The sequence below is a fragment of the Mesoplodon densirostris genome, chromosome 4, assembly GCF_025265405.1.
Source record: "Mesoplodon densirostris isolate mMesDen1 chromosome 4, mMesDen1 primary haplotype, whole genome shotgun sequence".
In the NCBI taxonomy this organism is placed as follows: Eukaryota; Metazoa; Chordata; class Mammalia; order Artiodactyla; family Ziphiidae; genus Mesoplodon; species Mesoplodon densirostris.
Genome location: NC_082664.1, coordinates 78,276,888 through 79,430,320, shown reverse-complemented (window position 1 = coordinate 79,430,320; position 1,153,433 = coordinate 78,276,888). Strand labels below are relative to the sequence as shown.

General features: G+C 41.2%; 12 protein-coding genes and 2 pseudogenes across 15 annotated transcripts; 7 read left to right on the top strand and 7 right to left on the bottom strand.

Annotated features, from left to right (window-relative positions):
• The first annotated feature begins 302,887 nt into the window (after window positions 1-302,887).
• Window positions 302,888-674,873, top strand: RYR3 (ryanodine receptor 3). Its single transcript, XM_060096078.1, has 104 exons — window positions 302,888-302,944; window positions 304,438-304,569; window positions 339,376-339,483; window positions 366,775-366,849; window positions 369,060-369,138; window positions 375,270-375,382; window positions 376,301-376,400; window positions 379,494-379,587; window positions 384,797-384,871; window positions 386,476-386,632; window positions 403,486-403,659; window positions 407,333-407,454; window positions 414,746-414,914; window positions 416,257-416,392; window positions 418,511-418,606; window positions 420,081-420,199; window positions 425,750-425,883; window positions 427,680-427,921; window positions 435,847-436,039; window positions 450,491-450,707; window positions 455,197-455,301; window positions 456,942-457,045; window positions 458,316-458,399; window positions 460,036-460,195; window positions 461,932-462,079; window positions 462,951-463,156; window positions 463,749-463,923; window positions 471,803-472,011; window positions 473,635-473,810; window positions 474,713-474,749; window positions 476,829-476,992; window positions 479,960-480,125; window positions 486,077-486,163; window positions 486,571-486,797; window positions 488,506-489,301; window positions 492,071-492,271; window positions 503,712-503,814; window positions 504,624-504,761; window positions 525,892-526,165; window positions 528,416-528,530; window positions 530,025-530,154; window positions 531,307-531,410; window positions 535,224-535,359; window positions 545,121-545,301; window positions 546,742-546,850; window positions 549,342-549,462; window positions 562,278-562,447; window positions 564,864-565,084; window positions 568,492-568,582; window positions 570,509-570,649; window positions 571,978-572,141; window positions 574,571-574,649; window positions 578,120-578,209; window positions 579,290-579,436; window positions 579,646-579,708; window positions 580,886-580,961; window positions 581,077-581,200; window positions 583,968-584,083; window positions 584,615-584,682; window positions 585,665-585,786; window positions 589,619-589,668; window positions 590,060-590,120; window positions 591,998-592,236; window positions 593,602-593,683; window positions 599,807-599,937; window positions 606,527-606,847; window positions 609,124-609,364; window positions 616,472-616,559; window positions 616,655-616,747; window positions 621,480-621,494; window positions 624,275-624,445; window positions 625,139-625,198; window positions 626,673-626,804; window positions 627,261-627,373; window positions 630,158-630,254; window positions 631,867-631,973; window positions 632,382-632,433; window positions 633,525-633,581; window positions 634,490-634,589; window positions 634,742-634,821; window positions 636,299-636,375; window positions 638,398-638,471; window positions 638,727-638,744; window positions 639,157-639,237; window positions 639,686-639,774; window positions 640,761-640,889; window positions 643,780-643,884; window positions 645,645-645,726; window positions 646,381-647,711; window positions 649,957-650,015; window positions 651,216-651,387; window positions 652,452-652,538; window positions 654,322-654,522; window positions 657,866-657,996; window positions 662,437-662,479; window positions 662,967-663,094; window positions 663,519-663,579; window positions 663,847-663,993; window positions 668,874-669,008; window positions 670,359-670,515; window positions 672,105-672,169; window positions 672,608-672,708; window positions 673,728-673,779; window positions 674,751-674,873. The coding sequence occupies exons 1-104, from the start codon at window positions 302,888-302,890 to the stop codon at window positions 674,844-674,846; spliced, it is 14,631 nt and encodes a 4,876-aa protein (XP_059952061.1). The 3' UTR covers window positions 674,847-674,873.
• A 998-nt stretch (window positions 674,874-675,871) lies between these two features.
• AVEN (apoptosis and caspase activation inhibitor) lies at window positions 675,872-852,760 on the bottom strand. The gene is made up of 6 exons (XM_060096554.1): window positions 852,400-852,760; window positions 813,896-814,073; window positions 685,908-685,978; window positions 680,396-680,491; window positions 677,188-677,551; window positions 675,872-676,369 (listed from the first exon to the last, which is right to left on the bottom strand). Exons 1-6 carry the CDS (start codon window positions 852,643-852,645, stop codon window positions 676,254-676,256), a joined length of 1,071 nt encoding a protein of 356 aa, XP_059952537.1. The 5' UTR covers window positions 852,646-852,760; the 3' UTR covers window positions 675,872-676,253.
• LOC132489172 (lupus La protein homolog) lies at window positions 764,632-804,507 on the top strand (annotated as a pseudogene).
• Window positions 852,761-865,229: 12,469 nt separating the features above from the next.
• On the top strand, window positions 865,230-866,828 carry CHRM5 (cholinergic receptor muscarinic 5). Its single transcript, XM_060098271.1, has one exon. The coding sequence runs from the start codon at window positions 865,230-865,232 to the stop codon at window positions 866,826-866,828; it is 1,599 nt and encodes a 532-aa protein (XP_059954254.1).
• A 12,797-nt stretch (window positions 866,829-879,625) lies between these two features.
• On the bottom strand, window positions 879,626-891,596 carry EMC7 (ER membrane protein complex subunit 7). The gene is made up of 5 exons (XM_060096553.1): window positions 891,297-891,596; window positions 887,662-887,781; window positions 883,672-883,810; window positions 882,297-882,377; window positions 879,626-880,089 (listed from the first exon to the last, which is right to left on the bottom strand). Exons 1-5 carry the CDS (start codon window positions 891,527-891,529, stop codon window positions 879,937-879,939), a joined length of 726 nt encoding a protein of 241 aa, XP_059952536.1. The 5' UTR covers window positions 891,530-891,596; the 3' UTR covers window positions 879,626-879,936.
• A 27,220-nt stretch (window positions 891,597-918,816) lies between these two features.
• Window positions 918,817-991,931, bottom strand: KATNBL1 (katanin regulatory subunit B1 like 1). Of its 2 annotated transcripts, XM_060096552.1 has the most exons (11): window positions 991,813-991,931; window positions 990,989-991,069; window positions 935,804-935,934; window positions 934,827-934,867; window positions 933,095-933,374; window positions 928,769-928,887; window positions 928,022-928,072; window positions 927,838-927,927; window positions 927,406-927,495; window positions 926,501-926,594; window positions 918,817-924,806 (listed from the first exon to the last, which is right to left on the bottom strand). In XM_060096552.1, the coding sequence occupies exons 3-11, from the start codon at window positions 935,918-935,920 to the stop codon at window positions 924,774-924,776; spliced, it is 915 nt and encodes a 304-aa protein (XP_059952535.1). In that variant the 5' UTR covers window positions 935,921-935,934; window positions 990,989-991,069; window positions 991,813-991,931; the 3' UTR covers window positions 918,817-924,773. The 2 variants fall into 2 exon arrangements, with proteins under 2 accessions (XP_059952535.1, XP_059952534.1); XM_060096551.1 differs by lacking the exons at window positions 990,989-991,069; window positions 991,813-991,931 and adding an exon at window positions 980,835-980,979.
• A 63-nt stretch (window positions 991,932-991,994) lies between these two features.
• On the top strand, window positions 991,995-997,097 carry EMC4 (ER membrane protein complex subunit 4). 2 transcript variants are annotated; one of them, XM_060096548.1, is made up of 5 exons: window positions 991,995-992,181; window positions 992,517-992,631; window positions 995,628-995,781; window positions 996,096-996,256; window positions 996,508-996,628. In XM_060096548.1, the coding sequence occupies exons 1-5, from the start codon at window positions 992,096-992,098 to the stop codon at window positions 996,541-996,543; spliced, it is 552 nt and encodes a 183-aa protein (XP_059952531.1). In that variant the 5' UTR covers window positions 991,995-992,095; the 3' UTR covers window positions 996,544-996,628. The 2 variants fall into 2 exon arrangements, with proteins under 2 accessions (XP_059952531.1, XP_059952532.1); XM_060096549.1 differs by lacking the exon at window positions 996,096-996,256 and having other exon boundaries at window positions 996,508-997,097.
• SLC12A6 (solute carrier family 12 member 6) lies at window positions 996,772-1,084,870 on the bottom strand. Of its 2 annotated transcripts, none has more exons than XM_060096546.1 (25): window positions 1,083,284-1,084,870; window positions 1,040,792-1,040,836; window positions 1,024,083-1,024,177; window positions 1,022,931-1,023,062; window positions 1,022,015-1,022,161; window positions 1,020,590-1,020,644; window positions 1,019,980-1,020,110; window positions 1,018,716-1,018,957; window positions 1,016,495-1,016,709; window positions 1,015,368-1,015,526; window positions 1,015,092-1,015,190; window positions 1,014,761-1,014,818; window positions 1,011,773-1,011,947; window positions 1,011,354-1,011,472; window positions 1,010,024-1,010,122; window positions 1,007,922-1,008,041; window positions 1,006,807-1,006,911; window positions 1,006,238-1,006,406; window positions 1,004,715-1,004,910; window positions 1,003,963-1,004,132; window positions 1,002,646-1,002,777; window positions 1,001,955-1,002,062; window positions 1,001,570-1,001,754; window positions 1,001,033-1,001,166; window positions 996,772-999,835 (listed from the first exon to the last, which is right to left on the bottom strand). In XM_060096546.1, exons 1-25 carry the CDS (start codon window positions 1,083,552-1,083,554, stop codon window positions 999,744-999,746), a joined length of 3,453 nt encoding a protein of 1,150 aa, XP_059952529.1. In that variant the 5' UTR covers window positions 1,083,555-1,084,870; the 3' UTR covers window positions 996,772-999,743. The 2 variants fall into 2 exon arrangements, with proteins under 2 accessions (XP_059952529.1, XP_059952530.1); XM_060096547.1 differs by lacking the exon at window positions 1,083,284-1,084,870 and adding an exon at window positions 1,066,124-1,066,400.
• On the bottom strand, window positions 1,034,278-1,034,898 carry LOC132489359 (retinitis pigmentosa 9 protein-like). The gene has a single exon (XM_060098270.1). It carries the CDS (start codon window positions 1,034,896-1,034,898, stop codon window positions 1,034,278-1,034,280), a length of 621 nt encoding a protein of 206 aa, XP_059954253.1.
• A 3,311-nt stretch (window positions 1,084,871-1,088,181) lies between the features above and the next one.
• On the bottom strand, window positions 1,088,182-1,089,017 carry NOP10 (NOP10 ribonucleoprotein). The gene is made up of 2 exons (XM_060098269.1): window positions 1,088,893-1,089,017; window positions 1,088,182-1,088,571 (listed from the first exon to the last, which is right to left on the bottom strand). Exons 1-2 carry the CDS (start codon window positions 1,088,944-1,088,946, stop codon window positions 1,088,431-1,088,433), a joined length of 195 nt encoding a protein of 64 aa, XP_059954252.1. The 5' UTR covers window positions 1,088,947-1,089,017; the 3' UTR covers window positions 1,088,182-1,088,430.
• Window positions 1,089,018-1,090,762: 1,745 nt separating this feature from the next.
• On the top strand, window positions 1,090,763-1,100,372 carry NUTM1 (NUT midline carcinoma family member 1). The gene is made up of 7 exons (XM_060098268.1): window positions 1,090,763-1,090,793; window positions 1,092,449-1,093,151; window positions 1,095,424-1,095,552; window positions 1,096,671-1,096,810; window positions 1,097,320-1,097,606; window positions 1,097,891-1,098,007; window positions 1,098,357-1,100,372. Exons 1-7 carry the CDS (start codon window positions 1,090,778-1,090,780, stop codon window positions 1,100,370-1,100,372), a joined length of 3,408 nt encoding a protein of 1,135 aa, XP_059954251.1. The 5' UTR covers window positions 1,090,763-1,090,777.
• A 1,153-nt stretch (window positions 1,100,373-1,101,525) lies between these two features.
• On the bottom strand, window positions 1,101,526-1,109,661 carry LPCAT4 (lysophosphatidylcholine acyltransferase 4). The gene is made up of 14 exons (XM_060096545.1): window positions 1,108,971-1,109,661; window positions 1,107,579-1,107,721; window positions 1,106,783-1,107,003; window positions 1,106,299-1,106,411; window positions 1,106,112-1,106,172; window positions 1,105,745-1,105,803; window positions 1,105,512-1,105,546; window positions 1,104,931-1,104,985; window positions 1,104,720-1,104,802; window positions 1,104,329-1,104,454; window positions 1,103,864-1,103,996; window positions 1,102,623-1,102,721; window positions 1,102,119-1,102,284; window positions 1,101,526-1,101,844 (listed from the first exon to the last, which is right to left on the bottom strand). Exons 1-14 carry the CDS (start codon window positions 1,109,082-1,109,084, stop codon window positions 1,101,690-1,101,692), a joined length of 1,563 nt encoding a protein of 520 aa, XP_059952528.1. The 5' UTR covers window positions 1,109,085-1,109,661; the 3' UTR covers window positions 1,101,526-1,101,689.
• A 22,107-nt stretch (window positions 1,109,662-1,131,768) lies between these two features.
• LOC132488108 (protein BEX4-like) lies at window positions 1,131,769-1,132,101 on the top strand (annotated as a pseudogene).
• A 12,941-nt stretch (window positions 1,132,102-1,145,042) lies between these two features.
• LOC132488107 (olfactory receptor 11H4) lies at window positions 1,145,043-1,146,074 on the top strand. The gene is given in 4 exon segments (XM_060096077.1): window positions 1,145,043-1,145,403; window positions 1,145,406-1,145,678; window positions 1,145,681-1,145,764; window positions 1,145,767-1,146,074. Coding segments are annotated over 4 exon segments (1,026 nt in total).
• The last annotated feature ends 7,359 nt before the right edge of the window (window positions 1,146,075-1,153,433 follow it).

Sequence of the window (1,153,433 nt, the reverse complement as noted above, 5' to 3'; positions counted from 1 at the left end):
AGAAAGTGGTAAATCCCCAAACTTAACTTAGTGGTAAATCCTGCAACTTAGCCCATTGTGTGTGCGAGTGTCTATCACAGGCCCTGAGTTGCCCTGATGGGACTTGGGGGACATAGAGAACCAGTCCAAATGAGCAGGAAGCTCTGGCTACTATGGGTAATAAAGTTCTTTGTTTTTGACTTAGGAGTCTTGTGTCTTCTGCCAGCATCCTGCAGCATGGTGACTTGGTAGCTTATAAGTAGGGTAAAATTACAGACCCTGCCTGCACAGTTCCCGACAAAGTTTTGTATGTTAACAAATTTAACTCTCATGAAGCCCCTATGAGACTCTTTTCTCCCACTTTCCTAAAGTTATTCTTGACAAAAAAATTAGTCAATAGTCAATCTAAGAAAGAAATGGAAAATTTTATTTGCACCAACCTGAGGATTATAACCTGGGAGACAGTCTTTCAGAAAGCTCTGAGGACCATTCTGAAGAAGTAAGGTGAGGAGGGCAGTATAGACGAGATTTTGGTGAAAGGGTACATGTAATCAAGCACACATCTTGGTAGAAGTTTACTGCTGTTTGTGAGGAACAGATATGTTAGTTAATGGTTTTACTGCTTTTCTGTGTATGGGAAGATGCAAGAAACTTGGTTCATAAAATGTTCTCCCGAAAATAGCTAACCATCTGAGGGCTGGTTCCGCCAGTTTTCCCAGAGCACAAAGTGCCTCATCCTGAACTTTGCCCTGCATTCCTTTCAAGTTTTACTTATTATAGGTCAGCGACTTCAATGACTTGATAGAACTGGATGGTGAGCAACTTCCTTTATTTCACGATCCCCTCCTTTTTGTTCTTAATTTCAACCAAGGTTTGGGAGGCATGTAGTCACCAATTTGTCCCATGGCGGTAAAGTATTTAAACTAAGAACTTTCATTAGGTGCAGCCCAGTATCTCCCCAGATGGTCTGACCCAATAAGCTCCATACCAATTGCTATCTTTAAGGGAATTTATATATCGGCATTGTACGTAAAAAGTTCACAAAGATATTTGCATATACAAGGTGAGTTGTTGGTCATCATGACCTCTTACAGGATTGAGAAAGGAGTATTATCTTCGAAGCCATTACATCGCTGGAGCCAGAAGAAGAAAAATTGATCTTTAAGGTTGAGCAGGTATGTCTGCCACTGGGGTGGTCTGGTTAATGTATAATGCAGATGCACAATGCACGCTAGAGGGAAGGGAAGAGGCCCAAATGAGCAGAGAAAAAAATCTGGGTTTTTCTTATCTGGCCTTGAAATATGCACTTTATTTCATCACTATCAACACTCTACTGATCACATTTTCCTTCATCACTAAGTCTAGAGTCCATTGTCATTCTCTTGTCAGCACCCTCAACTCCATATGCTTCACCTGCAACCACGAGGTAAAAACCACAAAGCTATTCAATCCCAGGTAAACTTCTCTACACCTGTGCTGTTAAGAGTAGTCCTTTCATCTGCAGACAGGGAGATTCACCACATACAGCCTCAGCTGAGTCATCTCTGACTTCTCTTTGCTTGTCTAAGGAGCGTTTCTGCCTCGCATTCTCCTCAGATGCTAAAACTTTACTCTTTCCTGAAATCTTTTCCTCTAATTCCTTAACTTCAGTGTCCTATTTCACAGAAAGCATAGATATTCCTGGGAAATAATTTCATCAACTCCTGTACACAAAGACCATTAAAGGTGTGTTTGTGAACATGGTCCCCACTGCTTCCGTTCTTAAAAACTCAAGCTTTTCAAGTCAAATGCTTCCCTCTAACCCATGCCTTTGATCTAGTCTCTGCTCACCCATTGAAACAGCACGTGAAACATTGACAAGCTTAAACTGGTTTTGCCTCCTTAAGTAGGTTGTTGGTTAATCAAACCGTGAGTTATTTGACAGAGACAGCACTGCACATGTGCAAGATGGGAATCCTTGTCTCCAGTTTGACCCAGAACCAAGAATCTTCAGTCTATGGAACTCAAAGAATAGAAATGTTAGCACCAAAGCCTTTTGCAAAACAAGTCTGTTGATGGGCATTTAGGTTTCTTCCATGACCCGGCTATTGTGAATAGTGGTGCAACAAATATCGGGGTACATGTGTCTTTTTGAATTATGATTTTCTCTGGGTATATGCCCAGGAGTGGGATTGCCAGGTCATATGGTAATTCTATTTTTAGGTTTTTAAGGAACCTCCGTACTGTTTTACATAGTGGCTGTATCAATTTACATTCCCACCAACAGTACAAGAGGGTTCCCTTTTCTCCACACCCTCTCCAGCATTTGTTGTTTGTAGATTTTCTGATCATGCCCATTCTAACACCACTTAAATTCCTAAGGTGGGTTCAAACCATGTGACTGCAATGTTATTCTTAAATAACCATAAGATGCCAAGTGTTAACTATGGTCAGAGTTGACATTTGAAGAGGCTGCTGAACTAATAGGTAATTTATAACAAATGACCTGCAAATAGGTTATGTCAGATCATTTGCTACATAGAGAAGAGCAAAATATTTTTTTCAGTTTGAGGTTAACTTATTTGCATCATTTTTGACTATTTTTATTGTGTGCTTGTTGTGTATCCTGGGGTAGTATGTATCATAGCCACCACTGCTGTTTAATTTCTTTAGAAACTTAGATATTTAGCTTAAACTGCAAGAGTCAGCTATTCCTTGGCCACATGACATCCCTTGGCTGTACTCAGTATTTAATCATTTGGCAACACCTTCCCCCGTGATGTCTGCCAAGCACAGACATCAAATGTACGAGTAGAAAGGACCTTGAAGATTACTGAGTTTGACACCAAAATTTTACGGTTGAAACTAAGATCCAGGGATGCCACAGGAATTACCCAAGGCCAAGCAGCAGTTATTAGGAGAGATTAAACCAGAATTCAGTTTCTTTTAAGACTTAACAATAAGTCTGCTCTTATTTCTACTTCCCTGGCTTTGCATGGGGCCACTCAAAATGTGGAGCAAATGTTCTCTTAACTGCTGTTCCATCCTCCTTCAGCTGGAAGCAGTGTGGAGAGGTGCCCACTGCATAGTGCTGAGCATTTGGGCACTGTTGTCAGAACCTGACTTTGACCTAACAGCATATGTGCCCTTGGGCAAAACCCTTCCCTACTGGGCCTAAATTTCTCCTTCAGAAAAAAAAGAAAGTAGGGGAGTTAGAACAAAAGACTCCTAAGATCTCATTCAAATCTCATTCTGTACAAATGCATAAAGTAAAACGAGTTATGGCTGTGAAAATTTGTTTTTTGAAAATAGAGATGTGGGTGTACTATATCCTCAAGGCATTTAAAATCTCTCTACAGTTACTCAAGGAGATTTCTAAGAATTACAATTTATCATTTAAGTGGATTGTACTCTTATTTCTAAAAACAGGACACTCATTGAACTTTAATAACATTGGATTAGAATCACCAAACTTACTATATATCCACTTCCAAAATGCATTTTCACCCAAGATTTTAGTGACCCCTGAGGACTAAGGACTAAGAGAGAAGGAACTGGCTCTGATTTAATTAGGACTATTTCCATCATTTGAAATATTTGAAGAAAAAAATGGCAGAAAGGATTGTGTGTCCAGGTCCTACAAGCAGCAAACACTAACATGTGATTAAACAGGCAAAGGTGTTATTAGGTGACATGCCTATGAGAGAAAATGGGGAGGGAGCCAGAAAAGGGTGGAAGAACAATCAGACTATGACACCAGTTTGACCACAACTAAAGGAAAGGGGGGAGGAAATTTGGGTGGAAGCATCCTGGACTCTCAGACAGTCCCAGGAAGGTTCTGCAAGGCCATCAGGGGTCCTTGAACCAAAGCTGGCCATTAGAAGAGTTCTATCTTTAAGAACAGACTTGCCTCAGTCTCCCTCCTGTGTTCAGGGAAGGAGGATAGAGTATGGGAATCCATTCAGAGTTGGGGTCCTTGGTTGATTAAGTTCCCTTAATTAAGGTCTTTGAAGCCCATGCTCAAGGCCTCCACAAATTTATATTCCTTTGACTTTTTAATATCTTAGAAGTCTTTGCTCCAGGTACCAGTTATCATTTTACTGGCTTCCTCCTATAGGTAATCCATAAAAAGAATATGAATTCTAATTCCATAATTTCCACTTAATCCCTCTGGAATTAACTTTTTCCATACATAATGTTGGTTTTCCTTATAGATCTATCTTTTAAAAAATTACTCTGAAACATGATTGAAAGCATCTTGCAGAAACATTTATAAGAATGCTTTGGGCTACAGAAATTGTCACAAATATATTCTCACTTATTTAGTAGGTTAGAAGGGACTGGAGTACTAAGATAATATTTTCCTTCAGGTCGTAAAAGCTGGACATGGTCTGATCTTTGCTCACAGCCCCAAATTCTAGGAACCACAGAGGGAAGACGGAGAAGATTCATGAGAAGGATCAAAAAGGATGCATCTTCACATATCCACACTTAGCCCTCCCACATGTCGACCTACGTGTGTGGGAAACCTTGCCTAAAGGGTGTTAGGGCCTCTTACTTAGATCTGTACTATTCTTGTGCCATGCCACTCCTGTTCTGGGATAGAGTTTCCCTTATATTGGAGAACTTATAGCTAATTGAAAGAAATGTGTATGCTCTCAGGCCATCAGTCATGGGTCAGATTTTAAATCTAGAATTTATACCTGTATTTAGAGTACATTGCTTTCCTCCAATTGTTCTCTTTTAAATGCCTGCTGCCAGTTTTTTGTCAAATGGGAATGTGTTGCAAATGGATGTAAGCCAAATTGGTCGTGCAAACTCTCTTAGGTTCTTTTCTAACAAAAAAACAACAACACAAACCGAAAACGTAATCACTGAAAAGTGTGAGGTGGCCGAGGATTAGCAATCCTCACTGGCTGGAAACAACCAATTTGGAATCAAGCTTGTGGTTCCATACACAAGGTATAGACTACATGCCTCACTGGATTCTTATAGTCTCTGTTCATGCGTGGATAGGGAGTGATTTAAAAAATTTTGCCAGATTTTCTTTCATTAAAAATAACGGGGTGGGGACCAGAGGGCAGGCAGCAGAAGCAAGAACTACAATCCTGCAGCCAGTGGAACAAAAACCACATTCACAGAAAGATAGACAAGATGAAAAGGCAAAGGGCTATGTACCAGATGAAGGAACAGATAAAACCCCAGAAAAACAACTAAATGAAATGGAGATAGGCAACCTTCCAGAAAAAGAATTCAAAATAATGATAGTGAAGATGATCCATTCTCAGAAAAAGAATGGAGGCAAAGATCAAGAAGATGCAACAATGTTTAACAAAGACGTAGAAGAATTAAACAACAAACAAACAGAGATGAACAATACAATAACTGAAATGAAAACTACACTAGAAGGAATCAATAGCAGAATAACTGAGGCAGAAGAATGGATAAGTGACCCAGAAGACAGAATTGTGGAATTCACTGCTGCAGAACAGAATAAAGAAAAAAGAATGAAAAGAAATGAAGACAGCCTAAGAGACCTCTGGGACAACATTAAATGCAACAACATTCACATTATAGGGGTCTCAGAAGACAAAGAGAGAGAGAAAGGACCAGAGAAAATACTTCAAGAAATTATAGTCGAAAACTTCCCTAACATGGGAAAGGAAAAAGCCACCCAAGTCCAGGAAGTGCAGCGAGTCCCATACAGGATAAACCCAAGGAGAAACATGCCAAGACACATAGTAATCAAATTGGCAAAAATTAAAGACTGGGGCTTCCCTGGTGGCGCAGTGGTTGAGAATCTGCCTGCCAATGCAGGGGACATGGGTTCGAGCCCTGGTCTGGGAAGATCCCACATGCCGTGAAGCAACTAGCCCCGTGAGCCACAATTACTGAGCCTGCGTGTCTGGAGCCTGTGCTCCGCAATGGGAAAGGGCGCAATACTGAGAGGCCCACGCACCGCGATGAGGAGTGGCCCCCACTTGCCGCAACTAGAGAAAGCCCTCGCACAGAAACGAAGAGCCAACACAGCCATAAATAAATAAATAAATAAATAAATAAATAAATAAATAAAATATTGTCCCTTTTTAAAAAAAAAAAATTAAAGACAAAGAAAAATTATTGAAAGCAGCAAGGGAAAAATGACAAATAATATAAAAGGGAACTCCCATAAGGTTAACAGCTGATTTCTCAGCAGAAACCCTACAAGCCAGAAGGGAGTGGCATGACATATTTAAAGTGGTGAAAGGGAAGAACCTAGAAGCAAGATTACTCTACCTGGTAAGGAGCTCATTCAGATTCAGTGGAGAAATCAAAAGCTTTACAGACAAGCAAACGCTAAAAGACTTCAGTACCACCAAACCAGCTCTGCAACAAATGCTAAAGGAACTTCTTTAAGTGGGAAACACAAGAGAAGAAAAGGACTTACAAAAACAAACCCAAAACAATTAAGAAAATGGTCATAGGAACATACATACTGATAATAACCTTAAACGTGAATGGATTAAATGCTCCAACCAAAAGACACAGGTTCGCTGAATGTATACAAAAACAAGACCCACATATATGCTGTCTACAAGAGACCCACTTCAGACCTAGGGACACATACAGACTGAAAGTGAGGGGATAGAAAAAGATATTCCATGCAAATGGAAATCAAAAGAAAGCTGGAGTAGCAATACTCATACCAGATAAAATAGACTTTAAAATAAAGAATGTTACAAGAGACAAGGAAGGACACTACATAATGATCAAGGGATCAATCCAAGAAGAGGATAAGCAATTATAAATATATATGAACCCAACATAGGAGCACCTCAATACATAAGGCAACTGCTAACAGCTATAAAAGAGGAAATCAACAGTAACACAATAATAGTGGGGGAATTTAACACCTCACTTACACCAATGGACAGATCATCCAAACAGAAAATTAATAAGGAAACACAAGCTTTAAATGACACAATAGACCAGATAGATTTAACTGATACTTATACGACATTCCATCCAAAAATGGCAGATTACAATTTCTTCTCAAGTGTGCATGGAACATTCTCCAGGATAGATCACATCTTGGGTCACAAATCAAGCCTCAATAAATTTAAGAAAATTGAAATCATATCAAGCAACTTTTCTGACCACAATTCTATGAAATTAGAAATCAATTACAGGGAAAAAAATGTAAAAAACACAAACACATGGAGGCTAAACAATACATTACTAAATAAATAAGAGATCACTGAAGAAATCAAAGAGGAAATTAAAAAATACCTAGAGACAAATGACAATGAAAACACGACAATTCAAAACCTACGGGATGCAGCAAAAGCAGTTCTAAGAGGGAAGTTTATAGCAATACAATCCTACTTAAAGAAACAACAAACATCTCAAATAAACAATCTAACCTTATACCTAAGGAAACTAGAGAAAGAAGAACAAGCAAAACCCAAAGTAGGTAGAAGGAAAGAAATCATAAAGATCAGAGCAGAAATAAATGAAATAGAAACAAAGAAAACAATAGCAAAGATCAATAAAACGAAAAGCTGGTTCTTTGAGAAGATAAACAAAATTGATAAACTATTAGCCAGACTCATCAAGAAAAAGAGGGAGAGGACTCAAATCAATAAAATTAGAAATGAAAATGGAGAAGTTATAACAGACACCACAGAAATACAAAGCATTCTAAGAGACTACTACAAGCAACTCTAGGCCAATAAAATGGACAACCTGGAAGAAATGGACAAATTCTTACAAAGGTATAACCTTCCAAGACTGAACCAGAAAGAAATGGAAAATATGAACAGACCAATCACAAGTAAGGAAATTGAAACTGTGATTAAAAATCTTCCAGCAGGGGCTTCCCTGGTGGCGCAGTGGTTGAGAGTCGGCCTGCCAATGCAGGGGACACGGGTTCATGCCCCGGGCCAGGAGGATCCTACATGCTGCGGAGCAGCTGGGCCCGTGAGCCATGGCTGCTGAGCCTGCAGGTCCAGAGCCTGTGCTCTGCAACGGGAGAGACCACAAGAGTGAGAGGTCCCCGTACTGTAAAAAAAAATAAAAAAACTTCCAACAAACAAAAGTCTCTGACCAGATGGCTTCACAGGGGAATTCTATCAAACATTTAGAGAAGAGCTAACACCCATCCTTCTCAAACTCTTGCAAAAAGTTGCAGATGAAGGAATACTCCCAAACTCATTCTACGATGGCACCATCACCCTGATACCAAAACCAGACTAAGCTACTACAAAAAAAGAAAATTACAGACCAATATCACTGATGAATATTGATGTAAAACTCCTTAATAAAATCCTAGCAAACAGAATCCAGCAACACATTAAAAGGATCATACATCATGGTCAAGTGGGATTTATCCCAGGGATGCAAGGATTCTTCAATATATGCAAATCAATCAATATGATACACCATATTAACAAATTGAAGAAGAAAAACCATATGATCATCTCAATAGATGCAGAAAAAGCTTTTGACAAAAGTCAACACCCATTTATGATAAAAACTCTGCAGAAAGTGGGCATAGAGGGAACCTGCTTCAACATAATAAAGGCCATATAAGACAAACCCACAGCAAACATCATTCTCAATGGTGAAAAACTGAAACCATTTCCTCTAAGATCATGAACAAGACAAGGATGTCCACTCTCACCATTATTATTCAACATAGTTTTGGGGCTTCCCTGGTGGTGCAGTGGTTGAGAGTCTGCCTGCTGATGCAGGGGACACGGGTTCATGCCCCAGTCTGGGAAGATCCCACATGCCGTGGAGAGGCTGGGCCCGTAAGCTATGGCCGCTGAGCCTGTGCCTCTGGAGCCTGTGCTCCACAACAGGAGAGGCCACAACATTGAGAGACCCATGTACCGCAAAAAAAAAACCCAAAAAGACACACACTTAATTTTGGAAGTCCTAGCCACGGCAATCAGAGAAGAAAAAGAAATAAAATGAATCCAAATTGGAAAAGGAGAAGTAAAACTGTCACTGTTTGCAGATGACATGATACTACACGTAGAGAATCCTAAAGATGCCACCAGAAAACTACTAGAGCTAATCAATGAATTTGGTAAAGTTGCATGATACAAAATTAATGCACAGAAATCTCTTGCATTCCTATACACTAATGATGAAAAATCTAAAAGAGAAATTAAGGAAACCCTCTCATTTACCATTGCAACAAAAAGAATAAAATCCCTAGGAATAAACCTACCTAGGGAGACAAAAGACCTGTATGCAGAAAGCTCTAAGACACTGATGAAAGAAATTAAAGACGATACAAACAGATGGAGAGATATACAATGTTCTTGGATTGGAAGAATCAACATCGTGAAAATGACTGTACTATCCAGAGTAATCTAAAGATTCAATGCAATCCCTATCAAACTACCACTGCCATTTTTCACAGAACTAGAAGAAAAAATTTCACAATTTGTAGGAAACACAAAATACCCCGAATAGCCAAAGCAATCTTGAGAAAGAAAAACGGAGCTGGAGGAATCAGTCTCCCTGACTTCGGACTCTACTACAAAGCTACAGTAATCAAGACAATATGATACTGGCACAAAAACAAAAATATAGATCAATGGAACAGGATAGAAAGCCCAGAGATAAACCCACATACCTATGGGCAACTAATCTATGATAAAGGAGGTAAGTATATACACTGGAGAAAAGACAGCCTCTTCAATAAGTGGTGCTGGGAAAACTGGACAACTACATGTAAAAGAATGAAATTAGAACACTCCCTAACACCATACACAAAAATATACACAAAATGCATTAGAGACCTAAATGTAAGACTGGAGACTATAAAACTCTTAGAGGAAAACATAGGAAGAACACTCTTTGACATAAATCACAGCAAGATATTTTTTGATCCACCTCCTAGAGTAATGGAAATAAAAACAAAAATAAACAAATGGGACTTAATGAAACTTAAAAGCTTTTGCACAGCAAAGGAAACCATAAACAAGACAAAAAGACAACCCTCAGAATGGGAGAAAATATTTGCAAATGAATCAACGGACAAAGGATTGATCTCCAAAATATATAAACAGCTCATGCAGCTCAATATTAAAAAAATAAACAACCCAATCAAAAAATGGGCAGAAGACCTAAATAGACGTTTCTCCAAAGAAGACATACAGATGGTCAGGAAGCACATGAAAACCTGCTCAACATCACTAATTAATAGACAAATGGAAATCAAAAGTACAATGAGGTATCACCTCACACCAGTTAGAATGGGCATCATCAGAAAATCTACAAACAACAAGTGCTGGAGAGGGTGTGGAGAAAAGGGAACCCTCTTGCACTGTTGGTGGGAATGTACATTGTTACAGCCAGTATGGAGAACATTATGGAGTTTCCTTAAAAAACTAAAAATGGAATTACCATATGACCCAGCAATCCCACTACTGGGCATATACCTAGAGAAAACCGTAATTGAAAAAGACACATGCACCCTAATGTTGCAGCACTATTTACAATAGCCAGGATTTACAACGTTGCTTCCATGGAAGCAACGTAAATGCCCATTGACAGATGAATGGATAAAGAAGATGTGGTACATATATACAATGGGATATTACTCAGCCATAAAAAGGAACGATATTGGGTCATTTGTAGAGACATGGATGGATCTAGAGATTGTCATACAGAGTGAAGTAAGTCAGAAAGAGAAAAACAAATATCATATATTAACGCGTGTATGTGGAACCTAGAAAAATGGTACAGATGAACTGGTTTGCAGGGCAGAAATAGAGACACAGATGTAGAGAACAAACGTATGGACACCAAGGGGGGAAAGTGGTGGGGTGTTGGGGGTGGTGGTGGGATGAATTGGGAGATTGGGATTGACAATATATACACTTATATGTATAAAATGGATAACTTATAAGGATCTACTGTATAAAAAAATAAATAAAATAAAATTTAATAATTAAAAAAATATAAAAAAATAAAAATAGTGTTTACTGATACTTAAAAAAAGGGGGGGATCATGAAGGAGTGGAATTGAGAAAATGCAGTTTTATTTTATAATTTTCAATATTTCCAGATGACATTTCATCTTGCTTTGCATGTCCCACTTTTATAAATGCATTGTACAGAATAGATATGGTTTCAGTCACCTTTGTAAAATATTATTATGCATTATATTGCCCTTTGGACTTCAGAAATCATTTGGAAATCCAAAAAAAAAAAAAAAAATTTGGCCAGTCACAAAACTGCATACCCTTAATTTCAACAGTAAAAGCCAAATTTCTAATATTTAAGCTATTAACTAGTTATTAATTTTATAGATAAACTCATTTTTGAAATTTATTTCATTACCCAAGCTTCTGGTGTTGATTGGGTGATGGATAAGAGAAGTGCATGGAGTTGTTGCCTTTAGAATGTAGGCCTTCTCATTAGATGCTTGCTGACGCTCAAGGCCAGCTGCACTATGACTGGAACAGCAGCTAAAGCTGGGCTGTAGCTTAACCTAATCTGATACAGACACATCACACCATCCATGCTGAAGTTATCAGATGATTTCTTTCTCTTTATGGAACCCTAAGGCTCTGCTTTCTATCATACTTCTGTCTGCTGCAGGGATATGAGCTGGCCTTAGTGTATTCCCAGTGTTGATAAGAAATGCTTTCCCTTCCTTCCCACCTCATCTCCCCGCATCTCATCTTTCCTCCCAGCTCCACTCTGAGTAAAGCCAGTTGTTTCCTGCCTCAAGGCCTTTGCCCTTGCTCTTCTTTCTTCTTGGAGTGCTTTTCCTTTGGCTTTCAATTGCCTAGCTCTTGCTCATCCTTTAATTCTGAGTTTGAATGTCAGAGAATTTAAGGTAGAGGACCTTTCCAGTGTACCCCATCCAATTCAGCTGGCCCTTTTCCCCAGTTATTTTTATAACATCAGCCAGAATGTTTTCTGCATATATCATCTTTCTCATCTGTTTCAATTTGCTTGTTATTTATTGTTTTGTTAATAGTCTGTTGCTTTAATTGCTTCTTATTCATTGTCTTATTTTAAGGGCCAAGAGGTTGGGTACCATGTCTACCTTGTTTACCACTGTCTCCTTGGTAACTAGAGGAATAGTTGCCCCTAGTAGGTGTTCATTAAATATTTGCTGAGAGAACATATATGGTCTCACCCACTGGGCAGGAGAGACGGACCACTAAACATTTTTGCTCATAGCAGCCAGGGTTTTCCTGTTAATTCATTTCAGGTTACCAAGGGCATTTTGGGGTCTTCAAAGAACAAATATTCTTTTACATATCACTAGAGCTTTCTTCCTTCATGCCTAACAAACTCCCTTCACTCCCTGTCTGTGAGACTAGGATTGCTCAGTTTATCACTCTATGGCTTGTATAGGTGTTTTCCCACCACTCATCTAAGTTTTTGTGCCAGTTAAAGATTATTGACTCTGAGCTCCAAATTCATCCTTTTTGCCTGCTCTGTGAAAATAGATCTTGGCTTCTCCAACATTGTTCCTTTACCAACTGACCAAGTGTCAACCTGTCAAGAGACGACACCGGAGAGACATTGCAGGAGGAAAAGGTTTTGATTCCTGGTTCCTGGTTTGCTAGGCACAGATTCAGCAGAACCTAGTAACCTTGTAGAATGTCTGTTTCCCAAGGCTGTAGACAGGAGGCACTGAATAAATATAGTAGAATAACACTGGGTTCCTCATCTTAAGTTCTAGCATGAGAATTCAGCATCTCAATAGAACTGTCTTGTCTGTATGGCCTGGTGCCAAATCATTTGTTAACAAAGTTTCTTCTAACTTAACGAAATCTATTGACAGTGTGGCAGAGAATATGTACTCCTGGTTCCTCCAAAAAGTGCCCAATTTGTAAAGAGCTCTGAAAAGTGCAAATCATTAAAACCAATCTATTAAGAGGTGCTATGCCATAAGATGTCCAATAGACTCTACAAAAGACTATGAGAGGGCTTCCCTGGTGGCGCAGTGGTTGAGAGTCCTCCTGCCGATGCCGGGGACACGGGTTCGTGCCCCAGTCCGGTAAGATTCCACATGCCGCAGAGCAGCTGGGCCCGTGAGCCATGGCCGCTGAGCCCGCGCGTCCGGAGCCTGTGGTCCGCAACGGGAGAGGCCCCAACAGTGAGAGGCCCGCATACCACAAAAAAAGAAAAAAAAAAAAAGAAGTGGAACAACTATAAGTAACACAGCAAGTGCAAAGTGACATACTGCATCCATGAACAGATGAATGGATAAACAAAATGTGGCATATACACAAATGGAACCTTGAGGACACTATACTAAGTGAAATAAGCCAGATACAAAAGGACATAATAGTATAATTCTAATTATATGAGGTATAAAATCAAATTCATAAAGACAAAAAGTAGAATGATGGTTGCCAGAGGCTGGGAGCAGAGAAAATGGGGAGTTATTGTTTAATGGGTATAGAGTTTCAGTTCTGGAGATGGATAGTGTTGATGGTTGCACAATATTGTGAATATACTTAATGCGACTGACTTATATATTTACAGATGGTTAAAATAGTAAATTTTATGTTGTGTACATCTTCATGAAATAAAAAAAAATTTAAAGTGAATTCCAAAATGAAAACCTAAAAGGGTATCTTGCCCTGATACCTTCTACTTCCAACAACACACACACACACACACACACACACACACACACACACACTCACTTCACCCTGATTTTGTGGATATCATACTTTTTCCTCTGGAAGAAGGCACAAAATAGCTCCATAACTGTGGGAAGCAGTCAGCCATGACAGCAGGCTGCGGATGTGCCAGGCATGTCACCGCTGCTTGAAGGGACTGTCCCTACTTGTTCCCCTCCTTGTTCCATTCCATGGGAGATAAATCACCAGGGCCCAGAGATCAGAGAGAATGTAAAATGAGATAAGCAAAGCTGTCTCCCCCCTGGACATCTAAAGACCAAATGGTCAGATGTGCAGGTTATTTTGGATGATTCTGGGTTTATGGGTTTTCTCCCAGGGAAGTTAACCTTGAGCCGAGACAGTCATTAGATCATGTCAACTACCGTCTGGCAACCTTCCCTTTTCTAGTCTATATAATCTGCAACTGTAGCACAATAAAATTTGCCTTGCAACCATCAGTTGTCTTGGTCCTTCTGACCCCATTCGTCGGTGCTGTTTCAGTTCCTTACCCCTTCCCTTCTGGCTCTGGTTGGTTTGGTCTTCTTCATCCGGCTGGTCCGCGGCAAGTGGCGCCCGAACAGGGACCTGAAGCGTGAAGGCAATTAACAGAAAAAGAAAGTGCAGGTAAGAGAACCCTTATGCAAAATTTGTGTGGCCACGAGTAAAAGTGAAACTAATAGCGGCATAAGGCAATAGTCAAAAGTAAAATAAGATGGGACAAAAGGGCTCAAAGGAGCGTGAATTATTTGCTCAGGTTTTACTTTCGATGCTTAAAGCTCGGGGTAATAAAGTTTCTACCTCACAGTTGACTGAGTTTTTACAGCATATTTATGATGTATCTCCCTGGTTTCCTGATGGCGGCTCTGTTGACATAGAAATCTGGCAGAAAGTTGGAGAAGATTTAAAACATTATTATGAGTCTCGAGGGCCTGCTCATACTCCTGTTGTTACATTTAGTGTGTGGAATCTGATAAAAGAATGTTTAGATGCTTCTCATGATAGTGTTGATTTGAATGTAAAATCAGAAAAACAAAAGGCTTCTTCAGAAGATAAAACTGCCTTAATGGCTTCTGCACCGCCACTTCCTAAATCTAGGGAACTTATTAATTTTAACATATCAGATGAAGGGGAACATTTCGATTTAACGGATGAGGATTTTAAACACGAAAGAGAAAAATATCCTGAGGATGATTTTCTAATGGCTATGATAGATAAATCAGTGAAAAAGCTGCAGATTAGCAAGGACTGTCTTCCTCAAAAATCTACATCTGTAAAAATGCTCAGTCCCTTGCAGCGCTGTACAAGGAGCAATAAAACGAGAAGATCCTATTTTCTGTTGTCCTTTCATAGAAAGACCTGATCCTAATAATCCTCAGCAAGCTATTAGGGAACATCAGGCTCTTCCTTTCAAAGTTTTGAAAGATTTAAAATCTGCTTGTGCTCAATATGGGCCCACTGCTCCTTTTACTACTGCTATGGTTGACACTATTGCAGGAGAAGCTCTTTCCCCCGCTGATTGGAAGTCTATTGCATGAGCTTGTTTAAATGGTGGAGATTATTTAATATGGAAGTCTGATTTTTATAAACGGGCTGCTGAACAAGCAGACAAGAATGCTGCCCATAATATTCCTGTGGATTATCATATGTTGGTGGGTGAAGGACCGTATATATCGTTTCAAGATCAGTTGACTTATCCGTTTGTTGCATATCCTCAAATAAATCATCTGGCATTGCAAGCCCGGAGAAAACTACCTTCTGCTCATAAAACTGAAGATCTTTCAAAAATTAGACATGGACCTGATGAACCATATGCTGATTTTTTAGATAGATTGTTACAGGCGGTGGGGAGACTCATTGTGGATGGACCCACTGGTACAATTGTAGTTAAGCCACTTGCTTTTGAAAATGCTAATAATGCATGTCAGGCTGCAATTCGACCTTGGAGAAAACGGGGAACATTGGAGGATTATATTCGCCTTTGTGCGGACATCGGACCTGCTTATATACAGGGTGCTGCTATGGCTGCAGCATTAACTAAAGTGGGGTTTAGAAACAATCAAAAGAAAACAAAGACTAGTTTTAAATGCGGAAAGGCAGGTCATTTTGCTGGAGAATGTGGATCTTTTCATTCTAACCCTAGTCCTTCCTTCCCTACTCAAAAACCTCCAGATGGTCCGAAAATCCCTGGTTTATGCCCTAGATGCAATAGGGGAAAACATTGGGCATGAGATTGTCGCTCACTGACCCACAAGGATGGGACACCACTATCGGGAAATTCCTCCTGGGGCCTTCCCCGGCCCCAGCAAACAATAGGGGTGATGTCTGTGTATCCTCCACAAATTATCAATCAGACATTAACCAAGAACAAAAACATACAATATCTTCGCTCTCCAGAACAACACCAAGAAGCGCAGGACTGGACCTCAGTACCTCTGCCCGATATGTATTAACTCCTGAAATGTGTCCTCAAACCCTCCCTACAGGCATCTATGGACCTTTACCCAAGGGTTGGATGGAACTATTATTGGGAAGAATTAGTGTCACCATGAAAGGTTTAACTATTATGCCAGGAGTCATAGATTCTGACTACAAAGGAGAAATAAAAATCATGGCACAAACTATTAAAAATACAATAACTATTTCTCCTGGTGATAAAATTGCACAATTGCTACTTTTGCCCTTTGTACCTCATGGACAAATTCTACAACATCAAAAGAGAGGAACAAAGGCTTTTGGATCATCTAATGCTGCCTGCTGGATTCAGAAGATAGGGGAAGAACATCCAGAAATGAAATTAACCGTTAATGGAAAAGTTTTTTCAGCTTTGTTAGACACTGGAGCTGATGTCTCTGCTATGACGCAGATGCACTGGCCTAAACATTGGCCCGTTAGTCCTACTATTACAGAACTTCAAGGAATAGGACAAAGTTCTTCTCCTGTGCAAAGTAGTCGGTTATTATTATGGCAAGATAGTGAGGGCCATTCAGGATACTTCCAGCCTTATGTTTTGCCTGGGCTGCCTTTAAACCTCTGGGGCCGAGATATATTAAAAGAAATGGGAGTATTCCTTTAAAGTCCAAATTCTCAAGTCTCTAATAGGATGTTGGATCAAGGATTTTTCTTCCCACAAAAAGGCTGGGAACAAATCAACAAGGAACTGTCTATCCTATTGATGTGAAAATAAAAAATGATAGACAAGGTTTGGGTTTTTCTTAGGGGCTTTGGGATTCTCCTCCACTCACTGCTGATCCAATTCCTTGGCTGACTGATGACCCTGTATGGGTGGACCAATGGCCCCTCACAAAGGAGAAATTAAAAGCTTCAGAACAATTAGTACTGGAACAATTGCAGTTAGGGCATTTAGAAATTTCCAATAGCCCTTGGAATACTCCTATTTTTATTATCAAGAAAAAATCTGGAAAATATAGGTTAGGATCTAAGAGCTGTCAATAAAACTATGTTAATAATGGGAGCTCTTCAACGAGGCCTACCCTCTCTGACAGCCATACCATGCAATTATCATCTTTTAGTTATAGATTTAAAAGATTGTTTTTTCACTATTCCTTTATTTCCTGAAGATAGAAAACATTTTGCTTTTAGCTTGCCTTCCTTAAATTTTAAGGAACCTATGAGGAGATTTCAATGGAAAGTATTGCCTCAGGGCATGGCAAATAGTCCTACATTATGCCAAAAATATGTAGCTCAGGCCTTGACTCCTGTGAGAAAAATGTTTCCAACGTTACATCTCATACATTATATGGATGATGTACTTTTAGCCACTGATAATATTTCTTTATTAGAGACTGCTTTTCAATTTTTACAACAATCCTTACAATCATTTGGCTTGGTCATTGCCTCAGAAAATATTCAAAGACAATCTCCATTTTTATATTTGGGAAAATATATAGATAACACTACTATTAGGCCTCAAAAACTGCAAATTCGAGTTGATAATTTAAAAACATTAAATGATTTTCAAAAATTACTTGGAGATATTAATTGGCTAAGGCCTTCCTTAAAACTTACTACTGCTCAAGCCTTTGTTTGATATTCTTAAAGGCAATTCAGACCCTTCATCATTAAGCTCCATGACTCCAGAGGGTTTCCAAGCATTACAAATAGTTAATAGAGCTATCAGCTCTGTGCAATTAACTTGAATACATACTCACCTGCCAATTTCTTTAATCGTTTGTCCAACACCTCATGTACCTACAGCTGTTTTATGGCAAACTGCTGGGATTATTGAATGGATTCATATGAAAACCACACCCTCTAAAGTTATTAACCCTTATTATGAACTTATTAGTAATTTAATAATGCAAGGTAGAACTAGATGCTTACAACTTATAGAAATAGAACCTTCTCAGATTATTATCCCTTATTCAGTTAGTCAACAAAATTGGCTTTTTCAACATAGTAATGAATGGGGACTTGCTCTTGCAGGAGTTCCAGGAAACCTAAAATGTCATTATCCTGCTGATAAGATAATTCAATTTAATAAAAATAATCTTTACATTTTTCCTTCTATAATCCAAGAACAGCCTATTCCACATGTACCTTTGGTTTTTACAGACGGATCCTCCTCAGGAGTTGCTATTGTAGTCATTGACGATTGAACAAAAATTGATTGAACAAACTTCATTGACTTGAGCTCAGCGTGTTGAACTACATGCTGTTATTATGGCTTTTGAGCATTTTCCTTCTGTGTCTCTTAATCTGTTTTCTGATAGTAAATACCTTATTGATCTATAACTTCTTTTGGAAACTGCTACCATAGGACATACTAATGACCCTGAATTATCATCCTCTTTTCGTTTGCTTCAACAGCTTATTCGTTCCCACGATGGTCCCATTGCAGCTCTACATATCTGTGCTCATTCTAACTTGCCTGGTCCATTGACTAAACTTAATGCAACTGCAGATGTTTTAAATCGATCTAAACATGATCTTTATCCTGTGCATTTTCCTCCCAAGAATAGAGTTAAAGTTACCCCTCTTCCTCAATCTCTTTTCCCTAAAGCAGGACATATCCCGATTTACCGTCCTCCTCCTTTCCGTTCGTCATGCTGTCAAGAATGGCTAATGGGGCTTCCCTGGTGGCCCAGTGGTTGAGAGTCCGCCTGCCAATGCAGGGGACACGGGTTCGCGCCCCGGTCCGGGAAGATCCCACATGCCGCGGAGCGGCTGGGCCCGTGAGCCATGAACCATGGGCGCTGAGCCTGCGCGTCCGGAGCCTGTGCTCCGCAATGGAAAAGGCCACAACAGTGAGAAGCCCGCGTACTGCAAAAAAAAAAAAAAAAAAAAAAGAATGGCTAATGTATTGCATTCGCTACTTGCATACTATAAATAAACATGGTTTATGTCCAGGATGCCCTTACGTTATGGCGAGTTATGATCAAACTCCTTTACAAGCAGCACAACAATCGCATGCTTTACACCATCAGTCGGCAGCTACATTACGCAAACAATTTTCCCTTACTCGTGAAGCCGCCCGACAAATGGTTAAGCAATGCCCACAATGTCTACCTCACCTTCCCGCTCCACATTACGGTGTCAATCTTCGTGGATTATTACCTAGTCATTTATGGCAAATGGATGTTACTCACATTCCCTCTTTTGGGAAATTGCAATTTGTTCATGTCACTATTGGCACTTATTCTGGCTTCCTTTGTGCTACCGCACAAACAGGAGAAGCTACTAAACAGGTTATCACTCATTTATTACACTGTTTTGCTTTCATGAACCTTCCCCAAATTATTAAAACAGATAATGGGCCCGCTTACACTACTGCTGCTTTTGCAACATTTTGTAATTCATTACAAATTACCCTTATTACAGGCATTCCATATAACCCTCAAGGACAAGATATTATAGAACGTGCAAATAGATCTTTAAAGTTAACTATTGAAAAAATAAAAAAGGGGGAATTATATAGAACAACACCACATAACCTTATAAATCATGCTTTGTTTATTTTAAATTTTCTCACTGTTGATAAATTTGGCCGTTCTGCAGGGGAGAGGTTGGTGGCTGAGCCAAGACTGGCCTCTCAATCTCCGGAGGTCCTCTGGAAAGATCTGTTAACCAGCACTTGGCGTGGTCCCGATCCTGTGTTGATTTGGGGACGTGGTCACGTGTGTATCTTTCCCAGATCAGCGCCTGGACCTCGCTGGCTTCCTGAGCGCTTAGTCAAGCAAATAGATGGCTCACCACAGCTCACAACTAGTTTAGAAGATGAAGAAGCTCTGCATCTCTCCCGAAAATTTGACAGTGTTGATTCAGAAAAAGAAGAAGAAGAGACCACTTGCCAGGATGACTCAAAGGAATGATGTTCCAACCTGGGGACAAATTAAACAATTGGTTTCACGAGCTCAAGAGTTAGTGAAACAACAGAATAATCCTGTTACACCTGTGACTTTATTTTTGGCTATGTTGGCAACCATTTCATGTGTTCCCTCTGTTAATGCAGCAACTTACTGGGCCTATGTACCTGATCCTCCACTATTACAACCCATATCTTGGTCTGAAGCAGACTTTCCTGTTTTTTATAATGATATGATATTTGGGCCTCTTACTGGGAATATAAAACCTATCAATATGTCTGTAAACTATACTAATTGGTTTAATTTGTATCCTTTTTGTTTAAGCCCACTGAATTATGAATTTGGTTGTATGGAAGTTATTGGCTTTGAACACAATGAAAAGTATGGAGGAAAAATTATGTCATATGTCTCTCAAGGCCAACCTACTGTTGTACAGTTCTCTGGTAGTAATATCACTCTTTCTTGCAAAGCCACTAAGACACAAGGTGATTTAGCAAATAACATCTATTGGTATAAAAATCATCAAATGTTACAAATTTCAGGAAAGATTACTTATGCTAGCCCCAACGATCCAACTAATCATTCTATTGTTATAAGCAATATCACTAAGAGCGATTCAGGAAACTATCTATGCATAAAATTGTCAGTAGAAGGGCAAGGATTGCTTGTCATTGGTCATAAAGTTACAATTGAAAATAAGGTAACTAGAAATCAGTTTCCCTCTTTTATTGCTAACGTTTTTCCTGAAACTAATTTTGAACCTTGTAATTTTACATGGAATGATTCCCAAATTTGGTGTACAATTGATTATAGAAAGGGCTCTTTACTTGTTTCTTCTGTTCCTGTTACTAATGAACATTTAATATTTCACAAAAATTGGAATTTATGGAAATTAGCTTTATCTTACTCCAACAAACCAGGAATAAGTTGTGTTGCACCTCCTTATGCTTTGTTAATTGGTTCTATTAACCTAACGAATTCCTCTAATGGAGGTTATAACATTAGCTGTACTAACTGTATTTTTAATAGCTGCATATTCCCTTCTGCAGAAACCCAATCTATATTAATACTAAAACAACCTATGTACGTAATGGTACCTGTACATGTAAGTGAAACTTGGTATAAAAATACTGGAGTACAGGCATGGGTGGAACTCTCTAAAGCCTTGCAGAGAAGGAGACACTTTACGGGTGGCTAATAGCAAGTTTACTTGCCTTGGCTGCTCTGTCTGCTACCGTGGCTACTGCTGGTCTTGCTCTTTCACAGAGTATTAATGATGCTCACTTTGTTAATCAATTATCTCAAAATACCAGTCTTGCTTTATCTTTACAAAGTCACATAGATTTACAGATTAATAGCAAGTTAGATGAATTTAAAAACACAGTTTTGGGGATTGGAGATCAGATGGCAGCATTAAAATTGAGGATGCGTTTAGCTTGTCACGCAAAGTATATATGGATTTGTGTTACTCCTTATAAGTATAATGACTCTACTTGGGAATGGGAAAAAGTAAAAATGCATCTGCTGAGTGTTTGGTCAGATAATAATATTAGTCTTGATCTTAAGAAGTTAAATGCTGAAATTCAGGATATGCAAAATGCACATCTTGATGATATTTTGCCAGAAGATGTAATTCATACTTTACTGGATCATTTAAAGTGGTTAAACCCTCAGTCTTGGATTACTGGAGTGTTGTCAGGATTTATTACCCTGGCCATAATTTGCCTATTATTGATAATAATCTTCCCATGTCTGTTTCGTATCCTCATGCAACAATATACTACTCTCGACACTAAGCTTCATGGAATAATTTTGCAGCAAAAATTAAAAAATAAAAAAGGGGGACCTGTGGGAAGCAGTCAGCCATGAGAGCAGGCTGCGGATGTGCCAGGCATGCCACCGCTGCTCGCAGGGACTGTCCCTACTTGTTCCCCTCCTTGTTCCACTCCATGGGAGATAAATCACCAAGGCCCAGAGATCAGAGAGAATGTAAAATGAGATAAGCAAAGCTGTCTGCCCCCTGGACATCTAAAGACCAAATGGTCAGATGTGCAGGTTATTTTGGATGATTCTGGGTTTATGGGTTTTCTCCCAGGGAAGTTAACCTTGAGCCGAGACAGTCTTCAGATAATGTAAACCACCATCTGGCAACCTTCCCTTTTCTAGTCTATATAATCTGCAACTGTAGCACAATAAAATTTGCCTTGCAACCATCAGTTGTCTTGGTCCTTCTGACCCCATTTGTCAGTGCTGTTTCAGTTCCTTACCCCTTCCCTTCTGGCTCTGGTCGGTTTGGTCTTCTTCGTCCAGCTGGTCCGTGGCACATAACATCAGTATTGTGCTGTTTTACCCAATAGGTGAATTACTCACATGCTTTAAGGCAGTGCTATCTAACAGCAATACAATGCAAGGCACATGTGAAAATTTTAATACTTTAGAGGCCACATTAAAAGGTAAAAACAAACAGGTAAAAGTAATTTGAGTGTTATATATTATCTAATCCAATAAATCCACAATATTATATCACTGCAGTGTGTAATCAATACAGAAAATTACTGGTGAGATATTCAATTTTTTTTCTTTTTCGCGGTACGCTGGCCTCTCACTGTTGTGGCCTCTCTCGTTGCGGAGCACAGGCTCCGGACGCGCAGGCTCAGCGGCCATGGCCCACGGGCCCAGCCGCTCCGCGGCACGTGGGATCTTCCCAGACCGGGGCACGAACCCGTGTTCCCTGCCTCGGCAGGCGGACTCTCAACCGCTGTGCCACCAGGGAAGCCCAATTTTTTTTTCTTTTTTAACCATCCTAAGCCCTTGAAATCTCATTTATTTTACACCTCCCTCACATCTCATTTTGGACTAGGCATATGTGGCTAGTGGCTACCATGCTGAACAGTGCAGATATAAGGGCTCCAAACAGAAACTTTTAAAAGTAAAGCACGTTTTAAAGAATTTCATATTTGATCTTTCTACAATGCAATGTAAAAGTTACCACATGGAAAATCGTATCTCATTTATTTTGTGATTTTTGAATTAGAACTGAAAATGCTGTGTGTTGTTGATGTCATAGTTGAATTAGCAGTATCTTTTTTTTTTTTTCCTAGTGGCATATGATATAATGGTGCATCTTCTAATTCGTGACATTTCAGATTTTAAGAAATACAAATCTCAACCCTCACAGTCTCTGGCTTTTCCTCCATAAAACAGGGCAACAAGAGGACCTGTGGAATAGCGTTGTTATGAGGGTTAAATAAGTTAATGTAAGTAAAATATTTAGCAGCTTCTAGGTGCTGCCTCTGTTTCTTGGCTCATGGCCCCTCCCATATTCAAAGCCTTTGCTCTGACCTCTGCTTCTGTCATCATATCTCCTCCAACTATGACTCTCCTTTCCTCTTTCACTTGAAACAACCCTTGTGATTACATCAGGCCCACTTGGAAAATAGAGGATAATCTCCTCATCTCAAGATCCTCAGATATGATCCATTATTCATATCTGCAAAGTCTCATGTGAGTCACACATTTATAGGTTCCAGTGAATAAGATGTGGATATCTTGGGGGACATGATTCTGGCTCCCACATTTGGAAAGGGTAAGGTTTTGCTTTACCCTGATCTCTATACTCTATGCAATAGAAAAAAAAATCACTATGGTAAAGAAACTATTCTTATCAATTTGAGGTAGGTGGCAGCAAATGTAGACCCATTTGGAAGATGCCAAAGCAGCTGTAAATATGAAGAGAGAATGATCAGATGGGTGGCTGCATATTGAGGTGAACTCTGTCTTCCCACATAGAGATGTACCTGCTTCTTCTCACTTACTTTCCCAATTTGGAAATAGCTGTCCCCACCTTTCTCTTTGCATAAAGAGCCTGGACGTTACTCTAAATGCTTTTAGAGCAGTGGCTCTCAGCATTGGCTGTATATTGGAATCACCTGGGATGAGGGTGGCGGGCTTTTCAAAACTATCAATGACCTTAAATGAAATCAAGATATCTGAGGTTGGGGCCCAGGCACTACTATTTTAAAATATCCCCAGATGATTCTTATGTATTCCTCTCTAATGGTCTCTAATGGGAGTCTCTGTCGTAAAGGAAGTAACTGAATTGCTCTTCCACGGACTCACAGAATGTTCTTTCCCTTTTTCTCCTCTTTACTAAATAATGTTTCACTTTGGTCTGAGTATCTCTAGAATCACTGGCCTTGAAGGTTTAAGAATTTAAGTGTTGGATGAGATCATTGAAATGAGATGACTACTGATTGACCCATGAGCTGGACCTGGGCAATCAGAGGCTCCTCACCCCTCCCCTGTCCTTGGAATGTGTATTTCATCTGCTCCCCAGCCCCCCACTCCAAAACTAGAAGATACCTCAAGGACATAGTCTTGAAAATGCAAGGTGTTGTTGAGACCATCTGGACGGTATACACGACGGAACCCCCGCTAAAGCCGCTACATAAACTTTAAGATTCTGGAGGGTGGGTGTGGAGATCTACTCATCTCGTGACCACCTAAGACAAGCCTCATATGTAAATTTCTTGCTTATTAAACTGCCATTTACCAATCTGGAGTGATTCGCCTCTTCGGTCTCTCCTTGCCCTTCGCGTACGGGGACGCGCAGGATTATCAGAGAAATTCTCCCTCCAATCTTGTCAATATCTAATCCATTGAAGACAAATGTTTACTGAATCCGCTTTGGAACTCTTTCCTGCAAACCAAATGTAAGTGAATAATTAATAACATTTCTTAAACAATTAGTAATCAAGTAAGCTGCTGTTAATATTTTCTCTCCTGGGAGAATTTTCTTTCCATGTTCAAAGGATTAGTGGCGCTCCACCCTCTCCATGGGCAGTTTAGATCAGTTTATTTAAAAGCCTGGGGAGGGCTTCCCTGGTGGCGCAGTGGTTGAGAGTCCGCCTGCCCATGCAGGGCACACGGGTTCGTGCCCCGGTCCGGGAAGATCCCACATGCCGCGGAGCGGCTGGGCCCGTGAGCCATGGCCGCTGAGCCTGCGCGTCTGGAGCCTGTGCTCCGCAACGGGAGAGGCCACAGCAGTGAGAGGCCAGCGTACCGCAAAAAAAAAAAAAAAAAAAGCCTGGGGAGTATTTGAATCACCATTTCTCATCTTCCCTCAGAAAGCCCTTCCTCCTCTATCTCTGAGGGTAGAAATCCTATCTCTCTGTCAAAGCTTATATCAAATGACACCTCCCCATCCTTCCTTCCTGCTCTAGGTATAACTATCTCCTTTGAGCCTCTTTGACACTCTGTATCCTCTTAATGGTACTCACCTCACTTTGCTTTGCCTTACAGTTACTAAGTACTTTTTATTAGTTGCTAGTAGATTATAAACTCTTTCAAGGTAGAAATTATATAATCAAATACACAATTCTGCTGTGCCTATTTTTCCTAGCACAGTAGTGTAGGTAGGAAGGACATGAAAATTTGTTGACTTGACATTTTTTCTTATAAGATTGGTCAGTGGTGATCTTCCCAACAGGACAAAGCCCCAGGGAGAGGGTAGGTTTCTCATTACATAGGAAGTCACGGACCCACTGGGCTCCATGCTTTTGTTGACTTGTCATTTCCTAGACCAGAGATACTCAGACCCTGCCTAGAGAAGCAGGTGGATCTTTTAGCACCTTATGTCAAATTTACCTCTTATTTATTTCCAGACTAAAGCACTGACTGTGAACTGTACAGAGTTTAAAGTGTCATGTGGTTTTGTTTAAAGTTGACTGCAAATGTAGTTCCAGGTTAAACTGGCCTGAAAGGTAGAGAATCTCCTAACCACCTACATTTGCAGCAGGAAAATTCTAGCAAAAGGAGAGATCAATAGACAGGAAATCCACTCCCCTTTTCATTAGACCCTCTTGGACGTTTCTCTCTGCTATGCCCCAGCCTTCACCTCCGTCCCAGCTCACCACCCCCTGAATTGTAACTTTTAGTAGCTGCTGAAAATCACTGCCTTTGCTCATTTCACTCCTCTGCGAATTAGTTCAGTGCGGCTGAGGATAGCCTCAGGCTAGATCCAGGCTTCACAAACCTGCCAACAAATGTCCCAGAAGAAAAGTAAATTCTGAGCTCCAAGCGGGGGCCAGTCTCCCACACACTGATGGCAAACGGTAGACAACTGCATGTTAGGGCAGCTTTGCTAGCTGAGAGCCTTTAGGACAGCAGCAGGGAAGTCTTCTACCTGTCCGAGCAAGTGGAGGGAGCAGCACCTGCCCTTTCGTGGTTCCTGCAACAGAGCTGGTGGCTCTTGAGCTCAGGGACCATAGAGCCCTCAGTTTCAAACTCGTTGAACTCCCAGAGGAAGCAACTAACGTTGTGCTTTCAAGTTGGCACGCACACACAGGGGGCGAATGACAATGGTGTAAAGACAAGGATTTCAAAAGATCTGATGCAGTTCTAACTGGTGAGTATATATGGAGGGTGGGAGAAAGACCCACCAGGAACAATTCAACTGGGCTTTGCAAGAGAGCAATCTGCAGGGGACAATGGCACCCCTGGACAGGGCTGGGTTCCCTCCAGGTTCAATTATTTTATACTAAAACCTGTAACCTGGGAGTGGTGTGGCTATGTGTGAGAACTAAAGCTTTCACTTGGGCTCCCCAAGGGGTATTTCAGGCAAAGCTGCTCTTGGTAGAGTCATTACCCTAATGATTACTTAGAATAATGACTAATAATGACTAAGGAACAGCTTCCCTGTTCCTCCCTCGATACAACACCCTCGCCCACCTTCAGGTGACAGCAGCCTTAATACTTCTTTCAGCTCCTCCCCTCCCCCTGTAAAACTCAGTTCTTCCACTTTGTATTTATACTAAGGTATGAATGGCCCTCAGTGCCTTGATAAAGCATTTTTCCAAGGCATTTTTTAATTTTAATGGGAATCATTAAACTAGAGGGATAATTCAGCTCCAAAAGAAAATTTAAGACCGTGAAAGGGATGATACTGGATCTCTATAGTAACTTTAAACAGACTACAGAGGAGAGAGGAAAATAAGTAATGGAAAAGTAACTGATTACACTTACTGATTCAACAGTTCTAGTACTTGGCAGATCAATATTATATTTGAAGATGACTTCAAGGGTCTTGATCACTCTTTCTTACTTGCCTTTCGTGTTTCCTGGGGGAATCCAGAGGTGGCCTGTGAGCCCTGGCTCTACCATTTACTATCTGGATAATCTCAGGCAGTTCACCAAACTGTGAAATGGAGACCATAGGAAGTATCTAATGCAGTATCTGCAGTACAGTTGATGATCAGTAACTGTGGTTATTGATAGTTCTGAGCCCCCATTAAGTCAGTGTTTATAGTTCAGAAAACTTCAAAGTTACATCTAAACTTGATGTTGATCCACCACACAGTTGAGTCTTTGAGAGCATGATTTATTGCTTATTTCTTCAACTGTTCCCACTTCCTTCTCCACATCCCAGTGCACTGATTGTGCAGTGCCTGGCACATAGTAGGAACTCAGGAAGTGTTTGTTGAACTAGAACTTTAAACCAAACTTCTTTTTTTAAATTCATTTTTATTGGAGTATACTTGCTTTACAATGTTGTGTTAGTTTCTGCTGTACAGCAAAGTGAATCAGCTATACATATACATGTATCCCCTCATTTTTGGATTTCCTTCCCATTTAGGCCACCACAGAGCACTGAGTAGAGTTCCCTGTGCTATACAGTAGGTTCTCATTAGTCATCTATTTTATACATAGTATCAATAGTGTATATATGTCAATCCCAATCTAAACCAAACTTCTTAACTCCTTCTTAGAGTTAATAGAAACACTGTTTCTTCTCAAGAGGAATTATAGAAGCACCACCCTCTGAAAACTCCTGATGATGAAAAGTGATGGAAGCAATTTGAGGCTTCCAGAGGGATTCCCTGGGGAAGAGGAAAGGCCAGGAAAGGGCTAAGATCACTGGGAGAGCTGAAGCCTCACAGGCTTACAGAAGGTTAGGAGGAGGGTTGTTTCTCACTTATGCAAAGACCTGAATGGACTAGTTCATAAAACCAAAGAATGTCAGCACAAATGGTCTCGGAAGGCACTCAGAAATCAGGCCCAGAGAGGGTATGGTGACTTGTAGAAAATCAGCTACATAATAGAAAGGCTGGGACTAGGTTCCAACGCTTGCTTCCTTATTCGGTGCTTCTTTCAAGACAACACTAAGGTTTTCAAAAAGATATTATAAAGTGCTTTTTTTTTTTAAGACTTTTTTTTTTTTTTTTTGAGGTACATGGGCCTCTCACTGTTGTGGCCTCTCCCGTTGTGGAGCACAGGCTCCGGGCGTGCAGGCTCAGCGGCCATGGCTCACGGGCCCAGCCGCTCCGCGGCATGTGGGATCTTCCCGGACCAGGGCACGAACCTGTGTCCCCTGCATCGGCAGGCGGACTCTCAACCACTGCGCCACCAGGGAAGCCCCAAAAAAGACATTTTTAATGTTATGTTTGGAACAGGAGAGATGAAAGGGGTAGGCTACTCCTTAGGGCATGGGGTGTAATGTTAAAAGGTAAGAATCCTATTCCACATCAGCCTTCTCGAATATCAAGGAAATTGATATTTAGTATGCTAAAAAAAGATAGTCCAAAATAGTTAACAGGTAATCAGATTTTAAGATAGGTGAGAAGGTATAAGGAAAGTGCTTCCAGCCTTCAGACCCAAAGACATTCTGTTTCAGAATACTGAAAGAAAAAAAAAACTTGGCAGCTTCTGTAACAGTTTCCTGGGGGAGAGTATAATTAGCCACTTTAAAGCAAGGGTTAACTAGCTGCCTGGGGTCAACAATTACTACAAGGCCAAAGGAGATTTCACACTCAAGCCTCTCTCCATCCAAAGTTCAGCAGTTTCTCTTCTACCAGGTGTCTCTGGTCATTAAATGGGCCAGTTAATTCCTCCATAGAATCAGGGTTTTGAATGATTGCAACAGACCGAAAGGAAGCATCCAAACCAACAAATGAAATTTAATAGGGCAAGTGGTTAAGTCCTACATGGTTTTTTTTTTTTTTTTTTTTTTAATTTAATTTAATTTTTTTTTATTTTACAAATTTAATCAGTTATACATATACATATGTTCCCATATCCCCTCCCTTTTGCGTCTCCCTCCCACCCTCCCTATCCCACCCCTCCAGGCGGTCACAAAGAACCGAGCTGATCTCCCTGTGCTATGCGGCTGCTTCCCACTAGCTATCTACCTTACGTTTGGTAGTGTATATATGTCCATGCCGCTCTTTCACTTTGTCACAGCTTACCCTTCCCCCTCCCCATATCCTCAAGTCCATGCTCTAGTAGGTCTGTGTCTTTATTCCTGTCTTAACCCTATGTTCTTGATGACATTTTTTTCTTAAATTCCATATATATGTGTCAGCATACAGTATTTGTCTTTCTCTTTCTGACTTACTTCACTCTGTATGACAGACTCTAGGTCCATCCACCTCATTACAAATAGCTCAATTTCATTTCTTTTTATGGCTGAGTAATATTCCATTGTATATATGTGCCACATCTACTTTATCCATTCATCCGATGATGGACACTTAGGTTGTTTCCATCTCCGGGCTATTGTAAATAGGGCTGCTATGAACATTTTGGTACATGTCTCTTTTTGAATTATGGTTTTCTCAGGGTATATGCCCAGTAGTGGGATTGCTGGGTCATATGGTAGTTCTATTTGTAGTTTTTTAAGGAACCTCCATACCGTTCTCCATAGTGGCTGTACCAATTCACATTCCCACCAGCAGTGCAAGAGTGTTCCCTTTTTTCCACACCCTCTCCAGCATTTATTGTTTCTAGATTTTTTGATGATGGCCATTCTGACTGGTGTGAGATGATATCTCATTGTAGTTTTGATTTGCATTTCTCTAATGAGTAAAGATGTTGAGCATCCTTTCATGTGTTTGTTGGCTGTCTGTATATCTTCTGTGGAGAAATGTCTATTTAGGCCTTCTGCCCATTTTTGGATTGGGTTGTTTGTTTTTTTGCTATTGAGCTGCATGAGCTGCTTATAAATTTTGGAGATTAATCCTTTGTCAGTTGCTTCATTTGCAAATATTTTCTCCCATTCTGAGGGTTGTCTTTTCGTCTTCTTTATGGTTTCCTTTGCTGTGCAAAAGCTTTGAAGTTTCATTAGGTCCCATGTGTTTATTTTTGTCTTTATTTCCATTTCTCTAGGAGGTGGGTCAAAAAGGATCTTGCTGTGATTTATGTCATAGAGTGTTCTGCCTATGTTTTCCTCTAGGAGTTTGATAGTGTCTGGCCTTACATTTAGGTCTTTAATCCATTTTGAGCTAATTTTTGTGTATGGTGTTAGGGAGTGATCTAAGCTCATACTTTTACATGTCCCTGTCCAGTTTTCCCAGCACCACTTATTGAAGAGACTGTCCTTTCTCCACTGTACATTCCTGCCTCCTTTATCAAAGATAAGGTGACCATATGTCCGTGGGTTTATCTCTGGGCTTTCTATCCTGTTCCATTGATCTATCTTTCTGTTTTTGTGCCAGTACCATACTGTCTTGATTACTGTAGCTTTGTAGTATAGTCTGAAGTCAGGGAGCCTGATTCCTCCAGCTCCGTTTTTCGTTCTCAAGATTGCTTTGGCTATTCGGGGTCTTTTGTGTTTCCATACAAATTGTGAAATTTTTTGTTCTAGTTCTGTGAAAAATGCCATTGGTAGTTTGATAGGTATTGCATTGAATCTGTAGATTGCTTTGGGTAGTAGAGTCATTTTCACAATGTTGATTCTTCCAATCCAAGAACATGGTACATCTCTCCATCTATTTGTATCATCTTTAATTTCTTTCAGCAGTTTCTTATAATTTTCTGCATACAGGTCTTTTGTCTCCTTAGGTAGGTTTATTCCTAGATATTTTATTCTTTTTGTTGCAATGGTAAATGGGAGTGTTTCCTTGATTTCACTTTCAGATTTTTCATCATTAGTATATAGGAATGCCAGAGATTTCTGTGCATTAATTTTGTATCCTGCAACTTTACCAAATTCATTGATTAGCTCTAGCAGTTTTCTGGTAGCATCTTTAGGATTCTCTATGTATAGTATCATGTCATCTACAAACAGTGACAGCTTTACTTCTTCTTTTCCCATTTGGATTCCTTTTATTTCCTTTTCTTCTCTGATTGCTGTGGCTAAAACTTCCAAAACTATGTTGAATAAGAGTGGTGAGAGTGGGCAACCTTGTCTTGTTCCTGATCTTAGTGGAAATGGTTTCAGTTTTTCACCATTGAGGACGATGCTGGCTGTGGGTTTGTCATATATGGCCTTTATTATGTTGAGGAAAGTTCCCTCTATGCCTACTTTCTGCAGGGTTTTTATCATAAATGGGTGTTGAATTTTGTCAAAAGCTTTCTCTGCATCTATTGAGATGATCATATGGTTTTTCTCCTTCAGTTTGTTAATATGGTGTATCACATTGATTGATTTGCGTATATTGAAGAATCCTTGCATTCCTGGAATAAACCCCACTTGATCATGGTGTATGATCCTTTTAATGTGCTGTTGGATTCTGTTTGCTAGTATTTTGTTGAGGATTTTTGCATCTATGTTCATCAGTGATATTGGCCTGTAGTTTTCTTTCTTTGTGACATCCTTGTCTGGTTTGGGTATCAAGGTGATGGTGGCCTCGTAGAATGAGTTTGGGAGTGTTCCTCCCTCTGCTATATTTTGGAAGAGTTTGAGAAGGATAGGTGTTAGCTCTTCTCTAAATGCTTGATAGAATTCGCCTGTGAAGCCATCTGGTCCTGGGCTTTTGTTTGTTGGAAGATTTTTAATCACAGTTTCAATTTCAGTGCTTGTGATTGGTCTGTTCATATTTTCTATTTCTTCCTGATTCAGTCTTGGCAGGTTGTGCATTTCTAAGAATTTGTCCATTTCTTCCAGGTTGTCCATTTTATTGGCATAGAGTTGCTTATAGTAATCTCTCATGATCTTTTGTATTTCTGCAGTGTCAGTTGTTACTTCTCCTTTTTCATTTCTAATTCTATTGATTTGAGTCTTCTCCCTTTTTTTCTTGATGAGTCTGGCTAATGGTTTATCAATTTTGTTTATCTTCTCAAAGAACCAGCTTTTAGTTTTATTGATCTTTGCTATCGTTTCCTTCATTTCTTTTTCTTTTATTTCTGATCTGATTTTTATGATTTCTTTCCTTCTGCTAACTTTGGGATGTTTTTGTTCTTCTTTCTCTAATTGCTTTAGGTGCAAGGTTAGGTTGTTTATTCGAGATATTTCCTGTTTCTTAAGGTGGGATTGTATTGCCATAAACTTCCCTCGTAGAACTGCTTTTGCTGCATCCCATAGGTTTTGGGTCATCGTGTCTCCACTGTCATTTGTTTCTAGGTATTTTTTAATTTCCTCTTTGATTTCTTCAGTGATCACTTCGTTATTAAGTAGTGTATTGTTTAGCCTCCATGTGTTTGTATGTTTTACAGCTCTTTTCCTGTAATTGATATCTAGTCTCATAGCATTGTGGTCGGAAAAGACACTTGATACAATTTCAATTTTCTTAAATTTACCAAGGCTTGATTTGTGACCCAAGATATGATCTATCCTGGAGAATGTTCCATGAGCACTTGAGAAAAATGTGTATTCTGTTGTTTTTGGATGGAATGTCCTATAAATATCAATTAAGTCCATCTTGTTTAATGTATCATTTAAAGCTTGTGTTTCCTTATTTATTTTCATTTTGGATGACCTGTCCATTGGTGAAAGTGGGGTGTTAAAGTCCCCTACTATGATTGTGTTACTGTCGATTTCTCCTTTTATGGCTGTTAATATTTCCCTTATGTATTGAGGTGCTCCTATGTTGGGTGCATAAATATTTACAATTGTTATATCTTCTTCTTGGATTGATCCCTTGATCATTATGTAGTGTCCTTCTTTGTCTCTTCTAGTAGTCTTTATTTTAAAGTCTATTTTGTCTGATATGAGAATTGCTACTCCAGCTTTCTTTTGGTTTCCATTTGCATGGAATATCTTTTTCCATCCCCTTACTTTCAGTCTGTATGTGTCTCTAGGTCTGAAGTGGGTCTCTTGTAGACAGCATATATATGGGTCTTGTTTTTGTATCCATTCAGCCAGTCTGTGTCGTTTGGTGGGAGCATTTAGTCCATTTACATTTAAGGTAATTATTGATATGTATGTTCCTATTCCCATTTTCTTAATTGTTTTGGGTTCGTTATTGTAGTTCTTTTCCTTCTGTTGTGTTTCTTGCCTAGAGAAGTTCCTTTAGCATTTGTTGTAAAGCTGGTTTGGTGGTGCTGAACTCTCTCAGCTTTTGCTTGTCTGTAAAGGTTTTAATTTCTCCATCAAATCTGAATGAGATCCTTGCTGGGTAGAGTAATCTTGGTTGCAGGTTTTTCTCCTTCATCACTTTAAGTATGTCCTGCCACTCCCTTCTGGCTTGTAGAGTTTCTGCTGAGAGATCAGCTGTTATCCTGATGGGGATTCCCTTGTGTGTTATTTGTTGTTTTTGCCTTGCTGCTTTTAATATGATTTCTTTGTGTTTAATTTTTGACAGTTTGATTAATATGTGTCTTGGTGTATTTCTCCTTGGATTTATTCTGTATGGGACTCTCTGTGCCTCCTGGACTTGATTAACTATTTCCTTTCCCATATTAGTGAAGTTTTCAACTATAATCTCTTCAAATATTTTCTCAGTCTCTTTCTTTTTCTCTTCTTCTTCTGGAACCCCTATAATTCGAATGTTGGTGCGTTTAATGTTGTCCCAGAGGTCTCTGAGACTGTCCTCTGTTCTTTTCATTCTTTTTTCTTTATTTTGCTGTGCAGCAGTTATTTCCACTATTTTATCTTCCACCTCACTTATCCGTTCTTCTGCCTCAGTTATTCTGCTATTGATCCCATCTAGAGTATTTTTTATTTCATTTATTGTGTTTTTAATCGATGCTTGATTCGTCTTTAGTTCTTCTAGGTCCTTGTTAACTGTTTCTTGCATTTTGTCTATTCTATTTCCAAGATTTTGGATCATCTTTACCATCATTATTCTGAATTCTTTTTCAGATAGACTGCCTATTACCTCTTCATTTGTTAGGTCTGGTGGGTTTTTATCTTGCTCCTTCTCCTGCTGTGTGTTTTTCTGTCTTCTCATTTTGCTTATGTTACTGTGTTTGGGGTCTCCTTTTTGCAGGCTGCAGGTTCGTAGTTCCCGTTGTTTTTGGTGTCTGTCCCCAGTGGCTAAGGTTGGTTTAGTGGGTTGTGTAGGCTTCTTGGTGGAGGGGACTACTGCCTGTGTTCTGGTGGATGAGGCTGGATCTTGTCTTTCTGGTGGGCAGGTCCACGTCTGGTGGTGTGTTTTGGGGTGTTTGCGGACTTTTTATGATTTGAGGCAGCCTCTCTGCTAATGGGTGGCGTTGTGTTCCTGTCTTGCTAGTTGTTTGGCATAGGGTGTCCAGCACTGTAGCTTGCTGGTCGTTGAGTGAAGCTGGGTGCTGGTGTTGAGATGGAGATCTCTGGAAGATTTTCGCCGTTTGATATTATGTGGAGCTGGGAGGTCTCTTGTGGACCAGTGTCCTGAAGTTCGCTCTCCCACCTCAGAGGCACAGCACTGACTCCTGGCTCCTCAATTTGGGATGATTTGTTGTCTATTCATGTATTCCACAGATGCAGGGTACATGAAGTTGATTGTGGAGCTTTAATCCGCTGCTTCTGAGGCTGCTGGGAGAGGTTTCCCTTTCTCTTCTTTGTTCTCACAGCTCCTGGGTCTCAGCTTTGGATTTGGCCCCGCCTCTGCGTGTAGGTCGCCGGAGGGCGTCTGTTCTTCGCTCAGACAGGACAGGGTTAAAGGAGCAGCCTCTTCGGGGACTCTGGCTCACTCAGGCCGGGCGGGAGGGAGGGGCACGGAGTGCGGGGCGAGCCTGCAGCGGCAGAGGTCGGCGTGACGTTGCACCAGCCCGAGGCGCGCCGTGCGTTCTCCCAGGGAAGCCGCCCCTGGATCCCGGGACCCCGGCAGTGGCAGGCTGCACAGGCTCCCGGAAGGGCGGTGTGGACAGTGACCTGCACTCGCACACAGGCTTCTTGGCGGCGGCAGCAGCAGCCCCAGCGTCCCACGCCCGTCTCTGGGCTCCGCGCTTTCAGCCGCGACTCGCGCCCGTCTCTGGAGCTCCTTTACGCGGCGCTCTTAATCCCCTCTCCTCGCGCACCAGGAAACCAAGAGGGAAGAAAAAGTCTCCTGCCTCTTCGGCAGCTCCAGAGTTTTCCCGGACTCCCTCCCGGCTAGCTGTGGCACATTAGCCCCCTTCAGGCTGAGTTCTCGCCACCAGCCCCAGTCCTCTCCCTGCGCTCTGACCGAAGCCCGAGCCTCAGCTCCAGCGCCGCCCGCCCCGGCGGGGGAGCAGACAAGCCTCTCGGGCTGGTGAGTGCCGCTCGGCACCGCTCCTCTGTGCGGGAATCTCTCTGCTTTGCCCTACCCAGGTATGTGGGGAGTTTCTTGCCTTTTGGGAGGTCTGGGGTCTTCTGCCAGCGTTCAGTAGGTGTTCTGTAGGAGTTGTTCCACGTGTAGCTGTATTTCTGGTGTATCTGTGGGGAGGAAGGTGATCTCCGCGTCTTACTCTTCCGCCATCTTACCCGGAAGTCCCTACATGGTTTTTAATATGGTTTTATCAGTATTTTTTGTTTAATCTGTACAAATACAAAACAGAGAAGATATAGGATAAAAATAATTCATGTCCCAAAAGGTTAAGAATCTCAGTTGACTCCAAGCTCATATCTTTGTGTGATACAGTTGCCAAAATGGCTAGTGAAATCTTAGGCAGCATTAATAAAGTCATACTGTTTAAACTAAAAGGAGAATAGGGCTACTGTACTGTGCCAGTCAGACCTCATCTGTAGTATTCTGTTCAGCTCGGTAGGTGCCAGGGAAGGGTTAATAAGATAATACAAGATCTAGAAGCCATGTCATGTGACACTTAGAGGACTTGGGAATGTTCATTTGGAGAACAGAAGGCTGTTCATTTTAGTGACTAAAATAGAAAGGCGATCAATTTGCTGTGTTGCTATATAAGATTAACCGCGAGATGAAGGCAAACTTTAATATAAGAAAAGAAACTCGCGCTGTTGAATGCTCTACATGTGCCCTTTGTTGTGCTAGGTGAGTTAATTATTTTGTTAAAATCTTTCAGAAACTGATGTGGGGTTTGGGTGTGATAAACTCCCAGCTGCTGTAAGTGGGATGTCCGGCTTAGCACTGCTCATTTAAAGCAGCAGTAACCTCTCTTCTGCTTCCCAGACTTTTGAGTGCCAACCAGGCCCTTCTGGAGCCAGCTTCCTACTTGGAGGCAGGCTCTCCGGGTGGCAGAAAAGCCTGCTGTGCTTCTGTAACATGGATTTCCAATACAACTTTAAGGTTTCAAATCCCCAGTGAAACGCTGACTGCAAGTGAGGGGCTACCTAGTCGCAATTTTCCTAAGCCAGTATTTCCTAGCCAGTCTTGAATGTTGGGACGGACCCACATTTGTCTAGAACGTGTTGGTGGGAAGGGCTGGGTAGTAGAGGAGAGCCTAGGTCTTCCTTTTCCTTATGAGGGACTGTGACCAGACATGGGAATGACTCAGGAAATAATACTCTGTGGATACATCTCTTGGCCAGCTGCAGGCGTTTTCTTCACATACACCTTTAGTTTAGAATCACCCAAATGCTGAAATCCTCCAGCCTAAGGCATGCCTCTGACAGTGAACAGTGGATCAGCCAGGGTCTTGGCAGGAACCAGAACTCAGCTCGGACAATTCCAATGAAGAGAGCTTAAAGAAGGGACCATTACAGAGGTGTGAGCAGGGAATCAGCAAAGGAACCTCAAACGCACCAAGGGGCACACTCCATGTTCAAGGCCACATACTTGCTCTCTCCCTATTGGCCGTACTACCCCCCTGGTATCCATATGCCTCCTTCATTGCCTTCAGGTCTTGGTTATAACACTACTTCTCAAGAGAGCATTGTAACTTCTGCTCATCATCATTCCCGCCCTCCTCCCCCATCTAACTTTTTAATATATCCTAGTATCATCTGATATTTTTATATTTTAATTATTTATTATCTGTATCTACCCACTACAATGTGAGCAGAGATTTTTGTCTGTTGCATTCATTGCTATAATCCCAGCACCTGGAATACTGCCTGGCCCAAGGAAGAGGTTCAACGAATCTTGGTTGAATGAATGAATGAATACTAACTGTACTTATTAGAGCTCAGAGAATTGTCCAAGATCCATCTTTCTGCTTCAACTTGCTGATCACACTCCTGCCCTTTGGAGGGAAGCCTCTGAAATGCAATAGAGCTTGTATCCGGCCACAAGAGGGTGGTGTTGATCAGCTTTTCATTTTTTTAGGAGCCTTCTGAGAACATTCACCCTTTCCTCCTTAGACCCCCAAAAGAAAACGTGGGATAGTGTTATGTCGGCAGCCAAAGCAAACATACAGTATGTCTCTTCCACCCTGACATTGCTGTGCAAGTGAAATTCAGTTAAAACCTTTGTCAGGGACTTCCCTGACAGTGGCGCACCACAGTGGCGCAGTGGTTGAGAGTCCGCCTGCCAATGCAGGGCACACGGGTTCGTGCCCCAGTCCGGGAAGATGCCCATGCCGCGGAGTGGCTGGGCCCGTGAGCCATGGCTGCTGAGCCTGCGCGTCCAGAGCCTGTGCTCCGCAACAGGAAAGGTCACGACAGTGAGAGGCCTGCGTACCGCAAAAACAAACAAACAAACAAAAAAACCTTTGTCAGGATTGGTCTTGGTAGGAGGAAAGTCAGCAGAAAGCAAGAACCCCAGGAATGCACAGGAGGAAGGAGCTGCCAAACGAAGGTGCCTCCACCATTGAGCTCTGGTACCCAGTAGACACCACCAGCTGGTCACACAACCTCGTGTTTTGTGCCACATCCTTCTACCTCCCTTCCCTGTCTACTGCCAATGCCCAGTTGGCCGTACCAGCAAAAGAAAGAGCTCTCATAATACAGGTCTAGGTTCATGGTTCCAGCTGTTACCCTCCAGATATCACAGAAGGGAATTACAAATTCTTCAAGGGATCTTTATAAAGACACTGTTCTTGGGGCCATGAGGGATGATACAGAATCAAGGGGTCAGAAGCCCTGCCGTCAAGACGCACAGTAACAACACTACAAGGCACAAGTGGGCAGGGCGGTAAGGGAAGCCCAGAGAAGGTGCCAGGAGCATTCAGAAGAAGGCAAGTGGGGCTATCTTGGGTTGGGAGGGGTCAGAGGAGGCATTATGGGAAGGATGGCATTTGAATTACGATTTGAATTTATTAAAGCACTTGAATTTTAGGGTAATTTTCTTCTCAATTGAGAATGAGTAACCATCGGAGGACATGTGAAAGGTCAGCTTTTCAGGATATCCCACTCCTGTAAGGCATAGCATAATATAAAATAAAAGAGCTTTAGGGAAGATAATGCGTTGTTATCTTCCCTAAAGGACTCACAGACCAAATTCACAGACCAACACAGTGAACTCTGATCAAACATATTTTTTATTTGAAAGAGAGACACTCTGGAGAAAAAGCGAGGGAAGAGAATGGAATGAAGAGGTCAGATGTCAAAGCAGCAGCTCTGAGTCAAAGCTCCACTTCCTTCCTGGCCCATCCCCCAATTGGGGCCACAGCCATGCCCCCCTCTCCTCTTGGGTGCAGTGTGAAGCCCCCAGGTCACTCCAGACTAATGTGGTAGAACTTCTTCTACCACTAGAGTGAGGAAGGGAAATAAGATGTCCCTCAGCCTTTTCAAGGTGTCTCTTCTCATTACCATGGGCAGAGCATCCACAAGGAGGTCTGGGTTTATGTACTGCAGGTAGAAAAGCACATAACCCAGCAGCCTAATGAAGATCATGACCATGAAGACAAGATACCTGAAATGCCTGCAAAGAGACATTCACCGTTAGCATGGGGGAAAAAGATAGCCCAGGATCCAGCCGCAGGAGGTGAACTTCACACTTATAAATGACTGATGAATTGCTTTCTTCAGGCCAACCTGATGGGGAAGCGGGGAATGGAGACACAAAGGGTGAGGGTAGGGGATAGGTGATAACAGAAAAAGATTGATGTGGTGGTAAGGAATTGAATACAGCCCTCCTGACATTTAAGCCCTCCAACAGAATAGATGTCCACATAGAAGAGTTGAGGGTGCAGAAGAATAAGACCTTCCAGGTACTTTATACGCAGGCCTTTGTGGAGGTTGTCAGAAAAGGTCCAGGACTGTCACACTTGTGAGTCTCATGATCAGTGGCCCTCTTCAGGCCCAATATAGAAAGCAGTTCTAGAACTTGAAATAAGTCTGGGCCATCTCTAATATTAACATCCACATAAAATGGTTGAGGTTGATTTTTTCTAAACATCAAGTGCCGAAAGAAACCAACTTAAATAATAATAGATTGTGTGTGTGTGCGCACCTGTGTGTGTGTGTCTTCTTGTGTACACCCAAGAAAATTCCACCTGGAAAACTAACCTAAGTCTTTCAGTCTTTAACTATATTGAAATGGCATAAATTGAAGCTTTTCGGGGTCCAAGGTGTCCTGAGGCTGGTATTGGCCCACTAGTGGGTAAGGCTGGGGCCCCGGGTATCTCAGGGCTGGTACTGGCCTGCTGGTCAGTGGGCTGGGTTCCAACATGGCTGGCTGCAGGGCCATGGTTGTAGCAAGGTAGTGCCAGCCCACTTGTAGGTGGAGCCAAGTCCTGTGTCTCCGGTGGGTGAGGTTGGGGTCTGTGGCAGCTGGGGAGTTCAGGGAGGCCAATAGCAGGCAGCCTGATAGTGGGTGGAGCTGTGTCCCTGTGTGTCTAACTTCTTGGCCTGGGTTATCCCAGGACTGGTGCCAACCAGCTAGTGAGTGGGCTGGGTCCCAGTGTTAATAAACTAGACAAAGGACTCCAAAATAGCAGTTGCCCACACCAGTGTCCTTGTGGTAAAATAAACTCCCCCAAATTTTCAGTGTCTCTGTCCCCAGCTGAGTCCCAATTTCCTCCTGCCTCTTTGGGAGGCTCTCCAAGATCAGCAAGTAGGTCTGATCCAGGGACCTTTCATATTACCATTCCTGCCCTGAGTCTTGGAGCTGTGAGATTTTGTGTATGCCCTTTAAGAGTGGAGTCTCTGTTTCCTACAACATTCTGAGTCTCCCCAAAACAAGTTCTACTGGTCTTCAAAACCAAATGTTCTGGCGTTCATCTTCCTGGTGCAGGACCCCAGGCTGGGGAGCCAGATGTTAGGCTCAGACCCCTTGCCCCTTGGGGAAAATCTCTGCCATTATGATTGTCTTCTTTTTCATAGGCCACCTGCCCTGGGTGTGGGTTTTGACTATACTTCCTCTCCACCCCTCCTAGTCATCTTATTGGGTTCCTTCTTTATATCTTTAGTTGTAGAAGATCTTTTCTGCTAATTTTCATGTTGGTGTCATTGGTAGTTGCTCTGTAGATAGTTGTAATTTTGGTGTGCCTGTGGACCATGGTGAGCCCAGTGTCTTCCTGCTCTGTCATCTTGGCCATTCCTGCCATTGTTATCCTTTAAAGGGTTTATTTTTAAGAACAGTTTTAGGTTTACAACAAAGTTAAAGAAGTGGTACAGGACCCATCTATTCCTTCCCCCCCTATAACCATCACCTCTCCCATTATCAACATCACTCACCATATGGTATTTTTTATTTTTTTAAACAAGTATGAACCTACACTGACATATCATAATCACCCAGGCTCTACTTAACCATAGGGTTCACTCTTGTACATTCTATGGGTTTGGACAAACATAATGACACATGTCAATCATTACAATATTATATGGAGTATTTTCACTTCCCTAAATATCCTCTGTGCTCTGCCTATTCATCCCTCCCTTACCCCTGGAAAACACTGATTATTTTATTGTTCCATAGTTTTGCCTTTTCCAGAATATCATACTGTATGCAGTCTCTTCAGATTGGCTTCTTTCACTTGCAATGTGCATCCAAGATTCCTCCATGTCTTTTAACGGCTCAATAGCTCATTTCTTTTTTGCATTGAGTAATATTCCATTATCTGGACATACCACAGTTTATTTATCCTTCCACCTAGTGAAGGACATCTTGGTTGCTTGCAAGTTTTGGCAATTATGAATAAAGCTGCTATAGACAAACACCTATGCCCAGGTTTTTTTATGGATGTGTTTTTAACACCTTTGAAATACCAGGGTGTGCAATTGCTGGATTGTATGATATGAGTATGTTTAGTTTTTTAAGAAAACACCTAACTGTCTTCCAAAGTCGCTGTACCATTTTGCATCTCCATCAACAATGTATGAGAGTTCCTGTTGTTCCACATCCTCACCAAAATTTAATGTTGTCAGTGTTCCAGATTTTGGCCATTTTAATAGGTATGCAGTAATACTTCATCATTTTTTTATTTTGCATTTCCCTGATGGAATATGATGTGGAGCATCTTTTCATATGGTTATTTGCCATCTTTATATCTTCTTTGGTGAGGTATCTGTTAAGGTCTTTGGCCCATTTTTAAATCAGGTTGTTTGGTTTTTTATTGTTGAGTTTTTAGAGTTCTTTGTATATTTTGGATAACAGTCCTTTATCAGATGTGTCTTTTGCAAATTTTTTCTCCCAGTCCATGGCTTGTCTTCTAAATCTGTTGATGTTGTCTTTCACAGAGCAGAATTTTTAAATTTTAATGAAGCTCTGCTTATCAATTATTTCTTTCATGGGTCATGCCTTTGGTGTTGTATCTAAAAAGTCATTGCCATATCCAAGGTCATCTAGGTTTTCTCCTATGTTGTATTTCAGTAATTTTATAGTTTTGCATTTTACATTTGTCTGATCCAGTTGGTGTTAATTTTTGTGAAGGGTGTGAGGTCTGTGTCTAGATTCAATTTTTGCACATGAATGTCAGTTAGTTCAGCATACTTGTTGAAAAGACTAACTTTGATCCATTGTATTGCCTCTGCTTCTTTCTTAGAGGTTAGTTGACTATAATTGTGGGAGTCTATTTCTGGGCTCTCCATTCCATTCCATTGATCTATTTGTTCTTTTCCTAATACCACACTGTCTTGATTACTGGAGCTTTATATTAAGTCTTGAAGTTGAGTATCCATAAAATAACTTCCTGGGATTTTGACTGGCATTGAATTAGATATACAGATCAAGTTGGGAAGAACTGACATCTTGACAATATTAAATCTGTGAACATGAAATATCTCCCCATTTATTTAGTTCCTTGATTTTGTTCATCATAATTTTATAGTTTTGCTCATATAGATCTTGTACATATTTTGTTAGGTTTATACCTAAGCATTTCATCTTGGAAGGTGCTAATGTAAATGATATCATGTTTTTAATGTCAAATTCCACTTGTTCTTTGTTGTTATATAGGAAAACAACTGACTTTTGTATATTAACCTTGTAACTTGCCACCTTACTATAGTCAATTAGTTATTAATTCTAGGAGTTTCTTTTGTTTTGTTGTTATTTCTATTTCTTTCAGATTTTATACACAGATGATCATGGCATCTGTGAACAAAGATAGTTTTATGCCTTCCTTCCCAATCTGTGTACATTTCATTTCTTTTTCTTGCCTTGTTGCATCATCAAGGAATTACAGTATGATACTGAAAAAAAGTGATGAGAGTGGACATATTTGCCTGTACTTGATCTTAGTGGGAAAGCTTTGAGTTTCTTGCCAGTAGGTAGGATGCTAACTGTAGGGTTTTTGTAGATAGTCCTTATCAAGTTGAAAAGGTTTTCCTCTAGTCTTAGTTTGCTGAGAGTTTTTATCATGAATAGGTATGGGGTTGTCATTATTTTTATTTTAGCTATTCTAATAGATCTTCAGTAATAGCTCATCATGGTCTTAACCTGCATTTCCCTAATGATTAATGATGTTGAATGTTTTTCATGTGCATAATTTACCATCTGTATATTCTCATTGGTGAAATGTCTCTTCATGTTGCCCAAGATGTTGCCCATCTTCTACTTGGGTTGTTTTTCATTGCTGAGTTTGGGGAATTCTTTATATATTTTAAATATAAATCCTTTGTCAGGTAGGTGATTTGTGAATATGTTCTTCCAGTCTGTAGCTTTCTTTTCATCCTCTTAACAGAGCTTTTGCAAAGCAAAATTTTAAAATTTTAATGTCAGTTTATGGATTTTTCTTTTATGGATCATGCTTTTGTTGTCATATCTAGAACTCAAAAGCCCTATGTTCCCAAGATATTTACTATGTTTTCTTCTAAAAGTTTTATAATTTTACATTTAAATCTATAATCCATTTTGAGTTAATTTTTTTCCTGCAGAGGCTTTTATTTTTATTTATTTTTTTAACATCTTTATTGGAGTATAATTGCTTTACAGTGTTGTGTTAGTTTCTGCTGTATAACAAAGTAAATCAGCTATATGCATATGTATATCTCCATATCCCCTCCCTCTTGCATCTCCCTCCCACACTCCTTATCCCACCCCTCTAGGTGGTGCAAAGCACTGAGCAGATCTCCCTGTGCAGTGCAGCTGCTTCCTACTGGCTATCTATTTTACATTTGGTAGTGTATATATGTCAGTGCTACTCTCTTACTTCTTCCCAGCTTACCCTTCCCCCTCCCCATGTCCTGAATCCCATTCTCTACGTCTGCATCTTTATTCCTATCCTGCCTCTAGGTTCATCAGAACCTTTTTTTTCTTTTAGATTCCATATATATTTGTTAACATACAGTATTTGTTTTTCTTTTTCTGACTTACTTCATTCTGTGTGACAGACTCTAGGTCCATCCACCTCACTACAAATAACTCAATTTCCTTTCTTTTTATGGCTGAGTAATATTTCTTGTGTGTGTGTGTGTGTGTGTGTGTGTGTGTGTGTATATATATATATATATATATATATATATATATATATATATATGCCACATCTTCTTTATCCATTCATCTGTCAATGGTCACTTAAGCTACTTCCATGTCCAGGCTATTGTAAATAGTGCTGCAATGAACATTGTAGTACATGACTCTTTTTGAAGTACGGTTTCCTCAGGGTATATGCCCAGTAGTGGGATTGCTGGGTCATATGGTAGTTCTATTATTAGTTTTTTAAGGAACCTCCGTACTGTTCTCCATAGTGGCTGTATCAATTTACATTCCCGCCAACACTGCAAGAAGGTTCCCTTTTCTCCACACCCTCTCCAGCATTTATTGTTTGTAGATTTTTTGATGACGGCCATTCTGACTGGTGTGAAGTGATACATCACTGTAGTTTTGATGTACATTTTTCTAATGATTAGTGATGTTGAGCATCCTTTCATGTGTTTGTTGGCAATCTGTATATCTTCTTTGGAGAAATGTCTATTTAGGTCTTCTGACCATTTTTGGATTGGGTTGTTTGTTCTTTTGATATTGAGCTGCATGTGTTGTTTGTATACTTTGGAGATTAATCCTTTTTCAGTTGCTTCATTTGCAAATACTTTCTCCCATTCTGAGGGTTGTCTTTTCGTCTTCTTTATGGTTTCCTTTGCTGTGGAAAAGCTTTTAAGTTTCATTAGGTCCCATTTGTTTATTTTTGTTTTTATTTCCATTTCTCTAGGAGGTGGGTCAAAAAGGATCTTGATGTCATTTATGTCATAGAGTGTTCTTCCTATGTTTTCCTCTAAGAGTTTTATAGTGTCTGGCCTTACATTTAGGTCTTTAATCCACTTTGCATTTATTTTTGTGTATGGTGCTAGGGAGTGTTCTAATTTCATTATTTTACGTGTAGCTGTCCAGTTCTTCCAGCAGCATCTATTAAAGAAGCTGTCTTTTCTCCATTGTATATTCTGGCCTTCTTTATTAAAGATAAGGTGACCATAAGTGCATAGGTTTATCTCTGCACTTTCTATCCTGTTCCATTGATCTATATTTCTGTTTTTTGTGCCAGTACAATACTTAGTAATCAATACTTGTCTTGATTACTGTACCTTTGTAGTATAATCTGAAGTTCAGGAGCCTGAGTCCTCCATCTCTGTTTTTCTTTATCAAGATTGTTTTGGCTATTCAGGGTCTTTTATGTTTCCATACAAATTGTGCAATTTTTTGTTCTAGTTCTGTGAAAAATGCCATTGGTGGTTTGATAGGGATTGCATTGAATCTGTAGATTGTTTTGGGTAGTATAGTCATTTTCACAATGTTGATTCTTCCAATCCTAGAATATGGTATATTTCTCCATCTGTTTGTATGATCATTAATTTCTTTCATCAGTGTCTTATACTTTTCTGCATACAGGTCTTTTCTCTCCTTAGGTAGGTTTATTCCTAGGTATTTTATTCTTTTTGTTGCAATGGTAAATGGGAATGTTTCCTTAATTTCACTTTCAGATTTTTCATCATTAGTGTGTAGGAATGCAAGAGATTTCTGTGCATTAATTTTGTATCCTGCTACTTCACCAAATTCATTGATTAGCTCTAGTAGTTTTCTAGTAGCATCTTTAGTATTCTCTATGTATAGTATCATGTCATCTGCAAACAGTGACAGTTTTACTTCTTCTATTCCGATTTGGATTCCTTTTATTTCTTTTTCTTCTTTGATTGCTGTGGCTAAAACTTCCAAAACTATGTTGAATAATAGTGGTGAGAGTGGGCAACCCTGTCTTGTTCCTCATCTTAGGGGAAATGGTTTCAGTTTTTCACCATTGAGAACGATGTTGGCTGTGGGTTTGTCATATATGTCCTTTATTATGTTGAGGTAAGTTCCCTGTATACCTACTTTCTGCAGTTTTTATCATAAATGAGTGTTGAATTTTGTCAAAAGGTTTTTCTGCATCTATTGAGATTATCATATGGTTTTTATCCTTCAATTGGTTAATATGGTATACCACATTGATTGATTTACGTATATTGAAGAAACCTTGCATTCCTGGGAAAAACCCCATTTGATCATGTTGTATGATCCTTTTAATGTGCTCTTGGATTCTGTTTGCTAGTATTTTGTTGAGGATTTTTGCATCTATGTTCATCAGAGATATTGGCCTGCTGTTTCCTTTTTTTGTGACATCTTTGGTTTTGGTATCAGGGAGATGGTAGCCTCATAGAATGAGTTTGGGAGTGGTCCTCCCTCTGCTGTATTTTGGAAGAGTTTGAGAAGGATAGGTGTTAGTTCTTCTCTAAGTGTTTGATAGAATTCGCCTGTGAAGCCATCTGGTCCTGGACTTTTGTTTTTTGGAAGATTTTTAATCACAGTCTCAATTTCAGTGCTTGTGATTGATCTGTTTAGATTTTCTATTTCTTCCTGGTCCAGTCTTGGAATGTTGTGCTTTTCTAAGAATGTTTCCATTTCTTCCAGGTTGTCCATTTTATTGGCATAGAGTTGCTTGTAGTAATCTCTCATGATCCTTTGTATTTCTGCAGTGTCACTTGTTACTTCTCCTTTTTCATTTCTAATTATATTGATTTGAGTCTTCTCCCTTTTTTTCTTGATGAGTCTGGCTAGTGGTTTATCAATTTTGTTTATATTCTCAAAGAACCAGCTTTTAGTTTTATTGATCTTTGCTATCGTTTCCTTCATTTCTTTTTCATTTATTTCTGATCTGATCTTTATGATTTCTTTCCTTCTGCTAACTTTGGGGGGTTTTGTTCTTCTTTCTCTAATTGTATTAAGTGTAAGTTTAGGTTGTTTATTTGAGATGTTTCTTGTTTCTTGTGGTAGGATTGTATTGCTATAAACTTCCCTCTTAGAACTGCTTTTGCTGCATCCCATATGTTTTGGGTTTTTGTGTTTTCTTTGTCATTTGTTTGTAGGTATTTTTTGATTTCCTCTTTGATTTCTTCAGTGATCTCTTGGTTATTAAGTAGTGTATTGTTTAGCTTCCATGTATTTGTACTTTTTACAGATTTTTTCCTGTAATTGATATCTAGTCTCATAGCATTGTGGTCTGAAAAGATACTTGATATGATTTCAGTTTTCTTAAATTTACCAAGGCTTGATTTGTGACACAAGACATCATCTGTCCTAGTTAATGTTCCATGAGCAGTTGAGAAGAAAGTGTATTCTGTTGTTTTTGGATGGAATGTCCTATAAATATCAATTAAGTCCACATTATTTAATGTGTTATTTAAAGCTTGTGTTTCCTTATTTATTTTCATTTTGGATGATCTGTCCATTGATGAAAGTGGGGTGTTAAAATCCCCTACTCTCATTGTGTTACTGTTGATTTCCCCTTATATGACTGTTAGCATTTGCCTTATGTATTGAGGTGTTCCTATGTTGGGTGCATATATATTTATAATTGTTATATCTTCTTCTTGGATTGATCCCTTGATCATTATGTAGTGTCCTTCTATATCTCTCATAATAGTCTTTATTTTAAAGCCTATTTTGTCTGATAGAAAAATTGCTACTCCAGCTTTCTTTTGATTTCTATTTGCATGGAATATCTTTTTCCATCCCCTCACTTTCAGTCTGTATGTGTCCCTAGGTCTGAAGTGGGTCTCTTATAGACAGCATACATATGGGTCTTATTTTTGTATCCATTCAGTCAGTCTATGTCTTTTGGTTGGAGCATTTAATCCATTTACATTTAGGCTAATTATCTATATATATGTTCCTATTATCATTTCCTTAATGGTTTTGGGTTTGTTTTTTTTTTTTGCGGTATGTGGGCCTCTCACTATTGTGGCCTCTCCCATTGCGGAGCACAGGCTCCGGACGTGCAGGCTCAACGGCCATGGCTCACGGGCCCAGATGCTCCGCGGCATGTGGGATCTTCCCGGACCGGGGCAAGAACCCGTGTCCCCTGCATCGGCAGGCGGACTCTCAACCACTGTGCCACCAGGGAAGCCCATGGGTTTGTTTTTGTAGGTGTTTTCCTTCTCTTGTGTTTCCTGCCTAGAGAAGTTCCTTTAGCATTTGTTGTTAAGCTGGTTGGTGGTGCTGAATTCTGTTAGCTTTTGCTTGTCTCTAATGATTTTAATTTCTCCATCGAGTCTGAATGAGACCCTTGCTGGGTAGAATAATCTTGGCTGTAGGTTTTTCCCTTTCATCACTTTAAATATGTCCTGCCACACCCTCTGGCTTGCAGAGTTTCTGCTGAAAAATCAAGTGTTAACCTTATGGGGATTCCCTTATATGGTATTTGTTGCTTTTCCCTAGCTGCTTTTAATATTTTTTCTGTGTATTTAATTTTTGATAGTTTGATTAATATGTGTTTTGGTGTGTTTCTCTTTGGGCTTTCCTGTATGGTACTCTCTGTGCTTCCTGGCATTGATTGACTATTTCCTTTCCTATGTTAGGCAAGTTTTTGACTATAATCTCTTCAAATATTTTCTCAGACCCTTTCTTTTGCTCTTCTTTTTCTGGAATCCCTATAATTCGAATGTTGGTGCTTTTAATGTTGTCCCAGAGGTCTCTGAGACTGTCCTCAATTATTTTCATTCTTTTTTCTTTATTCTGATCCCTGCCAGTTATATACACCATTTTATCTTCCAGCTCACTTATCCATTCTTCTGCCTCAGTTACTCTGTTATCGATTCCTTCTAGAGTATTTTTAATTTCAGGAATTGTGTTGTTCATCACTGTTTGTTTGCTCTTTAGTTCTTCTAGATCATGTTAAATGTTGTATTTTCTCCATTCTGTTTCCAAAATTTTGGATCATACTTTATTATCAGTACTCCGAATTCTTTTTCGGTAGGTTGCCTATTTTTTCTTCATTTATTTGGTCTGGTACATTTTTACCTTGCTCCTTTGTCTGTAACATATTTTTTTGTCCTTTCATGTTTTTGTTTTTGTTTTTTTGATGGGTGGTGCTCTATTCCTGTCTTACTTGTTGTCTGGCCAGATACGTGCAGCACAGGAGTTTGCAGGCAGTTGGATAGAGCTGGATCTTGGTCCTGAGATGAGGACCTTCAGCAGGCCTCACTCCATTTGATATTCCCTGGGGTCTGAGGTTCTCTGTTAGTCCAGCAGCTTGGACTCGGAGCTCCCACCACAGAAGCTCAGGCCTGACCTGCGGGCTGGGAACCAAATCCTGCAAGCCGGACGAGTGGTGTTCCTCCCATCCCCTTAGGTGTCCATGATCCCCCAGTGGTGCCTGGTAGGTGCCCTAGTTGTGAGGAGATACGAATTCCGCATCCCCCTAGTATGTCATCTTGACTCCACCTCCCATTTTCAGTTAATTTTTGAACGAGGTGTATGTTGAGGTTCATTTTTTTGTCTATGAATGTCCAATTCTTCCAGTTTGTTGAAAAGACTAACCTTTCTTCATTGAATTGTTTGTGCACCTTTGTCAAAAATCTATTGGCCAAACCATGGTCTTTCAATAGGTTCTGTTGGTTAGATCCAGTTGTAGTGATACAACATTTAGCTCCTAGGCAAATGCTGTTGTAATTGAATATTTCTTCTTTTTCAGAGGCAGGGTAGAAATATACAGTTAAATCTATTTTTTTCTGGGCTTTTCAAGTAACTCTATTAGCCCTTAGTGAGCACATATGTATGATTAATTAGTAAAGTGTATTTGGATCTTTCTGTTTCATATAACATAGCTTGAAATTGTGGGTCCCCATAGATATAAACTTTTACAAGTATGGCCCATACTTTTTCCTGGCACAGTGTATAATCCATGAATGTGAACCATTTGCTGTTGAATAAATACTCAAATTCATGCCTTCTTGATATAGTTCCATTCATGTGATCCTAGCAAATAGAAAGAATGATATATGTATCAAGATGACAAAGACCTTTTTAACACTTCAGTTTTTTAAAAATGAATCTAAAAATTATCAGCTCTTTAGACTTCCTATGGCCCTCCCTACACCTAGCAGTACACTTGTAATGATGTGGTGCATCGGCTCCCTAGTGGGAGCTCTAAGCTTCAGCAGCTTAGGGAAACAAAGAATTGATGGCTCCTATTTACTCTTTTGAGTTCTGACTTTTTATTCTCAACAGCTTAGTTTTACTGAGAACTGCTCCTGTTTTGTTCCAGTACCTGAGGCTATAGAAGAATTCTATGTTAATTTGCATGGCTGCAGAATGCAGTTTTAACCTTTTTCTTAGAAATGCCACAAGTCAGTAGGATTTGTGTTGTCATGCTATTTTAGTTCTTTACAAATATCACAACATGGCAAGATAAATTGTTGCAGTGTCAGGAATTAACTTTGTTTTCTGATTAAGGAGTATTCATTTTCATTCATTGGATTGTATGCCTGGAAGATCAGATATGTAGATTTAATACATTTTAAAGATATTGCATTCTTCACTTTATATGCAGATATGTGAAAAATGAAATCTTTTGAGATTTAGAACAGATCCACTTAATTTGCATTTTGTATAACTTTTCATAACATTAAGATTAAGCTGTCAATCAAAACTAATAGAATAAAATAAAAATTTCCTACATCATTAATAGAGAGTTGTTCACAAGGTAATGGTGGATTTGTACAATTTGTAATCAAAATTTATGATACCAAGATGAAAATATAATAAATGACTTGATCACCAAAAAATAAGTGTGTGTGTGTGTGTGTGTGTGTGTGTGTGTGTGTGTATCCCTTCCAGTCCATCATGATAAAAAACTTTTTTCATGATATTCTTAATATCTGGGAGTGATCTATTCTCTAAGAATCCCTGGGTTATTTTTAGGACAGTGAGATCATTTTAGATCAAAATAATGACAATATCAGATTCTTGAAAACTCCAAGATCTGTTTTCTCCTAAGGCGACCTATAATAAAGTGTGTTGTTGAAAACTTTGCTGGTGTCTTGCCTTTTATATTAGCTGGATTCACAGAAAAAATGAAGATCTCAGTTAGACAATGTTACTTATGGCCTAATAATTTATGTGCAGCAACAAGAATCTTATACACTGCCAGTGGGATGTAAATTGGCACAAAACCATGGAAAACAATTTGGAGAAAACCACCTCTTCAGCAAAACCACTTTTGGAAAACTGCAAATGGCAAAATAGGACATTCACTCATCCTACAAGCCAGTAATCGCACTATATAACATATCCTAAAAATTTCTTGTACATATACTCTAGGAGAGAATGTACAATAATTTTTATACAGCATTGCTAATAATAGCAAAACACTGGAAGCAACCCAATGTCCATCAACAGTATAATGGAGAAATAAAGTTGTGATATACAGCAGAAGAAATAATTTATGATTATACTCAATAACATGGATGAATCCCCTAAACATAATGTTGACCAGAAGAGACAGATTGCAGAAGAATGTATGCATTCTAATTTGAGATAGACAAAGTTCAAAGTTGATTAAACTAGACAATATATTTTAGAGTACATATGTAGGTAATAAATATATTAAAAGAAACAAGGGGATAGTTATCACTAAAACTAAATAACCTAACTATATAACCAGTAAAATTCATAATAGTGGTTAATATTCTGGAGGAGAGAGGGGATGAGATCAGGATAGGGTAGAGGAAAGTTCTGAAGTATATTTTGTTGTCTGGTCTGGGTACATGAGTGTTGACTACTAACCATTCCGTAGACATTACACATGTGTTTGTACACTACATTTATTCTCTACTTCAATAAAACATGTAGAGGAAAGGTACTTTAGTTTCATGTTTTTAGTGTCTGAGTTGCCTATATCTGCGGGAGGTGTAGGGGTTGGAGGATGGAGAGTTCACAGATAACAGCTGAAGGAAACAGAAATGGCCCTTTCACAAAAGGCAACCCCAAAACAGACTTTCCTTTCATCCAAGTCTAGTCTAGGCCTGTTTGAAACAATCACTCTGGATCTGCCAAGACAGGAAAGTAATGGCAGGCATGGATTTAAGCAGAAGTAGGAAACACCTCTTTCCAAAATGGCGGACTTGGTTCTGGGGCTTAGAGTTTGCAAACTGCCAATGGTGGGGAGGGGCTTATATGGGCCATGGACATGTGTTTATGATTGGACCCACATGTGTTTATGATTTTTAAGCTAGTTGGTAGCAACTTCAAAACAGGAGATTTCACATGAAAATCTTAAATTTCAGTTCCTCTTGAAAAATCAAACCTGATAGCATTGGGTGCCCATTTAGATGGAATATTCACTCTTCAGTTCAGCACGGTCTTCATCACCCCCCATTGGCTGACACCGAACTTGCTCATTTATGTGAGTGGACTGACCTCTGAAGGCATGAGCAGTACCTGGTTTGTGGGTTCTGTGACCACAAAAATGTGATCCTTTTGCTTCTAGTACTCCAGAAACACACCTGGGTATGGCAGAGGCCATAAGAATGCCCATGGAGGCTGGATGCTATGTGATGTGGTCTCTGAAGCAGCAGTGATGAGGGCCCCTGCATGGATCTGGTACGGAGGGACGGGGTTTAGTGGATATGGCTCAGGCCTCACAGCAGCTGGATGGGGAGATTGCCAGCAGGGATCATGATGGATGGCTGACTCTTCTCTCCCATTTTCCTGGATGACGAAAGTGGAGGATCCTGGTATAACCCAAGGAAGGGTGGGTGGCGAGGGGAGGAAGCAATAGAAACATATTGATATTGGCCATATCATTGATCTTGACAAGGTAGGCTGAGAAACGGATTTGACTTGAAGAAAAAAAAGAAATATGACCTTTTGTGCACCTTGATTACTGTGGGAACATTCATTCATGCCTTTTATGTGGTGTTTTACAATGACCTATTTTGATGGGAGTTAAAAACAATATTAATGTCTAAATGTTTCCAGTCCCTCTCTCTCCTCCCATTTAGAAAAGAGAATCTTGTATTTGTTAGTCTATCTTCTCTCTCTTCCTCACCCTCTGTTTATCAGTCCCAGAACAGTTCCTATACTTGCAAATGCCAGAGCAGAATCAGAAATGGGTGAGGAAAAAGCCCAGATGACAGGAGGAGAGGGGAAATGAAGGAAAGAAGCCAAAATGAGTTCATAATAAAGCACAGGAGAGAGGGGAGGGGTGGAAAGGAGAGGGGACTGGGTGGAAAGAGGCTGGGAGGCAGCTTGACAGGTGAATCAGCCTGAGGACCAGGTGGTAAGCAAGAAACCGGTGGAGGACAGGAAGGTAAAGACCAGCATGCTTCCATCGTGAAATAAGTGAGACCCCCTCCTTAATATTTAAAATTTATTTGATATTTATGACAGACACAATTTAAAGATTGGAATCGCTATTTGGCAGTAGGTGGGGACTGGGAGACTGAATTCTTATTTGAACCTGATGCCGTTACTTACAGAAACAGGGCAGTGAGGATCCAGGACTCATAAGGGTTACCCCATAGCATGGAATCCAACAGACCCAGACTCTGTAGAGGGAAGGTAGGGACTTTGAATTAAGAGGAGGGACCTGTCCAATTTTAGAACTGGACGGGCAAATGAGCAGATCCCAGTGGAACAGACAAGATGTGGGCAAAGTCCTGAATCCAAAGGGAGTCAGTAAGCCTGGTGCAAACAGGTATGCGATCAATCAGAGCTACAGCAGAAGCTGAGCGCTCTCTCCATTTCTCTACTGCCTGCAGGGGCAGGAGGCTCTTGTGGTTGGGAAGGAGGTCAGATGAAGTCAGGGAAACGCTGAGCTGAGCTGCTGCTGGGTCACTAAAAGGTCCTAAAAGGGAGAATATTTGGTTAAACATTTTCCACTTATTTGCCTCACCTGACCATGTCTCACTGTTGATTGATGGGTGTTTATTTATTTGTAATATAAACAAGTGTTGATTTTTATGATAGCTGTCATGTCAGTCATACCATTCTAAGTATTGGAATTCAAATATATTCCAATTAAACTCATTTAAATTCTATGCATATTTGCATAATGCCTATTGTTTATATAGTATTTGAATTTTGCCAATTGTGCCAATAGTGTTCTTTACAGCATTTTTCCTATATCCAGGATTGCATCCAGGATCACACGTTGCATTTAGTTGTCATGTCTCTTTAGTCCCCTTTCTTATGGAACAGCTCTGCCTTCTTTTGTCTTTCATGACCCTGCTAGTTTGAAGGGTGTAAGACAGTTGTTGCATAGAATGTTCCTCATAGTACATAATAATCTTCTTAATACTAAGAAAGATAGAGAGAGAGAGAATCTTAGTGCTGAAGGAACCTGTGAAATTATTCCACATTGCTTAATTTTACAGATGAGAAATCTAGTGTATAAGCTAATTTAAAATTAATTTAATTTAATTTTATTTTATTTTATTATTATTATTATTTTTTTTTTAGTTTCTGCTTTATAACAAAGTGAATCAGTCATACATATACATCTGTTCCCACATCCCTTCCCTCTTGCGTCTCCCTCCCTCCCACACTCCCTAAAATTAATTTTTTTTTTTTTTTTTTTGCGGTATGCGGGCCTCTCACTGTTATGGCCTCCCCTGTTGCGGAGCACAGGCTCCGGACGCGCAGGCTCCGGACGCGCAGGCTCAGCGGCCATGGCTCACGGGCCCAGCCGCTCCGCGGCATATGGGATCCTCCCAGACCGGGGCACGAACCCGTATCCCCTGCATCGGCAGGCGGACTCTCAACCACTTGCACCACCAGGGAGGCCCCCTAAAATTAATTTTAAAAGAGTAATCCAGACATTATAATCTCATAAGGCAGTTGGCACATAAAAACGGTTTGATGAGGGCTGTAGTATATTCAGAAGATGCCATGAAGGAATCAAGAGCCTGAAGGCTGGTGGGACTTAGATAGAGAGAACACAGAGCATCAGGTGCCTCATGAACAGGACTTCTCTCAGTGAAAGGGACCACTTGGTTACATTTTCCAAAGACAGCCATAATAATAGGTCTTTCTAGGACTTGGCCACTTCCTTATCAAGTGAGGAGTCCAAGTCCCTTCCTCCTCGAATTTGGCCAGACTTGTGATTGTTTTCATAAATAGAATGCAGTGGAAGTGACACTGATTGGCCTCCAAGGCTAGGTTAGAAAAGCCCATGCAGCTTTTGCCTGATTCCCCTGGAATTCAGCCACCATGCTTTGAGGAAGCCCAAGCAGCTCACAGAAAGGCTCAAAGTATTAGGCTCACAGGCCTCGTTGAGCTGCTTGGCAACAGCCAGTGCCAACTTTCCAGCCATGTGAGTGAGAAATCTTGAAGGCAGGTCCTCCAGACACCAGTCAAACAGCCCCACCTAACACCACGGAGAAGAGAATAGCTGTTCCCGTGGGCACTTGCCCAAGTTGTAGATTTGTAAGGAAAAAGGAAAATATTGTTGACATGTACACACTGCTATATTTAAAATGGATAACCAACAAGGCCCTACTGTATAGCACAGGGAACTCTGCTCAATATTATGTAACAACCTAAATGGGAAAAGAATTTGAAAAAGAATAGATACATGTATATGTATAACTGAATCACTTTGCTATACACCTGAAACTAACGCAACATTGTTAAGCAACTTTACTCCAATATAAAATAAAAAGTTTCAAAACATAAATAAATAAGAACAATTAAAAAAAGGAAAATATTGTAACTGTCTTAAGCATCTAAGCTGTGTTTGTGGTTTTTTGCTACACAGCTGTAGATAAACAGAATGCTGGCTAACCTTCGGGTGTCCTGTGAGGAGGAGGCAAGAAACCAGGAGTGAGGTGCTTAGAATCCTTCAGACACGTGGGCTTCCCTGGTGGTGCAGTGGTTAAGAATCCGCCTGCCAATGCAGGGGACATGGGTTTGAGCCCTAGTCTGGGAAGATCCCACATGCCGTGGAGCAACTAAGCCTGTGTGCCACAACTGCTGAGCCTGTGCTCTAAAGCCCGCGAGCCACAACTACTGAACCCGTGTGCCACAACTACTGAAGCCCAAGCACCTAGAGCCTGTGCTCCTCAACAAGAGAACCACCACAATGAGAAGCCCATGCACCGCAACAAAGAGTAGCCCCCGCTCGCCGCAACTAGAGAAAGGCCGCACACAGCAACGAAGTCCCAAGGCAGTCGAAAAATAAACAAATAAATTTAATTTAATTTAAAAAAAAAGAATCCTTCAGACACAGAACCAAATATAGGGTTCCAGTTCAAGCATACTACAACTGCAGGCACCCGACCAAAAGAATTTAAACAGAGGGCTCTTTGCATCTACTGGACCTCATAAGCAAGACACAGAAGCCACCCCTGAAAGGCTGCAGCTGAGGAACTCTGAGTGTCATCCTAGGCTCCCTGCGTGGCCCCAAGGAGCTTTGCTGGATTAACCATTCAGCCTCCTGCACTCCATCCTCATGCTTCACACTAAACACCACATCATCTCATCTTTGTCCTGCTTCTCCAGTTTATAGTGATTCTCTTCCATCCGCTCTCTGCCTCACCCTGAGTGCTTAACTCCAGGTTTTTTAAACTGGGACACTTGAAAATGTGCATGGTGAGCAGGCCCAGAGTCTGCAAAGGCAGTCAGAGCCATTGTGCCTAAGGCCAACCCACTGCCACAAGAATCATTGCCCCAAGAACCCAAGTCCTAAGGCTGTCTCAGGAAAATAAGAGCTACTCTGCGGTAAAGACTTCCCAAATGCGGGGTGGGATTTTTCTCCCACAGGTCAATAGTGGGCCCCTTGACAGCCATAGAAAGAGCTTTCAATCTTTTCTAACATTTATTAGTGACTCGTTTTCCTTTTCTGTACGTCTACGGAGTAGTTGAAAGACTTCATTGCAAGTGATAAGCTGTAATTAGGGACTTATGGTTTCCCTAGAGTTTAGGACCAATAGCTACAGAATCTTATTAGAAAATGTAATTAATGTATTCCCATTACATTTTCACTTACTAGTGGGGAAACCAGAATAGTGATGGGAGGCTTTTCACAAAAAATGAAAAAAATATAATCTTGGTTATAAAGGGCAAATGAAACAAAGATGACCATGGCTAAGAGACAAGGTTAACATCTGATTATTGAAGGGAGGGATAATATTTCACACAATTCTGTCCATGCTGTGAGAGTAGACATTAAAGTTACTGTACTAAGACACATCCCCATATCCCCACCAACCTACCCAAATGACAAAAATTCCACAAATGAAGATTCACTAATTTTCAGTAAACCTTTTTGCATTTAGAATCAACCTGTTAAAATACTACTATTCCTGGAAAGAGTACTATATCGGTTATGACCACTTATTGAGGTTTTATCTTGAACCTTTTGAAATAAAGAATTGCTGCCTTAAAAAGCTAAAGCAAACGTCCTGAGTGAATGAGCGCGCAGGACAGATACTTTGGATGTGAAAAGGAGTTTAACAGCTTTTCAGGAGAGCTGGTCTGTGTGCGATGCATAAAGTTGAAGAGCAAGTCTTCTCATCTTCCAGGGTTGGCCCTCATCTTCGGTAGCAGAACTGTAGTAAACTAGATTCTAATTACTTAAAAATAATGACGAAATTAAACGTAACGAAAGTTTACCCCTCTATGTCTTTTCTCTTTAGCTGAAAGTCTTCTGCACTTGTTTCCCTGGCAAATGCCTAGTGTTTTCTCAAGGTTTAGCTCCTTCGTGAAGCCTTCTAGAAACCCCCAATCCCTAGAGCAATTAATTACCCTATCTTATTTAATCTCACAGAATTTTGTGTATACCTCCATTATAAATGTATAACCCCTGTTAAAACATGAGCTCCTAGAACTTTGATGGTGCCTAAACAGAAGAGTGTCTAAAGGTTAAGATATGTAATAAGCACTGTGACACCTGTAATTTCTGTGCAGCAGGAGAATTCTTTTCCAATTCAAATGCAACCCATATGTTATTTTTCCTACAGAGGCTTCAGGAACATTCAGAATAGAGACAGAAAGCATCAGCAATATGCAAATCGAGAAATTATTCCCAGTTAATGAGTATATATTGGCAAGCATTTTGCCAAGCTTACTTAACAAAGCAAATCTCCTAAGAAATAAAATTGATGAGACCCTGTTTTATAACATCTGAACCTGTACCTCTGCACATCAAAAAACAGAACTCTGAAATTGGCAACAAGTGCCTTGATACAAGGAAGCAGCTGTTTAAGGCCAGAGCAGCACGGAGCAGGAATAGTTCCCAGGAGAATCTGAACAAGCGGAAAAGGGTGCAGAGCCCAAGAGGAATAAGTCACTAATTTGCAGTAAAGATAGATTGAAGTTAATCCCCAAACACCACAATATAGCATTTTTACTTATTCTGTCTATCGATCTATCATTTAGTTATTGAGTTAAAGGAATGGTAAGTTATTGTTTATCAGTGTGAGTTCAGGCATTCTCAATCCTTTGATTAACTTTACAAAAATTAGAAATAATTTCTCAAATATTATAGACAGCTACCTCAATCGATTCCACCTTTCTAAAAATTGCAAAGGTAATCAATATCCTGGTGCTCAGAATGAGCCCACCAGATAAGCGTTTTTCCTTATAGAATTTTCCCTTAACAGGTTCATTTCTGTCTGAGTGTGCTATACACACTACAAGCACACATTCTCCCTTATTTTGTATTCCCAGGTGCTAGTACAATGGCTGACATAGGTTAGGCATTCAATAAGTATTCTGTCCTGTGAGTGAGTCAAAAGGGTGCCATATCTCCTTTCAGCTAAACCCTAAGAGTGAAGTAGTTGAGTGTTTTAATGGTGGGAACATAATCTATCTTGCTGTTGATGATAAATGTCATACAATAAAATTATTGATACAACACATTTAAAAAATGTGTTCTTGCAGAACAGATGGATCTAAGTGGAGTCAAAGAGAACTCTGAGATATTATTTTCTCACTTCTGGTTTAGCTTGGAATCCAGAAAATAGTGGTAATGAAGAGAAAAGGTATGGGGTTTCAGTTCATGCAAAAGAGCATCCTTTTCCAAAGGCACATCGGGTCAAGTTTGCATATCTTATTTATTGGAAACTTCCAATGCTGTATCTCTAGGCCAAAGTGAGCCAAAGAACACTTTTCCCAATCAAATTCAGATTGATTTGGGTCAATATCTCAAAACTAGAATCTGAATGAGGGCTCTTTGTGTCAGATTTTAGTTAGGCTATTTAAGCCATAAAGTATGTACTATCTTTCCTCATGTATTCCTCCCAAAACAGAAAAGTAGATTTTCCTTTTCTGATAAAGACATATGCCAAAGTCATAATGGCTGCTTAAAATGGGGAAGAAGGCAGAAAAAATTTTATTTTAATTAACACTTGGCAGATATGCATCGTTACACATATTTTTGATTAAAGTATTTGGGGGCTTCCCTGGTAGCACAGTGGTTAAGAATCCGCCTGCCAATGAGGGAGACATGGGTTCGAACCCTGGTCCGGGAAGATCCCACATGCCATGGAGCAACTAAGCCCGTGTGCCACAACTACTGAGCCTGCTCTCCAGAGCCCGCGAGCCACAACTACTGAGCCCGTGCGCCTAGAGCCGGTGCTCCGCAACAAGAGAAGCCACCACAATGAGAAGCCCGGGCACCGCAATGAAGAGTAGCCCCCGCTCGCTGCAACTAGAGAAAGCCTGCGCACAGCAATGAAGACCCAAGGCAGCCAAAAATAAAAATAAGTTAAAAAAAAAAAAGTATTTGGAACTAGAGTGAATGTCAACACAATCAGTAGTTGTCACCATTTGTATTGACACAGCAAGGTAAAATTGTTACTCTGGGATTGAGGAAAAGTAATGAATAGTGACAGTAAAGTCTTTTATTATTTGGTAAGTTGAGTAATACAGAGAAAACTCTTTTCAAATTAGAGTCAGAGAGGTGGCGCATGCAAACATGATCAACTTGAAGGACTGAAATGATAAATATTTGAACTCTCTTTAATTTGATTAAAATACCCTCTTTTAGTCCTTAGGAAAGATCTGGTCTTTGAGAGACTATATTTATCATTCTCAGGCAATGCTTTTGTGCAGTGACTGTAAGTAATAGAACAGTTCTTAAGCTAGAACCAGAAGTATGCTAGCTTGTGGGAAGCCTAACTGAATTCAAACCAAGAGGCAGGAGGGCTCAGAAATGACCTGATAGTGGTAAATAGAACCCCTGTCTGGTGTCATACGGTCTGACTGGCAGACAGAAAGGGCTGGGTCAATTTTCATATTTTATAATACTGTGCTAATTAGACCCATTTTATTATATGGGATGGAGCCTCAGTCACTGAGTTTTTTTAAAAAATGGCAAATCCTACAGATACACAAGAAGCAAGCCCCGAAAGTCGTCAGGATCTGAGACAGGTCTTTTAACCACGTAAGCCTTGCTTTTACTCTTGGCTAGTGAAGGCCGCCTCTCACGAGGTCTTGCTTTACTGGGGGGTATCTGTTTTATCATCCTGCTTCCTTATTTTTAGATGAGACTAGTTCCTCTGCCTAACGCTATTGTAATGATTAATGAATATTACTAAAAAGCACTTAGAGCAAGCATGCATTTCTTTAATCCATTCATTCTTCCTCTCTCCTCAGAGTGTTTCTCCTTCTTTAAACCTCCCACGCTTCCTGCCCCAACTTCATTCTCAGCTGCTGGCTTACTTGCTTTATATTTCACTGTGAATCCAAAAGCAATAAGAAGAGAATGTCCATAAACCCCACCACGACCTCAACCTGCTAACAAGTGTCTGTGCCTGGGTACTCTGCCTGCCATCCTGGTACCACGGAGGAGGTCTGTCTGTGCATCCCTCTGCTCATACATTAGGCCCCCTCCCTCTCTTCTACAGAAGGACACCATCCCAGCGATGCTTCTCTCTCTTCCCTGTATCATCATTTCCCCCTCTCTAGTAGATCATGCCCACCAGCATACAAACAAAGTGTAACTGATCCTGCCATGAAAAAATCAAAATCAAAAGCCCTCTCTGGACCCTCACATCTGCCTCTGGCTACCACCCCATTTATCTCTTTCCCTTTAGAGCAGAACTTGCAGAAAGAATTTTCTATTCTGTTTTCAATTCGTCTTCTCACATACTGTCTTGAAACCACTCCCACCGAGCTTTCATCTCCCCACGCCTCCACCAAAACTACTGCTGCTGAGGCTCTTAACAATTCCCACACCTCCAAGCCCAGCTGGTCTCCCCTGGCTATCAGCAGTATCTGTCACGGTCGACCATCCCCTACTCCTGCACTTTGCCTTCCCACTCCTAGTTTCCCCCCATCTCACTGGGTTCTCAACCTCAGTTTCATATCCTGGTGTTTCTTCACCTCCCAGATCTCTAAATAGTGGTGTTGAGACAGGAAGCAGGCAGAGCACAACCATTGAGGACACGACATAAACTGGTTAGAACCAACCAAGTCCAAGATGGAAGTCGAGTCGACTTCCAGTAGACCTTGAGCCTCAGTATACGCTCATTGGAACACATCAGCACAAGCTAAATGACACACCCACAGGCGCCGTGTCAGTTCCAAGGCCAACCATAAAAGGTCAAAATGTGGGTGGTAGCCCAATTCCTGGAAATCCCCATCCTTCCCCAAAAGAGCTGGAATACTCTTCCCACTCATTAGCCTATGAAATTACCCACCCCCATAAAAACTGACAATCCCTTACCGTGGGGCCTCTAACCTTCCGAGATGGCCCACACTCTGTTTGGGGAGTGTGTATCTCCCTGAATAAACCTTCTTTCACTTAACTATGGCTCACTTTTGAATTATTTCCTGTGCAAATCCAAGAACTCACACTTGGTGGCCATCCCAGGGACTCATTTGAGACCTGAGATGTGACCATCCTTTCTGTCCTGCAACAGCGTGATCCAGGGATAGTCGTTAGACCTTTTCTTCTCTACCTACTTCTCCCTAGTTGGTCTCTTTGTATGTCACATGCTGGCATTCTCAAATATATGCCTGCAGGACAGTTCTCTCCACTTTTATGCCTAGTAGGCACCTCAAACTTATATCCAACTGAACACCTGATCTTCCCCCCTACAACCTGCTTCTCCACGGTTTCCCTTGTCACAGGAAATGGCAACTCTATCCTTCTGGTTGCTCTGTCAGCCTTGGTTCCCCTCCTTCTCTGAACCCTAGTTCTAACTGGTCAGCAAATCCTGACAGATCCATCTTTAAAACGTGTCCAAAACTTGTCACCCGTCAATGGAAATTCTAACAATTTCCATTGCTACTGCCTCCGTCCCAGCTTCCATTGCCTGCCCCCCTGGGGTGTTACAGTAGTTGTCCGGCTACCCTGGGCCCCAACACTCTGCTCTCAGCACAGCAGCCAGAAGGAGCTTCTAAAAAAGAAATCAGAGTATGTCACTCTTCTACTTCCCACACCCAAGGACTCAAGTCACTACATTTGACTTGAGAGGAAAGGCTGAAGTCACTACGGTGGCCTCTAAACAAAACCCAACACAAACTAGCCCTTCCCTCTACCCATTAGCCTCTGACCTCGTCTCCTCTATTCTCCTTATTCCCACACTCCAACCCAGCCACTCTGGCTGCCAGGGCCTTGGCACTGGCTGTTCCCTCAGCCTAGAATGCTTTTCCACGTGGCTCACTGCCTGACCTCTCTCTGGTGCTTATTCAAATATCACGTTCTCCAAGAGGTCTTCCTGACCATTTAAAATCCTACTCTCCTCCAGCCCACCCCCCTTTCCTGACTTATTATCCTCCATAGCATTTATCACTATTTAATATTCTACTTATCTCACTTGTTTGAAAAATTGCCTCCACATGAGAATGGAAGTTTCGCGAGAGCAGGGTTTTGTTTTGTTTTGTTTCTACGTTTTCAGTGTGTGGGAAAGCGCTTGGAACAAAGTAGATCCTCAAGAAATATTCAGGGGCTTCCCTGGTGGCTCAGTGGTTGAGAGTCTGCCTGCCAATGCAGGGGACACGGGTTCGTGTCCCAGTCCAGGAAGATCCCACGTGCCGCGGAGCAGCTGGGCCCGTAAGCCATGGCCGCTGAGCCTGCGCGTCCGGAGCCTGTGCTCCGCAAAGGGAGAGGCCACAACAGTGAGAGGCCTGCGTACTGCAAAAAAAAAAAAAAAAAAAAAGAAGAAATATTCAAACAGTTATTGGCACAAGATAAATGGTCCATGAATGTCATTGATAATTATCACCTGCTCTCAACTGATCAGTTTTGCTTTCCTGAGCAGGGAGAAATTCAAGGGGAAATTTCAGTTACAAGAGAACGTAGGCTAAGCAAACTCCCAGGGTGTCTGTGTTTTGTGGCGCACACCGCTGTCTGCTCAAACTGCTGCCGTGGCATTCAGCACATCTGAGTTCCACCCTGAGAAGCTGGTGAACTGTGTGCTCTGCCTGCCCCGCTGCCCTGTCCCCTGTTCCTCACCCAGATTTAGGACCGACCCCTGTACGGAGAAGGGAGGGGTCGGGGTTACCATGCTCAGAAAAGATCAGAACAACAATGGATGGAAACAGAAGAGTCTGGAAGAATCATCAGGCTGTTAATGGCAGTTTTCTCTGGGAGGGTATCTTTTATGTTATGTATTTTGCTTGTCTGAGTTTTCTGTAATAAACAGAAGAAAAACGTTTGAAAACTTTGTTTTATGAAAATGAGAAAGAAAAGTTACATTTGGAGATTCTTCTGCCAGCACTGTGTCTCTAAAATGTCCAGATTGACAAGTGCCCCAGGATTGGAAGCTACTGCCCTGAGGGCAAGTGTGCCCCTAGAGAGGGCCTGAAATGCATCCATTCCAACCTCAATGGGCAGGAGCCTTGCCTGACTAGCTCTGCTTGCTGTGATGCCATGATCACCAAGCAGCATTCTGATAATTTAGTATCCCAGGAAAATTGCCTACCGGGAGAGGCACACAGCATTTGTCTTCTGAGAGTTACATTTTCTTCAGTAAAAATTAATGTATTAGCTTTCTGGATTCAGTTTTTAAGATGATGAAATTTTTTGCTGAGAACAACCTCAAAGCCATCTTATTCAGAAATCTTGTTTCAGTCTGGTTAACACGTTTGCCCTCATATGTCCTTGGCTGGAGGCAAGCCCTGTGTCTCACCTGGTAATGAGAAGTGGATCTGAATTTCAGGTAACAGCTGAAACCAATTATGGGTGCCTGGTGAAAGATCAAATATTTTGTTGAAACTATGGTGAGCAAGAGAAGGGAGACTCCACTGAAAGAAGCAAATGTGCCTTATGATAACGGGGAAGTAACAAAACCTCACTTTGGTGGATGGCTAACATTTATTTCATGCCTGCGGCTGCACATTTTAATCTTCTCCTTCTTGGAGAGTGAACATTATTTATGCCTGGCAACAGACGATGTCTCTTCAACTTTATTTGCATAAAGATCTCCTGGGGATGTTATTTCACTTGGAATCCCAGGCCCCACTCTCAGACTCTTGCTTTTGGCCAGCACAACGGAGAGTGGCCCTAACTCAGGGCAACTCAGTTATGCACTTCAAATCCAGCAAGGCTCAGCCTCCTCTCCTTGTTCTGCTTTCCTCAGTCTGCTTCTGCTCTTCTTACCTCCTGAACTCTGGTCTGTTTGTCCTGTAGCTTCTCCCCCCAGCCCTCAGGACTGATGCCTGTTAAGCCTTCTTCAGCACTGAGCTTAGCTTCTATCTTTAGTCCATCCTTACTCCTCGGAACCCATGGTTTGAGATCATCCCAACCCTAATCCTAGGCCCATGATGGAATATACAGTGGAGAAAAGACAGCCGCTTCAATAAGTGGTGCTGGGAAAACTGGACAGCTACATGTAAAAGAATGAAATTAGATCACTCCCTAACAGCACACAAAAAAAGTAAACTGAAAATGGATTAACGACCTAAATGTAAGGCCAGACACTATAAAACTCTTAGAGGAAAACATAGGCAGAACACTCTATGATATAAATCACAGCAAGATCCTTTTTGACCCACCTCCTAGAGAAATGGAAATAAAAACAAAAATAAACAAACTGGACCTAATGAAACTTAAAATCTTTTGCACAGCAAAGGAAACCATAAACAGGATGAAAAGACAACCCTCAGAATGGGAGAAAATATTTTCAAATGAAGCAACTGACAAAGGATTAATCTCCAAAATTTACAAGCAGCTCATGCAGCTCAGTATCAAAAAAACAACAACCCAATCCAAAAATAGGCAGAAGACCTTAATAGACATTTCTCCAAAGAAGATATACAGATTGCCAACAAACACATGAAAGAATGCTCAACATCATTAATCATTAGAGAAATGCAAATCAAAACTACAATGAGATATCACCTCACACCAGTCAGAGTGGCCATCATAAAAAAATCTACAAACAGTAAATGCTGGAGAGGGTGTGGAGAAAAGGGAACCCTCTTGCACTGTTGGTGGGAATGTAAATTGATACAGCCACTATGGAGAACAGTATGGAGGTTCCTTAGAAAACTAAAAATAGAACTACTGTATCACCCAGAAATCCCACTACTGGGCATATACCCTGAGAAAACTATAACTCAAAAAGAGTCATGTACCACAATGTTCATTGCAGCTCTATTTGCAATAGCCAGGACATGGAAGCGACCTAAGTGTCCATCAACAGATGAATGGATGAAGAAGGTGTGGCACATATATACAGTGGAATATTACTCAGCCATAAAAGAAACAAAACTGAGTTATTTGTAGTGAGGTAGATGGACCTAGAGTCTGTCATACAGAGTGAAGTAAGTCAGAAAGAGAAAAACAAACACCATATGCTAACATAGACATGGAACCTAAAAAAAAAAAAAAGTGGTCATGAAGAACCTAGGGACAGGATGGGAATAAAGACGCAGACCTACTAGAGAATGGACTTGAGGACATGGGGAGGGGGAAGGGTAAGGTGGGACAAAGTGAGAGAGTGGCATGGACATATATACACTACCAAATGTAAAACCGATAGCTAGTGGGAAGCAGCCGCATAGCACAGGGAGATCAGCTCAGTGCTTTGTGACCACCTAGAGGGGTGGGATAGAGAGGATGGGAGGGAAGGAGACTCAAGAGGGGAGAGACATGGGGATATATGTATATGTATAGCTGATTCACTTTGTTATAAAGCAGAAACTAACACACCATTGTAAAGCAATTATACTCCAATAAAATTGTTAAATAAATAAATAAATAAATAAAATAATGAATAGTGAAATCCCTGGCAGTCCAGTGGTTAGGACTCTGTGCTCTCACTGCCGAGGGCCTGGGTTCAATCCCTGGTTGGGGAACTAAGATACCACAAGCCATGCAGTGTGGCAAAAAAAAAAAAAAAAGAAGAAGAATAGACTAGGACAAAACAGAATAGATTAGATGTGTTACTGAGTCCAAGCTTATATTTCTCACTGAACAACAGGCCAATAAATCGAGAGATGAGTTGTAGGGGCAAGGTGTAGTGACTTTATCTGGAAAACCAGCAGACCAAGAAAATGCTGGACTAATTTCACAAAGACTCATCTTCCTTGAGTTAGAATTTTAGCTTCTTTTATACTAAAAGGGGAGAAGGTAAAGTCCTGGTTCCTCAGACTCTAGAGGGGATGTATTAATTTCTTTCTGCCTACGGCCATTCACAGCTGGGCCTGGTCAGGATATGTCCTGTGAGCTAAGCAAAGGTGTTTTAGCTTAAGGCTCATTACCTGGGAGGCAGGGTTCCCAGAGACGAGCCATCACATATAATTTAAGCTTATAGGCAACATCCCTTTAGTGATTAACTTGTAATAGAATAGAAGGTTCTTCCCTATTACAAGAACACATCACGGAAAATAAAATATATTTCTTATTATGGGTTACAGTTAAAAAATAAAAAAGGAAAAACCTTGGTTTAAAGGATACTCATGAATCATTAACATGAAAATTCCTCATCAAACACTGATTTTGCTTTCCATACTGGAAAAGTGAGTGATTTCTCTCTTTCTTATGATCATACACTCTCCTGGGCCCATGGTATCTCAAGTTCTGACAGCGTGTGGGTTGCTATTGCTATGGTGATTTTGATATTGGTTCTATCCCCTTGCAATTCCTTAACAAACATGGCCCTCCTTATTCTCTACACTTAATTTGAGATTTAATTAGACAGGGTTACAGACCCCTCTTCATTTAAGCAGTATTTATTCAAAGATTATCTTGTAACATTTTCAATTTAATTCCTTAATGTAACAGTGGAGAGGAATAGAAATCTGTAAGACTGATTTTAACTGTTTATCAAATCATTCAGGAAGGATTCAAAGGTGATCAAAAAGCCCAGATAACTTGCATTTCTTATCTTGGCAATGGAGCTTCAGAGGAAGCAGAGAATGAGCAGTGTACTCTGTGTTACTGGGTAGCTGGTGGGAGAAGCACCCCACCCCCTGCCCCATGTCTCCATTTATTCCCTACTATCAAGTATGGCTAATTATATATATTATTTTTTTCTTTAAGTCCAATACTCTGTGGTCTTCTATCTCTAAGCAATCTTGAGGCTTATTACCACACGAGGAAAAAGTTAATACGGTGTAGAAAGGAAGGCCATTTGAATTTCAAATCTGAAGGGTTTTACTTAAGCCATTTAGTAAGTTCAAAAGTCTTAAAAGCAAAGATTTATGGAGGTAGAGACGGGATGTCTGTGGCCCAAACCTTGCTTCCTTAACAGCTCTGTGCCAGGTGGTCTTGATCTCTGAGTCTTAGGGCAGGGGAAGCCAGTAGATAAGATGGAGAAGTGATGAGCCTGAACTTTTCAACACCTCCAGGTTTGTGAAAAGAAGAAAGGAGGCGTTGTCTCCTCTTCTGGAGCCCAAGCCTTGAGAGAGTGGGTGTGTGGGCACATTAAGGTGGGTATTGAGGCCTCCATGATCCTGAGACTCAGTGCTGCTTCCTGGGAGAAGCCTGGAGGAGGCTAGGGCTTCTTGGGGAGCCCTGGTCTGCTGCATGGCTCCACATCCCATGCGGTGAGAGAGTGATGGAATGGGGTGAGCTGATTGGGTCAGTGAGCATGGGGCCCTGCTCCTGGCTCCCCACTGGCATCATCTTGCCTGGGGAGATGTCAATGCCCTGCTGAAGGGATGGAAAGTGCTGGGGGAGCCAGGGAAGCAGCAGGATGAAGAGGTTCCTATGAGAGGGGTCTTCATGTAGGAGCAGGTGGCTGGGACTGCGAACTCCAGGGATGGGTACAAGGAAGTGACCTGAGAGGGCCATATGGGACCAGCCACACTGCGGTGATTACCAGTTAAGGGTGCGCATTAGACAAGCCATACTATAGTAAAGACCAGCAAGCCCCCAGAGGATGTCCACAGCAGGAACCCAGTAAAATTTCCTTATAGATGTCTTAGGAAGGAGGACACGTATAGAGCAGCACTCTGGAACCTGAGAATTTACCCAGAGAGACCAAGTCATCCAAAATGTATGCTTTATACCAGACCCACTAGGAAACTGAACTTTGAATAATCTGATACCTATGAGGGTGGGGGCTTCTGGAAAATTAATTACATCTTCTTTGTACATATGAGTATAAAGTCTGAGTTACTTGTAACCCTGCTACGTTGGCTGAGAAAAACACACATGAAAATCCCAAGAAAATTCTTTCCTTCAGTTTTGCTTTATTGCAAACTATACTTAGTCAGGGAGGCAAAGGGCTGGGTAGACCCAGTTTACCTAAGTCACCCAACTCCCCATCCATGAGCTCAGGTCACTGTCCACCCTTTAAAGTTATGCCCTGTGGATATTTGTCTCACCCCCAGCCAATCACTCCCTGGACCTCTTCTTCTTCCCTAACTGCTGGTGACTAAACAGTAAGGCATGTATGACCTTCCATAACTGGAAGTCCAGAGAGTTCAGGCTTGTTTGACTCAGTGGCCCAACCGTTCTACGAAATCTCTGGTTTTGGTCCACTCTCTCGTCTATTATTATTAGTGTTGTCTTAACTCTCAGACTGGGAGAAGGTGACTGAGGCAGCTCCAAGAGTCACATGCAGATGTAACAATGTCCTTAGGAAGAAAGACCATTTCTTCCTGTGCTTCCCAGAAGCCCTCAGCAGACTTCTCTCAAGTCTCATTAGCAGAATTTTGTCACCCACCTGTTCCTAGCCAAATGCTGGCAAGGGTGATGGAATTACAAGATGAAATTAAACTATCTTCAATAAAATTGGTATTGTGGGATCAACAACAAATACCCACTCCCTCTTCCCCATTTTTCCAGCTTCAGCAACGGATGATTAATTTCTTCCCAGCCCTTGAAGTCTTGGGTACTTTTTTGGAGGGGGTGTCCCCTAATTTCTTCTGAAAACTTCAGGCTGTTAGCATCATACCATCCATGGTGTTGAAGCTTCTGATGCTGAGAGGAAGGAGCTGTAGGTCCTGAGGGTGGAGCAGAGTGGGAACTCCACTGAGGAGGTCTGACTCCAGCCAAGAGCTCACCCTACTTATTTCTCTCTTTCTCTTGGTACCATGATCATTTAAAAAGAAAGAAAAAGGGATCTCTCAGTGTGGGAGCTAATCTTTCACCTAACATTTGAAGCTTATTGTGCCAAGAGAGTGAGCCTCTGCTTCCTGGGTGCTGGCTTGCATCCCACAGCTGTCTCCATCTAACTTCCATTGCTTTGCCCATTTAGCTGCAGGTTGTGATTTCTCCTTACCAGCTCGACTGAAGCTGGTTGGCGATAGCATCATACCATCACACCAACTGTTAAATATTTATTGGAGTAGAAAATGCAAAGCCTCAAAAAACAGGCAGGAAGAAGCGGGATCTGTAAGCAACTGGGGACCACAGAAATCAGTTCAGAAGTGGGGAGAGAGAGCATGATGCCATGTCTGAAGTCTGTGAGGCTCCTAAGCTCCAGACCACGCAGCTTGCCTCAGTTCTCTCTGGTACTTGAGCTCTAATAATTTGGAGCCAAAAAGGAAATGACTTGCACTTTATTTGCACAGAGTATAGCTCACTTTATAGCTACAAACTCCGCTGTAATCATTAATGATCAACTATCATTTTAATTCCAATTACATAGCTACAAAACATTAGCTCTATTAGAAGGTACCTATATTAACTTAATGATCAGAAGAAAACATTCACAAAAACTTATTTTTTCCAGTTAATAATGTAAAGCCTGTACCTTACTGAAAAAGAATAAAATGCAAAAACACACCAAGAGAGAACTATAAACTGGCACAACTTTCTGGGGGGAAATTTGGCCTTATGCTTCAAAAACCTTTAAAATGTTCATTTTCTGGGATCCAATAATCTCTATCACTTCTATGAATTTATCTTAAGGAGATGATTACCTCTCACAGACTCATACACAGACTAATGCCCATGGATTCAATATGTCTTTAGTACGGTGAGAAACTGGTAGTAAACTGTATGGACAGTAATAAAGGATGGATTAAATAAAACAAAACAAAACAAACAAACAAAAAACCAAAAAAAAAAACCCACACACCAGGAGTAAAACAGCAGTAATTCTGATGCCATCACTGGTAATAATCTGCTTTGTTTTAGTCTGATAATTTTTCTACACGCGTGAGATTTTTCTATACACATACCCACACAGACACACATGCGCGCGCACACACACACACACACACACACACATGTCCATTATATTCATTGGGAACATACTACATGCTATTTTATAAATTGCTTTTTTTACTTAAAAGTATATCATGGGGCTTCCCTGGTGGTGCAATGGTTGAGAGTCTGCCTGCCGATGCAGGGGACACGGGTTCGTGCCCCAGTCCGGGAAGATCCCACGTGCCGCGGAGCGGCTGGGCCCGTGAGCCATGGCCGCTGAGCCTTCACGTCCGGAGCCTGTGCTCCGCAACAGGAGAGGCCACAACAGTGAGAGGCCCGCGTACCACACACACACACACAAAAAGTATATCATGAACACTTTTCCATTTCATTAAGTATTTCGCTAAAAAATGTATTTTGTTTTTATTTCTTAATAACTCTTAGTCATCATGATGAACATACTATGTTTAGGGAACTTGGGGGAGAGCTGGAGGGAACGTTAGAGACCACCTTGCTCATCTTCCTTGCTTATGAGTGAGGACATTGTGATCCAGGCAGACGCTATGACTTAAGTACACAGAGAAATTAGTGAAAAAAACGGACAAGAGCCCAGACCTGTAGACTTCTAGATTTCATTCTAACAAACTGTTCTACCTGATGCCTTTCATCTTCTCAAATTTTCTGACCTTTTATATAAAATTGGGACCACTCACTTGCCATCAGCAATGGTTGTAAGCCATATATATATATATATACATATATATATATATATATTTTTTTTTTTTTTTTTTTTTTCTGTACGCGGGCCTCTCACTGTTGTTGCCTCTCCCGTTGTGGAGCACAGGCTCCGGACGCGCAGGCTCAGTGGCCATGGCTCACGGGCCCAGCTGCTCCGTGGCACGTGGGATCTTCCCGGACCGGGGCACGAACCCGTGTCCCCTGCATCGGCAGGCAGACTCTCAACCGCTGCGCCACCAGGGAAGCCCAAGCCATATTTTTTAAATTGCCAGCAGCACATCAGTCTAATAATCTTAAGGTTGTAAGCTACTTTGATGGCCCAGAAAAATGTCTTTTGATCAGGGTCTGAGGAAGCATTCCTCTTCACAAGCCTTTCTTTGGGGGAGCATCTTGTCTCAACATGGTTTCCTATTCCCCTGAGGTCACTGTTAATTCTGCGTGCACAGTGGTCCCTTTCCACCAGACTGACGCACTTTCACCCCTCTTTCTTCCTGCCCAGCCCTGTCCTGCTGCCCCCAGCACTAGATGGGAAGTGCCACCATATATGCAAATAGTCCTACAGGGACCAGGGACATGAATGGGAAAGATGCATTTAGAGAGTCCAAGGTGAAGCCTATGGCTATACATCCCGGAATTTGGCCTAAAATCTTGACCTCACCGTCAAGAACTGCCAACCATTTGACATAATGCAGCTCAGTGCCCTTCCTGTCCAAATAATACGTAATGAGTGTTTTCATTTTGTTATCATGGTTGTAATGCAGATTCCCTGCTGTTGGATAGCCACCTGTGTGGAGTGCTACTCATTTAAAGAATGCATACTGGGGGTTTGCTGGTTGCCAGTCACGAAGGAAAGCAGTGCATCAGACAGACATGGAGCCTGCCTTCAAGGAGTTAGAGCCCGGTGAGGATGCCCGCATCTGAACAGGTAAATACAACATGGTGTCATAAAGGCCATGCACGCATGACAGGAGTGGGTAGAGGGGGCTGTGGCAGCACCAGCGGGACACTTAACCAAAACTGGGGGGGAGGAGGCAGCCGGGGAAAGCCTCCCAGAGGACAGTTTCTGGGTTGAGCATGGAAGGACAAACAGGAGTTGGCCAGAGAAGAAAGCAAGGGTGGGAGGAGTTGGGGGAGATATGACAATAGGGGGATGAGGCATGGAAACTCACAAGCGGCGATAACAGCTCAGAGTTTCCTGTCCTTAATGAGACCGTGGAGGGCTGCTTTTGTGCTTAAAAATGTTCATGGCACCCCACTCCTGCCCGCACCCATTCAAACCCAGAAAGAAAACATGTAGTGCTTGTCACTTAGTAGGCATTCAATGGACCAGAATTTTATTTCTGGTATGTTTTACTGATAGCATTCCTAACAAACTTAGCTGTACATTGATACTTAGACACCACTAAATTGAGAGTTTTTATTCCCCCCATGAAACAATTATATTCATATAGCTAAATGCTGGTTTAAAGGAAAATCCCAGTTGTACATCATCTATACTTCAATAAAAATAAATAATACTAAAAAAGAAAATCACAGCAATTACTTTGATCTACTATGCCGCAGAGATGGCCCATTGTACATAGAGACACTTGCCACTGGGCTTTTTGTTTTTATTAATGTCCCATTTTAATAGGTTTTTATCTCCTCTCTTCCCATGAGATTGTCAGCTGTCCCTCCTCCCAGATGTCGGTGGCCTTGCCTATAGCCCTCCTCCCCTCCTCCAGTCAGACGTGGCCTTGAAAACCATATGACCATGTCTTTTAAAAGTGCATGCAATATAAAAACATATAGTTTTTGAGTGAGGAATTCTTCTCTGAATAATACATTTCTGCCCTTGGGAGAAATGAACTTTGGGGACATTTATAATTTTCACTATTCCCAATCATTTTTCACTCCTTTTCAGTTGTGTTCTAAAGAGGAAAGCTTTCTAAATAACTGAATTTCCCATAGGCAAGGACCTTTGTGTTCTGAATACTGCCCACCTCATGTCTATTTCCTGATCTGTGGGCCTGTAAACATCCAGTGGAGATGCATGTACCAGGGAGTTACCATGATGGGTCAGAGTTGTAAGGGGGGTGGGGACAAGAAACCATATGATCCACGGATTAAGGGTGGTTTATAAGAGGAGGCCAGAGAGGCCAGAAAAACCAGAGTTCAGTTCTAAAGAGGGCTTCTAAAACATCAAATCCAAGGGGTGAGTGAAAAGCTGCAAACCAAATAGACAAGAGAGTGGTATTTACCCATCACTTTTTGTTGTGATTATGCTGTGTGATAAACAACCCCTAAATTCAATGGTTGTAACAATAAACCTTCATTTCTTTGTCATATATCTGTTAGGTCATTTGTGGCTTTGCTTGGCTTGGCTGGACTTGGCTGGACTTCTCTAGACTTGGGTGCAAGTTTTTGAGTCCCACTGGAGCAGCCATTAACCAGGGCATTTGGTCCTGGCAGAGGACAGGAGGACAAGAGGGGAAGCAGAAATAGATGATACTTCTGCTCAGAACTTGCACCTGTCATTTCCACCAGATGGCCCAGTCCAGAGTCAACAGGTGGGGAAGTCCACGTGGTGAACAAAGAAGGGAAGGAAGAATTGTGAGCAAAGAATACATTTCACTACGATAGTTGATAAGAGAAGAAACTTTTGGGGAAAAGCTAAGAGGGTGGAGGCTTAATATTTCAGGATATCGAAGGGCAAGCAAGAAGGCATCAGCAAGCTCTGGTCGAAAGGGACCTCTCTTATTGGGCCTGGTCACCTGAGTGGCCTGTTAACGACACGGAGATGGGTGGGATGCCAGGCTCTATGAGATGGCCGTGAGTCCGAGAGGGATGGCCAGCCCAGCCCAGCACGTGTGCTCTTATGAAAGCTTATCTCACAACTAAGCGGTTTGCTTCTTTCACCTTTCAGCATTCAGTACTCTTTATCTTCTTGGGGATGGATGCGGTTCTTTTCTGGCTTGTTGCACAAATACAAATTTACCAGATGGGCCACAATTAAATTTAATTGTATACTTTAAAAACAACAACAAAATGATCAGCTTACCTATTAAGTGTTCAGGAATTCTAGTCTCAGTCCTAGTTATGTATTCCCCCTCATGCCTCTTTCCTAAAACTATAGTTTTTATTTTGCAATCTCGTTGGTAACTCTCTACCATGATCATCAAGTAAATGTTTCCAGCTGTGAAGGTGGTACCATTCTCTCTGGCACCTTGACGTGAAAATTCCAAGTCATCTGAGCTCCAGTATCCTATCTATTGAGTTGCCAATATGGGCACCTTTACCTGCAGGATGCTTCTTGCTTCTTTCTCCTTTCTATTCCTGCCAACACCTGGCACTTATTACGTCTCATGTGGACAATTGCACTAGCCCCTTGGGAGCCTCCTAATCAGTCAATCCACTGTACTCCGTCATTACATTATGGATTTTATTTTTCCTTTAACTTTTATTTTGACATATTTTTGGTTCTACAGAAAAGTTTCAAGAAAAGTACAAAGAATTCAAGAATACCTTTCACCCAGATCCTCCAAATATTAATATTTTATCACATTTTAAAATACTTTCTCTCTCCTCCAGATAGATAGATACATACATACATATAATACATACATACATACACATACACCCCACATATGTGTAGTTGATATATACATGTGCATGTGTGTATATATTTCTGAACCATTTGTCAGTTGCATTTGGCAGATACATGTCCTTTTACCCCTAAATGCTGAAGTGGACATATCCTAAAAACACAAATATTCTCATGTATAACCATAATACAGTTATCAAAATCAGGAATTATACTGACACAGTACTATTTTCTAATCTATGAACCTTATTCAGATTTTGCCAATTATCCCAATAATGTCTTTATAGCTAAAAAAAAAAAAAAAAAAAGCCCAAGTCACCTGCTGCATTCAGTTGTCATGTTTATTTAGTTTCATTTATTCTGGAATAATAGTCTTTCTTCACCTTTCATGGTATTAATACTTTAAAGCATACAGGTCAGTTATTGTACAGAGTACCCTTTATTTGGATTTTTCCTGGTGCTTTCTCACTATTCACATCATTCTTTTTAAAGCTTCACTGAGGCTCAGTAACCCTCAGCTACTATCTGTTACATCCCCAGCAAAGTTTGTATCCTCTGTCCCAAAGGATCTGACTCTCCTCCTTTCTCCAGTCTAACTTTTTATAACCAGCCAGACTGGACTATACAGTCTACAGTCATCTGTGTTCTTAAGCTGTTCCTTCTCTCTACTATATGACACTACATCATTCTCTCTACTCCCATTCCACCAACTGATACCTACTCTTCCTCTTTCAAGGATGAATATAAATACCACCTAAAACTACTCATATTTTCTCCCCAGTCATGGAATCATCTTCCCCCTTTACTGAAATTCTCTAGGCTTTGATTAGAGTTTTATGTTGATCTCCAGCAAAATTAGGATGAGTTATGAAACACAAATCTATGCACACTTAAAGGAAGGAAACAGTATTGCTAGAAGCCGGCTCCCATCAGTGAGGGCAAGCTGCATCAGCATAATCTCATTCCATTTCGTGATAAGGTTGTGAGATGAAGGCTCAGGGGAGCAATAGAGAATCTCCAACTGGGCAATGCATGTGACCAAGTCTTGCAGTGTGAATCAGGGGAAGAAATATGACCTGCTTATTACTATTGACATACAGATTCCTGGCCTCTGGAGCCCTCCTCTCCCTAAACCTGGTGCCACTGATTCCCCACCTGCAGGTTCAGCCTTAGGTGGTCTAGATCAAGTCACACTAGTGATCCGTCCAGCTCTGACTCTGAGTTGCATTTCAGGTTGGCTCTCTTGCTTCTAAAACTAAGTCCTGACTTCTCCAAGTCCCAGTAACTAGATTCAGTTCTTACTGGCTTTCTATGCCCCAGTACTCATCTTTGCTACATTCTTGGTCCTCTTTTACCTCTGGGACCATGCTTTGATTTTACTATATCTTCCCCTGGGAATTGGAGTACTGCCCATGAGCTTGACTAGTAGCTTGGGTTCTAGTAGATCATAAACTGTATTCCTGATGTTAAATGTTCCCCTGGACTTCCAAATATCCTCCCTAACACTCTGTCCCACTCACCTTTTAGATAAACCCATTATATTATGTAATTTTCATTCTCTGCCTCCCCTCCCTACTTGACTACTTGCTTGTCATCTGTTACCATGATTTCCAGATACTGCCTGTTGGACCAGGTTCCCTCCAGCATTGATGTGTGGATCTGTCTTCTGATGCCTGGTCTCCCCGTTGGCAGGTACACTTTTATATCTGGATCCTTTCCAAGTTATCCTAGCCTGACCTTCCTGGCAATAGGTAACCATACTGTCTCTCACTACTACAGCGTGTTAGCTAATTAAACAACCATATGTGTAGGCTGTTGATTGCTGGATCAATGTCAGTTTGGCAGGAGGTCTCTAGAGAATACTGAAGGGCTCTAGACTTGGTGCTGCACTGTTCGACGTTTTTTATTTTTATTTTTTAATCAAGGACTAGAGGAAACTAGAAGAAGAATACTCATCAAATTTTCAGATGATCTGTAGTCTGGGGAAATAGTAATTATAGACCTTTGATATTCTGAGAATATTCTAAGACTACTATGAAAGGGCAAAACAAATAATATGAGTATTAAAATGAATAACTGTAACGACTTTTCCTTAGGTTCTAAACGTAACTTCTCAAGTACAGGAAAGAACAACTCTGACTCCCAGTGATTTACTCCTGACAATCCAGCAATACAGAACTACAAGTAGCTCCTCTTTACATCATGCTGTTTCTCATTCTCTGGGCCTTCACCTGACTTTTTCTTCCATCGAGAAAGTCCTTCCCTATTCCTTTCATTTACCCAACTCCTTCTCATCCTATACGACTCAGACAATCACCTCTTTCAGAAGTCTTGCTCCTCTTCTGTGGTTCTTGTGGTTGGTCCCTCGTTGTACTGATCACATTATGTAGCAGGTAGATGTCCTGTGACCATCTCCCAAAGGAGGCTGTGAGAACTCTGAGATTTGAGTGTAGACCTCCTTTATCATTTATACCTAGTGCTTAGCCCAGGCCATGGCAAAAGGAAATATTGATTAAGTGAAGATGCTAGAACAGTCTTGGTCTTTTTTTTTTTTTTTTTTTTTTTTTTTTTTTTTTTTTTTTTTTTTTTTTTTTTTTTTTGCGGTATGCGGGCCTCTCACTGTTGTGGCCTCCCCCGTTGCGGAGCACAGGCTCCGGACGCGCAGGCTCCGGACGCGCAGGCTCAGCGGCCATGGCTCACGGGCCCAGCCGCTCCGCGGCATATGGGATCCTCCCAGACCGGGGCGCGAACCCGTATCCCCTGCATCGGCAGGCGGACTCTCAACCACTTGCGCCACCAGGGAGGCCCCAGTCTTGGTCTTTTTAATAGCTTTCTCTTATTCTCTGGGCTCACTCCTGGAAGACCTAAAATTGCTTCGAGTTACCATTCTGGATTCCACCTCTGAAACCTGCTTTGCAACCTTGCCTGTTCCTGCTTGAAGCCATTTCACTATGGATCTTGATTTTCATTTCAACTTGCTTCTTAGATGTTCAATTTCTATTTTTTGCCTTGCTTTCTGGCCTTCCCTCATTCAGGACTCCCTTTTCCATTTTCCCTTAAGCCTGGACCTCCAACCCCAGGACCAGGGCCAGCCTGATTTACTCCTCTGTCCACATGCTCAGGTTCTGTTCAAGAGACCCAACAAGTGCAAGACGCATTTCCTTAACTAACCCTCCCTCACCCCCTCTCCCCTCCCACCACACACTATAATTCCCCTGGCCAGGATGGTGGCTGGAGCAGCAAGACCTGGGGCTTTAGTTGACTTCAGGTGCTACAAAACCACATACTTTTATATAGTTCATTAGTATCAATAGAAGTGTAAAAATATCATGAGATGAAGTGGCCCCATTACACTTCGAATAGATCAGATCCTATGTGGGCATCACATTTAAAGACAATACAAATTTAGTTCTTCCAAAAGAGGGAAATCAGAGTGCAGAAAGATTTTCAGGCTCTGTCGTGGAAAAGAAACAACCTACGAGGAGGTGTGTTTAATGTTAAAATATCTATCATGGAAAAATTTTTTTTGAGAAATAGTATAGCTTTCCAAGTAAAGATTAAATTAAGTGAAGAATTTTTTGCTTAATATCAGGAGGATTTTTTTCTCACTTAAAACTGTTCAGGGGCTTCCCTGGTGGCGCAGTGGTTAAGAATCTACCTGCCCATGCAGGGGATGAGGGTTCGAGCCCTGGTCTGGGAAGATCCCACATGCCGCGGAGCAACTAAGCCTGTGCGCCACGACTACTGAGCCTGCACTCCAGAGCCAGTGAGCCACAACTACTGAGCCCGGGTGCCACAACTACTGAAGCCCTCATGCCTAGAGCCCATGCTCCACAACAAGATAAGCCACCACAATGAGAAGCCTGTGCATTGCAGGAAGAGTAACCCCTATTCGCTGCAACTAGAGAAAGCCCACGCGCAGCAACGAAGACCCAAGGCAGCCAAAAATAATAAATAAATAAATAAATAGATAAATAGATAAATAAATAAATAAATGAATAAATAAAGTAAATACTAAAAAAAAAAAAAAAAAAAACCCAAAAACTAATTGTTCAAATGCAGGGCTTCCCTGGTGGCACAGTGGTTAAGAATCCGGCTGCCAGTGCAGGGGACATGGGTTTGAGCCCTGGTCCAGGAAGATGCCACATGCCATGGAGCAACTAAGCCCGTGTGCCACAACTACTAAGCCTGCGTTCTAGAGCCCCCAAGCCACAACTACTGAGCCCACGTGCTACAACTACTGAAGCCTGCGTGCTTAGAGCCCGTGCTCCACAACAAGAGAAGCCACCGCAATGAGAAGCCTGTGCACCGCAACGAAGAGTAGCCCCTGCTCTCCGCGACTAGAGAAAGCCGGCGCACAGCAACAAAGACCCAACACAGCCAAAAATAAAAACAAATAAATTTATTTAAAAAATTGTTTTTGACTTTTTTTTCAAATTATGGAATTTTATAGCAGACATTAAGGCTCAGATGCATTTTTATCTAAGAGATTAATGTTTTTAGGATGCCATATTCCTTGTAAGAAATCTTGAGACATAAAACCTTTTTGTAGCATGGATCAGAATACATTAACTGAATAATATGGCTTTAGTTCTACTACCTAAAGTCAATGAAATAAATAAAAAATATTCACTTCCTTGTTAACTATCAACAACAGAAGCTGCAGCGTAAATATGTACATAGCAGGGGTCAAATCAAGAGATCATTCACTTATTTTAAAGTGGTAAGAGTTTACCCTTGCAGTGGACATCTACTGAGTTATCTGCCCCAGCCCCCAAACTCATCCTATTCTCACTATTTACAGCCACAGTTATGTAAACCTGGATGGGCCCCTGAGCAAAGCTCATTTACAGATTCTTCCTTCAAAATCTGAGTTTGAGATGAAGTGTTGGGCCCTCTCCTTGTAGCTGTGTCCATAATGTATCCACTTTGATGCTCACTTCTGTCGTATTTCCCACTGTCTTTTAAATAATTAGAGGAAACCTTCCTCATGTATTCATTGTTTTTAATTATCTTTATAATGTGTGTGCACATATTATTGGGTCAATGCTGATTGCAGTCTTCTGGAGAGTATTAACATTGAGTTAACATTACTTTGGTTAACATTTAGGTTGCAAGTAATATTGAAAATATTTTAAGGAAAAAAAGAGGAAATTTATCTTAAGACTGTCAGAGTATCTAACGAAATCCAAGAACACTGAACCAGATAGCGACAGTATCAGGACGAGAAATTCAATTATTATTCTTTTTCTTATCAGTATCAGGATGAGAAATTCAATTATTATTATTTTTCTTATCTCCTGGTTATTTTCAGTAATTGTTGGCCCTTGTGTCTTTTCAGGTTCACTTCAAGTAGGTTTTGAAGTTTGTCCCGGCTGAGAACAACTCTTTCTAAACCAGAGTGTTTTAGTTGCCATCAACAGTGAAACCTTATTTATCAGACTCTGTATCAATCTCAGTAACAGAATCCCTATTAATGACACCTCTTTTTAGATAATAGTCCAATGATTATTACTTAGGTTCTTCAAGATCCCAAATTGCTTCCTGAATTCTTTACAAGAAATTAAACAGGAATCATAATTAGTTTGTATTTTATTATTTCTTTATTCTGTAAAAATTGTGAGTTTGTATTTGCTACATGTGAAAACGCTATTTGCCAGAACATTGAACTCAAATCAGAGGAATGGCAGAGGATACACAAACTTTATCGGAAGCTGGATTAGCTCCTTGCCGCCAGAGGGAGATCTAACCTAATTATGTGGATGCCTGGTCTCAGGAAGGATCTGGAGTGAGCCCCAGATTGTTGACAGGGAGTATCACAAACAAGAAAACACATCTGGAAAATTAAAATAAGCATACACATGCCCACAATCTTCCATTTTTCCCTATTCATACTTCCTTGTTTCTAAATACTTGTTCATTCATTAATGACACATTAATTGTTTGCTACTTGATGTTTTTATGTCTTGTCTTGGTTATTTTTAAACCCTGCCCATGCCTCATTGCTGTCTGAGGTAATAACAAAAGTGTTTCTTTTTTTTTTTTTTTTTTTTTTGCGGTACGCGGGCCTCTCACTGTTGTGGCCTCTCCCGTTGTGGAGCACAGGCTCCAGACACACAGGCTCAGTGGCCATGGCTCACGGGCCCAGACACTCCATGGCATGTGGGACCTTCCCGGACCGGGGCACTAACCCATGTCCCCTGCCTCGGCAGGCAGACTCTCAACCACTGCGCCACCAGGGAAGCCCCTACAAAAGTGTTTCTTTAGGTCAAAGGATTATTTAGAAAATAATGCACTATAATATCTGCAACTCACTGCCTAAAATTGAAGGGTGGCCCTGGGGCCACTCCTAATGCATGGGGACTACTCCTTCTTAAAGATACACTGAGACGTTTGTTCCATTACCTCCCATGTACCTCCCGTGTTGTTACAGCAACAGAGTTCTCATGACTTAGCCCAAATTCCTAATTCTAATCCACATCCTCCTCCTCTGTCCAGTAGTGATGGAAACAACTTGTTAAACACACAGAAAGTTTTGTCATAGCCTTTCCTTGGTTTTTTGCTCTTCTAGTTAAATAATATGCATTCTTTTTAGCTTCTTTTCAGGCATTACCTGGCATTGCCACTTTCCAGCTTTGCCCTCTTCTGAAACAAGCGAATTGGTTGATTTCAGGTTCAGCACTCTCTAGTCCCCACCCCCTGCATTAGTTTGCCTCTTAGGGTGCCAAGTGCATCATTGGTCAAGGGGTGGGTGTTTCCTTGTTTACTTTGGTTTTAGTTCAAAAACACACCAGAGCCAGCCATTTGGTGTGAAATCATGCTGCTTTCTTCTCCTTCAGCAGAACAGGAGGGCAGTCCCCAAGCCCGTCTCCAGACAAACAGCACATCGTTACCTGAAATCAGCCCTTGGATTCTCAAATGCAGCCACCAGGCAAGTCACAGTCCCCTTGCTGCTGAAAGGTCTTTTTTGGGCCGGCTGATGACAGGGCTCAGCCTGTGGCCGCCTGGCGGGGAGGAGCCTTTGAAGTTAGGCGGCTGCCGTCCTGTCCAAGGCACGCATGGCTCACGGCAATCATCCCTAATAATATCTCATGAAGACAATCTTTCCTGGTTAACAAATCAGTTGACCACTGCAATCTGTGTAACGGGCTTCCAAGAGCTGTGTCACCCTGCAAATATGTCGGCATTAAGGAGTATGTTTTCCTGGCTCCAGACATAAAAACCAACTCTGTGCTGACAGTTAACCAGCAGTCCGAGGACTGTGGCAAACATGTTGCCCGGTCAACACCGTGCCCTTTCCCTCCGGCAAGAGAAGCTCCTGTTCCAACACAAAGGGGATCTTGTTGTATTGAAGGGGATTGTCCCAGACCCACACACAGCAGAAGGTCAAATCAGAAGCACAGTTTCTTCAGTGAACCAGTGGCTGGCCTCCTTCTCCTCCGTCTTTGGGCTTTTGATAAGAATGAAAAAAGAAGCAAAACAAATCTGTGTCTTCCTTTCCTATCCACAGCAAGCACTGTGGGAAACAATGGGTCTTCTACGTGCTTAGCATATTAAATATTAACCACAAAGTAGGAACAGCAATTCCATTTTCCAGCCCCTCTACTCTGCCTAACACAAAGAAGTGTTAAATGTATAAGAGCAGTAGTAGTTCCCATTTTTTCCAGGTCTTTCGTGGTGCCAGGCCGCTCTGCTAAGCACTTGGCATACATTATATCATTTAATTTTCACCACAACCTTTTCAACTCATATTACTAGTATTCCTATTTTACAGATGGGGAAACTGTGGAGTGTAAGAAATTTGCTCAAGATCTCACAATCAGTAGGATGAGCTTTGATTCAGCACTTGTAACTGTACTTTAGTCTGGACTTAAAAACTGTGCAAGATAGGACAGGTACATAGGCAATACACCCTGGGTTCTACATCACCAATCTCTAATCTATAGTTCATCTAAGATCCATGCTGTAAATATTGGTGTCCTGTCCTGCTAGTTTCTTGAACCAAAGGAAAACTTCATGTGACTCCATGGAGTGAGAAAAGGCTGCAGGCTCCAAGCTGGGGTGGGGAAGGGGGACACTGGGGGGAGGGGGTGGAGCTCCCAAACTGCTCATGTTTTAGCTCTTGAGGTTGACATTAAGCTTCTTGAGCTGTATGAGAGACCTCCTTACTCCAAATTAATACATTCTGTACAATTGAAGATCAACAATCATCAATCAATGCATTTTATAGAGTGTGTATTGGGTGCTCACGGTCCTGCTAGGCTCTGTAGAAGATAAAGAAGGAATATGAAACATGGCCTCTGATGTGGATTTGACCATAAAGGAAAGGGACAGGCTTGAGGCTACATGTCACTCTAAATTGCTCCCTATTCCTGGGGATGGCCAGTTACCCCCAGGGGCACACTGTGCTTCTTGGTCCAGCAGAAACGTCATCAGTGATCTATAGCTGCAGTGTGTCAAGCATTTTGGTTTTAGAATTCTTTACTCTCTTAAAAATTATTGAGAACACAAACAGCTTTTGTTTATGTGCGTTATATCTAATGATATTTCTCATATTAGAAATTAAAACAGATTAAATTTCTAAAAATAGGTACATATTAACTGATTTAAAATAACAATAATAAGCTCATTGCATATAACATTTTATGCAAAATAACTGTTTCCAAAAAAATTTAGTGAGAAAAATGACATCATTATACATTTTTCCAAATCTCTTTAATGGATGACTTAATAAAAGAGAACATTATTATATATGCTTTTTCATTTATAACCTGTTGTAATATGTTGTTTCTTTTTCTTTTTTTTCAAGGAGTTGTTATTTTTTAATATGCAAAGGCTTTTTATATAATCATCATCATAATAATGTATAAATATATATCCATGATACATGTGTTACGTGCTACTCGACTAATAATCTGGATGCTGGGACTACCTTGTAATTTAGGTTTCTGTGTGCTTTTCTCTATTTTCCTAATTTTCTTTATTGATATGTTATTTCCCACACATAATGCAAAGTGTTATTGAAGTTAAAAATAATATCTTAGGTAGTTTCCAAAAATGACTTTTCCATCCATTATGGACAGAGAGATGGATTGGATAAATACCAAATATAAAACAGCAAGGCTTGCATTTATTTGACTAATGTTACTATGTTAGGTATATCCCCAGGCCATGGAAGCCTGGGGTATGGTTTACTTACAAGATAGTAATAAACCCTTCACACTTGGGAGTGCTTAGGAAACATAACTTTTTCTCAAAGGTTCACACTCCTCTTAGTTTCCAAGTGTTCCATATGCATCTATATTATATAGTTGAGCAGTGCCAGAGCAGCTGCTCGGGGAAGTGTATGCCACATAACGCCCCATTCACTTGTATGTTAATGCCTGGACAGTATGCCTGCAAGAGCAGAGTGTTGCATTCTTAACATCAAGAGCCATTCTCGCATTTTGATAATGACTTTAAATATGTTAAATATGTTGTTTCAATTGAAGTGTATGAAGAAAATACAGCATCTCACAGATATGTAGGTGGAAACAGAGGATCTAGTAGACTCCCTGAGAGTGTTTTGGGGACTTCTCGGGGTCCTCAGACCACACTTTGAAACCAGTGCTTTTTTTTTTTTTTTTTTTTTTTCACGGTACGCGGTCCTTTCACTGTTGTGGCCTCTCCCGTTGCGGAGCACAGGCTCCGGACGCGCAGGCTCAGTGGCCATGGCTCACGGGCCTAGCCGCTCCGCGGCATGTGGGATCTTCCCGGACCAGGGCATGAACCCATGTCCCCTGCATCAGCAGGTGGACTCCCAACCACTGCGCCACCGGGAAGCCCGTAAATGCATTTTTGACTTAAGATATTTTCAATTTACAATGGGTTTATTGGGATATACGTGCATGTGTGTGTGTGTGTGTGTGTGTGTGTGTGTGTATAAAGAAACTGACTAATGTGGTTGTGAGAACTAGGCAAGTCTATCAGGACAAGAAAGCTGGAAACTCCTGGGCAGGAGTGATGTTGCAATCTACAGGCAAAATTTCTTCTTCCAGGAAACCTCAATTTCAACAGATTAGATCAATCCCACTCAGATTATACAGGATAATCTCCTTTACATAAAGTCAGTGGACTGTGGATCATAATCACATTGACAAAATATCTTCACAACACCATCAGATTAGTGTTTGATTAAATAACTGGGTACTGTAGTCTAGCCAAGTTGACATAGAACTGACCATTCTACCACATTATGATGAATTTGTTTGATCTCAACTTCTTCCTTCCTAAAACCTTCTTATAAATTAAAATTTAAAAGCAACCTATTATCTCCTGTAAAAATAAAATACAGTGTGTGTGAATATATATATATATATATATATATGTATATATATATACATTTTATGAACAAAATTTTCTTTAGAAATGCATAGAAATATCTAAATTAAAATTTATATCGCTTTTTCTGGTTATAAATAAATAAATAAATAAATAAATAATAAAAGCAACCTAGGGGGACTTCCCCAGTGGTCCAGTGATAAAGAACCCACCTTCCAATGCAGGGGACTTGGGTTCGATCCCTGGTGGGGGAACAAAGATCCCATATGCCCCATAGTGTAGCCAGAAAAATAAAAATAAAAACAACCTAGGGAATAAGAAGGACAAAGAATACGAAAAACACAGCTCAAGAAGAAAATAAGAGAATAGGAAGAGCAAGCTGTTCAGGTGAGAGGGGAATGGAGAAGAGACACAGTATGGACAGAGAGAAATTGCCACAGAGAGACATAAAAAATCAGGGTGGGAAAGACAAAGGACAGGAAGACAGAGAGAGGGAAGAGTGACTGTTCCTGAGTTAAACTGCTCTCATCACTAATTTTAAAGAAGGAATTGGAGAAATAATTTTTATTCCCAGCTTTCCATTTTCTTTACCCTTAGAGCTGAATGGCAGAGTTTGCCAGGTAGGGACACATAACTCCCAAACCTGAAGTGATCTGAAAATTATTAACTTTAGATCCTTCGTAGAGCTGGTCCCTGGGCTAGAAATTTCCCATCTCTATGCTCTTTTGAATTTGACTCTAAGGAAAATGTGTCCCTTTCCTCTCTTGATCAGTGCCTTGGGCTCTGCAGTCAGACTATGTGGAAGGCATCCTTGAAGAAGCCCCCACTGATCCTGCCCTCTGGATTATACACAACTTTTGTATTATACACTCCTTTTGAGAGTGGGTTGGACCTAGAAAATCATTTTTAATGAATAGAATGTGGCAGAGTGGTGGGATGTCACTTCTGAGATTAGGTTACAAAAGATTGTGACTTCCATCTTGCTAGCACTTTCTCTCTCCCTCTCTTTCCCTCTGAATCTTCTGGCTTGCTTGTTCTAATGAAGTGAGCTGCCATGTTGTAAACTTCCTTATGGAGAGGCCCATGTGGCAAGGAACTGTGGGCAGGCTTTGGCCAACATTCAGAGAGGAGCTGAGGCCCTCAGTCCAATAGGCCACGAGGAATTGAATTCTGTCCATAAACACATGAGAGATGATGGAAGTCAATCCTCCCCCCATCGAGCCTTGATATGACCAGCCCTTGCTGACACCTTGAATGCAGCCTGTGAGGGACCCTGAGTCAGAAGACTCAGCTAAGCCCTACTCGGATTCCTGACCCACATAAAGTATGAGACAGTAAATATTGTTTTAAGTCCCTAAGTTTTGGGGTAATTTGTAATACAGCAATAGATAACTCATACAGTCTGCCTGTATCTAGATCCCATCACTGATTAGCTATGTAACCTTGGGCAAGTAACTGGAATTCTATGCCTCAGCCAACTCAACTGTAAAATGTAGACAATAATAATAATACTGACTGTATAAGACTACTGTAGGACTAAATGATTTAATTCATATAAAAGCCAAATAGCGCCTGGCACACAGTCAATATGAGCTTACTATGGCTACTGCGATTACTACAATTATCATCATCATCATCATTAAAAGTTTTGGGAAGGATCATTGTGTATATCCTTCTAGAGAAACACACAAGGTCACCACCAGGCAATTAAGACTAATTGCTGCTCCTTAGGGAGTTATTCTTACATTTTCAGCATTAACTTCCCAAGCTCGTGCTAGCTTCATGCGATTCTATATTTGGAATGGCATGTCCACATACACAGGTGGTCCAGAGAGCCCAGTGCCTCAAGGAGCCCAGGATATCCTAAAATATTTCTGAAGTATTTGGGAAATGACCTCTTCAGCCATCTTTTCATATCTGAACCCTTTCATCATGGTGTGATTTTACCCAAGGATTTTTAGCATACAGGCATGGATTTATCTGATGAAAAAATGGAGAAGACCTCTGGCCTCAGGGATTGGCAAGCCATCACTTAACTGGAACTCTGAGAAGAGCTTACAACTGCCCTTCCTAAGATTTACTCTGGAATCTTGCAGAACTTTTTCTCTGGGGATGCTGACAGGGATGTGGGGGAGGGGTGTCTACAAGAGGGAAAGGCCATATTAAAGGATCATTCTTGGTCATTTCTCTTTCCTTACCTGTAAATGAAGAATAATATTTTACTCTCTCTACTTTTCTGAGCTGTCTTATTAGAAATGAATGAATGAATGAATGATGATATCTTTAACACATCTGTTACAGTGAAAGGAGGCTTCAGGTAATGAGTACCTTTGATTTAAAAAAAAAAAAACTGCCAAAAGGTAACAGATGGAATGTTAAGTACTAGCTGAATGAGCCTTGCAATTTTTGCAGAAATGGGGCTGAACTCAGATCTCAAGGAATTCTTCTTCTCCTAGGTATCCAAGAACCAAGGCAAGGAAGTTGTCACTCAAATGGACATCAATCTACTCTTTTTTGTCCCTTCCCAATTTGTTTTCTGTAAGCTTGCAGCAGCTGCTGGGAGAGAAGTAGACTTAGAAGAGGTGCCCATAGCTGTGCTGACTCTGAGAGAGAAGAAAAAAACCTATCAATATAAGTGCTTTGGATCAATCTGCAGGATCTAATTTGACTATCCCAAATTTCAAGTAATTAAAAGAGTTCTTTGTCTCCTCTTTGCTTGAACTGGAGGCACCAAGCATAGTGATTTGGTCTGGCTTTGAAATAAGACAGACTAAGACGTAAATCCAAATTTAGCTTAAAAGGTATTCCTTAACCCCCAATCTTAATCTCTTCATCTATAAAATGGTGATAAAATTGCCTATCTCACAGAGTTGTTGATAGCTATTATTATGATATGAGAGATAATGTTTAAGATAGAAGATCGGTGCAGGGGTGGAGAGAGAGATTGAAAGCGGGACCTGCCTCTGCGAATGCTGGTTTAGGGAGAATGGAATCACTGCTAGCATAAAGCACTTTGCATATTCCAGGATAACTGAGGGATGGTGTGAAGCAGCAGTCCCAGCCCCCAGGCCTTCAACAGTGTATTGCTGCCTCCTGGAAATTCTACTCTGCCTTGTTTGTTAGAAGAACTGAAAACCAATCATCGTATTAGGGCTGAGCCTAATCCTATTTACTCAATGGAGCCCATTCTGACTGCTCCAACCCATGGCAATCTCACCCTTCCAAAAAGCTTCTGCTCCACTCACTGGACACTGAGCAAGTCCTAATTTCCATTGCTGCTTACCTTACTGTACTATGTTTATAGTTTGTCTCAGAAACTAAGTTGCAGATCCTTGAGGATGGAAAGGGTCCCAGTAGTAGGCACCGTGAACTGTGCTCCACAAACCGCTCTGTGGATCTCTAAGATTCTGTAGAGGTGACTCAGGTCTGTCAGCTGGGATGAGAGAACTGGGCTCCCAGTGCAAATCTTGGACTCATCACCCTCACTGTCTCCTACCAGCTTTAGCCAGAAGACCCTGGCTTTCATCTGTTTTGCTTTTGGACTTCAACAGTGATGATGATGATGGCGTATTTATTGAGCATGCCAGTAGACAATGTCCCCAAGTATCTCCTTAGGCCCTACCATTGTAGGGGATTTGCTGGCCCAGTTTCCAGCTGCCTGAAGGCTTTCTCTGGCAGCCAGAGAATTCACTCCCCTGGGACAGCCTTCAACACTGACTGGAGATAGTATGTAAATACCTCAGGTTCCTTGACCTTCTGGGGGTGACTCTGAGGTGGGTGTTCCTTACTGACTCCCAGAGTTCCCCAATGCGATTAGGCTCCACTTTCTCACAGTGGAAACTGGCTTGATAACCTACCCCTTACTGGCTTTCTTCCCTTCCCCATCTCACTTCCTCACTTATAGGTATTTCCTGGGATCATCTCCCAAACCCTTGTCTCAGGGTCTGCTTCTGGGAAAGCAGACATTAACTCAGCATCTGTTCATTACCAATCATGTTCTAAAAGCTTTACAGATACTGACCACTTCAATTCTTCAACCATCCTATTAGCAACTTTAAATTTTATTTGCATTTGCAAATATGAAATTGAAGCAAGGAAAGGTCAGGTGTCTCACCTGAGTTCATAAAGCTAATATATGCTGATGCCAGGATTCAAAGCATAGGGTTCCATAATGAAGAGACTTTGAAATTTGCTGATCCACGTTGATATCCTGCCCATTCGAGAAGAATCACAGCTTCCTCCAGAAGTCCTTGGCAAAGCTCATTTTCTCCCATTAACTCCTGAATCTTGTGTTCGCTTTTTTTTTTTTTTTTTTTTTTTTGGTACGTGGGCCTCTCACTGTTGTGGCCTCTCCCAGTGCGGAGCACAGGCTCCGGACACGCAGGCTCAGCGGCCATGGCTCACGGGCCCAGCCACTCCACGGCATGTGGGATCCTCCCGGACCGGGGCACGAACCCATGTCCCCTGCATCAGCAGGCGGACTCTCAACCACTGCGCCACCAGGGAAGCCCTTGTCTTTGTTTTTAAATATTTTAAGTCTAGATAATCTTGGTCTGTGGTTTGAAGGTGACTCTATGGGAGGCATTGTTTTCTTTAATTGGAGTTGAGTTGATTATCAATGTTGTGTTAGTTTCAGGTGCACAGCACAGTGATTCCGATATGCATATACATGTACCTATTCTTTTTCAGATTCTTTTCCCATATAGGTTATTACAGAATATTGAGTAAAGTTCCCTGTGCTATACAGCAGGTCCTGGTTGATTATCTATTATATATATAGCAGTGTGTATCTGCTAATCCTAAATTCCTAATTTATCCTTCCCCCCACCTTTTATTTTGTTTCTTACATACCAAACTCTGTTATGGAGGTCAGAGCAGGGGTGATGCAACAGGGAGAAGCAATGTGTCCTGATATCTTGACTGAGTGGTGTTTATTATTTCTGCTGGTTCCCTTGCCCGTGTCACTGGAGGAATAAGGCCTTGGTTCTAGAAATCATTCCTCCAAGGATGGTAGTACCAATAACACAGATGTAGATGTTGGGAGGAAGGAGAAGCTAGCTGGTGTGGAAAACGAGAGTTCGTGGGGAAGGCTCTTCCTCAGGAGATGAATTCTGTTTTAGTCACGCTGTGTTTGAGGAAATGGTGATACACACAGTTGGAAACATTCAGCATGAGGTTAGAAAAAGTGAGTTTGGAACTTGGAAGAGGTGGTAATTTAGATCTGGGCCTAGAGGTGGTGGTGGATGAAGTCATAGGAGAGGATAAGACTTGCATTTATAGAGGATGAAGGAGGCTCAAGGATGGAATATTGGGGAACGCCCATTCCTGATGAGGAAGAGAAGTCATCAAAGGAGGCGGAGAGGAAAGAGAGCCAAGGTAGTGCTTCCCAAGGACGAGGAAGGGGAATAGTATTAGTTTCAAGACACAGTAACTAATCAACAGGGCCAAATACTACAATGGTCAAGAAGGAGATCAAGGGCCAAAATTAAAATGTCATGCTTGGGATGTCTCTCTTGACCTTGGAGGTCAGAGACTAGAATGTTGAGGTAGAAACTAATGAGAGGACGGGTTTGAAAATGTGAGAAGTGGTGTGTAAGTCATGCAATTTAGTAAATCAATCCTTTGCTTTTGTGAAGGGTATTCGAGAACCACCCAATCCCCAAACCTTCTCAATACACTGTTTTAATGTATGAGTGTTTAAGTGAGGAATCTTTAAGGTCGACCTCAGTCTTAACTGTCTGGGTTTGTTTTGTTTATTTGTTTGTTTGTTTGGTTTTAAAGACTAGTAAATCATTCCTTAGGGAACAAATACTCTAGCTAGCCACTAGAGAATTACCACACAGGTATTATTGATTTTTAAAGAATTAGACTGTAGTCAATTTACTTAACATCACAACTTAATAGAAGGCAAAATAATTTTATTTGATGATTAAGAAGATATTCCAGGATCTGGCTGTACCTCTGAGACATCACCCTGAATTCCATTACAAAGACAGCTGGGAAAACAAATGCTAGACAAGGAGCCAGGATGTCTGGGCCTAGTCCCAGCTTTCATCAATTCAGCTCACCTTAGAGAGCCTCAGTTTTCTTATCTTAGAATGAGGAGGTTGACTTTATCAGAGAGTCCCAGACCAGTACTGGTCTCTGATGATGTTTGCATCTTCTCCTTTGCAGCAAAAGAAGGAGGGAAGCAGGGGGTGGGGAGAGAAAGAAAGAAAGAGAGAGAGAGAGAGAGAGGAAGGAAGGAAGGAAGGAAAGAAAGAAAGAAAGAAAGAAAGGAAGGAAGGAAGGAAGAAAGAAAAAAGAAAGAAAGAAAAATTATGTAGTGAGTGTTACATTGCAACTTGAGTTGTTTATGAAGTCAAATTTATTTATTTTTAATTATAAGATTTGTCATTTCTACTGTATGCTAAAATGTTCTTTTATAAAACAATGTGCTAGGCATTAACAGATTTTTAAAATATGTTTACATAGCAACATAAAAAGCTAGCAACCTCATGGTACTGCTGAAAAATTTCTCTAGATTTTTACTGGTCTATGGACCCACTGGGCTAGAATGCTTATTTCCTCTTCAATTCTAGGTTGAATGTGTCAAGTAGAGTTTAAAATCTCTGACTTTTATTTATTTATTTATTTTCACATCTTTATTGGAGTATAAATGCTTTACAATGTTGTGTTAGTTTCTGCTGTGCAACAAGGTGAATCAGCTACATGCATACATATATCCCCATATCCCCTCCCTCCCTCCCACCCTCCCTATCCCACCCCTCTAGGTGGTCACAAAGCACCAAGCTGATCTCCCTGTGCTATGCGGCTGCTTCCCACTAGCTATCTATTTTACATTTGGTAGTATATATACATCAGTGTTACTCTCTGACTTCATCCCAGCTTCCCCTTTCCCCCCGCAACCATGTCCGCAAGTCCGTTCTCTACGCCTGCATCTTTATTCCTGCCCTGCCACTAGGTTCATCAGTACCACTTTCTTAACGTCCATGTTTATGTGTTAGCATACGGTATTTGTTTTTCTCTTTCTGACTAACTTCACTCTGTATTACAGTCTCTAGGTCCATCCACCTCACTACAGATAACTCAATTTTGTTCCTTTTTATGGCTGAGTAATATTCCATTGTATATATGTGCCACATCTTCTTTATCGATTCATCTGTCAATGGACACTTAGGTTGCTTCCATGTCCTGGCTATTGTAAATAGAGCTGCAGTGAACATTGTGGTACATGACTCTTTTGGAATTATGGTTTTCTCAGGGTATTGCCCAGTAGTGGGATTGCTGGGTCTTATGGTAGTTCTATTTTTAGTTTTTTAAGGAACCTCCATACTGTTCTCCATAGTGGCTGTATCACTTTACATTCCCACCAGCAGTGCAAGAGTGTTCTCTTTTCTCCACACCCTCTCCAGCATTTATTGTTTCTAGATTTTCTGATGATGGCCATTCTGACAGGTGTGAGATGATATCTCATTGTAGTTTTGATTTGCATTTCTCTAATGATTAATGATGCTGAGCATCCTTTCATGTGTTTGTTGGCCATCTGTATCTCTTCTTTGGAGAAATGTCTGTTTAGGTCTTCTGCCCATTTTTGGATTGGGCTGTTTGTTTTTGTGATATTGAGCTGCATGAACTGCTTGTATATTTTGGAGGTTAATGCTTTGTTAGCTGCTTCATTTGCAAATATTTTCTCCCATTCTGAGGGCTGTCTGACTTTTATTTGGATCTCAGATGAGAGCAACAGGAGGCACCCAGCAGCACTGCCAGTGTCTGAACTCTTATCAGAGTCTGGGAGCTATCTGCTATACTTGTCAGCAGCAGTGACATATTGAGAAGAAATTTCAAAAGCAGAGCTCTCATCCCAGGACACTGGAGCTCTGAATACCAATGAAAAAATGTGCATCCTTGTAGAGTAGAGAGAAAGAAGATGTGTTTTGATAAATTCCTTAATCACTGTAAAGGAAATTTCACCAGCTCAAAGATACTGGAAATGAGACCCACTCAGCACAGGCTGGAGAGACAAATTAACCCGGAAGTTGACTACGGAAACATTACTTTAGAACCAGAATAAAAGTTATTTATGTCCATTTTTACCTCCTGAAATGTGGGTCTTACCCTGGCACCTGAAATAAATGACACAAAACTCCATTCATCTCCTTCCCACTGTGTATCTGCCTATTTCTGCAGGAACTCTTAAAACTGTAGCAGGTCAGAGCAAATTGTCGCTGGCAACAGCTTCAATATATCTGTGCCACTAAACTGCAGGCAGGAAGAATTAAGATGCAGAAATTAGGAATCAAGGGCATTGAGTTTAGTGTAACTGAGACTTATCTAAGTGTAGTTTCATAGATCTCAATCTCATAAAGCCCTAGGCAAAACCTGAGGTGGGCACTGATGATTCTACCTACCAAGGAAGCCATGAATTTCAATACACCATAGCAACAGAATACATTTCTCATTAAAGATGCGGACATAATACAGTTCAGAACAAAACTCCATAAGAAACAAACAACGAAAAGCAGTGTTGGTGTTCCCCATGAACTCGCAATGAGTGAGATTTGCCCAGAATGTTTTGCTTATTGGGGCAGGAAATTGTTTCCTGAAATCAGAGGCGTTGTGTCTTTTTTGGTGAGTAGAGGCCTCTTGAAAGTCAAATGAGAACGGAACTTTAAGAGAGGCAGGCATACAAACAGACCTGAGGGGCAGGCATTGGTAATCAATACAGAGGAAAAGGAAGGGGATGGATCTGCAAGAGAGATCTCAGGATTTTCTTTTCTTTTTCTTTTTTTTTTTTTTCGGACGTGCGAATTTTTGTTCCCCGACCAGGGATCAAACTGTCACTTCTTGCCGTGGAAGCATGGAGCCTTAAGCACTGCACCACCAGGGAAGACCCTCATGATTTTCTACTGAGCACTTTTACAAGACACTTTGATAAACATTTGCTAATCACCAAGTCATTTAATCCTTAAAGTAACCTTGAGAAGCAGGTCTTTTCATTCCCATTTTCCAGAAGATGAAATAGGTTCTGAGAGTTTAAATCACTTGCTCAGTCATACAATCCTTAAATTGTAGAGTCTTAGCCAGGACTCAAACCCTCATCTGCCTAATGTAAACTTTGTGCTATACACTCAGGAGAGTGTAAATTTGAGGTTAAACAGTGATTGACCTGGAGGCAAATGCAAATGAGCAATGATACTATTGTGGCTTAATCTATTGCTTTAACAAAAGGTTCCTGCTGGAGATGCCCTGAGGATGAATCAGCTCAAAGGATGGCATAGGGTGCGAGGATCCGCCTCCCAGGCTTCTGCAGGTGTGCCCAGCTTGCCTCCATCTCTGCTGAGATTCAGTCAAAATGCCCCCTGGAACAGAGCCCCCTCTTAATTTTAGGAGACTTTCACTAGAGTGGCATATTAACTCTGACCTTATTATGTAATCTTCTAATCTTAAGGTGTCAGAAAAAGAATAAAATAAAGACATTTTCCATGTGTTAACTGCAGGAGGTCTTCTTAACTGTGAATCCTTACCTGTGTTCAGTAGTTGTGGCGTCTGTGACTTTTATGAGAGAGATAGAACAGATATCATCAGAAAAAGACAAATATTTTCCTGCATCTGTCCCCTTGCTAATGAAGAAAGGAATTCAAGTCGAGGCTTTTTGGTATGGCTTCCAATTCTTTGACCAAAGGAATTCATCAACTTAGTAGCTTATCACAAATATCTTGGAAACAAATCATAATCATTACTTAACATTAAAAAAAAAGACTAATGTAAGTGTGTACACCATTATTCCTATCGGTGCAGAATCAAAAGCAGGTGTCTTTTTTAGGAATATTTCTGTTCATGGGCTTAATTGGTAACAATACCTTCTTGCCCTCCCACCAGTAAAAGACTTAATTGGTAACAATACCTTCTTGCCCTCCCACCAGTAAAAGACCTTCACAGTTTAAATACTTGAAAAAAAAGCACAGAAAGGTGTTTTTTTTTTTCTCTTTGCTAATGGAAAAATAAATAAATCTTCAGTCAATATATAGATAGTACTCATGTGTATGGTGTTGGATCAAAAAAGATGGCAGCTAGCAGAGGTCAGCCCCCTCCTCACCTCTACAGTTATTCCATCATCGCCTTTTATACTTTCCCCAGGTGGAACGTGAGTCACTGCAGGCCAAAGTCATGAGCATAATTAACTGGAGAAATGTATTTTCAGCACATGGATGACCCCTATAGCTGGGAGGTGAGGCTGAAATGGATATTGAAGACAGATTCAATGTTGTGTAGAGTTTAATATATCTCCAATAATATGGGTGAAGGCTATCTTTACCAAGTGTGACCTCTTAGTTTCTGTGTCTCCAAGAATGGTAGGTCTTAGTTAGTCACCAGGCTTGGGCCTGCCTTCCCTATGGTTAAACCGGCAAAGTTTTATGAGGCTCTTGGCCAGAGTAAAGGGGCCAGGGTCTTTGACTAGCAAATAGAGTGAGACTAACTGGCCCTCCTGGAATTGAATCCACAACCCTGGCCTCATTAACACCACTTGAGCAATGGACCACCATGAGTAATAAAGCCTAGCAAATGAGACACTGAATTCTATGACTATAGCCATTTTTCATTATTTTAAAGCTGTATCAATCTTTCTGGTAAAACACATATAAGAGGCCCTGTTATGCGAGAAAATCCTCAGAACCAATACTTCATTGGAGAATTTGCCAGAGGGAAAAATAAAATACATGAATTTTATTTCAATAATCAGGCTTCAGATTTTGTCAGGCCTTTAAAAAGTATATATGTAAAAGGTACAGAAGTGTTGAAAGGATAAAAATTAGAAATTTCTTGTTCGGTCCTGCAGGCCTAGGGGCTGTTACTACGTGCTCTCCAGCTTCTGGTGATGTTGGCTGCACGGTGCCCCACATTCAAATGCTGCTGGTTTCCAGGGCTGGCTCTGAACAACTCAAGCATCCCAATGGTATTTTATTGCTCTGTGGGCACCTCACTGGACTTTTAATAAATGGCAGAGAGCTTTCAGGGGTTTAGAAACCTGAGAGGCTTGGCTTTTTCCAATGAGACTCTAGTAGCTGCTATGTCCTCTAAGACGTGAAGTCCAAGCTCTCTACAAAGAGAAACTGGTTTTGGGAGATACCCAGTTTAAAATACAGGTCGTGGAGGAGCAAACCTGATATGTGGGGATGTAGGGTGGTGGGGAGGGGTTGTATCAAACTGATGGTTTCTATTTTGCTGTTCTAGAAGCAAGGTGGCACAGTATAAAAAGTACCGAAAAGTATTAGGCTTGGAGTCAGACAATCCAAGTCGGAACGACAGCTTTGCCACTTACCAGATATATAAATTGACAAGTAACTTAATCTTAGTTTATTCTGTCCCAGACTTCATGGAAGGACTAACAAAGCCCAATATCTGAAATCTATCTATCTATCTATCTATCTATCTACCTATCTACCTATCTATCTATCATCTATCTACTATCCATCTATCTTACCCATACTAGTTTCCTTTCTTTCCACTCTTTCAACTAACCCTGCGGACAAGGGCTTCAGCTGTCATATTCAGTGTTATATCTGCAGACCTGGATGAATTAAATCCTAAAGTGGTGAGACAATTTGATCACCTGACTACACCATCATTACTGGTAAATTTTGGGGAAATCTTAGAGAATGGAAGAGGATTTCACATGGAAGTGAATGTTCTACTTTCCCCAAAATATAGGCTGAAACTATAGGCTGAGCCCCGGAAAAAATCCTAGACTGGGTAATTAAAAAGATCGCTTTTGTGCACACTAAAGCAATGTAAGGACCACCCAGAATCCAAGCAGATGCACTCAGTGTCAGAGCAAGGAGTGTCGTTCCCACTTCCTTTTGTGGTGGGGTTATTTGACCGATAAAGCAGGTAGTGCCTGTCCTACCCCACGTATCTTGATTTCAGTAAAGTGTGTGAAAAAGGCATTTGTAGTCTCATGGACAAGAAAAAATGTGGGCTGCAAAATAATATATTTAGGTAGGTTCTTTACCTATCAAATAATCATAGACAAAAGTATGAAACTTGACCCAAGAAGGTGTCTAGTGATATGGCAAAGTTATGCCATACCATAGTTTAATGATAATTAGCACTTTGGATGGCATAACCTAGATTCAAAAATGTCTTAAAGGACCATATATAGACAGAAATAAATAAAATGAATTAGAAGAGAAAGAAATATTTTTTAAAGCTGGTACTTAAGTACTTAGACATGACTAAAGTGGGGAAGTCTTGACTTTAGTGGCTCATGTGGGAAAGAGAAAAAAAAAACTACAGAAATTCTAGTTAAATGCAGACATAAGGTGTCATTGGTGCTGCTCCAAAGCCAATCCAATATTAGGCTGCATGGACAGACTGTCCAAAACAAGGGAGGAGAGCACTACGAATTAGGAGGAAGAAGACAAACGGGAATGCTTATAACTAGGCCATCAGAGGTGACGGAGGCTCTGAAGACTGTGCTATGGGGGATGGCCAGGGGAGGAGGAATGTTTAGCCAGGAGATGGGAAAAGTGGATGGTGGGTCACAGAGGTGAGCATGACAGGTGCCCTCCCAGTATGTGAAGGGCCACGATGTGCAGATGGTTTGCTTTACCCTAGGCAGGCTTCAGAAGAGGCACTAGGGCCAAGGTGCAGCCTCTGGAAGGAAGCAGTTTGGGTAAAATATAAGAAAAAAACACACTATTTTTCTTAGCATCTCTGATGTCCAGTAGAAAATGTGAGACTGGAGTCCAGGAAAGAGGTCTGAAGGTAGAGCCAAGAGAAAGGCCATCCACACAGAAGCTGCAAAATTGGTTGGGGTTTTCAGTGTCCTCTGCCGCCAGTAGCCCAGAATTGTCACACATACATCTTCCGGGTTCCTCTTCATCCTAGGTGCACCGCTCTTCGTGGCACCCCTTCTCTTGAAAGCTTCTCTCACCCTGGAACTTCTTGGCCAGCAGACAGAAGGGGGCATCCTGTACCCTCAGCTTTAGAAAGGACCAGTCTGACAGCCTCCCACTTCCGGAAAGTGACCTAAGTCCGGGTGAGATGTCAGCAGTCCAAGGACCTGGAAGCGGTCCCACTGTATATACTATTCTCTATCTTTTTTAGAGTTCCCAGAGCTGGCACCCTAAAATGCAGAGTAAGTTTAGGAGATGAGGGGTAGTGAGAGAGAAGGGGTTTTCATGCCACCTGACCTCTGAACTGTGGATGGAATCCCTGGAAGCTCTCTGAGGTCCCGCGAGATGTTACTCTGTCCAGCAACAATGGATAATCAAGGGCTGCGGTAAAACAGACTGCTTGGATTTTGAAGAGGCGATGGGGCTCTCTTAAGGTGCAGAAAGGGCTATTCAGGGAATTGCAAACTTTGTTTTGAATGGACAGACACCCTCACGGCACCGTTTTCTCCCTGCTGCTCAGAAGAGCACAGGCACACGCCTCTCAGCCTTCCGCGGCTGGGGCTCCGAAGGAGGCGCTCGGGTCGGAGCAAAACATTCGTGTCGCCCCCGGCCCCACTGCGCCACACACACACGAGGGGAAAGTGGGCAAAGCGAGGGGGTTGGCGCCCAATCTGGGAACGCTGGAGCTAAGCACCTGGCCTTTGTTTGCAAATCGGCGCGGAGTAGGGGCACCCTCCCGTCGCCGCGGGGCGCGCGTCTCCGCGGAGCTGGCAGAGCAGCGCGGCGCGGCGCGGCGCGGCGCGGTGCGGGGGAGGCCCCACGGCCCCCGCCCGGGTGCCTGCGCCGCCCCCCGCCCGCTCCGTGCGCCGGGCGCTGCGCTCTACGCGGGCCCCGCGGCCGCCGCACACTTGGCTGGGGCGAGAAGCGAGAGGGTAGGCGGGCTGCCTGGCTGGCGTTGGCGCTCTGCAGTGCAGTGTTAGCCCAGCTCCCTATATGGTCGGGGATTAGCTCGGCGCTGCTGAGGCTGAGCCAGGAGCCGGAGGAGGAGGAGGAGGAAGAGGAGGAGGAGAAAGAGCGCAGCAGCCGCGGGCGCACGCCGAGCGGCTGCCGGGCGAAGCAGAGGCGCCGGAGGCTGGGGCACCGCCGACGCCTCGGGAACCATGGCCGAAGGGGGAGAAGGAGGCGAGGACGAGATCCAGTTCCTGCGGACTGTAAGTCTCCGCGGCGGGGGCGAGGCGGCGGGCAGGTGGGGAGGAGCGCGGAGCCGGGCGAGGAGGGGCTGCGCTGCGCCGCGGTGCCCGATGCGCGGTGCCCGATGCCAGGAGCCCGGCGCGTTCTCCGCACCCGCGGGGCCGCGAGGGGGCTGCGCGGGAAGGGGCACCTTCTCCCGCCTGTCCCTTCTTCCCCTGACCCCAGACCTCCACCTCCACCTCTACCGCTCTCCGGGCAACTTGCTACTTGATCCGAAACCTTTGATGCCCAAACTTCCAGCCAGGGTTTGCTCGCTGTTGTTCTGACCCGGAGGATCAGAAGTGGAGGCTCTCGCCCAGAGTCGACCCCGCTCTTTCACCCCAACACTCCACCCCAGCCCCCTGTCGCCTCCTCCACGCACTGGGGAACCGCCAGAAGGAACCAGCGGGGCAGGGGCGAGCATGGGGCACCGAGAAGTGGGCGCAGGCGCTGGGTCCCAGTCCTGGGATCGCTCGGAAGGGAAATCGCCCGGCACTGCCCCTCGCACGTTCAGCCCCAAGCCGGCAGCTGCTGCTGGAGCGTTGCTTGACTGCGCCGAGTGTAAGAGCCGTGGCTTCTGCTACCCGCTCTTCCGAGCCCCGCAGGACAGGGAAACCCCGGGCTCTGGCTCCGCGTCACTCAGGTCCCCTCCCTGGCACCGGAGGGCGCTGCTCCGCTCCAGATTTTAGGGGAAGTGGCGGGGTTGGGGGCTGGGGTGGAGTCTGTCGTAACCACATCCACCTTGCCCCTTAGGAGTTGATGTAAAGGTTTTCGGGGTGGACGACAACCAGTAGGGGTGGGGACATTGGGGTGCGTCCCAGCTCTGATTTTCGCCAAGTGACCTTGAGCGAGTCGCATAATCCGCCCTTCCAAGCCTCAGTTTCCTCATGGGTAAAATGAAAAAAATACAACCAACATTTCAGGGTGATAAGGATTAAATGAGATAGTGAATGTCATAATGTTTTGTAAACCGTAAATTGCTCTATAAGTGTTAGATCATTTTATATGCGCTGCCTAGCCGTCAGGGATTGGAATCCTTCCTTCTCTCCTTCTCTTCAAGTGCCGCCTTCAAACCTGGTCTCTGAAGATCACAACTGAGCTCTTGTCCATCTTTTGCACCATTCCCTCTCCTTCATGGAGTGCTTCCTTACAATTCCCTTTAGTTTCTCTTCCAAACATGGTTTCTCTTTTGGGGGTGGGACTTGGGTCTCGTTTGGGACCCAGTACCCTTCTGGTACTACCTTCTGATACTGCAGAATTATCCATCTTTTCATCCTGGCTCTGATCTGCAGACCCAGACCCCATCCTCATCTCTCACACTGCACACAAGACAACCACACATACCACTCCTTACAGCCCTTTTGCTGTAAATCTGCCTGTTCCCACCAAAGCCCTGTGAGATCCTTAGGCTATCCTTCCAACAGGTGTTCTTGGTATTGCGTGGAGGGCAGCTCAGGTGCTTCCTGCCTTGTGCCTTCCTCAATCAGTCATTTCTTCGGCTTATTATTAATGATCTTCTAGGTATTGTTGATGGAAGAAGCTCCATTCTGACAGACAGGCTCAGTGTTGGGTAGATGACCGAGAGGGTCAAGGCGAAGTCCTAGTGGTTTTCTTGAGATCCGATCCTATGTGTTTCTCTTGGCTTCTGTGGCCATCTTTCCTGACTTTTCCTCTCCATCAGGCAGTGTCACTGTTTTTTTGGTACACCTGTAACCAAGGCTTACCGTAGAGCAGTGGGCTCTTTTAAAGAGCCCACTTTAGGAGGTAGGCTCCTTTTAAAGCCCATTCATGGCCCCCTGTGTGGTTCAAGGATCCAGGTTAAGAACCTTTGTTATAGAGGTACTGCATGTCAGTTATGGCTTCTGTTGAGACCTGCAAGTGACCATGGGGGCTAGTGATTCCAAGTGTGGCCTTGATCCTTTTCCTTCTAGTAATCACCTTAAGCATTTTTAGGTGTGTTCCTCAGTAACCCTATGAAGCAGCTTAACTTCTTCAGCTTTGGCTTATTGGGGAGAGAATAGATGATGAAACTGAGGCACAGGAAATCAAGTGACTTGGCCATGGTTGCCCAGCAAGTTACTGATCACTGTCATTCCATAATGTTAAATTAAATTCCCACTAGAGCCTGACATTGAGCATTACTCCAGAGGTTATAGTCTTAAGAATATACTGAGATGAGAACTGCCGCTTTCTGAACCCTGACTCTCTCCCTCTGTATCCATGAATTAGACAAAATTATTTCTCCAAACCTAATTGATGTAAGCTTTTGATCTGCATGAGATTTTGGTTTTATCTTGCTGCTTTTAGAGGTGTCAGGAATTATGGGGATGTGCTATCAGTGGAAAATTTTCACTTCTGACCAAGACTAGGTTTGAGAACGTAATATTTCAGTTTAAACTCCCCCACCTACCTTTACCTTAGAGTTTCTTTCTTTTCCCAAAACAGTGTCTTTGAAAGCATTTTGGCCATATGTTAGTCATGTAATGCCTCTTCGCCTTAACATTGTCCTGGACCAGAAGGTGGTTGATTTTTGACGATGAAATAGAATTCTGTCTTTGCAACCGTGAACTTCAGAGGGTTGCTACTCCAAGAGCAGGGGCTTTCTAACCTACTTAAAAAAAAAATAGACCATAGACTAGTACTGTGTCAAGGACCCTTGTCAAATTGTTGATGGTTACCGTGTCCTATTTATCATGATAGTGACAAAAATGAAAGCAGCTAGAACTATCGATGACCTGAAATGGACCAGAATTACTGCAGTAATCCCTGTAGGCGTGTGTACTGGGGCTTCAGGCACTAGCTGGGTGGTAGTGTTCATCTTGGTTGCCTCCTCTGATACATTTGAAGCCCACCCTCTCCTAAGTCGGGGGCAGGTCCTACACAAGGGGTTTGGAATGTAAGCACATCATGTTAACTAAAAGCTCCTATACCCCAAACTTGAAAATGGCTGTGTAAAACTACCGATTCTCTCCTGGCCTTCCGAAATCATCTAAGTGATTCGTCATGGCAGTCATCTAAGTCAATGAGAGCGCGTCAGCCAGACGGATAGACCTAAGAATTTTCTCGAAGGCTACAATTTTCTCTCCCACTGCTGCTGGCAGTGGCATCATCCTCCCTTCCGATTGCTCTTGCTGACGTAGCCAGTGTCACTGTCACTGCCAGTGGCTCTGAAGCTGCTCAGAAGCAGATAAACCTGCCAGCCGCCGATCTGAGAGCAAGAAGTTACGGTGAGAAGAGTGACAATTACCCTATCTCCAGACGGTTGGTGGAGTGGCTGGCACTGCTTCATGCTTTGAGAGTGCCAGGAAGAAGATGGTCTCTCCCCCCGATTTTTTTCCCCTTGGACTACAGCATCCGTGAAAAAAGAGAGAAAGGAAAACCTCCAAGCCTCAGCTTGCTGTTTTAAAATGCCACAGCCTTCTCTTTGCCAACGCCCTCTCCACCACAAAGTTAACCGAGACAGAACTCAAAATGAGATGGTGTTCCTTTCTATTAGTTTCCATTAAAGATAGGTCATAGATGCCTCATTTAACCCTCCTTGTAGAAAGTTGTCCTCCTTCATCTAAATTTGCAGCTCTCAAGCGATGGGAGAAGGCACTTGGGCTGAGAACTGAGACTGCTCCTGTGGTCTTGGCTTCCTCGCTACAGGGTGACTAGGACAAATCCCTGAATTTGAGCTGCGTGAGCTCACGTCGGTCCAGAGCACGTGCTCGTGCCAGGTTGGGATGACACTGAACTTTCCTTTGGTGGTTTATAGATTCCTGCTTGCTTCTCCCCTCAGCTGAGTCCATTTACATAACAGCGGCTTGTTGCCAGTGTCTTGCTTTTGGTAGCTTTTCCTCAGGGAGGCGGGGCGAGGAGGTGGACAACAGTGACTTCTTCCTTCAAGCACATCTGCTCTCGGGGCGACGGTGCTTGGTGATGGAGGGAGTGCCAGAATGCAGACCCAGTACCAGGTGTGTGTGGTTGGACAGCAGGGCTGTGCTGTGCTGCCGAATCCGGTCTAATGGTTAAAATGGCAAAAAAGCAGAATATTCCCACGCTCTGGGTCTCCCAATATGGCTTCGCACTTTCTCAGTCCCTTTTCCTTTGGCTTTGGAAAGCTGATCTTACTAAGGAGCTGTAGCAGGATAGCTGGACACCTGATATCCCCTCCTTTCCAGGGAAATGCCCTGGGTGGATGTAGAAGGAAGCCAGTTCCTTCTCACAGAAATTAACTTGTGTCAGAAGGTCACATCAGCACGGGGGTGGGGGTGGGGGTGGAGCTTCTCCCCAGAGGCACTAATTGCCGTGACCAGGGTTGTCCTGGGGGATTGGGAGCTGCCGAGCTCCAGGGAATGAGGTGATGGTGACTGTGAACCTGGAAATGTTTGGCGTGCGTTGCAGCCCAGTGTAAGAGGAGTGGGACCAAGAACAGGTCTGCAGTTGAATAAGGTGTGTCTGACGTCTGAATATTTTTTCTGATGCGAATATGATTGTCAAGCTGGATGAGGACACTTCAGTGAAATACATTTTTTTCACAATTCTTTATTTCTTTTCCAATTCTGAATTAGAGGAAGACAAATATATTTCCTGGGTTCCTTAGGGTTGATCTGAGGGGAAAAAATGTTGAAAAAGAAAGGGTGGGAGGAATTTATCTGGAGAGCAAAATACCCTGGTAATTATTTTTGAAGGATTTGTATTGAAATAGATCTTATTATGAATATCTGTGTTCACTTGCCTCTGTTGCTTTTTTTGTGATCACCTGTTTTCACTACTTGCTGGGAAGGAATTTTATTTCATCATTTGGCTCTTCCTTTAACTTACAACTTAAAGTGAGTTTAGTTTAGAAGCCACTGGCTTCATCATTTTCTAATTGACTTGCATCCTCCTGCCTGATTCTTCCCAATCTCTTGTGTAGGCCCTGAAATGTCTTCAGAAACCAACACTCCAGCTCATTTCCCACTACCCCACATCCATATAAACTCTTCTTTATTAGCTCTGTCTTTAAGCTACCCTTAATACAAGATTTACCCAATAGCAGTGGAATGATAGAATAAAAAAATTGAACTCGGAGGCAGGAATTCTTATTTCTAGCCCTAGCTCACTGTGACCTTGAATGAGTCCCTTAAGAAAATGGAGATCTTCCACACTGTATCGAGGTAGAACTTGCTTTAGTAGCTTCACAGAAGAGTCACGAGAGGCAACGGTCATTCCAACAGTACCTCAAAAGGGAGAAGAGGGTGTGCTTCATCGGGTATTATCATTGTGTTTCTCCTGCACGAGGAAATCAGCCCTGCTTGTGACTGGATCTTGTCGAAAAGCGTATTTCCCCTTCCTCTAAAATGCTCTCTGTCTCAGGGCCTCTCCTTCATCCCAGAGTCGTTAGACGGTCTCCAGTGTTGGTCCAGCCCCAGCATATCTGGGAAATTACTTGACTAAAGCAAACGCCAGCTTCCCTCAAGCTATTTGACTAGAAAACTTGATTGAGAAGACAAGTCACTTGGTGCAAGAGCCTTCAAAAGCCTAGTTAGGTCCCCAGGATTCCAGCCACCAAACAGAACCTTCAGAGTTACTTTTCGTCTTCTCAGATAATTACCAAAGCTACGATTTCCCATTGGACCACCTTTTCCTATTGAATCCCTTATCTCTTCCCTTCAAAGCTACCCCTCTTGTTTCCTCCCTCCCATTTCTTTTATGAGCCCCATTGTCCTTTCCCCCAGAGCACCGGGACCAGCTTTCTTATAAAGCCCACGCTGCTTTTCCTCCCAGGGATTTTGCTGCTTCAGTCACGTCTGTTTGGAGAGTCAGGGCCTTTGAAAAGTTCCTTTCTGGCCGCACCTGGATGAAGCAGATGCTTTTGTGGTGGATGCCAGCCAATGCTGAGGCTGCAGGGCACCACTTCTCCCCAGGGAGCCACGTCGGGTCCTCGGGCTTCAGGCTGGCATCCTCTCAGCCATCTTCCTGTTTGGAAGCCGGTGGGGTATTTTAGGGACAAAGACATTTCCAGCCACTGCAGCTTCCTTTGCTTCAGTGAGTTTTGCCATCATAGCACCTCTTCAACTCAGAGAGAGGGAATGAAAAGTGCTGGTACCTTGGTCCTGATCCTGCTACAGGGATGGGCCTTATGAGGTGCCAGGATTGTTTTTTTCCCTCCTTATGTCATTTCTGATTCCTGATTGTTAGAAAACAAAGTTCAGATCAGCTCTGAGACTGCTGATGCAGTATTCAAAAATCAAAGAGCTGTGTCTCCTCTCCTCAAATGCACTTCTTCCCTTGTCTAGCTCAGAGCACATTGCTGACTCTACAGGAATGCTGTGGGCTATTGTCCTTTTAGGCCGGACATGGCCTTACCAGTAGGAGACACTGAGGCACGAGGCCCTGTTTTTCTCTTTGTTGGTTTTTTCTTTTCCTTTCACCTTCCACCTCCTTAGACAGTGAACTCCTCATTGATTACAGGTCTCCCAGCCCCCATTCAGGCTTGACTACTTGAAGAGGTCTTACTTTATTGGATCTGGTGCCCAAGAAGAGGGACAGCACACATTATATCCTAAAATCAGATCACAGAGAGATTCAGAAATTTTCACAGGAGCCATCCCCTCCGGGGTGACAGCTGCTTGTTGCTGCTTACTTTTCAGAGTGCAAGGGAGGCAGGAGAGAGCTCTAGAGACAGAACCTTACAGGCCATCAACAGTTTTCTACTGAGTTTAGTTTACGTGTGGTTTTATGCCATAGGAACCAACCCATGTGACGAGCAAGGCAGCACAACTTTCAGGAAAGTGTAAGAATGCAAATCTGAGTTGGCGTCAGTGTCAGTGTGACCCAGAAGGCTAACATTTTCCTTGGTCTGCCTTTGGGATGAAGCATTGACTCAAGAAATTCCCTCTAGCAAAATATAGAAATGCAAAATTGTTAGCTCAGCAGGTGCCGTTAATGATTAGCATCATTAGCAGAGCCAGTTTCTGAAGAAATAGGAATTGGAGTGGTGACACCTGAGAGCACTTGGGAGCATTCCTGAGAGGGGCAAGCCTGGGTGATCACTGCACTGGTTCCTGGGGAACCCTGAGTAGGCAGAAGAAGCACCAGGGCACGGAAGTCTGGGTTCTGGGGGTGGTGGCACAGAGACTCCATCTTTATCTACTTATGACCTTTGATCACAGGAGAGGAATCCTTGAGCTACATGGGAGAAAGTGGCCAACCTCATTTCAGGCATTGGGAAGATTGCTGTTCGCAGCCAGGACTGGTGCTAATAAATACTTTGTTTTAGCTAATTCAGAATCAGAGACAACAGTTAGAAAAAGAAAGCCTCAGATTGCTATAAGATGGGGTGACTCTACTTCAAACAGAGTACTAAGGCAGCGCCTTCCTGAAGAAGAAGAATGTTCAAGTGACAACACTTCATTGTCAGTTATCATATTTGGTGATGTGTTGCTCTTCATTATCCCAGGCAAATGCTCCAGAGTCCCTGAAACCAGATCAGGGACAATTAGAACAATTCCTACAGCAATAAAGGAGAATGCCAAGGAGAGCTGCCTATCCTCCAACAGAGCAAATAGAAAAGGCTCTTACTGGAAGGTACCTGCTTCTCAAACACATCAGTGACAGGGACTGGCATTTACTCTCTGATAATTTCACAGTTGAGTTCTCTAATGGGCCTGAGCAGAGAGAGCTAGTCAGTGGGACTACGGGAAGAAATGGAAAGTTCTCCATCAATGGCACCTAAATGTTCCACAGTGTAAGAAGTATTGATTGGCACTGCTGTACTGTATGCTGTGGACCAGATCCAGACTGTAAATAACACTGGGGCAGTAAGTGGGATTTAGTTGGCCACAACTTCACATTGAACCAAAAGCTGAATCCAAGCAGTCTCATCAAAATAAGGCAGGCAATCCAGGAAAAGCGTGAGCCCCTCAAGAGCCCCTTCATCTCTATCATCCAGGACACATAGATGTTGCTCTCAACTATAGCAGTGGTCCACCTCCAAGTCGGCCTCTCTTCTGTCCAGGCTGCCTAGAAAAGAGAAGTCCAAGAATAAACCATAGTGATGTCTTGAGTAAATCTCATTTCTTTGCAAGAGGGATTTTAAGATGAAAAACAGAACAGAACTTACCAGTCAAATGGGTGAACTCAGAGCAAAAGCATTCGCTTTATTTGGTGGCATTTCCATCACCAGATACCTGTAGGATTGTCTGCCCTTCCCTAGGTCTTAGTTCATCCATTTCTGAAGACATGGCAATAATGTATATCTCTGGGATGCCTTGAAAATAGGAGTGAAGAGATTCTGAGTCTCCTCCAGGAGAATTAGATATGTGTATATGGAAGGAGTAGCTTGGAATAAAAGAATGTTTCGTTGCCCCATTGCCTGAAAAGTTTCCTATCCACCTAAAGCGTTGGCCACAGATTATAAACTCCAGGGACACAGAGGTCTTAAATTCAGTCTACTCCAAATCCCTAGGTAGCAGTAGATTAGAGGGCTCACTTTTAAACACTTTTGGGGCCAGGCAGGTAACTAAATGTGTGAATCAGGCTTTATTTGCAAAGAGAGATGGGCCTGATCTACACATTCAAATAAAAAAAATTCTTAAACGTGGCCAGCCAAGCAAAACTCATCTGCAGCAGGATCCTGAGCTGTCTGCCAGGTTGCAGCCGTGGATGAACCCTCAGATTCTGAGTGAATGCGCTCCCTGGAATGCATGAATATTTTTATGAGCAGGATCGGGCTCACAATACACCTCAAGGTCCTTGGATGAAAATGTCAACATAAAAGACAATGTATCATCTGTTACAGTGTATAAGAGAGAGATTGGCAGGCAGACAGATTAGTGGGGTTAATAAATGATAGACTGGATCATCAAAATGAATGCAGATTGTGCCAGCCTTTAAACACCCTTTAAAATTGTCATATAGATATAGATATCACAAAATATAAAGTAAGCAGGGTATCCATTCAACATTTATTGACCAGCCTGGACCTTGGCAAGTGACTGGAAGTTACATAGATGAATAAAACATCTTAATGTTCCACGCCTCCAACAGCTGGAGGTCACGAGGGAGCTCGGTCTGGTTTTGAGGTAGCAAGGATATGACTTCAGATGCATTTCTAACAATTAATTTCACTTTTCCATACCTCTGTGGTACAAAAATTTTCTTATTAACATCTACGGCCTTGTGGATGTTTCTTAACTTCTGCGCCTATTTTCTCATGGGTTAAATGAGAGTAGTAATAGTGCGTCTCTCCAAGCATTGTTGTGAGGATTAAATGAGTTAATCCATGTAAGGTGCTTGGAAGAGTGCCCAAAATATAGTTAAGTCCTTGGTAAATATTAGCTATTAATATTGTCTCAACAACCAGTGTAAAACAGCGACATTAGTCACACTAGTTACTCCAAATGTCATTGCACATCCATTTTAAAGTTGGAAAGTACAAAGGGACAACGCCCTGGGATTATTCCATGGTCTGGATTGCTGACATTCTGCTTAAGTATAATATGACCAGGCCTTGTGAATGGAAATGAGCCTCGGATGGACACGGCCCCAAGTGCACAGACTGAAAGGTCAGTTCTCAGAGTGTCTACCGTGCACAGCCTCTTGATGCAAATGTTGATTGACTCTTCCTCTGGCAATTTTTGATTACCTGTATCAGTGGGTAGGCAACGTGGCTTGCAGAATCCTAAACACAAGCAACACATTGTCCTTAGTTTGGGGAGATGTTTGTTCAACCGATGTCTTAAGTATGGAAATTTGCCTTTCAGGGAATTTGCTGTATTTTTAGCAATTCAGGGTCATCCCACTGTAAAGATCTGGTTGTGCACCTTACCTGATCCCTTCTCATGTCTGTGGATGCAAAACTTGAACCTAAAGTAAAGCTTGATTTTTGTTATGTACTTTAGTGCCCTCTCCTCTGAAGGGTCCTGCTGCAGGCAGTGGCCCAAGCTTCTGATTTTTACCTCCCTCTTCCTCTACCAAACATTATTTCCATTATTTCTCCTCTGCTTTCCATGGAATTAAATTTGGATAATGTTGCTTATTTAATCTTTATCAAGAATTTTCCCTTCCCTGGATGAGGGTAGATGTTTACCTAGTTAAAATTCTCTGGTCCTTGAGGAGTGACAGGTGTAATGGGAGTCTAGGCGTGTAGGCTGGCTGGTGGTTCCTTGTTTTTGATTAGGTTGTAGCCCCCAGCTGGCTCTTTATTTTCATTCATAAAGCTGGTCCCAACAACCGAAACAATTGGGCTAAGTAGATGGGAAGTTATATTTTAAAAAATTAAAGTGAGGGCTTCCCTGGTGGCGCAGTGGTTGGGGGTCTGCCTGCCGATGCAGGGGACACGGGTTCGTGCCCCGGTCCGGGAAGATCCCGCATGCCGGTTGGGCCCGTGAGCCATGGCCGCTGAGCCTGCGCGTCCGGAGCCTGTGCTCCGCAACAGGAGAGGCCACAACAGTGAGAGGCCCGTGTACCGCAAAAAAAAAAAAAAAAAAAAAAAAAATTAAAGTGAGATTTCCCCCAGCTAATAGAGAATGGGGTGGGGAGGGCTTTTGATTTCTTTAAAGAAAGGAGGAGATTTTTTTTTTAGTACTGAATCTGGATGTTTCACTAGCCATAAATTTCACTTTTTTAGTGTTGAATAGAAAACTAAACTCTATGAATGAGCTATTTCATTGAATCTAGCCTCAGTTTCCTTCCTAATCTATAGAATGGTGACTGTCATAATTAATTCACAGGAAGGGGTCAGGATGCAATGACCACACCCTGAGTGTCTCCAGAGCCAAGCTCTATTTTGTTACTATTGGCTGCCTCCTTCCCCTCAACATCTGATAATGTCTGCTGCTTGAGGATGACCTCAGAAAGCATACTTTATAAGATATAAAATGCTATAAAGATGTCACACATGCACATTAGAACCTGGGCAACAGTGAAGTCTGATTACATATGTCTGGAGCTCACTATTCTAATCAAATACATTTTAGATCAAAGTTATTCTGACATACTTATTTTTGTACATAAATATTATTGTAGTGACTCATAATTAGGCATAATTGTACATGATTCACATAAATGACTATAATTAGTATAAATTTTCCCTAGCTAGACCAATTTTTTAAAATTGCATGTCTTGGGCCTCCCTGGTGGCGCAGTGGTTGAGAGTCCGCCTGCCGATGCAGGGGATACGGGTTCGTGCCCCGGTCTGGGAGGATCCCATATGCCGCGGAGCGGCTGGGCCCGTGAGCCATGGCCGCTGGGCCTGCGCGTCCGGAGCCTGTGCTCCGCAACGGGAGAGGCCACAACAGTGAGAGGCCCACATACCGCAAAAAGAAAAAAAAAAAAATTGCATGTCTTAGTTCTCTCCTATTATCAGCCTTAAAGTTGATGGTCTCTCCGGTACCCCCGCCATTTTCAGATCACCATGATCATCTTTGTCATCAGCGTCCACACCATCGTCACTTGTAGTCTTTGATAAAAAAGTGTTTAAGAGCTCAAGGTAAAACAGACCTGAGTGTGAATTCTCGATTGATCATTTGCAGGCTGTAAGACCCTGACTGTTTCCTCATCTCTAAAATGGGAATATTGATAACTTTTCATGTAGCTTTTGAGATCATTAAATGTGGTAATGTTTGTAGAGCTGTAATGAGCACAGTATCTCATACTATGCATATTTTCTCCTCTGCGCTACAATATATGATGTGATATAATACATATTCTCATGGTAGGTCCTTCTCCCCAGTGGATGGGCATTCCCTTTGCCAGGTCCCCAGCACCCATGCTCAGCCTGTGCTTCTACGAGCCACCTGGGATCCTGAAGCAGCTGCTCTTCAATGATTCGGGAACTGTTTAGAGGGTAGACAATGTACTTTAAAACTGTTTATTTACTACAATTTCTAACTCAGTTAACTGGAAAAAAAAAATCTAAATAGCTCTCCCACCTGCTCCCTAGAAGCCTTTGCCAAATGAAATCCTGTGGGTGTGCACGTGTTCCTGCTTGGGTTTCTGCATGTATGAAGGTTACAGTCCCAAATAGTGTTTTTACGGACAACAGGAACCTGGGCCTGACTTCCAGCTGCTTTATAGGTGATGACAAATACGTTTACTGATTCTTGGGCTTTGCTCTGGTCTCTGGCTGTGCTAAGTGCATGTCACTCATGTTCATGTCCTGGTGAACCCTCCAGAATACACATAAGAAGGCAAATAACTCACAGAGCCCAAAGGGCTCTGCATCTAGTTTAAACTCCCCAGATCAAATGAAAATTAAAAGTAGGTTTACTGGGGTTTTACAGTACAAGAGATTTAAGGTTAACCTCTGTCTCACCCATGGGTTAGGTATAATATGCTGTTGGGGAAGATATGCTCCTTTGCCCCAGACTTCTCTCTCACCATATGACAAGGTGCATGGAATTCCTGACATTCAAGATACTCCTTTAGATTAAGGCATTATCTCCATGGTAAATGGAGTGGTCTGGGAGTGGATTTGGATGTTGCTGTGCCTCCTCTTGGATTATCAGATTACCTAGAAATAAAACCTTGATCTGGTATTATGGCATGTGGGGTTGAAAGAAAAGGAATGGTTACCAGAGTACTGGCAGGTTCAATTCCACAGTTGGTTACGCTGGATCTCCTAGGGAAATAGGGAAAGAGAGGGTACGTTAACAAAAGGAAAAAAATATGGCACCTAAAGGGTAAGGATAAGGAGGAAAGAGGCCAAGCATCACTAACTTCATAATTTTCACCCCAATATTATTGTGTAGATGTTAATATCTTAGACCTCAGTGTTTTCAATTAAGAGTGACTTTTACATTAACTGTCTCTTTCGTACTGCTGATTTTTCTTCACCTTTCACACTTATCACCATCTAACATACTACATATTTTATATTCTTATTCTGTTTGTGTCTCTCCTGCCGCTCAAGGATCAGAATTTTGTCCTTCTTTTTTCTTTGTTATATTCTCAGTACTAAGGATGGTGCCTGGTACATAGTAGGTCTCTGAAAATTGTCGAAGGAATGAATACATTCTCACATGCTGGTCTTCCAGCCCACGTCCCTACCTCACTGTGTTCTCACTGCCTGAGTTCCCCTCTCTGTGCCCTTATAGTTGGTGACACTGATGTAAATGTGTTACAGTGAAGATTTAAAACCCCAAGCATATCATGGAATCTTCCGATCCAGGCTTGGGAATATGGGGACTAATGTCTCAGTTTCTGACCTCCATGACTTACATGAAGTCAGCTTGTAAAAAGTGAGAAATGAGGATGGCTCTGACTTCACATATATGTTTGCCTGACTCTCAGGACTAAACACACACGGGACATTTCTAGGTCCTTATGGAAATAGAAAATGGGTATAGGACAATTCCATATGTATGGAACATATGTCTGCTGTATATATCATTGATACCAATTTGATGACTATTGATATTTTTATACTTTTTGTGTTTCTCGGTATTTGCAAACTGATGCTTATTTGAGTAACTGAAGGCTATTTTGATGTCAGTCTACCTTGGAAAAGATTTCTATGTGCTTTAAAAGTCTCTAATCTATACCAGATAGAAACCAGTAACCACTCTGTGTAGCCCCTTTATTTCCATGTTGAGCGCCAGCCACAGCATGTACTTCCATCCACCACTGGCACATGAACATACAGATTTGGAGTAAAACTCAGCCACCATTCATATTTACAGATGAAAGGAAGCCATTTTATTAATAGTTCAAATTATTGATAATTCAAGATTGATTTTTGTTTGGCTTTGAAATGGACTTTAATACTTTCATGTTGCTCAGCTTGTTTCTACTTATATACTATCTCTGTTTCCTCCAAGCTCTAGCCCTTCTTTAGAGCCTAGAGGTTCTTCTGGACCTTCTTCTGAGATTTCCTCCTGTAGGGTCCTGAGTAAGACTACGGTGAGGCTTCTCTTTCTTATGTGAGTCTACTGAGGTGTTTTTTTTCCCCCCAGTGTCTACTGAGCTAAATCAGAGCTAATAGCTTTCTAAAAGCATCCTAAGACATTTATAGCTAGGTAATGACCCTTGGCAATCATCTGTTAATTTTTATGTTAGGAAACTGAGATACTATATGTTATCCATCTATCCATCCATCCATCCAACAAATATTTGTTGAGTACATACTATATGAAAGACATGTGCTAGGAACTGAAGAAGATTTAAAGGGGAGCAAAATACATAATCCTATTCTCAAGCATCTTAAAGTTTAGTGGGAGAGCTTAGACATCTAAAGAACTAACAGTAGATTAGGACAAAGATAGAAATTACACAGCCTAGAAGGAATACTTAATTTTGACCAGGGAGTCAGGGAAAATTTGAAAAGAGAGGGAGTATTTGAACTGGGTGGGTTCTGTAAGGTGTTGGTAGATGGAAAATGGGGTTAAAAGCACATTTCAGACAGAAGGGTCACCATCAAGTAAAACCCAGAGGTGTGAAAATATGTGACACATTCAGGGAACTATGAAGACTAGAGTATAGGGGGTACATGGAAGACTATTGGGAGATAAGACTGGAAAACTATTCTGCAAGCAAATTAAGGTGAACTGGACTTAATTCTTTAGATAATGGAGAACTAGCTGACATGAATATAATTGATCCTAAAGATTTCAAAATATATGCTCATGTTAATTCACTACTGTATGGCTTTGGTAAAGTAGAATATATAGATACAGATTCTGTAAGGGTGCTCTTTTATACTGGTTTCTTCAGTTCACGACTGTATATCTAATACTTTGAGAATCCAGTTGGCCCTTTAAGGACAGATATAGATCACTTGAACAACGGCATCTGTATAGACGGAACTTAGAGGTCTGAGGCTATTACCAGAGAGAACCTCCACTGACAGGGACCTGGCCTTGCCCCTGGAGTGGAAATGAAAGAAGAGTCTCATGCTGCACCTAAACTTTTCTTCATGGAGTGAGAACTACTGTATAGCTATAGAAGATGATTCACCTTGGCTTGGGCAGGGGGTTTAAAGTAACAGAAAAAGAAGTAGGCACTTCAAGAACATCTAGAAAATAGAAAGTGATTAGCACTGAAGGGCTGTAGCTCTCTTACAGGCCTTCTTGAGGGAGGACTCAGGGTGTTAAAAGTTCAGTATCAGCAGTGTCCCTCATACCTCAAACTGTTAAACTTTGGCTCCTGTACTCCTGCCAGAGGCCATTTCTAGGCCATGGGGCACCTGAGCCCTAAAGTCACAGCAGTAGTGGAATGCAACCCTTTCTTGAATAGACTTTATAGGCTTTACTACCCTGGCTCTTTTTTGCCTTTGGTGACCTACCATATGGTTACATATAATAGTGAGAAAAAAATAGGAGATTCAAATCAACACATTCAGATGGTTTGTTTAAAATTTTGCTAAAAGTTTATATGACTGGAAAGTACTTGCCAATTATTTTTGTCTGAACTAAATAATCTGGTACTTGATCATATTGTGCAAACTTGGTTTCATGGGACCTAAATTTCCTTTTCTCCACAAGATTGAATATCTCCCTGGGGGCAAGGTCTTCTTTTATTAGTTAGTTTGATTTCTTACATCTCTTTCAGTGCTCATATGTGTGTGTACAGTGGCTCAGTGATTTCTTGAATGATTTTTTTATTCAGTGTTTCTGCAAGACCTCATTGCTTAGAGCAAATGACATGTTTTTATCTAGTTACTTATAAAAAGGGACTCCACCTTCAGAAATTACAGGTTCCATTCTGAATTAGACAATGTGAACATCTAATAGGACTGACTGTTTTCCCATAAAGTTTAAAAGGGTGTGTGTGTGTGTGTGTGTGTGTGTTTGTATGTGTGTGGTGTGACTGTGATTAAGGCATTTTTGTAGTTGTTTCTTATGTATCCCCAGTGGCAAACAGAGCACAGCCTATAGCATGTGCTGAGTAAACACTTCTAGAACAACCTAATAAAACAAAATGGAGAAAACAGGAGGAAACTTAAGTTTATTTGAAATCTGATACCTAAACTCAATCCAGGAAATGGAGCTAAGAGTTGGGAGTTAGAAGACAACCATTGGTAAATCAAGATGGCGGTACAGATGGGCCAAAAGGAAGCGATCCTGGATCTAAACACAAAGACCCGGAGGGTCCTTCAGGACAACCTTCTTACACAGGCTTGAGGCATTCTGGGCCTAAGTCAGGCTGGTCAGTTTTTACTTGTGCTACATTCTATGGCAGCACCATTCTGACCAATTAATAGCAAGAGTAACTAATCTGAAGGTGGTGGTTCTTCAGTTTTGGGTAACATTTTCTTCATCCCCAAATTATTGGGGGTACACCATTTTATGGGTTCCCTTGTCTTCCATTCACCAACGAAACCTACTTGTATTCCTTCCTCATGCCCCCTATTTACTCCCAGAACTTATACTGAATAAAGCTAAAAGAAGAGTGCCATGGTTTTTGTTTTCTTTGTCCTGGTATCCCCCTTTCTGAAACAGTCTCATGGGAACAGTTGCCAGCATGTCATTTTTTGCTCCCTGGCTTTCCTCCCACCAACTGACTGAACCTTCCTACACACACACTCTGGGGTGCTGCTCATAAGCTAGCTCATCCAGCAGGCTAGCTATGCTGTGCTTGAATTGTCCTATTTTTCCTCCCCTCCAAAGTCTGCCTTCCCAGTGTTCCTTTACATCATGATTCTGTTTGGTATCTTGTTACTGTTTCTATGAATTAATTTGAGCTAGGATATTAAAGATTGACCAATGCTGTACCTAGATAGTTTTATTTTAAAATCAGTCTTCAATGTTTTGATTCATATAAGTAAATAGTAACTGGAATTGTAGGCATACTACTAGCAGGATGGCATAAATTGTAGCTACAATAAGAATAGCTACTCGGAGCTACCCTACTTCCATGGCTATCAATTCCCTTCATCAGTCTTATGGATATTGTTGCACAGAATTAAAATGAACTAAAGAGCAGTGAAATACTAGTTTTCACAGAATTGTTTCTTGAAAGTACCCACTCATTTAGCATTTGGGTTATAGTCTTAGCTCTGCCACTAATTCTGTAGATTTGGACTATTGCTCATTCATCTCTAAAATGAATGGGGCTAGATAATTTTTAAGTTCAGTTCCAGGTCTAATATTCTCTGACAATAACAGTAACTGACATTTTATTTATGAAGAACTATACGCCCTGGGGAAGGGTAAGCTGGGCCGAAGTGTATATGGCATGGACTACCATATACACTACCAAATGTAAGATAGATAGCAAGTGGGAAGCAGCCATATAGCACAGGGAGATCAGCTTGGTGCTTTGTAACCACCTAGAGGGGTGGGATAGGGAGGGTGGGCGGGAGACGCAAGAGGGAGGAGATATGGGGATATATGTATTTGTATAGCTGATTCACTTTGTTATACAGCAGCAACTAACACACCATTGTAAAGCAATTATATTCCAATAAGGATGTTTAAAAAAAAAAAGAAAAAGAAAAAAGAACTATATGCCCTAGTAAACATTTCATTTATTCTAGTATTCAATGAATATTTTTGAGTGCCTACTATGTACCAGGCACTGCAATAGGCACTAGGGATATGATAGTAAACATGACATATGGAACTCCTTCCCTCATGAAGCTTACATTCCAGTGAGGGAGACAAAGAACATATAAACAAGGAGTAAATGTGATTTCATATAAGGCTGAAAGCTATGAGGAAAAGTAATACATGATCAGGGGATAGAGAGTGACAGTTTGCAGAGGTCTAGGTGGTTATTTAAGGTGAAATTATTGTAAGGTTACGTTTGAGTTGAGCTCTGAATGGTATGAGAGAGAAGCCACAGGGAACATTCATTTCTCTCTCAAAGAAAAGAGAGAGGACAGGTCAGAGGCCCTAAGACTGGAGAGGCTGTTGTGGAATGAACAAGGGGAAGATTGCAGGACATGGAGTTAGAGGTAGGCAGGGGTTGGATCTAACAGGGTCTTGTAAGCCTTGCTAATTGTATGTGGGAATCACATCAACCCTATATTGTAGTTAGGCATTATTATTATCTCCATTGTACTCATAAGAAAACTGAGGCTCAGAGAGGACAAGCAACTTCTTCAAATTCACACATGGCCTGTCTATGCCACAGCCAGGTGGTCTGTCTCCAGGGAATCTACCCTTGACCACTGTGTTCTGTCTTTAAATAGGAAGTTGAGATGAGATTGAGTTGAGACAGTGTTCTGATGAGAAGCGGTTGGGAGGTTTTCAGAAGGGAGTGACATGGTTGAGAGCCCTGGCTTCCATGTAGTAGGAGAGAGGTGGAAACAGGGAGACCAGTTGGAAGGTGACTGCAACGGTCCAGGTAAGGGGGTAGTGGCTTAGATAGACCAAGGTTTGCTGGAACACTGAGCCATGTCAAAGACCAGTCCATGTGATTAGGTACTTGTGCATCTTTGTGCTTGCTTTTATTTTCAAATAAACACTTAAGCTAAAAAAAATCCAAAAAACAAAAACAGTTCACCCATTTCTTCTATCCACCACCCCCCACCTCTGGCAACCATTAATCTGTTCTCTGTATCTATAAGCATGTATCTATATATACATATATAGATATACACATACATACACACACACACTATATATATGTATTTTTAAAAGTCCACATTTAAGAGAAAGCATATGTATTTTTCTTTCTCTGACTTATTTCACTTAGCATAATGCCCTTGAGTTTGTCACAAAAGGCAAGATTTCATTCTTTTTTATGGCTAAAATCTATCTATCTATCTATCTATCTATCTATATCTGTCTCACAATTTCTTTATCGATTCATCCATCAATGGACACTTAAGTTGTTTCCATGTCTTGGCTATTGTGAATAATGCTGCAATGAACATGGGAGTGCATATATCTTTTTGAGTTAGTGTTTTTGTCTTCTTCGAATAAAAACCCAGAAGTAGAATTGCTCGATCATATGATAGTTCTACTTTTAATTTTTTGAGGAACCTCCATGCTCTTTTCCATAGTGGCTCCATCAATTAACATTTCTACCAACAGTGCACAAAGTTTCCCTTTTCTCCACATCCTCACCAGTACTTGTTATTTCCAGTTTTTCTTTTTTTTTTTCCTTGATAATAGCTATTCAACAGGGGTGATATCTCACTGTAGTTTTGATTTGTGGCATTTCCCTGATGACTAATGATGTAGATCATTGTTTCATGTAATACCTGTCTGTCTTTGGAAAAATGTCTATTCAGATCTTCTGCCCATTTTTAAATTGAATTATTTCCTTTTTTGCTACTGAGTTGTATGAGTTCTTTAGGTATTTTGGATGTTAGCTCCTTATCAGATACATGATTTTTAAGAATTTTCTCCTATTCAGTAGGTTTCCCTTTTCATTTTATTGATGGTTTCTTTTGCTGTGCAGAAATTTTTTAGTTTGATGTAGTCCCACTTGTTAATTTTTGCTTTTGTTGCTTTTGCTTTTGGTGTCAGATTCAGAGAATCATTTCCATGACCTCTGTCAAGGAGCCTCCCGCCTATGTTTTCTTCTAGGATTCTTTTGGTTTCAGGTCTATGTTCAAGTCTTTAATCCATTTTGAGTTAATTTTTGTGTATAGTGTTAAGATAGTGGTCCAGTTTCATTTTTTTGCATGTGACTGTCCAGTTTTCCCAACACCATTTATTGAAGAAGCTGTCCTTTCCTCACTGTATATTCTTAACTCTTTTGTCATAAATTATTTGACCATATGTGTGGGTTTATTTCTGGGCTCTCTATTCTGTCCCATTGATCTATGTGTTTTTATGCCAGTACCATACTATTTGAATTTCTATAACTTGGTAATAAGAGTTTGAAATCATGGAGCGTGATGCCTTCGGCTTTGTTCTTTCTCAAGATTGCTTTGACTTTTCAGAAATTTTTATGGCATCTTTGTGCTCAGTATGTCTGGTTTGGTTTGGCCTCTATTGTGGGTGGAGGAGGGTACATGTGATGGTTTAATGTATTCAGATTTCTCAGTCCTCTATAAATACAGAGGACTTCATCTCGTTTCCAGGTAGCTGCTCTCCCAAGAGCAGAGCACTCAGGTGACGGTGCCTTTTTTGCAGTTTTATGAGCAGAGTTGAGAGAGCCTATTTTAAAGGTTGGTGTTCAGGGTTTTCAGCCTCTTCATCCTACTGTATATATATATATATTTTTGCAGTACGCGGGCCTCTCACTGTTGTGGCCTCTCCCGCTGCGGAGCACAAGCTCCAGATGCACAGGCTCAACGGCCATGGCTCACAGGCCCAGCCGCTCCGCGGCACGTGGGATCCTCCCGGTCCAGGGCACGAACCCGCATCCCCTGCATCGGCAGGCGGACTCTCAACCACTGCGCCACCAGGGAAGCTCTGTATATTTTTTAATACATTAGAGTTAACAACTTTTTTCTAGACAAATATCCTTTGGATCTTTTGAAAGAATAATCTTTCAAAATTGATTCATTCTTTTTCAAATATGTATTAACTTAATATTTTTGATGCCAAGCACCTTAGGGTACATTCACATAGTTAAGGCAAAATAACCTGTCCTTAAATTCATCCCATCCATTATCTTATAGCTGTTTAATTTATTGACGTTCTTATAAAGTAGATCACTAGCTAATACCACATTTAGGAAGATATACTGAAGCATAGTCAGGTTTAATTAATTTTTGGTAGCAAATTAGAAAGAGACTCTTCACTAGAAAATAAAATAGACTTTTAATAGTTTAACTAGAAATAGACTTCTAGTTTTCTTGATACACCTGGTGATAATGCTTCTATCTATTCTGCAGTGACAGAAACTATACACGTACAATACATATTTATATATTACATATAGTAATTATATAATTATTTTAATAAATAGATAATTAAATAATTCTGGAGTGACAAAAACATACGCATAAATATATATTTATATATTAAGGTCTGAAAAATTAAGATATCCAGTGAAATGATCTTTCAAGTGTAAAGACTAAATAAAAACATTTATAGACAAAACTAATCCAAGGAAGTTTGCCACCAACAAGACTTAACTAAAGGATGTATTTTATGTGGAATAAAAATGATCCCAGGAAGAGGGTCTGAGAAGAAAGAGGAAGCAGTAAGAAAAACAAAATAAAACCAAAACAAATAAAAATGGTAAACAATTGATATGAAACAATAACAATAAGAGTGGGGTTTAAAAAATCAATGTATACCCACAATTCTGGACAATAACAGCCTATAAATCAGGAAGGAGGTTATTGATGATAAACAATTCTTTTTTATTGTTGTGGGAAGGTAAAGATATTAATTTAAGACTTAAATATGCAAGTTAAAATTTCTAAATTAGCCTTTAAAAAAAGAAAGAAAGAAAAATTATATAACTTTAAAGCAAGTAAAGAAGAAAAATAATATAGTGGGGGAAATGTCAGTCAATCTAAAGGGAGACAAAATGAGAGATAAGAAATCAGATGATCAAAGTAAACCAGGTACATCAATAATTACGATCAACTAGGGCTTCCCTGGTGGCGCAGTGGTTGAGAGTCCGCCTGCCAATGCTGGGGACATGGGTTCGTGCCTCGGTCTGGGAGGATCCCACATGCCGTGGAGCGGCTGGGCCCGTGGGCCGTGGCCGCTGGGCCTGCATGTCCGGAGCCTGTGCTCTGCAGCGGGAGAGGCCACAGCAGTGAGAGGCCCGTGTACTGAAAAAAAAAAATAAATAAATAAATAAATAAATAAAATAATAATTACGATCAACTAAATGGACTTACCATCCAATTAAAGTTAAAGATTCTCAGAGTAGATACATAAACAAAATTCAACTATTTACTGTTTATAAGAAACACACTTAAGACATGTCATTAGAAATGAATAGGGACAATGTTTATCTTCATAAGAGAATCAGTTCACCTTGAAATTATAAAAGGTTTAATTGTTATATATCTGAAAAAATAAAGCAAAAATGGACAGTGCTGTAAGTGAAACTGATAAATCCACCCTTTAGAGGGAAATTTTAACACTTTTCTCAATAATTCATTGGTTAAGCAATCAGTAAGGATACAAAAGATTTCAAAGATACGATTAATAAGACACTACATTTACATATGTATAGAGAATACACATTATTTTCAAACATATATTAAGAAATTACAAAAGTGATCATATACTTGGCCAGGAATAAAATTTCTAAAATTTTTAGAAAACTAGTTTCACACAAATCTACTCTCTCATCACAGAACAAATTAGTTAGAAGTGAATTACCAACAGATAGCCTTGAAAAAAAAACATGTTTGGAAATTCAAGAAACACACTTTCTAAATGGCCCATGAGTCAAGTAAATCATACTAGATATGAGAAAACACTAAGTTAAGGACAGTTATGAAAACACTATGTAGCAAAATTCATGATGTAACTCTGGCAATACTTAGAGAAAAATCTATATCCTTAAAGCAGAGGTTAGCAAACTTTTTCTGTAAAGGAATAGATAGTAAAATATTACTAGTTACAGTCACAACGCTGTCACAACTACTCTACTTTGCTATTGTAGCACAGAAGTAGCCAGGGACAACAGGAAAATAAATGGGTGTGCCTGTGTCCCAGTAAAACTTTACTTACAAAAACAAGATTCCGTGGGCTCTTGGTTTGCTGACCTCTGCCTTAAAGGCGGATGTTAGAAAAAGAGAATGGTTGGAATAAATGACTAATCATCTAACTTAAGAACTCTTAAAACAAAACAGAAAATAAACCCAGAGAAAGGAGGAGGAGGGAAATGATAAAGACACTTGCAGAAATAAATAAAAAGAAAGACTCCCTAAACCAAAGCCAAAATCTGGTTGTTTTAAAAGACTGCTTTAGCCTGGGTGCTCCAGAAAGCAGAACATTAGGTCAAGACTAACGTTACTAGCACTTTTGTACTTGAGCGGTAGAAGCCCAGGGTTATGAGAGTGAGGTAAAAAGAGTAGCAGAAAACACAGGGAGCTATCAAAGGGCACAGCGTGTGGCCCGTCAGCACATTCACTCAGCAGTGTGATCTTGTATCCTGATGACAGTGGAGGGGTGATCCAGTGTGGGTGGGCTCCATACGAGAGAGAAAGAATGTGGTCAAGAAAATCCAAGAATGCACATCAATTTGTGTTGCAATATGAAGACTAATAATGCTGCTCAAAGTCTGACAAGACTAATGTAAAAAAGAAAGAAGGGGGGCTTCCCTGGTGGCGCAGTGGTTGAGAGTCCGCCTGCCTATGCAGGGGACACGGGTTCGTGCCCCGGTCCGGGAGGATACCACATGCCGCGGAGCGGCTGGGCCTGTGAGCCATGGCCGCTGAGCCTGCGCGTCCGGAGCCTGTGCTCCGCAACGGGAGAGGCCACAACGGTGAGAGGCCCGCGTACCGCAAAAAAAAAAAAAAAAAAAAAAGGAAGAAGGCATGAGTAAATAGTATTAGGAATAATATTTTTAAATCTCTGATTCAGCAGAGATTTAAATGATAAGAGAATACCATGAACCACTTTATGCCAATAATTTTGCAAACTTTTTGCAAAATTTTGCAAAAAAAGAGTATAAATTAGTAAAACTGATTTACGATGAAAAAGAAAATTGGAATGCTCCTAAAGACTATTAAATGAAATGAATTACTGTATTAGAAAAAGTTTCCTTCAAAAACACAGGACCAGGTAATTTTATAGGCAAATTCTACAACAGAAAAAAAAAAAAAAAATCAAGCAGCTGATAATTCCAATCTTGCAAAACCTTTTAAAAGAGTGTAAAGAGAAGAGAGACTCCCAAATTAATGTATGAGGTCAATGTAACCTTTACACCAAAATCAGTCAAATATTATTTAAGAAAGGAAAGTTACCAAATTCACTTTTGAACATGGATGCAAAATCTTAAACAAAATATCATCGATTGAATTTATCAATAGATGAAAAAGTTATGACTATCAATTGGTACAGCCGCTTTAGAAAACAACTTGGTGTTGCCAGATCGCATACACACACCCTGTGGTATGTTCTGGATGCAGCCTCTAAACTCATACATATGTATATGAACATGTGTTTAATAAGCATGTTCATAATATTGTACAAACAACCGCCACACCAATCAACAACAGAATGGCAAAGAGTGTGCATAGCATACATTTAAACAGATTTATAGAGAACAGTGAAATGAATTCTCTCCCTGCAACAATGTGGGTAAATCTTATGAATATCATGGTAAAGAAGCAAGTCCTCGAAAACAGCAAATATTTGTTTTCTCTTAAAAACAAGCAAAACCAAACAATATTATTCATGGGTACTTACACACGTGATAAAACTACCAGGGAAATCAGGAGACTGAAAAGCCTGCAAATCAAGGAGAGCTGCTACCTCTGGCAGATGAAGGAGGGTAGGTGCAAGGAGAGGGCTTCCTAAGACGGGTAATAGGTAATATTCTGTTCCTTATACCGGTGATGGGAACACAAGGGTTGTTGTTATTATATCGTAGATGACATTTCACACACACACACACACACACACACTCAGAGGAAAAAAAAAATAAGTATTTTCTAAAAAGAGTTAAGGTACCTACTCGGACCCAGCAGAGGGGAGGCTCATGCTGGGTTCAGGGACTGGAGAGCTGTGAGGTTGCTGTGCCTGCGGAGGTGATGGGCATGGGGCCGAAGGACAGACTGGAAGGGCAGGTAGCATCATGAAGAGCCTTGTCTGAGATCTGTGTTTTGGGAGGAAGACTTCTGACCATCTTTTGGAGAGGATATAAAGGGATGAGGTCGGTGATCAGGGGACCAGTTACAAGACTTCGAGTTTAGCTCAGGCAAGAGATGATGAAGGTATCATCAAAAGTAATGGCAGCCGTCTCACCTAGAGTCTGTCATACAGAGTGAAGGAAGTCAGAAAGAGAAAAACAAGTACTGTATACTAAGGCACATATATGCAATCTAAAAAAAAAAAAAAAGGTACTGATGGGGACTTCCCTGGTGGCGCAGTGGTTGAGAATCCACCTGCCAGTTCTGGGGACACGGGTTCGAGCCCTGGTCTAGGAAGATCCCACATGCCGTGGAGCAACTAAGCCTGTGCGCCATAACTACTGAGACTGCTCTCTAGAGCCTGCGAGCCACAACTACTGAGCCCATGTGCCACAACTACTGAAGCCTGCCTGCCTAGAGCCCGTGCTCTGCAACAAGAGAAGCCACCGCCATGAGAAGCCCATGCACCACAACGAAGAGTAGGCCCCGCTCACTGCAACTAGAGAAAGCCCGCGCACAGCAACGAAGACCCAGTGCAGCCAAAAATAAATAAATAAAATACATAAATTTATTTAAAAAGCAGTACTGATGAACCTGGTGGCAGGGCAGGAATAAAGACATAGACATAGAGAATGGACTTGAGGACACGGGGGTGGGGGGAAGGGGAAGCTGGGACGACGTGAGAGAGTAGCATTGACATATATACGCTACCAAATGTAAAACAGATAGCTAGTGGGAAGCAGCTGCATAGCACAGGGAGATCAGCTCGGTGCTTTGTGACGACCTAGAGGGGTGGGATAGGGAGGGTGGGAGGGAGATGCAAGAGGGAGGAAATATGGGGATATATGTATATGTATAGCTGATTCACTTTGTTATGAAGCAGAAACTAACACAGTATTGTGAAGCAATTATACTCCAATAAAGATCTGTCAAAAAAAAAAAAAAAAAAAGTAGTGGCAGCCGGGAGAGAGAGGAGAGGAAGGATTTGAAAGATATCTCAGAGGCAGAATGAGCGGGATCAGGTGGTACTTGGTGGATATGAAAGAGGAGGGAACCAAAAGGTCAAGGTGACCTCAGGGATTCTAGCTGGCATCATCAAGGGGTAAAAATGCCATAACCTGAGCCATGGAAACAAGAGGAGGCATGTTTTTGTGGCCCAATAGGGAAGGGAAGGGGAGAGAAAGGTGACAGATTGAGCTTGAGGTGTATCCAGGATTGGCAGGTTTGGTCACTGCCCTTCTAGAACCTGTCCTACTACTACCGCCTGCTTCTTCTGGGAAGACAGGGACCTCATACCTTATGTTACTCAATCTTCCTTAACTTTTCCCAATTTAGTGGCCCCTTTAAACCCTCTTACAAGGACCACGGCTGTCATATGACTGTGGCAAAACAGCTACACAAGTTGCAGGTTTGGAGAACGTACCCTCTGAGCAGTGTCTGGCCTGTGCACATGGTCAGGGCTCCAGCAAGTCCTCTTCTTGCCATTTGTCAAGCTGACAGAACAGCCATCCTAGGGATTCATTTGTTTCTTTAGGTGTTGGAGACTTATTCCAGAACTCCAAAATTACTTAATTGAAATAAAAGATTCATGTCCAGAGAATCAGAAGACCTGGCATATTCATTTGCTACAGCTGCCACAATAAAATACCACAGACTGGGTGGCTTAAACAACAGAAATTTATTTCTCACAGTTCTAGAAGCTAGAAGTCCAAGTTCGAGATGTTGGCAGGTTTGGTTTCTCTTGTGGTCTCTCTCAGTGGCTTGCAGATAGCCGCCTTCTCTCTGAGTCCCCACATGGCCTTTTCTTTGGGTGTCTGGGCGTCTCTTCCAGAGACATTCTGGGAGTCTCTTCCTCTTGTTATAAGGATGACAGTCCTATTGTACAATACTAGGGCCCCACCCTTCTGACCTCATTGACCTTAATTACCTCTTTAAGGCCCTGTCTTCAAATTCAGCCACATGGGGGGGTTAAGGCTTCAACATATGAATTTGGAGGGAGGACATAATTCCGTCCATAACACCTGATTCTAACCAAGGCCTAACCACACACTAGAGGGGCCAGCTTGGGCAAGTGACTTTTCCTGTACTCCTGCCCTCCTCATCTGAAAAGGAGGGTACAAGGACTAGAACAGTGGATCTCAAACATTGGCATGCATTAGAATCACCTGTATGGCTTGGTGAAACACAGATTGCTGGGTCCCATCCCCAAAGTTTCTGATTCAGTGAGCTGAGGTGAGTGAGACTTTGCATTTGAACAAGTTTCCAGGTACTGCTGTTGGTTCAGGGACCACACTTTGAGAACCATTGAGATAGAACGATACATATGGTCCTTTTAGCTTTGCATTCTATGATGATTCTATGGGAAGGTAATATCTTGCAGCCTTTCTCAACTGGAGTTCCTCATCTGAATCACATAACCTGGAATTTAATCTGAGTGGCTGTTTTCTCAGTTCTCCCAAGGATGGTACATAACTAGTACCAATCTAGATGCATAGGGGAGAAGTTCTTTCATCACAGAGAGGGGACGTCTTTGGACATGAAAGCTTCATCCCCTTGTGGAAACTTTGTTGAAAAGGACTGATATTAGAGGTCCAAGCATGCTCAGAGGACTCCTGTGGCGAACTTTACTTTTCCCAAGGTGGTGTCCACAGCCTGCAGGAGAGCAGAAACCCTATCTTACCTGTCCCTACCTTCTGGCCAAAAAGGATTCTTAAACAATCAAAAGATGTTAGAACTCAAAGAGATTGTAAATTATTTCTAGACCAGAATTCTAATTTTTTTTAGAAGAGGAAACTGAGGTTCGAGGATGACCTACCCAAAGCCACATGGCAAATTAGTGGCAGGACTGGAACTAGATTTGAGGTCTAATGATTCCTCTGGCCAATCCAGGTGCTCCATATCTACTTAGCATGATAAAAAAATGATTCATCAGGACAAGTGAAAGAAACAATATGGGAGTGTATGGGCGGGATTTCTGCTTTCTAGTGGAGCAGCAAGCGGGTCCTGCCCCAACAGATGTGGTGGGGTGGGTTACTTCAGCATTTAGGTAGGGCGGCATATGTTACATAAACGCTCCTGCGGGGAGCCTTCGCTGACTTCTGGCCCCTGCCATCTGCAAATTTCCATAGTGTGGAGATTAGAAAGCTGATAATTTGTTGCATTGCCTCAAGCTCAATTTTCACAAATTAAGAATAAAATACAGGATAATGAAAGTTGCATGCGTAAAAGAAATTTGTACCTGATGAAAGTTGAGAGATGTTCATTCTTCTCAGCTGAGTTGGGATGTAGTGTTCATTTCTTGTACTAAGATCACAGCCCTGATGCCAGTTGTCTGCTTGATGCGTTGATATCCATCGACTAAGGATTGAAAATGTATTAATAGGGGAAATTTCCATAACCTGCAATAGTTTAAAAAGTCATTTCAAGGAAAGAGGTCTTTCGTTGATGTACCTGATATTATCCAATGACCTTGTTTAGTGTAGTTATAGAGCCAGTTTGTTTCCTCTTTCAGATTCCTTTTTCCATCCCCCAAATTCAAAATCAGAAGCAAGATGCTTCCCTTCAGAATTGTAGGATTTTGTTAAAATTGTTTTTCTCCAGTTACCGGAATCTGTGCCTCAGATTTTGGCTCTTATTACAATTATAATCAAACCATGAATTTCCCAGCCATACTCTGAGACTCAACCTCAAAACCAGTTCCAAAGGAAAGACATGTCTTACTGATATTACCTCACAGCTCAGAAGTTCTGTTCAAATTCTGGCCCCTAGGTCCCTCCCCCTAGGTAATGTCAGAGGACAAGTTGTGATCTGTGATGAGGTATCTAGATACAATATCTCATCTCAGGGGATTCTAAAGGGGCAGAGTATCAGGTTTTGAACAAACGAGAGTTGGTTGTTCTAAATGTTGTGTCTTGCTCCAGTTAATTAAGACAGAAAAAACATCCACAGCAAAGCTCTTTTTGTTAATGGAAATGAGAAATCGGAGTCAGGGAGCATGATTTTCTTACTTTCCCATCTCCCCACTATATATGTATAAAAGAGCAGCCATTGAGGTAATGCATGGAGCTGTCTTTACTAGGAGTGCCGTATTTTATAGCATCATCATGGTGTAAGTAAAATGTGCTTCCACAGGTCCTCTGAAAGTTCTGAGTTCTTTAAAGCAAGGGGATGGCTCTCTGCTTCCCCACAAGCTCCTAGTTTCCCTAACCTGCCCTTTGTTGTCAAATGAAAAATAAAAAATAGCCTTCATCTTTTATTCCCGTTCTCTTTTGAAGTCTAACAAACACCTCCTTTTGTGTTTTTTCTTTGTACTGCCTTCTTTGTGGTACCTCCTGCTGAATCACGCAAGAGAATTTATTTTGGGTTATTTTGTCACTGTTTTTTTGTTTTCCCCCACCCCCTACTTTGACTTCCCAGAAGCTCTCATTTCACTATCTTTTGAATTTTTCTGCCCTTTCCATCTTCACAGTGATTTGTGATCATCCTTGCCAATTTTTCACTGTCTCAGGAAAAGAGATTGCTCCTATAAGTGAAAAAACATTTTTTCCCTTTAGTATTATTTCCTGTCCACACATTTTGATATTTTCAAAATAGTTGGACATTTATTATTATCTTCTGTCCCCATTGTTTTGATCTCATTTTTCAGATGAAGTAACCAGGAGGTGTCCCATCCCAGGAATAGAAGCAAGCTTTTGCCTTGGTTTCTAATTATCTGGCCCAGTTGCAGACAGCTTGACTACTTAGTTATTCAGAAAGTTGTCTTGGTCATTTTCATTTTTCCTGTGCAGTAGTAATTCATAGTATCTTCTGCCTATGGAGCATGATTAGTGAAATGGAGAAAGGCTAAGGGGATTTCCAAAGATGGCCGCTTCTAACAATCTTATTTTAAGATTCAGAAAATTCTCTGCCAGAGGAAAAGTCCTGAAATGCTGTTGCAAGCTTGTATTTTAAAATGTTCATTCACTTGCTAGAATTTTTGTTGTTGCTTTTTACAAAGCAGTATTACTGCTGAGTAGTGGGAAGTTACCATGAGCCAAAGACAGAAAACTCTTTGCCTTTATTGAAGGTGAGGTTTCAATCCATCCTCATAAACCTCCACTGGAAAAGGAAACTCCATTGACTTCATTAAACAATGTACCTAGTACCAAAATCTGCCAAATGGCTGAACAGATGTGTCTTGGTCACATTGAGTTGAGTAATGAAAAGTCATTTCTTCCTGGAAAGTATTTCCCAGTACTGACCACTTGCCAATTGAAGGTTAACATTAGGAAAATTAGACCTCACTGTGGCCGTATCCCCACTGGCAAGTGTTTCCTGACAAAGCTCTCAGTTCTCCATTTGCTTGTTTTTAACATATTCATTCTTAGAGGACACATTTTTTTTTTTTCCAAAAGAAGTTTTAGAATCAGCCAGTTCATATAGAAAAAAAAAGAAGTTTATTTTCCCAGGCAAAGTGTTTTTTCTGGGTGGTTCTTAAGACCACTGCCTTCAAAACATTTCTCAAATGTTTCAACTCAGCTCTAACTTTAAAGACTGGTTCTGGGTGAAAGACTCTTGATGAGTATGATAGTACAAGTATTTTGAAAATGGTTTCTTTAGACACCAAGATCTATTTTCAATTAATTTTACTTTCAGTTGAGTTATTAAATCTCCAGCCACTAGAAAGCTGAAGTGGGTGGGGAAGAGGGGTAGGAGATGTGACTTAATATACAAAATAAGAGACCAAGACATAAAGGTCATTTTTAATAAGTATAATTGAAAAGTCCTGGGCTTAGGCATGACTACTTATATAGGATGGCAAAAGTCTTGTTGCTGTAGCTTATTTTCAGAGTTTTATTGTTGAAATCCACCTTCCCAACTCTCCCCATATTTTACAGATATGAAAAAAGAGTTCAAAGGTGTGAAATGACTTCCCTAAATTTGCACTGTTGATAAATAGCACAACCAGAAACAGAACTCATGTTTCTTGGTTTCTAATTCATTGCTTTTTTTGCAATTATTATTTTTTTCAATACTAAGTAACTGTGTGATGTAGTGGCTAAAATATATGATGCAAACTCAGGTAAAAGAAGACTAGAGCAGAGTGAAAGCCTATCTCTTCTCAACAATCAACTTATACATTCAATAAATATTTATTGAGTGGCTGCTATATGTCATGAATTATGCTAGACACAGCATAAAAATGGCTATTCAGGATGTCATTGAACAGCTATTCTGTAATTTTGAGTCACATGTAGAATTTTTTGAAAATATCCCCAAACTCCTAAGAACAAAATGGCTGTCTCATGAGATAGCATGGTCCCAGTGTCCAGCCAGGAGCTGGGTAACCACCTGGTGGAGATTCAGTAGAGCATTTCTGCAATGAATGACTTTACAGCTTAAAAGTCCTAAGGTTCCTGAAAAAGCTTCTATAAATGTTTTCATGACAGGGTTTTAGATATGAGTTGAGCAGAGGAGAAGGTAGTGTGTAACCTACATCAGTTATAGGACTAAAGAAGGTCTCAGACTTCATTCTCTGTCAAACGTGGGCCCAACCTGGGTCCTGGAAGAACTCGAAGGGTTCATAGATCTCTCCAGAATTGCCAGCACCTCTTTGCATCAGGCCACATAATATTCAAGAGGAAATACATAGACCTTTTTTAATATTGAAAACATTTCAAATTAAAAAATTAATATGCTCTGTTTATAAAAGTTCAAACATGACAGAAATCCCTATATAAAATCCTTTATCACATCATCCTCCTATAGAGCAGTTTGGAGTGCATTTCTCCAGATAGTTTCCTCTGAATATACTAACATATATTATTTATACATATTATAACTTATTAACATATTCCCTTTCTTAATAAAAATCAAATTATGTTATACTTAAATAGTTTGCAACTTTTTAAACTTAATTATCTTAGATATTTTTCCATGTTCGTATATTTATTTTAAGAGGCTATGTAGCATTCCATTGAATGGGAGTATCAGAATCTAAAACTGTCTTTTATATTTTTTCTATTTCTAAAATAACAATACTGTACCAGCTTCTAAAGGATGTTGACCTTTCTGTTTTTAAGATAAAGGGGACAGGTGATTTTTGGAATATGAGAGAGAGAACAAAACTTTCTTATTTTGGGGTGTGTGTGTGTGTGTGTGTGTGTGTGTGTGTGTTGGGATGAGAGAGACATAGCTGATGGTGAATCATTCATAAAAATATATTGAAGGGCTTCCCTGGTGGCACAGTGGTTGGGAATCTGCCTGCTAATGCAGGGGACACGGGTTCAAGCCCTGGTCTGGGAGGATCCCATATGCCGCAGAGCGACTGGGCCCGTGAGCCACAACTACTGAGCCTGCGCGTCTAGAGCCTGTGCTCCGCAACAGGAGAGGCCTGCACACTGCGATGAAGAGTGGCCCCTGCTTGCCACAACTAGAGAAAAGCCCTCGCACAGAAACGAAGACCCAACACAGCAAAAATAAATAAATTAATAAAAAGTTCTTTCCTTAAAAAAAAAAAAAAATATATATATATATATATTGAAAAAAAGAAATTGTAATTTATGGACAAACAATGCCATTCTGTTGTTCCTACTTACTGACCTAAAGTGGTTTCAGTGCAGTGCTACTGAAATGAATGGAGTAAATCCTCTTCTCCTAATTATCTGCCCACATCCTTAAATGAAATGTGCACCCAAGTGTGGCAGTGCCCTAGGGAGCCACAAGACCAGAAACCCCAGAACCATTTGGGAGGGCACAGTGATTTATTCATGGCTTTACCTTCTAATTTGAGAAACTGTACCCAGGGGAATGTTTCAACTATCGATACCTAAATGTAAGAATTGACATGGGTTTAACTGCATGAGTTCAGAATTCTTCAAAATCCCCTATTTTGGTGTGTGTGGGGATCTTGTCATGATTAGAAATCCTACTGACATCAGAAAAACTGGTAGGCAAGGGTCTCCTGTGACTCCTATAAGAGACCAGAAAGAGTGATTGGTAACCAGCATAATCATGTTGCTTTACTGGTAAAGGTCCTAAAAAATAGCACGCCAGAAGACAAACTAGTGTTTGTGGATTTTTTTTATTGATAAACTTTATTTTTTAGAACAGTTTTAGATTTACAGAAAAAAATGAGCAGAGAGTGCGGAGTTCCCCTATTACTCTCCCTCTTTATCATAGTTTCTCCTATTATTAGCACTTTACACTAGGATGGTCCGTTTGTTACAATTAATGAACTGAGGTCGATACTTTATTATTAACTAACATCCATGGTTATTCAGGTATCCTTAGTTTTTACCTAATGTCCTTTTTCTGTTCCAGGATCCCATCCAGGATACCACATTTACATTTAGGTGTCACGTCTCCTTAGGTTTCTCATGACAGAGAGAGTTTCTCAGACTTTGTTGTTGATGACCTTGACAATTTTGAGATGTACTCGCCAGGTATGCTAAGGTCCCTCTACTGGAATTTGTCTGATATTTTTCTCATGATTAGGCTGGGGTTCTGGAGAGGAGAATCACAGAGGTGAAGGGCCGAGTTCATCACATCCTATCAAGGGTACACGTCATCAAGATGATTTATGAGTCCATGTGCTGACCTTGATCACCTGGCTGATGTAGTGTTTGTCAGGTTTCTCCACAGTCAAGGTGCTTTTTACTCCTCTTGCCACACTGTTGTCCTTGGAGGGAAGTCACCTTGCACAGCCCACATTCAAAGAGTGGGGAGTTAGGCTCCACCTCCTTGAAGGCAGAGCATCTACATAAATTATTTGGAAGTCTTCTGCATAGGAGATTTGTCTCTTCTCCCCCTTTGTTAATTTATTCAATCATTTATTTATGTCAGTATGAAGTAATGGATATTTGTTTTATACTTTGGGTTATAATCCAATATCACTTTATTTTGACGCTCTTATTATTCCAGATCTTGGGAGCTCTTTCAGTTGGCTCCTGTGCTCCTTTGATGTACTCCCATCATTTTTTTTTTTTTAGCACTTCCTTACTTTCTGACCCTGAAAGATGCTCCAGGTTCATCTTGCATAGCCCTTGCCCTAGTCCTAGAATCAGCTATTTCTCCTTATATTGGAGAACGGTATTAGAAACCAAGTTCTAGGTGCCAAGGGTGCCGGTTGCTACTAGCGTTTTGCTTATTTTAGGTCCCTTTTACTAACAAAGGGATATACACATAATAATAACCTTTGTATATATGTATATCTATAAATATTCTGAGTGTAATCATCTATAAATAATCGATATCTATATTAAGTAAAACATGAGTGCTTATCGATGTCTCCAAACCTAATACCTTACCACATGGATTGTACTAGGCTTCTCCGCTTGCTTATCTGTAAATTTCACTCCCAGAGTGAGAAACCTATCTCCTCCCATCCACCATTTACTTACTGGTTCACTTCCAGTCTACCTGTATCAGAATTGTTGACTCATACCCCTGTGGGAAACAACTGAATCAACTAGAGTACAGGCTATGTACAGTTCATTTTGCCTTTAGTCTTATTGACTTCATTTATTTCCAAAGTTACATAGGTTAGCATCTTCTCCCTACTCCCCTCAGTGAGGTTGTTTCATACATTTGCAATACAATGAGATTTTCTTTGTCATCATCTTATTCTTTCCTGATGTTTTCTGATCTCCTAAATGATTTTTCCAAATGTGCGTGCATTAAGATTCACTTTTTATGCCATAAAGTTCAATGGGTGTTGACAGATGCTTAGTATCCTATATGCACTATTATAGTATCATACAGGATAGTTTCATCACTCTAAAATTCCCCTATGCTTCATCCCGCCCTTCCTCCCCCTGAATGCCTGGGAATCACCGATCTTTTCACTGTGTCTATAGTTTTGGCTTTTCCAGGTCACATGTGTAGTTAGAATCACATAGTGGGTAGCCTTTTCACACTGGTTTCTCATGCTTAGCAATATGCACTTAAGATTCCTCCATGTCTTTCTGTGGCTTGATAGCTCTTTTACTTTTTTCAGTGAATAATATTCCATTGGATGGATGTATCCTGATTTGTTTATCCATTCACCTATTGAAGGACGTCTTGATTGCTTCCAGTTTGGGCAATTGTGACTAAAGCTGCTATGAATAATATTCATGTGCAGGTTTTTGTGTGGACATAACGTTTCAAATCTATTCAGTAAACACCTAACAGCGTGAATGCTGGATTGGATGGTAAGACTATGTTTACTTTGTAAGAAGCTGCCAAACAGTCTTCCATGGTAGCTGTACCATTTTGTATTTCCAGCAGCAATGAATGAGACTTCCTGTTGCTTGACAACCTTGCCAGCATTTGGTATGTCAGTTTTCTGGGTTTAACCATTCTAATAGGAGTGTAGTAGCATCTCATTGTTTTATTTATTTAGTTATCTAGTCATTTATAAAAATTTATTTATTTATTTTTGGCTGCATCGGGTCTTCGTTGCTGTGCGTGGACTTTCTCTAGTTGCAACGAGCAGGGGCTATTCTTCATTGTGGTGCGCGGGCTTCTCATTATGGTGGCTTCTCTTGTTGCAGAGCACGGGCTGTAGGTGCGCAGGCTCAGTAGTTGTGACGCACGGGCTTAGTTGCTCCGCGGCATGTGGGATCTTCCTGGACCAGGGCTCAAACCCATGTCCCCTGCATTGGCAGGCGGATTCTTAACCACTGTGCCACCAGGGAAGTCCCTCGTTGTTTTAATTTCAGTTCCTAATGACAAATGATGGTAAGCATCTATTCCTTTTCTTTTTTCTTTTCTTTTTTTTTGGGTGGGGGGCTGCATCAGGTCTTAGTTGCAGTGCAGGCTCTTTGTTACAGTGCTTGAGCTTCTCTCTATTTGTGGTGTGTGGGTTTTCTCTCTGTATTTGTGGCACGCAGGCTCCATGGTGCGTGGGCTCTGTAGTTTGTGGCACGCTGGCACTCTTGCTGAGGCGCACGAGCTCAGCAGTTCTGGTGCACAGGCTTAATTGCCCTGCGGCATGTGGGATCTTAGTTCCCTGACCAGGGATCGAACCTGCATCCCCTGCATTGGAAGGCGGATTCTTTACCACTGGACCACCCAGGAAATCCCAAGCATCTATTCATATGCTTTTGGCCGTCTGCATATGCATATCTTCTTAGGTGACTATTCAGATTTTTTTTATCCATTTTCAATTGGATTGTCTGTTTTCTTACTGTTGAGTTTTAAAGTTCTTTGTATACATCTTTAGATACAGGTCCTTTACCAGATATGTGCTTTGCAAATGTTTTCTCCCATTCTATGGCTTGTCTTTTCATCCTTTTAACAGTGTCTTTCATGTGGTGTTAATTTCATCACCATTTTCTTTAGTCTCAAAGAGTAGCTTTAGGATTGAAGCCTTCTGGTGCTACACAGATCAGTTTTTCTGATACAGCCAATGCTTCCTTCCAATCTTGATAACCACTGTTCCAGATTCTCACTGCCAGGCCACGCCCACCACACTTTGGAGCCTCTCTCATTGACTTAACTAGATTGAAGCAGTGGGGAAGTAGGTACATAAAAACCTGGGAGATATGGTGCTTAGTTCTGGCTCTGCTCATTACTAGCTGTATGACTTTAAAAAGACAGTGGTTATTTCTCTGCATCTCAGTTACTTTGGATCTGATACTCTTTTAGCTAGTAGTTTATGAGATATTATTCACAAGCAAAAGCTTTAGTGTCAAAGTACTTGATTACTCTCATTGAGTTTCAAAGTTGGATACTACAATTAGCCTTCTAAAAAAATTGAAGTATAATTGATTTACAATGTTTCAGGTATACACCAAAGTGATTCAGTTATATATACATACGTATATTCTTTTCCAGATTCTTCTCCATTATAGGTTATTACAAGATACTGAATATAGTTCCCTGTGCTATACAGTAGGTCCTTGTTGTTTATCTTTTTTTTTTTTTTTTTTTTTGGCGGTACGCGGGCTTCTCACTGTTGTGGCCTCTCCCATGGTGGAGCACAGGCTCCGGACGCGCAGGCCCAGCGGCCATGGCTCACGGGCCCAGCCGCTCCGCGGCATGTGGGATCCGCCCGGACCGGGGCACGAACCCGTGTCCCCTGCATCGGCAGGCGGACTCTCAACCACTGCGCCACCAGGGAAGCCCGATCTATTTTATATATAGTGGTATGTATCCGTTAATCCCCAATTCCTAATTTATCCCTCCCCCCTTTCCCCTTTGGTAATCCTAAATTTGTTTTCTAAGTCTGTGAGTCTATTTCTGTTTCATAAATAAGTTCATTTGTATCATTTTTTTAGATTCCACATATAAGTGATATCATATGATGTCTTTCTCTGTCTGACTTACTTCACTTAGTATGATCATCTCTAGGTCCATCCATGTTGCTGCAAATGGCATTATTTCATTCTTCTTAATGGCTGAGTAGTATTCCACTGTATATATATACCACATCTCCTTTATCCATTCCTTTGTCCATGGACACTTAGGTTGCTCCATGTCTTGGCTACTACAATTAGCTTTGAAAGCAGGAGTCTGTTCCCACTTCTGTTCACGCATGGTGGTGATTTAGACAGTCAATGTTAAAGCCGTAACTGGACCATTTCTAGAAATATGTATAAGCAATTCCAAAAGTCTCACTTAAGTATCAGGACTTTGTGGGCCCGTTTGCTTTTCTCTTAGTATTTTTTATTTAGTGTGGGCTGTGACATCTCCCCTAGGCCTAACATGAGCTCTCCTTTGGAAAGTGCTTCCCAGAATGTAGAACCTACCTACAGGGTCTTCTTCAGACATTGTTAGACGAAGTAGAAAAGTTTAGAACAGTAAACCCAGTATTTTTTCATCTTCTTCATTTCTCTAAGGTATATGACTGTGTTTTTTATTTAACTTGAATTTCAATAAGAACAGCCTAAGTTGGCTGTTCAGAAGGTAGTAATGTACAGCCAAGTCTGATTTTTGCCTTGATAAGATATTTCTATATTATTCCATTTGCCAAAGGAAGCAACCGAAAGATTTTAAGGAGGATATTGATGTGATTTGATCTCTTTTTAAAAGAGATCACTCTTGATGGTGTGTGCAAAAGATATTTTGTGGGGACAAGAGTGGAAACAGGGAGACACATTAGGGAGTGATTATGATAGGCAAAGCTAGAAAATGGCTTGGACCGGCGGAGTTGGAGAGACGGCATCAGAGCTGAAGACTGTTTGGGAGGTTGGGCTAAGTAGACTTGCTGAGAGATTGAACCTGATTGGGGGATAAGACCACCAACCACACTGGTTTGCTCAAGACTGTCCCGGTTTTAGCATGGGTCATGGTAGTAGGGGATTATCCACTCTTTAAAATCAGAGATTGGATTCACATATCACGAAGGTCCTTCTTGGCTCTAAAGTTCTACGTTGCTATGATCCTGTGAAATACTCCTGTAGAGCAATTTTCCCCCAATTAACAGAAGGTCTAACAGCAATCTTGGTATTTTTTCTGCCAGGGCCAGGCAGGCACTTCAGAAGAAGACATCCTCTATAAGAATAACATACCCCCCCCCCAAAAAAACCAGAAACAAAACAAAAACAAACAAACAAAAAAGAATACCATATCCCATCCTTATAACATCTATGTGAAAGAGAGTTCCTTCGCAGTAAGGGAGCGTTAGCATCTATAAAAGAGATAATTTTCCAACTGGATAGCCCTGGGAAATGGAAAGCTGTGACTCCTCCCTTCTGAGAGATCTTTGAAGAGCAGTTTGGACATCCATTCATCTGAAGGCTGCTCAGAATCAAAAGAAAGGTTGACATGACCTTCTTCAGTCACTTTGGGATTCTGGCAAATGGTTTGAGTTCTATAACAAAAGAAGTTAGCAAATGCAAAAGTTAACGAGTATTTATTGTCATTACCCAAGATAAATGTTTAACATCCCACTTTCTCAGATACAGGTGACATCCATGAGAGTCCTTAGAGATGCATTTGATCTTGCAGCTGTTCAATTCAGCCTCTCTGCAGCATCTGCCAAGAAATCACTTGTGAAAGAACCGTGTAGTAAGATGCCCATTTGTTAATGTTTCATCCACTCAGTTCTAATTCTCTCTTTGGAATCTGGTCTGCCCCCACCTCTTCTGATATAGCATTGCTTTCTATTTGCTTTTCTTTCTTCAAACTGCACACATTAAGTGCAAACATTGTGACTAATACCACTTGTGAAGCCCTGAACCTACCCATGGGGAAATATCAAGAATCTTTTCAAATCCTGTAAATGAGAGCATCTTTACAAAAAAGAAAAACTGCTAAGTGTCAAGTATCACTTCATAATGCAGCTCTTGACTTCTTATTATTCAAGAATGCTAGGGCTTTCATCTACTTCACAAACCTGCTCTGGAATTGGTTTAATCAGCTTTGTGAGCATGGCAGGAAAGTCATGGTATAGGATATGTGGGTAGGGAGTAGTTTCTCACTAACTCTCACATATACTCTTTTTTTTTTTTAAGATTTTTTTTTGGAATGTGGGCCATTTTTTGTTGTTGTTGTTGCGGTACGCGGGCCTCTCACTGTTGTGGCCTCTCCCGTTGCGGAGCACAGGCTCCGGACGCGCAGGCTCAGCAGCCATGGCTCACGGGTCCAGCCGCTCCGCAGCATGTGGGATCTTCCCGGACCGGGGCACGAACCCGCGTCCCCTGCATCGGCAGGCAGACTCTCAACCACTGCGCCACCAGGGAAGCCCTTCACATATACTCTTTATAAAATAAGGAGATCTTTCTTTCAGGGAAGAGTTTCTCAAGGCTGATCTGGAAGTGTACCCCTTTCCTGTGATCCTTGATTTCCTTAGCAATTCACAAGTAAAATAGTTGGACTTCATTGGCTAGTCTGTGACAGAACCGCCTTTCAGCACATTCACCACGTACCCTGACAGCCAAGAGCATGTCAATAGCTGCTTTGGGCAGGCTTGCCATCCTTATTTATGGGATTACAGAAAACTGTGTTTTCAATATTTAATCATGAAGGTTTCTAACTTGCAGTCATTTAATGGCAAGGAGAATAAGACCCATGCTTATAATAACAGCCAATATTTATTTTGCATCAGACAATACCTCATTTAGCAGCCTCCTACCAGCGCTATGAGGGGTATGATTAACCCCATTGAACAGATGAGGAAACTGAGGTTTGGAAACTTTAAGATGCTTGTGCAGGCTCCCATTGCTGGTAAGCATTAGAGATGGGTTTGCTGCTACTGTGGCTACCGTAAGACAGTCAAAGCCATGATTATCTTTCTTCTGCCATATTTCCTCCTGGGATCTATAGAACCAACCTTTAATCCAGTCATGAGACATCTGGAGTGTCTGGGCCTCCCAGGCTGGTGTTGCTCCCACGGCAGCTGGCTCCGTGGAGGCCCTTTGTCACCTGAGCTGCCGGAAGGAAATGGCTGCCTCTCACCCCTGGTCTTCTGGGCTGGGCAGCACTGATGCCCGTGGTACTCAGTGGTACCGAGTGCAGAGGAAGAGAGCTTGGTATCTCCTGGTTCCTACGCTGGCCAGGTCCTCACCACCTCACTTAGCTCAGTTGTGGGCTTTCTTTTTTCCTTTGAAGTCCTTCATTTATTATTTAGTAATTAAGTGCCCACTTCATGCAAGACCCTGCTGTAGATACTGTGAGGGAAACAAGAATAAGATCTACAGCTAGGACACTCGGATGGAGATGCCCAGCAGATGGATAGTAGAGTTGTACTTGACTTTGGGAGATAGATAAGGACTATAGCATAGATCTGTGAATCATATGTGTAATGAGGTCTGATGAATCTAAGTGAAGCAGTACAGCTTATTGGAAAGAGCCCAGAATTTGATGCAAGAATGTCTATGTTAGAATGTCATTTTTGTCTCTTCCTAGATGGTTGACCTCTGGCAATCTATATAATCTCAACTAAACTCAAGATTCCTTATCTCTTAAAACAATAATTATCATTCCTACTTCACAGCATTATCACAAGGACAGCAATGAAGTATTCTGGCATGCTTTTAATGTACTATCAAATTTAAGTTGTTTTTTTAAATTATTATTGTTACTGTTATTAACAAGTAAGAAAGACAAAAGTAGGTGGGGGTGAAGCTACATGGAACCAACCTCTTGGTTACTGGCTGCCATTTGGGAGGTAGGTTTAGAAATCTGAATTTGAATTTGTAGACCTTTCTCTATGGACAGATGCCATAGCACAGATAGAAGAAACAACGGTAGTTAACATATCAAAAAAAATAAAATTATGTATAGAAAAAGATCGTCACATATTTCCTCTGAATCTTGGTTTCTTCCTCAGTAAAATGGAAATGATTATATACATATCATATGTTTACTTTGAAGATTAAATGAGATTAAAAATATACTTTCAAAGCCCCTTAGCATGTCCCTGCCCATAACAATGTAAGAAGTTGGCCCAATGACTACTTAGAACAGTCTGGTGTTATGATGGTTGGTTAGCCCTGCCAGTTGCTTTGACCAGTTAGTCAAGTGTTCGTCCCTCTGCTTCCTCATCTGTATACAGATGGTTTATTGTGACAGTGGCTACCACATAGTAAGCATCCAATAAATGGTAGGTACTATTAATAGTAAGTTTATATAATGAGCTAGTAGGAGGGTTGAAACCCATGGAAGCTAAACGTTTAGATAGATGGGACCAAATGGGAATTTTCCATCTGTTTTTTTCATTAGTCAGGATCAGTTGTCTAGATTGGTAGGATGTTAGGGCTTGCTTCTGACCATTCTAATATTCAACAGAGCCAGAGACAAAGGACCTAGAAAAGACAGGTGGACCTGTCACAGGTGAGCTATTTATTTATAGGTAAGGGTGGGAAGCAGAGGTAAAAGCAGAATTTATTGCCCAAAATTGTGTAGGAAAAAGGAAAGATCAGCTCATTTCACTCACTTGCAGGACTATAACCAAACACAATTTTAAATTTATGGGCTTATGAGTTCATTAACTTCAGTAAGCATCATAGTTAGTCTGTCAAACAAAAGATGTTAACTCCAAAACAATAATTAGAGTGATGGATTGTTATGGTAAGTCACAGTTTGTCAAAAGTAATTTATAAAAGCTACTGTTATTAGTTTATGTAAGAATCTTTAGTTGTATTCACGATATCAAAAGCACTAGGATCTTTCTGGGGGGCTTACTATTAGTGAATCTGAGAATGTTTTTTTAAAATCTGGTGATTTGGTGATTGCTGAAATCGAAGTGTGTACAATAGACCACTAGAATTGAACTGCATGAATGATAAAAATATCAGCACTCTACATCTAGTCAGTTTTTTTTTTGAGGTCCACCTTGTATAGTCCATTTTATTTCTATGCAACATCCTTAATACTCCATGTCATAAAGCACTTAACATAAAACAAACAATAAGAGAATCAGTTACAGACTGGAAAAGACACAAAAATAATTTAACACTTTTTTCACATTGCATTTTCATACCAATTAATTTCAAAATGAGTTGCTGAGTTTTTATTAATGTTTTTTTAATGTGGTAAAAGTCACATAATATAATACATACTATTTTAACCATAGTTAACTGTACAGTTCAGTGGCAGTAAGTACATTCACATTGTTGTGCAACTCTCACCATCATCCATCACCCGAATTTTTCACTTTGCTAAACTGAAACTCTGCCCCCTTTAAACACTAACTCCCCATTCCCCCCACCCCCACCCCCACCCCCTGGTATCTACCAATGTACTGTTTTTTTTTTTAACATATTTATTGGAGTATAATTGCTTTACAATGATGTGTCAGTTTCTGCTTTATAATAAAGTGAATCAGTTATACATATAGATATGTTCCCATATCTCCTCCCTCTTGCGTCTCCCTCCCTCCGACCCTCCCTACTCCACCCCTCTAGGTGGTCACAAAGCACCGAGCTGATCTCCCTGTGCTATGCAGCTGCTTCCCACTAGCTATCTATTTTAAGTTTGGTAGTGTATATACGTCCATGCCACTCTCTCACTTTGTCCCAGCTTTCCCTTCCCCTTCCCCGTTTCCTCAAGTCCATTATCTAGTAGGTCTGCGTCTTTATTCCCATACTGCCCCTAGGTTCTTCATGACCGTTTTTTTTTTTTTTTTCGTTTTTTAGATTCCATATATATGTGTTAGCGTATGGTATTTGTTTTTATCTTTCTGACATACTGCACTCTGTATGACAGACTCTAGGTCCATCCACCTCACCACAAATAACTCAGTTTCATTTCTATTTATGGCTGAGTTATATTCCATTGTATATATGGGCCACATCTTCTTTATCCATTCAACTGTTGATGGACACTTAGTTTGCTTCCATGTCCTGGCTATTGTAAATAGAGCTGCAATGACTCTTTTTGAATTATGGTTTTCTCAGGGTATATGCCCAGTAGTAAGGTTGCTGGGTCATATGGTAGTTCTATTTGTAGTTTTTTAAGGAACCTCCATACTGTTCTTCATAGTGGCTGTATCAATTTACATTCCCACCAACAGTGCAAGATGCTTCCCTTTTCTCCACACCCTCTTCAGCATTTATTGTTTGTAGATTTTTTGATGATGGTCATTCTGACTGGTGTGAGATGATATTGCATTGTAGTTTTGATTTGCATTTCTCTAATGATTAGTGACGTTGAGCATCTTTTCATGTGTTTGTTGGCAATCTGTATATCTTCTTTGGAGAAATGTCTATTTAGGTCTTCTGCCCATTTTTGGATTGGGTTGTTTGTTTTTTTTTTGATACTGAGCTGCATCAGCTGCTTGTAAATTTTGGAGATTAATGCTTTGTCAGTTGCTTCATTTGCAACTATTTTCTCCCATTCTGAGGGTTGTCTTTTGTCTTGTTTATGGTTTCCTTTGATGTGCAAAAGCTTTGAAGTTTCATTAGGTTCCACTGGTTTATTTTTGGTTTTATTTCCATTTCTCTAGGACCTGGGTCAAAAAGGATCTTGCTGTGATTTATGTCATAGAGTGTTCTGCCTATGTCTTACTCAAAGAATTTTATAGTGTGTGGCCTTACATTTAGGTCTTTAATCCATTTTGAGTTTATTTTTATGTATGGTGTTAGGGAGTGTTCTAATTTCATTCTTTTACATGTAGCTGTCCAGTTTTCCCAGCACCAGTTATTGAAGAGGCTGTCCTTTCTCCACTGTACATTCCTGCCTCCTTTATCAAAGATAAGTTGACCATATGTGCGTGCGTTTATCTCTGGGCTTTCTATCCTGTTCCATTGATCTATCTTTCTGTTTTTGTGCCAGTACCATACTGTCTTGATTACAGTAGCTTTGTAGTATAGTCTGAAGTCAGGGAGCCTGATTCCTCCAGCTCTGTCTTTCTTTCTCAAGATTGCTTTGCCTATTCGGGGTCTTTTGTGTTTCCATTCAAATTGTGCAATTTTTTGTCCTAGTTCTGTGAAAAATGCCAGTGGTAGTTTGATAGCGATTGCATTGAATCTGTAGATTGCATTGGATAGTATAGTCATTTTCACAATGTTGATTCTTCCAATCCAAGAACATGGTATATCTCCCCATCTATTTGTACCATCTTTAATTTCTTTCATCGGTGTCTTACAATTTTCTGCATACAGTTCTTTTGTCTCCTTAGGTAGGTTTATTCCTAGGTATTTTATTCTTTTTGTTGCAGTGGTAAATGGGAGTGTTTTCTTACTTTCACTTTCAGATTTTTCATCATTAGTGTATAGGAATGCCAGAGATTTCTGTGCATTAATTTTGTATCCTGCTACTTTACCAAATTCATTGATTAGCTCTAGTAGTTTTCTGGTAGCACCCTTAGGATTCTCTATGTATAGTATCATGTCATATGCAAACAGTGACAGCTTTACTTCTTCTTTTCCGATTTGGATTCCTTTTATTTCTTTTTCTTCTCTGATTGCTGGGGCTGAAACTTCCAAGACAATGTTGAATAACAGTGGTGAGAGTGGGAAAACTTGTTTTGTTCCTGATCTTAGTGGAAATGATTTCATTTTTTCACCATTGAGGACGATGTTGGCTGTGGGTTCGTCATATGTGGCCTTTATTATGTTGAGGTAAGTTCCCTCTATGCCTACATTCTGGCGGGTTTTTAATCATAAATCGGTATTGAATTTTGTCGAAAGCTTTTTCTGCATCTATTGAGATGATCATATGGTTTTTCTCCTTCAATTTGTTAATATGGTGTATCACATTGATTGATTTGCATATATTGAAGAATCCTTGCATTCCTGGCATAAACCCCACTTGATCATGGTGTATGATCCTTTTAATGTGCTGTTGGATTCTGTTTGCTAGTATTTTGTTGAGGATTTTTGCATCTATGTTCATCAGTGATATTGGTCTGTAGTTTTCTTTCTTTGTGACATCTTTGTCTGGTTTTGGTATCACGGTGATGGTGGCCTTGTAGAATGAGTTTGGGTGTGTTCCTCCCTCTGCTATATTTTGGGAGAGTTTGAGAAGGAAAAGGGTTAGCTCTTCTCTAAATGTTTGATGGAATTCGCCTGTGAAGCCATCTGGTCCTGGGCTTTTGTTTGTTGGAAGATTTTAAATCATAGTTTCAATTTCAGTGCTTGTGATCGGTCTGTTCGTATTTTCTATTTCTTACTGGTTCAGTCCTGGAAGGCTGTGCATTTCTAAGAATTTGTCCATTTCTTCTAGGTTGTCCATTTTATTGGCATATAGTTGCTTGTAGTAATCTCTATGATCCTTTGTATTTCTGCAGTGTCAGTTGTTACTTCTCCTTTTTCATTTCTAATTCTATTGATTTGAGTCTTCTCCCTTTTTTTCTTGATGAGTCTGGCTAATGGTTTATCAATTTTGTTTATCTTCTCAAAGAACCAGCTTTTAGTTTTATGGATCTTTGCTATCGTTTCCTTCATTTCTTTTTCTTTTATTTCTGATCTGATCTTTATGATTTGTCTCTGCTAACTTTGGGTTTTTTTGTTCTTTTTTCTCTAATTGCTTTTGGTGTAAGGTTAGGTTGTTTATTTGAGATGTTTCTTGCTTGTTGAGGTAGGATTGTATTGTTATAAACTTCCCTCTTATAACTGTTTTTGCTTCATCCCATAGGTTTGCGTCATCGTGTCTTCATTGTCATTTGTTTCTAGATATTTTTTGATTTCCTCTTTGATTTCTTCAGTGATCTCTTGGTTATTAAGTAGTGTATTGTTTAGCCTCCCTGTATTTGTATTTTTTACAGATTTTTTTCCTGTAATCGATATCTAGTCTCATAGCCTTGTGGTGCGAAAAGATACTTGATACGATTTCAATTTTCTTAAATTTATGAAGGCTTGATTTGTGACACAAGGTATGATCTATCCTGGAGAATGTTCCATGAGCACTTGAGAAGAAAGTGTATTCTGTTGGCTTTGGATGGAATGTCCTATAAAGATCAATTAAGTCCATCTTGTTTAATGTATCATTTAAAGCTTGTGTTTCCTTATTTATTTTCATTTTGGATGTTCTGTCCATTGGTGAAAGTGGGGTGTTAAAGTCTCCTACTATGATTGTGTTACTGTCGATTTCCCCTTTTATGGCTGTTAGAATTTGCCTTATGTATTGAGGTGCCCCTATGTTGGGTGCATAAATATTTACAATTGTTATATCTTCTTGGATTGATCTCTTGATCATTATGTAGTGTCCTTCTTTGTCTCTTGTAATAGTCTTTGTTTTAAAGTCTATTTTGTCTGATATGAGAATTGTTACTCCGGCTTTCTTTTGATTTCCATTTGCATGGAATATCTTTTTCCATCCCCTAACTTTCAGTCTGTATGTGTCCCTAGTCTGAAGTGGGTCTCTTGTAGACAGCATATACATAGGTCTTGTTTTTGTATCCATTCAGCCAATCTATGTCTTTTGGTTGGAACATTTAATCCATTTACATTTTTTTTAAATTTTTTTTTATTTTACAAATTTAATCAGTTATACATATACATATGTTCCCATATCCCCTCCCTTTTGCGTCTCCCTCCCACCCTCCCTATCCCACCCCTCCAGGCGGTCACAAAGAACCGAGCTGATCTCCCTGTGCTATGCGGCTGCTTCCCACTAGCTATCTACCTTACGTTTGGTAGTGTATATATGTCCATGCCGCTCTTTCACTTTGTCACAGCTTACCCTTCCCCCTCCCCATATCCTCACGTCCATGCTCTAGTAGGTCTGTGTCTTTATTCCTGTCTTACCCCTATGTTCTTGATGACATTTTTTTCTTAAATTCCATATATATGTGTCAGCATACAGTATTTGTCTTTCTCTTTCTGACTTACTTCACTCTGTATGACAGACTCTAGGTCCATCCACCTCATTACAAATAGCTCAATTTCATTTCTTTTTATGGCTGAGTAATATTCCATTGTATATATGTGCCACATCTTCTTTACCCATTCATCCGATGATGGACACTTAGGTTGTTTCCATCTCCGGGCTATTGTAAATAGGGCTGCTATGAACATTTTGGTACATGTCTCTTTTTGAATTATGGTTTTCTCAGGGTATATGCCCAGTAGTGGGATTGCTGGGTCATATGGTAGTTCTATTTGTAGTTTTTTAAGGAACCTCCATACCGTTCTCCATAGTGGCTGTACCAATTCACATTCCCACCAGCAGTGCAAGAGTGTTCCCTTTTTTCCACACCCTCTCCAGCATTTATTGTTTCTAGATTTTTTGATGATGGCCATTCTGACTGGTGTGAGATGATATCTCATTGTAGTTTTGATTTGCATTTCTCTAATGAGTAAAGATGTTCAGCATCCTTTCATGTGTTTGTTGGCAGTCTGTATATCTTCTGTGGAGAAATGTCTATTTAGGTCTTCTGCCCATTTTTGGATTGGGTTGTTTGTTTTTTTGCTATTGAGCTGCATGAGCTGCTTATAAATTTTGGAGATTAATCCTTTGTCAGTTGCTTCATTTGCAAATATTTTCTCCCATTCTGAGGGTTGTCTTTTGGTCTTGTTTATGGTTTCCTTTGCTGTGCAAAAGCTTTTAAGTTTCATTAGGTCCCATGTGTTTATTTTTGTCTTTATTTCCATTTCTCTAGGAGGTGGGTCAAAAAGGATCTTGCTGTGATTTATGTCATAGAGTGTTCTGCCTATGTTTTCCTCTAGGAGTTTGATAGTGTCTGGCCTTACATTTAGGTCTTTAATCCATTTTGAGCTAATTTTTGTGTATGGTGTTAGGGAGTGATCTAATCTCATACTTTTACATGTCCCTGTCCAGTTTTCCCAGCACCACTTATTGAAGAGACTGTCCTTTCTCCACTGTACATTCCTGCCTCCTTTATCAAAGATAAGGTGACCATATGTCCGTGGGTTTATCTCTGGGCTTTCTATCCTGTTCCATTGATCTATCTTTCTGTTTTTGTGCCAGTACCATACTGTCTTGATTACTGTAGCTTTGTAGTATAGTCTGAAGTCAGGGAGCCTGATTCCTCCAGCTCCGTTTTTGGTTCTCAAGATTGCTTTGGCTATTCGGGGTCTTTTGTGTTTCCATACAAATTGTGAAATTTTTTGTTCTAGTTCTGTGAAAAATGCCATTGGTAGTTTGATAGGTATTGCATTGAATCTGTAGATTGCTTTGGGTAGTAGAGTCATTTTCACAATGTTGATTCTTCCAATCCAAGAACATGGTACATCTCTCCATCTATTTGTATCATCTTTAATTTCTTTCATCAGTGTCTTATAATTTTCTGCATACAGGTCTTTTGTCTCCTTAGGTAGGTTTATTCCTAGATATTTTATTCTTTTTGTTGCAATGGTAAATGGGAGTGTTTCCTTGATTTCACTTTCAGATTTTTCATCATTAGTATATAGGAATGCCAGAGATTTCTGTGCATTAATTTTGTATCCTGCAACTTTACCAAATTCATTGATTAGCTCTAGTAGTTTTCTGGTAGCATCTTTAGGATTCTCTATGTATAGTATCATGTCATCTGCAAACAGTGACAGCTTTACTTCTTCTTTTCCCATTTGGATTCCTTTTATTTCCTTTTCTTCTCTGATTGCTGTGGCTAAAACTTCCAAAACTATGTTGAATAAGAGTGGTGAGAGTGGGCAACCTTGTCTTGTTCCTGATCTTAGTGGAAATGGTTTCAGTTTTTCACCATTGAGGACGATGCTGGCTGTGGGTTTGTCATATATGGCCTTTATTATGTTGAGGAAAGTTCCCTCTATGCCTACTTTCTGCAGGGTTTTTATCATAAATGGGTGTTGAATTTTGTCAAAAGCTTTCTCTGCATCTATTGAGATGATCATATGGTTTTTCTCCTTCAGTTTGTTAATATGGTGTATCACATTGATTGATTTGCGTATATTGAAGAATCCTTGCATTCCTGGAATAAACCCCACTTGATCATGGTGTATGATCCTTTTAATGTGCTGTTGGATTCTGTTTGCTAGTATTTTGTTGAGGATTTTTGCATCTATGTTCATCAGTGATATTGGCCTGTAGTTTTCTTTCTTTGTGACATCCTTGTCTGGTTTTGGTATCAAGGTGATGGTGGCCTCGTAGAATGAGTTTGGGAGTGTTCCTCCCTCTGCTGTATTTTGGAAGAGTTTGAGAAGGATAGGTGTTAACTCTTCTCTAAATGCTTGATAGAATTCGCCTGTGAAGCCATCTGGTCCTGGGCTTTTGTTTGTTGGAAGATTTTTAATCACAGTTTCAATTTCAGTGCTTGTGATTGGTCTGTTCATATTTTCTATTTCTTCCTGATTCAGTCTTGGCAGGTTGTGCATTTCTAAGAATTTGTCCATTTCTTCCAGGTTGTCCATTTTATTGGCATAGAGTTGCTTATAGTAATCTCTCATGATCTTTTGTATTTCTGCAGTGTCAGTTGTTACTTCTCCTTTTTCATTTCTAATTCTATTGATTTGAGTCTTCTCCCTTTTTTTCTTGATGAGTCTGGCTAATGGTTTATCAATTTTGTTTATCTTCTCAAAGAACCAGCTTTTAGTTTTATTGATCTTTGCTATCGTTTCCTTCATTTCTTTTTCATTTATTTCTGATCTGATTTTTATGATTTCTTTCCGTCTGCTAACTTTGGGATGTTTTTGTTCTTCTTTCTCTAATTGCTTTAGGTGCAAGGTTAGGTTGTTTATTCGAGATATTTCCTGTTTCTTAAGGTGGGATTGTATTGCCATAAACTTCCCTCGTAGAACTGCTTTTGCTGCATCCCATAGGTTTTGGGTCGTCGTGTCTCCATTGTTATTTGTTTCTAGGTATTTTTTAATTTCCTCTTTGATTTCTTCAGTGATCACTTCGTTATTAAGTAGTGTATTGTTTAGCCTCCATGTGTTTGTATGTTTTACAGCTCTTTTCCTGTAATTGATATCTAGTCTCATAGCATTGTGGTCGGAAAAGATACTTGATACAATTTCAATTTTCCTAAATTTACCAAGGTTTGATTTGTGACCCAAGATATGATCTATCCTGGAGAATGTTCCATGAGCACTTGAGAAAAATGTGTATTCTGTTGTTTTTGGATGGAATGTCCTATAAATATCAATTAAGTCCATCTTGTTTAATGTATCATTTAAAGCTTGTGTTTCCTTATTTATTTTCATTTTGGATGACCTGTCCATTGGTGAAAGTGGGGTGTTAAAGTCCCCTACTATGATTGTGTTACTGTTGATTTCTCCTTTTATGGCTGTTAATATTTCCCTTATGTATTGAGGTGCTCCTATGTTGGGTGCATAAATATTTACAATTGTTATATCTTCTTCTTGGATTGATCCCTTGATCATTATGTAGTGTCCTTCTTTGTCTCTTCTAGTAGTCTTTATTTTAAAGTCTATTTTGTCTGATATGAGAATTGCTACTCCAGCTTTCTTTTGGTTTCCATTTGCATGGAATATCTTTTTCCATCCCCTTACTTTCAGTCTGTATGTGTCTCTAGGTCTGAAGTGGGTCTCTTGTAGACAGCATATATATGGGTCTTGTTTTTGTATCCATTCAGCCAGTCTGTGTCATTTGGTGGGAGCATTTAGTCCATTTACATTTAAGGTAATTATTGATATGTATGTTCCTATTCCCATTTTCTTAATTGTTTTGGGTTCGTTATTGTAGTTCTTTTCCTTCTGTTGTGTTTCTTGCCTAGAGAAGTTCCTTTAGCATTTGTTGTAAAGCTGGTTTGGTGGTGCTGAACTCTCTCAGCTTTTGCTTGTCTGTAAAGGTTTTAATTTCTCCATCAAATCTGAATGAGATCCTTGCTGGGTAGAGTAATCTTGGTTGCAGGTTTTTCTCCTTCATCACTTTAAGTATGTCCTGCCACTCCCTTCTGGCTTGTAGAGTTTCTGCTGAGAGATCAGCTGTTATCCTGATGGGGATTCCCTTGTGTGTTATTTGTTGTTTTTGCCTTGCTGCTTTTAATATGATTTCTTTGTGTTTAATTTTTGACAGTTTGATTAATATGTGTCTTGGTGTATTTCTCCTTGGATTTATTCTGTATGGGACTCTCTGTGCCTCCTGGACTTGATTAACTATTTCCTTTCCCATATTAGGGAAGTTTTCAACTATAATCTCTTCAAATATTTTCTCAGTCCCTTTCTTTTTCTCTTCTTCTTCTGGAACCCCTATAATTCGAATGTTGGTGCGTTTAATGTTGTCCCAGAGGTCTCTGAGACTGTCCTCTGTTTTTTTCATTCTTTTTTCTTTATTTTGCTGTGCAGCTGTTATTTCCACTATTTTATTTTCCACCTCACTTATCCGTTCTTCTGCCTCAGTTATTCTGCTATTGATCCCATCTAGAGTATTTTTTATTTCATTTATTGTGTTTTTAATCGATGCTTGATTCATCTTTAGTTCTTCTAGGTCCTTGTTAACTGTTTCTTGCATTTTGTCTATTCTATTTCCAAGATTTTGGATCATCTTTACCATCATTATTCTGAATTCTTTTTCAGATAGACTGCCTATTACCTCTTCATTTGTTAGGTCTGGTGGGTTTTTATCTTGCTCCTTCTCCTGCTGTGTGTTTTTCTGTCTTCTCATTTTGCTTATGTTACTGTGTTTGGGGTCTCCTTTTTGCAGGCTGCAGGTTCGTAGTTCCCGTTGTTTTTGGTGTCTGTCCCCAGTGGCTAAGGTTGGTTTAGTGGGTTGTGTAGGCTTCTTGGTGGAGGGGACTACTGCCTGTGTTCTGGTGGATGAGGCTGGATCTTGTCTTTCTGGTGGGCAGGTCCACGTCTGGTGGTGTGTTTTGGGGTGTTTGCGGACTTTTTATGATTTGAGGCAGCCTCTCTGCTAATGGGTGGCGTTGTGTTCCTGTCTTGCTAGTTGTTTGGCATAGGGTGTCCAGCACTGTAGCTTGCTGGTCGTTGAGTGAAGCTGGGTGCTGGTGTTGAGATGGAGATCTCTGGAAGATTTTCGCCGTTTGATATTATGTGGAGCTGGGAGGTCTCTTGTGGACCAGTGTCCTGAAGTTCGCTCTCCCACCTCAGAGGCACAGCACTGACTCCTGGCTCCTCAATTTGGGATGATTTGTTGTCTATTCATGTATTCCACAGATGCAGGGTACATGAAGTTGATTGTGGAGCTTTAATCCGCTGCTTCTGAGGCTGCTGGGAGAGGTTTCCCTTTCTCTTCTTTGTTCTCACAGCTCCTGGGTCTCAGCTTTGGATTTGGCCCCGCCTCTGCGTGTAGGTCGCCGGAGGGCATCTGTTCTTCGCTCAGACAGGACAGGGTTAAAGGAGCAGCCTCTTCGGGGACTCTGGCTCACTCAGGCCGGGCGGGAGGGAGGGGCACGGAGTGCGGGGCGAGCCTGCAGCGGCAGAGGTCGGCGTGACGTTGCACCAGCCCGAGGCGCGCCGTGCGTTCTCCCAGGGAAGCCGCCCCTGGATCCCGGGACCCCGGCAGTGGCAGGCTGCACAGGCTCCCGGAAGGGCGGTGTGGACAGTGACCTGCGCTCGCACACAGGCTTCTTGGCGGCGGCAGCAGCAGCCCCAGCGTCCCACGCCCGTCTCTGGGCTCCGCGCTTTCAGCCGCGACTCGCGCCCGTCTCTGGAGCTCCTTTACGCGGCGCTCTTAATCCCCTCTCCTCGCGCACCAGGAAACCAAGAGGGAAGAAGAAGTCTCCTGCCTCTTTGGCAGCTCCAGAGTTTTCCCGGACTCCCTCCCGGCTAGCTGTGGCACATTAGCCCCCTTCAGGCTGAGTTCTCGCCGCCAGCCCCAGTCCTCTCCCTGCGCTCTGACCGAAGCCCGAGCCTCAGCTCCAGCGCCGCCCGCCCCGGCGGGGGAGCAGACAAGCCTCTCGGGCTGGTGAGTGCCGCTCGGCACCGCTCCTCTGTGCGGGAATCTCTCTGCTTTGCCCTACCCAGGTATGTGGGGAGTTTCTTGCCTTTTGGGAGGTCTGGGGTCTTCTGCCAGCGTTCAGTAGGTGTTCTCTAATCCATTTACATTTAAGGTAATTATCAATATGTATGTTCCTATTCCCATTTTCTTAATTGTGTTGGGTTTGTTATTGTAGGTCTTTTCCTTCTCTCGTGTTTCCTTCCTAGAGAAGTTCCTATAGCATTTGTTGTAAAGCTGTTTTGGTGGTGCTGAATTCTCTTAGCTTTGGCTTGTCTGTAAAGGTTTTAATTTCTCCATCAGATCTGAATGAGATCCTTCCTGGGTAAAGTAATCTTTGTTGTAGGTTTTTCCCTTCCATCACTTTAAATATGTCCTGCCACTCCCTTCTGGCTTGCAGAGTTTCTGCTAATAAATCAGCTGTTAACCTTCTGGGGATTCCCTTGTGTGTTATTTGTTGTTCTTCCCTTGCTGCATTTAATATTTTTTCTTTGTATTTAATTTTTGATAGTTTGATTAATATGTGTCTTGGAGTGTTTCTCCTTGGATTTATCCTGTATGGGAATCTCTGCGCTTCCTGGACTTGATTAACTATTTACTTTCCCATATTAGGGAAATTTTCAACTATAATCTTCAAATATTTTCTCAGTCCCTTTCTTTTTCTTTTCTTCTTCTGGGACCCCTATTATTCGAATGTTGGTGCATTTAACGTTGTCCCAGAAGTCTCTGAAACTGTCCTCAATTCTTTTCATTCTTTTTTCTTTTTTCTGCTCTTCAGTACTTATTTTCACTATTTTATCTTCCATGTCGCTTATCCATTTTTCTGCCTCAGTTATTCCTCTACTGATCCCTTCTAGAGAAGTTTTCATTTCATTTATTGTGTTGTTTATCATTGTTCATTTGCTCTTTAGTTCTTCTATGTCCTTGTTAAACGTTTCTTGTATTTTTTCCATTCTGTTTCCAAGATTTTGGATCATCTTTACTATCATTATTCTGAATTCTTTTTCAGGTAGACTGCCTATTTCCTCTTCATTTGTTAGGTCTGGTGAGTTTTTACCTTGCTCCTTCATGTGCTGTGTGTTTCTTTGTCATCTCATTTTGCTTAACTTACTGTGTTTGGGGTCTCCTTTTCACGTGCTTCAGGTTTGTAGTTCCTTTTGTTTTTGGTGTTTGCCCCCAGTGGGTAAGGTTGGTTCAGTGAGTTGTGTAGGCTTCCTGGTGGAGGGACTAGTGCCTGTGTTCTCGTGGATGAGGCTTGATATTGTCCTTCTGGTGAGCAGGTCCATGTCTCGTGGTGTGTTTTGGTGTTTCTGTGGCCTTACTATGATTTTAGGCAGCCTGTCTGCTAATGGGTAGGGTTGTGTTCCTGTCTTGCTAGTTGTTTGGCATATTGTGTCCTGCACTGTAGCTTGCTGGTTGTTGAGTGGAGCTGGGTTTTGTCGTTGAGATGGAGATCTCTGGGAGATTTTCGCTGTTTGATATTACGTGGAGCTAGGAGGTCTCTTGTGCTCCAATGTCCTTAACTTGGCTCTCCCACCTCAGCGGCACAGCCCTGACACCTGGCTAGAGCACCAAGAGCCTGTCATTCACACGGCTCATAATAAAAGGGAGAAAAAGAAAGAAAGAAGAACATAAAATAAAATAAAAGAAAATAAAGTTATTAAAAAATTTTTTTAAAAAAGAAAGAAAGAAGGAAGAGAGCAACCCACCAACAAATCCACCAATGATAACAAGCGCTAAAAACTTTACTAAAAAAACAAAAAACAAACAAACGAAGAAAAACGGACAGACAGAACCATAGGACAAATGGTAGAAGCAAAGGTATACAGACAAAATCACACACAGAAGCATACACATACACACTCACTAAAAGAGAAAAAGGGGAAAAACTCTTTATATCTTTGTTCCCAAAGTCCACCTCCTCAGTTTGGGATTATTCATTGTCTATTCAGGTATTCCACAGATGCAGGGTACATCAAGTTGACTATGGAGACTTAATTCACTGCTCCTGAGGCTGCTGGGAGAGATTTCCCTTTCTCTTCTTTGTTTCCACAGCTCCTGGGGTTCAGCTTTGTATTTGGCCCCGCCTCTTCCTGTATGTTGCCTGAGCACGTCTGTTCTTCGCTCAGACATGATGGGGTTAAAGGAGCAGCTGATTTGGGGGCTCTGGCTCACTCAGGCCGGGGTGAGGGAGGGGTATGGATGCAGGGTGATCCTGCTGCGGCAGAGGCCAGCGGTGACGTTGCACCAGCCTGTGGTGCACTGTGTGTTCTCCCGGAGAAGTTGTCCCTGGATCACAGGACTCTGGCAGTGGCGGGCTGCACAGGCTCCTGGGACGGAGGTGTGGATAGTGACCTGTGCTTGCACACAGGCTTCTTGGTGGCTGTAGCAGCAGCCTTAGTGTCTCATGCTCGTCTCTGGGGTCCGTGCTGATAGCCACGACTCGCGCCCGTCTCTGGAGCTACTTTAAGTGGCGCTCTTAATCCCCTCTCCTCGCGCACAAGGAAACAAAGAGGCAAGAAAAAGTCTCTTGCCTTTTTGGCAGGCCTAGACTTTTTCCAGGACTCCCTCCCGGCCAGCTATGGTGCACTCACCCTCTTCAGGCTGTGTTCACGCAGCCAACCCCAGTCCTCTCCCTGGGATCCGACTGAAGCCTGGGCCTCAGCTCCCAGCCCCCATCTGCCCTGGCGGGTGAGCAGACAAGCCTGTTGGGCTGTTGAGTGCTGGTCGGCAGCGATCCTCTGTGCGGGAAACTCTCCACTTTGCCCTCCGCACCCCCGTGGCTGTGCTCTCCTCCGTGGCTCCAAAGCTTCCCCCCTCCGCCACCCACAGTCTCTGCCCGCGAAGGGGCTTCTAGTGTGTGGAAACCTTTCCTCCTTCACAGCTCCTTCCCACTGGTGCAGGTTCCGTCCCTCTTCTTTTGTCTCTGTTTTTTCTTTTTTCTCTTGCCCTACTCAGGTACATCTGGAGTTTTTTGCATTTTGGGAGGTCTGAGGTGTTCTGCCAGCGTTCAGTATGTATTCTGTAGGAGTTGTTCCACATGTAGCTGTATTTCTGATGTATTTGTGGGAGGAAGGCGATCTCCATGTCTTACTCTTCCGCAGTCTTGAAGCTCCTCCTACCAATGTACTTTTGACTCTATGAATTTGACTATTCTAGGTACCTTGTATAAGTGGAATCAAACAGTATTTGTCTGCACCTAATGTGTACTGGAATGCATTTTTAAGGTTAACTTAATACATGTCCAGCAAACAGATTGTACCTTCTTTTTTTTCCTGTTCTATACAGTAGGTCCTCACCAGCCATGTACTTCATACATAGTAGTGTACATATGTCCATCACAATCTCTCAGTCTATCCCACTCCCCTCCCCCATTGGTGTCCATATGTTTGTTTTTCTGCATCTGTGTCTCTACTTTTGCTTTGCAGATAGGCTCATCTGTACTATTTTTCTAAATTCCACATAAGCATTAATATACAGTATTTGTTTTTCTCCTTCTGACTTCACTCAGTATGACAGTCTCTAGGTCCATCCATGTCTTTGCAAATGGCACAATTTTGTTTATGGCTGAGTAATATTCCATTGTATATATGTACCACATCTTCTTTTTTCATTCCTCTATTGATGGACATTTAGGTTGCTTCCATGTCTTGGCTATTGTAAACAGTATACTACAATGAACATTGGGTGCATGTATCTTTTGGAATTATGGTTTTCTCCGGGTATATGCCCAGTAGTGGGATTGCTGGGTCATAAGGTAGTTCTATTTTTAGTTTTTTAAGGAACCTCCATACTGTTCTCCAAAGTGGTTGTGTCAATTTACATTCCCACCAACAGTACAAGAGAGTTCCCTTTCTCCACACCCTCTCCAGCATTTATTGTTCATAGATTTTTTGATGATGGCCATTCTGACTAGTGTGAGGTCATACCCCATTGTAGTTTTGATTTACATTTCTCTAATAATTAGTGATGTTGAGCATATTTTCATGTGCCTTTTGGCCACCTGTATGTCTTCTTTGGAGAAAAGTGTATTTAGGTCTTCTGTGCATTTTTTGATTGGGCTGTTTTTTTTGTTTTTGTTTTTTTTGTTTTTTTCTGGTATGCAGGCCTCTCACTGCTGTGGCCTCTCCCATTGCGGAGCACAGGCTCCGGACACGCAGGCTCAGCCGCCATGGCTCACGGGCCCAGCCGCTCTGCGGCACGTGGGATCCCCCCGGACCAGGGCACGAACCCGTGTCCCCTGCATTGGCAGGCAGACTCTCAACCACTGCGCAACCAGGGAAGCCCTGTTTTTTTTTTTTTTTTTTTTATATTGAGCTGTATGAGCTGTTTGTATATTTTGCAGATTAGTCCCTTGTCAGTTGCTTCGTTTTCAAATATTTTCTCCCATTCTGAGGGTTGTCTTTTCATCTTGTTTATGGTTTCCTTTGCTGTGCAAAAGCTTTGAAGTTTAATTAGGTCCCATTTGTTTATTTTTGTTTTTATTTTCTTACTCTAGGGGGTGGGTCATAAAAGGTCTTGCTGTGATTTATGTCAAAGGGTGTTCTTCCGATGTTTTCTTCAGAATTTTGTAGTGTCCAGCATTGCATTTAGGTCTTTAATCCTTTTTGAGTTTATTTTTGTGTATGGTGTTAAGGAGTGTTCTAATTTCATTCTTTTACATGTACCTGTCCAGTTTTCCCAGCACCACTTATTGAAGAGACTGTCTTTTCTCCATTGTATATTCTTGTCTCCTTTGTCATAGATTACATGACCATAATTGCATGAGTTTATCTCTGGGCTTTCTATCCTGTTCCAATGATCTATATTTCTGTTTTTGTGCCTGTACCATACTCTCTTGATTACTGTAGCTTTGTAGTATAGTCTGAAGTCAGGGAGCCTGAGTCCTCTAGCTCCGTTTTTCTTTCTCAAGATTGCTTTGGCTATTCGGGGTCTTTTGTGTTTCCATGCAAATTATAAAATTTTTTGTTCTAATTCTGTGAAAAATACCATTGGTAATTTGATAGGATTGCATTGAATCTGTAGATTGCCTTGGGTAGTGTAGTGATTTTCACACTATTGATTCTTCCAATCCAAGAACATGGTATATCTCTCCATCTGTTTGTGTCAGCTTTAATTTGTTTCATCAGTATCTTATAGTTTTCTGAGTACAGGTGTTTTGCCTCCTTAGGTGGGTTTATTCCTACGTATTTTATTCTTTTAGTTGCAATGGTAAATGGGAGTGTTTCCTTAATTTCTCTTTCTGTTCTTTCATTGCTAGTGTTTAGGAATGCAAGAGATTTCTGTGCATTAATTTTGTATCCTGCTACTTTACCAAATTCATTGATTAGCACCAGAAGTTTTCTGGTGTCATCCTTAGGATTTTCTATGTATAGTATCATGTCATCTGCAAACAGTGATAGTTTCACTTCTTCTTTTCCAAGTTTGATTCCTTTTTTTTCTTTTTCTTCTCTGATTGCCATGGCTGGGACTTCCAAAACTATGTTGAATAATAGTGGCAGGAGTGGACATCCTTGTCTTGTTCCTGATCTTAGAGGAAATGCTTTCAGTTTTTCAACATTGAGAATGATTGCTATGGGTTTGTCATATATGGCCTTTATCATGTTGAGGTAGTTTCCCTCTATGCCTACTTTCTGGAGACTTTTTATCATAAATGGGTGTTCAATTTTGTTGAAAGCTTTTTCTGCACTTGTTGAGATGATCGTATAGTTTTTATTCTTCAGTTTGTTAATGTTGTGTATAACACTGATTGATTTGCATATATTGAAGAAACCTAGTTTTTTTTAAAAGGTGTCATCTTGGAGTAGATGATCGGCTCTTAGCCTTGACTGAAGGAAGATTTTCTTTAGCAATGAATTTAATAATAGCAGCTTATGCTTCCCTTGTAATGACACTGACATCTGTGATTGTGTTTCTTGACACTGTCAGAGCTCCCCTCTTGGACAAGCAGTGTCAGGGGACTCTGGGCCCAGCCTTAGCTCCTGAGGTTCTGGGCTGAGGGTGGGGGTCAGTCAGGGCTGATCACCATAAATCAATCAAGGTGATCTGAGAAGACCCTGGGAGTGAGTTGGAAATCAAAAGCCAGGCAGCCCCTCTGAAGGGGCTCCTGAGAGGGGACAAAGACACAGGATGGAGACAGGGACACAAGCTCAGATCAAGAGAGTGTGTGAACCTGGATAAGGAATGAAGCGGGGAGAGTCCTCTGAGTCACTGGGGTGGAGACAACGGCATATCTTACGACAGTTGCAAGCCTCCGCAGGCTCTGATGTCTGGAACGAAAAAGTTTCTTTCAAGTCCTAAGGAAATTGGTCAGTAGATAAGACTGAGGTTTACTGTCCAGGCACCAATGCAACATTGAACTTCCCTCTAACTTGGTGTAAGATAAGCATCTAATAAATGGTAGATAGGAATAGTTATAACATGGGAAGATGGGACTTTTGGGGCCATAGTTCAGCAAAGTCATTGATTATAAGGTAATCTAGTCCAGATGCTTCTTTGAAAAGGAATGAGTCCTATGTCTCATGACATTGTCTGACTCTCTTGGACGTGTCTATAGGAAGTAGAGGGTGTGTGTCCCATCCTTCTCTTCTGTGCTGCCTGCCTTCACCTGTCTGTTTGCTGCCTCTGTCTTTGATTTCTCATCATGTCTCCTGGTGCTAGACATGTACGGTGTTTGCAGCAAACAGAAGTCTAACAATGTTGAAAGAGGGTCTAGCCCTCCTTTTCTGACACTTATCAGGCCTAGATTATTTAGGGACTACTGGACTTCTTGAAGATGACATCATCTCTTTTCTTGAATGATTTGAGAATGAACAAACAACAACCCCCAAACAAACAAAATCCTCTGCCCTTGTAGGGACTTCCTTGTTTGGGAAAACTTACTTGCCACATTACTTTTACTTACTTGACAAGAGAAAAGGTAAGGCTGTGTAGATCAGAGAGTGATCTGGGTATCACTCTCATCCTCAAGTGACCTACATGTCACTCCATATCACCCTAATCTGTCATGCATTCTCCTAGATTTCAGAACTTCTCTGCTGTTCAAACACCTTCAGGTTTTAAATTTGAATCTAGCTCTCCAGACTAACCCATCCAGATTTCCCAACTTGCTACATTTTTGTGTTTTAGGTTATTTTATAATGCATATTTAAAATGAGCAATGCTCTTCATAAGTATGCTGGAAAATTTAGAATTAATTTATGAATATTTTAATGCATAGCTTCTCCTCTCACTAAGTTTTAATTACCATTTGAAAACAAACATACAGGGTATCTTCCCCCTCCTGCCATTGCCGTTGAACCTGATGGTGTTTGGGATCTTTCAGATGAGAAGTATTTACATGAATGGCAAACTTGTATTGGACTAGATGGGAAACTTCACTAGAAGAAGGGCTGTGTCCAAGCTCTTTTTAGACCAATATAGCATCATTGCCTTTCACCTTGGCAACAGCATGGTGGAGACTGTCTTCACCTCTCATTACTTCCTTCTGTGCTGGCAGATTAATCAGAAGAGTATGGAGTCAGGTTGGCTCAAATTCTGGCTGAGTGACCATTGGCAGTTCACATATTTGCACCGCACCTTGATTTTTTTCCTTGGTGAAATGAGGATAATTATGCTAAGTTCATGGACTTGTCCAGAGCAACCACAGTGGATCAAGCAGGCTGGGGAGCAGGGGTAGCTCTGTCCTGGGCACTCCTGCTCGTCAGTGTTGTCAGACTCAAGCAACAATCAGGGAAAGGTACCCAGGGTTTCTCCACTGGAAAATTCTCTTGGCCTCTGTTTGGCTTCCTCAGAATTTGTTTGACAGTGTCTCTAGCTGATCCATAAAGAGAGGGATTCAGACCTGTCTCCACAAATAAAACTCTCTGTTGTGTTAATGTGAAAAGGGGCTGCAGAAACATGGTGACCTGACATGGTTCAGCCCAGGACCTAGGTGGAGCTCAGGTCCTTAATTCCTGTCCCAGAGTCTAATATTCACAGGAGTTTTGACTTAGTCTTCTTGTAGTGACTACTGAAACAGGGTAACAGTCATGTGGAAAAAGCAGGAATGATTTTACCTTAATTTTAACACTTTATTAAATTTTGCCTCTCTCACAGTCCCTTGCACCTTAGCAGTAGTTAAACCGGTGAAGATGACGCCCTCTCACAGCCCTTCGGCCAAAAACACAAAGCGCTGCCTTCCCTACAGGGATGATGACAGTTCTTTTACCACAAAGGAGTGATAATCCTAACTCACAGGGCTGAGTCCTAACTACATGCCAGGTGCTATTGTTAGCACTTTTCAGGGGCTTAGCGTATTCTAAGCACATTTCTATTCTATTTTCCTTAGAATATTCTAAGTACTCTTCTAAGCAGCATTTCAAGTGCTTAGAGTATTCTGAGTACTTTTTAGGTACTTAGGTACGTAGAGTATATGAAGTTCTTTTCAGGTTTTCCTCAGAGCCACCCCCAAGAGGTAGGTACTGTTTACTCCTCAGATTTACCCTGACCACCTTCTGCTACCTCCACCTACCCTTACACCCTAGTCCCGTCACTGTCACCTCATGCCTAGGTACTACACTAGTCTCCTCATAACTACTGCTTCCATCTTTCCTCCCTTCCACCTCTTCTACACAAAGCAACCAGCATGATGCTTTAAACATATAGATCAGATCAGATCAAATCATTTCTTATTTAAAAAGACACCATAATAACAACAACAATAATAACAAACAGACAAAAGCTTCCACTCACTTTTCAACATACCTTATTCCAAATTCCCTACACAGCTTTCCTGCAGGACCATGCTTTAGTCTCTCACCCTCAACTTTCATCGATTGGCTTCAGTCGTAGTGGTTTCCCAACCACCCCAGACATAGTTCTGACTCAGGGCCTTTGCACTTCCTGTTCCCAGTACTTGCAATGCTCTTCCCCCAAATGATGTCCTCCTCCTCCTCCTCCTCCTTCTTCTCTTGCTCGCTCTCCCTCTCTCTCTCTCACTTCATTGAAGCCTCTGCTCGAAATATAGTCTCTGCAGAGAGGCCTATCTCTGACCCTGTATCTAAAATAGCACCTCTGTCCCTCTGTATCTCCTTACCTGTCTTTATTTTGATGATGGAACTCATCACAACAAGTTGAATCCATTTTTATTCATTGATTATCTGTCTCCTCTCTTTAGAAAGTAAGCTTCATGCGGGCAGACACTGTGTTTTGTTCATGACTGTATTCTAGCACCTAGAACAGTACCCGGCATACAGTAGTGCCATATATAAATAAATTTTATTATTGAGATGCTATTTAGATACAATAAAATGTACCCACTTAAATGAACAGTGTGATGAATTTTTTTTAGTTTATTTATTTATCTATTTTTTGGCTACGTTTGGTCTTTGTTGCTGCATGCGGGCTTTCTCTAGTTGCCCCGAGCAGGGGCTACTCTTCGTTGTGGTGCGCAGGCTTTTCATTGCAGTGGCTTCTCTTGTCGTGGAGCACAGGCTCTAGGTGCGCAGGCTTCAGGAGTTGTGGCTCGCGGGCTCTAGAGCGCAGGCTCAGTAGTTGTGGTGCACGGGCTTAGTTGCTCCACGCCATGTGGGATCTTCCCAGACCAGGGCTCAAATCTGTGTCCCCTGTGTTGGCAGGTGGATTCTTAACCACTGCGCCACCAGGGAAGCCCCAGTGTGATGAGTTTTGACAAATGTATAAACCACTACTACAGTCATTGATGGATCAGTCTCCCAAAAGAGTTCCTCCTGACCCTTTCTAGTCAGTACAGTCAGTCCCTGCCCAGTGCCCACCCCCTAGTCCCAGGCAAACACCGATCTGCTTTCTATCCCTATAGATTAGATCTGTTTTTTCTAGAATTTCATGTAAATGGAATCCTGTAGTGTGTACTCTTTTGTGTCTGGCTTCTTTTGCTCCCATAATGTTATAGACAGGATATATATCTATCTCTAGATCTGTCTATCTATCCACCTATATTATTTCATGTACCAGCAGTTCATTTCTTTTTTTTGCTGAGTAGTGTTGCATGATACGCATGTATCGCAGTTTATCAGCTCACCTGCTGATAGTTGTTTACAGTCTTTGGCTCTGATGAATAAAGTTGTTTTGAACATTTATGCGGAAGTCATCTTGAGGATGCATGTTTTCATTTCTTTCTACTAAACACCTAGGATTGACTTAATATATATTTGAATGAATTTTACAAATGGGGAATTGGAGCCTTAGAGAGGGTAAATGACTTCCCAAGAACACACAGTTGGTGAGTGGGGGAGCTGGGGTTTACCCCTGAGTGGTTTAACTCCAAAGTGCCTTAGTTTTGTACCTTCCCTTGAAGATTTCTATAGCCCCAGGCAGCTAAGGAATCTGACACGTGCCTCAGAGTAGCCAGCTCTCTACTCTTGCAGACGGAACGGTAGACTGGGGGCTGACTGGACCCTGATTCCCTTCCCTGTCTTCTCCCCTTCCTGCCTCTCTTTCCCAGCCTAGAATGGTAGTGGCTTTATTAAGGGAAAGATGCTGTGCACAGCAGCTCCTAGTCTAATTGGAGCACATGGCATGTTCCCGGCTAGCTGGAGGCTTCTCAGCCTGCACGCAGCTGGGGCCCACATGGTTCGTGGCCCTGGATGCAGGTCATCAGCTGGGCTGGTGTAGCTTCGCTACTGCACCTTCATGTGTACGGTGAGAAATAGACACTAGATCTCACTTTTCCTATTGGTAAAGAAGCTCTTTTCTTCCCACCTGGGACTCTTCACTGAGTGCCTGCTAAACATGTGACAGAATTATTACAAAGGATAGGACTCCTTGGCAATGTATAGCCTCATTAGAAGGATGGTGAGCAGCTCTGTAGCATTACAGGAATAAAACTACCTGCCCATGCATGGCTATCTCCATTCTAGCAGCAGGGGAATCACATGGTGGTATCAATAGGATAGACTTCACAGGAGAGGATGAGGAAGAATGAAGTTCAGGGGTATTTAGCATCACACCTTTTGAAGAGTCGCCAGAGCAGAGCAAAGTAAAAGAAACTGCAAGAATTGCAGGTGCCCAGGCCTCAGGCAGCATCATGAATGCAAAATACAGGCTAAGTGAGCAGCAGAAAGGGCTTGCTTCACCATGAAGTTAACAGCTCCCAGCCTTGAGGAGCCCCTTTATTCTGTGTGTTTCCTTTCCTGATTGGCAGTGGCTTGTCTGATACACAAGCCAGTGGTCCCCGGTTCCCAGTATGTGAAAAACCTGGTGCCATGTTAAAAACACAGATTCCCAGAGCCTACTCTCAGTGACTGGGAGATAATCAATCTGGGATGGGGCCCAGGAATCTGTATTTTAGCAATTCCCAGATGATTCGGATGCTTGTTGTCCAGGAACCATACTTAGAGAAAGAGTGTTCTAAGCCCAGCATCTTCCTCTGTGAGCAGAGTTCAGTGGGAGCCCCGCAAAGGTAACTACAAGCCAGCTGATGAGGCATCTGAGTCCCAGGAGCTGAGCCACTTGGCCACTGGCCAGGTATCCATAGCCAGGCAGGACCCTCTTCCGACTGTCTTCACAGGGTCCCATAGGAGGTGAATCCAACAGGTAAGAGTTGAGTTATTTATAGCACATTTGCCTCCTGCCGTGTGTTACTTCTTATTTTTTGTACCAAAGGCTCTGCAGCTCTTGTAAATAAGAACTCCCTGTTGGCTTATGTTACTGCATTTATTGTTTGATATTTTTGTCTTCTGTTCTGTTTTGCCTTGCTGTGTTCCAAAATGAACAGCCTGATGTTTCCCCCTCTCCTCTACATCATAGGGTTGTTGGGAGAATTAAGTGAGATACTGCATGTAAAGCATTGAGCGGAGGGCCTGACACTCATAAGCACTCAATAAATGTTAGTTGTCATCATCATATCATCATTATGATCATCATTTCATGGGTATAAACCTACACATTTGTATAAATGTATACATATGTTTAAACCCTCTGTTCAGATGCTAGAACAGAGACCCCAGGGCCCAACTCCTAGCCTGGCAGCCATGGCCGACCGCAGCCTTCCTTGTCAATCGTAGCTCTCTCTTTCACCCAGTGTTTTAATAGAGTTGAATTGCTCAGCATCCCCCCCCCCGCCCCCATGCTTTTCCATGTGTCTTCTCATACTTGACTCCAGGCTTGGAAAGTCCTTCCCTGAAACATCATATTCCATGACCATCCTTTAGGCCCAAGACAAGACACTAAAGTCATCCCCTCCCCCAGAGTTTCCCCAGCCTTCCTGGACAGTATTAATGTTTCCTCCTGTGAAATCTGTATGATTTATTTCCCTTCCCTTATGCCATCTACACTTTCTACATTACGATAGTATCAGCTGAGCTTGGGTCTTCTCTCCCCTATTAGAGAATAGGGGCAGTGGCTTTAGGACAAGGCTGTGAATTATGTACTTCTTTGTATCCTCACCCTGTCCAAACTTCTTCTTCCCCAACACAGTGATCCACACATGATGGCAGTTCCATGCACATTGATTGAATGAAGAAATAAACACAGAATGAACATCACAAGGGTGCCATGTGTATCCATCAGCAACAGAGAGAAAGCAGGCAGCTTTTTTGCAGTGCCTGCCCTCCTTGTTCACCTCTCTCCATCCTTTGCAGAGAGGCTTACTTAGCCAGTGTGGCCACTGTTCCGAATTTTCCCTCTTACCTTCCTCCCTCATTCCAGTTAAAATGTCTTGGTTCTGTGTTGATTGTTGGCTTGCTAACATTTGATAATTACTTTTTGTGAGTATGCTAAAGGTTGAAAATAGCTCCAGAGCTTTCTCTTCCATTTTAACCAGTACAGATCTCTAATGTTCAGTTTTGGGGTGCAGGGGAATCCTTTGGCTGGTGGATTCTAGCTTGCAGCATGAGGATTCATAGGTTACAGTAGCAGTTACTACAGTGGATTTTCAAATCCACATGTGTACTAAAGAAGTGTGTGCTGGCTAAAAAAATCCACTCTTTTGAGATATTTATATTAGTATTTTTTTAAATTTAATTTTTATTTTGTATTGGAGTATAGTTTTTCAAGCATATGTAGGTGTAACTGTAATTATGAAAATGAAATTATTTAAAGGAATTACTAGATACACCTTTTTGCCAGTTTGCATTTTCTCAATCATGGGATGTAGCTTAAAAATCACTCTTATGTGTTGAGCTCAAGAAATTTTTGTTAAAGGAGAGGTTATCACATTCAAAACTTGCAGTGTCTCTACACTGTACTGTACAGTGTCGTAGCCACTAGCCCCCTGTGGCTATTAAGCCCTTGAAATGTGGTGATGCAACTGAGGACTGGAATTTTAAATTTTATTTAAAATTTGAAGTTTAAATTTAAAAAACTGATACTGGATCCAGCTATTGGAAATGCTTTTTTTTTTTTTTTTTTTTTTTTTGTGGTACACGGGCCTCCCACCGCTGTGGCCTCCCCCGTTGCAGAGCACAGGCTCCGGACGCGCAGGCTCAGCGGCCATGGCTCACGGGCCCAGCCGCTCCGCGGCATGTGGGATCCTCCTAGACCGGGGCACGAACCCGTGTCCCCTGCATCAGCAGGCGGACTCTCAACCACTGCGCCACCAGGGAAGCCCTATTGGAAATGTTTTAAGTGTGGTTAGAACAAGGTGGATATAAGAATCTACTTTTTCAACTAAAAGCTTTATAAAATATAAATACAGATCAGGTATTTCTGATGAAAATTTAGCATCTGAATTGAGGTGTGTAGTAAGTTGGAATTATACACCAGATTTCAAAGACTTAGTATAAAAATATATATGTCATAGTGACTTTTTATATTGAGTCTATGCTGAGGTGACAATATTTTGGATCTATTGGGTTAAATAAAATGTTATTAGTAGTTATTTCACCTTTTTCTACATGTTTAAAATGTGGCTCCTAGAAAGTTTACATTACACATGTGGCTCACTTTATACATTTGTTGGACAGTGCAGCACTAAACCATATCTCTCAGTGGTTAACTGTTCACAGCACAAACCTGTTCTTTCTCTTATTCTCTGTGTTTCATATGGAGCAAAGGGGTTCTGTGATTACCTTAAAACAAGTGATTAAGCAAAATTGCTGCCTTCCATGCATACCTCATGAGCACCTCTTTGTAGGTTCCCTCTGTACCCCATCTGTACCTTTCCTCTAAATTCTCCTTTTAACGAGATCATGATTTTTGTTATCAGCTTGTAAAATTATGGGCACAATACTGGGAGAAATGCAAGATAGAGTAACAGTGGGAGACTTCAAATATTTGAACCTGTGTAGGCAGACACATTCAGCTGGAAAGCAGAGGGCCATACAATGCACAATGCAGCAACATGCTCTGCAATAAAAGTCCTTTCCTAAGATATTGAAGAAGTGACAAGGTGGACAGAATTCTGTCCAACAGGGAAGCCCCAGGTTGATGAGCTGCAGAAGAATGCACTCTAGAAGAAAAGTGATTCTCTCCTCAGAGTTCATCGGAAAAAAAATTTAAGGAAGACTAGACAGAGCAACCCTAGACTCAAGCAAGGCAAGCTTCAGAAATGTCAGAAAAAGCAGGAGATATGATTCCATGGTATCTAATTCTAACAGGTAAGAGGGATCAGTACTGTTGGGGCATTCTCAAAAGGTAACTCAACTACTTTCAAATGATCTCAGCAAGGAAGAAAAGAAGATATTTAAGAACATATATATAAGAACTCACCTTCTTTCCTTCATTCCTGAGATCATTTGCAGTTGCATTATGAATGCTTAGGGAGCTTCTTCAAGAGCTCAGAGGCAGAGAGGACACATACCAAAGATGGACAGAAGAACATGTAACCAAGAGGAGTATGACAAAGTAGCAGCGACGTGTAAGAGCAATACCCAGGAGGCTGAGGGTTCATATTAGCAGATGCTGGTGAATAATAATGGCAATTCTAAGAGACATTTTAGTTCAGTTGGTGCAGAAAGAATAACAAGAAGGGACAGTCCAGATAGACTTCCTCCTTGGGGCCACAGTGCTTATCCTTGTCTTAAGATTGGGAGAATGAACATTAATTAATAACAGGGAATTGAGAGCTCATGGCTTCTAGCCTGGATGAATTACATCCAAGGGAACAGAGAAGCAGTCAGTAAGGCCACTGAATTTTCTACAGAATGTTTAAGAGATTGAAAGGGGGAAAGAGGGATATAGAGTTTCTAGATTTAACAAAAAAGGAAGTAGATTGTAAAGACCAGTAGATTGTAAAGTAAATTGTAAAGAGTGAGTTCTACATCAGTTCCATCCGATACTCTGGAATAAGTTATGAAAAAGGTAGTTTGTGAAAATTAGAAAAAGGTATCAGTGATCAGTAGAAGCCAACTTAGGTTCACCAAGTGTAAGTCATCTCAGAGAAGTTGATTTTCCTTACTTTGTTAAGATTGAGATAGTATTTTACATATATATCTACAGTTTACACAGCACTTGATAAGGTCTCCTATGAAAGTGTTGTAAACAAAAAAGAGAAATGTAAACTGAATGATGCCAGAATTGTGCTTGGTAACTAATGCTCATGCTTAAAGCACACTTAACTAGAATGCAAACAATTTTTTCAATGAATTTGGTAAAGTCTAGTATATGTGCTGCCAAAGCGAGCGCAAGGTAAAGTCTAAAAAGACATGCTTTTCAATTTGTAGATGTCATGAAGATTTCAGGAGTAGTTAATATACTTGATGGCAGAATTAAAAAGAAAATCTTAATAGCTAGGAATGATGGGCCCCATCCAAGAAGAATTTTTTTAGGAATTAATGTTGGCCTCTGCACTTAGTTTCAAAAAACTAAGAGAACCAGAAGTAGTGGTACATGTGAACAAGACTTAGGGGTTTTAAATTGATTGTAAATTCAGTATGACTTTTCAGAGTGGTGTGCTTGATGAAGAACTAATGTGAACTTGGACTACACTGAGATAGACAAAGATAAATTGGAGGAGGGGTTTACTAGGAGAATGACTGGATGTTGAATAGCTTAAGCTATACATAGCCCAAATGCAGAACAATAGGACCAATTGGTAGAAAATGAGGGAGTGGATTTGAGCCCAACAAAAGGAAGCATTTTCTAATAGTGAAGATGGAATGGAATATCGTAGGAGGAAACAAGCCACCCCATCTCTAGAGGGATGCAAGGATGCCTGGATGACACTGGGTATGTCTCATATCAGAAAGATTATTCTAGCACTGAGAGTAAACATTTTATTCATTTATTTAAATGCTTCTAAGGGCATTGCAGATGATTTAAGAGCTGTGAAAAATAAATAACAAAACGTTATTTTTTTTTGTAAGTACATTATTTTCAGCAGCCAGGGGCTGTGATACCACCAGTGGTTAGGTCATAAATCAGAGAGCATGCAGTTTACTACCAGATGTTTAGTTCTGTCACACTGCATTTCTGAAAAGAAGTTCAGAAAGTATAAAGAAAATAAATAACCAAGGAATAACTACAGAGACCTTATATTTATCTCCTCTGAATTCTTACTCTCTTTTTTCATCTCTATCTCCCTATTTCTGCCCTTTTTCCTGACTGTGTTGTAGTCTTCAGAGCTTTTAGATAGAGTTGATTTAATTTATTTTAAAATTTATTTATTTTGACCTCAAAGATTTAAAAACATTTTTTTCCACTCCTGGTTATATATCCAAAAAAAATAAAAAACACTAATCCAAAAAGATATATGCACTCAATGTTCATAGCAGCATTATTTACAATAGCTAAGATATGGAGGCAACCTACGTGTCCATCAACAGATGAATGGATGAAGAAGATATGCTATGCAAATACGATGCAATACTACTCAGCCACAAAAAATAATGAAACTTACCAGTTGCAACAACTTGGATGTTCTTTAAGGGTATTATGCTAAGTGAAGTAAGTTAGACAGAGAAAGACAAATACTTATGATATCACTTATATGTGGAATCGAAAAAAATACAACAAATTAGTAAATATAACAAAACAAAAACAGACTCACAGATTTAGAGAACAAACTAGTAGTTACCAGTGAAGAGAGGGAAGGAGGGAGAGACAAGTTAGGGGTAGGGGATTAGGAGGTACAAACTATTATGTATAAAATAAGGTATAAGGATATATTTCAAGCACAGGGAGTATAGCCAATATTTTATAATAGCTATAAATGGAATATAACCTTTAAAAATTGTGAATCACTATGTTAAAAATGTGTAACTTACATAATATTCTACATCAACTACACTTTAATAAAAATAAGTAAGAAGATAAATGAATCACACAACAAAAAAATTTAAAAAACATTTTTTTCATTTAAAGTGTACAGCATGATGATTTGATGCATGTGTGTATTGCAAATTGATGACCATAATTAGGTTAGTTAATACCTCCATTTCCTCACATAATTATCATTTGTGTGTGTCTGGCGTTAACATTTAAGATCTACTCTCTTCACAACTTTCAAGTATATAATACAATATTGTTAACTATAATCATCATGCTATAGGTACATTATATCTCCAGAACTTATTCGTCTCATAGCTGGAAGCTTGTACCCTTTGACCCAACATCTCCCCATTATTCCCACTCCCTAGTTCTACCCTGGTAACCATGATTCTACTTTCTATTTCTGTGAGTTTGGCTTTTTTGGAGTCTATAAATGAGAACATACAGTATTTGTCTTTCTCTGTCTGACTTATTTCACTTAGCATAATGTCCTCAAGGTCCATCAAAAGGCAGAATTTTCTTCTTTCATGTGGCTGAATAATAATATTATTATTTTTTAATCCATTCATCCATTGATGGACACTTAGGTTGTTTCCATATCTTGGCTATAGTGAATAACACAATGAACTTGGGGGTGCAGTTATCTCTTTGAAATAGTGATTTCACTTCTTTTGGATATGTACTCAGACATGGGATTGCTGGATCATACAGTAGTTCTAGTTTTAATTTTTTGAGGAATTTCCATACTGTTTTCCATAGTGGCTGCACCAATTTACACTCCCACCAACAGTGCACAAGGGTTCCCTTTTCTCTACATCCTCACCAACACTTGTTATTTCTAGACGTTTTGATACTAGTCATTCTAACAGGGGTGAGATGATATTTCATTGTGGTTTTGATCTGCATTTCCCTAATGATTAGTGATATTGAGCACCTTTTTATGTACCTGTTGGACACTTCTGTGTCTTCTTTGGAAAGATGTCTATTCAGATCCTCTGCCCATTTTAAAAGCAGATTAATTTTGTTGTTGTTGTTTTGTTTTGTTATTGAATTGTATGAATTCCTTATATATTTTTGCTATTAACCACTTATCAGACGGATGGTTTGCAAGTATTTTCTCCTATCCCATAGGCTGCCTTTTCACTTTGTTGATTGCTTCTTTTGCTATGCAGAAGCTTTTCAGTTTGATGTAGTCCCACTTCTTGATTTTTGCTCTTGTTGCTTGTGCTTTTGGTGTCATATGCAAAAAAATTGTCTCCAAGATCAACGTCGAGGAGCTTTTTCCTTACCTTTTCTTCTAGTAGTTTTATAGTTTCAGGCCTTACACTTAAGTCTTCAGTCCATTTCAAGTTAATTTTTGTGAGTAGTGTAATACAAGGGTCAAATTTCTTCCTTTTGCATGTGAATATCCAGTTTTCTCAGCACCATTTATTGAAGAGACTTTCCTTTCCCCATTGAGTGATCTTAGCTACCTTGTCAAATACTACTTGATCATATATGCATGGGATTTTTCCTTAGCTCCCATTTCTGTTTCATTGGCCTATGTTTTTGTTTTTATACCAGTACCACACTGTTTTGATTACTATACCTTTATAGTAAAATTTGAAATCAGGAATTGTGATGCCTCTAGTTTTGTTCTTCTTTCTCAGCATTGCTTTGGCTATTTGGGTCTTTTGTGGTTCCATATGAATTTTAAGATTGTTTTTCTATTTCCGTGAAAAATGCCATTGGAATTTTTATAAGAATTGCATTGACTCTGTAGATGGTTTTTGGCTATGGACATTTTAACAGTATTGATTCTTCTGATCTATGAACACAGATATCTTTTCATTTATTTGTGTCTTCTTCAATTTCTTTCATCAACGTCTTATAATTTTCAGTGTACAGATTGTTTACCTCCTTGGTTAAATTTATTCCTAAGTATTTTATTATTTTTGATGCTATTGTAAATGGGGTTGTTTTCTTTTTCAGATAGTTTGTTGTTAGCATATAGTAATGCAGTTTAGTTTTGTGTATTGATTTTGAATGCTGCAGATTTACTGAATTTGTTGATTAATTCTAACAGTTTTTTGGTGGAGTTTTTAGGATTTTCTATGTATAAGATAATATCATCTGCAAACAGAAACAGTTTTACTTCTTCCTTTCCCATATGGATGGCTTATGTTTCTTTTTCTTGCCTAGTTACTCTGGGTAGGACCTTCAGTATTATGTTGAATAAGAATGTGAGAGTAGGCACCCTTGTCTTGCTCCTAATCTTAGTAGGAAAGCTTTCAAACTTTCACTGTTGAGGATTATGTTAGCTGTGGATTTGTGATATACGGCCTTTATTATGTTGAGGTACATTCCTTTTATACCCAATTTTTGGAGTTTTTTATTATGAAAGGATGTTGAATTTTGTCAAATACTTTTTCTGCATCTATTCAGGTGATCATATCATTTTATATTTCATTCTGTGAATGTGAAAATATATCATATTTATTGATTTGTGGGTTGAACCATCCTTGCATCTCAGGGATAAATTCATCATGATGGTGTGTGATCTTTCTAATGTGCTATTGAATTTGGTTTGATAGTATTTTGTTGAGAATTTTTGCATCTATGTTCATCGGGGATATTGGCCTGTGATTTCCTTTTCTCGTGTCTTTATCTGGCTTTGGTACCAGGGTAATGCTAGCCTTGTAAAATGAGTTTGGGAGTGTTGTACTAGAGTCCTTGGGTAGGCAGGTATTGTGTCTGGGCTAGAGAGTGGGAAGGCTTGATGCTTGGGTACATGGGGGCAAGCCTGGAGCCTGCTGTCACTGAGGTGGGCCTGGGAACTGGGTCTGCATGGGCAGGCTTGCATCCTGGGTCAAACCGGTGCCAGGGACCACAGGTTTGGGCCTAGCACCTGGGGCCCTGTGAAGTAGTCTGATACTGGGACAGGCCAGGAGCCTGGTTTCCCAGGAGCTGGCCTGGAGGTTGGGTTTGCCGGGCTGGTTTGGTGGTGGGGCAGATCAGGAGCCTGGGTCCATGGGGGCTGGCCTGGCTGGGGCCTAGGGCTTCAGTGGTCAGCCTGGCTCAGGGCCTATCTGGAAGCTTAGGTTTGTGGGTGCCCACCTGGAGCCTGGGTTTGCAGGAACTGATTGGGAGCCTGGGGCTGCAGGAGCTGCCAGGGCCGTGAGCTCTGGCCAGTGCTGGGATGTGCTGGGGGCCTGGGTTCGAGGGAGCACACTGGGAGCCTCTTTGGGTCACAGGCGTCGGCTTGGTGCTTGGGTGGGCTGTGCTGGGGTCTTCAGTGAAATGGGCACCTACTTCACTCTCCTTTCCTAGAGGAACGGTATCTATCTTTGAGCTGGACTGCCTGGCTTGGGGAAGGGTGATGGAAGTAATTTGAATCTATCTTTTCTACCCTTATCAATGCATCTTTTCTTATTTCTGCGCTTCATCCAAGTGCTATAATTCCTCACCTGGAATCCTTAGATCTTGTGAAGGTATTTTCGCCTGTGGATAGTGGTTCAAATTGATGTTTCTGGTAGGGGACAGGTGTTAGAAACTCTTATACCGCCATTTTGTTGATGTTCCCTCGGTTGATTTAATTTAAATGGTGATGAAGTCCAATTGCATTAATGAAAAAAATCTGAATAAGAAAAGGAAACTACAGGCCAGTATCCCTGATGAGTATAATATAGCTTTTCCACTTATAAGAACATGTACACAGAATAACCCTGTGGCAAGAAGAAAAAGAAAATGAGACCCCAGAATCCTGCCCAGGCTTAGGCTGGATGAGGACCATTTCTAATGAGCACAATTAGTGGTTTGGTACTAAGGCTGCCAGTAAAGAGATTTGTTCTTAACAAGTTAAACAATGCCTGTGTACACGATGATTTAAAAACAATGCAAAATTCAGCCTCCTTTTCATGCAGAAGTACAGTATTATCAATTTCTGAGCTGCTTCCATATCCTGAATCTATACCCAGGAGCAGTGCTGGCTGATCTGATGACAACACATTCCTCTAAGTGCCCAGACTCTCTATGTTGCAAAGAGCTCAGGAGATCTCCCAGTTCAGCCTCACCATTTTGCAGATGTGAAAATTGAAGCCCATAGAGGTAACTGACTCGTGTAAAGTTGTGTGGCTTCTCTGCAGCCAGTGATCTCTTACACCAGAAGTTTCCCTTCGCTTTGTTTATATGACACATACTCTCCATTATGAATGTATATAGGTACTGTTACCAGTGTAGGCGGGAAGGAGGAATAGAGGCTTAAACTGAACCTTAGTTTTATTGAAATTTCATTGTTCTGCCAGTAAATTGCAGAAACCCTTTAACTTTGCTCAGGCTGCCTAGTGAATCCCCTTTGGAAAAGCCAGCCTAGCTATCAGTTCACCAAGGTAAATCACAAAAAGACATAAGGACTCACCATAAAGAACAAACAGACCCCTACAGAGATTGAATTGCATCAGCTCATCTGAATATATCCTTTGGACTAGATTCTGGGTCATAGCCTGGTTTTGCAGCTTGAGAAGGAGAATCTCACTCTGTTGTAACATTCTTTCTCTCTCTCTCTCTTTCCCATGCTGGTTCCTTATCGTGAGGCCTGGCGTACCACTTTGCGTCTCCCCTTTCAGCATCAGCAGAGCTTCTAAGCTTGGTGGGCAGGGTGCTGGAGGGGGTGTGTGGGTGCAGGGTTCAGCTTCAGCAGCCCCCATGTTGGTCTGTGAAGCTCACATCTGTTGTTGGCTTTGCCTTTGGGACCTTTCTGAGGCGTTTTAAGCTGTGACTACAGGACATGGTGAGATGGATGGATGTGCCTTTCCTGGTCCCACGTTAGTGGTGGTCAATTCAGTGACCTGTTGAGTATAAAATGATCACACCATTGCTCCCAAGAAAAATGCAGTGAGTTGCCTCCTTCTTCTGGTCCACCCAATTGGAACGCAGTCTCTTCACCTGCGGTGTCCGCAGCACACCACCCTCAGCAGTGGATCGGCTCCCTCAGCAGGGAGAGCAGTGGGAGAAAGCCTCCATCTGATGGTGGGTCCTATTGCCTTAAGACCCGAGAAACAAGCCTGAAGGGCCAAACTCACAGCAAGGTCCACAAGAGAACATTTCAATCGGAGAGAAGGCAGTGTCCTGAAAGCTTTACCTTCCTCAATGCACCTCAAAATAATGGGTCATTACCAGGGACATTTAGTCATCATCATGGATGTTTCCCAAGTTTGGGGAGGGCCTGAGTGAGCCCTTGCTTTGCACCAGCACTGTTAGACAAGGCCTTTACCACTTTCTCCTCGGTCGTAACACACACCGTTAAATGCCAGATGCTACTTACACGTTTGAATGATATAAAATTATTGAATCCCTGAAACAACAGTGTAGAGACTGCTGTTCCCCAGTCTGCAAAGACTGAATCACCGAGAAGTATAGGTCACACACCTAGGAAGTGGCCAAACCAGGCAAGCTGGCTCCAGGACAGAGTCCTAGCTGCTGTGCTCTGCTGTCCTGGCATGGACCTTGTTAGCTTCCTGCTTCCCGCTTCAAGCATTCTCCTTACAGTCTAGCCATTCCACTGTCACAAGGACCGCTGGCACTCTTCCACCTCTGTGTCTTTGTTCAGTTGCTTGTCCTTCAGTGCTCTTGGTCCTCTCCCTGTTTGGTAAACCTCCTCATCATCCATGGCTAGGCTCACATGCTGTCTCCTCCCTGAAGCCTCCCTTCTCCTTCCAGCTGTAATAATTTCACCATCCCTGTGCTCAGGAGCACTTTTATTATAGGATCCTGTCTGTTAACCTTCATGGAAACCACCAATTTGTAATCTCTCATCTGTCTGCCAATCTATCTATCTATCTATCATCCATCTGTACATCCTTCCATCATCCATCTATTCATCGATCATCTGTCGATTATCTATCTGTCTTTATCATCATTCATCTCTAATTTATCATCTATTGCTCAGGTCTCTCCCTGCCCTAGTTGATAAAGGAAGACATCCTGCTTCTTTTGCTTTTTTTAAATTCTTTTCCATTGTAGTTTATTACAGGATATTAAATATAGTTCCCTGTGCTATACAACAGGACCTTGTTGTTTATCCAGTCTATATATACTGCTTGTTTTTCTTATCACTGGATACCCAACATCTATAGGAGAGCTTGGACTCAAATATTTGTTTAATGAGTAAATAGGTGAATAGATATTTGTACCTTTCCTGTAGTGGCTGTCACACTCTGCCTTATGTTTTAGTTCTCTTTGTGAAGTATTTCTCTGCCAAACTTGATCATAAACCCCTTGGGTAGAGCATGGAGAGCATCTTATTCATCCCAGCCTCCATCCTACACCTAATACAATGTGCCTAGCACATAGTAAGTACTCCTCAGTGGATGTTTGTTCACTTGAATTGCAGGGGCCTCCTGACACTTTCAGCCATCACACTGCCATTTATTTGAATATTTCAAACAAGTATTTGAAAATGTATCTTTTCCCCCCCTTGTAGGAGCCTTGGTACCATGGCAGCCAAATTGGTTTGACTTGGAAGTATGTCTTAGGAGCTGAAGGCTTTTCCTTCTACCTGCTGCTATAAAAACCATGCAGTGAGACACTTTCCCCAAAAGACTTTTTTTTTCCACCTAAGCAGATTTGAGTAGGTAGAGCCCTTCACTCCATGCCCTCTGACATGATTTCCACCTGGTCTGTCCCACCTCTACCTCTCATCCCATTACTGATGAGGTATCTTGGGACCTATAATCATGATGTCAGAAAATCAACAGTGATCATTCCCTTGGTACTCTTATTGGCTCAGAACACCGAAGTCCAGAACTCCCAGGCCAGATGTGCTGAGAAAGGCAGCTGGCAAGCCGTGCTGCTTGCAGACTGGACACAGCTAGCCATAAAGATTGCTGACTCTCATTTCTTGGCTAGGCTTCTCATCTTTCCTGTAGGTAATCACTATTGTGGCCCTGATGTAAAATAAACTTTTTGGAGTGGTGATATGTACCCAGTTTTCCATTTTCCAGCTGGGCATTTTATGGGAATTGTCATGCCAGGATGTTGGCAGCTTTGGTGCAAGACAAGCAAGGCTGGGAGCCAGGGTGGAGAAAGTCAAGTAAAGCAAGTCAAGTAAAGCATCCAGAGGCAAAACTCACCCTCGGGTGTCTCTCCTTATAAGGCCACTAATCCCATCATGAGAGCCCCAACCCCTCATGACCTCATCTAACCCTACTTACCTCCCCAAAGCCCCATCTCCTAATACCACCACGTTGGGAGTCAAGGCTTCAACATGAATTTGACATCATTGCCAATAGCAGACACTATCTCATACTTCTCAGGTGTATCTCCGCCATTGCTTTCATCAGTGAGTTTACTGACCCATTCGTTTTCACCTAGTTTTCCAGGAATGATGGATTTATGCTGATCGAGTCCTTGCCTTCCTAGTCTCTCTTGGATTCATCAATAAGCATCGGCAAATGGCTGACCAGGAGAGTCCTAGTTCATCACCTTCTGTCTTAAGAATACATCTCTGTTTTAGAGTCCCTACTTGTTTTTGCCTTCTTTTTCTGTCATCGCTATGTAAATACCAGAGAAGATCCAGATCATGTGAGGTATTTATTCCTAGTTCGCCTACCAGATGAGAGACTTTCAACAAGTTAAATTTAACTTCTTTGAACTTTATTTCTGTGTCTGTAAAATGGACTGAGTAATACCGATTTCCTAAGCTTGCCACAAGGTCTAACCAAAATAATGAGGCAAAGGGTCTGGTACAGTAAATGATCCACCTATTTTGAGGAAAAATAATAGTGTTGGTGATACATCACTGAGTGGAATCTCAACATATATTTCTGAGCAGGCGTCAGATATTGATGCAACAGTTGCTCTGTGTTTTTGTTTTGTTTTGTTTTTCTGTCCAGGATAAGTTTCCAACAGGTGACTTGCTTTTTATATTCTGATGTGTTTTAAATTGCATATAATCTTAGGAAAAGGCATCGTAATGCTTATTTCTGCTGCAGACCCACAACAATGAAATTGGATTCACCTGAATAGGTTCAAGACGCTTAAACTGAGGGCTGTCGGAAGTGGCCAACGCGGATAAGAAGAGTCAGTACACGATCTAATTTGTCTCTCAGTCGTCATGGCTACGTGAAGATGCAGTTGGTCCCTGGGGTTTGCATGGAGAGAGGGAGAGGGAACTGTGCTCTGCAGGGTAGTGCAACCAGCCCCATCCCCACTACCTCCCGTGTGCTGTGGACGCTACATCATCTCAGAGCACAACACTTCCTGAAGGGCCCTAATGGCTTAATTTATAAGCAGCTTACATGGTATGTGGGGCTGAAAATAGCGTTTCCTTTAAAAATAGCTAAGAGTTCTGACCTTGCAACCTTTAAAATACAATACACATCTCAAGGGGATTGGGCAAACAGATATTCCATGGCAAGGGATTTGGTCCCTAAATGGTACTGTTTCTTTTTTTTTTTTTTTTTTTTACGGTACGTGGGGCTCTCACTGTTGTGGCCTCTCCCGTTGCGGAGCACAGGCTCCGGACGCGCAGGCTCAGTGGCCATGGCTCACGGGCCCAGCCGCTCTGCAGCATGTGGGATCTTCCCGGACCGGGGCACGAACCCGTGTCCCCTGCATCGGCAGGCAGACTCTCAACCACTGCGCCACCAGGGAAGCCCTAAATGGTATCTATTTCTGACTCCCAACAGAAAGTGTCTAAGGCTTTCCCCCAACAGCTGCCAATATTTATGATATTTTGTAAAAGTGCAAGACAGATGAAATGGAAGTTAAAACCATTTTTAAATATGTTGCAGTAGAAATAGAGAATAAGAAACTGGATAAATGAAATTTATAGATGATTAAAGAAAATAAATCTAATTTTATGTGATGGTTTAAACCACCTTCCTCATAATGCCTTGAATCAGGGATTCTGTCAGAAAACAAAATTGGCTGGTTTCATTTGGTATCTTTTTATTGTCTCTGTCAAATCTCCAATGGAGCAGCTAATCAGTAGTGAAATGTTGAAAAGATAGGTTAACTAGAGGGTGGAAGATGAGTAACCAAAAAAAATTTTTTTTTAAAGAACAAAGGTTAATTTCGGACCCTGGATCCTCAGCATCTGAATGAATAACTGAGTGTTAACTGTGGCTGCCTCCCCAGCTGACTGATATGTGACTAGTTCTAAGCTCATCCCTCGTTTAGTCAGTGGTTAAATCTCTCTCTCTCTCTCTCTCTCTCTCTCTCTCTCTCTCTCTCTCTCTCTCTCTCTCTCTCTCTCTCTCTCTCTCTCACACACACACACACACACACACACACACACACACACACACACACACACACACACACACACACACACACACACACACACACACACATCCCGTCCTTTGTCAGTCAGCCTCGGTGCCATCTCTACCTTCTTTGCTTTGAGCAGCCCTGACAGGGCAGTGAAAAATATCCACAGTCAGTGGCATCAAGAAAGAGTTCTTAACACACCAGATCACACATGCTTCTTTGGGACAGTTTGAAGTTGTATCTGGTGGCCTGAAAAGAATCTCACTGGGGTTTAAAAAGAACCAAAAAGCAAATTTGTGCTCTGTTAGTGAAATGGTAATGTTCTAATTGAGAGCAGGTGAAGTATATTGCACTAAACATTCAATGAGCAGAAATGTAATTGTGGTAGCGTGTGTTTGGGGCATTTTGGGTGTCTCCCAGAGCCTGCTGGGCCTTGGCAGGGGCTTTATCCAGCCTAAATCAGAGCTTCAACTTGATGCCCCTTGTTTCTAAACCAAAAAAAAGTGGTGTTATTCATTTTTAAAAGCTATCTTGAATTCTTGTTATAATCATTACATTATTAAAAGCATCGCTATCTTTTTATAGTTGAGTAAGATATTTTATTAAATATGTGAAAAGCAAATAGTGTCTAATGGAAAGGATCCAGCCTTTGGAGTCAGAGTTGGATTTGAATACTGGGTTTTTTATTTATTGGCTCTATGAATATGTATAAGTTGCAAAATTTTTCTAAGTCTCTGTTTTCTTATCTGTAAAGTGGAGATAATAATACCTGCTTTAAGGGGCTGACCTGTTTTTAAGTGAGATAATGTATAGACTGAATGTTTTTCTTCCCCAAAATTCATAGGTTGAAACCTAACCCCTAAGGTGATAGCATTAGGAGATGGGGCCTTTGGGAGGTGATTAGGTCATGAAGGTGGGGCCATCATGAATGGGGTTAGTGCTCTTATAAAGGAAATCCCAGATCATTTCCTTGCCCCTTCCACCATGTGAGGTTCTGTCTCAGAATCAGGAACTGAGCTCTCACCAGATGCTGAATCTGCTAGCATCTTGATCTTGGACTTCCCAGCCTCCAGAACTGTGAGAAGTAAATTTCTGTTGTTATAAGCCACCCAGTCGGTGGTATTCTGTTACAGTAGCCCAAATGGACTAAGACAGTAAACGAACCATTTAGAACACTGCTTGACCTGTGATAAGTACTCAAGAAAGGGCAATTACTGTTATTGCTGTTGTTATTGTTAAGTCCTCCCTGGTCTGGGGATGGAAGAGAGGTTGATTCTTTTTTTTTTTTTTTTTTGAGAGGTTGATTCTTCAGCTGGCAAAACAGTGAGTCTGGCCATCTGGACTCAGAGATGGAGAGTACATGAGGAAGGAAGTTGTCATAGTCCTCATAGAACTTTAAAACTCCTAAAAGGAGGGAAATCCAGCTCCATTAAATTCAGGAGGGAATGAAAGGAGAAGGGCAGAGCTCTGAATGAAGCCAGATAGGGAAGTTTCAAGGCTTTGGACTCGAACATGGGAGTCACCTTATGAACCACTCTTTAAATCCACTGCAGTGAGATTGGCAGTGACAGAGAACTGTGCCCACAGCTGGGGGTGAGAGAGGAAGCCCAGATGCGAGGCAAGCATTTTTTATTGAAATAAAATCTTCATACAGTAAAATGCACAGAGCTTTTGGGTACACTTTGATGAGTTTTGACAATTGCATCCACCTGTGTAACCACCATTCTGATTAGGATATAGAACCTTTCTATCAACACAGAAGGTTCGTTTTTGCCATTTTTCAGGGAACTTCCCTCTCCTCACTCCAGAAAAGCACTTTCTAATCTCTAGTACTGTAGTTTTACCTGATCTGGTGTTTCATATGAATGGAATCATACCATATGTACTTTTTTGTGTCTGGCTCCTTTGGCTCAACCTAATGTTTTTAAGATCCCCTGTGACGTTGGATATATCAGTAGTTTGTTGCTTTTAATTGCCAAGTAATATGCGTTTGTATGACTATCCCACGATTTGCTCATTCTCTTTTGATGGACATTTGGGTTTCCATTTGGGGGGCATTGTGAATAAGGCTACGGCAGACATTCATGAATAAGTCTTCTGTGAGTACGTGTTTCATTTCTCATGGGATAACCCTTCAAAGTTGTCCCAAATTGAAACAAAGGGGCAGATCTTTTTTGTCCCCAGTCATTGGACAAAAGCTGTCTCTGGGGGTAGAATGTTACTCTGGGTGAGGTAGATCCCTTTTGCAGAAGGAAACATCTGGGGAGAGACTCAGCTGTGAACCACAAGAGCCAAAACACTTGCAGCTGGGGGAATGAGGGTCTTGGTCTGATGGGGGGAACCTGGGTAGCTCACCACAGCATCTGCTACACCAATCTGAGAAATTTTCTCCAAATGCAATGTCATGCTTTCTCTTACGTTTTCCTCTAGAACTTTTATGGTTCTTTTACATTTATGTCTGTGATTCATCTCAAATTTATTTTTATGCATGGAGCGAGTTAGGAATTGAAGTTCGTTTTTTTTACATACAGATATCCAGTTCTTCCAGCACCATTTGTTGAAAAGACTTCCCTTTCCCTATTGAATTTCTTGGTGTCTTTGTTGAAAATCAGTTGACCACATATGTGTGGGTCTATTTTGGGGCTCTCTATTCTGTTTCATTGATCTATTTATCCTTACATGAGGCAGTGTTTTGAAAGTACTCTGGCAGAAACGGCATAACCCTTTTTGATCAGGAAGGTAATTTAGTAGCTTAGGGAAGCAAGGAAAACAGTATGGTTCATGCAGACTCACTTAGACAGATGTAGACAATAATGGGCCCCAATAATTAAAGCCTGAAGTAAATGGCATGGAATGTGCTCAGAATTGGCAAGGCTATGCCATAGTTACAAACCAATTTTAAAATCTTAATGGTTTACTGTTATAGAAGTTTCTCTCTTCCTCACATCACTACTTGGTGTGAGCTGAGTGGCTCTCCTGGGTAGCTCTTCTCCAAGTAATGACTGGGACACCCTGGCTGCCTCCATCTTATAACTATGCTATCTGGAACTTATGCCTTCCAAGGCTTCATGGACAGGGAAGAGGGAGCTGAAGGTCCTCACGGGACATTTTTAAGTGTCTGCCCTAGGTGTGCTCACATCATGTCTACTCACCTCTGACTGTCCAGTACCCAGTCGCATAATGCAACCGAACTGCAGGGAACGCTGGGAAATGTAGTCTTTAGTAAACATGAGCATTGTCTCGGCCACAGGTGAGCCTGCGCAGTGAGGATGCAGGACTTTCCTTGTGGAAGGCTTTGTAGCAGAGCTGTTAAATGCCTGAGCTCTAGAGCTATTATAGATTCCTCCAGGTTCAATCCTGTCTCTTTCCCTTACTATGTGGGTGATCTTGAGCATGTCACATACATTTCCTGATACCCCAGATCCTTTATCTGTAAAAAGTGATGGATAATAATACTTAAGGGGTTGTGGTGACAATTTAAAGAATTAATATACGTATAGCTCTTAGCATAGGCTTGGCATAGAATAGGTATTTAATAAATTGTAGTTGTTATTATGTGCATTCATAGAGGCCTATAGGCATTACTTGAAAGGGTTCAGACCCAGAGGAACCAGTCAGCCTAGCTTCCTCCCCCTTTATTCACTGCTTTGTTCCACAAATCCTGGGAACTCTTGGAGGGACCACAACATTAGAACTGAAATAGCTGTGTGCCCCACTGCCCGTTTCTGAGCCTCACACTGCTTGTTTTCAATAAAAGACATTTATTTTTTTTAATTGAAGTATAGCTGGTTTACAATATTGTGTTAGTTTCAGATGTACAGCAAAGTGATTCGGATATATGTGTGTGTGTGTATTCTTTTTTTTTGATTCTTTTCCATTACATGTTATTACAAAATATTGAATATAGTTCCCTGTGCTATACAATAAATCCTTGTCATTTATCTGTTTTGTATATGGTAAGCCTCACACTGCTTCAAACTTACAGGTGTTGTTTCCTGGGAGAAATGTTGTCAAGGGGTCAGAGGCCATACATAGCAGAATTTTAAAAGAATTTTTAGTCCCAAGCATCTTGGACTGTAAGTATTTTGAGGCTGTCTCTTCATCTTTGACAGAGGCTGATGTGGTTGGTGATACGCTGGTTTGTAGTGACAGCCAATGAAACCCAAGTTGTTTAAACGAGAAGCAGGTGAGGAGAGGGGCCTTAGTGTTTCCTTATGGAGTAAACTTAGCTGTACTCAGGGTATTGGTTTGGCTTGTCAGAAGTTAGTTTTAGGACAGAAAGTAGATTGAAAATATGTTTTAATACTACGCTTAATCCGAGTGAAAATCGTGTCTGTGTTACAACAGAGGTTCCCTTTTCTTCCTTCTAAACGACTGTGGATAAACTACTTCACCTTTCTGGGTGTCAATCTCTCCACATCAAGCTTTCCACATATGGAAAAAAATGGAGATGGTAAAAGACAACAGATTCTGGTAATCTTTTGGTCAGGAAAGAAATGAGTGCAAGCAGTCTGGCTACTGCTGGGCAATCACATAAAACTGGAGAAATGTTTGTCTGTGATGTTGCGAAACACTATGGTTTTCAAGAGTCTGAAAGGTGGCTGATGTAATATTCTGAAATAAAGATGGAAATGATACTTGGTCATCGATGACTAGCCATGTGGCTGTTCCTTATTATAGTCTAAAAGGAATGGAATTGAAGGGTTGTGCTGGTGGAGGCAGTGCTGGGGCGGATTGGACACTAAGGTCTGGTTTGACTTTTTTTTTTAAAGAAGCTTTTTGTCATTATTCTGTTAGCAAAGTCCACTTGACTTTGACTTGGACTGTCCTGCCACCTAGATGTCATCATTCTTCAGTTTGCTTGTTTGTTTTTCACCTAATTGGAAGCAAACAATGGAACTGATAAGTCAAGGAGAACAGAACTGAGATTAAGCCATTGACTTCTGCTCCAGTTTCTAAACTGGTGACTTCTCTCCTTGCCAACCTTATATAAAGGGGCTCCCGGTGCCCCAGGGTCAGCAGAGGGACTGACCAGAGTCTGCTCTTGGAGGAAGGAGGTAGGACTCAGCATGGGAGTACTTAAGCAAGTGCCTATTACTTGCCCCAGGGAAATCCTTCCAACATTCTATTTTAAGGCATTTTCTGGCAGGGAACATTTATCTTTTTTTTTTTTTTAACATCTTTATTGGAGTATAATTGCTTTACAATGGTGTGTTAGTTTCTGCTTTATAACAAAGTGAATCAGTTATACATATACATATGTTCCCGTATCTCTTCCCTCTTGCATCTCCCTCCCTCCCACTCTCCCTATCCCACCCCTCTAGGTGGTCACAAAGCACCAAGCTGATCTCCCTGTGCTATGCGGCTGCTTCCCACTAGCTATCTATTTTACGGTAGTGTATATATGTCCATGCCACTCTCTCACTTTGTCCCAGCTTACCCTTCTGCCTCCCCATGTCCTCAAGTCCATTCTCTAGTAGGTCTGTGTCTTTATTCCCGTCTTACGCCTAGGTTCTTCATGACATTTTTTTTCTTAGATTCCATATATATGTGTTAGCATACGGTATTTGTCTTTCTCTTTCTGACTTACTTCACTCTGTATGACAGACTCTAGGTCCATCCATCTCACTACAAATAACTCAATTTCGTTTCTTTTTATGGCTGAGTAATATTCCATTGTATATATGTGCCACATCTTTATCCATTCATCCGACGATGGACACTTAGGTTGTTTCCATCTCCTGGCTATTGTAAATAGAGCTGCAATGAACATTTTGGTAGATGACTCTTTTTGAATTATTATTTTCTCAGGGTATATGCCCAGTAGTGGGACTGTTGGGTCGTATGGTAGTTCTAGTTGTAGTTTTTTAAGGAACCTCCATACTGTTCTCCATAGTGGCTGTACCAATTCACATTCCCACCAGCAGTGCAAGAGTGTTCCTTTTCTCCACTCCCTCTCCAGCATTTATTGTTTCTAGATTTTTTGATGATGCCCATTCTGACCAGTGTGAGATGATATCTCATTGTAGTTTTGATTTACATTTCTCTAATGATTAATGATGTTGAGCATTCTTTCATGTGTTTGTTGGCAATCTGTATATCTTCTTTGGAGAAATGTCTGTTTAGGTCTTCTGCCCATTTTTGGATTGGGTTGTTTGTTTTTTTGTTATTGAGCTGCATGAGCTGCGTGTAAATTTTGGAGATTAATCCTTTGTCAGTTGCTTCATTTGCAAATATTTTCTTCCATTCTGAGGGTTGTCTTTTCGTCTTGTTTATGGTTTCCTTTGCTGTGCAAAGAGTTCTTTTAGCCATGGGAAGGTGGAACTAGAGATGGCTGAGCGATTAACTACCAGGGTGATAAGCACTCTAGATTCTAGCGAGAGGGCTAAAGATAGCAAATTCCACATGCTGCACTTATTATCAGAATGCCAGGGAGACAACTCACATTACTTGGGCTTCATTCATCTTACACAGTGTAGCCAGCCGTTTATTTACACGTTGTCAAGCCAAACCCCTTATAGAGTTTTGTAGCTGGTACGGGCTGTATGGTATTCCTCTGGCGTGCAGGACATTCCTTTGGAGTTCATGGAGCAGCACATGTACACTTAAGCCCCATCTTATGTGGAGATCCAAAGTTGTCTTTAGCCTGAAAAGCCCTCTCTAATTCTGCTGATCTTGGTCAGCATCTTGGCAATGAAGCCTTGATAGCCAGCTATTTAATGGAGGTGGTATTTTTAGGAAGCAATGGCTTATTCATGACTTATCAAAGCTGTGCTATTCACCCATGATTTTGAATCTAAGGATGTATGTCTGAGTCTTCATCACCTGGTAAGGATCAGTTATCTCCTAAATTGTTTCCAGCCTCCTATTTGCTCTTTTCTGCCTTCAGATTATCAGACCAATCTCTCTAAATCTCCTAAACCTTGAAGGTGTTCCCCATAAACAAAAAAACAAGGGCTTTCTGCCACCCAAATGAAGGAGTCCCGTTTCCTTAGCTCACTGTCATCTGGCTCCACCCAATCTCCAATCTCTGCCTATTAATCTTAGAATGTTGAAGAGAAGAGCGATCTTAGAAATGCCCAAGGCCCATGTGTTACATGTAAGGAGACAGATATACAGTAGGGAAACTTTGCTCAAGGTTACACTGGGAATTAGCCTCAGCACCCCTGGAATGCATGCTCTGTGAGGTCAGGGATTTTTATTTTGTTTACTGCTGACATCAGTGCCCAGAACAGCCAGAGATTCAATAAATATTTGTTGAATTAATTCATGAAGGAGCCAGCGCTACACCACCAGTCATCAAAATCTGAGCTCAGCCTTCTAACTGTCTCCTTCTCTCCTCTGCAAACCTCAGCTGCCCCAGCCTAATCGTCCTCCAGGTGTTTGCTCAGGGCATTCTCCCTACCCCAATGGTTCCGCTCAGTCTAATTCTTCCTTCAAGATTCAGTTCAATCCTGCCACCCCTCGAAATCATTCTTGATGGCTCCAGATCTCACTTTCTCTCATTCAGTTGGCCTCCTGTGCCATCTGCAATATTCATGGCTCACTTAACCCAGGCTGCAGTGCGTTGTGCGTTGATGTTGGTCCCCCAGGGGCACCTTCTCCTGCTCACCCACTTCAGCACCCTCTGTCCTGCAGGGGCTCTGTTCATTGGGTGGTGAGCATGCCAGTGCCACAGTGTGTGATGATTTTCATTCAGGCTCTTATATGCCTCATCCCATCTTCTTTTCAAGTATCTGTTATTTCACCTACCTATGTGCCTGCCTTCATCCATCTCATGTCTTGGGTGTGCTGGGACAATGGTAGGTGTAACAATTATTTCCAGAATGCATGGAGCATAGTGTAGCACAAGAATCAAAGGAATTTACAAGGGGAAGGAGGGACATCAAAATTAGAATAAAATTTGAGTACTTTTAGAAGATGAGTAAAATTTGGCCAGACAAAGAAGGGCAGAGAGAATGTTACAGGCAGATGTAACCTAGCAGCACAGGGTTTGGGGGAACTACATGTGACCAGAGGAAGACTGTGTATGAGGAAGTGGAGGAGATGAAGCAAAGGGTGTAGGCAGCAGCCGGATCCTAAAGAACTTGTCTGCAGAAGGATTTGAACTTGACTCTGCATTCACTGCAATTTTGTTTCTGAGAGTACAGGACTGAAAAAAACCCCATAAATGTCAACAGAGAGGTGCTAATTAAATAAATTATGGTTTATTCTTGTAATTAAATGCTATGCAGAAGAATAAAGTATGTATGTGTTCATATGAGAGAATCTGCAACATAAAGTGGATAAAAATCATTTATATAAAATTACAAATATATGTGTGTATATCACAGAAAAGTTTTGTGATACCTGAGAAACTATTAATAGTAGGAGCTTTCGAGGTCAGATGAGTGAAAAATCGACATTTCATGGTCTATACTTTGGTAATATTTAAAAATTTAAAGCTGTATCTGTATCACCTTGACTAAAAGAAAATTCTTAGCTAAAACATGAGCAGTTCTTTACACCTAGAGCCACTTGGCACCCTGAGAGATTTTATTTATTTATTATTAGTATTATTTTTTTACCCTGAGAGATTTAAAATAAGGAAGTGATGTGATCATATTTCCAAAAGATGATAGGACAGCAGTGGGGAAGTAGATGGAGCATGCCTGATGTAGGTAGGGGACCAGGCAGTGGTGAGAGACTCTTGCAGGAATCCCAGGGGGCAGTGATGGGGGACAGCAGTGGGAGTCAAGATCAAGTGTGATGAAGAATGAAAGATGAGCATGTCAGAGCTCCAGGGCACTCATATAAGGAACAAGGAGGAGGGTACCATGACTGCCAGGTTTGAATTGTTGCAGTAACTGGCTACCTAGTGTTGCTGCCACTGGAGAGGGAACATAGGGAAAAGATTTTTTTTTTTTAATGGATGCAGTTTTTACACATGTCACATTGGAAGGACCTCTGTTAGGCAATTAGTGTTCTTTGACTAAGAAGACTGGTGGTCCTTGTTGGTGTCTTCCAACTATTGCCTTCTGGGTTTCACGCTAAGAGCATAGGTTGACATCTGGCATTTTCATGGAGTCCATAGTGCCTAAGTCTTCCCTTTCAAACCACAAGAGTCCAGTTAGTTTCTAGTTAGTAGGAATACAGGAGCAGAAAACCAAAGCAACCTTTGCCCTGTGCCCTCTGCCCCTGTTTGATAGGGAGGTAAGTTCTGTCTCCTAGATCTTGAATCTAAGACTCCCTCTGGGAGTCTTGCCATTGTGATATATTGTGGTACTGTTTTTGAATCCAGACTAAAGAAGGATGGTTTGACTGCTTATGTTCTTTTTTTTTAAAACATTTTTATTGGAGTATAATTGCTTTACAGTGGTGTGTTACTTTCTGCTTTATAACAAAGTGAATCAGTTATACATATACATATATCCCCATATCTCCTCCCTCTTGCATCTCCCTCCCACCCTCCCTATCCCACCCTTCTAGCTGGTCAAAAAGCACTGAGCTGATCTCCCTGTGCTATGAGGCTGCTTCCCACTAGCTATCTATTTTACATTTGGTAGTGTATATACGTCCATGGCACTCTCTCACTTCGTGCCAGCTTACCATTCCCCTTCCCCGTGTCCTCAAGTCCATTCTCTAGTAGGTCTGTGTCTTTATTCCCATCTTGCCCCTAGGTTCTTCATGACCTTTTTAAATTTTTTTTAGATTCCATATCTATGTGTTAGCATACGGTATTTGTTTTTCTCTTTCTGAGTTACTTCACTCTGTATGACAGACTCTAGGCCCATCCACCTCACTACAAATAACTCAAATTTGTTTCTTTTTGTGGCTGAATAATATTCCATTCTATATATGTGCCACATCTTCTTTATCCATTCATCTGTCGATGGACACTTAGGTTGCTTCCATGTCCTGGCTATTGTAAATAGAGCTGCAATGAACATTGTGGTACATGACTCTTTTTGAATTACGGTTTTCTCAGGGTATATGCCCAGTAGTGGGATTGCTGGGTCGTATGGTAGTTCTATTTTTAGTTTTTTAAGGAACCTCCATACTGTTCTCCATAGTGGCTGTATCAATTTACATTCCCACCAACAGTGCAAGATGTTTCCCTTTTCTCCACACCCTCTCCAGCATTTATTGTTTGTAGATTTTTTGATGATGCCCATTCTGACCAGTGTGAGATGATACCGCATTGTACTTTTGATTTGCATTTCTCTAATGATTAATGATGTTGAGCATCCTTTCATGTTTTTGTTGGCAATCTGTATATCTTCTTTGGAGAAATGTCTGTTTAGGTCTTCTGCCCATTTTTGGATTGGGTTGTTTGTTTTTTTGATATTGAGCTGCATCAGCTGCTTATAAATTTTGGAGATTAATGCTTTGTCAGTTGCTTCATTTGCAAATTTTTTCTTCCATTCTGAGGGTTGTCTTTTCGTCTTGTTTATGGTTTCCTTCGCTGTGCAAAGGCTTTGAAATTTCATTAGGTCCCATTTGTTTATTTTTGTTTTTATTTCCATTACTCTAGGAGGTGGGTCAAAAAGGATCTTGCTGTGATTTATGTCATAGAGTGTTCTGCCTATGTTTTCCTCTAAGAGTTTGATACTGTCTAGCCTTACATTTAGGTCTTTAATCCATTTTTAGCTTATTTTTGTGTATGGTGTTAGGGAGTGTTCTAATTTCATTCTTTTACATGTAGCTGTCCAGTTTTCCCAGCACCACTTATTGAAGAGGCTGTCTTCTCTCCATTGATATTCTTGCCTCCTTTATCAAAAATAAGGTGACCATATGTGTGTGGGTTTATCTCTGGCCTTTCTATCCTGTTCCATTGATACATATTTCTGTCTTTGTGCCAGTACCATACTGTCTTGATTACTGTAGCTTTGTAGTATAGTCTGAAGTCAGGGAGCCTGATTCCTCCAGCTCCATTTTTCTTTCTCAAGATTGCTTTGGCTGTTTGGGGTCTTTTGTGTTTCCATACAAATTGTGAAATTTTTTGTTCTAGTTCTGTGAAAAATGCCAGTGGTAGTTTGATAGGGATTGCACTGAATCTGTAGATTGCCTTGGGTAGTATAGTCATTTTAACAATGTTGATTCTTCCAAGCCAAGAACATGGTATATCTCTCCATCTATTTGTATCATCCTTAATTTGTTTCATCGGTGTCTTATAATTTTCTGCATACTGGTCTTTTGTCTCCTTAGTTAGGTTTATCCTAGGTATTTTATTCTTTTTGTTGCAGTGGTAAATGGGAGTATTTTCTTACTTTCACTTTCAGATTTTTCATCATTAGTGTGTAGGAATGCAAGAAGTTTCTGTGCATTAATTTTGTATCCTGCTACTTTACCAAATTCATTGATTAGCTCTAGTAGTTTTCTGGTAGCATCTGTAGGATTCTCTATGTATAGTATCACGTCACCTGCAAACAGTGACAGCTTTACTTCTTCTTTTCCGATTTGGATTTCTTTTATTTCTTTTTGTTCTCTGATTGTTGTGGCTAAAACTGCCAAAACAATGTTGAATAACAGTGGTGAGAGTGGGCAACCTTGTCTTGTTCCTGATCTTAGTGGAAATGGTTTCAGTTTTTCACCATGAGAATGATGTTGCTGGTGGTTTGTCATATATGGCCTTTATTATGTTGAGGTAAGTTCCCTCTATGCCTACTTTCTGGAGGGTTTTTATCATAAATCAGTGTCGAATTTTGTCGAAAGATTTCTCTGCATCTATTGAGATGATCATATGGTTTTTATCCTTCAATTTGTTAATATGGTGCATCACATTGATTGATTTGCGTATATTGAAGAATCCTTGCCTTCCTGGGGTAAACCCCACTTGATCATGGTGTATGATCCTTTTAATGTGCTGTTGGATTCTGTTTGCCTGTATTTTGTTGGGGACTTTTGCATCTATATTCATCAGTGATATTGGTCGGTAGTTTTCTTTTTTTGTGACATCTTTTTTGGTATCAGGGTGATCGTGACCTCGTAGAATGAGTTTGGGAGTGTTCCTCCCTCTGCTCTATTTTGGAAGAGAATGAGAAGGATAGGTGTTAGCTCTTCTGTAAATGTTTCATAGAATTCGCCAGTGAAGCCATCTGGTCCTGAGCTTTTGTTTTTTGGAAGATTTTTAATCACAGTTTCAATGTCAGTGCTTGTGATTGGTCTGTTCATATTTTCTATTTTTTCCAGGTTCAGTCTTGGAAGGTTCTGCTTTTTGTGCAGAATTTGTGCATTTCTTCCAGGTTGTCCAATTTATTGGCATAGAGTTGCTTATAGTAATCTCTCATGATCCTTTGTATTTCTGCAGTGTCAGTTATTACTTCTCCTTTTCATTTCTAATGCTATTGATTTGAGTCTTCTTCCTTTTTCTCTTGATGTGTCTGGCTAATGGTTTATCAGTTTTGTTTATCTTCACAAAAAACCAGCTTTTAGTTTTATTGATCTTTGCTATCATTTCCTTCATTTCTTTTTCATTTATTTTTGATCTGATCTTTATGATTTCTTTGCTTCTGCGAACGTTGGGGTTTTTTTACTCTTCTTTCTCTTATTTCTTTAGGTGTAAGTTTAGGTTGTCTATTTCAGATGTTTCTTATTTCTTAAAGTAGGATTGTATTGCTATAAACTTCCCTCTTAGAACTGCTTTTGCTGCATCCCATAGTTTTTGGGTCATGGTGTTTTCATTGTCATGTGTTTTTAGGTATTTTTTGATTTCCTCTTTGATTTCTTCAGTGATCTCTTGGTTATTAATTAGCGTATTGTTTTGCCTCCATGTGTTTGTATTTTTTACAGATTTTTTCCTGTAATTGATATTTAGTCTCACAGCATTGTGGTCAGAAAAGATAGTTGATAAGATTTCAATTTTCTTAAATTTACCAAGGCTTGATTTTTGACCCAAGATATGATCTATCCTGGAGAATATTCCATGAACACTTGAGAAGAAAGTTTATTCTGTTGTTTTTGGATGGAATGTCCTATAAATATCAATTACGTCCATCTTGTTTAATGTATCATTTAAAGCTTGTGTTTCCTTATTTATTTTCATTTTGGATGAGCTTTCCATTGGTGAATGTGGGGTGTTATCGTCCCCTACTATGATTGTGTTACTGTTGGTTTCCCCTTTCATGGCTGTTAGAAGTTCCCTTATGTATTGAGGTGCTCCTATGTTGGGTGCATAAATGTTTACAGTTATATCTTCTTCTTGTATTGATCCCTTGATCATTATGTAGTGTCATCTTTGTCTCTTGTAATAGTCTTTGTTTTAAAGTCTATTTTGTGTGATATGAGAATTGCTACTCCAGCTTTCTTTTAATTGCCATTTGCATGGAATACCTTTTTCCATCCCCTCACTTTCAGTCTGTATGTGTCCCTAGGTCTGAAGTGGGTCTCTTGTAGGCAGCATATACACGGGTCTTATTTTTGTATCCATTCAGCCAGTCTATATCTTTTGGTTGGAACATTTAATCCATTTATGTTTAAGGTAATTATTGATATGTATGTTCCTGTAACCATTTTCTTAATTGTTTTTGGTTTGTTATTGTAGGTCTTTTCCTTCTCCTGTGTTTCTTGCCTAGAGAAGTTCCTTTAGCATTTGTTGTAAAGCTCTTTTAGTGGTGCTGAATTCTCTTAGCTTTTGCTTGTCTGTAAGGGTTTTAATTTCTCCGTCGAATCTGAATGAGACCCTTTCTGGGTAGAGTAATCTTGCTTGTAGGTTTTTCCCTTTCATCACTTCAAATATGTCCTGCCACACCCTTCTGGTATGCAGGGTTTCTGCTGAAGATCAGCTGTTAACTTTGTGGGGATTCCCTTGTATGTTAGTTGTTGCTTTTCCCTTCCTGCTTTTAATATTTTTTATCTGTATTTAATTTTTGATAGTTTGATTAGTATGTGTCTTAGTATGTTTCTCCTTGGATTTATCCTGTATGGGACTCTCTGTGCTTCCTGGACTTGATTGACTGTTTCCTTTCCCATATTAGGGAAGTTTTCAACTATGGTCTTTTCAAATATCTTCTCACTCCCTGTCTTTTTCTCTTCTTATTCTGGGACCCCTATAATTCAAATGTTGGTGTGCTTAATGTTGTCCCAGAAGTCTCTGAGATTGTCCTCAATTATTTTCATTCTTTTTCCTTTTTCTTCTGCTCTGAGGTAGTTATTTCCACTATTTTATCCTACAGGTCACTTATCCGTTCCTCTGCCTCAGTTATTCTGCTATTGATTACTTCTGGAGAATTTTTAATTTCATTTAGTGTGTTGTTCATCATTGTTTGTTTGCTCTTTAGTTCTTCTGGGTCCTTGTTAAGCCTTTCTTGCATTTTCTCCCTTGTATCTCCAAGATTTGGGATCATCTTTACTGTCATTACTCTGAATTGTTTTTCAGGTTGACTGCCTATTTCCTCTTCATTTGTTTGGTCTGATGGGTTTTTACCTTGCTCCTTTGTCTGCTATGTATTTCTCTATGTTCTCATTTTGCTTAACTTACTGTGTTTGGGGTTTCCTTTTCGCAGGCTGCAGGTTCGTAGTTCCCATTGTTTTTGCTGTTTGCCCCCAGTGGGTAAGGTTGGTTCAGTGTGTTGTGTAGGCTTCCTGGTGGAGGGGACTGGTGCCTGTGTTCTGGTGGATGAGGCTGGATCTTTCCTTTCTGGTGGGCAGGACCACATCCGATGTTGTGTTTTGGTGTACCTGTTTGCTTATTATGATTTTACACAGCCTCTCTGTTAATTGGTGGGGTTGTGTTCCTGTCTTGCTAGTTGTTTGGCATGGGGTGTCCCACACTGGAGCTTGCTGGTCATTGAGTGGAACTGGGTCTTAACATTGAGACAGAGATCTCTGAGAGAGCTGTTGCCAACTGATATTCCGTGGGGCCGGGAGGTCTCTGGTGGTCCAGTGTCCTGAGTTCAGCTCTCCCACCTCAAAAGCTCAGGCCTGACAGCCAGCCAGAGCAGCAAGACCCGTCAGCCACATGGTCAGAAGAAAAGGGAGAAAAAAAAGAAGGAAAAAAATAAAATAAGATAATTAAATTTAAAAAATTTAAAAATGTTATTAAAATATAAAAGTAATATAAAAAGAGAGCAACCAAACCAATAAACAAATCCACCAATGATAACAAGCGCTAAAAACTATAGTAAGATGAACATGAAAATCAGAAACTAGTCAGTTGCATACAGCAAACTGCAAGTCTACAGTTTCTTCCGAGGTCTACCACCTCAATTTTGGGATGATTCGTTGTCTATTCAGGTATTCCACAGATGCAGGGTACGTCAAGTTGACTGTGGAGATTTAATGCACTGCACTTGAGGCTCCTGGGAGAAATTTCCCTTCCTCTTTGTTTGCACAGCTTCTGTGGTTCAGCTTTGGATTTGGCTCTGCTTCTACATGTAGGTCACCCTCTGGTTTCTGTTTTTCTCCCCAACAGGAGGGGGTTAAAGGAGGGGCTGATTAGGGGGATCTGATTCACTCAGGCTGGAGGGAGGGATGGGTACTCACCGCTGGGTGAGCCTGTGGCGACAGAGACCAGCATGACGTTGCAACTGCCTGAGGCATGCTGTGTGTTCTCCCGCGGAAGTTGTCCCTGGATCACGGGAGTCTGGCTGTGGTGGACTGCACAGGTTCCTCGGAGGGGAGGTGTGGATAGTGACCTGTGCTTGCACACAGGCTTCTCCGTGGCTGCAGCAACAGTCTTAGTAGTTCACGCCCGTCCCTGGTGTCCCGCTGATAGCTCCACTTGCGCCCGTCTCTGGAGCTCATTTAGGTGGTGCTCTGAATCCCCTCTCCTCGCGCACCCCGAAACAATGTTCTCTTGCCTCTTAGGCAGGTCCAGACATTTTCCTGGACTCTCTCCCGGCTTGCTGTGGTGCACTAGCCCCTTCAGGCTGTGTTCACGCAGCCAACCCCAGTCCTCTCCCTGGGATCTGACCTCCGAAGCCCGACCTCAGCTCCCAGCCCCCACCCACCCTGGCGGCTGAGCAGACAAGCTTCTCAGTCTGGTGAGTGCCGGTCGGCACCGATACTCTGTGTGGAAATCTCTCTACTTTGCCCTCTGCATCCCTGTTGCTGTGCTCTCCTCTGTGGCTCCAAAACTTCCCTCCCCGCCCATCCACCATCTCTGCCAGTGAAGGGGCTTCCTAGTGTGTGGAAACTTTTCCTCCTTCACAGCTCCCTCTGAGAGGTGCAGGTCCTGATCCTATTCTTTTTTTTTTTTTTTGCGGTACGCGGGCCTCTGACTGTTGTGGCCTCTCCCGTTGCGGAGCACAGGCTCCGGACGCGCAGGCTCAGTGGCCATGGCTCATGGGCCTAGCCTCTCCGCGGCATGTGGGATCTTCCCAGACCGGGTCACAAACCTGTGTACCCTGCATCGGCAGGTGGACTCTCAACCACTGCGCCACCAGGGAAGCCCCCCAATCCTATTTTTTGTCTCTGTTTTTTCTTTTTTCTTTTGCCCTACCCAGGTGTGTGGGGGAGTTTCTTGCCTTTTGGGAAGTCTGAGGTCTTCTGCCAGTGTTCAGTAAGTGTTCTGTAGGGGTTGTTCCACACGTAGATGTATTTTGATGTATTTGTGGGGAGGAAGGTGATCTCCACGTCTCAACTCCTCCGCCATCTTGAAGGCCCCCCGGCTAATGATTTACTACAGGTTTATTGGGGGTGGTGTGGGATATCCAAGGCTATCTCATAAGCATTTAAAGCTAAACAAATGGAAGGAATAGGAATATAAGACTGTGACAGAGTAGTCTTGATGTTTTCCCCTCCACACTAGGTGGTCCCCACAAGTTATAGAAAGAAGAAAGCTAAACTGCTTCCTAGGAAATTTGATGTAAACCAGTTCCTCAGCTTTTTCCTTATTCTCCTACTTTTTCATCTATATTAACGGTTGTGTAATTTCAGCACATGTACAACACTTGCCATTTTACTCATGGAAGCAAGATGCTGTATTAGTTAATAAGTGTTTATTGATTACTTCTGGGCCTCTTGGCAGAATTGAATTAGAGCCAGGTGCTACCCCTTTGTACTCAATGGTAATTTTTGGGGGGGTTTCTTTATAGAAGATGAAGAAATATATTCCTTTGCTAACAACAGTGACAGTGGAAATTTTGTTTTTTACCCCTGTAAATGCCAGGGTACTTAAGTGTGGCTTCTTATTTTTAGCCCAATGATGAGTAATATGATTCAAGTCATTTTTTTCTGTAGCTGTCTCCAGTACTGTTTTTATATATAAACTGAAGAGACCTGAAGTTAAAAAGTGCCTTCTTCTTTCTGCATTAAAAAACAAAAACAGGGCCTCCCTGGTGGCGCAAGTGGTTGAGAGTCCGCCTGCCGATGCAGGGGATACGGGTTCGTGCCCCGGTCTGGGAGGATCCCATATGCCGCGGAGCGGCTGGGCCCGTGAGCCATGGCCGCTGGGCCTGCGCATCCGGAGCCTGTGCTCCACAACGGGAGAGGCCACAACAGTGAGAGGCCCACATACCGCAAAAAGAAAAAAAAAATAATAAAAATAAAAAACAAAAACAAAACCTCAGAGTTTAAAATCTGTATGACAAAGCCAAATATTCATCCTCTATGTTATCACTGATTTGGGGCAGGAATGATTTGCCTCTACATGAGGAATTTTCATGAAATGTGCTGGTATCAGTACCCTCGTTTCTTTTCTCTAAAAGTGCCTTTACTTTTGTAAAACAGAAACAGTACTTTTTCAAGAAAAGAATATTCATGGATTCAAAAGCCTGAAATCTTTATAAATTTTTTTTTACCTTCTATATCAATTTTTCATAAGTTGGTAGCCTTTCATTTTATTCATAGAGCCTGAAATTCTTTGCCTTCAAACACCACCCCCTTGTTTGCTTTATATCTTCTTAGAAGAAGGTATGAATTAAGAATAAGAACTGCTAGGTTCTTCAACTCACTGGCCTTTCATTCCTTGAGGCCTATTTTATCATAATTAGGTCTTATTTCCAAGTACAGAGCAACTTTTTAGGTGTCAGATAACCCATTCTCTTGGAGAAAAATGTTTATATGAATGTGCAATACTAATACTGATCATTACCATGTCCCAGATTGATAAAATTGTCATGAACTGGTATGCTCAAATCTGTCTGGAATCATGCCAGCATGGGCTGAAATGGTAATTACCGAGAAATAACGGGCAGGATCCCAATGTGTCTGCTACAGCTTTCTGTAAATTGTTGTTGTTTTTAACCATCTTAACCACTTTTAAATGTAGCATTAAGTATATTCACATGATTGTGCAACCATCTCCAGAACTTTTTCATCGTGCAGAACTGAAGTTTTACACCCTTTAAACAATTTCCATTTCCCCCTCCCCTAGCCTCTAGCAACCATAATTCTTTATAGTTTGATCGCTCTAGATACCTTATATAAGTGGAATCATGCAGTATTTGTCTTTTTGTAACTGGCTTATTTCACTCAAGATTCATTCATGTTGTAGCATATGTCAGACTTTCCTTCCCTTTTTAAGGTTACATAATAGTCCATTGTATGTATATACCACATTTTGTTCATCCATTCATCCATTGATGGACACTTGAGTTGCTTTTACTTTTGGCTATTGTGAATAATGCTGCTGTGAACATGAATGTATAGATAACTCTTCAAGACTCTGCTTTTGTTTCTTTTGGATATAATCACAGATATGGGATTACTGGATCATATGGCAGTTCTGTGAAATATTTTTTGAGGAACCACATACTGTTTTCCATCGCAAATGCATCATTCTATATTCCCACCAACAGTGCACAAGAATTCCAATTTCACCACCTCCTCACCAACACTTATTTTCTGGCGTTTTTTTGGTAGTAGCCATCCTGATAGCTATGAAGTACCTGTCAGTTTTTTATTGCTTGATTTTTAATTATGAATGACTAAGGATCACCAGATGTTTGCAAAGTGAAAAAAAAAAAAAGAAAACTGAATAGAAAATAAATGACCTCACAGAAAACAGAAATAAGTTAAACAGTAAGAGAGCTTGTTTTATTATTTTCAGGAAAATGTGAATAGATGCTGTATCCATAAAATAAGATGCTCTAAAAAATGAACAAATGACAAAACATTGAAAATGTGACTACTGATAAACAACAGGGTCCTACTGTATAGCACAGGGAACTACATTCAATATCCTGTAATAACTTATAATGGAAAAAATCTGAAAAAGAAATATATACACACAGATATACATACACACACATTATATATATATATATATATATATATATATATATATATATAATATGTGTGTGTGTGAATCACTGCTGTATACCAGAAACTAACACAACATTGTAAACCAACTATACTTCAATTTAAAAAATGTGACTATTGAAATTTAGAAAATACTGAAAACATGGAAGATGATGTTGAGGCAATCTTTTACAAAGGAGAGCAAAGAGATACAGTAATGGAGAATATGAGAGAAAAAATAAGTCATAGAGATTATGTCTATGAGAGAGAACAAGTAAAAGAGAAAGAAGAAACTTATCAAAGAAATATTTTAAGATAATTTTCTAAAACTGAAGGACCAGAATGAAAGGAGTCACTGAATGTCCAGTACAAATGAATAAAATATGATCTACAGAGAAAACATGCAGTTCCAGAAAGTTCTGAAACATGGAGTTTCAGAAAGTTCGGAAAGTTCTGAATAAATGGAAGCTTTTATAAGTTTCTTGAGGAAGAAAATAACAAGATAAACATAAAAACAGGCAACCCACAAAGGAACAAGAATCATAGCAACAAGGGATGCAGTTCATTCAAGGGGTAAAACTTTAGGCTTTTGAGTGAAATTTTTCTATTTAGATTTCTCTGTCTAGCAAAATTCTCAGGCAAGTGTGAGGGTAGAGTACAGATATTTTTGGATATGTTCTAAGAGGAAGAAAAAACAAAATGGGAAGGTGAAATTCTGAAAATAATTCCAGCCCAGTAGTATAATTCAGTTCGAGGATGACAACTAGGTTGTACTAACTAACTGGTAGCAATTAACCATGATTAGAGCAGGAGAAAAGATTGAATTAGGAAGAAGTTATCAGAATAGATGTAGGTGAGGGAAAGGGATTCCACAAATATATTACTCCCTTTGATTCTTTAGAAAATATAAGGAGGTGAGACAGATAAACATTGCAAGAGGGAAAACAAAGGCAACTAGAAACTCAAGGAAAAATAGATGTACAGAAAGGAAATATAACCATATTATACCATTTAGCTCTAAGAGTGAACAATATTTATGGAGTCATCATTATATAGATACTGTTTATTGGTTTCACCTTTTAGAATTAAACTACAGACAAAGCATGGAAGACAGTCATGGCTACAAAACAGATGTAAAAGATACCAATTTTACACTATAAAAGTGTTAGTGTGAGCAACAGAAGTTCAGAATTAGAAGTTAGAGAAGAGAAACGAAGGGTACTCATAACTCTTCATTCTCACAGAGTGGGAAATTAAGAAAAATTCTTCTACCTCTAGTAGATGGAAGAAGAAATGAAGAGATGAGTATAGTATCTAAATACAAAGAAAACCAACAAGGAAACTAAAAGTAACAACTAATATCTAAAATCAATAACTTGAGAAATAATAAGTATGCTATTTAGTGAAATAAAGATAATCAGAAAAAAAGTTGAACATTTAAATAAAAATGGTTGCTACAGGGGAATGGCAGCAGCTGGGATGGGGTAAGGCAGGGCACTGTGATATTATAACTCATTTCTTGACCATTTGATTTTAAATAATATGTATAGATTACATTGATTAAATGAGAATTTTTAATAAAAACATGTATTAAAATTAAATCTATAGCAATAGTGGAATGGAACAATAACACATGGCATCTATAGAGAAACATGGAAAATATTTGCTGTATGTTGAACAATCTGTGAAAGTACAAGTACAATATGATCATAACTTCATCAAATATCTGTGCATTTGGACAGAAATTAAAAGGTAATATGCTAGGTATTGTGTAAAATTGTGAATGACTCTCTTTGCAAAATTTAATATTTTTACATTGCTTTTTCAAGTATACAGTTTAGTATTTATGGTTATTATTATATGCAGCTGTTTAACCTTTCAGGAATATTTATGAAAATGTAATGTGACAGTGAATTACATGAGAAAATAGCATCCTATAAACATGCTGCCTTGGCACTAAGAAAGGTCACTTTGGCTATAAAAGAGTTACAATAAAGAGGACCATTTATTTAGGCTATGCTGATCAGTTTCCAATTTCTCTCATTTCAGATATGTAAATTATTGCTGAAAACATGGTTTATGTTTATCATAAATGGATTTTATGTCACTGGATGAGTTGGCTTCATTGCTGGAAATCTGCACTTTTATTCCAAGCAGAGTCTTGCTGTTGGGAGACAGGAGAAGAGATGGTCTTAGTTTTTAACATGCTTTGCAAATGATTGCTTTCATTAAGTGATTTGTGTTTTCTATTGGAGACTTACAAGAGAAGTGTTTTTGTTGGTCTGTTCTTTTGGTTGGGCTGGGCCAAGACTGGCTTCAATACCTGTATACCTGGAGGCACCTAACCCACACCTGATCTAGTTAATACTTATGCTTCCAAACCACTCAGGACCAAGCTGCTGCAGAATAGAATTCCTATAAAACTTCCTATTAGGTTACTTATCTTTCTCTGTTGATCTTATGATGCTGAAATTAGAGGAAAATGTGTTCTATTTGTTTTCACAGTTTCTTATTTACAGGGGTGGTAGACGTGCAGAAAAGAGTTAACATAACAGGCCTGAGGGCTTCTTTAGTAGGATCTGCTTGCAAGGTTGGCCTTTGGCTGGTACTTGAGAATTTCACACTTGACTAAATTCCCTTAAGAGATAAGGGTGATCCACTGGTCCTAGACTGTCTGCACAATGTGATTATGCCAAACACCGGCTTGCTTCTGGGAATCTAGGATAGTGGTATGTGCTAGGAAGAGGGTGCCTGTGTGACCATACCCCAGTAAAAGGCTTGTATGCTAAATCTCTAATTGGATCCCCAAGAAAAACATTATATACTATTGCATTTTTAGTTGCTAGAGAAAGGAATATTCTCAAGTGTACACTTTCTCAGGAGGGACAGGTCAGAAGGAAGCCTGGCATTGATTTTTGTGCCTATGTCTTTTCCTATTAGGATCCAGCTGTATATCCTTACTACATGGCTATGATAAATCCTAGCCAGGGGTACAACTATATGCTGAGTTCCACAAATCCGAGTGAATCTCCAAAAGTGGAGGTGATATTTGGGATCCATGAAACAGTAGGAAATAGATTAATCATGCCCCTTTTCTCTCATTTCTCCAAACCACCCCCTACCACCACCAGGTCAAAGACTTAAGAGTAATTCTCAAACACATTTACTTTTTTCTAAGAAAGCACTAGTAGTCCAACAAGTCTGAACCAGTGTGCCTCCACTGAGGTTATACTTTCAGCTTAACTTTTGAACAACTTCAAGATTTCATGTTTTTAAACGGGGTTTAAAAGTAATCAAGTTTTTTTTTTCTTTTTTTTTTTTAACACATCCTCTATGATACAGTGAGCTACCAAGAATTTTTTCTGCTTCCCTGTTTGGAAAAGTACATAGAACTTTTTAGACTAGCACTTCCAGCAAGTAATACCATCTTCTCTGACCAGTGGTACTACAGGTACACTTAAAATACGGAACTGCTCATGTCCTCTAAGAATAAAAGGCAGAAGTCACATGGATATTGAAATGAAGAGAACAAAACTATCCTCAAGCAGGCTGCTCAGTTCTGGCCAAGGGGATAGAAACCTAAAGCAACACCCAAAGGACTAAACCATCACTCTTGGTTAAAGATATCTTCCAGGTGGAATTATCAAAGGTTTATAAGCTCTAATGAGCTGCTGACTAGAGCACTGAGCAGCCTTGCTGAGCCTCAGAAGAGTGACCTACTAGAGCCAATCTGCAAGGACTGGAAAGGAAGGGACAGATACAGTAACTTATTCATGGCTATAAAAGGGAGAGCTTGACATGCCCACACCACTGGACCTCTAGAAACTTTCCTGAGTGAATTACAACAGGAGAAAAATCAGACTTCTATGCAGTGGATGCTTGATGCATTTTTAGAAGCCTAAGCCATAGAGGAGAGGACGTTCAAGGTGGTGGAGGATTAAGACATGGAGATCACCTCCCTCCCCACAAATACATCTACACGTGGAACAACTCCTACAGAACACCTACTGAACACTGGAAGAAGACCTCAGACTTCCCAAAATGCAAGACACTCCCCACGTACCTGGGTAGGGCCAAAGAAAAAGAAAAAAAAGAGACAAAAGAATAGGGTCAGGACCTGCACCTCTGGGAGGGAGCTGTGAAGGAGCAAAGGTTTCCACATACCAGGAAGACCCTTCACTGGCGGAGACATGAGGTGGGCAGGGGGGAAGCTTTGGAGCCATGGAGAAGAGCACAGCAACAGAGGTCCAGAGGGCAAAACAGAGAGATTCCCACACAGAGGATTGGAGGCAACCAGCACTCACCAACCTGAGAGGCTTTTCTGCTCACCCGCCAGGGTGGGTGAGGGCTGGGAACTGAGGCTCAGGCTTCAGAGGTCAGATCCCAGGGAGAGGACTGGGGTTGGCTGCATGAACACAGCCTGAAGGGGCTATTGCCCCACAGCTAGCTGGGAGGGAGTCTGGGAAAATGTCTGGACCTACCTAAGAGGCAAGAGACCATTGTTTCAGGGTGCGCAAGGAGAGGGGATTCAGAGCACCACCTAAATGAGCTTCAGAGGCAAGTGCGAGCTGCAGCTATCAGTGCGGACACCAGAGACGGGTATGAACTGCTAAGACTGTTGCTGCAGCCACCTAGAAGCCTGTGTGCAAGCACAGGTCACTATCCACACTTCCCCTCAGAGGAGTCTGTGCTGCCCACCACTGCCAGTGTCCTGTGATCCAGGGACAACTTCCCCAGGAGAACACACAGCGCGCCTCAGCCAGTTGCAATGTCATGGTGGCCTCTGTTGCCACAGGCTCGCCCTGCTCATACCCCTCCCTCCCTCCAGCCTGAGTGAACCAGATCCCCCTAATTAGCCGCTCCTTTAACCCCCTTGTCTCTGGGTGAAAAACAGACACCAGAGGGTGACCTACATGCAGAGGCAGGGCCAAATCCAAAGCTGAACCCCAGGAGCTGTGTGAACAAAGAAGACAAAGGGAAATATCTCCATGCAGCCTCAGGAGCAGTGGATTAAATCTCCACAGTCAACTTGACATACCCTGCATCTATGGAATACCTGAATAGACAATGAATCATCCCAAAATTGAGGCGGTGGACTTTGGGAGTAACTGTAGACTTGGGGTTTGCTGTATGTGACTGAATAGTTTCTGATTTTTATGTTTATCTTAATATAGTTTTTAGAGCTTGTTATCGTGGGTGGATTTGTTTATTGGTTTGGTTGCTCTCTTCTTTTTTTTATTACTTTTTAATTTTAACAATATTTTTAAATTTTTTATTTTAATAACTTTATTTTACTATTATTTTTTTTTACTTTCTTTTTTTTCTCCCTTTTCTTCTGAGCCGTGTGGCAGACAGGGTCTTGGTTCTCTGGCTGGGTGTCAAACCTGCGCCTCTGAGGTGGGAGAGCTGAGTCCAGGATATTGGACCGCCAGAGACCTCCCAGACCCACATAATATCAGTTGGTGAGAGCTCTCCCAGAGATTTCTGTCTCAACGCTAAGACCCATCTCCACTCAATGACCAGCAAGCTCCAGTGCTGGACACCCAACGCCAAACAAGTAGCAAGACAGGAAAAAAACCCTACGCAAGGCTGCCTAAAATCATAATAACCTCACAGACACCCCAGAACACACCACCAGACATGGTCATGCCCACCAGAAAGACAAGATCCAGCCTCATTCACCAGAACACAGGCACCAGTCCCCTCCACCAGGAAGCCTACACAACCCACTGAACCAACCTTACCCACTAGGGGAAACACCAAAAACAACAGGAACTACGAACCTGCAGCCTGCAAAAAAGGAGACCCCAAACACAATAAGTTAAGCAAAATGAGAAGACAGAGAAATACACAGCAGATGAAGGAGCAAAGTAAAAACCCACCAGACCAAACAAATGAAGAGGAAATAGGCAGTCTACCTGAAAAAGAATTCAGAGCAATGATAGTAAAGATGATCCAAAATCTTGGAGATACAATGGAGAAAATGCAAGAAACATTTAACCAGGACCTAGAGGAACTAAAGAGCAAACAAACTGATGAACAATACAATAAATGAAATTAATTCTCTAGAAGGAATCAATAGCAGAATAACTGATAAGTGACCTGGGATAAAATAGTGGAAATAACTACTGCAGAACAGAATAAAGAAAAAAAGAATGAAAAGAATTGAGGACAGTCTCAGAGACTTCTGGGACAACATTAAGCACACCAACATTTGAATTATAGGGGTCCCAGAATAAGAAGAGAAAAAGACAGGGAGTGAGAAGATATATGAATAGACCATAGTGGAAAACTTCCCTAATATGGGAAAGGAAATAGTCAATCAAGTCCAGGAAGCACAGAGAGTCCCATACAGGATAAATCCAAGGAGAAACATACCAAGACACATACTAATCAAACTATCAAAAATTAAATACAGATAAAAAATATTAAAAGCAGGAAGGGAAAAGCAACAACTAACATACAAGGGAATCCCCACAAAGTTAACAGCTGATCTTCAGCAGAAACCCTGCATACCAGAAGGGTGTGGCAGGACATATTTGAAGTGATGAAAGGGAAAAACCTACAAGCAAGATTACTCTACCCAGAAAGGGTCTCATTCAGATTTGACGGAGAAATTAAAACGCTTAAAGACAAGCAAAAGCTAAGAGAATTCAGCACCACCAAACCAGCTTTACAACAAATGCTAAAGGAACTTCTCTAGGCAGGAAACACAAGAGAAGGAAAAGACCTATAAAAACAAACCAAAAACAATTAAGAAACTCGTAATAGGCACATACATATCGATAATTCCCTTAAATGTAAATGGATTAAATGTTCCAACCAAAAGATATAGACTGGCTGAATGGATACAAATACAAGACCCATGTATATGATGTCTACAAGAGATCCACTTCAGACCTAGGGACACATACAGACTGAAGGTGAGGAGATGGAAAAACATATTCCATACAAATGGAAATCAAAAGAAAACTGGAGTACCAATTCTCCTATCAGCCAAAATAAACTTTAATACAAAGACTATTATAAGAGACAAAGAAGGACACTACATAATGATCAAGGGATCAATCCAAGAAGAAGATATAACAATTGTAAATATTTTGCACCCAACATAGGAGCACCTCAATACATAAGGCAAATGCTAACAGTCATAAAGGGGAAATCGACAGTAACACAATCATAGTAGGGGACTTTAACACCCCACTTTCACCAATAGACTTTTCATCCAAAATGAAAATAAATAAGGAAACACAAGCTTTAAATGACACATTAGACAAGATGGACTTAATTGATACTTATAGGACATTCCATCCAAAAAGAACAGAATACACTTTGTTCTCAAGTGCTCATGGAACATTCTCCAAGATAAATCATATCTTGGGTCAAAAATCAGCCTTGGTAAATTTAAGAAAATTGAAATCATATCAAGTATCTTTTCTGACCACAAGGCTATGAGACTAGGTATCAATTACAGGGAAGAAGTCTGTAAAAAAATACAAACACATGGAAGCTAAACAATACGCTACTAAATAACCAAGATATTGCTGAAGAAATCAACAAGGAATTAAAAAATACCTGGAAACAAATGGCAAGGAAAACACGATGATCCAAAACCTATGGGATGCAGCAAAAGCAGTTGTAAGAGGAAGTTCATAGCAACACAGTCTTACCTCAAGAAACAAGAAACATCTCAAATAAACTAATCTAACACCTAAAGCAATTAGAGAAAGAAGAAGAAAAAAACCCAAAGTTAGCAGAAGGAAAGAATTCATTAAGATTAGATCAGAAATAAATGAAAAAGGAAGGAAATGATAGCAAAGATCAATAAAAGTAAAAACTGGTTTTTTGAGAAGATAAAATTTGTAAACCATTAGCCAGACTCAAAGAACAAAAGGGAGAAGACTCAGATCAACACAATTAGAAATGAAAAAGGAAAAGTAACAGCAGACACTGCAGAAATGCAAAGGATCATGAGAGATTACTACAAGCAACTATATGCCAATAAAATGGTCAACCTGGAAGAAATGGACACATTCTCAGAAAAGCACAACCTTCCGAGACTGAACCAGGAAGAAATCGAAAATATGAACAGACCAAACACAAGCACTGAAATTGAAACTGTGATTAAAAATCTTCCAACAAACAAAAGCCCAGGACCAGATGGCTTCAAAAGAGAATTCTATGAAACATTTAGAGAAGAGCTAACACCTATCCTTCTTAAACTCTTCCAAAATAGAGCAGAGGGAGGAACACTCCCAAACTCATTCTACGAGGCCACCATCACCTTGATACCAAAACCAGACAAAGATGTCACAAAAAAGGAAGAGGCCAATACCACTGATGAACATAGATGCAAAAATCCTCAACAAAATACTAGCAAACAGAATCCAACAGCACATTAAAAGGATCATGCACCATGATCAAGTGGGGTTTATCCCAGGATTGCAAGGATTCTTCAATATATGCAAATCAATCAATGTGATACACCATATTAACAAATTGAAGGATAAAAACCATATGATCATCTGAATAGATGCAGAAAAAGCTCTCGACAAAATTCAACACCTATTTATGATTAAGAAACCCTCCAGAAAGTAGTCATAGAGGGAACTTACCAACATAATAAAGGCCATATATGACAAACCACCAGCAACATCATTCTCATGGTGAAAAACTGAAACCATTTCCACTAAGATCAGGAAGAAGACAAGGTTGCCCATTCTCACCACTATTATTCCACATAGTTTTGGAAGTGTTAGACACAGCACTCAGAGAAGAAAAATAAAAGGAATCCAAATCAGAAAAGAAGTAAACTCTCACTGTTTGCAGATGATATGACACTATAAATAGAGAATCCTAAAGTCACTACCAGAAAACTACTAGAGCTAATCAATGAATTTGGTAAAGTAGCAGGGTACAAAATTGATGCACAGAAATCTCTTGCATTTGTATACACTAATGATGAAAAATTTGAAAGAGATGAAAACACGCCCATTTACCATTGCCACAAGAAGAATAAAATACCTACGAATAAACCTACCTAGGGAGACAAAAGACCTGTGTGCAGAAAACTATAAGACACTGATGAAAAAAATTAAAGATGATACAAACAGATGGAGAGATACACCATGTTCTTGTATTGGAAGAATCAACATTGTGAAAATCACTATACTACCCAAACCAATCTACAGATTCAATGTAGTCCTTATCAAACTACCACTGGCATTTTTCACAGAACTAGAACAAAAATTTCACAATTTGTATGGAAACACAAAGGACCCCAAATAGCTAAAGCAACCTTGAAAAAGAAAAGTGGAGCTGGAGGAATCAGTCTCTCTGACTTCAGTCTATACTACAAAGCTACAGTAATCAAGACAGTATGGTACTGGCACAAAAACAGAAATATAGATCAATGGGACAGGATAGAAAGCCCAGAGATAAACCCATGCACATATGGTCTCCGTATTTTTGATAAAGGAGGCAGGAATATACAATGAAGAAAAGACAACCTCTTCAATAGGTGGTGCTGGGAGAGAACTGTACAGCTACATATAAAAGAATGAAATTAGAACACTCCCTAACACCATACACAAAAATAAGCTCAAAATGGATTAAAGACCTAAACATAAGGCCAGGCACTATAAAACTCTTAGAGGAAAATGTAGGAAGAACACTCTGATGTAAATCACAAGATCCTTTTTGACCCACCTACTAGAGAAATGTAAATAGAAAGAAAAAAAAAACCAACTGGGACCTAATGAAACTTAAAAGCTTTTGCAAAGCAAATGAAACCATAAAGAAGATGAAAAGACAACCCTCAGAATGGGAGAAAATATTTGCAAATGAAGCAACTGACAAAGCATTAATCTCCAAAATTTATGAGCAGCTGACGCAGCTCAATATCAAAAAAACAAAAAACCCAATCCAAGAATGGGCATAAGACCTCAATAAACATTTCTTAAAAGAAGACATAAAGATTTCCAACCAACACATGAAAAGATGCTCAACATCACTAATCATTAATGAAATGCAAATCAAAACTGCAATGAGGTATCACCTCACACCAGTCAGAATGGCAGTTATCAGAAAATCTACAAACAATAAATGCTGGAGAGGGTGTGGAGAAAGGGGAATCCTCTTGCACTGTTGGTGGGAATGTAAACTGATACAGCCACTCTGGAGAACAGTATGGAGGTTCCTTAAAAAACGAAAAATAGAATTCCCATATGACCCAGTAATCCCACTACTGGGCATATACCTTGAGAAAACCATAATTCTAAGAGTCATGTAGCACAGTGTTCATTGCAGCACTATTTACAATAGCCAAGACATGGAAGCAACCTAAGTGTCCATCAACAGACGATTGGATAAAGGAAGTGTGTTATGTATATACAGTGGAATATTCCTAAGCAGAAAAAGAAGAGAAATTGAGTTATTTTTAGTGAGGTGGATAGACCTAGAGTCTGTCATACAGAGTGAAGTAAGTTGGAAAGAGAATAACAAATACTGTATGGTCACGCATATATATGGAATCTAAAAAAAAAGATGTTCTGAAGAACCTAGGGGCAGGACAGGAATAACAACACAGACGTAGGGAATGGATTTGAGGACACGGGGAGGGGGAAGGGTAAGCTGGTACAAAGTGAGAGAGTGGCATGGACATATATACACTACCAAATGTAAAGTAGATAGCTAGTGGGAAGCAGCTGCATAGCACAGGGAGATCAGCTCTGTGCTTTGTGACCACCTAGAGGGGTGGGATAGGGAGGATGGGAGGGAGATGCAAGAGGGAAGGGATATAGGGATATATGTATATGTTTAGCTGATTCACTTTGTTATAAAGCAGAAACTAAAACAACATTGTAAAGCAATTATACTCTAATAAAAATGTTTTTAAAAAAAGAATCAACTTTTTGAGGGCTGGACTGAACAGGCAGAAATGATAAATCATTAGATGAGTGAATTAATAGTGTGTTGACTTTTGAACTGTTGAGTGAAATTCAATAGTCCTGTGTTTCTTCAGGGTCCTTTGCCCAATGTGATAATTCACAAGGGATTAGAAGAGGGTGTAGGCTGTTCTAGGTGCTGCAGCCACATTTGCCTTCACTCTGCAACACTGTCTCTTTAAACCTCAAGGCTTTTATACGTGCTTTTTCCTTTGCCTGGGATGCTATTCCACCTAGTCTTCACGCTGCTCACTTCCACCCATGCTTTAAGCCTGTGGCTAAAATCTTCTTCTTAAGTGAACTCTTTCCCCCAGACATAGGGAGGTCTCCTTAAATACACTGCTTGTGTTCTGCACTTCATCTTTATGCATCTGTCAATTAAATCCTTGTGTGATATCTGTCTCCCCTGCTAGACTATAAATTTAATGAGAAAAGGATGGTGTCTGTCTTGGTAACTGCTGAAGCCCTAGAACTCAGGATAGGACCAGCTACATAGGAAACCCTGGAAATAATTTCTGTTGAATAAAGGCATGAAGAAACTGTTTGGTTGTAATGGTAAACCATTTTGGTCTCACTGCATGTGTCTGTGTCTCAGTTTGGACTGAGCCATAAGCATTCTTCCCCCACCCCAGGACTTATTAATCTCTTCTTTCTTTAAATTTTATTTTATTTTATTGTATTTGTTTATTTTATACAGCATGTTCTTATTAGTCATCAATTTCATACACATCAGTGTATACGTGTCAATCCCAATCGCCCAATTCATCAGACCACCACCCCCACCCGCCGCCGCTTTCCACCCTTGGTGTCTATATGTTTGTTCTCTACATCTTTGTCTTAATTTCTACCCTGGAAACTGGTTCTCTAGGTTCTACATATATGCATTAATATACAATATTTGTTTTTCTCTTTCTGCCTTACTTCACTCTGTATGACAGTCTCTAGATCCATCCACGTCTCAACAAATGACCCAGTTTCGTTCCTTTTTAAGGCTGAGTAATATTCCATTGTATATATGTACTGCATCTTCTTTATCCATTCGTCTGTTGATGGGCATTTAGGTTGCTTCCATAACCTGGCTATTGCAAATAGTTCAGCAATGAACATTGGGGTGCATATGTCTTTTTGAATTATGGTTTTCTTTGGGTATATGCCCAGTAGTGGGATTGCTGGATCAGCAGTTATATTTTTAGTTGTTTAAGGAACCTCCATACTGTTCCTCAGAGTGGCTGTATCAATTTACTTCCCAACAACAGTGCAAGAGGGTTCCCTTTTCTCCACATCCTCTCCAGCGTTTGTTGTTTGTAGATTTTCTGATGATGCCCATTCTAACTAGTGTGAGGTGATACCTTATTGTAGTTTTGATTTGCATTTCTCTAATGATTAGTGATGTTAAGCAGCTTTTCATGTGCTTCTTGGCCATCTGTATGTCTTCTTTGGACAAATGTCTATTTAGGTCTTCTGCCCATTTTTGGATTGGGTTGTTTGTTGTTTTAATATTGAGCAGCATGAGCTGTTTATATATTTTGGAGATTAATCCTTTGTCTGTTGATTTGTTTGCAAATATTTTCTCCCATTCTGAGGTTTCTCTTTTCATCTTGTTTATGGTTTCCTTTGCTGTGCAAAACCTTTGAAGTTTCGTTAGGTCCCATCTGTTTATTTTTGTTTTTATTTCCATTACTCTAGGAGGTGGATCAAAAAAGATATTGCTGTTATTTATGTCAAAGAGTGTTCTTCCTATGTTTTTCTCTAACAGTTTTATAGTGTCCAGTCTTACACTTAGGTCTCTAATCCATTTTGAGTTTATATTTGTGTATGGTGTTAGGGAGTGTTCTAATTTCATTCTTTTACATGTAGCTGTCCTGGTTTCCCAGCACAACTTATTGAAGAGACTGTCTTTTCTCCATTGTACATCCTTGCCTCCTTTGTCATTGATTAGTTGACCATGGGTGCGTTGTTGTATCTCTGGGCTTTCTATCTTGTTCCATTGATCTATGTTTCTGTTTTTGTGCCAGTACCATATTATTTTGATTACTGTAGCTTTATAGTATAGTCTGTAGTCAGGGAGTCTGATTCCTCCAGCTCCGTTTTTTTCCCTCAAGACTGCTTTGGGTATTCGGGGTCTTTCGTGTCTCCATACAAATTTTAAGATTTTTTGTTCTAGTTCCATTAAAAAATGCCCTTGGTAATTTGATAGGGATTGCATTGCATCTGTAGATTGCTTTGGTTAGTATAGTCATTTTCACAATATTGATTCTTCCAATCCAAGAACATGGTATATCTCTCCATCTGTTGGTATCATCTTTAATTTCTTTCATCAGTGTCTTATAGTTTTCTGCATACAGGTCTTTTGTCTCCCTAGGTAGGTTTATTCCTAGGTATTTTATTCTTTTTGTTGCAATGTTTAATGGGAGTGTTTCCTTAATTTCTCTTTCAGATTTTTCATCATTAGTGTATAGGAATGCAAGACTTCTGTGCATTAATTTTGTATCCTGCAACTTTACCAAATTAATTGATTATCTCTAGTAGTTTCTGTTGGCATCTTTAGGATTCTCTATGTATAGTATCATGTCATCAGGAAACAGTGAGAGTTTTACTTCTTCTTTTCCAATTTGTATTCCTTTTATTTCTTTATTTTTTCTGATTGCCATGGCTAGGACTTCCAAAACTATGTTGAATAATAGTGGTGAGAGTGGACATCCTTGTCTCGTTACTGATCTTAGAGGAAATGCTTTCAATTTTTCACCGTTGAGAATGATGACCGCTGTGGGTTTGTCGTATATGGCCTTTATTATGTTGAGGTAGGTTCCCTCTTTGCCCACTTTCTGGACGGTTTTTATCATAAATTGGTGTTGAATTTTGTCAAAAGCTTTTTCTGCATCCATTGAGAAGATCATATGGTTTTTATTCTTCAGTTTGTTAATATGGCTTATTACATTGATTGATTTGCATATATTGAAGAATCCTTGCATCCCTGGGATAAATCCCACTTGATCATGGTGTATGATCCTTTTAATGTGTTGTTGTATTCTGTTTGCTAGTATTTTGTTGAGGATTTTTTTTTTTTTTTTTTTTTTTTTTTTTTTTTTTCTGTACGCGGGCCTCTCACTGCTGTGGCCTCTCCCGTTGCGGAGCACAGGCTCCGGACACACAGGCTCCGCGGCCATGGCTCGCGGGCCCAGCCACTCCGCGGCATGTGGGATCTTCCGGGATCGGGGCACGAACCCGTGTCCCCTGCATCAGCAGGCGGACTCTCAACCACTGCGCCACCAGGGAAGCCCTTGTTGAGGATTTTTGCATCTATATTTTTCGGTGATATTGGTCAGTAATTTTCTTTTTTTGTAGTATCTTTGTCTGGTTTTGGTATCAGGATGATGGTGGCCTCATAGAATGAGTTTAGGAGTTTTCCTTCCTCTGCAGTTTTTTGGAAGAGCTTGAGAAGGATGAGTGTTAGCTCTTCTCTAAATGTTTGATAGAATTCGCCTGTGAAGCCATCTGGTCCTGGACTTTTGTTTGTTGGAAGATTTTTAATCACAGTTTCAATTTCATTACTTGTGATTGGTCCGTTCATATTTTCTGTTTCTTCATGGTTCTGTCTTGGAAGGTTATATCTTTCTAAGAATTTGTCCACTTCTTCCAGGTTGTCCATTTTATTGGCATAGAGTTGCTTGTAGTAGTCTCTTAGGATGCTTCGTATTTCTGCATTGTCTGTTGTAACTTCTCCTTTTTCATTTCTAATTTTATTGATTTGAATCCTCTCCCTCTTTTTCTTGATGAGTTTGGCTAATGGTTTATCAATTTTGTTTATCTTCTCAAAGAACCAGCTTTTAGTTTTATTGATCTTTGCTGTTGTTTTCTTTGTTTCTATTTCATTTATTTCTGCTCTGATCTTTATGATTTCTTTCCTTCTGCTAACTTTGGGTTTTGTTTGTTCTTATTTCTCTAGTTCCTTTAGGTGTAAGGTTAGATTGTTTTCTTGAGATTTTTCTTGTTTCTTGAGGTAGGCTTGTATAGCTATAAACTTTCTTCTTAGAACTGCTTTTGCTGTATCCCATAGGTTTTGGATCATCGTGTTTTCATTGTCATTTGTCTCTTGGTATTTTTTGATTTCCTCTTTGATTTCTTCAGTGATCTCTTGGTTATTTAGTAATGTTTTGTTTAGCCTCCACGTGTCTGTGTTTTTTATGTTTTTTTCCCTGTAATTCATTTCTAGTCTCATAGCGTTGTGGTCAGAAAAGATGCTTGATATGATTTCAATTTTCTTAAATTTACTGAGGTTTGATTTGTGACCCAAGATGTGATCCATCCTGGAGAATGTTCCGTGCGCACTTGAGAAGAAAGTGTAATATGCCATTTTTGGATGGAATGTCCTATAAATATCAATTAAATCTTTCTGGTCTGTTGTGTCATTTAAAGCTTCTGTTTCCTTATTTATTTTCATTTTGGATGATCTGTCCATTGGTGTAAATGAGGTGTTAAAGTCCCCCAGTATTATTGTCTTACTGTCGATTTCCTCTTTTATGGCTGTCAGCAGTTGCCTTATGTATTGAGGTGCTCCTATGTTGGGTGGATATATATTTATAATTGTTATATCTTCTTCTTGGATTGATCCTCTAATCATTATGTAGTGTCCTTCCTTGTCTCTTGTAACATTCTTTATTTTAAAGTCTATTTTTTTCTGATATGAATATAGCTACTCCAGCTTTCTTTTGATTTCCATTTGCATGGAATATCTTTTTCCATTCCCTCACTTTCAGTCTGAATGTGTCCCTAGGTCTGAAGTGGGTCTCTCCTAGACAGCATATATATGGGTCTTGTTTTTGTATCCATTCAGCAAGCCTGTGTCTTTTGGTTGGAGCATTTAATCCATTCATGTTTAGGGTAATTATTGATATGTGTGTTCCCATTTCCATTTTCTTAATTGTTTTGTGTTTGTGTTTGTAGGTTCTTTTCTTCCGTTGTGATTCCCACTTAGAGAAGTTCCTTTAGCATTTGTTGTAGTGCTGGTTTGGTGGTGCTGAATTCTCTTAGCTTTTGCTTGTCTGTAAAGCTTTTGATTTCTCCATCAAATCTGAATGAGATCCTTGCCGGGTACAGTAATCTTGGCTGTAGGTTCTTCCCTTTCATCACTTTATGTATATCATGCCACTCCCTTCTGGCTTTTAGAGTTTCTGCTGAGAATTCAGCTGTTAACCTTATGGGAGTCCCTTGTATATTATTTGTCATTTTCCCCTTGCTGCTTTCAATAATTTTTCTTTGTCTTTAATTTTTGCCAATTTGATTACTATGTGTCTCGGCGTGTTTCTCCTTGGGTTTATCCTGTATGGGACTTGCTGCGCTTCCTGGACTTGGGTGGCTATTTCCTTTCCCATGTTAGGGAAGTTTTTGACTATAATCTCTTGAAGTATTTTCTCTGGTCCTTTCTCTCTCTCTTCGTGTTCTGGGACCCCTATAATGCGAATGTTGTTGTGTTTAATGTTGTCCCAGAGGTCTCTAAAGCTGTCTTCATTCCTTTTCATTCTTTTTTCTTTATTCTGTTCTGCAGCAGTGAATTCCACCATTCTGTCTTCTGGGTCACTTATCCGTTCTTCTGCCTCAGTTATTCTGCTATTGATTCCTTCTAGTGTAGTTTTCATTTCAGTTATTGTATTGCTCATCTCTGTTTGTTTGTTCTTTAATTCTTCTAGGTCTTTGTTCAATATTTCTTGCATCTTCTCGATATTTTCCTCCATTCTTTTTCCGAGGTCCTGAATCATCTTTACTATCATTATTCTGAATTCTTTTTCTGGAAGGTTGCCTATCTCCACTTCATTTAGTTGTTTTTCTGGGGTTTTATCTTGTTCCTTCATCTGGTACATAGCCCTCTGCCTTTTCATCTTGTCTATCTTTTGTGGATCATAAGCATATCTTGAGATAAGGTTGGAGTACAGTTAGTTTATTTAGAAGGTGATTTCCAGAAGCGTTGGTAGGTGCAGGGAAGTGAGGCAGGGAAGGGGAGCCAACCCAGGGTGAATAGCAGGTCACCCCAGTGGGCAACTGAGATTCAGTCCTGCTGGGGCCTCAGAGATGGTGTAAAACTTGCCTCAGAGCTGTTCTGAGCAGTGAGGAATTGGATATTTAGTCACTAATTTCCTTCTATCTTGTTTGAAGGCTACCTCCTGGATCATTAACTCCGTAATACTTCTTGGCTGTTCCACTTGAGGGCCTTGCAGGCTCCTCTGGCTAAGGATGTCCCTTAAGCAAAGAGGAGAAAATGCTTGTAATTGCAAGACCTCAGCCTTAGTGGAATGCTGTTGAGGTCATACGATGATGGGTCACCAACAGCTTATGGGACAGTCAGAAATTCAGCTAGATGAAACTGAAGCAAGGAGCAGCTATAATTGTGTCCTATGGTGAAAATGAAAGGAAAAAGATTAAACTTTATATATGCAATTGTTATCATTGCTCACATATATTTGAGAAGTATGTGGGGGCAGTGAATTGTACGAGAAGCTAGTACATGATGTATGTATAGCTGTGGCCATAGGAACGTCATATTGGCTATAGAGTTGGAGATGCTGAAGAAAGTTCTTTCAAAGTCCCTGAATGAGATGGCTGGGACCATCTCACCTCTGTCCCATGGAGCCATATCTATCAAGAGGGATATTGTCTGCAGTGTTTAAGTGTGTTTTGTAACTGCTTAAAGATTTTTAGGAAACAATCCTCCTAGGTTGATGTTGACAGGTAGAATCTAATAACTGACCTGACTTTAACAAGGAACTGAAACATCCCAAGACTGAGTATTGGGCCATAATCATTACTTGTTTTCAGAACATCAGCATAAATATCAAGTGGACTTTCTCCATACCTACTGACTTACTTCCCCCTCAGTGGAGCGGTTTTATTTCTACAGAAAGGTTGTTATAAAGACCACAGGAACCATGCTGCGAAATTATGTAAGATGTGTGAAAATGCAACACTTTTTAATGCCATTTCTGGGAATTGGAGGAGAAGGAACCACATATTAAAAAATAAGGGGTGGAAATAGGAAAAGTTTATTATTTATAGGAAAGGAAGCAATTAGATGTTCTAGATTGAAATTGATAATGAGCCCACTCAAACCCATTATAGTTGAGGAGCAAGATGAGAAAAATTCAACAACATGGGGGTATTGTTGGGCAGGACTCTGGAGTAGGAACTCTCCGTCCCATATTTTAGGCCTGGCACGTTGCCAGTTTGGTAGCTCTCAGAACCTCTGTTGGATGCTGGGGTGGGATTATCAGCTTGAATTCCAGACCAGGCAAAATCACAATCTTGGATCCTCACACCACCACATGGCATCTCCTGTTGGCTTTCCTGATCTATCCCAGGGAAAGAGAACAAGCATCACTGAGCAAGGACCACGTGCCTGACCCAACGTTAGATATATCAATATTATCTCATTTAACACTTCTAGCTGCCCCATGGCCTAGACATTGAAGTCTCAGTTTCAGATGAAGAGCCTTAAACACAAAGAAATTAAGCATTGTTTCCCAAGGTCACCCAACTAGTAAGTCATGGGGCCAGACTCATATTTGTCTGGTTCCAAAGTTTGTGCCTTTTTACCACCCTGTGTGGCACAGGTGACCTCTCCATTTTCCCATGACTTTGGGAACTCAGTTGAGGTGTTATTATCCTTGTTTCCTATGTTGGGGAATGTAAGACCATGCATTTAACCCTGCCTGGCAGTGTTGCCTTCCCAGAGCAAAATAGCCCTTGTATTAGTGTGGTGGCAATCCTAGGATGGGCTGAGACGGTGGGCAAGGAAGCAAGAGATTACAGAGCACAGAAAGCTCTCACTAGAACTTAACATTGTTTAAAATATTTTCTGCAGAACCCAAAAGAGAGATGGGAGAATCAGAATATCAGAGCATTTGGTACTCTGAATCCAGTGGTCAGAGAGAAAGAAAGAATTTACGTTTCACAGTCAACTTTCCATGTGGTTTTGGTTGGCCCAGATTTCAGATCTTTTGTTTTTTAGGCTTGGGGGCAGGGAGGGATGTGGCCATGAGACACCTTGTTTTTCTCCATCATATTGAGTCATAACTTGTCACTTTGGCTACTGAGCTGATTTTTTTTCCTCAGTATCTTTTTGGGGTGTTACCCTGTGAAGAGAACTGTAATTTCAGTGGAAGAATTCTTTCCTTCATTGAATGAGATTCTTGGCTGAGGCCACAAACTAATTTGATTCTGAAATGATGCTGTATAGAAAACTCATCTTTGAATCTCTGGAGCTTCCACCAACCAAAATGTGCCGACTCTGTTTTTCACAAGTCAAGCTAATTTCCAAATAATGTAGCAACAGTTTGGGCAATAGGAAGAGGGAGGGAAATTGATTTGGAAAGCCAATTTTGAGAGATGAATGAAAAAAATTTGGAATTTGAAAGGTAGGGAGAACCAGACTGGTATATGGTACAACACGAATCATGAGGGATTTAAAAAAAATACTGGGTCCCAGAGGTTCTGGTTTCATTGGTATGGTATGGACTGCAGCCTTGACATTGGGATTTTATGAAGCCAAAATTTGAGAACCACCAGATTAGAAAGTCATGTGTGTTCTTCCCAGGATTTTGATGTCAAGGTAATTTTTAGAGGAAAAACAAAATTTGCTCAGATATACCAAGAAGGCAGTTATAAAGTCTTATTGTGAGAAACTAGTGCCCACCCTCATAGCTGTGCACACATCAAGGTGTCACTTTCTGTATTACTCACAAACATGGGGGTCTAGCTGGAGCAGGTACCTCAAGCAGTGGACTGCTTGGAAGGCACTTCTAATTCAGAGATGATATTTTTATGTTTCATATTTTATTACCCATAGTTTCTGGAGCACTGCTCTGTTTGTGATAGTTTGAAATTTAAAAATGGAACCCATCCAGGGCCCTTTTATCTCTAACATTGGCTGCATAACACAAGGCGCAGAAGCAGTTTGACACTGGGCATTTCTAAATGTCAGGCTAGGCTGTCGGATGACTGACAGGCAAACCAGAGAGACAGGCAGAGCATAAAATTTGAGCTAGTGATAGAATCTGTGCCAGACCCAGTAACTGACAGGCTGCTAGTGACCCAGGCAGGAGATCTGCTAAGTCCTTCTTCTGGAGCTGGAGCCCCACATTTGTCAGACATCCTAGAAATCATATCTGGCTGCTCCAGGCAGTGACGACGTGGACGTGCTTCACTCTGATGGGCTCACTTGTTAAGTCTTCTCTGGTTAGCAGAGTGATTTATCTTGGGGGCTGTTCACCTTGGAATTGAGTTCTTATCTGTCCCACTGTGCCTGTCCCATGGAGATGTCTGGCCTGAGTGAGTGAGTGAGTGAGAAACTCCATCCACCTGTGTTGTCATTCAGGGAGACAGATGTTTTGGATTCATGACTTTTCCTTGGTGCCTGAAGAGATGTGGGCATTGTCTGAAGTGGTCCTGTATTCAGTTGTTGGCCCACTTGGGTAATTCTGAAAGCTGAATGTCCTCTAACCCAAAATGGCACACCTCAGTAAAAGAGCCATGCACAGGTTTTGTTGGGACTGCCCTCATTCAGATTAAAAGTTGGAAAATATATCCAGTCTTTGTGGGTGGGAGTGGAGTGCCCCATCCCCCAACCCTTGTCACTGACACATTGGGTGGCACATCTGACTCATGCCCGATGGGGATAGTCATGGCTTTCACCTCCGAGGTCTTCTTCTGGCCTGTGCCCACCTGAGAGCCACATCACCTGCTCTTTGGTGAAGTAATGGGACTTTATCCCAAGGTCCAACTCCTCATCTCCTCTGTCTAGATCAGAGATCTCAAGCCCGTGTGATCACATGGCCAGACAGATGAGACAGGGGGGCCAGGGTAAGAGACACTAGGGGTGCTAGGCACTGTGGCAAACTGGAGAAGAGGTGACCCATCTACAGGGAACACCTGCTACTCAACTTCAGCCAGTTGTTGCCAAGAAAGAACTCGAGACCTAAGAGTTTCAAGAGAAACTGTAACTACAGAATAATATAAAATCTTTGGATTTTGTATGTTGACAGCAAATTAATATTTTAAAGAGAATGAGACAGACAAAAACTGCTCTGTGTTAGATAGGATCTGGGGCTGCCACTTCCGGTCACTCTAAGAAGCAACCTCTTTCCATGCCTTTGGATCTCCCTAGACCTCCCACCCCACCCCTGCCTCTCCCTGCCCCTCAGTACTATACATGAGCATGTAAGAGGGATCCAGCCCTGATATCAGGGCTCACTGTTATCAGTGAGATAACAGATGACCTGGGTATGGAGTCCTGGGGAGATGTTTGCCTTTCACCCATAGAAACCTCATCCCACAGGACAGAAGACTTAGAGAGGCACCTTCCTCCTTCAACCCCCTTTATAGCTTTGAAACCCAACCAGCCTCTTTATTTCCTTGGTCAAGAAACTAAGCCAGTTGTATTTTGTTAATACGGCTAAAATTAAGTAAGGAATAATGTCTGGAGAAGAATTGGAGCTTATATATTCCCTGAGAAGGAAACAAAATACATTTGATTTTTGTGATCTATCAAAAGCCCAGCATATCTAATATAATATCTATATAATAATATAATCTATTTAAACTCTTTCTCTGGTGTCCCATTATGATAAAATATTCAACTCAGGACTCCTTAAAGAATGATCCTTTATAAATTTATAGTACCTTTAAATAAAATATGTGACAAACACATAATGTTTACAGAAACTACTGAGGAACTACCTTTTTTTTAAGTTTTTTTTTTTTTTACAGTGTATAGATCATGAAATGTCAGTGGTCAAAGTTGATAGGTTTTGTTATTAGAAACTATCAGGAATAAAGATGTAGACATAGAGAATGGACTTGAGGACATGGGCGGGGAGGGGCAAGCTGGGGCGAAGTGAGAGTAGCATCGACACATGTACACTACCGAATGCAAAATAGTTAGCTAGTGGGAAGCAGCCACATAGCACAGGGAGATCAGCTCCGTGCTTTGTGACCACCTAGAAGGGTGGGATAGGGAGGGTGGGAGGGAGGCTCAAGAGAGAGGGAATACATGTATACATATAGCTGATTCACTTTGTTACACAACACAAACTAACAGCACTGTGAAGCAATTATACTCCAATAAAGATGTGTTAAAAAAAAGATATGGGGATATATGTATATGTATAGCTGATTCACTTTGTTATAAAGCAGAAACTAACACACCATTGTAAAGAAATTATACTCCAATAAAGATGTTTAAAAAAAACAAATTGTCAAGAAGGCCATTCATCCACAGCGTTTGTGGTTATCAGGTGTACTAGACATTAGTGTAGCAGCAGTGAGAGGAATTGGTGACTTTGTAATATCTTAACTGTCAAGTACATAAGTATTGGACTCATGGAATGGTGTCTGGCAACTTCACAGTCAGAAAATTGAGGATCTGAGTCAGAATTAGGTCACAAAAAATTTGGTTGTGCTGGGGCTTCCCTGGAGGCGCGGTGGTTAGGAGTCTGCTCGTCAATGCAGGGGACAGGAGTTCGAGCCCTGGTCCAGGAAGATCCCACATGCCGAGGAGCAACTAAGCCCAAGCACCACAACTACTGAGCCTGCCCTCTAGAGACCTCAAGCCACAACTACTGAGCCCACGTGCCACAACTACTGAAGCCCGCATGCCTAGATCCCGGGCTCCACAACAAGAGAAGCCACTGCAATGAGAAGCTCGAGCACCACAAGGAAGAGTAGCCTGTGCTCGCCGCAACTAGAGAAAACCCGTGCACAGCAACGAAGACCCAACGCAGCCAAAAATAAATAAATTAAATAAATTAAAAACAAATTTTTGGTTGTGCTAAAATATACTATCTTGACAGAATGTCTCTGAATGGCAAATAGATCTGTACTAATTTCACTTTGTGTAGAACAAGAGATTTCTCTCTACATGGAATTTCAGGGAGATGGATTGTCCTGTGCTCTTCTTATCTAGGCAGGGGAGGCTTTGGTTGCCTCCTGTGTGAGTGAGGTGGTGTTGGGAGCACCGTGAAGCACAGAGGTGAGCAAGGACCTTGAGCTGCGGGGTGATGCATTGTGCAGACCCCCCGGGGCAGAGTTGAGCCACGTGCCTGGCCCTAAGGAGAGTGAAGCCCCAACCTGGGTTCCCTCACCCAGGAGAAAGTGGGCATCTCCAGTAGTCAGGGTACCTGGGTGCTGAAGGGCACTATAAGCTGTCACTGGCCCACAGCATGCTAAGAATGGACCTTCCAGATTGTGCTGACATTTCTTGGGTCTCTAGGTTGACTGTTTAGTTTCTCCAAACTGTAGCATTAGATGTAAATCCAGAATCCTACACAAGGGTTGGGATTTAGATGAGTAGACACCAAGAGTCCTAAGAACACAGAGACCTCGTAGTAAAGAGCACAGGCATTAGAACCCATTACACCTGGGGCCAGATCCTGGCATCACCTTTGATAGGTGACTTTCTCTTTCTAAGTCTCTATTTCTTCACCTGTGAAATAGACCCATTTTGTGGTGAGACTTTGATGACATAATTTTTATTTGCTCATTATCAATTTAAACACAGCATTTATAGTACTATTAAGGTCCAAATTGTCATAATTTAATACATCAGTTGATCGAGAATGAAGTTCTCTTTTGTGACTCTTTTTCCTTTAAAATCCACTCTACGTGATGGAGATTACTGATTGAACCCGTTGCTCTTTTTAAAAAATTTATTTATTTTACTTATTTATTTTTGGCTGCGTTGGGTCTTCATTTTTGCATGCGGGCTTTCTCTAGTTGCAACGAGCGAGGCGCTATTCTTTGCTGCGGTGCACGGGCTTCTCATTGAGGTGCTTCTCTTGATGCAGAGCATCTGCTTTAGGCACACAGGCTTCAGTAATTGTGGCACGAGGGCTCTAGAGCGCAGGCTCAGTAGCTGTGGTGCACGGGCTTAGTTGTTCGGCAGCGTGTGAGATCCTCCTGGACCACGGCTATGAACCCGTGTCCCTTGCGTTGGCAGGCGGATTCCTAACCACTGCAGCACCAGGGAAGTCCTGAACCTGTTGCTCTTTTTGTTCATGTGCTGGGAGAGAGCATATGAGGCCCTGAGCCATTTCCCTGCTTAGAGGTTGGTGAAAGCTGTAAAAGGCTGAGTTCTGTCGTAATTTGAACTTCCTTCACAGAGACCTTCTTCCTTCATGAGAGCTGCAAGAACAAGGTAAGAGAAAGGGGCAATTTCCTGCAGTAAGTGAGGAAGTAAAGAGTACGGGTGCTTGAATTTTTTAGAGTCTGAAAGGAACAAAATAGCTTCCATGGCAAGGTGCCTGGGTTGGCCTCCACTGGGGAGTGGTGTTGCTAAAGTTATCATCACTGATTCTTTCTTCCCCCAGCTCACACTTCAACATACTAAAGCTATGACCTGAACGAGAAACAATATTCTGTGAACCTTCTTTTGTAAATGTCTTGTTCCCTTTTCTTGCCTCTGATCTGTGAGCGACTGTCTGGGTCAGTCATACTCACCTAGAGTCAAGGCAGCCTTGGCAGCTCCATCTTAGAGAAATGACTTGCTAGGCCAGCAGGATGCCTTACCACCCACCGTGACCTGGTCACCCAGAAACAACTTTTGGTTGTGTAAGACATAGTTTCTGGTTACCAGGACATGTTAAAGGCATTCGCGACCCTGGTCCAGATATGAACTAGTGCTCTTCTTATCTGCACCGTGTGAGGTGTGTCCCTCAAGAGTCTCATTTAGTGCTATCTTCTGCTCAGCTGTTTTGAGGTCTTAAAAATAGCACGGCTTTGTTGGGTGAAACATCCTGAAGGCGAATGGAGTCAAGAAGCCCCTGGATGCCTTCCTTCAGATGATGGAAGTACTGCATTACATTTAGAGAGCACTTTTAAGTTCTCAAAGCTCATTCAAAAACTTAATTTTATCCTTGCAGTAATAGCCTTGGTCAGGATGGGTGTAAGTTTCTTGTTGATTTCACAAGCACTCTATATATTGCATGAATTTAAGCCACCTGGTAAAATCCTGTAACAGGCCATCCAAAGAGTATATTCAGCTGTCCCCCTCCCCAGCTGAATACAGTATAGCCATTAAAATGATGCTGTAGAAATTCTGGAATTTCTGATGTGTAGAATACTTTTTACATGGACAAATGTTCACAATATTTTACTGGAAAAATTGGGCTATAAACAATATGTTCAGTGTGATGCTGTGTGGAAAAAATGTCATATTTCTTTAAGACTAAGACAAATTGTTTTCTGTTAACATTTTTAAAATAAAGATACATTTTATAATGTATTTGCCCCACTCTTACATGATTCTTACGACAAGAATGGTAAATCTTATATTTGATAGCATTGGGGGATCAATTAGTATCTATCTCCCTCTCTCTCAAATCCCTATCTATGTAAATAATTGAACAAGGGTATCTACCAAAATCTTAACAGTGATTATCTCTGGTGGAGGACTGTGGGTGATTTAATTTTCTTTTTTCTTTCCTTTGTGTTTTCCAAATTTTCTGAGTGAATATATTAATTTCAACAGTGCCTTTAAATTCTTGATTTATAATTTGTGTTAGTTTCAGGTGTACAGCACAGTGATTCAGTTATACATATGTAATATATACTCTTCTTCAGATTCTTTTCCCTTTCACGTTATTATAAAATATTGAGTATGGCTCCCTGTGCTATATACAGTAGGTTCTTTTTGGTTAAGTATTTTATATATAGTAGAGTGTATATGTTAATCCCAAACTCCTAATTTATCTCTCCCTGGCCCCTTTCCCCTTTGGTAAGCATAAGTTTGTTTTTTAAAAGATAGTATACAGATACTTAAGACCCCAAGGCCCCTTAATCAGGGCAGTGCACTCTAACAGAGAAAGGTGAGGTTCTCTTCCCATGATTATTATAAAGTAGCAGATAGAGAATCAAAACAGCTACAGATATCTCCTGCAGAAATGGTTAAATGTATTTAGAGAGAGGTTGCTTTGGGGAAAAGGGAATATACATAAGTGTAAATATTGTGTTTTAAGAGCTTTTTCTTGGTCGTAGATATTTCTGTACAGTGTAAGAATATCAGATAGGAAAGACATTATAAGACACTAATAAATTCATACTTGTTTTTGTGGTTGATTAGTTCACAAGTGCTTTCCTCATAGAACAGGGAGACTACAGCTGTTTCCATTTTATAGATGAGGAAGGGCAATGAATAGCACTGCCGAAGTGGTATGATTAGTAAATGACTGTGGAGTTCAGATTTCCTAGTTTGATTTTCACTCCCCATATACTGAAGGTGCAGAGAAGGCTTGCATACACCTTTTGCATCATGTATGCGAAAAAGCTTTCACCAGGTACTCGGTGTTACTGTCATACTTGTGTAGATTCACAATCTGCCTTGGATAAATGTCCTTTATTCATCATCTTAACCCAGACTTCTACTTGAGAGCCTGATTTATGGTGGAAACATAGGCTAGTGTTGTTTTTGTTAATACTAGGCTGAACTTAACATATTAAACAGCTTTGCTAAACTTGGGCCACTAGCTTTGGGGATGATCCATCCATTTGGCATAAATCGTGCACAGACTAAGAGTGTGTCTGTCAGAGCTGGCCCTAGGTAGGGGGGTGCCCAAGGACTACTACTCAAGGACTCAGAAGACTGCTGCTGTGGGATATCAAGTTTGTGTTTTTAGACTTGGTGCTGTTTGTTGTTATGAAATCCTGTGACCAGTAGGGCCGAGACTAATGAGGTTGACCATGGTGCCAGCTGCAGAGATGCTAGTGGTCAGTGAACTTCCCACCGAGGGATAGCAGTAGGCAGTGCCAGCCCCTTGGTCTCAGCATGAGCCTACTGTGAGTGACCACGTGTACCATCACATGACTAGAGACAGAGTTATTTAAATGAGCATTTATTGGCATTTCACTCGGGTACTTTATTTTAGTTTGCATCTTTATTATGGGGGAGCATAGAAATGAATGAGTGGCTGGGACAGCTGACTTGGACACGAGGAATCAAAAAGACTTTGCTTCTGAACGACTCTGTAAAGAGGTTTGAAACCCAGTAACGGATGAAAGATCCCTTTAGCTACCTAACTATGTTGGTATTTACTTTCTAACCAGGTATAAGTAGCAAATTAAAGCTGTTAGTGACAGTGCTTTTTCTTTTTTTTTCAAACTCTGAGCCAATATCTTTATCTTTATAAAATATCTGGGTTTGTGAAGATAAGCAAATTTAAACACTAAATAAGATACATGCTTAAAGCCATGAAGCTAATTCTGAAGACTATACTGAGAAATGCCGAGATTTGTTTTGTTTTGTTTTGTTTTGTTAGTGGGTATTAGATGCATTTAGTAATCCGAGATGAATTGAAATACTTTATATGTCAAAGGTACTCTTTACCCAGTAATGTATATACCTGATACATATTAAATATAAACATCCTTAGTATATAAATATATATACACATACACAAGAAATGAAGATGTGAGTCTTTCAGTGTTAATAGGTTCGATGAAATCTCTGAAGATTCTTCTAGGTCAAATTGTAAATTTCACTGTAGAATAATAATTCTGTAACAACGTTCAGTAAACATGTATGATGCATTGATATAAATGTAATTTTAGAAAACATAAAATGAATCATTTTTCTTTTTTCATTGAAGTAAATAAATAACCACAGTTTCCTCTCCCATCAGCTTCATGGCCGATAATTATATTCAGGTATTTCTGTGTATCCTTGACGTTCAACCCCGAACTTAAATGGTTAAGGGGAATCTGTTCATAATCAAGTCCATTGTTTTCTCCAATTTCTTGAAAATTTCTTCAAATAGATCTGTATTAGCTTCAATTTGTATAAAACAAGAGATTTCTCTCTACGTGGGATTTCAGGGAGATGGATTGTCCCGTGCTCTTGTTACCTAGGCAGGGGAGGCTTTGGTTGCCTCCTGTGTGAGTGAGGTGATGTTGGGAGCACCATGAAGCACAGAGTTGAGAAGGAACCTTGACCTGCGAGGTGATGGGTTGTGCAGACCCCCCGAGGCAGAGTTGAGCCACGTGCCTGGCCCTAAGGAGAGTGAGGCCCCAACCTGGAGGGGTTCCCTCACCCTGGAGAAAGTGGGCATCTCCAGTAGTCAGGGTACCTGGGTGCTGACGGGCACTATAAGCTGTCACTGGCCCAAGGCATGCTAAGAATGGACCTTCCAGATTGTGCTGACATTTCTTGGGTCTCTAGATTGACTGTTTAGTTTCTCCAAACTGTAGCATTAGATGTAAATCCAGAATGCTACACAAGGGTTGGGATTTAGATGAGTAAGACACCAAGAGTCCTAAGAACACAGAGACCTTGTAGTAAGGAGCACAGGCATTAGAACCCATTACACCTGGGGCCATATGCCGGCATCACATTTAATAGGTGACCTCCTCTTTCTAAGTCTCTATTTCTTCACCTGTGAAATAGACCTATTTTGTGGTGAGACTTGATGACATAATTTTTATTTGCTCATTATCAATTTAAACACAGCATTTATAGTACTATTAAGGTCCAAATTGTCATAATTTAATACATCAGTTGATCGAGAATGAAGTTCTCTTTTGTGACTCCTTTTCCTTTTAAACCCACTCTCCATGATGGAGATTATTGATTGAACCTGTTGCTCTTTTTAAAAAATTTATTTATTTATTTATTTTTGGCTGCGTTGGGTCTTCATTTTTGCACGCGGGCTTTCTCTAGTTGCAACGAGCGGGGGGCTATTCTTTGCTGCGGTGCACGGGCTTCTCATTGCGGTGCTTCTCTTGATGCAGAGCATCTGCTTTAGGCGCACAGGCTTCAGTAATTGTAGCACGGGGGCTCTAGAGCGCAGGCTCAGTTGCTGGGGCGCATGGGCTTAGCTGCTCGGCAGCGTGTGAGGTCTTCCCGGACCAGGGCTATGAACCCGTGTCCCTTGCGTTGGCAGGCGGATTCCTAACCACTGCAGCACCAGGGAAGTCCTGAACCTTTTGCTCTTTTTGTTCATGTGCTGGGAGAGAGCATATGAGGCCCTGAGCCATTTCCCAGCTTAGAGGTTGGTGAAAGCTGTAGAAGGCTGAGTTCGGTTGTAATTTGAACTTCCTTCACAGAGACCTTCTTCCTTCATGAGAGCTGCAAGAACAAGGTAAGAGAAAGGGACAGTTTCTTGCTGTAAGTGAGGAAGTAAAGGGTACGGGTGCTTGAATTTTTTAGAGTCTGAAAGGAACAAAATAGCTTCCATGGCAAGGTGCCTGGGTTGGCCTCCACTGGGGAGTGGTGTTGCTAAAGTTATCATCACTGATTCTTTCTTCCCCCAGCTCACACTTCAACATACTAAAGCTATGACCTGAACGAGAAACAATATTCTGTGAACCTTCTTTTGTAAATGTCTTGTTCTCTTTTCTTGCCTCTGATCTGTGAGCGACTGTCTGGGTCAGTCATACTAACCTAGAGTCAAGGCAGCCTTGGCAGCTCCATCTTAGAGAAATGACTTGCTGGGCCAGCAGGGTGCCTTACCACCCACCGTGACCTGGTCACCCAGAAACAACTTTTGGTTGTGTAAGACATAGTTTCTGGTTACCAGGACATGTTAAAGGCATTCGCGACCCTGGTCCAGATATGAACTAGTGCTCTTCTTATCTGCACCGTGTGAGGTGTGTCCCTCAAGAGTCTCATTTAGTGCTATCTTCTGCTCAGCTGTTTTGAGGTCTTAAAAATAGCACGGCTTTGTTGGGTGAAACATCCTGAAGGCGAATGGAGTCAAGAAGCCCCTGGATGCCTTCCTTCAGATGATGGAAGTACTGCATTACATTTAGAGAGCACTTTTAAGTTCTCAAAGCTCATTCAAAAACTTAATTTTATCCTTGCAGTAATAGCCTTGGTCAGGATGGGTGTAAGTTTCTTGTTGATTTCACAAGCACTCTATATATTGCATGAATTTAAGCCACCTGGTAAAATCCTGTAACAGGCCATCCAAAGAGTATATTCAGCTGTCCCCCTCCCCAGCTGAATACAGTATAGCCATTAAAATGATGCTGTAGAAATTCTGGAATTTCTGATGTGTAGAATACTTTTTACATGGACAAATGTTCACAATATTTTACTGGAAAAATTGGGCTATAAACAATATGTTCAGTGTGATGCTGTGTGGAAAAAATGTCATATTTCTTTAAGACTAAGACAAATTGTTTTCTGTTAACATTTTTAAAATAAAGATACATTTTATAATGTATTTGCCCCACTCTTACATGATTCTTACGACAAGAATGGTAAATCTTATATTTGATAGCATTGGGGGATCAATTAGTATCTATCTCCCTCTCTCTCAAATCCCTATCTATGTAAATAATTGAACAAGGGTATCTACCAAAATCTTAACAGTGATTATCTCTGGTGGAGGACTGTGGGTGATTTAATTTTCTTTTTTCTTTCCTTTGTGTTTTCCAAATTTTCTGAGTGAATATATTAATTTCAACAGTGCCTTTAAATTCTTGATTTATAATTTGTGTTAGTTTCAGGTGTACAGCACAGTGATTCAGTTATACATATGTAATATATACTCTTCTTCAGATTCTTTTCCCTTTCACGTTATTATAAAATATTGAGTATGGCTCCCTGTGCTATATACAGTAGGTTCTTTTTGGTTAAGTATTTTATATATAGTAGAGTGTATATGTTAATCCCAAACTCCTAATTTATCTCTCCCTGGCCCCTTTCCCCTTTGGTAAGCATAAGTTTGTTTTTTAAAAGATAGTATACAGATACTTAAGACCCCAAGGCCCCTTAATCAGGGCAGTGCACTCTAACAGAGAAAGGTGAGGTTCTCTTCCCATGATTATTATAAAGTAGCAGATAGAGAATCAAAACAGCTACAGATATCTCCTGCAGAAATGGTTAAATGTATTTAGAGAGAGGTTGCTTTGGGGAAAAGGGAATATACATAAGTGTAAATATTGTGTTTTAAGAGCTTTTTCTTGGTCGTAGATATTTCTGTACAGTGTAAGAATATCAGATAGGAAAGACATTATAAGACACTAATAAATTCATACTTGTTTTTGTGGTTGATTAGTTCACAAGTGCTTTCCTCATAGAACAGGGAGACTACAGCTGTTTCCATTTTATAGATGAGGAAGGGCAATGAATAGCACTGCCGAAGTGGTATGATTAGTAAATGACTGTGGAGTTCAGATTTCCTAGTTTGATTTTCACTCCCCATATACTGAAGGTGCAGAGAAGGCTTGCATACACCTTTTGCATCATGTATGCGAAAAAGCTTTCACCAGGTACTCGGTGTTACTGTCATACTTGTGTAGATTCACAATCTGCCTTGGATAAATGTCCTTTATTCATCATCTTAACCCAGACTTCTACTTGAGAGCCTGATTTATGGTGGAAACATAGGCTAGTGTTGTTTTTGTTAATACTAGGCTGAACTTAACATATTAAACAGCTTTGCTAAACTTGGGCCACTAGCTTTGGGGATGATCCATCCATTTGGCATAAATCGTGCACAGACTAAGAGTGTGTCTGTCAGAGCTGGCCCTAGGTAGGGGGGTGCCCAAGGACTACTACTCAAGGACTCAGAAGACTGCTGCTGTGGGATATCAAGTTTGTGTTTTTAGACTTGGTGCTGTTTGTTGTTATGAAATCCTGTGACCAGTAGGGCCGAGACTAATGAGGTTGACCATGGTGCCAGCTGCAGAGATGCTAGTGGTCAGTGAACTTCCCACCGAGGGATAGCAGTAGGCAGTGCCAGCCCCTTGGTCTCAGCATGAGCCTACTGTGAGTGACCACGTGTACCATCACATGACTAGAGACAGAGTTATTTAAATGAGCATTTATTGGCATTTCACTCGGGTACTTTATTTTAGTTTGCATCTTTATTATGGGGGAGCATAGAAATGAATGAGTGGCTGGGACAGCTGACTTGGACACGAGGAATCAAAAAGACTTTGCTTCTGAACGACTCTGTAAAGAGGTTTGAAACCCAGTAACGGATGAAAGATCCCTTTAGCTACCTAACTATGTTGGTATTTACTTTCTAACCAGGTATAAGTAGCAAATTAAAGCTGTTAGTGACAGTGCTTTTTCTTTTTTTTTCAAACTCTGAGCCAATATCTTTATCTTTATAAAATATCTGGGTTTGTGAAGATAAGCAAATTTAAACACTAAATAAGATACATGCTTAAAGCCATGAAGCTAATTCTGAAGACTATACTGAGAAATGCCGAGATTTGTTTTGTTTTGTTTTGTTTTGTTAGTGGGTATTAGATGCATTTAGTAATCCGAGATGAATTGAAATACTTTATATGTCAAAGGTACTCTTTACCCAGTAATGTATATGCCTGATACATATTAAATATAAACATCCTTAGTATATAAATATATATACACATACACAAGAAATGAAGATGTGAGTCTTTCAGTGTTAATAGGTTCGATGAAATCTCTGAAGATTCTTCTAGGTCAAATTGTAAATTTCACTGTAGAATAATAATTCTGTAACAACGTTCAGTAAACATGTATGATGCATTGATATAAATGTAATTTTAGAAAACATAAAATGAATCATTTTTCTTTTTTCATTGAAGTAAATAAATAACCACAGTTTCCTCTCCCATCAGCTTCATGGCCGATAATTATATTCAGGTATTTCTGTGTATCCTTGACGTTCAACCCCGAACTTAAATGGTTAAGGGGAATCTGTTCATAATCAAGTCCATTGTTTTCTCCAATTTCTTGAAAATTTCTTCAAATAGATCTGTATTAGCTTCAATTTGTATAAAACAAGAGATTTCTCTCTACGTGGGATTTCAGGGAGATGGATTGTCCCGTGCTCTTGTTACCTAGGCAGGGGAGGCTTTGGTTGCCTCCTGTGTGAGTGAGGTGATGTTGGGAGCACCATGAAGCACAGAGTTGAGAAGGAACCTTGACCTGCGAGGTGATGGGTTGTGCAGACCCCCCGAGGCAGAGTTGAGCCACGTGCCTGGCCCTAAGGAGAGTGAGGCCCCAACCTGGAGGGGTTCCCTCACCCTGGAGAAAGTGGGCATCTCCAGTAGTCAGGGTACCTGGGTGCTGACGGGCACTATAAGCTGTCACTGGCCCAAGGCATGCTAAGAATGGACCTTCCAGATTGTGCTGACATTTCTTGGGTCTCTAGATTGACTGTTTAGTTTCTCCAAACTGTAGCATTAGATGTAAATCCAGAATGCTACACAAGGGTTGGGATTTAGATGAGTAGACACCAAGAGTCCTAAGAACACAGAGACCTTGTAGTAAGGAGCACAGGCATTAGAACCCATTACACCTGGGGCCAGATCCTGGCATCACCTTTGATAGGTGACTTTCTCTTTCTAAGTCTCTATTTCTTCACCTGTGAAATAGACCTATTTTGTGGTGAGACTTGATGACATAATTTTTATTTGCTCATTATCAATTTAAGCACAGCATTTATAGTACTATTAAGGTCCAAATTGTCATAATTTAATACATCAGTTGATCAGGAATGAAGTTCTCTTTTGTGACTCCCCTTTTAAACCCACTCTCCGTGATGGAGATTATTGATTGAACCTGTTGCTGTTTTTTAAAAAATTTATTTATTTATTTATTTTTGGCTGCGTTGGGTCTTCATTTTTGCACGCGGGCTTTCTCTAGTTGCAACGAGCGAGGCGCTATTATTTGCTGCGGTGCACGGGCTTCTCATTGCGGTGCTTCTCTTGATGCAGAGCATCTGCTTTAGGCGCACAGGCTTCAGTAATTGTAGCACGGGGGCTCTAGAGCGCAGGCTCAGTTGCTGGGGCGCATGGGCTTAGCTGCTCGGCAGCGTGTGAGGTCTTCCCGGATCAGGGCTATGAACCCGTGTCCCTTGCGTTGGCAGGCGGATTCCTAACCACTGCAGCACCAGGGAAGCCCTGAACCTGTTGCTCTTTTTGTTCATGTGCTGGGAGAGAGCATATGAGGCCCTGAGCCATTTCCCAGCTTAGAGGTTGGTGAAAGCTGTAGAAGGCTGAGTTCGGTTGTAATTTGAACTTCCTTCACAGAGACCTTCTTCCTTCATGAGAGCTGCAAGAACAAGGTAAGAGAAAGGGACAGTTTCTTGCTGTAAGTGAGGAAGTAAAGGGTACGGGTGCTTGAATTTTTTAGAGTCTGAAAGGAACAAAATAGCTTCCATGGCAAGGTGCCTGAGTTGGCCTCCACTGGGGAATGGTGTTGCTAAAGTTATCATCACTGATTCTTTCTTCCCCCAGCTCACACTTCAACATACTAAAGCTATGACCTGAACGAGAAACAATATTCTGTGAACCTTCTTTTGTAAATGTCTTGTTCTCTTTTCTTGCCTCTGATCTGTGAGCGACTGTCTGGGTCAGTCATACTAACCTAGAGTTAAGGCAGCCTTGGCGGCTCCATCTTAGAGAAATGACTTGCTGGGCCAGCAGGGTGCCTTACCACCCACCGTGACCTGGTTACCCAGAAACAACTTTTGGTTGTGTAAGACATACTTTCTGGTTACCAGGACGTGTTAAAGGCGTTCGCGACCCTGGTCCAGATATGAACTAGTGCTCTTCTTATCTGCACCGTGTGAGGTGTGTCCCTCAAGAGTCTCATTTAGTGCTATCTTCTGCTCAGCTGTTTTGAGGTCTTAAAAATAGCACGGCTTTGTTGGGTGAAACATCCTGAAGGCGAATGGAGTCAAGAAGCCCCTGGATGCCTTCCTTCAGATGATGGAAGTACTGCATTACATTTAGAGAGCACTTTTAAGTTCTCAAAGCTCATTCAAAAACTTAATTTTATCCTTGCAGTAATAGCCTTGGTCAGGATGGGTGTAAGTTTCTTGTTGATTTCACAAGCACTCTATATATTGCATGAATTTAAGCCACCTGGTAAAATCCTGTAACAGGCCATCCAAAGATTATATTCAGCTGTCCCCCTCCCCAGCTGAATACAGTATAGCCATTAAAATGATGCTGTAGAAATTCTGGAATTTCTGATGTGTAGAATACTTTTTACATGGACAAATGTTCACAATATTTTACTGGAAAAATTGGGCTATAAACAATATGTTCAGTGTGATGCTGTGTGGAAAAAATGTCATATTTCTTTAAGACTAAGACAAATTGTTTTCTGTTAACATTTTTTAAATAAGGATACATTTTATAATGTATTTGCCCCACTCTTACATGTTTCTTATTACAAGAATGGTAAACCTTATATTTGATAGCATTTGGGGATCAATTAGTATCTATCTCCCTCTCTCTCAAATCCCTATCTATGTAAATAATTGAACAAGGATATCTACCAAAATCTTAACAGTGATTATCTCTGGTGGAGGACTGTGGGTGATTTAATTTTCTTTTTTCTTTCCTTTGTGTTTTCCAAATTTTCTAAGCGAATATATTAATTTCAACAGTGACTTTTAAATACTTGATTTATAATTTGTGTTAGTTTCAGGTGTACAGCACAGTGATTCAGTTAAACATATGTAATATATACTCCTTTTCAGATTCTTTTCCCTTACAGATTATTATAAAATATTGAGTATGGTTCCCTGTGCTATATACAGTAGGTTCTTTTTGGTTATGTATTTTATAGATAGTAGAGTGTATATGTTAATCCCAAACTCCTAATTCGTCTCTCCCTGGCCCCTTTCCCCTAAGTTTGTTTTTAAAAAGATTGTATACATATACTTAAGACCCCAAGACCCCTTAATCAGGGCAGTGCACTCTAACAGAGAAAGATGAGGTTCTTTTCCCATGATTATTATAAAGTAGCAGATAGAGAATCAAAACAGCTACAGATATCTCCTGCAGAAATGGTTAAATGTATTTAGAGAGAGGTTGCTTTGGGGAAAAGGGAATATACATAAGTGTAAATATTGTGTTTTAAGAGCTTTTTCTTGGTCGTAGATATTTCTGTACAGTGTAAGAATATCAGATAGGAAAGACATTATAAGACACTAATAAATTCATACTTGTTTTTGTGGTTGTTCACAAGTGCTTTCCTCATAGAACAGGGAGACTACAGCTGTTTCCATTTTATAGATGAGGAAGGGCAATGAATAGCACTGCCGAAGTGGTATGATTAGTAAATGACTGTGGAATTCAGATTTCCTAGTTTGATTTTCACTCCCCATATACTGAAGGTGCAGAGAAGGCTTGCATACACCTTTTGCATCATGTATGCGAAAAAGCTTTCACCAGGTACTCGGTGTTACTGTCATACTTGTGTAGATTCATAATCTGCCTTGGATAAATGTCCTTTATTCATCATCTTAACCCAGACTTCTACTTGAGAGCCTGATTTATGGTGGAAACATAGGCTAGTGTTGTTTTTGTTAATACTAGGCTGAACTTAACATATTAAACAGCTTTGCTAAACTTGGGCCACTAGCTTTGGGGATGATCCATCCATTTGGCATAAATCGTGCACAGACTAAGAGTGTGTCTGTCAGAGCTGGCCCTAGGTAGGGGGGTGCCCAAGGACTACTACTCAAGGACTCAGAAGACTGCTGCTGTGGGATATCAAGTTTGTGTTTTTAGACTTGGTGCTGTTTGTTGTTATGAAATCCTGTGACCAGTAGGGCCGAGACTAATGAGGTTGACCATGGTGCCAGCTGCAGAGATGCTAGTGGTCAGTGAACTTCCCACCGAGGGATAGCAGTAGGCAGTGCCAGCCCCTTGGTCTCAGCATGAGCCTACTGTGAGTGACCACGTGTACCATCACATGACTAGAGACAGAGTTATTTAAATGAGCATTTATTGGCATTTCACTCGGGTACTTTATTTTAGTTTGCATCTTTATTATGGGGGAGCATAGAAATGAATGAGTGGCTGGGACAGCTGATTTGGACATGAGGAATCATAAAGACTTTGCTTCTGAACGACTCTGTAAAGAGGTTTGAAACCCAGTAACGGATGAAAGATCCCTTTAGCTACCTAACTATGTTGGTATTTACTTTCTAACCAGGTATAAGTAGCAAATTAAAGCTGTTTGTGACAGTGCTTTTTCTTTTTTTCAAACTCTGATCCAATATCTTTAATTTTATAAAATATCTGGGTTTGTGAAGATAATCAAATTTAAATGCTAAATAAGATACATGCTTAAAGCCATGAAGCTAATTCTGAAGACTATACTGAGAAATGCCGAGATTTGTTTTGTTTTGTTTTTTCTGTTAGTGGGTGTTAGATGCATTTGGTAATCAGAGATGAATTGAAATACTTTATATGTCAAAGGTGCACTTTACCCAGTAATGTATATGCCTGATGAATATTAAATATAAACATCCTTAGTATATAAATATATATATACATACACAGGAAATGGAGATGTGAGTCTTTCAGTGTTAATAGGTTCGATGAAATCTCTGAAGATTCTTCTAGGTCAAATTGTAAATTTCACTGTAGAATAATAATTCTGTAACAACGTTCAGTAAACATGTATGATGCATTGATATAAATGTAATTTTAGAAAACATAAAATGAATCATTTTTCTTTTTTCATTGAAGTAAATAAATAACCACAGTTTCCTCTCCCATCAGCTTCATGGCCGATAATTATATTCAAGTATTTCTGTTTATCCTTGACATTCAATGCCGCACTTAAATGGTTAAGAGGAATCTGTTCCTAATCAAGTCCGTTGTTTTCTCCAATGTCTTCAAAATATCGTTACTCTTAGTTAGATTTGGCTGAGTTTGTGCTTTAAATAAATCTTGGATGCTTTCCAAATTAAAGCCAGAAGAGAGATTCTTAGCCAGCCATAATCTTAGATGAGCTGTACAAAATAAATTCCATTGCCAGAAAGCATATGGAATATCTTGTCAACCCAGAGATAAACAGTTGTTTTGTATGGATATTTCTCACTTACAATAGCAGGCCACATGTTCCTGTCCTGTCAGAAGTGTTTTGCCTCTCCCTTCCTGGGGTGATGTGGCAGTAAAGTAATGGTTATCTTTCACCTGGAGTGGTGCCTTTTATTAGTAGAAATGATGACAGGATATAAAATCAAAATATTGCTTGCACCGTTGTTCTTTAGCTTATACTGTTGACTATAGATGATGGAACATATTGGTGATCTTTAAAGGGAAGGAACTCACTTTTATTGAACTTTTACATGTTCCTGTGCTCATTTAATCCTCACAACAATTCTAAATGGTAAATGTTCATCCCTTCTTAACCAATTTAAGAAAACAAGCTTCAGAGCTGCTAAGTAACTTGGCCAAGGGCACATAGATTAGGGTGGCTGTGATCTGAATGGAAGTTTATCTGATCTCAAAGCTCAATTTCACTGGGCTAGACCATTCTCTTAAACCATCTGGTTTGTGCATGCACAGTGACTGTCATTGAAATACCTACTTCAATTAGCACAATAAACATATCACAAAATAGGGATCTATTTATGATTTTAAATGAAGAATGTCTGCTTACTACTTTGTTACTTTTAACTGTCAAAACTGGAAAGTATTAAGCTTGAGTTACTGTTAAAAGCATATAAACCAAGCAAATTATTAAAAAACTGAAAGGCATTATCACCATAACAAAGTCTTAATGTAAATGGAAAATAGTTGAGTTCATAATATGTTCATAATAAAAGTATAAATAGGACTGACATGAATTAGATTTTTGAAAGTTGTAGACTAATTTTTTTTCTTTCTAGATAGAATGTGTACTTTTAATCTATACATATAATCTTTGTTTAAAGCCTCTTTTTTTTTTTTTTTTTTTGGTATCGGATGTCAAGTGTCTGACGTGCTATCTCTTGGGGAAACTTGGAAGCGGAATGAAAAGAGCATGAATCCTTAAGTCAGATGGTCCGAGTCTAAGTCCTGGTTCTGCCACTGACTGGCTTGGTGACCTTGTGCACGTGGTAAACTTGGAAAGCCTTGGTTGTCTCATTTGGAAAGTAGGAACCATAACATTTCCTAGGTTGCTGCGAAAGCCCCAGTGAGATAATATTTATGGAAATATTGTAAATACAGAGTTCTCTGAGTCAAAAGTGATGATACTTTCTATCAAACATACAAAAGAAAAGTTTGGTCTTCTTGGGTGAGTATTTTTAGTGTGAGACGTGGCTTAGTGATCTGAGTGAGCAGCCATGGCTAGTTTTCATGCTCTAAGGCCACAGTCCTGGTACTGGAGACCGAGGCTCTAAACCACACTCCTGACATACTGCCTTAAGTATGTGGCTTAGAGTTTAACTGGGTGATATGTGACCTTATAAACTTTCTTGTGTTGACTCTCTAGGGATGTTCCCAGGGGCTTTTCACTGAGTTATTTGGCTAAGCTTCTAGGTCAGGGATAAGATTCTAGGACCATAGGAAGTTTATCTTGCCTTCCATAGTGAAAAGAAATACTGTTGAGCAAATCTGGAGAACCATGAAATCTCTCTGGTGTGCTGATATATTCTTTTAGCCTGGATGTATTATGTGTTCAATAAATAGTTTCTCCAGTAGAAAACAGTGATCAACTCATTGGGTAGATGCTTCTCTGATACCTACAAGCAGGTAAGGCCTGTATGTAGTAATGATATGCATTGATGATGTTTCAAGTATGAAAAACCCAACTCTAACAAGCTTGCAAAACGGGAAAATTATTTGCTAGTGTAATTGGATAGTCCAGGTGATGATGTTGGCTTCAGACACAGTTGAACTGAGGATTTAGATGATGTCATCAGAATTCTCCTCTGTGTCTCTTGGTTGGCTCTGCTTTATTTTCAGGCAGGTTCTCTCTATGGGGACAAAGAGACCCACAGTGGCTCCAGGCCCTTAGCATCCTCACTGCTGTTGATCGTGGAGAAGAGAATGTGTTTCTAAACTCTTCTCTACCATCCCTATTAATTCTGAAAAGTACTTTTCTTCTTTTCTTTTTTTTTTTTTTTTTTTTTTTGCAGTACATGGGCCTCTCACTGTTGTGGCCTCTCCCGTTGCGGAGCACAGGCTCCGGGCGCGCAGGCTCATCGGCCATGGCTCATGGTCCCAGCCGCTCCGTGGCATGTGGGATCCTCCCGGACTGGGGCACAAACCCGTGTCCCCTGCATCGGCAGGCAGACTGTCAACCACTGCGCCACCAGGGAAGCCCCCTGAAAAGTACTTTTAATGGCCTTGCTTAGGTCATGTGCCTACCCTTGAACTAAACAGCGTCCCTAGAAGGATGTGTTGTTCTGGCCATCCAGCCTGAGCTGTCTGCTCATCCCTGTGGTTAGAAAGGGCATTCAATTATAGTAGGGGTTTAGGATGGACCACAGTGGTTCATTAGCACTTTGTGTGCTTTGTCGAGCATACATGGACATAGCAGCATGATTGGATGTCAAAGACATGCCTTCTTCCATTAACATCTTCTCAGATTAGAGAGGTGATTAGGGAGGAGGGAGTCTCAAGGAGTAGATAACTGATGACAGATAAGTTGCCCCCTTTGGCCAGATGGCTGGACCTCTGCGTGTTTCAGCGCCCCTCTCAGGAATCCTCCAACTGTTTTCCCCCCACCTCTGGCCTCACCCCACCTCCATAAAACCTCTATCTGTGATCTATTCATATCAGCCTGACAGTGAAAGTGTTGACCAAATGAGATTTAATTGCCTCTGAAGAACATTTACACTGGAGTTTTTTCAAAGATAAGCTTTTAAGAGCCAAAGGATAAAGAATTACCATGAAACAATGGACAGAAGGTCTCTAAATGGGGGTCAGGCAGGCCCGCCCTGCAAATCCTCAAGTAATACAGTGCAGGCAGGCCCCTAGTCTGCCGTGGGCTACAGTCTCCAGCCCTGTGTTCTGAAGAATCAGTTTGGACGTAGCTGAAAGCGGGCAGATGAGAACCCTCCTGTTGAAGAGCGAAGAACGACCTCAGGACGGTTCGTTGATTCCTTCCACAAATGTTGATTGAATTCCTGATACGTGCCAGCTTTGAGTCTGGGTTCTGAGGACACGTCAAGGAACAAAGCCAAGTTCCTGACCTAACTGAGTGTTCATTCTAGGACAGGAGAGAGAGCAACAGTAAATAGAAAGGCAAATAAATGAATCTGTTGGCAGAGAAGTAAAGCAGAACAATATGGTGGCGGGGAGGAGCCTCACTGGACAAAGGCCTGATGGAGGAGTGAGATTGAGCTTTAGAGAGGGATCTGTGGAGAGAGTTCCAGGCAGAAGGAACAGCAAGTACCTGGGCCTGAGATGGGCCGTGCTTGGCGTAACAGAGGAACAGCAGCTGAGGTAGCTGGAGCTAGAGTGCTGGGGGCCTTGGAGGCCACTGTGAGGACATCGACTCGTACTCTGAGAGAGGTGAGAAGGCCCTGGAGAGGTGACAGGCCCCTTCACCCTGGTAAAGACCTGAGAGCTGGGTAGCTCGTTTTGCGTCGTTGGATGGAGTGGGATGGGGTTCATGTAGCTTCCTACCAGCTAAGTGGAACCCTTGCTCCTTGGCAGTGGAAGAGAGTGAGTAAAGAGAAAATGGTGGCATCTGCAGAGAACAGGAGTGTAAAACAGAAAGGCATTTACTCCTCCTATGGCTGCTGGGTGCCAGATTAACCATGAGCTATACAGTTGCCATCTGAGCGGCTCCTGTAGCATGTGTATTCTTCCCTTCCCCTTTTCTCTCAAGGGTCACATCTAGTAGTGTTCTCCTGTACAGTGTTGCTTGGGAGTAGAGTTCCCAGATTTAGAAAAAAAAAAAAAAAAAAAAAAAAACCAAACGGGCACTCAGCAAAACTTGAATTTCAGATAAACAGCACATAACTTTTCAGTATGTCCCAAATGCCGCATGCCATCTGGTATTTTATCTGTCCCGTGCACACTAGCTGTCTTGGTCTCTCCAGATACTCAGCTCTGTCTCCTTTACTCAGGCTCCCCCTGGGGGTCCCCTCCATATGCCACAGCCTGGAACCCCCATAGGCAGAAAGCAAGGCCAGCTGTTGGGCTCACCACCCTTCCGTTGCCTGATGGCCAGTGTCTTGAAAACCATTGTTTCATACACACTATCTTGTCCTAGTTTTATTTATTTATTTTTCTCTATTGTCATTTCAGGAGGGAGGGTAAATCTGGTTCTTCTGTCTCATCTTGGCCAGAGGTGGGTGCACAAGGGACCGTATCATAGGAGTTTCTCACTCCTGGAGTTGTAGCTATGCTTGCAAAACAGCTGTATTAAAACCCACCTCTTGGAGGGAATCAATCTATTTTGTATACTAAAAAGATATGAGGGAATCAGGCAATGCCAGTTCCCATTCGCTTTTTTTGTGTGTGTGTGTGCGGTACGCGGGCCTCTCACTGTTGTGGCCTCTCCCGTTGTGGAGCACAGGCTCCGGACGCGCAGGCTCAGCGGCCATGGCTCACGGGCCCAGCCGCTCCACGGCATGTGGGATACCGGGGCATGAACCCATGTCCCCTGCATCGGCAGGTGGACTCCCAACCACTGCGTCACCAGGGAAGCCCCCCCATTCCCTTTTTTCCTTCAGACCTGGATTGGAGGAGGATTGCAACCCAAGAGATACCTGAAAGTACTGGGGTCTAGTGGTCCTGGGATTCAAATCATGTCCATAGCTTAGAGCAGTCCAAAGAGGTATAAACCCCAAAGACTATAGAAGTCAAGTTCAAATAGATTCTGTTCTGTTTCCTTTCTTTCATTGTTTGGTTTTGAACCTGGAAAAATTGTACATCTCACTGCATAAGCACGACCTGGGGCTCTGTGTACAGTAATAAATGGGAGTGAGAGGAACTGTGTAACTGGCACATATAATGCAGCTGCCTGGGGAGATCGTGTCACAGCACTGATGAAGCAGAGATTTGGGCCCAATCTGCTAGGTCATCAGACTCGGAAGCATTATTGCTCCTCATGTATTTTTAAATAACTGAACACGATGCGTAGCTTCTTCAGAGACAGGCCCAAGACTCCCTAATTTGGAATCATCTGAGAAGAATTGAACAGGCAGGTAGCCTCTACAGTGGAAATTAATTATTCACTACACGTCAAGATGTTGAGAATGATTTGTTACAAGTTTAGACAAACTTTTTGTCGCTCAAGTTCATCATCATTATTCAAGTGCAGGACCAGCCATCCATAATGGATTCAAGAAGAAAACCTTGTCAGGCGAAAAAACTGACTGGTTAGAAAGTAATGAGCAGTCTGTGTGTGCTTCGCTGCATTATTTTCATCTAACTGTCAGAGTTGGAATTGAGTTGTAAACATCTCTCAGAGAAGTTTGCTCTTCACTGTAGATTCTTTCAACTCCTGAGTGATAGGGCGGTGTAAGCCCTCAGACCACACAGCAGTGGGTGGAGGGCCCGGCGGGGTACCATTACCACATCCATCCTTGGCTTAGAAGCTGGCTTCCTGCTGGTACTCAGCTTCTCAACCCCCTCCACCTGGATTTTTCTTGCTCTGGCTGTTTGAAAGTTGTTTCCCTAGGGCTAAAATTGTCTTGCTGAGCCCCTGAGAAAAGTTATGAGATCTCCAGACTAAATGTAAACAATAGATTGTTGTTGTCTTTACACAACACTCAGCTATGACATTGACATCTTTGAGGTATTAAGTGATGCAGGCAAATGTGCTTCCTGCCTTAAGAAGTAGGGGGCAGACATTTGTAATCAAAGTGAACAAATCTATCTGCTACATTCTATTCAAATGTACATTGTGAGAGGAGTTTATGTGGCCACATATAGACATGAGAGGGAATAAGGTGTAAGGCTTGTTTAGATAGGATACTTGTGGGGTGATTAGGCAACATCACCTGTTCCCTGGGCGTGCTCTGTCTTCCAAATTACTACTTTTTTTAAAATTAGTTGAGCAAAGCTGCCAAAATCTAAATCATAGAACTTCCCACATCAAATTTACCTTGAGTTAATTTCCCTGACTGCTCACATGCAAAAGATCATGAGGGCTGCAGAGGTTTCACACTTTCTGAGAGGCTATGTCTTTGTCAGAAAATCCTGTTTCTGTGCAGGTCTCTGCCCTTTGGCTGTACAGCCATGGCTTCTCATGGACCTTGCTGGTGGCCATCACCTCACCAATAAGCCTCAAGGTGTAGGGAGAAAACTGTCCGACCCTTTGCAAATGTCTGGTCTGTCTTTCCTATCATTTGGAGGTTTTCTGTAGTCACCAGCTCCATGAAGACATTTTAGGGCCAAATTAACCCCCAAGAAAGAATTTGCCACAGTTGTCCGCCAAGAAATCTCATGTTACTGTGAATGTAATATCAACCCTATGTTTCTTGGGTGTCGGTTACACCTGTTGGTGCTACTTATTATTCTCCTTAGTGAAGAGTTTCTCAGTTACTTAGGAAAACAGATTATCAATATGACCATTGAAATGAAATAGACTCATTTCCCTTTCAGGAGCAGTTATGGGCTCACAGAGGCAGTGGTTTCTGGCAAAAGGATGCAGCTTTTCCATCTAATGACCCGTTTGGCCTGCGGCCGGGAAGGGAGGGCTGTACTGGGCACTGACTTGCCGGTGACCTCTTCCTGAGCTCGATCTGGGCTTTGATGCCGCTGCTCCCCAGGGGGCAAGCTGACGGCGGAATCTCCGGCTCTCTTTAAGCCCTTGGGAGAGGCAGCAGCTGGTGGTGTGTGGGTTTCCATCAAATAACTCAGTTGTCACCAGAAGGATCACTTTGCAGCCACCCCAACCAACAGACCGAGTTTGTTGGCAGAGGTCTCCCTGCCCACTGGGGAAAGGAGAGGAAAACCGCATGGTTTCCCTTCAGGGCCTAGCCTTTGTCACCAGGGCTCAGGAGGATGGGACTCAGGCCTTTTCCTATATCACTGGGGATGGACAACTCTGAAGCTGAGCAGTGTGGCTAAATCCAGCTTCTGCTCCACTGGTGCATTTTCAGAACGGTCCTCCGGTTTGCCTGTTTCACACCCTCCCACTTCGGCAGCTTCCTGTTTGCAAACAGATTTGCTTGTTAAATGGAGAAAACCAAGTCTGTGTGCATTTGTGTCAGGGAAAGGAGGAGGAAAGCCAGTCTTCCTGGAGGAAGGCAGCTGGGGTTGAGTCTGGATCAAGAGAAAAAGATTCTGTTTGAGAAAATAAGATTCCATAGGATGGTTTTTCCATCTTCTTATTGTGTTCTTTTTGAGGATCGGAATGGTCTGTCCATCTCTAAACCTGAAAGGCAAGTGTACCGTCTTGATAATCATGATTTTTTTAATACCAAGGTTTTTTCACGTATAAAGTAGCTCTCCTCTTTTGAAGAAAAAAAAATGAGGCATTCTTGCAACCTCTTGAATTCTGGCATTTGTGCTTCTAGGAGAAGCCTCACTATGCTTTTTTAGAAAAAGAAGGTAACTTGCATTTCCCAGGAAACATGGTAAAAGCACACTTGTATTGTCCAAATGTTTTTCTTGCCGATTTAGAGGATTCTCAAAAGATTTATGGGTTGGGCAAGAGTTCATACTATTTTAGCAAACTTTTCAAAAGATGAACATTAGGAAGAGATGCTTAGCAAGCATGATTTCCAAAAGGCCTGAAAAAACTCTGAAACCAAAGTAAAGAACTGTTCATTCCTAGTGGAAGAGTCATGCTATTTGATAGACAAGATAGTCTTCTTTTAAAAGTAGTCATTACAGTGCAGTATGTTAAGCGCTACGATAGAAAGTGAACCAGTGCTATAGGAACCCTGAGGACAGCAAGAGAGGGAGTGATCACTGCAAGCCAGGGAGTGGGGAAGGCTTCAGAGAGGAGCTGACACTTGAACTAGTCTTTAAAGGAAAAGTAGAACAGATGGAGAAAATGGGAAGAACATATTCCAGGGAGCAAGAAAGGCATAGAGGAAGACAGCAAGACAGGAAAGAGCTGGACAAAGTGAGTTGTAGGAAGAGGTCAGTGCGGCCAGAGGTGGAAACACATAGAGGAAAATGATCCTGGAATGATAGTTGGGGAAACTGGACTTTATCCTATAGAACATAGCCTATAGAATAAGTTAGCCTGTCAGTGATGTGCACCTGAAGGTTTTTGAACAGGAGGTGACTTCAGGTTTGTATTTTAAGACAACTAACTCTGAAGCAGTATAACTGAGTACCTGGGAAAGGCAAAGTTAGAAGCCCCACTAAGACCAGGCATGAAGTCATTGTCCAGAGACATGAGGGCCTTGACTTCAGACACTGGGAATAGGGATGAAGACAAGGTGACATAGTCACAAAATATTTAGATGATGTAGAAAACAGGATTTGGAAGTTGACTTGTTTTGGGGAATCAGGGCAGTCTGCTAGCGTGTTGAGGGCAGAAGCTAAAATAGAGTTCTGAGTTCTAAGGGAATGAATGGAGGTAAAGAAGAGGCAGCCATGAGGATAGAGGAGTCTTTATTTCCAGAAGCTTGAATGTTCAGGAAAGTAGAAAGGTGAGTGGTCTTTGGTGGGAGGACATGGGGGTGGTGCATGGCCATCCTGCTGTGTGTGTCATAATGAGGGAAACTTAAGCTTTTGGTGGCAGTAGTTGGTGGGGGCGGGGGCGGGTAGGACCAAGTAGGAAGAGAACAAATAGAGATATAAGAGCAAGGGGATAGTTAGTGGGCAGAGGTTCCTGAAGAGACATGAGCAGGGTCTGGGAATCAAGAATTAGGTAAAGGAGAGAAGTCAAATTCAAAAAAGGCACCGTGGCAAATTGAGATTGCTGAAACCCTCCGTTCTACCTTTTCGGTAACGGTGGCACCACAGACTTGAAATTCTTCAACTTGCAGCAAGCATCTTAGAGGTCTGTCCTGTTTCTGCTTGCTGCTGACCTCCCTAGAAGGGACAGGGAATCCATTTCAAGTTGGTTCTGGCTCTTGGAGGTGGGCTGTGCCAGGAAGCAATCAATATGATGTTGGACTCTCCTGTCTCTGATAATAACATCGAGTTCCTGCCCTCCCCACCTTTTTTTTTTTTTTTTAAATCTGTGTGCTTTCCTTTGGGCTTTAGTTTGAAAACATGTGTGGAAATAAAGTGTCGTGTAAAGGGTTCTCTGACACTTAATGGAAATAGTACCTTTACCTGACAATGTGACCACATAAAATACACTTTCTTTTTTGGCCTTTATTATGTTAAGGTAGGTTCCCTCTATGCCCACTTTCTGGAGAGTTTTTTTTTTTTTATCATAAATGGGTGTTGAATTTTGTTGAAAGCTTTTTCTGCATCTATTCAGATGATCATATGGTTTTTATTCTTCAATTTGTTAATATGGTGTATCACATTGACTGATTTGCATATATTGAAGAATCCTTGCACCCCTGGGATAAATCCCACTTGATCATGATGTATGATCCTTTTAATGTGTTGTTGGATTCTGTTTGCTAGTATTTTGTTGAGGATTTTTGCATCTATATTCATCAGTGATATTGGTCTGTAATTTTCTTTTTTTGTAGTATCTTTGGTTTTGGTGTCAGGGTGATGGTGGCCTCATAGAATGAGTTTGGGAGTGTTCCTTCCTTTGCAATTTTTTGGAAGAGTTTGAGAAGGATGGGTGTTAGCTCTTCTTCTTTTTTTTTTTTTTTTTTTTTGCGGTACGTGGGCCTCTCACTGTTGTGGCCTCTCCCCGTTGCGGAGCACAGGCTCCGGACGCGCAGGCTCAGCGGCCATGGCTCACGGGCCCAGCCGCTCCACGGCATGTGGGATCTTCCCGGACCGGGGCACGAACCCGTGTCCCCTGCATCGGCAGGTGGACTCTCAACCACTGCACCACCAGGGAAGCCCGTTAGCTCTTCTTTAAATGTTTTATAGAATTCCCCTGTGAAGCCTTCTGGTCCTGGACTTTTGTTTGTTGGAAGATTTTTAACCACAGTTTCAATTTCATTACTTGTGATTGGTCTGTTCATATTTTCTATTTCTTCCTGGTTCAGTCTTGGAAGGTTATACCTTTCTAAGAAGTTGTCCATTTCTTCCAGGTTGTCCCTTTTATTGGCCTAGAGTTGCTTGTAGTAGTCTCTTACGATGCTTTGTATTTCTGTGGTGTCCTTTGTAACTTCTCCCTTTTCATTTCTAATTTTATTGACTTGAGGCCTCTCCCTCTTTTTCCTGATGAGTCTGGCTAATGCTTTATCAATTTTGTTTATCTCCTCAAAGAACCAGCTTTTAGTTTTATTGATCTTTGCTGTTGTTTTCATTGTTTCTATTTCATTTATTTCTGCTCTGATCTTTATGATTTCTTTCCTTTTCCTAACTTTGGGTTTTGTTTGTTCTTATTTCTCTAGTTCCTTTAGGTGTAAGTTTAGATTGTTTATTAGAGACTTTTTTTTGTTTCTTGAGGTAGGCTTGTATTGCTATAAACTTCCCTCTTAGAACTGCTTTTGCTGTATCCCATAGGCTTTGGATCGTGTTTTCATTGTCATTTGTCTCTAGGTATTTTTTGATTTCCTCTTTGACTTCTTCAGTGATCTCTTGGTTATTTAGTAACGTATTGTTTAGCCTCCATGTGTTTGTGTGTTTTACGTTTTTTCCCCTGTAAGTGATTTCTAATCTCATAGTGTTGAGGTCAGAAAAGATGCTTGAAATGATTTCAATTTTCTTAAATTTACTGAGGCTTGATTTGTGATGCAAGATGTGATCTATCCTGGAGAATGTTCCATGTACACTTGAGAAGAAAGTGTAATCTGCTGGTTTTGGATGGAATGCCCTATAAATATCAATTAAATCTTTCTGGTCTATTGTGTCATTTAAAGCTTATGTTTCCTTATTAACTTTCTATCTGGATGATCTGTCCATTGTTGTAAGTGAGGTGTTAAAGTTCCCCACTATTATTGTGTTACTGTTGATTTCCTCTTTTATAGCCGTTAGCAGGTGCCTTATGTATTGAGGTTCTCCTATGTTGGGTGCATATATATTTATAATTGTTATATCTTCTTGGATTGATGCCTTGATCACTTTGTAGTGTCCTTCCTTGTCTCTTGTAACATTCTTTATTTTAAAGTCTATTTTTTCTGATATGAATATAGCTACTCCAGCTTTCTTTTGATTTCCATTTGCATGGAATATCTTTTTCCATCCCCTCACTTTCAGTCTGAATGTGTCCCTAGGTCTGAAGTGGGTCTCCTCTAGACAGCATATATATGGGTCTTGTTTTTGTATCCATTCAGCAAGCCTGTGTCTTTTGGTTGGAGCATTTAATCCATTCACGTTAAGGGTAATTATTGATATGTGTGTTCCTATGACCATTTTCTTAATTGTTTTGGGTTTGTTTTTGTAGGTCCTTTCCTTCTCTTGTGTTTCCCACTTTGAGAAGTTCCTTTAGCATTTGCTGTAGAGCTGGTTTGGTGGTGCTGAATTCTTTTACCTTTTGCTTGTCTGTAAATCTTTTGATTTCTCCATGGAATCTGAATGAGATCCTTTGCAGGTAGAGTAATCTTAGTTGTAGGTTCTTCCCTTTCATCACTTTAAGTATGTCATGCCACTCCCTTCTGGCTTGTAGAGTTTCTGCTGAGAAATCAGCTTTTAACCTTATGGAAGTTACCTTGTATGCTATTTGTCATTTTTCCCTTGCTGCTTTCAATAATTTTTCTTTGTCTTTAATTTTTGCCAGTTTGATTACTATGTGTCTCGGCGTGTTTCTCCTTGGGTTTATCCTGTATGGGACTCTGTGCTTCCTGGACTTGGGTGGCTATTTCCTTTCCCATGTTAGGGAAGTTTTTGACTATAATCTCTTCAAAGATTTTCTTGGGTCCTTTCTCTCTCTCTTCTCCTTCTGGGACCCCTATAATGTGAATGTTGTTGTGTTTAATGTTGTCCCAGAGGTCTCTTAGTCTTCTTTTCTTTTCATTCTTATTTCTTTATTCTGTTCCACAGCAATGAATTCCAGCATTCTGTCTTCCAGGTCACTTATCCATTCTTCTGCCTCAGTTATTCTGCTATTGATTCCTTCTAGTGTTTATTTCATTTCAGTTATTGTATTGTTCATCTCTTTTTGTTTGTTCTTTAATTATTCAAGTTCTCTGTTAAACATTTCTTGCATCTTCTCGATCTTTGCCTCCATTCTTTTTCCGAGGTCCTGGACCATCTTCACTATCATTATTCTGAATTCTTTTTCTGGAAGGTTGCCTATCTCCACTTCATTTATTTGTTTTTCTGGGGTTTTATCTTGTTCCGTCATCTAGTACATAGCCCCCTGCCTTTTCATCTTGTCTATCTTTCTGTGAATGTGGTTTTTGTTTAACAGGCTGCAGGATTGTAGTCTTCTTGCTTCTGCTCTAAAATACACTTTCTGTGCTTCTTTTTTTTTTTTTTTTTTTTTTTTTGCGGTACGCTGGCCTCTCACCGTTGTGGCCTCTCCTGTTGTGGAGCACAGGCTCTGGACGCGCAGGCCCAGCGGCCATGGCTCACGGGCCCAGCTGCTCTGTGGCATGTGGGATCTTCCCGGACCGGGGCACCAACCCGTGTCCCCTGCTTCGGCAGGCGGACTCTCAACCACCACGCCACCAGGGAAGCCCTGTGCTTCCTTTTCTTTTATCTCTATAACTTAGGCATTGGGTTTGATTACCACTAAGAATCCTCCTTTTAGTTCCAAAATTCTGTGGTGGTGTGGCCCTAACTTGAATTGGTGCCCATTTAAAAGACATGAATCAGAAAGAAAAAGTGATACAGCATGTGCTCATCACTGAGGGAGCCAGTGTTGATGGGCCACATATGTCTAAAGTCCCCATGTCGCCTTACCAGGCATCTGTAGTACAAGGGCATTTTGCCTGTGTAAGCAGTGTATGCTTCAGCTCAGAATATATGCCAAGCACACTTGAGAACTTTCGTATTTTACAGCTGAAATACAACACAGCTGGCCTCCTAAATGATGTAAAATCTTCCTCTCTACCAGCAGAATTAAAGCTAAGAGATTGTTATGGTGCCTCTAAGAGAGTGGAGATGCAACCTATAATTATGAATTTATCAGACAATAGGTGACTTTCCACAAGCAATCCTTAACATGTTACCCTAATCATACTTTCTCCTTTGGAGAATCCTGCCTTGTTTTCACAAATCTGAGTTGCATGGAGGATGGAATAGGGGAAACAGATGTGTTGCTCATCCTTCAAGGCTGAAAAAAGAAAATTTGATGGGTTTTCTCCTTACCTGAAGCTGAGCAACCAAAAGATAGAGGAATCAGAGTGTCAGGGAGATGGGTGTTCAGTAGGTGACCTGGGCGTCTCAAGCCCAGGGTCCTGTGTATATGTCTCCACAGAGCTTAATTCATGCCTTTGTGTCATGTTACTTGTGTTGGTATTTAAGTGTAGCTAATATTTTTCTAATGGCATAGAAGAGCAAGGTGAAATCCGTTGCATTTCTTGTAGGCTCTTCCTTTCAGAGTTGAGGTCCCTTCACATCTCTTATTTGTTCTTGCAACACCCTGGTAAGTAGTGTTTACCATCCTCATTTTGCACAAGGGGAAGTTAAAACATAAAGGAGTCAGATTCAACCTGGCAGGTGAGGGACAGGTGAAGCACTAGAGTCAGGTCCAGCAGTTATTGCCCTTCCCTTTAGGCAGAAATAAAAAGAAATTAAATTAAAAAAAAAAACTGATGTTTGAGTTGTTTGCCTCATTCTTTGCCTACCTTATAAGAAAGGAATCTATTTGCTTCTGATCAGGGCCTACCATGAAATATGCCCGAATAGGAGAAATAAAAGAGCAAAAATATTCTGGGTCAGTACCTGCCATTGGTAAAGTGGAATCCCACTATGCCCGTTGCCTGTATGTTGCAAATGATAAGCTGTCATTCTAGGAGTGTTTTTGAGCACTTGTGTTGTGTCAGGCAATGTGCCAGGCGCTGAGGATACATGGAGAGCCCTCAGAGCTCACAGTCTGGTGGGAAGAAGAGACAAGTACACAGATGATTCAGATTATATGAAAAATTCTGTGATTGCAGTAGTACAAGGTATCACAAAGAGGAGCACACGAGAGAGGAGCCTCTAATCTTTTCTTGGGGATGCTACATAGTTGGGGAGGACTGCCTTGAAAAGATGACTAAAAGACATCTGAGTAGGTTAGCCAGGTCAAAGAGAGATTCACTTGCTATTCATTCTATCCAGAACACAGGCCTGGAGGTAAAAAACACCCTTGTGAATTAGAGAAGACACGTAATGAAGGCTGAGTTGATGCCTGATGAGACTGGAGAAAGAGGCAGAGGCCAGATATGGCAAGACTTTCAGAGCTGTGTCAGGTATTAGAAGGGCCTTCAGCAGGGAGTGCTTCTAATCAGAGCTGTGTCCAGTCAGTCATTCTGGGTCTAATGATAGGCTGGAGACAAGACTAAAGGCAGAGAGCCCAGGTGGAGTTTGTTCGCCATCCAGATTGAAAATCCAGGCCTGGACTAGGAGAATGGTATTGAGGATGGGAGTAATCTACATGGGGTGGGAAAGATTTTGTGGAACTTGGTGATCATCGCATGAGGAAAAAGGCAAAGGAGTGAGGCTTCAAGGATGAGGCCTGGGTTTCTGGTTCTGAAACCCAGGGAAATGGTGAGGTAAGGATCACTGGAGAAGGCAGTGGCTCTGAGGGATGGTAGGAGACAGTGAGCTTGCTTTTAGACACCTTGAACTTTATCTGTGAGAAATTCAAGGAGAGATACCCAGGAGGCAGTGGAGAAGGTGTGGACCAAAAGCCCAGTTGAGAGATCTAGGCTGGAGATAAAGATCTGAGTCTGAGTCTTTAGCAAAGGAATCAAAGCTTTTGGGGCTTCGGGGTCAGGGGTGAGATGACCCAGACACACAGTGGAGAGCGAAATGAGGGGAGGACCTATGAGAGTACCAGAAGGCATGCGCCATATAAGGGAAGGAGAGAGGGAGAAGGGTCATCAGAGGAAATTGAAAAGGAGCATCAAAAGCAGCCAGAAAAGACAAATATTGTGTAATCCCTGCCACTTATGTTAAATGGCCAGGACAGGCAAATCCATAGAGACAGGAAGCAGACAAGTAGTTGCCGGGGTCCGGGGAGAAGGTAAAATGGGGAGAGACTGCCAATGGGTATGGCGTTTCTTTTTGAGGTAATGGAAATGTTTTAAAATTAGGTGCTAGTGATAGCTGTACAATTCTGTGAATGTACTGAGAACCACTTAATTGTACCCTTTGAAAGTATGATGTGTGAATTATATCTTAATCAAGTGTCCTGTATAAAAGGAGCTTCAGTAAACCAAACACCTTAATTATGGGAGAAGTAGAGTTAATGCAAGGTTACGGGGCAGAGGGATTTTGTAAATTGGTATCAACTTTCACCTGCTTTTCTCTAGATCCTTCAGTAATCAGGCTGAGCCCATCCACCTCTGAGAATCGCATGTGCCTACAAGTTTATGCTTACAATTCAATAAATTAAAAACAAGAGACCAACATGAGAAGGACATCTCATTTCAGAACCACAAGACTGTGAAAAGTGTTTTTCTTGTTACAATAGACACAAAGCAGCCACAATGTAAAAGGACTCGGAAGGCATCCAAGGCTTTGAATTACCATCATTTTTCACATCACTCCTGAGTGAACAGTTATTTTTTAAATTTTAAAAAAATTTAACCTAAGAATAAACAGAACCTATTCTTGCAGAAATGGCAATATAAAATCTTTTGACTTAAGTCAAAAGTGTGTTTTCCATTACTACTTCTGTGAGCTTAGCCTCAGCCTTCAGTCTTCCTGGGACCCCGCTGAGCTGCTGGTCTCCCTGTTGCTTTAATTATCCAGGGCTACCCGGGGAGTTAATATGGATAAGTTAAAATGGAAGCGATGCAAGGAAAATCCAGCCCAGCCACTAGTGAGAGCCGGTACATGGGCAGCAGATTTGGGAGAGTCAGGTTCATGAATCAGTCTTAGGAATTAGTCAAGTTCAAATTTCTGGCCCTTATGTTTGTCATCATCAGCTCTTAGTAGAACTGTTTTGGGGGACCAACTTTTCAAATATAAAGGATGTCTATGCATGTATTAAAACTGGGAATACGGAGGCTCAGAGGAGTGACTGACAATCTCAGCTTCACATGTGGGATTAAGTCAGGGAGCCAGAGTTGAAACCTAGGGCTTTCCCCCTCCTGTGCAGCTCATCATCTTTTCTTGCAGCATCAGCTGCCACATGGGTCCAGCCTTGGGTGTGGGAGATGGGGCACATCTGAGTGAGGACTTATGAATTGGACTTGCTAAAGGGCATAGGTGAACCTTCTCTGGGCCTGGACACTCAAGACTAGGCCAAGCCACATCCTTCTGAAATGAGCATGTTAAAAGCCTCTTTGAGGTTCTGATGAAATGTTGCATGACCTTTAGGTAAACTTCTCAGCTAGGCCCTTGGGAACTTGATCAGAGAAGAGTCCAGCTTGTTTCTTTTTGGAATGCCTCCGAAGACCACCACGGTACCTGACGTGGTGTCAGATGGTGGCTCCAGGAGAGAAGACTCAGAACACAGGTCATTTCCAAGTGCTGGGCAGGGGCCTGGCTGCCATAATGGAGCAGTGGCTCAGGCTTACTGACACTAAGCAGTTCCAAAGAAACAGAAGAGCAAGACTTGGATATTTGGGTCTAATTCTTTGTTCTCTAGTGGATCCAGCATGCTGGTAAAATTAGGAACTTGTTAGCATGACCAGAGTAGCACAGGGGAGGGAGAAATTCAGTGGTGATTCCTGTCCATTCAGGCCAGGGGTACTAAGTAAACTCCAACTGAAAAGTAGTCAAAAGTTTACTTTAAAGCTGGATGTGAAGGATGTGGAATAAGTTTTCCAAATGAAACAATAGTATAAATGGGGGTTGTAGGTAGTAAAAAAAAATTGAGCAGAGCTGGAATTAGCTAACTGATGAAAGGGGAAATCCAGGGAGCATCACAACAGGCAGCCTCTTGGAGGGGAAGAAGAAAGGAGGTGACTGGGGAAAGATCTTCCTTAATATAGCCTCCATTTCAGCCATAAGGAGGTGCTGTAAGCCCAGGATGACATCATTCCTAATGTTGGAATTCTCAATCCTAAAGAACTAAATGCTCATTTTTAATTATGGTCACGTAGGGCCAATTAGGCCCTAATCATGCTGACCAAACTCATAGGAGTTTATCAGAGTATCAGTTTGTTCATTTTTATTTAGAAACATATCTTTCTGATGACTGGAAAACCCCCTATGTGTATCATCTCCATCTGCTAGATAGTGCCTCAGAGTAACCCAATTATCAGATGTATTTAGAAGCAGAACAACAACAAAATGGCTGGATTTTAAAGAAGGTTTATTTAGTCACATAAAACGTGGAAGCTCTTCTGCTTAGAAACAGACATATTTAGTGACAAAAATAATCAAATTACCCATTTGAGGTTGGCAGTATTGGATGATTACTAACATTTTTATTTTTCACCTTCAGATTTGGTTTCCCTTCGTTGCAATGCAACTCGGTGCATCTTTATAATTGAACAATCCGATTTCACAGGGAGCCCATTTTCAAAAAACCGCTTCTCATTTGCCTTCTCAGGAAACTTCCTCAAGTTCCAAAGTGTATGGATTTCTTATAGTCCCACAGGTGTGGGGGGTCCTTTGCAGCTCTTCTGACTTTGATTGTTCGATGTTTTACTTCATACCTTGTATTCAAACCGAAATTTGATGTCCGTTGAAGTACACTGAGGAAGTATTGTTACCAATGCATGACCACTCCTTTGAATTTGGGGGATCTGAGTTTTCATTCCCCAGCTGAGTGCTGGGCTTACTGTCTTGCCCATTTGTTAGAAAAACACTTAGGGAATACTAGTCCCTGTTGAGAGAAGTGAAATGGCATATTACTACTTTCAACAGAATAACGGTCTAGTAGAATACAGACATGCAAGTAAGCAATTAGAATATTATAATTGCTATTATAGAGGGATCAATAAATAAAGGCAATGGACCATGGGTAAGGAGGCTCGGAAGTCCAGGGAAGCCTTCATGGAACTGAAACTTGATGATAGATTGTTTAGGCATTTGCTAGATGATAGAAGTTGGAGAGGGGAGCAGTTAGTGAGCCCTTCCTAAGCACATGGAACAGCATGGGCAAACAGAGGTATGAGAGAGCCCAGCATGTCCTGGGGCCTGTCAGTATCCCTGAAGCATAGTTATAGAGAAAGCAGAGGTGATGTGGGACGAGCCTGGGCTTGGACGTGGACGGGTCAGTAGGAACCAAATTAGAAAAGGTGTTGCATCTCCTGTAAAGTAGTTTAAATATTAGCCTGTTGGTTGTAGGAAGCCAGTGAATTCTTTTGAATAACATATTTTGAAGGTTCTCAGTTCATTTGCATATATTGTCATTCTTATCCAGCAGGGAGGCCAAGTTCCACACAGTTCTGTACACAAATAAGGTTGTATTTATTCCCTCTGGCAACAGTTGAGGCAATTCTGCACCTTAGTTTTTTGTTTTTGTTTTTCTTTGAGGGAAAATTTTTCTTATCATGGTAACATATGTATAACATAGAATTTTCCATTTTAACCATTTAAAATTAATTAATTAATTAATTAATTTTTGGCTGCATTGGGTCTTCATTGCTGCATGCAGGCTTCCTTTAGTTGTATCCTACAGGGGCTACTCTTCGTTGCGGTGCACGGGCTTCTCATTGTGACGGCTTATCTTGTTGCAGAGCACAGGCTCTAGGCGTGTGGGCTTCAGTAGTTGTGGCATGCAGGCTCAGTAGTTGTGCATGGGCTTAGTTGCTCCGCGGCATGTGGGATCTTCCTGGACCAGGGCTCGAACCCATGTCCCCTGCATTGGCAGATGGATTCTGCGCCACCAGGAAAGCCCCATTTTAATCATTTTTAAGTACAATTTTTAGACTACATTTTAAGTAAAATCCAGTATCGTTAAATACTTTTCAAAATGTTTGTAACTATTGCTGGTATCTATTTCTAAAACTTTTCCATCACCCCAAATAGAGGCTCTAACCAATAAGCAAAGACTCCCCGTCCCTGCCCCACAATCCCCTGGTAACCTCTAATCTTTCTGTGTCTGTGAATTTGCCTATTCGAGGTATTTTACGTAAGTGGAATAATCATGCAGTATTTTTCCTTTTCTGTCTAGCTTATTTCACTTAGCAGAATTTTTCCAAGGTTTGTCCGTGTGGTAGCAGGTATCAGAACATCATTCCTTTTTATAACTGAATAATATTCCATGGTATGTATATACCACATTACGTTTATCCATTCATCTGTTGCTAGGCGCTTGAATTGTTTCTACCTTTTGGCTATTGTGAATAATGCTGCAATGAACATTGGCCTACATGTATCTGTTTGAATCTCTGCTTTCAGTTCTTTCGGGTATAAACCTAGAACTGGAATTGCTGAGTCATATGATAATCCTATGTTTAACTTTTTAAGAACTGCCAAAATGTTTTCCACAACAGCTGCACCATTTCCCATTCCCACTGCCACTGTAGGAGGGTTCTAATTCCCCTACATCCTTGCCAACACTTATTTTCCATTTTTGGTATTGTTTTATTTTATTATTATGGCCATCGTAGTGGGTGTGAAGTACATCCTCATTGTGGGTTTGGGCCCACTAGTTGTGAGATACGCAAAGACCTTTTCTAGTAAGTAATACCAAGCTTTGAAGACGTTTTTGTTCCTGAGGCTTCTTAAGATGTGTTCCTATTTTTGCCATGAAAAATGATGTTTGATTTGTATTTCCAAGTGAACGGTTGTCATTGGAGCATTCTTTCACATTTTTTAAAGTAAGACAATTCTTTGCTCTGTAATACCCTCTATTGCATTCGGGATCCATTTGCTAAAACAGCAGCTCCTGGCTCTCACTGTATGCTAGTGATACAAGTCGTACTTTCTTTGCCCTGGTTCAGATCCTCCTTGTCTCTGGGCTGGACTAGGGCACTGGCCTGCCTGCTGCCCTTTCTGCCTGTGATCTTTCCTTCTAGTTCTAAGAGCATGAACGTTGGAATCAGACCCTGATCGGAGACACTGGTCTATCCCAGAAGTGTCGCTACCTGTGACACCTTGGGCAAGTCATTTAATCTCACTAAACCCTGTGTCCTTACCTATAGAAAGGGGAACCAGTAGCATCTGCTTGATTGGCCTACTGTGAGGACAGTACATGCTGAGCCCTTGGTACTTGGCTTAGTACATACAGCCGGCTCAGTAATTGTTAAGTTGGGGCTCGTTGTGCAGCCTGCAGACTTACTTTTCTAAAAGTCTGATTATAGAACTCTGCTTGAACTAACTTGGCTTTCTGTTTTCTCAAAACAAACTTCAAGCTATTTGGCAGTGCATACAAGGCCCTTTGCAGCTTAAGTTGCTAGCCTTGTCTGCTGCTTCACCCCTTTTCCTCAGCCTTGCGAGCCACTGGCCAGTGTAGACCAAACACGTTCATGTGACCAGAGATTAGAGCATGCTCTTCTCTCTGCCTGACTGAACCTCCTATAAGGAATTTGTCCTTGATTCTCAAGCCCATAGAAAGATGTCTTCTCTTTGAAGCCCCACCTGACATGCTGGGCTGGGTCATGGTTCACTTATCTATGTTACAGTGACTATCTCTTGTCACATGGGTGTTGTGCATTAGACTCCTTTGTCTTATTCATCTCATTTATGGTATCTCATTTGTATTATGCATACTGTGGGGTTTGATCAAGATGTGAACATGGGAAATACTTTACCTGCACAAGTCATTTATGGAAACCAGCCCTACTCACTTGTTCTCTAGCTTGACATGGTTGGTCAGAATTAGAGGTAGAGTTTCTGTATCTTAAAACTTACCTGTCTTTCCTGGTGGCCATATAGTCATCAGAACAGCCTCCTTAAAAGTGAATCCTATTTGCTGCTGTTGATCTTGACTGTGTTTTATTTATTCAACAACTTTATTGAACACCCAGTTTGTATAAGTCAAGGGACACAAAGAATTGCATTAAGACACAAGAGAAACCCTGCTGTTTGCAAAGAAGTTGAGAGGGAGATCACAGTAGGTAGCAATTCAGAAGTAAACACTCAACAAAATAATCCTGTGTCATCTACAGTCTACAGTGAGTTTTCTGATGCCGGCTGTTTAGTCTGAAGTTCTACTAGGTTAAGACTCACAGTTTTGTCAGTTTTTATCTTTTAAAACAATGTGTTGACATGTTCCTTCATTGTTTATAACCCACCTTCCTGACTCTCTAATCTTAAAAGCTACAAATTCAGTAGCATTCTTTTGAAAAGACGTCAATGAAAGGGGGAGGAGGTGTGAATCAGGAGAGAAGTTCTAGCAAAAAGCACAGGCTAAGCATTCTTTTTAAAACTAGACGTAAAAACTTAGTTTTGAGCTTCTTGACAGTTAACGCAAAGAAGAAGAATAAAGTAAATATTAGGAACTGAATTAACACTTAGAAATATTATGACTGTAAAACTTTGAAATCGCTTAGTTAAAAGCGTTTCTTTGTTTTTAAGAAAATGTAGTGATTGTAGGCATCCACTGTGGTCCTTCATGTGCTTCAGCCTTGCTTCCAGATTTGAGATGATGTTGGATCCAGACTTGGAAGTCAGGATGGGCCTTTGTTCCTAAGTTTGAAAGATAGTGGACTATAGGCACTCGCTATTATTCCATGTTTTTTAGTTAGTCATTAAAAATGTCGCCCCTGGAAGTGGCACCTTGCCATCCTTTTAGTGGCAAAAGTGTAATATTTTTGTACTAACAGCAGCTTAGTAGGTACAAAAAAGACACAAGAGTTACATGGTTTATTAAATGCTTTTACATGCATCTAATTGGATTCAACCTTCCCAATAACTCTCTAATGTTTTGAATTCATCCACATTTAACATGGGTAAAACTGAGACTCATAGAGGTTAAGTAAATCAACAGCTGATTTGTGGCAGAACCAGGATTGGAAATCAGGTCCGGGGATTCTCTGGCCTCGTTTTCTCCATCCCACCATGCTCAACAAGTATTTGTTAGGTTCCATAGCTACCTGGCTAAATAGTGCCTCTGATGGATGCAAGGATCCAGAGGAGAATACGCAGCAAAGCATTGAACTTGAGTGTGTATGGATATGTGAGTCAGTGGGTGTTAGTTAAAAAAAGTGCCGTAGTATCAAAATTTAATGTTCTACTCTTTCTTGAATTTAGCTCCGATCTCATTTTAGAGAGCTGGTGTCAGAGATATTTCTGCCTAAGGATCAAAAAAGATCCAGACTGGGATGATGGGTAATCAGTAATAGAGAACTCTGCTCATAGCTTCAATTTTGTGTGTTTATGAGTGTGCTTTTCAGTAAATATTTATAACTAGCATTCTTTCTTCCTTGAAAAATACATTTTGGGGTGATGACTTAAAAAAAAAATTTGATTTTCATTTTCTGAAACTGGCTATTGTGTGGCAGCCCATCACTGGAAGTTTATTCATGACTGTCTCTGAAATGAACTTTTATGCATCTGTGCAAAGCTTGCCTCCTATCTCCAAGTGGGACCAGTCACCAATCAGTGGCATCACAGTGAAAGCCAGAGGTGGAAAAGGAGCAGGTCCAGACCCACTAACATAACACATGAAACTAGAGACTGACATTAAAGAGGTGTCATGACTACATATCCCTTCCTCTATTCCTGCTGAGAAGTCTTATTCTAGATCAGAGCTCTGATTCAAAGAAAATAGCAAAGGGCAGGTCTTGAGTAGACTAGAAATGTTGATGCAGGAAATGCCACCTTGGTGAATCCCTTCTCTTTTCTCTCCTTCCAGCCAAAGACATCTCTTTGACCTCACCTCTTCCTCCTTGTCTATCCCAACCATGAGGTATAATAATCTCCAATGTATGTCCATTACGTTTGCATAGTAAGCTCCTTGAGGGAAAGGTTCATGTCTTTGTCTTGTAGTAGAAGGCCACCTGATATTCTTGAACAATCTGGAATTCCTAGATAAGCCTCATGTTCGTCATACATCTAGAACTATGGTGCATTTCCTTATTTCCCTACATCTTTCTCCATCTCTTGTGTTTCATGAGAGTGAATAAGCTACTTCTGTGTCAAATGACTCTGTGACACTTGACATATGAGCACTTGGTAATTAGTAATGATATGGGCACTATCTCAGGTTTAACAAGCTCTACTGCAAGAAGGATTTCACTTTTTCTCCCTTAATTTATGAAAATTATCTTTGTGTGTGCAGATATTAAGATCTGTACTTTGAAGATTTTAATAATCCTTACCCAAATATCTTGGATAAACAAAATCCTCTATATTGTTGAACAAACAACAAAAACTATCCTCAGACCCTTGTTTCTGGGTCTTCTCACATCCATTTAAGGCAAGATAAAATGCCCATGTGGAAGTACAACCTTAATCTAATTTTATTCAGGTTTTTTTTCTCTCCTTTCTTTGAAGAGGAAGATGCATGGGAAAAATTCTCAGATTCATTCCAATTCTAAGGTTACTTGATTCCTGATTTTTTTCTAGCATTCACATAGACCCAGTTTGGTCAGACGTTGTTTCTGACTTGATGTTTTAAAGTGAATAATATAATGAGTTGTAGCTTAGAGGAAATATTTCAATGAAAAAAATAGAGTTGTTAACATGATTCTCTAGGGTACTACATTAGGCTTTTCACTAAAGTGGGTTTTTTGAGAGATAATTAACATATTATATTAGTTTCAGGCATACAACATAATGATTATATATGCATATATTGTGAAATGATCCCACGATAAGTCTAGTTAACATGTATCACCACACATAGTTACAAATTTTTTCTCTTTTTTGATAAGAACTTTTAAGATCTACTTCCTTAGCAACTTTCAAATATAGAATACAATACTATTAACTGTAGTCACCATGCTTTCATTACATCCCCATGACTTATTCACTTTATAACTAGAAATTTATACCCTTTGACCATCTTTACCCATTTCACCCACCCCCTACTTCCCGCCTCTGACAACCACCAATCTGTTCTCTATATCTGAGTTCAGCTTATTTTTAGACTCCATATATAAGTAAGATCATACAGTTTTTGTCTTTCTCTGACTCATTTCATTTAGCATAATACCCTCAAGGTCCATCCATGTTGTCACAAATGGCAAGATTTTATTGTTTTTTATGGCTGAACAATGTTCCATTGTGCATATACATATCATAGTTTCTTTATCCATTCATCAACACTTAGACTGTTTTTATGTCTTGGCTATTGTAAATAATGCTGCAATGAATATAGGGGTGCAGATATCTTTTCAAGTTAGTGTTTTCATTTCCTCTGGATAAATACCCAGAAGTGGAACTGCTGGATCATATTTTTATTTATAGTTCTAATTTTAATTTTTTGAGGAACCTCCATACTGTTTTCCATGATGGTGGAACCAATTTACACTCCCACCAATAGTGCACAAGGGTTCCCTTTTCTCCACATCCTTGCCAGCACTTCTAATCCCCTTTTATTCTTTTTAATAATAGCCATTCCAACAGGTGTGAGGTGATATCTCATTGTGATTTTGATTTGCATTTCCCTGTGATTAGTGAGGTTGGGCATCTTTTCGTGTACCTGTTGGCCATCTGTATGTGTTCATTGGTAAAATGTTTATTCAGATCCTTTGCTCATTTTTATTTATTTTTTTTATTTTTTTATTTTTTTATTTTTTGCGGTACGCGGGCCTCTCACTGTTGTGGCCTCTCCCGTTGTGGAGAACAGGTTTCGGACGCACAGGCTCAGCGGCCATGGCTCACGGGCCCAGCTGCTCTGCGGCATGTGGGATCTTCCTGGACTGGGGCATGAACCCATGTCCCCTGCATCAGCAGGCGGACTCTCAACCACTGCGCCACCAGGGAAGCCCTGCTCATTTTTAAATCAAACTGTTTGGGGATTTTTTTTTTATTGAATTGTATGAGTTCTTTACATATTTTTGATATTAATCCCTTATCAGATATACGATTTACAAATATTTTCTCACATTATGTATGTTGCCATTTCATTTTGTTGATGGTTTCCTCTGCTGTGTACAAACTTTTTAGTTTGATGTAGTTCCCACCTGATTATTTTTGCTTTTGTTGCCTTTGCTTTTGGTGTCCAAAAAATTGCCAAGAGCCATGTCAAAGAGTTTATTGCCTATATTTTCTTCTAGGAATTTTATAGTTTCAATTTGAGTTATTTTAATCCAGTTAGAGTTGCGTTTTATGTATGGTATAACATAGTGATCCAGTTTTTTCCTTTATTATGTGGCTGTCCACTTTTCTCAGTGCCATTTATTGAAGAGACTGCCCTTTTATCATTGTATATTCTTGATTTCTTTGTCATAAATTAATTGACCATATATGCACAGGCTTTTTCTGGGCTCTCTATTCTGTTCCATTGATCAATGTGTCTGTTTTTATGACAATATCCTACTGTTTTGATTATTATAGCTTTGTAATAGAGTTTGAAATCAGGGAGTGTGATTCCTCCAGCTTTATTCTTCTTTCTCAAGATTGCTTTGATTATTCAGGGTCTTTGTGGTTCCATACAAATTTTAGGATTGTTTGTTTTATCTCTGGGAAAAATACCATTGGAATTTTGGGATTGCATTGACTCTGTAAATGGGTTTGGGTAGTACAGACATTTTAACAATATTAATTCTTCTAATCCATGAGCGCAGAATATCTCTCTCTTTGTGTCATCTTCAATTTCTTTCATCAATATCTAGTTATCAATGTACAAGTTTTTCACCTCCTTGGTGAAGTTTATGTCTATGTATTTTATTATTCTTGATGTAATTGCAAATGGGATTATTTTATAATTTCTCTTTCTGGTAGTTCATTATCAGTGTATAGAAATACAAAACATTTTGGTATATTGATTTTGTATCCTGCAAGTTTCTGATTTCATTTATTAGTTCTAATAGTTTTTTGGTCGTGTTTTTGGATTTTCTATATGTAAGATGACATCATCTGCAAACAAAGCAGTTTTACTTCTTCCTTTCTGATTTGTATGCCTTTTATTTCTTTTTCTTGCCTCATTCTTCTCTCTAGGACTCCTAATACTATGTTGAAAAGAAGTGGTGAGAATGGGAATTCTTGTCTTGATCCTGATCTTAGAGGAAAATTTTTCACATTTTCCCCATTGAGCATGATGTTAGCAGTGGGTTTGTCATATATAGCCTTCATTATGTGAGGTACATTCCCTTTATACCCATTTTATTGAGAGTTTTTATCATAAATGAATGCTGAATTTTGTCAAATGTCCTTTCTGCCTCTATTGAGATAACCATATGATGATTTTTAGTCCTTCATTTTGGCTAATGTGGTATATCACAATGATTGAAATGCAGATATTGAACCATCCTTGCATCCTTGGAATAAATCCCACTTGATCATGGTGTATGATCCTTTGAATGTATTGTAGAATTCAGTTTTCTAATATTTTGTTGAAGATTTTTGCATTGATGTTCATCAGGGCTATTGGCCCATAATTTTCTTTTCTTGTAGTGTCCTTGTCTGGTTTTGATACCAGGGTAATGCTGGCCTCACAAAATGAGTTTGAAAGTGTTCCCTTCTGTTCTATTTTTTGGAAGAGTTTGAGAAGGATTGGTATTAATTCTCTTTAAATGTTTGGTAGAATCTGCTAGTGAAGCCATCTGGTGCTGGGCTAAAGTTTTACAAATACCCAAGGTAATGAGACCTCATACCAGAGTGTGATTTGAATATCTGGTGACTTCTGTTCCTTTAAGTGGTTGAATTCTTTACTATTGAAACCTGAGAATTTTAAGAGGAGCACCTACACAAGAATCTTGTCCTCAGCCATCAAAATGGCCAGTGGCTCCAACATCTTGGGAAAGAAACAATACTTTATGTTTAGGGATGGAACACTGCAGGAGTTTATTCCTCCTTTTCTCCCACTCTGATCCTTTGTGTTTTGTATTACTCCCTTAAAATAATTGTTGAAAGAGATGTTGCAGGAGGCCTGTGAGGCTAATTTTTCAATGTGTCTAAGTGTTTGTAAGAGTTACACCACCAGGGACCTCAGAAGTTATAATTTTATTTCCTCTCAGTTTTTATGGGTTGATGTAGAAATCTGTGAGAAAGCAAGGAAACATTTTTTTAGCTCAATGAGTACCCTACATTAGTGAAGTGTAGGAGTCACTAAGGATTGTCATGTTGCTCAAAGAGATTTCATTTTTTTCCTATAAACTACCTTCCTTACAACAGTAAAGGCAGCCTCTTCTGAGAAAGGTTTAAAAAATCTGAGATAATAAATTATAAGTATGTCGTGATGCAGGATTCCTCTCTTTCTTCCTCTTAGCTTCTGGGAGGCTAAGCTTTTAATAGTGATTACATATCAGTTTTGAGCTTACAATAGTCCTCTAATTTACTGGTTAAAAAGTGCCATTGATGGCACTAATGTTTTCATTGTGCTTTTAATAAAGCTCTTTGAATAGAAGAAACACTCCTCAGAATTCTGAATGCTTCCCCAACAATCCTCTACATTCCCTCTCAAAACACTGTTTTGAGGGACTTCTTCCTTTGTACATTTTGCTTAAATAGATTTATTGAAAACTTTTTGAACATGTATAGGAAAATCACAAAAATCCAATGAATAATTTAGGAAGCTTCTTAAAATGACTGGATACCTCTGACAGTTGGCTTTTGGAAAGGCAGAGCTCTGTTAAATATTATATGACACAAATAATATTTCTTTGCAGAAGATGGGTTATTATTAGTGTTTCTTTAGGAAATGGAAATAACAGCAATGGGATAAAGACATTTCTTTGGTTTTCTACAATTCCTTCAGCCAGAAGCTCTTCAGAGCACATAGGGCCTTCTGGCTGGGTGTGCCTGGGGTTGGTCTAATAGGAGAGGGGCATTCATTTTACCAAATGAATGAGTGAGATTTCTAGCCAACATCAGAAAAAACTAGGGAAGAGGAGGTGTAGATTGTTTGAGAGACATGGCATGACTGCTAGTAAGCTCATCAAATACTGGCAGCCTTAGAAGAGAGTCTAAAATGCTTTCTTACCACTCCATTTTTTTTGGACCCACCTTCTGTATCCCTGCTCAGAAAAATGACTGAACTCAGGGGTCCAAAAGAGAATGGGTCAAAGTGAACTGCCCTAAATAAAAATGTTGACAGTATCAAAGCTAGCTGAGAATGTGGGGTAACTTGGACCCTCACTCATTGCTGATGGCACTATAAGTTGGTACCACTACTTTAGAAAGTGAGTTGGAAGTTCTAACTCAGCATTTCTGCTTCAGTATATCTAGCAGGAGGTAAGCATAAGACTGTCCACTGCCAGATAATAGAGTATTTCTATATCATGGAAAGGTAACTATGAAGCATTTAAAGGGAATAAGCTAGATCTGTTCCAGCTCAACACAGAGGAATCTCCAAGATGCATTGAGTGGGTGGAATAAAAGTTGAGATATATGTACATATATATATGTATATATATACATATATACACACACATACATATGTATATATTTATATATACACATATTATATTTATATTAATGACTTTTATGAGATAGTATATAGTTTCTGTTGCTACATTTACATACAACCACACATAGATATGAGTATGTATACGAGTGTGTAGGTGTGTCTGGAAGGAGATTAACCTAGTTTTACCTCTGGGAAGAAAGAGGAAACAGGGATGGAGGATGATCACAGAGGCTGTATCCTTTTCTGAAATGCCAAAAAGTCTTAAATAAATATGTGCTCATGTATTACCAATGTAATTTAAAGCTTAAAACAGAAAGGAGAGCATTGCCCTTTTCGTAGGGGGTGGGACTGGGAAGTTTGTGGGGCTAGGGGAGGTTTTTGCATCAAAGTGATCTGTGACATATTTTAGAGAACAAACAACTTGACTGATTGGAGATAGCAGTTGCTTCTTCTAAGTCAATGGGTTACCCTCACGTACAGTGCTTTCCCTTGCCTTACTTCCGATTTGGCTACTTGTAAAATGTGAATGTAACAGCTAGCTGTCGTTTATCTCAAAGGTGCCTCACAAATATTAATTATTCAGTTTCAGATGAGAATATGTTCTCTTCATGGCTGACTGAGTTTTTTAGAGAAAGCCAAGATGAGTGTCACAGAAGGAGCTTGTGAAGATCATAAAAAATCATAGGTGCCGATGTACAAAGATGACTAGGACAGCAGGAAAAGAGCCGCGTTTGCTTTGTGCTCTAGGGAGCACAAAGCATATTATTTGAACCGCACAGATGCAGTTTTCAAAACAATACACCTACATTTAAACCTGCCAGCCCTCATCCTGTGGCTGCATCATCTATTTGATAAAAGTCACTGTTCCAAGATTTTTCCTTCCCTCTGGGTTGTGCATCTTCCTGTCACTTTAAGAATCCCGCTCCTGAGCTTTGCAACAAGGCTGCCCTTAAGTCGGGTTTTCAGACTACCATGGAACTAGGCTTGAAATAGAGTCAACCATCTTATCCGTCAGTTTTTTTAATTATTATTAAATTATGGTGAAATTCTTTCATTTATTTACAGAGAAACAAAATATTCTGTAAGAAGTATTAAGCTGGATACAACAAAAAGGATACATTACATTCCTATTTGTCTCTTATGAGAAGAGAAGGGGAGAATTTTTTCTAAAGTTTTATCTACATTGTTTTAAATATTTTCTGGCAATTTGAAGCAGGAAGTTGAAAACAGTAATCTTTGTGTTAAATCTAGAATGTCTATTTTTTTACGATTGTGCCAGTAGTCATTAAAATTCTATTTTACTTGTTTTTATTCTCTACCTCAAATAACCCTTGTTTATTGCACTCAATACCTCTATAAACTAGTTGGCTGAAAATTCCCTTATTGGGAAGGAGGTATGGAAGGTCTGTTCTAAATAGTAAGTAAAATCATCCATCAGTTTTTGACCATGGGAAGCACTTATATTCCACAGCAAAGCTGTTTCTAGTTCCACTAATTCCACACTGAATTAATTTTTCAGTGTGTGGCTTATCCGAAGTGAGGATAGAAAAATCAATAGAATCCAATTCTTTGGGTTAATTTAATCTAATCTTACAACCTTGGAAATAATGCCCATCATATTGGCTGCATTAAATTCGTTTATTGATTAACCCTTTCACTTGGTTTGTCTATTGCTTGAAACCTATATTAACCTTTACCTTTATCAGGCTTTGACTTAGCCTAAAATTCTGGAGGAAAATGAAATGGGATCTTCCAGTTCATTGCTCTCTGCTGTACAGAGATGCATTTTAAGTTGTATATAGTCAGGTATGTGTTTTCTGTTAGTGTTTACGGAGCATAAAACTGCCGCCCAGAGTTGGACCCAGGGGTCACCACACTGCTCAGTTTGCTGTCTCCCACAGGAAATCCACTGTTACAGAAGAGCATCCTGGTGTGATTTCTGTTTTACAACGTTAGTATCAAAGGTTAGGCCCCCAAACCCTTTATTCCATTATTAGACCCAGAGTATATCTGATTTATCTAAAGCTATTTTGGTCATTCATCATTTCATTTAATACATATATATAAGTACATATTAAGTACTCAAAACTTGTCAGGTTCTGTGTGTTGGACATAACAGATGAAAAAGAAGTAAGTAGATACTCTCAAAGAGTTTAAAGGACATTTGGGAAGATTAATGTGTAAGTAAATAAATGCAGTATTAGGAGTATGAATAAGGGTAAGAAAAGGTAAAAATGAGAAGTAGCCCATATATATCTTGATTCTGTAGCATCTTTTGCAGTAATGTTTCACATGATTACTCTATACAAGAAGTACTTTTAGTGTTTTAAAAATAAAATATGTGTGAGAAAGCACCTAACTTAGTAGCTAGTACATTTCAGATTTTCAGTATATGTTAGTTTCTCCTTCTCTGGAGCTTTGAGTTGCCTGGTCTATACCTTTGGATGATAAATTGATACATTCCAGTTACATTCCTTTTCTAATCTCATCTTTTAGATTGGCTAACTCTTGTATTTTAGTGTGACTTCATTTGGTACAACTTCCTCCCCTTGATCTTTATACTTAATCTTTTTGAATCTTTTCCAGATCCATTACATTTTTCTTTAAGAACAACAATATGAACTGCACACAATGTACCAAATACATAAGCACCCTTGTTCTCCAAAATTATAGGATAATATTTTGTACCTTTTCTAATGATCATTGACATTCTGTTGGCCATTTTTCCAGGCAATAACACACTGGGTCAATGTCATTAAAAATAGTTTGTGATGTCATCAAGTCTTCTAAGTTGTGCCAGAGAGAAAGCTCATTAGGCAGCTGCGAAAATATGGGTTAATTTTTTTTTTTTTTTAGTAAAAAAAACTGTCTTGTGCTTGCCCATGGTGACATTCACTAGTTGTTTGTTTTGTTGATTGTTTGCCACTCATAGCTTCAGAAGTTTGCTCTGCAAATCACCTCTAATGCCATGGTGGTTGTGGTATTTACAGTTCATATTGCTGCAGAATCTCTGTGTCATCTGCACATTTAAAGATCTCAAAGTATATTTGCTCCAAAAGGTGTTAGAACTCAGTTGAATCCATTCATTCCCTCCCATATTTCCAGTGTGCCTAAAACTATCTCCTTTCTATAATACAGAACAACATTGATCAATTTCATGGCAATGTTTTTGAAAATAGAGTTTGCTGTGGAACCTTGGCAATTTTATGAAATATTTCATACATGTAAAAATACATAGTGCCTATATGTGAGCTACAAAGAATAAAGGTAAAATGAGCCCATGTACTTACTATTCAACTAAGCCAACATTATTGATAACCGTACTCCTTACTTAACTGTATTTCTTTACCTCCTCCCCAGAGGTAACCTCAGACCAAAATTTTGTGTTTGTCATTCTCTCGTTTCTCTTTAGGGTTTGCTACATTTCTCTAAACACTAATAAACAATATTTGTTTTTTTCTTTTTGAAAATTTTTATGTAAATGGTATATTCTTCTGGAACTTGTATTATTACTTAATATTGAGAGTTTTATTTATGTCGATATATATAGTCCTCATCAGTTAATTTTCAGTTGTTCTCTGGTATTCCAGTGCATGCATTTGTCACAATGTATTTATCCTGTCAGTGGAGAGTTTGGGATTTTTTTTATGTGTGTGTTTGTCTGTGTGCTGCCCTATTATGAACATTCTTGTACTTGTGTGAGAACTTCTGTAGGATTTATACTTAGAAGTGAAATTGATGAGCTGTGTGCATCTTCATTCATATTGGCTAAAGCCAAATTGAATTCCAGAGTGGTGCTTTATAGTAGTTTACGTTCCCACCATCATTTTCTGAATCCACCTGGTTCTATGTCCTTGCTGTACTGGTTTTTGTTGGACTTGTATATTTTTTGCAAATCTGATAGAGTGAAATGGTGTCATATTGTGTTTAATTTTTATTGCTGTTGAGGTTGGGCATCTTTTTCATGTACTTACCAGACATCATCTATGTTTCTTTTCTTTTCTTTTTCGAAATGCCTGCTCGTAGCTTTTCCCCATTTTTATACTGAGTTATTTTCTTTCCTAAATAGTTTGTAAGAGTTCTTACATCTTATAATGTACATTATAGGTGTTAAGCTGTGGGTTATATGTTATGAAGATCTTCCAGTTTTTGGCCTGTACTTTTACTTTGTCTGTCTTTTAATGAAACTGTATTTTTAGTTTTAATGCAGTCAGATGTATTAGATTTGTAAGATATGTGATACTGTTTGTTTCTTAAATGATCCTTATTTATCACAATGCCCAAAGTATACTTATCTTCTAAAATTTTGAAAGTTTTTCTTTTTACACTGAAATATTTAATCCACTGGAATTGATGTTATATGTGTCGTGAAGTGAGAATTTTATTATTCAGGTAGCTAGCTCACCAGTTGCTAGGTGTCATTTACTGTAATGACTTATACTTGCACCTCTGTCAATATCAAGGTTGTATGTGTGTCTGTACGTGAGTTAAAATTCTATTTGATTATAAGCAACAGAAAACATTAGTAAAGTAGCCTGTTAAATTAACATGGGACTTATTTATCTCATGCAGTAAATAGTCTGATGAAAGGCAGTTCAGGCTGGCATAGCAGTTCAGAAGCATCATCAAGAGCCTGGACTTATTTTACATTACGACTCTGCCATCCTTCACATCCTTCACATTTTCCTCATGGTTACAAGATGGCTGCTGCACCTCCAGGCATCATATCTGTGTTCAAGTCAGGAAAAAGAGGGGGAATTGTAAAGGACAAAGACCTAATCTTTGTGATGCTTTACCTTGTATTTTTCAGGAAGAGAAATTTTCCCTGAGGAAATCTTATTGTATACAACTGTTAACAAATGCTAGCCTTAGCTTAAAGGAGGCTAGGAATTTAAATAGAGTGTTTAACTGGGTAGCGTCCACTGTAGAGGAAAGCAAGATGGAATGTGGTTGAAATAAGTATTGAGTGAGCCAACTTACAGTATCTGCCACAATGGCCTGTTTCTGAGCTATACTTTTCCATTGGTCTTATATGCTCATGTTGGGCCCATTACCACATTATCTTACGTACTATAACTTAAAAAGAGTGTTGTTGTGTGGTAGGGTAAGTCCTCCTTCCTTATTCCCTATTGTTCTTCTTTCAAGCATCTTAGCTATTCTTTTTCCTTCCACGTAATTTTTAGAATTATCAAGTTAAGCAAACACACACACTGGTTTTTTTTGTTGCATTGTACTGAATCGATAGATTAATTTGAGAATAATTGACATTTTTACAGTATCTTTTTTCTCTTTGATCATGGTCCATTTATTCAGGTCTTCTTTAATGTCTTTCAGTAACGGTTATATGAGTTTCTCCTGAAATTGATAGATTTGAAAACATAATGATAACTAAAAGAAAGCATGCAATCAATGACACATTACCTTGTATGTCAGATAAATATACAGGCACATAAAACAGTAATCTGCACTTTATAAGGACTCATACAAACAAGGATACAAATCAAACACATTAGGATGTTTTCTATGGGTGCTCTGGAATCGAAGTAGAAATGAAAGTGAATGGGCCAATGCTGATTTATGGGGCAAGATGTGAGGAGTATTATTAGCTCAAAGTTCAAAAAGTTAAAAAACTAAAAGTCCTATAATCTTTTGTTAATGTATTTTCCTGGTTTGTTTGTAGTTATTTAAATCTTGTTATGTTTTTAAACTCCATTTTGTAAATTTTTATTGCTGGGACATAGAAATGCCTTTGTTTCTTTGGATGTTTATCTTAGAATCAGCCACCTTGTACATTTCTTAATATTTCTGTTTGTCTTTGAATTCACTTGGACTTTCTATACACAAAAGTATATAGACCACAAACAATGACAGGGTTTTTCTTTTGCGATATTGCATAGTACGATGTTGAATAGTACTAGTGATAGTGGATATACTTGTTTTAATTTTTAAAGGGACTGCTTCTAGTGTTTTATCACTGAAGATGACTGAAGCAAATTCCCTTCACTTCCTAGTTTGCTAGGGAGTTTTTTGGTTTGTTTTTTAATTTTTTGTAAATGACTATTCCAGTGCTTCTTCTGCATCTATTAAGATCATCATATCATTTTTCTGCCTTATTCCATTAATATGATTGGTGCAACGTCAGAAAGTATATTTATGTGCTCAACCTTAGAATCCCTGGAATGTGCTCAATTAGATTATGATATAATATCTTCTTACTCTATTGGATTCAGTTTGCCATTATTTTGTTATTGTTGTTTTTTAAATTTATACTCATGAATGAAGCAGTCTTTGTCTTTTCCCCTATTCCCCTTAAGTGGTTTTAATCTCATAAAATAAAGTCGGGAATATTTCCTATTTCTTATCTCTATTCAAAATGTTTTAAGACTAAATTAACTACAACCATAAAATGGTTGTGTGACTGTGGATGAGTTACTCAGTCTCATTAAGTTTTCACTTTCCTTATAAATAAAATGGGGACAATAATAGTACCAATGCCATGAGATTATTGAGAGGATTCATTGACATAACCTTATGAAGCATTTAGCTCGTTGACTGACATACAGGAAGCAAGAGTACAAAAATGATAGATACGGTTGTATTATCCTTCATTAGTCCCTTTTCATCCATAAACATATGGACTTGCTCTTTTCTTATGGAAAACAGGTTGCCTTTCATGTGCTGTAATTACACAAGCATGGATATTTGAAACAACTGAATGCACTAGGATTAATTCCCTTCGAGCACAGGTAGAATAATCAAGCATCAGAGGGCAGGTCTGTGGGAACAGGAGCTTGTTCCTTGGCTGATAACTCTTGTTCTGGTTTGATGTCAGAGCAACTAGCAACGTGTAGATCAAAACAAATTCCCTTTAACTTCTTGAACTATAACTCATCTTTTTTTTTTTTTTTGGTACGCGGGCCTCTCACTGTTGTGGCCTCTCCCGTTGCGGAGCACAGGCTCCGGACGCGCAGGCTCAGCGACCATGGCTTACGGGCCCAGCCGCTCTGTGGCATGTGGGATCTTCCCGGACCGGGGCACGAACCCGTGTCCCCTGAATTGGCAGGCGGACTCTCAACCACTGCGCCACCAGGGAAGCCCTATAACTCATCTTTTAACAAATTGAGTTCAACCTCGTGCAAGGTGTTACGGGAAATATGAATAAAATTGAGACTTGGATGTGGAGCACCACCTTGAATCCATGTAAACAAGGAAGCCTGTAGGTGCGCACATACGTGAGCCTCACAGCTTCACTGAGGCAGTCATCTGAGCCTTGATCCCGCGTGAGTTTAAAGATAGACTAACTCAGTAGTTTTCAACCAGGGGCGATTTTGTCCCCCAGAGGATATTTGGCGATGTCTAGAGATGTTTTTGGTTGTTACAACTGGGGTGTTGGTGGTGCTCCTGGCATCTGGTAGATAGAAGCAAGAGATGCAGCCGGAACATCATACAATGCACAGGGCCACCCTGATAACAAAGGTCCAAAATGGCAGTAGTGCTAACTTTAAAACCTGTATGTATTGAAGTGACTCTGCAGCATAGCATGTCTAGGTATCTTTTGGGTTTCTTGTTTAAAATTCTAGAAATTTTAGGCTCCATCCCTAGAGATTCTGTTTCAGCTTACTAGAACCCTAAAACCTGAATCTTTAAACATGCTGATGAATCTGATGTGGGTGATCCAGGAAGTTCATAGGAAGTACTGAAATAAGTACAGTGTGAACATTTTAATAAATGCGTTGACCAAGTACCTGGAAGGCAAAGGGGAAAGAACAGTAGAGCAGCACCAAGAATAATAGTGCTTAGAGCTCAGGATTCAGGAGCAGCCAGGCTCTCATTGGTTTGTTCTCCTGCTGGTACCAGTGATTTCTCAATTCATTCACCTTTGTGCAGCAGTGACTTCTTACCCCATTTACATACACAGCACAGCTGAACGATTTGCCTTATTGAGCACTCTGTGCTCAGCCAGCCACATCTTCAGGGTCACTTCAGTGGCAAGGATCTGCCATCATTTCTAGGCAGGCTGCAAACAAGGCTGAGTGCTATGGATTAAAGTTACAGTACTCTTCACAGAAATGTATTTATTGCAATCCTGGTTGCAGTTAGGGACAAGAGTACCCAGAGGAAATTGCACATCAGCTTTTATTCTGTGTTTGCCAAATTGTTCATTCTGGCTTTTGGAACATCCGTTTCAGCAACAGTGTTAACTAATGTCACTTTGACCAAAAGCCCCTTTGTAGGGATCGTCTTTGTATAATAGGTGCTTTTTTAGCTAATACTTACATAGCAGTTACAATTTTCCAGGAACTTTTCTGAGTACTTGACATTGATGATTTAATTTTTGAAATAACCTTGGTGAGTAGGTGCTATTATTATCCTCACTTTTAAGGTGAGGAAATTGAGGCTGAAGAAGATAAGTAATTTCCCCATGATCACACAGACAGTGCAAAGGGAGACTGAAATCCAGACACTTGGTTCCAGAGCCCATGCTTTCAGCCACTTGACCAAACCAATTCTCTCAAACATTGTGATCGTAGAATTAAATTTACAAAATGCTCATGCCCTAAAAGTTCATTGTTTAAAGACCTGTGCTTTTAAGTGAATGCTCTGCTTTATACATTTGGCTTTTTAATTCCATTTGATTTCTCAAAATGTACTAAATACCTTACTGCTGTTGACTATGAAATACCTGTGGCAGGTCCTCACATGGTCACCATGTTGGATTCCATGGTGAACATCTTGCTGGAGACTGAATTATTTCCTTGAGCATAGGAAAGAGAAGAGAAAAGATATTAATTGTACAGAAAGGAAGTGTTTTTCAGACATTTCACTAGAATATCATTCAGCAAATTAATTCTCAGTTACCACTTTGGGGATTATTCATAGGTATTTCCAAACTTCATTTTCTCTACTGCTCAGCCGGGCCATAGGCTGTTGACTGTAGGATGGAACCAGAGAGAAGGCAAAGCTAGAAACTGATGTGTCAGTGAGTGGCTTTTGAGTGAACCAAAACAATTTTTCTGATTTCTCAACTTGGTATTGTCTGTCCCCTGCATTTGGAAGTTGACTGTAATGATAAAGTAATCAGTGTAATAAATTACCTTTTTTTTTTCCCATCCAAGAGTGGAAATGTAGCTAAAAGATGGTTGTGAAAACAATATTCAGCCAAGCAGTTGGATTTCCATAATGAGTTAATTATGTCGTTTCATGCCATTTCATTTTTATATTCTCCCGGAACCAAGTTAGCTGTTTTCATACAACTTACCTTTGAGCACTGGTATTCAATTTTTTTGTTTGTTTATTTTGCTTAATATTAGGTAGTTTAAAAATTTAAATGTATTTAATGCCCTCATATTTTGCTTCTAAAATTCTTTTCAAAGTTTCAAAGAAGAATTAGATTTGAGGATTTCAGTGTGAAATGGTTTTCTGTGATGCTTCCGGCCAAACTAAATAGGAGAGGATATTGCAAAGAAGTGACATTCAAAAATGGCAATGCTGATAACAAAGACAATTAGCACTACAGGTTATAACCACCTGACTATATCAGCAGATTGCACATGGCTTGGAAATGTCACCTTTTATTTTTCCTTTCCTCAAGCCAAATAAATTTTAGACAGAAATTTCCACCAAGGCAGTACTTCCTTTATCTGGAGGTCACTTAGCCAGTATCTGTGAGCATTTAAAATATAATTGGCGATCTAATAATAAGCAGAGGCCTCTGAACAGCCAAAATGGATGTCACAAAGCCAAAACACTAATTGCATGTATTCACTCACCAAAAAGAGCCATAACCAAAAGACATTTGTTCCTAAAATAATAATTCTAATTGTTTTTGCTAATTAGGATTTCCAGACCATGGCACAGTAGAAGGTGGGAGAAAGGAGGGAATTACAAACTGCATAAACAAAAGCACAACATTTCTTGTGGATAGCTAAAAAATGAACCAAATCCTGGAACAAGTCAGAAACAAGCAAAGGGTGATGCCCTGCGGCTCTTCAGATAGGCCACCCGACACAGTAAGGCCACAGCATCATTATTTAACTTGATTACAATGAGCCTAAGTGATTAACCGTAGGCTAACTTATGTTCAGTAGGGGCCATTTAATAAAGCAGAAGTTGATAATCCATTTAAAAAGAGATTAACCCATTTTTCCCCCTGAAAAATTGGTGAACAGCCCCTAATAACATGACAATATTATATCAAAAGTGCTGCTTACTTAAGATGGTAAAGAAGGTTGTGATGTGGTTCAGAGTAGTAATTGTCAGGTTGTCAAGCCCTTTTTTGTTTTAGGTGACACAGGGACCCCAGAGTCTGGAAATGATGGAGCAGGCACAGTTAACATGCCCATCTTGCTCGTGCATTTGGGAATTCATGGGCTATGTCGCACTCCCCTGCACACAGCAGCCGGGCGCTCTGTCATATTTCACCCTTATAATTCCCTCTTGTTTTCTGCCTTCATCTAGCTCCTGCTGTCTTTGGGGACTTCAGCCTACGTGTTGACAGTTCATCTGGGGTTCCTGAAAATCTGTTACCCCGCAGCACAGCACAATTCCTGGGTGGGGGGCAGCCACGGCCTGAAGCCGAGCTCTCTCACACCCTGTAGGTTATATCGGGGTGATCATTGCAAGGTGCCCCGTGGGTCTGAAATGAATTTGAGGGCTTTGTGGTTATCCGATTTTTGAAATAAAAATTTCAGTCTGGAAAACCAAGTTGGGACCCACAATAATACACTTTGGGGGGCATTTTGCTCTTTGTCACGGCCTGCGAACGGGGTCCGTGCTCAAAGCCGGGAGGCTATCACAGACTTGGTCTAGACAGGTAGGTGACACTAATTATTCCGCTCCCTGAGCGGGAAGCTTGTTGTTAGAGCCAGGAGTTTTCTTAGCAGCAGCTCCTCCAATTAAGCCGATTTGCATTTTAACTTGCTTTCTGAGAAAGAGAAGGTTTAAAAGTATTTCTTATTTCGCTAATTTCAACTGCAGAGTAATAAGGAAAATGTGAGAGAGCCACAGTCCAGTCCCTACTTGGAGGGCTCTTTTGTTTGGTGGCTGTCTACAATCACTGGCCTTGCTCATGGCACAGTGGTGAGGGCAGGACCTCCCTGCCCTCGGGGCGCTTGCATTCTGGTGGGGAAGAAAGACAACAGAGAAAGCCCATGAATAAATACAGATGGTGGCAGCTCTCTGGTATATTAGCAGTGGTGTGCGGGGGTCGGGGGTGGATAGCTCAGCATCACGTTTCTGGCTGAGATCCGAGGTGTGAGTGAACTGCCACATATTAAAACTATCAGAAGAGGGCCTCCCTGGTGGCGCAGTGGTTAAGAGTCCGCCTGCCGATGCAGGGGATATGGGTTCATGCCCCGGTCTGGGAGGATCCCATATGCCGCGGAGCGGCTGGGCCCGTGAGCCATGGCCGCTGGGCCTGCGCATCCGGAGCCTGTGCTCCGCAACGGGAGAGGCCACAACAGTGAGAGGCCCGCATACCGCAAAAAGAAAAAAAAAAAAAAAAACTATCAGAAGAGCATGGCAGGCAGAGAGAATGGCCAGGGTCAGAAGCCCTGAAAGGGGAGGGGCTTGACATGTTCAAGGACTGAAATAAGGCCAGGGTGAGTGGGTCCTGGTGACCTGGAGGGACAGTGCTGGCAGTTAAGGTAGAGATGAAGGCAGTGGGCAGCTCATGACGGGCCTCGGAGGACACGATAAGGCGTTTCGATTAATCCTGAGGAAAACTGGACACTACTGAAGGTTTGTAGCAGAGGAGTGGTTTGATCTCTTAAGTTCTATAAAGATTGCATTTGACTGCTAAGATGACCAAGGAGAATGAAGCAGAAAGTTTGAGTTAAGAGGCTTCAGGGCTTCCCTGGTGGCGCAGTGGTTGAGAGTCCGCCTGCCGATGCAGGGGATGCGGGTTCGTGCCCTGGTCCAGGAAGATCCCACATGCCGCGGAGCGTTTGGGCCCGTGAGCCATGGCCACTGAGCCTGCACATCCGGAGCCTGTGCTCCGCAACGGGAGAGGCCACAATAGTGAGAGAGGCCCGCGTACCGCAAAAAAAGAGAGAAAAAAAAAAAAGAAGCTTCAGTGATGGCCAGAGCAGAGGTGGTGAGAACTTGGGCTGAAGAGTCAGCAGTGAGGATGCTGTGAAGTGGGAACACGGGTATGGTTTGCAGGTGATGGTGATGGGAGCTGCTGAGGGGCTGGATATTGGAGGGAGATAAGAGAGAGGGTGGGATTGAAAATGAAGATGTGAGCTTTGGACAGCTGGGTGAATGGTGGTATTTGCAGTCTTGAGGAAGACACAAGAGGAAATTAAAAGATCTGTTTGGGGCATAGTCACATTGAAATGACTATTAGCCATCTAAGTGAAGAAGTAGATCTTACTTTTCCTGATTGAGGTCCCCTCTGGAGAATGTGGCAGATGCATGGTAGGCCTTAGGTTTGCTAAATATCATTAAATTGCAGAGGAGCTGCTTCTGTTTTTCAGTCTCTGATGTGAAATGTCAATTCCCATCTCTCCTTATCTCATTTTGCCACACACACATATACATACATGAAAACCCTTTTGAGACTCAAAGAAGAAATTCAAGGGAAGAATTCTATTTTGATTTTGATTGAAAAGCTAAAAAATCATTTTGATGAAGTGATTTTTTATTTTGATGAAAGTTAAAATATCAACATAATTGATCCTTATTTTGTACTGGGATACTGGATTATACATTTTATAGCCAAAGAGGAAGATTGATGTAATTTTTTGTACCATCAGAAATAACAGTAGAAGTGCTTTAAGTTAGATAATGAAGATGAACCTTAAGATTCTGAAGGTTCTGGGACCCTAAGGCACCTTAGTAGGAGACTTGCTTCCCTTAAGCCTGTACATGAACTCTCAGGAATGGCTTCAGTGTCCAAAGTCCTGAGGATAGTGGATGCAGTTTCTTAAGAATATTCCCACCCCTCATATTTATTTTCTGCATGAGAAAGTTTTAGAATGGGAACTAAAAACCTATCCTTTTCTGTGATCTGGAGAAAATGCCTTTTATTACTATTGGCCTAACTTCTGTTTTCCTCTTCTCTTGCTCAAATTAGGGTTCTCATGAGAACCAGGCAAAAGAGATTAGGGTAAAAGATTTTCTTTTTAACTTGAAGACATAGGAAAAACTGAGCTTTTCCCTCCCAGGTATGGAAGTTTTAGAATAAACACCAACATCTCTTTTTATGGGTAGAAATTGTTATAAAAACAGACCCAATACGTTTGTATTAGTTTGCTAGGACTGCTGTAACAAAATACCAGAGACCAAGTGGCTTAAAGAAAGAAATGTATTTTCTCACAATTCTGGAGTTGAAGTCTGAGATCAAGGTGTCAGCAGGGTTGGTTTCTCCTGAGGCCTCTCTCTTTGGCTCCCTGATGGCTGTCTCTATCCAGTGTCTTCATGGCCTTCCTTCTGTGCCTGTGTCTGAATCTCCTCTTCTGGTGAGGAGACCAGTCATAGTGGATTGGGGACCAGCCTAATGACTGTATTTAACCTTAATCAGTCTTCAACCTTAAAGAAGTCATTAAGGTTAAACATAACATGGTCATTAGACTGGTTATCTCTAAATGCAGTCGAATTCTGAGGTACTGAGGTTAGGACTTCAACATATGGATTTTGAGGAACACAATTAAGCCCATAACAGTATTTCAATCTTATAAGACTCCTCCCCCCATAAAACTCACTCTGGTGTGGAAACTTCCATCCTTTCTATTAAAAAACCCAACAGTTGTTAGCCGTTGCGGATTCCCTGTCTCTGCCCCTTCCCTCCACACACACCGTCCCCTGTCTCCTGGGCCAGTGCAGGTGTCTTCTCACTGATGCCTGTACCCTCCCTCCAGTCCGTCTCCCATACGATGTTCAGAGTGACCTAACACACAAATCCTGTTACCATCCTGTTTGATATCCTTCAGTGGTTTCCCATTTTCTAAGAGAAAATCTAAACTCCTTAGGCTAGCCTCTTACGTCCTAACCCCACTTACTTTTCTATATTCCTCCCAGATTTGCCCCCTGAGTGTCAGTCACGAACTGTGGATACTTCTCTAAGGTGCCGGGCTCTGCACGTGCTTCTTCTCTGCCAAGAGCACCCTCCCTTCCCTTACACACTTTGATGCAGGCAAGTTCTACAGCACCTTCACAGCCCTGCTCAATGGCCTCCTGCTCTGAGAACGCTTTTCTGCTCTGTTTCCAGCATCTGCAGTTGATTACGGACTCTTTATGAGGCCCTATTGTACGTCTCATCCTACACCACAGTTCTTTACTTGCTTCCCTAACTTGGATTAGGGAGAAATGAGGTAAAGAACTGTGTTCAATTTTGTATTCTAGTGTTTAGCCTGACATATAAGTGCTGAATCAATACGAAGGTGAAATATGTATAGGTGTTAGTATTAGCTTGAAGGAAGCTTACATTTCACATATGGTTCATTGCTTAGGACTTGGTATTAATTACGTTAAATTCTCATGCTCTCATTAGCCTCACACATTCAGCCAGTAGCCATTAAGGTGACTAGATGATGATGATGATAACTGGGTACAAAGTGACAAGTATTCTTCAGAACAAGTTGAACTGAATATCCTGTTGATAGCAGGTCAGACGCACTCTCTTTGACCGAAAGGGCTTCCCTCTCCATCCCATACCCATTCACAAAGCGCTTTCCTCTGAGCAGTATTGCACTCTTGCACTCTTTAAGGGGTCAAGGTGATATTTTGCAGTGCTCTCTGGTCATGCAGGCAGTCTGCTTGTGCTCCCTGTGGGAAGGACATGAGAATGGCAGGCTGCTTCAGAAATAAGATATTCTTCTAAAGCCGAATTGTCAAATATGGTAGCCACTGGCCATATGGAGCTGTTTAAATTTGAATAAAGTAAAATAAAATTAAAAATTTAGTTCCTCAGTTATACTAACCATATTTCAAGTATTCAATAGCCACATGTGGATGGTGGTTACCATATTGAATAGCACAGACTGTAGAACATTTCCATCATCACAGAAAGTTCTGTTGTTCAGCCTGGCTCTAAAGATTAGATCCAACTTTTTGTTGGTCATTTACTTAGTAGATGATAATCACAATACGTTCCATTTAGTGTGCACTCACCATGTGATAGACTCTAGAAAATCTCAAGTTGAGCATGTGGAAATGGAAGCTCAGTGAATTAAGTAAATGACCCAAGATCCCCAAATTAGAAAGTAGCAGAGCTAAAATAATAATAAAAATATAGTATTTTTTAAATTACTAATTTAATAGATACAAAATGGTCCTTCATTATAGCTTCAACTCGCATTCTTCAACAGTGAAATTAAATAGCGCAAAGCTGGTCCTAGAGAGATTGTGTCTTGTGCTAAGCTGGTCTCAAGTTCCCCCTGCCCAACTTGTCTTGGTCCCCGGTGCCTTGAGGTGGCCGAGTCTTCCACTGAGGGGTTCCCAAACTTGAACAGCCCCTCTCGGGGAAGCAGAAGTCTATCCAGCTGCCAAACATGAGAAAATGTGGTGGAGGCAGTTGCCCATCCTGACATATCTCATTTACAAGGAGAGGTTTGAGCTCCGTATTGCTTTTTGCTCCTCCTCCTTTTCTGGATCCAAATCATGTTTAATTAGGACTAAGAGTAGGTAAGACTAAGGCAGCTCAGTCTACCAATGAAAAGAGGCTCTGGTTGAACAAGAAAAGAACCTTGAAAGTCTTAAGGATGTGAATCCTTTATTCATGTTTCTATGTGACTTACAAAACACCTTGATCAGGGGAGACTATTGTAGACTTCCTAAAGAAATGGACAAATATTTCTAAAGAAGGGAACAAAGAAAAAGGCTTGACAGTAAGATTTGAAGGTGACTGACACTAGTGAAATAAGGAAATGTACATAAAATACCAATCATAGGGGCCTCCCTGGTGGCGCAAGTGGTTGAGAGTCCGCCTGCCGATGCAGGGGATACGGGTTCGTGCCCCGGTCTGGGAGGATCCCATATGCCGCGGAGCGGCTGGGCCCGTGAGCCATGGCCGCTGAGCCTGCGCGTCCGGAGCCTGCGCGTCCGGAGCCTGTGCTCCGCAACGGGGGAGGCCACAACAGTGAGAGGCCCGCATACCGCAAAAAAAAAAAAAAATACCAATCATAGAGAGCAGTTTCCACAGACTGTGACAAAGTAATGACAGGCCTTTAGCTGATGGAGCAAAGGAAAGATTTGTCTGGAAATCAATTCTTTTTGTTTCAGTGTAGTTGGACTCCTAAAGAAAATTAAAGACAGAGTGAGGGAATTGAGGCCATGGGAAGGGGATTCTGGGCCTCATTAGGTGACAGAGGATGACAGGTGATGGCACTCTTCTCATACAGTCACCTCCTGAAGACAAATGGCTTTGTCTTGGTGGTCCATTCTGATTGATTGGAAGGGGCTGCCCCCTGGAGTGTGGGGTGATTAATTCTCTGTACCTTCCACAGGTTCCAAAAGGGAAGTGTAGTACAAATGTCAGGTATTTGTGATACAAGTTGTCTGAGAAGAATGTCCTTGGGAGAGTGTCAGTGCTCAGAACATCTGATATACAGAGTAATTAGTTATCTGCTGCTGCATAACAAGTTACCCCCAAACTTAGTGGCTTCAAACAACTTTTATGATCTCTCAGTTTCTGTGGGTCAGGAATCTGGATGTAGCTTAGCTGGGTCCTCTGGTTCAAGGTGTCTTAGAGGCTGCAGTCATCTCAGAGTTCTATCGGGGGAGGAGGTACTTCCAAGATGACTTACCTGGCTGTTAGCAGCTTCTGATCCTTGCTGGCTGTTAGCCAGAGATAGCAGTTCCTGACCACATGGACCTCCACACGGGGCAGTGGACATCCACCAGAAACAGCAAGAGAGGACAGGAAACAGGGAAGCCAGGGTCTTTTTGGAACCTAATCTTGGAATGACATCACACCGTTTTGCCACATTCTTTTTTTTTTTTAATATATTAAGGGTGAGTAGTGTTTTTTTTTAATTAATTAATTAATTAATTAATTAATTTATTTTGGGCTGTGTTGGGTCTTCATTTCTGTGCGAGGGCTTTCTCTAGTTGTGGCAAGTGGGGACCACTCTTCATCGCAGTGTGCGGGCCTCTCACTATCGCGGTCTCTCTTGTCGCGGAGCACAGGCTCCAGACGCTCAGGCTCAGTAGTTGTGGGTCACGGGCTTAGTTGCTCCACGGCATGTGGGATCCTCCCAGACCAGGGCTCGAACCCGTGTCTCCTGCATTGGCAGGCAGATTCTCAACCACTGCGCCACCAGGGAAGCCCCTTGCCACATTCTTTTCATCAGAAGGAAGTCCCCAGGTCTAGCAACACTCAAGGGGCAGGGATTCCACAGGGTGTGAGCCCCAGGAGGGCGGGGATCCCTGAAGGCCATCTGAGAGCCTGTCTGTGCCATATTGTAGTGGGAGGGCAGGATATTGAGCGTGTTACAGAAATACATTCGTGTTCCTGGTAATAAATTTTAAAATGTAACAGTGCCATGTGTAGTCCCGTACTGCCTATTAAAAATAACACAAATGCCATAATGAAACCTGGAAAAACCCTGACAGTTCCCTAAAGTGATAACATCATGAGACTGGAAGTTTTGACAAAGTGTGTAGGAGGTCAGAAACTTTGAAGCAAGGATCTCTTTGCTCCAAAGACCGGGAGCCTGTGCCGGCATGAAACGAAGGTATTCAGCCAGAGGGAAGTGTTGAAGACACTGACATTTTGGAAGGAGAGAGACAAAAGGGAGTCAGGGAAGTGGAATGCAGTCTGAATGAGGTGGGAGAATAACCCCAAAGGAAATGTAAACCTATTCTGAATTTTTGCTTAGGGGCAGTCCTATCATTCCCTATTAGAGAGCAAAGTATCCAGGGGTTCTCTCTCCCATCTCAGTCCCCTGTCCCCTGCTTTCCTGTGACTGAAGGATTGAGACCTAAAAAGGATAAAGCAAGAGATAAGGCAGCAGCATGAAGCTAGTTCCACTGACACCTTAGCAGGAACCCCCCTCAGTGGAAGAATGCTGGGGGCATCACTCACCTGCATGGCCTCACCCAAAAGGTCTGACCAAGAGTCTCATATTCTCCAGTGCCCTTCTACACACAAAAAAACCCATCCTGCTAACTAATTAGCTCCTGAGTCTATTGGCTGTACTCATTTGGGAAAACAAGAGCCTGATCATGAGTTTCTAACACATAACTGATTCCTCAGGCCAGGAGGAGAGAGGGGAGGGACTGGGTGCCGCCCAGCCCCAAGCCATGCACTGCAGCTTTGCGTGCAGCAAAGGCACGTTTCCTGCCTTCATCTCAGACCGCCCCAAGTCAGAGGTTTCTGTACTGCAGTTTACAGAGCCCGGAGTGCTGAGGCGAAACCTACGGATGATATACGTAGCCTTTGTTAAGACTGCAGAGTCTGTAGGATCCTTATCTTTGCAGAAGCATCAGCCCAGGCTCCCTGATCTTCCCAGCAAGTAAACAGATTTTGGTCATGCCCAGTTCAAGTGCACCTGTAGGTTCCAGGAAAGAAAAGACTTCCAGAACATGTGCTCTGGACCACAAGAAACAGAGCAATACTGTGTGTCTCCTATCCGGGATGCTCGTCACTGCCCTGCTCCAAAGTGGGAGACGTGCTTACTGACTTTCCAGCTCACAAGTTCCAGTGCCTATTCCCAGCCCTTCTGAGCTTTGCAGTGATCTCTGGAAGAAGCAGAGATGGGATGTGCTTTGGCTCTTACTGGAGGCTCGTTGAGGTGGCTGAAGCAACCCAGCGCTGGCAGAGGCAATGTAAAGATGAGGTGACTTTTCCCCTATCCCTTCCAGCAGACCTGGATTCTTTTCTTTTCTTTTCTTTTTTTAACTCCCTACATGGTACATTTCATACCCATGACTCATTTATTGTGCAACTGGAGGTTTGTACCTCTTAATCTCCCTCACCTATTTCTCTCCTTCCCCAGCCCCCCAGCAGACCTGGATTCTCATTTCATCCCTTCCACTGTGTGGCTTTGGGTAAATGACATGTACCTGGAGCCTTATTAGTTTTCTCCTTTGTGAAATGCGTATGAGCTTATCATCAGTATTGATGAAGTACTGTTTACAAATTGCCTAGCATGGAACCGGTGCATAATAGGCACTCAGTAAATGGTGGCTTTCTTCTTCTTTTCCCCAGCAGATAGCAAGGGCTGTCAGTCATTACACCTATTCAATCCTGTACCCTAATCTCCTCTCTCTCTCTTTTTCACCCTCATGCACTTTTCAGGATACTAACAATTCCCATTTGCCTGGTAGAGCCTCCCACATATAACTGGATGAAAAAGAGTGCCCATGGGCTGCGAAGCTCTGTTAGAAGTTGTCAGGATTGTCGGGAAAGAGGAGCCCAAATTAAAAAAACAAACAAACAACAAAAAAAAAACCCTGCAAAGAATGTATAATCATATTAGTGAGGCAGATGAGCAGGTTCTGTTAGCTTCAGGATGATTAATGTGTCTGTGGCACCTGCAGCGGCCTGGCCGCCAGAATTTGGCTGAATGGAAGAGAACCCAGAAGATCTAGAGGCCAGAGGTCAAGTCCCGAGAGGAGCTTGGGGCTTACATAGCAAGGATGATAGGGCCCCAGGCAAATCAGCAGACTGAAAAACAAAGTTGAAGGCTAAGAATTTGGGTCACTGATATTCGTTATGATGTTATTGTTTCCCTGCATGCATGACTATGTTACTTCTCACAATCGTCTCTGACTTGGGCATTATTTTTATTTATTTATTTTTTTAAAGAAGATGTTGGGGTAGGAGTTTATTAATTTATTTATTTTTGCTGTGTTGGGTCTTCAGTTTTGTGCGAGGGCTTTCTCTAGTTGTGGCAAGCGGGGGCCACTCTTCATCGCGGTGCGCGGGCCTCTCACTATCGTGGCCTCTCTTTTTGCAGAGCACAGGCTCCAGATGCACAGGCTCAGTAGTTGTGGCTCACGGGCCTAGTTGCTCTGCGGCATGTGGGATCCTCCCAGACCAGGGCTCGAACCCGTGTCCCCTGCATTAGCAGGCAGATTCTCAACCACTGCGCCACCATGGAAGCCCTGACTTGGGCATTATTAACTTCATTTTGTAAATAAGGCTCATGGAAGTGAGGACTTACCCAGAGCCACAGAGCCAGTGAGTAATCTAATCAGCACTCAAACCAGGGACTTGGGAATTGCATTTTGGTGCTTCGTCTGTTACATCTGCTGTCACAGACTTAATCAAGGGCACTGGAAGTCTGGTTAAAGGACAGGAAAATGCCTCTGTACTCCAGCAACCAACTAGAACTTGAGAGTGGGGCAGAACTTTGTAGGCCAGGGCATGTGTATTTGTCTCTTTCTCAGAAATAGAGCTGGTTTCAAAGAATGGGAAAGATCCCAGCGTATTGGGAGTAGACTGGCCAGCTTGGTTATGGGGTCCAGAGTGGGCTGTTGTTTGCTGTTTGGTCAGTGCTGGTGATCCCCCAGAGGGCGGACAGTTCATTGCAGGACAGAAACAGAACCCTTCTCATTTAACTTACAACTTCCAAGAGCAGGACTGATATTTCGGGTTTGGGTCAGTAATCTGTTGGGGGATTTTACATTGTTTAGGTTTAAAGTAGCATCTCAGTTGTCAAAAAATCAACCAAAAGAGCAAAAAGCAGCCCAATTTCTCCTTCTAAACCATGGTTGTAACTTTGGAGACATCAGTGATATGTCTGTGAAGATCAATCTATTCTATTGTTATAAGGGGACATAGGCCTTTAAATGTTGGTTATTCTTAAAGGGTTTCTCAAATAGAATATGGTAGTAATATTAACAAAATACTATTATCTATGGAATGCTTGTTATGTGCAAGTACAGTTTCAGGGGTTTTACGTTTACTCATTTCATCTCAAACGATGCCTGAATAAATTATTTATTATTCCCATTTCACAACCAAAAAAAGTGAGGCAAGAAGGTAATAAACTTTGCCAAAGCCTACATGGCTAGATTCAGACATAAGATGCCAACCCAGCCAGTCTGATTTTCAGAGCCTGGTACTCTTCACTACTCTGCTGTAATGGGTTTTATATGAAAATGGAAGTAGCAAAATCAATCAACTCACAAGACAGACTTGAAAAACATCTTAATGCCTTAACTGTAATTACATAAAAACCTACAGAATATGATACTGCCAGTGGAGGTTATCTGTCTTTGAATGTGTAACTTGTCAGATAAAATCTCCAGAGCAGCAAGGCCCACAGCACTCTGGCTCTTTTTCCCTCTCTTTGAAGACTCCAGTGAGGTTTGCTGCTGTTGAAACTAGGATTTTCTTCTTAGGGGCAGCAACTGGAATTGCAGCTTATAGCTTCAGAAAGGAATCTAGTGAAGCAACGAGTTGTATCTCTAAGCTCTAAATAAACTAAGACCTTTATTAAAACATCTATCTGGGGCTTCCCTAGTGGCGCAGTGGTTAAGTATCCACCCTGCTCGCCACAATTAAAGAAAAGCCTGCGCGCAGCAATGAAGACCTAATGCAGCCATAAATAAATAAATTAGTTAATTTAAAAAAATACATTAAAAAAATCTATTTGTCAACTGAAATGGAAGAAAGTTGAGGAGGCTAAGTGCCACCTTAGAGCAAGATTCGTGGACAAATAAATCTTAACTACTACTATTCAGAAGGCCTTTTGGCATTTTGTATCCATTTAGCTCTCATCCTGGCCCAGATGCAGTGGATTCCACAAGCTTATTCCAGCTTTGCTGGTGGTTACCTTTAACTGTTTGGGAATTTTTATGTATTCTTCCTCTAGAGTCGTCTCCCCATGAAAGTCTGGCATTACACGTGATAGAAAGAGAGAACATCCATTTGCATGATTGCCTGGGTGAGAAAATCCTATATACCGATTACTTGTCCATAAAAAAGCAGAAATCTGAAGAGGAACATATGACAATTCTGTAGGTTTAATGCAAAAAGACCAACTGGTATAGTATAAACAGTAACAGTTTAGCCTCCCTAAAAGTGTACATCTGTATGCAAATGTTGACGATGCCGTTATACCACAAACTTGTTACCCTTGGAAAAGAAACAGGTGGTATTGCATTGTCTTTATGTTTCTGCAATAGTCAACACAGGTTTCAGTTCATGACTTTTTTATTGTTGCAAAAGCAGCAAGGATGTTGTTTCTAAAGGAAGTATTAGCTTCAGAGGGGCAAACCTAGGGTTAACTCACACACAAAGGAACCGAGATGCACAGCGGTGAGTAACTCTTTGACTCCGTTGGAGAGGCACAGTGAGTTAGACATAGGCTTTCCATTCCATCCTCTTTCTGAGGATCCATAGGTAAATGCTGGACTCTTGTTGAACTAGGAGTTGCTGGGTTCTTGGCAGGCTGAAGCTCGCGGGATGGAATTGCCCCTGAAAACTGACAGTCACGCAAAACCTGAACAACAGGCATAGTGGGAATTCAACTAAGGCTAGAGGACATCCCGTTGGTCTGTTCCTTCAGTTCTTTCTGAGGTGGAGGTTCCCTTGGCAAAGTCCTGTGATGACACTGGAGAACTGGAAACCATGGCTTCTGACATCAAGGGAGCTGCCAGTAAAGAGAAGACTTGAAGGCTAAGAAACAAGGAGCCGCACTGTTGCTGAGTGCGCTCAAACCAGAGCAACTGGCCAGAGAGGGCAGTCGAGGTGCCTGCTCTTGAGGCCGTTTAACCCAGCTAGCTACTCCATTGCATGTGACATTGGCCCTTTCTTTCTGCCTGCTTCCCCTTCCAGTGGCCTGGCTTAACAATTAACAACTAGAAGTTAAACAGTGACTATATTGGTGCAACAGGCTGAGGTTAAGACCCTGGGCCAGCTAAACTCATTCATTCATTCCTGAGGCATTTACTGGACACTTCCTCTGTGCAAGGCCTTGTTCGAGGCACACAGACGAATCAGACATAGTCCCCATCTTCAGGGATCTTACAGCCAGCAGTCCGAGGCAGACAAAACTGCAATTAGGGTACAAGGTAATAAACCCAAGGCCAGAGGTGTGCAGGGAGTCCTCTGGAAGCACAGTGGTGGGCCTTTCCAGATCATAAGTCTCAGAAATAGGGAGTGTGACGGGGACAGGTGTTCCAGGCCAAAAAAACAGCCTGTGCAAAGGCTCAGAGGTAAGAGGAAGCCATGGCACTTCAGTAGTAGCTCCAGAGGGCTGAAGTTTAGCATTTGGTGGAGGGGAGTGAAACAGAAGGCCCGGCTCGGGAAGGAACCTATTGTGATCCTAGGGGCCTAAATCAAGGCGGGAGCAGTGGGAATGGAGAGGAGGGGAGGAGGAAAGGAAATTCTAACGGGGTATGTGAGAGAGGAGCTGTGGGTGCCTTCCAGCCTCCTGCCATGGGTGTGTGCGTGAATGCCGGTACCTGTCCGCCCATACAGGGGGTGCAGGAGGAGCAAGTCTGGGAAAGGAAGGATAATGAGATGCTTTGGATGAATTGACTTGTGGTGTGTCAGGGACATCCAAATGGAGATGACCATTGCATTCATTCTAACGCGGGGGCCTGGGAGATCGAGGAGGTGTAAGTGAAGGAGGTGAGAGTTGAAACCAGTGACTTGGATGGAGTTACTCGGTAAATAGTACGAGCAGACAGAAGCCTGAGGAACTCCCAGCTCTCAAGGTGTGAGAGAGGCTGAATGAGAGGGGGGATGATGGGAATGCACTGGGAGAGTCGTGCGTTGCCTTAGAAGCCAAAAGAGAAAACGTTTCCAGAAAAATGAAGAGATTTGCAGTGCCCATGGCCACATAGACAGGTCAAGAAAGACAAAGTCAGAAAAGATCCCCCAGACATGACAAATTGGAGGTTACTGGTGACCTAAAGTGAAAGCAACTGGCTTCAGGAGCAGAGAGAATATCACACATTATTGAATAAATGGATGAGGCTTTGTCACATTGTCACAAGGGACAGACCCCAGGAATCCGGGTCTCTGGATGTTGGTTCTAGACAAAAGAATTAGGCACAACTGTCTACCTTGTTAAACAGAGAGCAACAAAAATACTTTATTGCCTATTTATTTGCACATAATGCCATGCTAAACAGAGGAGAGGAAGAATTAAACACAGTTGATGCATTTTTTGTGGAGCTCACGTCAAGTGCATGAGTATCAAGGTGCTAAAATTGGGTAAATCGACCAAAAATAATCTTATTATAATGGCTATTTCCGCAGAGCTGTGTTCTTACAGAATTCCAATCATAAGATACTTTAAACACTCCCAGAGGAGATGTTTCTGTATTCCGTTTGTAAATAACTGTAATCCAATCTTGATAATTTATGGTCGTGTTTAACCCTCACTTGCAGTAAGACCTTCCTCGTATCTCATTTTCGTCTTTTCTGCTACATCTTTAGGGCTCTCCTGTCTCATTCTGACCTCAGTGGATGACAGATGGTTACCATCTTCCATATATCAATCCTGCCTCTACTTGCAGATGCATAATAAATTTCCTTCCTACTTGGTATTCCCCAGGCCAAATAACTCTAATAAAGCCTAAAGAATTGATCTTGCAGAATACCAAGAGGATTAACTAGTTAACAAGTACTGGCTGTGGGTAGGCAGAGCAGGGTAGCCCATGACAGAGGTTTTTAATTTGGAAAGAGAAGTGTGCAAAATCGTACTCAATATTACATCTTTCAGTAGGTTTTTATGATATCTTTTGGAGCTTCACATGTGAGTTTTCCCCCTCATTTGTGTGAATGAACTCCCAAGAAGTTTGGATTCAATGACTGCTGAGATGCTTCTCCTCTAAACATGCTATGATTCCATGTAGACCACTTTTCCTCCCCTTATCTTGGTCTGAAGGGATATTTGCACAGGAGAACGTGATCATGGCAGTGCAGGGAAGAGTGAGGGCATGTGCACTTCCTTAGCATTTTGCTGGTAGAGATGGATACTGCTTTGGGCTGTTCCTGGTGTGGTCTGCTCTGTACAGTTTTAGTCAGTCAAGGCTGAATCAAAAATCATCAGAACTACAATTAGTTGCAACTGTAGGATAAAATAGGGGCCTTTCTGTATTGTTGATCTGCTTCATAAAAAAGAAAACTAATATAATAATAATTATATATAGATAATATTGTAAATCACCTATACTTCAGTTTTTTCTTCAGAAATGTACTTAATCCCTTCTAAACTTTTTAATTGAATTATAGTTGATTCAATGTCATGTTAGTTTCTGGTGGATATCACATGATTCAGTTATATATACATATATACATATGTTTCTGATCCGTTCCCATATAGGTTATTACAAAATATTTAGCAGAGTTCCCTGTGCTATACAGTAGGTCCTTGTTGGTTATCTATTTTATATATAGCAGTGTGTATATATTAATCCCAACCTCCTAATTTCCCAACCACCTATACTTCAATTTTTAAAAAGCGAAAATAATAAAAGCAGTGGATAGTGATGCTTAACTCTAAGTCAACTCAGGGTTTTACAACCTACAATTATTAAAGGAAAGGTTCTTGATCCCTGGGACCATAAATATTGCAATGACTAGACTTCTGCTTGTGTTCAACACATCCATGGCCACCTATAGATGAGCTGTGATTTCAGCAGTTTGTTTGAAATACATTTACTTCTAAGTCCCACAAATTATTTAACATTGTGTGATCCCAGCCATAAATATTCCTCACCTTTAGGAAAGAAGACGAACATGGCTCTCCCTATTTCCAGGTAGAAAAAAATATGTGCCAAAGAAAAAGATGGACACCTATTAGCTTTGGAACATCGTTTAGATATGCTGACTCCTGCCACGGAGAAGGAACTGTGTTACTGAGGAGGGGTGGAGAGAACTTACTTCTCTTCCAAAATCGGCCACTGGGCAACTCTGAACAGTTCCCTTATACGTTTTGTTTGTTTGTTTGTTTGTGTTTTGCAGTACGCGGGCCTCTCACTGTTGTGGCCTCTCCCGTGGCGGAGCACAGGCTCCGGACGCGCAGGCTCAGCGGCCATGGCTCACGGGCCCAGCCGCTCCGCGGCATGTGGGATCCTCCAGGACCGGGGCACGAACCCGTGTCCCCTGAATCGGCAGGCGGACTCTCAACCACTGCGCCCCCAGGGAAGCCCTCCCTTATACGTTTTGAGGCTCGGTTGTCCCTAGCTGCAAAGCACTTCCGTTTCTTTAGGGAATGTAAAGCGTGTTATTCATTCAAAATGGTTTTACTTGCTCTGCGTTGAAGTTATCAGAAAGTCACTCACACTTGTCAAGGAGAGGTTTGGGAGTGGACTGGGGAAAGGAGAGGAAAGAGCTACAAGTGTCATGGCATAGATAGTGTCAGGTCCACTGAGAACATTCAGTAAGTACTTGCTGGTTGGTTGGCTAGCTTTCTGTTTCAAACTTCTCATCCATTGTTAATTTATCATTCCCTAGTTTTGGAGGAGTCTGCGAGATATTAGTTTCTCCTGGTGATTCGCTTATAGCTGACAGATCATCTTCCTAGTCCCCTGTACTCAGCGGGAAGGAGTCTCATGAGGCAACATTATAAAGGCCTAGCAAAAAAGAGAAAAAAAAGAATCAGGCTATGTTCTAGAGGAGCACACCAGATGAGGGGCCCGCAGATGACAGCCTTTGGTGATTGGAGGGTCTTGGGTCAGCCGTGGCCTAGCTTTTGGATCCTTGATGAAAAGGAAATGAGGATACCTGATCTTTCCCCCAGGATTTTCCTTTTATCACATGCAGAACTCACTTATTTTTCCCCTGTGATTCCCTACCTGTATCAGGGTATCTGCCGGCCGCCTCTGACTTCCCTAGTTGTCACTTCTGACCTGAGTCTGGAAAGGAGTTCTCCACCCTCACTGTGCATCGGTCACCTGGGGAGACCTGCACCCAGCACCCTTGCCTAGAGATTCCCATCATTTGGATCAGGGTAGGGCCCCGGTATCAGCATATTTTAAAAGCGCTCCAGGTGATCCTCATGTTCACGTGTGGTTGAGCGCCACTGCTTTGCAGCAGAGGCAGGTTTGTTTTTTTCCTGTTGACTCATCAAAGTGAGAAAAATTTGGGAAAAAATAATACAGAATAAAAATGAGTTATGTCTTTCTTTTCTTTCTCATCAAGAAAGGCTAGGCTTTGTGTCCTGGAAATCTGGGGCTTCCTTTTGCTCTGAGGACTTTTATTTCCCTAAGTCTCTTGGAGGTGAAGATTTGGGTGGTCCTAGTAGTGGATGGGTCCCAAGACTTGGACAGGGTGAGGCTAAGTTGCCAAGCCTGGCGAAGCCTTGCTTTGGAGGCTGAAGAGAAGGGCATGGCAGGGGCTTCATAGGTAGCAGAGACCTTCAGCCCTGCCCCTATATTACCCAGGAGATGGTAGGGTGATGGAGATCAAGATGCTGATCCTGAAACATCAAGACCTTGGGGACCACAGTCTCTGTGCCTAAGAAGGGTAAAGAACTACTGGATCCCTGCCAGCAAATGGACCACACAGACTTAGAAAATGAGCATCTTGGCAGCAGTCTTGATGGACTTAGGACCAGCTGCTTTGCTCCAAATTTTATGGACTATATAAATCTCCTGGGATTGTTACACAGCCCTGGGGAGGGGAAAGCTTCCCTGAACATGACTGAGATTGAAATTATTGCAAGTCAGGATTCAGAGCCAGACGTTACTGTATTTAGAAAAAAAGGCAATATGACATTTTTTTAATATGAGGGATATGGAATAAATACTAGTCTGTGTAACAAAAGGAATTAAGCAATCCAATTAAATAACCCCATCTCATATGCTTTTAATTTTATTGCATTTTCATTAGATTTTGGTTTGGCCAAGAACTCTGAGGACTTTTGCTGCAGAAGGGCACTTGCATTTTCTAAGGCTGTTCATAGAATGTAGTGCTCTCTGGAATTATAAAAAAAAAAAAGTCTCGGCAGGATTTAGGGGCGGCAGTGTGGTAGTGAATGGTGGAGGTGGAGTGTGGACAAAAAGAATGACCCTGGGGCTTGAAGTTCTATTTGCACTTGACTGAGATCAAGAAACAATCGGGTGTTTATACTTTATTTAAGAAAGAGGAAGCTACCCCTTCAATGAAAGTCTTCCAGCTGCAACCACCCACTTGCCACCAGCCCCAGTAAGGTGAGAAATTGAAAAAACAGCATTGCTAAGTGGGAGTGGTGTCAATTATTAAATTACTGAAATGCTTTCTTCACCAAGGAGCCTCTGTATAGTGGGAAGAATGTGGGTTTTGGAGTCACACAGAACAAGATTGAAATCCCCACTTGCTAGCTCTGATGCATTTTTGTCTTCTCAGGACCTAGCAGTGCATGGAGTATAATAGGCATTAATAAATACTTCATAAATTAATGAATAATGGATGAACAAAGCAATAGCCATCTGACTCTAGGCCATTACTTACCACATCTGAACCTATGCCCAAGTGGCTTTACCTGTAGGATAGGCATACTGATGACTAACATGATGAGGTTTTTGAAATTTTATAAAATATGAAGTTTTTAAACCTGTGCCTGGTAGGTTCTCCTTATGTTTAATTTGCCTGCTAGCACACACCTTCCCTCAGCACTGTGTATTCGCTGATTTGTGATAGGAGGAGCCTCACTGAATTGAAACCATCAAGTATGGGAAGTTGTTGCACACAGTAGCCAACTTTTAACCCCAGACTAGACTCTGAGAACTAAACACTGAGTCCTGCCCCAGGAGGATGTGTCAGAGTGAATCCCTGTTAGTAGAAACAGGCTCGGCTCAGCTTGGCTTGGCTTGGCTTTCATGGGTCCTCCGTCCCTTCATGAGGTGTGTCTTATGATCCCCGACAGTGTCTGGCTTTGATTCCTGACTTTTAGGTACTCGTGGTCTACAGCTTTTTACTCTGCTTTGACCAACCGTTCTGATACACTGTTTCTTCTCACCTTCATGATTTTCATTCAACAAGCATCTGTGGCACGTTGGCCACGTGGTAGGTGTTAGGGATACCACACAAACAAGGTGGAGATGAGCAGGGTGTAATCCTTGCCTTCCAAGCAGGAAAAAAAAGCTGGTAAGAGGGGATTTCAATAAGAAATCCAAGAGGTGTAAGTTCTCTGTTAAAAGCACATACACAGGAGCTCAGCCTGGACAGAAAAGGTGTCAGGGAGGAGGGAGAAGTATCTCAAATATTCCTGGGTTCTTTTGTCTTACTCAAATTCCTCTGGTCCTGATTTATATTATCGTCTCTGCAAACCACTACCACAGAAAGCCCATTTGAGCCAAATCTATATGACGATATAGTCACCCACTTAGATTGGGGGCTCCAGGAGGGCAGATGCCTTGCCTTTGTTCCCCACTTCACTCCAGGCCATGAAACAGAATCTGGTGCATCAGTAGGCACACAAATATTTCTTGAATGATTGTATGTAAGCTGGAAGACATGGATAACTTTTTAAAGAAACTAGTCCTGGACAGTTCATAGGGCTTTATGCACCATTAAACATGAAAACACTTCTTTTGCCTTTAAGTGATCTATTTTCAAAGACTTAGCCATTTAAATGTCAGCACATAAATTCCATTATAACCTACTGGCTTCATCAAGCATCCTTTTCAAAAAAGGAACAGTGTTCCCTAGCTATTAGATTGTGTATGGAAATTGCTGGATGCTTTGTTCTTGCTTTCAGATACATCTGTCAGTAAGTTGGAGTGATTATGTACACACACAGAGTATTCAAGTGTATCTTACATGTAGGATACTTGAGTTTTGTTTGCTTTTTCTACAAATCTTAAAGGGGAAAATTTCAGACAGCTCCCTGTCTGAGTCACTGCCTTATGCTAGTAGAAAGAAACTCAAAAGTTAGTTTATGTCCCAGAAACAGAAACAGATGGTCCTGTGACCCACTCCCCTGAGCGTAGGGATTGTTAGAAGATTTGACTTAAAAGTTGGTTGACTGTCAAGGGTGAATTGCATGGCCTAGGGAAGGCATTATGCCTCAAGTCAGAAGCCACAGATCCCAGAACCAATGACAAAAGCAAAGGAAATTGACCTAAAGGATAGATCTGATAACATAAACATGCAGGTATCATTGCACAATTCATCAAGGTCTCTCAGTAGTGCTGTTGGTAGAATCAGAATTGGATACTCTGTGTCTTTCTGGGGTTATGGTGCTCAGGGTGTATTAAGATGGAGAAGGTGTGCAAACTCATCAGCTGTTATAATACAAACATGGGAAGTTGAAGTGTGTTGGTCAAACCCCCTTTTTCTTTTTTAAATTAAAAAATTTTTTAATTTTATATTGGAGTATAGTTGACTTACAATATTGTGTTAGTTTCAGGCGTACAGCAAAGTGATTCATTTATACCTATACATGTATCTATTCTTTTTCAGATTCTTTTCTCATATAGGTTATTACAGAATATTGCATAGAGTTCCCTGTGCTATACAGTAGGTCCTTGTTGTTATTCTATTTTATATATAGTAGTGTGTATGTGTTAATCCCAAACTTCTAATTTATCCCTCCCCACTCCCTTTCACTTTGGTAACCATAAGTTTGTTTTCTAAGTCTGTGAGTCTTTCTGTTTTGTAAATAAGTTCATTTGTATCATTTTTTTAGACTCCACATATAAGTGATATCATATGATATTTGTCTTTGTCTGACTTAGTATGAAAGTCTCTAAGTCCATCCTGTTGCTTCCAGTGGCATTATTTCATTCTTTTTTATGGCTGAGTAATATTCCATTGTATATATGTATCACATCTTCTTTATCCATTCCTCTGTTGATGGACACTTAGGTTGCTTCCATGTCTTAGCTGTAGTGCTGCTATGAACATTGGGGTGCATGTTTCTTTTTGAATTATGGTTTTCTCTGGATATATGCCCAGCAGTGGGATTGAAGGATCATACAGTAGCTCTATTTTTAGCTTTTTAAGGAACCTCCATACTGTTCCATAGTGGCTGCATCAGTTTACATTCCCACCTTTTTAAAATTAGGTTCAGAGCAATGTTAGATCCAGAGACTTCCCTGCCACAACTATTATCGACCCTGGCTCCCTCTTAGGTTAGACATCTAACGTCATGAGTTGTTTTAGTGTTCTAGCTTTTTCCCACTTGCTCTTTATCCCGGCTGATGTGCCTAAAGAAGAAAGAAAGCAAAGGGGTGTGTGTATGCTCCCAGGTGTGGTCACTGGTGTAGGGGAGAAGGATTCAAAATATCAAGTTACAAATAATTTGAGTAAAACAAAACAAAGCAAAAACCTTCCTGTGGGGCCTGAAATTCCCTTGGTACCAACTAGATCATTATTTTTTCTATCCTGTGAGAATCGAAAATTTAAATAAATTGACCATTATTTCTAGGAGAAGATGTCATAGGTCACTGCATTCTTCCATGTTGCATAGCAGCATGTTCTATCTGAGAGGGACTTAATTGCATACGGGAACCCTAGTGCCTGTGGATCTCCCTAATAAATTCAAGGAAGGCTTTCTTCTTTGCCTTCTTCTTTCCAAGTTCCAAAGGGACCAAGCCATGGGAGAGGCTGAGTCGATTTTATCATCAGACTTCACATTCAGCCTTCTCGGCAATGGGAAAAGTTACAAAGAGGAAACAGGACACTTCTTCCGGTTGCTGGAGCAGAGAGGGCCAGAGGGTTGTAGGCTGTGGGTTGCTTCTTTTGTTTGTCAGCCCTTAACATAAGCAATTCCAGCTGAAACTGAGGAATGTTTGGACGCTTCCTGTAAAGGAATAAAAGAGTGTAATGAATTCATCAGTTTTGGAGGGCACTGTATTTAATAGGAAATAAAACCACTAGTCTTTTATTTGGTGGCTGAGTGCCTACCTGTACCAGGCACTGTTTTGGCCACTGGAGATACAGTGGTGAGCAAAACAGTATTCATGGAGGTTACATTCTAATGAAGGAGGAAAGAGATAAGAAACAAACAAGCACATATTCTTAGGCGGTAAGTGCTCGTGCAGAAAGAAGGCAGATTAAGCAAAATGGGGGGTGCAGGGTGGGAATGGGGTTGTGATTTTATATGGGGTAACCTGGGAAGGCCTCTCTGATAAACTGACACTGAGCAGACACCTAAAAGAAGTGAGGAAAGGAGCCCTGCAGGGATCTGGAGAAGAACATTCTGGGCAAAGAGAACAGCCAGTGCAAAGGGTTGCAGGGAGGAGCATGCTTCAAAAATTTGAGCTCCTAGAAGGAGGCCAGTGCAGCTGAAACTAAGCAAGCAAAAGAGTGATAGAAGAGGGATCACAGGCAGGTGGGCATATTTTTAGGACCTCGTAGGCCACAGTGAGAATTCTGCCTTTTTCCTGAGTAAGACAGAAAGCCACTGGTGAGTTTTGAATAGTGGAGAGACATGATCTCAGTTAAAAGCCTTCCTCTGCCTACTGTGTCGAAAAAAGATACGAGTGGGGAATAAGTTCAGAGGTGATTGCAGTAATGGTGATGAGGTGATGGCATGACCAGGTGGTGGTGGTGAAGAGGATGCAAGATGGTCCAATCAGATGTATTTTGAAGGTAGAATGGGTGGGATTTGTTGCTGGTGTGAAAGTGAGGTGAGGAAAAAGAGGAATCAGTATGACTTCAAGATTTTTCTTTTGCCTGAGCATCTAAAGAATGGAGTTGCCATGTCCTGAGATAGATCACAGGAGGAATGTACAGGGGAGATGATTAGGAATTGGGCATATTAAGCAACTGGAGATACAAGTCTGGAGCTCAGAGGAGAAGTTTAAGCTGGTGATACAAATTTGAGAGTCATTAATATTAATGACTACATATGGTTTTTAAAGCCATGAAACCAAATGAGATGACCGGGGAGGGGAGTTCAGATAAAGAAAAGAGCTCTGAGGAATAGTGTGGGAGCACTACTCCAGCATTACACAGGCTGGGCCAGCCAGGGAGCCTGAGAAGGAGCTGCTAGTGAATAGGAGCAAAAATCAAGAGAAAGTCTACCCGATGAACCAAATAATGAAAGTATTTTAAAAAGGGAGGAATGATAAACTATATCATCTTTGTCTCTTGGGATCCTGTCATTTCCATTTTATTGCATTTCACAGCAACCAATGAGTAATAAGGAACCAGAGATAGGAGCCATTCCTAAGTTTTGACAGATTGGAAAAACAATGAGTTCCAAAGGTGTAATCATACTAAAACCAAAACAGACAATAGCAACAGCAAACCCCTAGAAATGTTATCCTTAGAGACACAACATAATGTCAGCCTCTAGAGCTGGACATCAGGCTAGTTAATCTCCTCCCTTAGTCATCACCTTTAGCTTCATAATTTTTTAAATGGGATTAAGAATATTTGTAGGTCTCATAGGGCCATGGTGGAAGTGAACAGGGTATCATAGAGCCTTCTATATATCCCAACGATTTCCATGTTGGCATTCTAGATGCTGCAAGTAAGAAAATACAGAAGTCTCTTTATGGTGCAATTTTTATACATAAATATTTTGTTAATCTTATGAGTTGTTTTCAAAATGTATGATTCTAGGGGCTTCCCTGGTGGCGCAGTGGTTGAGAGTCCGCCTGCCGATGCAGGGGACACGGGTTCGTGCCCCGGTCTGGGAAGATCCCACATGCCGCGGAGCGGCTAGGCTCGTGAGCCATGCCCACTGAGCCTGCGCGTCCGGAGCCTGTGCTCCGCAACGGAAGAGGCCACAACAGTGAGAGGCCTGCGTACCGCAAAAAAACAAAACAAAACAAAATATATGATTCTTTCATTAAATTCACAAATATTTGTGCTTTTCTACTCAGTGCCAGGCACTGAGGAGTCACAGGGAAATGAGAGGCCCCCGCTCCTGAGGACCTTCAAAGCTAAGGAAGCAAATAGTTAAAATGATTGATACTGAGAATGTACAGTAGACCGCCAGTGCCATTAATCCTTGTGAAATAATCTGTGGATGGTCTCGTCATCCCAGTAGCCCCCTTATTTTTCATTTAAGAGATGCTTTGGGGTAAAGCCTTAGAATGAGCTCTGTTACCCATGTCTGTATATATTTAGCAGGTAGCTCTAACTGTATCAGTTCCCAAAATAGTGCCTGATGTTCAAGATGAGTAGCTAGGCCACATATACCTTTTTAAAGCAATAAATGGTTATGGATTGTCCTCTGCAGTCATATCTGCACTTAAACGTGGACCATGAAATCTGCTGGACTGCACTCTGTCCCACGTGCTCCCGCACTTCTCTGTACCAGTGATGTGCACAGCTCACTATAGGGCTGTCATCAGCTGCCTAATGATCTACCTTAAATAGGGCTGTCAACCATTTTGTTTTGTCCCGAAGAGTCCTTTGCGAATGACCCAGAGAGAAGAGGGAGAGCCCAGGTGCCTCTGACCATCAACTCCGAGATGGCGAAAATGGACACTCCAGTCCTTGGTCTGGGAGCCAGGGGGTAAGAAAGGAGCAGTAGGGATAGAATAGGCAAACTCCATTTATTTTCAAGTTCAAAGTTCTTTAGCTAGCAGAGTACAGAAAGAACTTTACTTTGTCAGAGGCGACCTGTGATAATATGAAATCTCAGCAAAAAGAGCTGAAGGCTGTATATTCTTGTTCAGGGACAATCACTCAACACCACCACAGGCTCAAGCTATGACAGGAATAGCTGGTACTCGTGAACCACATGGCTTGGAGGGATGCTGATATATGATACACCTTGGATTTTAATCTTTTTCTCCCCTCTGCTACAAGTTTGGGGATGATGGTCACTCCTTCCATTGTTATAGTCATGGGACACAGGGAAATTTGGTTTTATTTGTTCTTTAGTTCTCCAGCTGTTCTCTCTGGCATTGTGCTCTGTGATTTGGTTACTTTTTAAAGTTGTATGGCCTCATGAGAGGGCTGGGATATATCTATTTTTATCGACACCATCATCATGGGCCTTAGAGTCTGGAAGACAAGTTTCAGACCTATTACAAAGGTCAGTCTCTTGGAGTCAAGAGCCAATTTGGCACCATGGTAAAGAGGACAGGCTCCTGATTCATGAAATCCTAGGTTCAAGGTCAGAATCTGTCACTTCCATGCTATGCAGTGTTATTAATTAACCTCTCTATGCCTCAACCGATTTATCCACAAATAGAGACAATATTAGTACCTATCCAAGGGTAGTTGTAAGAATTAAACTGAGATTTTGGAACATGGTGGCACATAATGGCTGTTCATTAAATGGTCATTCATTAAAATTGGCTAATTCCTTAGAGCTTTGGTCTCCTCATTCTTAGAATGGTTGTGTTGATGTGAGTGTTAAATAATCTGGGGGGAAATTTCAGTAGAGTGTCTGGTATAGAGTGAAGGGTTATTATTATCAGTAATAATAATAACTAAGCAACAGAAACTAAAAAATTTTGAAATGGACTCCAAAGCCTCATCATTGCTTATTCCCTATTACTTCGTTATGTCAACGTCTGTTCTCTTTTGATGACATTACTCAGTTCTGACTCACCAGTGAAGCAGTGACCCTTTCTACAATAACTATTGTTACATGAGAGTAGAGAAATCTATTCTTTTAATTGGATTCCATATCCCAATCAGTCAACGTGATTTTACCAAACACATTATGTTCCCAGCTTGGATGGGGAAGCAGTTTTCTGCTCTAGCAGAGTTTGTAAATAACTGGGATTACAAGGTGAAAACACGCCCATTCAATAAATTATAACTGGGTGTATAATGTGTATAAGGTGCCATACTTGTGAGTATCCTGATAGGTGTAAACTTGAACCAGATGGGGATCCTGCCTTCAAGGGGTACAAAGTCAACTGAGAGGAGCTGAGAGAGACCATGGATATAGAGCCTGGACTGGATACCAGGCTCTACCCCTTGCCACCATGAGACCTTAGACAAGTTACTGCTCTGCACAGGGGCTTCTCATTTGTCAAATAGATATTACAATAGTACCTACATCATAATGTTGATGTGAAGCTTAAATGGGTTATTGTGCATAAAGCACAGTGCCTGTTACACAATCAGAGATTAGCAAACATGAGCCATTTCCAAATATAAAATGTAGCTAGGGATAAGACATGCATATGAGTAATCATAATGCAAGAGTAGGGTGATAATTGCTATGGAAGTTCGGCAGGAGAGGTGAGATCACCTGGGCTTCATAAAGAATGTGGTATTTGAGCCAAGCTTGGGAGGCTAGGGAATCTATGAACTTGGAAAAATAGGGCAAATCATGGCAGCTTTAGAATTAGAGGCAGCATGAGTAAGGGCATGGAGGTAAAGAAGACGAAGGACGTCTGTAGGGAAGAACTTGGGAAGATAAGCTGGAAGGTGAAGGTCCTCATATGCTAGTTCAAGAAATTTATATTTGTTTTATGGATAGTGTAGACAGTCATAGTGGATTTTCAGCAGGAGAATGATAAGGTCGGAGCTACGCCTCCAGGAACAGACCAGAGGAAGAAAGTTCTGGGTGTTGTTATAGCCTTGTCCTGGGCTCTAGAGCTCCAGTCTCTCTTTCCTCTGGCCCATTTGCTGTAGGATAGGAGGGAGAGGAGGCTCATAGATAGACAGAGGGTGATGATGCTGAGCCTGGGCTGCAGAGGGGTTGGATGTGTCATGAACAAACACAAACATAAAATAAGAGTAGACGGAAAAGGAAGCCTTTTGATGCATTGGGGCATATTGCTTTGAGGCATTGATAAGTCTGTGGATCAACCTAGGAATAGGTGGAGGTTTGGGACCTTGGGATGCCTTCAGGTTGGAGGTACAGATGGCATAACGACTTCTCAGAATAAAACTGGAAGCCTGAAGAATGGATGGGATTGCTAAGGGAAAATGACAAAGGCCTATCCTTGGGCAATCCCTATATTTAGGGGTGGCTGGAGAAAGGGAACATGGGAAAGATCCATTGGAAAGGTAGGAGAACTAGGAGAATACAGAGTCGAATGAAGGAATGGAGGGATTTCAAGGAGCATTTCATGGATGCTGAGCAAGACTTATTTGGAGACAGTAGGCAATAGGAATGGAGGAGAGATAAGGTTGGAGGAGAGATAAGGTTAGATGTGGAGGGGAGAACGCAACAGTGGTGGGGAGGGACGCTTTAAAAGCCAGACAGAGGGCTTCCCTGGTGGCACAGTGGTTAAGAATCCGCCTGCTAATGCAGGGGACACAGGTTCGAGCCCTAGTCCAGGAAGACCCCAACATGCCGCGGAGGAACAAAGCCCATGCGCCACAACTACTGGGCCTGCACTCCAGAGCCCATAAGCCACAACTACTGAGGCTGCGTGCCACAACTCCTGAAGCCCGGCCCCTGGAGCCTGTGCTCTGCAACAAAAGAAGCCACCGCAATGAGAAGCCTGTGCACCGCAAGGAAGAGTAGCCCCCACTCATCGCAACTAGAGAAAGCCCACGCGCAGCAAAAAAGACCCAACGCAGCCAAAAAAAAAAAAGCCAGGCAGAGACCTTTTGACTTATTTGGTAGAAAGCCAGAAAACTTTATGTGATCTTACAGAGATTATTTCCTGGGGACCTAGGGGATTCATACCCCTCACCCTTAACGACAGAGGCTGGGTCTGAAAGGTCTTACCATTACTGATTATTGTGCCCTCTTACAGATGGAAGGTATTATTATTTGATATTGACTGTGTTGGATCTGCTGTTAAGTCCTACAAAAAAGGACAAATTTTATGGTCTTGTTCCAGTGAATAAAGATTCAAACAAGCTGAGCATGCATTACCAAAAAAAAAAAAAAATCCATAAATTTATAGTAGAACAAAACTTCAAAGTTGTGTTGTTTTCTCTATCAAAAAATCAGTCATTTTCCTTGCTGGGGTGGTGAAAATAATGGAGATGGCAGTGCCCTCTTGGAACTAGACGTCTTGATGAAGGGAAAAGCAAGGATAGTGAAAGAGAATGAGAATGCAAGCAAGTGAGAAGATTGCATCTATAGAGTGAGATAGTCTAGGTTTGAATTTTAGAATTGGAATCATTCTAGGTTATGACAGGGAATGTTCATTAGAGTGTGTTACTAAAACAGAGCGGCAGTCATTAGGTCTAGATGTTCTTCTTGAATAGATTGTCCACATGAACCTTGAAGTTACTTGAGATGATGGCTGAAGTGGAGTGGAGAAAGGCTATGGGCTGGGCTTTCAGCTGTCAGTTCCATCATGACAGTATTAACAGATCTTCTTATAAAACCTGGTATACTCCACGGTACCCTGGAAGAATTCTTTGCCCTTGGAAGGTAGTCAGTACATGTGTGTTGAAATCACACAAAAATGTTTATCAAATGTCCTGATTGTCATTAAGAGTCAGATAAATGGTGGGAGAAGTAACTAGTCTGTTGATAGATTGCCAGAGAAGATGTGGAGATTGGCTATCATGTGTCTCAAGCTAGAAGAGTGTTTGCACCTGAGTAGAAGAGGAATGATCTGAGTTGGCATTGGGGAATGTGAGGAGAGCGTGAGCTTCTGGGGAGAGGAGATAACAAATGTGGAAGAATTTCCAACCTTCAATTAAAGGGGCTTCCTTGGAAATGGAATTATCTGGAAATTCCCAGGTTTGCTTTAAAGCAAAGGGAGAAAGGAAGTGAGATAACAAGAGGGGAGAAAATATACATCAATGTAGGGATCAGTAAACTAGATAGGGCTGGTAACTGGGAGGGACTTGTGTTCTGTGTTTCACTAGGGAGTAAGAGAATTCATGAGATGGGTTAAATTAACTCATCTTATGATTCCAAATGGTGCAGAGATTTCTGGGTCAAGCACTCCAAGGATCCAGATGTCTGTCTATTGAAGGTTTGTGGAGATAATAGCTGCTGTCTGGAGCGAAGGCAGGTATGGGCTGCCACGCCAGGTGGTGTCTGTAGCCAGGTCAGCACGGAGCATACGGTTCCAGACAGCATGTGGAAAAATGCGAAAGTGTTTGGAGAAGGGTGAGTTTGACCCAGAGTCCCACACCACCTGTGTCCCCCACAGTGCTGACTTGGACAGCACCTGTACATGGGTGCTCTTTAGGAAGTGGTTGCTGAGCAAGGGCAATTCTTTTTTTTTTTTTTAATTTATTTATTTTTTGGCTGCATCGGGTCTTTGTTGCTGTGTGCGGGCTTTCTGTAGTTTCAGTGAGTGCGGGCTACTCTTCGTTGCGGTGCCTTCTCTCTGTGGTGGAGCACAGGCTCTAGGCACGTGCGCTGCAGTAATTGTGGCTCACGGACTCAGTAGTTGTGGCTCGTGGGCTTAGTTGCTCCGCGGCATGTGGGATCTTCCCAGACCAGGGCTCGAACCCGTGTCCCCTGCATTGGCAGGTGGATTCTTAACCACTGTGCCACCAGGGAAGTCCCCAGGGCAGTTCTTTTATTTCATCAGTTGATTGGCAGCCTAGGTTGTGAGGATGTGAGTTATAGCACAGGTCAATTTCAGAAGACAAAGATCCCAAGGCAGCTAGTGCAAGGTGGTTTGGGCACTTCGGGGTGCAAAGAGCATGGGAAAGGAGATCATGGAAAGAGATTCTCTAAGACACATATTGAAAAGAAAACCCTGTCGACTCTCACTAGTTCGTGAAAAGTCTGGTCCATAGAACCGCTCCTATGATTTCCAGATTTTCCTGTTTTCACTGGGGAGTGGTGCGTAGGTGGGAGATATTTCTCAACAGGGGTCCTCTTGACATTTTGGACAGGTAAGTTATGTGTTATGAGGATTGCCTCTTGCAGTACAGACCATTTAACGCCCACAGCCACTGTTCTGTAGCACTCTTCCATCAACTCAGAGTACTCCCCCACGGCCTGTGCCCCTTAGGGAGGATGGTATCACCGCTGGTTGCTGTGGGATCTGAGGGAGACTCCCCCCGGGGAAAAATTTCATCCTTGTCAGAGATTTCCCTGAGCCCACATTTGGAGAATAGTGGTATTCTGGAGTTTTCTTCTGTCTCAATTCAAACGAAGACTGAATTCTGGCTTCACTAGATGCAGAGGCTTGAATTTATTACTGACTCAATTTAGTGATGAACAGTGACATTTCAGTGCTAGTGAAAGTGTGGAGCTTTTTTTTAGTCCCTCAGTCTGCACCTCATTTGTCTGTGGTTTGTGGCTTCTCGAATTTCCCTGCTGCCCCTAGCCAATCCCTGGGCACCTACAGCCGTCTTTCTGGGGGTTGATTCTATTGACTCTCTTCATGTTCCCACCAAGTAGAGGATTTCATTTTTCCACATGACCACATATGCTGTAGACACAGGTGAAGAAAAACCGTGCCTATTTAGTATGCCTTTCCAATACTCCAGGACAGACACTAACACCGGGGACATGGGAGTGAGACGGGGAACAGGAGAGCCATTGCTAAGGAGAAAGCTCCACCGGTGCTTCTCTGGTTACTCCTTTAACTTCACCACGCCTGGAAATCTTTTTGATGTTTGCAACCCAAAGTCAGGCGGTAGCGGAGAAGGTTTTCCTCTCCGCCTCAGGCAGGGTTGAGCACGGGGTGAGCATATTAGTGTAAATGGAGGTCAGCCTCATTTCTGGACCATCAACTAGAGGAATGCCATTCAAACAAGGTGTCTGCAGTTGGAGGAGGGCTGCTTTTGAGACTGATGCCTCCTTGGGAATCCAGAGTGGCTCCCCCACTCGGCCTTGAGCATCTCCTTCCAGTCTGGCTCCTCCAGGTTTCTTTCTGTCTTCCTTTCCCGTATATCTGACACCCATCTGCTGCCTCTCTCCACAGCCTCCTCTGTCACCTCCGGCAGGTGCCTTATCACTGCATGCACCCCCGCCCCCCGACAAAACACGTCTCTTCTCTCCCCGACATAAAATGGACTTTTCCTCCACAAATCCCACCTCCCTCAGATCTCTGCTGTTGTCTCTGTCTCCCTCCATCTCACCTCATTGTTTCATTGTTTCTTTGGAGAGATCGCTTAGGTTTACTTTCACCTTCACTCAAGTGTTGAAACCAACTGCTCGCTTGGATGGTGGGCAGTTTGTACATTTCACAAGTGAGGCTCACGCTGTGTATTGAAGTAGTACCTCTGTTCCATGTACTTGCTCTCTCTGACCCCACCCCAGATTTGAGGAGAGTCCTAACTCAGGGGATGAGCTCGGCTGTGCCATGTGAAGAACGAAGTCTCCTTTATCTAATATTCAAAGGCGTGTGCCCCTCAGCATACCTGTTAAAGGCACAGCGAGGTGCCCTGCGGGCTTGGCTCTGCGTGGGGATGTAGCCCCCTCACTGCTCACATGGGTCTCTGTTCCCCCGGCAGGAAGATGAAGTGGTCCTTCAGTGCATCGCCAACATTCACAAGGAACAGAGGAAGTTCTGCCTGGCGGCTGAGGGACTTGGGAATCGCCTGTGCTTCTTGGAACCCACTTCAGAAGCCAAGGTGAGGTTGACTGTCTACGCTGCACCTTCCCGCTTGGCACCCCAAAGTCGTCTAGGGGCTGGGACTGCTGGGATATGGTGGTGAGGGTGATCAGGATGGTGAGGAAGGAATCTGAAAGGACACATTTATTTTTAAAATGGGAAGCAGATCAGAACACTGTCTTTCAGTGAAGCAGGACACGGGGGATGCCTTGAGGTCATTGTCAGTCTTCATGGAGGAGGTTCTTTTACTACCTCCGGAGCACCTTCCTTGTTGTTAATTCCTAGAAATCTGAGTGCGTGTTCTGTACTCCCAGCTCTCGTTTTATTGCTACAGGGACTCATAGGTCCTTGGACCTGTGTTTCACAGCAAGCTCATCACTTTCAGCGGTGACTGTGCTGAGATTTGTTGTAACTGCCTGCTGTGACCTGGGGGCAGAGAGGAATGTTTGCTCTGGTCTCCAGCTGCAGCATGGCATGTAACATCATCTCTCCTCAGCCAAACTTTGCTTCCTGCATTTTCAGTTGCTTTCTGCTTTTCATGAACTGTATGTCACGTGGATCTGTGTGCCCAGTATTTTCACAGTACTTTGTAGTCCTGGAAAGACCTTTATATCAGCCAGAGTTTTCCAGAGGAACAGAAGCAATAGGATCTCTCCCTTTTTCTAGATAGGTGGGTGGGTGGGTGGATGGATGGATGGATGGATGGATAGATATGGATTTATTTTAAGGAACTGGATCTCATGCAATTAGGGAGGCTGGCAAGTCTGAAATCAGTAGGTTCAGATCAACTGGAAACTCAGGAGTTAATGCTGTCTTAAGACAGATTTTTTTTCTCCTCCAAGAAACCTCAGTTTTTATTCTTAAGGCTTTCAACTGATTGGGGGAGGCCCACCCACATGATCAAGGGTAATCTCCTTTAAAGTCGACTAATTGCAGATGTTAATTACAGCTACAAAATGCCTTCGCATCAAAACCTAGATTGGTGTTTGATTAAATAACCCAGTACTGTAGTCTAGCCAAGTTGGCGCACAATTAACCATCACCCCTCCATGCTCAGTTTTTCTTACAGATCTTTTTTTTTTTGTGGTATGCGGGCCTCTCACTGTTGTGGCCTCTCCTGTTGCAGAGCACAGGCTCCGGACACGCAGGCTCAACGGCCATGGCTCACGGGCCCAGCTGCTCCGCGGCATGTGGGATCTTCCCGGTCTGGGGCACGAACTCGTGTCCCCTGCATTGGCAGGTGGACTCTCAACCACTGCGCCACCAGGGAAGCCCCAGAATCTTTTTAAATTTTAAATCAGAAGATGGTTACATTTTCCAGTGAGCCCACCTGATTGATATGTCATTTCTCCATGTGAACGTATACAACACAGGCACACATGCAGAGTCTGGGCAAATCCTAGCACAGCAGATGTGCACCGGGATGGCTGCATCTCCTAGAAGCCCTCTCTTCTCTCTCACCCTGCCCCCTCCCGTGTAGGTCACTGATCCACAAGCACAGACGTATGTATGTCAGTGGCATGTAGGACAGGGTCACATTCAAATAAATGCCAGAGCAAAGAGACAAGGAAGATTTTTATCTTTTTAAAGGTCTTAGGCTTGATTTCCCTGAGGCCTTTTCTCATTTACTTTTGTTCTTAGCTAGGTATTTTTCTTTTCATTCCCAGCAGTCTGGGATAATAGGAAAATCATTAGATTATAAGTCAAGAAGTTAATTCTCAGCCATTAGCTCATCATGTGACCCTGAGCAAGTCACTCAGTCTTGTTTTCAGCTTTCTCACCTGTCAGATAAGATGCAGCCTGGTGCAGTAGAAAGAGCATTGGCCCGAATTAGAAACCCATGGTACCATTTTCTAGTCATCCATTGAGTGGGTCATAGGACGTTGGTTTAGGGCACAGCTCTGGAGCCAGACTGGCAAGAATTTGAATCCTGTCTCCACCACTCACCAGCTAAGCCAGGGCCTTGCGCAAGGTACCTCACCTTTCTGAACTTAGTTTTCTCCTCTGCCTAGTGGGAATTTAATAGGACCTACCTAATAAGGTCGTTATTAGGATTAAATGAATTAATATATGTGAACCACCTAGCACATTGTAAACTGTATTTAACCACTGGCTATTGTGATTTATTCTTACCTAGACCAGATTGCCTAAAACAAAGAGAACTGTATGTCATAATCTAAGAATTCTTTGTATCTCACAGGTGTAAAAATAATAACGTACACCACTCATAAATACATTAGGGTTAAGACGAATCCTTCCTAACCCCCACTTGATTAAGTGATTGTTCTTATTTTAATTTTTCATTTTAAATGTAAAACAAGATAACACGACTGAAGAATTTTTAAACAAAATAAAATGTATCATCTATAACTGTATTCCCTTGTCACAACTGTTTTCATTTTTGTTTTGCACTCTGGCCTTTGTCCACATGTACCCATATATTTTCAAAGTCGTACCCATAGTGGATATTCAGACATTCCGCTTTTTTTCTTTCATGGTTCAGCCAGTTCCATATTGCTATGTAGCCTTCGTGGTTATTTAAAAACAAAAAAATCATGTATGTGGTTTTGTTGGTTTACTTTTGCTTCCTGGAGTAATGTCCAGGAGAAGAATTAATGATATCAGAAGGATAAACAATATTAAACTACTTTCCTAAAAGGATATACCAGTTGTTACAGTTAGCACACCCACTATCATGTGAGTGTCTATCTTTCATATACAGAATGAAGAAAATGTACCATGAGGGCTTCTTACAGAAAAACAGGGTAAAGTTCCTGGAAAGGATAGAGTAGGTCTTCAGTATTTCCTGTCACCGCTCCTGAGAGCAGCCTGCTAGATGAGCCCATTTTCTGTGGCTTCAGCCTTTCCTACAACCAGCTCCAACTATGCACACACCTCTTCTGGCCTGTCCCCTCCCTTTTCAGTAGATACTTCTCCTAATTCTCTACCATCAGATTTCACAACCAGCTGGACCATTCTTAGGCTTTTGGAAACTAATATAAGCCATGCGATGAAGTGAGAAGGCGTGTGTATTCCCAAGCCTGGCACTGGGCATGAGGCACAGACCTCAAGTGTCACTCTTATCAGCTGGCTACAGAGCCAAATGGTGACCTTGGGCATTCCCAGTCAAGGGTATTTCAAGCTAGCTGAGGCTCAGAGAGATAAAACTGAGGTGAACTCTAGGGAGAAGAAAGACCTCAGAGAAAGAACAGTTGAGATAAGGTACTTAAAAGAGATTCTCAGTATATGAGCCCTGAGAAAAAGAGGTCATATTGAATCAAGGAGTGAGAGGGTAGGAGAATAAGAAGCAAAAGTATAAGAATGTGAATACTTGCTATAGACCTGGAGACTGTTGAGCACTTGGGAGAGTTCTTGTGACTTCGATTCCTGTTTGTCATGGCCCACCCTTCTCTGAAGGCCCCTTAAACTGCAGATATTAATTCTTGAAAGCACCCTTATTCAGCTTTCCATTCTAATGAGCACAGCTTGGGGAGTTAAAAGGTATTTTGTTTTGTAGGGAAGACTCAGGATTAAAACCAGAGACCAGGAAACATCAAGGGGAAATGTTTCTTCTCTATTTTATCAATAGCAGCAAATGTTTATTGACTGTCATTTTTAAGTGGAAAATGTGTTCCCAGGAATCAGGAATTTACTACTTTTCCTCTGGTTCTTATTATATCTCATCTATGATGTATCTGCAGTGTCCACAGGCAGGTTGTCTTTGGTTCAACTTCACATCCAGACTCATAAGATGCTGATAGACCCCAGTCTGCTCAGTAGGACAGGAACCACAGCTTGCCTGCTGGGAAGTGTCAGGCACTCCTGTGGGAATCCTTGCAGCCATCCAGGGACTGCCTTCTGAATCCCCACCCCAAATGACATCTCAAGTTCAAAGAGACAAGGTCCACATCAGGCAGGTGTGGAGTCACCATGGCTTAAAAGCCTCAGGAGCCAGTGTATCTTGTAACAACTCCATAGACATAGCTTTTGAGATGCCCACGAAGGACCACCACCACTACAAGGGTCATCATAGTTGGGGAAATCACAAATATAGGACTTTCCATGAGATACTGGTGGTCTTTCCAGTCCAGAGACAGGCTACCAATCAGGGATCATTTTCACCCTAAGTAATGTTCCCTAGTAACATAATTAACATATCAGTTTTATCAGGTTGTCCCAAGAACAAAACTGGACAATTAACTGAAGGTCAGATTCTCATGCAGAAAGAGAAAATTTCATAAGCCTTATCCCATAGGAGTCTTCACAGATGACCATTACTTAACTACGGCAGCCCAACACTTTTCCAAATCCTGACTTCCACCTTCCTTAATTGTATTGTAGAGCATCAAAAAGGAGGAAAAATATGGGAACTTTCTGTTTAAAATCAGTTGCAACAGACTGAGGTTTGTTTGTTTCACTGATTTTAATGATAATGAAACTGTAGTTGATGAAATGAAACAACTTACCCTAGTACCCTGCAAAAGCCAGTGTCACATCTAAAGCCTTTGGGCTCTAGTGTCTCAGAAAAAAGTTCTACCTCTGTCAGGGAACATTGTGTCTTACTATCATGGTTTATTCAAAATGAAAAATCCAGTTTCATATCTAATTTTCAAACTGAATATTTTCAGGGAAAATTTTATTACTATTGTTTTCACCTCGTCTTTTGAAAACTGAAAAATAGTCTGCTGTGGTTTCTGAAAACTTGTATAGGGTCTCAAGACCCAGAATTAAACATTTGCGATTGTGCAAACATCATTATGTGAATGACATAAATTAGGATAGAATTCTTGGCTAAAAAACCCTTATTTTCTGTTGCTTTTATTATCTTCAGCTCAGAAAGATTTACTGTTTACTCCTAAAAAACTAGACCTATGCAAATTTACAGACAGAGGCTCAGCCTGAAATTGTATACCCTTTTTTGAACTTCTGATTGTTACTTTAGTGTGTAATATTCTCTATGGACTTGAGATCTTATGAAAGGACAAATGACTATAAAACTTACTTCAAAAAATTTCCTTGGCTTGGGCTTCCCTGGTGGCACAGTGGTTGAGAGTCCGCCTGCCGATGCAGGGGACACGGGTTCATGCCCTGGTCCAGGAGGATCCCTCATGCCATGGAGCGGCTGGGCCCGTGAGCCATGGCCACTGGGCCTGCGCGTCCGGAGCCTGTGCTCCGCAACGGGAGAGGCCACAACAGTGAGAGGCCCGCATACCGCAAAAAAACCCCCAAAGCAAAAATTTCCTTGTCTTATAATATAAAGAAACTTACACATTAATATAAAGAGACTTAACACATCTTTTTGGTTTTTTAACAGTTTTCAAGCATCATATGCTGTATGCCATGTAATGCTGCAGTGCTTACATACTTTCTTTCATTTAATCTTTACAACCCTATGGAGCAAATAGTATTCTCATTTACAGAAAAAGAAAAATAACAGTTGAGACAAAGTTAAGTGACTTCCTGAAGATGATTTATTACAAACTCGAATCACTGTCTAATTTCTATAATGCTCATCAATAAAGAGTATTATGACTGTTACTTATTTAATTATAAAGAAGCCATATTTCTTCAAGTGGTTAGATTTTAAGAATACCTGGGCAGATCTCCACACCCCTCCCACAAACCTTCCTTCATGTGTCCTCTGAATGCCTGACATTCCAAAGTTAGAAATATGTATTTTGCCTAAATCAAACAGAATCTATTAAAATGCAAATGCTCTCAGCACATGAAGCAATATTAAAATTTTTATAGCTAATTTTTTACAATATAAAGATTATCATATTTTTTCCTAGAAAGTAAGTTCATAAAGGGGTGATAAGGCAGATTACTAAGTGCCTCAGTATTGAGATATAAGGCACAGAAACACTGTAAATGGGGTAGTGGGGGGGTGATCAGAACATCCATTGCATTGCAGTAGGATGGTTTACTTGTCTTTTCTCCTGCCTTCCGCCATTCTGAGATCACTAAAGTCAAAGACTATATAGGCATACCTTAGAGATATTGCAGGTTTGGGTCCAGACCACTTCAATAAAGCAAATATCGCAATAAAGTGAGTCACACGAATGTTTTTGGCTTCCCAGTGCATTTAAAAGTTATGTTTACACTATAATGTAGTATATTAAGGGTGTAATAGCATTATGTCCAAAAGTAACAATGTACATAACTTAATTTAAAAATATTGCTAAAAAAATGCTAACCGTTATCTAAGCCTTCAGCCAGTCATAGTAGTAGCTCAAAGATCACTGATCACAGCTCACCATTACAAGTATAATAATGAAAAGTTTTGAAATATTGTGAGAATTACCAAAATGTGACACAGAGATGCAAAGTGAGCAAATGTTGTTGGAAAAATTGTGCCGATAGAGTTTCTCAACATAGGGTGGCCACTGACCTTCAATTTGCAAATAAAGCAATATCTGCAAAGCACAGTAAAGTGAAACATAAAAAAAACCAAAAAGTATGCCTGTATAGTACAGCAGTTAAGAAACACAGCCATGGAGCCAGAATTTCTGGGCTGGTAATTTTGGCTTCACTGCCTAATAGCTTTATGACCATGGTTCAAATGACTTCTCTCTCTCTGCGCCAGTTTCTTCATCTTTAAAAATGTTCCCATCTCATAGGATTATCATGAAGATTTAATAACAAGGGTTTATAATTGTAAAGTACTTACATAGGGCCTGACACATCCCAAGTGCTCTTTAAGCAATAGCATTTATTATCCCCAGCAGAGGGTCAGACACACATTAGGTCCTCAGGAACTGTTGCGTTATTCAGTTAAGTTACCCATGTACTGAATTTATTAATTAAAAGGCCTGGATTTGAGGATCAGCAGGACATTTGTGACCTTAAAAGTGACATATAAAGGAGAGTCAGAGAGAGTAAGTTAGATAAAAAGGATTAAGCAATAAGCGAATGGTTTTAAAAAATAAGATGAATTAGTGGGATGTAGATTTTTATGTTACTGACTTCTAATTTAATTTTAATATGGTCAGAGAACATACTCTGTATGATTTCAATCCTTTGCAAATTACTGGGACTTATTTTTCAGCCCAGCGTATGGTATATCTTGAAGAATGTTCCATATGTACTTAAAAAAACTGCATTCTGTAGTTGTTGAATGTAGTGTTTTACGAATGTCAAGATGAATATTCATACTAAATTCTATCTACGTATTCTGTCAATTACTGAGAGATGTTAAAAACTGAAGATTTGCCTGTGTCTTTTGTTAGTTCTGTCAGTTTTGTTATATGTATTTTAAAACTCTGTTATTAGGTGTGCACGTTTAGAATTTTTGTTTGTTTTCTGATGAATCAGTCCTTTTCTCATTATCAAATGTAACTATCCTTGGTCTTATAATATACATTGACTGATACTAATCTAGCTGTAAGCTTTCTAATGCTTACTGTTTGTGTAGTATATATTTTTCCATCTTTTTGTTTTCAACTTGTTTATATCTTTACTTTTAAAATATGTCCCTTAAAAACAGCATAGAGTTAATTGTTGATTCCCCCCCATTCTATAATCTCTGCTGTTTTATTGGAGTGTTCAGTCCATTTACATTTATTGTAATAGTTGATACTATTGGGTTTTAGTCTACTATCTTGCTACTTGTTCTGTGTGTGTATGTATGCCCCTAGTTTTTGTCCCGGTTTCTCCTTTTCTGCCTTCTTTAGAATAAATCAAATATTTTTTTAAATGTCCCATTTTATCTCCTCTATTGGCTTTATAGCTCTACTTCTTGGTATTATTTTTCACTAGTTCCTTTGGGGATTACAATATGAATCCTTAACTTATCACAATCTTCTGTGAGTTACTATTACATCACTATCCTTAGCCTTTGTGCACTGTTGTCATGTGTTTTATTTCTACAAGTTATATAGTGTACAATACTTTATTTTTTTGTTGCAAAGAGTCAATTGTCTTTTAGAAATTAAGAAAAGAAAAAAATGGTTTTTATTAAAATAATATCCAGGTATGTAACATTTTTAGTGCTCTTCAGGTTTTCCTTTAGATCCAGATTTCCATCTGGTAGATTTTCCTCCAGCCTGAAGAATATCCTTTAGCATTTTTCATAGTGAAGATCTGCCAGAGACAAACTCACCCAGCTTTTTTTTTCACTGAGAATATCTTTATTTTGTCTCTTTTTTTGTTTGTTTGTTTTTGTTTGTTTTTTTTGTGGTACGTGGGCCTCTCACTGTCGTGGCCTCTCCCGTTGCAGAGCACAGGCTCCGGACGCACAGGCTCAGCGGCCATGGCTCACGGGCCTAGCCGCTCCGTGGCATGTGAGATCTTCCCAGACCGGGTCATGAACCCGTGTTCCCTGCATCAGCAGGCAGACAACCACTGTGCCACCAGGGAAGCCCTATTTTGTCTCTGTTTTTGAAGGATATTTTCTCTGGTTATAAAATCCTGGTTTGACGTTTTTCTTTCAGCACTTTAAAGATGGTGTTGTCTTGTCTTTGGCCTGCTTTTATTTATTTTTTTAATGTAAAAGGAGCTATCATTTTATCCTTTCTCTATATGAAATAAGTCTTTTTCTTTGGAAGGTTTTAAGAATTTTTTCTTTATCTTTGATTTTCAGCAGTTTGAATGATGTATTTGAGGGTGGTTTTCTTTCTATTTATCCTGCCTAGATGTTGCTGAGCTTTATGGATCTCTTGGTTGGGTTTGTCTTTTTTTATTAAGTTTGGAAATTTGACAGCTGTTACCTTTTTTTTTTTCTTTTGGCTGCACTGGGTCTTTGTTGCTTTGCATGGGCTTTCTCTAGTTGCAGTGAGCAGGGGCTACTCTTCCTTGCTTCTCATTGTGGTGGCTTCACTTGTGGCAGAGCATGAGCTCTAGGCACATGGGCCAATAGTTGTGGCTCGTGGGCTCTGGAGTGCAGGCTCGGTAGTTGTGGCGTGTGGGCTTAGTTTCTCCGTGGCATGTGGGATCTTCCTGGACCAGGGCTCGAACCCGTGCCCCCTGCATTGGCAGGCAGCTTCGTAACCACTGCACCACCAGGGAAGTCCCCGTTACTTCTTTTTTTTTTCTTGTTATTTAGCATCTTTATTGGAGTTTAATTGCTTTACAATGTTGTGTTAGTTTTTGCTGTATAACAAAGTGAATCAGCTGTATGTATACATATATCCCCATATCCCCTCCCTCTTGCATCTCCCTCCCACCCTCCCTATCCCACCCCTCTAGGTGGTCACAAAGCACCGAGCTGATCTCCCTGTGCTATGCAGCTGCTTCCCACTAGCTATCTATTTTAAATTTGGTAGTGTATATATGTCAATGCTACTCTTTCACTTTGTCCCAGTACACTTCCCCCTCCCTGTGTCCTCAAGTCCATTCTCTACATCTGCATCTTCTTTATTCCTGTCCTGCCCCTAGGTTCATCAAAACGTTTTTTATTTCTTTTTTTTTAGATTCCATATATATGTGTTAGCATACGGTATTTGTTTTTCTCTTTCTGACTTACTTCACTCTGTATCGCACACTCTAGGTCCATCCATCTCACTACAGATAACTCAATTTCATTTCTTTTTATGGCTGAGTAATATTCCATTGTATATATGTGCCACATCTTCTTTATCCATTTATCTGTCGATGGACATTTAGGTTGCTTCCATGTCCTGGCTATTGTAAATAGAGCTGAAATGAACATTGTGGTACATGACTTTTTTTTGTTGTTCTTTTTTTGCGGTACGCGGTCCTCTCACTGTCATGGCCTCTCCCATCGCAGAGGACAGGCTCAGGACGTGCAGGCTCAGCAGCCATGGCTCACGGGCCCAGCCGTTCTGTGGCATGTGGGAACCTCCCAGACCGGGGTACAAACCCGTGTCCCCTGTATCAGCAGGCAGACTCTCAACCACTGAGCCACCAGGGAAGCCCCTTGACTCTTTTGAATTATGGTTTTCTCAGGGTATATGCCCAGTAGTGGGATTGCTGGGGCATATGGTAGCCTTTTTTAAGTTTTTTAAGGAACCTCCATATGTTCTCTATAGTGGCTGTATCAATTTACATTCCCACCAACAGTGCAAGAGGGTTAACTTTCCTCCACACCCTCGCCAACCTTTATTGTTCATATATTTTTTGATAACGGACATTCTGACTGGTGTGAGGTGATACCTCATTGTAGTTTTGATTTGCATTTCTCTAATGATTAGTGATGTTGAGCATTCTTTCATGTGTTTATTGGCCATATGTATATCTTCTCTGGAGAAATGTCTGTTGAGGTCTTCTGCCCATTTTTGGATTGGGTTGTTTGTTTTTTTGTTATTGAGCTGCATGAGCTGCTTGTATATTTTGGAGATTAATCCTTTGTCAGTTGCTTCATTTGCAAATATTTTCTCCCATTCTGAGGGTTGTCTTTTGGTCTTCTTTATGGTTTCCTTTGCTGTGCAAAAGCTTTGAGGTTTCATTAGGTCCTGTTTGTTTATTTTTGTTTTTATTTCCATTTCTCTAGGAGGTGGGTCAAAAAGGGTCTCGCTGTGATTTACGTCAAAGAGTGTTCTGCCTATGTTTTCCTCTAAGAGTTTTATAGTGTCTGGCCTTACATTTAGTGTCTGACCTTTAATCCATTTTGAGTTTATTTTTGTATTTGGTGTTAGGAAGTGTTCTAATGTCATTCTTTTGCGTGTAGCTGTCCAGTTTTCCCAGCACTACTTGTTGAAGAGGCTGACTTTTCTCCATTATATATTCTTGCCTCCTTTATCAAAGATAAGGTGATCACATGTGCATGGGTTTACCAGCTTTCTATCCTATTCCATTGATCTGTATTTCTGTTTTTGTGCCAGTACCATACTGTCTTCACTACTGTAGTTTCGTAGTATAGTCTGAAGTCAGGGAGCCTGATTCCTCCAGCTCTGTTTTTTTTTTCTCAATATTGCTTTGGCTATTCTGGGTCTTTTGTGTTTCCATACAAATTGTGAAATTTTTTGTTCTAGTTCTGTGAAAAATTCCATTGGTAACTTGATAGGGATTGCATTGAATCTGTAGATTGCTTTGGGTAGTAGAGTCATTTTCACAATGTTGATTCTTCCAATCCAAGAACATGGTATATCTCTCCATCTGTTTGTATTATCTTTAATTTCTTTTATCTGTGTCTTATCATTTTCTGTAAACAGGTCTTTTGTCTCCTTAGGTAGGTTTATTCCTAGGTATTTTATTCTTTTTGTTGCAATGGTACATGGGAGTGTTTCTTTCATTTCTCTTTCAGACTTTTCATCATTCGTGTGTAGGAATGCAAGAGATACCTGTGCACTAATTTTGTATCCTGCTACCTTACAAAATTCATTGATTAGCTCTAGTAGTTTTCTGGTAGCATCTTTAGGATTCTCTATGTATAGTATCTTGTCATCTGCAAACAGTGACAGTTTTACTTCTTTTCTAATTTGGATTCCTTTTATTTCTTTTTTTCTCTGATTGCTGTATCTAAAACTTTCAAAACTGTGTTGAATAATAACGGTGAAGGGGCTTCCCTGGTGGTGCAGTGGTTAAGAATATGCCTGCCAATGCAGAGGACATGGGTTCGAGCCTTGGTCTGGGACAATCCCACATGCCACGGAGCAACTAAGCCCGTGTGCCACAACTACTAATCCTGTGCTCCAGAGACCGCAAGCCACAACTATTGAGCCCGTGTGCCACAACTGCCGAAGCCTGTGTGCCTAGAGCCCATATTCCACAACAAGAGAAGCCACCACAATGAGACGCCCATGCACCACAACGAAGAGTAGCTCCTGCTGACCACAACTAAAAGAAAGCCCTCGTGCAGCAACGAGGACCGAAAGCAGCCAAAAATAAAATAAATGAATAAATAAATTTATTTTTTAAAGAAATAGTGGTTAGAATGGGCAATCTTTTCTTGTTCCTGATCTTAGAGGAAATGGTTTCAGTTTTTCACCATTGAGAATAATGTTGGCTGTGCTTTTGTCATAAATGGCCTTTATTATGTTGAGGTAAGTTCCCTCTATGCTTACTTTCTGGACAGGTTTTATTATAAACGGGTGTTGAATTTTGTTGAAAGTTTTTACTGCATCTATTGAATTATCCTATGGTTTTTATCCTTCAATTTGTTAATATGGTGTATCACATTGATTGATTGGCGTGTACTGAAGAATCCTTGCATTCCTGGGATAAACCCCACTTGATCATGGTGTATGATCCTTTTAATGTGCTGTTAGATTCTGTTTGCTAGTATTTTGTTGAGGATTTTTGCATCTGTGTTCATCAGTGATATGACCTGTAGTTTTCTTTCTTTGTGCCATCTTTGTCTGGTTTTGGTATCAGGGTGATGGTGGCCTTGTAGAATGAGTTTGGGAGTGTTCCTCCCTCTGCTATATTTTGGAGGAGTTTGAGAAGGGTAGGTGTTAGCTCTTCTCTAAATGTTTGATAGAATTCGCCTGTGAAGCCATCTGGTCCTGGGCTTTTCTTTGTTGGAAGGTTTTTAATCACAGTTTCAATGTCAGTGCTTGTGATTGGTCTGTTTATATTTTCTATTTCTTCCTGGTTTAGTCTCAGAAGGTTGTGATTTTCTAAGAATTTGTCCATTTCTTCCACGTTGTCCATTTTATTGGCATAGAGTTGCTTGCAGTAATCTCTCATGATCTTTTGTATTTCTGCAGTGTCAGTTGTTACTTCTCCTTTTTCATTTCTAATTCTACTGATTTGAGTCTTCTCCCTTTGTTTCTTGATGAGTCTGGCTAATGTTTAATCAATTTTGTTTATCTTCTCAAAGAACCAGCTTTTAGTTTTATTACTCTTTGCTATTGTTTCCTTCATTTCTTTTTCATTTATTTCTGATCTGATCTTTATCATTTCTTTCCTTCTGCTGTCTTTGGATTTTTGTTGTTGTTGTTGTTCTCCTTTCTCTAGTTGCTTCAGGTGTAAGGTTAGGTTGTTTATTTGAGATTTTTCTTGTTTCTTGAGGTAGGATTGTATTGCTATAAATTTCCCTCTTAGAACTGCATTTGCTGCATCCCATAGGTTTTGGATCTTCGTGTTTACATTGTCATTGTTTCTAGGTATTTTTTGATTTCCTCTTTGATTTCTTCAGTGATCTCTTGATTATTTAGTAGTGTATTGTTTAACCTCCATGTGTTTGGGGCTTTTTTTATTTTTATTTTTTCTGTAATTGACATCTGGTCTCATAGCATTGTGGTCAGATAAGATACTTCATACAATTTCAATTTCTTAAATTTGCCGAGGCTTGATTTGTGACCCAAATATGCTATATCCTGGAGAATGTTCCATGAGCACTTGAGAAGAAAGTGTATTCTGTTGTTTTTGGATGGAATGTCCTATAAATGTCAATTAAGTCTATCTGTTCTAATATGTCATTTAAAGCTTGTGTTTCCTTATTTATTTTCATTTTTTATGATCTGTCCATTGGTGAAAGTGAGGTGTTAAAGTCCCCTGCTATGATTGTGTTACTGTTGACTTCCCCTTCTATGGCTGTTAGCATTTGCCTTATGTATTGAGGTGCTCCTATGTTTGGTGCATATATATTTACAATCATTATATCTTCTTCTTGGTTTGATCCCTTGATCTTTGTGTAGTGGCCTTCTTTGTCTCTTGTAATAGTCTTTATTTTAAAGTCTATTGTGTCTGATAGTAGAATTACTACTCCAGCTTTCTTTTGTTTTCCACTTGCATGGAATATCATTGTCCAACCCTTCACTTTCAGGCTGTATGTGTCCCTAAGTCTGAATTGGGTCTCTTGTAGACAGCATATACCAGTGTCTTGTTTTTGTATCCATTCAGCCAGTCTATGTCTTTTGGTTGGAGCATTTAACCCATTTACATTTAAGGTAGTTGTGGATATGTATGTTCCTGTTACCATTTTCTTAATTGTTTTGTATTTGTTATTGTAGGTCTTTTCCTTCTCTTGTGTTTCCTGCCTAGAGAAGTTCCTTTAGCATTTGTTCTAAAGCTGGTTTGGTGGTGCTGAATTCTCTTAGCTTTTGCTTGTCTGTAAAGGTTTTAATTTCTCCATCGAATCTGAATGAGATCCTTGCTGGGTAGAGTAATTTTGGTTGTAGGTTTTTCCTTTCATCACTTTAAATATGTCCTGCTGCTCCCTTCTTGTCTGCAGAGTTTCTGCTGAAGATCAGCTGTTAACTTTATGGGCATTCCCTTGTATGTTATTTGTTGCTTTTCCCTTGCTGCTTTTAATATTTTTTCTTTGTATTTAATTTTTGATCGTTTGATTAATATATGTCTTGGCACGTTTCTCTTTGGATTTATTCTGTATATGACTCTCTGCGCTTCCTGGACTTGATTGACTATTTCCTTTCCCTTGTTAGGGAAGTTCTCAACTATAATCTCTTCATATATTTTCTCAGACCCTTTGTTTTTCTCTCTTCTTCTGGGACCCCTATAATTTGAATGTTGTTGCATTTAATGTTGTCCTACACATCTCTGAGACTATCCTCAATTCTTTTCGTTCTTTTTTCTTTATTCTGCTCTGCGGTAGTTATTTCCACTATTTTATCTTCCAGGTCACTTATCTGTTCTTCTGTCTCAGTTATTCTGCTATTGATTCCTTATAGAGAAGTTTTAATTTCATTTATTTTGTTGTTCATCATTGTTTGTTTGCTCTTTAGTTCTTCTAGGTCCTTGTTAAATGTTTCATGTATTTTCTCCATTCTACCTCCAAGATTTTGGATCATCTTTACTATCATTACTCTGAATTCTTTTTCAGGTAGTCTGCCTATTTCCTCTTCATTTGTTTGGTCTGGTGGGTTTTTACCTGGCTCCTTCATCTGCTGCATATTTCTCTGTCTTCTCATTTTTCTTAACTTACTGTGTTTGAGGGTCTCCTTTTCACAGGCTCAGGTTCATAGTTCCCACTGTTTTTGGTGTCTGCCCCAAGTGGGTAACGTTGGTTCAGTGGGTTGTGTAGGCTTCCTGGTGGAGGGGACTGGTGGCTGTGTGTGGTGGGTAGGGCTGGATCTTGTCTTTCTGGTGGGCAGGGCCATGTCTGATGGTGTGTTTTTGGGTGCCTCTGAACTTATTATGATTTTAGGCAGCCTCTCTGCTAATGGGTGGGTTTGTGTTCCTGTCTTGCTAGTTGTTTGGCATGGGACGTTCAGCACTGGAGCTTGCTGGCTGTTGGGTGGAGCTGGGTCTTAGTGTTGAGACGGAGATGTCTGGGAGACCTCTCGCTGATTGATAGTATGTGGGACCAGGAGGTCTCTGGTGTTCCAATGTCCTGTGCTCAGCTCTCCCACCTAAGAGGCTCAGGGCTGACACCTGGCCAGGGCACCAAGACCTTGTTAGCTAGACAGCTAGAAGAAAAGGGAGAAAAATTAAAATAAAAAAGAAATAAAAGAAATAAAAATAAATGAATAATAAAGTTATTAAAATAAAAAATAAAAAAGTAATAATAATTTTAAAAAGAGAGAAGAAAGCAATGAAACCAATAAAGAAATCCACTGATGATAACAAGCACTAAAAAGTATACTAAGATGAACATAAAAATCAGAAACAAGTTAGTCTCAGACAGCAAACCTTAAGTCTGCAGTTGATCCCAGTGTCCACCGGCTCCATTTTGGGGCAATTCATTGTCTATTCAGGTATTCCACAGATGCAGGGTAAATCAAGTTGATTGTGGGGTTTTAATCCACTGCTCCTGAGGCTGCATGGAGAAATTTCCCTTTCTCTTCTTTTTTCGCACAGCTCCTGGGGTTCAGCTTTGGTTTTGGTCCCATATCTGCATGTAGGTTGTCCTCAGGCATCTGTTCCCTGCCCAGACAGGAGGGGTTTAAAGCAGCAGCTGATTAGGGGGCTCTGGCTCATTCAGGCTCAGGGGAGGGAGGGGCACGGTAGTCATAATTGGAATGTGAGGTGAGCCTGTGGCGACAGTAGAAGCCAACATGAGGTTGCAACAGCCTGAGGCGTGCTGTGTGTTCTCCCTGGGAAGTTGTCCCTGCATCATGGGACCCTGGCAGTGGAGGGCTGCACAGGCTCCTGGGAGGGGAGGTGTGGATAGTGACCTGTGCTTGCACACAGCTGCAGCCTTAGCGTTTCTTGTCCACCTCTGGTGTCCTTGCTGATAGCCACAGCTCTCACCTGTCTCTGGAGCTCGTTTAGTCAGTGCTCTGCCTTCTGTGTGCAGACAGGAAAGGAATCCCCTCTCCTTGCACATCCTGAAACAATGGTCTCTTGCCTCTTAGGCAGGTCCAGACTTTTTCCTGGACTCCCTCCCGGCTAGCTGTGGCACACTAGCCCCTTCTGGCTGTGTTCACGCAGCCAACCCCAGTCCTCTCCCTGGGATCTGACCTCTGAAGTTCAAGCCTCAGCTCCCAGCCCCAACCCACCCTTGCCGGTGAGCACACAAGCCTCTCGGGCTGGTGAGTGCTGGTCAGCACCAATCCTCTGTGCGGGAATCTCTCCGCTTTGCCCTCTGCACCCGTATTGCTGCGCTCTCCTCCATGGCTCTGAACTTCTGCCCCACCCAACCCCTGTCTCCACCAATGAAGCGGCTTCCTAGTGTTTGGAAACTTTTCCTGCTTCACAGCTCCCTCCCAGAGGTGCAGGTCCTGTCCCTATTCTTTTGTCTCTGTTTTTTCCTTTTTCTTTTGCCCTACCCATGTACGTGTGGAGTTTCTTGCCTTTTGGGAAGTCTGAGATCTTCTGCCAGCGTTCAGTAGGTGTTCTGTAGGAGTTGTTCCACATGTAGATGTATTTTTGATGTATTTGTGGGTATAAGGTGATCTCCATGTCTTATTCCTCCACCATCTTGAAGGTCCCCTGTTACTTCTTAAAATATTTATTTTGCCACACTTATTCTCTCTTTCTGGGACTCCAATTACATATACATTAAACTATTTTATGTTATTCCATAGGCCACTAAAACTCAGTTCATTTTTTTCAACTATATTTCTCTCTGTGCTTCCGTTTGAATAATTCCTATTGACTTATTTTTGTTTCTTCATTCTTTAATTTAAAAGTGCCATTAACTCTCTCCAGTGAATTTATTTCAGATATTGTATTTGTTTAATTACAAAATTTTCAGTATTTTATTTCTAAGGTTTACTATTCTCCTTCTCATCTCCTATTGTCCTTATTTTTTTCTGATAAATTCATTAACATTTATAATAGTTATTTTAAATCCTGCCTACTAGTGCCAGTATATGGGTTGTCTGTGGATCTGCTCCTTATGACTGGTTTTTCCTTTGATTATGAGTCACATTTTCCTATTTCTTTGCATGTCTAGTAATTTTTATTGTATACTGAAGATTGTAGGTGATGTTTTGTAGTTATTTTGTTTTCACTTTTCTTTCCCTAAAGAGTATTGTATTTTGTTGTAGCAGGCAATTAAATTACTGGTGGAGCTCCTTGATCTTCTGGAGCCTTGGTCTATTTTAGTTTTGTATTTATTTTTAGGATATATTCATTAGTCTTGGGATATAGCCCATCTGGGCTTTAAGGAAAATCCTGAAGTGTTTCCTAACCCCGTCTAGATAGTTAGGCTTGAACACCAAATTCTGACACTCCAAAACCAGGTAGCTACTGAAACCTTCCTTCCTTTTAAGCATTCCAGCTGTTCCTTTCCACTGGATACTTGGAGTGCTGCCCTGTACCGTTGATGAGTGGGCCAGAATTTGAGGGGCATTTTTATGCCGATTTGGGGTTTTCTTATACGGTGGTTCCCTCCTTTTTCCACATTCTCCTCTTCAATTTCCTGACATTCCAACAACCCCAAACTCAGCCCTCTGCCTCCACAGCAGTTTTTTTTTCTTGCCATCAGTCCCCTATAAGATCCATAAACAAGGGAGTGCCCTCAGGGGAAATTTTAATTAAATGTGCCTATCACCTACTTGGCTTCCCTTCTTTCAAGAGTCATATTTTTCCCTCCGGCTTTAGATTGCTCTCCAATACCTTCAAACAGTTATCTTTTTAATGTTTTTCCAAAAGTTATAATTGTTATTGTCAGGAAGATTATTCTGCTGTAAGCTTCTCCACTGTTACCTGAACCAGAACCTCTTCAGTGAGTGTTCACTGCTCTGTGAAGCAGCTGAGAGTTAAAAGGAAGAAGAGAAAATGGTGTTGAAGCAAAATCTGGGTTATAAAGAAGGAGTTTCCATGATGAGAGAGACAGGCATGTTTTAGGCAGAGAAAAAGGAGGCCGTAGAGAAGAAGAGACTGAAGCCATAAAAGAAAAGGCGGGGGGGGGGGGACTAACATATGGCACTGTTAGTGAGGGAATTAACTGAGAGCAGCTTTGGCATGTGCAAAAGAGAAGAGGCGAGGGCACAGGTTTTAAAGTAGCAAAGATGGGAGTTGAACACAAACGGGCTGATTGTCAGGGGAAAACATGAACTTGTGGAAACTGTATAGATCCTTCATATGTAAAAAGGACATGAATAGACAGGGATTAAATTGACTTCAGTTGTGGTTAATGGAACGTATAGGGTGGTGAAGGGATCAAAGTGGGAGGAGTCAAGTGTAACTCTAGAGTTACAGGCTTTAGCTGCCTATGGATAACATGTTGTTCAGTGAAATAGGGTATATGGGAGAAGGAAAGTGTTAGGACAGATAGTGCTTATGAACTGAATTTGGGGCATATTGAATTCAAAAGGCCTGGAAAGCATCCAAGAGGAAATTTTGATAGGCATCTGGATGTATGGATCAGAAAGGTTGGAATGGAGATAATATTTAGGAGATATTGGCTTAAGGATAGCAAATCAAGCTTTGAGAGTGGAAAAAATATGGATTAAGAACGGAAGAGAAGAGGGCTTGGAAAATGTAGATATTTAAAGATGAGTAGAGGAAGAGAAACACAGCACAGAGAAGGAGGAGAAACCTAAGAGATCAGAGGGAAAATAGGCATTGACAATGTCATAGAAGTCACAGAAATCACGGGAAGAGTGTCAAAAAGGAGTATGGTCAATAGGGTAGGATGTCACTTGGAGGCAAAGTAATGTGAGTTTGGAATGTGTCCATTAGATGTAGTGATATGGAGGCCAATGGCAGTCTTGGTGCGAGCTTGCTCAGTGGGGTGACAAGGGCAGAGCCAGTTTAGCCGAGGTGGAGCGCAAGCAGAAAATAAAGACAAAATAAAGACAGGCAGTGCAGAAATCTCTGAAAGAGAGAGTGATGGCTGGAGAGGGTCAGAGGATGGAAGGAGTTTTGTAATAGAAAAGGCTTAAGTGTGTTTAAGACTTAAGCATGTTCCCATGTCGATGGAAAAGTACAAGTGGAGAAAGAGAAGAAAGAGATGCAGAAGAGGGAAGGGATGGTTTAGTGTGCAAATTGCTGATACAGTGGAAAGGGCTGGTATTAAGAAGAGAGATGAGGAATTGGCCTTCAAGCAAGGAAGACCTCCTATTCCACTGAAGAGGAAGAATGCAAGGCTGGGAGGAGATCTGTAGGTTTTGTGCAGAAAGTTTTGGTGAGTGAGCCGCCTAGAGGAGACTAGTGCGATTGCTTAGCAGGGTGAGGGCACAGCAGGGAGGGCCAGCTGAGGTTGGTAACCATGACTTTTCAGCGCTACCAATTTTCTGAATTGTGTCATCTTGTGCAGCGGCCCTCCGCAGGCCCAGTGCAGGCATGGAGAAGGTGGATAGTTAAATTCTGCCAGGGTCAAAGTGTTGCCGGGTGAGTGGGGTAAATGTCGAAAGGGCAAGAGAGTTTAGGAGACTGGACCATGGAATCTTGGAATTTAAGCTGAATGAGGAAAGAACTAAAGATAGGAGGAGACTGTGTGAGTGAAAAGGATTAAGGGGTGTAAATAGTGATGAGAGTAATTGAGTAAGCAACCCCCTGAAAGGTGACTGCGTGATTAAATAGTGGGGTGCATCCATCAGAGGTTTCCGAGTAGAGCAGTTTGGCTGAAACTAGGCCCCAGGTGTATGACCATGAAAGAGGGTGGCTGAACTACAGTATAGAAGATCACTGATGAAGAAGAAGCAAAATAACTGAGAAGCTGTAATATGTGATCGATTATTCATATAGCCCATTCGTTTCCTAGGGCTACTGTAACAAATTAGCATAAACTAGGTGGCTTCAGACAACAGAAGTTTATTCTCTTACAGTTCTGGAGGCTAGAAGTCTGCAATAAAGGTGTGAACAGAGCTATGCTCCCTCCGAAGCCTCTGTGGGAGGCTCCTCCTTGCCCATTCTAGTTTCTGGCAGCCCCAGGTGTTCCTTGGTTTGTGACAGCATACCCCCAATCTCTGCCTCCATCTTTATATGGCCCTTTTCTGTGTGTCTTCACATGGCGTTTTCCCCTTCTTGTAAGGACATCAGTCATATTGGGTTAAGCCCCACCCTAATGACTTCATCTTAACTTGATTACATCGGTAAAGACCCTATTTCCAAATCAGGTCATATTAACAGTTGCTGGGGGTCAGGACTTCATCATATATTTGAGGGGAGCACACAACTCAAGAAATAACAGTGTGAGTGTTCTAATCACCAGGAGTAGGAACGAAAAAGGGCCAGAGATTTCAGTGAAGATGGGAAGGTCACAGAAATAAACAAATAGCAAAAAGGGAGGCAGCAAAGGGTGATGTCTCCAGGCACAGGAAGCTTTAAAGGAGAAGGAGTTAACTTGTGGAAGAGCAGTGATCTAGAAACAGTCCCGGGAAGGAGAAGGACACAGACCCTACCTCCTAAGCCCAAGTTATCTGCAGAATGAGAGAATGAGCATCTGGAATCGAGAGAGCCCCAAGGGAAGATTGTTCACACTGGGTCAGGGACTATTGGTGTTTTGTGTAGGCAGGATAAAGGGCTCATTTCCTACTGGTCCATATGTGAATTCATCAAGTCGAAGGGTTGGAATCTAATCCTAGGGATGCTCAGATTCTGAAAATCATGGCTCCACAGTCCAGTTCTTCCCATTCGGCAGCTAAATGGTTTTCTTTCCAGAAGTTTTCTTTCCATTTCTGCATCCACATTGAGCCTCATGCTCTGCTGTTTCTAACAGTTAAGAGATGAGAGGGGAAACAGACATCCAAAGGAATAGCATAGAAGTCGAGAGCAACGCATGTCAAGTTTATTAATGCGTTTGTCAGTTGCCGGATCCGAGGACCTAGTTAAAGAGAAGGAGAAACGTGTTAACCCTGAGATCTCCTCTCGTCTATATTGTCCTTCTTACTATTTGAGTTATTAATACTGTCTTGATAACTTATCTGCTTGAGGCAATACCGTCCCCTTTTTTATTTAAAGACAGTCTGTACCTTTAGTGGTGGGAATCTTCACAAAGAATTTATTCAGTGTGTAAAGTGGCACCATCGCTCTGCTGTTCATTTGTCATTTACTTGTTCACAGCAGGCAAATGGCCCCAGGTGAATTATGAGTAGGTGTTATTCATACCCGGGCTTCTCTGCAGCGCTTAGTACTTTGCTCTTCAGACCTAATAGCTGCTATTTTGGTCTTGATGAGCAGTATTTTTTCTTCCTCCACCAACTCTTGAACTTACTAATTAGACCACAAAGATTTGCCTTTTCTTCCTGTGATTAGGGGAATATCTCTCTTCCAGTTGTTACTTTTACATGGAATTAAAATGATGCATTGCGTTTGTGTTAGAATTTGAGTCAAAAACCCAAGGCATGTTACATCCATCATTTTTATTCCTTGTGGGTATTTTAAAACCTGGGGATAAAACCTAAGCCATGCTGATGATCTCTTATGTGATCTTTTGAAATGATGTGCATATTCATAATTCACAGATGAAATTATTGTTTACAAAGAACGGAATAGTGATTCAAGAGATCTGGTTTCGCTCTCCCTCCAACGTGCTTTAAAATGTTACACAAAATAACTTCTAGGATCTGATTTGCCAGCCACTACATGAGGAGAGTTTTGCAAAGGAAATGTTTAAAATTGTTTTAGAAGTTAAGATTTACAGACAGTTAAATTGACAACTTTACTTCTCTACTTTTCAGTAGTTCATTGAGTAGTTTTTAAATAGTGACCTGAACAAACTACATGAACTGAAAACATATTATGAGTCATTTGGAAACAATATCTTGTTTGCTCTTAAATTCCTATTGTGTAGCAAATAGTTGATTTTAAAGAATTCAAAATGCTGTGGAGAAATAATTTGTGTTTCTTCATCCAAGTTATTTCAGGGAGTGATTGCAAATTGTTTTTAAAACAGTCATTCCAGGATTTAGCTGCTTTCTCTGTCAGTATGTTTTCCAATCATTTTTCTTCCATTCCACTTAAACTCAACTGAGCATTATGCAAAGCCTTTAGATGAGAACAACTGGTACAGGAAAGCTGTTTGTAAGCCTCTGTCAGACAGTTCTTTTTGAGCTATTGAGTGGTTGACAGGATTTAAAAACCCTTGACCCTAATGATCCATTTCTCATTAGAGCACTTTCATCAAAGACTTTTGCCTTAAGCGCTACTTTAGCACTTCGCTATACATCCCAACATATTTCTACTTCAAAATAGAATAGATTTTATCATCTCTTTGGGGCGGTTCAGGTACAGTACTGCCTCAGAGCACTGAGGGTGGAATAATTGATTTCCACCCCACCTCCTCCATCCCAAGGGCAGTCACTTGAGACTTGAAATCTGAATCATTACCCTGGTAAGCTGTAGCATCAAGGTTCAAACAATTCTACTTCTTTTACCTAAAGATGAGGAGAGTTTTTAGAATTTAATGCAAGCTCTGAGACTGAGTGAACACAAGAAGGCATACTATTGTCATTCAGCAAAACCTCTCAGTAAACAGCTAAAGGGAATTATTTTTTTGTGAAAAATACAGCCAAGAAAGATGAGAACTTTTTGATGTTCATGAGGAAGTTTCCAGAACCTCCTCTGATCACCTTTCAGTTTGCAAATTAAGCACTGTGGTTTTGCTCACTCCATGATTTCCCAGGTAAATTGTGTCATGAATGCTTTATCCTTGAAGATGATGATCCTAGCCAGCACCTGTGAGCTTTGGCACTGAGCTCACCCAGAAAGGCTGAGGTTCTCAAACTGGAATGAGCATATCCTTCAATCCCCAGCCTTGTCTTGTGTAGGGCCAGAAATCTGCTTTTATTTGTTTTCAAACAAACTCCTGTCTGGTTCTTATGCAGGTGGTCCACAGACCTCACTTTAAGAAATTGTGGAAGGTCTGAATTTGTAGTCATCGGCCTTATACATCTGTTTCCTTGTTTGACTAAGTAATGACAAAGTAGCTGGATGTCATCACAAAACGAGGTAAAACTACCACCGACCTTGGCTTCATTAGTATCACGTTCACCCTTACCTGCAGCCTGCCATGAAAAGTTTCGAATTGCCGTAGTAATGAATGAACTTGCTTCTTTCCCAAAATGTACACATTTACTAGAAAGCCAGACATGGTGCTCATCTTCATCTTGTTCACTAGAACATAAGGACAAATGCTGCTGGAGAACAACTGACTAATTTGAGACACTTTTTAAAAATTAATTAATTGTTTGTTTATTTATTTATTTTTGGCTGCGTTAGGTCTTTGTTGCTGCGCACGGGCTTTCTCTAGTTGCGGCGAGCGGGCTTCTCATTGCAGTGCCTTCTCTTGTTGTGGAGCACGGGCTCTAGGCATACAGGCTTCAGTAGTTCTGGTGCATGGGCTCAGTAGTTGTGGCTTGTGGGCTCTAGAGCATGGGCTCAGTAGTTGTGGTGCACGGGCTTAGTTGCTCTGCAGCATGTGGGATCTTCCCAGACCAGGGACTGAACCTGTGTCCCCTGCATTGGCAGGCAGGTTCTTAACTACTGCCCCACCAGGGATGTCCTAATTTGAGACATTTATCTTCATAAGGTCTGACAAACTTATCTTGGGTCATCATGAGCAAGGACTTTCCTTTCTGAGGTGTGGCATTGCTCTTTCAGCTTCTATCAGTGTGTTCATTCTCTCTCATGGCACCAAGTTGACACAACCATTGTGTATTGGAGGTAACTCCTGATGAGGTTTTTCCTCTCCCCTTCCCTCCTGAGTAATCTGCCCTGCAACACCTATTTCCTGTCCTCATTGTTGATGTGAAACCTCACTCACCTGGGTTAGTTGTCTAGCGCAGATAAGGAAGGGAACTGAAGTGAAGGCTCTGTCACATGAACTTGGATCGTTGGGCAGAGGCAGTATTTGACATGGTATTTCCTGGTCACCTTCACCAGATGCTGAGTGATGGGTTGGGTTCAAATAGGAAGAGACTGAGTCTCCTACTGGTTTTCTTGTGTTTATCAAAGCTGGCTCACAACTTGAGTGAAAGGTATCGGTGACTTCAATGGGAGACGGTTTGGAGAGAATGGAACCCAACACGTCTCCACAGTTGAATGAGCATTTTGATGTTTGTTCATCCTTCATACTTGGAATGCTTCCTGGTAAGGATGGCACTACTGAAGTAGATATAGCCCACTCCTCTGAAGCAGTGTTTATTATTAAGTGAACATTTTTAACTCATGCAGCTACTTCTGACTGGCAGTGTTAAATCCCTCTCCAGTATACATGTTTTAAAATATCTGTATTGAATATTACATGCGCCCTTGTAAATGGGGGCGTGTGATACTAATCCTTGCACATGTAAATATCTAGTGTAGTAGTTTAGCTCAGACACTATGAGGCAGTTGAAGGGGGTAGGATATAGGAGGACTTTTTCCATATTGGAGAAAAGTATTTATAACTGTTATTTATTTCCACAAAGCCTTTTTAAAACGGAAACTTTTATGAACGTCTCTCCATATACTCCTGCCAAAAGAAAAAATTTGAATCCAGAACTTAGTTTATAGTGACATGTTTATTTTTTCCAAAACAAAAATTCCATGGAGGGGACAAAAAGTAAAAACTGCATTTGCACATTGGAATTTGGATTCAATCTGAGAGTGGGAAGGAGGCATTGGGAAAAAAAATTCAAACCATTTGGAAGCCAAGCTGTTGTCCTTGCCCTTTGGCACCCCGAGCTTTATCCACTTCAGATCCAGAGCCTCATGGAGCTGATACTGTAGTCAAGCAGGACTCAGTACACAGGACGTTCTTCCTGATAATAATAGTGGTGATCATTGCACCTAAGGGAACAGAACTGCCATCGCGTACACAGTGTCTCTGTTCCATCAGCCTTTAGTTGAGCTTGGCATTTTCTCTTCTCTTGTGGGAGCCTCAGAAGGCTTTCCTCAATCTTCCCCTTCCTGTATGCGATGAGAGGCCAAGAGACACACATTGTCCCCTCCTGAAGCTGCTGGAGAAAATGGAGAAGTGCCTTGCCATGGAGAAAAGCTTTGCCATGGTTTCTAAATTCTCTGACAACCACGTCATTTCTCAAAAGGGAGGAGAGGGCGAGTGGAATTGCCAAGGAATATGAGGGTGGTACACTGCTGGTCAGTGTTCCTCCCACCAAAACTAAAGGAAGCCAAGCTCGAGACTAAAACACAAACATTAGGTTGAGACTAGGCTTTCCTGCCAGTCCGCCCCCCTCAGCTTTGATCTCATCTGTTGATATTTCTGCCTATCACACCTCGTTCCGACTCCACCATCCTGTACCCTGTGCTGTTCCTCTTGCTGAGGCTGGTACCCCTAATTTATTCATGGCACATGGAACACACATGCTGGTTTCATCTTCTTACTGACATGCTGCCTTTCCTCTTTCCTGAGCTCTGCTTTTTTTTCCCAATATGTAAGCTCTTTGGAATAACAACTTCAGTTTCTCACAGTAGATTCCATTGAACTCTAGCAAATTAGGGTCCTACTCCTTACCACAGAGCTTTTTGTATTACCTGTGCTACTCATTAAGCTAGAGTTTAATTTATGACCGTATTTTTTTAGGGCCGTACAAAGAGTCATTGTTTCCGCTATCTCTGTCTATAAACAGTAGGTATTGTTTGCTGCTCCTCCGCACAGTTTGTTTTTTCCAGGTGCAAGTGTTCCACATTTCTACCTTTTGGCACCTTTGTTATTTTACATGCCGGCCACGCCAGGCAGGGTGGCAAAACTTGGCTCAATCAAGACCCAAATCAACCATCCAGCCTGTGAGTTATGCATTTTCCCAGCAGGCAGCTTTACAAGCCAGCTGCCCAGCATTTTGACTCTGATTCTTTGGCTGCCCCTTCTTCCTTATTTTAAAGAACACAAGCTTCACAGCACTGATTTTTGCCAGGCTCTTGGTGACATTCTTCCTATGTACCAGAAACAACTGATGCTTGCAGAATAGAGGCGTCCAGGGTACCTCAGCATTACTTTTGGTTGGGGCCATAGCAGGCAAGATCATAACAACAACAATTATGTGGATTTCAAATTATTGGGTTATTCATTTGAAAGAAATTCTTATATTTTGATGAATTGAACTCGCTTAATGAACGATCTAGAGTAAGAATCAGTTACTGTCCAGGGACCTGACTTTACTTGTTTGGTCCAGTTACTCTACAGTATCTTTCAAATTGGGGTCAGAGACATCCTGCTTCAGAATCACCTGGGAGGTTCTTTTAAACTACCACCTGGAGAAGGATGCCAGGAATCTGAAATGTTAGCAGCCTTGCCCAGGAGATTCTTGGGCCAACTGTGCTTCTGCATTCACGCTTCCAAAACAAGCTTATTTGTGTTACCTCTTGTGAGAAATCTCTGAGCATCATCAAAAGGATAGTTGATGTTGCAAGTGTGGCTCTTACTTGAATTAATAAGCATTCTCCCTATGAGAAGCTAGACTGTAATGGATCCGTGGATCAGTGTGAATTAAACAGCCAATATCTGGGCATTTGAGGGATGAGGCAAAGAAACAGTGATTGTGGGTGTTTTTAGTTCTTTATCACTTTGGGCTGGTATTTCTTGGCAGGACTTTTGTCAAAGGATATTTGTCCTGCAATTTGGATTTCCTGCTTCTAGGTGGCAGTGGCTCCTCGCTCACGTAGGGAGTGTTTCAGCAAGTATTCTGCTCAAGTAAATATTTAACTCCCTAGTAGAAGCTTTTTATTTTTATTTTTTTAAATATCAGCAGCTTTCTGTAACTTGGTAATCTTCCTCTCCCTTATGCATAATCAACTTACTCCATCCCTTTCCTTCTGAATACTCCCTCTTTCTTGGAGTAAACCTCAGGTCAACATGGCATCAGATGCTTCAGTTGTTCTGCTCATGACCGTGAGTGATTTTGCTTAGTAAGTCTCCTTGTGCTGTGGTAGTGATTTTCCACAGCTGTCAGTCCTTCCAGGGATGCTCACTGTTCCCTAGAATGAAGAACCGCCAAGAGACTGGGGGATACTGAGAGCGTTGCCTTCCTGTGGTTGATTCCTCGGGCATCAGAAGGCACCTTCTTCACTTCATTCCTTTAAAAGATAATAGAATCTTTCTCCTCTCCTCCCAAAAGGAATGTTTTCCAGCTATAAGTTTAAATTCTGTGTGCCTTACTGTTTACATATAATGGTTTTTGTTAGCAAAGTTCAGGCAAAAATTGGAACTCAAATGTTTTGAATAGCTTCTGTATATATTTTCAGAAAGACCTTTCTGAAAGATCCTTTTCCATAGCAAAATATATTTTTTAAAAACTTAAGCGGGGTTTTATACATTTTAAACTTGTTTCATGATAACTTTTAACACAGGTAAGCAAAGTCTCTTCCCTCGATATGTTTAAAATCTGGATGTACACATGTTTAAAATCTCCACATTTATGTCCTTGGTGGAAACTTGCCCCTTCATGCCCAGAGTTGAATTGCTTTTTGGAAGAGAGAGCTTACGTGGTAAGTTGGTTTCAGATTTCAGAACTGCATAAAGATGGAAATGAGCTTGCTTGCCAGGAATCTCAATTTTAGAAAGCTCTTGAGCCCCGATAGTCCCACAAACTGCAGCCCATAATCTTTGCAGTAGCCATTCCAGAGTAGAGAACTCTTCCTGAGATAGTCAAGAGCCTAATATGAAGTCCTTAAATTATTAAAGTATAAGAATTGGGAGGAGACTTCCCTGGTGGTCCAGTGGTTAAGACTCCGTGCTTCCACTTCAGGGGGCACGGGTTCAATTCCTGGTTGGGAAACTAAGATCCCCACATGCTGCTCGGTGTGGGAAAAAAAAAAAAAAAAGAATTGGGAGGAGGTAGCCTAGTAGAATTAGAGTTCCACAACACAATGTTGGTATAAGGATGAGAATCTTCTCTTCAGGAATATTGACACAGTATCAGAAAACGTTGAGTTTGGAATTCCTGATTTAAATGCTATTCTCAGCATGTGGTTGTGGGGAAGTGTTTCAACCTTTCTGAGTCTCAGTTTTCTCATTTATAAACTGTCTATCTATAATCTTTTTGCTAAAAGAGTTGATGGAAGAGTTAAATGAGATAATATTTATAAAGGATTTAGTACAGTACCTGCTACAATTATATAGATAGGTAAATAGATACATTTAAAATGTATATATGAATTCTATTCTTACTTCTCCACTTGCCCATATAAGTTTTACCTAATTCCTTTGTATCTCAGTTGACCCACCTGTAAAATAGTTGTAAAGCCACCAACTATTTTTATAGAAATACAGAGACTGGGCATCAGCTTCAGGTTTAAATATTCACTATATAACTTTCTTCATTATAACCTATCAAAAACTTAGCAGAGGTGACAAAGGTAGATTTAAAAGGTGCTTAACTACATAAATACTTAGAACTTGCTTGGGATGAGATGTAGGTGTTAGTTTGGTTAACCTTGGAAGTATAAACACAATACAAATAATTATGTATTATCAATAACAGAGAGGCAGTCCACAAATGAGCTCATGTCTGCTGTAGGTGGATGAGATCATGTCTGTGAAGTGCTTAAAGCTTCTGAAATACAAGCTACCATGTCCCATCTCTAGCCATCCTGATGCTCACCCATAGAAAGTTGGTCTTATCCAATGCCACACTGTACCTAGTGGGGCCAGATTGACCTGGAACATTTTCTGGAGGAGAGAATAACTTTCTGCCCCCAAGGGCTTGGGAAGTCTTCTCATCCATAGTCCTTGAGTAGGACTGCATTGAGCCATCATAGGGAGATGGTTATCAGTCCTGTGTGAGGCACTGTGGTGAAATGGAACAAACAAGGCATGAAGAAGCCAGACCACTGGGGACAGAGTCCAGCTCTGCCTCTTGCCAGCAGACATAGTGCCCATGGAGGTGAGTTGGGGGGATGGTGAATTAGGTGAAAAAGCAAAGGGAAGTAAGGACAGAGGTTCTGGAAAGCCTATAACTTAAAAATGCTGCTTCAACGAATGGAATTTTAAACAGAAGGGAAGAATCCACACAAGGAAATGGAAGGATAACTCTCCCCATCTTGTTCATTCATTAAACAAAAATTTGAGTTCTGGCTCTGTGCCAGGAGCTACTTGCCCACGTAAACCCTCTTTAGGCCACGCTCCAGCCTGGGCTGGCCTTTCCCCATCTCAACATGGCTGAGAGGCCTCTTGGTCCTGTAAGACCTATAACTCATACTCTCCAATTTAGCATTGAATGTAAACTTTTTTATTGTTTCATAAAGTCTCATCTATGGTAGATCTGTCTCTTCAAATAGCTTAAGAATTCCTTAAAGGATAGAAACCGCGTCTTTTCTCTTTTGTTCCCCACAGCAGCTAGTACAATACTGCATGCATACTGTTAGGTTCTCTAAATATTGGCTGACTGCCTAATGGGCATGGGAAAGGGAAGTAAGGTTACTTGGGCTGACTTTGGTTGCTGGGTCTCCAGGAATTCTCCTTTTGTGGAGAACATGTGTCATTCTCTCAGGTTCCTCCTCTTCTCCCAGGTGAGCCTCCCTCTGCTGACACCTGCAGGGATACCACTACATCATCACAGAGACTTTGCTCTCCCATCATCATTCTGTTGCCCAAATGGAGATCCAGGGAAAATTTGCCGAGTGCAATTACTGTCTTCATGGTACTTTTGACCCTTGGTGTGGCTTGTTCTTCCTGAATTCTTTTTTGCACTCTTTTTCCATCCGATAGAAACACTGGTTAGCTTCCACTCCTCTCCTACGTCCAATTAGTCACCAGATCTTCTCTCTCTTAACTTCTGAAGATTTTTCAAATTCACTGCTTTATCTCCATTTTGACTACCATTATTTTAATTCATGCCATTGTCCCCTTGTAACCAGTTTATTGCAACAACTTCCTAGCTAGTTTCTCTGCCTTGGTCTAGCCTACTTCACACGAGACCTGCAGTGATCTTTCAAAGATGCACATTTGATTTGGTCGCTTCCTTGAATGTAGGCTATTGCACTGAAGACAGAGTCCAAAATCCTTGGCAGGGTGACTCAAGACCCTCAGTCTAGCACCTACTTCTTTCTCAGCCTCACTTCTCACCCCCCTTTGCTTGTTCCCCTCCCCCTCCCATTCTCTCTACTCCAGCCCTGTTCAACTCTGGGTGTTTCCTCACGCTTCCTTACCCACCTATGGGCCTTTTGAATCATACTTTGGAAGTTTTCCATTTGCTTCCCCAATACTCCACGAGACCACACAACCTTGAAGAGCAGGGATTTTGCCTTATCCTTACACAAAATAAGAACTTCAAAAATAGTAGATATATGCATAAACATTTAAGTGAGTTATTGATGTGTGGATTTCACTGCCCTGTGTGGACATTTGACATGTATTGAGTACTTACTGTGTGCCAGACCGTATCATAAGTTCTTTAAATATAAAAAATTAGTTTATTCTGAGAAGTGGGTACTATTAGATGTCTACAGGTAAGGAAACTGAGGCAAAGAGACTAAGTTATCTACCTAACGTCATTCAGCTAATAAGCGGTTCAACAGAGATAGGACCTCAGGCAATCCTGTGCTAGAGGGTTCGCTCTTAACCAATATAACCTATATTGCTTTTCATTCAAAGCCATTGCTGCACTTACAGGGTATATTATTGAGGCGTGGCTGTATGAGAGCCAGATGGGCTAACAGAGAAGTGGGAGGAGACCCATGACAATGAGAGAAGAAGGGTCCCTTGAATCTTAAGCAGGAGGCTTGGGGAAGGGGCTCAACAGGCAAGTGCATGCTCAGTGCTGCAACCACAGCTACCATCAGTCACATACTCTCGGATAGTCTAGGACACGGAGAGTCAGCTCAAGAAGGCTTGAGTTGAGCACTTGCTGTTCTGTCTACTAAGGATAGCAAAAGTAGAGTGAGACACAGATTTTGCAAGATACCCACAATCTAGGGAAACAGACTGCATTGCATGAAGAACTATATAAGCCACAGCGACTGTGGTTAACAGCATAATGGAGGGAGAACAGCCCTGTTTCTGTTAACTATTTCTTCTCTTCATTTCCCTGAAGGATTGCCTCGTACAAACTAGTACCCTGGTGAGTGTACATTGTGGGGTGCTAGGTAGAAAAATGCTAAATGAATCCAATAACAGGAGTGTTAAATTCCTACCTTCTTGGACTTAGTAAGCCCCAGAAAAATACTTCGAGTGCAGCGAGGTATATGTTAACATAGATTTATGGAACATGGAGGGTCCATAGGCCTTCCCTTTCACTGTTTTCTACATAGTGGGGTTAAATGAATACCTAGTTCCTGGCTTATGCAGAGCCCTAGCATCTCAAGGTTTTCTGTAGGACATTTGGAAATATGGTGCTTCTCTAGGTTGAGGACAGGGCTGGGGAGAGTGATGAGGAGCTATTTCAGAACAGATGTCAACAGAGCCCTTCTCTCCGTGCTGAGAATCATCAAACACGTGCCTCACGCCTGCCAGGCAGTGACCGAGGCACAGGCTCCAGAGCACAGAGACAATGAGCCGGCCTCCTAGGGGAACTCTCATGCTGCAAACAAATTAGCTTTGATGGACCAGTGGCCTTGGCTCATTCTTGGGAAATGTGGAGGTGGGAGCTCAGGCCGGTGTGGAGTTTAATTAAGGATGGCAGCTGGTGGAGCAGGTCAGATGGCTCTGTGCTCTGCACTCCATGTCACAAGTTGCTAGCTGCATTTTGTTTTCCTCCAGATAGTCCTGTTGCCCTGTTCCCTCCCCTGCCGCTGCCCACATGTTGTTCTGCCTGCTCTTGGAGTGATGTGACCTCATCCCTGAGCATGGAGAGTCCAGGCAGGACCACACTCTAGAGGAAGAAAAACTAAACTGTAAGGAAACTATGTAAACTAGTGGCAGATACAGTTCCCATATGAGATGCTTCCCCTCACATGCTCACTCTCCCTCTGTAAATGTACCCATGTGTACCAGGAATTAAATCACGATCACCTTGGGACTTTTAATATCTGGAGGGAAAAGAAAAATGTAATTGGAGCATGCCTCGTGTCTGGTATCCGTGGTCCTCTATCAGGATGGGGGATGGCATCGCCGGGGGAGAACGCCTATCCCTGTCCAAGCAAACCAGAACAGGAGGAAAGAGAGCTGACAGAATCACACAATCTCGTATAAGGACAGGATCTCTAGCACTTGGAGCTGTGAAGGTTTCTGTCTTAAAGAGACTGGGCTAAATAGGGTTCTTGTAAAAGTGAGCGTGAATATTGGGGTCGTTCAGTTGATTGGCCAAAACACACCCTTTTAAGTACCAGCGATACCCGTAGACATTCCTGAATAGAGAAATCTCCAAATCGCATACTCTAGTGAAGTGAAGGAGGAAGTGGACACACTCAAACCCTAGCTCTTTTTGCTTCCTATTCTGGTGACATGAGATCCAGATAGACCAAGATGTGGTAGGAAAAAAACCTCTGTAAAATCTTCTGAGGTGACATCATCTTTTGGGTGACTGAGTCAGACTATATATATTTATGGCATATGGTCTTTAGGGAAATGCTATATCATATTATTGTCTGGTACTTGTAATGATGTGATATGTACTCTAAAAACACTTCCTGATGTGAAGCCTTGCCCTGCATCACCAGCCGTCTGCTTGCTCATACAAATGAGTTAATTACCTGCAGCAGGAACAAACGTTGACAACGGCAAGAAATGTAAAATAAGGCTGTTGTCTCCTCATGTTACATACAGTTTCTCCTTGGTTACATCATGTTCGTAAAGAGAACTGGGCAATTTCCTGTAACACCAGAATTCTAGGGAGTCTGGGTTTTTAGGATTTCTGACTGTAGAGATCCTAAGTAGAAAAGTATTTATGTGGCAAAATGTAAGTCACCCATGGGCCAGTAGCCTTCAGGATAGGATAAGCCACTCTTGGCTTAAGGGGGTCTTAAAACTTTACTAAAGGGGAAGAGTGGGCAGGTCCAACAAGTGGGACATTTTATCTTTGAGGGCGTTGAGGTTGGGGAAGAGGAGGAAGAAGGTACAAACACTTGGAAATTAAAGGGAAATTAAAGATCTCCAATTCCATAATCTTTATTTAAAAAATGAAAATGTTGAAAATCAGAGGGGCTATCTGTGCTTTAATAGCAGGCTTGCTTTTAGCTTTTAAGTTGGAGCTCCATAGAAACAGTGTTACCTGTCTCCGAGTGTTAGACATAGCTGTTGGTGACTTCTGGCCCTCATTCCTTATTCCTGTTACTCCGATGGTGTCAATGTTCAGCCAATATCACAGAGGAAACAAAGGCTTGGTGTGCAAGGTGAATATAAGCTGTATTCCCAAGGAAAATGATGTATCATGGAACCGGATTGTAAACTCCTAAAGAGCATTGATTTTGTTTTGCGTGTCTTTATATCTTTCTCAATACCAAGCACTGTGTTTTGCATAAATATAAAACTTAAATCTTTGCTGATTGAAAATAGTCTAGGGCTTCCCTGGTGGCGCAGTGGTTGAGAATCCGCCTGCCAATGCAGGGGACGTGGCTTCGAGCCCTGGTCCGGGAAGATCCCACATGCTGCGGAGCAACTAAGCCCATGCGCCACAACTACTGAGCCCACGTGCCACAACTACTGAAGCCCGTGCACCTAGAGCCCGTGCTCTGCAACAAGAGAAGCCACCGCAATGAGAAGCCCATGCACAGCAACAAAGAGTAGCCCCCGCTCGCCACAAGTAGAGAAAACCTGCACACAGTAACAAAGACCCAATGCAGCCAAAAATGAATGAATGAATGAATGAATAAATTTATTAAAGAAAATAGTCTAGTTGTGAAAAAAATCTGTAATGTTTTCATCAGCAGCAGGAACAGAGTTAAGTGTATGGATTTGGAGACAGAGTGCCTAGATTTGAATCCAACTCACCCAAGTGTAAGCCATGACCTTGGGCAGGTGACCTAACTTCTCTGTGCCTTAGTTTCCTCTGCTGTAAACTGAGAGATAAACAGTATGTATACATGGAGTGATTGTGAAGATTAAATGAGCCAATATAAGCAAAGCACTTAAAACAATACCTGGCACAGAAAAGTACTCAATGAGCGTTAGCTATTACTAGTCAATCTGCAGAGAAGGCTGTCTGTTTTTGAGAAATGTTTGAAAATATCATGGTATTACCTGAGCATATAATAAATTAGAATGATTGTTGTAGGGGTCATCAATTTCTTTGTTCAGAATTAAATTTATGTAGCTCTTAATCCTCTCTTTATACACTGTGGTATCCAGATTTTCTTAACAAATAAATGGGTTCCCTATTTTAGTCACTATTGCTGAGTGTTTGGTCACTATTCTGGTCTTGTCCTCTTACAAATTATTGTGGATGAGATCCCAGTGACTTTCTTCCTTTGGTCCCACCCAGACATCAGTGTCGATCAGCCTTCTCTCCTTCAGCAAGGCTGGATGTGTATTCTTCTCCCATGTGTGCCCCCAACCATTACTCAAGCTGATCCTGACATTTTGGTCGCTGTTGCCTTGAGACTTGGGGCTTTTCTTCTCCTCATCCTTTAGAATCCAGCTTGAAACCCATTTTAACGTGAATAAAAAAGAGAAAGCTACCTTTTGTACTCATTCATCCATCCATCGATCCAAGTGTTACTTTGATTCATAGGCTCTTTGCCCTTGAGATGTTATTGTGTGACTGATCCCCAACTGATATGAGTAGGTATCCTCATTCTGGTTTTATTTCCACAGTATGTTCCTCCAGATCTCTGCGTCTGCAATTTTGTACTGGAACAGTCCCTCTCTGTCAGAGCCCTGCAGGAAATGCTTGCCAACACAGGTGAAAATGGCGGCGAAGGGGTGAGTACCTGAATTATGTCCTTGGTGGGGGTTGGGACACTCCATAGCCCAAAAGTATACAATTCAATTCATTCCTCCAGTTTTGAACTAGAAAGCCTTAGTTTTCCAGTTTCCTTGAGTCAGTCCTCTTATTCCTCTTACTTAGCAGCCCTAACTCTGCTTCCTTTGGGTTAACGAACTTCCACCAGAAAATAGAATAGATCACCATTAATGCTGCCTGAACAGGGCATAGGACATTGAACCCATAATCCACTGGGAAATATGGAGAGGCTGAAAGGGCCTTGGGATGGGGGGGTGGGTACCTGTTAGGTTGGTTGTTTTTTCTTGGGAAAGTCTCACCAGAGATTTATGACTGCCTCAGTGCAGCACAACCAGGTTACAGCATTTTGGAGAGGATTTCCTGTAGAATGCAGAATCTTTGACATGTACCCAGATTTCCACGGTTTGACTCATGATGAGCAAGTACAAAGCTGTCTTGAGTTTCTATTGTAGGCAAAATTGTCTCTAAGTCTTCAACTGAGGGATGATGGTCTCCCAAAGGTCTCCCAGGCAAGACTTTGGCCAGAGACTTCAGAGTAATGTTTGACCCTTTCACTGATGACCCACATCTATTTATATTCATTTATCATCAAGTATTTTAATTCTATGGCCTGTATATCTGAAGTCCAAACACCCCTCTCCACCCCCCTTAGATACTTTATTAGATGACTACCTTTATCTTCTGCATTACTACCTCAGACTAACTGCTTTGATTCCTTCTGTGCCTACGTCCCCTATCATTTTTTTTTCACTCAACTGTCATAATGTTCTTTCCAAAATGCAAATCTAATCACTACACTTTACTGTTTTAAAGTTCTCTGTCTGCCCATTACCTTAAGAGAAATCCCAAATTCCTTAACTAGGCATAAAGGCCTTCAGGATTTGGTGAGCCCTGCTTACCTTTCCTGCCCCGTCTCTCACCCCCCCACCCCAAGCACTCAGTGATCCAACCACGTTGAATTCCCTTCACTTCCTCAAACGCGACAACTCTCTTTACCCCCAATCATATGTGTCAGCTGTTTCCTCCACGTAAAACAGCTTTCTCCTCCTCTGTCTCTTCCTTTATGTAATCTTTACTTCTCCTTCAAGGAACGAGTCTAGATATTAGGTCGACTGAGAAGCCTTTGTTGACCCCATAAGTCTAGGATGGGTGCCCTTGCTTGAGCAACAGTCAGTAAATAGTTCCTACCATTGTGTACTATAATTACAAATCTAATTTTTTGCATCCTATACTGCACATAGGTAGGAATATTTGCAGGACCTAGCACAGTTTATTACTTGACTTGAAAGAACTTATACATCATAAAGAAGTGTCTCATTGGTGGTAGAAGAGACAATGACCATAGACTCAAGAGAACCAATGTTTACATTTGGGTCATCTTCCAGCTCTTAATGTGATCTTACATAAGTGTTCCAATCTCTTGGCGCCAGAGTGTTCTCATCTATAAAATTAGGATGTTTAATTAGTTTTCTAGGGTCCTTAACACCAATACTTGCGATTCTTTACTCTTTCGGCTTAGCATAGTATGCTTTCATCAGCCACCTGAAATAGCTTTTCCTTAGAGCATTAACACAGGTGAGTTTTTGTTCTTTTGATGTTCACTGAAATCTGAAATCTGTGCTCACCTCCTCCTGACACTGACCTCAGTACCCCATGCTTTCCTCCTTAGGTACATACCCTCAAACGTTTCCAGTTCAGTGGAACACTGAACTTTTTAATTGCTCACTTTTCTTTCCAGTATAGTTAACTCATGATTTACAGACACCTTTGGTGAGAGAAACCTGGTTGATGTGGAATATCACCACTTTCAGTGTCAACCAAGATCAGCTAGACCCTGCCAATATATGACCCAGGATAGAATTTGGGAAGATAGAGAGAAGCTATGTTAACTGGAGAATTATCTTGTGTGCATTCTCTTATCTTATTTGTTCACAAAGTGCATTTCAAAGGACTTCTTTTTCTTTACCATTTAGTTTGAGTAGTTCAGGGAATCCTATAGATGACAAAGTAAATTGAAAAGTTCTGTTTATAACCCTTGCTCTTCTTTGTTGCCGAGAACTTAAACAATAGTCTTAACTTGATTTGTCTTTTAAAAAAGAATAAATAACAATTCATTTTCCAAATACAATACTAATACCAACTTAATAAGATTGAATTCTTAGTTTTGGAACATATGAATAAGACATACCTTAATTACCAGCCATGTTATAGCAGAAGTTTATTCCATATCATTATATATTTCAGGGGCCATCTTTAATTTATAATATTTAAAAACCAATATGTTAAATCTTATTGGAAGAGCCATTCTCTTTGAAAAATCAAGTCCAAAATAAACTATCCATGACATTTTTTTTTTTTTTTTTTTTTGTGGTACGCGGGCCTCTCACTGTTGCGGCCTCTCCTGTTGCGGAGCACAGGCTCTGGATGCTCAGGCTCAACAGCCATGGCTCATGGGCCCAGCCGCTCCGCGGCATGTGGAATCTTCCCGGACCTGGGCACGAACCTGTGTCCCCTGCACTGGCAGGCGGACTCTCAACCACTGTGCCACCAGGGAAGCCCCATGACATTTTTAATATTAAAAAATCATTGGATAACAATCAGCATGCTGAGTCAGACTCTGAAATTTCCCAATGTGTCCTATTGCTGTTTTGTGCCATTTTACCACAGAAAAGAGCAATCCAACAGTTATTTCCCATCTTGATACATTATTGCTATTATTATTAATAACTAGAGATCGTAGAGCTAGAGAAAGGGATTTGAAAAGAGAGCTGGAGTACAGATAAGAGAGGGTACTCTTTTTAAATGATTTAGATTTTATTATTTGTTGGTGGCTCCACTAGTTACCTGAACAGCAGCTTCAGTTGCTATAACTGAGAGTTCTTGAAACTCTCTCACAATTCCATCTGGGCTCTCAATCTTTATTATGAGAAATAATATTTTTATATACCCTCTTGAGCCTGAATGTTTTGCTTTTCTGAAGTGATTGCTGTGCCCACTTACTATTAGTACTTAATTTGATTTGAGATGATAATATTCAGCAGGGAAGAAAAAGAAAAAGTGGAAAAATCAAGAAGGAAGTGAGTTAACACGACAGAGCATAATGACTCTCCGGGGAGCCTGGGGATGTTTGACTGGGTTCACACCTCCTCTGCATGCCAGTCCATTCTGTTTGGAAACAGACGTTTACTGCTTTTTAACAGATATTACTTTCCCTAATGATCATGACTGCCACCAAACGGGTTGCTTTGAAGACGGTCATTTTTCCTCCTAGGCATAAACTGGTCCTTTTGTGTCTGTTCACTGCTGCACAGCAACTGAACTTTTTAAAAAAATGACGAGTTATTTGTTTATTTGTTTGATGAGCGTATAGAAGCCGTTTTGCAAGGATTGACAGTTCTGCAGCATCTCCTTTTGCCAGCAAATAAAACAGAGGTGTCCAGCTTGGTTTAATGACTGAGTTTATTATGGAATTGTCCTTAGCTACAGCCAGTAGCCTGTGGGACCCAGCTTTATGTTGAAAAGGAGAATGAATGATGAGGAGACCCTGGGGGCAGAGAACGTCAGTGCCCCTCAGAGTCCACCCTCGCTAAACTCATCCTTGGGTCACTTTACCACTGATTAAATGCTATCTGATGTTATTCTGGGAATATTACCAAGAGATGGATGCTTGGCACTGTGGCCAATTCAATAGCTGGAGTTTGATGTAAAATCCCTGCATACAAATATTAAGGTATTTTCACATTTTGGATTGATAGAACCTACGTTATGTGAGGTCCCCAACCACCTTCAGCAGGACATGGGGCTAAAAAGAATGTCACCATCTCCCTCTGAGTCCTCAGTCCTCATCATCCTATGGCAATGACTTTGAATACACACCTAGCAGCATTTGTAGTGAGAGAAGCTCCGTTTTTGGAGTTAGGCAGATGTGTTTTCAGTCCAGGCTAAACTGGAGCGAGTGACCTCTGGGACAAATTGTTTCCCCTTTCTGTACTTGACTTTCCACACCTTCAAAATGCAACCTCCCTCATAGGGTTGGGTGAGAATTAAATAAGTGCTGACAGGTGTCTGTGGGTGTGAAAATGAATATTGGTTCCTCTTTTCATCTCTGGTCTACTTCCTCCTGTCACAGATCCTCAGGCATATTCAAATGCCTCAAAGGAAAGAGAGACCCACACTGTATGACCAGGTGCATGTTAAATCGAGGGCCAAATAACTACAAATGGGTTTTGATGTGAATGAATGTAATGCTTTTAAAAATGAAAGGCCTTGATTTACACAATTACCAGCTGCACTCCTGATAAGGGCTCTGGTTTTCTCTAAAAGTTGACTTAATCACTGTCAGACTTTTACTACTTAAAAAACAAGGGGCTTCCCTGGTGGTGCAGTGGTTGGGAGTCCGCCTGCCGATGCAGGGGACACGGGTTCGTGCCACGGTCCGGGAAGATCCCACATGCCGCGGAGCGGCTGGGCCCGTGAGCCATGGCCGCTGAGCCTGCGTGTCCAGAGCCTGTGCTCCGCAACGGGAGAGGCCACAACAGTGAGAGGCCCGCGTACTGCAAAAAAAAAAAGAAAAGAAAAGAAAAGAAAGAGATAAAATATACGAGTAAGAAGAATTAATGTTACGGTTGTATAAGATAACTCTTGACTTTAGATTCTAAAATATCTAGAATGCAAATACACCCTCAGCCTTTTAAACTTGATTGGGAAATGTGACCTGGAAAGATACTGTTTATGCAAGAATCTGTCTCACGGATAAGCTCACTGAGAGGTGGTCCTTTAATTCCCCTTATTACTTATGAGATGGTCCCGTTAACACTAGGGGGAGCTTCAGGCTCCTTTCACTTGCCCCTGTCTTTAGAATAGGGAATACTACACGCAGCACAGTTGCTAAAGAAATGTATATGTGTGGTGGCACATTTGTCAGGCTCAGAGATGACGTGCCAATGCTTTCTGAGAAGCTAGGCGTTGCCTCCTGGCGTTGTGTGACCTTGTAAATGGCCAAGGAGGCATAATCTTACATTTTGCTGTATTCATGTAAATGTTATTTAAAGTACATGTCATGAGATACTTACCTTGTAGCCAAGATCAAGACATTCATCCATCTTATAAGGTCATGGAAAATTTAGTCACAGAAAGGTGACAACATCATTAAGAAAGAACCTGCTAAAGATGCATCTCCCCTGACATGGTTAGGTAATGAACAAATCAAAACAGATGCTGATGAGGGGAATTAGAAGCCCATTGTCTAAAGTTTGAATTCTGGCTATGCCCAGATTTAGAGATCTTGTGCGAACTCATCCAGAATGAAGAGGGCAAATAGGAGCCTTACCTTTTTATTCCTGGGACCCTGAGTTCCCACCATCATTTCTGTATTACAGAAGAGAAGGGACAACCCCCATCATCCAGATGTAGCCTCTCAATTTTCTGAGGTTTCTGTCTTCCCTTCATCATTGTCAGAAAAGAGCCAGAATGAGAATTTATTTTGGTATGTATGTGGGGAGGGAACAAGACTGATGGAGAAACTCTGTACACAATTCTAAATAAACCTGGTCCCCACTGATGTTTTATAAAGGAAAGAAATTATTTAATGAGTCAAATCTAACAGTGGGCATTAATTACACCTTTAAAATAGGACATAAGATTTCCTTTGGAGAAAAAGTACAAAGTCACTTCTGCATGTGTCGGTATGTCAGTCCCAGGACCCGCCCATATATGCCCTAAAGCTAGGGTAGACAGGATGCACCAAAAATCACTTTGTTAGGTGTTCAAGTCTGAACTTCCTTTGCACTAGTTGGTAAAAAGCCACTGCATCAAGCTCTCCAAGTACCTCCTCGGTGCTCCCACTCAGGACCTCCCCTCTCCAGTGCCACCGCCTGTCGGGTTGTTCATCCTGTGGATGTTACCTGTGCCTACTGCCTAATGGACAAGAGCCAGATACCACAGTATTAAACTCTTAACTTGTTTGACTTGATCCTACTTTTTCTTTTGAAAGGGAGAAAAGTAACATTCTGATTTGGGATGCTTCCATTTTTTTAACCTTTGGCTGGTCATCCACACCTGCTACAAAAAAATAATATTTTTGTATTAACAAAATAACCAAACCCATTTGGTGAAATTGCTCTTACATGCAAAAGCTTGAGGGGTTTATATACCCCAAACTACTCTTTAAAACCTGCCGCTTGTTAGAGCTCATGGCAGCCTGTTTGGTGACAGAGCTGTCAGATGGTTTAGTCCTAGTACTGCCACCTACTGGAAGTTTAACTGTGGGCAAATCTCTCACTGCCCTGGGCTTTGGTTTCACCATCTCTATAGGACAGACATTAACATGAAAAAGAACTTCCTCCTGTCTGATGGTTGCAATGTGCCAAGTTAAAATGGAAAAGTGTCACCATCTCACTTCCTCTGGTGTGTCCCATTGGCAATAACCCATCACCAATTAGCTGTGGAAATTTTAGCCTGTTGGTATTAGCTGTTATTCTGGAGACCCCGGCTCCCATAATTTTAAGTAGATGGATAAATGCATTTATTCTCTTTCTGCCTTGGTGTGGACAAAGAGGATTTTTTCAAACTCCATCCAAAACATCAACCCTAAAACACTAAGTGATGACAGTATAGTTTTAATTTTTTTTTTTGAGACATGAATCTCCTGTAAATTTTCTTTTGGAAGAATATGGGATGTATTCTGCAGTTTCGACAGAACTTCAAAGAGCCAGATATTATTTTCAGAAATTAAACAATAATGAAAGGCCTCCAAACTAAGGTTTTTAATGTATTTTTCCACAGACCAAATTGTCATTAAACTTATGTCTCTTCTCACTTTCTTTCCCCTTCCTTACTGTTCTCGCTCATGTTAGGCTATGATTTTAGAATTTTATGCTGATATAATGGATTTTAATGTTTCTCTGATAAGCTAATACTAATGAAAACGTGTGCAAGTAACTCATATTTTACTGTTGAACTGGTCTTTCGATAACATGATATCTCATTAAAATTTGCCATCTGGAAGACCTTACTTCATGGTAAGAAAACTCCTCTTTGGTAAAAGAAGAAAACTCCTCTTTGGTAAAAGAAAAACTCTAATTGATTGTTTGCAGAATTTCTAAGAAAAAGAAATTCCAAACTTTCTGATGTGGGTACTGACCATTTTCCTTGGGTGGATTTTCTTGCATAAATGTAATTACAAAAAAAAAAACTGCAGACAAATTTCGGCTACAGCATGTTGCTTGCTTGCTAGTTTCTTGATGACATCAGCACAGTACTGGAAAAGTAAAAACAAACTTTAACATCTAATGCCACTGCTTACTTCTAGCCAAAATCACAAAATATTCACCAGGTAGGAACTTCATACCCTCTATTCCCACTGGGGTCTTTCTCTACTGTAAGTATCAGCAGCTTCCTCAAATGACTTGAAAGCTTTCAGCAAGACTGGCACACACTAAAATATCCACTTACTGTTTTGCTTTGGATTTTGCTAGCTCAGTGACCTCTCGGAATGGGTATGTGATTCACTCCTTTACTGTACATGTACTTTGCCTGGACAACTGACTCCAGCTGTATTTGTAATGAACTGGGCTTTTCACTTGTGAGTGTTCAGGGCAGTTTCCATCCTTTGTGCTTCTGCAATTTAAAAAAACACCACCACACCACACACTTCAATCTGGTGGAATTAAAGGTGGCTGCACACTTAGGAATTTGTTGCCAAGAAGCTTGTTAAACTGCTGCTCTGAAATTACAAGGATGGCTTGCCTGTGGACTCATTCTTTTTCCTTCGAGATATTGAAAATTGTTTTAAAATTCTTTTTCCCTCTGACTATGGTCTAGATGGCCTGTGGCCATAGGGTTCAAGGTGGTGAGATGACAGAAGTGTGCAGCCTTGCCTTACTCCAAGCTTCTCAGTGCTTCAGACTCGCCTAGCCTATTATGCAACTCCAGCTCTGTCTGCTCCTCCGGAAGGCTGGAATTCATAATAAAAATGGAAGAAGCCAGTTGGATATTTTCCCTTTCTCATGCAACATCCCCAAAGTCAACCAGCAGAAAAATCAAATGTTAATTTCAACAGTTAAGAATAACCATTAAAGTTAACTGGCTTTTTACATTTATTCATATCCTGAGTAGAAGCATTTTCAAGTGAAGAACCCACAGAATTAATTTTTAAAGCTCCAGACTCTATCAAACCCCCTCTTTCTGAATATAGTGTTTCAGCTTGAGTGGAATTGCCTTTTCTTTGGTGGAATGTTTTTTCATTCTGAAGTCAGTACCTCCTGCTTAAAATCAGTATGCCTGTGTGATCTTGGGGTTATTTAGCAAATGTGATAACGTATAGCTTGGCTGATGTTACACAAACCCTGGAATTCTTCTCATTGTTGCTATGGACATTCAAATGCTTTGTGAATATAGTCCTGTCACACTGACCTCAGTTGTTTTAGAAAGCTTGAGTGTCTTCCCCAAGGCTGGACTAAATGTAGTTTTCAGTGGTTGTATATGTTTGTGTGTGTGTTTGTGTGTGCTCTTTACATTTTAATTGTAAAAAAATTTAAGCATCTTCATTAAAGTTTCTTAGAGGAGTGAGGCAGGATTGGGGTACTTACACTTTCTCCAGTGCGTAGTAAGTAGGTAAATAGTTGTATTCTTATGTGAGATGTTTTGAAGAGAAATTTTGCTGAATTTCTTTTTAATAACTAGTTTGTGGGGGGCGGGGGCAGAGATGAATTTCAGCTGCATTTTTAGAAATTTTTTAAGTCCCGAATTGTGGGATATTTGAATTAGGGGAAATCTTTCATTTTAAGAGCCTTGCTTACCTTTTTAAAAATGAAGCACATTTGGAATTCAAGAAATCCTGGGAGAAGAGAAACCTTTCAAGTTATTTATTAGCCTTTTCCTTTGATCGTGTAATTTACTTTTAATAGCTACTGGAGTTTAAATTATATATTTGTAGGGAAAACTCAGTGAACTAGAAAAACTCCAGCTTATTTTCATTTCATGAAAGTTTAATGAAATTCTATGCTATTTGGAAATTCTGGTAAAGAAAAATTAACTTGGTTCCAGAGAAACCCTTACCTCAACTGGCGCTTTAATCCTCACTGGAGTAAAAACCCTGTAGCCAGTGTCCCAATCCTATGATTACTAATATCTGGTTTTACAATGGAAGGATCTGGAATGACCAAATGGCATCAAATGGAAAGAAAACAAGAATAAGGACAAGATGTAGGGAGTTCATGGGGTAAAAGGGCCTCCAGCTCTGCAGAGGAAAAGGAGGAAAGCTAAAGGCAGAACGCTTGGGTTTTTTTTGTTTTGGGGGTTTTTTTACATCTTTATTGGAGTATAATTGCTTTACAATGGTGTGTTAGTTTCTGCTTTATAACAAAGTGAATCAGTTAAACATATACATATGTTCCCATATCTTTTCCCTCTTGCGTCTCCATCCTTCCCACCCTCCCTATTGCACCCCTCTAGGTGGTCACAAAGCACTGAGCTGATCTCCCTGTGCTATGCGGCTGCTTCCCACTAGCTATCTACCTTATGTTTGGTAGTGTATATATGTCCATGCCACTCTCTTGCTTTGTCACAGCTTACCCTTCCCTCTCCCCATATCCTCAAGTCCATTCTCTAGTAGGTCTGTGTCTTTATTCCTGTCTTACCCCTAGGTTCTTCACAACATTTTTTTCTTAAATTCCATATATATGTGTTAGCATACGGTTTTTGTCTCTCTCTTTCTGACTTATTTCACTCTGTATGACAGACTCTAGGTCTATCCACCTCATTACAAATAGCTCAGTTTCATTTCTTTTTATGGCTGAGTAATATTCCATTATATATATGTGCCACATCTTCTTTATCCATTCATCCGATGATGGACACTTAGGTTGTTTCCATCTCCGAGCTATTGTAAATAGAGCTGCAACGTCTCCTGTAACTGAGACTTAGGTTGGTACCGAGTGGGGAGGGGGGATCTGATGGGAGGGAGGGAAGTGCGAGACTAGCAGGGGCTGGGCCTTCTGGCTCGGGCCTTGCTGCTCTCTGGGCCTTGTTCTACCCCTCTGCAACATGGGTCCTCAACTACATTAGTGGCTCCTGAACATCTTAGGATGCTCTTCCGGGACCAGTGCCTGTCCATGAGAAAGAATCTGCAGGTCATCAGGAAGAGTAGGAAAATAAAGACAATGTATGAATTGTTTCATTAAGCAAACTTCATAGATGGAAAGTTCTGCCTTTCTTATTTTCTGTGATTATGTCCTTTTAAAGAAATATTTATTTCTTATAGTATTTTTAAAGGTTATACTCCATTTACAGTTATTACAAAATATTGGCTATGTTCCCCATGTTGTACAATACATCCTTGTAGTCTATCCTACACCCAGTAGTTTGTACCTCCCACTTTCCCCACCTTGTATCGCCCCTCCTCCCTCCAGCTGATAACCACTAATTTGTTCTCAATATCTGTGAGTCTGCTTCTTTTTTGTTAGTTCGTTGTGTTTTTTAGATTCCACATATAAGTGTTATCATACAGTAGTATTTGTCTTTCTCTATCTGGCTTATTTCATTTAGCATAATGATTATGTCCTTTTTAGTATTTTATAACTGTAATAAAGTTGGTGTGCTTTCTTTTTGAAAATTATAGTGATAGTGTAAGTGACAGCTTTCTTTCTTTTATAAATGCCTTTATTGGGCAAAAAGTAAGATTGGCAACCATGGATGATCTGTTTTAGTCCTGTTGTTGAAATTGCACCAGTTCTTGAGCTTGTGAACCCCTAAGGTGTATTCTCATGTACAGCTTGTGGACTCCATGTTCTAAATAGTTTCAGCCAAACACCACACATGTGCTTTGGCTTATTTACAAACAATTTTTGATTTTGTAGCCCAGATAGTTGGTGCCCTTGGTGGTGGTAGTTATTCACATCTTCCTTGGTGGATAGCTCCAGGTCTTAGCTCCGTGATGGAAGGAAGAGGCCTCTGAGTTCACAGGCACCAGCTGTGCCTCTTTTGTTTTTGTTATGGAGAGAAGTGGAGTCAGCACCTTATTAAGAATCACCCGCTTCCATCCCATTGGTGATGTGCAGCTAGAGGCTGGGTTCCCTGCCCCATTTCTCTGCTGCTCCTCTGCCTTTATAAGGTGGAGGGCGGTGGGCAGGAGAACCAGAATGTGGTTCTTAAGCATGAATTCGGAGCTGTGCCTCTGACAGTGTGGCCAGCACCATGCAGGCGTCTGCGGAAGAACAGCCTTTGGGGATTTGCTTGAGGAGGTGTTTCCTCTTCCTGACTCCCCTGAGTCCTGCTCTCTGGTTGGTGCTGGGGCCAGTGATGGCAACTCATGGCATGACCACTCCTGAAAACACCTGTTTGCATGTCTTTTGTGAGGTATTAGAAAGGTAAGTTGAATTCATCCCTTTTTTTTTTTTTTAAGCTATGTGTATATCTTTAAATAGTTGTCCCTTTTCTGAAGTTTATGACTTGGTATTAGAAATTTTCAGAATTACTGCTGGAGTACAAAAATCTCTACATTTTATCTTATTAGTGGATACTGGTAACTGAATTGTAATTCTTGAGACACCTTTAGTCAGGCAATCAGAGAGAGCTATCCATGGTGCTGATTCTCTAAGTTAACTCACTACGTTGTGTGTTCAGTTCAGGACACAGCTCCAGGAGCCAGAGGACCTGGCATTTTTGCCCCAGTAGTTTGTAGGACTGTTTCCCCATGTTACAACCACGGCAACTTTATCTTATCTCCTGCCCTCATGGGGATTTTCCCACGTCAGCTTGCTAAAGGGACTGTTGGCAAACTCTGATCCAATTTTAGGATTTACACAAATTTTGGAAAAAATGACCTGATGTAATACAATATCTCAAATTCACATTCTTTCTCTCAGCCTTTAACAGGGTCCAATAACATGTTTCTATACCAATTTCATCCAGAGATTTCCAATAATGGGGAAAATGGAGGGTGTATATTTAACAAGATGCTAGCATTTCAGAACCTCTTGCTCCGCTCAGGGTTGTAAACTTTGTGGTGGATTCAACTCCCTCTTCTACTCCCATGTTGCCCCCAGGCAGGCCTCAGCCCCGGGTGATGCTAAGGGCCTGGGAGAGGTCTGAGCTGCGGTAGCCACACTTCTCTGACCCCAGGCGATTGACCTGGGTCGCCAAGAGAATGAGCAACTGCCGTTTCCCAGTTCTTTGTTCCCTCTGGGCAGCCACTTTGGTGTGTAGGGCAACAGGGATATACAAATCCATGCTTTATTAGCTACGCTGATTTCAGTCAATGTCAGTGGGAGAAACAATAGGACTGCGGTAGTCCCGGGCTCTCTCAAGAATGCAGTCTAGGCTACTGTAAACAGCTATAGATGCATATTAATTACTAGACAGTGATAAGTTACCAGGAATTTTTTAGCTGCTCTGGTTCAAGACAGTCTGTCTGTTCCTCTGACTTTCCCTCTCCCTGCAGACTCTTTAGATAACATATTTACTTTTTCAGGTTTCTGAGGATGATTCACAGTCAGCAGTGATCGTTCCGAGTATAAAGAGCAGAAATCAATTGCAGTATTCTTTTTGTTGTTGTTTAATTGCGATATAATTGGTATACAACACTGGTCTACAGCATGCCAACTTGGCATACACATATTGTAAAATGATTACCGTGATAAGTTTAGGTGATATCCATCACCTCATATACATAATTACAAAAACATTGTTTTACCTTGTGAATTTACTCTCAGCAACTTTCAAAGATACCATACGGTAGTGTTACTAAGGTCATCATGTTGTACATTATATCCCCAGGGCTTATTTATCTTGTAAGTGAAGTTTGTACCTTTTAACCACCTTCACCCAATTCCACTACTGCCCATTCCTTGCCTTAGTAACCACAAATCTGATATCATTTTCTATGAGTTTGGGGTTTTGTTTTTCTGTTTTGTTTTTTTTTTTTTTTGCGGTACGCGGGCCTCTCACTGTTGTGGCCTCTCCCATTGCGGAGCACAGGCTACGGACGCAGGCTCAGCGGCCATGGCTCACGGGCCCAGCCGCTCCGCAGCATGTGGGATCTTCCCAGACCGGGGCACGAACCCGTGTCCCCTGCATTGGCAGGCGGACTCTTAACCACTGTGCCACCAGGGAAGCCCCTGAGTTTGGGTTTTTTTAGAGTCCACATACAAGTAGATTATACAGTATTTGTCTGACTTACTTCGCTTAGCATAATGCCCTCAAGGTCCATCGATGTTGTTGCAACTGGCAGGATTTCCTTCTTTTTATGACTGAATAGTCTTCCATTGTACCACATCTTCTTTACCCATTCATCTGTTGATGGACACTTAGGTTGCTTCCATATCTTCACTATTGTAAATGATGCTGTACTGAGCATGGAGGGTGTAGATATCTCTTTGACATAGTCATTTCATTTCCTTCAGATAAATACCCAGTAGTGGAATTGTTGGATCATATGGTAGTTCTACTTTAAATTTTTTGAGGAACCTCCATGCAGTTTTCCACAGTGGCTACACTAATTTACATTCCCACCAGCTGTGCACGAGGGTTCTCTTTTCTCTGCATCCTTGCCAACACTTGCTATGTCTTGTCTTTTTTATAATAACCATTCTAACAAGCACGAGGTGATATATCATTTCCCTAATGAGTACTGATGTTGAGCATCTTTTCATATACTTGGCCTTTATGTGTCTTCTTTGGAAAAATGTCACTTCAAATCCTTTGCCCATTTTTTAATTGAATTATTTGGAGTTTTTTGCTATTGAGTTGTCTGAGTTCTTCATGTATTTTGGATATTAACCTCTTATCAGATCTATGACTTTCAAATATTTTCTTCCATTTCCATTTTGTTGATTGTTTGCTTTGCTGTGCAGAAGTTTTTATGTTTGATGTAGTCCCACTTGTTTATTTTTAATTCTGTTGCATTTGCTTTGGGTGTCATATCCAAAAAATCATTGCCAAGATGTATGTCGAGGAGTTTTTTCCTCTACATTTCCTACCAGGAGTTTTATGGTTTCAGGTCATACATTCAAGTTTTTTTTATCCATTTTGAGTTAATTTTCGAGTGGTGTAAGATCATTCTTTTACATGTGAATATCCAATTTTCCCAGAACCAGTTATTGAGAAGACTGTCTTTTCTCCAGAGTATTCTTGGCTCCCTTGTCAAGTGTTAGTTGATGGTATATGCATGAGTTTACTTCTGGGCTCTTAATTCTGTTCCGTTGGCCTATGTGTCTGTTTTTTATGCCAGTACCATAAAGGTATGATTATTGTATCTTTGTAATACAGTTTGGTTCCATACACATTTCAATATTGTTTTTTTCTATGTCTATGAAAAATGCCATTGGAATCTTGATTGGGAATGTATTGAATCTATGGATGGCTTTGGGTAGTATGGACATTTTAACAATATTAATTCTTCTAATCCATGAACACAGGATATCTTTCCATTTATTTGTGTCTTTTTCACTTTCATCAATGTCTTGTATTTTTCAGTGTAGAAATCTTTTACCTCCTTGGCTAAATTTATTCCTAAGGATTTTATTTTTTTGATGTTATTGTAAATGGGATCATTTTCTTTATTTCTTTTTCAGCTAGTTCATTGTTTACAGTGTTCTTTTCTGTACCAAATCATCACATTGTATTATATTAACCATCACATCACAACCCCACTGGGAAATGATTGATTGATTTTTCTCCAGCCATTGAAGGAGGCAAACATCAGCACAACTGAGATTTAGTTTTGCTTATTTTGGCATAATTTTTTTCAAATTGTAACACATACTTGGTGTTTCTGAGCCAGCCACTCTCCTCCTCCTCTCATAGATAGCAGGGGCCATTTTAATGTGCCTTTCTTCCCTTGCCCACAAAGATTTGCTGTGGTTTCTTGCAGCTCTAGTTGGTGTTACTGTCAGTCCCAGTTGGTTATCCTCTCAATGTCAGTGTGATGAATTTACTCCCTGCACAATGGTGAGAAAATAGATCAGATAGTGCCTCTTCTATCCAAGTCCTGGCTTCTATTCACAGATCAGCAGAGGAGACATTTTTTTTCAAAAAAAACCCTGAAGTTTTTCTCTTTGACAGAAGAACTAGTTGGTAGCAAGAACACTTAGATTTAAGCTAGGTTTTTGAAAGCAGCCATGTGAATAGCACTGCCCAAGTGTTAGATGATTCAAAACAACTCTAAGAGACCTTGCAGATGCAGGGAAAAAAGTAGAATGTTATAAGTGAGAATGCAGAAGGGCATTCTTTTTTTTTTTTTTTTTTTTGCAGTACGCGGGCCTCTCACTGTTGTGGTCTCTCCCATTGCGGAGCGCAGGCTCCGGATGCGCAGGCTCAGCGGCCATGGCTCACGGGCCCAGCCGCTCCGCGGCATGTGGGATCTTCCCAGACCGGGGCACGAACCCGTGTCCCCTGCATCGGCAGGCGGACTCTCAACCACTGCGCCACCAGGGAAGCCCGAAGGGCATTCTTAATGGCTGGGGACACAGCAACCAGAGTGAGAACAGAAGACTGGAAATGACTGATTGGGGAGGGGGTGACCAAGTAGTGAGAGATGAAAAGTAAAAGTCCCTCCCCCCTAATCTGTCCTGCTTTTTGCCCTCAACTTCATCTCTTCCCAGGCCTTATGAAGTCCAGATTGGTGGGAGAGGGAAGGCCAGATTGCAGGTGACACAGCACAGGAAGGGTCTAGCTGGTCTTGGACACCAAGAAGATGGATGTAGAGATCTAGAGGTCATTGTGGTGGGCCTGGAACTCTTTTTCTACCAAGTTTGAATTGTCTAGAGCCCTCACCACACAGGTTTTACAAAAGAAATTTGTGTCTTTCCACCTGTCACATACATGGCAGTAGAGCTAAGAGGCAGAGAGTTATAGTTGAACACTAGTCCTAGAGCTATCAAGGGCAAGGGGAACAACCATGTTTATTCTTTGCTTTGGTAGGATTCTGGAGAAATGCTAAAAGGAAAATCAGCCACTGGTCCAGAATGATGCTTCTGAGAACAGGGAGGTATCAGGCTGGCCAAAAAGTCCGTTCGGGTTCTTCGTACCATCTTACGGAAAAACCTGAACGAACTGTTTGGCCAACCCAATACTTGCTGACTGTAAGCATCATACCAGTTACTTAGATGAAGGGTCCAGTGTGGCTGGGGAAGTCCCAGAAGGGTGGTGGCTCTCAAGCTAGGCTGTTCGTTAGAATTACGTAGGATACCGGGACCCACCAGAGACCTACCAAATAAGAGTCTTAGGCAAATGGCCCTGCATTTGGGGCTGTAGTTTTTTTTTCCTCGCTTTGTTTTCATTTTGAAAGCTCTACCAATGGTTCTGAGGGATAGCTGGGATTGAGGAGCACTTCTGTATAATCAACCCATGAGAGGTTCAGGAGAACCATTTCCACTGCCCTCCGAGCAGTGTATGGTCCACGGACACATAGGAAGTATTAAGAGCACCTGTTCTATCCATCCACAGGCCCACACATACACAGAACTCTTTGAGAATCAGCTTCTCCACCTAAGGCCACTTCATATACTTCAAGGAAAGGTCAGGCTTTTGTTTGTTTGTTTTGCTTGGAAATGTGAACTTGACCCTAGGCTTATTTTGTGGATGTAGAGAAAACAGGATGAATTTATCTCTATCCAGCAAGATCATAATTGGGAACAGTGCAAGGGGGTTAGAGGGATGAAGGAAACAGAAGTTGTGTTGATAAAGGACATCCAGGAGAGAAAAATAATTGGTTAAAGAGTGCAGGGGAGAGAGAGGAGGATCAAACAACAAAATATATTTGAGTTCATTTTCTTCCTCATAGCCCACATGACTAGAGGTGTTTGCACACAGTAGGACTCAATAGTGGTTATATGATAAAAACTTACACCTATTTTGTTAATTCCCAGGATGAATGGTGATGTTTTTTTTTTTTTCCTAGAGACATAGTAGATAAAGACAGTATTTGATTTTTCATGTCCAGGTAATCTGACCTTTTAGATGTTAAACTCTTTGTAGGAAATATTTGTCATACAATGCCTTGGGTGAAAGGAAATGGTTGAGCAGAGTTCTTAGTCTTGACCCTATGTGGCCGCTGGTCCACCATTCCATCAGAGGCCTGATGAATGATGAGGATGTATGGTTCAAATAAAAACTAGAGCAGTGCCTGGAAAACAGATCTGGCTGACAGGGTCCTTTTATTTAGAGAATGAACTTGGCAATGTCAGATTCTTAGAAATCTGTTAGTGAGCTATAGGAGAAAGGGGGAAAATTAATTCAGAGAAGAAAATAATTGCTTTACCTCTCTCAAAGGTCATCAATCTAAATGTCTTTAATACCCTGACAAATATCTCCTGTCAATTTGCTCCTTTAAAAGATACCATAATAGGAAATACGTTCGAGCTGCCATCCTGGCTGTCTGGTTTCCCTGTGGTGTCTACCTGCAAAGAGAAGCACAGGTGCATCTAGAATGACCCCGTGCTCAATTTGGAGGCGTCCCAATGGCTACCATTTTTCCCCTCAGTGGAGAATGCTTATCCTCCTGTTTCAGAATCAGCATTTGTAAAATCCCAACCCAAGTGGGAACCTCCAAAAGTCATTTAATTTGTTCCCCAAACATTGTGGGTTGGGATGGGAACATGGTTGCATGTGTCCACCATTCTCAAAGAGCCGAGACCTTTATTTTTAAAGACTTGAAAGGCAGGAGATTTGTCAGTTGCCTTTAGTCGTGCATTCGGGGCTCAAATCTGCACCATCTACAGGCTCTTCCTTCTCATGACTTGAAGTGCTCACAGGAAATAATGAACTCGGGGTCATAACAGCAGCTCCTCTGTGATCCCTAAGTCATCTGAGCCATCTCTCTGATTTTCCTCACCCCTTTGGCCACATCTGTGCAAAAGAGAAGCCGTGTAGGCACTTTACTGGAAGAAAATACCTCCTTGCTGTGCAGGTTCTTGTTACAGATAAGGCTTATGACCCAGAGCTTACATTTTCTCACATAAGGCTCTGGCCTTTCATCCTTTTGTCCTGAACTACTTCCATGTGGCTATGAAATTAATGACTTGAACAAAAATGAGATTGCCAAAATCTTCTCACCCAGGAAGAAGAATTCTAGGTGCTTCCGGGAGGTTGGGTTGGCTAAATTCAATGAATGATAAACTATGGAAATGGTAAATTTGGCGTTCAGTGCTAGATGGTTGGGGGATGGATTGTTTGGGTTTTGCCTGTGTTTTCTCTATTTAAGAAGTGAAAGAAAGAAAAGAGACTAACCTGCCTTTGTGCACAGCTTTTTGAGCACTCTGTTCTTGGGCCCTGGGATATGCAGTGATGGTGAGCGAGCAGTACTGAGGGCATGGGAGGTCGGGCTCCTTGAGTCAGGGTCACCCTGCTGACCTTGCTGGGAGGTCAAGTTCTGCCATAGGGCCTCTGCAGACCAGCTTTAGCCTTTTCTCTTTGGGGTTGTACTGTGCCTGCAACTTGTAAATCGTGGGTCTGTCTTGTCAGTAGGGCAACTGGGCAGACTGTCGTGATCACTGAACATGGGGAAGTGGGCTATCAGACGCTGCACTTCCTCCTCTTTTCTGAACTTCATTAAAATTCTATTTCATGATTTCAGTTTTTAACAGTATCCCAAGAGGCCCATGAAGGATGCCAAGAATGTGGCCTCCTTTCGTGTGTGTTTACCTTAAGGGCCTGCACTGTTGTGGTCAAGTTGGCCCAGACTCACTTGAAGTATTTCTTATAGGGGAAACCTCATTAGGGGACTCCGTCCTGATACTGTTGCTTTCTGTATAGCCCATGGCTCAGAAATCTTTGACTAAGAGTTTTAGATCCATATTAATCATCCTTTTATAAGTGAAAAATCAAGGTGTCAAATTGTAAGAATGATACCTTAGACTTCTTACAGTGTCTTTATATCCCAAAGTGGGGAACCAAAAGCTGGACTTGGCAGTTACCTAGCTGAAGAGTAGGGTATCTGATCCAGGAAAGGTGGTGAAGAAAAGAGTTTAGTTTCCTGTATTGGGGTTTTCAGGATTTCACACATAGTGAAGGAGTTAGGATGGCTAGAAAGTGCTTATGGAATTGCTATTGTCATATTCCCTGACTCTGACTCCAAATCACTAGTCATACTAATCTGTACATGTGCCTTCCCACCCCTGGACTTTGTAAATTCCAGTATACTACTTTAGCTGTCATTAAAGAGGGAAAATTGTCTCTGTTCCCAGGAATCCAATCCAAGACCTGTTTGGAAAGTGCCCCAACAGTTCCTTCAGTGCCATTTGAGCTGGGGAGTCCCATCTGTCCCCCTGATTATGCAGTTCTATCTGTCAACCTCTCCTAGAACAGTGGGGTGCTTGAGTGGGGTCTTGGGAATTTGGCCAGAAGGATGTGATGGCTTGTAGCAGTTGGGGAAGGTAGACCTGGAATCTGATGGCTGGTGGGGGCAGCCTTGGGAAGCATGGAGTAGTGTAGAAACCATGTCTCTAGGGACAAGGGTGGGATCCAAGATGAAGGATCCAGTAAGGGCTGTCAGAAGAGCCAGGATGTTTGAGATCCAAGTGAGAGTGACTCCCTGGGCAAGAGATTTTCCCTATGGAGTCTGGGATAGGCCTGAGGGAACTCAGGGGAGGACAGAAGTGTCTTGGATAAAGGCTGCCTCTCTGGGCTTTCTATCCAACACCAGGGTAGGGCTAGACTCTGGAGTCAGTGCCTAACCTAAAGCATGCTAGGTATGCCTTGCCAGCCACCTTTCAGACAGGTGAAGTCATTTACAGAGGATTCTGGCAAATAAATCACCTCGAGCAACTGAAGTTTTAACGAAGAGACAGAACAGTTTTGTAGCCCTCCATTGTTTTAAACACATGCAGCACAGTGTTGCGTCCCATGCACATGGACGTTTTACTGAAATGATCACGTGGTAGTAGTGCTAAAGAAAAATTTGGAAAGGGAAAGTCCAGTGGTTCTACAACCACCCAAATGGCTATTTCATTCTTATAGGTTTCCTTATCATTCTTGCATATATATATATATATAATAGTAGAAGGCATTTTGCATTCTGCCTTTTTCACAATGGTCTATCATAACCATTTTCTGTGTTTCCAGTAGCCTCTGTAAATTATCTCCTTTAATGGTTGCAGGGTAGAACATCCTGAAGAAGCCGCATGTTTTACTAGACAATATTTTTCCTTTGGATAGTCAAGTCCTTTCCAGGTTTTTTGTTTGGCCCATTATGATGCTCTTTTCACAACAGTGTGCAAACCATTTTGCTTTTTTTGAATTACTCCCAGAAGTAGGATTACTACAGCAAAGGTTATTGACTTCTTTATGGCTCTTTTTATATACTACCATCTTGCTTTTCAAAAGAGTTGTATTCAGTGCCACCTTAGAGGGTAGCACCCGCTAAATTGCAACTCTGATGGCATTAAGGCTTTTTCCCCATTTTTGAAAATTTAATTGATGAAAAATGATACATCAAAGTTGCTTTGTCATTCCTTTCATTACTAGAAGAGATAAAATCTCTGCCATATGTTTTAATTTTATTCCTGATATGAATCATTTATTCATATCCTTTGCCCATTTCTTTATTTGATGATTTTTTCTTACATTTCAATGAGATGTTCATCCTTTTGTCAACGTGATACAAAGAATTTCTGTAGTCTATTAAATGTTGACGTTTCCATTGTTCTGAAGTTTAGTGATCTTGGTAAAATCCTGTCTTTTTATTTCCTTTGAATTTATCTGTTGCTTCAGAGCATAGATAAGTATTAGCTCTGTAAAAGAATGTGGACTATTTATTACATGCTAGTTGTCTTAGAGTTTAATTTTAAAATAAATTATTTAACTCTGTTAACCATCCATAATCTATCTTTTATATTTCCTGTGGATCTTACTGAATACTTTTCTATTTTGCTCTCCACGTATCAAACAAAGAGACATTTGCTTAATAATCCTGCCTTCCCCGCATTGTACTAAAAATCTGCTTTATCATATGCTGCATTTCAGATTTGTTTATGGACTGTCTGTATTATGCTACATTCTTCTTTTGAACCATTACCAGAATGAATGAATGAATTTTGCTTTGTAACATTTTCTAAAACTTGGTTCCTTTTCAGAGTAAATTTCTTAATGTTTATGTTTGCAGATTATAGTGATTTTGTTGAATTCCTAAATACCCTACTGGAATTTTCATTAAAAGTACATTAAATCTGTAAGTTAAATTTAGGAGAATAAGCATTAACAAATACTAGTATTTTCATTCTGTAACAAAGTACACATTTCCATTTCGCCAAATCAAATTTTGTTTTATAGAGCAGAAGTTTGTGGTTTCATTTTGAAGGTTTAGCTCAACATTTAGGTAAATTCCTAAAATTTTAAATATCTTGTAGCAATTACGAATAGAAGCTTTCGTTATGTTTTCTAACTGAAAATACTAGGTTACTTGCTTTTGCTTCTGCTCTTAGGTGTTACTGTTTTTTTTACTTGTATGGCATCATTGTTATTTAGTTGTCGCTTGTGTCAGAGGAAACCTCCTGGGCGATGTAAAGGGTCTCCAGTGTGCTGGAGGAAACATTGCTCTGTGACCTTCTAGCAAGGCTCCTTTCTTTCTTTGATAGCCTGAAAGAGTGAAAGGGAGGGGAGTGGGGGAGGAAAAGAAAATGAAAGTACACACAGCCACACCCAGGAAGTGATGTCGTGTCCTGCAAGCCCTCCAGGAAGGTAGCCCCCCCCAAGCTTTCGCAGCTTATGTTAGATCCACAAGGAGTCTTTCCAGATCCTGGGACCCCCAAAGTGGAATCTGGGGTTCCAGATTATAAAAGAAGGTGGCTTAGAGATCTGACAGTCTTGAAACATTTATGTATGGCTGGAGAGAAGCAGAGTTCCCCTCTCCTTTGTTGCCATATTGGGATTATCTTACTGGGTGACAGTGTCCTCTGGAAACCTCCTAAAGAAATGTCAGTGACAGAATCACTTTTGAAATTACAGATGAGATGATTGAATTCATGATCTAGTGGAATATTTTTCCTCAGGACATGGCATCAGGGTGCTTTTGCTGGCTTCACCGCCTGCTGCACTCCCATCCCACGAGGTGATACCATATATTCTCATTCTGCCAATGATGATAGCCAAGGTCACTCCCAGCAGGGGCAGGGCTGCCATCCCAATGAAGTCTCACAGTCTTGAGGTCTGGATCCCACTTGGGAACAGACCCGTGAAGTCTTCTGTATAGCATATCATCTCCTGGAATGTTATCTAGAATTAGCATCAAATAGTGAAAAGAGTTGGTAGAATTTGTCGTTAGACCCAAGTTGAAATCCAAGCTCGCTGCTTACAAGCTGACCATAGGAAAGCTTCTTTTTTTCCATTTGTATAAGGCAGACAGAAGGACTATCTCATCCAATTATTATTCATTTGTTCAGGAAATATGAAGACGAAATATGAAAATGAGTGCCTCCTGTTTGCCAGGCACTGATAAAAGTGATGTTGATATGGCAGAGAACACACCAAAGACTCATGGAGCTTATATCCTAGGGGGAGGGAGGGAGGGGAGATACATGTCAAAAACAATCTATCAGCTAATAAACGCCATGAGAAATAATAAAGCAGAAAAAATGTGATCAAGTAAGGGGGATTGTTCTTTTAGAAGAGATGATCAGAGAAGACTTCTCTAATAAGATATCTGAACACAGAGATGAATAAGGATGGAAATGAGCCATGAGAATATTGAAGGAAGAGCATTCCAGGCAGAGGGAAGCATATGTGCAAAGACCCTGCAGTAGGAGCTTGCTTGTCTGAAGAATAGAGGCAGGGCCATGGGGCTGGAGCAGAGGGAGTGGTGGAGACCCTCCTGCTGGCAGGTGATGTGGTCAGGTAGGTGGAGGGAACCAGATTGAGTAAGGCAGGGATCGCCACAGCAGGCCAATTCCAGCCTATGCTTGTTTATGTACAGCCCTCTAGGTAAAAATGGCTTTTCATTTTTGAAAAAGTTGTTTAAAAAAGAAGACTACATGACATATGTGTCCTGCAAAGCCCCAATTATTTACTATCTGGTCTTTTATAGGGAAAATTTGCCAATTCCTGATGCAGGACCTTAGAAGCCATGGTGAGGATGTCACATTTCTAAGTGTGAAAGGAAGCCATTGGGAGAGTTTTGAGCAAGAAAATTAACGTGAGGTCATTGACAGTCTTAAACAGATGGCTCCGACTGCTGTGTTAGCTCAGACTATAAACGGGGCAGGCACATCAGGGAGCACAGTTAGGAGGTGTTATAGTCAGGGTGAAACAGGGCAATAGGTTGGACCAGACTGGTAGCAGTGGGACAGTGAGTAGTTGGATAGAGAATACATTTTGAAGGTGGCACCGGAGGTGCTTTGGATGGACTGTGGAGTGTGAGAGGGAGGACGGAGTAAAGGATGACTCCAAGATTTCTGGTCCACATCCTCTCCTTAGGTTGTCCTGGAAACGGAATGACAGAATGATCTTTTCTGTCCTTAGGGTTTGATGCCTTCAATTCTTTTGCCATTTTATAGTCAGGGTTACCTTCCTAAGGGACAGTTTTGATTGTGACATTCTCCACATAGCACAGGGAGATCAGCTCGGTGCTTTGTGACCACCTAGAGGGGTGGGATAGGGAGAGTGGGAGGGAGGGAGACGCAAGAGGGAGGGGATGTGGGGATACATGTATATGTATAGCTGATTCACTTTGTTATACAGCAGAAACTAACACACCATTGTAAAGCAATTATACTCCAATAAAGATGTTAAAAAAAAAAGAAAGAAAAAGAAAACAAAACATTTACATGATTAAAAAAAAAAAAAACCTCTACCAGTGTCCCATTAGCTGTGGAACGGTCAGGTGTGGCCCTCCATAATCTGACAGGCCTGTACCTGCATCCTAACTCATTTCCAGCTGTTCCCTTTCTTCAAACCCAATGCTAACCAGTGAATCGTCCACCAGTCCCCATGTGTACTTCATACTCCCACCTCCAGCACTTTGCCTATATGGGTTCCTCTTTTTTTTTTTTAATTATCGTTACACATCAACAGTCTTACTAGAATGTTACTGTCTACCTTTTTCTTTTTTTATATATTTATTTATTTATTTATTTTTGGCTGTGTTGGGTCTTCGTTTCTGTGCCAGGGCTTTCTCTAGTTGCAGCGAGCGGGGGCCACTCTTCATTGCGGTGCGCGGGACCTCTCACTGTTGTGGCCTCTCCCGTTGTGGAGCACAGGCTCCAGATGCGCAGGCTCAGTAGTTGTGGCTCACGGGCCCAGTTGCTCTGCGGCATGTGGGATCTTCCCGGCCCAGGGCTCGAACCCGCGTCCCCTGCATCGGCAGGCAGATTCTCAACCACTGCGCCACCAGGGAAGCCCCCTGTCTACCTTTTTGATAAAGCAATTCCTTAACACTCTCGTTACCCTCCTGGTCTATTCCAATGCTGTTTGTCTTCACCTCTTTGAACAGCGATGTCATTTCTATTTGTAACATGGTTTTTTATACACAAGCCTTGTCTCCTGCCAGAATACAGAGAGGGAGACAATAGAGGATATGGTTAAATCCCTCGTCTTTGTTAAATCCCAGCTTTGCCCTTGGAACCTGTATGACTTTGAGCAACTTACTTTACTTCTTGCAGCCTCAGTTGGTGCTTCCATAAAATGGAGGTAATTCCATGGTTACTTCGCAGCACTAATTAAGAGATAGAATGAGATGATTCTCATATAGCACTTAGTGTAGTTTTGTGCCTGCCATGTGGTTAGAGCTCATTTAATTCCAACTGTATCAATTCACCTTCATTAAGGGGCTGAGGAAGTATCTTTCTATCCTCTTCTTCCTGTTGCTGTGTACCCTGGTTTTGTACATAGTAGGCAAATGAATATATTGTTAAAAAGTACAGTGAAATGAGTCAGGTTTTGGAATTAACTCTGAGTTCAGTTCCCACCATCATCACCACCACATCCAGCTGTGTGACTTGTGGCAAGATCCTTTCCTCTCTGAGTTTCAAATTCCTCACATTCCCAGTGGATGAAATGATTCCTACCTTGAAAAGTCAGGAGGATGAGCTATGATGGATGTAAAGCACCTGAGGCATGGTGTGTGCCAATGATAGCTCTCACCAGGATGACGATTATCAAAGCTTCTGCAGAAAAAGCTCCTTTACCTTTCTGGCATGGAAGCTTGATCATTCCTTAAAGCAGTGGTCCTCAAAATGTGGTTTCTGGACCAGCAGCATAATCAGTGTCATTTTCCCTGGTACTTATTAGAAATGCATGTTCTCAGGTTCCACCCCGAGCCTAGTAAAGCAGACACTGTGGAGTGGGGTCCAGCAGCCTGTGTATTAACAAGCTGATGTGCACAAGCATCTGAGATCTTAGCGGAGGGAAGAGTTGGCATGGGTCGTTCCCTTCAATCCCAGTGGGGTAGTTAAGTCGCTCTGCTTTTCCGTTGGCATCATAATTGAGGACATGAGAGCCAGGAGATGTTTCCAGCATTGCCAGAGAAGGGTAGCACAGGCCCCTTAGTGCCACTTTGGGGGTCAGTAACTCCTGACTGTTTACCTACGTTTACTCACAGAGTTGACAGGAACAAAGAAGAATTGGAGGAAGGTGTGACCCATGGTTAACAATAGGAAGTATGGTTTAGTGAGTAGTTCAGTTTGAGGCACAGGACTAGTCTGGGAGCATAAACCCACAACATAAGCCATCGTGAGCTATTAATTAACTCGCAATATTACAACTGTCAGTGAGCCTGACAAGATAATGAAAATTCTTTAGTGTGACTGATTTTAATGTAAGCTGTTGACACATTCGTAAATACAGCAACTAAAGTTAGTTCAGATGGTTTCAAGAAATTCAGAAATATTGTGAAGAACATTTAATCCTTCTGTAGTATTAAGGTCTAGAGAGCATTTAAATATCTCTATAGCTGTGGGAAAAAAAGCACAGCCACATTTATATATAGTTACCGGCTTTTTTTTTTTTAACATGATGCCACATTTATCTTTTTCCTTTTCTTTAGGCTCCTTGTATGACATGAAAAATCATCTCTTTGACAGGGTGATTCTGTTAATCCAAATAGAGTTGAAATAGAATTACTTCAGGCCTTACCATCTAGACCTCTGCCTTCTCTCCACCACCAGCTTCCCCTTCATCACCCGTGGCCCTGATAAGGGGTCGACACAGGAGAGGACCAGACCCTCGAACCAGCCCTTGGGCTTGCTGCTATGTAGCTCTAATACATGATGCATAAGAGGTGCCCTTGGCATATGGAAGGAAAATGTCAGAATTTCTGTTTATGATTCATTTTAGTCTCAGGCTTTGAACTCTCTTTTTGTCCATATTTGGGGATGGTGGTCTATATGCAAATATTTCTTCCTAAAAGGGGTATGTGATCAAAAAAATGTGACTTGTCTCTGAGGGCAGGTTAACATGACAGGGAAGATTTGGGTAAAAGGTTGGAAATGTTGATGCCAAAACATTCTAGAATTTTCTGTAGATTTCAGTTTTCCATGTTACCTTTTCACCTATAACTGGATACATAATAGCCTTGTCTCCTCTCATGTGCTATTCAGTTCAGATCATGGGGTGCCAATCAGATAAGGGGAAAAGTAAGAAGCAGACAGTGGTGGCTTTATGCTGGGCTGTCTCTTCCTCTTGGGCCTCTCCTGCTGCTTGGACTGCCAGAGTGGAGCTGCCTGCTGGGGCACAGAAAGGGCACCTAGATGGACCCTTAACTACAGGATCTATTCTCGCATCACTGGTTGCCCTTTTAAAGCCCTGGATTTCAGAGCCATCTCTCGTTGGTGCAACGTGGGTAAATAGGACCCATTTAAGTGAGTGGGCAGGAGGCAAAAGTGCCTTGAAGAGAAAAGACCACAAGGCACAGACTGTTACCGTATGCCTGCCCCCAAGCTGCCTTTTTGTCCCTAGGCTGTAGTTACATCACATTTGTTTCTCTCTCTCACTCTGAACGCTTCTGAGAAGTTTCAAAGGAAGGTAAGCAGTACCTATCTAATTTACGTGCTTCTCTGGTAGAACGGCTCTGGGTTTCCGCTGATCCCGGGCAGGGGCTGTTTTCAAGAAGAGGCCCCACCCACGCTCTCCCAGGGATGTTGCATGGCTGTGGTCATCAGTCTCCCCCACACCTGTAGGCTGGCCACTCGCTTCTAGAATGAATTCCTTGGGAGCTTCTCGATGGGTCTTTTCTTTGTAGTCTGTCTTCCAAGAATTCTTGTGCTGCTTTGCCGTCAGAGAGGCCGTGCCTGGCCGGTGCTGACATTTCTTGCCCTCCTTCCCCACAGGCTGCACAAGGGGGTGGCCACAGGACCCTGCTGTATGGCCACGCGATTCTCCTGCGGCACTCCTTCAGCGGAATGGTAAGCATCTCTGGATCCACTTTCACCATTCAAGGAGGAGGGGAAAGATGAGGAGGGGAGAAAGGGCAGGAAACCAGCAAGTGTCTAGATCAGGTTAAGTAATCAGCGGGAATCATTTGATTCCCTTCCTCCCCACTCCAGAGAAGGACCGTGTCTTGTTTTAAATTTATTTAACTAAACCTAACTCGACCGAGTGCAGTGCCTGGATATACTAGATGCTCAGTAAATATCTGTTGAATGGATGATCAAATAGACCATGGAATAACTGATGACTTGCACATATGACGTATACGAGCATAACCAGCGTAGGAGAAAAAGCAATCAAATGGATTTTTTGTGAAATTTCTCCTCTTTTACTAGCTAAAGGAAATAGGATGGTATCTGGTGCCTTCAGTCCTGGAAGAATTTGAAGGTATTATGTTAATCCAGAGGTGGGAGGCAGCCAAGAAGCAAAGCAGTCACGGGAAGCAGGTCAGGCTTTGATCTATTCAGGGATCTAGAACCAGAATGAACCGAAATGGCGATTACTCACTATAACTTGAAAATTTTTTCAAGTTTTAAATAAATATAATTGGTTAAACACAGATACTGCAGTTCTTTTGCAGGGAGTGTTAAGAGGAATATCATGATCTCAATCAAGTATAATATGTACCAACTCTAATAACCTTTACCCCCATTTCCTTCATGTATCATTCTCCCTTGCTATCAGTATAAGGAAGATTTCTTTCTGTAGCCCTAGTGGAAAACTGTGACATTAATTCAAGACTTTATTTTCACACATTTTCCACCTGCAGCAGCTGCAAAGTTTGTCTCAAAGCTCGAACTATCAAATTGGCAGCGAGAGCAGCAGCTGCCTCTTAAATAATTTATTTATTGCAGCATTTTTTTTTTTTTCCTGAGCACTGGTAAGAAGTTGACCTTTTCAGCCTGAACATTCGTCTGTGATAATCCCTCATGGCAAAGGACAAAGAACAAAAGTGACCAAATCGAAGGTTATCTGAGCAGGAGATGGGGACAGAGAGTGGGGAAACTTTTGCACCCTGGCACTCTCTAGAATTGAGAGGTGATCATTTATCTTTAAGAATCTGGTGCTTATCCATAGGGTAAATAAAACCCTAATACCTCTCTTTTTCTACCTAAATAGAATAAACAAAAGCTCAAAAAGCACACTTCTGGCTTTGAAAACTCAGGCTAGCACTGTGCTAGAGAGAGGAAGGTTTAACATTATTCATCCTTAGGTTGGTTGCCCCTCACTCCCAAGAAATCCCACTCACGGTTAACATGAGCTCTATCCTGGCCAGTTCCTTTTAGGAGCAGCATTGATCATGCAGCCTATGAAGATAACTATATAATACAATGATTCTCCATTTTCCTGTTGCAGTGAACTAGAAGTATAACTCAGCAAGTTTGTGCCAAGTGCATATCCGCCTCCCAGTCTAATTCTAAGACCACCCACTGTGCCTGTCAATAAAAGGAGGCAGGGAACAGGCTGTGTACTTTTTCCTTTATTAAGTTATTTTTTTAAATAATTTTTAACTTTTACATGCACATGTATTTTTATCATCAGACAAAAAAAACCATAGGCATTATTTGAGAAGTTCTAAAGCTCATAGAAAAATTGAAAAACAGAAAATATATAGAAATGGGGGCACCATTGTGATCGGTCCCACTGTCCAAAGACAACTTGTTATCAATTTGGTGTAATTCCCTTTAGCCTGGGTGCTAGGCATTTAAGTTTTGCATACGTGGCAACTATAGAAGTACACTATTTTGTGTATATTCCATATTGTTACACACTCTTGAAAAATATCCTTCATGGTAACATAATATTCCATAAAATAAAGTACCAAAGTTTATCAACCTTTCCATTATTGTTGGCCATTTATGTTCTGTTTGTATTGTTCCCAGTTTAAAAGTTTCTCAGAGTATCTTTGAACAAAAGCATATTTAATATTTCAAACTTTTTCTGTTTCAAACTTATTCCTCATAGTCCTATGAGTTAAATCACTGGGTCATCAGATAAAACATCTTTGAGGTTTTAAATATTTTACAAAAATATATCCCAGAAGCACTGTAGCAATGAACAAGATAAACAAGCCCCTTTCATAGTAGCTCAATGTTGAAATTGACAACTGGAAGCCAACTAGTGGTGAGATGCCAAGATTTGACTGAAGAGTATGACTTCACTAGCTTCTGCTCTTGTTCCACAGTATCTAACATGTTTGACTACATCAAGATCCCAGACAGATAAACTTGCCTTTGATGTAGGTCTACGGGAACATGCCAGAGGTAAGTCAACATGCCTAGGTCTGCTGCTCAGTGGGGTCTTGGGCTCAGGGCTTTTGAGAAGGGTACTGAATGCTACTCATTTGGGATTCCAAACCAAACTGGTCAATATCAACCTGGTCTGATAAAACTTTGGAGAATTTAAAAAAAGAATGTGTAATGAAAACATAGAAACTAAGAATGAGGGCAAACATAACGTTTTAACCACAGTCTGCCAGAGTCTCAAAGAAAAACAATTTTTAGGGTTAGGAACCAAAAGTAAGTAGAGAAGTTATTCCTGAAAGAAACCAATGGTAATGAATAATCGCTAAAAAGCAAAGATAGCATAATAAGGGTTTACATAATGAAGTATAATGTTGAGATCAGAAAAGTAGTTCTGGGACTTCCCTGGCAGTCCAGTTGTTAAGACCTCGACTTCCAGTGCAGGGGGTACAGTTCGATCCCTGGTTGGGGAGCTAAGATCCCATATGCCTCGCGGCCAAAAAACCAAAACATAAAACAGAAGCAATATGGTAACAAATTCGATAAAGACTTTTAAAATGGTCCACATTAAAAAAAAACTTTAAAAAGAGTAGTCCCATTTTATTCTGCAGTGAACCAGCTATTTTTAAAGCAGTGTTTCCCAAATGTTAGTCAATGACATCCACCATCGCAGTGTTTGCCATTCCTGTACATCACTTTTATTATTATTTAATTTATATTTTTCTTTACGTTTACTTACTTTTGTACTTATAATTTTATAATAAGACTAAACTAAAATCATTGGTATAAGTAGAAAACTGGTATTGCTTGCCTTAAAAATAAATATAGAGAAAAGAAAATCATGTCACTAAATAATTGAAGAGGTGTTGGCAAATATTAGAAAAGTGTTCATGATATACAAGCTCCAAAGTGAAAACGTTCTGATAGAATCAGAAGGCTTAAAAGTAATAAAAGAAATTTCTCACTATATGATTCAATGTTGTTTAATTGCCTGCCACTGCCAGTGCTATATATCATATACCATCATATAGTTTGGGGAACACTGGCTGTTTTTTTTTTTTAGTTCAGTCGAAAATAATGACAGTCAAGTGATAGATCCTAAGAAAGGTGGTGACCAGGAAGATGCAGGTTCTCTCTGGACACCAGAAATGAAGAACAGAGGACTAAGATAATTGTCAACAAATATTTCTAGTTATAGTATCAAAGAAGGGGCTGACTTGCTGTGGGTTATTCCAAAGACCAGTGGAGCAATGGATAGAAGTTGAAAAGAGGCCCATTTCATCTCAATGAAGGAAACCATTTTGTAATATCTGCAAGTATCCAGTAGAGGAGCAGCTGGCCTCAGGAAGGAGGATGTTCCCTGTGGCTGGAAATATTCATGGGCAATCTATCTGCCAAGGGCATTACATACATAATTTCTGCTCTATTTAGAGGTTGGGCTTATGGACCAATCAGGATTCTTGGTTGCAAACAGCAGAAACTAATTCTATTAACTCAAGCAGAATGAGAGTTTACTGGAAGGATATTGTGTAGACCTGCTCTGAAGCTGAGCCCCGGCCTTAGAAAATGGGCAGAAACAAAGGCAAGGGAAGAGCAAACAGCCCAGGTCACACTGCAGGAAGAGTCTCACTTAAAGTCTCAGTCTTTAATATCATGACATTTTCCCCCAAATAGGAAGGGAGTTCCATTGTTGGGTAGTCAAACAAGGACAAAGTCCATGTGGTTTTGCTAAAACTACGTCAGTTCAGAAGGGGATGATCCAGATTGTCTGATTTTACAGATATCTAGAAAAAAAATCTAGAGTTTAACCCATGTGCATTTGCAGTTTCTGCATCATGCACAGTTACATCCAGAACGCCTGACGAGAACCCCTCCCTCTCCTCCTTTTTGTACAGAGCAGAAGAGTGAGCCTTCCTCTTTAGGGTTTTTTTTTTTCTTCCTGAAATCAGATTATATTTGAATTTGATTTGAGGTTGCTTTGTTTTCAGCTAAAGTGTTATTCTTAAAATATAATTTCCTCTAAGGTGTTGTCAACCTTTGCTGAAAATTACAAAATGAGAGAAGTGCCACACATTCTGAGTGTAAGTTGACCTCTAAATATAAACCAGCTGTCAGTCTTAGAGCACATAATCGGAAAAGTCATATATGGTCATTCTATTTATACCAGTAAAATGACTTCAGACTTTTTGAGAATTGGGAAGAAATTTGAGAAATAACCACTTTCTAGTCATGTGTTCAGGAAACCTATTTTTTAAAAATTATTAGAGCCTCCAGTAAAAATAGAGGGAAATAGCAGCCGAGAATACTACTCTTTCTAGCACGTTTTTTTCTAAATTCCTAAAATCAGACTCGGTGTGAATTCTGCTGACAGATTAAGGAAACACATGCACCAACCCAAGTTCAAGGTGGCTGATCAGAAGCTGACTTTGGCAGAAAGAGGTGAAAGTGTTGACCAGGTGTTCATGAAAACCTAGAGCCTAAAATAATTTATTTACCTCCCTCACCCCCAACCCATTTCATATCCTCCTTGAAGAAGACCAGCTTGCTGTTTGCTGGGGAGGAAGAGAGCACTCATGCAGCTCAGATACGGTTCAGTATGGCCTGGAGTGGGTCTTCTCTCTTCAGGAGGAGAGTCACTCAGGATCCAGCAGAAAAGCATTGTTTTTTACCCAGGTCATTCTGTGAATGCACTTTTGGCTCAGAAACCTCTTCTGAGTTGAAAACAAATAGTTGCATTGAATCTCTAGGAGAATGTGAGTAGAAGTTTGGAAGCAGTTTCTTGAACATTTCTGGAAACTGTTCCCCCTGCACAGTGGTTAATAAATGATTTGACTGACCTAACAGAACTGGTGACCATTTTGCCCTTGATTTTGTTATTGGGTTCTTTCTTTTCTCCTTTTAAAAGTTGTTTGTTGTTGTTTTGGTTTTAGACATAGCTTTAGAATTAGTTTAGAATTGGAAAAAAAAATCCCCACTAAATGTACTATTAGGTATTTTAGGACCTTCACCTGGCCTGTACACATCCTACTGATTTGGGGATTGGCCCTGTCCCTGGGCTCCAGACCACTACCCTGTTCCCAGGAGAGGGCAAGAGAACAAGGATGCTCTTCTCCCGTGTGCCTCTTTAGGACCCCTTCATCCTGGTCCCCCTCAGTGATCCAGAGCACATAATGGATATATACATGTCATTTCCCCCTTCAGATGTAGAAGCCAGCCTCTTCTGTTATGAAATTTTAAGTTTAATCAAAATGTAATCAAAATGATCATGCTTATTTATCCAAAGTAAATCAAAGTAATACCCATACATAGTTAAAAGAGAGACATAGTACTCCTATGCTTATTGGAAACATCCATCTCCTGCCCCACCCCTCCCTGTTCTGGATTCCTGCATCTCTGGGGCATCCACTTTCAGCTCCTCTAGTATGTTCCCCACTTGTTTGTGAGTCATACAGTTTACTACTCTTTAGTTATTCTTTCCAATTAGGTATGATCTCTTGATGTCCTAAATGAATAATAAAAATTTAGCTCTTAGTCTCCACTCTTCCCTGTCTTCTTTCCACCCTCCCAATATATTTGCATCCATTTTTATATAACTACCAAAGTCAATATTAACTGCTTACATTGGCATAACTGTAACTTTTATTTGCAAGTGAGACTCATGATATACTATGGTCAGTTCACTTTACTGTATTGCTTTTGAGTTTTCCAGTACTTAATAATTCCCTTGTTTGTTGCTTTACTTTCCGTGACCCAGTCATTCATTTCTAAACTGTCCCATAGAACAGAAACTCTCCCCTGGTTACATTCAGTCACGAGAGCTGTTCTGTCAGTTCCATCTTCTTAGAAGCATCCACTGTCGTCCAGGAAATTCCCGTTTTCTCTCTCCAAGATTCTGTATTTCCTGGATCTCATGTTTTTCTCTTTTATTGGTTTATCACATCGTTTTGGGGATTCCATTTCCAGCAGCTTTTACAGAAAAGATCCATGGGAGAAAAATTGTTGTCTGAAAGTTTCTTAATTCCAGCTTTACAATAATTCATAAGAGTATTCTACATTGGACATATTTTTTTTCTCAGCATCCTGGAGGTTTTCTTCTAGCTTTTGGTCTGGCTGTGAGATATCTACATTCCGATTCCCGATCTTTTGTGTGTGACCTGTTTATATTTTCTGAGAGCTACTTGGATCTTCTGTTTTGCCCTGATGTCTGCAGTTCTACAGTGCTATGTCTTGTCCTGGACCCTTCTTGTTCTTAGTGTCACAGGAGTGTACCCTGGTGTGTGTGTCCATTCTCCACTGTGCTAGGGACTCTGCAGGCCTCTTCAATCTGAAAATGTTTGTCTTTCAGCCTTGGGAAAATTTTGATATTATCTCTTTGTTAATTTCCTCCCTTTGTTTTCTCTGTTCTTGCTTTTTGGAACTCCTCTAGACTGGTTTTCTAATTTTCTTTTCAGTCTTGTTTCTAATCTGTTCTTCTTCATTCTTCATTTTGGGAGAATTTTTCAACTTTATCCTATAACCTTCCTGTTTCTTTCTTTTTCAGGATCAAAGAATTTTCTTTTTCTTTGAAGGGATCCTTCATGGATACTCTCATAGCTGCTTCATGAATGTTACTTTTTCTTATCTCTCTGAGATTATTAATTCTAAGATTTGCATAAAGTTATCTTTAGCTGTCTGTAATCTTCGTTTTTTCCCTTTACCTAGTTTTTGGTTTGTTCCCGTCATTCATGTTAGAGACTTTCCTCACCAGTCAGGTCATCCTTGTCCCCACTGATGTTTAGATCAAGGCGGTAAAATGCGACAGGAAGTCCTGACTGTGTGAGTGGCTTGCCATCTCTTAAGCCTCGCTTTGGGGTAATCTAGCAGGGACCTAGGCATTGCACTGGAGATGCCCAAACAGGTATCTTTTATGTTGGGTAGTTTGGCTTCCCTAAAGAGTAATCTTCATTTGGGTGGGGGGAGGTTCAGCATCGCAGCTGGCATTCTGGAAGCTGAGGAATGGAGGTAAAGGAAGAGAAGCTGGGGTTTTACTAATCAGGGCAAAGAATTCTAATCATTCTCCATTTTCAGCAATACTGTTTACTTCCTTGTCTGACAGTGCCTGATCCATGGAAGTCATTCCATGGATTTAACTTCTATTCTTCTGTACAGTGGAAGGGGAAGAGTCACCTGGCATGCAGGATAAAGAAAGGGATGCAAAAGGTTAAATGTTCGCTTAAAACCTTCAGCCAGGGCTTCCCTGGTGGCGCAGTGGTTGAGAGTCTGCCTGCCGATGCAGGGGACATGGGTTTGTGACCCGGTCCAGGAGGATCCCACATGCCGCGCAGCGGCTGGGCCTGTGAGCCATGGGCGCTGAGCCTGCGCGTCCGGAGCCTGTGCTCCGCAGCGGGAGAGGCCACAACAGTGAGAGGCCCTCATACCGAAAAAAAAAAAAAAAACCCTTCAGCCAGTCCTCCTGTTTTCAACCCCGTCTTCTATGGTTGCCTTCACAGGGAACTGTTACCTCCAATTCCAGAGAGTTTCTGGAGAATACATAGCAGGAATGGCCTTATTTCTTGAGATCAACTTCTCATCCATTTTCTTACCCAAAGGCTGGAGTTGTAGCTTTCTCTTGGCTAAAAGCATCTATCTACATTCCTTTTTCCAAAATGTCAATTTTTCTTCTTTGCTATTAACTTCTCACCTGCTGTCTTAGTCCTCGTAGATTTAAGCCTTCTGAAAAACCTCTGATTTTTTTTTAGTGGAATTACTGATGATTTAGTAGAATTTCATGGGGAAGGGGTGGGGCAAAGATAAAAGTCTGTAAGTGGTCAGTAGACCAATGAAGTCATTTCTTAAAGATTTGTAGGTGCTTGTGAACAAAGAGCATGTTTCCATATGTATTAAAAATACTCAAAGGCTTCTATAGCTTCTGACCTCCAGTACTCTTTTCCAAATACTGTCTTTCTGTCTCTAGAGAAAATGAAAATGATAAACACACTCAAGAGCAGACGTGGGGGTAACTGGAATGCTTATAGATAAATAGAAATTGGAGTGTGCGTGAGCACGTGCACACGTGTTTCAGGGATTCTCATCAGGAGGAAGGAGAATGAGGGACAGACTTAGGGACACTGGCTTCCAAGAAGCAGTCACTAACTCAAGGAGCCTTTGTGTAGGAGAAGCCTGTTGGTGGACCATACATCCCGCTTCCAAGCAGAGGTCTGAGGGAGAAAAGGTTCGAATTGGTGATGACCTCATCCTTGTCAGCGTATCCTCCGAAAGATACCTTGTAAGTACCTCCTAACACAAGCATCTTTCATTTCCAGAGTAGTTTCTTTTAGGAATGGATGGCCAGGGAGAACAGAACCACATTAGATTGAGTAAGATAAGATACCTCTACACAGTATACTTGAGAGGGGATTAAATTCTCTCTCCTGCCAGATTATCATGGGGCCTGGAATGTAACTGTTAGTTATTTTTTTAGATTAAAGTACTGTTCCCAGCAAAGTCGGCTTCAATGCCCCCAGGCTCTTCTTTAGAAAGCCAACTATTAACACATTAGTTACCATTACTCTCAGTTTATCACATTGTTTAGCTCTTGTCCAATGAAGAACAAGCCAGAAAGGGTTGGATATAAAAACATGAACTTATGTTTGGAGGGAGAAAGAGAATTGTACATGTTTCAGTATGTGGGATGTCACAGTGGTTAGAAGAGGCAGGTGAGATTTTGCACCTGGGGATGGTACTAGGCAAGCATCGTTGAAGTCAAGCCCTTAGCGGGTGGAGGTGGGGCAATTCCTTGCAGATCAGAGAAATGTCAGAGATAAATTTTTAAGCTTCTCAGCGCCAATCCCACCAGCAGATTTTACTTTGCCTAGACCAAAGGCTGGAGTAAGTTTTCCCGCTTGTGAGTTCCCTTCTCCTACCAAGAATAGACATTTTATAACTTCCTGTTGAATCAGGGATCCAGCTGAGGGGATGAAGTCTTGTCTGCCACCTCTGTAGCTGAATATTTCCTCTTCCCTGAATAAAGTGTCCCACTTGGAAGCTGCTTCTAGATTGGGTGGAACAATCTCCCACAGGCTACGTAGAAAAAGCCCGATGACAGTAAGGCTGTTTAATTCAATCCTTGAAATTCTAGGTGAGCTGCTTCTGTCAGGACTGGCCTGGTGATTTAAAGGATGTCTCATTTCTGTTTCTGCTGCAGCATCTCTCAATATCAAATGGTAACATACAAGTGGATGCCTCCTTTATGCAAACACTCTGGAATGTACATCCTACGTGCTCAGGAAGTAGCATTGAAGAAGGTGTGCTTCTTTGTGTGCATTCAGCCCTCAGCCTGCCTGTTTGTCTTGTGCTATGTATATTGACATTTTCTGCGACTTCACAGCTCCTGCCTGAATGTCTCGGTACACAGCGTGATTTTGGTTCACCTGAATTCCTTTCTCTGATGTTAGTGTGGATGATTTTCTGTCCTGATTTCTGATTACATGAGCACTCCTGACATGATTTTTCAATCCTTTCGAGTTCACTATTGTTTTGGCACTGTGTGTATTCAGGACCTTGGAGACGTACCTTCCCTCTCCCACCGACTTTTCATTTTTATTTATGGTTATAAGTATACAGACCTTAGCAGGTTCAGTTTTAGAAGACATTATTTGCCAAGAAGGTGACTTTTTAAAATATTTCTCCCCAGTGCATCTCTCCATACAGGTGGGAGAAGGACTTTATAATAAAAGGATATTTGGCCATTTGTTTTTACTTGTATTTATGGAAGGCCATTTAAAAACAACAAATGGTATTTTCTCCATATTTTCTCATTCTCTTAGAAGTAAGATCATCAAAGTTTGTTCAACATATCCTATTTCTTGGAGCCAGGCAAAGTCAATACACCTTTCAAGTTGTATAATAAATACACTGGCCTTACCTTACTCATGGGTAATATCACAGCTGAGCACAATAATCAAATGTCAATGACCTAAGGGTTATCACATCACATTCTAGCACTTTATAGCAAGATTAGGATTTTTAAAAATACTCATATCACAGACTTTAACCCTGTTTTAAATCTTGAGCCTAGTAGTTTCAAACTTGGATTCCTCTCTGTTTCACAATGTTGGAAAATAGAGGGAAAACTGAGAGTTGTCAAGGTGATACCCCAGTTTCAGGAGGCATCATAGCTAAATTGAATAATCAGGAAACAACAAATTTGTAACTCTTTTGGCAACTGATGGAAGACCTTTCAAAAGCAGGATATGTTTTTAGCTCTCTTCTTTCACACCAGAATTCACCCACCGCTCTAAATCTACTGTCATTCATTCCCTTTCTATCAGGAATCAAGGAACTGGGTTCAAAAATCTTCCCCAAGGAAGTTTTGACGGAATCTTCTCCATGTTCATTTTTTTCATTTCCACTATAGGAATAAAATTATTGCCCAGTCCCAAAAGAGGGCTTGTGGAGATTAATTAATTGCAAATCACTTCACAACAATGCTTTTAGAAGTATTGAGTGCCCTTGTGATAGAGCCTGGGTAGCTGATCACTTGAGTCATCCGACTGCAAAATGCTCTCTCAGCATCCACTGATGAGAAACCCACTTCAGCCCTTGAGAGAGTGAGTGATCTTTCTTATGACCCTCCTTTCCTGATTATTGCCCTGGTATGTTTCAACTAAGAAATGCTATGATGCTTCAGCATTTGGCAGTTTCCTCTGTGGAGTAGGATATTGATTGGAGGAGCCTGAGGACTGTAAATGGTGGGCTCCAAAGGGAGCATGGCCTCACCATCCTGAGACAATGGAGAGTTTAATTGAGTAGCATTGACATATAGACACTACCAATTGTAAAATAGCTAGATAGTGGGAAGCAGCCGCATAGCACAGGGAGATCAGCTTGGGGCTTTGTGACCACCTAGAGGGGTGGGATAGGGAGGGTGGGAGGGAGACGCAAGAGGGAGGGCATAGGGATATTTGTATACGTATAGCTGATTCACTTTGTTATACAGCAGAAGCTAACACAACATTGTAAAGCAATTATACTCCAATAAAAATGTTTTAAAAAAATATGATCATGGAAGGGGTTAATTTTCTAAACAAATTGGCTGTTAGCAATTCCCCTACAGTATATCATGAATTATTTTAATGCAAAAAAGTATGCAGTTGCAAATATTAGTACAATAAGAGAGAGGAAAATGATAAAATGACTTCTAAATATTTGAGGGAAGTTTAAAAAGAACTTGCCTCGCCTGGATGAAGAAAAATGAACCAGGGAATATCAGACTGTCCCTGTATAAAATGCATTGATGACACCCTTTTCTACTCTGGCATGACTTTTCCTTCTTGCTGTTTTGCTCCAACACCCCCAAATAGTTTGACAGCCCCTAAAGTGATCTAATTATGTGATTTTCTCAAAATCCTGATACAGACATTGAACATATTAAGTCCATTTGTCTCCTGAGAACTGACTAGCTGGGAGAATTTTTTAATTCAAAGGGATAATGAATTTCATTTCTTCATGCAAGGTAAAGCTCAGACTGGGGCCCCTCTCCTGTTACTGTGTTATTTAAATAGAGGCTCACAGTTTATTTGAAGACTAACTGGTCATCGAGTCCTTGAAGTTCATTGTTTCCTATCCATCTCTGAACTCCATGGCTATTGAGATTCCTTTCCTTATTCTGAAAGCTAAGGACTCCTTGATAGCTGCCTCTGTGCTTGTCCACTCAGAGATACTGGAATGTCATTCTGCCTTCTCCTTGGTGCTGTAGAAATAGTGTCCTGGTTTGATCTGTGTTTATTTAACGCGTTGGAAAAGTAGCTCCTCCTAAGAGAGCTCGGAATACCAGTTTGCTTCCCCCTTCCCAGCACCTTCTTTCTTTCTCATGGCTGCAATTTGATTTGGAATTTGCCACAAAGTATACACATCCAGATTGTAACAGTTTATCCAGAAACTTGGTGTTGGATGTATTTATATCGTAAACAACTGGAAAATCCTTATCCTCCTAAGAGTAGCAGCTTAAATTTCCTTTTGGCCTTGTGTGTGTGTGTATTTTTAAATGTTGCATTATTTTTATTGAGGCATAATTGATATACAACATTATATTAGTTACAGGTGACCTTTTGGCTTTTAATGATATGAATTGACACATTGTTTTCACCCTCCCTTTTGATATTGGACTTGCTCATCTCTGAAACCCTATTTAAACCCTGTCTAAACTTTCAATGTTAGAATTGTTTTGACTTTCTTGTCTTTTCTACCTGAAGTCGTTGAATCTGTCATTTCCCAAATGCTTTTCTCTTGGTGTTTTCCATACTGACTCAGATATGCATGAATTTACCCTTTTTAAATACAGTGTTCTCATTATTCAACTTCCTGTAAGCTCATGGTAGGATATCATTCTCTTATAGGATACCTACTTGGTGGGCATGTAGTACGTCTTTTCCATGGTCACGATGAGTGTTTGACAATACCATCTACAGACCAGAATGATTCCCAGCACAGGTAAGCCAATAGCTTCATCCTTCTCTTGTCTCCTGTCTCCGGTGACTCAGACTAAAGAGTTTGCTTTTGGATGTGGAGACAGATGAATTCTATTAAGTGTTAGTTAATTGACGAACTTCCCTCCAGTCATGGGCTGCAGTTATAAAACAGAAAAGGCAGTATGCTTGAGTGTGCTCACAGGAATAGCTATATGCACATGCTCCTTCTTAGGCAAGCAATTCTATGGTGCTTTTCAATCCCTTTGTTTTCTGTGGTTGCTTCCAAATCTAAGGAGTTTCTGGTAGCATTAATTGTAGACTGAAGAACCCATTTTTGTGATGGAAATCAGGATAGTCACTCTAGTGAGTCTGTGCACTTACATAAATTATTCACCAGGCTCTTCAAAGGCAGATTATCTCTATTACTCCCCCTTTTATGTACTATGAAGGTGAAGTTCAGTGATTTCATTCTGCTTATCATCAAACAGGACTGGAGAAGCCAAATGTCAATATCCAACCAGAGCTGGATTAGCAGGGGATGGTGCCAGGGGCAGCATGTAGAGCGTACTGCTGAGGATGATGCTTTCTTTAGATCTCTGGTTATCTACTCAAAGGATGCTTTTCCAAAATTCAAAATCAGGAGATGGAAGATATTAATCTAGGTCTTAAATTCACACTGAAGCATCCTTTAGTACTCTGTTTATATAGAGAGGAACAGAGTATAAAAAGCTTGGTCTCTGTAACTATGGAACTCTGATATATTTTAAAAAATCAAATCTCAGATGTAAATTAGACTGAACTTAGGGCAGCAACAAGTCTGATCTCCCAGATCGCTCATAATACATTCTTTGTTTTTGCATGATGCCTACGGGAACCTCATTAACTGCATTTCTTTTACTTCGTTAGAAACACATGATCACATTCACACAGCTTAGAAATCATCTAAGTCAGGCTCCTGCCAAAGGTCACACACTGGATGATTTCAGATGGGAGCCTGAGACCCAGAGATGCTGAGTCTCCAGCCAGGGCTCCTTCCTTATTTTATGTTCTAAAGGACCCCCAGGAGCAATGTGCTTGAGTGTGTTACTGGGCATCTTAGAAACTATCCATTGGCAATGTATATCCTTTATTGTTCTCAACCTCTTTCTAATTGCTCTGCCCTCTGTGTATCCCTTCATGGGAACCAGATGTGACCCAGAATGGTGTCTAGCCTTCCTGGCACTAGTCCAGTGGCTGGCAGTTAACTCTGAGTAGAAAAGTTAGGCTGACCTGATTTCCCTTGGAATTAAGGATTCCCTACACTAAATAATGTCATGTGATCCCACTCAGTTGCGATTTCCTTTTTCTTTAAAAAATTATTTATTTATTTATTTAAAAAATATTTATTTATTTATTTGCTTTTGGCTGTGTTGGGTCTTTGTTGCTGTGCACAGGCTTTCTCTAGTTGCAGCGAGTGGGGGCTACTCTGTCGCAGTGCTCAGGCTTCTCATTGTGGTGGCGTCTCTTGTTGCAGTGCGCAGGCTCTAGGGGCACGGGCTTCAGTAGTTGTGACACGCAGGCTCAGTAGGTGTGGCACACGGGGTTAGTTGCTCTGCGGCATGTGGGATCTTCCCGGACCAGGGATCGAACCCATGTCCCCTGCATTGGCAGGCGGATTCTTAACCATTGCGCCACCAGGGAAGCCCTCCTTTTTTTTTAAACAGTGAAATTATGCAGTAGCCCACGTACTGTCTCTTTAATATCTTATCCTGCTGCAGTAAGGCAAAAGCTTGCAGGTGGAAACAGGACTGAAATTTTGTTAGTGAGTTTGGCAGAGTTGGCTACATCTAAGATGGCACACGTCAAAACTCACTAGTTCTCTCTTCCCTTTCCTATTCTTTTTTTAAGGAAAGGAATTTGGAAACAATTAAAATGATAACATTTGCATGGCCCTTTACCCCTCCCACACACACACATGCACCTGTCATTAAATTTAGAACCAAATTAGAAGCATCTGGGTGGAAACAATGCTACTTGGAGAAGCTTGTCATTTGGTGGCACTCCTGTTGAGTGGTTCAAAAAGATCCTGACCCAAAAGAAAGGCTGGACAAGTATTTGAAAGAAGGTGCTGGGGAGAGTGAAACAGATAGAGAGGAATTCCCAGAATGGGCCCCCTGAGGCAGGCATGCATGCCATCATTGAGTTAAGAGCAAAGGTGGCCTTCCTTTGGCTGAGGATTTCACGTGATCTAATTTGTATTTGGGGGAAAAAAAGAACTCGACAGATAAAAATAAAAAGGCTATTCCTTTCCTTTGTAAGGAAAAATAAAAAGACTATTCCTATGAAGGAGTTGAGACTGGGGTGAGTGAGCAGTGGCTCCTTATACTGGAACTCGGATCTTTGTAGCAACTGGTCTCTCATTCAACACAGGATGCTTTGGCATTATTTGCTGTCTAGGTGAGGTGAGTGATAAGCCTCATCATTGTCATGTGTCATCAGGTAAATCCTCAGAACTGGCCAGGATAGCCAGGAATACCGAAATTTGGGAGAGCACAAAGGAATAGGAAATCAAGAATACACGAAAACGGTGCCCAGAGTCAGGAAGGCATGCAAGTGATTCCACTGTAATGGGGCTGACTTTCCAGAGGAAATCATTCCTTGTAAAGCCTGAGAGCAGCCAGGCTGGGTAGAGAGGCTGACCGTCCCAGGGGGCAAAGCCAAAAGAATCATCTAACATTCTGAGATCTGATCCTTGTCTCTGCCTCAGGCTTGTCAAGCATCCTGGAATAAGTCACTTAACTTACTGAAGCTAAGGCTAAGCTGTCAGCCAAGCTTTCAGAGCACCTCAGCTCCCCACCCACTCACCTCCTCTCCTTGGGTAATTGTTTTAGAGAGAGCGGGGGCAGGTTGTTTCAACCTCTGTAACCTTGCGAGATTCAGTGGAGCCAACCACCCACATTTCCTAGGTGGGAAGGACTAACCTTCTAGAATTCTTTAAATGTCAGAGGGAGAGAGTTCTCAAGTCATGTGACCTCGGGTGATCTGCTCCACCGTTTCCACCTGAGAGACCCTTTTGCTCTCATTGAGGATGGAGAAGCATCAGTGAACATCTCAACAAATTTTCCTGCAGGGCTAGGTCAGTACAGCCTCATTACTATTCTGGACCTGGCACAGAGACACCTGGAGTGTTGAAGCTCTGCAGTAGCATAGGATTTCTTTCTTAATATTTATTACATATTTCCTGATAGTACATACATTTGAAAAAGGTTTAGAATGTCTTCTATAATCCCACCACCAAAAGGTAACCACTGTTAATGGAGTGTTTTATTGGATTTCTGTGCCAGGTAATGTCGCTTTTGATGCACATTTATAAACATCTATATTTAAACAAAATTTGGAAAAATCAACAATACATAGTATTTAGTACACCCACGAACATCTTTGTGCACATTCATTATTTTATTTTATTTATTTATTTATTTTTAATTTATTTACTTATTTATTTTTGGCCGCATTGGGCCTTTGTTGCTGCATGCAGGCTTTCTCTAGTTACGGTGAGCAGGGGCCACTCTTTGTTGCAGTGCGCGGGCTTCTCATTGCGGTGGCCTCTCTTGTTGCGGAGCACAGGCTCCAGACGCGCAGGCTCAGTAGTTGTGGCTCACGGGCCTAGTTGCTCCGCGGCATGTGGGACCTTCCCGGACCAGGGCTCGAACCCGTGTCCCCTGCATCAGCAGGCAGATTCTCAACCACTGCGCCACCAGGGAAGCCCACATTCATTATTTTAAAAAAAACCATTAAATGCTCACAACCATTCTCTGACTTAAGTACCCTTATTAAGCTCATTTTACAGGTGAGGAAACTGATGCACAGAGATTGGAAGGGACTTGACAAGGTCACACAGCTAATAGATTCAAATTCAGGTCTGCCTGACTCCCAAGCCCATATTTTTAACCAACTCACAGTTATAACACTTCTTGGGAGAAGGAAATAATTACCACACATTTCCTCTTCCCCTCTATTGATTACCTGTTGTCTTAAAATTTAGATCAAGATTCTTCTGGAGTTTGAGTAATTCGATTGTGATATATACAAACCCTCTATAGTAGAGGTAGCATTTTAAATTAGTGAAATTAAATGCAATTAAATGATCAGTGTTGATCCAAGGTCACAAGATTCTCAGAAAGTATCTGGATTCAGTATACCAGGCAATCCAGGGACCACTATCATGAGACATACCTTTAAACTAAGGAAGTTCATTTAATTCCTCATAATCTGTGATATAGATGGGTTGGTCCCAATTGTATGGATTAAAAATCAGACTTTGATGATCATCAGATAAACATCAGACAAACCCAATTCATGGGACATGTTACAGAATGCCTGACCCGTACTCCTCAAAACTAGCAAAGTCCTGAAAAACAAGGAAAGACTAAGAAACTCTAACAGACCAAAGGAAATAGGGAAAACATAACAACTAAATGCAATGCGACCTCCAGGATGGGATCCTGGAACAGGAAAATAATTAATAGAAAAACTGATGAAATCCAAATAAAGTCTTGAGTTTAGTTAGTAATAATGTGCCACTGTTGGTTTCTTAGTTCTGACAACTGTACCATAGTAATGTAAGATGATAACCGTAGGGGAAACTGAGTGAGACTATACGGAAGCTCTCTGGACTATCTTTGCAACTTTTTTTTTATAAACCTAGAGTTATTCCAAAATAAACATTTTAGTTAAAAACACATTAAAAGATGATTGTTAATGCAGGAAGGGAGACAACAGCAACTGAGAATAGAGCTTGGTGCCCAGCTTCCTAGAACAACGGAAATGAATTCACACTGTACTACGTATATGTTTTACAAGTACAAATACATTTTCTAAAGATGTGAAACTGCATCAGCGAGCTGAACGAGAAAGAATTGGAGCATTTGGTATCTCGTCTGATGATGTGACTGGGCTGTTTTGACTCCTGATGTGGAAATAGAGACAGTCCTTTTCCACTGTACACCTGAAGGTCCATGAATGTCCATGATGAGTATGTGGCTAGCAGTTCCCTCCCCTTTAGCACCCTTTTTCCCTTATAAGAGAGACTAGGAAGTAGTGCCTTCCTTTGACTCTTGCTTCTCCTTTTGCTGACTCTGTGAGGGCTTCGAAATACAGCGGGTTCTGAGCAGCCTCTGCAGGGAGCTGTTCCCTGCCCGGTGCTGATCAGCATCCCGCACAGAGGGGCTAATCTCCAACTCTGCTCACAGGAGGATATACTACGAAACTGGGGGAGCTGGCACGAGAGCCAGATCTCTGTGGAGAGTGGAACCCCTTCGGATAAGGTAATGGAGTGTCAGGGGGGTATTCTTTTCAAGGATTTTCTTTTCCAAGACAGTCCATTGTCTTAAATGTTTCAATTGTTCCATATCACCTGGCTCGAGGTGAGAGGAGGGTCAGTGTTGCCATTTTTGGTTTTCCCTCTCTGCCTTTCCCTCTAGCTCTCTGCTCAGTCTCTCCCTGAACACTTGTTCAAAGTAAAATCTCTCTAATGGAGGGGGACGCTATATGCCCCCCAGGGGGTCCTCAAGATAATCCACTGGAGATCAGGAGAAAACATTAGAACTTCTCTCACACATACACATGCAGGTACATTCAAATTTTTTACTGAGAAACTCTGGAGGTGACTGGTTGAAAGAATCCTGGTTAGCTTGTAGTTGTTAGCTGGCTTGTGGTATTTATATTCTCTTTCAAGCCTGTTGAAATTCTTATAGTATCATACTCTTTTTTTCAGGGTATTAGGGCTTGGTTCTTATTTAAAGGACTTTTTAAAAAATCAAAATAAGTATATATATATATATATATATATATATATATATATATATATATATATATATATATATATAGTTCCAGGTATGGTTCTTTGTTTATTTCCCCAGAGTCTTAAATATGAAGAATTTAAGCCTTTTATCAATGTTATTTGGATTCTTTGGGGCTCCAAAGAATTAGATCAGGAGGAGGGTCATTTTAAAAGCTGATATGTGTATTCCTGAAACATTTTGTTCTAACTGAAAAGATAAATTAGATACAGATTATTCGGTGAATAATTCCTACCCTAACACTTAACATGACTTTTGTTGAATGCCAGCCTTTTGATGTAGGACCATGGAACTTTGTACCTCTTGATCCCCTTTACTCACTTCTCCTACCTCCCCAACCTGCCTCCTCTCACTACTGCCAGTCTATTCTCTGTATCTATGAAATTTATGTTGTTTTGTTTGCTCATTTGTTTTTCAGATTCCACATATGAGTGAAATCATATGGTATTTGTCTTAGTCTGATTTATTTCACTTAGGATAATACCCTCAAGGTCCATCCATGTTGTCACAAATGGCACAATTTCATTCTTTTTTATGGCTGAATAGTATTCCATTGTATATGTGTATACGGCACATTTTCTTTATTGATGGACAGTTAGGTTACTTCCATATCTTGGCTATTGTAAGTAATGCTGCAGTGAACATAGAGGTGTGTATCTCTTTTCAAATTAGTGGTGGTATAAAATGCTTGAATTGAGATGGCACATTTGGAAATGCTTCACTTTCCCAGAAATAAGTTTCTCTAAAAAGGCAAGCTTCCCTTTTTTTTCCTTCTTTTTTTGTGGTTTTGGCATCAAGACAATTCAGTGGAGTGAAGGAAAAATTGGAAGCTTGGGAATTCCAGTTACATTAAACCACTGACCTGCCCCCAGGACCATGTTCCTTGTTGGTGATCTTAAGAGAGTTCATTAGAGAACACCATGCTGAGTTGTGGGCAGGCATGCAATCCTAGAGCAAGCCAGGAGTCAGGGGATGAACCCCAGAAGGCATGTGTGAAAAAGCACAGGATAAATATTGAAAAAGACTTATTTTTGTGTAAATGCAATTTCTTGTCTGTTTCATCTGCCCAGTTGGAGTGGCAGTAACATCAGATGGGGCCAGGCTTTCCGACTTCGGCATCTCACCACAGGCCACTACCTGGCCTTGACAGAGGACCAAGGCCTTATACTGCAAGACCGGGGAAAATCAGACACCAAGTCCACAGCCTTCTCTTTCCGAGCATCAAAGGTGAGGTGGACTTCAACCTTGTTCTCAAAGTGAAAGCTCTGAAACCTCCAGGTAGGATGGTGACTGAAAAAAAAGTAGGCTGGAACAAAATGGAATTGGAAGTTAGACCTATGATAAACACTTTGTTCTCTTTTGAATTGAGTTCATAGAGGAATGATTACCTTGGTTGAAGGTTGAAGTCTTAGGAGGGGAAAATCTTTAAAGGAAAGTAGAAAGCCCTAGAAAACAAAAATGTTCGCAGGAAGGGACAGTGTTGCTCAGAGGCTAATGGAAAATATTGTTGTTGTTAAATATGTTCTGAATTGTTTTAAATACTTTTAAGTCATATGCTTCACTCCCATAAAGCAAGGGTAACATGGAGGCATAAGTTTCAGTGCTACATTTATTTAAATCAAGGAAGTGATTTCTTTCAGAAAGATGCAGAGAAGGTCTAATTCTGGACATGACATCGTCTTGCAGTTATTTATATTATACAGAGTTACTAGTTCCTTTTCCTAGGTCATCTGTTCTCTCCAGATCTCTTAGCTCTGGCCTGTCCATCCCCAGCCTTCTTTAAGAGTGGATTCTGTGGTCACTATATTAACCCCAAACATGTAGTTTCGCCACTTGGTGTGTGGAGAGACAAATATTTTTTTAAACCTCTATCTTTAACGGTCAGCCAGGTTTTGACTCTGCATAACTCAGAGCTGGATCTAGTTGGATGGTCGGAATTGCACACTGAGCTAACTTCTGACAGACAGTTCGGTGCTCTCTTACTTTATGATTGTTCTGGAAAGATCAGCCAAGCATGAGAAGGACTCTGCCCAACATATGCATAGTTATCAGGTAGCGGGCACCTCCTAAGAAGACAGCTCAGCATCTCCGTTGGGAGCTTCATCTCTGCCTTCATTCTTCTTTGCTCTTTTCCAGAAATAGATCTTGATTTGTGTTCTCAACACGATTTCAGTAAAGGCTTATTGATGATTCCGTTCCTGTAGGACTCGGTGTCAAGCTGACAGCTGCATTCCTGCGGGACATCTCTGCTTCATAATGAATCAGAGAGGCCGGTCTTTCAGCACTGTCTTCCTTGAAGCAGAGAGTCACACTCCTTTTTCCCCTCCTTTTATGGTCCTGAAGTATTTTTAGGCAGAGAATCTCTGGCACAGAGATTTTTCTCCCCTAGTTGCCCTGTAGCCGAGTTAGGCTTTTCCTACACCCATGGTTCAAACCTTAAGAAATGAGAGCTTCCTGCCATAAATTCCATTCAAGCGTCTCCTTCTGTCTGCTTCTCTTCCAATGGCATGTTACCTCCTTGACTTCATTCTGGTTTTCGGAGCTCAGCTCCTTCATGTTACCCTCGCTTATGTTTTCGTTAAGATTCTCAACACAAGAAGGATTTTAAATTCAAGTTTATGACCATGGAGTACAACATTCTGGCCTCCAGGAAGTGTGTTAGGACATTGCAACTGGCTAAAAGGAGCAGTGAAACAAAGCGACAGAAAAGTCCTAAGAGCAGAGATGAGCAAGATCCCATTCTTCCCTACGAGACAACTTGGACATGAAGTGTGGGGGGAGAGCAGGTGTGGGAGGGTCAGGAGGGGTGGAAAATAACAAGTGACTCATCATAGCTGGTGACCATGTAAATACCTTTCTAAGATGCCAGCTTGTCTTGTCCCTTATTTGAGCGTTCTACCCCAGTCTCCTCAGCCCTGGGACAAACCCTGACACTGAGGTCTTTACCACTGCAGAAAGAGCCTTCTCTTGTGACAGCAGAAGAATCAGGTGGTCTTCCAGGCAGCTGGCAGGATCCTGTTCCAAGGGGACTCTTCCATTCCATTCCTTTCTTGGCTTAGCCTCATGGAACATGGCTCAGCCCTGTGTTGGGGCCTCTGCAGGAAGCCAGAAAAGCTCAGAGTACCATGGAGAGTCCTCATAACATTCCTTCTACTCGGCACCACTTCCAGCCTGTGAGCACATTTTACCCTCCAAAAGCTCATTCCTTATCTCTGCAAGTCCCCCCATTTCCATGCACAGGGAGGCCAGCAGCTGATGGCTAAAAGGCATCATGGTATCAGGGGGCTGCCAGCATAGCAGCGCTGGATGAAAAGTCACCCGTGAGTCACATTGTCCTGTGCACTTGGCAATGCGGTTGCATTTCATTGGCGTCACAATGTTGGAGGTTTAAATAACTCTCAGTGCAGCAGTGTTCAGTCCAGCTGCCTTCATTTTAACTTGAAAGGAACTGAAATTAAAGTGACCTAATCTCCGTGTCAGGCCAAGATAAGGCTGCATCCCCCAGGAGATCGGAGCTTCCTTGGGACATTGTGTGGACAGGGCATTGGGCATCTTAACTGTGAAGCTGCACAGGAAGGAAGAACATGTGGGAACATGTAGTTCTGCCATCCATGATCCAAAGAGCTCCTGGGGAAGAACTCTAGAGATGCCTTGATTTCTCTGGGCCTCCAGACTCCTCCTTAGTAAATGTACTTTCACCTTACTTGGTGCGGGCTCTTTTCCTTAAATACACGCCCCATTGTGCTTCCCTTAATGGGGAATAGTGTTCCCCAGCAGAGAGATTTGTGGCTCTGTTTTTCAACAGTGGGAAGGCTCTGAGTTGTCTTGCCAGCTCTCGCCTGTACCGGGTGTTAGGTGATGGAGCAGACGGCAGACAGGGGTCTGAAATAGCGTGTCAGGATCTGGGTGGTGGCACAGGGTTTGGGGGGACTCAGTGGGAAGGTTGAGAGGGGGAGATAGTGTGTTCTTTGTGCCTCAGTGAATGGGGTTGAGTGGGGCTATTTGTCTGATCTTCTCTGTCTGCTGGAGAATCTGGAGAACGGGAGAAGAGACTCCCGGAAGGAGCACTGTTTAGGCTCCTGTGCTCCGGGAGGACTCTGGGCTCTGAGTCACCGGCAGTCATGGGCTTCCCACCCCACATTTCCTGTCAGGCTGCATGAACCCGTGACAGCTATAACTGCACGACCCGGGGCCCTAGGACAGCTGCAGGTATGTGTTCATATCCTCAGCAAACTGCCCTTACGAGGAAGACGGCAGGTACCCCTGTGAATCTTGTGCCCGCACGACAGGACGGGGGCTTGACTGAACCTTACTGGGTTGGGGCTCAAGTCCGAGCATCGGCCACAGTCGTTGACCTGGCCTGGCTCAGATGGAATCAAAACTGTGGTCTCTGGGCAAACTATGTGAATGAGCAGAATGGGATGTTGGTCAGAGCTTACATTCCTCTCCTTCAGCAGGGGGATCCAAATCAAACTGGAGGCCTGGGAAGTATTGAGGGCTGTGAATCACAGCATCGCACCTATTCCCTTAATCTGGAAGGGGTAGCGTGTAAGATAGAACATGGCTTCCAAGTCACCTAGATCTGGCCTTGACTCCCATCTACCCTCTGGGGAACCTTGAACAAAATTCTTAATCTAGTTGCAGCTTATGTGAAGTCTGTCATAAAAGATGCTTTAAGGGCCGACCCCTGCCTGCCCTTCCATGGTATCTCTGGCCACCAGCTCACACTTGCCTTGAGCTCTAGCATATGAAATACGTATCGTCTTTGAACATGTTATCTTTTCTCATTGCGAAACCTGTACCCTTTTAACCCTCCACGTACCGTCATCAGCGAACTCCTCCGCATCTTTCAGACAAATGTCAAGTGCCCCTCACAGGAAGAAGGCCCTTCCCCTTCCCTCCAGCAGGGCCCTGTTCACGATTCCGTTACAGTCACCACTCACTCGACAGGGAGCTCCTGGATGATAAGGAGCACATGTGCCCCCAGCCTTTTCTGTACCTCTGCACCCCACACAGTGTGTAGCATGTAGTCAGTTTGAACGTTGCTTGCTGAAGGGATACGTAAATGTGGTCATAGGCTTATACAGAGTGAAATCCATTCCATTTTAACCTCCATCCTCTTCATAGATTTTCTCATCATTGTGTAATCATTTTCGATCGTAACACAACCCCTATAAACACTTAAGGAGAGAGATTCATTCATTTGAACATCGAAGTCAAATTTCTGTGAACTTGATTTCACATCATTTTCCCGTTGACATTGCAAGGCCATTCCCCAAGGATTGTCGGGTAATGCGATTTAATATTTACTCTGGCACAGCAAGACCGTCTCTTTAGATGTCATGTCTCCGTGTCAGTTTATAACACTCAGTTCCTTTCAGGGAAGGGTGAATTAATAATGTTAAAGCAAGCCTTATTATATGAAGCCATTTATTTTAAGGCTACTTTTAATGACTCTACCGTAAGTTTTGAATGATTGAGATAGTTTCAAATTTTGCCTCCTTTGTTACATAAAGGCAGACAGCTATCACTGTTCTCCGTTGGAAGAAATTTTTCCTCAGTGTATAAAAACATTCAATTCAGTCAACATTTATCAAATATCTACTGTATGTTAAGATCTGTGTTCTTGGCCAAACGTGACTTCCCCTTTAAAAACTGCCCACTGCACTCTCTGCTATGAGTGGGAAGCATCCCTGTAGACGGGATCCTCTTGAGCATTTTAACCTCAGCGGCCCCGTCCGAAACAAGAGGGCAGCGGGGCTCACAGCATCCCTCTGTGAAACCGCAAGCACTGAAGTTGTGCTGTTGGTGCCTGTCTCCTTGCTTGCTCTGTCCATTTCCTCACCAAGTTCTCAGCTGGGGAAAGAGAGGGTATGGAGGAAAGGAGGGAAAGGGGAAAGAAGAAAACTTGGACCTTGAGATTCAATCATCCCAAGACAGCACCACCTCCTGCAGTTTCATTTTAAATAGAATCTACAAAGCATTTTTAAAATTTAACTCGACAGGGCTTCCCTGGTGGCGCAGTGGTTGAGAGTCCGCCTGCCGATGCAGGGGACACGGGTTCGTGCCCCGGTCCGGGAAGATCCCACATGCTGCGGAGCTGCTGGGCCCGTGAGCTATGGCTGCTGAGCCTGCGCGTCCAAAGCCTGTGCTCCGCAACGGGAGAGGCCACGGCAGTGAGAGGCCCGTGTACTGCAAAAAAAAAAAAAAAAATTAACTCGACAGTTTCCCAAGACTTGATTGTTCAAAGTGGACCAGATAGAGAGGCAGTCAAGGAGCACCCTGGGCTTTGAAGTGGAGGAAACCTGGGTTTGAATCCTGGCTCCGCCATATGCTGTTCAGTCTTCCTATCTCTTTTTGTAAAACACGAGAGTGAAGAAGTATGTCCTGAAGGATTGTTATGAGGATTAAATGAGACCAGGAAGATGACCTAAGAGAGTGTTTCCTTATCTGTGAAATGGCAGGAGTGCTGCCTACCTGAAGGTGATCGTGTAGGGAGGGGTTGATGAGAAAGACGGAGGAAAGAGCCCAGCACAGTGACCCCTGCTCACAAAATGCACCTTCCCTAACAAGCCAGACAGGCCTGCTCCCCTAGCGTGCTGGAAATGGCAGAGGATCTGTCATTGGCTTCCCACCCAGCAGAGGCTCTGCAGCCAGCCCTGGGGCCAGCCAGGCTCCTTGCAGTATCCTGCAGTGTGCAGTTTTTTTAAGGCCATTCTAAGACCTCCCATTCGAGATCAGAAATTCAGAAGGGGACTATATTGGTGGAGAAGTGAACCTAAAGGTGATTTCTCAAGGTTTCTCCTGCGATGTTTAGGAAGGAATGGTCTCACCAGCACTTTGTTGATGGCTGACCCCCAGCATCCATGAATGGGGCCCATCTTCCCATATCTCCTTTTCCTCTGAATCTTTTTTGATTGTTTCCTGTCTTTTGGAAAGGTACTTTTTTGTCCTCTGTGAATGTAGGTGGCTTCAATATATCAAATGCAGCAAATTTCACTCTAATAATAAATACGAATTAGGACCTACTCTGTGCCAGGTATCAGGCTAGATTTCTAATACCATAGCTAAAACTCATCCATCTCTTTGCCTTTGTTTCTTTTCAATACGTCATTCACCTTGCTGCTGGAACAATTGTTCTAAGATGCAACCCTTGTGTTATCCCTCACTTAAAATTCTCAGTGGATTCCCATTACCTATGCTAGCTTTTTCCAAGAGATGTTCCAAACAATAATTCTATGAAAAAAAAAATTTTAAGTAAAATGCTACGTTAAACAGAGTTGAATAGGTTGTTTTTATTTCTTTTTGCTATTCTCATAAGAGTCCATTTTATACTACCCTAATGTTCCCTTTGACTCCTGGAAGAAGATACAGTACTGTCCAAAGTCCTCTTCCCACAGAAAGTCTGTGAACAGTGTGAGTTTGAGAAACATGCACCTATAGGATAAAGTCAGAGTCCTTGTCGTTCAGGTCCCTTTCTGGATGTCACCACCCCCTTGCCACACTATACCCATCTTACTAGAATGTCGACCCCTTCCGTATTCCCCATCTCTCCTCTTTCTCCTAGCCAAGCTCATATAAAGTGGCAATTGGTATAAAATCATCCCAAACTCCCCAGGCAGAGTGAGTTGTTCTCTCTTTCAAATTCCAGTTGCACCTTGAATATAAACCATATCACCTTGTTGTCATTAGTGGTTTGTATGTATGACTCCTGAAGTTTATACTTTAGAACCCAGAGCCATTTTTTTCACAAAATGATAACATATATTTTCCACTTCTTCTTTATAACAGCATTCAAACACATAAATATTAATACAGTCAATATTTAACTGTACTGATAGTTACCATTCAAGAAATTATGTTCAAATGACAAATGGGCTTTGGAATTACACTTGTCTTTGGATTCTCTTCCATTGCTTACTAGCTACAGGGCTTTGAGCAAATTTCTCCAACTCTGCAAGCCTCAGTTTTATCATCTATAAAGTAAGAGAAATAAAAACAGCAGGGCCATTGAAAGGTTTAGGTAAAATGTTTTTAAAGTGTCATGTGTAATATACATCACTGTGTAGGTCTTTGGTAAATTCACATGTTGGTGTTGTCATTGTAAAGCCCCTGGCAAAATACTTCACTCAAAGTAGGCACTAAATGAATAGTAGTTCCAGTTCCCTTTCGTGTCCTTCTAGAAATTTTAAATTAATCTGGAGAGCAGCAGCTTATCATCTAAACTAAATACATATTTATGTGACAATTATGATGTGGTCGCAACCATTTCCTTATAAACTCTCAGTGGAGACAAGGGGTAATGATTATTATTACCCTTCAACCCCTTATTAGGCCAAGTAACCTGTTTCTTCTTGGAATCCACTCATGATCTAATGTAGGGGATGTTGATGCAGGTAAACAGATAAATTGATGCCCACAGACCAATAAAACAAAACCAAATTGTTTGCAACCTAGGCAGAGCATTGTGTGAAATGTAAAAACAAACAAATCTCAGTCTTGCCCTTGGAGACGGGACAGGAAGTGTACCAGCAAAGGATTCATATTGCAGAAGATGGTAAAGAGCCTTGAGAGAGCGGAAGGTAGGTGCCACAAGATCAGAGAAAATACACAGGTGGATCTGCAAAAGGCTTGATGGATAAGATGAAAAGATACAGAGATGAAGTAGGGGCATTCCAAGCAGGAAGTGTAATGTCAGTAAATGCCCTGAGGGAGGGAACACTTGATATGACACAGAGACGTAGTCCAGTTTGGTTAAAGCATGTGGTATACAAGAACTTTAGAAGTGAGAATTGTGTTCTGTGGGAATTGGGGAGTTATTGAAAGGGAGTGACTGAAATAGCCCTATCATATAGGAAGGTTCCATTTCTAGCAGTAGAGTAAATACATCTGGGGCCATGTTCAAGTGAAGACAGACAGGGGAGCATTAGTTCATGGCTTAAGTCAAAAGGAGCTCACCCACCTGTGGTCAGCCAAATCCACCTTCTCTATCTCGTGATTCACTTCTTTAAGCTGTGTCGTCATTGTTTAGTAGAGTTGGCTTTAGTGTCGGTTTGTCTGTATGTTTTAGTTTTTGTTGTTATTGCTTCTGTCTTTCTTTTGAATTACAAGCAGCCCCTGTAGTGCCAGCCATAGAACTTGGGAGTTGATGCCATTTATTTAAAAGCAAAGACACCATTGTCTGTAAACAGTAATGATCCATTTATTTCAGAGACTCTAAAAAAACAAATCCTAGTATTTATTTTATTTTTGGCAAAGTCATATTTAAATCAATGAAGAGTGATAAAACAAGTGAAATGACCATAGTCACTGATCATTGGGGAATATGTGCTATTTTAACTATGAGCTCTTGGTAATCAGTGTAATTATTCATATTTAACAGCTGTAGTGTGTAATATTTTTATTTTGCTTCATTGCCTATGGTTAGAGAGCAGGCTAGAGATGAAAACTTTGGTGTATTTTAAATCCATCTACTGGCTTGAGTGTCTATAGAACTCTGGATGTTTTTGAAATGAAAATCAAATATACATTGTTTTATAGAATAAATGCATTTTTGACCACTTGCCTATTAAGAATCCTAAAATATCAAATTCTATTTTCCCACTGACTTTTGTTATAAAATCAGCAATAAGTTCCTTTGCAAATGTTCATTTTGAGAAATAAGTCATATTTAACAATCCAGCCAGTGTTTCAACATATATTTAAAATAAGAATGTTCCTGCAATATATTAACATTGCTCAAAATGATCCTTAAATGTGTGCAAAATAACTAATTTTGCTTTTATGAAGATTTGAAGGAAAGAAATAAGAGCTGAAATGAAAAAAATATATATATATATTTGAAGGAAAAAAATTACTCAGCTATATATATTTGTCCCTTCAGTTTATGTTTGTTAAGTAATTGATAATTCTCTGTATTAGGAATCCAAAATTAATTGTCATCTGGCCCATTCCCTTCATTCTCTTATAACCTGGCAAAAGGAAAGTATCATTTAAACAAGCACATTTACGTTGTGATGTGCTAAGTACTCAATAGAGGGATGAGACTGTGCTGGGGAAATACAGCAGGAGAGACTAACTCTGCCTTCACAGAGAAGGTGGCACCTGAGCAGGGTATTGAAGGGTGAGTAGGAGTTTGGGGCCATGGGAAGAGCACAGTCTCTGGAGTTGGACTTCCTGATTTAAATCTTGGCTCTTTCACTACTTCTTAAATGACCTTGGACAAATTACTTGTTTCTCTGTACCTTCATTTTCTCCTCTGTAAAACTGGGATAATATTTGTAGCTACATCAGAGGCCGTTATGAAGAGTTAGTGTATGTAAGGAACTTAGAGCACTGCCTTACACATGGGAAAAGCTTAGTGCGTGTGCTCCTGTTGTTCCATCATTAAGAATGACAGTAAAGTTGGCACAGTGGAGGGAACAGTGTGCTACATTTTTATTCTGTAAAAATGCAAAATGCCACCTAGCTAATGGTTTTACAAATGAGCAATTTAACACAAGATGTAGAGAAGAAATGGAAATAGGGTAGAATCATACAGAGGCCCTGATTGATGAGGAGGAGACAGAGTTACCAGTCCACTTCCTGAGTCACTCTGTGACAGGCACCTCAGGTAATCACCAAGTGGACACCTGGTGCACAAGCAACTCCTTTTTCCATACTAGACAGTAAGTTTCGTGAAACAGTGGCAATTGAAGAATGAAACCCGTTGACTGTAACACACAACTGAGGAGGCCATAAAAAACTAATACAACAATTACTGCATGGGACTAGCTTCCGACCTGCTCCAAGAGTCTGTTTCCTCTGCTGATTTCTATGAAAGATACTTATATGATTTCTTTTTTTAGTTATTTCTGAGATATACATTTTAAAGTAATAACTAGAATTATGACTTATAACATAGTACCAGAACATATAAGATTTTTAGAAATTTCATGTAATGTCTGAAACATTCATATTAACATATTTCCATACAAATAACCCAAAGAAAGTTTAGTATTAGTTGTTTGTTTGTTTGTTTATACTGCAGGTTCTTATTAGTCATCAATTTTATACACATTAGTATATACATGTCAGTCCCACTCACCCAATTCAGCACACCACCATCCCCACCCCACTGCGGTTTTCCCCCCTTGGTGTCCATACATTTGTTCTCTACATCTGTGTCTCAGCTTCTGCCCTGCAAACCAGTTCATCTGTACCATTTTTCTAGGTTCCACATACATGCATTAATATACGATATTTGTTTTTCTCTTTCTGACTTACTTCATTTTCTATGACAGTCTCTAGGTCCATCCACATCTCAACAAATGACTCAATTTCGTTCCTTTTTATGGCTGAGTAATATTCCATTGTATATATATACCACATCTTCTTTATCCATTCGCCTGTCAATGGGCATTTAGGTTGCTTCCATGACTTGGCTATTGTAAATAGTGCTGCAGTGAACATTGGTGTGCATGTGTCTTTTTGAATTACAGTTTTCTCTGGGTATATGCCCAGTAGTGGGGTTGCTGGATCATATGGTAATTCTACTTTTAGATTTTTAAGGAACCTCCATACTGTTCTCCATAGTGGCTGTATCAATTTACATTCCCACCAACAGTGCAAGAGGGTTCCCTTTTCTCCACACCCTCTCCAGCATTTGTTGTTTGTAGATTTTCTGATGATGCCCATTCTAACTGGTGTGAGGTGATACCTCATCGTAGTTTTGATTTGCATTTCTCTAATAATTAGTGATGGTGAGCAGCTTTTCATGTGCTTTCTGGCCATCTGTATGTCTTCTTTGGAGAAATGTCTATTTAGGTCTTCTACCCATTTTTGGATTGGGTTATTGTTTTCTTTGATATTGAGCTGCATGAGCTGCTTATATATTTTGGAGATTAATCCTTTATCCGTTGATTCGTTTGCAAATATTTTTCCCATTCTGAGGGTTCTCTTTTCGTCTTGTTTATGGTTTCCTTTGCTGTGCAAAAGCTTTGAAGTTTCATTTGGTGCCATTTGTTTATTTTTGTTTTTATTTCCATTACTCTAGGAGGTGGATCAAAAAAGATCTTGCTGTGATTTATGTCAAAGAGTGTTGTTCCTATGTTTTCCTCTAAGAGTTTTGTAGTGTCTGGTCTTACATTTAGGTCTCTAATCCATTTTGAGTTTGTTTTTGTGTATGGTGTTAGGGAGTGTTCTAATTTCATTCTTTTACATGTAGCTGTCCAGGTTTCCCAGCACCACTTACTGAAGAGACTGTCTTTTCTCCATTGTATATTTTTGCCTCCTTTCTCATAGATTAGTTGACCATAGGTGTGTGGGTTTATCTCTGGGCTTTCTATCTTGTTCCATTGATCTATATTTCTGTTTTTGTGCCAGTACCATACTGTCTTGATTACTCCAGCTCCATTTTTTTCCCTCAAGACTGCTTTGGCTATTCAGGTCTTTTGTGTCTCCATACAAATTTTAAGATTTTTTGTTCTAGTTCTGTGAAAAATGCCATTGGTAATTTGTTAGGGATTGCATTGAATCTGTAGATTGCTTTGGGTAGTATAGTCATTTTCACAATATTGATTCTTCCAATCAAAGAACATGGTATATCTCTCCATCTGCTGGTATCATCTTTAATTTCTTTCATCAGTGTCTTATAGTTTTCTGCATACAGGTCTTTTGTCTCCTTAGGTAGGTTTATTCCTAGGTATTTTATTCTTTTTTTTTTTTTAAGAGAGGGTACAGAGGGAGAATTACGAGAAACAAGCTTGCTATTCAAGGGGAGTTATTCTTTTTTCTTTATAAATTAATTTAATTTATTTATTTGGCTGCATTGGGTCTTCGTTTCTGTGCGAGGGCTTTCTCTAGTTGCGGTGAGCAGGGGCCACTCTTCATCGCGCTGCGCGGACCTCTCACTGTCGTGGCCTCTCCTGTTGCAGAGCACGGGCTCCAGACGCGCAGGCTCAGTAGTTGTGGCTCACGGGCCCAGTCGCTCCGTGGCATGTGGGATCTTCCCAGACCAGGGCTCGAACCCGTGTCCCCTGCATTGGCAGGCAGATTCTCAACCACTGCGCCACCAGGGAAGCCCCGTATTTTATTCTTTTTGTTGCAATGGTAAATCAGTGTTCCCATAATTTCTCTTTCAGATTTTTCATCATTAGTGTATAGGAATGCAAGAGATTTCTGTGCATTAATTTTGTATCATGCAACTTTACCAAATTTATTGATTAGCCCTAGTCGTTTTCTTGTGGAATTTTTAGGATTCTCTATGTATAGTATCATGTCATCTGCAAACAGTGACAGTTTTGCTTCTTCTTTTCCAATTTGTATTCCTTTTATTTCTTTTTCTTCTCTGATTGCCATGGCTAGGACTTGCAAAACTATGTTGAATAATAGTGGTGAGAGTGGACATCCTTGTCTCATTCCTGATCTTAGAGGAAATGCTTTCAGATTTTCACCATTGAAAATAATGTTTGCTGTGGGTTTGTCATTTATGGCCTTTATTATGTTGAGGTAGGTTCCCTCTATGCCCACTTTCTGCAGAGTTTTTTTTTTATCATAAATGGGTGTTGAATTTTGTCAAAAGCTTTTTCTGCATCTATTGAGATGATCATATGGTTTTTATTCTTCAATTTTTTAATATGGTGTATCACATTGATTGATTTGTGTATATTGAAGAATCCATGCATCCCTGGAATAAATCCCAATTGATCGTGGTGGATGATCCTTTTAATGTGTTGTTGGATTCTGTTTGCTAGTATTTTGTTGAGGAATTTTGCATCTATATTCATCAGTGATATTGGTCAGTAATTTTCTTTTTTTGTAGTGTCTTTGTCTGGTTTTGGTATCAGGGTGATGTTGGCCCCATAGAATGAGTTTGGGAGTGTTCCTTCCTCTGCAATTTTTTGGAAGAGTTTGAGAAGGATGGGTGTTAGCTATTCTCTAAATGTTTGGTAGAATTCACCTGTGAAGCCATCTTGTCCTGGACTTTTCTTTGTTGGTAGATTTTTTTTTTTTTTTTTTTTTTTTTTGCGGTACGTGGGCCTCTCACTGTTGTGGCCTCTCCTGGTGCGGAGCACAGGCTCCAGACACGCAGGCTCAGCAGCCATGGCTCATGGGCCTAGCTGCTCCATGTCATGTGGGATCTTCCCGGACTGGGGCACAAACCCATGTCCCCTGCATCGGCAGGCAGACTCCCAACCACTGCGCCACCAGGGAAGCCCTGTTGGAAGAGTTTTAATCACAGTTTCAATTTCATTACTTGTGATTGGTCTGTTCATATTTTCTGTTTCTTCCTGGTTCAGTCTTGGAAGGTTATACCTTTCTAAGAATTTGTCCATTTTTTCCAGGTTGTGCATTTTATTGGCATAGAGTTGCTTGTAGTAGTCTCTTAGGAAGCTTTGTATTTCTGCGGTATCTGTTGTAACGTCGCCTTTTTCATTTCTAATTTTATTCATTTGAGTCCTCTCCTTGTTTTCTTGATGAGTCTGGCTAAAAGCTACCAGCTTTTAGTTTTATTGATCTTTGCTATTGTTTTCTTTGTTTCTGTTTCATTGATTTCTGCTCTGATCTTTGTGATTTCTTTCCTTCTGCTAACTTTGGGTTTTGTTTGTTCTTCTTTCTCTAGTTCCTTTAGGTGTAAGGTTAGATTGTTTACTTGAGATTTTTCTTGTTTCTTGAGGTAGGCTTGTATAGCTATAAACTTCCCTCTTAGAACTGCTTTTGCTGCATCCCATAGGTTTTTTTTTTTTTTTTTTTTTTCTTTTTGCGGTATGTGGGCCTCTCACTGTTGTGGCCTCTCCCGTTGCGGAGCACAGGCTCCGGATGTGCAGGCCCAGCGGCCATGGCTCACGGGCCCAGCCGCTCCGCGGCATATGGGATCCTCCCAGACTGGGGCACGAACCCGTATCCCCTGCATCGGCAGGCGGACTCTTAACCACTGCGCCACCAGGGAGGCCCTCCCATAGGTTTTGGATTGTCAAGTTTTCATTGTCATTTGTTTCTAGGTATTTTTTGATTTTCTCTTTGATTTCTTCAGTGATCTCTTGGTTGTTTAGTAACATATTGTTTAGCCTCCATGTGTTTGTGTTTTTTACATTTTTTCCCTGTAATTCATTTCTAATCTCATAGCGTTGTAGTCAGAAAAGATTGAAATGATTTCAGTTTTCTTAAATTTACTGAGGCTTGATTTGTGACCCAAGATGTGATCTATCCTCGAGAATGTTCCATGTGCACTTGAGAAGAAAGTGTAATCTGCTGTTTTTGGATGGAATGTCCTATAAATATCAGTCAAATCTATCTGGTCTATTGTGTCATTTAATGCTTGTGTTTGCTTATTAATTTTCTGTTTGGATGTTCTGTCCATTGGTGTAAGTGGGGTGTTAAAGTCCCCCACTATTATTGTGTTACTGTCAATTTCCTCTTTTATAGCTGTTAGCAGTTGCCTTATATATTGAGGTGCTCCTATGTTGGGTGCATATATATTTATAATTATATCTTCTTCTTGGATTGATCATTATGTAGTGTCCTTCCTTGTCTCTTGTAACATTCTTTATTTTAAAGTCTATTTTATCTGATATGACTATAGCTACTCCAGCTTTCTTTTGATTTCCATTTGCATGGAATATCTTTTTCCATCCCCTCACTTTCAGTCTTTATGTGTCCCTAAGTCTGAAGTGAGTCTCTTGTAGACAGCATATATATGGGTCTTGTTTTGTATCCATTCAGCAAGCCTGTGTCTTTTGGTTGGAGCATTTAATCCATTCACATTTAAGGTAATTATCTATATGTATGTTCCTATGACCATTTTCTTAATTGTTTTGGGTTTGTTTTTGTGGATCCTTTTCTTGTCTTGTGTTTCTCACTTAGAGAAGTTCTTTTAGCATTTGTTGTAGAACTGGTTTGGTGGTGCTGAATTCTCTTAGCTTTTGCTTGTCTGTAAAGCTGTTGAATTCTCCATCGAATCTGAATGAGATCCTTGCCAGGTAGAGTGATCTTGGTGTAGGTTCTTCCCTTTCATCACTTTAAGTATATCATGCCACTCCCTTCTGGCTTGTAGAGTTTCTGCTGAGAAATCAGCTGTTAACCTTATGGGAGTTCCTTTGTATGTTGTTTGTCCTTTTTCCCTTGCTGCCTTCAATAGTTTGTCTTTGTCTTTAATTTTTGCCAATTTGATTACTATGTGTCTCTGTGTGTTTCTCCTTGGGTTTATCCTGTATGGGACTCACTGCACTTCCTGGACTTGGGTGGCTATTTCCTTTCCCACATTAGGGATGTTTTCGACTATAATCTCTTCAAATATTTTCTCTGGTCCTTTCTCTCTCTCTTCTCCTTCTGGCACTCCTATATTGCGAATGTTGTTGTGTTTAATGTTGTCCCAGAGGCCTCTTAGGCTGTCTTCATTTCTTTTCATTCTTTTTTCTTTATTCTGTTCCGCAGCAGTGAATTCCACCATTCTGTCTTCCAGGTCACTTATCCGTTCTTCTGCCTCAGTTATTCTGCTATTGATTCCTTCTAGTGTAGTTTTCATTTCAGTTACTGTATTGTTCATCTCTGTTTGTTTGTTCTTTAATTCTTCTAGGTCTTTGTTCAACATTTCTTACATCTTCTTGATCTTTGCCTCCATTCCTTTTCCGAGGTCCTGGATCATCTTCACTATCATTATTCTGAATTTTTTTTCTGGAAGGTTGCCTATCTCCATTTCATTTAGTTGTTTTTCTGGGGTTTTATCTTGTTCCTTCATCTAGTACATAGCCTTCTGCCTCTTCATTTTGTCTGTCTTTCTGTGAATGTGGTTTTTGTTCCACAGGCTGCAGGAGTGTAGTTCTTCTTGCTTATGCTGTCTGCCCTCTGGTGGATGAGGCTATCTAAGAGGCTTGTATAAGTTTCCTGATGGGAGGGATTGGTGGTGGGTAGAGCTGACTGTTGCTCTGGTGGGCAGAGCTCAGTAAAAGTTTAATCTGCTTGACTGTTGATGGGCTGGGTTCCCTCCCTGTTGGTTGTTTGGCCTGAGGCAACCCAACACTGGAGCCTACCTGGGCTCTTTGGTGGGGCTAATGACAGGCTCTGGGAGGGCTCATGCCAAGGAGTACTTCCCAGAACTTCTGCTGCCAGTGTCCTTATCCCCACGGTGAGCCACAGCCAGACAGCCACCCCCCACCTCTGCAGGAGACCCTCCAACGCTAGCAGGTAGGTCTGGTTCAGTCTCCCCTGGGGTCACTGCTCCTTCCCCTGGGTCCCAATGCACACACTACTTTGTGTGTGCCCTCCAAGTGTGGAGTCTCTGTTTCCCCCTGTCCTGTCAAAGTCCTGCAGTCAATTCCCACTAGACTTGAAAGTCTGATTCTCTAGGAATTCCTCCTCCCGTTGCTGGACCCCCAGGTTGGGAATCCTGACATGGGGCTCATAACCTTCACTCCAGTGGGTGCACTTCTCTGGTATAAGTGTTCTCCGGTCTGTGAGTCACCCACCCAGCAGTTATGGGATTTGATTTTACTGTGATTGCACCCCTCCTACCATCTCATTGTGCCTTCTCCTTTGTCTTTGGATGTGTGGTATCTTTTTTGGTGAGTTCCAGTGTCTTCCTGTCGATGATTGTCCAGCAGCTAGTTGTGATTCTGGTATTCTCGCAAGAGGGAGTGAGAGCACGTCCTTCTACTCTGCCATCTTGGTCCTGTCTCCGTACTTATATGATTTTAACAGATATATTTAAAGCTCTGAGTCAGGGCATTTAAATAACATAACTGTTAAAATCATGGAAGATACAGTTTGCTGAAAATAAGTTATTTGGCCAGTAAAGCGTTAGTTATTAAGGTATCTAAGTCGGGATGAAGAAAGTAGAAAATATAATGGAGAATTATATAAAACCAGAACCAAAGAGTGATTAAATAATCACTAAAGTATCCAAAACTTGAAATCCATTGATTTTACAATTAGCAGCAGATAAAGGAAGCAAGCCTTTCTGAAGTCCTGGCTTGGACAAGCACATCATGATTATCCTGGTAATCGGTTCCCTGGCTTACAAATCTGCACAGGTGACTTGCTTTATACATTGCATTTCTGTTTAATCAGACATGCCTACCTTTGTTTCATTTGCTGTGAAATAGGAAATCAAGGAGAAACTGGATTCCAGTCACAAGCGAGATATAGAGGGCATGGGAGTCCCAGAAATCAAGTACGGAGACTCTGTCTGCTTTGTCCAACATATAGCCAGTGGTCTCTGGGTGACCTACAAAGCACAAGATGCCAAGACATCCCGCCTGGGACCTCTGAAAAGAAAGGTGAGGGGTTAGAAAGCCTGGAAGCAACTGGGCAAGAGAAGTGATTGTGAGAATCAGGTGAACATGTTGTATGTTTACTTCTTACTATTCTGAAGAGTTATTTCTGTGACAGATTGTGTAGCCTAATGTGGTTACTCTGACCTCATATTCAGTGGGGAAAATAAAGAGCTACATAGATGACAAATCTGTGAGGAGAGAGTAGAATATGTTCCATGTGCTCTAAAACCTGAACTAAATGGCTTTTGGTGGTATGATGTTTTGGGAGTATCCACATCATTGCGCCTTTCATTTAAGTGGATAATTGAGTTGTTATGCAGTTTTCGTAATATACAGACTAAATAGAATCTCTACAAAGAAAAACACAGATTGCATGATAACAAGCGCACAGGAACCAACGTGCAGAAAGATGAGATACTGTGGAATTACACTCTATTCACAGAGAATGAATGCAGATCTGAGTGGTCTGTCACAGCCTGCTACAGTGGGAAATCTGGCTTGGATACATACAACATCTTTTTTCCAGAAAGTCAATTGCCATAATAGAGTTTCTTTTGATAGGAACCAGAAAATAGATGTTCCAGGCATGGTATTTTTTTTTTTTTTTTGAAAACCCTTAACAAAACATGGGTTTGGGTAGTCAAGGAGTCCCATAATAAGGTTCTAGGAAGTACTGTACACTATGTTTTCTATATGTCAGCCTAATGGGAGGTGATGAAAAGTTTCCCAGAATGCTGGTTATTGTAAGAAAGGAGGTTGGGAGGAAACCATAAAGTAATAAATAGCTTATTTTTGTATAAAGTAAAACATACCAGGAAAATATCCAGAAAGGGAAAATAAAATTACAAAGAGGAGATAGAAAATAGAATAAGTAAGAGGCCACAAAGACTAGCTTGTATGAATCCAGCCCTTCCTCTGCCAACAATTATAAAGGCTGGATTAAACACAGAAACAAACCATTTGAAGGCTTCCACAAGCAAGGCACCCAGGACATGGGTACTAAACATCCCAAATAAATGTAAGTGCACTAAGGTGAGTTCCTCCTTTATCACCACTTTCCCCTCAGCATTTTGCTGAGTTACAGCACAAGGAGTGGGGTCTTCTGTTAGTTTCACTGGGCTGGAGAGACGTCTTTGTGATAAGGTCAGCCGAGGTTTCTGGGACTTGAGGGGCCACATTCCCCAGTGGAGGAAACTATAGAAACATGAACCTGAAATTCTATATGCAGTTTCCCCTAGCATTTTAAGCTGACTGTGGATAGAGTATGAAGCTAAGATAGCGAACAGAAAGTGCCAGCTATGGTGGAGAAGAGCGAAGCAGAGATGTGGACAGTATGGCAGTACTAGGAGACAGAGGTGGGGAACCGAAGTCCCTCAAGCTGGAGTGGCCCCTGAAAATACAGTAGGTTTTCAACTGAATCCCCCAAAGGGCTCTAACCCAGGAGTAAGGGCTGCACCCTGGAAATAAGGGCAAATTGAAAATCAATGCCAAAGGCCCATCATCTACCCTAACAGCCAATGAGAAGAAAATTAAATCCTCTAAAGAGTATGATAATATCATATAGAGTTTCCACAATTTTTCATACCTACTAAGATAAGAATGACATTTAAGAAAGGAGAATTTGTGGATCTTGGCTGTAATTCTGTGTGGGTGGGGACACAGTTGAAGGACCCTGTCAACTAGGAGAGATCCCAGTTTACAGTGTTGATTTATTGTGCCTACCCCTGACTTTTTCTTCTGGCCATAGTCCAGAGGTCCATTTAATTGCTGGAGTGTGCATGTGAATTTGGGAGATGCTTCCAGAAACTCTCTCTAAATGGTGCCATAATGCTCAGCCCTTGACAGGGCTGCCCAGCTCCATTTCGCGAGGAGCCAGTTAAGTTCCCCTCTATAAATACAAAGAATGTCCAATCTGTGTTAAGCATTTTATGAAACAAAATGGGAATTTAGAAAAACCAGTGGGAAACAGACACAGTGAAAAACCTGACGAATGATACTTCACCTTAAAGGAAGTACCTTCTTTCCATCTTGGGCTTCTGCTCTCTGCTCTTGGGTTATGGAATTCCTCCGAGAGAAAAAGGACCTTAGGACCTGAGCTGCAGCGATCAATAGGATACATAATAACAACATTCTAACAACTGCATTTCCCCCATTTCTCATTACTTGCTTGTTTGTTTGGCTGGTTTGAATGTGTTATCTGAACAAGCAAAACCTAAGGTCTTTAGGGACTGACCCAAAAGCTGGGACTGAGGCCAGAGTAAACCTAGTGAGATGTATGGCCAAATCTAAATGCAACATTGGTAAGCAGTTTCTGGGAAGTTCGGACAAAGTAACATTTTGAAAGAGTTGGTGAATCCAATAGTAAGGGCATCCTTTGCTAATGCTTAAGCTACAGTATATAGATGGCATGCAAGGTCTTTTTTCGAAAATGAACATAAACTTGTACAAGCCAGCATTCTACTTCCTGTGTGAATTCATTAAATCAGGATATGCTTTCAAAAGAATATAAAATAAGGAAGAGATTTTCACATGGAAAGGAAAATAAGTTGTTTCTTTGTGCTAAAAATGAGATGACAAAAATCCTTATTCTAAGGATATTTTTTGGAGCCACGTATTTAATTGTCATAGAGACTGACTGACCCCCATCCCCCTTCCCCAGGACCTACAAATGGCCTCCCCTCACTTACTCACCATCCAGAGGAAACCATGCCAGGAACTTGAATCATGATTTGACCCTGACTTGAACCAGAGTCAAACCATCCCAGTTAATAACAGTATATATTTGGCCCTTCTAGAGAAAAAAACAGCTGACCTCCATGCCAAAAGATGCCAGCCCCACCCAAAAATTCTATCATGATGTCACTGGTGAGCAATAAGTATACTAGCTTCCAGACAACTGATCTGAGATCGGTAATATATTTCCCCTTATAACAAATATGCATCCAGTACCTTTTATATTCTAGGAAACATGCTAAATGACTTACATGTAAATCATCGAATCCTCTAAATAACCCTCTAAGTCCACCTGCAGATGATGAAGTCAAAGCAGAGATTTGCCCAAGGTCACACAGCTGGGATGTGGCCTAGCAGGATTAGAACTCAGGTCAGCTGATACCCCAGCCCAGGCTTTCAAACCCCCTCTATAGCCTCCATGAGAAGCAAACTACCATCTCGAGCTGCTTCCCCAGTTCTACAGTCAGCTAACTCAGTGTAGCTGTCATTCAGGAGAGAAAGCCATGCCTGATCCCAGTAGAGGGTTTTATTTTAACTTGTCTTTCTTCTTTCTTGGTTTATCTCTGGAGGAAAAGGCTCTGAACAAAGTGATTTTTCTCCTCTCCAAGGATAAGGTTTTGTGTTCATTTTAAGAGAAAAATCTATCATAAAATATGTTTTCACCCTTTCAAATTGGCCATCTAGGCCCAAGGAATTTATTGTAACTCAACATCACAGTGGCACATAAAGTTTCATTTTCATCAAAGCACCGTGTCTCAGGAATGAGTCATACGTCAGCAATAGGGAGTATGGGGAAAATAACTTTGTTAATGTCCCACTTTCAAAATGGGCCTGTGGGGAACTTGACTGGGGAGAAGGAGTACAAGGGATGAGGGAAATACTGCCAGAAACGTTGACTCTCCAGCTGTGTAACCTGGAACTGGTGTCCTTGGCTCTGGGGTAGGTCATACTCCATCAGGAAGGCCACATGGATGACGGGTTAACACTGCAGAGATGCCAGCATGAGGAGTCCCAGGCTGCCCGGATCATCCGGAACACGACCGCTTTATTCAGCCAGTTTGTAAGGTAGGTGAGCTCCTTCCCTTTCTCTGCTCGTCAGTTTCTATTTTGTGGCCATCCAATCCCACCAACCACCCCCTTTGAATACTATGAATTTTCAGGAAATAAGTATGCACCAGCAAAGAGTTTTGCCAGAAAGAGCTTTAGATTGAAACTTATTTCCCAGTAGGTAAGCTCCTCCCAGCTTCACTCTTGGCCCAACAGATGCCCGAGCAGCATTAGTTATTCAGGTTGGTGTCACAAACACCCAAGGTCTTCTCATGAAAATTAAGTGGAAAGAGCTGGAGTGCTTTAAGTCCCATTTGTATTAGTGTGTGAAGAGGGGAGGAGAGAGGAGTAATGGATCCACACTCTCTGTGCCATTTAGAAAGGCTTTCTACATCATTCAGAATTGTTGCTGTGCTTTGGTTCCAAGGAGATTTACATGGAAGGCTTGGGTTACCCACCTACGGCTGGGAATTAAATAGGGGAAAGTAACTTAGCCTGCTTGGATCATAATTCCTCCAGCCTCAACAGTGCTGCCCAAACAGAACTCTGTGGATTGTGTTCACCAATCACCATGAGGAATGGATTCTGTTGTAAACAGTGCAGTGTTGCAAGCCATCCTTCTCTCATAGGAAAATCTCTAAAGCCTAGAGGGTTTCAATTGAGTGTGTGAATTTGCATGAAATGAGAAAAATTTTTTATACCTTTATTTGCCTTCCTGTTGAACCACTGTGATCCAAGGGATGTGTGTTAATTAGGATACAGGCCAAGCTGCCATTGTGGTTCAGAATAAACTTTTATTTCTTTTTCAAGTAATAGTATAGGGGAGGCAAGTGGTTTGGGGAAAACAGACCATGCCGCTACTGGGGCTCAGTTTTCTTCTTTGAGATCTCCTACAGGTTCTTTAAGTATGTCCCAGGACCAACCCAGCAGCATCACCTTGGAACTTGTTAAAAATATAAATTCTTGGGTTTTACCCCAGACAGACCTACTGAATCAGACAACTAGAAAAAACTAGGTACCTCAGAAAAACTGAGTTTTAATGGGCCCTCCAGTTAATGCTGATGTTTGCTAAAGTTTACAAACCACTGCCCTGGAGTAAAGGTCTTAACCTTGGCCAGATGTTAGATTCATCTGGGAAGCTTTTAACACCCTGATGCCCAGGTGGCATCTCCAAACAATTGCATCAGAGTCTCTGGGGTGGGATCCAAACACCAGCTTTTTATTAGCACTCCCCAGAAAATTCTTATATTCAGCCACAGTTGAGAACCAACTGTGCTGGTATGTATTCTTCATCCATGTGATTAAAAATAGCTTACTAGGGCTTCCCTGGTGGCGCAGTGGTTGAGAATCTGCCTGACAATGCAGCGGACATGGGTTCGAGCCCTGGTCTGGGAAGATCCCACATGCCGCGGAGCAACTGGGCCCATGAGCCACAATTACTGAGGCTGCGCGTCTGGAGCCTGTGCTCCGCAACAAGAGAGGCCGCGATAGTGAGAGGCCCGCCCACCGCGATGAAGAGTGGCCGCCACTCGCCGCAACTAGAGAAAGCCTTCGCACAGAAACGAAGACCCAACACAACCATTAATTAATTAATTAATTAATTAATTTTTAAAAATAGCTTACTAATACCATGTCTAAGGTCCATCCTGAAAAGATGGGAAGAGAGAGGAAGTAGAGTGTAAGCCATTTCTTTTTTAAAAAAATATAACCCAGAGTTAGATCACCTTATCTTGCATTCTATTGTCTAACAGTAGTAACATGGCCACATCTAGCTGAAGGAAGGCTGAGAAATATCACCTCTGGTTGGTTGACTATGTACAACTCAGGGGTCCTGATACTAAATTGAAGGCAAGTAGACAATAGGGGTATTCCTGCTACAGGATGGGACTGAGACCTGCAAGTCAATGATCTTTTGTCTGCTTTTGGCTCTGCCACTGGTTTTCTGTGAACCTTGAGCAAAATATTTCCTCTTGTTTTTTTTGGTTTTTTTTTTTTTGCAGTACACGGGCCTCTCACTCTTGTGGCCTCTCCCATTGCGGAGCACAGGCTCCGGACGCGCGGGTTTAGCGGCCATGGCTCACGGGCCCAGCCGCTCCGCGGCATGTGGGATCTTCCAGGACCGGGGCACGAGCCCCTATCCCCTGCATCGGCAGGCGGACTCTCAACCACTGTGCCACCAGGGAAGCCCTTTCCTCCTTTTTATTCTGCATTACATCCAGACTGTTCTCCTTCTTCAAAGAAAGAGCCTAAGAATGAATGGCTTGGTATGGGCAGAAAAAATTAGCTACATGTACACATGAAATTTTCATATAGTCTGGGCTATGACCACAGCCATCACCATAGGGAGTGGATGGTTTTATTAATCTGGCCCTCAATTCTCTCAGCCTCTGTCCTTATATCTTTCTTAAGTCAGGGGCCCCTACCTCACACTTATACAAAAATTAATTCAAAATGCATTAAAGACCTAATTGTAGGACCTTAAACTATAAAACCCGGAGAAGAAAACATAGGCTCAAATCAGCATGACCTTGAATTAGGCAATGGTTTCTTCAATATGGTACCGAAAACAAAACCTACAGAAGAAAATGTAGATAGATTGGACTTTATCAGAATTAAAAGCTTTTTTTGCTGTGAAGGGCACCATTAAGAAAGTGAAAAAACAACCCATGGTATGGCAGAGAATATTTGCGAATCATAGATTTGATAAGGGATTTGTATCTAGAATAAAGAACACTCACAACTCAGCATTAAGAAGACAAATGGAACCAATTTAAAAATGGGTGAAGGATCTAAATAGACATTTCTCCAAAGAAGGTATATAAATGGCCAATAAGCACATGAAAAGATGTTCAATACCATCAGCTATCAGAAAAATGCAAATCAGAACCACAGTGATATAACGTTTTATTCTCACTAGGATGGCTATAATCAAAAAGACCGTCAGTTAGAAGTGTGGGATAGGATAGATGTTGCAGCCACTTTGGAATACAGTCCAGGAATTCCTCAAAGTGTTAAACATAGAGTTACTGTATGACTCAACAATTTCATTCCTAGGTATACGCCCAAGAGATATGAAACATACGCACACACAAAAACTTGTATACAAATGTTCAAAGCAGCATTACTCATAATAGCCCAAAAACGGAAACAACCTAAACATCTATCAGGTGATGAATGCATAAATAAAAGGTGCTATATCCATACAATGGAATATTATATGTCCATGAAAAGGAATGAAGGACTGATATACACTACAACATAAATGAACCTTAAAAACATTATGCTCAGTGAAAGAAGCCAGTCACAAAAGAACACATACTGTATTATTGCATGTATATGAAATATCCAGAAGAGAAATATCTGTAGAGATAGAAAAGAGATCTGTGGTTGCCTAGGGCTGGGGTGGCAGCAGGTGAAAAGAGGAGTGACTACTAATGGGTGTGGGATTTGGGGGAAAGCTGAGGAAAAGTTCTAAAGTTGATTTAGGTGATTGTTGCACAACTCTGTAAATATACTAAAAACCATTAAACCATTAAATTGTACCCTTTAAATAGATGACTGTATGATATGTGAATTATATTTCAATAAAGCTGTTATTTTAAAAAATTCAGTGCAAGTTACATGCCAAACAATCGGAAAATTATTTTTAAACAGTTTTATTGGGTTATAATTTACATATCATAAAATTCATCCCTTTAAGTGTACAGCTCAGTGAATTTTAATAAATTTACGGAGCCGTACAGCCATTGCCGCAATTCAGTTTTAGAACATTTTCATCGCCCCGGAAGGATTCTTATGCCCGTTACAATTTATACTAGTTGCCACCCCCAGCCTTAGGCAACCAATCATCTATTTCTATCACATTTTAATGCATTAAATTGATAAATCACACAATATATGATGTTTTGAATCTGGCCTTTTCATTTGGCATTACATTTTTGAGGTTCATCCCTGTTGCAGTACATAATGGTGTTCTGTTCCTTTCTATTGCTGAAGAGTATTTCTGTGTATATGTTTTATATATATATAATATACATATATATGTAAATCGTACACACATATGTACACATAAAGGTACATATGTATGTATATACATGAATGTGTGTGTGTATACATATATATATAGAGAGAGAGAGAGATACACACATACAGGTATACTCATGTCACATGCTAAAACATGTATATGATAATACAACACTGTCTTCCTTAATGTAGCTTTATAGTAAGTATTAAAATCAGGTAGAGTGAGTCCTCCTACAATTTTCTCAAAATTATTTTGTCTCTTCTAAGTCCTTTGCATTCCCATATAAACTTTAGGGTGAATTTTCAATTTCTGTAAGAAGGTCTGCTAGGATTTTGGTAGGTATTGCATTGGATCTATAGATCAGTTTCAGGAAATTTTGATCTTAATAATGAATCTTTCACTCCATAAACATAGAATGTCTGTCCATTTATTTATTCTTCTTGGATTCCTTTCAACAAGATATTAGTTTTCAGTGTATAAGTCTTTCACTTCTTTTGTAAAATTTATTCCTAAGTATTTATTTTTGACGCAACTACAAATGGAAATGTTTTCTTAATTTCATTTCAGATTGTCCACTGCTGGTGTCTATAAATACTGGTATAGAGATCAATCATGTATCCTATGACTTAGATGAAATTTTTTATTCTACCGGGGGTAATTTTTGGTGTGGATTCTGTAGAATTTTCTACATACAGGATCATGTCATCTGGGAATGAAAAGGTTTTTTTCCTTTCCAATAAGAATGCCCTTTATTTCTATTTCTATTTTATTTTATTTTGCATGATTGCACTGGATGGAACATCCACTGCAATGTGGAATAAAGCAGAGAGAACAGACATCCTTGTATTGTTCCTGAACTAGTGGGAAAACATTTGGTCTTTGACCATTAAGTATGATGTTAACTACAGGGTTTTTGTAGATGCCCTTTATCAGGTTGAGGAAGTTCTCTTCTATTCCTAGTTTGCTAAGAGCTTTTTATCTTGAATGAGTGTTAGATTTTGTCAAATTCTTTATGTCTATTGAGATAATGATGTGGTTTCATCCTTTATTTATATAGCTTATTACATTACCTGCTTGAAAATGTAATTGAAGTCTATTATTGTTGAATTGTCTATTTCTCCCTCAATTCTGTCAATTTTTGCTTCACATATTTTGGTCTCTGTTGTTGGGTGCTTTATGTTTATAATAGGTATATCTTCCACCAAAATTGACTTCTACAATTATAAAACGTCTCCCTTTTTTCTTTTTTTTTTTTCACTCTTCCCCAAGTGTTTGTTTTCTTTGAAATCGAAGTATAGTTGGTTTACAATATTATATTAGTTTCAGGTGTACAGCATAGTGATTCAGTATTTTTGCAGATTACACTTCATTATAAATTATCACAAGATAATGGCTATATTTCCCTGTGCTATACAATATATCCTTCTTGCTTAGGCATTTTATACATAATAGTTTGTCTGTTAATCCCATACCCCTATCTTGTTCCTACCCACTTCCCTCTCCCCTTGGTTAACCACAAGTTTGTTTTCTGTATCTGTGAGTCTGTTTTGCATATACATTCATTTGTATTATCTTTTAGATTCCATATATAAGTGATATCATACAATATTTGTCTTTCTCTCTCTGACTTGTTTCACTCAGCATAATATTCTCAAGGTCCATCCACATTGGTGTAAATGGCAGAAGCTCATTCTTTTTTATGCCTGAGTCCCTGGGCTTTCCAACCCTCTTTGTAGCAGTGTGCTGCCCCATCAAGCTACAGAAATGCCTACAAACCTCTTCTTTCATCCTCATTTCTTATCACATGAAGAAACAAACACACTTTTCTCTTAACTGGCATGAGTATCTCTAGTAAATGCAAAATATTTCAAAAGAAAAAAAAAAGAGGGGTGAGAGAAAAAACAAACTCTGAAATTAGACCAGAAATATTGAGGAAAATGAATTCATTCTTCACTGAATCTAGAATTGGGGAGTCATTTCTGATTGGGTTTTTGTTCCCAAACCTTCACCTCATTTCCACATGGGATTATCTTCCTCACTGTCTCTGTGTCCAATAATGTTCCGGAGAGTCATTAATAACCACTTCCTGAGCACCTGCCATGGGCCGGAGGACACACTGCAGAGAAATACTTCCTGCCTGTAATTCACTCTTCTCTCATCATGTGCACTTGGCATTTTTACACAAAAATGGAATTATCGTTACCTCATAACCTGAGTGTTTTCAGGGCTTGTTCGTAAGCCTTTGCTTTAGGCCTAGATCACAATCTTTTCTTAGCATGTGTCCAGACTGATATATAAGCAAATCTGCTGTAAATGAAAGGACAGCTCATTAGAAATCGACCACCAAGGAAAAACCCTGATGTTATTTACACATGGAATCAGTTCCCATTCTGCTGGGGCCACAGATGCAGTTCCATGGGAGCTGGGTCCATTTCCCTCTTCCTCTTCTTAGCCTTGGCCTCTGAAAGGCTCACTGGTGTCCCCCTCTCAAGGAGATGGGAAAATGAAGGGTCATTTTGTCATCTGTGGAGGTTTGTGTTCTCTCTGTGTTGAAAGGATTTAATTATAAGATTTGTTTGGAAAATTATGACAGAGGGAGTCAGACAGACACACATACAGGTTGGGAGGAACACAACAGAGAAAATGAGGCAGATGATGGGGATGTTGAGACAGAGAGGAAGGATGTTGAGAGATGGGACACTAGGGGAGAGGCAGATAAACAGAGGCAGGCACACAGAGGAAGGAGAGAGAGACATACAGAGAGCAAGGGAGACATCAACAAATAGGGTGGGGAAGCACACACACACAACACATGGGGTGCCTGCACACACACAAACATGAAGAGAAAAACACATGCAGAGGTATCACAAAGATGCATGGAGAGAGACAGAAGACAAAGATGTAGATGGGGGAAGAGACCTACTGATGAAACCCCTTCCAGCCAATGCTTAACCTATTCCAAGAACGTGTGATAGTCTAAAAGAGCTATGGGTTAATAAGTTTATTATTTATAAACGTGTTTCCACTTACAAAGGAAAAATGATGGCAGACAGCCAAGGGTCATTTCCCTTGATTTATGAAATGGCTTTAAAATTGAATCAGAAATTCTCTCCCTTTGCTCTGTTTGTCGGCAAACTACACTTTGTGGTCATCTGTACAGCGACTAGCCCAGGCAGCAGTCCGTGTGCCCAGCGTGGGGCAGGGAGGAGCCAGGACCTAGTGGACACTTGTCAGAGCCCTGTTGGGGACCCACTGCCTGAGCCGTGTCCATCTTTGTGGTTTTAGTGGAAACAGCCGCACAGCAGCCCCTGTCACCCTGCCGATAGAAGAGGTCCTGCAGACCTTACACGACTTGATTGCCTACTTCCAGCCCCCGGAGGAGGAGATGCAGCATGAGAACAAGCAGAACAAGCTCCGCTCACTCAAAAACAGACAGAATCTTTTCAAGGAAGAGGTAAGTCCAAAACGTTACAAATTGAGATTCTCTTTGTGTCCAGAGCTAAAGTACCCCCAATGACTACAATTTAGCTTTGTCTCCATGCATGCACGTGTTTAAGAAAGAGACAGAGAACAAGAGAGAGAGGAAGCTGGAAAGAAAAGGATTCACTGGAGACCTCCCTTCCCTGTAGGCACCCCTGATCACATTAGCGAACATTGCCATGCTTGTATGTTGGCACGTTCAAACCACATTAATTTAAAGCCTCAGTGTCACCTATGTATCCAAAATCCATCTTCCATAAATCTCAGCTATGAGAGTATGGCATTGGCTGTGATCACCACATTTTGGAAGATGTCAGAATTACCCTGGAAACTTGTTGGAAAAATACAGATGCCGAGGTTCCACCACATCAGAAATGCCTGAGGAGCTGGTTTGAGAGATACAGGTGCTGCTATGTCTCAAGTCGAACTTGAGCATCTAAGTCACTTGGGATGGGGCCCGGGTATAGGGGAAATACTAACTTGGGGCTCTAGGGACCCCGGCCCTAGTCCTGGCTCCATCCCTGGCTGTGTGTGTCCTTAGACAAGTCATACCTTTTCTGAACTTGGACGTGATGATTTGGCACTAATTTGAAGGCTATGGTCATATTCCTGCAGCCCCCCATTCCTGGGGACAGGGCTCGTCCCTTGGGCGCTTCCAAAGTTGATGGCGTGGGAAGTAGACCCCGTCCCTACCCAGCTTTCTGATGTGAGCAGACTTTGGCTGGGGGAACATTCTGTGTGCCTTATAGATCTGCTGAAACTACACTTAACACCTCCCTCCTGCTGTTTAAGAACAGCTGGGCACGGATATTTTTACTGGGTGGCATAGTATTGTAAATTAGCTGAAAAGTAGTTTAAAATCTTCTTTTAGTCTTATTGTCTCTAAATTCCACCTCTTTCCAAGGGGATGGGGAGATGTCTTGTGCATCTAAGAGAAAAATAGGTCCTATATCCAGGGCTGTCTCTGGGTGAGTCAGAATCATTTCACGCCTGACACAGGGCAGGCATCTGTGAGACTCATTCATGCTCCGCCTTCCTCAGTCTGTCCTTGGATTGAGTTAAACACGTGGGGAGCAAAGCCGTCAGAGGAGACTGCTGATACTCCCCACATGGATGCTCTTTAGGTCTCTGAGGCATAAAAATGCATGTTTTGTTTTGGGGAGGAAAAAACAACATCCAAACTGGCACCATGAAGGTCTTTTTGCATATTAGCATTATCAGCTTTAAAAGGTGAATGATATTGGAGAGGAAAGAACAAAAGGGATCCCATGATCTTAATCAAGTCTTTTTACTTTTTGCCCAACTCACCTTCACAGGGAATGTTGGCCCTTGTGTTAAACTGCATTGATCGCTTAAATATCTACAATAGCATAGCACACTTCACAGGGATTGCCAGGGAGGAGAGTGGGATGGCCTGGAAAGAAATTCTGAACCTCCTCTACAAATTGCTGGGTAAGTACATACCCAGAGCCCTCTCTCTGGGAAGGTGGCCAAGGGTGGTCTGTAGGTATTTCCATGGGACAAGCTAAGACTGTCATCCAGCCTCATTCTTTGGAAGCTTTTGTTAAATCGTTTGGTTCTAATTCAGCCATTCATTCTGTTAACTGGTAGCTTATCATACTTTGCAAACTGACAGCAAGATGTCAGCAAGTAGAAGCAAATAGTGATCAGTTTTGCCAAAACTGCCTGTGAAACCCTTAACAGTCACACTCCCCGAACCTCAATTCTTCATCTTTAAAATGAGGGAGCAAGACAAAAATATGTTTCAGGTACCCTCCAGTACTAGACCTTTGACACCTGCAGTTTGAGGATGTTTACCCTCTTCAACTGTGTGCCCTTTCACTGTCCACCTGTTGAGCACTCATGATTCCTGCTGCTTTGGCCTGTTCCTTATTTCATTTTGGTGGAAAGAAAAAGGCAAAGAGTAGGGATGTTCCAGCATCCAGCCTTTCTTTTCACAACTATAAGTGTATGGTGACCTTCCGGTGCCTGCTGTAACTGATGCCATCACATGGGCCCAGGCTGCAGGAGAAAGACAGCATCAGCCTCTGCAAGAAGGTGGCCACCAGTAATGGCTCAGCCATGGTAACATGGCAGCATTTTAGTACTTTGCTGTGATGTAAATGTCCCATTGAGAGGAAGTCCTTGGAAAGCTGAGAAGGCCAGAGGGGAGGCCAGAGAAGTCAGGTTAGACTCATTCTCCATGTCAAGGGTCAGGCTGATTAGATTGCCACTTTATTTAGTGACCTCATAAAGTCTCTTCCAACTCTAATGTTTTGTAGTGATGTGGCTCAAACTCAGTAGTAATTATTACAATAATAGCTAACATTTGTTGAGTTCTGTATGCCAGGCAGTAGAATATCTCTTTTTGATCCACAGAGCAACACTGTGAGGTGTAGGTACTATTACCAATTTATTGATGAAGAAACAGATGCTCAGAAATGCTCATAACTTATCTAAGGTCACACATGTTGTAAGTGATGGAACTGTTTTGAGCCCAGACAGCCTGACCCCAGAGCCTCGAGGTTAATCCCTTGCTAGGGCCAACCCGAAAAGTGGGGTAGGAGCTCAGACTGAATTCTGCCCTCCAGTGTCTGTGGAGGTACAAAGCAGAGGTCCAGAGGAAGACATTTCCTTATCCAAATGCCTTACAAACATCTGTCAAACCCGCAGTCTTTGAAAGCCAACAGCATGAAGAACAGGCTACTTGGGGGCCAGTAACTTACATGAACTTATTCCAGAGTTGCATCTACAGTACAAGCCTATGGAGGGAATGTTACTTGGTCTAGATTGGTGGAAATCTAATGACAGCATATTCTCTCTCTCCCTTTACAGTATCACCTACCATTGGTCCTCAGATAATGAACAAGCATCAGAGTCAGCTGGAGGGCTGGTTAAAACACAGATGTTGGGCCCCATCCCCAGAGTTTCTGGTTCAGTATATCTGGGATAAGGCCAGAGAAATTGTGTTTTTAACAAGTTCTCAGGTGATACTGACATTACTCTCCAGGGATACACTTTGGGAACCACTGTCATGTACTAATGTGTTTTAGATAGTTTAGAGTTTCATGTTTTGTTATTACTTGCCTATTAGTTTAACCAGCCAGTTGTGTTCATTTGGATGCCTTCCTTTAGCACTGAAGAATAGAAGGTCTCTAGCTAGATTTAAGAAAACGTTAGAGGAAATTGAATTCTTAAGCCAGTAACCAAGCAGATATTATTTTCTTGCTTATCACTATCTGAAATAATTTTATTAATTTGTGTGTATATTGTCTCTCTCTTCTGTTTCACTAAGGCAGGGAATCTGTTGTCGCATTCCCACTGCTTTATTCCCAGCAAATAGACAGATGCCTGGTACACAGTAGAATCTCTGAAAATATTTGAGTGAATGGTAGATTTTTTACTCTCCAAAATGTAGAAACAGGATTGTATCAAAGGGCTTGGGAGGGGAAGAGTGTTACTCTATTCTTTTTAGTTGCTAAGCAGGTGGAGTATTGAACAGCACCCCAAGTTCTCAGGCCCATCACTGTGCCCTTTAACCTGCATGATCAAATGTGTTCTTGCTCACAGCTGCTCTCATTCGTGGAAACAGAAACAATTGCGCTCAATTCTCCAATAACCTTGATTGGCTAATCAGCAAATTGGACAGACTAGAATCTTCCTCAGGTAAGATTTGACAGGAAACATAACTGGAGAAGGTGGGGTTTTTAAATTTCTGTTAAAAAAAAAAAAGAAAACAAAGTTGAATCTCTGAACAATTGTTTTTTCCACTGGATTGCAAGCAATCCTCAATAATTACTTCAATGAAAAGAAATATAAAGTCCTAAATTTTCTTGGCACTCTTATAACTTTATTGAACAACTTTAACCCATGCTTCAAATATCTTTCCTTTTCTGCTTCATTTTTCACTTTGTGCCTTCATCTCCACCCTCTGGGTTCTTGACTCACCCTCTCCCCACCCCAGGGTGCTGGTCCCCTTCTAACTGCTACTTGGACTGTTATTCTCTGGGTCTGGACGTAGTGCTCTCAACTCTTTGGTTAGAAGCAGGTCTGAAGGATGACCAAGAACTTAGAGGAAATGATAATCCTCATACCCCCTGAATCACCGTTAACATCCTATCTAGAGCCCTTCTTGGTGACTCCCAGAGAATTTGAGCCAAGAAGAGTGGTCATCGTTGGTAAGTGACCATGCCCTGAGGCTCTGCAGTTTGCTTCCTCAGAGATGAGAGAACATGAAAAGTGTGGGCCCCCATCTGGGAAGCTAAAAGGTTTTTAATGCTCTTTTCGTCGTCTAGAGATGGCAGGAGCTTGGACAGGCCAAGGCAAGGCTCCTCCAGGGCCATCCACGTACATATGTCTTCTTCCATAGCCTCTGTTTTCTTTAGTGCCTCCACCCATGGGCCAGACTACATTTTAGGGTAATTTATGAAAACCTTGAAAGAAACAGAATCAAGAGGAATCTTCTCAGTAGAACCAATAAAGATATTGGCCAACTACTTCCCATGCATTTCCACCCCGGTGTTAACCCTGTAGGTGCTAGGCTGCAAGGGCACCTGTTAGTTTTTATTCAACCTTCACTTAATACAGAAAACCATCCAGTGTGCCCAGGAAAGGGGACAAAGCCAAATAGTCTTTATTTGTGAGCTTATAGTTTACTGACATACCAGTGCATCTAAAATAAAATTCTGGGATGATTCCTAGAAAAATTCTTATTCAAGGAACACTCAGACTATTTTCTAAATTACTTGAATGACCTTTAGAATTTATAGTAAACTAAGTATCCCATTTTCTATCTGTTTTTAAATTAAGTATTGCTTGGTTTGATCAAATTAAGAATTCTATTTTAAAGCTGCTTCTCTATATTTTGACACAGAAGGATCCTGTCTTTGTCCAGGAAGAGGGAGATGGAGTTAGTGATGAATAAACTCACTTCTGAATTACAGACTGTTTGGCCTCAGAGGCTCCTGAAGTGAGCCATCCGAGGTGGCTGCATTTTTCTTCTGGCTGGAAGTATTTAATAGATTCAAAGAAATGATGATACTCTGTTCACTCAGAATGGTCCTTTCACCCTCAGGTTTCTAATTATAGTCAGTTCTGCAGGTTATTTAATGTCCAAATGGTTTTTGTGGTATTCATGTAGGTATCTTGGAAGTTTTGCACTGCATCCTGATTGAAAGCCCAGAAGCCTTAAACCTGATAGCAGAAGGCCACATCAAGTCAATCATCTCCCTGTTGGATAAGCACGGGCGAAATCACAAGGTGGGTATAGAAAGAACCCCAAACAGTGATTGACTTTACCTGGCTTTTCCCTTTCTGCCGCTTAATAAGTGTTCTGTGTTACTGAGAGGATGTTGACTGCTCTCTTTCTTGGCTTTGATTTAAAATAATAATAATAATACCACCTTTGGAAACTGAGGTCCTGAAAGACCCTTCCTCCCTAGGAGCACACTCCGAGCCAGTCACGCTGGATCTTGGATGGTCCCCTCAGTTTCTACCAGCTTCCCAAGCCTGGCTCATCATTACCCCTTAACCCACAGCTGGCTGTGTATGGGGCTGCTCAGCTCCATACAAGGCCAACTGCAGGATTCGCGCTCACCCTCAGGTCTAAGAGCTTTAGTAGTGAAGCAGCTAATACCAAGCTTCATAAAGAAGCTGTACAGAAACCAGATTTAGAATAATGTAGAAAGTCTTGGCAACATGGCATGTTCTTAAATGAAATCAGACTTTCCATGAATCAAACCAGCTGAAGTAAATGGATCTGCATGAACAAGCCGGAGGGGGCAAGCTGTGGGGCTCTCCCTCTGATACAAAACAGGTGTGTGACCTTGCACCCCAGTCATTTCAGTTATAAAATGGAGCCATCGCCAGCTCACTTATGAAGGTGGAATGCTATATCAAGTTTTTCTGAGGTCTCTTAAAGTTCTAACATCTCCATTTTTATGGCATTATATCTCTAAGACACAATGATCTCGGGAAAGTCTATTAAAATATGTCTTATCCTGACCCTTCGACATCTGCCCCATATATGGAGGTTGCTGTGATGACTTGTTAGCGAGCAGGCAGGTACTCCAAGGCTGAGGGGGTGCATTTCAAGAGCAGATGGCATGATTGGATGTGAGGGATGGCCGCTGGGCTCATGTGGAGTGGAGAGAACCCAGCTTGGTCACTGGCCCTCTCTGCTCGCCATCAGTTGGGGGCACTGCACATCGGAGACATGTCTCAGACAGTCCAGGAGAACAAGCCCGTAGCACTGCTTGGATGATATGTATCATCCTTAGGAAACAACAAAAAAATGCTGTGGTCCTTAGCATCTGTGAAATTGCCTGGCAAAGAACAAAAAGAAATATATGGGGTCTGTAATTGCTTTTCCAAATGTGGTAAATCAAAAGCAATCATGAGGCTCCTGCTTCAGCCCAGCTTTGCTACGTTCCAACATGTTCCTTCCTGTTTGCAAAGTGTAATGAGGGTAATTGATAAGCACCTGAGTAACCTGTGGCCTGAGCCATGAGCTATGGGCACTTGTCAAGAGGAGCCCTTAGACAGGAAATTTGCCCTCATTTCGTTGCTCCCAGGGCTGCTTTACAATCACACCACAGAACACACTTAGTAAATAACCAGCTTTGCGATGGCTTCTTCAAAACTTAGTTCAGGTGCCACCCCCTCCATGAAGCTTTTTCTGAATCCCAGTTGGACATGATCTCTCCTCAGTCCTTGTACAACTGTGCCCACTGTTACATGGTGTTTTCACTCTGCCTTTCCTTATATTACATGTATACTTCTCTCAGAGACAAGTTCCTTTACAGCAGGGACCTTGTAAACCCCATAGTGCCCAGCTCATATGTTATACACGACAGGCATTTAATACATGTTTGTTGGTAATGAATGAATTAGAGGAATGGACGTGTAGAGACAGAATCTACTCCTGTCTCATTTTGATTGATTGGATGGTAGCTCACATATACGTACAAGTCTCATCTCATCCAACAGATGGCTATTAGTAGTAAGAAACACACTTACTATGTTGGTAGCACCAATGTTATTGGGTAAAAAGAACAATTACTGAAAATTATAACAGTTACCCTCTAATTTTTCCATGGAGTAAGCATGTAATAATAAAAGTAAAATATGCCCTTTTCACCTGTCCCCCCCAACCTACCTTACTCCAAACCTGCTCAGTGTTATCACAGATTAATATTTTTTATTATCTTCTTTGTTTCACAAGGATTTGGAGCCACCTATGAGAAACATGCATGGTAAAATAGTAATATCATTGGTCCTGAGAAAGTATAAATCAGAACTGAAAAGTTAACCTGGGGTGGGGATTTGGGGCAGGAGGCGGGTGGTGCAGAAGAGAGCACAGGGAAGCAAACCATTAACTCCCACAGACCTGCTACAGTAGCTCCATAAAATCACCTCTGAGTTCCCAGGCAGCCAATGTAGACACGTTCCCAACCACCCAGTTCACGCATCCACAGCGAGAACAGAATCTGTTCCTCGGGCAGCAAAGCACTCATTTCTCAAATATACAACTTGACCAAAAATTCACAGAATTAAGTACATTTTGCATTTTTAAAAATTGTTTTTATAGATAAGTCTGAGGACAAAACTGCAACAGCCAAATGATATGTCCATGGATGTACAATACCTATTTCTTACCTTTAAAGCAGAATTCCCACAGGAGCCTGTGTCTGGGGTAGTGAGTAATGGAGATTAAAAGCACAAGAGAGGATCTTAGATGAAATGTGGTGTCATTGATGAAAATGATTACAACTAAGCAGCAAATGAACTCCACAAAGTGGGCCAGGGAAATTCTCAAGTTGGGCTAGTGTGCAGATTAAAGAAGCCTAATTCCTAAGACAGACAACCCCAAATTCTCACAGCGAAGTCATTGTCTGAGGCCGGCCAGTGGGAGGGCTCCATGCTGTGTGGTTGTTCAGAAACACAGGCTCTTTCTGTGTAGCGGCCCCACTGTCCCCCAGGACAGGACTTCACACACTGTCATGTGCTTATGAATCTCTTGGGAATCGTGTTAAAATGAAGGCTCTGATCTGGTAAGTCCAGGGGTAGGTCTGAGCATCTGTACTTCTGGCAAGCTCCTAGGTGATGCCAGCGCTGCTGGATCCCAGTTGGAATAAGGAGACCCTTGGAATTTGTAATCCTTCTTTGGATCTCCACATCCAGCTGGAAAGAGAGAGGGAGTATAGGGGCTAGGCCTGAAAGCAGTGTACATCACATCCACCACTTTCCACTGGGCCAGAACTCAGTCACATGACCCCACAGAACTGCAAGGGAGGCTGGGAAATGTAGCCTCTCTGTGCTCAGGACAAGAAGAAGGCAGAGTCTGGTGACCACTGGGCAGTACCTGCCACAGCCAGCCACTCATCCCAGAGGTCACTGGGATGCTCCCTCTCTGTCAGAAAGCACAGATGACCCCTAGCACTGTGTGCATGTCCCCCATGTGGACTGGCCCATCTATACTCCCTTCACTTTTTTTTTAATTTTATTGCAGTATAGTTGATTAACAACGTTGTGTTAGTTTCAGGTGTACAGAAAGTGATTCAGTTACACATATACACATATTCATTCTTTTTCAGATTCTTTTCCCATATAGGTTATTACAGAATATTGGGTGGAGTTCCCTGTGCTGTGCAGTAGGTCCTTGTTGGTTATCTATTTTTTATATAGTAGAGTGTGGGTGTTAATCCCAAGCTCCTAATTTATCCCCTTCTCCACGTTTCCCCTTTGGTAACCATGAATTTGTGTTTGAAATCTGTGAGTCTGTTTCTGTTTTGTAAATAAGTTCATTTATATCATTTTTTAAAAATTAGTTTTCACATATGAGTGATATCATACGCTATTTGTCTTTCTCTGTCTGACTTACTTCACTTAGTATGTCATCTCTATGTCCATCCATGTTGCTGCAAATGACATTATTTCATTCTTTTTATGGCTGAGTAATATTCCATTGTATATATGTATCACATCTTCTTATCCATTCCTCTGTCGATGGACATTTAGGTTGCTTCCATGTCCTGGCTATTGTAAACAACACTGCAGTGAACATTGGGGTGCATGTATCTTTTTGAATTATGGTTTTCTGCAGGTATATGCCCAGGAGTGGAATTGCTGGCACCCTTCACTTTTAAAAGAACCCATTTAAACTTTTTCAGAAAGAGGAGTTTGCCCCTATTTCCCATTTTACCCAAAGAAGTGCCTTCTAGAACAAAGCCTGAACGATGTCAGCACAATCTTTATGGCATCATTTATTTGTAGGCGACATACTACTCCCTTAGTCTGTGTGCTTTTCACCGAGCCTTTTTTCTTCTCACTGTTCCTATTGTATGTGGATTAAGCTCTGCTTTTCTTCTGGCTGTGAGAGCAAGGCTCCTACAGCTGTCACTCCAAGGCAAAACAGATGAAAAGGTGCGATAGGCTGGATGATAAGTATTTCATTTCCTGGCCATCTATGGTTCTTTTCTTAGAGTGGGAAATTATCCTCTGGATTTCCAGTGCCACGGTCAATATGCTTCACGGAGTGGTAATGGTGAGAGTCCTCCGTACAACTGCCTTTGGGGTTCTTTTCTGCTCGTCCCGTAATTGTGCTTTGTATTTATCTGGAATGAAATTGACATGCAGGGAGTCAGGTAGAAAATTAGTTTGTGAGAATTATGGATACAAATGCCATCAACAACCTGAAGCCATCCAACCCCACCAAGCCTTGAGTCTTCAGTGGTCCCTCTGTGAGACTGAACTGCGGCTGCCCCCTCCCTGTCAGCCCAGCCTGCCACAGTCCTGGCCATTATTTAGCCACTGCTGTTTGCACAGTCCTCCCCGTAGGGGAGAGAGTGAGGAGAGTGCCTGGCCCAGCAGTTTGCTCTGCCACAATAGAAACAGAAAATCTGTATGAATGAGGAAGCGGCACGAGGAGGCACGGCAGACAGGCCAGCACGTGGCAGAAGCGGCCAGAGGCTGTTCCCACTTCCCACGTGGCTGGAGAACGATGTGGATTAGGAACAGCTCACGATGGGTCTGGTAGATTCAGGGGCCGCCTGGTTTGCTTGCTCTTGTGGTTTGCTCTCACCCTAAGGGGGAGAAACGGTAGGTGAAATGTTTTTGAATCGGGATTTCTAGGAATATAAGGGTATCTTAGTGGACTTGGATAGTATCACAGCAAGAGACCCAAGACTCGGAATCTGCCCTGCTCTCCTCTCTACCCCACCCACGTGAGTCCCAAGCCTGCTACGAGCAAGGGACCGTAGCCAAATGGGAATCGCAGTGTGTTTCAGGAAGCACTGTATGAATGCCTACTGATCTTCTGCAGAGGGCCCCCGGGGCCAGGCAGGAGCACGAGTGTCAGCTTGACGCCCACGGAGGGCCTTCTAGCACCTACCCTGAGAGGAAGTTGTGCCTGGGTGTTGTGCCCTAGATGACTCACCTCTCCCTAGTCCTGGCCCTGGCTGGGATATTAACGTAGACAGGCTGTCTTCAGAGCTCGGACTCTTACCCACTTTAATAGAACAGTGACCACAGGTGACATCCCTAGTTTGGAGGGATGGGGCACAAGATTAGGGCAGAGCAGTTAGAGAGAAGCCCAGCCTCATTTTCCCGAGGGGCAGCAGGCTCCCGGGCATCACTCACTCATGCCTGGTGAGACAGGTGCAGCTTTCTTGACTCTAAATAGGTCCTCGCACCTGTCACCTGGCCCCCACCTTCACGAGACCTGCTTCCTTCATGTGCTGTGGCCATCAGGTCCTGCCTGCTGTACCCTCCCAGTGGTCCTAAGGTCTGGCGGCGTGTGTCCTGCTGCAGGTTCTGGATGTGCTGTGTTCCCTCTGTCTCTGCAATGGGGTCGCAGTGAGAGCCAACCAGAATCTGATCTGTGACAACTTGCTGCCCCGGAGAAACCTGCTCCTGCAGACGCGGCTCATTAACGATGTGACAAGGTAAGGCCACCACTGTCATTCCAAATGCCCATCTGGTCCCCAGAAAGGAAAGGAAGAGGGCTGATCTCAACTCCAAAGCCACCTGCCCATCATTTCTGTGCTGATGCAGCCGCGTAAGATGAGACCAGGCAAATGTGTACTTTTTTAGGGCCTTGTACTCCACTCCCTTCAGCTGAGTTTCTCAAACTTCCAAAGGTAGAATAAATATACCACTGAGGGCTAAAGAATTTGGCCTTGAGAGAGGGGTCTACCATGTTTTATATTAAACATTAATGCATCTCTTATACCTTCTTCCTAACATATTTATTTTTATTTTGCTGTACCAACTTGTTTTTCTAAAAATCTTTTAATAGAGAGGATGTCCCATGTTGAGACCATGATTTCTTGTGTCCTCTGGCACATGACCATTTACCCCAGGGCCATCTGTGAAGGCCAGGATGAAGCTCACAGGCCCATGCAGAACCCTGGCCTACTGGTCCATACATGCGGCCACGTGGGAGTCATGAACTCACTGGGCCTGGACTAGGGAGCAACTTCAGCAACTTTCCACCTAGGCCCGCTCTCTACCCTGCAATGTGAGAAAAGAACCTCCCCTCAGAAGTGTAGAGCAGGCTCTGGTCTGCAGGCATCACACAGACTTTCTTCTGGGTACCAGTCTGGTTTTTCTCTTGTGAACCCAAAACTGACATAGCCCCAGCCCAGGCCAGTGGACCTCTGAGAGTAGTATTCCAACCAGGACAACTCCAAGTGGTTTGTGCCAAGCTTTTTAACCATTTTTGCTGGATACATTAAAACCTCTATCCCTTAACAAAGTTGCGTAATAGTGATGTCTCCACACCCCTCTTCCACCTTTTTTGTCATCAAGCTTGAATTTTTTTTAGCTTTATTGAGGTATAATTAACAAACAGAAGTGTAAGAGATTTAAAATATACGATGTGATGGTTTGATACACATATACATTGTGAAAGGATTCTCCCCATCAAGTTAATTAACACATCCAGCACTTCACACATTTACCTTTTTTTTTTTTTAATGAGAACATGTGAGTTCTACTCTCTTAGTGAATTTCAACTACACAGTACAGTGTTATCAACTATAGTCACCATGTTAAATCCTCAGACTTTATTCATCTTATAAGTGAACGTTTGTGCCCTTTTACCAATCTCTCCCTATCCCCTCAATCCTACCCCTTCTCTCTGGAAACCACTTTTCTGCTCTTTCTAGGAGTTGGACATTTTTTATTTTTTTATTTTTTTAGATTCCACAGGTAAGTGATACCATGCAGTATTTTCTTTCTCTGTATGGATTATTTCTAATAATGACTTCTTAATACTTTCAAGATGCCATTGTTATTAATAAGGCCTAGGGGGAAAAGCTGATGCTATGAAAATGGTTTGGGGGTGCTTAAACCAATTTACCAGCAGATGGAACTTGAGTAGGTCAGTTCTTTCACTTAGAGAAGGATACAAGGGTTTGTAATCATACAACTCTGTATGATGTTTTCATCATCTTTACCTGTGGATGGCACTCAGTAAATGTTGGTTGCCTTGAATAGAATATTTGAAGAGATATCCTTTATATTTTATAAGGGAATTAATGTTGTCCTGACACCTCCCACTAAGAACTTGATCCAGTGTTAGAGGCTCGAAGCTTTTTCTACTTTAGAACAAGACAAAAATCACAAAATTGCTCTTGCCTTTGGTTTAATTGGGCCGATGCCTCCTATGGTCTGGTTCATTTTGCTTTTTTACTTCTTAAGAGTCTGTAGATGCCACCTGTCCCATGTTTAATTTCAGTATTCGGCCAAACATCTTCCTCGGAGTCGCTGAGGGCTCAGCACAGTACAAGAAGTGGTACTTCGAGCTAATCATCGACCAGGTGGACCCCTTCCTCACAGCAGAGCCCACACACCTGCGGGTGGGCTGGGCCTCTTCCTCAGGCTATGCCCCATACCCCGGAGGCGGAGAAGGATGGGGGGGCAACGGTGTTGGCGATGACCTGTACTCCTATGGCTTTGATGGACTTCACCTTTGGTCAGGTGAGCACCTTGCCAAAGCTTTGGCCCCTTATCTCTTCCTGAGGATGATTGATGCTCAAATTGTTCAAACTGAGATGGTCACTTCTTGTTGAAATGATATAGACTCAAGTCTCAACTAATTAGATGGTTAAGCATGAAGGGTATCACATCTGAAATGAGACTCTCCTGCATTTAAACCATGAGTCTGGCACTTCAGCTGCATGGTGTAGTACAGATTATTTAACTTTTCTCAAGCTCAGTGTCTGCTTCTGTACAATCCTAATTGCATAGACTTGTCAAGATTATATGGGTAAACAGGGAAGGAGAAAAAGACTGAGCATTTACTTACTGGGCAGTAGGCTACATATCTTTTGTATGTTTTTTCTCTCATCTTATTCTTACAGTGACTCCCTAAGGTGGATAATATTGATCTCATGTTACAGACATGGAAACTGAATACAAAGATGTTTAACTAACTTACTCCCAATCACACTGGGACGGATCCACATCTGACTACAAGTCCTTCATTTTGTCGATGCAATATATTGCTTCATGGTACACTTTGTAAGGTGTCTGGGTCTGTGCCTGACACACACTAGATGCTAATCTCTTAAAGGAATTCAAAGCTTCCTTTTTTGTATATAGACATTGATGCTTTCCCCAAAGCATGTCCATGGCCTGTGCCTGTGGACGAATGGGTTGGCTTCTGCCTGGGTGAAAATGTAAAACTAACCCTCAGGCTTTCACCCACAGCAGAAGCTCTACTCTTCCCATCTGTTGTCCACAGTGTGTCTTATCTGTATCTTTTGTAAAACTGCAACTGGAGACATTGTGTCCCTTATAGAAATTCCTTAGGTAAGCATTGTGCTGCGTGCCTTTTACATAAGGAACCAGGACACACATTTCTCCCTAAATCCAGTACCAGGGAAAAGTTTGTCTCCACAGGACAAAACTATGTATTTTCTTTTTTATCTGAGAACTACATTATCCATCATGCTTTCCTTCTTCCCTTAGCTTCCAGCTAAAACCAGTAGCTCAGGTCCTGGTGACATGTTTCTTACAGTTGCTCTTTACTTTCAATTGATCAGTATGTTTTTTTTTAAATTTTGTGCTGTTTTATATTCAGTATAAACATTTTTTAACTTTTAGGAATGGTGTAAACGTATTTATTTATGTACTTCTTTATCTGGGATCATTTATGGGAAGAAATTATCTGTGTCTGTTTTTGTGTGTCCCAGGGGACAGTGTAGTACAGACAGAAGTGGGTACAAAAGGGCAGGATGATGGGTTAGAGTGAAGTGGCATTCTCGTTCTCATATCCTCCCAGCTTAACCTTCCCTGGTTCCATTTTCATGGGGGGTGGGGATGGATCTTCTCCTCTTGGGTCTCAGAGCCCCGTCGTAGAGCCACTGTTTCCGTGGTGATACGGTCATAGTAGCCTTTAGCTTAGATTATCATCAGATGACATAAGACTCTCAGGAAGTTGTCTCTGGGGAAGTGATTTGAAAAGAAGGAGTCCTTATGCTCACACACATCTACAGCTCCTGAGTTTGATAAAATTGAATCTGTGGGGGAACGAGTGGGATTGAGGTGAGAAAATCATTACCTCCTGCCTGCTGGTTGCCACTCAGCTCCTGCCCTGTCCTCATCATGAGCCAAGCGTATTCTCTGGATCCCAGGCTGCACCTAACGAGAACTCTGGATTGGTTAAGGAAATACAAAATCACCAAGACCCTTGGATGAAGCAAAATGGCCCCTAGTTTCAAAGAGAAACTAACCATTCTCAAATGAAAACGTTTACTCCATCTTTTCTAGATTTCGCAGCCCTCCATGCCCCTCCATGGGGCACTTGGCATATCCCTTTGTAAAGTCTGCAGAATAAATACATCAGTGAGTCAGGAGGCAGACAACCCACTCGTTGTGCATCCAGAAAGGGCTGTTGTCAGTGCATTTCAGGACATGGACATCCATCCAGTTGTGTATTGTTCCAGGAGTGTACGGTGCCCAGGAGTGTACAGTGTTCCCTTCTTTCCCCTTGTCTGCTCAAGACCAGGAAGCCAGATGTGCTGAGCCCACACGGTCATTACTAGCAAGGGCTCATCTGACTGGAAATACAGGGAAAGGGGGCTTGGGATTCAGTTTTTCAAAAGCTGACTGTGGCTCTCTGAACATTATTCACATAGTAGTGTAACTCCATATAGGTGCATTTGGGGGACTTCACCCCTCAGCCTTCAGCATCTGGTGAGATGTACAGAAACCAGCATCTACAAAATTGGCACCTTTCATGCTCACTAAAACACAAAGCTTCCTTGGGTTTGGGCATCGTTCTGAATTCTCCAACCAGCTCACAGGGAACATATATCTTGCAGAAGGCACTACAGATGAATATGTCATCGTGTGCTCCAGCAGAAGAAATAAGGTTTCTGTTAATGGCTTCTACCAGGACAGCAGTGAATTCTGGACTATCTGATGAAAGGGTAATTGTCTGATGTAGAAATGGAGTGAAGTGACGCTCTAACTTACTACAGGAGGGAAAGGAGGGTGGCTAGGGAGAGAGAGTGGAAACTGGTCTGACAATTTTTCTTCTTTTCCTTGAGATGTAAATGCCCAGGTCCATTACCTTTATTTATTTTTTTATTGGAGTAGAGTTGATGTACAGTGTTGTGTTAGTTTCAGGTGTACATCAAAGTGAATCAATTATACATATACATATATCCACTCTTTAAGATTCTTTTTCCATATAGACCATTACAGAGTATTGAGTAGAGTTCCCTGTGCTATACAGAAGGTCCTTATTAGTTATCTATTTTATGTATAGTAGTGTGTATATGTCAATCCCAATCTCCCAATTTATTCCTCCCCCCCCTTATCCCCTGGTAACCATAAATTTGTTTTCTACATCTGTGACTCTACTTCTGTTTTGTAAATAAGTTCATTTGTACCCTTTTTTTTAGATTCCACATGTAAGTGATATCATATGATATTTGTCTCTCTCTGTCTGACTTATTTCACTCAGTATGACAGTCTCTAGGAATGGGAGAAAATATTTGCAAACAAAGCAGCTGACAAGGGGTTAATCACCAAAGTATACAAAAAGTTCATGCAGCTCAACATCAAAACAAACAAACAAATAAACAACCCAATCAAAAAATGGGTGGAAGATCTAAATAGACATTTCTCCAAAGAAGGCATACAGGTGGCCAAAAAGCATATGAAAAAATGTTCAACATCACTAATTATTAGAGAAATGCAAGTCAAAATTACAATGAGGTATTACCTCACATGGGTCAGAATGGCTATCATGAAAAAATCTACAAACACTAAATGCTGGAGAGGGTGTGGAGATTAGGGAACCCACCTGCACTGTTGGTGGGAACAGTACTATGGAGAATAGCCACTATGGAGAACAGTACGGAGGTTCCTTAAAAAACTAAAAATAGAACTACCATATGACCAGCAATCCCACTCCTGGGCATATACTCGGAGAAAACCATAATTCGAACAGATACATGCACCCCAGTGTTCATTGCAGCACTATTTACAATAGCCAGGACATGGAAGCAACCTAAATGTCCATCAACAGGAATGGATAAAGAAGATGTGGTACATATATACAATGGAATATTACTCAGCCATTAAAAAGAACAAAATAATGCCATTTGCAGGAACATGGATGGTCCATTACCTTTAAACTTATCTATGTGCACAAATTAAGCCACTGCCTTGAACTGGTCATTAACTACTTATTAAAGCACAGAGGATGTTGCCGAAGTTGGAAAGAATGGCAGAGCCCTTAACACTTTGTCAGTAGAGAAATTCAAGAAGAAACAGCATGGCTTTGGAGGTATGCCTGGGTTTGAATCCCAGCTCTTCACCTATTTGGTTTTTTTAACCAGGCAAAAAGACTTGGTTTCAGAGACTTGGTTTCCTCAGATAAAATGAAGATGATACAAGGCTCTTAGGAAATTTAAATGAAGTGAGGGATGTGGATTTTTTGACACACACTCGATGCAAAGTAAATATGATTTCCCTTCCTTCAGTGTCTAGGAAGTCAACCATCATCATAAAGACCAAGTCAAGAGTTCCACATGTCTCACTCAAGATCATGAGATTAGCCCCATCCTGAGGGGGAAAAGAACCCAGGTTCCATGCTGAATGGGAAAGGAAGTTTTGAAGTGACATCCTGGGAATATAAATGAGCTTTTTCTCTGTGTAGGGGGAGGGCAGCCTTAATCGGTCTTTTTAGCCACCAAAGCCTATGAAGTCACTTTCAAGCAACAGCTCTACAAATATCCACCATCTCAGCCCTGCCCAGCCCTCCCTACAGACTCCTGAGTCAGCCCAGCCACTGTGGTTCTCCTTTCAGAGGAATGGCTCTTTGCTTGTCATCATCTTCTCTCTCCTGATGTAGCCTTTACATACGTAGCCTTTCAGAACTGCAGTTGGGGGTGAATTTGGCTCAGTGCAGCCTATATAGTACGTCACTGGTTAGGGAGCAATTTCACAGGAGGAAATCACACCTACCCTTCCCTTTTTGCAACTTTTTCCCTTGCAAAATTGGAATAAGCAAAGGAATTCACCTTCCCAAGAGATAAGCGATACAGAAAGTAAATGAATGGAATAAAATTGTATTTCCTGATTTCTTAGAACTTCTGACTCATGAGGACAAATTAGCTCTACAGTCAGACTTGGATGAGAGGGTCTTTACATGTCTCCCTACTAAGATGAGCTCCAGGGTATCGGTTCATCTATCAAAACACACCCTACTGTGACTTGGACTTTTCCAACCCTAGCGCTGTGTGGAGAGGGGTCAAGGAGTAGCTGTAGAACACCAGCATTTTTATGTGTTTGGATCTTCTCACTTTCCAATTGCCTGAATATTTGTGTTTACGTTATAATGCCAAACTCTGCGGTGCGTGGGGTGATGGAAATGCTGAGCATCAGTGTTTCCAATTGTGTACATTACTCATCAGAAAAGACGAAATCCCTCAGTATTACATCCTTGGGTTCATTAGAAGATGTACGGCGTATGATAACATGGCTTTTCCCTTTATCTTAAAAATGCTAGGCTTGGGGCTCCCCTGGTGGCACAGTGGTTGGGAGTCCGCCTGCCGATGCAGGGGACGCGGGTTCGTGTCCCGGTACAGGAAGATCCCACATGCTGCAGAGTGGCTAGACCCGTGAGCCATGGCCGCTGAGCCTGCACGTCTGGAGCCTGTGCTCTGCAACAGGAGAGGCCACAACAGTGAGAGGCCCGTGTCCTGCAAAAAAAAAAAAAAAAAAAAAAAAGGCTCAGACTATGATTTTGATTTGCCTATGGATGCTCTTAGCAAGTGTTCCAACAGCAACAAGACAGTGTCCTTCACCACAAAGACATAACTTCTCATCCTGGTGGTGGTTTTCAAAGGAGAGAGCAGACTGGACAGGAGAGGTACTCCCAGCCATCCTTCCTCAGTAAGGCACTTGGTGCTATGGTGTATTGAAGGCTAAATAAAGCTCAGAACTCAGTCTCAGGTGGCATCAAAGCACTGCTGTATGAAGAGCATCCCCCATGAAGGTTGCTCTTTATCTTTACTGGCTGAGGCTCAGACTGGCACAAAAACCAACAGTGAATTGTGAGAGGGTGGGCTGAGAGGGCCCTGGAGTCACAATTCAACCCTGTCAGTTTTGTCCTAGTTGATGTGGATCTCAGAAAGCTAAAGGTCCTTCTCATTTGTATTTTTATCCAGTAAGGATCTCGATACTTTTAAAGGTAGTTGTCCAACCCAGCATTTCGATAATTCCCTGGTTTTCCCAAATTCATGGAAATCTCTCAGGATTTGTGCAAATGACTACAGTGATATTTTCCAGAAGTTAAACTAATTGAAAAAGAAACAGTTGAAACAGGAAAGATTGGTTTTTACTTAAGAACTCTTAAGAATGAGACAATTATGGCAAAGTTTGCTGAGTTTTAATACCAAAACCAGACTTGAATATGATAAGGAAGGAAAGATTCTGGGACCCTGGGATATCTAAACTCCATAGAAGGAGCTGAGAGGACTCAGTCTTGTCAAATGGAGACATTGGAGAGGTATCAAACCTACACACTCATCAAGTTTGCTTAGATTTGTCTTGTTTTAAATAGTGTTGACTGTAGGTCCTACGATGAGGAAGTTGTTGTTCATTCTCAGTGATGAAACAAGGTATAAATTAGTAAAAACAGAGTCTGAGGCCATCCCAGGCTAATTTGCCAATATGCATTGAATATATTAGGTGCTGTTGCCCTGTTGCAGTGCCGGTGGTCCAAGTTCTACATCCTTTATTCCCCTATCATCCCTCATCAGGCCCCCATAAAGCCCCATGTTCCAGCCTCACCAAACTCTAGCCATTCTGCAAATGTCATACACTCATACACTCCTCTTGCATAAGCTGTTCCTTCCATCTGGAATGCTCTTTTCTTTCTCATTTATCTAGTGAACCTTTCCTTCTTCAAGTTTTAACTTGTTCCATACACCCAGGCTGACCTTGCACCTTGTTCTACCTCTAAAGGCATCTCGTCATGTACACCTTCATTCCAATAGTTATACTGAATTGTAGTTCTTTATTTGAATGTTTATTTTCCACAAGACTATGGATTTCTTAGGAGCAGGAACTGGATCCTCAGTCTTTGATCCCCAGCCCCAAGTACAATATCTGGCACAGTGTAGAGCCTCATTACTGTTTGTGGAAGGGTGGGAGGGAATACAATATGATTTTGTCAGTCAACCAAAACAACCACAAGGGGGTACCTACATTTTTTTATTAAGGAGAATGTAGTAGTTTCACTATTTTAAAATCCACCACTTAGTTTGGAACCTATTACTAGAATAGCAGTAACCACTGAAAAAGAGTTCTAAACGAAGATTAGAAATATTACATAGCATAGATATATGTACAAAATTTATGAACTCACATAGTCATCATAAGGGGATTTTTTTTAAATTGCCTTTTCATGGCATATTATGAAGCTATTAAAAAGCTAGTTTCTAATGAATATTCCATTATACAATCAAATATTTGCAATGTGATAAGTAGAAAAAACAAGTTACAAAATCTACAATATCCCAGTTTGGGTGAATATTTAAATATATGTGAAAAAGTCAAAAAAATTTATTGTAACATTTTTTCCTTGTTTATACTTTTCTGTATACACAATTAACATTTATAATGAATGTGTATTGCTTCCATGATCAAGAAACAAGATATACCTTTATAAATGATTTGCTTGAAACCCCATTTAATACCTAACTTTTGCCTCTTTGTTGCTCCCTTTCCAATAGAACTGAAAACTTGGTAGGGGGATGGGAGAGGCGGTTACAATAATTTACTTCTAGAACTTCCAGAATGGGATGGTGTGACATAGAAAACCTAAGAAGATTTTCTCACTACCCTAAGTTAGGTCAGGAAATGACAAATCATCTTATGAAAGATAGGCAACAGCAACAAAAATCAACCAGTACAGCATATAACTGACAATGTGTTTCCCTGCCTCACTGAAGTAATAAAATTCTTTAAAACAAGCAAGCAAACTATGCTGCACCATTTTGTGGCTGGATTGCCTTGCTCTTACTCACTCGGATGGCTCCTGCATCCGGTGTCGAGGTGGCCATGTCTTTTAGAGGAAATAGAAGAGAGCAGGGTCTTCGGGCATCTGTGAATAAACACACACACATAACACACTCTAGGAGCCACACCCAGCAAAGCGGTTTGCCCGTTACTTCAGACACCAGGCCAGAATCTGAGCACACGTTGAACGGGTTGAATTCTTGTTTGTTCTCATTCCTGGCAGCTTGAGGCTTTCCTCTGGGACTCATCTCGTCTTGGGCTGCCTGTTAACAAAGCTTAGGAAACCATTTCTCATTGCTCACCTCACCTGTGAGCATCTCCCCAGAGTCCCACACACCTTCTTCCTGTTCTTTGCTCACCAGGCCGCATACCCAGAGCCGTGGCCTCCATCAACCAGCACCTCCTGAAGTCGGACGATGTGGTGAGCTGTTGCCTGGACCTCGGAGCACCCAGCATCTCTTTCCGCATCAACGGGCAGCCTGTGCAGGGGATGTTTGAGAACTTCAACACAGATGGGCTCTTCTTCCCTGTGGTGAGCTTTTCAGCAGGTGTCAAGTAAGTTATGGCTGTGATTTCATGGAGAGTAGCTGTTCCCCCAGCTCCCACCACTCTTATGAGCTGGCGAGTGTGGTAATCTCCTTCAGGGCTTCAGCACCATAAGCCAAACTCCCCGAAGAAAGTGACGGTGAAAGGGGAGGAGCAATTCAGAGTCACGTGTATATATTTGTGGGACACGTACCTCCTGCCAGTGTTTATGTTATGTCCTCCAATAAACAGTAAGATGAATAAGATAAATCCTATGTAGAAAATTACCTTCATAATTTTAGAAAGTATTTCATGCTCATTACAAAAAATTTGAAAGATATAGATAAGACAATAAATATCACCCATAATCCCAATGTTTAGTTCTAATCTCTATTAGTATTTTGGTGTATTTTCTTCAAGTCTTTTATATTACAGATGTATGTATTTTTTAATTGACAGCACACTAAAAATGAAGTTTTGTCTTGATTTTTTTTCATTCGGCAGTAAGTACGGAGCCTTTTCCTGAGTTATTAAGTATCCTTCTCAAAATGATTTTTTTGGCCAATAATATCCTTTTATTTGGCTGTCCCACAATATAACCATTACTTTACGTTAGTCTTCCATGCTGATTTCTTTTTTATTGTTGTAAATGAAATTATCATGAACATCCTTGAGGATAATTCTTTTGTCTGCATTTCTGTTTCGTTCCTCCCAGAAGTAGGTCAAAAGGTATAATCATTTTAAAGTCTAAATTTACGATCGTGTGGCCAAAGAGATATTCAGGAAGATTGTATGAACAGTTCAGAATTCATTATCAACAATTCTGAAATCTAAAAAACTCTGAAAACAATACATTTTTTTCTTAACTCATTTCACTGCAAACTCTGACCTGAACTTATTTTGTGTAAAAAACTGTCATCAACAGAAATGAGGCTGTTTTCAGTCCTTCATGTATTCAACTTCTTGTGAATATTTACATGCTTAATAGCAAAAATGTATGTGTTTGATTATGGGGTACAGCCTCTCACCTAGCTGGAGGTTCTATTTAATATATACTACATGTCTTATTTTCTGTCTTCTTTCACAGCTCCAAAAATTTCAGATAAAGAATTTCGGCCTGTAGTATCATTTAAAGTAACATATGGGAATACCCAACTGATTGGCTCCCCATTAACTTTTACTGTTATGGGTTATTTTTAATCTTTGCCAATTTGAGAAAATTGTGTCTTAAAGTTTTAACTTCCTATTTGTTTGATTACTGATGTGGTTAAATAGTTTTTATGCTTATTGTTCTTACATGTTATTTCAACCCAATATTTTTTTTAAATTCTGTGTTCTCTGCCTTTATGGTATTAATTTTGGGAGCAATTTTTTATATATTAAGATTATTAAACTATTATTGCTTTCAAATATTTTTCCCAGTTTGTGATTTACCTTTTTAAACTTAGTTTTTTTCTTGTTTTTGTTTGTTTGTTTGTTTTTTCCCTTTTACAAAAATAGTGCAAGTCAAAAAAAAAAAACAAAACCAAGAGCCCATAATTGTACCACCCAGAGATAACCATATTACCTTTTTATTTATACATCTCAATAATTTTAAATTAAATTGGGCTTGTACTATGCATGCTGTTGACAACTGCTGTTTTCATTGTTCTACCCCTTTCCTTTTTTCTTTTTTTTTTTTTAATTTTTTTTGGCTGTACGCGGGCCTCTCACTGTTGCGGCTTCTCCCGTTGCGGAGCACAGGCTCTGGACACGCAGGCTCAGAGGCCATGGCTCATGGGCCTAGCCGCTCCGCGGCATGTGGGATCTTCCCAGACTGGGGCACGAACCCATGTCCCCTGCATTAGCAGGCAGACTCTCAACCACTGCGCCACCAGGGAAGCCCCCCCCCTTTTTTTAAACATCTTTATTAGAGTATAGTTGCTTTACAATGGTGTGTTCGTTTCTACTTTATAACAAAGTGAATCAGCTATATGTATACCTATATCCCCATATCTCCTCCCTCTTGCATCTCCCTCCCACCCTCCCTATCCCACCCCTCTAGGTGGTCACATAGCACTGAGCTAATCTCCCTGTGCTATGTGGCTGCTTCCCACTAGCTATCTGTTTTATATTTGGGAGTATATATTAGTCCATGCCACTCTCACTTCGTCCCAGCTTACCCTTCACCCTCCCCATGTCCTCAAGTCCATTCTCTACATCTGAATCATTATTCCTGTCCTACCACTAGGTTCTTCATAACCATTTTTTTTTAGATTCCATATATATGTGTTAGCATACAGTATTTGTTTTTCTCTTTCTGACTTACTTCGATCTGTATGACAGACTCTAGGTCCATCCACCTCACTACAAATAACTCAACTTCTTTTTTATGGCCATTGTATATTTGTGCCATCTTCTTTATCCATTCATCTGTCGATGGACACTTAGGTTGCTTCCATGTCCTGGCTATTGTAAATAGAGCTGCAATGAACATTGTGGTACATGACTCTTTTTGAATTATGGTTTTCTCAGGGTATATGCCCAGTAGTGGGATTGCTGGGTCATATGGCAGTTCTATTTTTAGTTTTTGAAACAACTTCCATACTGCTCTCCATAGAGGCTGTATCAATTTATATTCCCACTAACAGTGCAAGATGCTTCACTTTTCTCCACTCCCTCTCCAGCATTTATTGTTTGTAGATTTTTTGATGATGGCCATTCTGACTGGTGTGAGGTGATACCTCATTGTAGTTTTGATTTGCATTTCTCTAATGATTAGTGATGCTGCGCATCCTTTCATGTGTTTGTCAGCTATCTGTATATCTTCTTTGGAGAAATGTCTGTTTAGGTCTTCTGCCCATTTTTGGATTGGGTTGTTTGTTTTTTTGATATTGAGCTGCATGAGCTGCTTGTAAGTTTTGGAGATTAATCCTTTGTCAGTTGCTTCATTTGCATATATTTTCTCCCATTCTGAGGGTTGTCTTTTCGTCTTGTTTATGGTTTCATTTGCTGTGCAAAAGCTTTTAAGTTTCATTAGGTCCCATTTGTTTGTTTTTGTTTTTATTTCCATTTCTCTAGGAGGTGGGTCAAAAAGGATCTTGCTGGATTTATGTCATAGAGTGTTCTGCCTATGTTTTTCTCTAAGAGTTTTATAGTGTCTGGCCTTACATTTAGGTCTTTAATCCATTTTGAGTTTATTTTTGTGTATGGTGTTAGGGAGTGTTCTAATTTCATTCTTTTACATGTAGCTGTCCAGTCTTCCCAGCGCCACTTATTGAAAAGGCTGTCTTTTCTCCATTGTATATTCTTGCCTCCTTTATTAAAAATAAGACGACCATAAGTGCATGGGTTTATCTCTGGGCCTTCTATCCTGTTCCACTGTTCTATATTTCTGTTTTTGTGCCAGTACCATACTGACTTGATTACTGTAACATTGCAGTATAATCTGAAGTCTGGGAACCTGATACCTCCAGCTCTGTTTGTCTTTCTCCAGATTGCTTTGGCTGTTCAGGGTCTTTAGTGTTTCCATACAGATTGTGAAATGTTTTGTTCTAGTTCATTGAAAAATGCCAATGGTAGTTTGATAGGGATTGCATTGAATCTGTAGATTGCTTTGGGTAGTATACTCATTTTCACAATGTTGATTCTTCCAATACAAGAACATGGTATGTCTCTCCGTCTGTTTGTATCATCTTTAATTTTTTTCATCAGTGTCTTATAGTATTATACATTCAGGTCTTTTGTCTCCTTTGGTAGGTTTATTCCCAGGTATTTTATTCTTTTTGTTACAGTGGTAAATGGGAATGTTTCCTTAATTTCTCTTTCAGATATTTCATCATTGGTGTATAGGAATGCAAGAGATTTCTGTGCATTAAATTTATTTCCTGCTACTTTACCAAATTCATTGATTAGCTCTTGTAGTTTTCTCGTAGCGTCTTTAGGATTCTCTATGTATAGTATCATGTCATCTGCAAATAGTGACAGCTTTACTTCTTCTTTTCCAATTTGTATTCCTTTTATTTTTCTTCTCTTATTGCTGTGGCTAAAACTTCCAAAACTATGTTGAATAATAGTGGTGAGAGTGGGCAACTTTGTCTTGTTCCTGATCTTAGTGGAAATGTTTTCAGTTTTTCACCATTGAGAATGATGTTGGCTGTGGGTTTGTCATACATGGCCTTTATTATGTTGCGGTAAGTTCCCTCTATGCCTACTTTCTGGAGGGTTTTTATCATAAATGGGCATTGAATTTTGTTGAAAGCTTTTTCTGGATCTGTTGAGATGATCATATGGTTTTTATCCTTCCATTTGTTAATATGGTGTATCATATTGATTGATTTGCATATATTGAAGAATCCTTGCATCCCTGGCATAAACCCCACTTGATCATGGTGTATGATCCTTTTAATGTGCTGTTGGATTCTGTTTGCTAGTATTTTGTTGAGGATTTTTGCATCTATGTTCATCTGGCCTGTAGTTTTCTTTCTTTGTGACACTTTTGTCTGGTTTTGTTATCAGGGTGATGGTGGCCTCGTAGAATGAGTTTGGGAGTGTTCCTCCCTCTGCTGTATTTTGGAAGAGTTTGAGAAGGATAGGTGTTAGCTCTTCTCTAAATGTTTGATAGAATTCGCCTGTGAAGCCATCTGGTCCTGGGCTTTTGTTTTTTGGAAGATTTTTAATCACTGTCTCAATGTCAGTGCTCATGATTGGTCTGTTTATATTTTCTGTTTCTTCCTGGTTCAGTCTCAGAAGGTTGTGCTTTTCTAAGAATGTGTTCATTTCTTCTCAGTTGTCTATTTTATTGGCATATAGTTGCTTGTAGTAATCTCTCATGATCCTTTGTATTTCTGCAGTGTCACTTGTTACTTCTCCTTTTTCATTTCTAATTCTAATGATTTGAGTCTTCTCCCTTTTTTTCTTGATGAGTCTGGCTAATGGTTTATCAGTTTTGTTTATCTTCTCAAAGAACCAGCTTTTAGTTTTATTGATCTTTGCTACTGTTTCCTTCATTTCTTTTTTTTTTTTTTTTTTCTTTTTGCGGTATGTGGGCCTCTCACTGTTGTGGCCTCTCCCGTTGCGGAGCACAGGCTCCGGACGCGCAGGCCCAGTGGCCATGGCTCACGGGCCCAGCTGCTCCGCAGCATATGGGATCCTCCCAGACCGGGGCACGAACCCGTATCCCCTGAATCGGCAGGCGGACTCCCAACCACTGCGCCACCAGGGAGGCCCCTGTTTCCTTCATTTCTTTTTCATTTATTTCTGATCTGATCTTTATGATTTCTTTCCTTCTGCTAACTTTGGGCGTTTTTTTGTTCTTCTTTTTCGAATTGCTTTAGGTGTAAGATTAGGTTGTTTATTTGAGATGTTTCTTGTTTCTTGACGTAGGATTGTATTGCTATAAACTTCCCTCTTAGAACTGCTTTTGCTGCATCCCATAGGTTTTGGGTTGTCGTGTTTTCATTTCATTTTTTTCTAGGTATTTTTTGATTTCCTCTTTGACTTCTTCAGTGATCTCTTGGTTATTAAATAATGCATTGTTTAGCCTCCATGTATTTGTTTCCCCTTTCCTGTACCAGTTGGATGCTGTATTAATTATTTTAGTCTGACAATACATTTTAAAATTTGTAAGGCAAGACCTCATTATAACTCTGTTGCCACAAAATTTTCTTAGCCATTCTTGATACCTGCTTGTTAAGGAGATCGTAAGTGATTGAGTGGGAGACTAGAGTCAATACAGTTAGAATCACGCCGGTTTCCATTGGAAAGGGCCATGAGAAGGGGAGAGTTGTGGAGAGCAGACACTTAAAGCTGGGACCACAAAAAATCCATCTGAGAGCTTCTAGTATCCAACTGATGGGACTTCCAGAGTGAAACCACTGTGATAGGTCTCAGTACCTCTGGAAAACGGATAAATCAAGGCATATTCATATATTTTCCAAAAAAGGATAAAACTTTCATTCTGTCTCAATTAAATAGACTATTTAGGAATAAAGAATTATCCTTTGGATATGATATTCAACTTTTGGAATTTGACACAGATATGTAAACATACATACTATACAGCAGGCATCCCCAACCCCCTGTTAGGAACCAGGCCGCACAGCAGGAGGTGAATGGTGGGCAGCAAAGCTTCATCTTCTGCTCCCCACTGCTCGTGTTACCACCTGAACTATCCCTCCCCAACCCCTGTCCATGGAAAACTTGCCTTCCACATAACCAGTCCCTGGTGCCAAAAAAGTTGGGGACCGCTGGTATACAGTACAGGTGTACCTCGTTTTATTGCTCTTTGCTTTATTGCAATTTTTACAAATTGTAGCTTTGTGGCAAGCCTGCAAGTCTATTGACACCATTTTTCTAACAGCATTATTTTTTAATTAATGTATGTACTTTTTTTTTTAGACAGAATGCTATTGTGAGCTTAACAGATGATGGTATAGTGTAAACATAGCTTTTATATGCACTGGGAAACCAAAATATTCATGTGACTCACTTTATTGTGATACTTGCTTTATGTTTTGTCTGGAACCAAAGTCACAATATCTCCAAGTTACGCCTGTAGTGTATGTTTGCAAACATACATAGCAACACCGTATACACATCCTTACACAGGTACACACCCATATATAGACATATATATAAACATACCCATGTAGATGGATATAATATATTGAAATTAAGCATTTTCATTGTTTGAGGTTCTTGTAACAAATGGAGAATCACTATAGTAAAACCTTACTAAGGCTGTAAATATGCCCATCACAGGTTAAGCCAGAGACTCTAACATCAACCTTAGGAACCATATTCTAAAGAGTTGAGAGTTCTTTATCTGTGTTTCTCTGTGCTGAGAATATTTCCATGAGAATTTCACCCCAATTCTCCCTTTTGAAGTGTGACAGAATGTATCATTCCTTTTTCTATCCATAGGGAGCATGTAGAAAACAAGAAGTGGTATTGAAAGACAGAGGCACTGGAAACACAGAGGAAACTGATTGGAACAAAGGCCCTCTGGCAATCAGGGGGAAAACCAGCAGAAGCCCCATCATACATCTTTCCCACCCCATTCCCCAGGAACAAAGAGAATGAGCAGAAATCTAAATCCAACATAACAGCATTTGGATCATCCACCTGTTGACTCAGTTCCTTCTCTGGAGAAGCAAGGTCACTGAGCAGTCAGTTCTCAGGACTGCATTTGCCTGGGTAGTTAATGGCCTTGGTCACCCAACATCAGTGCCCTTCCCTTTTTTATTTGTTTTGACCATATCCTACTCACTGGGTTTCACTAATTTTCAAAGAAAGCTCACCTACTTCCCAAGCATCTCATCTGAGAGAAGTGCTTAGCTAGAAGTCAACTCTCCAGAGAAGAGGTCTTTGCCAGTCTGCTGGCTAGTGGACTTTTCTGCATATTCTGTGTTTAGCAAACAGTATATCCTATTTCAGACATTGCATGACTTTTAATCATTAACTCATCCACCCACTCCTCCTCAGGTCAAAGAGATAGGAATTTTTGAGTGTGCTATGATTTTTGTTGTTGGGGATTTTTTGAAATCTTCTCTTTGCAAAGATTGTGGCTAGCAGGGGAAGAGATAGGGGGCTGAAAGGTATTCATATGTAGAAGATGTTTCTAGTATCTTGGTCTAGGTCAGCAGATCATGCATCCTTCCAGTGCACAGGAGAAAAGAAGCAGAGTTCCAAGATAAGAACAATGAGATGTCTAACCCATTTAGAAGGCACAACTGCTGAGAGAACTTAAGAACTAGGGGTCCAGATGCATTGACTTGAAAAGTTAACAGCTTAGACATAAGAACCTCTTGCTCATAGCAATTGAATGAGGGTAAGCTGAAAAGTTATATCAGGGGACTTGATGTCTCTTAAGCCTCCTTTCTATCAGGAATATATCACCTGTGTCATATTCCTGTCTTTGGTTCTCAGAACCTGATACGGTCTGAGGAGAGATGGAATCACAGTTGGTTGCATACTTGGGAAATACATTTTACTGAAATACATCCCAGCCCATCACATGAAGTCTTTGCTCAGGGTCAGTGCTGGTCCTGTGTTGGTGTAGCCAATTCTTTTATTTTCACTTATGAGCAAATGAGATCAATATACCAGTACTTACACTTATGTCAATTTGTAAAATATGATTTGGTGCTGAAACCCAGCACTTCCTCTCTGTACTACTTTAGTTCAGTTGTACAAAAAGCTAGAAAGAGAAAACAAGATATTAATCCAAGTTAAAGTACCTTATTGAAAATAAATGTGTTTAATAACAAAATTGAAAAGAAATTATTGTTTTCACCTAATATAGTAGAGTACTTGCCTAGTTTCATAGTGTCCCTCCCAACAAGGTACAAGGTTATTCCCATCTAGAAAGAGATTCTTCTCCCATCATACAAACATTGAGAATTGTTTCTCATATTTACTTTCAACTTCTGTGAGGCCTCTAAATTAGATTTCTCTCCTACGGCCCCACTTTCCTCCTCAGTCTTTACCGAGGTCATTGTCTTGAATTTGTGACCCCACAATTATTTTTATAATTAAAAACTATGTTGTTAATAATACCTGATGAGGCTGTCCTTGCCAGCAGTCATTGGAGAGCAAAACCTTTTTCAATTAGATTTACCCACAGTGAAGTCAAAAGCAGCCTGAGTAATTACTAATAAAATCCACAGATCAATATGTGCTCTCTTTTCTAACTATTATGAATGTGCCTCCTTAGTTTCCTTCCCACTGTGGTTTGTTTGTGGAGGGTATTATTAGTGTAACAGGCCCTCAGTGTAACAACCCTATTCATTCTGGGACAGAATTTGGGATGAGCCATGTGTACCTTGGAGCCCACCCAAAAGGTTGAATTACTTAAATACCAGGAAGCTCTTATTAAAAGATAATCTCACCCTGCCAAGCGGTTTGATGGCATGGGCCACACAGAGAACATTACACAGAAGCCACAGTGTGTCGTGAAATTTGGGAGCTACTTTTAGTTTTGCAGAAAATTGATGACTTAGTCACTGTAGTAGAATATATTTTATAGCTATGGTTAAATTCCCCGTAGATCTACTTAATCTTCTTATGTAAATCTTTTACCAGCCCGTTCTCATTTATAAAAGCAACACTATCCAAAGATGGTTGGTATTTGCGGTTGCTGTTTGTTTTCTGTTGGTATCCACCAGGCTTGGCTAAAATTCAGGTAACCAGTAGCTTAGCTATTTCCAGCTTGCTGTGGTCAATGCTGTGGAAATTATTACTGAGATAAATATACTTTTGCAGAGAACATGATGAGTGCTGGCTGGGTTGCCCTGGGCTTTCATCAGGCACTGGCCAGAAAGAAATATGAATGTGAGAGCATACATAACTCAAATTCTTCTCCCGTCTTAACAATATGGACTAAAGATGCAATTACGAATCATGACTTATGAGTTGAATTTAGGTCAGCAGAAGCTCGCTAATTCTTTCTCCTCCTAACCACAGCCTGTATCTTTTTCTTCTTTGGAAAACTATCCCAACTCCTGGGAAGGATTCGATAAGAATAATGGGACATCCAGTAGACTAAAATGATTTCACAGTTTGCTAGTACGCTATGAATAAGGAAACCTAGACATCCTTTTTGAGCATAGCAAAGGTTTGTCTTGATTTTTACTCTATTTTTTTTCATGGATCAGTCTTTCAAACTTGGGGATTTGTGATAGGCATTCTCATCTCTTCTGCAAACTGGCAAACAAAAATGCACAAATCTTAAAAGATGAAATTGGAAATGCTAATGTGGATTTTTCAATGCAATTTTCTGTTTTTTTAAAATTAGTCTAGTCAATAAAAAATTCCTCTACACATCCTCAAACTTCACTACTCCCAGGCGGCTATTACTGAAGCTATTACTCATCTCTAAAGTGGAGAAATCTAAGGGCACAGTCACTGACTGTAATCACTTTAGGAAGAAAAAAAAACCTTGCAGAGCTGATGGCATGTCTGAGTTATAGGAAGAACCCCAGAAGATGATACATGTGCTTTAGTGGAAGAGATTAAATTGATTAATGAAATTGATTTTTTAAATCTATTAATGTAGAGAAAAATCGGAGGGTAAAGAAGAACTAATTTTAATGAGCTCCGTTCTTAAATTATCTTTTTATTTTCAATTTAACATTTTTTGCGATGCTGAGAGATTCAGTGGAACCCAAGGAGCAGGGAAGAATATACTTAGAGAAGAGAGGTTTATATTCTAATTGGAAATTTAAATCTTTTAAATTTCAAAGGATTTAAAAGATAAACAGTAAGTGCCAGATAACAGATTTATTGGAAGAAGCAGACTAGATAGGTGTAACTTTTTTTGCTTCTCTTTCCACCCCTTCAAATCCATGCTCTGGACTCCTGGGTAAGTTCTTGGGCCAGTTATATAGCCTTCATTACTTCTTTTAAGGCTAGGGACCATCTTGCCAATACTTTAAAAAAAAAAAAATTCCATCTTCTGAGTAGTATAAAAACTCCAGATTTGTATCCAATTAATATTTGAGCCCAACACCACTCCCCCTGCAGTTTGAGGTCGGGCTCCTCTTCAGTTAGCTAGCTCCTTTCTCATGCCCCTCCAGGGTCTAGGGTCCAGCCCAGACCCAAGATGACTGGGGGATGGGCACATCTGATGGAGTTGGTGCAGCTGCTTTGTGGCATCAGGACTTTTGTAGCGGTTGCACAATTGCTGCTTCTTTCTCTTCTGAGGCTCTTTTGTACCTTTCTTGGAGAGCACCAGGCTGGAAGCATCTAACTTCAGTTCCCTTGACTTGGCTTTACCACCTGTGCTGGCTGCTCCCTTCTGGCTGACCCCAGACCTCCCCCCCTCCCCTCTCCCTCCAGCTGCATGGGCCTCCTACCTCCCCCAGCTCCTGGGTTTCTGATCTCTGCTCAGTCATTTGCCTTTCCAGCCAGAATTCCTTTCTGATGGCTGGCAGCTGGCTCATTTCCCCCTCTGCTCTTCACTATCACTAGGCAGATATGACCCTCACTACATCCAGGGGGTACTCACAAACTTCTGAGGAGTTCCTTACAGCCCTCATTTGACTCCTGATGGGAAAGAACTCCCATCCCTTTCTCCCTGATGGTTTTCTCCAAATGACTTCTTTGCCTTTCTTATCAGTGTGGAGGTATGGGGTGGGCTAAAGCTGAAAAGGTTTCACAGTTTTTTGATGGATCCTCATAGTTGGTCCAGCACTTCACTTCAGGATGAGAAAATATTGACATCCTCTGAATTAGTTGCCTTTGGGACCTCTGCTAAAATGGAGACAGAGGGGATCCCGTTTTAATATCCTCAAATAATTAAAGTGGGCTTCAGGTATTTTCTTTCTTTCTTTTGATTGTTTCCTTTAAACCTGTATTTTATCCCCATTATTTCCTTTGACATGGACAATCTGGGTGTCCCAGAGAGAGTTCATGAGGACCACCAGTATTGGTGGTGGTTTGCTGGAGCCCTTCCCACAGACTCTGGGCAGCGAGGGAAGGATCCACAGATGGCGGGTGTGCCCACACCGGCTCCCGTCCAGTCCCGCCTGCTGGGGAGCAGGGCTCCTGTCTGGCAGGACTTGGGAAGCTACCCAGAACCATTCCTTCCGCCCACTGAAGCACAGCATAATGGTGTTGGAAGACGAATGCTTCAGTAAGCAGTAAACGCTGATTTCTGGCTACATTAATTTTTCATTTTACAGTCTTTGTGGCCATTCGAGGTGATAGGATTAAGCTGTAAAACCAGATTATCATTCTCCTTTTAATAACTGAATATAAAAGCAACACCTAAGTGCCACACTGGCTTTCCACCTTTCTTGATTTGTTATCTATCCAGAAGACAACAGCAGATTTTAAAGCATAAGAGAAGTGTTAGAACTAAATGGAACTGGCAAGAGAGCTTATGAATAATTAAATCCATCTAGACGTCCTCATAAGAGATCATTTGCTTGGCCTTGGAATCTGTACGCTAGTGAGTAACGAAGAATACAGTTGCTGTACATGCTCCCAGGAAGCTTCAGCTCTTCACAGGAAGGATGCTCAGTGAGAAGGGAAAAGCAGAAAACTTCCCACACAAATTCTTTGTTCAAAACAATCTAGTTTTATCCCATAGTTTCAACATCTCAGTAACACAATCTGTTATGTTGCAATTGAATTTTGGAAAGTTCTCAATAAATTTTTAGTCTTAGTCATTATTTCCTGAAGTTTTACTAAATTAGTAACATTGCAGGCTAATGACTCAATTTTGTTCTTATATCATTGTTCATAATCTTAATACATATAGATTGTGCCCTGTTATATAACATTTAACGTAGGAACATTCACAATGGACAATTGTGGTTCTAATTCTATATCATTGTTGCTTACTACTTAAAAATGGGAAAGTGGGAGGCTTCATATGATTTCTGTAATTAATTTTAAAACAGCATTTTATAAAATGCTGTTTGGATAAAGATTTTGTTTATATTGGGAAGGGGGGAAAATCCTAAATGTCTTTTACTCAGAGAGATTTTCATTTTCCAGTTTTGTCATTAGGCTACACACAATTACAGTTACTCAGCCAACACTGAGACTCTCTTGCAAGGCTGCCCCACCAGAATATTCCAGTTAAGGGACGTGAGATCTAGTGGAGAGTGTTGTTGTTAGAGCTTTGCTAGATCATAACCTTTCCCACATATACCTCACCCCCCTCCACACACACAGGCTCACTGCATCACCAGTTCCTAACAAAATTGGGATCTAACTGCTGCTTTCCGGCTTGGCCTTCCTCACCTTGGTCCAACCCCCCACCTCATGTCTCACTGGGACTAGATTGGTGTCAGGTGCCTCCTCCATAGAGCAGCTAGGAGAATCCTGTATTTCTTCCTCCTTAAAATCCCTCAGAAGCTGCTCACCGGGAAGAAAATCCCAGCTCAGAGACCTTGCCTGATCTAGCCCTACCCCCTGCCACCTCATCTCTTAGCCCCTTGGGCTCTCCGTGTTCTCACTCACACTGCCCTCCACCCAAGCACTTCCCTACCTCAGGGCCTTTGCACATGTTGTTCCTCTGCCTGGAATGCTCTTCCTCCAGATTTTGAACTCATTGGCTCCTCCTTTTCCCTCGGGGTTAATAAAAATATCTCCCCCTCGGAGAAGCCTTTCTAGCCTCCAATCTAGGACCCTCCTCCTTCCCCGAGTTGTTTCATTCTCCCTCTTTATTCCCTCATCAGATGTCTCCCAATCAGTAATTATCCTATTTGTCTCATTGGATGCCTGCTCTATGACACCAGGGACAGGGTATTCTTTGTTCATTGCTGAATCCCCAGTATGGAGAACAGTGCAAGTCGTATGGGCTCAGTAAATAGTTGTTACACAGAGGGAAAGAGGGAGGGAGTGAATAAATGTAGCTGCTATGTGTATGGATGGATTTTTCCTATGTAAAATTATTGTTGATCCTGCAGGGCTGTGTATCTTGCCATGTCTTAATTATTTAAAATTGCAGTCATATTTTCTCATCAGTTTAACATGGTTGCAGTTGATCTGCAAAAGCTATATTTCTAGTCCCAAACCTAAGAGCCTATGACCCTCACTTTCACCCTCTTCTTGCAGAGGATCTATGGACTCTAACCCTAACCCTAACTTAATAATACATATGGGGCTGAAATTCAGCCAGAATGCTGAATTAAAATATTGAAAGACTTTAGTTTATTGGTAATTAGTGCCTGCCATGACTGTGGCCCCCCAAGGATCCTTCCCTCTTCCTTGGGAGGCCCCTGTGGGCACTGCTGGAGTGGGCCAGAGCATCAGGCCTGGATGGCAGCAAGGCAGTGGTGCCCCTGAGAAGGCACTGTGACCCTAGTGAGCAAACACCTGATGCCTATTTGGCCCCCCCATGGCTGTAACCACCTGCTGATGCTTCCTCACAGTCGCCCTCATATGGCTATTTTGGGGAACTGCAGCCTCTTCAGTGTTATCATTTCTATTAATGCCTCTTGGCATATACCATTTCTGTTTAATACTCTCATGTTACTTGATCTTTTACCTGAACCTTAAAATGGGAATGTCCTATTTTCCCAAAATATTTATATCATGTTTTCTTTCATCATTGTGTGAGTAAACTCTCTCAAGTAAAAATACTTAAAGTTCTCATGCTGTAGTTTGAATGTGATCTTTTCAGAAAATGTCATCATCATTATCACTGTTACTCTTTTCAAACTGTAGTAATAATAGCTACAGTAATGATTCCCCTACTAGAGTAAGATGAACTTGATTTTTAAAATCTAGTGGTTTTAAAGTATAAGTTCATTTTTAAGAACTCAGCTGACATGGTCAACGGAGAATCACGGACACTATGAATTGACAGTCAGCTTTCTCTCCACTGCTTTGTTGTGTACTTTAGAGTGTTTGCTGTGATGAATCTGAAATCATTCACTTCCCCAAAAAATAATTTGGGTGGGGAGAGCTGATCTTTAACTTTCACTTATTTGGGCTGGCATATATATTTTTTAACCTCTCTCTTCCTGGTTTCTCCAAATAACACAGAGTACGTTTCCTGTTGGGGGGACGTCACGGAGAATTTAAGTTCCTGCCTCCCTCTGGCTATGCCCCTTGCTACGAAGCCTTACTTCCAAAAGAAAAGATGAGATTGGAGCCTGTCAAAGAGTATAAACGTGATGCTGAAGGAGTTCGAGACCTGTTGGGTACCACCCAGTTCCTCTCCCAAGCTTCTTTCATTCCGTGCCCCATAGATACCAGTCAGGTAGGTTTGAGCTGCCAACAGAAGGCAGCCCATGGAGATGATGTAATAGGGTTAAATCCTCCTTGCTGCACTGTCTTTGAAACATTCTTATCATACATTCTACAGAGTTGTCGTGACATGTGGACAACCATTACTCTTCACGTTTCCACCATATGCGGCAATTGAGCTCTTGAAGGATTTTGCAACCAATGAACACGGTTAAGCACTTGCTACATGCAAAGCACTGTACTAGGTTCTGTGAGGCATAGGCAGACGTGTGACTGTATTCTCTGGGAATGCACAACCAAGCTGAAGTGATAAGAAGCAAATGTGTTATTTTTTTTCAAGTCCAAATGTAATATGCAGAATGATCGTGTACACAAATAAATGCTAGAGACATCCTTTACACTAGAATGTTTCTAAAAGTCTGTGTAGAGAGAATGGCATTCAGTCAGGACCTTTAATAAACTTAAATGGGGAGGGGCGTCCAGGGGTGAAGTAACAGGAATGGGATGAATAAGAGCCTGGAAGTAGAAACACAAAATAGGGACAGGTGGCAATGAATATTCTCCTGTGGCTGGATGCTTGGAGGAGGAGCAGGTAGGAGAAGCGTGGGAAGTAAAACTGAAAGCAACAGGGGAGAGCATGGAGGCCTCAGAAGGTGCTGGTAAATGGACATTTTCTTTTTTTTTTTTTAAAGTCTTTATTGGAGTATAATTGCTTTGCAATGGTGTGTTAGTTTCTGCTTTATAACAAAGTGAATCAGTTATACGTATACATATGTTCCCATATCTCTTCCCTCTTGCATCTCCCTCCCTCCCACCCTCCCTATCCCACCCCTCTAGATGGTCACAAAGCACCGAGCTGATCTCCCTGTGCTATGCGGCTGCTTCCCACTAGCTATCTGTTTTACATTTGGTAGTGTATATATGTCCATGCCACTCTCTCACTTCGAAATGGACATTTTCTTTCCCTTCCCAGGGTCTCTGTTTTGAGAGACACACATTCACACAGTTATGATGAGGAACATACAACAGCTTTCCAGTGTCTCTGCCACGCCAGTGCTATTCACATCACTATTCTAGATGTTAGAGAAAATAAATGTAAAGGCACCTTGTCTCTGAGGCACTTCGGGTAATAGTTTGTAGGAGTATGGCTCTTTAACCTGTAGATGGTCTCTAGAGTATATTTTCCCATAATATCTCTATGACCCTATTACATTCAGCTCTGTGTGTGTGGTCATGCGTCTGCTTCTTACCTCCTGTAGCTAATGATTGTGAATTCTCATTGTCTAGAAATCAGTGTCTCTCTGCCTGCTTCACAGAGCCTCGTACAACACCAGGAATATAGCTGGAGTTGAGAATGTTGGTAGGAAGTGAGGTAGGAGTTTGTGAGCCAGAGGTGATCCTAGGAATCGGATCATCTGCTTGCTGTGTATTTTAGATAAGAAGTTTGAGGGCCAAAGAACTAAACTAGCTTTTCTGTGGATACAAGGTGGTTAGTGCCCAAGCAGGGAGAGGTTGTACTCATGGACATGATTCCTACTTCTCTGTGCTGCCCTCCTTACCAAGTTATCAGAGACGTATGTATTACTCAGAAAAGGCTTCCTGGAGGAGGCAAGCCTCAAAGAAAGTTCAAAAGAATGAGGGGAAGTTTTGATGAGGGAGGAAAGGAGGGCTGGACCAGAGTGAGAAGAGTTTGTAAACATACAGAATAGAAGACTTGAAAATCAGAGAGTGGAGATAAATCAACAAGCCAGATGAACTTTGATGTCTGGACCCAAAGCTGAATATGTATAGACCCTGGAATGAGGGAAATGTTGCTGGGAATCAAATAATAAGGAAGTTCTCATTGGAAAGGTGCAATTTATTATTTTGAATGAGACTTTGTAATTTTTTAGAATCTATCAGTCTGTGAAATTATTGTCTAAAGAGACGTTAAATACAAGATACACAGTCAACTCCATCCTGCTTGGGGCACATTAACCAGTTTGCAGATAAAATGTTGTTGACTAGATCCCTGTCCTTCAGTGCTACCTGTGTCCAGTGCTTGAAGCACCCCCAGGCCCTTGCTGAGCGCTGTGGGGGAGGAGCCCAGCTCCTAGCAGCCTTCCCTGGGGACGTCAGTCTCAGGCCTCAGACACCCAGGAGGCAGTTACCAAGCCAATATTACTCTATCCCAGCTAGTCACCAATTGAGGTCACTGAAATTATGATGTAGGATTGTTTGTGGAGGCTTCTTTCCACCTTTCCCCCTTTTGCTGAAGCAAGTGGTTCCTTCACATGGAAATCCCCCTTCAGGCTGTGATTAATTTAAACAGGTTATATTAGTTAACCAATAAAACTCAAATACAGTTGTCATTTGTTTACTAATAATTTTCCCCACTTTGCGCCTTATCAAAACATTATGTCACTTAACTTTGACTTTTCAATAATAAGTTGGTTTTTTTTTTTAAAGAGTGTCTTTAGTTGAAAGGCCAGTAGTGGTTATGATACATAAAATATTTTATTGCTACTTTTCTCTGTGGTTTCCTTATACATCACTGACTTAATATACTTTTTCTACAAAAAAAAATATATATATACATTTTTTCCATGAGCTCCCCTCCTTGAAAATAATTGGGATTTTTGCAAGTAGTGAAAACACTAATAATCATTATAATAGAGCTAGAATTGTAGGAGCCAGGGAGGTAATACAGAAGGGAAACAGGTCAAGTGTGCAGGCCCTCCTAAAGCAGGGGGCCATTTCTTAGCCCCAGCTGACTAGTTGCCAGGCAAAAGTGTGGGGCCAATGTTAGCAATCTTTCAACTGGTCAAGGGAAATTAGAAGTCTGGATTTTTATATGAAGTCTCCTATTTCTTAGGAGCTATCAACTAATAAATGAAAATGGCAATAATTAATTGTTTATTGTTATAATTATAGTAGTAGTAAATTAAAGAAAGAGGGGGAAAAAAGAGAAATTTGAGTCCCCAGTTTGTGACCTTTGTGGAGAGACATGAGCAAGGTACCAGGAAAACACAGAGAAACTTTTCCTGAAGGTACCTGGGGAAGACCTCCAAAAGGTAGTGAGGCATTTGAGCTAACTCCAGAAGGATAAATACTGAGGGAGTTTATATTAAGACCAGAGCTGGACAGCAGTTAAAGGGGTAAAGACAGATTTTTGCTTAGAAGTTATTGCAGTAGGGGAAAAGGAACTCCACTATAGAGCTGGGGTCAGTTCTGAATACAACATAAACAACTGGGGATTTACAGCCAAGGAGCAGGTTTGGGGTGGAGGTGGGGTGGGCATGTCAGTGATGGAAAATTACTAAGAGGAACATCAGGGGTTGGGATGGATTCTTGCTAAACTGATCTAACAGGATTCTTACTGAGGGCAGGTCAGATAGATCTGATATCACCTGGGGGAGGATAGGGGATGAATAAGTTTGATCAGACATGGAGGGTGATCACATATCAAGGGTGTAGGTTGTTACTAAACTAATTTAGCAAGATTCTAGCTAAAACTGGGATCTTGAGGACAAGGCCCAAGGATCGAGCCTAATCAAAAATGGCTCAGAAGCACCCATCTAGAGCTTGGTCCAAGGAGAAAGTCTTTGTCATTTGCCATGTGGCATGGGGGTGAGGGGTATACATATTATGTGTATCATGGGTAGTACTAATAAGAATTAAGGTTGTGTGTGCAAGGGCACAGAACTGAGCGACAGTGTGACCTTTGGGGAGAATTTCAGGAGCTTTGAAAGGATGTGTTTGGGAGGTCCGTGAGGACTGAAGAATGGCACTATATGCTTGGTTAATACACCTAGTCTGTGTCTTGGGAGTGTCAAGGGGCACTTGGAGGTACTCAGGAGGAGAGTGTTTTGATGTGGTTGTGTTGTCGTGGGCTCATGACTCTGGCTGCAGTGTGAAGAATAGATTGACGGGGAGTTGGGGAGACCAATTGTAAAGCACTTGCAATGGTCCGGGTAGAAAATAACGAGGTTGAGTGACTTAGAGGAGGGGAACCTTCAGAAAGATGATTAGGAAATAAACATGTTGGATTTTGTGACTGATTAGATGTTGGTGGGGGATGTAATGCCAAGAGAAAAGACACTAAGATGACTTTATGGTGGGGTCATTCAACGAAAAGAGAAAATACAAATAAGACAAGAAAAAGGTTTTGAAGGAAAAATAATGAATTCAGCTTTGAATAACATGCTGAGTTCACTCTGGTGGGAAAATCCTGCAGGTAGTTGGAATAGTAGGTCTGAACTTCAGGAGAGACCATGGCTGGAGGCTGGATGGTCAGGAGTGACCATCTACAAGTGGATGAGATCTCCCACGGAGAGAGTATAGAGGAAGGGGAGATACGGTCCAGGGGAAGCCAAGAGAGGAAGGAATCTCTAGAAGTAGCCCCTCCTGGGTGATGTGTAGAGAATTCAACTGGGGCACGCGATCTGTCTAGATTTTATGACAGATTTCAATACAGTTGATTCTTGCAGTTCTCACTCCTCACTTATTCCTTTTCCTTTTAGGTTGTTTTACCACCTCACCTAGAGAAGATTCGAGACAGGCTGGCTGAAAACATCCACGAGCTTTGGGGAATGAATAAAATAGAGCTTGGCTGGACTTTTGGCAAGGTATGTGTTTGAGTGGCCGGGCCAGGGTGGAGGGTTGGGTTGCCTTGTTACCTGGAGGCGTTCGTCAAAGACTCAAATGAGAAACAAACCTCACAAGCCCAAACCCACTGGTTCTTACTGACTCCCATCCAGCTCTCACTGAGGACAGCAGCCTTGCTTGGGAGTCTGTTGAACTGCAGTCAGGAGTGCTGGGGAGACCAGCTCTGCACAGACAGACGCAGGAGCCTGTCTCCTTCTTTCTCCCAGATGCTGGTCTTTTTCTTCAGGGAATATAGAATGTGGTCAACCCTTAGCTCCTCCTTCAGAGCCTCAGATCTCCCTTTCTCTTCAGAAAAAGCTGTTCTCTCTGCATGGCTAGTGAAAAGAAGCTGATTCATTCTTGTGAATCAGAATTTGTTTAGTGTGGTTTTCAGATGCATCACTAAGATTAATGGACACGCAGAGGAGGTTAAGGAATCTCTTTCACTAGAAAACATTTTTCAAAGAGGATGTAAATTAACTTTGTTCTGTGACTTGTGTAAGGTCGTGTCTGAAGGCAGAAGGATCTGTGATTCTGAAACTCCCTACGACCCTGACACTCTCCGATTATGCACATTGCAGCTCAGTTACTGAAAGTGTCCCTGCACTCTAGCACTTATATATTGATATAGCTCCCATAAATACTCTCCTTATATATGACCACCTCTTTGCTGTATGCTCTTTTAACACCACAAACCTCTCCATTGAGAACGAATTCCAATTGCAATTGTAAATTTATTTCTATGATGATTGTATTACTACTCCAACAGACTGTATCCTTCATGGGGCTGGGGCTACCCCAGCTCACCACTGAACTCCTAAGGTCTAGCTCACTGCCCACCACATAGTAGACATTCAACAGATGTTTGTGGAATGAATGAATGAATTAGTTAATGTCTGGATCTACACCATCCAATACAATAGCTATGGGCCACATGTGGCTACTGAGCACTTAAAATGTGAATAGTCTGAGTTGAGATGTGCTGTAAGTGTAAAATACACGTTGGATTTTCAAGACTTTCTATGAAAAACTAATATAAAGTAGCTCAGAAATAATTTCTTATATTAATTACTTGTTAAAATGGTAAGGTTCCAGGTGTATTGGGTTAAGTAAAATACCTTATTAAAATTCATTTCACCTGGTTTTTCATTTTGTTTTGTTTTTGTTTTCTTGCTTTTCTTATATGGCTACTAGGAAATTTGAAATTACAAATGTGGTTCACATTGGTGGCTAACTTTGTGCTTCTATTGGACAGTGCTGGCCCAGATTCTGTAGTCCTTTATGTTCTGAAGAATGCTACCCTGCAGTGGCACTATGGTTCCATGAGTTTTGGACAGGCAGGAGCATGGCTACCACGCATAAAATAGCTTCTCTGGGAAAGATGTTCGGAATGCAGACACTTGACTAGAATCAATCAGAACACAAGCCACTGGCAGCCTGGGGACGGCGTGTATCATTTATTAGAGAGAAGATCATCTATTTGCCTATCAACAAATAGCTGTCTTTGTCTTGCCTGATATGAATTACCTGGGCCATGTTTCAAAGTGTGTCCTTTTCTGTTTCCCAGGGCAGTGCCAGTTGTCAAAACTTAAATTATATTCTTTCTTATATTGTCACCTAGATACGAGATGACAATAAAAGACAACACCCCTGCCTTGTCGAGTTTTCAAAGCTGCCTGAAACTGAGAAGAATTATAACCTACAAATGTCAACTGAAACCTTAAAGTGAGTGTTTAATTGAATTGAATTTGGACTAAACAGTGAGTGGATGACTTAATGCCTTATAACTAAACTACAAACCTGTTGTCTCTCAAAAACATGATGCATTCTGACAAATTAGCCAGGATGGGGATTATTCATGCCACGAAAGGATTCAGCATAGTGAATAACACGTCTACTATTGTTATTTAGCATATAGAGTTCTTTAGAGACCATTTGCTATTTGCCAGGAACAGGGAAAAGGTAGGCAGAAAAAAAAGAAGAGAAACTTATAATCAAAGGGCCAAGTGCCTCTTCTAGTTCATGTATAATCAAGGAAAGAAGATAAGATATATAGTAGGTTCTAGGTCATACTGAAATTGGACAACTTAACCTCTCTAAGTCTCCATTTTCTCAACTACAAAATGAGGATAGTAATAGTTCTTATCTCTATATAATTGTTGTAATGGTTAAATGAGATGATACATATTTTTTAAAAGATAAGGCATTTTTAAAAATGAATGGGAAAACATGGTTTAATTCACAAAAATTCAATTTAAAAGTAACTTTTAGCTTCTCTGTGATCCCACCTGTGGTTTAAACCCTGATTCAGATCTTCATTTTTTTAGCCCCATTTTATATCTCCCTTCTCGAATTCCCTTTGTGCTTGTTACCTGTGCTTCTCTGCATTGTATTTCTCTGTCTGATAGTTGGTGGAGAACTTTTTAACACTGTGGTTTTGCTGGCACAATGATGCTCCATCAGGTTGCTTTGTCTCATAGGCTTCCCGTATGTGATGTCTTCCATCACACCAGCGCTTCTTGAGGATGTGGCTTTGGTACCTCATGGTGTCCAACACAGCTCAAGACACTTCATACAGGGAGCACGTGGGAAATACTTGCTGACCTCTGGGTTCTCCCAAAGGGGCTGTTAACTAACTTTTTGTTGCATTCTTGCTACCGTCTAAATCACGAGTTGGCAAACTAAGGTCCACAGGCCAATCTAACCAACCACTTATTTTGGTAAAAAAGTTCATTGTAACAAAGCCAAGCTCATCAGTTTGTGTATTTTCTATGGCTGTTTTCACTCTGTAATGGCAGAGGTGAGTAGTTGTAGCAGAGACATAAGGACCACAAAGCCTGAAACATTTCCTATCTCGCCCTTTACAGAAAAATTTTGGCAACCTCTGGTCTAAGTGAATGAACATTGTCTTTTTATCACTTCAGACACAGGTTAGGGTTCTCACTGTCCTTCACCTTGCAGTTGACCCTTGTTTTCTCTCTCCGTTATGTCACAGAACCCTCCTGGCCCTGGGGTGCCACATCGCTCATGTTAACCCAGCTGCTGAGGAGGATCTCAGGAAGGTCAAGTTGCCCAAAAAGTAGGTGATCACTTAATGGTCAGAGACTTTAATGCTTCAGTCTGAATTTTTAAACTGGGAGGACAGGAGGCCCATGCACAGAGGCAGGTGATGGCCCCAGATACTTCTAGCGCCAGCTCAGGATGTCTCCACCAGGTACCTAGACTGCCCTGAAACCCCCAGATGGAAGCCGGCTGAAGTAGAGTATTTCCAGTGCTTCTGCCTGGACCTACACTACTATCTACCATTGTTAGTTTTGAGCCAGGAGATGTGGCACTCAGATGTATATGCTGTGTTGGTCTATAAGAATAGCAGTTGGCACAGGAGCTTGAAGATCGTCGGTAGCCACAGCAGAGATTCAGTCCTCTGTCACTGGGCCAACCTTGTAAGTCCCTTGTGGAAATGTGTGTCCCTGCCAAGATTTAATTTGGCCCCTAAATCTGCATGTGTCCTCTCCCTCTCGTCCGTGTATTCACCGAGCCATGTGTACTCACACATTCAGGTGCAAGCCCACGGGCACATCTCCTGGTTCCCTTGCTCACCCGCACACGTGCCAGCCTCGGGTGCGCACGCATTCACACCCAGGTGTCGTAATGACTTATGAGCCAAGGCAGTGCCAGCTCTTAATCAAATGCTTATCTTCCCCTTCCTCCCTGTGAAACTCCCAAGCTGCCAAGCTGTACTCTTAGAGGCAGCTCCTGGTGCCAAGAGCAGCTCATCTGAGAGGCAGCCGCTGAGGGGTGGCTGGGGGCAGTGCTCAGCAAACAACACATGTTGACTCTGCCCAAAGTCAGGCATCCCTAGAAGGTGGATGAGGGGCAATATCATGCCTACAGTCGACCTTGTATCTCGCGCTGCTCACAGGTTCTTGGGTCGAGTAGTGCTGGTCTGCAAGTCATCACATTTAGGCTCTGGCCCTGATCTGGGCAGTCCGTGGTCTTGGGGCCCTGGATGCCTCTGGACTCACATTGCCACGTGACTGTGGTCAGTTACTCTCCTGTGAGTCACTCCACACGGGGCCCTGCTCCTCTCCACTCACACAATGCATCTACCTGGACTCACACTGAGCTTTTCCCATCTTCACGTTATCTATCAAATTATCTATCAAATTACAGACATGTGTGACTCCTGGACTGGACAGCAAACCATGAAGATTACTTCAAGCTCACAGATTCTCTAATGTTATGATTTTTTTTAATTCTCAAAATAAAGGTTTAGTTTTCTAAGTCTGAGTGATCATTCTTTGCTGATTTGTAAGAAACCATTTGGCTCAAGGTCCTGTCCATGCCAATGTGGACATAAGCTTTTGTGCTTTTGAAGCGAGACCAAGGAGCTTCGGGTGATGTTACATTACACTGAATGTGCCATTGTTTATAGGGCAGAGTCATTTTCTTAGGAGTAAGGGTGGATTTGCACAGACCATCCACTTTCTCCAACAGTCGCCTTAATCTGTGACATGCATTGGCAAAAAGGGTGGTGGATGAAGGTCTTCTTCTAAAGGCTTGAGATAGAGCTGAGCTGTCCATTCTGCCAAAGATAGAATCTGTGACTGTAGCCTTATTTTCCTAGTGTTCTGACCCTGTGCTATTGGTCTAAAATCTGGAATGGGGGAGTCGTACAGTTCTGTTCAAAATATATATTTTCCATTTACTTGTAGCTACATGATGTCCAATGGCTATAAGCCAGCCCCTTTGGATTTGTCTGATGTGAAGCTGTTACCTCCTCAAGAAATTTTAGTGGATAAGCTTGCAGAAAATGCACACAATGTTTGGGCAAAAGACAGAATAAGACAAGGATGGACCTATGGCATTCAACAGGTGAGAAGTGCTGGGTCAGGTCTGCTGGAGAAGCCAGGAGATGTGATCATGCATTAAAATGCCATTTTGCTTTGGTGGGTATTAGATTGGAAGGTGGAGGTTGCCCTTGCACTCTGTTCCTCATGCCTCAGCACATTCATTATTTATAGAATAATGGGACTGGATGGAAGTTGTAATGGCCACATTGATATTAACTCCAGGCATAATTCCAGTTTTTCAGCAATGGATAGGCTTACCTTTCCTTTGTTGGTCTGGCCCACTTGTGATCATGTTGCCCTATGTATATGGCCACTGGCTGCATCTTCTCTCATTCCCCATCTTGTTGCTTGCCTCATGGAGTGCTGAGCTTTCATGCACTCTCCAAGGCCAAGATAAGACTCACATAAATCCGTGTCACAGCTCAGCAGTATTTCTGGGATGGTCCCAAGTATCTACCACTGAAGGGGAAACGGAGGAGAAGCTAGCCCAGGAGAGAGGCAGACTAGCCCACCAAGAAGCCTGTGCCCCCTTACTTCAGTCCACAGGGCCAAGATTCTTGGGAAGGGTTCTTAGTTTATCCAGAGGCAGCCTGAGAGCCCAGCAAGGAATTAAGTGGAGTTTGGAACCAGGGTTCGGCCCAAACCATCTGGTACACCTCTCACTCTGAAATGCCCCCCTCATCTCAGTAAGTACCGGGCTCATTATCAGGGAAGTTCAAGGATAGCTGTGTGCACACATGTTCATTCATTCCTGAGCCTCCAAACCTGCACATGTCTGGAACCAAGAAGACCACAACTGTGGAAACTATGTCAGGGAAGGGAGTTGGGGGTTCAAAACAGCATGTTAGGTTATGATGACTTGTCACTGCTGTTGTCATTATTGTCTTCTTAGTCCCCATTAAGGAACCGAGGAGGACTGTAATACAAATATGTGCCTACTACAATGAATGGCCCCACTGTGGCTCTGCCACCTTTTCAGATGTTTCTCTGTGAGCAGAGATGTCTATTAAGAACTGTTGGGACTTCTCTGGTGGCTCAGTAGTTAAGAATCCGCCTGCCAATGCAGGCAAAACAGGTTCGAGCCCTGGTCTGGGAAGATCCCACATGCCGCAGAGCAACTAAGCCCGTGTGCCACAGATACCAAGCCTGTGCTCTAGAGCCTGCAAGCCACAGCTATTGAGCCCACGTGCCACAACTACTGAAGCCTGCATGCCTAGAGCCCATGCTCCACAACAAGAGAAGCCACCGCAATGAGAAGCCCGCGCACCGCAACAAAGAGTAGCCCCCGCTCACCGCAACTAGAGAAAGAAAGCCTGCACACAGCAATGAAGACCCAATGCAGCCAAAAATAAATAAATAAAATAAAGAAAAAAAAAGAATCTGTTGTGAGGAGGCCATAACTGTTTGAATCATGGCATGATCTTTCATAAGGGAATAGTTATGCAAACCCCCATCTGCCTTGCCTTGGGAATGGAGGTTTCTAACCAATTTCATGACACGTCATTTTATTCACAGGCTGGCATTATTGAAATGGTTTTTTTACTGCTAGTTTTGAATGTTAGTACAATTTTCCATTTATACTCATTTAATCTTGAAGCGGCAAATATGTACATTGGTAAATATCAAGGCACTGGACGAAGAGCTAGCAGACTCACCCGAGGAAACCAGGACTGTTGCTGGGAGTATGTGAGTGGGACAAGCTCTTTGTAAAGATGATAATGCATTTTCTCAGCATTTCTTTTCTCTGGCTTCACACAGGATTTAAAGAACAAAAGAAATCCCCGTCTGGTGCCATATACATTACTGGATGAGCGTACCAAGAAGTCAAATAGGGATAGCCTTCGTGAAGCTGTTCGGACTTTCGTTGGTTATGGCTATAACATTGAGCCATCAGACCAAGAACTAGGTAATCAGTGGAGATTGTTCACTCTGGCCCCAGTTTACTAAACAGGTCTTCTGGCGGAATGCTAACTTTCAACAGGTCTAACTTGCACTATTAGAAATGCTGGTGGTGCTAAAGAGTGCTAAACTCAATGGTGTATTTTAGAAGTGGGGGGAGGGAGGAGGGGCCATGTTGATAATAAAGCAGTGTCCCATTGACAGATGTTTCTGTAACGAGCACGTCTATGACATAATCCCACAGGGAATAAATTATCCTCCAGCATAACTGAGCTTTTCGGGATATTTGGTCACAAAACCAAGTTACCTTTATTTCTCTTGTTTTCCAAACGTGAATATCAGCTTACTTTGGGGCCAGGTAATGTCATCTCTAAATTGAATTCTAGCACTGATTAAAATCACCAGCTTATGATTATTTAACATGTCACTGCCATCTCATACCCCAGGGGATACCATAGGCTAGTGGGGCATAAAACATGGTTAAGGGGATGGATTTGGAGGAAGACAGACCTGGGTCCAAATCTTTGCTCTCCTTGGTTTATGGGGTCTAAGACCTTAAACAGGTGAAGCTCTCTGAGCCTCAATTTCTTCATCGGTAAGAAGAAGACAATAATACTGATTTCATAGGATTGTTGTGAGGAAAACCTGAGATTTAGTTTCTACTGCAAAGCAATCACTCACTGAATGGTAGCTTGTATTGTTATTATGATATGATGATGATAGTGATGATTATATTATGAACAGAATGCTGTATCGGCTCCTAGGAGATCTGTCATCAGCCTTTGTTGTTGAAAGTCTTTTGAGGAATGCTCCCTGAATATTAAACCTATGTTCTCTCTCTCCCTCCTGCGCCCTCTACTTCCTTTTCTTCTCGATAGCTGACCCAGCTGTGGAGAAAGTCAGCATAGACAAGATCCGCTTTTTCCGGGTAGAGCGCTCTTATGCAGTGAGATCTGGAAAGTGGTATTTTGAGTTTGAGGTGGTGACTGGAGGAGACATGCGTGTCGGCTGGGCCAGGCCAGGCTGTCGGCCTGACGTTGAGCTGGGGGCCGATGACCAAGCCTTTGTGTTTGAAGGCAGCAGGGTGAGTCTGGCTGGTGTCCGCATGTCCTCAGTCCGGGTTTTTCTGCTTCAAATATTTCCCCAGAAGTGAAAAGTGCTGAGTATCTGGATCTCTGGCTTCAAAAGGGAGGAGCCACCACACTGGCTAATTGAGACCATAGAATGATCATCACTTAGTGTTTATCCCTTCGCTCTTTCCTCTGGAGAAGGGGAGGCCTGCACACTCTCGTCCTTTCCATAGTCACCTGCGTATCTGCCTTGCCTCTGAGCCCATGTTCCCCTCTGCAGGGGAGGCTCACAGAACACTGTGCAGCCAGTATGAGGGAAAATCTTACCACTTTGTCTTAGAGGGAGTTTGGCTTGTTTTCATAGCTGACTAGGCCTGACTAGACTCAGGCCACCTTTTCTGATGAGCCTTGTTTATCTTGGTTTCATTCATCTGTAGATAGACCATTTCTCCCTGTGAGTCGTCCTTGGTAGAAAGGGAAATGCCTTGTAGAAACCAGGTACCACTGCCCATTAGGAGAAATTATTCATGGGGTCATTTCTCCAGTAGTACAGGGCCCTCTAGGCTAGGACCTCCATTTCTCTAAGCCCTCGCTCTTGTTTTCTAGGGCCAGCGTTGGCATCAAGGGAGTGGGTATTTTGGACGGACCTGGCAGCCAGGAGATGTGGTTGGATGTATGATTAACCTGGATGATGCTTCAATGATCTTCACGCTGAATGGGGAGTTGCTGATCACCAACAAAGGCTCTGAGCTTGCCTTCGCTGACTACGAGATTGACAATGGTAAATCCACCAGCTTTCCCCGCTTCCACCTCCACGGGATGAAGGGAAATCCAGGGAGCAGGGTGAGATCTTCTCCTTCCTCACTTAGGACACACTGACCTTTGCAGATTTGAAACCCTGGTGGTGAAGATGAGATCTTATACTATCATTTTTGAAGGATCAAGACAAATAATAGTGATAGTTGATGTGTGCAGTGTAAATGTAAGTCTGAACTTGCCGAGAGACTGACCAAGGGGCTCTCCTCTAATCCCCTGCCCTGTGCCTTAGCATGTTAAGGTATATCTCACGTTTCCCGGTATCACAGAGGAAATGCTAATTGCATGTGGACTAATATCCCTGGCAGGAGAGAAAAGTTGGTGAGTTAAAGAATTATCCTCATATTCTGAATTGAATTGTCAATCTGAATGTCTGTGTAATTGAACTTGATGCTTTGATGAGAATCACTGAAACACAGAAGTGTGACTTAGCTGTTCCCTTGAATGCAACAGAATTTATTTTGAAAGTCAAGGATGCTATGAAACCCAAGCACAGTTGCACTTGTTCATGGCTGTGAATAGACTGCAGTCAGGGCAGTGCTTCCAGCTACACAGAGGAGTGATGGGCGCTTCTTATTTCCCATCTACAGAGCTACGTTATGTACCGAGGCTGTTGGCACCAGGAGAAGGGAGCACTGGACTGTGAGTTAGCTGACTCACTCCTAACAAACTGTGTGGCTCCCAGACAGGCTTGGCTTGACTTCTCTGGGCTTTGCCTCCTTCATCTGTACCAGAAAACAGGATGATAGACTGCATAAGTGCCAACCTCCTTCTCAGCTGTAAAATTCTATGGCAGTGACTTAATACCAGCTGTGATCACACCCCTGTGCTTGGTGCTTTGCCACTCTCTGCTGCTTCAGCACAGATGAGAAGGAGCCAGGGAGGTCGAGAGGAAAAGAGGCTGCTCTGGGTCAGGAGGCCTGGTTTCCTGTCCTGCCTCTGCCCTTCCCACCTGTGACATCTCGGGTTGACTTTATTTAATGTCTTTTTACCTCATTTCCCCCTCTGTAAATGATTAGGGTTCCTGGTAGCTTTAAATTTCTGAGACTTTACAAAAAGAAACAGCCCTCTCTCCCCACCCTGAAAGTTAAAAAAGATAAAACTGCACAGGCAAGAGCAGCAGAAATACATGAGTTTTTTTGGGGGGGTGGGGGGCGGTACACGGGCCTCTCACTGTTGCGGCCTCTCCCGTTGCGGAGCACAGGCTCTGGCTGCGCAGGCTCAGCGGCCATGGCTCACGGGCCCAGCTGCTCTGCAGCATGTGGGATCTTCCTGGACCGGGGCACGAACCCACGTCCCCTGCATTGGCAGGCGGATGAGTATGTATTTTTAATACATATAAAATATTATGTATTTACAATGTGTTTTAGCTTTACAAATCACTTTCACACTTTTTGCAGACATCTATTATCTGCAACATGCATATCCAACTGTACCTTAAAAGAGCTTTAAAGATTTTTCTAAGAACCACATATTTGGGGTAATAGAAAAGTTGCAAGTCAACATATTTTCCTAGAAAGACAGGATGACTGAAGCCAGATGGGGTCATATTTTAATGCCTTCTAAAAAGGTTTAATATCAAAGTTTTGAAAAATATGTTTTTGGTAACAGCTGGGAAAGATGTTGCCAGCAGAAAGAATGGTTTATGCACTGGTTCAGAGGCGAAGAGGGGGAAATCATGTCGGTGGGCATGAGGGCAGCGGAGAAGAGCATCCTCTGACCCTGCTCTTTGGAAACAGATATTTACCAAGTACCCATCACAGGCAGTGCTTTCTTCATGAGGCTGGAGGAAAATGAAGAATTAGAAGATTCAGATTCATCCCCAAGGAGCGTAGCTCCCTAGAGCAGGAAGAGCACCCCAGCCTTGATGCAGGCCATTTACCCCAGAGGGAGTTGCGCTGTATGAAGTTTTTAGTCCTTTGGGGGAAGGAATGGGGGCAGGCACTACAATTCTTGGCTGGTTGTTTTCCTCTGGGTTATTTATAAGTTGTCATCTCCATCCTCTCCTGTATCATAGATTATCTACTCTTATCGGCCTCATTAGAATTTTCCTAATCATTGTTCCCTGGCCTGGACCATCACAGCTCACACTGTTATCACCAAAAGGCATCTGGAAGCTCAGAAGCTTCCACGGTGAAACCTTTGCTATTAGTGTTCTCTTTTATCCCATTTAAAGGAAAGGAAGAGAAAGTTCTGCACATGGTGCCAGGCCTCAGAACATGCTGTCTGGAAGAGGCTTCAGTGCTGGTGTCCTGTTCTGCCTGTACCAGGCACTCTCCTGGGGCACCTCCTGCCTCGCTCCAGCTTCAGCGTCTGCAGGGGCAGCCTCCCAGGCTCTTCCTGCCACTGGCCTGTCAGGGTTTAACAGATCCCCCAGCTCTGCTGGCAGCTCTTCCGTAGGCAGCAGATGAAACTTCCTTGCGGGCAGTGTTGCTGCCATCTGCGCACAGACACACTGGTACCCAAGCTTCCTCTATCATTCTCTCCCCGGATGGGTGCTATGACAGGGGAATGTGGCCTCTTGTTTCCTGTGTTTTCTACAAGGCTTGCGACCATCAGTGCTGTCCCCGAACACCATCTTTGTGAGGCTTAGAAAATTAAAATTAATGGGTAAAATGTGAGCTGCTGGATTGAGACTCTCAGAAACAGCCCAGGGATGGTCTGGACAGTCATTTAACCACCTCTCCCCAAGATCTGAGTCTTTCCATTACTGGGAGTGATTTGCTCTCATGTCTTTCTTCAGCTTGAAATGGACTAAAAATGGCTCCATGGTTGGGATTGTGTAGATAATTGGTTTCTTTCCAAGCTCCTGAATTATAAAAAGATGACCTCCTGGCTGACTCTCCTCCTAATCACAAAGCCGTATGAGGCCTTGTGATTCAAAGTTTATCAGAACCTGGGGTCCTCTGCAGGATTTAAATGCGTGTGTTCTTGACATACCTTTCCTAGAACAGGAATTCTATGCACATCTAGGTTCCAAGTAAGGCCGTTTGCAAATTTTCTCCTCAAACCTCTTCAATGATGTCAGCATAATTACTTCTGCTAGGCCGCATGTAGGGATGGAGTACCGCTTTTCCCCTTTATTTTTCCGTTTTCTTACTTCTCCCGTCTCATTTGAAGCTAGGGATTAATTGAGTTGTGTAAATCCTTGTGTGTGCATGACATTGTTCACAGTAATGCCAGGTAGCCTTACCAAGTGGATCTGTCCATCCAGATCAACTCCAGGGAGCCGTGTGGCCACTTGAAGAAGGCAGCCCCTCTCCTCCAAGGGGCCTGGAGCACTTTGTGGTTGTAGGTCTCCAGCTGCCTGATCTAGAGGCAAACTAATCAACTACATGACACTTAGGAAAATCATCTGAAAAGTGAAGGAAGAGTTCATCACAAAGCCAGTCACTGGAGATAAGAATTAGAAAGCAGTCATCCGGGCCTCAGTCCCCATTGCTTGCTCTGGACTGCTCTTGGGCAGCCTTGTTCACATGCTGGCTTCACATACTTACCAAGAGACAGAACTTGAGCAAGTTATCAACTTGCTAGGCCTCGTTTTCCTCATCTGTAGAATGGGCACAATAATGAGCTAAATCTGTAGAGAGCTGAGCCCAGGGCCTGACACCTAGAAAGTACTTGATAAATATTAGCTGGTAGGGTTTATCATCATTGTTCCCCTTTATCTGTTCCCCTTTAACTCTGCTATAAAGCAGAGTTATCAAGTTACATGAAGTTGTAACTCCTCAAGTAAAGAAGTTGTAGAAATGGAGCGGAGTCTCTCCCCCAGGTGGAGAGAGCTGATTAAATATATCCAGTTTTCAAGTATTCTTCCCCAGGAGAAAGTGCTGGTGCCTTTTGAAGATGTAGCTTTGCTCTCGGTCCTTTCTGGAGTTTCTCTTTTCTGGCTCAAGCCTGGGATTTAGCTTCTCGTCTGCTGCTGTACAGAGCTGTCCCTGCTGTGCCCACTTAGTCCCGAGGAGGTCCCTGACACTCCCTCCTGTTGCTTTGACATCCTCGACTTTTGTTTCACAGTCTGTTTTCAGTCAGTGTTCAGCTCTCCCCCCATAGAGATGGCTTCTGCCTCAGAGGGACAGCGCTCTGCTCTGTAATGTGTACAGCCCTCTGCCCTAGGACATAACTGCTGTTTAAATCTGGGGCATTCACCCCCTGTAACCTTCATCCCCTCTCCTGCACACTGACTGTCAGCTGCTCTGTGAGTCAGAGGGTGTGGGATCTTTTCCCATTTTGTCACTTGCCCTTCTTACAACCTTGGTCAAGTCTGTTAGCTCCTCAAACCTTCAGATTTATCTTCAGCAAAGTACTGTCCCCTCTGCTGATGGCTTAGGAACAAAGAGGAGCCCAAGTTCCTTAGAAAAAAGACCTCCTACAGATATGACCTTTCTTCCTTTCTGCATGCATCTTGCATTGTCAGGGGGTCTATAACTAGGAAGTCATTGATATGGTCTGGGTTATTCAGAAGTCCTCATTGTTTTTGAACCTGCTGCTTACTTATCCCAACATTCAAGTTATTGGAGAAGAAAGGGGAAGAGAGACTTTCTTTTTTTTTTATTGATTTTATTGAAGTATAGTTGATTTACAATGTTGTGTTAATTTCTGCTGTACAGCAAAGTGATATATACATTCTTTTTCATATTTTTTTCAATTAGCTTTATCACAGGATATCAAATATAGTTCCCTGAATGTTTATCCATTCTATATATAATGGTTTGCATCTGCTAATCCCAAACACCCAAATATCCCTCCCCCACCCCTACCCCTTGGAAACAAGTCTGTTCTCTATGTCTGTGAGTCTGTTTCTGTTTCCTAAATAAGTTCATTTATGTCATATTTTAGATTCCACATATAAGGATATCATATGATATTTGTCTTTCTCTGTCTGACTTCACTCCCTATGATAATCTCTAGGTCCATCCGTTTTGCTGCAAATGGCAATATTTCATTCTTTTTTATGGCTGAGTAATATTCCATTGTATATATGTATCACATCTTCTTTATCCATTCATCTGTTGATGGACATTTAGGTTGCTTCCCTGTGTTGGCTATTGTAAATAGTGCTGCTTTGAACATTGGGGTGCATGTATCCTTTTCAATTATAGTTTCCTCTGGATATATGCCCAGGCATGGAATTGCTGGATCATATGGAACTCTATTTGAGGAGCCTCCATACTGTTCTCCATAGTGGCTGCACCAACTTACATTCCCACCAGCAGTGTAGGAGGGTTGCCTTTTCTCCACATCCAAGAGAGACTTTCTTAAGATGTCCTATCTCAGCTCACATCACGGATGGAACGCTTCAAAATCATGTCTCCAACATAAAACTACTATAGTGGTACTTTTCCAGGTTGAAAACCAAAGTACTGTCTTGCAAGTGGGGATGTCTTACCACACAACATTCACTCTTGTGCGTTCCATTTGTTGTCCCTGCTTCTGTAAGCTGCTGTTGATCAGGATGGTTTCTTTTCCTTCCTTCACATCTTCTCATAGCACAGAGCAGAGCCCGCTGGGCCAGTAGGGACCCAAAAGTTTTGCCAGCAATCAGTCCTTATTCCATACTGGAATCAGATCTCCAAAGATTCCTCATTTATAAAAATCTCTGTCTCTAGAAGGGGATAGTTTCATCTATCCAAGTCTCAAATGCCATGCCAGAAACATAGCAATGCTCAGGACGGTGCATGAATCTGTGCTTGTCTGATGGACCAGACGGTCTGCCTTACCGAGTGGTGGGACCACCAGTCCCTGGTGGTCCTGGGAGGAGGCTCTTTGTACAGACGTCACCATCATTGCTAGGATTTCACTGGAGCTCTCTTACTCAGAAATAGTATTAAATAGTGTCCTAAATGAGTTCATAGTTTCTGAAAGCAACCAGCTCAGCTTGGGAGGGATTTATCTTTCACTTATGAGACTTATTTACATAGAAACTTGGTGGCTTAGATAATAGTATATAAGCACTGGTTTTAGGAGGAGTGCTTTTTTTTTTTTTTTTTTTTGCGGTACCTCTCACTGTTGTGGCCTCTCGCTTTGCGGAGCACAGGCTCCGGACGTGCAGGCTCAGTGGCCATGGCTCACGGGCCCAGCCGCTCTGTGGCATGTGGGATCTTCCTGGACTGGGGCACGAACCCGTGTCCCCTGCATCAGCAGGCAGACTCTCAACCACTGCGCCACCAGGGAAGCCCAGGAGGAGTGCATTTTGCCTTTGGTCTCTCTGAGCGACTTACTGTTGAACATAAATTCTCTCAAAATAGACCTTTAAACGTCCCCTTAAATAAGCACCGCCATCCTAGGAGTGACACGGTTTTCCTTGTAGGGACTCCAAGCCCTGCTTTAGCCACCAGCCTCCAAGCCCTTCCTCCTTTTCTGAGCTCTCCTGGCAGCCTCAGCTGCCCTCTGGCTGCCTGCCGCACATCTTCCCAGATCTGGGATAATTAGTGCTTTCCCAGTTCTGCTGATTTGTTGGTCCACAATTATGACTCATAAATAGCCTACAAACAAGAACACCAAATAATCTGAACTTCTGCCTTGGGTCTGTTCTGCCTGGCAGTGTTATAGTATGGTGAGGATACAGAAGAGAGCTTGGAGAGGCAGTCACTGTAAGAGTGAACAGAGTTTTCTATGTCTCCTGCTTGAAAATCTCGCTTTCCTGCTTAGGAGGGGGCTACAGCAGAAGGCTGGGAGGATGGGGTTTGTAAACTGTATTTTGTAAACAAGCAGAGTCATTGTGTTAGCATCCAAAACTTCTCAGGAGCGTACTCTCAAAATGACATGAACCATTAGACCTCTCAATTCACTGGGGAAGATGCTGAGACCTAGAAAAGTTGGGTGGTTTACACCAAGTCATTCTTTAGGCATTGTTTTTTGGGGGGGCAGTATTTTAAATTACCTAGGGCCTAAGATATGGAAGCAAGCTAAGTGCCCATCAACAGATGGATGGATAAAGATGATGTGGTATGTGTCTATACACACACACACACACATATACATACAATAGAATATTATTTAGCCATAAAAAAGAATGAAAATCTGCCATTTGCAATACCATGGGTGGATCCAGAGAGTATTATGCTTAGTGGAATAAGTCAGACAGAGAAAGACAAATACTCTATGTTATCACTTATATGTGAAACCTAAAAAATAAAACAATTGAAGGAATATAACAAAACAGAAACAGACTCACAGATACTGAGAACAAACTAGTGATAACCAGTAGGGAGAAGAAAGTGGGGAGGGTCAAGTTAGGGGTATGGGATTAAGAGACACAAACTACTGTGTATCAAAGAGATAAGCAACAAGGATATATTATTGTACAGTGCAGGGAAATATAGCCATTGTTTTGTAATAACTTTAAATGGAGTACAATCTATTAAAATATTGAATCACTATGTTGTGCACCTGAAACTAGTATATTGTAAATCAACTGTACCTCCAAAAAAAAAAAATATATATATATATATATATATCTCCAGAGATAAATAAAATAAAATTACCCAGGGCCTAAAATCAATTTTAGCTAAGGCATAGATAAAGAATTTCACTTTTTCTCTTATTGGTTTTACTTTTCCAGCTGATATTTATTTATGTCTTAAGAAGAATTTTACCTAGATGATTGTTTTCTTCAACAAATCATTTTGAACCAGACTCACTTTTCTCTCCCATATACCAAGGGCAGCCGTAAACTCCACGTGACCTCCTGTTGTTGAGTTTATGTGCCAGGAAGAAAGAAAAGGTCGCTGTCCCGTCTTTCCTGCTGAGACTCAAAGCTGTTAAGGAAGCAAAGGTTCTGCTTCCTCCCAGCTTCCCAGGACAGTCCTGCGGGCTGACCGGGCTCTCTCACCAATCTGCAGGCTTTGTGCCCATATGCTCTCTGGGCCTGTCTCAGATCGGCCGCATGAATCTTGGGATGGACGCCAGCACCTTCAAGTTTTATACCATGTGCGGCCTCCAAGAGGGCTTTGAGCCTTTTGCTGTCAACATGAACCGCGACGTGGCCATGTGGTTCAGCAAGCGCCTCCCAACATTTGTCAACGTGCCCAAGGATCATCCACAGATAGAGGTAATGCTGCACGTTGCAGGGACCCTGGCAGGCCAGGGGGACCAAGGCCCTGAACTCCCGCTGACGCTCCTGTCCCCAGGTGGTGCTTGCCTCAGTCCACACCCTGGCTGCCCCTACCCCGGTCACCTCCTCGCTGGCCCTCAGAGCTGTCGTTGCAGGTACCTTAGTTGGGGCAGCTCAGTGGCACCTTACAAATAGTAAACACCTTGCAGATCCATCCCCAAACCTTTGGGCCACAATGTTTTCTCCAGACATTCCTATACCGGTATTATAGCAATACAGTATCCAGAGACCTTAAACGTTGTTTTCCTTAAAAAGTTCAGTTCCTGCGCTCAGGATGATGTGTTCCAAACATGGTTCTCTATTGCTCATAACTTGATGTCTTTTAGGTTTTGTTTAATTCCTGCAGAACCGTCTCCAGGTTTTTAAGTGGAGGTGTTGTAGTTGATGATGATGCTCCCACCTTGTCGGGGGAGCAGAGAGGCAGAGAAGCCAAATATTGTTAAGGAGACTGATTCGGATTCCGGTTCTACATCTGCTTGCCTCTGTGTCACCCAGCCCCACCATGGTTTTTTCATGGCGTAGGGGTGGGATGGGGGCTGATGGGATGTCAGCCAAGTCACCTTCACCGAAGCGTTAGATTCACTGGCTTGATTCCCCCAGACTGTAAGTCCCCTTCACTCCCCGCCCAGTTTGAATTCAGCAAGTATCCATTCTTCATCCTCTGCTTTTCCCCACAGTCTTAAATAGTAGAGACTTTAATTTCTCTGATCCCTACCTGGCCATTACTTTAGAAAGCTGGCTCATAACCTTTTGGGAGGTCATGAACCCCTTTGAAAAACGGATAGAATCTAGAGACCCTCCACTTAGAAAAATATACAAACCACACAAAAATATGTAAGTGTACTCATGGACCGCAGGATAGGAACTATTGTCTAGAATGCAGGGAGAGATGCTCAGATCATAACAAAATTATTATTGTCAGTCTGTTTACTTCCTCTGCGCCTCCCTCCCCCCACCCCTCCCCCCCCCGCCACACACACACACTTCGAAAATCCAGTTTTGATCTCTCATCCTCCAGTGCATCCCCTGCAGTGCTTGTGCCCTGAAGCTGGGAATTTCCTCCGTATGTAGAGGGGTCTCCAGGAGCTTCTGGCTCTAACTGTGGTAAAGGTGGGAAAGGCACTGGGTGGGAGACAGTGCCCCCCAAGGAAACTTTGATGTCTCTTCTTGAGCTTTGGGCTTTCTGGTGCCTTCTCCCTTAGATGTTCTCATGCCCCCCTGACAGGGGAAACCTCTGGAAAGATTTTCTCCTTTAGCCACTTGTCACCTTCCTAAAAGGTCAGCATCAGTAACTACAGCACTGCATTACCCCCCTGCCTGGCATCCTTGACCTTGCAGAAAGCCCGGTGAGCATTTTTAGATCCCTAATTTAGATCCCTCATTTCCCCAGCCAGAGGCAGATCTGTGTGACGTTTTATAGGGCACGGTCCACGTAAGGATGAGTGTAATGGTTTGTTAGCACTCATGACAACCTCTGTAGTTCTCATTAAGCCTTGACGTAAGTAGTCAGTGCAGGGAGGAGGGGTGGGTCAGAGTCAGGCTGTGTCATGGCATTTCCAGGTCGTGAGGATCGATGGCACCGTGGACAGCCCTCCGTGCCTCAAGGTGACCCACAAGTCGTTCGGCACACAGAACAGCAGTGCCGCCATGATCTACTGCCGCCTGAGCGTGCCGGTGGAGTGCCACTCTTCCTTCAGTCACAGCCCGTGTCTGGACAGTGACGCTTTCCAGAAGAGGTGAGGGAGGGGCCTCCAGCTCTCAGAGGGGCTCGGCGTGTCTGTTGCAAAGTCAGCTTTCTGTCTGTCTCCTTCTCACTCTACCTCGGCACAACTCACAGGGCTCCTCTGTGAGTAGGGTTCCCTCTGCTTTCAGTCAGGAAAAAATGAGGATGGGTGTGCACACAAGCACATGCCCATGCACATGTGTGTGTGTGCGGTGTATACTTAGGGGACCAGTCAAGCTTAACTGGGTCACATCCAGGGAAAAGTTTCTGTTCTTCCCAAGCTGTCTGAGTCCCTAGCCTCCTTGCAACCTATAATTCGTATGTTTTGGGAGTAAAAAGAATGTAAGTGCACGAGAGGGTGCAATTGTTGTTGCCTTTGTGTGAAATTAGAAGCTTCTGTAGGCAAATACTGCCTTCTTTGCATAACTATGGCCAGTGTCCAGCCCAGCAGCTGTGTGACTCATGAGTGATGTGACTTCCTCCTTCCTGATAAGGAATATATTCCTTGCTATCTTTCTTCCCTTTAATGTCTACTTTTTATTGTTGATGTATATCTGGTCCGGGTTTCCTCTAGAGTTTTACGATCTACCAAGCTTTAAACAAGCAAAGCTGCTTAAGAGAACAGGATAATGTATTCCAAGGTATGCCTGCCTACATTATTAGCGTCTCCCAACCTCCCCCTAGCTCTAACTTACATCTGGGCTGAGAGACAAGAGTTGGAAGTCACAGCCCTGCCTGGTGGTATCAGGTTGCAAATGAACAAGTCCCAAGACCAGTCAGGATCACTCATGTATAAGAAAGAGCCAGCTTCTTAAACTTGCCTTCATCATTAAAGGTAGATCAGTTGCCTGTCAGACTTGTGGGCTTCTCTATAGACCTGAAGAACTAACACATGGATTTCTTCCCCCCCACCAGGAAACAGATGCAAGAAATACTCTCTCATACAACAACAGTAAGTAAATGTGCTCAATTATGGTTTTAATTATTTGATTCTTTGTTGTGCCTGGTAATATGCCCCCTACAGCAAAGATCTGTCTGGAGATCCTCTTTAATTGCCAATTACTCTGTCTTTTAATAGCCTCCTTGATGCTTCCAGAACATATCTATGGCATTTCTCAAGTGGGGGAAAGAGAAACAGTTATTCAGTGCAAAACAGAACTCTACCTGGAGCATCTAATTGGGCATCATTGTGTAACTGGTGCCTATTTGCCCCCAGGGACCCAGCACTGCCTTTCTGATTGAAATGAACATCAGTTGGGGGAGAAAGGGGGGACTCTTAATGTAATCCTTTTGTTTGCTCTTTTATGTAAACTTCTATGAATCAGTTCTCCCATCTCTCTGAGCAGTGCCAGGAATAATGTTGAAAGCAGTCAAATGAGAAAAAGGAGCAGGGAGCCAGCCCAGAAGATGGAGGATGCTTTGGGTTCTTTTTCTTCAAGCTAGAGAGTGGTCAGAAAGCAGTGCTTCTTAATTTCTTTCTTTCTCTCATCCTTCTTTAGCACCTGACCAAAACACACACACACACACACACAAAAATTCCTTTGGAAGAAATGCATGTCACCCCTTCTATAAAGTTATCCTACAACCCCAAGTTCGTAGGTTAACTATCAAGAGTATGATTCTTGCAGCGGCATGTCACACACTTACTATGTGCAGGACACTTCAAGGAGCGCACTGTATCACCTTCCTTCTTAAGTTCCACTGCAACCCCAGGAGATGAACAATAATTCATGCGCTCTAAGGCACAGAGAGGACAAATGACTTGTCCAAGGTCACATGATTAATAGCTGCCAGTGCCAAGATGCCAGCACAGGTGTGTCTGGCTGACCCTTTTCCAATCAAAAAGTAGGACAGGGCTTCCCTGGTGGCACAGTGGTTGAGAGTCCGCCTGTCAATGCAGGGGACACGGGTTCGTGCCCCGGTCCGGGAAGATCCCACATGCCGCGGAGCGGCTGGGCCCGTGAGCCAAGGCCACTGAGCCTGTGCGTCTGGAGCCTGTGCTCCGCAATGGGAGAGGCCACAGCAGTGAGAGGCCCGCGTACCGCAAAAAAAAAAAAAAAAAAAAAAATAGGACAGACTACACATAAAAGGACTTCATTTGCACTACTGATACTATGTATAAAATAGATAACTTATGAGAACCTACTGTATAGCTCAGGGAACTCAGGGAACTCAGTGCTCTGTGGTGACCTAAATGGGAAGGAAATCCAAAAAAGAGGGGATATATGTATATGTGTGGCTGATTCACTTTGCTGTACGGTAGAAACTAACACAATATTGTAAAGCAACTGTACTCCAATAAAAATTTTTTAAAAATAAAATAAAATAGAAGCAAAATAGAAAAAAAAGAATAAATGTGCTCAGTTTCATAAAGAAAATGATGAAGCAGTCACTTATCTCAATGCTTTAGTTGTTATGATAACAGTGATACAATTCACAAGTTGTTACAGTGCCCACCAAGAATGGCTTTAATTTTCAGCCCTGCCTGTCACTGAGTCTGATGACCACACAAAGCACATTTGGCCCCATTGTGGGCTTTTTCTTTTGTAGCATCTTTTTGAAGACAAAAAAACGTAGACTTCCTGCAGAATTGGAAAGTGTAGCCTGAGTTCTCTAACCCCCAGCCCCCAGGGCAATTTCATGGCTCTTCTCTCTGAAGGCAAAGATGTGCCTGGCTCTCCCTAGCAGCCCTGGTACCCAGAAGAGGGTTAGGGTTCTGTGCTGACCATTCTGAGTGGCTGCCCCTGATCTCGGCAGCAGCATCTTCTGCGCAGAGGGTGGTATATTAGACGCCTGATTTTTTAGGCTAAAGCACAACAGAAAAGGAAAAAATAAGGAAGCCAGATTCTCTCATCAACTCTTCACCCAGTCCAGAGTGTAGGGCAGTACACCCCCAGAACAGTGTGTGCTTTTTAAGGGAGTCAAGGGAGTCAAGGGGGCTGTTGCATAATTTCTGCCTCTTGAGCCTGCCCCCAGCTCCCCGCAACAGGGGCGGGGGGGTCACTCACGCCCCGCTGTGGTCTCTCCCCAGCAGTGCTACTACGCAATTCGCATCTTTGCTGGACAGGACCCCTCCTGTGTCTGGGTCGGATGGGTGACTCCTGACTATCATTTGTACAGTGAAAAGTTTGACTTGAACAAAAACTGTACCGTGACTGTTACTCTGGGGGACGAAAGAGGCCGGGTCCACGAAAGGTAAGAGGACTCCTGAGGGGCAGGGTTGGCCCTCCCCTAGCAGTCTTTTTCCCTTCCCCTCACACCCCAAAGAAGGAAACATCAGCCTCTATTATAAAGGGAAAATGAAGCACAGGCTTAAAATCCTTAAGTAAATGGCGGGGGGTGGGGGGGGACTATGGTGGGAGAAGTGTTATTAGCCAAAATAAAGGGCAATTTCATCACATGTATAAAACATGACCCAGGGATGGGAGATACAGATGGACAGTTGGGAAGCCTGGGTGCCCTCTCAGACTCTGTGATTTCTAGGCAAGCCCCAATTTCTACAACATCAGAACAAGACAGAGAGAAATCCCTGGGTGCTTGAGGGAAGTCAGTTGCAGAAAATAAGAAGATGTACCACATCACACAGCAAGTGATAACTCAGAACTTCTCATCCCAAAAGTCTGTAATGGCTGAAAGCATAAAGAACATAAAAGAGACATGGAAAATTTATAAATAATAACCACTGAATAGATATTAGGGATCTTCAAGGAAAATGTTTTAGGCACACCCATACCCCCCCACTGGTCCATTGGTACTACCACCAAGGAAGGATCTTTAGCCAGTGATGCCCCAGAAATGAACCAGCAGACCATGCCTTATTTCCACCTAAGTGAGATTTATGAGTCCTTGCCCATATGACAGGCTTGTATAGAAATGTAATAAGTTGTTTCTCATGACGGCTTGATCCCTACAGAGTCAGGAATGTTTTGCTCTTCAGATGCTACTGGCTCATCCAAGGCCAATGGCCAGAGGTCAGGCGCAATTGCTGTTTTCTGGGGGACCATTGTTGGTGGGTGGTTAAGAGTACAGACTTTGGAAGCAAACTGCCTGCGTTTTAGACTGGGTTCCAGTACTTACTAGAGGTGTGACTTCGGACCTGTTACTTAACCTCCCTGGGTCTACATTTCCTTATTTATAAAATGAGAATAAGAGTTCTAAACTCACAGTGTTGTGAGGATTAAGTGAGATGATACATAGATAAGAGCCTACAACAGTGCCTCAACTCAAGTACTCAGTAAACAGCACTCTGATTACCATTACTGAACGTTCATCATGTTATGAGACCCAGAGTAGATGCTATAACCAGATGCAACATCTGCTTTGGTTAAAAGGAAAGTATGTGGGGGCTTCCCTGGTGGCGCAGTGGTTGAGAGCCCGCCTGCCGATGCAGGGGACATGGGTTCGTGCCCCGGTCCAGGAAGATCCCACGTGCCATGGAGTGGCCGGGCCCGTGAGCCATGGCCCCTGAGCCTGCGCGTCTGGGCTCCGCAACAGGAGAGGCCATGACAGTGAGAGGCCCGTGTACCACAAAAAAAAAAAAAAAGAAGTAAGTATGTGAAAGCAGTTGACAACTCCAGACTTTGCCCTTCAGCCAAAAGAACAAAAAGCACAGTCTCATCCCAGTTGGGTCTGTTGCTGCAGTTTGCTCGCTCTGCCGCGCCAGACTGATTATGTTATTTATCTGAGCCTCAGTGACCGCGTTCATTGTGAATGTGCTGACACCTCGGCACCTAGCGTAAGACCCAGTAGATAATAGGTGCTCAGTAACTCTTGGTTCTTTGTCTTGTGTAATAAGTAAACACAGGATCGATTTTCGGATGTTTCCAGGCATTTCAAACATGGACCCTTTGATATATGACCAAAGTGTGGCACTTCGCACTCCTGCGGCTTCTGTACCTTATTAATTGAATTCTGTAGTCATTAGTGTACTTCGTACTTTAATCACTGAAAAGAAGTAATGACATCGCCACAGTTTAACCTTAGTGGAAATCTAGCAATGGCTATAACTCTTTGGAATGAGCAGTTTGCACTGGCCCTGCCTGAGGGCATTCACTCTGAGAAACCAGCCTGACTGGTGCGGCAGAGCAGAGTCGAGGGGAGGAGGTGAAGGAATGCTTACGGACGGGATTTCTAGTTGTCTGGGAAAGTGATGGACTTCTAGAACCGGAAAAACCTTGGGAGAATTCTAATCAAACTCTTGGCTTTCCAAGGCCAGATCAGATTGACTTTAGGAAGTTTAAAGGGGCTGCTCTAGCATCCCGTATAGAGTCACTCTCTCCTTTAGCCTGAGACAAATCACTTGGTGTTACTTTAAGCAACTGGGTCCCTCAGATGAGCCACACCAGGACTGGGCTTAGGAGAAGACATACCAGCTGCCTCCTGCCTGCAGCCATCGTGAGCGGCTCTGGGGATCCACATACCACTTCTCCAAAGCCCACCCAGGTTTGAAGTCTTACCATTAAAAACCAGGCTTTGGAGTTCAAAGGCTTTTTGGTTATTATAGTTGGCTTTTAAAGCTCAATGCCTATGGTGGAGTTTTCTTTCTGAGGGGGTGGTAGCCAGCTAGCTGAGAAAGGGACCCAGGTTGGTAGGTGGTGAAGAGTGCAGGGGGCAGGGCTCCAGGGAGCTGGGGTTGGGGTGGGGTGGGGTGGGGTAGTACAGATCAGGAGGTGGGAGGCCATCAGAGACTAACTTTATCTACTTTGCAAATCTTCCTGGGGCCCAGGCCTGCCATCCTAAGGAGTGTGGGCCTGAGTTCTCAAGTGTCAAATGACCTTTTGCCCTGGCACTGAAATGGAACTCAGGACACAGAGTTTTTGTTCCTGCCTCTTATACCAAATTCCTCTCTAAATCCACCTGTGGTAGTCATCCCCTCTGCACCTTTATCTCCCACTTCTAAGGTGGCAATACTACCGTCCCCATTATCTGTTTCCGAAACATGAATGGATGATGAGCCAGGAGACAAGTTGCCTGAACACTCTGCTCTTTGAAGCAGATAGAGCGCCACATTCCTAAACTGAGTGAATTCCTTTAAGAAAAAAGAAATTATTTGGGGCTGATTGGAAAGCTTCATTGGAAGCTTTGGGGGCATTTCAATCCTGAGTCTTGATTCCAAACTGCCCCAGTCCAGACTCTGTGCCTTTTCCTCTCTCTGGCTCCTAGTGTGAAGCGCAGCAACTGCTACATGGTCTGGGGTGGGGACATCGTGGCCACGTCCCAGAGAGCAAGTCGCAGCAATGTGGACCTAGAGATCGGCTGCCTCGTGGATCTGGCAATGGGCATGTTGTCCTTCTCGGCCAACGGGAGGGAACTCGGCACCTGCTACCAGGTAGGGGCGGCTCCTGGGGCCGTGACAGCAGCATCCCCGGCCTGGTGCTCAGGGCACAGCTCCTCAGTCTTCTCCATAGGTGGCATCCCCACCACAGCACATGGAGTTGATGTACCCACGTGGTCCAGTGCCATCTAGGAAGACAAACAAGAGTAAAGTGACTTCCTTTTGTTCAGAGAGGGAAAGATCTCATTTATTGGTTAATCAGAAATGCTGGTCATCCTTCTAGAAGATAAGAAGGCTTTTCCTTGGTGATGGGCTCTAAAAGGTTATTTGTTGGTTCCATCAATATTTCTTGTGCAACTTTCATGTTACCTACGCTATATAAGAGGCAAAGTTTAAAAGGTCAACAGAGATACTCCTCACTTTAAGAAACTTCTATGCTCAAAATAGAGACCTATAAAAAGGGATTGATTTGCCAGGGACTATTCCCTTTGCAATAAAAGGTTATTCTCATTCACTATGGCTTCTTTACAGGGTGGTTTAAAATGCATTTACAAAAATAATTTATTTTCCTCTTGCATTGACTATGAACTTCGAGAGAACTACGTGGGGAAGCCATTAATTATACCCACGTAGGTTTACCCATCATTAACCACAAGAAGCCTAATCTCCTTTAAGCTTCATCTTTGATGGCCAAGTAAGCTTGGGAAATGCCACAAATTACATCCTCCTTTGGAAGTTTCGCAGTGAGTGTTAGTACAGGAAAACTTTAAGAAATGCTTCAGAAAGAAACCTAGCCAAGCATTTCTCATATTATTTAACCAAGAAGAGCTTTTTTTTAAACAATTAGTAATATTCTATAAGCCTAGAGTTCTACAGAGCATACTAAGAGACAGGCTAAGTTAGGAAGTCAAATTTCTGTATTAAACCTTCTTGACACTCCAAGGGTAGAGTGGAGAGCCTCATGTACGTGTGGATAGAGTGTTATCCGAGTTTAGAGAAGGAAGAGCCTGCTTCCATTGAGAGTGATCAAGAAAAGGTTTATTACAGAGAAATCTTGATTTTGAAACAAAGAATTCTTCCAGGTGGAAAGAGAGGAGTGTACTGGATTGAAAGAATGGCACAAGAAGCGTAATGGAGACGGGGGCATAGTGTATGTTTGAGGAACGATGGACAGAATAGAATGGGTTATGGTTCATAGTAACAAATTTGGAAAAGTAGGGAGGTATTAGGAAGAAATGTGGAACTCCTGAAGAGTTCTGACCAGGACAATGGCAGGCAGTGTCCAGGGAAGCTTACCCAGCTACAGCGGATTAAAAGCATCCGGCTCCTGTGTACATGGCTAAAACCCCAGATTCCAGGATCAGCCCCAGGTTACAGCCTCTGGGCTGAAAAGCCCCTTGGCAGCAAGTGTCTGAAAGGTTAGGTGACCAAAATCAGATGGGCAGAGCCCTTCCTGGGGGCCAGGGACAGCCTGCTGGTGTGGCGGTCCTCTCCAGGACTTCCTGCAGTGCGTAGCCCCCTGCACACCTCCTCTTCCTCCTGGGAAGAAGTGGAACCATCACCACTACCCAGCAACTGGGACCCCACCAGCTGCTCCCAGAAAGAGGCTTCTGCACAATCAGGCTTTGAAGCAGAAAGTAAGGTATTCTTCCGGTACTTTCTCATGATTCCACTTTCCCCTCCCCACCAGTACCGAGAGGAGGCTTGTATACATTACTGCCGTCCTTCAGAATCCATTAGCTTTTTCCCATTAACTTTTGAAATGAGTTCGACTGAAGGGTCCTCCCTGAGCTACAGAGGGCTCCAAAGCATCGAATCACTTTTAAGGTCCCTAAATAAATAAATAAATAGCCCATGGCATTTGCAGCAGCAGTGACTTGCCTGCTTCAGGAAAGAGCCCATGACGGTGAGAAGATGTTACAACAAAGAGCAGGACACATTTGTATCCCATCTTTCACACAGTAGTTCCTGGATGACACTGGGCTGGTCAGCTGTCTGAGCTGCATGTTGACACCTGCACCCCAGGATGCCTGGCGTGACTCCATGCGTATAAATCCTGATGACCCTGCTCAGGGGTCCAAACCCACCCCCACCCTGAGGTGGGAATGGGGAGGAGGTCACGACTCTGAGCACGGACCCTCGGGAGGCTCATACCCACCCAGCCCCCTTCTCATTCCCGTGAGACAGTAACGTGTCCAGCCATGCGTCTGGGCTCCCAGCAGTGGGATAATTGTTATTCTGCAGCTGTAGCCATTTTCATTTTTCAATTATCTCAGGAGGAGCAGGGCAGCAATATTTATATTCTGGCTTTGCATTCAGAAAGGACCAGTAACCAAAATAATGAGAGGAAGATTCTCTCAAACAGTGTTTCTAGACCTCCCTATTAAATACTGCTACGCAATTTTCTGTCTCATTTAATGTAATCATGGGAGAAATGAGAAATAAAATGTATGTACAAGAGATACTTCTGAGTTACCGCCACTCCAGCCACACTGCCCTGAGAGCAGGGCCAGCCGTGAGATTCAGATTTATGAGAGGGGTTACTTTTCAATTCAGGCTAGTTCCTGTGCCCTGACCTTCACACGTGATTAGAGATAGAATGTCTGTCATTGCAAAGACAAAACATAGCAGCCAGTGATAAAAGGCACCTTAAACACAAAGGGAAGAAAGTCCATGGCACTTCGTGGCAGCCTCAAGTCTGGGCTCACTGCTTATTCCATTAGAATGCAGCCTCCCCTTCCAGAATGTAAGCTCCTTGAGGGGAGAGGCCATCTCTCAGGTTCACTGCTGCATCCCCTAAGACATGAGATGGTACCTGGTACCTAGTGAGTGCTTGCTAAGTATTTATTATCAAACTGACCAACTCAGCTGGGAAGCCACTAGCTTTTTAATTGCTGCTTTTTAATTAGCAGCTTAAAACAGCATCCATTTATCATTTCATAGTTCTGTAGATTTGACTGTGTTCTCTGCCCAGGTTCTCACAAGGCCAAAAATCAAGGTGTCGGCTGGAATGAGCCGTCTCTGTCCTGAGGCTCTGGGTAGAATCCCCTGCAAGCTCATTCACGTTGTCAGCAGGATCCAGTTGTGGTTGTAGGCTGAGGTTCCAAAGTCCCCATTTTCTTGCTGGCCAACCCCTTGCTGCTTCCAGAGGTGCCCACATTCCCTCTCACGTGGCCCCTTCCATCTTCAAAGCCAACAAGGGCACATCTGGTTCTTCTCGGGCTTCAGGACTCTCTGATTTTCCCTTCTGCCCCCAGCAGGAGAAAACACCTGCTTTTTTTAAGGGCTTGTGCAATTGGATTAGGCCCACAAGGATATTCTGTCTATCGTAAGGTCAGCTGGTCAATAGCCTTACTAACATCTGCAGAAACCCTTTTGCCCTGTGACATACACGATTAGGGGACTAACCCCAGGGGTCAGGAGGGCCGTCTAGTATTCCACTTACCACACCACCAGTTGCAGTTTCTCTCCTTATGTACACCCATCAGGAGCTCACCCTTGTGTGTTCTTGTTATTTTAGTGATTGAAGAGATGTTTCCGTTGTTCATCGTGGTGGGAGTGTACTCTGCACGGTAGAAATAAACCCATCCCAGGGCACCCATCCTAGATGCTTTCAAGGACCTCCTCTCTGCAAGGAGGTTTGAGGAGGGACCCGGCATTTGACTGGATAGTTTATGAAGTTTGCAGGGACCATTCCTGAGGGACCTACCACCCTCTTCAACCTGTCGCTCCCTATACTGGTACAATTTAGCTCAGCAAAGAAAACCTCTGGCTGAATGCATTTCTCTCTCTCTTCACCTGACTGGTCCAGGTGAAGTCGTCTCAGCTGCCAGACCTCTGCTTGCTTCAAGTTGCCATGACTTGAGGGACACACATTGTTCTAGATGTTACCTGTTGGGTATTTGAGAAATCTGGGACCAGACCAGAGATGACTGTTGCCTTGTGGCCAAAGTCACACAGCATCAAATCAGAATTTCCCATATGTGTCTCTCACCCATAAACCCAGATCCTGGCACAAAGAAGGTATATGATAGGCACTAAATAATTGTTGAATGTCCTTTTACCAAAGCTTATTTCAGACGTAGCCTAGGCAGTTCTAGCAGCCCCCTCCCTACCTGTTGGTTTTACTGGCATCATCCCTTCATACCATCCATGGGTACCTGAAGCATCAGGTAAAACAAATGTTTTATCTGAAAGGTAAGCCTACTACAGTGTGCTCAGATGACATGTGCTGGGTGCACACCTGGGGTCTCACCAGTGTGGCCTCTTCATCATGAGCAGATGATAGCACTGGACCAGACCATCTTTTAAGTCACTTCCAGCCATAAAAATGTGTGTTTATAATTCTTATGTCTAAATGCATTGAGGAAGTTCATTATTTACAAGAAGCCTGTAACAAATATCCTGGCAGAAAGGAAAACTGCTCTATTCATTTTCTGTTGCCTGATAACAAATTACCACACACTCAGTGACTTAAAGGCATTCATTTATTGTCCCACAGTGTCCATGGGTCAGGAGTCAGGGCACAGCTTAGCTGGCTCCTGTGCTCAGCATCACACAGGGCTGCAGTCAAGGTGTCAGCCAGGCTGCATTCTTTTCTGGAGCTCAGGGTCCTTTTCTGAGCTCACATGGTTGTGGGCAGAATTCATTTGCTTACATTTGTAGAGCTAGGGCTCCATTTCTTGCTGGCTGAAGCCAGGGGCCGGCCACTCTCAGCCCCATGAGACCCCCTGGAACTCCTGTCACATGGCCCTCTGACAACAAGGCAGTTTACTTCTCCGAGGCTATCTGGACCATCTTCCTCTCCCATCTGCTGAGATGGAGTCTTCTACAGTGTAACCCAATCAAGGGCATGACAGTCACTTTTGCCATATTCTGTTTGCTGGAAACAAGGCACGGTTTCTAGGAGAGGGGATTGTACAAGGGGGTGACTCATTGTGGGGGCACTTTTAGGGTATGTTCCCAATACCCAGCAGCCCCTAATGTGATGGGTCGGGAGAGTTGCAAGAAGGTCCTAATGTCTGAATTTGCTTAAAGGCAAAGGACTTTAGTTGGTGGAATTAAAGTTCCATTTCTTCTTCCGTGGTCCTCCGAGTCTGATCAAAAGCCCGACATCAAAGTGAACAAGGGATAAGTGGAGCCCCTGATGTCACAAATAAATAAATCCACATGCCTCATCTCAGTGGCAGCTAAAAGGCAGTTGGTGAATCCTGCACCATTTAATGTAAGAACTAAAATCATGGAGAGTGAGGAAGGGGTGGAGAGAAGTCCAGAGGAACCAAGTGAGAGGGACCAGTTTTGAGGGAGAAGAGAGGCTCCAGGTGCAGCCTCTTCATGTAATTCCAGGGAAGCGCCACGTGGTCCCTGCCTGCAAAGCAGGCTCTCGAGTGGGGGCACTTTTCCCTTCAGGGACATTTGGCAACTCCAGAGACATTTACCAGTAGGGCTGAGGTTGCGACGCTCTGCTGTAGGTCCCCCGGCTTTGCCTGACCGACACCCATGTGCCTTGAGAAAGAATACTGAAGCCACCGCACCACCCTCCCTTGTCACCTTCCAGGGCGGGAGTGATGGATGGTGGTGCTCGCTGTGGGCCTGGGTTGGGGGGCGGTTCTCCGTGCTCTGTGAAGAGGCAGCACCTCAGCTTGTTCTGTGACCAGAGCAGGCACTGCCTTCAGTGACCGGTGGGTTGCTCCCCACCTGTGACTTTCCTCCCCAGCACTGCAGAAAGCTGCTGGCTTTGGTTACCTGAGAGAGGAAATGAAAGGACGTGAGATTGTTCAGCCCCGAGTGGAGAGAGGAAGGGAGTGTGGAAGGTGCGAGCAGTGACAATAGCTACGGTTAGGCACCGGGTCTCTGGGAATTTCTGAGCAGTGGGCAATCAGCAGCCTGTTAACTGCCCTCTTTCAGCTCAAGTTGGAGTGAGGGTGTTGATTGAAACACCCATGACTTAGCCCCCTATGATTTTACAATTCTGGGCAAACATCTGGATTTGTTTTGGTTTCCAGGTGGAGCCCAATACCAAAGTGTTTCCAGCGGTCTTCCTGCAGCCTACAAGCACCTCTTTGTTTCAGTTTGAACTTGGGAAGCTGAAGGTATTTATCTGCGCCCTCATCTAATGTGTGACATGAGGGGGCATGCTGACCATTAGGGGGAGAAGCTCAGGCCTGAGAAAACCAGGAATCTGTCGCCTCTTGCTTCTCCTATGCCTCCCAGACTTCTACACTTCCATGTGAAATTCATGCAACAGTAAATAGGTTCCCATTTTCCCCTTCTCCCACTTCTGTTGAGTCCCGAAAGAATTAATGAATGTTCACATAACCCATTATGTCAGGTCTTCATTGATGCTGGTGAAGCCCTCATTGGTCCCTGGATGCATTTGTCTCTTTTTAATGTATGCTCATCCTTTTGGTCATCATGGGCCAGGTGCATTGTCCAGCCACTGAGCATCTCTGTGTTGCACGTGTATTCTCCTCCCTGATGCCTTTCTGCCTTGCCCCAGAACGCCATGCCCCTGTCGGCAGCCATATTTAAGAGTGAAGAGAAAAACCCCATCCCTCAGTGCCCACCACGGCTGGACGTCCAAACCATCCAGCCCGTCCTCTGGAGCCGCATGCCCAGCAGCTTCCTGAAGGTGGAGATGGAGCGGGTGAGCGACCGCCATGGCTGGGTGGTGCAGTGCCTGGAGCCTCTACAGATGATGGCGCTCTACATTCCCGAGGAGAACAGGTAGTGGAGGGGCCCAAAGAGGAAGGGCCGGGCCTGGGAGGCAGGGAAGCAGTACCCAGCAAGCCCAGAAGGGAAGGAGGATCATCCTCATTGGCAAAGGGCCCAGGATGACTGCTGATTGCCCCGAAGCCTCGGTTCCTCTTCTTTCCCTTCCCCACTTTGATTATTCACTCAGAAACAGCATGATATTCACAATGATGTGCCTGCCACGGGGCTTTCATTGTAGGTCCGAGTACCTGCACTCAGGGACATTTCCATGCGTTTAATTAAAAACCCTAGCGTGGCTCAGAAATACAGGTTATTGATGGCAAGAAGGGGAAGAACGAGGCATGCCTAGCTGGCTTGGAGAACCAAGGATCAGGCTCCTGGTCCCCACTCTTTAAGAGGTGCTCCTGGGGCTTCCCTGGTGACGCAGTGGTTGAGAGTCTGCCTGCCGATGCAGGGGACACGGGTTCGTGCCCCGGTCTGGGAAGATCCCACATGCCGTGGAGCGGCTAGGCCCGTGAGCCATGGCCGCTGAGCCTGCGCGTCTGGAGCCTGTGCTCCACAACGGGAGAGGCCACAACTGAGAGGCCCACGTACCACAAAAAAATAAAAATAAAAAAAATTAAAAAAAAGAGGTGCTCCTGGATTATGGCCTAGATTCAATTCCAGTGCTATCACTTTCTGGCTGCGTGGCCTTGAGTGAGTTACTCATGCACTCCAGGCCTCAGTCTTCTCATCAGTACAGTGAGATCAATGCCCACCCAAAGGATTGCTGAGAGAGAAAAAATGAAATTGTGTAAGGAAAATCTAGTTCAGTTTCTGTCCATAGAAAAAATTAAGTTTTATTTTGATGGATGTTATTACCCCTTGATCTCTTGGACTGAAAAAATAAAGCAATAGAGGTTGGAGGTATTTGACACCTGCATAGCTCACATTTAGGTATTCCACTGGGTCATGGGCAGCAGAAGGGCAGGCTAGTGTAGGGAAGGAGCAGAAAAGACCAGGAGACCAGCCAAGTAAGCCAACTGCAAAGTGTCCTCAGGTTCTCAGTGAGGAGTAAGACAAAATGGAAAAATCTAAGCAGAGATCAGAGCCCCGAGCCCCCACACACAAGGGAATAATATACAGCAAATAGTCTCTACAGTCAAGATGGAGAAAGTGAACTGGCTACCTGACTACGCCAACTCATAACAGGTTGGAAGGCGTTTCCTCTCTGGACAAGAGCGCGGGTGTGTGTTTGTTTTCAGGAAAAGGATAGCCCCATGGCTGATGGTAAACTGGAGATTACATAGATGAGGCAGATGGTAAATTGATGGGAGGACTTTAGCTACATCTTCTGAGGGGCTCTTACATCAGGAAACAGAGGATCCCCTTGAGCCTACAAATAAGAGGACCAAGTCACCCATCACGTACCTGAATGTTTTCAGTTCTGAGTTGGGTTTTTCCCTAATAATGGGGACTTTGATATTTGATAAGCTAGTGTCTTTTAAGTCTTACAGACTTTTGAGACCCTCATAGTTAGAAATAGTGGCTTATCAGGAGCTGGGATATGGACCAGAACTGGGAGACGAATGATAACCTATGAGAGACTCCTCCAGGCTTCTACCCGCTCTGCCTTCCTTGGCTTGGGTGAGACCCCTGGGGATTCCGAGGGTACGTGCTCCGCTGAGTTCTGGCACAGTTTTCTCCCCATGGAGTGGTTGATTGCTTGTCTCCTCCTCAGGTGTGTGGACATCCTGGAGCTCTGCGAGCAGGAGGACCTCATGTGGTTCCATTACCACACGCTGAGACTCTACAGCGCCTTGTGCGCCCTGGGAAACAGCCGGGTGGCTTACGCCCTGTGCAGCCACGTGGACCTCTCCCAGCTCTTCTACACCATTGACAACAAGTACCTCCCCGGCTTCCTGCGCTCCGGCTTCTATGACCTGCTCATCAGCATCCACCTGGCCAGCGCTAAGGAGAGGAAGCTGATGATGAAGAATGAGTACATCATCCCCATCACCAGCAGCACCAGGAAAATCTGCCTGTACCCAGACGAGTCCAAGAGGCATGGGCTTCCTGGGGTGGGCCCGAGAACGTGCCTCAAGCCAGGATTCAGGTTCTCCCCCGCCTGCTTCGTCATGACCAGCGAGGAGCACCAAAAGCAGAGCCCCGAGATTCCCTTGGAGCTTCTCAAGACGAAGGCACTGAGCATGCTGACGGAGGCAGTGCGGTGCAGTGGGGCTCACATCCGGGACCCCGTCGGGGGGTCCGTGGAGTTCCAGTTTGTGCCTGTGCTGAAACTCATCGGAACCCTGCTGGTGATGGGGGTGTTTGACGATGACGATGTTCGGCAGATCCTCCTCCTCATTGACCCCTCTGTGTTTGGGGAGCACAGTGGGGACACACAGGACGGAGCAGAGAAGGAGGAGGTGACCCAGGTGGAGGAGAAGGCTGTAGAGGCTGGGGAAAAGGCCAGCAACGAGGCTCCCGTCAAAGGCTTGTTGCAGACCCGATTACCGGAGTCCGTCAAGCTGCAGGTAACTCGGGGCGGCCAGCATCCTGCCCTTGGAAAGAGCTGGGGAGGGTGACAGTGCAGCCTGGTGGTGATGCCAGGACTGTGGGCATTGGCTTGAATGTGGAGTGTAGCAGAGATGCTCAGGGAGAGCGCCTACTGGTCCTGCTGGTTTCTGAGCTGGAAGGTACTCCCTAAGTCTCCCCCAAACCAAAATGAAGATACCAGCCCTCGTCAATAAAGCATGTGCTTTAGAACTGTTTTTTCTGGTCCCAGTGATGGATTTTCCCTGATCTTCTCTCCTACCCTTTGGGACTAAAGCACTCATTTGTGACATCTTGTCTGGAGACGGGGAGGAGCCTTTGGCCGTGGAGTTGACCAAAGGAACTGGCTTATAGAATGACCACACTCATCACCTGCTCTCATTTGTTGCCGTGCTCCGATCACAGGCCTGACGTGAACCTGTTACACTGGCACTCAGAGAAAGTGCCATCTGAGCTGGGAGTCCTGCTCACTTAGAGCTGCCCTGTTGCGCAGCTTAGTCTTACCAGACGTAAGCTAGCATCAGTGATGCACTGAAGAGGATGGTGACTTTTGTCTTCTCAACATTGAGAAGTGAGAAATGAAAACAAATAGAGGAGAAATTAACACAACACTGCAAATCAACTATACTTCAATAAATTTTCTAAAAAGTAAAAAAAGAGAAAAGAAAAGAAATAGAGGAGAGCAGTTCATCTTAGTGGAGTGACCCTGGTTCAGGCATCCCTGGATTTCAATTCCTGCTCCTCAGCCACTTACTAGCTAAATAAATTTGCCAAGTCAGTAGCCCATCAGTCTTGGCTTTATGATTTGTAAAATGAGGATGATGATATAGTAAAATATAATATTAAAATGTGTTTTTAAAAAATATAATTTGAAACATTTTAGCATAAAATATGTTATAAAAAATAATCTGCAGTCGAAGCTCTCTTATCCAGTATGATGGGATTGGTAGGTGGTCATTTCATCAAAACATGAATATAGAGGAGAAGCATAACAAATTTTACATATGTACCTTAAATATTTTATTAAAACATAGAAATGTGCTATTCTGATGGAGGGCCAAGACCTCTTCTTTTTTTTTTTTTAATTAATTAATTTTTTAAAAAAGATGTTACTTCAAGACAAATGAAAATGAAAACAAAAATTACCAAAACCTATGGGATGCAGCAAAAATAGAAGAGGGAAGTACATTGCAATAAATGTTTACATTAAAAAAAGGAGAAAGATCTCAAATAATCTAACTTCATACCTTAAGGAGCTAGAAAAAGAACAAACCAAGCCCAAATTTAGCAGAAGGAAGGAAATAAATATTAGAGCAGAAATAAATGAGATAGAAAGCAGAAAAACAATAGGAAAATGTCAAAACTAAGAGTTGGCTTATTTTATTGTAACTTTTCTTAACTTTAAAATTAAGAAAATAAGTGTGCCTCCAGTAGCCAGTTTAATTGAAGCAGGTATCTATATGCACATGATTTGGGGCAAGACCTCTTCTTTAATGTAAGTCCTTGACTGGCACATAGAGTCCTCTCTTTTCCATGGATGACACCTGTCATGCACCATCTATGATTACCACTTTGGGGTCTTTAAGGTAGGCTGCAGATTTAGAGGTAATTGAAAGCAACCTGAGTGCAAAATGCTTCTAGATTTTTATGATTTCCCCCAACTTTTTATAGTTGTCTTAACTCACACTCAATTTTAACATAAAAAAAAAAAACTCGCCTTTCACAGATGTTCCCGAGTCATTCAACTTAGTTTTCCTATTTCATTCACCCACATGACTTTAAATGTTGTAATTATAATCACAAGTAGGGCGAGCATAAGCTCTGGGTCCCAGTTTACCTGGCTGGAGCAGAGGTGTGCAGATGTGCAGAGACTGTCCTGCTAGGTAACAGCACCCCACCACCAGGGGCCTTGTCTGTGCCCAGACACACTGGAGGGTGTTCTTGCTCCGGGTGCGCAGACTCAGCGGCCATGGCTCACGGGCCCAGCCTCTCTGAGGCATGTGGGATCTTCCCGGACCGGGGCACGAACCCATGTCCCCTGCATCGGCAGGTGGACTCTCAACCACTGTGCCACCAGGGAAGCCCTGGAGAGTGTTCTTTAGTCACGTGTGATGGGTTAAGTGGAGGTGGGTAAATAGAACTTCTGCTTTAGTAAAAATATGAGGAACACACATAAAGTATGGCAAGTGTCTGGCAAATAGCTAGTGCTCAATAAGGTATGGCTATTTTTTTCTTATTAGTATAAATTCTAATGGTGATAAGATTAGTTATAACAATTGATCATAGAAAACCAATGCTGATAAACAAAAACAGTGAAAGATGAGGAGGGAAGCTGAAGTCTCGCTTTCCCATCATCCAGAACCAGAAGATGTCAGGAAGGAGACCCAGTGCTCATATGTACCATTCAGTGGTGGTTTCTGTACTGAGCTTAGAGCCCTGGGAAAACGCTCTCCTACATGCTGTTCTCTGTCTCCACAGGCAGACATGCTCTGTGTTTAATGAGCTCATTTTCCTGTTGTTCTCCTGGCTCAGCGATAAAGAGCTGGGCTCTGGGTTCAAGTACTAATCCAGAGTCATCCAGTAATGGCCAACTTGGATTCCAGTAATAGCTCTATGATTACTGTGTGACACTGGGCAAGTTCCTTAAATTGCCTAAGTCTCAGTGTTACTATCTATAGAATGGGGATCATAGCTGCTTCACCAATGTACATGAAGTATTATTATATTCACGTGTGTGTACACTTTTGCAGATGTGTGAGCTCCTCAGCTATCTCTGTGACTGTGAGCTGCAGCACCGGGTGGAGGCCATCGTGGCCTTTGGCGACATTTATGTCTCCAAGCTCCAGGAAAATCAGAAGTTCCGCTACAACGAACTCATGCAGGCCCTGAACATGTCTGCAGCCCTGACTGCTCGGAAGACCAAGGAGTTCCGCTCACCCCCGCAGGAGCAGGTGAGAAGCCCCTCCTGAGCTTCCATCCCATTCCTAGGGAAGAACTTGAACCCGACGAAGCAGGGTACACAAAGCCTTCATGGGAGGTTGAAAGACCCCTGCCAGCACCAGGAGATAGGCTAGTCCTGTGCTGAGACAACTGGGAAGCCTCGGCCAGCTGTCTTGGGTGGAAAGATAACCTTCCAAAACCACACACAGAGCCAGGCTTCCTCCTTTCTTTCGCTCGCTCATGCCACCACTCCTGTCTCTGTTAGGATCCAGCTTCTACCCCTTAGAAGCATTTCTGTCCAGTCCTTCCAGAAGTCACTACTCTCCAGCAGAGATCAACAGAATGTGGTCCGCATTTCCTGACTCGTGAGGGCGGGTGCACAGTCTTCCTTGACCGAGACCCTCTGGAATCCCCCCACCCCAGCCCCAGGAAGCCTGGAGGGCATGACATGGATGAGGGAGTCCTCTCCTGGGATGTGTTGTCTCCATTCTTTGCGGTACCCCACCTCGTAGTCAGCCTCATCCAGGATGAAAGGCTGCTTTGAAAAGAATGAAAATCCTGGTGAGAAACTTGCAGATGAGGGAGGGACAGCTTGTAAAATAATAGTCTCCATTCGTCGCCGCTGCTCGGCTGCTCACGTATATCCTGCAGGCCATTTGTCACAGCTCCCTCGGTTTCAAAAGAGAAGATAGATCTTCCAGTGAAGAAATTCATTTTTTGTCGTCGAAACCAAATCTTTGGATCTTATATATATTTAATAAGCAGCCTATCCATAAATTGTTGTCAATATAATTACCACCATTTTGTAACAACGGCGAGGCCACCACAGCATGGTCCAATTATGTTCCTAAAACCTATTTTATAGGCTATAGATACTTATATTGGCTTAAAAATGAACCACCTACCTTGGCTTTTTAAGATTCCTTTGAATGATACTGGCCTTGATAAAGAGCAGACAGAGCTTCACATCTCTTTGCTAGAGGCAAAATGCGAAGGCCCTGTGGATTGGTGAGAGCAGGTACTTTGCACTGTGTTGAGAAAAATGCAGTGAGTGTGAATATTCTTGAAGGCTTTACAGATGTTTTCAGGCTGCTTTTAGACTGGCAACAGGTGCGAACATTCCCTATTTCACTGGGCAGATGCTGACTTGTACTTGTGAAAAATGGGAAGGTGGATGAAGTGGTGATTAAAACACTGCTGTTGGCTTCAGAGCCTGGTTCCCATTCCGGCTCCACCATCACTCACTGGGTAGTCTTGGGTTCATTACTTTTCTTTGTCTCTCAGTTTCTTCAGGCTGCAAAATGTGGATAATGTTTGTGAGAATCCTATGAGATAATTCATTTAGATTGCTTAGCAGGAAATCTGTCAGGTAGTAAACATTCTGTAAGTACTACAAGCTATCATTAGTTTTAGTGTCAGAGGTATTTGCATTTGCCTCATGCCATGTTCTATGACCTTCTGTCAGTGAGCCAGTGACTAGAGTTTATGCATGTTTTCTGGCATCTCCTCAAGCCAGCCGGGACTTGGTTGTCCATCTGACACTGTCATCCCCATAGACACAGCTCATGATCCTGGATCCTAGAAGGGCCCTGCTGGCTCCACCCTCTTCTAGCCCCATTCTGCCTCCTTATCTTCTCTTCTGTCATCTTTGGGACCTACCATCACTTCCTTCTTTAGCCTTCTAGACAATCCTCTGAACAATCATTTCAGACCCATTTCAGAAGTCTGTATCTCAAGAACTTGAGCAGACCTCAGAATCCCTGGAAGGCTGAATAAAACACAGACTGCTGGTCCCACCTCTAGGGTTTCTAATTCAGTAGGTCTAAGGTAAGGCCTGAGAATTTGCATGTTTAGCAAGTTTCCAGTCTATGCTGATGCTGCTGGCTAGAAATGAAATAAAAGCAGGGACCCTGTTACCAAATTCAGTTGTCCCATCTGCCACCCCTCCCAGAGTATTCATTTCTAGAAGGAACCTACCCATAGAACTTTCTGAGTAATTAAGAATTTAATATTGATAAAGGATATGGAGCATTTCCATTTCAGGGCAGAGGAATGCAAAATCACTTGGAAAATAGGATACATAGGAATTAGAATTTTAAAACAGTGATATGATTACCTCATTCTTCTGTAACCTGTGAGGATAAAATAGAGGTTTTCAGCCCTATATCCGTATGCAGAGAGATGAAAAAAACATACTTGGGGGATGTAACTAAGCACAAAAGTAGGTAAAGCAAAGATTAGTTCAGTGATTGTTGGCAAATTAGCCAAGCACAGTTTGCAAGACTTTCACTTTGAAAAGGACTTTCATTAAAGGGTGTGACCTAGCAGAAAACTCAGTTCACTCCCCTTTGGTTACGCCCTGAAGGCTGATGGGCCACTTGCTTCCTAAGTGTTCCAACAAAAGAAAGATCATTCAGTAAGAAATTAACTTTCAGATTCTTGAAATCAGACCTTCAGATCTGATTTTTATTTAATAAACAACCCACCCATATATGTTGCTGATATAATTACCATAATTTAACATTGTGGAACAACCACAAAAATTACTTTTCAAACCTGTTTTATCAATATTATTTTATTACAAACAATACCTCTACCTTCTGCCAAAAGCTTGTTTGCAGTAGAAGCTTTGAAAAAGGATCTTCCTAACAATATTAAATAAGGTTCATGGTTTAATAAATGAGACTGTAAATTTTTTTCACCTAGATATCCTAAACAAAAGTAGAAAATACCCCTTTGCCTGGTGTTTGGGTTATTCTGCCTGACACAGCAAAATGGACAAGATTACCTCTAGCTACTACTTCAGTGCCTCCAGATATTCACTAACCTGAGGTCCTGGGTCTGTGGAAGAATTTAGACATCCAGAAATCTTAGTGACAGCTTTATTTTCACCAACTTTTCATTAATTTCTAAGAGTATTTCTTTCAATTATTGATATAGGCAGCAAAGCAAGTACCTAACCTTGTCACCCACAGAAATTACATATTTTTTCATATCATATTACAGAGTTCTAATACCTTGAAATATCATTTACATTCATCACTACTTCAAGATCACAGTGCATGTGAGACCTGCTGCTAGATCTTTTTGTATATGTTACTGTATCACAAATTTGTTTTTTATCATCTTGATAACTAGATTGCAGTATAATTGTTTCTCTTTGTAATCCTCTCTATTTTGTTTTAGGTATTAATATTAAATATTAATATAAAATATTAATCTGAGAAAACACTCCATGGGTTTCACTAGACTGTCAGAGTGGTCCATGGCACAGAAACAGTTAAGCATCTCTGACACAAAACTATAGAGGAAAAGATGACAGGCTGGCTGCAAAACATAAAACCTACATGCCAAAAAAAATTCTATAAACAAAATTAAAAGCTCACTAAAAACTGGGAAATGTATTTGGAGTATATATCACCAAGAGTTAATAAACTTCAGATGTGCAAATCACTCACCGATTAATTTTTTAAAAGATGATCACACAACAGAAAAATGGAGGAAGAACATGGATTGAAAATATATAAACTGTGAGATAAAAGCAGTCCTTCTGTGTGGAAAAACAAAGTTCAACCTCACCAATTAAATGCAAATTAAAGCAACAGAGGGCTTCCCTGGTGATGCAGTGGTTAAGAATCCGCCTGCAAATGCAGGGGACGTGGATTCGAGCCCTGGTCAAGGAAGATCCTACATGCCACGGAGCAACAAAGCCTGTGCAACACAATGACTGAGCCTGCACTCTAGAGCCCACAAGCCACAACTACTGATCCCACGCTCCACAGCTACTGAAGCCCACGCACCCGAGAGCCCATGCTCCACAACAAGAGAAGCCACTGCAATGAGAGACCCACACACCGCAACGAAGAGTAGCCCCAGCTCGCCGCAGCTAGAGAAAGCCTGCACACAGCAATGAAGACCCAACACAGCCAAAAATAGATAAATCAAATAAATTAATTTTAAAAAAAGATTAGGGCTGTTTAAAAAAAATGAAAAATAAATAAATTAAAGCAACAGAGATATGACATTTTTCACCCATTAAATTGGAAACTATTTGAAAATATGTTAACTCTCACTACCGTAATGGAGATGGCAAAGTAATACATACTCTTGTATAAATTTGGTATTAAAGCAAATAGTTGTGAGCTTTCTGGAGGGCAGTCTGGTGATTAATATCAAAAGCCATTAAAATGGCAGTTCCAGTTGGAAATTACTGGGTGGTGCATGCCAACGTGACTGCGCTGGTAGTGAGAGGTGTTTGGGTCATGCAGAGGCCTGTGGACTTTGCAACGGTCCCACAGAGACTTTGATGTAAGAAGCGGCCATGCATCTGGGAGGGTCTTGGTGCTCCGGCCGGGTGTCAGGCCTGAGCTGCCGAGGTGGGAGAGCTGAGTCCAGGACGTTGGATGACCAGAGACCTCCTGGCCCCATGCAATATTAATCAGCAAGAGTTCTCCCAAAGATCTCCATCTTAACACTAAGACCCAGGTCCACCCAACGGGCAGTAAGCTTCAGTGCTGAATGCTCCATGCCAAACAACTAGCAAGACAGGAACACAACCCCACCCATTAGCAGAAAGGCTGCCTAAAGTTATACTAAGATCACAGACACCCCAGAACACACCACCAGACGTGGCCCTGCCTGCCAGAGGGACAAGATCCAGCCCCACCCACCGGAACACAGGCACCAGTCCCCCTCTGCCAGGAAGCCTACACAAACCACTAAACCAACCTCACCAACTGGGGCAGACACCAGAAATAAGAGGAGCTACGAACCTGCAGGCTGGGAAAAGGAGAACTCAAACACAGTAAGTTAAACAAAATGAGAAAACAGAGGAATATGCAGCAAGTGAAGGAGGAAGGTTTTTACCCACCAGACCAAACAAATGAAGAGGAAATAGGCAGTCTACCTGAAAAAGACTTCAGAGTAATGACAGGAAAGATGATCCAAAATCTCAGAAATAGAATGAAGAAAATACAAGAAACGTTTAACATGGACCTAGAAGAACTAAAGAGCAAACAAATGATGAATAACACAATAAATGAAATTAAAAATACTCTAGAAGGAATCAGTAGCAGAATAACTGAGGCAGAAAAACAGATAAGTGACCTGGAAGATAGAATAGTGGAAATAACTGCTGCAGAGCAGAATAAAGAAAAAAGAATGAAAAGAATCGAGGACAGTTTCAGAGACCTCTGCGATAACATTAAATGTACCAACATTCAAATTCTAGGGGTCCCAGAAGAAGAAGAGAAAAACAAAGGGTCTGAGAAAATATTGGAAGAGATTATAGTTGAAAACTTCCCTAGCATGGGAAAGGAAATAGTCAATCAAGTCCAGGAAGCGCAGAGAGTCCCATACAGTATAACTCCAAGGAGAAACATGCCAGGACACATATTAATCAAACTATCAAAAAATAAATACAAAGAAAAAATACTAAAAGCATCCAGGGAAAGCAACAAATAACAGACAAGAGAATCCCCATAAGGTTAACAGCTGACCTTTCAGCAGAAACTCTGCAAGCCAGAAGGGAGTGGCAGGACATATTTAAAGTGATGAAAGGAAAAAACCTACAACCAAGATTACTCTAACCAGCAAGGATCTCACTCAGATGTAATGGAGAAATTAAAACCTTTACAGACAAGCAAAAGTTAAGAGAATTCAGTACCACCAAACCAGCTTTACAACAAATGCTAAGGGAACTTCTCTAGGCAGGAAAAACGAGAAGGAAAAGACCTACAAAAACAAATACAAAACAATTAAGAAAATGGTAATAGGAACATACATATTGATAATTACCTTAAATGTAAATGGATTAAATGCTCCAACCAAAAGACAGAGACTGGCTGAATGGATGCAAAAATAAGACCTGTATATATACTGTCTACAGGAGACCTAGGGACACATACAGAGTGTCCCTAGGAAGTGAGAGGATGGAAAAAGACATTCCATGCAAATGGAAATCAAAAGAAAGCTGGAGTAGCAATTCTCACGTCACACAAAATAGACTTTAAAGTAAAGACCATTACAAGAGACAAAGAAGGACACTACATAATGATCAAGGGATCAATACAAGAAGAAGATATAACAGTTATAAATTCTTATGCACCCAACATAGGAGCACCGAAATACATAAGGCAAATGCTAACAACCATGAAAAGGGAGATCAACAATAATACAATAATAGAAGGGGACTTTAACACCCCACTTACACCAATGGACAGATCTAAACAGGAAATAAATAAGGAAACACAAGTTTTAAATGACACACAGACCAGATAGATTTAATTGATATTTATAGAACATTTTACCCAAAAGTGACAGAATACACTTTCTTCTCAAGTGCCCGTGGAACATTCTCCAGGATAGATCATATCTTGGGTCACAGATCAAGCCTAGGTAAATTTAAGAAATTGAAATCATATCAAGTATCTTATCTGACCACAACGCTATGAGACTAGATGTCAATTACAGGGAAAAAAAACTGTAAAAAATACAAACACATGGAGGCTAAAAATATACTACTAAATAACCAAGAGATCACTGAAGAAATAAAAAAAAATACCTAGCAACAATAACAATGAAAACACAATGATCCAAAACCTATGGGGTGCAGCAACAGCAGTTCTAAGAGGGAAGTTTATAGCAATACAATCCCACCTCAAGAAAGAAGAAAAATCTCAAATAAGCAACCTAAACTTACACCTAAAGCAATAAGAGAAAGAAGAAGAAAAAAAAACAACAAAAAACCCCAAAGATAGTAGAAGGAAAGAAATCATAAAGATCAGATCAAAAATAAATGAAAAAGAAATGAAGGAAACAATAGCAAAGATCAACAAAACTAAAAGCTAGTTCTTTGAGAAGATAAACAATTGATAAACCATTAGCCAGACTCATCAAGAAAAAAAGGGAGAAGACTCAAATCAACAGAATTAGAAATGAAAAAGGAGAAGTAACAGGTGACACTGCAGAAATACAAAGGATCATGAGACGTTACTACAAGCAACTATATGCCAATAAAATGGACAACTGGGAAGAAATAGACAAGTTCTTCGAAAAGTACAATTTTCCAAGACGGAACCAGGAAGAAATAGAAAACATGAACAGACCAATCACAAGCACTGAAATTGAAACTGTGATTAAAAATCTTCCAACTAAAAAAAGCCGAGGACCAGGAAGCTTCACAGGTGAATTCGATCAAACATTTAGAGAAGAGCTAACACCTATCCTTCTCAAACTCTTCCAAAATATAGCAGAGGGAGGAACACTCCCAATCTCATTCTATGAGGTCACCATCACCCTGATACCAAAACTAGACAAAGATGTCACAAAAAGAGAAAACTACAGGCCAATACACTGATGAACATAGATGCAAAATTCCTCAACAAAATACTAGCAAACAGAATCCAACAGCACATTAAAAGGATCATGCACCATAATCAAATGGGATTTATCCCAGGAATGCAAGGATTCTTCAGTATATGCAAATCAATCAATGTGATACTCCATATTAACAAATTGAAGGTTAAAAACCATATGATAATCTCAGTAGATGCAGAAAAAGCTTTTGACAGAATTCAAAACGCATTTATGATAAAAACCCTCCAGAAAGTGGGCATAGAGGGAACCTACCTCAACGTGATAAAAGCCATATATGACAAACACAGCCAACAACATTCTCAATAGTGAAAAACTGAAAGCATTTCCTCTAAGATCAGGAACAAGACAAGGGTGCCCACTCTCACCACTGTTACTCAACATAATTTTGAAAGTTTTAGCCACGGCAATCAGAGAAGAAAAAGAAATGAAAGGAATCCAAATTGGAAAAGTAAAACTGTCTCTGTTTGCAGATGACATGATACTATACATAGCAAATCCTAAAAATGCTACCAGAAAACTACTAGACCTAATCAATGAATTTGGTAAAGTAGCAGGATACAAAATTAATGCACAGAAATCTCTTGCATTCCTATACACTAGCAATGAAACAACAGAAAGAGAAATTAAGTAAACACTCCCACTTACCATTGCAACAAACACTCCCATTTACCATTGCAACAATAAAATACCTACAAATAAGCCTACCTGAGGAGACAAAAGACCTGTATTCAGAAAACTATAAGACACTGATGAAACAAATCAAAGATGATACAAACAGATGGAGACATATTCCATGGTCTTGGATTGGAAGAATCAACATTGAGAAAATCACTATAGTACCCAAAGCAATCTACAGATTCAGTGAAATCCCTATCAAACTACCTATGGCATTTTTCACAGAACTAGAATAAAAAATATTACAATTTGTATAGAAACACAAAAGACCCCAAATAGCCAAAGCAATCTTGAGAAAGAAAAACGGAGCTGGAGGAATCAGGCCCCCTGACTTCAGACTATACTACAAAGTTACAGTAATCAAGACAGTATGGTACTGGCACAGAAATAGAAATATAGATCAATGGAACAGGATGGAAAGCCCAGAGGCAAAACCAAACACATATGGTCACATTATCTTTGACAAAGGAGGCAAGAATATACAGTGGAGAAAAGACAGCCTCTTCAATCAGTGGTGCTTGCAAAACTGGACAGCTACATGTAAAAGAATGAAATTAGAACACTTCCTAACACCATACACAAAAATAGACTCAAAATGGATTAAAGACCTAAATGTAAGGCCAGACACTATAAAACTCTTAGAGGAAAACTTAGAGGCAGAACACTCTTTGACATAAATCACAGAAAGATCCTTTTTGACCCACCTCCTAGAGAAATGGAAATAAAATCAAAAATAAATGAATGGGAACTAATGAAACTTAAAAGCTTTTGCACAGTGAAGGAAACCATAAGCAAGACAAAAAGACAACCCTCAGAATGGGAGAAAGTATTTGCAAAAGAAGCAACTGACAAAGGATTAATCTCCAAACTATACAAGCAGCTCATGCAGCTCAATATCAAAAAAACAACCCAGTTCAAAATTAGGAGGAAGACCTAAACAGACATTTCTCCAAAGAAGATATACCGATTGCCAACAAACACATGAAAGAATGCTCAGCATCACTAATCATTAGAGAAATGCAAATCAAAACTACAGTGAGGTATCACCTCACACCAGCCAGAGTGGCCATCATCAAAAAATCTACAAACGATAAATGCTGGAGAGTGTGTGGAGAAAAGGGAACCCTATTGCCTGTTGGTGGGGATGTAAATTGATACAGCCACTATGGAGAACAGTATGGAGGTTCCTTAAAAAACTAAAAATAGAACTACCATATGACCTAGCAATCCCACTTCTGGGCATATACCATGAGAAAATCATAATTCTAAAAGAGACATATACCACAGTGTTCATTGCATCACTATTTACAATAGCCAGGACATGGAAGCAACCTAAGTGTCCATCAACAGATGAATGGGTAAAGAAGATGTGGCACATATATACTATATATTACTCAGCCATAAAAAGAAATGAAATTGAGTTATTTGTAGTGAGGTAGATGGACCTAGAGTCTGTCATACAGAGTGACGTAAGTCAGAAAGAGAAAAACAAATACCCTATGCTAATACATATGTATGGAATCTAAAAAAGAAAAATGGTTCTGAAGAACCTAGGGGCAGGACAGGAATAAAGATGCAGACGTAGAGAACGGACTTCAGGACACGGGTGGCAGGGGGAAGGGGTAGCTGGGACGAAGTGAGAGAGTGACATGGACTAATATATACTCCCAAATATAAAATAGATAGCTAGTGGGAAGCAGCCACATAGCACAGGGAGATCAGCTCAGTGCTTTGTGACCACCTAGAGGGGTGGGATAGGGAGAGTTGGAGGGGGAGGCTCAAGAGGGACGGGATATGGGGATATATGTATACATATAGCTGATTCACTTTGTCGTTGAACAGAAACTAACACAACATTGTAAAGTAATTACACTCCAATAAAGATGTAAAAAAAAAAAATCATAAGGGAAAAAAAAGCCATTAAAATGTTCAAACATTTTGGTCCAGGCATTTCACTTCTCTGCGTTTATCCTAAGAAAATGATCAGAGAAATTCAAACCAACTTTATTTTACAAGGATAAAAAAAATGAAAACAACTTAAATATTTCATAGCAGATCATTAATTTTACATGCATTTTATATAAACTGCTTTCATCCTTATGATGAAATGCAATGCACCTGTTAAAGATCAGGTTAAGAAAATTTTAAAATGCTTGAGATAAATTAAGTGGAAAATTTGAGTTTCAAAAAAGTTTATTTAGAGTGTGATCTCAATCTGCATACATAAAGATATTAACTAAAATATTAACAGTGGCTGTCTGAGTGGGGAGATTGCCGTAAATTTTCTTCTTTAGGTAATCTCCAAGTTTTGTGTAATTAATAAATTACCTTTATAATCAGAAAAAAGTGAAAGCTACTTTTATTTTTTTTTAGCATCTCATAGTTTATGGCTTTATTTCATTAGTGTAGTTTTTCTTTTTATTTATTTATTTATTTTGTGGTACACGGGCCTCTCACTGCTGCGGCCTCTCCTGTTGTGTAGCACAGGCTCTGGACGCGCAGGCTCAGCGGCCATGGCTCACGGGCCCAGCCGCTCCGCGGCATGCGGGATCCTCCCGGACCGGGGCACGAACCCGTGTCCCCTGCATCGGCAGGCGGACTCTCAACCACTGCGCCACCAGGGAAGCCCTAGTGTAGTTTTTACATCTTTGTATTCTCATGACTCATCTCTCCAAAGATCATTTAAAATGCCCTGGATGCATGACTTTTTTCTCAGAATCATGCATTCTTTCTTAAAGACAGGAATTAGAGCCATAGTCACCAAAATAATTATTCTAAAGAAGGAGAGCAGAGACAGTATCTTGGTGATGCAAAGCAATATTGCTGGAATTTTTTCTTTTTCTTTTTCTTATTTGTAGTGGGGTTTTTTTCCCAGTTATTGAGATCTGGTTAATGCATAACACTGTACAGTTTAAGGTATACAACTTAATCATTTGATATATGTATATATTGTGAAATGATCACCACAGTAAGCTTAGTTAACATCTGTCACCTCACATAGTTATGAATTTCTTTTTCTCATGATGAGAACTTTTAAGATCTACTCTCTTAGCAATTTTCAAGTACAGTATTGTTAACTACTGTAGCTATGCTATACATTACATCCCCAGGACTTATTCATCTTATAACTGGAAGTTTGTACCCTTTTTAAAAATTTTTATGTTTTACTTTTTATTGAAGTATAGTTGATTTACAGTGTTTTAGATGTGCAGCAAAGTGATTCAGTTATAGAAAGCTACTTTTAAATGTTGGCCATCTTTACCCCCAAAAAAATAATCATCATCACCATCAAGTTAAATAAAATTTGCAAAGAAATAGTAGGTGTCTGACTAAGATTGGATCTGAGTTCTTGGGGCAGACATTGAGAACCAACCAGCCATTCTTCTTTGTCCCTCAAAGATCAACATGCTTCTTAACTTTCAACTGGGGGAGAACTGCCCGTGCCCAGAAGAGATCCGGGAGGAGCTGTATGACTTCCACGAGGACCTTCTCATTCACTGCGGTGAGCTTCCGAGATAAAAGCTTTATGAAAGACAAGTCTGTTCATGATTCCTTCATTAGAAGCTCAGGGGGGGTTGCGAAGTTAGTTTTCTATTTAAAATTACAATACTAATTGTCCAAGAAATGATTCTCTCCAAAACTACTTGGGTCAGAGAAGATACAGGACATCATCCTGGCATAATACATAACTGAAACTACTACCTAGAAGAAATTTTGCTGAGATCTAAGAGAGAACTGGGTCTCTAAAGAAGGAAAGAAAAGAACTGATCTTTATATAAACCTCACCCAATTTATCTCAGGTTAGATAGTTGGGACTCTGCTCCCAGCTGAGCCAGGATTCTGATCCCCTTTGCTTTTTAGCTTCTGCAATGATATAAGTATGGCCATGTCTGCCCTTAAGGATTCGAAACCAGCCATCCCTGCTTAGATACATATCTGCTCGTTTTACAGTGGCTCTCAGCAATTGTGCTGCTTGTACATGGGTGGATTGAGTACTATGTGGATAAGAGATGACTTTTTCATTTGAAGTAATTCATGGTTAACTCTTTGGACACTCTAGAGCCCATTTTGGGTATGGGTTAGAAAAAGTTAAGTCTTGGGATTGAAATTACTTAACGTTCTTGTATACAAGAAATCATCTTTTTAAACAACTTGCCAAAAGACATGATGTAGATAAATACTTACGGGAGGCTGCCTATAGTATCCTTAGAAAGTTCCAAAGGGTGGAAAGCAGTGTTTCTATGTTCCTTCCATCATCTGGTGGCTTCATGTACTGTTTGAGGTTATCACTCTGTTATGTGACTTGCTTAGGGGTTCCCCTGGAGGAAGAGGAAGAGGAGGAGGAGGACGCCTCCTGGACTGGAAAATTCCGTGCCTTGGTGTATAAAATCAAAGGCTCTTCCAAGCCAGAGAAGAAGCAGCCGACAGGGGAGGAGGAGAGATGCCCTAGTAAGTTCCAGTGCCTTTCAATCACACTGCCCCCAACCTGGAGCTCTTCTAAGACTTAATTAAGATCACGGACTTTCTAAGCAAATTCTGTGGGATAGAGAAGGGCTGCTTAGCTAGCTTCAAGGAAGCGTTCTGTTATAATTTGTAGAACTTATTGCTATGTGTTGGGGGCTATGCTTTTCTTCTGACTTAACGAACTTAATTGGAGACGTCTTTTAGGGATGGATTGCTTGGTGGGTCTGCTCTTGTCTGTCTACTTTTAAATGCCTGTAAACAGATTTCTGTTCTTTCTTTTATGTTTTCCTAATCTTCCCCTTCTAACCACTGTTGTTTCTGTCACTTTTGTTTGTGGTTCCTTAGCGTTGAAAATTGCCCCAGCAAGGAAATAACGTAATAATAATAAGGCAGAAGTAAAGGGAATAGGTTGTGGGGTTTGGAGGGGGGGTGGTTTTTGGCTATGATTTTCCTAATATAACATCCCAGAGGAATTGGACCTTCTGTTTTTCAACATTCACAAACCTTGTTCAAATCATTTCTCTAATCCTTATAGTACACATGACTCCTACCATTTCGACCCATGTTGAAACAAGATCATAATTTGTTCTGCAAGGCAGTTGACTGTCCCTTACCATTACCATTTCAAGAGGAAGTTTGTCTGCATATTATAATCAGTCTGCTCCATAGTACCAAATCCTGCAAATACTTCACTGTCTAAAGAAGAAGGAATTTCCCAGGTTTAATATAGTTGCCTTTTATCTTATTCCCTGTTCCTATCCATCTTAGAACATGCTTTCAAATTATAGACTAGAGCAATAGACTGTCAAGATGTGATCAGTTTGTTTGAAAACACTGCTTTGGGGTTCATACATCTTATTGCCGTTTCTATTGACCTTCCATCTTTGTCAGACTATCTCTGAAGGGAAAGAATCCTCCGCACTTACCAGCAGAAGTGTAGAAGCCTCTGGAAGAGTGTCTGGGGTACTTGGCAGCAGTTGTACTGGCAACCCTTGGTTGGTCCTATTTGTCACCATGGCGGGGGGGTCTTTGGTGAGGACAGGCCAGCATGATTCAAAGGTCCAAAAAAGTGAGTTTAGACTCCCTTTGTGGTACTGCCAAAGCAGAACTAAAAATAGGCTGAGCTGACCCATATTCCCTGTGGAGAGTCAGTTTTGAAAGTGGTTGCTTCTTTCTAACACAATATGTCACAACCAGGGGGTCCTCCAAGGTAACCGCTTCATGTTAGGTAAATGGAGTCACTTAGATTAAGTCACCTAGCTCTGTGAAGTCTCCCTAACTCTAAGAATGGTGTCCAGGCTCTAAGGACTGCAATCTTTAGCATTGCTACCCTGGGCCTCAGGCAGAAAGATTATGTTCTGTCTGTTCTGGCAGGATGTGCAAACCTGAAAGGCTACCCCAGCATGAGACTCCATGGTGCACCCCATGCTGCTTCCATTCCACAAGCAGAATTCTGAGAGGTTCAAGCTTTGTGTCATAAGTCTTCTTTCCTGCAGTCTCAGAAGTAGAAATAGAAGGTGGCCAAGCATGTCTGGTTGTCAGCATATGGGTTCCCTGCCAGATGTTCCAGGGACATAAAGCTCCTCACTCAGGGCTGACATTTTAAGAGAAAATCTTGGGGATGGTTTAACTGCCATACCCCCCAAGACTGTTTTTCACTTGACTGAATAGAAATGATGTTTCTGAATGCGTAGCCAGTTGCCATAAAGGTTTCTTTTTTTTTTTTTTACATCTTTATTGGAGTATAATTGCTTTACAATGGTGTGTTAGTTTCTGCTTTATAACAAAGTGAATCAGTTATACATATACATATGTTCCCATATCTCTTCCCTCTTGTGTCTCCCTCCCTCCCACCCTCCCTATCCCACCCCTCTAGGTGGTCACAAAGCACCGAGCTGATCTCCCTGTGCTATGCGGCTGCTTCCCACTAGCTATCTGTTTTACATTTGGTAGTGTATATATGTCCATGCCTCTCTCTCGCTTTGTCACAGCTTACCCTTCCCCCTCCCCATATCCTCAAGTCCATTCTCTAGTAGGTCTGTGTCTTTATTCCTGTCTTACCCCTACATTCTTCATGACATTTTTTTTTCCTTAAATTCCATATATATGTGTTAGCATACAGTATTTGTCTTTCTCTTTCTGACTTACTTCACTCTGTATGACAGACTCTAGGTCCATCCACCTCATTACAAATAGCTCAATTTCGTTTCTTTTATGGCTGAGTAATAATCCATTGTATATATGTGCCACATCTTCTTTATCCGTTCATCTGATGATGGACACTTAGGTTGTTTCCATCTCCTGGCTAATGTAAATAGAGCTGCAATGAACATTTTGGTACATGACTCTTTTTGAATTATGGTTTTCTCATGGTATATGCCCAGGAGTGGGATTGCTGGGTCATATGGTAGTTCTGTTTGTAGTTTTTTAAGGAACCTCCATACTGTTCTCCATAGTGGCTGTACCAATTCACATTCCCACCAGCAGTGCAAGAGTGTTCCTTTTTCTCCACACCCTCTCCAACATTTATTGTTTCTAGATTTTTTGATGATGGCCATTCTGACCGGTGTGAGATGATATCTCATTGTAGTTTTGATTTGCATTTCTCTAATGATTAATGATGTTGAGCATTCTTTCATGTGTTTGTTGGCAGTCTGTATATCTTCTTTGGAGAAATGTCTATTTAAGTCTTCTGCCCATTTTTGGATTGGGCTGTTTGTTTTTTTGTTATTGAGCTGCATGCGCTGCTTATAAATTTTGGAGATTAATCCTTTGTCAGTTGCTTCATTTGCACATATTTTCTCCCATTCTGAGGGTTGTCTTTTGGTTTTGTTTATGGTTTCCTTTGCTGTGCAAAAGCTTTGAAGTTTCATTAGGTCCCATTTGTTTCTAATCCTTTAAAATATTGGTAACTTTGCTCATGTTATTGCTTATGATTTCTCTTACCCTTGCATTTGATAAAATATTAAAAGTTTAGATAATGAGAATTGCATGCTATAGAGAACTGACAGTTTACCAAATACTTCATATATATTAGTTTACTGCTGTTAGTTTTTTTTCACTCCTCCATTGTGTAGGTGATGAACATAGGACTCGGAAGAGTTAAGGGATACTTGTTCATTCACTAATTCTTTCCACCCTTACCTGGTTCCAGAAGAATTTCCAGATCTAGAATGTCAACAAGATGAGTAGAGCTGTGACTTGATTGGTCTTCTGACTCTGATTCCACGCTGTTTCCATTGTCCCATGACACGACATTTGCCAAAGAATTTTTCAGCATATGTATCCGTGAGCCCTCAAGCCACATATTATACATATTATCAATACATACAGAATGGCTTCTTACAAGCTTCATCTTTTTATCTTGCTTACTGCATCTGTGAGGTAACTCACTCCTGTGACTCATTGTTATGCGTAGGAATCTGAACCCAACAGAAGTCAAAATTTTAACATCAAAAAGTTAACCCAGGGCTTCCCTGGTGGCGCAGTGGTTGAGAGTCCGCCTGCCGATGCAGGGGACACGGGTTCGTGCCCCGGTCCGGGAAGATCCCATATGCCGCGGAGCGGCTGGGCTCATGAGCCATGGCTGCTGAGCCTGCGTGTCCGGAGCCTGTGCTCCACAACGGGAGAGGCCACAACAGTGAGAGGCCCGCGTACCGCAAAAAAAAAAAAAAAAAAAAAAAAAAAAAGTTAACCCAGCCAAAGATCTGGACTCAGGGTTTTCAGGGCAGGTGGTGCAACTTGTCCTCTACGAGCAGTTGGTGTTGGCCAGATAAACTGCAGGGGACCTCAGCTTTTAGGAAAGAGAAAGCAAGTGTCCTGAAACCCATAAGAATCCTGCTAACTGGTTCAGGGTTACAGGGATTTGCCCAAACTAATTCCAAGTCATATTGTGATGGAAGTTTTTGCAATCTGATCAAAAGATTATATGATAGTGAAGAGGTTAAAAAAAAAAAAAAAACTTCTAACAGTAGCAGCCCACCATACTGTCACATTTCTTTTTTAATATCCCTATCCATCACATGCCCTAGAAAATCTTTTGCCTGTTCGTTGGAGGCCAGTGCTTCTCGCACACTACAATTTTAGTAGGGTTTCCTTGAATATAAATCTGTAGCCCCTGAGTTATCCCTCCAGAAGAGGCCAACCAGCTCTTTCTGCTAAATTCTAAATTTAGCAAAATAAAAATCACCTGTCACTTCACAGCTCAAAGTTGGTGCCTTCCTGACCTCTGTCATTCTCTGAGCGCTTTCTCCGTGGCAGGTTTCTTCATAATCTCTCTGCAAAGAAAGCTGCTACCTGTATCAGCTCTCACCCAGTCACTGAATAACCTGAGCCCTAGACCAAAATTCACCCCCCACCTAAATGCTGCAGCCTTTTCTCATGCTGAGGAGGGGGAAAAAGTCTACTGATCACTACCAAAATAAGTCTTGGGCCCCAACACAAATACTCACACACAAAGTAAGATAACTTAGCAGTAGGTATATCTGTGGCACTCAGGCAGTATTTCTAGGCCTCTTTAGATTCTCTCCAAACAGCTTCTCCCTGAGACATACACACACAGATACCTCCTCCATGTTGTCTTTTTTTCAATCTCCTCCTCCATCACCCTGCCCCGCCACATTGTGGAATTTCTAACAGGGCATGTGTAACTTTCCACCTCAGGTGGAGTATCTGTATACCTGTTTATTTTCTTACTGGGACTTAGTACTGGGACCACACCTTACTTGTTTCCACATTCAGCTCATCGGCACAAATCTTTTTGACTTCCAATGCATGTTAGTCATTTGAGGCTTAAAAAGATGAAGAAAACAGGGACCTCACAGACAAAGGAGTGAATATGTGTGGACAGGCAACTCGATAAAACATGAGGTCAGATGTGCTACAGTAGAAGTACAGATAAAGGACAGTAGGTGACCAGAGGAGGGGGATTGGAAAAGTGTCCATAAAGAACATAGATGGGTAGATGTATAAGGGAGAGTTATTTTTGGTGAAAGGAGCTACTTCAACAAAGCCCAGAGGCAAAAAAGAATTCATATTCCAAGAGTGGCAAGGAGTTGAGATTGGCTGAATTATAAGAGTAGAATAAGGAAGAGTGGAAAGGTAGGGTGGTGTTAGAGCAGAGTGTCTTGAAAAATCCAGCAGTTAAACTGTATTCAGTCTTGGAGTGTGACATGTTACTGTTCCTGTGTATTTTATACTACTTGGCCTTACAGCTGCTGGGGGGAGGCGTTGACATTTACATGGTACCCACTGTGTCCTGAGCATTGTCTTAAGCACTCTGTAAGTATTACCTCATTTAATTCTCACAACGAAAATATGCAGTTGACGGTATTATTCCTGTTTACAGTTGAAGAAACTGAAGTAGAGACAGATTAAATAACTTTCCAGAGTCACACAGGGGTGGCATAAAAATTCAAAACTTTGTCCACCTGAGTCTAATTCCCATCCATATTATTTATATAATAACATTATAGCAATGACTATGAAAGGTTCTTGAGGACTAAATTATTCTTTTATTCAGTAATAGTGAGGTAGGGACTTCCCTGGTGGTCCAGTGGTTAGGACTCCATGCTTCCACTGCCGGGGACCCGGGTTCAGTCCCTGGTCGGGGAACTAAGATGCCGCAAGCTGTGCAGCGTGGTACACACACACACACACACACACACACACACACACACACACACACACACACACTTTTTAAAAAATAATGAGGTAGTTATTTTTTTATTTTATTTTTTTTGCGATACACGGGCCTCTCACTGTTGTGGCCTCTCCCGTTGCAGAGCATAGGCTCCGGATGCGCAGGCTCGGCGGCCATGGCTCACGGGCCCAGCCGCTCCGCGGCATGTGGGATCCTCCCGGACCGGGGCATGAACCCGCGTCCCCCGCATCGGCAGGCGGACTCCCAACCACTGCGCCACCAGGGAAGCCCCTGAGGTAGTTATGAGCACAGGACTCTGGAGTTAGGCTGCCTGGTCTTAAATTCTTGCTCTGCCACTCTCACTGTGAGAGTGAACATGTGACCATGTCTCTGTGCCTCAGTTTTCTCATTGTTACAATGGACATAGTGTTAATGCTTCCCTCGTTTGGTTGATGCGATGATTAAATTAGTTAATATATGCAAAGTGCTTTAAAGTGTGCCTGGCACAGAGTGAGCACTAATTTCAAACATTTTTTGGCTATTAAAATGTTTGTTGATCACCTGCCATATCTCAGACACTGTATTTAGCACCGGTCAATCTATTTTAGCAAGATAACCATCCAAAGGACTGCAGCGGGGATACATTGGAGGTATGGGGGCCCATTGGGACATCACTGCAGTGCCCTAGATGAGAAGTTCTGAGGACTTAAATAAGGGTGGTGTGGTAGGCAGGATAGTGATCCCACAGATGTCCATATCCCTGGAACCTATATATATGTTAAATGACAAAGGGAAATTTAATTTTCCCTTTGTCAAAAGGAATTAAGGCTGCTTATCAGCTGGCCTTAAAGTAGGGAAATCTCCTGGATTTCTGGAGTGGACCCAAAGTAATCACAAGGGTCCTTAAAAGTGAAAGAAAGTTTAGAAAGAGAGTTAGAGGGTTGGGGACATGAGAAGGGCCTGGCTCAAGTCTCCTGGTGGAAGAGCCCATGAGCCAAGGAATGCCAGAAGCCTCTAGAAGCTAGAAAAAGCAAGGAAATGGATTCTCCCTTAGGGCCTTCAGAAAGAAATGCACCCTTCCACACCATGATTTTAGCCCAGTCTGGGTTTACCCATATCTGGGTCAGACTTCTCATCTCTAAAACAGTTAAGATAGTAAATTGGTATTGTTTTGCCACCAAGTTTGTGCTGATTTGTCACAGCAGGAAAAAAAAAATTTAGTACAGGTGTTAACAGCAAGAAGTGATCTCAAGGGGTCAGACACGTTCTAAAAGTAGGGTTGGCATATCTTGGCCACCAGTTGGAAATAGGAGGAAGAGGAAGGGGTTACAGATGGTCTTTGCATTGCTGATGGGACAGGATGGCTGAGTGTGTTAACAGACATGGGGGTGGGGGGAGGCAGACCTTAACTTTTATTTAGCTCCATAGGAGACACAAGAAGATTTTCCACACCTGGTCCCAATCTACTGGCTAGCCCTGCATGGCCGATGAAACAGGCATTGTGAGTCCTAGCTTAGAGATGAGGAAGTGGAGAATCCGAGGCATTCGGTGACTTGCCCGCCGATAGATGGCAGAGCGGGGTTGGAGCTCACTGTGATCATGCACTGGCTCCTAGTCCAGAGCGCCACAGAGATCCATGCATAACAGGTGTTCTGCCTCTGTTTGATCAGTCGATATGAGGCCCACCCTCGGAGTAGCTTGCATTCTTGTGATGGAGAAGAGAGTCTGTCAGGAGAGGGAAAAACTACCATCGACTGAGCACCAGCTGTGTGCCAGGTTCTGTGCTAGAACCTGAGTTTTACCTCATCTGAGTTTATCCCACAGCAAACAGCCAGATATAGTGGCAACCAGATTCCCACTTTGTACACTAGGCAGCTAAGCCTGAGAGAAGCCAAATAATTTGGACAAGGTTCTTGCAACATGTGAAAAAGAGGCCAAGATGGGAATCAAGCTCTGCATCCAGGGCAGGGACCCTGCTCTTTCAGAACTGTGCAGGGATGCTGGGCGAGGGCAGGAGGGAGAGAAGGGGAGGCCAGGAAAGCACAGACATCAAGGATGAATGGCTGGGAGTTTGCCTCACCGTCAGTTTATTCTCCACAGTGAATAAGACATAAAAACTAAAATGAAAGCAATTTGAGTGCTTTCCCAACAGAGTAAAGACAGACACCTCAGGTCCCTGAGTCCTTTGCTGTCCCATCTGTGCTTCATCTTCATTTCAGAGATTTCCCTCCCTAACACATCAGCAAACATCATCTGTTCTCTCTGTTCTCTTTACCCTGTTGTCATCATCGGTCATTTAATCGCCTGAGTGTTTTTGAGAAAGTGATTATGAGGCTGGTTGACTATTTTAGAAACAACAGGCTAATTATCTCCATATGATGGATGAGACCTCAGGAGGTCTGCAGAGATGGGCTGGCAGAACCAGCACCGTGAGCCCCACTGGTGCTTTGCGGGGCTGCCTCTAACGGGAGGGTGTGGCCAGCCAGCTGGGGAAACGGTCCTGGGGATGAAGTTGTCTGCTTCACAAGTGGGGATGCTCTGGCCAAGGTAGAAAACCACTGAGGGAGGGAAACAGATTTAGCAGAAATAGCCAACCTCCACGAGACTGTCCCCATATGGCGTGCCCTGAGAGCCAAGGTCCAGGGCAGCCAGGCCAGCGAGACTGGGCAGTTTGTAGGGTCCAGTTGTGCAGAGGTGAGAGGCTCCGTCTCCTGTCCAGCACTCACTCCCCCACTGCCTCAGCAGACCCGCTATTTACAAGATCCTTGGTGCGTTTATTAAATTGAAGTGCTTCTTTGCCAACATAAAAAATAAAGTGAGGGGCTTCCCTGGTGGCGCAGTGGTTGAGAGTCCGCCTGGCGATGCAGGGGACGCGGGTTCGTGCCCCAGTCCGGGAAGATCCCACATGCCATGGAGCGGCTGGGCCCGTGAGCCATGGCCGTTGAGCCTGCGCGTCCGGAGCCTGTGCTCCGCAACGGGAGAGGCCACAACAGTGAGAGGCCCGTGTACCCCCAAAAAAATAAAAAATAAAGTGAGGATTAGTCTAACAACGGCCATCCGTGTTGGAGAAACTCAGTTCCTGCCGCATCTGTCCTTTCTATTCTTACATGGTGGTCATGAGGGTTAAGTGATAATTCAGATACAGCATTTAGCACAGAGTCTGACACACAGGAAGCTCTTACTAAATATTGGCTACTACTGTTGTGAGAAGTAGAATGTTCTAGAAAGCAGCCTGAACTTTTATCCTTATTCCTCAGCCAAGGAAGCCCGTAGAGAAGGAAACAAGTAGACATGTCCCAAAATTAAATGGAGAGCTGAGATGAACAAGAGCTGGGTGCTTTCTTAGATGTTCAGCTTGCTGCAGAGTCAGGCGGTGGGGCGCTTGCGCATCACATGCCTCTGGGGGTCTGACAGCCAGTGCCTGTTCATTGGGCCCCGTCGTAAACAGAGCGGTTCTTTCTTAGAACAACAATGTCCAGTTGTCTTTGCAGGCTTTGCCTTTCAGGTTTTCAGGGCCTTGTGACCTTGTTCTCAGTGATCTGAATAGCATCCTTGTTCTACTGAAATGAGGCAAAAGTGGCACCAAGTGCACAGCCCGAGACAGAGAGGCACCAGGCAAGTTCAGAGAAATTAGCATGATGAATTTTCCACAGCTCCTTGGAGTGGATGGATTTAACTTTCTCCCTGACCTTCTCTGCTCAGAAGTCTAGGTATTTGGATACTTTGTAACACAGACCAGACTTTCAGCCCGGAGGAAGCTCTGGAGGTCAGAGCACAGAGGGCATGAGACTTTCCCCAGTAAATCTTCCCAACTAAATCTGGAGAGTGTTATTGTGCCATCTGACCCCTGACATAGGAAGGGCTCTTTCTCCTCCAGCAATCAGGACAGTCATCAGAAAGGCCATCAAGTTTCCACAGCTCATCTCCTCGATGTAAGTGATTAGCAGTGTGCAGTGATGCTTTGATAATGACCACTTCCTCACTATGGTCAGTAACTGCTGGCATTTTAAGATTTTACTTCCTCAATCTCAGGTTTTACTATTAGTAAGAGCAAGCTGGGTAACATCATGGGTAAGAGCAAGCTGGGTAGCATTAAAAAGCAGTGGTAAAATTCTTGGTGCTCATCAGTTTTACCCAATGAAGCCATAGGCATTCATTCACCATTTTAATAAATTAGAACTACCCTTTCAAGAGCTCAGTGGGTTGGATAGACACAGAATCATAGAATATAAAGCCACAAGTGACTTGACTTCATAGAAGTGAACAGAGACACAGAGAGGTAAAGCATCTTGACCAAAGTCACACAGGCAGAGCGGGAACAAAGTACCCCGCACTCTTGTCACTAGACCACACTCCCATTCATTTTCTTCAACATGGATTTTATATTGTTCACTTCATTTTATTGGTGAAGAATCCAAGGCTCTGAGAGAGTAACTCATGGGCCCAGCTCAGAGTCATTTAGAAAAAGAGCTAAAGCTTTATGATTTTCAGGATTTATTTCTGAATCCATTTTGGAGTTTATTAAGAGAACATCTAAGCAGTATAATATAAATTTAAAGCATTAATAAAGATAACTATTTTTCTGAATTTTATGAAGCTATTGAGAGTAAGCAGCACTAGAATGGTAAAGTAGATGGGTTTAGATTCCAGCAGGCAAGGTTAGAATCCCTGCTTGCTCATTGACTACTTATGACTTTAGGCAAATTTCTGTAACTTCTGTATGTTTCAGTTTTCTTCTCTGTAAAAAAGAGAATAATAATTCCTACTTCACGGGGTAAGGGAAGGGAATATAAGAATTCACTAAAGCAGTGCTCAGTTTAATGTTCTGATACTTAGAAGTTGGTATCCCTCTCAGCTTCTGAAGTGAATATACGAAGCACAGGTCATACGTCAGAACTTCACCTCCACAATTATCATTTCAGAGGCTTTCATCAAAAAAAGAACAGAAAACCCAATTCAGGTAGAGTAGCTGACAATGGACTTTTTTGACTGGCGTACCTGGAGGTTTAGAGATGGAGCCAGGCCCTGGTTGAGTTAATCCCTTGGCTCTGCTCACGTCCCCAGCCAGCATGGTGGCTGTAGTTCTGGGCCTTACATCCATGCATTACAGTGTCCAAGGGAAAAGCAAGAAAGTTTCTTCTGCCCTGATTTTCGAGGCAAGGATCCTGAGATCACCTTTGATTGAAGAACTGGATCATGGGTCAACTTATGAAGCGACGAGTGTGACCTAGAAGCTAACGTGTGCTGGTGACTTAGTCAACAGAGCCACCTTTGTAGTGGTGTTGGGTCCTTTCACAGAGGAACATGGGCCATAAGGCAGAAGAGAGGCAGATATCGGTACAAAAGCAGAGTTCTGTTAAGAAGGAAGGATGGTCAAATGGATGCTGGCTCAGTGTCAGGAATATTCATTATGCCATGATGGTCATCAGCTTCAGCATCTTTCATATACTCAGCGGGTAGTGTTGAGATGTAGGTATTTCTACCCTTGATGTTCAGAGGGGGAGTAGCGGCCAAAAAGCTGTGTTATGGGAACTAGAGAATGTGCTGTCTGTGATGTGTGTACGTTATCTAATGGGCCATAACAACGGGTCTATGGTAGGTACTTTCTGCGTTTGATGTTGTTCTTGTTGGACACAAGCTCTGGGCCAGATCCAGAGAGACTTTGCTTTTGTCAGCAACCCTGTCCTTTATTTACTCCAGTTGCCTCATAAAAAATTTAGAAAACCGCCTCTCTCTCAGGTTCCAACGTCTGTAGTACTTGCTCACTGAGATGCTCCAGTCTGATTTGGAGCTTCTGGAACACAGTCAAATGTCCTCAACCCAGGGCTTCCTATCCATGGAACTATATTAGTTTCCTACTGCTGGTGTAACAAATTACCACAAACTTGGTGGCTTAAAACAACACAAATTTGTTATCACCCAGCTCTGGAGGTCACAAGTCTAAAACGGGTTAGTAGCATTGCAGTCCTCTGGAGAGAATCCGCTTCTTGCCTTTCCCAACTTCAAAAGGCCGCCTGCATTTTTTGGCTGGTGGCCCCTCCAGCAGAGGTACCGGTCCAACCTCTGCTTCTGTCATCACAAGTCCTTCTCTGACTCTAACCCTCCTGCCTCCCTCTTAAAAGGACACTTGTGATTACATTGAGGCCACCCAGATAACCTGGGATAATCTTCCCATCTCAAGATCCTTAACTTAAACACATCTGCAAAGTATCTTTGCCATGTAAGGTAACTTATTCACAGGTTCTGAGAATTTAGAACTCAACATCTTGGCAGGGGTGTAGAAGGGCATTATTCACCCTACCCCAGGGAGGAAGAAAGCAGAGGTCAAAATACACTTGTTCTTTCTACTAGGAATTCATCTACCAACTGTTACGCCTCCAGAGCATTTGCAGCATGCCACAAGCTGACTTTTTAATCACGTAGAATTTAAAAATAAGTATACGTGATTTAGAGACACATAATTGTTTTTCTTTTCCCATTGTAAGTGTGAGCATTATAAATTGCTTTCTAAGTTTAAACTAAGGGCAGTGCCGTTTTGTTTGCGCCTTCTCCACAATGTAATCGGGAACACTTTTTCTTCCAAACTGACTCAGATTTAAGAGCACACTCAAAGAAATGTAACACCAGCATAGGTTTGGAATCTGTAAGCTGCAGGGATTTGCTTTGCCAGTGGCCAACATCTGCTGTCTGATAATAAGCATGCACTTCGTTGTTTGATGGCCACTTGGACTGTGGTCTAAATTTAGAGATGAAAAGATTCTTTTCAGACCTCGGAAGCCTAAAAATTTAAACCTGCACCGTGAGAATAAATGGCCTTTCTCTTGTTGTAGTTGGCATGGCAAAGCTGGTAATTTGACCATTTAGAAAAGCGTTATACCAAGTATGATGGGTGACTCCCTAGAGAATTTGTTTGCTAGGTTCACAGAATGGTTGGGCTTGAGGTCCTGAGGTCCAGTAGGAGGTTACCAAGTGACAAGAGGAAGGAAATAAACAACTTACCAACAAATGACCACCTGGGCTCCCAAACCGGTGTACTAAGGCTAGCTCTAATTTGAAGACACTCTAATTCTTTCTTCTTATGTGGAATGTCTGACTAGTCGAGAAATTAAGTAGTGAAGTAGCTGTTTTTCTTTTAGGCTACCTTTCAGTCATCAGGTCTCCCTAAACAATACAGTGCCTTAGAAATATTTCCACTCTGAGTTAGCCTGAGCAATCATTTAAAATGCGGTTTCTAGATCATATACTTGATATAGTTGCCTAGATTTGACTATCCCTAATTAGACTAATTACAAAAGTAAGGTGTGAGTCAGAATGTTAATAATTTCATAAGTGAAGCCGTTTATAATCATCAAGGAAACCACATGTACACGTCTAGCATCCCAAAGGCGTTCTGTTTCATAGGATTTTTTATCTCTCAACAGAAAAATAAGGGCTTGGTTACATATCTTTCTTTCTTTTTCGATTTTGAAAAGAGCACGCTAGCTTTTTTAAAATCCCATGAGCTGAACCATCCAGTTCACTTGACAAGGCCTTCTTGGAACAGGTAAATTGGTGGATAAAAATCCTAGCACTGCAACCAAGACTGGGGAAGCAATTTTATCACATGGGGTGGAGGTTCTGAGTGGAGCAATTAGGCGTGTGTGCACATTATGAGAAAGTAACAGGGGCCAGAACATGATGGCAAACAGTAGATTGACCTCTCCACCTCACCTTTACCTTATTCCCAGAGTCTTGCCCCCTTCAGGAGATGTATTTCTTTTCTTTTCTTTTCTTTTTTTTTTTTGTAGTTTTAGCAATTTTTTTCCCATTGATTAACAGTGTTGTGTTAGTTTCAGGTGTACAACAAAGTGATTCAGTTATACATATACAAGTATCTATTCTTTTTCAGATTCTTTTCCCATATAGGTTATTACAGAATATTGAGTAGAGTTCCCTGTGCTCTACAGTAGGACCTTGTTGGTTATATATTTTAAATATAGCAACGTGTACATGTCAATCTCAAACTCCCAATCTACCCCTCCCCCCCGCCCCGTTCCCATAACCATAAATTCGTTCTCTAAGTACCGAAACAGACTCACAGACATAGAGGTGTGTTTCTTATGAACACCAGAGTGTCTTTAGTCATTAAAGGACAGCATTTCCAAAGATGAATTTAGAAAAACAGCAGAAATGAAATCAATATTTAGTTGTATCTGTTTCTGCTTAAGAGATTCAAATATATCTCGAGAATGGCCTCCGTTTGCTTTGTTGAAAATCCTTCCAAAATTGTCAGCACTCTCCCATTGATACCAGAAAAAAAAGATAAGTATTTACTACGTGAACTACTTGTGTGAATCATATTTTGAAGGGAAATGGCATTCCAAACCATTGGAATGTCTTTTCTCTCAGATTGTTTTGTATCTCCCTTGGAGGGACCCTCTTAACTTCATGATAGAACTTTTCCCTCCCTTCTTCTTTAGTCTCCATGTAATGTGGACCTATTCTAGAAACATAAAGAACTTTAGATAAAGGACTCATTAGGGAAAAAAGTAAGAAGAGAAGATCTGATCATTTCTCTTCTCTGATTTCTTTTGGGTATATGTATTACAATGGAAGTTGTACCTTCTTATAAGTTGTCTTATGTCTAAATGTCTTAGGCAACACAGTTTCGCCCATTATTTTACACTTTATTTCTTCTTCACATGTATGTATTTAGTTTTCCCAGCTAGGCTGCTGTGGGTAATTACTGTGTCTTGAAATAGTTTCATATAGAGTTCTTTACTCAAAATTGGGCACATAACAGAAATTATCCTTCTATTAATAAGCTTATTTAGGAGGGACACAACTGGAAGTAATTCAGCTACTAAGATGAGGAGAGGCAGAAACAGGTGAGTGACGTCTGTCCTGAGGCCTAGATATACATGGCCTCCAGAGCAAAGCCTTCTGGAATTGACAACCGTGGTTTCCAGCGTTAATGAGAGTGAAGTCTTTGCTGAAAGGTAAGCTAATGTTGGGAGCAGAGGTTTAATGCCGCCCTCTGCAGCCTGAAGCCCACCTTTTCTCTGTGCACCCCATTGTACTGGCCACAGAGCAGGCTGCAGAAGGCCCAGCAACCTCTGTATCAAAGGTACCCGGACCCCTCCTTGCTCCCAAGGTGACTGATCTTCAACCCAAATGGAAGAGGGAAGCATTTAGGGCCCTTCAAGCTGGCGGGAAGCCCTTTGGTGATGAATGGGTAACGGCTGGGCCCCTTGCCGACTGCCGGGATTCAATTTTCGAGATAATGATTCTTTAATCTTCACTTTAATTCTCAATGTGAGCTGTCTTACTCTTTTTATACTCTCATTTAATCTACCTCCTATCCAGAAACAAACAGAGAACGCTTCCTAAGCTGCACTTTTCAAGGTTCAGGTCTCAGCCACTTGATTAGAATCACATAGCCTAATGGAACAGGGTTTCATCTTAGCTGTAGGGAAAGCTTTGCTTTCCAATCACAGCCATCACCTAACATAGGCCTTTTATAGAGACCACTGATTCTCTAAATTTTGGTCTTGAGACCCCTTTATGCTCTTAAAAATTACCAAGGATCCCAAAACGCTTTAGTTTATGAGGATTATATCTATCACGTTACACATTTAAAACTGAATTAGAATTAGAATTGTTTTAAATTCTAATTTATTATCAGTTTTATGAGAAAATGATTTTTTGTTAATTCCTTTAAAAATAATAAACCCAATTATGCTTAGTGAAATAAGTCAGAGAAAGACAAATACAGTGTATTATCACTTATATGTGGAATCTTAAAACTAAAACAAACAAATGAATATAGCAAAACAGAAACAAACTGACAGATACAGAGAACAAACTAGTGGTTACCAGTGGGGAGAGGGAAGAGAGGAGGGGCAAGATAGGGTAAGGGATTAAGAGGTACAAACTACTATGATAAAATACATAAGCTGCAAGGATATATTGTACAGCACAGGGAATATAGCCAATATCTTTTTTTTTTTTTAAGGATGGGGTTTTTTGTTATTTATTTATTTATTTTTGGCTGCATTGGGTCTTTGCTGTTGCTCGTGGGCTTTCTCTAGTTGCGGCGAGCAGAGGCTACTCTTCATTGCAGTGTGCAGGCTTCTCATTATGGTGGCTTATCTTGTTGCAGAGCACGGACTGTAGGTGCATGGGCTTCAGTAGTTGTGGCTTGTGGGCTCTAGAGCACAGGCTCAGTAGTTGTGGCGCACAGGCTTAGTTGCTCCGCAGCATGTGGAATCTTCCCGGACCAGGGCTTGAACCCGTGTCCCCTGCATTGGCAGGCGGATTCTTAACCACTGTGCCACCAGGGAAGCCCGCCAATATCTTATAATAACTTTAAATGGAGTATAATCTATAGAAATATTGAATCACTGTGTTGTACACCTGAAACTAATATATTATAAATCAACTGTACTTCAATAAATAAATTAAATAATAATAAATAGTAAACCCATTACATGTTATATAAAATACTTCTATGAAAAACAACTGAATTTTTAAAAATTAAAAAAATGATGAGTGACATTGTTTTGCATTTTTATAAATCTGTGTCTGACTTAGAAGAGAGCTAGATTCTGTTTTTTTTTTTTTTTTTTAATTCTTATATCTGGTTAAAGAATTGCCCTCAAACAGATATATAGTTGGAAAGGGAAGGAGTATTTTTAGTAGCCTTTTCAGTTAATTGTGGATATTCTTCTCTGATACTACATCAAAACTCAACAATAATAGTTCCTCAAAAGTTAATTTGCTATGTGGGATCTGAAATCATATTAAAGAAATTTTTGTATTTGGATACATAACAATCCATTGGTCTATCTTGCATGTTAAATGGATTCTTTTACCCATGATGCTTTTGTAACATCATGCATTGACCTTTGGGAAATTATTGGTTCACTGAGTTATGCAGAGCTTTCAAATGTTGCCACATTTTATTATAAAATATTTTTAAATCATTCATTAATATCAACAACTTAATCAGAAGAGTCTTTAAGTGCTGGGAAGCTGTCAACTTCACAGTGGCAGATAAACATTTTGCAAAATTCTAGTTTTTACTTGAAAGCTCGAATGATAAACTTGGCAGTAGGTACTATCAGTTGTTTTCCTTCAAGTGACAGGCTTCTTTCATTTTTAAGAAAATATCTCTCTGTTACTCAAGAGAGTATTATGGTTAATACTCAAACTATTAACCATAGTTTGTCATTCTTTTAATTAAGATGTCATTCCATGAAATAAGCACCTAGTTTAGCTCATAATAATGACGACAATTGCACAGGTGTTTTTCCTCAGGAAAACCACTGACCTTTGTACAACGGAAGTGCTTTAGGCATGCTTCCCATTTTGTCAGATGGGATATTAAAAGGATGTATACTCAAGAGTTTATTGTTAATACAATTAATAATCTTTGTATTTCACTCAGAACATTCTTATGAGACACTGGGCGTTGTTCCAGGGATGTGGCAGTAAAGCATAGAGTTTGGTGCTGCTGCCTTGATCTGTGCTAGGTCCCCAGCAGTTTTACTCACTGTTGCTTTTGCACCATCCGTGTTGCTATCCACACAATTAAAAAAGCAAACGACATTTTAGAATTATTATGAAAATACAGTAGGCCTTGCAAACTGCCTGAGGGGTCTGTGGATCACATTTTTATAGCTACTGGCATAGATAGCATAATAGTTACCCTTTATTAAGCCCATGGTATATGCCAGACATGGTTATGTGCATTAATTATTTTAATCCCCAGATGTACAGATACATGGTGAGCCTACCACATTCTAGAAAATGTATTGAGCTTCCCTGGTGGTGCAGTGGTTGAGAATCTGCCTGCCAATGCAGGGGACATGGGTTCGAGCCCTGGTCCGGGAAGATCCCACATGCCGCGGAGCAAATAGGCCTGTGTGACACAACTACTGAGCCTGTGCTCTAGAGCCTGTGTGCCACAACTACTGAGCCTGCACTCTAGAGCCCGTGAGCCACAACTACTGAAGCCCGCTCGCCTAGAGCCTGTGCTCTGCAACAAGAGAAGCCACCGCAATGAGAAGCCCGCGCACCATAACGAAGAGTAGCCCCGACTCACCGCAACTAGAGAAAACCCACGTGCAGCAACGAAGACCCAACGAAGCCAAAAACAAATAAATTTATTTTAAAAAAAGAAAAGAAAAGAAAATGTATTCTTTTTAACCTTTCTACCCTGATTACGCTTCTCTGATGCTGGCTCGTGGGAGCTAATTAAAATCTGAGGAATTGTCAACAACGTTGCTGCCAGGGGTATAACGCTCCATTTTCTCAGTCCCAGAAGTATTTAGACCTTTAGAAATTCATGATTCAGTCTACGTTTGCTTGGGGGATGCTAGGTCTCTAGCATACGTCAGGCCACAAAGTATGCTGTGCTTCTCAGGGTTCTTAAGAATGTTTCCTCCCACCCCCCAATTTGCTTTCTTCTCATAGTTATTCTTTCTCTCACTTTCTGGACCTTGGTCTCACCATTTGAGCCCCTGTCCAACAAGAATGGCCTTAAATGTCATGCCTTTGGCTGAGTTACATCTGCCCATTGATACACAATGATGAGTTGCTCTTTCTGTCAGGATCTTGGGGCCACATTTTTTTAACTGAGCATTAGCTTGGTCACACACAGGTAATTGTTTATCCTGTTGTCTCATATGTACCTTGAAGGCTGGCCTGGATGAAGAACCTGTGGGGCATTTCCTGCTCCACCCTTTTGGATTAAAGAGCTATGTCCCAGAAACGGACTCACAGACACAGAGAACAGACTTGTGGATGTCAAGGAGGGTTGGGGGGGAGGGTATGATGGATTGGGGGTTTGGGATTAGCAGATACAAACTATTACATAGAGAATGGATAACAGCAAGATCCTACTGTATAGCACAGGGAACTATACTCAGTGTCCTGTGATAAACCATAATGGAAAATAAAACTTTAAAAAAAGACTGTGTATACATATATATGTGTGTGTGTATACATGTATATATATGTATAACTGAATCACTTTGCTGTATAGCAGAAATTAATACAACATTATAAATCAACTATATTAAAATAAAATAAAATAAAATCTTGCCCTTTCCAAAAAAAAAAAAAAAAATAGCTGTTTCCTTTCCCATTTGCCTTCTGCTGGCAGTGTTTCATTCTGTAGGCTACAAATGTTGATTTGGATTGATAAGTCAGTGGGTGGCTAAGAGCAAGCCCAAATCCTGAATTAATCTGAAAGCCAGGTTAAGGGAAAGCTAATATTTGCTTGGTTTCATTATGACTCTGTAAAATTCCCTGTTGGAATGGCCCTTGAGCTGATTAACAACTCTGTTGGTTGCTTTTCAAGTGTGGCGGGGACTGTGGTGATGTGTGTTATCTCTGCAAAGAATTTGGTTGTAAGTATTGAGAACTGTAATTCTTTCAGGCCAAATTCAGGCTTAAGAGGGAACTGTACATACAGGACTAGGACTAGATAAAGTTACGTTGCATCCAAGAGTGTCTATGGTTTTGTCCTGCTTTTATTCCTTAGTGTGACTATTAGGTAGGAGAAACAGGAACCTTTACATTTGGCTACTGAGGAAACAAGTTCCTGAGAGGAGCCCAGGCTTAGACCATAAACAACTTTTCTCTCTCAGAGAGTACAGATATTATCTAACCTAACAGATATTAATCAGCAATCCCTGCCTAGTGAGATCTCTTAGGAACATCTTTTAACTGTGCTTCTCTCTGCCTTGGGTATCCTTTTAAAAGTTTTTCAGCTTATGTCTCCTATCTGAACCTAAAACACCCACAGGGTTGATAGACACAGCGGTAAATTAAATTAATTCATTACATCTAGATCTCTTCTGCAGCTTTGGTAATGAAGTTCTATTTTTATATCCTTATGATGAGCCATTACTGTATGTAGAGCAGATATCTGCCATATTTAGTGATATGGAGTAGAAAACTAGACTGTTAAAGATGGGGCACAGGCTACCGAGAGCACCCATCTGAGTTTATTCCCAGTCATTTCACTGATAGACTATGTGACCTTCATCATCCCCTGAGCTCTGCCTTTATCACTGGGTCTGAATTAACGATCTTGGTGCCATCCATACCTTGCAGGAGTGTGACAGGCAGAGCTGGACTTGGATGAAATTATAAGAGCAGCATTTCTAACTTCTGCTATGGCATCTTCTGGAAATGTGTATGACATGGAGAGGGGTGAGCAGTGCCTTCCCAGACATTCTGGCAGGGTCCCCTATCACTCTGCCCTCCTGCACAGATCTACCTCTCTCTTTTGGTCATCTTCCCACACCAGTGCCCATCAGCACTTCTCAGGGGCCATTCCGTTCAACCTCTGAAGGTCCCAGTGCTGGTTTGAGTCCCACTTCAGCCGTCTTTCCTTTACTTGTGCAGCCAGTGGTGTTTCTGTGCAACCAGCATGAGCCCTGATAAATTTTGAATTCAGAGTCATACTGGTTTCTCTCTTGATGCTTGTGAAATTAGTCCCTGACATAATGTCAGCTGACTCCTGCCAAAGATCCAGGACTGGGCTTCCCTGGTGGCGCAGTGGTTGAGAGTCTGCCTGCCAATGCAGGGGACACGGGTTCGTGCCCCGGTCCAGGAGGATCCCACATGCCGTGGAGCGGCTAGGCCTGTGAGCCATGGCTGCTGAGCCTGCATGTCCAGAGCCTGTGCTCCACAACAGTGAGAGGCCTGCGTACTGAAAAAAAAAAAAAAAAGATCCAGGACAACACAGCCAGTTCAGCAGGTGATGGTCAGATGTCCAGTGTTGCAAAGTCTTTGGACCTAATAGAGTGTTCTCAGTCCACTTCTCTCCATCCCCTAATGTATTTTTATGTTTGTGTCATCTCAAATATATTTTAGAGTTCTTGAGTCAATGGCATGGCTTACTCATTTTGTGGTACGTGGTATCTTTAGAACACTTGGAGAATAGCATTTATGGTAGAGAAATTCCAGTGCTTAATAGTGCTTTACTCTAAAGAGGCAGTGACCAATGTCTTCTTAATGTTTTCATCCATCCAGAATCACTCACTCCCCACTCTATCCCATGGTGCTTGCATCCATACCCCCCTGTTAGTGTGTATTACATTATATTATAAAATAAAGATAAAATGTAACTTTTAAGTCAAAATGAAAATGTAAAGAACCAGCTCGTGAGCACCCTGAAGGCAAGAAGGCATCTTATTTTGTCTTCTATGTCCAGCATCATTCAAATGTCATTTAATCCAAATAGAATATTTAGGTTTCTCACTTCAAAGTGGAGATACTCTTTTCTTATAGTACGGCTCACGGTCCTGCCTTTTGGTAATATGTTCTACTTCTCTACCTGCTGTACCCCACCCTTAAAAAAAGAATTTTTTAACCCTGCCCAGCTGATGATGTGTGTTATCACTGAATGACGTGGCAGAAGTATGCAGCTCTCCGGAGCCTTGACAGCCTCAGTACTGGTCCTTCATCTTGTCCTTCTAGCGACGCTGAAGGAGCTCATCTCACAGACCATGATCTGCTGGGCCCAGGAGGACCAGATCCAGGATGCAGAGCTGGTTCGGATGATGTTCAGCCTCCTGCGGAGGCAGTACGACAGCATCGGGGAGCTGCTGCAGGCGCTGCGGAAGACCTACACCATCAGCCAGGTCTCCGTGAGCGACACCATCAGCCTGCTGGCTGCCCTGGGCCAGATTCGTTGCCTGCTCAGTGTCCGGATGGGCAAGGAGGAGGAGCTGCTCATGATCAACGGGCTGGGGTAGGTGATTCCCATCAAGGGCAGGTTCTCCAAGAAGCTTCCGGTGGGAGGGCTTCCCTGGTGGCGCAGTGGTTGAGAGTCCGCCTGCCGATGATAGGGGACACGGGTTCGTGCCCTGGTCCAGGAAGATCCCACATGCCGCGGAGCGGCTGGGCCCGTGAGCCATGGCCGTTGAGCCTGCGCGTCCGGAGCCTGTGCTCCGCAACGGGAGAGGCCACAACGGTGAGAGGCCCGCGTACCACACACACACACAAAAAAGCTTCCGGTGGGAAAACTGGTTCAATTTGCTACATGGCAGTTCCGGAATCAAATCACATAAAACCTCCGTGTGCCCCCATCCTGACTTCACTCCTCATGGGATTATGTGCTCATTAAATCAGTCACCTTCGATAACCTGAGAGACCAGACAGTGGGCTACTTGCGATGAAGGGGCACGGCCAGAAGAAGTGGGGAGGAGTCTTGGAGAAAAGCGGATATTTAGTTTGAATCTGATAAAAGTATCCCCAGGGAGGCAATGAAAAAATCCAGAGGAAGGGGCAGTGTGTTCAACCCCACAAGAGAGAAACGTTTTGAGCACTTGAGTTTTTGACTGGAGATCTTCTGAGACTTCCCTCTGAAAAAGTACAGCCCAATTCCTCCCTTTTTTCAGGACTAATGTGGAGTCATTTTGTTCAGTTCTTTGAGACACCTTTCCCCATGACAGGAGCTTGTGGCTCTTCCTTAGAAGCCACGTCACCAGAAAGATTGCATTTTATTTATTTGTTTATTTTTATCATTAAATTTTTTATTTTTAAAGGTTACTTTTCATTTACAGTTATTACAAAATATTGGCTAAATTCCCCGTGTTGTACAACACATCCTTGAGCCTGTCTCACACCCAACAGTTTGTACTTCCCACTGCCCCACCCCTATGTTTCCCCTCCCCCCCTCCCCACTAGTAACCACTAATGTGGTTTCTATATCTGTGGGTCTGCTGCTTTTTTGTTGTATTCACTAGTTTGTTATATTTTTTAGATTCTACATATAAGTGATATCATACAGTATTTGTCTTTCTTTGATTTATTTCGCTTAGCATAATGCCCCCCAAGTCCATCCACGTTCCTGCAAATAGCAAATTTTCATTCTCTTTTATGGCTGAGTAGTGTTCCGTTGTATATATATACCACAAGAAAGATCACATTTTAGACATCAAAAAGATTTCCTTTAATTAGGTAGCATAGTTCCCTTTTGCAGATGAGAAAACTGAAGCCCCCAAGGCTCACTGACCAGCCCACAGTTTTACTTGATTAAAATCAAGCACTAGAGCTACAGCCTTCCTGCTGCTGGATCTTACGTCCTACCACCCTCGAGCCAGCAGAGTAAAGGAGCATCACTGAGGCCCAGAACAGGGACTCTGAGGACACCTGCTGGGAGTCGGGGGAAGATGCATTCATTTTTTAAACTCATTTCCAAAGAGGAATCTTATAATAGAGATGAAGAGACTTTTATGGAAAGAGAAAAAAGCCACAGAATTAGCCTCTCCCCCAGCCCTTGCAGTAGACACAGCTGCGCTAAAAACTGATTGTGTCTCCTCTTAACAGCTGCAACCCTTGGGGAAATGGCTATGGGCAGAGAGTAACCACCTGCAAGGGATTCCACAGCCCGGTCATAAGCTGCTTGTGTTTTGATTTGCCTGCAGCTTTATTATGTGAATTTATGTTGAATGACTTAAAAATATAATTCCTTTTATGTTTCAGTGTTGATCATTTCATTGATTTTTTAGCACTGCTGTCCAAAAATGTCATTGGTACCTAATACACAATTGCCTTAAGGAAAGGGTACAGCCCTACCATTTGTATAACTCAAGTACATAGAGACATAGATATAAGGACAAGAGAACAGAAAATAGAAGACCCTTAGCACACAGAGGAAGAGAAATCCAGTGATTTGAGCTGTCTCAAAACTATTACAAGCAAAAAAAAAATCAAGGGACAACTGTTTAATGTTATTAGAAGGAAATATTTCAAAGAAAGAGAGCACTTAGTAGAAATAAAGGAGCACAAAATATTCCTTTCAGCTAAAGAAAGGCCCTCCACGTATATTCTCACCAACCTAGTGCCTTCTTAGCACCTTGCCAGCACGTCACATGTACATTACTTCACATGTACATTACTTCACTCTGAGTATGTTTGTGCATTTGTGTGTTCTCGCCCCTGAACTGTCCTGGCATTGAAATGAGCAAGGGCTGACCTCTCTCTCTGATTACCCTAGAGACATAATGAACAACAAGGTGTTTTACCAGCACCCCAACCTCATGCGAGTCCTCGGCATGCACGAGACAGTCATGGAGGTGATGGTGAACGTGCTGGGTGCAGAGAAATCTCAGGTAATTCTCCGAGGAGAATTTAACCAGAACTTGACCCCTGGGCAGGGACGTGAGGTGACCTCTTCACAGCCACATGGCTGGTGCCTACTGCCTAGTGACTCTTCCCAAGGAGGGGGCGGGGATGAGCGCACAGCCAGGAAGGAGCCAAGAGATGGGGTCCAGCCAGTGTAGTTCTTCTCGCTCATTCCACTGGGCTGCTTAGTCTCCTTCCCATCCTCTGCAGCCCTGCTCCTTCTGAGATGGAATGCCTCTGGTTCCACTTAGGAGCCTGGTGTGTTGGTGCTGTGTCAGGAGAAGGCTGTTCTAAAGGAGAACATGATTTTAATAACGATCCTGGCAGTGTTCCCACCGGAGTATGCATGTTTCCTCTCTGAGCCAAGTTCCTGGTGATGTTGGATTTCCTGGCCAGCTCCCCCATAAGGAGCCTGCTGTCAGGGGGAGCTCCTGTTGCCAAGGGGCAGGGAGTGCTGATAGGGCCCACCTGGGCATGTATCACAATTTGTCTGGGTCCGCTTCAGAGCTAGAGAGCTTCTGAAGGCAGAAGATGGGGTGCGTTTTCAAATATTGGAAATTCCGAAGTGCCTGATCCTAGGAAAGCAGTTCCACCGGTATTGACAGGTGAGGGCTGTGAGGTGAGAACAGGAGCCAAGCTTACCTTCCTCCTCACTTCCTTCCTTCTGGTCTCTTTTGAAAGTGGACTCTCTCCAGAAGATCCCTGAGCAAATGTCTGGATGCCTCAGCAGGCAGGCAGACTGGAGCTTTCAGAACCTCCATCATTCTAAAGGCAGAAATTAAGGGCTTTCTAGGGTCCTGAGCCAACACTGATACCATTTATTGAGCATGATTGATCAGACAGAAGATGTGGCCAAGTCCTGGAGATGCTAATTACTTTGTTAAGCAGAGAAGCCAAGCACTGTAGATGGTAATAGAAGTTGGCATCTCAGTGCCAAATTGTAAGAATCATATTACGAGTACTGTAAGAGCCCATAGGACAGTAGTTATCAAGGACAGAAGTAATTGGGGAAGGCTCACAGTCTGAGACGGTGATGCTTTTGGGACTTCTACAACTGTAGGAGCCCGTCTTTACCCAGAAGACTCAGGTTTGATAATAGTTTTGGGTCTTGTTTGTCTGTGACCACCCATCTCCCTTTCTGTCTACTCCCTTCCTAGTTAGAATGGTCTGATGTAGGGTTGTACAGTTTCTCATGACATGTAAGGACGACTGGGATTCTGGTTTGACATCTATTTTCTTTGAAAGAAAGATACTTCAGGAATTATAATTAGCTCTCAGTATTTTTAGAAGCCTCTTTTAGGTGTGTATTCTCTGTCCCTCCTATGAATCAGTCTTGGAACCATCTGGAAGTAAGGAGAAAATTCATTTTCCAAACTGTTGGCAGCTTGCAAGACTTCACCCTAAGACTCTTTGAAGTCAACCTTTTCAGAAAGGCCTCGTGATAGATTCTTCTCCCTGACACTTTCTACTTCTCCCTGCAGATTGCCTTTCCAAAGATGGTTGCTAGCTGTTGCCGCTTCCTGTGCTATTTCTGTCGAATTAGCCGACAAAATCAGAAGGCCATGTTTGAGCATCTCAGTTACCTGCTGGAGAATAGCAGTGTTGGCCTAGGTAGGTCACATTATAACGTTTGCTGTTGGCTCAGAGGTTACCCTCCCCCTGCTGACCACTTAGGCAATAAAGGGAAAGAAGTCACGTGCATGCTATGGTATTTTTAAATATAAGAAGGAAACCTGTCTGATCTAAAAACAGGTGAGATGATAATAATACCATGTCTCTGCTCTCCAACCTAAGTAGAGAAGTCGCTGCCAACCAGCGCTGGTGACAGATTTGTGTCAGCATAGTCACAGTTTGACTCCTCTCTCTGGAGACCAGTGGCTCATGGTATATGAAATGCTGCCTGAGACTGGATGTAGTCTGGAGATACAGCACCTCCCAGCCCATTCAACTGACCAGGGAGCAGTGCTAACGAGACCAAGGTCATGGATCCAATCCCCTCTTGGGCTGCATGCCTGTCCCATCAGCCAACCAGCCAGTGCTTTCATAGCTGCAAGGCAGACGGGCCAGGAGCAACTATGGACAAAGAGTGTAAATCCATCACCACTGCTAGAAAACCAACGCATGCACATGCCTCACTCACTGTTGTGTATGTAAACCAAATGAATTTGTGGAAGACTCAAATACACACATGACGTGCACGTGAAATCGGAAGTCTCAGTTTTCCTGTTTATCAAATGCAACCATATACTGACCAACCTTTTTATAAAATGCCACCTGAACTTTTTCTCAGTTCTAGCCTAAGAACCAAACAAAGGAAACGAAAGACAACGTTGGTGACCTGATTTAACTGTAAGAGCTAATGCTGTTTGAGGCTATTTTTAAACTCTAGGTGGTGACCCCAGAAATGGCCAAGTTATGTGAGCTTAGTTGATCGAGTGACATCTGAGACTTCTGAATGATCACCAAATGGGGGCCCAAGAACTTCCATGTTAGAAAAGCACTTGAAAATACATGGTCCCAGCTGATCCTATGAACTGATTTTCTAACTTAAGCTATATTCACAATCAGTAATGAGTGTGGGGAGGAAAGATAGCAAATAGAGTTGTTCTTAAATTGGGTGGGCAGCCCCCCTCAGAGGACAGCGATGTGACCCAGGTTTTGTGTTTGCTGCCCTCTCCTGGCCATTACTGTGCACTGCAACCTCAGCTCAGCGCTAGATGGCCTCTTTCTCCCTTTCTTTCTCCTTCTCTCCTCCTTCCTCAGCCTCCCCATCCATGAGAGGATCCACCCCGCTGGACGTGGCTGCTTCCTCTGTGATGGACAACAACGAGTTAGCGCTGAGCTTAGAGGAACCAGACCTCGAGAAGGTAACTGGCCCTGGGGAGGCACTGTGCTTGCTCCCCACTGCCTACAGCACAGCCAGGCCAAGGAAAAGCAGACGGAAGTCTGTGTCTCCGTCAGAACCTCTTTAGCGTGTGACAAAAATATGGGGGGGCTTCCCTGGTGGCGCAGTGGTTGAGGGTCTGCCTGCCGATGCAGGGGACACGGGTTCGTGCCCCGGTCCGGGAAGATCCCACATGCCGTGGAGCGGCTGGGCTGGTGAGCCGTGGCCACTGAGCCTGCGCGTCTGGAGCCTGTGCTCCGCAACGGGAGAGGCCACAACCGTGAGAGGCCCGCGTACCGCAAAAAAAAAAAAAAAATTATGGGGGGATGTGAGTCACTGGCAGCTGTGTGATAATTAGGACCAAGCATCTCCTGTGGTCTGGGCTCACCAACTCCACAGACATGGACATGTGGACATGTGTGTTCTTTGTGTGTGAAGGCCCAGCCTCACTGGTCTGCATGGGCCCACCAGAGACCTGTGGTTCCTAATAAAGTTCTGTGTCATCGAATTTACATGTTTATACACTAAAGAAAGCGACATGGCAGAAAACGGTATAATTACTATAAAGATAAAGAGGGCCCACACATGTCCTCTCCGTGGACAGAGGAGACGAAACTGAGCTACCCCACGTCGTCGGGACTGTGAAGTGCACTCCTGGTGGGGGTCAGGCCGCCTCTCCTCCATCATTTCCCTGTCCCGTCTTGGGACTGTTTCCTTGACTAGACAGCTGACAGCTGAGATTGGCAGTGAACTTCCCGAGTGCGGAGAGGAGCAATCTAGTAGGGAGACAAGGAGAAGATCGTCCACTGCGTGGTGGGTTTGGGAGCACCTAGGAGTGGGCCCCTGACCCTGACAAGGGGATTAGAAAGGGCCCTCAGCAAAGAGATGACCCCCAGCGTGGGCAGAAGCTACTCGGTCACATCGCGGGGAAGCGCATGCCAGGCATGTCTGAAGTTCAGAGAGGAGAGCGTGGCGTGCTTGAACTTTGGAAAGCCGGGGGTGACCAGAGCACAGAGTGCTTGGGGGGAGCGGTGAGGAGGGCGAGCAGAAAGGAATGGGCCTTATGCTGCCACTGCTGCTAATAACAGAAGTCCACGCTCCTCCGGAATCACTGTGTGCCATGCCCCACTCGGAATGAACTCACATGACCCTCAGGACAAGCCTTTTTATTGTTGCCCTAGTTATAGGAGAGGAAACTGAGGCATAGAGAGATTAGGGAACATCCTCAGTGTCGTGGGGTTTGTAAGTGTCAGAGCCAGGGGTCAAAAGCACTGGGCTCCAGAGGCTGTGTTCTTACTTATGATATTATGGGACCTCCCTGTAGAGCCTGGAGCCACGGAAACCACTGGAGGGCTTCAAGGAGAGGAGCAACACAACGCCGTTTATATGTTAGAAAACACTTCCTGGTTTCAATAAGAAGAACCGACTGGAACAGAAACAAGACAACCCCCCCGCCCCCATACACACAGGGACTCGGGAGCTGTGCACCCAGCAGCATGATATGTGATAGCTGTTCTATAAGTGCCCTGGGTATTCCTGGCCTCTGCCTCTGGTGGGACAGACTTCAGTCAGGCTCAGCTCTTCATACATTTAGACAGCAGTAAATATCGCGGTTTTTGCTTGGGTGATGTGATGATAACTGACACCTGTATTTAAAAGCAGTTAACGGTTCTCTTTTGACAAGACAGTGCTACAAGGCTCAGTGCCCAGCATCCCACCGTCAGCCTCGTTCACCTGTTCAGTTGATACTGCTCGACAAGGACCACAAGCCTCCGTCAGAAGAGGCAAGATATGTTGAGTGGAGGCCAGGAGGCGGGGAGAGGGGAGAAAGGGGACCCAGGGAAATCTGTAGAGGAGGATGATGGGATCGCTGCCTCCTTTTCAGGTGGTTCTTGTGGCTCAGCACAGTGCGCAAACTTTACTCAGACCAGTGTCAGGAAATGCCCCAAGTGTGGTCCCTGGGGGAGAGGCAAAGGACCAGTAAATGCTGCCATTCCATTCCACCCTTCTATGTATCACAACAGGAATCAGGCCTGCGATTGAACAGCAACCACACATACACACACACATGCACACACACGAGCACTTATTTTTGTGGCCGGTGAAATGCCCTGCACCTGTAACCCTGAAAACTCTGCCTAATTCCTGCTTTTATTAATGCTTTTCTGGACTTTATTTATTTATTTATGGCTGCATCGGGGCTTCGTTGCTGTGCACGGGCTTTCTCTAGTTGCGGCGAGCGGGGGCTACTCTTCGTAGCAGTGCACGGGCCTCTCGTTGTGGTGGCTTCTCTTGTTGTGGAGCACAGGCACTAGGGTGCACAGGCTTCAGTACTTGTGGCACGTGAGCTCAGTAGTTGTGGCTTACAGGCTCTAGAGTGCAGGCTCGGTAGTTGTGGCGCACAGGCTCAGTAGTTGTAGCTCACAGGCTCTAGAGTGCAGGCTCAGTAGTTGTGGCACACGGGCTTAGTTGCTCCACGGCATGTGGGATCTTCCTGGACCAGGGTTCGAACCCATGTCCCCTGCATTGGCAGGCGGATTCTTAACCACTGTGCCACCAGGGAAGCCCTTTTCCAGACATTTTTAAGACCAAACAAAATCTAAACTCCAAGCATAATAATATCCTTGCTCCTTTAAGTAGGAAAAAGTGTGATAATAGTTTCTTACTGAGTTTTGACTTAGATCCCTCATTCTTTCAAAATGACTTAGAGTATTTGCTGTCAGCAAATACAAGAGTCATTTGACGAATGTTTATTGAGCCCCTACTCTGTGCTAGGCCCTGGGGACTAAAAAAGGAAAACACCATTCCTGACTTGGAGGGTTAGCAGCACGATGAATTCCCCTCTTCTCCCCACGTACATAAAATATCAGAAGCTAAATTAGAATGACAACTGCATTTCAAGCACAGGAGGTCTATTTGCTAAGCTTTTAGCCCGGCACCTTCTGAAAAGTAGGGAGATTCTAAAATATTCTACCAGATCGCAAAGCTGAGATCTTCTGCTAAGTGTCTGGTAACCTGGAAGTGAAGAGAACACACTACCCATCCTAGTCCTTAAGGGGCCATGACCTCTTTGCTAGCCATCCCACATTGAACGTCTCAGCTCCTGACTTGGGACAGCTGTTGTTGAGCCAGAACTTACCTAGAGACCCCTGATTAGTTGAAGGCCCACCCAGTCAACCAGTGACTGAACATTTTGGTCTTGAAATAGCATGGCCAAATGAATATGTCCAGCCTGCATCCACTGTTGCCTCCCCAGAGACACCCTACTTAGGCCTACTTTTAAATGGCAGATCCCTCTTGCCAGAACTGGAAAATCCATGGAACTGGATAGCACATGGAGTGTTTCTACATAGCAGTGATCATCAGTCTCGTCAATTGCTTGGAAACAAAAATGAATAAAAGGGGGCTTCCCTGGTGGTGCAGTGGTTGAGAGTCCGCCTGCCAATGCAGGGGACATGGGTTTGTGCCCCGGTCCGGGAAGATCCCACATGCCGCGGAGCGGCTGGGCCCGGGAGCCATGGCCGCTGAGCCTGTGCGTCCGGAGCCTGTGCTCCGCAATGGGAGAGGCCACAGCAGTGAGAGGCCTGTGTACCGCAAAAAAAAAAATAAAAAATAAAAGGTTCCAATTTCAAATCTACTGAATTATTTACCTGGAAAGTCCTGGGCTCTCTCTAGCTTCTAGGGAAACGAAAGCCCTTCAGTTCCCAGAATTTTGCCTGCCTTATAGCTATGTAAAACACTTACATTAAAAAAAAAAAAAAAACCTGGGCACTTACTTTTGTATTGTTCTTGGCAGGTGGTGACCTACTTGGCAGGCTGTGGCCTACAGAGCTGCCCCATGCTTCTGGCCAAAGGCTACCCTGATGTCGGCTGGAACCCCATTGAAGGGGAGCGTTACCTGTCCTTCCTGAGGTTTGCCGTCTTCGTGAACAGTGAGTCTCAGTTTTTCAGAGCTAGGATGGCATAATTGTGGCGGAATCTAGGAAAAGGAAATCCTTTGCACTGCTTCCTCTCCATAAATATGATAGATTCTATAGGTAGGTGGCAGCTGGAAGAAAAATCTCAGGGAGAATCAGGCTAGACAAGAATCAAGAGTAGAATCCAGTGGCAGTCCTGAGCTCTAGTGCCAGAGCCTGCAAGGAGCTCACTGCATGGGCTTGGGCTTGTCATCTCTCTGTACCTCTTCTCCTAAAAGAGGTACAGAGAGATGACCTCACCTGTTTCACAGAATTAAATGCAAGTGTGCCTCCAGATCCTTAGACTATTAGTTGGTTGGATGGATGGATGGATTGATGGATGGATGGATAGATGGATGGGAGGAAGGATGGATGGATGGATGCTTGGATGGATGGTTGGATGGTTGGATGGGTGGATGGATGGATGGGAGGAAAGAAGGAAGGAAGGATGGATGGATGGATGGATGGATGAATAAAAATCAGGAATAACTGATCGCTGTTAAAGGTAACTAAACTCCCAGGAGAAAAAACTTGCTATAGAAGCCCTAAATATTATTCTTCTTAATATTGATACAAGTCACCTCTCATTTATAGTGAATTCCAAGTTGACACAAATTCTGTATTTTCACTAGTTTAATGTGCTGAATATTGTGTAAAATAAGTAAACTACTTTCTTAAAACTGTACCTTGTCTCCCTAGATTCTGCTAAAATACTAATTCACTTATATTTACATTATAGTTATAATAGTTCTCCATTTTCCCAGTTTGGAGTTTCAGGCCAACAAATCCAGCTGGGCTGGTTAAGTGATCACAAAGAGGGATTGCACCTAATAAACAATCATGTCGATTTTTCTAACTAGGAGAATTCACCTAAAAATATATTGGCGTGACGTGATCATTATATTCCCATGTGCTCTTCTTGTCTTCCTTCCCCTCCCCACCCCCCTGCTTATTTTCCTACCCCATAATGCACTCTATTCTTAATATTTGAATGGTTTCCATTGTCCCGGTTTTTCCCCTTCCTGACTTGGTGACAGAGCTTGAGATGTCTACCTTTTGTTCCCCTGGGACTCACCCAGCCAAGTTTTAGGAACTTGGACCTTCTGCTTCTCTCTGCGTGTTCTTCACTGTCCCTCCTATCTGTTCATCATCAGCATTGCTAAACTCCATTTTCTTCCTCTGAGGCCAGTTTCAGAGCATCCTCTAATAGTCTGTCTTACTTCTAATCCAAATGATTGCATGTCCAGAATTAATGCAGAGTTACTGTGGTAATAAAGGGAAATTTTTTGTTAAATAGATTTTAAGGATTCATAAATGTCACCAAATTATGTAAATAGACTGTATGACACAAACCAGATACAGGCGGGATCCATTTATTCATGTTGGCCACCTTCACAGTCAAGATCAAGTGCTTTATGAGTCAATTAGTGGGACTATCCACATGGGTTATGAAGGTAGAGGAGTCCACTGGCTATGGTCTTACCAGGATGGCCAAATTCCAAAACTTCCTTATGCTTATTAGGTACTACCATGTTCAACGAAACTCTAAACCAAACGCATTTGGTCCACCCTCTTTGCTTTCAGATTGTTTTATGTCTTTTTAATATATTCTCTACAGTATGATTTCATAATGCAATACATTCTAGCAAATCTATTAGACCATCAGTAGGAAGATATGTGCACTTTAATGTTTATTGTGTCTCTATTATATAAAGGCCACATTTGGTCCTGGCAAAGGATGTTGGCTTTTGCATTGAAAGAATTAACAGTCTAGTAAGTGGAACAGGCATGGAGAGAGGTCACTATAATAAGAAGTGGAGTAAGGTAGGGACAGAGTGATAGAGGATTTCACGAGGGGAAGCTCACATCCTGTTGAGATCAGAAAAAGCCTCCTGGGGGAGGTGATATTAGGGATGAGCTTTGAAGGGTCAGATTTCCAGATGCAGAGATGCAGAAGAGGTGATCCAGGTAGGGAGAAGCTTGAACAGTGGCCTGAGAGCTAAAGCACACATGCTCTGGAAACACAGTGATTGGCTGATCTAGAGGATAGATACATGGTTGACAGTGGTAAGAGATGAGGTTTAAAAGGTAGGTAGGCAGCTATACTAGGGAGAATCTAAATGCCAAGCTGAAGAGTTTTGTCTTGATTCAGTGTGCAGAGAACTGGGAAAGAAGAGAGATTGGTGGCAACCACTGGGAACTTCTGTGCCCAGGTTAGGATAATGATTTTCTGAATTATAATGTTGGTGATGGGAATGGGATGGAGATCAGCTGGAAAGAAATTACAGAGACAGAAAGTATAGGACTCACTGGTGGCGATGACTCTGGTGGCTGGGCCCTGGGTATTTTGGGAGAAAAGGAACAGAAGTCACTTTGAAGCTTAGAGATTTTGTGTGTGTGTGTGTGTGTGTGTGTGTGTGTGTGTGTGTGTGTTGGGTCTTCATTGCTGCACGCAGGCTTTCTCTAGTTGCAGCGAGTGGGGGCTACTCCTCTTTGTGGTACATGGGCTTCTCATTGCGGTGGATTCTCTTGCTGCGGAGCATGGGCTCTGGAGTGCATGGGCTTCAGTAGTTGTGGCATGCGGGCTCAGTAGTTGTGGCTCATGGGCTCTAGAGCACAGGCTCAGTTGTGGCACATGGGCTTAGTTGCTCCATGGCATGTGGGATCTTCCCGGACCAGGGATTGAACCCGTGTCCCTTGTCCCCTGCATTGGCAGGTGGATTCTTAACCACTGAGCCCCCAGGGAAGTCCTGAAGCTTAGAGATTTAAGGGTAGGGAGAAAAGAAATAAGGATGGTCAAAAGGAGAAAATGGTTTGAGATGGAGGGTAATGAGCTTGTGTGATTCAGGTGATGATTTGCAAACCCCAAATGGAGATGCCCCTAATTGGGGCAATAGGATAGAGATCAATCAGGCAACAGATTGGGACCGAGTAGACTTGCAGGTCATCTGCAGTTGAAATGGTAGGAGTGGACTGTCACAGGGGAGAGCATGAAAGAGAGAGGGATGGCAAGTATGGAAAAAGAAAAAATTAGAATCTTGTTGAGCACCTAGAGGAGATAGAGTGGCTCAGTCACAGCAGAATGACATGGAAGAGTTTGGGCTGGAGGATGGAGTATCTTGGGTTCAGATATGGCTCCATCACTAGCTCTGTGAATTTAGGCAAGTTAATAAAACTTTCCTAGCCTCGGGGGTTTTTTGTATATAAAACAGAGATAATAATTGCGTATATCTCACAGAGTTGTTGTGAGGCTTAAATGAAGTAATCCATGGAAAACTCAGATTAGCACACTGCCAGAAATGTAGTAAGCCTGCAGTTGTGTTAGCTGGCATTGTTATTGTGATCCTTACAAGAGTATTAGGGCATTTGAAATGGGAAGACTCTCATAAACAGATTCCTTGGGATCTCAAAGCTCTTTGTCTTTATATCTTTATTTCAAAGTCTTTATATCTAAGAGGTGATTACAAAGGACTTCCCGGCCACTTTTGTGATCTCTGCTCAGCAGCGAAAGATGAAGGTGTTATGGGTGATCATGATAGATAACAGGGGTGGTTATGGTGGGTGATGGTGATGGTGGGGGTGGGTTGGTGGTAGGTGGTGATGGTGGATGAGTCATAGTGAGGGTAGTGGGTAGTGATTGGTGATAACAATGATGATGGGATATGACGGTTGAGTGGTAGCCATCTTGGGTTTTGCGAGGTGATCAAGGTGAGCAGTGGTTAGTGATGGTAAGTGTGGTGATAATGTTCGTGGTAGTGGTGAGTGATGGTAGGGGTGGTCATAGTGGGTGATGGTAGTGGTGGTGGTATATGATGGCTGGGTGGCAGATGGTCATAGTGGGTTGTGGGGGTGACTGTGGTAGGTGGTAGTGCGTGGTGAGGATGGTGGCAGTGGTAATAACAGCTAGCAGTTAGCATTTTCATGTGCCAGGCATGGTTCAAAGCACTTTTATATGTATTAACTTATTCATTTGATCCAATAATCCAATGAGTTAGATACAGTTATCTTTATCATTTTATGGATAAACACCCCTATGCTGAGAGAGATTAAGTACCTTTCCCAGAATCACACAGCTAGTAAGACTTTTCCTAAGATTTGAACCAGAGCAGTTTGGCTCCAGAGGCCAAACTGTACTCAAACCATTATGTAGTATTGCCTTGATAACACTTTCTCCCTAATGAACAAGGAGAAATAGCATTTCCTCCTTTGAGCTGATCAATAATTGTGGAATTATTTAATTTCTGTTTGGTGCTAATGTTTAAAAAAAGTTTTTTTTGAAGACTCTTGCTAAGAGGGAGGGGATATGGCAATATATGTATACATATAGTTGATTCACTTTGTTATACAGCAGAAACTAACACAACATTGTAAAGCAATTTTACTCCAATAAAGATGTTTAAAAAAAGTAAAAAATAAAAAAAGCTCTTGCTATATCAAAATAATAGAATTAGAAAATTCTTTCTAACATTATTTTACTAGTTTCTATTAAAGTTGGTGTTAAATCTTCTTAAAGAAGATTTGTCTTCAAAAGCACTTCTTAAAGCATATCATTTTCTCCACTTTATTTTTATTAGCTTGCTGGGAAGCCTTGGGTTGTGTTTAACGCTAGGAGTACTGAAGCTGACAAGTTTCTATTAACCCAGGAGTTGCAAACTTTATAGCCAGTGTACACACAGATGTGTCTGGGTGTCTGATTAATCCCTTCCTAATGTAGTACCTAGTAGGAAAAGATTCCTTACAAATCCGCAAAAAGAAAGAAAAAGTAATTCTGTGCCTCGTTAGAGTCCTTGGAGTATTTTAGTGACATCTTCCTCAGGCTACAGGCTTATCTGTGAGGAACACAGTATGTCCTAGCTTTGCTGAATCTGTTTCCCTAGGCAGCTTGATCATCAGTGGTCATAAGCTGGGCATCCATCATATGACATGTGAAGAGTACATGAGGGGTTATGAGAAGTGACAGGAGACATGCTCTAGAAGTTCTGTCCTGAAGTCACTTACAAATCAAAGCAGCAAACAGAGCAAACCCAAGTAAAATTATCAGCAACGTACATACATACTAAAAACTCAACTACACCTACCTACATAGTGAGACATGTGACTGTTGGCAGGCCAAAAATGATGGTGCTTATTGGAATCTGGTGAAGTGAATATAGGAATGCCTGGGGAAGAAGGCAAATGTTGAATAACATCTTGAAGAAAGAAATGGACATAGTTTAACAGAGTAGTTGGGGGAGAGCATACTGGGGAGCGTTGAGCTGGGAGCCATAAAACTTTTAGGAAGTGTCATTTATGTCTCAATAACAATGGAAGAAAAGTCTTTTAGGATCAAGAGTACAAAGTAGCATGTTACCTTTGAAGGGCATAGTAGGAATGAATGCTTAAAAGAATCAGCTGGTTCGTATAGTCATGTTTTTGTTTTTGTTTTTTTTTTTGTGGTACACGGGCCTCTCACTGTTGTGGCCTCTCCTGTTGTGGAGCACAGGCTCCGGACGCCCAGGCTCAGCGGCCATGGCTCACGGGCCCAGCCGCTCCACGGCATGTGGGATCTTCCTGGGCCAGGGCACGAACCCGTGTCCCCTGCATCGGCAGGCGGACTCTCAACCACTGCGCCACCAGGGAAGCCCTATTCATGTTTTTAGAGTTAGAAAAAGATGTAACAACAATTCTTCAGTGTGATTGGCACTGATGACCGGGTATGGTTAGGATTAAAATGTCTAAGATGTTCTCAAATTTATAATCCTAGGAAATGGACAGCCTTGGTTCCTGCAAACAAAGGCTGATAATTGGTCTGATAATGCAGTGATGGAGAGTCACCCTCAGCGTTCCATCTGATCATTTCAAGCCTCTACATGCTGTTAACAAGAGGCTTGAGCATACAGGGTTAGATAATTCAGACATGAACCCTGTTCTTATTAAATATACAGTCTAGTGAGAAAAGTAGAAACAGATACAAACAATTCATTCATTATACTTGTGTGCAGTGCTTTAAGGAAGAGGATAGGGTATTTGAGAGGACTAGATCCTCTGGGGCTTCCAAGCTTAAGCTGGTCCTGAAGGATGAAGTGGAGTTACCTAGATCAATCAAGGTTTTATGTCAAAGGAATGAGAAAGGCAAAGTTCCAGGCAAAGAAACTTAAAACAGGGATTGTGCTTAGAATAGAGAGAGTAAGAAAAGCGATGGGCGGAAGGTAAAATCATTTCATCCTTACTAATCATCTCTGTGGTGAGAATGACCGCTTCTGGTTAAAATGGGGAGAATCATTCCATTTCCATCCAACTTCTTAGGAACATTGAAAAGAAGGTCATAATGCGAAGGCAGTGTTGAGAGCCTTTGAAGAAAGGCTCTGTGAACATACACACTGCTATTAAGCTTATTATTCATTTGGAACTCCAGCAAAAACATTGCTGTAAGCCCCTAGGCAAAACTAGCTTACCTCAGATCTCTCTCTCCCTTGAAAAATGCCCTCAAGGTCAGTATTCAGCTTCCCCACTGTGGATTTGGTTGGCAGTCCAACTTCCTGAACTACAGGTAATTAGGAAGAGAATGTTCTCTCTCTTCTAATCAGGCCATCCTCCCCTCTACCTTGTGAAGCCTTGAGAAATTCTTTTCCTTGATCCCCTCTCCAATTAGCATCAATGGTTGCACTTCAGTTCCTTCCTGTTGCAGGGTGCCCTCTGCATCCCCCACGGATGACCACAATTCAGTGATCAAGCGATGGCTTCCTGGGTCCACTGTAGCTCCAACCTAATTAGCTTAGATTTGAAGACCTGAAATTCAGATAAAATAAGGCTAATTTGGCAAATGAATTTCAATAGCAAACTCAATATAGAACTCATAGCCTAATTTTTCAATTCTTTTGGACATTGTGGTCCACGTTCCGTCAAATTCCATGATGCTGATCGCTTTGGAAAGAGCTAAGTTAATTTCAGTGTGCTGGTAAAGACAAGGGCTGACCCACAAGTGTTTCCATTCTGAGAAATGAAAGAATCAGAGCACAGTGTTTAAATAAGCTTGACTAACAGGGTTGGGTTTTTTCTCCATTTTTTGACACTTACAATTTCAAAGTTTTAGCTTCATTATTCTTGTAATAGAAAATTACGACTAAGGGTGTGCTACCTAATAAGTTTTGGGGGTGAACAACATTTGAAAGTAGCCAACTGTGAGTTATGTCTGTAACTAAGAATATTTGCTTTCAAATATGCTGATTATCATGGTGCTTTTCTTTAAGTATCCCTCTGTGATTAAACTGTATCATGTATAAATGCTAGGTTCACCTCATAGGAAAATATGTCCTTAAGACTTAGCATCACCTCTTTATCTGAGCTCTTCTATAAACTGGACAATATCACTCAACATTGTCCTTGGGTTCCTTTCCTTCCCTGATTGATTCCACCATACCATTACTGTGATTATTTTACCTTTTTAGCATCTCCTGAGAATTTTCTTCACGTGGATTCCGGTTTAATTAAAAACAAGTTCTTTTTTGATGTTAAATTAGATGAAACCCGAAGAAAAGCTTCTTTATAAAAATTTCAGTCTCTTCTTGAAGGATTGAGCTATAAAATAGTGAATGCATGCTGATGGGTTGTATAAATTCAGTTTAATGAAATATTCTGAATCTAGTTACACAGTTCTAAAATTTACAGAGGTATATACTTACAATCCTGAATTTTACCTGTGGTGTAGAAGGTCAAGTGATAAAAGAGGATGTCAGCAGGCCAAGCTTTTGACCAGGACTACAGGTAGACTCTCCAGGGCTGTGAGACACAGCAGTGTGTTCACTTGTGAGTTTGTGTGGGCACAAGTTAGTTTCAAATATTTGAACAGCAAGCTCAGCCCTTCTGATGCTGTGGACATGGTGGAAGAAATCTCTGCATATAGGTTAAACTAATAGACTCACTCTAAAACTAGAAGAAGCACAAGCATCTCAACAGGGCAAATGAGACCCAGTGAGACTGTGCAGTGTACCTACTCACACAGGGATTTGCTAAAAATCTGGAAGAGAAGCCAGATTTTATGGGTTCCCATTCGAATGCTCTACTCTAAGTTGATTCATAAAATTTTTCATCAAACAGACCTTAAACTCCTGTGATAGTTTTAAAATGTATCTATAAATTCTTCCATGCTCCTTCTTCCAAAAGGTGGAGGCTGCTTCTTCTCCCTTTGAGCGTGAGCTGGACTCAGTGAATCACTTCTCATGAATAGGATATGGCAGAAGTGACAGTGTGTGACAAAGTTGTAAAAGGTATTGCAGCTTCTGCCTTACCCTCTCCTCTCTCTTGGATCCTTTGCTCTGTGGGAAGCCAGCTGGCATGTCATGAGAACACTCAAGGAGCCCTATGGAGAGGTCACATGGTGAGGAACTGAGGCCTCCTGCCAACAGCCATGTGAGTGAGCGTGGAAGCTGATACTCCACGTCCAGTCAAGCCTTCAGAAGACTGCAGCGCTGGCTGACATTTGTACTGCAACCTCTTGGGAGATCCCAAGCCAGGACCACCTCACTTAGTCGCTCCCGAATTGCTGACTACAGAAACTGTGAAATAATAGTTACTGCCTTAACCTGCTAAGATTGGAGGAAATTTTTAATGCAAGAATAAATAATTAATATTACAACAGCATATCAAGATGCTATCTATTATAGAGCTCAATCCTCTAATAATATCTAATGATTTTATTTAAAAGTTTTTCTTTAGGCTTCATCCAATATACAACATCAAAAAGTCTTGTCTTTGAGGCTTCTTATTAGCCCAGGGATAAGTTCTTAGACACAAATTAAGTTGTCGTCTGAGACACTGAGACAGAAAGTGTGTTTCAGGAAATTGTCTGAACAAGCTGTAAAACTACTTTTGATTATAAATTTTGGCTCTGAGAAGCATTGGCTATCTCTCTCTACATGGGATAGTTCACTGCTTAATTACTTCTTTGGGAAATGATACCCTGTCTTAGTTGTCTACAGTTCTTCCAAAGAAAAATACCAGCAAAATACAATTGTCCAACCTTTAGCTCCCCACAGAGCTAGTCTGAGAGTAACCAAGATAACTTTACCAAGTAGATTCTCACCTGGATAAATGATTTCAGAAATGCCCTGAGGTTCATCCCCACAGACCTGGTTGTTCTAGGGTATGTATTAGACTCTGACAGAAGACAGCTCAGGAGCTAGCATGTCACTTCTCCAGATGTTAAATGAGGCACACCCGCTTGAGTTACCATCTTACCTCCTCTCAAGGAAGGAAGGAAATACCTATTAAGCACCCCTCAGGGAGTTAATAAAGAGGTAAAGTCACTTGTGAATTAATCAGTAATCCATGGCAGACTCAGTAGTGTATTTCTTGCCCTCTGAGGACCTAAATATAGTGAAATAATGTGAATAGCACAAAATCCTGAACTGAGAAGTAAGACTGTTCTATATCAATTAATCGTAATACTTCAAGTAAATAGAGTCTGATGTAATTTATCAAAGCTCCCCTTTCTCTGCATCAGTATTACTTCCTAATCTTAAGAGTATGTGACAAGATCAATCAAATACTGTTCTCCCAGCCTCGTCAATTAGAAATCAAATCTGGGGGAATTCCCTTGCGGTCCAGTGGTTAGGACTCTGCACTGTCACTGCTGAGGACATGGGTTCAATCCCTGGTCTGGGAACGAAGATCCCACAAGCCACCTGGTGTGGCCAAAAAGAAATCAATTCCGGGGTTGTTCTCTCCAATGAGATGGTGATAATGCTTCTTTCCCTTAGGTGAAAGTGTGGAAGAAAACGCTAGCGTCGTGGTCAAGCTGCTCATCAGACGCCCCGAGTGCTTTGGCCCGGCCCTGCGGGGTGAAGGAGGAAATGGTCTGTTGGCGGCCATGCAAGGCGCCATTAAGATCTCTGAGAACCCAGCCCTCGACCTCCCCTCGCAGGGGTACAAGAGAGAAGTGTAAGTGAATGAATTGCCTTCTCACCCCAGTATGGTTGGTGAGCTCTGAAATATTCTCAGTACATGCGTGATAAAGCAAACGTCCATAACCTCCCCCTGGTAGAGAAAGCACAGGCTCTTTGCAGCTGTGGCTCAAACAGTTTAGATCACTTTGTCAAGCTTGTTGTTATCTTGACTCCCAGGAAGCCTAGTGGTCAGTATCATCTTCATCCCTTTCCATTTCTCCTACTCCACTCAGGCCAATTGGCAAATGGAGGAGTCAGCAAGCTCTTTCAGCCCTCACTACACCTCCCTGTGGCATCCCCATGGGAGGAAGCTGTATCCAGGCTAAGAGGCCTGGACCAACAGGGTTCCAGTCACTGTCTAACCCCAGCCCGTTCCCTTCAGTATTTTGAACCTTGGTGTCCCATCTCATACCTCACTTTTAAGAGGGAGTACCCTCCACTCCCTCTTCTGAAAGTGTTCGATTTGATTCCTTAGGTAAAAAGAAAGCTGCAGAATGTGAAAAATCACAGCACTAAAAATCTTGGTATTTAGGGCTTCCCTGGTGGCACAGTGGTTGAGGGTCCGCCTGCCAATGCAGGGGACGTGGGTTCGTGCCCCGGTCTGGGAAGATCCCACATGCTGCGGAGCGGCTGGGCCCGTGAGCCATGGCCGCTGAGCCTGCGCATCCAGAGCCTGTGCTCCGCAATGGGAGAGGCCACAACAGTGAGAGGCCTGCGTACCAAAAAATTAAAAAATAAAAAATAAAAATCTTGGTATTTAATGGTTAAAGACATAGTATGTTATCAGATTGCCTTGTGACCTAACTTTCATTATATCTTGTGAACATTTCCCTTTTATTGCAGCCTCTAGATTAGATCCCAGAATCTAGAGATGGGATATAACTCAGCAGAGGTAACTTTGCAGCCAGTGGCTCCTTCTTTTGGTGTGTGTGTGGGGGGTTATTAGTTCTGATAGGTGATCTGGTAGAGTTAGATAGAATCCCGAACATAACCTGTCCTAAATTTCTCATGTAAAATGAGAAAAACTGAGGCCCAGAGTCAAATAGCTTGTTAGCAACAGGGCCAGGACCTGGACTTGACCCTTCTGACTTCTTGTCCAATGTGCTTTCCATGTCTATTAAGGAAGGAAAAGGGAAGGAATGGTTGGTAGGAGCTTTGGGGGTCACAGTGCAGCTCCATGAGTATGTGTGGTCTGCATGATCCATTCATGTCAGTAAAGTTCATGGAACCCTAGGAATGTCATGAACAAATAGTTGGGTCCTTTGAGCTTGGTGAGTTAAACCGTCTCATTGACAACTAGGGGGAGAGAAGGAGCCCAATGGAAAGGATACGTGATGCCCAGGGTGAGCAGAGAAAGTGTTTCTATATCGTGTCTAAAACATGGCCCCACCTGCCAGGCTGCCTACACCTCCTTGTGTTGGTTCTCTCTCAGCAGCACGGAGGACCATGAAGATGAAGAAGAGGTTGTGCACATGGGCAATGCAATTATGTCATTTTATTCAGCTCTTATAGATCTGCTGGGCCGCTGTGCTCCTGAAATGCACGTAAGTGATGAGTTCCCAGAGAGCAGATTTGAGGGGCTTGAACCAGGAACACTGTAGATTTCATGAATGTCATTTCTTCTTCCGACTCTGACATTTGTGAAGGTACCTTCCTCTCTGTTCCTTTTAGCCAATATCAAAAGTAGTTTCCATCTCTCGTACCTGATTCTACAGTTTTCTAAGGAATGACTCCTGGGAAGATCTCTGCGTTGTGTGATTTCTCTGTGACACTAATAGGGCATATCTGATACATATTTTGTTTCAAAAGCCTCCCAAAACTGTTTTCCTATGCCTCAACTTGGTCACAATAGGACCAACTTGATTTCTTGTGTCTATCAGGACACTCCACATGGAAAATACTTTCTTGACAACCATGGTGTCAAGCATCAGGAAGGTAGTCATGGTTCATGTTTGCTTATTTCCCAGAGGTAAGCTTTACAGACATACTAAAAAAAATTGTTTCTCTTTTTATGGGATGTCTTCTCAGATGTCCAGTTTTGAACTAAAACGTTATGTTTTCACCTTCCTTTTTTCATCTCTGCTGAGGGTGGAGAAAGAGATTGGCCTTATTTCTCATAAAGACTCATATCATAAGTGAGAGAGGAAATAATTACTTCTTGTAGGAAAACAGAAAAGATAGCTTTTTATATTTAAAAAAATACTTGATTAACTCTTTAAAAGAACTGTTTGATTTGCTCATTCAGGGCTCAGGCACCTGCCTCTCTCTGCAGTGCTCACTGCCTTTGGATTATGTCAGAGCGTCTCCTGAAAATACTTGTAATGCAGATTGGGATGACATAAACAGTGGTCTCTAGTATTGATGAGGTTATATATTTGGTCACTGCCAAGATAAGAGTGGATATGTTGTATTTGTTTAATGCTAATGCAAGACAGAATCAATTAAAGTAGAGGCTTTCAAACTTTCTTTCTGACCAAAAAAAAAAAAAAATTTGTTTTGATCATAGTAAGAAATAAAATTTACATTGCAACCTAGTATACATATATTCCAGAAACAAAGTTTATCCTTACTATGGATAATGCACTCTAATATTTTCTATTCTATACTAATTTATTTCATGCTTTTTAATACTGGTGACAATCCACTACATGATGTTACAGCCCACTAACTGGTCATGACTACAGTTTGAAAGACATTGCATTAAAGCATTCACTCTTATCTTTCTTCCAGTATGTCATGGTCTTATCTAATAAATGATGTAGCCTGTTTGCAAATCCATCTAAAGTGTTTAGGGAAACTATTCCAGTATGGAACAATCTAGGATAAAAGTACTGTGGAGGGGAGAAAGTCTAAATCTTCAAAGTGAGGCTGATCAGAATTCTTAACTTAGTATTCTAGCTCCTACTGTGGAACTTGTACCTTACCCACATAGGCCCATCTTGCCATTTCTGTGCCCTTAAACAAATAAAGGAAAGTTGAAAGGGGGCTAGGGAAATACTAGGGTGTCCGACAGTCTTGGGGCAGGGTGTCATTTCCCCAGATCACCTGTAATCACTTCAAAAAGCAGGTTACACTGTTTGCCTAGTCTCGGGAAGACAGGCAGCATGGGATAGCTAAGTCATCAGAGCCCCACTGGGAAGGTGTTTCCTCCTTGCTTACTGCCCCTCAGATTCAATACCTTACACACACACACACACACACACACACACACACACACTTCTCCCCTGGCCCCTCCTCTGTTAGTGAGGGCGAGGGGTGATGCCATCATCACTGACAGCCTCCCCTCTGCCCACAGAAATGAGAGGTGGCATCTAGGGTCACACACGGGTGTTCTCCTGTCTCCAGTCCTTCAAGCATTATGTCTCAGCATGTCATCCAGCTCCCTCCTGGGTAGAGTCTTTCCTGAGCTCATGACAGTTCCATTGCTGGCTAAGAGCCTGTGCCCAGAAGCGCACCTGCTGCCCCCAGATCCAAGAGAATGTGCACCTGTACATCCCACCTGTGGCCATAAGGATCAGGTTATCCGTCCCCGGATAATTCCCTTGACATGTTCACATCCTCTCTGACATCCTCTACACCACTTTTATCGCCCTAGTCCCATCATTAATCAAACTTTTAGGAAATAGAAATTCCTAAGTCGTTTCTACATTTAGCAGAATTCCAGGGTCTGGAATCGTGGCCACATTGTCACCACTCCTGTCACAGCCACCAAGAGCTCCTGGTATTGCAGTCACACTGAGGACAGGCTGCACCTTCACTGCTGAGACTTGATGCCAAGATGGCATGACCATTGCTGTCGCAGCAAAGGAACACACTAACTCCCCTTGGCCAGAGTCATTCCCGCAGTAGCAGCTCTTCTAGAAAATCAAGAGAAAGCTCCTCTTCCCTGTGGTCACACATGTCTAGAACAATTAGGGAAACATAGAAGTGTACCTACCCCATGCCCCCGACAAGGAGAACCATTTTACTGCCCCAGGCTTCTGAAGCAGGAGTGTGGGAACCTCATTTATCTTACTCTCCAAACCTACCTTGCAGCTTATCCAGACAGGAAAGGGGGAAGCCATCCGGATCAGGTCCATCCTGCGCTCCCTGGTCCCCACCGAGGACTTGGTTGGAATCATCAGCATCCCCTTGAAACTGCCCTCCCTGAACAAAGGTAAGGGAAGCTGCTGGAGGCTGAGTCCTGCCAGTCTCCCCAGGGCCACCTGCTCATAGCAAGACTCCATCCGCAGTGCAGGGCTCCTCCCAGCCTCCTACTGCAGAACAGGCTGCACAGGCGAAGTATCTTGCTCTTTTTCTGGTGTTATGGGGTCCTCTCCTCCCAGCTCCAGCCGGCTGCTGTCTTCCCTGTTCCCCTGCGTTGAGACTCCTGTACCCCATTTCCTATAAGTACGGCTAGTCCAGACCTCACTGTCTTCTGAACTCCAACCCTCTGGAAGGAGGCTGATGGACTGGAACCAATGAGATCTCTCACCAAACCTTCCTTCTCCTTTGCCTCTGTGCCCCCAGCTTGTGCAGCCAGCCAGAGCAACAAAAGGATAGGGTCTGAGCCAGGCTCCCCTGCACCACAGTACTATGTCCATCACAGCCATGGATCATAAAGAGTTTTCCCCCTGTGCTACATGTGACATTGGGCATCAGTCCTTATTAACTTCACAAAACTTACACTCTCCCAAAAGCACACAGGTTCTCCATGTCACTCCACCTGCTATCCAGGCAGTTTCCTCTTAGCAGACGGAAGAATTGAAAAGATAGTATGATTTTGTTATAGAGTTTCCCAAAACTAGTGTTCCAAGGCACATTTTTATAAAAGATATTAATTGGTGTGCATGTCAACAAGGGGTTGGCAGTCAATCACTTTGGGGAATCTATGGAATATATCACATTTTTTCCATCCTTATTGAGATATAACTGACATATAATGTTATATAAGTTTAAGGTGTACAATGTTATGATTTGATATTACAAAATGTTTACCAAAATAAGGTTAGTTCATGCATACTTTACCTCACATAATTACCATTTGTTGTCGTTGTTGTTACGGTGAGAACATTTAAGTTCTACTCTCATAGTAACTTTCACATAGTAACTCTCATAGTAACTTTCACAATACAGTATTATTAACTATGGTCACCATGCTGTACATTAGATCCCCAAAACTTACTCATCTTATAACTGAAAGTTTGTACCCTTTGGCCAACATCTTCCATTCTCTCACTTCCCCCAACACCTGGTAACCATCAATGTACTCTCTGTCTCTATGAGTTCAATTATTTTAGATTTGACATATAAGTGAGATTATACAATATTTGTCTTTCTCTGTCTTATTTCATTTAGCATTATACCTTCAAGATCCATCCATGTTGTTGCAAATGGCAGGATTTCCTTCTTTTCATGGCTAAATAATATTCCTTTGTGTGTGTTTGTGTGTGTCTGTATATATGTGTATACATACCACATTTTCTTTATTTATCTATGGACACTTAGACTATTTTATTTCTATATCTTGGCTATTGTGAGTAATGTTGCAGTGAACATAAGGATGCAGATATCTCTTGAGACAGTGATTCCATTTCCTTTGGCTATATATCCAGAAGTGGGATTGATGGATCATTTGGTTGTTCTATTTATAATTTTTTTGAGGAACCTCAACACTGTTTTCCATATTAGCTGCACCAATTTATATCCCCACCAACAATACACAAAGATTCTCTTTTCTCCATATCCTCACCAGCATTTGTTATCCCTTGGTTTTTTGTTCTTGTTTTTGTTTTCTATAATAACCATTCGACAGATGTGAGGTGATATCTCATTGTGGTTTTGATTTGCATTTCCCTGATGGTTAATGATGTCGAGCATCTTTTCAGGTACTTGTTAGCCATTTGCATGTCTTGGAAAAATGTCTATTTGGGTCCTTTGCCCATTTTAAATCAGATTATTTGTTTTTGTTTTTGCTGTTGAGTTTTTATAGTTCCTTATATATTTTGTAAATTAACTACTTGTTAGATATATGGTTTGCAAATATTTTCTCATATTCTGTAGGTTGTCTTCTCATTTTGTTGATTGTTTCTTTCGTTATACAGAAGTTTTTTAGTTTTATGTAGTCCCACTTGTCAATATTTGCTTTTGGTGTCATATCCAGAAAAATCATGGCCAAGACCCTGTCAAGGAGCTTACCCACTATGTTTTCTCCTATGTTTCTGGAATTTTTCAGTTTCTTCTGGGTTGTCCAATTTGTTGGCATATAAGTGTTCATAATAGTCTCTTCTGATCCTTTCTATTTGTGTGTTATCAGTTGTAATGTCTCTTCTTTCATTTATAATTTTATTTATTTGAGTCTTCTCTCTTTTTCTTGGTAAGTCTAGTTAAAGGCTTGTCAATTCTGTTTATCTTTTCAAAAAGTCAACTATTAGTTTTGTTGATAATTTTTTTTGTTTTCTATTCTCAGTTCATTTATTTCTGCTCTGATCTTTCTTATTTCCTTCCTTACAGTATTAGGGTATTCTGGATCTGACTATATACTTAGCTTTAACAATGTGTGATATTTTTTCATATTTTTTCATGTTATTAATTAGTATCCTTTCATTTCAGTTTGAAGAACTCCTTTCAGCATTTCTTATAAGTGAGGCCTGGTGGTGATGAATTCCCCCCACTTTTATTTGTTTGGGAAAGCATTTATCTCACCTTCATTCCTGAAGTACAATTTGCTGGTTACAGTATTCTTGGTTGGCAGTTTTCTTCTTTCAGCATTTCGAATATATCATTCCATTCTTTCCTGGTCTGCAAGGTTTTGGCTGAGAAATCCACTGATAATCTAATGGGGGTTCCCTTGCATGAAAGAAATTTTTTTCTCTTGTTGATTTTAAATCTTTGTCTCTGACTTTAGAGAGTTTTATTATACTGTGTCTTAGAGAAGATGGTTTGGGATTGAAATTTGGGGATGACATATCAGCTTTATAAACTTGGATGTCCAAATATCTCCCCAGGTTTGGGAAGTTCTAAGCCATTATTTCTTTAAATAAGCTTTCTGCCTCTTTCTTCCTCTCTTCTCCTGGGACTCCACTGATTCTGAACTGTTTCTCTTAATGGTGTCCCTTAAGCCCTGTAAGACCTTCTTCATTCCTATACATTCTTTTTTCTTTTTGTTCTGCTTACTGGGTAATTTCAAATGATCTGTCTCTGAGTTTACTAATTCTTCTGCTTGGTCCAGTGTGCTATTGAAGCTCTCTATTGAATTTTTCTATTCAGTCATTGTATTCTTCAGCCCCAGTATCTCTTTTCTGTTCTTTTTTATGTTTTTAATGTTCTGTTCTATCTCTGTTGAACTTATCATTTTGTTCTTGTATTGTTTTCTCTATATTAAGTTGTTTATCTGGATTCTCTTGTAGCACTCTAAGCATCTTTAGAATAATTATTTTGAATTCTTTGACAGGCAATTCATGTATCTCCATTTCTTTGAGTTCAGTTACTAGAAGTTTACTGTGTTCTTTTTGTGCTGTCATGTTTCCCTTATTCTTCATGATTCCTGTAGCCTCGCATAAGTATCTGTGCCTTTGAAGAAGCAGTCACCTCTTCCAGATTTTATGGACTGACTTTGGTAAAGAAAGAGCTTCACCTTCAGGTGGGGTTCATTAAAGTGTACTGTGACCCAAGGTCTAATGGTACAGGGCACCAAGTATGGGGGTGTGTGGCAGCTTCAGGTCCAGAGGGGGCATAATGTCTTATTGACTCAGGCCACTGGGGTCAACAACACTTGACAACTGCATGGAGCTTGGCAAGTGCTGCCTGGGGTCCGCAGTGGCTTCAAGGGCTGTTGGGGTCCTAAGCAGTGCTTCTAGGTTCTAGTAGCTAGGGACCAGGGTAGGCAGTGGTGGTGACCAGAGCCAGTGGTACACATACACTTGGCTGCAGGTACCAGCTGCAGGTGCCTGTGTAGTGGCAGAGGCCAACTGCAGGCACACACGTAGTGGCAATGGCAGGGGCCAACAGCAAAGACCAGAGCCAACCGTGGGTACACTAGCACCTGCGGAGACCCTGGCTATCAGCGTGCACTCCCGTGCCTGGAGGGTCTCACCTGGGTGCATGCACAGCAGTGGAGGCCAGTGATGAGAGCTGGGCTGGCAGCGTGCAGGTGCACAGCTGGAGTGACTAACCCTTCAGCTGAAGGGGTCTAGGTGGCATCTTGTACTTGCACAACCACAGAGGCTGGGGCTGGCTGCCAGTGCAGATTTTGGGTTCTGGCTGTTGCGGGAGAGAGTCAGGTGACTGGGCATCTGTGAACACAAAAACCTGTGGGAGAAAAACTAGTGAAATCTGGATTTTGTGGCGGCTGTGCTGGCTTTTGGTTTCTTCAGTGGCAGAAGCTGCTGGGTCCTCAGCAAGCAGGTCACTGGGAACCACAGTGGCTCCTACTGTGTGGCTGATACTGGTAGCCCCTGCCCTTCTTCCTTGTTCCTAGCCATCTCTAGACACCTCAGCTTTGCCAGTCTCTGGGTAGGGTGAAACCAAAGCTAGTCCTTCATGCAGTGCCCCAGAAGGCTGGGGAAGCCGATCACCCACCACACTCTCGCTTTCTGGCCAAAGGAGCTGTTTCCAGCTGAGGAGTTTCACTCTTGCCTCTGTGATGCGGGCAAAATGAAGCTACCCGTCCTTCCCTTTTTGTGCACTTACTCTCAGTTTTTGTCCCATTCTGTTGAAGTTTCTTAAATGGATCCCTGAGCTCTCCCAGACTGGTTTGGTTCATGGATAGGTGTTTCATTGTTGATCTTTGGGGGGCGGTGGGCAAGGCTGGGGTCTCCTACCCCCCTCCATCTTGGGGACATCATTCTTGAATAGGTCACATTTTATAACTTAATGAAGCACATTAAGGTTATAAAGGCTCTGAGAAAACATATGACAAAGAAAATAAATGTTGAACTCAGTGTTTCCCAAACTTTTTGAACACAAAACACTCATTAGTATCCCTTAAAAATACTGTTCTTCAGAACACCACGTGTCTGAGAGATTAATTCAGCCTCCGATGTTCGCAAACAGCGCCCCCTGGTGCTCAGGGGAGGAGAAGCAGGCAGCCTCCTGTCCAGAAGGTGTCTTCTCTCCATGCTCTCCCAGAGCCCTACACAGGTGCCTGGGCTGCATTAGGTTCTGGGCTGGATAGCGCTAAATGTTTGCGGTTCTCAGGGTGCCTTACGAAGTACAGTATTTATATACGCTATGACTTTAGCTTGATCATTTAGGGGCTCTCTTTCCTAGTTTTTGGTGTTAACAAAACAGTAGGAGGAAGACTTTCTTTTTTATCCTCTTTCAAGATACTTTTTTTTCTCCAAGTCAAGAAATTTTTATTTTCTTCATGATATTTCCCCACTTTATCTTTGAACTACTCTGTTAAAATAAGGTTAGAATTCTTGGATGATCTGATCTAAATTTCACCCAAATCAAATAATAGTTTCTAAATACTGAAAGAGTATTTCCTCAGTATTGTTCTATTTATGTTGCAATGGCTGTAAGCACACTTTTCAATTTAATCTGCCTTACATTTTTCTCCCTGACTTTCTTCATCATTCAACAAAGCAATAAATCAAGCCCTGATTCCTGGCATTTACCCACCAATTTCAAGCTCCCAATGTGACACCACTGAGCATGGAGTTGGACAGAGAATGCCCGGAGCACCCTGTTGTACTGTGCTTCCAACATACAAATACAACAGATGTAAATAACCTCAAGTATAGTTTATAGTACAATAATTAGGAAGTGGTGATCTTTGAGTGCTTGTTACCTTTTAAAATATAATATACTTAATTGCAAATCATAATTTTTTTTTAATTTTTTTTTTATTTTACAAATTTAATCAGTTATACATATACATATGTTCCCATATCCCCTCCCTTTTGCATCTCCCTCCCACCCTCCCTATCCCACCCCTCCAGGCGGTCACAAAGAACCGAGCTGATCTCCCTGTGCTATGCGGCTGCTTCCCACTAGCTATCTACCTTACGTTTGGCAGTGTATATATGTCCATGCCGCTCTTTCACTTTGTCACAGCTTACCCTTCCCCCTCCCCATATCCTCAAGTCCATGCTCTAGTAGGTCTGTGTCTTTATTCCTGTCTTACCCCTATGTTCTTGATGACTTTTTTTTCTTAAATTCCATATATATGTGTCAGCATACAGTATTTGTCTTTCGCTTTCTGACTTACTTCACTCTGTATGACAGACTCTAGGTCCATCCACCTCATTACAAATAGCTCAATTTCGTTTCTTTTTATGGCTGAGTAATATTCCATTGTATATATGTGCCACATCTTCTTTATCCATTCATCCGATGATGGACACTTAGGTTGTTTCCATCTCCGGGCTATTGTAAATAGGGCTGCTATGAACATTTTGGTACATGTCTCTTTTTGAATTATGGTTTTCTCAGGGTATATGCCCAGTAGTGGGATTGCTGGGTCATATGGTATTTCTATTTGTAGTTTTTTAAGGAACCTCCATACCGTTCTCCATAGTGGCTGTACCAATTCACATTCCCACCAGCAGTGCAAGAGTGTTCCCTTTTTTCCACACCCTCTCCAGCATTTATTGTTTCTAGATTTTTTGATGATGGCCATTCTGACTGGTGTGACATGATATCTCATTGTAGTTTTGATTTGCATTTCTCTAATGAGTAAAGATGTTGAGCATCCTTTCATGTGTTTGTTGGCTGTCTGTATATCTTCTGTGGAGAAATGTCTATTTAGGTCTTCTGCCCATTTATGGATTGGGTTGTTTGTTTTTTGGCTATTGAGCTGCTTATAAATTTTGGAGATTAATCCTTTGTCAGTTGCTTCATTTGCAAATATTTTCTCCCATTCTGAGGGTTGTCTTTTCGTCTTGTTTATGGTTTCCTTTGCTGTGCAAAAGCTTTTAAGTTTCATTAGGTCCCATGTGTTTATTTTTGTCTTTATTTCCATTTCTCTAGGAGGTGGGTCAAAAAGGATCTTGCTGTGATTTATGTCATAGAGTGTTCTGCCTATGTTTTCCTCTAGGAGTTTGATAGTGTCTGGCCTTACATTTAGGTCTTTAATCCATTTTGAGCTAATTTTTGTGTATGGTGTTAGGGAGTGATATAAGCTCATACTTTTACATGTCCCTGTCCAGTTTTCCCAGCACCACTTATTGAAGAGACTGTCCTTTCTCCACTGTACATTCCTGCCTCCTTTATCAAAGATAAGGTGACCATATGTCCGTGGGTTTATCTCTGGGCTTTCTATCCTGTTCCATTGATCTATCTTTCTGTTTTTGTGCCAGTACCATACTGTCTTGATTACTGTAGCTTTGTAGTATAGTCTGAAGTCAGGGAGCCTGATTCCTCCAGCTCCGTTTTTCGTTCTCATGATTGCTTTGGCTATTCGGGGTCTTTTGTGTTTCCATACAAATTGTGAAATTTTTTGTTCTAATTCTGTGAAAAATGCCATTGGTAGTTTGATAGGAATTGCATTGAATCTGTAGATTGCTTTGGGTAGTAGAGTCATTTTCACAATGTTGATTCTTCCAATCCAAGAACATGGTACATCTCTCCATCTATTTGTATCATCTTTAATTTCTTTCATCAGTGTCTTATAATTTTCTGCATACAGGTCTTTTGTCTCCTTAGGTAGGTTTATTCCTAGATATTTTATTCTTTTTGTTGCAATGGTAAATGGGAGTATTTCCTTGATTTCACTTTCAGATTTTTCATCATTAGTATATAGGAATGCCAGAGATTTCTGTACATTAATTTTGTATCCTGCAACTTTACCAAATTCATTGATTAGCTCTAGTAGTTTTCTGGTAGCATCTTTAGGATTCTCTATGTATAGTATCATGTCATCTGCAAACAGTGACAGCTTTACTTCTTCTTTTCCCATTTGGATTCCTTTTATTTCCTTTTCTTCTCTGATTGCTGTGGCTAAAACTTCCAAAACTATGTTGAATAAGAGTGGTGAGAGTGGGCAACCTTGTCTTGTTCCTGATCTTAGTGGAAATGGTTTCAGTTTTTCACCATTGAGGACAATGTTGGCTGTGGGTTTGTCATATATGGCCTTTATTATGTTGAGGAAAGTTCCCTCTATGCCTACTTTCTGCAGGGTTTTTATCATAAATGGGTGTTGAATTTTGTCAAAAGCTTTCTCTGCATCTATTGAGATGATCATATGGTTTTTCTCCTTCAGTTTGTTAATATGGTGTATCACATTGATTGATTTGCGTATATTGAAGAATCCTTGCATTCCTGGAATAAACCCCACTTGATCATGGTGTATGATCCTTTTAATGTGCTGTTGGATTCTGTTTGCTAGAATTTTGTTGAGGATTTTTGCATCTATGTTCATCAGTGATATTGGCCTGTAGTTTTCTTTCTTTGTGACATCCTTGTCTGGTTTTGGTATCAAGGTGATGGTGGCCTCGTAGAATGAGTTTGGGAGTGTTCCTCCCTCTGCTATATTTTGGAAGAGTTTGAGAAGGATAGGTGTTAGCTCTTCTCTAAATGTTTGATAGAATTTGCCTGTGAAGCCATCTGGTCCTGGGCTTTTGTTTGTTGGAAGATTTTTAATCACAGTTTCAATTTCAGTGCTTGTGATTGGTCTGTTCATATTTTCTATTTCTTCCTGATTCAGTCTTGGCAGGTTGTGCATTTCTAAGAATTTGTCCATTTCTTCCAGGTTGTCCATTTTATTGGCATAGAGTTGCTTATAGTAATCTCTCATGATCTTTTGTATTTCTGCAGTGTCAGTTGTTACTTCTCCTTTTTCATTTCTAATTCTATTGATTTGAGTCTTCTCCCTTTTTTTCTTGATGAGTCTGGCTAATGGTTTATCAATTTTGTTTATCTTCTCAAAGAACCAGCTTTTAGTTTTATTGATCTTTGCTATCGTTTCCTTCATTTCTTTTTCATTTATTTCTGATCTGATTTTTATGATTTCTTTCCTTCTGCTAACTTTGGGATGTTTTTGTTCTTCTTTCTCTAATTGCTTTAGGTGCAAGGTTAGGTTGTTTATTCGAGATATTTCCTGTTTCTTAAGGTGGGATTGTATTGCCATAAACTTCCCTCTTAGAACTGCTTTTGCTGCATCCCATAGGTTTTGGGTCGTCGTGTCTCCATTGTCATTTGTTTCTAGGTATTTTTTAATTTCCTCTTTGATTTCTTCAGTGATCACTTCGTTATTAAGTAGTGTATTGTTTAGCCTCCATGTGTTTGTATGTTTTACAGCTCTTTTCCTGTAATTGATATCTAGTCTCACAGCATTGTGGTCGGAAAAGATACTTGATACAATTTCAATTTTCTGAAATTTACCAAGGCTTGATTTGTGACCCAAGATATGATCTATCCTGGAGAATGTTCCATGAGCACTTGAGAAAAATGTGTATTCTGTTGTTTTTGGATGGAATGTCCTATAAATATCAATTAAGTCCATCTTGTTTAATGTATCATTTAAAGCTTGTGTTTCCTTATTTATTTTCATTTTGGATGACCTGTCCATTGGTGAAAGTGGGGTGTTAAAGTCCCCTACTATGATTGTGTTACTGTCGATTTCTCCTTTTATGGCTGTTAATATTTCCCTTATGTATTGAGGTGCTCCTATGTTTGGTGCATAAATATTTACAATTGTTATATCTTCTTCTTGGATTGATCCCTTGATCATTATGTTGTGTCCTTCTTTGTCTCTTCTAGTAGTCTTTATTTTAAAGTCTATTTTGTCTGATATGAGAATTGCTACTCCAGCTTTCTTTTGGTTTCCATTTGCATGGAATATCTTTTTCCATCCCGTTACTTTCAGTCTGTATGTGTCTCTAGGTCTGAAGTGGGTCTCTTGTAGGCAGCATATATATGGGTCTTGTTTTTGTATCCATTCAGCCAGTCTGTGTCTTTTGGTGGGAGCATTTAGTCCATTTACATTTAAGGTAATTATTGATATGTATGTTCCTATTCCCATTTTCTCAATTGTTTTGGTTTCGTTATTGTAGTTCTTTTCCTTCTGTTGTGTTTCTTGCCTAGAGAAGTTCCTTTAGCATTTGTTGTAAAGCCGGTTTGGTGGTGCTGAACTCTCTCAGCTTTTGCTTGTCTGTAAACGTTTTAATTTCTCCATCAAATCTGAATGAGATCCTTGCTGGGTAGAGTAATCTTGGTTGCAGGTTTTTCTCCTTCATCACTTTAAGTATGTCCTGCCACTCCCTTCTGGCTTGTAGAGTTTCTGCTGAGAGATCAGCTGTTATCCTGATGGGGATTCCCTTGTGTGTTATTTGTTGTTTTTGCCTTGCTGCTTTTAATATGATTTCTTTGTGTTTAATTTTTGACAGTTTGATTAATATGTGTCTTGGTGTATTTCTCCTTGGATTTATTCTGTATGGGACTCTCTGTGCCTCCTGGACTTGATTAACTATTTCCTTTCCCATATTAGGGAAGTTTTCAACTATAATCTCTTCAAATATTTTCTCAGTCCCTTTCTTTTTCTCTTCTTCTTCTGGAACCCCTATAATTCGAATGTTGGTGCGTTTAATGTTGTCCCAGAGGTCTCTGAGACTGTCCTCTGTTCTTTTCATTCTTTTTTCTTTATTTTGCTGTGCAGCAGTTATTTCCACTATTTTATCTTCCACCTCACTTATCCGTTCTTCTGCCTCAGTTATTCTGCTATTGATCCCATCTAGAGTATTTTTTATTTCATTTATTGTGTTTTTAATCGATGCTTGATTCGTCTTTAGTTCTTCTAGGTCCTTGTTAACTGTTTCTTGCATTTTGTCTATTCTATTTCCAAGATTTTGGATCATCTTTACCATCATTATTCTGAATTCTTTTTCAGATAGACTGCCTATTACCTCTTCATTTGTTAGGTCTGGTGGGTTTTTATCTTGCTCCTTCTCCTGCTGTGTGTTTTTCTGTCTTCTCATTTTGCTTATGTTACTGTGTTTGGGGTCTCCTTTTTGCAGGCTGCAGGTTCGTAGTTCCCGTTGTTTTTGGTGTCTGTCCCCAGTGGCTAAGGTTGGTTTAGTGGGTTGTGTAGGCTTCTTGGTGGAGGGGACTACTGCCTGTGTTCTGGTGGATGAGGCTGGATCTTGTCTTTCTGGTGGGCAGGTCCACGTCTGGTGGTGTGTTTTGGGGTGTTTTCGGACTTTTTATGATTTGAGGCAGCCTCTCTGCTAATGGGTGGCGTTGTGTTCCTGTCTTGCTAGTTGTTTGGCAAAGGGTGTCCAGCACTGTAGCTTGCTGGTCGTTGAGTGAAGCTGGGTGCTGGTGTTGAGATGGAGATCTCTGGAAGATTTTCGCCGTTTGATATTATGTGGAGCTGGGAGGTCTCTTGTGGACCAGTGTCCTGAAGTTCGCTCTCCCACCTCAGAGACACAGCACTGACTCCTGGCTACTCAATTTGGGATGATTTGTTGTCTATTCATGTATTCCACAGATGCAGGGTACATGAAGTTGATTGTGGAGCTTTAATCCGCTGCTTCTGAGGCTGCTGGGAGAGGTTTCCCTTTCTCTTCTTTGTTCTCACAGCTCCTGGGTCTCAGCTTTGGATTTGGCCCCGCCTCTGCGTGTAGGTCGCCGGAGGGCATCTGTTCTTCGCTCAGACAGGACAGGGTTAAAGGAGCAGCCTCTTCGGGGACTCTGGCTCACTCAGGCCGGGCGGGAGGGAGGGGCACGGAGTGCGGGGCGAGCCTGCAGCGGCAGAGGTCGGCGTGACGTTGCACCAGCCCGAGGCGAGCCGTGCGTTCTCCCAGGGAAGCCGTCCCTGGATCCCGGGACCCCGGCAGTGGCAGGCTGCACAGGCTCCTGGAAGGGCGGTGTGGGCAGTGACCTGTGCTCGCACACAAGCTTCTTGGCGGCGGCAGCAGCAGCCCCAGCGTCCCACGCCCGTCTCTGGGCTCGGCGCTTTCAGCCGCGACTCGCGCCCGTCTCTGGAGCTCCTTTACGCGGCGCTCTTAATCCCCTCTCCTCGCGCACCAGGAAACCAAGAGGGAAGAAAAAGTCTCCTGCCTCTTCGGCAGCTCCAGAGTTTTCCCCGACTCCCTCCCGGCTAGCTGTGGCACATTAGCCCCCTTCAGGCTGAGTTCTCGCCGCCAGCCCCAGTCCTCTCGCTGCGCTCTGACCGAAGCCCGAGCCTCAGCTCCAGCGCTGCTCTCCCCGGCGGGGGAGCAGACAAGCCTCTCGGGCTGGTGAGTGCCGCTCGGCACCGCTCCTCTGTGCGGGAATCTCTCCGCTTTGCCCTACCCAGGTATGTGGGGAGTTTCTTGCCTTTTGGGAGGTCTGGGGTCTTCTGCCAGCGTTCAGTAGGTGTTCTGTAGGAGTTGTTCCACGTGTAGCTGTATTTCTGGTGTATCTGTGGGGAGGAAGGTGATCTCCGCGTCTTACTCTTCCGCCATCTTACCCGGAAGTGCCCTGATTATCCAGGCAGTGGTCTCATCAAGGAAGCTTGGGGTCATGGTCCACCACAGAACTGCCTCTCTAAGTTGGAGTAGAAGTCATCACCATGTTTAGATCCTCCAAAACTGCATCATTCCAGCTATTGGATATTCTTCATCTGTATGAAGAGTTCTCACGGGCAGTCACTGTCATCAGGCTGCCTGCCGCTCTCCACTTCGCCAAGGTCTGTGCCCTTGGCCACAGGATCTAAGCTTTCTGGTAGGCTCCAGCTCGCCCAGGCAACCCAGCCAGTGCCCTTACTGGTGCCAGGGCCATCCACTAACTTGTCGCCCACACTTGCTCCCACAACATTCACTGGAAGCACAGACCGCAGTTCCATAATTTTTAATAATGGGCATATCTAATAACTGGCTCACAAAATTCCTGAAATTTTAACAGTCAGTTCTTCCAAGCCAGTATAAGCTGACTCTAGCACAACATTGTATTGTTTCTAAAATTCCTGTTTCTTGTCAGAAGAACAAGCCATAGCCAGACAAGCTCTGGCTTCCATTTGAGACTGTGGAGCTAGAAAAGGGGAAATGACACTCTCTGTGTGTCTTTCAGATGGATCAATCAGCGAACCAGATATGGCGGCCAACTTCTGCCCCGACCACAAGGCACCCATGGTGCTGTTCTTGGACCGTGTGTATGGTATAAAGGATCAAACTTTCCTGCTCCACTTGTTGGAAGTTGGATTTTTACCTGACTTAAGAGCCTCTGCCTCTTTAGATACAGTAAGTGGTTAAAATCAGAAAATTGATTTTTCCATCATTTTAAATGATTAACATTGGAATTAGAAGTGAATAGTTTCTATCTACTCACTGATTACATACTAACAGTTTGCTTTAAAGGGTGAGAAAATAGAGGAACCAAGAAATGGCAGATGTGAATTTATTAGTCCAGAGACTTATATGTAGGTAAACTGGACCTCAGATATTCAATCTAGCTCCTTCTAGGGCAAGGCTTCCCAAGCTCAGCACTCTTTGAGGTGGGGGTGAGGAGCATCCTGTGCATCGCAGAATGTTTAGCAGCATCCCGGGCCTCTTACTGGTGCTACATACCCGTAGCACACCACCCCCCAAAGCAATTCACCAGAGGTACCCTGGGAGACAAAATCTCCCTCACATGTGAACTATGGCTCTGTCACTTATAAAAAAGGATGGCTGGCAGCATGATAGGCTGGAAATACTCTTCATACTCTCACTCCTTAAGTTACGTGCACTGACCATCAGGAAGGATAGTCCGAAGCTCACGGCATGACAAGGTCAGTGTAAGAGGCCAAGTGCAAATCCAAGTTTGGAAGTCAAGTGTGGGGTAGGGTAATCCAACTTCAAGAGACCTCAAGACAGGAGGCCTCAGGAGTTAGAACACATAGATGCCACATGCCCCAAGTCAGGATGAAGCAGAGAGATAGTGTACCAGAAGTCCTGGGTCCAAGGAGGACAGGCCAATTAGATCAGCGTAAGTTTTCAAATAAATCTTGGCCAGTTTAGGGTTGTTTTTAAAGAGCCAGTGGCATATCTTCTTGATCAGTCATAAAATTTCTCAAAGGCTCCACCTGGTGTCCAACAGCAATAGAGGTCTGAGCTCTGGTGATGGGTGGTCAGCTAACCAATATCTTAACTGGGGTGGATTCCATTTGAACGAGTTACACAGAAATGGATGGGGCACCAGAAATGGAAAGCAGTATGAGCCCCAGTCTGAATGGGAGCTCTGTCCCTATCTGTGGCATGGAGATAAGAAATGGTATATCCATGAAGGCATTAGAGGCATATGGCCGTTTTGTAAAATTAAAACAATGCTTCCACAGCGATTTTTTTGAGGTTTCCTATAAATTCCTTGATTTAAAATATTAAAATATTTTTAACTTGTGGGACATTCCCAAGTTTCCTGATCAAAGCATTCAACTTGTTTATAGATCAAATAGACAGCAAATACTATTCTAGAATTTGGCGTTCAAATCACATGCTTGTCTACACACCACCTACCACAAAAGAAGTGTTGTATTCAGCTCCTCAGCACATATATTTTCACGCATTCTCTTTTGAAAACTTTTAAGCCACGGGAATCAAAGCTCTTCCTTCCTCATTTTAACAACTCTGTCTTTTAAAGTGATAAATGTGGAAGATTAGCTATTTCTTTCCATATGATTACTGCAGTTCCTAGAAGGCAAACTTTTGATAATTAATAGAAACACCCAGAGATATGTACCATTCAAAGAAAACAGTTTATCAGATCATAAGTTAAAGGAAATGTGTTACAGATACGATGGCTGTGATCATGACAGGAAATAAGGATAATATTTCATCTCTGTGGACCTCAAGGTTTCTTTGGCAGTTCTGCACTTTTCAAAGATGGTAGTTAAGCATGCTTTGGCTATAGTTAGTGTCACTAAGTGGGCCTTCCTTAAATCTAACCTGTGTAAATGAGCAAGAGATAAAATTGTGAATGAGGATTACAGCAGAGTTTAAGAGAAGGCCCTTGATTTCTGTTCCTTGTACACTTTTTCCCCATGCAGAGTTAGGTTCCCTTCAGTGATGTCTTACCCTCATGCCAATGATCAGATTGCAAATTGCTCACAATGCTCAAAAATTAGGTGATGGGGGTCAGAGCTCCACTTCCTCTCTGTAAAATTGTCACACAACCAGTGAGTCTGAGAGCTTGCTCAGCTTGTAACCGTTTACTAATCTCAAAATCGCAAGAGGACAGACAGCTTGTGAGTCTCCATACGGTGAAAACAGAGAGCGAAAACCAGAATAATAATACAGTAGCCTGGCAGTTGGTCTTCGCAAAAAAAAAAAAAAAAGGGTGTTGGGTTAGACTGGTCATCAGCTGATTTTAATAAGCGTTTAGGCTTCTTCTTTGAAGGGAACAGATGTTTGTGGACCATTTGGAATGAGTGAGCACCAGCTAGCCTTTGCTTTTCTTCTGGTTATTGATTGCTTTTCTTCTGTTACTGATTCTTTTTCATTTAAGATGCGAAAGAGACATAGGCCTCTTTAGACCAGGTAGAAAGTCGTTCAGCCTGTCACAGTGAAACACGCATATGTGTACACCTCCCCACCCTGCTAGATGAGAGCGCAGTACAGGGGGAAGCCTGGCTCTGTCTTTCCCAGGAGACTCATCAGCGTCTCAATCTTCTTTCTTTAGGTCTCCCTAAGCACCACCGAGGCCGTGCTGGCACTGAACAGGTACCTATGTTCTGCCGTGCTCCCGCTTCTCACAAGATGCGCCCCTCTCTTTGCTGGCGCAGAACAGTACTCCTCTCTGATCGACTCTGCACTGCAGACGATATACAGGCTTTCCAAGGGCCGTGCCCTCACCAAGGCTCAGAGGGACACCATAGAGGAGTGTTTGCTGGCCATTTGCAAGTAGGTACCCGGTCTTATGTTCTTCACTTCCGTGTATGCATCCACATGAGCTGCACTGAATTGTGTAACCCAAAACCTGGTGAATCTAGTCTGAGGATATGCTCAGACTCTAAGGATGTGCTGGGTCCCCTACTTGCCGCAGGCTCTTTTTTCTTTAAAAAAAATATTTTTTGAAATATAGTTGATGTACAATGTTGTGTTAGTTTTGTGTAAAGCAAAGTGATTCAGTTATACATATATATATATACATATGCTTTTTTAGACTCTTTTCCATTATATGTTATTACAAGATATTGAGTATAGTTCCCTGTGCTGTACAGTAGGTCCTTGTTGGTTATCTATTTTATATATATATATATCCATATATATATATATATATATATACATATATATATGTGTGTATATATATATATATGTGTATATATATATATATATATATGTATATATATATATATGTATGTATGTATATTTTAATCCGAAACTTCTAGTTTATCCCACAGGCTCTTTCTGATCGCCTCTCCCTTGAGGCTCATCTCTCGCTCTGGGGAAGTGAGGCCGACAGCTTGGCCTCTAGCCTTGAGGGTTGGTGAACCAGGAGATGAGACTGATTTTCAGGCCTGAAGTATTCAGAACTAATAAGAACTGGAAGGACTGACCAGTTGTTTATTTCTAGGAAGGCCTATCCCCCTACCACATATAAGAAATAATGCTTTAGTTCCTAAAATGGAGCCAGAAGCAGATTTTCCTATTCTGAATGAGTAGACCTTTACACAGAGGCCAGACTGTAAAAGTGTCAATCAAACCAACCTACCTCTAGGCCTCACAAGGCCTGAAACAAAGAAAAGAAGGCATCTCCATTCACCGCTACAGATGAGCATCAGAGCCAAACAGGGGAAGAGGGTAAAGTCACCCCCAAGAGGGGAGATTGTCAGGAAACTCCATCAGGACTGGTAGGGTCAAAGGAAGAAGGACTCTTCCTGTGGCGGGTCTCAGCAGCATAGTCCAGGACCAGGCTCTGCTGTTTAAGCCAGTGGCTTTCCACCTCAGCTATGTATTAGAATCACCTGGGAGCTACTAAATAAATACCCCAATGCCAGCCCACAACTCGGCCCCAAAAATCAAAACCTTTAGGGATGAGAGCCAGACCTCTAGCTTGTGAAGCTCCCCAGATGATGCCATGATGTAGCCAAGACTGAGAATCACTGCTGAAGGTTGTCCTGGAGTCAGGACCAGCAGGTTCCCCCTTTAGCGGCCAGTTGGGTCTGGTCCTGATTCTTGTTGAATGGGTTGTTTCCTAGTCACACAAGAGATGACTACGCATCAGCCCCAGGGGCCCTAGGGGCTAGGGCTGCCTAGACAAAAGGAATTGGTCAGTCCTTTTAGGACATCAAGTTAAAAGGCAATCTCACAGTTATATTTCAAATGTAACAATGGTCCTTCCATGTTAAATGCTTTATTAAAATTAACCTCTATCTGCTACCTTTCTATCATCTAAGGCTTACAGGCTTCAACTACTTTAGGGACCAAACTGTGTCATGCACAGTACTGTTTGCCTAGGGTGTGGAGTGGAAGGTGGGAGACCTCCACCCAGGCCCCATAGAAGGGATTTCTCTCTGAGATCCTCTGCCAAAATCAGGCCCTATACTCTGACACCATTTCATTCATTCCAATATTATTAGAACTGGCAGAGAATTAAGCTCATTTGAATACCGTTGGTCTTAGAAGAGAGACAAAGCTTGGTAAACACACTATAGGCCTCTAGGAATTAATAGGGTGACTAGGGTTTCCATGCTGCCACTTCAAAAGGAAGGACAAGAGCTCCGTTACTGGTGTACATGGGCTCCTACTTTTCTTCTGAGTAGTGGCCAAGGGAATAAACAGTGAGTCTGCACAGAAAGAAAGTCTTCTATCAGCATCGATTCTGTAATTGGCTGGTAGCCACATCGATCACAGCTATAGATCTTGTTCTACCTTTTGCTAGATCTGAACTCAGCAGGTATCTTAGAAACCAAACCAAAAGTCCTGTCTCCCAGCATAAGCTGTTTCCTAGTTAAAAAAAAAAAAAAAAAAAAAAAAAGTCATGGCGAGACTGATGTTAGAGCAAATGTTTTTAAAGAATCAGATCAGACCTTGGGGAAATTAGAATTTTACATCAAACCAAAAATAGAGAGAGCTCACAGCCCTATTCCTGTACCTCTTAACCATCTGAGCTCTAGAAACACAGACAAACTGACACTTACGTAGATTTTTAATTTATTTTTAGTAAGTCGGGAATTAATCAAGTTAGAGATTTTTTTTATTCCTTGATTTTATTCGTTGGTCGCTCTAAGGTGATATTGCTAATTGGGTGAACGATGTAAAAAAAATGAGGAACTTTATATGCTTATAATTACTACATTTAGAGACAAGCTTTTTTTTTTTTTTGCTATATATTATGCCTGACTTCTTCACTCCAGGGCTTTTTATCGCAAGGCCAGCTCTACCAAAAGTTGTGAAACGGACAAACTTTGTTGTTCATCTCCATTCATGTCCATCCTTCTTGTTGTAGATGCCTCCAAGGCTTTCTTTCCTGGCATTTTAACATTCAACATCAGTTATTAACTTTGCCTCCATGGCTCTTAGGCATCTCTGAAAGGGGCTCATGGGCTGAACTTACGTGCCAAATTGTGTGTAAGTGTGTATTTTCACTGGGAAGAATCCAGAGGTTCCACTGGGTTTTGAAAGGTTTGGCAGTCTGAAAATACAGGCTAAATCAGCGTTGCTTATATCTCCTTTCTCTATCTCAGAATTTACTTGCACCAAATACCAAGGCCATGAACGCTTTGATAATTTGATACATTGTTCTCTAATTACTCAATTTGCCTTTTAAAGGAGTTTTTTGAGGACAGCCCCTTAACCCAAAGAAATGATTTCAAAAATGAGAATATCAGGGATCAGGTAGTAACTCAGAGCACCCTTCAGATCACACCAGAAGGTGGCCTCAGCTTCCACCCGTGCAGCTGATCACCTCTAACTTCTTCCTTTGCAGAGTTCGGGAGGATGGTCAGTTCGTAGCAATGGCTCTAAAATCACCTGCACTTTCTTTCTGTGATAGACTTCTTTGCACGTAATCAGTGGCTGTATTTTGAGTGTGCATAGACCCTAGGACATCCTGTCACATGGTGATTGGAATTTAACCTTAGGGATCTCAAGCCATGAACCCTACTCCCTCTTTCTGCATTTTAACTATACTCAGTTTTTAAAGTGTTTTATCATAGACTGTGGTGTATCCACGATCTTTTGATTTAGGAGCTAAGCGTTTTGAAGCTTAGCTCTAATATATGGTTATTGCTGAGTATTCCTTTCATTCCCTCTTCCTTATTTTTTTTTCCATTCTGTCCTTTTGTTTTTCTTATTTCGTACTGCAGTCACTTGAGGCCTTCCACGTTACAGCAACTCCTGCGACGTCTAGTTTTCGATGTGCCGCAGCTCAGTGAATACTGCAAAATGCCTCTGAAGGTAAACCTCTCTATTGTTACAGAAAAAAACAGTCTATGGCACAGGAAACTTGCCTTGTAAAACATGATCTTCACAACTGGGGGAGCAAAATACATCTTAAATGGGTTTTACTCCTTTAAGTTGATAGCTAACTAAATACAATCTCCAAAATCAAATCCCTTCTTGAGTGTCAAGGTTGGAAAGACTAGTTCTGCTAGATTCATTAACTGCTCCAATTTTCCTTCGTCGATTTCTACCAATTCCTTGTTATTTAGCAGAGGTGAGTGAGGGCACTTGGATTTTGTACTTTCCTGCCCTAATTAGGTTTTCAGAATGTTTTTAATCTCAAAAACCTTTGAAGGCCCTGTGATTCTTCATTCAGGCTACAGAAAATAAAATGTCTCTTTTCTATTCCATACTGTGTTGTACTTTTTTTTTTTCCTTCTGTTACAGGTCCTCTTTTTCACTTTTTTTTTTACTACTTTTCTCTTGTTTTATTAATGAAAACTAAGGCCACAGAGCCCTCTCTTTGCCACCTGATTGCTGATTTTCCCACAAATTACCAACATTTTGTTGCTGGTATAGGGAGCATCCGAGCCTAGGTAGAAGGACACCAGAGTCAGCCACCCACACAGAGGGCAGTGTTTTTCATCTTTTACCTCTGAGGCACCTGCCATATTAGCATATTCAAAAGGGTCAGCAGTGGCCAGCCACACCTGAAGATTCTGCCCAGTGATTTCAACAGAACTTCTCCCTCTTTTCAGAAATATCACTAGTTCGGGCCTCCCTGGTGGCGCAGTGGTTGAGAGTCCGCCTGCCGATGCAGGGGATACGGGTTCGTGCCCCGGTCTGGGAGGATCCCACATGCCGCGGAGCGGCTGGGCCCGTGAGCCATGGCCGCTGGGCCTGCGCATCCGGAGCCTGTGCTCCGCAACGGGAGAGGCCACAACAGTGAGAGGCCCGCATACCGCAAAAAAAAAAAAAAAAAAAAAAAAAAAAAAAAAAGAAATATCACTAGTTCAAGCAAGGATTTCAAGAAGCATTTTACCAGGATAAACAGAATTCCCAGAAGCTTTTAGTTCGTCCTCTTTCTCCACGCCACGCAGAAGATAGCTTCTATGCTGTCAGAGATTCCACAGTCCTCCACGGGCTCATTCTTCTCTCTAACCCCAACACTCCCAGTTTTCATCTGAAAAAAATCCTTCAGCTAAAAACCACAGTTTTTACAGTTCAACCTGGCATTGCTTCCTTGGCAGACCTGTGCCGTCCGCTGGATTCTGTCTCCCAAAGAAACATCATCGATAGCACTCAATAAGCTCACCTTTACCCCTTAGATCAGCAGGATTTTTCTTGGAGGATGTGGATCCCGCCGGCTGAGATGGGACCATTGGCAGTGTACGTGTGCCCTCTGTTGGCCATGTGGGGAACTGCTGCAACATGGCTGGACCATCAGAAGGCTCAAGTGAAAGGCAGGGAAGCCAGGGGCAGTCATCAATGCTGAGAAAATCTGCAGGCCCACCGCCTACTCCCCACCCTCCCCTCCCCATGTCAGCATTACCAGGATCTCCCAGATTTATTATAAGCAAAGATCTCAGAAGAAATTCTTCCCATCCCTGACTGGCTGGAACAGCACACGGTGACTACTTCCGGAGGGTAGCATTTTCTCAGTAGGAGTAGAAACAGTTCCTCTCCATTTTCCAGGAAATGCGAGGGATGAGTTAGGAGGCACAAGAATTAATCAGGTAGATTCCGTTCAGGCTGGAGCTCATCAGGCACAAGAGCAGACCATTCCCAGGGGCGTTTGGGGGCCTCTCTGTAGATAACCGAACTGTTTCCATTGTTGGTTTCACTCTCCCCTTGCTGTTTTCTTCTCCCCTGTGTGCTCTTGATACCTGTGGATCATCTCTGCCCCACCCCACTGGTGCACATCTGTTCTCAACCTCCCAGCTTCTGACAAATCACTACGAACAGTGCTGGAAGTATTACTGTCTGCCGTCAGGCTGGGGGAGCTACGGTCTGGCTGTGGAGGATGAGCTGCATCTGACAGAGAAGCTCTTCTGGGGCATTCTTGACTCCCTTTCCCATAAGGTAATGGCAGTGCTTCCTGAACAGAGAAGGGGGGTTGCCCAACCTCGGTGATACAACCACCTGCACGTAACAATAGCTGATACCTAGTCAGCCTCTATCTACCATGTGCCCAGAACTGTGCCAGTCACTTCACAAGCGGATCACATTCATTACCCCAACTCTCTCAAGTAGGAACTACCCCAACTCTCATTTGACAGGTGAGAGAAAGAGCAGTTGATGACTTGCCAGACTCACCAAGCGAATATGTGGAAGGGCAACTTCCAGAGTGAACCACAGAAATATTTCCTGGTTCCAGTATTAATGACTTACCCCGCCCCCCATTCCTTCCCTGCTATGTTGTGTGGCCCCGGTTAGCTGGCCTTCACCAAGTTCAAGCCTAGAGAAGTCCTAGCGTCTGCCCTGATGCAGGGACGTGGGATTCCCAGGAGACCTTACGCCATTCAGGCGAGGTGCTTTCCAGCCACTGAGGTGAAGGAGCTTGAGGGGGCACGCGGGGCTCTGAATCCCAAGCCTTCCCATGCAGTCTGATTGGATTACAGCCCCGACCTGTATGTAGGCAGCCTCACACCTGCCTCCCCTTCCCTTACCCAAGATTTAGATTTGTGATGTCACCAGCTTTAGACAAGATCAGGAACATTCAGGGTGGTATGGCCGTAGACAGGTCACCAGCTTTAAAGGTAGAAAATGAGAAGTTTTTTGGGTTTTCGTACAGAAGTCTGGAGCAGGTGTACAGCTGCAGTCTGGTGTTTACCTACACTTACATGATCTTCCCTCCTATCTTCCTTTGGTCTAGTACAAGCAGATGTCCCTCACCTGACATATTTTAACTGAGATTCCTTCCTGGCCGGGTTCAGGAGAGAATGTCTGTGACACAGAGCAGTCTGCTGATGGTGTCAGCATATGACCCGCATCAGCTACTGAGGGAGCCAGCAAAGCTGCTGTGCCCTCTCTAGGCACAGGGTGGGTCACTTTCTATAACCATCTATGGCTGACAAGTTTGTAGACTCTGTTGGCCTAGTGAGAACCACTTTAACCTTTAGATATTCCTGCAATTAACTAGTTAGGAGATATTGATTTAAACCTTGATCTAAGGTTTCTCAACTTACCGCAAACGGTGACTTGAAGGCTTTACAGATTGTCACTTTTCTGTGACACGGATACCTCAGTTTCCACCAGAATGGATTACAGGCCTTACATGTTCCCCATTTTGGTTAACCTGGGCAAATGCACTTTTTTTTTTTTTCTTCCCAGCTAATCGGTGAGTGGTTCGGCCTGGCGGGCTATGGTTTTGGTATGTGTGCTAACGTGGTCTTTGTCTTTCCTCACAGAGGTATGACCCAGATCTTTTCCGAATGGCCCTGCCCTGTCTCAGTGCTATAGCTGGGGCCTTGCCACCAGACTGTTTAGATACCAGAATCTCAGCCACATTGGAGAAACAGATCTCAGTGGACGCAGATGGCAACTTTGACCCCAAGCCTATCAACACCGCGAAGTGAGTCCAGAATCATCTCTAAGCTGGTCCTAGATTTTGCCCCATGGCCAGTGTTTCTCTTTCAGAAGGTAGCCATGAATGTAAGCGTCCCTTCCTTCCCTCCTGCCAGCATGGTTCATCATGTCCCTCGACACTACAAGTCACATTAGGTGCTAGAGTTTGTCCTCAACTCCTGAAAGATTAATCCATCCATATCTGATTATATGCTGTATTATTATATTCTGGGCTTTTTTTTAGAGGGTGAGGTTGGTTTATTTATTACAAGAGGTGGATGCTCTCCACATATGTCACCTGAGGCACTGCAAGAACCCTGACAAATGATGCAATTAATTTATTAATGAGTATTTTGACAAAATCTTTGCTCTTGTGAATTAGGCCTGTACAGTACTAATAACATCATACATCAAAACATCTCCATAAATAACACTCAGCTGAGCTCCAGCAGGACTTCAGGGTGTGAGGGCAGAACAACATGGGGTCCTTATTTGAGCGATTGGACCTGCTTTTTGCCAACGGATGCTGGACCTTTGGAAAAACTCTACAATAGCGCTTTTGCATTTCTCCCCCGATTCTCCAGCATTCCTCACTGGTGATGATTAGGCCAAGTATTAGACAAGATCTGCTCAATTTTGCCTTTGGCGGTATGGCCCCAATTATGATTATGGGTCGTGGGGCATACAGGCTTCTTCTCCAGCTGCAGTTGCAACGAAAAGCTCCCAAACTGCTGTAGAATGAGCAGGGAAAAGAAGGCATCCTCTGTGAGCCCCTTGGACTTATGTTTTATGGAAGTAGTTCTCAGATGAGAGCCATAGCCTGAGCCCTTCCCCGGAGCTTGTGATAGCATATAAAATTCATCTTTGGGAAAAGTAAATACATATTCCATCAGCAGAGCCTTGAGCTGAGCGGATGATGGGAAACCGAATTGAACCTGCTGTAAGGAAGAGGTAAGGGGTGTGGTGAGCCTTCAAGCTAAGGCCAAAGGGAAGGCAGGTATTGATTTGGAGAACTTGGCCCTGTGAAAACATAAGTGTGCTGAAGAAGGACAAAAGGTGTGATCACTTGGACACTTTTACAAACATTATGAGACAATGCGGTACTCAAGCAATGGTGTGCTAATGATGACTCATTCGGTGTTTTATTTTTTGTTTTTGTTTTTTGGGGTACACAGGGCTCTCACTGCTGTGGCCTCTCCCATTGCGGAGCACAGGCTCCGGATGGCAGGCTCAACGGCCATGGCTCACGGGCCCAGCCGCTCCGCGGCATGTGGGATCTTCCCAGACCGGGGCACGAACCTGTGTCCCTTGCATCGGCAGGCGGACTCTCAACCACTGCACCACCAGGGAAGCCCCAGTGTTTTTTTGAGAGTTCTGATTTCTTCAAATAGACCTCTGACATCAGTATGGCTCTTTGAGTAATATGAGTAATGGGGACTGTGACCAAAACTTAAACAGAAAAGGGCCTTATTGCAAGGATGTGGGGGTCATTATTAAAATCTAGTGAAAGGCTGACTAAGCAGGCCTCAGCAAGGGCAGGAACTAAGGCAGAGTGACCAGATGGACATTCTCCAGGTGTCCACATTGGATGAGTCACCCTGAAGAGTTTGCTGTCCTAGTCTCACTCAACTGAGGATTCACATTCCAAGTTCCCTGGTGGTCTAGTGGTTAGGATTCAGTGCTTTCACTGCTGTGGCCCAGGTTCAGTCCCTGGTCGGGGAACTGAGATCCTACAAGCATGCAGTGCAGCAAAAAAAAAAAAAAAAAAAAAGATTCAAATTCCGGGAAGAGTGAGTCTGACTGGTCTCGTCAGAGCCAATCCTTAGAGACAGTTCACATAAGACTGCACGCAAGTCAGGAAGACGTATTCCTTAAAACGAAGTGAAGGTGTATTGCCAACAGAAGGGGCAAAAGCTGCAGGGCTAACAGAGCTGACAGGTGTGCCTACTGGGTTGCCATGATTTTAGTATTTAAACATGAATCACCAAACCCCAAAAGGTAGACAAGCACTATTTTGCATCATATGGTCCTGTAGCTACCCACTTCTGCCATCCGCAGATCAGAGCTGTGAGATGGCAGGACAGTGTCTTTGGATGAAGGGATTCTCATGGTCTAACCCGGACAGGTCTGGCCCAGGAGCCAAAGTGGTTCTTAGGAGCCAAGGGAACCCAGAGCAGCTGGAGGGAGGCCACCTGTGAAGCAGAGGCTGCTGCAGAGACGCCCTCTGATTAGCCATGGGTGTGTCTGAGACCTACTCCTGGATATGCTTTGAGCTCAGGAAGGTCACTGCGTCTGGGGTCCAACTTCAAATTTGGGGTTAGCTGGTTGTTCATATGCAACTTCTGATGGCTGATTGTTCGCTCTGGCCATCTTTTCGGTACATGTGACTGAAGTGCTTGGGGAGGCTGTAATTTTATTTTCCCCCTCATTTCACAGTTTCTCCTTGCCTGAAAAATTGGAATACATCGTCACCAAGTATGCTGAGCACTCACATGATAAATGGGCCTGTGATAAGGTAGGGATCATCATCCAACCGAAAACTGTCAGGGGAAAAAAACAAAACAAAACAACAGCCCAAGAACATGAAAGGGTCCAATCCCGGAAGTCTGCCTGACTTGTCTAAGTGACAGACTCGCCATGCCAGTGGCATTCATTATTTCTGAGCGGCAATTTCCCAGGGTTGGTGGAGATCGGAGAAATGGGCGGGGGCAGTTGCTGATGGGGCTTTTTGTGTCTCTCAAGAAAACGATAGCTTCTGGGAGTGTTAATGTCTGTCTTCAGGTTGCATTTCCTGGAGTCGGTGCCCAAGCACATGCTTGCGTGTGTTTGACATAAAGGCTTAACGTGGGGCCAGAGGCTTTTATTAAATGTTTCCTTTGAATGTAGTGTCGGAAAAAGGGAAAATTGAATGGAAAGCTTTACCCTTGCATTTTGCCAGCAAGCTGAATTTTATTCTAGGGAGGACACACGGCTTCCTGTGGCGGGCAGTGCTGGAACTTCCAGACTCTCCCTTACTAGTAAGCCTGTCCAGCTGGTGTTTAAAATTCTTCACCACATGAGGTCAGGCTGCTAATAAGTTTAATTGCTCTGTCAGCCCTTTAATGCTGGCAGGCACATGGGGAGGAATGCCAAAGACATCTCGGAGTCCTGTGGGCAGCCAGTTAAGCACTGGGCCTTTGCCCAGCTGCAGTTTACAGCCCGTAACGGTGGACCTGTCTCCACAGCAAGGCCGCAGAAACCACCTGCCTGGATGCACCCTGGATGAGAGACAGCTTGACGCCCTGGTTCAGCCTCTGCTCTGATTCTTTCCTGAACCCCTGTTTAGACCTCATGATGACTCCAATTGTTGTATCTGTAGAATGGGCTAATACTCATGATTCTAGAGCAGAGGTTGGCATGCTTTTTCTATAAAGGACCAGAGAATAAACATTTTAGGCTTTGTGGGCTGGACAGTCTCCACTGCAACTACTCATCTCTGCTGGTGTAGCACAAAAGCAGCCAATGACAACACATGAATCCATCGCAATATCCAATCCATCCCTAAGCCATGTGCATTTTACCTCCTTAGTCGCTTTTGAATTTGAATGGTTCTCTCTGTGCCCATGCCATGGTTTTAGTCCACGCTGCTCTCATCTTTCACCCAGATGATGTGATAACCTTCTAACTAGTCTGCCCACGTGCACTTTCTCCAGTCTGTTCTTCACGCTACAGGCAAATGATGGTTTCAGTATGCAAATTTGGTCAGATTCTCCCAAATGGGTCATGTTCTCCAACCCAGCCCCTTCTCCTTGTTAAAATCCCTTATGACTTCCAACTCTTTTCATGTAAACGTCAAAATCCTTAATATGGCCTGATAGGCACTGCTTAATCTGGTCTCTGCTACCATCTCTAGCCTCATTTCTCCCTTCACCCTCTGCCCTCCAGCCATATCCCCTTCATTTAGACTTCTTTTCTCTCTCTCTCTCTCTCTCTGTCTCTCTCTCTCTCTCTCACACACACACACACACACACACCCTGCATATGCCTGAATCTGCCCCCTGTCTGAGCCAGGTACCCATCTGCACTCACACGTGTGAAAACACCATTCACCAATTCCTCCTTCAAAATCTGTCCAGTGTGAATTCCTAGGACGCCTCTTTCCCAGATTTCTCAGATATAGGCCCTCTTAGCACCTTGCTCTTTTCCTTCCCAGTATTTTTACAGCAGTCTTATATAGTTGGATTTGCAACAGTTATACATTTATATATACCAGTTACCAACTATGCATTTACTGGCATGGTATTGGATGAATCTCTCTCATCCACTAGCCTGGAAGCTTCAAGTTTGCTCACCCTTGCCAGGTGGGCATTGATAATCTGACAGGAAAAGAGTATTTTCCCCTGCCCTCAAGGACCCCACACTCGGTGGGAGAAACCAAGTAAAGCAGCCATTATATAGGTTGTGCCGTGCTGTGATGGGCATGAGCACGGGGTGAGAGCACACAGGAAGAGACCCCAACCCAATAGGGAGGATCTGGGAATGCTTCCTCGAGCTGCTGACACCTACAGGGTGTGATGAATGAGGGGCCATTGTTCAGGCACAGGGGAGCAAGTGCACTGCAGGCCATGGAAGCAGTGGGTGCAGACCCCGAGAAGCAAGAGAGTGTGGTGGCTTTAGGGGAGCTTGGTTCAACACCTTGGGGTCACGGAGTGGGGCAGGGGACGAAGGGCAGGACATGAGCCTAGAGGGCCAAGAAGACCTTCGCTGCAGCAGTAGAAGCCAGAAAGAGTTTGGATTTTTACCATGATGGCGGCTGGGAATCAGAAATCTTTAAAGCAGCAGAGTGCCCTGAGCAGGGTATTTTATAAAACTCACTTGACAGTGGTGTAGAAAATGGAATCCGTGAGAGACAGCAAGACTGGAGACAGGGAGACCGCATAGGAAGCCGTTGCAGTAATCCAGGTGACAGCTGATGGTGGCCTGAGCTAAAGCACTGGCAGGAAGGTGAAGGAGGGGCAAACCAATAGGTCTGGGAGGTTGAACACACATGAGAGAGTGCAGAGAAGGGAGAGTCCCACATTTCCGGCTTGAAAAGTGAATGTAAGCTGGTGCTGTTCACGGAGATACAGGGAACCTGAGAGGAAGAGCCATTTAGAGAAGTGAAATTCCAGGTGCTGTTTCAGACCTGTTGAGAGGTACCTATGGCCATCCAAGCAGAGCTTAAATAGGTATGGAAGTTAGGAGAGAGATCTGGGCTGGCAATGCTGATTTAGGATTAGTCCACTTAGGGACCATGGGCCTAGATTATATCCCCCAGGGACAGTGTTCCTTGAGAAGGGAGAGAAACTTGAGAAACAGCCACATTAACAAGGGGACATTGGCAGAGGCTGAGAAAGAGCCACCAGAAGTCTTTGAACTGTGAGATTATGGAAAACAGAGCCTTATTTATCTCTGTATCCACCGTGCCTGGGACAGAGTTTGGCACCGACTGTCATAGGCATTCAACCAATGTTTGTTGCATGACTTTTGAAATTCTTAAACCTCTATGATTCTAGAAACATGGCTTGCTAGAGCTTTGCTCTGGGGTTGGCGGGCAAGGGGTGCAAACCGAATCAGCCTCCTCCATGCCGTGGCCAGTAGGTCCAATACTCACAAGCCTTTAGCCTTGGCGTCTGTCCTTGCCTGTGATTGTGACACATTGTTCTGAAAAGCATTGTTCTCAGGTCTTTTGAAGCATACATCTGTCTGTAGTGGGCCTGAAACACAAGCGAGTAAGTGGAGGGGACAGCAACTAAGACGAGAAGAAATAAAGGAGCAGGGTTCAAAATTCAGGGGGCAGAGAGCCCGACAGCCCTAAAGGATCAATTAGACATTTTGGAGGGAAATTTCCAAGCTCTGTCACATTCCATTATTCTATTTGTTCAGTGAAAATTGAAGCTGGGAGGTGGGTCACATAGTGGGGCTCTCTGGGTGCCATGGATATTTGAACTGAGAACATTTCTACAGAGTCAGAATGGATGGAAATATGGAATTTCCCTGGATGAAAATGTGAAGACCCATCCATTGATCAGGCCTTTCAAGACATTAACAGAGAAGGTAAGGACCAGGCCGTGCTAATTTCCCTTCCCTGGGAATTATATCAGATGGCAGAGGAGTTGAGGGCACATTCACCATCCAGTTTCTTAGAGACTTTCCAGGACTTGGCAGACTCCTCAGGAGCTGGCCCATGGGCCACAGCCTCAAGACTGGTTTCTGAAAACCCAGCCTCCCATTCTGCTATTTGGTTCTGAAAGCCCATTGGAGAGAGAAGCACCAGTCAGCACTTAGAGGCTGGGCCAAAATGCATTTGTGTTTCACTTGTAACTGAACTAAGAAGGGCTTCTGTTAGATTGTTGCAGGGGGCGGGGGGACTTGCATTGTTGGAGAAAATTCAGATAGAAAGGACTTCCAATCATGACGGATAAAAAGAATAGAGAAGAGAATCCCCAGGGAAACGTGGACAGGTCTCTTGGTTTGTTTGTGTTTTTTTTTAATTATGAAATTTGGTTCAACTCAACTCTGAATTCCTATCTTGCGATCAGTAAGAGTTCCTTGTAGGCTTTAGACCCAGTGTCACAGGTAAAGGATGACATGTGTATCTTTATATGCATATTGACCAGTTATAAAATTGTGCATGGCTCAAAAGAGAATTCTAAATCTAAGAAAGTCTATTTCCCATGCTCCGAGGAGAGCTTTGTGCAAATGCATTTTGACGTGTCCCATCTTAAGTACCTACCAGAGAACAGAAGTCACTCTGGAGAGAAAGGGGTGGGTCCAGGGCGGGCGACGCTTGTGCAGTGGGCAGGGCACAGAGTAGGCAGAGGTGGCAGTGCTGGGGGGTGGGGGGAGGGAAGAAGTCATTCTCCTGTTCTTGCTCTGCTTTCTCCACAAACTGTGGATATGTCTGGCACATCCCCTCTAAAAGCAGGAGACTGCGGGGTCCTATACTTAAAAACCTCAGGAAGATGGATGACGTGTTTCAGACGGGATGCTGCAGAGGGTATTCTGACCCAGTGAGAGGAAGCTGGAGCCACTTAGCCCCCCCCCCACTGTGGGAGGACCTCTCTTCCGGGAGACAAGCCGGCCACAGTGCTGGGGCGTGCCCTGCACAGCTCTTCCGCTCCAATGTTCTTCCAGGAGAAGGAAATGTATCGCTGGCCTGCCAGAGAGTCCCTGAAAACCATGCTGGCTGTGGGCTGGACGGTAGAGAGGACCAAAGAGGGAGAAGCCCTGTTTCAACAGCGGGAAAATGAGAAGCCTCGAAGCGTGTCCCAGGCCAGCCAGGTATGACCATCACGCCCAGAGGCCAACACTAGGCCAATAGAACCCATGGAGAATCTGGGAAAGCTATCCCCAGGGTATCAGAGATGAGGCCCACCACCAATGAGCCCTGGGAATCTTTCGGGACATACCTTTGGCCACTGAAGTCAGGGATGCTGGTAAGAATAAGGCAAGTAATGGGAAACCCAGTGATTCTGCCTTTGCTTTCCTAGGGCAACAGCTACAGCCCTGCTCCCCTGGATCTCTCCAATGTTGTGCTCTCCAGAGAGCTCCAGGTCAGTGTTGATACTTTAAGAACAGCGTAATGGACTTTCTAAAACCCATCAAGGGCAGGACATATTACCCTCCAAAGAGTGTTTTAGAAAGGGGCGAGGGGGAAGAATGCCTAAAACACATCACCACTGAAATATCGAAATTAGAGAGGGCCACATCGAGCAGAGGCCACTCATCTGACACAGTCTCAGCAGAATTAACCAACAGTCTGAGAAGATGAGGCTTTGCGCTTCTTCCAGAGACATCATAGCAGGTCATGACTCAATAGAAGGAAGATCGAACAGCAAATTACTGTACGAAAACCCAAAACAGAACTTACAACAGCCAGGAGAAATAACTTGTAACAAAGCTATTAACAGCTAGGAGAAAATGTACGAGGTGGCCCCTGGGTTGGGGTGCTGGACTGCCCACACCGGGCCCGCCAACCTTGAGGACAATCACATATCCCGTGGTGGATTCACTTGAGTTGCCCTTGGTGGCACAGACAAGTCATCATTGTAGGATTTAGGGACTTATACCCAAGAGGATGAAATTAAAGGCTTAAGCTTCCTCACCCCCACGCCTCCCCTGTGCACATGTCAGTGACCGTGACCGGCCCCAGCCTGAGGCCGTTACTCCTCAGTCCATCAGACCAACGCTTTGGACCTTAAAGAAACTTTCTTTCCAAAGTACACCCTTCATTCCGGGTCACTATTTTATGAACCTTATAAAGATGCATTCTATTTGAGAAATCTTATGTGCAGCAGTTTTCTCCAACATGTGATTATTTTTCGTTTGCTAAGCTAAAGGCTTTCGGGGATCCTAGAGTTTTGCTTGACCCCCACTCCTAGCTCCCTATCTCAGGACAGGAGTAAAATACTTAACTCCTGTGACACATGAAGTGCCACCAGAATGCAGTTTCCAATGAAAATGCGTGTTTCTCAGAAATGCATCAAACTGCCAAGATAATAAGTTACCAGAAAAGGGCAGAATTAGAAATTGTTGTCTGTGTGTATGGGAAGATATAAAACTAATGAGGTGCATAAGCACAGACTACTTGATGATGGGAGACACTCGGCAACGTGCCGTTAGCATCTGGTGGTGCTCTCTTCCCGAGGCTGCCTGCAATAGCGTGGCAGATATGAACCCATTTTTCTTGCTTGCTTTCTCTCTGACTGTCGTCTCCCTGGTGGAACACAGGGGATGGTGGAGGTGATAGCTGAGAACTATCACAATATCTGGGCCAAGAAGAAGAAGCTGGAGCTGGAGAGCAAAGGTGAGCTAGGTTCACAGCATCTCCCACAGAAGGTGAGCTGGGGGGCAGGTGTGTTCTCCCAGAAGTGCAAAGGAAGAGCCACCTATTTTGTCATCTCTCACTTTACTGACCCCAGGTGGCGGCAGTCACCCTCTTTTGGTACCGTATGACACCTTGACTGCCAAGGAAAAGTTCAGGGACCGGGAGAAGGCACAGGACCTGTTTAAGTTCCTCCAGGTGAACGGCATTGTGGTTTCTAGGTAAGTCGTCTTCCAGGTGACGTTAGCAGGGCAGGGGCAGGCTTGTGTGGTCTCTCATGCTCTAGATATTTGCTCACCTGCCTGCAAAGCAGATCAGAGTAAGGATAGCGGTTGAGTCTTTTGAAATGAATAGATGTTTATTCTGGAGCATGAAACCCTCTTTTCCGACATAAATAAGACTGGTCGATATCAATTTCTAAAAATCAGTTACAGCAAAGAATCATGACAAATTATACATCTATACCTTAAACATTTAATTTTAATTAAAAAAAACACACATGCATTCATTCACAAATCTTGTACCATAGGCCCCCAGATCTCATCTTTGTTGGTTGTTTTATTGATTGGAATTATAAACCACATCCATAATGCATCCTCAAAGCTCTTGAAATTGGGCTAAAGAGCAGTTAAGGTACAGTTAAGAGAATTAAGGTACATACAAAACAATGTAAATGCAGTATTCTGGGGTTTTGTTTTGTTTTCAATTTCCTCCCTATCTTTTATGGTTGTCTCACTCATACCTAATTCAGAAACTCTGTATTTGGAAACTTACAATCGCAGGTCTTTGAAAATATGCAGCTTAGTTCTCACAGAATCACCAGTTCTCTTCACACTTGTGTTTTTTTGTTTTATGTGATATTTAATGAAATGCCATAATAACAATAGGGAAGATGAGTGACATCTACAACCTTTGAACAAAGATGGCAACTCCACTGGAGAGACTGAATGAATCATGATTTCCTAAGACTTTATCTCAAGCTTATGTTTGTCAGAATCATCTAGACAAATGTTTTAGGTGAGGATGGTCTGGGCTGCTTAAGTCTTAAAGGTAGAACCTGTTTTCCCCACTGGTCAGGTGTCAGTGATGGGCTGTGCTTGCGGTGTCCTTTGTAGAACGAAAAACAAGGTAGTGTCCCCACCTCGATAAGCCATTCCTCCTGAAAGAAATGTCTGCTGAGCCAGCTGCTGTTTCCTCTTTTAGTTTCCTACAGAATTTTTGCCACTGAATGACAGAAACCTAAATAAAAATCTATACAAATATTTCTGTTGTAGCTCATATGAAAAAATAACAAAACCTATTTGCTGTATTGTTGAGTGGGAAAGGTCAGGCAGCAGGAGACAGCCTCTGGGGAAGCATTTGAGAAAGACTCCCATCGTCATTTTAATCCTGTTCTTAACACCAAGATGCATGCAGACTATGATTTGCCAATAAATAACTTGCTCACAGAAGTGAAAATTTCTTCTTGACTATAAGAAGGGAATCAAGGAAATAGGGGGAGAAAGGAAAAAGACCACTGAATTCAGCAAACATACCCTTGTAGTGGTTTACCCTGAGCCAGAGCCTGTGGTGGGCACTTGGATGTACTGATAAGGCGGTAACATCCCTGTCACCAAGGAGAAACCCTAGGTTCCTGCTACCCATGCCTCAGACCTGCTCCATCCTCAACTTCCCCATCACTTGAGGACAGCCTGTTCTTCCTGATGCCCAAGCCAAAAACCTTGACTCCTCTCTTTTTCCCTCAACCCACATCCAATCCTTTAGGAAATCCTGATGGTTCTCCCCTTAAGATACCCAGAATCTGACCACTTCTCACCCTTCGTGCTGTCACTGCCATTGCTGAAAGGGCTTCCTTCCTGGGCCCCCTGTTTCCATCCTTGCCCTCAGGCAATTTTAATCCTAGCAACTAGAGTAATTCTGTCACAATGTGAGTCATATCCTGTCATTTCCTCTACTCGAAACTTTCAATAGCTTCCCATCTCAAAGCAAAAGTAAAATGCTAAGGACGGCCCACGGCACCCTGATGGTTGCCTCCACTGCCCACCCCACGCCCCTCTGACTGCCTGCTTACTTCCATCCCTCCACACTGGCCTCAACTCAGCATGCATGCCCCCACTCAGGACCTTTGCACCCCCTCTCGCTTTGCCTGGAAAGCTCTCTCCCCTCATGTCCTATGGCTCACCTCCTTCAAGCCTATACTCTAGTGTCATCCTTCCAATAAGCCCAGCACTGATTTAACACGACGGTCTGCTCAACCCCACTTGAGGCACTACTGGGCCCTTTCATCTTGCTTTCGTTTTTCTTTTTTTCACAAAACTTATTAACTTACAGCATTCCAGATAATTTTTTAAAATTTATTTATTTTATTTATTTTATTTTTGGCTGCGTGGGGTCTTCGTTGCTGCGCGCAGGCTTTCTCTAGTTGTGGCGAGCAGGGGCTACTCTTCGTTGCAGTGTGCAGGCTTCTCATTGCCATGGCTTCTCTTGTCACAGGCTCTAGGCACACGGGCTTCAGCTCGTGGGCTTAGTTGCTCCGCGGAATGTGGGATCTTCCCGGACCAGGGCTTGAACCTGTTTCCCCTGCATTGGCAGGTGGATTCTTAACCACTGCACCACCAAGGAAGTCCCCAGATAATTTATATTTCGTTTTATGTAGCGTTTGTACCTGTTTATAGCAAGCACGTAAGTTCCATGAGTGCAAGGATTCTTGTTTGCATCTCTGATTTATCCCCAGCTCAGTATTTGTTGAATGAATGACAAAGATCTTTCTGAAAAATCTTTTCAGAAATTATTGTAGCTCAGGTGTTGCATACTCACAGAGGCAGGTTTCAAGTGCAAGGGGAAATGAGTCAAATGATGAGTCAGGTCACTAAGCCAGAATAGCCATCAAGATTTGGAAAGCAGAGTTGACATGGAGAAAATTGCTTGTGCACCAAAGTCACATTGTTATCTCTGTTACTCCCTGGGGTTTACCCATTTCCAATCTAGAGGTATCAAGGATATGGGGCTGGATGCCTCCTCCATGGAAAAGAGGTTTGCCTATAAGTTTTTGAAGAAGATCCTGAAATATGTTGATTCTGCTCAAGAGTTTATTGCCCATTTGGGTAAGTATCATTGTGAAATATCAGAAAAATGTGTGCTTCTCATAATACCAAAAGGAATTAGATATTCCTTTTATGAAGAATGTTGCTTTCATACTGTAGCTGTTCATGATTCTTTTAAACATATGGTTTAGGGAAGGACACAGTGGCTGAGATTTCACACACACACACACACTCTTAAAAAAATCAGTTTTGTCTTTGGTTTCCCTTCTGGGTTTGATTGAAACATTTGTCATTTTCCACATAACTCATCCTCTTCTAAGTTTTCCATCGTTTTGCTTTATGCCTGTGAGCATATGACTCAACCTCTCTGAAGCTTCCTTCTTATCAGTAGAGAAAAGAGTAGTGAAACCCTAGACAATTGACACAAGAAATAACCAACCCTCACAATTATAAAGTACTTTGTAAAATATTAGATATTTTATAAAATCAAATGGCCTTTTCATGTCGAAAAGCTGCTCTGTTTCTTTAATGCTGTGACTCTTTTTGTTTTCTTTAGCTCTGGCCAACTTTGTGTCACTTTTGTCTTTGTAGAAGCCATTGTCAGCAGTGGGAAAACTGAAAAGTCTCCCCATGACCAGGAGATCAAATTCTTTGCCAAAGTAAGTGACTCTCTGCGTTTACCCGGATTACCTTCTTCTTGGGATCTGTACAATTTAGGGTACAAGTTAAGCAGATCCAACAAAGATATCCAAAACTCCAATAATGACTTTGATGAGATGGACATGTGTTTCTCTGTTGTGGAAAGGTCCTGAGGCAGGTGGGTGGTCTGAGGAAGTAAGCAGCCTGTTGTGCTCCACGCCATCACCCAGGGACTCGGGTTCTTCCTCTCTTGATGCTCTCTCATCTCCTAAGATGTGGTCCCTGACAGTGGTCCAGACTCACCTGTACCACATCTGTGAGAAAGAGGGGAAGGATAGCAGAGGGCAAGCTGTTGTTTTATTAAAGTTCCAAAGTTTAATAAAAGTTGTTTTATTAAGTGGCTAGAACTTGATCATTTCAGCCTCAGCTAGCTGCAAGGGAGGTGTATAATGCGTGCTTTAACTGGGTGACCCCATGCCCAGCTAAAACACGGGATTTCTACTGCTAAGAGAAAGAAGGGAAGAACGAATTTGGGTGCCGGTGAGCTGTCTCAGCCACATAACCCTACTCAGAGGACTAAATACAAGTGAGACTTTGGGGTAGCCATGCTCTTGAGAAGCAGAGACAGGATGGTCAAGTCCAGTAGTGCTGGGCCATGCCTCAAATATTCTGTTGGATGCCATGCCCAAGAAGCCACATCTGAGTGCAGATGTCCTACAGGACGCCCCTGAAAATGTTGATTCAGGATGTGCATTTCTTTGGGCCCTTAGTCAGTGTCCTGCACTATCCCTTCTCGTATTTCTAAGCCCTCTGGTTACAGGCATAGAAGAAAAAAAATGTTTTGGAAACTGGGATTCACAGGGTAGAGTTTCCTAGAAATTCCAGGACCAGAGTCTTTTTGTGTTCAGAGTCTTTTTGCTCATTAAGAATGAACTTTTTCAAAGTAACCAGAGGAAGGGCTTTGGCCAGCCTCCTAAAGTTCATCTCTGGTGGGTCTTTCAGGTTCTCCTCCCACTGGTTGACCAGTACTTTACCAATCACCACCTCTACTTCCTCTCATCCCCTCTGAAGCCCCTTAGCAGCAGCGGGTATGCCTCTCATAAGGAGAAAGAAATGGTGGCCAGGTGAGTCTACAGAAGAGAAGGTCACAGTGCTCATGTGATTTATGTAAAACCCCAGACTCCTGGGGCTTCAATGGTGAACCTTTTGGAGAAATGAACTGTGGCCTGATGATTAGTAGCTCAGAGGTTTTGGTTATCATCTTGGTTTTGAAAGTGACTTTATTCACACTTATCAGTATATTATTTTGGCAACCAAGAGAGGTGCACTGTTTGGGGGTATCAGAAGGGCTTGGGGGAAACGTATATACTCAGGTCAGCTTCTATCCTGAAATAACATTTAGAAAAAGGAGAAGGTAATTCTGAAGCTTGGGAAAAGCAAACACACAACGTTGAGAAGAAACGGATTAATACTGTTTTCAATCTCATTCTTCTCAGGCTTTTTAAGCTTACATTTTTTTTAAGGAATCAGATCTTACAAGTCCTGGTGTGGATGATCTGAGATTTGAAATCTAGAGTGACATAATTCAATTTAAATTCCTAATAGGAAACAAATTTTCATCAAAAGCACCAGCTTCCCTTCTTATTCCACTAGGCATGACACGTGGATGCCTCAGCAGAGCTGAGAACAAAGCAGGTGCTTCAGGATCAGGCTACAAGTGGATACCACTATGCCTCAGGTTCTCTGTATTTGATTTACAAATGACAAGGGATGGATTAGACTTCTAAATGGCAGAGTTAAGGACTGCAATAAAGGCAGTCTATCACAAATACCGTATGCTAACTCATATATATGGAATTGAAGAGAAAAAAATGTCATGAAGAACCTAGGGGTAAGACAGGAATAAAGACACAGACCTACTAGAGAATGGACTTGAGGATATGGGGAGGGGGTAGGGTAAGCTGTGACAAAGCAAGAGAGAGGCATGGACATATGTACACTACCAAATGTAAAATAGATAGCTAGTGCAAAGCAGCAGCATAGCACAGGGAGATCAGCTCAGTGCTTTGTGACCACCTGGAGGGGTGGGATGGGGAGGGTGGGAGGGAGGGAGACGCAAGAGGGAAGAGATATGGGAACATATGTATATGTATAACTGATTCACTTTGTTATAAAGCAGAAACTAACACACCATTGTAAAGCAATTATACTCCAATAGAGATGTAAAAAAAAAAAAAAAAGAAGGCAGTCTATCAGCCCTTTCCCTGGCATCCACTGATGGTGAACAGTGTACTTTATATTTTATAAGGGCCCAGCCATTAAATATCACCATCTTTGGGAGGATATTCAACCTTCGGATTTAGCTAACATTTATCAAGCACAGCATGGCTCAGCAGTGAGTTCGATTTTTGAAATGCACAAGTTATTGCCCACCTGTGGAAATATCATTGTGCAACACCACAATGCTTTAAATTCCAAGAACCACCTGTGTGTTATGATCTCCATTTTGCAGATGAGGAAACTGAGGTTTGGGCAGTGCCTAAAGTGACCCAGGTAGTAAGTTAGGGCAAGAATGAAAGCATAGCCCTCTCTATCCAGATCGAATGCCCTTTTCTCTACACTGTAATTACTTCTGACATTAATATGTGTTAAGCAGGGAGGGGCGCGTGATCTCAAAATGAGATACACTTAGAATCAGTTACTGACCCAAGATTTCCTAGATATTTTCATGACACACCAGTGTTTTTTGTAAGAAGTTAAGGAAATGAAGAGCCAAGTGAGATACTCAGATAAGCCAACAGAGGGCAGGTGTGTCTGTTCTCTTCATCTATTTTTCTTAAGGTATTAATTCATGGAAATGTAACATTTGTTCAGCCAGGCACCATTTGTCACAGCTGGAATACAAGCTGGAGCTCGCTGATCGGCCTTGCAAATAGCTTTCAGATGCATCAGTGTGCCCGTCGCCCTCCCATAGAAGTGGCCATATCGGCACTGAATGTGCTCACATTTCCAGACCCCTTTTGTTCCCAGCCTTCAGCCATACCCCACCTCTTCTGCATCTGATGCAATTTACCAGTGCTTTCCGGAATCTCTCCCCTGGGATCTCTTTAATTTACCACCTTCAAATTCTGAGATGAGAGAGAGGCGCCTGGGGACTCTGGCCCCTCATAACTTTGGGTGAAGGACAGTGCTTCTGCTAGAATCGTGGGTCCCACAGGCAACAAAAAAGGGCCTTTGGAAATTTCAGGCCCCGGCCTTGACATACCTGAGAAAGCACTTTTGACAGCAAGGGGAGCCACGTTTATATTAGGATCAAACAACCCAAGGATCTGCTTTAGTTAGAAAAATGTTATTTTGTATTTATACAGAGTGGGTTCGTTTTGAAGCATTTTGCCAGACATAACTGAGTTTATCAGCGCCTAATTCTACAGACTAAAAGGGTCATGTGGTTAGTCGCTGACTACAGACGAGAAAGCTAAAACACAGAGCGGGATGAGGTCGCTTCACCACGACAGCCCAGCTAGTCCTGGCAGAGCCACAGAAACTCATATTCCTCCAGGATCTCCGCCAGCTCCATGAGTTTTCAGCAGATACATAACTCTGAAAAAAAACAAACATCCGGGGAAGAGAAAAGAAGCAGCAGCTCATATTTAATTTCACACTCGCTGGCTGCCAAATTTCTGTTAACTTATTCTGAGCTCTCTTAAGCTCTAGACCAGTGTTTCCAACTTATTTCCACTGCAAAAACAAATGACTAGCCAGCAGAGACTTTGGCTGTGGTGTCCAGTAGACAGCCCAGAAAGGCTCAGGGTATTCATTGAAAACCATTTAGAGGTGAACAAGTTTTCATCCCCACTGACACTTGGATGGATTTCTTCTCTATTTGAGCTGTCCCCTAAAGATTTTTGCCCTGTGTGGGGCAAGATGCCCATGACTTCTAAGAAGATCTTGGGAAGTACTTCAGCTAGGTCTCACCTTGGCATCCCGTGGCCTGTACCAGGTGATTTTATTTTACTTCCCCTCTTTCTGTTCCACCAGGAAAGACTGCTTTCTGAAGGGATTGCTAAGTTCTTACCTAGCTGTGCCAATGTCAAGTAATGTCAGCGTTCTGAGGAATCTCCTCCCAAGAACTTCAGCAACACAGGTCAAATGATGACCATAGTGCCCCTAGACAGGGGCTATCAGGAGCGTGTTCAGAAACATCTACGGGCTCTTTGCTAACTGCACAAAGCCCTCTCTTAGGCACTGTGGAAAGTAAAACAGTAAGACACAACTGGACTCCAAGGGGTTCCATGGTAGACAGTATGGGTGAAAGCATGGAATAGGGTCAAAAAACACAAAAGCATAGCAGATGGGATTTCCTAGCTTCAAAGACACAGATAGGACAGCAACACAGTCAGGCCTATAGGCTAATGGAGATGTCAGAGAAAAGCCATTTCTTGAAATGTTTCTGGTTCAGCACAGTATTGCCCATACCTGAACCTTTAACTTTCTTCCAGTCCCACCATCTTGCGCACCTCCAGCTAAGGCCTCACACCCTGTTCCCCCGAGTGAAGGCTACAAAAAGGGCTTGCAATCCACTGCAGTAATGGAAAAAGCATGCTTCCTTCCAGAATCCTCGTCTATCCATGAATGTTATACAGATGAACCTGTCAACATATGGTTTGCTATAGCAAGAGGTGGTTTGCAACAGGTGGCTCATTGCAAAACATGGGACTTGTTGCAGAAGGATTGTTTTCTGCCTGCAAGGTACCTCTCGTGATTCTCCAGCAAGACAGTGGGAGCCACATGTTGTCCTAGTGTGGTCCAGAGGATTCTTTGAGGGGAACACAGTGCATCTTCCCAGGGTGCTGTACTAGACACTTTGTTTTACTGCACAGGGGCCAAGGGGTGGGGTACAAATGAGTCTTCCTTGAATCTCTGTCCCTTTCTGATTTTCATTCTTTTCTGCTTCAGCCTGTTCTGCAAACTCGCTGCTCTTGTTCGACATAGGATTTCCCTCTTTGGTAAGAGAAGTATTGCTAAAGGCTTCACCCTCTGTACTTATCCTGAACTTGTGTTTTCCTTCATCTGTGGCTCCTGCAGGCAAGCCGAGCCTTAGAACTAAGGTGTAACCTAAATTTGCCATAGAAAGTTGGTCTGAAGTATGATAAACCCCTCTCTCCCTCTTGAACAGCTCAGATTTTCCACGCCAATGAATGCTTTAAGCCCTGCCTCTAACTTCCATCATAAAGCGATGTATCAGACCAGAGATAAATGCTTTGGCCCCGAACGGAGGCCTGGCACTTTGTGTGCTGGTGGTTAATAAAGCTGGGCTGTTTATGCTTATTGAGAAGATTGTGTTTAAATGACAGGCTGAATGCTTTGGGGAGTCACAGGTGATATTTTTAATTTTAGGGAACGATTCTACTACAATGGTGAGCTGTCTTCACATCTTAGCTCAGACACTTGACACAAGGTAAGTGTGCCCAGAATTTTCCAGTAGTTTCTCAGGACTCCCTCTCTGACCCTCTCTCCTTGCTTATTATTGTACGGAAGAGGAGATGTGCCACCATTATGCAGGAGCTGGGGAGAAAAGGGGAGATGGGGAAAAGATGGATCCCAACATGACATCAGCACACTCTGTTTCTCAGCTCCCATGATGGAGAGCCACCGTCATGGCAGATACCGAAAGCTGAGCATTTGATCAATTCTTGTCTTCTCTTACTGAGAAGTTCACCTTTCAGAAGATAAAATATGTAACGTGGCAAAGTACCACTTCGTATATAATTCTCCACAAAAAAAGAAAAAGGAAGAGCTGCCTGATGGGTGGCAATGCCATAAGAATCCTGGGAGAGGGGACCCATAGCACTCTGAATTCAAAATGGCCAAGGAGGGGATGTGATTACCAGAAGATCAAAGACAAAGATAGATTCGAGCCCATGACCTGAGGGTCTGATAGGAAAGATGACTGAACAAGAAAGGAAGTCTTCCTTTTCTTTCACATACATACATATATGTGTATGTGTGTGTGTCTGTGTATATATATTCTGGTAGTATAAATATAAGTTATTTGATGAGATAAAAAAGAGAAGCAGTGCAAATAACTGGCAGGGAGTTTTCTTTAACACACTCATTAAGCAGGGCCCTTGTCAAAGTTGAGAGGAGAACACACATCCCAAAACCCAACGCAGAAGAGAGGCACCAACCTAAAAGAGTGGCCAGATGATGAAAATCCTCTACAAACTAAGAATGTTTTTTTTAAAAAAAGTTAAGGGTAGTTAAAGGGGATTTTCAAGTGTCAGAGAGAAACAAACATGTTGTGGAGATATTAAGACAGCACAACATTTTCACGCCCAGACCAAAGTATCCCAGGGATGCCATTGGGACGAGGAATCTTTATTCCCAAAAGCATGCAAAATGCCTTAAGAGAGAGTCCTCTTTCTTAAACGTACCGACCTGCATTTTTTTTTCGTAGTCATTCCTGAGAAAACCTGAGGAGGATGGTTCATAAATACTTACAGCAAGCCTCACTGACTTTATTTCCCTGTTTTTATTTTTCTGATTGGCTGGATGATTATCATGAAAATGCTGTAGATAAAAAGCATCTGTCCTTATAGCAAGCCTGTCATAATCTTGTGAATAAGATGTAGAAATATGGAAAATAATAGATGACTTGTAGACTTTGTTCCAGTTCTAAGTTTTATAAAATAGTTTTAAGGGAAAGCCCCAGGTACCCATAGCTAATCTCCATTCCCACATGTCTTTTTCGGGGGTCTGATTAAGCTGTCTGTTTGAAAAGGGGCTGGCTCTTCTCCACTCCCCTTCTCCAAGCTAGGACATCCCTGAAAACTGATAGAAATCTAAGCTTCAGTTGATTTAATTCTCTGTTCTCTCTTTCTAAGAGGTCCTACATCACAGGAGAGCTAATATTTCTAACTAGTCCTTAAGAAAGTTGCTGAGCCCATGTGGAGCTGCAAGAAAAGCTCCCCTCTCCCTCCTTTTAATTAGATATTTCCAGAAGAATGTAGCCAGCTGCAATATTATATAGATAGCAGGTGACCAATAGCAGTTTCTTTCTAAGTCATCCTGCCATTTCCTAAGAGTTGAGCAGTCATTCCCTCAAATCAAGCATGCCTTCCAATTGCTGGCCCCCCCCCCCACTTTGGGCTTGTGGATCCAAGTTTCTTTTTAGATGCTAATAACCACTCTCTCCATTTCTCCTGAATCGGTATCTTCCAGGTGAGTGGGGTGTCAAATGTCTGCCCAGGTTGCACTGCAAGTCACCAGTCTCAAGAAGGGGGTTGGCCAAAGATTCAGAGTATGCTTCTGGTTTTGAACATTGTTTGCTTACAGGACAGTCATGAAGTCAGGCTCAGAGCTGGTGAAGGCCGGGTTACGAGCATTCTTTGAAAATGCAGCCGAAGACTTAGAGAAGACTTCAGAAAACCTGAAGCTCGGCAAGTTTACCCATTCCAGAACGCAGATTAAAGGCGTTTCTCAGAATATAAACTACACCACGGTGGCTCTGCTTCCCATCCTGACGTCCATCTTTGAGCATGTGGCTCAGCATCAGTTCGGGGTGGATTTACTCTGTGAGTCAGCCTGCTGTCTGTCTGTCATGGATTCATATGCATCTGGCCACAGATCAATAGGAAGTGGGTGGCTCATTCCCTTAGGCTGACCTTGAGGACAGAGTAGAGATAACTCTTCTACACTTTTTCCTTCTTAGATTTAAAAATGAAGTAATAGACTCTTGGAGGGGAAGAAATCCCCAAATTTGAGTATATAATATTTCATCTTTTCCCACTGCTTTTCAGGACCAGAATTTTCCACCCACTGGTTTAGCTCTCAGCCATTGTGTTCTCACTTAATTTGAAAGGTTATCTGAGAAATCCAGTAAGAGACAGAGGTTGCTCCCAGACACCAATTTTCCTGTAAAGAAGCTTTAATTTATTCATTGGATACCAGGAGCAAAGAGAAGCTGCTAACATTTCATTGTCTAAGCCTCCAGAGGAAGACTGTAGTTGGTTGTTTTTCTTTTAGTTTGCATTTAGTACCATGTCCAGCCCTCTTATACTGCCACCAAGCTTCAGTTTCACACTTTAAATGGTGGCACATGATTTAATTAGTTTAACCAGTTGTCAGTAGCCAAGGCTGTGTCTTCCATAGCCTTCAACAGGGAAAATCAGTTATTTCCATGGGGTTAGGGGGAGAGGTAGGGGAACATTCAAACTCACTATTCTGTGTCATGGACACAATGCACTTCCTTGTTGAAAAATAAAAAATCAAATTAGTTCTCTTTATGTTAAATTGGTTCCAGCCTTATTGTGAGTTCCATACATTAATAGAGGCACGTAGCCTGTCCATTAAGTTCCTCAGCGAAACACGGCCTTCCCTTGGGAAACATGGCAAAATCATGATACAACTGAATTACCTTTTGAAAAACATCCATCAGAGAACTTGGAACAGGTGGACATGAGGAATTTTGCTTTGTCTCTACAGAGGTAGGGATATTGTACATATCTCCCTAAGAAAGGAACAAAAAGCTCATTCAAACTTCTTTGATTTCTTGCATTCTTCCTTTCAAAAGAAGGAAATAGTGCTCTGGATAAAATTTGATTACAGTGTCTCCCTCTATTGGAGGGGAAAAAAATACCCATCTGGAAGGACTCATTGGTCAAATGCTTCCTTTCCCTGAGAAGCAATGTGATCTGTATCAGGAGTCCTACAAAGGAATTGGGATAGCTCAGTGGAGGGTGTTTTTCAGTTGGTGTTTCCTCTCCCAGTTCAGCAACTGGCATTTGAGTAAAGAGGGGCTATATTTGTTAAAAAGAGAGAAAGAGAGCTCTTTGGCTCTCTCCACCGCGTGTTTTCTGTTTGCGGACCCTTTCTGTGTGCAGGAGGTGGGCCACTGGGGTTGATGAACAGGAATGACAGCTCTTGTTTGGTCTTTTCAGTGGGTGACGTGCAGATTTCATGCTACCATATACTGTGCAGCCTCTACTCCCTTGGGACAGGAAAGAACATCTATGTTGAAAGGTAATTAGCGAACAACAGAGGCTAACACATTCAGGCTGAATGTGTTACTTAAGTCTTTAAACATTTAACAATAGCATCTTTTCAATCCAGCAAAAGCAAAATGCTCACTGAAATGGCTTGGTGATTTTGAGCCTAGGGTATGAAATGTTTACGGCAGTATCAAATGTGTTAATGAGGCTTCTGAGATGTATGACTTCCCTGGCGATAGCTGGAGAATGCATGTGGCTGGAGGAGCAACATAGCCAAGCTAAATCATGTGCTGGTGGCCAACAAAATGTCGAAGAAATGTCTCTTTTTTCGTAATCACAGTTTCCAAATAGCCTCCAGAGTTCCTGTGGTTAAAGCTTGCGGAGAAGCTCAAGGGACGTGAGGCAGTTGCTTTAGTGTTTAATGAGTTTCTGTGTGATCCAGCCCGGGACCTTTACCATTCTCGGCTGTCACATTAGCTATAGTTTTAGACAAGTCCACACTTTGGAAGCAGAAATGCTATTCAATGGTCTTGAGTCTGAACAGGCTGATTTGCTGAGGTGCTTAGGTTCCTGCTCTACTCACTACTCTGCCTGGAGCGTTGGAGGCCTTCAGTGACTGCCTGCTTTTCACCATCAAATGCCGTGTGTTGTGTGGTTCTGTTTAAATCCACGGGGAAGATCAGGAAGATAAACAGTGTTAGCCAAACCCTAGACTTAGTCTTATCCTTGGAAGACTTTTTTTTCCCCCTTTTCTGCCTTTTCAATCAACGATACTGAAGGAATTTGATCTATGCTTAAAATTATTTAATCTAAACATCCCCTTGGTATCCATGCTCCATGGGCCTCCTCAGTTTATGATACCTTTACAAACAAACCAACGGTAAATCCCTATTTCACATCGAAACTTACATAAATTCTAATTGCAATTTCTTAATAAAGCAAAGACAAGACTTGTGCTCCTTCAAGAACTCAAGAACTGATGACTTGAAGTCATGTGCTAATAACCAAACAATGTTGAAGAAATGTCTATGTCTTCATAATTACTGCCTTTAAGTAGCTTCTAGAGTTCAAGAAATCAACTGGAGAACTAATGACTAATTTATTTTGATTATGATTATAATTCCTTAGAGTTATGTAGCTTTCCTTATTGTTTTACATGAAATATAGATAAATAGTTCTATCCTTTAATAGGAACTGGGCAGACAAAAGTCATAACCATAGTTTATACCAAATCAACAAGAAAATTAATAAAAAATTTCCTGTTTAATACAGAATTGCACTTAGGGAAGGTGTCTTTACTTTCATTAAGCATTTGTGAATATTTTCTCAATATCTTTTCTTATTCTATCAGTTTCTATGTGCATATATACATACATCTATATGTGTATGTGTTTCTCTACACAATTTTTTGAAAAGCTTATGCATTATTCTCTTTTTTAAAAAGAAAAAAATTCAAAGAAAGGTCAACTCTGAAATGTCAGACCAGAAAAAGACTCTTCTTCATATGACTTTTTATATTTTATTCATATACTCACAGCACTGTGAATATTGGTGCCTGTGTTTTATACTCCACACAGGTAGAAAGCCAGGCTTGAAGAAGCCCCTAGATCAAATATGCCCCTATTGTGTCTCCATTAGTTAATGAAGCAACTAAGGAAAAAAAGATTTAAAATCCTCGAGTTGTGATGCTGCCACCATTAATGACTTCTATTTGTTTATTTTCTCTTGTATTGAGAAAGTAAGACATACTTATTCAAAAAAATCAAACAGTACAGACATATGTAAAGTTAAAAGTCTGCTGTTTTCTTCACCCCAGAGCACCCCACCTAGTAACAGTTTGGTGTATACCATTCCAGGTGTTTTCTACATGTGTAAGTTTTTACACATGTTGGATCATAATATTGCTTTGCAACTTTGTCTTGTTGAATGAAGCTAAAAACGGAATTTCTTTATCATACAAGTCATTTTTAATTTATCATTTAGATAAAATCATCATTAATTCTCTACTTTAAAAAAGATTAGCAAGTTTAGTACATTTACATTTCTAGCTACTTCCTAGCCTTTCTACCTTTCCTTTTTTTGCTACGTAATTCCTTATAACACATACATTTTATTTTGGAATATTCTAGAACTAATGTTCCTTGAGTTGTTTACCTTGGTTTGTATTTAAATGATTCAGTGTGTAACCAATCCTTTTGAACTGTGACTTTCCCATTCCAAAACTCTTATTTTGATTTCTCTCTTGGTTGGCCAGATTCATCATATGTAGTTGCTTCTGTAAGAGCCCTACTCTTGGGTCTTTGCATATTTTGAACTATCATCCTTTGACCTTATATGTGAACAGTTTCTGTGGTATAAAATCCTTGGGTCATAATTCTCCTCCCTCGGAAGTATATAGCCTTTGCTTCTTTATGTTCTGACAGTGTGTGTTCCTTGGATCCGGTCATTTGTTCCCCATACACATGACTTTGCCGTGGGAGGGGAGAAGCTGCTGCTCACTGGGTTCTTTCTTTGGTCTTGAAGCTCATTCACTTCACTACTACCATGTTCCAGGGTTGTCCTTTCTGTATCAGCCCCTGCATTTCTTCTCAGAACTTAATATGCCCCCTCCGTCTTCAGAATTAAGTCCTTGTTTATTTAATGAGTCTTTCATTTTATTATATTGTTGTTGGGTTTTTTGTCTTAGATGTTGTTCAAAGAGTGAAATTATGTGTATTTATTGGCTTTTTCCTTAACCTCCCACATCTCTCATTTTCTCTCCAGTAACTTTTAGCTAATTGTTCTTTTCTGAAACTATCTCCGTGTTAATATCTCTTCTTATATTCTGTGAGTGTAGAGAGAAGTTTTCTGGTTTTTTCCTGGATAATTCTTCCTCTGAACTCTATTTTTCATCTATTTCTTGGTCATTAGGTACATTTCTAGTTCTCAAGAAGGGAAAGGAGTACATGTGCATGTATGATGCATGTATGTGTGTGCGTGTATGTGTGTTCAGTGGAGGAGAGTGGACAGGGCTGAAACATCAGGCAGCTTCAAAACCTAGAAGCTGACTGAGAACTAACTCTTTCTCACTGTATCAGCAGTGCCTTTAGCCCTGGGAGTCATCCACCCTTATCCTTTGGTGTCCTTCCTCAACCAAAGTAAACAGCTGGTGCAATTAAGAGGTTGGTGAGGGCTTCCCTGGTGGCGCAGTGGTTGAGAGTCCACCTGCCGATGCAGGGGACACGGGTTCGTGCCCTGGTCCAGGAAGATCCCACATGCCGCGGAGCGGCTGGGCCCGTGAGCCATGGCCGCTGAGCCTGCACGTCCGGAGCCTGTGCTCCACAACGGGAGAGGCCACAACAGTGCCCACGTACCGCAAAAAAAAAAAAAAAAGAGGTTGGTGAAATTCTTGGTGCATCCTATAGAATAGGCCTTTTGCTTAGTGATTTAATGTATGTTTCTTCTCTACCTTAGAGGAGTTGAGGCAGCAGCTACAGAACAGGTTACTTCCCACTCTTTCGCTCTACCTCACCTCCACTGGTTCTCCAGGCCAGGCGTCGCAGGTCATAGTTACGGCAGATGGCGTGCACACTCCTTCCTACTCTGGTCCTGCCTGCCACTCTGCAGCATGAAGCCTGGGTCCCACCCACGTCCAACAGGTCTCCTGGGGCCTGCTCACACCCTTAAGTCTCATTGTTTCAAGCAAAACTCCTTTCCTGGGCTCCTCAAAATCCCCATATTTACTTCCAATGATCTCTACACTCTGCTCTAGGTCTTGAAAGAATGTTTCAGTTTCAGCATCTTCACTTGATTTGGTCCATATTTTGCAGTGTGAAGTTATCACACATTTTCTAATTTCAGCATAGATCTAAATTTCTTCCCAAATTTTCCCCCAGCTCTTGTGGGTTTTAGGGAGGAAAGTATTGGCTTGGCCAAAAAGTTCGTTCCGGCTTTTCTGTAAGATGTTATGGAAAAACCCAAATGAACTTTTTGGCCAACCCAATATAACGAAACCCACCATTTCTCTACCACCTTTTACTGAAGTTTCTTTGGCTAATGAATGTCTGTAAGGTTGCAAAGGAACCACTCAATATAGCTTGAGTGCATTGTGGATAGAAAAGATCCAGACACCTCAGTGATAGGGTTGACTGTTAGAAGGAAAAAGTCATTGAAACAGAGTAGAGACCTCTTTTGGGATATTTTCTAATTGAGGCAATACTGAGATGGTCCCTGACAAGCAAAGTTTTCAGATACAAAATTTCAGGGTAGGGTAAAGGCTTTCGTGTATTTAAACATGCCCCATAGTAAATGCTTGTTATCCCATCCAGAGACCCTGCAGCTTTGACATTCTGGCTTCTTGGTGCTGCTGGAATTGTTGGCTGTTGTCATAGTGAAGAGCAGTTAACGCGGTCTTGGGTTTGGGTTTGGGTTTTGGTGGGAGCTGAAGGGAACCCTGAGAACTGAATGCCTTCCTGTTTCCACAGAATTGCAGTAGTAGGTTGTTTGCTCTTGGCTCCAAGTGTGCCCTCTCTAGCTGGCGGTTTTCTCCATGATGGTTCTTTTTGTTTTAATTAATTTATTTATTTATTTTTGGCTGTGTTGGGTCTTTGTTTCTGTGTGAGGGCTTTCCCTAGTTGCGGCGAGTGGGGGCCACTCTTCATCGCGGTGCACGGGCCTCTCACTATCGCAGCCTCTCTTTGTTGGGGAGCACAGGCTCCAGACACGCAGGCTCAGTAGTTGTGGCTCATGGGCCCAGTTGCTCCGCGGCATGTGGGATCTTCCCAGACCAGGGCTCGAACCCATATCCCCTGCATTGGTAGGCAGATTCTCAACCGCTGCGCCACCAAGGAAGCCCCTCCATGATGGTTCTGTAACACCCCCCAAGATGCAGCCTGATACCCTCCACTCCCGAAGTTTCTGCTAGCAGGCTTCATATACACAGTATCCACGCTCAGTTTGAGTTGATCCGTCACAGAGGAAGGCAACAACCCTGTAAGCTTGAACCCTGTAAACCCTTCCAACTCTTCATTATCGACCTACTGTCTGCATTTTCCACTAGCTATCTTTGTATCACAGTCTAACAAAAGACTCACATTATTGGTTTATTTGAAGAAATTTTTCCCCTTGTTTGGGAACTGACATCACTTGTGTAACTCACAAGGCGGGCATGTAGTCTGTCTGTGATTGAATGCCAGTGAGTGGCAGAGAAAAGATATTGATGGGTGGAAACCAGATGGCTCTGGTCTCCCATTCATCAGAAAGCAACAGATGTCAGCCCCCATATGGGGCCCTTCTAGCCAGCATTGTCACTGTGTCATCTCACTAGCAGAAAGGACCTGCGGGGTTAGAAAGTACAACTCCAAGGCTAAGCCCAGGTCTGCGAGGGGAAGCACTATTTCAGTACTAGCTCTGCTTTGACCAGCTGGTGGCTGGTTCCCATCACTTCTTCTTGAAGCCTTGGTTATCCTGCAAGCAGCACAACGCCTCTCAGCCGGAGAGCGATTGGGTTGGCCAAAAAGTTCGTTTGGGTTTTTGGCCAATCCAATACAAATCTGAACTAGGGATCCCAAGCATTTTGTTTTTGACTGATTGCTTGTTTCAGAGAAGCACTTAAAACCCAGAGCTTAAAACATGGTGGACACACAAATGTTTGTGGAGAAAAAGAGAAGTAATAGGTGTTAGAGCTCTTTCGTCTAAATCAAGCAATGTGTTTTAGGACCTGTTGTTTCTCTTGCAAAGCAGGCTTTTAGTTTTGTGTCTTATTGGTGCTTTTGGCCCATTATCTACTGTTCCCACTGGTGGACACAAGCTCCATTCACAGGGAACAGACACAGAGAAATTACACAGAAGATTTCAAAACATTCTGAGAACCAGGAAGATCCGATTCAATTTGGGTGATGGCAAAACTTGCTCTCAGAGATGCTGGGAGAGAGGAACAAAGCTACATAGTGTATTATATCACCTTAGTTGCTTGAGAACTAGGTACCAGGGAGTGAGACCATTGTAAACCATTGGTTAGTGCCCAGAGAAAGGTGAGGGAGGGGGAAAAGCATGCAACCTTGCTGAGCCTGGGGCCCAGGCTGTCCAGGGGAGCTATCTATGGGGAAGTGGCCCACCAATGCATGGGGCCAGCATGGGGGTGTCACCACTTCTAAATGGACTTCTTTGTTTCCAGGCAACGTCCTGCCCTTGGAGAATGCCTGGCCTCACTGGCAGCTGCCATACCAGTGGCATTCCTGGAGCCCACCCTTGACTGCTACAACCCACTCTCAGTCTTCAACGCCAAAACCCCCAGGGAGAGGTCTAGTAAGTATCATCCCACAGAGGTCATCACTGATGTGCTTGAAGAAAGCAGCGGGAGGGAAGGCCACGCAGGCAGGGACGGCAGCCTGCAGCACTGTTGCTGGTGCATGTGGTCTGGGAGGGGCCGGGAGGTCAGAACTGGGACCATATGGCATGTCTCCATCTTGCCGGAAAAGTGGGCACAGGCAAGTACTTTGTTAGCACTAGACTTTGGTTCCATCTTCTGTAAAATGAGGAGACAGTGTAGTTGATTTCTAAATCCCTTGCATCCTAAAACTTCAGGCTCTCCTGTCTGCCCTGGTCTCCATTCTCTTTCTGCACCTGGGGATATGACTGCCCTTTACAGCTCCTCTCCAGAGTGTCAGTGGGAGGGGCACAGCTGCACTAATAACCTCGTTACACTCTTCAAGTCCACAGACAGGCCGTGTTTCCAAGGATGATGACCACGTGTTCTCCATCTTTGGGGAAAATAAAGCAGAGAAAAACACAAAAAGGAACTGAAATTCTACAAGAAAGAGAATTTGACAGGAGTGTTGATGCACTGAGTTCTAGAACAGTGGTTGGCAAACTCTGGCCACGGGCCTAATCTGGCCTGCTGCTGATTTTTGTAAATGGTGTTTTATTAGAACATGGTCACACCCACTCATTTACATGTTGTCTGCAGCTGTTTTAGCACTGTGTAGGGGAGGAAAAATAATTTTCCGTCTATGCTTCATCATTCTTGGCTGAGAACCAGCCCCCCACTAAAAAAAAGACAGAATGACAGGAGAAAAACAAACTTTAACTTCTGTACATATGTGTACATAAGGGAGCCCCACAGAGATATGAGACTCAAAAGCCAGCCCAACAGTTGAGGCTTATTCACCATCCTGATCTAAGGAAAGGGTTAGGAGTCTGAGGTTTCAAAGCGGGTAGCAATTCATCGGAAAGTGAGAAGAGGAAGGATTTGGTAAACAGTTTGCCCTGCCATGCACGTGAGTCTTTCAGATGAAAAAGTAATCTCGGGCAAGAGCTCTCTTCTGGTACAGGCACTTGTATCTAAGGTAAACTTTCTTTATAAATGCAGATTTTCCTTACAAGAGAGTAACTCTGTTTTCAGACACTCTCCTGGGTGTGCAGTTTCTTAAAAATAATCAGCTCAAAGTAATCCCTCTGCCAAAGGGACATGTTTGGGGGTGGCCCATTCTGTTCCCCTCCAACTGCAGTGACACAGTTGAGTAGTAGCAGCAAAGACTGTCGGGCCTGCAGTGGCTAACATATTTACTGTCTGACGCCTTTATAGGAAAAGTTTTCCCACCCCCTCTTCTAGGATAACCTAGAACTGGAATCCAAGGCAGGTGGTAAACCTGCTTCTGGAGGGTAAAAGAGAGAGTCCCCATGTATGGATGGATTGTGATCCTGCTGAAAGGCAATGGATTAGAACAGAAGAGCTTCCAGCAGGAACCTTGAATGAAGCTTGGACTCCAACTGGAGAGAACTACAATGATTTGATGCGACATGAAGCAAAAATTACCACACCATGGGTCTGATCAGTATTAAGAGAAACAGACCCCCCAAAATCATAGTAAACCATTTCTAACCAGAACCTATCCTATTCAGAACCAACATTTTCTTAAAATATTGATGCACAGTGCCAGCAGATGACTAGACTGTGCATCAGTTCCATTTGGTTCAAGCCCTCTTTTCAAGCTATCATGAGTCCTAAGGGTTCTAGGAGAGGAAAGGTTCCTGGCACACTTTTCTCTGTCACCACTCTTATTTCCATCTAAGAATCCAGAGTACAAATAAGCCTTGGTGGGCTTTATTCTCACTTGCTTTCCTTACTTCAGATGAAAGAAGCACATGACCCCCAGAAAGAATGACCAGGACAATTTAGACAAGACTGTTTAAAGTTCTCTTCCTGAGCTAGAATACAGCGGAGACTAGTGTTCTCAGAGCTCCTCGAGAGAGAAGCATTGCCAAGATGCCTCCACATTCCAAAGTCTCACGTGAAGTCTCTCAGTTAATTCCCCAACCTCCTTAGCCTCATCTCACCCTTCCTCCCCTTTCATGGACTAGGAAAAATATAGTTCCAACCTTGTTTTTCTCTACCGTCTCATGATTCCGAATGAGTCACATCCTGCAGCTAAAGTAGGAGCTGAACAACTGAGCAGGCTTTGGCAAAGTTGAGGAAGGGCTGTGACATCTGTAGGCAAAAGCCAGCTAAAGTGTTGCTTCCCAACTCCAGAGGGACATGGGTCCAGTCATGACAGTGCTGGATACTAATACGTTTATTCTGCTCCAACTGTGATTCAAGAAAAAGTGTGTCTCTGTCTGTGTATCACCAATGTGTAGAGCTTGCACCTTGGGAAAGAGAGAGACCTACTCTGCTCTTGAGCTCCCAGAGGTAAGCCTGCGTGCCACAACTACTGAGCCTGCACTCTAGAGCCCGCGAGCCACAGCTACTGAGCCCACACGCCACAATACTGAAGCCCGCGCACCTAGAGCCCATGCTCCAAAGCAGTGAGAAGCCCGCATACCGCAAGGAAGAGTAGACCCCGCTCACCGCATCTAGAGAAAGCCCGTGCACAGCAACAAAGACCCAAGGCAGCCAAAAATAAATAAAATCAAATCTTAAAAAAAAAAAGAATCAACAAAGACTGAATGCTGACCATGTGCATGACTGTTGAAAAGTAGAGTGTACGTGAATATTTATTCTGGGATAACCAGGTTTGCCTGGAGCCAGAGAATGACTGATGGCTTGATGGACTCTGAGAAGGTAGACTTCATTCATTATACAAAGTAGGTGGCCTGAGGGACCAAGGGGGGAAAGGAATGTGACAGATGGTGTGACGTGACAAATGATGTGAGTCTTCGGTGGAGAAATACAATATGAACTGATTTATCAAGGCTTCAGTCAGTTGGGCATCTCTATTAATTAACAGTTGGTGTTTTGCCAGCAGAGTTACTCATATTAGGAACTCTTCTATCTTGTAATGTCCTGGAGCATTTTCTGACTCATCCAAAAACTGGAAAAGGTTTAATACTGTTATGTGCTAGATAAAACTAGATAAAATCTTTGGTTATGTGTGGCAGTGGTCTATGAATCAGAATATTAGATTGACCAAAACATCCTATTCACTAGCCAGTTTACTTCCCAAATCCTTATTGGAAAAATCAACCAGAGAGAAAGGAGGTCCAGTTTCCATGTAAGCTGTCTGCCTGTACTACAGAGACGGTGCTCTCTGATGCTGTCTTCTTGAGGGAAGAGCTGCTTGGTGAAGAAAATACTACTTTGGAATCTAACTCATTGGTGCCCAGTGGTTCTCAGACACTAGCATGTATTAGAATCATTCAAAAGGCTTGTTAAAGAATGCCAAGTCCTACCCCTAGAGTTTGTAATTCAGTCAGTCTGGATTCTGAAGGTCCTAACAAGTTTCCAGGTGATGCTGCCGCTGCTGGTGGGAGGATTTCACCTTGAGAACCACTGGTCTAGCAGATGAAAGGCCAGTGTGTTCTAATGGTCCCCGCTTACATTCTTGTGTCTGATTCTAATAGGACCCAGCTGAGCTGTTTTTCAGGTAGCTAACTCAGCAGCATTCATTCTGCGGGTTTATTATGTGGCATTTGAAGAACAAAACAACACGTAAATCACAAATGTTTCTTCCCCTCGAGGACCAATTACATATAAATAACTTTTAAAGGTCATTGTAATGACTCCAGTGAAGCAACCTCAAGCAACTCTGTGTTTCTCTCAGGTGGGAAAAAAAAAGTGTCCATGATGATGTATCGTCTATGTGACATTTAAACACACACACACACCCTGAGCCTTCTCACGTATAATTTTATAGCAAACAGTTGTAAACTTCAGTTGCATCTGTGGCACTTGGCATTGTTCTGTGTGCAGAGCTTGAAGGTAGAATGTTTGACTGTACTGTTCGTACCTATTGATCCTGACACTGTATGTGTCAAATGATTTTGTTTGTGAGAGTCTCCCCAGACCCCCATGTTGATGTCACCCCTGATTCCTGCTGCTCTGCAGCAAGGAAGGTACAGGCTGGACTTGTTCTCTGCAAATGACCAGCACTGGCAGTGGATCATGTCTAACCTGTATAATTCCCTTATGCTGTAAATCATAGGAGTTCGATGTTCTTTGGCTTTCATGCTACTAGTCCTTTTGAATTGTCTGGATTTAAAGGACATTGGTTCACTCCTAACTTCCAAGGAAGAGAGATCTGTAGCCTTCTACCTGCCAAAAGGCCATACCGATAGCAACAGAAAATCACAGTTAGGGAAAGGGTGTTAGCACCTCACAGGGCCTGCTCCATAGCAGGGAGGCTCTTCCGAGTCGTCCATCACTGTGCAGCTGCACACCATCTCCTAGAACCACTTGTAACAGCTACCGATTCATTGTCTGCAAGGCAGCCAGGATTATTCTGGATCTCTGCTCCAGGCAGGACAATTATGACAGAAATCAAGACAGTCCCTTCAATTGGCCAACATTCCTAAAGGCCAAGGAATTTGCTGTGGCCTCTTATTCATTAACCCTTCCATTCCTATGGACTTAAAATCTAGAAAAGAGAGAGACTTCACACCAGCAGTAACCCCACGGCAAAGGGCCTGCAGGCACAACCCAATTCACTGAACGTCACATTTTATTTGAAGTTTCTGCTTTGTCCTTTGAAATTCATGAGACCTTTACACTTTACTTCTAATATCAAAAAGAATTTCCTCAAGTCTTCTAGTGGATCTAATAGGCTCCACTAGTGGATCTAAAATGCACCACATTTTCCTGTTGCTTCTCTGACTCCCTAGCCCCCCTGGTGTCTGATGCTTCGGCCCTACTGTGAGAAGTTTGGCCTGTGGGTGGAGTCTGCAATGAGCTGCCTCCCAGGCCCAGGCGGACCCTGTGGGCTATGACATAAATGGACACTCTGCAGAGCTTTCAGCTTGTGCTTCTTTTCAACCATGCCCCGCCCTGCCACTCAGAGCCCTTGTTTTTGTCTCACCCATCAGGAACCTCAGGATGTTTCTGGTCTCTCCTCCTGTCTTGGAGGGAAAGAGTGTCGTTTGCCTTAAGAAGAACAAGACAGATATCCCCTCGGCTTCTTCTGTTTGCTATTCTTGTATCTGACAACGTTTAATGTTGAACTCTGTATCATCTCATCCTGTCTGTCCTCGTTCAGTGAAGTGACCTCGGTCACTCAGTGTGAGGAGGAGATAGGGCTGACTCACTGTTCCTCGCACATAAACCTTCAGAAACAAAAAGGTTTAAGCGAATGACAAGAGGTCTTGGCAAAGGTTACTTCAGGTCATCAATAACTTCTTTTGTAAATGCAGAAATCAATGTATGTGCAAAGTTTTCTTCCCCGAAATTTCAACTGGATGGAAAGTGTTGTCTCTGGTCCAGCTGAAAGAATCTTTGATGCAAGATGTTTCCTCTTCCTTTTTGAAACAGTACAGACATGATCCAGGTGACCCAACCACAAATTGGCAACTCAGCAACAATGGGTTGCTTTTCTCCTAGCCCTGCCTTTCCTGCAGAGTGCATGCACTGAGGCCAGGATAGAGAAGCAAGAGACTGACTGTGTCACAGAGAAGTCTTATGAAATGTCCCTCGGCCATGTCTCTGTTATGCTCCTTTAAGATTCAGTTTATACAAATAGAAGTACCATATGACCCAGCAATACCACTACTGGGCATATACCCTGAGAAAACCGTAATTCAAAAAGAGTCATGTACCAAAATGTTCATTGCAGCTCTATTCACAATAACCAGGAGATGGAAACAACCTAAGTGTCCATCATCGGATGAATGGATAAAGAAGATGTGGCACATATATACAATGGAATATTACTCAGCCATAAAAAGAAACGAAATTGAGTTATATGTAGTGAGGTGGATGGACCTAGAGTCTGTCATACAGAGTGAAGTAAGTCAGAAAGAGAAAGACAAATACTGTATGCTAACACATATATATGGAATCTAAGAAAAAATGTCATGAAGAACCTAGGGGTAAGATGGGAATAAAGACACAGACCTACTAGAGAATAGACTTGGAGATATGGGGAAGGGGAGGGGTGAGCTGTGACGGGGTGAGAGAGAGGCATGGACATATATACACTACCAAACGTGAAATAGATAGCTAGTGGGAAGCAGCCGCATAGCACAGGGAGATCAGCTCAGTGCTTTGTGACCACCTGGAGGGGTGGGATGGGGAGGGTGGGAGGGAGGGAGACGCAAGAGGGAGGAGATATGGGAACATATGTATATGTATAGCTGATTCACTTTGTTATAAAGCAGAAGCTAACACACCATTGTAAAGCAATTATACTCCAATAAAGATGTAAAAAAAAAAAAAAAAAAGGTTCAGTTTAAGTGTTTTAACCTGAATATGACATCTAGAAGATAACCCAGCCTCTGGAAGCTTCAGTCTTTACAAAGGCAGCAGGAGAGCAAAAGCTCCTCTGTATCTGGAGCTTACTTGTTTGAGGCTCTGGGGTGGAAAATCATGTCTAAAGACCAAAGGAGGGGTGGACAGAGAGAGAGAAGGTTGCACTATTTGTGCTTTTGAATTACTGTCCCTTTATTCTTCCTGTACCCTCTTGGTCAGTTCTGGGGATGCCAGACACGGTGGAGGAGATGTGCCCTGACATCCCCCAGCTGGAAGGCCTGATGAAGGAAATCAACGACCTGGCCGAGTCAGGGGCCCGGTACACGGAGATGCCCCACGTCATCGAGGTGATCTTGCCCATGCTCTGCAACTACCTGTCCTACTGGTGGGAGCGGGGGCCTGAGCACCTGCCCCCCAGCACAGGGCCCTGGTGCACCAAGGTCACCTCTGAACACCTCAGTGTCATCCTGGGCAACATTCTGAAAATCATCAACAACAACCTGGGCATCGACGAGGCCTCCTGGATGAAGCGCATTGCAGGTACCACACATGCCTTTCCTCCCCGGCCCTGGCCCCAGCCCCAGCCCCAGCCCCAAGACACCCGGACTCTCTTTTCTTCTCTTAGTCTATCTTTAAGCTATTCCCCCTCCCCACACTTATATTTAACAGTGAAAAGAATTGACTTATTCCCCTGTAGAGCTTCCTGGAGCAAATGCTCCTGCCTAACTCCCCAACTAATTCAGGTCCCTCGAATCTCCAGGAAGCCCTTCTTGATAAACTCTACCCGACTCCCATGATCATTGCTTATTTGCTTTTGGTACTTAAGAATTCCATTTGCTCTTACAGTAATAATTGTCCATATGTTCTTGGTAAGTGATCCTGCGTGTTTTCCACACGTACAAAACTCACTCCCATCTGAGCTGTACTGTAAGTTTCTAGCATTTGTATTTCACTTTATGCTTCCTAAGACACTCTCTAACTTAGGTTCACAGTAGCCTCACTTGGATCTCCGTCTTGTTTTGTATTCCTCCTTGCATGCAGTAGGCTCTTAATGAATGTTGTTAGCTGATTTTCTGCTCCTGAAACAACTCCAAAAGAGGAGAGCCTTGGAAAATTAGTAACCACACTTTCCACAGTCAGGAAACCATGAATATTTTAGTGTCCTCTGTCAGAGTAGAGTTGAGAAGACAGAAGCTAAAGCAAAGTCATTGCCTTTGATGGACCTGCAGTTTTCATGGACCATAGCTGTTTCACCCCTACAATCTCCTAACCATAAAACCCAGCAGTGGGATCAGTGGTAGCTATTAGCTTCCTGGACAAATGAGTAGATATTCCAAGGAAGAAAATGTCTACCGCCTTCCTGTCTCTGAAATGAACTTCAAATTATAAATACTTTGGGTACTGATGGCTCCTAGACAGTATAGGCCTCTGGGAACATATGAGTAGATAAAGTTGGCATGTTCCTTTCTTACCTATTAGCCCAAGAATATTGTTAACCCTAAGGCAATTTGTTGAGGAGCTCTAATTTCTAAATCTGGATTAAGGGAAGGAAGGTAATGGAAGGATGGACTCCCTTAGCTTCCCCAGAGGTGCAGTGGAAAGATGTCACAGCACACTGATGGGAACTGAACTTGACCTGTTATTTCACAGGTGAACCCAGATCTCGTTCAGTTAGGCCACTTCATTCCTGGTGCCTAAACAGAGTCCATTTTAAATAGCAACCTCAAACCACCCATATCTGGAACAGCCATTCCGATTCCAGATCCAAAGCAGAAATGCAGCCCGGTGAAGGCTGGAGTGTGAAATGTGAGCCATCACAGTGTTGTTTCGACCTGTTGGTTAATGCTTCTCAGCAGAGAACTGTTTTCGCCTTCTCTTTCTAAAACAGCCTTATTTATGAAAGCAAAAAATAAGGTAAAGTGAGATTAAGAAGAAAAAGTGCTGGATTATAGGCTGTTTCCAGTTGAAACGCCCTACATGAAAGAAACTTTGAAATACACAAAATACACAATGCACTTTGTGAATGGTTCATGACTCTTGAGAATTTTATTTCACTTATCTTTAAATAATTACTCTGATTCTCATCTTTATTATGGATTAGACCAATAGGATATTCCATTTAAGAAACTCGATGAGACATGTAAGTTTTATCTTTCTCTTCAAGAAGGCTGGAATCATAGTCCCAGTTCCCACTGATTGCTTGTTTCTGCTCATTGACTTCTAGTGGCCACCCCAGTCTGCCTCTCAGTTTATTATAGATGATAGTAGTTTCTCTGCTTTTCCCAGGGCCCAGAGGAGTCCCCAGGCAGTAGGTTGGCAGTTCTCAAGTCCTGGGGGCTGAGAACTGTGGTTGGGTCCATATATTTTTAACAAGAGATTTTTCTATAAACCAGAAAATGTAGTATTGAGTGCCTACTCTTGACTCAGCACAGTGTTGGTTATTATGAATAAAATGTTTATAATCTAGCTCGTGAGCCAAAACCAACATGAATGTACTCTAAAATGAAACAAGATAGTCTGTTATGAAGAGCTCAGAGGTATAGCAAACGCCATACGTGAAGAGTTAAAGGGTGGCAAGGTTTCCCCATGGCCTAGAGAAGCAGAACAGGAATAGAGACCTTCTCCTGTAGCTCCACCCCCACCCCCAGCAACTGAGGCTTCATGAGATGGAAGTGCCAAGCAGAGGATGAAGGAAGGGCAAGTGCCATCCTGAGTTGATGGCTTTTCACAGCCTCACCTTTGAGTATCACTTCTTTCCTTTCATCGATTGTCATAACATGCAAAATGAGGGGGAGGCCCTTTGTTTGCAAACACAGTGTATGCCCAGCCAATCATCAGCAAAGCCAGGGCGGACCTGCTAAGAAGCCACTTCATCCCAACCCTGGAGAAGCTGAAGAAGAAGGCTGTGAAGACCGTGCAGGAGGAGGAGCAGTTGAAAGCCGACAGCAGAGGGGACACCCAGGAGGCAGAGCTCCTCATCCTGGATGAGTTTGCCGTCCTCTGCAGAGACCTCTATGCCTTCTACCCCATGCTGATCCGCTACGTGGACAACAACAGGTACCGAGGAGGCCTAGCCAAGTCCCCAGGATGGAGAGACGGTATTGGGTTTTGTTACCGGTGAGAGAGGGAGGTCACAGCCGCCACCACCAGTGCCCCTCCCCCACAGAATCCCCGGCGTGGGACCTCTGGGCAGTGCTCTCCTTGGCCAGTGATTCTGCATGATCAGTGGCATGGCCACCCCTTCCATCTTCACAGGTCACCACAGGGAAGAGGGGCTTAGTCAAATAAGGGCAGCAGTGACCCACTTCTGCCCCTCTGCTGCTCTATCACACATTCATTCAACAGACATTACTGACTGGGTGTCAGGCACTGGTGTAGGCATTAGGGGACAAGAGAGAACAAAACAGAAAGAGATGTTGGCCCAGGGAGCTTTCATTCCGGCAGGAGAGTGGGGCAAGCAGACAATAAACAAAACAAATACTTGCATATTTACAATATACTTACTTATATACTTATAGATCTACTTATACACTTTACTTATAATTTACTTATCTAAGTAAATTATACAAGCAAAATAAAGGGAATTAGGAGTGCCAGGCGTGGCAGGTTTAAAAGAATGTTAACTGAGAAAGCGACATTTGAACACTGACCCGAAGGAGGTGAGGTCGGGAACCGTGCAGGTCTGGGGAAGGGTTATGTTCCCAGGAAAAGGAAACATCTGGTACAAGCCCTGAGGAAGGGGTGTGTGTTGGGATGTTCAGGGCATCACGAGGAGGCCAGTAGAGCTGGAGAAGAGTGAGGGGCCAGGAAAGCAGGAGGAGACGTCCAAGAAGCCATCTTCTCTCCACGGGGCCAGGGCTTCTCCTCCGAGCGAGATGAGCACTTGGTGCAGGTTTGAAGATAAGCTGTGATATGATCTGACTCAGTCTTTGAACGCTGTGGTGAGGGATCAGGGCAAATAAGGAAGTGAGGAGACCGGCCGAGAGGCTCCTGATGACCCAGTCAAGAGCTGAGGGTGCAGAGTGGACTAGTGGTGCCAGGGCTGGGGCAGAGGATGGGGAGCCCCTGCATCATGGGGCAGGGTTTCCTTTCAGAGTCCTGAAAATGTTCTGAAACTAGATAGTGATAGTTGTACTAAATGTTGCTAATGAGTAATTTTATGTTACGTATATTTTACCACAATTAAAAAGAAAAAAAAAAGAGTTGGTGGTGGCTGGGACCAGGCTGGTAGCAATGCAGGTTGACAGAAGATGTCAGATTCTGGGCCTGTTTTAAAGGTACAGCCCTTGGGACATGCAGATTGGCAATAAGAGAAAAGAGGGGAGTCAAAGATGATTCTGGGCAAATGGAAGGGTGGAGTTCCCAGCATTTGAGTTGGGGAGGATTGTGGATACAGAAGTTTTTTCAGGGCAAGATCAGGATATCACTTTCAGTCGTGTTAAATTTGAGTTTCCTCTTCAATACAAAAATGAAAATGTTGAGTGGGCAGTTGAATATATGAGTCCAGAGTTCAGGAGGGAGGTCTAGTGTAGACATGAGAATTTGAGAGTCATCTACACGTTGATATGTGGTCTTTGAGCGACATGAGACTGGATGAGATAAATAAAGGCTTGAGAGGGAGAGAGAAGAGTTCTAAGGACTGAGCCCATGTGCTCAGGTCAGGCAGAAGAGAAGGAACCTGTGAGTGAGACTGAGAGGGAGCCACCAGTGAGACAGGAGGAAACCAACAGAATGTTGTGTCCTGGATGCCAACTTCACAAGGGATTTCCAGGAGAAAAGAATGATGAATGAAGGTTATTGGTGACCTTGACAAGAGCAGCTTCATTGGGGCGATGGAGATGAGGACATCTTTGGAGTAGGTTGGAAGAGAATGGGAGAAAAGGACTTGGAGATAGCAGTACAGGCAACTTATTCAAGGAGTTTTACTATAAAGGGGAACAGAGAAACGGGCTGCTAGCTGGGGGAAGAAGTTGGCTCATGGGCCCAGCCACTCCACAGCACGTGGGATCCTCCCGGACCAGGGCACGAGCCTGTGTCCCCTGCATCGGCAGGTGGACTCTCAACCACTGCGCCACCAGGGAAGCCCAAGAGGAGAGTTTTTAAGATAGAGAAGGTGCTTGGAGGTTTGAGGAGGAAGGAGGCAGGGCCCAGGGAGAGTGGGAGAGCAGATGGACCAGGGAAGTGGGGGGGATTGCCGGGCAGCATCCAGGGCCCCACTTGAGGTCTGCGGACGTGAATTTAAAGTGGGACCCATTGGCAAGTCATGTTTTTCTCCAGCCAGTTTGGCTGCCAGGTACAGGCCCAGACTGGGAAGAGAGTTGGATTTAACCAGGGTTGGGGCTTTGCAAAATGAGTGTGACGAAGAAAAATGGGTTAGGGAGTTGAGGGTGTATATTAGAGGGTAATTCTAAAGATTGGCCATGGGATTTAAGCTGGATGAGGGGGAAGTGAAGGCATAGGAGCCTAATGTTCATGAACAGGCAAAGGAACAAAGGACTGTTGGTCCCAGTGGAAGGCAAAGACCAAATAGATGTTTTTATTATACCACACCCTCTTAAAGCTTAGAGGCCTCAAATGTAAGTTTGGGAAGGTTTAATTTTAAAATACTTCATTGTAGATACTGAAAAGACCTAGGGATATTGGGGGGAACATTGCTGACTTTTTGAGTGGTACGCCATTCTGTCATGGGCAAGGAATAGGTCTGGATATGCCCATTTTAGCATTTACTTCATAAGGTAAATTGTACTTACTGTTTAAAATATTTATGTAAGATTACTTATATTTAGCTTTGCAAAATAAACATCTTACACACACTATATATGTGTGTGTGTGTGTATGTGTATGAAATTCCTTACCTATCTGTGGGGAATTTTACTGTTTCAAAAGAAATCCTGCTTTCAGGGTCATCATTTTAGTCATTTCTGATAACATAATTATCTTAGCAGGTTAGCGAAGGAATCTGTCAGAGTTTGAGGTGAAAACAGAAATGAAAGTAGAGTAAGGTTGCCCCTGGAATAGCTCTTTAACTGCATTTGTCACTATTGACAATCAAGATGCAAGATAGAGTGTGTTCCACTTACACGTTGTTTGACAGTTGCTAAAAATGGCAATGTCAGAGGGTCTTTGAGATCATCACTAATTCATTCATCCCCACTTTTCAACCCTTTCTTCCCTGAACACCAGGGAGCATTATGGCCATCTGAGCCTCGCTTAGAAATACTTCCTTCCTGTGTGTGTGCCTTTACCTCCTTCAAGTTCTTTCTTCACCCAAAAGAATTGGCTGGCTTGGAAGCACAGGATTGTGGAGTTGGCAGGAATAATAGAGGCCAGCTCATCTTACCTATAACTGGATGAATCAATATCCTCTTCCCTTTTCCTAGCGGTGCATTTCCTGCCTGATTATCCACCACAGTTATGGATGACAGGCACAGCCATACTGTGCGTGCCTTCCCATTCTAGTTTCAGACAGTTAAAGCCATTTTTGTTCAACTCTTTCTCATTCATTTTTTTCTTCCAGTTTTATTGAGATATAATTGACACACAGCCCTCTGTAAGTGTAAGGTATACAACAGAACGATTCGACTTATATACATCATGAAATGCTTAGAATACGTTTAGTGAACATCCATCACCTCACACAGATACAAAATAAAAGACACGAAAAAGTATTTTTTCCTTGTGATAAGGACTCTTGGGATTTACGCTCTTAACTTTCATGTATAACATACAGTGTTAATTAGATTAATCATGTTGCACCTTACAGCCCCTAGGACTTATTTATCTTATAACTGGAAGTTTATATCTTTAACCACCTTCATCCAATTCCCCTTCCCCCCACTCGGAACCATTTTTGAGTTCAAATCTGTATCTCCTATCAGCTCTGATTTTGCTCTCTAGAGCCACACAAAACTACTCCAGTCTTTCTTGTGGCAGCTCTTTAAACATTGAAGAGAGCCATCTTGTCCTGTCCTCCCCTGTTTTCTCTCGTCCTATTAAACCTTTGGACTTCCTTCAGCCCTGTCACAACAGTGTTCCAAGTCTCTTCGACAGCTGAAACAGTCTTCTGAAGAGAAGCTTCTGTGGGTCAGTGTTGAACCTGAAGCTGACCCAGAATGAGCAAGAGCTCCAAGCCTTCTGTGGTCCGAACAGGGCGAATCAGGGCTCCATCTCCTCATGCCGGGAGATTATACGTCAACATAGGTTCAACAGACCTCTCTACACAAGGCAGCAGCATCTCAGCCTCCTTTCTGGAAATCAGACACACTCTGAACAGAAACGACCAACTTTAAATAGTACGATTTTGGGTGAAAACCCATCTCGCAAACTGTTGAAGGGAATCCAAGTAAATCCTGTGTGGTGACCACCTCAGGCTGTATCCTCTACAAGAGGCTCAGGGACAAGACAGAGATAAGCTCTTACCTCTTAGTCAGACAACAGGACCGTGAATATATACGAACATGGCTTTACTTTCTTTCAAAACCTGATAACTGGCTTTACTTTCTTCGCAAACCTGATAAGTTGTCATTTTGACAATAGCAGTCTAACTCTCCTTTATTCTCCTGCTTTTTGTTTCTGTTTTACCTCTAAACCCAACTGTCTTCCCCACCTACAGCCTTGCATTTCCCAGCTGCCTTTTGGCAGCATGCAGAGCAGATGATCAAAGAAACCCACAGGTCGGTTAAGTACCTCCCAAAGGATCAAATGTCTGAATGTTGAGAAAGGTCTGAGTTGTGTGGAAGGCTGGGAGCAGGGAGGAGAGAGTCTTGTTCCATCATTTGGGGGTAGGAAGTATACGGGCAAGTGGGAGAGGCAAGGTCAGTTTCTTCTGTCCTCCTGCAAATACTGACTTAATCTGGTTTGAGAGGTGCAGAGAGTTTACGTGCCTGGGGGAACACATTTAATGGTGGGTCCATGTGTACCCACCATTCTGAACCTGAAGAAAGAACCTCACTAAAGACAAAGAGTAAAAATCCGCCTCTTGGGGGCTTCCCTGGTGGCGCAGTGGTTGAGAGTCCGCCTGCCGATGCAGTGGACGCGGATTCGTGCCCCGGTCCGGGAGGATCCCACGTGCTGCGGAGTGGCTGGGCCCGTGAGCCATGGCCCCTGGGCCTGCGCTTCCGGAGCCTGTGCTCTGCAGTGCGGGGGGCCACAGCGGTGAGAGGCCCGCGTACCGTAATAAAAAAAAAAAAAAAATCCGCCTCTTGGAAGAAGGGTGTTGTAAACAAAATTCATTCAGCTGAAACTGCATTCCCATGTGAAGACAAAGGTATGCAAAGCCTCTTTCTCCGGTGAGCGAATGTTTACCTGAGATTTTGTTTTCAGTGTTCCTGCGACTCACACCGCCTGTGGCTGTGCTTTTCCTCAGCGGGATAGGATGTGACCCCCTTGCCTCTTCCCACTCAAGGCATAGTGCAAGCCTATAAAGCACATTTAAACCAAAACGCTACAGAAGGAACAGCTGGCAGTTCTGATAAAACCTGACACTTGAGCCTGAAAAAGCACTCCTGAAAAATCAATATGAAAGAAACCAAAAAGCATTACCAGTCTCAAGCCTCGAGTTTGGATTGCATTTTGCTGTTAGTGACGGATACCTTATAGAGTGGCTTAAATTAGAAGTTAAACCTCACATGTGAAGGAAGTCCAGAGATAGCCATCCATGGCCAGTATGGCCGTCCTCATTAGAAACCCTCACTCCTCTGTCTTTCTGTCCTTAACATTGGCTTCCATGTTCAAAGTTACTTCAGGTGCAACATGCCAACTAGAGCTTGAGCTGTCATATTTTCATTCCAGAGAGGAAGTAGAAAGGCAAAAGGGCACCTTCAGCTATCTGATCCTTTTTAGAGAGCTTTTCCAGAAGGCTCATCCAACAACTTCCTCTTCCATCTCATTGATCAGAACTTAGTTCCACGGCTGTCCCTCGAGGGGGGCTGGGTAATGTGACCTTCAGCAGGGCACAGTGCCCCCCGGAGTAAAAGGGGGGGTTTGTGCCTAAGGAAGAAGAGGAGAATGAGTGTTGGGCAGACCACCTGTAGTGTCTGCCTATAAAGGAGAGGCTAGTTGAGGTAGAAAACCAGGAAGATTAGACAAGAATGTCCATGAGGCTGGAACTCAGGGCGGGAAGGAATTGAGGAGATGAGAAAGGAATCCAGAGGTGGTCTTGGCCTCGTGAGTCTTCACCTTTCTTCCTTAGCCTCGTACCTTCCGTGAATGAGCAGAAGGTACAGGCTACTCAGAGCAATTCAGTCTGATGTCCCAGGGCTTAGGGAACTGGCTTTTTGATAGCTATTACCATGCACACAACCAAGGGACATTAGGTTTTTTAGACCATTCATGACAGCCCCAAAGTTTTCTTTAAGAAAGACGATAGACAATTTAAGTTCTAATGTGTTACTTTATGCAGTACCCAGCCATTTCAAAATATAATTCAAATGCACAAGACAGGGGCAAGACAACTTTTAGGAAATGACTGAATTCTACTGCAATTTAGCCCTCTTGCTGCCACTGTGAAATTTCTTAACCTAGCCTAGTATTCTTTTTTTAAATGAGTAATGCCTATTTATAGGGAATTTGCAAACCATTTCAAAGGGCATAGGAGATGTTTGGTCTCTGCCTATACACTTTATATAACAGTTAAAAAAATTTATTGTCTTACAGATTTCATTCATAAAAGTGGCTTTGAAAGGAAAACGGGCAAGGCCTGAACTGTTTATAGAGTGCTCACAATTTCAGAGGCTTGACAAGATTAGATGTCATAGTGACCAAGACTGTCCTAGTCTTGCTAGACTTGAGGATTAAAGGAGGCCTGTCCCAAAACTTAGAATGTAACCTTAATCACCTCTTCAGTTTAAAGGACAAAAAAAAACCTTACCTTTGACCATTTTGAAATGTTGATTTCTGACATCTGTTTGCTAAGGGAATACTGGAATCCTTTGGTAAAATGGAAATGATTATTGTAGGTCTTCAAAAATACCTACAACAATTACATGCCTATATCTAAGCATGCAAGGAATATATTGATATTTAGTCTCTCTGAAGATTGCCTTCTATGGGAATGCAATTTTACCTGGATAAATGTGTGCATCTGATGTCAGTATAATTTTTAGAGTGTGACTCTTTCAATCATTGCTGAATTCCACATGCATATTCATTTATCTTTCACCTCAGATCTAACTGGCTCAAAAGCCCTGATGCTGACTCTGACCAGCTCTTCCGCATGGTGGCAGAGGTCTTCATCCTGTGGTGTAAATCTCACGTAAGCACACATGGGGGCCCTGGATTTAGAGTTGGTGGTGAAAGGTACACCTCAACTTCCTTGTAATGTTTGCTTTTTTATTTCCCCCCACTTAGAACTTCAAGAGGGAAGAGCAAAATTTTGTGATTCAGAACGAAATTAATAATTTGGCATTTTTAACTGGAGACAGCAAAAGCAAGATGTCAAAAGTAAGTCCATAGAAATCAATTCCAAAGACTCTCCAACCTTGACCTAAGCTACATACCTTGGGTGTATGAAGGGATTAGCTCCTACTGCGTTTAGGTCAAACAACAGAAACCAACAGATGCACTGTTCTTTCTTTGAGAATGAGCCAGAAGAAACTGCTCTGAAATAAGCATGGTCATCACATTTTATGAATAAATAGCTGCTTTGTGCGTCAAAAAGCTTAAGTTTCAAGACTTGCCTAAGGCATTCGAGAGGTCTCCAAAACAAAAGCTGCTGTTACTTGTTTTAAAGTAGAACTACTTGCTGTGTAGAAAAGCTACAAAAATACATGTGCCTAGAGCCACCTTTTAATTAGCTGTGAGGACATTGCCTTGCTTTGAAGATTTCGTAGACACATATTCTTACAGTGCACTTATTTTCTTCCTATCTTGAACATCTAGTAGCTGCTTTATTCAGCTGTGCTGACCTCTTAATGCCTTCTGTTTATTTTCCACGGGAGTTGCATTCAGAAACCCAAACATTTGTCCATCCCCCTGCAGGGAAATGTTTGAAAGAGGGCGTTCCAAACATCTGTCTGAAAACAGAGTCACCTACAGGGAGGGTGTCGAAGTATTGAATACAGGAGGGGCAGCCGGCCTCCGGGTTCCCCCTGAGTCAGCTCTGCACAGTGAGGTTTTGCTTGGAGAGAATTCTCAGACACACTCCTCTAGGTGTACACACAAAAACAAAGCTTACTTAAATGTGCTGTTTCGTTCCCGGCTGTCGTGGCTTTACCAGGACTCTCTTCCCCTGAGAATTGTGCCTGGGTGAGGGTTGACTGTACTGTCACGTATAAGGGACGTGTGACACCTGAGATGTGCATCTCTCTCACTGCGGGTACAGTGCTGCCTCTGAGGACCAGGAAGGTAGAGTGTGCATGGGAACCCCTCAGAAGTGAGAACCAGTTCTGGAAAGATGACAGTCGCGGGTTTGTAGCAAAGCTCTTGGGGCAACCTTCCAAATAACCATTTGGGATAGAAGACCTTTGTATGCAGAGCTGCAGACCAGGGGCCACCAAAAGTGAAAACTGCAACACCCAAAACTTCACCAAGCATGCCTAGCTCTGGTCAGCTGCAATCACTCTGAACTTTCCATCCCTTCCATCTTTAAGCTATGTTGACATTATTAACACTTCTTCCAGCATCCAAAATTTGATTCTCAGAGTTTAGAATCTGGTATGCGCTGTTTAGTAAAGTTTGATAAATAGAACTGTGCACATACAATGTAGAGAGATTAGGTATATATATTCACATTCAAGAGGAATCTTTGCTGCAAAGGAACCTTACTTAAGGTGCATCCTTTTGTGGTTTGGATAATTTTTATTTGATTTTCCAAAGGTTATTTTGCATTTGACTTTTGGCAAACACAGCTGCTCATGTGAGGTACAGGAGGAAGGATATTTTCAGATTTCTGATCCCTGGTTATCTATCCCTAAGTTCCCTCTGAAGGGTCTTCTTACAACCATTACAGTGTCTCATTTGACCCTGTCCACCTGCCGAAAGTCACTGAATCCCAGACAGATTCCTTGCTGCCTTCAACTTGGGGTAGATCTTTTGGCCTTTGATTGAACCAGCTAGCATCCATTGTTATTGTCAGCGGATGGCAAAAAAGCAAAGAAAATGATTCTGATACAAGGATTTGGATCCCAGATGAGCAGAAATGGCAAAGATAATCTCAGCCCTCTGGTGATGAATGGATACTCAGGGTCCTTGGATTTATACTTGGAAAGAGAAGAGGTGACAAAGAATGATGTTTCAAAACTAACCTACTAACAAACTAACCTGAAATTGTTCACTCACATCACTGAATGAGGAAAAGCGTATGTTAGTCTTGTCAGAGGATGAGCATATTCAGAATCTGTGCATCTTTCCTGCTGGTAAGGTTAGTCCATAGGAGCAGATGCTTTCATTTCATTTCCATTGACATTGTATGCCAGTTTTTTCTGAGATGTGTTGGAGAGGGTCAAAGTTACAGTGTAATGGATGTAAGGACACTCCCTAGATGTTAAATAATATTTGCTGTGCTTCTCAGGGTAACAAATATTCATATTGTTCCTGTGGCCTCAGTTGAGACACAAAGTGTAGTAGCAAACAGGACCAGAGCCTGAAAGGAAGTGAAGTCCCACTCTTGGCCCAGCTGCTCGGTATAGGTATGGCCTTGCATCATTCACTTAACTTCTCAGGGCCCCAGTTTACCAATCTGTAGAATGGGCTTAAGCTTACTGCCTGACTTCTCCCAGCTCTACTAGTAGGCCCTGTTGGAAAGTCAGTTTTAAATGCATCTCTAGAATTGAATAATGTTACATAAATTCAGCACATTATTTCAGACAGAGAGATATCATACTTCCAATAAACAGCAACTCATAGCCATTTCTGGTATTTTTTGGTTGTAGAACTACATATTGTGAGGATGGAGAGGGGGTATTCTCTTTATCATCAGCTGAATCCCCATTGCCTTTGCCTCCCTGAAATTACATGTTCTCTCTACTACCTGATCTGAATGGTCACCTGTGCTTGCTTTTATCTGCACCCCTAATTGAATTCTGGTGTTGTATAAATGAAGTTGGCCTCAGTGCATATGGCAGAGATATGTGTGCTGGAATGCTGCGTGCCCACACACACTGCACATGCCATTGCAGATGGAAAGGAAGTGGAAAAAATATACAGTGGGCCACACTGTTCTTACTTGATTAATTGAAGGTCAGTTCAAAGATGTGTCCTTTTTTCCAGCAGCTAAAGCACATTTTGGGGAGAGCTCATTGTATTGTATTTTGTTTATATAACACCAGTTTGCAAATACATGTTAGGCAATACATAACTAAGCTGAGCACGGTGTTTTTTGTTTTGTTTTTAAACTCGTTTTGTTTTCTGGAAAAATGGCAGCAACTTCCTCAGAGGGGAATGGTAAGTTAGAATGTGTTTAGCCCAAGAAATGCCAGTTCCTTGACCAAGATTATAAACAATAAAAGAGTTGTGATGCAGCAAATATTAGAGTGCCTCATGTAAAGCCACTCCACCCCATGAGCGTGATTTCAGTGTATTGAAAAAGGGCAGGGAGGAGTTGAGAAGACATCTTTATGCTTGTGCAGGGTATTCAGAATGACATGTGTGACTTTGCTTCTTCTTCCCATCTCCTGAGCTGCTCACTCGCCTCTCTCTCATTCCCTCCACCCCCCCACCTTTTTTCACTTTCATTTGTATTCCCTTTGCCCTTACACTTGTGTAGTTCAAGTGCTCTCTCTCCCCCTGCCCCCCTCCCCCGTCTCTTCTCTCTCCCCCTTCCTGTTCCCTCATTCTTTTCTTCTCCCTGTCTTCCCCCCTCCCCCTCCCCCATTCACTTCATCTCTCTGTCTCCCATCCCCTCCCCCTCTTCTCTCTACCATTGCCTCCTCTACCCTTCCCTGTTCTCTTACTGCCCTCCCTCCTCCTTTGGTGCCTCTCTCTCTCTCTTTCTCACTGTCTCACTCTCCTTCTCCCGCTTGCTCTCTCATTCTCAGACTGGCTTCTGGACATCCACCTTTCCCTCTACCATCTAATGTTGGGTTGACTGGTCTCTCCTTCCCTTACCCCCTCAGTGGGGGTGAGCACTTCAGATGGCACAGCTCTGCCCTTGTTCCGAAGCCTCCCCCCCGTGTGCTGTCTCAACACAGCACACCACCTACCATGTGCTGTGTCCTCTTCCAACTCCTTTTCCCTTAAGAGTCTCCGTTTTTTTTTTAAAGTTCACACATAAGTTGTCTATTTGGTCATAAACTATTGGTGATAAAGTGTGGGGAAATGAAATGATTTTGAAGGTATAGGAATTTCTAGATTTCTGTTTCAGAAATGAAATGATTTTGAAGGTATAGGAGTTTCTAGATTTCTGTTTCGGAAATAAAAAGTTTCAGCTAACATTTAAAAGAGGCATAAATAGATCGATGGATAGATAAATACATATATATACATACATACATACGTACATACATAAAAGCATTTCCAGCATTAGGGAAATGCGTTGAGTTAACTAATCCTAGCAATATGTGAAGAAAAGAATAAAATTAGAACCTATAGCGTGTAGGAGCCTTTGACCTAAGGTATATTTAAAGGTCATAGCACAGAAGGGAGATTCCCCATCCTTTGGGCTATGGGGTGATCCTGAACCACCTTGGATATTCCTAGAGTACATGTTTTAGAAACTTTTTTAGGGGAAGCACATACATGGCCCCTTAGTTCAGGTCTCCCTACTCTTTTTGTAACCACAGATCTTCTGGAGGTGATAATGTGGTGGGTGGAAGGAAACAAGAAAATTGGGGTCTTTGGTTACATGACAGATTGTCTGCATCCCACCCAGGTGCCAGGAGGGAGGTGGGAGGAGGGGAAGGCATGAGATCTAAGAGTTCACTTGGGTGGCCAGATCTGAAGACCACCAGGGTCTGAGGGTCACACACTCTGGAAGGCTGGTCTCTGATGACCTTGCCCCAGGGATGCACTGCTTGGTCTGGGTGTAAGTCCTTTTGATCCAGTTAACCTCCATCCTAACCTCCCACCCGCTCTTCATGCTGTGCTCAACCGGCTTCCAGAGCCGTTGGTTTTCTATTGTGTTGGCAGAGGAATGGGGATGAAAGAGCTGTGACTAACATGTGGTGCCTTGTGTCTTGGACCCCTGCTTTCACTGACTGACTTCTCCTTGTTTCTTTTCTCTTGTCTTTCCACACAGGCCATGCAAGTAAAGGTACAGGTCAAATGCATGACGTGTCTTTTCTGTCCTAGTATTAGAGGTGCCAGACTCTGGCCACCCTCTGCACTGTGATCACCATGGGGGTGGTACAGAATGGATTTTCCCACCTGGAGGTCCCCCGGGCCTGCTTCAGGGAAGACAACTGCCTGTCAAAGAGTGAATGTAGGCCCTACCCACCCTTGGAATGGGGAAGCCAGGGAAGCCAGCCAAGCCTCGCCCTATCCGAGGTCTCCTTGCTATCTCTGCTCCCTTCCCCGGCCGCCCACTCTGCAGCCAGCATACTTACAGATAGGGACGCTGACTGGGACTGAGAGCTCGGGAGACTCACTCCTCTTATCTGCTGTTAGTGATCCCAGCCCTTCCACACTATACATGTCTGCCTCTTGTGCAAGGCTCCTATGAGTCAAAGAGGGTTTTCCAAGGACTAAAGTCAAGGATTTGGAATCAGCAGCAAGGACTGGAAATAGCCATGAGTTTTTGCATAAAATGTGCACACAGTGGAATAAACCCTGGGACAATTTTCTAGTAACCTATACAGGTTATTGCTTAGAAATATTTCTCTATGCTTCCATCGATGCATGTCTGCTGCCACTTGTCCCAAGCCCTCTGCACTCAAGTCTGTAGCAGAGACAGGGAGATGTGCAGGAACCAGGTCATGTGTAGCTCTTAGTTAGAAAAGGAAAATGGAGCCATGGCCAGGTAGATGTCGGTCTGGATGTTGGCCCAGACTCTTAACTGCTGTGTGACCTTGGAAAAATCACTTAACTGCTCTGAACATCATGTTCCCCTTTATAAAATTGACTGGGTATCTCAGCCTTGTTGGGAGGATTAGAATTGCTTTATTTAAGTAGCAGGCACGTTGGAGCCACATCATATATTTAGCATTTGTAGTTAGAACAACATGAGACTGGCCAAATAAAATGGTGAGCAAGAAATTATTTAAATTGTGTATCAAATCCACAGAGTTCTATTTTGCATATTTCCTTGATGGTATACTGCATGTTACTATTAACCTCTTACATTTATATGTAATGTATATGTAACAATACCTCATAATTTATATTCACAAAACTGGGTTCTATCTTCTATGGACAATCTGAGGATAGAACCTCACAAATTACCCTTACAATTTTCAAGGGTAATTTAGACTTTAAATGAGTTCTGCATTAGGCACAACCTTTAGAATTCTCTGCCTGATACAACATCTAAGGAACCCAGCAAGCACTCGGTAAATGATAGAGCTCTTGAGGTCTTTGTGTAAATCAGCTCTCCACTGTGTGTCTAGAACATAAGACACTTTGTATCTTGCCGGTCTGCCTCAAATCCCCCTCCCTCCTCATGTTTCTCACTGCCACCTCCCACTGCTGTCCTGGATCTGGCCTGTTGTTTTGGAGCACCAGGCACAAGTAGAACTGTCTGGCAGTATTTGGTCAGACTGGGTTTTGCTGGCCAGGGATTTCACTGTGGTTTCTGTGGTGTAACCACCCGAAGGTTTAGCCACCACAAGCTGGGTAAAAGAAGTTGCCACTATTTTAAGAGTGTCTATTAATAATTATGAACTTCCTTCACACTTTGGGAAGTAATTTAAAGAGATCAGCCCCAAGACAGTGTTAATTCTGACCATACTTAATCTTCTCTCGGAAAGCCAATCCTTCATAAAACAAATTCTGTTCCAGCCCAGGGCCCCGGGTCTTACAAGCCAGTTCCAGAGGAGGCATCTGGCCTCTTCCCTGCTCCCAGAGCCTTATGTGTTTGGGTTGTTGTGAACCACAGCGTGACCACCTGGATGCTGCAAACACTTGAAGGCACCTCATAAAGCAAAAGCTTTAATGAGCCCCTATTCTCCCCTGTCATGGTCCCTGACTTCATTCTCTGCCTCTGGCCACCCAGCCCTTCCTCACTTCCAGGAAGAGCCCCCTCAGCTGAGACTGAGTCCAGCAAGTGACGTACCACGTGGGCAGCTTGGCTCTTTTGGAACCTGACTCAGGAAAATGGGTCACCACAGAGCCTTGTTTTGTTGAGCCCATCCATACCCACCTCGTGTTGTGGGTGCAGAGGGTCCTCAGTTGGTTGCCTGGGGCTGCCATAGCCTAGTGCATTGGCCTCTTCTCTCAAACCTCCCACTTCATTGGATGAACGCTCCCAGAAAGGGGTGAGAAAGTGTAACCAAAAGAGGGCAGGCTCCCCCAGACTTGGGGCGTTCCCTCCTCGCTTGTCTGCACTGTTTCTCCTAACTCTGCCCCAGCCAGATCCCAAAGCAGCCCTACCTACTTGGGGGTTCCCCTTGTCCTGCAGGAACGTGTGCTGCCTTGAACGGAGGCTGAGTGGGATGCAGGTGCTCCAAAAGGCTCGCTTCAGCCCGGGCCACGAGCAGTTGTTTTAGGGTAGATGCTCTTTCACTTGTTTACTGCCGCCCAGCATCAGGATTCTCAGTTCTTTTCTGCATTTTGTCAGTTATCGAATCATTCTTTTAGTAGAAACACCAGTTTGTTCATACTGCCCAGATGTCAGCGAACAGAGACCGTGGGTGTCCGTGGTGTGTGTCTGGTCACGTGGTTCCGTGAGCATGCACATAAGGAGAGGGCTCAGGGTCAGAGCCGGTCTTGAAGGGCCACCTGGTTGTCTTTGTTTCATATGCTCCTTTACTGTCCTCTGAAATGTTTAATAGAAAGGCCCACCCTGTACTGATGGGGCCACAGGAGGCAGGCTGCCTCCAAGGTGAGGCGGTGCCTTTCAGAGTCACTGAGCCCGTTTGTTTCAACCTCATCTCCTAGTCTGGAGGACAGGACCAGGAGCGGAAGAAGACGAAGCGGAGGGGAGACTTGTATTCCATCCAGACCTCCCTCATCGTGGCTGCACTCAAGAAAATGCTGCCCATTGGTTTGAATATGTGCACCCCAGGCGATCAGGAGCTGATCTCCCTCGCAAAATCACGGTACAGCTATGTAAGTCGCCCATCTGCTTTGGTGGAGCATGTAATACAGGAGGTGGTGATCAGTGCTCAGCCCCTAAAGGGTTTGTCCTTCTTCCCCGGAGACCAGTGGACACAGAGGCGCCAAGGTGCACAGAGGCAACACGCCATCATCTTTTTTTTTTTTAATTTACCATTTATATATATATCTCTCTTTTTAAATTTATTTTATTGTATTTTATTCTTGGCTGCGTTGGGTCTTCGTTTCTGCACACAGGCTTTCTCTAGTTGTGGCGAGTGGGGGCTACTCTTCGTTTTGGTGCGTGGGCTTCTCATTGTGATGGCTTCTCTTGTTGTGGAGCATGGAATCTAGGCGCACGGGCTTCAGTAGTTGTGACACGCGGGCTCAGTAGTTGTGGCTCGTGGGCTTAGTTGCTTTGCAGCATGGGGGATCTTCCTGGACCAGGACTCAAACCCGTGTCCCCTGCATAGGCAGGCGGATTCTTAACCACTGCGCCACCAGGGAAGTCCCAACACCCCATTGTCTTAACAGCTGACTTGGGAGTCAGCGCATGCCCTTTGGGACGAGTCTCTGTCATTTCTATTCTTTTGTCCTCGTAATAAAGATCGCAGCAAAACTGTCCATTGACCCTCAGTGCATCCTTGCGCCCTGCTTTATATTTCCATATTGACCTGTAGGAATAAAATTCAACATCTCTTTCCACAGAAGGACACAGATGAAGAGGTGAAGGAACATCTGTGGAATAACTTGCACTTGCAGGAAAAGGTGATGCAGCAGGAAGAGAATGAGAACTCACACAGGCTTCCTTCTGGCTGCAGGGTGCCACACACCCACTTAGTTTACTCGTGTTTTTTTAAATGTGTTCTAAAAACAGTCTCAGAGTACTTGTGCTTAATTGGTAGAACTAACTCTCTGCCCTGAATTTTTCATTTTTTGGCTCTTAATTTTTGTTCTTTCCTTTGCTGTTGCAGAGAGGCCCAGTAAAACATGTCTTCCCACCTCCCACTGTGTGAGCATCAAGCCATAGCAGGGGGGTTAGATTAGGTCTCATAATTTACTGACTGTGAGGTTTGTTAAAGAGGGGAACAGACACCTGGGGGAAGTTTTAGCACTTCCAGCTCTAGAGATTTGTAAACAAAGTAACTTTGTACCTGAGTTGATATAACCCAAAAAAACAAACAAAAAAAATCGAGACCAATTTTGATTTTAAGACTATTTAAGATTTTTCCAAGCCTGCACATCTGAACAACTCATTCCTCAGATACATTATATTATGCTCTAAGATGAAAGATTAAAGTGACACAAATAGCCTCTCCTTTCTATCCCAAATATGTAGGAATGGTGGGTAAAATATACTACAAAAAAGTTAGTAAAAAAAAATTCCAAGTGCCAGAAAAAAGAAGGTGCTCTAAATCATAGTAATGAAGAGAAGATGATGCAGTTGGGAAAACTCATAGAGCTCTCCTGACCAGATATATATATTATAGGGGCTGGGGGTTTTAGTAACCTGGAACGGGAGTGTGGGGCCTAACTTCCCATGCTGTGCATGAATGTAGAGCAAGAAATGTACATAAAACTGGCCTTGAACCAGTGAAACCCATGAATCTTCTGTAAAAACAGCCATGAAACCACTTAGAGAGTGTCTACCTGCTAGAATATGGGCTGAGATGCCAGTCAACAAAACTCCTCCTGAATACAAGCTCATAAAAATACAGTGTGAAAGGAAATCCACCACCATTAGAGAGTCAGAAAATGCAACCAAATGAAGAATTCAAGCCTAAGGAACTACAGAAAGGAAATTTTAAAGTATGGTTGAAATATTTAAAGAGATTATTTTTAAAAAGGAGAGGAGAGGTGGCACTGAAAAAGACCTCACAGTGATTTTTAAAAATTAAAAATAATCATTGAAATTAAAAATTCAAGTTGTAGGTTAAAAAATATAGTAGATACAGCTGAAAAGAGAATTTATGAATTGGAAGCTTGATTTAAGGAAATCATAAGGCAGCACAGAGAGAAAGGGGTGGAAAATATGACAGAAGGGTTAAGAGACATGTAGGCTAGAATGAGAAGTTCCTACAAAGCATCTACATTGTCCCAGAAAAAGATAATAAGAGAAAATGAGAGAGGAATTAATAGAAAAGACTCTTGAATACTATAGAACCATGCTAGGAGTAAAAGGCCTTTTCAGTTCAAGAGGTATAAGAGATTGCTCATTTCATGTACGTGCTTCAATTTGCAGTCTGATGACCCAGCTGTAAAGTGGCAACTGAACCTATACAAGGATGTTTTGAAGAGTGAAGAACCTTCCAACCCAGAAAAGACAGTGGAGCGTGTGCAGAGAATTTCAGCAGCTGTCTTCCACCTAGAGCAGGTAAGTAGCATCTACCCTGAGAATTGAGGAAGGAAGACTACCCTGCAGAATATAAAACTCCTCCACACTCAGCTCTTAGTTAAGAGCACCCTTGTAAGACAGAAAGCAAGGAGCAAGGATCATCCTGGCCTACCCCCAAAGTGTCATCTTGGTGCCTCATTGTAGCAAGACTCCTCAATGCTTAACATTCCCAGTGTTTTACAAATTTTTCCCATTAGTTCAAATGACCATCTAAGTTCCCTACTCACTTGTAAAGCAATAAGCCACCAAAAGCAGTTGGGAAAAGAAAGAAAACCTAAGACTCCCACAGACTGAATCATTTAGTGCTGGGTACCTTTTGCTGACTACAGTTGAGAAATCAAAATTCTTCTAGGGTTGAGAAGTCTGGGCTGCAGGTGACTGCTTCTGCCACCCAGATCAGCCTGGTGTGCACCTACCCATGTAATTTCTTCTTAGGTGGAACAGCCTTTGAGGTCCAAGAAGGCGGTCTGGCACAAACTGCTATCAAAGCAGCGGAAACGGGCAGTGGTGGCCTGTTTCAGGATGGCCCCTCTCTACAACCTGCCCAGGCAAGTATTCTGTCATTTTCTCCTGGCATGTGAGTCAGAGATGAGAACTGAGGTATCTTACCAGAGCTGTGCTCTCTTCTGGCCCTGACCCTCATGATCCCAGAGGTAGAGATTGGAGTCCTTCACCCACAGAGCCATTACAGTCTGCATGTAGTATAATGGCCTGCTAAGGTAAGCATAAAAACTGAAAATAGATGAGATTCCTTTGTGCCCCCAAGCCTGCCTCAGCTCACCATTTTGCACTATAAAGTCAGCCACGTAAGCAGATGGAAGCTCTCTAGATTTACCTTGGTGGGATTCTTTGTGCAGCTGTAAAGGCACCCTGGAAAAAGGGAACTGTTTTCTAGAATACTTTACCCCAAATTCCATCCACAGATCAAACAATATTTCCATGTTCAAGTACTTGGATGACACCAAAATTATTATGTTTCCTCAGCAAGTACAGAAATGTAACCTGAGACTTCTTCAGCATGATGTACTTGCCTTCAAGACGAAGAAAGGGCACTGGTTAGAGATGGCCCAAGAGGCCAGTCATAGGCATGAGGCCTTTACCTGGATGTTTAGTCTATAATCTGAAGTCAAATATATGTGAAGGCTTTTCTGGATCGTGTGTGAACACATGCTGTGTCAACATAGGGCAGAGCGTCGGTATAGACTGGGCCAGTGTCGACCACTGAGGCTGACTCAGTGTCATTGGTGATATAGCAGCATTCCCATCCTCAAACTAACTGCACAGTCAGTAAAGTTGAGCCTATGGTCATAAACAAAGCTGGTAGTTGAAGAGCCACTGCTTCATCAACTTTCACATCAATAGGAATATCCTCACCTGGTCAGGAAAAATAAACTGACTTGGCCAAGGAAATTCTGAATCCCAGGTAAATAAATGTGTTTCTTTGGAATATCAGATGAAAGAGTATTCCTATGCTTGACATTTTGCTTTCATCTAATTGTGCATCTTGGCCATGATTTGTCGAGAATGTCCTATATCCCTGTCCTGAGCCAGCTGGCCAACTGAGCTCTCCTAGTTAGGGTCTTTGAAGATGGTGGAGAATCATGGCCTCTGAGACACACACCTGCTCCTACAGGTCTCCTGAGAAAATAAACTAGTGTCTCTGGAAAGGTTGAGGCATCACAAATCAAGTAGAATTCATTAATAAAAAGCTGAAAAATTAAGTCAAGAAGTCATGGGCATGAAGCCTGCTGAAGTCCTGGCAGACAAATGAGATTTATAGTCCAGTAGAAAACGCAAAAACGCCTAGGTTTTTCATCTGTTTTCTAGAAGTGGTAAAACATCAGAAGGCATTCGCGTTCCCCTCTGGTAGAGAGCCATACCTGATGTGCTAATGTGACCTCCAGAAGGGCTCAGCTTTAAGCACATGTCTCCAGGGCCAGCTAGGCAGCAATTACATCTCTCAAAAACAAGCAGTTTTTTTCTAAATCCACTGACAATGTTAGTACCATCCTTTAATATTTTGGTTGCTCCTTCAACAACTCTGTCCCTGTATGGATAATAGGAAGTCCAGGAATTCACTGTGTCCTTGATGAAACGTGGCCACCCCAGCCCCTAACCCAGCTGTTTTAGAGGGTTGCCCTAGATTTCTCCCTAGCATGGAGGATTATACATAGATTTCCTAACAACAATAAAAACTAACTACCTAAGAAGCTAGTGGTGGAGTCCACTCCTTTTCTCCATCTTATGAGGATCTAAACTGCATGGAGTCTTCCAAACTAAAGGGCTAAAGGGATTTATTTTATCGTATGGAAACTGTTTCTCTGATGTGAGTTTTTAAAAGAAAACCTGTATGCTTTTCCCCAGACACAAAATTAACAATTTCTTCCTGAGCACCTTTCAACGGGTTTGGCTGGAAAAGGTTAATGAAAAAACTCAGTATGACAGGCTTATACTCATTTTAATGGTAATGTAACCTGTGGAGAGACCCGCTCATTCTCTGCACACTCCTCCTTTCTTGACCATGATTTAACATGACCATAAAAACACAAATTTGTACAATTTTTTTAAAAACTCTGATTGGTCAGATTTTGAAGAAAGATGGTAAGGGCTGTGTTCTACTGGAAACCATGACCAGGTCTTGATGACTCTGGTCTTGACCTTCCTTTTCTTTCCTTTCCTCCTCACATTTGGGTAACTACTTATACTGGCTCTTCAGTGGCTAATATTCCCAGACGTCGATCTTGTCCTATAGGGAGTGAGTGGCTTGTGCCAGTTTATTCAGTGTTCCCACATACCAGGGCCACAGCTAGAACCTGTGAAGCACGCAGAAGTTGTGCAACATGCCCAAGCTTTGCTTCCTGAGTAGAAGTTGGAGCCCTTGCAGCTGTGGTTCCTCAGAGGCCCTGTAAAGAAGCCACGCTTTGCTGCTTTCAGCGTATCTGAGACTAACCCCCTCACCATCAGCATGATTTAGATTGGATCACCTGGACAGGTGATCAGCCAAAATGAATAACCAAATTGCCATATTTAGCAGATAGTTCGGGACTGTCCCTTGGCCTAATGAATTCTCATTATAGGGAAAACATGATAAAGACCCAAGGAGACCAGAGTAGGGTTATGATGACCTCCAGGTCTTGAACCAGATATTCAGGATCCACCACGTTAGAGGTTTCTGGTTTCTTTGAAATAAATGCTTATGGTGTGCTCTTGGCTAGCCTGACCAATCAGAAGATAAGAATTGTACAAAGCTGCTTACTAACCGTTAACCGCCCAAACTAAAACAAGGTGTCCCGTGGACCCCTCTTGACCTCACTCTCACCCCTTCCGCTCAGGCACCGCTCTATTAACCTCTTCCTCCATGGCTATCAGAGATTTTGGATAGAAACAGAGGAGTATTCCTTTGAAGAGAAACTAGTACAGGATTTGGCTGTAAGTACTGACTCAACTGGGAGCAGATATGGGTGCGAATGAATTTGATTTTTGTATTCATGTGTGTGCATTATAACCATTAAAGATGTGCAAAGAATTGGGTGTATAAATCTGAAAGGAGCTAACTGTATAAATAATCAGAGGAAACCCTGCTAATAATGGTCATAAGAGCCAGAGGATGAATTTCATTTGGAGGGGCTGGTCCTGTGATCATCCTCCCCCTCCTCATTAACAGCTAATGTTGCTTGGGATGCGCAGCCGTGCCTTGGAAAGTTCACGCTAAGTTAAGTTTTGAGCACCCTTGGTTGCAGGAGGCCAGCCACCCCAGCCAAAGCCCTGCATGTCTGGTTAGTAGCTAGCTCCACTTTGGGGAAGGCATATCTAAATGCCCTTGCTGCATCTCACAGTTCTGTATTTGGCCCTTCTGAAGATTTGCCACGCCTCGTCTCTAACAGGCTTCATGCTCTAAAGCTACTTGAAACAACACGCAAGGGAAAAGCTTATTGCAGCAGCCAACACTGAGCTTCATCCTGGTTCAGAAAGAAAATACACCCTTCTCTCCTTTGGCCAAGCCCTGGTTCTTTTCCTCTTTCTCCTTATTTCTCCCATCTATCTTTTTCTCTCATCCCTACTTCTCTCCATTAGTCTTGCCCTGTGTTTCTCATATTTATACTTTCCATGTTACATTCTCTTTCTCTTTCCCCATCTCCCTCTGTTTCTTATCCTCTTCCTGGCTTTTTCCCTTTAATCCTTCCTCCCGCATTTTCTTTCTCTTTATGCCCTTCAGTCTTTTCATATATTCCTGTCGGTGAGAAAGACAGTCACTTGGTTTTCCCAGTTCCTTGATTAGTGTGAAGTTGACAATGAGCATCATTTCAACCCTCTCCCTTCTTCTGAACCATTCACACAACCTGCGTAGTTCTCACCAATTTACTGAATATGGTCCACCCTGCTGGTTCTGCCACTGCTGGAAAATCCACTTATACGTCTGGCATCAGCTGCTATTTCCCTTTCTGTAAAAGGAGATAGAGAAAAGGCTTGCTCAGAGGAGAAACTGCAAGGCTCACAGCTCCAGGATGGCATCTCTCAGGAACAGCAAGATTTTCAGGGTCAGGGGTGAGGGCAGGAAAGAGAACTGTTTCAGTGGGTTGAGTCTAGACCCCAAAACAGCCCCAGTGCTTTATAACTCTTGCCCCACACCTATTCCCAGCCCAGCTCTCCAAGAGAAATGTCAGGCGTTGACGGAGAGATGCGGCCTCTCGGGGACTCTCCAGGGCTTCCCTCCTGACCGCGGGTGCCCAGAGCTTGCATGAGAGTTCTGCTGACTGGGGTCTGCAGCGCCTCCCCTGCGGTCAGGCTTCTGCTTTTCCTTTCATTTCGTTTTAACCCCCGAATTGCAATGTTTCTTTAATTGGCTGAAAAATACATATATTTCATTCCCAAACCTTGCATCCTTAGGGCTTCTGTCCTGAAATAAACATATGACGTCGTGGTTTCTCTTTGTGCTTTGAGTTGACGCGCTCTGTGCCTGGTGCTTTACCTTTGTTCGCATGCGGTGGTGTGCCATGTGCTGAAATCCACGCCTAAAACCTGTCTGCCTTGGTTTGTGTAGAAATCTCCCAAGGTGGAAGAAGAGGAGGAGGAGGAGACAGAAAAGCAGCCAGACCCACTTCATCAGATCATCCTCCACTTTAGCCGCAATGCTCTCACAGAGAGGAGGTCAGCACTGCTGGAGCGCCCTGCTCGTCCCAGGCACAGGCACAGCTGTGTCCACCCCAAACCGTCCTCCTGCAGGTTGCAGTGTGCACAGAGGGGATGCCAGATTTGAGCAGCCCTCCTTGCTGCTCTGTTCTTGGCCATCAAGAAACCTCTAGGGGAACTACCCAGGCCCTTTCATCATAACGCCTGACACTGAGTCTGAAGATGAAGCAGCCTGAAATTGTAACTTCATCCCTGAATTCCGTGTCCAGCCAATGCTGATTCAGATTTTCCCAGTGGTTTCTAAGAATCGGGGTGAGGGAGGGAGTTTCTAATTAATTCACTAGTACGTTGAAGATTTATATGGCACTTGGTCTTTTCTGCTGGGTCCAAAGGTAGCCTGCTAAACATTTCCTCCATTCTTTCCAGCAAACTGGAAGACGACCCTTTGTACACCTCCTATGCCAGCATGATGGCCAAGGTACACGTGGGTTTTCTGCCCGTTGTCTCAGTCATTCTATTTCCCTTAGGCCTCTTCAGGCACATGAAAACTGTCACAGTAAGCAGCAGGCCTGGGACTGGGTCATGGCCTGGGCTCCAGGCCTTGCACAATTCACGTGCTATACGGGCAGCATTAATAAACCACTCTCCCATCATCCTATAGAAACCTTGAAGCTTTGCAGAAACAGTGGGTCTGGTGGCTGGGTTCTCATGACGCTTCTAAGCCAGCTAATCAGGGCTTAGGCATCCAGATCATCCTCGCATTTTTACTCAGTGCTCAGAACATGTCCAGTAGTTCAGACACATCTGTAGGTGAAGGAAGTTTGGTACATTTGGAAACAGGCTTAGAGACTAGAGGAAGTTCCTCGTGTTCTGGAAGAGATGGAGTGACCAGAGATGATGCTTCTATGTCACAGAGAGGGACGGTGGCCTCTGGAATGCCAAGTGGTTAAGCAAACTGCTGCTTCTCAAATGGGAGAACTTCATGTCGGGCAGCAAGGGGGGTAGGTTGGGATACAGGAGCGCCCATTCCTCTAGCAGCTGCACCACGGGGTCACTTTGGGATTCACAGCCTGGGTTTCCCTAATCTTTTGTCCAAGCCCCTGGTTCTTGTTGAGAAAGGCCAGCTCCCTGTGCTCTTGTCTCTCGATTTACACCAGAACTTTACCAAGTAGAAGAGTTCAGGTCTGTGGTTAAACCACATGGGTCCCCATTGACTATGTGATCTCGGCGTTCCCATTTCTCATTTCTGAACCCCTTGGTAACTGCAAAGGTGGCCTTTATAGTTGAATGTTGCCTGCAGTGGTCCAAATGTTCTTGGTTTTACAGAGTGCTGAGGTCCTGAGGTACCTGTGAATTACATTCTGTCCCCTTCCCTCACACAGTAGAGTCTTGTTTACAAGGCTCACCTTTTTGTTTTGTTTTGTTAGGATCTTTATTGGAGTATAATTGCTCTACAATGGTGTGTTACTTTCTGCTGTATAACAAAGTGAACCAGCCATACATATACATACAAGGCTCACCTTTAATTTGATTCTCTGTCTCCTCCTCTCCCTGCTGCATGGAATTCAGAGTTGTCAGAGTGGGGAAGATGAAGAAGGGGAGGAAGACAAGGAAAAAACATTTGAAGTAAGTTCTCAGTAAGATTGAAGCCAGCAGGAGGGCCTTCAGGGGTGGGTGCTGACATTAGCCACATGGCTCACCCACCACATGTGTCTGGGGGCAAATACATTAGTTGTGGTTGTTGTCTGTCTCCTGGCTTAATGAGAGGTAGCAGGCAGCCAGTCAATCAGCAAACGGCCCCACAGGTTTGCTCTTCTGGGAAATCTCCTACATCTACCCAAGTGTGGTCGTAACAGGGGCTGTAGAAGGGCACATTCAAACATTCAAAAGTGAAAATTCACAGCAGTAGAGACACTGGATGGTTTTTTGCACCGTTATTCTATTATTAACATGCTTAATAACAATCTTAATTTTGAGGCACTGCAGGACCCTAAATCTCTCAAGATAGAACGACATGAGTTTACTTGTACTGTTTTATAGACAAAATATACAACAGCAAAAGTAAATGAAGACAATTACAGTTCTGGAAAGCCTTGACGTTCTAGCATCTCATATCTGGTAGAGTCTCAGTTAAATGTGGTCTGAGCATTCCGGATAAGTGGGTGTTTCCTACACTCCGACAGATAAACTCCAGCTGAGCCCTCAGCAGCTTTTCCTGTATGACTGGACATTGAAAACAAGCACATCTTAATCTGGGGTCACTTCCTATAATTATAGTATCACAGGGGAAACAGACCGTGTTACCTATCAGTACAAAAAGTAGAAAATTCAGCATCAAAAGGTGAGTAAATTATGGGTGGACAGTTTTGGAAAGCTGGACAGCATCTAAAAATAAACTTCCAAGGTCTGTTTTGTTCAAAATTATGTTTGTTGCCTTCTTAGGCAAGTAAAGATTCTCTCAACTCACCTGACCACGGTGAATTCTCTGGGGGTAAACAAATCTTTTCCCGCTTTTTTTTTTTTTTTTTTCCTAGGAGAAAGAAATGGAAAAGCAGAAAACCCTCTATCAGCAAGCTCGGCTGCATGAGCGTGGAGCCGCAGAGATGGTCCTTCAGATGATAAGCGCCAGCAAAGGTGATTTCTGAGATTTCTACAGGGGCCCCTTAACTACCACAGAGATGTCACACCATGACGTGACGTCATTATTCACGGGTCCTGGTAAAGCCCAGTAGGTGTGATTTACCCTCTGTTTCCTTGGTGACTCAATGGAATCTTTACCACGGCAGGTGAGATGAGCCCCATGGTAGTGGAGACTCTGAAGCTGGGGATCGCCATTCTGAATGGAGGCAACAGTGGCGTGCAGCAGGTAATGGGGGCTCGCAGGGGGTGGGGCAGAGTTCCTGAGGTATTTCCATTTGACAGCTCTCACACTTCAGGGAAGAGATGCTGACTCTGCTATGGAGGTGGCCGCCCAGAGTCACCTTTGCTGGTGTTTTGTCCTTAGTGACCAGTTATATCAGAGTAACTGGGAACACAGATAAAACCAGGACTAGGAGTCTTTAGACAAACGTATGCTGAGTAAAGAGGGCTTACCTAGGGTTCAAAAAGAAAAACATTACATTTTTTTCATCATTAGATGATTTTCTACAAAAATATGCTCTAGAGGAAGTTTTCTAAGCCTTGGTTTTTATTTCGACCCTTTCGCTTATTAGCTGCCTCACTGTGAGCAAGGGGCCTGATCAGTTAAGTGAGGTTCATAACCCCACACACCTATTGTTCGTTCACTCATTCATTTATTCATTTATTTAACAGCTGTTTAGTGATTGCTGACTATGCACTAGGGCCAGGCTCTCTTCTGTGGGTAGAGGGTGTAGCAGTGAATAATGCAAATTAAAACCCCTGCCATCTTGCATTAAATGAGAGAACACACAGAGACATACGAAGTGGAGTGTCTGGCACGTGGAATTCATTCAGCAATCTGAATTGGAACTGGCTACAGAAGATAGAAATGCACTGGTGTCTCCTGAGTACTCCAGGCTCTGGCTAAAAATAAAAGCATCTGTGTGCACAGGAAGATGAAATTTCAGAGACTTTTGGCATTTATAAGTGTTATATCCCAGGGCCTTTGAGAATTTCCAAATCCATGACTACCATTATTGCATATAATTTTTCCCAGGCTTTAACTCATCACAAACAAATTTCTCATTAAGAGCTACCATTTTCAAAGGCACCCCTCACTTTCTGTTCTCTTCCATCACCACCCCGTCAGTTGACTTTCTTACAGAGCCCTTTAAAAAAAAAAAGAAAAGAAAAGAAAATTCTTATTATGTCAGACAAAGTTCCTGGCTTGCCAGTAACAGAGAACAGAGGAAACTAAGTCTTATTGTGAGAGAGGTACTGAGCTCTCAACTAGGCTCATTAGTAGGTAAGCCCCTTGCTCCAGTGCATTAAAATCATTGCATGAGCTGTTCAGATTATACCTCAGCAACCGTAAACATTACTACATCCCAGTCCTGGCACCTGTTCCCAAATAGAAGAGGCTTCAAACAGTAAATCTATGAATGTCAAAGATCCACTATACTGTCAATACCAGTGGACCTTTACAAAATAAAACATCTGCCCTAAAATATTCTGGTTCCATAAGTGGAGGGTGGCGCTCAGGCACACGGAAGGTTTAAGTCCACAGGTGGATTATCTCGATGCTTACCCGGGGTTACAAGCCACCATCCTGGATCTGACTTGGTGTACGTGCATGGCTGCCATCTGTCTATCACAATTAGGAGGGTTAGTACGTGTGCCGTAGTTTTCATTGTTTTTCCTTTTTAAATGTGTCTCCCTTGCAGAAAATGCTAGATTACCTAAAGGAGAAAAAGGATGCTGGGTTCTTTCAAAGCCTTTCTGGTCTTATGCAGTCTTGCAGGTAAATATGGGAAAACCACCCATAGCATTTTTTTAAAGTCCTTCACTATTCAGGGAAAGGGGAATGGGGTGGGGGAGGGCCACAGAATAAACTGGCTTATCATGGAATTATTGAGAAAGGAGTACCTACTTCCGAAAGCTAAGAGGATGGGTATTGTTCCTCCAGCCCTCAGGATTACCTTCAAATAGCATTCAGAGGGGAAAGTGTAATCTATACACACACACACACACACACACACAAACACACACACGTACCTACCTACCAACACCTGTTTGGTGTTTGAATCGCCCTTACCTCCTTTTTTCTTATGTTGTTTTATTTGGAGCTGAGTGTGAGTTTCTCTTAAACATGTATGCTCATAAAAGTCAAACTAGAAAAGAATGGAAAAGAGGAGGAATCCCTCACTATGACTCAAGGCTATGTGTTCGTTAGACCCATTAGGCACTTCGTTAATCCTTAACAATTCTTTGAGCCTGAATAGATATTTTGTGGGTACATATTTTGACACATCCATTTTGACAGAGGCACATCCTGACGTGGGAACATTTTGACATTGTCTGAAAAACAAAGTATTAAACTTTCCATTTATATTACCCAGTTGTGTAAGCCTCCCCTCATGGCTGAACCCTCTGACAGATGAACAATAGGTAACCAAAAGTCGTAAGGTTACCATACTTGCTCATTTCAGAAACTAAGCCAGCCATCTTTCTAAGAAAAGTGTCAGCTTATTCTCTGAGATTCATATGTATTTTGAATCGTCTGCAACTCATTCTGAAAGAAGTCAAAGTTATAATTATCTAGCTCGTTTGCCTCCAATTAATAATTCTTAAACTTGGAACGTTAGTCCAATTGAAAATTTGGAGGATGGATGTTCTTTTTTTGGTGGACTTCATAATATTGCCAGTCATATTGGATTGGGTAAATATTATACCCTGGGGTCATATGGACCATATTTGAGCTGCAGTACAATCCCTTGTCCTCAGCTCCATTTTTCCCCCACCGACAGCCAATTCGTTTATTACCTCCCTCAGGAAAAGAAAATGTAATATTGCCAGACCTGACTCACTGAGGGTGAAATAGTACATGTGGACTCAAAGATGGCAAAAATCAAGGCAGTTCAGTCCCATATTGCCCATGATATTCTCAATTAAATTTCTAAGAGTTCTCTTGGTAGTCTGTAGTACTTAATATTGCTAAGCTAACTTATAATGATGGCTTAGAGGGACAGGTGACATACCCGTAGAGGCCAACTGAGTTCTAACAGAAGTTTTAAGGTATTTTAATGGTTTTTTGCTGATTATAAAAATAATATGTATTTGTAAAATAGTTAAGCATTGAAGAAATCAGAACATTTGAAATGGGTATATCAGGATGGAGTGAGGGTCAGAAATGTCCACTGCACAGATTGTCTCCTGAATCAGCAGTGATGCTTCAAAGCAGCTATATGTCCAAATGTCCTGTTTCCATATTCTCCTCCCAAAATCAAAGGATAATTTTGTATTATCAAGCAGACCCTTTTTATAGCAGGGTCTGGGGAAAACCAACATAATGGCGGTAGGAATTTTCACTTTCTCTTTAAAATTCATCTAAATTACAGAACATACGTGACTCCCTAAAAGGGGAAAAGGGGTGCTGGATTTTTCCCCAAAGTCTTTCCAATCCAACAGTCATTTCCTTTGCCCAGTGGTAAAAAGAAGAGGAGGTTTTGCAGAATCTTACTGGACTCAGCCATAAGCTTCTCTAAGGTCTATATTCTTGTGAGGCTTTGTGGTCTTATGTTCCATAAAATCTTTCATATTGGCTAAGGAGTTAGACCCTATTAGAGAAATAGAGTGAGCCCCAGTTGGAAATGCTTAGCACAAACCCAGGGAATCATTAGACTCTCAACCACACCACAATACGTTGGTGCATTTATGATAATGCAAGGACAGTGTATTCTTAGTTGATGGGTTCATTGATGTTAAAAACCCATTTTCCCAGTGTGCGTAGCCCTGAACCTTGTTTTCTTTCATCTGTTACAAGTGTCCTTGATTTGAATGCATTTGAGAGGCAGAATAAAGCTGAAGGCCTGGGGATGGTTACTGAGGAAGGAACGCGTAAGTAACTGATGAAGGTGAAGGCTGCTCTGTTTCCAGTTAAAATCCAAGTTAACTATTTCTGGTTAGAGCCCCTGTTCACTGCTGCTTAATCTCCAAGGACTTGCTCCATTTCAGCAAGATGTTTCCATCCGTAGTTTTGATAAAGCATATCCAGGCTGATGTGTTCACAGAACCAGTATTAGCTAAAGAGAGTCTGTCTTGATGTTTGTGGTTTTCTTATTCTGTATTCTTCTGTTCTTCTCTTATGGCTAGTCATCGTGCGTGAGCGTGGTAAGTTTGAGTTTCCAGCCTGAGCTCCTACCGTGTGTGTGAGTCCTAAGGGATCTTATTTAATTGGCTCAGCATAGACACATTTTCAGCTTGGTGGTTGCATGTTGAGTTTAACTCAGCAGTTTGTTGCTTAATTAAAGAAGTGTCTTCCATTTCCAAAGCATGTGTTATGGACTGTGAATCATTACTGCCTAGTTGTTTTCCTTCCAAATGCATCCCGGGGCTAACAATTCTAGCTTTGTTGGGTGTTGCCTCAGTTCCAGTTTTAAGTGGGTCTGTCACCATTCGTCCACAGTTCCCTTTCCACCCTGTTCTGACACAGCTCCTTTAGCATTTTTGCAGTCATGTGTGGTGAAAGGTATTCTGTGTTGAAAAGCCAAACAGATGCTCACCAGTATTCTGTGTTTTCAAGGTGAAAAAGTACTCCAGAATGATGAGTTTACACGAGATCTCTTTAGATTCCTACAGTTACTTTGTGAAGGACATAACAGTGGTAAGTGGAACAGATTTGATTTGACAAGGGGTAACCACATTCAGGTACAAAATTTTGATTCATTTCAGGTTAACACATTGAATACAGCCAGTTGCTAATTTAAGGACAACAGCTAATCCATTCCTTAATAAGAAACCCTATGTAACATGGCCTTTAACTTCATGGCTAATGTTATTGAGTGCCACTCAGGCCAAGTTGCTTCCAGAATCTTCAGATGTTGAAGCTAAACACCCACCCCTTGCTGTCAAGTCCCTCAGGGCTCATTAAGTCCAGTTTCTGGTGCCGCTGGGATGGGAGGGCTCAGGGCAGTGCTCTGTCCTTCAGGACCTAGACAGTGAGCCCTTGTAAGGCTTTTCACATGGTGAGTCTCTTCTGAGCTCAGCCGAGAAGAAGCTTAGAGCCACCTGCTCTGCAGGGATGGACTCTGACCCAACCCTGCTGTTCTCAGATTTCCAGAACTTCCTGCGGACTCAGATGGGCAACACCACCACCGTGAATGTCATCATCAGTACTGTGGACTACCTTCTGCGTCTGCAGGTGAGTGGGTGTTGGATGGTAGCACACCTCACATACACTTCCGGAAGCTAAAGACAGTTACACAGCCTCAGGGACAGCCCAGGATACAGTCCAGCCCCAGTAAGGAAGGTCTTGTAATCTTATGTCCACACACTTATGGGAAGTCAAATACCTAAATGTGAGTTTGAAGACTGAAGTCGGGGGAGTGGTTAACTACCAAATCTTCTGTTATAAACGGCTGATTCACTTTAGTTTTGCCAGTGTAAGCTTAGCCACAGTACTCCAGGCAACCTGTGCATGGGAACAGACTTTCACTAAGAAAAAGAGGTACAGAAAGCGGGAATAAGATGGGTTCACAAGTTCTTAGTGTTGAGACGTCATCTGGTTGAATTGTTTGAAGGAAAATCCAAAGAATGTCAAGAAAATCTGCACAAACATAAAAAAGGATGCCCTCTTCTCTTTGCTGATTCCTCAGCCTGGGTCTCCCACTCACCAGTTCATGACCTGGAGCAGTCTATTTAACCTCCTGGTGTTCCAGTTTCCTCATCTATAAAACGAGTAGCCCTGTCTCATTGAAAATGAGTTGTACTGTCTCATTGGGTGGTGGTAAAGATGGAGAGGTTTAATACGTGTAACGTGCTCAGAACAACGCCCGGCACTTACGGTGTCAGCTATTATGTTGCTGCTGCTATCATGATTATTTGGATGATCAATATTATCTTTAATGCATATTTTTCATTGTGAATAAATTGTCCTATAACATGGTTACCCAGGTCCAGCTGAACGCTGCCCTCTCTTCTATCTGTTCTTTCCTGCGGAGGGGGAATATCTGTACTTAAAAGATGCTCGGGGTCAGATACCTCTGTGCTTCTTCACAGAGTCCCAGGCTCCTGTCATAACAAAATGGTCACAGAAATGTAGGACTCTCTTGTACTCTTCCTGAACATTGGGTTTAGCTTCACACACTGATATGTGAAAAATACTAAACTCTACTTTTTTGTTCTTAGGAATCAATCAGTGACTTCTACTGGTATTATTCAGGGAAGGACGTCATTGATGAATCTGGACAGCACAATTTTTCCAAAGCCCTGGCGGTCACCAAGCAGATTTTCAATTCTCTTACGGAATACATCCAGGTATGTGCTATAGAGTGCATGCCTGAAAACAAAGAGAACATTTTGAACATTCCCATATTCTAATTCCCTACAGAATACTTGGCTGCATATGTGGACTGTGCATCCAGCTATAGCACTGACCATATTCCTTACCTATAAATAGAAACCAGTAGTACCTACACTCTACGAGAAGCTGTAGTTTATGGACCCCACTGTGACCTGTAAATAGCAGTGTCACACTTTATTTGCATTTATCTAGTTAACATTTTGCTTTCCCTCCTAGACTGAAATCTTTTTGTCAACAGAAAATTTCTTATTCGTTTTAAAATTCTTCATTTTTAGCATGTGTGGCACATCAGAGGTGTTCAGGAAGCATGGAGAGTGGAGTGGAGGAATGATTGATAGAATGAAGGAATAAAGGGACAGGTGGTATTATCTTGAGCCTTGAGATTAAAAACAGAATTCATGAGAGCCTACTAGTTTGTCAGAAATTCCCTCTATGGAAAAGGTAACTTCAGAAGCACATCAACTAAGTGCAATGGCAGTCAAATCAACATGTAAATTTCAGGTTGAACATCTCACAGCAATCTTTCTCTGTTCACAACATTCTCTATTCATTGCCTACAGTGGTCTAGCTACTGTGAAAAGTAGTAGAGCATGTCCTCAGGCAGAATTTGCTGTGAAATCAGTAGCCATATCATGGTGCTCTGTGATGTAATATAAGATTTTTTAAGATCTATATGTTGAGCCAACTGGCACACTCAGATCATATTTGCTTACTAAAATAAACACAAGACTAAGACTTGAAAATAAGGATTTTAAGGAAGATATTGATCCATGCTTTACTCAAGGATTGTAAGAACATAGGGAGATAAACCTAGGAACAGGTGACTGATCTGAAGTTTCACAGCATGTGAAATACGTATGAAGATCATTGAACTGATCTGACGAGCATCTGATTTGCTCTCTGCAGAGCCCATCCTAATCTCCAGAACTTCCTATGGAGCCCTTAACCCAAATGTAAAAGAAAAGCGTATTTTGGGTGAATGTGAGTTTCTTTCAACAATCAGTTTTGTTTCAACAAAGAATCTAGAGGCTTCTAGAGATCAGACACCAAATGTACATGAACAGTGATTTTTAAACAAGCTTACTTGATTTAGGGATGCAGGCAAAATTTCTCCTGCTCACCTCTTCCCTGGGAATTCTGCCAAGCCTTTTCTAGAACTTGATACTAGAACACTAGTACCAGTGTTCCTTTTGAAAGTTTATTGAAGCGTGATTTGGAGAGTGATTAAAGTGTAGAAAAATATAGGAAAAAGCTGTAAGGAAGAGTTAAGGATAAAGAACATAGGCAGAATGTGACAGAAGACTCTAAATGTATAAAAAATATATACATAAAACAGCCTCACTGAAGAGGTAGGGAATAAGGTGCTGGCCTAAGAAACTTTGGAAATGAGTACAGTCTGAGAGACCAAAGGCAAAAGGAACTATACATAAGCACTATAGTTGATGAAGTTTTTCCCATGTGGATATGTGTTAATAATTCTGAAACCATTATACATATATAATGGAAGTGAAGCAGGTTTCTCACTGTTGGAGTGGGAAGTTACAGATGAGCAAGCAGAGGAGATAGAAGATCCCTGTGGAAATGAATGAGAGTCAGAGACATTTGTATGCTAAACTCATGTTCAGCTTAACATAGATACAAATGGTTACATATGGAAATATTTATGGATATGTGTATACACATGGATTAGGACAACACACGTATTTCTGCTGCTCTGTCAGCCAGGAGGACCTAAAACATGATACCCCAGTAGCAACAAGCACAACTAGAGCCCAGGTCTTGGTTTCTAATACCATTCTCCATTGAAAGGAAATAGGGCTCCTTAGAGAAATGGCTGATTCTAGAACTAGGGCTGGAAACATACAGGATGAGCCTGGAGAATGCTATAGTGCAAGAAAATGCTAAAAAAAAAAATGATGGGGTATGTCAAAGGGGATACAGGAGCCAACTGAAAGAGCTCCCAACGGCCAAAACTGGAAAAATTAGAGCTACAAAAGAAAGTAAATAAAGTAGTATTGAATTATAACCCAAAGCGTAAAATGAACGTGTGGAGTCCATACTGATATAAATAAATGATTAAATAAATAAGAAAGAATAGATAACTCTCCATTCAGAAGACTTTCAAATAACTTATTTTTAAAAAGAAGAGAAAAGAAACAGTGGTTTAATAATGATCTTCCAAAATAGGAAAGGTTATTAACATGGAAAATACAGACTGGTCATCAAGTCATCCGTCTATGTCTGGCTTTCAGAAAAGATAGAGATGATGTACCTGACATTTAGGTTAATGATAAGAAAATCCTAAAAGTAGTTGAACATTAGGAATATAATTCAGATTTTTTCACTTAAGTAGATAGCCGTGTGGTCCTCACATTTAACGTGCAGCTTTGCCTGCAAACAATGCATGCACAAGGGCCTGGTTTACAAATTGTGCTCCTTGGAACCCTGGGGTTCCTCAGAACCCCTCTTAGGCCAAGGTGTGGGCCAGAGTCTACAGGAGTGCCCTTCAGTCCTGTTTCAACCAGAGCATTTACCTCTTAAATAATTTCTTTAGCATAATAACGGAAGCTAAAAGAAACTCTGAAGCTAAAAGAAAATCTCTGAAAATCACCGCACTGTGACATTCCTGGTGATTTTTCCTAGAAATAGGATCTTAGGATTGCGGGGGGGACCCGATGGAGTGGGGAGAAAAATAATATCCTGGGAAAATATTGAGCTGCAAAATATGTGACTTTTGGAAAGAGCTCTCTACATATATGAGCTGGTGTCAAATGCCCTTACTGGGGCAAGTTTCAGAGCCGCTTGTGATGCTCCAGTGAAATAAGAATGTCCTCCTCTCCGTAGGGCCCCTGCATTGGGAACCAGCAGAGCCTCGCTCACAGTAGGCTGTGGGATGCAGTGGTCGGCTTCCTCCATGTATTTGCTAACATGCAGATGAAACTCTCTCAGGTACTGTGGCCCGTTCCCCGTTCCCGATGTGTCGTTGGTGTGAAACGCTAAGTCAGTCCCCACCCCCTGGTCTTCCCATTGTGGATGTGGCTGCTTGACGAAATGATTGGAAAAGCCATGCAGATCAGGTCTCATTTTTTAAATGAGGGCCTAAGTGGGAGATAGGAATGAACACCTCCTGGGGTGGGGGGCGGGTGGGCGGGCGGGGGTGTCCCAGACAGGCTTTTGCATGAATGCAGCTTTCTCCCTTGTGTCCTTTTCATAATAGCCTACCCTTTTCATAATAGCCTCAACACTTGCTTTTTATGGTGCTAATCCCTTTTGCTTCCTTGTCACTGTTTTGCAATTTATGCACATGATCTACCCCCCCGCCCCGTCTGCTCTGTCAAATGTCTGCATGTCTCTGTAATTCACATCTCCCTTCTCTGTCACCTTTGCTTCCCCTCTTCCCCACCTCTGCCTTTCCTTCTCACTCCCCATCTCTCTGGCAAGATGAATCGGAATCTCTGAGAGCATTTATTATGAACAAATAAATGTAGTGTCTGTAGTAGTCGATGGCCTCTCTCCATGGCAACACATGAGGGAGAACTTCAGGATATGCTTCCGGCTGATCAGAGTAACATGGGCAGCATTAATGTAACTAACGTGTATCTAAAATTGTCCAGGCTGTCACATCTGCCTCTCTCTTCTGGAATGTGCTATTTACCCCTTTCATTTTTCCCCTTTTGACTCTGGCCTTATGGGAGGAGAGAGTTCTTGGGAGGGCTGCCAATTTTTCAGCCCCGTGGGGCAGTGCGGCGTAGAGGCTCCAGAGACAGGATCCTGACCCGGCCACCTCCTCACTGGTGTCTTCTGGGAAGTCACTTCCCCTTTCTGGTTTTTGCGTTCATCATCTATAAAATATTGGGAGTTAAAATAGATGACCTTTGAGGGCTCTTCTAGCTCTGACAGTCTACACTTCTATGATGTTTTGTGGATAGCTGTGACACACTCCAAAGGTGCTAGAAGATCCCTCTGAAGTCTGAAGGGCCAAAGAGCTATGTCTTTGTGAGAGAGAGTCTGTAGAAGAAGTGTGGCCCAGAATGCATTTTTTAACCGCACCCTCAGATTCCCCACCTCAGATCTTCCAAGGATTGTTTTTGCTTCTGTGACATAGGTATCAAGCCCAGAGCTCACTTGGCAAGGCCCTGTCTGCAATGCTGAAATTAAAACCAAACAGACTGGTATAAAAACCATCCAGAGGAATAGCCTCGATGAGATATTAATAACATTTTAAGGGACCACTGGCACCCAGATCACCACCAATTAGAATCAGGAGAACCTAAATTAAGAAAGAAAGGAGAACCCAATTGGTGATTAGAACCTTGATACTTTAATTGGATTGCAGTAGTGTTCCCCAAAAGCTCACTGGTAATTCTTCAGTATGAAAAATGGCAACCTAAGCTACTAGAGATACCTAACGGCTCTTTGGTGGATTGGGTTGTTCAGTAGTTTTGGACAACAATTGGTATATCTGCCATGTTGCGTTAATAAAAGGAGAACTGTAAAGGAACTCTTTTGTATGAACCCTGCTACAGCGAGCCTCCTGATGCTACAAAGAGAGGATGCTAAGACATCCGCCTTCACCATGAGAAGGGAGCTCATTCTGGAGATGGATGCAGCCTTCACCTGACCTTCCCAGAGCAGGCTCTCCTTGCTCACTGCCCTGTACTTTACTGAGGGATCAGATAGCTCAGGGGTATCTCCTGTTTCTGTTCTAGGATTCCAGTCAGATCGAGCTGCTGAAGGAACTCTTGGATCTCCTTCAGGACATGGTGGTGATGCTTCTGTCCCTCCTGGAAGGTTGGGCTGTTTGGTATAACTAGGCAATCACACGACTGTAATTGGTCCGAGCACTAACCGTACTAATCACGCAGATTATCCTTCTGGCAGGTCATTGATGCCATATGACATTGGTTAGAAAACCAAATTTTCAGAAACCAAAAAATGAGTGAGGGGCATATGGTCTGATGGACAAAGCCTGAAACCAACTCATTTTATCTCAGTAGGAAAGCCAGAATGAACTGGGGAAAACCTCCAAGCTTTGCTTTTCCCTATCCTCTCCCTCTCCCCATTGCTTTTCGATACATCTGGCTGCCAGTGTGTATGCCAGCCATCTAGTTGGGCACCCTCCTAGGTCTAAGGGGATTAGAGGGGCACCACTTATCCCTATGTGTCCCTGATAATCTGATAATGAAACCACTCTCCAGGCCCCAGGCCAGACAAAAGGCACTGGCGTGGCCATCTCCTCCTTCCCTGTGTTTCCTTCCCCCTTGGCTCCTGGTGGTGTAGTCTTTATGGCTTGCTGCTCCCTCCTACCCATTTCCAAATCATCACGGTCAGAAAAGAGCTGACCGATTTGGCATATAAGTCTTCTAAAAAATATCTGCCTGACCAGTTACATGATGACATGGGTTTATTTATGTATCTGTATGTCTTTTTGAACCTGCCTCACAGGGAATGTGGTAAATGGAACTATTGGCAAGCAGATGGTTGACACACTGGTAGAGTCCTCTACCAATGTAGAAATGATCTTGAAATTCTTTGACATGTTCTTGAAACTTAAAGACTTAACCAGCTCAGACACCTTCAAAGAATATGACCCCGATGGGAAAGGGATCATCTCCAAAAAGGAATTCCAGAAGACCATGGAAGGGCAAAAACAGTACACGCAGTCGGAGATTGACTTTCTCCTTTCGTGCGCAGAAGCGGATGAGAATGACATGTTTAATTACGTTGACTTTGTAGACCGGTTCCACGAGCCAGCCAAGGACATAGGGTTTAACGTGGCGGTGTTATTGACAAACCTCTCCGAACATATGCCAAATGATTCTCGCCTTAAGTGTCTGTTGGACCCAGCCGAAAGCGTACTCACTTACTTTGAACCGTACCTAGGACGCATTGAGATCATGGGTGAGGCCAAGAAAATTGAGCGTGTTTATTTTGAGATCAGTGAGTCCAGTCGAACTCAGTGGGAGAAGCCCCAGGTGAAGGAGTCTAAGCAGCAGTTCATCTTTGATGTCGTCAATGAAGGCGGAGAGCAAGAGAAGATGGAGCTGTTCGTGAATTTCTGTGAAGACACCATCTTTGAGATGCAGTTAGCATCACAGATCTCAGAATCGGACTCAGCCGACAGGCCAGAAGAGGAGGAAGAAGAAAATGAAGACTCTTCCTATACGTTAGAAGTTGAGGGTGAAGAGGAGGACGACAAGTCTTTCGAGTGTGCCTCTGCATTTGCCGTGGCCTGTGCCTCAGGGAAGAGAAACGTGGCCAACTTTCTGAAGAGGGCCACCCTGAAGAACCTCAAGAAGCAGTGTAGGAAGTTAAAGAAGATGACTCTGAAGGAGCTGGTGAAGGTGTTCTTCTCTTTCTTCTGGACGTTGTTCGTGGGGCTCTTCCACTTGCTCTTCGCCATACTGGGAGGAATCTTTCAGATTCTCTGGAGCACAGTGTTTGGAGGGGGCCTCATAGAAGGCGCAAAGAACATCAGAGTCACAAAGATCCTGGGCGACATGCCTGACCCAACCCAATTTGGTATCCACGATGATACGATGGAGGCTGAGAGGGCAGAAGTGCCTGAGCCAGGTATCGCCACGGAACTCGTGCACTTCGTAAAAGGGGAGAGGGGAGATGCGGATATTATGTCAGATCTCTTTGCACTCCAGTCAAAGAAAGAAGGTGGCTTAAAGCATGGGCCTGAAGTGGGTTTGGGTGACCTCTCTGAGATTATTGGCAAGGATGAACCCCCCACGTTAGAGAGTACTGTACAGGAGAAAAGGAAAACACAGGTAAGCATGATTTGTTTCTATCATCTTTCTTTATCCCCAGAAGAAGACTTGCCACTCTTCCTTGCCATCAGTATGACACCAGTTCCTAGGAGGCAATGTTGTGTTAGATACCAGCTCATCTGTGATTACCCTGATCTGATCATTCCAGCTCTGCCATGTCTGGAGAGATGAGACTTAGATGGTTGTCTCAGTATCTAATTGCTGAATGGTCTTCCAGTTTACATTGTAGAGTTCAAACAGGATGGTCCTTGACCCTCAACTTGCTTCCACACTTTTATTAGGTTAGTTCTCAAGGTACACAGGTTCATTCAGTAACTGAAAGCATAGAAAACCAGGTATAGCATACGAGGAGACCTTTCTGGTGAGATAAACTTCTGTAGTATCCTAAAAGGTCCAGATGTTATCATATGATTTAGCACAGTGCCCAGTGAGTTTTTTCATGCTTGGGACATTTTCATCCTTGTGATGCAGCCACTATCCAGTTTGGACTTTGAGTCAGTCAACTAGATTAAGATAGCAGTAATTCAGAGCCCTTTGGCCATGGAAAGTTCTGGGTGTTGCAGCATCCAACTCACAGCATCATTCTAGCGATAAAGAGAGTATGGAGAGAAATGTAAAGAGATCAGAGCCCAGAGTTAACCTTTATTCATTTTTTAAAAAATAAATAAAGTAATTTATTTATTTATTTATTTATTTATTTATGGCTGAGTTGGGTCTTTGTTGCTGCACGCGGGCTTTCTCTAGTTGCGGTGAGCGGGGGCTACTCTTCTTTGCGGTACGTGGGCTTCTCACCGCAGTGGCTTCTCTTGTTGCGGAGCATGGCCTCTAGGCACGCAGGCTTCAGTAGTTGTGGCACACGGGCTTCAGTAGTTGTGGCTCGTGGGCTCTGGAGTGCAGGCTCAGTAGTTGTGGCACACAGGCTTAGTTGCTTCGCGGCATGTGGGATCTTCCCGGACCAGGGCTCGAACCCGTGTCCCCTGCACTGGCAGGCGGATTCTTAACCACTGCGCCACCGGGGAAGCCCCTTTATTCATTTTTTACATGAATGTTTGTTGAATAGTTAATATGCACTTGTCACTGTTTTAGGCTCTGGGAATACAGTGGTGAATGAGAAATGCATCGTTCCTATAATTTAGTGGAAAAGATAGACATTGGACAGGTCAGTACAAGCATGAAGAACATTAGGAAGGAAGTCTATCAGGTGCTATGGAAATGTATAGGAGAGATGTCTCACCTGGGTTAGAGAGTCAGGGAGAGAAGTATCAGAATCATAAGCATTCTGACAGTATTAATATATTTATTGTTTTGCTCCCTGATATAACCCAGGGCCTAGAACAGAGTTTGATACATAAAAGGGATTCATTCAAGGCCTGCTACATGCCAGGCTGTGTTCCTAGGATATGAGAATACATTGATTGACAAAAGAGACAACACTTTTGTTTTAAAGGAGCTTAATTTCTAGTGGAAGACGACAACAAATGATTATCATTTTTGACATACGCTAAAATAAATGAACAAGTTCGTGTGTTACAGAATGAATGTGAGCCCTACTATAAGTAGGATACCCAAGGAGCATCTGCAAAGGTATCATCTGAACCAAGTCCTGAAGAATGGCAAGCCCATCAAAAGCTAAGGCAGTTATATTCCAGGCAAATGATATGGCATGTGCCAAGGTCCTGGTGCAGGGAAGGATTTAGAATGTCCCAGGAAAGGAATGAAGGTCTGAATGTTTGTGCTGGAAATGAGTCAAGTGATGCAAGGTGAAAAATGGAGAGAAAGGCCATGATCAGGTAGGCCTGATAGGCTTTGGTGTAGGGAGCTTGAATTTTATTCTAAGTGCAATGGTCATCAATCAGAGGGATTGGGGTGATGGAAGAGAATTGAAGATACTGTCTGATGGAAGCAGGTTCTGGATTGGACCGGTGTTCCATCACTCCCTGACCCCGTGAAGCAGTAGGACCACTGCCACGGGGCTCTGACAATGTCCTAGCAAAAGTTTTTTCTTTGGGTTGAATAATAACAGGGCGGTTATGTTTTCAAGCTTGAAATCTTTGTCTTATCACTCTAGAGCAGCTTAATATATAGCAGGACACCTATGTTCTGTGATCCTGAGAAAAGCAGAAGCATAAAGAGAGAAAACCATTGGGACTTATGACCATGGAGAGTAAAATGGCCAGTGATATGGCTCATCACCATGAACTCATTTATTTTGAGGAAAGTTTGACTGATTGTTATTTTTGTCTAGGCAGCAGAGACGAAAGCAGCTCATGAAGCAGAAGGAAAAGTGGAGTCTGAGAAGGCAGAGTAAGTTCTTGGTAGCATGGACTGCTCTAATTGCTGTGCTTAATAGTTCTTGATGTTAACTACTATTTTGTTGTTATGGTAAATAGAAAGCTTGATTTCTATTCATATAAGAAACAGATATTGTGCAAGCCCTGGATACATTTCTTTTTTTTCATTTTTATGGCTGAGTAATATTCCAGTGTGTGTGTGTGTGTGTGTGTGTGTGTGTGTGTGTGTGTGTGTGTGTGTATCTATATCTATCTCTTCTTTATCCATGCAGCTATTGATGGACACTTCAGTTGCTTCCATATCTTGGCTATTGTAAATAATGCTGCTGTGAACACAGGGGTGCATGTATCTTTTGGAATTACTGTTTTTGTTTTCTTTGTTTATATACCCAGGAGTGAAATTGCTGGATCATATAGTAGATCTATTTTTAGTTTTTTGAGGAATCTCCATACTGTTTTCCATAGTGGCTGCACCAATTTACATTCCCACCAACAGTGCACAAGGGTTTCCTTTTCTCCAGATCCTGGCCAGGACTTGTTATTTGTTGTCTTTTTGATGATAGCCATTCTGGCAGGTGTGAGGTTTTGTGGTTTTGATTTGCATTTCCCTGATAATTAGTGATGGTGAGCATCTTTTCGTGTGTGGATACATTTCTTTTTACCCCAGCTATACAATAAAAACAATCTAATAATTTTGTTCACTTTAGACTCCAAATCGTAGATCAGAGTTTCACCATCTGACCGAGCAAATTATCAAACACTCACACTTAGCAATTTCATATAATGTTGATGATGGTGATATCTAGTAATGACTGAATAACTATTACATACCAGGCCTTTTGCTAAGCTCTTTTATACAATATCTCATTTAATTCCTACGACAAACTTAGAAGAATAGGTACTATTGGTAATGCCCATGAAAGCCTAGAAAATAAAGGAAAACATTTCTGAAGGGGAAAAAGGTTGGTAAGGCAAAGTTCAGAAGAACTTGTATATAATTGACGTACGCCTGTGACTGTGACTCATCAAAGCAGGCACCGCTCCTAAATACAAAGTTGACTTCCAAGCACTATGGGTAATAAAGACCTGAGGTTCCCACCCTCAAGGAATAATATGTCTCCCACCCCTCTCAGCCAAGATTTCTCTTTAGCTTCCCTGCCAGGGCCAGGCCTCCCTCTCCCCTCCATGATGAGTGGGCTTCTCATTCCTGCAGCATGGAAGATGGGGAGAAAGAGGACACAGCCAAAGAAGGAGAGCAGGCCGAGGCCGGGTGGGCAGATGTGACCAAAAGGAAGAAGCGATGGTGTGGCCAGAAAACTGAGAAGCCTGAAGCCTTCATGGCCAGTTTCTTTAAAGGGCTGGAAATCTACCAGACCAAGTTGCTGGTGAGTGCTCCGGCCCTGGCCCCGCTCGGGTGCAGGCGCTGGCCCGGGCAGACCTCAGAGAAGTGGCCGCTGACTTTGTTTCACGTTTGGTTAGCTGTTCTTCCTCGTCTTTCTCATTCCTCTTCCTTCCCTCTTCTCGATTATCTGTCTGTCCCTTCTGTGTTGGAGGGAAAGGAAAAGGGAAAAGGCAAGTGCTCCAGCTCCTCTGGCCCGCCCTCTCTCTAGGAGAGCTGCTCCTTTATGTGTGCTAGGTGGGGGCTTGGCCCATCCTGGTCCAAAACTTCAGAAGTAGTGCGATCATTCAGATGCAGAAAGAACATTCCTGTGTCGTGGTAGGTTCTCACACTAGTCCTCAAAAGCTTTGTTACTCCACACACCCTCAGCCCTCAGCCCAGCTTGTAATATCCTTTCTCTGACAAATTGCCCACTGAGGCACAGTTGCTGAAGGCCAGGACTACACCTCCCAGCACCATTGGTGGGAGCCCCCTCCACGGAGAGGGTGAGAGCTTTCCCAAGCAGCTACCATTCCAATCCTCAAGTGTCGATTTTTCCAGGGAAGATGGCAGTGGGTATGGGAATGGTTCCCCTTAAAAGGGGAGAGGCAGAAGCGCTGGGTGACTTACAAGGAGACAGAAACTCTCAGCCTCAGTCTGGCTGCAGCCAGGGTGGGAGCTTCAGGGGTCTTTGGTGGGCCTAGATCACTCATAATTTCCAAATTGACTGCTTACTTGCTGTGTGGAGGGTACACACACGCGCGCACACATGTACCTTCATAACAGCATGAGTCCTGTGCTGGCAGCGTGTTTAGGCATTTGCTTCCCTGAGGTTTAAAGCAGAGCAGGGTTCCCTTGAGCATCATTCTAAGCAATTTTTTTAAAAAATCATCAATTTTGGTCCCCCCAAATAAGTCATAAGAAGGCCAGGATAGTCCTAGATGAGTGGTTTCCAAAGAGTAGGACTAGTCCTGTGTAGACTTCTAATCAGAGAAGATCATCTGTGTGAAAGAGGGAAGGTCCTTCTCCCTGCCAAAGCGCTTCTACTTCTGCCTGTCCTTTTCTTTTCAGCACTACCTGGCCAGGAATTTCTACAACCTGAGGCTCCTTGCTCTGTTTGTAGCCTTCGCTATCAACTTCATCCTGCTCTTTTACAAGGTGATGCTTCATTCAGGGGGTATTTAGTGAATAGATTATATACTTTTTAAAAAGTAATAGAGGTTATGCTTTTAATTCAAGCAAAAACTCTAATATCTAAGGAAATTTCTAAGACACTGGCTTCTAAAAAAAAGGACAATGGGGAGAATAGAGAGACTGGTTGTAAGGGAAGCCAGTTAGGGCACCATTTCAATCATTCAGGCTTGTTTTAGTTATTACTTAATTCTTCAGACATTTGTTGGGTGTCTACAATGGGCTAGACGCTATATTAGGAGCTGTAAGGTATTTCAAGCTGAATAATAAATACAGTTCTTTCCCTGAGGAATAAGGTAACAAAGAACCATGATAGTTGGCCCGTATGTTAGAACTATTATGAAGGAAGAATTAATAGGAGTTGGTTTCTGGATGTGGAAGACAGGGACTCATCAAGATAAATGAAGATTTTGAATGTTGGTAAGTGGGTTTGTACACTGTAGATGCATAATAAATGTTAGTAGAATGAATTAATGAATGCTGTAGGTCCTGGATTCTTTTTGTTGTTGTTGTTGTTGTTTGTTTTTTGTTTTTTGTTTTTTTTGCGGTACGCGGGCCTCTCACTGTCGTGGCCTCTCCTGTTGTGGAGCACAGGCTCCGGACGCGCAGGCTCAGCAGCCATGGCTCACGGGGCCAGCCGCTCCGCGGCATGTGGCATCTTCCCGGACCAGGGCACGAACCCATGTCCCCTGCATCGGCAAGTGGACTCTCAACCACTGCGCCATCAGGGAAGCCCCTGGATTCTTTTTTGATATCGTCTTTAACTGGCTATTCTGTCTCTTGCCTCTCTCCCTTCCTATTGAAAACCACAAATCTAAGTTTTATAAAACATGCTCTTATCCACATCAATATTGCACTTGATAAACTAATGGCTTGCTGTTGCCCATAGCAGAAAAATGGAAGTCTGTAGAGAGGTATGGTGAAGCCTAGCTTTAAACACATGGAGAGGTTGAGGTGACTCAGCCATGCATGTGGAGACAGCCAGAAAGCAGCTGGACATGCGTGGTAACAGCCTCAAAGGCACCGATTTGGGAGTCACTGTGTAAGGATGGCAGTGAAACCACGGGTGTTAATGGCATCTAAGAAAGAAGAGAAATGTCTGCACTTGTGCATATGCGAGTTTGTCCTAGCCTCCTCCCAGGCAGTAGCATTTTTTTTGTAATTTGTTTTATTTATTTATTTATTTTTGGCTGTTTGGGTCTTCGTTGTTGCACGCGGGCTTTCTCTAGTTGCGGCAAGCGGGGGCTACTCTTTGTTGCAGTGCGTGGGCTTCTCATTGCGGTGGTTTCTCTTGTTGTGGAGCACAGGCTCTAGGTGCATGTGCTTCAGTAGTTGTGGCACACGGGCTCAGTAGTTGTGGCTCATGGGCTCTAGAGCGCAGGCTCAGTAGTTGTGGCACACGGGCTTAGTTGCTTAACCACTGTGCCACTGGGGAAGCCCCAGGCCGTAGCATTTTAAAGATTACCTCCTGCAGCTGAAGGATTGTAGAACATGTAGTAAAACTTTCCTAACTTTTAAATTTTTGGCTTGTTTTCAAGAGAGAGGTTTTGTCTCTTAAAACTTTTGTTTGCAATTATTAGAGATCCTGGAGATTCCCAGGAACAAGGTACCTAAAAACCTCATTCCCTCATCGAGTAATACGGAATCACTACTATTTGCACAGCAAATGCCAGCAGTATAAAATATGTGGGGAGAGCCCCGTGGCGGAGGTCTCTCCAGTGTTTCTAAGAGAGTGTGTGTTTTGGGCCAGGTCACCGAGGAACCTTTAGAAGAAGAGGCAGAAGACATTGCAAACCTGTGGAATTCCTTTAATGATGAGGAAGAGGAAGAAGCAGTGGTGTTCTTTGTCCTGCAGGAGAGCACTGGATATATGGCGCCAGCATTGCGAGCCCTGGCCATTATCCACACCATCATTTCTTTAGTCTGCGTGGTGGGCTATTACTGCCTGAAGGTAAGTTGCCAGCCACTCTGAATCTAATCTGACTCCATGGGGAAGAAGCATCATTTTTGAACCCAGCCACCTCTTTGTTCTCTAAGACTTTACTAATAGCCTAAGGTTGGTGAGGCCACAGCCTGGGCGCCACCCAGGAGCGGGTTAAAACTGCAGACTCTTGCCCCCTCCCCAAGCCTTTTAAATCAGAATCTGCAGCGAACATGATCCACAGGTGATCTGTATTCACACTCTGGTTTGAGAAGCCTTGGTCCAGGGGTCTCACTTCAGCCACCCCTTGTGACATTGCATAGAATCCAAATCATTGGGCTAAGTCACGCATGGAGCTGGTAATGAGGGGCTCTTCTTTGAATTTATGTTGAAATTTTTATAAAAATGCTTTTCACCTTTCAGAAGTGATTAGGTCTTAGCTATTTGAGATGAGTTACTGTTTCCGTTGTCCTATTGCTGCATAACAAATCACCCCCCAGAATTCAATGGCTTAAAATGATAACCATTTTCTCTCTGATTCTGTGTCTGCCTGGGCACATTAGAGTGGTTCCTCTGCACCCTGTGCAAGTGGCCACATCAGCAACCAGCTGGGAGCTCAGATGGGCTACACTGTCCAAGATGGCCCATGCACGTTGGCAAGGGAACAGCTGGAAGGCTGGGCTCAGTTGGGGTAGCTGGGCCTCTCTCCCCCTCCTTGTAGACTCAGGGCATTTCCCTTTCCATGTGGTCTCTTCACATGCTCTCTCCAGCTGGGTAGCCGGACTTCTTGCATATGATGGCTTGGGTGTCCAAAAAGAGCACAAATGGAAGCTGCTAGACCTTCTTAAGGCTTAGGCCCAGAACTGGCAAGGTGCCGTTTCTACCACATTCTGTTGATTCAGGCAAGTCACAGGGCCAGGCAAGATTCACTGTTGCACAGAGGGTGAAGGGGGCTACACAAGGGCATGAATAGCAGGAGACGTGGTTCTCCGGGACCATCTTCAGACACTGCTATAGTTATGTCAATCTTCAGTCATTCTGTTTTAGGTGTTCCAAGTCCAGTTCTGTTTCTACTACACCACAATTGTTTTTTCTCATTACATTTTTTCTTACGTCTCTTAAGTAGGAAGTTTCCTTGGCCCTATACAAAGCCACCTTTTCCCTGAGAAGAGTCCAGGAAGTCTTTTCCTATCCTTGTGGCTCTCACTTCCCCCAGTGGACTGCGGTATCACTTAGGAAGTCCAGCTGCTCTGCTGAAGAGACCATGTGTCCTAAACTGCCCTGAGGCCTCCACTGTGACAATGAAAGAATGGATTCTGGAGCCTGGCCTCCGGGGTTGGACCCACTTAACCTCTGCCACTTAACCTCACCATTCCTCTGTTTCCTCATCTGCGAAAAAAATGACTATGATAATAACACCAACCGCTAAAGTTGCTAAAGGGAGGTTTAAATGAATTAACATGTGTAAAATACTCAGAGCCAGACGTAGTAAACATTAGAGCATGTTCACTACTATTCCTTAGTTCACCATCTAGAGATCAGCTTGTCGGCTAGAGTACAGGTAACCTAGAGAAAACAAAAATAAACACTATCTAGGGAATAAAAATGTGGAAGTTGTACTTAAAAGGGAATACAAATTCCTAAAAGATTGACGGAGAATGCTTCAAATCCCAGTGATCAGTACCGATCTAAAACTTGATATTATTCTTGTAATTCAGAGTGACCTCGACACACAGCAGACACTAGTCAGGGTGGCTTTCCCTGCTTCCCCTCCCACATGATCCATGAACCAACACCAGGCACTGATTCTGCAGTGTGCAATGTCCATTAGTAACCTTTGCCACCTTCCTGTCATGATTCTTTTATTTCCTCAGTGTTGTTGCCTTGTTTAAAAAAAAAAGGGTAAGCAGGAACTATATTCAATATCCTGTGATAAACCATAATGGAAAAGAATATGAAAAAGAAGGTATATGTATGTATAACTGAGTCACTTTGCTATATACCAGAAACTAACACAACATTGTAAATCAACTATACTTCAGTGAAATAAATTTTAAAAATAAAAAATAAATAATTAAGGGAGGAGGAAAAAGGGTAAGCAGTAACTCTTTACAAACCATTATCTAAATTTTGCCTTTTTGTCTTGGAAATAAAGGAGCAGCGTGGGTTGTACGGATATCATGAGAGTTGAGAAGGAGTTATTAGAAGAAACAGTTTGGAGACCAAGGTCTCAGGGATGTTGCCAAGTAACCAGTAGCTTCCCAGGTGGATGAGAAGCCGTAGCTCTGTCTGAGTTAAGCTTTTCTGGCTAGTGGAGCTCTGGCTTTTCTGCCTTCTCATTCCCTGGGATTCCAGTCTATCCTCTGACCTTGCTCATTCTGTCCCTTATCTGAAGTGTGTGTGTGTCTGGCGATGGTTGGAGCAAGTGGATTATCTTCCCAGCATTTTCTGTGTATGTACTGCTTTTGTGGTAGGTCTTTAGAACCATGCCACCATGTGTAGGCTAGAAGCAGTCATAACTATAAGAGAATGGGAAGCGACGGTAGGGAACAAATAAGTGTGCCAGGCAGGAGCTCTTCTCGGAAGGAATGTCAGGAAGAAAACTTCAGTAGCAAAAGACTATGCACAGAGCCCAGTGAATCCTCTCATTGTAACCATTAAGCCATATTTCATTAATCAGAATTCAAAGACATGAGATGAATATGACCCTAGCCATTGAAAGGGGTTTGGAACTTTTCATCGTTTTTCTGCAGCTGTCCAATATATTCTTTTTTTTTTTTTTTTTTTTTTCTTTTTGCGGTATGCGGGCCTCTCACTGTTGTGGCCTCTCCCGTTGTGGAGCACAGGCTCCGGATGCGCAGGCCCAGCGGCCATGGCTCACGGGCCCAGCCGCTCCGCGGCATATGGGATCCTCCCAGACCGGGGCACGAACCCGTATCCCCTGCATCGGCAGGCGGACTCTCAACCACTGCGCCACCAGGGAGGCCCCCAATATATTCTTGAATCGTTTATTATGCTTTCTAAGTCTTGCTTTACCTCCAGCCTAAGTGTTTTAGGAGACCTAAGTCATTCGGCCCTGTGATTCGTCTAAATATGGTCTTCTCACCAGGACGGGCCAAGAAGTCCAGTTTGTAATACTATCAGCTGTTGAAAGGATGACCCAAATCATATCAGCTTTGGAGACGGAGGTGTGTGAGCCAGAGGACTGAGAAGTGATTTCTTTGGCTTTGGACCCACAACTAGGCACCCTAAGAATCCCACTACAAAGAGTTTGCTGCCCTGAAGTTGGAAGGCCAATTTGTGAGATACCCATGGGAGAGGATGCTTTCATTAGAAAGCCTTCTCTGAGTAACCAGTGTCTTCCCACTCCTAGGTTCCTTTGGTGGTATTCAAAAGAGAAAAAGAAATTGCCAGGAAGCTGGAGTTTGATGGCCTGTATATCACCGAACAGCCTTCTGAAGATGACATCAAGGGGCAATGGGATCGCTTGGTAATCAACACACCGTAAGTTTTCCCCCACCCCAAAAAGAAAATGGAGTTTCTATTGTAAATAGGATAATACCTTCTTCAGCAGCCCTGGAGACTGATTAACATAAGCCTTCCTTTGGTTTCTGGGACTTGTTTTCTCCCCTGCCTTTTCACAAAGTAGCCTATTGTGCCTCCAACAGTTATATGTATCCCTATGCCTTTAATGGGGGACAGAGGATATGATCAGAAAGTGCTGAGCATATTTAATTAAGACCAGATGGTCCAGCACAATACTACTTAATCTCGTTTTCCATGTTCGAGTCATACAGTGTTTCCCTGGTCCAGGGTTTCAGTGATCAAACTGATCAGCTTCTCCAGAGTTCCCAAATGGCACAGCAGCCCTGTGACAGCACCATCTCTGAAGTCTTCTCCCTAAACAAATAGCCTGGTTGGTACTAGAACTCCTCCCAATATAATTTGACAGGCAGTTCCACGGGCAGTTAAAATCGGCCCATCTGGGTGGGGATGTTAGGACCCATGGGGTGAAGCCTGTCTTCTTGGTAGGCACGTGTACAATTGCTAACATGGTGGAGACAAGCATTGATTCTAGAGGCAAAGAGGTAGAATACTGAGTCAGCTTTATAACTTAGACACCCGTGACCTAGGGCAAGGGAATCAAGTTTTATAAACCTCAGTTTCCTCTTCATTAATAGAGGGATGAGAATACCACCACCTACAGTCCTGGGAGGACTCATGAATGGACTGTCATGTGCTTGGTACAGTGCCTGGCACATGGCTGTTCATTATTCCCTTTCCCTGTTAAAGAAAAATGGCCATCACCAATAAGTCAGAGAAAGACAAATACCATATGATATCACTTATATGTGAAATCTAAAAAATATAACATAGAGGATATAACAAAAAAGAAGCAGACTCACTGATACAGAGAACAAACCAGTGGTTACCAGCAGGGAGAGGGAAGGGAGAAGGGGCGATATAGGGACGGGGATTAAGAGGTATAAACGATTAGGTATAAAATAAGCTACGAGGATATATGGTACAACACAGGGATTATAGCCAAATGATTAAGATTGTAAATTTTAAGTTATGTATATTTTACCACAATAAAAATTTAGGAAAATAAATGACCATCACCATTAGCAAAGGTGATGCTCCAACGCCAGTGTATTCACAATAGGGAAATGAGAGTTGCAAGATAAATTAATGTGATGAAAGAAAAGTCAAGAAATAGGGCTGAATATGTAAACAAAGATGACTGTTGAAACCCTTGACTGTGCCAGTAAAGTATGCACATCTAGAAACAACAACCCTGACCCCTGCAGGAAGAAAATGCTACTTATTCAAAGATGGTTAGGCAAATTGAGAGAGGCAGCTCTACGCAGGCACCACTGAGCTTTTTTTAATAGTCCCTAGAAAGGGAAGACTCCTCTCTTAGGGGAAAAAAGGTGTGAGCAGGCAAATCAAAGGCTTGTTTCGGCCTGCAGGTCACTGCCAATCTCCTCACTTAAGGAAAAATACGGGAAACTACTAAGACTTATTTCTGACCCTTTGTTATTATAGTATAGAAATTTTGAATATTAAATAATCTCATTCCTTGGTAAGCTTTCTGTAATTATCAGTAACGCTTGTGTCTGTGGCACAAGATGATATAGCCTAAAAGTCCCAGTAAAAACGCAGTTCAGTTTCTAGAAATTTATCCTAAGGAGATAATGAGACAAGAACACTAAACTGTTTTAACAAGGACAGTTGCTGACATGTATTTGAAGTGGCTGAAATGCCCATGAATAGGGAAACGTATGTATAAGTAAAACAGCTGTTTTAAAACATTTAGATCAATGAACTTCTATTATTTCTTCACGATAATGGCATCATTGTACATGTAGTGCTTTGTAACCTGCTTTTTTTTTATTTAACTATATGTCATGGAGAGCTTTCTTTTTTAATTTTATTTTTGTATTGTTAAATACACATATAGAAGAAAATATAAAAATGTATAAGTATATTTTAAAGTATAGTAATAAAATGAACTACAAAGCTTTAAAACTGGAACATCACTGAAAACTTTGAGGTCCCAGACGTTAGCCTCTCTGGCCCCTATCCTCCCCGGACCCCAGCTAACCACCCTCCTGGCTTTAGTGCTATCCATTCTTTTGCCTTAGTTTATAGTGTTACCACTTAGGTATGTGTCCCTAGATACATGGTTTCATCTTAACTAGTTTTGAGCTTCATATACATGGAGTTATACTGTATACTGTCATTTGAATCTTTTGTTCAGCACCCTCTTCAAGAACTCATCTGTTGAATACGTTGATATGTGTGGCCTGAGTTGGTCATTTTCAAAACTGTAGCATTTTCCATTAGGAGTATATTATTGTGCATTTATCCATTTTCCTGACAGTGGCTATTTCAACTGTTTCCCACTAGTGTCTGTTGGAAACAGTGCTGTAAGGAATATTTTTATACCTGGTGCACAAGTGAAAGAGTTTCTCTGGAGTAGGTAGTAGGAGATGAATTTGCCGAATAGTAGGATATGCAAATGTTTGTCCCCATTTACATTAAACCAGCACCCTGTGAGAATTCCTGCTTCTCTGCCTCCTTGTCAGCACTTGTTATCCTCAGATAACTTTGCTCATCTGGTAGGTGTGTAATAGCATCTCATTGTGCATCCTGCTGGTTTCTAAGAGGTTGAGCAGCTTATGTTGTTTTTCTTGACCCTTCATATATAGATCTATCACTTATTTATGCATTTCCCTTCTGAAGGTTCTTGGCCTACCCCACACTTAAAGGAATATTACCAAGTGGAACTATGTCTTCTACCTTGAAGGAGCTTACATACCTGGTCAGGAGACAAGAATATTCAGATCAAAGCAAGATCACATCTGTGAAAGGGTCTTGACCAGAGCCTTTAGTCACTGGCCCTTCAGGATCACTTGTGGCATTTTCCACTTATGCCAAAATGTGGCCAACCCTGAGTTGTATCTTACAGACCATTTTTTCTAAAAGATTTAAGAGAAAGGTGATACCAGTGTGGACAGAGGAAGACTGGCTTGCTTTTTATTTTTGTTTATTTTGGATTCTAAATACCATACCTGAAAAAAATCAAGTAGCAGAATAATGGACAAAGAAGGAAGTCAAAATAATTACTTCCATCCCCCGTAGATAAAATCTATTAGCAGTTTGCTTTGTTTTTAAGGGCATTTGGATGTTTAAGACCAAGACTGCTGGGGACTTCCCTGGCAGTCCAGTGGTTATGACTTCGCCTTCCAGTACAGGGTATGTGTGTTCGATCCCTGGTTGGGGGAACTAAGATCCCACACGCCTCGTGGCCAAAAAAGCAAAACAGGAGCGATGTTGTAACAAATTCAATAAAGCTTTAAAAACGGTCCACATCCAGAAAACATCTTAAAAAAAAAAAAAAAAAACAAGACTGCTTTAAATATCCAAAAAAATTTTTTTGTTTTGTTTAAAGATTGCCACCCTGTTGTAAGAGAGGTGCCAATTGCTCAGGGTTATTCTTCTGAGAGGTCCACGAACAGAGGGAGGCCCCCTTCCTCATCACCAACTTGGGTGGCCTCTATAGCATAAGGGACTGTTGTGTTCCAGAGCTAACAAACAAGAATGATTTACACATGAAGGAAAACAGAAGTAAGAATGTTTGCACCAAGGGCCAGAGGTTCCTTGGCTGCAAACTAGACTCCCAAGGAACCTTTCAGGAGGGACTGATCATCCTGGAGGGGAGCAAAATATTTTAAATGGTTTATGCCAACATACCTGAAAGTAACAGTTAGTTCTCAACTTTAACAATAAGAAGGTATTTGCAGTGGAGCTGGTACTAGCTACTTGCCAGAAGGAAGCTGTTCCCTCTGTGGGGTTAAGGTTGGGATGGCATAGGAACTACCTCCAAAGGAGAGAGGGATCTCATTCCTGGGGAAAAGCACACCCCACAGGAGTTATACAGGAATGGAGAACAGAGCAGAAGAGCACTCCATTAAGAAAACGCCCATGATTTCCAGACTGGAAACTTCATAGTTAGGGAGCTTGTCCACACCTCCCACCACCGTGTCCCCAGCACCTACCCCAGTTACTGCCATAAAGTGGGCACTCAGTGAAGGAAGGTTGAATGCATGTGTTTCCTGCAGGGTTTGGTTTCTAGTTACACTGAGTTCAAGACACATAGCCCTGCCTCTAGCTAGTCTGTCATCACAATTCCTGGCTCTTAACCATAATTTTGAAGTAGAAAATGCAAAGGAGCTTTCCAAGTGTTTCAGAACTCACCGCAAAGCAGGGAAACCAGAAATCAGACCTGCGGTGACTCTGAACTTCAATCAAGTCTTGAATTCTTCAATGAGCAGGACAAAACCCCAAAAGATCACAGATCCAGACACTCAAACTGCAAAGTTTCTTGATGTGCTTGCCTTGATGTTAAGAATCTCCCTGTTTCATTTTCTTCTTCAGATCTTTTCCTAATAACTACTGGGACAAGTTTGTAAAGAGAAAGGTATGCCTTGTTGGGGGGCGGGGCAGGGGGAGTAAATTCCATGACCTCCAAAGAAATGTAGATTGTTTTTTTAAGTTCTCCACATACGAACATGAATAAATGTAATGGTGCTTTTATGATGGTATCTCGAGAAGAGTAAGTCACAGAAGGGATTTTATATGAACGCATGTAGGTTTGGGGCTTAGTTCCTATACTCATCTGCCTTAATCAGCTTAACAAAATCACTGTTTTCTACATACTAGGTTTTTTCTCTCCTCCTAAATGATAGCTAGAAAAGCAGTTTTCACTTAATTGTCTTTATCACTTCTGTTTCCTCTGGAGGTTATTTTTTTCTCTTTATTTTCCTTTTGCATTTTGACCCATGTCTTTATCAACCCCTTGGAAGAGCCCAGAGCGTAGGTAACACAGCTCTGGCGGCACTGGGGCTGGAGAAAACATTGGTGGTGATGCACGGCCTGAGCTCACCCTGTCCTCCTCTCTGCTTTAGGTGATCAACAAGTATGGAGATCTCTATGGAGCAGAACGCATTGCTGAACTCCTGGGGTTGGACAAAAATGCCCTGGACTTTAGCCCAGTAGAAGAGACCAAAGCAGAGGCAGCCTCCCTGGTGTCATGGTACAGAGCTTAGGAGTTAAATCCCAAAGTCTGGCTGACTAGACCCCTTATCTTTCCAGTCCTCTTCCCTGTGCTACAGGGAAAACTCACAATCATGTCTTCGCTGTCTTAGACTCCGGTCTCACCTAAGTGTTTCTTCTAGATTCTGAAATATGGTGGGGGGAGAGCAGTGCTTTAAAAAAAAACCCTAAAGACTTATCAGCCTTTATGCCTGATAGAGCTGAAAGAGAAAGACTAATTAAAATTTCAGGGTGTGTGATTCAGCCATTCTCATTCTCATGGTGAACACATACAACTTGATAAAGCTCAGAGCTGTATTTAGGTTATTAAACCCGAGAGAGAAAAAAATTCATTTTTCCCCTTATTAAACACTTAACTAAATCTTGACATTTTTAAGTTTTGAAATGATTTGTTCCCCTTTTAGGCTAAGTTCCATCGACATGAAGTACCATATCTGGAAGCTGGGAGTTGTTTTTACTGACAATGTAAGTATGGCATCTGGGAAAGCAAAATTCTGTGCCCCAAGTCCAGGGATGTCATTAGATGCCACAAAGAAACAAGCTATGGAGGCGACTCAGGAAGATGAAGGGAGTGCTGGGGGAAGACAGAGGGCCCTAGGGTGCTGGGGGGACTTCTCTCTTGTGCAGTAGTATGAGGCAGATGGGGCTTGACTTGGCAATTCTTGGGCCAGCTCAAAGCGCCTCAGTCCCCCGAATGCCTGAAAAGCTGTTCAATTTCTTCCATTTCCCCAGTCCTTCCTCTACCTCGCCTGGTACACGACCATGTCAGTCCTGGGCCACTACAACAACTTCTTCTTCGCTGCTCATCTGCTGGATATCGCGATGGGATTCAAGACTCTGAGGACTATTCTGTCATCTGTCACTCACAATGGCAAACAGGTATGGGGGTTTATACTGCTGCAGAACAGGAGGGACCTAGATATGGTTAGGAAAAAACATAACCAGTGGGCTTCCCTGGTGGTGCAGTCATTGAGAACCCTCCTGCCAACGCAGGGGACACGGGTTCGAGCCCTGGCCGGGGAAGATCCCACATGCCGCAGAGCAACTAAGCCCATGCGCCACAACTACTGAGCCTATGCTCTGGAGCCCGCGAGCCACAGATGCTGGGTCCATGTGCCACAACTCCTGAGGCCCATGCACCTAGAGCCTGTGCGCTGCAACAAGAGAAGCCACCGCAATGAGAAGCCCGTGTATCGCAATGAAGAGTAGCCCCCGCTTGCATCAGCTAGAGAAAGCCCATGCACAGCCATGAAGACCCAATGTAGCCAAAAAAAAAAAAAAAAAAAGAACCAATGACTTAGATATATATAGATCTATACATATACACATATATATACAGCTATATGTGTATATAGGTAGACATATATAGCTATATATGTTGTATACATGTATGTGTGCATTTCTATATATACCTATATAGTCATTGCTTATATATCTATATTGTCATTGCTCTACATCCAGTCTGTCTTCTACAGAATTGTCAGGGTCAATCCCTTGATTAAAGTCCTCTAATGGCTCCTCCTGTGAACAAATTCAAACTCCCTAGCATTTTATTCCTCATTAAGTGCGAATGAGACATGTTCCCTCACATCTCTAAATCTTTACAGGAGAAGGGAGAAAAGAAAGGAGTTAATATGTACCCAGCTTGGTACAGCCATTATGGGAGACAGTATGGCGGTTCCTCAAAAAATTAAGTATAGAACTGCCATATGATCCAGCAGTTGCACCTCTGGGTATATATATCTGAAGGAGATGAAATCAGTATCTCAAAGAGATATCTATATTCCCATGTTCATAGCAGCATTATTCCCAATAGCCAAGATATGGAAACAACCTGTGTCCATCAGTGGATGAATGGATAAACAAAATTTGTTATGAACATACAGTAGAATATCATTCAGCCGTTAAAAAAAAAGGAAATTCTGCCTTTTGCAACAATATAGATGAGCCTAGAGGGCATTCTGCTAAGAGAAATAAGCCAGACACAGAAAGACAGATACTGTATGGTGTCACTTATATGTGGAATCATAAAAAGGGCAAACTTCTAGAACCAGAGAGTAGAGCAGTAGTTACCCGGAGCTGGGTGTGTTGGGGGAAATGGGGAGCATTGGTCAAAGAGTACAGACTTTCAGTTATTAAATAAATTAGTTCCGGGGATCTAATGTAAAGCATGGTGGTTATAGTTAAAAATGCTGTATTGTATGCTTGAAATTTGCTAAGAGAGTAGATCTTTTTTTTTTTTTTTTGCGGTACGCGGGCCTCTCACTGTTGTGGCCTCTCCCGTTGCAGAGCATAGGCTCTGGATGCGCAGGCTCAGCGGCCATGGCTCACGGGCCCAGCCGCTCCGCAGCATGTGGGATCTTCCCGGACCGGGGCACGAACCCCCTGCACCGGAAGGCGGACTCTCAACCACTGCGCCACCAGGGAAGCCCGAGAGTAGATCTTAAGTGTTCTCAGCAAACACACACACACACACACACACACACATACATATGCGGTAACTGTGTGAGATGATGGATATGTTAATTACCTTGATTATGGTGATCATTTTATAATGTATGCATATATTAAATCATCACATTGTACACCTTAAAAAATAAAAATTCCAACCAGAAAAAAAGTCAGATTAACCTTTCATTGTTCTAAAATGAAAGGGTGCTAGATCATCAGGTATTATGATGGTTTATTTCTTCTAGGCTTCTGGTAGTGGCACCGGTTTCTCAGTTGACACTAAAAAGAATGGAGGAAAGCTAGAGATAGAAATTTGCTGCCACATACAAGAAGCTAAAGTTTGGGGAGGTAATAACAGAACCTGTGATATAGATGTTTGCTGAGAGAGTGGTAAATACTTCCTTATAGGTTCCTGGGAGAAAGGGCATTGTGTATTATTTTTCCATGTGTGTCTTGGGAAGTCTTATCCTATAAAGGTGGCGTTTCCCAAAATGGGATTTATGGAATGCCAGTTCTACAATTTGTTCTTTTAGAATTCTTTTCTTCCCCTTTACTCAGAGAAAGTTCAAATTTTATTGATTTGGTTTAATGGAGTTATACAAAACTGTACCTTAAATGAAAAGTTTAAACAATGAATTTCTTTTAATTAAAAAACAATTTTTATTGGAGTATAGTTGATTTACAATGTTGTTAGTTTCAGGTGTACAGCAAATTGAACCAGTTATACATATACATATATCCACTCTTTTTTTAGATTCTTTTCCCATATAGGCCATTAGAGAGTATTAAGTAGAGTTCCCTGTGCCATACAGTAGGTTCTTATTAGTTATCTGTTTTATATATAGGAGTGTATATATGTCAATCCCAATATCCCAATTTATCCCTCACCCCCTTATCCCCTGGTAAGCATAAGTTTGTTTTCTACATCTGTGACTCTACTTCTGTTTTGTAAATAAGTTCATTTGTCCCCATTTTTTTTAGATTCCACATACAAGTGATATCATATGATATTCGTCTTTCTGTGTCTGACTTACTTCACTTAGTATGACAGTCTCTAGGTCCATCCATGTTGCTGCAAATGGCATTATTTTGTTCTTTTTTATGGCCGAGTAATATTCCATGGTATATATATGTACCACATCTTCTTTATCCATTCCTCTGTTGATGGACATTTAGGCTGCTTCCATGTCCTTGCTATTGTAAATAGTGCTGCATATTGTGGTACATGTCTCTTTTTGAATTATGGTTTTCTCAGGGTATATGCCTAGGAGTGGGATTGCTGGGTCATATGGTAGTTCTATTTGTAGTTTTTTAAGGAACCTCCATACTGTTCTCCATAGTGGCTCTATCAATTTACATTCCCACCAACAGTGTAGGAGGGTTCCCTTTTCTCCACGCCCTCTCCAGCATTTATTAAACAATGAATGTCTTATATGGGCTTGCCGACTAAACTCTGGCAAGATTGTTAAAAAAAAAAAATGTGCCCAGTTTGTACCATGTGCTGGGTATTGCAGTAGGCTCACAACCACCCTGTAAGGTAAGTGTTACACTCACTTGAGAGAGAAGAGCACTGAGGCTCAGAGAGGCTAAGTATTTCACCCAAGAGCACACAGCTGCTAAGTGGCAGAACTTAGATTCAAGCCCATTTGTTCCTTGGTGCAAAGCCCACATTCTTTCTCTTTTTCTAAACCGGCTGCTTTCCGTGGTCTGCTATCCAAGGTTCAAATCACTAAATTCATTGTTCAAGAAGCTGCTGAATATGTCTGTTCTGGTACTTATCATGCCCACTCCCTTTTGTGTAGCAGCTTGCGGGCAAAGAAAGATGATTTTATGTTGTTGATCTTCACAGCTCCAGCCCAGCACCTAGTCCCTGGTATAGGCCCGATGAGCAGGTCCTGTGTAGTCCTCATTTATTGTGCCTCTGAAAGCCAAGAAACAAACAGGCCCTATGACCCTGGCAAAGGTCCAAGGCAGGTTTCTTCATTATGAAAAATGTCACTTTGCTCAACCATCATAATTCTTATAGTAACTTCAAAGCTGTGACAATTATCCAGTTCATGGTTAGTTATGAAATATTGTGATGTAGGGATACCCATGAGCCCAAGAAATCTGTAGCGTTTTTTTTTAATTTTTAAAAAATTTTATTGAATATAGTTGATTTACAATGTTGTGTTGATTTCTTCTGTACTGAAAAGTGACTCAGTTATACATATATGTATATATATATTTTTTAAATTTTTATTGAAGCATAGCTGATTAACAATGTTATATTAATTTCTTGTAGTTTCTTTAGAAGCAGCCTTAGAACTTATGGTTACCAAAGGGGGGTAGGGAGGGATAAATTAGGAGTTTGGGATTAACATATACACACTACTATATATAAAATAGGTAAATGACAAGGACCTATTGTATATAACACAGGGAATTATACTCAATATTTTGTAACAACCTAAATGGGAAAAGAATTTGAAAAAGAATAGATACATGTATATGTATAACTGAATCACTATGCTGTACACCTGAAACTAACACAATATTGTAAATCAACTCTACTTCGATTAAATAAATAAGCAAATAAATAAAAGCAGCGTTAGAGTGAAAGCGACATCTTGAAGCCTTGGGTCACTGCTATCTCTGTGAAAACACAAAGTAACCATCCTCAGAGCACCATCACTATTCTCATCCTTAAATCCCTGTGTAGTTTATATGCGCCCCGTGCAGTACCCCAGCTGTTAGTCTGCCTGGGCTGCCATAACAAAATACTGAACACTGGGGGCTTAGACAACAGACATTGATTTCCTCTCAGTTCTGGAGGCTGGAAGTCCAAGATCAAGGTGTGGGTAGCTTGGCGTGCAGCTGGCTGCCTCTTGCTGCTTTTTCACTTGATTATCCTTCGATGCATACGGCTACCTGGTATCTCTCGTTCTGAGTCCTAACCTCCTCCTCTTGTAAGAACACGAGTCAGACTGAAGCAGGGCCCACCCTCACGGCCTCATTTTAATTAAATCACCTCTTTAAAGGCCCTATCTCCAAGTGCAGTCACCTTCAGAGGTACTGGAGGTTAGGGCTTCAATATGTGAATTCCGGGGGAACACAGTTTGTTCCATAACAGTCCATCATTACTCTTTTCTCCCAGTAAGCCTGTTTCTCTCTGTGATCTTGCTTTCCTTCGGCACCTGCTGTATGACAGCCTTCGTTCCAGACCCCTCATCTTTCCCCTTTCCTCTGTTTTCTTGGAGTCTCCCATCAACCTTTCAAGGTGGAGAAGACCCACCTCCTCTTCCCTCTCTCTCTCTCTCTGCTCCCAGTTGGTCCTGACTGTCGGTCTCCTGGCCGTGGTGGTTTACCTCTATACCGTGGTGGCGTTCAACTTCTTCCGCAAGTTCTACAACAAAAGTGAAGACGACGATGAGCCCGACATGAAGTGTGATGACATGATGACGGTGAGAATTCCCTGTAGGGCCACCTGGCTTGGCTGGAACAGAAGGGCTGTGGGCAGAGCGGTAGAGTGGAGACACAGCAGGACAGAGATGAGACTAGAACACTGATGTCTCATCCGAGAGGGAGGCGGGTCCTGGAAAGACAGAAGTGATGGAATAGACCACTTGCCGGGGTCCAGGTGGAAAGAGAAGCACACAGCTAAGCGGATCACCGTCCATCCACATCTGTGTGTGGCCAAGACGTGAGTTACCTGTGTCTGTATCTCATGGAAGTCAAACGCTGATTCTTTGCCTCTGAGAGCTAGGAGCAAAGTCCCATGAATCTGGTGCTCCGTTTATTTCAGCAAGCCAGTGGGGCTTGTTTCAGAACAGCCATGTCGTCTGAAAAATGTCACAGCAGCAGGATTGGGTCAGGGCGGGGCTGGGGCTCCGGCCAGGCCAGCCCCTGCGGGCATAGAAGGGCACGGCGCAGGGTGAGCCCGCACAGCTGCAGTAGCACCTCTAGACGTTTATCATGACCAGATTTCAGGAAAAGAATGTGTGTATCAGAGACAGGTGACCGTACACTGCCCCCCTGCCCCCGCCTGTGATCGTTTCTCCAGAAAATAGATGATAAGGCTTTTTTGGCTAAAAACTCTCCGTGTGCTTTCCTGGGGCAAGCAGCCCACAAGGCAGCGACACTAGGGCAGAAGAGCAGCCGTACGGCCAGCGTGGGCTCCGTGCTGCCGCTGGCTTTTGATTTCCCAGCCGTAAGACTGCCTGCACGCTCCCGTCCCGAAGCCATCACAGCCAGTCGGGAGGAGAGACGGAGGGCAGCCTGCTCTGTGAGCCCCGGCCCAGGAGCCTACCTGGAGCACACGGGCACTTGGGAGGAGATCCTGCGGGGAGCCCTGCCCTCCCAGGGGCGCGGAGGATGCCAAGTAGGGGAGGCCTTTTCCCGGAGGCTGTAGCCTGGCCCCAAGTCCAGGCTGGCACTTTAAAATTAAGTGAGAGAAAACTCATATCTGGCATATGCCATCCTCATCAGGGCAGAAAGTTCTTTTAACTTATACACAGCTAGAGTGAAGTCTCACGTGTGTGTCAGAGTTCAAAACTGTTTTTAAGAAAAGAGCAAAAAACCACCTTTTCAAGGCTCCGTGGAACAGCAATCTTTCCATCTTTATAGACACCAACCTAACCAGAGGGTGTAGCGGACAGAGTTAGCAGCAAGAATGTGTTATTGTGAAGAGTACCCTTCTCCTGCCTCAGGGCTGTCATGTTTTGATCTTATTACATGAATGATCTGACCATCTCTGTAAAAACAAACAGAACTCTGCGCCTTTGACCTGAATCGCCATCATTTTTCTTCTCTAGTGTTACCTGTTCCACATGTACGTGGGAGTGAGAGCTGGAGGTGGCATTGGCGATGAAATTGAAGACCCCGCTGGGGACCCGTATGAAATGTACCGCATCGTCTTTGACATTACATTCTTCTTCTTCGTCATTGTCATCCTGCTGGCCATCATCCAAGGTATGCTTGCCAGTTATGTCGTCTGCATGGGGCTCAGTCAATCTGATTCTCTTTGCCTTTCTGCACCTGACTTAATTGTTTTCTGTAAAGAGGTTTATGCATTCGCTTACCTGTTAATTCAACAGACATCTCTTGAACGTCTACTATATATAAAGGCAAACATACACCCAGGCACTGACACAGGAAGCGTGAGCATGCTCACAGAGGACTCCCCTCGCCCACTCCTTCATGAGCCCCTCTGAACTGATCATTTCTGTCTCGTTCTGCTTCCTAAATATCCCCTTTGGCTAGTGTTGCCTCACATCCTCATGATTCCTGCCCTGATCACTTTCCTCCCAGGCAGTGGGGTGGGAAGGAGCAGAAAGAGGACCTGTGAGAGTGCGACATGTTTTTTCCTTCCTTGCGGGGAGAGGTACTGGTATTTTGGTTAGTAGCTTGTCAGGAATTAGAGAAAGAGGGTGATGAATTTAGTTTGAGTCATGCCGAGTTGAGGTACCTATGAGACATCGTGCAGGCGTTGAGGGCTAATAAGCAGTTAACTGTAATGGGTCTTTCAAGAGACAAGTCAGGAATGGAATAGGATAGAAATATTACATTCAATAAGGACACACAAGTCAAATATTAATGAATACAAAAATAAAAGAAATGGGATCCATTGGTGGTGGTGGTCAAAGATACAAGTGTAGAGATTTCCCAGAAGGAAAAGGAAAGAAACTGAGGAGGAGCCCTGACTGATACATATCAGTGCCTCAGGGCCTAGAAGAGGAAGAGCCAATAAGGAAGACAGGGAACAGCCAAGCAAAAGAGTAGGACAAGGAAGGAAGGACAAGAAGAAAGAGAGTCCAGGAGGAGTGAATAGTTAGCGTCAAATACTGCCGAGAGGCGTTGTAAGAGGAACCATGAGAAATGTTAGCCAGGACTCAGCATTTGAAAACACAGGTGTTTTTCCTAATTTTGATTTAATTGTATCATTCAGCTTTATAATTCATTTTTTAAACATCTTTATTGGAGTATAATTGCTTTACAATGGTGTGTTAGCTTCTGCTTTATAACAAAGTGAATCAGCTATACATATACATATACCCCCATATCTCTTCCCTCTTGCGTCTCCCTCCCTCCCACCCCTCTAGGTGGTCACAAAGGATCTCCCTGTGCTATGCGGTTGCTTCCCACTAGCTATCTATTTTACGTTTGGTAGTGTATATATGTCCATGCCACTCTCTCACTTCGTCCCAGCTTACCTTTCCCCCTCCCCGTATCCTCAAGTCCATTCTCTAGTAGGTCTGTGTCTTTATTCCTGTCTTACCCCTAGGTTCTTCATGACATTTTTTTCCTTAAATTCCATATATATGTGTTAGCATACGGTAGTTGTCTTTCTCTTTCTGACTTACTTCACTCTGTATGACAGACTCTAGGTCCATCCACCTCACTACAAATAACTCAATTTCGTTTCTTTTTATGGCTGAGTAGTATTCCACATTTTTTTTAAACAAAACATAATGGCCTCTGCCATTCCGTCTATCATTTCTCTGCCCTGACTAAACAGATTATTTGAAGTGTTTTGTTTGTCTTTGTATTTAAAATTCCAGGTCTTATTATTGATGCTTTTGGGGAGTTGAGAGACCAGCAGGAACAAGTACGAGAGGATATGGAGGTACCGTTCTACTAATCCCAACTTGATTTCCATTATCTCACAGCACATGGACTTTTTAAACAGTAGGTTCTACTCTTATTTAGGGCCAGCCCTAGGCAAAATTACCAACTATGATTGTTTTCCAAGCCTGTCCTCTTCTCTGGGCCCACCTACCAGCTCTGGGCATTTCTTCTGCTCCACCCTCTGTGCTCTGTACCCTACCACCCCCCACCACCACCTGCTGCCTCCGCCACGCCCCAGGCTTAGGAAGGAGCAAGTACCCTCCACTAGGTAGAAGCTAGGTATGTGACACTCAAGAGAAGACGACTAACAGCCTAAAGCATGAAAGAGAGAAATATTTTACAGTGTCTCTCAATTCAAGCAGAGATCCTCACCCTTTTGCTACCTGCCTGTAATGTCACGCCTACTCATGCCTTTTCTCCCTGTTATTCTTCTTAGACTAAATGTTTCATCTGTGGGATCGGCAATGACTACTTTGACACGACCCCTCATGGTTTTGAAACACACACCTTACAGGAGCACAACTTAGCCAACTACTTGTGAGTATCCTTGGTCAGCAAAGGTGATGGGGCAGGAACAGTGAGTAAAATACAGTTACGTCATGTAGTTCACGCTCTGCCAATGCCTTTCCCTCCTTGTTCTCCGGAAAGTAGAGGCAGTTAGGAAAGAACTTGCAGGAGTCCCCATGAGCCCGTGTCTTTGTCCACATGCCCTGCCCCTCCCCTGTTCTGATTGATAGATGTGCACTGCAGACTTTCTGCTCCGAGCAAATGTCAGCCCCTCAACCTGGAATTAGATCCCATCCCTTCTCAATCAAGGTCATATTAACTCCAGCAAGTTTCCCCTCTGCTGAATTTTTCCTATCACTGTATAATATTTTTTAATCCTAAACAAAGAAAAAGGCTGTGACCCCACTTTTCCTTCCAGCTGTTGACCTGCTTCTTCCTTCCCTTCCAGCAAAACTGGAAAAGTGGGCATGTTCAGGGTCTCCAATCTCTCTCGTCCCCCACTCCAGTCAGGCCTTCCTCCCCACCAATTCATATTTGCTCTTGTCAAGGCAGCCAGTCACCTGCATGCTGCTGAATTCCAGGGCAACTGAGTGAGAGTAAATATTTTTACTTTTCCATAACATATCTGAGACACACAAAATTTCAATTCTATATTCTTATAAGATGATAAACTGGCCTACTAAGAATTATATGGTAAGAGTTTTGGTTACCATTTATTGTTTACCTTAGGATTTTCTAAAAAAACAATAAAATGGTAGCCAAAATTCTTCCTCCCAAGTGACCTTAGCTCAAGGTTTGATGACAGTAAAAAGGACCTCTCCTCACAAGAAGGCTAATTTTGAGATAAATGTATATTATTATTAGAAGATGATGGTGTATGTTGTCATGCCACATTTCCCCTATTCTGAAGGGTATAGGAGTCAGCATGATGCTGAACAATGTATTTAATCTTCTCTCCAGCTCACCTGAGTAAATGAACTTTGATTTTCTAACCAAAGAATCTAATACTGTCTTTTTCTCAGTTGTTAAACCTTTTTTCTTCGTTCCAGGTTCTTCCTGATGTATTTGATTAATAAAGATGAAACAGAGCACACAGGTCAGGTGAGAAATACCTTAATTGAGATAAAGCTTCCCCTTTCTACGTCAAGCCTCAGTAGAGCACAGGATATCTGAAATAGAGAGGTGACCCCATTTGTCTCTTCTGTGCGTTTTCCCACTGCTTCCTGCATTGTTCCACCATCTCTTTGTGACTTAAGAAGCCAAAATTCTAAGGCACTCCCATCTATTCCAAAAGGCCCCCTTGGTTATCCTTCCCAGCAAACACTGACGTTTTCTAAATCCTTAATAGTTGCTGCTTCAGGGCAGAATAGCTGGAGGTGGGGAGAACGTTACAGAGAAAAAGACAATGCAAAGCTGAGTGGGTGGCTCCAACAAAGAGCAGGAGTGTCAGAGTAAAATGGTGCGAGAGACAGCCTAAGAAAGATAACGACCTCCTGCGTGGGTGACACAGGGATGCGGAGGTGTGGGTGTGACAGTGTGCGTGAAAGTATGTGTCAGAGGGATTCTGTGACTAAGTGTGAAAAAGAAGTGTAAAGACAGAGAATAGGGGAGGAAAAGCTAGCTTACCAAATATGCAAACATCATTGGATTCGTAGGAAAACTCCACGGCTCAGACCCTTAGAGGCAGTTGGTACCCAGATCCAGATCTGGCCTTGGCTCTCTGGGCACCTGCCTAAGCGGGCACTCAGTGCCTCCTCATCATATATTCTGCCTTCTACCAGTTACAAATGGCATGGAGTCAACCCACTGCTAAATCTTTAAGTATTTTTAGTGGCGATCATCCAGTTGGTTTCACTGTGGGGGTTTTGGGGGGGGGTGGTCAGAAGAAGGGAGAAATGACTTCTTGCTCCCCAAACAGCCTGAGCTGGCAACAGTACAAGAAAGAATGTACCAGTTGGGCCTCGTATTTATCCACAACAGTATTCCCAAAGGGAGACGTATAGAGGGAAAATAAACTGGGTTCCAGCTTACTGTGGTTTATAAAGAAGTCTCCTTTGTTCCCGTTATTTCAGGAATCTTATGTCTGGAAGATGTACCAAGAAAGGTGTTGGGATTTCTTCCCTGCTGGTGACTGCTTCCGGAAACAGTACGAAGATCAGCTTGGATAAATGGGAATGAAGGAAGCCTCCACCCTTCTGGACGGTCAATAGAATCCTTCTCTTAACAGTTCTGCAACACATTTGAAAAGTGACATTTCCTAAATGCCTCCCTTACAAGGAAGTGTTTGTTACACATCTGTGATATTCTGGAATTGATTTGGCTTTTTGTATCTAATGGACGTACACTGTGCGAGATAACCTGTCAAAAATGTTAAAAGAAACAAGAGTATGGCACAGCTTCAAGGAAGCTCTAGTTGAAAGCCTTCAAGTTTCTCAGTTCTAACTAGTTCGTTGGGATGGAACCACTGAGGGAAGGGCTGGAGAAGTAGGAAGTTTTGGATGCATAATACCTGGAATTTTAAACACTTGAATTCCACATGACGGTACTCCACTAGTGACTCATGGTCTGAGCTACCAAAAAAATCATTTTAAAACTGCAGTCTAATTTTTCCCATGGTACTTGCTAGTGAATGTATCCAGAATCAGCTTGAAAAGCTTTAAGCAGTTAAAGAAGTAGAAAAAAACAAACAAAAAAAACAAACCGCCACTTTGTCGACACTGAAATATCGAGTAAGTGCCTTACAAAACCTCTTTAGATATAGCTATGCAAGTTTTTTACGTTTATGTTCGAGATGGACAGTTCCATTAATTAGTTGTGTTGATCTTCTGTCTTACTTTATGAAACTGCACTCAAAGGTTATTCATATGATTTTTTTTTCAGTAACAGCTTGTCAACTGCTGTTATTAGAGAAAAAAAGTACTGTACTGAAAATTCAGAAAAAAATCTTATGCCAAACTGAGTAACGCTTTATGGTCTCCCTTGTAATAGTGGAGCTGCTCTGTTTAGGTGAATCTCCTTAAATAAAATGAAGTGCCCACTGCAATAAAGTCATAATCACCAATTCATGGTTTGGCCTCTTGTAATGCATCCTTTCTGGATGATTTACAACCACCCTGTGATGCTGGGAAAAGGGACAGGAGACTAACAAACAGCCCACGGCTCCCCACACAAGAAAGAAAGGAAGAAAAAAATCCACAGACCAGCGTTGGTTTATTTTGGCCAAATGCATGCCTGGTTGCTTAGCTCTCTTCATCAGCAGCACCTGCTGTGCTGTAAAAATTGAGAGGAAGAAACTGGACACAAGGGCCATAACATCTGCCCTTAAGAAATCTATTCAGTTACTAAGCCAGAGAACAAATGCAGCGAGCCTCTTACTATCTCATTTCGGATTTGTTGAACGTGGGGGAGGTAGGCGTCTACTGCTAAGCGTGATGGCCACACGGGCTCGGGCTGTGCTTGTAAACCAGCTGTTCTGGAAGGACAGCCTTGGGCCCGCCTTCCCTTACAAGGCAACCGAAATTGGCTTCAGGCACTTTTCATTTTCTTTCTCTCTTTTTTTTTTCCTTTCATCGTGTTTAGGAAATCATGCTGTCCAACCAATCTTCAAGCTCTTCCTCAGTAACATTTCTGGATATACTTGGTTGCTCAGATGCCACGTTCTTTCCTTCCAACGCAGACGGTTTTGCAGGATCTAAAAAAATAAAAGCAACGTTAACAACTTCACGTTAGTGCCAGAATCGAGGGTTAATGCTTCCCTGGGGTTTGATCCATGCTGGAAATCAGCCAAATTATTACTTTGCTCACGATAAGGGGAAACATTCTATTCTTTTCCTACTCCCTAAGAAGATCCAATAATACCTAAACAAATTCATAAATGGAGTAGAGATTTGCTCTTCTATTTATTTGGATGCTGAATTTCACAGTTCACTCGTTTTTTTTTTTTTTTTTAAAAAAGACTAACAGCTTCGTTTCCTGGAAACTAAAGCCATTAAAGGGTCCTGAATGCAGTATATGGATGGGGCAGTCACTAGGCCTCTCCCTGTCAGATGGCCCAGCATCTAAGAGAACATGCACAAATGAGGAAGTCTTCTTTTGTTAAAAACAAAACAAACAAACAAAAACAACCAAGATCGAAATAGTAAGCAAGAAAGCACAAAGAACTGGTCAATAGGCCTGTTCAGACAGTCGATTAAAAGGTCTGCTGCTGCACAGCTGAGGCCACGCGTATCGAAATGCCTTTTACGGCACGAGTTCAATTTGCAGCCCCGGGTTTAAGATGGCAATCAGGCAGGTAGCAGCTTTGGAACAAATATCGAGTGAGAGCAACGTTGTCAGAAAGGTCAGCTCAGGGGGAAGCAGAGATGTGAGCACAGAAATAGATGTCAGTGGACAAGGCCAGATCGATGTGAGACACTGAGGAAGATGTGTAGGGAGGTGACAGAGGTGAAGCTATTCTCAGAAAAACACCAGAATCGAGAAGATTGATGGGGAATAAAATGAAAACCATACCTGTTTCTTCTTGGGCCACCTCCTCATCTTTCTCAGATTCCAGGTCCTGAGCTGTCTGGTCTGCTAAGATGTCACCTCCCTCTTTTACAGACGCATCTAAATTAAGCAGCAGATCTAGTTCTTCTTCCAAAGCGTCTGCTGCCGCCGACTGCAGTGGGGAAGCAGGGTTCTGAGAACCCTTGGAAGGGCCCGGTCCTAGGCTGTCTTTACCCAGGTACATGGGGCAGCCAGCCGCGGCAGATTTCAGCTCAGAGATGGACCCCTTTCCTCCAGGCCCCAAGGGCCCCTTTAACTGCATCCCTAGTCCCTTGCCATCATTATTTCTCTTTGGTTTCACCTGAGGAAGCTCTAAAGGAAGGGCAGTCTGAAAGAGAAGCACAATATGTGAGTTAATGTGAGTCCTGCCGTATTTGCTTAAGCAGAAATTAAAGCAAAGGAAGCCATCAGACTTTGTGGAGTAGGAAACTCAATTCAGACAGGAAGGTCACAAAGGGTCTCCATCCAGGTCCTGCCAGCACCCCTCTTACTGCTGCAGGGGTAAGTGTGGGAGACCTCCCTACCATGCCCACCTCAGCCATGTGCCAACCTGCTCAGAGCCGAAATCAAAAGGACTGTGCATTCCTGTCACCAGCCTGAGAATGGACAGTCCTGTAGGTCTGTGTGAATGTATACTTAAGCCTGCGACGAGGCAAACATTTGTAAAAAGTCACCGAGAAGTAATTAGCAAGTCGGATCTGTTCACTGTACTAAAATGTACAAATATAGGAGATGAAGGAACAAATTCACCAAGAAGAAAAGAATGACGGTTAGTAACATTATTTGAGTAAAAATTGCCAGACAGGAAAGAAAACATTCCATTTGATTATATTTGTAAAAACGCCCCAAACAGGCAAAACTAATCTTGAGTATGAGAAGTCAGGATAGTGGTTTTAGGGAAGTATTGCCTCGGGGGGTGGGCGGAGGTTCTGGGTGGTGGCAGCGTTCTGATTCTTGATCTGGATGCTGATTCCATGGTTGTAAAGACTTACGCATGCACTTCTCTATATGTTATAATTTAATAAAGTTAAACCCTCCCCCCAGGTGACTGTAATGTAGAGGAAGGCTGAGAACCACAGTTCTGGAGGGAGGCCTGTGGTGACCAGCCTGGCATCAGTGGGTAGGTTCAGGAGGGTCAGCTGCTATTGGAGGTACTGTCCCCTTATTTGTACATTTAAGCATCCTGAGCAGATCCAGTTTGCTAATAACTCCTTAGGGCTTTGAAGACTGCATGGCTTTCCACATGAACTTAGATATTCATCCAGCACTGTCAGTGTGCAGGGCGAAGATGGGATGTGGTCCCCTATTCTAATCCTGGAATCGTTCAGTTGGTCTGCACTGGCTGTCTGGCATTGTCTTTGTTTGTCTGTTAACTCCCCAGGTGAGTCTAACATGCAAACGCAGTTGAGAATAACCTCTCTACCTCATGGGAGGAGTGGGTATTTGAAAGCCTGGCTAGATAGTTAAAAGTTACTATCTACAAAAGTACAATTATTTTATATCTTTCCTCAGAGGCCTGCCTCTGACAACATCATCCTTCACTTTCAAATGCTCACAACACTTCCCGTTGCTCTCCTCAATCCTGGGGCCCCCATCACCTTCATCTCAGTGTTTCCCTGATGGGTTCTGTTAACCACTTCTCATTGTATGGGATCAAACCAAGTATGTCAGGACTTGGACCATCTCTGGACAGCCAGAGGAAGAGGAGCGCTCACCCAATCACTAAGACAAGCCCCAATACCCCCAAACGCTCCTAAAGAAGTCCCAGGGTGATTCCCCATCAGAGGCAAATGCTATCCTCTCTACTTCTCTGCCCCTAAGTGTCCTCCAGCCCTGAATTCTACTTGCTGCCCTAAATTTGATGTAAGTGACACAGAGACAACTGGGTGGATACCCACTGATGCCTGCCTATGCTCAGGCTTAGCATCACATTCAACTGCAGAACACAACTGATCATTTTAGTTGCTGGGATTCTACTGACAACTAGTACTGCCCAGGGTTTCAATTTTTAACAAAATCCAATCTAGCCACAATTAAATTTCAAAGTTCCTTCTGGTATAGCCCTTGGGCCCCTCCTCTCTTAGCCAATTCAATGGCTCCTCATTTAGCTACCTTACAACTGATATCTCCCAAATTTATATTTCCAACCCTTGATTCTGAACTATAAATTTCCATATCCAATTGACTAATATTTTCACTTTGACATCTCAGAAACACAAACCCATAATGTCCAAGCCTCACCCCTCCCGATACTACTAGCTACCACTGAGTTGCCCAGGCTGGAAAACCTAGAAAATTCTTTCCCTGCTCCCTCTCCATTTCCAGTATTTCACCAAGTCCTGTTAATTTTGCTTTTGTAATACACCTCTTGGTAAAGTCCAGTTCCCTGCCATCTCTACCATCATTAGCCTGGTCCAAGCTACAGTATTACTCACCTGAACCGTGCAGTGGCCTCCTAATTTGCCTCCCCTCATCCACTCTACTTTTGCATGGGTGTGCATGCACAGATTTACCCTAAACACAGACACCCCAATACAGTCCTCTCTCCATTCTGCAGCCAGAATGTTCTTTGTTACTGTTATTATTATTAGCACAGTTGTTAATGCAGATCTGATTGGGTCACTCTTCTTTAAATCCCAACTCAAATGTTCTTATACTTTGGATCTCAGCTTATCTGTCACTTCTTCAGGAAAGCCATTCCTAATCACACCAAAGTCCATCAGGTTCACTATTACATATTCTCACAGCATACTGTGCTTCCCCTTCGCAGGACTTACAATTTGATAACTTGATTAATACACATCTTTCCCAATAGATTAAGCTCCATGAGGGCAGGAACCATGCCTGTCTGTTCACCACTGTAACCTTAGTGTCTAACACAGAGCCTGGCACATAAACATTTTGAGTACAAGGCAGACTCTATACTTTTACATTGCATTCAATTCTATTACATTTGATCCTTTAAAATGTTTCAAATATAAAATGAAAAAAAAAACCTTTAGAAAGTATTTCATTGTCCCTCAAAACTTTACGAAATTCTACCTGCTACAAAATGCTCAGTTTGATGAAAGGAAAAGTTGAGTCTGAAACATCCTGCAGGGGGATATTTTTCATTCTTCTTCTTCTCCTGCCCTAATTCATACCAGCCTCAGGATGCTGTCATGGTTTTTACCTGGACCAATTCAGCAGCAACATTGAGTCGGAGTGAGAGAGGCAGTTCTTGAAGGGCTCGAACCAATGACTCACAGTCCACATAAAATGCTGAATTCTATATATATAAAAAAAGAGATAGATTGATCAAGATGATTACATATGACCTTTCAGAAATAAAAGAGCACAAGACAATAGGTAGTAACTGTAAATAAATCATCTATTACTTTTAGCTGGGAGTAATCAGATCATAAATCACACTTGATATGGTTCTAATTTCTACCATCCCTGCATTAAGATAAGCAAAACCAAAAGCACCTTCTTGAGCCACAGCTCAGGCTGCCAGAGCAGCAGCAGGGTGGTGATCACCTCACATCAAGACTGCATGGAAACCTGGAACCTGTGGATGCTCTTGGAATTACTGAAAAAAATTCAAAGCACTTAATGAAATCTAACTGGACATCTCCCCCAGATTCAGATGGCTGGCCTTCAGGAGAGCAGGGAAGAGCTGTCTCAGCAGTCAGATGGGGAGGACAGTCACAGCCAAAGAAGCCCATGAGGTATACGCTTCTCTCTCTTCCAACCAGAAAGCAGAGGATGGAAACTTACCCTCCAGCTGGCAGCACTTTGTGTGAGGCCAACACGAAAAGCCCCTTGAACTCCCTTCCCAGGCATAGACGCAAAATCCCATCCAGGCAATGCCCTCACAAATTGACCATATCTGAGAAAACGTTCCAGGTTATCGCATGACCCCTAACAGCTGTTTCTAGGTGCCCTGGTCCCCCAAGAGAAGGAAAAACTGAAAGGTGGCTGCCACATTAGAGGCAGACACCACGGACCACCTTGTCTACCAAGGACTATCACAGACCCAGGTAGAACCATGACTTATGCTGCAATCACTGATTTCAAGTTAGAGAAGAACACCCAGGGGTCATGGAGTCTAATCTCTATTCCACTGTAAGGATGTCTTGGGTAGATGGGTTTATAACGACTGGAGGTGGGGAGTCATTCCTGGTGCTCTCAGTAGAGCGCCAGCACTAAATCCAGACCCACTCAAACCCCTGAGCCTCGCAACAGCAGTACACAGCGATCAAAAGAAGCAATATAGCTTTTCAACTGCCCTTCTGAAAGTTTCCGGAGATGGCTAGCTCTAAGGTAAGCAAGGTTGGCAGCAGCAGATGTGGCCCCTCACCCTGGAAAAAAAGGAACTTATATCTAAAAACATAGAGTATTTAGGGAGCAGGATGGAGGATAACAAAGCAGGAGAGTGGGAAATGCACTACATGTGCAGCCCTTGCCTCAGTCCTGCCCTCAGCACGTCAAGTGCTTGATCAAGACCAGCATGGCCAGTCTTTGTTTCGAAGTTTGGAGAAGACCTCTCAAACCACTAGAAAAGTGTGATCCTGAATGATTAACCCACGAGTAAGTCACCACATTACAAACTGGAAATCTCACCCTTCCCACTGCCAAGGTGTCTGCAAAGTCACCCAGGTAGACCCCCTGCTTTCAGCCTATAAAAGAGCAAGAACTTTCCGTCCACGATGCCTGCCAACCATTCACCTGATGCCGTCTCAGCTCTCTAGAGAAGGCCCGCTGAGACGTGCTGGGGTCCAGCTAGAAGCGCCCACACTTCCTCCTCCCTTTTGCATCATGTGTGACACGGCTACAAGGTATATCGTTAACAATGAAAAGTCTGTGAGATCCAGGGAATGGCCAGGCTGTGCTTATGTACCAAGTCCCAAGTGATGGACCTTCAGCTGCTGGAGTGTCTCCGTTCCCCACGTCTCCAATTCCCACCCACCATCCAAGGCCCAGGTGACGGGGCACCGCCTCCATAAGGACCTCAAGACACTTCAGCCCAGCACAGTGATTTCTCCTCATCTCCCTGCAGCAGTCCTAGAGCCTAGAACCTACCATCAAACAGCACCGTGTAAGAAGACTTCCCCTTTTTTGTCACCAGTTTGTCCCCTAAAGGGCTAAAGCTGAAGGCCTTAGATATAAAGGGAGCTGAAGTGAATTGCTTGTAATAGTAAAGTGTGAATTTGAAAATAGATTTAATTGGAATAACCACCATGAATTAGCTTTTTTGCTCCATGTTGTAAATAACTGGTGGGTCATCTCTGCCCAGAGAGCCCCATCCCCACATCCACCTGGCCACCCCTGACAGTCACTCACAGTTGGAGCACGCAGCCTGGCCACCCCAGCGCCTCCTCTCCTACAGACTCAGAGGCTGGGGGTAGGAGGCCAGCCTTGACTGTTAGAACAAAGTCCCTCCAACCCCACTTCTCCGCCATCAATGTGCACACAGACTCGGTGGTGAGAATCTATTCCTGAAGGTTCCTCCCTGTCCAGGAAGCCAATCAGACTCCAAGTCTCAGTGTCTGTGTAAAGGTACACCATTTTGTGAGGAACAAACCTACTAGAAACTCCACTTACAGCCTCTGATCAGACGATTGCACCTTCCTCAAGAGCTACAGTGCTCACTGTCCACATTCACTTGGGTACTCAGGGACCATGGGGACACTTTACAGTGGAAGTGCCCAGATCAAGTGATACTTTAGAGAAAGCTGGGGCGCTTTCCATGTACAGAGTGTCAGGCTTCATTCAGAACTGCGCTCTCAGGGGTGGGCCTGAGTGTCTGTTCCCTTAAGAGCCACGCACTCAGGAACCACGGCATGCCACCCAGTGCTCAGTGGTTGCTTGAGGAAGCTCTACTGACTAAACAAGTCACTAGTCAACACAACTGAAAAATGGAATGAAAAAAAAGCTTCAGATGGTTTTCAAAAAATAATGGACCTATTTTTTTCGCCCTCAGTTCTCCTCCCACCCATTCCCTCCTCACATGTCCCCACACTGTCCAAAGGACAGGTCTGAAAACGCCACTCATGGATTGAAGGGACCAACTCCCCTGCAGTAATGGGGCCAACGCGGCTGAAGCAGGGACCCTGACTGCCAGGCCACCTTCCCCTCACCCTGCATGTGAGCCACAGAGACATGAAGGCAAGTCACAGGGACAGCACTGGGCCCTCTCCCATCAGGGTGCCCTTTGGGGCCTCCGCCAGGACCCACTGGCAAACTCTTGACTGCTTCATGTCACTGGCTGTGCTGGGGACAGAGGAGCACATGAGGAACAAATGATAGACAGATAGACAGACAGGTAGATAGACAGACAGATTCTTCTCGTCTTTTTCTCTCTCAAGTAAGCAAAAATAAAGAGAACCGAGTGAGATGTGGGACACAAAACAGTGCCGGTGGTGAAGTGATGAATTCAGTTTGGGATGTGTCCTACTAATACCTCAACTCAAGATGCTCACAATCAAGCTTGCCTTCTCTTGCTCCATCAATCATCACTGCTCACCTCATCAGCATGCTGGGAAGCTTAGCGCCCCTGCGAATCTTTCTTGTCCTCATGTCTCACGTCTGGCCCGTGACACAATCTACCATGTCCTCCACTGCAGGCCCATCTGCCAGTGAACCGTCTTCCCTCTCACGGCCCATGCTGTCGGCCCACGTCCCCTCCCGTTCACCTAGCGTAATATCCTCCTACCTGTTCTCCCAGCCTCCAGCCTCTGACCTCTTCAGTCCCTCCTTCCCAATATTGCGGAGGTCCAGTCTAGCCATTTCCATTGTCTTGCTAAACAAAACTTTTGTTAACAAGTAACAGTAGTAATAAGAGCTAATTTTGAGTGTTTCCTCTGTGTCAGGAACTGCACAGAAGGACTTTTATTTATAATCTAATATAATCCTCATGACAACTCTGAGTTACATTTTATTATTAGTTCCATTTTACAGATGAGAACTAGGATTATACGCTCAGGTTTGCGTCTCTGAAGTCTATGCTCTGACCCACAGGCTAAACTGCCCCTAGATAAAAATGAAGACCAAACCACTGGTACTAAGTGGCCCAGACCCACCCTGGAAGCCGCCTTTTCTGAGAATCCACACTCCAGCTACACTCCAGCTATGCTCCCGACACTGAGCACAGCCTGGTCTTTCAGATCTCCTCATTATTCTCCTGTTGTTCCCCAGACAGAACCTACCAGAACCATACTCATCCACCAAGGCCCATTCAAATGATCTTTATCCCATGCTCCTACTCTCAATCACTTCCAGCCCAAAGCAGTTTTCTCCCACAGTATTATGTTCATTCATTTATTATACCACTTATTTTATGTTGCATTCTTTTTCATTTATCATGTAAATATTTACCAACCATCTACTATGTGTCAGCCACTGTGCTAAGGTAAGGGGCCTAGGGCGATGAACAAGCATGGTCTCTGTCTCATTCATCTTCCAATAAGCTACATCTAATAAACTATCTAATAAAGAACATGTGTTTTGATCAATAAAGAACCTTAGAATTATTTGAAACTCTCAGGATAACAAAATGTTTTCTGATAGCCAACATGGTTCAAAGGAGTTGAAATATGAGTTGTTTGGCTTTCACTGAATTCCTCCATGATCTGCGTTCGTCTGTTTACAACTTGTCCTAGAATTCTAAACCATACTCAGGTACATGCCCAAACAGACCCTAGCAAAAACAAATATTTTTAATTCCCAAATTTTTCTATATTATAAAACATACCCTTTGTACAGTGACAGGAAGTCATTTTACAAGTCACTTCCCTCCCCTCTGTCTTTAAGTCAATGTTCATCCCAAACAACTGAACGTGACGCCAGCCCACCTGGGGGTGTGAGCCACCTACTGTGTGTGTACTGAGCTGACAGCGGAATGGGGAGGAAGGTCCCGCCCTTTATCCGTCAGGTCTGCTGCTCTGTCTCCTGTCTGAAGCTGTGGGCAGGCTGTCTGAACACTGTATCAGACAGTATGCTCCAGCCCCGGAGTCGGAAGCAAATGCCACGCCAGCACTTACTCATCCTCTGTGCATTTTAAAAAGGGTGAGAATACCTGTCGTCTCTCGTACGGAAAGATTCAGTGAAATCCTGCCTGGAGAATCATCAAAGCTCCTTGGGAAGAAAATATGGCAGGAATACAAAGCAAATAAAGTGTGTGGGTGTTATGGATTCACTGAAAGACTTCTGTGATACTTGTTCTTATTTTATAGCTTTATTCTCCTAATTACAGACGAAGAGCTATTTAAAACTATAAAGTTAAGGATTTTCTTACCTAACACCAAAAACAGTGTGGGAGATAAAAAATTAATTCTCAAGCCTAAAATGAACTTTCACAGAAAGGGAAAAGAAGGAAGGCCAAATGGCAAAGTAATCCACTCAAAATTGTGACTATAAACTTTCAGCCCTACAACCCAGTCTATATGAACTATAGTCATATATGAGCTATATAATTAGTTCACATAGATGGCCAGGTATAAAGGTCAACTCCAGCTCCAAGAGCCTGTATAATTTAAGCTTCCTGAAAACTTTCTGAGCAATTTAGGTAACTGAGGCTCAACTGTACATGAATTACTAGACTCTTCTCTATGTGAAGCCTCCATCTCAACAACAATGTGAAAGGTGCTGGTCTTCAGCCTTGAAAAGAGCCAATCCACATTCCAGACAGAGCTTCACCTTACCTGTTTGGGGCATGAAGCTTCACTATCCCACTCTTTCTCCTCAGCAAACCGGAATTGTGCGAAGGAGTCCCCTGAGAATAGAAAAAACATACAATTTTATGTCAAAGCTAAAAGGAGAACACTCAGTTCTCTCAATTTCCCTTTGGGAGTAAAAGCGCTGTTTCTGAAGAGCTGACCATCCCAAACTCAGTGATATCATTCAATAGAAGGTCCTGGCTTCCACATCTTTCCACATCATCTGTGCATAGTGGGTATTTGAAAATACTATTGGCAACTGTATTCACTGCTTCATTCAACTCTCAATAAGCCACCATCCTACATGCTTCTTGAGAGACAACTGAACAGTCCAAGCCTGCAGACATGGCCATCTCCCCATATTTAGCATATTTTCATCTCATCTGCTTAATATATGCAAGGAAATTTACATTTATGATTTTGGGGGTGGGCATAGCAGAAAAGGAAGGAGAAAAACAGAACTGAAGGAAAGCAGTTCTCAACTGATCCACAATATGACAGACTTAAAATATCTCTTTGAGGCGAGGTTACCAATCTGAACCATCACTCTAAAAATCACCTGGTTAGAATGTCAGATACAAAATAAAACTCAAAGAATGTGCATTAGATTAGTTAATGTGAATCATGGTGCACTGCTCTGAGCTCTTGGAATAAAGGAAAATGAATCAAGATAAACAAGCTTGACAGATGATTCCGTACAGCGAGCTTTGACACAAAGCTTATTTTGTAAATATGTACTTATCTGGTTATTTGCATTAAGAATAGCCAATTTATAAATAATTACTTTTCCACCTAGCTTTCAGGATCCTCCAAAATGTGATCCTACCTCATTAACCCACATTTGCTTCCTATTTCTTGATTTCCTGATCCCGAGAGCCTCTTTTCACATTCTGAACATACTTCCTTTTCTACCCTATCCTCATTTCTTTTTTAATCCTTCTCCCTTGTCTGGAAGGCCCACACACTTCTAGCCATTCATATCCTATTTATACTTTAAGACTCAGGTACAGGCCCACTTTCTCCTCCTATGATATCTCTCAGGTTATTTAACCATAGAATCCATTCTTTACTTCTAACTTAAAAGAGGGGGAAAAGAAGTGAAGAATCCTGAATTAAAGAGACAAAGACAAAATCAGAATCTACACCATACCCCCAGCATTTCCAAAACACATGGATCATAACATTTTAACACTTGACAAGATCAAATTCTAGGTAAAAAAGACCAAGAACATCACTCTTTATCATGAGAAAGGGTAACATCACTACCATTAGTCATTGGCAAATCAACCTTGATCCCTCAAAAATTATGATATAAAGAACCTGAATAATATAATTAATAATGCCTTGTCTGTGCATGTGGGTGTATAAGTGTATTGTGATTATATGTGGGTAGTTTATAAATATTTGTGCAATATTAACATTTTAAAAGGACAATAGAAAGGCTACAAAAAACCTTTAAAAAAATCCTAAAATGTAGCAGTCATACAAACCGTATTTGCTGGTAATAAACATTTGTAGCACATATAGGTAAAGAGCCTGTCTCTAACATACAAAGAGAGCTTTTGAAAATCAACCAGAACAAAACCACCTAGTAGGAAAACAGGAAAAGGAGTGAGAATAAGAAAGGAAGTAAGGATCAAGGAGGAATAGGACAGCTTTACAAAGTCTGAGGCAAAGCAGTGAATCAGCTCAATCTCTGATTCTGACTAAAAGAAGCAAAAGTTAATCCTTTTTGGAGGAAAATGACATTATCAATAACCTAGAATTATCTCTACTATATTTTATACACAGTATCCAAAATTCAGGTGTATCAGGAGATGAGACCAAGATGACAGAAATCTAAGAGAGAGGGGAAAACAAACAAACAAAAACCCAATCAAAAAATGGGCAGAAGACCTAAATAGACATTTCTCCAAAGAAGACATACAGATGGCCAAAAAGCACATGAGAAGATGCTCAACATTGCTAATTATTAGAGAAATGCAAATCAAAACTACAATGAAGGGCTTCCCTGGTGGCGCAGTGGTTGAGAGTCCGCCTGCCGATGCAGGGGATACGGGTTCGTGCCCCGGTCCGGGAAGATTCTACATGCTGCGGAGCAGATGGGCCCGTGAGCCATGGCCACTAAGCCTGCGCATCCAGAGCCTGTGCTCCGCAACAGGAGAGGCCACAACAGTGAGAGGCCCGTGTACCGCAAAAAAAAAAAAAAAAAAAAAAAACCTGCAATGAGGTATCACCTCACACCAGTCAGAATGGCCATCATCTAAATGTCTATAAACAATAAATGCTGGAGAGGGTGTGGAGAAAAGGAAACCCTCCTACCCTGTTGGTGGGAATGTAACTTGGTGCAGCCACTACAGTATGGAGGTTCCTTAAAAAACTAAGAATAGAATTACCATATAACCCAGCAATCCCACTACTGGGCATATACCCAGAGAAAACCATAATTCAAAAAGACACATGGCATCCCAATGTTCATTGCAGCACTATTTACAATAGCCAGGACATGGAAGTAACCTAAATGTCCATCAACAGAGGAATGGATAGAGAAGATGTGGCACATATATACAATGGAATATTAGCCATAAAAAGGAACAAAACTGGGTCATTTGTAGAGATGTGGATGTGCCTAGAGACTGTCATACAGAGCGAAGTCAGAAAGAAAAATAAATATCGTATATTAACGCATGTATGTGGAATCTAGAAAAATGGTATAGATGATCTTATTTGCAAAGCAGAAACAGAGACACAGACTTAGAGAACAAACATGGATATCAAGGGCGGGGGTGGGATGAACTGGGAGATTGGGATTGACGTATATACACTATTGATCCTGTGTATAAAATAGATAACTAATGAGAATCTACCGTATAGCTCAGGGAACTCTACTCAATGCTCTGTGGTGATCTAAATGGAAAGGAAATCCAAAAAAGAGGGGATATATGTATATGTATAGCTGGTTCACTTTTCCTTACAGCAGAAACTAACACAACATTGTAAAGCAACTATACTCCAATAAAAATTAATTTAAAAAAAAACTAAAAATAGAGTTGCCATATGATCCAGCAATCCCACTCCTGGGCATATATCCAGATAAAACCATAATTCAAAAAGATACATGCACCCCAATGTTCACTGCAGTGCTGTTTACAATAGCCAAGACACAGAGGCCCCTAAGGTCCAGTGACAGATGAATGGATAAAGAAGATGTAGTATATATATATACAATGGAATATTACTCAGCCATTAAAAAGAATGAAATATGCCATTTGCAGCAACATGGATGGACCTAGAGATTATCATACTAAATGAAGTCAGACAGAGAAAGAAATATTATATGATATTGCTTATATGCAGAATCTAAAAAAAAGATACAAATGAACTTATTTACAAAACAGAAACAGACTCACAGAAAACAAACTTATGGTTACCAAAGGGTTGAGGGTTGGGGGGAGGGATAAACTGGGAGTTTGGGATTGACATATAAACGCTACTATATTAAAAACAGATAACTAACAAGGACCTACTATATAGCACAGGGAACTCTGCTCAGTATTCTGTAATAACTTAAATAGGAAAAGAATTTGAAAAAGGAGATATATATATATATATATATATATATGTATATGTATAAGTGAATCACTTTGCTGTACATCTGAAAGTAACACAACATTGTAAATCAACTATAGTCCAATATAAAATAAAAATAATTTTTTTAGAAAGAGACAATAGAAAAAATCCAGTTATCAGACCCAGATCTTATGATTTGCAATGTAAAATTTTCAAAAATAGGAAAAAAACTATAAAATCACAATGACATCCATGCAGTCATTTTTTTTTTTCCTTTTCCATTATGGTTTATTACAGGATATTGAATATAGTTCCCTGTGCTATACAGCAGGACCTTGTTGTTTATCTTTTTTGTATATATAATTTTTTTTATCTGTTAATCCCAAACTCCTAATTTATCCCTCCCCCACCCCCTGCCCCTTTGGTAACCATAAGTTTGTTTTCTTTTTGTTTGTTTTTATAAATTTATTTATTTATTTATTTTTGGCTGTGCTGGGTCTTCGTTGCTGTGCGCAGGCCTTCTCTAGTTGCAGCGAGTGGGGGCTACTCTTTGTTGTGGTGCACGGGCTTCTCATTGCAGTGGCTTTTTTTGTTGTGGAGCACGGGCTCTAGGCACACGGGCTTCAGTAGTTGTGGCACGTGGGCTCAGTAGTTGTGGCTTGTGGGCTCTAGAGGACAGGCTCAGTATTTGTGGCACATGGGCTTAGTTGATCCACAGCATGTGGGATCTTTCCAGACCAGGGATCAAACCTGTGTCCCCTGCATTGGCAGGCAGATTCTTATCCACTGCGCCACCAGGGAAGTCCCCATAAGTTTGTTTTCTATGCCTGTGAATGTTTCTATTTTATAAATGAATTCATCTATATCATATTTTAGATTCCACATGAGTGATATCATATGGTAATTGTCTTTCTCTTTCTGACCATGAAGCCATTCTTGATTGATACAAAATAAAGTATTCACATAAAAAAAAAGAAAAGAAGAAAATGTTTGAGAAAAATAAGGTACTTTAAGCACATTTTGTTTATAGTAGTCAAACTCCAAAACAACACAATTTAAAAATCTTAATAAAGTACATAGAGGCTAATTTTGAAAAATAAGCTGGTTAAATGACTATTAAAGAAAGCCAACCTCTCTAATCCTCTCATTGAAGATGAAAATGTGTCCAGACTTGTCAAAATTATGACTCCTAGAATCAAGAGTACTTCTGGAAAATATGTTACCAAAATTCTCTTCTTATACTGAGAGATGTACAGAACAATGGTGGTATTAGTAAACATGCTACTCCTATATCTTGTACATCAGACATCTGGACTAGCAGGAACAATTGGAGACTTCCATTAAATAAGACAGTGTGGTGCATTCACAATGTGTTCAATTCTGCTCCTGCTTTATTCTCTGGCTGAGAGAGTTCCTGTCTCTCACACTAACAGAATGAATCAGAATGAAGAAGTATAGAATGAAACCCAGTGAAGAACAGGGAAAGCCAACTATTGTTGACAATGGAACAAACATGGTGAAATGTGTCTTACAAGTCATAAGCATTCAAAGTTTTGGTCACACTCACCAGCTGTGTGTTCAGAAAGTAATTATAGCACAGTGTAATGAACAGAACCAGAAAGTATAAAAGGAGTGTAACACTTTCCTCCTCCTCCTTCAGCCAAAGACTAATTTCATGATGTATAAGAGGCTGTGGAACTGCCTTGCCGTGTACTTATACCATATCAAAAAAGATGGAGAAGAGCTAGCGCCTATTACATAGGCTGCTTGAACAACAGCAACAAAATCGCATAATATTCTACTTTGCAGATAAGAATACAAAAATAGCAGGCCTGCTAAATCCAATGATTATTTATTAAGAAGTAATTTATTCATTAGAATCTGCTAAAAAAAGGGGAGGGGGCAGGATTTGAACAAAACTGATGTACCTTGAGAGTTCACATTTTTCCTACATAATAAAAAGTCCCAGGCTTCCCTGGTGGCGCAGTGGTTGAAAGTCCGCCTGCCGATGCAGGGGACGCAGGTTCGTGCCCCGGTCCAGGAAGATCCCACATGCTGCGGAGTGGCTGGGCCCGTGAGCCATGGCCGCTAAGCCTGCGCATCCGGAGCCTGTGCTCCACAATGGGAGGGGCCACAACAGTGAGAGGTCCAGGTACCGCAAAAAAAAAAAAAAAAAAAAAAAGTCCCATGTCATTCTATTCCAACAAAGCTGAAGTTGGTGTACATGCAATGAAAGCTGAGATACAGGCGATATTGAAACAATTCTGTATACCTTGAAAGTCAACAACATTGCTCTACTGCCACATTTCTGGAACCAAAATTAGTGATGGATTTTTTTCAATCAACTCATTTCATAAAGCAGCAAAAATATTAGAAAGTTAGATATATGTGATCTTAAGTATGCTTCTGAAAATAATCAGAATGTTTTGAGCAGTGCACAATGCACATGAAAAGATGTTCAACATCGCTAATTATTAAAGAAATGCAAATCAAAACTACAATGAGATATCACCTGACACCAGTCAGACTGGCCATGATTAAAAAGTCTACAAATAATAAATGCTGGAGAGGGTGTGGAGAAAAGGGAACCCTCCTACACTGTTGGTGGGAATGTAACTTGGTACAGCCACTATGGAGAACAGTATGGAGGTTCCTTACAAATCTAAAAGTAGAATTGCCATATGATCCAGTAGTCCCACTTCTCGGCATACATCTAGAGAAAACTCTAATTCAAAAAGATACGTACACCTCAATGTTCACAGCAGCACTATGTACAATAGCCAAGACATGGAAGCAACCTAAATGTCCACTGACAGATAAATGGATAAAGAAGATGTGGTGTGTGTGTGCGTGTGTGTATACACACGCACGCACACACAAACACACACACACACATATATATACAATGGAATATTACTCAGCCATAAAAAAGAATGAAATAATGTCATTTGCAGCAACATGGATGGACCTAGAGATGATCATACTAAGTGAAGTAAGTCAGACAGAGAAAGACAAATACTACATGATATCACTTATATGTAGACTTTAAAAAAATTGATACAAATAAACTTATTTACAAAACAGAAACAGACTCAGACATAGCAAACAGACTTGTGGTTACCAAAGAGGAAAGGCTGGGGGAGGATAAATTAGGAGTTTGGGATTAGCAGATACAAACTATTATATATAAAATAAATAACAAGGTCCTATTGCATAGCACAGGGAACTATATTCAACATCTTGTAATAAACCATAATGGAAAAGAATATGGGGAAAAAAAAGCAGTGCACAATGCTTCAGTTTGGGGGATTCATTCAATGAAACTCATGATCATCAAACAAATCTCCAAGTCTAGCAGTTAATGAGGAGATAAGTCTTCACCTAGCCTATTACCCAGTCTTTAACTAGTTACTCTTAGAGAGGACAAATTTAATTGCGAGGGGCACCATTAACCTGGACTATTCTGGCAGAACTAGCCAAAGAGTATTAATGGTACCTACCTCAGCCAAGCTACCATCTATTTAGTATCACGATTGTGTAGGATGGTACAGTGACTGTAGGAACAATCTAACAGCAGACAGTGGTGAGAAATGAGAATGCCTGTATATTGTCAAAAGTAAATCTGGCCACTAATAACTTGTATAATAACATTTCAATAGTTTTGTTGAAATTTCAGATTTTTTTTCATGTATTCCAGCACATCCATTCTATGACAGTGATATTTAGCTTTAGCTTCAGCTGAATATGATTCAACACTTGACATTCTGGCCAAAATGTATATTTAATCTGCCTCCAATAGTGAATTACTAACATTCTATGAGGTCATTTAAAAAATACAATAGTTTATGTAATGTACAGTATGGTGACTATAGTTAATAATACTGTACTGCATAACTGAAACTTGCTAAGACAGTAGATCTGAAAAGTTCTTGGGCTACCCTGGTGGCACAATGGTTAAGAATCCACCTGCCAATGCAGGGGACACAGGTTTGATCCCTGGCCCGGGAAGATCCCACATGCCGTGGAGCTACTGAGCCTGCGCGCCACAACTACTGAGCCCACGCGCCACAACTACTGAAGCCCGCACGCCTAGAGCCTGTGCTCTGCAACAAGAGAAGCCACGGCGATGAGAAGCCCACGTAGCGCAATGAAGAGTAGCCCCCGCTCACCCCAACTAGAGAAAGCCTGCGCACAGCAACGAAGACCCAACACAGCCAAAAATAAAAACAAACTTTTTTTAAAAAGATGTGTGCTTTATTAAAAAAAAAAAGTTCTCATCACAAGAAAAATAAAATTGTAACTATGTATGGTGATGGATGTTAACTAGACTTATCGTGGTGATCATTTTGCAATATATACAAATGTTGAATCATGATATTGTACAACTGAAAATGTTATGTATCAACTATACCTAAATTTAAAAAAATAATGTAGTTTTATTATGTACTGACAAATGGAAAGATGCCCATTATCTCAACTGTTACATGAAAAAAATCAAGTTTTAGTATAGTATGAATAAGATATATATATACACACACACCTATGCACATACTATATATACACATATATGTGTGTATATATCACAAAAATATTAATATATGCATAGAAATAAGTGGAGATCATTAGATACCTATTTTAAGAATGATTCTCTTTCAGAGGGCGGGATTGAAGGAGACTTCCTTTCTGCATAATACATTTTCCAGTTGAATTTTCCTTTGTAAACAACAAACACGTTATTTTTGGAACTGAGCCAAACAGAAGTAAGGAAATCTAGAAACAAAGCTGAAACTTCTTAAGGGCAAAGACCATCTCAGAATGCCTTTAAGACAAAACATCCATAGATCTCAAAAGCTGGAGCACCAGATGTCATTCATTCTAACCCTCCCTTTATAGAACAGTAAAGAGCCTTAGGTCAGGAGAGACTCAATGGCCTGACCAGCCAGCTAATGGCTGGACACCAAGACCTCTTGGCTTCTAACATTCATTATTTTACCTATAACTAACAAAGCTCATTTCCACTAGGCTTCTCAGCCATCTGAGTTCCCTAGGACAATACAGATACTCAATAAATATTTTATGACATCTGATATACTACTATTTGACATGCTGACAATGTCTGAAGATATGAAAATCCAAAAACAAAGAATTCTACATTTTAGGAAAGGAATCATTTCAGGGATTCCTTTAAATAAGTACTTTTAAAAAATAAGAGTGTTTTTATAGCCCTCTAAGTATTCTAATAGGGATAGCGTCAGAGAAATAAAGGTGATACACCAACTGTCGCTGTGTGGATGATACCCAGGATTCTCACTCTGCCTAATTTCTCAAAACTAGTCTAACACAAGTCTCAGGATCAGTGACAAAGTGGACACTAAACTTGTTAGAATTCCACAATACCAACATACTATCAAAAAACTTCCACTTTAGTCATAAATAAGACAGCTTTGAATCTTAGGCTTACTCCTTCAGCCACATCAACAAAAAAGAGCTTTCAGCCAAATAAAAGAACTTAACCATAAAGCTCTTCAGTGGAAGTTCAGGTGGGATGACAAGGAACAATCTTTATCTGGGCAAAGAAACCTGCAAAGACTTTGGGTTTCAACAATACAGATCAGATGTATACAAAGAGTGAGTGTGAAAGATGGAAAATGTGCCCAAGCCTAAAAATACCCAGTTCCAATGATTTGGGAGTGGCAATTCCCATAACTGACACCTGTCCTAAGTATTTGGATCTTTTCCTTATAAAACTGGCCCAGACCATTGTGGTACGTCCTTTTGGAAACCAGCTCTAGAAAGCAAGAGGAATGTAGCACTATTTCTGGATGAGTACTTCATTTTAAGCTCCATTTTCCTGGCTCTTCTTCATCATGATCACCTTCCTTTAAATCCTCCACAGCCCTTAGAATATGCCCTTAACCAGGACACCATGTCTATGGGAAATCACAACTTTATAGGTTGACAGGTTCACAATCTTCATAGAAAGACACTATGTCTCAATGGTCAATACCATGGCTGCTATAGAAAATGAAACATACCCTTTCTTCTCTCTGAATTTCTCTAGCTCATCTATGGGACATGGCATATTTGGAAGGTCCAGGTAGATCCTAAGTCCACAGGCTGACACAGATCAATCCAGAGACAATCTACAGTTCAGCCTACAGGATATAAAAAGTCCTTACTACCCCCCACTTTCTAGCTTCCATGGATGAGCCTTTCTAGATGCAGATGTCAAGCACTTCAATATTTACCCTAAAACAAAGCAACAGCTAACATTTTGGTCTTTGTGAGGAAGATCATACAAGCCATGATGAACTTAAAAAGTTAGGTTGAGCCAAAAGAACATGAGAGGTAAGAAAATTCTCTCCTGCTCAACAGTGACCTATAATTAGCTTTCTCATCAGGTGTGCAGCAGAAACATAAAATACAGAATTATATTTGCAGCCAGAACCTTCTGTTAAATCAAGGACCTCAATTAAGAACAAGCGGGAAGGAGGAAAAGATACAGAGGTTTTCAATTGGGAAACTTACACTGCCCTCAAAACTGGAGAAAGACACAAAGAAACAAAGGATGGATCTCAAAATGAAAATATTCTAACAATTAACACTATCCAAGGCAAGTGAATGGTGCAAATTGAAGCAAAAAGTCCAACAGCCAACTAATTTTTGACAAGGGCACCAAGAACACACAATGGGGAAAGGACAGTCTCTTCAATAAATGGTGCTGGGAAAACTGGACAGCCACATGCAAAAAAATGAAACTGGACCCCTGTCTTATAACACTCAAAAAATTACCTTGAAAATGGATTAAAGACTTCAATGTAAGACCAGCAACCATAAAACTCCTAAAAGAAAACACAGAAGAAAAGCTCCTTGACATTGGTCTTGGCAAAGATTTTTCTTTTTTAATTGGAGTATAGTTGATTTTTTTTTCATGGAAAGGCATTTTATTTTAAATATAGCAGTGTGTACATGTCAATTCCAAACTCCCAATCTATCCCTCCCTCCCATCTTTTCCCCCAGTTACCGTAAGTTCGTTCTCTAAGTCTGTGAGTCTGTTTCTGTCTCGCAAAGATTTTTTGGTTAAGACACCAAAAGCACAGGCAACAAAAGCAAGTGAGACTATATCAAACTAAAGAGCTTCTGCACAGCAAAGGAAACCATCAACAAAATGAAAACGCAACCTACAGAATGGGAGAGATATTTGCAAACCACATATCTGATAAGAGATTACTATCCAAAATATATATAGAACCCATACCACTCAATAGAAAAAAAGCAAATAACCCATTTAAAAATGGGCAAAGGACCTGAATAGACATTTTCCCAAAGACAACATACAAATGGCCAAAGGTACATGAAAAAGTGCTCAAAATCACTAATCATCAGGGAAATGCAAATCAAAACCACAATGAGATCACCTCACACCAGTTAGGATGCCTATTATCAAAAAGACAAGAGATAATAAATGTTGGTAAGGATTTGGAGAAAAGAGAACTCTTGTACACTGTTGGTGGGAATGTAAGTTGGTACAGCCATTATGGAAAACAGTATGGTGGTTCCTTAAAAAATTTTAAATAGAACTACTATATGATCCAGCAAACCTTTTCCTGGCTATAGGTATAGTCAAAGGAAATTAAATCAGGATCTCGAAGAGATATCTGCACACTCATGTTCATTGCAGCTTCATTCACAATAGCCAAGATATAGAAGCAACCTAAACATCCTTAAACAGATGAATGGATACAGAAAATGTGGTGTGTGTGTGTGTGTATATGTATATATACAATGTAATATTAATCCATAAAAAAGAAGGAAATCCTGCCATTTGCAACAACATGGATGAACCTAGAAAGCATTATGCTAAGTGAAATAAGCCAGACAAATACAAATACTGCATGATCTCACTTACATGTAGAATCTAAAATAGAAAACTTACAGAAGCAGAGAGTAGAATGGTGGTTGCCAGGGGCTGGGGGAGATGGAATTGGGGAGATGTAGGTCAAAGGATACAAATTCTCAATTACATGAAGAATAAGTTCTGAGGATCTAATGTTCAGCATGGTAACCATAGTCAATAATACTGTACTTCATACTTGAAAGCTGCTGAAAGTAGATCTTAAGTGTTCTCACCATTTAAAAAAAAAGCTAACTAGGTGAGGTGATGAATGTGTTAATCACCTTGATCTTGGTAATCATTCCACAATGCATATGTATAGCAAAATCATTACACTGTATACTTTAAATATATACAATTATATTCATCAATTATTTTCAAGAAAGTTGGGGAAAAAATCATAAAAATAAAAAGGAAAAAATCCTAAAATATTTATTAGAAAACACAGCTTTAAAATATTCTACTTGTACAAGGATCTACTATGTAGCACAGGGAAGTGTATTCAATATCTTAATTATCTATCTATAATGGAAAAGAATTTGAAAAATAATACATATATATGTATGCATGCATAACTGAATCACTTTGCTGTATACCTGAAACATTGTGAGTCAACTATAGTTCAATAAATAAAATAAAATATTCCACTTGTTATTAATAAGCAAGTTTTAGAAATGCATCCTCAGGGAAACTTTAATATACAGGAGAAGATGCATGCAAACACCAGCCCTGCTTGTATTATAAAGCAGTATTTTCCTGAAGATTCTCTACTTTTAAACTATTTTTTTTTTTGCAATACATAATGACCTAATATAAATTCTTTAGAAACTTACTTTTGTTCTTTTTGTACTTTATCTTTCCTGAGTAAAATCGTGGTCCTCTACTAGGAAAATGAAAATGGCCTGAGATGTCTCGGAACTGATGAGAGGAATCGCAGCAGTGGACATGCACTCAATGGGCCCTCCTTCTTTGCTCTGCAGCACCTCAGAGCAGCTACTTCTGGTTCACACCAAACGTGCAATAAATGGAAGAAGCAGCTGGAAGAGAGTATGGCCACAGTGTTCCGTCGAAGATACCAAGTTCCTTCTCAAAATTTCTCAAACAGAAAAGAGTGGGAAGGAGGAACAACCATGATGCCAAGAATTTCAAATAGGTTTTCACCAGCTCCTAAAAATGGAGAACTGGGAAGAAGCTGCTGAATCCTACCACATCTCTGGAAGGCTCCTGCTCTGCATAGTCTGGTTACAGAACATTCAGATACTCACAGACCTTTCTCAGGACTTCAGTTCCTAGGGCAGTAGCACAAAACGGGTGGCTTAAAACAACAGAAATTTCTTCACTCACAGAGGCTAAAAGTTGGAAGTCAAGGTGTTGGCAGAGCTATGCTCTCTCTGAAGGCTCTAGGGGAGGATGCTTGCTTGTCTCTTCCTAGCTTCCGGTGTTGCTGGCAACCCTTGGTGTTCCTTAGCTTGTAGCTACATCACTCCAATAACTGCATCTGTGGTCACATGGCCTTCTTCCTCATGTATCCTTCCTCTGTGTCCAAATTTCCCTCTTCTTTTTTTTTTTTTTTTAGAAATTAAGTAGATCAATTTATTTTTGTGTATTTCACAAGTATAATTTTGGAAGGGCTATTTAACAAATTTCAGCATTAACTGCCAACTCTATAGACATGTTCAACAAAAAAGGCACTTACTCTTGGCCCTTTTAACACAGGCAAGTGTCTTACTGCATCACAAATAAAAGATGCAGTAACAGATTTGAGGGTATATTAAAGAAATTAGATTTTTCTTTCAAATGCTGTTTAGTTGATAAATAACATAATACAAACATAATTAATGGCTGTCATGACCATCAGTGATTTCCAGAATAAAACACATAGGCCTACCTACTTTAAAAGGCAGAAACTAGTAAAACAGTATTAAAATCAGTGTTTTTATCCTTAGATTTTAACAATCCCAGAATGAGACTTCTTTGATCCCAATTTTACAAGGTGTGGTGTGATGTCAGGGGGAGAAGGGATATGGGGGAAGACTGGCAGTGCATGCTGAATTGCAGAGTTGGGACGGTGGCTCAAACTTGTCATTATCCAGATGAGGACAGTGTTTTAGAAAATTTTAAATGGGTCCTTAATTGTGTTATATTGGGAAGGGTATTAAAGGATTGATCATTCATCAGTCCTAAATACCATTTAATAGATGCCATCATGGGGCTTAAGAAATAAGCAGGGATGGGAGGGGGGAGAAGTGAAGTAAAATGACGTGAAAAAGGAAAATGAAAAATGGAAGAAATGTGTCTGAATGTTGGGGAATGTAAAAAGGCCACCACAGAAACTGCTTAAGTTGTCACTCAGACATGCTCTTCCTATTGGATACCTGGCCCTGGATCACCAAACACCAAGTTTAGAGCACAATTCAAGTAGAGATCATATTTCAGCACTGATAAAACTTCACTAATTTGGATTGAGAAAGAATACATGTCTGATTTAGTAAAAAGTATCGATAAACATTCAGAGGTATAGTTTTGTTACATCAAGTAAAAACAGCAACAAATTCCAAGTGAAGTAACAACAAGTAGAGGGCTTGATGAATAGTTAAGACTTATTTTTAGGTGAGCAGCAAAGGAATATTGAATAACCTGTAAATAGACTGCACAAATGCTCCTTTCAGTTCCTGAAAACAATCCAACAGTACTTACTATCCCTCTTCTTTTAAGGAAAGGACATTGGTCACTGGATTACGGCTCATCCTAATACAGTATCACCTCATCTAAACTTGATTATATTTGCCAAGACCTTATTCCCAAATAAGGTCCTATTCACCAGTACTGGGATTAGGACATGAACATATCTTTTGAGGGGACACAATTTAATCCATAAGACACACAAGTAGCTATGAAACAAGGCAAAAATATGACAACACAGCAAGAAGTATAAAGTGCTTTTGTTCAGAAGCTCTAGGGGGGTTAAGAGAGGGCTTCATCATATTTGAAAAATAGTATTTGAGAAGACAGTCCTGAGACAGAGGAGTATGATTTGTGCCAGGAGATACGCAGGAGAAAGGTGGGACATTCTAAGTTAAGGGAAGAAATGCTATGATGTTATCAGCCAGAGGCAGGAAGGGGTGAATAAGCAGAGAAGAATCCAATTTAGTGAAAGCATTAGCTCTAAGTGTGATATATAGAAAAGGTAGGTGGGAACCAGGTAGCAGGTGGTTGAATATCTAAATAAGGAGCCTGTACTTCACTCACTAGATGCTTGGGGGCCGTTGAGGGACTAACAGTGGTAGAAATAGCCTGCTTTTCTCACCCCTGCCTAGATAACACATAGAACGGGTTCACATAACATGACAGGGAACTTTTCAAAGTAGTTCTTTGGACAGTTCACATAACTCAGTTTGCAATTACTGGGGCCCCAACTGGGAATTTTCCCTACTGATTCAGCTAACATCTAATATCAGAACTAGAAACAGCTGGAGGGGCCCAAACACTTTTACTACCTGTCATCCAGCAGTCCCCAAGCTTTTTGGCATCAGGGACCGGTTTCGTGGAAGACAATTTTTCCACGGACTGGGGGAGGGGGAATGGTTTCGGGATGATTCAAGCGCATTACATTTATCGTGCACTTTATTTCTATTATTATTACATTGTAATATATAATGAAAGAATTATGCAACTCACCATAATGCAGAATCAGTGGGAGCCCTGAGCTTGTTTTCCTGCAACTAGGTGGTCCCATCTGGGGGTGATGGGAGACAGTGACACCCAAGGAGTGTTGCTTATGTCCTGTCTGCTCCGTAATCTCGTTTTGGTTGTTGTCCCTGCAGAAAACCCTGCTTCACAAAGATAGGATGCTGGAAATGGAAGCAGGCTTTTCAGTGCTTTTGTGGCAATCTCACGATAGTCCACCTTGACTTTAATCCAGAACATATGGAGATTTGAAGTGGTCTCAAACATACTTTTAAGGCCACCGTCATTTGTGATCTCAAGCAGTTGATCCTCTTCTAGCGCAAAGTCGCTTCACCCGGCTTATTAACAAATGGGTTGCGGATCCATTCCTTCCCAGTTCAGGGGTCTTTTGTGGTTGGGAAGTAATGCTCAAACTCTTTTGAAAGCTGAGATAGGCGATCATGCACCAGCTGGGAGAAAGAAGGCCCTGGCTCAGTCTCTTTCAAAATCTCTGCTAATGTTTGAAACATGTCAAAAATCCCAATGTTCACTCGTCGCCCCCATAATTCCGGTTTGGCTATGAATGAAGCCACTTTATCTGCTGACTTGAACATAGTTGTTATCCTCCCCTGAAGTGACAGATTGAGTTCGTTGAGCAGGTTGAATATGTCACATAAGTAAGCAAGTTTTGCAACCCATTCTGTGTCACTGAAATGTGCTGCCAGTGGTGACTGTTCTTCTAAAAGAAATCTCTAGAGTGGCTCTCGTAACTCAAAAACTCAGTCAAGTGATCTACCTTTAGAAAGCCATCTCGCTTCCGTGTACAAGAGAAGACGTGTATGTTCTGCGTCCATCTCCTCACAGAGCTGTGTGAACAGATGTGAATTCAGGGCATGTACTTTAATGTGTTTGATAATTTTAATCACGACCTGCAAAACATTGTTAAGTTCAGTCAACATTTTTCATCTAGCCAGCATTTCTCTATGGATGACGCAGCACGCAGACTCACATTCAGAAGCGACCTCTTTGACCCGAGTAGTGAAACCAGAAAGCTGTCCGGTCATGGTAGACACTCCATCTGTGCATATACTGACACAAAATGACCAATTCAGTTTTCCTGATATGTAATCATTCAAAGACTTGAATAGGTCTGCAGCTGTGGTGTTGGTTGGCAACAACAGTGCACATAATATATCCTCATGCACATCCTCCTGAAAAATATATCGCACAAAAACAAGCACTGTTGCCTTGTCATCGACATCAGTAGACTTACCAACCTGGATTGCGTACCACGGTGACTCAGTAATCCTCTCTAACAATTGTGCCTCAATATCCTCTGCTATTTCATCAGTTCATCTAGTTATGGTGCTAGCCGAAAGAGGAACACGTGCCACCTTTTGAACTGCAGCCTCTCCTAAAAGTTCATGACAAATGTCCTTAGCGGCTGCAGGATCAACTCTTCACCAATAGTCAAGGGCTTCTTAGCTTTCGCAATGCGGTTAGCCACTAAGAATGATGCTCTCAGTGTAGACACATTTGATGAAGTGGTGGCCTTCAATAATCGCCTCTGTTCTTCGTGTTCCTGTTTTTTTCTTTTGAAAAACTCCAAAGGCTTGTCGTTTAATGCAGGGTGCTTGGTTTCCACATGGCGAAGCAGTTTTGAGGGTTTCATGGCTTGGTTGGATAGCCGGTAGCCACATATTATACAAAGCGGGCTTGGAGAATGTGAATCACCTGTTGCAATGAGCCCGTAATGTAAGTAGGACTCTTGGTATTTTCTTTTTTTCTTTCTAACATCTTTATTGGAGTATAATTGCTTTACATTGTTGTGTTAGTTGCTGCTGTATAACAAAGTGAATCAGCTATATGTATACATATATCCCTATATCCCCTTCCTCTTGCATCTCCCTCCCACCCTCCCTATCCCACCCCTCTAGGTGGTCACAAAGCACTGAGCTGACCTCCCTGTGCTATGCAGCTGCTTCCCACTAGCTCTTCATTTTACATTTGGTGTGTATATATGTCAGTGCTACTCTCTTACTTCGACCCAGCTTCAGATGCAGCTTTCTTTCTGTTGGCAGCCTTAGAGTCTTCTGCTGTCTCATCATTGGGTCTTTCCCCCGTTTCAGAGAAGCTCTCCAGCGACGTTTGTTTTTTTTTTACTCATTTTGTCTAGGGTGAGCTTGTGGGCTTACTAAAACTGTGACTGAGACAAGTGCGCAGTGTGGGAAAGAGGCACGGACGGAAGTGGTAAATAAAATAATGGGTGGGCCACGTGCGGACTAAAATAAGTGTCAGGTTCTGACTTAAAGCCTGCCACCAGATGCAGCTGTACAATTGAAGTACATCAACTCACTTGCCACTATTAAGCCTGCCACCAGATGCAGCTTAATTGTCACTTGCCACTCACTGATAGGGTTTTGATATTACTCTGCAAGCAGCTGACTTATTATGGTCTCTGTGCAGTCAAACCTCTCTGCTAAGGATAATCTGTATTTGCAGCCGCTCCCCAGCACTAGCATCACTGCCTCAGCTCCACCTCAGATCATCAGGCATTCGATTCTCATAAGGAGTGTCCAACCTAGATACCTCGCATGCACAGTTCACAGTAAGGTTCATGCTCCTGTGATAATCTAATGAGCTGCTGATCTGACAGGAGGCAGAACTCAGGCGATAACGTGAGCGATGGGGAGCGGCTGTAAATACAGATGAAGCTTCACTGGCTGGCCCGCCACTCACCTCCTGTTGTGCCACCCAGTTCTTAACAGGTCATGGACTGGTACCAGTCTGTGGCCCAGGGGTTCGGGACCCCTGCCATAATCTACTTCACTCACCTGCTGAAATAGTTACCTCTTGAAAATGTGCCATTAATTCAAAAGTGTTTATACTTATTTGCTTCAGTAAAAGCCTTTTCTAGTGTTAGCTTGCAAGCTAGCACACAAAATTTAGTAAGATTTCTAACTCACAGGGGAACAATTCTTGTAGGTAATTCCTCTCTCCAAAAGAGTATTCCCGGAGTATAAACCAGCTCATTCTTTTAGTTTACAAAGCTGAGGATCCTCAAATCATAGCTACATTATTTTTTACATACAGGGAGAAAGCATGTGCAAATAAGTACATAGAATAGAAGACCTAGTTGACAGCAAGTCTGCTGAAATTCACAGGGAGAATGCCAAAGTCACAATTATTGCTTGTACTCTTGTCTAGCATCCTACATCTGTATTTAAGAACCTTCTTTTTCCCCCCCTTTTCTTCTAAGCCCTCTTCTAGGACTATGTAATTGTAACTGCTCTATGGAAAGGAGTCCTTGAAACCCTTCCCAGTTAGGTCACCTCTCCCACGAAGCTACATTGTGTCTAAATAGTCTCAACTGTCTGAGATCACAGCAACTCTAGCACGGAAAAGTAGACGGAAAAACATTTTTTCTTATTTTAAATACAAAAAGTGTGATTGCATAGCCAGATAATTACATGTCAATTACATGATGTCAATTACAACATCATTTTGGTGTCATACTTCTCTTCTACTACAATATAATTTCCTTAAGGACTAAAACTTGACATTCAGCTATAAATGATGTAAGACAGATCTTTTAAAGATAAAATGATAAAAGCTATTAACTCTTAAATAAGCAACAGTCACCTATTGGAGCCATGTATCATTCTCTTGGCCACCAGATCTGAATCCCCTTCCTTATGAAACAGTCCTCTTCCTACTATCAAAGCAGAAAATGCCAGATACTCCCTTTTCACTTCTGTAAAACATGGGCACATAAACAAAGCCACACTGATCATTAATACTCATCCCAATATTTGAATCAAAAGCTAATGACAAGGATGAGGGACCATTATTCAGAATCCATTATTAGTATTGGGTGGTCCCAACTATAACCAGTCTCTAAAAGGACAGAGCAGTGCCCAGTGTCAGTGACACTGGTGTGGGTGGTACAAGCTGCAGTGTCCCTCTGCACGGCAGCAGCAGCAAGCCCTCACTCCATCAGTTCTGCAATGTAATTTGAAGCCCTGCTCCTGGCCCTCTAGCCCCCAGCCTGGTCATCAGGCCCTTCCAGAGAGGCTGTGAGCTGCCCAGTACATTTCTAATAAATTCCTTTTCTGCTTAAATTGGCCTAAGTCAGCTACTGTTGCTTACAACTAAGACACTGATTGATACAGTATCTTGGTCTACTTAATTTTACGTATTTTTGGCATTATATAATCTCATTAACTATAAGTTTCCTCAAAGCACAGATGGGATCCTATGTAAGGAGATAGGTTCAGCGGGGGGGAAAATATGTGTGTGTGTGTGTGTGTGTGTGTGTGTGTGTGTGTGTGTGTGCTGTAAAGGAAAAACTCAGCTTTTTCCTTTCTATGTAGGGAAAAATCCAGTTCTTTCCTACTGCATCTTTCTTTACCTTCAGAAAGAACACTTCACTACTAATCACCAAATGTGTGGAGGTTTTTCCCCACACCAAGCAATTCTCTGCAACACCAGCTAGGTGTCCTACAATTGAAAACAATTCTGACACTGTCTACCCATAGATAGCATCAGATTCCACAGGTTAATGGCTCAGTCCCACAGGACTATCCCCCCTAACCACACACACACACACACACACACACACACACACACACAAACATTCAGACACCAGTCCAGCTGCAAGCCCAGGTTGTTACCTGTGCTCCTGACCAACCCACTATAGATTGGAGATTCAACTAATTTGCTACTACAGCTCCTAGAACTCAGGGAAACATTACTTTCATTTACCAGTTTATTATAAAAGGATATGATAAAGGATACAAATCAACAACCAGATGGAAGAGATACACAGGGCAAAGTATGGAGAAAGGGCTTGGAGCTTCCATGCTTCAAGAGCACCACCTTCCCTGCATCTCCAAGTGTTTACAAACCTGGAAGCTCCCTGAACCCCGTTTTGGGGGATGTTATGGAGGCTTCATTACATAGGCATGGTTGATTAAATCACTGACCACTGGCAACTGACTCAACCTTCACTCCCCTCCCTTTCCCAGAGGTCAGGAGGGTGGGACTGAAAGTTCCAACCCTCTAATAACAGGGTTGGTTCTCCTGGCAACCAGCCTCCATCCTTAGGTGGGGTCCAAGAGTCATCTTGTTGACATTAACAAAAGAAAACCTTTGGCTCTCAGTTGCTTAGGAAATTCCAGGAGTTTAGGAGCTCTGTGCCAGAAACAGGGAGGAAGATCAAATATATACTTCTTATTATAAATCACAAAATCCCAATGGTATATATATAAAAGAACATGAACTTTGGGTCAGAAAGAACTACTTTTCATTGCTGACTTGCTGTGACATCTTGGGGAAGTTCTTTAAGCTCCCTGGGCCTCAGTTTTCTCATTGGAAAAAAATGAGCATGATAACACTCATTCTGTAGAGCTATTTCCAGGATAAGAGATAATACATCTAAAACACGAACTCCAGAATCTGACATGTATTTGATGCTAAACAAACTTTTATACTCCTACCCTCAACAATCTGCCCATCCTCTCAATGTCAAATCCAAACTCATCTCCAGGAATTCTTTGCTCCCAACTAGGGAAAAGGAAAGTAAAATTCACGCCAGTCTAACCAAAGCACTGCTGTTTGGTGTACTAGTTAGAATACTGTCTTCCTTACATTTCTAATATACTGTCTTTCTCCTATTTCTAGATTTTCTGATTACCTCCTACACATGAATTACTGTCCTTATATCTCTGAAGGCATATATTTATATTACATTGACAAATTCGATTTTATTAATGCAACTGTCCTAACAAAATGAAAACAATTAAGGTCAACTCAAAGCCACTCAGCTATCAAGAGTAGGTGCTAGTTTCCTTTTACTTCTTGATCAGAGCTGGAGTCAAACGCACATGTGTTTGTTCTGCCTATGTAAGATGGGTGGGAATGGCAAAGGGCAGTGAAGGCAAACACTGAAGAGGAAATGGAACTCTCACCCACAGGAGGTAGAAGCCCTCCATGCCAATGCATTCCAGAGAATATTAGAGACACCTGAGGGGCTTTAGCAATCCTCTGATTCAACTGCTTCACTTTACAGACATAAAAAATGAGGTCCAGGGAGATTGGTTGAAGATGGTGGAGAAGAATTCTTGCAAGAGCACTGCAATCACAACTAACTGCTGAACAATCATTGGCAGGAAGACATTGGAACTCACCAAAAAAGATACCCCATATCCAAAGACAAAGGGGAAGCCACAATGAGATGGTAGGAGGGGCGCAATCACGATAAAATCAAATCCCATAACCGCTGGGTGGGTGACTCACAGACTGGAGAACAATTATACCACAGAAGTCCACCCACTGGAGTGAAGCTTCTGAGCCCTACGTCAGGATTCCCAACCTGGGGGTCCGGCAACAGAAGGGGGAATTCCCAGAGAATCAGACTTTGAAGGCTAGTGGGATTTCACTGCAGGACTTTGACAGGACTGGGGAAAACAGAGACTCCACTCTTGGAGGGCACAGACAAAGCAGTGTGTACATCAGGACCCACAGGGAAGGAGCAGTGACCAGACCTTCCTGCTAGTGTTGGAGGGTCTCCTGCAGAGGTGGGGGGTGGCTCTGGCTCACCACGGGGACAAGGACACGGGCAGCAGAAGTTCTGGGAAGTACTCCTTGGCGTGAGGTCTCCCGGAGTCTGCCATTAGACCCACCAAAAAGCCTGTAGCCTCCAGGGCTGGGTCGCCTCAGGCCAAACAAGCAACAGGGAGGGAACTCAGCTCCACCCATCAGGAGACAAGCAGATTAAAGTTTTACTGAGCTCTGCCCACTAGAGCAACACCCAGCTCTACCCACCACCAGTCACTCCCATCAGGAAGGTTCCACAAGACTCTTAGAGAGCCTCATCCACCAGAGGGCAGAAAGCACAAGCAAGAGGAACTACAAGTTTGCAGCCTGTGGAACAAAAACCATATTCACAGAAAGACAGACAAAATGAAAAGGCAGAGGACTATGTACCAGATGAAAGAACAAGATAAAACCCCAGAAAAACAACTAAATGAAATGGAGATAGGCAACCTTCCAGAAAAAGAATTCAGAATAATGATAGTGCAGATGATACAGGACCTAGAATAAAGAATGGAGCAAAGACTGAGAAGATGAAAAGACCCAGAAGAATTAAAGAACAAACATTTAGAATAATTTAAAAAACAAACAAACAGATGAACAATACAATAACTGAAATGAAAAATACACTAGAAGGAATCAATAGCAGAATGACTGAGGGAAAAGAACGGATAAGTGACCTGGAAGACAAAATGGTGGAATTCACTGTGACAGACAGAATAAAGAAAAAAGAATGATAAGAAATGAAGATAGCCTAAGAGACCTCTGGGACAACATGAAACACACCAACATACACATTATAGGGGTCCCAGAAGGAGAAGAGAGAGAGAAAGAAAGAAGCCGGGATTATAGTCAAAAACTTCCTAACATGAGAAAGGAAATACCACCCAAGTCCAGGGAGCACAGAGAGTCCCAGGCAGGATAAACCCAAGGAGAAAAACACTGAGACACATAGTAATCAAATTGACAAAAATTAAAGACCAACAAAAATTATTAAAAGCAACAAGGGAAAAAGGACAAATAACATACAGGGGAACTCCCATAAGGTTAACAGCTGATTTCTCAGCAGAAACTCTATAAGCCAGAAGGGAGTGGCACAATATATTTAAAGTGATGAAAGGGAAGAACCTACAACCAAGATTACTCTACCCGTCAAGGATCTCATTCAGACTCGACAGAGAAATCAAAAGCTTTACAGACAAGCAAAAGCTAAGGGAATTCAGCACCACCAAACCAGCTTTGCAACAAATGATAAAGGAGTTTCTCTAAGTGGGAAACACAAGAGAAGAAAAGGAACTACAAAAACAAACCAAAAACAATTAAGAAAATGGTAATAGGAACATACATATCAATAATGACCTTAAATGTGAATGGATCAAATGCTTCAACCAAAAGACACAGGCTTGCTGAATGGATACAAAAATAAGACCCACATAAATGCTGTCTACAAGAGACCCACGTCAGATCTAGGGACACATACAGACTGAAAATGAGGGGATGGAAAAAGATATTCCATGTAAATGAAAATCAAAAGAAAGTTGGAGTAGCAATACCCATATCAGATAAAATACACTTTAAAATAAAGAATGTTATAAGAGACAAGACAGGATACTACATAATGGTCAAGGGATCAATCCAAGAAGAAAATATAACAATTATAAATATATATGCACCCAACATAGGAGCACATCAATACATAAGGCAAATGCTAACAGCTGTAAAAAAGGAAATCAACAGTAACAAAATAATAGTGCAGGACTTTAACACCTCACTTACACCAATGGACAGATCACCCAGACAGAAAATGAATGAGGAAATACAAGCTTTAAATGACACAAGAGACCAGATAGATTTAATTGATATTTATAGGACATCCCATCCAAAAACAGCAGATTAGACTTTCTTCACAAGTGCACATGGAACATTCTCCAGGATAGATCACATCTTGGGTCACAAATCAAGCCTAGGTAAATTTAAGAAAATTGAAATCATATCAAGCATATTTTCTGACCACAACGCTGCGAGAATAGAAATAAAATACAGGGAAAAAAGCGTAAAAAACACAAACACATGGAGGCTAAACAATACATTACTAAGTAAACAAGAGATCACTGAAGAAATCAAAGAGGAAATCAACATATACCTAGAGACAAATGATAATGAAAACAGGATGATCCAAAACCTATGGGTTGCAGAAAAGCAGTTCTAAGAGGAAGTTTACAGCAATACAATCCTACCTCAAGAAACAAGAAAAATCTCAAATAAACTATCTAACCTTACACCTAAAGGAACTAGAGAAAGAACAACAAACAAAAGCCAAAGTTAGTAGAAGGAAAGAAATCATAAAGATCAGAGCAGAAATAAATGAAATGGAAATGAAAAAATCAATAGCAAAGGTCAATAAAACTAAAAGCTGGCTCTTTGAGAAGATAAACAAAATTGATAAGCCTTTAGCCAGACTCATCAAGAAAAAGAGGGAGAGGACTCAAATCAATAAAATTAGAAATAAAAAAGGAGACATTACAACAGACATCACAGAAATAAAACGCATCCTAAGAGACTACTACAAGCAACACTATGCCAATAAAATGGACAACCTGGAAGAAATGGAAAAGTTCTTAGAAAGGTATAAACTTCCAAAACGGAACCAGGAAGAAACAGAAAATATGAACAGACCAATCACAAGTAATGAAATTGCAACTGTCAGTAAAAATCTTCCCCAAAAAAGTCCAGGACCAGATGGCTTCACAGGTGAATTCTATCAAACATTTAGAGAAGCACTAACACCCATCCTTCTCAAACTCTTCCAAAAAACTGCAAAGGAAGGAACACTCCCAAATGCATTCTAAGAGGCTACCATCACCCTGATACCAAAACCAGACAAAGATACTACAAAAAAAGGAAATTACAGACCAATATCACTGATGATTATAGATGCAAAAATCCTAAACAAAATACTAGCAAACAGAATCCAACAACACATTAAAAGGATCATACACCATGATCAAGTGGAATTTATCCCAGGGATGCAAGGATTCTTCAATATATGCAAATCAACCAATGTGATACACCATATTAATAAATTGAAGAATGAAAACCATATGATCATCTCAATAGTTGCAGAAAAAGCTTCTGACAAAATTCAACACCGATTTATGATAAAAACTCTCCGGAAAGTGGCCACAGAGGGAACCTACCTTAACATAATAAACGCCATATACAACAAACCCACAGCAAACATCATTCTCAGTGGTGAAAGCATTTCCCCTAAGATCAGGAAGAAGACAAGGATGTCCACTCTCACCACTCTTATTCAACATAGATTTGGAAGTCCTGGCCACGGCAATCAGAGAAGAAAAAGAAACAAAAGGAATGCAAATTGGAAAACAAGAAGTAAAACTGTCACTGTTTGCAGATGACATGATAGTATACACAGATAATCCTAAAGATGACAACAGAAAACTTCTGGTGCTAATCAACGAATTTGGTAAAGTTGCAGGATACAAAATTAATGCACAGAAATCTCTTGCATTCCTATACACTAACAACAAAAGATCAGAAAGAGAAATTAAGGAAACAATCCCATTCACCAATGCAACAAAAAGAACAAACCACCTAGGAATAAACCCACCTAAGGAGGTAAAAGAACTGTGTGCAGAAAACTATAAGACACTGATGAAAGAAATAAAAGATAAAAAAAAAAAGAAATAAAAGATCACACAAACAGATGGAGAGATACACCATGTTCTTGTATTGGAAGAATCAACATTGTGAAAATGACTAAACTACCAAAAGCAATCTACAGATTCAATGTAATCCCTATCAAGCCACCAATGGCATTTTTCATAGAACTAGAACAAAAAATTTCACAATTTGTATGGAAACACAAAAGACCCTGAATAGCCAAAGCAATATTAAGAAAGAAAAACAGAGCTGGAGGAATCAGACTCCCTGACTTCAGACTATACTACAGAGCTACAATAATAAAAACAATATGGTATTGGCACAAAAACAGAAATATAGATCAATAGAACAGAATAGAAAGCCCAGAGATAAACCCACACACATATGGTCAACTTATCTATGACAAATGAGGCAAGACTGTATAGTGGAGAAAAGACAGTCTGTTCAATAAGTGGTGCTGGGAAAACTGGACACCTACACGTAAAAGAATGAAATTAGAACACTTTGTAACACCATACACAAAAATAAACTCAAAATGGATTAAAGGAGAGACCTTCAAGATGGCAGAAGAGTAAGATGTGGAGATCACGTTCCTCTGCACAAATACATCAGAAATACATCTACATGTGGAACAACTCCTACAGAACACCTACTGAATGCTGGCAGAAGACCTCAGACTTCCCAAAAGGCAAGAAACTCCCCAAGTACCTGAGTATGGAAAAGAAAAAAGAAAAAACAGAGACAAAAGAATGGGGACAGGACCTGCACCTCTGGGAGGGAGCTGTGAAGGAGGAAAAGTTTCCATACACTAAGAAGCCCCTTCACTGGCAGAGACGGGGCGTGGGTGGGGGGGACACTTCAGAGTCACGGAGGAGAGCGCAATAGGGGTGCAGAGGGCAAAGCAGAGAGATTACCGCACAGAGTATCGGTTCCAACCAGCACTCACCAGCCTGAGAGTCTTGTCTGCTCACCCGCCAGGATGGGTGGGGGCTGGGAGCTGAGGCTTGGGTTTTGGAGGTCAGATCCCAGGGAGAGGAGTGGGGTTGGCTCCGTGAACACAGCCTGAAGGGGGCTAGTGCCCTACAGCTAGCTGAGAAGGAGTCCAGGAAAAAGTCTGGACTTGCCTAAGAGGCAAGAAACCATTGTTTCGTAGTGCGCAAGGAGAGGGGATTCAGAGCACCACCTAAATGAGCTCCAGAGACGGGCGTGGCCCATGGCTATCAGCGCAGACACCATAGAAGGGCATGAGATGCTAAGGCTGCTGCAGCAGCCACCAAGAAGCCTGTGTGCAAGCACAGGTCACTGTCCACACCTCCCCCCCCAGGAACCTGTGCAGCCCGCAACTGCCAGGGTCCTAGTGATCCAGGGCCAACTTCCCCAGGAGAACACACAGCGCGCCTCAGGCTGTTGCAACATCATGTTGGCCTCTGACACCACAGGCTCGCACAGCATTCCATACCCCACCCTCCCCCTTCCCCGGCCTGAGTGAGCCAGAGCCCGCTAATCAGCTGCTACTTTAACCCCGTCCTGTCTGTGCCGGAACAGATGCCCTCAGGCAAATCTGAAGCTGAACCCTAAGAGCTGTGCAAACAAAGAAGAGAAGGGAAATTTCTCCCAGCAGCCTCAGGAGCAGAGGATTAAATCCCCACAATCAACTTGATGTACCTGCATCTGTGCGATACCTGAAGAGACAACGAATCATCCCAAATTGAGGCAGTGGACTTTAGGAGCAAAGATATATATATTTTTTTCCTTTTTCTCTTTTTGTAAGTGTGTATCTGTATGCTTCTGCATGTGATTTTGTCTGTATAACTTTGCTTTTACCATTTCTCCTGGGTTCTGTGTGTTGTTTTTTTTGGGGTTTTTTTAGTATAGTTTTCAGCATTTGTTATCATTGGTGCATTTGTTTTTTGGTTTGGTTGCTCTCTTCTTTCTTTTTTTTTCCCTTTTTTTATTACTTTTTAATTTTATTTTTAATAATTATTTTTTATTTTAATAACTATTTTATTTTATTTTATTCTTTCTTTTTTTTTCTCCCTTTTCTTCTGAGCCATGTGGCTGACAGGGTCTTGGTGCTCCGGCCAGGTGTCAGGCCTGTGCCTCTGAGATGGGAGAGCCAAGTTCAGGACATGAGTCCACCAGAGTCTTCCCGGCTCCATGTAATATCAAATGGCAAAACCTCTCCCAGAGATTTCCATCTCAACGCCAAGACCCAGCTCCACTCAACGATCAGCAAGCTACACTGCTGGACACCCTGTGCCAAACAACCAGCAAGACAGGAACACAGCCCCATCCATTAGCAGAGAGGCTGCCTAAAATCATAATAAGGTCAAGGACACCCCAAAACACACCACTGGACACGGTCCTGCCCACCAGAAAGACAAGATCCAGCCTCATCCACCAGAAAACAGGCACCAGTCCCCTCCACCAAGAAGCCTATGCAGCCCATTGAACCAATCTTACCCACTGGGGGCAGACACAAAAAACAACAGGAACTAGAACCTGCAGCCTGTGAAAAGGAGACCCCAAACATAGTAAGTTATGCAAAATGAGAAGACAGAGAAACACACAGCAGATGATGGAGCAAAGTAAAAACCCACCAGACCAAACAAAAGCAGAGGAATCAGGCAGCCTACCTGAAAAAGAATTCAGAGTAATGATAGTAAAGATGATCCAAAATCTTGGAAAAAGAAGGGAGAAAATACAAGAAACATTTAACAAGGATATAGAAGAACTAAAGAGCAAGCAAACAATGATGAACAACACAATAAATGAAATTAAAAATTTTCTAGAAGGAATCAATAGGAGAATAACTGAGGCAGAAGAGCGGATAAATGACCTAGAAGATAAAATAGTGGAAATAACAACCACAGAGCAGAATAAAGAAAAAAGACTGAAAAGAATTGAGGATAGTCTCAGAGACCTCTGGGACAACATTAAACTCACCAACATTCAAATTATAGGGGTCCCAGAAGAAGAGAAAAAGAAAGGGACTGAGAAAATATTTGAAGAGATTATAGTTGAAAACTTCCCTAACATAGGAAAGGAAATAGTCAATCAAGTCCAGGAAGTGCAGAGTCCCATACAGGACAAATCCAAGGAGAAACACACCAATACACATATTAATCAAACTATCAAACATTAAATACAAAGAAAAAATATTAAAAGCAGCAAGGGAAAAACAAATAACACACAAGGTAATCCCCATAAGGTTAACAGCTGATCTTTCAGCAGAAACTCTGCAAGCCAGAAGGGAGTGGCAGGACATATTTAAAGTGATGAAAGGGAAAAACCTACAACCAAGATTACTCTACCCAGCAAGGATCTCAATCATTTGACAGAGAAATCAAAAGCTTTACAGACAAGGAAAAGCGAAGAGAATTCAGCACCACCAAACCAGCTTTACAACAAATGCTAAAGGAACTTCTCTAGGTAGAAAAAACAAGAGAAATAAAAGACCTACAATAACAAACCCAAAACAATTAAGAAAATGGTAATAGGAACATACATATGGATAATTACCTTAAATGTAAATGGACTAAATGCTCCAACGAAAAGACACAGACTGGTTGAATGGATACAAAAACAAGACTCATATATATGCTGTCAAAAAGAGACACACTTCAGGGCTTCCCTGGTGGCGCAGTGGTTAAGAGTACGCCTGCCTATGCAGGGGACACGGGTTCATGCCCCGGTCCGGGAAGATCCCACATGCAGTGGAGTGGCTGGGCCCGTGAGCCATGGCCGCTGAGCCTGCACGTCCGGAGCATGTGCTCCGCAATGGGAGAGGCCACAACAGTGAGAGGCCCGCATACTGCAAAAAAAAAAAAAGAGAGAGACACACTTCAGACCTAGGGACACATACAGACTGAAAGTGAGAGGATAGAAAAACATATTCTATGCAAATGGAAATCAAAAGAAAGCTGGAGTAGCAATTCTCCTATCAGACAAAATAGATTTTAAAATAAAGACTATTACAAGAGACAAAGAAGGCAAAAGAATGATCAAGGGATCAATCCAAGAAGAAGATGTAACAACTGTAAATATTTATGCACCCAACATAGGAGCACGTCAATACATAACGCAAATGCTAACACCATAAAAGGGGAAATGGACAGTAACACAATCATAGTAGGGGACTTTAACACCCCACTTTCACCAATGGACAGACCATTCAAAATGAAAATTAATAAGGAAACACAAGCTTCAAATGATACATCAAACAAGATGGACTTGATATTTATAAGACATTCCATCCAAAAACAACAGAATACACATTTTTCTCAAGTGCTCATGGAACATTCTCCAGGATAGATCATATCTTGTGACACAAATCAAGCCCTGGTAAATTTAAGAAAATTGAAATCATATCAAGCATCTTTTCCGACCACAACGCTATGAGACTAGATATCAATTACAGAAAAAAATCTGTAAAAAATACAAATACCGGGAGGCTAAACAATACACTACTTAATAACCAAGAGATCACTGAAGAAATCAAAGAGGAAATCATAAAATATCTAGAAACAAATGACAATGAAGACATGACGACCCAAAACCTATGGGATGCAGCAAAAGCAGTTCTAAGAGGGAAGTTTATAGCAATACAATCCTACCTCAAGAAACATCTCAAATAAAAAACCTAACCTTACACCTAAAGCAATTAGAGAAAGAAGAATAAAATACCCCTGAAGTTAGCAGAAGGAGAAAAATCATAAAGATCAGAGCAGAAATAAATGAAAAAAGGAAACAATAGCAAACATCAATAAACCTAAAAGCTGGTTCTTTAAGAAGATAAACAAAATTGATAAACCATTAGCCAGACTCATCAAGAGAAAAGGGAGAACACTGAAATCAATAGAATTAGAAATGAAACAGGAGAAGTAACAACAGACACTGCAGAAATACAAAGGATCATGAGAGATTACTACAAGCAACTATGTGCCAATAAAATGGACAACCTGGAAGAAATGGACAAATTCTTAGAAAAGCACAACATTCCGAGTCTGAACCAGGAAGAAATAGAAAATATAAACAGACCAATCACAAGCACTGAAGTTGAGACTGTGATAAAAAATCTTCCAACAAACAAAAGCCCAGGACCAGATGACTTCAAAGGTGAATTCTATTAAACATTTAGAGAAGAGCTAACACCTAACCTTCTCAAACTCTTCCAAAATATAGCAGAGGGAGGAACACTCCCAAACTCATTCAACGAGGCCACCATCACCCTGATACCAAAACCAAAGATGCGCCCAAAAAAGAAAACTAAAGGCCAATATGACTGATGAACATAGATGCAAAAATCCTCAACAAAATACTAGCAAACAGAATCCAACAGCACATTAAAAGGATCATACACCATGATCAAGTGGGGTTTATCACAGGAATGTAAGGATTTTTCAATGTATGCAAATTAATCAATGTGATACACCATATTAACAAATTGAAAGAGAAAAACCATACGATCATCTCAATAGATGCAGAAAAAAGCTTCTGACAAAATTCAACACCCATTTATGATAAAAACCCTCCAGAAAGTAGGCATAGAGGGAACTTACCTCAACATAATAAAGTCCATATATGACAAACCCACAGCCAACATCGTTCTCAATGGTGATAAACTGAAACCATTTCCACTAAGATCAGGAACAGGACAAGGGTGCCCACTTTCACCACTATTATTCAACATAGTTTTGGAAGTTTTAGCCACAACAATCAGGGAAGAAAAAGAAATAAAAGGAATCCAAATCGGAAAAGAAGTAAAGCTGTCACTGTTTGCTGATGACATGATAGCATACACAGAGAATCCTAAAGATGCTACCAGAAAACTACTAGAGCTAATCAATGAATCTGGTAAAGTTGCAGGATACAAAATTAATGCACAGAAGTCTCTTGCATTCCTATACACTAATGATGAAAAATATGAAAGAGAAATTAAGGAAACACTCCCATTTACCATTGCAACAAAAAGTATAAAATATCTAGGAGTAAACCTACCTAAGGAGACAAAAGACCTGTATGCAGAAAATTATAAGACACTGATGAAAGAAATTAAAGATGATACAAATAGATGGAGAGACAGATCATGTTCTTGTATTGGAAGAATCAACATTGTGAAAATGACTATACTTCCCAAAGCAATCTACAGATTCGGTGCAATCCTTATCAAACTACCAATGGCATTTTTCACAGAACTAGAACAAGATATTTCACAATTTGTATGGAAACACAAAAGACCCTGAATAGCCAAAGCAATATTGAGAAAGAAAAATGGAGCTGGAGGAATCAGGCTCCCTGACTTCAGACTATAGTACAAAGCTACAGTAATCAAGACAATATGGTACTGGCACAAAAACAGATATATAGATCAATGGAACAGGAGAGAAAGCCCAGAGATAAACCCAAGCACATATGGTCACCTTATTTTTGATAAAGGAGGCCAGAATATACAATGGAGAAAAGACAGCCTCTTCAATAAGTGGTGCTGGGAAAACCGGACAGCTACACGTAAAAGAATGAAATTAGAACACTTCCTAATACCATACACAAAAATAAAGTCAAAATGGATTAAAGACCTAAATGTAAGGCCAGACACTATCAAACTCTTAGAGGAAAACATAGGCAGAACACTCTATGACATAAATCACAACAAGATCCTTTTTGACCCACCTCCTAGAGAAATGGAAATAAAAACAAAAATAAACAAATAGGACTGAATGAAACTTAAAAGCTTTTGCACAGCAAAGGAAACCATAAACAAGACAAAAAGACAACCTCAGAATAGGTGAAAATATTTGCAAATGAAGCAAATGACAAAGGATTAATCTCCAAAATTTACAAGCAGCTCTTGCAGCTCAATATCAAAAAAACAAACAACCCAATCCAAAAATGGGCAGAAGACCTGAAGAGACATTTCTCCACAGATGATACACAGATTGCCAACAAACACATGGAAGAATGCTCAACATCACTAATCATTAGAGAAATGCAAATCAAAACTATAATGAGGTATCACCTCACACCAGTCAGAATGGCCATCATTAAAAAATCTGCAAACAATAAATGCTGGAGAGGGTATGGAGAAAAGGGAACCCTCTCGCACTGTTGGTGGGAATGTAAATTGATACAGCCACTATGGAGAACAGTATGGAGGTTCCTTAAAAAACTAAAAATAGAACTACCATACAACCCAGCAATCCCACTACTGGGCATATAGCCTGAGAAAACCATAATTCAAAAAGAGTCATGTACCACAATGTTCATTGCAGCTCTATTTACAATAGTCAGGACACAGAAGCAACATAACTGTCTGTCGACAGATGAATGGATAAAGAAGATGTGGCACATATATATAATGGAATATTACTCAGCCATAAAAAGAAATGAAATTGAGTTATTTGTAGTGAGGTGGATGGACCTAGAGACTGTCATACAGAGTGAAAGTCATAAAGCGAAAAACAAATACTGTATGCTAACACATATATGTGGAATCTAAAAATAAATAAATTAATTAAATGGTTATGAAGAACCTAGGGGCAGGACAGGAATAAAGACACAGATGCAGAGAATGGACTCAAGGACACAGGGAGGGGGGAGGGTAAGCTGGGATGAAGTGAGAGAGTGGCATGGACATATATATACTACCAAATGTAAAATAGATAGCTAGTGGGAAGCAGCCGCATAGCACAGGGAGATCAGCTCGGTGCTTTGTGACCACCTAGAGGGGTGGGATTGGGAGGGTGGGAGGGAGACACAAGAGGGAGGAGATATGGTGATAAATGTGTATGTGTAGCTGATTCACTATGTTATAAAACAGAAATTAACACACCACTGTAAAGCAATTATACTCCAATAAAGATGTTAAAAACAAACAAACAGCCCAATCAAATAATGGGCAGAAGACCTAAATAGACATTTCTCCAAAGAAGACATACAGATAGCCAAGAAGCACATGAAAAGCTGCTCAACATCACTAATTATTAAGAAATGCCAATCAAAACTACAGTGAGGTATAACCTCACACCGGTCAGAACGGGCATCATCAGAAAATCGACAAACAACAAATACTGGAGTGGGTGTGGAGAAAAGTGAACCGTCTTGCCCTCTTGGTGGGAATGTAAATTGATACAGCCACGACGGAGAACACTATAGAGGTTCCTTAAAGAACTAAAAATAGAATTACCATATGACACAGCAATCCCACTCCTGGGCATATACCCTGAGAAAACCATAATTCAAAAAGACACATGCACCCCAATGTTCATTGCAGCACTATTTAGAATAGCCAGGTCATGGAAGCAACCTAAATGCCCACCAACAGATGAATGGATAAAGAAGATGTGGTACATATATACAATGGAATATTACTCAGCCATAAAAAGGAATGAAATTGGGTCATTTGTAGAGACATGGATGCACCTAGAGACTGTCATACAGAGTGAAGTAATTCAGAAAGAGAAAAACAAATATTGTATATTAACTCATATATGTGGAATCTAGAAAAATGGCACAGATGAACCAGTTTGCAAGGCAGAAATAGAGACACAGATGTAGAGAACAAACATATGGACACCAAGGGGGGAAAGCAGACGGCAGGGGCAGCTGGGGGTTAGGTGTGATGAATTGGGAGATTGGGATTGACATGTATACACTAATACGTGTAAAATAGATAACTAATAAGAACTTGCTGGGCTTCCCTGGTGGCGCAGTGGTTGAGAGTCCGCCTGCCGATGCAGGGGACACGGGTTCGTGCCCCAGTCCGGGAAGATCCCACATGCCGCGGAGTGGCTGGGCCCATGAGCCATGGCCGCTGAGCCTGTGCGTCCGGAGCCTGTGCTCCACAATGGGAGAAGCCACAACAGTGAGAGGCCCGCATACCGCAAAAAAAAAAAAAAAAAGAACTTGGTGTATTAAAAAAAATAATAAAATTAAAAAGAAAAATGAGGCCCACATTGGTTAACTGAAAAGCTACCAGTTTTTAATAATAGAACAGGGATTAGGACCAAGTTCTTCTAGTTGATGGTCCACAGCTTTTCCCACCAAACCATGAATGAAAAGAAAAATGATGATGTATTTGGAATGTCTTCCCTATCAGCATCTGGACCACCTCTGGCCTAGTATTACAGTATTCCAGGTATCACCAGGTTATACCCCTGCTCACCCAACTCCAGTTCCCTGCTGACACCTACGAGGCACTAGATTAGCTGGTCTCTACTTACAACTGAGTCTTCAAATGGTGGAACTGGAGGCCAATCACTTTCCTACCCACTCAGACATTGCATTGTCTCAACGGCAGCCATGTGAGGCCGGCTATTAAAACAGGCTCTGGGAATGTTAAGGGGTATCTCATAGGAAAGAAAGCCTGAGGTACTAAGGTTATTTTGCTTCCAAACTGGTTTATGCTTTTTGAATGAGACATTGGTTCTTAAAGGATATTGCCAACCCTCTGCTCCATGTTTTTCACACATTAAAAAAAAATCTTTTTTTTGCTAAGTCAGTCCATCCAGAACGAATGAAATGTAACCTTGCTTTAGGCCCGCATATTCTAAATGTCCTCAGAATTTATAAATGTCCTCTAAATGTCCTCATAAGTAGTCACCCTGGAAGCACAGATTCTGTGTTGCCATGTGGTTTTCATTCCCCTCACCTCTCCATTCCGACAACCGTATACAAGTCAAAATTCAGCAGTGTGTAAGAATCAAACAGAGAGCAAAGGCTGTTTCCCTCAAGTCCTAATAATCCTTGAAAATAATAAAGCACTAGAAATATCCTTGCTGTACTGTCCTAAACCACTAAATTCCCAACACCAAAATAAACTCTACAGAGCAAAGATTTAAAGATTTTAAAAAGGTGAAAGTGCTAGAAAAAAACGTGGGTAAAACTTATTATATTTTTATAACCTCAGGGGTGAAGACGACCTTTATAAACACAATACAAACTGTCTATGACTCCATCAACTGTAAAGCATCTGTATAGCCAAAAGCCATCAAGTCAGAAGACAAATCACAACATAAGAGAAATATTTGCAACACAACAGATAAAAGACTATTCATCTACTACAACGTACACTTTACAAATCAATGTTTAAGAAATTTTTGTGGTAAAACAGATATAGCATAAAAAACAATGGAAATGGTAAATTTTAAGTGTACAGTTCAATGGTATTAAGTACATTCACATTGTTACACAACTATGGCCACCATCCATGTCCAGAACTTTTTTCTCCTCCCACACGGAAACTCTGTACCCATTAAACAATGAGCCCCATTCCTGCCTCCCCCAGCCCCTGGCAACCACCATTCTACTTTTTGTCTCTATGAATTTGACTCCTCTGAGCACCTCATGTACATGGACTCGTATATGTCCTTTTTTGCGATTGGCTTATTTCACTCAGCATGTCCTCAAGGTTCCTCCATGTTGTAGTATGTGTCAGAATTTCCTTCCTTTCCAAGGTCGAATAATATTCCATTGTATGTATATAGCACATGTTTTATCCCTTCATCCATCAAAGGTCATTTAGGCTGTTTCCATATATTGGCTATTGTGTACAAATCAATTTTTTTGAAAGACAAAGAATCCAGTTAATGGACAAAACTCCAGAAGGCCCGAGTCCTAGCTCAGGCAGAGAACTGCTGCTGGGGAAGAGAAGCCAGCTGAGATGGGAGCAGTCACGTAGGTCTAGAGCGACAAAGCTGGAGATCTGAAGCGTGACCAATGTCCCTCGCATGATGCTTGCTGAGTTCTGAAGATGCTGCAGACTAACGTGTTTTTGTACATTCTTAATATCCCCTGCAGCAGCCTCCCACCACTATGAGCTGCCTGCCTGGGCTGTCCCTCAAATGATCTCCCCCTAAGCACTAGTTATTTTTTCCGTGCTTGAGTCAGTCAGTCATCTGGTCACAAACTTGCGTAAGTTCTCAGTGGCCAGCTTCTACCCTTATTTGTCCCTTAAGCCCTATTATTTTAGTGTGTGATTTTGCAAAATCCCAGGTTTCTCAGGAAGGCATACAGCAGAAACATCTTTACTTCCACACCCGGGCACAAAGAAGACATTTTGTGCCTTCTACTTTAGAGAGAGGAAGAAAGCTAGGTAACAGGCTGGCAATTCAGAGAAAAAGAAAAAGGTAAAATGTGCAGGGTGAGGGGTTAGTAAGAGCTCTCATGTAAATAAACTATTTGCCCATTTGTGATTATAAAATGATTTTACACTAAATCAATGCACTAACAGTAATGTGAATTTATTCATATTATTCATAATATGCTACTAGTTCAAGGTTTGAACAAGAAAGCAGGAATCTTTTCTTCCCATTAACAACAGCACTTGCTGGAAGACACAGAATTGTCATCTACAAAGGTGAGAGCTTCTTAATTGCAGGCACTGTCGGCACACTGTTCCTTGGAATTAGCAATTTAGCTTTATAAGTGAAAATTTTGGTTAGATGCTAAAAAGTGTCAGTTATATTCCTACCTCCATCAAGCTACCAGTTAAAAATAATCTAAGTATTTTTTTCAAATGTTTAAAATCAAAACAATTTTAGAATGACTGACTTACTATAACAGGTATATAAAATTATAAACACCACAACTTTGCATTTATTTATTTAGGACTTCTTTTTTTTTAAGCATTAAAAGCATGTGCTTAGTAAGCAAGGTACTGCTTGTTAAAATGAGTCTCTTTCAGGGGTCCCCTTGGTCTCTGTGGGAGATACACCTTCCTTCTCTTTCTCTGAGATCTGTCAACGGGGAGCTCCAGGGAGCCTTAAAAACAAACAAGGTGGGAAGTTGTGAGCTGGCTAGGAACTTTGCCGGATGACTACTGAGTTGTCTGTTTAGAAATCACCCGCAGGAAAGATCAGAAGAAAAACAAAAATAATACAAAGCAAAAACATGTACCACATACATACCCAGTATCTGCAAGGCTTTGTGCCTGGTGCTCTAAGAACCAGGCAAAAAGTGGATGGAAGTTACTGGGACCTGAAGATCGTGCCACTCATATCGGTGCCTATTTACTTGTCCCATGGCTGAAATGATGCTGGACAGAGGCTTCCTCTCTCACAGACACTAGTGGAATTTCTGCTCTACGATTTTAAAGTGACCGAATGCACCTCACAGATGCTCGACTCACCAAAGGGAGACTTACTCATTCTGCTAGGAGGAGATCTGTCTAGTAGACACAATGGTGAGGTTCGAATAACAGGAACATTCTACAGGTGGACCAACGCATTGACTCCTATAAGCACAGACCTAAAAAGAAATCAGTTTTCCGAAGTCTAGCCAAGAGAAGGCAGCTCTACTGAAGAGGCAGGGGACACACCAGTACCACGGCGAGTGCCGACTAGTTATCACTTCAACTTTCCATTTGCCCACTTCTGGGCAGATATCAAGATCGTAAATATTCTTTATCAAAGTGCCTTAAGCTCTTTGGAAGAAAAGCAACCTTACACAAATGAATCACTGTGACTCAATGCTGAACTAGGGGAGAGAAGCTAAAGCAGCGAGAACAGTTTCAAAAACTAAACTGCACTGAATCCAATTCATTAAAATCCTCTCTCAAAAATATTTATAGATGTTAAATCAATGTTCCTTATTCCTCTGGGGACAAACTCCAGCACCCTCACTTTTCCTCACCACTCTCAGCATCAAAACCACTTCTGTGCCAATGCCATATTAGGGGTCAAGCAAAATACATGGTGAAAGCTTGCTCCACCGACCAGATATCACCATAAAGGCAGCAGATAAGAGCCAGTGCTGGACACCTCGTGAAGAACAGGAGAGGGACACAGGAACGACATGCCCAACAAAATCAACAGTGTCACTAGCTGTCATTTTCATCTGTGCTTTGTGTTTCCTTTTCTCTTTGATGAAGTACTTTTAAAAAATCAAATATTTCACATGGCCCTTCACAAGGCACTACACACCTTTCATTCAAAGTGACTGTTAGAAATAACTCAATGCCTGGAAAAAGAGGTATACGTTTTATCCAGTATAACAAGACCAAATGAGAGAATAACTCTTTGTTAAAAGCATACGTTGCATTTGAAATCTAAGGCACTCCCAGGGCCAAGGTTTTAAAATAATCTCTGAGCCATAAACTGAGACAGTTAAAGAGCTATACACAACAGATAATAATACAGAGCTCGGAAAATAAAAGCATATATTATTTAAACATTGAAAACCATTGTGTATTCATCTAACTGGCAATATGAAAAGATGGAAGTCTAGTTTGTTCTAAATTACACAGAAAAATGAAATAGCAATTAAGAACCATCTTAGTAAACTTCCCATTCCTTAGAGGCTGACAACTAGCTAGTGACTTACATAGTTCCCTTGCTTTTTCTCAGTTATATACTGGGGAGGGGGAGGGGAGAGGGGGAGAGAGAGAGAGAGAGAGAGAGAGGTGAAATGCAAGTCAGTTAGTTATTTTTATATTGCATCTTCCAATAACTATATTTGAAGACAGGAAAAGGAAGGAACTCCAGGCTTCAAGAAGGATTTGTGTCACCTATATATTCCCTGCATGATGTAAATTATCTGTGGATCTTTGGAAGCAGCACAAAGTAATGGAAATCAAAGAGACATATGCCTAAAACACATCTCCACAACTCATCAGCTCTGGGAGCTCAGTAAGGTTAATTAATCTCTCTTAACCTTCTCAACTGTAAAATAAGATTTAATCCTATCGACTTCATAGAGCTACTGTCAAGTTGAAGTGAAAGAACACAGAATGTCTTTCAGAAGAGGCACCATCAACATTAGTGCTCCCTACGTGCTCTCCTTGTTCACCACTTACCATGCTAACAGACCATAGCTGGAAGGTATCCTACATAATATGGTAGTTTTTGCTTAATATTTTAAAATTATCAATTATGGAACAGTAGCCATTAAAATTCGGTTTTCAAAAAAAAATTTTTAATACAAGAAATGTAAAATATTCATAGGAAAGGTTATTTAATATGGGTATCCAAATGAGATTCCTCACAAAATTATCATCTATAATGTTAGGGACAATTCTTGGTAAAAGGGCAAAACTACAATATAAAACATTTCCCAGTATGGATTTCCATTAACATGTAAACTAACTCCTCTCAAAGAGGGCACCTTAGTTGATGTTCTGCCCATTTGAAATGCTTTGCTCTTCTGATCTTAGCTCTCCTGTGTTCTCTTTTTAAGGGAGAAGCTTGTCTTTCACTGCTAATTGATCAAATCAATCATCGCATCCAGACTGGTGACACAAGACACTCGTGTACTACACTGATGCATTGATGGCAAAGGGAAAAAACTGAGTCCCTAGAGGCCAGTGACTAGAACCCATATTTGGCAAGAACTTTCTAAAATTCTTTAGTAAAAATTAATATAACACTCATATAGCCTGCATATATTATTTAGAGATTATTGTGTAAAAGACATAAGAGAAAAAATAATATAAAGAGGCTTTAACTTAAACAAAGCAGCTATGCCTACATTTAAACAAAGGCTGAAACCAAACGTTCAGCTTTTAAACTGACTGGTTTTAAAGAGAATAGAAATATACATACAGGTGCCAAATAATACTGATTCCCAAACAGTCAACACTACAATTGCTCAATTAATGAAGAAGGTAGAAGAGACAACCAAAACATCATTAATTTGGGACCGTACAGCACATTACAGAACATAGGGGACTTTGAGCAGATTTACATTCATAATTATGTTTTGCTTAATCTAATATTAAGATTGCCTTGCAGTATTTCTTAAGCCTCGTGGTGGGATGACTAGCAATACACTAAGTGGCAAGTGCAATGGGCCTGGGATGAGATCTAACGCAGTACTCTCTCACGTACAAATCACCCTAAGTTTATACGTTTCCCCTAAAACCGAAAAGCAGCCCACGGAGTCATAACAGAAGGACCAAGAATATAATTAGTCGTAGCATCTTGAGTGCTTCTCCCATAAAATCAGAAACAAGACAAGAATGTCCTCTCCCACTACTCTGAGAACAAAAAGGAGACTTGAACGCATGAAAAGCTATCCCCTGCTCTTGCTAAGGACATCTCAGCGTCATCAAAGGGTACCAGATAGAAACTGGGACCTACAGACACTGCTGAAGAGCACTGGAAATGGTAAGTGTGTGAGGAGATATAAAAGACCATTTTTCTTCTTCTCTCTTAATTTCTTGAAAAAACAACTGATGCTTAAAGCAAAATAACATTATAAGGTAGGGGTCATTACCCTATGTAGCAGTAAACAACAGCACAAAGAGTGAGGAGGAGGTGAATGGAATTATACTTACATTTGAGGAGTGGGAAGAGTGAAATGTCAGTTCTCCTTAAGTTAATGTATCAATATAATGAAATCCCCCCAGGATAGCAATGAGCTCTTTCACGGCAGTTTTACAGTCATTCTTTACAAAGCTCGAATGTAAAAATAGACATACAAGGAAGGATAGCTAGGAGCACACTGAAATGGAAGAGCCATGAAAAATATTAAAACACATTAAAAAGCCTCTTTCATTAAAACAGTATCTAGCACATGCACACAGAGATGCCAATGGAACAGAAAGTCCAGAAATAGACCCATTTCTACCATATGAGGGAGATGTATCTCAAACCACAGAGGCAAAGACAGCCCTTTTAATAGACAGGACTGGTACAAATGGACAGTTATTGGAAAAAGATAAAATTAGATCCATGCCTCAAACCATACAGAAGAATAAACTCCACATGCATCAGAGATCTAAATGTAAAATATGAAACTCAGCAAGTACTAGAAGAGACTATAGGTGAGTTCCCCTTTAATGTGAGTAAAGAGAAAGGTTTTCTTGCTATGATTTAAAATTCAGATGCAAAAAAAAAAAAGATTGATAATTTGACTACGTAAAAACTTTTGCATAAGCAAAACTGAAAGAGAAACTGGGAGAAAACATTTGCAACATACTACAGAGATAAAGGGTTAATACCTCTAATATACAAAGAGCTTTTTTTTTAATTTTTAAAATTTTATTGAAGTATATAGTTGATTTACAACAAAGAGCTTTTTAAAATGGAGGAAGAACATGAATAAAAATCCTACAGAAAAACAGGAAAAGACAATTCATAAAAAGATATAAAAATGGCCCTTAGGGCCTCCCTGGTGGCGCAAGTGGTTGAGAGTCCGCCTGCCGATGCAGGGGATACGGGTTCGTGCCCCGGTCTGGGAGGATCCCATATGCCGCGGAGCGGCTGGGCCCGTGAGCCATGGCCGCTGAGCCTGCGCGTCCGGAGCCTGCGCGTCCGGAGCCTGTGCTCCGCAACGGGGGAGGCCACAGCAGTGAGAGGCCCGCATACCGGAAAAAAAAAATGGCCCTTAAAATATGAAAAGACATTCAGCTTGACCCACGATAAGAGAAGTGCAAATGTGAACCATAATAAGATCCTATTTTCCAGCCATCGTATTGGCAAAGTTGGAAATAAACTCTGTTGGCAAATTATGGGGAAAGAGACACATTCTGCATTGTGGGAATGCAGAAGAACTGGCATTATCTTATAACTGCATATGCATTTTCCCTTTGATCCTGTAATCCCACTTCGAGGAATGTACCCTGAAGATAACCCTCAACAGTGTGAGGATGTATTTACACATGATTATTCATTATTTATAACTGAAAAAGATTAAAAACCACCTAAATGTCCAAGAACAGGAGAAGAGCTGAATAAACTATTTTATATACACACAACAGAGTACTAAGCAGCTAGTTAAAAAAGCAAAGCAAAGATCTCTATGAACTGACAGGCGTGAAGTAATTTCCAGGAAATACAGTTGAATATAAAATAAGCAAAGTGCAAAAAGAATCCATATACCTTGTTACTTTGAAAAAAATCACATCTTTATTGAGATATAACTCACATTGCCATACAACTCACCCATTTAAAGGGCACAATGGCTTTTAGTACCTTTAGAGTTGTGCAACCACTACCATGATTTTAGAACATTTTCATCATCCCAGGAAGAACCACTGTTGGCTCCTCACTGCTGGAAGAACCGGCAATCACTCCTCATTTACCCCCAGACTCTCTAGCCCTAGGCAAACATGTATCTACTTTCAGTCTCTTCAGTGTGCATATTATGGACCCAGCGTGTGAGAAGGAAGGGGAAATGAAGAAAGCATATATATGCCCATCCATATAAAATGAAACATAAGAAGGATAAACTAGAAAACAATGATGGAAGTAATCCACAAGGGGTGGGGGAAGCAGGGTGGAAGAGATATAGAAGGGAGTGATACTTCTCTGGATGCACCTTGTAAAGTCTTAACCTTTGGAAGCTGAGCAATGTTATACGTACAACTGAATCAGTATGGTTGGGTACGAGAGGAAACACCTAAAACAGGAAATAAAAAAATACTCCTTTGTATTTCAAATGCATATCATAACCACGCTGAAGGAGCAGGGAAGGGAGAAATAACTAACTCAAGATATTTATTTAAAAAAAAAAAAAGAAATTTGGGACTTCCCTGGTGGTCCAGTGCTTAAGACTCCATGCTCCCAATGCAGAAGGCATGGGTTGGATCCCTTGCCAGAGAACTAAGATCCCTCACGCCATACGACTTGGTCAAAAAACAAAACAAAACAAGAAATTTATAAACACCATACTTGACTATATACTCTTTTTTTTTTAACATCTTTGTTGGAGTATAATTGCTTTACAATGGTGTGTTAGTTTCTGCTGTATAATAAAGTGAATCAGCTATACATATACATGTATCCCCACATGCCCTCCCTCTTGCATCTCCCTCCCACCCTCCCTATCCCACCCCTCTAGGTGGTCACAAAGCACCGAGCTGATCTCCCTCTGCTATGAGGCTGCTTCCCACTAGCTATCTATTTTACATTTGGTAGTATATATAGACTGTATACTCTTAATTGTGGGGTAAAACAGCAAATAAATCCCCATCTCTTTCTAGAGGTTTTGGGTTTTGTAGTGGAAAATTAGAGAAGCGGTTTGGAAATTATACTAGTATGCTAGATGAATTATAAGATTGAGCAAATAAGTAAATGGGTTGATATTGCTAAGTGCCAGAGTTCTCACTGTGAAAGAAGGAACATACAAATATGAAGGGAAAGGCAAGAAGGAATCTTGTGGGGATAGATTAGAATTGGAAGTACTGGTATGAATTCATGACTACAAAAGAAAAAAAAGTATATGTAAGAGAATGGACTTGAGTATATGGGGAGGGGGAAGGGTAAGCTGGGACAAAGTGAGAGTGGCATGGACATATATACACTACCAAACGTAAAATAGATAGCTAGTGGGAAGCAGCTGCATAGCACAGGGAGATCAGCTCGGTGCTTTGTGACCACCTAGAGGGGTGGGATAGGGAGGGAGGGAGACGCAAGAGGGAGGAGATATGAGGACAAATGTATATGTATAACTGATTCACTTTGTTATAAAGCAGAAACTAACACACCATTGTAAAGCAGTTATACTCTACTAAGATGTTTTAAAAAAAGTATACGTAGAGATATATTCATGCATGTGTGTGTGTGTATTCCTGTGCACATGCATATATATATTCGTATTTTCCCTACCTCTGACCACCTAGCAAAGGCACCCCAGGAGCAATGTACACACGTAGCACTGTATCTTGGTCTTTAGAACCATCAGCACTGAAAGGAACCAGGGACCCTGAGATAAATGGCCAATTCCAGGATTGGGACTGGGCAGGTACAAGATGAGTTTGAAACATCTCGAATGACAGAAAGTAAGAAAGTACCCCCAAAACTGATGGGGCATGTCACAAGCATACAGCAGCCAGCTAAAAGGGGCTTCCAAATGGCAAAATCCAAGATAATCTGAGGTGTGCTATAAGTATAAAACACACACCAGATTTCAAACGTTTAGTACTCTCCCATCAAAATATATATGTGTGGTGTGTGTGTGTGTAACATCTCAGTAATTTTTACATTGATTAAATGTTCAAATGATAATATTTTGGATATATCTAATTTTAAAAAATATATTATTAACCTTAATTGCATTTGTTTCTATCTAGTTTTTATAATGTGGCTACTAAAAAATTTTAAATTGCATATGAGGCTCCCATTACTGAACAGCGCTGTCATCCATTAAGAGATTTTTTTAAAACAGATCTTTTTTTTTTTTTTTAATGAGCTAAACTATAGTGTCTAGAGCTACATTTGGGTAATAATACTTTTTGAAAACACTGGAAGTCATTACTACAAACCAGGATGGTGGTTATAAACAGAGGGAAGGACTGGGCTATGATGGGGCTGTGGTGTAAGGAGGACCCCTGGGGTACAAAGTTTTATTGGGTTGGCCAAAAAGTTCGAATGATATTTCTTGACCCAGGTGGTGATCACAAAGGTATTTGTCTTGTGCTTAAGCTATAAATTTATTTTGTGCAGTCTTCTGTACCTGTTTTATTCTATAATAAAATTATGCAACAAAAACAGAAATAAGATATTTCACTTTAGGCTTTCTTATGTAAAAGCAGATTCTTATTATGTATCTAAGAAAAGCAAAGCAGAAACGATTGGCAGGTCTGGAAAAGATTAATCAACTTTTAAAAACTTCTTGAAGGTTCCTTTAAATGACCATAAAATTTAAGCTAATTTAGCTCCCATTATGTACTGATGTTATAAATCTAGCAACCTTCTCCTAAATCTCGCTTATTAAATAATTTAGACAACACAAATTGAACACTGCTAAAATGTGTGTCAAAGAAAAACAGAGCATTTTATAAAATTTAATGAAGCATGTTATCGCTTCCCAGTCTTTTAAATTAAAGCATGCTTTTTTATAATTAAACTTTTTCTTATAAATTACATGGTTTCAAATGACTAAACAGAATTTCCTCAATGTGGAGAAAACTGATCTACCTTTTTTTAATGGAGGTTAATGCTGTTGACTTCTCATCAAACATGAATAGCACATGCCTCTGCTTTTGTTTGTGTTTTTAAGAAAAAGATCCGCATTAGTATCTTGCTGACAAATTTTCTGAGAAAGTAGAAAATAAATTCCAGCCTCTACTCCGAACTTCAATAATGTCTGAAAACATTGGATAATGGTCATATTATATACCAAAGGCAAATACAGTAATGTAATTCTAACATTAGAAAGACAAAATTGGTGTTTCTCAAAAAGTAGGTGTGTAACTTTCGTGTATTTCAGAATCATCCAAGGAGCTTGTTTAAGGTAGAAATGCTCAGGTCCTACCCAAAAGCAACTAAATTGGAATCTACAGGGTGGAGTTAACATCCATAAAATTGTTCCCAAATCTCAGTGGATTATCAAGTGCCCTTAGACAGAAAACAAAAAGGGTATGGGAATGGACCATATGAATGCTGAGCCCTACTTGGCGAACACCTCAGCAATCTGTGGCTCAGAATAAGACCACAGAAGGAAAAGATGGGCAAGCAAAAGGCATTTTCTATGTGTGGGATGCTCCTTCCAAATATGGGAGACTCAATCTATACATATTCTTCAACCAATCATTTTACTGAGCACATTTACATATTTTGTCTCATTCCCTCAACTATTACAAAGTACAAATAAGAACAATTCCAAGCAACCTCTAAGGAGCTTCCCATCTAACAGGAGAATTGGATTTATAATGAAGGTAAGTATCCCTTCCACAGAATACACTTAAACTTCCATTTCCTATTCTTGGATTACAATCTCCTGTCTCTTTGGCATCTTCTCAATATGCATGCTCTTTAAGAACCCTTCCTAACCTCTTATTTCTTCCCTGTCCATCCCCTACCCCAGAATTAATTGACCACATGTGCTTGCTCTCATCAGCACTCCTTATTCCCTTCTACACTGGTCCAGCAAAACCCTAACCTTGGATTCATGACTTACCTGCTTCTCTAGGCAACAGGGCACTACAGATTAACTATGACATGAATATTTGTCCTACTTTTTTTTTTTTTGCGGTACGTGGGCCTCTCACTGTTGTGGCCTCTCCTGTTGCGGAGCACAGGCTCTGGACGCGCAGGCTCAGCGGCCGTGGCTCACGGGCCCAGCCGCTCTGCGGCATGTGGGATCCTCCCGGACCGGGGCACGAACCCGTGTCCCCTGCATCGGCAGGCAGACTCTCAACCACTGCGCCACCAGGGAAGCCCCACCCCTGTCCTTAACAGTCATAGTCTTAAAATCTGGCTCTTGAAAGACTAATCAGAAGAATATCACTGAGTTAGCTGATCTGATAGCCCCTATCTTCTTCTGTCACCCTCCTCAGCATGTTCTGCCCTTATAAAGTTATTATTGAATACCTAAAAGCTTAGAGAACGACAACTACGTTTTATAAGCTCTGAGGTAGCCCCCACTCCTTACCAGTTCTCCTTGTCTTGGTGTATATGGATTCCATTTCCACATGTCGATTTCCTTCCCCTATTTATCACTCTCTACACCAGCTCTTTTTTCAAATTAAAAAAAAAAAAACCTACAGCATCTTACTTTGTACGTACACTTCTTTTGAAGCTGTTAGTTATCATTTCAAGAAATAGGCTAACATCAGCACTCTCCTTCTTGTCACCTCATTAAGCCTCTGGGGCTCTCGCAGCTTAATGAAGGGTAAACTTGTCCAGTCAGACAGGATCTCCATTACAGAAAATGTGGCTTTGGATATCAGTGTGCCCTGAGAAGTTTCTTATGTTTAGGTAGCACGAATTCCTCTGGCATCAGAATTCATCTTCAAATGTGGTCAAAATCTCTTGAAGGCATAACCAGCTTCTGCAAGTAACTTGACGACCTCTTAACCACCAATGAACAGTTGACTTATTTTAGGACATTTAAAGAAAAACTGTTGGCTCTTACATTTCGTATCTCATCAATGACAAAAAATAACAAAAAGCAGCAGCAGAAGCTCCCCTGCATGCCAGGCACTGTTCTACACTCTCCACACATTACTCACATAACCTTCACAGCTACCACATGCGGTAAGTACTATTATCGCCCCATTTTACAGATGGGGAAACTCAGGAAGAGAAGATTATATGACTCGCTCAAGGTCCGACACGAGCAATCCTGGTGGCCCTGGGATCTGTAATGGCTACAGAGTCCTCCACTCCTACCACCGTGCTGCCTCTATAGTGCAGTCCTCATGCAGGACTGACAGGTCTGATTTTCAAAAACAAACACAAAACATGGAAAAACAAAGAAAACAAGTATCTCACCAACTTGAAAAATACGGCCCTGCCCACAAGTTATTACTATTATTATTATTATTCAAATACTCTCAACCCATGGAGCAACTCCTAATAGACACAGACTAACCTCTGCAGTACAGTACCTATATACCTAATGTACATGAAACAGTGCCCATCCTTCAGGAGCTCGCACACTAATTAGGAAGGAAAACAGGCACGTTCCAGGCGACAGACACAAAGAGTGACAATTAGTATTTCAGAAGAGAGCCTGCTGTAAACTGATAGAAACAGTTTGGCAGGACAGGTGAGATGTCATCCGGAATTGAGTGGATCTCAGACAGGCTGCAGTGAGAAGGGGCATTCGTGGCAGACAGAACTTACCAGAAGTCACAGGCATGAGGGAACCATGTTGGTGGTAGAAGTGGTTCCCTCTCGTTGGCCAGGAGGGTTCTTTAGGAAAATGGAAACCAAGAGAGTTGGAAAGGTAAGTTGGGACCAGACTGCATTGCCTAACAATGGTGGGAGAAGATATTTAAACTACAGGCCCCAGAGTGGCAACAGAAATGGTGAGAAAGCAACGACATAGTGAGGACTGAGAGAAAGATTCATTTGTCTTCCTATCCTGAAAACACAGGTACAAGAATCATACTCCAAATGTTAAGCACATCCACAAATCTCCATAAATGTTAAGAAAAAAGAACAAAAGAAGAACTCAGGGCACACGCTGACTGACATGGCTTTATCATCCGGGGCCGCCTCTTTCAGGTCTGTTATCAGCTTCCACAGCACAAGTGTTTGTATGTGAGCAGGGGCGGCAAGGAGGGAGGAGGGAAAGGCTAGGGAGAGAGAGACTGGGGAGAAATGGTTAGCAGCAAGCCTGTAAGTCATCTTCCCCCTTTGCGGGCTGGGAGGGACTGGGGTGTGGAAATGCCCTAGGAAAGAAAGAGGGTAGTTAACCTGGTCAGGTCTTCTTGTAAGCAACTAGTGTCAGAGCTCTTAACAAAAAAGATCTAACGATGTTTATTAGCAACAGAGTCCTTATGTATGGAATCATTTTAGCAGGATATAACTAATCAGTCTAGGATCACTTATGGTTAACAAATCTGGAATCTTTGAATTTATGGAGTATACTCCCTTGGAAAATATGTCACATAAGTTTTGTCACCATCAGAGTACAAAACAGAAATGCTTCCCAATGGAAACAGTGTACTAACACACCACAGGCATTGCTTAGAGATGTGGTACCTTAAATGCGGACCAGAGGATCCTCATACAGCCAGAGAGGACCTGGGGAGTCGGTGGCCAGGGGGGCAGTGCTGGTCCTCATCATGCTTTGCTGTGCCTCAGGACCACCTGTATCCTTAAAACATTATTAGTAAAGCCTAATGGGCGGTAAGATCTGATTCCTGTGAATCTGATTTGACAATCGAATCTTCTGTGTTATCCCAGAGGTCTTCTCTTCTGAACAGCTTATTTCATGAAATGTTGTTTTCTGCTTTACTTTTTTTTTTTTTTTTTTGTGGTACGCGTGCCTCTAACTGTTGTGGTCTCTCCCGTTGGCAGAGCACAGGCTCCAGACGCACAGGCTCAGCGGCCATAGCTCACGGGCCCAGCCGCTCCGCGGCACGTGGGATCTTCCCGGACTGGGGCACGAACCCGCGTCCCCTGCATCGGCAGGCGGACTCTTAACCACTGCGCCACCAGGGAAGCCCTCTGCTTTACTTTTGATACTTAAATGTTCCTCCTTTTTTTTGTCCCGTGACCATATCCTAAGGACATTCACAATTCCCTGTACATAGCTCAAAGTTTCATTAGGAATAAATGAGTGAATGAATGAATGTTAAATTTACATCTGCTTTACGGGTATTCTAATCAGTATCATATATATGTTTAATAAATATCAATTTAAAATAAATCTTACACTTTCTGAGTTAACCTAAGAACACATATTTTATGATACAAATTTTATACAATAATTAGCAAGTTTTTTACAAGAATAAGGCAAACTACATTAAAAAGGGATATGCTGAAAAGAAGGGGATATAAGCTTGGTAATTACCATGCTTTTGTTCCATTTCAATGAAACCTCCTTATTAGGCAGAAAAAAAGAATTAGTAATGTAAGATTTAGTCAAACATTGTTTTACCAATTGAAGGAATGAGTACTTGGGAATTCATTCTATCCCTGAAATATGTGTTTACCTCCCATAATGCTAATGATCATTACATGTAACCTTACAATAACAGTCAAGCAGATGCATTAATGAAGAGTACTTCACCCAGGCATACTAAGTGATATTCTGTGACTACCACATTGTAAGAGCCTGCGATGTTACAAATGCACAAATGTGGAGCGAAGATCAACAAACTTTTCTGGCAAAGGGACAACTAGTAAATATTTTAGGCTTTATGGGTTACCTCGTCTCTGCTGCAACTACCACCTCACTGTTACAGTGCAAAAGCACTCTTAGGCAATAAGCAAATAAATGAGTGTGGCTGTGCTCCAATAAAACTTTATTTACAAAAGCCGGCAATGGGCCAGATTTGGGCCTCAGGTGGTACTCTGTGCACCTGTTATGAAGGGTGCACGTAACACCCTTCATATGAAGGGTATCTTCATCTCCACCTAACCACTTACGGAATGCAGAGGACTGGGGGTACAGTCTGGCCCCTGTCCTCTCAAAAGTAACAAAGCTGCTCAATAATATAAAGCAGCACATACTGAGCCTAAAACAAGTTGAAATAAGGTAGGATTTAGACAGATGGAAAGAGGTGAAGCAAAGGGTGCTTCTATTTGGGGGAAAACAGCTGAGTGAATATGCAGAAAAGTTTAAAAATGATCATGGAAGTATGACACAAATTTTGAGAGGAAGGCAGGACAGGTAAAAGAGTTCGGATCAGAGGGCCAGCTCTACCTAAAGTACGAGATGAGGTCATTTTCAAACCCCTAGAGACCTGTACGTGATTATTAGGTAGTCAGTGAGAGGCTGTTAGATTTAACACAACTCTCAAGAGCAGCGCTGTCCAGAAGAACTTTCTGCAATGATGGAAACGTTTTACAGCTGCACTGTCCAGGATCCAGTCAGCAGAGTCGGATGGATCTCCTGAGAATCTTCCACTACATTAAATCATACCTCATACTATGGGTTTTTTTTGTTTTTTGTTTGTTTGTTTGTTTTTTGCGGTACGCGGGCCTCTCACTGTTGTGGCCTCTCCCGTTGCAGAGCACAGGCTCCAGACACGCAGGCTCAGCGGCCATGGCTCACGGGCCCAGCCGTTCCGCGGCATGTGGGATCTTCCCGGACCGGGGCACGAACCCGTGTCCCCTGCATCGGCAGGTGGACTCTTAACCACTGCGCCACCAGGGAGGCCCTAAATGTCTTTTTTAAACTCCTTATCACAAACACCCCTATGGTAATAAAAACCTTGTTTTAAAAAAAAAAATTTTAATTGTTCATGTCAAATTAGAACTGGGGCTTCCCTGGTGGCGCAGTGCTTGAGAGTCCGTCTGCCGATTCAGGGGACACGGGTTCATGCCCTGGTCTGGGAAGATCCCACATGCTGCGGAGTGGCTGGGCCCATGAGCTGTCGCCGCTGAGCCTGCGCATCTGGAGCCTGTGCTCCGCAACGGGAGAGGCCGCAACAATGAGAGGCCCACGTACTGCAAAAAAAAAAAAAAAATTAGAACTGAAACTCATCCTTCATTAAACTCAAAGTCAACTATGTAACTTTTACATATCTTCTGGTTTATAAAGCAACTCAGTGATGACTTCACACAAGCCCCTTGGACCTTTCTCCTGATGATTCCCTAAAACAATTACCAAAAAAAGTACCACTCCATCCCACCTAACAATATAATTTTTTCAAAGTCCCAGAAGGATAAATGATTAGTGCTGAGAGTGGATGGAGAGAAAGCTGCCTTCAAATCTCCCTTCTGATACCTTCCTTTAAGGCAAAACCAGGGCTGTTCACCTGATCCCATCAGGACTAAGGTATAATAAAACTGACAAAGAAGGAAGTCTTTGATGTCTGTCTGTAACACTTTGGTTGAAGGGATGGGTAAAAGAAGAGTGGGACCATTCTACTGCCATTAATTTCTCTCCTGCTCCAGTCACTACAGTGGCAGCACTGCAGTGGGACTGCTGGCCATCGGAACCACAAGGCAGGGCTTCTAAGATAGGGTTGTAGGTTACTGGTTGTTAAATGCATGAGATACTTAAAGGTGATTCCTGCACATAAGCACAGGTGAGAGCCGAATACTATAAAGTAGCAAGACTACAGTGAATGAGGTATACAATAAAAGAGACTGTTATCTAAAAAGGTGCCATAGCAAAGTTAGTTTATGTGCTAAATCTCTCAAGTGACAGGGAAGTTTTCCAAACCATAGCTAGAATTCAAACCTTAGCATATTGGAAATGGAAAGCTCTTGATCATATTTATATACCTTGAGCAACCGACATTCTATACCTCTTTTGGGTGCAGTGGTCTAATATCATCATTAAGAAAGCATTTCATGGGCTTCCCTGGTGGCGCAGTGGTTGGGGGTTCGCCTGCCGATGCAGGGGACACGGGTTTGTGCCCCGGTCCGGGAAGATCCCACATGCCGCGGAGCGTCTGGGCCCGTGAGCCATGGCCGCTGAGCCTGCGCGTCTGGAGCCTGTGCTCTGCAACGGGAGAGGCCACAGCAGTGAGAGGCCCGCGTACCGCAAAAAAAAAAAAAAAAGAAAGCGTTTCTTAGGTTTCATCAAACTCCTCCTATATTACTTAACCTATTTCCTTTTAATTATTCCTTTTCAGCAAATGAAGATATTGGACAATAGTTTTTATAGCAACCCCCTGTATGTGTTGTTTTTGCAAGACACCATTTTCATTTGTGTCATCAGTTTAAAAACATCTTTTCAGATCGGGGGGTGGGAGAAATATGTCACCTATATGTATCTGTAAAGCACATATTGACTATAAACATCAAAAATGTGAAAAGAAGAACTTCTTTCAAAAACACAGTAAAATTAAGTAGCTTTTCAATAACTGCCCTCTCCCTGGCTAAACAGTCTGAACTCTTATTTTCTTAGGAACGCTATTTATCACTTCTTTTATTGTAGCCTCTCTTCTATGAATCTCTCTCTTTTACACAGCCTGCTTACAATAGGAAAAACAGAAGACATCCATCCTAAGTACACTGGAAGGTTTCCTTTGTTCCACTGCAACAAAGACAAGAACACACTGACCTTCTGCGTTGGGTCAGGATTATGGCAGCTCTACCAGGATTGAGACGCGGTGCAGTAGGTGAAGGACTCAGACTGGGCAGCCTGAGCTTTAATCCCAGCTCTACTACTGATTGGTGGTGGCAGGTTATTTAAAGTCTCCGTGCCTCAGATTTCTCCTCTTTAAATTGAGAATTATAATGGCACCTAACTCGTAGTGTTGTCCTAAGGATTAAACGAGATAATATGTTAAGGGCTCCTGACAGAGCCTAGCAGGTGCAAAGTGCTAACTAAATGCCCACCATTATTACCAATAATGCTGTGTATACTGGCAGCTAATTCACTTCAATGAGTTCTCTAGCACCAACTATATATATATATATATATATATATATATATATATATATATACACACACATATATATATATACACACACACACACATACACACACATATATATATATACACATATATATATAAAACACTCTAAAAGGCACTGCTCCAACCACAGTCAGATAGGACACTCAGACCTTTCTCTACCATAGAAGATGAAGAATGGCCAGAGGCAGTTTACAAGAAACCTAATGAAGGTTATACTTTGGGGCCCCTCACTCGCACAGGCTCCTTCCAAGGCCCTGGGAAGCCTAGGAACATATTCATGCGATCGGATGTTTTTGTAGAATTTGCGAAAGTAAGATATTTTAACTGCAGTCTGTTAAGAGCACTCTTTCTTTCTACTCTGATTTCATACTTTCCCTTGCGTGGGGCAGCTTTGGTGTGGCCCTGGGCCTTTGAGGGACTTGGATAAAGGGAATTTGAATTGGAGACATAGTTGGGATTTAGTGGGATGGGTGCATGTGGTTTGCAGTCACTTCTGTAGTGCTGACCATCTTGGTACAGGGATAGCTTTCAGCAATCCCTATACACACAAACGTCCCTGCGTGTCCTTCCAGACCTGGTGATGAAGTCTGTGGGTCGTGGAGTGGAATCAAGGTCTGAAATGTATCAAGGCAGGAGCTAATCCATGCCAAAGTCTTCCAACCGTCAAACGAGTAAAGTTGTAAGCTAAAGATGTGGTTCTCTTCAACACTTAGTCAAAATGGAAGTCCTCTCCATTCGATAATGCACTGGTACCACTATTAAAAAAACATTCCGGGCTTCCCTGGTGGCGCAGTGGTTGAGAGTCCACCTGCCAATGCAGGGGACGCGGGTTTGTGCCCCGGTCAGGGAAGATCCCACATGCCGTGGAGCGGCTGGGCCCGTGAGCCATGGCCGCTGAGCCTGCGCGTCCGGAGCCTGTGCTCCGCAACGGGAGAGGCCACGGCAGAGAGAGGCCCGCGTACCGGGAAAAAAAAAAAAGAAAAAATTCCATGAAACTCATGATAAACCACTGCAACAAAGACAAGAACAAACTGTTTACCAAGCGCTGTCAATTCAAAGGTGAGTCTTTGCGTGAGAAAACTGGAAAGCTCTGTAGTCTTACAACTCATGTTATTAAAGAAACCTAAGAGAGGTGTTCCCAAATTTGACAGAAGTAAGGCCAGCAACGTGAAAGCAGGAGACCAACCGAGGTGGGCAGGGCTGTAAGGGTGGCAGCAAAGGTGGCCATGAGAGAATTCGAGGTAGGGAGTGACGCGGCCAGCATGCCTAGACTGAAGAATGCATTTTGAGGACTAAGAGACAGTACAGGAGTTTGAAGCTGAATGATGAGGAACAGTAAAACGGGCAGAGCGCTCTCCAAGAAGCAGCTGCTTGGAGGAGAGAGAAAACTTGCTCTTGGTGGAGCTTTAGGACCATGGATGTGCAGAATGGGATGCCCGACCCAGAATAATCAATTCTGCCCAGCATATAAAGCATACATGTTTTATCAGTCTTAGCACCTGAGTCTTACCTGGTTTTTTTTTTGTTTTTTTCCTGGTTCCTGGCACAGAGCTCCTAAAACCCTTGTAATTTCTTTCTTTTTTTTTTTTTTTGCTGTACGCGGGCCTCTCACCGCTGCGGCCCCTCCCGTTGCAGAGCACAGGCTCAGTGGCCATGGCTCACGGGCCCAGCCGCTCCGCGGCATGCGGGATCCTCCCGGACCGGGGCACAAACCCGCGTCCCCTGCATCAGCAGGCGGACTCCCAACCACTGCGCCACCAGGGAAGCCCCCTTACCTGCTCTTTGATGCATTCTGCCCTCCCATATTCTATTCCCTCCCAGGGCTTTATGTTGACTGTTAGTCACTGAGGCACAGAAATTCTAAACTTAAGTCACCCAGGAAAGTTAAAGTCATACTGCCAATGTCCTGACTTCCTATTTTGAGCGATGATTTCAAGCAAGCTGTCCCCACCACATAGCTGTAGACACTCTTTCAACAGATAGGACTGGGGCCAACCTCTGGGTCAAGGGAAAAAAGGAAAAACACTGCAGGACGGGTGCTGGTGCCAGCCTTGTGGGCAAGCAAAAAAAAAAAAGGAGGCTAGTTTTCAAGGCTGCTGAATTTACACATGCTTCAAGGATTCATCAGATTTTTAATTGTTTAAACAAACCATGAAACTAAAGCAAGAATTCTCTACCACCATTACAAAATTAGAATCTGTTTCAGCAAGCAACCTAAAATTGTACACAAAATGGGGAGGGGGGAGCCATTACTGTGACTAGTTAGTCTTTACTACCCTTTTCAAAGAGAGATCAAAACACCCTTTAACAAATGTCAATTTAATTCTACTGCTGAAGGTTAGCAGCAGGTGATAAATGGGAAAACACGGTGTCCCTAAATACACAGTGAAGCAGATCAGTCTAATCTTCACATATCTGAGAAGGGAAATTTATTCAGAACAAATAGGAACATAAGGCATTAAACTACTAGCGAAATGAATAAAAAGTATATGATAACAGACTGATGACTAAAGTATGCTCGGTTATAACTGGCACAACTGCTGCTAACAACAACAACAACAAAAATCCATCCAGTCCTTTCTTCATAAGTGCTGCAAATCAAGCATCTGCTTGAAACATACAAAAGGGGTCCTGTAAATGCACCAGCATCTTGATGAGCAGATTAAGTAATTGTCCCAATATGACATGGTAAGTCCCCAGGACAACTGAAAAAATTAACAAATACCTTCCATCGTTTTACAAATAACCTTCTGTTATCTTTCTCTGTCCCTCTGTCTGTGATTTCCTAATCTTTTAGGATGTAAGCAGAACCATGTTCCAAAGTTGAGAAGATTTTATTGAGGGAATAAAGATCTGATTCAGGACAGCATCTTGACACCTAGCCACTCGAGACAAGACGTAAACCATGACACGAGGACTATTTTGAGTCCATCTGTGACAAAGAGCCACTTTAGTAATCCTTAATGACAGTTTATTAACCAAATACTAATTTCAAGTCCAGTTTAAGCCAAGAAAAAGTAAGGTCCTAGACATAAAGAGACTTCCTACAAAAGAATGTTAGCATGAATAAAATATGCGTAAATTATAGTCCATAACTCTTTAAGCAAAATATTCCCTCTTTCACATGAAACAGCCTATAAATACATTTTTGCTAAATGTAAAATGCTGTAGAAATAGTCACTGAGACCCAAAATTAAGATTATCACATTGAATATGAAATTCTGAATGAAAAGCAATCTGTTATAATTTAAGAAATACTAAGGGCAGATTGCATGATAATCATAATAACCACGATTTCATGATTTTTAAACATCCCCTTTTCTTTCCTGGGCAGATCCTATATTTTACTTGTATATACCACCCACTCTTTTGAAAAAATAGAAGTTACAAATAGGTACTTTTCTTTTAGAATGACTACAATGACAAGTATGGTATAAACAATGAGTAAATTATCTACAGCCTGAATCATAAACCATTATCACTCTTCACTTAAAGAAAGGCAGCTTTCAAATACTGAAATTTAAATACTGCATTCCATTTATAGGATCATTTGTATGGATTTATTTTGAAGTTATTTCAGTCAGCATATGAGCATCAAATTAAGAAAGACACCTTTTTAAACCTATTTATTTGCCAAAAAGAAACTACACTGAATATTTTCATTAAATTCATTAAAACAAACAGTATTACAGCAAAATTAAGTATTTAATTTTAAATATTTCATTTCATCTCTTTTTTTCTTAATAAAGAGATTGGTCATTAGAATTCATGTAGTAAGCAGAATACAAGATCTAACTGGTTAGAAAGATTCCTTTCTCACATCTAGAAGCATAGCTAATTTGCAACAGAGAAAATAGCTCATCATAGTCAAAATAATCCCTCCAACAGAAGAGAGGGATCAGAGAAACAATAAAACATCCAGTTCACGCTTATTTGAATAAGCTTGATTCTGAGATGACATTGATCTCCAGGGAAATAAATCATAATGAGAAGTAAATACTATCTAGCATCCTATAAGGTTAGTTTGAACAGACTCCCAGCATGTAAAAATTTGAAAATCACTAAGTCACTAGGTATATCTTACCAGGTCAAGATGCAAGCCACTAGGGACTTCCCTGGTGGTCCAGTGGCTAAGGTTGTGTGCTCCCAATGCACAGGCCCAGGTTCAATCCCTGGTCAGGGAACTAGATCCCACATGCTGCGACTAAGAGTTAGCATGCCACAACTAAATTTCCTGCACGCCACAACTAAATTTCCTGCACGCCACAACTAAAGATCCTGCGTGCTGCAGCTAAGACCCGGCACAGCCAAATAAATAAATAAATATTTTTTTAAAAAAGGATGCAAGCCACTAAGAGTAGCGTTAGATGGTACAAACAAGCTACATCTACTGACATGAATGAGCAAAAATCTGAAGAATAGAAACAAGTTCTGAGAACCTCTGGTCCTCTTTGTAATAGACACTATTCAATAACATGTATTCAATCTGGCAAGTTCGTAACTACTACCTCTAAATCAACAAAATAGTTTGGAGTCTCCATTTCCACCAAAGGACACGCATGTTGAAAAGGCATACAGTTGAAAAGGCATCTTGTCAGTTACATATGCACACAGAGAAGACAAAGAGTTTGAGAACAACAATGTGTTATGTCCACTACATCACACGGTACACAGTTTTGGAAGATTATTTCCATGAGGAAGTTAAACTGTAACAGGAATAATAAGCAATTACAAAGGAAAATGATAAATGGTCTCCTTAAGTCAGTATTGTTTTTAAATTGCAAGTCTTGGCATATTAGTGTTTTGTTAAATCAATACAGAAGGCATTTTCAAATTAAATAAATAGTAGGATATAGCAAAGACATTGCATGTAGTAAGTATAAGATTTCATGAGTCTTATTTCTGGTGTGTGGGGAGAACGGGTGGCAATATAAACTGTATTTCTTACTTGGATCCTATTCAAAACAGTTTGAAAGCCACTGCCTCAAGCACTGCCTTTACAAGACAGAACATGATTAACCAGAGCTTGAGATGAAGGGAACCCTGAAAGAATCACGTTCCTCCTCAGAGCCTGCAGCTCCAGAACCGCAGAGGTTATTCTAAGCAGCTCACAATCACTCTGCATCACTGGAGAGGAGTAGGACGTATTCCAAAGACAGCTCCTACCTACGCACTGCTGGAGTAGAATGGTCTTTCGGAAGCAGGAACAAGGCAGTGAAGCTCTGAGAGAACAAGGGTAGACCAGAGTTATCTGTCTGGCTCCATGTGGAGATGAAGAGAAACTCTAGGCCAGGACATATGACAACTATATAGTGGCCAATAACAAAAGCTTCAGTATTTCAGTAATCATTACAGGATGAGGAGCTACAAGAGAGGAAGCTGGGCTATCGTCACCATGACACAAAAGAACATCCTGTCCATATCTTTATCAAATGGCTGTGAACCTGACAAGTCTAGAATACAGACTTGAAAATTAAGTTTTTCAACTGTAAAGTTCAATCTGTTAAAATGACCCTTGTTTTCCCATAGACTCACCCCACTCCCCAGTTAACTTTACAATACTGATGAGATGTGGCCTATGATTCAGGCACTTTCTAGCATCACTAGTCACATATTAACACTGGCTGTGATGAAGGTCTCAGTGAGAAGCTATCTGTCCCTTTTTAAAAGCCAAAAGTGAGAAATCAAAAGAAAGTTCATGACAACTAAATTGTAGAATCAAGACATTATATCTTGTAGAATTAAGGCATCTAAGAATGGGGAAATCTTTGTTCAAGAGGAATCAAATGGTCCTGTCTCAAAAATAACCTCAAAGACCCAAACTTGCTAAAGGTACTATGAGAGATTTCTCTCTTCTAAAAAAAAAAAAAAAATTCAGTCATAAAGCAGACTAAATAAAATAATAAGTGTGCAAATCTGTTAAATGTGTATGGCCAACATACTTTTTATGGCTACACATAATCTTAAATATGTACCTTCACAGTGTCAGAAAAGGTTCTAAAAGTATTTGAAAGAGAAAGTAGTGAAGGCTCATTCAAAATGTTATTTGAATTTAAAAAAAAAAATCACCAAGTCAGTTAATAAGTGATTTTCCTCTTGCAATGAAGATTTGGATCACAAGTTATTAAGACAGATCAACCAACCTAGATTCTACTTATCAAACATGTTTAAAATAAAAAATAAGCAACAGCAAAAAGAAGGACCCATAATGGTAAAAGATTGGTTTAAGGGCTTCCCTGGTGGCGCAGGGGTTGAGAGTCCGCCTGCCGATGCAGGGGACACAGGTTCATGCCCTGGTCCGGGAAGATCCCACATGCCGCGGAGCGGCTGGGCCTGTGAGCCATGGCCGCTGAGCCTGCGCGTCCAGAGCCTGTGCTCCACAACGGGAGAGGCCACAACAGTGAGAGGCCCGGGTACCGCAAAAAAAGAAAAAAAAAAGATTGGTTTAAGAAAAGGAATTTTCCTTGCTAAAGAAATCCCTCTTTGTTCATTGCTGAGGCGCAATCTATTACTTAGCAGAAGTACCTAATAAAATTAAGATAACATGATTAAGAAGATCTTCAGGAGCTAGATTTCAAGTGATTCTTCTAGGAACCCAAAGAATAGAAAGGAATTTGCGGGGGTGAGGAAGGGACAAAAATCACACAAAGTGTCATCTATGCCCAGGCTGACTTTATTTTGTTTTTTGATATTGATCTATCTCAGAATAGCCCTGGACAGCCATTCTGAGCAACACAAATGTCAGCTGGCCCCCTTCCTGGCGGTCTCTCTGTTAAGTTGGCTCTCCCAGCAGCATACTAACATCCTCACCAAAGACAACGACTAACTGGTGAACAGTGAATATACTTAACTCTTGGCACTGTGAAAGCAATACACTATAGACACAACCTGAATATAATGTATTTACCAAGTATCCTAGTTACACGGTCTCTCAGAAAGGAAGTAACTTAAAGAACACAGGCTCTATTATCAGAAAGACGTGGTTTCAAACTGTTTCTACCACTTTCTGATTGTGTAACTCAGGAAGTTACCCACCTAAATCCTAAACCTCAGTTTCCTCAACGGTAAAGGGTAAATGAGAATACCTATGTCATATGGTTAAGTAAAAATCAATGAAATCATGTATGTAAAGCAGATAGCACACTGCCTGGCAAAGTATAGGTCTGAAATATTATTTACTTTGAAAGTAATCATACTCATGCCAAATCCAAGAAATAATTTCTGATTTTCAGGTTGTTCATCTATAAAATAGGAAACTGAAACAGATGTCACTTAAGCCCTTTTCAGAAGTGGTGTGATCCACCAAAGTGCTGTGATTCCATGGTAATAATGTGCAGACATGATTCATGTATTCTGATGGCTGTATTTTCTCCTGTTTTGAACCACAAATGCACAAACTGAAAATTTTGAGACATTTACAATGAACTGATTTTTACTTCCTTAAATGTGCTTGAGTATTTTCCAAATTTTCTATAATGTACCACAAATGTTTAAGACTGTTTGAGAGATTATTATTCTACTTTTTAAAAAAGTTAGTCTCACTGAGTCAACATATGGTCACACATTTAGTTTTGTAATACCACTGGCAAGAAATGTGTCTAAGAGTAACCATTTAATTTCCTGAAAACACAATCATAAAATGAACCACTGTCAAGATTAAAAAAATAAAAACATCAAAAACAAAATTAGGAATAGAATGGAACTTTCTTAAACTGATAAAAGTTATCAAAAATCTTCAACAAACACATGGTGAAACTTTAGAATCATTTCTAATCAAGTAAAAAACAAAAAGGATGCCCTCCAACGCTGCCTCCATTTAACCTGTGGAAAAACTAATGTGATAAGAAAAAGAAATCAATGATGTAAGAAGTGGAAAGGAAGAAACAAAGCTTGTCTTGTACTCAGACAACCCGGCTACCTACATGGAAAATGCAAAAGCATTTGCAGACAACTCTCAAGAATTAATGAGAGTTCTCTAACGTTACTGAATCAAATCTGTTCCATTGATAACTAGAAAATATAATTGATTAAAAAAATCCTATGTACCATAACAACAAAACTACCAGTTATCTAAGAGTAAATATATCAAAATATGTCAAAGACTCTTGTGGAAAAATGTTACAATATGTTATTCAAGAATAGAAAAGAGCCGAATAAATGGAGTCTGTGCCATGATCATGGATGGGAAAACTCAATATCATAAAAAAGTCAGTTCACCCCAAATCATCTATAAATTCAATGCAAATCCAAACAAAATCCTTAAGTTTGGGATTATTTTTTAGTATGTGTGTGATTTAACTAACTACTCCTAAATTTCACATAGAAGGGCCAAGAATGGCCAAGACAATTTTAAAGCATAACGAAGTGGAGTCTTGTCTTCTCAGATATTGAGACTTACTATATAACTATAATAATTAAGACAGTGTGGGACATAGCACAGGGAGATCAGCTCGGTGCTTTGTGACCACTAGAGGGGTGGGATAGGGAGAGTGGGAGGGAGATGCAAGAGGGAAGAGATATGGGGATATATATATATATATGTATAGCTGATTCACCTTGTTATAAAGCAGAAAGTAACACACCATTGTAAAGCAATTATACTCCAATAAAGATGTTAAAACCAAAAAAAGACAGTGTGGGAGTAGTACAATTAAAGATAAAGCAGGGGCTTCCCTGGTGGCGCAGTGGTTGAGAGTCCGCCTGCCGATGCAGGGGACATGGGTTCGTGCCCCGGTCCGGGAAGATCCCACATGCCGCAGAGCGGCTGGGCCCGTGAGCCATGGCTGCTGAGCCTGCGCTCCACAGCGGGAGAGGCCACAGCAGTGAGAGGCCCGCATACCACAAAAAAAAAAAAAAAAAAAAAAAAAGATAAAGCAGTGATTAAAAATTAAGCCTCCAAAAATAGACCTTTATAGCAATTATAAATCAGTGGGGAAAGAAAGGCTGATGCAATTAATGATGCTGGGACAACTGGTTAGCCATATGGAAAAAAATAAAACAACATCCTGCTATGAATTGCGTCCCCCTAAAATTCATATGCTGAAATCCCAACCCCCAATGTGATGGTATTGGATATGGCCTTTGGAGGGTAATCAGGTTTACATGAGATCATGAGAATGGGGTCCCCTTGATGGGATTAGTGCCCTTATAAGAAGGGACACAAGAGAGCTTGTACACTTTCTACCCACCCCACCCCACCACTACCACATGAGGACACAGAAAAGGTGGCTGTCTGCAACCCAAGGAAAGAGGTCTCACCAGGAACCCACTATGCTGGCACCTTGATCTTATATAATACTTCTAGTCTCCAGAACTGTGAGAAAGTAAATTTCTGCTGTTTAAGCCACCCAGTCTATGGTATTTTGTTACGGCAGCCTAGATGATTAATACAAATGCTTCACACACACACACACACACACACACACACACACACACACACACACACACACACACATAACCGCCTGAGAATTAAGGTACTAACTTTGAAAATTAAGGAATTTAAAAGAAAGTAAATATATTCACATAAGATTTTAAGAGAAAGGAAGGATTTCTTGAAGTAATAGACCTGAAAGAATACAGGAAAATGCTGGTAAATTTGGTTACTATAAAATTTAAAAGTTATATTCAACAAAGGACACCATAAACCAAAGTAAAAAACAGGCCTTTCTCTTCCCATCATGTGAGGACAACAATGAGAAGTCAGCAGTCTGTAACCTAGAAGACAGCTCTCATCAGAACCAACCATACAAGCACCTTGATCTTGGACTTCCCAGCTTCCATATCTGTGAGAAGTTTCTGTTGTTAAAAGCCACCTAGTTCATAGTGGTACTTTGTTACAGCAGCCCAACCAGACTAAGGCAGATGAAGACAAATTTATTAATTTTTCTCTTTTATAATTTGTTCATTTGGAGTCCTTTCTAAAACACACTCACCCAACTCAGGATCTCAAAGATTTTCTTCTGTTTTGCCCAGAATTTTTAAAATTATAGCTCTTACTTTCAGGTCTATGATCCATTTTGCTTTCATTTATTAAATTGTGCAAGGTAAAAAAAAAATTTTTTTTTTAAGCAGGCCATTCCCTGGGAGAAAATATCTTAACACATGCAGCTAATCAAAAATTAACATCTAGTTCTAGAGTATACAAAGAACTCCTACAAATCTAAACTACTTGCTGGACGTTTATATGGAACCTCTTAGCAGCACTTCATTAATCAAATTGAGAATGCACTAATTATATAATCAGAATAAATGATAAAGTTGCTTTTTTTTTTTTTTGATAAAGTTGCTTTTTAAATGAACTTGAGATGTCTTACCACCAGCATCAAGTGTCCTGCCAACCCCCCAGTGTCAGACACGCCTGTTTCCTTTAACAGCACCGTCACTGTCCCGGCCACTAAAGCCTTGAAAACTCCCAGCAGTCTTTCACTCCTCCCTCTGAATTATCACTAAATCTCCAATGTGATCACCAGAATTTGGTTCAATTTTAATAACCAGTTATAATTCATGAATTGCCAGAGTATAAAATGGCACCATTTTAGGAGATATGATAAGCTAGAGATCAATATCAATTGTTTTTTTTTACGGAGTAACATGTACAACTGAATAGAATATGCTAAAGACAGAGTCCTCTACAGCAGTAAACTCTAAAGGAACAGGGAGGGATGGAGGGATGGAGGGATGGAGGGATGGAGGGAGGGAGGGAGGGAGGGAGGGAGGGAGGGAGGGAGGGAGGGAGAGATCACAGCCACCCTAAGAAATTGCAAAATGCATTGGAAAGAATTTTAAACTAGGAATCAGGAGACCCAAATTCTAGTCTAAACCCCACCATAAATTAGCTGTGAATGAAGTGAGCAGCATAAAACCCCTAGTCTTCAGCTTTCTCATTCTTAAAGATAGGGTGAAATGATTGTTAGAAGTTCTAAAAGCTCTAAAATTCTATGATTCTATAAACTCTTCTCCACAGATGGGGGAAATGTGGCACAGTGAGCTGAAAATAATAATTTGGACTGAACAGGTAGGTAATGTAAATCAGCATCTCAGTTTCCTTTTAACAATCTTGAAAAACTATTAAGGTATTTATTATCTCTTTTAATATGTAAAATTCAAAAGAGTATAAAATCAAGTAATACCAAATATTTCAAGAAAACAAACTTCCTTTAATTTTTCCTTTCATCCATCAATCTTTCACTTCCTTCCTGTGTTCTGAAGCACAAATACAATATGAGGAGTTACTGATTGGCAGGATACCTTCTCCCCATTGCTCTCTGTCCCCAAAGTAGACTTCAGTCATACCTATGAAACTGGGGGGGAGGATGCACACGTAAAATATAGTTGAAATGTCTGTGTGATCTGTCAGATTTAATTTCATTTGGACCATATGTCCTTCTTGTAACCTACAACAAACTGGCTCTAGCAATTCCTAGTCCATCTTTCTACAGTTTGTTCTAAGGGATATTAGTCCTGCAAGATGCCCTAAGAAAAAAGAATGCCATAAAAGTTTCAGAAACGCTGCATGCTATACCTCATTCTTGAGCAATTAAAAAAGAACGTACAAGTATTAAAGGCTCTAAGAAGCCCTAGAGTAAAGATTTATATCGATCTGATTTATACTGTTTAATCCAGGGTTCCTCAACCCAACTACAAAAGTCTTTCTTCACAGAATATCTATTAACACCCTATAAAATCAGTGCTCCAAGGAAGCCACCTTAGAAAGTGCTTGCTTAAACATAATTTGCTCAAAATATGATGATATTTAATTCACACATTGCTAAACTGAAACATTTGTTTTCTACTGCTAGCATTTTATATCAAAGAGTCATTTACTAATTCTAAATATGAAATTAGTTCTGCAACATCCAACTGTTCAAGGTTAAGCAAACAGTAAGACTTTCCCCCAACACAGGCACCTGAAATGTACCAACCAAACAATATGGCCAAGTGTGATAGGAATTATCACCAGCTCTCTGGTCCAAGTACTCAAATTACTATTACCCCATCAGAATGTAACATATCCATTCTAGTCTGATAGTTTTAGTATTAGCTTTGGTAACTGCACAGTTTACATTTAAAAAACAAAACAGAGCTTTCAAGCAAAAGGTAATTAAAATACAGCCAAAGTAAGAATAAGTTAAATCACCAGCAGAAAAAGGGAGACTTAAAAACTGAAAATGGAAAAAATCTTAAGATACACTGATACACTATACAAAAGAAAAATCTATGTGTAAAAAACATAAGACTTATGGATCAACAGTCTTATAATCAGCATTCATACTGAAAACATAAGTCACCACTTGAATTAAGACTGACTTAGATCCACACAAGATGGGGCAATACTTGCAAAAAGTAGAACGCTTTGTTAGCAATCTATACACTTAAGTTTTTCAGCATTTGCTTTCTTGACAGTAAGTGTTCTTTCTTCCTTCAAGCCATGTCAAAGAAAAAGAAAATAAAGGCACAGCCTACCCTAAACCACAATCATCAAAAACACTTGGTCCTAGGGGATTAGCTAACAAAATGGTGTCTATCAAGTAGTCTTCAAAATCCACTCTACAGGGCTTCCCTGGTGGCGCAGTGGTTGAGAGTCCGCCTGCCGATGCAGGGGACACGGGTTCGTGCCCCGGTCCGGGAAGATCCCACATGCCGCGGAGCGGCTGGGCGCATGAGCCATGGCCGCTGAGCCTGCGGGCCCGGAGCCTGTGCTCCACAACGGGAGAGGCCACAATAGTGAGAAGCCCGCGTATCGCAAAAAAAAAAAAAAAAAAAAAATCCACTCTACAAATTTAGTGACACAAATCATTATGGCATTTGAAGCCTTACTGTCAGATCTCGAAGAAAAATCGAAATAAAAATACTCAACCTGTCCTCATTAAATAAACTCACACTAACTACATCCAACTGCAACTATTACTAAATACGAAAGAAAAAGCACTGAGTATTAGCTATCAATGTCAACTTCTATGATTGTGTCATTATGGAATCACTTTTTTTTTTTACATTAATGCATATTCTTCTGGCTGTCAATTCACATTTAACATCCTCCTTCAAGCTCCTGTTCAAAAAGATCACTTTCAGGAAATCTTGTGTTACTGACATAAATAGATTTCACTCTCCTACTAAATGCCTGTGGCACTAAGTGTTGAAAGATTAAGTTGTTCTTTGTGACATGCTTCTTTGGGAAAATGTTCTTTATCTTCATGTATGTGCATGAATTCTTCTCAACTAGATTATTCTGAGGAATTCTTTTACAATTCAGGGCTTCTCAAATGTTTCTACCGAAGTACTCCTTTTGTCAGAGGATCTACTACAGAAGCAAAATTTACTTGAAGTCTTCTGTTTTACCTTTAAAAGTCATTCAAAATGTAAGATTCAATACCATAGTACATTTGTTTTAACATAAAAATAAAAATGTGTTAATGTTGGTGAAGATGTGGAGAAACTGGAACACTTGTACACTACTGGAAGTTTGTTGTGACTGCTATGGAAAACAGTATAGAGGTTCCTTCAAAAATTATAAAATAGAACTACCACATGATCAGGACACTACATAATGATCAAGGAATCAATCCAAGAAGAAAATATAACAATTGTAAATATTTGTGCACCCAACATAGGAGCACCTCAGTAAGGCAAATGCTAACAGCCATAAAAGAGGAAATCAACAGTAACACAATAATATTGGGAGGCTATAACACTCCACTTACACCAATGGATAGATCATCCAGACAGAGAATTAATAATGAAACACAAGCCTTAAATGATATATTAGACCAGATAGACTTAATTGATATTTATAGGAAATTGCACCGGAAAGTAGCAGAATACACTTTCTTCTCAAGTGCACATGGAACATTCTCCAGGAGAGATTATACCTTGAGTCACAAATCAAGTAAAATTAAGAAAACTGAAATCATATCAAGCATATTTTCCTACCACAACGCTATGAGATTAGAAATCAATTACAGGAAAAAAAACTGTAAAAAACACAAACACATGGAGGCTAAACAATATGCTACTAAATAACCAAGAGATCACTGAAGAAATCAAAGAGGAAATCAAAAAATACCTAGAAACAAATGACAATGAAAACATGACAACCCAAAACCTATGGGATGCAGCAAAAGCAGTTCTAAGAGGGAAGTTTATAGCAATACAATCCTACCTCAAGAAACAAGAAAAATCTCAAATAAGCAATCTAAACTTACACCTAAAGGAACTAGAGAAAGAAGAACAAACAAAACCCAAAGTTAATAGAATGAAAGAAATCATAAAGATCAGAGCAGAAATAAATGAAATAGAAATGAAAAAAACAATAGCAAAGGTCAATAAAACTAAAAGCTGGTTCTCTGAGAAGATAAACAAAATTGATAAACCTTTAGCCAGACTCATCAAGAAAAAAAGGGAGAAGACTCAAATCAACAGAATTAGAAATGAAAAAGGAGAACTTACAACTGATACCACAGAAACACAAAGGATCATAAGAGACTACTACAAGCAACTATATGCCAATAAAATGGACAACCTGGAAGGTATAACCTTCCAAGACTGACCCAGGAAGAAACAAAAAATATGAACAGACCGATCACAAGTAATGAAATTGAAACTGATTAAAAATCTTTCAACAAACAAAAGTCCAGGACCAGATGGCTTCACAGTTGAATTCTATCAAACATTTAGAAAAGAGCTAACACCCATCCTTCTCAAACTCTTACAAAAAATTACAGAGGGAGGAATGCTCCCAAACTCATTCTATGAGGCCACCATAACCCTGATACCAAAACCAGACAATGGTATCACAAAAAAAGAAAATCACAGGCCAACACTGAAGAACACAGACGCTAAAACCCTCAACAAAATACTAGCAAACCAAATCAAACAACGCTTTAAAAAGATCATACGCCATGATCAAGTGGGATTTAACCCAGGGATGCAACGATTCTTCAATATTCACAAATTAATCAACATGGTACACCATAGTAACAAATTGAAGAATAAAAACTATATGATCACCTTAATAGATGCAGAAAAAGCTTTCGACAAAATCCAACACTCATTTATGATAAAAACTCTCCAGAAAGTGGGCATAGAGGGAACCTACCTCAACATAATAAATGCCATATATGACAAACCCACAGCAAACATTATTCTCAGTGGTGAAAAACTGAAAGCATTTCCTCTAAAATCAGGAACAAGCCAAGTGTGCCCATTCTCACCACTATTATTTAACACAGTTTTGGAAGTCCTAGCTATGGCAATCAGAAAAGAAAAAGAAAAGGAATCCAAACTGGCAAAGAAGTAGTAAAATTGTCACTGTTTGCAGATGACATGATACTATACATAGAAAATCCTAAAGATGCCACCAGAAAACTACTCGGGCTAATCAATGAATTTAGTAAAGTCACAGGATACAAAATTAATATACAGAAATCTCTGGCATTCCTATATACTAACAACAAAAGATCAGAAAGAGAAATTAAGGACACAATCACGTTTACCACTTCAACGAAAAGAATAAAATACCTAAGAATAAACCTACCTAAGGAGGCAAAAGACCTGTACACAGAAAACTATAAGATACTGATGAAAGAAATCAAAGACAACACAAACAGATGGAGAGATATACCATGCTCTTAGACTGGAAGAATCAATACTGTGAAAATGACTACTATACTACCCAAAGCAATCTACAGATTCAATGTAATCCCTATCAAATTACCAATGGCGTTTTTCACAGAACTAGAAAAAAACATTTTACAATCTGTATGGAAACACAAAAGACCCCGAATAGCCAAAGCAATATTGAGAAAGAAAAACAGCTGGAGGAATCAGGCTCCCTGACTTCAGACTATACTACAAAGCTACAGTAATCAAGACAGTATGGTACTGGCACAAAAACAGAAATATACATCAGTGAAACAGGATAGAAAACCCAGAGATAAACCCATAGATTATGGTCACCCAATCTATGACAAAGGAGGCCAGAATATACAATGGAGCAAAGACAGCCTCTTCAATAAGTGGTGCTGGGAAAACTAGACAGCTACACGTAAAAGAATGAAATTAGAACACTCCCTAACACCATACACAAAAATAATCTCAAAATGGATTAAAGACCTAAATGTAAGGCCAGAAACTATAAAACTCTTAGAGGAAAATATAGGCAGAACACTCTAAGACATAAATCACAGCAAGATTTTTTTTGACCCACCTCTTAGAGTAACGAAAATAAAAACAGAGATAAACAAATGGGACCTAATGAAACTTAAAAGCTTTTGCACAGCAAAGGAAGCCATGAACAAGACGAAAAGACAACCCTCAGAATGGGAGAAAATATTTGCAAATGAAGCAAATGACAAAGGATTCATCTCCAAAATATACAAACAGCTCATGCAGCTCAATATCAAAAAAACAAAAAACCCAATCAAAAAATGGGTGGAAGACCTAAACAGACATTTCTCCAAAGAAGACATACAGATGACCAACAAACACATGAAAAGCTGCTCAACATCACTAATTATTAAAGAAATGCAAATCAAAACCACAGTGAGGTATCACCTCACACCAGTCAGAATGTCCATCCATCAAAAAATTTACAAACAATAAATACTGGAGAGGGTGTGGAGAAAAGGGAACCCTCATGCATTGTTGGTGGGAATGTAAATTGATACAGCCACTATGGAGCACAGTATGGAGGTTCCTTAAAAAACTAAAAATAGAACTACCATATGACCCAGCAATCCAAACTACTGGGCATATACCCAGAGAAAACCATAATTCAAAAGGACACATGCACCCCAATGTTCATTGCAGCACTATTTACAATAGTCAGGACATGGAAGCAATCTAAATGTTCATCAAAAGAGGAATGGATAAAGAAGATGTGGTATATATATACAATGGAATATTACTCAGCCAGAAAAAGGAACGAAATTGGGTCATTTGTAGAGACATGGCTGGACCTAGAGACTGTCATACAGAGTGAAGTCAGAAAGAGAAAAACAAATATCATAATTAACACATATACATGGGATCTAGAAAAAATTGGTATAGACAGTCTTATTTACAAAGCAGAAAGAGAGACACAGACATAGAGAACATAGAAAACATATGGATACCAAGGGGGAGTAGGATGAACTGGGAGATTGGTATTGACATACATAGACTATTGATACTATGTATAAAATATATACCTAATGAGAACCTACTGTATAGCACAGGGAACTCTACTCAATGCTCTGTGGTGAACTAAATAAGAAGGAAATCCAAAAAAAGGGGATATATGTATACATATAGCTGATTCACTTTGCTGTACAGTATAGACTAACACAATATTGTAAAGCAACTATACTCCAATTCAAAGGAAAAAAAAAGCACTACCACATGATCCAACAGTTCCACTTCTGGGTATATACCCAGAAGAATTGAAAGCAGAGTCTAAAATAAATATTTGCACACCTATGTTCATAGCAGCACTATTCACAATAGCCAAGAAGAAGCAACCCAGGTGTCTATTGACAGAAAAGTGGATACATGAATTGTGATGCATACACATACAATGGAACATTATTCAGCCTTAAGAAAGGAAGGAAATTCTGTCACATGATAAACATGGATGAACCTGGAAAACATTACGCTAAATGAAATAAGCCAGTTGCAAAAAGACAAATACTGTGTGATTCCACATATATGAGGTATCTAAAATAGTCCAATTCATAGAAACAAAAAGTAGAATGGTGGTTACCAGGGCTGGAAGAAAGGGGGAAAGGGGAGTTGTTATTTAATGGGTATAAAGTTCCAGATTTGCAAGATTAAAAAGTTCTGGAGATCTGTTTCACAGCCATATGAATATATTTATCACTACTGAGCTATATATACTTAAAGATGATTAAGGTGGTAAATTTTACATTATGTGTTCTTCACCACAATGTAAAAATTTTTTAATCACTTTATTTGTCCCAAATCTTCAAGTAAAATTGATGTTACCATATTTACTCAATATACACAGGCACCTACTGAATCAAGCAGCCTCAGCTGCCATGCAGCTCTGAAAGTGGCTCACAGAACAAAACCTACTTCTCTCAGATCCCCTCCTCAGTTCACCAGATATCAAGCAAGCAGTGAGACTGTGGTAACTGAAAGAGAATATAAAGATTAAGTAGGCCATGATCCCTGTCCCTGAGCAGATCAGAGAAACCAGCTGCACCGAGCTCAGTGCTGGGAACCTATTATCTGTGCAATGAATCAACCAGTTCTACAGTTCTCCTCAATTAGCTGCTAAATTACAGGAGAAAAGTGGGATTTCTCAGGCCTGAAGTTCCTCTGGGCAAAGTTCCCCTATAGTATAGCACAAAGAACAGTACCCACATGTGGGACAGAAGTCAGTATAAATTTTAAAACATTCAAGTAACCGAAAGTTCTTTTGTTAAAAGGAAAACTTGAAGTAAAAATGATAGAAATGCCCTTCCACTAAAGCAGATATGTATAAAGAATCCTTAAGGCACTTAATAGCCTAGCAGAGCAGGGACGGACTCTCCATAGCAACAAGAGCGAGCAAATGCTGTCCAACAGAATAAAAATATGCAACCCAATAAAATAGAAAATTTATGGCTGTGATAACTATAAAGAAATGTGTTAGTACAAATTCAAACATTTTATCCATTAGACCAGTTGAATTCAGTACTGGGCAATGTCTCATCATGACAGCACCCGGAGTTGTCCCGTGAACAGTAATAATCCATGCTACTTTTTGGTGGGTCTTTTTGTGTATGGCACTATCAATTTTGTCATAAATCTTAGTATTTCGTCTCTGGGTACAACCACAAGAGACACTTAGTCTCTAAGACCAAGCTTCCTTTCCTTAATAATGGTATGTCGGCAGGTTGCATTACCACAGAAACAGCTTTACCTCCAATGGTATCTGATAACGTGAGCATTATGGGAAAAGCAGCTTTGCTCCATCCTCAGGGTTTCATCTTAGGCCTTCATCATTTCTGGATTATTGCAAAAGCCTCCGACCTGCTCTCCCTTCCTCCAGTCTTGCATGCCTCAAACCCATCCTAGCTTACACTCAGAGTTAATCTTTTTAAATCCAAAGCTTATCACGGCACTCCCCTGCTTAAGACCTTCCATGGTTCACAAAGCCTTCGGAATCTCTGACATGGCATAGGAGAGGCTCTTGGTGATTTAGTCCCTGTGTGACACATTAAAAAAACAAACAGGGCCTCCCTGGTGGCGCAGTGGTTAAGAGTCCGCCTGCCGATGCAGGGGATACGGGTTCGTGCCCCGGTCTGGGAGGATCCCATATGCCGCGGAGCGGCTGGGCCCGTGAGCCATGGCCGCTGGGCCTGCGCATCCGGAGCCTGTGCTCCGCAACGGGAGAGGCCACAACAGTGAGAGGCCCGCGTACCACAAAAAAAAAAAAAACAAAAACAAAACTTTTTTTTAAATTTCAAATTTACAGAAATACTGCAAGAATAGTAAAGAGAACTTATTCTTGTGGAATCTAAAATATGACACAAATGAACTTTCTAAGAAACAGACTCAGACATAGAGAACAGACTTGTGGTTGCCAAGGGGGAAGGAGGTGGGGGAGGGATGACTGGGAGTCTGGGGTTAGCAGATGCAAACTATTATATATAGAATGAATCAACAAGGTCCTACTGTATAGCACAGGGAACTATGTTCAATATCCTGTGATAAACCATAACAGAAAAGAATATGAAAAAGAATATATATATATATGTATAACTGAATCACTTTGCTGTACAGTAGAAATTAGCACAACACTGTAAATCAACTATACTGATTCTTTCATCCAAATTCACCACTCATGAACCCTAGGACACAATCTCAGTGAGAGCAGGAGCTGCATATTTTATTCATAGCGTCTGGCACAGTGAAGGAGGAACTGATGAGGGGCCCAACTTCTGGTTAAAAAGAGTGGACCGGGGCTTCCCTAGTGGCACAGTGGTTGAGAGTCCGCCTGCCGATGCAGGGAACATGGGTTCGAGCCCCGGTCCGGGAAGATCCCACATGCTGCGGAGCGGCTGGGCCCGTGAGCCATGGCCACTGAGCCTGCGCGTCCGGAGCCTGTGCTCCACAACGGGAGAGGCCACAACAGTGAGAGGCCCGCGTACCGCAAAAAAAAAAACAAAAAAAGTGGACCGAACACAAATGTTACTCCCTCCTGAGCTCTCACTTAAATAACTGTTAAAGTCATTTTCTAAAGAAGCATAAATCCATAAGGACAAAGAGATGACAGCAGCCAAATGGGGGAAGACAACTGACCCAGCAACCCGAGTCATGTGAATCTCAGAAGGGCAGCCCAGAAGAAAGGCTTAGGAAAGGAATGGAGGCACGGGTGTCTCTGATGCATGGGTGCAGGGAGGGCTGCAAAGGGAAAGGCAGGTTGAAAAAATCTTAGAAAGAACCATCAGGCTCCCCAGAGCTCCCTCCCAACCCTACACAAGCATGTAACCAACTCTCCCTCCAAGGCCAGCAGGGAAACTTCTCTAGAGAAATTGTTCAGGGCTTCCCTGGTGGCGCAGTGGTTGAGAGTCCGCCTGCTGATGCAGGGGACACAGGGTCGTGCCCCGGTCCGGGAAGATCCCACATGCCGCGGAGCGGCTGGGCCCGTGAGCCATGGCTGCTGAGCCTGCGCGTCCGGAGCCTGTGCTCCGCAACGGGAGAGAGGCCACAACAGTGAGAGGCCTGCGTACCGCAAAAAAAAAAAGAAAAGAAATTGTTCAGCTGATGGATAGTAAGCAGCTACTCTGTGCCAGGCTCAGTCCTAGATGCCCAGAAATCTCCATGGAAACACAGCCAAGGCCTGCCCCCATGGAGCTTCTGCTCTAGTGGGGAGAAACGAGCAAGTGGACCGGTGATAACTGCTCTGGAGCAAGGTGCAGCAGGGCAAGGGACAGGGGGTGTGCTGCTCTTGCTAAAGAGCAGGAACCTGACAGAAAGGAGAAGTGATCCACGCAGATACCCAGGGAAAGATCACCCCAGACAGACACAGCAGGCTGGCTGCACAGACCTCGATGGGGGAGCATGCTCAGTGGGCGAACCACGCGGAAGCTGATGTGGTGGGGTAGGTGATGGGGGAGGGGCCAGATCACAGAAGGGCCCGCTGGAGCAATGATTCCCTTAACCTGGCCACACTTTGGAAGCACCTGGAGAGCTTTAAAAAATGTGAGTCCCACCCCAGAGTTTCTGATCTGAATTTTTATAGGTATGAGGTGTGGCTGGTTATCAGTAGTTTCAAAATCTCCGTGGGTCGTTGGAACGCGCAGATGAGGTTAGAACCATGGAATCAGAGGAGCTCTGGGCTCAGGGATGCCAGGCGTAGCTGTGGGAGGAAGTTGGGGGCTCCACTAAACACGGGGAGACTAAGTAAAAGGTGACAAACTCGCAGCCCCTCCCGCCTCCTTTCCCATCTAACTCCAAGAAACCACTGACAGAAAACCCTGGCAGCCAGACTCCTACACATCTGTTGGAGACTGATATGGGCAAATAGCCACAGCGAATGCTCCCAGCGTGAGGCAGGGAAAGCCAAACAGCTGGGGTGCTCCTTGTGCTTTAATTTCTTAAAAACTGAGAGGTTACATACCCCAACGAGCGGAACAGGAAAAGCGAAAAACCATCATAAGAGGCTGAGACAAAAAGATGAAGAAAATAGAAATATCTGTAATATGTAGACGTATTTGGGGACTATGTAATTAAATAATTGATTTAACCATGAAGTATAATTGCTTAGACTCCCTTGGACACAATCATTTGGAACAAAAATGATAGCTAGGCTGTATCTGTGATGGATGGAAAATACTGCGATAATAAGTTTATACTATTTCTAAGGTAGAAAATATATGAATAATTCCAAGTTTTTAAGGTTTTTCCTTTCCAAGAATGACATAAAATTTTTTAAAACTATATGTGATTACATGTTCAAATATATATACAATGAGATATAAACATGAAACCACATGCTATTTCTAAAAATATCTAATACACTATAAGAATATCAAATAATGTCTCTTAATTGCCTATGTCAGCTGCATCAGTTGCTATACTAACTGATGTAAAGAATCAAGCACCTTGGGCTTCCCTGGTGGCGCAGTGGTTAAGAATCCACCTGCCAATGCAGGAGACACGGGTTTGAGCCCTGGTCCAGGAAGATCCCACATGCCGCGGAGCAACTAAGCCCGTGCACCACAACTACTGAGCCTGCGCTCTAGAGCCCGCGAGCCATAACTACTGAAGCCCGCGCACCTAGAGCCTGTGCTCCACTGCAAGAGAAGCTGGCACAATGAGAAGCCCACACACTGCAATGAAGAGTAGCCCCTGCTCGCCACAACTAGAGAAAGCCCACACGCAGCAATGAAGACCCAATGCAGCCCAAAATAAAATTAATTAAATTTATTTAAAAAAATCAAGCACCACTAATTTATTTTGTATTGATATACTTTAAAAGTAAATTTTAAATACGTAAATGTCTAAGGAACATCAATATTTTAAAGATGCCATTAAGGCAGAAGGCATAACAATAAAGAAAGCAACAATACTTTTAAGGAATACTTTTAGTATCTTTTAATAAATATCTAAAAATATTATACTAAAAAGGTAAGGAAGAAAGCCATCTCTGTATTCATGGATACTACGGCAGGAGTTTGAGACCCCAAGAATGCATTTAAAATAAAGTCTGGGGGCTTCCTGGTGGCACAGTGGTTGAGAGTCCGCCTGCCGATGCAGGGGACACGGGTTCGTGCCCCGGTCTGGGAACATCCCACATGCCGCACAGCGGCTGGGCCCGTGAGCCATGGCCGCTGAGCCTGGGCATCCGGAGCCTGTGCTCCGCAATGGGAGAGGCCACAACAGTGAGAGGCCTGCGTACCGCAAAAAAATAAAATAAAATAAAATAAAGTCTGGTTTTTGAAGGTTGTTTAAGTATGACAACTCATTTCAACAAACATTTATAGATGTCCTACTGTATGCCAAGTAACCCGCCAGGTGCTGGCACCTCAAAAATGAAAGGCACTGCGTCTGCCCTCAAGGAACTTAAAAGTCATGAGGGAGACAGAGCCCAAACATTACAAGTTGTCATTACAGGTCCTTACAGGTTGTGAGAATACAGGTCCGAGGGACAGAGACAACATAAAGAAAGGATTGACTGATTGTAATGGGCCATCCAGAAAAGTTCCAGGAAGGAAATGAGGATGAGTGAGGGTCTAAGAAAAAGGAAAAAGTTGGTTAGGGGCGTAATCAGGTAAAAGAACCGGTAAAAGGGTAGAGAGTCTGGTATGTTCAGGAAACTGTAAGTAGCTGCTATCGTTAAAAGAAGGGTGAACTTGAGAGAGGAGACAGGACCTTGGCCAAGGCCAGATCTTGGGAAGTCTCTGTGGCGCTCCTTTCTACACCTCCAGCACCAAAATCTTTATAAAGGCCTGCCTGGAGGAGGGAGGCCAACGCTGTTTAGCCTCCTGGGTTCTGCGTGCTTCACAGTATTCCTGAGACAATTTCTTAACAATTAATACCTTGACCATGTCAACGTAATACAGCCATTATTCCCTGAACCAAAAATTAAACAAGCCTTCAAATCCCTTCATTCATTTCCCTTTTCCTCCTTGTAGCATCTCTCATCTCGTTATCCTTGAGCCCATGCTCTTCCATTCTCATCAAACCTGTCTCCTTGAAGGCAGGAGACATTTTGCCCAAATGACTCCACGTACCTGAGAAACAAATTTCCTTCCCAGTCTATGGGAATAGACACAAACTCTCAAATTGAAGCTCTGCATTCACGTCCTTTAGCACATTTTCTCTACAACCTCAGTAATTCTATAACCTCTATGCTCAGTTTCTAATTCACTCCCTTTCTGAATTCACCTAGCATATACTAAACATAACACTGGACCCTTGTCAAGAATTAGGCTACTGATTTTATATCTACTGCATTTCCAGTTTGCCTGAGCGTAACATTGCTCTTATAGGGTTCCAGGAGAATAAAGAGTGTAGATACAAACAAAACAAAATGCCCTATGGCATTAATTGTTTATATTATACATCCTCTCCTACTTCCTCTGACTTTGAGCTAAAGATTATCGCTCCTTTTTCTTTCATTTCAATGTCACCCTTTACAGCTTCTTCTTCTCAGCCCACTTACAAGCTCAAGTTTCCTACACTTGAAGATCTTTTAAATATTCTACAATCCATGCACACCCTTTCCTTGGCCTTGTCTCTCCCTCAACCTTTGCCTCTTCTCCAACAAACTTCTTAACATGAGCTACACCTACTTTCCCTCCGTTTTCTTCTCACTCATCCTTCAGACCCCAACATCCTGGCTTCTGTACTCATTGCCCCATTGAACTTGGCCCTCGCCAAGGTGACTGCCAAGCCACAACTACTGGCACTTTAAAATCCTCATCCTGGGACTTCCCTGGTGGTCAAGCAGTTAAGACTCCACGCTCCCAATGCAGGGGGCCTGGGTTCAATCCCTGGTCAGGGAACTAGATCCCACATGCCGCAACTAAAGATCCTGCATGCCACAACTAAAAAAAAAAAAAAAAAGATCCCACATGCCACAACAAAGATCCCGCATGCAGCAACTAAGACCTGGCACAGTTAAATAAATAAATTAAATAAATAAAAAATTTAAAAAAATCCTCATCCTGCTTTACTGCTCTATGGCATTTAACATCTTTTTTTTTTTTTTTGTGGTACGCGGGCCTCTCACTGTTGTGGCCTCTCCTGTTGCGGAGCACGGGCTCCAGACGCGCAGGCTCAGCGGCCATGGCTCACGGGCCCAGCCACTCCGCAGCATGTGGGATCCTCCCGGACCGGGGCACGAACCCGTGTCCCCTGCATCGGCAGGCAGACTCTCAACCACTGTGCCACCAGGGAAGCCCCATTTAACATCTCTGATCACTTCCTTTGCTTTTTTCCTTTCTACCAGAAACTCTTTCTTATCTCTACCCCTCTCTCAAGCCCAAACCCCTCTTCTGTACATCACTCAAATATTGACATTCCCTAGGAGTACCTCTCGGTACAGGTTTCCAAGGAGAATACTCCCTTCCTCTTTTGTGTTCATACCCTTTCTATGTACCTCTGTCAGGTGCTCGTCACATATTTGCATATCCATCCACTCCACTAGCTTGAAAGCTCCTCAAAGGCAGGAACCAAGTCTTGTTCCCCTTTGCACCCCAACCAACCTCCCCAGGGTCCTAGCACAGTACCCAAACACATGGTGTTGTATAACAGATGTTTCTGGAATGAACATCAAATCAGTAATCAAAAGTTAATACAGATTATTTGTATTTTTTAAATATATACACATGTAATATTAAGATTATTCTGTTTACAGTTCCTAGAAATGAAATTTATTTTAAATATTTAACCAAATAATAAAAGTTAGAGTATTTATAGTTTATCATTTTAGTTACCTCTACAGCATCTAGCTCATCCGGTCTCAAAGGCTATAAAAAGTTACAAGGTACCTTCAGCCACATGAGCCAGCGTGGCCTCAAAAGCTAATTCACTTCATGCCAAATGGCAAGCATCTCTAGTGTCCATTATAGGACAAGGGAGAAGGGGCGGCAGGTGCCATGCTGGGCTACGAAGGTAGCAAGAAGAAGCCCCTAAAGCAACCCAAGAAGGAGGCCAAGGAGATGGACGAGGAAGATAAGGCATTCAAACAGAAAGAGAAGCAGAAGAGACTTGAGGAGCTAAAAGCAAAGGCCGGGAATTCCCTGGTGGTCCACTGGTTAGGACTCAGTGCTTTCACTGCCATGGCCCAGGTTCAGTCCCTGATTGGGGAACTAAGATCCCACAAGCTGCACGGCACAGCCTAAAATAAAATAAAAGCTCCCTGGCCACAGGTGGAATACAAATCTGGCAAAAAGTAAGCTGTTCCTTGTGCCTGAGGCAACGATGATCCTTAAATCCATTCCTGTTTAAACATCTGGATTCGCCACCATAACATCTGTTGTCACCTATAGCTAGAATGAAATATTATCTCGGACACTGCTGTACATTTAAGAAAACACTTTTGTAAAAAACAAACAACAACAACAAAAAAAAAAACTAGGGAAAATCTTATTATTTGTCCACTCCCAACTATGAGGGAGAAGGTACTTACGTACTCAATTACGGTCACCCTAGAATAAGCCAAGCAAGCCAATAAGGCAGAAGAAAATGGAGGTGAGGCCTACTTCCCAAGTTCAAGGACCATGTCCACTACTAAAGTATCACACACACACAATGAATATAAAATAATTTTAAGAGGAAACTATTTGGGAAAGACCATGGTAGCACAGGAGGATAAGCTTGATAGACTTCAAATTTAAATTGCATCTTAACTGAGAAGGATGCTTCTATCCTTCAGGGAAATCACTCTCACCTCTATCTATAAGGTCACATAAAACCACTGCCAAACATTAATTTCCTAAATACCTACCACACACAATTCACTCTTCTCCATTCAAGTAAACACAGCTCTAGAGCTCAAAAATCCATTCAATTACAATAGCAAGATGTCTAGATCACCCAGGGTTTATGTGGCTATAGTAACAAAAGATATATTTTAGAACCAAATTCTCTTCATCTGGCCTAATTTGAATCAGAGTCAGTACCAAGGTGGCTGTACAGATAACAGCAGCTCACAAGCAGGATTGGGGTGGGAGTGGGGGTGATTATCTTCAATTAGAAAAATGCCAGTTGTTTTCCACATCAAAAAAAGAAAAAAATCCATTCTAATTTTCAAGAGTACAGGTGGAGGGAGTTGGAAGAAGCAAAGCACTGAGAAGACAGCAAAACACCTTGCAACCTATTCCCTGAGCTATTAAAAGATGGCTCCTAAATTTATCCTACTTTGTCTTCCAATATAGAGGCTCGCCCATAATTGGTGGCACCTGTAGTATTTGTTGGTTAGAGGGAAGTGTGAAATTAAGTCTCATTTACTGCAATTTCAGTATTTCTCCTCTGAGTCAGTCATCAACACGCTCAAGGGCAAAAATTATGATAAATCTCTGATAAGATATGAAATTGCATAAATAATGAAACAGAATTAACTTTTTTTAAATGGCTCCCAAACAGCATAAACAGAAAAATAGAGAGTAATCATGCATTAGGTTTTTGTATAACAACTCAACTCAAATTTATCTAATTTTCTCAGATAGTTGAACTGGATATGGGATGAAACTGTCTAACTGAGGAAAACAATATAGACAAAAATGTCAATCAACCAAAAACTACATTTGAGTATCTAACATGGCACTACAGGAAGACAGCCACATACACACAAGAATGCCAAGTCTGACATGACCTTCGTCCACAGGATCTAAAAAAGGAAATAAACAAAACATTTCAAGGACACACACAGATTTCCAGGTATCCCAGTATTAGTAAACAAGATTTTTCCATCTACTTCTAGTCTCACAAGCTCAACTCTTAATTGAGATGAATAACACCTGAGTTATCAGTGTCAACATTTCTTAATCATCAGATTCTCTACCTAGACAAGTCCCTGAAAGGACCACTGACAAGTATCAGATGGTTATCTTTCTACAACTTTGCACTGAAAAGGGTACAAAACATCTTGGTTAGTGACTACCTGTCCAAGAATTCAATAGAAAATGATATGCTTACCTTTCAGATACCATAGAGGATATTAATCATGTAACATCACTGCCCTTTTTTCTTTTCTTTTTTAAATAGCACATACATCCTTGCCTATCAGAAAACCCTATAGGACCTACACTCATCAGCATTCAAAGTACTCTCTTAAGGTTTATTTTTTTTTGCTAAAGCTTTTGCCTTAGTGACTCAAAGAGACTACTGAAATATACTTGGGCAAAGGATTAAATTTTTTAAAAAATCTAGATAGCAACCAAATTGTGAGAAAGAAGGAAGATGTTAATTAAGTTAACTTTTTGGGTTGAGCATATAATTACCTTCTTTGTTAAGAATGTAAGCAGACAAGAATCTCATTAAGTATTTGGTGCCCTATTTGCCCCTAATACTTATAAAATCTGAAGGCATAATCCACAATGTACAATGCTTAAACCATGGAGACTGCAGAGAATAACATCCTAGATCAGAAGGTATCTCAAGCAGTTATCTCATCTCACCTTCTGCCCTCCAATACTAAACTAGTCATGAAAAAGTGACAATAACCTCATTTTAAAGAGCATCATGAATTTTAGAATTCTGAGAATAAAGTGAGCAATGAAGCAGAAGTAATAAAAGAAGGATAAGAAATATGAGGGGAAGGGAGGGAATGGGAATTAAAAATAAAAGCACCATTCTGTTAAATTCCACATATTACTTGCTTTTTCAAAATCAAGCAGTAGTAGTTCATCTCTCTCCCATAATCAGTAAATTATGTTACCTATTCCTTGGCAACCAGAGAGAGACAGAGGGGTGACTACTGGCCTAAACATTCAGTGACGTAACATAACTCACTGTAAGAGAAGCTAAGAGTGGCAATAAGCAACTAAAACAGTAAGAAATGCATTTCATTTACTCAGCATCTTTAAATACAAAGTATCCTCTATAAATTAAAGATAGCTGAGAAAAACCTATCCTTGAATTATCATTTGAGTGTGCTAAATTTAATTTAAAACTCTACCCTAAAGCTTTCTTAAATAAAAAATTGGCGGCATAATGCAACCTTTTGTGGTGACCCTGATCAGTCATTATAAAGTGACACTCTTAGGATACTGGTACCTGCTGGCCTGTTTGCCTTCACTGTAATGAACGTTTTGAGCTATGGCTTTCGATGCCTAGCTTCCCCGCCTTCTCCCCAAGAATTTGCGGCTGTCACTCCTTGGTATTGTCAGCATGCTTGCCCCCTTTTTCCCTGCCCTGCTCCAACTTGCTGACCCTACTTTTCAGCCTCCGTGTCTCTTCTCCTGCTTTTCCCTCAACCCCAATGCCCTTCTCCAACGTGGTCTCTCACCAAACTCTCTGACGTCTGTCCATCTGAAAGCTGAAAAATATGGCTTTCAGTTCAATTTTAATTTGCATTTCTCTTATCATGAGTGGGTTGAGCATCTTTTCACATGTTTAAGAGCCATTTGCATTTCATTTCCTGTGAACAGTCTGCTGATAGCCTTTGCCCATTTTTAATAAGGTTGTTAAAACTCATATACATACTGGAAATTAGTCCTCTGTAATATGAGTTATGATCCTCCAACTGCCATCACCAGGCACATCATCACATGTATTTTGGCTTTGCTTATGGTCTTTGCCATGCAGAAATTCTTAATTTTTATGATTAAATTTAAGTCTTTTACGGTTTCTGGATTTTGTGTGATATTTAGAAAGATCTTCCCCATTCTGACATTAGAAAAGAATCTGTCAGTGATTTGTTCTCCAATACTTCTATGGGTTTTTTTTTTTTTTTTTTTTTTTAACACTTAAAACTTTGACCGGGACTTCCCTGGTGGCACAGCAGTTAAGAATCCGCCTGCCAATGCAGGGGACACAGGTTCGAGCCCTGGTCCAGGAAGATCCCACATGCCACGGAGCAACTAAGCCCGTGTGCCACAACTACTGAGCCTGCACTCTAGAGCCCATGCGCCACAGCTACTGAGCCCGTGAGCCTAGAGCCTGTGTTCCATAAGAGAAGCCACTGCAATGAGAAGCCTGTGCACGCAACAAAAGAGTAGCCCCGGTTCACCACAACTAGAGAAAGCCCGTGTGCAGCAACGAAGACCCAAGCACAGCAATAAATAAATAAATAAATAAATTTATTAAAACAAACAAAAATATTTGACCCACGTAGACTTTATTTGCTTATACAGTCTGAGGTTTGCATCCCACTTTTTTCCCAGATGGTGACTCCACTTGGACCAACATCATTGATTGACAAATCTGTCTTTTGCCCAGTGATATGAAATGCTTGAAGTTTGGGGTGTTTGGGGTATTTGTTTATGTCATGATTCTTTGATGCTTAGGATTTCTAGGATAATGGCATTCAGGTAAGCCAGAATTAAGAGCAATTTAGACTTTAAAGCATTGCCTTATACCTCCTTAAAGAATTTACCTGTGAGCTCCTTGGGGCAGACATCTTGACCCATGTACCTTTCTGTGACTAGCACACAGTAACTGCTTATTAAAGGTCCTTTGAATGAATAGGGATCTACATTTTTTAAGACCAAGTATAGATATAGATTCTCTTAGGACTTGGAGGAGAGTTGCATCACTGTTGTTTAATTATGTGTATGTCCCAAAGGGTAGTTTTGCCAAACTACCCTGTCCAGTCTAGCCCTTTCTTCTTTGACAAGTCCTTCAGTCTAGTCAAAATGTAGTATCCTCCCTAGAGTCAATTAATGTTTTTTTAACTTATTTATTAATTTTTGTCTGTGTTGGGTCTTTGTTGCTATGCATGGGCCTTCTCTAGTTGTGGCGAGCGGGGGCTACTCTTTGTTGCAGTGCGCGGGCTTCTCATTGCGGTGGCTTCTCTTGTTACGGAGCACGAGCTCTAGGTGCACAGGCTTCAGTAGTTGTGGCCTACGGGCTCTAGAGCGCAGGCTCAGTAGTTGTGGCTCATGGGCTTAGTTGCTCAGCGGCACGTGGGATCTTCCTGGACCAGGGCTCGAACCCGTGTCCCCTGCATTGGCAGGAGAATTCTTAACCACTGCGCCACGAGGGAAGCCCCTAGAGTCAATTAACATTTAATCACAATTCAATCAGTTATATTACAACCACTATGGAAAACAATTTGACAGTTTCTTAGAAAACTGAACATATATCTACCCTATGATCCAGCATACTCCTAGGTATTTACCTGAGAAAAATGAAAACATGTGACCACAAAAAGACTTGTATGTAAATGTTCATAGAAATTTTATTCATAACACCCCACAATTGAAACTAAAACAAATGTCTGTGAACAGACTCAATAAACAATTGTACTATATTCATATGACAGGACACTAGTCAGAAAAAAAAAAGGAATAAACTACATGCAGCAACACAGGTGAATCTCAAATCATTACACTGTATGAAAAGATGCCAAACATAGAGAGTATATACTGTGTAATTACAGTTGTATCATGATGATAGCAATCAAACCATGGTTCCCTGGGGAGCAAGGGAGAGAGAGGAAACCACCTTTCTGGAGTGATGGTAATGTATGCTATCAGCGATTTTCAATATGCTGGCTCTGAACCAGCAGCACCTGGGGATTGTTGGAAATGTAAGTTCAAGTCCCCACCCCAGACCTACTGAATCTGAAATTCTGGGGGTGGGTGCAGCAATCTATGCTTTAACAAGCCATCCAGGTGTTTCTGATGCTCCCTGAAGGTTGAGAGCCACTCTTCTATATCTTGTTTGTGAGGGTGATTACACAGGTGTATACAATTGTCAAAGCTCATCTATATGTTCGCTTAGGATACGAGCATTTTGTAAGCAAGTGACAACTCGATTTTTAGAATTTGGATATATTTCTTTAAATATTATCTTTAACCCAAATCTATCTCCTCCTCCTGTTTTCTGCATCTTGCTACATGGCACAAGAATCCATCTGGAAGCTTGAATGAGAAACCTCCCTTTTCCACTCCTTCCCTTCCTTTGCTCTATGCACCTCTGAAATGCCCCTCCCTCTTCAATTCTTACCCTCCATTTCTAGTATTTCTAATCCCACACCCTAGTTCAACAGACACTCTCATTTTTTTTTTTTTTAACCTGGTCTAGCAGAACAGCCTACCTCTGTCCTTGTCTGATTCAGGCTCTAAATTGCCAGAACTATTTCTCTATGCCAGTTCAGTGTTTTCCTGCTGCTTTTCTAAAGACCATGGCTCCAATCTATCTAAAGCACAAAGTCTACACCAAAAACCTTTGACAACCTGGTGACAGCCCAACATATCCAGTCTCATCCCGAGCCATTGGCCCCCTTGGACCTTACACTGCACCAACATTGGCAGTCAAGATTCTCCTAATATGCCAACCATGTTCTTGCCTCCAAATCCTTCATTCAAGGTGCTTCTCATTTCTAAAATGCCATCTCCCCCACTTCCCTGCCTGGTGTAATCCTAGCTGCCCATTAAAATCCAGCTAAAATATCACCACTTTCAAAGTTCCCTATCATCATACCCGAGGCAGAATTAATTGCTTCCTTTTCTGTGCTCAAATTTTCCTACTTCAGAGAATGTGTATCTATCTATGCCTCACTCTTTTTTTTTTTTTTTTTTTTTTGCGGTACGCAGGCCTCTCACCGTTGTGGCCTCTCCCGTTGTGGAGCACAGGCTCCGGATGCGCAGGCTCAGAGGCCATGGCTCATGGGCCCAGCCACTCCACGGCATGTGGGATCTTCCCGGACTGGGGCACGAACCCGTGTCCCCTGCATTGGCAGGCGGACTCTCAACAACTGCACCACCAGGGAAGCCCCCTCACTCTTTTTTAAATGCACATTTCAGTCTTCAAGTCAGTAGGTCTAGGTAATCTCTATCACTCCACCACTTAATGACCTTTCAATGGGTCTCTATTACCTACTAGACAAATTGTAAATTCCTTAGCAAAGTCCTGTACAAGTCTATCTTCAGGCCCCTTAATATCTCTCTGACCCACATCTCACACTGTTAGCGAAGCGACAGCCCTCAAAGCCCCATGCTCTCCTGAGTTTCCAGACGTTTCCCTGGGCTTCTGCCTCTGCCACGAACATCCTCCCTCCCCCTCGTCACTTCCTCTTTCCCGATCTCCTCCTCTCATGCTCTCTAGCGACAGGAGAGTGCTAGGAGTCAAACTACAACAAACCAGTAACAGGTCATCAGGTCTAAGAACTAGAAATAGGCAACAAGGAAGATCAGAAGCCAAGGAAACTTGAGTCAAGGCAAGAAGGAAGAAGAGGCTGAGCTGACCTCTCCCAGCAAATGCTGGAGACATGCGTAAAGCCTGGTGTCCACCTTTGAGAAGCTCTTTTAGTGGAGATTGAACAGACATATAAACAAATGTCTGCAATGCAGTGTATGACAGAAGAATGCTGTTATACGAAAAAGGACACACATCAAATATAGAGAGACACATAGATAAATTAAAGGCATGTCATTGTGAGATTTAACCAAAGGTCAAGGAGATCACTAAGCACAAACACTGTTGAACTCCAACACCATCACTGCTGTAATGTATTAACTAGTAAATCCCTGTTGAATTATTTGCCCTCAGGCAAGTCATTTAACCCTTCAGAGCCTCAATTTCCTCATTGTAAGACAAGAGAACTTGATCAGATATGGAGGTTTCTTTGAATTTGGATATATTTACAAACAAAAGTAAAATATTCACAAACAAAAGCAGAATCCTAGACACTGAATATATGGACTTTGTCAACATGAGGGGAGACGAGAATGACTTTTGGGTACTCAACTAGATAAAAAAATAAAACCAATGGATGGGATTTTATATTCACGTCGGTGAATATGACATTGAATTTTAAAATCCTGAAAACTGCAGCTTATAATGGATCTGCTGACACAACCTCAACCATACTAGCAAATGCACTCCCATAATCAGGTTGTTATGGCAACTAGAATACTTGGGTTAAAAAGAGGAAGAGAGTGTATGTGTGTGTGTCTCAGATTGTTGCCACTCCTATTATTTTAACTGTTTTATACATATTATCTCAAACTAATTCTCCACTTAGCACACAACAAGCCTCCTGTTAATGTTTTGCGATAAACAAGAATAAAATGAGCTTCTTAAAACTGATTCTTCCGGAGGGGTTCAAAGAGCACCGAGCCAATGTCTACCCCCCGACACACCTCCTCTAGAAAACCTCCCTAATCTCTCCAGGTAACACTGTTTCCTCCTGCGTGTAAGCCCCATGTTATTGACTCTTCTATAGCCACTTTAGTAACTGTCACACTAAGGACAACATTGTTCGTTTGTATGCTTGTCTCCCTCACTCCACGTCAGCTGCCTGGGAACAGTTTATCCTTAGTCACCCATGCACAATGATCTAGATATTTTAGGCGCTAAACTGTTCAACTGAGGACTAAAGTATCAATCCTATCAAATAATAAATATGAAATCTCTACAGAACAACATATTTTAATTTATCAAACATATTTCTTATAAAACATATTTCATTTCTCTTATTATTCATGAGAATTTCTCCTATGAGAGAAAATTGAGAAGTAAATGGTACGTCTCATGGAAAGAATTATAGGCTGGGATTCTGATTCTTGAGGTTCTACTGTTCTAGTATATCTACTGTTAACCAGCTGCAAGATCTGCATCCTTGGGTAAATGCCAACCTCTCAGATGCTCAGCATTCTTATCTAAAAAATGAGGTGTCTGGACCATCTGAGGAGAGCCCTTTCTGCCTATGAGCCAGTGCGACCAAGAAACCAAAAAAACGTTAAAGAAATCTGGACATGTTGAAAACCATTCATAGAAGAATTTTTTTAAATTATTCTCAACCAGGTAGGGGTGGGAATGGAAATATGCATGGGCATATTTTCTCCTAGAGTGACTTTTTCAAACCATACCCCATCCAGAGAGATTAATTTATCCACTCCTTTCCTACCTCCCTGGAATACCCACGTGGAGAGAAGTTATGACAAGTATGTGTTACATGTAAATAATGGAGACAAGAGAAAACAAAGTGAAGCTGAAACCATCATTTAAAACAGAGAAAAAGGCCTATTACAAAGATTACATATAGGAGCATGTTGACCCCTGCCTATAAAGATTGTATTCTTTCACATGCCCCAAGTAACTAAGAAGGTAAGCCTTACCAGATCCACAGCCCAGCTTGTTCAGTATTTTCTCTAGTGATCTTCCCCCTCCCGAAGCTCCTCCTCAGGGAGCTTCCCCAGTTTCAGCAAATGGCATCTCCATCCACAGCTACTCAAGCCAGACTATTGAGAGTCATTCTCAACATTCACATCTCCATCACTTCACTCTCCATCACTCCCCAATTCATCAGCAACTTCTATCTTGCATACTTGCAAAATATTCCTTTAATCTGTCCACTTCTTTCCTTTTCCACCTTTATTACCTTAGTCTAAGGAACTGTTATGGACTGAGTGTTTGTGTGCCCCCAAATCCTTATGTTGAATCCCTAATCCCCAATGTGATGATACTAGGAGATGGGGTCTTTGGGGGGTAATTATGTTCAGATGAGGTCACAAAAGTAGAGCTCCCATGATGGGATTAGTGTCCTTATAAGAAGACGAAGGGACAACAGAGCTTCCTTTCTTGGCTATGTGAGGATACCGAAAGAAAGGAGCCATCTGCGAGGCAGGAAGAAGGCCCTCACCAGAACCTGGCCATGCTGGTGCTCTGAACTTGGACTTTCCAGCCTCTGGGACAGTGAGAAACAAATGCCTGTTGATTAAGACACCAGTCTATGCACGGAAACAACCAAAATGTCCACTGAATGGATCTGAATGGATAAAGAAGATGTGATTGTATATATACAATGGAATACTACTCAGCCATAAAAAAGAATGAAATAATGCCATTTGCAGCAACATGGATGGACTTATACTAAGTGAAGTAAGTCAGAGAAAGACAAATACCATATGCTATCACTTATATGTGGAATCTAAAATATGACACAAATGAACCTATCTACAAAACAGAAACAAACTCACAGACATAGAGAACAGCCTCGTGGCTGCCAAGAGGGACAGAGGGTGGGGGAGGGGTGGATCGAAAGTCTGGGATTAGCAGATGCAAACTACGATATATAGAATGGATAAACAGCAAGGTCCTACTGTATAGCACAGGGAACGATATTCAATATCCTGTGATAAACCATAATGGAAAAGAATTTTTAAAAGAATGTATATGTATAACTGAATCACTTTGCTATACAGCAGAAATCAACACATTGTCAATCAACTATACTTCAATTTTAAAGAATACATACTAGTGAATTACAGAAGATTTATTAAACTTGGATTAAGCATTTCTAATAAATTCTTTACTTAATTTTTTTTTTTTTTTTTTTTTTTTTTTTGTGGTACGCGGGTCCCTCACTGTTGTGGCCTCTCCCGTTGCGGAGCACAGGCTCTGGATGCGCAGGCTCAGTAGCCATGGCTCACGGGCCCAGCCGCTCCACGGCATGTGGGATCCTCCTGGACCGGGGCACGAACCCGTGTCCCCTGAATCAGCAAGCGGACTCTCAACCACTGCACCACCAGGGAAGCCCTACTTAATTTTTAAAAAGACACCAGTCTATGGTATTTTGTTACAGCAGCCTAAGCTATGATAGGAACCATCATATTTTGCCTAGATCATCACAATCATCTCCTTACTAGTCTACCAATCTCTTAATTTCTTACGATGCCACATAGGACTCAGATCTTTTAAAAACATGGCAAGGGGGCTTCCCTGGTGGCGCAGTGGATAGGAGTCTGCACTCCCAATGCAGGGGGCCCGGGTCCAATCCCTGGTCAGGGAACTAGATCCCACATGCATCCCGCAACTAAAAGTTCACAGGCCACAAGTAAGGAGCTGGTGAGCTGCAACTAAGGAGCCCGCCTGTCTCAACCAAGGAGCCAGTGAGCCACAACCAAGGAGCCTGCCTGCCACAACTAAGACCTGGTGCAACCAAATAAACAAAAATAAAATAAAAACATGGCAAATCATGGAATGATTGAAACCTTCCTATAACTCTCCCCTTATCTTATGGCCTATCATTACATAGCTGTCATCAATATTATTTTTACTTACTCATGCCCACAGTAAAATGCATCTACCACTTCCCACTCACAGAGCTCTAGTCTAGAATTTATCCCTAACAGATTTATATACTACTACCTAATCTTGGGGTTTTCCTCCTATCCTGTCTTTCAAATAATCTATAAAAATGTTAAATGAAAACTGTCTCAACTCCTAGACGATCCCCAAAGCTCTTCCATTCCAAGAACTGACGTCTATTCCTACAGTTCTCTTGCTGGCTCAGACAACTGTGCTATCCACTTAAAGGTCTCCAAGGTTACTTAAGTGTTTAGCTATTTACTAAGCTTTTTAAAATAGATTTTAAGGTATATACTTTGTCAAAATATATTTTTAAATCTAAAATATAACCCCCGTCTCTATTCATTCATATAGTTATTTATTTCTGAAACCAAGCTACCTTTGCTTCAATAATTGCTCACCTAAGTATTCAAGGATTCTACACTTTTAAAAATAGATCTACTGGGCTTCCCTGGTGGCACAGTGGTTAAGAATCTGCATGCCAATGCAGGGGACACGGGTTCAAGCCCTGGTCCGGGAAGATCCCACGTGCTGCAGAGCAACTAAGCCCATGCGCCACAACTACTGAGCCCGCGTACCACAACTACTGAAGCCCGCGTGCCTAGAGCCCAGGTTCTGCAACAAGAGAAGCCACCACAAAGAGAAGCCCTCACACTGCAACGAAGAGTAGCCTCCGCTCGCCGCAACTAAAGAAAGCCTGAGCGCAGCAACGAAGACCCAATGTAGCCAAAAATAAATAAATAAATAAAAATAAATAAAGTGGCTGCACAATTCTATATTTAAAAAAACAAAAACAGATTTCCCAAAACAAACTTATGGTTACCAAGGGGGAAAGGTGGGGGGAGGGATAAATTGAGAGATTGAGACTGACATATACACACTACTGTATATAAAATAGGTAACTAATAAGAACCTACTGTATAGCACAGGGAACTCTACTCAATACTCCATAATGACCTACATGGGAAAAGAATCTAGAAAAAGAGTGGATATATGTATATGTATAACTGATTCACTTTGCTGTACAGCAGAAAGTAACACATTGTAAATCAACTATACTCCAATAAAAATTAATTTTAAATAAATAAATACATAAATAAATAAATATCTACCCTCCAGAAAGTTACTAATCTATAATTTTCAGAATTCCCTCTGGAACTTTTGTTACAGATAGAAGACTAACAAATTGTCAGGTTTTCTATACCATCACTGTTTATGTAGAAATGTTTAGTGCTTTCCCAATTTCACCCTTAATTTCTTTTAAAACACACAATTGCCATTTACTTCAAAATATTTATCCACGCAAAAACTCCTATGAAATAGTGTAATCATTAAGCTGATAATGACCAAATCAAAATTTTGGCCTTCCTACTCTGGAATGGATAGCACTAAAGATAACAATTCCAGTTAAACAGCCCGTCTGAAAAAGAACATTAAAACTTACAGTGTAAAATGGGTGGTTAGAATAAATTATCTCTGAAGTTCTTCCAGCACTAAAATTAAACTAAATTCCATAATCATAACTGCTGACATTTATTGAGCATTTGCCATCTATGTGGGGCACTGTGCTGGGTACTCTTCATGGATCACTCAGAATAAGTCTATAAGCATGTTACTAGGAGACCACTCCTAACACAGAGAAATGCAAACGGGACACAGACGCTTTCTAAAAACAAATGTCTCTAGTATAAAGCAAAATGGAAATGGAAGATCCCAAATTGTGGGGATTACCTTGTTCCCTGGGATTGGAGAGGCTGACTCTTGTATGAAGTGATTCCCTAAAGACTAGAGGCCTAGAGCCACTGAGAAGGGCATCAAAAAAAAAAAAAAAAAAAAACATAGAGCCTATCCAAATAATCCAGTTTGCTCCAGAGAATGGCTCCTTGCCAGACTGATGAAGATGCAGTATCAGAGCTCATTGAGAAAGCAGAAGTGATCTCACAACAGATGAAGAGCTACAGAGAAGTTCAAGAGTATTAGAAGAGCTCTAATAAACCTGGAAATCTGAAGGGCCCCAGTAACCTGGAAATCTGAAGGGCCCCATATAAAAGTATATGATGTGGCCATACCTAACATTCGGTTTTGGGACCATGTGTTCACTTCAGTGTCCCCACTAGGCTGCAGGGTTCTCAAGGTTCTTACCTTTTTCTTTTTTTTTTTTTTTAAATCTGCCCCCAGAACATAGCCTAGTCTAGGACCTGGAACATTAGAAGCACTTAATAAATATTTAATGAGAAATATTAGTAACCAATCTCCCCGGGAACATATCTGTCCCACTCACTGGGGTGTGCCTGTAAAATCAGCCTTCTAAATTGTGGTCTGGAGACCTCTAGGGGTTGTCTGCGGGTCACTAGGAGAAGTCAAAATCTGAAGAAGGACAGATTGGATGAAAAGGGCCAAACACCAAGACACAGGTTAAAGCCCAAGATAAGAGAAACAAGTAAGTGCTATGGTAGAGTAATGAACTAAAGAAGTTTAGAAGTGAAACATAAAACAAATCCAAAGAAGATAAAATTGCAATCAGTTTATCTGAATGTGACACATATGAAGACTTGTTTCCTATCAATTTTATTATAAAGTACAAGTCTAGTTCATATCCCCTCATAGCACCACACTCAGTTTAAAAAATTTTAATTAAACGTGAGTGGTACTCTAAAACATACTACTATTTGAGCCTATAAAAGAATAAAATGAATAATTTTAGAAGGAAAAAATCACCCCTTTATAAATGTTAAGCAGGGAAGCTGGAAAGGCAACATTCATTCTATATTAAATTCACTGTCCTTTTCTCAAGAACAGTCAATTCTTAGGGTCATCTGCCAGTCATCTGGGATCTCAGAGAAACTGCAGACCTCATTTTGGTAAAGTGTTGATTATGCTGGAGACACACCACTGTCAAAATTGACTGGGAGTCTCACGTGTAAAGGAAAAGGCTCCATTATCTTTTTTCTTAGTAGGGCATCCTACTGGATTCATACCACAGTTCAGCATCTTACTAGTTGGGTCAAATTGAGCAAGTTACTTAGCCCCTCTGTATCTCAATTTCCTCCTTTATAAAATATGACTGATAACAGTCTCTGCCCCAAAGCTACAAAAAGTAGATTATTACACACTCAAAGAATCTAGAGTTGTGTCGTGTACCTAGGAAGGAATCAAATATTTGTTAATTATTACAATTAATGGGCTAAAGTGATCTAGAATGACCCATGTAAGCCAACAAAGATTTGATGTCTTTAACAAGAGCAACCAAAAAAAAGCATATTTTAGAAAGAATTTGCATGATTCTATAATACTCTTAAAATGCAACTTTTTTCTTTATTAACTGAAAAATAATGACACTCGATTGAGATTATGGATATTTAAAATGCCCTAAAAATAAGTAGTTGTCACAGAAGCAGTCCTGAAACACAAATCCTACTCATCTAAGAACTGGAGAACATAATGAAGGGGTTATTTTTTTATTTTTCCTTTATAAAAGCAGTTATGATTTTGCAAAGACTCAGAAACAGCTGTGAGCATACTTCTTGGTATGGACAAAACATTCTTGCAAGAAAGAACTTTGTGGGGAAAAGCTGTTTATCTTATTATACATGAAGCTCTTTAAAAATCTATAAAGACTATGAAACTTCTGCATTTCTTTGGTCAGTTTTATAGGGGAAATGGGTGAGTTCAGATTAACTTAAATTTAGAGAATAAAGGGAGTTGCAAAATGGAAGATGGGAGTTGAAACACCTGAACAAAAGAAAATTGTGCTTTATCACATGCATCAAAGAGAACATATAATCCATCTCCCTGAGACTTTCCCTCCTCTTCCTATGGAGATGGAGGTGAGGAGAACAAGCCATTCACCCAACTAGCCGCTCAACCCATTAGATCTCTGAACAATATTATTCACAGCGACAACACCTTGCTTCAAAGCAGAAAGTCCATCCTACAGAAAGTAGAAGCATTTTGGCTCATCTTTTTCTATTCCATTTACGTGTATAAAATGGTCATAGTCATTAACTATTTACCAGGCTTTCACATACGTAGATAATAAACACATATAAACCTCGTTAGGCATAATTTGACAACATAAAGAAGTGTTACACAAACAATCATGCCATAACATGACATGGGACAGGAGATACAGCCAGGGGTGTACCATCCATGGACAACTTGGGAGAGCAGAATTCTACAGCCTCCAGAAAAATGGGAGCATGGTCCTCAGCACTGGCTCTGAACCTGGGTATAATTTCCATCCATGCCCTTTTAGTGACCCCCCCATATTTCATCTTCCCCATTCTCATTTATCTAGCCAACCTGGAAGACGGAGAGGGAGAGAGAGAATCGGGATGAGAATGAAGAATGAATTTCAACAGGGGAGAATGCAGCACACAAGTTATTTAAGGACCTCATGTTATTGCACTCCTGAGAAAGTTAAGTAGGCAGCCAAATGCTCTGCTTGTTCAGAAAGGAGCTGGGAGTTCAAATATCACAGGAAAATAAAAATACATAGGAAAAAGCCTGCTATTATTGGAAATAATTATACAATAATTTATAAAATTATACACTATTATGGATATTATGTAATTATATAGTATTACAGTCATTGGTCCTCATGAACACAATGACCCCATCTGATTCTTACGTCTCTCTTTTTAGATATTCATGGAACTCTTAGGTCACATTCAAATGTTGAAAGTGGCTTAATAATCAATGACTTTAAACTTGGAGTGTTTATTATCGCAATGTTCTGTGTTTGATAAGGTAAACAAGCAAGATGGTCTTTTTCAGCAATAAAGCAGAACTGACTGGAATGCATTGGATTCAATTTGCCCAGCCCAAATGGTAGGCTCAGCAGCTTGGGCAGAATCCTGAACTACCAATACATACTCCAGAACAAGTCAAAACCAAAACTTATAGAAAGCAATGAACCTAACAAATGGCCAATCATTACCGTATAAAATTACATGCCTTTTTTGGTATCATGCATAATGTTAAGTGGAAAAATATTCAAGAAAATATTCTAGAGATATGTTCTCTGTATTCATATTATGAATGTGTGTAGAATGCCACAATAAAATTAAATTTTACCTCTTCCTCATATGTGATCATCTTAGTCAGAGTTTAAAATTCTAATGCCTAACAACTAAATGTGTGGACTTTGTCTAGATCCTAATTCAAAAAAACCTATGTAAAGAGACAGTTTAGGACACATGTGAAATTTTAAATAGTCTGGATATTATATGACCCCAAATGATTATTACAATTAACCCCTTTGTTAATTATTAATTACAATTATTATTATTGTTAAGTATGATAATGGCACAGTAGTCATGTGAGAAAGTGTTAATGCTTTAAACATATACATACTAAAGTATCGGGTGAAATGAGATTTGCTTTAAAATATTTCAGCTACGGAAAAAACAGAGCTAAATGAAGGCAATATGGCAAAAATCTTGGTAATTATTGAATCTGGGTAATAGGTTTATGGAAGTTCATATATTATTTTTTATAGTTTTGTATAAATTTGAAATTTCTCGTAACACTTTTTTTAAAAAACATTTAAAAGCATTCTATTGCCCAGAAACCCTCCTTAAAGGACTCTATGAACAGGTAGGGGGAAAAAATCATCTTGTGATATTTCAAAAATGAAGTAAAAAATTATGAAATTGACATTTTTAGATCTATTCATTTATACAACTACTCAAAATTCCCTCTAATTTAAGAACTTCTTAAAAGGAAGACCCTGCTAAGTTTTTATGTCAAGCGATGCTTTCTTCCAAAGCAACAAAATGCATGTGCCTAAAACATATAAAAACATAAAAATATATTCTTTTAAAAGCAGCCTTTTCTCTGCTTACCCTCAGATTTATGTCAGAACACAGCTTACAATTTTTTTTTACACATCTTTCACAAAGAAGTAGCCTTTTCCCTGCTACGAATTTTTTAAACTCACAATATACTTTTCTATCGCAAAGACTTTTTAAAAATTATTTTCTTTTAGGGAAAGCTATATCATGAGAAAACAGCTCAGCAAAATCCCTGCAAATAATGCAGAGGTAAAATACAGGTTACTTTCTTCCAGCCAAAAGGACTAACAGGGGAAAATGAACATTTTCAAAAGCATTTTGGAACCTTATTCCAGCTACCTCTGTGCTCAGCTCTTTTTTTCCTCCCAAAATACGTCACTTAACTGTCTGTCAAAACAACTCTTGCCCACTCTACCTGATCACATTCCAAAGCTGCAGCTTTTCCCGGATTCACTTCTCAATGACAAGCTGCTCAGAGAGCACCTATTAAACCGAATGTGATCATCCGCTCCTTCCTTTTTTCCGTTCAGGGCATACTGCTGCCCATCAGGAGAAGTAATTAATGGGTTTATTATGTTATGAAAGCGTCATTCCATCAGTTTGCTGCCTGGTTTGAATAGCTCATATCAGCTCTTCATTCATGCCAAGTGTGCTCAGTGGCCGGAGATTACGATAAAGCCGTGCCTCCTTTTGGATTTTCCGCTCACTATTCACAGAACAGTGGAACAGGACTATGTGTTACAGAAACACAAGGACAGAAGAAATCCCTTCAACCTCTACAGAAAGGAAGCTCACGGACTGAAAAGTTGGTAAAGGGAAAAACAAGGAAAGCAAGAGAATGCAAGAGAACATCCACGCTAGTCCAGACAATTTTTTAAGGCAACTTGATTCAGGAGCATGTGTAATTCTGAAATATGGACAGAACTTTTGCAGAAGGTAAAACGTCTATAGAAAGACCCAGGATTTCTCAATTGTTGCAAGTCAATGAATTTTTAATAAGTTCTGAACACTCAAGTTGTCTGCGGTCAGATCGATGGCTGTCATCAGATAGAGAAAGGCAAAATTCACCCTTCTAGTTCTATAATCTTATCCAAAAGGAAGCTTCATCTATTATTGCATGCTGTCCTAACTAATGCTCCAAGATTACCAGGAATACAGGTAGAGACTGCAGGAAAGAAAAACACAGTGGTAAAAGAGAACACGAAAGGAAGTAGAGACAGCATTTCAGGTATCGAAGCTTACTATTTCCAGCCGGAGTTCAAATGACTGAGCTTCAAACAAACCACTGCCAGGTAAGATTTAATTTTATAACATTAATTTATGTCTCGACCACTGAAACTAAACCTGCTGATGCTGTGAATGAGCTAGTAGATTTGAATTTCATGTGACCCTCCCTTGAGCTCTGTGCAGATTTAAGCCTTGGAAGGTAAACGCTTGCTTTTACTTATGCTCATAAACTAATCAGCCATAACTAGGTAAGAAAACACTCCAAAAATTCCATTCATTTTTCAATAGATTTGTCCCATCTTTGTCTTCGTCTTAAAACTCCCAGTTCTGTTTTATTTAATAGCTTGGGGGAAAAATGCACAAAGAGAGCCCTGAATGGGGCAAAAGAGCCATTCAGATGCTATTTACCAAACACATTCAAATGTAATTTGTTTCCCAGGGCACTTGGTAAAACAAAGAAAAATTATTGTTTTTAATATTATTTCTGTTGATGCAGAAGAACAAAGCTCAATGACTGGTTTTTATCATTAGCTAAAAAAAAAAAACCAAAAACCCTGTGATGTCATTCTCATTCACACTCAAGAAAAACAATCTCTAGTAAACTAAGGTATAGCAAGCACTTCAGTAGAATGGAGCTAAAATACCCTAAGGTTCTGGGCATATTTTCATAACATTTATAAATGAGGACATTTTTCTGATTTAACAACAGAACAAAAAAAAAAAATGATATCTTAATGCCTCAAAAGCTTTAACTCAGATCAAATGGCCCAAACCGTAAAATGCAAAGAACTACTGAAACCATCAAAGAATTTTACAGGGTACAGTGGCTTTTAGAAATTCCCTAGAAATCACTCCATAATGAGACTTTTAGAGAGACTATCTTATTTTAAATAAAAGAAAAGGATTTGTCAGAATCTGAATTCCCTACATAGACTTTTAGCAAAAATTCAACTATATTAGTTAACTTCAATAGGAAAAGTTCAAAGCTTAATCTTTTCATAAAGAAGCCCTACAAATAATATGCTTCTATTATCTTAGAAGACAGGAGATAAATGAAACAATAAAAGCAAATCACACCTAACTGTAGAGACCTTCTGAAAATATGAGGAAATTTATCTAAAGTTATTATTCAGTACTTGCCTAATAAATCAAATTTGAAATTCTTCCATTTCACTGAAGTCTTTCCTTTTTTCAAAATTTAATTAATAGAGTAAGTTACATGATCCCATCACTCTTTTCAAGACAGTCTATAAATAACCTTAAATGTCATAAATCTTGGGCGTCGGAATTCATTACAGAAATTCACCCGTCATTTTCCAGTAAAGGAAAGCAGTAATTCAAATACAAGCAGTAATACTGTACTGTATCAATTTGTTGCAGAGAAAAATGTTTATTTAAAAATTTCAAAATACTTTGCATACCAGCCCTAACTAAAAGTATTCTTTAACTATACTGACATGTACCTGAACCCTTAAGAATTCATCTTTTTCCTCATTATATTTTGTAAACTGACATGCTTTGAAAATATGCATATATATTTTAAGTTAAAAAACTATTTCAACTCAAAGAATTGTTTAACTTAGGCAAAAACAAGAGATTAACAATATTATACTCAATTTGCTTCCAATAAACAGAATTGAAGGGGGTATAAAATTACATTCCTCAAGTCTTCTGGATTTTATTTACTCATTGTAATGTACAAAGAGACCCATGTCCCACCAGTTTAGGGACTTTGCTTCTATGATTTATCTTCTAAAGACAATGGATGAGCAAACCCACCTTCCCTTTAGCCCTGGTTAGCATCAGTCCCAGTGAATCCTCATTTTTCTTTCCTATCTAAATCAAGCTATTTCTCTATAATAACCCATTCTGAATAATGATTATTGAGATTTAAATAACAGCTTTCAAAAAAAAACTCTATAGCAATTTATTCCAAATTAGCCCAATCTACAGTTTCTTCTTCATTTTACGTGAAAAAGTAAAGAATAAAAACATTAGCTAATTTTTAACACATCATTTATCAACGATCCAAGTTGAAAACTGCTTCAACTTTAGCATCTCATGGGTACAAATGGATAAGGAATTTTAGGCTAGAAGATTTGGTTTGATATCTGAAGATTTGGTTTATTTATGAGAGTTTTTGTGTTGTGTGTTGATAGATTTAACAATTAAAGAGATTTCGAACATCTTGGGAAGTATTCAATGACTGTCTAATTGTTTCTGTAATTTGGAATGTTTTTCATGCACACATGATATAAAAAGTATTATATTATAAAAGTAATATAATTTTGTATTAATGGATTCTTTCATAGAAATGGAGCAAATATTTTGGCTACCAAATCCTTGCAATGATATTTAGTACTGTATTTTTAGCTTCTGCTCTTTTTAAATCATCCAAAAGCTGTACTTTTTATTTAAACCATGAGAATATAAAAGTAGGTGTATAGGTCAAAATAAAGTACATCCATTTTATGTCTTTGCTGACTCTTTTCAGATTGATATGTCATCTCTGTCTGAAATAGCAAGCCACATAATTTTGCATGGAAAATAAGAAACATACCTATAAGTTATTTTTAAGTGTTAACATTTAAAGGGACCAGCACTACATAATATTTTTAATTCCATAAATATTTACTGATATCTGCATTATTATAACTCTCAAATTTTTCCTTAGAATTTTGAAAGAATTTCCTTCATTCCAGTATCATGGAAAAGTTTTTCAAGCTTAATTCAACAGGGTATTTCAACTAGCCGGTATCTTTGATCTTTATTATGGTTAATTTTTCTTCATGAAGTGACCAAATTTGAATAAGGCTGATGGCTCATCACGGAGATTCATCTCTCCAGCTTCTTCCTACTGAGAGAGAATCATCTTTGGTTTGTGACATCACAGTCAGCTGGGGAAGTGGCTGTGATAGCAAACCGATGATTATATCCTTTCAGTGTGAATGAGCTGCAAGAGATGTGAGCACTATCATTTCAAGTCCTGTCACAGAGACACTACTGAGATGCATGACTGGAGCCAAGTTAGGGAAAGATGCTTGCATTGCATTTGTCACTTTTACAGCATCAGCCATTAAAGATAAAAGTACCATTTCACAGTTTACTTCATTATTAATTTAAAAGAGGGAGTAAATATCATGTTAATAAAACTCACAGATAATGATAAAATGGGAGGGAGGAAAGTACCAGCGAGCAACCAGACAATAAAGGAAGAGGGACACGGAGAGTGAGGGATGGGTGCAAAACTCCACCCTGGTTCAAACGAACAGTGATGCCGCTCAGGAAACTGAGAAAATTATCAATACACTCAAAACAGGAAAGAATCTCTGAATGAGAAAGAGACCCCTAAATATGGGTTATAAAGTGATCCCATGACATAATTAATTAGTGTGAGGCACATACACAGTACTGTAACATGGCGGGGGGTGAGGAGAAAGCTGGTGAACATCCTTGTAAGAAAACATGAATTCAGAAAAGAGGAATCTCTTTAATAAGCAAACCTAGTGTGTTCTATAAAAGTCCTCAACAAAAATTTGCAAAAGATAATAAAAATAATTTGGAAGTTAGAGTTCAACAAAGGGGACAAAACGAGACCCCTCTTACAAACACATAAACACACATAGACCATCTCTCCTCTTTTTATCATCTTTTATGCAGCTCTCGCTGCAAAGGACAGAGCAGAACCACCAGTCCTTCCCCAGTGAACACGTGTGCAGTTTATCCTTTGGTTAGTTGCAGTAGCCCCAATTCAACATCGTCATTTGGGTCTTAACCTCCTGAACTCAAAGTCTGGGTAACGATTACGTTACTCACAAAAAATAACAACTCCATGAATTACTGGAAGCCAACCTGAGGGCCTGTCATCTATAGTTACTCAGTTTGCTTGAAACAATGCTGTGTTAGAGAATTCCTAAAGCATTCTTCCAGTCCCACACACTGGTTAATTACTACCACTTTATTATTCAACAGCTGTTTGAAGATCCTGTCATTCTCCACTTTTCATATGGTATTGAAGGTATTAGTGAAATAGCTCAATAATCCAGACCAAATTTTATAGACCACTTATAGACTCACAGTGCGATGTCACATGTTGTCATCATCAGAACACATGGGTTTCCCATTTACTGATTGTCATTATAGGAATGTAGCGTTGAATAATGTTCTTCAAGTAGCAAGTCAAAGACAGCTTCCAGTTCAGTTATCCCAATAAAAATCTTTAGCTGTTCATAGAATTTTCTTGGTGCAATCATCTAAATATGCTGGTTGATGCACAATCTAAATCTATCGGGCTTCGTACTTAACATGCTACCACTCTAATATTTAATCCTTCATCGATTGCATGTTTTCCTTCATATGTGTTGCAAGGACACAGTCCTCTGTATGCAGTGATTTCTGGGTAGTTTGTGGTAATACCTACAGAAGAGTCTTCATGCCTAGAAATTTCCATAGCATTTTGGTAACACCTCTTTTGTAACATCTTGTTAGATTGCACTGAATATCTATTTATATACTTATCTTGCCTATTAAACTCTGCACCCTCCTGGGTGAGGGCCTCATCTCATTAATGTGTCTATTCCCAAGATAAGCACAGGACTAGTTAATCAATAGTTAAGTCACTGTACAAATGTATCCTAATACATTCTCAAGTACAATCTCAAACAGGCAGAAGAAGAGTGATCCTGAAATATACCTTAGCTTCAACTCACTAGTAATGAGCAACTAAGACAAATACAGAAGTGTCTCAATGTGAGGAATTTTTTGGAGCAGTCATACAGAAATAATGGCTACAAAGAGATCAGATCTGTTAAGCATAGTATGTGATATTATGAGGTATGAAAACACAGGATAGCAAATTTATCCCTTACACTTTTGCTGTATTTGACATATGGAAATCACACTTGCCATACCATACTGTGGTCTAGAACTTCATCAATAGTCCAAAGGGACCGAAATTGATCTTGCTATTAAAAGGTGATTACAGGAGAATTGGGATAAGCATTTTGCAAAAGAAATTGAAGCAATACTACAATCAGCTTTCAACTCAAAGATGAGAATGGGGAAGTGGCATGCTTACAATCTTACATTGATTCTATGCTCTCTCTGTGTGAGGAATGAATCTATGTGGGTACCTAAGTTTAGTCTCCTTTCTGAGTTTGAGAGCCACATTATCAGATTTATCTGTTAAATCTATGCCAACAATGGTGATCTCTTTCAAAGTAGGGACAAAGGCTAGAGTCTATGCTGCACCTGACCCTCTCTGATAGAAATTAAGGTAAGAAGAGTGTGGAAGCAGGCCAGTATCACTCTGGAATTCATCAGCATAAGTGTTGGGGTGGAGTCAGCTACAATCTCTAGAGATGCCCAGGGTATGTGGACGAATGCATTCATTAGTCCTCATAAAAATCTGTGGTTCGATGTTGGTGGGCACAGCTCAAGGTTTTTTGTTTTTTTTTTTTTTACCTTCATCCCATCATTTTTTAGCAGTGTTGCATTCTTTCAAACAAGTTCTCAGAGAGACCATCAAGATAAAGCATATAAAAGCAGACCTCCCTTGGTTGGGTTGAGATAGAAAGCCTGGAGCCATGCTAGCTAGAAGGTCCCCTTGGCACCCCATCTCTCCTTGCTCTCCCCTCCCCATACTTCTTGGAAAGGCTCCTGAGGTATATTTGTTGTAACTGTTCTGCCATCTAGAGGATCCACAAAAGCATTCCTCTCTATTTTAATACACACATTTAAAACCGTATAGACACTGATGAATACTCTGATCTAAAATTCCTGGAATGAGTCATGTCAAGTCCTAGCTTTTGCTAGCCCAAGTGGGCACACGTTGCAAAACAGTGCTGGCTAGACATGCAGACTGCTACTCATTTATTCTGTTGTCTCAACAGTGATCAAGCAACCAAGACCAAGGAGTCTAATAAATTACAAGTTGATAAACATGGACTAAACATCTGTAATTTGGGTTAGGATATCGCAGAAGTAACTAAAATTAACAAAATCTCAGAAAATTATATCATTTGCAATCAAGAAGTAAGGCATGAAAATCAAAGAGTGAGAATATGTCATAAAAGGAGTCAAAATGCAGTGTGAGAAATCAACAGAATTTAACTGTTGGAAATCCAAGAAGCTTCCTCTATAATATTTTTTCACTGATAACATGGTTGTGCCAACCATTTTAGTTACTGTCAGTTTATTCCAGGTTTGTGGGCTCTGTAATTTACTTTGAGAATGAGATAGGGCTCAAGTATTTAAACTACAAACCATACACAACTAGATTTTATATCTAGCAGGATATAGTGGATAAAAGCAACCTTTGTTTTTTTTCCAAGAGGAAATATCATTTTCCATCCCCCCAAAAACATATTTCAATCACAGTGACACACTGGTTATGTAATAATTTATTCATTTCCATTCACTGATCATCTCCAGCACTATTTCCTATTTACTAAGGAATTTGCACAACTATTACTCCAAAATCTCAAATGATTCCTATCTTGAAGCCAATCTCCCAAGTGAGCAACGTCTTTTTCCCCCAAAACGTTTTAAAATACTTTGAAATATATCTTGATATTCTATTTATTTTTAATATTTTACTTTGAATTACTTCAAACAGACAGCCAGTACCCATGTAATTACCACCCAGCTTTAGCAAGTATCAATTTTTGCCATCTTTGCATCAGATTTTATGTCCCCTCCATAAATAGACCTGTGAAGAAAAACTCGAATAGGCAATACTACTGTTTTCTCTAAGATAAGCATATTAGGAGCTAGTTATAATTCGACATCTATATTAAGGTTTTTAAGTATCAGAAGGATACTTAATTATTCTTTATAGAACCATCTTCATTACAAATATTTTAAATAAATGTAAATACCAAGGCAGAGATAAAGACTTTAAAAATTTATTGTACCCTTCCTGTCTCAGATGCCCAGCTGAACTTTTGAAATAAATGTCCTTGATAACAGAATCATAGGCTAGTTTCTTTCACCTCCCCACTGTGTCAGCTTCCTGTGGTGTAGTAACATCCTGGGTAGAAGTAAAATAATCAATACTACAGGGTCCCTTGGGAAGGAAACCAACCCTCAACAGTGATTTCTTATGTAGAAAAGAAATACCTCAACTTGTGGTCACAAAGGCATGAACTAGGTATGGTAAGGTTAATACTGTGTTCTTAAAAAATGCATTTTTGGCTCAAGTCAGTACCAAAGAGCTAGGAAGACTGCAAATGTGCATCTCCTCGCTCAAAGGACAGTCGGAAAATCCAGCCACTCCCCTTTTTAGAAACAAAATAAGATAAAAACCAGAATAACCGCCTTTAAAGGGAATGTAAGGCTGGACTTCTTACAGGGAGACAAGGAAGGCTTCCATCAGGATAACAATTGAGAGTGAGCTCCAATACTCTCACCCCTTAAAAGATACTGTTTCTCGGGCTTCCCTGGTGGCACAGTGGTTGAGAGTCCGCCTGCCGATGCAGGGGACACGGGTTCGTGTCCCGGTCGGGGAAGATCCCAAATGCCGCAGAGCATCTGGGCCCGTGAGCCATGGCCGCTGAGCCTGCGCGTCTGGAGCCTGTGCTCCGCAACGGGAGAGGCCACAACAGTGAGAGGCCCGCGTACCGCCAAAAAATACATATATATATACTGTTTCTCAAGGGGAAAGGTGGAGGGTGGGATAAATTAGGAGTTTGGGATTAACATGTACACACAGTATTATACATAAAATAGATAATCAACAAGGACCTACTGTATAACACAGGGAACTCTACTCAATATTCTATAATAACCTATATGGGAAAAGAATCTGAAGAATGGATACATGTATATGTATAACTGATTCACTTTGCTGTACACCTGAATCTAACACAATATTGTAAATCAACTATACTCCAATATAAAATAAAGATTAAATTTTTTAAAAAAGGATACTGTTTCTGGTATACTGTTACCATAGAAAGATCATCTGATTTAACATATCAACAAATGCTGACAATGAGACAGATTCAGACAACCCCCCCCTCCTCACCACCTCCTGCTACTCTCTCCTTGCCTTTATCCACCAAACATCAAATACTGCACATCACAATAAGTTCCAATTTTACACATTCACTTTCTCTCCGTTACGAGGCTCTGACAGCATACTTAAGAGTCAGCTGTTGTATCCCAGCCCAGTGGCTTCACTGAGCACAATTCATATGTTCTCTCTCCTCAAGGACACTCTGAAAGAAAGGATGGCCCATGCATATCTTCCTTTTCATTACATCCCTATATCTCTGTGCAATTTTGAACCTTGAAATTCTATTTCTACGAATGGAGGATCACAGGTGCTCTATTACTCTATGTTTCCAATAATAAGATCTTCAGGTAAGTGCGTCCTATCTGTTAAAGTCGCCAGGCTTCAATCAGAAAGACTGGTTCAAAATTCACTGCTTGTATTTAAAACTACAAATGAACTGGTCCAGAAAGACTGGGGGATCAGAGTAGATGATGAGAGAAGAAAATCTCTCTGTAGGCAGAGATCCAATATAGATTGGCCATTCTGATCAAAGTGGCACTTATATATTATTAGTACTTCCCAAACAGCCTCTGAACATGTTGGGGAACTAGACTGTGGTAAATCCATTGTAGACAGAAGTCTCTACGAGATTTAAAAATAAATAAATAAAGGAAAAGAAGTACATTTTAAAAACTGGGAAAAGTACCAAATGAAAAAGTAAGTTGTACAAATTGGTCCTTAAAGGGTCTGAGAAAAACAGAAATCAGCCTCTGTTTTTTCCTTTCCCATGGTTCCTACACCCAAGAAACATGAGAAGGATATAAATCACAAACATGGAAACTAATCAGTAATATTCGCTTCCATACTGAAGTCCAAGGTCTAACGAAAGCAAACGTGGAAAATGGACAGAGGAAAAAGATATATATCCATGTCAGGCAAGAGTAGAGAGTAGGGGTAGCAAAATGAGACAGCCAAGAATCAGACAATAGATGGAACTTTGGGCTTGTATGGTACTCCAGGTTTCTTCTTCATCCTATATGAATATGTTTGGGAAAGTTTATATACTTGAGAATATTCACAATTTTTAACCCTGAAAAAAATGATCTCTATTTTCTCTCTACATACCAATCTGATTATTGCTTACCCCAAGGACACGACCCCCAAGGAATCAACTCAAATTCCTTTCCAAATAAAAAACTGGAATTCAATGGGATGTCTACTGCTATGATATGGAAACCACTCTATCTTATGAGCCTTCAGAAAAGGTACTTATCTGAGCAATTCATCTCCAACAAATACCTATATGGCCTTAGGTTAAACCCCAACTTATATGAGTCTCAGTTTCCCAATTTGAAAAGTGAAAGATTTGGACCAAATGATACCTAAGATTGTTTCAGGGTGTACATTCTATGATGCCCCTTGAAGAATGAGGAAGAAGACATCAAAAGTTCAAAACAAACTAACTTCACTCAACTAAGAGTAGTTAGTTTGGGGAATTCCCTGGTGGCCCAGTGGTTAGGACTCGGTGCTTTCACTGCTGGGGCCTGGGTTCAATCCCTGGTCAGGGAACTAAGATCCTGCAAGCCATGCAGCATGGCCAAAAAAACCCTTTTTAATAAAAGATTAAAATAAATTAAAAAAATAAAAATAAAAATTCATTTTAAAAAAAGAGTTGTTAGTTTGTCACCCTTGGGGATCTTAAAGGGTACATGTAAAAAAGCAATAGGGACTTGAAGTGGTCAGGAAAAAAGTGACTTATGCGTGGCTGTATATGTTTATGTCAGCTGCTGATTACTGGAATAGCAGGAGCAACCCAAGAGATTTAAGACTGGTTATTAGAAGAAACCATTCAGGTGAGTCCTTACTTGTTTTTAGCTATGAATTCATTATGTAATGATAGTTCTTAATTCTCTATTCTCTGGGTTTCAAAATAAGAAACAACTCACTTTTTCACTATGATTTTGAGTGTTAAAGGAAAAAAAAAAGAGCATAAGAATAACAGGGGCAAAGACTTAAGATATTCTGGTTGAATAAGTACTATTTTTTTTTTTTAATGATCCCACAGTAAACTAGTACGGCTCATAGCAACCAGGCACAGTAGAGATGAGGCACAAGAAAATCAAACACACAGAACTGAAGACACATTGTTTTAAAGTTACATCAGGAACGGCAAATTCTTCTTTAGGAATTATACTATATAGCTGACACATGCACACTCCTACACAGACCAGATTTAATAATATCTTTTTGTTTGCAGCTTACCTTTTAAGTACCAGTGCACCGGGAATGTCTTAACTTGACAAGACCTCACCCAGCAGCCTGCTCTAAAATGATTTCACTCTACCTGTTGCTTTACTTATATAAGGGTGTCCTGGTATAGTCCCTCACATGAACACTCCAATGGACTGCCCCTCAAGCAACACTCCCTCTGATTTCTCCAACTGTGGCCTGATGGTCATATATGATATGAGCACGACGTACGAATATCAAACATACACAAATGGGCTTCCTAGGAGAGGTACCCTGAGAGCAGGCAAAGCATAAATGAGTACCTAAAAGCCTTGAGCATTACAACAGGTGGTCAAGTACCTAAATGGGAAAGAAAAGGGAACACCACAGAGAAAAAAAAAGGGGCGGAGGTCTAACGATAAAACTGGTCCCACAACTTGGCCCATTTATCATTAGCTATACACAGAGCTCAAAATTACTTCCTGCTCTGAATAGAGGTATAGGCAACTTCCTTAGCTATTCCCAAATTCCATTTACACCGTAAGCAAATTAAAGCATCAAGAACAGTATGAAAACTACTAATGTGCAATACCATTCTGACTTTAAAATATAAGGGAGGGGGCCTCCCTGGTGGCGCAAGTGGTTGAGAGTCCGCCTGCCGATGCAGGGGATACGGGTTCGTGCCCCGGTCTGGGAGGATCCCATATGCCGCGGAGCGGCTGGGCCCGTGGGCCATGGCCGCTGAGCCTGCGCGTCCGGAGCCTGCGTGTCCGGAGCCTGTGCTCCGCAACGGGGGAGGCCACAACAGTGAGAGGCCCGCATACCGCAAAAAAAAAAAATATATAAGGGAGGGACTTCCCTGGTGGTCCAGTGGTTAAGACCCCTGAGGCTTTTAAAGTATACTCATTCTGGAGCATTTAAAGAGGCATTTAGGGACTTCCCTGGCGATGAAGACACTGCGCTTCCAATACAAGGGATGCGGGTTCGACCCCTGGTTGGGGAACTAAGATCCCACATGCTGCAGGGCAACTAAGCCCATGCACTGCAACTACTGAGCCCGCGTGCTCTAGAGCCTGCACACCACAACTACTAAGCCCACATGCTGCAACTACTGAGCCCGTACACTCTGGAGCCCACGCGCCCCAACTAGAGAGAAGCCTGTGCGCCGCAATGAAGAGCCCGCACGCCACAACAAAGACCCAATGCAGCCAAATAAATAAATACATAAATAATATAAGGGAAATTATACAGTTCTCATATAGGTAACTCTAGCCTACCCTAAAAATGACATCACGACAGCCTCCAATCAAAATTCAAAAAAGACTAACCTGGGATTCAGGAACGCTTTGCAAATAAGGACTCTCTCACTTTAAAATGGGGATCATCAAGGTGTAAAAATGCTCAACGGCCTACTGAGGTTACAGTGAGTTTATGTGTAAATATTACAATCAACTTTTTCCAAGACTCCTCTAAGCCCTGGCAACAATCCCCTTGGATTTTCTCTCAAAATTATAAGAAGACATCCAAATAAAAAATCCAAGAGGGTAATGTGAAAAATATTAACAATAGTGATGCCTTGTCGATTTTCCTAATATGAAGCAGATGAATTTCATTTACACATACACTGCATAAATAGGTTAACACATAATTATCCTCTTGCTCGAGCTGCTAATTATCAGCAGTCAAGAAAAACTCATTTCCGTGTTAGAGCTCCTGAGTACCTCTGTCACAATAAGTCAGATAGTTGAAGTAAATCCCTATTTTTCCATACTTTTCAGTATAAATGAAACAAGTAGCAGGTAATAAGAGTAATGTTCCCATTCTCATGAGCAGATCAAAAGGCAACAAACTATACAACAAAGATTAACTTTTTTAAAGTAGCTAAAAGTTTTGTTTGTTTGTTTTTACTACAAGGGGGGGCAGGGGGTGGGACATAACCATTCCCAGACCATGAAATGACTCATTTTCTATACAATATACCAAAAGGGACTACTGCCACACAGCCAACTGCATGCATAGTCAGAAGGTAAGAGTTCAGTAAAGAATAGTGATGGGGGCTTCCCTGGTGGTGCAGTGGTTGAGAGTCCGCCTGCTGATGCAGGGGACACAGGTTCGTGTCCCGCTCCGGGAAGATCCCACGTGCCGCGGAGCGGCTAGGCCTGTGAGCCATGGCCGCTGAGCCTGCACGTCCGGAGCCTGTGCTCCGCAACGGGAGAGGCCACAACAGTGAGAGGCCCATGTACCGCAAAAAAAAAAAAAAGAAGAATAGTGATGGATTTTGGAATCAGGCTGATAGAAAATTACACTGCAGTTTCACCATGTACTAGTGACGTGACATTAGGCAAATTATCTAACTTCCTTGAGCTTAATTTGCCTCATTTGTAAAACGGTCCAGTACCGACCTTGCAGGGTTATCTTGAAGTTAAATAGAATGTTGTACATAAAGTACCAACTACCTGGCCAAGTGCTCTACAAATAAGAACTATTTTAACACATTTTGTTTGAAATTTGAATCTGTTTATGTCTACACCTCATCTACCCCCCCACCCCAAATTAAGGCAGACATTGTTTTTCAACCTAAATTAATATGAAATGGACCCAATACATAGCACAACAATGTTGCCTTCTCCATTGCAAATTCCTGCAAGAATACCCCCTCCTCTCATCTAAACCTTACTCTGATGACCCCAAGAATTAGAAATGCTGTGCTTTGCAAAAAAAAAAAAAGAAAGAAAGAAAAAAGAAATGAAAGTATTCCTGACAATAGCTCATCACTAAAATCTGTTCTGGAGCAAAGCAACAACATATGGTTAAGAGACCAAATTTCAGTCCAACGGTCGAATTCCATTTGATTTGATCACTGCCAAATTGTGATCATATATTCTTTTAAGATCTTACAAATTTTTTTTAAATGCTGTAAGTCCTGACCCACATCTAGCACTGTAGCACTGTACCAAATACTATTCCAGATTTTCTTACTCAACTCAAATATCTAAGCAAGAATACATTCAGATTATGGGGCTGCTGAGAATAGCAGTAAGGATAAATGGTTATGTCATACATCAAAATGTCAGGATGTTTTTCCCCTTATCAATCTAAAGACACATTAAACAGATTCTCTCTCTGGAACAGCCCCTGTTTGGACAGCACCCGGGGCAACAAAGCCTACCCTGGAATTACCCCAACTTCCATGGAAGATTAGCCACAGAGGTGGTACGTGCTGGGATGACTGCTGGCTCACTGAAGCATGCCTCCCTCTCATCTATCAACTGCTAGAGTAACTTTTGGAAGACTGCACCTCCTGATTGCATGGGACATCAAGACAGTCTCTTGCACAAGAAGCACAACATTAAAAAATGTTTCTTTTTTAATTGACATGTAGTTGATTTACAATGTTGTGGTAGTTTCAGGTGTACAGCAATGATTCAGTTATACATATATATCTATCTATTCTTTAAATGAAGTTTTTCTGATCAATGGACTTTAGACATGTATACAAGTCATTTGGAATGAAGCTATTCATATATATATATATACACACACACAAACACATGCATAAATACACATACATACACACACACATATATATATACATACATATGCACCTTAATTGGTAGCCAACACAACCTCAGAGATAAATAAGCATTTTGTAACTGATTAATGAAGAAATTAAAATCAATTATTGATGTTTTACCTTGTTACACAAATGTACCCTCATTCACCCGATTCAATTAATATAAATTCTTTGTCCCAGGCAACTCTTGGCCTCATTCTGAGAGAACTGGTTCTCCTGAGCCTTTAAGGAGCAATAGGACATTTGCATAACCTAAAAATATTTCCCCCAAGATAGTTATTATTTACTGTCACTATTTTAGCATATGCCCACCAATTCCTTGACACTCCTCCCCCACGTAGGTGAAGCTTAATTCCCATCCCCTTCAGCGTGAGGAGGACTCAGTGAACAGAGAGTAGGAAGTAACGTGACAGTGGAGAAACCTGGCAGATACCATCTTCATCAAGGGATCAGAGTCAACATAATCAGTAATGTCACATTGATAGCATGTATGCCAACAAGAAAGGCACACCATCTCTGTGGTATTCCCCCCCAAAAATCCATAACCTCAGTCCAATCACCAGAAAATATCAGAAAAACCCAAACTGAGGGATCCTATGAAATACGTAACCACTATTCTTCAAAAGGGTCCAGAAAAGACTGAAAAACTGTCACAAATTAGAGGAGACTAAGGGGATAAATAAATGCAATGTGGTATCCTGAGTTAGAACAAAGAAAGCACATCAGTGGGGAGAAAACGGGGAAATTCAAATAAAGTCTGTAGTATACGCACATTAATTTCTTAGTTTTGATAAAGGTACCATGTTTATTTAAGATGTTATTTAACATTAGGGGAAGCTAGGTGAAGGGTATAAGGGAACTATTGTTGCAACTCTTCTGAAAAATCTAAGTAGTATTAGAAAATTAAAAAGTCAAAAAACAAATAATTGGGCCTTAATATTACTTAGTATTAAATGAATCCACATGCAAGATATCCTGCAACTTGACCACCTTCCTCTCTTGTTGGAATAGATTTATGCTAGGCATCAAAGTGAGTTGCTTTTCATTGAAGACTACCTTCCCAGGACTACAGTTCTTAAAAAGGAGACAAACCGTAGTAACAAATATATGGACCACTGATGCAGTAAATCACAACCAGCAGCTACAAATAACAGTTTATTCATCCATTCAGCAAGCTTATAGTCATGAACCATGTGCTGTGTACCGTGCCAAATACTGAGGCTAAAAAGATCTACCCTCAGGGCTTCCCAGGTGGTGCAGTAGTTGAGAGTCCGCCTGCTGATGCAGGGGACACAGGTTCGTGCCCCGGTCGGGGAAGATCCCACATGCCGCACAGTGGCTGGGCCCGTGAGCCATGGCCACTGAGCCTGCTGCGCGTCCGGAGCCTGTGCTCCGCAACGGGAGAGGCCACAACAGTGAGAGGCCCGCGTACCGCAAAAAAAAAAAAAAAGATCTACCCTCAATAGACACACAATCCAGTATGATCAGGTCAAGAGCAATGCACTCAGAAAAGCCTCTCTGACCTTCCCAAGATGAACTGGGTGCCCTCCCTTGGTTGTTCCACAGCTCTGTGCTGTCCACACTGAACTGTAATTGTTGGTTTTCTCACCTGTATTTTCCCACAATTGATACTTGCCAAATACTATTCAGGGCCTGAGATTTTATCCTATTTGTAAGATAATAAGTTAGCCTATTACTGTTCCATGGATGCTGGCAGAAGACATGAGACTCCTGGGTCAGAGACCAAGGACATGATTACTCATGGCCAAAGCTTCATGTTCATTTGTATTGGTTTCTCAGGCCCCCTCTGCCTCAGAGCAGTAATTCAAAGAGCCCATCATGGAATCCTCTACATGCTATGGGTCACGTTACAGGAAAGAAACACTAAGCTTAGGTGACTCACTGCCCTTACATTAAGTGGAAGCAAGCCTGACCTTTGCCTGGGGGAGATGTTACCTCATCCCTCACGGTTGCTTGTTGCCTCAGGTAGAGAGCAGTCAGGGTCCTGCATTCTTGGCTTGTCCAGCAGGAACATGCAGGAATGCTCAGGACCCCTGTTGCCTCTCCCAACAATTATCTTTTTTTTCTTTAATTAAGTTTTATTGGAATATAGTTGCTTTACAATGTTGTGTTAGTTTCTGATGTACAGCAAAGTGAATCAGTTATACATATACATATATCTCTTTTTTAGATTTCCTTCCCATTTAGGTCACCACAGAGCACTGAGTAGAGTTCCCTGTGCTATACAGTCGGTTCTCATTAGTTGTCTATTTTATATGTAGTAGTGTATATATGTCTATACCAATCTCCCAATTCATGCCAACCCCCTTCCCCCCTTGGTGTCCATAAGTTTGTTCTCTACATCTGTGTCTGTTTCTGCTTTGCAAATAAGTTCATCTGTACCATTTTTCTAGATTCCACATATAAGCGATATTATCCAATATTTGTTTTTCTCTTTCTGACTTACTTCACTCTGTATGACAGTCTCTAGGTCTATCCACATTTCTGCAAATGGCATTATTTCATTCCTTTTTATGGCTGAGTAATATTCCATTGCATATATGTACCACATCTTCTTTATCCATTCCTCTGCTGATGGACATTTAGGTTGCTTCCATGTTCTGGCTATTGTAAATAGTGTTACAATGAACACTGGGGTGCATGTATCTTTTAGAATTATGGTTTTCTCTGGGTATATGCCCAGGAGTGGGATTGCTGGATCATATGGTAGTTCTATTTTTAGTTTTTTGAGGAACCTTCATACTGTTCTCCATAGTGGCTGTATCAATTTACATTCCCACCAACAGTGTAGGAGGTTCCAACAATAATCTTAATCACAGGGAATGTTTTAGGCATTTCTGTACCCTTAACACCTGGCATGACATGGGACACAGTGTAGACACTTGTTAAGTGTTTGCTAAATGAATGACTACAAGTTAGAAATCCTGAGTTTGAAGCCAAAGACAGCTGCTCAATATCAAGACCATGGACACAGTCACTTAATCTCCTTAAGCTTCATTCCCTTAATTTCGAGAAAATGTTCAAAAATAGAAACTCAAGAAAGGAAATGAAAAGATAATGAAAAAATTACCTCCAAGGATTCTTCTATCTCTAAAACTGAAAGTTTCTATAATTTTCTAAACAGGAGATGCCAGAAAACCTGGGTGCCTGATTGTCTCTCTGACAGATGTGATTCCCATTGCATTCCCACCATGGAGGTAGAAATTCGTGACAACAAACTTAGAATTCTACTAATTTTGGTTATCCAAAGTTATTCATGATAACCTCAAATTTCACTATAAAATTTCATAAAGACTAAACTCTATAAAAACAAGGCAGAAAACTCTGTCACAGAATTCTCAAGGTAAATATTAAAACCACATAAATTATCTACTTAGCTAGTAAATGATAGATGAATAGATGAAGAAAACACTTTCTCAAACTTCATGATTTTAAGAGACTAGCAGTGTCATTAACACTGAAACATCTCCCTCTATGTGCAATACACAGGATGCAATATTTAAGGGATAATAGATAATGACCACGTGATTATTAAGTCCCTTCTACAAGTGCCAGCGAAACATGTAAGATACAGATTTAATTTCCAAAAGGAATTCCCACCACAGATTATGAAAAGCTATGTGGGGAATGTACACCACACTCAGTCATGAAATTAAGCAGTATATATTGATATTTCATTAGCATCATTTCCATTCTTAGGTTAACTGAAAACGCTGAGACAGATGTAGTATTCTCGTAACAAATCATGCGAAGGTATTCCTTCCACTCCCTTCAAGTATGACGTTACACTAAGAATATACAATGCAGTATCTTGTATGGGTTTTAATCTTTTGAGTTATGTTACCTTTCAGATGGAAAAGAGATATTTGAGTTTTTTTCCATCAAATTCATTTGATATTGGCTTTTTTTTTGACCAAAAGAATCAACAGCACCAGGCAGTCCTTGGACCTGTCTCTTGCCTCAGCAGTGTTAGGTGGAACAGACCCAAGATTTGCCCCCTTACTCCAGCCTCTTGATCACCCCTCAAATCCCCTCTCCACCTGCAGCCTCCAGGACATCTCCTTGCCATCCTTTGCTTCCCACAACAGTTAGCTCCTTGTCACCAATCAACCATGAGCTCTCAGATCCACCAGAATTATTCCACCAAGGTCAGAGCTGCTATCACCCACCTGATCAACCTGCATCTGTGGGCTTCCTATACCTCCCTCTCTCTGGGCTTCCATTCCAGCTGCAAAAGTGTGGCTGGCGATGAGCTGCCAGGAAAATGCAAGGGCACCAAACATCTCTAGAAGATCCAGAACCAGGGCTGCAGCTGAGTCCTCTTCCAGGACATGAAGAGGCGGCCTCAAGATGAGTGAGGTCATGGTCTGGGTGGCAAGGAAGGGGCCCTGGCCCTAGAGGAAACCCTGAACCAGGTCCTGCTGAAGCTGCACGCCCAGGGTTCTGCCCACAGAGACTCCCATCTCTTTGACTTCCTGGAGAAATGCTTCCTGGAAGACGAGGTGAAATTCATCAGGAAGGACAACCACCTGAGCAACCTCCTCAGGCCAGCCAGAGGCAGGACTGGGCGAGGCCTCTTTGAAACGCTCAGCCATAAGCAGGACTAGAAGCCTTCATAGGCAGCACCTTCTAAGGTCCTGCTGCAGCTCCCTGGCCTCTGGACTTCTGCCTCCAGCCCCATGGCAGCTTCTTAACCAATCACAAACCCTGTCCCAAGATGCAGACCAAGTGTCAACAATAAAGCTTCCTTTTGCAGAGACAGATATACAAGAGAACGTGTATCTTAGATAATGATGCACATGTAGACTTTAATGGATGGTGTCAAATGGGAAAGATACCAACTCTGAAGCCAGGCATACTTAAGTCTGAATCCTTATTCTGCTGCATATTAGATGTGTGAATGTTGCATATATTATTTAACATTGTTTTAAGGCTTAATTTCAACACATGTAGAGATAATGAAATCTACCCTGTAGTTACCATTCCGAATCAATGATATAGAAAAAAGCCTACATCCTGCACCTGGTAGGTATTCAGGAAATGGCAGTACTTATTGCCATCAGCTTGTTAGCTTAAGGTCATTTGCTGTCACAGGGTCACTAATGGCCACAGGGATCCATTTACACACACACCCCTTACTTATTTATTTTAAGCCTAACCCTTCTGAGAACACTCGAAGTGTTAACTTAATGCGCTTGAGTAAAATGCTATAGAATCATTGCAAAATTTAAAGAAGCCAGGAGAACAGAATTATAGGATTTAAAAAAAAGTTGCCTGGAAGTTCCCTTGTGGCCTAGTGGTTAGGATTCGGAGCTTTCACTGCTGTGGCCCGGTTCAATCCCTGGTAGGGGAACTGAGATCCTGCAAGCCGCAAGGCACAGCCAAATAAATAAATAATAAAATTAAATTCCTTGATAAGTCACCTTGCCTGTCCCTGTGCCGCAGAATGGACAATTGTTGGATCTATTCCAGTCAAATGAGACCATATCTATTCTGAAAGGTTTCCAATTAGGATGATTCCCCAACTCTCCCTTAGATGCCCAGTTAACATCTCATGTACAAAATGTACATGAATATCTAATCTATTTCCCTTACATTTTAGTTGAGCCCATTTGGTTTTTTCCATTGCCTTTAGGGCCTGGAACACATATGACATAATTATTAAATCACTTCTCAGACTTCTTTTCCTTAGCATCATAAACCTTTCACCACAGATCCAATTTTTCCCATTTTTCATCATCTTTCAAGTTCCCTGTGTCACCTCTGTAGTTGTAGAGATAGAAAGAGGTCAATAAATCCCATAAGAGAGAAAACGAGCTAATGGCCATTGTGTTTTATATTCTAATTATCTATGTCCGTATTATGCTGTTACTTTAATGATGGCCCCATGTTAATGGCATGATTTTAAATACAACTAGATTTTCGCAATCATCACACTTACACTGTATATCTACCCCAACAGTTTGCTTGTCTTTGCCTATAAAATAATTCTTTTTACAGCACTTTATAGTTTATTTAATAGTTCTACATGATCCCTACAACCATTCTGGATTAAAGGAAGGCAGGTATTATTTTTTACAGTTTAAAAAAATAAAAAAGGAAGTTCCGAGAGTTTTACTCCCTCAAGGGCATGTAGTTAGTAAGTGACAACCAGAACCAAGACAGTTCAGCTGATATCCATCAAGCCAATGCGCCTTCCATTCTACAACCAAAATACACATACAACACTTTGGGTACACTTACTGAAATAGACGACTTTGTTATCACAATCCTATGGTTATGTCTGCCCTTTTCATAGCCTTTAAATTCATGTTCCGTGCTTTTTATATTAGAAGAGGTTCTACCCTGACCTTCATTAAAGGTTTTACCAAAATAACTCTTTTATTCTCTCTTCCTAGAGCAAGTAAAGAGAACTTACCAACTTCCACTTAAATATGACATTGATCATGAGCATTTATTTGCTCTGCTTCCCAAAACCCTCTTTTAAATGAGGGTAATTTTTTAAAGGGAAGTATGAGTCCACAAGAATAAAGAGACTGAGAGGGTAGACAGCAGAGTTGAGAGGAATATGCTAGATGCTGTTAGAATGTAACATGCAGATTTGATGATGTAGCCAGTTAGACATTTATCAACCAGAACAGTATCTGGAATACAAGTCAAATCCAAAAAGATTCAATAATGTTCTCTCGGTAAAATTTCTAGTAAGAATAATCTAAATTATCTAATAGTCTAAATAAACATTCAGTTCATAAAATGAACTTGAGACGTTTCAGTCACTGTGGCTCAGCTCTGAAAGACTGAACTCAGGAAGACGACAGCAACAGGCAAAAATGGTGGTGGTGAGAAAATGGCTGCTCTGGGACCAAAATCAGTCATCGAACCAAGTGTTATTTGACTATAATTTGCCATAAGACAAATTTTTTAAGGAACAGATCAAACTGGATGAAAGCTGGGTACCTCTGGAGATAATATAATTCAACAGGTTAAAATCCCTCATACTTTAATAGAAGTAGTAAGAAAATCAGAGTCAAAACCCATGAAAATAAATAAAGATAAAGCTAAAATCAGAAGCTCTCCATGCAAAACTCTCTCTGATGAGTATAAAATGTCTGATGACTGATGACCATAAAAAATGATGTAAAAACAGATCCATTTATATAAAAGGCTTCTCAACTGGTACAACCCTTGGTGAGAAAAGAAAGATTAGAAGATAAAGGGCAAGCACAAAATATTCAAATGAGAAACAGAGACCCCTGACCAAAAGCATAAAGACAGACTCTCTAATACTTTTCGAGAAAGATTAATTTGCAAAAAATAAAAGAGAGAGAGAGAAGGCAAAATGAAGTATAAGCTAAATTGAGAGCTAAACAAGAAGAAAAACAGCAGTGCTATAAATGCTGAAATGAAATCTCTAGAAGTGAAGATTAGATTTTTGCTGAGTTTTTTGGATGACTTAGATGATCCGACCTGTAGAGAAGATCTTCACTTCCCTTCCTCAAATTGTGGGGAAATAAAGTGGATAGACTTTATCAAAGGTGCAAAAGAGAGAAATAATTCTATTTCATGAGAAAGCTAAAGAAGCACTAGATATAGCCGAAGAAGCCAATAATGGTAACCTCCAATTAAAGAACAAAGAAGAGAGGTGGGGAGTACCAGGAGAGATAAAACACAGCCCTGAAAAAAATCGTGGTGGATCAACCAGAATCCCTCAACAAATGGAAATCAAAAGGTCACAGATTTAAAGGAAAAGGGAAAGGAATTAAAGCTGCCTAGGCTGGGTCTGTTTAAGGAAAACTACAGTTTCAGAGCAAGAGAATGAAAATTGACAGTAATGATAAACATGATAAAAATGAAGCAGCTGGACCAGTAAAAGTAGACAAAGAGTCTTCATCAAAACAATAGAAAACACAATGGTGCAGGAGACCAGTAGGGTAGCAAACAAATTTCTAGGTATTCAGCTGCTTCTATCTTTGGAGGTTTGAAAAAAAGAAAATCAAATTAGACCCACTTCAATGGCCAGCTGTAAGAAAGGAAAAATGTGTGTGTGTGTGTGTGTGGTTTAACCTGTGTGTATGGTTTAACCTGTCTTTTTGTTGTTGTTGTTCAAATAAAGATTTTTTTAATGTATAGCTCTGCTTGTGTTATTTCAAATGATTCCAATATCAAAGGGAATGTTTTTCCACTAAATTGCCTTGGTTATATAAGAATATATTAGCAAAAACTAATAAAATACATATCAAATAAAAAGAAAAAAACAAAAGAACTAAATCAAGGAGGGCAAATACAACTCAACTGTCCCGCTGCTTCATGGGAAAAAAAGTTCAAAGTTTAGTGAAAAAATACAGGCCGCTAGAGTGACAGCCTTCTTTTCCTTTTCGGTCTAATTGCCAGCAAAAGGATGCAGAGGCAAGAAAATCTAATATTATAATTAAAATCGCCCCCAAAAATCAACTTTTCTTAAAATTACACTGAGGAAGATATAGAGTAGCTTTTTTTGAAGGTCTAATTGGCTTTATTCAATGATTCATGAATCAGGCAGCATCCCATCTATAGGATAGATGGGCTTTTCCTATAACAGCTTTAAATGAAAATATGCCTAGAGAACTATGCTGACCAAACTGTAGTCTAATCATTTTTATTTGTTCCACTTAAAATAAACAGCTTATAGACTTGCACATAAAAGACTGTTTTCCTCATGTTTATCTTCAACATTGCTCCAGTGCATCCTGCTCACACTGTAAACATTTGTCTAACTCTGGTTATCTGTGACATCTGAAAAGAAAAAAATAAAGCATATGGCATGGTTTTAATAACTCACCATTTGAAAAAGAAGTAGGAGGCAGAAAAAATGCTTAAAGATCTAAGTTTTTATGCCTGAATGTGAGAGTATGGTACCATTTTCAAAGGCTTTGAAACATAACCTAGAACTGCAAGAATACTGTTCAAAAAGAAAAGCTGAAGGCATGGTTAGCTATAAGCTGAAGGCTTCCAGAAAGAGTACTAAACAGATGTCTGAAGACTCCCAATCCTACCAGAAAAAGGACTTCAAGCAAACTAGTCCCCTTCCCATATCCTCCATTTATAAAAATGAGATGCCACTGCCCCTGGCCAGAAACTCAAAGCAGAAAGCACCTGCATGTTGAAGACACAGGTTGAAGGTGCTGAAAAGGGCTGCTTCTCCCAAAATGTTTCCCATGGTCTATGGTAGTAACTGAAATTCTACCATGAGAAGTCCATTTTTAGACTTTTTTTTCCCTTGTATAGAGAGATACATAAAGAATAGGCAATAGATATAGACAACTAAAAGGATTATTAAACAAACACAAGGAACCATTATCCAGATCAAGAAATAGAATACCGCCGACGCCACAGAAGCCTCCCTACCAACCCCAATGCACACCTACTATGCGCCCTCCCCAATCATTTCCCCTCATCTCTCCACTGGAGGTGACTGCAGCCCTGATTTTTGTAATAATCATGTCCTTGATTTTCATTTTACCATTTAAACATGCACCCCTAAATAACACAGTTTACTTTTTGTTGTGTTAGAACTTTCTATGGATAGAATCATACTGAGGTATTTTGGAGGTATTCACATAAGGTTTCAGAGATTCATCCACTTACAATATTTATGTACTCATCCCACTGTTAATGGGCATTTGAGTTGCTTCCATTTGTGGCTCTTCTGAACAAATATAGCTATGCACATTCATGCACATGCATCCTGATACACATGTGCTAGAATTTCTCTAGAGTATCTTCCAAGGTTGGAATACTGGAGCATCAACTTTACTGGAAAATGACAAACTGTCTTCCAAAGTTAATATACCAACATACATATATACCAACTGTGTGCACAACAGAAATTTACTCTTTGAATTCATTCATGGTCTTCAAAAATTCACCACTGTAATGGAAATCCTGCTAGGAGAAGAACACCCCATTAAGCTAGGTATACTCTTAGCAAAAGGTCTGTCTTCAAAATGGCAGTTGAGAATTAGACCAAAGGTGTATGCAAAGCACAGCTAATTCTGGAATAGGAAATAATGTCTAAAGAACAGTCCAAAGCAAAGAGCCCCTGACTGGGAAACCAAGTCTGGATGACAGATTGCAATGGCAATGGTGATCCTTCATGACGTGGCGGACACCGAGATGGGGGAGAAAAGCAGATTAATAACTAGAGGGAACAAAGCGCTGGAAAGGGGAAAAGACAGTTTTATGACTTAACTTAAGGCCACCAACTTTTAAATGTTTAGTAACTCAGACCACCACCACTGATTATTCAAGAAATAGACTCAATAAGTCAGTTATATTATACCCAAGGATAACTTTTAATTTCTCAGAAAACAAAGATATATAAATTCTGTTGGCAATCATTGCTATTATGTCTAACATTCAAGGAAAAGAAAAAATTGGATTTTACTGAACACAGTTAACTAAGCTTCTATCAACAAAAAATTTCAGATACATACTAAATCTAGGTACCTTGGTTACACATTAAGCAGAACTAAAATCAGTGGTAAATTTGGGATAAGATGCTGACATCATCAAATCAAACACTGTTACTTCCTACTATTCCTGCATTTCCTACTGAGAGAAATAGCGTTGCCTAAGATTAGACAAAAACATGATAGAATAGGATTCAAATCCAGATCTGTTCTACTTAGAGGCCTGTGACCTTCTATGAAGCCACACTGACAAAAGAAACACTACAACATCATATGCTGAACTTCAATGTCCAACACTAAAAATCTAAATTCTCAGTCTTGATAAGTTATTTCTAATTTTGGTTAGGAAAGAAATTATACACTAAAAGAAAAGAAGAGAGAATCAAAAGTTATATACTCTTTAGAAGACTGAAATGCAAGGTGGAGTAGTTAAGCCACCTCGCTCCACTAATCTAAAAATGGTCGTAAAAGTTTCAGTTATACAAGATAGGTAAGCGGTAGAGATCTACTACACAGCAGAGTACCTGTAGCTAACAATACTGTATTGTATACCTAAAATTTGCTAAGAGGGTAGATCTTAAGTGTTCTTACCACCAAAATTAATAATAAGGTAAAGCAGACGGGAGGAAATTTGGGGGGTTGATGGACATTCTATGGCCGTGACTATTTCACAGGTACAAACTCAATCCCCGAACTCATCAAGTTGTATATGTTAAATATGGACAGCTTTTTATATGTCAATAATACCTCAATAAGGTTTGTTTTTTAAAGGTTGTGAAAGAATGTAGCAACTGATAAAATTTAACACGCTTCAGAAAACAAAGCAAAGTTTGAATTTGTAAGAGGAAATACAAGAGAACATATCTTTGTGATCTGGAGGGAAAGATGAATTTCCCAAACAAGGCACAAAACAACACAAACTGTAAGACAGAAAGTTGATAAATTCAATTACATTAAAACATAAAACCATGCACCAAAAGATACCATTACAAAAGTAAGAGAAAATCGCATAATATAACTGTAAAAATAAACATCAAAAGATAAGTATCAAGAATATATTAAAAATATATGCCAAGAATATATTAAAAATATATGTCAATAAGAAACAAACAAGCCAAATGGTCAAAGAATGTGTGCAGGCAGCTCATAGAAGCAAGCTAGCACAGCAAAAAAAAGATGCTCAGCCTCAACAGTTAGCTAAGGAAATGCAACAACCCAGCCCTCCATGCCAGCTCAGACACTCACTTAGGATTTTATACTAGAGTACATCATTATCATCATTTACAATCTCTGCCCCACTAAACCCAAACTTGAAATGCTCCACTCTATGGTCACCACTTCCCCCCTTTCCGACTCATACCCCTTCAAGGAGGTCAACAATCCTTCTGCACAGAGAAATCTATAGTCCACTGATCCCACTATCTTTCCTCTGCCCCTCACCTGTCTCATGCCTGCACGTCTCTATTTTACCCAGCTTGAACGCAACAGCAATCATTCTAATCACCCCTTTTCTGTTTCTCACTTCATTGCATTTGCTTGGCTGAACAACAATATAATCATGATTAAATCCTACTCTCCATCTCTCCACACCTGCACCCATACAGCAGAATGTGAATGGGGGAAAAACACACCTTTTCTCACCTTAAATTCATGACCATCAACCTCCTGTGGGCGTCCATTAGCATACAGCAACCATACCACATTTTCCTATTTCATTCAATTTCCCTCTCTAGACAGCTGTTTCTTTATTTTTTAGTATTTTTTTATTATTGAAATGTAGTTGATTTACAATATTATGTTTGTTTCAGGTATGCAGCAAAGTGATTCAGTTATCTATTTTTTCAGACTATTTTTCATTATAGCTTATTATAAGACACTGAATCTAGTTCCCTGTGCTATACAGTAAATCCTTGTTGCTCATCTATCTTATGTACAGTAGTTTGTACTTGTTAATCCCATACTCCTAATTTATCCCCCTCCCTTCCCCTTTGGCAACCATGAGTTTGTTTTCTACAGATAACTATTTCTTAACTTCTACTCTCTCCTCACATTTCCAACACCTCCTCCCTGACTCTCACTGACAGCTTTCTCATTTCACTAAGAAAACAGGAGCAATCAGAAGAGAACTTCCTCAAGCCCCCATCACATCTACCCACCTACTACCTATACCTATGCCCAAATATTCTGGGTTTCCTCCAATTACAGTTGAAAAACTGCCCCAGCCCCTGGCGGTGGGCAATCGCTCCATCTGTACAAACTATTCCATCACCTCATGTGAACCAAAGAACACAGATCCAGCAATTCTCACCTCTTCTCGCATTATTTTTGACCTCTTTTCTGGATCTTTCTATCAACAGATAAACATGCAATTACTTCTCCCATGTTTAAAAAATATGCTTTGACCCACTTCCTCCACCAGCCCATTATTCTCCTTCCCTTTATAAACAAATATCCTCAATATTAATAGTTGTTTTTTGTCTCAAATGTCTCTCCTTCCATATTCTTTTTGAATCCAAGAAAGAATTTATCCCACCACTCCAACAAAACTGCTGTAGCTAAGATCACCAGTAACCTTTTGTTAAATTCAACTGTCAATTCTTGGTTGTCATCAGCTGTGTTTGACACAAATCCCTCTTTCTTCCTGGAAACACTCCTTCATTCCTTCTTCATTCTCCTTTGCTGGTTTTTTTTCTCATTTCCCTAACCTCTAGACACTGTGGTACCCAGGGCTCAGTAGTTTTCTACTCAATAACTCCCTTAGTCATCCTCATGCATTCTCATGACTAAATACCATCTGGCATCACCCAAATGTATATCTCCTGTCCAAACCCGGGTCCTGAACCCCAGATACCTTTAACCAACAACCTACTTGGTATTTCCAATATTTCCTGTTGGGTGTTGTGCTGGGTCTCTTGCAGTTACCACTCCAGATTCACTCTCCACCCGTCCCCCCTCTCTGTTCTGCCCTAGGAGGTTGATCTATATGGATCACAGCTTCAGGCTTCCCTTGCCTTCTGACTTCCGGTAGGTTAGGCTTATTGGGAGCCTTGGCAGGAGAATGGAGGAAAAAAAGGAGTCTAAGACCAGAGCACTTATTCCCCTGTCCCTCTCTCCCTGTAGAGTCATCTTTGCTGACTACATCTTTAGACCAAAGGTGATTCATCCTCTCAAGGCAAACTTCTCACATGAAGCTCTCCTTCAGAGTTCTAGTAACAGGGGTGGTAACATCTCTGCCTTTACCTGCCCTCCCAATGCTGTACTATCTTTGTGCTTTCCCTACATGCTACCTGTAACTTTGTAAATGATTCCTTCGTTAAAACTTCTTTATAATTATATTGAGTGTACCATCTATTTCCTACAGGATTTTGAGTAATACAGATGTCTAACTGGCATCTCAATTTTAACACGTGCAAACTGAGCACCTCCTATAGTTTTATCCATCTCATTTAATGTCAAACCCCTTCTTCTAGCTCTGCAGGCGCAATCTTGGTGTCATCCTTGTGCATCTTTTAATCTCATACCCCACATTTGCAAGTCCAATCTTATACCCTACATTTGCAGTTCTTTCAAAATAGATCCGAAACTCAACCATGTTTCACCACCTCCACCACTACCACCCCTAGCCCCAGCCACCATCAGTGCTTGTCTGCATTGCAGTCGGCCCTTCATATCTGCAGGTTCCACATCCACGGATTCAACCACAGATAGAAATCTGTAGATACAGAACCCAGGGAAACAGAGGGCTAGCTGTACTACACCATTTTATGCAAGGGACTTAAGCATCCACAGATGTTGTTATCCACTGGGGGTCCTGGAACCAAACCCCCATGAATACCGAGGAACAACTGTATTTCAATAGCCTCATTGGTCTACCTGCTCCCTCCCTCACCAGTCTTCAGGTTATTCCAACTCAGCAGCCAGAGTGATCCTGTTAAAACAAGACTTAGCTATATCACTCTTCTCTTCAAAACCCTCCAGTGGCTGCACATTTCACTCTGAGTAAAAGCCAACATCTTTATAATGGTCTACAAGCCTCCAGGGGATCTGGCCACGTGACGCATCTCTGACCTTACCGCCTACCTGCTAACTTTGCTCCAGCCACGCTGGCCTCTCTGCTATTTCCTTTACTCCTACCTCAAAGCCTTTGAACTTGCTCCTTCCTCTGCCCGGAACACTCTTCCCACAGATATCCCCAATGCCTGCCCCCTCACCTTCCTCAGGTCTTTTATTCAAATGTCATCTTACCGGTAAGACTTTCTCTGGCCACCTTTCTAAAACTGTAACGGCCCCTCCTCACTTCATTTCTACCCTAAGCAATTATAGCCATTTGACATCTTATATAGTTTCCTTTTCTTTATTCTGTGTCTCCACCCTCTAGAATGTCAACTCCACGAGGGAGGTGTTTGTGTCTGTTCTGTTTCACTTCTGTATGCTCAGCCTCTGAAACGGTACCTGGAAATGGTGGGGGCTCCAATAATTGAAGGAATCTCAACTAGATACCACTCAATCAATTGGCCACGACAAAAAAAAATTTTTTAAAGTCTAACAGTGCTATGTATTGGCAAAGACAGCGGACGCTAGGAAGTTCAGCTCATCTCCTCTTTGGAGAGCAATATCTAGGAAAGTTTATGATGCACACGTCTATGATGTTTTTTCTGGGTTGTATATTTATTCACATAAACAATGATAGTATACTAAAAAATCAGAACCATTCCAAGGAGTATGGTCAGTGATATTTTTTCTGGGTTGTATATTTATTTATATAAATAAGGACAGTATACTAAAAATCACAATCATTCCAAGGAATATGGTCAGCCTATCTAGAGGACATTCTTAATATTTTTTGATCACAGAATGAACTCCACTTCTCAAAAGTAATCCAATATAGCCTACCCCACCATGGAGGAAGAAAGCATGGAAGCTCTTCTCAGGCTTACGCTGTAGTGAAAAGAAAATGATAGATCAGCAGCAGAGGGAGAAAGAAATGTAAGCACATATCAAGATGTGACAGTTGTGATCTCCCAAGAAACTAATCACCGATAAACAAACCACTTAAGAAATCAGTAAGCAAAGACAGACTACAAGAAAAATATACATATAAGACCCAAACCATGCCAGGCTTTAAGTTATAAATAAAATGCTACAATAAATAACCAAAATCATAAGCCAATGTGCAGAACTGTTGGATGAGACTAGCATTCTGAATTGCTTTCAAACATTTATGCAGTCTCTTTTATTGCCAGATACCGTCCTAGTAACTTGACTACACAATTGATTCAATTAAATCCACTGGTAGGTAGTCCACACGTTAATTTTATGCAGTACTTCAATTTGCCCCCTAAATCTTTTAGTGGAACAGCTGGTAAAAATTGAAACTGATGAGCCCACATTTTATCCTTCTCCTATCTTGAAAAAAAGTGCTTATAAATCCATAACTGGCCAAAATGCAGGTAATAGGAGGGAAACACTCATCTGAGTGGCAAAAAGATGAGCTACCAGTCCCTGAACAATGAGTTGGATGCCATCATCCAAACAAGGGGGTTACGCTACGTGGCATAAACATAACGACCCCAGGCTGAATCTGCTCTCCTACTCAAATCTAATACTCTCTCCACTTACCTCTTCGTTTCCTACTCAAAGGGTGTATTCTATTAACTTTGAAGACAATTCATCGCTTTATGATACTTAGTTTGGTGCAGGCGTTCAAAAATACAGGCAGATGAGAAAAAAGAAAGGTACAACTCAACAGCAACATAAAAGCTGGGGAGAAGAAGAAATTCAAAGCCAACTGCCTGAAAATATTACTTTCACTTTATTTCTGTTTCTCATAGCTTCATCCTTTAAATGTTTTTTAACCTGGCGACTTTTTTGAGGCAATTGTAAATTCAGATAGTTATAAGAAATAATACAGCAAGATCTCCTAAACGGTTGGCCCCAATGATAACATTTTGCACAACTACAGTATAATATCCCAACCGGGAATTGACATCTGACATAGATAGAATCCACTAATCTTATTCAGATTTCCCCTGTTTTATTTGCACTCACTTTTATGTGTGTGTATATAAGAGTTTGTGTGTCCACCACCACAATCAAGATATTGATCGGTACCAGCACTGCAAGGATCCTTCGTGTTGCCCTTTTATGAGCACATCCACCTCCCACGCACTCCCCATCCGTAACTCCTGAAAACCAAAAGTCTAGCCACCATTTATCCTTTGAATTCTTATGCCACACGCTGGTAGGAAATAGCCTTCTATACAACCAGCTCTGGTCCATTTCCTGTTACTACTCTCAGGCTTCACACTTCTGTGCGTTGCTCAACAGAGTCAATCTTAAACAGCTGGTCAAAGAAGGGATGAGTGTCTCACCTTGCTGACAGAGAAGACTGTCCAAAACCAACAAAGAAAAGTACCGGAGTTCAGACACATATGGCTGCAATATGTGTCCACCCACTAATATGTACGTTCTTGGGTATAAAAGGAAAAAAGAACGTATATTCTAGAAACTTTGTAAAGTTTTGTATAAACTTCAGTACTAATTCCTCTGAAATCAAAGAAAACACTTCTGTTTCTCAGCCTACCCAATTTAGAGGCGCAGAGTTTAGCATTTTTCATTCCTATAAAGCCTTTTATCCATTTCAACCAGGACTGAAGTCTTTCTACATCAGTACATGGAAACCCAGATTTCCATTTAAAGAAATGTCACTTTTTCCTTGCCAACCATTAGACACACTGTCCTTTACCTGGATTTAAAATCCAAAGAACAAACAATGAATTTCTAGTTATTAAAATGCTATTTAAAAAGGAACATAAATGCCTATGCAACTTTCATAGCACTAAGCAGTATGCATGCAACTGGAATTCATACCTGCAGAGCTGAGGAGAACACTGAAATCTGTCCCCCTCTGTGATTCTCCACTTTCATTATCGACCTCTTTTTCAGTATCTTGATATCGATCCCAGTTAGAAACTATCTTCCTTTTAGAATAATTTCCCTGTTCTTCATTCTCTTCTCCATAGGTCTCTGCATCACTGTCATCTTCGACCTGCAATCATTAGAGACAAATCGATAAGCAGGCAGTGGAAATCTTAACCTTAGTAGCCTTAGCAGTAAAAATTTTTAAAAACAAATCAAAACAAAAAAATAGTACATAGGTATCACGATAAAGAGCACATCTTATAAACCAAGCTCTATGCAAGTATTAAATAATATTTCCAGAGTCATTGTATCAGAATGTACTTTCAGTATAAACTCTTCATTTACCTGTGAAAAGGAAACCTGATGAGATCCTACCTAAAATGTGTAACTGAATCACTAACGTCTACCCCCAATGTAATCCTATTTCAGGAGTTGTTTCTTCTTACTGAAATAATCAAGGCTATAACAGTCTTAAATTCAAAAGACTTTAGGATGGAAATTAGTTCTTCCAACTTACAGATTTTACAAACACATTCCGTAAGTATATTTTACAAGCTTTAAATGGGAACCTACGCAGATGCATTCTAGAGAACAGTTTCCAGACTTGGGCATTAATATGTTAAGAGAGCATGCAGAAAAATGCAGAATGTGAGAAATTACAAAAGATAAAAGGGTCTAGTTTCTTCAACAAATAAATTGCAAGGAAAAAAAAATGATGGGGGAGGAGGGAGAAACCTATAGATTAAAAGAGCTTAATAAGAAACTAACACACCATTGTAAAGCAATTATACTCCAATAAAGATATTAAAAAAAAAAAGCTTAATGGACACATAACCATTGTAATGTTGGGAACTTATTTGTACTCTGATTCAAACACTATAACTGGAGAAAATCACTTCTAAGACTATTGAAGAAATATGAACAAGATATTTTCTTATATTAAGGAAATATTGTTATTTTATTTACTTATTGTTTGGTGTGATACCATTATTTTTTAATGTTTTTATCTTTTAGAAATAAATATTGAACTATTTATGGATGCAAAGATATGACATGTGGGTTTGCTTCAAAATAATAGGTGGAGAGGAATGGTGGGTAGAGATGAAATAAACTCGGCATAATTGATCATTTCTGAAGCTGGATGAGTACATGGAAATTCATTATATTATTCTATCTATTTTAATATGTGTTTGAAATTTTCCATAATAAAAGATTAAATTTTTAAAAAGATGTATATAGAATCTAAAGATACAATTCAAAGGAGTATCCCAAAGATTATAAAATCCTTACCAAGAAAAGAATTTGTGAAATATATTAAAATAATCCATCTGTACAGGATGAGTTAGACTTTTTTAAAGTAAGTTTTTATTAACACAGAAATAGGCATGTACATTGCAGAAAATTAGGAGGGAAAGACAAGTAAAAATATTAAAACCCAACATTCCCATCACCTGGGACTACCACTACTAACATCTTAGTGTATATACTTCCAGATCTTTTACTATATAAATATTTATATATACTTTTTTTTGGTCACCAGTTATTCTCTACTTCTGCATTTCAGTAAATTTCATTTCATATAACATCCAGACTATTTCCAAATTTCCCTAACTGACAAAAAAAATTTCCTTTACAGTTGGTTCGTCTAAGCCAGTATCCAATTAAAGATCATGCATTGTATCTCAGTGCTTGTCCCTTAAGTCTCTTTGAATCTAGTACAACCTCTATTTTTATGACATTGATTTACTGAAGAGACCAGTACAGGTAGAATGCAAAAGGACCCATCTTCTGTCTTGCTGCTTCCTTGTGGTGTTAGTATATTAGTTTACAGGAAATAGTGGATAAAAAAATTTTTTTAATCTAAACACCCAATAGAGTCAGGTATTTTTTGGCTAAAATACATCATAGATGGTGCTCTGAACCTTATGTTACATCACATCAAATGACAGATGAGAAATGGCTAAGCCAACATAAGTAAAGCTAAGATTAACCACTGAATTTGGATGATGAAGCCTGATCCACCCACTGTATGGATATGTTTTCCCTGTTACATCTAGGAAATTGTCTGTGTAGTGTTATTTTGGTCCACTACAAATTTCTAGTTCCCTGTCAACCATTCACATAACAAATTTAACAGTAGTCAATAGTCCTCACCTGAATCAAATTTCATAACTTTTCATGAAACAATGGAGTAACTGACCTTTCAAGATCACTTTCAGCACTCAAATATCATCATAAACCTCCTTGACAGCACAAGAAAAATGGCAATCCACATTATATTCTAGAAATTGCAGAGACTGCCTGAAACCTAGAGGTTTTCTACCATTCCTGCAAGTTTCTCAGAACCATAAGATGCTGGCAGATTAAAGGTATGTGACTGAATGAGATCTGCTATATAAATAACAAATACCAGGAACATTCTAAAGAAAACAGGTTTCCAACTGATGAGAATTTGGGGAATAGAACTACAGCTGAAAAATACTTGCAGGGTTTAATTAGAGAAAATCCAATATTCTTTTGCTGACCTACTGGGTAAACAAAGAGTTTACCCAGTAAACTCAGAGTTCAGAGAGTCTTCTCCAGTTAGTAAAAAACTTTGAACACAGATATAGCCATGGCAAAAATGTAACCCTGAGCAAAATAATTAGCTCAATGTGAAAGGATTATGATCTGAAACACCCGAGGAAGTATTAACCCAGAAATAACCACTGAAATGGAAGACTGGAGACCTAGATAGAATTAATGACCCTGCCATCACCTCATTTAATATTTACAGAGTGTTTATAATAGGCTGGGCCTCACACAGCTGAATGACTCACTAATCCCCAACTTAGAAGAAGCACTGAACAAGAATCTCATTACCTCCACCCAACAGTGGAGACAAGAAAAGTCATCATTAGCCTCCATCACAAGAGGGTAGTAGAAGTAATAAAGTTTAGAATACATTTGATGTAACCTAGAGAAAGGTGTATCTTAAAAACTCCTAGAGATTTTATGTTTGGTTCATCTGGCAAAAATCTGGGACAAAAAATAAAATATGCATAGTCCCATGATGGAAAGAAAGAATAGAACAAATAAGAAAATACTGATGAAAGCAATGTGAAAACTAAATAGGAAGGAATCATTATTATGTTAACCTCATCATTATGAAATTAGTCTGGTGTATACTGTGAACTATAAGACACTGATGAAAGAAATCGACAGTACAAATAAATGGAAAGCTAGTTCATGTTTACAGATTAGAAGAATTAATAGTTAAAATGTCCATACTACCCAAAGCAATCTACAGATTCAGTGCAATCCCTATCAAAATTCCAATGGCATTTTTCACAGAAATAGGACAAACAATCCTAAAATTCATAAGGGAACACAAAAGACCCCAAATAGCCAAAGCAATCTTGAAAAAGAAGAACAAAGCTAGAGGCATAACACTTCCTGATTTCAAACTATATTACAAAGCTATACCAATTAAAACAGTATGCTATTGGCATAAAAACAGACACATAGCTCAATGGAACAGAATAGAGAGCCCAGAAATAATCCCATGCACATATGGTCAATTAATTTATGGCTAAGAATACACAATGGGGAAAAAAACAATCTCTTCTTTAAATGGTGACGGGAAAACTGGAGAGCCACATTCAAAAGAATGAAACTGGGCCCCTATCTTACCCCATACACAAAAATTAACTCAAAAAGGATTAAAGACTTGAATGTAACATCTGAAACCATAAAACTCCTGAAAGAAACATAGGTGGTAAATTCCTTGACATAGGTCTTGGGAATGAGGTTTTGGATTTGACAACAAAAGCAAAAATAAACAAGTGGGACTACATCAACTAAAAAGCTTCTGTGCAGCAGGGGAAACTACCAACAAAATGAAAAGGCAACCTACAGAATGGGAGAAATATTTGCAAATCATATCTGATACAGCCTCTCTTCCAATAACTGATTTTAAAAGCAACTGTACAAAACAATATGTGCACAATTATATTTCTGTACGTTATAGACCCAACAATACATTTGCCAATAACAGCAAAAAGGATGTGAGTTGGAGCAAAACTGTATTAGTCTAAGGAAATAACTCTATATGGGGAATACACAAAAACAAATGAAAAAGACTAGAAATAGGAAATAAGAAGGCTCCTGTAACAAAAGCCATAAACATATGCTTACTCTTCTTTCTTCTCTCATATTCTTTAAAAGATATAAAATTATATAAGGTAATAATTATAACAATGTGTTACTGGTTTTGTAACATATGGATGTAATATGTATAACAACCATGCCACAAGAAGGGGAAAAGGGGACTAGAGTGTATTGGAGTAATGTTTCTATATCTCATTGGAATTAACTTATCTGATGCAGATTCTAATAAATTAAAAGGTATATGGTAAGCCCTAGAGCAACCATTAAGGAAATAACTACAAATAAGTGAAAAAAAATCATTAAAGGAATTAAAATGTTACATTAGAAGTATTCACTTGGTGCAAAAGAAAGCAGTAAAGAAGGAATAGAGGAATGATATACATGAGACATGTGGAAAACAGAAAGTAAAATGCAGATACAAATATCTAACTGTATCAATAATAACATTAAATATGAATAGATTAAATGAAACAATTCAATCAAAAAGGCAGAGACTAGCCGAATAGATTTTTAAAAATCCAACTATATGCTGTCTACACTAGACATGTTAGATTCAAAGATAAAAATATCATTAAAATGAAGTAAGAGGATGGAAAAAGATATTCTATGCAAAACAGTTCTCCAAAGAGAGCTAGAGTGGCTATACAAATATCAGACAAAATAGACTTCAAGGCAAAACTGTCATAAGAGACAAAAAAGGACATTATTTTTATTTATTTTTTTTTTTGCGGTACGCGGGCCTCTCACCGTTGTGGCCTCTCCCGTTGCGGAGCACAGGCTCCGGACGCGCAGGCTCAGCGGCCATGGCTCACGGGCCCAGCCGCTCCGCGGCATATGGGATCCTCCCAGACCGGGGCACGAACCCGTATCCCCTGCATCGGCAGGCGGACTCTCAACCACTGCGCCACCAGGGAGGCCCAAAAAAGGACGTTATACAAGGATAAAAGGGTCAATCTATCAGAAAGATAACAACTATAAACATTTAAACATATGCTCCTAAATATAGAACCCCATAATATATGAAGCAAAAACTGACAGAATTGAAGGGGAAAATAGTTCAACAATATTTGGAAACTTCAACACCTCATTTTCAATAATGGCTAGAACAACTAGACAAAAGGTACCAATACACACAGCAGAAAAAATAAAAATATTTACTCACTGAAGCTGTAGTCCTATTTAACTTACAACAATAATTTACATTAACTTGCAATCAGCTTAATTTAACTGGCCAGCCTATGAACATTATGTTTGGGCAACATTATTTTTTAAATATCCCCTTACCTTTTCTTTCAAAAAAGCAACAGTCTTTAAAGATTATGTTTATCATTAAGAGCTTGCAGATAAACCAGTAAAATCTGGGAAGTTACTAATACAAAACAGCTAGACAACAGATCCTATTTAAAGCCTTTTATACTCAGGAACCTAGCTTTTGAAGGTCCCTGTTCTATTTTCTTCTGGAGTAAATGGGTGTAGAAAAAGCTTTCCTGCTTTGAACCTAATAAGGAGGTTGAAAATAGTCAATCACACATTTTTCAACAAACGTGTATGTTTCTCACAAAATGTAATTATACCACAGAAGGGAACAGGTGGGATAGAAAAATATGAAAGAGAACACTTTTAAGGAAACCCTCCTACAGAAAGTAACTGGAAACTGATTTCAGTAATTAAGTAATAATGTCAAATATATCCAACCAAAAATGTTACACTGTGTATAACTGGAAAATTATATTAATTCATCCTACTATAAAATTTTTAAATGTTATCAAGCTTTAAAATATATCATTAGTTAATAATCTAGTTGCCAACTTTTATATTTTTAACCCTATTAAGGTTATTTTTATCTCACATAATCATTTGGACCATAAGCAGCAACTGATACGTCACTATTTTTTATTGAAGTATAGTTGATTTACAATGTTGTGTTAGTTTCAGATGTACATCAAAGTGATTCGGTTATACCTACATATTTATCTATTTTTTTCAGATTCTTTTGCCTGATAGGTTATTACAAAATACTGAATATAGTTCCCTGTGCTATATAGTAGGTCCTTGTTGGGCATCGCTATTTTTTTTTAATTATGCTTTTAATTAAAAAAATTTCACACGCCATCATGGTTAAAGAGTTCAATGACAGCTTTTGGTATTAGAAAAGTGTGCTAGCAAAAATAATTTTTATATATCATTTCAAGAAGCTAAATTTTAATAAATGATTGAATAAAAAATATAGTATATACCTAGTATACAGGTATACTAAGAAGGACATTTCCATTTGTCATTGTGTATTAAATAAAATACACATTACAGCATGATCATACTTGAAAAAATTAGTAAATGCCAATACATGGCATATATATATAATTATCTATTGAGCCCAGAACAACGTACATAGTATTTGAGCTCCAAAACACTGTGGCCATTAAGAATGGGAAAAAAAGTGATCCAGACTGTATTCAAATTCAACTGTTTCTCTAGCAAGAGAATTATATACAGCCTCTTTTCTTGTCCCTCCTTGTGATCAGTATATGGGAAAGAAGAGAGGGTGGAGGCATCTGAGAACAGAGAAAATGGTAACCCAACCCTCACAGCAGCTGTTCAGTGACACTTCTCCACAGGCCTCCTCACTCACCCCAGTCCTTATATCTTTCTTTCTCAAGTCTTTCTTTCTCACCTGTGTTATTGTTTCAGAGTGCTGCCTAAAAATAGGAGGCATAGAAAGCCAATTACCATTTGCTTGCAGCCCACCTAAGACCTTGAGAGTTTATTGCTTCCATGATTTAAGGGCAGTCTGGGAAATTAGACTGCAGTAACTTTCATTGGGCCAACTGGTGATTTTATTTTTTTTCAAATTTTAAAATAATAGCTTTATTGATGTATAATTCACATACCATGCAATTCACCCATTTAGAGTATGTAATTCAATAATCTTTACTATATTCACAACATTGTGTAACAATCACCACCATCAATTTTAGGACATTTTCATTACCCCAAAAAGTCTGTACCCATTAACAGTCACTCTCCATTTTCTAGAAAGCCCTAGAAAACCACTAATATACTTTCTATCACTATAGATGTGCTTATTCTGGACATTTCTTATAAATGAAATCACTTCTATGACTGAATTCTTTCACTTAGCATAACGTTCTCACGGCTCGTCCATGTTGTAGTGTGTGTCAGTACTTCATTCCTTTTACTGTTGAATAATATTCCATTGTATGTATATACCACATTTTACTTATCCATTCATCACAACTGGTGATTTTAAACTCTACTTTGTGTTTGTCCTTTTATGGAGTCCTTATGGAAAGGAGGGTGGGAGTGGCAATAGAATGAATCAGTTTCACTTTATCTGCTTTACAACTTGAGCTCCATGTAAGAATTCAGGCTTAAAAAGGTTTAAAAACTACCAAATTAATCCACCTTGTAAGTCCAAACTCCTAAAATTCTACGAATTAACATCAACAATTTTTCCAGTAGAGGAGGCACTAAATGCAACTATAAGGAAGACAATTTGCTTCTTGCTGTGGTTATGCTCTAAGTCACACAAATTAACCAGAAAAGCAACTAAGAGGCCTTCAAGCAAGAACCCTGCTTTATCAAAACATTTGACTAAAAGGTTTTACATACACAAAAATAATAAACCTTCGTATAAAGAGTGCATGTAGACCAAGCATTCCTGGGTAAAGCTCAGTGTACAAAACATATGCCCCTCCACCACAGCCATTGACAGTTTACTCTTCCTAAGGCGGCAAATGGTACTTCAGGTGCACCTGCCTCTGTCCCATCATCCCAGGGATTACACTGCATGGGCTTAACACTGGAAATCAGATTTTCTTTTTCTTAGATCGAAGTAGAGTGATGTACAATACAATAAAATTTAAGGTGTACAACATAGTGATTCACAATTTTTAAAGGTTACATCCATTTATAGTTATCATAAAATATTGGCTATATTCCCTGTGCTGTATAACATATCCTTGTTTGTAGCTTATTTATTTTATACACAGTGGTTTGTACCTCTTAAGCCCCTACCTCTGTCTTGCCCCTCTCCTCTTCCCCCTCCCCACTAGTTTGTTCTCTATCGGCCAGATTTTCTTTCAACTCTGCCTCAGTTAAATTTTCACCTCACTTCTCTACCAGCACAGGGTTGGTTTCCTTAGTTCCTGAGGTTTTAATGTCATCACCTTCCATTTTCAAGAAAAATCACAGACCACTAAATAGCTGTTGTTTATCTGGCCAACTTTAAGACACTCCCCAAACCCTCAAATCACCAGAGAGAACTGAATTAAATTAGTAAAGAATTATCAAGCTAAAGGGAACCTGGGTAGCCCTGGTCCACCCTCTGCCCTCAAGCAAGATCATGTTAGAAATCACATTAGGCCAGTCTACCTGGGTCTATGATTATGTTCTCTACCTAAATTAATCACATTTCTTCCTTCATAATGACAAAGTTCTGATTCCTTAATCATTATCACTGATTGTTCTACATCTCTTAAATTCCCCATGACCATTTTTAGTGGCTATAATCAAAATGGACTTGGTAGATGTGGCTTGACCACTGCCACCCCCTCCCCACCAGAAATTTTGAAAATAAAAAATAGTCATCTTCATAGTTCCATACCAAGACACATTTTTTCTTTAAATACAAGCCTAAGTGGCACTTTTCTTTCCCTCTGTCTATCTTACAATATATCTGAAGAGGACTGTTTTGTTCCTTGCACTGCTCGTTTGCGAGTGTTCCTTCAACAAGCATTTCTTGAGTAGTTGCTGAGTGCCAAGCACCAGCTCAGGCACTGGGAATAAAACAAGACAAGGTCCCTAGCCTTAAGAACCACTGTCCTGTGGGGAAATCAGAGAAGCAAACATACACTTAAAGCAGTGTGATATGTGCTTTGAAAAAAACCTAAGATGCTATGGGAGCAAGAGAGCATCAGAAATGGAGGAAGGAGAGGGATAGGGGACGTTTGCAGGACCAGTCTTGCACTTCAGGGAAGGCAAGAAGGTTGAGGGAATGGTATACCTCAGCTCTAGCTGTGAACACATGGCCTGAGATTAGTCTGGTAAAGGAAACAGCTGCTATCTCCTGCTGGAAGGCGGTCCCCAGTTTCAAGGAGAATTAGCAAAGAACATGCTTCTAACTAAGGGATGAGAGCTGTTCAAAGCACAGCCCAGGGAGGTCAACCATGGGAAAGGGTAAGAAAGGAAAACATGTTTGAGGATTTTAGGAAGATGGTAGCGGTAGTAGCAGTTTTTTAGTCTTCCCAAATCCCCCCATAAAGTCCACACAGAACCACGAGGACAGAAAAATCAAAAATACACGGAAAACATCCACAAAAACCTAGGCGGCAAGGTACAGCCACAAAGTGACAGAGATGAACAGGTAGAAACCAATCACCAGCAGTCACAAGCCCCACATGTACCAGCACCTGTGAGAGGAAGCAAAGGGAGCAATGGAGCACCTAGGAGACCTGAGCATCCCAAAATAAACAACAGGTGCTCACCAGAAGAGGTCCGTGGAGAACAGCGGCTAAGAATCTTGGGTCATTTGTATTCCAGTAGTGGGTGTGTACAAGGCGTTCACAGGAAAGCCTGAAGGCGCTGAGTAAGCCAGGACCTTATGAACTCTCAAAAGTAACAGGGCAAAGCTCGTTTGCAGGACAAGACTCCACTCTGGAGAAACTGCTAGATGTAGAGTCACAGCTGAGCAGAACAGGGGAGGGAGGGAGGGAGGGAGGGAAAAGAAGGTCCAGGTTTGGGGGTAGGGGTGGTGAGGACGCAGGGATATACCAGATGTGAGATGTCCATTTTTTTTTTTTTTTTTTTTTTTTGCGGTACGCGGGCCTCTCACTGCTGTGGCCTCTCCCGTTGCGGAGGACAGGCTCCAGATGCACAGGCTCAGCGGCCATGGCTCACAGGCCCAGCCGCTCCGTGGCATGTGGGACCCTCCTGGACCGGGGCACGAACCCGTGTCCCCTGCATCGGCAGGCAGACTCTCAACCACTGAGCCACCAAGGGAAGCCCGAGATGTCCATATTTTTACACTTCAAAATAACAGAAGAGGGGGCTCCAGAGATGTGAAATCTGAAAAGCCAACCTTAAGTGTGTCTCCCTTTTAAAAGTTCCGGTAACTGCTTTCACATGAAAATCAGGAACAACCGAGGCTCATGATCAAATCCCATACAAAGCTGTTATTGTAAGGACAAAGATACTAAGGATAAGCGCATTTTTACAATAAATCCCACACAGCATCCAGAAGTGTTTTATCATAATACCATTTCACTGTTTTAAGTATGTAACTAGAAATTCTACCCTGAGTCTTTTGGGGCAAAGGATAAAAAAGAACAGCTGTCCAGTCTCAATGTTGCTCAGAGATGTCAATACAAGAAAAAAAAAAGTGAGGCGGAAAGAATCTGAGAACAGAGAAAAAAGATAAACAACCCATGAAGCGGTTGTTCAGTGACTCGGCTCATGGGGCCCTTCACGCCATCCCTTTCCTTCTCCAGGTTCTTATCTCTTTCTCATTGGTGTTATTTTGGTTCAGAGTCTGATAAAAATGAGGTATGAAAAACTGATTACCATTTGTTAGCAGAATCAAGCATCTGGGGCCATACAGCTCATCTCCATTCCTAGCTCCTCAGAGGCTCTGCACCTTTCCTTCAAACGATACACCCCCGATCTGAACAGTAACCGCTACGTGGACACAAAACGGGGCAAAATTTTCTACTTCCTAGGTTTCTTATCAGAATGAAGTTCACAGCACTATCAGATCAGCACAACAGATTGTTTCAAAATTACCTAATAAACATTATATTAAGGATAGCTTCCGAGATGGACTCTGATGGCTACCTGTCTCACACGGTCACTTATTTCCTTGTTACTTCCTTCTTTGCATGGGGCAGTCTCTTTGCTCACAAGCTTCCCCCTTTCTTTCATATTACACTTTAGTCAAAATTTATCTCAAGCAGTATTTATCTCCAGAGCTGTAAAATGAACCTGAATCTTTTCTAAAATATTTCTACCAGTTTTTGGTCCAGCTAACAAACTTTTCTCCATCAAACTTGTGAACCCACTGTGAGCTAAACCCAAGTGTCTCTGGGTGCTTGTGCGCTACAGAGTCTGGGAGAATGAAGAAACAGTTTAAATACTTAGTGAATACCCTCCTCTGGTAAGCACAGGTATTGAGACAAAAGCAAGGATTTTTTCTTCTTTACGTTCAGAGTTCTGAAACACTGTCTTGTAAATAATCTCTTGGGCTTATCAAAATATTGTGTATGATTTGCCAAGTGTCTCTTCACCAACTACGCACACACCCACCCATCCCAAATTCACCCACAGTCCACCTGTTAACAATTCATCACAGAGCCTAGAATGGAGTGCTACACTCTTCCTACGAAATGAAACAAAGTAACCGCCTCCACCTGCCTTTTAAACAGCATGGAGATCTCATCCTTGTTTCAGTAATGTTAAGCGGCTTCCTTCAAGAAGTTAGCTATTTTGAACCATTTATCACTTAATTTTTCATACAATGTCCCTGTTACCACGTAGCTATTAATTCTAATAAGATGCCAATTACCAAGGTAAGTGATTTCAGTAAGCCTTATTCAGAGATTCTGAAAGGATTGAAAACTGTTACCTGGCAACCATTTATTCCAGCAGCACTTAGAAGAATCACAGTCATATACAGTTCTTTTGTATGCTGCTGTACTTTATCCTATGCACACAACAGAGTCAATCAATTTATTTTTTTAATGAAGTCATCTACTCTTTCCCATGCCTCAAAACATGTTTTACTACTAGATAATGTCATTTTCTACCTTTAGAACAGAATTTCTTATCAATACCTTTACAAACTTGTTCCACAATAACCAACCCAAGGAGACAAATTGAAAATTTGGTTGAAATAACAGTATTTCTCTTAAAGCATCTTTGTAGATCATCTGCTTTAAGCCCCGAGGCTTTGGAGATGAGATGAGATGAGGTTCAGAAAAGAACTCGCCCCAGGTCTTACTGGCAGAGGCAGAATGACAATCTGCCTGAGACGCAATTTAGTGCTTTTGCAAATATGTCTCTTCACTGAGCAAAATCTTAGTAAAACAAATCATTCTCTCTAATGTTTTTAGTCTTTTAGTTTCTAAAGCTTTTGTGAAGGTCCTGCTCAAAACTCCTAACTACCAACAGAGAAAAATAATGAGACTATTTAACGGGCAGAAGAGATGTAACCAGCCAGAGACTGGTAATTCAAGAATCATCTTCTGATGTGTGAAACTACCTTCCCTACATCAAAGACACGAAGAAAAATATGCAATTAAACAGGGGAGTTGATGAGCCTTTGCAAAAATTGTCGAAACTAAAATAGAAGATGATGTCAATGGGTGACAAACTGATAAACTGTGAAAAAAAGGAAACTATAAGCAAATAGGTGTGATTTACATCTTATACAATCTATTCTTATTAATTAAAGGACGAATGCTACCATCTGGTAGAACACACTTCTCACACCGCCTCACAACTCAGTCAAGTGGACTGCAATTTTCACTGCACTTTCCTTAGTGACTGATCTAAGTTACAGCTGTGCAGCTAGAAACTTGTGGGCCTTCATACAAGTTCTGCACATCACCTCATTTAGATCCCCTGATTGAATTACAGTCTTACTCTCCTTGTGGCAAAAACCTATAAGCTTAACCTATAGGTCAAATTTCTGAAGACAAAAGATACAATCTCTATCCTTTTTAGCTGTTCTCTCTTTAAAGACAAGGGCTAAACCCAGGCCCTACCCAGTGAAAGCTGTTGAATTTGCCATTTCACATGAAAGAACAAACGGACCTAAGAGAATTCTCTTCCTGTTAAGTCCCTACCTTACGTGATGTGGGGCAGCCCATGCACACACTGACCGAATGAGGAGGAATTAATCACTTGACCAATCATTGGAAAAGTGTTTCTTTGTGCATGTGTTTTATCTGACACATAATTTAATGTATGCTTCCACGGTCTCTCTTTTTCTACCATTTGAAGCACCTCTTTTGAATTTATCCCCCTATTCAGTTCTTCCCTGATGAATAGAATCTGTACAAAATGCATAACATTTCTCTTTTGTGGGCTGGCTGATTTTTTTTTTTTTTTTTTTACACTAAAATCTTTTATCTTCAAGAGCACTTACACATGACAACATTAGCCTGAAGAAAAAAGGACTCAGATGCTCGGAGCACTCTTGTCAGTCGGCTCCCTTAGCGTCCATAGAAATCAGATGACAACTTCTACAAACATCGTATTTAGAGATTTCAAGGGCAAATATTTTGTAGATGGCATAGATGGCATTGTCTGCAATGAAGACAAACGCCTGCGTTAAACGCGAGGCCTACGTTTGCCCCATAATACGTGACATTTGCAAGGAGCTCAAGCCGGCATGCTCTTCTTTTCGGGTTGAACTGCCTTCTCTGTTCCTCTGCCATCAACAGAATGACATCATGGCTACATGTCAGCAAAAACTCTTTCCCTCCCATCCGCACCACTTTAACCAAAATTGAGAAATGAGAAAAAGAAAATGCACTTTCCGGAGGCAGAGAGGTTCGCAAGACAATTTCCCCTGTGAAAGGACAGAATACTATAATCAGCATTTCCCTTCTTCAGCTCTTTTCAAGTGTGACCTTTAGGAAGCTCTTCCAACATTAGGGAGGAAAAAACTTTAATTAAAAGAAAGGGCAGCAAAGACACATAAGGAAGGGAGAGAGCTTTTTACCTTGCATTAGAGACAGGTGGATTTTCTCAAAGCCCTCAATCCACAAGGACAAAACGCAAATCTCAGGACCAGGATTATGGAGTGCACACAAGCCAAGGGCCTTGAAGCTGGGCCATGGAACAGCGAGCCTGAATAATCGCATGTCGGTAAAATTCCCTTGGAGTTAGCAATACTGACATGATGTGTGCCTCATCTTTTGTGTAAGCGTGAGACTATCTCCGCTTCATAGAAATGTAAAGCAACACTTAATTCCACCTTCTCTAGATTCCCACCAACAGTATCCAAATACTCTTTTGTGGAGGAAGCACAAATTAAACTTGTAGTATTGCTTTCCTCTAACAAGGCAGCCTGTGAGTTTAAAATCGTAATCGAAACTCTCAAGAGGAATAAATATGAAAAAACTACTACCTGTTAGAACATGAGCTCTAGGCTTGGCAGAAGGAAAATGCTGTATCTTTCCATAATATGCTCAGCACAAAAAGGCTCATCTGCCCCCAAACAGTGTCCCCACTGGGATGTCTAAAAAGGCAACACACCGACTAGATTAAAGAAACTTGAAATTCAAAGCCCTTCCCTGAGAGTAACACACTGTCATTATCACAATTTTGACAAGAGGAGAAGAAAACAAAATGTCTGGAGAGTGACTTATCATTAAGATAGCACAGGGAGATCAGCTCGGTGCTTTGTGACCACCTAGAGGGGTGGGATAGGGAGGGTGGGAGGGAGATGCAAGAGGGAGGAGATATGGGGATGTATGTATATGTATAGCTGATTCACTTTGTTATAAAGCAGAAACTAACACACCACTGTAAAGCAATTATACTCCAATAAAGATGTTAAAAAAAAAAAAAAAAAAAGATAGTTCTGAACAGGCTACCTCAGAGACAACCCTAGAGGCCAGAAGGAACAGGAAGAAGGCCCTGGGTCTGTCCCAAAGAAAATGTCACAATCACCAGCAAGATAAACCTTGCTTCCTTCTGCACACAATCCCAAGACCAGCCTTCAGGCATTATTCACAGCAATTCAGTGCACTAACCGTTAAAAAGGAAAAGGGAAATTCCTCTCATTATTTCTAATGGTCCTGAAGCCACTCAAAAAGCAGTAAGATCCAGAGTGGTAGATTTCGTTAGCTGAGGCACACAATTCACTTAAAAAGACATCACAGGTTTACAAGTCTACTAAACAGACACGCTCTTCTCTCACCACTGAAGAGGGCTGATGACTTGCCTCAAAGCCAAAGTATATCATGTGAAAAATAATAGCCCTCTCGGTCTGGAATACTTACCTTTTTAGGATCTGCTAAAAATTATAACTAGATGGTCCCCAATAATTATTTTCTTTTATCAATTTCCATATAGTAAAATACAAAGTACTATGAGCTCAGACAAATGGAATCAATTTAACCACCACCATGATCAAGATACAGAACAATCCCATCATCCCAAAGTTTCCCTTCGTACCACCCTCCAAGCTTCTTTCACTTAACCTAGTACATTAGTAGCAGATCCATCCATGTTTTTTTGTATTTTTTGCGGTACGCGGCCTTCTCACTGTTGTGGCCTCTCCCGCCGCGGAGCACAGGCTCCGGATGCGCAGGCCCAGAGGCCATGGCTCACGGGCCCAGCCTCCCCGCGGCATACAGGACCCACCCGGACCAGGGCACGAACCCGTGTCCCCTGCATCGGCAGGCGGACTCTCAACCACTGTGCCACCAGGGAAGCCCCCATCCATGTTGTTTTAAGTAACAGTGGTTCATTCCTTTTTACTGCCAAGTTGTAGACCATTGCATGGATAGTTTGTGTCTCCATTCACCAGTTAAAGAATCTTTGGGTTGTTTCTGGCTTTTGGCAATTATGAAAAAAAAAAATGCTGCTATAAACATTCATGTACAGCAAGTTTTCATTTCCTTGGGGTAAGTAAATACATACCTAAGAGTGGGACTGCAGGGTCATATGAAAAGCATACATTTAATTTGATAATAAAGTGCTAGGATTTGGTACTGTCAGGGTTTTTTTTTAAGCCATTCTAATAGACAAAGTGGTTTCTCATTGTGGTTTTACTTTGGATTTCCCTAATAACAAATGACGTTGACCACCTTGTGCTATTTGCCATCAATATATCTTCTGGGGTAAACCATCTGTTAAAAAATGGGGAAAAGATTTAAACAAATTGCTTACTTTCATACTGAGTTTTGAGAGCTCCATGTATTTTCTGGCTACCAGTCCTTTGTTGGATATGTGATTTGAAAATATTTTCTCCCAAGTCTGTGGCTTGTCTTTTTTTAATAGAATTTATTCTTTATAGCAATTTTAGGTTCACAGCAAAATTGCATGGAAGGTACAGCAATTTCCCATATATTCCTGTGTCGCTTCTTTTTTTCCCTCAACAGTGTCCTTCCCAAAGCATAAATTTTTAATTTTCAGGAAGTCCAACTTAGCAATTGTTTTATTTGCGGATCATCCTTTTGGTGCTATACCTAAGAAATGTTTGCCTAACCCAAGGTCACAAACATTTCCTCCTATGGTTTCTTCTAAATGAAGAATAGCTATCTTTCCATTCATGTCAAGATACTTGAACTCATGGAGGGAGCAGACTTATAATAACTGCTTTAAAGTCTCTGGCTCAGAATTCCATTATCTGGGCCATCTTGGGGTTGGCATTTATTGATTGTCTTTTGCCTCAAGAATTGGTCACATTTTGCTGGTATACTGTGAAATTTTAGATGTAGAATAATATTGTGAATATGAAGTTGTTTAGAGTCTGCATCCCATTAAAAGTCCTCCAGAGAATGTTATGGTTTTGTTTGCTCCATTTTATCAGGCAACCAATCTGGTTAGATCCAGACAGTAAGTTCTGTCTCATCTCCTGTGGGCGACAGTTCCAATGTCACATCAGTTCTCAAGGCTTTTGCCTCACTGCTACTTCCAGTCTGTCTCCCCAATGTGCAGCTCAGGGTGAGCCCCTGCCTTTTGACATTTCACACAGAGAGGATCCCCTTCCAGCTCTTTCCTCTCTAGGATTCTCCCAATCCTCTGGCCCAAAGGTCAGGTTTCTCTTAAGAGTTCTAGCTGCCTGCATTGCCCCCTCAGAGGGCAAAGCAGAAAGGGGAAAAAAAAGAAAGAGGAAAAAAAAAAAAAAAAAAACGGGGGCTTCCCAGGCGGTGCAGTGGTTGAGAGTCCGCCTGCCGATGCAGGGGACACGGGTTCGTGCCGCGGTCTGGGAAGATCCCACATGCCGCGGAGCGGCTGGGCCCGTGAACCATGGCCGCTGAGCCTGCGCGTCCGGAGCCTGTGCTCCGCGGCGGGAGAGGCCACAACAGTAAGAGGCCCGCGTACCGCGAAAAAAAAAAAAAACAAAAACGGGCATTTCCCCATACTTTTTTGACTGCAGGAGCCCATTTTCCTGGTCCTCTTGCCAGAAAAACAGACTTCTACACGTTTTAGCTGCTAGCACCACCAGCCAGCCTGACTCTCCAAAGGGTCTGGTGCTCCCCGACCCCGGCATTCATCCCATGATTCAAAAGAAGGAGGGGACCCGCCACCCCCTACTCCAACTTGCATTTCCCTAGTCTTCTGGTCAGAAAAATGGACTTTCTCTTGGTCTTTAGCTACCTCCGCGCCACGGCTGCAGCTCTGCTGAGAGCCTGCCTTTGGTTCAAGGCCAGAGAGAAAAGGAAAACGATGAGAAACTCGCCTCGCTGGTCCCCATACAGGTCGCTTACCCGGGTTTTCACTCCCTTCACCATCTGCCAGCTTTTCTTTGCTTTTCTGAGTCCTTGGGCAATCTGTCCATGGTGTTGAGCTGCACTCAGCAGAAGAAACAGGCCGTAGTGGGCCAACTCCACCTTGGTCGTGTCTGCCCAGTAACTTCTCCCGTGGTTTGCTGAGGCAGCAGCTCTCTCAGCCTCTTGGATTATGAGAGCTTCCACACACCCGAGTTGAGGGCCAGCCCATTTCTCACCTTCCATTTGATGGTATCGCCATTTTATTGACTCTTATAAAACTGTGATATTTGTGCACATTTCTTATTCTCCTCTTAGGTGTCACAATTTATCTAATACCCTCAAAAAAAAAAAAAAAACAAGAAAGAAAACCCAAACTTCCTGACCTCTGGAACACTCTCCTCTTCTAGTCCCCACTCTGTAAGCCTCACCTCTTACCTTCCCTGCCACTCAGGCTGGGTTTAAGAGGCCAGGAGGGTGCATAACTATTCATTGTAAACAGCTGCTCATCAGGTATGTTGCTAGAGACTAAGGAAAAGTAATCTACACACATTCTCCCTGTTAAGGGCATTGAAAGACAAAGCACCTGTTGGAAATTGACAGATGCTTATTTCTTTGGCAGAGGCATTTAAACGCCTTCTGGCTCTTTTCACATATGGCAAAATAGAGGAATGTATGCAGAGAGGAGCCCAGAGAGTGGATTTGGTTTCAGAGTTACTACAGCTACACCCAGCCTCCCTTCACTACTTTTAGTTGTAATAGGAAAAGCATAAAGCTGCTAACAAAAAATAAATGTGAATATTTCCAAAATATACTAATGCTATGCTTAAACACAAAATCCACTATTTGCTCACATAACAAATATCTATTGAGAGCCTATACTATGCCAGGCACTGTTTGATGTGCATGGTACATTCCCTGCCCTCCTGGAGCTGACATTCTACTGTAGGAGTCAAACATCCAACAAATAAATAGACAGATAATGTTTGAATAAATATATGCATAAAACACTGCTTTCAGGTAGTGACAAATAAAACTCTACAAATATAAAGCAGGGTAATGGTTTGGAGAATGATGAGGGCACTATTTTATATAGAATCACCAGTGAAACATCTTCAGAGAGAATTTAAGCAGAGAACCAGATAAATGAGGGAGTAGGCCATGCTGGGATCTGGGGGAGAAAGGCAGAACATTCCAGGCCCTCAGGAGAGAACAATCCTGCCACATTCAAAAATCAGAAGTAAAGCCAGTATCCTGGCTACACTGCGCTGAACTTGGAGAAGAGTGAAGGAATGAGGTCTAAGAGGCTCACAGGAGTCAGATGATGAAGAGCATTATAGGGCAGGGTAAGGAATTCAGATTTTATTCTAAATGTGATGGGAAGGCAGATCCATAAAGACATGAAGAGTGCAAGGTTTAATCTGACCATCTCTTAGTCCTAACCAGAAAAATTACTTTCAAACTCAGAGCTAAATCTAACATTCAATCTACTTCATGGTCAGTCTTCACAGATCAAGAAGCCAATACAAAGTCAAATCACAAAGTTAAAGATGAATAAAGCATAATTAACTCACCCCCAAAAAACATTATTTATATTTCATAAGTAATATTCTCAAATGCCAAATTATTCCTTTTCTACTAAAAAACAAAATTGACATCATGGCTTTTAGTTAATAACAATATATCAATATTGGTTCGTTAATTGTAACAAATGTTCCATGCTAATGTGAGATGTTAATAACAGGGGAAAAACTGGGTATGGGATCTATGGGGACTCTCTATACTAGTCTCTCAATTTCTCTGTAAATCTAAACTCCTCTAAAAAGTCTATAAAGTCTATTTTTAAACTATAGATATAGTTATATATAGTTATCTAGAGGTAATACATAGTTATATAGAGATATATAAAATCTCCATATATTGATATATACATAAAATCTCAGAGCAGGATATATGCTCTAAACCACACACCAACAAAAGCAATCACCTTATCCTACTGCTATGAGTTATTTCAGTTGATACAACAATGAAACTGAAAATTAGCTTCAAATCAACTAAGCAATTAAGATGGCAGATCTTTCACTTTTTTTGAACAAGCACTATCCATACTCTACCTACCTCTTAAGTATATGGACATGTTTAGAAAATATGTTAGGCATGCTTTAAATAAGTTCACAATAGCAATAGCAAATAATTACTATTATGGGGGAAATGGAGCCGGTAATAAGAATAAAGCAAACACTAGGCAGATTTTTAAGTCGAACAAAAGGGCAAATGTTATATCCCAGAGCCTAAAATACTCCAGAAGTCTGAAACAATGGCCCAGATGTAGGCTAAATACAGGTGTGACAAACCTCATTTAGCTCAAACACTTGGGGGATGTGGGGGTTATGTGAATATTTTAGAGGGGAAAAAACAAATATGTTTATTATCAACCACAGAACAGATGAGGTTTGTTTCTCAAAAGAGGACACAGTTTTAAACAGTTGAGAAATACAGATCATGGATCTTCCAAGATAAGACAGGCTGAAACACAAGAGCTCCAATAATTTTCCAAGCAAAGTTTTCTTAAACTTTATTAAATATATCACTTTCTGCCTGTGATAGGCAGAATAATGATTCCCCAAAGATGCCCACGTCCTAATCCCCTGAATCTGTGAATATGTTAGGGTACACTGCAAAAGGGAATTAAGGTTGCTAATTAGCTGACTTTAAAGCAGGGAGACTGCTCTGGATTATACAGATGGGCCCAATGTAATCACAAGAATCCTTACAAATGGAAGAGGGAGGCAGAAAAAAGGAGAGAAAGGAAAAGAGATGTGACCACAGAAGTAAAGTGAGACAGACCCTATGTTGCTACCTTCGAAAACAGAGGAAGAAGCCAAGAGCCAACAAACTTTGGCAGCCTCTAGAAACTGGAAACATTCTCCCTGGAGCCTCCAGAAAGGAATGCAGCCCTGCAGACACCTTGATTTTAGCCCAGTGAAACCCATGTTGGGATTCCAGAACCATAAGATAATCAATTTGTATTGTCTTAAACCACTAAGTTTTAGGCAAGTTGTTACAGCAACAATAAAAAAACAAACATGCTTCCTCTAAAAAGAACTCTCCTGCTTCGAGGAGAGAGCCCTTTTTAACCCAGTATCAGGGGGCGTCTTTACCACAGACGAGTGAAAGGGGGGAAAATGTGTCATTTGCATGTGAAGTAAACAATCACAAATAAGAAAATCCAAAGATCAGTAACTAAAAGAATTGATATATGTAAGCTACAACAAAAAGCAGACTGGGCTATTCATTTCAGTAACAGTCAAGTGGTCTTAGTTTGCATTAAATTTCCCATCAGTTTCTTAATCTATTTCATCTGAAGTCTTCACAATTACCCACTATAAAAAATACCTATTTATTTATGGTTAGAAAGTTAGCCATCTGTATTAGCCATACAGACTGCCCAAACAAATTACCACAGACTGTGTGGCTTAAACAACAGAGATTTATTTCTCACAGTTCTGAAGGCTAGAAAGTCTAAGATCAAGGTGCCAGCAGACGATGTCTAGTGAGGACCGGCTATCTAACTTGTAGATGGCTGCCTTCTCACTGAATCCTCACATGTCAAGGAGAGAGGGCTCTGGTCTCTCTGCCTTTCCTGACAAGAGCACCAGCTCTGTCAGATTAGGGCCCCGCCCTAATGACCTATCAGATTAGGGCCCCGCCCTAATGACCTCATTTAACATTTATCACCTCCTTACAAGCCCTATCTCCAAATACAGTCACCTGGGAATTAAGTCCTCAACATATGAATGTGTGGGGAAACAGAAACATTCACTTCATAACATCATCAGTAATCATTATTTAGGTCAGAGAACAAAAAAGAAAGATATTTTGCCCAGAGAATATTCATTAGGGAAAACTATTAAGTCATATAAATTACCATAAACAAAAAGGAAAAAACTGGGAGTATAAAGCACTTCCAAGCAGCATACTAATAAACAACTTATATGAATATATATGTGTAGATACAGAGAGGGGCACATGCCAGTTGTGGGTGTTGATAGAACACAGACGGTCAGCTCCTGCACTAAAAAAGAAAGGTGCCCCTTTAATTTGTTCTTTTAAAATAAATGTGTATTTAAAGATATACCAGCTTTGGTAGTGGAGAAGTACAATGGCTGTGGCACCAAAAGTCACTATATATATAAACTGCAAATATCAACTCAGTTTCTATAACCCAGAAAATGAAGGGAGTAGCATAAACAAAAGTCCATATATCAGAAGAGACTCAACGCAAAATAAAAGAACAACTCCCTAAGTTTGCTGTTCATTCCACAAAACTTATTCTGTAAGTTCTACCTTAACTCTAAGCCATTAATGCTGAAAAAATCAATGAAACTATATTGAAATTTCACAAATATGATAATACATATACCAGATCTGGAGTTTATACTGCAAAAGTCCGTTTCAGGCAATATTTTCATCTAGAAATATCTATGTTAAGGATAAAATATTAAGCAGCCTATTAAGCTTACACATTTGCTAATTATCCTTGCCTGAATTACCCTTGGCCATGACATACACACCAACAATCAGAGATAAAGCCCACACACCCAAGAGATAAGAAACCCCCTCATTAAAGATTTTCTCCTACAACTTGTCTCTCTGATTCCCACTCTTTTTTCTTTCCTCTATGGGTAAGATAGTATGACTCTAACAAAACAAGGGGAGGAGGAACACAAAAGAGAATCATGAGTGTACATCATTTCTCAGATTTCCAGTTTGGTTTGAAAATATTAACAATCTAGGAAATAGTCAAAATTGAGGAGTAAAGATTTATAATCACAGTGAAGAATTTGTTGCTGTTGCTGTTGTTTTAATCTACTCAGCTAAGGTTTGAACCCACTCGGGTTTGCATGCATTCCATGGTTGTTCAATCAATGACTAGGTATGAAATGAATGTTACTCTCATTTGGAAAAATGTTTGACTGCTTACCCCACCTGCTGTTCAAGGCTAAAACTGTACTTTGGCTGCTGGTTTCACGTCAGCTGCACGTTCTGTGCAGCAGATGATGCCTGGGAGTGGCCTGGAATTTTCTTTTCACTCCTGTTTTGGAGCCGGACAACGGCACTGAAGTTCATACATCTAGTTCAACCTGCATTTGACAGATGGCTCAACTGTCCTTTATTTGATTAGGCCAAAGAGCACTTACACATTTGCTTTTCTCTCTACTATTCACTTCTTATTAAAAAAAATCTTTTAACTTTTGTAAAGAGAAATGAAGCATCACCATTTCACAGTCACTTTTAAGCAGTCTGCACTTCCAGAATGTGGACTTACAGAGCAAATCTGAATCTAACACGATTTTTTTTAAGCTACAGGATGATTTAATTGATTATAAACTATAATGATGACATTATAAAACTGAGTGGTCTCTTAAAGGCTTTTCACACTTAAATGTTTTATAAGTGAGAGAGAGGATGAGAATGAATAAATAGTTGTTTGCTATAGAGGTCCCAATTTTAGAAAAAGAAACTGAGAAGGGAAGGGAAGTGGGATGCTAAAAGTTTCCCAGTCTTTTTAATATCACAGAAGCCCATTTAGAATCCCTTACGTTTAAGGAACTAGAAACTGAGGGATAGAAGCATGGCTTCTTACAGCCTAGGGAGTACAGTGTGGTGAAGCCACACACGTAGACCTAGGATACGTGGGCGGAAACCTCCATTTCTGTGTCATTTGGTGAAAATCTTAAATTCCCATCTCCACATTTTACTACCCCACATTTGCTACCTCTAAGAGCAATGAGATACATATTGAATAAACTAAAAAAACCTTAAGTCAACAGATCTAAGGGATAAACTACAATTCAATATAGCCTAACCATTTGCTATATTAGAAAAGATATATATGCTTGATAGGAAAGCATGAAACGTACATAACCCCCCTTCTAGGAGGGGGAAAAAAACCAATTCACAATTCATTGTTTTGTTCATTCATAAACAAAAAACTTGTCTCATCCTAGAAGTTAGAAACCTCAGGTATTCATTCCACCACCAACTACCTCGCTATATCCTTTAAAAGGCCTAAATCCACCCAACTACTAATATCTTCATCTATAAAACTACATTTAGGGCTTTCCTGGCAGCACAGTGGTTGAGAATCCGCCTGCCAATGCAGGGGACACAGGTTCGATACCTGGTCAGGGAAGATCACACATGCTGCAGAGCAACTAAGCCCGTGAATCACAACTACTGAGCCTGAGCTCTAGACCCCGTGTGCCGCAACTACTGAGCCTGCATGCTGCAACTACTGAAGCCTGCACGCCTAGAGCCCGTGCTCTGCAACAAGAGAAGCCACCGCAATGAGAAGCCCACACACTGTAACGAAGAGTAGCCCCCGCTCGCCACTAAAGAAAGCCTGCATGCAGCAACGAAGACTCAGTGCAGCCAAAACTTTAATTAATTAATTAATTAATTAATTTAAAAAACTACAGTTAACACTGCCAACCTCCTTCACAGGGAGGTTCTGACCAGTTAAATGTAAGGATGGCTTTCAGGGCCTACAAAGAAGCAGTTCTAGGTAATTTAACTTTGTTTGTTTCTTTACTCATATGAGTAATGCATGTTCATGGCAACAAAATAAAATTCAATAGTACAGAAAGAGATAAAATCTTCCTTTTCTCCTATTCTTATTCCCCAAAGGTAACCACTACGTATGTTTCTTATACAGCCTTCCATTGTATGCCTATGTATGAATATCTTCTTTTTACACAAATGTAATACTTAGTTTTCTGAAGTAACCTTTTCCCTTGATACTAGACATTTTCCATATCTACCCCATTCTTTAATAACTACACGGTATCCCTCTGCATAGACATACCATGATTTACTTAACCAGTCCTTCTTAACAGACATTTAGGAAGTTGTTTCTAGATTTTCCTTATTTTAAACAGTGTTGCAAAGAACAATCATCTACTTACATTTGCTAACTATTCAGACATATTTGTAAGATAAATTGCTAACATGGAATTGCTGGATCACCGGCTAAACCCTGATGTCAAATGGTTTCATTAATGAGTTGTATCAACTCCCACCAAGAGAAGAGTATCTAAGTATTGAATATGATCAACACTTTTTTAAAGAACATAGTTTTAAAGGTTCTTTCTGCATATGCTTTCATTAGGAAGTTTATCTGCAAGGACATTAACATAGTTTTTTTTTTTTTTTTTGGCTGCGTTGCATCTTCGTTGCTGTGCACGGGCTTTCTCTAGTTGCGGTGAGCGGGGGCTACTCTTTGTTGTGGTGCCCAGGCTTCTCACTGCGGTGGCTTCTCTTGTTGCAGAGCAGGGGTTCTAGGTGCACGGGCTTCAGTAGTTGTGGCATGTGGGCTCAGTAGTTGTGGCGCACGGGCTTAGTTGCTCCACAGCATGTGGGATCTTCCTGGACCAGGGATTGAACCTGTGTCCCCTGCAATGGCAGGCGAATTCTTAACCACTGCGCCACCAGTGAAGTCCCTAACATAGATTTTTAAATATTTGTAAGCAACCTAATTTATGTTCCCACCATCTCTTTGAAGCAAATAAAGAACCTACAAGTTCTACTTGGCAAAACAAACAAAACCAACAATAATAATAAAATTAGGGCACAAGAAATGCTCTGTCCTAGGTTAGTCCTGACCTAATTTTATAGCATAAAGAAACTCTACTAAAAAGCTAGTTACTTTCATTATTCCCTGCTAAAAAAATTTTTTCTCCAATCCCATTATTCTATACATAGAACTAACACAGCACATTTTTATAAATATATTCTAGTTTAAATTTAACAAACATGTACTCTTGTCAATTCATTAGTAACAGATTAGGAAATAGTTAAGAAAAAACAGAAAAATAAACACTAAAATTTCTTATGGACTCTAACATTTCAAATATAATTTAAAATATACAGAACCATATAAATCAGACAGCTTTTTAAAAAAAAAACTTTTCTATTTAATAACTGACCAAAAAAATGGCAAAGATAAAAGTGGCAAGTGGGCTTCCCTGGTGGCGCAGTGGTTGAGAGTCCGCCTGCCGATGCAGGGGACACGGGTTCGTGCCCCGGTCCGGGAAGATCCCACATGCTGCGGAGCGGCTGGGCTCGTGAGCCACGGCTGCTGAGCCTGCACGTCCAGAGCCTATGCTCCACAACGGGAGAGGCCACAACAGTGAGAGGCCCGCATACCACCAAAAAAAAAAAAAAAAAAAAGTGGCAAGGACTCCAAAGTATAGATGAAATAAGAATCGTTTGAATAATACATACAACAAATGAGTTTAAAACATAAATAGAAAACAAAATAGGGAAAAGGGGTGCTATACATATAAGACCTCTGGATACTATAATTCCTGTTTTATTCTCACAGTCTAAAAAATCTGTGGTTTGCATTACACTGGAAAGTTTAAAAGATTTAAAACAAGAAAATATAAAATCCAATGTGATTTAAAGCTCTTGTGTAGATCTGGCCCTTGGGAGAGCAATAACTTTTTAGTTACTGAGCTCTCAACCACCAAAGGAAGGGTACTTCAAATAGCATAACAAAGGCAAATGAAACATAAAGGGTTTCCCTGACCTGAACTCCCAAAATGGCACTGTCTAAAAACACACACTCTCTAGCTTGCTCCATTTACCTTCTAAATTACCTTCTATTGATAAATCCTATCACTCATCTGAACACCACAGTGCTATATCATGTACAGGCCTTCAAGTAGCTTACAATTAATGAAGGAGACATACAAGTAAATAACTGACTATAATAAAATGAAGACTAAAAATAAATGCTCTATTTACAAAGTACCACATTGCTAACTGAGGAAAACTGGAAGCTTCACTAAAGGTGGCATTCGAACTAGCATGTGAAGATGAATAAGATTTTGAAAACCAGAGAGTGTGAGAAATGTAATATGTCAGTCAAAGTTTGGGTTGCAAACTATAGAAATCAATTCTGGCAAACTTGGGCAGCAAATGAATTTACTAAAAGAATTTCGAGTAGCTTATAAAATAGATGAGAAGTCTGGAGGCTGGGGAAAAAAACAAAAAACCCAAGCAGGAAACGAGCAACTGAGAACTCAGTCACCTAACAGAAATAGTGAGGATGCCATGATAATTGCTATAGCGAATAATCTCTAATTATCCTACATCTATAGGTCATTGCCCCAAGATTCAAAGCCTAATAAAGGCCATTATTGGGTCAACTGGAAAAATCTCAATAAAGTTAGATGATAGTATTGTATCAATTTAGTTTCCTGATTTTAATAATTGTTCTATAGTTATGTACGAGATTTCCTTGCTTTTAGAAAATACAGGGCTCCCCTAGTGACACAGTGGTTAAGAATCCGCCTGCCAATGCAGGGGACATGGGTTTGATCCCTGGTCCAGGAAGATCCCACATGCTGCAGATGTACTAAGCCTGTGCGCCACAACTACTGAGCCTGCGCTCTAGAGCCCACGAGCCACAACTACTGAAGCCCGCATGTCTAGAGCCCGAGCTCAGCAACAAGAGAAGCCACCGCAATGAGAAGCCCGCGCACCGCAACCAAGAGTAGTCCCCAGTCACCGCAACTAGAGAAAGCCTGCAGGCAGCAACAAAAACCCAACACAGCCAAAAATAAACTAATTAATTAAAAAAAAAAAAAAGAAAATACATACTGCAGTGTTTAGGGGTAAAGGGACATCATGTCTACCATTTACTCTTAAAGATTCAAAATAAAATCTTTAAGAAAAAACGAAATAGTCGGCGCTTTGTGTCCACCTATAGGGGTGGGATAGGGAGGGTGGGAGGGAGATGCAAGAGGGAGGAGATATGGGGATGTACGTATATGTAGAGCTGATTCACTTTATTATACAACAGAAACTAACACACCATTGTAAAGCAATTATACTCCAATAAAGATGTTAAAAGAACAATAGTGTGTGCGTATGTGGAGAGAGAGAAATAGGAGAGGGACAGGAACATAACCTGTCCAAACTAAAGTGATTGTCTTTCCACACAAGGTCCTTTGTACAGTGCATGACACCACAGTCCCTTTACCCAGAGATAATCCCTATTATTCGTATATGCATCATCTTGCCTGCCCATCTTGTTTTATTTTCTAATCAAAGTTTATTTGTAGAATCCTCTTTTCAAATGCAATGTATTTATGTTGCTAATAATATACGACTATAAAAAATTTGAATAAAGGGAAAGACAAAGTTCCACATAGTCCCTATATTTTCCCCACTCCAAACACAGATTAATAGCTTGAAACGTATTCACACCCTTTCAGGATTTTAAATGAATGTACACATCTTATAATTTTCACATAAATACATATTTTTTTTTTCCTTAAAGTCTTATCATGACATCTTTCCAGTTTTATATCGAAAGACCATACAGCAAAATGTTGACAGTGGTTATTTCTGGGTAATGATATTACACGTAATTTTTATTTTCTTCTTGGTATTTTTCTGTTATTTAACAGAATAGGTGGAACATTTGATCTTAGGAGATACCTGTACCTCTGATACAAAAGGGAAGGAAAAGAAACAGATTAATTTTGACAACATAGGGAGGAATATTGGAAGAAGTCAAATTTGAGAAATTTAGAATTGAAGAAATCACATGATAGAGACCGTGATGTGGTGTGTATCAATCACATATAAGTGAGTGTCACCCAGGATGTACTAAAAAATATAAACTGTAAATAAGGTGCCAAAATCTTCAGAGGAATCAATCATGAAAATAGTCTCATAAAATGATAAAATATCATATTTGACTAAATAATTAAAAATCATTCATTTTTGCCTACCTACCATACTCTGACTATATGTGATCAATCCCAAGTTGACAGTTTCAGGGAAAAAAAAGTCTCTCAAATTAAACATTAAAAAGTCCCCCAGGGCAGTTTTTAGTCTTAAGGGAATTCTTCCTATGTTTTGGCTCAGTCAAAAACTCTGTTGTTCCAGAGAACATAACTCTGTCCTACACATAACAGCGTTAAGGGGAGACATGTTTTGTCACAAAAAGAAAAAAGTTTCCAACAATTAGAAAGAGTAGCAATGGCTGCTTCAAAAAACAGGATAGAAGCACTTCCAGAATGGCGGAGTAAGGACTTCCGAATACCCACTCTGCCACAAAAGCAACAAGAACACTGACAAAAAATTGTTAAAACCAACACTTTCAGAACTATGGAAATTAACCAAAACTTTGCAACAACCTAAGGAGTGTTTATTCAAGAAAAACAGCTAAATTTCTGTAAGAACAGCAACTTGCTTATTCCAATCCCACTCTACCCAGCTCTACAATAGCCCTGAAAACCAAAAGCCTCACTACAATGGTGACTGTGAAAACCAGCAGCCTTGCAGCCACTGGAGAGGGTAGAAGAGCTTGCCAAAGTCCCATCCCCCAGAGAGGTGTCACTATTTGACTTTTCTGGAAGCTCTGTGAAAAGCTCCATTCTCGGATCTTGCTTTTTTTTAGATAAATTTATTTATTTTATTTATTTTTGGCTGCGTTGGGTCTTCCTTGCTGCAGGCAGGCTTTCTCTAGTTGCAGTGAGCAGGGGCTTCTCTTGTTGCAGAGCAAGGGCTCTAGGCATGTGGGCTCAGTAGTTGTGGCTCACAGGCTCAGTAGTTGTGGCACACGTGCTTAGTTGCTCCACAGCATGCAGGATCTTCCCAGACCAGGGCTCAAACCCATGTCCCCTGCATTGGCAGGCGGATTCTTAACCACTAAGCCACCAGGGAAGCCCTCAGATCTTGTTTTTATTTGAGCAGACTTAGAACTCACCCTGGGTAAACAGTCATATAACCAGGAAGTTTGTAAAAAAAAAAAAAAAAGAAAAAAGAAAAAAAATCAGCAGCAAAAGTTTAAAATCATAGCCACTTGAGGCAGTGATACCAGGTGGGCTCAAAAGAGGCTGAAACTTATAAGGTAAAACTGGAGAATGAGATGCCCAAGAGGGTATTGTAAAGCTTTGACATATTCCTGAGAATCTAGGAGGCCATGCACAAGTGCAAAGCTGTGGGCATGCCCAGGAAAGATCTGAGAAGGCCCTAATCTTTTCCCTCAGGCCAACCTTGAGGCTCTACACATGCAGGAAGTGAACGTTAAGGCAGAGCTGTAAATTTCCTGATAGAGCATTGAAAACATACCCAAAAACACACGCACAGAGCCTCTCAGTAAAGGCTGGGAGACTTACTGCTTCAAAGCTTTTAAGGAAATTCTAAATGAAAAAAGATAATACCTTATTCAATAAGTAATACAAATTCTAAATATTCTATACATCTGTAAGTTCCTGTGTGTGACTAAGTGTAGTTTTGCATTTGACCTGCATACTCTAAGAAGATTAAGACTGCATGAGGGAGGACAGCAGCATGACTGCAGATAAAAGAACCACCTTTGACTCATCTCATTTCAATCTTTACAACTTTGTAAGGTAGACACTCTTAGTCACCCTTTACAGGTAAGGGAACTGAGTTTCAGAAAGCTTATGCAACTTTCCTGAGGTTTTACAACTAGTAAGTAGGGGTTTGGAAGGTAGGTTTCTAACCAGTCGGCTACACTGCAAAACACACATCACTGACCGCCATGTGATATAGCCCCTGAAAGAAAAATGAAAAAACAGAAAACAAAAAACATGGGCGGGGGCTGGGGGGAGGAGAGAAAAGAATGAAGACAGACAGGCAAAAAGCAGAACTTAGGTAGGTTTTGAGAAGTTATACCCTAACTATTTATTTGTCTATGAAGTCCCGTTATCTACCACCTTGAAACAGTAATTCCCATTTGTCCATAATTTTTCAACTCTAATACTTAAGTTTTCAGAGACCCCATTCCACATGGGATCACCGTGATGCCCCCACCAGCATGGACACCCATCCTCAGGCTTCAACAGCACTTTACCCTCTCCTCCCTGCCCCCCACGAAGCCACTCAGGAAACAGATGAGGTGCAAACCTGAAGCTCCCCTCCCTGCCAATTCTGTCTAAAAACCCTCCATTTTAAGTCCACGTCCATACTGTAAAAATGAAAAACCAACTTATCTGCTTAATTTTCCCCTCCAATATACATAAAATAATTGCTCTTAAAATAACATTTTCTATTAACCTCTTAATTCAATGATTCTCTTGACTGTGAAAAAAAGAAAAATACTTTTTAAAACTTAATAGGTAAACAAGGACCTATTGTATAGCACAGGGAACTCCACTCAATATTCTGTAACAACCTATATGGGGAAAGAATCTGAAAAAGGATATATGTATAATTGATTACTTTGATGTACACCTGAAACTAAGACAACATTGTAAATCAAATATACTCCAATATAAAATAAAAATTAAGAAAAACTTAACAGGAATTGTTCTACAAAATCATAATACTACTGACATAAAAAAAGAAGCAGCAAACCAAAATACAACCTGGAAGTGGGGTGAGGGACAATAAGGGAAAATAGGAAGCCAAGCTTTGCCTTTAGAAAAATATTCATTTCTTAATCAGGCTTTGCTCCCAGAGAACTCACAAGTTCTTCAGAAGGACCTGAAGTTTGTGTATCTGCAACAGGGATTAAGCCTTCTTCAGTAGTATAAAAAAAGACTAGGCTTTAGTTAGTCCAAGTATTAAACGAAGACTTGTTATTTTATCATCAACATTGTAGTAAAAGAAAAAAAATGAGAGCAAAATATCCTAGTCCTCAATATCACGAATCCATCTACCAGGATGTGAACTTTAGATTCATAATAGAACTGCAGATCCAAATCCATGATTTAAATGAAATTCACACTGCATTAGACTTTGAGAGAAGGCTAAGTATTTTACATTTTCCCAAAATGCAGCTGTTAATGGTCCTTTCAAGCCAGAGACTACACACATCTAAATGTGGTGACTAATTATTTCACAAAATACACATCCATTGACAAAATCTCCCAGTGCTAGTAACTTCCCACAGCTAAATACAGAAACGGAGGGATCACAGCACTGATAATCCAAGCATATATATGAATTTTGGGCAACAGTCCTGTCATCCCAATACTTTGCTGAGGTTAATATTAAAATGTGTTTGCTATCCCTCAATGTAAGTTTGACTTGGTACTAAAGAAATATGGATCAGAGGTATTTGTATCAGTCCTTAATAGCAAGAAGAAAAAAGGCGAATTAAATATGTACAATGGGGAATTCATTCTATCAGTCTCTTACAAATTTTTTAATTGTCATGCTATTTGCATATACCAATGATGTGACATGGACGGTAGAAATGGCATCCTTGGGAGTACTGTTCTTTACAGAAATTGTCTTTTAAGTAATTTAAGGCTGACAGACATCAGGTTAGTCAAATTCTAAAAACAGCATCCTAGCAACATCAGGATAAAACTAAGCATATCAATTTGTATTTCTCAACACCCTTTGACAAAATCCACTCAAAAGTGTGATATCATCTATAACATTTATCAAGGCACTGCCCCATGAAAACTCTGTAGAAAATATTCAGACCAACAAAGTTGTTGATTATTTCCATCCAAAAGGAAAAAGAAGAAGTATTAAAGAATTTATTCTTGGTACCTCAACACACACGCACAAACGGCTCTAACAAAAGAAAAAGAAATTTTAAAGAGAATGAATGTAGTGCCCTAATAAGTTAATCGGGAGCTTCTATAAAATAGAAATAATTGTGTCAGTATGGTCTTTATTTCTCCCTTTGGTATTTCAAAGTGCATCAGGAAATAGCGACATTTGAAGAGAAAACACCTTTACAACCACTTAAATTAATTTCTTAAAAAATGCTTGTCAGTCATGCTGTGGTGTGGCTAAGACCAAATGACTTCTTACATAGCCTCTCTAGAGGTCACTTGCCCAGTACTGTGAAACGTAATCACTACTTTTTCTGAAGAAAAAAGGAAAAAGCAGAAATGGCTTACTACGTAATTCCCCAGGAAATGTAGCCGTGTTGAATTATGAGCTTGCCATTTTCCATCCTAGCAGTAGTTTAAATCAGAGACAGTAACACTACTAAGAATGACAAAAAATTGGAAAATTGGAAACCATACTCTGCACATAGTGTGAAACCCCAAAAAAAAACCCAGAAAAAAATACTCCAACCTTCTGGGTGAATACATGCAATAAACTATCTTACTAAGGAAAGAAAAAAAAAAAAGTAAGTAATGTGATTTTTTTTTTTTCAATTTAACAGTGAACAAGACAAGCTCCTGTCCTCTAGGACAAAGCAGAAAGTCAAGGGCTAAGGCAGCTCAAATACGGGGCACTGAGCTCAGTGAGAGATAGGGTTCAGGTCACGAGGAGATGAGGGGAGATGAGGGGAAACCATCCCTAAGAAGGAGATCCTGAACAGGGCCTTCTGACAGTAGTGCAATTAGCAGAGCCTTCATGTACTGATTTCCTCTTTTCCCTGTTTAGAGCCCTTTTTCACAGGGCTCTACACAGGCTCCTGATAGGAAGGAGAGCTCGTAAGTAATGTGATCTCAGCAGGCCTCTGATGGAGTAGGCATAGGCCTGGGTGGGGGCGGGGGGGGGGGGGTCATATAGATTTTCCTAAGGGTTTTTGAACAAGCAGGTTGTTAAAAGAATCAAGTTCCAGTTCCAGATATTCAATGTCCATACTCTTTCCTAAGAGCAGTCTATCTTAGAAATACAGGACACTTAGAACTGGAGGACAAGGCAACCCCTTCTCGGCCATTCTCAGTCTGACTGTGGTGCATTCCCTGAAGCCCAAGCAAAGGGTAATTTGAAATACAGGTGTAGATATTGAGAAAGTATTGAGACCTTTCACAAATCAGTAGTTTCCAACTCCTTGTTTTCAACAAAATTGAGGAGGACCTAATCTAGTTGTCAGCTGACAGATCATTCAAATGTTTTACAGTAATGATTTCAGCATATAATCAGAAAGGTATTCAAAGAGTTGAGTGACACTTATATGACGAAAATCCAACCAGTCCCATCTATCAATTTATGAGAACTATGTTTCTCAGTACTTACATCTATAAAAAGAAAAATTAGGAAGAGAATTGACAGTGAATCCTGTCTCATTCAGGCAATAAGTAATATTCATTCATGGATACCCAACTAAATTCATTAGGGAAAAAGATTATTTACATGATCTTTTTACATAAAATTTACATGAAATTTTACATGTTTAACAACTGCTAATTAAAATAGATTGTATATAAATCAATGTGATTTTAATTTAATCTAAAAGAAAAATTTATACCCAAGCCTTAAGGTTACAGAACATTTTTTTAAATCACAAGTTGTTACAAGGAAGCAGAAAGGGTAATCACTAAAAGATTTTCAAGTTCAAAAATATATTACACTGGGTCAAGCTCTAAGGGAGATATGGAATTAAAAAACAAGTTAAAAAGAATAAGGAATAATGTAAGTCTTCTCACTGTTCATATTAATGTGATTCTTAAATGGATGGTGGTGTACAAACTTCCAGTTATAAGATAAATAAGTACTAGGGATGTAATGTTAACATGAGCAATATAACACAGCTGTATGTTATATATGAAAGTTAGAGTAAATCCTAAGAGTTCCCATCATAAGGAAATTTTTTCTATTTTTTTAAAATTTTCATCTATGAGATGACAGTTGCTCACTAAACTTATTGTGATGATCATTTCATGATGTATGTACACCAAATCATTATGCTGTACACCTTAAACTCATATAGTGCTATACATCATTTATAACTCAAACTGGAAGAAAAAAATAATATCGAGGGACTTCCCTGGTGGCAGTGGTTGAGAAACCGCCTGCCAATACAGGGGACATGGGTTAGAGCCCTGGTCCGGGAAGATCCCACATGCCTCAGAGCAACTAAGCCCGTGCGCCACAACTACTGAGCCCTTGTGCCACAACTACTGAAGCCTGTGCGCCTAGAGCCCGTGCTCTGCAACAAGCCATCACAATAAGCCCATGCGCCGTAATGAAAAGTAGCCCCCACTCGCCGCAACTAGAGAAAGCCTGTGTGCATCAATAAAGACCCAACACAGCCAAAAATAAAAATTTTTTTTTTTAAAAAAGAAAACCTTGAAAAGAAAATTTTAAAAATAATAACATCGAAAAAAGAAAAAGGTGGAAAAATAGATAATGATGGCAAATATTAAATGACTATAGTATTTAGACTCCATGCATAAGAATGATGTGACACTTCTATTTAAAAAGTCAATACAGGGCCTCCCTGGTGGCGCAAGTGGTTGAGAGTCCGCCTGCCGATGCAGGGGATACGGGTTCGTGCCCCGGTCTGGGAGGATCCCATATGCCGCGGAGCGGCTGGGCCCGTGAGCCATGGCCGCTGAGTCTGCGCGTCCGGAGCCTGCGCGTCCGGAGCCTGTGCTCCGCAACGGGGGAGGCCACAACAGTGAGAGGCCCGCATACCGCAAAAAAAAAAAAAAGTCAATACAGGGGCTTCCCTGGCGGCGCAGTGGTTGAGAGTCCGCCTGCCGATGCAGGGGACACGGGTTCATGCCCCGGTCCGGGAGGATCCCACGTGCCGCAGACTGGCTGGGCCCGTGGGCCATGGCCGCTGGGCCTGCGCGTCCGGAGCCTGTGCTCCGCGGCGGGAGAGGCCACAACAGTGAGAGGCCCGCGTACCACAAAAAAAAATAAAAAATAAAATAAATTAAAAAATAAAAATAAATTAAAAAAATAAAAAGTCAATACAGAGACTTCCCTGGTGGTGCAGTGGTTAAGAGTCCGCCTGCCAATGCAGGGGACACAGGTTCAAGCCCTGGTCCGGGAAGATGCCACATGCCGCGGAGCAACTAAGCCCATGCGCCACAACTACCGAAGCCCGCAAGCCACAACTACTGAAGCCTGTGCGCCTGGAGCCCATGCTCCACAACAAGAGAAGCACCGCAATGAAAAGCCTGCACACCGCAACGAAAAGTGGCCCCCACTCGCCGCAACCAGAGAAGGCCCACACACAGCAACAAAGACCCAACACAGCCAAAAATAAAAAAAAATAAATGTATAAAAAAAATGAATAAGAGCAGCTGACACATTAACATGGAGCAAGAAAGCAAAGATCTGACACCCACAATAATTGAATATGGTATCTGTATTACCTTAAAACCTTATAATCATATCAAAACATCAGGAAAACAGGTATGTGAAAAGGATCACTCAAGTCCTCCACACATCCACTCTTCAAATCTCAGAATCACTCCAGATGCAGTTTGGGGTAGTAGTTAAAAGATTCAGCTGTGGAGCCGAAATGGTTGGGTTGAATTCAGACTCCTTAATTTGGTGGTTGAGTGATATTGGGCAAATCACCTTAGCTCTCCTAACTGTGAGTAATCTAACTGTGCCTCAGTTTTCTCATCTCATACTAAGTGCTCAATAAATGTAAGTTACTATTAATATTTCAGGGAAGAAAAAAATTTCCAAGGACTGCCAGTAGGCCTTGACTTCCTCTCTGTCAACAGTTCATCAAAAATATTAAAATAATACTATGCAAATCCTAGTATTGGGGTTTTAAGTTAATGATTGCATTAAGTACAATATTACACCTAGTGGGTATGCAATGAAGATAATTAGCCTTATGACATGCTTACCCAAACTCCATAGGCTTGGGGTTCATACCATCTATAGAGGAAATGATTTAAGAGCAGGAGAGTAGCAGATGCAATGTACTCAACTAAGTTACCTTGGAGTATTACCTATCAAGAAGTTGTTTTGTTTAGTTTTATTTTGTCCTGTTTTCTACTTACAAGCCATGTATCCGTAGTAGTCTACAACAGTAGCAAAGGGAATAGACAGTATTCAATTCTGCAGTTATGTACCTGGTCCTTACACAGCTAAAACTCTACTGTGAACTTTTTTTCTTTCTAATCATTTCAATTAATCTCCATTTGGGGCACAAATGCACCATAGGATATGAGAGCAAGGAGGCCTCAGGCACCTTAATCAACCTCGTCCCATTTAGCCTTTAGGCACCAAGAATGGTATTCTTAGCAAGCCTAAATAGGAAAAGCACTTCAGAATCTGAGACGTGGAAGTGACCTTACAGGCCACCAACCCAAACCAAAATGAAGGAATAATCTTTCCAACCTCTCTTCATCCACCTCTGCCTGAAAATATGATGGTGGTGGTAACAGTGGCTGCAGCTATGCCCCAGGCACTGTGCGAAGCATCTACATTCACGGACACACTGAATCATTAAACTGTGAAGTAAGAAAATCCTAAAAGAAAACACAAGATGGAATTTTTCAGACCATTGTAAAAAAGGATAAAAGCCTAAAGTTTTAATACAATGGTTACAATATTAGCATAAATCAAAAAATACATTATTCATCTCTAAATGATACACCATCATTTCACTCAATTTAGTTCAACAGAGACCAAATACCAAAGGTACCATTACTACAATTACTGTTAAAACATGATCCCTGCAACCAAGGAGTGTCCCCTTTATTCTCAGTAAAGCAGTGATTGGTTCACAAAAATATAAGAGATAAAACACAGTCAAGTCAAGGGCAGCTGGGTATAAATCCCAGCTCTGCCAATGGCTACAACAGCTTAGGCAAGTCAGTTAACCTATAAAAATAAAGATTTTATACATATAAAGTATACATATAACAAATCTGTTATCAAGTTATTTAAACAACTTCCAAGTTGCTAAAAAAATTAAGTTGTAATAAAGTTATATAAGTAAATAATGTTGTTATAAAAACAAGATGTGATATATAACGTGCACTAGACTGGTGAGCTGACTCTAAGAATTTCTTCATACCTCTCTCAAATTTTACTTATTACCTGCCTTAATCCTAACAAGGTTAAATATGGCACATTTAAATTTTGTATTTTTTTCCAACTCTATTTCTGTACAGAACTCCTATCTTTAGGGACATTCTACCTACTATGCCCTTAAGATATTACAAATATCAATACTTCAGTAATAGGAAATTTAACTCAACCCAAGACTATAATAATTTTTTAATCTATGCACATGGGAATTCAAAATATAGACAGTTTTGTACTACAAATGTTAAAATAACAGAACAGCTCATAAAGACAGTAATTTAACTCCTTTAGCTAGGGTATCAGTAGAGTAACAGTTTGCCCCCAAACCATTCCCTGCTCCAAGCTGTAAGACACTTCCAATTATGAATGTGTGAATATGGCCGATTATATTGCTAGTAAAATTGAGACCTGACTGCTGAAATATTTAGATTGAAAATTCAAATAGACGAAGGCCACCGACCCGATTCCTACACATATACAATGAAAGAGAACTATACTATTAAAAAAAAAAAAGAGAGAGAACTATGCATCCGATCCCGCCCCCAAATACTATAGAGTCCAGCTCGTCCGAGTCATTCTTTCACTGAGTAAACATGTGCCACGCATTGCACAGGCAGTGAACAAAACTGACCCCCAAAACCACTCCTTCTTAATAATAGGAATGTCTCCCTGTGAGGTTAGGCACTGGGAGACCAAGCCCTGGTTATCCCCACCCCAAAAGGGTTAATCACAGACACCCGCACCCGAACCCAACCGGCCCCCTAGACTTGCGGATACATAGCCGCGGCCGCTGGGTTCTTTAATAATTGGGCCAAGACCTCTTGGGCAGGCTGGGGAAGCCCATGGCCTTGACCCTCCAGGGCAGCCCAGCAGAGATGGAGCAAGGGACGCACACCCAGCCCCCACGCCACGTGCGCACCCCGGCGCACGCCCCCTCCGCCCTTCCTGCGCAGGCGCTGCTGCCGTCGGGCTCGCGCGTACCCCACACGCCGCTCGCGGCTTCTGACTCGGGGCCTGGACCCCCACCGGGCCCGGTCCCACGAGGCCGCGACCCTGACCCCGACCAGGACCGCACCAGCCGTCACCTCTTACCGGCGCACTGAGCCCAGCGCCCCGGCCTCCTGGCTCTCGGCGGCCGCCTCGCGGACCTCCTCCTCCTCGGCCTCCGCGGCTGCCTCGGAAGCCCCTGCCGCGGCCCCGGCGGCCGCCTCCATCCCCGCCGCCGCCTCTCGCCACCGCCGCCGGGGCGCCCGCCCGCTCGCGGTCGCGATCCCCGTTAGGCCGGCCGCGGCCGGGTCGGCGTCCCCGGCCGCCCCGAGCTCCTCGCTCCGCCTGCATCTGGCCACCGCCGGCGGTGCTGAGCGCGCGGGAGCCGGGCCGCCGCGGAGACGCCCTTGCCCCACCGGAAACGGGCCGCACGGAGGAGCCGCGAGCGACGGGCCCCTGGTGACAGCGAGCGCGGGGTGCGGGGCCGGGTATGGAAGCTGGCCGCGGCGGGGGCGGGGCGGCCCCGGGGCCTAGCAGGTGGGGCCGGAACCTGGTCTCCGGCGGGGCCGGGGGTTCAGAGGAAAGGCCTGACCAGTAGAAGCTGCAAGTGGGAGACAGGGGTGTTTCTGGGGGAAGGGCAGTAGTAAGTAAAAGGATGGGTTATCAAATAAAGTTTACATAATATGAACTCGTTTTTTAATTAAAAGAAGACATACTGATACGGTGTATTTGCCTAAGAAAAGGTCTTTAAAAGTATATACCAAAACATTAGTGTTACCGAGTGCAAGCTCCTGGTGCACTCTGCAGGCCAGTGAATCCGAGAGATGACTTGTTAGAGCAAGGAGTAACGACTTACTTGGAGAGACAGCAAACCGAGAAGAGGGTGGACTCCTGCCCCCGAGGAACCAGCTGCCTGCGTTGGAACTCAGGCTTCTTTTATACTAAAACGGGAGAGAGCAAAGTCAAACATGTCCTCTTCCTCCCTGCAGTCATTCACAGGTGGGCCTGGTCAAGATGTTTCTTGTGAGCTAAAAAAAAAAAAGGTATTTTAGCTTAATGCTAACTACCTGGGAGGCAGGGTTCCCAGAGATGGGCCATTATGTATAATTGAAGCTTACACAGGCAACAGCCCTTTAGTGACTAACTTGTAATAGAATACGAAGGTTCTTCCCTATTACATTAGTGGTTAACTGCGGGGTGAGACTTCCAGTGAGTTAATTTTTCCTTTTTTTTTTTTCCTATTTAGTCTTCTGATCTTCAAGAATGAATAGGTGTAGTTCTTAAAGTTCCTTCATACCTCTGGGTTCAGGAGGAGCTATGAAGGAAGTGGGGGTCGGCCCTCAGGTGAGAGGTGTGGCCTGCAACAAGCCACTGGGAGTGGAGAGAACAGTGCAGCCTGTCATGGACAGAAGGGGGCTCCCAGGACGTCAAAAGAATTTTTATAGAAATGGCTGCTTTAGCTCACACTTACTGAGCACACGCGCATTTAATTCTCCTGTCAGCCCTGTGAGGTAGGTACGACTGTCATCCTTAGTTTACAGATAAGGAAAGAGCCCTAGAGAAGTTAAACCACTTGTCCGATGTGACACGGTAGTGGTGGAAATGACATTCTCATTCAGGCAAGCTCAGTCTCTTCATGTTTGTGTGTCAGTGTCACTTAGTAGACAGTGTTGGGGACTCACCCATATTTTATGATTTAATATTTTGTTCCTTTTTATTGCTAAGCAGTAGTTCATTTTATGGATCCAGTCTATTTTAACCACGGGGGGAAAGGGCAGTTTGTTATGTGGATACATAGGAGCCATTTTTAACTTTGTATTACCAGGACTTCCCTGGTGGTGCAGTGGTTAAGAATCCGCCTGCCAATGCAGGAGACACAGGTTTGATCCCTGGTCCGGGAAGATCCCACATGCCGTGGAGCAACTAAGCCTACCGTGTGACACAACTACTACTGAGCCTGCGCTCTAGAGCCCACTAGCCACAACTACTGAAGTCTGCACACCCTAGAGCCCGTGCTCCACAACAAGAGAAGCCACAGCAATGAGAAGCCTGCACTCGCCACAACTAAAGAAAGCCTGTACGCCGCAACGAAGACCCAATGCAGCCAAAAATAATAAATAAAATTATATTTTTTAAAAAGCTTTGTATTATAGAAACCACGTGAAAATAATACAGAGAAGGGTTAAAACATCCATCATCCAATCAGTGTGGCTTAACAGGTGTTTTTTTCCCAATCCTTTCTGTCCCTTTCTTACATTCATACATAGTTAACACTGTTCATTGCTTCTAATTATCTACTCTGTGTTAGGCACAGTGCTTGGTCTTGAAGAGTTAGAAAAAAAGAAAAGAAAAAAAGCCACAGTCCTTGCTCTCAAGCATCAATAACTCACTTCCCAGAAGGAAGATAATAACTCTGTAAGCAGGTGATTGCACTATTGTGCTGAGTGCAGTCAGAGATTCAAGGTGAAGTCTGGAACGAAGAAAAAAACTGCCTAAATGAGTCTCCCAGGGCGTCATGAGAAACAGACCCAGGAGCCAAGTCCTGATGGTTGATCAGGAGTTGGCCTGGTTGATAAGTGGGACTAGAGAACTGCTGAAGGGTTGTAAACTGCAATCTTGAACAAAGTAACGCAGAGCACAGTTCTAACTAAGTACTTCCCATACAGCACTTCCTTTGGACCTCACAGCAGCCTTATGAGGTACTACTAGTGTCATCCCTGTTTCACAGATGAGGGACCTAAGACGGAGACGTAAAGTAACTTCCAAATCACACAGCTAGTGAGTAATGGAATGATTGGAACCCAGGGCAGTCTGGCTTCAGATTCTATACTGTTAACCACTGTACTCAGAAAACCATTCTGTAGAGGAGAATCAGAATTCCAGGCAGCCATCAGGAAACTACTGGAAGAGCCCAAGCCACAAATAATTAGGGCCTAAATTAAGTTGAGAGCTAAAAAGGAAGATAATGGGACAGATAGGAGATGGGAGAGCTGATAGGACTTTGTGTCCAAATCTAAGTGGGGAGGTCAGGGTGAGAAGTTAGGGGTGATGCCCAGGTTTCTTGCTTGAGTGACCAGGTAGCCAATGATACTATTAGTCAAGAGAGGAAATACAGGGTTGGGAGAGGAGATGTGTCAGGATAATGGTATTTTTTTAACACTGTATTCTATTATATATATTTCTCTATTCATTGCCTTAATAGTTAACATTTTTGTCAATACAGTCACTTCTCACACAGTACATCAATTTTTCTTTCTTTTCCCTCTCTACTCTTCTCCAGCCTTTCCCATTTTTTATTCCTCCACATCCTATTTCTTTTTTTTACCTTATCTTTTTTTGTGAAATTAACACTGTCAATGGCACTCAGAATTAAGATGAATAACTTAATTCATGCTCAAATTCATAATCCCACCCCTAGAGAAACACTAAACAAGCAGATGGGAGTAGTAACAAGAATTTTATCCTTTTCTCTGCACCCCATAAAGGAACCAACAGGAGAACCCCTTGGACAACATGGGCCCCCATCCTCTATGTGGCCAGGACCTGTAATGGTTTGGTACATTATCTCTTCCTAATTCTACGTGCAGTGACATAAAGTTGGTTGCTTGAAACGGGTTACAGTGGGAATTTTTACACCACGGAAATTGGCAAAATTCTGCAAATCAGGACTTTGTTTCCACCCCCATCAGTGGGGGTGGAAACAGGTTGTTAAATATTTATCAACACACCACAGATTCAGGCTGTCACCAAGATGAAGATCCACATATTAATCTCACACCAGACAGCACAAATCAGGGCTTCTCAACTCTGACACATTTAGGACTTGGTAATTTTTTTGTGGTGGTGGTGGCTTGTCCTGAGCATTGTAGAATTTAACAGCGTCCCCAGCCTCCAGCCACTAGGTGCTACCGACTGGCGACCCTCCCTCCCCCCAGTTATGACAACCAAAAATGTCTCCAGACATTTATCCCAAGGGGCAAAATCACCCTGCATGAGAACCACTAGCAAAAATGGATTTTACTGTATAACTATCCCTCAAGAAGCCTCCAAAAGTATGACACTGAAAAGATCAGTGGGGGTGGGGAGCAGGAATTCCCTGGCAGTCCAGTGATTAGGGGTCCACACTTTCACTGCTGAGGGCATGGGTTCAATCCCTGGTCGAGGAAATAAGATCAGTGGGTTTCAGATTAAGCCAACTTTGTTCGAGCACAGAGAGACTTGTTTGTGGGTAGTAAAAGGTAACATTTATTTAACATTTACTTTGTGCCTGGCACAATTCCAAGCACTTTACACACACTAACTCATTTAATCTTCATTAATATTTCTATGAAGTAAATACTATTATTCCTATTTTACAGATAAGAAAACTGAGTCACAAAGGAGTTCAATCATTTGCTCAAGCTAATGAGTGACAAAACTGAGATTCATGCCCGGTCAGTCTGGTTTCAGAATCTGTGCCCTTATGTCTATGCTGCGGATGCCATCAGAAGTCCAGGGACTACATTACTCTGCCTTCCCCATCTATGAGTTCAAGGTTTTTTCAATTCAACCAGGAGTGTTTAGGATATGGAGAATTTGAAGGTCTCCTGCTAACACTTCCTAACTGGAGGACATCACTGACAGAAATGCTTTTAACCAGGATGTTGAGAATGCTTTCCTCATTTGATTCTGATCCACATGGGAAAAGTGTCATAAAGGATGAAAATGGCACACAAGTACCTACTGCATTGCAAAACAACAACAACAACAACAAAAAAAAAAAACCCAGAGAGCTTTTAGTTTTATAAATAACAAAGGGAAGGAGGATTTTCTGCAACTGCTTTGACATGATAGTCCTGATTTTAAATATATGCCATTGCATGAATAAAAAATTCAGTTTTCCCTTAGGTAGTATTCATGAGATACCTAAAACAAAGTCCTGAATTACATAGGTAACTCCTAAGAAAATAAACTGCACTTGTTGCATATTTTAAAATATATATGACCTAATTTTTTAAATGAAGCCAATTCCTTACGGTAATAGTTCTCAAAATGTGGACCAGCAGCATAGCATCACCTGGGAATGTATTAGAAATGCAAATTCTCAGGCCTAACCCCAGAATCAGAAACTCTGGGGATGAGGCCCAGCAATCAGGAGTTGCACAAACCCATCAGGTGATCGTGATGCATGCCCAAGTTTGAGAACCACCATCTCAAGGTAGTATTGGGCATTTAAACACCACAAGAATACCTCCTAATTCCTAGTCCAAGATTTTATAAACTCTCACTCTTTGATGAAAGTACATGTTATTTTTCTTCTTTTTTTTCAATTTTTTTTTATTGAAGTACAGTTGATTTACCATGTTGTGCCCATCTCTGCTGTACAGAAAAAGGACTCAGTTATGCACATATAGACATTATTTTTTATATTCTTTTCCATCATGGTTTATCCCAGGATACTGAATATAGTTCCCTGTGCTATATAGTAGGACCTTGTTGTTTATCCACTCTAAATGTAATGGTTTGCATCTACCAACCCCAAATTCCCAGTCCATCCCTCTCCCTCCCCCCGTCTCCCTTGGCAACCACAAGTCTGTTCTCTGTGTCTACGAGTCTGTTTCTGTTTTGTAGAGTCTGTTTCTGTTTTGTAGATAGGTTCGCTTGTGCCATATTTTAGATGCCACATATAAGTGATATCATATGGTATTTGTCAGAAAGTAGCTGTTATGATAGGATTTTTTTTTTAAAGGCACTGTGCCCTTGCACATATAATTCTTATGGGGAAAAAAAAGCGTCTTCCTGATTCTTCTCTTTATAGGCAGGCAGATTTTCTAGTTTAGTTGATTTCTGATGCTTAGTCTATGAACAATGCAAATTGGAAAACACTGATAAGGTCTCTTATGTCTGTTTATTTACTTTGTGTTTTGAACAGCAGCATCCACCATTGAGGGGTGCTCTCTGGCTGAAGGGGGAGGGAGTCTGACAGGAGTCATTCTTTCAGGCCAGGTTCCCCGGCCTGTAACCCGGGGAAGATGAGGGCAAGTGAACCGCCTGTCAGCTCACAATGGTGCTTTGGCTTCCAGAGCTAGTGTCAGGGGTAGAGAACTCCCAAAAATGAACGGAACAAACTCCGAACATACAGAATTCATGACTTGATCCCTTCTCCTCTCTCCCTCCAACCTCATCCCACTCCTGCTTTCTGTTTCACAGAGAAATGGGAGCAATCAGAAACGACTCTCCACCACTGTCATTACTACAACTCCCAGCCTACCAGTGCCTGCACACATATACCTTTCCTCCTCTCCTGTTCCTGAGAAGGCCCCTGCTCCAGTGCGAGGTCAGTGCCTTTAGTACGGCACTGGGTCCTATCCTTGCTCACCTATTGGAGGACATCTCTCTAGCAACTACCCCTCCTCTCTCCTACACATCAGTTCTTCTAATGACTGGATCGCTCCCATCAGGCTGCAAACATGCTATAATTAACACCTTTCTTAAAAACAAAAACAAAAACACTCAGTCCCACATTCTAATCCAGCTTCTGCCCCATTTCTCTACTCCTTTCTACAGCAAAGCCCCGCAGAAGAGTCATCTACGGCACTGTCTCATTCCTCCTCCCATTCAGCCTTGAATTCACCCCACAGGGCTCTCATGCCCACCACTTTACCAACGTGACTTACGTTCTCCATGTAACTACATCCATTAGTCAGGTCTCAGTCTTAATTTTTCTTGTTTTAATCAGCTTCATTTGATACAGTTGATCGATCACTTCCCCCTCCTTGAAACATTCCCTTGTTGCTTCCAGAATGACACACCATCCTTGGGAATTCAAAGATGAATATATGATCCATGCCACCAAGTCTGTTAGGAAGACTTGGACAACACCGTCAAGAGCTTCTGGACTTCCAGAGTCTCACATAAATCCATTTGTGGCGGTACCGCCCAGACTTTTTCATGTCCAGGCACACATAAAAGATGATAACGTCTGCCCCGTACTTCGGGATAAGGAGACGACCGACCCCAACAGAAGACAACCCACCTAGGCAACTCCAAGGCCTGAGGGTCACAACACGTGCTTTGAATGGCTCCAATTTATGCCTTCATGTAAAGCAACCCACCTCTGTTTTCTTGGGCTACAATGAAAATAGTCATTTGATGGCCTTGGTCATAGACTTCTCTGTCGCATAAATGTAGTGCAAAGGCTCAGTAATTCTTACATACTCTTGTTCTTAGAATTGTAGAAGTTTAACTCCTTCAGTTCAAGGCCTGTTGTATATCCCTCTTACATGCCCCGCAGCACCTAGCACAGTGGTGAACACAGAACGTATTTTTAAAAATATGTCAGATTAAAATTCTGTGCCAGATACTATTGCTTCAGCAACATGATCTTTTTTTTCTTTTATGTGAAAGCAGGTTTATTTAGAGAGACACACATCCCATAGGCAGAATGCAGTCCGTCTCAGGAGGCGAGAGTGGCCGAGAAGTCCTTTCTTAATCACCATACGTTTTTGGACAGCATTCCGTTCTATCAATCAAAGGTTAGATAGACCTTACTTGAAAGTAGAAACCAAAAAAGACAAGTCCAGAACTTCCCTTACTCACACATTGTATCATTGGAAGTTCTTCCTGATGTCTAACCCGATGGTACCTTGTGTCTAAGCTTACTTTCTGAAAGATTTAGCCTTGAAAAGGAAGGAGAGGAGGAGTGGCACATGAACAGTCTGCATAACGACACAAGCTGGTGATGATGGTGTCCTGATATCACTGGACTGTAGATGCTGTTAAAGTTTTCCACTGTGGTTGCTATGGAAACAGTGAAGAGTGGTTTAAAGCTTCTCAGAGAACAGGTGTTTCAGAAAAGCAAAGCCCCTGAAGTCATCAAGGCCACTCCACAAGGAAAGGAATTCATTTGGTACACAGTGTTACCTTTCTCAGTTTTTATGTTGTTTTGCTCCATTTCTAATTTATTGACAACAAGGAAGCAAGAAGCAATCTACCAAGGTTGGGAACAAGGACACTTTTATTACTCTGAGATTCTTGTTTTCTGTCCAGTAGTGGAAAATAAACCAGGGATGATTATCTGTTCTCTGCCAATGCAGGCACCCTAGAAATAAACATATTCTCGACACTATGGTGAAAAATGGAAACTTTTAAAGTTTGAGTAACCAAATAAGAACTCAGAAGAATTCTCACTCCTCCCCATAACCACTTCTATTTCATTTGCATCCATAACACACACAAAAACATTGAGCTTCCCCTCCATAAATACAATCTTTCAGTCAAAAACATTTTAATGATTCAAAAAGTTTATTATGGAAGACTAAGATGCCTGAAACTCAGTTTTCACCCTCAACTATCATCCAGCTATCAGAACAAAAAGAAATCAATCCTCAGTCATGGAACCTACCTCATGTCCCAGATGCCTTTGTCTGTGGAAAGTCTGTCCATCCCAGCAGTTTAGGAATCAGGAAAATCACTCTCAAAAATGAGGCAGGGGAAAAAAAGGAAAGAATAGAGGGAAGCAAAGCTGGAAAGGAAATATGTATTAATGTCAAATAAGAACTCTGTCCCTGTGATTAAGTAATTTTTTTTTTTTTTTTTTTTTTTTTTTTTTGGCCACGCGGCATGTGGGATGTTAGTTTCCCCGATCAGGGATCGAACCCACACCCCCTGCATTGGAAGTGCAGAGTCTTAACCACTGGACCACCAGGGAAGTCCCTCAACTGTCCTTGGAAGGCAGAAGGGGATCCGAATTGTTACTGAACATTTCAGTTGGAAAATTCCATTTTCAACAGCACATTGTAAGCTATGGTTCCCCTTTTCTAAGAAGTTCAGAAACTACCCCCAGCCTTGCTGTTTAAAGTATGGCTCGTGGATCAGCAGCATTGAGAGGTTTTGAGAAATGCGGAATCGCAAGCCCTGCCCTCCTGCAATTTAACAAGATCCTCCAGGTAATTCATGAGCATTTTGGGAAGCACTGATCCTGGTCATCCTTCAGTTCTAACGTGCTCTGAGGTGATGCCAACGCTTCCCCTCTATCAACCGCACCCTGAGTAGCAAGGATCTAGAGAAGACACTGGCTTTCCACCCTGGCTGCAAGGGAGAATCACCTGAGGAATTTCAAAACAACATGAGCCTGAGTCTCTCCTACATAGATTCGGAATTAACAGGTCTGGGGTGGGGCCCAGACATTAGTATTTTTCAAAAGCTCCCAGATGATTCTAACAAGTGGCCAGTGGTGAGATCCACTTACCTAGACTAACTCTTCATTTTATAATAATTAAAACTCCAAACTGCCATTAGAATAGGACTTGGTGGTTTCCCTACATTGTCTCATTTGGGAGTCCTCAAAACAACTCTGTAAGGTAGATACGGCAGATATTGTTATACCTGTTTAACAGATACGAAAATTAGCTGAGAGCTGCTTTCACTACACTAACTTAGGGCACAGCTAAATAACTGCTATTTCCCTGGTTGAGAATAGCAGAAAGTTGAGGTCTAAAGTTAATACAACATCCAGTGTTTTCCACTGTGAGTCTATAGGAAAAGCCTGAACTCATTTTAAAGGATAAATCACCAATGCCAATCTCTTAATTTTCTATGTGAGGAAACTGAGGCCCAGAGATTTGTCTCAAACCACAAATTTTAGCTGAAATGAGAACTCAGATCTCCACACTCCTAGTTCAGTATGTTTCCCACTAAATTGCATTTCCCAAGCGTGATCCATCTTGTGGGATTCCACAAGATACTAACAGGTGTTCCAGGTTATGGAGGATAATCTGCTTTACCCAAAGCCTACCGATTCAAACGTTAGTCACATCTACAAAATGCCTTCACAGCAACACCTAGACTCAGGTGTTAGACCAACAGCTAGGTACTGTAGTCTGGCCAAGGTGACACTTAAAATTAACCATCACACTATGTAATAAACAAAAATAAAAAAGCATAGGTATCCTAGATTGCATAGTCCAATTTCCTTATTTTGCAAATGAGAAAACAGATCAGAAAGGATAAGCCCCCAGTGACACACATGTGTTCACAGGAGAACATGCACACCCACATTCACAGAACCTTTCATAAGTTGCTCACTACCTTCTAATACAATTAAGTAGAAAAATTAAATCCCTCCAAAACACCATTTATTTTTATTTTGAAGACGATTAGAAAAATTCAGCGGTCCATTTTATTACTTCTCTCCAGGCTAATGCTCCCACACGCTGGATGTGGGGACTACTTTCAGAGCAGATGGGGAGTCTGGAAATAGCTGACACTTTTCTCCCCAAAAGCGGACTTACTCTCAAGTTCATTCCTGTCCCTCCTACCCACCCCCTCAACCTCTCCAAGTCTCACCTGTCACTTCTCAGGCTTTCTCCAACTTGATGCCTCCTTTTGCCTCTGGGCTTGCAAACAAGCTCTTCCACCTGGGGCACTCTTTCCTCAACCCCCTACCCCTCCACACACACACCCCTTTTGCCTGGCTAAAGCCCGGTCATGCTTAAGTCTCAGCTGAAACATCTTTTCCTCAGGTAATGCCCCTGCCCCTACCAGACTGGGTTAGATGTCCTTCCCATGCACCCCTATGGCACACAGTACCAACCCCTGATATTTACTGTCTATTTATCTATATCTCCACTAATGGTATCCCCAGCATGGTATCCCCAGTGTTAGAGTGTATCACATAAAAGACATTCAATAAATATTTATTGGGGGAAGGAAGAAAAGGAGGAATGAAGGAAAAAGGGAGGAATGAAGGAAAAAGGAAGGAATTTCTGTAGGGCCTATCTTGCACTGCATAACTGAGATCTGACTATTAGAAACAGTCTGTGATGAAATTTGCCCAGGGAACTGCAGGGGGTGGAGCAAATTTGGTCATTTCAGGTGCTAGGGAGTCTCTGTCGAGTGACCTGGCATCCTGGGCACTGTTTTGCCGTCATTTGGACATTGATATCACCAGGGAGTTATCGGTGTAAGGTAACAGGAAGCTGAACCAGGGTAGTAGCAGCAGGAATGGAAAGGGACCCATAAAGGGACGTTTCATGGCTAATTTGGACTGCATGCGTTGGGATGTGAAGGAGGAGGGTGCAAGATCAGGAGGCTGGGAGAATCTGATTTCCAGTACAAGACAATATCAGCAATTCAATTCCATACTGAATTGGAGGTATTAGGAAAGCATCTAAAAATACAGCTGAAAATAGAAAACAAAGCCAAGAAGATCTATAGTCCTTCACAAATTATTTATATCAATTACTGTTATCAAAGAAGTGTCAAAACTGGCCAGTAGGCAGAACCGGTATTGCCTGTATGATGTGCTTTGAGGGTCATCAAAAAGACTCTTCTCCTTCACGATCTATCATCATGTCAAGGTACCTGAAATGTAATTAAAATGGTACTTTTCGTATATCATCACATATAATTTGTATGCACATATTATATCTCTGGAAGGCAAGATAAGTCATGGTAACAGTGGTTACCTCTGGAAAAGGGGGATTAGGAGATTGGAGGTCAGAGATGGGAGGGGAAACCTATCTTTTACCATTTACACTTTTGTACCCACTGAAGCTTTTTATCATGTACATAGATCTTTAATGTAGAAAAGAAAATTTTTTATTTTATTTTTAAAAGTTAGAATTTGTCAATGGGCAGCTGGTTAAATAAATTATAGTACATCCATTAAGTGGGATAATGTACAGTCATTAAAATGAAAAAAAGATAGATTTGATCCAAAAGATGTACTGATCCAAAGGTGTCCATGATGATAAGTAAAAAACAAAATTTAGAGTGTAAACATTAAAAATCCACCCATTAGAAAAAAATGTGTTTAAATATTTGTTAGCATGTATATGCATAGGGAAAAGCTGTCAAAATACACCTGTTAGCATTGATTACCCTGGCAAGATGGAATTAGAAGAAACTTTCGCTTTCTAAGTTATATATTTTGACATTGCTTGAACTTTTACAAGGAGCATATTACTTTATAATCAGAAAAAAAGATAATTTAAAACATTTGGGACAATGCAAATAGCCCCAAAATGGAGGGAGGGTCATCACGTTCAGCAGCTGGGACAACTTTTAAACCCTCTAGATGAAAACTAGGTACTCATGGGGAGCGTGTGCATTAAGTCAGGGAGAAGGGCTGTAATACAGCCTTGGCTCACAACAGTGCCTCAATAATGTTTAATAACTGAATTTATAATTAAACTCAATAAAGTTGGACTATAAAGTAGATACAACTTATCTTTTTCCCAAGTGAATGACAAAATAGGTACTTATCACCAGGAGCTTTAAAAACAGAGGGTCTGACCTCAAGGCCATAGTCTAAATAACTTAACATCACCTGTTTTCCCCTCTTCCCTGCTTTCCAACAATCTGATTCTTTTCATTTGCCCTTGTCATCTTCCCAGCCCTTTTTTAAAAATTGCCCATTAGAACCACAAGAGGGCAGCAGCCTCATGTACAAGAAAGGCTCTCAGGCATTGGTAATCATAAAAAGCAAAGGGAGGAGATGCCTTTATAAAAAGTGTTATCAAACCTTTAGAGTTGGAGTTTCCCTGGTGGCGCAGTGGTTGAGCGTCAGCCTGCCAATTCAGGGGACACAGGTTCGTGCCCCGGTCCGGGAAGATCCCACACGCCGCGAAGTGGCTGGGCCCGTGAGCCATGGCCGCTGAGCCTGCGCGTCCGGAGCCTGTGCTCCGCAACGGGAGAGGCCACAACAGTGAGAGGCCCGCGTACCAAAAAAAAAAAAAAAGCTTTAGAGATTTCAGCATCTTGCTCTGAATAGGTGTGGGACCACATTTAATGTTCTGTTAGAAATTATAAACAATAAGTGGAAAAGAAATCCATGCTCGTGAGTGGAGCTAATGTATTTCCCTCTCTTCCAGAAACTGGCCAGAAGAATTGAGATAGAAAAGAGAACAGTCTAGAACCTAAGACTTACTCCTAATGTAAACTCTTGCACCAGGATGGAAGGGGAATCTTACCACAATGCTACTACCGTCAACGGCACCCCAGTGAATCACCAGCCTTTGGAACGCCACAGGTTGTGGGAAGTCGTCACCATCGCAGCTGTGACAGCCGTGGTGAGCCTGATCACCATCGTGGGCAACGTCTTAGTCATGATCTCTTTCAAAGTCAACAGCCAGCTGAAGACAGTTAACAACTATTACCTGCTCAGCTTAGCCTGTGCAGATCTCATCATTGGGATCTTCTCCATGAACCTCTACACTACCTACATCCTCATGGGACACTGGGCTCTCGGGAGTCTGGCTTGTGACCTTTGGCTTGCACTGGACTACGTGGCCAGCAATGCTTCTGTCATGAACCTTCTGGTGATCAGTTTTGACCGATACTTTTCTATCACAAGACCCCTGACGTATCGGGCCAAGCGTACCCCAAAGAGGGCTGGCATCATGATTGGCTTGGCCTGGCTGATCTCCTTCATCCTCTGGGCCCCAGCGATCCTCTGCTGGCAGTACTTGGTTGGGGAGCGGACGGTGCCACCAGATGAGTGCCAGATCCAGTTCCTCTCGGAGCCCACCATCACTTTTGGCACTGCCATCGCTGCATTCTACATCCCTGTTTCTGTGATGACAATCCTCTACTGCCGAATCTACCGGGAAACAGAGAAGCGAACCAAGGACCTGGCCGACCTCCAGGGCTCTGACTGCGTGGCTGAAACTGAGAAGAGAAAGCCAGCTCACGAGGCTCTGCTCACGTCCTGCTTTAGCTGCCCCCAGCTCACACTGGCCCAGAGGGAAAGGAACCAAGCCTCCTGGCCATCCTCCTGCAGGAGCACCTCCGTCACTGGGAAGCCATCCCGAGCCACTGGCCCGAGCACTGAGTGGGGCAAAACAGAGCAGCTAACCACCTGTAGCAGCTACCCCTCCTCAGAAGATGAGGACAAGCCCACCACTGACCCTGTCTTTCAAGTGGTCTACAAGAGTCAGGCCAAGGAAAGCCCAAGGGAAGAATTCAGTGCTGAAGAGGCCAAGGAAACTTTTGTGAATGCTCAAACTGAAAAAGATGACTATGACACCCCAAAATACTTCCTGTCTCCAGCTGTTGCTCATCGACCCAAGAGTCAGAAGTGCATGGCCTATAAGTTCCGACTGGTGGTGAAAGCTGATGGGACCCAGGACACCAACAACGGCTGTCGCAAGGTGAAAATCATGCCCTGCTCCTTCCCGGTGTCCAAGGACCCTTCAACGAAAGGCCTTGATCCCAACCTCAGCCATCAGATGACCAAACGAAAGAGGATGGTCCTCGTCAAAGAGAGGAAAGCAGCCCAGACCCTGAGTGCAATTCTCCTGGCTTTCATCATCACGTGGACCCCTTACAACATCATGGTCCTGGTTTCCACCTTCTGCGACAAGTGTGTCCCAGTCACCCTGTGGCACTTGGGCTACTGGCTGTGCTACGTCAATAGCACTGTCAACCCCATTTGCTATGCCCTCTGCAACAGAACCTTCAGGAAGACCTTTAAGATGCTGCTTCTCTGCCGATGGAAAAAGAAAAAAGTGGAAGAGAAATTGTACTGGCAGGGGAACAGCAAGCTCCCCTGAGAAGTAACGACTCCCCTCAAAAGAATGACCACGGTCAAGGTCCTCTGAGGACGGGTGAGCTGATTCTGGTTTACTTTTCAAAAAGACCTTTTGAGACCCTGAGGACATGGAAAGGCTCGAGGTCTGTCGCCCAAAGGAAAGAGTCACAGCTGCCAAAGTTGCTGCCGTATTGAATGATTCTTATCCATGACCAGGGTTGTCTGATGCTGCTGGAGTGTTTGCCACCAAAGTAAAGAGACAGACTCATAACCCTTCACAGGAGGAGGAGCACTTGGTCACAGTGAACAATAGCTGAGGGAGCTCCTGTCCAACCTTCCGTGGGCAACAGCAGGACCGGTGGAAACCTGTCACAGAGTTTTGTGCAGTATGTATGTGTCTGTGAAGTTGTCTCATTTCAGTGAGAACCAGGAGAATGTAAGTCAGTGTCACCTGTTAACAAGAGTGATATTCAACTGGCTTCTAAGATTCTATTGCTTTATAAACTGATCAGTATTTATTATGCAGCTATTATGTGTTCTGTACTGTGGTATGTTTTCCTGTCCCTACATCTGAGCAAAGCTCTTGCTCTTCCTTTTCACAACTGATGCCAATTCCTGGTACCCACTAAGGCCAGGCTGGTCCCCACAGAACCACCCTTCCTCTCAGAGTCCTGGGTCTGAAAGGACACTGGAACCTGATCACACCCGGTTCTACAGAGAAGCCTCTATTCTGCTAATAAAGGTGATCAGGTCTCCACAGTCCGTTATATTGTTTTTACCAGTGGGGATTTTTTTCCTTTTATGTAAATAAATATTAAGTGTTGTCGTCTGTGCCCTTTGAACCCAGTTATTTATGCTCTGTCCTTAGGATGCCTAATTGTATGACAGCTCTTCACTGGGTAAAGACCTTCTCCAGTCTGTTTAATCATGGTTCTCTTAAATTATTTTCAGAGGTCTTACTTTCTAATCTCTTCACAAGGCAAACCTGAGGCAAAATGTGCAAAACAAATTTGGTTTCACTCCGTGCTTTTGAACTCCTTCCAGGCCCTTTTGCAGGCCCTCATCCAGACCCTCAATTCACACCCAGGCACAAGCAGGTCACTGTGCTGTCTCAAGCCGGAAATGCTATTTAGAGGGACAGCAGGGGAAAGGTTCTGTAAAAAAAAAAAATAGGTCCTCCAAATCATGGCTCAGAAATGACTTACTGGACTTCCCTGGTGGCGCAGTGGTTAAGAATCTGCCTACCAATGCAGGGGACACGGGTTCGAGTCCTGGTCTGGGAAGATCCCACATGCCGCAGAGCAACTAAGCCCGTGCGCCACGACCACTGAGCCTGCGCTCTAGAGTCCGCAAGCCACAACTACTGAGCCCGCGCACCTAGAGCCCGTGCTCCGCAACAAGAGAAGCCACCATAATGAGAAGCCTGCGCACCGCAACGAAGAGTAGCACCAGCTCACCGCAACTAGAGAAAGCCTGCGCACAGCAACGAAGACCCAACACAGCCATAAATAAATAAATAAATAAATAAATAAATTTATTTAAAAAAAGAAAGAAATGACTTACTTAGTCATTCCTCTCCAAATTCACAAAAATGAGAAGCCCAGAAAAATACAGTTGAGATCCAGTAATGCTGGCTATGGTCATTAAAAATGACCATGTTTTCTTTAAAAACAAAATGTAGGCCATAATAATGTATAAAAATAAAAGTTATCAACATACATTTAAATATCAGGATTATCCAAAAACCAAATTTTAATTGAAATCTCTGCATATATAAACAAACCAAATCTAAGAGGTTTCTTTGATAATTCTGAAAATAAACCAATGTGCAAGAAATCAAAACAATACAATAATACATAAAATTAATGAACAGTCCACAAAGAAAGCAGCACTATAGCATACAACAAGGATTTTAAAGATGAAACACTCCTGTCAGACAGAAACTCATTATTTAATCTGTTAATTACATCTGCAGTTGTATATAAAAATCTCTGGACGGGCTTCCCTGGTGGCGCAGTGGATGGGACTCTGCCTGCCGATGCAGGGGACACGGGTTTGTGCCCCAATCCGGGAAGATCCCACATGCTGTGGAGCGGCTGGGCCCGTGAGCCATGGCCGCTGAGCCTGCGCATACGGAGCCTGTGCTCCGCAATGGGAGAGGCCACATCAGTGAGACGCCCGCATACAGCAAAAAAAAAAAAAAAAAAAAAATCTCTGGACTTCTTTTCACCTAATGTGGGCCAGTTCTTTTTCAGCCTCATTTGCTAAAGGGATGTAAAAATAGCTGGTTTAGTTGTCCTGGGAATTTGGTATGTACTTGAGTATAGGAGAGTTTCAAGCTTTCCACTGAAGAGTGAATTGGCCTCTTCTACAGAGTACCAAGGACGCTTCAGGGAAGTGGAAACCCAGGCCTCTCCAGCCCTGTAGGGACTTGATGTTGAGATGGAACATCTTTGAAGCAATGTAGCTGCTGAGGCTCTATGAAGGGCAGGTTGACACCCACCAAGAATTTGGTAGAGAATATTAACTGGCTCAATTCTCCAAGACAGAGACTTCCAGGTCTACAAGATGCCAGCAGGATGTGGCTTCATGAGCTCTGGATAAACAGTTGATTCTTTTAGTTTAAGGCTTTGACAAAAGTGAAAATCCCTCCAAGAGAATAGCACTTTGAGCTCACTCACTGTTCACAGTAGAGAGAGATACAACCTAATTCAAACAAAAGAACACAGAACTGAGGGGGTGGGCTGGTGGAGGCACACTTTTCTCACTCCACAACTGCCTAGAACTAAGCCTTTTTTGTCTTTTGTGAAATTAATTGAGAGGCCTACGCCTCCTACATCACGGGCTTTGGGAGGCAACCAGTTATGCAGACTACCTATGCCCCTTGACAAAGACAAAAAGAACGCCCCAAACTACTAGGGGAAACTAGACTTCTTTAGAATAGGGCCTCTGGTGGGGTCCTCAGAATGAACAGATCCAACTGTAAACTACAGGGACCTGATGGGTGGATGGGTAGGGTGTGGACTGACTTTGGATCTTAGGCCTTCTTATGCCCCATCTCCAAAGCTCTGTTTGTGGTACACTGTGTGCAGCTTTGATTAGTTGCCTGTTGGATACTGCTATGTTGCTAATACTGTGGTTTGTTTCTCCTTGCTGTGAATTTGATGGCTTGTCGAGGAATCTGTTTTCAGTACAATTTTTGGTTAAAGCATTTTGTCAGTATTCCTGGTCTCTGCTTTGCTCCTTTGGTGAATGTCTTTTGAGGGTGATGCTGATGTTTGACTCTTTGTCATTGTGAAATCTGTACCTAATCTCTGGAGAGAAAAATCCCACTGCCTACTGTAAATACTGGAATCACAGCAAAGGATGTGGGGACTGGACTGCTTTTCTGTATCATACTAGCATTGTTCTAGATATTAAAGAAATTTAACCACACAGTAGTCCAACGCAAAGTGTTTAAATAAGAAAATGGTCTCGGGCATCCCTGGTGGCACAGTGGTTAAGCATCTGCCTGCCAATGCAGGGGACACGGGTTTGAGCCCTGGTCCAGGAAGATCCCATGTGCCATGGAGCAACAAAGCCCGTGTGCCACAACTACTGAGCCTGTGCTCTAGAGCCTGCAAGCCACAACTACTGAGCCCATGTGCTACAACTACTGAAGCCTGCACGCCTAGAGCCCGTGCTCTTGCAACAAGAGAAGGCACCTCAATGAGAAGCCCGCGCACCGCAACCAAGAGTAGCCCACGCTCACCGCAACTAGAGAAAGGCTCCATGCGGCAACGAGGACCCAATGCAGCCAAAAATAAATAAATTAAATAAATTTGAAAAAAAAAAGAAAGAAAATGGTCTCAGTGAGCTTGACAGATCCATCTGTGTTAGAGACTCCACACACATTTGCATTGCCTGGCCTTTTAAGGGGGTAGGGGTTGATATACAATGTAGATACATGTCCCTCTTGCCACCTTTGTGATTTTCCCCTTTCCTCTCAGTTACCAAATGACCAAATTAAGATGAAATAATGATGACAAGATTCCTGTGACTAAAGTGATCCCATCACCCTCCAGGACGAGGGAGGTGAGGCAGACCTCAAACCAGGGTACGTTAGCCAATACAGACCCTGCAACAAACCAGAACAGCAGCATTTCTTCTCCAACTGCTCAAAGAGCTGGTGCCCCAGTCATTTCATTCCCATTGTAAGTGATACTAATTCCCATCTCCCCCCACTCATATCACCAGTAAAGTTTGAAATTATATAATTCTTTCCAATAAGAGCCCCAGATTGAGAGTGAGAGGAGGAAGGGAAATACGTTTTTTAAGCATCCAGAAAGGAACCAGAAGAAAAATTATTTAAGACATACAACTTTTTTTTGGGGGGGGAGGATAATTTTAAACTTAGAAAAAAAGCTACAATAATAGTACAGAGAACTCTGATATCCTTCTCCCACATTCCCCAGTTGCCACATTTGTGCTGTGTGTGTGTGTACACATTTTTTTTTTCTCAACCATTTGGAGTAAGTTGCAGACATCACATCCGCTGACCTCTAAATACTCCAGTGGGTATTTAAGAACAAGGAAATTATCTTACATTACCACAATACAAATACAAAATCAGGAAATTAAACATTGCAGTAATATTATTATGTGAAACATAATTATGTAATACAGTCCATACTCAATTTTACCAGTTGTTCAAACAATGTTCATTATAAGAATTTATTTTTCAGTTAGGATCTAATCCAGGACCACACACTGCATTTAGTTGTCATGTCTCTTGGACTCTTTTAATTTGGAAGAGGTCTTCAGCTTTCTTTCGTCTTTTATGATATGGTCATTTCTTTAGAGTACATTCAATCCAGTTTTTAAAAAAGAATTTCCGGGGACTTCCCTTTTGCTCCAGTGGTAAAGAATCTGCCTTCCAATGCAGGGGATGCAGGTTCGATCCCTGGTCGGGGAGCTAGGTTCCCACATGCCGCAGGGCAGCTGAGCCCTCGCACCACAACTACTGAGCTCCCGTGCTGCAAACTACAGAACCCACGCGCTCTGGAGCCCACATGCCGCAACTACAGAGCTCAAGCGCCCTTGAGCATGCACGCCACAACTAAAGAAGAGAAAAAAACCCGCACGCCACAACTAGAGAGAAGCCTGTGCGCCACAACAAAGATCCCGCATGCCACAACTAAGACCTGACACAGCCCCCCCAAATTAATTAATTAATTAATTAAAGGGTTCGTTTAAAAAAAAAAAGAATTTCCATCCGTTTGCGGTTGTCTGACGTTTCACATCAGATTCGGTTTAATTTGTTTGTTTTGATTTGGGCAGGAATGTCATGAATGTGATATTGTGTCCTCAGTGCATCACATTAGCAAGACATGATGTTTTATCCCAGTAGTGGTGACACTAACATGGATCACTTGGTTAAAGTGTACCTCCCATCCACCCCACCGCATTTCTCCACTATAAATTTACTATTTTTCCCTCTGCAACTAATAATTTTGAGAAAGAGATTTTAAGCTTCTATAAATGTCCTATGGGTCATCAGGTTTTCACTCAGTAATTGTAGCATCTCTTTATTATTCTCATCAAGTTATTCCTATGATGATTGCCAAGTGGTTGGCATTCCACTGTAAGGAAGACTTGTTCCCTCTTTATTATCTATTTATTTACTTATTTATTACTATTATAGACTAACAAACTCATAATAATTGGTTAAAACCCATTACTGTCATTATTTCAATGTTAAAATTGTCACAAATTTAAGCAGTAAGAGCCCCTTCAAGATGATTCCTGTGACCCTTTGACATAGTTCAAACATTTTTTGAGCACTCCCTTACTTTCTGGAACAAGAAGATATTCCTGGCTCATCTTCACTCTCCCCACCCCAACCCAAGAATCAGCCATTTCTTCAAGGAGCCCTGGTTTCATTAAGTAGAGAATGGTACCTGACTCAGTTCTAGAATCAGGAGGGAAGGCAAAGCTTGTTTTTCTTCCATTAACATATTATCTCAAAGGTTTTGGGTATCTGAGGTTTCTACTAAAGACTCTAGGCTTTGGGGCAGTGATTTTCATATACCACAGTTAGTTTAGAGACTGGTTATCAGTAAGCAGTCATGCCAGGTGACCACGGAATGCCATACACAGGATTTTCCCTTACCGTTTGTCCTGGGAGGAGCGAGGTGTGTCCTCGAGAAGATAAGGCGAATTCAGGCCTGCAAGGCCTCCAGGCGGCCTCTGCCTACCTGTCCAGGCCTTCTCCTCTCCCCTCTTCCAGAAGTGGTGCAGCTATATGGCTCTCTCAGTTCCTTCAGGGGCCGACCTCCCTCCCACCTCAGCTCACATTGGGAAGCCCCTCACTCTCATCCCTTCTCAGCCTCAGCCTAGTTTATTCCTATGTAGTCTTTCATCTTACCTCACAGGTCACTCTCTCAGCAAAGTTGTCCTACATTGGCCCTCTACCCTCTCATCCAGATTCCCATGTTATGAGCTTTTATAGCACCCAGGACTTTTCCGTGGAGCACCTATCAAGGTTTTCATTACATATATTTATGTGTTTGGTTATTCATGTCTATTTCTCCCACTAAACTCTAAGCTCTGAAGCCAGAGTTCATGCTTTTTTGCTCATCATTGTGTCCCCTCACCTAATAGCCTTTGGCACCTTCAAGAGTATAGGTGGGGCTTCCCTAGTGGCGCAGTGGTTGAGAGTCCACCTGCCGATGCAGGGGACACGGGTTCGTGCCCCGGTTACCAGCAGGTGAGCTTGGGAAAATTTTAACCTCTGTTTCCTCATCTGAAAAGTAAGAATATTAATAATTATGAACTTTCACTGAGCACTTATATGAATAGGGTTAGTATCAATATTAAGTGGGATAATACATGTCAAGTGTTCTAAACAGTTCTACTTATAAAGTAGATATTTCCCCCATTTTACAGATGAACCTTTGATCCATTTTACTCATGATGAAACTGAGGCTCAGAAAGGTTTCTTTCCCAAGATAATACAATTAGTAAGTGACGGAGCCAGGACATGTATTCACCCAATTTCTCCCTTAACTTAAAAAGTTCCTTCTGACCCATTCATTCAAGATGGATATGGAGGCAACACAGCCAATTTTGCATTGACTGAGGGAAAAAGAGAAGGCTTTCAGCAGGTTGGAGATCATTTTGGGCAGTTCTGGATAAGTGCATAAGTTAGGACACTGGGTTCAAGTGATAGACACCTACTGGAACTAGCTTAAGTAAAACACATAAACACTATACTAGAGGATATACCAGTGCTCCGTGGAACGCAAGGGCAAGAACGCAGCGACCTCAGGAAAGGATTTGAACGAAGGTACAGCTCTCAGATTTCATCTTCCACTTCAGCTTGGAACCTGTTTTCTCCTTTTCCGTAGTGTACATGGTAGAATAACGAGCCATGAACACCTTGCAAGTTTATAGGTTGCAATCTACTCGTTTAGTCCCTGAGTTTTCATTTTAAATTCCCCAGGAACAGCCTTTGGCCTAACCTGGATGAGATGCCCATAAAAGCAGAGCCGCACAGCACAAATACGGTTGCTGGGACAACATCTTTGCACCCCCTTCTCAGAGGAGAACCAGTTACAGGGGTAAGCTGGGTGACAGCTCAACAGATGTACATTAAAGGAAGGAAGGCTCTCATTGTCAGAGTTTAGATTTTCCTCTGCCCTTCCCCACTTTCCAGTTTTGTTAATATATCTCATTTTCTCCTCCATAAAGTATCGATCCTACCATTCCTCACATTCTGGGAATAAAATAATTTACTTTTGGGGATAGAAAGAAATTTGAGAGACCATCAGGTAGGTGCATATATAAACCTCCTAAGAGGTGACTTTTGACCAATTTTTTAACAACGCCAAGAAAAGTAAATCTCACGGTCACTGGTACCTCACAATTTTGTTTACTATGCCAAGAAATTCCTCTTCACAAGAAACTAATTCCTTCTGCTGTATTTAAGTCCATTTCCTTTCTCAGACTTCACAGAGTGGTACACAGCTCATCAGAATTTGCTTTAAAGGGATTATCAAGCCTTTGAAAAATCCCCTCGGCATTCTCTTTACCAAACTAAAAATTACAGCCACTTTAATCCTTCTTAAAGTATATCTAGTTAATATAGTCATGAGGTCAGTAGAATCATTTGTATAGAAAAGTATGAATATTAATCGCTGGCAGCTTTTCTCTAGACCTGCTCTGTATATCTTATTATAGAGGCTAAAACTGAACACAGTACTCTCCAAATCAGGATAAATGATAAGTAAGGGGCTAGGCTGGAGATGGTGGGGGAAGGGATTCAAGAGGCTTTCACTGAATCCCTGCACGAATTGCAGCTGAACCTCCATGCACTTGAAAGGTTGTCCAGCAGCTACTTGCTCCACCAGTCTCTGCCATACTCTCTTTGTGGGCCAGATTCCTTAGACTGTTGATTCTGCTTACCTGTGGCTCAGGATCAACATACTGCCTTCTCTGATACAGTACCACCCAACTGACTGGCTCAAGTCCCACCCTCAGTCCAACCAGCTGTGGATGGGAAGGCAGGTCCATCCAGGCCTGTGAAGAGACAAGTACAAAATGAAAATTTTCTTTCTTGTGTATAATGCACAAGATACCATGACAGCAATGAGTGCAAGGAAGCTTTTCTTACACATCTTCTCATGGTCCCTTACGAATCACCTCATAACACGTTTAGAATGATTCCATTTCTTAATCTTTGTGCCAAATTTTCATGATCACTTCATTCTGAAGATTTTCTAATTTTTTTTTTTACTACAGTTATTTAGAAATATGCTTTTATTTTATATCCAAATATATGTAGTAGGAGCGGGATTACTTCGAGTGGGATTACTTTATATATACATATTTTCCATATGTATATGGAAAATTTTGTTTCAACATTACCTAAGGAGGTACAGATACAAATCTTCAGTCATTACTAGTTCATTAAATTTTAGTGGAATTAACTGCCTTGTCAAAGTTTTCTATTGAAAATTCTGTGCCCAGATAGTTTTTACGGCTCTACCCATTCCTCCTGCTTACCACTTGACATTATTAATTTACTCCTCCCTCTTCTCAGGTTTGCCCAGGCTGGCTCAATGCTATCAGACGGAAGCCGTTGTGAAAGGCTTCAATCCCCTATGCTCCCATGATAAAGCTGTGTTACTGTGGGAAAGGAGATAAGCTAATACAAGGTGCTATTCAGGGAAGGAGGGATTTTTATCTAAAATAGCTATTTTAGTATTTCATCATCTTTTTTCAGGAATGTTAAAACAATGTTCATAATTTATAGGCAACATCTGAATTTTGCAAAACCTACCCTCAAGTTCTCCTAAATAATTATAAACACTTGTACCAATTGGATATTCTCATATACTTTTCAAATTAAAAAATAATTGACTCTGATGACAATAATCACACCTAAAATGCTAAAAGGAGAGCACAACTAGGTCCTGTCTCAACATACTCTTTGAACAACACTAAAGCACTGGGTCGCTAGCTTCTATTATGTTCCCTAAGGTTAGTGCTTAGCAGAATTTTTGTTGGGTCAAAATACAAAATGCATATGTAAACCACCCTAAAAGGTGAACTTTTTGTCCAACTTTTAAAGAACTGATTGTAACCATGCAAAAACATGACTAGATGTGACCTGGAAGGCAATTCTAAGAAATGAAAATAGTTGTTTTAGTTTTCTCTTTAGGATATTTAATAAAAATATTTTCAATAGATTTTTTTAGTTGAACACTAAAAAAAACCCCAAACTTTCTGAAAGTTTGAGTAACTACTTAAATGAAAAAGGTCTTCTTTATCATTGACCTCATCAGGACCTCGAAACTCTTCCAGCTACTGAAAAGTATGCTGAATGGTTGCTTCCTCTCTCTCATCAGAGGGAACATAAGAAAAAAAATAACAGACTTTACTACTCTGGGCATGTTAGGTAAAATGTCCATTTTTTTTCAAAATGTTAACCAGACTCGAGAGGAGTCCTGAGGTTTTGACTCCTAAAAAAATGCTTGGAAACTTGGGAGCTATGGGATCCATCCCAGGCACTCATGGCTTCCTGGCCAGAATGGGCCACAAAGATCTGTTTTGCACAAAGTTACTACTCAGGTTTAATTTAGCAGAACTGAAAAAATTTTAACCACAAAGCTTACATTTAAAAAGAGATACATGTAAACAGAATCTAAGAAATACCCTAAGGAAGAGCAAAACACTTTGTCTCCGAGAGAGGAATAGCAGAAAGAACCCAAGGAAGTTAAAAAAGTTGGCACCAATCATACGGTTCTCAAGGGTAGGAAATAATAGTATTGGGTTACAATTATATTGGAATTTTGGATCTGAAAACGAATTTACAGGTCTAATCCAAATCCCTCAATTTATAGACGATGAAACTTGAGGCCCGTTTATTCATTCAACAAACATTTATTATGTGCCTACATGCTCAATGCTGGAAATACAACAATGAACAAGACAAGACATGGTCCAAAGAAGGAATGTGACTTGCCCAAATTCACAAAGCAAGTTAGCAACTAAACGGGCTCTTTGCACTCAACTCCAAATTGTCTAATAATATACAATCTTTTCTGCACCTGAAAATACACTAAGCATTTGATGGAGCTGTGCAAAGATTTTCATATACAACTGATGTAATAACATTCTGTAATTAGGTATAAATATATATTATATTGAGTGTTAAAATCTACATAAAATAACAAGTTTTTTAACTAGCAAATGAAATGGTAATTTCCTTGGAAGTGCTAATTTCTAGCTTATTAGGTATTCCATGTGCGAATTTTGACAACCCAAATTTTGAAATTTTTGAATATGATTTCTGATTGTACAACTATGACTCTTACTATATTCTGGCTCCTTTGAATTCCAACTTTCACGCAATCTGTGTTCTAATATTTTAGTTATTTTCAGTAAATAACTATTTTAAAAGATTCTAACCATTAACCAGTTTACCCACCTTATTCATTCATAGCTTAACCAGCATGGTAACTTTAGTGTATGTAATATAATCAGAGATACAGCTTTTAAAATGTCCTGCACTGGAACTTATTTTTCTTTTTTCATTTTTGGCAGCGCCACACAGCATGCAGATTGTAGACTGTAGTTCCCCCACCAGGGATCGAACCTGTGCCCCCTGAAGTGGAAGCCCAGAGTCCTAACCACTGGACCGCAAGTGAATTCCCTTTTTAAAAAAAATATTTGTTTTTGGCTGCATTCGGTCTTCGTTGCTGTGCATGGGCTTTCTCTAGTTGTGGCAAGAGGGGGCTACTCTTTGTTGTGGTGTGCAGGTTTCTCACTGTGGTGGCTTCTCTTGTTGCAGAGCATGGGCTCTAGGCGCACAGGCTTCAGTCGTTGTGGCACGTGGGCTCTAGAGCACAGGTTCAGTAGTTGTGGTGCATGGGCTTAGCTGCTCCGCGGCATGTGCAATCTTCCCGGACCAGGGATCGAACCGGTGTCCCCTGCGTTGGCAGGCAGATTCTTAACCACTGTGCCACCAGGGAAGCCCCGAATTCCCTTTCTTTGAACTCATTTCTTTAAAAGAAATCTCATGTACCTCATTTCAAAATGAAAAATGGCACCTATAATAGGATAATAAAAGGGAACGTTAAGAGTTTGGAACCAATCTTTTGTTGTTGTTGTTGTTTTTTTGCTGATTTAATAACCCTAAGAAAGCAACAGGGGAGTTCTCTTAACATAGGAGAGGATAGGAGCCCTACTAGAAGCAATACTGCAGCCTCAGAGTTCTTTAATTAAAACAATCCAGGGCTTCCCTGGTTCAAGCCCTGGTCCAGGAAGATCCCACATGCTGCAGAGCAACTAAGCCTGTGCGCCACAACTACTGAGCCTGCGCTCTAGAGCCCGCGAGCCACAACTACTGAAGCCCGCACGCCTAGAGCCCGTGCTCCGCAACAAGAGAAGCCACCGCAATGAGAAGCCTGCGCACTGCAACAAAGAGTAGCCCCCGCTCACGGCAACTAGAGAAAGCCTGCGTGCAACAACGAAGACACAACGCAGCCAATAAATAAATAAATAAATAGATAGATAAATAAATAAATAAAAATTTAAAAGACTGCTAAAAAAAAAAACACCCCAAAATCCAAAAGAAAAGGTGTTGTAACTTACTGAAATAAAAAGGTTTTGAGACACTCCTGATATTTGAGATATCCTAACTGGATATTTCAGCACCTCTGAGAATCAATAGTGGGGAAGATGAGGGGGTTTATAAGCTACCTCTGCTATACTACCAACATTGCAGTATGGAGCTCTAAGGTTGATTTTCCATCCTCAGACTCTACAAGGCTCTCCTACTGCTGCACTTCTTTCCCCTGGCCATTCACTCCGTTATTATTTGTGCTTCCTCCCTACATAATAAGCTCTACAGAGGACAGGCACTGGATACTATCCATCTCTGTATCTTACCTTGAATCACGGCATATAGCTGATATTCAATAATTGTAAAATGAAACCAGAGATGGTAATCAGAATTTAAAAATTGGTAACACCTATCCTAATTCATATATCCACACTCTGAAACTAACTGTAATAATAAAAATTAAAACTACATCAGAAACATATGGTTCTACTTCAAATATCAGGGAATCTTAAATGGCAGGGCAGGACTAAGAATTTTGAAAGGTCTAGTTACACAAAAACCCACGGTGCATGCTGCTCTAAAAATATCAACCACTTCTTTTTAAACAGGAAAAATCAATTTCAAGCCTCGGATAATGAAAGATAGAAGAAAATTGTCAGAAATAAAGGAAACATTAAGTGAAAAAAAATGACAAGATAATTTTATCTCTGGATTAAGACTTATTTTAATATACATAATGTATAGTACTTCATATAATTTATTAATGTCATTTTCTATAGGACACTGTAATTAATTCAGTGACATCAATATTGACCTCATACAGACAAAGGATGAAAGCTGGGTTTTCTTGTGTACCAGATACAAAACATGTGCTGAAGAGTTATCACATACAACAGTTATAAGAGATCAACTTTAAGGATGACTCCAGTTTACAGTAGTTGCTTCACACGGTTCTCCCTCAAGACTTGGATGTCACCCAGTGTTGCCATGTTTGTGCAAATGCCACCTCTGGCTGGCCTGACTACCTCCTTTTGCCAGCCCCACTTTTGCCTGTTTTACTGCTGCCACTGCTAGATTTGCCAGATGATTTTGAAGAGAAGAGTCTTGTCATGAACTCAGAAACATCAGGCAATTCATGATTGGAATTCAGCATATTCATTGACTGCTCCATCTCCTGTGGGAAGACAAAGCACAATGATATGAAAGGCACGCGTCATTTAACAACTAACACTTCCCTTAAGGAAGGAGGAGAGAAATAGAACAGGTAAAAGGTACTGGTTCTGAGCAATGATGTAATGTCATACCCAATAGCATTTCAGAAACCATGTTTCATGCCTCCTTTATATCACTAAGCATTTCAATCCTTAGTAAATGTCCGACAAGTGTTGCCTGGGGTTTGATTCAGCTTATGTTTTTATAAAGGGCATTTTCTCGGATAATGGACATATGTGATCATATTCCTGCCACCTTATTTTGTTTTCCAATCAGAATGCTTTCTTATTGTTTTAACAAGTGTTTTCTTAAACTCATGCTTTTTCTAGATGCATATAACCAGAATATCAATCTTTAACCATGTATGAAGGTATCAGAAAAGTCTGGAAGGTAACTGTAATATTTCCAAGACTTGGTTCCTAAGGGCCTTAGTAGTAAATCTATGAATACTGTATGACATGGGTGACCTCAGTTACAGCATCTAAAGCAAGCAACATCAATGTTAAAATGTTACAAACAGTCACTGGCAGGACCTAAGGACACGGCACTTTTATTTTGAGGTTCTTGTCCTCCCCCTTACTGAGCCAACAATCTATAAAGTACTGTTCCATTTTTGACAATATTAATGTAATGTCTGCTTCATTTGAATTATATGTGACATTCCAAAAGTGAACTTAAAATTGTATTAGTTCGGACATGAAAAAAAATAGCAAATACTCTATTATCTATTGTTTAAAATTGAATTTTTTGTTCAATTATTAACTTGGACTTTCTCCCCAAATGTAGAATATATACATGAGTTTTCAGGCAGAAAGCACCTTTACAAATACAGCCAGGAAAAGAAACATTATGTTAACATGCCCTAGTAATCAAGAATTAAATGTTTATTTTAAATATAACAGGTCTTGAGTCCCCGCAAAAATATATCATCAACTCTATTTTTGAACCTGTTCAATTCTGAAGCTCTTGAATGCACAACTTTTTACACTGCTTACTATATGCAAAGCATTTTGCAAGAAATGAATTTTTAATCCCATATGACTTCTAATGTTTCCTTCTACTGATACCACAGAGAGTTAACTGCCTTAACAGATACAAGGATATAGGATGTACACTTTCTAACCAACACTGAGGCAAAGATGCCAAAATTTAGCAATAAAACATTTTGAAACATCATAAAGCTTTCTTTTTTCATGAAGCTTTTTCTGCCATTCCAGCTTGGGATAAGTGTCTTACCTTCTACAGAACTTAATCACCTAGTACCTCAGCAAACATTTTTTATTTATGTATATCTTATTTTTCCATTTAAACCCACACATGCGCACATACACACTCACACAATCCTCTGATGGCAAGAAGAGTGCTTTATAAATCCATTCTACTTCCTACATTTAACTGGACTATGAGCTTGTTGACAACAGGGATGACATATAATCCATTTTTGTATCGCCTGTATCCAGAACCTAAAAATTGATTAATAAATATTTATTCAGTGATGAATAAAGTGTAAATACATATATATTAAATACAATAGAAAAACCTGGAATTCAGGAGATATTTGTTGATGGTTTTTGGGTGGAAGAATAGATAATTTTTTTTTTTTTTAATTCTGAAGATTTTATACGGAAGCAAATATTTAAAAGAGACAAAGTGGTGGCACTAAAAATTTGAAGCATCTTACTTGGCAACTCCTCTCCCCTTTGCCAAACAGTATGATCTTGTGGTAGAGAGTTTGAAAACCAGTATTCTATTTTTCTCCCTTGGTCTACCCGAATTTCTTCTGTGTGTCTGAACACATAAACTAAATGTATACTCTGAAGAGTTTTGTAAAGTAAAGATAGATTATAAGAAGCTACCATTTTGCAAAATATTTGGATTAGGTATACCAGAATTATTATGCTTTTCAACTATTAAACAAGCGAGGTGCAAAGAGGCAAGTACTAAGCAGAATGTTTTAACTATATGAAGAGACCCAGGCTTTTATCAGGCAGAACCAACTGAATTTATCTGGTCCAGTGGAAACAATTAATTAAATGTCAGGAACATAATACTGTATCAACACAACCTGTAGATGAATTTGGCTTGGTAATTAGGATAAAGCTGAACAAACCCAAGCCATTCATCCACAACGGACAGACCAGGCATCAGAACATGGCTCAGTCATCTTACCCGCCTCATGTCAGGATCACTTGTGTTGACCACTTTGGGCAGAAGCACAAATATCAGTAATGGAAGAACCATCATCATAACCTGTGAAAGAAAAAAATTCAGAAAATGTTTTTCCTACTTAACTGTAGAACAAAATCTGCACTTAACAACCAATGAAGGAATTAAATATTGTAAACAGAATAAAACTAGCAGCCACCACTTCAATTCTACTGAACGAGCCCTGGTGACAGCAAGGTGCTCCTCGGTATCTGACTGTTGTCATATAAGAGTCTTACCTATAAGTGTGTGGACTTTATATAGACAGCTTGCTTCACATCTGTGCTTCCTATCGTTTTGCAGAGTTTAGAGTTTTATCTAACACAAATAGTTTGCAAACTGAACTATTCATTCACTTTCTTCAGTCTGCAGTCTGGCATTGAGATTGGTGATCCTAATGGCCAGGTGGATCCACAAGTCTTTCCAGATGACTTGTGGTTCTTAGAGAAAACACCACATCCCCCCTCTAATGTACAATATACCACTAGGCAACTACTATAGCAGACAAGTTTTAAAAAATGACCTAGGAGCTTCTACCACTGCGTATGTTCCCATGGGATTTCAGAAATGAGAACATGGAAGATATTTCTCAATTAGCTTTGGAGTCTCATCGCTAACTTCGCCCATCCACTCTACCCTCCTGCCTCTTTATGCCTAACTGCAGATTCCAGGTACTAATTTATTCCTCTCAAAGGATGTACAGCCTGAAACATCCCTATTTGTGTTCTAAATAGCTATCAGCAAGAAATATGATCAACATCTAGATAATTCTAAGGTAATAATTCAACTTTCAAAAACAGCAAGGAAAAAAAGTCAAGCTGTTTCTAAATATGCTATTAGTATTTTATATTAGTGGATACCATAAAATCGTTTCATGAAAATACCAAGTACTTAAATTACTACAGAATAACTTCTCTGTTCATAACACATTTTAAAAAAAGACTTTGTAAAAACCTTACTTGTGCCATCAAGAGGGGAAATTTATTAAATGACGGCACATTCATCAATGGACTAACATTCAGGTAGTATGAAGGATGAGATAGCTAGCTCCATGTGTGACTTACCACATACTCTTATTCTATTTGAATTTTAAACATAAGTACTTAACTAATTTCTGCTGCACATTTCAATGTCAAATCTACTGTGCCATTCTCACTACTATCTTTTTCATTATGTATTCCCAAAGCTACTATTTTCATGAAATTCATGAACTGTTCACAGTAATCCTTTGATCCAACAATCTAACTCTAGCTTTCCTTTCACAGGGGTTAGAATTTTTCAACTGCCTGGAAGCAAATTACAGATTAGTAAAGATACTTTATTGTAGCCTGATACATACCATCGGGTTCATCAGAAAGTCTGTCCAGCCCCAAGATTCCCTTTTAATAAAGTAAGAAGGTGGGCCTGAAGATTTCATTTGGAGAGGATAGGGCAGTCTGACCACTTCTGATGTTTTGATGTAATTCACATATCTCGCTCTGATAAAGCAACATGAAAAAAGCATCAGTAATCCTATTAAAAGCATTACTAGTTAAAAGAAATGCTTATAATATATTAGCAATGCCTTATAATTACCTTTAGCTTTTTCCAAAATGCTTTGGCGTCTAAACTTTTGATCTTGAAAATCTGATCAAAGTAGCTTTATCTGTATGTCTAAAATACTTAGCAAAATGTAGAGGGAGAACACTAGATTTGGAATCAAGAGACCTAGTTTCTAGCTATAGCTCTGTTATTACCTTGGCCTGTGGTCTTAAGTTCTTAACTTTTCTGGTTATATCAGAAGTTCTCCTGGAATTCTTCTAGCTCTAAAGCTCTTTGATTCTATTTAATAATAAATTTATTGTGTTATAAATATACAAAAATGCTGGAATTTTTTTGATTGTCTGAAACATGCATTGTTGAGTACACCTAATTTTAAAGGGTATTTTGCAAGAAAAACCTAATGATTTAAGAAAGTCCTGCAACAGTGCCATAGGTAACATTACATTTTTACCAGACATGCCAGTAATTTTAATCACCCATGTACAGACATATTCCAGTTTACTTTTTGAAAATTGCCTCCCCTATTTTTTCTATCATTTCCTTCTGGAACTTCTATTAGACACATGTTAGATCTTTTCATTCTTTACTCCACCTCCACATCTTGTTAAATTCTCACTTTCACAGTGTCCTTTCCTTTATCTGTATTGCTTTCTGGGTAATTTTTCTGATCTGTCTTCCAGCTCATCAAACCTGTTCAGTTGCTTAGTATATCCACTGAGTTTTGTATTCCAAAGCATATACTGAATGTAAAAGTTCAATTTTATTCTTTTTTCAAATATCTATGGCTTATTTTGGTATTACGGTAAAAGCATTTCTTTTATTTGTTTAAAGCATTTTAAATATACTTTAAACAATTTTGTAGTCTATATCCAATAAGCCTACTATCTAGAGTTCTCAGAGGTCTGATTCATCTGCTGACTCCATGTACATTGTTTTCTTGGGTATTTTATAAGTTAAGTAGACTTTATTTTTGCATGGGACTGGACAGAGAGTTATGCATTTGTCTCTGCCAGGAGTCGGGGATTATGACCAGGGGCCATCTTATTAATTGTTCAGATTGCAAGTTTCTGGATCATGCAAGAATAAATTCATACCCAAATTTCAATGAGGGTGTGACTATCAATTTTCAGGATAGATTTTTCCCTCCAAAAGCCAGGGCCAGGTTGGGAATCTGATCTTTTGGATTTCAGGCCAAGGGTCAAAGGGGGAACCAAGTCTTAGATCTAATTCTGACCCCAAGCATGCCCAAGGCTTGCCTCCCACCTACACACTGCTAATAAAATCCAAGGCTTTTGGTGAGAGAATAACAAAACCCCCAGGTAGGAAAGTAGTTTACAGTTTATCCTCTGAAGATTTCCCTTACTTTTTTGGGAGCTATATATTTAAAAGGAAATGTTTATCATGCTTTACCCAGCATTTCTAAAATTTTTCATTCTGACAAAATGTCAGAAATATAAGTCTCACATATATCTGAAACTAACTTATGCATGCTTACAAAATATTGGTCAAGAATATTAGTATCTTATATGGATCCCTCTTTGTTCTCTACTCTGTCCTCCCCAATTATTAAAGTGATAAGGGCCTTGTTTTTTTTACCTATGCTTCAGGCATCCAATCATCAGGAATGGATCTGAGAACATGAATCCAACTGCTGCAACCAGTCCTTAAATACTAAAGCAGGAAGTACTCTTTACCCAAAGTGAAAAAGCAAATAAAACTTTATATTTAGAAAAATATTTCTAATTGCTTAGACTACTTTACTCAAAATTCAAAGTAAAAAGAATAAAAATAAATTATAATTTTTAATCAACAAGTATCCCCCTTTAACAACTTTCATTCCCTCCAGTATTCAGTTTTGTTTTGTTTTTTTGCAGGGCCAGGCCACACGGCTTGTGGGATCTTAGTTCCCCAACCAGGGACTGAAGCCGGGCCCACAGCAATGAAAGTGCAGAGTCCTGACCACTGTACCCCAGGGAACTCCCAGTGTTTTCAGTATTTTAAAAAAACTTTTAAACCTATATAAAGTTCATATGGTAAATCTACAAACCACCCCCATCTCCAAGCCTGCAATACTAAAATACATAAAAAGCCATGATAAGGCCTTTACAGTTTAGGTTTTAACATACTAGAGTTTTATACATATATTTAAAAAAACTTTTATGCCTCTAAAAAGACATGAGAAAGTCAACAGCTAATGTGGTTCAGTTACTTTGAAACAATCCATTTATTACATCAAAAATATTTATAAACATATTTGCAATGTATTACCTTTAATTCATGCTCCACCTTGCTCTCAATAGCCAACAGCAAGAAATATCAGCATTTGGACAAAGTAGAGTATTCTAAGACTATTTAATTTCAAAAATAGAGGGGAAAGTAGTTTGTTTCTAAAGAACGTGTTTTTAGTAGCATCACAGTATTGGTTTCATAATAATACCAAGAATTTAAATTACCACAGAATAACCATCTCTGTTCACTACACATCCTAAAAGGAAAAAGAACACTCTGTCAACAGGAGCTGACTTCACTGGACTAATATGCAGCTGATATTAAAGGATGATGCAGCTCAATATATGACTCACTATTTTAATTATAGCATATTTACACATTACACTTTAAAAACTTTCAATGACAAAAAAAAAAAAAAAAAAAAAAAACCAAAGGAAGAGGGAAAGCATTTTAGGAGTAAACGCTAACTCAAATATAAATATTACAGTACTAACCGAACATCTCTCTTATGTCAGCTCAATTTGGGGTCTCTACAAATCAACCTAAATATGCTAGGCACATAACGAAAAGGTCAGTAGTAAAATACAGCTCCTCTAACCCTCAAATTATTTTTGCCTTTGCATGACCTCTTCTTTATTACTGCAACATGAAGTAATTCTTTGATAGCTCAAACAAAGAAGAGACATTACCATTTAAAACTGTTTGGTATTTGTCAATTACACCTCAATAAAGCAAGCAAGCAAGCAAGAAAACTGCTTCCTATACTTTCTGGTCAGATTAGACTAAAGAGAGCACTATTGGCATAAGACTAATAACAAATAAATAAATTGGGGTTATAAGAGCATAAGGCTGAATCTGAACACTGTGGACATCTACACAACTGATTCTAACTTCAAATGGGTTTGTGGTATTTCAGGATCAGAGCCTGAATTAGTACAAAATTCTTTTCACCTCGACTTCAAAGCATGTGTTCATCTACTTAGAACTTCTGAAACTTTCCTAGTCTTCTAGCCTCTAATACTGTACTTTTCTATTTTTTATTATGATCCTCACTTTGAAGTAAACTCCATGATGTAATCTACCGTTTTCCAAAGAAATACTAAATTTCCATTGCACACTAAATGTTCCAGACAGGAAGAACTATAGAAATTTCTAGATCAACATACTATCAAATAGATACTAAGAGGTACCATCAAAATATCCCAATGATGAGTATTTTCAACTTAGAAAAGTTAAATTATTTCCAATTTTAATAATCATATTTCAATTAAAACTTTCACAGTGCTTTTGCTCCTATAGTAAGTAACCTTACCTCTTCTCTGTATAATCATATTAGGAGCTTAAAAATAAATATTAAGCCAGAGCAGGAGAAAGTTCAACTGTACAATATTATCAATGCTCAGATTAGAACAACATAAGGATGTTTTAAATATTTTAAGGAATACCTGTAGTTTAAATAGGAAACTTTCCAACCTTAACTATAAATTCTAAAAGGAATATATATAATGAGGTATTCAGTAGCCTAGCCTTTGGTAAAAATTAAATCAGTTGTTCTCACCTCATTTTGCCTTTTGAAGTGATATCTACTCGGACAGGATCAAACCTGTAAGCTGGAGAAATAACTTCCACTACATAAGATCCAGAAGGTATATCATGAACCACAAAACTCCCATCTGTCCTGGAACAATGAAATTATCATATTTAGTCACTTCCGATCAATAGCTTATTCTTTTCTTATGTTTTAAACCATCTGTTAACTCCCAAACCAACACCTCCCAAAATGACAGTCAGAGTAATTAGCAAAAAAAACTCCCAAATTGGCAAGAGTTGTCCCACATTTCAGCTTCCATAATTAACACTGCATGAGTTCTGAAAACGCCCCAGACCATTCCACAGAGACATAGAAAGTACTTCTATTCCTTCTGTGGAATAGAGATGACAGGTGACAGGAGCACAGGTCCAATTCTAAAGCCATGTCTTCATTCAAGGGAATGAATAATATATGTCATTCCTACAAGATTAGGGGTCCAATTTTGCAGATCCCCTCCAACAATTTCTTAATTAAAAATGGCCTTTTTTCCTAGTTTTAATTTGCATTTTGTTTTCTTTCCTTTTTTTCTTTTATACGGAAAAGGTAATTAAGTAGTTTGTTCCACTTGTTACAAATAGTTCCCATCTACCTTGGTTACTTCTTTTTGGGTATGTAGAAGTTTAAAATGTTTATGTAGTTAAAACCATCCACCTTTTCCTTACTGCTTTCTTCTAAACTTCTAGACTTAGAAAACCACCCCATCAAGAACTGATAATTTCATGTTCACAGACCAAAATTAATTTGTTTTGCTAATGAGAAACTGTTTCAAGAGAACAAATAGTTCAAAAGGGACTGACTTTATCACAGAATTGCCAGTCTCACAATAATGTTAAAATAATGCTCCTTAAATCATTAGGCTCTTTCACAGTTAAAGGAATAGTTGATTCTGTCACATCCACAATGTTTACTAAAAAGTAAGAGGAAAAAGTTCCTTACTACTTCAAAGTACACACTAAACTGAAACAGAATCGAAGTGCAAACATCAAGTTAACTTACTCCTGAGCTGGATGTCTTCTATTTGCCCTTCAGATCATTCTCCACCCTTCTCTCCCCACAGCAGGAAGAGAAGAAAATGAGCTTAGTATACTTTCCCCCCCACTCCCCCACGAGAGGCCCCTAACTGGCTTTGTCAAGGGACACAGCTCCTTTCAAGGCAGTTCTTTCCTCTTTTCTAGGTTCCAGTAACCTTTAGTTCCCCGCCCCCCTTCAGGCTTAGAGGTGACAATAGCCTTGAGGTTGTAAACTCTGGAGTACTGCATAATCTGGTTGTTTCCCTACACCATGACTACCCTGGTTAATCCTTTCATTAAACTCTCCTAGAATTATTCTAATTATTCAGTTTCTTGATGGGACCCTAACTTAATGAATTTCAAAACATTTTCCTAGGTCCAGAAGAAAGAGAATTAAGTTAATTCCAGCACAACACAAATAATAGCAGAACTAATGGCGTAAAGAAAAAGCAAATATATTCTTCCTCCTAAGGTAAATATTTTGCTTTAAAAGATAACATAGACATTGTATAACGAAATTTTAAAACTTGGCTTTTAAAATGTACGCTACAATACAATGACCTTGTTGGACCCTGATTTGAAAGAACAATCACATAAAACTATTTCTAAGATAAGTGGGAAAACATAAAAATGGACTGGGTATTAGATGATATTATGGCATTATCAATTTTTTTGTCAAATCGATAATGGTACTGTGGGTTTTTTTTTAAAGTCCTTATCTTTCAGAGATACATAGTAGTGTTTTTACAAGTGAAATTATATTATGTTTAAGATCATCATATTTAAATATTCCAGAAAGAAATTAATGAGGTGCAGAGGATATATAAAATCAAACAGTAAATTGTCATGGGTTCCTAAGCTATTCTGTTTATTTTAGTGTATGTCTGTAATTTTCCATAAGAAAAAATTCAAAAAATTACAGTATATAATCTTACGTATGCATAGCACATAATTTCAAAAAACTGAAAACTACCTAAATGCCCGCAAACAGAGGACTAGATAAATAAATTATGGTTTACATACACAGTGATGAGAGCAAGAAGTGGCATGGGAGTCCTCAGTTGAAACTCCCCTGATCTCCATTTAGCCAAGTCCCAAGCCACCTCCAATAAACACAGTCAAAATTGCATGTTACTTATGCATAACAGGTACAAGACAAATTACCTATCCCTCTTCCAAAAAGGTTGCCACCATAAGCTCTTCATATTAATTCTCAATTAACCTTTCTACATACAAATGAAACAACATGAAATGGTATCAGAAGCTGCTCACAAAATATTAAATGAAAAAAAGCAGGTTACAAAGCACTGTATATTGTATATTACTATTAAAAACGTAGGTCATATGATTCCAAAGAGATACAATAAAATGTTAAGGCTTGTTATCTCTACTTTGTTTATATTTTCTTCGATAAACATATCACATATACATTATTTTCAAATAAAAAATGTTTATTTAAAAAAACTGTATACTGCAGAAGAAAAAAGAGAGGTCAAATGGTTAATTATGGCTAATTTTCTAAAGCTTAATGAGAGTTTTATTATTAAAAGTTCATTTATTAGGGTAAAACTTAAAGAATGCCCTAATGCCAGATTTGTAATAACACACAGCACTTTAAAAATGACTGTAAGCTTGTCACTATTTATTAATCTGAGGTTGAAATTCTCATTCAAAGGCACCTGGATACTCTGAATATTTCCAAAACAGATTTAGAATTAAATGTCCACACTTAAATTGTCTGGTTTTCAGATACCACTTGCTGGTATACAAACCTACCAGAGAAACGCTTCCTTTTTACCAAATGAATTTTCAGTTCAAAGTTTCACTTTCCAAGCAGCAATCGAAAGATTTAAAACATTATACTTGTGCCTAGACATCTGAAAAGCAGGCTGCTGCAGAACTGGACTTGCTAATAAATCTACCACGTCTTTTAATATAGGCTCAAATCCTATTTCTACTAACAGCTAGAAAGGACAGAAGGGAGTAAGCAAGCACTGTGGAGTCTCACATAAATGACAATAGTGATGTCGCAAATCCCTCGATGAATTCAAGTGTAAAAAAGAACAAAATCCCACCTCCAGGCAAAAAAAAGGTGCTTTGATTAGGGACTTCAGGGTCCATTAATTTTAGAAGCAGCAACATTAGCCTCCCAGTCTGTGTCATCACTAGAAGCCCTGTGGGCTTTGAGAATTCCCACTTGCTTAGTATCTTTCTACACAATATGAAGCTACCAAAAGACTGAAATGAATGCAAAAAGGGGCCAGATTCCAGGGAAACGAGATGAGATGCAAAAGAAAGAATTCAGCAAAAGACAAATAAGGGGTCCATCTGTGCCCAGGGCCCAGGAGCGGTCGTCCCCATCCAGGGCCAAAATGGAGTTGAAGATAACCGACTCCACTGCTCCGGGCCTGGGACGAGCGCCAGCCATCCTCATTTCTGAGGTACGGGACCGGGAAGGGGAAAGCGTCGACTGCCTCGCAAGGTTCACCCTCGGACAGCGACGTCATCAGGTCTTGACATTCAGCTCCCCTATGGGGAATTCCCTTCCGGCTCCCAACCCAACCGCTTTCGCGATGCCCTCAGGATGCTCACTTAAGAAAGCCAACGTGCTCTTCTCCATCTACCAGCACTCGGGCCGCCGAGATCCAGTCCTGGGGCTTCACACCAGGAACAACCGCACGCCCCTCAATCTTGAAGCGATCTCCGATACTGACTCCACTCCCTCCTGACCCCTCGGAGGTAGCCCCAGACACCTCCGAGCTCTGGGCATCCCCTGAGAGCATCAGCAGAAGGAAGAAAAACAAGCCCCACACAGCAGCCGCCATGACTGCAGCTCTCGGGCGCTTAGGCTGGGAGCCCCGGAAGCCCTCCCCGTCTCTCGCCGTCGCCGTCTCCGCAGGCTGATGTCGTCATCCCTGCGCGCCGGGTTCGGGCACCAACTGTGGACTCAAACCCGAGCGCAGGAGTCTTAGCTAATCCACTTGCGAGGCGGAAGTGTTGCGGCGACCTCCGCGCGCTCTGGGTTGGAGTGCGGTGTGAAGAGCGCCGCTTAAGGGGGCCGCTCACAAAGTGAAAGTGAGGTGTGTTGCTGTGGCCGCCGGGGGTGCTGAGGACCTCACGCGAGTGAAAGATGATTAAAACCGAGAGGAACGGGGATCTTAAGTAGCGTTTGCAAATGAGGCTCCGACTTAGGTAGACACAAGTCCAGAAGAGAGCGTTTAAAAAGCTTCTAGAGGGCTTCCCTGGTGTCGCAGTGGTTGAGAGTCCGCCTGCCGATGCAGGGGACGGGTTCGTGTCCCGGTCCGGGAAGATCCCACATGCCGCGGAGCGGCTGGGTCCGTGAGCCATGGCAGCTGAGCCTGCGCATCCAGAGCCTGTGCTCCGCAACGGGAGAAGCCACAACAGTGAGAGGCCCGCGTACCGCAAAAAAAAAAAAAAAAAAAAAAAAAGCTTCTAGATTCCCCAAGACGTATAAGATGAAAAGGCTCCCGCTTGTGTGTTTGAAGGAGATACCACCTCTGCATAGAAAAATAGCTGGAAAAATACGTAAACTGTTTACTAAGGGCTGCGTCTGGTGAAAAGGGAAAGAGAGGACATTTATCTGCATTTATTTATCTATAATCCACCATTCGTCCAGTTTTGAATGCTTTACCGTGACAACAGGTGAGTGGGGGGAACCTGCCAATTTGATCGTGAGGGCTAAGCCAAGATTTCAGAGATCATCTGCTCCAATCCTTAAATTTCTTGATGATAGAAAGGAAAGTGGCTTGCCCAGGGTTTCTGTTGGCCTTAGACATTGCCACTCTTAGAGTTAGCCTCCCAGAGAGGAGTAACCAAACACTGAAAAAAGATACAAGAGCCTAGGACTCTGAACCCCTGGCGTGGGGTAGTGACGCAGCCCTCGGGGACCACCCCATACTCTCTTCTGAGCGTCGTCATCTGCTGCTTAGGGGTACTTTCCCCGAGTCTTCTGAAGATGGCCATTTCTTCACATTTAATCTTTGGAAGGAGCAGGCATGCTCTAAAAATATCATGTGCTACAACTCTCCCCATCAACACCAACCGTCAAAACTATGCTAAATTATAAAGTTAAATTTCACTTTTCTAAAATGATACAAATATACAGAAATAGAAATAGCTTCATCCCAAATTTTTCTCATTTTCTTTCACATATTTTTGGTGACACTGCTTTGCTGGTGTCTAAGGCACATGTTCAGTTTGACTAACAGGTCATCAGTGTTGGTCTTAATACTCCAGGTAGAAGCTGGGAAGTTTACTTTTTCTGTGGGGCAAATGGTGGGAGAGGACCAGCAGCACACAGCAACTGAACCCTCTGTATCCCCATTTCTGCCTTTCTCTTTCTGCCCCTACCTTATAGTCATTCTAATACAAAAGTATCCACTGATTTGACCCCTCAATTTCCAGGCTTATACTTCCCCAGAGGCGTTAGATGGAGAAGCCTAAGTAATGTTTTCAGGTGGTGTGAAATTCTGTTATCTCTCGTGTTTTCCAGGTAAACCACAGGAATTGCATAGATATTCAACTCCAAATTATACAAGAGTTATTCCATAAAGTAGCCCTTGGACTCGTGCCTTATGAAAGAAACTATAATTATAATGAAATATTTTAGAAAGATTTTGTACTGGACTTGCTCTGTTTGCCCAGTCAAATCCACTTTCTACCCTTCACTCTGCTTTGTGCCCTGGAAGGCTGGACCTTGAAGGATTGCAAAAGCTTGGTTCCTTTGCCCTCTGAGTGCTTCCAGTTGGGTTCAGCCAATAGGAAGTATGAGTAGGACATCCTTTTTAGTTTCCCTTACCAATGCCCATACTTCCAAGAAAGTTTAATGAAGGGATAATTTACAATCACCATTTAAGTCTTCCGTCTATTTCCTCAAAGGTCCTGACCCATGTGGATTTCAGGCAGACTTAGTTATCTTAATTATGGAAAATATTGTTAAAGTGAGAGGTGATCAGTTTATCATTCAGGATTTTTTCTTTCTCTCTCTTCCTTTTTTGCTCCCTGGTTCTTGGCTTCTTCATATCATGGCCACAAGGGGGTGAGCAAGGATAGGGACAGAGACAACACTCAAAAAACCACACAAGGAATTTTTATAAATGTTGGGTTATACCAACAGAGGTTGACTCTGGGTTTTACAGGTAATCTTTCTTTTCTTTTTCAAAGAGTTATGTGTCTGATTTTTTGAAATATTTTTATAATTATAAATATAAATATATAAATTATTAAAATATAAAGCTATTTTTAAAAATAAAAGAAGCTAAAATTGCTAAATTATATATATATAATAGAATTTACTTTGAACTCTTAAAATTTGAATCAGCCAAAAAACAGTTGCCATTCTTATCTAGAGTTTTGATGATCACTTATAGTGGCATCTTTGGTGATGATTTTGATCTTTTTTCCCGGTCTCAGTATTCTGCTTGTCAGCATCTCTCAGTGTCATGGTGCTTTTCAAACTATTCTTCACACTTTGGCTGTCATAGTAGGTTATAAGGTGTGACTACAAAGTAATGGGGATCATACCCTTAGCTGCTTTGCTTATATTTAAGTCAGTGGGTTTATCTTTAAAAATAGAGTAATACTACCTGAATGCTTGGGAAACTTTAGCTGTGCTAATCCCCAAATACCCTGCTACTTACTTTAAGTGATTTTTGCCCTTTGAGTTTTCAAACCTCATTTACTTCAAGTAGATTAGCTAATCTTTTTCACTCAAGTAAACTGGAACCAACCAAGTCTCTTGATATTTAAAAATGTCTATCATCCACTAGGACCCGAGGTTTGGCTTTCTCAAGTTCCCTATGGAAGCCTTCTGAAATGGACTTAGATGGAGTTCAAGAGGCACCTAACTTGCCTTAATGTCCTACAAAAATAAATTACAATGGAAAGATTTCACTTTTCTTGTTTTACCCTAAATTCTCATCCCTTCCACCAAATTCTGTGAAAAAATAAGTAAAATAAAGTAGGGAAGTGTGAACATGTGCTAAACAACTTATAAACATGAGGAGAAAACAATCATCTTTGATATTAAGCAAAGGCAAAGAGGTAAAAATTTAAACATCCCGTGATGTTCTAGCAAAAGTGTTTTGTCAGTGCTAAAATATACATACTGCTAGTTAGTGTATTTGAACAATAGTGAAAAAGAAGCCAAAGTGTTAGAATAAAGGTGTTATGTAACACTTCCTACCCTCTGTGCTTTGGGGTTCTTCAGGCCTGGTAGACCCACTTCCCACTGGCTTGTGGCTGCAGTGTAGGAATGTTCAATGCACCACAGGAACCAAGGCTAAGGGACTGGCTCCAAGACCAGTCACAGTACCTGAGAAGTAACGGTAGTTGACCTCTAGGCTCCAACAAGTCATCCCAAGGTCCTCCTCGTGCCTCCTCTGTGTGGTCTGCCTCACATGCCAGCCCTTACAAAGCAGTAGCCCTCTATTTACATCTGTGCATAATAAGCCTGAAAGTTGGATAGTCTTCATGCCTTGATTTGAGTCTAACTGCCTTTTAAAAAAATAATTGTGGTAAAATACAAATAATCTAAAAGTTACCATCTTAACCATTTTTTTTAAATAAATTTATTTATTTATTTTTGGCTGCATTGGGTCTTCGTTGCAGTGCACGGGCTTCTCACTGCAGTGGCTTCTCTTGTTGCGGCTCTAGGTGTATGGGCTTCAGTAGTTGTGGCAAGTGGGCTTCTCATTGCAGTGGCCTCTCTTGCTGCAGCTCTAGATGCGCAGGCTTCAGTTGTTGTGGCACGTGGGCTCAGTAGTTGTGGCTCGCGGGCTCTAAAGCACAGGCTCAGTAGTTGTGGTGCACGGGCTTAGTTGCTCTGCGGCATGCGGGATCTTCCCGGACCAGGGCTCGAACACATGTCCCCTGCATTGGCAGGCGGATTCTTAACCACTTCACCACCTCAGAAGTCTGTCTTAACCATTTTTAAGTGTACAGTTCAGTAGTGTTAAGTGCATTATTTACATTGTTGTGCAACCAATCTCCAGAACTTTTTGCACATGCAAAACTGAAACTCTATACCCATCAAATAATTCCCCATTTCCTCCAGGCCCAAGCCTCGGGAACCACCATTCTACCTTCAGTTTCTATAATTTGACTACTCTAGATAGCTCACGTAAGTGAAATCATACAGTATGTGTCTTTTGTGACTGGCTTATTTTACATAGTATAATGTCCTCAAGGTTCATCCTTATTGTAGTATGTCATAATTATCTTCCTTTTTAAGACTGAATAATATTCCATTGTATTTATATACTACATTTCTTTTTAATCCAACTGTTGATGGACTTTTGGATTGCTTCCACCTTTTGGCTATTGTGAATAGTGGTGCCATGAACCTGGGTGTACAAATATGTATTCAAGTCCCTGCTTTCACTTCTGAGTACATACCCAGAAGTAGGATTGCTGGATTATATGGTAATTATATGTTTAATTTTTTGAGTAAGCACAATACTGTTTTCCCTAGCAGCTGCATCATTTTACATTCCCATTAGCAATGCACAAAAGTTCCAGTTTTTCTGCATACTCCACAACACTTATTTTCTGTTTTGTTGTTGTTGTTTTAAATAGCCATCCAAGTGGATGAAAAGCAGTATCTCACTGTGGTTTTGATTTGACTAGTGCTATGGTCTGAATGTTAATGTCACCTCAAAATTCATATGCTGAAATCCTAACCCCCAAAGGTGATGGTATTAGGAGATGGGGCCTTTGGGAGGTGATCTGGCCATGAGGATAGAGCCATCATGAATGGGATTAGTGTACTTATAACAGACACCCCACAGAGCTCTCTAACCCTTCCCCCAATGTGAAGACTTAGTGAGAAGATGGCTAATCTATGAACCAGGAAGCAGGACTGCCTCAGAGCAAGACCATGCTGGTGCCTTGATCTTGGACCAACCAATCTCCAGAACTGTGAGAAATAAATTTCTGTTGTTTATAAGCTACCCAGTCTGTGCAACTTTGTTATAGCGGGGCTAAGACAACTAGTGATGTTGAGTATCTTTTCAAGGGCTTATTAGCCATCTGCATATCTTCTCTGGAGAAAAGTTTTTTCAAATCCCTTGCCCATTTTTCAAGAGACTTGTTCTTTTGTTGTTGAGTTGTAGGAGTTCTTCATATAACTGGATATTAACTCCTTATCAGATATATGACTTACAAATATTTTCTCCCATTCCATGAGTTGCCTTTTCATTCTGTTGATAGTGTTCTTTGATGTATTACGAAAGATTTTAATTTAGATGTGGCCCAGTTTGTTTATTTTTACTTTCATTTGGTGTTATCTCTAAGAAACCGTTGCCTAAGCCAATGTCATGAAGCTTTTCCCTTGTGTTTTCTTCTAAGAGTTTTATAGTTTTATTACTGTCTTTTTTGACCATCTTCCACATTTTTTGGATGATCTCTCTGCTTCTTGTAAAATCTAAACTACTCATTTTTGATGGGTAGAGCTGTTGATTAAGGATTTTTTTAAAAAACTCAATTGTATTACTTTTGGAGAGGTCCTCCCTATTAGAATGCAGAATATTTCCTAGGTACAGAGTCTTCTAAAACTGACAGTGCTTCTCAATTTTCCCATTCATACATATCACCTGAGGATTTGTAAAGTGCACATTCTGGTTAGCAAGTCCTGGGTAGGGCCTAAGTTGCTGTCCTATGGACTACACTTTGAGTAGGAAGGTATGGGGGAGAGCTGTGATCATCAAAGTATGGCCCTCTGTTCATGGGTTGTCTATGACAGTCTTCCAATTCAGATGCTGAAGTACAAGTTCTTTCTTTAATTCTTATCATGTGACAAGCAGTTCTGTAGAATTTCATATAGCATTAATTGCTATATTTTGTGAGTTATTAAGAGCCATTAAAATGTGGATCTGTGAGCAACATTAGCAGAGTATTAGACTTTACAACAGAGCTTTATCATGATTTTAGGGGACCCTAGGCACTCTTGCCTTTGTAGACCCCTTCCTCCATAAAAAAATTTTAAATTCTATTTTATGACTGCATTGGTATAAAGACAGATATAATCCAGGAAGCTTCATTATTGTGGAATCATTATTGTTTTATTTATTTTCTTCTATTTTAAAAGATATTAAGACCTTTGTGGGCTCTTAAGAGTATCCTGGGCCCTAGGCACTGTGTCTACTGTGTCTAATACATGAGTTGGCCTTGGTTTACCATAGATTCTAAGTTAGAATTCCATGAGGAAGACTGGCAGCCATACAATACTTGGCAGATTGTTGAGCTCCCACAATTAATGGGCAGAGGCAGATAGTTGGAATTCCTACAATTTTCAGACAGGATACTGTCTGAAACACATTAGCAGTGCTGTGCATTCATCATAATTTTCGATTCTTGCTCATCCTACTTTTTGCTTATAATAAATTACTGTTAGTATACTTTATCTGTTAGTTTGTGTGGGAAGTAACCCTAGAAAGTTTAATGATACAAATCGATATATTTTTGCCTATAATTTTCCAAAAATCAGACTTTAAGATAAGATACATGTTATTTTAGTTCAAATGTCGTTCAGTCCCTTTTTGCTAAACAGGTGTATAGTTTCCCAAGGTATAATTTTCGGTTGTCAGAGCTTGTCCATAAGTTCATATTCTTCTCTTATAAAATAAATACAAGTGACAAAATGGTTTTTCTTGTACTTTGTTTTACATCTGAAGAATCAACTTGAATGTTGAAAATGTCATCAATGATGGTAGGAGTCTAGAGAGAACCAGATGCTAAAAAGGTGGTGGCAAAATATCTTGAATAGGTTGGTTAAAAGTGACAAAAAGAGATCACAATAATTTCAGGAAAGAAGATCCATGATAGAAGGACAAAAGTCTGGATGCATCAGGGGAGATAGAGGAGAATGCTGGCCTCTCACTCTGGCGCAGGAAAAGGATATTGGAGAAGGGACTGTCTCTTGGACACAGCTAACCTTTACCATAAATTGTAATTGAACTGAAGATTTTGTATGCTAGTATATGCTAATATAGTGTGTTGTTTCCATCTGTGATTAGTATATTAAAGTTTCTTTCACCCTGGCCAGCCCATCTGAATGGTCATATTAGTAACTAACATTTGTCTTGCTTATCTCCTAAAATTTGGACCTTATATCCAAGAGTATCTACAGCAAGGAAGTCCTAGGAAAATGTCTCTTCCCAACACTGACCTAACTTACTATCTTAGCTTCTACCTGTATTTGACTCTCATTGAATCCAGACCATTAAAAGTTAACACTGGTGGCAACTGCACCACTGGTTAGTGACGCATTTGCTGTTTTTCTCTTGGGCTCCAGATCAAGTTCTGGTCTGTGGGAAAGGATGGTGAAAAGGAAACATATATCTCAAAGAAGGAATGTTAGAACCAGAAGTTCTTGGGCAGTGAGGACACAAACGTTCTTTTTCTTTTGAGCTTCAAAGGAACAAATGAATCATAGGAACTTGATGTACAGTATATTTCTCATTTAGAAGAGATGTATTAACAACTACCAAGTTTTTAGAAGGTTCTGAACAACTCACAGAGAAAGTAAACAACGTGTTAAACTTTAAATCTGGCTACTACATCTAATATATCATGCTAATGACATTAACATAAAATGGAACACTTAAAATGCTTTAACAAAATGTAAGATCACATTCCTTTTCCTGTCATATGGGCCTCTATATTTAAATACCCCCAATACAAACTACTATATATAAAATAGATAACCAACAAAGACCTACTGTATAGCACAGAGAACTATACTCATTATTTTATAATAACCTATATGGAAAAAGAATCTGAAAAATTATATGTATATATATGTGTGTATATATATGTATATGTATATATTTAACTGAATCACTTTGCTGTACACCTAAAACTAACACAACATTGTAAATCAACTATACTCCAATAAATAAATACCCATATATAGAATTACTAACATTTATTTTTTAAAAAAACAATATGAATCAATAAATATAATGAGTCCTATAATTCTAAGTGCAACTCCACAGAAAATAGTCTGACAGATGATGACCTGACCATGGAACAAACACAGTCTCAGAGAGGCATCCTGTGAACTTTCAGAAAATAGCAATCAGGGAGTGACTTTCTTGACCAAAGGTTTTGTTTTGGCTGATTTGATTTGACTAAGAAGTTCTGATAAGGGGGTTAGAACTAGGACCAATGTAGGAAGCTCTAGAGAAATCGATTTCACTTCATTATAGGGAAAAATTTTCTAAGTCAGACAGAACAGGCTGTTCCCAGGAAGAACCAGCTATCTAGCAGAAATAAGCCACTTAGCCACTTGGTGGAGATGCCGTAAAGGAGAATTCAAGTAACGTATGGCTGTACACGATGGCTTTAATCTCAGGATTTTGTGATTCTTTATTTGGAGTCTGAACAGTTGTTGTTTTAAACTGCTTGAGATTTTATTAATAGTGGTTACAGGAAATATCTTTCACATACCAAGTGAAAAAGACTCAACACATACAAAACAGAGTGCTAGTTATTATCACTAATAAACAATCAGGAAAAAAGAAAACAGGAAAAAAGAATGAGATGACAATCAGTTCCATTATGATAGGTCATAACATAGACATTGCCAATTAACAATTATTATCTGAATTTAGACAGGATGATGGTTTGGAATTCATGAGTTATAATTTAGCCATTCCCAAACTACTGTGAGGCCCTAAGTAAATTTACAAACTTGAGGATTATCATTCCTAAAAAAATCTTCCCACTGTTCACAGACATCAGTGATTTTCAAACTTCTTTGTGTGTCAGAATCACTTGGGAAGCTTATTAAACAACAGATGCCTAGTCCCTACCCACAGAGATTCTGACTCAGTGGGTCTGGGATGGGACCCTGGGTACTTTCATGTTTACAAGCTCCCCAGGTGATTCTGATGCACCTCAAGTTTGAGAGCTGCTGACCTATCTCAGGAGAACGCATTTGCATTAAATAAGTAGTCTAGTAAAGCTCTTAGACAACCAAGTATAATATAAATGCTGAGCTTTATTCTTTTAAGCAGAATGCTTCCTATGCAGCTATTAATTATTAGCAAATTTCCAGAAGCAGAAATTATTATGTCTATATATCGGGATACTAATTTATCTCCAGCTCCAACTCAACACTTACAACACCATAGGGGTGCTTCCCTGGTGGCACAGTGGTTAAGAATCCACCTGCCAATGCAGGGGCATGGGTTCGAGCCCTGGTTTGGGAAGATCCCACATGCCGCAGAGCAACTAAGCCCACGCACCACAACTTCTGAGCCTGCACTCTAGAGCCCGTGAACCACAACTACTGAGCCCATGCGCCACAACTACTGAAGCCCGCGTGCCTGGAGCCCGTGCTCTGCAACAAGAGAAGCCACTGCAATGAGAAGCCCGCGCACCACAACAAAGAGTAGCCCCCGCTCGCCACAACTAGAGAAAGCCTGCGCGCAGCAAAGAAGACCCAATGCAGCCAAAAATAAAAATAAGTTAAAGACAAACAAACAAACAAAAAAACACTTTAGGGGTTAAAACTGCACACACAGGCTTTAGAGTCAAAGTAGGGATGGAGTATTGGCTGTCAATTACGAACAGTGAGACCTTGGTAGAGTGGCTTTACTTTGCTGAGTCTCAATTTCTTCACGTGGAAAAAACAGGGATTAGAGTACTTGTCTCACAGGGTTGTTATGAGGATTAAATGAGATAATGGAAGTGACAGCTACTCAATAAATGGAAGTACTGTTATGATTATGGTGACCAATCCTAGATGATTTCAGTGTGACCTTGCTGTGATTAATGCAGGATAAGAAATAGAATCCATTTAATGAGCTTTCTGTGACCATATATTTGTTCCAGGGAAGGGTGAAACATACATGTGTTTCCATTATACACAGTACAATCAAATGTTTTATCTATATTAAAGTAATTTTATCAGATCCCTTCCATTCTTCATTTGTTTATATCACTTAGAAATAAACTCCCCTGTAGTCACATAAGGAGATCATTTTACAGAAAGAAATTAATATCCTAAAATGGCCACCTGTGTGATATTCTAGGCCACACAGCAGACACAAGCTATGAAAATCCAAGATTTGGAAGACTAATTTTATATCCCAGACCAAAGTTCTCCCTCAAAACCAGAATGTTTTTTTTAATTAAGCATTTAATTTTTTTAAATTGAAGTATAGTTGACTTACAATATTATATTATTTTCAAGTGTACAACATAGTGATTCAATATTTTTATAGATTCAGAATGCTTTTCTAAAACAAAAAATAAATTAATCTTACAGTGGTGAGAGGCTTATGTCCTAATTCTAGACAGAAAACGGATAACAGTAATCAGCAAACAGCATTAATCATTGTTCTTTCAGCTGGAGTACTTTGACCCATTACATTAAAATGAATATGAACAATTTTCAGACAGTCTTCAGCAACTAGATTTCCAATAGAGCAGTTCAATTCCCCTATCCCAGACTTACCCAACTCTGGTTCTCAAAGGTCCCCAATCTTTTCTAAAAGAACACCTTTTCATTTCCAGACACTATGATTTTGCATGGGTAGGAGTGGGCGTGAGGTGAGGCCAGAAAAGGCCCAGGAGCTAACAGTGAAGTCCCTGAACATAGGTAGATAGTGCTGACAGTAGAATTACTGAGCTCCCTGCTCCCATCCCTGTGTGGGAACTGGTCAGAGGAGAAACAGATAAGGTGAGACCAACAACATTCGTGCCTGATCTACTAGTAGAAATACGGATGAGCTGCTGGAGGTCCCCTGGGTTTTATCGTAATTATCAGCACACATCTATCAAACAATGAAACTGTAAAGGGTACTGTGCTGGGTACCTTACTGAGCAAGCACTTTACATTAATTCTGCAACAAAATATACAGTCTTACAATTAATGATCCATGTGTTAGGCAGCAAATCCCAATGGCAGTAACAGAGGAGGGTTTGCAGATGTGTTCATGACAACATGGCAGGGTCCTGTTACAGGAATTCTATTACTGAATGAATTGTCCCCGATAGAAAAACAGGTGCGAGTTGGCGGCTAGGCGGCTACAGCCAAGAAGAATGGATGACTGATAAGTACAGACACCTGGATCTTATCTGAATATTCTGGTTCAGTAAAAACACCCAGTAGCCCTTTGTTCCTTTGTTTACTCATTTAGTCAACAGAATTGTATTGAACACTTCTTATTTAGGATGCATGGAGCTGGTTGCTGAGGATGCAATGGTGAGTTAAACAGACTGATACTACCTAAAAGCTACTGACAAGAAAGTAAATAAAATGCAGTATTGCCAATCATATCAATATTTATGTACCATGGTAGGAGCAGTGCAGAATACCCTCTGAGCAGACAGAGGATCACTCGACATAAACAAAAATTGGGGGAATTCCCTAGTGGTCCAGTGGTTAGGACTCTGTGCTTTCACTGCTGAGGGCCTGGGTTCAATCCCTGGTTGGGGAACTAACATCCCCCAAGCCACAGGGCGCAAACAAACAAATGAAAAAAATGTGAAGAGTAAGCTAAGAAGCAAAGATTCAAGGAAGGGTTATTTTCAGAGGAGGTGGAGAGGGTGGTTGGAGGGAAAAAACAGAGGGGGAGGGAGGAGTGTTCTTGGCTGAAGGAACAGCGAGTTTGAAAGCTTGGAATTGAAATTGCAGGGTGTGTCAGATGAACTAGCTGAAGAAAACACTGGCCCCCAGTGAGGGTATGATGTCAGGATGAGATGAGGCTGGAGATGAAAGCAAAGCCAAGAACATGAGGGACCTAGTAAGCCAAAGTATTTTATCCTGAGGCAATGGACAACTATGAAGTATTTCAAATCTTGATCCTCTTGCGTGTTAGAAAGATCCCTCTAGCTATTTGTTACAAAAGAGAAGGGAGAAGATTTAGTAATTTCCTTCATCTCCTCCCTCAAAGACAACTTGCCAAATAGGTTCATAAAGTTTTACCTTAGTATTTTCAAATTTACTGAAACCACGTGAAGGTGCCAGGAAGGTCCAGTGAGGTCAGTTGCAGCATTGAGTTGAAGTGATTAAATCTGAGCAGATTCTGAGCCAGACTGAAGGGGGTTAGGCATTTTTGTTTCCACTGTAGCTGTTGATGCTTTCACCCCTTACCTTTCTCAAGCCCATCTATCTCAATCAACTGTAAAATATGAAGAACACAGCAGTTTGGTTGACATCAGTAATAAAACTATTCCAATTAGCACATAAAGAACTTCTATCCACAGTAAGTTGATAAAGGTTTCATCTGAACAAATTTGGTATTTGATATGTACTGCTTGAAATTGCCAATTTGAGTACAGAGACCATGTTTCCCAGATTCCTTCAAACTAAAGTAATCGGACCCTATGGGGCCTTCCCGGGAAAGATGCTTCCATGTCCTCTGCCTGCCTCTTGTTAGTAGCAAAACTTTAGCCTCCTAGGCCTTCCCTGAGTTCCAAAGAGAAAATTAAATCAGAGAAGTGAGAAAATGCAGAAACAAAGGAAAACAGTCAAATAAGGGAAAATAATACTTAAGCCATTAAACAAAGTCAAGGACCTTTAGTTCCTCCTCAAGGGCTGTGGATAATACTCTGAGCCATATCCTTAAGCTAATATTTTGCGAATACTGAAACCCCCACGAGGTGGAAAAAGTTAACTGCATGCTGACCACAAGCACGTAGACCCCAGACTGGTTGGAACTACAAGGTTGATAATTTTGACTCCCATCTACCTCACCACCAACCAATCAGAAGAATGTCCACAAGCCGGTCACACTCCTGCAACCCTCTCCCTCACCCTGTCTTTAAAAGCCTTTCCCTGAAAGCCATGAGGGAGTTCCGGCCTTTTGAGCACAAGCCGCTGGGACTCCTTGCTTGGCCTTGCAATAAAATGCTACACTTTCCTTCACCACGATCTGGTGCCAGTAAATTGGCTGTACTGCACATGTGTGAGCAGATCCAAGTTTGACTCGGTAACAAAATGATAATTGCTGTCCTTGAAGAGTAAATGATAGATTCCTGGGCTTTTCATGGTGCTCTGTGGTACTCCCGACTTAGGCTACTATCCTTTACTTTTCTGAAAGAGCAGGTCACATGGAAAACCTAAGACAGAGGTTGGCAGAAGGCTGCCTACTGCAACATGAGAATGTTCTAGGCTTAATTTTCATTCTGCCATCTTAGGGAGAGATACACATTAACAACTTATTTCTTATGTTAAAATCTTAGGTAGAAACAAACAGAAACAACAAAGCACAAAATGATTGCAAGCTTCTTTTAGAGAGGCTTCTGATATCATTCCATTTCATTTTTTCTTTGCACTTTGCTCTAATACTCAAATTAAGAAATCCTAATTTGTAGTGTTTTCTAATTTTTGTGGTATAAATACTCTCACCATGACCAATGACAATTATTATGTCATGCCACTGAAGGAAAGGTGGAGTTGGGATGTGCACAACTGGCTATTCCAGAAGTTGGTGCAAGCTGGTTGCAGCATACCATTGCATGTGATCACAGTTGAGCCATACCAACCAACTTAAGACAGTCGATTCACCCCCACTTAGGATCCAGTCATGGTTAGAGTAGATATGATCTGTTCCTGCTGTGCCCTGCCCAGATTCCTGACTCCCGAAATTGTGAGCATAATAAAACAGTTTTGTTTTCAGCCACTAAGTGGTTTTTTTAAAAACAGCTTTATTTGAGATCTAATTCACATACTATATAAATTCACCCATTTAAAGTGTACAATTCAGTGTCTTTTAGTATATTCATAGAGTTGTGTGTCCAACAGCATAATAAATTTTAGAACATTTTCATTACCACTCCCCCCAGTCCTTCCTCTTTAGCTATCATTTCCCAATCTTCCCCAAACTCCTTCCCTAGGAAACCAATAATCTATTTTCTGTCTCTATTTTTTTTTTTTTTTTTTTTGCGGTATGTGGGCCTCTCACTGTTGTGGCCTCTTCCGCTGCGGAGCACAGGCTCCGGGCATGCAGGCTCAGCAGCCATGGCTCACGGGCCCAGCCGCTCCACGGCATGTGGGATCTTCCTGGACTGGGGCACGAACCCGTGTCCCCTGCATCGGCAGGCAGACTCTCAACCACTGCGCCACCAGGGAAGCCCTCTGTCTCTATTGATTTGCCTGTTCTGGACATTTCATACAAAGAGGATCATACAATGTGGCCTTTTGTGACTGGCTTAATTTACTTAGCATAATATTTTCAAGGTTCATTGATGTTGTAGTAAATATCAGTGTGTCATTTCATTTTATTATCAAATAATATTCCATTGTATGGATATACCATATTTTATTCATTTATTAGTTGATGAGCATTTGGATTGTTTACACTTTATCTTAGTCCATCCAGCCTGTTATAACTCGTAAATTAGGAGCCTTATTTTCGTTTTGTGACCCTTACTATACAGTGTCCTAGTTAGAAACAGAATGAATGATAAAAGGACTTTCCATATTACTCTTTACAGATTTTCTGCTTTATGGCTATATTTGAATAATGAATATGTTTGACATACACAAGGAATGCACAATGAGACAAATTATCTAAATTAAACTGTGGTAAAAACAAAGTACTTTAGATATAATAGCAACATAATTGTTCCTTTTCTCTGCCTTAACTCAATGCAAAGGCTTATTAGTTATTTTAGCATCAATTTTCTTAAATAGTTTTGCTTATATTTATTAGGGTATTGGTAGATTATAAGTTAGCCACAGATTAGACCTGATCTTGCCAGTTTTGATGCAAAGGAGGTTTTGATATCTACTACAACCTCCATAGTTAAGGAAAAATATAAGCAGGAACACCTTTGATTTCTTGCTATATTTAGTACAATAAATTTTAAATGGAAATTTTCTTGCTCCACCTATAACTGAAAAGGCATAGCACCATGGGAATGATGTTGTGTAGTGCTGCAGTAGCAGAGAGACATGGTTAAAAGTATACATAACAGGTATGAACACACAGATATATTTTAGATCTTATAGAGAAATGACTGCTATTAAGAACAGCAGAAACTGATCAAAACCTCTGTAATTAATATGTATCATAAAAATATTAGACATATATTTTGGGAGAATAAAATATTCTTTGAAGAATCACAAAATTCACATATGTCAGGGATGACAGTAATACCTAATTAAATGCCATATTCAACTGTCAAATTTTGCTTAGACTGCCCCACCTCCACCCCTTTTCCCCACCTCTTTTCTCTTACTATTTTAGGAGAGGAAAATAGCTCTATGTTTAAGAGCACAGATTCTAGAGTCTAGTTGCCTGCTTTGCTACTTATGAGCTGTGTAGTCTTGGGTAAGTCAGTTAAATTCTCTGTACCTCCATTTCCTGATAAGGACAATTATAGAACCTACCATATGGTGGCTGTGAGGACAAAATGAGTTAATATCAATACATGTAAAGTGCTCAGATCACTGCTTGGCACACAGTTAGTATTCAGTAAGCATTAGATATCATCATCTCCAGAAACTTTTTCTTCTGAGGGCCTTCAATTAAAACAAGGGCTTCTAAAAAGGGTGAAATATTTGTGTTCCTTAGCATTATCACTTCTGATCTTCAATAAGACATACATATGCACAATATCAACAAGAAGTCAAATGATTAGAAAAATGTTTATTAAGGTAAAGCTGCAAGGGACTTCCCTGGTGGCACAGTGGTTAAGAATCTGCCTGCTAATGCAGGGGACACAGGTTCGAGCCCTGGTCCGGGAAGATCCCACATGCTGCAGAGCAACTAGGCACGTGCACCACAACTACTGAGCCTGCACTCTAGAGCCCATGAACCACAACCACTGAGCCCTTGTGCCATAACTACTGAAGCCCGTGCGCCTAGAGCCTGTGCTCTGCAACAAGAGAAGCCACAGCAATGAAAAGCCCACGCACCACAACAAAGAATATCCCCCGCTCACCCCAACTAGAGAAAGCCTACGTACAGCAACGGAGACCCAACGCAGTCCCTAAAAGGGCTGAAGGGATCACAAACCGAATCAAGTGACTCAGCAAATCCTGTTAGAAGGCAATGCATTTACTGAGTACTCTTCCAAATAAAGTGTTGTAATATTTCTACAAATACAGAAACTTAAAACTAATCAGCTAGCTGTTGTGTATTTATTGAGATCTTTAATATCTTAATATACAAAAAACGGGAAGATCAGGCTACAGTAAAGGAGCTAAGCTTATTAAGGATTAAGGAGTTAGCTCATTTTCTGGCACAGCATTCAGAAATATTTTTTTAAAGTCTCAGTTGATATAAAATGGTGTGTAAATCTGCCTTTCCAAACCAAATTTGACATAGCTTTATCAAGATACTCTTTCTCTGTGGAGCCAAAGCAGAAATTGTATAGCATGCTGAGGACTAATTGTCATGGACCAGAGTTAATTATTATTTTGGGTATTGAGCTAAAGTAAGACCTATTTCTCCTAATCAACATAAATGAAAACTACTTCACCTGATAATCTCTCTGAGCCTGTTTTCAAATGTTTAAAACTCAGGGTCCCCTGATCCTAATCCAGTACTCTTTCCCCTCTGTCACACTATTTGTGACTCTGCATGTGCTAAGGAACAGCTTCCTTCTGAATCCTTAAAAGGAAAAACTCAAATTCCCCAGAACATAAGCAACTTTGGAATGAAAAGTTCAGCAATTTCATTTGAGTTAGTTCAGGGAATGTATTTATTTCAGGCTAACCACACCCCTAAAGAGGGAGTGCTTTTGGCATATGGCTTCATCTTGTGCATTAAGAATGCAATCTGCAGTCATTGCATAATCACTGTACAATGCCAGTTTCACGAGGCAATGGTATTTTAGCTAAAATAGTTATCTCAGGGAGGAGGTGAGTTGTTGGTATACTTAAAGGCTATGATTTTACCTAATTTATACATAATTTTCTATAAAAGATAATGGCATGACAAACCCAAAGGAGAGCTACAGTTTTGCTTTTACAAACCATTTATAATTAAAATGGGACTATTCTCTGAAGAGCCAAAAGTAGTCATTTAGAAAGAATGTTGATACAACAATTCAGGAAAGAAAAAGTGAAAAACAGATACTTAGAATTTACCAAGCAGCCATTTACTCAGATGATACAGGACACAAGCACTGAGGGCACATGGAGCCTAGCAATTTACAGTCTAAATGAATATGAACAAGGATATTCATGACATGTGGAAAAAACATTAAAAAGCAAAATATCAAAAAGGAAGGTGAAAAGAATCTTTATTTTTAGCAAAAATTTGAATTATATGAGTTTCTCTAAGGGCACATTCTCCTCAGCTTCCAAAGGTATTAATGGTTAAATGAGACAATTATTGTTAACTATAGGCACTATGTTGTACAGCAGACCTGTAGAACTTATTAATCTTGTATAACTGTAACTTTACACTCATTGAACAACTATTCTCCATTTTCCCCTCCCCCCATCCCCTGGTAACCATCATTATTTTCTTCTTAAGTTTGGTTATTTTAAATACGTCATAGCAGTGGCATCGTGTAGTATTTGTCTTGCTGAGAATGAGTTATTTCCCCTAGCATGTCTTCAGGTCCAACCATGTTGTTGCAAATGGTAGGATTTTCTTCTTTTTTAAGGCTGAGTAATATTCCATTGTATGTATACAGCAAATTCATTTGTCTGTCAGTGCACATTTGGGTTATTTCCTTATCTTGGCTATTGTGAATAATGCTGTACTGTGCACTTCAATTTTTTAAAAAATTAATTAATTAAATTTTGGTTGTGTTGGATCTCCGTTGCTGCACACGGGCTTTCTCTAGTTGTGCCGAGTGGGGGCTACACTTTGTTGCAGTGTGCTGGCTTTTCATTGTGGTGGCTTCTCTGGTTGCGGAGCACGGGCTCTAGGAATGTGGGCTTCAGTAGTTAGGGCACGCTGGCTCAGTAGTTGTGGTTCATGGGCTCTAGAGCTCAGGTTCAGCAGTTGTGGTGCACGGGCTTAGTTGCTCCACAGCATGTGGGATCTTCCCAGACCAGGGCTCAGACCTGTGTCCCCTGCATTAGCAGGTGGATTCTTAACCACTGCATCACCAGGGAAGTCCTGTGCACTTAAAATTTTGATAAAGAGAACAGTCCTCATGGTAAGTTTTCTTGCCACACACACACACACACAAAGAACAGAAGGAAATTTTTGGAGGTGATGGATGATTTTTTTTAAGATTTTTTTTTTGATGTGGATGATTTTTAAAATCTTTATTGAGTTTGTTACAATATTGCTTGTCTTATGTTTTTTGGTTTTTTGGCCCCAAGGCATGTGGGATCTTAGCTCCCTGACCAGTGATCAAACTGCACACCCTGCATTGGAAGGCGAAGTCTTAACCACTGGACTGCCAGGGAAATCCCATGGATGCTTATTTTTTGATTGTGGTATGATAAACATCAAATTGTATGCATTAAATATGTGCAGTTTTGGTATATCAATTATACCTCAATAAAGATGTAAAAAATTAAAATAAGTTTAAAAATGATCTGGAAATGTAATCAAGAGTTCTTCTGGGTCAAATTCTTGTAAGGAAAACGTCCCAGCATCTACTCATTAAACAAGTCATAGGCTTCCCTGGTGGCACAGTGGTTGAGAGTCCGCCTGCCGATGCAGGGGACACGGGTTCATGCCCCGGTTCGGGAAGATCCCACATGCCGCGGAGCGGCTGGGCCCCTGAGCCATGGTTGCTGAGCCTGCGCGTCCGGAGCCTGTGCTCCGCAACGGGAGAGGCCACAGCAGTGAGAGGCCCACGTACCGCAAAAAATAAAATAAATAAATATATAAACAAGTCATAATATGCAGGGAAGGGTGGAAAGAATCCAAGACAAAATGTCCTTTAAAGTTGTACCTTAGTTCACTGGATGCCAGTACTTCACCTGTACTCAAAGCCAGTACTCAAAGACATCAATATGGACAATGAACTAATACATAGGCATATTTTATTTTAATTGAAATATACTTGCTGAATAATATTGTATGTCACAGGTGTACAATACAGCAATTCACAATTTTTTAAGGTTATACTCCTTATTATAAAATTTTAGCTATATTCTCCATGTTATACAATATATGCTTGTAGCTAATTTATTTTATGCACAATAGTTTGTACCTCTTACTCCCCTATTCCTACATTACCCTTCCCTCCTTCCCTCTACCCACTGGTAATGAATACTTTGTTCTCTATATATGAGTCTGCTTCTTTTTTGGAATATTCAGTAGTTGGTTTTATTTTTTAGATGCCACATAAGTGGTATCATACAGTATTTGTCTTTCTCGTAGCATAATACCCTCCAAGTTCATCCACGTTGCTGCAAATGGCAAAATTTAGTTCTTTTTTGTAGCTGAGTAGTATTCCATTGTGTGTGTATGTATGTGTGTGTGTACATATGTCACATCTTCTTTATCCTTTTATCTGTTGATAAGACACTTAGGTTACTTCCATATATTGGCAATTGTAAATAATGCTGCTAGAAACACTGGGTTGCATGAATTGTTTCAAATTAGTTTTTTTGTTTTTTTCAGATATACAATATATCCAGGACTGAAAGTGCTGGGTCATATGGTAGTTCCATTTTTAGTGTTTTGAGAAACCTCCATAGTTTTCCAGTGGCTGCACTAACTTACATTCCCACCAGAAGTGTGTGAGAGTTTCTTTTTCTCACATCCTCTCCAACATTTGTCATTTGTGTTCTTTTTGATGACAGCCATTCTGACAGGTGTGTGGTGATATCTAATTATGGTTTTGATTTGCATTTCTGTTATGATCAGCAATGTTGAGCATTGTTTCATGTGCCTGTTGGCCATCTGCAGTTCCTCTTTGGAAAGATGTCCATTCAGTTCTTCTGCCCATTTTTTAACTGAGTTTTTCTTTTTTTTGATGTTAAGTTGTATGAGTTGCTTACATATGTTGGATATTAATCCTTTTATAGGTCACATTATTTGCAAATATTTTCTCTCATTCAGTAGACTGTCTTTACATTTTGTCAATGGTTTCCTTTGCTGTGCAAAAGATTTTAAGTTTAATTAGGTCCGTTTGTTTATTTTGCTTTTATTTTCTTTGCTTTAGGAGATGGATCCAAAAAGATATCACTGTGATTTATGTCAGAGTGATCTGCCCATGCTTTCCTATAGGAATTTTATACTATCTGGTTTTACATTGCTGTGATTTATGTGAGATTGTTCTGCCTATGTTTTCTCAAGTTTTATAGTATCCATTTTGACTTTATTTTTGTATATGGTGTTAAGAGAATGTTTTAATTTCATTCTTTTAAATGTAGCTGTCCACTTTTCCCAGAACTTATTGAAGAGACTGTCTTTTCTCCATTGTATGTTTTTTCTTCCTTTGCTGTAGATTAACTGATCATATAAGGGTGGGTTCATTGCTGGGCTCTCTATTCTGTTCCATTGATCTATGTGTCTGCTTCTGTGCCAATACCATACTGTTTTGATTACTGTAGCTTTGTAGTATAGCCTAAGTCAAGGAGTGTGATTCCTCCAGCTCTTCTTCATGGTCAAGATTGCTTTGGCTCTTTGGGGTCTTTTGTGTTTCCATACACATCTTTAAATTATTTGTTCTAGTTCTATAAAAAATGCCATTGGTATTATAATAGGGATTACATTGAATCGGTAGGCTGTCTTGGGTAGTATGGTCATTTTTTAAATATAAATTTATTTTATTTATTTATGGCTGTGTTGGGTCTTTATTGCTGCACATGGGCTTTCTCTAGTTGCAGTGAGTGGGGACAACTCTTCATTGTGGTGTGCAGGCTTCTCATTGCAGTGGCTTCTTTTGTTGCGGAGCACAGGCTCTACGTGCACGGGCTTCAGTAGTTGTGGCACACAGGCTTAGTTGCTCTGCAGCATGTGGGATCTTCCCAGGTCAGGGCTTGAACCCATGTGCCCTGCACTGGCAGGCAGATTCCTAGCTGCTTGCGTCACCAGGGAAATCCCAGTATGGTCATTTTAAAATTCAAGAACATGTTACATCTTTCCATTTGTTTGTGTTGCCCTCAGTTTCTTTCATCAGTGTCTGATAGTTTTCTGAGTGCAGGTTTTTCCTCCTTAGGTAGATTTGTTCCTAGGTATTTTATCCTTTTTGATGTGATGGTAAATAGGATTATTTCCTTAATTTCTCTTTCTGATATCTCATGGTTAGTATATAGAAATGCAACAGATTTCTGTATATTATTTTTGTACCCTGTAACTTTACTGAATTCATTGATGAGATCTAGTGGTTTTCTGGGTGGTCTTTAGGATTTTCTATGTATGGTATTGTGTCATCTGCAAACAGTGACAGTTTTACTTCTTCTCTTCCAATTTGTATTATTGTTATATTTTTTTCTTCTCTGATTGCTGTGGCTAGGACTCCCAAAACTATGTTGAATAAAAGTGAGAGTGGGTATCCTTCTCTTGTTCCTTAGAGAAAATGTTTTCAGTTTTTCATCATCGAGTATGATGTTAGCTGTGTTTGTCATATATGGCCTTTATTAAGTTGAGGTATGTTCCCTGTGTGCCTATTTTCCGAAGAGGTTTTTTTTTTTAATCAAAAATGGATGTTGGGGCTTCCCTGGTGGCGCAGTGGTTAAGAGTCTGCCTGCCGATGCAGGGGACACGGGTTCATGCCCTGGTCTGGGAAGATCCCACATGCCGTGGAGCGGCTGGGCCCGTGAACCATGACCGCTGAGCCTGCGCGTCCGGAGCCTGTGCTCCGCAATGGGAGAGGCCACAACAGTGAGAGGCCCGCGTACCACAAAAAAAAAAAAAAAAAAAAAAAAAAAAAAGGATGTTGAATTTTAGCAAAAGCTTTTTCTGCATCTGTTGAGATGATCATATGGTTATTCTTTTTGTTAATGTGGTGTATCACACTGGTTAATTTGCGGATATTGAAAAATCCTTGCATCTCTGGAATAAATCCCACTCGATCATGGTGTATGATCCTTTTAATATACTGTTGGAGTCAGTTTGCTAGTATTTTATTGAGGATTTTTGCATCTATGTTCACCAGTGACATTGGCCTGTAATTTTCTTTTCTGTGATGTTTGTCAGGTTTTGGTATCAGGGTGATGCTGGCCTCATAGAATGAGTTCAGAAGTGTTCCTTCCTCTGCAACTTTTTGGGATAGTTTCAAAAGTATAGGTGTTAACTCTTCTCTAAATGTTTGGTAGACTTCACCTATGAAGCCATCTGACCCTGGACTTTTGTTTGATGCAAGTTTTAAAATTACTGATTCAATTTCAGTACTTGTGATTGGTCTGTTCATATTTTCTATTTCTTCTTGGTTCAGTATTGGGAGATGGTGCCTTTCTAAGAATTTTCCGTTTCTTCTCGGTTGCCCATTTTATTGGCATATGGTTGCTCATAGTAGTCTCTTATGATCCTTTGTATTTCTGTTGTGACAGTTGTAACTTCTTTTTCATTTCTCATTTTATTCATTTGGGTCCTCTCCTTTTCTTGATGAGTCTGGCTAAAGGTTTATCAATTTTGTTTATCTTTTCAAAGAACCATGTTTTAGTTTCATTGATCTTTTCTATTGTTTAGTCTCTTTCATTTATTTCTGATTTTTATGACTTCTTTCCTTCTACTAACTTTGGGTTTTGTTCTTCTTTCTCTAGATGCTTTAGGTGTAAGGTTAGGTGTTTGAAATTTTTGTTTCCTGAGGTAAGTTTGTACTGCTATAAAATTCCCTCTTAGAACTGTTTCTGCTGCATCCCATAGGTTTTGGATTGTCGTGTTTTCATTTTCATTTGTCTCTAGGTTTTTTTATTTCCTCTTTGATTTCTTCAGTGATCCATTGGTTTTTTAGTAGCATATTGTTTAGCCAACACATATTTGTTTTTGTTTTTGTTTTTGTTTTTGCAGTTTTTCCCTGTAGCTGATTTCTAGTTTCATATCATTGTGGTCAGAAAAGATGCTTGATATGATTTCATTTTCTTAAATTTACTGAGGCTTGTTCTGTGGCTTAGCATGTGATCTATCCTGGAGGACATTCCATGTATATTCTGCAGCTTTTGGACAGGATGCTCTCTATTTATCAATTATAACACTAAACATAGTCATCAAATCACAAAAGAAGAAAAAAGGGGGGAAAAAGACCTACAAAGACAAATCCAAAAGAATTAACAAAAGGCGATAAGAATATACATATTGATAATTGCCTTAAATGTAAATGGACTAAACGCTCCAGCTAAAAGACATAGAGTGGCTGAATGTATACAAAAACAAGTCCCATATATATGCTGCCTACAAGAGACTCACCTCAAATCAAAAGAAACACACAGACTGAAAGTAAGGGGATGGAAAAAGACATTTTGGGCAAATGGAAATTAAAAGAAAGCCAGAATAGCAATACTTATATCAGACAAAATAGACTTTAGAATAAAGACTGTTACAAGAGACAAAGGACACTACATAATGAGCAAGGGATCAATCCAAGAAGATATAACAATTGTAAATATATATGCACCCAACATAGAAGGATTTAAATATATAAGGCAAATATTAACTGACATAAAAGGAGAAATCAATAGTAACACAATAACAGTAGAGGACTTTAACACCCAACTTACATCAATGGACAGATCATCCAGACAGAAAATCAATAAGGAAACACTGGCCTTAAATTATACATTAGATCAAATGGATTTAATTGATATATACAGAGCATTCATCTGAAAGCAGCAGAATAATACGTAAGTATAAATATCATATATCTAACTTAGAAATAAACAGGAGTGGCCATGGTATACAAAACTCTCTTTTAAGCTTAGTCATTACTTGAGTTTTGATTATAAAGGTCTGAGTCACCTATTGACACCAGGGCAAATAGCTTCCCTCTTCTGCAGCTAGTCATCTAGTAAAAAGTAACATGTACTACATAAAGAAAAAAAACATTAAAATGTTCAATGTACTACCTTATGCATTTGAGTATGAAATTGCTTACATGTCAGTCACCCTAAAACGTATAGATAATAACTAAATCTTTCAAAGTCTTTCCCAATAGTATGGTTTTAGAATCATGGTACATTTATATAGTATTTTAAAACAACTCTTTGAGGACAGGGACTGTACCTAACCTTTCTGCTTAACATCAACAAGCATATAGCAAGTAACCTATTGATTATGGATGGCCTCACTACCTCAATCAGCTGATATCTTATTACCCACTGGGTATCTGACAGCATAAAGCCTCTGTTTAGCATCTGGAAACAATGACATATACTAAACAGAGAACTTTAGACATAGCCTCAATCATACCTGTTAGCATCCATTGGGACATAAAACCAACTTTTTAATTTTCGAATAAAAGTTTTAGTAAACTTACTTGAAATATGACTTTTAGGGATATGTAGAATCAGAATGAGTAACAGGAGAAAAAATTTTCTATTAGTATTTCTTGAGGAAAAAAATATTCCACAGATTCTACTTTATAAAAATTTAAACACTTGTTAACAACTTAATTGTTGAACGTTGAACCAAATGTTTCTTTGGTGTTTGTAAACATTTTGTTTATAGTGGTTTTATACATATATTTCTAAGCTATCAATGTTACAATTTACTTAGATCACTACTAATAAATATTACTAGTATATATTTGAGGAAGCTATTCCTTCCATATAGTCAGCTGTTGCTTTTTACTTAAAAGAAGAGGTGGAAAAGAATGATCAAGAGGTAAAAGTAGCAGACGTGAAACTCACATGTGATTTGACAAATGGGGGTGGGCCAGCTGCTACAAGCAGCTCATGGAAGCTGTGTATATTTCATAAATATCTTTTAATTAAAGTATTTGATTTCAAAGATATAATGCAGTTCCTCAAATATACTAGTCAACAGCTGAATTAACATTTTTTAAAAAAGCACTAAGCTGTGTCATTTAAACACAAATCTTATAAATAAGTCCTCCCATATCAACTTATATTTGCAAGGAATTAATAGGTCCTACTACCTCATAAAAGCGGGAAAAAAAATCATTATTTTCATTTAGTTCAAATTACAAAAGTGTATCATTTGTCCAAGAAAATCTTAAGTATATGGTTTCATACTTTTCTAAAACATTAGCTACTCTCTTGAAGACTACACAAACACATGTTGATTATTATAACTATAGTTTTCCCCATTTAAATCCAAACTTATGTCAATATTTAAATAATAAAATTTACAGAGAATTACTTTAAATAATTTGACCAATCTATAATTTCTAATTATCATGAGAAACTTTTAAAGCAAACTTTTGCTATTTCATATTTTGAAGATTTATAGAATGAAGTCATTATACACATTAATCCAACTACAGTCTGACTAAGCAGAAATTACTGATTAAATTATTAGACTAAGGCAACAATAACATGGTCCTGAATCAATATTATCAGACATTCTTGAAAGCCTAACATGTTAGGTTTGTTTCAATTGTTATCCAGTCACCTTTAAAAATTGTCTTTATTTTAAAAAGCTCATAAATGACAAAAAGTTATATTCCAATGTTTAAAAATTATTCATTAGAAGGGTACTAAATAATTTTCTATTGATCTGTTTTGCTGTTAATTGGCTTTAAAAGTGCCAAGTCAAAGAAAACAAAACTATACTAGGTTAAATCACTAATAACTTTTCAAATGATGTGGAGATTAAAATTTTATTGCTGTTCTTTAAAACAAACATTTAAATGGCTCTTTGTGAAAGCAAGCCAATATAAAGTGTGATCTTAAGAGTTGATGAAGACTAAGGAATTTCACCTAGTTAGCAATGTAAACACACTAAACCATTACTGGAGAATGTTCATTCAACAAAAGTCATTTATGTGTCCATTTGTAAGAAAACCCCCCTCCCTTTACTCTGCATAAAGATATAATAATCTTAATGGTTGATCACAGCATAGGATAATAGGTTGATCCTACACATAGGATAATATTCACATTATATATATAAGTATGTGTTTATGTGTATGTATAATTAACTAGCTTTACCCACCTCTGTTCCTATTCATCATTAATTTTTTCTCCATTTCCAGCATTAAGTGATTTTCTTCCTGGACAGAATGCAGTGATTACTCTTTATTTAAGAATACAGAATCTAACAAACAATTATTTAGGCAGAAGAGAAAATTATCCACTTAGAAGCAACTCATTAGATGGACTCTTTGTCGAAAATGTTTTAAGAGAGAGTCAGGTTATTTGGAATTGATTTATTTGGATAGGGCTGAATCTTAAAAATCAAATCTTAGTTCAATACTGACTCAACATTTATAGTACTGCTTAATGTTATGTCAGTTTCATAAATAAGGACTGAACTACTATTTATTCAGAAAATTAAGTTTGATGGCTAGGGGAAATACACTACAGTAGAAGTTGAAATTTTGTTCCAAAATACTTAGAATCATTTAAACAAACCTATGTTTCTTTTCAAAATACAGAAAATTATATTTTTTCCTTATAAGCTCCCTTCCTAAAATAAAATTTTTTTAAAGTACGTAATGATTAGTAACGGTCAAACAAAACAGAATCCTATGCTAAAAATTCTTCAAAAGTAATTCTCAAATATTTTTTTACCTCTTCCAATTTCCCCAAAGAAATTAATAGCTTTAATAGGCAAAAAAGTTTTTCAGTTACCTTCAAGCTTTTCCAGGATATGGAAAGTAGGAAACAATATACCAAACATCAGTATGTAGAGTATGAATCCATTTGCATTAAAAATATGCATACATATGGAATAAAATCTGGAAGGATAGACACAGTGGTTCCTCTCTAGGTGGATGAGATTATGGGTATTTAATTTTCTTCTTTTTCTTATTCTATTTTCAAAAAAAGTATGAACTACTATTGTAATTTAAAAAAGGAACGAAGAAAAAAACCCTCACGATTCTCAGTTGTTTTAAGATAAAAGCAGAAGAGAAACACAAAACATCAATTTCAAGAAAATTTATGTATTTTACACATTACATGAAAATACCTTAATTTTGAACTTTATAGATGGTCCTTACTTGCATGGGTCTTGTGTGGAGCGTAAAACCATACCATAGAGAAATAAATGTAACATCTTTTACGAATCAAACACATTTTAGCTAAGGTTGTATTTTGTTGCAGCATGAACATTTATAAACCAATTTCATAAAACAAAAAAGCGAGAATTGGATATTTTGCTTCTATAACTACCCATTTTTAGCTGCTATGCTATCACACAATAGCTTTGGACTACTAAATTACTTCCTCATAGAGTGTATGCCCAAAGATGCCACACCCTTGCATTTTTATTCCTAAGAATTAAATGCCCACTACTGGTAGGGTAGGTAAATGCTAGGTACTGGGGATGTGATAGAGAACACAGACCCTGGCCTCATAAAGCTATCAGCCTACCTGGGAAGACAGATAATAAGCAATTTCAATACACTACACAGAGTTAAAAACAGGGTTGAGGTGAAAGACTTGTGGCAGAGACTTCTAATAGCTGAAGAGGCTTCAGAGAAGTCTCCAAAAGATACTGTGTTTAAGCTGAGACCTGAAGGCTAAGAACATGATAAATGGGTGGACTCTGGGAGAAGAGTGTTCAGGCAAACAACCCTTGTAGAGGAAGTGTAATGTTTTTCAGAAACTGAAACAAGTTCATTCTAGCTGGAGCATTGGGAGGGGAAGGGAGAAAGGTGGCACTGTCGAGATTGTAAAGCATACTGTTTAGATTCTCTCCTAAGTGGCCTTAAGGAGTGACACGGTAAAATTTGTGCTCTATAGACTATTCTGGGGGAGCATGTGTGGAGAATAGCTTGTATGGATGCAGGACGAATGCCAGAGAGGGCAGTCAGGAGGCTGCTGGAATAATGTAGACTAAGTAATGGCAGAAGTGGAGGGATGCGGCAGATGAGAGAAATTTAGGGGGCTGTACCAACAAGATGTGATGAGAGATTTAGAGATGATTCAAAGATGACTCATGGGGTTGTGGCTTGATAACTGTTGATATTAGGAATACTCAATGAGAATGGAAATTCAAGACCAAGACACAACACTTTTATCTCCCTGGGTGGTGGTAGAAGAGGGGGTTGGAGGGCAGGTTCGGGGCAAGGGAGTGGAGGTGGAGAATGAGGTCAATTCTGGGTACACTTTATTTAGGATGTCTACAAGATAATCCCAGTGGATGTTTCCAGTAGGCAATTGGATATATAGTGTATGCGCTGAGTTGGGTTTAAAGCAAGATATACATTTGAGAATGATAAACATACAATTCAGTGTTTTCTCAACCTTAAAAAAAAAAATCCATGCCTATTTGGTCAAAAAATGACCTCCCTTCTGTTCCCCAAATGAGAACAATTAATGTGGATGATAAAGGACGCCATGGGAAATAAACAATGTTTTTTTTCAGGGAAATGGTAGAGGGAGAAAAGAACCTAAGACAGAACCTTGAAGAATACCTATGTCTAAGGGAGAGGCAGGGGGGGCTTTCAAGAGATTGAAAAGCGAACTGGTTTCTCCCCTTCACTGATTTCTTGTCATCTATATTCTAAGTAAGGGGAAAGGAATCTGGATGGCAAAGGGGGGTTAGATAAGCATCTTCTAAACCTTTTGTAAGCTTTGGAACCTACCTAAAAGGAAGGTGTTAACTTGCATTTCTCTTGCTGTCCTTGGGCCTAAGCTACAGGTGTACAGAGAGGAACCAGCGGGTTACTGCAGGGCAAATGAGAGGTGACGCAGGTCCTCATTCACTGGTTCAACTAATGCATGCAGAGGTCTAATGAAGTTTTTACATTTCTTTTTCCTCCTCCCCCTTTCTTTTTCAAATGAAAGTAGAAAAGTAAATGGATGTAAATTCTGCTCCTGACTTCTGGAAAGTGGAGTCTAATTCCAATCCAGGCCCCATGTTGCAAGTTTGGTTAATAAATGCAATACAGTAATTCTAGAAGCTAGTAATTGTAGCAATTCAGTGTATCCCAGGATTCTCACTCTAGTTGGATCAACTCTTCTGAGCTTTTGTATAAATCCATAGTGTCACAACCGTCTTGGCCAGGTCCAGGACCTTTAAAAAAAAAAATCCTGGTTTAAATCTGAATGAAAATACAGAATACTGTAAAGCACAGAACTTGAACACAAAGTACATTTGGGGGCTGACTCCTTATCTAGACTCATGGCATCTACCAACAGAAAACTTCGTAGTTCAGAGAATAGTAATTCTGTATATCAAAGAATATATAATAAGCATTGCTATAAAAAATACTGGCAGCTGTGGGGCTGCCCTTTCATAGAACTACTGGTACACAGTAACTATGTCTTTTCATGTTTTATGATTAATTATAGTCTATAAGAGAAAATACTGTGGTATATATTTGTATTTGTACTTAATTTTTACTGAAGTTTGATTTTGGCATTTACTGTTAAGTCAATGATCTGACCCAGAGAAAATTATGATGACTACAATGTTCTATATATTAAGTACAGCACTGGAAAATGTACTCAGTATACTGGGTTTATGATATGCAGTATTTATTTTTATTGTTATACTTGGTGCTGTTATTGAATCAATCAAGTTATATTACAAATTAGAACCATACAGTGTTTAAGGATGAACTTTTTATTCATCTGTGCCTGTTACAGAATGAAAAAGGAGGGGGAATAGTGTGTCACAAAGTTCTATGACAATTTCCATAGCTAGAAGAATTAAAAATTAAGGGAGAAAGAATAACATAGGAGTAAATACCTACCAACAAATGTCCAGCAATACTATTTTCATCTGAAAATAATCTAGAAAATAAAAGTCTGTGTTGAAGGATAAGTAGTGCATCCAAATAGATCACTCCAGTTGAGTCAGCTGCTTGTGATTCTATTTTTTTTCTTTAAATCAACAAAGGCAATTGACATTACCATTTTGTTCTTAAATAGGAAGAAAAATAACTGGGAATGACCTACCAAAATATTAACTTAAATTTTGTTTTTTCAAACTCCTTGACTAACTTAAGTAACTGAATAAACATTTAGATATAATTTCTATTATCAGCATTTAATAGCTAATAATCATTACTCGAATTAGTTTTCCATTGATAGTAATTATATAAACAACTTGCCAAATACAGAAATGTTCTAAGTTTGAGAGAAAACTATTTCAAAGTCCAGATATATAGCTTTGAACCCACACAAGGATTTCTAAGGTTAGGACATGACATGTACCAAGTATGTTTAGGGGCATTAGGATTTACTTCCTCAGTAGCCCTTAGAGTTCAGTGCTGATATTAATGATCCCTCAAAATAGATACAGATATTTATATCCAAATTCTCACACCTCAGGATTCATGTAAATAATGTATGTCAATTACTTTTGAAATTACTGCCAAAAGATTAGTTTTAAAAACCATCTGACAAGGCTTGCTTCCTAACTTTTAACTTTTATTCTGAACACTCATTATAAAACCATTTACTTTATCTCTAGAAGAAGCAAATTACTTGATTATAACCCTCTACCATCTCAAAAAACTACCTGTCCCTGGACTTGCAAAGTTAGAAAGTCATGAACAGAAAAAACTGAAGAAGGTAGAAGAGGTAGAAAGGCATAGAGACCTCGGGTAGTCCTTCAGTTATACTGCTTAGCAACACAGCAACAAAAGAGCGATGACAGACAGCAATTGTCCTAATCTAGGTCAATACAACAGCCAAAATACTTTGTAAACACTTTCTTTGGCTTTTTCTGGAGATCAACACTGTTCTAATTAAACAGCATGAGAAGGGCTTGATAACAACATAAGAGTTCATCAATATTTACTTATCCAACACCTTTTATCCAAGAATCTTAAAATCATCTAATACTAATCATAACTCAGTAACTGAGAGAGGTAGGTACTAAGGTAAACTGCAAAGGCCAAGAACAGAAATTGGGAGTGTGTGCCACTGAATAATATTTGTGAGCTAAAGACTGCTGCCTTATATGGCTCTGAGTATGTAAAAAAGAAGTATTATCTACTCTCCTTTAACAAACCCAAACTCAGCATTAACAGGATAATACCTTTTTTTTTTTTTTTACTATGTTTCATTTGTATTTGTACCTAATTTTTACTGGTTTGATTAAGTTTGATTTTCAGAGGACAATGTTTAGTCATTGATCTTACCCAGAGAAAACTATATTGACACAGAATTTTAGATATTACATTATTTTTAATATTATTTTAAATATTAAAGTCTATAGTATCCCATGTGCCAATTATTTGAGTTATCTTTCCATTTGAGGTGAAGGGTTTGTGTTATGCTATACACACCATCTTCCTTGTGACCAAGAGTGAATTTGTGAGATGGATACCTAAGAGAAGGTGCAGTCTGTAGCCATGAATAGTTCTGTGTATGTGTGTGCAGTTAAACACCTAAAAGGATTGAACTCTTGTCCTTAGCCTCATTAGCACCATGCACCAACTGCGTTGACTGGTTGAAACTGTTAGATAAGAGAGTGCAAACTAAAAGGAATAGGAACAAAGGAGGGTTGTATTTCATCATCTTAAGGTTTCACAGAGATGACGCAGGTTTACAAATCAAATTCCCATCTCTTGAAAAATGACTTCTTAAATAACTCAACTCTCAAAACTCAGAAGTGCAGTAATCTGAAATTATTCTAAAAACTTTAGAGAATAACCAGTTACTACAATTGATGTTCACTGTAAGGAACACATAGCTACACAAAAATAGAACTCAGTGAAAAAATAACATTTTTTAAAGCAAGAAAGATGCTTGTTTTGGATTCATATCAGTAGTGGCTAATTGGATAAATGCTAAAGGTTTACATTCAAGTGCTTGAAGGATTACTGCACAGAAATTCAATTACTCAAAATCTTTGCTCAGATGCCTCTCAGGCTTATTAAAGATGAGATGATGTATGAACCACCAAGAGTGGCATTTAACCCCAGCCACTTTCAAGATAATGCATACAGCTGTTAAGACATTCCAGAATGTTAAGACATTCACTGATACTAAGAGTGGTATTAAAAAAAAAAAGACCTCATACAGTCTGCTGGCATTTCATACCAAACTTTGGAGGAGGTAGTAAAGTGTTGGAATTTAAAATAGGTCAGCACTAAGTGTAAACAATTCTAAAGCATTGTATGCAGTTCTTTAAACATATGTAGTGAAAAAAATCAGAATTCATATAAAATCAGAATTTAAAAAAGCAAAAAATAGAAATATTTAGTGAATTTACTCAAATGAAGAAAACTTAAATGATACAGAACTGAAAATATTAGAAATCTATATACAATAAAAAGTGAATATAAATTAGCCAACTCCATGGACATTTCCAGTTAAGCATTCATACAAATACATATTCACCTTTTTCTTATGTATGGGAATAACACATACACACATGACATGATGATTCTGGCAAAAAAAAAATCAGAGATACTAAAAATATTCTCAGGTTTTAAGAATGGTGTGGAATAAGTTTTAACAACAACATTCTACATGAATGGAAACCCCTGATTTAACTCCATGATTTTATCATGCCAGAAGCATGGTTGGTTTTAATTTTCTTAAACAGATATTGGTATCATACACATTGGCTTATTAATAATTAAGGCATTCTGCATACACAGTATCTCAGTGTGAACAGAAAACTTTTAGTATTGATTATCTGCTATGATGGTTTAAACTTTCAAAGTCTTTTCAACATAAGAAAATAGTAGCTGCACACATTTAAGTGTTTTCTTATAAAACACAATCTTAAAAAAAGTAATGATGATTGGTCTTTATAATTCCTAGTAATAAGTCCTGTCTTATTTTTCACATAGTATAAATTATATTCTTATGCAGGATTGCATTAAGACCCAGTAGTTCTTAAACAATGTTACCAAATAACCATATAAATCCCAAATTGCAGCAAAGGTGAACAATCTTCATAGTGCACTTTCACCTCATTGAAGTTGAAGCTGCTCCTTTCGGATATTTTTCCACTTCAATGTGAAGTAGATCCTTAGCATTTCATTAGTGGTTTCATTATGTGGCTTTTTAAAGGAAAAAATGGTTTTGATTTCTTCCACAGTTCACAGTTCTCAGGTGAGACATTTTTTGGGGAAATCATATAGTCCAGGGATGTTTCGAATAACCAAATGCTATTTAGTAGATGAAGTCTCTCAATGCAACTGTAATAAATAAGCATCTACATCCTTAGAGAATAAAACAAAAACATTTCATTAGCCAGTACTGTAAATACAACACATACACACACCCCATTTTCTTCTCCCTTTTGGTCACTAGCTTTGCCTGTTTCCCTTTGTGACCTTTTGAGGGCAAAAGATCTGTCTTACTCAACATTTTATCTGCACTTTTGTAGCACACAGCATGTGCTCAATAAGTGTTTGCAAAGTGCTTAGTGAATGTTTTAGTCTCTGTGATCAAACAACTCTGCTTTTATAGTTAAGCAAGATCATTACATCATTCACAGCAACTCCTTCAGTGCTATATAAACTCTAGACCAGCTTGAGGATAGCCGTTCTGATTTCTACCCTCAAAAAATTGCATTGAGGGCTACCCTGGTGGCACAGTGGTTGAGAGTCCGCCTGCCGATGCAGGGGACACAGGTTCGTGCCCCCGTCCGGGAAGATCCCACATGCCGCGGAGCGGCTAGGCCCATGAGCCATGGCCACTGAGCCCGCGCGTCCGGAGCCTGTGCTCCGCAACGTGAGAGGCCACAACAGTGAGAGGCCCGCGTACCGCAAAAAAGAAAAAAAAAAAAATTGCATTGAGGGTTTAATATTGTAAAAGAGTTTTTATCATAGCTTAAGGAACTTCATAGATCTTTTAATCACTCAATATTGTTTGCAATAATAAATACAGTATCTTAAGGTTATATTCACAATAAAGCTTCTCCCTTTATAAAAATTACAATTGAAAGCAAATTTCTAAGGAAACAATTTTTCAGTTCTACTACTAAGACAAGGCGCTTCCAGAAAAAGGTGATATATCACGTATTCTATTTTCTATCAACTTTAACTTCATTTCCCCTCCTATTATCAAAAGAACAATTAAAATTATAACAATAAAAAAACTTCAGGAAATTGATTGCCATTCATAACATTATCATTAAGAATTCTACACGGTAAAATTATACACAGTGGTAACACACTTGCTTGATACATCATTATGCTTCCTCTCATGAAGGTATTTCAAGAATTTTATAAGAAAGTCCAAGACATAAATATAAATATTGTATTTTTTTAAACCAAAGAAAGTTTTATATTTCTGGCTAATACCCATTTATATGATAGCAGTATGCCCAATACAAGGGTGGAAATATTTCCTAACAGTGATTTTTTTCCTGCAGTTATATTTTAACTACCAAAACTATTTTGGAGTTTAAATATTAAAATCCAAAATAACAATGTACGTTTTCCTTTGAGACGAGCAAATCAATAAAGAACGATGTCAAATTTATACTGTGATTTGAGCAATTTAACTTTCCCAAAAAAGCACGACATTAGCAAAAGCCAAGTAAAAATACCTCCAAACTGGTTATGTTCCTCACCCCTTGCTTCCTGAGTAGCACTGTCTTTTCAGTTGCCTTTTTAACCTGGGTTCTTAACCTTTTTTCAAATATTATCCTCTAATTGGAGCTAGGTCATTAAACACCTACTACCACATTATTTCTGTGGCTGTATCTGAAACACATTCAATGACTAATTCCTGTATTCCTTGCCAAAGTCATATTCATATCCAGAGGACCTTAAGCGTTTATAAATAAGAAATTGACTTTAGACGTTATTAGAGTAGTACTGAATTGGACATTTGAAAGAATTCATTTATGAATGTATAATACTATTACATTATGTCTAATTTTTAATTAAGCTTAAATATAGATTACCTTGGCTATGTTTCCAGTATATCCTGGAACCAAAGTAAGATGGTTTTCCTGTTCCCACAATCCACTTAATTGTTGTTTTAAAATTTGAATATTTCTAGGAGAAAAAAAGAAGAAAAAATGCAAATATAGTAAGATATGGACTTTGGTAGTAAATACACTTAATGAAAACAGCTTTAAGTTTTTCAAGTATTTTTCAGGATACAATTATACCATTTGAAGTCAAGCAACTCTTTAAACTAGTACATGTCAATCATGGAAATTAAAAGTTACTTAGTTGTTAAAGAAAGTAAGAAAACAACAGGCATTTGGAACATTCAGACAACCGAGTATGAAGTGGGAAAGTGGGAAAATTCTGAGAGCCTAGAAAGCAAATTATGGATTTAAAGGAAACTGTTGCGAGGTTTTTTTTTTTTTGTAGCTTCATGATAATCTGGCTCATTTGGTAGAATACTCACACATTTTCACATCAAGGCAATACTCAAATTATGATTATAATACAGTTTTTAGAAGTGTAATCATCCACACTGGACTCTCATATTAATGTCTGGGAGCCAAAAGACCCCGCAGGATGCCTCCATTCCTGTGCCTCAATCTTATTCCACTAAAAGCCATCTTTTTTTCTCTCTCTCACTCCTTTCTAACGGATATAAGGGTTAAACCACTGCTGTGCTTTTGCCTCCCAAAATGAAGGGTAGGATTCTGCCAGAACAATATATACAGGGGGTTACTGGGCTCTGGAATTCAACTTTTCACATATGAACAGTATCCCAATTTAATACTTCTCTGAAAATGAAGAGAATAAGTATTATATACTGATAATCATGAAATAAAATTCTCACCTAGCTTAATCAGGCTGCTTTTCCTGAAAAAAAACTTTATTAGTATGAGTTTAAAGGTATACTCACCCATCATTTATAATTTCTGTTTTGGATGATAGTTCTGACCACCACCTTTTTATGACTGCTTGAAGCCAGTTTAAACCAACTATTATATATCTGAAATGACATTTCATTACAAAATTCAAGTGTTTTCATCCAAGAAGCCTTTAGAAAAGATGACACTCTACCCCCCTCAAAAAACACATACAACACTTATCTTTCCCTTTTAAAAAATTTATTTCACTACTTTCACAAAACTACACTTTATGTAACATGTTTATAGACAGTTTTAATTGTTCTCTAGTCATTCCATATTCTTTTCCTAATTGGACTATAAGCTCCTGGAAAACAGAAACCATGTATGTCTCATGGAGCTCAGCCTACCACTATGCACTTATAAGGCACAAAATCAAGGATGTTGAAAGAGAAAAAAGAATTGAGATTCAGATTAGCACTTACTCTTCAAATTTGCTTTTAAGTAGTGACTTTACTAGAGGCAACAAGTCTACACAGCAGCCAAGTGAGATGTATTGTTTTTCCTCCTGTAAACTAAAGTAAATAAATACTAAGTTATAACATTATGAACAGGTCATAATTTGTCCTTCTTTAAATGTACTTTTTTTCTGAAAAATATTCTTTATACCTATTGGTGAGCACAGGAAGGCAATCCACCACAACTCCAAGGTCTTCTATCCTGTGGGAACAAAATTGCTTAGATAGCTGATTTCCTTATTTATTTTCGTATTATAACCTTCACACTGCTTTTGAGAAATTTACTCATTCAACAAATGATCTGAGTGTCTATGATGAGTCAGTTGTTAGGGATACAGCAGTGAACAAAGAAATAGGGCTTGTATTTCAATATGTGTGTGAGTGTGGGAGGAGGTGGAGAAGGCAAGGACAGACAATAAACAAGTGAAATATATAAAGCATTGTTAGTGGTGGTAAGGGCTATGGAGAAAAATAAAATGGGAAAGAAGGATAGGGAGTGAAGAAATACGTATTTTTAAATAAGGTAGTCAAGGAAGGCCTCACCAAGGTAACATTTGAGGAGACTTAAATACAGTGAGGAAGGTAATGGTTAAAATTTTCACTCAAAGGGGATTTTTAAAAGGTTGGTTTTCCCATAATGGTATCTCTTAGTTTTATAGATAAGAATCTTAATCAGAGAAGGTAACAGCTTTGTTCAATCTGATAAAACAGATGGTTTTCTGTATTTTGGTTACTCTTAGACTGAAGATAAATGTAATTTAAACCATACTGCTACTACTGAAGCTAAACATAGGAAGTTCAAAATTTTAGCCAGTATAACATAAAAAAGAAGAGGCACTTCTACGTAATACATTGGAAATTACTTTTACTGAACAAAACCATAAAGGGTCACACTTACCTCACCAAATAAGCTACAAGTTCACTTATACTTCTCCTTCTCCAGAAAGTTAAAGCTACATTCAATCTCAAATTCCTGCTGAACAAAACCTGTGCCATTGTTTCATGGTCCTGAGAAACCTGAAAGGCAGGAATCTAATTTGTTAAAAAGCACATTGAGATATGACATGAAACCATTTTTTTTCAATTAAATTATTCTGGTAGACGTATTTTAAAATTAGGCAAAGATGACTCCCTTTTACTGGCCCACAAAAAGGAATATTGCAGTGAACACAGTAAACAAATGATTTGAATAAATTTAGGACCTGTTTATTTTTTATCAATACTTTTTCTTATTTGCTACCATTTTCCTTTTAAACCTCAATAGTTCATAGAATAAATTATTTTTACTCACCTACAAACCTAGGATTTAATTTATAAGGTGTATTAAATAAAAAGGTAAACATATAGGCTAGTCATTACCAACTGAATAGCATGAGTAGGGAACCACAGAAATTGAGTTTTGTGACAAGTATTTAAATTCAATCATTTTTTTCTGTATAATTAAGGTAATATATTCCTATTGTAAAAAGTTCAAGTAGCACAAAACTTTATAAAATAAAAAGTGAATATTCTCTACTTGCCCACAAAAACAACTAACATTCCTCAGGAGTAATCACAGTTAACAGACTGGTAAGTATCTTTCAAACCACTTTCTAGACAAAGACAAATTAGGTAGATATAAAATTAAAATATTCTAATATCTATATTTTTGAAAACCTTGTTTTTTCACACACATTATGAAGATTTTTCAATGTCAAAACATAGATCAGCCTCATTTTTATTTTTTTTATTTTTTATTTATTTATTTATTTTTTATTTTTATTTTTTGCGGTATGCGGGCCCCTCACTGTTGTGGCCTCCCCCGTTGCGGAGCACAGGCTCCGGACGCGCAGGCTCCGGACGCGCAGGCTCAGCGGCCATGGCTCACGGGCCCAGCCGCTCCGCGGCATATGGGATCCTCCCAGACCGGGGCACGAACCCGTATCCCCTGCATCGGCAGGCGGACTCTCAACCACTTGCGCCACCAGGGAGGCCCCAGCCTCATTTTTAAAAAACAATTGCATATTCTCCAGTCTTTATGTACCATAATTTTAGATTGATTCTGGTTTTTCTCTATTAAAACTGTGCATCAATGAACATCCTTATGTATATAAATACGTGCACTTGTACAAAACCTTCTGTAGGATTCATTTTAGAACTGGAACAGCTAGATCCAATTTTTTTCAATAACAGATTAAGATATAATTCACATACCCATTTTGAATGTACAATTCAGTAATTTTTAGTATATACATTCACAGAGTTTTGCAAGCACCACCATAATGAATTTTAGAACCTTTTCGTCACTCCCAAAAGAAACCCTGGACTCCATTCTCCCCTCTCTCCAGCTCCTCACAACGATTAATCTACTTTCTGTCCCTGTGACTTTACCTAATTTGGATGGTTCACATAAATTGAATCATACAATATGTGGCCTTTTTTTTGTGTGTGGCTTCTTTCACATAGCATGATGTGTGAAAGATCAAGATTTACATACAGTGTAGCATACATTGGTGTTTTACTCCTTTTTAATGATCAAATAATATTCTATTGTATAGAATATGACACTTTAGTTACCCATAGTCCGTTGACGGACATCTGAATTGTTTCCACTTTTGGCTATTATAAAATGTTATAAGCATCTGTTCATAAATATCTGTGTGGACTTATGTTTTCAATTCTCTGGGTATATACCTAGAAGTGCAACTGTCGGGTAAAAAGGTTATGTATATTTGAACTTTGAAAAAATAATATAGCATCACTTTTAAATTTAGGTTTTTAGAGCAGGCACTAGTCAATCAGGAAAAAACATCTGAAACAACAAAAGAACAATCAATAAACCCATTAGTTAAGTGTGAGGTTAATGCAGGTTTGTGAAAAGTAGGGAAATGGGAGCAAGGTTAAAGGAAGCCCTTGAAAAAATGCCACACTGCGGCACTAATACAAATGTGAAAATGCAGCTTTAAGGCATTTTCACTGAGAATGTTTATTCCCTCAGTTCAACTGAAGAACCAACCTAGGTCCCAATCTAGGCCAGATTTCTGGACTATATAGTCACATCTTCTTTTCCTTCAGGGTATGTAGTTTCTTTGATTTTCTGATCTGTGTCGGCCTCATCACTTCTATAATTACATGAAAGTAGGGGTAGTGTCTGTTTTTCACCCACCAATCCATTTCTCAGAGCCTGCAGAATGCACTGCACAGCAGGGAGCCATCAATACATATTTGTGAATGACTTAGTATGACAGTGATCCTCTGTAACACTAAGGTTTAGGTACCTGTAGGTATCCTATTCTCCAGGGCTCATAAAATTCACTATTGAATTCTCCTTGCTCCCTCTTTTCTCACAGATACCATACACACTTCCTTCATCTCTCCTAGCATTACTAACTTTCTATTACTCCAGGATCTTTTCTTTTGGCCTCCCTGAGCAGCTTTCGGGATCTTAGTTCCCTGACCAGGGATCAAACCTAGTCCCACGTCAGTAAAAGCGCCAAGTCCTAACCACTGGACCACCAGGGAACTCCCCCAGGATCTTATTTACACAGGAACACTTCCACTGGCAAATGGAATCTTTGCATCATTTCATTATGGTTTTAGTTAATAACACTTTGTTTTCTACCTTTCTTTTGTATTATTTACTTGTAATTATTATCCTGCATATGATGCTCATTTTCATTCATCCACATACTTATGACCATTTAAATATAAAGATTATTTTATTGCTTGTATGCCACAGAAAATGCTCTTTTCAAACTGTCATGCCAGATAGAAACAATATTAAGTTTACCAAGTCATAGTTAAAGAAATTAAGGTAAATTTAAGCAATGTAATGTTATGTATCCATTAATTATATAATATCTTTTTATGGTGATAGATGGTAACTAGACTTATTGTGGTGATCATTTTGAAAGGTACAGAAATATCAAATCACTACACTGTGCACCAGGAACTAACATAGTGTTGTAGGTCTATTATACATCAAAACAAACAAATAAACAAACTCACAAAAAAAGAGATCAGATTTGTGGTTACCAGAGGTGGGGTGTGGCTGAGGGGAAATTGGAGGAAGACAGTCAAAAGGTACAAACTTCTAGCTATAAGATAAATAAGCACTAGGGATGTAATGTACAACTTGGTAAATATAATTAACACTGCTGTATTTTATATATAAAAGCTGTTAAGAGAGTAAATCCTAAGAGTTCTCATCACAAGGAAAAAATTTTTTTTCCATTTTTAAAATTTTGTATCTATATATGATGGATGTTCACTAACCAATGTGGTAATCATTTCATGATGTAGTTAAGTCAAATCATTATGTGTATCCCTTAAACTTTTAAAATGCTGTATGTCAATTATATCTCAATAAAACTGGAAGGGAAAAATTGTAGAAGTGTTATTTAATTACATGGAAAAATATTCAAATTTATTAAACACAAAAATCAAATTATTAAACACAAAAATCTAATTATCAAACAATATAATATGGAGAAAAAAGACATCAAAATTTTAATACTGTTATTTACAAATGTTGAAATTACAGATAAGTTTTTCCTTTGGATTTATTTTCTATAACATATACAAAAAACATGTAATAATTATTATTGTAAACTCGTCGTGTTTATAAATTTTAACAAACCATTCTTTCAAATAACCATTAAAAAATGGTTTTCCTGAGGTATAATTTACATACCATAAAACTCACACATATTTAAAATATGTAATTCAATGATTTTTAATAAATTTATGGAGCTGTACAACCATCATCACAGTCCAGTTTTAGAACATTTCTATCACCCAAAACAATTCCCGTGAACCTGTTCAAACAACTAACTTTGCCTGAGCCAGAAGAACAGCAAAACTAAGCAGGTTTGCCTTAAAAAACTTTCCAATGGCAATTTTGAGAGCCCAGCAAAATGTGCTTGGATAACTGGCTTTCATGGTCCACTTGTTAGGCAAGATTTCTTCTTTTCCTTTTCTTTAAGTATCTACTGGCCAACTTTCCATTCTGGATATTTACAGCAGCTTGTTAATCATTTCATTCCATCTCAGATATCACTAACTTGGAAAAATGGAATAAACAACTGATTCAAATTTAGTTAATCTAGAAAATTGTCTCAGGGACTTACAGTCTCTCAAATAGTCTGAATTCAATCAGCAGTGAACTATTTTGCTAGTAGACTATGGCAAAGGAAAAAGCCAGTATTAAAACAGGAATAAAGTTAAGCTTATATAAATGACTTACCTCAGAAAAAAACCCACTATATTTTGATGATGGGCTTTCTGTCTGTGAAGAACCAGAATCACTGGGGCTAACCAGATATGGTCGACTACCCTGCCGCACTTGCTCAGGGAGGCGGCCTGCACAAGCCAGCTCATTCTCTTTATTTGCCATGTCACAGCCCCCACTGTTGGGGGACTGCTTTTTTCTGCAGCAAGGATTTTGAAAAGGATGATGAACTTTCTTTCTGTGATAGATCACCTTACGTAGTTTATCTGGGCTTTTCACAGCTTGTCCAACTGTTCTGTAAAAAGAATTGATTTTCTTAAATGAAAAAGAACCATATGAAAACCTTTAAAAGTTTTTAAAGAGAAAGATTTAGTAGGCCACATTTTGTGATCACAATCCACTAAAATTAGAAGTAAGCAGAATAATTTTTTAAAATCTTAACTCTTAGATTGAAGAGGAAAATAAAAGGGAAATTACAATCCATCTGGAAAACAATGAAAAGGATGGTACTTTATACCAAAAGGGGGAAAAAAAAAAAAGAAGAGGCATAATAACTAGATACTTTTAAAATGAAATATTACGGGGCATTCAGGGAGTATGAAAAATTTAACAATTTCTAGTCACCTAATCTTTTTCTAACAAAGTGACACAATAAGTGAGCAAGTTTGAATATTTTAATTTGAATCAGGCAAGTCTGAATATATATTTTAATATAAAATAAAAGAGAACACTTATTTCGATTAAGTTGAAGTACATTTAATTTGTTTGAATAAGATAAAATACTATTGACAACATCTCATGGTTTAGTATAGTGGTTCTCAAATGTTTTGACCTCAGGATGCTTTGCACTCTTAAAAATTATTGAGGTCTCAAAAGAATTTTTTTATGTGGGCAATATTTACTGATATTTGATGAATCAGAAACTAAAACAGAAAATTTGTTAATTAATTTTAAAGATGATAAACTCGGGGGAATTCCCTGGCGGTCCAGTGGTTAGGACTCCACACTTCCACTGCTGAGGGCGTGGGTTCAATCCCTGGTTGGGGAGCTAAGATCCCACAAGTCTCACAGCACAGCCAAAAAAAGAAAAAGAAAAAGATAAACTCATTACATACTACATAGAATATTTTCTTAAAAATCCTTTATTTTCCAAAACAAACGAACAAAAAATATAGTGAGAAGAATGGCACTGTTTTGCATTTGTGCAAAATCTCTAATATCTGGTTTAACAGAAGACAGCTGGATCCTCATATCTGCTTCTGCATTCCATATATTGTGATATCAAATATCATGCAGCTGCTGGAAAACTCTACTGTACACTTGTAAGAGAGTGGAAATGAAGAAGGTAAATAATGTCTTAGTATTGTTATGAAGATAGTTTTGACCTCACAAACTCCTTGAAAGGCCTTTGGGACCTCCAGGGTCCACAGATCACACACTTTGAGAACGAGTGGTTTAGTAGAAAGCGCCTTTGGAGTTCGGCAGATCTGAGAGTAAATGCCATTTTTACCACCTTCTGGATGTACAATCCTAAAGAAATAACAAATCTTTAGTTTTACTCATCAACTGTTTGGGGTAATGATACCTATCTAATATTGATATGTTTAGCACAGTACCTGGCACAAAGGAGTTGTTTGACAATAAATTAATATTGTTATACTAAAAGACAATACTTCCCTGCTCCATTTTCACTCTTACCCAGCTTTCAATATTTGCTGTTTCCCACAAACTTTAAAGAAGCTCTTACCTAGTTATGTAAGCAGCCAACTGTTTTGGAGACTTCTTAACCTGAAAAATAAAAGTAGATAGTTGCAGCATATTTAAGTTCCTTAACAAAGCTATGTAAACTTTGTGATTAATGTCAACAAGTCTGAAATTGAACTATTAAATTTTTCAGATTAAAGCTTTTACTGTACTGATGCTGTACTCTCAATCATTAGTTACAACAACATTGTATGTAGGTATTTTTAACAACGCCACATACCCATCTGGTTAGTTCACGCTACTAGTCACATATTATATATACAGAGTGCTAAATAAATGAGTTGAATTTTAATATGATTTTAAGAAATTATATCAGTGCTATGAGCCTTGCAATGGTGAACAAAAAGCATCTCTGTGATTCCTCTAAAATTAAACTAAAATAGTCAAATTATACTATATCAAAACAATATACTGCCAAAAAGTTTTCAGAGCTTTTGGAATACAGATTTCAATTATTTGATTAATTCTACTTAATTTTGGCAGATTGAGCAGAACTGTCACCCTCCCATTGTTTAAACACTTTAACCAGAAGTATCCATAGACTTAGCAGTTTAAATTGTGTCAAACTGAATGACTGTGTCTCCCCCAAATTCCTCTGTTGAAATCCTAACCCCCAGAGTGATGGTATTAGGAAGTAAGGCTTTTGGGAGGTGATTAGGTCATAAAAGTAAAACTCCATGAATAAGATTAGTGTCCTTATAACAGAGAGCCCAGAGAATTCTCTCTCTCCCCTTCTATCATGTGAGGAAGTAGAGAAAAGCTATCTATGAACCAGGAAGTGGGCCCTCACTGGATACCAACTCTGCTAGGGCCTTGATCTTGGACTTCTCAGCCTCCAAAACTGTGAGAAATAAATTTCTGTTGTTTATGAGCCACACAGTCTATGGTATTGTTTGTGTAGCAGCCCAAACAGACTGAGATACTGTCTTACCCATTCCTAGAAACCATGGACTGACTTACCTCCTTCATGTTCTTATTAGTGAAATTAGAGATCCTTTTTCTAGGAACATCAATGAAATGATCTTCAATATTATTACAAAAGTTGCGTTTTTTAACATTGTGGGTTTCAGATGCCATAATCTCTTAAAAACCTAGACAAAAAATAAAAATAATAAATGGAAAATACAAAAAGCAAACGAGCCTGATCCTTTCCTTAACACACATAAAAATACAACAGCTCTACGCTATGTATAAGAGGCTTACAAGTAAAGCAAAAGATATGTGGGTATACCTCATTTTATTGTACTTCACAGATATTGTGATTTTTTGTTTTTTTTTAACAAATTGAAAGTTTGTGGCAACTCTGCATCAAGCAAGTCTATTGGCACCATTTTTCCAACAGCATTTGTTCACTTCATGTCTGTGTCACATTTTGGTAATTCTCACAATATTTCAAACTTCTCCATTATTATATTTGTTATAACGATTTGTGATCAGGGATCTTTGATCTTACTACTGTAGCTGTTTTTGAGCACCATGAACCTTGTCCACCTAAGATGGTGAACTTAATTGATAAATGTGTGTGTTCTGACTGCTCCACTGACTGGCTATTCCCTGCTCTCTCCCTCTCCTCGCATCTCCCTATTCCCTAAGACACAGCAATATTGAAATTAGGTCAGTGAATAACCCTACCATGGCCTCTAAGTGTTCAAGTGAAAGGAACAGTGGTAAGTCTCTCCTTTTAAGTCAAAAGCTAGAAATGATTAAGTGTAGTGAGGAAGGCATGTCAAAAGTGAGAAGGCTGAAAGCTAGGCCTCTTGCACCAGTTAGGCAAGATGTGAATGCAAAGGAAAAGTTCTTGAAGGAAATTAAAAGTGCCATTCCAGTGAACACACGAATGGTAAAGCGAAAAAGCCTCACTGTCGACATGGTGAAAGTTTTAGTGATCTGGATAGAAGATCAAACTAGCCACAACATTCCCTTAAGCCAAAACCTATTCCAGAGCAAGGCCCTCTCTTTAATAAAGGTTGAGAGAGGTAAGGAAGCTGCAGAAGAAAAGTTTGAAGCTAACAGAGGTTAACTCATGAGGTTTAAGGAAAGAAGCTATCTCTATAACATAAAAGTACAAAGTGAAGCAGCATGTGCTGATGTAGAAGCTGTAGCAAGTTATCCAGAAGATCTAGCTAAGATAATGAATGAAGGTGGCTACACTGAACAACAGATTTTCAGTGGAGATGAAACAGCCTTCTGTTGGAAGAAGATGCCATCTGGGACTTTCATAGCTAAGAGAGAAGTCAAAGCTTGGCTTCAAAGGACAGTCTGACTCTCTTCTTAGGGGCCAATGTGGCTGATGACTTTAAGTTGAAGCCAGTGATCATTTACCATTCCCCAAATCCTAGGGCCCTTAAGAACTATGCTAAATCAACTCTACTTGAACTCTATAAATGAAACAACAAAGCCTGGATGAAAGCATATGTGTTTACAATATGGTTTACTGAAGATTTTAAGCCCACTGTTGAGACCTACTGCTCAGAAAAAAAGATTCCTTGCAAAATATTACTGCTCATTCACAATGCACCTGGTCACCCAAGAGCTCCGATGAAGATGTACAATGAGATTCATATTGTTTTTATGCCTGCTAACAGAGCATCCATTCTTCAGCCCATGGAGCAAGGAATAATTTTGACTTTCAAGTCTTATTACTACGAAATATATTTTGTAAGGCTATAGCAGAGTAAACTGAAAAACTTCTGGAACAGATTCAACATTCTAGGTGTCATTACAAACATTTGTGACTCATGGGAAAAGGTCAAAATATCAACATTAACAGGATTTTGGAAGAGTTGATTCCAACCCTAATGGATGACTTTGAGGGGTTCAAGACTTCAGTGGAGGAAGTAACTACAGATGTGGTAGAAATAGCAAGAGGACTGGAATTACAAGTGGAACTGGAAGATGTAACTGAATTGCTGCAGTTTCATGATAAAACTGTAACAGATGAGGAGCTGCCTTTTCTGGATGAGCAAAGAAGATGGATTCTTGAGAAAGAATCTACTCCTGGTGAAGACGCTGTGAAAACTGTTGAAATGATGGAAAAGAATTTATATAGAATATTGCCAAACTCAGTTGATAAAGCAGCAGCAGGGGTTGAGAGGATTGACTCCAATTTTGAAAGAAGTTCTGCAGTGGGTAAAGTGCTATCAAACAACACTGCACGCTACAGAGAAATCATTTGTGAAAGGAAGAGTCAATTGATGCAGCAAACTTCACTGCTGTCTTATTTTAAGAAACTGCCATAGCCACCCCAACTTCAGCAACCACCACGCTGATGAGTTAGCAGCCATCAACACTGAGGCAAGACCTTCCACCAGCAAAAAGATTACGACTTGTTGAAGGCTCAGATGATGGCTAGCAATTTTTAGCAATAAAGTATTTTTAAATTAAGGTATGTACATTTTTTTAAACATAATGCTACTGCACACCTAATAAACTACATATAATATAGTATAAACATAACTTTTATATGCAATGGGAAACCAAAAAATTTGTGTGACTTGCTTTCTTATGGTGGTCTGAAACCAAACCTGCAATATCTCTGAGGTATGAATGTAGTTCTAAGTTATACATTTTTTAAAAGCCCTAAACATAGAGGAAGCACAAGGCAGGGGATTCCAGTAAACTTCTTTCTCATTCCTAAGTTCTCATTCCTAAGTTGCAACCAGTTACAATAACATGGCATGTACTTTTTGCCAACACAACATGTCAATCTCCCCATTTTCCATATCACTAGCCATATATTATTAAAGTTTATGAAATCAGGTCTAATAGTAGTGGTATCTTGAGATTCGAATGCACTGAAGCCTAAAATTTTGGAAGCAAATCACTGGGTCATATACAACCATAAGCAGCCAGGGAAAGCAAAATCAGACTATATATATCTGACTTGTTTTATGCCCAACCTTTAAATTTTTCTTTCATTCGTGCAGCTAGCTCTCCAAAGCTTTCTTCCATCTTTGAAAAATATAACCCACATTCTTTTGCTCCTCCAATTATATCCAAAGGGCAGAAAATAAATGCTGTGACTTCATTTATGTAACAGAGGATATCAGTGACTTTCCCACTTGCACTCAGGTTTCACATAGCAAATTTATTTCAGGTCATGCCCTGAAACCCAAGTTTCTCCCTCATTCTTGTTTTAAACATTTATTGAGCATTCATTATATGCCAGGCCCTGGAGTTAATGTAGATGATGGACAGAGATACTGTTCTAAAGAATCATTTAGGAAGCTTTTTGAAAATACATCTTTCTGGGCCCTAATTTCAGACTATAACTCAGCAGGTATCAGGAAAAAAGCCCAAAGCAATTATATTTTTAAAAAGCCCCACAGGTATTTCTATCATTTAAAAAATTTTTTTACTGAAGTACAGTTGATTTACCATGTGGTGGCAATCTCTGCTGTGCAGCAAACTGACTCAGTTACACACATAGAGACACATTATTTTTTAATATTCTTTTCCATTATGGTTTATCACAGGATATTGAGTATAGTTCCCTGTGCTACACATTAGGACCTTGTGGTTTATCCATTCCAAATGTAATAGTTTGTATCTACCAACCCCAAACTCCCAGTCCATCCCTCTCCCTCCCCGCCCCTCCCCACAGGTTTTTCTGATACACGTTCTTAGTAAAAAAAAAAAAAATTCTGTCTTAGAGAATTTTCCAAAAATATACACGAACACAGGAAATTCTGCAATCAATTTCAGGGTATTTTACGATTTCGCGGCTAATTCAGGGACAGTCCATCCACTTGTGCCCCCAGGTTACGAAACCTCTAGGATGAGACTTTTAAAAAAGTAAATAAATAATTGCAGTAATACAATAAGCACTCTGACAGAGGGGTACCCATGCAAGTCAGCAAATCTCCACTGAGGAAAAGTCTTCTAGGGCAAATAGCACATTGAGAAAATAGCATGTGTAGAACTGAATGGCATGAAGCAACATGATTTGTTTGGCAATCTGTTAGGTAGATGCATGTGACTAGAGCTTAGGCTGGGGGTGTGCTGCAGCAGAGTGAGAAATGAGGCTGGAGAGATAGGCAGAAGCTAGATCATAAAGGGTCTTGTCCACAAGGTAAGCTTTTTTGTTTGTTTGTTTTGTCTTTGAAAGAAAGGGAGACTTTTAGTTAAAGATAATGGACTAAACACATGCAATTACTTTTACCTTTCCCTGAAACCCTATTACAATGATAGTAAAGAAGATTTTAAAGGCATAAACCCCATAAGGGCAAAGAATAGAAGATGAGGCAATGGCAACAACATTTTGGAAACTGCAAAGTGTAAGTGATAAATGACTTAGCAGATCTGAGAAAGCTAAATCCTAAAGCATCAGTGAGGAAAGGTGAAAAGCAGAATCCTCCAAAGGTTCAGAAATTGGCAATACTGAGGACCTCAAAAAGTGGGATAAAGGTGGGCTTAAGAACAAGTACAATGAATGAATATCCATTTAAGACACAGTTAAGAGTCCTAGATCCCCTTCCCCGTTTCAGTAAAAAAAACTGGAGTTTTATTGTATGGAAAATCTAAAGCAGAGTCCTTGGGATGGGAAACACCAGGCACAAATGTGGGTGAGAGGAACATATTCTAAACAGGGCGATCAAGTGAAAGTTTACATACTAAATGTTAAGACCTCTAACCTTTCTACCACGTGCCTCACAGAGGCTTGCAGCCAGGCTTAAATACTCCAGGGGAAGAGTACAGAAGATGCTTCTTTGGGAACTCTGATCAGTCCCAGAGGAAAACACACACACACACACACACACACACACACATACACACACACACTCCTAAAAATACTGACATCAGTGATGGTCAAAGTCCCCAAAGAACTTTTTATATCTTGATTATGGTAGTAGTTACCTGTCAGAACTCTAATAGTATGAATTTTTATTTTTTTTGCATGTAAACATCTCAATAAACCCAACTTTCAAAAAATCCTCAGGAGATAAGAACAAATTGCATCCACGAAACACAAATGAAAAAAAACAAGCTGACAAAGACTCTTGGAAATTAAAAATAGGATGTAATAAGATAGCAGAAAAACTCAATAGAAGTTGGAAAAGAAAGTTGAGGGTATCTCCTAGAATGTAGGCTAAAAGAACCTGGATTGGTTTATAGAGACCAATATTCAAATAAACAGAATTTCAGAAAGAGTACAGAAAAAAACAAAGAGGAAAGCAAAGAAATAATTGAAAACTGTTCACGGTTGAAGGACATGAATTCCCAAACTGAAAGGGAACATTGAGGGTCAGCATTGCAGATGAAAATAGACCGACAAGGCACATTGTCACATTTCAGAGCACCAGAGAAGCCACAGAAGGTGAAAACATACAATAAACAAATAAACAAAACCCCCCTAAAACCCAAACCAAGTCACATACAAATGATAAAGGCATAGAACAATGCCTTCAAAATTCTTAGGAAACTTGAAATTTTATATCCAGACTAGTCACCACCTGAGTGCAAGTGTAGGAAAAAAAATCTTCAGAAATTCACAGTTCCAAAAAAAATTCTTCCTGCAGCAATCTGAGAAATAATAAAAATGAGAAATACAAGAAATGGAGAGCCAACAGGAGAAATGAGAAGGGAATTCTCATGATGGTTATAAACAAAGATCCCAGGATGAAGGCTGTGCACCAGGAGTACACGACAACAACTGGAGCGGGTTAACAGACTGAAGGGAGAAGTCGTCACATAAATGAAATTGGTTTATAATACCTGGGGCTCATTAGAGAAGAGATGGAGAGAACTGAGGGAGAGTCACAAGGCAGTGGCACATGTTTCAAGTGGCAAAAGAAAAGAATTGTCAGCCCAGAATCTCCTATGTGGAGGAAATATCCTTCAGGAATGAAGGAGAAACCAAGACATTCTCAAATAAAAGGAAATTAAAGAAGGAATCTTAGAACATCAAGGAGACAAAAAGAAAACCATAAGGTAAATTATGTTTGATGTTTGAAGCAAAAATTATAACACTATCTGATGTGGTTCAAAATATATGGAGAAGAATGTTTAAGACAACTATGCTGTAAGTGGGGAAGGGCAAAGGGATATAAAGGGAGGTAAAGTTTCCACACTTTACTCAAACTTGTAAAATGATGCCATCAGTAGACTGTGATAAATTATAGATGTGTAACATAATACCTAGAACCATTACTAGAAGCTACTGCTACTGTTTTATTAAGAAACATAGTAAAAACTACTATAGATAAATTGAGATGTAATGTTTAAAATGTGTACAAGTAACTCATAAGAAGGCAAAAAAAAGAAACAAAAAAATAGAACAGAAACAAAAAATAAAATGGCAGAAACATATCAATAATTACATTATATATGAATGCTCTAAACAGATCAGTTAAAAACCAGAGATTGGCAGAGTACATTAAGAAACATGACCTAACAATATTCTGTCTATAAGAAATTCATTTCAAATATAATGATAAAGGAAAGTAGAACACAGAAGAAAGATCCTAATAGATCTTTAAAAGTTCTCATCACAGGGGAAAAAAGAAAGTAGTAAAAGGAAGAAAAAGATGTATCATGCAAATATTAATTTAAAAGAGCCAGGGCTTCCCTGGTGGCGCAGTGGTTAAGAATCCACCTGCCAATGCAGGGGACACGGGTTTGAGCCCTGGTCTGGGAAGATCCCACATGCCGCGGAGCAACTAAGCCCCTGTGCCACAACTACTAAGCCTGCACTCTAGAGCCCACGAGCCACAACTACTGGGCTCTTGTGCCACAACTATTGAAGCCTGCACACCTAGAGCCCATGCTCCACAACAAGAGAAGCTACTGCAATGAGCAGCCCGCGTGCCACAACAAAGAGAAGCCCCCGCTCACCCCAACTAGAGAAAGCCCATGTGCAGTGATGAAGACCCAATGCAGCCAAAAATAAATAAATAAAATTTATAAAAAAATAAAAATAAAAGGGCCAAACCATCAAGAAAACATAGCAATCTTAAATATGTACACACCAAACAACACAGGTGAAAAATACATGAAGCAAAAACTGACAAGGCTGGAAGTTATAATTTGAAATTGGCAAGAAATAGCAAAATTCCTCTGTTAAAATGCACTATGCTTGCAAGTTTATAAGTTTGAAAAGTAAAGAAAAAAGAAGAAAAGTAAATGAAAACACCAAGAATAATTAATTTTATGATTTCATATCAAAGGGCACATAGTTGTAATTTGTTATTAAATTAGCGTAACTAATTTTTTTATTGTCACTTTGTTTTGCTACTATGTAAGTTAATCAGCTTACATAATCATAGAATCAGAGATACTTGAAATGGAAAACGTAATTAGTAAAATAATTCATTAGTACCTTACATTCCAAGATCTCAAAACTGTTTACCAGTCCTCCTTAACCAGTAGAGAATATTCTGGTCACCAACACAGGGGCTCCTAAAGTTAGGCAAATCTGTCTTCCTTTTGAACTCTAAAATAAGTTTATTTTGGCTAAATTACAGGTAAAAACATGGAGCCAGAGGATGGGATCAGCTTTAAAGTCAGCCTAGAAACATAGAAGTGATAAGCTGGAGCAGTTCTCAAACTTTAGCATCGGAATCATTTGTGGACCTTCTTATGATACAGATTATTGGGCCCCATCCCCTGAAAGGCTGAAGTGGGGCCTGAGACTCTGCATTTCTAACAGGCTCTTGGGTGATGCTCATGCTGCTCTTCTGAAGACCTCACCTGGGAACTACTGAATTAGAGTTCTCTCTGAAAGTTTCTCATTAAATACTGTAGTGCTCATTGTTTTAAAGTTGTCCAGATTTCCATTCATTAAAGCCAGTTCCATCCACCGTATTCTCTTGTTTATTTTATAGACATAATGTATTTACACAGAAAGGACAGGACCTCACCTACAGTCAACTCTCAACTGTGTGTGATCAATCTTACAGATCTTCTGAGGTAAAAATTTCATTGAGATCTAATTTTATTTCTCCCTCACCTTTCTCCTAGCCTTATTCCTAGACTAGAATGTAAATTAATTTTATTTCAGGATAAAATCAACAATGTTGGTCAGATAATCTGTTTGAAGGAATACATATGAATGAAATACTGTTTTGGTTCATCTGTGATGTTGCTGCTTTCCCTTGGTGATCCAGTGGGGAATGTTCTTAATCAGTTCTGTCTTTGGGTCCACTATTACTTCTCTGGAGTGGTACGCTCTTTAAATTCCCCTTTTGAAAATAAAGACATTTGGTACATGGAACTAAAGTCTATACATATGGCTAAAGAGTATTCTAAATCCAAATTCATACAATTTCATCATAACTTCTAAAATAATGGGGTAAAAATTATTGTAATGTAGCACTATGGTAGTAACTTAGAGTGGTTCCAAAGATAAGAAAAGCTTCCGGGCTTCCCTGGGGGCGCAGTGGTTGAGAGTCCACCTGCCGATGCAGGGGACACGGGTTCGTGCCCCAATCCTGGAAGATCCCACATGCGGAGGAGCGGCTAGACCCGTGAGCCATGGCCGCTGAGCCTGCGCGTCCGGAGCCTGTGCTCCGCAACGGGAGAGGTCACAGCAGTGAGAGGCCCGCGTACCGCAAACAAAAGAAAAGCTGCCAAATTCTTTTAAGAAGCCAGTATACCAGTGTTATTAAAATATAATAAAGATTGCACAATAAAACCGTGGACCAATTTTACTGATGAATATCAATGCAAAAGCCCAGATAACATCATACTGTTGGTGAGAATGTAAAAGGATCCAGTCACCTTGGAAAACAGTTTGGCAGCTCCTCAAAAGTTTAAAAATAGAGTTACCATATGACCATATACATCCAAAATAAATAAAACTTGTCACAAAAACTTGTACACAAATGTTCATAGCAGCATTATTTGTAAGAGCTGAAAATTGGAAACTATCCAAACATCCATCAACTGGATGAATGGATAAAATGTGGTAAATAAATAAAATCCATACAATGGAATATCATCCAGCCATAAAAATGAATTTTTGTTCTGATATATGCTCAATCATAGATGAACCTCAAAACACTATGTTAAGTGAAAGAAAAGAAGCCAGAAATGAAAGATCACATACTGTATGATTCCATTTATATGAAATGTTTAGAATAAGCAAATCTTTAGAGACAGAAAGTCCATTAGTGGTTGTCCAGCACTGCTATAATGGGTATGGGGTTTCTTTTGGGAGGTGATGAAAATGCTCTAAAATTGATTATGATGGCTGTACAACTCCGTGAATATACTAAATGTCATTGAATTATATACTTTAAGTGGGTGAATTGTATGGTATGTGAATTAGAGCTCAATAAAGTTTAATTATTTAAAAAAAACCTGACATGGCTGAAAGGAGAAACAGACAAATCCACAATAATCTTGGAGACTTCAATATCCCCTCTCAACAACTGATAGAACAAATAGAAATTCAGCAAAGTTATAACATCATCAACCAATAGGATCAAATCAATATTTATAGAACGCTCCACCAACAACAGCAGAATAATTATTTTCAAATGCCACAGAACATATATCAAGATAGGCTATATCTTAGGCTATAAAACAAACCACAACAATTTGAAATAATTGAAATGATGCTCAGTATTGGTAATTATTAGAGAAATGCAAATCAAAACTACAATGAGGTATCACCTCACACCAGTCAGAATGGCCATCATCAAAAAGTCTACAAATAATAAATGCTGGAGAGGGTGTGGAGAAAAGGAAACCCTCTGATACTGTTGGTGGGAATGTAAATTGGTGCAGACACTATCTAGAACAGTATGGAGTTTCCTTAAAACACTAAAAATAAAGTTATCATATGATCCTGCAATCCCACTCCTGGGCATGTATCTAGAGAAAAGTACAATTTGAAAGGTACATGCATCCCAATGTTCATTGCAGCACTATTTACAATAGCCAAGACATGGAAGCAACCTAAATGTTCATCGACAGAGGAATGGATAAAGAAGACGTGGGATATTTATTCAATGGAATATTACTCAGCTGTAAAAAAAGAATGAAACAATGCCATTTGCAGCAACATGGATGGACCTAGAGATTATCATACTAAATGAAGTAAGCCAGACAAAGACAAATATCATATGATATCACTTATATGTGGAATCTAAAAAAAAAAGATACAAATGAACTTATATACAAAACAGAAATAGACCCATAGACATAAAAGACTTATGGTTACCAAAGGGGGAAGTGGGGGGAGGGATAAATTAGGAATTTGAGATTAATATATACATATTACTATATATAAAATGGATAACCAACAAGGACCTACTGTATAGCACAGGGAACTATACTCAATATTTTGTAATAACCTGTAAGGGAAAACAATCTGGAAAAAAAAATAGATATATATGTATGTATAATGGAAACACTTTGCTGTACACCTGAAACTAACACAATATTGTAAGTCAGCTATACTTCAATAAAAAATATATATAAACACATCAAACTCCAGGATGCCAAAAAAATTAAAATAAAATAAAAAATAAAATAATCGAAATCATATAGAGCATGTTCTCCAACTACAATGAAATCAAACTAAAACTCAATAAAAGAAAAATAACAGGAAAATCTCCAAACGCCTAGAAACCAAACAGTGCACTTCTAAAAAGTTCATGGGTTAAAGAGGAAGTCTCAAGGGAAATCAATAAAATACACTGTGCAAAATGAAAATGGAAATTTAACATATTAAAATTTGTGGGACAGAGCTAAAACAGTGCTGAGGGAAATTTTTAGCACTAAAATGCATAAAAAGGAAAAGTCTCAAATCAATAACCTAAGCTTCCACATCAAGAACCTAGAAAAAGAAGAGCAAAATAAACCCAAAGCAAGCAGAGGAAGGAAATAATAAATAATAGAAATCAATAAAACCGAAAACAGAAAGACAACAGAAAAAATTAACAAGACAAAGAACTAGTTCATTGAAGGGTCAAAAAAATTTTCAAACCTCCAGGGAAACTGACAAAGAAAAAAGAGAAAAAACAAATTACCAATACCAGGAATGAAAAGGAGATATCACTATAGATGCTACAGACATTGAAAGGATAAGAAAATACCACAAGCAACTCTACAAACATAAATTTGACAAGTTAAAAGAAGGCCCAATTCCTCAAGAAACACCACAACTCACTCAATATGAAATAAGCAACTTGAATAGCCCTGTAATTATTAAGGAAACAATTCATAATTTTAAAACTCCCCAACTAGAAATCTCCAAGCCTGGGTGATTTTAATGGAAAATTCAACCAAATGTTTAAGACTGAACACCAATTCTACACAACCTTTTCAAGAAAACAGAAGAGCAAGGAACACTTCCCGATTCATTTTATGAAGCTAATATATATTATCCTGATGCAAAAATATGACAAAAAAGCACAAAAAAGGGAAAACTACAAACCAATAGCTCTCAAGGCTATAAATGAAAACTCTTAACAAAATATCAGCTAATGGAATTCACAATACAAAAAAGAATTATACACCGCAATCAAGTGGCATTTGTCCCAGGGACATGCTTGTTCAATATTTGAAAATCAATCCATGTAACCCATGATATTAACAAGCTAAAGAAGAAAAGTCATACGATCATATCAATTGATGCCATAAAAGTATTTGACAAAACTCAACACCCATTCATGATAAATACTCTCATTAAAATAATACAAGAGGGAAACTTCCTCAACTTTATAAAGAGCACCTACAAAAAACCTACAGCTAACATAACTCTTAATGGTGAGAAACTCAAAGCTTTCCTGCTAAGATTAGGCACAAGGCAAGTGTGTCCCCTCTCATCACTGCTTTTCAACATCATATTGGAAGTTCTAGCTAATGCAATAAGAAAAGGAAAGAAAAGATATATAGATTGGAAAGGGGGAAAGAAAACTTTGTTCACAGATGCTATGATCATCTACGTAGAAACTCTGAAAGAACAGACCAAAAAAAACCCAAACAAACAAAAAACCCCAAAACCTTTTGGAACTAGTAAGTGATCACACCAAGGATGCAGAATACAAGGTTAAAACACAAGTCAATCACATTCCTATATATCATCGATGAGCAAGTGCAATTTGAAATTAAAAATACATTACCATTTACTTTAGCACTCCCTCCCCCACCAAAAAGTTCTGAATTCAAACTAGGTATCTAGGGAGATTGCAATGGTAGTCAAAACTTTTCCCTCTCAACAGAGTAAAAATGAGCAAGATACACAGTCAAAAAGATGAAGATAAATGTCGAACTGTTTTAAGTGTCTATGAAACTGGAGAGACTAGAAGAAAATACATGAGAGGAACTAGCTAATTCATTTTCTCTAAGAGATACGAATTAGGCATACATTTAAAAAAATACAGTATGCAAAGAACTGAGCACTGCTTTGAAGAGATTTCTAAAACCCACTTACTAAAAAAGAATTAATTTGTAATCTGATACAAATATATTAAGAAAGGTACCTGGAGTTATGGGAAAATAAAGTTCTGCTTACAAGTTTTGAACAGTCAATATAGTATTTAAAACAAATAATTGAGTCAATGAAGCAAAATGATGAAAGGAAAACAAAGATGATGTTCTTGCCCTTAAGAAACTTACTCTATTAGAGACACATGACATAATCACATGATAGTTACCTAATTCTACCAGGCTGTATACCTCACATAATATACAGACTAAACTTATAGAAAATTAAGTTCTATATGAGTTCAAAGAGGGATATAGAGTATTTCTGAAAACCATCATGGTTAGGAAAGGCTTGGGAAGAAGCAAGGCTTAAATTGGACTTTTGATAACAGATTGGATTCAGGTAGGAGGAACTGAGAACTTAAGGAAAAATACCAAATATCTCAATATTGTACAAGGTTACAAGGCGGGAATAACTTGGTTATTTACCAGTATAGGTATCCAAAGAATAAATTTAAATCCACTATATACAACAGGCATTTACTACAAGGTGCCTCCCTCCATCTTTTTCTTACACGAAGAAGCTAAATTAAAGAAAGTATTTTTAGCATCCTAAGTTGGATTCAAGTTACATTTTCCCATAGAAATCCAATTAATAGTACTACTGGATCAGCTTTAAACAGGCTATTAAGGCCTAAGCTTGGAAACTAATCACCTATTAGAGTAGGCCTTTGTTTCTGTCAAAGATGTAATCTGATTATTAAACAATCAATAAAAAGTCAACTTTTTGGAATCCAACTCATCAATAAACCTGGAGTTGTCTCTATCTCAAACAAACCTTAAGAAATAAAAGTAATTGGAGGAGAGAGGTCTCAATGTCATTCATATTTTTAAAATAAATAAATATAGTAGAATGATAATTGAAAGCATAATAGTTGTAAGCTGGGAGGAATAGTCCTGTTTCATTAAGACTATGACATTTCTAAAACAGTAGTATCTGGTTTAAGATCCTAAAAATTTTTAAACAAAAAATTTTACTACAAAATAGTAGTTGGAAAACTAATTTTGAAAGCTTAAAATGGGTAGTGTGACAATAACAACAATTTCCAAGAAAATAAGTTACTATCATTTTATCATAGAACTATGGCTGCTTTATATTGAGTTACCTCATTTAATCATCAGCACAATCTCTGATGCAGAAATTATAATCCTCATTTTCTTTTAAAAAATAAAGTTTTGGGAAGGTAAGTAACTTGGTCTAATGGTTTTATGTCTACTGAGGCCTAAATTTGCCTGATCAGCGGATGATGGATTACAAAATTTCTCATCTCAAGGAAGGCTCTGTGTGTTTGCTGTACTCTGTATCTGAGGAATGCTTTCCCCTCATATATTCTTATGGCTTTCTTCCTTACAACATTTTTAGGTTCTTGCTCCAATATGCCCTCCTCAGAGTGCTTTCTCTGACCTCTCCTCTCAAATAGCACCTACTTTCACTTCTATCTTCTCACCCTATCCTATTTTTCTTCATAATAGTTACACTACTAGACATATATTATTTGTCTGTTTATCATACGTCTTCTCCACTAAAATGTAAGCTCCATGAGGAGTGGGATCTTGCCTGCTGGTTCCGTGCTATATTCCCTGGGCCTAAAACACTGCCTGACACACAGAAAGTGCTCTATGTGTATATATTGAATGAATTGGTAAAATTTCCATTCTATACTATGTAAAAATAGTAATTAATTGCAACAACTTTCACCTTTAGTCTTTAGCCTAACTTTTTCATAGCAGACTACCAGAATCCTTTATCCACAGATTTAACCCTGTTTTTACACACAAACGTGTGTGTATGTATATATGTATTAAGTCTGTAGAGTTGAATATTTTCCCCTAGAAGATAGCATTTATTTATTGATAGTCTGTCCCCCTTTCATATGGGAAAAATATTCATCTCTTCATAGGCTAAAACAGTTTTTTCTTTTTGGTTGTGCTGCACAGCTTGTGGGATCTCACTTTCCCCAACCAGGGGATGAACCTGGACCATGGCAGTGAAAGCCTAGAATCTTAACCACTACACCACCAGGGAACGCCCTAAAATAGTTTTTTAAAGAACACGGTTGCATTTTTTTTAAGAGCGAAGGATTTAACATTAGAAAGATGCAAGTCAAAACGACAATGAGATATTACTTCACAACCACCAGTATGGCTACAACAAAAATGACAGACAGTGACAAGTGTGGAGAAGGATGTGGAGAAACTGGCACCCCCACACGCTACCATGGGAATGTAAAACGGTACAGCTGGGTAGTTTCTTAAAATGTTAAATATAGACTTACCCTATGACCCGGCAATTCCACTCCTACGTATTTACTCATGAGAAATGAGAGTTTACGTCTACACAAAGACGTGTATGCAAATGTTCATACAACATTATTCAGAATAGCCAAAAAGCGGAAAGGACTCAAATGTTTATCAACTGGTGGATGAATAAACAAAATGTAGTATATCTGTTTGGAACATTGCTCAGTAACAAAAAGGTATGAAGTACTAATACATGTTACAATATGCATGAACGTTGGGCTAAGTGAAATAAGGCAAACACAAAAGACCACATATTATGTGATTCCATTTATATGAAATGCCCATAAAAGTAAAATCTATAGAAACAGAAAGTAGATTAGTGGTTGCCTAGGGCTGGGTTGGGAGTGGGAATAACTACCAATGGGCACAAGGCTCTATGGTGGGCGATGGAGATGTTCTAAAATTAGATTTGGGTTGATAACGGCACAATTCTGTATATACTTATAAACAGTGAATTGTACATTTTAAAAAGGTGAATTTTATGGTATGTAAATTATATTTGAGTAAAGCCTTAAAAAAGGGAAGGAAATTATCAAAGTTCTAATAGTTAAAGTCTCATTACAAAGGATTTTTTTTTTTTTTTTCTTTTTGCGGTATGCGGGCCTCTCACTGTTGTGGCCTCTCCCGTTGCGGAGCACAGGCTCCGGATGCGCAGGCCCAGCGGCCATGGCTCACGGGCCCAGCCGCTCCGCGGCATGTGGGATCCTCCCAGACCGGGGCACGAACCCGTATCCCCTGCATCAGCAGGCGGACTCTTAACCACTGCGCCACCAGGGAGGCCCACAAAGGATTTTTTACACTACAAATTCCATTTTGCTTTATGTCTTATGCATTTAGTAGTACCTTTCTTGGGCAATAACATCCTTTTCCCCAAGAGCATTAAGACAGTGCTATGCAAATAGTTTAAAGCAATTATTGAGGCTTCTAGGTGTTTTCTAAGTGCCACTTGATAACACACACAAAGAGAATAATCTGCAGTGGGATTAAGAGTGGTTGAAGGCAGTGATTACAGAAACTGGAAAGGACAAATCTTTTAATGAAAAAAGAATAAAAGAAAACAAGGCCTTAAGAGAATAAAAGCAAGGGCTAGGAGATATTGAGAAGAGAAAAAAGTACTAACTGATAACTATTCTGAATTTGGATACAGTGCATATTTTCTTAAATCAAGGCATTGAAGTGATTGCTTATGGGTATTTTCTTGAGAAGGTAGAAGAATAGTGGCATGTAGAAGGAGTTGGAGGGATGAATTCCCTTTATATAATAGTTATCTCCTACTAGAAAGATGAAAAGGGATCTATTCACATAATCTATTACAATGGCTACCAAATCAAAAGATTAAATAGTTCTAAGTGTTACTTAGATAGATACTCCCTATCTACTCAATGAGAATGAGAAAAGCTCATCATACAGCAATGAAACATGTCTGGACTTTTGTCTCTAGTAAGTTACAGCTCAAGATCAAATTAAGTTAAGCTTTCTTTTTACATCAATATACTACAGTACATCAATTATTTGCACTGTATTTAACTCTGCTATCTCACTAGGCAATTTCATTCCTTGCCTTGGAAAGCAAAGCATGGTTATACAAAGAATTATAATATTGAATAATTAGTATTCCTGGTATCAGTGATTCTCTTCCAATCACCACCATAGAGTCAACTAACTCTCACTATCACAAAGGGCGTGAACTGTATTCCCTAAGAGTCTTGAGGCTGAAAACTGACCACTATTGCATAGTAATAAAATATATAAGCAAAAAAAGAGGTTTTAGAATTTAAAGCTTCAGCCTAATTTTTTCACCCTGAGAGATCAAGTAACTTGCCCAAAGACACTAACTAGGTTAGTGACAGAGTGTATGGCACAGAATCTACGCCATTCTACCACATCTCTGTTTTCATTAACTGAATCCAATTCATTCCCAACTACAATAAGTGAACATTTTCAATCCTGAATAGCCAAAAAAGTCAAATAAGATGAGTGCTAATTTTTCTGAGGAGATGACAAGAGAGGGACAAATGAACGTAAACTATAAGGGAGCCCTACTTTCCATCCTTCCCTCGTCCTATAAGGGTAACTTTTTCTTTTCTAGCGCCCATCAGGGAATTTATAGGGCTTAACGACAAATCATAAGTTTCCCCATGACACAGCTGCCCCACAAAAAATGAAAGGGGAGGATGAATGTGGACTTTTTCTCTCAAGAATTTCAGTGCAGGGGAGAAAAACAGAAGGTAAAGATGAGATTTTCTGGGGCAATCTTTAGGGCCTGGGGATACTGATTCTTTCCTCCAAAATTCAGCTACCAGCCTCTCAATAAATGCTTTGCTATCTAGCACTTAAGATGAATAATGGAATTTGGATCAAGTTAAAAAACAGGGTGATAAAAAAAGAAATTGAGAATGCCAAAGCTGACTCAAATGGGATCAGTGCTTACAATGGAATATTAAAAACACTATTTTCAAAGAATGTCTTGTGAAGTGGAAGAAAGTTCAAAAAATAACAGTATTATAAAAAGCAGGATAGAAAATTGAATGTACAGTATAATTCTGGTGTTTCAAAAGCCGTATGTATATATATAATCAATCCATTCAAAAGAGCGCTAGCAAAACATTAGCAGAAGTTATTTATTGCTGGTGGAATTATAGGTAGGTTTTTTCCTTCATTTATACATTTCTCTATTTTCTACAATAAACATGAACTATTTTCATAATCTGAATACTATTCTAACTTAATGAAGTCACCATCTTACAAAAGGCAGCTAAATTATATAACTACCTTATAGTAAAAAAGTGAGAAAGGTGTAAATGCCACCACATAGAGGTAACATTTCTAGGGAAGAATTTATTTTAACTTTTCCAAAATTAGGGCAACTCCATCTAACTTTCTCAATTCTCACCTTCTCACCTCACTTGGGACTTAGCTCCCCCACACACTTTTATATCTTCAATGTCTCCCTTTGAACTGATTCCTCTCCTTCTGCTTTCAAACTTGCTCAGGTTTCCCCTCTCAACTTCTATACTCTTTCTCTACTTCTCTTTCCTGCCAAATTTCTACAATGAGTGCTTTTTAGTTTCCATTTTCTCTTTAACCCTTTATAACCTTGTTTTTACTCTGCCCTCTCACCTGAAAAAATTGCATCTTCAAAGTTACTTGCAGCTATAAGGGAGCCTTTTGGAGCATTGATGATAGCCCACTTAGGTCAGCCAAGATAACTCTACAGACTTTGCTCATTCTTCATCACCATTTAGCTTTTTCATCCCTTCATCTTTCCCACCCTCAATCTTTCTGATCACAGGACACAGTACTATCTTGACTCTCCTTGTTCCCTTTCTCCTTTTTGGTTCCTTTTCCTTCAACAACTCTCTTCTCTCTACACTAAAATTGGAAAAATATGCTTTTATAGCTTCAGTTATTTCTGTAGTCCCAGACTCTCCTCTAACTTCCATGCATCTGACTTCCTGATCTGCCACTGTTAGGTCAAACCAAGTCAACACATCTAGAACAAACCTCTTCAATCTCTTCCAACATCAGGACAACTAGCTGCCCCTCCTAGCTACCAAATTTTAAATTACTGGCCTCAAATTTCTCTCAGACTAGAAACCTAGGAGTTATTTTGACTCCCCTCTCCTTCCTTCCAATCAATCATTAAGTCTTATTGAATCTTTCTTCAAAATATTTCACGGATCCATTTGGACCTTTCCTTTCCCAGTGTCAAAATGCTAGCCCTATCACTTCAAGCCTAATTACTATATGAATTATTTGATTTTCCTGCCTCCAGTCTCTTCCTGGTTCCTATAAATCAACCTTTGCAAGCTATGGTATTGATGGCAAAATCCCCAAATCTCTAAAAGGTCCCTCCTGTTTACTACAGAATTTCCCAAATTATGTTTAGAGTATCCACATAGATTTTAATCGATGTTTTACTCTGTTCACGTAAATTTAGATATGCTAGATGTTAAAACTGCTTCTTGGAAATTAAATACATTAAAAAGGCTCTGAGGGAATGGGAGAAAATATTTGCAAATGAAGCAACTGACAAAGAATTAATCTCCAAAATTTATAAGCAGCTCATGCAGCTCAATAGCAAAAAAACAAACAACCCAATCCAAAAATGGGCAGAAGACTTAAATAGGCATTTCTCCAAAGAAGATATACAGACTGCCAACAAACACATGAAAGAATGCTCAACATCATTAATCATTAGAGAAATGCAAATCAAAACTACAATGAGATATCATCTCACACCAGTCAGAATGGCCATCATCAAGAAATCTAGAAACAATAAATGCTGGAGAGGGTGTGGAGAAAAGGGAACACTCTTGCACTGCTGGTGGGAATGTGAATTGGTACAGCTGCTATGGAGAACAGTATGGAGGTTCCTTAAAAAACTAAAAATAGAACTACCATATGACCCAGCAATCCCACTACTAGACATATACCCTGATAAAACCATAATTCAAAAAGAGACATGTACCAAAATGTTCATTGCAGCTCTATTCACAATAGCCCGGAGATGGAAACAACCCAGGTGTCCATCATCGGATGAATGGATAAAGAAGATGTGGCACATATATACAATGGAATATTACTCAGCCATAAAAAGAAACGAAACTGAGCTATTTGTAATGAGGTGGATAGACCTAGAGTCTGTCATACAGAGTGAAGTCAGTCAGAAAGAGAAAGACAAATACTGTATGCTAACACATATATATGGAATTTAAGAAAAAAAAAAGTCATGAAGAACTTAGGGGTAAAACAGGAATAGAGACACAGACCTACTGGGGGTGGGCTTGGGGATATGGGGGGGGGGGGCTGTGACGGGGCGGGGGAGAGGCATGGACGTGTATACACTGCCGGGCGTGGGGTAGATGGATGGGGGGGGGTGGCCGCGTGGTGCGGGGGGATCGGCTCGGTGCTTTGTGGCCGCCTGGAGGGGTGGGATGGGGAGGGTGGGAGGGAGGGAGACGCAGGAGGGAGGGGATGTGGGAACAGATGTATATGTATGACTGATTCACTTTGTTGTAAAGCAGAGACTAATAAAAAAAAAGTAAAAAAAATACATACCATTAAAATACTATCTTGGTGAAAAAAAAAAGGCTCTGAGGAGTCTGCATAATTTTATTTAACTCTGATTCCCAAACTTAGCCACCATCCTACTTTAAAATTTTTTTTTAAATTTTGACCAATACATATAAAATTTGAAAGATGCAGCTGTACCAAGGAACAGAGTTTGTGGAATTGATTTACTACATCAAGACTAAACTATCAATAGTTATATAAATATCGAAGACCTCCATAATCAGGCACCATGCTATCAGAGATTAATAATTTTTTTTAATTATAAAGGAAGTTAAGCAAAACATTCCGTACTATTTTTTTATATGGGGGAAAGGGAGGTTTTTTGTTGAGGCAGGGAGGTTCTATTGCAATGGTGTTAATGAAAGAACGGTAATATCATTAAAAATAATAGCAGCCTTTATCAAAAGCGTATTACATGCTAGCCATAGGCATTGTAGTTATATCATATTATGCCCTTTCTATAGACGAGAAAACTAAGGCACAGAAAGATTACATAATTTGCCTAAGGTCAAACAGCAAAAAAGCGGTAAGATTCAGGACAGGAACCCAGGCATTCTGTCACCATTGACTCCACTCTTAACTCTTATCTCAAGTAATATGAGATATTAAGAGTAAATGTGTAGATAGACAATGCAGGTTTTATCACTTTTAATCTCATGATTTTTGACAAATCATTTATTCTATTCTGAATCAGTTTTCTCAAATGCAAAATGAGACTGCTGTGAAGATCAAAAGTTTTCTCAAATGCAAAATGAGACTGCTGTGAAGATCAAAATAAGATTACATGCAAGTTATTACTGCTGTTATCATTCAAAATATTTATATGAAATATAAATATATACAAGTCTGGTATTTTGGAAGGCAAAACTGACACCACTATAGAGCAATGAACTATGACCATTTCTTGTTACTCAGTTTATAACAGCCATATAATGTATCATCCAAACTAGGACGTATTTGAGAGTAAAAGGAAATACTATTAAAAATTACTCTGGTCAATAGACATAAACCAGGTTTATCCCAAGCAAATTGGGATGTACTGTCACCCCCAACCTGCCCCAGTTAAAATGTTTACTTTCCTAGATTGATTTTTTTTTAAATTAGTTTCTGCTTTATAACAAAGTGAATCAGTCATACATATACATCTGTTCCCGCATCCCTTCGCTCATGCATCTCCCTCCCTCCCACCCTCCCATACCAACCCCTCCAGGCGGTCACAAAGCACCGACCTGAGCTCCCTGTGCTCTGCGGCTGCTTCCCACTATCTATCTACCTTACGTTTGATAGTGTATATATGTCCATGCCTCTCTTTCGCTTTGTCACAGCTTACCCTTCCCCCTCCCCATATCCTCAAGTCCATTCTCAAGTAGGTCTGTGTCTTTATTCCCGTTTTACCCCTAGGTTCTTCATGACATTTTTTTTTAATTCCATATATATGTGTTAGCATACGGTATTTGTCTTTCTCTTTCTGACTTACTTCACTCTGTATGACAGACTCTAGGTCTATCCACCTCATTACAAATAGCTCAGTTTCGTTTCTTTTTATGGCTGAGTAATATTCCATTGTATATATGTGCCACATCTTCTTTATCCATTCATCCAATGATGGACACTTAGGTCGTTTCCATCTCCGGGCTATTGTGAATAGAGCTGCAATGAACATTTTGGTACATGTCTCTTTTTGAATTATGGTTTTATCAGGGTATATGCCTAGTAGTGGGATTGCTGGGTCATATGGTAGTTCTATTTTTAGTTTTTTAAGGAACCTCCATACTGTTCTCCATAGCAGCTGTACCAATTCACATTCCCACCAGCAGGGCAAGAGTGTTCCCTTTTCTCCACACCCTCTCCAGCATTTATTGTTTCTAGATTTCTTGATGATGGCCATTCTGACTGGTGTGAGATGATATCTCATTGTAGTTTTGATTTGCATTTCTCTAATGATTAATGATGTTGAGCATTCTTTCATGTGTTTGTTGGCAGTCTGTATATCTTCTTTGGAGAAATGCCTATTTAAGTCTTCTGCCCATTTTTGGATTGGGTTGTTTGTTTTTTTGCTATTGAGCTGCATGAGCTGTTTATAAATTTTGGAGATTAATCCTTTGTCAGTTGCTTCATTTGCAAATATTTTCTCCCATTCTGAGGGCTGTCTTTTGGTCTTGTTTATGGTTTCCTTTGCTGTGCAAAAGCTTTGAAGTTTCATTAGGTCCCATTTGTTTATCTTTGTTTTTATTTCCATTTCTCTAGGAGGTGGGTCCAAAAGGATCTTGCTGTGATTTATGTCACAGAGTGTTCTACCTGTTTTCCTCTAAGAGTTTGATAGTTTCTGGCCTTACATTTAAGTCTTTAATCCATTTTGAGCTTATTTTTGTGTATGGTGTTAGGGAATAATCTAATCTCAAACTTTTACATGTCCCTGTCCAGTTTTCCCAGCAACACTTATTGAAGAGGCTGTCCTTTCTCCACTGTACATTCCTGCCTCCTTTATCAAAGATAAGTTGGCCATATGTGCGTGGGTTTATCTCTGGGCTTTCTATCCTGATCCACTGATCTATCTTTCTGTTTTTATGCCAGTACCACACTGTCTTAATTACTGTAGCTTTGTAGTATAGTCTGAAGTCAGGGAGCCTGATTCCTCCAGCTCCGTTTTTCATTCTCAAGATTGCTTTGGCTATTCGGGGTCTTTTGTTTTTCCAAACAAATTTTGAAATTTTTTGTTCTAGTTCTGTGAAAAATGCCAGTGGTAGTTTGATAGGGATTGCATTGAATCTGTAGATTGCTTTGGGTAGTAGAGTCATTTTCACAATATTGATTCTTCCAATCCAGGAGCATGGTATATCTCTCCATCTATTTGTATCATCTTTAATTTCTTTCATCAGTGTCTTATAATTTTCTGCATACAGGTCTTTTGTCTCCTTAGGTAGGTTTATTCCTAGATATTTTATTCTTTTTGTTGCAATGGTAAATGGGAGTGTTTTCTTGATTTCATTTTCAGATTTTTCATCATTAGTGTACAGGAATGCCAGAGATTTCTGTACATTAATTTTGTATCCTGCTACTTTACCAAATTCATTGATTAGCTCTAGTAGTTTTTCGGTAGCATCTTTAGGATTCTCTGTGTATAGTATCATGTCATCTGCAAACAGTGACAACTTTATTTCTTCTTTTCCAATTTGGATTCCTTTTATTTCCTTTTCTTCTCTGATTGTTGTGGCTAAAACTTCCAAAACTATGTTGAAAAAGAGTGCTGAGAGTGGTCAGCCTTGTCTTGTTCCTGATCTTAGTGGAAATGGTTTCAGTTTTTCACCATAGAGGACAATGTTGGCTGTGGGTTTGTCATATATGGCCTTTATTATGTTGAGGAAAGTTCCCTCTATGCCTACTTTCTGCAGGGTTTTTATCATAAATGGGTGTTGAATTTTGTCGAAAGCTTTCTCTGCATCTATTGAGATGATCATATGGTTTTTCTCCTTCAACTTGTTAATATGGTGTATCACATTGATTGATTTGCGTATATTGAAGAATCCTTGCATTCCTGGAATAAACCCCACTTCATCATGGTGTATGATCCTTTTAATGTGCTGTTGGATTGTTTGCTAGTATTTTGTTGAGGATTTTTGCATCTATGTTCATCAGTGATATTGGCCTGTAGTTTTCTTTCTTTGTGACATCCTTGCCTGGTTTTGGTAACAAGGTGATGGTGGCCTCGTAGAATGAGTTTGGGAGTGTTACTTCCTCTGATATTGTTTGGAAGAGTTTGAGAAGGATGGGTGTTAGCTCTTCTCTAAATGTTTGATAGAATTCGCCTGTGAAGCCATCTGGTCCTGGGCTTTTGTTTGATGGAAGATTTTTAATCACAGTTTCAATTTCAGTGCTTGTGATTGGTCTATTCATATTTTCTATTTCTTCCTGAGTCAGTCTTGGCAGGTTGTGCATTTCTAAGAATTTGTCCATTTCTTCCAGGTTGTCCATTTTATTGGCATAGAGTTGCTTATAGTAATCTCTCATGATCTTTTGTATTTCTGCAGTGTCAGTTGTTACTTCTTCTTTTTCATTTCTAATTCTATTGATTTGAGTCTTCTCCCTTCTTTTCTTGATGAGTCTGGCTAATGGTTTGTCAATTTTGTTTACCTTCTCAAAGAACCAGCTTTTAGTTTGGTTGATCTTTGCTATCGTTTCCTTCATTTCTTTTTCATTTATTTCTGATCTGATCTTTATGATTTCTTTCCTTCTGCTAACTTTGGGGGTTTTTTGTTCTTCTTTCTCTAATGCTTTAGGTGCAGGGTCAGGTTGTTTACTCGAAATGTTTCCTGTTTCTTAAGGTGGGATTGTATTGCTATAAACTTCCCCCTTAGAACTGCTTTTGCTGCGTCCCATAGGTTTTGGGTCGTCGTGTCTCCATTGTCATTTGTTTCTAGGTATTTTTTAATTTCCTCTTTGATTTCTTCAGTGATCACTTCGTTATTGAGTAGTGTATTGTTTAGCCTCCATGTGTTTGTATTTTTTACAGATCTTTTCCTGTAATTGATGTCTAGTCTCATAGCATTGTGGTCGGAAAAGGTACTTGATACAATTTCAATTTTCTTAAATTTACCAAGGCTTGATTTGTGACCCAAGATATGATCTATCCTGGAGAATGTTCCATGAGCACTTGAGAAAAATGTGTATTCTGTTGTTTGGATGGAATGTCCTATAAATATCAACTAAGTCCATCTTGTTTAATGTATCATTTAAAGCTTGTGTTTCCTTATTTATTTTCATTTTGGATGATCTGTCCATTGGTGAAAGTGGGGTGTTAAAGTCCCCCACTATGAGTGTGTTACTGTCGATTTCCCCTTTTATGGCTGTTAGTATTTGCCTTATGTATTGAGGTGCTCCTATGTTGGGTGCATAAATATTTACAATTGTTATATCTTCTTCTTGGATTGATCCCTTTATCGTTATGTAGTGTCCTTCTTTGTCTCTTCTAATAGTCTTTATTTTAAAGTCTATTTTGTCTGATATAAGAATTGCTACTCCAGCTTTCTTTTGGTTTCCATTTGCATGGAATATCTTTTTCCATCCCCTTACTTTCAATCTGTATGTGTCTCTAGGTCTGAAGTGGGTCTCTTGTAGACAGCATATATATGGGTCTTGTTTTTGTATCCATTCAGCCACTCTGTGTCTTTTGGTGGGAGCATTTAGTCCATTTACATTTAAGGTAATTATTGATATGTATGTTCCTATTCCCATTTCCTTAATTGCTTTGGGTTCGTTATTGTAGGTATATTCCTTCTGTTGTGTTTCTTGCCTAGAGAAGTTCCTTTAGCATTTGTTGTAAAGCTGGTTTGGTGGTGCTGAACTCTCTCAGCTTTTGCTTGTCTGTAAAGGTTTTAATTTCTCCATCAAATCTGAATGAGATCCTTGCTGGGTAGAGTAATCTTGGTTGCAGGTTTCTCTCCTTCATCACTTTAATTATGTCCTGCCACTCCCTTCTGGCTTGTAGAGTTTCTGCTGAGAGATCAGCTGTTAACCTGATGGGGATTCCCTTGTGTGTTATTTGTTGTTTTTCCCTTGCTGCTTTTAATAGGATTTCTTTGTGTTTAATTTTTGACAGTTTGATTAATATGTGTCTTGGTGTATTTCTCCTTGGATTTATTCTGTATGGGACTCTCTGTGCCTCCTGGACTTGATTAACTATTTCCTTTCCCATATTAGGGAAGTTTTCAACTATAATCTCTTCAAATATTTTCTCAGTCCCTTTCTTTTTCTCTTCTTCTTCTGGAACCCCTATAATTCGAATGTTGGTGTGTTTAATGTTGTCCCAGAGGTCTCTGAGACTGTCCTCTGTTCTTTTCATTCTTTTTTCTTTATTTTGCTCTGCATCAGTTATTTCCACTATTTTATCTTCCACCTCACTTATCCATTCTTCTGCCTCAGTTATTCTGCTATTGATCCCATCTAGAGTATTTTTCATTTCATTTATTGTGTTTTTAATCGATGCTTGATTCATCTTTAGTTCTTTTAGGTCCTTGTTAACTGTTTCTTGCATTTTGTCTATTCTATTTCCAAGATTATGGATCTTGGAAATAGAATCTTGGATCAGCTTTACTATCATTATTCTGAATTCTTTTTCAGGTAGACTGCCTATTACCTCATTTGTTAGGTCTGGTAGGTTTTTATCTTGCTCCTTCACCTGCTGTGTGTTTTTCTGTCTTCTCATTTTGCTTATGTTACTGTGTTTGGGGTCTCCTTTTTGCAGGCTGCAGATTCGTAGTTCCCGTTGTTTTTGGTGTCTGTCCCCAGTGGCCAAGGTTGTTTCAGTAGGTTGTGTAGGCTTCCTGGTGGGGGGGACTAATGCCTGTGTTCTGGTGGTTGAGGCTCGATCTTGTCTTTCTGGTGGACAGGTCCACGTCTGGTGGTGTGTTTTGGGGTGCCTATGGCCTCATTATGTTTTTAGGTAGCCTCTCTGCTAATGGGTGGGGTTGTGTTCCTGCCTTGCTAGTTGCTTGGCATAGGGTGACCAGCACTGTAGCTTGCTGGTCGTTGACTGAAGCTGGGTGCTGGTGTTGAGATGGAGATCTCTGGGAGATTTTCGCTGCTTGATATTATGTGGAGCTGGGAGGTCTCTTGTGGACCCGTGTCCTGAAGTTGGCTCTCCCACTTCAGAGGCACAGCACTGACTCCTGGCTGCAGCACCAAGAGCCTTTCATCCACCCGGCTCAGAATAACAGGGAGAAAAAGTAGAAAGAAAGAATTAGTAGAAGAAAGAAAGAGAGAGGGAAAGAAAGGAAGAAGGGAAGAAAGGAAGGAAGGATGGAAGAAAGAAAGAAAGGAGGGAGGGAGGGAGGAAGGATGGAAAGAAAGGAGGGAGGGAGGGAGGAATGAAAGCAAAAGGAAGAGTGAATGGAAGAAGGGAGGGAGGGAGGGAGGAAGGAAAGAAAGAAAGAAAGACAGGAGGGAGGAAGGAAAGAAAAAGAAAGTGCAAAGAAGAAGGGTGGGAGGGAGGGAGGACAGAAAAAGAAAGAAGGAAAGGAGGAGCAGAGGGAGGGAGGGAGGAAGGGAAGGTAGGAAAAAAAGAAAGAGCAGGTAAAGTAAAATAGAATAAAGTATGAAATATAGTAGCGTTATTAAAATTAAAAAGTAATTATTGAAAAAAAAAAACGGACCGATAGAACCCTGGGACATATGGTGGAAGCAAAGCTATACAGAGAGAATCTTACACAGAAGATTACACATACACATTCACAAAAAGAGAGCAGGGGGAAAAATCAAAAATCTTGCTCTCCAAGTCCACCTCCTCAATTTGGGATAATTCGTTGTAAAAAGAGGAAAAGGACGAGAAGTCTGAAATCTTGCTCTCTAAGTCCACCTCCTTAATTTGGGATAATTCGTTGTAAAAAGAGGAAAAGGGGGGAAAGTCTTAAATCTTGTCCTCAAAGTCCACTTCCTCCATTTGGGATGATTCGCTGTCCATTCATGCACTCCACAGACGCAGGGCACATCAAATGGACCATGGAGCTTTAATCCGCTGCCTCCAAGGCTGCACAGAGAGATTTCCCTGTCTCTGCTCCCACAGCTCCCGGGTCTCAGCCTTGGACCTGGCCCCGCCTCTGCGCATAGGTCGCCGGAGGGCGTCCGTTCTTCGCTCAGACAGGACGGGTTTAAAGGAGCCGCTGATTCGGGGGCTCTGGCTCACTCAGGCAGAGGGGAGGGAGGGGCGCACAGTGTGGGGCGGGCCTGCGGCGGCAGAGGCCGGCGTGACGTTGCAGCAGCTCGTGGCGCTCCGTGCGCTTTCCCGGGAAAGCCGTCCCCGGGTCTCGGGACCCCGGCAGTGGCAGGGTGCACAGGCCCCCCGGAAGGCGGGGCGGACAGTGACCCGCGCTCGCACACAGGCCCCGCGGCGGCGGCAGCGGCAGCCCCAGCGTCCCACGCCCGTCTCCGAGGTCTGCGCCTTACCCGCGGCTCGCGCCTGTCTCCGGCGCTTCCCCAAGCAGCCCTCTTAATGCCCTCTCCTCGCGCACCAGGAAACAAAAGGGAAAAAAGTCTCTTGCCTCTTCAGTAGCTCCAGACCCTTTCCCCGGACTCCCTTCGGGCTAGCCGTGGTGCACTAACCCCTTCAGGCTCTCTTCCTGCCGCCAGCCCCAGTCTGCTCCCTGCACTCCGACTCTAGATTGATTTTCTGCATCAACTACTCAGCAATAAAAAGGAAAAAATTATTGAAAAACATGATAACACAAATAAGTTTCAAACATATTATGCTAAATGAGAGAAGCCAGATTCAAAAGGTTACATACTATACCTCGTTTTTATGACATTCTAGAAAAGGCAAAATAATAGGGAAACAAAAATATCAGTTTCTTGCCAGAGTCTGGGAGAAGATGTTGACTCTAAAGGAAAAAGGGGGTACTGTTTGTGATGAAGGATATGTTCTATATCCTGACTGTGGTAGTTACTATACAACTGTGCATATGTCAAAGCCCACATAAATAATACCTCAATAAGCTGACTTTAAAAAACTGGAGTGCAGAGCACATGTCATTAATAGCTTTTCACCAGCCTCCTTGGACACTCAGAACTCACTTGATGGAACTGAGAAATACAGCTCAGGGCCCACACCCATTCTTTTTTCTCCAAGAAATTGAGGTCCACACTTCAGGCCTAGAGGTTCCAGAAACCTTCCTCAAGGCATTTGGAATACATATCTGTTTTGACAGATGATTACTAAAGCCTCCCCTTCTGGCCTTCTCTTTATTCTACTAATCCATATGGGCTGTGTCTGGCCCTGAGGACACAAGATGCCCTCAGTGCCCTCCCTGAGCAATAATGTGAGGTGAGTACTCTCACTTGGAGGCTAGTGGGAGTTAAAAGCTTACTCTGCAAAGGCCTCAAGGCTCCTCCTGTCTCACTCAGCTCTCTAGAAATCTTTCTGCTCACTATGCAGTAGAAATCACAACTCATTATTTGGGTGAAAAATTAGAGACTCATCCAATCTTAAAAGGCTAGTGTAGCTAAAAGATTAAGTCAAACAGACCCATGTTCAAATTCTCAGCTTTCCCACTTAACCAACTACATGAACATCAGAGCCTCATTTTACTGATTTGTAAAAGTGAAGATGTTTTACTCCTGCCTTACTCCAAAAGAATAAGAAAACTTGCAGACATAGGAGCATGTAAATATATAAAGCAAGTATTAATAGACATAAAAGGAGAAATTGACAATAAAATAATAATAGTAGGGAACTTTAACACCCTACTTACATCAATGGACAAATCATGCAGACAAAATCAATAAGGCAACAGTGAGCATATGAATATCATCACAATCAAAGTATACTAGTATTTTAAGGTTCATTTTTTTACATGATTAAAGGGAAGAAAGCATATGTATTTAATTCAGCACACATTTACTGAGCACCTACTATGTGTCAAGAGATTAATAAGTGTATGCCTTATTTCTCAAGAAGCTCATAGCCTGGTGGGAAAGAAAGCCAATAAATATAAAACAATAAATGCTATACGAGAGAAACAGTACAGGTTGCTAAAAAAGCATTAGCAGTACATCTAATTTGAGGGGTAGTGAAATATCCAGAAATGTATCTCAGGTTACACTAGATCTGAGTCCTGAAGATAAACGGGAAATTGTGAAAATGAAATGAAGGAAAGCTCCTATTAAGCAACCATAGTAAAAAAAATAAAAACTCTTAGGTACTCAAAAATCAGAATCTAAAGCTTTCCTTGCTTCCATATTTTCAGTTCTTCTCCAGAAATGGTTGTTCAATTTGAGCATGAATAGAAAGCAAAAAAAGATACAGAAGCTGATGGGGAACTTTATAACGGATAGATCAGGTTGACAACATCCAAATCACTCACCAACTTTAGCATTACAAAGAAGGAGACAACCAGACATTATATGCCTCGTGATGATGTGATACATACAATAGGAAATACTATACAACATTACTATTAAGTATGCTTGTCAAAAAATCTGACCTGAACATAATCAAGCCTCAACTACCTGTTGCCAACTACCAGTTTAAAGGAAATACGTTAGACAGAGAGGAACCTGCTAAGCACTACCTGAGGATGTAATTATAAAAAATCCAGAATACAGAAATTCTTTGGGACACAAAACTCAGTTTCCTCAACAAATACTTTGCAAGGAAAAAAAAAAAAAGAAGAGGAGGAACCTACATATCAAAAAAGACTATCAACTGAATATAGTATGTGTCCTAGTGAAAAAAAAACCTGTTAAGATGTGTTAGAATCAGGGAAATTTGAATATCAACTGGATATGTGATATTAAGGATAATTTTTGTTTATAACTCTAAAGTATAACTAACATATAATAAAACTGCACACATTTAAAGTGTGTGTATGTATACATATACACCCATTAAACCATTAACACAATCAATAGTGACCCTACCCATCATCTCCAAAAATTTCCTGTGCCCCTTTTTAATTTCTCCTCAACCACTACATCTGCTTTCTGTCACTATAGACTACTTTGCATTTTCTAGAATTTATATAAATGGGATCATACAGGATATACTCTCTTTTTTTGGAGGGAGATGGTTTCTTTCACTCAACATAATTATTTTGAGAATCATCCACGCTGTTACATGTATCAATAGTCCATGCCTTTTTATTGCAGAGCAATACAGTATTCTATTGTATGGATGTACCACAATTTGTTTATCTATTCACCTGCTGATGGATCCTTGGGTTGTTTCCAGTTTTGGTTATTACTAATAAAACTGCTATGAAAAGTCATGTACAGGTTTTAGTATGAACAGATACTTTCATTTGCCTTGGGTAAATACCTAAAGAACGGAATGGCTAGGTCATAGGGAAGGTGTTATGTTTAAGTTTTTAAGAAAATTGCCTATCTTTTAAAAGCTGTACCATTTTACATTCCCAACAGCAGTGTATGAGAGTAAGAAATTATTATTAATTATTTCTAGTTGAATGGTATTGTGGTTATGTCTTTTTTTTTAAGAGAGTCTTTCAGAGATACATACATCATACAGATGATGTACAAGAGATGATGTACAAGATTTGCACAGATAAAGGGAAAATCAATAAAACAAGAAATGTTGGTAACTGTTGAAGCTGGGTAATTGGGATGTTCATGATACCATCCTCTCTATTTCTCTATATGATTAAAATTTTACATGTTATAAGAACTAGATAAGAGGAACTTCCCTGGTGGTCCAGGAGTTAAGACCCCGTGCTTCCACTGCAGGGAGCGTAAGTTCGATCCCTGGCTGGGGAATTAAGATTCCACATGCCGTGAGGCATGGCCAAAATATAATTTTAAAAAAATAAGAAGAAGAAAAAAAAGTACTGGATAAGATACCTGACTACTTCAGTGAGCAAAGCTTGTATGTGGGCTATATATATATGCAATGTCATCAAAGATATAGTTAAAATGCCATGTACTTGCTCTTCGGGCTAGAGGTGGTATTCCCTCTAATGACTGTAGATGCAGTCAGCTTTGTCTCAACAACAGTTCTGTGAAAGAGGCAGGAGAGGGGAAAAGGGATAGAAACAACTGTGCACAGGAAGACTATGTCTTGTCCCTCCCTCCCTCACTCCACATCCTTGGATTTGGGAGTAGAAGGAAGTGTGCTGCATAAAAGAAAAAAAATCAGAAATAAACATTGATAAAAATTATCTCTCTCACTTTAGAGTATTCCAGCAAACACTTTTAATGTTTCCACAGAGGTGAACTGCAAAGCTGGGAACCAGCTGAGAAACTTTTTACTTTAAACCCCCTTTATACCAAATTTTGCATTTCATTACAAATGTTACTTAGTTTAAAATAAATTAAGATAAAAAATCACCAGTAATTCAACCACCAGTAATATTCTAGTGCTTCTCCTCCCATGCTGTTAGTTTTATATGTTGCATTTTGTCATTAACATATACTTTCCTACACATGAAAAAGTTTTTTGAAAATGATTTAATATATAAATATTTTATCACATGGATGCTGTTTGGTTTTATTTCTGCTATTACAGAAAATACTTGATGAATATCTGTATATACAAATATTTGTACCCATTTGATTATTTCCTTTGGATAAGCATATTACTGGGTTGAAAAATATGGTTTTCCATATGTATATGTATAACTGATTAAATTTGTTATAAAGCAAAAAATAAAAAAAAATTAAAAATTAAAATAAAAAAAAGAAACTAAGGGACATAAATACTCACTATCCAGGAACACAAGAAAGGTTTAGATATATTGTTAAGGAATAACAAAAAAAAAAAAGAAAAGAAAAATATGGTTTTCGAGCTCTTAAAATATATAGTAAGAGCCCTTTCATATAATGTGACTGGGAGTGGTGGTTGGTCATTCAAAATGATTAAAAAGGGATGTCCCTGGTGGTGCAGTGGTTAGGAATCCGCTTGCCAATGCAGGGGACAACACGGGTTTGAGCCCTGGTCCAGGAAGATCCCACATGCGTGAAGCAACAAAGCCCGTGAGCCACAACTACTGAGCTTGCGCTCTAGAGCCCGCGAGCCACGACTACTGAGCCCACGTGCCACAACTACTGAAACGTGCGCAGCTAGAGCCCATGCTCCACGACAAGAGAAGGCACAGCAATGAGAAGTCCGTGCACCACAACAAACAACAGTCCCCACTCACCGCAACTAGAGAAAGCCTGCGCGCGTCAGCAAAGATCCAACACAGCCAAAAATAAATATAAATAAATAAATTTATTTTAAAAATAATTTAAAAAATCACTTAAAATGAGGGTTCATGAAAAAAGTGACAGATGTACACATACACCTTAAACATTTTAATTTAAAATCTAAAAATAATGCATAAGCATCATCTATGATTTCTACTTTGGATTTCTTTAAAATGGCTCAAGAACTTAATGATACTCACAAAGCATTATCAGTGCAAAATCCAAAACTGTTCGTTTTTCTTCACTTACCTTTAGCTTTCTAACCTACACTGCATTTGATAGCAAGTTTTTGAGTCACCTGCCTTCATCCATCCAGTTTATCCAAAGTATTCCAATTAGTTTGCATAGAAACAATGTTTTTAAACTCCTATTTTAAATTTTTATATTTTCTACACTGGGTAACTACGTAAGCTTGGCAAATGGGGCAGAAATGGACAGCTACCCTCTAGATCCAGACTCCTGCCAACAGGGGTAGAGAATGAACACTATCAGCACTCCTGATAACAGAAGATTCTGTATTATCAATTTTTCCCTTTGAAAATTTGACAGACAATAAACAATACCCTGTTTTAGTTTGCTTTCTTTTTTAAAACAGCAACACTTAATTATAAAGATGATGTATCATATTTTTACACATGTATTTAAGAGTATCATATTGTATGTTCATAGGACTTTACAATTTACAATATTCTGACATTTCCTTCTGCTTATTGGGGAGTTAGAGCACACACGTGCTATTTACATATCCCTGGGTAGCATGACACCTGCCCTCTTCCTTGTTCTCAGTAAGACTGAGGTTGAATTCCCTACTCTGTCACCATCTAGCTATGGGATCTTAGGTAATATTAATGGTTAACATTTCTTGAGTGTTTAATAAATGTCTGGAACTCTTAAGTCCTTCACACGCATTTACTCATTAATTTCAAATCAGTGAAGTAGGTATTATCATTTTCATACCACTTTATCACTTTACCACAGAGAGATTGTAAACTTTTCCAAATGCACATGGTCTTTATTTGCTGAGCTGATTTTGAATTTTGGCATTTTGATTGTAAAACTGCCAATCATGAATTCTGTACTCTGCTTACCTTCCTTGTAAGTCACTACCTTTTTTGTTTTTAATGGCTTTGTCAGATTTTTGGCATTACTTTCTGCTGATTTTATAAAATTAATTGGGAAGTGTTAACCTCTTTATTTTATTTTTGAATTTTTGAATTTTATTTATTTTTTTATACAGCAAGTTCTTATTAGTCATCCATTTTATACACATCAGTATATACAGGTCAATCCCAATCTCCCAAATTATCACACCACCCCCCCACCCCCCCACCGCTTTCCTCCTTTGGTGTCCGTCCATACGTTTGTTCTCTACATCTGTGTCTCAGTTTCTGCCCTGCAAACCAGTTCATCTGTACCATTTTTCTAGGTTCCACAAATATGCGTTAACATACTATATTTGTTTTTCTCTTTCTGACTTACTTCACTCCGTATGACAGTCTCTAGATCCATCCACTTCTCAACAAATGACACAATTTCGTTCCTTTTTATGGCTGAGTAATATTCCATCATATATATATGTACCACATCTTCTTTATCCATTTGTCTGTCGTTGGGCATTTAGGGTGTTTCCATGACCTGGCTGTTGTAAATAGTGCTGCAATGAACACTGGGGTGCATGTGTCTTTCTGAATTATGGTTTTTTCTTTGGGTATATGCCCAGTAGTGGGATTGCTAGATCATATGGTAATTCTGTTTTTAGTTTTTTAAGGAACCTCCATAGTGGCTGTATCAACTTACATTCCTACCAACAGTGCAAGAGGGTTCCCTTTTCTCCACACCCTCTCTAGCATTTGTTGTTTGTAGATTTTCTGATGATGCCCATTCTAACTGGTGTGAGTTGATACCTCATTGTAGTTTTGATTTGCATTTCTCTAATAATTAGTGATGGTGAGCAGCTTTTCATGTGCTTCTTGGCCATCTGTATGTCTTCTTTGGAGAAATGTCTATTTAGGTCTTTTGCCTATCTTTGGATTGGGTTGTTTGTTTCTTTAATATTGAGCTGCATGAGCTGTTTATATATTTTGGAGATTAATCCTTTGTCTGTTGATTCATTTGCAAATATTTTCAGAGTAGAGTTGTGAGGATTAAATAAAATAATCCACTTACCACAATGTCTAGCACATGGTTAATCACTTTAAATGTTAGCACTTATTAAGTTACACATAAACATCACTAGTGAAGAAAATTGCCTTTGGTGTGAGAAACATGTTTCGTGGTGTCAGCAAATTTTAATACCAGTTCCTAAATTTGTTATATGTTTCTGTATACGTGCACACATAGCACAGGAAAAGAAAAAAGACTGAAAGGATAAAAGTTCTTTCTAAAGAGTGCTATTATAGCTGAATCCTTTTTTTTTCCTATTTATTTTTCTACAGTATTAAGGTTGAACCATTTTCTTCGGCTTATTTTTCTGTATCAATTTTCTACAGTAAAAAAATTCACATTTTAAATAAAAGAATTAAGTTTCTTTTTTAAACATAAGAGGACAATACAGTAATAAGAAATAAAGTTTCTTAAGCCTGGAAACACATAAATTCCTAAGTTATGCAAAGCAACACAAAATTGTAAAAATTCATGACTTGAATCACTTTAGGTAGAAGAATTCTTGGTATTACATACAACTACATCATAGTAACTAGGAGTTTTCTGCTTCATTCCTGCGTATAACCTTAAACTTCCCAAACTTTCCTACTGTAAAATTCTCACCATCACCACAAGATTTACAGTGGGAGAAACACAAACAATTGTAATACATTAAGCATAGTGATATGATTTATCTAAGAGCTTATGGGGAAAAGTTGCTCTTTGAGTTAAAATATGAAATAGAATAAAGCAAAGCTATTTAGAGAGTCATTTTACAGAGTAACAATAGCTTTTAGGCCAGTAGGACTCACCCAGTGACTCTCAATGAGTGTTTAACTAAATTTTAATCAACATGTAAAATGTATTCTCATAACTATTCCAACAAGGGCGTTCAACACAAATGGGAAGAATGTGAACAGATTATGTGACCCAGTGTAGAGCAGATACAACTCATCACATGTAAGAACTAAAAAAACATACTTTAATGTCAAGCCAGTTTCAAAAAAAGATTACATGATTCCCTAACTGTGACACTGATTAATCTAGCATATTTGGGCGGATGGGTGGGGTGTGGTTTACAAAGGCAGCAGACACTTGTACTACTCAAAGTGACGAAGTGAACGGCATGTTAACTGTGCTTTTCATAAACTATATGAGAAACTATTACACTGGTAGAGTAATGATACATTGTGTTGACTTGTTTCATTTTGTTTGGAGCCTTTTAATCTCTTCTAGATTCTAATCTGACTGAAGGTTAACATTTTGAAATAATGTGTCAATTAGATGGGGTATGGATTAGGGGCAGGGGGAGAGGAGGTGAACAATTACAGAGAAGAAAAAGAAAAGCACAGAAACTAATACAGCCGGTGCTTATTCATGCACTGTCCAGGGAAAGAGTGCCCCATCAAGTTACCCAGATTTTCTAGTACATTTCTAGGTTTATTCCTATTGAGGAAATCAATTTACCAAGTTATCGGGCCCGATATCATTAAACAGTCAAATCGTAAAACTTAAGTGCCATCATTCTGATTCCACGTTCTTAACAACTCAAAACCCCTAGTACCTGGAGTAAACCCCAAGGGCTTTTTTATTTGCTGAATGATTCAACACACCACCTTCTCTTAATTCAGTTTCCCATGGAAGGCTGGTTTGAGAGATAACGTCAAATTCAGGAAGGTGGGTCAAGCGTGAAAATACAGATTTCTGGCAATTCAGTGGGTACAACATGATGATACATCATTTCAGTCAATTAGACCAAACTGAATTCCAACTCTCTTATGATTAAGTCACCCTGAAATAAAAATTACAAAATTGATACTAAGGGGGAATTACCATTCCCACCACCTACTCCTCAGTTTGTTTTCTTTTAATAAATTTATTTATTTATTTATATTTATTTTTGGCTGCACTGGGTCTTCGCTGCTGTGCACGGGCTATCTCTAGTTGCAGCGAGTGAGGGTGTGGTGCACGGGCTTCTCACTGCAGTGGCTTCTCTTGTTGCGGACCACGGGCTCTAGGAGCACAGGCTTCAGTAGTTGTGGCTCGTGGGCTCTAGAGCACAGGCTCAGTAGTTGTGGCACACGGGCTTAGTTGCTCTGCGGCATGTGAGATCTTCCTGGACCAGGGCTTGAACCCTTGTCTCCTGCACTGGCGGGCGGATTCTTAACCATGGCGCCATCAGGCAAGTCCCTACTCCTCAGTTGTAATAATTAAGTCCACTGAGTATTCTCCATTAAGGAATTGAGATTAATAATGGGAAAACAAAGTTAGTTAAATTCTGATAACTAGGTGTTTGTTTATCATCACCTTTATCAATAGTCTTAGACATACAGACTTAAGTTTTTCAGTGACTTTATGCCTTTTACTGGAAAGTTGGCGGGTGGGGGGGAGACAAGGTACAGAACAGTATGCTATTACTTAAGTGAAAAATAAAGTGTATGTGAGTAATTGCTTATATATTCACTGAGTATCTTTGGAAGGATACACAAGAAACTGGGGAGAAAAGTCATTTCTAGAGAGAGGATATGTGTGGCTGGGGCATGGGGTGAAAGGGAGACTTCCCTTTTGGACTTTCTGAATTTTGTATCAAATGTAAATATTATGTTTCATTTTTAACCATTTTTTTAAAAATTGAAGTATAGTTATTTTATAATATTGTGTTAGTTTCAGGTGTACAGCAAAGTGATTCAGTTATATTACATATATATTCTCTTCCATTATAGGTCATTATAAGATGCTGAATATAGTTCCCTGTGCTATACAGTAGGTCCTTGCTATTTATCTATTTTATACATAGTAGTGTGTATATATATTAGGAGTTAATCCCAAACTTCTAATTATGTTTTAACTAAATTAAAATGTATTATATATTTCTTTTCTTGTGACTATATAAACACCCGAATCTTTGGGAAGACTTAAGGTTTCTTAAGCCACGTAGATAATTATCTTAGCATGTTCTGATGAATATCCTTTACTCTCCCTGTTACAACATTCCATTATTTTTCTGGAAATATTCACAGGGAGGAAAAACCACTCTAATCCTTTCCAATTGTCATCTTAAACTCAGAAATGTAAATATATATACATAAATATAAAACAACATCATCTTAAGGATCCTTTTTGACCCCTTGTTTAGCTACTAAAGGTATTCCTGATGCTTTCAAGATAGACAGACTCTATATATGTGAAAGGATATGCCAATAAGATACATAACACTCAAAAAAGACAAGCTGATACAAACTAATTTTAACAACCTATCTTCATGATCTGGACTAGGATTACCAGTCTGTTGTAATACATGTTCCTAATTTTGAAATCAGTAGAGTGAAGTAAATATTAGGGTAGATTGTCCTTTGAGAATCAAATGAAGAAATCAACAGAAGATGATGCTAGCATCCTTTTATAGCAATGGTTCTTAATGCTTCTTACACTAGAATGCTTGTGAGGATTATCGTACATCCCATCAGTTACAAGGTTTGTAACCACCATTATCCTGGGCTGAAATCAGAGCATACTGAAGTTTGAAAATGCCCCCTTCTCTTAGGGAACACTCCCTTCTCCAGAGGAATTGCATACTGCTTTAAGGAGATATAATGACTTCAAGGTCTAAGACTTAACTGTGACCAAATTTAACATATTAGCCTCATTAAAAAAAAAATCATTTGTCTCAATGTTTCCTCTAAATTCTGGAGTTGTATCTCCAACTTCCTACAAGTCAGTTCCACTCGGATGTCTAAGAGTCATCATTCTTGAACTTAATATATTGAAAATAGAACCCTTAATATCCACCCTCTCAAAGCTGCTCCTCCTAACTGTTCCTAACTCAGTAAATGGAACCATCATCTTCCCAGTTGCTCAAGTCCAAAACAGAGGATTCATCCTTGATTTCTCTTTTCCTAAACTCCCTATATCCAATACATTGATTATGCCTTTATAATATATTCCCAAACTAGAATATAATTTGGCAATATATTATCACCATCCTAGAGCAAACTACCATCATCTCTCCCTTGGACTACAGTATCAGTTTCTCCTAAATGCTCCAGCCATACTGGTCTTCTGTCTTTAAACATGTTGAGCTCATTTCCATTTTGTGGCATTCCTTCTGCTTAAAATATTTCTCCCATATACCCTCAGGGCTGCTGCTTCCCAGCTCAAATGTCACCCACCCCAGAAGATTTCGCTGACCACGCAATCAAGGACAACGCTACCCTCACCACCAACCATTCTCTATAGCAGCACCTTATTTTTCCCCTCCATAGCACTTATCACTATCTGAAATTAACTTGCTTATTTGCTTATTGTCCATGTCCTCCCACTAGACTGTGAACTCCATGAGACCAGGAACCACATTCATTGTATCTAGGATAGTACCTGACATATAGGGGGTACTTAATGAAGAGCTGATAAATGAAGGAACATATCTAAAGAAAGATTATGTCAACCGTGAAAGATAATGGTCAGACAGGAGAGAAGAGTAACAATATATTCAAAAATGTCAAAGGGGGGAGTTGGTTTTTGGACATGAGTCCACCTTCTCTCCAGGCTGCCGGCCTCCTGAATAAAGCAACCTTTCCTCTCTAACTTAAAAAAAAAAAAAAAAGTCAATGGGTGCCCCAACTGTGGTAAACGTTAAAACTGTGCCATGATATTCCAGTTCTCCTTTCAGATACATGATAGGTTTATACTTGCTCATCATCTTGAAGTTAGGCATGGTCATATGACTTGCTCAGTACTCCTAAGCAAGGACAACACACAGTAGAGCCCCCAGACAACTCACATGTAATATGAATTGAGAAGAAATAATCCTTTGTTATTTTAAGCCACTGAGATATGGTGGCTATTTGTTACTGCAAAATAACCGAGCCTATCCAGACTGATAAACCATCCAAACAATGTTGTGGGCACAAAATTATATAGTCAGTCTCACTAAGTAGTCAACTAATACCACTAAATATATATACTATACATATACTTAATTTCCAGATACGTCTGCCAACAAGGAGAGAAAAAATTGTTTATGTACAGTTTAAGGATTCTTATTCCTTGATGTTATTTTTTCAGTAAAATAATAATTCAGCCAAATAATCAATGCCACCCAATACAAGGCTTCTTGAGAAATAGTCTGTCAGCCTCTCCTTATCTGAAAACATACTTTCTAGGTAAGAATAATTGTGTTTTTTGTTTCATTATTATCTACAACAACTATTCAATAATTAAATAGTTAGAGTCCAGGGAATTCCCTGGTGGTCCAGTGGTTAGGACTCTGGGCTTTCACTGCCAAGGGCCCAGATTCCACCCTGAGGAACTAAGATCCTGCAAGCTGCATGGCACGGGAAAAAAAAAAAAAAAAAAAGTTACAGTCCAGTTCACTGCAGCGGAAAGACTAGGATAGACTAAAAAGGTAGATTGGCTAAAATGCAGAATCACTGAATGCCGGGTCCGGAATCTTGGACTTTAGTTTGTAGACAAAACAGGCTTACTTAGAAGCTTTATATATCATATGATTAAAAATATTCCTGAAGATTATTTTATATGGCAGTTGTAGAATTAGGATGCCTGGAATAGGAAGGCTAAGAGTACTAGTTTCTAACTGCTGTGCCATGAATCCTCCATAGATGAAAGACCAAATTTTAATCGATATATATGATTTATTTTTGCGATAACACTAAACATACTGTTAATGATAATATTAAGTGGTATAGGGAATAGGCAGAGCATAGATTTTTGCAAATAAGAGGAAAAGGCACATTGAAAAATCAGGCTGGCACTAAAGTAAGATCTGGTGCTGGACAAAACTGCACTTTGTGAGCATGAAGGGCAGTCAGGGCAGTCATTACTTAATAGTTCTGAAAGGCAGCCAAGTGAACAATGGATGCTTTGCAACAACTAGGAGGTATTTTTATATTGTAGGAATGACTGGATTGTAATCAGGTTGATTTGTATTCTGAGTTCTTTCAAGGTACTCAGAGGATCTGTACAGTACTCCAACAAGCTTGTCTTTCCTCAAAAGCAACCCATTCCTTCACTCATTCGAGAAATATTAACACATGTTATATACTAATTACCACTCTAGGCACTGGGAAAACAGAAGTGAACAAAACAAAGTTCCCTGCCTTCCTGGAGCTTGTATTCTAGTGCCATTTAAATTCCATTCTAAAATTCCTCCCCCAGTCTTATGATATGGGAGTAGCTTTTACAAATGCCTTTGGAAGAAATCATTTATGATCTATGATTAATTCACGCTGAAATGTAAAAGACTAATAGTCTCCCCATGGTAATTACAAAAGCAAATACTTCACAGATTCACAGACTCTTAAGCTTTGGAAAGGACCTTGGAGATAATTTCAATTTACAGATAAGATTAAGGCATTTGCCCAAGAACACTCAGCCACTAATAGGAGAATCAGGCTTAGAACTGTAACTTCCAGTGTTACAGCCTTTCCCATATAACCAGGCTGCCTGTTTTAAGATTACACTAGTTAGAAGAGATGCCAGAATGGGTATTCATCATTCATACATAGGTGGTAGGTTCCTGAGTGATCTGTTCAGGAATTTTAGGCAGTGTATAAAACTGAAGGAGAGACAGGTGATTATAGGGGAGGCAAACTGGGGGGAACTTACAGAAGACCCTTTCCTCCCATCTCTATCCTCATCATGTCCCAAGAACAAAGAAATTACAAAACTTCTCCAAAGTTAATGGATATTAGCTATTAGTGAGAAGATACCGGGGGTGGGGGATGAACATGAAGTACTAAAACAGTCAGTAGTAAAAAAAAGTCAAATTACATCCTATCCAATTTGAAAAGTGTATAGTCCCAGTAAAAGTACCATTTGTATTAGCTTTAGGGTTTTTTTAAAAATTTACTTTCCTAAATACATTTTCCACAAAGCACCAAATTAACTGATAGAGATCAACAAGTATAATGATTGATAAAATAGCAATGTAATATAGACTGATGTGATGTAATGATGCATCCCATCAGTGGGCAAGCATTTTTAAAGATAATTCCTCCTCCTCTGGGAGAGTTATACTCACCTCTTGCTTATAAACTTTAGCAATCTATACATTTTAAAAACTCGACTAGTCATTTAATCTTTCAAAGTAAAGATTCATGACCAACAAACTTGAGCCTTACTTAGCATACTAATAGAAAACATATTTCCAAAAACCTTTCCAAGAAGGGGAAGACTTGCAAAGAAAGAACTGAAAAATAAGTTTAGTACAAAAAACAAAAAGTTAAAAAAAAAGAAAGAAAAGAAAAGGAAGATTATTAATTATAGGAGTTTTAGGAAAAATGTAAGCTGATAGGCATCAAGGATCCTCATTAAAATCTCATTATGTATCTCTGTAAATGGCAGTTTCCATACCTAAGATGAAAAGTATTATGAGAATCCCAATTTATTTCAATAGCTGCACCATTATTTTAGCTTCCTAGATTTAAAACCTTGGAAATACCATACACTTTTACCCCTATTGTTTCCTATAGTTAATCAGTCATCATGTTCTAATATTTCTTCCTTCAAAATGTCTCTTTTGAATACAAAGCAAAATTCCCAACTTGAAAAGAACACACACAAAAAACAAAGAAGACGGACCATTAAAAAGAACATTTTTCTAAGAATGGGAAATACTCATGATATGCTGAGTCAAAATAACAAAACAAACAAACAAACAAAAAACCCACAAGGAGAAAAATGTATAATCCTAGTTTTATGAAGGAAAATAGCTATCAGCATAGAAAAAGATTTGAAAGGAAACAGCACATGAAAATGTTAACAGTTGTTCTTTCTGCTTGGGGGATTTTATAAGCGGCTTTTGCTCTTTTTACACTTTCTCTACATTTCCTAAATTTCCTACAATGCACATGCATTATTTTCAAACTTGGAAAAAATATTATTTAAATGGTTGTCTCATTTTTACCACTACTTGTTCACTCTCAGTGCTCCTATCCTAACTCCTTATAGCTTCTTTCCCCCGGACTCTAACAATAGCTGCTTTCTTGAGGTCTCTGAGGCAGCTTCTCCCTAACTTTAATATTGCTTGTACTCATGCTCTGAAAATTCATCATTCATATTTATCTACAGCACATGGAAACAGAGGCTGGCCATATAAGCAAACAACTTAAAAGAGGATTTCTCAACCTCATCACCACTGACATTTGGGGTAATTATTTCTCATGGAGGGGCTGACCCATTGCAGGATGTTCAGCAGCATTCCTGGCCTCTATCCACTAGATGCTAATAGCACCCCACCCCCCAAGGCGTGACACTGCCAAATGTCCCCTGAGGGGCAAAACTGCCAGCAGCTGAGAATTACCGATTTAAAAGTTTTTAAACTTCTAAAATCATATCTCTTTTTAAAAATATGTCAAACCTAAACCTCTTTGACATATGTCTTATATAACATTCCTCATAGTCTGCCATAATCTTATTTTTCTCAATAGGAACTTTCCAAATAGACCAGACTTACTGTTCCCTAGAAAAATCATTTTCATTCCCAATTTCAAGTCTTTGAACACACTGTTTCCTCACTAAAACTCCCCATTCACACTTCTATTCAATGCCCTACACCCATGCTTCAGTTTGGGTTCTTTGCAGAAGCATTACTGATCTACTCAGTTCAGTTCATCATACACCTACTGCACTAATAAAGAATATCTCATATATCTTTCTTCTTTTTTTTTTTTTTGGTGGTGGTGGTGATTGTTTTTAATTTTATACCCCAAACTAGACAGATTTGTTGCCCTGGCACATTTCTTTTGTATAACCAATTGGGCCTAACATTGCTTGATAACTGATGAATGAAATTAAAAATTTAAATGCTCGGCTGTAAATAAGTGTAAACTGATTTCTTAATTGCTTCTGAATCCTATTTCTTGTCATGGAGTTAATCATTCCAAGAACAGAGTAACCACTCAGTAAGTTTTCAGAAAGAATCATTAATATATAATGGTATATTTTAAGGAATTACATAGGTTTCAAACTGTTCTCTACACTTTTAGGAAATGACACAAAGGGATTAAAACTAGAACCTACAATACAAACAGGAACTTTATAAATTCTATTTATCTTAAAATAGCCAATGGATTTTGCTGCTCGATGCACAAAAGTTACGTCCACAAGAGCAGAGAACTCGATTTAGTACTGTGTGCATGTACACGAACGCACCTCACACGTATATTATTTCCCCAGTTGAGAGAAGTAAATAAAATGAAACTGCTTTGTAAACTAAAAAGAGCCACATATAAAGGAGGCAGTAGAGCAGCATAGCTACAAGCATGGAGCCAGCCTGCTTGGGTCCCAATTATACTAGCTGTGTAACCTTGTGCAAGTTACTTAACGTCTCTGTGCCTCAGTTTCCTCTTTGTCAAAATGGGGATAATAATAGTATCTGTCCCAAAGCAAAGCTCTCAAAACAGTGCTTGACATATAGAAAGCACAAAATAAATATTAACCAGTGTTATGATTACAATGCTAGTTATTAGCCAAGTAAAAGCCTCAACGTATAAAGTTCTGATTCAAGTCTGAAGCTGGTTAAAAAACAACACAACAGGACAAACTACACAAATTTAAGCTATTAGGTGGACTAGTTTCTCATAATCTTTGCCATTGCTAAACTGGTGATTATTACAGACCTAATTTCTGTTAGTCTTTTTTTTTTTTTTTTAATCTCAAAGAAACTGACATAGAAACCTCTGTTTTCAAGGAATTTTACAAGCCACAAGGAAACAAATCAACTCTTTGTTTTCCCCATATTTAAGCCCATTTAAGACCTTGGTAAAAGCCTAGGTACTGTTACAGAACAACTTTTCAGAAAATACAATGAGGTTTTTAAAGTTGCAATCAGCAATTCTTATGCAGTTATGTCAAGTTTTTGTCCTGCTGAACAAAAGGTTATGTGTCAGGAAAGCAAGGACCCGACAGAAAATAAGGAAATACCACGGCCGGGCCTAGGCGGCTCTCGGGAAAACCTGTCCTCAAACAGAGCGCCTCAGACGCCGGCGTCCTTCCCTCCGCCCTGGGATGCACAAGTCGGCTCCACCCGCAGATAAATAAGTGACAGCAGGTTCCGTCCACGCCTCTCCCGGCCCGGACCCCTCGCGCCCACCCGGGCGGGCTCCTGCGCCCGCCGCCCCGACCCTCCTCGCCGCGGCCGGATAGAGGGCTCCACGGGAGACCGCGGCCCCGCCGCCCCGACCCCCGACCCCTGCAGCCCCGCGCGGGCCGGGCCGAGCAGAGGCCGCCGCGGGGCCTGCAGGTGGGCCCAGGGCGCGGTCAGGCCCGAGGGGAAGCCTGGCCCCCGCAGGGCAACCGCCGGCGCGGGGATGGCGCAGGCCCGGTCGTCACTTACCGGCGCCTCATGGTACCGCGGCGCCTCCGCCTAGCCCAGGCGCTGACCGACTGCGCCCCGGCAGCCCAGACTATCCCTCGGGTCCCCGGCCGAGCCCACTCAGGGCCATTCAAACGCGGCCGCACGCGCGGCCCGCCGGGATAGCTCCCCCTAGGGCGTCTCGGAGGCTCCGCCCAACGCTGCCTCCGCCCCTCTCAGGTTGCGCAGGGGTGCAGGGAGCGGGAGGAGGAGGTGTGGACACAGTGCCCCCTGGCGGACACAGGTAGGTATGGTAGTCCTGCTACGATGGGGCAAGCAATACTGCTCGGGGAACTGAGGGTGGATAAGGGTCAAAGAATGACCCTGCGCTAGTCACAGTCTAGTGGGTGAAACCGTGCTTTAAGTGTTGCACCAGGAGGTGCAAACAATCTGCTATAAAAATACGGTGCAGGGATGGGACTTCCCTGGTGGCGCAGTGGTTAGGAATCCGCCTGCCAAGGCAGGAGACACGGGTTTGACCCCTGGTCTGCGAAGATCCCACATGCTGTGGAGCAACTAAGCCCATGCACCGTAACTACTGAGCCTGAGCTCTAGAGCCCACGAGCCACAACTACTGAGCCTGCGTGCCACAACTACTGAAGCCCACTTGCCTAGAGCCTGTGCTCCGCAACAAGAGAAGCCACCTTAATGAGAAGCCCGGGCACTGCAACTAGAGAGAAGAGCCCGTGCGCAGCAACGAAGACCCAACGCAGCCAAATAAATAAATAAATAAATTTATTTAAAAAAAATATGGTGTAGGGAGAGACTTATTCAATCACTCTTATTTAAGTGCACTAAGGCAAAATATTTAAAAGGGTAGACTGGAGCTCTGTGACCTCGGCAAAGTCATATAAACTCCCGTGAGCTTTGGTTTCCCCATGTGTAAAATGGGGATGTTAATGGTATCTGCCTCATCGTTATGAGGATTACATGAGTTAACACATGTAAAATTCTTAGAGGAATGTATCTGGCACATGGTAAGCACTATATAATTGTTAGCTCTTATTTGTTAGTTCCTGATATTTGCCAGACTCTGTTCTGGACTGTTAAGAACACAAGAAATATGCATGATGTGGACCCTGTCCCCAGGAAGCAGGCTCAGTTTCTTTGGGATGGCGAACACTAGAGGATGAGGTTAGGGTTGGATCTATCCCTGACGTGCTTTTAATTACTGAGGGTAATTCTCTTCATCTTAGTGGAGACAGGGTCTACCCATCTTCACAGGTAAGCTACTGGTCAACGTTAACCAAATTGTGACAGGAGCAAGTTTGTCTCTGGTGGGCCTCTCATCCCTTGCAGAAGCCTATCAAGTAGTGCATTTGGTGTAACAGTTGCTCACTGCAAGACTCCACATCCCTGGACTCACTGCTTTAGGCACTCTGTTCAGAAGTCCCCAGGGCAACCTAAGTTGGGTTTAACGATATTTTTGCGGGCCCATCATGTGCCAGGCTGACACTGTACCAGGAGATAGCCTGGGGAAGCTCACAGTGGCTTGGACAAACAGGGAAAGAGATCATTCCAATACATTGTGGTGAAAGCAATGATAAAAGGTATATCCTAGAGGCTGTGGGAGTTCAGAGCAATGCGAGGCCTGGCAGATAAACTAATCAGAGCTAAAATATCATTAGGTGATAATAACAATGTATTTTTCCCCTCTAGTAACAAGGTCCTTACTTACTTTATACAAAAAAAATTAAGTAATGGTGAAAATTTCAGGCACTGCTTTAGGTTGATGGGAGAAATTTTTTTTTTTTTTTTTTTTTTTTTTGCAGTACGCGGGCGTCTCACTGTTGTGGCCTCTCCCGTTGCGGAGCACAGGCTCCGGACGCACAGGCTCAGCGGCCATAGCTCACGGGCCTAGCCGCTCCGCGGCATGTGGGATCTTCCCGGACTGGGGCACGAACCCGTGTCCCCTGCATCGGCAGGCGGACTCTCAACCACCGCGCCACCAGGGAAGCCCGGGAGAAATATTTTTAGGATATGTTTTGCATAAGCAATGCCTTTGCGAGCTTCTCAGATTGTACCAAGCACAAGCAGGCACGTGCCGCTGTGCGGGGCCATACCTGTCAACAGAGGGAACTGCTGAGAGAGTCCAGAAGAGTGAGTGAGTGAAGGGAACAGAAGCCCTGGGTTCTAGTGGTGTGCAGCATAGAACATTCCTGGAGTATGACTTCCACTAAGTGGGTGTGCTGTTTTAAAGAAAATAAAATTCAACACACATGGGTGAAGTCATTTTCTCTCCAACTATTTCTTCATCACCATTCTCACAAACAGGAATTTCTCGATGACCCACCATGCAAAAGGCACTGTGCTGGGCCCTCACCAGAAGAGGGTGAAGAGTGTAAGACACAGTTCTTACCCTCAAGGAAGGCTGGGTGATGAGGTCAGACAAGTAACAGAGTCCTAGGACTCGGGGAATCTGCTGTGTTAACATAGAAGGATCTCAGCTCAAACAAGGTCCCAGGTTGTCTGAAGGCCAGAGGAGAACCTTGATGTTCTCATTTCTAGAGCTTCTTAGGGCAAGAGTCTCAGGCAGGTTCATCTTCAGACTCTAGTTCTGGGGTTTACAGATCTCTGGCCCACCGTTCTCATGAGGCTGCCAAATGTCAACATAACTTAAGGTGAGAATAAAGAAATTTGCCTTCATATTGCTATTTTTGAAATATATATCATTTTATTGATGAAATGCAGGTCAGTTTTCTTCACTGATATTTTTCAGTCAATAAAGTTGAATTTTTTTTCCCCTTGGAGTGCAATCAAGTTTTTTTTGTTGTTGTTAAGGGATTAAAAAAGAGTGCATTCCATACATATTTTTATTGTCCCTGCACCACCAGCCCTTATGCACAGAAAGGTGGTGCCCCGCCAGCCCCCACAGTGGACAGTCTCCAAGGGAGTGCACCCCTCTAGCCATTCCCTCAGTGCTTCCTTCTGACTGCCTTAAATATTCCTACCATCGGAGTGAACAGGCAGCTGAATTAGCCTTTCTGCCCTACATTCCCCCTCTCACAGGGGTATGGACATCATTCAGAGACGGTGTGTAGAATAACCCTGACTATAAACACCCATGTGAGAAAAGAACTCTCATGCAAAGCTGTATGTACGCTTCTGAGTGGAGAGTCAGGGAAGGGATCATGCAGGAAGGCTGCAGTCGGGCCTGACAAGCTGGACAGGATTTTGACAGGCAGGGTGTTCCAGACAGACAGGGGAAGTACAAAATAAATTCCAGGACCGCCGTCTATCCCGGTTTGAGTGGGGTGGGGAGAGCTCTGGGGAGTAGCAGGAGGAAAGACTGTCACCTGACAGGTTGTGAAGATCTGGAATAATCAAGCAAAGGTGTTTGGGAAGGAAAAAAACTACTAGAAACCATTAAAAGTCTATTACTCACAGACAAGCACTGTTTCCATTTGAACATATGTTTTTTTCAGATATTTTACTATGCAAATGTAACTACATTTAAGAAATGAGATCATATCCTTATAACTTTGTAAACTGCCTTTTTATGATATCATATTACATAGATCCATATAATATTAATTGAAATGCCAATCACTATAAATGCACATAATAATAAAAATGGCAGTTGAAACTTTAAGACACAAAACAACAAGGCATAGGCATTGAGCGGGGAAATGACAGAGTTAAATCAGTACTTTAGGAGGATTAATCTATCACCAGGATGCAAGATGACTAATGGGAGGGAGGGAGGATTGAGCCTTAGGTATGAAAATGTTGTCCTTCGGGCCGGAGGTGCAGGGAGCCAGAGCATTTACTGTGGTGATGCCATTCTCATTCCCTCAGACTGACGCCAGGCCTGATAGAGGACCGAGCGTGAAGAGACCGTAAAACACAATAGCTCATCCATTCCATAGCTAACTACATCCACTGCTCAGCCTCAGAGGCCTTGGAAAATTCCAGCTGACCTTGGCAGTCAAAGTGAGAAGTCAGTCCCTTTTATTCTGCTCCTCCCTTCCCCACCTTCCTGTGCAGACTGTGGAAGGAAAGGATGGCAGTAGGGAAAGTTTCAGATAAGGCAGTAGCAGTGGAAAGGAGCAAAGCTCACTCCCCGTTTGCAAGATCCACGGTCGTTTCAAATACCACCACGGTACAGATGCCTTGGTGGCAGAAGCAGCAGCAGCTTCCTGGATTTTGTTTGGCAGGTGGAGGGTGGGGGGCTGGGGGGGACTGCTGAATAGTAGGGGATCCTCCTGTTAAAAACAGTTTGTTTTGGATGCAGCTCTGTGGCACTTCGACAGCTGCAAAGCGGGTGATGGTATTTGTTATAGATTTTCAAATCTGAAGCCAAAGAGACTGTTTCCCTCCTTCCCCAAGTAGATTTCCTGTAATTACATACATCGTCACCTGGAAGATGGTAGCGGGCAGCAGGTTAGAGCGGAAAGAACACTAGCTCTGGAGCAAGGCTCATCTCTATCAGAAGCCTAGATCACTGCCTTTGGGCCCTTCTACACCATCTTTACCTTAACTGCAGAGCGAGGATAACTCTTCTTGCAGGGGATGTTGGCAAACAGGGTAACCTACGTAAAACACTCTAATAGTATATAGCACACTGATTGTGGCTCTCTCTCTGCAAAATATTCCCCACCCCCAACTTTACCTGTCCAGTGATTTTTCTAAGATAGAGAAGAACACAATTTGGTTGACTGCTGCCTTGGAAAAGCAGTCTTGGAACTAGACCAGTTCCAGGAGGGGGGCTAATGCTGCGGAGACAGACTCGCTGGGGTGCCAACAGCCTGGTAATCAGTACAGGGTATCTGAAAGTCATGACCTTTCACAAAGCAAGTCCAGTCATGCAGTTGCTTGGGGGTTTGATACTCCGGGGCGCTCAAAACAAACAGGCATAGCGGAGAGGAGTTCAAGGGCAGGATGCAGGCAGGAAGGAAATGAAATGGGCAGAACAACAAGCATCAGAAGCAGGATAATGTCCTTGGGAAGGGGGCTTGAGAGAGCAAAGGAGGTCTACAGCCTCGAGATTGGAGCTGCAGGAAGATCACTAAGACTGAAGTCCGTTTCTTGGAGCTGGACACACGGTCAAACCACTCTGGCAGTAACAAAATTGAGTCTGACCTTAAACTGGCTATCCAAAATTGGCCGTGTTCTTCAGAACACCCATTCTGCAAGATGTTGATAGACTGAAAAGAGAGGGAAAAAGGAAGAAGAAGAAAAAGGCTTCCTTGGCCAAAGAAGTTCAGTAACTGATGGATAAAACAAATATTTCTTTACTGTAGCATTTCTCAGTCTTTAAAATACTAACATTAATTGTGAATCTCTAAAAAGAAAGGGAATTCCCTGGTGGTCCAGTGGTTAGGACTCTGCGCTTCCACTGCCGAGGGCTCAGGTTCAACCCCTGGTGGGGGGAACTAAGATCCCGCAAGCTGCATGGCGAGGTAGGTAGGTAAGTAAATAAATAAATAAAAATAGAAAGATAGAGCAGTGCTGCCCAAACTTACCTAAACTCTGAATCCTTTAAAGGCGAGAGCACACATATTCTACAGAAATAATCTGATCTACAAAGGGCAGCAGGACTAGTTCCAGTCCTGGGAAATGGGGTGTGGCTCCAGTTGTAGGCTGGTTGGGGAGGACTGTAGAAATTGGTGAGTGGCATCGTGGTGGTGCCTCATGATTGTGGCCAGGGTTGGATGAAAGCAACAGAAACTGAACATCTGGCAGAGGTATCAGAGTTTTTTTGAAAACTGAAAGATTTAGCCAGACTTTTTCCTTTGCCTCTTACAAAAATAAAAATATGGCCCTTCATGGAAGAGCATGTTATAAAACATATGTTAAATAAGTCAAAATATAAATCAAAAAATCTGGGAGAGTCTAAATAAAAATGTCCAAGAAAATTATTATTATTATCACTTTCTTGCATGATAGGATTTGTTAGTTATCTTTTTTACTTATTTGTATTTTTCATTTTATCTAATAAATCTTTCTTTTTTAATTAAAATAATTTTTAAAAATCACTTTACTGGGCTTCCCTGGTGGTGCAGTGGTTAAGAATCCACCTGCCAATGCAGGGGACACGGGTTCGAGCCCTGGTCTGGGAAGATCCCACATGCCACAGAGCAACTAAGCCCGTGTGCCACAACTACTAAGCCTGCACTCTAGAGCCCATGAGCCACAACTACTGAGCCCGTGCACCTAAAGCACATGCTGTGCAACAAGAGAAGCCACAGCAATAAGCCCACGCACCACAACAAAGAGTAGCCACCACTAGCTGCATCTAGAGAAAAGCCTGCATGCAGCAACAAAGACCCAATGCAGCCAAAAATAAATAAATAAAATTTAAAAATCACTTTACGAATTTACAGCAATTAGGAAATTAAAATTGTGCAAATGTTTTAAAGTTTAGGATCTGATTTGGCAGCTTTGGCAATATTATTTTAGTATTTGCTATTATTTCCCACTTAAGCTAACCCTGGTTAGCCTAATTCATTTGAATGATTTCCTCTTCCAGAAGGAAACTTGTATTAGTTTCCTAGGACCATAGTAACAAAGTACCAGAAACTGAGTGGCTTAAAACAACAGAAATACAGTCTCTCACAGTTCTAGAGGCTGGAAAACCAAAACCAAGGTGTTGGCAGGGCCATGATCTTTCTGCAGGTTCTAGGCAAGAATCTTTCTTTCCTTGCCTCTTCCTAGCTTCTGGTGGCTCTGGCAATCGTTGTCTTGTAGCTGCAGTACTCCGATCTGCCTCCATTGTCACATGGACTTCTACCCCATGTATCTATCTGTGTGCCCTGTCCTCTGATAAGGATATCAGTTATTGGATTTAGAACCCACCCTAATCTAATATGACCTCATCTAAACTAATTACATCTGCAAAGTTCCTATTTCCAATTACAGTCACATCCTGAGGTTCCAGGTGGATGTGAATTTTGGGGGGACACTATATAACTCACTATAAGACTAAAAATAATTTAGTCCACAAACTCTTAAAAGTGTAAATTATCACATTTTGGAGGGCCTATTTGAATTTATTAATACTGTAACTGTATAACCTCTGTGGTAAGCAACCTTAATTGTATGACTCTCCTACAGAACTGTGCTGACAAACTACCCAGGGATGTTCATAGTAACACTTTTTTGTAACAGTGACAAATGGGAACAACCTAAATGCTCATCAATTAGGGACTGGTTAACTAAATTATCAAACATCCATGCCATGTATACTCTGTAGCCTTTAAGAAGAATGAGGTAGATCTGAGTGACAGACATGGAAGACATCCAAGATGGATTAAGTGAAAATACAAGTCAGTGCACAGTGTTTAATATGTTTCCACTTATGTAATAAACTTCTACAAATTAAACAATCCTACATTTATGTTTTAACGGATGACTATCTTTCAAAAGCACTTCAATAAACACAAAAGGTACTTATTGTTCTCCTTCAATTCTTCTGAATCCCACTTCATCCTTTTATTAGTCTGCTTGGGCTACCATAACAAAATACCACAGACTGGGTGGCTTTAACAACAGAAATTTAGTTTTTCACAGTTCTGGAGACTGGGAGGTCCAAGATCAAGGTGCTGGCTGATTCAGCTCCTGGTGAGAGCTCTCTTTCTGGCTGTAGACAGCCACCTTCTCATTGTGTCCTCACATGGCAGAGTGACACAGCAAGTTCTCTTGTGTCTCTTCTTATAAGGGCACTAATCCCGGTATGAGAGCCCTACCTTCATGACCTCATCTAACCCTAATTACCCCCCAGAGGCCCCATCTCCAAATACACTGGGGGTTAGGGCTTCAACATATGAATTTTGGGAGGACAATCCTCCTTACAAAAAACTCAGGCTATAAAACAATGCGTTATTACGGAACCAATCGAGGCTTCTTAAAATTAGCACATAAGCAAAAATGCCACAAAGGACCTGGATTAGTCATTCAGATCCTTGGTGTAGAGACAGTTTAGCCCACCTCCAAGATAGCTGAAATTAATCACCAGCATGAATCCAGAGTAACCAAGCTTGAAGAAACATGTTAGGCTAGCAGTGATATATCATTATGACTTATGCTATGGTTGTCATTCTTAGCTTTTAATGGGATCTGTGGGAATGGCAATCCTCCCAGCTTCCTAAGCAAGGGCTGGAGGGAAGTGCTATAATGGGAACCTGTGAATTGCAGGTAAAATGTGAATGCACAACAGTCTTCCTGAAGTTAAAAAAAGGTAATTGCTAATGAAGAATGGTATTACTACCCAACATCTTTTCCCAGCACCATATTAGTTCATGTCACTGCTGACAGGTGCATTTCATGACACTGCAGAGCCATGAACCAGAAATTGAAAAATTTGTAATCTGCATAGAAATGATGCAGAAACCCAACAAGAACTAGCAAGGTAGGATCTTACTAAAAAAAAAAAAATTTTTTTTTCACTAAAGAGGTTTGAAAATGCAAACAGACAAAACAGAGGAAAAAGTTTCCTCTTGTTAAAACCCCATTACTGACACAGAATAAACTGCATCATGAATGGTGCAATAGTAAGGTGTTCCTTTTCAGAAGGCAATAATGATAGTAGAGTTAAATAACACAAATAAATGGAGATTGCAGTAGAAGTCCATTTTATTTAAGCTGCCAAAAGGATTAGGAGATTTTAGAGCACACTGGGGGAACTGGTTGGACCTCTGAGGATAGCCGAATAGATTTATTATAGGGACATTGTAAAATGGCAGAGACCAAAAACTTAAGACATAGCTGTAAAGCTTTTTTTCCTTTAAAGGGATCCATTCTCGCAAATCTGGTTGTGTGAAATAGAAATTTCCTTGTTCAAGTTTCAATCCAAATGCAACTGCTCTGAAGAGAATGGCATGAAGTATTAGAAATAGTCAGCTTCTCAGACTCCTAAAAGAGGTTGGGGGGTGGGGTGGCAGAGGCGGGGAAGATATTTACAAAAACAAATACCAAAACTGCGCAGGTGGCACAAATTGTAAAAGTCAAACAAGCCAACCCATATGACCTGTGGAATCATGGTTTGCCTTCTCAGTTTCTTTAATTAAAATCATATTTGCTCAAAGCCACAAAGTAAAGGAAGTTTAACATTTATTTTTACAATTTCAGTATTTCTATTATTCTCTAATTCAAGTTTATCCCAGTGGGAGGCATAAAAGGAGGCTCTCAAAAACTAATGATTGCTTAAATTACTTTGTGTAAATTCAAACCATGTCATTTTAGAGCAACCAAACACTCTAGGTTAGTGGTTCTTAGTCCTTGCTGCAAAGGAGAATCACCTGGAGAGCCATACAAAAATACTGATGACCTTGCTCCATCCTAAGCAAATGAATTAGAATCTCTGCGGGTGTGGCCAAGGTATCAGTATTTTTTAAGGGCTCCCAAGATGAGTCTCCTTTGAATCTAGGACAGAACCATTCCACTTCTAGGTTTAGAATCATGTCATATAATTAAAACATTTATATTTCTCTAAATCCAAAAGTGGTACCTGCATAATGCAGAGAATTACTGAAAGTATGGAAAAGCACAATTTTAAAAAATGATATGAAATCCCATTATTCCTTTATGTGTTTATGATTTGTCTTCTTTCTATGAATATACCATATATGAAAGAATAATATGCAAAATACGTATTCCAAAAATATATATTTTAGAACTAGAAGGTACCCTAAGAAGTTATCTGGTACAAGTCCCTTATTTTATAGATGAAGAAATGTAGGCCAAGAGAGTTCCTACCTCTCTTAGGAGTTCATTTGGAGTCAGGATTAAAATGTTTCCCTTTACTTTTCTTACAAAACACATTTTTGTGCAAAAACTTGGATCCTCAAAAGTTTAATTCCAATCTGAAACTCCATTTCCATAAAGGATCTACTATTTCTAATGATATTCTAACAATCTTTAAAAAATATCAGTCAGATCTTTAAAGAGTGCCTTCTTATTTCTCTTTAATTCTAGCACGTATATAGCAAGTTGCGCTCTGTGTTCTATGGAACATTGATTCCATTGGACATTAACAGATGTGATAGAAAAAAAAAGAGGGTTGTTATTCAGGCAGATTGGGAAACAAAATGAAAGATTATTTACTGAATCATTTCTTGTGGTTTTAATGTTATACCAGTAGCACCGAGAATCTCTGGGATGTATGTGCAGAATACAGTATCTCGAGCTTATCTGACCTTGGAACCTTTCCTCAGTTCAGTCTCAACATCTTCACGTCCTCTGGAACACGTTTTTACCAAATAACACTATGAGGATTCCTAGAACAAAGGAATAAAAGACCTGGAGTACCCTTGAGACCAAAGAAACTTTGTTGTAGCTTAAAAAATTTTATAGCAAGTAGGAGAGCACTTTACAAGGGAAGGAATATATGATTTGAATGACAGTGACAGCAACATGGGTTACAAAAGGGAAAAAAACAGTAGACAACTTAAAAACCCAATAATAGATTTAATTATGATATAGGTATACAGCTGAATACAAAACCCAATCACTACGAATAATGTTGGAGATTAATGACATTAAAAAACACGTCATGAACTTGTGGCGAGCACTCTGTTTAACCTCAGAACAAGCCTCGAAAGCAGGTACATATGGAAAGGTTTGAAACACAAAGAATCTAACTTGCCCAAAATCACGCAATTAAGTAAAGAAGCCAGAATTCAAACGGAGGCCGTCTGAATCTTGAGCCCAAGAGCCTTAACACGCCCACAATGCCTCCTAGGTTTGCTGCGGAGCAGGGATAGTACTTTCTATGTCGCAGGGTTACTGTGAGAATTAAATGAAATAATAGACATAAAGTTCCTGGAACACGGTGGACATTCAACACCCAGAAGCTACTAAATAACTCGCTCAAGGTCACACAATCCGTGGTGAAGCCAGGATTTAAACAGATATTTGAATCTTGTGCTCCCAGGAACGGGTAAGAGCTCCAGACGCTTTCCAGGGCTTCAACCCCTAATGGAGAGTCAGTATGGACTTCCCTCTGTCCCATAAAACGCACCTTAGAGGTGAGGGAACACCCAGCAGGCCTTCTTCAGAAAGGAGGATAGGCGCAGAAGACGCTTTAGGTAGCATTATATTCGGCCTTTTTTTCCCTCCCACCTTCTGTAGTTCCGACCACACCCGTCAACCGCCTGACAATTTCCGGGACGGAAGTGACGTCTATACCCACGCGCCGGATGTGGACTTGCAGAGTGAGCCCCAGAAGTGACGGACGCCGTTGGCCTTGGGACCTGGCTGCGTTTTGGTCGGGAGCTCTGCAGCTTTGGGAGCCGGCCGTTGCCATGACGGCACAGGGGAGCCTGGTGGCCAACCGAGGCCGGCGCTTCAAGTGGGCGATTGAGCTGAGCGGACCTGGAGGAGGCAGCAGGTGAAGTGCCTGGGCAAAGTTCGATATCAGAGCTCCCACCCCAGCAGTACCCCAGAGGAATAGTACCTGAACCCTCAGGCCCAACTCCCTGAAAAGGATGGGTAGCCCAGAAACGACTCCTGGGGAGCTAGCGGCTTCTCTGCCATAGAGGTTTCTGTGACCAAAGGATGCTTATTTCATTCCTCCCTACAGGCAAGGGTCTGACGAACCCACGAGAGGGCTGGTCTAATCTGGGTAGATGCATCTGAGGATCTTTATTCCTGTGATTCGAACGGGAAATGTGGAATATGAAGTGTGGAAGGCTGCAACCTTAGTTTCTTGGTTTTGGTCTCTAGGAGCCGAAGTGACCGGGGCGGTGGCCAGGGAGACTCGCTGTACCCAGTTGGTTACTTGGACAAGCAAGTGCCTGATACCAGCGTGCAAGAGACAGACCGGATCCTAGTGGAGAAGGTACAGAGGTATAGATGTCACTATAGTCCTTGGGCCAGTCCTGACCTACACACCCACCCTCTTCTCCCACGCAGCACATGAATGTCTTACTGTAGATGGCCCTTATCCCGAATATTTGATAGCTAAACTGCTTGAGATTAGTGTTACATTAGTTGACATATCAGATCCAAAAGTGCTCAATAATTGTAAAACTAAAAGACGTTTGAACATAAGATATAAGGAAGTAGGTTGAAAATTAGCTAGTGGTAGCAATGCGTTCCAGTTCAAGTCATCTTTTTCTACTGGAGTTCCCTTATACCACACAACTAACCTGTCAGAACAGTCCGTTGGTTTTACCTTCAAAATAGATTCAAAATCTTAATTCTTATTGCTGTAATCTATCATCCTGGTCTAAGCCACTTCATCTCCTACCATTTTCCCCTTTGTTCACTCCTATAGTCAGAAGGGCCTCCTTGCTGCTCCTTAAATATGCCAGGCAAGCTTCTATTTCAGGCTTTTTGTACTTGTTCTTCCCTTTTCCCCCAGATACCTTTATGATTTGCTGTCTCATCTCTTTTCAGTCTCTCAAATGTTACCTTCTTAGTCAAGTCTACCCTCATGGCACTCCCTGTCTTTTCTTACTTTATATTTCTCCATATCATTCATATATATTTCTCCATATAATTCATATATAGTTTACTTATTTTATTCTCTCTCTTTTTACTCTTGTAAGCTCCATGAGAGCAAGATTTTGTCTCCCAAATCCCTCGAACAGTGCCTGGCACTTTCCTCTCAGCTTAATATTGTTCAGTATTAAATGAACTTTGATTCATGAAATGCAGTGATTTTCACAACATTAAAATGACAGAGCTGTTGTCAGTGATTTTCTTGATAAGTGTCCTGTCATTTTTCATCTTGGTACATCAAAGCATAATATGAATAATACATGATAGTAAGGTATTACTAAAATGGCGTGATTTTAAAGGCAGATTATTATAAAATATGTATTGTAGAACAATTCTGTTGTATGGATGATTTGATATTTAAACTCTCGGATAGGGACTTCCCTGGTGGTCCAGTGGTTAAGACTCCATGCTTCCAACGCAGGGGGCACAGGTTTGATCCCTGGTCAGGGAACTAAGATCCCACATGCTGCTCGGCAGGGCCAAAACATTTTAAAAAAACAAGAATTCTGTAAATAAACTCTCATATAAATGATCTGTGTAAATGACAGATAAGGCAACTGTTTACACATATGGCCATTTATTCTTTTATGTGAATAAACCCAAATGGACAGGGGTATATTATTTTGTTTATATAGGTAGATTTACTTTAAATATTTTGTTTAGGATTTTTTTTTTTTTTTTTTTTGGCTGCGCTGGGTCTTGGTTGCTGTGCACGGGCTTTCTCTAGTTGCAGCGGGCGGGGGCTACTCTTCATTGTGGCGCGCAGGCATCTCATCATGGTGGCTTCTCTTATTGCGGAGCACAGGCTCTAGGCACGTGGGCTTCAGTAGTTGTGGCACGTGGGCTCAGTAGTTGTGGCACGTGGGCTCAGTAGTTGTGGCTCATGGGCTCTAGAGCGCAGGCTCAGTAGTTGTGGCACGTGAGCTTAGTTGTTCCATGGCATGTGTGATCTTTCCAGACCAGGGCTCGAACCCGTGTCCCCTGCATTGGCAGGCGGATTCTTAACCACTGTGCCACCAGGGAAGCCCCTTGGATTTTTGCATTTAGGTTCATGAGTGATACTGGTCTGTAAACTTTTCTCATAATGTCATTGGCAGGTTTTGGTATTTATGAGGCCCCATATTACAGTAATGAGTTCATTTTTTCTACTCCGAGTTTGTATAAGATTGGCTTTATTTTTTCCTTAAATGTTTAGAATTTGCCAAGGGATACCATTTGGGCTTAATTACAGAGTTTCTTAAAGTTATAAGACTATTTAAATTTCCAACTTCTTACGCCGTTTAGGTAAGTTGTTATTTTTTCTAGGAATTTAGCCATTTCCCCAAAATTCATAATATTGATCACTTTAATATATGGAAGACCTATAGAGATGTCCCTTTTTTCATTCTTGCTGTTGAATATTTTGCTTTTTATTCATCAGGCTCACCAGTATTTTCTTAATCTTTTTGAAAAAACCTTTGGCTTTGTTGATTTTAAGAAAATTTCATTAATTTCTGCTCTCATTTTGATTTCCTTCCTTTCCATTTCCTTGGGTTTAATTTATTCTTTTTCTTACTTCTTGAAATAGATGCTTACTTTTATTTAGTCTTCTAATATGTATTTAAGGGTGTAAATTTCTCAGAGCTCTGTGTCCCACAGTTAACAATATTTCTGTTTTCCACTGAAATTTCTTCTTTGATTAGTGGATCATTTAGAGCACATTTTTTCACTCTAACACATAGGGGATTTTCTAGTTATCTTTTTGTTATTGATTCCTAGCTTAATTGCATTATAATCAAAGAATATGCTTTGTATGATTTGAGTTTTTTGAGAGTTATTGACACTTTCTCCACAGCTCAGTAAGTTGTCAGTTTTTGTAAATGTCCCACGTGTGTTTGAAAAGAATGTGATTTCTGCAGCTGTTGAGTGCAGTGTTCTGTTTGTCAATTGTTTAATAATATCATTCAGATCTTCTATATCTGGATTTGTCTGTTTGTTCTATTAGTTATTGAGGTATGCTAATCTACCACTATGTGGATTTATCTAGTTCTTCAGTTGTAGATGGGCCAGTGATAGATGCAGAAGTATAAGAACAAAAGTAGGGAAGCCTTTTCTTTACCGCAAGTCATGGGGAAAAACGGTATTTGGGAAACTCATGGGGAAAAAAAGAAATGGTGAAGATGCCTTATCTTTAGAAGAGCAAAGTGGGAGAAGGGCAGAGGTGGTGGAATTGAGGAGGCAGCTCACTCAGAAGCACAGAGTTGGGAATTGTGGTCGTTTGACTTTAACACCAGTGATATATAACGTAGGACTGAGGGTAGTGATCAGAGGTTAAAACTGTGTTTGTTTTAGCGCTGCTGGGACATTGCCTTGGGTCCCCTGAAACAGATCCCCATGAACCTCTTCATCATGTACATGGCAGGCAATACTATCTCCATCTTCCCAACTATGATGGTGTGTATGATGGCTTGGCGACCTATTCAGGCACTTATGGCCATTTCAGCCAGTAAGTATTCTCGAAATAATAATCCTCCCTAAGCTTTAAGAATCAAAGGCAAATTCTTCGGCAGAACCCATTACGGGAAGTCTCTGGCACAGCTAGCTCTTGGCTCGTTGCAGTAGGAGGGTGTGCAGGGTGGTGATGGCAGTGGTGGTGGCATGGAGGAAGTGCTGCTTGCGGGTTTCTGTTCACCTTTAAGGGGTCTATTTCTACTCTGACTATGGGGCTGGACTGTCTGTGTTATATATATTAATATATGGCCTGATTGGTATTGGAAAAAAGGTTGTTTTGGTGTTTGACACGTTCTGTTCCCTCAACAGCTTTCAAGATGCTAGAAAGCTCAAGCCAGAAGTTTCTTCAGGGTTTGGTGTATCTCATTGGGAACCTTATGGGTTTGGCACTGGCTGTTTATAAGTGCCAGTCAATGGGACTCTTGCCTACACATGCATCAGATTGGTTAGCCTTCATTGAGCCCCCTGAGGTAAGGCAAAAGGAAAGTTAAATTTGGGGTAGATGTAATGTACAGTAAATAGTAGATCCATCTGATGGTGGGGGATCACCGTTGCTCTTAGAGCTCATTTCTTAAGAAATAAGATCCATTAGGAGTTTGGAAGTTGTTACATTTTAAAGATAAAGCAAAATAGAGCTTATGGTTAAAGTATTAAGTACTTGATTCAGGAAGTTATTTCAGTACTCATTCACCATTAACCTATTCATTTTTTCTTTTTTCAGAGGATGGAGTTCAGTGGAGGAGGACTGCTTTTGTGAACCTGAGAAAGAAGCACGTGGTGCCTGTGTATCTGGAGCTCATTTACAGCCGCCTTCATGCCCAGTGGCTCCTCCTCAGCATACCAGCCCTTAACATTATCACTCACTGAGAAGGACCAAAAGGTCTCTTTTCTCCATGGTGAAGAGACAAATCCTAGAAAGACAATGTACATATCACTACAAACACAAAAAAACTATACCACAACTCTTGACTGAAAATAAGGTAGAAAACTTTATTTATGTTTCCAGTAGAGAGCAAAACAACAAATAAAACCATAAGTCTGTAAACAAAAGAGTGGTTGCTGATAAATCAAGAGCTACAGCAGCATCTCCTTTTAATAAATTAAATGGTTGAGAACAGTGCTTTAAAAAAAAGTTGCACAAGTTTCCCTTAAATCTATCCTCCTTAATATTTCACTTCTATTTAACACAAGCTGGGACATAAAAATTCTGTTGGAGATACTAGAGAAATGTGAGAAAATGTGAGAAACTAATGCTGAATTCAGGTTATACATGATGAAAAGAAAAATAAACCAGACCAAAAAAGCACATAAAATGCTTACAGGGTAATTGCTACTTTAATATCCACAAAAATGGATTTTTAACATGTTTGTTTAGGGAGAATGAGGATTGGCGGGATCTCTGGGGCCACAGTGTTCTGAGGCAACGGAAGATACAAAGTAGTGATCTTTCTGCCAAAAGGAACTTGGCACCTGTCAGACAGATGCTGCAATTCAAACTTAAGCTTTTAAGATAGCTATAAAAGGCAGAGGGCCAGCAGTTGGAAAATGAATATTGTCATAACCTGCCCTGGTAAAGTCATAGCTAAGACTTAAAAGCTGGATCTCTTCAAAAGGCAGGAGGAGGTCTTTCCTTTCTCTTCCCGCTTGAAACACAAAGCCCCTTCCCCTAAGGTGCATTCTCTCATCAAGTTTTCGGTATTGCTTTATTTGCAGTGATTAAAAGAGACAAGACACTTTGCAGACAATATAAGCAACACATAGACATGAAATGCCCTAGACAGAGATGAGTTTAAATCTGGCCTAATAACCACTTCCCCATGTAACAGTGATTGTGTTTTAGGGCCTAAAGTAGGGGCTGTATTAGTAGCCACTAATTCCATTATCCCTTTAAAGGATTCTTTCTTACAGAGCTCCAGCCACAAAAAGCTCTTCTAAAACTGACCTTACTTTCTGCCCATTTGGCCAGAGGTTTTGTGTAAATGTAAAGGAATTCCTGGGCAAGCTGACCTTTAGATCATGGGTCTTTAATAGCTTGGATCCTAGGGTACCTGTTCCACTACTGCTGGACTCAACTTAGCAATGGAGTGTTGCAGTGAAAGTTGTAAACAATGCTTCTACCCTCTGCAGGAAGCAGCAGAAAAAAAAAGACTTAGAAGATCTTGTCTGCTTTGCTACCTGACTGGGCTGGACACTGAGAGAAGAGCAAAGGGAATAAACCAAAATGACTCAGTTTCTTAAGCCATATTGAAGGGTTTTTCTCCTCTGTCCATAAGGGTCAGATGAATAGTCTGCAGACTACGGAGCAAGTCAGCTTGCTCCATATCCTACTGGTAATGAAAGAGTGGTACTGTTTATTATTAATAAAATGAAATTCAAAAGCAGACATGAATACAGGCAAGATAGTTTCTTGGAACACCCTATCTATCCTGTACAATAAATGAAGATTTCACATACATGAAATTACCACTCAGTCACACAGGGCAGTTTCCCTATGCTCGAAAAGCAGGTGTTTTGTGATCATTAAGTTAGCAAATAAAAAGCTAAGCTTGCAGAAGCAATTCCTTGACACATTTAGAGCTTTCCGAAAACAAAACAAATAGAAGACTGTTACCTTGGATAATCTCTTAGTTCAGATCCAAGTTTCTACGGTCAAAATGAAGAATAAAATTGAAAGGAAAAAAATGCTCATACTTAGTGCTGAGCTGCATGCCCTCAAGTCTTCAGTATGGCTGGCTTTGGGAATGAGTCCACAGGTTTCCTAATAAGTTTCTTGAAACAGGCCAATGCCAATTGCATGCCACTTCAGTGAAGTAGATAAGAAGAGTAGCAGCATCTCAGGAACTTTGGCACTATGGAAGGAGTATGGCTATAAACTTCGAATTCCACTGCTGGATTCTCCCTTTGAAGGATAATCCAAAGGTTTTAGGAAAGGATTTTAGCCAGTCTTCCTAGTGTGTTTGTTCTTATGATTTTTGATCTGTGCCTATAACCCAGAGGGCATAAAAGGGAGAAGGAAAGGAGAACCTATTGGTCAATATGCATCATCATCTGCATTTCTTAGATAACAGCTTATATATTTTGCCCATGTCGCACAGGTAACCACAGACTGCATTTATGGAAATCTTGATAGCTACCTTTTGGAGTTTGCTTAGTTTGTCCATTTGCAAAGAACCTGAAAGAAATAATTTTTACTCAACCTTTTAAAAAACAGTTCCCATGGTAACAGTGCCTGTATTACAATCCTAACCACAGGATGGGTTTGAGAAACAGCTGAAATACACAACACAGTATGTTATGTGTACTTAAACATATTTTGGGGGAATCTTATTTTGGAGGAAGTAGGGGCTGCCGTTTCATGTTTCAGTTTTTATATAGTAGTACCCTAATGTAAAATTAGAGTCCTGGAGAGCAGTGGATACACTGACGAAAATTTTCATCTTGGCTTGCCACGGATGCCTCCACAAAGATGTTAGCTCCCCATGTACTTGGCCGTGAATTCTTTAGTATGATGAGGCTGTGTCTCTCTGGCTGTTACCCCCGTGGTGTCATCATTGAATCATGACTTCTGAGACTCATCTTTAATGTTCGATGTGTACTTGTCTTTTGTCTTCAGTTGAATTTCTAGCATCCCCTTTGCCAATTCATTTTATTGGTTTAGCTTGTTAATTCTAACTTGCCTTTATCTGGTACAGGCATGGCTTCTAGGACTTGAGCGTTGTTCTGAGGTTGAGGGAATATCTGCTTCTTTAAGGACAGCAGGTCATATGGTAGCAAAGAGCAGATCTGCTTGTACTTTTCTGCACAAGTACTTGAGGCTCAGCTCGTTAAGAGTTCAGCGTGACGTACACAGAACACAGGTCTCTAGTTGATGGGAGTGGTAGTAAAGAGCTGGCACTTCCATGGAGGATGGAAGCCTTTTTGGAAAGGTGAGGCCCAGCAGAGTCATTCAGGGGTAGATTATGAATAAATGGTGATCACTTCACTGCCCCCACCTCGGACAAGAAGGACTCGCTCTAGTCCTTCGGTGAGCACTTCTAGGAACTCCATGTCTTCAGAATTTGTCAAGGAGACAAAATAGGCAGGAGAAGAGCACAATTTAAAACCTGGCATCATGATAATCTGAGTTTATCTGACTACGAAGCTGCAAAATCAACATGCTTGTTTTAATTATTATATATTCAGAACTGGAGAAGTCTGAACTCTGGATTCAGTCTAACTCTGAAGTAATCTGGGGATCTAGCCTCTTTGCATAAATAATACAAGACTCTCTCCCATTTGTTAGATTTTTTTTCTAAATGTTATTTTAAAATGGGGGAAACCCAGAAGTAATGTGTTACTACTACATAGCAAATAAGGCAGAAAGAAGAAAAAGCCACAATGGGGCAGCTTGTAAGATTCCAGGAGAGAATCCCAGTAATTTCCAAGTGAACCTGCTCAAGTTAGGTTTTTTCTGCCAGTTCTTTTTTCTTCTTTTCTTCAAATATAGTTGATTTACTCTTTGTTTTCTTTTAACCTCTTTTCCTTAATGGCACTGGTGGGAATGGACCTGTCTGTGCCATTGAAGTGCTGAAGGGGTCCCATAAAAACAATCCTGGAATTAGGGTATGAAGAAGAACTTTTCCCCCTCAGAGGAGATTCCACTTCAACTGCCTCTCACCTAACTCCATCCAAAAGAGAGAGGCTTTGCAAACTGGGCAGAGCCTGGAAAGGAGAAGGGCTGTGGGTGTTCCATCTCTAGGACTGTCAGAAAGGGTTCTATACACTGAATGTTAAAAGTCATGTTGCAAATATGCCACCTAAAAAGTCCCTTTAGGGTTCAGAGAGAACATGTTATACCCAACTCCCCTGAAGGAGAGTAGTTATCACTAAGTAAGGATCCTTGCCTGAGACTTTTAACAGTCTTCCCTCCTCAAGAGAGGAAGTCATAGACAATGACTTTTACAGTTACTTAGTGTCCCATCTAAAACAGAGGCTAAGGGCTTCCCTGGTGGCACAGTGGTTGAGAGTCCGCCTGCCGATGCAGGGGACACGGGTTCGTGCCCCGGTCTGGGAAGATCCCACATGCCGCAGAGCAGCTGGGCCCGTGAGCCATGGCCGGTGAGCCTGCGCGTCCAGGGCCTGTGCTCCGCAACGGGAGAGGCCACAACAGTGAGAGGCCTGCGTGCCTAAATAAATAGATAGATAACTAACTAACTAACACAGGCTAAGATTTTCCCTACTGGAAGTTTTGCTCTCGGAAAGGATACAGTTTTCATCACCCTCAGGGTTTCGGGGTGGCCCTGGCATATTCAACAAAACCAGCTTTGCTTCATGGGACTTGTTAACTATAACCTCATTGAGCTTCACTGCTGTATGCATCCGCCTCACGTTGGAATGGTCCCTGGAAGGGGAGCGTGGTGGGGAAGAAACAGGTGGGTTAAGGCAAAGAGAAAATTAGGCATATCGTCAACTTTAAAAAACTTGAGATTTTAGAGATTTTTTGCTTTAACTATGATTGATGTAATGAACAAATGATTGATTGCCTTATAATATTGATATCATGGTTTTCTCATTCTACATTTGCTTGTTTTATACCAGGAACACAGTACGGACAGGAAGAAAGATGGTTAGCTTGTGTACAGTGTTAATTGGTAGCTGATATGCATAGGCAAACAATAGAAAGATGGCTGCATTTGGGGTAAAATGAAGACTAGATTCTGTCCTGCGTATTCAGGCAGTGCCCCATCTGTGGCACTAACTAGGCTACTATGTTAAGTGATAAGCTTATGAGTAGGAAAACTTACGGACGCATGTTAAGTAGGTCCTGGAATCCTTCCATTGACTTGGCCTTTTGCCCCCGGGATGCCATGTACTTGTCTTTTGTCCAGGTCATGTGCACCTTCTCCTGATAGGTCTCTGTCTCTTCATCCTCATCAGAGCCAATGCTGGTCAATCGTAGCATTGAATTCCGATCTTTTACCAGCTGTGCCTGAGGAAGGCCCAACATAGCTAGGACTCTGTACCCCATTTTCTCTCATGCTTCATATTTAATTATTTTGAAATGTGGTTATAGTGGAATAACCAATGAAGCAATCAGGAAAGAATCTGTCATGCTGGGAACAATACTATCACCCCTTTCAGGGGTAGACTTCACGGGGCCAGGAGTAGGTCAGTGCAGCAAAATCTCACCTCTCTGTCCCGCTCTGTTTTGGACAGTCGCATGTGTCGGAGCATCTGGGACCTTTGCTCCATCATCAGGGTGCGCTCGTAAGTGTAAGCTGATATGTCACTGTCATGCTGCCGTAGATATCACACAGAGTAGGCAATAAGCACAAAAGCGAAAGAACCATATATTTTCATTTCCACTCACTAAATTACACCAGAGAAAGTATCACAATAGCGACCTAGGTTTTAGTTTTTGTTCAGTCATTGAGCTACATAAATATAATAATATTGTGGATTGTAGATCAAATCCAGAGCCCTGGGTCTTTTCCACAATCTAACCATGACATACGTGTTTCCTTGAAACACAAAACGAAAACCCCAGTCTTATTTTTTTTTTTTAATACTTACAGGTTATTTTTTAAAAAAAGCTATGGGTGATCTTAGCACGAATATATGAACTGAAACTTAATAAAACTGTATTAAGCAGATAAGAATCTAGCAGAAATAGAAGGGCTAGGGAACAAACAGGAAAGCAAAAATTAAAAACTACCACTAAATACACATCACATATGCATTGTACTTATCTAGATCAACAAATGAGAGTTTTGTTGGAACTAAGGAATTAATCCACATTTGCAGCTGAAGAAATTCCCAAACCAGAAGAGGTTCTAGAATGACAGGGTAGTCTCTCTGATCTCAAACTCAGCTTCCTCACCATCTCCACCACTTCCACCTCTGCCTCGATGCGAAGGTGATACAGGAAGGTGGCCAGGTCCTTCTTCATCTGAATACTGTTGTCTTCTAGTTGGGCTACGGTGAAGATCCGTATGCTGCATTTTCGCCACACCTGAGAAAGTACCACATACACACGGAAAATTAAATGCAAGAAGGCAAAAAAGAGTTATTTCTTAAAACAAATGGCACTTTTGCCTAGAACAATCTTGTACGGTTTCAGGGTATATGTTCCTAGATTCTTACTTGCCATATTATTATTTATTTATTTTACTTACTTGCTATTATTATTGTGAGGGCAAAAGCTTGACCAAGGAACGCATAAAATATAGTTTAAGGGAGTTCTTATTTCATAACAAGAAAAAAACTGGCAAAACGGAAAAGATGGCACATGATGCATTAAGAGGGTGCTTTACTCAAATAGCATACTGATGACACTGTGCAGACTATAATATTCACTATTTTAAATTTCAGTCTTACCAAAGGATGAACATATATATGTATAAGATACACACACACCCTCTTAGGTTTCCAGTATTTTTTTTTTTTTTTTTTTTTTTTTTTTGCGGTATGCGGGCCTCTCACTGTTGTGGCCTCCCCCGTTGCGGAGCACAGGCTCCGGACGCGCAGGCTCCGGACGCGCAGGCTCAGCGGCCATGGCTCACGGGCCCAGCCGCTCCGCGGCATATGGGATCCTCCCAGACCGGGGCACGAACCCGTATCCCCTGCATCGGCAGGCGGACGCTCAACCACTTGCGCCACCAGGGAGGCCCGGTTTCCAGTATTTTGGTCTTTTTCTTTTTCTTTTTTTTTTTTCTTTTTTTTTTTTTTTTTGCGGTACGCGGGCCTCTCACTGCTGTGGCCTCTCCCATTGCGGAGCACAGGCTCTGGATGCGCAGGCTCAGCGGCCATGGCTCACGGGCCCAGCCGCTCCGCGGCATGTGGGATCCTCCTGGACTGGGGCACGAACCCGTGTCCCCTGCATCGGCAGGCGGACTCTCAACCACTGCGCCACCAGGGAAGCCCCGGTCTTTTTCTTTTTTTTTTAAATTCACTTATTAATGTTTTTTTCCAAGGGCTCATATGGAGCTCTATTAATTTGCTGAATTTCCCTTGGAGATAGGTATCAACTACAAAGAAAACTATTTCTTATAAGGTTGAATCTGGAATCATGGAAAGCCAAGAATAATCCCCAAGTCTTCTAAGCCCCAACACTATAGAATGAAAGGAAGACTCTCTGTCTAGTGAACCAGGACAGAAGTTAAGGGAGAAAGACTTGTTTTAAAAGGTGTCAAAATACCTTGTGCTGTTTCAGTAGGAATGGTAAGAGCATGAGCATCCCCCCGTCATGCACGATCCACCACACATCAATGTTGCCCTCAGAAAACTGCTCCACATTGCTGGGAAAGAAGGAGATGTTTTTAGCCACCAGCAGGGCCAGATGGGCAGCAGTTGTCACTCGAACTGTGCCTAGAGAGAAAACAGAGAGAATCAGGATAAGCAGGATGAATCCTTAGGCTTACCTTGCTTCTTACCATGTCAGCAAAGAAAGGATAATACCCATTGACAGTTCTTGGAGCAAGGTGTCCTATTTACACAGTAGGCTATACCAAATCAAGTAACGAAAATCATTTAAAAAATTTTGAATAGCTAACAGAATTAGACTGAGAACTATGATTTACATTACTAGGTGTATTCCGATTACTACATTCCTAAGTGGGGGGGATACGTGAATTGGGGAGATTTTGATGCTGAAGAATAATTCTTCCAATTCCTGTGAAGAATGTCAATGTGGGAGATCACACACATGGAAATATGGCAATTTCAGAGATAATTCCTAACGTAAGACTTGGCAAGATAAACAACTGATGGACATTATGTAAGGCTGGAGGGGGTGAATAGAATCAGGTTATTACTACTAGTAGTTATTTAGGTGCCCTTATGAGACTGTGCTTCAGCAAGGACACTGTCTCTACTTTAGGAGGCTGGGGGGTGGGGTTAGGGTATACCCTCTATTTGAGCCCTCAGGATAGTATGAGAAATGTTTTGTACCAATAAAAGTCTTCCAAGCTCGAGCATCTTCACTCTGGCGCCAGCCATTTGGCCACCCCATCACCACTGTGTTGTGCTTCATGCCCCCAAGGCCACATGACTGGATGAGGTGGGAAATGCCCTCTCTCAGCTTGGCAGCCACCACCAGCTGGGAGAATCCTTTCACCTTCTCTGCCTCCATTAGATGCTTTATGGTCTGAAAGAGAGACAGAATCTCAACACTGAATTACTTCATCCTGGGTCTTTTAACTTCTTACTCCTTCTCCGTATTATATTCCCCTCCCCCTTCCAAACTCTGCATAAGATCGTTATCTTCTACAGAACAATTCAAAAAGTTTAATTTATCCCAATGAAATTTTATTATCCTTTGCGTTTTTCACTTGCTAAGTGCTTACTACGTATGTAGGTAGTTGTCTACATGTACTGATAGTTCCTCTACCTTTTCCTCTCTTCTGCTTTTCTTTCTAACATACCAAACAAATTGAGAATAGGGATCGTCACAGAGTGAATATTCAATATTCCTTCTTAATTGCCCAGGGTGAGTGTGAACATAATCTCCTTCCTTCCTTAGTCCCAGTCTTGCCCTGACTCATATTACTAGAAATTCAATATGACGATTCAGTTTCAGTTTAGAATTATCTCAGGTATGTTTTCTTTTTTGTTTTTGCTATTTCCACATCCCTTTTGATATTTTAATGGTGATTACTTGTGACACTTATATTTGTTTTACTATTCTTTTATTTATTCAAGCCAGTTTGGAGATAATATTTCATTTAGTCTTACTTCACTCTCTTGGTAGAAAGGTAGAGAGAATAATGGTGTGGAAAATGGATATGATTTTCCCAAAGGCACAGATTAAGTCAGTGGTGTAGCTAGGATAATCGGGGTCTCTTGACTTCCAATACCGTGCTTTTTATTTATTTTTATGATCATTCTGGACTAATGTTTCTTCAGCATTTCTAGTTCTAGGGTTTCAAAGTATTCCAAAATGAAATCCAGTAAAATTTTTGAAATGTCACTGAAATTTCTCTGGGGTGAGTTCTATTATTTGTAATAGAGTGAAATCTACTTTCTTCTTCAGGAAGAACTTTAATATCCCATAAGCTAATCAGAAGTAGCAAAGGAATCTTGGTCATGGTACCATGTAGATTAGGAAAGAGGAAGAAAATGTGCTCATCGCTCCTTGTTGTCACAAGATTGAGAGGAACCATCACCATAGTTCAAGGGGTGATTTATTTACATGACTTCTCTCAGGGCTCAGTCAATGTCTGGAATCTATTTGGAAATGGTGCTTAGCCTTTATAATCTTATAGTTTAGAAATGCTTTTTAAATGGGAAGAATAAATTATTACCTTCTGGTTCATCTTAGTATTTGGGAGAATATGACCATTCAAGTCAGCACTATGAAGGACACCCCCTAGATCACTCAGGAAAGGGATTAATTTAGAAATCCGAGGTCTTATGACTCAACAGCACAAAACCATAAGCTAAATTCCACTAGGTCAATAAGCCTTGACTCTTACCTGCTCAGCAGCTAAAGCTTCACCATAGTTCTCCAGGAAGTTCCCCACGATGACAGAGCCCACAATAGTGAGACCCTTTCCTGCCTTAAGCTGTGAAGCAAAGGTGAGGAGGCGAGGATGCTTGACATGTAGGTCTTCATCTAGTTTCAGCAGTACTAGCAACTGAGGCCTGTAAAGAGGTTGGCGGGGAAGGGGGTGGGATGAGAAAACACTCTGGGTCTGGGGACAGAATGACAAGTCTACCCTTTAATTCAGGAGATCTGTATAAAACACGTACTTTGACAGAAGGAAGAGATTAGAGAAAATGATAAGGTGCGGCTGCACAGTTATTCTGAATTTTCCCAGTATTACCTCAAATTGATCAGTCTTGAAGGAAGAATGAAAACGGTAGAAGTCTAGATCATATAGCACATGAATAAAAGGGAACAGAGGATCAAGAATTTAGAATCAGTCAAAGCATGTCCATTTCATGAACTCCTTGAGCCACATGATTTCCTAATCAATGAAGCACACCTTTCTGTGTGGTAACTCTGTGCCAAACACCACTAAGCTCTGTTGTTTTTTTTTACCTCCAGTTTTTAGTGTGTGGAGGTCCTTCTTCCAGCCGAAGCAAAGCAAATCGGGCTGCACTGAGGGACAGCCCGCGGATACCATCACCCCATTCTTTCTCAGCTCTGGGAGAAAGAGGAGAAAAGAGCAGAGACAGATTTAAACCATAAGAAGTACAATCTCAAAAAACAGTTTACTTTTTCTTTATCTAAAAGTAACATACACACAAGGTAGAACGTTAAAGCTCATATTGAATATTTATGTGATGCTCTCTATTAACATAATGAACCCACAGTAAGCAGATCAACACTACCCTTCACCAACACACTGCACTACACAACAGTTCAGAATAAAGGCTGGAAGGGTCACTTAACTTGTCCTGTGATGTAACTATTCAAAAGCAATAATGTAAAAGAGCAATTTGGATTAGGAAATTACTACAGATCCAAAGTTTAAATTATTTCAAAAATAATTGCAGAGAAAGCAAAACTCAGTGTAATCTTCTAGATCAGAGTGTTATTTATTCCTAATTTTGGGATGTTGTTAGTGAAGTCTTAGTTGTTACAAAGTTATTCAGGACTAATTTATTTTCCATTTCAGACACAATTCCTCACCTGAAGAGATAAGCAAGAATATTTATATTTGTGTTATACTTTGTTTTTTAAAAATTTTAATTTTGTACTGGAGTATAGTCGATAACAATGTTGGGTTAGTTTCAGGTGCACAGCAAAGTGATTCAGTTATACATATACGAGTATTTAGCAGAGTTCCCTGTGCTATACAGTAGGTCCTTGTTGGTTATTTTATTTTTTTTGATTTCTGTTGGCGTATAGTTGATTTACAATGTTGTATTAGTCTCTGCTGTATGGCAAAGTATACTTTAATACTATCATTACTATTTCAGTACATCCTTTTAGTTATCTTTTCCCTGATCCATTCATACTTTCTCAACAGGTTCCCTTTATGATCAATGGCTTATGTCCATAAGGTGACTGAGAGAATTAGGGGTACAAAATTTAGGTACAGATGAATGAAGTCTCCTGGATCCCTAATGCGATTTTCACCAGGCTGGCTCTAACCAAACTAGCCAGTTTCAATAGTTTTAGCAGCAATCAGGTTGTATATCCAGACTTACCCCTGGTACTCAATGTACTTGTAGATCATACCAGCTATTACCATAGCTACGATGGCATAATACCAGGAAGAAATAAACATCAGAGCCAGACAGATACTCATTCCCATGAAAGCGAGGGCCCTAGAAAATTAAAAACAAAAAGAATTTTTTAAATGTTTTTCTAAGAAGCTGAAAAAGAAGTCTGTGCCAAAGGTGCTTCTTAAACTGGTGAGAAATTATTATTTTTAAAAATTCCAATATATTGCAGATAGAACTTCTGTAAAATGCAATAAAAAATGAATTACTAGAAAAACTGTTATATGCTTGGATGCTGTGACAATGTCAAATTGCTATAAGGTTTCTAAATGCTTTTTCTCAGTTTTTATAGTTGTCTTATCATGGACTGGCAACAATCAATAGATCTGCACTGAGCCCTGAACCACCCTTAGTGCTGATGTTTCCCATTGCTGGAAAAACATACAAATGAATAGGGATGCTATGAAAGTCATCTGTACTTATGAGGACAATTAATACCTACATGGGAAAGCAAAGATGGGACATGTAGTCAAAATTATCAATAACTCTTTGATCTTTTTAAAAAAAAAGTATTTCATGTGAATATGACTAAAAACTTTATGAACATTTATTAACACAACTGCAGAACCCACTGGAAAAAATCTCCCATTAGTTTCTTTACTTTACATAAGGAACTTGGAAGAAAATAATGAAATTCTTGTTTTGATCAAATAGGTAGACAACTATGCTTACTGAAGTTGTTTTCTGTACAGAATGAACTTAGTTGTATGACAAATTTCAAAGAACAAATAGAACAGTTGTTAATCTGGAGAAAATTAGGATCTAAGTAATGGATGAAAATATACAGTGTAAAGAGAAAGAGAAAAAGTAACAAAAGCAAAATAGTAACACAAAATAAGTTCATAATGAACTTTTAACTAAAGTTAAAGCTAGAAAGAGGATTAGAGGTGTTAAGATCAGTTGAAGATGTAAATTTGTGCCAGATAAAGGTTACATCACTACCCACCACTGGTAAGTGAAACTAGAAAGGGATCAAGGAAAAAGTCAGCAAAGAGGAATGTAGCAACAGGTACATACAGGGCATATTAAAGAACTTCTAGCTGTGACAGAAAATAAATGGAAAGAAATGGGATGGTAGCTAAAAATGTGGTGGCTCCTTTAGGACTGAGGAGACGTGAACACAACAGCAGCAGCTGTAGCAACATTTCATTGAGAGCTTTACTGTGTACCTGCACAGTGTACAGGCACTGTGCTCAGCACTTTACATTATCTCAAAACAACCCTATGAGATAGATAATACTATTAGTCCCATCTTACAAATGAATAAAATGAAATTTTATGTGGTTATGTGCTTTGTTGAAAGTTACAAACTAGGAAATAGCAGAGCTGACACTTGAACTCAGGTCATCTGACTCCATAGCTCATACTCTTTTTTTTAAATTTTTTTTAAAAAATTAATCAATTCATTAATTTTGGCTGGGCTGGGTCTTCGTTGCAGCACACAGGCTTCTGTAGTTGCAGCACGTGGACTCTAGAGCGCACGGGCTCAATAGTTGAGGTGTGTGGGATCTTAGTTCCCTGACCAGGGATCGAACCCAGGCCCCCTGCATTGGGAGAGTGGAGTCTTAATCACTGGACCACCAGGAAGTCTCATCATGCTCTTAACTACTAAATGAAATCACATTAAGGAAGGGAGTCTGAGAATCAAAACTGATGAAAACTGATGCAAATGTGAGGATAAATGGAAAGAAATGAAGCCCAGTGCTTAGCTAAGAGGGAAACAGGTAATCAGATATGCAAAGGGTAGGTTGTTTTAACCTGAAGAACACAGCAGCCTGGAAGTATTTATTTCACAGTTTTGATCTTTATTGTCAAGTGGGTATTATAAGTTATTATAAAACCATATATATAAAAAAAAACACAGTAGGATGGTGGAAGTTCATGTGAGCACTGGAAGTTGAAACAGACAGTAGGAAATGGGTGACCAAGAAAAAATTGTATCGAGAACTCAGAATCTCCTAGCTTTCTAGTTCAATGATGGGTTCTCTCCAAATGTGGGGAAGAAGAAGAAAAAAAAGCTGACTTACCAGTGGTAGTAGCGGAACCGGGGTCTCCAATTGGGTGTTCGAAGTAATGTTTGCAAGGCACATGCCAAGTTCACGAAGAGGTAACACATAAGAAAAAACCTGGCAGAATAAAAAAAGTAAGAGGAATGATTATTACTGTAAAATAATTCTTCAAAGGTTACTTTAGATAACTAGAGAGATTTGTTATACTTAATTTAAGCCTTTGTTCTAGGCCACTAGCCTTTAATTAAGACTAGGGTGTAGAGGAACTTAACCTCCACACAAACCTGCTCAACCTCCGAAGTTCTCTCTCAGTGAAAGACACAACCACTCTTTACCCAGTTCTTCTTGGGACAATCCCGGTTTCCTCTTCGCTACTCAACCTTGTTCCAAATTCACTTATCAAGTCCTATGGATTCTACCTATTTATAAATCTCTAAACTTTCCCCCCCTCCTTTCCACCTCTACTTCTATGAGCATAGTTGAGGCCCTCATTTCTTCTTTGTTGGATTAGTGAAATAAGCTTCCAACTGGCACTCCCAGCTCAATTTTGGCCTCCTTCTAACCTCTCTTTTATACTGAATTGATCATTATGAAACAGAAACATGATCATTTTGTTCTCAAAGGATTACCCACTACTTTCAGGTAGAAGTTCCAGGTCCTTTGTGATCTGGCTCTACCTACTTTCCCACTCTGCACCTCTCCAACCCGCAACCTCCCACTCGATCAAAGCCAAACCTTCACTCCTCCAGATGTGCTGCACTATTTCATCTCTTGGTTCCTTCACACACATTCCCTGCCTGGGATCTCTTTCACCCCTTCACTGATTAGCAAATAACCAGCCTTCCTTCAAGACACAAGTGTCACTTCTTCCAGAAAACCTTTCCTGAGTCTCAGTCTTTGGAGCTCATATAGTGCTCAGTGTTCACCTTGACCACAGTGCTCATCACACTAGACAGGGATCACTGGTTTCTTTATCTATCTACCATCAATTCTCTGAGGTTGTGTCTCAGCCATCTTATGCTTATTCTCAGCATACTGCCCAGTGCCAGGTAGGTAGTAAGTCATCAATAAGTCAATAAGTTGAATGACTAGAGTAAAAGCTACAATCAGTTGATAACGAATCAGAAATGAAGGCAAAGAACTTTTGAAGTTATACAGGTAGAAAGAAACCATGACAACTTATGAAGTTAGCCTTACATGAAAAGTCTCAGGAATATTTATTATTTAGGTGAAGTTACACCTATACTTGGTTCTCTCTGTTATCACTACTGTTACATGCCTGATGGAAATCAACATGTATTATACATCACATAAGCAAGAGTAAGTGAAAAGAATAACTGGCTCTTACATGGAAAGAATTGGGGCCACAAGATCCAGGGAGGCAATAAGGATTCCCAGCTCTGCAATGGCTGCAGTTAGAAGTAAAGCCCAGGTAGGTTCCCCATTTGCTTTGCTGTGACCAAACACCTGTACATAGAAGGGAAATATCAGACACAGGAGTGTGGGGAGGGTTTGAGTCAATGCTCCCTGATTCCTCTATGCTATGGTTTCATAGCTCTGAAAAATAATAGTATTACAACTGTAGTAGCTTTTAAATGCCTTTACCCCACTCACATGTAAACTCATACTAGAGATTTAGAGGGTCTTGTGCTAAAAACCCACGTCTTCATATTATATGATCCAGTAATTCCTAAGCCTTATGAAGATCACACTGTTTCTTGTAAAACCTGAGAAAACAGGAAGAGGGCATAGGACAGGGTCACTCACCCTCAGAAAGGGTATGATGTTATCCTTGGCTATAGCCTGTAGCAGCCTCGGTGCACCTGTGAGACTCTGAAGTCCAGCCCCACACGTGGAGAAGAAGGAGCCAATAACAATCACCCATGGGGACGGCCAAGATAAGGTACCCACCACGAGATTACCTTTCACAGCATCCCCAAACCTGGGAGAGAAATCAGAGTGAGGAAACTTGACCTGGAAATAACTTTAGATGAAAAAACTAGACTGACATTCCCCCAATCTTTTCTATTTATAATTTTTAGAGAATCAAAATTGAGACAGACATGAATAATAATAAATGTAAAGGTAGGTAGATCTGATCAAAAGGCACTAGTAGCCTATATTAAGAAAAAAAATAACCTGTAGGGCCAGAAAATAAGCTAAGCTTTAATTAAAGCTTTCCCCCTCAATTTATCAAAATATCTACTCTGCAGGAAAACTGTAAAGGTATAGAAAAATACAAAAAAATCAGGGAGGAAATCCATAATCATAACATAACTGCTAACATTCAGCATACCTTGCATATTTTAGTGTTTACTATGTTTTTAAAAACATAGATGAGACCACACTGCAACTATACTTCTGTATTCTTTTTAAACTTATAAGCAATTTCCTATGTCATGAAAAACTCATGAATAAACATTTTTACACGTTTCTTTACATTATCATAATTTACATTATCCATTCCTCTAGTGTTGATTTTCTACCATAGAAAATACTGTGATTGACATCTTTATGCACATATCCACATTCACATTCCAAATTGTTTTTCCTTATGGTAGATTCCTAAGAGGGAATAACTGCAACAAAAGGGATCAACATCGTTAAATATTTCAAAGCACTACCAAAGTGCTTTCCAGAAAGGGTATACTGGATTTATTCCCACTAGAAGTAGATGAAGGTTCATGTCTTATGGCACATACCTATTTCACACCAGCTCTGAGTATTAAAATTTTAAGTCACTGCTAACTTGATGGGTAAAACATGGCATCTCATTGTTTAATTATTTACGGTTTTAATGATTTTTTTACAATGTATCACACACACAAAAGAAATGTGCAAAAACTAAATGCATATTTCAATAAATTTTCACAAAGCAAACATCCACGAAACATCCAGTCAAGAAACAGAACACACTGCCGGCACCCAAAATCCTCTCTTATGCCCACTCACCAGCTCTTTCTCCCTCCCCACTCTCCTAATTTTTAATGCTATATAGTTTTACCTGTTTTTAAACTTCAAATAAATGAAATAGTATATATGTTTTGTGTTTGGTTTCTTTGATTCAACATTGTGAAATCTTTCCTTTTTTTTCTTTTGGTACATAGCTGTGGTTCATTAATTTTTGCTGCTGTATAGTTTTCCATCACATGAATACATAATTTATTCATTCTACTGCTGATGGACATTTGGACTATTTCCAGATTTTGCCTCGTAAGAACAATTCCACTGAAAGAATCCTTGTGCACACTTCTTAATGCACACATGCATGCATGTGTGTTGGATATACCTAGCAGTGGAATTGCTGGTTCATCAGGTATGCATATGTTCAACTTTAGGAGATAATGTCCAACAGTTTTCTGAAGTGGTATTCTAATTTACACTTTCTATAGTTTTTACATTATAATTTACCAAAGCTCTATAAACCCATTTTCAATCACAATCATATAGAAATAATAAACTGTGTTACTTATTTCTTTTTGTTAACAATATTTATATAGCATCTATTAGAGTTCTTGTCCTCAAAGAATTCAATCTAGTATAGGGGACAGAAATATGAAATCAAGTAGCTGCAATACAGTATTTTAATTGCAATAATACAATATGTTCAGTAGAGTGGCTGAACAAAGGGAGGAGTGGTTATCTGTTGCGTGAGTCTGGGAAAGCTTCACAGGATAAAGGACACTTAGTCTAGTCTTAGAGGATGAATATAAGTCTGCCAGGTGGGAGTAACCCATTCTAAGCAAATAACATTGCACCCACAAATACGTGGCTGGATGGAGAGTTGAAACGACAATATTTAACTCTGTGTTATGGCTGGAGCTTAGGGAGTTTTTGATGGAACGGTGGGAGATGAGATCAGAAAGAGGTAGAGAGGGCAAGACCAAAGTAGTGGGCATTAAAGGGGCTTTGGCAGGCTCTGAGCAGGAAGGTTCTATGATCAAATTTTGTGTTTTAGAAAAATCATTCTGGTGACAGTGTAGAAGAAAGATTAGAAGGTAGTAAAACTGAAAGGGAGAGTATTACAATAATCTAGGCAAAAGATCCTGAAGGCCTGTACAGAGTGATGGGATAAAAATAGTGGAAAGAATGAGATTAAGATGAAGGGTGAAATTTATAGGGCTTAGAAACCAACTGGATGAGGGAATTGATGGAAGAAGTCTAGGATGACACCTAGGTTTCTGTTTTGAGAAAGGGATGAATGGTAAGCCTATTAACTCCTCAAGATGGGGAAAAAGGGAAGAGATATAGCGGGTTTTGGAGGAAGAGTTTTCTAGAAATCTCTTGCAAAACATTTTCTTTTTGTATTCACAGATGAAAGGAAAAACAGCAGCCTTCATGAAGGAAATGAAGAAAGTAAGTTTCAAGATTTTATTTAGAATGCCAATCAGACACACTTATGTCTCATAGAGGAGATGTTAGAAACAATTGAGTTTTAAATTTTTATTTTTTATTATTTGTCCTCCTTTACTGTTAGTTTTCCAACAGCTCTCTTTACTGTACAGAAAAGTCCTCATTATTCAGACAAATTCACTGCTTTATGAAGTCCTATATCCACTGCATCTTATACAACAACATACTGGCCCTTATTATACAGCTCCTTTTTGGGGACCTATATACATGTATTTTCTAATTGTTAGTTGTGATATATATCTCAGGTGGGTTTTGAGTTTATAACTGTCTTGGGGCTGTATGGGATGATCAGACATAATGGAAGATAGACACACGATTGTTACAAAGAAATCAACTACTCACTTGTCTCTGAGAACAACGCCTTCAATACATGCACCGAAAAGGACAACATTGCTTAAATCTATGATATTGAGAGTCAAGGAAACTGATGCACATAAACACATCTAAGATGCACATAAACACTCAGGAAACTTCTATCAGTAAAATGAGTGGCTAAATTCACTTATCTCATAAATTCTTTCTTGAGTTTTAGAGATGAGGTGGGTAGATTATCTGATGTGAAGTGAGGTGGTAAAAAGCAGATATCTTTATTACCAGGATAAAAATACTGATCACCCTTGTTCTATGGCTGTTCCTGTGACTAAGACTCAGACTGGATCCATCAAAAGGATACAGACAAAGGAAGTAGTCAGGATGGCGAGGATAGTGCCAATGGGAATAGACTTTTGAGCATCTTTCAGATCTCCAGATCTGTTTGATCCAGCCATGATACCTTTAGAAAAGGAAAAAAGAACAAGTTAACTTCTTCAGTTCCTGGACACTTTTGATATTCACATTGCTATCAAAGACTACAGGCAAATCTGGGAATCCTGAGAATATAGTTTTGTGTAAGAAAAATCAGTCCCTGGGTCTGATTGTTTGTAAAATAGGCAACAGCCCATCTGCTTACCTGTGACAGAGGGAAAGAAGATCCCCACCAGAAGAGTGAAAGAGGTGGTAATGTCAACAAGGACATACTCATGGTTTAAGCTGCCTAAGACATCAGAAGATTTGGCTGAGGGCTTTTCAATAATCTCTCCCTTTGGTATATAATTACTCCAAAGATTCTCTGCAGTGGGAAAAAAGGGTATATAAGCAGCAGCACTATGAAAAGGACATAATTAGATAATGTTCTAGCCAACAACATTCTAAGTCAGATTCATCATTTATATAGCTTTTAAGGGTATGTTTGCTTCTACATGAGCACAGATATACAGATATATGCACATATATATCGTATAACAAAGCACACATAAATAAAAACCTAATGCCTTTTCTCATCTGGTTCAAATGTAATTTGACAAAATACTTTGGTACACACAAATGCAGTTAAGTTTACCAATGCAAGTTAGTAAAAGTTAAGCGAACTAAAGCTGAATGCCTTATAAAACCTATTTTTTTTAAAAAAAATTAGGCATCAATGCTATTTTGAACACCTTAGTGTAAACTTGCTTACGTGCAAAGAAATTTGTGGGCCAAACAGTTAAAATAGAAGTCACTTACAGAGAATTTCAAAAATTTAGATGAGTTAGGAAAACACACATGTGGATATGATGACATTAAAATAATTCTAGCTGTCACTGTGGGAAAAACATTGGCAATTTTATAATAACACAGAGAATACTTTATTATCTTAAGTTAAAAAGTCATTTGCTCAGCTCTGCATTCAAGAGCAGTAAATTTTAGCAGACAACACTGCAAGGGAGTCCTGAAAAAGGATAAAATCACTAACAGAAAAGCAGAAAGATGTTGAATTAAGAGCTGTGTGCTGAACTTAAGAAGGGAAGTGGCACCGTGGCAGTATTGATGGACAATAGATGAGTCTAAGATGGCAAAGTCTCGGGACGTCCCTGGAGGTCCAGTGGTTAAGTCTCCATGCTTCCAACGCAGCGGGTGTGGGTTTGACGCCTGGTTGGGGAACTAAGATCCCACAAGCCGCGTGGCATGACCAAAAAATAAAAATAAAGGCTCAACAAGATGGCAAAGCCCTCCTCAGAGAAAAATTTTAAAAATGTGTCCCCAGACCTCCCAACTCACCTGTAATGACACCACTAGCCAATCCAGGGATGCCCTGGATTGAAGTGACATTATTGTGAACAAAGTATTCATCACAGGTGGCATTGAAAAACTGACTTGAATTACAGAAGAAGCTCCATAACTTTGACGGTACTGTCATGTTGTTAATTTCCTTGGTCTTCGAGCAAATATCAATGTGCCTTGATGAAAGGGTGCGGTTGCCCAGCATGCAGACCCTAAATGAAAACAAACAGGGAGGAGAAAGATGAAGCAAGGGGAAAAAAAGTATTTTAAAAAAGAAAATAGGTTAGAAACAGGTTAGTATATAGGTTTGCTCAGGAAAAAAAAAAAATCTCATCTCTGAGAGTTTTTACTGTCATAGATGGTTAAAGAACTAATATTGACTAGCTCTGTGAATGGTGTCTTACATTTTCTGCCAGTGTGATCCTTACAGCGATCTCACAAAATATGTACTAGTATTTCTACATCGTGGATGGAGGAACTAAAGTTTAGGGAGAAAAACTAGTCTGCCCGAGGTCATACGGGTGGAAGGTAGTAGTGACAGAATTCAAATAGAAGAACTGTCTGAAGATGATGTGCTGAGTCATCTTCCAGAATTTTTAGGTTATTAACCAACTGTTAGGTCTTAAAAGAATCTTAGAGTCCATTTGTTCTTCTTCCATACACACACACACACACACACACAAATCCACCCCTTTCTTTTTGGCCTAAGAAAAAGCCTTATGTTCATAACAACTCCCTTGAAAATGTTATGCTAAAGGTCAGAGCTTCTGGCTACTGTTTCAAGGAAGACAGCTTGGCTAGAATTAGGCCATCCGTCTATGACCTAATAAAAAAAACTGTTTTTGAACTTAAGCCTAGACCCAGTAGGGGTGACGGTAGTTAAGGATAATACAAATACAAACTGCTGATTTTATTTTTTTCATTAACCCAGAGATATAAATATGAATAAAGGAATAATACACCCACAGTTAAAAATACCTCTCAGGAGGAAAAAAGCAACTTTTCAAATCTGCAAAATGATAGCATACATACGCAATAAGCCATGTACCTATTACTCAGCTTCAAAAACTCTCAACATTTTCCAGTACTGTTTCATGCATTCCTCTAGGTTTTTTGGCTTGTTCTGCTGAAATATTTTTCACACACATGAAACTTTTGCCCACCAAAAAAGAAGAAAAGCATCAAAGGAGAACTTGAGGCAAAATGGAATTTCCCAAGTTAAGATTTAGGCAGAATGTAGCCTTCAGTACTTTTATGACTCAAGTGGGTCTTCAGTTGCTTGGCAGCCCCTAGACAAGCAGACTGAAAACTTATGATGGAATCTAGTACCGACATCATTTAGCATAGCAGAAGAAACACTGAACTGGGAATCAGGAAATCAAAGGGTCCATTTTCTTGCTCTGACAATTATAAACTTTGAGGCAGGTCATTTAACCTCTATGGACCTGTTTTTTCATCTTCAAAAATCTGTTTTTCTGTAATCAGGTTAAGTCAACATAAGACTGATGAGTTTGATCCCTGAGTGATCAGGATGACTCTTCAAAGACAGTCACTGTAATAAGGTGACAAACAACACTCAGTGCCGTCTAGTCCCTATGCCACTGGTCAAATGGAAAACAGGTGAGCCTGTGAGTCACGCATCTGTACAAATCCATTTCTACTTCAAAAAATATACCTTAAGGTACCTGTACTACTTATGGTATGTAATATAATATATATCTAGAAAGATATATATGCAAAAGATGTGACATTTATTTCCCTTTATTTTATGACTAGAAAGTCCATTACTGTACTAACAGCAAAACAAAAAATTTAATTATAAATATTTAGGTAGGAATCTAGGTTTCCTTGATCTCTTGATTCTTCATCAATAAAAGGAATCTAACCTTTAAGTACGTTATAAAGGTTGCTGGCAAAACTACGCTGTTTGAAAAGGCCTTTATGAATAGTTCAAATATGCATAATCATTATCAGGAGGTTTTGAAAAATCCACTATCTATATCCAAATGACGGCCACGGCTGCCAGTTGTACACTTGGGACACAAGGAAGAGGATCAACACAACACAAGTTGCTGACAGCCTTCCCGCACAGATGCTAACTGGGCTTATCCAAGAGCGAAATCTCAGAGAAACTGTGAAATTCTGACTTGAAATGATCACATCACCAGATACTGTTAATGACTACCAAATAATGATGGCTAGTCAGAGAGACACGTACGGGAAGTGTGGAGGGGCAAAAGAAGACTTGATGGCTCCAGCATAGATGGCCAAGATGGACACAATGACACAGGCCAGAAAGAGTGAGGCAAACTTGTTCACATAGCGTACACCGATGAATACCACCAATACCATGAGGACCAAGAAGGCTGTGCCATAGACACGCATGTTATTTAGCATGGCTGCTGACTCCTTGAGTGCATCGTCACTATGAAAGATGGCAGCTTGGGGGACAATATATACCTGTTAGGCAAAAGAAGTAGAAAATAAGGTCATTTCAAAATAATCAAATAAAAGGGCTGTTGTAGTTTGCATTTGCTTTCATGAAGGAAAGCAAAACTGAGACAGAAAATGACTGGAGACATAGCCTAATTCATATTTCGATCTAAAATGCCTACAGAAATGGGACATCATGGATTTTTTTTTAAAGTCTACATGCCAGGGCTTCCCTGGTGGTGCAGTGGTTGAGAATCCGCTTGCTAATGCAGGGGACATGAGTTCAAGCCCTGGTCCGGGAAGATCCCAAATGCCGCGGAGCAACTAAGCCCGTGCGCCACAACTACTGAGCCTGCGCTCTAGAGCCCAGGAGCCACAACTACTGAGCTCACGTGGCACAACTACTGAAGCCCGCGTGCCCAGAGCCCGTGCTCCGCAACAAGAGAAGCCACCACGATGAGAAGCCCGCGCACTGCAACAAAGACCCAACGCAGCCAAAAATTTAAAAATAAATAAATAAATAAATAAATAAATAAATAAATAAATAAAATAAAGTCTATGTGCCATTCTGAATACTTACACTCCCAAATGGAAAAACAAGGAATGTGTTAATAATTTAAAGTGTTATGCAAAATAATTGTAATGATTATCCTGAGTCCTACTTCTACTATCGTTACTTTAAATAGTAAGAAATATATCCTAGTGAATAAATAAATGAAAAACATTTTGTTTCATTGGGATAAAGACATCAAAAGAGGTAAACTTTCTTTTACTTTTCCCCCACTAGCCCAAGTCTTGCCTCTGAGACTAACTTTTTGGTTGAGGTGGCAGGGTGCTGGTGATTGGGTGGAGGGGAAGGAGTAGGCAGGAAAAAGATACCCTCAACCTTTCTTACTCATATTCACAGTAGGAGGTCAATAACAGGTTAGCAGGCAATCACTTGATTGATTCCTGTAGCTGATTTCTCAGAAGCTTTGATATCCAACGGCAAAGTAAATCCAAATCTATATCTTTTCTATACTTTAGACCACAATTAAGTCATTACTCACCAGAAAAATTTCAATGGCACCAAGGATATACATGGCTGCTGCAAATGTGGTACCAAGATAAAAGCAGAGGCCAACAGCCCCACCAAACTCTGGGCCCAGTGCTCGGGAAATCATAAAGTATGAGCCCCCAGCTAAAAGGCAAAACAGAAGGTGAACAGGATAAAAAAAGTATGTAACAGGAATGTAAACAAGTCGTAAAAAAGGATAAATGTTTCAGGCTTTTTGAAAACCCTGAATATGATAACAAGTAGATTTCCTGGTAGGGAGTAAAAGATGAAACCTACATACTGCACATCTAATGTTCCACATAAATCAGCACAATTTGTCAGTATTCCTTAGAAAAATATCAGAGGATATTTACTACAGGCATGAGATAGATGAATAAAATATATATTCTAACTAAAAGAAGCTAAGAATGCAGTAGAAATCACAGATTCTAGCTTAAAACACACAGAGATTTTTAAAAGAAGGTATTCTGAAGTCAAATAGTGTTAGTGCCTGTGGCCACTACCTAAATAGTATTCTGTTCCTTGGAAGTTTGCACCTCTGGCTTTATAGCAGAAATACAGTAATCAATGACAATCCCTGAAATCCAGCCTTAGCTACTGACCTGGCACCACTCCATTAGTGGCAATGGCACTCATGGAGATAGCAGTCAACATTGTCTGTAAAGAAAAAGGAGAAGACTGTTACTGTATAAAGACGACATTTCTGTACTACTTTCCCAGCTGTGGACCTCAGAGCACTTATCGAATATTTAATTCTACCTACTTTTATGGAGGGAGTTGCCTGTCATACCAAATGGTAGGCAAATGAGGTGGGCTTCAACACGCTACACTAGTCACACTACTGGTTATCTTGAGTCCTCTGTTAAAACGCTCCTACATTGTAATCAGTAGGTTAGGTGCTATTAAGAACCACTGATCTCACCCTGGTCTCCTAGTTAAAAACTTGGTAAACAGATTGGAAACTGACTAAAGACTGGCTACAATAACAAGAATAATATTCAGTAAGAAGGGGAACCACTGAAGACTTCTGAGATCATGAGAACTGTATTTTAAAAACATTACCTGATAGCAGCAGAGTACAGAATGGACTGAAGATAGGAAGTAGATGGAGGCAGAGTGACTTGTTAGTAGGCTATTGTGGTAGTTCAGTGAGAGGTAAGGACTGCAGTGGTAGAAGTGGGAATATAAAGACAGCGTTGAACAAAAGAGATTTCAGAGGGAGACCTGACTGGCCTTGATAGCTGATGAGATATGAGAGGCAATCAAGGAGCCAAATACGGCCCTGAAGTTTCAAGACTAAGAAACAGGGGGGAAAATGGTGTTATCATTAAGTTATTAATGATATGGACTATGTCCACTTACCCTGCTTTACATGGCACTCAGCTGAGCACAGGGAGTGTATAATGGTTGTAGTAATAAAAGAGGTCCGTAGACGGCTTAATAATAAAAATTTTATAATAATCTATCAACTTACAATAAAATTGAGAGATGTGGCTGGGATACACAGATAAGAGGAGTTTAAATTAAAGGAAGACCAGAACGTTCTCAGTATAATGGAGAGAAGAACTGGAAAGAACACCCCAATTTCTGGGGAAGAGATAACGGATGAGACTACAAAACAAAACGAATACCTCTTACCCCCAAACAACCACCAGCTTTGTTTATTGGTACCACACTGGAGTAGCACATCACATTTTCTAACATATTTTCTGTCACAACACTAGTGTTATCGAGTTCAAATGGTTTGTATTCTGAATTTTTTGAAGTCAGGGACTGTATCTTCTACTTCCTACAGAAGTCTTTCCTTGTAATTTTGAGTACATCATATTACAGATATAAGCAGTGAATAACTGACACTAAATAACTGAAAATCCTTTAGATTTTAGTATCAAAATAATCTCCCCTGTTGAGATCATGAGTCTTTCCCCAGTACGTATTCTTTCTTTTATGCCCAGATAGGTTAAGCATGATACTCTTGAGCTCTTGCAATGTTCCAGGTGATCTTCAGGGGCCAACTCAGGACTTACACAGCAGCAGCAGATAAGGACAATTGCAAAGGCCTGCAGAACTCCAGCTGTGCCCACCACCCATGTAAGGCGTAGAAACAGGATCACTCCAAAAATATTTTGTAGACATGGGAGGTAAACACCCATGAAAGTACCCATTTGGGGGGTCTGGAAAGAAAGATGTTGACAAAAGAAAAAAATCATGTAGTCATCTAGAAGAGATGATTCATCCTTTTACTTTTATATAAAAACTTGTACCCTATCATTTTAATTGCAAAGCAGAGATGATATGTTTAAGCAGTATTTTTAAATAGGCACATATAAAATCTCCATCTTAACAAATGTTTATCACCATACGTTTTATTATTCCTAGAGATATACATTTTAACTTTACATAGCTCTCCACATATATTTACATAAGCACCTGATCACAAATAAACTTTTAAGTGCATCCCCAACAATTTAAAATTTTCTATTCTTCAGGCCAATAGCTTTTTCTTTAAAAAAAAAAAAAAGGATAATGATTTGATGGAATTCCTTCAGAATTTGGCATAAATCTTTCATAGTAGTTGGTAAACATAGTTGATAAAATACATCTGAGGGTCGTTTTACTCCTGAACAACCAGAAAGCTTACTTGTAATATTCTTCCATATTTTCATGTTGAGAAAAACTGATATTTGGTCTTTGAAAAACCCAACAGCTTCACAACAGAAAGATGGCATCAGTAGATGGGCGTGGACCCTTTTCTTCTGAAGTGCTATTCCCTCTCCCCGGAATGCCTGTCTCCCAGCTACTAATTACACAGCTCACTCCCTCAGGCGCCTGGCATATACCAAGCGTTCAATAGTTCTTGAGCACAGAGTGATGCCCTGGACATTTCCTCCTTTCTTATATACGGGGCTCTTTTTATTTGTCCTTGTTATTCCAAGGCCTCACCTTGGTGGGCTTCTTTTTCCCTTCAGTGATGTTCTCTGCCTCTTCATGTTCCTTTGCTCCTTGCGTCAGGTTAGTGTAATTGGCCAAGCGGCTGAGGAGAGAAGACACTTTTGGTCTGGTGTCCATTTCTTCCTATAGAGCCAGAAATAAGAAAGAAAGAAATATTGAAGAACACTGGGAATAAGCATCAAAATGATCCCTCTACCAGAAAACTGCAAAGTAAATAAGAAAAAATTTCACAGGTAAACATTTTAAGAAAATTTATCAATGAGACTTTATTCTCCCCCCATATGATAATATGTAATCAGGGCTACACACATTCTTATAAAATTCTGAAATGAAAAGCTTTATGATTCTTTCTAATAGCTTAACTTTACAGAAAACACAAAACCACACTGGCCCCTACAGACAGCTGTAACCTCATAAAGAACACTGATAACATAGTCTTTAACTACAGTACTACTAACAGTCTACTAACATTTATAGCTATTATTTATAGCACCAAGCATGGACAGGTCAATGAAAAACTTTTGTGACTGAATCAAATATTCACCTCAGACCTTTTCTTGAAGGAAGTTAAGAGAAAATATCATTTATAAAATAGGGACACTGAGGAAAGTGGCACTTGAAGCATTGTCGAAAGTAAGACAATGCAGTGCTGGACTAAACCAGGCTCCTTTCAACAACCAGGACACAGATCCCCTCAGAGTCCATGCTACCTTAGTCGGATGAGACATTCAGGTCCTCTTAATCCAGCAGCCTGCTTCCTACCCTTATTTTTGGTTAGTAGTTCTAAGGTAAATGACATTCATCCCAAACAGAGAGTTGAAAAATTTTGTACTTAGTAGATTATTACAACACAGAGATTTAAATACTAGTTAAATTAGACAGCAAGGTTCTCCACATGCCTGTGATGTCAACATTCCTCTTTATTTCATAGAAATTTGACTCAATGGTTATTCATTAATTAGCAATAATTAGATTATACAGATTAAATCAACTACAATGACAAGCTATAGTAAGTACTGTATTTTAACCATTAGTTATTAAATTATCCAACCTGTACTGTTTTAAAACTAAATGGGGTGGAAAACAGCGATCTTGAAATTTCTGTTCCTGAAATCTCTGCCCTAGTTTTCTCCCAAATATTACCTCAAAGAGTGCCAAATTTTTATCAAAATATTCATCTCCTTCTTCATAATTGGAATTGTTAAGATAAGCATTTCGAGCTTTCTTATGTCCATCATCTGGAAAAAAAAAGTAAATCAAGTTAGTTTCTCATTGGTACTGAAGAAGCATCAGCACCAAATAACTGCATGTTCCCCCTGTAATAACAGAACCCATTTTCATATTCAGATTTTCATATGAGAATGGCAGAACTCAATCAGCATTGCTTGAAGAATGTGACTCCCTCTTGAACAGGAGCAAAAGCAAATTTCTAAGAAGTAAACATGGGTCACTCCTTTTCTTAACAATATGAAGACCTCTGGAAACACTATTCGTTTAAGATCCTAGCCTATAGAGACCCTACTCTTAATGTCACCCAAATCTAGGATGAAAAAAAAAATCACTGAGTACCTGCTCAGTGTACAACACTGCTAGACAAGGGCTACTTTCCACACTGTTGCTGTGGATAATGGCAATAAAAGCCCTCTGCCTTCAGGGCTATCTGACCTTTTATAAATGACACTTTTGTACAAACATTTGCCACCTATCTTTTTATGTTAAACGAGGCACCCCACAAGAATTTGGTGAACCCGCTATGAGGAAAAAAAAAAGGAGAGTGAGGTTGGGTTCCCTAAAACAGTAGAGTTTCTGTTGTTTGAGTGCTTTCTTAACTTTGGTTCTTTATTGTAAAAGTTACATAGTTCTAATTGTCTGGCAGAAGAGAAAGAGAGAAAATTTTAAAAATTGTGTAAATGTCATTAAAAACTAAGATTTTAGGGACCTCGTTGGTGGTACACCAACGCTTCCACTGTAGAGGGCACAGTGAAGCGTGGAAGCGTGGAAGATTCCACGCTTCCACCGTAGAGGGCACAGGCTCGATTCCTGGTCGGGGAACTAAGATCCCAAATGCCGCGCGGTGCGGTCCAACCCCGCCCCCCCAAAACCCTAAGATTTTAAATATTGAAGAAACAGAGGTCAATACAAAAATTAAAGAAATTAATTTAAAGTCCTATAACCTTAAATATGTAAGATGAGCTTGGGAAATAGCCAACAAGCTATCAAAATAACTGAGTCATGTCAAAGGACAGAAGACCCAATCTGAAGGGGTTCCCACTGGCTAAAAATGGGATAATGTGAACATTAAAATATATATAATGCAATGAGGGCTTCCCTGGTGGCGCAGTGGTTGAGAGTCCGCCTGCCGATTCAGGGGACATAGGTTCGTGTCCCGGTCCGGGAAGATCCCACATGCTGGGGAGCGGCTAGGCCCGTGAGCCATGGCCGCTGAGCCTGCGCGTCCGGAGCCTGTGCTCCGCAACGGGAGAGGCCACAACAGTGAGAGGCCCGCATACCGCAAAAAAAAAAATTATATATATATATATATATTATATATATATATATATATATAATGCAATGAATTGAAACGCAAGTACTTGAAATATCCAAAATGGTATGTAAAAAAAACTAGTCCCCTTCGCAGAGTTGCTATATTTCACAGTAACCAGTTAAAGAATTTTTCTTCATTATAGAAACATTCTGGCGAACAAATGCAGATGGAATGATATAATTAGAAAAAAATCACCAATTTTCAACCCCTAATAAAATAATGGTTATGAGCAGTGATCATCAATGGTTGCTAAAACCATTAGGTGAAAAGCTGAGGCATAACCCACTAATCAACCTGGAACCCACTGATCAACTTGGATCAATCTTAACATCACTAAAAGTGGGACAACACAACCTTCTAATGTAATACAATGAAAAATACACTGTGCAACTTATGACGTACTCTTACCCAAAGAATGGAAGCTGAATCTTACCAAGCCTCTAAATGTAACTACCAGTTCACAGAAAAAAAAAGGAGGAACATATTAAACATCACCACAAAGACGTAGTCATCAAATTCAGAATGTGGAAGATTCCACATGACAAATAATCTGATTTTGTCAACAAATAAATGGCATAAACGAAAACAGGCGAACTCATAAATTAAGAGACTTAAGATGACATACCAAATCAATTGCAAGGTGTGAAACTTGTTAGAATCCTGACTCAAACCAAACGTCAGGAAACAGTCAGAGGAATATGAATATGGACTGGTTATTTTTTTTTTTAATGGGTAAGTAAAATCATATGATGTCTGGAATTTTCTTTAAAATATTCTGGGAAAAAATTTGGTGAGGGCTTGAAAACAGATCTGCAACATTGCTGAAGCTGGGTGGTGGGTTCACGGAGGTTTATTATGCTATTCTATTTACTTTTCTGTACCTCTGGAAATTCCCATAATTAAAAGTCATAAAAAGAAATGCAATTATTTTCCTCTCTAATGCTTCCAGAAAATTCTAAAGAGAATGACACAGCTAAAAATTATCACCACTTTTGAATAATTCATTTATTCAATTCGATAAGTATTAAGTTCTCATATGTTGGGCACCACAACAGTAGACAAGGTAGTTAAAGACTGTACTTTCATTGTGCGTTTACTGAAGTCACAGAAGACAGAAAATAACTTAAAAAAAAGTGATAAGTTCTGTGAAGAAAATGAACCATGTACTGGGATAGATTATGACTGGGGATGGGAAGGACAGACAACTTTTGGTAAGATCTTTAGGGTGCTGGTAAGCAGGCTCTCCAGAATTAAAAAACATATATACTGATTTATAGTATTTGCCAATTTCTGTGGTGCAAATACTTACACATGCTAATTCAAACTACTAATGTGAAGTCACTGAACGTGGTTTTGGGAAGAGATGCACGCAATTGGCTCTCATGAGCTGGTACGAGCTAGCGGGCTGCAGCATACCCTTGGCACAGGGTGGTCAGGAAAAACCTGCTTTTCAGGCAGAGAGACATCAATTTTAAAAGATCCTAAAGCAGAAACAATCTTAATGGATTCATAAAACAAAATAGATAACATGGCTGAAATAGAGCTAGGAAAGGACAGAGTGGTTGGAGAGATAGGAAGAAGTCAGATCATGTAGTTAGCAAATGGATGGCTCTTCCGAATCCATTTATTGAGTAGTCCCTCCTTTTGCCACCGACCTATTCTACATAACACCACCACCATGGGGGCTGGGGCCGGGGAGAGAGTGATGTGAGAGTGTATTAATGTTATTTCCCTTACTGGGGGGGACAGGGGTATAGACATCATTTTTTCTTAAGTAAGGGATTAAAAAAGAAACAAAAAGTGGAAAAAACTGCAAACAACTTAGGGTGACAGAATAGTTCAAATATATCAATAATACCAATAATTATAATAAGGCAAACAGACAAGATTTACAAGTTAAAACATGAAGATTGACACACTGGATTAAACAACAAAATCCAGGCATATAGTGTTTACAAGAAACATAATATGCACACACAAAGGCTGAAAGTAAAGGAAAGAGATATATCAGGCAAATACTAACCAAAATAAAGCTGACACAGTTTTATTATTATCAGATAAATTTTTCTTTGAGAAAAACTTTATTAGGGATTAGAGGATAACCATATAACAGAAGACTTAATTCACCAAGAAAGTATATAAATTTTAAACATACATCTATTGTTTATAGTTATCTCTTTCTGTGTAACAAATTACTCTTAAATTTAGTGGCTTAAACAACACATACTTATCATCTCAGTTAGTGGGAGCTAGGAATATGCGCATGGCTTAGCTGGGCCCTCTGCTTCAGTCTCCTGTCACGGCTGGGGTCTCATTGGAAGGCCTGGGGAAGATCCTCGTCCAACCTTACTTACATAGTTGGCAGGAATCAGTTTTTTCAGGCTGTTGGTCAAGGGCCTTTCTCAGTTCCTTGCCACATGGGACTTTCCATAGGGCAGCTTATAGCATGGCAGCTGGATTCCCTCAAAGCGAGCCATCAAAGAACCAGAGAGGGAGTACAAGACAGATGTCACAGTCTTTTTGTAATCTCATTTTGAAAGTGACATCACTTTTGCCATATTCTAATAATTAGAAGGAGTCGTAAAGTCCAGCCCTCACTCAAAGGAGAGAGGATTACACAGGGCATGAATACCAGGAAGAAAGGATCAACAGAGTCGGTCTAAAAGGCTGCCTAGGGAGTTCCCTGGCAGTCTAGTGGTTAGGATTTGGCACTTTCACTGGTGTGGCCTGGGTTCAATCCCTGGTCAGGGAACTGAGATCCTGCAAGCCGAGGCGCAGCCAAAAAACAAAAAACAAAACAAAACAAAAAAAAACGGCTGCCTACCATATCCACCCATCCATCCATTCATCCACCCACCAATCCATCCATGCCTCAAAATATTTGAGGCAAAAGGGACAGAATTATACCAAGAAATTAATAAATCTACCATCACACAGGGAGATTTTTAGCATACTTTTCTCAATAATTGATAGATGAAGCAGACAAAATAGCAAAGGTAAAGAAATCTGAATAACACAATGAATAACCTTGGCCTTAATGGAGATAGCATTCTGCATGCAAAATTAGAGACTATACATTTTAATCGAACATACGTGGAAATTTTACATATGGAAAGTTATCATGTACTAGATCTTAAAGACTGAACAAATTTCAAACAGGTATAATATAAGCCATGATCTTGGTGTATAACAACGAGTTAGAATTTAATTACAAAAAGATAAATTTAAAAACGTTGTGAATTTAGAAATTTAAAAAAACCCCACACACTGCATGGCAATTCAAGGATCAAGGATTAAAATACTTAAAAATTGAATAACAATGAAAACACTACCTATTGAAACTTGTATGATGCAACAAAAGTAGCACTTCAAAGGAAAGTCATTGCTTTAAAATTTTACATTAGCAAAGTAAAAAGAATAAAAATTATATGAGGGTTTCCCTGGTGGCCCAGTGGTTGAGAGTCCACCTGCCGATGCAGGGGACATGGGTTCGTGCCCCGGTCTGGGAGGATCCCACATGCCATGGAGCGGCTGGGCCCGTGAGCCATGGCCGCTGAGCCTGCGTGTCCAGGGCCTGTGCTCCGCAACGGGAGAGGCCACAGCAGTGAGAGGCCCACGTACCACAAAACAAAACAAAAAAAATTATATGAGCTATGTACCTATTTTAAGAGGCTAGAAAGGAGAATAAATCCTAAGACAATAGAAGGAAAAAGATTATGATAACTATACCAGCTGTCTTTTGGTTAAATGTCTTTTTCTGTCTCTCAACTTTCCATTTTTCCTGGGTCCTTATGCTTTAGGTGGATCTCTTGTAAACAGCAAGCAGCTGTGTTTTTAAAAATCTGACAATCTGTCTTTTTAATAGTCAAGTCTATCAATCTTAGCAATTGATATATACAGACTGAACTCTACCATCTTTTTATTTCTCTTTGGTTTTCTTTCTCTATGATTCATTCTCATTTTCTCTCTGGATTTTTTGGTTTGTTTTCCCTCATTCCATTTCTTGTCTCTCCTCTCTTGGAGTTTCCACACTCTATTTCTATTCTTTTAGTCAGTTCTAACTCTCTCCTCCTGACTTACATAATACTACTATCTGACGTTTCCAGGAGTCTTTTTTTTTTTTTTAACTACACAAATAAGAAGACACTGAAATTATTTCAGACTGACAACACTGACTTGGGTCAAGGTCCACATTTACCATTTCATTTGTTCAATATTCTTTGTTACATTTCAGAATACTAGTCTTCTGGGATCATTTTCCTTTTACTTGAAGTACATTCTTTAGAATTCCTTTAGAGGAGCATTTCTCAAACTCAGTGCTATGAAATTTCAGACAATATAATTATTTGTTGTGGGGGATTGTCCAGTGCATTTTAAGATGTTTAAGGGCATCCTTGGCCTCTAGTCACTAGATGCCAGTAGCATCTCCAATAGTGACAATCAAAAATGTCTCCAAACATTTCCAAATATCCCTTGGGGGACAAAATTGTCCCTAGTTGAAAACCAAGAGTTTAGAGCAAGTCTCACGGTAAAAAGCGTTGTTGGCTTTTACTTAACTACGATTGTCTGTATTTTCCCCTTAATCCCAAGTGTCTTGCTACACACAATTCTAGGATAATAAAATTTTTGCAAATACTTTAAGACATTATTTGTTTTGTTATCTGTTTGTTGAGAATTCTATCTTTCTGTCGTTCCTTTGATGATCTGTTTTTTCTCTCTGCTGCTTTCAAGATCTTTTCTTAGGTGTCCTGCAGCTTCATTAAGATACATCTAGGTGTAGTTTTCTTTTTGTTCACAAACACCCTTCACCTGTTTCTAATCTACTATTTAACTCCTTCTTCTTTTTTTTTTTTTTTTGCATATGTGGGCCTCTCCCTGTTGTGGCCTCTCCCGTTGCGGAGCACAGGCTCCAGACGCGCAGGCTCAGCAGCCATGGCTCACGGGCCTAGCCGCTCCGTGGCATGTGGGATCTTCCTGGACCAGGGCACGAACCCATGTCTCCTGCATCGGCAGGCGGACTCTCAACCACTGCACCACCAGGGAAGCCCAACTCCTTCTTATTTATTTATTTATTTATGGCTGCATTGGGTCTTCACTGCTGTGCGAGGTCTTTCTCTAGTTGCTGCAGTGGCTTCTCTTGTTGTGGAGCACGGGCTCTAGGAGTGTGGGCTTCAGTACTTGTGGCACGCGGGCTCAGTAGTTGTGGTTCACAGGCTCTAGAGCACAGGCTCAGTAGTTGTGGTGCACGGGCTTAGTTGCTCCGCGGCATGTGGGATCTTCCCGGACCAGGGCTCGAACCCGTGTCCCCTGCATTGGCAGGCGGATTCTTAACCAGTGCGTCACCAGGGAAGCCCTTTTTTTTTTTTTTTTTTTTTTTTTGCGGTACGCGGGCCTCTCACTGTTGCGGCCTCTCCTGTTGTGGAGCACAGGCTCCGGAAGTGCAGGCTCAGAGGCCATGGCTCACGGGCCCAGCCGCTCCGCGGCATGTGGGATCCTCCCAGACTGGGGCACGAACCCATGGTCCCCTGCATCGGCAGGTGGACTCTCAACCACTGCGCCACCAGGGAAGCCCTTTTTTTTTTTTTTTTAATGTAACCATACTTTTAATAAAATCCCACTGAACACCACCATGCATGACGCATTGTGTTAGAAGGTGAGACTATAACATGAAACAAGATGGTCTCTGCCCTCAAGAATCTTCCAGACGTGGGCAGGCACTAATTACCACAAATGTAGTGGCTTAAAGCAATATCCATCAACTTCCAGTCTCTGGTCTGGCATGTAAAGAGATTAGAAGTCTTCACTCTGTCCTAACCAGTAAAAAGCTGAACAAACTAATCATCAAATCTTCTTAAATCTAGCAGAGAATTGAGGTCACAGGGCAAACCGCTGAACCCAAAATTAGACAGATGGGCAGATACAGAGTCAAAACTTACTGGAGCAGAAACCTCTTTGGGAACCAATGCCTGGGTAGGATACTTTGCTGCCTGCCAGAAAAAAAGCTCTGGTTTTAAAATTCTCATGTGAGGGCTTCCCTGGTAGCTCAGTGGTTAAAGAATCCGCCTGCCAATGCAGGGGACACGGGTTCGAGCCCTGGTCCGGGAAGATCCCACATGCCGCAGAGCAACTAAGCCCGTGCACCACAACAACTGAGCCTGTGCTCTACAGCCCGCGAGCCACAACGACTGAAGCCCACGTGCCACAACTACTGAAACCCGCGCGCCTAGACCCCGTGCTCTGCAACAAGAGAAGCCACCGAAATGAGAAGCCAGCACACCGCAACGAAGAGCAGCCCCCGCTCGCCACAACTAGAGAAAGCCCTCGCACAGCAACAAAGACCCAACGCAGCCAAAAATAAATAAAACAAATTTACAAAAAAAAAAAAACTCATGTGTTTCGGTTCAGATCACCCAAATAGTCACCATTAAAAGGCCAAACTATCTTTTAACATAATCTAATCATGGGAGTAAAATCCCTTAAAGTAACAGTTCTATAGGTTTGGTAGGAAACCTTGGGGCTGTTTTATAATTTCGCCTACCACAACCATGATGGCAGGCTGATAAGATACCTTGGTAAAGGGAGGTCTGGTGGCTTCTTTTGACCTCCTTAATAGTAGAGAGTACTGAGTTTGAGGAAAGAGGTTTTAGGATGAAGGAATTTGACTGATAGCGTTATGGGCTCAGCTGTCTGGGAATTAGAGCAGAGGAGGAGGAATTTGGTTTGAGGTTCTTTTGGGTAAACTGGGCAGAAAAACCACAGGTCAAGGGAGATAACAGGCTTAACTGATGGACCACAGAATGTAGGCCAGAAATAGAAGACAGAGAAACCTGGAGTGAGGGAGAAGGGACAGGAGTTAACTTGCAGGGGCTACAATGGACGGAGAGATTCTCGTTAAAGCAGAAAGTGGAGAAAGGCTTTAGTAAGAGGTTAAACATTTAGATCAGTGGTTCTTCAAATCTGGTCCCCAAACTGACAGCATCAGCATCATCTGGGAACTTGTTAGAAATGCAAATTCCACAGTCCATTCCAGAATTAGTACAATAAATCAGAAATTCTGAAACTAGGAGTAGGGCATGGGAATCTGTTTTAACAAGCACTCCAGGTCATTTTAATGCACCATAAGCTCAAGAATCATTGATATTATTCTTTCATATTGTAATAGAATATGTTTATCATGAATCGGGCTCCAGCAGGAGAAAGAAAGTTCCTGGAAGGAGAATTTTCTGCTGCATGCTGAGCTAGAAATGCCAAGGATAAGTGTAAGGCACTGCCTGAATTAAAAGGACTTAGGGTTTTCAGGAAGAACAAGTCCTGGGCCATTCCAGCCAATTGTGTTATTGAGATAAACTTTCCAAGGCCAAGACTAGGAGCTGTTACTGAGGAGAACTGGGAAGGAGTCAGCCTGGCCCACATCGGTTATTCTTTAAAGAGGGGGGAATCCAACCCCTAGGAAAAAAGGTAGGAAGTGGGGACAGTGAGTTCCTGGGACCCTGAGCGATGAAAACAGCAAGAGACCCTGGTGGAGAGGGAAGACACTTGCTCATGAGCAAAATCTGGCTCCACTTTGGCTCAGCAAGAACAGACGCCCTCTCCTAGCTGCAGGCACCATCCCAACCTGCTGAGCTGCCTCAGCTGCAGCAGTCAAAGCCAGTTCTCGTGTAGGCTGTGCTTAGCCAACAGGATGAGAACATATTTGGGGATGTGGGTAGCTGACCCAGTACAGTAATTCCTGTACCCTTATAAGTTTTCTGAATCAATTATTCTGGGAATAATAATAATCATGGGACAATGGCAATAAGTGCTAAGGAAGTTAAAGACATGATTGTTCATTGTTATTATAGGGTGGCCCTTCCCCCTAAAAAATTCCACCAAACATGACAGGGATTTATGAACTCAAGACTTCTCTGTGCAGCAAAGACCAACATGCTTTTACACTGCTGATTTAAAAAATGAAAAAAACAATGCAGACAAATGTGTATGGTATGCTAGTATTTGTATTAAAAAAGAGAAAAAACATTTGCTTGTGATACACAAAACGTTTCTGTATGACTTCACAAGAAACTGGTAAAATGGATAGCCATTGGGAAAGGGAACTCAGTACCTGGGGAAGAGAAGAGGAAAGTTTTTCATGATTAAACCTTATATACCTTTTATAATTTTTTTTTTGACCGCACCTCATGGCTTGTAGGATCTCAGTTCCCTGACCAGGGATTGAACCTGGGCCACGGCGGTGAAAGCGCCGAGTCCTAACCACTGGACAGCCAAGGAATTCCCCTTATATACCTTTTAAATTTGGACCATGTAAGTATATTATTATGATTCAAAAATAAATGAGTATTTTTTAAATAAATAAAATAATGAGCTTTTATCCTTAGCAACAGAGGAAAGTCAAGCCTGAAATCTAAGGGCATTAAGTAGCCCCACCATGGAGGGTAGAAGCTGTGGCAGCAGCTGGAAGAGCTTCCTCAGAGATTCCCTTAGTCTGGCCACCCTGCCAGAGGCATTTCTAAGGAATCAGGACCCACAGTGATCTGCAGGGAGGAGAACAATGAGAAAAGCTTTCCAGCCTGAAATCAGCCGCTGTCCAGAGCTAGCACCTGGCAAGATACAACTCACTCTCCTGTGGCGGTCACATCTTTACTGGAAGGTAGGTGAGAATTCACACCTGTGACACCAAATCTCCTCCCCTCTTGGTATTTCTCTCTCCTCTTCCTCTCTGATTCCACAGTCCTCTGATCTTTGGCCACAGTGCTTGCTTTTTGGGAAGACGGTGTTGAACAAGTCAAGCTCTTGTCATTCTGAGTCTGAACTCTCATTTGACTTAGACTTATGCTTTCGTTTTTTCTTCTTTTTCTTATGCTTTCCTTTCTTCTTTTTCTTGTGTTTCTCTTTACATTCTGAGGAACTGGAGCTGCTCTCATCTTCATCTGATGTTGAATCCTCCAGTAACTGTTTTAACTGTTGTATCCTTACATTCTTTTCATGTCTTTTATTCTCTCGTATGATGTCATACATGGGATCTTCATGTGCTACTCTGAACTGTTCTAACTTTTGGTTGCCTTTGATTAAAAACAAAGGGCATTCTTTGTCGCCTGTTTGGTGACCATATCTTTTACAGCACCAACACTGCATGACTTTGACTTCTTTCCCCAGTGGCATCCGAAGTCCTTTGGTTGGTGCGTGAGCCACAAATTCCCTGGCATGTTCATTGCCTGGGACATCTGGTATACAGTCTTCTGGCTTAGTATCATCTTCCTTGATAAGCCCAGGAGGAGGTTTTTCATAAAAGGACTCCAGGTGCTTGAGCTGCTGCAGCTGCTGTGTGTCGTGCCGCCGCCGCTTCTGCTCTGGAGGCTCCCATGGCCGCCGTGCGCCCCCGGCCCCCGAGTCGTCGCACCCAGGCTGGGACGACATTGCGGCCCCGTGCGGGGCCGCGAAGCCTTCATTTTTAAAATATCAGCAACGATTTGTTTTCCTTCGCTTTAAACAGTCTTTCATTCCTGAGTACCATACTCATCTTCCTGCATCCTTCATCGATTTAGACATTTAATAGTGTTATATCCCAGACTCAACAGCACTTCATCCCTCTCGAGGGTTACAGGAGGAAAGGAGGCCCAGCTTCAGCATATTACTTCCCTGCTGTTCAGTAGCACTATATTATTGTTGCTATAAAAATCTGACTTTATAACCATCCTGCCCCATCCCACTGCCCGCTGGTCTAAGCCACCTCCTCACAGCTCTGGCTTCCGTTGCTGCAGCCCTGGAACCTCTATGTTTGGGGCTTCTCTAACTACCCTAACTTTCAGACACTTTGGTTCTGGAGGTTTCTGGCCCAAATTCCACTTGCTTGCTTGAATTTTGGGGGGTGTGGGGGGGGTGGAAGAATGTCCCTGGAGACTTTGCCTGTATTTATGAAACCAATGATGCCCTCCAGATTGTCTTACCCAGGGTCTACTTGTGGTGGTGTTTTGGAATGGGAGGGTCCAATAGAGCTTCTGGTCAATTAGGAAAGGTCAGGGTTTTCTAGGCAAGGAGCAAATCTCTCATCAGAAAGGCATGGATCAATTCTTGGTCTGAATATCTTGGAAATCATGCTGCTTCCGATGCACAGCTTTCAGAAGTCTGGGTCACTACTCTGACCCCAGGAAATCCCAAGTGGAATGGAAATTCTGGTTTCTGAATAGCAAATAACCTTTACTCTGCAAGAACTAAAAACCAAACCCATATCCTAGGTTTGTTCTAGAATTATCCAGAATCCTAAGATTCCTGTGGAGGATACCTACTGAGACTGGCCCAGTAATGCTTTGAATTAAACAGCCCACCAGATCACTACTGTGCTCCTTTTTTTCTCATTTTACCAACCACATAATGCTGATATTATTGGGAAACTTACTGGTGTTTCACTGTACAATTCAAACAAAAACTGATAGGAGTGCCATTGGCTCTATTGAAAATTTCAGATTTCCATTTGCTATGGCATACTTTTTTTGCAAGCTGAAAAAGGGTATACCAAATGTCTTGCTCTTTATAAGCATTTTATTGTTGTGGTGCTATTATTTCTATAATGTTGCTTTTTTTCAATTACCACTTACGCTACAACTTGGGCTTAGCTAAGATAAACCTCAGATTCCTCCCTTAGACTCCTGAGCTTGTCTAATGGCCTTTGTTGGTCTGAGCTAGGCAGAACAAGAGCAGTAAGTGTACTTAATCTCCTTTGGCACAGGTTTGGGTCTGAACTATGTGACTAAGTGAACATGAAAGGTTGTCTCAAATGTTATAAATTATGTTTTTGATTTTTAGTTTGAATCAAAAGCCAAATAAGAGGGCTACCCTGGTGGCACAGTGGTTAAGAATCCCTCCAATGCAGGGGACACAGGTTCAAGCCCTGGTCCGGGAAGATCTCACATGCCACAGAGCAGCTAAGCCCATGCGCCACAACTGCTGAGCCTGTGCTCTAGAGCCCGTGACCCACAACTACTGAGCCCATGTGCCACAACTACTGAAGCCCGCGTGCCTAGAGCCCATGCTCTGCAACAAGAGAAGCCACCGCAATGAGAAGCCCGCGTACTGCAATGAACAGTAGCCCCGCTCGCCGCAACTAGAGAAAGCCCACGTGCAGCAACGAAGACCCAATGCAACCAAAAATAAATAAATATATATATTTTTTAAAAAAGCCAAGTAAGAGGCACATGTTACAACTGGTTGCTGTATCTCTCAATTAAGTCTACTGCTTTCTCTTTTTCTTGGCAATTTATTTGTTGAAGAACCTATGTCATGTGTTCAGTAAAGTTTCTGATGGTCTCCATTTTAATGAGCATCCATGTAATGTTGTTTAACATGTTACTCTGTTTTCTTCTATTTCCTATAAATTGGTAATTGTGTCTAGAGGCTTAACCACATTCAGTATTTTTATGGGGGAGGGAGGAAAACACCTTCAAAGTGGTATTTTGATCTTCCATCAGGAGGTACATGTCAATGGTTACCCATTGGTATAGTTAAAGACAAGATAAATACTTCATTCTTTCCTTTTAGACTGATTCTCAGAATAATAAATTGGTTCACTAGAATACTCCAATGGTGACCAGTTTTTTATGAACTCATGAATTTAAATACTGGATATGTTTCAAATCAAATCCTTTTTCTGCATCTATTAAGATAATTATATGATGTTTTTCCTTCAATATGTTAATATACTAAATTATATAAATTGATTTTTTTTTTTCGGTATGCGGGCCTCTCACTGTTGTGGCCTCTCCCGTTGCGGAGCACAGGCTCCGGACGCGCAGGCCCAGCGGCCATGGCTCACGGGCCCAGCCGCTCCGCGGCATATGGGATCCTCCCAGACCGGGGCACGAACCCGTATCCCCTGCATCGGCAGGCGGACTCTCAACCACTGCGCCACCAGGGAGGCCCTATATAAATTGATTTTTAATGATAAACCAACCATGTATTTTTAGCAGAAACCCAACTGGTCACAGGAGTAATTTTTAAAAATACAGTTGACTCCTGAATAATGCTGGGGGTTAATTGAAGTATAACTTATAGTTGACCCTCCGTATCTGAGGTTCCTCCTCTACATCCACAGGTTCAACCAACCAGGGACTGTACAGTACTGTAGGATTTACTATTGAAAAAATACAAGTATAAGAGGACCAGTGAAGTTCAAACCCACATTGTAAGGGTCAACTGCATATTGCTTGATTCAAATTGCAAATATTTCATTTAGGATATTTGTATCTGTGTTCATAAGTAAAATTTGCCTATACTATTCTCATACTGTCATTGTTAAGTTTTGGTATCAAGGTTATGCAAGTCTCAAACTGAGTTGGGGAGTGTTTACTTGTTTTTCTGTTCCTTGAGAGAAACTGTCAAGAGTGAAATGATTTTTCCTTGAATGTTTGGTTAAAATTGTAAAAAGGCCAGGACCCACTGTTCATTTGCTTGCTTGCTTTCTAAAATGTTTTAAATTGATAATTATACACACACACACACATAAAAGTTCATAAATCATAAGCCTACAGCTTAATTCTTTATCATGACTGAGTTTCACCCTTCTATACATCTCCTCAGCCTGACCCTGAGTTTTGCAAGAGATCTGATGAGTCAGTGGGAACAGTAGATATATTAAAATAACTTCACTCTGCTGACAGGAAAAGAAAAGCATTTAGAAGGTTTAAAAGATCCTATTATAAACTCCCTTCAGCAGGCAAGGCAACTGAAGCAGTTTTTCCACTACTGGGCCAAATTATCCTAAATGAGGTTTTTACAGAATCTGGCAAGATTTTAATTCAAGCTACCAAAGCTTTTTCTGAGGAACTATAAGATGATTAGAAAATCTAACAAAAATTATCTTTCACTCTTTTGCAAACTCCATATTTTAAAAAATAAACCAGTAAGGGGAATTCCCTGGAGGTCCAGTGGTTAGGACTCCTCACGTTCATTGCCAAGTGCATGGGTTCAACCCCTGGTGGGGGAACTAAGATCCTGCAAGCAGCGTGGTGTGGCCAAAAATAAATAAATTAACTAAAAAATAAAATAAAAATAAACCAGTAAGGATTTTGAGGCTGTAGTTAAATGTACTTAGGATGGGAGACAGAGGATGACAGTTATTAACAGCATGAGAAAAAAGGAGAATATAATTTGACTTAATGAACCTAGGAGACAGACAGGGTAGCAGGATGAACTTACCTAAACTGGATAAATCCCCAGGTTTATTTAAAATTGAATGCAATTGTAGGTTGCCAAATGAGATTAATGTCTGGAGTAGTCTCTTTGTAAATACTAGGGTTTTAAACTAATACTGACTGAGAGAATTCTTCACGATCACATACTATTTCTTTTTGCCTACAATTAGTTAATCTACTATCTTTTACTACAAGTGCTTAATTGGAAACAAAACCCAGCTTAGTAACACTGGAACAGTACCAACTCCACTGACTGTCCATTTCATTAACTAAGTCCTTCCCTCCCTCCATTACACACGTGTTCCTGCTCAGACGATGAGCCACCCTCCAAACATCTCTACCTATCAGGCATGTATCAGAGAGAGAAGCAGTTTAACAGTTTAGGGGGAAATCTACCAAAATCTTTCGATGAAATCTTAACCATTCCTGGTCCAAATATGAAATTTTTATACAGAGAAGATGAATTTTGAACAGTTTAAATAAACTATCCAATATAAAAATATAAAAAAGAGAATAGTGACAGCCTCAATACCACAAAGCTAAGACCCTGGTGATCACAATTCTAGCTACATGTTCATGTCAAACCATTTACTTAACAAATATTTATTGAGTGCCTAAGGTGTCAGTGTTCCAGCACATAAACTCACTCAAAGGAATGAGAATTAAGACCAGAAACTTAATTCCTTAACATAGAAAGAGCAAAAAAGGAGTATCCCAGTTTCTTCAACTAATACTCTGAACCTATAATAAGCAAACAAGTCAAGTACTTTCTCTATTTTGGACTTTTTGATACCTTATATTTCCCACAGCTGCTTTGCATATATTCTAACCATCAAAAGTTCAACAATGCATAAATCAAAGTAAACTTCAAATCAAAAGACAGACACATAAAATAGCTGTTAATATATTTAAAAGTACTTAATTCACTCATAATTAAAGAGGTACAAATAAGAACTAGAGACGCCATTTTCACCTACTAGTTAAAGAAAAAATTTTAAGATGATAATATCTACTTTTGATGATAGGGAGCTGCATATGCTTCCACATTCTTCATTGGTGGGTATAAGTTGATATATCTTCTTGAAAATATATATATATCTTTTGACTGGGGAATCCCACTGTTAGGAATTTATCCTAAAAATATACTGGCAATGAGAATGCAAGGATATATGCACAAGATATTCATTGCAACATAATTTGTAACAGTAAAACACCTTGAAATAACTTAAATGCTCATGAATAAAATTACAGTGTAGGAATAAATGAAATTCTATTCTACTACAAAGACATGAGGCAAATCTTTATGTACTGATATGGGATGTCCAAGATAAAATATTAAGTGAAAAAAAGGAAATCACAGAACAGTCTGTATAGTATAACTCCACTGATAGAAAAAGGAAGAAAGATAGTCATAGTATATAATATAAAAATGTGTAATAAAAAATTTCTGTAAGAATTCACAAGAAAGTGTCAATAGCAAGTACCTTGGGGGAGTAGAAGTGAGGTCGTGGGGAGAAGACATAGTTTAGAAGACCCTTCCTTTTTTTTATATGTACTTTTTGTATTGTCTGAATTCCTCACCAGAGTATGTTTTATTTTTATATTTAAAAAACTCATCAGTTCTGAAATGTGGAATTCTTGTCAAATTACAAGCTTAGTGCAATTTAAATAAATGATACCTAGAAGAAATCAATTCATTTCCATAATTTATTTCACAGATAAGGACTGGAACATCAATTTCTTTGGCTCGCTGAATGTTATGCTGTTTATGAAGTACTTTCAGGAATGAAAATGAAGGTGATCATAAGATATTATAGAATATTATATCTTCTTTTCAAAATTATCTGGAAAAAAGAAGCTCTAACTCTTACAGACCTTTTTTTAAACCATAGACCATGTAAAATTACTTTTTAATGTAACTAAATTGAGTCTTCACAATCAACTGCAGAAGTAGATTCCTAAAACTTACCAAGTTGGGAATAGAAACAGCAAGAAAAAAAGCTGAGGATTGAAAAGTAGAAAATGGGTACAGAAAATAGAATTAGAGAAGGGAGTAATGTCTCTTAGTATAAGCAGGAAAAGGGTGACTTTAGAGAGAGTCAGTTCCCACAGGAATACTATACCTAACAGCTGGCTGTGTTCCCCTGTGATGGAGTTCTGACTCGGGTCTGAAAAACAAACAATTGAAAAGAAAAGAAAAATGAATGACCAAAACAAATAATTTCTTAAAAATCAGCAACAAAAGTCAACCAAGGAAATAAGCAAAAAAAATTTTTTTATGATGCTCAAGAAACATTAATATAAGGATATTAAAAATAGAACTATTATAAAAAATAATTCCACAGCTTCCTCAAAAAATTAAACAACAGGTTTATCATGTGACCCATGGTATACACCCAAAAGAATTGCTAACAGGGACTCAGATACTTGTACAACAATGTCTACAGCAGCATTACTCACAATAGTCAAAAGGTGGAAATAATCCAAGTGTCCTCCAAAGATGAACTGATAAACAAAATGTGGTACAGATGGTCTCTGACTTATGATGGTTTGACTTAAGATTTTTCGGTTTTATGATGGTACAAAAGCAATATGCATTCAGTTGAAATCATACTTTGGATTGTGAATATATACACACATATATGTATACATATATATATACACATATGTATACACATATATACTTTTTTTTTTTTTTGGCTGTGCTGCACAGCATGCGGTATCTCACTTCTCCAACCAGGGATCGGACCCTTGCACCCTGCAGTGGAAGCACAGTCTTAATCACTGGACTGCCAGGGAAGTCCCTGGATTTTGAATTTTCATCTTTTCCTAGGTTAGTGATTTGCAGTACAATACTCTCTTGTGATGCTGGGCAGCGCAGCGAGCCACAGCTCCCAGTCAGCCAGGCAATCAGGAGAATAAATAACCATTACAACCGTTCTGTACCCATACCACCATTCTGTTCTCTACTTTCAGTATTCAATAAATTACATGAGATATTCAACACTTTGTTATAAAATAGTCTTTGTGTTAGATGATTTTGCCCAACTGTAGGCTAATGTTAAGTGTTCTGAGCACGTTCAAGGTAGGCTAGACTAAGCTATGATGTTCAGTAGGTTACGTGTAGTAAATGCACTTCGACTTAATATTTTCAATTTAGGAAGGGTTTATCAGGACGTAACCCTACTGTAAGTTGAAGAAAATCTATATATACATACAATGGGATATTATTCAGCCATAAAAAGGAATCAAGTTCGGATACATGCTACAACATGCATAAACCATGAAAATATCACACTACAGAAAATAAGCCAGAAGCAGAACAAATACTGTATGATTCCATTTATATGAAATACCTAGAAAAGGCAAATTGGCAAACTTATAGAGACGGAAAGTAGGTTAGAGGTTACCGGGGGCTGGGGAGTGTGTGTGGGGGGAATGGGGAGTGGGATGTTATTACTTAATAAGCTGTAAAAAAACCTCTAAAATAGAACTGGAGGATATAAAATGGCGAGTCTCATCCACGTGCCCTCAGGAAGACAAAACTGAACTAAGAGGCTCATTTCCCATAAATGCCTGATTTATAGAAACAAAATCTTCTCAGTTGATGGGGGGTTGATCAGAGGTTGCCTCATATCAAACTTGGTAAGTTTTGCCAGAAGCATGAACAAGAGATGGCCCAGGTTGGGTTAGTCTCACAAAATGGGCTGAATTGAGCTTTGTTTGTGTGACTAAACTGATTCTGTCCGCTCAGGAAGTTTTCAAGGCTGGTCTCTGTTTGTTTTTGATTTTAACTGACTCAAACTGAACTCTCCCCTCTTTACATTCCCTGCCCATAAATACAACCTACCCCAAACTTTCACCGGACTCACCTGTAGCTTGCTACATACAGTTTGCTTGTCCCAAATTGCAATTCCTCTGCTATTCCTGAATAAATTCATCTTTTCCAGCTTGCCTCAGTTTACCTCTTTATTTAGGTCAACAGAGAACAGAGTTTCTGTTTGGGGTGATGAGAAATTTTGGAAACAGTGGTAATGGTTGTACAACATTGTGAATATAATTAGTCACTGAATTGTGCACTAAAAAATGGTTAAAATGGCAAATTTTGTGTTATATATATTTTATTACAATAAAAAGTTAAACAAGTAATCACATAAATTTGGCCAAGCAATATTAGTTCCATAAAGTAGAAGGATGATTCAGGGCCTATGACATGAATTACATTTTCTTTTTAATGACAAAGGAACATGTGGCCATAGCAGTTGCAAGCCAAGACATAACGAAAGCACTCATTACTACTAGCAGATATGTTCTGATTTGACTTTAAGATAAAATGACTAAACTGGCTTTTATAAATATCTCTTTCTTCAGTAATCTATAATAAAATTAGTGACAATAAAACAAGTTCCTAATCCAGGAGATACTGACAGTCGCCATTTAACGACCAATCTCTTGCTTATTTTAAAGGCTTGGAAAGCATTAAGGGCTAAATATGGAAAAGACTCTGAGCTGCACTTTCCTCAAAGAGTAAATCTCGGGCTTCCCTGGTGGCGCAGTGGTTAAGAATCCACCTGCCAATGCAGGTGACACGGGTTCAAGCCCTGGTCCGGGAAGATCTCACATGCCATGGAGCAGCTAAGTCCGTGCGCCACAACTACTGAGACTGTGCCCTAGAGCCCGTGAACCACAACCACTGAGACCGTGTGCCACAACTACTGAAACCCGTGCGCCTAGAGCCCGTGCTCCTCAACAAGAGAAACCACCGTAATGAGAAGCCCATGCACTGCAACAAAGAGTGGCCCCCACTCGCCGCAACTAGAGAAAGCCCACGCGCAGTAACAAAGACCCAACGCAGCCAAAAATAAATGAATAAATAAATAAAATTTTTTAAAAAGAGTAGATCTCTTGAGATACTGAGGATTACATCTAGATTCCTTGAATGCATTTAAGGAATAAAAATAATTTTAGACTGGGGGTCTATGAACAATGCGGAAAAAATTACATCCTCATTTTCACTAACCTCTAATTGAAGTTTAGTATTTTCTCCAAATATGATGTAGGCAACAAATTACATAAAAGTACCAGTGATTTTGTCAACAACAAATATCTGATATTTTCCTAACACATTATAGTTGTTGCATATATCTCATAATATCTTTTAGGTTCCACACTACTTTGAAATTATGGTAGTTATTAGAGGGGCTGCTAGCTTTAAGCAGGTTTAAAGACTGCCAAAGAGGTCCAAGATATAAAAAAGATTAAAAATTACTATTTGAAACAAAATCCAAATAACATTTTCCGTGGTGTTTCTAAATATAAAATATATAAATATATATAATTAAATCTAACACTTTAAGCATCCCAGACAGAAAGACCCAATCAGAATACTAAACAAATTCTGATTTCTGATGTATATAGTCTATATTATAGTGGAAGAAATAAGGTAAAAACCTGATTCCTACAACTAAAGTTTTCAATGCTATGTGAGCATTTAATGATATATTTTTAGAAGATTTTCTTCATCTTAATTTGGTTTTAAAAAAGAGAAATTCCAAATTTTTAAAAGATATTTTCGCCAACATACTAGGAAAGTGAATTCCCAGTTTTTAATTTAAACTAGTTTTATTTCCTGTCTAAATAAAGAATATGGGTTGTTCTTGTACATAAGACAAAAGTAGGACTAACAGTTCTATAGCATGTTAATGTATTAGATCGCTCTCTCTCTCTCTCTCTCTCTCTGCCCCCTCATGTAGGGGGAAAATTGGGCCCTATCATTATAGAGAAACAGGTACATAATAACATGAAAGGAAGAGTACAGAAAGAATCATATAATTTCAGAACCAGAAGAAACTTGGTCATCATCTAGATCTACTTTAGTGATTCCAAAGGCAAAGTTGCAGAAGAGTTATCAGCATCATCTATTCTCCCTAAAACTATACCCTTCTCAAGATTCTGATTCCCAGATACTGTCACTAATGGGAATGCCTTTATCTCTCAGGTGTGCTTTCAGAACAAAGTTGAGAACCTTGGATTTTAACATCTAAAGTTGAGAAGAATGCTTGGGTTAATGAGTGACCAAAGACATATCACACTACTGACAAAAGAGGAAGGTTGGAGATAACAGTCTTCCGTGTTTGAGAACCTATGTTCGTGTTTCTCAGTACTCTGTAATTCTAATTTTTCTTGCTCTAAAATAAAGTACAATAGCCTAAAACAAGTTATCTGGAATTGCCAGGGAATGTACCTATGAAAAAAAAAAGAAAAACATCTCAGATAACTCAGACAGAATAGGTATGATTTTAGCGGGGGGGTGGTATATATAAGTGACATTTTTTCTTAAAAAGAATTACCATCTTCTTTTTTTTTTCTTTTAATAACTTTTTCAGGGCTACTGTTTTTAAAATTTTTTATTTATTTATTTATTTTTGGCTGCGTTGGGTCTTAATCACTGCGTGAGGCCTTTTCTCCAGTTGCGGTGCGCGGGCTTCTCATTGCGGTGGCTTCTCTTGTTGCGGAGCACAGGCTCTAGGAGCGTGGCATGCGGGCTCAGTAGTTGTGGCTCACGGGCTCCAGAGCGCAGGCTCAGTAGTTGTGGCGCACGTGCTTAGTTGCTCCACGGCAATGTGGGATCTTCCCGGACCAGGGCTCGAATCCGTGTCCCCTGCATTGGCAGGCAGATTCTTAACCACTGCGCCACCAGGGAAGCCCAGAATTACCACCTTCTTTACTGTATATTTCCTTGCCTCTGAGCTGTGCATACATGATGTATGTGCATTTTCTAGTCAAGCCAGGACTCTTCCCTGAACACCCTCCTATACAGTCAGTCCTCTGTTTCCAGGGGTGTGGAATCCATGGCTTTGGAGGGCCTACTGTACTATGCCGTTTTATATAAGGGATATGAGCATCTGCGGATTTTGGTATTCAAGGGTGGTGGGGGTCCTGAAACCAAACCCACCCGGATTCCAAGGGGCAACTGTATTTGAGATGAGTAGAAATAAGTCTACTGTATAGTTCCTCACAAGTTTTTGCATTTATTATAATTAAAGGAACACAGGGCAATCTTTACCTGATAGTTATTTGGTTATATGAAGACTAACCTCAAGGACCTGCAAATAAATGCTTCATTAATACATGTAAAAGCTGAAACAAGGGCAAATTTAAGCTCAAGAAACCACCAGGATGAAACTAGCCATGCCCATAAAAAAATCACAATTGGTAAATGGGTTTAAGTTGAAGGGCGTTTCTGGGCTGCAATCCAAATTGTGTATTCAACATGATAACAGTGCTCTGAGATGTGTCTGGGCACCTTTCTATTGTCCTTTGTCTGAACTCTCCCATTTAACATTTTTCCTGCCTGTGTCACTAATGAGGGCACACCCAAGTTTGCCTAATACTGGGAGTTGTCCTAAATATTACTCAAAAGGATACTTGTTTTAACCAAATTACTTCCTGTAATGGGAACAATGTGCCCATAATGTGACTATTTTAACCCTTTGATGGCCTTCCTAAATTAAGCCACTCCTAGGTCATAATACGACCAGACTATATACAAAAGCCTGTGATACTCTACAGGCAAAATGGTAGTTCAAATTAAAAATAGAAACATAGACCTTTTCACAACAGGTAAATGCCATCAGAAAAATGAACTGAAACTATTTCCTCATAACAGTAATGATATAGTAGTTTTACAAAATGGGCACTTGCTCACTATATTTAGTTTATCCTGGGCAAATGGTAAAGAACAGAGATTTTATTTAATTTCTTGCCATGTGCCTTGGAGCACAGAGAGAAAAAAATGATTGTGGGTGGTATTCACTTGCAAAACTGCCTCTATAAAAAGTTTTTCTAAAGAGCCTTATTATCTCCCTTAGTTTCCCCATAGCAAGTCTTTTTCTGAATTTCCTTTGATAATCGCTTCATCTACTATTCTTGGCAGAGAATTTGAAGCAAATAAAGCTAGCCTATATCTTGCATCTAAAACTCAGTGTAAAAGGTTTAAGTCTTCATTAAAGATAGATCAGTAATTTCATTAAAATAATGCAATCAATAGTGGAAACTGTTGCCTAAACATTTAGAAAAAGAAGTAGGCATGACCAAGGGCATATACATCAGGACAATTAGCTTATTATGCTACTGTCTATATTACCTAGACATACTACAAAAACTATTTAAAGATACCAGGACTTCCCTGGTGGTGCAGTGGTTAAGAATCCGCCTGCCAATGCAGGGGACATGGATTTGAGCCCTGGTCCGGAAAGATCCCACATGCTGTGGAGCAACTAAGCTGGTGCGCCACAACTACTAACCCTGCGCTCTAGAGCCTGCGAGCCACAACTAGAGAAAGCCCGCGTGCAGCAACGGAGAACCAACACAACCAACCAACCAACCAACCAACCAATAAATAAATAAATAAATAAAAATTTAAAAGAAAGAAATAAAGATACCAAATACCTGAAATCACCAGTCTCAACACATTTCTAATTTTCTGGACTCCAACTTTAAAAAAACCAAAGCAGCATCATCATAAGAAGCCACTGTGACTCGGAATTAGGCAAAGATGATTAAAGATAGAACCAAAGACAATTACTCTAACATTCACATTTATTAGATTCTGCCTCTCTATTATGAGTAGGTTTTAATTTTGGTGGGAAACTTAGGAGGGAAAACAAGTTGAAATAAGGTAAAATTAGAAAAGCTTATCCTCTTTACATAGATTTTGAACTGACTGCAATAAAACTAGACAGACCTAAGAAAATTTACATGTGAGTAACTGGGTTTAAGTAAATAGATGGGTGAAAAAAAATCAGGCAATTTTAGGCAAAGTAATTAAGCAATAAGATGGAAATGTAAAGCACCGCATACAAAAAGTTATTAAATCATTAGTTATTTATGCTTCAAGCTTACCCCATAAAGGAAAGTCAAAAGATCCTTATTTGAACTTTTAATATAATGGAAATATAATTTTTAAAAGGTATTTAGAAGTATCTGTCAAAAAAAGATAGTTTCTGCTGGGATTTATAGTTTAGTCCAAACTATCTGCCATGTAAATGATTTGTGTAGACAGCTAACCATGGAGAGAGTAAGCAGGGGTACCAGCACTGACCCATGGACTGTACTTCATGTATGGTGCATATTCCTTATTATTAATAGGGGTTTGGGGAGAAAATGATTTGGATCAGGAATGTTAAGTAAACTTGGCAAATCTATTTAATAGTCAAGTAGATTTCTATAATGTTTAATTTCTCAGACCCTCCAATATGCTAATGGCTACCTAACTAATCTCCAAAGAATATAATATTCAGCATTCCTAAATATATCAGAAGAGATACCTTGTTTTTCATCAAACATCTTGTGTAATTAGTGTTCTATGGTATACACTTTGGGAAATGTTCAACTAATTCATATCAATATACTAAGGTTAAAAGAGAACTCCCGGAACCATCACTCCCGTTTACTCATTCATTCGCTCCGTAATACTCCCATTAAGTCAGTATTTTCCAGATTTGCCTAGTCAAAAGAATCATCTAGAATATTTGTTAAACTACAAATCCCTGGGTCACATAACTAACCCTAATGACTTGATCTCATGGGAGGAGGCTGAGATTCTGCATATTTATGAAGGGCCCCAGATGACTATTATAAAAATTCATTCAACCATCCATCAGTTCAAATATTTGAGTGATTAATAAGTCCCAGGCATTGTTCTATGTGCTAGGGATAGAGCAGTAAGTAAAAAAAGACAAATGTCCTATTCTCACGCAGATATGGGAAGATAAAGTATAAAAGAAAATTAAAATGAACTTATTTACAGAACAGAAATAGAGTCACAGATGTAGAACACAAACTTAAGGTTACCAAGTGGGAAAGCGGGGGAGGGATAAATTGGGGGCTTGGGATTGACATATACACACTACTATATATAAAATAAATAACTAATAAGAACCTACTGTATAGCACAGGTAACTCTACTCAATACTCTGCAATGACCTATATGGGAAAAGAATCCAAACAGTGGGTATATGTATATGTATAACTGATTCAATTTGCTGTACACCTGCAACTAACAATATTTCAATCAACTATATGCCAATAAAAATTAATTTTAGAAAAAGAATAAAAGAAAATTAATAATCAAGATTATTTTCTTTATAACACTAGTCCAAAATTAAGGAGAGTGAATGGAGAGGCTATTTTGTTTATTTATTTATTTTTTTCTTTTTGGAGAGGCTATTTTGGATTGGGTACACAGGGAAGATCTTTCTGAGGAGGTAACCTTTAAGATGAGACTTGTATATAAAGGAGACAAACATGTGAGGATCTGGACAAAGACTGATCAGGGCATTAAGAGTAGCTACACAAAGGCCCTAGAATGGGAATAAGCTTGGCATGTTTGGGAAACATTAACATGGCTAAAACACAGTGAGTAGGAAAGCAGTTTTAAAGAAAAGAAAGAAAGAAAGGTTAGCAAATTAGGTAGCAGATACATCTTGCAGTATTGCAGACCATGGTAAAGAGTGTGAAGTTTATCCTAAAAATGATATGAAATAGCTGGAAGGTTTTCAATAGCAGCATGATAGGTCTGATTAACCTTTTAGAAGATGGAGACTGTTGGCTGAAGAGTGGATTGTGGAGGGAGTGAGAGCGGAAATGGGGGAAACAAGCAGGAGTCTACTGCAGAAATCTTAGAAAGATATGATCATGACTGTAGTGAAGATGGTGAAAGCTGAGAGGTTGATGATATCTTCTGGAACGAGAGATCATGAGTTAGTCTTTGAAGCTAATGTCCATTTTATTTTAAAATTTGTAGTTCTTTTCATTTTTTTACTCAACAAATATTTTTTGAGCACCTTCTACATGTGAAACACTGTTCTAATTACTAGAAATGTAGTAACAATATCCCTGCCATCAAAGAGATTACATGTTAGTAGGGAAGAGACAAACAATAAACAAACAACATACGTGTTAAGAGTAATAAGAGTTATAAAACAAAAAAAGAAAAGCAGAGTAAGAAGACAGAGGATTAGTGGGGGCATGGTTTGTGTGCCTATTTATAGTTTAGACACCGAATCTAAAAAAGGTCTCTCAGCTAATGTGATAATTTGACCAGAAACTTGAAGTGAGGCCTCTAGCCATACAAATATCTGTAGGAAGAACATTGCGGGCAGAGGGAATAGTTAGTGCAAAGACCCTGAAGCAGGTACATGTTGGCCGGTTCAATAAACAGCAAGGAAGCTAAGTTACCAAACAGAAGAGCAAGGTAAAAGTGATAAGATGTGGGATAAGAGATGAATGTGTGTGTTGGTGGAGGGGCACAGATCATATAGGGCCTTGTAGGACATAGTAGGGACTTAACCATTTTCCTTTGAGTGAGCTAAAAAGCCACTGGAAAGTTTTGATTTATGTTTTAACATGACTACCTACCTAGGATGGTAACATAACATAACTGCTGTCTGGAGAATAGATTGCAGGAGGCAAGTGAGGAGGTAGAAAATAGTTAGAAGGCTTTCACAATGGTCCCAGAAAAGATAATGGTAGCGTGGATCAGCTCAGTGGTAGTGGAGGTGCTGAGAAGTGATTAGATGCTGGGTATGTTTCAATGGAAGGATTCACAAGGTTAGTATGCTGATGGACTGGATATGGGGTAGAGGAGAAAGATAGGAGTCAAAGTTTTTTCCAAAGCAATTAGATGGACAGAGATGCCATTTTCTGAGCTGTGGAAGACTGGGAGAAGAGCAGTGCTGGTGATGAGGAATGCAGGTGGTGAAAGGAGGCCCTCTGTGATAGCTGTGCAGCTGTCCCGGAGAAAACACGAGGCATAAAGAAAAGACAACACAGGATTTGGAAGCAGATAAAGCTCAGGTGAGATCCCAGCTCTACCACATGTTATTCACGTAACTCTGGGAAAATGATATAATTTCTTAGCCTTAATTCACTATCTATGCAACAGGAATAAAACTACACCACAGAAAATTACTGTGAGGATTAGAGACGGTCGATACGCATTAAATTTTAACTATAAAGATAACTGAGATGAGCCATGGAATGATCCTCAAGAGAAATAATAAAAATTGTAGTGCTGCAAATAATCGCGGTAAAAATTAGAATTTAGGTAGCTGGAGATATTTCTTGGAACTTTAAACATTTTGCAATTGTACAATAGTACTGAGGAAAATATAGAAGTAATGCGGGTGGACCCTTGGGTTCACTGGCTTAAAATTGTATGGGCATGTGGTATTAATCGTTTTGATTCACCCAACTTATTTCAAAACTTGATACTTTTGTAGTTTGGACTAAATATGCATTAACACATGATTTGAGATTTTTAGATAAGATAATTACAATAGTAATTACCCAAGAGTGCCTGTACTACATTCCCCGTACAAGTTTATTAATGACATCAACTCAAACAAACAATAATAATTTAATTCAGTAAGTTTTAAAGACACCTAAAACTGTTAGCTACTGTGAGGAATAAAGGAATGAGTATATTTCCTGACATTAAGACGCTCATAATCTGGTGGAAGAGTCAACTTCAACATAAAAAACTATGAAAGAGGGACTTCCCTGGTGGCGCAGTGGTTAAGAATCCGCCTGCCAATGCAGGGCACATGGTTTCAATCCCTGGTCCGGGAAGATCCCACATGCCACAAAGAAACTAAGCCTGCATACCACAACTACTGAGTCTGCACTCAAGAGCCTCTGAGCCACAACTACTGAGCCCTCGTGCCACAACTACTGAAGCTTGTGCACCTAGAGTCTGCGCTCCGTAACAAGAGAAGCCACCGCAATGAGAAGCCCACGCACTGCAACAAAGAGCAGCCCCCACTCGCCACAACTAGAGAAAGCCCACGCGCAGCAAGGAAGACCCAACACAGCCAAAAATAAATAAATAAATTAATTAAATAAAAAAACTATAAAAGAACCCCTCCCCCACTCTGGGCATGAGAAAGTAAAGCCAATGCAGTTATGGACAGAGTCAGGGCTTTAAGGGTAGAGATATTAGGAAGAGATAAAGATCACCTACCTAGGATGGTAAATATGGTTTCATTTTTACTATTTGAAAACGTTTAGTAACCACACTATTTCACTTTCATTATTTTTATATTTTGATTACTTCTGTAAGAATACAAGCATTCATAAATATTTATCATAATTTTACACTAAAAGTTTATTAAAATCATTTGTTCTAAACATCTTGGTAGGTTTTTGTAACTGATTTTAGATTATCAGGATGTGATTCCACCTTCTCCCTACACCCCTACCATTAACCCTGTTACCTGGGAGTCGAAGTAGTTTATCAAATAGAATCTTCTTATGTCTGTTCTAGAATATCAAAACTCAATGATCTCTTTTTTTCACAGGCTCAGAGCCTCTGCTTGGCAATAGTATCTAGCAAGATTAAAATCATTTACATTACATCTATTTTTAGTTTATATTTTATTTATAGAGTGGCAAGCACTGCTGGTATTTCATTTGGTGAAAAAGTTTCTTATATAACGGAAAGCAGAAAAGCACTGACAGTGTAGGAAAAAAAACAATGCAAAAATGATACATAAAAATGGAAAGATTATAAAGATAGTCTCTAAGTGACTCAATTTAGGGAAATCTTCCTACTATCATCATACCAAACCTGTACAACAACCCTGTGAGGAAGAATTATTCCCATGTTCCCGAAGAAACTAGCTCAGAAAACGGAAATGATTTGCCCAAGGTGGTAGAGCTGATAACCTGTGGTGTTGCCTTTAGTGCTGCAAGGGTCCAAAGGAGAAGACTAACATGGACTGAGGCAGTAGGAGCTTTAAGTAAAACTTTTAAAAACCTTAAAAATCGTGGAGAACTCAAAATCACAGGAGAGGAATAAACATGGCACATGTCTGGGATCGTCTTGGAAGGGTTGGGTCCTATCAGGAAAAGTCTTGACATCTAAGGGAGATGAAAAACAACTAAAATTCTCTGTGTGGAAGTCTAAAAATAAAAGTGGTATTTTAGGTAAGAAAATAAGAGTGTAATATGCAAATGAAATGAATGCCAGATTTATCAGAGAACAGCAGGCATGATCCTTGCTAGGCCACTGTAGTTTTTCCATGTGCTAACACGCATCTCTAGCATGGTCTGTCTCTAGGTGGTTGTTATTATTAGTATTAGTTCAACCAATACTCTGAAAGCCTACTCTATGTCAGGTGCTGTGCTAGGCACTACAGATACCAAAAGAGTAACCCTTTGATCTCAAGAATTTCGAGAGGAAATATGTAAATAATTATGAAAATAAAAATAATTGTTATAGTATAGGTACAAATACTGTGGGGATCAAAAAGGAAGTTAGACAAAATAAAGTGGTGATCAGGGATGGTGTCAAGGGGATAACTGAGCTAAATCTTGAAGGATGGGTAGTTTATCAAAAAACAGAATGGGTGAGAGAAAATGGACAAGGGGAGACACTCTAGTCAGAGGGATTGACAATGAGGACATAGCTAATTGAGAAGTTCTGGAGATAACATAGGAAATATACACCTAATAATATACCTGTATACAATATTAGGTATATATTATACCTAATACGTAATGCTATATAATGTTATATTAGTCTATAATACCATACATATAAATAAATGTATTGTACCTAACATATAATATATACCTAATTGATAGGAAAGGAGATTTTAAAAATTGACTTAAAAAGTGGGTAAGATAAGAAGCAGAACCGGTCAGCATATATGTTTCCAACATTTGATTCTTCCCCCTTCTCATTCATCGAATCCAGTCAATTGTGGCTTCCACACCAATCTCCTTTCCATTGCCCCGCCACCATTTAGAGTCTCATTCTTCACAGCTTGTATCATTAAAATAGTCAATTATCCTCCCTGCCACCGATTCTCCTATCGTCAAACAATCCTGCATTTTCCTCCCTATTAATTCTACCTTTATCAGGTTGCTTTATTGTTTAAAAAATAAACACTTTCAAAGATCTCCAAGTTAAAGTGACAGGAGTGCCCAACCATTTTGTGAAGACGATCATTCTCACTTCTTGTTTATATATATCCTGACATCATGTGTGGAGTACTGATTCAAGTCCCTCCATGGAAAGGAAAGGGTTGCCTTTGCAGGCTCTGTCTCCGCTCCTACTGTCAGTTTTCAGGCTGGGAGTAGTAGTGGTAATGGTGGTGGTAGCAGAGGCTAATGGCTTAAACAGCCATAAATATATCCCCGTTTACTTGTTTGAATCCCCTGGCTTAATAGGATGAACTCCAAAAACCTAATCCTGGCTTTCAAGTCCCTTTATAATCTAGCACTAGTTTACTCCTCTCTAACCTTATCATTTGCTGTTTTTAGTCATGAACTCTCTGCTCCACACTCTCTGGAATGCTTTGAACCTTGATTTTAGACGCATGCGTCTTTGTTTGTATCACTTTTTCATTGAAAATTTCCCTCTCTTTTGTCTCCACTTACCTGACTGCTATATCTTTCAAAGGCCCAATTCAAATGCTTCTTCTTCCTTAGCCCCACCCTGAGGTTTAATCTTCTAGAAGGTTTAATCTTCCTCTGAACTGTTGGGTATATACTGCCTTGTATTGTCTTTTAATTAACAAACCTATGAATTCAACAAATAAGTTTTGTTAAAACTCTTCTAAAATATATGGGAGTAAATCCACTGGAAGTTGAAGAGCTCGTGAGATGAACATAATTTTGATTTTAATGCAGTCTATAACACTTGGAAGATAGCAAGAATAATAGCAAAAAGCAGATTTAATAAAGCTCACAGTATGAAGATAAAGACAGTTTCTTAGACCAAATCCACAAACTGATTAGCCAAGAAAAGTATAAATGACAGAAGAGGGCAGTACTCACACAGTTAAAAATCATAGAAAAATCTCACCAAGAAGTGACAAAGAAGAAAAGATTGTTTGGGGATTGTTGTAAATATTCAAGAGATCGTTGATACCTGACGTCCTTCTTTGGCTTTATGGATGATCCAAATTATTTTTCATGCACTGTAGACAAACATATTTCATGTTTTCTTCATTTTACAATAAAAGATGGTTTTGGAAGAATAAGGCCTGACCATATAGACCACCTCCTTAACAAAAAGGGAAGGGAATTGACCCAAACATTCAAATTCTAAGGAGCTACAGAGCTAAGGAATTAAGCTGAAGCTCTGCATTATGGGGACTAAGAGGATATGGTAAACATTTCTGATATTTTAAGAGTCTTTACTGATTTTATGTCATTGGTAAAAGGACAACTGCTTAATGCAAGCTGAATTTAACATTTTCTAGATTTTCAAACATACAGAGAAATTAAAATAGAAACTACCGTACATGCTGCAATTTAAAAAGTCTGTTTCTAGTGTGTATGTATGTGAACATAAACATGAACACATACATATATATGTTTTGATTATTAGTAAATGTGTAATGATCTTCTATAATTAAAAAATATACATAAATATGGAATCTTACAGTATGTAACCTTTTATTTTGAGACTGGCTGCTTTCATTCAGCATTAAGGCCTTGGAGATTCATGCAAGTTGTTTCATGTACCAGTACTTAGTCCCTTTATTTAAAAACATTTTATTGAGGTACACTTTACATACCATATAATTCACCCACTTAGTGTTCAATTCAATGTTTCTTAATATATTCACATTGTTGTGCAACTATCACCACAATCTAATTTTACATTTTGGTTCCCCTGTCCCCTTCCAAGAATCCCTGTACCCATTAGCAGTCAATCTCCATTTCACTCCCACCTTGCTCAGTCCACAGCAACCACGAATCTACTTTTTTTGTCTCCATAAATTTGCCTATTCTGGACATTTCATATAAATGAAATCATATGTGGTCTTTTGTGACTGGCTTCTTTCATTTTGCATAACGTTTTCAAGGTTCTTCTATATAGTAGCAATGCATCTGTATTTCATTTGTTTTTACTGCCAGATAATACCCCATTATATGGATATACCACATTTTATTTATCTATTTATCACTTAGTGGACATTTGGGTTGTTGCTATCATTGGGGCTATCATGGATAATGCTGCAATGAACATTCCTATACTATATCTTGTGTGGACATATATTCTCATTTTGAGTATATACCTATACGCAAAATGGAAGTGGAACTGCAAGATCATATGGTAACTCTATATTTAACTTCTTGAAGGACTGCCAAACTGTTTTTCAAAGTGGTTGCACCATTTTATGTTCCCACCATAAGTATATAAGGGTTTCATTTTTTCCACATCCTTGTCAACACTTTTTATTGTCCATTTTTTTAATCAGAACCATCCTAGTGGATGTGAAGTGGCACCTCATTGTGGTTTTGATGTGCATTTCCCTGATGACTAATGTGCTTAAATGTGCTTACTGGCACTTTTTCCTCTCATCTCCATTTGGAAAGCTCTTACCTCTTTTTCCTCCCACAATTTTGAGGTTTTGCTTTGACTTATTTAGTATTTTTACATCATAAATATTATTGAATTGTTCCCTGAAGTATGTCCCTTTTGATTAGAGTCCTTACTTAGCATGTATATATTCCCAAAGAGTCTGACATTTTCCACTTTTTCTATCCCTTTCATTTTTATTTGGTTAAAAACCTTTCTTAAATGTTCTCAGAGAGGTTAAGCAGGTAATACACTCTCTAAAGTTACATTTATGATATAGTTCCCCCTTGTAGAGGGGATGATATCTTCACTGGAAATAGGGATTTCTGATTATAGCCTTTTTCTCTTGGTAATCTGTGGATACTCTTCCACTGTCTCCTAATTCCCAGTGTTGTGGATTAGAATTCTGATGTGAGCCTTATACTTTATAGGTATACCATGTTCTGTCTGGAAGCCTCCAAAATGAATCCCTGGAGTTCAAAAACTTTACCAGGATAAGCCTAGGTGTGTTTTTTTCAACACTGAGATCTTTCCTGGAACATCAATCTGCATAATGAACTCTTTCTTTAGCTCAGGAAAAATTTATTTATTTATTTAATTACTGCTTCTCTTCCATTTGTTCCTTTTTCTGTAAATTATATTAGCCACGTTAGGTGTCCTGAATCTATTCTCCAAGTCGCTTACTTTTTTTCAATCTATTTGTATTTTTGGCTCTGGGCTTTGACTCTTCCAGGCCATTAAATGATCATATTCATTCCTTTATTCAATAATTATGTACTGTGTGCTTACCATGCGCAAGACTGTGTTCTAGACATTGGGCATTGACAAAAGATCAGCAGGTATACAAGAGAAAATATTCCTGCTCTTATTGTGCTTACATTTTAGAGGAGATTTTTTTTTTAAGTATATGTGCATGGATTGAAAGTCAGGTGGTAATAAGTATTTAGATGGGAAATCATATTTTTGCTCCATAATTTTTTTTCGTACTTCACTTGAACTTCCTTAAGTGCTCCTATTGTTTATTATTTTCATATTCAAGTTACTGTCTCCTCTGGCATTTCTATTTAGTTGGTCTACTGCATTGTTTAAGTGCTTTTTCTCTTTCTGGTTGCCTGGCTTCCCCAGATGAGTACTTTTTCTTTGTTACTTCAGAGGGGCTTAGGTTTCATTGTTGGAGGACCACAGGTAGGAGTAGTCTCAGGAGAACAGAAAGGCAAAGCAGCCTCTACCCCTGTAGATGGGCAGGGCAGCAGGCCAGCGGCCAGCCCTGTGGAGGCCCAGGAGAAAGGCTCCCGGCTCTCGGGTCTCCTTACATCTACCATCCTCAGGGATAGGAAGACAGCAGTCCCTGCCTCTTTCCCTTTCTCCCCGCTAGGGGAGTCCATGGATCTCTACCAAGCCAAGCTCTTTTCTGGATCTGCCATTCTTATCCTCACCCTGAGGATCTTCCAGCCCTTGAGGAACAAGTCCTGGGTCAGCTCTCCCTGACAGAGCTCCCACAGAGCTCAGGCCTCACTTGCATCTAACTGTTCGTCATGTCCAGGGGTCATCTGGCTCAAGAGTGGCAGATACAGGCTGGAATTAGTAACAGAAGGATAGGGAGATTTCATCTTCCCAGGACCCTCTCTGAAAAGTAAGTCCTGGTTAGAAGACTAACCCTAAAAACTTTCAAATCTTGTCAAAGAAGTCAACATTTTAAAAAGGCTCTGCGAGGTCCAGAGGGTTGTATCATGTTCAGCTACTGCCCTAAATGTTAAACTCTGAGAAATAAGGAAGACCTTAATGTTAGTTGGATTTAAAGGATATTGACTAGATGGATGAATCTCAATTATGTTTTATAAAAGCAATCAGACAAAAGAAAGTACATAGTGTATGATTCCATTCATATAAAATTATGGAAAATGAAAACTAATGTACTATAGTGACAGAAAACAGATCAGTGGTTGCCTGGGGGCCAGGGAATTAGGTGAGTGGGTTATAAAAGGGTAAGAAGAAACTTTTGGAGGTGATGAAAATGTTATCTTGACTATGATAATTGTTACAGGAGTGTTATGTTAAAACTCATCAAACTGTACACTTTAAATATGTGCAGTTTATTTTATGTCAATTATACCTCAATAAAACTTTAAAAGAAGTGGTTTCTTTGTTTGTTTGTTTCTTGGGCTTTTTTTGGCCGTGCCCTGTGGCTTGCAGAATCTTAGTTCCCCAACCAGGGGTCGAACCTGTGTTCCCTGCAGTGGAAGTGCAGAGTCCTAACAACTGGACCACCAGGGAATTCCCAAAAGAAGTACTGACTGGGAAAAACATTTGTAATTTACATCACTAAGGGTTGATATCCCTAAATATAAAGAAAATCTAAAGCTAAAGAAAAACACTAACAGGTAAGAGAAATGAACAGAAAGTTACTGAGCTTTTGAGAGTTTGAAATTTCCCATAATAAAAAATACATATAATTTTCAAAAAAATATTAAAACACTGTCCCTCACCCTCGTACAACACACAATACAATTGAAGAGTTACAAATATACCTACAAAGCTATCACACGTTTGGAGCACACTGCAATGTATATTTGAGTGGTGATGAATACTGAATGATGAAATGATCAAAGCTGGGGTAGAGAATCAGGCTGGAGGAAATGAGTATGAGACTAGTCTTGAGGTAATGTGGGTTTGTGTAATTTTTTAATGGCAGACAGGGAGTAGAAAGCAGAAGAGAGTTCATATGAAGAAAAATATATGGACAAAGGCAATGTGGTGGTGGAAAATGAAGATAGCTTCTGAAAAGGACTCGGTTCACCATTTCTAATACAACCATGGAAATCTCTTGTCACAAAAAGGTTATATGATGCAGTGTAAAGAACACACAGGAAAGGAAATGAGATCCAGTTCAGTGTATGAGGGTTTGGAATGGATCAAAATCATTTATGTTATTTATGTACCACAGTCAATCTTTGCCATGTCTATGCTCTACCTATATTAGTATTTTTCTTTAAACAGACTTGTGTTTTTACCTAGGTTCATTCTAAGTAATAAGATCCATGAAATGAAATACTACAATTTTTTCTAATACACTAAAATATACACATCTTTCATGCCTTTAGCAGCATATTTATTCTTAAAGTTATATTAAAATTTAATTCTTTCACTTACTCCATATGCTCGTTTTTCTCCCCACCAATAACCCTTAGTTTTTAAGGTTCCTATTCTCCTCTCACTGATAAGGTGCATCTCCCTTGAAAGTCAAGGAGTGGAGGGCTACTAAAAGACTGTCAGATTGAGCCAGGTTCCTTACCTGTTCATATCTCTCAATTTTTAGCATCGTTTGAAAGAATATCCTACATTTGGAAATATTCTACACCAAATAAAAAAGCAATCCAACACATGAAACTTAGAAGCAACAAGTAACTTTCAATTAATTTTGAAAAATCCACGAAGACAAAAGAAACAGAACCTAAGAAGCATTAGTAACTACTGAGAAAGTAGAGCAGCCTACTTCAGAAAACATAACATGTTTAAACGTGTGTTTAAAGTTGAGAGAGAGTGTGGTGTGATGACAAGAAAAATGGTTTTAAGGTCACAGAGACCTTACTTTGAATTCCACATTTACCACTTAAATAAACTACTTAAATTTCTTGGCACTTCGCTTTCCTCATCTCTAAAATGGTGATAATGGTTACCTGTCCTGGTTGTTGTGAGGATTCAATAAGCCAATATTTGTAAAGCATCTGGCGGTCAACAATTATTACTATAGTACTGATGACATTTTTAATGTAAAATTGTTTCCTCTTTCAACCTGGCAAAATCAAGAGATGCTACAGTCTTTAAAATTACCAGCTTATAATCAATTTTGTAACCTATGCTGTATGTCCAAATTCAGTCGGAAATTTGAAAACCTTTTGAATATTTTACAATATGCTAAAATTACACTCAATAAGTTTTTATAATCCTAACCTAAATGTTGCTTTGAGTATAGAATATAAAAATATTAAGCAATATGTATGTGTATATATTTTAGAGAAATTTTATCTTTATCAATTTAAACCAGTTCTACTCTGGTATATTTCCTTTTTTTTTTTTTTGGCCACACCACACTGCATGTGGGATCTTAGTTCCCTGACCAGGGATGGAAACTGCGCCCCTTGCATTGGAAATGTGAAGTCTTAACCAGTGGACTGCCAGGGAAGTCCCTGGTATATTTCCTGTGGGGCAAAGCATGGAATCTTTTTTTTTTTTAATAAATAAAACAAATAAATTTATTTTTTAAAAAAAGAATACAAACATACTTTTATTTTCTCCCATTCTTTAAAAAAACAAAACAAAAACCTCTTGTCTTCCACTGGACAAATTGGGAACAATCTGAACATTGAAAATAATCATTATCCTAACTAATTGTAATACAAAACATAAATAAAAACCTTAAGCCCATAATGATACTCAAAAACAAGGAAGAATTAAAACAAAACAAAAAACCTCCTTGGTCACTACTGTGGCACCTACTCCATAACTACTTACTCTGAAAATACAGGAAAATAATTAAGGTTTATCCAGCCTGATTAAGATGAACTTCAGCTCAAAAGCATGGAGTGTTAATCACTGGGTCGCCAGGGAAATCCCTGGTATATTTTCTATGTGGCAAAAGTAGCTGAGTACACAGAGGGTCAGTATGTTGAGCAAGAAAAATCTGGGGAGTGAGAGATTCTAAAAAAATCGGTGATAAATTGTGAATCACTACATTGTATACCTGTAACTTATGTAATATTGTACATCAACTATACTTCAACCAAAAAACCCTAAATAAACAAAAAATTGGTGACAACAGTATTGAAATGGGGAACGGAAGTGTTGTCACTTTCATTGCCTGTGCATAACATGAATATGACAAAGAAGGGTTAACGATCTAAACAAAGTTTTACGATGTACAGAACTGAAGGCAATCAGTCTCAAATTTGTATTGTATTAAGGTCTTAGATAGAGTTAAAAAAAAACATGGTGAAAAGAATTGGGAAGATATTTCGGGAGGTGTTAATCTTTCTGACAATGACGGAATATTGGGGGACCGGGCGGGAGGCAGAAAAACATGCCTCATGAAGCCGAGTTTAAGGATAAACTTTTGACCCTGAGATTTTAAAACATGCAGATCTGAATTTCTGTTAGTTGTGTTGATAAAAAAAAACAACCCATGTGAATAAAGAGCTTTTAAAAATTTACTATAGAAAAGATTTTTTTTATCAATACAAAGAAGCTCTTCAGTTGTCTATTTCAACTTATTTTAATATTAGTAAATAGAAAGGTAGCCATATCACCTTCCTTAGGACATAAGCTTTCATGGGTAACAAGCAGAACTAATGTTTAGGTAACAGTTTAACATCTTGAGGGTTCTTAATAAAATTTAAACTCCATTTAACATCAAACTTCTCTCCATAGTATGCACTCATGCCATTTGGATTACTAAGAGTCAATGTTTGGAGATGCTGCTCAATACCAATATAAAGTTCCCTTCTTTTCTGTTCTAGGTTCCTCTCTGAAAATTTCCTTATAAATATTTCATTCTGCTATCTGTGTCACAAGAAGGCAAGTCCAGCAGTTAAAATCTGCACAATCCATAGACACTATAAGATCTGATGAGGGAATTCCCTGGTGGTCTAGTGGTTAGGACTCGGCGCTTTCACTGCAGAGGCCCAGGTTCAACCCCTGGTTGGGGGACTAAAATCCCAAAAGCCACACAGTGTGGTCAAAAAAAAAAAAAAAAAATCTGATGAGTGAGGGAGATCTGGAACAATTATTACACAGAAATATTTAAGCTCAATAAATATTTAAATAAATGAATGAATGTAACATTTATACCTGATTAAGTAAATGCAATAAATGGTAAAACTCTTGCATTATTCCTGCAAAAAAAAAATCACAGATTTCATAATGTTTACATCAAACCCTATGACCCATGCACATTAAGAGATACAGCAACTTTCTCTTATTTTTCAAAAGCCAGGACTTGGCATCATGGTGAGATGGGAAGCACATAAAATTTAGTAATTTTGAACACAGGCTCTGCCACTGCTCACCATGTAGCTTTAGGCAAGTTGCTGTCAACAGCCTCAGTTTCGTTATCTCTGAAAAGGTAGTAACAGGGACTTCCCTGGTGGCGCACTGGTTAAGACTCCCCAGCTACCAATGCAGAGGGCCTGGGTTCGATCCCTGGTCAGGGAACTAGATTCCACGTGCATGCTGCAACTAAGAGCCAGCGAGCCACAACTAAGGAGCCCTCATGCCGCCACTTAGAGCCGGCACAACCAAATAAATAAAATAAATATTAAAAAAATAAAACCACCACAACAGGGATTTTAAAAAAAAAAGGCAATAACACCTACTATCCCACAGAATGGGGAGAGGATAAAATTGATGAACACTTCACTAATTAGCCTCATCCCTTAGCTCTCTTTACCACAGGACCAATGTGCTATAACTACTTTAAACTTCTGTTTCCCACATGCTCTACACCTTCCTCGTATTCCTTCTAATTGTTCCTACTGCTTGCAATCTCCTTGTCTAGACCTCCCTTCAAGAATCAGTTGTGTCCCGTCCTCTGAGATACCTGTCCAGGGTCCCCTCTGGGCAATATTATAATCCTCTCCAGAATTTGTGATCCAAAGCGGTTTCTTTTTGTTTTTATTAAACCATTAACCACAATATAATAAGTAAATGGTAGCTCTTATTTTTGAGTGTTGTGTCACACACGTGTTAAGTGCTTTATGTTCATTTTCCCATTAATTCACAACCACCCTGTGAAGTAAGTAGTACTGTTATTCCCTTTATCAATGAGTAAAGTAAGGCTTAGAAAAGTTAAATAACTTGCCCAAAGTCACTCAAGTAATAATTAATACAAATTATCACTGCTCCTAATTAGTAATAATTAGTAGGACTGGGATTCAAAGCCAGGTGTATGGCTCCAAAGCCATTCTGCTGCCTTTGGTGGGGAACTTATACTCCCTTGCCTTTGTAGCCTTAGGAAAAAAGTACACCTGGCATGAACATGTGTTTAGTGAATAAAAAAAGGAAAAGAACAAGTCTGTACACTGAATTGGCTATTGTGTGTAATTCACCTGGACGTGGAGGTACAGAATTATCCAACAAGATCTCTACTCTCAAGAAGCCTACAGTCAGTCTATCTGGGAGAGAGACTAGTGAACAGGTGATTGCAATACAGTGCGGTACATGCTATTTCTATGGACAGGCTTCAGAGAAAACATAGGAGAGGGCACCTAAACTGGATGGGAGGAGGAATATAGTCAAGAAAGATGTTAGGTTAAGTCTGAGTTTCTGCTTTTCCCTTTAAAAGCAAAATTAAGTAGGATTTTACTAGACTGGCATTGTAGTAGCTGGCATGGCAGGGATGAATGTACTTTTTTTTAAACTGAAGTATAGTTGACTTACAATATTATATTAGTTTCAGGTGTACAACATAGTGATTTGATATTTTTATACATTACAAAAGGATCACCACAACATACATCTTTTTAAAATTAGTTTAGATTATGTCTACGTTTATATTTATATTTTATCTCAAATTACCTGTCTAGTTCAAATAAATCTCATCTTCTAAAAAACACATTTTAAAGGATGATCTGCTTTCTAAATATGTTCAATTTATATGATGGTACATCATATTTTTCTCTTCTCACAAAGAAGGAGAAACAATAAAAAAAAGTGACTGGTTCCATAACTGGCTAGTATGAGAAGTGCTTGCAACAAAACCACAATCCATTTAGGATTTTACCTCAGAAGAACAAGTGGCTACAATTATCACATCTCAAGCAACTGCTCCAAAACCACTATCTATCCTCAAGAATATTTTACTCCTAAGCAAAAACCAAACCAAACCAAACAAAAACAAAAACAAAAAAACACAAACAAAAAAACCTTTGAGGTTTTCCCCATATACGTTTTCTTCCTTTCTCCCCCCGTCTAATTTAACCCTACAATAAAGATATACAATTTAGATAATGGGTTCCCATCAGTTGTTCACTTACCAAACAGTAGTTCATTAAAGTGGGTACTTTCTGGGCTGTCATGGAAAACGCCAAAATAAAAAGCCTTATTAAATTCGAGTTAGATTATATCTGTCACTTCTTCCTTGTCCAAAACAATTACTATGGAAGAAAATAAATTAAGCCTAGCACTGTCACTTATTACAATGTTGGTTGCTATAAAAATTTTTTTACCAGTTTTCTAGGTGGTTACTAATAGATTAAATGATTTCAACACTTCTAATCTGAAGAAAGCAGATTTCCCCAAACATTATGGGACCAGTAAGGATGAAATAATAAAATAAAAAAATAAAGTAGAGGTGATAAGGAATGCACTTGTTTGCGTTTTGTGGGATTAATGAGACAACAGCAAAAACAAAAGCTTAATGGGATTAAAATCTAAGGGCAGCAGGGCTTCCCTGGTGGCGCAGTGGTTGAGAGTCCGCCTGCTGATGCAGGGGATACGGGTTCGTGCCCCCGTCTGGGAAGATCCCACATACCGCAGAGCGGCTGGGCCCGTGAGCCATGGCCGCCGAGCCTGCTCGTCCGGAGCCTGTGCTCCGCAACGGGAGAGGCCACAACAGTGAGAGACCCGCGTAACGCAAAAAAAAAAAAAAAAAAAAAAAATCTAAGGGCAGCAAACACAATCAAGAAAGTGCAGCTTCGAGCACACAATCACAAAAGAGAACTTAACTTCTTTAACCTAGAGTTTGCAGAGAATCGGGGTCAAGTACAAAGTAGGTTAACCTTCTTTTCTTTTTTTTAATTGAAGTATAGTTGATTTACGATGTGTTATTTTCATCTGTACAGCACGATTCAGCTTATGTATGTATGTATATATATATATATATATATATATATACACACACACACACACACACACTTTTATATGTATTCTTTTTCAGATTCTTTTCCCTTATAGGTTATTACAAAATATTGAGTATAATTCTCTGTGCTACACCGTAGGTCCTTGTTGAGGTTAACCTTACTTTCAACTTATCACCCTATTTATTTAGCAAAATGAAAAATAACCTGGTGGAAAAAAAAAAAAACCTGGTGGACAAAGAGTTTATCTTCCCCTAGTAAATTCTCTCACTAAAAGGAAAAGATAAACAAATGGAACTTTTCTTGATAAGCCTTATCTTTAAGTTAGAGATTTTAAAAAATTCATGAATGCTTGCTAGGACAAGAGAGGGTCAACAGCAGTTTACAGCAAAGAACTGTGATGTGTTACTTGCTATAGGGGACAGTTAGAATCATGAAATCCAAAGGAATTGTAAGATTTTTATTCCCTTAACCTTTATTCAAGCACTAGAAGAGTTTTTGACAATTTATGAAAGTTACAGACTTAAAATATAAAGGGCTTCAAACTATGGCTGTATTTAATACCATAATGTTAACTCAGATTTTAATGGCATGTTAAAAATTCAAAACCACAATTCCCCCCAGTAAATGTAACTATTACTGTTTAGAGAAAATAATAGGGATAATCACATTTGTCAAATTTATTAAACCTGAAGCTATGCTAGTCACCATTACGACCTACTGTACTTTTGTTCTTTCATTAAAGAATTCTCAGACCATTCACTATTGAATTACTGTTTAACTGGTAAACTGAGGCAAAATACTGAATAACTTGCAAAGTCACAAGTACAAAGTCCACTGTACAAAACTACTGAACCAGGCTCCCTGTTTATGTACTCTTCCAGATATAATTTAAACTGTCTGAGCAAAAGATGAATTCTAAATTCCGCATAAATTGCCTCTAACTGTGCCTTTCTTTTTGCTTGAAAACGCTTTTCATACATTGCCACCGATTCAGTTTCACCTGCAGGTAATGAACACAGAACTCATTGTGGGGAAAAACAAACCAGAATGTGAAAAAAGTAAGATAAGTTATCAGATATACAAGGGAGTGAAACAGTTGATTGAAAAGTACTTTAACCACAATACCTTTTCTCCATTCTTAAAAGAGGCATTTTGAATATTTTAGTTACTATTTCTTTCACGAAAACCCCCAGTTTCCCAATGCTCCCACATTGAGTACTCACCTGATTCATCTGAAAGCTGAATCCGGGCTTTTATTTCTGCTAAGCTGGGCTCCCCTTCTTGGGAGACCGATGCTGATGCCCCCTCCTCTGTATCCTCTACCTTAGTCACGGTGAAGTGTGGCATTGCTGTAGTTAGGAACCTGTGCTCTCCCTATATTTAAGCTTCCTTCCAGTCTACCTTCCCTGCCTACCTCTTCCTTGCTGTGCCCTTTCCGACTCTGATCACTGTCCTCAGGAGCCCTAGTCTGGGAATCGGGAAGTACTTTCAGCTCACGTGACCTACAGCCCCAAGGGAGTGAAACCTAGAAGACACGCCTTCCACAGTGTTTACCATTCACTTAAAAGGATTAAGCACTCCACCTCTTGCTTATTGTTATTAAACTCTAAGAATCCCAAGAACTGTTTAGGCTGCTTTCCCAGAGCTGCCAATGGCTGGAGAGTGGGCAGAATGCATGGAACTCCGCCCACTGTGTGCTCACCCTCTTGTTTCCTTAAGTTATTTGCACGTCAGGATCTCAACCTCTGCTCTCATATCTCACAGGAGAAAGAAGATTAGGGAACAGTTCATTTTGTAAACTTTTCGTTTTAAAGAAAGACTTGCACTTACATTAATTCAGAAAATCAAACTATTTGTAAGCTTCTGTTGTTGCTTTATTTCAAAGCATACTGAAACTACTCATACAAATAATAAAAGTTTTTTTCTTATCTTTCAGATAAGAACATTCACTTGGCAAGTATTTAATGAATATCTATATATTTTATACAAGATATAGTTCTAGATGCTATAGTGTATACAAGGACATCCAAGAAGAGACATTAACTTTCCCCAAAGTCCAAGTTGTTTAAAAGAGCAAAATATTTTTAAAAGAAAGAGTTCAGAGTTTTTTGTATTGTACAGAGTTTAAACATTGTGTTTTAAAGAAAAAACAACAACAAGAAAATCCCTGATTAAGAGGTGTACAGTTCCTTCAGCACACACTTAAAATAACATACTTAACTTTATCAGATAACTGTGTTCTCAGTTGATGACTTTAACTACAGAGTATGAGGCCCTATCTCTGCACCTAGACAAGGGAGTTCAGTAACTTGAGCTCTGTGCTATTTTCCATGTTAATGATGTAATATGAGGGCTTTGCTGTTAGTAACACCTGACAAACAAGACTGCACTAAATTTAAAGAAGAATGATGGTTTATAATCCCCATTTATTCCAATATATACCACTTCTAAAAGAGAATGAAGCCAATAGTTGTTAAAGACCTACTCTATGCTCTGCATTGCACTAGAAACTTTCTGTTATGATCTCATTTAATCATCAAAGCAACAGAAACATTAGGCTAGGAACTTGCCCAAAGTCACAGTTTGTAAATGGTGAAGCCCCTAATACTCTTGTTGGTAGGCAGCATAGAAGTTTCGTAGAAAGAAAACTCATATACACTTACCTCATTTTATTTCATGGGCTCCTGTGTAACACTGGTTTGTAATCTTGCCTGCACCATTGGTATCACCTGGGGAGATTTTAGAACAACTAATGACTGGTCCCATCCCAGCTATTCTGATATAATTCCGCTGGAGTAGAACCTGGGCAATAGGACTTCTAAAAGTTCCCCCAGGTGGTTCTAACAGGCAGCCAAGGTTGAGAACTATCAATACTACAAGAGAAACGTTTGTCACTTGAGAAGCCTTTGAAACTGCTTTTTATCTCTGATAGAAACTAAATCAGGTGTGGTAGTGCCCTTGGTGATTTTTCCATATTTACAACTCAGGTAGCTACTCTGCTGATTTACTCAAAGGAACTACCAAATTGTCAGAGTTCAACATTTTATTCTAGGTTCCAAATTTATTAATACTTTAGTGCCATTGGATATTTCCAATGGGATCTTACTTTTCATATTTAATTTATTAAGGGAGTTGAACTGTGGCTAATCTTTTATAGTCAGTGGACAGAAACAATGACTTGTGTTTATAAATCTATGTACAGCTTGTACACACAAGCCTATGTACAAATGTTATCCTGTCACCTCTCCCCTCTAAAAAAAAACCCCTCGAACTAAACAAGTAGGAATGTAACAAATCCCTGTTAAAACGATGAGTAATTTATTTACCAACTTGAGAGAGAGCTAACTTGCCAATAGTTCTCTCCTAGACTGGACTGTAGATAACAGTGCAGAGGCATAAAAAATTCAAGGCAAGGTTAAAGTAATATAGAAAATGTTGGTGGGGGGAAAGTGGCAAAGAAGAGATGCGTAAGTGCTATATAGGAACAGTGGTTAGACAGAGAAGGTGGGATGTAAGAAACAGCTATTTAAAGTACAACAAACTACCACAATGAGGTATACCATTCCACAGCCACCATGATGGCTAAAACTGGTAAGACTGACAATTTTGGTGAGAAAGTGGAATGAAAGGAACTTTCATACATTGTTACTGGAGTGTAAATTGGTTCACCCACTTTGGAAAGGGGTCTGGTACTTTCCCCTATAATTCAACAATTGCACTCCTCAGTATTTACCCCCCTGAATGAAAATAGTATAAGATTGTTCATAGCAGTTTATTAACAACAGGCCAAAACTGGAAACCCAGGTGTATAACCACAGGAGAATGGATAAACTCTGATATATTCATACAAAGGATTACTATTCAGCTATAAAAAGGAATGAACCAGTGTGATACCTACAACAATATAGGTGAATCTCAGAAACATTATGCTAGGTGAAAGAAGAGTACATAAACAAAAGTTTTTGTTTATTTTTTTTGTTAAGAGTACTTAAACGAAAGAGTACATAATATATGGAGCCACTAATAGGAGGTTTTAGAGCTGGCCAAAGTAATGTGGTGCAAAAAAAACAGGACAGTGGTTGCCTCTGGGGGAATGGAAGTGGAGATGGGGCACGAGAGAACTTCGTAGAGTGATGGTAATATTCCACATCTTGATAGAGTTTAAAGTTCCACAGGTATATGCATTTGTCAAAATTCAGTCAATCTTCACTTAAAATTTGTGTATTTCATGGTATGAAAAGTTTAACTCAAAAGAAAAAAAGCTGCAAACAGATACTAAATTCTAACTAACAATATGATTTTGAAGTATTTGGGAAAAATGAACTGATATCTGCAATTTGAACCTTGAAACCTTGAAATGCATATACTAAGATAAATGGATAGACATATGACAGGAAAAGTATAATAAAATACTAATGATAGATTCTGGGTGGTGAGTACACAAGTGTTCACTCTAAGTCTTGCAATTTTCTGTATTTTTGAAATTTTTCATAATAAACTGTTGAAAAAATACAATAAACTGACACCATTATGAAAATGAATTGGCAAGTCAAAGACTGGGAGAAAATATTCATAAAACATATGCTTGACAAAGGACTTGTATTTTGAGTATACAAAAATCCCCTACTACTTAATAATAAAAAGACAACTCAACAGAAAATGAGCAAGGGCTTCGCTGGTGGCGCAGAGGTTAAGAATCTGCCTGCCAACGTAGGGGACACAGGTTCGAGCCCTGGTCCAAGAAGATCCCACATGCCGCGGAGCAACTAAGCCCGTGCACCACAACTACTGAGCCTGCAATCTAGAGTCCATGGGCCACAACTACTGAGCCTGGGGGCCACAACTACTGAGCCCATGTGCCACAACTACTGAAGCCCGTGCACCTAGAGCCCATGCTCCACAACAAGAGAAGCCGCCACAACGAGAAGACTGCACGCCGCAACAAAGAATAGCCCCCGCTCGCCACAACTACAGAAAGTCTGTGCACAGCAACGAAGACCCAACGCAGCCAAAAATAAATAAATAAAATAAATTTTAAAAAAAGAAAATGAACAAAAGATTCAAATAGACAATTCACAAAGGAAGCTATACACATGGCTAATAGCACTTGAAAAACTGCTCAGTGGCCATCAAGGAAATGCAAATTAAAATCACAGTTAAAACTGTTGGCAAGGGGCTTCCCTGGTGGTGCAGTGGTTAAGAATCCGCCTGCCAATGCAGGGGACATGGGTTCGAGCTCTGGTCCGGGAAGATCCCACATGCAGTGGAGCAAATAAGTCCATACACCATAACTACTGAGCCTGCGCTCTAGAGTTGGCAAGCCACAGCTACTGACCCCAAGTGCTACAACTACTGAAGCCTGCAAGCCTAGAGCCTGTGCTCCGCAACAAGAGAAGCCACCGCAATGAGAAACCCGCGCACCACAATGAAGAGCAGCCACCACTAGAGAAAGCTTGCGCACAACAACAAAGACCCAATGCAGCCAAAAATAAATAAATTAAATAAATAAATCTATTAAAAAAAACTGTTGGCAAGGATGTAGAGCAAATGTTGATGTGAATGTTGGTGTGATGACTTTGGAAGAATGTCTGGCAGTTTTTTAATAAGTTTAAACATACACTTACCCTATGACCCAGCAATTCCTTTTCTAGGTATTTACCCAAGAGAAATAAAAGCTAAGTCCACAAAAAAACTTTTGAACATGTATGTTTTTAGCAGATTTATTCATAACAGCCCAAACAGGAAAGAGTCTAGGTATCCATCACAAGATAAACAACCTATAGTACATTCATACAATAGACTATTACCCAACAATAACCAGGAATGAACTACTGATACATTCAACAACATGGATGAATCTCAAAAACATTAAAAATTATACATCACACATTAATTATATGCATACTGAAGTGTTTAGGTGTGAAGCACATTGATGTCTGCAACTTACTTTGAAATGCGTCAACAATGGATGGATCAATGGAAGGGATGAATATGTGATAAAATAAATATAGCATGGATTACCCTGGTGGCGCAGTGTTTAAGACTTGGTGCTTCCAATGCAGGGGGCCTGGGTTCGATGATCCCTGGTCAGGGAACTAGATCCCACATGCATGCCTCAACTAAGAGAGCCTGCCAGCTGCAACTAAACTAAGACCCGGTGCAACCAAATAAATAAAATAAATAAATAAATAAATATAAATGTGGTTAAAAAAAAAACAAATATAGCAAAATGTTAATTGTAGCATCTGGAGGATATGGATATGGGTGTTCACCATACAATCTTTCAACTTCTGTATACGTTTGAAATTTTTCATTTAAAAAATGTCAGAAAAAAATACAATGAACTGAATGAAGTTTACTGAAATCTAAAAAACTTTGGATCTGAGTATAAAACAAATCACTTATGATCAAATTTCATTTCACATAAAATTCAGGCAGCTGCATAAATGCTTTTCCTGATTCTAGAGTGTTGAATATTGTTTGAAATGAGAGTCATCATACAGGCTTGAAATACTTACACTTTCACATTAAAAAAAAAAAAAAAAAAAACCCAAGGAATTCCCTGGCAGTCCAGCGGTTGGGACTCCACGTTTCCATTGCCAGGGGCCCAGGTTCCCAGGTTCGATCCCTGGTCGGGGAACTGAGATCCTGCATGGCATATGGCCAAAGAAACAAAAACAAAAACAAAACAAAAAACAAAACAAAAAACCCCACCACCACAACAGCAATATCCATGGGAGAACAGACTTGTGCTTGCCAGTGGGGAGAGAGGGTGAGGGAGGGGTGGATTGGGAGTTTGGGATTAGCAGATGCAAACTACTACATACAGAGTGGATAAACAAGGTCCTACTGTGTAGCACAAGGAACTATTAATATATTCAATATCCTGTCATAAACCATAATGGAAAAGAATATGAAAAAGAATATATATATAATATAACTGAATCACTTTGCTGTCCAGAAGAAATTAACACGACATTGTAAATCAGCTATACTTAAATAAAATAAATTTTTAAAAAAATCTATGGTATTTTGAAGCAGTAAGATACAAGGCCAGGCTAGGGCAAAAAGGGCATTTCTTATGGTATTACTTCCACAGTGCTTTATACATTAGGCTAAATATTATACATATTATATTTATTTTATTAGTTTCAGTAAAACACTTGTGACTATATTATGTCTGTATTTTTAAAAAAGCATGCCCATTCTTTAAAAGGATGTGTCTACTTTGGGTAATATTTTGAAAGTAAAATTTACCGTTCTACACTATTCTATTATTAATTTTTAATCATGGCTAACAATTCATGATAACCAGCATTTTATTTTATTCAACCCATTTATTAAAAAAATGAAGACAAATTAGGTTCAGTGAAAAGACTGAAACAAGGGAAAGTCAGTGGGAAATTATTTCCGACATAAAGATTCTCTATCAGTTTTTAATATTTTGTTATATCCCATCACTAAAAACCATTCAATTTTAAAGCAAATCATATATGTATTTCCTCTTGGTTTGCAGAAACTGAGAACTGTATTGTACAAAAGCTATGCAAATTATCTAGAACCACACAATCTCATTGCAAATTATCTCTGGTTAAAGGACTATTTTCCTCTAAACTTCCAGTTCATTGTGGGCTAAAAATTTTGAAAAAAAACCCCAATAATAATAATAAAAATTACTAGAAAATGAAAAATATACAAAACACAAATTCCAATTTTTATAGATACAATAGACATAAACCTGCTTTAACAAACTGCTATGCAAGTTTCTAAAAACTCTGAATTTCTGAACTCATCTCCTCACAGACATAATAAATAGCTCATGGTCCAGCACTGTCTGCATACAACACTCTGAATGGCTCTGTTAGAGAATGATCTAAACATTCTGCTAGAAGAGAATGAGCAGTTCACTACCTAAATTTAGAGATATAGTTGGAGCCTGAAAAGTATACAGATTCTCATTATGTATATACAAATTTCCTATTTACCATACTCAGCAAAACCTTTTTCTCCTTCAGACACTGGGACAGTAAATGTTAATTTAAAATATAAAAATGATCACAAACTAAATTTTGCCTTACTACGTAGACAATTATAAAAAGACTTAAATGAATCAATTACTTTGATGAGGACCAACTATCATGGATAGTAAGGATTTGAGACTTCTAAATCTCAAAATTACATAAAATTGTCTATGAATAGATTTTTATAAAACGGCATGAATAATGAATAACGTATTTTGGGACTAACGACTGAAAGATAGTAAATACATAAAAGACATTATTTTCTGATGGATTCGTAATATTGTAGGGTAAGGATGACAAAGAGTTCTCCAAATCAAAACATCAGAAAAATCTATGCTTTACTGAGGCTGAAGGAATCATGCATTTATTCAATATATATTTGAGTGTTCACTATGTGCCAGGAAACAGGAATGCAATGGAGAACAAGACTGCTCCTGCCCTCAAGGAGTTCGCAGTCTTGTTATCCAATTAGCTACATAATAAAAGGCAATATAAAACAATATACTGTAATACAGTATAAGCATAGAAAGAATCTTGAGAGCACAACACAGCACTACCTTGCCCAGTTACTTCTACAGGGACCTAAAGTTGTGAGTCTTCGCTAGAGGAAAGAATGTAGTAGGATAGTTGATGGCTAGCTAATTTGCTAGCTACGCCTTCCATTTTGGCTACTGATCCAAATACTAAAGAAGGCGTTATCAAAAGCCTCTGAGTACTTAGAGCCCTCAGCTTCTACTGTTATCTTTTTCACAATATTGCAATTCCCTATATAAGACTGCTCATCTCAATGTCATTATACCCTAGGTATGATAGGACCCAACAATCACCAACCAGAGGTAGCACTGGCAGCTACCAACATGGACTACTCAGTAACTCAGAATCTCATTTCTGATGTATGACATTTCATTCTTTTATTATGAAATATGCTATATGGGCTTCTAGTCAAGGCTACCAATACTGTATAGAAAATAAAACTGATGTTAAGCACCATACTGTCAAAACTTGGAACATATTTCTAAAAATGTAAAGAAAAGAAAATGAAAACATAATTTGAAACAAAATTTCCTTCTTAATTTTCACCTCAGAGAACAAGTGTTTTTATAAGTTATTGCTTCCTTCCTCCCCTGAAACAAAACTCCATTTTAAAATAGATCTACTGAGACATGGGTCAAAATATGAATATTCATTAACTTTAGACAGACTAATGTAACTAAATCAGTAACTGTTCATGTAATTCAGCACTATTATACTGCCCTAGTTATCTGAGATCATTTGTGTAAAAGAGAGTAAAATACACATTGTTAGGCCAGATTTCTTGTTAGGAACACAGAACCTTAAGTTATTCTGGAAACATGTCATTTTACTACTTTTTTTAAAAAACGATTTCCTTTCATGCCCCCAATCCCAGGCAAAATAATTGCAAAAATGTACCCAGAAGATAAAGATGCATTTCCTTATGCTTGCTCTATTATACATTTGCAGTTGAATAAATGTTTCAACAGAGCCAGCCACCATTAGCAGAGAAAGTGTAATGACAATAACACTGGTGTTAGAATCACAAACACTGGGTTCAAATCACTATTCTTCAATTTATTACTTTTATGACCCTAGGCAGGTTACTTAACCTTATCAGCTTCAGCTTTTTCCTGGAGAAGAAATCCACCTTAGCTCAGAAGAAAATGACCTTTTTTTTAAATGAAAAAGTATCAGAACTGATGATTTTTCAGCAAAGGAAAGAATTAACCTCATCTAATAGGAAAGCCTGTTCTCTATTTCCTATTAATTCCTAAAATTTTATTTGGAAATTAGAACATTGCTAAATTAGAAAACAAATAAATCAGGGGGCTTCCCTTGTGGTGCAGTGGGTGGGAATCTGCCTGACAATGCAGGGGACACGGGTTCGATCCGTGGCCTGGGAAGGCTCCCACATGCCGCGGAGCAACTAAGCCTGTGTGCCATAACTACTGAGCCTGCGCTCTAGAGCCTGTGCTCTGCAACAAGAGAAGCCACGACAATGAGAAGCCTGCGCACCACTCGCTGCAACTAGAGAAAGCCGGCGCACAGAACAAAGACCCAACACAGCCAAAAATAAAAACAAATAAATTTATTAAAAAAAATAAAAATAAAAAGCAGAATTTTTTACATGCACCTTGGGATGTAAATTAACTGTTGTAAAAATAAGTATTATTTCTGGATATAAAAAAACGAGCTCAAATATTAAAAGCAAATGCTCTTAAAATAAAGATAAATTTCAGTTGGATTCAATTATCATAGCTCCTCGAAGTGAAAATGTACGTGTGTATACAAGAGTTTTAAACTTATTAGTGTTTTCTTTTTTTAAAATTAGCAATATGAAAAATGAATACCCTTACCCCAAAAGGAAAAACAGCCTTGTCTGGTAAAATGGAAGAAATTTAGGTGCCACTTTGCCAAAAATTAAAGCTATCTACCAAATGGTTCCAACTGTAAACAGATGAATGCTATCAACGGAATATCTTGCACGGATTTCTCAAGGCCATATGAAATGTAATAAGGCTTAGCAATGGAGTAACAAAAATACAAAGCAGAAGACTGAAACCCAGCTCTCAGTTAAAATAATAGGAAATTTTAAAAAGAAAAAAACAAAAACTAAAGTTAGGATTAAGACCTAAGTATACCTGCCATTTCCTAACAACTTAATACAGCTTTTGTTTTCTATTTCTGTCCTTTCCAAGTACAAAAACTTAAATTTTAAGGAAAAAACAAACAAAAAAAAGCTTTAGCCCTTACATTTTTTCAGTTAAAACATCCAGCGGTAATTTCAAATTTTCAAGTTTTGCATAGCCTCTCAGATTGACTTATTAATTGTACAATATTGGTTCGATTCTGAAACCTTGTTACCTGTGAATTTCACCTGTGATTTAACAGTAGCTTAAAATTCTTCAAAAGTAAAATGCACTTGAATATCAGAAATGTTAAAAATATGACAAATGGGGACCTTCCTGGTGGCGCAGTGGTTGGGAGTCTGCCTGCCGATGCAGGGGACACGGGTTCGGGCCCTGGTCTGGGAGGATCCCGCATGCCGCGGAGCGGCTAGGCCCGTGCGCCACAACTACTGAGTCTGCGCTCTGGAGCCCACGAGCCACAACTACTGAGCCCGCACGCCTAGAGCCCCCCCCCCAAAATATATGACAAATGTACACCTTAGAACTGAGCAAATATGGTAATAATATTTCCTATTAATCAACTATTAAACTTCTGCAGTTAAAGCAAGGTGCTGTGTGTGTGTGTGTGTGGTATTGCATGTTCTGCAGTCTTGTGCTCATATCTTTATACATAATTGCAGGGATTCTACAAAGTACACCAAAGCATTAATAACAGGGTTTTAATGGGGAATATCTTCTTGGTTTTCCATTTACTTATAAAATTTCATTAAAATAATACATTGTTTTACACAATCACAAAATAAAATGCTTTCATAATTCCTACAATACGGCTCTCCAAATTTTCATACCTACTGCTAAGAAACACATCACCAAGAACTGAAACACATAAGATCTGCACTATTCTGAGTCAACAAGCCCACCAGGTGCAGCTGTGCAGATTACATCTGGCCAAAAGGGCAAGGGGGTTGGGGGGACTGAAACCAGTTTGCCCTTCTCCAGTGAAGCTTGCAAGGGGTCTGGCTAGTCCAGAAGTATTTATTACGCAGAAGAGGCAAAAATAGTACCACGATTCAAAAGTTTACAGCAAATATCGTCCTTCTAGGTCAGTACAAATTGCCTTAAACGTCAGCATTAGAAACATTCCCCTTATTCGAAGAGCCTTAACATTAGAAAAGCATGACTTTTTGTTTGTTTGTTTTTCGGTACACGGGCCTCTCACTGTTGTGGCCTCTCCTGTTGCGGAGCACAGGCTCCGGACGCGCAAGCTCAGCGGCCATGGCTCACAGGCCCAGCCGCTCCGCGGCACGTGCGATCTTCCCGGACCGGGGCACGAACCCGTGTCCCCTGCATCGGCAGGCAGACTCTCAACCACTGCGCCCCCAGGGAAGCCCAGAAAAGCATGACTTTTATAAGATTCTTAGGTACCCAGGAGTGTCCTCTTCCTTCTCTTCCATTCCAGTACAGGTAATATCAAAGCAAAGTTTATGAGAATCTGGAATCAAGAAACATGCCTCTGACAGGAAAAGAATGAGGCACCTCATGGAAAGAATTAGTGAGGATATAGCAGAGACCACCTAAGATAAAAGACAAGAAGTTGAAGCAATCACTCTTCCAATCACTAATATTTAATCAAATATCTAGAGTATTCTAGGACAGAATCTATAAAAGAAAGTCCTTTCTATTAAAGTAGCTTCCTGGGGCTTCCCTGGTGGCGCAATGGTTAAGAATACACCTGCCAATGCAGGGAACACGGGTTCGAGCTCCGGTCCAGGAAGATCCCACATGCCGCGGAGCAACTAAGTCCGTGCGCCACAACTACTGAGCCTGCGCTCCAGAACCCGCCACACACAGCTACTGACGCCCGCGCGCCTAGAGCCCATGCTCTGTAACGAGAAGCCAACGCAATGAGAAGCCCGCGCACCACAACGAAGAGTAGCCCCTGCTCGCCGCAATCAGCGAAAACTGGCGCACAGCAACAAAGACCCAATGCAGCCAAAAATAAATAAATAAATAAAATTAATTTAAATAAATAAAGTAACTTTCTGGATTGCAGTCCAACCTTTTAAAAGCTTGTATTACAGATATTTTCAAATATACACAAAATCAGAGAAAACAGTAAAATGAATCCTCATTAATCTAATTCAACAAATTATGTTTGCCAATCGTATCTATCTCTCCTCAACTGTTTTGTGGCGTGGGGGGAGGGAGGGTGGAGTACACTTCGTTTCACCTGTAAATATGTCAATACATATCTCTACAGATAAGGGCTTTATATTACCACAATGTCATAAATATACCTAAGAAAATTCACAATAATTCCTTAATATTTTTTAACACCAAGTACGTGGTCAAATTTCCCTGATTTTCTCAAAAGTGGTTTTTTTACAGTTGTTTTGTTCACATCTGGATCCAAAGAAAGTCCACACATTGCATTTGGTTGACAGCTTTTTATCTGTAACAGCTCACCCCCCGCACCCCTTTGCTTTCTCCTCCACTCCATGCCATTTATTTGTTGAAAATTCTAGTTATTCAATAAAAATTCCCACATTCTGTATTTAGCTGATTGCTACTTGTGGTGTAAAGTAGTATATTATAAAGTTTAATCATTGGCTTTGCAGTATGGAGGAGAGGGGGAAAAACAGATGGGGTCTGTAACCAAAACGTTTCACACAAGTGCTACTTGTCTTTTAAAAAAAGTGGGGGGAGGAATCGAGCTTGAAAGAAAAATCTATCAGAAGATGCTATCAGGAAAGCTAAGAAGGTGCCAAATCCATGTGTTTTTATAAAACTATCCATTTTATTATGTTACACAATGTTAGTTACAGCTCTCTGTTAGTATGTCAAAGTGAAATGGTAGTATTCAATAACCATATAATATGAAAGGTATATTTAAAAGAAAGGTAATAGTCACCTGCAATTGGCAATACAATGTAATTCACTTATTTTTGCTTGGGGCAAAAAACTAGAACTTTTTTCCAAAAGTATAAAAAGATTGCTTGGTACTTTGAAACATGCTCCTATGAAAAATAAAAAGATAGCTTTGCAACATTATTCTGATTCTTAGTCAAACGTTATTTAACCCTAGCATGAGAGATTGATGTGACCTACAAATAACACACAGAATTATTGGTAGACCAGCAGAGTGGGCTAAACATCCATATGTAATATAATGGCACCAAGTGCAGATAAATACTCTGTAAGACCTACTGGCATTTAAGGAAAGGCCTGCTGGGCCTTGTCCACTTGGTGAACAGCTGCTTACCCTTCGCAGCCCACCTCAGGTAGGAAAGTTCTTCCCATGCATATAAGATTAATCCCTCTTCCCTTCTGAGCTATGGTCTCCAACTCTGGCTGAAGAGCTTTTAAATACTGTGGACAAAGAATGTTGCCTGCCATATGAGTGAACAAAGGATGTTGAGGCCATCAAGCCATCAGTCACTGCAGCCACCCCCAATGGTGCACCCTGAGGGGATTCAAGATGGGGAAAAACAGGATACTGGCCCTAGATAGCTAAGGCGCATCTCAAAGGAATAATTTCAATAAGCCCAGAGTCTTGCATCTTCTCATACACAGAACAGCACTAAATTCAATAACTTGAGATGTCTGTTTTTCTTTAATTGGCAGTAATCTTTTGATGTTTCGACCACTTGGGGTTTTTTTTGCAAAAACTCCTATATATCCTGGCTCCTCCCTTACATCTTCACAACAGTCCCTCAGAGCTGTATGAGAGGTTGTCTTACTGAGGGTTTAAGTCCTCAGTAAGTCTGTCAAGTAAAACATAATTCTCAACTTTTAGGTTGTGCATTTTTTTTCAGTCAACAGCATTATGCTCTTAAGAGCATTATGGTCTTCAGGTCCCTGTCCTCAAGGACCTACAGCCTAACCGAGAAAGATAATATGTAAACAAACAAATAAAAAAAACAAAATTCAGTGAAATAGGTGCTCTAGTAGTAGTCTGTATAAGAGATATAGGGACTTAAAGAACTGATCTGATCTATCTGGGTGTCGGGTTGAATGAGAAAAGGTTTCAGAGGTGGCTCCATGAAGGAGGGGCTTATCTAAATAATTTTTGCATCTCTACCAGCCAACATCCCTCACTAAAACTTGGTGACAGCCAGCCTCAAAGTTGATACACTTAGAGGTCCTGACTCAAGTGTTTTTTATTTTTACTCCACTTCAGAAACCCACTCCCAAGGCTGCACACTCGATCATGTTAACACTGGAACTGCCCCACCTCTGAATCCATTAACCCCAACATTCGTCTGTCTGATCACAGTCTTCAATCCCTCTACATCATTCACTATCACTTTTACCTCGTCAAGTCCACCAGTCTCTCGGTGTCTCCATTTTACCTCAGTTCATCATTTTCCTTAACTATATTTTTCTACTGTATTATTCTAAAATTTGCTGTATTTTTCTTTTTTTTGTATCTTGATGTATACTTCTATTCCTGCATTTATCATACAGCATTATAATTTATATGAAAATTTGTTTGCTTTCTCTATTAGATCATAACTTTCCTTAGAACAGTAATTGGATTCTTTTTCTCAGTCCTGCATCCTTAGCACCCAGAACAGAGCCTGGCCCATAATAATTGCTCAGTAAATGTTGGTGCAAGTGTTCTTGTCATTTTCACCACTATTTCCATGAGCGCTCCAAAGGCAGAACCTATATTTTACCTGAGCATTTCCTATAATTCCTACTGGAGTGCCTCACACATATCAGAGCCTCAGGGAGCATTTGTTGAATTGTAAAAGGTTGAAATGTTATTAGAAAATGTATAAGACATATAAAAATATGTTCTCTTCTCTATTTTGGTATTATTATTTTAACAATCATTTAAGTTAACCAAATGGTTATGAGGCAAATGTAAACAATGTTCATCATGGCAGAGGCAAAATGATGTAATGGAAAGCCCTGGACAGAAGTCAGGAGGCCTGCATTTCAGTCTTGGCTCTGCCACTCATGATCTACAAATAACTATCTCTGTAAGCCTTATTTTCCTCATTTATTAAAATGGGCTTTGACCAGAATTTGATTCTTGATCATCTGAGGTTCCCTAACTAACATGCTATGGCTCATAAAATTTTTTTTAATTACAGAAGTGATACACTCTCAATATAAAAAATTGTACATGCCCTACTGAATTGTTTAGATAAAGGAAAATTCCCACTCTCCACCCTATTTTCATAACTGTCCAGAGGTATCCACTCTCAGCAGTTCCTTCTGTACCTTTAAGGCATTCTTCATGCATAAGCAAGTACAGTGCTAAGATCGCTGATTTTATTTACCAACTTGACAGTCCCATAAGTTCTAATGGAACCTTGACAAAATGAAAAAGAACTATAAACACCTTGATAGCAGAAAGATAATTACTACTCAAAAGGCCAAGAGTAGGAAAAAATTAAAACACAGATAGAAATAAATACTTAAAATTTGGTGTGTCACCCCACCCTGGTTGTGCAATGTAATGTGAATAAAAGGTATATGACACGATAAGAAACTTAAGGTGGGAAGAAATGTGGGAGGCATGGGAATTGTGGGGAAAGGAGAGAGAATGATACCAATGTCGCAACCACTGAAGGATGTAAAAAGGGTCCCCCCACAAAAAAAAATCACAAAATTCTAAATGGTAAAATAGCAAACACAATTCTGAAATACATTATGAACTTAAGGATAGAGTCCACTGTAGAAGAGGAAGTAGTTGTTTTCCTATGCTAAATCCAACCCAGAGACAAATGTAGATTAACACATGTCCTTGATTTCCTTGACAACAGCATCCTTTGAAGATCAACATCTATGTCCAATAAGGGTATCTGCATATTACAAGGCCAAAGGTGAAATAATTACATTTCTAACCAGTTCCCTCTGATAGTGTGGAAAATATATCACAGGATGATCATCATAAGAATTTTTTTAAAAGACAGTAAGAGAAAAATAGGTCATTGGGAAAGTAGGAAACTTGATTCCCAAGAATACTCTCGGGAAAAGTGCGATCTAATGGCTGGACTGTTAACTTCCCTTTCATCTAGTACCAGAGACTATTTAAACATTAAGGAAGATGTTAGGTAGAGAACCAAGCTTTAACTTCTGTACCCAGCTAAACGAGATAGATTTTACCTAGACACATCCCCAGTTTTACCTTATGGTGTAAAGCAATACCACTCTAGACCTTAAAGAATGTTTATAGATAAGGACAGAAGCCTGGACAAGGATCCCGTTTCTGCAAGGCTAACTAACACATTACTGAAATAAGTCCACTTTTAAAAACAGAATAAAAATACAATTCCATAATATATGTCACAAACCCAACAACATTTAACTATAAATTACCTAATGACAATTACAGCATTAAAAAAATTAACACTTACAGTCTTATCTGGTATTTTTACAACCTAAATAGAGTATGATGGGTAAAAACTAAAACTACAATTTAGAATTAATTTGTAAGAAGAGAAAATGATGAATTATTTTTTATTCCATAATGTAATTTTAACACCATGGTACATAGTGTAAAGTCTGTCAAGAAGTTGAAAATTGTTAAAAGTCCAGGAATCGACCTGTAATGTCTTCATTAAAAAAAAAAAAGATTAGTCAAGGATAAGTGAATTCTAGGACTATAAACTTTACCAAATCTACCTTGTCTCCAGACATGAAAAAACACGAACAGAAATAAGGAACTAAAATCATTCTGGTTTCCTGCACCCTTTAGGTTAGGAGGAACAGTATTTCCTGACACCGGAAAATGGCAATTCAGAGGCTGAAGCTACGGTTTTCAAATGTGGGTAGAATATCATTGTAAGAACCCTGAAGATTCTTAAGAGAAGTTTTCATTACCTGACAGATCTACCTTAGTTAGAACATTGCATAAAACTAAATATATAAAGCAGTATGGCACTTCTCAAACTTTTCTACTTCAGAGTCCGAAAAATGTTATGACCTCTCTGTTTTATCTCATCACCTCTTTCTCACTAAACCCAATGAAAACCTCCAAGCCCACAGACACAAATTGGTTTAGGAAGCTGAACGTCTGCAGTGGTCAATATAAGTCAGAAGTGGCTTGTGTGCTACTTCCTGACTACAAAGTCTCAGCACTCAGTACATTCCATCTACACTTCAAAGTGAAGAAATTATGTGGGAATCAGAAATCTCCATTCGACAGGATAGCCCCCTCAGATCTACCCAGCCTCACCCTGAGTGAGCTGAGCTACTCGGACCACTGTCTCTGTAAAATATAATTTTTTTAAAGAATTTTATGATACAGTATCTGAAGTCTTTGCAGGAAAGCCAGTAACTAAGATATGATCAATAACTACTCCTCATAACTGGCCTTAAAAGCAAACTGTAACAGTTGGAGCCCCAAAGCCAACTCTCCACTAAATTTTACAATTTAGGATTCTCCATGCTGGAAAATTGTTAAATTCTTTGATATTCATCCTTAACCAAAATACCCATTTCAATTCTAAGAAGACAAAAATGAGGAAGTCAAAACATACACCTACTTTCCTTCTTGCCACATACCTTCGCACATGCCAAATTACTATTGCAGAGATCCACTATGCTAACCATTATTCCAAAGGGTTCCTAAGCATCTCAAAAAGAGGTACCTTGGTTCCTGATGATTATTCTATAATGGAAAAATGATTTCTCAGAATATTGTCATCCTGGACAAATAAGCCAGTAATGGAAATATTTTGTTGTCTATGTTTCTACTTACCCTCAGTAACATCCTGGGGGTTAGAAGTCCGGTCACTAGCTGGATCCAGTGCAACAGTCGCCAGTGAACTGGTGGCTCCAGACATCTCACTTATAGGCTCACTACGGCTTGTTTCAGGTACACTTTCCCGGGAGCTAAATCTTACCCGGGAACTGGATCGAGAACTGAGGTCCGGGCTGGTGTCTGACCAACCTGGAATGTCATCAATCTTTGTTGGTGTCACCATGAACCGAACTGAAGCCATCTTGGTGGTGTTTTCTGAAGGATGCATTTTTTCTTTTTCTTTTCCTTTATAAGGACAAAGAAAAAAGAAAAAACCCTGCAAAACCCTTCCTCCTACGGTAGCAATTTTGGTTGCAAAAATAGAAAAGATAACTTAAAAAAAACCTCTCAATTACCTTGATTTACACCACACAAAAAGCCACTATATATAAGAATCTTCTACTCAGAATTCAAGCCGCCTGTCCTAAAAAGTGCACTACCAGCAGCTGAAAAATATTTAAGGAAAAAAAAAAAAAAAGACAAACGATGCCAATCTCGTGTAACTTCGTTCCTTCAGAATGAAGAGCTATCTAGTTATCTCCCCTGGTCCAGGGATGCGGGCAGACAGCCATGGTCTCAGAGAAGCAGGTGACGAAGCCTTTCTCTCCTCGACCTTAAGGTTTCTGCCGAGGTAGTTAGTCCCTTATCTGTAAATGTCCCACGGCTAGATGAGCAAAGTGCGCAGAGGCCCACCCTTATCAGGCGAATATAGACAGTATAGATCAGATTGCGAAACGGTGTACATCCGACCACCTGTTGTGTATCAGGTGAATACCCCACAGGTCTGGCTGGGAGGAGATGGGTGTAGAGCCACCCGATGTTTTTGAGGCCGATAATCCACTTGGGTCTGGTGGGAGAGGTGAGCATGCATAACGGGGAAAATATCCCACACTATGGATGGAGGAGAATGAGACAAGGGTGAGGAGAGGAGGTTGCAGGGGCAAAGCGGATTCCTGCCTCCGAGAGGTCTGCGGGGGTGGCCCTCCCGCTCTTCTGGAAGAAAGGTCCCTGGGATCTGGGAGGAGGCGGCTAGCGGATCGAGACTCCGCGGACTGCAGTTCAGGGTCGTGGCAGGTAGCTGCTAGTCCATCGAGCCCCCGATCGGTTTGCTGGGTTTCTCCTGCGTGTGACAGGACGAGCCACCCCTTTGCCGGAGACGCTTTCCTCCCCTACCAGGGCCCCGGCGCAAGGTCAGCCCCTCGCTGTTCTTCCTTCGGGTCCTAACAGAAGAGGAGACGGACTCGCAGGCTGGCCCTGGCTGAGCAGGAGGGAGCGGCGAGGATGAGGGTAGGAGGAGGTCGCAGGTGCGGGATCCCGGCGCCAGCTGATTCGGATGCGCGCGCAGCTGTTGTTTACCAGCGGGTAACTGTTTCCGAGCCGCGGCGGGCGCAGGGGGGCTCGGGCTGCCGGGGAGGTAGCCTCCTCCCCGGTCAGATACCAGAGCAGCAGTTACGTGACCTCGCCGCCCCCGGCCCCGGGCCCGGCGGGCTGTGCCGGCGCCGCCGCAGCCCCTCCCTTTCCTCCCCGCTCGTTCCTCATTCGAGGTTAACGGTCCGAAGAGAAACCTGGGGGAGCGGTCGGAGGGCGGCACAATCCCACGAGCGCCCGAAAGCCCCGCCCAGTTTCTGCAGCCCGCGAGGTGGCGGAGAGCTCCGCGCATGCGCTCGCCCGGGTCGCAGCAGGACTGGCGGACAAGGGGCGGGGCCGAGCGTGGGAGGCCCGGAGCACGACGGGAATTGTAGTTGGGTGTGGGGTCCGGAGCTGCCTGCAACTGAGAAAACAAACGTTTTTCGCTCTTGGTCTTGCTGTGTTGTGGTCCTGCTGTGTTGCACAAACTCATTCTGGAGGTGGAGGTATTTCATGGAGCAGGCGATGCCCCTCAGACCCTCAGAAACCATCTCTCTTTACTAAGAGTGTCCCTGAAAATACCACTCATAATTTCTTTAAAAATTATAAACCTCTCAATACCATATATCTCCAATATATGGTATATATTGGGTAGGACCCTCATTGGAGTTTTTACGTAGTGGTCTATTATAAAGCATTGTATGCTCAAATTTATATAGTTTGGGCTACCTTATTTTTTCTTGTCCTTTAAAAAGTGCTTTTTTTTTTTTACAATGTATACATCTGTCAAATCATCACAGTTGTACACCTTAAATATATACAATTTTGTCAATTTTACCTCAGTAAAACTGGAAAAAAATGCTGTATTCATTTTCTAGTCAGACTGAAAGCTCCATTAAAGAAAGTGTCTTTAATCTTAGACCTGGAGAAGCCATTGAGACACTCTCTTGACTCCATTCAGTGTCTTCCCTACTACTGCCACCAGAATATTTTTCTTAGAATGTTTATTTAATGCATGAATAGAAGTGTTCAATAAATTTGACTCATCAATGTTTTGTTTGAAAATTATTTCCTAGAGCTTTGATCAAGACATTAATTTTAATTTTAGTTTTTCATTGAAGCACAGTTGATTTACAATGCTTTGCCAATCTCTGCTGTACAGCAAAGTGACTCGGTTATACACAGAGACATCCTTTTTTTTAATATTCTTTTCCATTATGGTTTATCACAGGATATTGAATATGGTTCCCTGTGCTATACCACAGGACCTTGTTATTTACCCAGACATTTAAATTCAACAATCTGGGCCCTGGCTTTGCCTGAGTCCTTGCTCGGCACAAGTGGGAATGTTTTAAGATCATCCCTAGTAATAGATCACAACTGTATTTAAGATGTGAGCCAGTAAATTCCCTTTTATCAAATGACACACAAAGTCCAATGTCCGGTTTAAAAGATTCAGGTAACAGAATGGAAACTAAATTCCTATTTAAAATGTAAATCTCCTCAAAGCTTGATTCTTTATAAAGCCTGTGATTATTCATTCAGGCTTACAGCTTTCTTACTTGAGGAAGGAAGAAATTTACCTCCCTGAGGGATCAGTTTTCTCCTCAGGCATGCCTGCTGTTCATTCAAATCTTACAGACTTTCCCTTCATTAAAAAAAAAAATCCTGGATTTCTACAACATCGAATTTTGTTTCATATCAAAGTATTTTCATTCACTTTATACTATACTTCTTAAGACTCTTCTCCCATTTCTGAGCACATCACACAATGTGCTCAGACCTAGGAGATCTCTTAAGGAAAAAAATCATCAGTATATTCACACCAATTTGCCTTTCCATTACAGTCTACACAGTAAGTAGCATGGAAAATGCTAATCCTTTTTTTGGTGGGGGGGTAACTTATAAAGACAGAATCACACTCAACATTTTAAAAAACTGATAGCATTCGTTTACTGACTTTGGTTCCTTTCTTTTTTTTTTTGGCCATGCCAGATCTTAGCTCCCTGACCAGGGATCGAACCTGAGCTCCCCAACAGTGGAAGCTCAGAGTCCTAACCACTGGACCGCCAGGGAACTCCCCTGACTTTAGTTCTTAAAAAAACTTCCATAGCAGATACTTTTCCTAGTCATTTGCAGAATATCTAACATTTCTTCAATCATTAACCCCTAATAGAATAGGACGACTCTTTAAAATCCCTCAGATTCTATGCTAAGAACCTTGTTCAGTGAACAGGCCAAGAAATAAAAAATTGCTTGACAGGAAATAATTATCTCATTTCACCATTCTCATAAATTTAAGTAACTGATTGAAAATCATGTCTTCTATTAACTATGACCCAAGTCTAGAGATTTTTTTTTCTCAGCAGTCAACAACTATCCTGAACTTTTCTGCTGGGACAGTCAGACATCAGAGTCCATGAGAAACATATTTACTCCTTTCCAGGGCCAGTCTTGATAAATCAAATTTGTGCTGATTTAAGTTACATCTGCTTCTGGAGTCTAGAATCTTTGATATTGTAGAAAAAGAAGATTGTATCATTGGAATGCAAACTTCACAGAGCAATTTTAAAATCAGTGGCACTAAGCAAACATTCAAATTCAATGTCAAAGGTCATGAATGAGAAGATTGGGAAATACTGACTTGATTAACTTGATAAGGAAAGGAAGAAGCTAGCATTCCTTGAATTCCTGTATACGATATTTTGCCTCATCATCCCTCTAATATGAAGTAATTGGATTAAAAATTTATGGTTGCCCCATAATAGAAGCTCGTCCTAAGAAATCTTCCAGGATTAAAAAAAAAAAAAAAATAACCCCCAAGAGTAGCTTGAAAAACAACAAAAATCCCTGCTCGAATCTCTCATACCTCATCTTCTAAATTAAAATCCATGTAGAGTTCCACATACCCGCTAGCTACCAGAAAGAATATAAAGTTAGGTGTATGTAAGAAGAGAGAACTAAAAGCCTGGGAATATTTCCAGAGGGGCGGTAAATATGCATAAAGGCATTCTTATTCACAATGGTTGGACAAACACTGTAGGTACATTAAGATCCACCACTGAACCCTATCAATTTTAGAGTTAGAAGAGCAATTAGAAATGATGAGAAAAATGGAACTAAACAGGTTGACTTTCTCAAAGAGGGGATAATCCTGGTCTCCTGGCTTCCAATTCAATGCCTTTTCTCTACAATATAGCTGCTGTTATTTTTCAAGCAACTCTTCCATTTTCAGTCAGATGTCATTTCAAGGGACAAAAAAATTACTTAAGTGAGCACACGGGTATTTTTCAGTGGATGCTGACAGCTGCACAGGAGTCTTTCTCAAGCTCTCTTCCCCATCCCCAGCACGCTTCTAAGACTCAAAGCACAGCACTGCTCCTGCTACAGAAGCCACCAAAGTTTCTCTTCCAAGTGGTCTTTTGTACCCCTGGGGCACTCTTCCCTCTCATCTCCCTCGTTTTCGTTTTTAAACCACTCCTTTCTTCCCACAACATACAAAATAAGAGCTCTTTCAAATCATTTTAATAACCTGGCAGTGATTCAAAGTATGAAAAGAAGATTCAAACATCTTCCCTTTAAAGGGGATGCTACCATGATGGCCTCACCACAAGCATGATCAAAGGCAAGGATGAGACCGGATGCAAGGAGCGAGGGTCGTAACAAGACTTCAAGGCTCACAGATGGAAGAGCCTGGTTTCAGAAAGTCTCCTGAGGGCTAGCAGGCGGCAGAAGAGACGTGAAATTTCAAGAGATCCTCAGAGGACGGGGCGCGGTTGCTGGGTCATGAGCACCTTGAAGCGTTTCTTGATGGTGACTCGGTGTCGAGAGTATTTGTCGTCTGGGGAGAACCGAGCAGGGTGAGCCGAGCAGGTCTGCTGTCCCATAGGGTCAAGCTTCTGCTCGAGGAGGAAAGAGAGAACATAATCTCAGTACTGGAGTCGTGGGAAAACCCAATCACTGGCGTCGTGAGGGAAATGGAGGCTGGGGTGGGGAGGAGGCCGCGCGAAAAGGGTAAACATTAAGACAGGAGCCGCGACTGCTCAGATCAAGAAGCCACACACTCCTGCTTCTACCACGCCTGGCTTCTGGGCTTTCCGGTCCCGTGCCCCCACCCCCCCACCCCCACCCCCAGCTAGGCAACTGACTGGCTTGTCTCAACCGTTCCTCCCAACGACATTTCTCGCCATGCCCATACACAACCTGTTTCCTCCTCTCACCTTCAGCGTGTAGACCCGGTCTCCCTGCTCGTTGAGGTAATACTGGAGAAACATGACCACACAGAAGCGTGAGCTTCTCCTTCAGTCTGCAACGCCTCCTAACTGAAGGCCTCACGTGTTAATTTCCTTCCTGTAGCGCCGGGAAGTCTCGCTCTCAAAGCACGCCGGGAAATGTAGTCCAGTTTATGCCTTTCTCCAGCTGGCCAGAAGGGGGGCGCACTAGCGCGGGACTTGGCCCGTTGCAACCCAGTCGCAACCTTGCGGGCGGGCGTCCTAAGACACGTGGAGTGTGCCCACTGTGTGTCAGGCACTTCTAGGCATTGGAGGGGGGTAGGGATGGATACAGATTGAACATTAATGAATAGAATCCTGTCTTTATCTCAAAATTCACACCCATTTCAGAGGCAATGGGTTTCTAGCACCTGGAGAAACCAGGGCTCCAGGATCCAGAGCCCCTTTTACCTCAGGGAAGAAAGAAGAAGGTTTTCTTCCCTCCCCTATTTTACATCCGGTTCCCTCGCCCTATTTCAAAGTATTGGCGGTAAAGAGTGCATGATGGGTATTCAATATTCTGTACAGCGAAGAAAGCGTGAAGTTATTTTATGAAAGTCGTGAAGTATGTTTTAGTGGTCTCTACCACAAATTCAACGCTCTTTCTTATAGTGGTGAGTAGCTAATAATAGCATAATAAGATGCACCTCCTAGAGGTTTGCGAATTTTTAAAAGAACGTACAATTTCTCCTCATAGGACTCTAGTTTAAAGAAATGAGAATTGGAACCCAGATATCATTAGAAAGGTGATCATTACCGTACTATTTATAACGGCAAAAACATTGTAACATATATTAATCTTATTAACAGAAAAACCTGAAAGTTTTTAAGAGTATAGTTTCTGTTTACTTGTAGTTGCATAAAATACCTCTGCAAGGATTCAGAAGAAATCTGGTTTCCTCTGGGATAAAGAACTCGGTTCCAGAGGAAAGGAGTGGGGGGAGACTTGCTGTGTATGCCATTTTGCATAGTTTGACTTTTTAACCGTGCTGATGTATTATTACCCGTTTAAAAAATTAAAATTATTTAACAAAAATTTAAAACAACAAAAATAATAAAACAACAAAAATAATTTAACAGACGAAAAGAAGGACATTTTCGTCTTGAAATTTTAGGCTGAATGGCAGTTTTTGATAGAGTGGGAGGCTTTTCAGCCAAGGGTAAGGCTAAGCCTTCTGTGGACTGCAGAGCTGATGGTAGTGGTTTACTTGGGAACTGCAGGACAGCTTTCCAAGGAAATGATATGCATACAGTAATTCAACACCCTTGATCTTCTGAGACAACCCTAATTTCAAGCATTCTGTTCCCTTGATCCTTAAATATACAGACTAGGTACTCTGAATTTGGTTTAGAATATACAGCCAACATTGAATTGTCAAGAGTTCGCCACAACCTGCTATTAATAGGAAGTCAGGTACCAGAACTGGGTGTAATTGAAAGACACAAAACTAGATATATTGGTAAAGAATTGTATAGGGAACAGGGATGTAAAACTATGCAGTTGGGAATCTGAGAAAGAAATTGCAAGTTGTCCTAAAGAGATACACAACAATTGGGTTGCCATACTCTGGTTTGGAAGGAATTCCTGGTTACTGCCTACATACCAGAGCCCTTCATGGAATATCTCCCTAACCTCACCCTGTATTCCCCCTCCCCTCCCCCACTGCATAATGCCTTGAGTCCTAGATTCTAGTTCTGTTTTGATCTGATCTTTACCCTCCCTTCCTTGGATCCTGTGTATCTACTGGAGCCAGGTTACTCTCTGGGTCCTGTACCTGACTGTCTCATTCTGGAGGCTTCCAGACAGCCACGCTTAGTGCCCAAACCTGAGAGGATGTCTTCAGATGAAGGTGAGTCTGCAGGTGGGGGGAAGGTCCCTGCCACCTGCTCCCTCCTTGGAGATTCAAAACTTGACACTTTACGTGGGGACCAGCTCTCTGGGCTGACCTAGAGGGATGTGAGAATACTAGACCCCATCAAAGGCATCACACTTGGGGAGGCAGGGGAAGGAGATTGTACCATTAAGACTATGGGTTGGAGGAGGAAGAGGGCCTACTGGGTGGCAGATCAAAGTGCTTCAGAGGAAAGTGCTGAGTAGAGAGAAGGGGTGGTAGTTAGCAACTTGCTTCTCTGGAAGAGGGATTCCTTCAACATGTGTTTGTGTGGCACAGGCAGAGGTGTGTGGTACGAGGGACACAGAGGGTTTCAAAGGGAAGACCCAAGTTCTGGTGTCTTCTTTAGGCAATTGGAGGCTGCTCTAGAATTTTGCCCTGAGAGAACTGAGCTGGGGCTGCTCTCGCTCTTATTGGGTGGGGGGGAGTGGAAGCCTTGGCTAGAAAACTGTTCAGTGGGGTCATCTGTTGCCAAGTCTGTAGAGAAATGTCCTCTCGGAAGCTAGACCAGAAGGTGCTGTAAGCGCCTCTGCTTAGAGCCTCTTAGCTCCTTCCAGCCCCAGCGAGGGCTTCTCTTCTAGTTCAGGGAGCAGTTTTCCTTGCTTTCCCAGGGCCAGGGGAAGTGGGTCACTCCAGCAGGGATGAGAACTGGGGCTTCCCTGAGATGCTGTGCCTTTCTACCTTTTGTGGAACTCAAGCCTTCAGTCCCATTTCCAGACTGTGTTCCATACTTCGGGGAGTATTCCTGGCCCTCTGCTCTGTGGTTGAGGTGAAGGGTTTGCTCGTGTTCCATGTCTCCTTCATGATCAGGAAGCAGCGGAAGCTGAATGCTGTTAGTTTGCCAGTGGAATATTCTTTATAAGAGGGGGAGGAGAGTAGCATGAAATTAGGCAGATGATCTTCTATTACTATTATTAAAAGTCCTAGGAGACACACGTCCTGATTAATTAAGTACACGTTTTATGTACTTATCCCTGGTCTCTTTGACTAGAGTCCACATAGCCGCTGAACTGTGTTTCAGACTTCATTGTCAGTGCCTTGTTCAAAAGCGGACCCTAAATTTCTGATATTAGGAGTTCCAAGCAGAAGGATCACAGATAACGTTTTAATAGGTCCCGCATCTCCTTAAAGCTCTGGAAACCTCTCTCCCCACACCGCCTTCCCCTTACCCATTTCCTGGCTCTTATCGCTAGTCATTCCTGGCTGTTATGTAACAAAATTTCTGGGAACAAAACATCTAATGCACACACACCCCCTCCTGGGAACAGTGCTTCTGCACCTGGTGGCAGGGACCACAGAGGAGCTGGGAGCAGAATCCAGGTGGTGTGAGGGTGTTTGGAATGTCCCCATATGCTGGGTGGCATGTGTTATGGGGTATGAACTCGCGGGCCCAAGGGTCCTCGCAGCTTGCTTCCCTAGCGCACTAATTCTCAGCAGGGAGTAAGGGACATCAGAAACACTTGGGGGACATTTGCAAACTATACATGTTCCCCCTCCCTCACCTGTTGAGAATCAGTGCTCTGATTCTTCAGGGACTAGAGTGGAACTCAGATGACCTAGCTTCTGGTCTCTTCTTCTCCTACTCCAGCCCCTCTTTTTCTTTGTCTCTGCAGCATCTCCATTGCCAGGACCGGACATGACCATGAAACCTGGCACGGCCCTCTCTCCTTTCACTGCACTTCCCTTCCCCCAGCCTGCTCCTGGCCCACCAGACCAACCACCCTGGGGGCTGCCCTCACAGCCCCCCGTGCCTTCAGCACTCTCTCCAGGCAACCCTCTGATGCCCTCTGCTTTCCCCAGCCCATTGTTGGTGACAGGGGATGGGGGCCCTGGCCCCAGTGGAGCTGGAGCTGGCAAGGTCACTGTCAAAGTCAAGACAGAAGGAGGGCCAGCTGAGCCCTCCCAAACTCAGAACTTTATCCTTACTCAGGCCGCCCTCAATTGGACTGCCTCAGGCGCTCCCTTCGGGGGCCCTGAGAGTCCTGCCCCCGGATTCCTGACAGCTTCTAATGTGAAGACCCTTCTGCCCCCGGAGGCAGTTGGGGTGAGCCAACTGCCTCCAGGCTCCACTCAGGCTACACTACCAGCTGCCCAACTGGCCCCCATCGTGCCCCCGGAGAAGCCTTCGCCAGGGCCGCATGGGGCAACTGGGGAAGGAGGTCCTGCGGCTGCCCGATCCAAGCCCTCACTGGATGACCTCTCTTATACCTCCAAGGGTGTTTATGAGAATTTCCAATGCTGGCAGCGCTACAAAGCGTTGGCAAGGAGGCACTTATCCCAAAGTCCTGATGCAGAGGCCCTTTCCTGCTTTCTTATGTAAGTGGAGAGACCTGAGATTCATTATTCTAGAGGCTTTTAAATAAGGAGGATTTGGGGATGGACAAAAGAGGTTAGGCTATTTAGGAATACTTGAGGGCAGGTGATGAGGGTGCTGGAGATGCTATGATAATGAAAATAATAACGACGACGACAACAATGATAACAAGCCTCTTTACCCACGTGCCAGATGATAATAAGCTTTCAGGTGTCTTCTCTCAAGTGATCTTCACAACCCTGTGAGTTCAGGCAGGCATTTTTTTTTTTTTTTTTTTGCGGTACGCGGGCCTCTCACTGTTGTGGCCTCTCCCGTTGCAGAGCACAGGCTCCGGACGCGCAGGCTCAGCGGCCATGGCTCACGGGCCCAGCCACTCCGCGGCATGTGGGATCCTCCCGGACCGGGGCACGAACCCGTGTCCCCTGCATCGGCAGGCGGACTCAGCCACTGCACCACCAGGGAAGCCCCAGGCAGGCATTTTTATGGTCATCCTCCTTTATGGATGAGAAGACCGAAGCTCAGAGCAGTGATTGGAACTTGGGTGTCTGATACCGAGTGCCAGGGCCCTCCCGTTCTATTTTACTACCTTTTGACATGGAGTTGAGCTGTCCAAACCGGCCAGGATGAGGAGTGCTGGGAGGGGAGGATGGTGCGTGGCTGGGTTGAGGAGCTTGTGTGCCACCCTCTCTACTGCCCCATGTTTTTTTGTTTTTGTTTTTTTGGCCACGCTTTGTGGCTTGCGGGATCTTATTTTTTCAACCAGGGATCGAACCTGGGCCCATGGCAGTGAAAGCACCAAGTCCTAACGACTGGACTGCCAGAGAATTCCCCACACTGCCCCCTGTTTTATTCAGGAGAATTCAAGTTGAAATAGGGAAGTGGTAGAGTTTGCTTAGTGGTTGAGGACCAAGGCCCCACCACTCACTAGATTTGTCATCCTGGGCCCTGGCATTTACTATCTTTGCCCTCAGTTTTCTCATCTAGAAAGGGGATGATTATACCTACCTCAGAGGGTTGCTGAAAAGACGAAATGAGTTAATGTATGTGAAGTGCTCAGCAGAGTGCCTGGCACAGAGAATGCTTCATTAAATGGCAGCTGCTATTGTTGTTGTTATTGTTATTATTATTAAAAGGCAATCTAGAAGAGGAGAAGAACTCACAAAAGGCCAAAATGTCTGTGTGAGCGGATGCTTGGCCTGGGAGCCCAGGGTCATGGGCTGTTATGTTTATAAAGCAAAGTCATTGACCATCTGGGGAATTTTCTTCCCACCAAGACCCACTGTCTCTCTCAACTGCACTGTACTCTCAGCATTTTGTGTAAAACACCATATAACGCATGCCACATCTTACTGGACTTAAAAAAAAAACTGTACATGTTGTTCCTCCAGTGGCTGAACCCCTAAAGGAATCCCCCTTTCCATCCTGACTCTGGAGTGAATAAATCAAAAGGCTCCCCCAAAGTCCTTGGTGTAGATCACTGTACCGACTTCCCGCTTTCTGCAGACAGCTCTGGGTTCTCTCTTAGAGGCTGGCAGGCTGAATTTCTAACTCCTGGCCTATTTCTGCTCCCCACGTGCAGGGGCTCTGGGCAGGGTCTCCCCCAAAGTGCAGTCCAGACCCTCTGCCACAGTCACCCGGGAGGCTGGTAAGATGCTCAGAACTGGGATTCTGGGGCGCTGGAATCCATGGTTATAACAAGCTTCCCCAGGTGATTCTACACAATAATGATTGAGGACTCATGGGAAGTCAGAAAGGCACAAATGCATCACAAAGAGCTCAAAGAGTATTGATATTTGACTGTGACGGGTATCCCAGAGGCAAAAAAACACTTAAAAACCAACAAATAAAAACACCACACAGCCTTTAATTAGATTCATTTGGGTTAGGGTTACATTTTTAAAAATGTAAGAGCCATTGGGCAGGGTTCAGCCTACTTTACAATGAATCCCATTAACTGAGTAACGAGTGCTTTCTTCCTCGTGTTTTGTTGAGGACAGCACTGTGAGAATTCAGGGTAGTTGATTTTAAAGGGTGGGGAGACGAACCGTCTGATTTTGTGCGAGGTTTGTAAATTTCAGTGGGAAGAAAGGCCAGTGTGGTGAATGGATGGATGTGAGGTTGGGGGTCTGATATCTAATCGGCAGTGGGATGTGACAGGGACTGTGGGGCATGTTTATCTGATGAGGGGCTGGGGGTGTGCACTGAGGTGGGTGTCAGGGCAGGTGTGTGTGGGGGTACACTTGTAGACTGTGACTGACCCAACGGGGGTTTTAGCCCAGTGCTTCGTTCTCTGGCCTGGCGGAAGCCCACTATGACCGTGGAGGAGGGACTGCTAAGGGCTGTGCAGGAGTGGGAATGTACCAGCAACTTTGACCGGATGATCTTTTATGAGATAGCAGAAAAGTGAGTCCCCACCAACCCTCATCCTCCCCAGGGGGGCTGCGTGGCTGAGGGGTGGGAGCAGGTACGAGAGGCTTGGGTCTGGGCTGTGGATGGTTACTATAAGGGATGCTGGAGGAGAGGTGTAGACTAGCATAGGGTCTCCTGGATCCTCGCTGCTTCTTCCACCATCTTGATTCTTGGGCTTTTCTATCCTATCTCCTCTTGGAAGCTCTCCCTTCTCCAGACCTTGAGTTGTATAGGGGCCTTGATATTGAAGCTCTTAGGATGGGATTGGAGCCCGGTTGGTGTAAAAAGTCCATGTTGAAGGGAACCTAGCAATGAGGAGGTAAGCCCTACTAGGCAGGTTCTTTCCTGTCTCGCTGACCAGGTAGCAAGTGACTACTGATGCAGACCTTGGGGCCACCACTCCTCTGGAAATAGTTTAGCCCGTCATCTTAGGGAGGGGCTGGTTCTTGAAGAGGTTTGTCAGGGCAAGGTCCTGGATGCCCAGAGTGGTCTTCTGGCTCATATCCCCCATTTCTCCATGATAATCTCCTTGGTTAAAAAAGTAACTCAGGAAAATGAACCCTTCCCTCCAAGCTTAACTATCACTTTCTCCCCCAAATCTGGACCCATACCTCCTAGATTTACCCTTCCAGGACCCCAGTCCCAGCCTCAGGACTCCTGGATCTCAGCACTGCTTCCTAGTGGGAACCTGCCTTAAATTGCAACCCAGGCCCTGCTTTGGGATTTCAGGCATCCTTTATGGTTGTAGGCAGGGGCAGAGGAGGCCCTGAGGAGCGGCCCACATGTGGGATCTTGCCAGGTTGTGGCATAGGCCTGACTGAATTCAACAAACCTGTATTCATCACTGCTGTATACCCTCACCGATGCTGGGTGAGATAGCGTATGAAAAAGCCATGGCTCTGTCCTGTGAAGCTTACACAAGCTCTAGATTATTTTCTTAACAAGCTTCCTAAGTGACGATTGCAGGTAGGGGGGCTATATGGAGACCTTGTGAGTTTTCCCCAGAACTGTTATTCGGCCTTCTGTGAGTAGATACCCTGGGGTCTTGTGTCTGGGTTTCGAACGGATCTTGGTCTTCTCAGCACTGCCTGGGCCTTCTGCACCCTCTGCAGGTTCATGGAGTTTGAGGCTGTGGAGGAGATGCAGGTTCAGAACACACAGCGGATGAATGGGTCCCAGGGCGTGCCTCCTGAAGCCCCTCTGAAGCTTGATCCTCCAGGGCCCCCAGCCCCCGAGGTTTGCCAGCAGGCAGGTAAGGCCGCCCAATTCCAACAGGAGCCGTGGGCCAGAAGCTCAAAGGGAGGTGTGCAGAAACCAGTCACGGATCAGGGGAGGCATTGCCTGTGCTTCTACCAGTTTCCCTCCAGGCAGGGGCATTTGATGTTCCAAACAGGACATACATAGGAGGCTGAGTTCTCAGGTTCCCTTTGTCCCAAACTAGGTATTGATCTTGGCTAAGTAAACCAACTACTCTCTCTCAGAGACTGTAATTGAGGCACATGATACCTCATCCGCCTAAGAAATGGGGGCTGGATCAGGGGGCTCTTTGGAGTTTCAGCGGTTCTGAGATTCCTCATCCAGATTCTCTTTCAGACCCTCCAGCTCCTAAATATCCTCCCCTGGCTGGTACTGTGTCAGGTCGGCCTGCTCCAGTCTGGAACCGTCTCAATGTGCCCAGGTTGCCATTACAAATGGGGGTGAGAGGCAGAAGCCGAGGCCTTGGTGCCGCTTCCCATTTCTCCTTCCTGCTTCACCCCTCAGTGTACATTCCCAAGAAGGCAGCCTCCAAGACGCGGGTGCCCTGCCGGCGGCAGCGCAAGACTCAGAGGCCTCCGGCTCCTGAGGCACCCAAGGAGATCCCACCAGAGGCAGTGAAGGAGTACACCGACATCATGGAAGCGCTGGTGGCGAGCCACTTGGCCACCGAGGAGTCGGATGGAAAACAGGAAGAGGAACAGCGGCAGCGGCAGGAGGAAGGGATGTATCCAGATGCGGGTCTCCTGAGTTACATCAATGAGCTGTGTTCTCAGAAGGCCTTTGTCTCCAAGGTGGGCTGGCCCTGGGTGTCTGGTTTCTAGCAGATCCTGGGGTGGGAACTCCAGGGAATCAAAGATCTAGGGTTCTGCCCGAGGCAGTGGGCAACTCGACTGTCTTCCGTGCTGAGGAATATGTGTGCATGGGCGCACACACGTGGATGTGTGAAGCTGGTGTTTTCTAAAAGCCCAGGGAGAGGGTGGTGAGTAGGGAGGTGCACGGCTGCTTCTCTAGAGCCTCTTGGCCCCCCGTTATCTCCTGTCAAGAACTCCCATCACTTTTCCTTCTATTTCCCCAGGTGGAGGCCATCATTCACCCTCAGTTTTTGGCAGATCTGCTGTCCCCAGAACAACAGAGGGATCCCTTGGCCTTAACTGAGGAGCTGGAACAAGAAGAAGGACTCAGTCTTGTCCAGGTAAACCTGGGAGGTAGAGAATATCAGAATGAGAGGCTCCCATGGCTTTACCTAACCCTACACGGTCTTGGATGGTATGACTCCTAGAGACAAACAGCTTCAGCAGTCAGCTTTGGGTGCAGAACAAGTAGGCAAGGGACCGTGGAAACAGGAAGTGTAAGGGCTCAAAGCGTGGGAATAAGACCCAAGAAGGTGGAGAAGAATAGCTGTGGTTATCTGGCTCTGAGGCCGTTACTTAAGCCACTTGCTTGCGTGCCCTGCCCTGCCCAAGTACCATCTACTCAACACCCAGCCTGCCACCCCTTCTCACAACCACATATAGAACAATACTTGTCCATTCTCCTTCTAGCTGGTCGAGAAGCGACTCCTGGCCTTGGGAGAGGAGGAGGACGCAGAGGTACCTCCAAGCTGCAGTGGAGCTCTATTGGACTTAAGTCCTTCTGTTTCTGATGAGGATGAAAATGGGGCTGGGAGGCTTCGGCCCTCACCTGGGCTTTGGGTGGCTGGGGGCACCACCCGCCTTGGAAAGTCTGCTTCTCCGGGAAAGCGGGCAAGAGAAGTGCCTGCTGGGCAGGAGCAGGACTTAGATGGCCTGAGGGGGATGTGCAGGGATGGGAACACTCTGCCATCCCCCAGTGGCTGGGACCTGCAGCTAGAACTTGCAGCTCCACAGGGAACTCAAGGGCCCTTGGGTATAGAGAGAAGAGGGTCTGGGAAGGTCACAAACCAGATAGCCTCACTTCAGGATGACCACCTGGGAGGTGCTGAGTCCCCTGGGTGCTCCCTGGTGGGTGACAGGACTTCCAAGGCTCTGCCCCTTTGCCGGCAGGAAGGCCCCCAGCTCGAGATAGTTCCCAGTTTGGACGCTGGACTTGCAGAGCTGGCTCCTCTGCAAGGACAGGGGTCAGAAAAGCAGGCCCTGGGGCTGCAGACTGAACAACAGATAGGGGGTCTTGGAGTGGCTCCCCAGGAGACGGAGCCATTAGCAGTGCCCCAGGAAGGCTCTTCAGGGGCCATGTGGGGAGATGACAGAGGTCCTCCCACGGTTCAGAGTTACGACCAGAACCCTCCCCCTAGAGCAGCTGGGGATAGGGACAGGGACGGGGCCTCCCTCAGTCCGGGAGTTTGGCTCAGCAGTGAGATGGATGCCGTAGGCTTGGAGTTGCCCTTACAGATCGAGGAGGTCATAGAGAACTTCCATGATTGGAAATGTGTAACGGAGCACCAGCAGGGCGGCCAGGCATTGGGCTCCAGAAGCAACATTTCTGTGGGTCCCGGAGAAAGCACAGCACCTGGGGGTGTGGGAAGCAGCATAGTTAGCTGTGGAGGCAGAGATGCCACGGCTGCCCTAGAAAAGAGAAACTACTGCAGCTTGTCAGGACCTCTGAGGGCCAACAGCCCGGCCTCAAGCCTTAAAGAAAATAGAGCGCAGAGCCCTGAGACTCTACGGGATCCCAAGCATCTGTGGGTTGAAGTTTGCCCCCCGTTGCTAGAAAGCAGAATTGGTGCCTCTACACTGGGGGCTTCTGAAGAAACCCTCCTGCCTGCAAGTCAAGGCAACATCCTTATCCTGGGGACCCAGGATACCTCCTCCTTCCCTGAGGCCAGCCCAGAGGCAGGGAGCGGAGGCAATTCCACTTCTCCCCTGGTGGAAGCCACAGAACAGGTCAACATACTAGATGTTAGGAATGCCGGTGGCCTCCAGCTAGGGGTCAGTAAGGATACCTGCCCACTAAGTTTTAATTCTTATGACCCCCAAGGAGAAGGCAGGGAGGATACTGATTTATCTGAGCCTAAAGACCTTGCTCCCTTACCAGGGGATCCAGAGTCTTATGCACACGGGACGCCCAAATCAACAGCTCCTCAGCAGGGCCTTAGAAGCACTTCCCCTAGATTAGTTCTGAGAGAAGCCTCTCCTGTCAAAGAAACATGCAGCTCAGCAGATGGGGCCAAAGGCAAGGAGGAGGAGGGGGACGAGGAGGACGAGGACGATGAGGAATTCTCCAACTTTGCCCACCTCTTGGCCTCTAAACTTACCCTCTCACCAAGGGGGCCTCCCCTCAGTTTTCACCCTGCCTCAGGCCTGTTCTCCTCAGCGGGTCGGGGGACCCAGAGAGCATCCCACTCCCTCGCTGCTGAGGCAAGAGGCCTCAGCCAGCCTCCGTATCCTGTTGCCAAGTCTAGGAAGCGAGCTCTAGTTGGAGGCCCAGCCCCTGCTGAAAAGACGCCCTTCCAGGGAGCTGAACTTGGGGCACCTGGGAAGAAACCCCTGCCTCTGGGAGTGGTTCAGGCCTCACCGCCTCGTAAAAGGCGGCGTGATAGCTTCCTCACAGGCAGGAGGAAGAAACACCATCGTACCCAGTAGGGGGCAGCGGGACCATCCTGTCCCGCCTGCCAATCCCTGCAGGTGGGGGCCCAGAGTAGATCTCACCCTGGCGGCACACCAACAGTTGTTCTCAGCCCTAAGTTGTTTTGTTGTTCTTAGCCCTAAGTTGTTTTGTTGTTCTCAGCCCTAAGTTGTTTTGTTGTTCTGCTAAAGTGGCAAGCGTGGGAAAGGGGGTCACACTAGCTAGGCTAGAGGTGGTCCCCTTGGTGATAGGTTGGGGGAAGTACCTTTGGAAGTTGTATGGGGGAAAAAAAACAAAAATAAAGATTTTGTTGGAAAATGCTTTCAGTGTGCCCCTTTGTATCACGTCTTTGCTCTAGATGGGGTAAGATGCAGAAAAGAGGTGAGGGCGGCCTCGGATTTGACGGATCCAGGTGACTTTCCAGCCTCATCTAGGCCCCCTGATAAGGCCTGGCGCTGAGGGTCCCCCGTGATTACTTTATTCCTCCCTCATCAGAAGCCTGGATATGGTGTTGGGAGGGCTTCTCTGGATATCCTACCAGTATCTGTTTCTCTTTAAAAGTCCATAGATGGAAAAGCACTTCTTTTTAACATGTCAGATTTCTGGGCTAGGTATCTGTTTTCTAAATCTAACTAATTTCCATAATTGTGCCTAGACACAGCACCTTCTTTAGGGGGGGCCTTTTCTTCTTCCTTGAAAAGCAGCTCGACAGAAGGGACTTATATGTCCCCAATTCATCCTGTGGCAGAAACCCCCTGGGCTGCAGGCAGGACGGTTAGTTCCTAACACAGGTCTCTGTCCCTACTATGGCGGGTGGAAACCAATCTCAGTAGGATCATTAAATATGGAATGGTAATTAGCTATTTTTTAACCTCTAATGAGGACAGAACAAGAGGGAATAAGCTGAAAAGAGGTTCGTGAGGAGGCCTGTTAGAGGGTATGACAACAGGAGGGAGGATACGAGATTTGCACGCTCCATCCGTCTGGAAGTGGCGAGGACTCATCCGGCTGTGGCCAAGACGACTGACCTTGAGAACCTTTGGGATCTTCCCATGGGCGGCCTGCAACCAGTAGTCCCTTTCCTTCCCAGCTAATGATACCGCCAATGTGACTGAGCTTCGTTTTTTTTTTAAATAGATATAGATATATATTTATATATAAAATAGTTTCTTACAAAATAAAACCAAACGAACAAAAAATGAAACCCAACTTAAAAAAAAACCAACAACGATAACAAAAAGTCAAGCAGGACAGAGACGGGCTTGAGGCCCAGGGTTGGCCTCTGGCGCTGCCCTGAGTCTGTGGGTGGGTGTGAGCTGGGGAGGTCGAGGTGCTCAGTCGCCCTTCTGCTTGGGGGCCTGCACGGCCCCATTGGCCAGAGCGGGGGCGCTGTCTGGGGAGGAGGCGTTTGGTGTCTGCGAGGGGCGCAGGTAGGTGCCGAAGAGCTTCCCGTGGAGTGGGTGGTGAACGGAGAAGTCCTGGAACTCACCTGCACAGCAAGAGCGAGACGGGAAAGTAAAGACCTGAAGAGGAGAGGAAGAGGTCCCCGACTCTCTTCTCAGAACTGGTATGTCCTGTTCCTCTCATCTCAGCCTCACTGTCTCAAATCCAAGTTGACATCCTCTGCCTCCCCAGCTGGTTCCTCCCAGCCTTGCCCCTCGGATGTCCTGTTCCCCCAGGCTGGCTGCCGGCCCTGTTCCCTCCCAGCCCAGGGCCGGTGCCGCTCCGAGTGCTCACACGGGGCCTGGGAGGCCATGACTCACAGAGGGAGAGGCCCTGGCGGGCTCCTGCCTGGCACAGCTCGGCATGCAAAGTCCTGGCGGCAGGGTGGGGCGAGCCCAGCAGCAGGTGCAGGATGGTGCTAAAGCCGTCTTTGTACAGCAGGCGGCCGGGCCCCTCGGCTTGCTTCTCTTTCTCCTCGGCAAAGAGCTGGGAGGCAAAGGGACTCGAGTCAAGCTCTCTCCTCGTGCTGTCGCCCCGCACGTCTGTCTGACAGGCTCCTCCTCTTCCAAGAGTGTGGAGCCCAGGCCTCCTGCCCGCCCCCCACCCCCGACCCGGGCCCTTTCTGAATATAATCGTCACGGCTGCTGCCTTCTTCCCGTTGCCAGCGAGGCCTCGGCAGAGACGCTGGGGCTCTGCGGTTCAGAGTGTGGCCCTGGGACACCGAGCACCTACCATCCGGAGGCACCTGGAGACAGTACACCGCACAGGCCTCCGGGCGGGGTGAGCACAGCCTCCACGTGCCTCCCACCCCAACGTCCTGATACCTCAAAGGCCAGGCGAGTCAGCTCCTCCAGGCTCCTGCCCCCATCCAGAGCTGCCAATGCAAGGGCCACGTCTCGGAAGTCCACCAAACCCCTGGCATCCTGGAGGGTGGAAGATAAACCAGGGCGATGCAGGGACCAACCCCGTGTCCCCCTTCCTGCTCTGGATCTCAGCTCCTCCCTCTTCTCGTCAGGCCTGGGGGTGACCCCTGTGTCCACTTCCCTCAGAACCGTGAGCCCTAAATTCTCCGGGATCTCAGACAGTCCTCTCGGGGCATGGGTTTGCCTGGTGACAAAGCTCTCCTATAAAGGGATCTCCTAGGAACGATGGAATCCCTCAGGTATGCTGAAGTTACCATCAAGTTTCTGATATACTATCAGGGCATTCTGGACCCCAAGCTGGAAAAACTGGTTCTCTTCTGACTTGGCCTATGTGGGAGAACGGGTCCAACAAACTAAAAGGGGGCCATTGGCATAATTTCTTACCAAAAAACTCCCTGAGGATACCTGCTGGGTCAGATCTATGTGGGACTGGGGCACCTGGGTTTTGGTTCTGTTCTTCTACAGGCTATGATGGGAAGCTCCTTTCAGGGACTGTCTGCCCCAGTCCAAGGAATCAGCACACCTGGATCACTCTCTGTTCCCTGAGAGATGTTGAGAACCATGGTCTGCATCTTAGGTCAAAAAGAACTCCTTGGGACCACTGGGAGTTGTTCATAAACATTATGAACCTTCTGGGGTTATTATAATTTGACAAGACAACCTAGTTAAATCCCAGGAAATATACAGCTCACCAAGATTCTTGAGAAAGTTCAGGAATTCCCCAGAGAAGCTCTGGGATATGTTTTAAAAATCTGCCCAAGTATTACAGATACTTCTAGGTCTCAAACCCTTAACTGTCTAACCTGTCCAATGTTGTCTCCTCCGTATGTCACCTTCCCACCTAACCCTCCCCCAGTGCCCCACAAGGTCATATGATCCCCATCTCTGCCGATCTCCAAAATGCCTCAAAAATTTATGGACCTCATTGACCATCATTTCTCCATTGTTCTTCCCCACAATGAGTAAAACATTGCTGTTCAATGCACTGGACACTCTCTCTATAAAAAATGAATCTCCCAGCAGACCTCAGAAGATGTCTATCTAACAATAGCTGTTAGAGCATCCAGCCCAGACTCCAAATTGGCCATCCACACGGCCCCTCGGATACTGTACTTAAATCTTGAGCATCCCAGCCCCTTTACCTGCTGGAAGTAGCTAAAGGCACCAGCCACCATCTGGGGGTCAGAGAGCTGTAGCTGCCTGGCAAACTCTTCCTGGCTGATCATTCGACTCCGGCCTGGCTCCGCCTCAGTGTCCACACAGCCAGGGGACAGCCTACAAGGGAATTGTTGAAGGTGCAGAGCTGACTCAGTTTCCTTCGGGACACATCACCCAGCAGGACCCTGGCCTCAGGGCGGGTACATGTGGTGTTTTTCTAAGATGTACTCTGACTCGTAGTCCCTGGAGAGCCATTCCTACTTCTGTCACTGGGGTTATTAACGTATCTTTCTTTTTTCCTCCTTCCTTTTACCCCATTATCTTTTTAAAAATTCCTCTGTCTTCCCACTTTTTCTTTTTTTCTTTTTAAAGACTCTGCTTCCTCCTACCCATTCTCCTTTTTCTTCTTTTTTTCTCTTGCCCATACTCTCACCTTCATGGTCACTTACCCAGCCTTCCGAAGCACCCTTCCCAGTTCCCAGAGCTGCGGCTCCAACGCCACCTTCAGCCGGCCCACCATAATCACCGGCAAGCTCCCTACAAACTCACACTCAGTGGCTGGAATGCCCAGGGCCCTAAAGGATGAAGAGGGATGGAAAGCAGGGGAAATGAGGCAGAAGACTCGCCTGAGGGTTCATTACTGATTCTGGCCTGCCGACTATGGAGAGATCAGGCCCCTTTCACTCTCCCCTCCTCCACCTCAGCTGTCCAAAAGCCCTTCCCCCTGCCCTAGCCGTTCCCCTCCCCCAATGCGTGCCTCAAAACCCCAGCCCTCCTTCCCCTCCTATGGTTCCTCTGCCCTGTATATCTGTTCTAGGAAATACCCTGTGGGACACTTACTGTGCCATAACCCTCTGGACGTTGTTGGCATAGAGGGTGGGGTCCCTGCTTTCCTCCGGGCTGGGGCGGTACACAGGGAGGAACTGAAACACACACATAGAGACCTCTCATCAGGACCTCAAAGGTAGGGGTGACCACTTCCACCCTCTTTCCCCAGAGCTTCCGGGCTCAGCAGATGCCCACTCTCCCACCCAACCCACGGGGGTCGTACCTCCACATCCACGATGCTGCAGGGCTGAGAGGCTGTGAGCCAGAGGACTTTGAGTCTAAGAGAAAAGAGACCTCAGAGGCTCAGCAATCTCTAACTATGGGCTCCCCGCACCCCAAGGATGGGAGTAGCAAAGTACTGTCCACCGATATAAAAATAAACTACTAGCCATCCAGTCAGCTGGATGAGTGTACAGCCGGGAGGCAGAGGGGCCAGAAAGGCGGCAGGATAAGAGAGAGAACGCTGCAGGTCTAGGCCAGGGGAAGTGCAGGCGAGGGGTTTCAGTAACCAGCAGAGGAAAAGACGCAAGCCGGGTGGTGCGGACCACCGAGCGACAAAAGCTAGGAAAGTAAGTCAAAAGTCACTATGATTACAGCAGGAATGATTAGGTGGAACAGCTTAAAGCCACTTCCAGATTATAGCAGGAGATGGGAACAAAACAGAGGGACAGGGGCATCCCCTTCGCTAGAGTTCTCTCAGTCACAGGACGAAGGGCTATTCACCTTGTCTGGAAGGTGGAAGATGTGCCAGGAATTCTGTGGGACCCCACTTCCCACCCTCACCCCAAGAACACCACTACTCACACTCCAGGGCCCCTCCATGCCCAGCTGGTGGTATCCTATGTGGTAAGCAGAGGTGAGGGGAGAAAGGCATTACTTTTCTTCCCCGGAACTGGCTAATCCTTTTGGAGCAGAGGCCCCGACCCTGACCCTGACCCACCCCACATGCACATCCCATGGTGGCACTAGAGGTTTTCATTGATTCCCATTCAGGGTGGACTTGTGCTCCCCCTCCCCCCTCTCGAACTAAGACTCACCAGACTGTTGGGGTAGCGGATGAGGACAGGCTGCACAGGCACCCCTGCGATGAAGGCTCCTAAATCCCGTTTCCACCCCCACCCCCCAGGCAGAGGTTAGAGAATGCAGGTAGCTAGAGGGCATGAAGTATAGGCATCTAGATCAGCTCTACAATGAGATGTGGCCTTGCTCCATTTCATTTATAATTTTCTCTGACTCGTGGAGACTCTTTAGTGTCAGCTAGGAGGCTCCCCGTCTTCCTACCCCCCCCCCCGCCCCCGCCCCCGCCCCCGCCGCCCTTCCACTTCTTGGGTTATTCCAGAGTCCCTCTCCAAATCCTGGGCTCCTTTTTCCTACAGCCCTACCATCCACTGCTGTTTTATTCACCTGGTTTGAATTTAAGCAAAGCCTTCTTGTTGGAACAGGTGCCCTCAGGAAAGAATAGTACCTGGGTTAAAAAAAAAAAAAAAAAATCAAGAGACCAGAATGAGGTGAGTGGAAGGGGACGAGAGGAAAAAGAAGCCTCTTCAGGAGCACATAAAAGGCGAGGAGGTCTGAACACCCTTTTACCCACCTGGGGCCACTTGCCTCCTGAGGTAGCCCGCCTTCGGACCTCCTCCACCACCCTGCGCCGAGAAGCCGGGTCATGCCTGGACACTAGGATGGCTTGGTTGAAGCGAAGAAGGGCTGGGGTCCGGAGAGGATACAAGGAGTCACTTGGTTCTTCCCCAGGGGTAGTAACACCTGCAGCCTCCCCTTCCTCAACAGTAGGAGATGCTTCCCGGTTATCTCTTTGCCCTGGGGACCCTCCTTTCATGGTGTGTTATCCCTTTTAGGGAACTGACCAGAGCTCCCTGCTCTCTTCTAAGCACAGAGCTCAAAGTCAAAGAGGTTGCTTTCACAAATGGTGTGAATTTGCATTTCATTTGCCAGCATCAGGCAATATCCCTTCTACCTTCTCCCTCCCCCCTTGGGGCCAGTTCTCTCCAGAGTCTCTGATTCCTGTCTTTTTCACCCAGAGTGGTCATCTCTCCTCTTCACTCCTCTTAATCTCTCACCTCCAATGACAGGAACAGAAAGGTTCTCAGCTCGAGACACAACCTTGGGCAGGTCACAGGGCAGCAGAACAATGGGGTCAAAGAAAGTAGAGTGAGGGGCAGCAACCAGGACGGGAGCTTGAAGGCGAGAGGCCCGCTGGCCCCGAACTCGAATCCGGAGGAAACCGAGCAGGAAAAAGAGCAGGCGGCTGAGGCCCAGCACCCCGTTGTGGCACACAGTCCTGCCAGGCAAGGCTGGGCATCAGCGGAGACAGTGATCCTGACCTTCACTCACCCCCCAGGCTCAGACACCCAGGAAAGCAGGTGTCCTTCTTTTGCCCTCTATTACCTGGCAAAGGGGCTAAAGTCTCTGGTTACTTTGGGACATATCAGGGTGCAAAATTTAGAGTTGAGGTCCTGGGTACCAGGGACTGAGCTTGGCTGGCTCATCTCACCTACCCAGGCTGGGTAGGAGAGCTTCGGAACCCTCCCTCCTCCTCTTCTTTTTTTTTTTTTTTTTTTTTTTTTTTTCTTTTTGCGGTATGTGGGCCTCTCACTGTTGTGGCCTCTCCCGTTGCGGAGCACAGGCTCCGGATGCGCAGGCCCAGCGGCCATGGCTCACGGGCCCAGCCGCTCCGCGGCATATGGGATCCTCCCAGACCGGGGCACGAACCCGTATCCCCTGCATCGGCAGGCGGACTCTTAACCACTGCGCCACCAGGGAGGCCCCCTCCTCCTCTTCTTAAAGAGGGAGCAGAATGGATAGCGGGGAAGAGGAATGAGAAGCTGGGTCTCTGGGGGCTGGTTCCTCACTTACTTTCTCCATCCTGTAATCGGTTCCTGAAGCTGCTCCTCAGTAAGACCAGCTACTTGCAGCCAGGCAAAGGGCCAGAGGAGAAAGAGGACGATAAAGGCCAGAAGCACTCGGATGGGGGCCAGCAGTGCCCCCAGGAGGCAGAACTGCAGAGGGTGGGAGAGGAGGCCACTTCAGGGCTGAGATGCTCCCTCCAGGCTTCCCCTCTCCCACAAGGATGGACCCACGAGCAGAGGGCCATCACCCCTGGATACCAGGAGACAAGTAGTGTGGGAACAGGAGATGGGACTGGAACCCAAGGTGGGATGAAGACACCAATGAGGGAAAGAGGATAAAAGATAAATGGGATCAGGGGCCTCACTTTCCTGTCTTTCAGCTGGTCCCCATCACACCAACAAAACTGAAAGACTGTTAAGAGGATTCAAGGATAACTAGTGTGAAAGCGCCCAGCACTGTGCTTGATGTAGGGTAGTCTAGAGATAGTTCCTCCTCCCACCACCCCTTTCCATAAATAGCTCCTACGTCTAACAGAAACCAGGTGCATAGTTCTTTCCACTTCGGGTCTGGGAGGCAGAGGGCTGGGAAACACAGAGAGGTCTACTTTTCAAACCCAGGCCAGTCTCTAGTTCTGCCCAGGAGCACTTCCCCAGTACTGGGGGAAAGGCCAGAAAAGAGATCGGCCTTACTCCACAGGGTAAGGGTTGCCAGGAGCCAGGGTGACTCCATGGGCTGCCTGGGGAGAGTGCAGGTAAGCAAACCGAGCCCCAGGAGCCGGCCTCAGGGGAGGTGAAGGCAACAGAAACCTCGGACACTCCCTTCTCATACCACTCCCCAGACTCCCCAGGCCGGCGCGGCCCTCCACTTCCTGTAGCCAACCCCCTTCTCCACCTCCCTCCCCCCACCCCAGCGGGAGGTGCTGCAGTGCGTGTTGGGGGGGTGGGTAGTGGAAAGGAGGGGTTGCTGGAAGAGCACGGGGGTTCAGGCTCCGGGCCCAGAAACGTCTTCCAAGTCAGAGCCTCCTAAAAGCACTCAGCACGCCCCTGCCCACCTCCCATCCATGGCCTCTACCTCCATCCTAGCCCATCGGCCTCCGCAGGATGTAATCCGCAGTCTCCAGCGTCCTCCACCTCCCCTCCCCCTGGGTCCCCTGCAATCCTCCATCCTCACCTAGTCAGTTCTCACACACCTTCAGCTTGTCTGTCGCCCAAGCCCGCGTCCTCCCCAGGACTCCTCGACCACCCCCGCCGCCCCCACGTGCGCACCGCCTGACTCCCGCCCCGCTAGCCTCTCACCCACCCCCTTTCGGATCCCCATCCCCATCTGTATCGAGGCTCCAAAAGGCCTCCTTTTTCTATCCCCGCGAGTCCTCCCGACGCCCCCCCGCCCATACCTTACCTTAACCCTCTGGAGGCGGGAGAGGTGTAACTCATGCACGAAGGGGTTGGGGGGCGCCGGGGGTCCGGGGGTGGGATAGAGGGGGGCCCAGTCCCCCGGACTTCCCTGGCTCATAGCGGCGGGAGAACGTGGGAGGGAGGGCACCCCAGCCCGGCCCCGGGCCCCTCTTTGCAGAGCAGCAGCTGCAGCTGCAGCAGCGGCAGCGGCGATCTAGCCTCGGCCCCGCCTGGTGCGGGGCGCCGAGGGGCGGGGAGCAGGCTGCGCGGTCGGGCCCGCGTTGTCAGGGAGCCGGCCGAGGGGCGGGGCTTCCAGCGCCCCGGCGCCCCTGCTCCTCCGCGCCCGCCACGGCGTCCGCAGCCCCTCGGGCCATTGTTGCGAGGCGGCCGGATGCTGGAGCGCGGCGCCTGCCTGCGGGCTGACCCCGGGCCTGGGCCTCCGGGCGTCCCTCTCGGAAAACCCGGCCGGCGCCTCCCCGCAGGCCTCCGGCTCGGAGCGAGTTTGGGGCGGCGAGGAGCGAGCGGAGCTGAGAACGCCCTCGGACTCCGCCCGGGCGTCGAGGTCACCCTGCAAACACAGATCGGGGTGGGGACCTCGGGCGGATGAGAATGGAAGGGCGGGTGCGCAGTGCGCGGAAGCCGGCAGCTCGCGGCCGAGGCGGGGCCCACCACCTCTCGGAGGCCGACCACCTTTCCTTCCTGGTTGGGTCGACGCCGTCGCGCGTGGACTTGAGACGCTCGCGCCCTCTGGCGGCCGTATTGTGCCTAACAGCTCTCGGCATCCGCGTCCTGCCTGAGCTAGGCAGGGCTGCCTGTTTTGGTGTGAGGACTCCGTGAGGTGCCGGCAACCATCAAGACGCTGGTCATACATTTACCAGGGCTCAACCAGGCCTGGACGGGCAGTGCGAACCTGAAAAGCTGGGATGACCCCGGACGCAGCCCTCTTTTTCCTCCTAGTCTCTTTTTTCTGTCTTTCTGTTTCTTTCTCTCCCTCGCTCCAGTGTGTAAGAAGACAAAGTAATACCCCTCATCCCCAGACTCCAAACTGTCCTAGAAAGCACATTAACTGGTTAGACCCTGGTCGTCAGGCTATGGTGAGATCAGGGAATTGGCTAGACTTTGAGATCCACAGCCAGTAACACAATCGGAAATAGTGACAAAAAGGAGATAAGAGCCTCGTTGCTTGTGGAAAGAAGCTGTCTTCACCTTGTTTTACTTCTCTCTTCTGCATCCCTGTCAGTCATCATTTCCTGAGGGTAATGGGAACAATGGCAGATCAATGGGCTATTGGGTCATTGGCTACCATTAATCTTTTATTGGAAGGGGGACCAGGCAAAAGTCAGAAGTCACTTTACTTCTATCTAGACTCCCTTCCCTCCTTCCTTGCCCCATAATTTACCCACTTACATTCCTGCCTATATCCCTAAGAGAGCAGCCAGCATTCTCAGAGAAATAAAAGGATATCCTAGTCAGATTTATTTCTTAAAGATTTTTAGAGAAGATTCCATGGCTCTTTAATTTTAATTTATTTTTCCAGCTTTTTTGAGATATTATTGACATATATGTAAATTTAAGGTGTACAATGTGATTATTAGATACATGTATGTCTTTTTTTTTTTTGCGGTACGCGGGCCTCTCACTGTTGTGGCTTCTCCCGTTGCGGAGCACAGGCTCCGGACGCGCAGGCTCACGAGCCCAGCCGCTCCGCGGCATGTGGGATCCTCCCGGACCGGGGCAAGAACCTGCATCGCCTGCACTGGCAGGCGGACTCTCAACCACTGCGCCACCAGGGAAGCCCACCTGTATGTCTTTTACCTACTATTTAAAGGAGGGCAGGTTCTGTATGTCTTGGGTTTTCCAGGGTAGTTTCAATATTTTTATAATTTCGTTTTGTTTTGATTAAGGTAATTCATTAAAAGCATAATTACACATAATTTCCTTTTTATGCGTCTAATATTTTAACATAAATTATCTATAACCATACCATGAAGTTATTAAACTTAAGATTCAAGCCCATAGACTAATGATAATTATATGCAAATTACTATTTAATTAAATTACACATAACCACATACTATCAATGATATACGGAGAAAATTTTGGTCCTAATTTCCAATTCTCTCTATGGAACAGATGAAGACCCTTAGGCAGTGTGTCTGGTTGGATTTCTGTTCTTCTGGCATTTGTTTTGTTCATCTTTTATGTCTCTTGGAATGTTCTTGCTCCTTGCCAGGTTCTTATTTCATTGTCTCGATTTCTTATCACTGATTACAGAGCAATCTCAGTCTTTGTGCCAATTCTTAATATTTTAAATGTCTTCATTAACTTCTGTTAAAATGTTCCACAAGGGCTTCCCTGGTGGCACAGTGGTTGGGAGTCTGCCGGCCGATGCAAGGGACACAGGTTCGTGCCCCAGTCAGGGAGGATCCCACATGCCGCGGAGCGGCTAGGCCCGTGAGCCATGGCCACTGAGCTTGCGCGTCCGGAGCCTGTGCTCCACAACGGGATAGGCCACAGCAGTGAGAGGCCGGCGTACTGCAAAAAAAAAAAAAAAAAAAAAAAAAAAGTTCCACAAACGTGCTTGCTATTAGCAATAGTTTCTTTTTGCCAGTCTCCTCTCTGCCTCCACCTTTTTTTAAAAAATAGATCTTTATTGGAGTATAATTGCTTCACAATACTGTGTTAGTTTCTGTTGCACAACAAAGAGAATCAGCCATATGCATACACACGTTCCCATATCCCCTCCCTCTTGAGCCTCCCTCCCACCCTCCCTATCCTACCCCTTAGGTCATCGGGAAGCACCTAGCAGATCTCCCTGTGCTATGCAGCTGCTTCCCACCAGCCAACTATTTTACAGTCAGTAGTGTATATATGTCGATGCTACTCTCACTTCGCCCCAGCTTCGCCCTCCCACCCCGTGTCCTAGAGTCCATTCTCTATGTCTACCTCTTTATTCCTGCCCTGCAGCTAGGTTCATCAGTACTTTTTTTTTAGATTCCGTATATATGCCTTAGCATATGGTATTTGTTTTTCTCTTTCTGACTTACTTCACTCTGTGTGACAGATTCTAGGTTCATCCACCTCACTACAAATAACTCAATTTCGTTCCTTTTTATGGCTGATAATATTCCATTGTATATATGTGCCACATCTTCTTTATCCGTTCATCTGTCGATGGACAGTTAGGTTGCTTCCATGTCCTGGCTATTGTAAATAGAGCTGCAATGAACATTGTGGTACATGACTCTTTTTGAATTATGGTTTTCTCAGGGTATATGCCTAGTAGTGGGATCGCTGGGTCGTATGGTAGTTCTATTTTTAGTTTTTTAAGAAACCTCCATACTGTTCTCCATAGTGGCTGTATCAATTTACATTCCCACCGACAGTTCTGCCTCTATCTTTTAGCTGCTCTGGTATAAATCATTCTGCCAGTGCTGGACTGCTGGGTGGGAGGTTTTATACTTGTTGTCTTTTTTGTAGAGTAACTCTTTGACTGGGACTTGTAGTAGACACGCTGGTCCTTTCTCCCCTTTCCTCCTTAACAGAACTCCGATTTAGTTCAAGTATCTAGCTGACCCACACACCCATTTGTCCCAGGGGCAGCCAGGTTGGATGGAACCCATCTGAGGTGATCCTTTTCTCCTGGTCAGTGGATGATTTGGAATGGATGAGTGATCCTGGACAATGAGACCTGAAGGAAAGTCTGCTGAGATGCTTCTGGGAATTTTCCTCACTCTTCATGAGAATGCATATGAATTAACACTTTATTTTTATCCTCCGGATGTTTCTGAGTGTGACTCCTGTGACTGCTGACGCCACCTTGCAACCCCGAGGATCAACTATGACTTAGGATAGAGCAGTGGTGAGAGGCAAAGAATCTGGGTCTTTGATGACAGAATTGAGCCTCTGAACAAACCAAATTGAAGTCTGAAGTACTTCTGGACTTCCTGCTACATGAGAAAATAAATTTCTGTGCCCTTTAAGCCAGTTTGAGTCAGAGATTTTGTTATGTGCAAAACCCCACTGTATTCATTTGCCATTGCTGTATAACAAATTGCTATAAAATTAGCAGCTTAAAACAGCCTCTGTTTATTATCACAGTTTCTCCAGGTCAGAAGTCCAGACACAGCTTTGCTAGGTTCTCTGCCTGGGGTCTCACAAAGTTGAAATCAAGGTATTGGCAGGGCCATGTTCTCTTCTGGTGGCTTGACTGGGGAAGGACCTGCTTCTAAGCCTCCTCAGTTGTTGGCAGAACTCATTTCCTTGAGGCTGGAAATTCATGGCAGCTTGATTCTTACAGCCAGTGCCAGAGAGAGTCTCTGACCTCCAGGCCCTCTTTCAGGTCAGCCCACCCAAGACAATACTGCTTTTGATTAACTCAGAGTCAACTAATTAGGGACCAGAGTCTGCAACTACATCTGCAAAATCCATTCACTTTTGTGATATAATGTAACATAATCATGGAAGTGGTAGCCCTTCACCTTTGCCATATTCTGCTGTTAGAAACAAGTCACAGTTTGGCCTGAACTCAAGGGGAGGGAATTATACAAGGACATGAACAGTAAGGAGGAAGGAATCATAAGGCCTCCCTAGAGTGTGTTTACTATAGACACTAAGGGATTCAGGGACCAGGATGAAGATTGTTTCCCCGTTGTGGAGAAATACACTTATTTTTCCTGTAAAAGTAAAAATTTTCTCTTCAGAGTTTATTGTTTAACCATCTCATGGTCACAATTAATGAGCAGTACTGAAATGTAGATTTAAACAAAAGCTCTTAGAGCATAACAGAGGGAACAACTAAGTAGAGCATGATATCTCAAGAGTGAGTTCCCTAAAGAGGGTCATTTGAATTAGATCTTGATGAATAAGTAGTAGTTCATAAAGTAGTTGGGAAAGAACAAATCAGACACAAAAGGAGCACTTACTCATGGACAGGAGAAAGTTAATGAGGGTTTGAACACACCCATGTGGTCAGATTGCTGGGTGATTGAGGGTGGGGATGAAGACTGAAAGATATAGTGCAAAGCCTTTAAAGCATTCTAAATAATTTGTGCTTATTCCTACCTCTAGTAAAGAGTAAGCTGAGGTCAAATAGGACACAGCAGTGTTCAGTGGAAGTTCTATAGACATCTATATAGTAATATGTGTAATCACACATATTGTGTGGTTACATATACAATGTGAATTCTATTTATTCAGCTTGCAGATAATATTTGTTTTTTTAATACAGATTTCTAGACTCCTTGAAATTACTCCATGCAGTGGTATACCTAGCATATTTGACACCTGGATGGGTCCTTCATGATGGGATTAGCACCCTTTAAGAAGAGGGGCCAAGGAGCTTGTAGTGCCTCTCTGACCTGTGAAGACACACTGAGAAGGCTGATGTCTGTAAGCCAGATAGAGAGCACTGTAACCTCACTGTAAATGGACCATGATCTCAGACTTCCAACCTTCAGAACTGTGAGAACATTTCTGTTTCTTAAGCCACCCTTGGCATTTTGTTATGGCGGCTGAGCTGATTAAGACACTGTTATCGGGACTTCCCTGGTGGTGCAGTGGGTAAGACTCGTGCTCCCAATGCAGGGGGCCTGGGTTCGATCCCTGGTCAGGGAGGTAGATCCTGAATGCATGCTGCAACTAAGAGTTCACATGCCACAACTAAGAAGTCCTCATGCCGCAACAAATATCCTGCATGCCGCGACTATCCTGCTGTAGCCAAAATAAATTAATTAATATTTTTTTAAAAGACACTATTACCACATTATCTCAAATCTACTATTTAAACATGAGAATATGTACTACTACAGGGGCTGGAGACATGAAGCATGCTTGAAGTTATCTGGAACGATTCTGGACTTTTGCAACTTACTCTCTAAATGAATGAGAATTGCTACTGAGTCCACTTGTGTCTGGGGGCAATTGTATAACTGGGAGTTTTTTGAGTTAAATTCTGCATAGAATATGATGTTCACTGAAGGATAAGTAGTAAAAATGTTCAACTTGAAGCTTAAATAAATATTATTAAAATTCAAAAGTAACCATGGCAATGTTTAAAACTTGGACCCATAGGATATTTTTTTTGGAGGAATAATTTATCACTGACATTGTTTAGAATTGCTGGTGCATGGCGATAATAAATTGCTGATTTTTGGCCAGTTTTATTATTCTTTTTAAATTCTCTACAGGCAATGCATACTCTTGTTGCCTGCACCTGGGGCTGACTCCATCCATCAGCTTGCTCTTGGTACCCTACTGACTCCATGATGTCTTAGGTGCTTGTTTCACAGGTTAAGAACCACTGGTCTAGCTTGGGAGACTAGGAAGATTTGGGGTTGATATGGTTTAAACATATTCATTGGGAGGCACCAGCCAGATCCAGGTGGCACTGTCTAGTAGGCTTTAAAAATGTGGATCTGGGGCTCAGGGATGGAGATAAAGATTTTGGAGAAGCCTATGCATCTGGTAGAGAAATCGAAATCAGGAGTGTGGGATCAGATATATTTCTATTTGTTTCAGAGGTGCCTTAAATCAAGAGGGAATTCTCCTGACAACCATCTTGACTGTTTTCAATCTAATAAGAGAAATATTTATTAACTTATTGAACCATTTTATGAAATCTCAGTAACCAAGAAGTTCATTTAATACCAAGCTAGATTCTTTTCTTAGGGAGCTAACAGGCTGGACTTCTCTTTGGTAGGGATAGCACAGTTTTTATGTCTTCATTCTAGGTTCACAAAGGGTGTCCTTGGAGGGATTAGAGATTGGGAAAAAAATCAGTTAAACTTCAACATCTTCAAAAATATTCCAGATAGGCTTGAGATGAGAAAAATAGTTTCAAAAAACGAGCTTACTGAATAAGGGCACATGTGAGCAAGGGAAGAGGGGTGATTCCATCTCTGTGATCCTGAGTGTAGCACAGTGCTGAGTGTACCTATGTTTAATAAATGTTTTCTGATGTTTGAGAGTCTCAGATTTTTGTTTGTTTGTTTGTTTTTTGGCTGCATCAGGTCTTAGTTGCAGCGTGTGGGATCTTTTGTTGCAGTGTGCAGTCTCTTCGTTGTGGCACACAGGCTTCTCTCTAGTTGTGGCGTGCGGGTTTTCTCTCTCTAGTTGTGGCACACAGGCTCCAGAGCACATGGGCTCTGTAGTTGGCGGTACACAGGCTCTCCCATTGAGGCACGTGAGCTCAGTAGCTGTGATGCGTGGGGTTAGTTGCCCCGTGGCATCTGGGATCTTAGTTCCCCAACCAGGGATCAAACCTGCATCCCCTGTGTTGGAATGCAGATTCTTTACCACTGGACCACCAGGGAAGTCCTGAGCCTCAGATTTTTAAAAAGGCAACAGATAATGTAGATCTCAGACATCCCCTGTTCCTCCATGAGTCTCTCAAATTCAGGCACCTGGAATAATGGCCACTGATCACTGTATCTGAGTGACTACTTTGAGATCTGCATTCACAGTGAACTTTATAGAATGCTAGGCCACTACATAAATATCTTTTGCATTTATGCGGATACCATTGCTGTCTGAGCAATTTTTTCCAGCCTTGGTTTTTTTTTTTTTTTTTTTTTTTTGTGGTACTAGGGACTCTCACTGTTGTGGCCTCTCCTGTTGCGGAGCACAGGCTCCGGACTCACAGGATCCGGACGCACAGGCTCAGCGGCCATGGCTCACGGGCCTAGCTGCTCCGCGGCATGTGGGATCTTCCCGGACCGGGGCACGAACCCACGTCCCCTGCATCAGCAGGCAGACTCTCAACCACTGCGCCACCAGGGAAGCCCCAGCCTTGGTTTTATATTTGCACTAATCCTTCCTGGAGATAATGGTATGAATTTGAGTTGCCAGAGTGAGATTGGTTCAGAATAAAGTAAACAGTCTTGAATTTGGCACCACAAAATAGTTCATGGGACTGTTGTACAGTAACTCCTTTGCTTGGGGCATATACCCACCCACTCTTTCCCATCTCCCCTCTGTCTAATGTTAGCTGCCCCCACAGCCACTCCCTTCTACCACTTCTTCATCCTGAGCTTTCCAGTTTTCTGGTGACAACCAAAAAGTTCTGTTTCCTGCCTTCTGCTTTTTCACTAAGAAATACCATTTAAATTTTGATGAAATATCTAAGAACTAGCAATGATTTATGGGAGAGAACTAGGTTAGGGACTGTGTGAGGTGGTGGTGGAATGTGTAAAGAGGCAAAGCAAAGCATGTATTCAAGTATTATCATCTCCATTAGGCCTAGCACAGTGTCTGGCAGAAAGTAAGTGCTTCATAATTATTATTGTTGGCTAAATGCATAGTAATATTTATTGCTTTTTTATGCCAGAGTTCACAAAATTCTCTTGTTGGCTCACAATCAGAAGACATAAAATAGAATATAAACAGGATCAAAGAATTAGCGGAGTAGGAATGGAGATGGTAGAGTAGGAGGACACGGAACTCACCTCCCCCCACAAACACATAAAAAATCCATCTGTATGTAGAACAATTCTTACTGAAAACTAACTGGGGACTAGCAGAAAGCTTGCTTACTTCCAAAGCAGGGTGGGGGAATTCCCTGGTGGCCCAGTGGTTAAGACTCCTTGCTTTCACTGCTGAGGGTCCGGGTTCAATCACTGGTTGGGGAACTAAGATCCCACAAGCCATGCAGTGTGGCAAATAGATAAATAAATAAATAAATAAATAAATAAAATAAAACAAAGCAGGTGGAAAGGACAGATTGAGACCATGTGGCTGGCTGACTGGTTTCCTGGCGACTGCCCTGGCATGTACCCCAGCCTGAGCCAACTAAACACTCCAGCATCATTTGCCTTGCATTGCAGCTCCACACTGGAATGAGGGCTTCCATAACCAAGGAAAAATCTTGGCCATGAGATGCTGTGGTGGCTCAAACCCTAAGCAGAGTCTGAAGAGGGAGGAGTCAACAATTGCTGGTGATCACAGGCAGCACATCAGAGGTAGACCACATCTCTGATGGTGGCTAGACCTCTATACCCCGTGGCCCACGCTTGCCAAACACCCACACTGGCCTCTCTTGCTCTAACACTGCTCCTCCCTGAGGCTGAGGATGCTGGTGTTGGGAGGGGGAAGAGCATACACTTAAAGAGGTCAGAGCCAGCTAGGACCAGACCCTCAGGGTTTCAAATCCAGAAACTTGGGACCTGACTCCACCCCAATAGGGCAGTGACAGCCACAAAGCAGAGGGGAAGAACCACGTCACACCTGGTTCAGGCCCTAGCCCTCCCATGTCCAGTCCCACCTCCTACCAAGGTGAAAGCTACCAGCACACCCTGAGGAAAGATGTGATGTCAAATCCAGCTCTCCCACCAAAGCCACTGGGCACAAACAGACTGCATAGTGTTGCTCCTATATAAGGACCCACTTCAAGGCTAACATAGTTAACTGTTTCATCTAATTTCATAGAGTCAGAGAAAGATAAGCAAAATGAGAAGACAGGAATTTCTCTGAACTGAAAGAGCAAGAGAAAACCCCTGAAAAAAACAACTAATGAAACAAGTAAATAATTTGTTAAATAAAGAACTCAAAACATTAGTAATAAGAATGCTAACTAAATTAGGGAAAAGAATAGATAAACAGTAAGAATTTTTTTAAAAAATTAATTAATTAAGTAAGTAATTAATTTATTTTTGCCTGTGTTGGGTCTTCGTTTCTGTGCAAGGGCTTTCTCTAGTTGCAGCAAGCGGGGGCCTCTCTTCATCGCAGTGCACGGTCCTCTCACTATCGTGGCCTCTCTTGTTGCAGAGCACAGGCTCCAGACGCGCAGGCTCAGTAGTTGTGGCTCACGGGCCTAGTTGCTCCGTGTCATGTGGGATCTTCCCAGACCAGGGCTCGAACCCGTGTCCCCTGCATTGGCAGGCAGATTCTCAACCACTGCGCCACCAGGGAAGCCCCACACAGTAAGAATTTTAACAAGGATCTAGAAAATATAAAAAAGAACGAGTGAGAGCTGAAGGATACAATAACTGAAATGAAAAACACACTAGAAGGAATAAACAGTAGACTAGGTGATACAGAAGAATGTATAAGTGATTTGGAAGATAGAATAATGGAAACCACCCAATCAGAACAGCAAAAAGAAAAACAAATTTAAAAAAAGAAAACAGTTTAAGGGATCCTTGGGATAACATCAAGCATACCAACATTTGCATTATAGGGGTCCCAGAAGCAGAAAAGAGAGAGAATGGGGTAAAAAATGTGTTTAATGAAATTATGGCTGAACACTTCCCAAGCCTAAGGAAGAAATAGATATCCAGGTATAGGAAGTACAGAGGGTCCCAAACAAGATGAACACAAACAGACCCATACAAAGACATATCATATTAAAAATGGTAAAAGTTATGGGCTTCCCTGGTGGCGCAGTGGTTGAGAGTCCGCCTGCCGATGCAGGGGACACGGGTTCATGCCCCGATCTGGGAGGATCCCACATGCCGCGGAGTGGCTGGACCCGTGAGCCATGGCCGCTGGGCCTGCACGTCCGGAGCCTGTGCTCCGCAACGGGAGAGGCCACAACAGTGAGAGGCCCACATACCGCAAAAAAAAAAAAAAAAAAAAAAGGTAAAAGTTAAAGAGAGAGAATTCTAAAGGCAGCAAGAGAAGAGTGATATACCAGGGAACCCCCATAAAGCTAAGTTGATTTCTCTGCAGAAACTTTGCAGACCAGACAGGTCTTTTGTCTCCTTAGGTAGGTTTATCCTTAGGTATTTTGTTTTTTTGTTGTTGTTGCAATGGTAAATGGGAGTGTTTCCTTAATTTCTCTATCATATTTTTCATCATTAGTGTATAGGAATGCAAGAGATTTCTGTGCATTAACTTTGTATCCTGCTACTTTACCAAATTCATTGATTATGTCTAGGAGTTTTCTGGTAGCATCTTTAGGATTCTCTCTGCAGGGTATCATGTCATCTGCAAATAGTGACAGTTTTACTTCTTCTTTTCTGATTTGGATTCCTTTTATTTCTTTTTGTTTTCTGATTGCTATGGCTAAAACTTCCAAAACTATATTGAATAATAGTGGTGAGAGTGGGCAACCTTGTCTTGTTCCTGATCTTAATGGAAATGGTTTCAGTTTTTCACCATTGAGAACAATGTTGGCTGTGGGTTTGTCATATAGGGCCTAAATTCCCTCTATGCCTACTTTCTGGAAGGTTTTTTTTTTTTTTATCATAAATGGGTGTTGAATTTTGTCAAAAGCTTTTTCTGCATCTATTGACATGACATGGTTTTTCTCCTTCAATTTGTTAATGTGGTGTATCACATTGATTGATTTGTATATATTGAAGAATCCTTGCATCCCTGGGATAAACCCCACTTGATTATGGTGTATGATCCTTTTAATGTGCTATTGGATTCTGTTTGCTAGTATTTTGTTGAGGATTTTTGCATCTATGTCCATCAGTTATATTGGTCTGTAGTTTTCTTTTTTTGTGGCATCTTTGTCTGGTTTTGGTATCAGGGTGATGGTGGTCTCGTAGAATAAGTTTGGGAGTGTTCCTCCCTTGCTATATTTTGGAAGACTTTGAGAAGGATAGGTGTTAGCTCTTCTCTAAATGTCTGATAGAATTCTCCTCTGAAGCCATCTGGTCCTGGGCTTTTGTTTGTTGGAAGATTTTTAATCACAGTTTCAATTTCAGTGCTTGTGATTGGTCTGTTTATATTTCTGTTTCTTCCTGGTTCAGTCTCAGAAGGTTGTGCTTTACTAAGAATGTGTCCATTTCTTCCAGGTTGTCCATTTTATTGGCATATAATTGCTTGTAGTAATCTCTCATGATCCTTTGTATTTCTGCTGTGTCAGTTGTTACTTCTCCTTTTTCATTTCTAATTCTATTGATTTGAGTCTTTTCTCTTTTTTTCTTGATGAGTCTGGCTAATGGTTTTATCAATTTTGCTTATTTTCTCAAAGAACCAGTTTTTAGTTTTATTGATCTTTGCTATCGTTTCCTTCATTTCTTTTTCCTTTATTTCTGATCTGATCTTTATGATTTCTTTCCTTCTGCTAAATTTGGGGTTTTTTTTTTTTTGGTTCTTTCTGTAATTGCTTTAGGTGTAAGGTTACATTGTTTATTTGAGATGTTTCTTGTTTCTAGAGGCAGGATTGTATTGCTATAAACTTCCTTCTTAGAACTGCTTTTGCTGCATCCCATAGGTTTTGGGTTGTTGTGTTTTCATTGTCATTTGTTTCTAGGTATTTTTTGATTTCCTCTTTGATTTTTTCAGTGATCTCTTGGTTATTTAGTAGTGTATTGTTTAGCCTCCATGTATTTGTATTTTTTACAGATTTTTTTTTCCTGTATTTGATATCTAGACTCATAGCGTTGTGGTCAGAAAAGATACTGGATATGATTTCAATTTTCTTAAATTTTCCAAGGCTTGATTTGTGACCCAAGGTATGATCTATCCTGAAGAATGTCCCATGCACACTTGAGAAGAAATATAATCTGCTGTCTTTGGATGGAATGTCCTATAAATATCAATTAAGTCTATCTTGTTTAATGTATCATTTAAAGCTTCTGTTTCCTTATTTATTTTCATCTTGGATGATCTGTCCATCCGTGAAAGTGGGGTGTTAAAGTCCCCTACTATGATTGTGTTATGGTCGATTTCCCCTTTTATGGCTGTTAGCATTTGCCTTCTGTATTGAGGTGCTCCTATGTTGGGTGCATAAATATTTACAGTTGTTATATCTTCCTCTTGGATTGATCCCTTGATCATTATGTAGTGTCCTTCTTTGTGTCTTGTAATAGTGTTTATTTTAAAGTCTATTTTGTCTGATATGAGAATTGCTATTCCAGCTTTCTTTTGATTTTCATTTGCATGGAATATCTTTTTCCATCTCCTCACTTTCTTTCAGTCTGTATGTGTCGCTAGGTCTGAAGTCGGTCTCTTGTTGACAGCATATATACGGGTCTTGGTTTTATATCCATTCAACCAGTCTATGTCTTTTGGTTGGAGCACTTAATTCATTTACATTTAAGGTAGTTATTGATATGTATGTTCCTATTACCCTTTTCGTAATTGTTTTGGGTTTGTTATTTTAAGTCTTTTCCTTCTCTTGTGTTTCCTGCCTAGAGAAGTTCCTTTAGCATTTGTTGTAGAGCTGGTTTGGTGGTGCTGAATTCTCTTAGCTTTTGCTTGTCTGTAAAGTTTTTAATTTCTTCTTTGAATCTGAATGAGATCCTTGCTGGGTAGAGTAATCTTGGTTGTAGGTTTTTCCTTTTCATCACTTTAAATATGTCCTGCCACTCCCTTCTGGATTTCAGAGTTTCTGCCTAAAGATCAGCTGTTAACCTTATGGGGATTCCATTGTATGTTAATTATTGCTTTTCCCTTGCTTTTTTTTTTTTTGCATTACATGGGCCTCTCACTATTGTGGCCTCTCCCATTGCAGAGCACAGGGTCTGGACGTGCAGGCTCAGCGGCCATGGCTCACGGGCCCAGCTGCTCTGCGGCAGGTGGGATCTTCCTGGACCGGGGCATGAACCCATGTCCCCTGCATCAGCAGGCGGACTCTCAACCACTGTGCCACCAGGGAAGCCCCCTTGCTGCTTTTAATATATATTTTTTTGCATTTAATTTTTGATAGTTTGATTAATATATGTCTTGGAATGTTTCCCCTTGGATTTATCCTGTATGGGACTCTCTGCGCTTCCTGGACTTGATTGACTATTTCCTTATCCATATTAGGGACGTTTTCAAATATAATCTCTTCAAATATTTTCTCAGTCACTTTCTTTTTCTCTTCTTCTTCTGGGACACCTATAATTCGGATGTTGGTGCATTTAATGTTGTCCCAGAAGTCTCTGAGATTGTCCTCAGTTCCTTGCATTCTTTTTTCTTCTGCTCTGTGGTAGTTATTTCCACTATTTTATCTTCCAGGTCACTTATCCTTTTTGCCTTAGTTATTCTGCTATTTATTCCTTCTAGAGAAGTTTTAGTTTCATTTATCGTATTGTTTGTCATTGTTTGTTTGCCTTTTAGTTCTTATAGGTCCTTGTTAAATGTTTCTTGTATTTTCTCCATTCTATTTCCAAGATTTTGGATCATCTTTACTATCATTACTCTGAATTCTTTTTCAGATAGACTGCCTATTTGCTCTTCATTTGTTTGGTCTGGTGGGTTTTTACTTGCTCCTTCATCTGCTGTATATTTCTGTCTTCTCATTTTGCTTAACGTACTGTGTTTGGCATCTCCTTTTGCAGGCAGCAGTTTCGTAGTTCCCATTGTTTTTGGTGTCTGCTCCCAGTGGGTAAGGTTGGTTCAGTGGGTTGTGTAGGCTTCCTGGTAGAGGGGACTGGTGCCTGTGTTCTGGTGGATGAGGCTGGATCTTGTCTTTCTGGTGGGCAGGACTGTGTCTGTTGGTGTGTTTTGGGGTGTCTGTGACCTTATTATGATTTTAGGTAGCCTCTCTGCTAATGGGTGGGGTTGTGTTCCTGTCTTGCTATTTGTTTGGCATAGGTGTCCAGCACTGTAGCTTTCTGGTCATTGAGTGGACCTGGGTCTTAGCGTTGAGACTGAGATCTCTGGGAGAGCTTTCGCCATTTGATATTATGTGGGGCTGGGAGGTCTCTGGTGGACCAATGTCCTGAACTCGGCTCTCCCACCTCAGAGGCTCAGGCATGACACCCGGCAAGAGCACCAAGACCCTGTCAGCCACACAGCTCAGAAGAAAAGGGAGAAAAAAGAAAGAAAGAAAGAAAGAAAAAATAAATAAAAGAAAAGTTGTTAAAATGGAAAAAATTATTAAAAATTAAAAAATTTAAAAAATAATAAAAGAAAGAGAGAAAGAAGGAAGAGAGCAACCAAACCAAAACACAAATCCACCAATGATAAGAAGCGTTAAAAACTATACTAAAACAAACAAACAAACAAAAAAACGGACAGTCCAAACCCTAGGACAAATGGCAATAACAAAGCTAAACAGACAAAATCACACAAAGAAGCATACACATACACATTCACAAAAAGAGAAAAAGGAAAAAAAATAAATAAATAAAAGGAAGAGAGCAACCAAGTCAATAAACAAATCTACCAATGATAATAAGCTCTAGATACTAAACTAAAATAAACATAAAACCAGAAACAAGTTAGATGCAGAAAGCAAACCCCAAGTCTACAGTTGCTCCCAAAGTACACCACCTCAATTTTGGGATGATTCGTTGTCTATTCAGGTATTCCAAAGATGCAGGGTTCATCAAGTTGATTGTGGAGACTTAATCCGCTTCTTCTGAGGCATGTGGATAGTGACCTGTGCTTGCACACAGGCTTCTTGGTGGCTGCAGCAGCAGCCTTAGCGTCTCATGCTTGTCTCTGGTGTCCATGCTGATAGCTGCCGCTCACACCCGTCTCTGGAGCTCATTTAGGTGGTGCTCTTGAGTCCCCTCTCCTCTTGCACCCTGAAACAATGGTCTCTTGCCTCTTAGGAAGTTCCAGACTTTTTCCCAGACTCCCTCCCGGCTAGCTGTGGCACACTAGCCCCCTTCAGGCTATGTTCACACAGCCAAACCCAGTCCTCTCCCTGGGATCTGACCTCTGAAGCCCGAGCCTCAGCTCCCAGCCCCTACCCGTCCCGGCAGGTGAGCAGACAAGCCTTTCTGGCTGGTGAGTGCTGGTCGGCACCAATCCTCTGTGCAGGAATCTCTCCACTTTGCCCTACGCACCCCTGTTGCTGCACTCTCCTCCGTGGCTCTGAAGCTTCCCCCCTGCCCATACCCTTTCTCTGCCAGTGAAGGGGCTTCCTAGTGTGTGGAAACTTTTCCTCCTTCACAGCTCCCTCCCCAAGGTGCAGGTCCCATCCCTATTCTTTTGTCTCTGTTTTTTCTTTTTCCTTTTGCCTTACCCGGGTACATAGGGAGGTTTTTGCCTTTTTGGAAGTCTGAGGTCTTCTGCCAGTGTTCAGCAGGTGTTCTGTAGGAGTTGTTCCATATGTAGATGTATTTCTGATGTATTTGTGGGGAGGAAGGTGATCTCCATGTCTTACTCCTCCGCCATCTTGAAGGCCCCCCCCACCCCCCCACCCCCCTCACCTCCGGACAGTTCTTTGCAATCAACCTACTATGGGCATCATGTTTCCTACCAATCTTTCCTAATGATTTTAACATCCATTGATGATTCCCACCTGAATCAATTATCACACTGATGGCAAAAGGGTGATTTCTTAATTCAGTAATTTCTTCTATATTTTTTTTCCACTTTTTTTTTTTTTTTTTGCCACACCACATGGCATGTGGGATCTTCCCCAACCAGGGACTGAACCTGTGCCCCCTGCAGTGGAAGCGCAGAGTCTTAACCATATATTTTCTATCTAGTGAAGTCCCATATATTTTCTATCTAGCATTCATCTGTAAAAAGAGCCCTCCTTTATTTTCCTTTTCTCTCATCTTTGCACATTATTATAGGCAACATTTTAATCATTATTTTAAAAACGTATGCTCATAAAAATTCAAGCAATACAGAAATATGCAAAGTAGGGAATGAAAGCCTTCTGTAATCCTCCTTTTAGTGGAACAAGTTACAATTTTGTACACATTCTTTTATATATATATATATATATACACACACACACACACACACACACACACACACACATATATGAGGAACAAAAACGGGATCTCACTTTACATAATACTCAGATTTCAGATGTTTTTGAAATAGCAAAATAAGCATCTTAAACTACTAATATTTTAAAACAGAGCAAAGTGGCAAAACACTTTCCCCAAAACTTGTTTTCCCTCCTACATTCTTAGTTTTTCTTAGAAACTGTGTACTGTAAATCCAGCATCGCCAATCACCACTTCCACATCCAATTAACCACCAAGTGCTATTTAAATCCCGTCATTGTCCTTGGATTGCAGTATATCATCTTCAACTTGGCCCACTAGCTACTCCTCAACCTGATTTACTCCTTTCATCCCCATCTTCACCTGCTGCCGTCACTCTTTCTGCCCCAGTCATGCCAGATTTCTTTCAGTTCCTTGAACTCACCACACCCTTTGTGCCTCCTGGCCTTTGAACATGTGGTTCCACCTCCTGAAACACCCACTCCTTATCTTCCCCCAGCCCAGCCGTGCCTGACTACATCTTATTCACTTTCAGTTTAGATACTACTTCCTCAGGGAGGCCTTCTCTGACTCCCAAATTGGTTTATGTTCTCCTGTTTTGTATCCTGTAGTACTTGAAATTAATGTTTCTATTCATGGTCAGATTATAAGTGCCAAAGGACACAGTAACTGTGTCTCCATTGTCCACCACTGTATCCTCAGGGCTGGCATAGCATTTGGCACATCATAGGTACTCAATACATGTTTATTTAATGAAAAAAATAGAATGGTGTTCTGAAATACTGGGAACTAATACTGGCAGGGCCCTATGGGACTCCTGGGCACAAAAGCCTTTTTTCTGTGTCCCCCATTTCTTTGATTACAGGAAACAGGCTTCATTCAGCCACCATGACCTTCCCTGTGTTCCAATGGGCAGATTCAAGCAGTTGTTAATTAGAGAAGGGAGGGGATGTGAGATAAGGGAGAAACAAACAGTCAAGAGAAACAATAGTGCAGCCTTGCGGCAAGGTCCTGGTTAACGATTAACGATGGTATGCTGCCCACCAGCATGTAGACCCCAGACCAGTTGGAACCAGAAGGTTTATAATGCTGACTCCCACTTACCTCACCATCAACAAATCAGAATAATGTCCACAAACTGATCACGCCCTCTTTGAACCATTACTATAAATCTCACTACCCTGTCCAAGCAGGGACACACAGTTTTGAGGGCACTAGCCCGCTGTGGCCCCCTCGCCTGGAAGAGCAATAAAGCTATTCTTTTCTACTTCCCCCTTAACTCTGTCTCCAAGATTTAATTTTGTGTCGGGGTACAGAGGCTGGATTTGCCTTCAAAACCAGTATCACAATCCTATTTCCAACCATTTCCCCCCTCCCTAGCCTTTCAGTTCCTGAACACGCTGTATTTGGACCCTGTCAGTGCTCTGCCTAAATCCTCTGGGACACTTTGGTAAACGATTTCTGCCTGCTTTTTTTTTTTTTTTTTTTTTTGCAGTATGCGGGCCTCTCACTGTTGTGGCCTCTCCTGTTGTGGAGCACAGGCTCCGGACACGCAAGCCCAGTGGCCATGGCTCACGGGCCCAGCCGCTCCACGGCATGTGGGATCTTCCTGGACCGAGGCACGAACCCGTGTCCCCTGCATCGGCAGGCAGACTCTCAACCACTGTGCCAGCAGGGAAGCCCTCTGCCTGCTTTTTAATGGCCAACACCTATAACTCTCTTAGGAGGACTATCCTTGGGTGATTAGAATTGCTTTTTTTGAGGTATAACTGACTAATAAAAATCCTATATATTTAGGATATACATGATGTTTTTTTTTTTTTTTTTTTTGCGGTACGTGGGCCTCTCACGGCTGCGGAGCACAGGACCTGGATGCACAGGCCCAGCGGCCACGGCCCACGGGCCCAGCCGCTCCACGGCATGTGGGATCCTCCCGGACCAGGGCACGAACCCATGCCCCCTGCATTGGCAGGCGGACTCCCAACAACCGTGCCACCAGGGAAGCCCTACATGATGATTTTTTAAAATTATTTATTTATTTTTTTATTTATATTATTTATATTATTTATTTATTTTTGGCTGTGTTAGGTCTTCGTTGCTGTGTGTGGGCTTTCTCTAGTTGCGGCAAACAGAGGCTACTCTTGGTTGTGTTGCCTGGGCTTCTCATTGCCGTGGCTTCTCTTGTTGCGGAACATGGGCTCTAGGCGCACGGGCTTCAGTCGTTGTGGCATGCAGGCTCAGTAGTTGTGGCTTGTGGGCTCTAGAGTGCAGGCTCAGTAGCTGTGGCGCTTGGGCTTAGTTGCTCCACGGCATGTGGAATCTTCCCAGACCAGGGCTCGAACCTGTGTCCGCTGCATTGGCAGGTGGATTCTTAACCACTGAGCCACCAGGGAAGTCCCATGATGATTTTAAAAATCTTTTAATTTTAATTTAAACAATTCAGAAATGCACAAAAATATATTCTTTTTGTTGTTCACAATTAAACAACATGATGATTTGATATATATATATGTATATATATGTATATATATATAGTGAAATGATTACCACAATCAAGTTAATTAACACATCCATCACCTCACAAAGTTAGCTTTTTTTTTGGTGGTGAGAACATTTAAGACCTACTTTCTCAGAAAATGTCAAGCACGCGATACAGTGTTATTAACTACAGTCACCATGCTGTATGTTATATCCCCAAAACTTAATCATTTTATAAGTGAAAATCTGTACCCTTTGACCAGCATCTCTCCATCTCCCTCAACTCCCAGTCCCTGGCAACCACTGTTCTATTTTCTGATTATTCGGTGAGTTCAATTTTTTAGATTCCACATGTAGGTGAGATCATCCAGTATTTGCCTTTCTGTGTCTAGCTTATTTCACTTAGTGTAACTTCTGGGTATATAGCCTAAGGAAATGAAATCAGTACTAGAGCTGCTTTGCTTAGGCAAAGGCAAAAGGAATTGACCGGGAGTTTACATTCCTCCTGCACCAACCTGCCCAGTCCTCAACTGCTGCAGAAGTATGAATACCCAGCTCCTTCGACTCCAGTTGGGATAAACTCTAAACTCTGAGCAATAATCTACATTCCAGAGGTCTCCTGAAGGATCTGGCTGAGGCCCGTGAGATCGCACCCTTTCCTGTCTTTCTTCCCTCCCTATCCTGCTTCCCCAACTCCCTTACTAGTTTCTCTTGGGATCATTTTCTTTCTTTTTTTCTTTTTTCTTTCTTCTTCTCCTTCTTTTTTTTTTTTTTTGCAAGAACTCAGGAAATATTGTTCCCATGAGCTATTTTAAAATTTAATTTTTAATAAAGATATAATTGACATATAACATTGTATTAGTTTTAGATGTACATAATGATTTTTAAATTGAGGTATAATTGACATACAACATTGTATTAGTTCAGGAGTGCAACATAATAATTTGATGTTTGCATATGGTGTGAAATTATCACCACAATAAGTCTAGTTAACATTCTTCACCTCACATAGTTACAATTTTGTGTGTGTATGTGATGAGAACTTTTAAGATCTACTCTCAGCAACTTTCAAATATTAAAGGCAGCATTATTGACTATAGTCACCATGTTGTACTTCACACCCACAGCACCTATTTATCTTATAACTGGAAGTTTGTACCTTTTGACTACCTTCATCCATTTTCCAACCTTTCCCCACCCTGCCTCTGGAAACCCCCAATCTGTTCTCTGTATCTATGAGTTTGGTTTTTTTTTTTTTAGATTCCACATACAAGTGAAATCCTACAGTATTTGTCTTTCTCAGTCTGACTTACTTCACTTAGCATAATGCCCTCTTGGTCTATCCATGTTGCTGCAAATGGCAAGATTTCCTTCTCTTTAATGGCTTCAAGATATTCCATTGTATACATACATACCACATTTTCTTTATCCATTCATCTGTTGATGAACACTTAGGTTGTTTCTATGTCTTGGATACTGTAAATAATGTTGCAATGAATGTGCGGTGCAGATATCTTTTCAAGATAAGTGATTTCACTTCCTTCAGATAAATACTCAGATGTGGAATCCTGGATCATATGACAGTTCTACTTTAAAATTTTTGAGGGGGCTTCCCTGGTGGCGCAGTGGTTGAGAGTCCGCCTGCCGATGCAGGGGACGCGGGTTCGTGCCCCGGTCCAGGAGGATCCCACATGCCATGGAGCGGCTGGGCCCGAAGGCCATGGCCACTGAGCCTGTGCGTCCGGAGCCTGTGCTCTGCAACAGGAGAGGCCACAACAGTGAGAGGCCTGCATACCGCAAAAAAAAAAAAAATTTTTTTTGAGGAACCTCCATAATGTTTTTTTATAGTTGTTGCACCAATTTACATTCCCATCAACAGTGCACAAGGGTTCTCTTTTCTCCATACAGACACTTGGGGAACTTTTTCTTAATAAATCACCTGAATATGAATCTTCTGACTCAGGGCACTTGACCTTACTTTGACTTCTTTCCTTCCCTCATCCAGGTCTCTGTTCACATGCTCTCCCCTCTGAGAGGCCTTCCTGAATCCCTGATATAAAAAACAGCACCCCTTCTCCCTTCCCATCCTGCTCCTGTTGCCTTCCATCTCAGTAACTTGCTTCATTTTTCTTTCATAGCACTAATGACTCTCTGAATTATATACTTATCTCTGTGTTTATTGACTGTTTCCCCAACTGTTTCCCCAGTGGCTGTTCCATGAGGGCAGGGACTTTGTCTTTTTGTTATTGCTGCTCTAGAACAGAGCAGGGGTGCTCAGTAAAAATCACTTAAATGAATTATTACTCTTTAGTACAGCAGGGAAATGTAGTGGTGAAAATTTGGGGTCAAAAGAATAAGATAAAATTCTACTATTAAAATTTATATTCTCCTGAAAATTGTATATAATCTTTACAATTTTGCATGTTTTTTGGTTACTGTTTTCATTTTGCAACAATTTGTCAGAAATAAATATTTTAATTAGTGTTGTATGGCCTCCTTGTAGGAACCCCAAAGACTAGTGTCATTTTCCAACTGAACACCATTTTGGAGAACTTAACACCATTTTGGATGCTACAAATGAAAATAATTTGCAATGGAAAGAGCATGAAATGGTAGCTGTAGTCCTTGTTTTCTACAAACTAGCTCTGTAATCTTGGCCATCATACCCTTCCTGTGAAATGACTGGGTTAGGCTTGGATTAGTTGTTCTCAAACTTTTGTGTTCCAAGCAGATGAAAATTTCCTGACCCCAAAACCTGAGAGATTTTAATTCAAGAGGTCTGGAGTGGGCCTCAGCATTTTTCCATAAGCATACTGAGAAATGGAATATTGCCTGCCATATCAGTAAACAAAGGATGTCACAATCATCAGAGATTGCAGCCACCAGCCAAGGTGAATTTGTGAGCCCTGAGGGAACTCAGGAAGGAGACAAAGAATACCTGCCATCTTGTAGCCATCAGACTGCAGCCACTCCCCATGGTGAGCCCTGAGAAAACACAGGATACTGGCCCCAGAGAGCTCAGGTGCATATCAAAGGAAAGATTTCAGTGAGCCCAGACTCTTGCCTCTTCCCATACATAGAAAAGCGCTAAATTCCTTAACATGACATATCTGGTTTTCTTTAATTAACAATAATTTTTGATGTTTAGACTACCTGCCCTTTGTTGCAAAACTCCTATATATCCTGGCTCCCGCACTTGCCTCCTTGGAGCAGTTCTCTCAGGGTTACTTGAGATGCTGCCTCCCGAGCTTGAAGTCTTAAAAATCCTGCTGAATAAAACATAACTCTCAACTTTTAGGTTGCGCATAATTTTTTAGTCGACAATACTATAACCAGGTGACTTAGAAAGAGTCCGTAAACCACACATTTAGAAAACTGGGCAAGATGTTCATTTATTATGTCCATCATTCCACAAACATTTATTGAGCATCTACTATGTGCTCTGCTATGTGTTCTAGAGCCTGATGATACAGCCATGAACAAAATAAACCAATCTCTGGTCTCCTGGAGCTTATTCAAGTGTGTGTGTGTGTGTGTGTGTGTGTGTGTGTGTGCATGTATGTGTGTAGACCCTAACTTTGCTCACTCCCTCCTTGGTCCCTGCTCCCAGTGGCCCTGAGGGATTGCTGGGTGGGGGCAGCCCCAAAGAGTAGGAGTCTGAGGGGGAGAAGGTCTGCAGATCTAAATGTCCGGACCCACCCGTGTCGAAAATCGGGAGGAGGAGGAGACAGCAGAATAGGCCCAGGAGCAATGGTGTCCAAAAACGAACAAGCAGTAAAAAATCTCAACATGGAAAATGCCCAGAATGAAGGAGGGGACCAGGGCCCTGTGCAGAGTGGAGAGGAATCACGTCATTTGGGAGGGGGCTTAGGCCAGAAGCCTGGAGGAAATGTAAGGCTGGGGCGGGGCTAGGCGACTTGTCCCTAATTTTCTATGGGCCATGCCCGACAGGCATATTGATCACAATGAAGTGGGAGAGGATGTAGACAAGTACGTAGGGCAGATGATGGAAATCAGGAGAAAGACTGGGGAGCAGCAAATGTGCGCTTCCAAACTGCTGAGCCTGACAGTCATCATGTATGACTTCCGCCTTAAACCTTGAATCCTAAATTTTCCCCTGAGGATAACAATGTGGCCTCTGCTCTACAAGTTTGTAATTTTGTGATTACTTTTTCTGTAAATCTTTTGGTGTTTCTACTTACCAGTCTCTAATTGAGTATTGTTTTGTCTCAGTGTAAAAATTTCTGTCCAGCAGGGCAATTTCACCCAGTTATAGGAAAAAAATATTCTTCTCATAATATGAAATTGATGAAGCAGTTTAAAAAGCAAAAAAAAAGTGTGTGTGTCTGTGCGTGCCCACGCGCGTGTGTGCCTGACAAGAGACACAAACAAAAAAACCCATAAAAAAAAATCTATAGTGTCAGGTGATGCTAAGTGCGAAAGAGAAAACTGAAGTAAGGATGGGGCATAGACCACAGCAATCAGAGAAGAAAAGGAAATAAAAGGAATCCAAATCGGAAAAGAAGAAGTAAAGCTGTCATTGTTTGCAGATGACATGATACTATACATAGAGAATCCTAAAGATGCTACCGAAAAACTACTAGAGCTAATCAATGAATTTGGTAAAGTAGCAGGTTACAAAATTAATGTACAGAAATCTCTGGCATTCCTGTACACTAATGATGAAAAATCTGAAAATGAAATCAAGAAAACACTCCCATTTACCATTGCAACAAAAAGAATAAAATATCTAGGAATAAATCTACCTAAGGAGACAAAAGACCTGTATGCAGAAAATTATAAGACACTGATGAAAGAAATTAAAGATGATACAAACAGATGGAGAGATATACCATGCTCCTGGATTGGAAGAATCAATATTGTCAAAATGACTCTACTACCCAAAGCAATCTACAGATTCAATGCAATCCCTATCAAACTACCACTGGCATTTTTCACAGAACTAGAACAAAAAATTTCAAAATTTGTTTGGAAAAACAAAAGACCCTGAATAGCCAAAGCAATCTTGAGAACGAAAAATGGAGCTGGAGGAATCAGGCTCCCTGACTTCAGACTATACTACAAAGCTACAGTAATTAAGACAGTGTGGTACTGGCATAAAAACAGAAAGATAGATCAGTGGATCAGGATAGAAAGCCCAGAGATAAACCCACGCACATATGGCCAACTTATCTTTGATAAAGGAGGCAGGAATGTACAGTGGAGAAAGGACAGCCTCTTCAATAAGTGGTGCTGGGAAAACTGGACAGGGACATGTAAAAGTATGAGATTAGATCATTCCCTAACACCATACACAAAAATAAGCTCAAAATGGATTAAAGACTTAAATGTAAGGCCAGAAACTATCAAACTCTTAGAGGAAAACATAGGTAGAACACTCTATGACATAAATCACAGCAAGATCCTTTTGGACCCACCTCCTAGAGAAATGGAAATAAAAACAAAGATAAACACATGGGACCTAATGAAACTTCAAAGCTTTTGCACAGCAAAGGAAACCATAAACAAGACCAAAAGACAACCCTCAGAATGGGAGAAAATATTTGCAAATGAAGCAACTGACAAAGGATTAATCTCCAAAATTTATAAACAGCTCATGCAGCTCAATAGCAAAAAAACAAACAACCCAATCCAAAAATGGGCAGAAGACTTAAATAGGCATTCCTCCAAAGAAGATATACAGACTGCCAACAAACACATGAAAGAATGCTCAACATCATTAATCATTAGAGAAATGCAAATCAAAACTACAATGAGATATCATCTCACACCAGTCAGAATGGCCATCATCAAAAAATCTAGAAACAATAAATGCTGGAGAGGGTGTGGAAAAAAGGGAACACTCTTGCACTGCTGGTGGGAATGTGAATTGGTACAGCCACTATGGAGAACAGTATGGAGGTTCCTTAAAAAACTAAAAATAGAACTACCATATGATCCAGCAATCCCACTACTAGGCATATACCCTGAGAAAACCATAATTCAAAAAGAGACATGTACCAAAATGTTCATTGCAGCTCTATTCACAATAGCCCGGAGCTGGAAACAACCTAAGTGTCCATCATCGGATGAATGGATAAAGAAGATGTGGCACATATATACAATGGAATATTACTCAGCCATAAAAAGAAACGAAACTGAGCTATTTGTAATGAGGTGGATAGACCTAGAGTCTGTCATGCAGAGTGAAGTAAGTCAGAAAGAGAGGGACAAATACCGTATGCTAACACATATATATGGAATATAAGAAAAAAAAAATGTCATGGGGCCTCCCTGGTGGCGCAGTGGTTAAGAGTCCGCCTGCCGATGCAGGGGATACGGGTTCGTGCCCCGGTCTGGGAGGATCCCATATGCCGCGGAGCGGCTGGGCCCGTGAGCCATGGCCGCTGGGCCTGCGCATCCGGAGCCTGTGCTCCGCAACGGGAGAGGCCACAACAGTGAGAGGCCCGCATACCGCAAAAAGAAAAAAAAAAAAAAATGTCATGAAGAACCTAGGGGTAAAACGGGAATAAAGACACAGACCTACTTGAGAATGGACTTGAGGATATGGGGAGGGGGAAGGGTAAGCTGTGACAAAGCGAGAGAGAGGCATGGACATATATAGAGTACCAAACGTAGGGTAGATAGATAGTGGGAAGCAGCCGCAGAGCACGGGGAGATCAGCTCGGTGCTTTGTGACTGCCTGGAGGGGAGGGATGGGGAGGGTGGGAGGGAGGGAGATGCATGAGGGAGGGGATGTGGGAACAGATGTATATGTATGACTGATTCACTTTGTTATAAAGCAGAAACTAATAAAAAAAATGGAAAAAAAAAAAAAAAGGATGGGGCATAGAGTGCTGAGCAGGTGGGGTGGTGGTGATTGGGTTTGTAACCATGGAGACCCACTGAGATGGTGGATGTTTGAGGAGAGAGGGAGTGAGAGACGAAACCGCCTGGGAGAAAAGCATTCCAAACAGAGGGAAGAGGCTCTGAGGAGGGGCCTGCCTGGCATGCTGGAGGAAGGGCGAGGAGTGTTGTGACAGGAGATGTGGTGGGAGCTCCCAAGAGGCCAGATCACACGGTGCTTGGTAGGTCATCTTAGACTTTTAGGTTTTATTCTGAGCGGAGTCAGAGGCCAATGGAGGGAGAAGAGAAATGGTTTATTCTACTCTTTGGAAGATTCACTCCCTAAGGGTGGAAATAGACATGTGCTAAGTGCTTGATGTGTGTAAAGCTGATTTACTTCTCGCAACAAAGAGCTTTAACATTCTATTACCTATTGGCTGTCTGAGTTGGTGAAATTTTTTTTTTTTTTTTTTTTTTTTTTTTTTGTGGTACGCGGGCCTCTCACTGTTGTGGCCTCTCCCGTTGGGGAGCACAGGCTCCGGACGCGCAGGCTCAGCAGCCATGGCTCACGGGCCCCGCCGCTCTGCGGCATGTGGGATCTTCCCGGACCAGGACACGAACCCGTGTCCCCTGCATCCACAGGCAGACTCTCAACCACTGCACCACCAGGGAAGCCCTGGTGAAAAAAATTTTAAAAATTGATCTTATTCTGTTCTTTGTCTTTCCTGCTTTTACGGTTTATGTGACTTACTCATTCTCAACAATTTACAATTTCCTGACCTTTTTTTAGCAGGGGTGTGGTAGGATGGGAGGGACGAAGGCCAGTCTTGCTTGCTTCCTGACATTTCCTTCCTCTTGGATGGATACATGTTCAGCCAGCACTGTGGGGCTGGGGATGTTTTACCATGTTGGATGAGGGTGTGGAGGGAGAAGGTAGGCATTTCTCTCTCTCCTTCCTGCCCTCAGGCAGTGTTCATTCTTCTCTGTTCCACCAGGCACTAAGAGTTTTAGGGACAGGCTTCTACTTGGGAAGGTCTGTGGTGGTTTAGCACTGTTTGAACCCTTAGCAGTGGGTCTAATTCGGGGTTGAGCCTTCAAAGCATGTTGCTCTCATACCTCTGTACATATAACATGGGCCAACATCAGCTTATCAATAACAAAAGAGAGGTTTGGCTTCCAACCACCTTATTTATTGTCTTTATCCTTTTTGATCATAAGGTAGAAAAGAGCTGTAATACTTGGGTCATCTCAAGGCCTAGAGGTACTCTTTGCAGCACTTCTCTCAGTTCTTAGAACAGTGTTAGTGAGGTTTTATTCCAAGTTTTTTTTTTTTAGATAAAAGAAGCTTGCTGGCTGGTCATTCACAAAAATTACAGTAGGTGGCAGACACACTCTATCAAAATCAACTTTCACAGCAGTTCTATTAAGGATCTAGTCATCTTTTTGCAATGGCCCATTAGAAACCAGATTGTCTTTGTTCAGACTGTTAGAACAAAACCATAGACTGGGTGGCTTTTTTTTTTTCTAATTAAAGTTATATGTTTAATTTAATCCTTATTCAAATCCAGACTTTGAGGCAAAATTTAATCATTACCTATTCTCCTCATGACAAGGCAGCTCTAGCTAGCTACCAGGAACATTCAAACTCCCTTTAAATGTTTATTTTCATCTCATTATAAAAGCATAATAATTTTCAAAAATTTTTAATTTTTTAGGAGCAAACAACCACCTATATTCCCACCAATCATCACTGTTAACATTTTGATAAGTACATATCCAATGTTTTTGCTGTTCACATCAGTCTTTTATACGGTTACATGGTTAATTACCATGCTTACTTTTGTTTTTAAATTAGTATTTAATAAGCTTTATAGAGTCCATTATATAGTGAAACTGAATCAAACTAAATAGTTCTCCCAGTTGAAGGATTCAAGGCTGAGTTCTGTTTTGCTCGTTAAAAGTAAATTATAAGACCTGACAGTGACATCTTAGAAAGATGTCAAATCAAAGGACATCTTAGAAGAAAGATGTCAAATCAAAGGAACAAACATTGCAAAATAAAAATGTAATAAAATGAATCTGGGGGGATATTTTTCTATATTGAATTTAAAATAGTTTGACTGAATGGCTTTTAAAAAACAGAAATTTAGAGCTACACGTGGAACAACTCCTACAGAACACCTACTGAACGCTGGCAGAAGACCCCAGACCTCCCAAAAGGCAAGAAACTCCCCACATACCTGGGTAGGGCAAAGCGGAGAGATTCCCACACAGAGGAGCGGTGCCGAGCGGCACTCACCAGCCCGAGAGGCTTGTCTGCTCCCCCGCCGGGGCGGGCAGCGCTGGAGCTGAGGCTCGGGCTTCGGTCAGAGCGCAGGGAGAGGACTGGGGCTGGCGGCGAGAACTCAGCCTGAAGGGGGCTAATGTGCCACAGCTAGCCGGGAGGGAGTCCGGGAAAACTCTGGAGCTGCCGAAGAGGCAGGAGACTTTTTCTTCCCTCTTGGTTTCCTGGTGCGCGAGGAGAGGGGATTAAGAGCGCCGCGTAAAGGAGCTCCAGAGACGAGCGCGAGTCGCGGCTGAAAGCGCGGAGCCCAGAGACGGGCGTGGGACGCTAGGGCTGCTGCTGCCGCCGCCAAGAAGCCTGTGTGCGAGCGCAGGTCACTGTCCACACCGCCCTTCCGGGAGCCTGTGCAGCCTGCCACTGCCGGGGTCCCGGGATCCAGGGGCGGCTTCCCTGGGAGAACGCACGGCGCGCCTCGGGCTGGTGCAACGTCACGCCGACCTCTGCCGCTGCAGGCTCGCCCCGCACTCCGTGCCCCTCCCTCCCGCCCGGCCTGAGTGAGCCAGAGTCCCCGAAGAGGCTGCTCCTTTAACCCTGTCCTGTCTGAGCGAAGAACAGACGCCCTCCGGCGACCTACACGCAGAGGCGGGGCCAAATCCAAAGCTGAGACCCAGGAGCTGTGAGAACAAAGAAGAGAAAGGGAAACCTCTCCCAGCAGCCTCAGAAGCAGCGGATTAAAGCTCCACAATCAACTTGATGTACCCTGCATCTGTGGAATACATGAATAGACAACAAATCATCCCAAATTGAGGAGCCAGGAGTCAGTGCTGTGCCTCTGAGGTGGGAGAGCGAACTTCAGGACACTGGTCCACAAGAGACCTCCCAGCTCCACATAATATCAAACGGCGAAAATCTTCCAGAGATCTCCATCTCAACACCAGCACCCAGCTTCACTCAACGACCAGCAAGCTACAGTGCTGGACACCCTTTGCCAAACAACTAGCAAGACAGGAACACAACGCCACCCATTAGCAGAGAGGCTGCCTCAAATCATAAAAAGTCCGCAAACACCCCAAAACACACCACCAGACGTGGACCTGCCCACCAGAAAGACAAGATCCAGCCTCATCCACCAGAACACAGGCAGTAGTCCCCTCCACCAAGAAGCCTACACAACCCACTAAACCAACCTTAGCCACTGGGGACAGACACCAAAAACAACGGGAACTACGAACCTGCAGCCTGCAAAAAGGAGACCCCAAACACAGTAACATAAGCAAAATGAGAAGACAGAAAAACACACAGCAGGAGAAGGAGCAAGATAAAAACCCACCAGACCTAACAAATGAAGAGGTAATAGGCAGTCTACCTGAAAAAGAATTCAGAATAATGATGGTAAAGATGATCCAAAATCTTGGAAATAGAATAGACAAAATGCAAGAAACAGTTAACAAGGACCTAGAAGAACTAAAGATGAATCAAGCATCGATTAAAAACACAATAAATGAAATAAAAAATACTCTAGATGGGATCAATAGCAGAATAACTGAGGCAGAAGAACGGATAAGTGAGGTGGAAGATAAAATAGTGGAAATAACAGCTGCACAGCAAAATAAAGAAAAAAGAATGAAAAGAACAGAGGACAGTCTCAGAGACCTCTGGGACAACATTAAACGCACCAACATTCGAATTATAGGGGTTCCAGAAGAAGAAGAGAAAAAGAAAGGGACTGAGAAAATATTTGAATAGATTATAGTTGAAAACTTCCCTAATATGGGAAAGGAAATAGTTAATCAAGTCCAGGAGGCACAGAGAGTCCCATACAGAATAAATCCAAGGAGAAATACGCCAAGACACATATTAATCAAACTGTCAAAAATTAAACACAAAGAAATCATATTAAAAGCAGCAAGGCAAAAACAACAAATAACACACAAGGGAATCCCCATCAGGATAACAGCTGATCTCTCAGCAGAAACTCTACAAGCCAGAAGGGAGTGGCAGGACATAATTAAAGTGATGAAAGAGAAAAACCTGCAACCAAGATTACTCTACCCAGCAAGGATCTCATTCAGATTTGATGGAGAAATTAAAACGTTTACAGACAAGCAAAAGCTGAGAGAGTTCAGCACCACCAAACCAGCTTTACAACAAATGCTAAAGGAACTTCTCTAGGCAAGAAACACAACAGAAGGAAAAGAACTACAATAACGAACCCAAAACAGTTAAGAAAATGGGAATAGGAACATACATATCGATAATTACCTTAAATGTAAATGGACTAAATGCTCCCACCAAAAGACACAGAGTGGCTGAATGGATACAAAAACAAGACCCATATATATGCTGTCTACAAGAGACCCACTTCAGACCTAGAGACACATACAGACTGAAAGTAAGGGGATGGAAAAAGATATTCCATGCAAATGGAAACCAAAAGAAAGCTGGAGTAGCAATTCTCATATCAGACAAAATAGACTTTAAAATAAAGACTACTAGAAGAGACAAAGAAGGACACTACATAATGATCAAGGGATCGATCCAAGAAGAAGATATAACAATTGTAAATATTTATGCACCAAACATAGGAGCACCTCAATACATAAGGCAAATACTAACAGCCATAAAAGGAGAAATCGACAGTAACACAATCATAGTAGGGGACTTTAACACCCCACTTTCACCAATGGACAGATCATCCAAAATGAAAATAAATAAGGAAACACAAGCTTTAAATGATACATTAAACAAGATGGACTTAATTGATATTTATAGGACATTCCATCCAAAAACAACAGAATACACATTTTTCTCAAGTGCTCATGGAACATTCTCCAGGATAGATCATATCTTGGGTCACAAATCAAGCCTTGGTAAATTTAAGAAAATTGAAATTGTATCAAGTATCTTTTCTGAGCACAAGGCTATGAGACTAGATATCAATTACAGGAAAAGAGCTGTAAAAAATACAAACACATGGAGGCTAAACAATACACTACTTAATAACGAAGTGATAACTGAAGAAATCAAAGAGGAAATTAAAAAATACCTAGAAACAAATGACAATGGAGACACGACAACCCAAAACCTATGGGATGCAGCAAAAGCAGTTCTAAGAGGGAAGTTTATAGCAATACAATCCCACCTTAAGAAACAGGAAACATCTCGAATAAACAACCTAACCTTGCACCTAAAGCAATTAGAGAAAGAAGAACAAAAACATCCCAAAGTTAGCAGAAGGAAAGAAATCATAAAAATCAGATCAGAAATAAATGAAAAAGAAATGAAGGAAACGATAGCAAAGATCAATAAAACTAAAAGCTGGTTCTTTGAGAAGATAAACAAAATTGATAAACCATTAGCCAGACTCATCAAGAAAAAAAGGGAGAAGACTCAAATCAATAGAATTAGAAATGAAAAAGGAGAAGTAACAACTGACACTGCAGAAATACAAAAAATCATGAGAGATTACTACAAGCAACTCTATGCCAATAAAATGGACAACCTGGAAGAAATGGACAAATTCTTAGAAATGCACAACCTGCCAAGACTGAATCAGGAAGAAATAGAAAATATGAACAGACCAATCACAAGCACTGAAATTGAAACTGTGATAAAAAATCTTCCAACAAACAAAAGCCCAGGACCAGATGGCTTCACAGGTGAATTCTATCAAGCATTTAGAGAAGAGCTAACACCTATCCTTCTCAAACTCTTCCAAAATATAGCAGAGGGGGGAACACTCCCAAACTCATTCTACGAGACCACCATCACCTTGATACCAAAACCAGACAGGATGTCACAAAGAAAGAAAACTACAGGCCAATATCACTGATGAACATAGATGCAAAAATCCTCAATAAAATACTAGCGAACAGAATCCAACAGCACATTAAAAGGATCATACACCATGATCAAGTGGGGTTTATTCCAGGAATGCAAGGATTCTTCAATATACGCAAATCAATCAACGTGATACACCATATTAACAAATTGAAGGAGAAAAACCATATGATCATCTCAATAGATGCAGAGAAAGCTTTTGACAAAATTCAACACCCATTTATGATAAAAACCCTGCAGAAAGTAGGCATAGAGGGAACTTTCCTCAACATAATAAAGGCCATATATGACAAACCCACAGCCAGCATCGTCTTCAATGGTGAAAAACTGAAACCATTTCCACTAAGATCAGGAACAAGACAAGGTTGCCCACCCTCACCACTCTTATTCAACATAGTTTTGGAAGTTTTAGCCACAGCAATCAGAGAAGAAAAGGAAATAAAAGGAATCCAAATCGGAAAAGAAGAAGTAAAGCTGTCACTGTTTGCAGATGACATGATACTATACATAGAGAATCCTAAAGATGCTACCAGGAAAACTACTAGAGCTAATCAATGAATTTGGTAAAGTTGCCGGATACAAAATTAATGCACAGAAATCTCTGGCATTCCTATATACTAATGATGAAAAATCTGAAAGTGAAATCAAGGAAACACTCCCATTTACCATTGCAACAAAAAGAATAAAATATCTAGGAATAAATCTACCTAAGGAGACAAAAGACCTGTATGCAGAAAATTATAAGACACTGATGAAAGAAATTAAAGATGATACAAATAGATGGAGAGATGTACCATGTTCTTGGATTGGAAGAATCAACATTGTGAAAATGACTCTACTACCCAAAGCAATCTACAGATTCAATGCAATCCCTATCAAACTACCACTGGCATTTTTCACAGAACTAGAGCAAAAAATTTCACAATTTGTATGGAAACACAAAAGACCCCGAATAGCCAAAGCAATCTTGAGAACGAAAAATGGAGCTGGAGGAATCAGGCTCCCTGACTTCAGACTATACTACAAAGCTACAGTAATCAAGACAGTATGGTACTGGCACAAAAACAGAAAGATAGATCAGTGGATCAGGATAGAAAGCCCAGAGATAAACCCACGCACATATGGCCAACTTATCTTTGATAAAGGAGGCAGGAATGTACAGTGGAGAAAGGACAGCCTCTTCAATAAGTGGTGCTGGGAAAACTGGACAGGGACATGTAAAAGTATGAGATTAGATCATTCCCTAACACCATACACAAAAATAAGCTCAAAATGGATTAAAGACTTAAATGTAAGGCCAGAAACTATCAAACTCTTAGAGGAAAACATAGGTAGAACACTCTATGACATAAATCACAGCAAGATCCTTTTGGACCCACCTCCTAGAGAAATGGAAATAAAAACAAAGATAAACACATGGGACCTAATGAAACTTCAAAGCTTTTGCACAGCAAAGGAAACCATAAACAAAGACCAAAAGACAACCCTCAGAATGGGAGAAATATTTGCAAATGAAGCAACTGACAAAGGATTAATCTCCAAAATTTATAAGCAGCTCATGCAGCTCAATAACAAAAAAACAAACAACCCAATCCAAAAATGGGCAGAAGACCTAAATAGACATTTCTCCAAAGAAGATATACAGACTGCCAACAAACACATGAAAGGATGCTCAACATCTTTACTCATTAGAGAAATGCAAATCAAAACTACAATGAGGGCCCCCCTGGTGGCGCAGTGGTTAAGAGTCCGCCTGCCGATGCAGGGGATACGGGTTCGTGCCCCGGTCTGGGAGGATCCCATATGCCGCGGAGCGGCTGGGCCCGTGAGCCATGGCCGCTGGGCCTGCGCATCCGGAGCCTGTGCTCCGCAACGGGGGAGGCCACAACAGTGAGAGGCCCACATACTGCAAAAAGAAAAAAAAAAAAAAAAAAAACTACAATGAGATATCATCTCACACCAGTCAGAATGGCCATCATCAAAAAATCTAGAAACAATAAATGCTGGAGAGGGTGTGGAAAAAAGGGAACACTCTTGCACTGCTGGTGGGAATGTGAATTGGTACAGCCACTATGGAGAACGGTATGGAGGTTCCTTAAAAAACTACAAATAGAACTACCATATGACCCAGCAATCCCACTACTGGGCATATACCCTGAGAAAACCATAATTCAAAAAGAGACATGTACCAAAATGTTCATAGCAGCCCTATTTACAATAGCCCGGAGATGGAAACAACCTAAGTGTCCATCATCGGATGAATGGGTAAAGAAGATGTGGCACATATATACAATGGAATATTACTCAGCCATAAAAAGAAACGAAACTGAGCTATTTGTAATGAGGTGGATGGACCTAGAGTCTGTCATACAGAGTGAAGTAAGTCAGAAAGAGAAAGACAAATACTGTATGCTGACACATATATATGGAATTTAAGAAAAAAAAATGTCATGAAGAACATAGGGGTAAGACAGGAATAAAGACACAGACCTACTAGAGAATGGACTTGAGGATATGGGGAGGGGGAAGGGTATGCTGTGACAAAGTGAAAGAGCAGCATGGACATATATACACTACCAAACGTAAGGTAGATAGCTAGTGGGAAGCAGCCGCATAGCACAGGGCGATCAGCTGGGTGCTTTGTGACCGCCTGGAGGGGTGGGATAGGGAGGGTGGGAGGGAGACGCAAAAGGGAGGGGATATGGGAACATATGTATATGTATAACTGATTTAATTTGTTATAAAGCAAAAAATTAAAAAATAATAATAATTTAAAAAAGACTCAATCAGTGCTTTTTAAATATTAATCAATACTCTGTTGTTTAAACACAAAGATTTATACATTTTTGTTCAATTTTTATTTGTTTTGTTTTGTTTTTTGCATACGTGGGCCTCTCACTGTTGTGACCTCTCCCATTGCGGAGCACAGGCTCCGGACACGCAGGCTCAGCGGCCATGGCTCACGGGCCCAGCCACTCAGCAGCATGTGGGATCCTCCCAGACCGGGGCACGAACCCATGTCCCCTGCATCGGCAGGCGGAATCTCAACCACTGCGCCACCAGGGAAGCCCTGTTCAATTTTTAAATGCTACTGAAAAGTACATGCTTGTCCAAATGTTTGAAAATGTCCTCTCTTCCTTTTCAGAGAACAAAATTGATTTTACCAGATAAAATTGCATAAAACCCCATTGATCTCAGATCCCTTTATTTGTTTTTATCATCCAAAAATACTTACTAAATGAACTAAACCTCTGTATTGAAACACCATTTTCTTTACCTAGGTAGGATCTGAATATAAAAATTAAGATAGTTCATTTTTGTATAGTATGAGTAAAAAAATATAAAAATAAACACATAAATAGGGATATTCTTAAAACAATATTCTCACATTCTTTAAAGCAAATATTTATGATATACTGGGGCTTTTATATTTTTTTAGGCATCACTCAACTGGTTAGAGTGATATTTTAAAAGAAACTTTTAAAGGAAAACTTAGAAACAGCCTTGAGTCTTGAGTGTAGTGATGTCTGTCACAATTAACTCAGTTGATTAGGCCATTCTGAAAAGCTAGCATTCTGGAGTAATTTTTATCTCCACGTGTAAGTCAACTAATTCTGTTCTGTTGCCAAAGGCTTAGCTCAACCTCAGACCAGCTGTCCTCAAAATATCTGTTGTTGATTTTAACAAGTTATGCTGAATAAGAGAAAGTGGATGAGTTTGTGCATGAAGACCCATAATCAACTTTAGAAAAACAGACCAAAATCAGAAAGGGTCTTCTTAAGGATCAAAATTAAAAAGAAAGAAATTTATACCACTGGTTGTACAAACTGATGTGGATCTTGCTGCATTGGTTTCTAGCAAAATAATACTGAGATTTAGATCCACAATCAATTCAAAATAAGGTGAGATTTAATCCCACCTGGTTTCAAAATATCTCATATTCAATATTTTCCTCTAAGGTTTAAGTTCCCTTTCAAAAAAATCCTAAAGATATGTAGGAAGCAAAGCAACTTGGGTTACACTCATGTCTTTCTTCTTCATAGATTTAAGACTCATGAACAGGTCAGCAACACGCATTGTGACTGAGTTTGTTCTCCTGGGATTTCCTGGTCACTGGAAAACACAGATTTTTCTCTTCTCACTGTTTTTGGTGGTTTATGCCTTGGCTTTGCTGGGGAATGGAGCCATTACCTGTGCAGTGAGATGGGACCCACGACTACACTCCCCCATGTACTTTCTGTTGGGAAACTTTGCCTTCCTGGAGATCTGGTATGTTTCCTCCACTGTTCCTAACATGCTAGTCAACATTCTCTCCAAAACCAAGGCCATCTCATTTTCTGGCTGCTTCCTCCAGTTCCATTTCTTCTTTTCCCTGGGCACAGCTGAATGTCTCTTCCTGGCAGTAACTGTTGATCATTTGCCATCTGCCACCCACTGCACTACCCCACCATCATGACTAGGAAGCTCTGTGGAATGCTGGTGTCCCTCTGCTGGCTCATTGGATTCCTTGGCTACCCAATCCCCATTTTTTTCATCTCCCAACTCCCTTTCTGTGGACCCAATATCATTGATCACTTCCTGTGTGACATGGACCCACTGATGGCTCTGTCCTGTACTCCAGCCCCCATTACTGAATTTATTTTCTATACTCAGAGTTCCTTTGTCCTCTTTTTCACTATTACGTACATTCTTTGATCTATACCCTGTTGTTCAGAGCTGTTTTTCAGGCCCCTTCTGCAGCTGGCCAGAGAAAGGACTTTTCCATCTGTGGTTCTCATTAGCTGTGGTGTCTTTTTTCTATGGGACAGTCATGGTAATGTATGTGAGTCCTACATTTGGCATCTCAACTTTGATGCAGAAAATTCTCACACTGGTATATTCAATAATGATTCCTTTCCTTAATCCCCTGATCTACAGTCTTCGTAATAAGGACATGAAGCTTGCCCTGAGAAATGTCCTGTTTGGAATGAGAATTAGTCAAAATTCACAAGCCAAAGATGTGTCATACTTCCAGGTTCCAATGAAGAATAAGGTGGAGATGTGCAAGTTCTTTCAATGGTCTTTTGTCCTCATTCTGAGTAGTTAGAGGCCATGGTTTTTTTTCCTGGAAGTGTGCTCATCTTAAATACTTATGATGACTACTCAAACCTTAATTCATTGGATTTGGACGTGCACTAAAATTTTTTTAAAGGCTGTCCTTATTGAAATGATAAGATGGGATTGCTATATGAGGGAAACTAGAATTTCCTGAAAGATTTTTTTTAATAAATTTGTTTATTTATTTATTTATTTGGCTGCCTTGGGCCTTCATTGCTGCACATGGGCTTTCTCTAGTTGCAGTGAGTGGGGACTACTCTTCATTGTAGTGTGCGGGCTTCTCCTTGTTGTGGAGCACGGACTCTAGGTACCTGGGCTTCAGTAGTTGCAGCACGCAGGCTCAGTAGTTGTGGCTCACAGGCGCTATAGCACAGGCTCAGTAGTTGTGGTGCACAGGCTTAGTTGGTCCGCGGCATGTGGGATCTTCCCAGACCAGGGCTTGAACCCATGTCCCCTGCATTGGCAGGTGGATTCTTAACCACTGCACCACCAGGGAAGTCCCTCCTAAAAGATTTATTATAAGTTTTAGGACAAGTCTAATGACTTTTACCAAATGGTTAAAGGTACAGTGACTTTTTTAACATTTTTATTTAAGTATAATTGATATACAAAGACTGCACATGTTTAATATATTTTAAATGTGCAGTGACTTTTTTTTCCTTTTGCAAAGAGTATCCTTTTTTTAAAATTGAAGTATAGTTGATTTACAATGTTGTGTTAGTTTCTGGTGTACAGCAAAGTGATTCAGTAATACATATATATACATATTCTTTTTCATGTCCTTTTCCATATGGTTTATTACATGATATTGAATATAGTTCCCTGTGTTATACAGTAGGACTTTATTGTTTATCTATTTTATATATAGTAGTTTGTATCAAGGTGCAGTGACTTTTAAAAACCATGAGACCTTTCTATAATCTTTAAGAGACACTTCTTTCTTATACCTGGTCTAACAATCTCATCTAAATACATGTTCTCTCCTTACCAAGTAAAGCTTTAGCCCAAGTGCCTTCTAGATAACACTTAAGATACACAATCACAGAATTTCCTTCCACTTTCTGACAGCATCCAGAGAAAATCTCTACTCCCTTCAGCTCTCCCCAAAGTCAACTAACACAAACCCAAATCATATAATAAATCCCTTCTAACATCTTTCTACTGAGATGCCCCATGTTCCTCATGGCATATGTTCTCTCACTTTGCAAAAAGCCAATAAACCCATCTTTGTTCAACTACAGGTGTGTTCGTGAGGGTCTCTGTTATTGGAAATCAACATTAGTACAGTATCTAGCATAGAATAATTGCCCAAAATGTTTATCAAATACCTTTATCTCAATTTTTTACTTATAAAATAATGTGTAGTTGTTGTAACAAAGTCAAGCAATGAAGAAGTGTATAAAGATGAAGGATTTACCATCTTCATTCTCATCTCCACCAATCCTTCACTCTGCTCCTCAGAGGCTACATATCTAAATTCCTCTGTCTGGTATTCAGCACGCTTCACAACATGGCCCCACTGTGTTTGTTTTCCATCGCTTCCCAACACGAACCCTCAGCTCTAGTCTGGCAGTCACTTAACTACTCCAACCTCTGTCATCTCCACACCCTTGTTGAGGCTGCTCTTTAAACCCAGAGAGCCTCACCTCATCTTCTGCTGTGCAACTTGAGAAAGGTACTTAACACTTAGATTCTTAGGGTCTTATTTTGAAAAATGGGTATATAACATATTTTTAACAATGTCATAAGGATTAAATGAGATAATATATGTAAGGACAATAACACAGTAAAAACACACAGAAGATTCTCAGCACATGTTTTTTCTGCTCTCCTTCATATATATATATATATATATATATATATATATATATATATTTGTGTGTGTGTGTGGTACGCGGGCCTCTCATGTTGTGGCCTCTCCCGTTGTGGAGCACAGGCTCCGGACGCGCAGGCTCAGTGGCCATGGCTCACGGGCCCAGCTGCTTTGCGGCATGTGGGATCTTCCCGGACCGGGGCACAAACCCGTGTCCCCTGCATTGGCAGGCAGACTCTCAACCACTACACCACCAGGGAAGCCCCTTCATACCTTTTTATTTAAATTAAATTAAATTAAATTAAATTAAATTAAATTAAATTAAATTTAATTTAATTTTATTTTATTTTATTTTTGTGGTACGCGGGCCTTTCACTGCTGCCTCTCCCCTTGCGGAGCACAGGTTCCGGATGCGCAGGCTCAGCGGCCATGGCTCACGGGCCCAGCCACTCTGCGGCATGTGGGATCTTCCCGGACCAGGGCACGAACCCATGTCCCCTGCATCAGCAGGCGGACTCTCAACCACTGTGCCACCAGGGAAGCCCCTTCATATCTTTTAAATCTGACCATGGATAATATGCTAGTTATTCTGCTGGATTTTTACTATGCTCATGCAAACCTTCATTGCCAAATAATACACATATATATATGTATATGGAACTAATGCCTTAGGTAAAGTACAAACTCTGGAGTCAGACTTACCATATCCTAGCTTATCTGCTTGCTTTGTGACCTTCAACATGTTGCTTGAATACTACAAACTTCAGCTACTTCATCTGTAAAATGGATAATAATAACAGCTATCTTATAGGGTTGTTATGAGTCAACACTCATAAAGCACATAACATTGTGACTAGCAAACAGTAGAGCTCAAGAAACATCAGCTAAAAGAATAAATATTTTCTAACTCAGTAAAATATCATGGTATCTTTCAAAGTCGATACGTATAATTTTACATCATTCTGTTTAACAGGAACATTGTGTTCCATTATATGAACATATCACAATTTATTTACCCATTATTCAATTAAGATGCTTTATTGTAGCCAATATTTTTCAATTAAAACAATGCTGCAGGGCTTCCCTGGTGGCTCAGTGGTTGAGAGTCCGCCTGCCGATGCAGGGGATATGGGTTCGTGCCCCGGTCTGGGAAGATCCCACATGCCATGGAGCAGCTAGCCCCGTGAGCCATGGCCGCTGAGCCTGCGTGTCCGGAGCCTGTGCTCCGCAACGGGAGAGGCCACAACAGTGAGGGGCCCGCGTACCGCAAAAAAAAAACAATGCTGCAATAAATGTCCTTGAATATAACTCTCTGTACAGCCACATCAGTATTCCATAAATTAGAGGAAGGATTTCTGGGAAATAAGATTTGTATTTTTTTTTTTTTTTTTGCTGTACGCGGGCCTCTCACTGCTGTGGCCTCTCCCGTTGCGGAGCACAGGCTCCGGACACACAGGCTCCGCGGCCATGGCTCGCGGGCCCAGCCGCTCCGCGGTATGTGGGATCTTCCAGGATCGGGGCACGAACCCGTGTCCCCTGCATCGGCAGACAGACTCTCAACCACTGCGCCACCAGGGAAGCCCAAGATTTGTATATTTTTAATTACAACAAATACTGCTAAACTAGGTACTCCCAAAGAGTGTATTACTTTTCGACAAATAGTGCTGGGACAGCTTGATATCCACATGGAAAAGAATGAAGTTGGTCACCTACCTCATTCCACCTACAAAAATTAACTCAAAATCGATCAAAGACCTAAATGTAAGATCTAAAACTACAAACCTCTTAGAAGAAAACAAAGATTTAAATCTTTGTGTCCTTGGATTATGTATGTTTTAGATATAACACCAAAAATATAAGCAATAAAATTAAAAATAAATTGGACTTCATCAAAACTTTAAAATTTTGTGTTGCAAAGGATACTATCAAGAGAGCCAAGGTCACAGAATGGGAAAAAATATTTGCATATTATGTATCTGATAAGAGTCTATTAGCCAGAATATATAAGAACACTTACAACTCAACAATAAAAACACAAACACAACTCAATTTTTAAATGTGCAAAATATTTGAATAGACATTTTTCAGAAGAAGATACACAAATGGTCAGTGAGCAAATGAAACACACTCAACATCATTAGTCTTTAGGGAAAGATACATTAAAACCACAGTGAGATACCTCTTCATACCCAGTAGCATGGCTAGAATCAAAAAAACAGACAACACCAAGTGCTGGCTAGGATTTGGAAAAATTTGAACACTCACACATTGCTGGCCAAAATGTAAAATGGTGCAGCTGCTTTAGAAAACAATTTGGCAGTTTCTCAAATAGTTAAACATAGAGTGACCATATGACCCAGCAAGTTTATTCATAGGTGTAAACCCAAGAGAATTAAAAAAATATTCACACAAAACATGTATATGAATGTTCATGGCAGCATTATTCATAACAGCCAAGAAGTAAAACAACCTAAATCTCCATCAACTGATGAATGGACAGCAAATTTTGGTATATACATACCATGGAATATTATTCACCCATAAAATGAGTTAAGTATGACACTTGTTACAACACGAATGAGCTTTGCAAACATTATACTGAGTAAAACAAGCCAGACACAGAGGCCACATATTTATTATAGGAGTTCATTTATATAAAATGTCCAGAATAGGCAAATCTATAGAGACAGAAAGTAGATTAGTAGTTGTTAAAGATTAGGCAGGGGAAAAAATGGGGAATGACTGCTAATGGGTATTCACTTTCTTTGCAGGGTGATGAAGATGTTCTAGAATCAGATAGTGGTGATGGTTGCACAACCTTGTGAATATACTAAACCTACACTTTAGAAGGGTGAATTTTATGCTATGTAAATTATATCTTGCTAAAACATTTGTATGGGAGGTCTCATTTTCCCATAGCTTCCCCAGCACTGGATCTTATCACGGTTTCTCATTTGTTCGCCAATGTGAGAGGTAAGATTAGTATTGTATTAATTTCCCTTCCTTGAATTTAACATTAAGTGCCACAAGAGCTTATGAAAATGAGAAAAAATCAGTGTATGCTGTAGACAGAAATTCATTCACGAAGGAAGCTGTGGCTGATCGGTGGCTTGAAGATAGGAAAGAGAAGAGAACAAACATGTGCTGAGAACCTCCTAGGTGTCTTTTACTGTCTGTGGTCCCTACAAAAAATTGTCTCATTTAATCCCTGTGGCATTGTTACAAGATATAAGTTATACCCATTTTACAAAATAAGACCCTAAGAATCTGTGTTATTTTTCTAAAGCTGCACAGCAGAAGATGAGGTGAGTCTCTCTGGGTTTAAAGAGCAGCCTAAAGGTGTGGAGATGACAGAGGGTGGAGTAGTTAAGTGACTACCTGACTAGAGCTGAGGGTTCGAGCTGGGAAGCGATGGAAAACAAACACAGTGGGGCCATGTTATGAAGGGTGTTAAATACCAGACAGAGGAATTTAGATATGTAGCCTCCGAGGAGCAGAGAGAAAGGCTGGTTAAAAGGAAGAGGAGAGCAGAACCCTAGATAACATCTTTCATGACTTCAGGCATCCATGACATCCAAATCTGTACCTCCTCTATTTCAACAAATCTCAACACCTCCGTCTCCACACCTCCTCTCAAATCTTCCCAAGAAAAGGAGTGACAACAAATTACTGCTGAGGCTTTTGAAGGATGAATTTGTGGAACATTAGTATTTTTCACCGTTATTTTTGTGTTGAGTCTTGGAGATAGTTATTAGATACTGAATGTACAATTTCTGAGGATGGAAAATTGTGGGAAAAGATAAAACCTATCACAATGAGAAGTCTCACTGACTTATTCCTCTCTTTGTCATTTCTCCACTTTAGCTTTCTAAACTCTCTAAAATCTTAGCCCTACAAATTTTCCTTTTTCCATGGTCTTACCTAGCCACTTGTGTTCTGCTGCCTTCTGGTGCTTGCATTGTATGCCTAAGTATAAACCAAAGAACTTCAACCCACCCAAACATTACATGTAAAGGAGGATAATGGTTAATTGAATATTCTAGTTAACTGAAGACTAACCAGAAAAATCTTTTTGATAACGAGTATTAAAACCTTTCTAAAGTGTGTTTGCCCACTTTTGGACTCTGGTATGTTAAAATGATTTAATCTTTCACCAACTCAGGAAGTGTAGTATGTTGGGACAGGCAGTGAACAGGCAATCAGAACATTGGCATTCCAATCCAATCCCATTCTACCACCAACTAGCTATGTGTCCATAAACATATGAGCCAGCCAGGGTCGAAGGGTATATGTGAGGTGGCAGGAAAATCAAAATTGAAGAGAGCACACTGGTTATAAGGGTACTGCAATAATCTAGAGAAGATATAATGGTGACCTGATCTAGGACAGTGCTTCTCACGGTATGGTCAACAACAAGAAATGAACAGAAACTGAGAGGAAACTTTAGAAACTTTTATAGCAATTCAACATTATTGTAATATCCAAGCACATGATCAACAGACTCATCTCCTTGAACAGGATATAGGCTGTTTGGGTGTGATAGTACTATCTGCACATACTAGTCATGCACAATAGAACCACATTAAAACAGGTGATATTTTAAGGTTTGCTTATAAACTATAACCCAAAGTGTGTAAAAATTGAGAAAACATACACATATTTATTTTTGTATCTTGTTTTCACAATACTTTAAATTTTAATGTATAGTTCAATATTATAAGTTAAATTTAGGAAATATAATTTATATTATTTATTTTTTTAACCCTAATTTGTCTATGGCAAAACAAGCTTTACAGAGTTCCTTTCCAAGAAAAGACATATCCTTTCTGATGGCAGCCATAGTAGTAAACCAAATGATAACAATGGAAATGGCTCCCAAGAAATGAACTGAGTTCATACTAGTTTAATCAGAAGTATGAACCCTCATATATTTTTAATTATATGTATAGCTATAATTGACCACGAGGTGCTAAAACCACAATGTTTTATTTGCAGAGATATATTAGCTAATGAAACTATCAAACGTAAGAATTTTATATACAAAACATAAAGAAATAAGTTCAAAACAAAAGTTTTTTAAAAGAAATATTATTGAATTAAAAAGCAGAAAAAAGTAAATGTTCAATATTCCATTGAACATTTATAAATGTCCTTCTTATAAAAAAGCATTTTGAGTTGCTAAAACAAAGAACATATACAATTGTTGAATCATTAGGGAAAGACTGTGTCAAAGATGCTTGCTAGCAAATCTTGAATGAATCCATGGCAAAGAAGGTAGCTCAGCTACCACTTTTCAATGACTCCACAGCTCAACGTATTAAAGAACTAGACCACAGAATGAACAAAGTTAGCAAAATTATTTTCCATGCAACTTGATGTATACACAGCTACTGCTAAAATGGCAATTATTTTTGTATATGTGAAACTTGAACATGATGATGATAAGAGGAGGAATTCTTTTTTTCAGCTTCATTCCTGAAATTCAAAACAATTAGCTCTAAATGGGATATATCTATGAATGATTACATTGTCAAC

Bases quoted from the DNA above. Each gene is read 5' to 3' on its own strand.
- RYR3 (XM_060096078.1), top strand. From the start codon at position 302,888: ATGTGTTATGAGGATTGCCTCTTGCAGTACAGACCATTTAACGCCCAC. The intron at 545,302-546,741 runs GTAAGTGAATGA...CTCTCTCAGCAG, and splicing joins CAGGGGTACAAGAGAGAAGT to CACGGAGGACCATGAAGATG. The intron at 670,516-672,104 runs GTATGCTTGCCA...TTAAAATTCCAG, and splicing joins CCTGCTGGCCATCATCCAAG to GTCTTATTATTGATGCTTTT.
- AVEN (XM_060096554.1), bottom strand. From the start codon at position 852,645: ATGCAGGCGGAGCGAGGAGCTCGGGGCGGCCGGGGACGCCGACCCGGC. The intron at 685,979-813,895 runs GTATGAATTCCA...TTCTATTCTCAG, and splicing joins TGTTCTCCTCAGCTCTGCAG to GGGACTCCTTCGCACAATTC. The intron at 680,492-685,907 runs GTAAGGTGAAGC...TTATATATATAG, and splicing joins AAGCTTCATGCCCCAAACAG to AATTCAGCATTTTATGTGGA.
- CHRM5 (XM_060098271.1), top strand. From the start codon at position 865,230: ATGGAAGGGGAATCTTACCACAATGCTACTACCGTCAACGGCACCCCA.
- EMC7 (XM_060096553.1), bottom strand. From the start codon at position 891,529: ATGGCGGCTGCTGTGTGGGGCTTGTTTTTCTTCCTTCTGCTGATGCTC. The intron at 882,378-883,671 runs GTATGTATCAGG...TTTCTTTCACAG, and splicing joins ACTTTCTGATGAACCCGATG to GTTATGATGATGGTTCTTCC. The intron at 880,090-882,296 runs GTAAGATGACTG...GTCTTCCCACAG, and splicing joins GTGATCCTGACATGAGGCGG to GAGATGGAGCAGTCAATGAA.
- KATNBL1 (XM_060096552.1), bottom strand. From the start codon at position 935,920: ATGGCATCTGAAACCCACAATGTTAAAAAACGCAACTTTTGTAATAAT. The intron at 934,868-935,803 runs GTAAGTCAGTCC...TTTATTTTTCAG, and splicing joins CTAATAAGAACATGAAGGAG to GTTAAGAAGTCTCCAAAACA. The intron at 926,595-927,405 runs GTGAGTATACCT...TTTTTCTCCTAG, and splicing joins ACAGAAATTATAAATGATGG to AAATATTCAAATTTTAAAAC.
- EMC4 (XM_060096548.1), top strand. From the start codon at position 992,096: ATGACGGCACAGGGGAGCCTGGTGGCCAACCGAGGCCGGCGCTTCAAG. The intron at 992,182-992,516 runs GTGAAGTGCCTG...TTTGGTCTCTAG, and splicing joins GGACCTGGAGGAGGCAGCAG to GAGCCGAAGTGACCGGGGCG. The intron at 995,782-996,095 runs GTAAGTATTCTC...TTCCCTCAACAG, and splicing joins ACTTATGGCCATTTCAGCCA to CTTTCAAGATGCTAGAAAGC.
- LOC132489359 (XM_060098270.1), bottom strand. From the start codon at position 1,034,898: ATGTCGTCCCAGCCTGGGTGCGACGACTCGGGGGCCGGGGGCGCACGG.
- SLC12A6 (XM_060096546.1), bottom strand. From the start codon at position 1,083,554: ATGCATCCTTCAGAAAACACCACCAAGATGGCTTCAGTTCGGTTCATG. The intron at 1,015,527-1,016,494 runs GTGAGTTGGGAG...TTCCCACTGCAG, and splicing joins GGCTAGTGGTGTCATTACAG to AGAATCTTTGGAGTAATTAT. The intron at 1,002,063-1,002,645 runs GTGAGGAAGCTG...TATCTACGGCAG, and splicing joins AGGTGGAAGTGGTGGAGATG to CATGACAGTGACATATCAGC.
- NOP10 (XM_060098269.1), bottom strand. From the start codon at position 1,088,946: ATGTTTCTCCAGTATTACCTCAACGAGCAGGGAGACCGGGTCTACACG. The intron at 1,088,572-1,088,892 runs GTGAGAGGAGGA...CTCCTCGAGCAG, and splicing joins ACCGGGTCTACACGCTGAAG to AAGCTTGACCCTATGGGACA.
- NUTM1 (XM_060098268.1), top strand. The intron at 1,093,152-1,095,423 runs GTAAGTGGAGAG...CGGGGGTTTTAG, and splicing joins GCCCTTTCCTGCTTTCTTAT to CCCAGTGCTTCGTTCTCTGG. The intron at 1,095,553-1,096,670 runs GTGAGTCCCCAC...CACCCTCTGCAG, and splicing joins TTTTATGAGATAGCAGAAAA to GTTCATGGAGTTTGAGGCTG.
- LPCAT4 (XM_060096545.1), bottom strand. From the start codon at position 1,109,084: ATGAGCCAGGGAAGTCCGGGGGACTGGGCCCCCCTCTATCCCACCCCC. The intron at 1,107,004-1,107,578 runs GTAAGTGAGGAA...CTTGCCTGGCAG, and splicing joins CCGATTACAGGATGGAGAAA to GACTGTGTGCCACAACGGGG. The intron at 1,104,803-1,104,930 runs GTACGACCCCCG...TGTGTGTTTCAG, and splicing joins GCAGCATCGTGGATGTGGAG to TTCCTCCCTGTGTACCGCCC.